Source organism: Eumetopias jubatus, unplaced genomic scaffold, assembly GCF_037043125.1.
Source record: "Eumetopias jubatus isolate StellerSeaLion01/CBP00866 unplaced genomic scaffold, mEumJub1_p1.0 scaffold_5, whole genome shotgun sequence".
NCBI classification, from domain to species: Eukaryota; Metazoa; Chordata; class Mammalia; order Carnivora; family Otariidae; genus Eumetopias; species Eumetopias jubatus.
Genome location: NW_028274811.1, coordinates 83,573,935 through 84,727,367, shown reverse-complemented (window position 1 = coordinate 84,727,367; position 1,153,433 = coordinate 83,573,935). Strand labels below are relative to the sequence as shown.

Genomic DNA, 1,153,433 nt, shown 5'->3' with positions numbered 1-1,153,433 from the left:
CCCCATGTGAATAGTAGTTTTGGTTCCTAAATGTAGGCCATATGTGTGATTGCCCTTTTGCCATTGGTGTTTACATACCTTAGGTAAATCTTGCATCTGGAAGACAGGATAAGTCTTCTAGAAAACTCTCCCGACTATGGCTGTAGAAACCATAAAGTTCAAAGGGGAGTGAAGAGTTGAGGCTGGGGGAATAGCAAAGATTGAAGAAGAGAAATTATTTCAGTTTGCAGAAGGAATGAGACAAATAAACGACCTGACTTACTGGTAGCTTTATTTTTGAAATAAAATTTTTGAAATAAAAAAAGAGTCATCAAGATTTCTTGAGAAGTTAGGCAGAAAGACCTCAGGCTGAGAATAGGGGTGAGATAGAGGTTAAGCAGACACCTCCAGACTAAGAGAAATGAGTAAAAACCATTTCTAAAGCTGGAGAACTCAAGACTAAGCCATCCATTTAGTAGCATTTATTGAGAACCTATTGCATGTAAGTCACCAATTATATTATTATGCACACTCACTCACCTCGCTACTGTACAGATTGTTCCCCTCTCCCCTTCCCTTGGGAATTGCTCCTCACTCATTTCATCCATGTGACTCTCTTGAGGGATGCAGATCATCATCCTCTACCAGGAGAAGTGGGCACCTGCCCAGGTCAGCCAAACCTTGTATCCCTTCCCCCTGGCCACAGTTTGACTGCACTAGAGTGTGTGATATATGTCAAGTCAATGAGAGCCCTTCCTCAGGATTTTCCCAGCTGGAGCTGGCCGGGAAAATGCTTTCATATCTAGTCAAGAACTTATCAGGATATAAGCCTATATCTTGCCATCATTAGAGACTTGTGAGGACAGCTAACCTCAAAGACCAAAGCTGACATATAGAAAGAAGCAGAGAAGAAATTCAGAGACACACAGAGAGAGATTGTCCTGTTGATCTTTGAGTCTTCTATCCAATCATCCATGGGGTCAGAGCCCAGATTTTCCATGGTGTGTAGTGTGAACCAAATAATTCCTTCTTCAGGTAGTTGGAACTGTGTTTCTGCACTTTACCACTGAGGTCTTGAGTATCCATGGAAACTTCTACTTTAGTTAAGAAAATGGAAAAAGACTGCCCAATAGTTGTTATGACCATCCTAGAAGGGGTTTTAAAAAAAAGGGTTGGAGAGAAAATGTGTATATTGAGAAGTTGAAGACAGAAAACATATGAAGAACTACATTCCCAGTGTTTGGCCCGCTGGGTGAGAATTCACCAAACCCCTTTCTTGGTGAGAAATCACCAAGCCCTCAGTAAAAACCAGGGAAGGCAAGAACCAAATCACAAGCCAGCACCATGAAGAGATTGCCGATTCACAATGCAGATACCAGATCTGTCCAGAGCCAGCCTCAATGATGACCATCTTATCATGCAGTAATTGCTAAAGTACAAACTCAGGTTTCTTTTCAGAATTCTAATTTGTGATTATGTGGTTTAAGAATTTACCCTACTCAAGCAATGTAGCATTTAGCTCATCCATTTTTTCAGATCAGGCAGAAAAACCAGGCACTCAAAAGAATATTCAAACCTTGAGTCTCCTGGAAGAGGCAAGAACAATAGAATAGAATAAAGATTTAAAAATAATGACAAGGGAGGAGGCAAGGTGGCAGAGAAGTAGGGGACCCCGTTACAACTGGTCCCCTGAATTTAGCTGGATATCTATCAAACCATTTTGAACACCCAAGAAATCAGCCTGAAATGTAAGAATATATATCTGGATCTTATACAAGCAGAAAAACGACTGCTTTTTGCAAGGTAGGATGTGCAGAGTCATGAATCTGTGGGGAGACAGCAGAAGATAAACAGAAGGGGGAGGGAGCCTCCATAAGCTGGCTCCTGGAAAGTGATATAACACTGGAGCACAAAATCAGAACCCTTAGAAACCTGCTCTAGTGAGAGACATCTCTCTCTGAACGGGGCTCTGGAAATGAAAAGGCAGAATTCTAGGTAGGGCACTGTGGTCTCAGGATATGAGAAACCACAGAGCAAAAGGGAGTTCCTGAACCGACAGAGTGCCTGAGCAGTGAAGTCAGGAAGCAGGTTATGGTCAGTGACCCCAGGAGGGAACTCTCAGTTCTGATGTTATGTGTAACCCGTGAGCCGGGCTGGTTGATAATTGCTCTTTTCTTGAGCGGCCTGAAAAAATCTGGAAACTGTGCCCGCGACTGGGCAAAAACTCAGAGTGGTAGTGGCCAGGAAAGGTCTTTAGAGTGGCGTCCAGACAGGATCCAGGAACTTCAGGTATGCGCGTGAGCCCACAGCTGTTTGCGGTTTTAGAAGCACAAAGGGCAGTGGCACTCCTGAACTCCTGGGTCTACCTCTGGGAGAGTTGCTGTGGGCGAGCACTGCAGGAGGCTGCGGTGGTGTTCGGGGAGCATACAGAAGCGAAGACTGTCCTGGAGGGTTTATTACAGAGGACAGACTGCGATTTTTCTGCTCTGGGCCAGGGGTTTGGGTGCGGTGGTTTTTGCTCTGATCCTCGGAAGAGGCACGGAAAGCCTCCAGAGAACAAAAGTTACACAGAGGACCAGTTTCCACTGAGCCCATCCCCCTGACAGGGGGCAGGGCAATTCCGCACAGGCAGGGTTACCTGAGAAACAGCAAGGCAGGCCCCTCCCCCAGAAGACAGGTTGGAAGAACAGGTGGACGACAATCCTATGGATCCCGGAAGACTGTAAAATCCCAACGCTAGGGGAATATTGTATATTGAGCTCCAGGTGTGGCCTCAAGACTTGTTTATTTTTCAGATAAAATTCTTCTTTTCTTTTTTTTTCTTATGCTTTTTCTCTGTTTTTTTTCTTTTTACCTTCTCATTTCAACTAGATGTTTATTATATCAAATTTATATTTGATAGTCACTTTTTAACTTGTATTTTTTCACATCTATATTTTTATAGATATATGTTTTATTTTAGTCCTTTTTTCACTCTATTCAATTTTGCCTTTATATATATACAAGTTTTACTTTCCTTGTAATTTTGGGATGTAGTGTCCTCTAACACACAGACCAAAATATACCCAGGAACAACTGAAACACCCTGCTTTGTCCACACTGAGAGATTATAGTCCTCCCTCCCCACTCCCCCTTAATTAATTAAAAAAATTTATTTTTTAATTTTATTCTTGTGTTTCATTTTTGCTTTGTTTTTCAGTGGTGGCTTCTGGCCACTCTGGATTTTGCTAGGGTGCATCTTGCTTGCGTCATGGTTGATATTTTGGACTCTTCTCAATCACTCAACCATCCCTCGACAAAATGACGAGGAGGAGGAACTCTCAACAAAGAAAAGAACCAGAGACAATGTCCCTTGCCACAGAACTAATGGATATGTATATAAGCAAGATGTCAGAGACAGAATTCAGGATAGCAATCATAAAGTCAATAGCTAGGCTTAAAAAAAGCATTAGTGACAATACAGAATCTCTAAGAGCAGAAATGAGGTCTAATGAGGCCGAACTAAATAATGCTATGAATGAGATGCAGTCTAAACTGGATACTCTTAACAGCCAGGGTAAATGAGGCAGAAGAATTAGTGATATAGAAGATAAGCTGATGGAAAGGAAGGAAGTTGAGGAAAACAGATACAGGCTGCTAGTAGCACATGAAAAAAGGATTGGAGAGAATAATGATGCCATGAAACATTCCAGTGTCAGAATTATTGGGATTCCCCAAGGGGGTGGAGAGAGAGAGAGCTAGAAGGTATATTTGAGCAAATCACAGCTGAGAACTTCCCTAATCTGGGGATGGAAACAAGCATTCGAGTCCAAGAGGCAGAGAGGACCCTTCCCAAAATCAATAAAAATAGATCAACACCCCGACATATAATAGTGAAGCTTGCAAATTTTACAGCCACAGAAACTATCCTAAGAATAGCCAGGGAGAGAAGGTTTCTTACATATGGAGGGAGGAACATCAAAATAACATCAGACCTATCCACAGAAACCTGGCAAGCCAGAAAGGCCTGGCAAGACATATTCAGGGTACTAAATGAAAAGACCATGCAGCCAAGAATACTTTATAAAGCAAGGCTGTCATTCAGAATGGATGGAGAGATAAAAAGCTTTCAGGACAGGCAGAAACTGAAAGAATATGTGACCACCAAGCCAGCTCTGCAAGAAATATTAAGGGGGATTCTGTAAGCGAAGAGAGACCCCAAAAGTCACATAGACTAGAAAGAAACAAAATCTACAGAAACAGACTTTATAGGCAATACAATGGCACTAAATTCATATCTTTCAATAGTTACTTTGAATGTAAATGGGCTGAATGATCCCATGAAAAGAAACAGGGTTTCAGATTGGATAAAAAAACAGGACCCATCCATATGCTGTCTACAAGAGATTCATTTTGAACCTAAAGACACCTCCAGATTGAAGGTGAGGGCATGGAGAACAATTTACCATGCTAATGGACCTCAAAAGTAACCTGGGGGTTAGATTATATCAGACAAATTAGATTTTAATTTTTTTCAGACAAATTAGATTTTAAACCAAAGACCATAGTAAGAGATGTAGAAGGACACTGTATCATACTTCAAGGGTCTATCCAACAAGATCTAATAATTGTAAATCTCTATGCCCCCAACATGGGAGCAGCCAACTATATAAAACAATTAATAACCAAAATAAAGAAACATATTATAATAATACATTAATAGTAGGAGACCTCAACTCTCCACTCACAGCAATGGACAGATCATCTAATCAAAAGATCAACAAAGAAATAAGAGCTCCGAATGACACATTGGACCAGATGGATTTCGTAGATATATACAGAACCTTCCATACTTAAACAACAGAATACTCATTCTTCTCGAGGGCACATGATATTTTCTCCAGAAGAGACCACATACTGGGTCACAAATCAGGTCTCAACCAATACCAAAAGATTAAGATTATTCCCTGCATATTTTCAGACCACAATGCTTTGAAACTGGAACTCAACCACAAGAAGAAATTTGGAAGGAACTCAAAACACTTGGAAGTTAAAGAGCATCCTTCTAAAGAATAACTGGGTCAACCAGGAAGTTAAAGAAGAACTTTCAATTTATTGAAACTAATGAGAATGAAAACACATCGGTTCAAAACCTATGGGATACTGCAAAGGCAGTCCTAAAAGGGAAATACATAGCCACCTAAGCCTCTCTCAAAAATTTAGAAAAATCCCAAATGCACAAGCTAACCTTACACCTAAAGGACCTGGAGAAAGAACAGCAAATAAAGCCTAAACCAAGCAAGAGAAGAGAAATAATAAAGATTAGAGCAGAAATCAATGAACTAGAAACCAGAAAAACAGTAGAACAGATCAATGAAACTAGACGCTGGTTCTTTGAAAGAATTAATAAGATCAATAAACCTCTGGCCAGACTTAGCCAAAAGAAAAGGGAAAGGACCCAATTCAATAAAATAATGAATGAAAGGGGAGCAATCACAACTAATAACAAGGAAATAGAAAAAAATATTAGAAATTATTACCAGCAACTACATGCCAACAAATTAGCAATCTAGAAGAAACGGATGCATTCCTGGAAACTTATAAACTACCAAGACTGAAACAGGAAAAAATAGACAATCTAAACAGACCAATAACCAGTAAGGAAATTGAAGCAATAATTAAAAACCTCCGAAAAAACAAGAGCCCAAGGCCAGATGACTTCCCAGGGGAATTCTACCAAACATTTAAAGAAGAAATCATACTTATTCTACTGAAGCTGTTTCAAAAAGTAGGAATAGAAGGAAAACTTACAAATTCGTTCTATGAGGCCAGCATTACCCTGATCCCAAAACCAGACAAAGACCCCCTCAAAAAGGAGAATTACAGACCGATATTCCTGATGAACATGGATGCCAAAATACTAACAAGATCCTAGCCAACAGGATCCAACAGTACATTAAAAGGATTATTCACCACAACCAGGTGGGATTTATTCCTGGAATGCACAGGTGGTTCAACAATTGCAAATCAATCAACGTGATAGATCACATTAACAAAAGAAGAGACAAGAACCATATGATCCTCTCAATTGATGCAGAAAAAGCATTTGACAAAATACAGCATCTTTTCCTGATTAAAACTCTTCAAAGTATAGGGATAGAGGGAACATACCTCAATATCATAAGACCCATCTATGAAAACCCCACAGCGAATATTATTCTTAATGGGGAAAAACTGAGAGCTTTTTCCTTTAGGTCAGGAACACAACAGGGATGTCCACTCTCACCATTATTATTCAGCATAGTACTAGAAGTCCTAGCCTCAGGAATCAGACAACAAAAAGAAATAAAAGGCATTCAAATTGGCAAAGAAGAAGTCAAACTCTCTCTCTTTGCAGATGACATGATACTTTATGTGGAAAACCCAAAAAACTCCACACAAGTTACTAGAACTCATACAGCAATTCAGCAATGTGGAAGGATACAAAATCAATGCACAGAAATCAGTTGCATTTGGGCCGCTTGGGTGGCTCAGTCGTTAAGTGTCTGCCTTCAGCTCAGGTCATGATTCCAGGGTCCTGGGATCGAGCCCTGCATTGGGTTCCCTGCTCCGTGGGAAGCCTGCTTCTCCCTCTCCTACTCCCCCTGCTTGTGCTCCCTCTCTCACTGTGTCTCTCTCTGTCAAATTAATAAATAAAATCTTTAAAAAAAAGGAAATCAGTTGTATTTCTATACACTAACAATGTAACTGGAGAAAGAGAAATTAAGGAATTGATTCCATTTATAGTAGTACCCAAACCCATAAGATACCTAGGAATAAACCAAACCAAAGAGATAAAGGATCTATACTCTAGAAACTACAACACACTTATGAAAGAAATGGAGGAAGACAAAAAGAGATGGAAAAACATTCCAAGCTCATGCACTGGAAGAATAAACATTGTTAAAATGTCTATGCTGCCCAGAACAATCTTCACTTTCAAAGCAATCCCTATTAAAATACCATTGACATTTTTCACAGAATTGGAACAAACAATCCTAAAATTTGTATGGAACCAGAAAAGACCCGGAATTGCCAGGGGAATGTTGAAAAAGAAAACCAAAGCTGGGGGCATCACAATGCCTGACTTCAAGCTATACTACAAAGCTGTGATCATCAAGACAGCATGGTATTGGCACAAAAACAGACACATAGACCAATGGAACAGAATAGAGAGCCCAGATATGGACCCGCAACTTTATGGTCAAGTAATTTTCAACAAAGCAGAAAAGAACATCCAATGGAAAAAAGACAGTCTTTTCAATAAATGGTGCTGGAAAAACTGGACAGCCATATGCAGAAGAATGAAACTGGACCAATCTCTTACACCATACACAAAGATAAACTCAAAATGGATGAAACACCTCAATGTGAGACAAGAATCCATCAAAACCCTCAATGTGAGACAAGAATCCATCAAAACCCTCAATGTGAGACAAGAATCCATCAAAACCCAGGAGAACATAGGCAGTAACCTCTTCAACATTGGTCACAGCAACTTCTTTTAAGACATGTCTCTAAAGGCATAGGAAACAAAAGCAAAAATGAACTTTTGGGACTTCATCAAGATAAAAAGCTTCTGCACAGCAAAGGAAACAGTCAACAAAACAAAGAGGCACCCCACGGAATGGGAGAAGATTTTTGCAAATGTCATTACAGATAATGGAGTAACTGGGGGATGGGTATTAAGGAGGGCACATGTTGTGATGAGCACTGCGTGTTATATGCAACCAATGAATGGTTGGACACTACATCAAAAACTAATGATGTACTATATGTTGGCTAACTGAACATAGTAAGAAAGAAACAGACTCTTAACTATAGAGAACAAACTGCTGGTTACCAGAGGTGAGGTGGGTGGGGGATATGAAAAACCAAAGTAAAAACAATGACAACAACAACATATTTTAGGCCTTGTATTGGTTTAAATAAAGTAACTAAAGGTAAGTAAAAATTCATTGGAAAATAAGTAACTATAAATAACTGAAAATGCAACTCAATCTGGCTTAAGCATGGAAGGGGGATTTATAGCTTATATCACTTATATTTGGGGATTCAGGTGTTTGATCAAGGTTTCATCCTTTTCTCTGTAATTCTCCGGGCTTTTTAAACACTGCCAGACTCCAGATTATCAGGCTTCCAGAGAGGCCCTCTCTTAGAAAGTATATACTTTCTGCTTTGTTTTTGTACAAACCCTCTTATGCCTAAGTTTGCCTTTTTATTTTAGAATCATATTGAAGACCACGTGGCATTCTATCCTATTGAATTTTTCTTACCAGGTTTTCTAATAGCCTCAGGAGGCACATGATAAGAATTCCTGTGTTTAACTAATTGTTTTGCTATCACATGACAATGACTGCCAACCTCCCAGCCTAGAATAAAAGTATGTTAACTGCCTTCCTAGATCTAATTTTCACTCAGCAACTTGCACTTTTTATAGTTATTTTCTTTTTTTTTTTTAAAAAGATTTTATTTATTTAACAAAGAGAGATAGCAAGAGCAGGAACTACAAGCAGGGGGAGTGGGAGAGGGAGAAGCAGGCTTCCCGCGGAGCAGGGAGCCCGATGTGGGGCTCGATCCCAGGACCCTGGGATCATGACCGGAGCCGAAGGCAGACGCTTAACGACTGAGCCACCCAGGTGCCCCTGCAGTCTGTTATTTTCAACACCTTATTTCTGGGAACAAATTCTGGAACCATTAAGATGTATTTGGTTGGAAGTAACACAACATGCATAATGGCTTAAACATCAAAAGTGATTTATTGGCTCATGTAATAAACAGTTTGGAGATCATGTAGGCTTCAAGCATGGTTTGATCAGGGCTCTGGCTCCTTTTCTCCCTGGTCCTTGGCTCTGCCCTCCTCCTTGTGTTAGTTTGGTCTCCAGGCTGTCTTCTCTCATGGTAGTGAAATGGCTGCCAATGGCTACCAAGGTTACATGTTTCTTGTTTACAAATAATAAATTTCTCTCTAAATTTCACATCATTTCTGTCACACAGTAGAGAGACAGGAGCTCTGGTTCACAACTGGGTTGTAGTTTATGGTTTCCACATCCTTATGTACTAACTCAACAGGTACCTCCTGACAAAATGTAATTCCTCACCAAATAAGGAGATAGGAAATCTCAGTCCACTTACCTATTTTCACAAGCATTTTATTTCAGGATACTTCATACTAAGCAGGCTTTTCTCTTACTAGACTCTAAGACCCATTTCAATTTTCCTTTTGCCCTCAAATAGAACAATTTTTCTTACTTCTAAATTGATGTCTGAGAGCAAAAGGACACACAGTTATTGCTAAAAATGGAAAAGGTTTGGGAAAGAGGTTGTCCCAGGACGGAATATTTTTTTATGCTACTTCTTCCTTTATGACTCTCCTCCTGCTCTTAGAGGTGTCAGTAGACAGAAAAGTCATCCTTCAAAGGAGAAACAGCTGTTGGGATGATGTTACCACGTTACCCATACACTCTGGAATTTAGATATCTGGTTGTGATGAGGAAGTCTGATCCTTTACCTCTATGTCAGCTCTACAGAGGGCCCCCGGGCACCACTTTGTACCCAGCACAACTATATTTTAGAATCAGTTCTTGTTACTCTATTCCTTTTCACTAAGGCATAAGCAAACACATTATGGTTTTCAAATAGAATTCAAACCGCTTCCTTAAGAACAGACTCAAGTATTAGAAGTTAATGTATAATATGGGTTCACTTAGAATGTCCCACCACATGTTCAACTAAGAAGGAAATAAAACAGGTTATGAGAAAGATGTAGTTAGAGTGGAACCTAGAAATCTCCCAAGGCAGAGGTCTAATCCTCTGACTCTGTATCTGTGAAATGTATTGAAGTGTACAGAAGAAGACCTGGGGGGAAGTCAGGGGAAAATGCCTTTTCCTTCTTAAAAGAACTTCTGAGAAATTCTAAAAGAGACCAAGTAGAAAGGAATTTGGAAATTTGGAAAACACAACACAAATAGCTCAGAAGTTGCAGCAAACATTATTAGATTTGGTGGTTCAAGTTCATAATTCTCTCCCAAAATGCCATTATTGGGGACCATACATGGAATTATGTTTTACAACACAGATTTTCCCCCATCACAATGCTCTTTTTGATTTAGATACCACAAGTGAGCTGAATACAGTCGGACACCACCTCAGTAGTGACAACAAATTAGACTATGCCATCCACTGCTGGAGTTCAGTTAGTGGACAACAGGTCTAAATGGCTCAGTGCTCAGGTGGCCAGGGTACCCATGATGTCTCAGAACAGCTCTCACCTCTCTCCTAGGCAGCTCTCCTGTTTCCCAAGCTGCTCAAATGCCCAGGAATTCAACCATGTGATAAATACAAATTAAACTTTTGGCTATCTCCAACTTTCCTTATTATGATCACTCGGGTGGAGCCAGTTTAAGGGACTAAGCATTCAAGGAAAGAAAGAGTTATTTTGTTATCATTGTGTACAAAAACAGGTGGATGCAAATTCCTTACTTTATTGCTTTGTTTGGTTTGCTTCATTTCCTCCTATCAAGACCTTCTCCCTCTTTCTATAACCTGTTTTATATTCTGCTGGTAGATCTGGTTCCTCCTCAATATAGAAAGAAAGCTAAATTGTTTTTAGATAAAAATGTCATCTGCCTCCCTCAAAATGGGAAATTCAATCATACAAATGACTGTACAAATGACTATGGAGGCTGGTTCTCCATTTTCAATGTGGTGTCACTTAGAATGAGATGTTCTTCAGCAGCTGTTGTACATTATTATGGAGGCTGAAAGCCCATTCCTCCAATCACGGCAAAGGACACTCAAAGCTGCTGTTCCCTCCCTCAAACAAATCACTCCAGGCTGTAAAATTTTAATTGTCAACAGTAACCAAGAGAGGAGACTGCATTGGGAAAATCCAGCACACCCAGCTTGGAGTATAGGCCAGAAACACAAAATAGGAGCAAAGACTTGCTGTGTGATCTGGGGACAAATAAGTACCTCTCCCAGACGTGACATCCTCTGTGAGGTTAGGGTATAGAGGGTCTGACAGCCCTAAGAGGGAAAGGAACCACAAAGCTGGCTTCAACCAAATTTCCACTCCTGCATTCCAGCTGAATATTTCCTTGGGATTATTGCTCTTCTCTGTTTCATACTTTTCTTTAGGTAAATTCAAAACATGTTTTAAAGACCCTCCCTTTTAGTAGATGCAGATTAAAGACAACTTTAGTTTATGAAATACCCATATTATACAGCCTCATGATTGGAGGGGAAAAGGCTAATTATTAAAGACACCTGCCAAGGAACAAGTCCGTGGGAATGTATAACCAATTCATTCTAATATGTTCAGATATCTGTTATCCCCTTCAAGAAGGGGGGCAATAAAGTAAAGTGTACTAGTTTCCTCATTTGGCATCCACAAAGATGGTGAAAGTTGCCTATTTGGGTGCTAATTTGAGGCCAGGCATAAGAGTCAGGGATTTTCATATACATTATCTCCTACAGTCCTAGAAAACCCTGTTAGATAAAAATTATAAGTTCCATTTTTACAGGTAAGAATAGTGAAGCTGACAGTATTTAAAATGACCAAGTTTCTAGGCAGAGAGGAGTGAACTAGAATTTGACTGTCTAGCTCTATGCTCTTTTCATTACATATTTCAATTTCGGGTATGTGACTTCAAGAAAGTAGATTTAAGTAAACCTTTCCCACTGTGGGCCTGACCAATTTTAAGAGTAAGTACTATATGGGAATATTGTGCCTGGGGGGATCAAATTACTAAACCTCAAGTAATAAAAATTTCTCTCCTGTTTTTCCACCTCTACAACCTTCTCTTCCTTTTCCCTATTTCCATAAGCATGGGAATTTGCAATAGAATAAAACAGTAATTCTAGGAATTCTACATTCCTCTAAAAAAGTGGCGACCCAGGAGAACCCATATAATTACTTCCTTCATCAAATTCACCCTTCTTGGGGCACCTGGGTGACACAGTTGGTTAAGCATCTGACTCTTGGTTCCTACTCAGGTCATGATCTCAGGGTCGTGAGATCAAACCCTGTGTCACGCTGAGTGTGGCGTCAGCTTGGAATTCTCTCTCCCTCTCCCTCTGCCCTTTCCACTTGTGTTCTCTCTCTCTAAAAATAAATAAATAAATCTTAAAAAATAAAAGTCACCATTCCAAAAAACAAATACAAAACAAACAACCAAACAACAACAACAAAAAACCAGACAGGAATGAAAACACACACACACACACACACACACACACACACACACACACACCCCTCAGAAAAATTCTGCATGTGTCTCCTAGTCTAGCTGGTGAACTTACAGAAAGAAATCATTGGTCTTACCTGGCAGGCCAGAAAGGACTGTCATGATATATTCAGAGCACTAAATGAGAAAAATATGCAGCCAATAATACTATATCCAGCTAGGCTGTCATTGAAAATAAAAGGAGAGATAAAAAGCTTCCAGGACAAACAAAAACTAAAGGAATTTGCAAACATGAAACCAGCCCTACACGAAATATTGAAAGGGGTCCTCTAAGCAAAGAGAGAGCCCTAAAAATAACATAGACCAGAAAGGAACACAGACAATAGACAGTAACAGTAACCTTACAGGCAATACAATGGCACTAAATTCATATCTTTCAATAGTTACCCTGAAGGTAAATGGGCTAAATGTCCCAATCAAAAGACACAGGGTATCAGACTGGATAAAAAAACAAGACCGATCGATATGCTGTCTGTAAGAAACTCATTTTAGACCCAAAGACACCCCCACATTGAAAGTGAGGGGGTGGAAAACCATTTACCGTACTAAACGACACCAAAAGAAAGCTGGGGTGACAATCCTTATATCAGACAAATTAGATTTTAAACCAAAGACTATAATAAGAAATGAGGAAGGATACTATATCATACTTAAAAGGTCTGTCCAACAAGAAGAACTAACAATTGTAAATATCTATAGCACTAACATGGGAGCAGCCAATTATATAAGCCAATTAATAACAAAAGAAAAGAAACACATCGACAGCAATACAATAATAGTGGGGGACTTTAACACCCCCTCACTGAAATGGACAGATCATCTAAGCAAAAGATCAACAAGGAAATAAACACTTTAAATGACACACTGGACCAAATGGACTTCACAGACATATTCAGAACATTCCATCCCAAAGCAACAGAATACACATTCTTCTCTAGTGACCATGGAACATTCTCCAGAATAGATCACATCCTAGGTCACAAATCAGGTTTCAATCGGTACCAAAAGATTGGGATCATTCCCTGCATATTTTCACACCACAATGCTTTAACTAGAACTCAATCACAAGAGGAAAGTCAGAAAGAACTCAAATACATGGAGGCTAAAGAGCATCCTACTAAAGAATGAATGGGTCAACTAGGAAATTAAAGAATAATTTAAAAAATTCATGGAAACAAATGAAAATGAAAACACAACTGTTCAAAATCTTTGGGATGCAGCAAAGTCGGTCCTAAGAGGAAAGTATATAGCGGGCGCCTGGGTGGCTCAGATGGTTAAGTGTCTGCCTTTGGCTCAGGTCATGATCCCAGGGTCCTGGGATCGAGTCCCGCATCAGGCTCCCTGCTCTGTGTGAGCCTGCTTCTCCCTCTGCCTCTCTCTCTCTCTGCCTCTCATGAATAAATAAATAAAACATTTAAGAAAAATTCCTTTAAAAAAAAAAAAGAGGAAAGTATATAGCAATACAAGCCTTTCTCAAGAAACAAGAAAGGTCTCAAATACACAACCTAACCCTACACCTAAAGGTGCTGGAGAAAGAACAGCAAAGAAAGCCTAAACCCAGCAGGAGAAGAGAAATAATAAAGATCAGAGCAGAAATCAATGAAATAGAAACCAAAAGAACAGTAGAACTCATCAACGAAACCAGGAGCTGGTTCATTGAAAGAATTAACAAGATTGATAAACCCCTGCCCAGACTTATCAAAAAGAAAAGAGAAATGATGCAAATAAATAAAATCATGAATGAAAGAGGAGAAATCACAACCAACACCAAAGAAATACAGACAATTATAAGAACATATTATGAGCAACTATATGCCAGCAAATTAGATAACCTGGAAGAAATGGATGCATTCCTAGAGATGTATAAACTACCAAAATTGAACCAGGAAAAAATAGAAAACCTGAACAGACCTATAACCAATAAGGAAATTGAAGCAGTCATCAAAAATCTCCCAACAAACAAAAGCCCAGGGCCAGATGGCTTCCCAGGGGAATTCTACCAAACATTTAAGGAAGAATTAATACCTAATAAGTCAATCAGAGAAAGACATGTATCATATGACCTCACTGATATGAGGAATTCTTAATCTCAGGAAACAAACTGAGGGTTGCTGGAGTGGTGGGGGGTGGGAGGGATTGGGTGGCTGGGTGATAGAGATTGGGGAGGGTATGTGCTATGGTGAGCATTGTGAATTGTACAAGACTGATGAATCACGGATCTGTACTTCTGAAACAAATAATGCAATATATGTAAAGAAAAAAAAAGAAGAAGATAGCAGAAGGGGAAGAATGAAGGGGAGTAAGTCAGAGGGGGAGACGAACCATGAGAGACGATGGACTCTGAGAAACACACTGAGGGTTCTAGAGGGAAGGGTGTGGGGGGATGGGTTAGCCTGGTGATGGGTATTAAAGAGGGCACATTCTGCGTGGAGCACTGGGTGTTATGCACAAACAATGAATCATGGAACACTACATCAAAAACTAATGATGTAATGTATGGTGATTAACATAACAATAAAAATTATTTTAAAAAAAAGAATTAATACCTATTCTCCTGAAACTGTTCCAAAAAATAGAAATGGAAGGAAAACTTCCAAACTGGTTTTATGAGGCTACCCTTACCTTGATCCTAAAACCAAGGACCCCATTGTAAAGGAGAATTGCAGACCAATATCCTTGATGAACATGGATGCAAAAATTCTTACCAAAATACTAGTCAATAGGATCCAACAGTACATTAAAAGGATTATTCACCACGACCAAGTGGGATTTATCCCTGGGCTGTAAGGTTGGTTCAACATCCGCAAATCAATCAATGTGATACAATACATTAATAAATATTAATAAATTTATTTAATTAATAAAATTATTGATTAATAATAAAATTAATTTATTATTAATAAATTAATAATAAAATTATGAGGACCATATGATCCTCTCAACAGATGCAGAAAAAGCATTTGACAAAGTACAGCATCCTTTCTTGATCAAAACTCTTCAGAGTACAGGGATAGAGGGTACATACCTTAATATCATAAAAGCCATCTATGAAAAACCCACAGCGAATATCATTCTCAATGGGGAAAAACTGAGAGTGTTCCCCCTAAAGTCAGACACGCGGCAGGGATGTCCACTATCACCACTGCTAATCAACATAGTATTAGAAGTCCTAGCCACAGCAATCAGACAACAAAAAGAAATAAAAGGCATACGAATCGGTAGAGAAGAAATGAAACTCTCACTCTTTGCAGATGATATGATACTTTATGTGGAAAACCCAAAAGACTCCGCCCCAAAACTGCTAGAACTCATACAGGAATTCAGTAAAGTGGCAGGATATAAAATCAATGCACAGAAATCAGTGGCATTCCTATATACCAACAACAAGACAGAAGAAAGAGAAATTAAGGAGTCGATTCCATTTACAATTGCACCCAAAACCATAAGATAGCTAGGAATAAATCTAACCAAAGAGGCAAAGAATCTGTACTCAGAAAACTATAAAATACTCATGAAAGAAATTGAGGAAGACACAAAGAAATGGAAAAATATTCTATGCTCATGGATTGGAAGAACAAATATTGTGAAAAGGTCTATGCTACCTAGAGCAATCTACACATTTAATGCAATCCCTATCAAAGTACCATCCACTTTTTTCAAAGAAATGGAACAAATAATCCTAAAATTTGTATGGAACCAGAAAAGACCCCGAATAGCCAGAGAAATGTTGAAAAAGAAAAGCAAAGCTGGTGGCATCACAATTCCAGACTTTAAGCTCTATTACAAAGCTGTAATCATCAAGACAGTATGGTACTGACACAAAACAGACACATAGATCAATGGAACAGAATAGAGAGCCCAGAAATGGACCCTCTACTCTGGTCAACTAATTTTCAACAAAGCAAGAAAGAATGTCCAATGGAAAAAAGACAGTCTCTTCAACAAATGGTGTTAGGAAAATTGGACAGCCACATGCAGAAGAATGAAACTGGACCATTTCCTTACACCACACACAAAAATAGACTCCAAATGGTTGAAAGACCTAAATGTGAGACAGGAATCCATCAAAATCCTTGAGGAGAACACAGGCAGCAACCTCTTCGACCTCAGCCACAGCAACTTCTTCCTAGAAACATCGCCAAAGGCAAGGGAAGCAAGGGCAAAAATGAACTATTGGGACTTCATCAGGATAAAAAGCTTTTGCACGGCAAAAGACACAGTCAACAAAACCAAAAGACAACCGACAGAATGGGAGAAGATATTTGCAAATGACAGATCAGATAAAGGGCTAGTATCAAAAATCTATAAAGAACTTCTCAAACCAAAGAACCATGATCCCAAAGAACAAATGATCCAATCAAGAAATGGGCAGAAGACATGAACAGACATTTTTCCAAAGAAGACATCCAAATGGCCAACAGACACATGAGAAAGTGCTCAACATCGCTCAGCATCAGGGAAATCCAAATCAAAACCTCGATGAGATACCACCTCACACCAGTTGGAATGGCTAAAATTAACAAGTCAGGAAATGACAGATGTTGGTGGGCATGTTGAGAAAGGGGAACCCTCTTACAGTGTAGGTGGGAATAGAAGCTGGCGCAGCCACTCTGGAAAACAGTATGGAGGTTCCTCAAACAGTTGAAAATAGAGCTACCCTACGACCCAGCAATTGCACTACTGGGTATTTACCCCAAAGATACAAATGTAGGGATCCGAAGGGGTACGTGCACCCTGATGTTTATAGCAGCAGTGTCCACAATAGCCAAACTATGGAAAGAGCCAACGTGTCCATTGACAGATGAATGGATAAAGAAGAAGTGGTATATATATACAATGGAATATTATGCAGCCATCAAAAGGAATGAAATCTTGCCATTTGCAATGACGTGGATGGAACTGGAGGGTATCATGCTGAGCGAAATAAGTCAATCAGAGAAAGACATGTATCATATGATCTCACTGATGTGAAAAATTCTTAATCTCAGGAAACAAACAGAGGCTTGCTAGAGTGGTGGCGAGTGGGAGGGATGGGGTGGCTGGGTGATAGACATTGGTAAGGTGCTATGGTGAGCGCTGTGAATTGTGTAAGACTGTTTAATCGCAGACCTGTACCTCCGTAACAAATAATACATTATATGTTAAAAAAAAAAAAGAGGATAGTAGGAAGGGAAAAATGAAGGGGGGGTCATCGGAGAGGGAGACGAACCATGAGAGACTATGGACTCTAAGAAACAAACTGAGGGTTCTAGAGGGGAGGGGGTGGGGGCATGGGTTAGCCTGGTGGTGGGTATTAAAGAGGGCACGTACTGAATGGAGCCCTGGGTGTTATGCACAAACAATGAATCATGGAACACCACATCAAAAACTAATGACATAATATATGGTGATTAACATAACATAATAAAAAAAAAGAAATCATTGGTTTTAGACTTCATCAAGAACTGAGGAACTTGTATGGGAAGTGAATGGTGGTTTGGCTGGCTTGGCCACTGCTCAAATTGCTGGGGTGGATCTGAGGATTTGTCCTGAGCTTGGTTGCTCAGGGTTTAGACAGCCAAGGGATAAAGGAAGCCAGCCAACACTCTGCAGGAGATGCAGGACAGGGTCAGAGGTAGGACTGAAGCTGAAAATGCAGAGCCAAGAGGTTAGCATCTGGTGGAAGCAGAAATCTAGGTAAGGGGACCACCAAACAAGAGTGAGGACAATCACCATAACAGCTTTGAATATGTAAATCTTTCCACTTTGGGATGGCCCAATTTTTAAAATATACCACATGTAAGGTGGGTGGTATCTGGTAGAATTCACAAGTACCTAGGATGGAGACTCACAGAAATGATCCATAAAATACATGTGGGCTTTATCATTGTCATTGTTATATGACCTTAGGTCAGCACTTCCCAATCCCAACCACTAACAGCTCCATTCTTTCCCCTAGAGAATGAATTTGTTTTTTCTTTCTGTGAAGATAATCTTCCTGATGCACACATGTCATTTCACTTCAATCTTACATATTTTCTTACCTCCCTTTTCTTGACATGTTTTCTATTATCTACATTATTCCAAATGTAACTTGCATGCGTTCACATTTCCTACTTAGTTCTATAGTCATTCATCTGCCTCCTTTTCACAAAATTTCCTGAAAAAAGATTTACAGTCTGTGGAAACAGTACATTATTACCTGTAAAGTAAAATGGAGACACTCAGAACATCAGCATCCAGATAATTCTTTAGCCATGAAACCCATGGAAACCTGTTCTCTTATAAAAACATTCCCCTTTAGTGTTACACATAGAATAATCTGGTACATAAAGAGTTCTCCTAGAAATTAAATAAGCACTATTATAAACATTCTTTGCAACACCTATATAAGGGACATTGTGACTCAACCTTGAATAATAAAACATTAAAGTACAAAACATTTTTGAGCCTGCTACTGTGCTCTAAATAAAAGTGACACAATTCTTAAGCTAGAATTCAGAAAGTAGATTGTTACCATCTAAAAGTGGGCTTGGGTTGGAATGAGAACCCTCTCAAAGTGTTTGCCTGACTCTGTACTCCTCCTTAGGGAAGAGTCGCACTTGGAGCTATCTTTCCCTCTGTGCACACTTCAGAGAATCAGAGAGGTGTCAAGACCCTAGGGTCTGCAACCAGGTTGATTTCAGCAAATCTCTGAACCAACTCTAAGTCCCACGTGGGGCAGAAATTCAGAAGCTGATATTTTCCGTCCTCTATAGAAGGCAGAGCTATAGCTCTGGAGCATACTTGTCTCAAATCAATACAATCCAAGTCACACTCTAAAGTTCTTTAGGACTAAAATGTACCTGAGAACAGGTTGCCAGCATACTGAACCAGAATTCAAAAATTTCTGCTTTTGAATCCAGAAAATCTCCTGAGTTCGCTTCACTACATCACCACACAATCCCCTAGTGGGCTCATGGTGGTTGGGTTGGTTAAGGGCAAATCTGAACGCTACCTCCCCTAAAATATCTGCTCGGGGCTGAGAGACTCTAACTTAGTATTTGTTGTGTTTGCAGATCTTTTTTTGGTCTCTTATGGTTTGGAAATGGGAATGCACAGCTGCAGTGTGGCAATCAAAGTGGGGGAGGTGATCATTTCTATTCTAACACACAGAGACTTCCTAGACAAGGTTACTTATAAATCAAATAGATGTCATTTCAGAAACACCCCCAAACAACTGTACTCCATTACTGAAATAGGAAGCAGTGCTGTTAATGGGTATCTAAGGGCTGAAATCAATTTAACTTACAGGCACTCAGCTGCTACAACAGTTGTGAGCATGTCTGAATGTTAATAAACACTGATTAGTATTAATATACAAGACTTTAAATGTGGCTGGCATGAAATTCTCAATCTAATGAACAGATAAGCCTGTTGACAAGGATTTATCCCCTATTCCAATGTCTAAAGAAATTTTCCATAGGTTTGACAGTATTAGCATCAGTTTCACAAAGATATTATGGCATTTTTTTGTTTTAGATACTGTAACACTCTCATGAAAAGAAAGTTGAAGACTCACCTGTCACTCAGAGACAACACCAAAATGACACAGAGCAAACCCAGAAGCAGCAAGTGGAATGTGAAAATTAGAAGGAAAGACAGTGAAGATATGCAGACCGTGATGACATACACAGCTGGGGAATGAGGGGCTGCTCCTTAGAGAAATTGACAGCAGCCGTGACCTGCGTAATGAGCTATAATGCTGGGACATGGCTCCACTTTTGTTTCCTTTCAGCTCGAGTGTAAAGGAGCAAAATGAAGGGAAGTGAAACATATCAATTGGAATTGCAAAGAAGTCTGATTTTAGCAAGTTTCATGTGACCCCTGAACTCCTTCTATTTTCTCACTCAACATTATTTGCCTTGACTACCCCGTGATGTGAAACAATTGGATTCAGAGTGGACAGTTAATGTTAGGATTAATATGAATCAATGGGTTTTACTTGAATAATACCTGTTATCTAGCATAGCTATACATATATATATATATATATATTTAAGAGATATATTGAAGTATAATGGACAAAAATTATATATATTTAAGGTGTATTACTTGATGTTTTGACATATGTATACACTGTAAAATGACCACCACAATCAAGCTAAGTAACACATCCATCACCTCACACAGTTACCATGCTTTTCTTTTACTTTTTTTTTAATGGTGAGAACACTTAAGCAAATTTCAAGTATACAATACACTACTGTTAACTAACGTCACCATGTTCTACGGTAGGTCTCCAGAACTGATTTATCACAAAGATGACACTGCAGTGCAATGGAGGAAAGGATTATCTTTTTAATAACTGGTGCTGGGTAAATCGGATATCCATATGGAGGGGAAAAAAAGAATCTATAACCCTTCCCCAACCATATACAAACAGAAAATTCTAAGAGGGTTGCAGATGCTAATGTGAAAGGTAAAAGTTTCTTGAAGAAAACAGAATATCTTCATGACTGTGACTCGGGCAACAATTCCTAAACAAAACACACCAAGCACTTAACTGTATAAAGAAGACAATTGACAAATTGGACTATAAGATTAAAAAACTGTGTTTCAAAGGACACCATTTAGGAGTAAAAACTACAGCCCATGGTGTGAGGAAAGATATTTGTAATACAGAAAACCAACCAAAAACCTGGAAACAGGTTTGTAAAGAATCTGCAATGTAAAGAATGTAAAGAATCATGCAAATCAATAAGAAAAGGACAGACAATACAGAAATAAGCTTTTACTTGGACAGAGAATATCCAAATAGCTAATAAACACATGAGAATGTATTCAACTTCATTGGTCACACACACACACACACACACAAAACGCCAAAGTGAATTAAACAAAGCAAACTTGTCAAAAGTATGTTTCTTGTCACCTTTGGAGACATTTAATAATTTTATGTTCTTTCCCCCATGCCCTTCTGTTAGTACAATATGGCCCACGGAAACAGGTAGGTCTTGTGTTAGTATGCATACTGGCAAGGAAAGCTGCACTTCTCTTCTTGGCTCATGTGTAGAACCATTCCCCCGCATTTGGTACATTGACTCAAAACCTATTCTACTTCAACACCATCTCCATTCCTTATTGTATTTCCACTTCCACGGGGAGAATTCTGGTTCTAAACATTAACACATTTAATCATTGGCTGCATTCTATAATAAAAACAAAATTATTTCAGAATCAGTATACTTATACTACTACCAGTAACAAGCCAGGTAAAATCCCACATCTCCTTGCTTTTCTGCATGCATATACTGTGTGCATACAGTGTAGTGTGTTTAGGCCTTACTTGAATTGATTCATTTTTGTGCTTATATTATAAATTTGATATTCACAAATTTAGGTTCTTTTTTTGCTTATATTCAATTTTAGGCTTTTTCTTCCTTATTGATATAATTTTATTGTTTTAAAGGAGTAAAATAATGACTTGGTTCAAAAGTAAAATGGACATTAACAGATATACTCAGAAGGGGTCACTGTGTTCCCTATTCCTTCCATTCTGTTCTCATCCATCACTTGCAGGTTATCAGTTTTATTAGTTTCTGATTTACACACACACACACACACACACACACACACAAACATATTTATTTTCCCTCATTTACTTGAACGAAAGACAAGCGAAATATTCAGGTGAGATTTTCTAGCAGTTTTCTTGGCTTGTGAGTGCAAATTTATTTGTAAGAGAGGAAAAAGAAAAGTTCTGATTTTTCTGATAAGCATGACAACTGACTTAAAAGCTTATGAAAATAAAATCTATATGCAGAGAACTGTATTCTTCTGCACCAAAATTCCAAATATAAAAACATAATAGGGAATATGACTATTGGAACTGTGATAAAACTCAATTTTTTCCACTCTTTTCCCTATTTTTCCCTTTTCTTCCTCCTCCCCTTCTCCTTCCTTTCTTTCAGACCTTTATTTTTTTATTCATATATGTATATGCACACATAAAAACATATAGTATTATTTTCTTTACTTTTATATAACAATACTGAAGTTATATAACAGTAGATTGTACTTCAATTTGCTTTTTTCACTTAATGATATATCTTGGTAAACTCTCCCTGACAATGATCCACCTCATCTTTTTTAAACTTGCTCCATACAATATTTCATAGTAATGCACACACCGTGTATTCCATCCATCTGATGGATATTTGATGGTTTTTAGTTTTTCACTACTACATATAATACCTCAAACATTATTGCTCTTTTCTCTTTGTGCACATTTGCGAGCTTTTTTCTAGAATAGATAACTGGAAGTGGATTTTCTAAGTCATAGGTAAAATCAAAAGATTTTACTAGATAATACAAAAGTGTCCTCTAATAAAAGCTTGGTCACTGTATAACAAGAATGCAAGAGAATTTATTTCCCTCACATTCTTGCTCTCAGCTGATATTGCTCTCATTTTCTAGATAGAAAATACATTTTATCTATTTATTTTAGTATGTATTGCTCTCACATCTAAAGGACTGGACTGGATCCTGGATGGCTCCATCAGTTAAGCATATGACTCTTGGTTTCGGCTCAGGTCATAATCTCATGGGTGGTGGGATCCAGCCTGGTGTCAGGCTCTGTGCTCAGCAGGGAGTCTGAAGATTCTCTCCCTCTGCCCCATCCCTGCTCTCTCTCTCTCAAATACATAAATCTTTAAAAAAATAAAGGAGTGGACTGTTTTAAATTATGTTTATTAGCTATTCATGTATTTTTTCTTTGTAATGCTTGTTCTCTTTATGTTTTAAAGTTTGAATGTTTGCCTTTTTCTTAATGATTTGTAAGAATTCATTATATCATTTTGATATTGATTGTCTGGAGTTATTTGTTACTCATCTTTTAACTTTAAGATGTCATTTCATCTTTCAAAATTTCTCAATTGTAACTCAAGTCCTAATTTCTTTCTTTATGGCTTCTGTATTTGTTTAAGAAAGTCTTCACTCCAATGTTATAAAAATATTCTCTATATTTGATTCTAATACTTTTGTAGGTTCTTATTTTATATAGACATTCCTTTTCCATAAGTATTTCTATCGGCACATGGAGTTAAAGTAGTAATCTAACCTTTTCGTGTTTCTAAATGGATAACTAGTTGATCCAATTGTTACTAAATAACCTGTCTTTTACTCACTCATTTAGAACATCTTCCTTATCTTATTCTAAATACCCATAGACACTTGGATTTGTTTCAGGACTCTCAATTCTGTTCCACTGATATATTTTTTTGGGGGGGATATCTTTCCATTTATTTGTGTCTTCAATTTCTTTCATTGGTGTCTTATAGTTTTCATTGTACACATCTTTCATCTCCTTGGCTAAATTTATTCCTAAGTATTATTTTTTTTAATATTCTTCCAAATGGGATTGGTTTCTTTTTTTTCTTTCTTTAAATTTTTTATTGTTATGTTAATCACCATACATTACATCACTTGTCTTTGATGTAGTGTCCCATGATTCATCGTTTGTGCATAACACCCAGTGCTCCATGCAGAACGTGCCCTCTTTAATATCCATCACCAGGCTAACCCATCCCCCACCCCCTCCCCTCTAGAACCCTGTTTTTCAGAGTCATCATCTCTCATGGTTCGTCTCCCCCTCCGATTTACTCCCCTTCATTCTTCCCCTCCTGCTATCTTCTTCTTTTTTTTTCTTAACATATATTGCATTATTTGTTTCAGAGGTACAGATCTGTGATTCAACAGTCTTGCAAAATTCACAGCGCTCACCATAGCACATACCCTCCTCAATGTCTATCACCCAGCCACCCCATCCCTCCCACCCCCCCACCACTCCAGCAGCCCCAGTTTGTTTCCTGAAATTAAGAATTCCGGTCTTTTTGTGACCCCGAGGATCCTGAGACCACACTGTCCTGCGAGGGTTCCACCCCCAGCTTAGCCACTGGAGCGACGTCCCTGCGGAGCCGACTTCTAAAAGTTCTGATTTTGTGCTAGGCGGCTCTATCACTTGCCAGAAGCGGCCCACTGATATATTTTTAAATGGCTCCTCAAATACTGAACTATTTTAATTGCTATCTTATGTTATATTATTTTGGGGTATGTCCTCCACTGTTCTCATTTTGTGAGTTTCAAAATTCCTTGTAGGCAATTTTATTAAACTTGCTAATTTTGTTATTTAAATACTATATACTGTTACTTATATTTCTGAGAGAAGTAAGTTGACATCTCCTATTAAAATTGTTGTGCTGTTGATTTTTCTTTGTAAACTTCCAAGTTTACATATCAGTAACTCTCAACATACTTCAAATTTATCTTTTCAGATACATACAGTTTCCTAACTGTTATGACTTCTTGGTGGATAACTTTTTGCTAAATTGAAGTATCACTCTCTGCTTCTTTTACTTTCAAAACTATTATGTTTGTTTTCCTTTGTATAGCATTTGTCTGAAATATCTGTTTTTCACTTTTTTAAAATTTCTGTCATTTTGTTTTAAGTTTCTCTCTTGTAAATAGCATATAGTTGGATTTTTTTTCTATAAAACTGGAGTAGTATCTTATTTGGAATTTAACTCATTCATATTTCTGGCATTATATTTAAGCTTTTTCCTTTTACCTTGTATTTTTTTATTGACCATTTTTATCATTTCTTTTTTCATATTCCTACCATTTATTGGCTGGACTGAATTTTTATTTTCTCCTCTAATATTTCAGCTAATAATCTGGAAGTCAGTCATACTGATTCTAGTCTTCCAGAAATTGTTTTTATGTATTTAATGGACAACATTATTATTATTATTACTTTGGGATAACTTTCCATGTATCTTCAGTTTTAAGCCTTCCCTTACTTTTTCTCTTCTTTTTCTTTGCATTCTAGGATATTTTCTAAACTTGATCTTCTGGATCACTAATTTGTTTCAGTCTCATTCATTTTATTATTAAGCTCTCTTACTGATTTTTTCAAATTATAACAATCATATTTTTAACTTAAGTTTTTTGAATTATTTTAAAAATCATTCTTTTCTTATAGATACAAAATCTATAATCATACATCTTTCTGAGAATACTGGTAAGATTTTTTTTTAATTCAATTAGCCAACATACAGTACATCATTAGTTTCAAAGTTTAGTAAGTCATCAGCTGCATATAACACCCAGTGCTCATCATATCACGTGCCCTCCTTAATGCCCATCACCCTGTTACCTCATCCCCCACCACCCCCCTCCAGTCACCCTCAATTTCTTTCCCATAGTTAAGAATCTCCCATGGTTTGTCTCCCTCTCTGATTTCTTCCCATTCAGTTCCCCCTCTCTTCCCCATGATCCCCTGTGCTGTTTCTTATATTCCACATATGAGTGAAACAATATGATAGTTGTCTTTCTTTGATTGACTTATTTCGTTCAGCATAATACCCTCCAGTTCCATCCACATCAATGTAAATGGTTAAGATTTCATCCTTTCTGATGGCTGAGTAATATTCCATTGAATATATGAACCACATATTCTTTAACCATTCATCTGTTGATGGATATCTCAGCTCTTGCCATAGTTTGGCTATTGTGGATATTGCTGGTATAAACATTGGGGATCAGGTGCCCCTTTGGATCATTACATTTATATCTTTGGGACAAATACCCAGTAGTGCAATTTCTGGGTCATAGGGTAGCTCTATTTTTAGCTTCTTGAGGAACCTCCATACTGTTTTCCAGAGTGGCTGGACCAGCTTGCATTCCCGCTAACAATGTAAGAGGGTTCCCCTTTCTCCGAAACAAATGTTGCTACGATTTTTTTTTTTTTTTACAGTTCTTTTCTGTCCTCTGAATTAGCTTTGCTTTCTCAGAAGCTGTTCTCTTCATTCCTCTTGGTCCTTCTTATTCATGCATTTGGTATCCTTGGTTATCAGGGCACTTCAATGACTGAAAAAACTAGGTCATATAAAAGGTAGTACATTCATTTTCTATTGCTACATAAAAAATTTCCACAGATTTAGCAGCTGACAACAATAAAAATGTGTTATCTCATAGTTTCCACGGGTCAGGAATCAGCATGGTTCAGCTGGGTCTTCTATTCAGGGTTCCACCAGGCTGAAATGAAGATCCAGACCCAGAGTCTCATCTGACACTCAGGGTCTTCTTCCCTGCTCACTGGTTGCTGGCAGAATTCTGTTCCTTGAGGTTGTAGAACTGAAGTCCTTGTTTCCTTGGTTGCTTTCTGCATGGCCACTGTCACCTCCTAGACATTTGTAATAAGCAGTTGACCACATGATTTTTTTCTTCTTCAATGACAGTAGGAAAATACCTCTGCTGCTATAAACTTCCCTGGCATCTTTAGCAGGTTCACCTGATAATTCTAGGCCTATCCAGTGCAATGGTCCTTTTTTTATTAAATCAAAGTCAAATTATTAAGTAACCTAACCAAGGGAGCAAAATCCCATTATATTCATAGGTCCTACCCACATGCAAGGGAAAGAGATTAGGAGGTGTACACCAGAGGGCAGATCTTGGGTGCCATTTTAGAATTCTGCCTATCACAAGTGGCATGAGTTTCTTTTTGTAAGTCTAGATCTTTTTCCCCTATAGGCTCTCATTTCTCTTATAGGATGGTGAACTGAAAACTCTAGCAAAGTGGATCAGGAGTGAAGGCATGCTGGCTGGCTGGTTTTACAAATTATTTAAAATAAGGAAGCTTTACATTAGGAATGAAGGTCCTTAGGACATTTTATTCCAGGATAAAGGAGCTTTTTCTGTTGGATATCCAGTAACCATAAAGTCTGTTCTCCTTCCCTTAACTCCCTACCCTCAATGGAGAACTTCTCCAGTAGGCAGTTCACTTCCTTTAACACGTGGGTCTTGGGTTTTAACCTAAGATCAAGTGTTGCTACATCTTACTGCTGAGGCTGAGTTGGGAATCACACTGGCCCTGGCGTTCTTCATCCATCTCTTTATTTAATATTTCTAATAGCTGCCCCAAGACCTCCTCCTGAACTTGCTATCCACTCAGTCAGAGCTTGAAGTTTCCCTTGGATGTGCCATTACCTTTAAAATTGTTGTTGTTGGTGGTGGTGGTGATGGTGGTGGTGGTGGTGGTGGTGGTGGTAGTGTGTGTGTGTGTGTGTGTGTGTTTGTGTGTGTGTGTGTGGCTATTTTTTCCTCCATTTTTGTCCTATCTGCTTTCTATATTCCAGGAATTTCCCACAATTTTTTATCTGTTGATAGCACAATTTTTAGATTTGCTTTCTTGTGCTGCTAAAGATTTATTCATTGTAAAATATATTTTCTATTGCTAAAAGGGATTTGAGGTAGCAAGAGAAGTAAATACACATGCTCATTCCATTATTTTGCTCTTGTTTCTATTTTGATTCTTTTAACTTTATGTCAAGATTTTTTGCAGTTAGAGTCAACTGTCTAAAAGGAGATGATTTAATCAACTCTCAAGTTGATATCCCCACCTAATTTTTATTCTTCCCTCCTTAGTTCCCTAAATAAAGAGAACAGAGAGAAGGCAGTTATGAATACCAAATACCACTTCTCCTTCTGTGTTCATCCACTGTGGGAAAAGCTGATTTTGGTTGAAATTTCTGGCTAAAATGAAGGCCCTGCAGTATTAGTAGATTTCCTCCCCATCTGAATACCCAATGCATGGATAACAGAAGCACTGTCATAACCTTCAAGTGACTAGAATATTTCGATGAAATAGACTTATTCAATAAGCCATCAAAAGCAAAAAGAAAGTGGAATCAAGTCGGTAACCTCTCTTAGGGAACCAAGATGAAAGTACTGACAGAGTACAACACCACAGAGAATAATGAAGTTTCCTAATTGGATTATAAAGTGCAGAATGTCTTATCAACAGATAACATGGCATAGTTTAGCCCATGATTTAAGGGAAAGATGTTAAAGAATCGGGTTTTGAAAGGGACATGAAAGTATTTAGATCAAACAACATATACGACTTATAAATATATACAAATATATACACAATTTGCTTGTCCAACTCACAGAACAAGATGGTTAGATTTGAACTAAATTTATAGCAGACTTATATGCTAAACGCATATGAGAGATCAGAGCATAAATTCAAGCCCTGAGAGAGTAATAGTAACCGACATTTAGGACAGAGGACAGCTGTTTTACATGTTCTTTCAGCAGAAAGTACAGTAAAGGGAATCAGAGGATAAATGTTTCAGAGAAATCCAAGTCTTACAAAATGGACCAGGTGAAAAGAATATTAATTCTAATATACAAGGCAAGCATTCAAGGGTGAAGGACTAGAGATTATAATCCATTCTTTTCTATGCCAGATTGAGTGCCACCCATACCATGCCAGGAACTCAGTGGAAAATTGAGTAGCATCTATAAATTCTATTCCCTCCCTTTTCCAGATCATTAAAGGCATTAAACTAGACCAGACCCAACACAGACCCTTGCAACACCCGACTACACATTGCCCTAGAGTTAATTATGCTATCATTAATCATTTGCCCATTGTTTATCATCACCCAAGCATTTTTAATATAACTAGATTCTTACTCAAGTCTGTTTTAAATTAATTTTGCAAATAAAATTTGGAGGGCTCACACACAATGATAGATTGGCACCTACATCCATCAATTAGGCAGCATTCTCCCTCTTTCCTCCCTGGGAGTTTTTTTTGGTAGGATGTACCCTCCCCACAGATCTAGCTTTATGTTAGACATAGCTCCTCTGTCTAATTGTTTACAATTTTTCTCTTTCAGTAGCTGCACCATAACTTTTTAATCTGTTGACATAAGAACAACCAGATGATAGTGACCTGAATCACACTTGTTTCTTAAAACCTGATTACACATCTGTTTTGTTCTATATTCACTTTTCTACCTACCACGCTCCTGTCTTTGTTTTCAGCAATATGCCCTAGTTCTCCATGGAAGTGACTAGTTGATATATTTCTTTAACACCATTTAGGTCCTTTTATGCTTGGATGTGTGTCATACATTGCCATTTTGGATTTATTAAATAAATGTCTTATAACTTTCTCAGGCTACATTTTGAAAAGAACTATTTTTCGTATTATTTTTCTACAGACTTCAAAAACATTCCATATCTTCCTTTTTAAATAAGGTATGCACCTCTGCATTTATTACTGATTTCATTTTTCTGGACACTATTCTTCTGTAGCTCTTTGTGTCTTTCCCTATTTTTAACTAATAAAAACTAAGTTTTATAAGCATATACTTTAGAATTAAATAGTTCTACAAGGTTTGTAATGACAGAGAATACTCTTCCATCCCCACCCCAGAATTTACCTCTCCAGGAAACAACCAATTTAAACTCTGTTAAATATTTTGGTATTTACCACCATGACTCGAAATAATGTACTTGAATTTTTACCATTGATTTATATTTTAGACATTAGCTAATGTCTTCCCACTATGGAAGATGAAGGTTTTGCTCCTTTTCCTTCTATATTCCTACCATACATGTGTTCCCTTTCCTTTATCTCATCCTTCCAATATGATCATATCATAATTTTAATTAGGTTAATACCAGAGTTTATTTTGATTATGTAAAAGTTAGCTCTAGTAGAAATAAATGGTAAACTAATGGCTTATTCTTTCTTGTGTAACTTTTTGTTTTCTCTGGAATTAATGACTGTTTTAATTTTTTTGTTTTCTTGATTTTTTAATTTACTTTTCACCAATTCATCCCCAGACTTCTCATCAAAAGACTGTGAGATTCATTAGCATTACCTCCATTTTATCTTCCTAATGAAGGGCCTTACAGAGCCTCTGACTTCTTCCAATCTGGAATGGTAGCACTCCAGGTCTGAAGGACCGCTCTCATCCTGGGATCTTCTTTCACCATAGTCCTGGCATTCTTTTACTCTCCTCTTCGGTGGGCTCTCCTGGTCTTTGTCCTGTGTTTTTCTCTTTCTTGACTTAATCTCCCAGAGTCCTGAAAATACAGAAATGGGAGGTGATTTTCTGTGGAAGCTGCATGTTCTGAAGATGCTTTATGCTGCTCTAAACATTATTGGCTGGGAACAGAAATCTAAATTGGGACAAAATTCTTTCAGATTGTTTGAGGCATTACTTCTATCAACCTCTAGAGCTTCCAATGTTACTGTTGAAAAGTCTGAAGTATTCTGAGTCTAGCTTCTTTAGTCTTAGACAAGTTCTTCTCCCCTCTCTCTCTGTTTCTTGTTGTGCCCTATGTTCTGAAATGTCACAGTAATAAACCTCAGTATAGTTCTCTTTTCACCCACTGGTGCTATATACTTGGTGCACTCCTTCAGTCTAGAAAAATAAGTTGTGCAATTCTAGGAATTTCTTCCCTAATTACTTTGTTGATGATTTCTTCCTTTCTATTTTTCTTTCTTTCCTCTTTCTGGAATTCCAATTATTTGAATATTAAACTTAATTATATATACATATATATTTATATACATATTTCTGACAATATGGATGGAAATAGAGGGTATTATGCTAAGTGAAATAAGTCAGATAAAGACAAATACTGATTCCACTTACATGTGGAATCTAAAAAACAAAACAAATGAGTAAACAAATAAAAACAAACAGACTCTTAAATACAGAGAAAAAATTGGTGGTTGCTAGAGGGGAGGTAGGTGGGAGGATGGGTGAAATAGGTAACAGGGATTGAGAGGTACAAACTTCGGTTATAAAATAATTAAGTCACGGAGATAGAAAGTACAGCAGAGGGAATATAGTCAATAATAATTATAATACTGTCGTATGGTGATACATGGTGACCACTTGTGATGAGCACTGAGTAATGTATAGAATTGTTGAACCAACATATTGTACACCTGAAGCTAATAAAACATTGTATGTTAATTACACTTCAAAAAAGTTACTTTACTAAGATTTTCTTCAAGTTACATTGTATAATAAGAGATTGATTTCTCTTGATGGTTTTACTTTTTTTCTTAAAGATTTTATTTATTTATTTGTCCGACAGAGAGAGCATGAGAGGGCGCACACAAGCAAGGGGAGCGGCAGGCAGAGGGAGAAGCAGACTCCCCACTGAGCAAGGAGCCTGATATGGGACTCGATTCCAGGACCCTGGGATCATGACCTGAGCCAAAGGCAGACACTTAGCTGACTGAGCCATCCAGGCGTCCCCTCTTGATGGTTTTAAAATGAACAATGTGTTTGATTATTTTCTTATTGCAGTAATATTTAATATTAAAAGTGATTCCTGGCAACTTATTTTCTAAACTCCCACACACAACATCAGATATATTTTTACATATGTTAAGAACTATCTCTCTAAATTTATTTCCTCTTTCCAAAATGCAGTATTAGTGGAAGTGTTTATTAATGTGGCCTCTCTCTTCCCTCTAAAGGTCAAACCTCACTAGATCTGGTGGGCATCTGTCCCAAATGCTGGTGATCCAACCACAGACATGTGACCTCCTTAAAAAAAAAAACCAACCAAAAAAAACTGGGTCAATAGGATTCCTCTTCTGTGAATTTGGAATTGGGAAATCAAGAAACTGAATCAGTTAGCAGTGACACTGAAAGAAAAGTAGGAACAGAGGGGCCTTGATGATCCATGTTAAGAAAGCCAAAGTTAGGGGCACCTGGGTGGCTCAGTCAGTTAAGCATCTGCCTTTGGCTCAGGGTGTGATCCTGGAGTCCTGGGATCGAGCCCCGCGTCGGGCTCCCTGCTCAGCGGGAAGCCTGCTTCTCCCTCTCCCACTCCCCCTGCTTGTGTTCCCTCTCTTGCTGTGTCTCTCTCTGTCAAATAAATAAAACCTTAAAAAAATTTTCTTAACAGGCAAAAATTTGAATCCAATTTGTCCAATGAAGACATACAAATGGCAGATAAGCCCATGAAAAGATGTTCAATACTGTAAGTCATTAGGGAAATGCAAAACAATGAGATATACTTAGCATCTACTAGGATAGCCATAAAAAAAAAAACCAGAACAAAAAAGGAAAATATCTGTGGGTGAGGATATGGATAAATAAGAACCTGCATACCTTGCTGGTAGGAATGTAAAATGGTGTAGCCACTTTGCAAAATAGGTTAGCAGTTCCTCAAAATATTAAACACAGAGTTTCCATTTGACCCAGCAATTCCACTCCTATGTATATACCCAAGATATTTGAAAACATATATCCATACAAAAGTTTGTACATTAATGTTCATAGTAGCTAAAAAGTGTAAACAACCTAGATGTCCATCATTTGGTGAATGAATAAACAAAAGTGGTATATCCACACAAAAAATATATTTATCCATAAAAAGGAATGAGATATTCATGCTATAGCATGAATGAACCTTGAAAAAATTACGCTAAGTGAAAGAAACTGGATACAAAAGACCATGTATTGTATGATTCCAATGATGCCATTTATATAAAATTCCCAAAATAGATAAATCCACAGAGACAAGAAGTAGACTGGTGGTTGCCAGGGGCTGGAGTAGATGGGGAATAGAGAGTGATAGTTAATGGGTAGAGGTTATCTTTGTGGGGTAATGCAAGTGTTCTGGAATTAGACAGTGGTGATGGGTGCACACCAATGTGAATATACTAGAAAAATCACTAATTATATACCATAAAAGAGTGAATGTGGGTATATGAATTATATCTCAATAAAAGAAAAGAAAAAAACCCAAGTACAAACTATAAGCACATTAAAAATATTCTAGTATAAGGGCATCATTATTAGTTTTCTCAATTTGAGCTATAGTTTTCAATTTTTATCAAATGTTTTAATTACCTTTGGAAGACAACTAGTGATAATTTTCTATAAAACAAAGTTAAGGTAAAAAACTTAGAACAAAATAATTTATGGGGCACCTGGGGGGCTCAGTCATTAAGCGTCTGCCTTCGGCTCAGGTCTTGATCCCAGGGTCCTGGGATCAGGCCCCGCATCGGGCTCCCTGCTCCGCAGGAAGCCTGCTTCTCCCTCTCCTAATCCCTCTGCTTGTGTTCCTGCTCTCGCTCTCTCTCTCTCTCTCTGTCAAATAAATAAATAAAATCTTTAAAAAAAAAGAACAAAATAATTTAGGTCATTTTGTACTTGGTCATTTTGTACTTCCCATGTGGACCCTGTATATATGAAGAAATCTGCTCCATAACCTGTTGCCTTCCCAGATTTCATACTTGTTCTCATGATGTCCTGCTATAGTGTGGTTCCTATCTCTTGATTTCCATAAGAATGCCTCTATAGCTAAAATAATCCTCATTTAAATGGACTGACATGGTTGAGTTACTGAAATTTGTAGTCATACAAACATGATAAGAACAACCATTTATGGAATACAACTCAGCCATCAAAAGAAAATGAAATCTTGCCATTTGCAAGCATATGGATGGAACTAGAGGGTGTTACGCTAGAAATAAGTCAATCAGAGAAAGACAATTATCACATGATCTCACTGATATGTGGAATTTAAGAAACAAAACAGAGGATCATAGGGGAAGAGAGGAAAAAATAAAACAAGACGAAATCAGAGAGGGAGACAAACCATAAGAGGTTCTTAATCATAGGAAACAAACTGAGGGTTGCTAGAGGGGAGAAGGTTGGGGGAATGGGGTAACTGGATGATGGACATTAGGAGGGCATGTGATGTAATGAGCACTGGGTATTATATAAGACTGATGAATCATTGACCACTTCTGAAACCAATAACACATTATATGCTAATTAAATTTAAATAAAAATAAACTGAAAAAAAAGAACAAGCATTTACTCTACCTTCTGTTTTGTAACTTTTTTTAAAGGTTTTTTTTTTTCAAGATTTTATTTATTTATTTGACAGAGAGAGAGAGAGTATAAGCAGGGGGAGTGGCAGGGAGAGGGAGAAGCGGCCTCCTGTTCAGTAGAGAGCCCGATGTGGGGTTCAATCCCAGGACCCTGGGATCATGACCTGAGCCGAAGGCAGACGCTTAACTGACTGAACACCCAGGCACCCCGTGTTTTGCAACTTTTTTCACTTAATCATATAGTGTGAAAAATCTATTCAATTTCAATAAACATATATATGGATCATTTAAATGACGACATAGGGCTCCATTGTGTGACTAAAACAAAATCTGACCAGTCTTCTATGTTTACACTTTTAAAGTCAGGGCACGTGGGTGGTTCAGTTGGTTAAATGTCCAACTCTTGATTTTGGCTCAGGTCATGATCTCAGGGTGGTGAGACTGAGCCCAGTGTTAGGCTCCTCTCTAGCACGGAGCCTGCTTAGGATTCTCTCTCTCCTTCTGCCTCCCCACCCTCCAATCTCTCTAAAACAAAACAAAAACAAAAAATACTTGCCCACTTTCTCCAATTTATTTTTTTTATTGGATCCCAAACAGGTTTTTGATTAGACGAACCCTGAAAATTTTCTTTGGAGAAAACAAAAACCTAAAAAGATGAAAGAAAGACCCATAATGAAATGATTAAAATTAACATTTTGACATTTTACTTTTCCATGGGGACTATAATAGGGTTGAACATGGACCAGAATTCTACCAACGAGAACTAAAGGCACAGAGTTAATGTCATACAGCCTGTGTTCTGACTGGTATTAAAAAAAATAAATAAGTAATATGGAGCCAAACAGCAGCTCTCTAATCTCCTAGGTTTGGCAGAAGAGTGCACTTTTAGAAGCTAGATTTTAAAACTTGGATACTAATTATCCATAATGAGGATCCTTCTTTTGCAAGTGTAAGTTTGAGAAGTGCTTTCCTAAAATGTCTTATTCCCTAAAATTAACTTTGTCTTTAACTTTCTTTTCAGTTAACCCTAATCCAGCTATGGGAAATTGGACTCAGGTAAGTATGGATGGTATTGGAATTATTTTTCTTTCTTAGCTTGCTCACCTCATTATTAAGCTTTTAAGTATAATAGATTCTAATGGCTCAGTATTTGTCTGGCCAAATTGCTTACTTCAGATAAACTGGATTTTCAGGGTTATATACATTTAGGAAGAAAAATGACAGAGGAAAGTGTGTGACCAATAAGGACAGAACGATGAACCTAATGAAAGGGTTGGCTAGATGTTCTCTAGTACCTCCTTAAACTGAGATTTCTTACCCAGTTATTCAAGAGAAAATTCGAAACCTTCTTTCACCCAAATTCTCACTTACAAAATGGATTTGGATATTCCATCTGTAGGATTAATATTTTGAAAAAAAATCATTCCCTTACTCATTCCCAGTGAATTGTTTTTAACATGGCTTAGAGCAGGGAATTAATTCTGAGTTTTATAGTAAATGTATTTTGGAATGTCTAGGTGTGTGGAAGTAAAGCTCTGCTCAAGGGCATGCCAGTTTTCTAGTAGCTGCTACACATTACTTAAAACATTAAGAAAGAGTGATTCTGATTTTTCTTCTAATGTTCTTCCAACCTGATTTTGTATCTTGGTTTTTTTTCTTTTCTTTTTTAAGATTTTATTTATTTGACAGAGAGAGAGAGAGAGAGAGAGAGCACAAGCAGGGGGAGTGGCAGAGGGAGAAGCAGCCTCCCCGCTGAGCAAGGAGCCAGATTTGGGTCTCAGGATCATGACCTGAGCCGAAGGCAGACACTTAACCTACTGAGTCACCCAAGCATCTCTCTTGGTCTTTTTCATTCACAATCAACTCTTTAACCCACCATTGAGCCAAGTTAGGACTTTAGACTTTTCTGGGAAGATTTATTCGTTTTTTGTTGTTGTTTTGGGTTTTGTTTTTTTTTTAAGTACATAAAGATTTGTCGTTGAAAGTTCTTTCTTCTTCCATGTTGAGGAAGCATGTTGAGCCTGCTAAGTGACTGGGGAAGGAAAGTACATTCGTATTCATTGTGTGCCTGTACTTCTCTGCCTAGATGAATCGAGTCTATTGGTATCATGACAAAGTTTATTGTTGGCATCTTTGCCATCTGCATGCTTTTCACAGTCGTGCGGATCGCTTTTCTTGGCTTCAGATTTCAGCCTTCATTTCACATTGGCAATGCAAAGATGTGAGTCACTGTGGCTTAACAGTGTGAATAATGGCCCCTCAAATAGGATCTTTGTGTACTCTCTGCTTGAGCAAGGACTCTCCTTGCCACAATGGACATGCAGCCTATGCCCTGTGTGAAGTTAAGAAAACAGTTTGAAAAACAGAGAGGTTAGATTTAGTATCTTGGTTGTCCTCTTTTAATTGGGGTTGTGACTTCATAAGAAGAATGTTCTTGGCCTGGTGGTCTGTGAGTCAGGGCAGCTTTGCTGTCATTTCGAAAAATTCCATTGAGTTTAATACTAAGTGTTTAATTCAACACACTGACTGAGCCCTCAATCTGTCCTAGGCAAAATGTGGGCATAGACATGGGTCTCTGCCTTGTGTTTATTCAGCTGACCAGGTGAACTCTTGCCTGAGTTAGAGACTTCTCTAGCTGTTCCTTCTTCTCATTCATGGTTGCCTTGGGGACAGTGAGGTGGTCTATAGGAGCTGTTTGGAGGTCTGGGGGACAAATAAGAAGGATGTATAAGTCAGACTATAAAGAGTTAACTTGGCTCTCTTTTCAAAATGTTTTCCACTATTTCTGGAGCGGGTGAGCAATTATCCGAGTTCTTTCATCTGAAAGCTCTAGTACATTTATGGTATGCATAGGAGTCCAGACTGTTCCCGAAGTTATACTACACCAGCGTCACTTGCAGTTAAATTATTTTACACAGAACTAGTCCTTTATTCCTCAGATCCTGTCATTTTTCATGCAGGTAATTTCTGTGGGAAACATGTGCAATATTCAAAATCATCTTTTGGCCTTCATAAATCCTGTAGGTACATTTCTGATGGGCAAGTGTCACTTCTCCAGAATTTGCAAGTATCACAAAGGCATAATATTTTCTTCTAAAATGCACCTTTTGAATATACTTTGGCTTATATTCTGAAAAGAGATTTGACATATGCTCTTTACTTAACTGACTTTGGTGGGAAGGTTTCCAACAAATACATTATTATTTCTTTTTTGTGCAATGTACAAGTCAGAGCCTTGCTGGAACTCTTTTCTTTCAATTTTGATTGATCCATCTAATTTTCGCTTTGGTTTAGTGATTACTTAATTAGCCTAGCAACCATAGCCCTGCACCATGTACTCTTTTCATAATAGCCAGTGTCAAAAATCACCCATTTTTGTGTGCACACAATAGGCCTCATGGATTTTTATCTATTCAACTTTTTTTTTAAATCATAAGTTACAATTATTCTTCTTTTGCTAAAATTGTCTCAAATTTCACCAGTGGGAGTCCCTCTTTTTTAAAAACGATTTATTAATTTTAGAGAGAGAGCATGAGAGCAAGCGGGGGTAAGGGGCAGAGGGAGAGACTATCTGAGCCGACTCCCACTGAGTGCAGAGCCAGACATGGGGTTTGATCATAAGACCCATGAGATCAGTACCTGAGCTAAAACCAAGAGTTGGACATTTAATCGACTGAGCCACCCAGGCACCCCTAGAGGGAGCCCCTTTAAGATGGTTCCTGTATTCTTTTAATACACCATCATTAATCTTTGACTACATATTTGCTTTCTGGCAAAACAGCTTATACTTTACCTCTCCTAAACCTAGAAATAGCAATTTCTCTAAGGAGCCCTGATTCCTGTTAGTGGGAAATAGGGAAATCAGGATCTGAGTACCAGATATACTCACTGATAACACTATGTCATTGCCTCTCAGCAAATGGAACTAAAAAATACACATAATTTTAAACCACAGATTCATTTAAAATCTTCCAACTCAAATATAACATTATAGAACTTTTCCTTAATTTCTTTGATTTTGTATTTGTCTTTATTTTCCCTTACACTAAAAATCACAGTTCATAATTATATGTATTTATATATTATATAACATCTCATTATATATATTTATACTATATATGTTTACATTTTATGTCTATTACAATTATATATTTTCTTTTTATATATAGTTTCAGAGTTACAATATCATATTATTCCTAACAATAAAACTACTGAGTGAAGCTTAAAATTTCTTTGCAGTTCTTTTTTGTGATCATCTGAGGATATATAGTAAGAATTTTATGTACAAAAGTCACTTGAAATAATTCTTCTGTGTAGTTACCAATTTAATATACAGTTAGGTTCATTTATTTCACTCTATTTTTGCTTTGGGGGTTTTCTTTTTTATTTAATTTTTGAATATGTTAAACATTTATTTAGCTCAAAAGTCAAAAAGATGTCAGATATATTAGAGAAATTTCATATTTATTTCTATCTTATCCAACCCCATTCCCTCCATTAAAAATCATTTATTAGTTTCTGATTTATGCTAGCTTTTTAATATTTAGCAAGTATGTATATATTCTTACAATTTTTTTTATACAAAGTGTAGCATAGTTCATATACCCGTTTTACAACTTTCTGTTTTCACTTGCCTGGAGATCACTTTATATGAGTTACTACTGACCTTTTTAATTCTTTTATGATAGATGGATAAATAGTCCTTCTTTATAGTGATGCATTATGATTTATTTAACCAGTTATTACCAATCTTTTGAGACTAAAAGTAGTGCTGCAATTAATAACCTTGCACATATGTTTGTTCTACATTTGTGTAGATGTAGCTTCAGGGCAGATTTCTTAAAGTGGATTGACAAATTCTTCTCCATAATGGCTGTAACATTTGCACTCCTGCTAGTAATGTATAAGAATGTCTGTTTCTCCAGGTTGCCTGGGTGGCTTAGTTGGTTAAGCATCTGACTCTTGATTTCAGCTCAGATCATGATTTCAGGGTCATGAGATCAAGCCCTGTATTGGCCTCTGCCCTGAGCATGGAGCCTGCTTGGGCTTCTCTCTCTACCTCTCCCTGTGCACCTCCCTACCACCCACCACACGCTCTCTTTCTCTCTCAAAGCAAAACAAAACAAAAAGGAATGTCTGTTTCTCCAAAGCTTCGTCAATAGCATATGTTGTCAACTTCTGAATTTTTGTTTATCTAATGGATGAAAATGATATCTCAGTTTCGAATATGTACTCAAAATAGAGCATCTCTTCCTATTTAAGAGCACTTGCCTTTCTATACAGGTCATTTGCTAATATTTCCTTTAAATTTTTGTTCAATTTCTGCTGTTTCCAAGACCTCTTTATATATGAGGAATATTAGTTCTTTATCTGATGAGTTGCAAAAGTTTTCTTCCAGCTTGTCATCTGTTTTTGACATTGGATTTTTTTAATTGCTTTGATTTTTGGTAGATTTATTGAAATATTATTCATACACTGTATAATTCATTGGCTTTTAGTTTATGCACAGAGTTGTATATTCTTTACCACAATCAATTTTAAAACATTTTCATTGCCCTAAAAAGGTATCCCACACCTCATCCTCCCAGCCCTAAGGCAACCCCTAGGTTGCTTAATTTCTATAACTATTGGTTGAGGTTTTTTTCTCCCAGTTTTTATGTAGTCAAATTTACCTCCCTTTTTTATTGCTTCTAGATTTTGAGAGTTTAAAAATATTTCCTTATTCTCAATTTATAAAGGAATCTAGTCTTGACTTCTTGTAATACTTGTACCATTTCAATTTTTACAGATAGAGCTCTAATTTATTTGGTGTTTATCTGGTAAATGACACAAGGTATGGATCTAATTATTTTTTCTAAATACCATATAGTTCTAACACCTTCATTGAGAAAAGCCTCTCATACTAGTTTCCTATTGCTGCTGTAACAGTAAAGTTGCTCTCCTTTTATTAGATATTTCTATTCTCATTGCATTTCCTATAATTTCTGTCTTATCTAGCTGCTGTGTTATTTGTACATAGGTAATTATAACTGTTACACTTTCACTGTGAATTATGGCCTCTAGGATAATAAAATGCTCTTCCTTATCATTTACTGCTCTTTTTGTTTTTAAGATTTTATTTATTTAAGAGAGAGAAAGAGCAAGAGAGAGGGCAGAGGGAGAAGTAGGCTCCCTGCTGAGCAGGGAGCCCACCACAGGGCTTGATCCCATGATCCAGAGATCATGACCTGAGCCAAAGGCAAATGCTTAACCAACTGAGCCACCCACATGCCCCTCATTTACTGCTTTTTTAGTTATTCTACCATGTCACATATCAAAAACACAAACTTTTTTTTAAAGATTTTATTTATTTATATGTCAGAGAGAGAGAGAGCACAAGCAGGGGGAGCAGCAGGCAGAGGGAGAAGCAGGCTCCCCACTGAGCAGGGCGCCTGATGCGGGACTCCATCCCAGGACCCTGGGATCACGACCTGAGCCGAAGGGAGACACTTAACTGACTAAGCCACCCAGGTGCCCCACATTTCTATTTTTTTTTTAGCCTAATATAACTTTACCTATTTTTAGTCTTTTGGAATTACTTTGTTTTAGGTATATGTCTTTGCTTTGTTTTATAAGACATTGAAATCCTTTACTTTAATAGCTGAGTTAAGCCCACTTATATTTATGAATAAAGATGCATTTGATCTCAGGACAGTAATGTGTCTTATGTGAATGTATCTTTCAATATGTAATCTGTTCTCTTTGCTCTTTTAAAACTTAAAGAAAAACATTTAATATTTATAAAAGTTTGTTTTTGTTTCATGGTGGCCTTTATATTAATACCTTAGATAATGTCTATCCCCCTTTTTCTTATAAACTTTTTCTATTCATGAAAACTTTGCAGTCTATGCTTTGACTGCCATCGGTTCCTTCTACAGCAATCAATGAGATTTTTCTACTTCCTTTCTTTCCCCTTTTTCCTCATATTTTAGTTTTATTATTTTTATTGTCAAAACATATAACATTTTTATACTATTCTTCCACTCTTCTCATCTTGTTTTAATCTTAGATCTTCAATTAAATATTTTCAAAGTGCACCACCAGTCCTTTTGCTGAAGTTTCTCTTAGTTAAATTAAACTCATTTCCTACAGATTCTTTAAGAAGAGTTTTAGAGTTCTGTATTTTTCTGGTTAACTATTTTTGCACATTAAACTTCCCCCAAACCTAGTGACTTAAAAAAAAATCATGTTAGGGGTGCCTGGTGGCTCAGTCGGTTAAGTGTCTGCCTTTGGCTCAGGTCATGATCCCAGGGTCCTGAGATGGAGCCCCACATCGGGCTCCCTGCTTGGCGGGCAATCTGCTTCTCCCTCTGCCCCTCTCCCCTCTCCCGGCTCATGCTTTTGCTTTCTCCCTCTGAAATAAGTAAATTAATTAATTCTTAAAAAAAAAAAAAAGGAAGAGGGCGATAGGTTTAAATCGATCAATCAATCAATCACATTATTATATTTCATGATTTTGTGAACCAAGGCTTCAGATGGAGCTTGGCTGGGTGATTCTGCTGCCCCATGTACTACTGACTGACATCACTACATGGTATTCAGCTGGCATCTGTTCTAGTCTTGATGGCTCGAGATGGCTTCACTCATATGGCTAATGCCTTGGCAGGGATGGCTGGGAGGCTGGGCTCAGCCTGTCTCTCCGTGTAGTCTCAAGGCCTCTTCAGCTCTTCATATGGTCTCCCCAGTAGGGTACTGGACTGCTTAAGTTGTAGCCTTAGGGCTACTAGGAATAGTTTTTCCAGATATAGGAAGTGGAACCTCTCAATAACTTAAGGCCTGAACCTAAAAACTGACACAGCATGACTTCCACAATATTCTATTGGTCAGAGTAGTCATGGAGCCCAGATTCAAGGGGAGGGAACTTAGAACTTAGAACTCAGTGGGGTATTATGCTGAGCAAAATAAGTCAATCAGAGAAAGACATGTATCATATGACCTCACTGATATGAGGAATTCTTAATCTCAGGAAACAAACTGAGGGTTGCTGGAGTGGTGGTGGGGGGTGGGAGCGATGGGGTGGCTGGGTGATAGACACTGGGGAGGGTATGTGCTATGGTGAGCGCTGTGAATTGTGTAAGACTGTTGAATCACAGATCTGTACCTCTGAAACAAATAATAAAATATATGTTAAAAAAAAGAAGAAGAAGATAGAAGGAAGGGAAAAATGAAAGGGGGGGAATCAGAGGGGGAGACGAACCATGAGAGACTATGGACTCTGAGAAACAAACTGAAGGTTCTAGAGGGGAGTGGGGTGGGGGTATGGGTTAGTCTGGTGATGCGTATTAAAGAGGGCATGTACTGACTGGAGCACTGGGTGTTATATGCAAACAATGAATCATGGAACACTACATCAAAAACTAATGATGTAATGTATGGTGACTAACATAACATAATAAAATTAAAAAAAGAGAGAGAGGAAAAAAAACCACAAAACTTAGAACTGAATGGAAGGAGTGTCAAAACAATTTGTGACCATCTTAAATCCACCATAAATATTTTCTGAACTATTGCATTTAAAAATAATGAGAGACTATGGACTCTGAGAAACAAAATAAGGGTTCTAGAGGGGAGGGGGGTGGGGGGATGGGTTTGGTGATGGGTATTAAAGAGGGCACATACTGAATGGAGCACTGGGTGTTATACGCAAACAGTGAATCATGAAACACTACATCAAAAACTAATGATGTAATGTATGGTGATTAACACAACATAATAAAATAAAATTTAAAAACAAGTGAATCCTCAAAAAAAAATGTTTTATAGCCGTGAAAACAGCTGGATTTAAAATCTTTGGCTCATATTCTCCTTAAGTGTCTTGAAACTGTTTCTCCACTACTGTCTTGCTCTGTTTATTGCTATTGAGAAATCTGATGCCAATTTTATTTTCTTTTGTAAGTGACCAGAGAACCCAAAGAGTATTTTTTAAGGTCAAGGAATTTTACTAATCCATACTTTGAAGTTGACTAACTTGGGACAATTTCCCCCAGTATAGAGTGGATTCTTTTATATGTAGATTCAGGACTTTTTTTCTTTCAAAAAACTTCTTGAATTATACTTTTAAATATAGTTCTATTCTATTGTGTTTTATTTCCTCTCCTGGAACTTCAACTATATGTACTTTGGATCTTCTTTTCCTGAATTACTTTTCTTCACTCCTTTTTTGTCTCTGCCTTAATTTTTTTTAAAGATTTTATTTATTTGACAGAGAGAGACACAGTGAGAGAGAGAAACAAGCAGGGGGAGTGGGAGAGGGAGAAGCAGACAGGCGCCCCTGTCTCTGCCTTAATTTTAAAAAATTTCTTGGTTCTTTTAATTTCTATTCTCTAAGATCCTTACTGTACTTGGTCCTATATGTTTTTTCTGGGCACCTTATATCTAGTCTTCACCATCAAAATGATTTTGTCTTTTAAAAAACTTTTTCCCTTGGGGTGCCTGGGTGGCGCAGTCATTAAGCGTCTGCCTTTGGCTCAGGTCATGATCCCAGGGTCCTGGGATGGAGCCCCGCATAGGGCTCCCTGCTCAGCGGGGAGCCTGCTTCTCCCTCTCCCACTCCCTCTGCTTGTGTTCCCTCTCTCGCTGTCTCTCTCTGTCAAATAAATAAAATCTTTAAAAAATAATTTTTTCCTGAGTTTATTTAGATACTATATCATATTTTCCTACTACTTGTTCATTTCTATTCTGAATTTTTAATTTCTGATTTGTGGTGTTCATTCACATCTGCAATTGTTTTTGTGATTATATTTAGTTCATCATAGGATTTTTGTTTCATTTTTTATTTTCCTTCGTTTTGTTTTTTAGTGTTTTCATCTGCAGTAAAGTTTTGAGTGTCACCTTTTTTTCCCACATAACTTGCATGTATCCAAAGTAATTTTTCATGATTATTTGTATTGTGTGTTCTAGGTCCAGAAATAATAAGCAATCCAAAGCAAGTAAGAAGGAATTTGGTGGCTTACTTTGTTTCTTAGTCCAAGATTACCTTCTTTTGTTGCTAAAATACAGTTCCCTTAATAAACTTTGGTTTAAAAAAATGTTACTTCTAATTTTTATCTTACTTTAAAGGTCCTTTTATTGAGCCACTTCCTTCTTTGCCTTTACCACTGAGGTAATAAGAGACACCATCTCCTTCTTTTTTTTTTCTTTTTTTATTGTTATGTTAATCACCATATATTACATCATTAGTTTTTGATGTAGTGTTCCATGATTCATTGTTTGTGCATAACACTCAGTGCTCCATGCAGAACGTGCCCCCTTGAATACCCATCACCAGGCTAACCCATCCCCCTACCCTCCTCCCCTCTAGAACCCTCAGTTTGTTTTTCAGAGTCCATCGTCTCTCATGGTTCGTCTCCCCCTCTGACTTACTCCCCCCTCATTCTTCCCCTCCTGCTATTTTCTTTTTCTTTTTTCTTAACATATGTTGCATTATTTGTTGCAGAAGTACAGATCTACAACTCAACAGTCTTGCACAACTCACAGTGCTCACCATAGCACATACCCTCCCCAATGTCTATCACCCAGCCACCCCATCGCTCCCACCCCCCACCACTCCAGCAACACTCAGTTTGTTTCCTGAGATTAAGAATTCCTCATATCAGTGAGGTCATATGATACATGTCTTTCTCTGATTGATTTATTTCACTCAGCATAACACCCTCCAGTTCCAACCACGTCATTGCAAATGGCAAGATCTCATTCCTTTTGATGACTGCATAATATTCCATTGTGTATATATACCACCTCTTCTTTAGCCATTCATCTGTCGATGGACATCTTGGCTCTTCCCACAGTTTGGCTATTGTGGACATTGCTGCTATAAACATTGGGGTGCATGTACTCCTTCGGATCCCTACATTTTTATCTTTGGGGTAAATACCCAGTAGTGCAATTGCTGGGTCGTAGGGTAGCTCTATTTTCAACTGTTTGAGGAACCTCCATACTGTTTTCCAGAGTGGTTGCACCAGCTTGCATTCCCACCAACAGTGTAGGAGGGTTCCCCTTTCTCCACATTCCCGCCAACATCTGTCGTTTTCCTGACTTGTTAATTTTAGCCATTCTGACTGAAGAGACACCATCTCCTTCTAAACCAGAAATAGTGCTTTCCCAAGACTGACACCTCTGGCTTAATACACTTTCCAACCTCTTCTCTCTTCCTTCTTTCTTTTTTTTTTTTCCCCAACCTCTTTCTTCTCCCTAATGTTCAGGTCACAGATTTTCTGTTAGGATCTTCCCATGCAAGTAGAACTCTCCCCTTTTTTAGGTGAACTCCATCCTCCACATGATCCCTTCCCACATGCTCCCCTCCATATGATTTTTTTAGGTGAACTTCTCCTCCACATGATCCCTTCCTAACCACTAAATCTTCTGTGTGATTTGGAATTGATGGTGCTTGTCTTGGATATTTGTTTCTTATGTAAATTGAAGTTTATTCTGTCTCCTATTATGATATAGATATTAGGGGCTACAGGTAATTTTTACTGTTCTGCCCAATGATTTTATTATAAGTAAAATATAATAACTACCAAAGTGAATTACTACCATTTTCCCTTCTCTCTCTCTCTCTCTTTCTCTCTCTCACACACACAAATACTCTTTTCTGAAAGTTCTTCTCCTTGAAGAGTCTGTTGCATCCAAAAAGCTTTCTTTTGTTTTCTTGTTTTAGTCTGTCATGTTGGAAGTTCTCACCCAATGACTGGTTGTCCTCTGAAGCTTTTAGCTTTCTGTATGGAAAAACAATCACTTAATTGCCTCATTCTCAGTGTCCCCTATTCTAGATACCTTCTCTTTTATTCTCTTCAAAGAAGCCTTTTGCTGCCACAGGGCAGCATCAGTACCTGGCTAAGCAGAGCTGGGGAGAAAATATGGGGATCTAATTGCTTCTTAAACAGACTGTCACCCAGACTTCCTTATTTTCAGAATTCCCCTTACTCTCACTTCTAGGGGTACCTAGTGCTACCTTTTTCTGAGGCTTTTGGGGATTCTGTGGTATAAATCAGATTGTTTCTCTGCTTTCCTCACAGCTGGCTTAATGTATAGTTTTTTCATATCTGCCCTGATATTTAACACTTACTCATCTGCTTTCTGGCTTCCAAAATGGTTTTGCTGTTTTGCTCCTAAACTGTTCTCTAATGCCCTTATAGGTATGTGTCTTTTTAAATCCCATCACTGTGATTTAGTGGGTATGCAAGAAAAAAATATCTGTTTTTTGTAATGTGCCACCTTTACTACGTGTCCTCAGTCTGGAATTTTCCCTCAAGGTATATTTTCAAATTGTATTTAGTCTTTATCCTACTAATCAGCATTACCTCATTCTAATGTAATACCACTCTTACCATATCCTAACTCTCCATTTTCATCTTTATCCAGTGCTTTTTCTGAAAAAGCATTTTCTTATTTAGCTGCTCCCTCTCTTTTTATCCTACATTCAATACTAGGAGCCTCAGTGCTCCAAATTGTTCTTCAGGGAACTGTATTAGAGACTCCTTGTTTGTCACATTCCATTTTTCAGAAGAATCACATATAGATGGGCTTCTGGGAAGATGATAGAGTAGGAGGATCCTAGGCTCAGCCCATTTCATGGACACACCTAGATGACAACCACATCAGTGTGTCCAATTCAGAAAATGAGCCAAAGACTGGCAGAACAGACTCTCCACAGCTAATCGTAGAGAAGAAGCCATATAGAAAAAAGGGCAGGAGGGGCAGAGACGCAGTTGGGAGCCAAACTCCCAGTGAGACTAACCACAAATGGGAGGGACTCCACAAGAATGAAGAAGGAAAAAAAGAAGACCCCACACCAGGCACCCTGGACATGGGGGACATGCACTGGGAAGATGAGTCCCCATAACATTTAACTTTGAAATGCAGCTGGGCTTAACTTTGTAAGTATTTATAGTCAGCAGGGCTTAACTCCCAATACTTTAAAAATCAGCAGTCTTAGCTCTGGCAGAGCTGGAAGGCTATAGGAAACTGAGTTCCCACTCTTAAAGAGCCAGTATAACAAACAACCCTGCTGAGATACAGCATAGAAGTAGAAGTTTGAAAAGCACCTGGAATTTATGTGAAGATTTATTTATTGATTTAAGAATGAGCATTGGAGGGGCAGGGATCTTTATGAGACTTCTCCAAGAACAGAAGAGCTAGTGGAAGCCATTTCTCTCTCTCTCCACCCCACCCTGAGCCTAGACAGTCAGACATTTGTGGGAACCAGCATGAATACCCTCCAACTACCTTGTTCACTGCACTCCTGCATTCTTCTGGAGACCCACCCCATCCAACCTGCCCTACCTGGCAGGAGTCCTTCCAAAGTGGCTCCTACCATGTCCAGCAAGCAGCCCCAGCAGGGACTGACACTACTCCAAAGTGACTCCTGCCCTGGGGAGAAGAGAAGATAACCACACACACCAGACTATCTGGTCTGACTGCTGCTCAACTGACCAACAAAAACCTCTCAAGGGGGACCACAGGGAGAGAATCCTGCGGTTTGGTGCAACCACAGCCTTGGCAGACAGACTAGGGGCAGGCATTGGGTCCAACTGCTGTCACCTCCCAACTACAAGCCCACGACAGCCTCAGACTTGCCCCTCACCAGCACAAGGATCAAGCCCTGCCCAAAACAGTCTAAAAGAGCCATTGCAGCCAATTGGACTGAAGGCAAACACAGCTCAGCCACAATAGGACACACACAATACACATAGAGATGCTTTTAAAGCACCTGGTTCTGATGAATAGGGTACTCTGAGCTATAGGGCACCACAGAACCTCTTCTTCATAAGGCCATTACTTTTAAGATCAGGAGATGTAACTGACTTTCTTAATACACAGAAACAAATAGAGAGTTAGACAAAATAAGGAGACAAAGGAATATGTCACAAATGAAAGAAAAACCACAGCAAAAGAGCTAAATGAAATGGAGATAAGCAATATGCCTGATAGAGAATTCAAAAGTAATGCTCATAAAGATACTTACTTGACCTGAGAGAAGAGTGGAGGATCTCAGTAAGACCTTCAACAAAGAGATAAAAAATATAAAAGAGAACCAATCAGAAATGAAGCACTCAATAACTGAAACTAAAAATACACTAGAGGGAATCAACAGAAGTTTAAAGGAGGCAGAAGAAAGGATCAGCAATCAGGAAGACAGAGTAGAGAAAAGCAACCAAACTGAACAGCAAAAAGAAAAAAGAATAATAAAAAATTAGAATAGGTTAAGGGAACTCAGTGACATCATCAAGAATAATAACATTTGCATTGTAGGAATCCCAGAAGAAGAGAGAGAAAAGGGGGCAGAAAATTTATTTGAAGAAATAATAGCTGAAAACTTCCTTAATTTGGGGAAGGAAACAGAAGTCTAGATCCAGGAGGTACAAAGAACCCTCCTCGAAAAACCCCAAGAAAATCCACACCAAACACATAATTATGAAAATGGCAAAAAGTAGTGATAGAAAGAGAATTTTAAAGCAGCAAGAAAAAAGAAAGCAATTATATACAAGGGAAACCTCACAAGGCTATCAGCTGATTTTTCAACAGAAACTTTGCAGGCCAGGAGAAAGTGGCATGATATAGTCAAAGTGCTAAAAGGAAAAAACCCTACAACCAAGAATACTCTATCCAGTAAGACTATCAGAACAGAAGGAGAGATAAAGAGCTTCCCAGACGAAGAAAAGTTAAAGGAATATATCACCATTAAGCCAGCCTTACGAGAAATGTTAAAGGGGACTCTTTGAGTGGAAAGAAAAGGCCATAATCAGGAGTAAGAAAATTAGGAATTTTCAGATAGTGCAGAGGTTAAAGCACAAAAGCAGTAAAATCAATTCTATCTATAAAAATCAGTCAGGGAAGTCACAAAACAAAAGGATGTAACCATCAACAAAACAAAAAGACAATCTACTGAATGGGAGAAGATATTTGCAAATGATATATCCAAAAGGGCTTAATATCAAAAATATAAAAAGAGCTTATACAACTCAATACCAAAAACACCAACAATCCAATTAAAAAATGGGCAGAGGACCTAAATAGACATTTTTCCAAAGAAGATACACAGATGGCCAACAGATACATGAAAAAATTCTCAACACCACTCATCATCAGGGAAATGTAAATTAAAACCACAATGAGATACCACCTTACACCAGTTAGAATGGCCTGTATCAAAATGACAATAACAAGTGCTGTCAAGGATGTGGAGAAAAGAACCCTTGTGCACTCTTGGTTGGAATGTAAATTGTTGCAACCACTGTGGAAAACAGTATGGAGGTTCCTAAAAAAAATTAAAAATAGAAATACATGATCCAATAATTCCATTACTGAGTATTTATCCAAAGTAAATGAAAACACTAATTAGAAAAGATATGTACACCCCTATGTTTATTACAACATTATTTACACTGGCCAAGATATGAAAACAACCTAAGTATCCATCAGTAGATGAATGGATAAGGGAAATGTGGTATGTGTACACACACACACACACACACACACACACACACACAATTAACTATGGAATATTATGCAGCCATTTAAAAAGTTGAGATCATGCCATTTGAGACAACATGGATGGATCTAGAAGGTATAATGCTAAGTGAAATAAGTCAGTCACAGAAAGACAAATATGTGATTTCATTCATATGTGGTTTAAGAAACAAAACCTATGAACAAACAAAGGAAAAAAGAGACACCCCAAAAAAGAGACTCTTAAATACAAGAACGAACTGGTGGTTGCCAGAGGGGAGGTAGGTGGGGGGATGAGATTAAGAGCTCTCTTGATGAGCAAAGAGAAATGTATAGAACTGAATCATTATATTGTACACCTAAAACCAATATAACACTGTATGTTAATTATACTTGAATAAAGAAAAAGAAGAATCACATACAACTCTGTTCTTATTATGATACCATTTAAAAGAGCATATTAAAATGTTCTTTTTAAAAATTTTGGGGGCATATGTTCTACAACTTACAGATTTCATTGATTTCTAAATTCCATAGAAAATTCTATTCTCTGACTTAAAGACACTGAGTCCATTCTTTTTAACATGACTTATTTGATCAAGAAATACGCCCCATGTTTACACCTAGCCAAAGGGGAGTCACTTCTCTAAGTGACTATCCCACTCATGACTATGAGCAAAGCAACTTTCTTAGCACTATTTTAAAATTATCAACTTCTTAAATGAATATTCATGGTTCAAGCAAAGTTAATGGAAATTAAAGTGTGAGAAATGTTCTTACACTAAATCTTGACAGTTTCTATTCATATGCATTGATAAATTTTTCATAGTTATCAAAGTGTAAACACAATTTTATGCTCTGTTTTTCATTTAATGTCTCATAATAGTTTTCCTTCTTGTTGAATAGTCTTCAAAATTTTAAATCATGACTACACAGTATCACCAACAGGTCACTTTGAAAAAATGCACAGTAAAGCTAATAGAGAAGTCCACACAGTTTCTCTCAAGCATGCCTAAATATATATGAGAAATCTGAATGGAATTATTTATTTAAAAAAATGCTTTTTTCCCTCATGAACAGTTTCCCTAGTCACAGTTTCCCCTAGTGTCAGGGAAACTCTCCTCCCTTCTCATCCACGGTTGTTTCAAAATAGATCTACAAAATCTCTGACTCCTCCTTTCAGAAATTGGAATTGAACTCCCCCCTTCTTGATTGTAGACAGAACTCCTAACAAATTGTGGTGGAAATAATGCTCTGTGACTTCTCTCTGGCTTCTCTTTTAGGATGCTAGCCACTGAAAAACAGTCACCGTGTTGTTAAGTCCAAACCATATAGGCCCACATGTGGGCCTACAACCGCAGCTAGGTCCTCAGCCAATAGCCAGGATCATCCACTAGACATGAGAATAAATAGACCTTCAGAAGATTCTAGCCCATGGGTTTCAAACCTTGCACCTGAAACTCTAAACACTGTGGAGCAGGGACAAGTCATCCGCACTCACAGAAACTATGAGAGATAATAAATGATTATTATCGTTCTAAAGGCAAGCCTCTTCAGCGAGCCTGAAATAGAAAAACACTTAACTTCCCCTGGGAGATGTACTGAGACTTCCAGAAACTTTGGGTTGACCTCTCTTTCAGGAGTCAGGACAAGAAAAAAAAGTGCAGTAGTTGGTTTTTTATTTCCTAGCAAATCATCATGTTGTTCAGTTGATCATTCATGACTCTTTTGGTTACAAGTTTCAGAAAATTCAACCCCAAAGTAGTTTATACAAACAAAGGAATTGTTTCTTGTATCTGAAAGGCCCAGTGTGGATCTAGCTTCAGAGACAGCTATATTAAGAAAATAAAACAGGGGATTAAGAGTACACTTACCATGATGAGCACTAAGTAAGGTATAGAATTGTTGAATCACTGTCTTGTACACATGAAACTAATATAACACTGTATGTTAGCTCTACTGGAATTAAAAAAAAATGAAACAATCTCATCACAACCTAGTGTGTCTCCAACTTTTTGTGGCTCTGCTCCTCTCCGTTTCTTCGTTCTTAGTTTCCCAGTGGTGACAAGACAGCACCAATAATTACAGGCCAACAATCTTCCAGGTTTATTTAAATCTAACAGAAACAAAAATGTACCTCCCTGTCAGCAGATCTTGCAAAAAGTCTGATTATTGGCTCTGATTGTGCGTGTCCATCTCTGAACCAATTACTACAAATTAGGAAATTTAGTGCTAGCTGAGTCACCTGAATTTCCTTGAGGCAAATGAAATGAAAATTGAGATTATTCTGAGAAGAAATCAGGACTTAGTAACCAAAGAAGTATAGATAGGTGGGTAAAAATAATTGTACAGTAAAGGTAAATGAAATGACCGTAACATACAAAGCAATGGATAGACTGAAATTTTCTAAGACACACTAGCAAAACACCTTCTGCAATTTCTTTCCTCCTACCTCCTTCAATCCAATGAACAAGTGCAGAGAGTATACTGTTCATAGAGGTGGTTTAGAATTCCATTTCTAAAGGCTACATTTTCCATAAATTTTTTAAAGCTATTTACAAAAAGTATTATTCAACTTCTACTTTTAAATACATCAAGCACTTCTAAATATCTAGAATGATTAGATATTTCACATAAAAGCTTACTTGCCCACCATGTAGACAGCACTAAAATTGCATGCGTGTAACAATGGTTATAATCTGAGATATCTTTTAAGTATAACTATTTTGGTCTTATAACATTCCCTCTTCAGTTCCCTTTCTTTTCCACTACACCAGTAGATAAGCATGGGCATGTGTAATGCTTAGAGGTGATTCAACAAATTCATATCCAAAGGCCACTTAGAAAAAACAAGCTTTCCTATGAATTTCAAGACAAAGGGTACAAAATGTGCTAATTTTACTACTTTGTCGTAGATTGGCAACCTCTTTAACATCTAGAGACTAGATGTTGCAACACTAGGATTCATTTGTTCATTAAACTATATACACAGCAAAAAAAAATGCTTGTAACATATAGAAAAATAGTTTTGTTGGAAATGTCAAAGAATGAACATATTAGCATATTAACTTTTGCAATTCTTTCCTTCCAACTTTCTTCAAACCATTGAACAAGTACAGATAATAGTATACTGCTCACACAGGTGATTTAACAATTCCCTTCCCAAGAGACAATATTTCCTATGAATTTTAGCAAAAAGATATTTACAAAGTGCTATTTTACTACCTCTTCTACTTTAACATATATCTGATATTTCCACTAGATATTTCAAATAAGGACTTAATCGGTTCACTATGTACATAGCAATCACTGAATTAAACTTTACACATGTAACAACAGTTATAATCTGAAAGCATCTTCAAACTATGAACATTCTGGCCTAAAATCTTCCTTTCTCTCCTTCTTCCACTAACCCGGTGGACTACAATATTCAAATTTTCAGAAGATAATCTTTCCTAGGAATTTTAGCACAAAATGTAGAAAATGTATTAACTTACTAACTCTACTTTTGTTGTATACTGGCAACCTCTTTAATATCTAGAAAAACTAGATGTTGTAAATGATGACTCAACTGTGTATTTATACACTATATATCCTGCAGAGTTAAAAGAAATGCATGAACATAAGGAACAATGGTTAATTTTGCCTCACTATAAACACACTGGCATAGAATTCTCTGCATTTCCTTCTCCTCCCTCCTCAAAACAGTGCACGAATACAATGTGTACTGCACTGCTTGAAGAGACATTTCCTCCATCTCCTCCCCCCAAAACAATATTTCATATGAATTTTAACAAAAATATATTTACAAAATGTGAGATTTTATTATCCTACTTTCAACATCTGTCAGGCACTTCAGAACATCTAGAAAGATAAGATATTCAATAGCACTGTCAACCATATACACAGTAGTGAGGAAAATGCACACACAAAACAATGGTTATAATATGAAGATATCTTCCAAATATGATCAGTCTGGCATAGAATCTTTTTCTTTTCTTCTTATACAACATGAACATCTAACATCTGCCTGTCATTCCACTCCTTGATATTTCTAGTCCTATCATGCAACCTGCTTGTGGCTGACATCAATTATTAGTGATGCTGGGACCACTGTCTGATTTTGTGCTTAGTTTTCCTTCCCAATTCTTCGCCTGTATTTGATGTTATAGCATTAACCTTCCACAAGGCTTCACTCTTTCGGCCCTAGGCTAAATCCCAACTTTGGAAATAACATCTCAATGGAAATCTTTACAGGCTTTAAATTTCCCTAAGTCTCAGCCAACATGCTTGTATAGTTTGCTTTTTTACAAGTTGAGGCTGAATTCTAGCACAAATATAGCATTTGGTTAGTCCTTCCTTGAAAGCCACCCTAATTGGATCTGATTTGAAGATTCATATTATAAAACTCACTCAACCAGACCTTTCAGTCTCTGAAATTCTTAACCACAGGAGGATGACAGGAAGTCAGAAGTGTAAATTCAATGACATTTTTTAACAGCAAGAAAATTGAAAAGCAATCTAAGAATCGGAAACTTCTTCATCACATGTAAACTTTTAACAATCTGCTGTACATGGCTAAGTTTTTATTTGCAACATTATATAATTCAATTCACCAGTGTTTATTTAAAAGAAAAAAGTGGCCTAATCTTAATTTTTAATCATTTATAATGAAAAAATTTCCATATTATGACTTTGTGAGTCAAAACAAGCAATTTTTTTTCTTTAAAGGCTTTTTTCTATGTTCTGCAATCATGTTAAACAAAAAATTTTCTATTCTTCCCCCCATTTTGAGATTTGTTTACTAAATAAATCATAGGATGTTTTATCATATATTCAAAGAATATCTAGCCAAGGAACTTATGTGTATAAACATAAGTGACACAATATTTTACAAATAATGACCTACCTCTGAACTGCAAATATGTTTTGCTCAGTACAGTGATACAACTATGACAATGGATCTAATAGCAGAAAGAGGCTTAAATTTACATACATTATTCTTTAGGAATTACATAAGATGCAATCACAGAAATGTGTTTAGAGTATTTCTCTTTGTAGTTACATTTTTAAAATACATACTTTCCAAAAAAGTTTTCTGCACAAATTTGACCATTTTAATTATTAAATTTCTTCTATCAGAAGACTGGTCCTTTATCTACTATGTGCAGGAACCAAAAGAACCCTGAGTTAGATAAACTGAGGCTTTGGAGCTAACAAAAAGAAAGGTGTATTTACACACTGATCAATTACCTGATGCTATCTATGCCTCATGAAAATAGAGAAAGTGATGAGCTCTGGAAACGGTGATCTCTTTCACTTACCAGTTAGCAAAACCAAAGAAGGATTCTAAATTGCATGTAATTCTATGTAGCTGACAAATACATACACATTTAGGATCTAGATGCATTCTGGTTTAGGTTTTTTGGGTTAATGCCTATTGGTTGTCCCTTTTCTCCACATGATGGTACTCCATAAAGTGGGACATGTAGTATTGGTTCCCATACACGGGGCTCACAAGGCTTATAGCTGGGCGGATGACTGCCACATTGTGCCAGAAATTTAACTCTTGTAAGTGGGAAGGAATGTTCAGGTCTGAGTAGGCCTCTTGCTTCTATACTCTCTAAAACTATTTTATTTGGTAGATCCACTGACTTCATAAATCTATATTAGGTTAGACTGAAATCAGAAATATGTGTTTGACCATTAAACATTTCTGGATGTAAGTGTCAGAGACAAACTGCATAAAAAAGATGAAAGGCCTCTCCTGGTGGGCCTGCTTCTTTTCTTGCTCTGTTTTGGTTAATATTAAGGGTATTTGGCAAATACTGCTAATTATCCCTCATTCATTCTCCTTAATTCCCTTTAATAAAAAAGATGCCCTAAGTTTTAGCTTGGCACATCAACTGAGCAGCTAGATATTACCTTTCTCAGCCTACCTTACAGCTATGTGAGGCCAAATGGGATTCAGGTCATTGGGATGGGAATATAACTGATGTGGGAACTTCTGATTATGTCCATAAAGAAAAGCCTCTTCCTCTGGGCTCCCTTTTTCCTCCTTCCCAACATCAGGGGAAATGGCAACAAAGAGAGGATCTGTCTTGGACCTAGAGATGGAGCTGAGCGGAATCATCCCTTCACTCACACAGATGTTTCCGTCTGGACTATTACATGAAAAGGAAAGAAACTTCTATCTAAATTAAGCCACTGTATTTTGAGATCTCTTTGTTACCACAGCTTATCCTATGTTCTAACTAATGAAACAACTCAGAAAACCTCAACTACTAGCATCATCATCATCATTTTCATTGTCATGATGATATAATATTTGTTATCAACTGATGTATCCACTAATAAAGCGCTCATGTCAAGATTACTTTCTTAAAAATCCACAATAACAGCATACAGGGTAATATATGCAATAGAACACATGATGCAGGTTATAATGACAATGAAAATGTGCATCCTGAGCAGCATGTTTGTGCTGAGTACTGTGCATGTGCAGACTTTACATCTCTTCACTAAAGACTGGATTATCAGAGAGGAGGTGACATGCCTATGGATCCTTTAAGAAAGGCCAGAATGTAAATGGGAAATGAAAATGGAGAGATGTGACTAAAGTGTGGAACCACAAGTTCTCTCTCTCTTAGACACACATTTGCTGCTAAGGAGCTGGTACTAAAATAAATCATTAAACTAACATTGACAATTTCAGTAAAACTTGAGGGCAAATATACTACCCACAGAGGGCAAAAGGCACAGGAATAACATGCATCATCCAATTTGTGCCTTTAGGTAAAATCCATCACCTGTTCAGACTGCTATGGATCAGACCTGTGTTCTGCCACTCCTCAGACTCAGAGCAGCTGCAGGCTGACAGGAATTCCTGGCAGTGAAGTTGTCTTTAAATTTCTCTGTGTTAACAGAATTCCATTTCCAAGGATTTTTAATGCAGCAATGGAATATATTAGAATACTTGTATTATGCACTAGTCCTGCTTAGCTACACACAAAAGAGTTTATTCTGGATTCAGGGCAATGTCTCTGGGTCTTAGAAGTTTCACAGATGTGTGTATTCCTTTGTACAATCTGGAAAAGAGGCCAATGTGAGAAATTCTCCTTGGAAGAGGAAACAGCCTCAAGCATCTGAGAGCTTCCTGCCACAATTGTGCCCTCCCCTGAGAAGCTCTAAATCTCCTCTCCAAATGTATGAATATGTATAGAGGATCTTGCCTTTCATGCCTGAATACATGGGGCATGTACTGCTGAAAATCCCTGAAAAAACAGACTTAATTAATACAGGAATGTGTCTGAAAGCACTCACATAGGGACAAATCAAATGACTCTAACTTTATAAAGCCCAGCAAACTGAATGCCTCCCGCCCACAGATGTTGAAAATACAAGTTATTCATTTTAAATGTTTACATTTACAATTCACATTAGTGAAATTATCATATTCTAGCAAGGTCACTCAAATTAGCACTTTTCTGACTTCTCTATTGTGTCTCATCAATCATTCAATATATTAAGTCACTCTTGAGGGCCAGGCACAGTGACAGGTCCAGGTCACCCATGACAGGAATGCCTTGCCATTTATACCCTAATACCAGCTTTTACTGTGTGTTAGGAGTTGGCTGGATCCAGGGGCGCCTGGGTGGCTCAGTTGGTTAAGCATCTGCCTTTGGCTCAAGTCATGATCCCAGGACACAGGATCCCAGGACACAGGATCAAATCCTGTGTCGGGCTCCTTGCTCCTCAGGGAGCCTGCTTCTCCCTCTGCCTGCCACTCCCCTTGCTTGTGTGTGCTCTCTCTCTCTGACAAATAAATAAATAAAATCTTTTTTTTAAAAAAAGGAGTTGGTTAGATCTAAAGAATAATGACAATTTGTCTCTGCTTTTATGAAACTTAGAAGATAGCTAAAGAGCAAGACACAAATATGACAAGTTTAGCACTTTTTCAGAGACTTCAAAGGCCAGACTAATTAACTGCTAAATAGAATAAGTGGTATAAAAAACTAGTCAAATTCCTAATAAGGCGCCCCTGCTGGGGGCCAAGGACTTTCCAGTTATTGTCTCACCTAATCTCCACAACCTCTGAAGTATTATCCCCGTTTGGGGAAAATGAAGTTAGAGAGAAAGTAATTTTGATTAAATTCATGCAATGAGTAATGAGGGGTCTGGGACTGGAATCCAGACCTGAATCCTCCAATGACTTGAATTCAGTGGACCAGTTAGACTCTTCAGGAAAAGGGACCTGACCTAAGTAGAGTCTTAGAGGAAGGCCCATTTGAACAAAAGAAGAACAAGGGCCTTCAGAGTTAGTGTCTGAGGTAAGAAAGGACTGGCAGGTGGGAGCCTGAGCCTTGCCTGCCTATGCAGGAAATGCCTCAAATCCCAGGAATGGTTACTTCCCTTTTGTTACAGCACACAGTGAGCTAAGCACTGTACTCACTCTCCATGTTTACATTTGCTTTCTGTTGCACTGGTGGTCTAATCATGTGGATTCATTTTGGGGACAGAAAAAACTGCATTCTATAATTCAAATTAAAAGCTCTCAGTTTCTTTCTATAGAAGAGCATCTGGATATTAGCATTTCCAATTGTGCCTAGGAGTCAAGAAGTAGATAAACACATTGAAAAGTTGACTTTTCATTATGTCCTTGAGCAGATCATTGCCATGAAAACTTTAGTCCAATTACAGTTTATGCTACAGACCTAAGGTTCCAATAAAGCTACTAAATTTGTAAAGAATATTCTGTTTTAAACCTGCTGGAAATTTCAAGCTGGTATCTCCTAGGGTTTCCAAGATACAGTTGTCTCCAAATTGGCCCTTTGTGTTGTGCCCTAGGGCAGCACAGCAGTGCTGCAACTGTGTCTAATTAACCTCCTGCTAAACGCAAAATGTCAGAAAGGCAAATCACCAAACTAGAGCAAGATGCTGGGTTGTTGTTACTTTCAACAAGGGTAGAACTAGCTGTTTTAGGTTTTGAGGCAACTACTCAGAAATTTGGCAGGATATTAGCACATTAGTATTAGGGTATTTGCATGTTAAAGATGAAATATGAATAGGTCTTAACTTTGATGAGGTTACATTTTAAAACCAGTAGCTGAGAAAGACAAAGATTATTATAGATGAATATTAATTTAAAGGAGAAGACTTTTTAACCAAGTTTGGTTCCATGCAAAAATTCTGTTCTTTGTGTAACCCAAGGTGACTAACATATATCACAGCTGGATTTTTTCTTTATTTAATAATGTAGGTAACCAAGGGGGAGAAGCAAAAGACAGGCACTATAATGCAGCTGGTAGAGGCCAAACTATTCTGCAGGAACAACTCCTAAATCACAGTGGTTTTAAATACCAAAGTTTTCTTTTCTTTCTTTTTTTTTTAAAGATTTTATTTTTTTAAAGTAATCTCTACACCCAACATAGGGCTCAAACTCACAATACTGAGATCAAGAGTTGCATGCTCCACTGAATGGGCCAGCCAGGCACCCCCCAAAGTTTTATTTTTCAATAGCACTACATTTTCACTGGATCAGCTGGGACCCAGTTTGTAGGAGGTTACATCTCTGTACTGCCACAATTCCCAACTAGTTTTCTATTGTTGGATATCAAATTTAGCAGCTTAAAACAATACACACTATCATCTTACAGGTTCTTTGGGTCAAAAATCCAGGCCTAGGTTAACTGGGTTTGTGGCTACCTGGTCTCTCACAGCGCTGCAATTAGGACGTCAGCCAAGGCTGGGAGTCTCATCTGAAAACTTGAATGGGGATGGATCCACTTCCCAGCTGATGTGGTTGTTGGCAGGATTCAGTACCTTGCAGGTGGCTGGAATGGGGGCCTTAGTTGGTTGCCATGTGAGCCTCACCACAGAGCAACTCAAAACATGGCAGCTTGCTTCACGAAAGCCAGCAAGGGAGAGAATGTGCTAGCAAGACAGAATTTACAATCTATTCATGAATATAATAATGGAAATGATATCCCATCAGCTTCCCTATTTTCTATTGGTTTGTATCAAGTTACCAGAATAGCCCATACTCAAGAGGAGGGATTGCACAAGGACATGAACCACAGTAGGGATCACTGGGGGTCATCATAGATTCTGTCCACCACCAGCAAGACAAAAAAAAAAAAAAAATAGTGAATATGAGAGGCCATGGACTGGCTCTTAAAGATATAACACCTCCACTTATATTTCATAGGCTACATCAAGTCAAATAGCCGTATCTGTCTTGGGAAAGGGGGCATGCAATCCTATGATATGCTTAGAAAGAGGAAAAACAGGGGGTATTTGGGTGGCTCAGTTGGTTGAATGTCTGACTCTTGATCTCAGACCAGGTCTTGATCTCAGGCTGTGAGTTCAAGCCCCACGTTGGGCTACATGCTGGGTGTGGAGCCTACTTGAAAAAGAGAAAAAGAAAAAGAAAGGAGAAACAGAACATTTGCCAATAGTCCCAATTACAACCACATTTTGTCTATGAAATAAAATCACTTTGGTCTCTGTAGAGAATTCACTAGTTACAAACAGTGCATAAAATAACAGGTTAAAAATTAACCAATGGGAAGCCAGGCCTGATGAAAATGTCTCCAGATTTTATTTCTTTAGAAATATTCCCGGAGGGGGCCCTGGGTGGCTCAGTCAGTTAAGCATCTGCTTTCGGCTCAGGTTATGATCTCAAGAGTCCTGGGATTGAGCCCCACATCAGTCTCCCCGCTCAGCAGGGAATCTGCTTCTCCCACTGCCCCTCCCCTACTCAAATAAATAAATCTTTAAAAAAAATTAACTGGGCGCCTGGGTGGCTCAGTTGGTTAAGTGTCTACCTTCAGCTCAGGTCATGATCCCAGGGTCCTGGGCTCAAGCCCCAGGTGGGGCTCCCAGCTCAGCAGTGAGTCTGCTTCTCCCCCTGCTCCTCTCCCCTGCTCGTGCTCGCTCTCTCTCTCTCAAATAAATCATTTTTTAAAAATTAACCAAGAAAATTATACCATTACACACCATTGTCTTAATTTGGGTTCCCCTAAAAGCAGACTCTGAGACGAGAAATTGAGTGTAAGTATTTATTTTAGAAGTGATTACAGGGAGTGAGGATGTGAGAGAGGAAGGGAAGAAAGCTAAAAAGGGTGTGTGTGTGTGAGAGAGAGATAACAGTTGCTATTGTGGGCAACTGGGGCTCCAACCTTCTGGGAATATTTCTTGCACAAGCAGGGGGGAGCGGCAGAGGGAGAGGGAGAAGCAGTCTCCCCACTGAGCAGGGAGCCCAATGTGGGGTTCAGTTTTAGGACTGTGGGATCATGACCTGAGCAGAAGGCAGACACTTAACTGGCTGAGCCACCCAGGGGCCCCTCTGGGAATATTTCTAAAGAAATAAAATATGGAGACATTTTCAGCAGGCCTGGCTTCCAGCTCCAACATATTATTCAAAGAAGCTAAGACCTCTTGAATCTTATTTTCCTTATCTATAAAATTGAGGACATTTGCTCCAAAATTTTCTTAGGTCTCATAAAAATAATTTATTTCTGATACACATACATCATTAAGTTATTTAATATGAGATCTACTTTACTCTGGTGCCTTTGAGTCTTCCTGTGACATTAGAGAGAAACTGAAGTTCCACCATGACAATGTACTATGCTAGACACCTTTAGGCAGACATATGAGTAAGAATCAAGACACCTCTCCTCAGAAAAGCTTTTAGTCATATAGGAGAGACAGACATGTACACCTTTATCCCACCCCCTTCCCCCTCCTCCCCTCTCTTAATACCACCCGTGTCTGTACTTGGTATTCAGAAGAAATATGTGCAGCAAAAGATACAATAAAGTGCGATATTATTTCTCTATTTATCTTTATTATCTCCAGAGAGAAAAAAAACATGCCAACATGAAAATCAGTGACAGGTTAACTGTCCCTTTCTCCTCACAAAGGAAATGTTTCAAATGGTTTCTTAGAAAAATTCAGTCTTGGACCCCTTTGTGTCTTCCTTTAAAAGAAAATTAGCATAGCGAACTGAATTACAAACAAATGCAGTGCCATAGGCAAGTTTGGACTAATCCCAGAAAACAGTGTCCTGTGTTAGAGAACTTCTGCATGTTGCGGGCAGTGGATGAAACAAAGGGAAAGCAGTTCTGCCTCACACCCTATGCTGCCTCTTCTCATGAGATTCTCACTGCTCCCTGGGGTCATGATTCCAGATGTTGAGGTCCTGAGAGTAGCTTGCTGAGCAGAACTTCTCAAGAGACTGGTACCTCCATCTAGGGTATGGTTGCCAGATTTAGCAAGGAAAAATACAGGATGCCTAGTTAATATGAATTTTAGAGAAACATAATTGTTCTTACTGAGAGTATGTTCCAAATATTGCCTGAGACATATTTATACTCAAAAATGTTTTGTTGTATCTCTGAAATTCAAATATAATAAGGCATCTGTGATTTAATCTGGCAACCCTACCCTACGGAGCCTTTCCAAAATTTGTGAAGGGAAACTTTTTCATCACAACGATGGAGGGAGCAGGGATGCTGGATATTATTCATGTGTTGAACAATCTTACATAATAGAGAACTGTCTCATAGCCACATGACTTTTGAATATCCCATTGGACACTCATTAATAAGCTGGGATGGTTTTAACGTACAATGAGGTTTGTTTTTGTTTTTTTTTTAACATACAATGGAATCTTAAAAATAAGAATGCAACAACTAGGTAAAATAAGGGATAATTTTACTTTTTGCTCAGTATGTTACCAATAGCTGTTCATCATTCCAGAAAACCGTGTATCACCTGTGGCAACAGTGTCTGTGGTATTTGAGTCACCAATATACCACCCTGAATCACTTGTAGCTGTCACCATCACAATGCTTGTATCTGTGTGTGCAAGCACCTGATTCTTCATTATTCTTGCAGTATTATTGAGCTCAAGTTCTTACATGTTAAAATATTGTATTATGAATTATTTCCTTTTATTTCTCTTTTACATAAAATTAGGGCATTATATATTTTGTTCATATTGCAGAGACAGATTATGTTACCTATGAATTTCATCTCAGGACAGTAAAGCGGCTTGATTCTGATCAAGTCAATACCCACTGCTAGCGGTGCCCAGGAATTTAGATTTGTCTACTATGCCACATGGGTAGGCTCCAGGGCAAAAAATAACTTTGAAGGAAGAAAGGTTCTAAAATTTTAATAGAAAAATCAAGATGACATGACTATGCAAACACACCGCAACCTCTTCACCTCTTCCTTTCTCATCTCTATAAATCCCTCTAAGAAGCATAGATGCTCAATCTTGATTCTGCTTTAAAATTTTTTAAGTGTTATTTTTTTCCTAAGCTTTTGGATAAAAATTACATCATTGTATGTTGATGTATTTCTTTGCATTAATCAAAATTGTGTTTTATGAATCCTAGCAGATCTAAATGGAAAAGAAATCAAACCCTGAGGCTGTCCAAGGTTTATTAATACCAACACTTCCATCTGCATAAGTAATGATAGTGTTGATGAGGGCTTTTAAAAAATCTACTTCTGAGTGAACACAATGTCTTACCAAGTAGAAGACAGATCTAGATCCTAAAGATATCCAAACATAATTATTACAATTCATATCCTATGCTATTAAGCAATTTGTCTGGCAATTAGCTTTCTATATGGTTCCTTGAAACACTGTTATCATAAAAAATAGCATCTGGATATAATCAATGTTGGGGATGCTATGAGACTGTCCTCAGGAGAAGGGGAAAAAATAGATGCTGGTGACAAAGAGAAAAGACAGCAATGAGCCTGGGTGTTCTGGTTATAAACTGCAGTGTAATAAAGTCCTCTGAAAATTAGTGACTAAAACAACAGTCAATTTAATTATATCTCATAATTGGGGGGGGTCAGGAATTCAGGTAAGTCTCAGCTGGGCAATTTTGCTCCACGAGACATCCACTTGAGTCACTTGGGTATTCAACTGGAATTGGTCTGGAAGGTTCAGGCTAACTTCCTTCACATGCTCAATGCCTTGACAAGGAAAGTTAGAAGCATAAACATAGCTGGACTCCTTGTCCTCTGCATGTGATCTTTTCTGCAGGGGCACTGGGCTTCTTCCATGGTGGTTCCAAGCTGCAGAAGTGTTTCCTATGAAGTGGAAGTAGCTGGTCTTTTAGGGCCTTGACCCAAATACTAGTGCAGTGTCATTTCTGCTGTATTCTATGTTGCTATCACAGATGGTGCACGGATTCAGAGGGAAGGAAAATAGTCCTCACTTCTCAATGGGAAGAGGATCAAATAATTTGTGGCCACTTAACCCATCAGATTTGAAGGAGAAAAGAAGATAAGCAGGTGATGGACACACATTACACCACCCCAAGATGCCAAGTACCATGTCCATGCAAGAAAGACACCATAAAAAGAGACAGAGAGAAATGGTGCAATGCAGAATGAACAATAAGATCAGCAGAGGTACTTCTTACTGTGGTTCTGAAGAAGTCTGACAATATGTTAAATTTACAATGTCATGAAAGATAACAGCATTATGTAACATGATAATGTCATACTAGCTAACACAGAAAAGTACAACAGGCTCATATTTTGAAATATTGTACCATGCATATTTTATTCCTGTGAGATTACTTCTCCAAAGGCCCTCTTCAGAATAAGGAAAGAGCACAGCAAAGACAAGATTAAATGTCCCCATTCAGACTTCCAAATTAAGTTCATGAAGTTCACTTCATACAAGAGTGTAAGGGTCAGGTTGTTTAGAGCAAGAAGAAATTACAGTATTAAATGAGCCTGAACTTAGTGAAATCAAAAGTAGAGGCTATAAAGTTGACCACAGAGTAGTAAGGATACAGATGTGACTGTTTTGTCAAGAACTTGGGATATGTTATGCCACTCGCACAGTGACCTACAGTGACCTACTCTTTATATGTGTATACCGCAGACATGAGGCTTCTGGGCAGAGAAAAGAGTTCTCTATTGATACAACCAGATCAACAATCAGAATAACATTACACCGATTTCCCAGACTTCTCAATGAGAGCCTTGGAATCTTTTAACTTAGGTGGTAGGGGGCAGAGACTAACGGATTTTCTCCATGTATACACAGGAGAGAAGCAGCTGCCTCAATGCCTATCCCCAAATAAGAAAGGAAAAAAACCAAAAAACTTCTGATTTTTTGAGGATGGAAATGATGCTGGGTTCTGTCTGGGTTCCAAACAGCTAACTGTTTGGATTGTAAATAAAATCTTCCTAGGTGTCAGAAAGCCTGGAGTGTTCCAACTTAGAGAGGTCCTGGTTTCATCTCTTTTTATATATCAATTCCTAGGAGCTAATCTACGTGGCCATCTCAGGACGTTTGGCTTTTGGGGAGATAAGAGAAGTTTTATTATCCTTTCAGATCAGAGCTGTTAGCTACATCATTAGAAAAATAAATGGCTACAGAACGTGAAAATGCATCCAGGGGAAGTGAAAGCCAATATTCTCGATCTTTGTATCTTTTACATTTCTGTGTCTCAGGAGACCACAGCTTTTTGCAGGAGCACTGAACAATCCAGGGAAGTTTTATTCACCCACAATAACATAACAGTGGTTTCCTGACACACAGAATGTCAATAAAAACACTTGCTAGTCTGGGGGTAAAAGTGGAAGTTGGGAAGCCATACATATTTAAAAATGGCAAGACTAGGATATATATGGTGCCCAAGTTAATCAATTTTTATTGCTTTTAGATACATGTCCAAGTGACATGATCACAATGACTTAAGTAAATAGGGGTTATTTTTTCCCTCTAACAAGAATTTTGAACATAAGTAGTTCATCAGCAAGTCCAGACTCCTCCCGGCATCCTATTGCAGTGTTAGCTTATGGCTTGCCAGTTACAAGATGGCTACTCTACCTACTATCATCATATATGCATTTCAATAAGCAAGAAGGAGAAAAGTCAAAGGCAAAGGTTCATGTCAGCTTTTAATTTTTAATTTTTTTTAAGTCCTGGAAACAAAATCTTCTGAGAAGCCTATCCAATTATTTCCATTTATATCTTTTTTTTTTCCCATTTATATCTTATCGCCCATCCCTAGTGAAAGGAAATCTGAAAAGGTGAATATTGATACTAATCACACTGGTACCCTGAACAAACTGTGTTTCTTTCAGCAGGAAAGACCAGAGGAAGAGCTATCAGAACAGCAATCAGCAATGTCCCCCATCCTCTAGGTCTCAGTCTAAGGAAGGAATGTAAGACTACAAACATCCCAGGTGGCTTGGAAGTAGGCTGGACATGGAGAAGGTTTCTGCCCCACTTGCTGTCTGAATCTGTGAAAGGAGATTTCCTCTCAGTGTGCTAGCATTGTCACAGGGTGGATGGAGTGGGGTAGGAAGGCGGGAATGGCATGTTTAAGCAGGGAGAAGACCTAAGCACAATATGGTGGTCATCCAAAAGTTCATGCCTCCCTTACATGGTACTGAGAAGGGCCATAAGGGCCAGAGGAATGAAAGAGGCCCCCGTTGGGGTGAGGAGATATAGAAGACATGGACCCAGTCACCAGAGGCTCTGGCAGGGACAACAAACATCAGCATCATATTTCTGTCCAAGTTCCCCAAGTTCCCCATATTTCTGCCCAAGCAGGTGTGACCACATATATCAGCAGCAGATATAGTGCTTCAGAGCCTGATCCCTAAAGAGCCAAAGGAAGCTTCTGAAGAGCCGAGGCTGGTCTGTAGATCAGACATGCTACCCTGACATAATAGTACATATTGAGGAATGGAAAGAAAGGCTACACACTTTGAACTGTGTAACTCTAAATCCTGAACTGAATATAATTAGCTGAGAGACTAAATTTTAAACTGAATGTGACTAAATTACCTTTAATCTGCAAAATCAAGCTCATCTTTCCCAACATCTGAAGAAATGGTGAGTAGAGATAGGGTCCTGAGTTAGTTGAATTAAATTAGGGAGATATAAAAAAATTACATTTTTGCACACTTCAGTAGTATATAAATTTAGAATCTATGGTCACAGGTAGAGTTATGATTATGGTGTAAAAGTTATTAAAAGTTAGAAATAAGTGACCATTTCTGACATCTAAGCAAAGTGTAATGATTAAGCTAATTCCTTTATACAGGGCACAAACAATGACTGGGCTTCCCATGAAGAGATGCAGTGCTTCATGCTGGTGGCCTGATTTGAACTACTACAGTGGAGCTACAGACTATCTCTGGGGCTTTCTGAGCATGAGAGAGGGGGCTCCACGCAGGTGAGTGAAGCAAGACAGCTTCTGCATGTTCAGGTTCTGAGAAGGGAGACTCTTGTGGGGTATGGATTAGGCTGAGGAATTCTCAGCAGTTTGAGGTAAGTTTGGGGGCTAGACCACCTGAAAAGAAGAAACAGAATGTTCCTCAGAACTTGTCTGTCACTGGAGAATTTGTAAGAAATTCTCAGGAGGAAATGATTAAGAGAGGGAGATGGTAAGTTAATAACAGTAGTAATAATAATTATGAATACTTACAACAGCTATTATTGGCTATGAATTTCTACTCCGTGGGAAACATGAAAAATAGTTTATATCTTCAATTCTCACAACAATTCTTGCAGGGTAGGTATTTTTATCCCCAATTTTGCATAGAAGGAAACAGACTCAGGGGGATTGAGGCATTTTCCTAGGGCTTACACAGTCAGTAACAGGCAGGGTTTAAATCCAGGTCAGTGAGTCTGATACCCATGCAGGGCTCTTTTCACTGTGCTGTGCCTACTGCACATAACCAGGGAAACAGTGTTTGGCCATTTACCTAAACCCTCTCACTCTGGAAATGGGAAGAGATTCTTAGACACAAGCGGTGGGGTTTTACCCCGTGTCCCTAGATATCCCATTTCCCATTCCTGCCAAAAAGGCTGTGGCTGAAGGTCCCCCATACTTACGTGAGTTCCTAATCAACAAAATCTGGGTATATAAGTAGGAAGAACAGGATCTTCTTTAACAGACAGTTTTGTGGTAACAACAAAAGACTCTTGATTCCTAAAAGATGTTCGGTCTTCCTAGTGTAAACACAGTGAACTTTCTGGGATTCATAACCAATTACATATGCATTTGGGATTTTTCCATTACATTCTTGGAGCTACTCCCTCTTAACCTCATAACAAGTGATGTCAACCCTGGAGCGCCACCAGGGAGCACAAGGATTTCATGTGTCTTAAATCTGTATCTAGATTACAATGGTGTAACTTAGTCACATTACAGTATTGGCAAATATTCAACTCATTGTTTTCTTTGGATCATTGGAGTGCAGCACTAAAATAATCCAAATTTCAATTTTTGGTTTATTTCCCAGAATAGAATTCATTATGTCCAGAGCTTTATGGGTCCCTTTAGGAAGACAAGGGCAGATCTCATTCTACTCACCACAAAGGAAAACAACAATTAAAGACAACCTATGGCTTGCATCTCCTCTATCTAACTTCCTCCTTTGGTCCAAATTTCTAAGGGTCCCCTGGGGTGAAAAGATAGGGGAGCTTGGACAGAAAGGAGAGAATGACAGTGCAGTTTATGTCACTAGCCTAACCAATGCAAATCTTGAGAAGACTTTGTGCTTTTCAAATATAAAAAAAAAAAGAAAGAAAAAAATGCGGTATTTATTGACATGTTTCATCAATTAAATTTAAAACTTTGCTGCCAGAGGCTCTTAACTGAAGTTATTTATAACTTAGCCCACACTGAGATGTCCAATGATATGGATTTAAAATGGAATAATGTCATCTCTTGTGTTGCCCACCAGATCCTCAAAAGTGATCCTGCAATGGGGCGCCTGGGTGGCTCAGTTGTTAAGCGTCTGCCTTCGGCTCAGGTCATGGTCCCAGGGTCCTGGGATCGAGCCCCACATCGGGCTCCCTGCTCGGCGGGAAGCCTGCTTCTCCCTCTCCCACTTCCCCTGCTTGTGTTCCCTCTTTCTCTGTCTCTCTGTCAAATAAATAAATAAAATCTTAAAAAAAAAAAAAAGTGATCCTGCAAGAAGAAGGGAATAAGCCCAAAATGGCAGGATCAAGGCTGGGCATGATTTCACAGTAGGACAAATCACAATGTTTTAGGGGGCAAGCACACCTGGCCTTGGTCTTAATTGGATCTGACAGATGAGGTTTGCCAGAAAGAATTTCTGGAGTAGATTAAGGCAAATTATGCTTGCTGGGCCAAGACTCTAGCCCAGTGTTGGAGCAGAGCACAGGGTGGCTATAGGAAACAGATTCTAGTCCCCTAGAGAAGGGAATGAAAAGAGCTAGGTGGGGCTTCGGCTAGGGTTCTAGTACAGCAGGACAGAATACATTCAGAAACTAAAGCAAAAGCCAAGTTATAAATTATAGAAGCACCATCAGGGTGAAGTCTGTAGCTGGGTAAGCCCAAGAACGCCTGGAGTCTTACCTTAGGCACCACAGGTCATGCCACATGCAGGAAGGGGGCATTTAATAGGTTCACGAGTTGATTCATGGATGGTGAGCAACAAGGCTGCCTCATTCCACAACTTCCATGGGACATGTGAAGGACAATTCTTGGCTATCCAGTGGCTGGGACTCAAAGACAATAACAATATGAATGGTGTCTACTGGAGTTGTTCCATGCAGTGGCCCTGAGTGCCAGATAGTCTGAACACTGGAGGTCTTTAGCATGGTGCAGATAGAACAGAGGACACTGAGTGCAAATTTCTATTTATTTGTGCACATTTTAGACTGATTTAGAAATAATTCTAAAACATCTTGCTCTAAGTTGAGCAGAGCATATTGCTGAATGTGAAGAGCCAGAGACACAGTTCAGTTGATGCAAAATTTACTGGTTAAAGGTAAGGACCACAGATTTTTGAATACTAAAGTGCTTTGACTCTGATCCTTAGATTTATTTGTACAAGTTGCTCACATGAATCTAGACATTTTTACACAAGGGAGATGAACAAGCAGCTAAGCAGTGAAGCTAAGTAGGCTGAAAATTTGAACCCACAGCATTTCCTGGCTAGTGGAGCACATTTATTTCCCTTCATTGCTAAGTCTTCAGGGTATGTCTGTCCATAACTCCTCTCTACTTTTTTATCCTGGAGTCCAAACTCACCCCCACTCAGAAAAAATGATAAACTACACTGAAGAATTATAAAGATATGCCCAGAAAATAATTCTCACTCAGATTTTTTTCTGGCATCTTGTTTGGCCCAGTGTCTGAAACTATGATTGATGAAAGCTGATTGTGATGGCACAAAGCTGGAGTTGTGATCACTCAATGTTCCTTCATCTGAGAAAATAAATCAAGAGGAACAGCATCATGTAGTAGGGAACTGAGGTATCCTAGAGCTATTTCTGTGGCAGGCCGGGGAACAAGTCACAGTCTCCCACAGAGCCTTAGCCTCTCAACTTCATTTTCATAATCAGGTTAGCTACTTTTCAAAGATGCTCTATGACACTCATATGGGGGAAAGCGCGTGTTGCTTGGCTCAGCCTAATACGCTGACAGTGAAAGGCTTAGGAAGGCACTTCCCCTCTTTTTTTCCCTTAGTGAATTGAAAGGCACTTTGAAAATATATTTAGTGTCTCTGAACATTTCTGGGCTGACTGCTGGTAGCATTTATAGAAGCCACATGGTGATATAGAAGCCTCACTCTTAAAAGCAAGCTTGAGATAAGTGAAAATAATGATCTAAATATTCTGCCCTAACTTGGGTGAGAAGGCGAGCTGAGATGACAGTGGATCCTAGTTACCAGAAACCCAACACTCCCTTTGAGGCTTTCCTCTCCGTCTGTACCCTTTCAATCTATCACCTAGCCCTACTGAGGTTTCCTCCTAAATCTCTCTTGAATCCCTCTACTGTTTCCATCTCCATCACTAATACCCGGCCTTCAGTTCTCATCAGGACGCACACACACACACACACATTGCACTAAGCCATGGTCTCCTTCCTCCTCTTCTGTGCTCTCACAGTCCAGTCCCCACACAGTAGCCATAGGTGTTTTTACAATATCAATCAATTCCTCTACTGGCCTCCATTCATACTACAAATACAACCCCAACTTCTGACCATGGCTTTCCAGGCCTTCAATTATCTGACTTCTGTATCTTTCTCTGTTTTCACTTCCTACAACCCTCCCATTGTTCATAGTGCTCCAAACACCTTGACCTTCATCCTGTTTGTCCTACCTTGCACTTACTTCTTTCTTTTTCCAGAATGTGCTTCTTTCTGATATTGGCTCTTCTGTACCACTCTGATAATCAGATTAAGTGCCCACTATATACAGAGTTATTCCTGACCATCAATAGACTTTCAATCCCTGCCAATCTGTCATATTTCGTAGGTTACTTAATCATTTACCCATTTACTGTTAACCTCCAACAGACTATAGGATCCATGAGAACAAGTGTCTCACCCTTATGTCTAGTACTAACTGGGGGGTAGTAGGCACTCAGTAAGTAAGTGGAATGAAGTGAATAAATGAAAGGAATGACATTCTGGCTCTAATACCTAATTCCTAGTTGCTGAGTCATTGTTCCAGCTAACTGGCTAACCTGCTGTCCAGTACCATATTATCTTGCTTTCCTCTGGTTAAAGGCACCCCAAGAGAGAGCTGAATATATCAGTCTCATTTTGACCTATTCTGCTTTGACTGAGTTTTGCTCATCTCAGTGACTTCTTTGGCTGAGAGAACATGTTGGGAGTAAGGCTGTGCCAGTATGGGGTCCAGGCCTTAGAAGACTAGTAGCTCCCACCTCCTGCCTCTAGGAACACACTCTCTTAGAGCCTTGAACCTCCATGTAAGAAGTTCAGTTACTCTGTGGAGAAACCATAAAGAAGCCCTGAAATTATAAACACGGGAGAGGGGCCCAGCTGAGCTCAGATATCAGTCAATACAAATAAGGCACCAGACTATGAATGAATCCTTTTTGGACTCTCCAAAGCTAAACAGCCATTAGGTGAATACAACTGAGTGATCCCAATCAGGGCTCCCTGGGGCAGAAGAGTTGCCTATCTGAGCACTGCCCAAATGAATCCAAAAAAATCTTCCAGCACTCTCTACCAGCCATCTACCAAACCCATTAACAACAAGTAAGAGAGTCTATTTAGCAATTTTTCTTGCAGAGTCAAGATTCCCTTGAGATTGTCTGAATCTGATATGCACTGGATTATAGTTTCTGTCTGTTTTAATCATTGATGTATCTCCAGCAACTAAAACAGGGATGGGGACAGAGTAGGAGCTCAATAAATACTACTAATAAAATAAATCATTGCATTAGAAAAAAAAAATCAAAGAGGCAATTCTGAGCTGAGGCAGTCACTCTCAAGAGGTATCAGGTCACCAGCATTTCTTCAGGGCCTCAAGCATGCCCAAGTGCTGTTCAGAAGATTATGACACCAAAATATTTCATTATAAAAGCTTTACAGTATATTTTATAATATTTAAGAAATAAAAAAAGAGAATGAAGAATAATGTAACTAAAACTCATGCACCATCACTCAGCTTAAGAGACAATATATTGCCGGGGCACCTGGGTGGCTCAGTCGTTAAGCGTCTGCCTTTGGCTCCGGTCATGATCCCAGGGTCCTGGGATCGAGCCCCGCATCAGGATCCCTGCTCTGCGGGAAACCTGCTTCTCCCTCTCTCACTCCCCCTGCTTGTGTTCCCTCTCTCGCTGTGTCTCTCTGTGTCAGATAAATAAGTAAAATCTTAAAAAAAAAAAAAGACAATATATCGCCAAAGTTGTTCAATTCACCTAGTGTTGCCCTTTTTAGGTGTCTTCCCCACCCTCCCCTGCAATATAACCACTATACTTAATTTGATGTTTATCAATCTCCACATATATATATATTTCATATATATACATATACACATACATATATTTCATATATATATACATATACACATATATATATAACGTATATATAACCTCATATATATGATTGTTTTATAATAATGGTATTATGTGGATATGTATCTTTAAGTACTGATAGTACTGTTTCATGTTTTAAATTGTGTTACTTTACAATATGAATTCTTCTGCAATTTGTCTTAGTCTATATTCAAGAGTACATCCTTCTAGAAATATATACAGTATATATATATATATAGAGAGAGAGAGAGAGAGAGTATATACATGACACACACTGATACAGACATACCATATATGCTACTTTGTAACATTGTTTTTTTCTTCATGGTCTTTCATTCTGAAATACTTCACAAATACAAAAATATAACAAACTCAGGTGGACATACTCCAAGAGGTAAAACACTGCAAATATACTAGAAGCCCTATGTGTATCCTTTCCCATTGCATTCACTTCCTTCACTCTCCCTCCTGGCCTCCTCCCATAGGCAGAATTTGGTATTTATATTTTATATCTCCCCCAGATATCTAACATAATTTTTTATTTTTATAAAATATATCATTCTCTTCTACAAAGAAAAAGAAAATACTGACTTTTTGAGGGTCTGGACTTTATGCAGGTGTGTAAGTTCTTTCTTCCCATGTGGAGAAGGCTCTATACCAAGTCTCAGGTCCCTTCACAGCCATTAAACCTCTCCTCTCTAGATTCCTTAAGACTTGAGATGCCCTAAGGCAGCCTGTGGACATCACTACCACTCAGGTTTTCTCTCTCTCCATTTTTGACACTTGTAGATTTCCACTGTTTTCTTGTGAGTTTATCTATACATTTTAAAAGATGTATATTTGACCTTATGCAGCACTCCTAAGTGCTTATAGCAGGAGAGTTTTCAGAATATCTACATCTGCCAAATTTCTAGAAGTAAAAGCCATGCAAATATTTTAAATATATTGTAGTCAGCACAAGCATACAGTCATTTCCCATAAGAATGTCACAATTTAAATAGCTGACATTTACAAAACACTTGCTAGCGTTTTTAAAGACGTGTATCAATTTCATCTAAATAATTTACTTCATTTCAATGTTAATATCTTTATATGATCATTTTGCTTACATAAATATATTTTTAATTTTTTAAAATAAAGAATAACAACACATGCCTAATATGTTAAAAAAGAAAACTAACAGACTTTTCCTTCATTAGGATAAAAACAGAGGGAAGTACTTCAGAGGCAATAAGTAGTTGAAGAAGAAAGGAGAAGGAGAAGAAAAAGGGGACAATCTCCAAAGTGGTTAGGCCAGGCTTAGAGAGAGAGAGAACATCTGTGACTTGGACTGACTAACACAGATATGAGGAAGGGCCCAACGTCTGGAAAAAGAGGGGTTTTAGTGATGATGGTATAAGCAAGTATAACTCTTAGTTATGGCCAATGGAAAGAGGAACTCTGTGATACCTGGAAGTCTTGTTCTAGAACTGCACATAGCATATCAAGCAGACTATTATTCCATCTGAAGTTCAAGTATTATGGTTATAATTGTTTTTTATTGGGTGTATGAAGTGGTTTTTATTTTGCTTTGATACTCTTTCTATATTTGAAAATTCTTCCTGATTTGCTAAGTATCCTAACTATCTTCCACTTGTCCCTTCCCCATTATCTAGCCTTTGCCCTGTTCTGGAGGGCCCCTGGAGGCTGATGCACTGTCACAGTGGTCTCTTTTGGACCCAACTTTCAGCTGAGTTCAACCAATGAGAGGCACCAGGATGGGACTGGACTGTACAAAGAGAGTAAGTCGAGTTACTTATTTCCCCAGCACATTCCCTGACAAATAGTCATAGATTATCTGCCTTCTTCTACTCAAAGCCACAGCTCCTATCAGGCAATATTTCTATACAGTTACTATCTCCTGGTTAGGGTAATTCTTCTCTCAGGCATCAGGTGGTCCCAGCATCATTACTACTAGCCCCAGGGGTCATTAACACTGCCTATAACTTTATTAGCCTCTCCTCAAATTATCCAATTTGATTATATCATCTAATTTGTGAAGGAACCCTGCATGATATAGAAGAATAATTTTGGTATAAGATGAGACGGAAGAGATAGCTAAAGAAACAATCATACTAAGATGATCACATTTTTTTTAAAGATTCCTCTGGGAGGAGGCTGGAAAGATGCTAGAGTAGGAGGACCCTAGGCTTACCTCATATCACAGATACAGCTAGATAACACTCTCATCAGTATAAATAACCAGAAAATGACCCAAAGACTGGCAGAACAAACTCCACAACTAAAAGCAGAGAGGAGAGCACACTGAAGAAGATATGAAGGGTAGAGACATGGTTTGGGAGCTTAACAGACTATCTGCAGTCAGGAGGGAGCCAATGGTATGGAGAAGGGTGAGAAACAAACTATCACACTGGCAAGTCCACAAGGAGAAGATGGATCCCCATAACATTTGGTTTTGAAAGCAAGAGAGGCCGAATTTCATGAGTTCTTACAACCAGCAGGACTTAAACCCTGGAATTTTAAAAATCAGCAGCTTAGCTCTGGGAGAGCCTAGAGCGTGTTAGGAAGCAGAGTCCCTACATCTAAAGAAACAGCAGACAAACAGCCCATGCAAATACAGCATAGAAGCGGCAGTTTGGAAAATATCTGGGGCATATGAGAAGGAGAGTTATTACTCATCGCAGAGCATGGGATGGCAGGGAGAGCCCTCCAGGAATAAAGGATCTGGCAGATGCCATTTCCCTCTCCTGCCCTCTAGCATAAACACACAGCTACCTGTAGGAACCAGTGCAGCACTGATTCTTGTTATTTAACTTGCTTACACCAAGCCCCGTGTCACCCCATTTCCTCTGATCCACCCTTCCCAGTCTGCTTGCTTCAGTCGCTGTGCTGCAGGGCCCCTCCCCCAGGAGACAGGTGCAAATCCTGCCACACACCATGACTGACTCTTGCGTTTTGTGGGGGCACTGGTTCCAGGGACAGGGGCAGGTCTCATTTCGCAAGCAGACCAGCGTGCACACTGTTAAGATGTGCCGCACCCCGGCTGGAACCAAACATTGCCCACAACAGGCAAAGAGAAACTCAGCAGATGACTGGACTGAAGAAAAAGCAGCCAGGACACACAGGGCATAGGCAACACACACATACTCCCTGAAGCACCGGTCCTGGGGAACAGAGGACACTGTACTGTAGAGCATTACAGAACTTCTTCATAAGACCATTACTTGCAAGAGCAGGAAGAGTAGATGACTATCCTAACACAGAAACAGATACATATAGTCAGACAAAATGAGGAGACAGAGGAATATGTCCCAAATGAAAGAACAGGACAAAACCACAGCAAGAGACCTAAGCAAAATGGATATAAGTAATATGCCTTATAGGGACTTTAAAGTAATGATCATAAAGATACTGAACTTGAGAAAAGAGTGGAGGACCTAAATGAGACCCTTAACAAAGAGATAAAAAAGAACCAAGCAGAAATGCCAAACACAATAAATGAAATTAAAATACACTTGACAGAATAAATAGCAGGCTAGAGGAGCAGAGGGATGAATTAATGACCCTGAAAACAGACTCATGAAAAGGACTCAAGCTGAGCAAGTAAGAGAGAAAATTATGCAAACTGAGAATAAACTTAGGGAATGCAGCAACTTCATCAAGCATAATAACATTTATTTGCATTATAGGGATCCCAGAAGAAGAAAAAAAAGGAAAGGGGGCAGAAAATTTATTTGAAGAAATAATATCTGAAAACGTCCCTAATCTGGGGAGGGAAACATATCCAGATCCAAGAGATACAGAGATACCTCAACAAAATCGACCCAAGGAGGTCCATATCAAGACACATAGTAATTAAAATGGTAAAAAGTAGTGATAAAGAAAAAAATTTTAAAACAGCAAGAGAAAAGAAGACAGGTACATACAAGAGAAATACTATAAAGCTATCAGGGAACTTTTCAGCAGAAACTTTGTAGGTCAGAAGACTGCGGCATGATATATTCAAAGTGCTAAAAAGAAAAATTCTGCAGCCAAGAATACTCTATCCAGTAAGGTTACTACTCAGTATAGAAGGAGAGATAGCTTCTCAAACAAACAAAAACTAAAGGAGTTCATGACCACTAAACCAGCCCTACAAGAAATATTAAAGGGGACTCTTTAAGAAGAAAGGAAAGACCATAAGTGAGAATGTGAAATGTAGGAATCACAAAAGCAGTAAAAAAAAAAAAAAAAAAAAAAAAAAAAGTACGTCTATAAAAATCAGTCAAGGGAGGGGTGCCTGGGTGGCTCAGTCGGTTAAGCATCTGCCTTCAGCTCAGGTCATGATCCCAGGGTCCTGGGATTGAGCCCCGCATCGGGCTCCCTGCCCAGGGGAGAGCCTGCTTCTCCCTCTCCCTCTGCCTGCTGCTCTGCCTACTTGTGCTCTTTCTCTATCTGTCAAATAAATAAATAAATTCTTTAAAAAAAATCAGTCAAGGGATTCACAAAATAGAAGAATATATAATATGACACCATATACCTAAAATGTGGGGGGAGAGAGTAAAGAATAGTTCAAATTTAAGAATCATCATCTTAATATAGAGTGTTATATGCAGGGGCGCCTGGGCGGCTCAGGTCACGATCTCGGAGTCCTGGGATGGAGCCCCACATCAGGCTCCCTGCTCGGCTAGAAGTCTGCTTCTCCCTCTGCTCCTCACCCTGCTCTCAGGCTGTCTCTCACTTTCTTTCTCTCTCTCTCAAATAAATAAATAAAATCTTTAAAAAAAGACTGCTATATGTAGAAGATGTTATATACAAACCTAATGGTAAGCACAAATCAAAAACCAGGAATATATATGCAAAAAATAAAGAGAAAGAAATCCAAGTATATCACTAAAGAAAGCCAGCAAACCATAAAAGAGAGCAAGAGAAGAATCAAAGAAAAAGTACAAAAACAACCAAAAAACAAGTAAAAAAAGGCAATAAATACATATTTACCAATAATGACCTTGAATATAAATGTACTAAATGCTCCATCAGAAGATATACAGTTACATTAGAATGGGTAAAAAGACAAGACCCATCTATATGTTGCCTACAAGAGACTCATTTCAGACTTAAATAAAGACACCTGCAGATTAAAAGTGAGGGGAAAGGGACGCCTGGGTGGCTCAGTTGGCTAAGTGTCTGCCTTCGGCTCGGGTCATGATCTTGGGGTTCTGGGATAAGTCTCACATTGGGTTCCTTGCTCAGCAGGGAGCCTGCTTCTCCCTCTCCCTCTGCCTGCCACTGCTCCTGCTCGTGCTCACTTGTGCTCTCTCACTCTCTCTGACAAACAAATAACTAAATAAATCTTTAAAAAAAAGTGAGGGGATGGAGAAACATTTATCATGAAAATGGATGTCAAAAGAAAACCAGCAATACTTTTATCAGACAAAATAGACTTTAAGACAAAGACTATATAACAAAAAACAAAAAAGGACACTAATAATAAAGGGGACCATCCAACAAGGAGATACAACAATTGCTTTCTTCCCCCTAAGATTTTATTTTTAAATAATCTCTACACACAATATGGGGCTTGAACCCACAACTCTGAGATCAAGAGTTGCACACTCCATTGACTGAGCCAACCAGGCAGCCCTTCATTGTTTTTTGAAGATTTTATTTATTTATTTGAGAGAGAGAGAGAGAGTGAGATGCAAGCGGGGGGTGGGGAGAGGGAGAAGCAGGCTCCCCGCTGAGCAGGGAGCCTGATGTGGGGCTCGATCCCAGGACCCTAGGATCATAACCTGAGCTGAAGGCAGACACTTAACCAACTGAGCTACCCAGGCACCCCGATTTTTTTTTATTAAGTAATCTCTATGCCCAACTTGGGGCTCAAACTCATGACCCTGAGATCAAGAGTTGCATTAAGATATAACAACTGTAAATATTTATGCATCCAACATAGAAGTACCCAAATATATACAACAGTTAACAGCAAACATAAAGGAACTAATCAATAGTAATACGAAATAGTAGGGGATTTTAACACTCCACTTACATCATTGGACAGATCATCCAAACAGAAAATCAGTAAGAAAACAGTGGCTTTGAATGACACACTGGACCAGAAGTATTTAACAGATCAATTCAGAACATTCCATCCTATAAGAGCGGAATACACATTCTTTTCAAGTGCACATGGAATATTTTTTCAAAAGAGATCACATATTAAGCCACAAAACAAGTCTCATCAAATTCAGTCATACCACGCATTTTTTTTTACCATAACACTATGAAACTAAAAATTAATCACAAGAAAAAATCTAGAAAGACCACAAATACATGGAGGTTAAATAATATGTTACTAAACAATGAATGGATCAACCAAGAAATCAAAGAAGAAATAAAAAAGTAACATGGAAACAAATGAAAATGAAAATACAATGGTCCAAAACCTCTGGCATGCAGCAAAAGCGATTCTAAGAGGGAAGTTTATAGCAATACAGGCCTACCTCAAGAAGCAAGAAAAATCTCAAATAAACAACCTAACCTTACACCTATGGGAGCTACAAAAAGAACAACAAACAAAGACTAAAACCAGGTGAAGGAAGGAAATAATAAAGCTTAGAGCAAAAATAAATGCTATAGAAACTAAAAAAACAATAGAAGGGATCAATGAAACCAGGAGCTGGTTCTTTAAAAATATCAACAGAATTAATAAACCTCTAGCCATATTCGTCTAAAGAGAGAGAGAGAGAGAGAATTCAAATAAACAAAATCATAAATGAAGGAGAAATAACCAACACAACAGCGATACAAATAACTGTAGAGAATATTATAAAAAATTATATGCCAACAAATTGGACAACATAGAAGAAATGGGTAAATTTCTAGAAACATATAACCTACCAAAACTGAAACAAGAAGAAATAGAAAACTTGAACAGACTGATTACCAGCAATGAAACTGAATCGGTAATCAAAAAATTCCCAACAAACAAAAGTCCAGGACTAGACAGCTTCAAAGGTGAATTCTACCAAACATTTAAAGAAGAGTTCATACCTATTTTTCTCAAACTATTCCAAAAAATAGAAGAGGGAGGAAAACTTCCAAATTCACTTGATGAGGCCAGCATTACCCTAATACCAAAACCAGATAAAGACACCACAAAACAAGAGAACTACAGGCCAATATCTCTGATAAACATAGATGCAAAATCCTCAACAAAGTAATAGCAAACTGAATCCAACAATACATTAAAAAAATCTTTCACCACGATCAAGTAGGTTTTATTCCTGGGATGTAAGGGTGGTTCAACGTTCACAGATCAATCAGTGTGACAAATCACATCAATAAGACAAAGGTTAAAAAACATATGATCATTTCAGCAGATGCAGAAAAAGCATCTGACAAAGTACAATACCCATCCATTAAAAAAAAAACAAAAAACCTCAACAAAGTAAGGTTAGAGGAAACATACCTCAACATAATAAAGGCCTTATATGAAAAACTCACAGCAAACATCATACTCAATGATGAAAAACCATTTTCCCTAAGGTCAGGAATAAAATAAGGATATCCACTCTCATCACTTTTATTAAACATAGTACTAGAAATCCTAGCCACAGCAATTAGACAACAAAAAGAAATAAAAGGCATCCAAATTGGTAAGAAAGAAGTATAACATTCACTATTTGCAGATGACATGATACTCTATATAGAAAACCCTAAAGACTCCACCAAAAACTACTAGAATTGATATATAAGTTCAGTCAAGTTGCAGGATGCAAAATCAATGTACAGAAATCTGTTGCATTTCTATACACCAATAACGAAGCAGCAGGAAGAGAAACTAAGAAAATAATCCCATTTACAATTGCATCAAAAAATAATAAAATACCTAGGAATAAACTTAACCCAAAGAAGTAAAAGACCTGTACTCTGAAAACTATAAAACACTGATGAAAGAAACTGAAGATGACACAAAGAAATGGAAAAGCATTCTGTGCTCATGGATTGGAAGAACAAATATTGTTAAAATATCTATACTACCCAAAGCAATCTACAGATTTAATGCAATCCCTATCAAAATACCACAAGTATTTTTTTACAGATCTAGAAAAAGCAATCCTAAAATTTGCACAGAACCATAAAAGATCCTTGAAAAAGAAAAGCAAGGCTGGAAGAATCACAATTCTAGGCTTCAAGTTATATTACAAAGGTGTAGTGATCAAAACAGTATGTTACTGACACAAAATAGATACCTAGATCAATGGAATAGAACAGAAGACCCAGCTATAAACCCACGGTTATATGGTCAATTAATCTTTGACAAAGGAGGAAAGAATATGCAATGGGGAAGGGACAGTCTCTTCAACAGTGTTGGGAAAACTGGATAGCTACATGCAAAAGAATGAAACTGGACCACTTTCTTATACCACACACAAAAATAAACTCAAAATGGATCAAAAACCTAAAAGTGAGACCTGAAACCATAAAATTCCTAAGAGAGAGCACAGGCAGTAATGTCTCTGACATTGGCTGTAACAACATTTTTCTAGATATGTCTCTTAAGGCAAGGGAAACAAAAGCAAAAATAAACTACTGGGACTACATCAAATGAAAAGCTTCTGCACAGCCAAGAACAATCAAGAAAACTAAAAGGCAGTAAGAGAAGATGTTTGGAAATGACATAACCAATTAAGGGTTAGTATCCAAAATATAAAAGAACTGATACAACTAAACACCAAAAAACAAATAATTCAATTTAAAAATGGGAAGAGGACCTGAATAGACATCTACCCAAAGAAGACATCCAGATGGCCTACAGACACATGAAAAGATGATAACATCACTCACCATCGGGGAAATACAAATCAAAAGTAAAATGAGGTATCACCTCACACCTGTTAGAATGGCTAAAGTCTACAACACATATAACAAGTGCTGGTGAGGATGTGGAGAAAAGAAACCCTCTTGCACTGCTGGTGGGAATGCAAACTAGTACAGCCACTCTGGAAAGCACTATGGAGGTTCCTCAAAAAGTTAAAAATAGAACTACCCTATAATCTAGTAATTGCACTCCTGGATATTACTGCAAAAATACAAAAGCACTAATCAAAAAGATACATGCAACCCTATGTTTATTGCAGCATTATTCACAATAGCCAAATTATGGAAGCAGCCCAAGTATCCATCAACAGATGGATGGATAAAGATGATGTGATACACACACACACACACACACACACACACACACACAGAGAGAGAGAGAGAGAGAGAGAGAGAGAGAGAGAGTGGAATATTATTCAGCCATAAAAAAGAATGAAGTCTTGCCATTTGCAACAACATGGATGGAGGTAGAGAGTATAATGCCAAGCAAAAGAGGTTAGAGAAAGACAAATACCATATGATCTCACTCATTTGTGTAATTTAAGAAACAAAACGAATAAGCAAAGGAAAAAAAGAGAGAGAGAGAGAGAGAGACAAACTAAGAAATAGACTCTTAGCTCTAGAGAACAAACTGATGGTTACCAGAGGGGAGGTGGGTGAGGAGATGGGTGAAATAGATGATGCGGATTAAGGAAGGCACTTGTGATGAGCACTGAGTGTTGTATGTAAGTGTTGAACCACTATATTGTAACACTATATGTTAACAATACTGGAATTAAAATGAAAAACTTAATTAAAAATTTTTTTTAAGATTGGCTGTAATTAAAAAAAAAGAGTAAGGAAAGCAAAATGACTGTGGATAGATGGATTAGCAAACTTTATCAATTGTCCAAGAAACACTAGTAGTACTTGTCATAGACTAGATGAGGAGATAATGAAGATTAATCCTAGGTTTCCAGCTTGCATAACCAGATAATACAGTGGCTGTAACATGGAGGATGCTGGAAAGAACCATGTATGTCTTCCAAGTCCATTCAAGTAAGCACAATGAGAAGTTCCTTTCGTCTGACTTAGAATGTTTAGTATGAGAAGGATTTGGGACATCTATGATGAAGGCAGGTAGCCAGCCGGACGTAGGGTCTGGAGCTTGGAAGAGAGGGTTTGAAGATATGAGCATGGATCAGATAACTAAAGGACAGAGTAAAGAGTAAAAAGAGAGGAGAGGTAGGGATGAGATTTGAGGAATCCTATCATTTAATGACTGGTTGAAGGCAAAATGTGCAAACAAAACTGAGAAGAAACAGCCAAAGAGAAAAGAGGAAATCCAGCTATTGAAATAGGTCTGTGTATATACCAATATCCGACAGTCAGAGTGATAAAGAGTTTTCCCAATTCAGACCCAACTCACCTGGTGATGACAGCCCAAACTTACAAAGTTAGGTTTGCATTAGGTTTCTCTCCAACCCTAGAAGGCTACAGAGACAGTGTAGGTAGGGCAGGGCTTAGGAATAGTGGTACGGAGTCAGATAACCCAGAATTGCATCCTAGCTTCCCTCTCCATTATGACCTCAAGCAAATTGCTTAATCAGTCTCATCAGTAAAATGGGGATAAATTATTATTTCTATCTCAAAGTTTTGTGAAAATTAGACAATGTAATGTATTCAAAATCTATGGCACAGTGTCTGACACACAGTAAATGTTGGATATCATTCTTATTTTTCATGAAAAGATCATAGAGAATTACACTAGGAAAGCAAAACAACAACAAAAAATAGAAGATGGCTAAAACCCAATAATGGAAATGGAAAGCCTGGATGCACATCCGTCAGTAGGTTTGAGATACTGGGGACTGAGGAAAAGCAGGGTCAGAACACCAGTAGCAGCCCTAACCCACAGAACCAACAGTTTTCCCCCTAGCTTCAGTGCCCTCTCTGGTGCTCTTGCAAAACAAAACAAAACAAAACAAAACACCAGTGAAGTAGCCAAAAAGGAAAAGTGGGAAAGTGAAGGAGGAAGCTGGGCCTTCCAGCTTAATTAGATTTCACATGACTGAGAACACGGTATATTTTTTTCTCCCACATCATTTTCCTTCACCATATGGAAACAAACTCACAAATGCACTTCTGCAATTCAGTGATAATAATTATATGTGCCTTACATTGAAGTTTCTGATTCTAGAAATTTTAGAGACCTACAGAATCATTCTATTTTGGGAAGTGGCTGCCCTGTCATGGTTTGTCTAGGACTTTCCTGGTTTTAGAACTGAAAGTCCCAGGTGCCGGGAAATCCCTCACTCTTGGAAAAATTAGAATGGTTGGTCACCTAGTGATATTTCCTTCTAACACTAGAAAAGAAGACTCATCCTAATCAGTCTGACAGCTCGGGATATAACCAGCTTGCTGTTTGTGTAGAGAGGAGTTGATCCCTACAGGGCATAATTTGAAGGGATATCAAAATCCTTTTGCCTCTAACCCAAACTGCTCTTGACCCTCAGCCCTCTTTCTGCTCCCATTCCATTGACTGAGACTACCTCAAATTCTGAACTGGCAAACTCTTGGGTTGGGGCTACCTGAAGCTTCCTTGCAATGTTAATGTGGTTTGGGAAGTAAGAAAGTTCTTATCAGGGACTAACATTTTAACTGAATATAATGTATCAGATTAGTCAAACCCCTGGCAGATTATGGTGGAAATGAATGGAAATCATGTAAATTTTGATGGCGTATGGAGCAGGTCAAGAAAGATTTGGATGATGGAAGAGATTCCACATGCATTGGTTTAGATAGGGTAAAACTGTAGAAACCTCTAGACAAGAATTTCTAAAGTGTTTTCCTTGGAGTACTTGTCCCAATTTTCTCTGTATAAAAGTGTTCCACAGCAAATTAATTTTGGAAAACCCCACATGCTATCTCTCCTTTCTTTACAGATTAAACAGGAGAGCAGAACATTAAGAGCTCTAAGAAGTCCAGCATCAAAGAATTCTGTTAAATTTTAACTCAGCATTTCCCCATTTTATCATTCAACCCTCTGTGGTAGCATCATTCAGATATAATATAGCATCATTCAGAACATTTTTGGGAAAGATGCTATTATTTTTGAAGAGGAAAGAAATTTTTCCTGAGCCTATCTGAGGTAAATAGGTATTAAAGGAGTAAAATGATAAATCAACCAGATGGGTGGTTCTTTAAAAAAAATCTTTTCAGGCGTGTGTGGGTGGCTCAGTCGGTTAAGCATCCAACTCTTGATCTCAGCTCAGGTCTTGATCTCAGGGTCGTGAGTTCAAGCCCCACTTTGGGCTCCACGCTGGGCATAAAGCCTACTTAAAAAAATTTTTTTCATGTACTTTACAATATGATAAGGCGTATATTCATTCATTCATTCATTGCACAAATACTTATGATTACTCGATATTTAGGATTGTTCACTATGTGGCAGGCAGAGTTCTAGACGCTGGAGATATAAGCAAGAGCACAGAAAACCCTGCTCTCATGGAGGTACCATTCTAGTGTGAGAATATAACATTGAACCTAAGCTTTTAGCACATCTTGAAACATGTTTGTAAAATAAACCTCAAGACCATTATGTGAGTTAAGAACTCCTACCAGTATTTGCTAACTCTTGACCTCATGGGCTTGGTTCCGAATCCCCAGCTCTATAGCCCTTCCTTCAACTCTTTTCCCATGTATTTGCATCTCAGCTTTCCTCCACAGAATCATCACTCTGGATGTCAGCATACTGAGGTAGCTTCAGCAAAGTAATCAGCTCTAGCTCTTGACTGACAGTTCCTACCTCTGAAATCTCAAATGTATGAGCCCTAGATCTTCAGAGGGCAGGGGGGTGGGGGGGGGTGGTAGTGCTGAAGGAGGTATTCAGAAAAAATGGGTCCCACAGAGCAGCAACAGTGAATAGCACATAGTGAGGATTTAATAAATATTAATATTATTAGTGTTAGTTGCCACTTCCAATGAAATAAAAACATCAAATTGTTAGTTTAGGGGTTGGATCAGCTGCAAAGGATGCGGGGACCTTGGCACACTAGGGTCAGCAGAGAGGAGTGACTGGGGACCGGCAGAAGCTGTACTTGCTTACCCAACAACCAAGAATGGTCTCCCAGCCCCACAACTTACTGACTTTACCTCTCTAAGAACAAAATTCCTCATAGGTAAAACAGACATGATAATAGCACCTAACTCATAGCACTGTTGTGAAGATTAGCATAAATACATATAAAGCACTTAGACAGTAAGAACTTAATAAATATTAGCTATAATTTTTTTTGTTTTTTTTTTAAGATTTTATTTATTTATTTGACACAGAGAGAGACAGCGAGAGAGAGAGAGGGAGAGAGCACAAGCAGGGGGAGCGGCAGGCAGAGGCAGAAGCAGGCCTCCCACATGAGCAGGGAGCCCGATGTGGAGCTCGATCCCAGGACCCTGGGATCATGACCCGAGCTGAAGGCAGCGGTTTTTAACCAACTGAGCCACCCAGGTGCCCCAGCTATAATTATTTTTTAAGTCATAGGCTATGTTGAAAAGGGAGTGTGCTACAGTTGTAACTTGGCTAAAAGTACAAGCAGCACCAAGTGGTGGCAGGTGACTCTAAATATTGTTACTGCCTCCCACTGGTAGGACTCCAAATGGTGTGGAATTGCATATAAGGACAATTGTTTGAATTAAATCAGGAAAGAAGAAAAACAAGGAAATGAGTTACTGCCTGAAAAAAATAATTTCATACCTTTTCCAATAATTAATCCTAAAATTGTTATGATGCCATAGTTTAGTATTTCTCTGGCTAATTCTCCATGTTGTATTAATAATTGTCTTCTAACGTGTCTCAAATTGTCTCTGGGAGCTGTATTGCCTCTAGAAACTGTACTGTGCATTACCCCATCTGCAGTAATTATAAAACACACTGATGCCTAGGAACTTTCAGTTATTCTCACGTAGGATCTGAACATCTGCATTTTTTTGAAATGGCTCAGATCATTTCAATGTGCAGGTAGGCCTGAGAACTTCTATCCTAGAAGACAGTTCCAGAATCAAACCAGTGGTTATCAAAAACCTTTTTCTCACTGCTAGCTCTGAGTACTTTTTAGCATAATGAATAATTACTGGGACTGTTCCTTTTTCTAACATTCTATTGAAATCAGATTTTAATTTATATTTCTTCCACTAAACAAAGGGAGAGAGGAGAAAGAAACACTTCTTTAACCCAAGTTTTTACCTTCCTTCAACAAATATTTATTGAGCATTTGCTATAGGACAAGCATTTGCTGGGTTCTAAGGATCCAGTGATGAATAAAGTGGATTTCACAGCCTGGTAAAGGAATTTGTGGTCTAGTACTTTGCTTACCTAATAGCTTCACATTCTACATATATGAAGTTCAAAGTGTAACCCTTACCTGGTTAAAATTAACCTGTGAATTCTTTATGTGAATCTTTTTTCTTTAAGTTTTTTATTGTGGTAAAACACACATGTCATAAAATGGTACCATCTTAACCATTTTTAAGGGTATGATTCAGTAGTATTAAGTACTATAATATTAATATTTTCATATTGCTGTGCAACCATCACCACCATCCATCTCCAAATCTTTTAATCTTGCAAAAATGAAACTCAATTTGCATTAAACAGTAACTTCCCATCCTCCATCCCTCCAGGCCCAGACAACTACCATTCTACTTTCTGTCTCTATGACTATTACCACTCTAGGTACCTCATATAAGTGGATTTATATGGTATTTGTCTTGCTGTGACATGTCTTCAAAGTTCATTCATATTATAGGCTATGTCAGAATTTCCTTCCTTTTTAAGGCTGAATAATATTCCATTGCATGTATATTCTACATTTTGCTTATCTATTCATCTGTCAATGGACACTTGGGTTTCTTCCATGTTTTAGCTATTGTGAATAATGGTTCTAGGAACATGGTATACAAATGTCTCTTTGAGATCCCACTCACAATTATTTTTGGTATATACCCAGATGTGAAATTGCTGGATGGTATGGCAATTCTACTTTTAATTTTTTGAGGAACCGCCATACTGCTTTCCACAGTGCAGATGCATCATCTTACATTCCCACCAACAGCGTGCAAGGGTTCCAATTTCTCCACATTCTCACCAACACTGTTATTTTCTGGTTTTGTTTTGCTTTTTATAGTAGCCATCCAGTAATGGATGCAAAGTGGTATCTCACTGTAGTCTTGATTTGCATTTACCTGATGATTAGTGATGTTGAGCATCTTTTCATGTGCTTGTTGACTACTCATATGTCTTTTTTGGAGAAATGCCTACTCAAGTCCTTTGCCCATTTTTAATCTGGCTGTTTTTTTCTTGTTGCTGTTGTTGAGCTTTATGAGTTCTCTATATTTTCTAGATATTAATCCCTTATCAGATACATGATTTGCGAATATTTTGTTCCAATCTGTGGTTGCTTTCCACTCAGCTGACTGTGTTCAATGATACACAAAAGTTTTTAATTTTCCTGCAGTCCAATCTATTTTTTTCTTTTGTTGCCTGTACCTTGGTGTCATATCCAAGATATCACTGCTAAATCCAGTGTCATACATCTTTTTCCCCACATCTTTTTCTATGAGTTTTATAGTTTTAGCTTTTATGTTTAGGTTTCTGGTCCATTTAAAATTAATTTTTGTATATGCTGTAAGGCAAGGGTCCAACATCACTGTTTCGAAGTTTTTTTTTTTGAGAGAGAGCGAGCACGAGTTGGGGGTGGGAGGGCAGGGGAAGGGCAGAGGGAGAAGGAGAAGCAGACTCCCCACTGAGCAGGGAGCCCGATCCCAGCACCCCAAGATCATGACCTGAGCCAAAGGTAGACACTTAACCTACTGAGCCACCCAGGCACCCCTAACATCATTGTTTTGCATGTGGATATCCAGTTTTCCCAGCACCATTTGTTGAAAAGACTATCCTTTCACCCACTGAATAGTCTTGCCACCCCAGTCAAAAATAAATTGATTATATTTGCAAGGGTTTATATCTGGGCTCTATAGTCTATTCCATTGGTCTATATGTCTGTCTTTATTCCAGCTCTTCAGGTGAAATTTTGATGAGAGAAAAATAACTATAGTATCAGTAAAGGATCAAAAGAAATATCAGAACTATAGAAATATGGGCCAATATTTTATTTTTAGCCTGGCAACATTTAAGCCATATATACGTATTATAACCCAGCTTCTAGCCACCTCCAGTTTGTGTTGGGTCTCTTTAGAAGGAACAGAAGCAAAAGAAATAGTACCATATAACCTCTGATGTTCTCTTATCATCCCTCTTCTTGCATGCCTATGTGGTCTCTGCTTGCTTTCTCTGCCCTTCTCCTAATTCCAACAAACAGGCTGAGATGGGAGGGCAGACTTTTATTTTTAGGTTTTGAACTTATTCTGTGCGGAATAAATTTAAAAACCTAGTTGTCAGTCATTTATACTTTAGTGTAAAATACAGAATGCTGAGACTTTGGGATACATAGAGACCACTGAGATGTAGAAACATCTTACCTGACATCTACTTCATTGTAGAGTCAAAACTATAAAAACCTAGATATCCATTCAGTGTTTTCTTCACCCTATTGCCTCTTCATGATGGAGACAAGAGTATGTTTTACTAGAAGGGGGGTAAAGAATCCTCAATGATTTGGGCTAAGTTGTGAATGCTAACAATGTGGGAAAGGGTACAAAAAAGAGATGAAAAGCACTTCCTGGCTTTTGTATTTTGCTGAGATCTAGCTCTTGATCAAATTTGATTAAGAGAGACAGTTGGGTATTTTGGAATATTGAACTAGCCTCAAAAAAGCTGATGTGTGCCTCTTCCTAGTGAAGTTTTGCAAGATGCTCTAAGGCTCTTCAAAGCACACATACAGAGCATGTATTTGAATATCAACAGTGAGGATAATGCTATTCTTGTCCAAAGGTTGAAGAGAGGATTTCTGGCTCATGATTTCACATTCTGTTACAGAAAGAGAGAGGTGAAATTCTCTCCACAGCTGCCAAAGCTCTTTCCTCATCTGTAAAATTTCTTATATGCCTTATGGCTTTTAGCTATTCTCTTAATCTCTGTTCCCTTGATTTTCTGATTTCATCATATTTATAGGGAAGTCTTATACAAAGGACATCACCCATGATGACAGTTTAAAATAATGCTATGCAAGAAAGAAGTCTTTGGTGGGTTTGATATGTAAAGCAGGCAAAAAAATAAAACTAAATAAATTTACAAAATTCATACATTTTCTTCATGACACCCCAGGGATTCAGCCAAAGTCAAAAATTAAAACTGATCAAATTTAGGTGGGAACACACTGTACTGCTACAGCTTACTTGGACTTCCTGCCTTTGGAGCTTTTTTTTCCTCATTTGTTATTTTCATGGGCTACCACACTGATATAAATTTGGGTATTTCTAAAATCCAGATTGGGTGTGAAGATTTCTTATTAAAAATGAAGTTAAAACAGGAAGACAAAAAGTAACTCCACCAACTTGAGATTATGATTGGATTGTATTTATTCAAAGAAGAGTTCTTCTGCTATCATTCTTAATAGCCATTAGTAGTGGTAAAAGGTCAAACTTTATGCATGCCTTTTAAAATCAAGATATTTTAAAGAGACCTTTTTGACGCTGTGTGTTCAGCCTTGAAATTATCTGCTTGGATGTTGCTGCCACAGGCTCTCAGTGATGTACTTGGAGAGAAGTTTCAATGAATAATCATCTAGAACATTTAGAATACTCAGAGGAAATGAGCATTTGAATGAATCATTGACCCAAACCAGAAAAGCTTCCATGTTATTTAAAATGCATCAGAAACTCTAAAATAATTAGTAGCAAATTTGAGTACAGTGGAACATCCCTAGATCTTTGCTCCAAGAGCAAAGTGATGAATCACTCTTCTGGGGCTCATCTAAAATTAATATTCTTCAAAGCTCTCTTTATAGCACTTACTGTAGGGTATGTTTTAGTTCACCAGAAAAGAATACAAGTAAGCTAGTATTAAAATATGCAATCTCAGGGGCACCTGGGTGGCTCAGTTGATTAAGCGTCTGCCTTCGGCTCAAGTCATGATCCCAAGGATTGAACCCCGCATCAGGCTCCCTGCTCAGTGGGGAGCCTGCTTCTCCCTCTCACTCTGCTCTCCTGCTCCTGCTTCTCTCTCTCTATCTCAAATAAATAAAATCTTTAAAAAAAAATAAAATATGCAATCGAGCCAGAAAAAAAATCATTATTCCTTACAATGTTCTGCTCTTTTACAAAATACAACTTTTTGATATCACTATCCAAACAATTCCACTAAATAAATAATGAAAATTAAAATGCTAATTGTCTGTAGTATCTAATCTGTCCAAAATGGTTTATGTTTGAAAGATTTATTTCTGCATTTCTTTTTGGAATTAACAATATTTCCACAAATGCTGAAAACATTATATTTCTTGATCTGGATGGTAGTTACATGAGTGTCCTCGCTTTAAAAAAAAATCACTAATTTAAGTATGTTTTGTGTGTATGCTATACCTCAATAAATTTTTTTAAAAAAACAGCTACTATAAAAGCCTCTACGATAACACATTTGGAAAAAGTATTCTCGGATTATATCAAAGACCAAGGGTTAATTTTTCTAATTATATATAAACCTTCTAAAATAAAAAAGATCCACAACCCAAGGAAAAAAATGTGCAAATGATATGAACTTAGAGTTCACAGAAAAAAGAAATACAAGTGGGTCTTAAACATATAAGATAATGTTAAATCTCATTTAGAGCAAGAGAAATGCAAATAAGACTTTACTGATATAGCACTTTTTGTTTACTAGCTTGTCAAAAGTCAAAAAAGTTTGATAACACTATGTGGTAGGATCAAGGAGATCAACAGACACACTTCCACACTGTAGAGAAATGCAAACTGGTAACATTTTCACAGAGGACAATGTGATGGTATCTATCGTCTTTACAAATGCATTTTTTTGACACAGGACCTCCACTTCCAAATATTTAACTTATAGGTATGTTTAAGCATGTGCAGGGTGACACATATACAAGTATATTTATGGCAGCATTGCTTGCAAGAGCAGAAGATGGAAAACAACCTAAATGTCTATCAGTAGACTGGTTAAACAATGGTACATTCACACAATGAAATATTCTTTTTTTTTTAAAGGTTCTATTTATTTTTTTTTAAGATTTTATTTATTTATTTGGCAGAGACAGACACAGCGAGAATGAGAGTGAAAGAGAGAGAGCACAAGCAGGGGGAGGAGCAGAGGGAAAGGGAGAAGCAGACTCCCTGCCGAGCAAGGAGTCCAATGCGGGACTCGATTCCAGGATGCTGAGATCATGACATGAGCCGAAGGCAGACGTTTAACCAACTGAGCCACCCAGGTGTCCCCACAATAAAATATTCTTAACCCTAGAAAAGAATGGAAATGTTCTTTATGAGCAGACATAGAAGGATCTCCAAAATCTACTGTGGGTAAAAAATAAAAATAAGGTGCAGGACAGTGTGTATAGATAATACGCTATCATTCACCCAAGAGAGAGACAGTACATATTAATATTTTCATGTATATTCACAAAATATGCCTGGAAAGATATACCAGAAACTCTTATCATTGATTGCCCAGAGAGGGGAGTTGGGTGGCTTGGGAACAAAGGTTCAAGGAGGTCTTTTGCTATTGATCTTTTGCACCTTCTGAATACTGAAATAAGTGAATGTATTGTTTCCAAAATAAAAGGATACATTTTTTAAATATGCCCATAAATTTCTTCCATTCAAGTAATCCTAAAATGCCTTACATATTGGAATAGACAAGAAGCACTATAGGTGCATAAACTGATCTCATCCTGCTTTAAAGGTTCAGAAGGAGAGGCACCGGGGTGGTTCAGTGGGTTAAGTGACTCTTGATTTTGGCTCAGGTCATGATCTCAGGGTCATGAGATTGAGCCCTGCACCGGGCTCTGCGCTGGGAGCAGAGCCTGCTTAAAATTCTCTCAGATTCTCTCTGTCCCTTTCCCTCTGCTCCTCCCCACCCCCACAAGCTCACTCTTTCTCTCTCTGTCTAAAAAAATAATAATTAAAAAATAAAAAATAAAAGCGTCAGCGGGAGCACACGACCAATGTATGCGGTATAGTTATGTGAAAATTCCAGAGATTCTGTTTTGTTTTGTGGTGTATGCTGATTTTTAGACATTGTTCACATTCCTAATGAGGTGTTTCTAGCAAATCAAATACTAAAAGACTACAAAAATTGTGGTAGAGAATTATGTTTTCTCTTTCAATAATAGTTCCACTACTCTAAGAAATCCCAGAAATCAGCTGAAGAATGTGGGTGTTCATAATCTATGTATTGAAATACTGCTCATCTTTCTGAGGAATGCCCTTTTACAGAATACCCTCAATAGAAACTATAGGACCTAAGAAAAGACAGTCCTGGCATTAAGACAACTAGCTTGCTGGGTTGGTGTCATATCTTATTTTGTGTTCAGCAGGCTTCTAACACTCTGAAAATAATCAATATTGGTTTTGGAAGTTGATTATTAAATGGTGGGACTATACAGCCAATCTGAGTTTATTTACATCATTTATTAAAGTAGTTAGAAAAAAAATCAGACCACATGTAGCAATGGCCTTAATTACTCTATGGTGGTAAGATAAATGCTTAGGAAAATTATTTAAATTTTTCATACCATTAGGGCAGAGAGATCATTTTGTAGTGACCACATTTGGTTTCCTACGTGCAACAAAACCAAGCAGATAATTATCAGTTAGTGGTCCTGCTGCAGAAGACAAGATATATATTGAAGGCCTACTCTGCACCAAGCATATAATTTGGGCTGAGTAGCTTTATAACCTACATGAGGTAAGTTTAGTTATCTACATTTTCAGAGGAAACAAAGACACAAAAATCATACATTTAGGAGTTGTGGAGCTAGCATTAAAACCAATCTCTGGCCATAGGGACAGACCAATCCTCTTATGCCACAATACTTTTATGTAAGCTACTGACTGCCCATATTTCGAATTTGCCAGGTGACCTATATAGCACTTTTTCCTTCTCCAGTACAGGACTGAGTCTAGAGTTGAGTAACTGCATGTAATTGCTATGCCTCATTAGCCTCTTTTAATCTGAAACATCTCCACAGCCTTTCTCTCTTTCACAACATTGACATTTTTAAAGAATACTGTTCCTCTGCACACTTTTTAAATAGAAAGTTTCTCCTTTTGTGTTTGTCTGATCTTGTCTCTTGATTAGATTCAGGTTTTGTATTCTTGGGTGGAGTACTACATAGGACAGTGATGTTGTGTTCTTAGAATATATCATTTGGAACCACGCAATGTACATCTGTCCCTCACTGATGATTTTCATCACCTGGTCAAGGTGTTACCCAATTTCTCCACGCTATAATTCCTGGGATCTTTTCCTCAGTTGCAACCAATATGTCTGTGGGGGAGATATTTTAAGACTATGCAAACATCTTCCTCCTCACTAAAATTTCATCCTAAGTTTAGCATGCATTGGTGATTCTTGTATGATCCAGTCTTTACTATTATAGTTGCAAATGATGATTTCCTAAATCCAGCACTCCATCTACATTTACCAGTAAGGCCCAGTCATTCTACTTTATGCAAGAGAAGTCATCTATCTATCTACCTACCTACCAATCATCAATAAAAATGCATGAGTTCATTTTTTTTTGACCATCGGTAACTTATTTTACTAAATTATTTAGATGTTCAAAATTGTCAAGATTTGGTGGTGGATCCTTTCAGCCAGCTTCTACATCCTTGTGACATTTCCCTATCATATGTTTGGGTATTTCTTTACTTTCTGGAATAGCAAAGGTTGTTCCTGTATCATCTTGTACCTACCTGCTCCAACCCTAGAATCAACCATCTATCTGAGAGGCCCTAGTAGCTCTAATACCATTGCTGAGAATGGTATTAGAGACCAAAATCTGGATGCTAGGTATGCTGATTGCTACTGCCATGTCTTTGCTTCTTGGCTCTTTTGGTAGACAGAGCCAGGAAATACATGTATGTGTAGCCATATATACATGTACATCCATACAAATAAACATATGGACATACACATATATACACGTACACATACACATGCATTATGACAGCCAGACTCCAAGTTGGTGCCCAACAATCCCTGCCTCTTGGCATTCACACACTGGTGCGAGGTTTTGTCAGAGGTTTGGTCTGAGTGACCAATAGGACAGAGCAGAATTGATGATATGTCACTTCTGAGGCCAGGTTATTAAAGACACTGTAGGGCTTCCATTTGGTTTCCCCCTCTTCCTCTCTCCCTCCCTTTACTCTGGGAAGTCGGCTACCATGGTTTAAACAGCCTGTGGAGAAGCCCACATAATGCACAAGTGAAGCTCTCACCCAACAACCATGTTAGTGAGACTGGAAGTGGGTCACCCAGCCTCAATCAACCTTGACGATGACTGAAGCCCTAGTCAACAGCTTGACTGCAACCTCATGAGAGACAGAGTCCGAACCAACCAGCTAAGCTATTCCTGGATTCCTAACCCACAGAAACTATTAGATAAATGTTTGTTGTCTTAAGCTGTTAGCTATAGATTAATATATGCATCTACACATTCACATATACATAATAGAAAACATGAGTATACACTGACATCTCCAATTCCAATCCCTGCTCATATTCCATATTTGTATGTCCCTTCTTCCTCACTGAGAACTCTTGCTTCTAACATCAACATATTTACTCATTTGCTTAATCCTACTATACATCCAAAGTCATCTCCAAATTTCTTGCCATACCACCACATAAATAAACCTACTTAAAAGTGATCACAGGGGTACCTGCCTGGCTCAGTCAGAACATGCAACTCTTGATCTTGGCATTGTGAGTTTAAGCCCCCCATGTTGGGTGTAGACACAAAATAAAAATCTTAAAAAAAAAAGTGATCACAGCCTCTTCCCTATTCCAAACTGAGGGTATACAGGTAAAGTTCATGTGCATAAGTTATTTGTATTACTTCTTTATTGATTTCTTTGTTTTCTCTCCCTGGGTATGGTTCTGGTATTTATTTGATATAAAATCAGTATAATTTCTTTCAATTTTCAGACTTTTTTCCCTGTTCTCATACTGATTTAATTTTACTTTTGAATATGTAGGATATTAACATGCTTTGAAAAGCCAAAACTATACAAAAAGTTACACTCAGAGAAGTGTTACTCTCACATGTGTCCTTTCCACTTTATTCCTTCCCACATGTTAAAGATTAAAAAAAAAACTGGTTTCTTATTTATCATTTCAGCTTTTTTACTTTGCAACAAGATGCGAGTATGATGTTCTATTTTCCTTTCTTTTACACAAAATGACGCATACACTATATACTCTTTTGCTATTTACTATTATTTCCTGGAAATCTTTCTATATGATTTCATAGAGATTGTTCTCATTCTTTTTTACAGTTGCATAGTGCCCCATTATATGTACCACAGTTTATGCTGGAATATTTATGCAATTCCCAATGTTTTGTAATTATAAATAATGCTAAAGTAAACAAGCTATACATATTTTTATATTGTTGGAGGTGTATCTTCAGGAGAAATTCCTACAAGTGAGATTTCTGGTCAAAGGATAAATGCATGCATAATTTTGTTTGACATTGCCAAACTCACTTTCATTTTGCATTCCCACCAGCAATGTATGAGAGTGTCTATTTCCCCACAGCCTTATCAACAGAAAATGCTATCCAGCTTTTTAATTTTAGTCATTCTCTTGAGTGAGAAATGCTGTCTCAGTGTAGCCTTATTTTGTATTTCTCTGATTATGAGTGATGTTGAACATCTTTTTATGTTAAAGAGCCAGTTTTATATCTATCTTTATGAATTGTCTGTTTATGTCCTTTCCTCAATTTTTTCTATCAAGATTTTATCTTTGGGCACCTGGGTGTATGTCAGTTAAGTGTCTGCCTTTGGCTCAGGTCATGATCCTAGGGTCCGGGATCAAGCCCCATGTCGGGCTCCCTGCAGGGAGCCCGCTTCTCCCACTCTCCCCTGCTCGTGCTCTCTCTCAAATAAAATATTTTATATTAAAGGGCAAATTTACTTTTTGTCTCTCAGGAGTGTTTTATAGTTTTTTTTTTTTCCATATAAGTTGTAGTAGGCATAAAATGGCCTCCCACAGATACCGATCTACTTCCTAACCCCCTCAGAACTTGTGAAAGTTTTACATTAAATGGCAAAAGGGGAATTAAAATAGCAGATGAAATTAAGGTTACTAATTAGCTTATCTTAAAGAGGGAGATTATTCTGGATTATCTGGATGGGCTCAGCATAAACAACAGAGGAAAGAAAGGAAAGAAAGGAAAGAAAGGAAAGAAAGGAAAGAAATGAAGAAAGAAAGAAAGAAAGAAAGAAAGAAAGAAAGAAAGAAAGAAAGAAAGAAAGAAAGAAAGAAAGAAAGAAAGAAAGAAAGAAAAAGAAAGAAAGAAAGAAAGAAAGAAAGAAAGAAAGAAAGAAAGAAAGAAAGAAAGAAAGAAGAAAGAAAGAAAGAAAGAAAGAAAGAAAGAAAGAAAGAAAGAAAGAAAGAGAGAAGAAGAGGGAGAGATTCAGAAGTGCAGAAATGCAGAAGAGGCAGGCAGAAGGGTCAATGTCAGAGTGACATGGTATGAGAAAGACTCAACCAACAATTGCTGGCTTTGAAGGTGGATGAAGGTCATGAGCCAACAAATGCAAGCAGCTAATACAACTTAAAAAAGACAAAAACCAAATTCTCCCACCACCTCTCCAGAAATCAATGCAGCCCTGCAGACACCTTGATTATAGGCCATTTCTCACCATTTTGGATGTTGAACTTCCAGAACTGTGAAATAATAAATTTGTAGTGCTTAAGCCACTTAATTCATAGCAATTTGCTATAGCAGCAACAGGAAATTAATAATAAGTTTTGAACATTTCTTGTTAGGTTTACTCCTAAGTATTTTCCGTTTATTGCTATTATTGTGGATAGGGTTTTTCCTATTTGTTTTACCTTGTAATTTGCTATTACTCCTGCATATAAATGTTATTTGTTTTTGCATGATAACTGTATATGCCACTACCCTTCTGTATTCTTTGTTTATGTTGGTTTTATCATGAATCTCAAGAATTTTTCAGGTACACTATCATGTAACCTGCAGAGATAGTTTTCTTTTTCTTTTTGTACTTACACCTCTAATTGTTTTCTCTAATTATATTGGCTAATGCCTCCAGAATAATGTTAAATAGTGAAGTTTTATAGACTCAATGTTTGTGTCTCTTTAAAATTCATATGTTGAAACCCTAACCCCTAAATATGATGAATTAGGAGATGGGGCTTTAAGGAGGTAAGTAGAATTAGATGAGATCATGAGAACAGACCCCTCATGAATGGCATTAGTGCCCTTATGTGAGTCATGAGACTCATTGACTTTGAACCTTTGAGAAATAACATGATAGTCAAGACAAACTCTTGTTTAAAAACTCAGGATAAGGGCGCCTGGCTGGCTCCGTTAGAAAAGTATCTGACTTTTGATCTTGGGGTCGTGAGTTTGAGCCCCACATTGGGTGCAGAGATTACTTAAATAAATAAAACTTCAAAAAAGAGGGGAAGGGTAAAGATGGCAGAGGAGTAGGAGACCCTATTCCAACCGGTCCCCTGAATTGAGCTGGATATCTACCAGACCACTCTGGACACCCATGAAATCAGCCTGCAATATAAAAAGATATATCTGGATCTCTAAAAACAATATCATTGGCATTGGTTTAAAGGTATGAAGCGGGAGCTGTGATTCCGTGGGCACATATCAGGAAATAAACGGAAGGGGTGGGAGCCTCCAGGATCCTGCACCACCGGAGTGTGAAAGCTTCTCGCACTGGGGGACAGGGCACAGATTCGCAGACCGGCAGCAGTGCGGAAAGGACATTAGGGCAGCCCCCCCGACTGAAACCTGGAGCGGCGGGGCCGCGTATGCAAACTGGGGGTGGCTGGCAGTTTTTGAAGCACAAAGGGCAGAGACATGCCTGGACCTGGAAGCGAGAGCTGGGAGTGCTGCTATGGGGCGCACAACCCAGGACGCTGTGTTTTTGGCAGCACAGACAGAAACAGAGACAGTGCGGCCTGGAGAACTCACTGAAGAACAGACTGTGATCTCTCAGTTCTGAAGCAGAGAGTTGGAAATGGTCTCTTCTGCTCTAACTCTCAGAAGACGCACAGAAAGCCGCCAGGGAAAACTGCCAGAGAAAAAAAGCCCCCCAAAAATGGTTTTCACTGCCCAGACAGGGTTGCCTGAGTAACAGCGCGGCAGGCCCCTCCCCTAGAAGACAGGCTGGGAGAACAAGAGGCCGACAACCCTAAGGTCCCTATAAAACAGGTGCATCTTGCTTGGGTTATGGTCAATAATTTGGACACTGTACATTCCCTCAACCACCCCTCAACAGAATGACTAAGAGGGGGAACCCCCTAAATAGGAAAGACTCAGAGACTGTGACTTCTGCACAGATTTACAAATGGATACAGATATAAGCAACATGTCGGAAATAGACTTCAGGGTAACAGAAGACGATAGATAGAATGGAGAAAATGATTAATTGCAACACAGACTCTCTAAGGGCAGAAATGAGAGCTGAACTGGCAGAACTTAAAAATGCTATCACTGAGATCCAATCTAATCTAGATACTCTAACAGCTAGGGTAAACGAGGCAGAAGAGTAAATTAGTGATCTAGAAGAAAAACTGATAGAAAAGAGTGAACATGAGGAGGCCTGGAAGAAACAGCTTAAAATCCATGAAAACAGAATGAGAGAAATAAGTGATGCCATGAAGCATTCCAATGTGAGAATTATTGGGATCCCTGAGGGGGCAGAGAGAGAGGACTAGAAGATATATTTGAGCAAATCATAGCTGAGAACTTCCCTAATCTGGGGAATGAAACAAACATTCACGTCCTAGAGGCAGAGAGGACTCCTCCCAAGATCAAGGAGAACAGACCAACGCCCCGGCATGTATTAGTAAACCTCACAAATCTTAGAACCAAGGAAACCATCTTAAGGGCAGTTTGGGGGAAGAGATCCCTTACACACAGAGGAGGAACATCAGAATAACGTCAGACCTATCCACAGAGATCTGGCAAGCCAGAAAGGCCTGGCAAGACATATTCAGGAATGAGAAGAACATGCAGCCAAGAATACTTTATCTGGCAAGGCTGTCATTTAGAATGGATGGAGAGATGCAGAGCTTCCAGGACCGGCAGAAACTGAAAGAATATGTGACCACTAAGCCAGCTCTGCAAGAAATATTAAAGGTGGTTCTATAAAAGGAGAAAGACCCCCAAGAGTGATATAGAACAGAAATTTACAGAGACAATCTATACAAAAAAGGACTTCACAGGCAACGTGATTACAATAAATTCATATCTTTCAATAATTACTCTCAACGTGTACGGCCTAAATGCTCCCATAAAATGGCACAGGGGTGCAGATTGGATAAAAAGACAGGACCCATCCATATGCTGTCTTCAAGAGACTCATTTTGAACCTAAAGATACATCCAGACTGAAAGTGAAGGGACGGAGATCCATCTTCCATGCCAACAGACCTCAAAAGAAAGCTGGGGTAGCAATTCTCATATCAGACAAATTAGATTTTAAGCTAAAGAGTGTAGTTAGAGACACAGAAGGACACTGTATCATTCGTAAAGGGTCTATCCAACAAGAAGATCTAACAATTTTAAATATCTATGCCCCCAACATGGGAGGAGCCAACTACATTAGCCAACTGTTAACCAAAATAAAGAGTCCTATTGATAATAATACGTTAATTGTAGGAGACCTCAATATTCCACTCTCAGCAATAGACAGATCATCTCAGCAGAAAATCAGCAAAGAAACAAGAGCTTTGAATGACACACTGGACCAGATGGACCTCACAGATATATAGAACATTCCACCCTAAAACAACAGAATACTCATTCTTCTCGAGGACACACAAAACTTTCTCCAGAATAGACCACATACTGGGTCACAAATCAAGTCTCAGCCAATACCAAAAGATTGAGATTATTCCCTGCATATTCTCAGACCATAATGCTTTAAAACTGGAATTCAATCACAAGAAAAATTTTGGAAGAAATTCAAACACTAAGAAGCTAAAGACCACTCTGCTCAAGAATGTTTGGGTCAACCAGGAAATCAAAGAAGAACTTAAACAATTCATGGAAATCAATGAGAATGAAAACACATTGATCCAAAACCTATGGGATACTGCAAAGGTGGCCCTAAGAGGGAAATACATAGCCATACAAGCCTCACTAAAAAAAAAAAAAAAAAATAGAAAAAAATCCCCAATTCATCAACTAACTTTACACCTTAAAGAACTGGAGAAAAAGCAACAAATGATGCATAAGCCACACATTAGAAGAGAAATAATTAAGACTAGAGCAGAGATCAATGAATTTGAAACCAGAAACACAGGAGAGCAGAAAAACGAAACAAGAAGCTGGTTCTTTAAAGAATTAAAAAGACTAATAAACCACTGGCCAGACTTATCCAAAAGAAAAGAGAAATGACCCAAATTAATAAAATTATGAATGAAAGGGGAGAGATCATGACTTACACCAAGGAAATAGAAACAATTATTAGAAATTATTATCAACAACTAAATGCCAATAAATTAAGCAACCTGGAAGAAATGGATGCCTTCCTGGAAACCTATAAACTACCAAGACTGAAACAGGAAGAAACAGAACAACCTGAATAGACCAATAACCAGTAACCAGATTGAAGCCGTAATCAAAAACTTCCCAAAAACCAAGAGCCCAGGGCCTGATGGATTGCCTGGGGAATTCTACCAAACATTCAAAGAAGAAATAATACCTATTCTCCTGAAGCTGTTTCAAAAAATAAAAACAGAAGGAAAGCTTCCAGACTCATTCTATGAGGGCAGCATTACCTTGATCCCCAAACCAGGCAAAGATCCCATCAAAAAGGGAAATTTCAGACCGATATCCCTGATGAATTAGGCTGAATTCTCAACAAATTTCTCAACAAAATCCTAGCTAATAGGATCCAAGAGTACATTAAAAGGATCATCCACCACGACCAAGTGGGATTTATCCCTGGGATACAAGGGTGGTTCAACATTCGCACATCAATCAATGTGATAGAACACATTAATAAGAGGAGAGAGAAGAACCATATGGTCCTCTCAATTGATGCAGAAAAAGCATTTGACAAAATTGGCAAAGAAGAAGTCAAACTCTCTCTCTTCACAGATGACATGGTACTTTATGTGGAAAACCCAAAAGACTCCACCCCAAATTACTAGAACTGGTACAGCAATTCAGTAATGTAGCAGGATACAAAATCAATGCACAGAAATCAGTCGCTTTCTTAAACACTTACCATGTAACTGTAGAAAGAGAAATTAGAGAATCAATTCCATTTACAATAGCACCAAAAACCATAAGATACCTTGGAATAAACCTAACCAAAGAGGTGAAAGATCTATACTCTATGAACTACAGAACACTCATGAAAGAAATTGAGGAAGACACAAAAACATGGAAAAACATTCCATGCTCATGCATCAGAAGAATAAACATTGTTAAAAAGTCTATGCTGCCCAGAGAAATCTATACCTTCAATGCCATTCCGATCAAAATTCCAATGACATATTTCAAAGTGCTGGAACAAACAATCCTAAAATTTGTATGGAACCAGAAAAGACCCCGAATCGCCAAGGAAATGTTGAAAAAGAAAAACAAAGCTGGGGGCATCACGTTGCCTAATTTCAAGCTATATTACAAAGCCGTGATCACCAGGACAGCATGGTACTGGCACAAAAACAGACATATAGACCAATGGAACAGAATAGAGAGCCCAGATATGGACCCTCAACCCTATGGTCAAATAATCTCCGACAAAGCAGGAAAAAATATGCAATGAAAAAAAGACAGTCTCTTCAATAAATGGTGCTGGGAAAACTGGACAGCTATATACAGAACAATGAAACTTGACCATTCTCTTACACCATACACAAAGATAAACTCAAAATGGATGAAAGACCTCAATGTGAGACAGGAATACTTCAAAATCCTAGAGGAGGACATAGACAGTAACCTTTTTGACATCAGCCACAGCAACCTCTTTCAAGACAGGTACCCAAAGGCAAGGGAAACAAAAGCATAAATGAACTACTGGTACTTAATCAAGATAAAAAGCTTCTGCACAGCAAAGGAAACAGTCAACAAAACAAAGAGGCAACCCACAGAATGGGAGAAGGTATTTGCAAATGACACTACAGACAAAGGGCTGGTATCCAAGATCTATAAAGAATTTCTCAAACTCCACACCCCCCAAAAAAATAATCAAGTCAAAAAATGGGTAGAAGACATGAACAGACACCTCTCCAAAGAAGACATACAAATGGCTAACAGACACATGAAAAAAATGTTCATCATCATTACCCATCAGGGAAATCCAAATCAAAACCACATTGAGATACCACCTTACACCAGTTAGAATGGTAAAAATTGAGAAGGCAAGAAACAACAAATGTTGGAGAGGTTGTGGAGAAAGGAGAACCCTCTTACATTGTTGGTGGGAATGTAAGTTGGTACAGCCACTTTGGAAAACAGTGTGGAGGTTTCTCAAAAAATTAAAAATAGACCTACCCTATGACCCAGCAATTGCACTCCTGGGTATTTACCCCAAAGACACAGATGTGGTGAATAGAAGGGCCATATGCACCCCAATGTTCATAGCAGCAATGTCCTCAATAGCCAAACTGTGGAAAGAGCCAAGGTGCCCTTCAACAGACGAATGGATAAAGAAGATCTGGTCCATATATACAACGGGCTATTACTCAGCCATCAGAAAGGATGAATACCACATAAAGTATCATATCATCTGCAAAAAGTGAGAGTTTCACTTCTTTGCCAACTCAGATGCCGTTTATTTCTTTTTGTTGTCTGATTGCTGAGGCTAGGTCTTCTAGTACTGTGTTGAATAGCAGTGGTGATAGTGGACATCCCTGCTGCGTTCCTGACCTTAGGGGAAAAGCTCTCAGTTTTTCCCCATTGAGAATGATACTCGCTGTGGATTTTTCATAGATGGCTTTTATGATATTGAGGTATGTACCCTCTATCCCTACACTGTGAAGACTTTTAATCAAGAAAGATGCTGTACTTTGTCAAATGCTTTTTCTGCATCTATTGAGAGGATCATATGGTTCTTGTTCTTTCTTTTATTAATGTATCACATTGATTGATTTGCGGATGTTGAACCAACCGTGATGTGATACTTTATGTGGAAAACCCAAAAGAGTCCACCCAAAAACTTCTACAACTTATAAAGGAACTCAGTAAAGTGGCAGGATATAAAATCAATGCACAGAAATCAGCTGCATTTCTATACACTGGCCACAAGACAGAAGAAAGAGAAATTAAGGAGTCGATCCCATTTACAATTGCACCCAAAACCATAAGATAGCTAGGAATAAATCTCACCAAAGAGGCAAAGGATCTGTACTCAGAAAACTATAAAATACTCATGAAAGAAATTGAGGAAGACACAAAGAAATGGAAAAACATTCCATGCTCATGGATTGGTAGAACAAATATTGTGAAAAGGTCTATGCTACCTAGAGCAATCTACACATTTAATGCAATCCCTATCAAAATACCATCAATTTTTTCAAAGAAATGGAAAAAATAATCCTAAAATTTGTATGGAACCAGAAAAGACCCCAAATAGCCAGAGGAATGTTGAAAAAGAAAAGCAAAGCTGATGGCATCACAATTCTGGACTTCAAGCTCTATTACAAAGCTGTCATCATCAAGACAGTATGGTACTGGCACAAAACAGGCACACAGATCAATGGAACAGAATAGAGAGCCCAGAAATGGACCCTCAACTCTATGGTCAACTAATCTGACAAAGCAGGAAAGAATGTCCAATGGAAAAAAGACAGTGTCTTCAACAAATGGTGTTGGGAAAATTGGACAGCTACATGCAGAAGAATGAAACTGGACCATTTCCTTACACCACACACAAAAACAGACTCCAAATGGTTGAAAGACCTAAATGTGAGACAGGAATCCATCAAAATCCTTGAGGAGAACACAGGCAGCAACCTCTTCGACCTCAGCCGCAGCAACTCCTTCCTAGAAACATCGACAAGGGCAAGGGAAGCAAGGGCAAAAATGAACTATTAGGAATTCATCAAGATAAAAAGCTTTTGCACAGCAAAGGAAACAGTCAACAAAACCAAAAGACAACTGACAGAATGGGAAAAGATATTTGCAAATGACGTATCAGATAAAGGGCTAGTATCCAAAATCTATAAAGTACTTATCAAACTCAACACCCAAAGAACAAATAATCCAATCAAGAAATGGGCAGAAGACAGATCTTTCTGCAAAGAAGACACCCAAATGGCCAGCAGACACATGAAAAAGTGCTGAACATCGCTTGGCATCAGGGAAATCCAAATCAAAACCTCAATGAGATACCACCTCACACCAGTCAGAATGGCTAAAATGAACAAGTCGGGAAACGACAGATGTTGGTGAGGATGCGGAGAAAGGGGAGCCCTCCTACCATGCTGGTGGGAATGCAAGCTGGTGTAGCCACTCTGGAAAACAGTTCCTCAAAAAGTTGAAAATAGAGCTATCCTATGACCCAGCAATTGCACTACTGGGTATTTACCCAAAGATACAAATGTAGTGACCTGAAGGGGCTCATGCACCCCAATGTTTATAGCAGCAATGTCCACAACAGCCAAACTATGGAAAGAGCCTAGATGTCCATCAACAGATGAATAAAGAAGATGTGGTGTGTGTGTACACACACACACACACACACACACACACACACACACACACACAAATGGAATATTATGCAGCCATCAAAAAATGAAATCTTGCCATTTGCAATGACGTGGATGGAACTAGAGGGTATTATCCTAGCGAAATAAGTCAATCAGAGAAAGACAAATATCATATGATCTCACTGATAGGAGGAATTTGAGAAACAAGACAGAGGATCATAGGGGAAGGGAGGGAAAAAATGAAACAAGATGAAACCAGAGAGGGAGACAAAGCATAAGAGACTTTTAATCTCAGGAAACAAACTGAGGGTTGCTGGAGTGGAGAAGGGTGGGAGGGAGGGGGTGGCTGGGTGATGGACATTGGGGAGGATATGGTGAGCGCTGTGATTCGTGTGAGACTGATGAATCACAGTCCTGTACCCCTGAAACACATAATACATTATATGTTAATTTTAAAAAATTAAAAAAAAAGGATGAATAGCCAACTTTTGCATCAACATGGTTGGGACTGGAGGGGATTACACTAAGTGAAATAAGTCAAGCAGAGAAAGTCAATTATCATATGGTTTCACTTATTTGTGGAACATAAGGAATAGCGTGGAGGACATTAGGAGAAGGAAGGGAAAATGAAGGGGTGGAAATCGGAGGGAGAGATGAACCATGAGAGACTATGGACTCTGGGAAACAAATTGAGGGTTTTAGAGGGGAGGATGGTGGGGGATGGGTTAGTCCAGTGATGGGCACGTATTGCATGGAACCCTGGGTGTTATATGCAAACAATGAATCATGGAACACTACATCAAAAACTAATGATGTACTGCATGGTAACTAACATAACATAATAAAATAAAATAAACTTTAAAAAAATAAAAATAAAAACTCAGGATATTTAACATTTCCAATCCTCATCTTAAGTCATTACATTCTCTTTTTATTTTTTCAAATCTTTTTTTGTCTTTTTATCTTACAGTAAAATTGAACTTCTTCTCATTTGGTATATAGTTCTATGGCTTTTCAACTTAAGGATACACAGCAGTTTCATCACCCACAATGCTCTCTCATGCTAACTCTTTATAGTTATTACTTTCTTTTTCTTTTTTTCTTTTAAGTAATCTCTACCTCCAACATGGGGCTCGAACTCACGACCTTGAGATCAAGAGTCACATGCTCTACCAACTGAGCCAGCCAGGCGCCCCATTACTTTCTTTTTAAATGACATAAATATCATACATTAAAAAAATTCAGTTTCTTGGCATATCCCTTAATTTCCAAATATGTATCCCTTTCTTTATTCCATCATAGATACTATATTAGTTTTCTACTGCTGCATCACAAAATACCACAAAATTAATGACTTAAAACTATATCCCTTTATTATCTCAGTTTCTCTGGATCAGGACTTTGGGTATAAATTACCCAGATCCTCTGCTTAAGGTCTCACAAGAATGAAATTAGATAATTAAAATGTCAGCAAGGTATAGGGTCTCTGATATTCTGGGTCCTCTTCCCAAGCTCATTCAGGTTGATGGCAGAATTCAGTTCTTTCCAGTGGTGGGATCAAGAACCTCAGCTTCTAGAGACCACCCTTCTCTGTACGTAGTTCACAACATGACTGTTTTCTTCTTCCTCGAGATCAAGAGGAAAGTATCTGCTGTTGCTTCTTGTCGCTTTCAGGGCCCACCTGATTAGGTCTGGCCCAATCAGGATCATCTCCCTTTCAATTAAGTCACAGTGAACAGTTAGGGAACTTAACTGCATCTATAATATCTCTTGCCATATAACGTAATCACAACAGTGACATCCATCATTTTCACAGGTTCAGACCACACTCAAGAGAGAGGATTATAAAGAGGTTGCTCACCAGGGGGTAGGAATCTGAAAGCCATCTTAGAATTCTGCTATAGATACCACAGATATATTTTTTTTAACTTAAAGTATTCTATTTTGTTGTTGTTGTAGTATACTGAAGTGACTACAGAAGCTGGGCAGGTGACATAAATGAGTAACCTGAACCAGATTGGTAAATAATACAGCAATGTTCTGCTTAGCTAGGGGTGGGAAGAAAGAAAGCTACTTAATACCAAGTAAATGTCAGTCAAGGACATGGTAATTATTGCCAGGTCACCTGACTTTTTCAAGAGATGTTACAAATTTGAATTTGTATATGTAACGTACCATTTTAAAAATGTAGGAAACTTGGTTAAATTAAAAAAAAAATACGTGTGGGCTAAACAATTTGTAATTAGGGCTGGATTCAGACTCTCAGTTTATAGAACTGACTTACAGTGACCTCATGATTGTATAAGTATAATAACTGAAGTTAGGAGACCTGCCCAAACACCACTGAGGTCCTCAATGTCAGGGTTTAAAATAGAACTCCATTCCTGTGGTCCCTAGCACTCCCTTTATCTTAAATAATCATTGAACTTGCTCCACTGTTATGTATTCAAATAACCCACTTGAAATTCACAGTGCTTTAAAGAGGTTGATCATTTCTCAAGATATTCACCTTTCAAACTAAAAATTTTGAATAATTTTCCTTTCCTTTTATCTTGAAATCAAATACCAAAAGGCAGATTTTTATTCATGGTTCCTCTATTAAGACAAGGTATAATTTATCAAGTATTTGTAACACTTTGAGTATTGCTTTTGAAAAAAACATCTGCCAAGAGATAAATGATATGATATCTGGATAAACAGTTGCCTGCAAGTTGAGAAGCAAAGGTTCTTCTCAATTAACTTGTATCACATTAGACATTTATGTCAAGGGGTGCTTCATGGAATTTGACATCAGGACAAATATTATTAATAATAAATCTATCTTTCAGGTGTATTATAATTAGTTACTATCTGAAGAGTACTTTGTACGTAGAAATGACTTTATAAATCCCAAGTACAATTTCTCATTAATAACCCTGAATGCATTTGACATTAATCAAATGTGAATTAATTTGACATGAAAATTGCCCATGACCCAGGAGTGGTATAAATGATGTAATTATACAATACAGTATTATTAACTATAGTTGCCATGCTGTAAAGGTGCTAAGAGAGTAAATCTTAAAAGTTCTTATCACAGGAAAAAAAAGAGAAGTTGTAACCACATATGGTGATGAATGTTAACTACACTTACTCTGGTGACCATTTCACAACATATATAAATATTGAATCATTACATTGTATCTCTAAAACCAATATAATGTTGTATATCAATTATAACTCAAAAAATAAACAAATGATATATTATGAAACTCAATGATTCTAGCCAAATAGGAAGGAATAAATAGTGGAAATATAAGTATTTGGAAAATAGTTAAACACTAAACCAAAACAATTTGGAAAACCCAAGGAAAACTGTTGCACAGAAAAGTAAAATTATAGGGAGAAACAATAAGATTTAGGTATTTGACTACTGCATTGGGTTAAAATAAGTCTCTTCTTTTTTAGAATTAATCATTTGACTTCATGTGAAAATCCCAAAGGAATCAAATCAATAAACTAAATAACCCCCATAAATCCTTGAAGCACTGGAAGACTCATAAAAACATCCCAGGGGTTACAGACAGGCATATTTTATTATTGGGCTGAAGAAGAACTCCTTTTCAAACCACTGCCCAGCAGCTTTGAATTAAAACTACTGCTGTGAGGGGCGCCTGGGTGGCTTGTCGTTAAGCATCTGCCTTCAGGTCCAGGTCATGATCTCAGGGTCCTGGGATCAAGCCCCACATCAGGCTCCCTGCTCTGCAGGAAGCCTGCTTCTCCCTCTCCCACTCCCCCTGCTTGTGTTCCCTCTCTCGCTATGTCTCTCTCTGTCAAATAAAGAAATAAAAATCTATAGAAAAATAAAAATTAAAAAAATAAATAAAACTGCTGTGGGGCACCGGGGTGGCTCAGTCGGTTAAGTGCCTGCCTTCGGCTCAGGTCACGATCCCAGGGTCCTGGGATTGAGCCCCGCATAGGGCTCCCTGCTCAGCAGGGAGCCTGCTTCTTCCTCTCCCACTCCCCCTGCTTGTGTTCCCTCGTGCTGTCAAATCAATTTATCTTTAAAAAAAAATTACTGCTGTTAGAACTTATATGACTCAATAATAAAAAGACAAGCCAATTTAAAAATGGGCAAATGATCTACACAGACATTTCTTCAAAGACACACAAGCGGCCAATAAGCACATGAAAAGATGATCAATATCATCAGTCATTAAGGAATTGTAAATTTATTTTTTTTAATTTTTATTTTTTAAGTAATCTCTACACCCAATGTGGGGCTTGAACCCACAACCCTGAGATTAAGAGTCGCACACTCCCACTTACGGGACCATCCAAGTTCCCCAAGGAAATGCAAATTTAAATCACAATGAGATTTTACTTCAGATCCACTAGGACAGCTAGAATCAAATCATCAGGTAACAAGTGTTGGCAAGGACATAGAGAAATTAAAACCATATACTGCTGGTGGGAATATAAAATGGCATAACCACTTTGGAAAATAGTTTGCCAGTTTCCCCAAAAGTTAGAAATAAAACACCACTTCATACCTACTAGGATGGCTATAATTTTTTTTAATGATAATAACAGGTGTTGGCGAGAATGTAAAGAAACTGGAACACTCATATATTACAGATGGGAACAGAAAATGAGCAGCCACTATGGAAAACAATTTGATGGTTCTTCAGAAAGGTAGACATAAAATTACCATATGATCCAGTAATTCCACTCCTAGATGTTTACTGAAAAGCACTGAAAGCAGGAACTCAAACAAATACTCATACATCAATGTTTATTGAGGCACTGTTCACAATAGTCAAAAGGTGGGAATGACCCAAGTATCCATCAACAAATGAACTGATAAGCAAAATGTGATATGTATATATACACACACAATGAAATATTATTCAGCTATAAAAACAAAGTTCCAATATATGCTTCAACATTAATAAACTCTGAACACATTATCTAAGTGAAATAATCCAGACATAAAAAGACAAATACTATATGATTTCAAATATATGAGGTACTTAGAATAGGCAAATTCAGAGACAGAATTTAGAATAGAGTCTACCAGGGGGTGGGGGAGGGGAATTGGGAATTACTGCTTAACAAATATAGAGTTTCAGTTTAGGGTGATGTAAAGTTTTTGTGGTGATGGTTGCATAACACTGTATTAATGTATGAATGCAATTAGTGTCACTGAATTGTACAGTTAAAAATCATTAACATGGCAAATTTTATGGTTATATACATATAAAACCACAATTAATAATTAATAATGTAACATACCAAAAACTGTTGGTTTGTACACTTTAAATGGGTAATTTGTGTATTATATTTCAATAAATCTTTTTTTTAAGATTTATTTGAGATAGAGAAGAGAGCATGAGCAGGGGGCGCAGCAGAGGGAGAGGGAGAAGCAGGCTCCCCCCTGAGCAGGGAGCCTGACACGGGGCTCGATCCCAGGACCCTGAGATCATGACCTGAGCCGAAGGCAGACGCTTTACCATCTGAGCCACTCAGGCACCCCTCAATAAATCTTTAAAAAAAAAAAAACTATTGCTGGGGTGCCTGGGTGGCTCAGTCTGTCAAGCGTCTGACTTCAGGAGGGGTCATGATCTTGGGGTCGTAGGATTGAGCCCCACGTGGGAATCTCCTAGAAATTCTTTCTCTCTCCCTCTGCCACTCCCCAAACTCATGCTCTCTCTCTTTCTCTCGCTCTCAAATGATAGAGTGCGAGGGGGGAGGGGTAGAGGAAGAGAGAATCCTAAAGCAGACTCCACACCGAGTGTGGAGTCCAATGCAAGGCTTGATCCCAGGACACTGAGATCATGACCTGAGCAGAACTCAAGAGTCAGCCACTTAACAGAGCCACCCAGGCGCCCCAATAAATATATCTGAAAAAAAAAACTATTGCTGCTGAAGCCCCCGATACTTCTCAAATATCATTTACACACATGTACCCAAACAAATATATTTGCATGTTGCATCTGTGATCCCACGAAGCTTTCCTGAACACCTCTTATCCCATCAGAGTTAATTCCATGCTTTTCCTTTACAGCACTTATCACATTTGAAAATTTTTCCCCTACTAGACTCTTAACTCCATGAGAGCAGGGATCAAGTTTGTTTTTAATTCACTATTGCTTCACAGTGGCTAACACAGTGTCTGGCACATAATTGGTGTTGAACAAATGAATGACTGGGTACACAGTTTGTGTGTGGGCTTATCAGTTGATAAGTAACACTTGCATCTATGAGTTGACAGTGCAGAAAGTTCATATAAGGCAGTGAATAGCACAGGATTTTCAAAATTGCCTTAGGAGCCCGCCCCAAAAGACAGATCTTTAAACATACTAATTATAATATGTGTGTCTATTAAAGAAAGGTTCACCCAATTGTGATTTGAAAGGTGATGCAAGGGTTTTCACTACCAAATGGTTAGGGTGCTATTTTATATTTGGATAAAAGATGCATTTAGATATTATGTAAAAATTGAATTTGACAGATAAAATATTGAGAGAAACCTTAAATTCTAGAAACATACGAAAATAGCTGCTGATATGAGATGAAAGTTAACGAAAAGAGGTCAAGAGATCTGATTTATTTAGATCAAAGAAATGACATTTCGGGTAGAAAAACACTTTAAAAATGTGCCTGACTTGAGAGGAAAACAGACTTCGGACTGAAGAGGTCTGAAGAACAGTAAAGCAAGAGCAAAGGGGAAACTCAAACTGAAACTGGGAAAATATTCCTGGAGCTAATTACAGTCAGAAAGTGGAACCATTTCCCTAAAGAGGTAATTATAGCAAACTCAATAGTGATGTTCAAATGAAATTAAATGTTTACGGAAAATGTGGTGGTCATGTTTCTGATATAAGAAGTTCTACTAGCTGACTCATGAATTCATTACCCTCTCCTACTTACTCCTTTTATCCCTTTGCTTCCTATGAAGTTTTTCATTTTATCTGAGCCTGGGTCTGATGAGTGTTTTACAGTTGTGTGCTTAGTCAGCATTTTATGTTTTACAGGAGGCATTTGTTTGAATGCCATATTTAAAACTTCATCAAAAGACTAGGCCAGTGAAGGTTATACAACATGATTTTCTCAGCTTAAGTTCAGTGCAAGAAGCTCTACCTTAGGCCAAGATTTCCCAATCTAAGTGACACTGTCACTTAGTAAAATAGTTATTTCTCTTATTTAACATTCTATGGAAATACAACAAACGTCTTATATATTTCAAGATACAAATTGGGATTTCTGGTTCAAGTAGCAAATTCAGAACAAGTGCTTATCTCCTCTCTCTCCCTAGACCCCAATCATATAGTAAAGGGATAAACCTAGTGACAAATGGTAACTATACTTACTGCGGTGAGCATTACACATTGTACAGAACTGTCAAATCACCATGTTGCACACCTGAACCTAATATTACATTGTACATCAACTATACTTCAATCTAGAAAAAAGGAATAAATGTATAAAACATCAATGTAGGAGAGATTTTGAGAAATTTCTGGAAGATAAATGATGCTATAGGAAGGTAGGAACCTAAAAAGAGAGGTGTTGATGGACCACCTGAACAGCTCCACCCAGCAGCCTCCTCCCTCAGCTCTCCACCCCTCTGTCCAGGCCACTCAGAAGTTATTCCCAGGCAAAAGCAGTAAAATTAATATGTTAATAATAAAATTTAGTGAACATCCTGAGGAGAATTAGAGTTATTAGGATAGCCTAATAACTGTAACCATTACCATTTTGACATTTTTTTCCAATGAGGATCAGATTTTTTTTCAGTACATATACTTCATTTTTTTAATAGTTACACAATCCACTTTTTTAGGTTTTTATTTAAATTCTAGTTAGTTAACATTACATAGTATAATATTGATTTTAGGAGTAGAATTTAGTGATTCATCACTTACATGTAACACCCAGTGCTCATCACAAGTGCTCTCCTTAATACCCATCACCCATTTAGCCCATCCCCCAGTCACCTCCATCAACCCTCACTTTCCCCTCTATGGTTAAGAGTCTCTTACCTTTTGCCTCCCTCCCTTTTTCCCTTCCCTTATGTTCATTTGTTTTCTTAAATTCCACATAGGAGTAAAATCATATGGTATTTGTCTTTCTCTGATTAACTTAATTTGCTTAGCATAATATACTCTATCTCTATCCACGTTGTTGCAAATGGCAAGATTTTACTCTTTTTGATGGCTGAGTAATATTCCATTGTATATCTATACCACAACTTTATCCATTCATCAGTCGATGGACGTTTGGGCTCTTTCCATGGTTTGGCTATTGTTGATAATGCTGCTATAAACTTCAGGGTGCATGTGCCCCTTCAAATCTGTGTTTTTGTATCCTTTGGGTAAATACCTAGCAGTGCAATTGCCTGGTCATAGGGTAGTTCTATTTTTAACTTGCACTCCATTCACATGGTTTTCTTTCCTTCAGTCTGGGAACACAATTCTTCCTCCTGCCTCAGGTCTCTGGCATCTGCTGACTACCTACTGTGGCACCCCTTTCAGCAAACTGTATTTTATTAAACCTTTGGATTTCATTTCAAATGTCACTTCTCAAGGAGAACTTTTCTGATTGGGTCAGGCACTGATTCCATCAATTCTTGCACTTTTCCTTCCTCATCAATCTCTTAAATTCTGTGATAGAAGGAACAGTATCTATTTTGCTTAGAGCCCCAGCACTTACAACAGTGCCTGGCATATAATAAGTCTTCAGTAAAGTTGGCCTTTCCCTCCCAAGTCCCCAGCTCTACATCAGTTCACCACCACTGAGGCAAAACTTCCAGGTCCAAAGACAAAGCTCCCACACCTGTAGAATGGGGGTAACAAGTACAAGAGGCCATTCAGAAGTCTTTTAAACAATGCAACAATACTTAATTTTTAAAAAGATTTTATTTATTTATTTGACAGAGAGAGAACACAGCAGGGGGAGCAGGAGAGAGAGCAGCAGGCTTACCACTGAGCAGGGAGCCCAATGCGGGGCTCGATCCCAGGACCCTGGGATGATGACCTGAGCTGAAGGTGGACCCTTAACCAACTGAACCACCCAGGCACCCAACAATACTCAATATTTATTGGGCATTTAGCATGAGACAGGCACTGAGATAAGTATTTATTTTATCTCTTTTTAAAGATTTTATGTATTTATGTGTGAGAGAGAGACAGCACAAGCAGGAAGGGCACGGGGAGAGAGAATCTCAAGCAGATTCCATTTTGAGCACAGAGTTTGATGCGGGGCTTGATCCCAGGACCCTGAGATCATGACCTGAATTGAAATCAAGAGTCAGACACTTAACTGACTGCATCACCCAGGCACCCCAAGATAAGCATTTTAAACATATTAGCTTATGTAATTCTATCAATAATCTGTGAACTAGGAACTATTATTTTAATCATTTTACAAGTGGGAAACTGACTGAGAGAAGTTCAGTTTTTTGCCTTAATCTCACAGATAAATAACTGACAGAATCAACTCTCCTATAAAAATCACTGTGCTATACTGTATTGTTACAACATGGATCTTCTAATGGTAAAAGTGGTGTAAATTACTACAATTTGTGAAAGCTTGGCCGTTAACTAGGCAGTAAAGAGGTACTGTTGGGCAATTTTTTTTAGCAAGCATAGACTCATGCCACCTTTTTTTTAAGTCACAAAGTCAGAATCTTTGCCTTAGATATATTTGTGGTTGTGTTTAAACCAACATTACACATATGAACATAATATACACGATTTTAGATGTGCCAGGCACTTCTATAGGAATTATTATTCCAAGGCACAGAGGCTGTAAATGTGTTAGAGAGGACATGGACTCTAATATGTTCCAGTATTGAAGAGTTTCTGTCTTACAGTCCCTACAGCTGGATCAATACTGGACCATTCTGATTGGCTTGGTATCAAGCACTCTATCTGTGTACTACAATGGCTAAAACTCCCAATTGTGGGTATATGCAAAGTGGTGGAAATTGATGAGTGCCTTGTATCTACTCACCCTCCAACTATGAGTGAGAGAGATGGCCCTGCAACTAGTCCCCCACCGCTCCCAAATTTCACTAGTTTTCTGTCAATGTGGTCCTGGCCAGCACAGAGAAGTGGAAGAGCCCACTGCTGTCCATACAGAGGATTCCACGGAAAAGATTTTAACCTTTGCCTTCTCTATTTTTTTCTAGTTTTGTGTTCTATATAGCTCTACCTTAAGTAACAAAGGAGGTCTTGCCACATGCCTTTAAGTCTATATAGATGGTGCCCTCTCCTGGCTGCTAAAAGTATGACATATATAGCTAAATCACTTAACTCTACCCCAAAAATGCCCAAAGGATTTAGAGGACTAGTTGACAAATTAATAGAATTACAGTCGGCCCTTGAACAACACAAGGCTTGGGGCGCTGACACCACCCCCTCCCTGTGCAGACAAAAATCCATGCATAACTTTTAACTCCCCCAAAACTTACCTACTAATAGCCTACTGTTGACACAAAGCCTTACCAACAACATAGCTGATTAACATATTTTGTACATTATATGTAATATATACTGTATTCTTATAATAAAGTAAGCTAGAGAAAAGAAAATGTTATTAAGAAAACCATAAGGAAAATAATTTACAGTGCTGTACTGTATTTATCCAAAATATCCATAAATAGGGGCGCCTGGGTGGCTCAGTTGGTTAAGCAACTGCCTTCAGCTCAGGTCATGATCCCAGGGTCCTGGGATCGAGCCCCGCATCGGGCTCCCTGCTCGGCGGGAAGCCTGCTTCTCCCTCTCACACTCCCCCTGCTTGTGTTCCCTCTCTCTCTCTGTCTCTCTCTGTCTCTCTGTCAATTAAATAAATAAAATCTTTAAAAATATATATCCATAAATAAGTGGACCCACATGGTTCAAAAAGGGTCAACTGTATTTACCGGTTGTAAGGAATTACTCTAGTGTTGGCACACCATGCAATGCAATACAAATACTTTTAAAAACTCTGAAAGCTGGGGTGCCTGGGTGGCCCAGTTGCTTAAGTATCTGACTCTTGATTTTGGCTCAGGTCATGATCTCAGGGTCATGGTATCAAGCCCCGTCAAGTCCCGTGTCAGGCTCCACACTTGGCATGGAGTCTGTTTAAGATTCTCTGCCCCTAGGGAAGCAAGGGCAAAAATGAACTCTTGGGATTTCATCAAGATAAAAAGCTTTTGCACAGCAAAAGAAACAGTCCACAAAACCAAAAGACAACCGACAGAATGGGAGAAAATATTTGCAAATGACATATCAGATAAAGGGCTAGTATCCAAAATCTATAAAGAACTTATCCAACTCAACAGCCAAAGAACAAATATCCAATCAAGAAATGGGCAGAAGACATGAACAGACATTTTTCCAAAGAAGACATCCAAATGGCCAACAGACACATGAAAAAGTGCTGAACATCACTCGGCATCAGGGAAATCCAAATCAAAACCTCAATGAGATACCACCTCACACCAGTCAGAATGGCTAAAATTAACAAGTCAGGAAATGACAGATGTTGGCGGGGATGTGGAGAAAGGGGAACCCTCCTACACTGTTGGTGGGAATGCAAGCTGGTGCAACCACTCTGGAAAACAGTATGGAGGTTCCTCAAACAGTTGAAAATAGAGCTACCATACGATCCAGCAATTGCACTACTGGGTATTTACCCCAAAGATACAAATGTAGGGATCCGAAGGGGTACATGCACCCCAATGTTTATAGCAGCAATGTCCACAATAGCCAAACTGTGGAAAGCGCCAAGATGTCCATCGACAGATGAATGGCTAAAGAAGAGGTGGTATATATACACAATGGAATATTATGCAGCCATCAAAAGGAATGAGATCTTGCCATTTGCAACGACGTGGATGGAACTGGAGGGCGTTATGCTGAGTGAAATAAATCAATCAGAGAAGGACATGTATCATATGACCTCACTGATATGAGGAATTCTTAATCTCAGGAAACAAACTGAGGGTTGCTGGAGTGGTGGGGGGTGGGAGGGATGGGGTGGCTAGGTGATAGACATTGGGGAGGGTATGTGCTATGGTGAGCGCTGTGAATTGTACAAGACTGTTGAATCACAGATCTGTACTTCTGAAACAAATAATGCAACATATGTTAAGAAAAAAGAAAAAGAAGAAGATAGCAGGAGGGGAAGAATGAAGGGGAGTAAGTCAGAGGGGGAGATGAACCATGAGAGACGATGGACTCTGAAAAACAAACAGGGTTCTAGAGGGGAGGAGGGTAGGGGGATGGGTTAGCCTGGTGATGGGTATTAAAGAGGGCACATTCTGCGTGGAGCACTGGGTGTTATGCACAAACAATGAATCATGGAACACTACATCAAAAACTAATGATGTAATATATGATGATTAACATAACAATAAAAAATTTTTTCAAAAAGATTCTCTGCCCCTCCGGGGGCACCTGGGTGACTCAGTTGGCTCAGGTCATGATCCTTGAGTCCTGGGATCAAGTCCTACGTTGGGCTCCCTGCTCAGTGGAGAATCTGCTTCTCCCTCTGACCCTCCCCCTTCTCATGCTCTCTCTCTCATTCTCTCTTTCAAATAAATATCTTAAAAAAAAAGATTCTCTGCCTCTCTACCTGCACACCATTGTTTATAGCAGCAATGTCCACGATAGCCAGACTATGGAAAGAGCTCAGATGTCCATCAACAGATGAATGGATAAAGATGTGAGATATATAGATCTATATATATATAGAGAGAGAGAGATATATATACATATATGTGTGTGTATATATATATAATGGAATATTATACAGCCAACAAAAAATGAGATCTTGCCATTTGCAACAACGTGGATGGAACTAGAGAGTATTATGCTAAGCGAAATAAGTCAGTCAGAGAAAGACAATTATCATACGATCTCACTGATACGTGGAATTTAAGAAACAAAACAGAGGGTCATAGGGGAAGAGAAGAAAAAATAAAACAAGATGAAACCAGAGAGGGAGACAAACCGTAAGAAACTCTTAATCACAGGAAACAAACTGAGGTTGCTGGGGGTGGGGGGTGAAGGGATGGGATAACTGGATGATGGACATTAAGTAGGGCATGTGATGTAATGAGCACTGGGTATTACATAAGACTGATGAATCCCTGACCTGTACCTCTGAAACCAATAATACCTTATATGTTAATTAAATTAAAATTAAAAATTAAAAGCATATGGTCACAAAACTTGTAAACAAATGTTCAAAGCAGGATTATTTATAGCAGCGAAAAGGTAGAAATAATCTAAAGGTCTATTAACTGATGAATGAATAAAAAATGTAGTATATCCATAAAATAAAATATTTTATATATATAAAAAAAAAAGATTCTCTGCCCTTTTCCACTGCTTATGGGCTCCTGCTCTCTTAAAAAAAAAAAAAAGAATTCTAAAAGCTTCCTACCACATGGTTTCTCAGTGTAAACTATTATTATGAAAACAGTTCACCTTTGCCTTATAAATGAGAGGGTGAAAAGTTCAAACTACTCATATCAAGCAAGATCTGACAATTAAAGCTTTGTCAAACCGAAACAGTAAAAACGTATCTCATAGGCTCTGGAGCTAGCCAGCAGTTGGGGTCTGAACCTGGTTCTACCATTTACCATCTGAGTAGCTTTCGGCAAGTTACTTTACCTGAGTTTCAAATACCATAAAATGGGATCTTATACACTACCTACTTCATAGAGTTTATTGTGCAGGTTAGATTTAATACATTGTGACATAAAGCACTTAACACTGTCCCTGGCACATATTAAATACTCAATAAATGGCAATAATTGTTATGATAATGAAAATGATGTCAAACTATGATCTCCAAAGGTCTTTGATTATTCACTTCTATCAGAAAAAATTTTTTTGAATAATGTATCCCCAATATATATATTTCTTTATAAATTATATTCACATACACCAATGTGTTATATATAACATTTAAAAAATAGGACAGTTTGAAGGGTGTGACACAGTGTTTATATTTATAAACACAAATATAAATAAAAGTTCTATTTTCTTTCCACATCCCAATGAATTGTCTTGTGCAACTCCTGGTATGTGCGCACCCTACTGGAGACTACTGATCCAAAGGCTCAAAATAAGAGGCATTTCCCAGATGATCTACGTCCAAGTTCAAGTTCATGTTTCTCCTCTAAAACCCCTCACCAGCCTTCTCTCTAAACATATCTTTCACAAAACCTGAAGTCCTATAGACTAGTGTGGGGAGCTTGCTTTCTGCCTCTCCCGTAAGTCACGGTACTTGATGACTTAGCTCACATCCAACCTAAACCCAAATAGTAGGACCCACCTTGGCAGTCCTGTCCTGTCTACTGTTGGCCCTACATGAATACGTGCTATCTTGGTCTCTACTTGGCTTATATTTCTACACACTTTATCTCTCCAGCAAGGCTATAAGACCTGAAGACAAGAACCATGTCTTAGGCTTCTGGTGATCTCTGGTACCCAGATAGCCCTGATGCTGGTAAATATGAGATATTCAAAAACTATTTGTTGAAACATTTACATGCAAGTTTTCTTTTTTTAAAAAGTATTACAATGGCTTCCTTTTCTAAAAGTTTGTTCTATCACATAAACAAACCATAAAAATTGAAGTTTCTTGCTACATGTTATTCAAATCTACTTTTTTTTTTTTTTTAAGGGAGAGAGAGTGCAAGTGGGGAGGGGTAGAGGGAGAGAATTTTAAGCAGGCTCCACGTCCAGTGCAGAGCCTGACACAGGGCTCCATCTCACGACTCTAAGATCATGACCTGAGTCAAAATCAAGAGTCAGACACTTAACCGACTGAGCCACCTATGTGCCCCTAGAATCTACTTCTTAGAATTAAGCAATCTTAGAGGTTAAAAGAACTGCCTTATTTCTCAAATGTGAAAACCAAGATTTGGAGATTAAGTGATTTCATTTTTTTAAAATCACTTGCCAAAGGAAATTTTCAGAGTTCAAGATAATTCTTAGTTCATCAGAATAAAAATGTTTGGAGTGGCTGGGGAGAGAATTTAGACATTCATTTTATAGCTTGGTTCAAATGAGATCCTTGAAGACAGGAAAGCCTCTTTCTGTCTTCCTTGTCTCTGCACCTCATTTGTCTATGGCTTTGGGTATTTTTTTATGTTGTACAAAAGCACAAGGCTTTTAAAATCTGTCAAAAAAATAAATAAATAAGCCGTCCTTGTTATATAAGGTACCCTGAGAATTGAACATAAGCAGTACTAGGCAGTTAGATGACCTAAGTATAAGATGATGACTATCGAATAGAGAAAATCAATTGCCTTTTTTTCCCTCCTCAGGAAGTGTCCTGTAGGGGATAGATAAGTGCAGGCTGTAAATAGTTTATTACTTGGTAGTTCTTCCTAATGGCAGGCAGCACCGAAGCTGACAAGGTAACAACTAGTCACTCAGCCAAAGGTCACTTTCTGTGGCCCAGCAGCCTTTCCACTTGGAAATACAATCTGGGTCTAATGTTGATTTGGAAGGAGGTCATTATACCACCCAGCTCCAGGCATCAACTTTCTAAAGGTTTTTAAATTGTGCTTCTTTTAAAAATGAACTCAAACCTGTGATATTGTGCTTTATTGCTAGTGAAAAGACCTGATTACTGTGGTCAGCTTAACTGCTTTTATTGAGAAGTGGAAGCCAAGTCCGTGTAGGAAGTCTGAAATAAAATTCATCACTCCAGTTAGCTTTCAGAAATAAAAGGGATAAGGATGGGGCTCTCGTTTCTTCTGACTTACGACTGCCTGTGCAAGTATAGGGACACTGTGTGGGGTCTGAAGGCTGCTGTCCTAAAGAGGGTCACTGGAGACTACTGAGCAGAAGGGAGAGACCTCTGGACAGCACTGCCTCTTGCACAGCAGCAAAAGAGGAGTTCTGAGTCATGCTGCACTGAGCAGAAAGACTAGACCATCAGAGACTATTAGATTTACATTTGAAGCTCCTCACCACCCTCCTCCCAAATAAACCTACCCTTGAGGGTAAAACCTAAGCAATTCTACCAGGAAGGGGACGTGGAATCTACACTTAAAAGATATAATTTGATACTAATAACAAGTGATGCTGGCCACAGTCAGTTCAGTCATTTGGCAATGACTCAGGTTTGGCTGTTTGGGGCCAATTAGCTCCAAGCTGAATAATGCTGATTATTACATATGATCTGTTTTTCCTAATTATGTCCCCTGTTCAATCTCTTACACCATCTATATTCACAAATTGTGTAACATTGGCTTGAATATATCTCCCATACCTGTGGGTCTTCACAGCAACTCTGAAAACAGAGGTGGACTAACTGCTTATTTCATAAATAAGCCCATATTGCCTGAAGAAGGAAAATGACTCAAGCTGTGCACTTCCACGGTTTACACTCTGAAACCTAACTACAGGCAGATTTTTCAGCACGTTCAATAATTCTTTTGGGAATTTTTCTTGATTACGTGAATATACTTCAGAAGTAAGTTATTCAAGCTAGCTTGGGTTTGTGTGCTGAGCATGTAATAACTCTACAATATATTGGCCATCAGGACTTCAGGTGGACAGCCCCTACTTGTCCCTTGCTGCAGCAATGCAGTCTTATCTTGGGGACATCACTGTCATCTCCACTCCTCAGAAGCACAGCATTACAGGCCATTTTGAAGCTCACCAGGCTGAAATCAGAGCTGCAGCTTCTGTATCTCCATGAAGAAAATGTATTCCTCAGTTTTAAGCTGACTAAAATAAACGAAGAGTTGGCTTTGCTTCAAAGAGAGTGAATGCATTCACAGCAACTTACAGTTTAAGAAAACCAGAGGTTGGGAGAAAAACTGCCACAAAAATGATGACGGGTTTATATCAGTATTATGAAAGGAGTGATACACATCAATAAGAAAAACAGAAAGACTCTAACAAATGGAGTACAAAATGAACAAAAAGACAACCCTCAAAAGAATAAATATAGCCAGTATGCAAACTTGGGAAAAATGTTCAGTACTACCAGTAATCCAATAAATGCAAATTTTAAAAAGATATTGTTTTCATCATTTAAATCAGCAAAAAATTAAACAAAATTAAAATACCCAATGCTGCTGAAGTGGCAGTCTGTCAGTCTGATGCAAGCTACCACATTTTATTTGGCTCATCCCTTTAGAGAACACTTTGACAATAAGCATTGAGAATGTTAAAAACATATTTTCGATTCAACAGTTCCTAAGAAAATAACCTAAAATGAAGAATCTCATGCATAAAGACATTCATTTCAAAATTATTTACATTAGCAAAAATTTGAAATAACCTCAGTTGTCAAAAATAGGAAAATGTTAAACAAATGGCTTATTAGATAGCCATAAGCTAATTCTATCATGAATATTTATTCATACCTAAAAAAATGTTTACAGACTTCTGCTCAGTATGACCGTTTGAGCAGTGTGAAATATTTCTCCTTTGACTCAATACATTAAAATTTCGCTTAAAATATAACTTAAAAAATTTTAATCTATAAATAAGCTCAATTAAAAATTTTTTTAAAGTCTCAATGCACAAGTTGAACAATAAACTAAATACGTCCTAAAAGGAAGTAATGAATTGGGAGACAGATCTAGAAATCTTACTGAGAATTCAAAAGCAACATAAAGAGATAGAAAATACGAATGAGATAATAAGGGACATGGGGGATTAGAAATACCAGGACCAAAATGTAATTGATATTTTAGGAATAAAGAATAGAGACATTGGGAGAAGCAATATTTAAATAAAAAATGGTTTAGATTCTCCAACTGTAGAGACATGAGGTCACAAATAAAAGGGATACACCATGTCCTGAGGAGAGTAAAACCAATGCACATCTAACCATCATAGCGAAGCTGAGAATGTTAAAATCAAAGAGAAAATTCTAAAAGCTACCAGAGAGAAAAGTCAGATTACCTACAATAGAATAATAATGGGCTTGGGTAACTCATCTTTGAAGTGTATCCACATAATAAAGAAAAAATCCCAAAGATACTACTGGAAATGCTGAAGCCCTTCACCAGCAGTTGGGTTTTTCAACACTGCTTATCTGTACCTATGCAGGGATACTTATTTCTATATGATTGTGTATCCTGCTGCTTTACTGAATTCTTTTGATGTTTACATAGTTTTTCATTTGCTTCTTTGGTATTTTCCATTATATCACCTAGAAATAACAATACTTCTACCTCCCTTTTATTAATATTTACTCATTTGGTTCCTTGGTTTTATCTAAGTGTGTTAAACAGAACTTCTGGAACAATATTAAATAGGGACATCCTTGTCTTACTTGTCACTTTATGGACGATTTCCAGTATACAATCTTTTTTTTTTTAAGATTTTATTTATGTATTTGAGAGACAGAGAGAGCATGAGCAGGGGAGGGGCAGAGGGAGACGGAGAAGCCGGCTCCCTCCCTCCCTTCAAGCCCTGCTGAACCCGGCCCACGGAGCCAGGCGCAGGGCTTGATCCCAGGACCCTGAGATCATGACCTGAGCCCAAGGCAGACACTTAACCAACTGAGCCAGCCAGGCACCCCTCCAGTATACAATCTTAAATGAACATGATGTATTTGAAGGTGGAGATGAATTCTTCCTTAACCTGATAAAACACATCTACTGATTCCTATTTTATTATTTAATAATGAATAGATGTTGAGTACTATTAAATACATTTTCAGCATCTATGAAGATAATCATGTAATTTTTCCATTTTGATTATTACAATAAATTTTATTAATAGTTTTCTGATGTTGAATTATTCCTATACTTCTAGATAAAATGCTACTGTTCATGATTTATTATCCTTTTAACGTGCTGCTGAGTTTTGCTTATTAATGTTTTATTTAACTTATTACATAGATAGTCACAAGAAAGAATGACCTGTCATTTTCTTTTCTTTTTTTGTTGTCTTATTTGGGTTTGGGTATCAATGTTTTCTTGTTTTATAAAAAGGATTTGGAAGCTTTAGTTCTATATTCTGTAACAATTTAGATAGTACTGGAACTATCTGACTTGTAGGAGCTAAATAAAATTCACCTGTGAGAACATCTGGACCTGATGATGTTTGGGGGGTTGCTTTTTGACAACTTTCCACACTTCTTCTCTGGTAATTTCTGTTTGAATTTTCAAATCTCTTCTAAGATCAGTTTTGCTAATTTAATTTTTTCCTATGAAATTAACCAATTCATCAATATATATTACATTATATATCATATATATATATACACATATGTATACACATAAAATCTCAAACTTACAGAACAGTTGCAAATACAAAGTTGTTTTTCTTTTCTCCAAACCCTCTGAGTGTGAGTTGACATGATGCATCATCATCCCAAGTACTAGTGTAATTTTCCTACAGACAAGGAAAGTCTCCTCTCTAACCAAAATACAGCATCAAATTCAGGAAACTAACCCTGATATAATACCACCATCTAATCATCAAACTTCATTTAGGTTCCACCCATTGCACCAAAAATGTCCTTGACAGCTGAAAGATCTAGTACAGAATCATGTGTTTCATTTAGTTATCACATCCCTTCAGTGCGGAAAGAGACTCATTCTGTCAGTGAGTTTCATGATCTTGCCACTTTAAAACATTATCGACCAGTTATTTTGTAGAACACCCCTCAATTTAGTTTTGTCTATGATTCCTTATGATTAAATTCAGATTAAGTGTCTTTGGTAGGAATATCACAGACGTGATGAGAAAAAATATTGATTTTTGTGATTAAATTCATCCCTCTTTTTTGTCTCTAGATTTTTATTCATAATTAGACTTTCCACACTAAGATTAAAGATGTATTTACCCATTATTTCTTTGTACTTAAATTGTTAGAACTTTACACTTTGATCTCTGATGAACTTAACATTTATCCTTGTGTATATTGTAATATCTCATTTTATCTTTTCCCAGATGGCCGTCCAAGTCCATCTATGACTCGGCAATTTGAGATGCTAACTTTATCACATACTGGATTTCTGTATGAACATGGATCTGTGTCTGGACTCTCTATTCTATACTACTTCTCTATTTGTGCACCAGTACCATACTGCTTTAATTATAGGAACTTTGTATTATGTTTTAATGCCTGGTAAGAGTAGTCCTCCTTCATTTTTTGTTTGTTTAGTGTTTTTTTTTTTCCTGGCAATTCTTACATATTTGTTTTTCCATAGGAACTTTAGGATCAACTCTTCTAACTCCATATTAAAGCCTGGTGGTGTTTTATTGGAGTTGTATCATATTAATTAATTCACTTAAGGAGAATGTCATATTTTCCTATTCAAGAATAGAGGATATACTTTGCATTTGTTCAAGTCCATGTTTGTGTCTTTCAGAAGTGTCTTAAGGTTTACCTTGCATAGGTTTTAGATATTTCTTAACTTTATTCTTAAATATCTGTTGCTATTACAAAAGAGAATTTTCTCTATTATGTAGAGGACTTTATTTTGAAGCAAGACAAAACTGCTTCACCTTACAGTTCCCTCTCTTTCTTCTTCTATCTAATATAAGTTGTTTACTCCATAAGTCAGTCCTCCTAGGCACAGGGCCACCACATCTGGTCTATGTAGGTAGTGCATTGCCTGTCTCCAGAGCATACCATGCACCTGTAATCTATGGTTGTATGTGAAGGCCTTGCCAGGAAGCCTACAACATTACCTATGATATCCATACAGAAAGGATATAGTAAGATCTGTAGAGTATGACTTGTCAGAGAATTACATTTGGCAATGTTTAGCAAACATTAGTCATTTTGTTCTCTGAGCAGCTCATCTAAGTAGTTATAACTAATTATTTGATCATATGTCCATCCTCCTTCAATCTGAATCCCTCTTTCAGAGGTATGATGCCTTAGTTACTTATGAATTAACAGTACTTGGTACGTATAATACTAGTTGCTCAATAAATGTTTATAGATCGAATAAGTGAATGAGTAAATTATGTCCATCATAAACAGGCTCTACTCTATATAAGACATAGATGTTGCCTCTTGCCATGGTTTTATTTTCTGTCCCATGCAAATTTAAAATTGAGAAATATCTTACTCAGAGTAAGAAGAGAATATAGAATTTTATAGTACTACATTATAAAATGTGATATTTCTCCCTAAAGTGTCCTCAGAGTGTAGCTAATCCTCCACATATTGTTAGATCCTCCCAGTGCTTCTCCTTAGTAGTCATCTCGAAGTATCAAAGCCACTGAATTCCTTATGAACACTTCACATGTTTTCAGATCTCACAGTTTGTAGATTTGTTGTCACTATCAAAATTCCTCAAGCTAGGGGCACCTGGGTGGCTCAGCTGGTTGAGCATCTGACTCTTGATTTTGGCTCATGTCATGATTTTAGGGTCATGGAGATCGAGCCCCGCGTCAGGCTCCCCACTCAGCACGGAGTCTGCATGTGTCTCTCTCCCTCTGCTCCTTCCCCCACCCCCCAGCTTTCAGGTGCACACATTCTCTCTCTAAAATAAATAAATAAAATCTTTAAAAAATAAAAACAAAAACAAAAAAAACTCCTCAAGCTAGGCAAGAAGGATTTCTCTCCGATATAAAAACCAAGGATATTAAACAAGAGTACCTTTTAGTTGAAACCCACTGAACTGGGCACAACCACATTCTCTCACTCTAGTTCTCACCTCCTCTAAAACCTGAAATTGAATTCATAGAGAGTTTTTAAAGCTTCAGGAGAATACAGTGCTTTCTCACATTTTCCTGGTTTTCTTTTCCAGGCAAAGTTGTTCAATCTCATTCTGAGAGGCATTCAATTTGGCAAATCTCTTCACAAATCCAAAAATAAAAAAATAAATAAAAATGTTTCATGGCTTTTCCAAGCACATAGCAGTTTTCTTCCAAGAATCTTCAAGTAGTAAGCAAACAAAAGCCATATTCTTAGGAATGATTATGAGAGGAAGTAGATGTTACCATTGAATTTCTTCTCCTGTTGAGAAAGTTATGACATGAGAAGGTAAAGCAAAAAATGTCAAAGACAAAGGAAAGAACTTCGGAATCTGATCAAATCAAAATCTCTCAAGTATGTGCCATCAGTCTTTCAGAATCAATATCCTAATGGTCATCAGTCGCCTGATGGGCTTTGGTTTTCAGAGTGTGGGAGTGGGAAATGTGAGGGAGAGGGGACTGTATGATGACTAAGGTCAGCTCATTTCGGTTGAGCTAATTAGGTGGTGGATCTTCAGCTCTTCTGACTGGATGGGGAAAGCCAGTGCTTCTCATGAAGCATGAGGAAGGGCTATTACATACCACAGTAAAAAAAGGAGGGGAGAGCATTCCACTTTGTGCTATGAGAAAATGCACTTGAAATGGCCAGACAGGAAACACCTACAAAAAAACAGTAGAAGACATGCCACTGTGGCTAAAGCCAGACTGAGGGCAACTAAAAAGTGGCCTTTCATTCTTGCCCCTAAAAATATAGACTGTTGTCTTCTGTATTCTATCAAAAAGGGTTTTTAAGAAATGTCACTTGACAGTTTGTGGCGATGAACCTTCATCCTTATAATTTGGGAGAGAATATTACATTTCAGACTTCCTAAATCCATTTTATCTCTGTTTATATTAAAAATACAATTTAGTCATGAAAATTATCTCCAAATATTAGGGTCTGGGTTTCCTGTCATTTCAGAAAAAAAAAAAAAAAAGGTAGACAAGATAACAGGTGAGCCCAGCATAGACAGCATGTGTTTGGGTATACAATTATTTCTACAATTACTATCTGATCTAAATATACGTTTTTAATTCAAAATGCATAATGTCAAGGTGAAAAAAGATCATTTTCTTCCATCTATTTTAAATCTTTCAGTGTTTCAAAATGTAGAAGTTAAAACTTTTCTTCAGATCCAGGCCATTACAAGAATTTTTGAAAAACACTTGAGACTCATTTTATTGGAACTCATTTTACTCTAAGGGAGGTTTGCACAGTCTATGATCACTAGAGGCTTAACGGCATTTAGAGCTGCTATTTTCTAATTGCCTGAGAATCTAAATTAAGTCTTGATCATAAGATTAAAGGTTATCATCACCTTAATAGTAAAATCAGGATTTTTAATGTTATAGTTCTATTGATACAGCTTGGTTAACTGGAAAATAATTCACCCAGTTGTCTTTTATATTATTGCAGCCATTCTTTTGATTTTCCCTATAGCAATAGAACATATCACAAGAGGAATGACCATTTTCTTTGCTTTGGTCAACTTTCTTTTTAGGAATCAAAACAATAAGTAAATGAATCTACTTTAATATACATAAAAGTACCAAAAGTTTTCAAGTAAGCTTTATAAGGGATCCGTAACTACTTCTCCCTATAATTGAAAACAAGCAGAATATGCAAGAAAACCAAAAAAAAATTATGGATTTAAAACCCCTGTGGCAATTGTTAATCAGCAAAAATCAGGTTATCTATGGCTAAATTCAAGTGATTATTATGGTCAGCAATTCTGATATTAAATTGTTGCTATCTACCACTACATAGCTTATGTTCTTAGTTGTGGAGAAACAGCTAAACCACCTTTGCCAACTTTAGAGACTCAACTTGTGACTTAAGTTCAGTTGCAGTGTATAGTATAGCCAGCACCTCTCTGACCAACAGTGGAAACTAAGAATGTTCTCTTGTAATAAATATTAGCAAAGGATGTGTACATTTCTGCTCTTCAGATGACTGTTTCATTTTAATCTAATTTTAGTTCAAAGAGTCATTCATCTCTGGTTCTGCATCAGAGACAAAAATTATTTTATTTGATTAACTGTGAGGACTGGGAAGAAGTCTTCCATATATCTTAATATTCAATTCTAATGCATTCATTAGGAAGAAACAATTCCATAACCTCAAGTAAATCGTCTCAAATTGGAATGGTCAAAACAAAAATGTTAATATCCAAATAGAATTTAGTGTGTTACATAAGCATGTGCAATCATCTAAATTAAAACTAATCACTCTGTATCAGAAGCAGTAATAAAAGCCAAGTTCTGCCTCATTGTTCTCTAGTGAAGCATGAATAATTCATGACTCAGGTAAGCTTCCCATCTCCCCTGCGTCTTCTACAAGATTTTACCAATTTTATTATTCAAACTGTGCCTCTTTAGAGCACTTTAACCAGGCTAGAACTGAAATACTAGACGTCACAGCTTCTGATGTTACTCTTTGTGGATCTGTTCTTAGGCCCTGATGCAAAGCAGTTTGACCAGGTCTTACTGGACAAAACAAGATCCCAGAGCTGAGCCTTGCCACAGGGCTTCCCACTCTCCCTGATTCTGCCCCGATTCCTCTCTATATTCTCCAACACTTTCCCTGGATTCAAATCTTTTCTCATTCAGAAGTATCTCGTCCCACCTAGTCTTTCCAGAAAGCTGCTCTATAGTGGAAAATTTAAATTATCCTGTTTTATAAGCTGAAAATTCTTCTTTTAATAGCACTTTCTACTTTACATTAAATGCGCCCATCAATAGTATCACCAGTTTCATCCATCACATTTATACATTCAGCAAACCTTTATTGAGCTCCTACTGTGGGTGATGTGCTAACGTCAGAAAAGACTCAAACTCTGCCTCCAAAGGGATAACAAATGTAGTGAGCCAAATGTTAAAATACCAGTGGTAAGAGGTACTATCGAGAACAGGAGATGTGAAGAAGGATTCCCAGAGAAAGACACTTTTACTCATTCTTTAAGGATGAGTAGGAGTATCCAAGTGATTGCAGAGGAGAGAGAATAAGGAAAAGAACTCTGGGAGGAGGGGATGAACATCTACAAAGGTGGAGAGTTATGGACAAAAAACAGATTTTAGGGTAGAGGTTCCAAAGTCAGTATAGATGAGCAAAGCCAGCTCAGTGCAGAGCAGTAAGAACTGGGGGGCACTGAGCTGACTGAAGAATGCCGGCCATTTCAAAGACACGAGCCTATAGCAGCCATGTGGGGTGCAGGCCCACAGAGGTCTCAAAAGAAGCCAAAAATCTGGATTTTCATGTAATAACTTAAATTTTTCCATGGTTAGCAAGTTTTCTTTTTTTTTAAATTACCACTCTATAGGCGAAATCAAACGTATTATGTATTTTGTGGGAGGCTGAATAATGGCCCCTAAGATAACTAGGTCTAATCCCTGGAACCTGTACATATGTTACCTTACATGGCAAAAGGGACTTTGAGATGTGGAGATTATCGTGGATTCTTTGCGTGGACCCTAAACGTAATCCCAAGTGTCCTTAGAACGGGGGGGATGGGGAGATTTGACTATAGGTGGGAAATGGGAGAGAAGATAATGGAAGCAAGAGGCTAGAGAGATCTGAGGAAGGGGTCAGGAGCCAAGGAACGCAGGCAGTCTCAGAAGTTAGAAAAGGCAAGAAAATGGATTTTCCCCTAAAGCCTCCAGCAGGAACCAACCCTATAACACCTTGATTTTAGCCCAGTGAAACTTCAAATTTGACTCTAGACCTAGAATAGACTTAATCTGTTTTTTGTGGTTTTTTAAAATTTTTTTAAGATTTTTTTTTTGTTATCCTCACAAAACACTTTTATTACCGATTGAGAAAATGGGAAAATATATAATACCCAAAAGATGCCATGAATTTAGTTATACTTTTAAATACTTTTTTATCATTCATAGCAGTTTACACATGCATATGGAAGATGATTTTTAAGTAATCTCTACACTGAACGTGGGGCTCAAATTTACCACCCTGGGATCAAGAGTCACTTGTTCCTCCAACTGAGCCAGCCAAGTGCCCCAATCTGTGTTGTTTTAAGCCACCAAATTTATGGTAATTTGTTATAGCAGCCACAGGAAAATAATACATCCTCTGACCTGATTCAGCTCTTTGTCAATTGCATGTATGTTTATGTGCCCAGCTTGACATTAGATTACAGAGGTGAGCCTGGACCAGGCTCTTGGTATTCTATCTGCTATCCCATTTGGAAACATTTATTTATATGTCATTCTACCCTATTCCTTAGAGGCAGGGACTGCATCTCACTCTCTCTGTCTCTCCATTGCCCAGCAGAGCACTTTGCACATATTCTTCGCTTATTAAATAAATAAAAGGCAAGGTAGAAAGGGAGGCTACAGCCAAATCACCAAGGGCTTAATATTGCCATGCCAAGAAATTTGAATTTTATATTGAAGATGGGGAACAAATAAAATATTTTAAGCATAAGAGGGACATGATGGTTTTGCTTCTTAAAAGCTGACAATACCCGGGGCGCCTGGGTGGCCCAGTCTTCTCCCTCTCCCTCTGCCTGCCGCTCCCCCTGCTTGTGCACATGCCTGCCCGCCCCCCTCTGTCAAATAAATAAATAAAATCTTAAAAAAAAAAAAAGAAAGAAACTGACAATACCTTAAGGGCAATTTAGAAATGCACAACTGAAAACAGGAATTTGGTTGGAAAGCTGTTACAATAATATAGTAATCCTACAAACCAAGACTAAGTCAGTGCCAGTGGGGATATAAAGAAAATTGATCATACATTGGGGTTTAAATTGATGGGACTTGACTGGTTCAGGGACACGTGGCTGGCTCAGTTAGTAGAGCATGTGACCTCTGATGTAGGGGTCATGAGTTCAAGCCCCACACTGGCCATACAGCTTACTTAAAAAAAATTTTTTTAAATAAAAAAAAATAAATAAAGACTGGTTCAATAGTAAGAGAGGGAAAAGGAGAAGTCTTAGCTGACTCAGGTTTTTCGTGGTGAAAGTAAGGTGGAAAAGGAGAAGTATGGGAAAGATGAGATCAGTTTTGACAGGCTGAGATTATAGTGCTCATGCGAGATCATGACCTGAGCTGAAATCAAGAGTTGGACACTGAACCGACTACACCACTTAGATGTCCCTCACCAGTTCCTTTTTAAAATAAAAAGTCTCAATTCTTATATCACAGAGAAATAAATGTTCTGAAAGCCATTTGTTTTACTTGCCTGACATCCCCTACCCAACAGTATTTCCTACTGCTTACCTATCATGCACCTCTGCAATGTGTCACCTGCTTCCCTGTCTTTCTGATTCATAAATGCTCATATTCATCCCCACGTATTCTCCATGTGTCTCCCCCATCTGTAATATTTCTCCCAAATTTTCCATCTAAATTAGTTCATTCTTCATGGCCTAGCTGAAGTTCCATTGATCCTATGATGTCTTTCCTTAACTATCTCTGAATTAGTTTTCTATATATTATAGCTTTTAGAACCATGCTATCTCATAAAATTCTCTGACAGTTCACATGTGCTAGACCTTTTTAAATAAGGTTCCTGAGGACAGAAATGTTGCTTTATAACCCTAGACTCCCATAGTGGTTTGTAAAGTATTGAACACACAGTAGGTGTTTCAGAGGCAAATTAATATGGTAGAAAGTATGAGTCAGACCTCATTTTCTAATTCAAGCTTTGCTCCTCAGACTGAATTCTTTTTATTTGTGAACTGAGGAACCTGTATCCTGATTGCTCAGATCCCTTTCACCCGCTACAATCTGATTCTAACAAATACTAATTATTTTATTTGACCAGAAGCTGTGATAGTGTACATCAAGCACATCGTATTACTTTGATTCTAAGACTCTATCACATAGCATGCACCATATTTAAAAGGATAATAGGTGAATCTTCAATGTACACTTTAATTGTAAGAGTCAAGTTCATTGTAGGGTCTAAGACACACATTTAATAAATATTTAATAAATTCATTCATTCATGCAGCAAATATTTATTGAGTACCTATTACATGTCAGGCATAATTCTAGGCTCTGTAGGACACAGTGGTAAATAAGCTAGACAAGGTCTTTGCTCTCTTGGAGCTTATATTCTAGTGGAAACAAACAGTAAATAATCATATAATATAATGTCAGATGTGCTATATCACTTATGTCAATAACTGCCCTGAAGAAAAAGCATAGAAAAGGAATATAGAAACATGGGATCGGTTATAGATGAGGCAGTCACCTTAATTTTAACTTTTCTTTTTTTTAAAGATGTTATTTATGTATTTGAGAGAGAGAGAGAGCACAAGCAGGAGGAAGGGCAGAGGGAGAAAGAGAAGCAGACTCCCCACTGAGCAGGGAGCCTGACACGGGGCTGGATCCCAGGACTCCAGGATCACGACCTGAGCGAAAGGCAGACACTTAACAGACTGAGCCACCCAAATGCCCCAATTTTAATTTCATACAGGAAAGATATGGGCATTCTTGTAGACATGAACACAGATATGGATACAGATATAAATATAGATAGATACACAGGTAAATATAGCTGTAAATGTTGTAGACATAGCACTATGTGCCATGTAATGAGCTAAAATGTGTCATGCTCACAAGTTATTTACTCTTTCCAACAATCAATCCTTTGAGATATTCTAACCCATTTTACAAATGAAAAATCTCATATTCAGAGAGTAATATGCCCAAAGCCACTTAGCTAGAAAGGTCAGTACTGGAAACCACATGGCATTTGCGTAAGTATGCATATTATGTTAATGTTCTTGAGCAAAAATACTTTAAATTAGAATAGGAAGATAAACTGATTACCAGGAAAAGAAATGTATTTTCGTTTTAAATATGTCTTAAAAGATTAGAGGTCCTTTGTGCATTTAAGAATTGTGATGGAATATTATATCCACCATAAAAGCCAATAGAATTGCTGCATATGAAGAGATCCCCAAGATATGTTGTTATACGAAAAAGCAAGGTGGATTTCTTTGTGTATATATGCATAGGATATCTCCAGAAGGTAAAAGAAATGTTGGTAGCAGTGGTTGCCCTAGAGATGAGTAAGGAGGCTCACTTTTTACTGCATATATGTTTTTTATAACTCTTAAAATTTTTTCTTTGTGAATGTATTGCTTACTTAAAAATAAATTTTTAATTTTTAAATGGGATAACTGATTCAATAGGACGCCCAAAATTGTTGATAGAATAATCTTGTACAAATAGATCCTTTTATTAACAAACCATAAAAATTTTCCATGAGAGAGCTTTCATTAATGTGTGGCCACACTGAAAATTGATAAGGATGGTCTACCGTATGATTGTTGAACCACAATCCTCTATAAGCAAAGAATAAATGGACAACTGGACAATACCCAGAAAGCAGAAAGTGACAACAAAAACCAAGTACTACACAGTTATAAACAGTTATTTTCCACCAGACATATAAAAAAATAAGAGCTCAAAAGTTGCTTTAAGTATAACGGAATAAAAATTTGGATTACTTTTCAAACCTTTCCTCTTATATGATATTTTCCCTTCAAATTTTCAAATCTCCACCAAGAACCTATGAAGGAACATGTTATTCACAAAAAACGGGGTGGGAAATAAATGAGAAAATATCAGAATTCTCTTTGTTTAAAATTATAAGAACACCAAATGCCAGTATTATCCTGTTATTTAATGTATTTTAAATATAAAATACAGTTTATACTAATCCTTTGCCCTTTTAAATCAAGAAATATAAGTGTTTAGCTATAACAGGTATAGTAAGAAGTTTTACCTAATTCAAATTCATGCCTCTACACTGAAATAGGAGGGAGTACAGGATATAACCTCAGTATAATCTACTGGGAATTTAGACCTGTAATTATCCATCCTTGGGTATCATCACTTGCTATTCAATCTGACTGCAACTGAGAAAGCATTTACCTGTCAATAAAAAGCTTTTTATGTGTTATATGTGTCTGTTTTGTGTAGTTAGATCTGTAATTAACTCTCCTTTATAATAAGCTTTGGGGAAGAATGTAGGAGTACAGGTGGTGAAATCATGGCAGGTTGATGCCCTGTGTTATTTTGTGGGCCAGTTATGGCGCCAGAAAAAGAATGGGGCTGGGTCAACACAAATTAGAACACAGCATTGCAGAAATCTTTAATTTCTGAGATTATTTAGAAATAAATATCCACGGTTTGACATACACTGATCCTGCATCTATAGAAATGTGGGCTCTTTGTTTTGGAACTTCACACAGTTATGAGGTTGCCACTCAGTTCCTTCCTGACAGGGCAGGTGGATCATTGAGATAGCTGCCTACACTGAAAAAAACAGTGTACATATTCAGAGCAGAAATTTCGGCAGCATAAAACCAATTGGGCTGAAATGAGGCTCTTTTGACCTTACCATCACTAGCATCCTGTTGTAATCAAACAACTGAGATACCTTTGAATCCTTTACTGGGTTCCATGAATTATTAAGTGGAGACTCTGATGCCCAATCAATGATATACATTTTATTTCCAGGAAGGATTTTATTCATCTCTAGTAAGTGTTTACAATATTGTGAGATTAAAAAAAAAAAACACTTGGAATTTGGGTCAAGAGATTTATGTGACTCATTAACATGTACTTAGAGTAAGAGGAAAATAAGTTTCATCTGGAAGGTAAAAAAAATCAGTAGACCAAATTTTCCATTAGAGTGGTTTCAAAGTGGAGAAGAAACATAATGGAAAAGATTCCCTTTGACGAAACATAAAGATGAAGACAGGAATAACAATTATAAAAAGATGTCCTTCTAATAAATGATGCTCTTCCATAATTGGACATATTAATGGTCCATGATTAGAGAACGAATCAATCATATATCTGAACCATATGCTTAAGACAAGAAATCCTCGATCTGAAAAAAATGCCTGAAACCATCCTATATCTACAAGCGGACCTGATATCTCACTTCTGTGTAAGCAACTGGATCCTTTGAACCCAAGTTTCCTTTAAAGCCATATACACAGTGATCAAGGAATTGCTTTTTTCCACCCACTCCAATGAAGCACGACAACATCCAGATTCCTTTATACAAAGAAGGCTTGTGCCAGGAGAAATAAAGATACATACAAAGAAGGGCAAACGATTTTGCTCAAATCACTAGCCTTCCTGTGCCGCTCTGTCATCCCTCACTGAATAGATGTCATTTCCTTTCTACTAGACATAAGACAAGATAATGGGAAGAATATAAAAGAGATATTAATAATATTCTTTTCTTCTCTGTACTGAAGAAGGAACATACATTTGCTCAGAGTAGACAGCAGCATACTTAGAGATAATAAGCATGTATACACCCAAACAGAAATTGATAAGTAATAGTATATGATCAGCTCCCCAATGGGAAAAACTATGTAGTAATAGGCAATTAGAATGGGAAGTGATTCATGTGGTCCAGAGTTAAGAGTCATGAAAACATCTGTCTGTGAGATGATTTAAGGAACATGAGAAGAGGGGAACCTGGCTGGCTCAGTTGGTAGAGCATGTGACTTTTAATCTTAGGGTAATGAATTCAAGCCCCACGTTGGTATAAAGACTACTTTAAAAGGAAGGAAGGAAGGAAGGAAGGAAGGAAGGAAGGGAGGGAGGGAGGGAGGGAGGGAGGGAGGGAGGGAGGGAGGGAGGGAGGAGGGAGGGATGGAGGAAGGGAGGAGGAAAGGAAAGGGAAAAAGAAGGAAGGAAGGGAGAGAGGGAGGGAGGAAGGAGGAAGGAAGGAAGGAAAGAAGAAAAGAAGAGAAAAGGAAAAGAAAAGAAAGGAAAGAAAGATAAGGTTGCAAGGATAGGAAAACATGCCTTAACTCAAAGCAACAGTTTAAATATTACATATAAGCAAGGCATACCCAGGAAACAATGATGAGGTCATGATTGTCTTGGATTGGTAGAGAAGGGAAAGGGATAAATTTGGAAGAACAACTGATACAAAATATAGAATCTAGATACGTTCCTCTTGACATTAAATACTCCCATTGGAAGGACATACTCCCATTGCAAGTGAAAATAAATTATGTATAAGTATAGAGCTTAGCTATAGAAAAAGTCCCTGAAATTTTTAATTTGTTATAAAAGCATATTATTTAACCAAAGGCTACATCCTCATCTGGATATGAAGAGAAAATTGGAAGTAAGTAACAGAAGCCTTTAAATATACAGGGGGAGGGGCGCCTAGGTGGCTCAGTTGGTTAAGCATCTGCCTTGGGCTCAGGTCAGGATCTCAGGGTTCTGGGATCAAACCCCATGTGGGGCTCCCTGTTCACTGGGGAGTCTGCTTCTCCCCCATCCCTCCGTCCCTTGCCCCCACCCATTGTTGTGCACTCTCTCTCTCAAAAAAATAATAATAAATAAATACAATTTTTAAAAAAATATCCAGGGGGAGAAAATCATAACCCAACACTCTAACGTCACTCAATTCACCATTACAAAATTGACTCTCACTCAGAGTCTGTTCACTTTTATTTTAGAAAGAATCTCGGGGGTGCCTGGGTGGCTCAGTTGGTTAAGCCACTGCCTTCGGCTCAGGTCATGATCCTGGAGTCCCGGGATTGAGTCCCGCATCGGGTTCCCTGCTCAGCAGGGAGTCTGCTTCTCCCTCTGACCCTCTTCCCTCTCATGCTCTCTATCTCTCATTCTCTCTCTCTCAAATAAATAAAATCTTTAAAAAAGAAAGAAAGAAAGAAAGAAAGAATCTGGGGCACATGGGTAGCTCAGTCCATTAAGCATCTGACTCTGGATCTCAGCTCAGGTCTTGATCTCAGGGCTGTGAGTTCAAGCCCTATACTGGGTTCCACACTGGGCATGGGGAGAGGGAGGGAGGGGGAGAAAGAGAAAGAGAGAGAGAGAGAGAGAGAGAGAGAGAGAAAGAAAGAAATCAATCAATCAATCAATCAATCAATCTAATTTCCCTCTCTACTGCAGATTAGAAGAACTTGATAGCTTCTAGATTCAGGCATGCTGACAGTTGTAATATTTGATAATTGGCAGTCTGACAATGAAGGAGGCAGAAAAGTATTAAAATCAGTCATAAATGAGAGATATGGGTAATTATTTACTTACTTAAGGTAATTTTTACCTTAGTAAAAAAATCATTAAATTATTTTAATGCTTTATTTTCATTCTCTAATAATTTTATTCCTGTAACAGAAGTTCACACTAAGCAATTCAAGCCAACAAATAATGGCCTAAAAATGAACTAAAAAGGCAACCTTTCCATGATTTTCCCAGTTTTAGATGTTACATCCTTTTACTTATTTCCCATTATAACATGTGGTTGTACTTCTACAATATTTGCTTGAAGAGAGCTGAATGAAGGCTCTTGTGCAACTACAATGTCTTCCTTGTAATGCTATAATCACATTTTTGCAAGGAAATAAAAATTTTTAAATAACAATGTTTAAAGGCATACATAGTCTAAGAAAACACTTTTTCTAAAATTTACTAGGCAGAGTTTTTGCCAACACAGTTCTCTTCTCATTGATTTCATATCTTATAAACTCGTGTAAGTGAACATATAAAAATGGAAATTGCTTCAAGGCTGAGTACAATCCTGATAACAGCAGTCATACTTTGTTGCATTTCTATATTAACCATTAACCCACAAGAAACTGAAAACATGCTAAAGTCTAGCCTAGGGTCTGTCTTTGTACCTTGAGCTGCCAGACTCATGTCCAAACTTGTCTAGAGAAACAGATGAGGATGGTATGTATCATCATGTACAAATCTGGAGTTCCTTTCTGGGATCACATGTTGTAATGCCTAAAAACACAGGGGAATGATAATCATAACCAATGTATTTTGAGTACTTACTATGCCCAGGCACTGTTCTAAACTTGTTCCTTAAATTAACCCATTTATTTTTTGTAAAAAGCCCTATTAGGCAGGACTATTATATCCAGTCTAAATATGAGGCAAATGTGGCTAAGAGATTAAGTAACTTGACCATGACCACAAGCTGGAAAACAGAGCCTAAATTCAAAAGCATGTCCATCACAGGGAAATTCTTTGGTACCTCAATTGAAATTTCCCCTTCTACTGATTAATTACTATATCTTTCAACCAAACACTAAGATTTGTTTTATGATTACAGAGTTGACAAGATGATATATCACCAGCATTTCCCTAATTATTGTTCTCTGCCACTCTAGTTTTACAAATAGGATAAGGGACAGCAAAGCAGAATTCTAAAACACAGCACCAGCAACCTGAAGCACACTTTCTGCTCTTCAGGAAAATGTCAACTGTTTACATCCTTGAGAAAGCAAATATAGCCACATCACTGTTCTTGAGATGTGGTTTCTAGTCATCTTCATTGTGTTATTCAGGATTCTTTTGGTTGCAAAAGGCAGAAACCAACTCAACTAACAAGCTAATGTAACTTAAGCTAATGTAATATTAAGGTTTTACTACCGGCTTCCAGTGAAGCTAGTAGGTACTCAAGCAATGTAGTTTGTATATTCTCCATCTCCCAGCTTGGCTTACCCCATGTTGCTTTCATTCTTAAGCTAAGCTCAAGTGGTGGCAAAATGACCATCAGAAGGTGTAGGCTTAGCAATCCCAGCAAACAAAAGAGTTTCTCTTTCCCACTGGTTCCAGCAGAAAGTCCTAAATTGATGTTTACATCTGTGACTGGACTGCCAAGATCACAGTCTCTATGAACTACCTCTGAACTAGTCTCTATGAACTACCTCTGAACTAGTCTCTATGAACTACCTCTGAACTAGTCTCTATGGCCAGGGCATATTATTGCTCTCAACTTTCATGTACCAACCACTGACTCCAGAGGAAGGTTCAACTCCAGCTGAACCATAGTCAGTGAAAGAGAGTGGTTCCTTAAAGGAGGATATTTTTACCTCAATATAGGGAAATCAATGCTGAGTATGGATAAATCACAGATGTCCATTATATCTACCCTGGCATGCCAGAAGAAAACTGCCATCTTGTCATACCACTTTAAAGAGATTTTAAGTTCTCCATCAAAATGACCTCCCTATAATGAATTAATCTGTAGTGAGTCAAAGCAAGAGTGAGCTGAAAAACATTAACAAGGTTCATAGAATCATATCAATGCTGATGTGTAGACACAGCAGCAGCAAAATTAGCCAACTATGGCAATCATAGATGATGAGGCTATTTGGGCAAAGGCAAACTTTAGCAGAGAGGGTAGGGAGGTACTGCTTCTCAAGTACTTTGCCACACCACAGTCAAGAGATCAAATTCACATGGATGAGGTTTATTGTGAAAGTAACTGCAAGTAATGCATGCATCAGACTTTGTAGTTTTGCAAACAGGCAGAGAACAAAGTTGTCAGCATTAATATCTTTAAATGTCAAGAACAGTATTTGGAAATAAAATATGAAAGAGCTTCAATATTCTCCTACACACAAAAGTTATTCTAATTTAATCCAATTTGTCATGCTGCATAGGTTTCCATTCATTGCAGTCACCTAATTTAGGTAGTTCTCTTCTTATAAATATATTGTGTTAAGAAGTTTCATTTGTGAAGAAGAAGGAGAAGGAGGAGGAGGAGAAGAAAGAGGAAGAGGAGGAGGGGGAAGAGGAGAAGGAGGAGGGAGAGCGGGTGGGGCAGGAGGAGGGCAGGGGGGAGGAAAAGAAGTTGTTTCATGTGTAAGTCAGTGTTTTTAAAGTGTGAGTCCATTTTCCCATTGAAAATGTATCACAGATAGTGACTGGGTTCTGAGGCTAGCCCATTAGTGTCATTCAAGTAATCTGAATGTGCTTGATTAATGTGCCCAGCACATTGTAAATACTTTATAAATTATAGATATTACTGGAGCTCCTTGGTGGCTCAGTTTTTAAGCGTCTGCCTTCGGCTCAGGTCATGGTCCCAGGGTCCTGGGATCGGGCCCCGCATCGGGCTCCTTGCTGGGTGGGAAGCCTGCTTCTCCCTCTCCCACTCCCCCTGCTGGTGTTCCCTCTCTCGCTGTCTCTCTCTCTCTGCCAAATAAATCAATAAAATCTTTTAAAAAATTATAGATATTACGATTAGTTAAAAGGTATTACTATTAGTTATAATATGGTAAGGATGAACAAAATAATCAAAATTATTTTTTAAAATAGTAAGAGCTAAACTAATGAGCATTTACAGAAATGATAGACAGGAACACTCAGTGAGTTATAATGAAAAAAACAAGCTATTTGTTTTAATTCCTAATTCCACTTCATATAAGAAGGTATTTAACAGTTTTCAGCTTAACGATTGTTCATTATTGCTAAAAAAAGAAAGAATGTAGAGAATTATCTTATTTCAGAACAGAATACTATTTAAATTATATTATAATTAAATTTTGGGATTCTATGTAGTTGCAAAACTGAATCAAATATTTTGAGTACACTAGATCCATACAGCTGGGAATATTTAATGAATTGCTTTTTATTTACCAAGAACTTTTCATAATTTCTCCTTCCACATGCTTACATCCAATTGAATTCCATTTATAAATTGAGGACACGGTATATTGCTATTACCAAAAAAAGAACTGTAACGGGGACACGGCCATAATTGAATTTACATCTTAATTATTTACACTCTTCTCTTTGCAGCCTGAATATTCTATGCCTCAGAGCTGTTTTGCAGACAAAATAACATCCAGGATTAGTAATGCAGATACTCTTTTGACATAAGTGACAAGTTCTTTTTGGTAACTTGCATAACTTGTCAGTAAAATTTACTTCATCTAAGAATTAATTCCACAGATCTATTATAGAATAATCTGATGCTAATTTTGATGTTTTTGAAATTACTTAAATGCTAAAGATACCTAATTGCTATCATTTATCTGACCATTTTTGCTTTAGTGACAATTCGGGAAAGAAATCAAATGTCTTTAATAAACAAATAAACGGAGATAATCATGGGTGTCTAAAAAAATTCAGTGAATTAGTGTCAGTAAGCCTGCCTCATTAGGGTTTAGACTGCTACTTTCCAAGTACCTGGCATACTGCCACACACAAAAAGAGATGAAATAGAGACATCAGGGGCACCTGGGTGGCTCAGTCAGTTAAGCGTCTGCCCTCATCTCGGGTCATGATCCCAGGGTCCTGGAATCGAGCCCCGTGTCAGGCTCCCTGCTCAGTGGGGAGTCTGCTTCTCCCTCTTCCTCTGTCACTCCTCCCACCCCAGCTCATGCTCTCTCTCTCACTCCATCTCAAATAAATAAATAAAACCTTCAAAAAAAAAAAAAAAGAAATAGAGACATCAGATTGACTGAACTTTGATTCACTTTTTCATTCATTCAACAACTAGTTATTGAGCACCTATTACATGTCAGGTATATTTCCAGGTTCTAAGGGGAGACAGGAGTAAACAAGACAAAGTCCCAATCCTCCATGGAACTTAATTCTGCTCGAGAAAGGCAAACGATAAATTATTAGGTAGTATTATTCTTCCAATGAAGAAAAAAAAGCAGGGCAAGGTTAAGGTTGGGGGAGAAGGACAGTGATCAGGAAGTCGTCTGAAGAAGTGACACTTGAGACTTAAATAAGAAAGTAAACCATGGAAAAATTAGAGACAATCAGGAATCGCAAAGGCCCTGAGGTGGAACAGTCTCACACTGTGTTAAACAGCAGCAAGACAACGGTGGCCAGAACAAAGTGAACAGTCAAGAAGGAGAATGATAAAAGATGAGGTCACAGAAGCAGGGAGGCCCAGACCCTCCAGAGTGTGCAGGTCACGGTAAGGAGTTTGGTTTATTTTAATTGCAATGGAAAGCCATACGATGGTTGGGAATAAGAGAATGACATGAGAGGAAGTTTGGAAAAGAGCCTCTAAGGAGGCAACGAGACCATTTCAGTCTGGGCAGAGTCTGATACTATTACACTATTATAAAATTGACTCTCTACTGACTAATTTCTAAGGTGAAAAATAAAATTTGTTTCTGTGCAGTGGCATGTTGGGAACAGAAAAATCACCTATTTAGCTGGAGTGGAACAGATGTAGCTAGAATAAAATACCTGAAATTGCTTACCTGAAGGCTTACCTCAAGTACCAATCTACAGAGGTTCTTTGTGGATGGTAAATTAGAGAAGAATGTAAAAGGTCAGAATATTTTGAAATACATATACCACCTTGTCTCCCTTCCCCTCTCCCTATCGAAAGCCTGGCTCCTGGGTGCTGTTATAAATAGAAAAGCATGATGGGTACTACAGACAATAAACACTTTCTTCTAAAGTAAAATGCTGCCATCTTGAGGTTTCCAGAGAACAAAAATAATGCAAAAAACAAAACAAAAAAAATCCTGTTTCTGTTTGTCATTTCTATATACAGGGTATTTGATTTGGGGAAAAAATTATAAAGGCCATTAATTTAAAAGAATCAAGAAGTAATCTAACCAGTCACACTCTCTTGCTTTGCTAGATCCAACCTGTGTGCTATTAAATAAAAACTGTTTACAGTTGATTTTGAAAACTTTTTTAGTGGGCCTTAAGTTCATTATAGGAATGTTTGTTTTGGATTTTTTTCCTCCTTCATAGCAATGAACACTAGGCCTAGTACCGTTTCGAATGATAAATCTTCTGCATCCCTTTCATGATGCTGGACCTATTCAGGTTTTTTTATTTATTCAATTTTGGTAACTTAGATTCTTCTAGGAAAACAGCAATATCTCAGATTTTTAAATTGTCACAGTTATACATAATATTCTTCCATAAAAGTTTTAGTCTCAAAAAAATGTTTTTAAAGTTTTAGTCTCCATCTACCTATTGATATATATTTATTCTTTTTCTTTTCTTACTTTCTCCTTTTGTTGTAGGATTTTGAGCAGAAGAATGATAAACCTGGACTCTGTCCCAGAAAGACAACAATCATGATAATGTACAGAATGGACTGAAAGGGAGAAGACATGGGAACACCATTTAGGAGACAACTATGCCATCTCAAATTACTGATGACCAGAGTCTGAGCCAGGGAAAAACAGACTTAACAGATCCTGCAAAATAAATCAGTAGGAACTGATGACTACTGATATGTGTGTTTATAAGAGAGAGGAAAAGGTTAACATGATCTGCAGTTTTTAGCCTAGGATGATGGGAATGTCCTTAACCAAAGTGGGGAGAATAATGATTTCCTCTGAGGACATCTGAGTTTCAGGAGACAGAAGGATAGCCTTGTGAAAATGTCCAATCAGTTTGGAGCTATAAAGACAAATCAAAGCTAGGGATTATAGCTGAAGCTGTGAGAATACACAAGATCAGCTGGAAAAAATACACAGAGTGAAAAAAGTGAGTGTATTAAAATGTCAATAATTGAGAATTTTTTCTAACGACCTTATACTTTAAGGCACCTGAAGAAAATCACAGAGCACACAGAGAAGCCAAAAAAGTACAAAATTTTAAGGAAGAGGTTTAGAAACAGCATAGCACAAAACATGTAACATACTAAAATGATGATTTGACTACACAAAAAGAGAAACTTTGATGAGGAACAAAGTACCATGAATAAACCAACATAAAAATTGGAAAACTATTTCCAATACCCCTGACTGTCATAGGACTATTTCCCTAATACATGAGCACTTAAAAATCAATAAGGAGGCCATAAAAGAAAAACTGATAAGCTAAAGTTTATCAAAACTTAAAACATTTGCTCTGTGAAAGGCTCTATTAAGAAGGTGAAAAGACAAGCTGCATCCTGGAGAAAAATAATTGCAAACCACCAGGGAATTTCATCTTGAGTATGTAAAGAATTCTCAAATCTCAATAGCAAAAACGAACAAACAAATAACCTAGTAAGAAAATGGGTGAAAGGGACCCTTGAGTGGCTCAGTCGGTTAAGTGTCTGCCTTCAGCTCAGGTCATGATCCCAGGGTACTAGGATTGCGTCCTGCATGGGACTCCTTGCTCAGCATGGAGCCTGCTTCTCCCTCTGTCTGCTGCTCTCCCTGCTTGTGCTCTCTCTCTCTGACAAATAAATAAAATCTTTAAAAAAAAAAAGAAAGAAAGAAAGAAAAAGAAAATGGTGAAAGGCATGGGTAAAGAGACATTTTACCAAGGATGAGTTATGAATAGTAACTAAGCCCACATAAAGATGTTCAGCATTATTAACCGTTAGGGAAATGCAAATTAAAACCACAATGAGGTATCATTACACACCTATCAGAATGTCTAAAATAAAAAATAGTGATAATACCAAATACTGGCAAATATGCAGAGAAACTATGTCATTCATACATTACTGGGGGGATGTAAGATGGTACAGCCACTCTGGAAAATAATTCGAAAGTTTCTTATAAAACTAAACATTCATCTGCCATACTACTGCCCACTAGTCACACACTTAGACAATTATCCCAGAGAAATGAACACTTACATTCATACAAAAACCTGTGCATGAATGGTCGTATCAGCTTTATTCACAACTGTCAAAATTGGAAGCAACCCAAATGTCCTTCAATGGGTGAATGGTTAAACAAACACTGGTATATCCATAGAGTGGAATACTACTCAGGAGTAAAAAGGAATAAACTATGATGCAAACAACTTGAATGGATCTCAGGGTCATTAGTAGAAAATTCCAATCTCAAATGGTTACATACTATATGCTTACATTTGTATACCATTCTTAAAATGACAAAGCTAAAGAGATAGAGAACAGATCAGTGGTTGCTAGGGGACAAGGACAGGTGTGAGTGCAACTATAAATGCATAAGACAAAGAAGTTCCTTTTTGGGGATAAGAATTCTGTATCTTGATTATGGCAGTGGTTACACAAATCTGTATACAAGATAAAACTGCATAAACTTTAAATACACAGAGGAATAAAAATTGAATAAAGTCTGTAATCAAGTTAACAATTTTGTGCCAATATCAATTTCCTGGTTTTGATATTGTACTATAGCTATATAAAATGTCATGATTGGGAAAAACTGGGTAAGGGGTTCACAGAGCTCTGCATGCTATTTTAGCAATTTCCAGTGGAGTCTATAATTGTTTTAAAACAAAAAGTTTTTTTTTTAAGTTATGAGGAAATATGTTATTGCCTAGACTGAGGGGATTGATAAATATGGAAAAATTGCTTTTAACTTTATTTAGGTAGTATATGCGACTGTTTTGCAACATTTAATTTCATTATTTAATGTGTAAAAATAAAAGAAAATGGAAAAATCACTATGAAAATGACACATCAATAGGAAAATAAGCAAAGAACTGTAACAGGCCTTTCAGCGAGAGACATACAAAATGGTCAATAAACATGTGAAAATGATCACGCTCATTCCTTAATAAAGAAATATTAGTTAAGGGATGCCTGGGTGGCTCAGTCGGTTAAGCCTCTGCCTTCAGTTCAGGTCATAATCCCAGGGTCCTGGGATCAAACCCTGCATTGGGCACCCTGCTCAGCGGGGAGTCTGCTTCTCCCTCTGCCTGCTGTTCTGCCTACTTGTGCTCTCTCTCTGTCAAATAAATAAATAAAATCTTAAAAAAAAGAAATACTAGTTAAAATCAGATATCATTTTTGCCTAGCACATTAGCAAAAATTTAAAAGGTTTCTAATATTTAGAATTTGTGTGACTATGGGGAAATAGGGACTTATACGTCCTTGGTATATTTTTGGAAGGCAATCTAGAAATATTTATTAAATTTGTGAGTGGTCATTTTATGTAATGCTACTATCCTTCTCAAGAATCTATCTAACAAAAACACCTAGTGTTCAAAGATCTATGTACACAGATGATCACTGCAACACTGTTTATCACAGATAATTATTACAAATATTATAAATTTCTAACAATAAGGGACTATTTAAAAGTTAAGATATGACCATACAATGAAATACAACAGGGCATTCAACTAATGCTACTTACTAATTACCTATTATTTGTTCTAATTGTTTTATAGATATTAACTCAGATAACTATCACAGCATCCCTATACAGTAGATACCATCATTATCTCCATTTTTCAGGTGAAAAAAAACGAGCCATAGACAGCTGAAATAACTCACTCAAGATGCAGGTAGTCCTTCCTTTACATAGTAATGTGGACCATAAAATGACCATGCATGCTAAATATGGTAAAGTGAGCTTGATAATCAATGAGAAAATAATGATTTAAAGTTTTTTATCAAAAGATTACAAATAGTCATATTGTCTATTATAAATGCACAGAGAAATGAAAAGAAAATAATACAAATGATAGGGCGCCTGGGTGGGTCAGTTGGTTAAGCGACTGCCTTCGGCTCAAGTCATGATCCTGGAGTCCCAGGATCGAGCCCCACATTGGGCTCCCGGCTCAGCAGGACCCTCTCCCCTCTCATACTCTCTCTCTCTCTCTCTCAAATAAATAAATAAAATCTTTTCAAAAAATAATAATACAAATGATAGTACACTCCAATTTAAATATTAGAAACATTGAGAATTAAAAGTGTTTTCTTTCTCTGTAAAAATACTCATCAGGAATAGTTTGAACATTCGTTCAAATTGTATCTCATATAACTTATGTTAGGGAGCATTTTTCTATGCCTTGGCAAATTATAATGTCATTTTCCTAATTTCTTTTTTTTTCGGAGGGTGTAGGGCAAAAGGAGAGGGAGAGAGAGCATCTTAAGTAGGCTCCAAGCCCAACACCGAGCTCAATCTCACGACTCTGAGATCTCGACCTGAGCTGAAATCAGGGGTGAAACGCTTAACCAACTGAGCTACCCAGGCACCCAAATTGTAATGTCATGTTTAAGTTTGGATTGCTTTCTAATATTTTATCCTTTATGCTTTCAATGTTGTGAAATATCTCCCATGGTGTCTATGATGTGAAGTTTTTGCAGGTGTCACTTAGATATCTTCCTCCTTTCCACCACAAGCACTTTCCTCATTTAGGTCAATGCACCCTCATTAAGTCCCTTGGCTGCATATATTGGTTCTCTCACATGGCAGCAATGTCAACATCCCCCGGTCAGTCATTTCTTCTAGAAATTCTACTTGAATTTCACTTTCAGCACTATCACTTTTTGTTTCTTTGCTGCTCTTTCCTCTTTCTTAGCCAATTCTCTCTTTTTTATTATCCACTTTTCTAAAATGTCACACGGGTTTATTAATGGGAAACATGGAAGCAACATAATTATGTGCTTTATTGTGTGTGGGTGAACTGAATAACAGATGTACAATGACCAATCGCCAACAGATTTTGAACGAAGTGATGTGATTGGTTACTGGTCTGAAAAGCTAGCAGCAACATCTCTTCTTTGAGCAATTACAGGGTAACTGAAATCTGAATTGTGCTTGGGTTTTTGTTTTTGGTTTTTATTTAAGATTTTATTTATTTATTTGAGAGACAGAGTGAGCGAGAGAGACAGCACACAAGCCGGGGCAGAAGGAGTAGAGAAGGGAGAAGCAGGCTCCCCCGCTGAGCAGGGAACATGACATGGGGCTCCGTCCCAGGACCTGGGATCATGACCTGAGCCAAAGGCAGATGCTTAACCGACTGACCCACCCAGGCGCCCCCTGAACTGTGTTGTTGAGAGTCTGGTATTGTTTAACTAAACCACAGCAACTGAAATTCACGCAAAACAAAACTACACAAAGAAAGGACTGACTGTTGTAGCTTAGCCAGAATTTGAACCCAGGCAGTCTGACACCAGAACACTGTCTCCTAATCACATGGCAATGATACCTCTTAGAAAAGAAAGGGCAGATCTATTAAATATGTCATTAACAATAGAAAAATTAATGGCTAACATATAAAATGATCTGATATTTGAAAATATAAGTTATTGCAAAAACATTTATGTGTGTATTAATGTATTAAAAATCTGTAGGAATATTCACAAACTGTTGGCAGCATAATTATCACAGGGCTCGGGTGCAGATTCTGAGAACTTTATCTCATATTATATGTTCTCTCTCCATACAGCCAGCATGAAATATTAAGTCAATGAAAGGGAGGACAAGGAGATAAAGGGCAAAGGAGGAGGAAGTGATGGAGGACGAGACTCTTGTCAATGTGGGGAGCTGTACAATGCAAATAAGACAAGGCTTGTGACACTGAGAAATTGCCCTCATAAATCCTCTCGTCTCCTCTCCTCTTTCAGTCCCTTTCCTTTCTAATATGCTCAGATACCCCTCATCTTGGTTACAAATTTAAAAGTTCCTTCACCCTGTGGATTCCTCCACTTCCCATTCTTGGGATATTTTTTTCTTTTCTTAACGGCCAAAATCTCAAATGAACACTTTTTCTTCTCTATTTCCTCTCTACCCAATCTTTCCCGTCATATAACCCCATTCCCAGAACAAGATCTATTCTGATACTGTTCTCTCAAAGGCCAGCATGGGTAGCAAAACACCCTCCCTCCCACTGCCGCCCCTTCAAACCTGCTGCAGACATGGCGTCAACCTTCAGGATCACGGAGCGAAGTCCGCTGTGTTCTGCGAGTCGTTGTGGTAAGACGGCCACCACGACTAAAGGCCGCCAATCACTCAGGAACAAGCAGGTCCCCATCCCCAGCCTGGAAACCGGAACTCAGAAGGGGACATAGAGGCGGCAGGCGGTGTGCAAGCAGAAGAATCCTGACTGCGCTGAGGCCCTCAGCGTTGCTGCAGGTCCCGGATGTTGGAAATGGCTGGCGCGTGGCCAGAACGAGATGAGGGGCTGCGAGTTAAAAAAAGGTGGGGGGAGGGGAATCTTCCCCGCTCAGGTGTCCTCCAGCATGATCATTGCAGGACAGGATGTGATTTTATAAAGAAAACAACAGTTTTTCCTCATCAGATGAGGCCTTTATTACCAAATTCGGAGTACTGTTCTTAGCCTCTTTTCCGATACGTACGTATACCACGAGTTAATCAAAATTGGCGGGGGGGGGGGGGAGGGAATGTCCCCAGATCTTACACATGTGACCATAATTCATCTTCCCCTCTGATGGAAGGAATAAAGGAAAAGCCTAGTATACGGAAAACCCTTTCTTCTGGCTTCACGTATTTTTCTCCCTCATCCAGAGCAGCCCAGAATGGCGGCCTGAAGAAGTTCCAGTCCATGGGGCTGTGACCAGCAGAAAAGGGGAGAGGAAGCCCTAGTAGCTGCAGCCACTGGGTCTCCCCTCTTCCACCCCGGCCTTTTGTGCTTTGAAAAAGGGTGGGAATGAGACCCTGCTGGCTGTGCAGCAGGGAAAAGGATGGATCCAGAGGAGGGGTTTAGGTTGCATCAAAGGCCATCTACCACAGCGCCAGGGACTTCAGGCAGTGATCCTGGGGAGGCCAAGTCCCCGAAGACTACCCCCAAGCTCCTGTCGTGCCTGGCCCCAAAGTAGTAAAGCCCACACTGCTCCATAGGACCCCCTTCCTTCTCAGTGGACATAGTCCAAATTCCAGAACCAAGAATGGTGCCACAACCGGATATATTTGGGCCCTGTGGGGATGGGGGGGCAGCTCTGGAAGAGAAAGAAGTATCCCTAAGAACCCTGGGATTGTGGTGACAGAAAAAAGAACTTCATGGGAAAGGAATTTTCCCTCTATCTCTTCACATACCTGGCTCCTTCTTTTCAGCCTCAGCTCATAGGTCACCTCCTCACTGAGGCCCTCCAAGATCGCCCAGACAAGGCCCACTCCCTTCCAACTCCCCAATAATCCTGGTTATTACCTTCTTTGCGTCCTGACAATAATCAGAATAAATTATTTTGTATATTTATTTCTTTGACTTGTTTATTGCCTCTCTCCCAAGTGATAAGTTCCATAAGAAGAAGACCTTATCTGCCTTATTTCCTGCTGTCTTAGTTTGGTTTACGCCCCCCTCCAAAAAAAACTGAAAAAGATTTAATGACGGGGAAGTAAGCCCAGACAACACTGCAAGGGAGGGAACAGGGAAGAGAGACAGGAAAGGGAGGAAAGCCAATGAAGAGAACGTCAATGAGCAGGTCACCACTGGGAGCGAATTGGGCCTCAATCCTCTAAGGGTAAGGAGACTGGGGCATTTATCAAACATTTCCTGGGTCTCACTGGTTGAGGAACCCATCAGAGGTGTTAACACATTTCTGAGCATATGCCCAGGCCTGGCAAAGACCCTCAGCAGAAAAACTTAGCCATCAGCCTGTGTAGGAACTGTGTACAGGCAGCTTCCAGAGAAGGCTGGGTAGGCATGGACTGGGCAAGAATGGTGTAGACTAAGCCTGTTACAGCCTCAGTTCCCAGATCAGGCTCTGGCACCTGGTGTGTACTCCATAAACTATAGCTGAATAAACAGAAGATTGATACATGAATGAATAAAAGCGAAGATGAATGGGATTCTAGTAACGATAATGTCAGAGAGGACTGGGTTTTCTTTCTTGGTGTTGGCCTTAATTTTTTTTTAAGATTTTATTTATTTGAGAGAGAGAGAGAGAGAGCTCAAGCAAGGGGGGAGGAGAAGAGGGATAGGGAGAAGGAGAAGCAGACTCCCTGCTGAGCAGGGAGCCCAACGTGCAGCTCGATCCCAGGACTCTGAGATCATGACCTGAGCCGAAGGCAGATGCCTAACCGACTGAGCCACCCAGGCACCCCTTTGGCCTTAATTTTGACCCCAACTCTTTACATTGCCTTTCTGCCAGACTGAGAAAGATCTATCAGATTTTTCCTGCCATGTGCATTTTCCTTCTTTTCCTCCTCACCTTCACTGCTTTATATACCTTCCAGAGAGAGGTGTTTCCCTATGCTCATTCCATCCTCAAAAAAAGCACTTTGTGATTTACTTCATCCCTGCTCACTTCTCAATGAGAAAAATATTGCTAGGTTTCTTGGAAATAAATATAACATTACTTATTGATCCAGTTTTCCTGGTATGTAAGCTATTGCCTATAAATTAGTTGGCCTACTTTTAGAAGTTGCATTAATTCTTTTGGGCCAACTGAGTACCCTTTAGTGCACAAACAGCAAGAAAAGTTAAATTTACAACATTGCACACTGCAACCATTAATCTAGATCAACACATACTAAGGATCACTTCCACCCTTCCTCCTTTTTATATAGTTTTCATCTGGACTATGAGTAGGACATCTTGTCCTGGGCAAAGAAGTATTGTATCTTCAGGGTTTTCAAATTCTTGTTCAATAATAGTAAAAATCTTTTAATTAAGTGAAATTGCTGATGCACACATTCTTTTTGCTTTTCTCCCACAACTCTTGGTTTACATAAGCTTTGCTTAATTCTATTACATAGCAAATGCTCTGTGAGAGTGAACTTTCTTTGTGTAAGCAGTAATGATGAATTTGAGGTTATCAAACACATCTGATTATATTTTCTAATTGTTTTCTATAGGACCTCTCTGTCATTTGTCATAATCAATAGCTTTTTCTGGCTTCATGGTGACCTGCTATAATACTGAATAATAAATGCAATTTTCATGGCAAAGGTCATCTAAATAGTATTACTTGAACTTAAAATTATTAAATAAACTCACTTCTCTTTACACTTCCTCTGATGGTTAAGTTTATGTGTTAAATTGGCTAGGCCATGGTACCCTAGTTTTTGATCAAGCACCAATCTAGATGTTGTTATGAAAGTATTCTTCAGGTTTGATTAGTATTTAAATCAATAGACTTTGAGTAAAGCAAATTGTCCTCTGTAATAAGTCCCATCCAATGAGCTGAAGGCCTTAAAAGAAAAGAAGGAAGAAGGAATTCTGCAAGTAGATTGCCTTGAGATGTGAGACTGCAGCATCAACTCAATTCCTGGGTCTCCAGCATGCCAGTCTGTCCTGCAGATTTCAGATTTGCCAGCACCCACAATTTCATAAGCCAGTTCCTTAAAATAAATCTCTCCATATATATATGCAGTTCCTAAATTGCAGAGAAAGCAAATCTTCAGAGGAAAGTCCTATATCAATTTTTGTACGTTTGGAAGAATTGCTTCCTTGCTTCTCCTCTATCCTTCCAGCTATCATATTGAGTACTAAGGACACAAAAATGAAAAGTCGTGGGCACTGTTCTGAAGCTCCAATATGATAAGATGATGGCAGAGATAAATATAAGAGATGCAGAGACATACTCAGGGAGGTAGGCACTACCCAATGTCAGGAGAAGCTGGGGAAACAAGTCACAGTTAAGCTGGTTCTTGAGAGATTTAGTAGGAGTTGACTAACTGGTATAGGAACAAGATCTTCTAGACAGGTATAATATTTGATTGAAAAATATGACAACTACCTGTTATATTCATTAATTCACTCAACAAATATTTATTGACTGTATGTTTTGTGCCAGAGATGGTTTTGTCCTTAATTTTGACTCATATTTTTACATCCCTCTTCCCAGGCTATGGAAAGTCCATCACATTTATTCTACTAGATGGCTGTCTTTCACAGTTCAACTCCCATCACATCCCATAGCAGATGTTGGGGATAAAATAGTGAGCAAAAACAAGCAAATAAAAAAGAATTACTTAGGATTCACTTTAGCAACCAGTGACTGGGCTGGGCAAGAATGGTGTAGACTAGGTGACAGAAGCCTCAAAATAACAATGGCTTGAGCACAATAGAATTTTATTTTTCTCTCCTCGAAATGTCCTGATCTGTGATCTAGATTTGGAATGATAGAATTCAGCTTCATTTACCTTGCTGCTCTGTCAACTTCATCCTGCAGCTATCACTTTGATTCAAAATGGCTGCCCCAACTCCGATTCTCTTGTCTATCCACATTAAGCCAATAGGAAAGAGAAAAGGAGGAGGAGACAAACATTCATCTTCTCTTTACAGACACTTCTGGAAGTCACATATATTACTTTCACCAACATCCCATTTTCCAGAACTTAGTTATACAACTACAACTAGTCTTCATTAGTGGCAGCCATATGCCCAGCTAAAAATTGAAGAAGGAAAGACAAATATTAAAGACAATGGACTGTGTTGCAGCAGGGAGAGAATCAGAACGAATATTACTCTGAATACTACACCCTTAGGCTGAAAAATAGAGTTGATAAACAGAAGTTAATTGTTGTTTTAATGTCTTTTTTAAAATCTTCACTATATAATTACATTGCTTTATTTTATTTTAAAGATTTTATTTATTATTTGAGAGATAGACAGAGAATGAGCAGGGGGAGGGGCAGAGGGAGAAGGAGAAGCAGGCTCCCTGCTGAGCAGGGAGCCTGACATGGGGCTCCATCCCAGGACCCTGGAATCATGACCCGAGCCTGAGGCAGATGATTAACTGACTGAGCCAGATGACCCTACATTGTTTTAATGATAGTCATTTAGAGTTTAGTTATTTAGAAGAAAAGTGTACTTGAATTCCTCCAAAAATCAGGAAACAAATTTGTATTTTCTGTGCAAGTCAATTGATCAATGATTAAGACAATTGGTTTTTTAAAGGTGAATCCCTACCCAATAGGTATATCTTCATTCTTTCTTATTTTGAATCCTTTAAATGATACATGTGAGAGGAAATCACAGGCATTGAAAACTCAAAATAGAAGTCAATAACAAGGTTTCTCACTAATAGCAAAAGTCTGAAACATTTTTAATTATTGTATTAAACCATATCTATGTGGTGGCCATGGAGGAGCACTGCTCATTCTTCCCTCTCAGAGAAACTGCCACGAGGAGCACTATTGACTGATATGCCTCTGGATCCTTGCAAGGTTCACACCAAGGCCAGAGAGCTTCTGTCTGTTCCTAGCCATTGGCTGAACACAGTGAGAGTACGAGAGAAGTAATCTATGAACTTCCAAGCCTGCCTCAAGGAACCTTTCAACTTCTGCTCTCAGTTTTCACATGCCAACACCACATGAAGAAGCCCAGGCATCATTCTTGAATACCAGAGACTATATGGAGAGAGTGGCTCAGTCAATAGCTGGCAGTAACTGCCAGACCTAAAAGAGTCTTGAACCAGCTAGTGCCAGTCAAATTGCCAGGTGACTTGTAATCACATGAATAATTCTAGGCAAGACCCGCAGAAAAACTGTTTGTCTGAGTCCAGCACACATTGCTGACCCACAGAAACGCGAAGAAATCCAGTGATTGCTCTAATAAGCTACTAAATTTTGGAGCTGCATGTTAAGGAGCAAGAGATAACTGACACACCAAAAAAATAAGGTACATCGTGCCTGAAGATTGACTATATATATACACACACATGTATATATACATATATATGGCAAATACTAACAAGATGAAAGTTCAACTTTCTATATTAATATCAAACAAAATAGATTTTAAGACAAAAGCCATTGTTAGAGTTAAAGAGAGTCAACATAATTTTAAACTGTATGCACCTAATAAAATGTTCTCAAAATATATAAAACAGGAAAAAAGGAAAAAAGATGGAACTACAAGAAGAAACAGATAAATCCATACTTCACACAACGGAATTAGTGATTAAAATACATCAAGCAGACAAAAAAAAGCATAAAAGAGATTTGAATGCACAGTTAAAAAGCTAGATTTAATCAACATATAAAGATCCTTACACTCTGTAGTAGGAAGAATCTGGGGTGGTCCCAAAGATTCCCACCCTGTTATGTGCATGCCTTATATAATCCCCTCCCCTTTAGCTTGTGCAGGGCCCATGGATATCATGAGATAGTTACTTATTTGATTACATTATGTTACATAGGACTCCCTCTTTTCAGACTGGACAGAGATTTTCCTCCTGGCTTTAAAAAAAGTAACCTGCATGTGTGAAAGGACCACATGGCTAGGACCAGAGGGGCTCTAGGAGCTGAGAGCAATCCCTGGCCAACAGCCAGCCAAAATATGAGGACCTCAGTTCTATAATGATCTGAATGAGTTTGGAAGACCCTGAGCTGCAGATGAGAACACTGCTAATAGATACTTCAATCTCAGCCTTATGACACCCTGAACAGAGAAGCCATGCCCAGACTTCCAACTTACAGAAATGTGAGATAATAAAAATGGATGTCATTTTAAGCCCCTAAGATTGTGTTAATTTGTTACACAGGAATAAAACACTAATATACACTCAACCATTAGAAAAGCATATTCTCGGGATGCCTGCATGGCTCAGTCCTTTAAGCGCCTGCCTTCAGCTCAGGTTACGATCCCAGGGTCTTGGGATCCAGTGCCACATCAGGCTCCTTGCTCTGCAGGGAGTTTGCTTCTCCCTCTGCCTGCCGCTCCCCCTGGTTGTGCTCTCTCTCTCTGACAAATAAATAAAATAAAATCTAAAAAAGAAAGAGAGAAAGAAAGAAAGAAAGAAAGAAAGAAAGAAAGAAAGAAAGAAAGGAAGAAAGAAAGAAAGAAAGAAGAAAGAAAGAAAGAAAGAAAGAAAGAAAGAAAGAAAGAAAGAAAGAACGAAAGAAAGAAAGAAAAGAAAGAAAGAAAGAAAAAGAAAGAAAAGCATATTCTGGGGCGCCTGTGTGGCTCAGTCAGTTAAGTGTCTGACTTCGTCTCAGGTCATGATCTCAGGGTCCTGGGATAGAGCCTGCTTGTCCTTCTCCCTCTGCCCCTCCCCCCACTTGTGTTCTTTCTTTCTCTCAAACAAATAAATAAAATCTTTAAAAGAAAAAAAAGCATTTTCTTTTCCACCCCACATGCAATATTTAATAAAATTGATCACAAACAACATCTTAGACCTGGTGCCAGCGAATTTCAGATGATTGATGTCACATAAACTATATTCTTTGATCCCAGTACAATTAAAACAACAATCTGTTCATGAATTTCAGCGGATCCAGAAGTTTTCAGTGTCCAAATGTAGCCTAAAAGTGCTAAGACGGCTGACTATACGTGAGCAAAAGCCTGAGGTCAGGAGAAAGTGGCCACCATGAATGGAAATGTTGGACCCAAGGACAAATGATTATGATCAAGGACTCAGCAGTGGTACCTGTGCCCAAATAGCTCACAACAGGCCAGGGACTAGCTGCCCTTCCACAGTCATTGGCCTGGGGCAGCCAAGCAGCCACTTGGCAGCAAGACCAGCAATGAGTCTGAGGATGTTTTTCTCCCTATCATCTCAGAGTCAAGAAAGCCCCCCCAAAACACCTAACATTATCTGAAGAGAAGCAGGTAAGAAGGAAGAGAAATAAAGGACTGAGCACTGAGCCCAAAGAAAATGAACATCCTCAAAAGACAATTAAAATGGAAACAGATACTATTTGATACAATTGATTGACAAGTTTAAATTTTGTTTATTTTCCCTGCTATGCAGCACAGGTGGCTAGTGAGGTATTTTTTTCCATACCTGAGAGGAATGTAATTAAGAATTTTGTAGCACACTACAAAAAATTTTCTTTAAAACTCATTTAAAAGAACAGTACTTAAATCAATTATAATATAGCATCTCGCAGCAAGTGTCTGTTTGTCAATCCTGTCTCTACACCAGGATCTCAAACTCAAGAGCTTAACAAGGACCGGCATATAACATAAATGAAAGAAGCAGACTAAGTTTAAAAGGATAGGATATCGTGGAGTTTTTGGTAACCTGAGGAGGATATGCCCCAAATAAAAGGATCTCAGATTCTGTGGACTGGTTCCAATGGGCCACTATTTTGCCTCTTCCATAATATGTAATATGCATGCATATTCATTATCTCTAATACAGCTTAATCAAATTCGTTCATAGTTACATATTTTTATATCTGTTTCCCTTGCAGTGATATATTCCAAATGCTGGAACGGTTTCTTATTCATCTTTATATCCCCAAGACATATCCCTTAGCAATACAGTGAACCTATAGTAAATACTAGTGGTGGAAAGCATGAATGAGGGACCCATAGCAGCAGATCATCCAGATCAATGCATTCAATGAATGATGGCAAGTGTAATCCAATCACAGACATGAGCAGGAGGCACCTCACAAAGTTCTGCTTCTCTGTGGTGTGACATGCAAACAGCTGACAGCTCTCTACTTAATGACAGTCTGTAACCTGAGATTTTAGAAGCTCAGTGTTTGGAAGGGCACTGATTTCTTTCATTTTTAATTAGGTGACCAGTGATTAGATTATTATTGCTAGAGACAAGCTGATTAAGAAGTCACTGACAAGTTGTTTGTCCTCCTCCAAGGGCTGTCACAAAGATACATTTACATAATGATGGCTTCTCAGCTGGGAATTCTACTCTCTGCTAGTGTCACTTCTGGCATTAAATGCTGGTCCCTCACTATTTGGGACTTCAGTAAATTTTCCAAGCAGGTGATCTTCTAGAGGAAATTCTTATTGAAAAATCTTAGAAATGGAAATGCACCCAAAAAGAATTTGCTAAGGCCTCTCTCTCTCTCTCTCTCTCTTTTTTCTAGAAAGTAAGTTTCTTAAGGATGGTGATGATAGGGTGGTGGAGGAAGGGGAGGGTCCATCAGTTCCATCTTAGAAAGAATGCTTTGGGGAACTTATTAAAAGAGCATTACCTTAAAGGGGGTGGGAAGTATAGGGGAGTGAGTGAGTGTGTGTGTGTGTGTGTGTGTGTGTGTGTGTGTGTGTGTGTGGCTGGGGTAGGAGTTGGAGAGTGGGGGGCGAATAGGAGGTTCTCTCCTAAATATTGTTATATTTGAAAACCAGGAAAACATCTTTTCACTTAATTTTTTTAAAGTAGTCTCCACGCTAGAGCCCAATGTGGGTCTTGAACGCACAACCCTGAGATAAAGACCTGAGCTGAAATCAAGAGCCAGACGCTTAACTGACTGAACCACCCAAGTGCCCCTCATCACTTGATAAATTTTTCAAACTAGAGCAGCCCCAAGCCTCTAGGTTGCCTTGTTACTTTTATTTTTGCTTATTTTTCATTTTCAAAAGCCTTTCAAGGCTCATTGTGTTTCTCCCTTTTTACACAAACAGTTGATTGCATTCATTAAATGAAATGTTCAGTGGGATAAGACAGAGAGAGAGAGGGAGAAAGAGCAAGAGAGAGAGTCCCACCTCGGATCATTTCAGATTAGTGAAGCCTCAGTTGTTTTCTAAATGGAGTGCCAGTAGGAGAGGAAGAATGAAGGGGAGTAAGTCAGAGGGGGAGATGAACCAGGAGAGATGATGGACTCTGAAAAACAAACTGAGGTTTCTGGAGGGGAGGGGGGGGGGATGGGTTAGCCTGGTGATGGGTATTGAGGAGGGCACATTCTGCATGGAGCACTGGGTGTTATGAACAAACAATGAATCATGGAACAGTACACCAAAACAAATTATGTAATATATGGTGATTAACATAACAATAAAAAATAAAAAAAAATAAATGGAGTGCCACTAATCAAGTCCCTAAGTAGAAGCACAAAAAAGACAAATGGAAAAACTGAACTTCAAACACAACCTTCAAAATAGCTGAAAAATATAGGAGAAACTAGCTCGTTTGGGGTAAGTGTTCCAAATTAAAGAAAATTCTAATTATGTAAAATAAAAAAGCAAACTGTATTTTTCAGTGTTGCCAGCCAGGAATTGCTCTGGACTACTTAATGATGTTCTACCCATATGTCTGAGATTTTCTGAAACAGGTGAAACACCTTTCATGCATTTTGTATGTTATTAACTTGTTTGGTAAATTCGTTTTTTTCCATAAGTGATGATGATGCTCAGTACAGTGTCCAAATGGTGGGAGTACATCAAGATAGAAAAGGGTACGTTCCAAGAACATAGGAGTTTAATATCAGAAAATCTACTTATGAAGTTCACCACATTAGCAGATTAAAAGGAAAAAAATGTAACACCAACCATTTATTTGCTCATTAACTTGTGATTTGGGCAGGACTTGGTAGATATACTCCACTTCTGCTTCCTCCAGCTATTTTGGAGTGGCTTGGCTGAGGCTGGCAATTCAACTTCCAGGTTAGCTCACTTAGATGGCCAATAAGTTGGTACTTACCGCTGTCTAGAAGGCTAGCTACAATTTTCAGGGGAGCCTCAGTTCCTTTCCACAGGGCTGCTTGAACTTCTCTCCAGCATGCAGCTGGATTCCACAAGCAAGTGTTCCAAAAGACCTGGGTGGAAGTGGCAAGGCTTCTTAGGATTAAGCCTTGGACATCAAATGCCCACGGCATTTTATTAGTCAAGTCTTTTAGGCCAGCCTAGACTCAAGGGGAAGGGACTACATAGCCTGGTTTGGGTGTGTCAGCTTTTATAGGAGTTGTGTGAGAATACTAGCTGCTTGTACTTGGGAATGATGGGGTCTGCAGAAAGGCATAGCACCCCTTTTCCAGGGAACAGAAGTTACTGATCCCATGGGAAGCAGCTTCTCCAGTTGGCAGAGAAAATAAGCTGGATGCCAGTTAGCTTGTTGACCAGATGATTCAGTGAACACCACAGTGAGAATTTTAGCCAGTCTCACTGCCCTTCAGATCTATTTGCCTATTTTCATCCATTGTCCTTTGTGCTACTTGGGCCCCTTCAATCAGGAAACTCACATCCTTCGATTTTTTGAATGATTCCGTTCTCTCTGTTTTCTCTTCTTGAAATTCCTATTATTTGGACACTGGATTTCCTGGACTATTCCTCTAATTTTCCTATCTTTTCATTCCTATTTTCCATCTCTTTATATATTTGCTCTGCTTACAAGGACATTGTCTCAATTTCATATTCTAACATTCTCTTGAGTTTTTTCCCGCTGCTATAATATGTTTAATTTCCAAATCTTCTTTTTTTGTTGTTGTTCTTTATAAATTTTTTAGCTTCCTCTTCTTGTTTCATAGCTACAACATTTTATCTCTCCAAGAATATTAAAGATAGTTTTGATTTGGGTTTTGGTTTAGTTTTGTTTTGTTTTTTAAGTTTTCTTCAACCTGGATAGCTTCTCTTTCCTCCAAGCTGCTGTTTTCTGTTTGTTTTTGTCCTTATTTTCTTTGTTAGCTTTCCTCATAAACCTGGAAACCCTGGGCTGTTTGCCCTTGATTAAGATATAGGGAACTAAAAAGCTCATTAAGAAGCCCTGGACATGTGAATGAGACCTATCAACTATGGGCTTCTCTTAAAGTTTATCTGGACGAGTCATTTGTTAGGAAAGCCCTAGTGTTGTTATATTTAGGTATTGTCATATTAGTCATATTAGGCAATATGACTATTGCCTAGTCATATTTCCAAGAACCTTCTGACCCTGCCTGGAGAATGACAGTGTGGCTGACTATTCTGGAGGCCAAGTAAGGGTTCTGCATTCAACACTAAGTATATGGTAACTCATTCCCTATGTTTTTGGCATTGTAGCCATGTTCCCTCAACTGTGCTTAAAATGCCCTTCCCCATCACCCCCTGTGTAGAGATCCTGTTTTACACTCTCTAGAAATAAACCTCTAGTCTTTGACCCAGATGGACAATGAGCAGTTGCACACAGCTAAGGAAAGGAGGAAATTTTAAGATCTAACTAACAGCATTCATCCATCCTTTTTATTATAGCATGACTCCAACACACACACACACACACACACACACACACACACACACACACACACAAACGGGCACACTTCACATCCAGTTCCAAATGTACCTGGAACTAAGAGTTCTAGAGCTTTTTCAAGACTCTGGAGTTTATCGGGAATTGTATTTGTTCTCAGCCTTCTAGGCTGTTAGCTTGAGATCTGGTCTTCCAGTTAGTTTGCTCTCAACCATCTGATTTCCACCCTATGAAATTTTGTTGCTGTTTTCTCCTATCAGGTTGTCACCACATTGAGTGGGGTGCCTGAGTGGCTCAGTTGGTGAAGCATCTGCCTTCAGCTCAGGTCGTGATCTCAGGATCTTGGAACTGAGCCCTGCTTTGGGCTCCCTGCTCAGCAGGGAGTCTGCTTCTCCCTCTCCCTCTGCCCCTCCCCCGCTTGTGCACACCCCACATACGCATACACTCTGTCTCTCACTCTCTCTCTCAAATGAATAAATTAAATCTTTAAATAAAAAAAAAGAAAGAAATGATGAGTATGGACCTCATAGGTTTATTGAGAGAATTAAATGAGTTAAAACATAAAAAGTGCTTTGAATAGTGCTTGGTATCTAGTGAGTACAAAATAAACTCGGGAATTAGAATTAAGATGCAATTTCAAATATTGACATTAAATTTTTTTGAAATGTGTAAATCTTTAAGATAACTTTTGTATAGTATTTATGAAATTAAATCATCTTACATACCATTGAAAAGAGTGATCTTCAAAAAGTTAACACTCGCTATTTCCTAAATAGGAAAATTCAACACATTTAGAATAATTTCTAGTTTGTACTTAATCAGTTCTGCCCAAACTGAGGAGAAAATGATACTTTAAATTTCCGCCATAATTGTACCGGAATAAATTAAAACTATGAAGCAACCATTGTATATGTCAATTTAATAAAGCCAGTATATAATTAACAGCAAGCTAAGCTCCATGCAATAATTTCTTCATTCCTTAGGTGACAGGTGTTTCAAAGAATTACCTCTTTCTTGTGATAATTAGTCAATAGAGAGGATTTTTCTTTTCTACTATCAAAATGAACTCCCTTTTATGTCTTATTGTCTAATTAGAGGATATAAGTTTTCCCTGCTGATAAAAATATTTCACCACTTGAAAACCAGCCTTTCAGTTAGCTTTTCTATGTACTGGTTGGAATATGGTATGGAGCAAGAGTGACATCTGGTGATCATATAAGTTATCACATATAATTATGTCCTTGGAATTACATTTGTGTTTTAAGGCCCCTTTTTATTTAAAAAAAAACTATTATAGAAACAAAAAATTTTAATTGAGTACTTTTATATTTTATGAACTTCAAAAGTTGTTTTTAGGTAAAACATGTAGAAGATTATGAAGGTAATAAGGATTTGCTACAATGAAAATCAACTAGGGGATATTTTAAACTCCAAAAGCACAAAAAATGGCAATTAGATATATCTTATTTCATTGGTAGGAAAGGTGAAACCTGCTTTTTATGCTACAAAAAGTGTATTCATTCTTCTGAAACTATTTGGGGACTTTGTAGAAGATTCCTCCTATAAATGAATTTAAAAGAATTCAAAACATGAAGGGGGGGAAATCGGAGGGGGAGATGAACGATGAGAGACTATGGACTCTGAAAAACAAACTGAGGGTTCTAGAGGGGAGGGGGGTGGGGGGATGGGTTAGCCTGGTGATGGGTATTAAAGAGGGCACATTCTGCGTGGAGCACTGGGTGTTACACGCAAACAATGAATCAGGGAACACTACATCAAAAACTGATGATGTAATGTATGGTGATTAACATAACATAATAATTAAAAAAAAGAATTCAAAACAAAAAAATCCAACAACAAATAAAAGCAAAGTATAAAGACAATATTATCAATACTGAACAAAGGGAACATAACTGATTTTTGTCTACAAACTTCATGAGGTATCAATGAAGAATAATTCAATTTAGAGCACAGTAAATGTAAATACCAAAAGTCAAAGAGCATTTCCTTTCTGGAAAGGTCAAAATGGTAGAGTAAGATATTGTAAAAAACTTCTTTGGTGCTATCCAATTCAGAAATACCAGAATTGATGACAGTAGCATACTAGGAGAAAGATACGGAATATATTCTTTGAAGTCCTCTAGCCAACACTCCAAGACAGAAGCTAGAAGAGAAACCAAGCAAGAGAGGCTTTCCCCTAGGATGCACCACAAAGTGGAAAAGAGATGGGAATAATTCCCAGGGACCTCTATCTTGATCTTGAGGGATAGTGGCAAGTAAAGGCAGATAAGTGTGGGGATATAGGCACAGACACACAGACACACACACACACACACACACACACACACACACACACACGACAAAAAATATTGTAACTGTTCACCAAAGTGGTTCATCCATCCTGAAGAGAAGAGCAAAACACTGAAGGTAATATGTCCTCACAATTGGTTAGGAGATATCACTATCCCAACTCAGCTAGCTGTGGGTGCAGGGTTTCAACAGAATTATGAGGAAAGAGAGAGCAGAGATAAATTTCCCTGAATACAGTTGCCTGTAGACATAGCTTCCTCCCCACCCATCTCATACAGCTGCATGATTGAACAGGGAATACAAACCAACATATCTAGTCTTCTAGCTCTAAGTGAACACTCAAATACTGCCCAGGGAAATAGGAAAAGAGGTCAACAAGAAACTACATATGATATTGGGGGGCAAATCATAATCCTGGATAAACTGTTCTGATTCAAAGTTGAGAATAAAAGAGATAATCTTTAATGATGTAAAGTGCTACACTAAACAAAGTAAAACAAAAGGAAAAAAGGAAGGGAACACCAGCATTCAAAGAGCATACTCTGGAATTTATTCCAACAAATAGAAAACAATTTAGAAAACCATGTTTAATAATGTCAGAGAAAATTTGATGTAGAAGAATAAAATAAAAATACAGTAGAGTGAAGTATTTGAGGAGGAAAATGATAGTATTGTAGGACCCCAAATTCATTAGGAGCAAATATTACCCTACAGAAAAGTGAACCGACAACATTGAAACACATTTAAGATATCCACATATTTCCAACTTATTGTTTTTCTAACTTAATTATTCAGTTCCCCAACTGATTTATTATCAGGAAGTCTATTATCTCCCTCTTGAATCTCTATCCTCCTACACAACTATTCAAGAATTCTCATGGCAGTTATAATCCCCCAAAGGTCAGAAGGAGGTCCATCCGCTTCTATATCCATGCAGAATAGAACTGCACCATGATCAGCCCACTTCTGCCAGTAGTCTCCACTGCAGCCCCACAGGTATGGAAAATCAGTCCCTATAATTGGGGGAAATAACAAATCACTATTAGGCAAACAGCACAGTAATAATGCAGCAGGCAAGAACCATCAATGGATGTTAAAATTAGTGGGTAAAGTATAGTGAGAAATAGGATAGTATCAAAGAATTTCTCTCCAAGACATTTTTTTTAAAGATTTTATTTATTTATTTATTTGTTTATTTGAGAGAGAGAGAGAGTACATGATTGCGGGGAGGGATAGAGGGAGAGGGAAAGAGAGAATCTCAAGCAGACTCCATGCTGAGCACAGAGCCCCACACAGGGCTCGATCTCACAACCCTGAAATCATGACTGGAGCTGAAATCAAGAGTAGGTGCTTAATGGACTGAGTCACCCAGGCACCCATCCAAGATATTGATTAATTGAAAAGGGAAAAATAGAAACATTGTGTTGGAAAAACACAGCAGACACCACTTTAACCAAGTGATCAAGGTTAATGTCATCACCGGTATTATGACATTGATATCACACAACTCCTGATAAGATGCACTGAAAAGAGCGTCTTCACTTCTATGGTTTTTTGCCCAAAATTTGTAACTTCCATCTAACCATGCATGATAAAATACCAGACAAACGTGAATTGAAGGACATTTTTAAAAATAACTAACCAGTAAGTACTGGCTGAAAGTGTCAAGATCATGAAAGACAAAGGAAAACTAAAGAAATGCCACAGACTGGAGGAGATGAAGGAAGCATGACAACTAAATGCAACGTGGGTTCCTGAATGGAGTAGAAAAAGGACATTAGTGAGCAAACTGACAATTTAAATAAGAGCTAAAAAATTGGGGGGGGCGCCTGGATGTCTTAGTAGTTAAGCATCTGCCTTTGGCTCAGGTCATGATCCCAGGGTCCTGGGATGGAGCCCCACATTGGGCTCCCTGCTCAGCAGGAAGTCTGCTTCTCCCTCTGCCCTTCCCCGTGTTTGTGTTCCCTCTCTCTCTCTAATAAATAAGTAAAATCTTAAAAAAATTTTAAGTAAGACCTGCAGTTTAGTCAATATTATTGTTTCAATGTTAATTTATTGGCTTTAATAATTATGATTATGCAGTATGCTGCTAACATTAGGGGAAGCTGAGTGAAGGGCATATGGGACTTCCTATACTATTTTGCAACTTTTCTGGAAGTCCAGAATTGTTTCAAAATAAGAAGTGTTTTTGTTGAATCACAGATCTGTACCTATGAAACAAATAATGCAATATATGTTAAGAAAAAAAAAGAAGAAGATAGCAGGAGGGAAAGAATCAAGGGGAGTAAATCGGAGGGGGAGACGAACCATGAGAGACGATGGACTCTGAAAAACAAACTGAGGGTTCTAGAGGGGAGGAGGAGGGGGGATGGGTTAGCCTGGTGATGGGTATTAAAGAGGGCACGTTCTGCGTGGAGCACTGGGTGTTATGCACAAACAACGAATCATGGAACACCACATCAAAAACTAATGATGTGTGGTGATTAACATAACAATAAAAATTTAAAGTAAAAAAAATAAGAAGTGTTTTTAAATCCATATAATTCATTTAATCCTGACATAAATCTCTGTAGAGGCACATTGTCCTTTGAAGGGGATGGTCCCTCCCCTCAAGTGTCTTCCCAGCCAAGTTTGTTCCCCGCTTGGGCTCCTTGGGAAAGGAATTTTTTGTGTTCAGCTCCTTCCATTTTTCATACACAGACACCTCTCAGGGTTTCTCTTAGGCCAGAAGTATTAGAGCAGAACTGGGTTCTGGTTTTGGTCTCTTCGTAATGTCAAAACCATGTCCGCCTCTTGCCACACAGAATAATCCCCAGGGCAAGCAGCATTTTTGTTTTTAATTCTTAAAACATGAAGGGTCTGGGGGCACCTGGGTGGCTATTGGTCGATTAAGTGTCCTGGGATTGAGCCCCGCGTTGGGCTCCCCAGTCAGCGAGGAGCTTGCTTCTCCCTCTCCCTCTGCTGCTCCCCCTGCTTGTGCTCTCTCTCTCTTTCTCTCTCTCAAAAACATAAGTAAAATCTTTAAAAACAAAACAAAATGAAAAACCCCACAAAGGGTCTGATTATTGTTCTTTTCCTAAGCTATCCTCCCACTACTTTAGTCCCTCTGTAGTCAGCAAGCATGCTTGGTTCCCATTCCCCGTCCCCTGAACGCCGCGAGTTTCCTTGCATCTGCTGTGGACAGTTTCCAGCACGGCGGGGCGCCCGCCTCCGGTGCCTCTTCTCACTTCTTTGCCTGAGGCTCTTTACGGCACCCAAGGAGCTTACTCCTGGCCAGCAGGAGTAACTGGCAGTATAGGGGAGTTACAGCCCCCGAGGGGCAAAGCAGGGAGGAAGGAAGTGGAAGAATAAATGCTCCATCCTTCCTCCCTCCAGGACCAAACTCAGAGATATTTTCTAAGCGCTTCCTCAGGAGGCTCTGGGGGCCTCGAGCCGTAGCTGCTCCCACTTTTATCCTTCTCACTGTCACCCTGTCTCACTTTTACCACTTTCTCCACGTGTCCTTCCTGAGATCACCCCCCCAAAGAAGCCACTTGCACCCAAATTGGGACAGTTATATTTAATGATATAAAAATGTTTTCAAGTTATTCTGAACTGAAAACAAAGCATATTAGAAAGCAATATCGCCAGTTCCTAACCAGCATGGCCTGTGGCTTCCTCCCCTCCAACCAACCACATATGTGGTGCTAAAGCTAGAGGGCGGTTAGTGTGTCCCAGTGCTAACCCCAACTGTGGGAAGCACAAGGGTCCTGGAGAATGTGCCTGCGGGGGATAGCTTCATGGAAGGGCGGGGGATGCGTAGGTTAGAGTAGATGGAAGCCAGATGCAAGGGACAAGCATGGGCCAGAGAGGGCTTCATTAGTTCTTCTCGTGGATCTCCCCACATTTCCTAGACAAGCCCATTGTCTAATGCAATGCCTTGGGTAGCAGCTCCATCCAAGTGTCAGGCAGGGGTGTTGGGTACATTGGCTCGTGTAAGAAGTCAGCTACAGTCTGGAGCCGCTAAGGGCCAACATTCTCCCATTTCGTCAGCTTTCTATGTCATCAGGGATCCACCCACGCTTCCCACCCTCCACAACCATGGACTAAGCAGTTATAATAAAGGGAGGCAACCTCTCTTCCCTGAGCAGTAGTCCTAGGAGATATATGAGTGGTCTAGCCCCGATTGCTTTATTCCTCAACACAGCACCACTTCTAACTAATCTAGGATGGCACAGACTAGGCCCTAGGTTTATATGTCTCCCCCAGCTAAACATTTTCAGTCAAGGCAATCAGGCCCCAGGGAATATAAAATGCTAAAAGGGGACCTCGGAAAAGCGCAAGCCCTGTAAGTGAGATTACTTTTGTAATTTTTAAAAAGTTAGAAAAAGAAATTATAAGACCCGCTTCGCATGATTATTATGACGATGAAGTGTAATGCATGGACAGGACTGCCCAGTATAAAGTTCTGTGTCCACGTAACAGGGATACAGAGTAGGGTGGTGGTTGAGTTTGAATATTTGGAAGTGGGAAGAGAGCCTCCCTGATTGCTTCTATTTTCTTTGTGAAGTAAGGGATGAGGTCATGACTTAGAGCAAAGGGGAAGGTTTTGAGGTGCTTGAGGGGATACAGAGGGGAGCCAGGAAGATTGGAAGTTTAAGGAAATAGCCTCGTAGAGCAAGACCGTGAACTGCCCAGATAAATTCAGCAGGACTGAAGTCACTCACGAGTTTGTAGTAGGGACAATCTTCTCTGTTGTGTGACTTCTGTCATCATGGTTCAGCTGTGCTTTTGCAGACATGAATGGAGCACGTAGTTGGGTTTATCCAGGATAAAGATTTTGCCAGACATGGACGAAAAGATAAAAGGGCATAGGAGTTTAGAGAATTGCAGAAGGTGTTATTAAAACAATAAACCATTTAAGTTAAGCTGGATAAAGTGAAATGCAGAAAAATGCCTGGCCAACAGGGAGAACATGGAGAGGCCAATGACTAAATTTATCCTTATGCATTTCCGTCTTCACAGATTTCCTGCAGCTTGCTGAATGAATCAGTCATTCTTCTTTCAAGAGGCTGAGGCTTTTATTTTATTCTTTATACTTTACATGTTATATATCCTTGTTGGTGTTTAATTTTAATTACCAAATATTTTATAAAAAGAGAATGCAGAGGTGAAATTATAAGATTTATTTCTCTAATAAATCTCTTTGCATGGCAGATTATATCGACAAGTCTTTTGTTTTACAACTGATGACACCCATGCTTTGTTTCTCAAATAGAGGATTTCCTTTTCTTTTGAAGAGAATAATCATCCTTAGTTGATAATAGACTAGAAACTCTGTATCTTCAGATGCCAGTTGGAGCAAGAAGCTTCCAGTTGGGGCAAGAATTTAGTTGCAGGTAAAACCAACAAAATGAATGCTGTATCCCTCTCGGAAGCCTTGCTGACCAGATGGTCACCATTTTCCAGGGGCACCATCTGAATCATGCTAACAAACTCTTCTGCTGCTGTGGCCTGTCCAGCAAGGCCGGTGGACTTACATGACAGTCCAGGTGACGTCAAAATGTCAGTGACAAGTTGGCAAAACCCTGGGGCCGCAGGGGAAAACTTCATAGAGATTTGCCAAACCCTCTGTGGACGCCTTCCGAATACAGCCAACTCAGCATCCAAACCAAATCTGCGGCCGCCTGTGATTTTGCGGATTAACATCCCATTGGAGTCTAATCAGTATCCTGCTGTCATCTAGTGACCATTGATGGAAATGCAGACCCAAAAAACTCATGGAAAGACTGCAGAACAATAGTATGGCTCTGGGTTAGAGGGGACCATAAGAGAAATAGGGAAGAGATTCGGAAAGTTAGAAGTGAAGCGGCAGCCATTGCTCTCTCAAGATCACTGGGGTTAGAGACCACGTGAGAAACGGACACAGAGGTGCTGAGGGATCCAGTTTGTACTTACTCTTTCTGGCCCCATTCCCAGTCCTGCCCCACAGCTGGCAGTTCTGACCAACAGCAAAGCAATCGCAGGCCCACCATCAAATTCTTTGCTGTGAACCCAGAGATGACAGCCAAGGTGAGGGAACAGCTTTCCATAGACTTCAGCACCAGCCTTTCAGGGTCCCATTCCAGCAGCTGGATGTGCCTGGCTTCCCACAAGGTCTGACTTGTTCACCTGTCCCAGTACTACAGAACCACTGGCCTTTTCCTTGATCTTCCAGTGTTGGAGGGGATCTTTACTGCCCCAGCCCTTCTTCCAATTGTGAACTGTCCAATTCCTATAATAAATCCTTATTTCGTGTACTCATAGTGGTTCCTCTTCCCTGAATGAACTTCACTGACACACTCCCTCTACAATAATCTATGACAGCAGAACGGGATGCCCTGTACGCTACTTGTATCCCTGCAAAACTCAGGTCCAAATGCAAATCCCAGAAGGTTGCATCTGATTGGTGGAATCTAGTTCATGTTTGCATTCAAGCAAATAAGGAAATTGGGAAATGTATAGGTTTTGTCTTTTTTTAAAGTATTAAAATGTGGAGATTGTGCTTGTCAGGATCCTGTTTGGAACAGACATCAACCTTAAATGGGGTAATTTGGCAAGAATTTAAGATGTGGGTAGGATTTAAGGAAAGTGGGTAATGGTTGGCGACCCCTTTACTTGAGAGGTAAGTAAAGGGAGCAGATAATACAAGCAGAAGGAAGGGCATGGAGGGGGCATCTGACAGCACTGGGGCCTTCCAGAGAGGCACAAAGCTAACCCACTTCCACATGGCAAGGATAAACATCCTGACCACTTTCTCTTGCTGCCCTCTGCACCCCCTCTGGGGTCTGTATGACTACAGGGCCTTTGCTCATGCTATTGTCTACACTTCTCTGTATAGTTAATTTCTCAAGACCCTTCTGATATTACATCAACTATTACTTCCATCAGGAAGAAAAAATAATTTGCTCCTTCTGCTAGAAAAAGTCTTTCCTGTATTTTCAGCAAAATCTTTAAAATCCATGTTGAAGGTATTTAAGTTCTTTTAATAATGATTCTCAGTTTTAAAATTTCACTTGATTATAGAACAATATGTTAGTAAATTACAAATCAATTAATTAGAAAAAGAAATAAAAATAAAAGCAAATAAAATACAAGTCAAATATTTTACCATCGGGATGCCCAGGTGGCTCAGTCAATTAAGGGTCTGCCTTCAGCTCAGGTAATGGTCCCAGGGTCCCGGGATCGAGCAACACTTCGGGCTCCCTGCTGAGCGGGGAGCCTGCTTCTCCCTCTCCCTCTGCTGCTCCCCTTGCTTGTGCTCAATCTCTCTCTCTCTCTGACAAATAAATAAAATAAAATAAAATAAAACATATTTTACCATAAAATTCAACAGCATAAAACTATTCTGTCAAATTGGCCTTAATAGTGTTTTGTCCTTTAAATTTTATTTAAATTCAATTTAGTTAAGATATAGTGTATTATTAGTTTCAGAGGTAGAATTTAGTGATTCATCAGTTGCATATAACACCCAGTGCTCATTACATCACATGCCCTCCTTAATGTCCATCACCCAGTTACCCCATCCCCTACCCCCCTCCCCTCCAGCAACCCTCAGTTTGTTTCCTATGATTAAGAGTCTCTTATGGTTTACCTCCCTCTCTGTTTTCATCTTATTTTATTTTTCCTTCCCTTCCCCTATGTTCATTTGTTTTGTTTCTAAAATTCCACATATGAGTGAAATCATATGGTATTTGTCTTTCCCTGGCCTTAACAGTTTCTTAATACATATCCTCAATTCTTTGCAACCATTGATTTATTACCTCTGCTACATTCACGAGGATAACTTGAAAGAATCACCTGGGAGGATTTTTTTTTTAATAGTGCTAATTCTTTATACCAGACCAACTAAATCAAAATATCTGGAAATGAGCCCTGGCATATGCATATATTTTTAAAATTCCCCTATATGATTCTAATATTAGACTGTGGTTGACCATCAATTACCCAAACTGATAAGTTAGCTAAAAAGAGACACTGAATCTTCTTTGTATTTGCTTTGTCATAAAGTCTAGGATGGGTTTGTTTTTCAATACCAAAGGGAGGCTTGAATGAGAACTATATGTGTAGCCTTTTGCCGATACAATTCTGCCCCCTCTTTGTCTTCCTGGGAACCTGATCCAGATTTCTACCGGAATTTCTATCTCCCAGATTGCAATTGTAATTGCCCAAATGTATGCCTATTTGCTTAAATTGTCAGTGAATTCTTTCTTGGTCAACAGAGCTCTAAAGATTTTAGAGTCTTTGTGAAGGTTTTAGCGGTTCTGGAAAATTATTTAGGAGAATTTGAAAAAGACGTTATTCTTTCTTTGCCAAATTTATAGTCTTAAAGACCTTAGTAGATTTTTCTAAATGAGAGGCTTCAAAGCAATTTGATCTCTTTTTCTCCCTATTTTCTTTCTTGACAGAAATTGAAAATGCCATAGGAGACCCTGGGGAATACTTTAGGAGGCTGTCTCCAAATCTACGTCCTTCTCTTCTACTTAATAGAAGTTTTTTCCTTCCTCTGGGTTAGAAAGAGTTTTTTAATGAAAAGTTTTCCCCTCCCAGTAGCCTAGTTTTAGAAGTGAGGGTGAATTTCTTAAACATGAAAATTTTCTGGGGCTCACTGCTTCTTTTTCACCTTTAACAGTCACAGGCTTCTTGTGAGAAGTCTGCTTTAGTAAATCTCAAAGGCACTGGGGAATTAATTATTGAAGAAGTTTTGCATGAAGCCATAGCCTTCCTTTCCACTTCAAATATCCTGCTCTTTCTGCAAGCCCTAAGACATGAGATGGTGTTCTCCGATGAAGAACGACATCATGTAATGAAAAGCACTGACGCAACCCAGTGAGGCCTCGTGGTTGTGAAATTAAGGGAGAGATGAAAGAACATGGATTTTAGAGTCAGAATACAGAGTTCAAGTTTTCTGTCCCTACCCCCTATTAACTGTGTATTTGTAATTGATTTGCTTGGTCTCTCTCAACCTTATTTCCTTTATCTGCTTGGAGAGGGGATTATATCTACTCCCTCAGAGTTCTTGGGAGAATTAATTTGATAATATACATAAAAGTGCCAAACACTTGACTTGGCACCTAAGAAGGCATCCAGAGGAGAAGTTACCAGGTCCTGATATGCAAGAGACCCGACCAGGTGGCTGGGCTATTGACTGGTGGGAAGAGAGAACATCAAACAAGTCAGTCTCTTCAACTATGCCTCTGAGAGTCTTGTTACATGCCTTCCCTAACATGGTAGTTTTCAATTCTGGCTACACAAGTAAAGACTTAAGGATCTTGAAAAAAACAATTGGTGGGGGGAGGGGTCCATTGACAAATGAAATCACAATCTTTGGAGGGGAAGGGCAAAGATATTCATTGTGCAAATGGTTCCAATGTGTAAGTCAGGATTAAGAATAATGAATTAAGCAATTTTATACTAAGGAAAGATACAGTGACTTTAAGAACAATCGTCCAGGGGCACCTGGGTGGCTCAGTAGGTTAAGTGTCCCACTCATGATTTTGGCTCAGGTCATGATCTCATGGGTCATGGGGTCGAGCACCGATTTGGGCTCTGTGCTCAGTGGGGAGTCTGCTTGAGATTCTCTCTCTCTCTCTCTCTCTCTCTCTCTCCCTCTGCCCCTCCCCAACTCTCTCAAATAAATCTTTAAAAAAAAAAAGAAAAATTGTCTAATCATTAACAAAAAGACATGTCACAGGTGGGAGAATATATTTGTAAGACATAAATCTGATGAAGCTCTATTATCCAGAATTTACGAAGAACTCTGACCGCTCAGTAGTAAGAAGACAAACAATTCAATTAAGAAGTGAGCAAATAATATGAACAAATAATTTCAGTAATCATTTTTTAAAATTTTTCTCTACTTTGTGATATTTTGACATCTTACAAAGCTTGCTAGCCTGGAAGAAACTGTCCCTCCCAGGGCTAGCCAATTCTTAGAGATAGCAAAGCCTGGGCTGGGAGCACTTCATATGCAAACCGAACAATCCGAAATCTGTAGCTCCAACCAGCTCCTTGTCTGACTCTTACCCCCCAAGTCAATATTTTTCCTGCTTAAATCATCCCAGGGCCAGGTACAGACAACCAGAGATCACTTCTATACATTTGGAGCTGGAATTATTCAAACTAGCCAATCCTAAACTGTTACTCTGCCCAAGGGAACCTCAATAAAGCTGATTTCCACTTCCCTTTCTTTTTGCCCAATCTCAAATGGAGGGGTGGGAAGAGGGTAGATTTAGATTTAGCAGATGGCATCAGAGCTGCTCGTTTTGGAAAATTGCAAAGTAAATGTGTGTGTTTGGATTCTTCGGCAACCTCTTTGTGCTCTCCCCCAAGTTTCCCAAGGTCTCCCCTTCTCCCTGTCTTCTTGTTCTCCCCGTAGGAACCAAAGGCCCCTCCCAGTTCTCTAGAGCAATTGTTTTCAAACATTTTTGTTCATTTATCCCTTAAAATAAATATGAAAATCTGTGTACCCTCCTGCTCGTTTTTAAGTTAACAGCTAAATTGTTATCATATATTTTTAAATAAGTTTGTTTCTTGTTAATAGAACATACAGACTATTAAATATTTTATAAGATGAAATAGGATAATTGATTATAATTGGAATCAATGACGGAAAGTAAGATTTGATGAAATGGGTCTAAACTACTTTTTGAATAAGCATATTCCACCTAAAGAAGCAATATTACATTTTTATCTGTGGGTTTTATCCAATATATCTCAAAATTTTGGTAGCTTCACAAAGCATTCTATTTCTGTTTAAAAGAGTAAGAATCATCATTTACCCTTACTTTCTGTTGTGAATTCAATGCGTCAACACGGGTCAAACACCCTATTTCTCAGAACTTCACCTTTTTTCTTTTAAGATTTTATTTTTAAGTAATCTCTACACCCAACATGGGGCTCAAATTCACAACCCCGAGATCAAGAGTCACGTGTTCTGTGGAGCCAGCCAGACACCTTTCAGAACTTCACCTTTAACAGAAATGTGTATACGATACAGATGCCTTAATCACTGCCAGGGATTTCCTTGAACAAAAAACTTGAATATTTCTTTGTTTGATTCATCATAGGTGTTTACATTCCTGAGCCAAGCACTGTAGTGAGATTTGGGGTGGAGAAGGAGATGGGTATGCCATTCTTTTATACGAATGGCGAGTTAGACGTTTCGGACAGATCAATTTTAGGAAATGGAGGTACATAAGGATATTGACATCCCTTAAAACTATGCGTGTAAATGCACATACTGGAAAGTTTTCAGATATCACATGGTGTGCATACCTATTGTTACCTGTTAAAACTTAACTCTGTTTTAAACTTTATATTTATGGAATAAAGGGATTCATCCTGTTTAAAAAAACTTCAGGTATCATGAAGCTGGTGGTGAAAAGTATTTGGGAAGGTGCTGTTGCTGGGTGAACTAGGGAGTCCCTGGGCCCTGGGGCCTTGACCCAGCCAGAACTGAAGGAGTCCCCAAAGGTTCTTGATCTTGTCGCATGAATGAATTCAAGGACAGACACAACACCGTGGATGAGTAACACAAGTGGGAAAGTTTATTAAAGCAAAAGGTACGCTCTTGAGATATGAGTGCTGGTGAGCTCCAAGGATAGAATTGTGTGCCCTAGGGGAGGGGCTGTCTATCTTTTATTGACAGCTGTTAACTAGGGGGCAGAATATTTATTACCTGGGGCAGGAAACGGAGTTTCTTGCTTTTTCTTCCTAATTTGGTCAGGGATTTCCTGTCATGGCAACCATCATTGAGCCTGTCTGGTTAGATCTGGCCTCTTATGGGGTGCTTCTGGGACAGGCCTCTGACCTTCCTAATAGCAGGCCATGACTTCCTCATTGCTGACCTCCAGGTATCCTGTTAGAATCTAATTGTCTTCTCTAACAGTGCTAGAACTTGTCCATTGCCCTGGAAAGATGATGGCTGTCCTCTATTGCCTATGAGTAAAGTCCACTCCTGCTTTAGATTCCTGAGAAAAATCCACATTTAAAGCTTAATTTCTGAATATACCTTGTGTTTTACTCCTGAGCTATTAAAACATAGATGTCGTTTTCAGGTTACTTTCAAAAGCTATTTTTTTTCCTATTTTATATATAATCTGGTCATAAAGACTTAATCTTATATTCAGTTAAGAAGATTTCAATACAGGGTGCCTGGGTGGCTTAGTTGTTAAGCGTCTGCCTTCGGCTCGGGTCATGATCCCAGGGTCCTGGGACCGAGCCCTGTGTCGGGCTCCCTGCTCCGCGGGAAGCCTGCTTCTCCCTCTCCCACCCCACTGCTTGTGTTCCTTCTCTCGCTGTGTCTCTCTTTGTCAGATAAATAAATACAATCTTAAAAAAAAAAAAAGAGGAAGATTTCAATACAGGGGCGTCTGGGTGGCTCAGTCGTTAAACCTCTGCTTCGGCTTGGGTCATGATCCCAGAGTCCTGGGATTGAGCCCTGCATCTGCATCGGGCTCCCTGCTCCGCGGGAAGCCTGCTTCTCCCTCTCCCACTCCCCCTGCTTGTGTTCCCTCTCTCGCTGTGTCTCTCTGTTAAATAAATAAATAAAATCTTTTTTTTATTTTTTAAAGATTTTATTTATTTATTCATGAGAGACAGAGAGAGAGAGAGAGAGAGAAGCAGAGAGAGAGAAAGGCAGAGGGAGAAGCAGGCTCCCAAGGGGCAGGGAGCCCGATGTGGGACTCGATCCCAGGACTTCAGGATCATGACCTGAGCTGAAGGCAGACGCTTAACCATCTGAGCCACCCAGGTGCCCATAAATAAAATCTTAAAAAAAAAAAAAAGATTTCAATACATTTTCGTGTATATGTTTGTCTTAAATATATAAATACATTGCTTGAGAGATTTCAAATGGGATTCTTTTCTCTCTTTCTGCCATAATTTCTCATTTCTTCTTTCAGTAGCCTAGAGATAAAAACCTAATTATCTTAACAAGTTATGGCTGAGTTAGAGTTTGGCAAACTATGCCCTGTGGGCCAAATCTGGCCCAATGCGTATTTTTGTATGGCCTGTGAACTACGAATGGTTTCTACATTTTTAAATGGTTGGAACAAAAATCAGAAGAAAAACAGTATTTTATGGTACAAAAATGAAATTCAAACCTCAGTGTCCATAAAGTTTTCTTGGTGTTCCATATTCTTTTGTCCACAGCTGCTTATGCGCTCTAATAGCAAGTTGAGTTGTTGCAACAGAAACTACACAGAACAAAATGTCTGAAATATTTACTATCTGGTCCTTTACAGAAAATGTTTGCCGACCTCTACATCAGATTATTATCATACAATTAAGAGTATGCTCCATGGGAGAAATAAAATGGTGTATATACTGGGACACCTGGCTGGCTTAGTTGGTAGAGTGTGCACTCCTTGATCTCAAGGTTGTGAGTTCAAGTCCCATGTTGGGCATGGAGCCTACTTTAAAAAATAAAAAAAAAAGAGGGGCACCTGAGTGGCTCAGTCATTTGAGCATCTGACTCTTGATTTTGGCTCAGTTCATAATCTCAGGGTCCTGAGATCACACCCCCATGTTGAGCTCCCTGCTCAGTGGGGAGTCTGAGGATTCTCTCCCTTTGCCTCTCACATACTCCCTCTCTCTCTAAAATAAATAAATCTTAAAAAAAAAAGAGAAAGTATTCATCCTTTTAAAAAAGTGGTGTACAGACTGAGTTGATTTTCAGCATTGGTCCTTTTTTAAGGCAGAAAAATGCAGATTGAAATGGAATTCTGCCTAGTGGTTTTCCACATCATTCAGAATGAAGTTCAAAGTCATTATTATGGTAAAGAGAGTCATTCTTGATATCGCGCTTACCTACTCTCTAAGTCCTACTATACTCTCCTTCATCACTCTGATTTAGTTACACTGGTTCCTTGCTGTTCTCTGATTCCCACCTCAGGGCCTTTGCATTTACTGCCCCCCCCATTCCCTCGCCCTCTAGAGATATCAGCATAGCCTACTTACATATTGCATTCCTTGCTCTGTTCAAATATTAGTTAATTTAGAGGCTATCCTTAACCACCTTAACTAAAATATCTCCCTGCCCCCAACCTGCATACTCTTTATTCTACAATCTAAGTTTCCTGGGAGCAGGTACTTTAAGACAGTTTTATTCAGCACTGTATCTTAGAAGTGTTTGGTTCAGAGTAGATGCTCAAAACTATTCACCGATCAAATGCATAAATGATCCCCCAACTGTATATATGTGAGTTACTACATCAAAGAGAGATTCATATCTAAAATGCTGCAAGTTCCACTGAAAAAAATATATGCATGCACATGTGTACTACCTTGCTTGGTTAATGAAAAGATTTAAGGCAGAAAAAAAATATGAGTAAAACATCTGGGAACTGTGAAGACATTTGAGGATAAAACTGAATAACTATTGGCCAAACTACATAAACCCATGATAGCTTTGGAGCCTCAGAAGCCAGTCACAAAGGATCCATAGTGTGCGGAAAAGGCGCCTTCGAACTGGGCTGGAGCAGAACTGAATTGATTATGAACCTATAGGCTGTGAGTTAGGTAGGGCCTCTGAGAATTGCTCATTAACCATTTCAGAGGTCTGTGGTGCAGAGCTTTTTGCAGATAAGAAAATTGACTCCCAGAGAAGGAATTTGCCTTAACTTTCTCTTTCTTATGCACCTAAGCTAGCAATTTATAAATGGTAGGATTACCAAGCGAATTTATAAATGGTAGGATTACCAAGCGAAAAAACAATACATTGGTGGTGTTTTGCAAAATGAAATTTTGCTTTGCTGGAATTCTTCCAAGCAGGAAATGCAGATAAAGGGGACCAAGGGCTGACATTTTCATTTTTCCTAACGATTTGCAATGGAAGTAAGACAGGGAAATGGGTGGGATTTGTTGAAAACTGAAAGTCAGCCTGGAGAGAGGAAGTGAATGGAGAAGATAAATGAGAATGTGAAGGCTTCATTTCTTAAGAATTAGTGGTATTATCCATCTTACTTAGCATCTTTATAAATGATCTGGTGGAGGCTCTCTCAGAGAATTAATGGATTTAAATAGACTTTTCCTTTGCATAGCAGGAAAGGGTTAGATAAGAGAGTCATCATTGGGATGTTAATGAATCCTATCTCCACCTGAGGGATTTGAATAGCTGACATTGAACAATTAAATGCACTATTACCATCCAAAAGAGGGTGTGTGTGTGTGTGTGTGTGTGTGTGTGTGTGTGTGTGTGTGTGTGTGTGTGTGTTGTGGGTATTCTGGGAAGTATCCACTGACTGAAGTACTGACTCACTGACTGAAGGTAGAACCAAATGGAAAATTTTGGAAGGCATGGGGACAGAATGAGTTTTAGGTTACAAAGACTATTAATACTTTCTAAGAGGTAACCGAAACCTCTCCTAGGAAATTCTGACACCACTACCACAAATCACAAAAACAAAACCTCTTTTCCTACTCTTATGTAAAAGTGTGGGGTTGATATAGTTGGAATATTGTGTATTCTTTACGACTGTTCATTGTGACAGATGGGATTTTTGAAGGGCCACTAAACTCACTAGGAAGCTGTGGGTAGGAGGTAGTTGTGTTATGGTATCTGAGAGAGCTTAAAATACTCAGCTAAGAAGAATAGACAAATAATCATATAGGGTGAGGAGAACAGTGACTTTTGTCTGGCAGATTTTGCCAGTCAAGATCTGCTAAGGTTTGCATATCTATTGCTGAGTCCCTAGGTGTAATTCCAGACTTAACATAACTTGGATTTAAATTACCTTTCCCAAATTATCTTTCATTCCAGCCTCAGACCACCACTAGGCAGCATCGAAGAGCATCTAACTAACACATGTTCATTGTTGTCATTGTCAGTATCATCCTTTAAAAACCAATTCAACTGCCCTATTCTAAAGAAGCCTTTTCAAAAGATCTCTCCGCCCCCCCCCCATCGGGATTGGTCCTTTTTTTCCCCCGCCCTTCCAAAAGATTTGTTTTACTCTTCATTCTCAGCATTTCTTTTATTCTGTCTCTTTCCTAGCTACTTGTTTATTCCTGTCCCCTCCCCATTATTAGTTTTTCAGGGGAGGGCATCTTGACATATTCAACTTCAGTTTGTTTGTTTGTTTATTAAAGTAATCTCTACACCCAATGTGGGCTTGAACTCACAACCCTGAAATCAGGAGTCACATGCTCTTCTGACTGAGCCAGCCAGGCGCCCCTCATGTTACAGCTGCAAAATTTGCTATGTATCTCCTTAAGATTTCTACCAGATGTATAAAAAGAGGGAACACTTTAGTGTTTTTCTAAGATGCAATTGATTTCTCACAAGATTTGAGGAACATTTAAAAGACTTGGGTGATGGTGTATATTGTTTATGACTTTTTGACACAGCCAGGGTAAGTCATTAATTCCTGTCAGAGGCAAATGATGACAAATGAGAAAAATTTGTTATGCTATGGCTTTGACATATACCTTTGATATTTCCTCAAAATAGTTTTAGAAATTCAGTTTGGAGAAAAGAAAGAGAGCTAGAAATGAATTCTAGCTGTCTGAAGATAGTAGATCGTAAAATAGAGACTGAAGAGATGATAAGATGAATAATAATCTTTATTGATTGCTTTCTCACAAAAAGGGGAATAATGAGAATCTTTCCCAAGATACCACCTGTCAACACTTCTTTCTTTTCTTGTGTTTCCTTAATTAATGAAAATCAAATACATAATTTTCCCTACAGAGTTTTTCTCTAAACCATTGCTAAAGAAAATCAAAATCAATGACACTTGTTAGAGATGGTAAGGTAGATTTTATTCAGGACCATCAAGTTAGGTGTAGGGGTCACTGCAATGGGATTTTACAGGTGGTTTGGGGAGACGGCTTGGGTTCCACTCTATAAAGCACAGGCCGGTGGTCACTTATAGTCAGGAAATAGGATGGGGGTCAGTGAATGGAAAATTACCAAGGAAACATCAGGAGTGAGGGCGATTCTGGCTAAACCAACCTAACAGGATTCTTGTTGAAGACAGGACAGGGTGATCAAACATCATGAGACTGGGAGGGGGGTGATGAGGAACCTGATCAGATATCAGGGGTGATCAGATATGCAGGGTTGTGGGTTCTAGTTAAACTAACTTAACAGAGTTCTTGGTAAAACTAGATTTTACGAGGAAGTGCATGGATGGGCCTAGGAGAAGTTTCAGGAGCCTGACTAAAAGTTTAGTGAAGCAAAGAATATGTGTCACCATAATCAGTGAGAGAAAATATGTCAAAAGCTTAAAAATAGACATATGTAGGGGTGCCTCAGTCAGTTAAACTTCCAACTCTTGGAGCACCTGGGTGGCTCAGTTGGTTAAGCAACCCCCTTTGGCTCAGGTCATGATCCTGGAGTCACAGGATTGCGTCCCTCATTGGGCTCCCTGCTCAGCAGGGAGTCTGCTTCTTCCTCTGACCTTCCCCCCTCTCATGCTCTCTCTCTCTCTCTTTCTCTTATTCTCTCTCTCTCAAAGAAATAAATAAAACCTTTTAAAAAATAAATAAACGTCCAACTCTTGATTTTGGCTCAAGTCATGATCTCAGGGTTGTGAGATCAAGTCCTGCGTCAGGCTCTGCGCTAGGCATGGAGCCTGCTTAAGATTCTTTCTCTCCCCCCTGCCTCTGCCCCTCTCCCCCTCAAAAAAAAAAAGATATATGTAGTAAGTTTCAATAAATTCCAAAATGTTAAAAATACCAGGAGATGGAAAAAATGTGAAAATAAAAATAATATTAAAGAATATAACATTGAGGGTGCCTGGGTGGCTCAGTTGGTTAAGCAACTGCCTTCAGCTCAGGTCATGATCCTGGAGTCCTGGGATCGAGTCCCACATCAGGCTCCCTGCTCTGCGGGGAGTGTGCTTCTCCCTCTGACCCTCTTCCCTCTCGTGCTCTCTATCTCTCATTCTCTCTCTCTCAAATAAATAATAAAATAAAATCTTTAAAAAAAAAAGAATATAACATTGAAAATTTAATTATGTTAACTCTTTTTAATAAAAATAGGAGACATTACCAAATTAAAGTACTCTAAATCACCACATTGAAGTATCTACTTTTGTTTTTTAAGTAAATAAAAAAGTTCATAACAATTCTACTTTCTACAAAATAGGAAACATATTACTCATAGCATTTCGTCACCACAGACTTGCATAAACAAAAGATTTTCAATGACCAGAACTTAGTCATTTATTTAGTGATTATTGTCCCCTTCAAAGAACAGACAATTACAGATTTCTAAACATGCCACTTATAAAAAACCCACCAATATACCCCGGGGTAGCACTGACCTCCCCTTTACTCCCCTGACCACTGAAACTCATATGACCTTTGCTGTGAATTTGTCTCTGAAATTCTGAAGTCAAGAACAGCCAGGGTTGGACTGCCTAAGGGTGTGCCCCACATCAAAAACTTGTTCCCTGTAAACTGTCTGAAGAATTTTTACTTCACTTTGCTAACCATTAAAAAATACTTTGAACTAGAGATTTCACTTAGGACAAAAAGCAAGCATCATTACTATTGTTACAGTTAGCACATCCACACCTTTGGGCAGATAAGGTATATAGGGTTGATAGATTCTTATAAATCCTTTCTTTTTTTTTTTAAGATTTATTTATTTGTTTGTCAGAGAGAGAGAGCACGCACAAGCAGGAGGAGCGGCAGGCAGAAGGAGAAGCAGACTCCCAGCTGAGCAGGGAGCCCAATGCGGGGCTCCATCCCAAGACCCTGGGATCATGACCTGAGCCGAAGGCAGATGCCCAACTGACTGAGCCACCCAGGTGCTCCAAATTATTTCATTCCTAGTGCTTCTTCTGAAAGTTAATGGAGATAAATTAGATAGAGCTAAAGGTGAACAGGACTGATGTTGAGGGAGGAAAAGGATGGAGAAGGGGAAGGGTCAGCCTCCCTGAGCTGCCTCTGAGAATACCTGGGAAGAGGCATGCTGAACGGTGGAGAAAATGTCAGAGAAGATTGTGGAAAACTGAAAAGAGGAGTAAGAGATTCCTAGGGGTTCTGTGGAATCCTGTGATGTCTAGCCTAGTCTTCCTGGTTACCTACAATTTTTGTTGTCTCAGAGTTTTCTTACTGCTCTGTTAGTTGTAGTAAGTAGATAGTGATATGATGGGGTTAAGAACACACTAGCCCCACACACAGCAACTCAGCAGACTGAATACTTTAAGCTGTGTTTGAGGAACCAGCAGAAGAAGAAAGGTATCTCTGACCTTCCCATCCACTGCCTCTCTTACTGAAGCAGGTTGTAAGACTCATGTAAGAACTGCCCTCCTATTCCCAGAAGAAAGGAATTATCCTTATCTCCAAGACAGAGAGACATCGAGAAGAATCCAGGGGCACCTGGGTGGCACAGTCAGTTAAGCGTCCAGGTGGACTCTTGATTTTGGCTCAGGTCATGATCCCAGGGTTGTGAGATCAAGCCTGGAGTAGGGCTCCACACTTAACGGGGAGTCTGCTTCGGATTCTCTCTCTCTCTCTTCCCCCCGCCCCTCCCCCACTCAGGATTGCTCTATTTAAAAATAAATAAATAAATCTTTTAAAAAAAAGAAGAATCCAAACCAGCAGGCCTTGCTTGATTTCTCATTTATTACACTAACCTCATACTCTCTGTCCTATCATATTTTTCCATGACTGTCCATCCACTCTTCATCGCACCTAGCATGTAAACATTCAGGTTTAACCACTTCTTTAGGTCTTCATTACCTTATAAAGTCTCCCATGTCATATAAAACTAATATTAGGGGTGCTTGGGTGGCTCAGTCTGTTAAGTGGCTGCCTTCGGCTCAAACCGTGATCCTGGGGTCCTGGCATCAAGGCCCACATGGGGCTCCCTGTTCAGCGGGGAGCATGCTTTTCCCTCTCCTTCCTGCTTGTGCTCTCTCTCACTATCTCTCTCTCTCAAATAAATAAATAAAATCTTTAAAAAAAACCCTAATATTAAATGAACTCACGCTTTTCTCCTGCTAATCTGTTTTTGTCAGTTTAATTTTCAGACCCAGTCAGGCACCTAAGCTTGTAGAAGAAAACTTCTTTCCTCTCCAAAAAAACAAATAATTCTTGTTCATAGAAACAGAAGTGAAGTTTTGCTACTGGGGATGTGATTCATTATTGTCCTGTGAATGTTACCCAATTTTGCTTCTCTTACCAAACTCATTTCCACGTATCTGTCTTTATCTTTGTCTGCTCTTTGACTTCTCCTTTGACTCGGTTTTTAACACTGTCCTGATCCTCTCATTGATTGATGGGTTTTTAAAAATCTTTGGCATGTGTTCATGTTACATTTGATTGACAACAGTGATTTTCCTTGTATAAAATTTTAAATTTCAAAAGTTTAAGAGATCATCCTCCAAGATGCGCAATGGCTTCACCTGGCAGAGCCAAGGAACGTGCACCATGGAGACATATATCTCAAAAGCAGCCCCCTAGCTCATCTGCTGTGGCTCCCACAGGTGAATACCAAGCAACAACAAAACTAATTTTGCCGACTTTTCCCTCCATTGGCATATATATACAGACCAGGGCACTTAAAGGAAAATGAATGGCTTTTTAGAAAGAAAAATAGGCAACAGATGGGAGATACATTTGTGACAATGTCTGTTAAAGGTGGTATAGAAACTCTCATCTTTGATGATAAGAGTCACCAAAGATGACAGTTATATGGTTGCTCCCAGGGATGGGATTTATGACAGTTGGGTTCCTTTGAGTTTCAGGGGGGACAGGGGTTTCTGCTTTTAGGCAGATAAGGAAATTAAGGAACTCAAATACCTTCTGCTCAAAGTAACTTTTATGCCACAGCGGGTGGCATATTTTGGACTCCTTCATGTACACTTTATTTTACTCGGATTTGTTTTTTCCTAAGCTTCAGGTTTATTACTCAAATAAGCTGACATCACTCCTACATGATGTCTAGAATTTTTTTAATGTAAATATTGTTCAACTAAATTGAATCATTATTCTGACAAGCTTAATTACAACAGTAATATTGTTTTCTAGTATGTCAGTTTCAAGATAATTTCCAAGATCTTTAGGAAACTTAAAACATTGGGCTGTTACTAAACTGAGTTAGTTAATAGATAATCACCGAATACCAGGACAATTTCTAGATAAATCAGAATACTGGACCATTGATTATGAAGCAAAGTTTGAAATTTATCTACTTTTCATTCTAGTTCATATGCTACAAAGAGGCTATAACTTCCAGTCATGTTAATGAAGCATTCCTTTTTGCCATCTTAACAAGGTGTAAAAGAGATATATGTTGTTATAGAAGTTATGTGGCATGTGTTCACATGCTAGTTTGCTCAGGTGATTGTGTATAACAAACAGTTCAACAATCCATCCCTGTTGGGAGAGAAACTTTTCCTATAGCCCTTTATATTCTTTTCACAGGGACCTGCAAATTAACTAACAATAGACAGGAGAAAAGACAAGGCTTATTTAGATATGCTCACAGAAGGCACCAGTAATGAATGACTCACTGAATAGACAGAAGTATAGGTTTATATACCAACTTAATAAAGAAATAGGTTTAGGGCTTCAACTGGAAAGTATGGAATAAAGAAATAGGTTTAGGGTTTCAACTGGAAAGTATGGAAGATTTCATTGCTCTTTATTATTTTTTTTCTATTGGTCCTTATGATGCTAATGGACAGCTGACTTTGTACTTCCTGGTGGTAAGGGCCAATCTTCTTCCCAATGAGAAAATCTCTCAGAGAGAGGTCAATGGCAGCTGTATTTTGGGGAGTATTTGCTTCAGTTTAGATGTTTCTTTTTTTTTTTTTTTAAGATTTTATTTATTTATTTGACAGAGAGAGACATAGCGAGAGCAGGAACACAAGCAGGGGGAGTGGGAGAGGGAGAAGCAGGCTTCCCGCAGAGCAGGGAGCCCGACGTGGGACTCGATCCCAGGACCCTGGGATCATGACCTGAGCCAAAGGCAGACGCTTAAAGACTGAGCCACCCAGGCAGCCCAGTTTAGACATCTCTTTCTGTGGCTGCTGATTGGTCAGATGTTCTAAGTTTAAAGTAATTTTAATCACTTCCCCCCACACCATCATTTTCTCTGTGAAATAAAAGCCGATTTCTTTCTTTAAAGTTAGAATTACTAGGAGTGGTTGAGGCCATAATAGGAGCAAGAGTGACAGAGAAGTAAAATTATGCATGTGCTTTTGTTTTTCAAAGAAAGAGTAGGGTTTTTTCCCCTAAAAATGTAATTTTTAGGGGCGTCTGGGTGGCTCAGTTGGTCGAGCGTCGGACTCTTGATTTCCTCTCAGGTCATGATCTCATCAGGCTCATGCTGGGTGTGGAACCACCTAAGATTCTCTCTGTCCCTCTCCCCTGCCCCTCCCCCACCCTTCTCCCTCTCTAAAAAAAAAAGTAATTTAAAAAAAGCTCCATATTTGTTTACACTTAAAAAATTATTGAGGACTCCAAAGAGATTTTGTTTATGTGAAAAATGTAAAAAATATTTATTTTGTGAATCTCTGGAAAACAGCAATATCATATGAACCTATTGCATGTTAAATAACATTTTAATGAAAAATATCTGTATTTTTTAAAGCCAAAAAATTTGAGACGAACAGCATTGTTTTACGCTATTGGGAATCTCTTAAATGTCTGGCTTATTAGAAAATAGATGGATTCTCATATCTGCTACTGCATTTAATCTGTTGTGACATCACACTCTGTATTATACACTTGCAAGAGAATGAGAATGAAAAGGGCAAATAGCATCTTAATATTATTATGAAAATAGTCTTTACTTTGTGCATCTTCTGAAAGAGTTTTGGGGCCCGTACACGTCCTGAGACCACACTCTGTCCTCTCTGTAGATTGAATGTTTGTATCCCTCCAAAATTCATATATTGAAATCTAATCCCCAATGTGATGGTATTAGGAGGTGAGGCTTTTTGGAAGTGATTAGGTCATAAAGGTGGAGCTTTCATGAATAGGTTTAGTGCTTTTATAAAATAGACCCCGCAGATTTAGTGTCTAGTGAGAGCCCTCCTCTTGGTTCATAGACAGCTAAATTTTGTGTCATCCCGTGGCTGGAAGGGAGTAAGGGAGACCCTTATAAGCATTTTTGCTTCCAGGGGAAGTCAGAATACAACTCATGAAATAGTTATGCAGTGCACCTCAATAGAGAATTTTATTTTCTTCCATTCTAATATTATTGGCTGCAGTAATAAATGAACGATAGCCATTGAGTCTTTGTCATCTACAGATAGGTTTGTTTTGTTTTATTTTGTTTACTCTGAAACCTGCCTAAGGACTGTTAAAAATTACAGCCAGAGTTTGTCTTCAACAAATAAGGACAGTGTTAGAGACTAGTGGAAAAGGACTATAATAGGTACTTTCAATTATCGGCAATTCGAAAAAGAGACTCTTGCTCAGGCTTCTGAATTGATAGCACTTAGATAACTTTCAGATCTTACAAAAGAACTGAGTCAGAATTTTCCAACTCTTTTTCATTCAGAGGCTGGTGTCTTCATGAGCACAGACTACTAACCAAGATCCAGCAAAGCAAAAGTTAATTACAGGGGAATGAGTGGAGTGATGAGGGAAATGTTATTGTGGTTATTTGTTTGGAATACTGTTTTTTTTGTGTTATTATTGTTTTGTTTGTTTTTTAGGTATATGAAGATGTTCTTTTTCTTTCTTCTTAAGCAATCTGTAACCCAGAACAATTTATCTATTTATTGTTTTTATTGTATTTTCTTTTTTTTTTTAATTGACTCCATGCCCAGCATGGGGCTTGAACTCACAACCCTGAAATCAAGTCTCATGCTCTACCGACTGATCCAGCTAGGAGCCCCTATAACCCACAACAATTTAGTGTACTGCTTTTGTAAGCTGAAATAAAACATTTTCACATATTTAATTCTCACTGACACAACCAAATTCAAAAACTTTACTAAGTCTCATTGCTTTTCATAACCATATAGTTGCATATGCTCAATAAGAATCTATCTACTTTTAAACCAGGATATAATTAGAGAAATTGCCTGGAGTGTATGATTTGAGAGTGGTGCTTTTTAAAATTAGCGATGACAGGTCATTGGTTGACAAATGGTAAGAGGAAGTTCACTTACTGGCAAGCCAGAAAACTTGGCCCATTTTGAGGACCTCAAAAATGAGGCAACCACTGAATTTATAGGTACTGCAGAAGAAGTCTGGTTTTGGGAGAGAGGTTTTGGGACTTGATTTCTTAGCCTTAGGATAGCCAATAATAGAAGCTTTTAAGATTCCAGTCCAAGACTCCTTATTAAATCTCCCAATCAGAAGTTTATTTTGTGGTCTTGAAGCTTAGTGCTTAAGTTGAAATAGCAACCTCAAGTCAGCTTATATGATTGGTTAATACTGTTATTCATAAATTTTTCTCCAAAAGCCAGTAGTAAATAATTTAAGCTTTCAGTAGAGCCAGGAACAGGGTGAGGTGAGGTGAGTGAGATGTAGCACTGTTTTGCCAAGCTATACTGGAGCCTGAGGCAAATGGAAAAATCAGTAATACTCAATCTGTCTTTGTTTAAAACTTTGACATTTTGTTTTTGTTTTTTTGTTTTTGTTTTGTTTTGTTTTTGCATTCCTTTTGATTTTTAAAAATATTGCATCAAAGTAAAATTCATTCATTATTCGTTCCTCAGGTTTTTTTTAAAGTTTATTTATTTATTTTTTTAGTAATCTCCACACCCAATGTGTGGCTCAAACTCACAACCCCAAGATCAAGAGTTGCATGCTTTTCCTACTAAGCCAGCCAGGCACCTCTATTCATTACTTAGTTCTTGGTGCCCCCTCAAACCTTGTGCCCAAGGCAAGTACCTCAATTGCCTCACCCTAGTTCTGGCCTTGTTTCGTGAGCTTGTGACAACTTCTCAGCTCTGACATTATCGTTGGAAAGCAGCCACAAACAATATGTAAATGAATAAGCATAGCTGTATTCCTATAAGCCTTTAATTATGGAAACCAAAATTTGATTTTCACAGAATTTTCATGTGTCACAAAAATTATTTATCTTTTGATTTAAAAATGTAAAAAGTGCTTTTAGCTCCAGGAAGTACAAAACCAGGGTTTGGGCTGGAATCAGCCCACAGGTTGCAGCTTGCTGTGTTTAAAAAAAAAAAAATTCAACTGAGATCAAATTGGCTTTATTCGACAATTCACGAATCAGGCAGCATCCCATCTAGCAAATAAAAAGAAGCTCTGAAAAACTGAACAAAACAGGAGACTTTTATACGCAGAAAGAGGCAGGGACAAGGAAATAGCGGATTGCTTCATCTTTCCTTGGGGGACACAGAAGGGGTCTATCTGGTGGATTACCTCATTGAAGCGGACCAGGAAATTCCAAATATGTTGGTTTAAGATAACATTCCTGGGAGAGGTTGAAACTGCAGTTAGGTTAGGTATAAGTCTCAGATTGGTGACGTTGGTTTAGCGCTCCATTTGGGGGCTGTCATCTCTTTTGTAACAGCTAACTCCTCCCGCCCTTGCTTCAACTATGTAAACAATGAAGCCAAACCTAATAAAACCAGTCTTTTTGTGTGATTAAGAATAATCTTTGAAATTATTATTCTCACAAGAAGAAACTGTCCAGAAAAATTGTGAAAGACTTTGAAATGACAAAAAAAAATATCACTGAGTGTCCTATGAAAGACCCAGTGTTGCCTAGCCCACTCTTCCTCATTATTTGTATCTTTCATTGCGTCTGAGTCTTTATCACTCTGTTAGTTGTAGTAAACTACTGGTAATGCAAATGACTTTTTTAAGACTTTATTTTTTAAGTAATCTCTACACCCAACATGGGGTTCAAACCCACAACCCCAAGATAAGAGTCGCAGTTTCTACTGACTGAGCCAGCCAGGCACCCCAACACAAATGATTTTTGCTGGTGAAGATGTAATTAATTATTTTTTCCATTTATTAACAAATTCATTTTAGCACTCCTCATTGCCTATATTTGTGTCTTGTCTTCCCAATCTCCTTGAACTGGCTTTTACGCTTCTGGTTCCCTCAGTAATTGAGTTGAAACATTCTTTAACACATGTTTATTTTATTTTTGTACAAGGTTCATGATTCTATCTTTATTTTTATTTATTTTATTTTATTTTATTTTTGGAAGATTTCATTTATTCATTTGAGAGAGAGAGAGATAGAGAGAGCACCAGCAGGGGGAGAGGCAGAGGCAGAGGGAGAAGCAGACTCCCCGCTGAGCTGGGAGCCTGATGTGGGGCTCCATCCCAGGACCTGGAGATCATGACCTGAGCCGAAGGCAGATGCTTAACCATCTGAGCCACCCAGGCGCCCCTCATGATTCTATCTTAAAAAAAAAAAAGGCTCCTTTAGCAAAAGGTTAAGACAAACATAACTTACTGTTAAAGTCCAGTTCCATACCCAGGTAAAGTGAGGATGGCTTTTGGATTATTCTATTCATTCAACACTTATAGATGACCAACTACATGGCAGAATGTTGGGGATACAAACATGAGTAAGGAAGACCAGTTCCTTTCTCCCAGAGTTCACATTTTAGTGAACCTCCTGGTCCTTTCTATTGACTTATCCATTCACTCACTCTCGCATACTACAGATATCTACTGAAGCTTACTGTTAATACTACAGCCCCGTCATATTTGAGTTAAATAAACTTTTCCAATCTGGCTTTCATGTCTTACCAACATGTTTAACAATGTTGTGTGGGGGAAATGGTGTTACGGATTCTAAGCAGCTTTTGTTGATTATATAAAAACATTAGTAACATTTCTACAGCTTTCTCAAACAAAAGAGGAAAAGGTCCTGCTTTCATAATTTTGTATCATTACAAGACTAGTAATAATTTACAAATGAATTTTCAACTACTCTGTTGTATTGGAAACTGCCTATATTATTCATGGATTGCATATCTTTTTCCAAATGATGCTGTTATTGCTGAAAGTGTTTCTTGAAATTCTTCTATAAGATTGTTTTGAAATGTAGAAGTGTTCTATTACAAATACCTCAGATTAGATATTCATTTGCTTAAGGAGGATTTGGTTTTAGAAAGAGTCAAAAGTCTTTTGGAAAGAATTTTAATCTCATTGTATGCAATTAAGGATTAAAAATAAGGTTTTAGATGACCTCCTTTTCCACTTTCTTTCCACCTTGAGTCTTCTCCCACAAGAAAGGTAGAAATCATCCAAAAGTCTTTCAGCATTTTAAAGTGTATTAAGTATTTAAAGTATTAAGTATAAAGTACTAAATAAAATTTCTATTTGGGTGTTCCAATTTCTGCTCCTTCACCTCATTTACCAGTAGGTACTACTACTTCATTATCATGTGTATCAATACCAAATTATTTGGTAACTTAAAAAGATTGATCTATACATACTAATCACATATATATTTTTAAAACCTAGAATCATGCAATATATATTTTCCTAGAATTTTCCTTTTAATCATAACCCCTAGGGCATTAGGTATATAATAATGGTAATATCTTGGTCAGACTGTTATCACTACACTTAAAAGACATTTTCCTGATGAGTGCAACTCATGTCAACAGACTCCTCACCTCATTTTAAAAATGATCAGCATTTGGGGGCACCTGGGTGGCTCAGTCTGTTAAGCATCCGACTCTTGATTTTGGCCCAGGTCATGATCACAGGGTTGTGAGATAGTTCTGCACTAAGCACGGAGCCTGCTTAAGCTTCTCTCTCTTCCTCTGCCCCTCCCTGATCTGCCCCCTCTAAAATAAATAAATAAATAAATAAATAAATAAATAAAATCAACTTTTTTGTAGTACCATTTGAAAGTAAATTGTAAATATCATATTTCACCTTAAATATTTCTTTTCTTAAAGATTTTATTTATTTATTTGACAGAGAGAGACACAGCGAGAGAGGGAACACAAGCAGGGGCAGTGGGAGAGGGAGAAGCAGGCTCCCCGCGGAGCAGGGAGCCCGATGCGGGGCTCGATCCCAGGACCCTGGGACCATGACCTGAGCTGAAGGCAGACGCTTAACCGACTGAGCCACCCAGCGCCCCTCACCTTAAATATTTCAGTATGAAACTCCTAACAAAAAAAGACATTCTTCTATATAATCATATTCTTTTGATGCTTAAGAAAATTAACAATAATTATATAATATCTAATACCCAGTCCATATTCAAATCCCCATTGTACAAAGATAATTTTCTTAGTGGTTTTGTTAGATTATTTTAAACCAGAATCCATTCTAGGTTCATAAATTTCATCTGGTATTTTTGTTTCTTCAGTTTACTTAAATCTAGTTCCGATATCCTACTTCTTGTTTCCATTACCTTGAATTTTGGAAGCGTCTAGGTTAGATGTCTATAAATTCATGTCCTATATTCCTTCTTTTAAAGTCAGGCTTATGGAGATATAATTTATGCAGTGTAAATTTCATCTTTTTCAGTGTATAGTTCTATGATTTCTGACAAAAGCATTTAGTCTTGTAACCACCACCACAATCAAGTTATAGAATACTTCTAACTTTCCCAAAAGTTCCATTCTAGCAACCATGGCTCTATTTTCTGTCCCTACAGTTTTGCCTTTTGGGGAAGACCATATAAGTATAATCATACAGAATGTAGCTGAATCTGACTTTTTTCACTTGGTGTAATGTGGCTGAGATTTATCCATTGTGGTAGATATAACACTGTTTATCCATTCAGCAGTGGAAAATTGAGTTGTGTGCATCTCATATTCATAGTATAAATAAAGCTGCTATAATCATTTACATATAGGCTTTTGTGTAAATATACTTTTTTATTTCTCTTTGGTAAACACCTAGGACGGAGATTGCTGGATCATATGGTAACTATGGGTTTAATTTTATAAGAAATTGGCAGCATGTTTTCCAAACTGGCTACCATTTTGCATTTCCATCATCAGTATATGAGTTTTAGTTGTTCGCTATCTTTGCCAACACTTGCTATATCAATCTTTTAAATTTTAGCCATTCTAGTAAGTGTGTGAGGATATCTCATTATGAGTTTAATTTAAATTAGTTTAAGGATTTTGAGGTCTATGATCCAGGGACAGGAAGGGATAGTTTCCGGACTACGTACCATTAGAAAGACCCTACCCCACCAAAACATTAAAGTCATTCCTCTATTGTCTTTTTTGTTTCCTCCTTTCAAGCTTTCTCTTTTTTGGCTGAGATTATAAACCCGGCCCCAATGCCTGTCTCAGTCTTGTCAGAAGGGTGCTAGAATTTTTCCAATCCTGAAAACTTTTACTTGCTTGTATGTATTAGAGTTTCTTTACTAAAGGAAGAGACTGAATTAAAGGTAGGAATTGTTTGGTATTTCTTGAAAATTATTATTGATGGTAGCATAATACACAAGGAGAAGCTTTCTCTCTCTCTCTCTCTCTCTCTTTCCTACATACACATTCCCATATACCTCACGTAGTCTAAAAACTGATGGCTTCCCAGAAAATGTGTTGCAGTTAATATTTTATTTGATTTTTAAAAACAATTTTTAAAGTTTTTATTTATTTATTTTAGTAATCTCTACACCCAACATAGGGCTTGAACTCATGACCCTGAGATCAAGAGTTGTGTGCTCCCCTGACTGAGCCAGACAGGCATCCCCATATTTTATTTTAGAAACTATTATTCCCCCATTAACCCATTCTTCAAAATTTCTATTCAGAGTAATCATTATCTAACTTGATCTTAGCAAATATTTCCTATAATGTGCCTGAAAAGAATTGTTAATTTTCTTCATAGACTATTCTCTAAAACCGCATCTCTAAGAAGAGACTATAAAGCAAATTTCAATATTGTTGAGGTGTTGTCTAGAATAGAAAGGCATAGTTAGAAATGAGACATTTCTGGAGTGAAGGGAGGCTGGTTGTTAATGAAAGTAGATGAAACAGCATGAAATAGGCAATACTATTTAAACTAGGTCTTAGGGTTAATCTCCCTTAGAATTAGAGTTTTTTTTTTAAATAACAAATTTATTGTAATTCTCTGGTCACTTTCCACCGGCTAGGTGCTCCACATATCTTTTTGGTGAGGATCCTAATACACTTTGTGGCCCTAAGACTTCTAAAGTAAATTTTGTTCTTCTTCTTCTTCTTCTTCCTTTTATTTATAAGAATATGTAGAGTGTTGGTGATTGGGGGAACTAGTTATCCTTTCAAAATTGACATGGAAAATGACTATATTAATTTTAGAAATAGAGTTCCTCTAGATCCACAGCACTTGAAAATGGCATCTATCACTATCTGCATTTGTTATGTCAGCAAGCCAGGAGTGAACACCTCTGATTTGTAGTCCAATAAAGATTCAAATTACTTGGGGTGCCTGGGTGGCTCAGTTGGTTGTGTGTCTGCCTTTGGCTCAGGTCATGATCCCGGATTCCCGGGATCAAGCCCCACATAGGGCTCCTTGCTCTGCAGAGAGTCTGCTTCTCCCTCTACCCCTCCCCCTGCTCATGCTCTCTCTTTCTCTCAAATAAATAAATAAAATCTTTAAAAAAAAGATTCAAATTACTCAACCTAGACCTAATTCATTACTGTTTCAGGATGTTACTCTTTACAAACATGGAAGAACATTGAGGAAATTGATTTGTAAGGGAAAAACATTGGCAAAACAATAGGAACTGGAAAGAATCCCTGACTCTCCAACACACAGAAACATACACAGACACACATACACACACACACTTTTCCAAAATAAGATTGAAATTAATATATAAGGCAGTGGGGAAAGGAAAAGAAGTCACAAAGGACAGTATGCTTCTTATAACAGTGGTTCTCAAGCTCTGGGGATCAGTTCCCTTGGAGGGGACAAAAGACCCTGACATGCATATTTTACTCATTCCCATTTTTCAGATGGGGGTAGGAGAAGGGATTCAATAACAAGTGTTACTGACCAACCAAATTAAAGAAGATGTTTATGTTTGCTTTAACAATTAGGTTAAATACAATATAATTTTTAATCCCTGTACTTGGATCTTAACATGTACTTAGTAGAAAATAATGGACCCCAAACTGGGCTGATGCATTTGTATCATTATATAATGTAAGCATAACTGGACAAAAATACACAACAAACTAAATTTAAAATGATTAAACAAATGTGTAATTAAAAAGCAAGTGGAACAGAATTGAAACCCAAAGCTTCTGGAGATAACAAATGTGATATATTGATAAAGTGTTCTTCTAGAAAGTTGAGGGAATTTATATAATTTATGAGGTTAAAGAGAACTGATTCCCAAATCATTTCTTCCATTGTTTTCACACTTGGGTATGACTCTAACTTTCTATTTTTAGAGAGGAAAATAACTTAAAGTACTTTTGCCCCTTTCTTTACCCAAGGAGTATTATCATCTCTCTGAGGAGTAACAAAGAACAATGTCTCATCACTTGGCTAAGGAGGCAACATAAGGTAAAAAGTCCCCTGATCCAGGAATTAAAGCCAGCGTATCAAAGGATCAGAGGAGAGGTGGGTTTTACCCCTGCATCTCCACTCCTGCCACCCTTCCTCTGTCCCCTACCTGTGCCAGGAGGCATTACACATGTAACTTGAAAGGTCTTTTTATTTTTTTTAAAGATTTTATTTATTCACTTGAGAGAGAGAGAATGAGTGGGGGGAAGGACAGAGGGAGAAGCAGACTCCCCACTGAGCAGGGAGCCTGAAGATGCAGTGCTCCATCCCAGGACTCTGAGATCATGGCCTGAGGCACAGGCAGATGCTTAACCGACTGAGCCGCCCATACACCCCTTGAAAAGGTTTTTCAATCCCTTCAGTTTGTGGATCCTGGTTATGAATGGGAGATAAACCCATTTTATATAGGGAACTGGTTAGGAAGGGGCAACCTGTGACAAGTAATCAGACCTGGGAGTGAAGCAAACAAAACCAGAGCACTGACATTCAGTTGATTATTGTACTGATGCCACAAACTGTCAACACGTAGAATTGGGGCTTGCCATTTGTGAGTCCCTAGAAGTAATTTTTTTAGGGGGGTGAGGGGCCGCGGGAGAGGGAGAGAGAAAGAGAATCCTAAGCACGCTCCACACCCAGCACAGAGCCAGATGTGGGGCTCAATCTCACAAAGGAGATCATGACCTGCGCCAAAATCAAGAGTTGGACTCTTTACCAACTGAGACACCCTTAAAAGGAATTTTAATTATCTGGCCTTTCTTTGTTTATTGTGAGCAAGTATGTATTTTAAAATTATCTAATAAGAAACGCAAATGCTTTAAACTTAGGAGGAAAAACACAAAATTTGATAGGGAGACGCATGTAACTCAATTATTTTATCTAAAGTCCCTGTTCTAGCAGTTGAAAATGAGAAAAACATCAATTACAATGGAGGATATAGCTGGACATAGAACTGAGGGATCATAAATAGAAGAACATCTTTGTATTGTATTAATTTCGTTTAAGTAGAAGAAAAATATGTGAATCTTAAGTGAAAGACAGAAAACTAAATGCCCAGCTTTGCCTCAATTATCCCATTAAATTTACAAAAAAGTGGGAGAACAATGAAGTCTATTAAGTCCTGATTGTCTCCTTTCTTGACCTTGAATTAATCTTTGCAGTGGTATGGATAATTGTTTTGTTTTCTCCTGATAAACTACATTAAGTCTTGGTTTCCACAGGGCTGTGTTTGCTGGCTGAGTATATTTCCTATCCCCACCACAACAAATTATTACAAATGTATTTAAAACAGCACTTATTTACTATTTCATAGTTACATATATCAGAAGTTCTGGCAAAGGGTCAATTGGATTCTCTGCTCAGGGTCTCACGAGGCTGAAATCAAGGTGTCTGTGGGCCAGTACTCCCTTCTGCAGCTCGCGATCTTCTTCAGATCTTATGCATTTGTTGGCAGAATTTAGAACTCTATAGGACTGAGGATTGGCTTCTTGCTGCCCATCCACCAGGGCTACTTGGTCACCAGCCACATAATTCTCTCCACAACATAGGAGTTTGGTTCTTCAAGGCCAACAGTGAAGCACCTGCTGTTGCTCTGAATCTCTCGGACTTCTTCTTGACTCTGACTTCTAGACCTTCTTTTAAAGAGCTCACCTGATAACATCATGTCTACCCAAGATAATCTCTCTTTAAAAATGCAACTGATTAGCGAGTATAGGTGCTAGTGTTTCGGGAGTAAGCTTCATTTGGGAGTAGGGCTTAATTCTGATGTGGGCAACAGTCAACCAATACAGAAACCCTGCGACTGCGGACTGTGGGAGCTGCTGAGACGGAAGGGAACGGTGCTCTGTGACAGAGCAACTAGGGAAGAGCTCTTGTGACAGGTGATATCTGGGCTGAGACCCAGAAGAGGAGCATCAATCAGTCATGAGATGAGCTGAGGGAAGAACAGTGCAGGCAGCAGCTGAACTTTGTTTTTTTTTTAATAAGCTCTATGCCCATTGCGGGACTTCGATTCATGACCCTGAGATCAAGAGTTGCATGCTCTAGCCATTAAGCCAGCCACGCGCCCCAGCACCAGCTGAACTTTTATACTGTGTCTGAAACAAACTGTGCAAGAGTACAGATTGTCCTCCTGAAGGGAGTTCTCTAAAAGCTTGATTTCTTTGGCTTTGAGTATTTCAAAAGCTGATTTGTGTATTATTTGGTTTTGAGTATTTCAAAACCACAATCCAATAAGGAATTGAATTTATTGAACACTTGGGGTGCTGCATGCTTTTTCCACACATAAGACAATGTCTTCTGCTCCTAGAGTGTTCTACTAAGCCATCTGTTGCACCTACTGCAATCAGTGGGATCAATGGCATGTTATTTGTGTTCTACTTCTATCACTGGTGCTATAGAATGTTTTAGCTGTTTTAACAACTATCATTACCCAACTGCAAGCATACTTAAGTGTCCTCTTATAGACAAATGGGAATTTCAAAGTGAGTATATTCTATGGCAGCAAAGAAGAAAGAAGAGGCTTTCCTTTAAACTGTCTTTTAACATTTTTAAATTTATATACTGGCTTTCAGTGTGAATCTATGTCATAACACAAGTCAACCCCAGGTTTGAATTTTATTCAAATATGAAAATATTTTATGTTATAGAACCCCTATTTTACCACAATTAGCTATACATTGAAAAAATCATTTGAGCAAACAAGTCATTATTTTGGTGTTCTTCACTTCCTCCCTATCCATCACCCCCTCTTCTCTACCTCATTCATAAATTATGAAATCCTGAAAACTCCACATAAGAAATAATTGTGACTCCTACCCCTACTTCATTCTCCCTACAATGATTGCCTTATCGTGCTATTTAGTTCTCTCCATTGACCCTTTGAACAATCTCAAATAGTCTTCCTGCTAAGAGCCTCTTCCTTCTCTAGTTCATCTTTTATACGGTTACCAGATTACGTTTCTAAAAACTGCACTGTTCTCCTGAAGTTTACAAAAGTCAAAATAAACTGTTCTCCTGAAGTTTACAAAAGTCAAAATAAACGTGATAATGAGGTATAAAGAAAATAAAAACAGGATAAGAGGAAAGAATAAAGGAGGGAGTAATTCAAATTTTAATGATAAAAATGATATATAACACTATATAACGTTCAGGGTATATGCAGCAGGAAGGAGTAATTTCAGGTAGGGTTGTGACCTTTGATCATAACAAATGTTAATCACCTTCAGCCAAAGGCCAGCAGGAACACACCCATAGTCAAACCATGTTGGGTTTATTGACTTGTCACAAGGACACAGCACACCAAGAGGAACTGTGGAGAGTCTCAGTAAAAAATGTGTTGTCAAAGACTTATTAAAGGATTGGGCTTGTGTTAGGTGTCTAGGAAAGTTCGAAGCTTTGCTCTGGATTGGATGCTGTCAGGAAGCAGGTAATTCTATGATTGAATATTTTAATAATTGTTTTCTAGAAGGTAGGAACAGAGCAAGGCTAGGTTATAAATGGTTAAGAAACAGAAGTCATTTATATTAGCCAGAATGTTTGGTCATTTTTGTGGCTTGGGGAATCTTCTTATATTTGCTTTGTTCAGACATGATTATAGAAGGTCTTATTTTTGGTTGGTCTATTATGGTTACAGAGTAGCCATGACTGATGTTGATGTTTTGTGAGATTATTGATGTTCAACAGAACACTCAGACCCAGCTGAGAATGCCGGTAACACCAAGGCCTAGCTAATAGTTCCAGGCCAGCTCCTGGCTGTTTAGGACCTTCTTTTCTTTTTATAACTAACAAAACCATCAAGTGCTTTAACTGTCTCTAAATTGCTATTTATAACTCTTACTCATAACTCTTGTTTCCTGAATATTTAGAATGTTTATCAGGGTTATTATTTAGGGATATTAAGTTCTAAAACTCATCATAGCTCTGGTGACCACAGCGGTAGCTTAATCATTCCTAAAATACACAAGATCCTCTGCTATATTCTGTGGTCAAGAGAAAAACAGCCACCTCTTTATGGCTGAACAGCTCTGGAATTGGAAGAACTAGTGCTGTAAATTTCAGAAACCACTTCAAAAGTCTGCCACTTGACTCATGTTCTGAAAGCAAGAAGTTAGAGTTAGATTATAGGTGTAATTCTGATAGGTCTTCATGGTGCCAAGCTGTGTAGTAATCACATGGGGAGCTTGTTAAAATCAGGTAGAGATTCTAGGGCCCCAACTCCAGAGTCTGATTCAGGCTTAGTTTTTGACATTTATCCATGTTTTAAAATTTTCTTTCTTTTTAATTGCTGAGTAGTATTCCATCGAAGGAGCTTATTTATCCATTCTCTACTGATGGACATTTGGGGTGTTTACAGGTTTTGGTGATGGTGAATAAAGCTGCTATGAATATTTTTGTGCAAGTCTTTTTGTAGATATATTCTTTTCTATTTCTTAGGTAGATATCTGTAAGTGGAATTCCTAAGTATTAGTATATGTTTAACTAATATGAAAATATGGGTCCACAATTTTGACATGAAGCAATAAGACTTAGAACACCCTCTACATTTGCTCAAGGTGCAGCTTGGTAGAGATGGCAAAAGACCTGTTATAAGGCCTCAGGCAACCCCTGTCACTACTAACCTCTTCGCCACGGCATCGAGCTCTGGAGGCCTAGAAGATTCCTGTACAGTCCCAGAGGGATGAAAGCTATGTGTATAATATCTGTAGAAATATAGTTTGGGCAATGCATTTGATAGTAATAAATATGTAAAACCATTTGACAAATCTTTGCCTCTAGGTTTCTTGGAATTCCACCTCACTGTGATCAAGCTCAGAAATAGAGATCCCTGAATGCTGGCAGGCCTAAAATAAAAGTCATTCTTGACAAAGAGGCCATTATTAGCAAAGGTTTGATGGTATGTTTGGGCAAAGGCAGGGTGAGGCTGGCCACAGGAGTGGGAAAGTGACACAGACTCAAACAATGGTCTCTAAGCTGAAGGGCCTTGAATCTTGAAATACTGCTTCCTCAGTTCTCTCAAGTTATTCTTAGCAGGTTTTTAAAATACTGCCACTTTCCTTCCACTCTTTAGCAGGTAACCAGGCTCCACTTCAAGTAAAATAGAGACCCGGTGAAAGGAACTTTTTCACTTTCATATCTTTCAATCTGTGTCCATTCTTAATCTGTCTTTCCCTTATCCCTCCTACTCAATGAAGACGGTATCTCTCCTAAGGTACTCTGCCATTCCACCATCTCAGGGGCCTTGTTGTATTATCTTTTTTCATCTCCTCACCTCCTCCTTTATACTGACGCATTCCCATCATTTAAGCCTCTTTCAGTTTGTCTCTCAAGACAGGTACCGCTCTAATCATTGCCCTATTTCTTTGGTCTCATGAGAGTCAAACCTTCTAAATGGTTGTCTGCAAAGCCTATTTCCTCTTTCTCATCTGGGTCACCAAGGTCCGCCTAGAACCGTTTATCATATAGTAGGCACTGCACAATCATTTTTAAGGTGTACAATGGATGGAGAGATGGAACTCCGGGAGTGCAGAGGCTCATCTATAGCTTGCAGCCTGGAATGCTGGATGACTCAATCGGTCTTTTTGGCGTGCATAGGTAACTTGAGACATGCTTTCACTTTTGAAATAAAGTTATGAAGTCAGCAGTCGGCCACAAGCAACAAGTATAAAAACAAGTGGAATACACAGCGGTGCGGCACCACTCATTGGCCCCTCACGTGAGAACACAGGGCCACACATCTGGTACTGCACCGGAGAAAGCAGCAGGGGACCCAAGTCGGCCTTCCGCCGGAACCCTGTTTACGGCTCCTCGGTGGCCTCGGTCTCCGAGTCTGGGGTGGGGGTGAGGGGAAGAGCGCAGCGGCTCGCGGCCAATGGCAGTTCTTGAACTTACACCTACAGACGTCAGCGCGGCTGTGCAAACGGATGTCACACAGCTGGCTCGGAAGCGTCTCCTCCCGTCCCAGAAAAGAGGCGTGGGCCCAGCGTACTCCGCGAAACCTTGGGCGAGGGAGGGAGGGGCGCGCGCCGCTCCCCACTCGCCGGCCCGCGTCTTCCCAGCAGTCCCTGCCTAGCGGCCGTCCCCGGTGAGCAGCCGGGCGGCCGCGCCCCCGCCCCAAGCGCGCCGCCGCAGCCAGCTCCGCCCCCTCCCCGAGAGGGCCGCGCGCTCCTGCGGCTCCGAGCTGTGTCGCGGGCGCGCGCGCCGCCGGCGGAGCCGCAGTTAAAATGGTCCGAGCGGGACCTCGGGTTCCCCCCGCCGCCGCACTGACCGACTGAGCCGGCGTGCCAGGCTTGGACTGGTCGCCTAGCCGGCAGGCTCGCTCCCTCCGTCGCGTCCCCAAAGCTCGCGCCCATCGTTCTCCCGGCTTCCCGGGGCAAAGCATGTAGCCCCCGTCGGGCGCCCGGGCAGCCCGCAGCTGACGCCCACCCCCCACCGTCGCGTGTGTGCCCGTGTGTGCGTGTGTGTGCGCAGGGCGGGCGACCCCGCCGCGGGCCCGAGGCCGAGCCAGCGAGCGGCCTGCCCCGCTGCCGGAGCTCGCTTCTCCGTGCCTCCCTACTTCCCCGTCCCGGTCCCCCTCCTCGGGGCCTTCTATATGGGCCACCTTCTCTCGAAGGAGCCGCGTAACCGCCCGAGCCAGAAGAGGCCTCGCTGTTGCAGTTGGTGCCGCCGCCGCCGCCCTCTCCTCAGGCTGCCCCGCCGGACCCCGGCCAAGGCGCCCCCCCAGCCGGCGGCGCCCCGGAGCCGGGACTGCTTCTTCCGCGGGCCCTGCATGCTCTGCTTCATCGTGCACAGCCCCGGCGCGCCCGCCCCCGCCGGCCCAGAGGAGGAGCCGCCGCTCTCGCCGCCGCCGCGGGACGGGGCCTACGCCGCGGCCGCCTCCTCGCAGCACCTGGCGCGGCGCTACGCGGCCCTGGCTGCCGAGGACTGTGCTGCCGCCGCCCGCCGCTTCCTGCTATCCTCGGCCGCCGCCGCAGCAGCTGCCGCTGCCTCGGCCTCGTCGCCCGCCTCCTGCTGCAAAGAGCTGGGGCTGGCTGCGGCCGCCGCCTGGGAGCAGCAGGGCCGGAGCCTCTTCTTGGCCAGCGTGGGGCCCGTGCGCTTCCTGGGGCCGCCCGCCGCCGTGCAACTCTTCCGGGGGCCGCTGCCGCCGGCCGAGCCCCCTACACCCCCAGAAATGGTGTGTAAGCGGAAGGGGGCCGGGGTCCCCGCCTGCACCCCCTGTAAGCAGCCCCGCTGCGGCGGTGGGGGATGCGGCGGCGGCGGCGGCGGCGGAGGGCCTGCAGGGGGAGGTGCCTCGCCGCCGCGGCCCCCCGACGCCGGCTGCTGCCAGGGCTCCGAGCAGCCACCGGAGCCACTCTGCCCCCCGCCCTCCTCTCCCACTTCCGAAGGTGCCCCCACAGAGGCCGGCGGGGACGCGGTCCGAGCGGGGGGCACCGCCCCCTCGCCCGCCCAGCAGCAGCATGAATGCGGCGACACGGACTGTCAGGAGCCCCCCGAAAATCCCTGCGACTGTCACAGGGATCCACCCCCTGAAACCCCAGACATCAACCAGCTGCCGCCATCCATCCTGCTCAAGGTGGGTCTGGGCGAGTGGCGCAGGGATGCGTGCTTTCCCCCAACCCCGGCCCCCACCTCGGAGGTTTTCTCTCTCCTCCCCCTAAGCGCGGAGGAGGGGGTTCCCTGATAGCCAGAGAAGTCCGAAGGGGAGAAGCCAATGGGGAAGATGCTTATGACCTGTTTTTTGAAGTAGAAAAACTTGGGAGTTTGGTCAATGTCTTTTAATAGCTTGGGTTTGTTACCACAATTCAGGATTCATCTGTTACTAGATTCCCAGTGGTTTAGAAACTATTCGTAGATTTTCTGGGAAATATTTTTATCAATTGAGCAATTTACATTTACTGCTGAAGATTTTGTATATTAGTATTTGAGAGTCCTCAAACAGTACTTACCGGTTTGATAGCTGCTAGTTGATGTCAGTAACTGTGACCTTTAATTGAACATTTATTATGATCCGGCACTGTGCTTGAGCTTTATATACATAATATCTCAATCACCTAGTTAACGCTGTGAGATAGGTATTAACAACCCCACTTTATACAGGAAGACACTGATATTTCAATGCTGTGTGCCTACAGTGGTAACTCAGGCAGAAGTGGTCTTTGTGGAGTTTAGAATCTAGTGAGGCTTGAAGCGGTTGAAAGACTTGTCCAAGGTCACACACACAAAGGGCTGATTTGGGGAATTTAGGCCTGCTGGAGTTGAAAAGCCTTTGGTTTATGTTATGCTTTGTTGCCCTTCTACATTTTAATCCTTACATACAGTTTGTCAGAAGGTAGAGACAAATGTATTTTTTGGGGGGAATATGGGTGAGTGGAGGAGACGTGGGTGTCCTATGGGAACTTTGTCTCACTTTCAACTAAGTAAAATTTGCAATTTTGTTAATGCTAGTGAGAAATTTAAATAAGTGACAAAGTTAGTGTTGTTATTACTAGCAAGTTATTTTTTCCTCATGCCCCCCCCTTCCTGGAAGTTAATAAATATAAACCTTCTTTTTCAGTGTAGGAGATATTTAATACCAGTCAAAAATAACCTAGATAAGAATTTGGCTACTTTTATTGTTACTGATGGAACTGTCATCAGTTAAAATTGTTACTTTCACAAATACAGTTTTTTGATTAGAACTTTTGCACATTTATAATCCTGTGTGTTTAGATCTGTTTTACTTTGATATCAATGTTCTTGTAAATAATATAGCAAAAGAATGGGAAAGCCCAACTTTTCCTTGAGTCAAATGTAATGATTTAACTCTTATGGAGGTGTACTTTCTGGAGGAGTAATTTCCTCCTCTGTGTTCAGGGTGTGCTTTTTAGGGCAGAGGGAACTTTCTTGAGTCCTCTATATCAGCAAATGACAAATATCAACAAATATTTGGTATAGAAGTTTGATTGCTGTCTTGTTTTTGGCAAGTAAGACTTTAAAAACCAAAACAAAACCCAGATACTTTCTGCTTTCCACCCAAATCATCATATCAGGAGGCAGAGAACATTTTAGTGCCAAAAAAAAAAAAATCTTCTAATAAAATTTCTATAGAATAAATTTTGCTAGTATAGATTATCTGCTAAAAGTGTTTTTTCAAATTTTGCTGTGGACTGTTGAAAACTTGGTCTGAAGGACATTTGAGGCTTTTACTTACCGGATTTGCTCTGTTGTGTTGGAGTATTTATTTATTTATTTAAAAGGGAGTTTTTTTTTTTTTAAGATTTTACTTATTTATTTGACAAGAGAGCGAGAGAGGGAACACAAGCAGGGGAAGTGGGAGAGTGAGAAGCAGGCTTCCCATGGAGCAGGGAGCCCAATGCGGGGCTCATTCCTGGGACCCTGGGATCATGACCTGAGCCAAAGGCAGACGCTTAATGACGGAGCCACTCAGGCACCCCGTGCTGGAGCATTTAGACACGTTAGGTAGATTTTCTTGTATTAGAAACTTGAATAAAGATTGTCTGTGTGTGTCTTATAGTCATGGTGGTATTCAGCATGAAGTGAGTTAGACTATTGGAATGAATTGAAATTGAGGTTTTTCAGTGTTTACCAATCCGTTCCAACTTTTAGGAATAGGGCTTTTGATGGTAGAGGCTCTGTCAACATAGATTTTGTTCATTGTTTTATCCCCTCCCCTAAGTGCAGTGGCTGGTATTTAGTAGCTCTGAGTAAATATTTATGAACAAATGAATGGCTAGGTGTTTAGGAATTCTGGGCTGATACTCTGGGTGAATATGCCATGCCAGTAAGAGAGGCCAAGAAATGTTTATATCCTCACCTGAGTTGTTTTTTGAGCCACAGTAAAAGCCACATGATGGTGAACGGATTCTGACTCAATTTTTGGTGAGAATCGGAAGTGTTTGGCTTGTAGAAGAGAAGACTTTGGGAGCTTTGATGATTTTATTTTTAAATTTTATTTATTTTTAAAGGACTTTATTAGAGAGAGAGAGGGGATGAGCAGGGGGAGGGGCAGAGGAAGTGGGAGTAGCAGTCTTCCCACTGAGCAGGGAGCCCAAAGCGGGACTCCATCCCAGGACCCTGAGATCATGACCTAAGCCAAAGGCAGATGTTTAACTGACTGAGCCACCCAGGCACCCTATGACGATGTTTTTATAGTACAAGAAGAATTGTTGCATAGAGAGGTACAAATCCATCACCTCTGTTGGAAAAATTCTTAGAAAGCATGCCCTTTGTCCCTAATAATGGATCAGTAGCTTTTATGACTGTATTGCTGTATCTTTTGTACCAGAAGTTACTGTAGTTGTAAAAAAAAGGGGGGATGTGTGGAGGACGGAGAGTGTGGATGAGAAATGTAAGGAAATGTGATTTAAAGGTTGTTTTTAAGGAAAACTACCAACTTTTTCCAGGTAAATTTTTTTCCAGGTAAAAAGCAAAAGCAAACAAAACAAAAAAACAAAACCCCAAAACAAACAAAAAACAAAAAAAATCCTACCTAAATTCTTTTTATGGCGGTTCATAGGGCAGATTTTTGGTTCAATATCAAAATTTTTATGTAACTTGCCTCAGAACATTAAAATAATGCAGGTAGGGCAAAAATTTGCCCAGATTCACCCTTACCTTCTCGTCTAGTTTCCTCTGCAGAGGTAACTAACCACTGTTACAAGTTTAGATTGTTCTTCTAGAACTGCTCTGTGGAGTACAGTAGCTTAAAGTAGTTAAAATTAAATCAAACTTAAAATTCCGTTTCTCAGTCACAATAGCCACATTCCAGAGATTAGTAGTCATGTGTGACTGGCTGCTACCATACTGGACTGTGCAGGTCCAGAAAATTTCTCTCATTGCAGAAAGACCTGTGTAAACCTTCATACCTTTTTTCATAAATGGCACCAAAATGTACATGTTGTGAATTTTTTTTTGTTTTGTTAGTAGTATGGTTTGGAAGTCTTTTCTTATTAGTAAGTAGTGTATATGGTTTCCTTCAATCATTTTTTTTCCTTTTTTTTGGTAAAAGTTTATTTAATCTCTACACCCAGCCTGGAGCTTGAACTCACAACCCTGCGATCAAGAGCTGCATGCTCTACTGACTTAGCCAGCCAGGTGCCCCTTCCTTCATTCTTTTTAACTGCTGCATAGTATTCCATAGTTTTATTCCATACTGTATTTTTCTATTATTGAATGGTTCCAACTTACTGCTACGACCAACAATGCTAATAGATGTTTTCTGTGCATATGTAGTCATTTTTTTAGTGTAGATTTCAAGAAAGTGGAATTTTAGGGTTGAAGAATGTGTACATTTGGAAATTTAGAAAATCCTTTCTAACAGTAAGAACTGTGTAAAAACAATGAATTCTTTCTTGAAATAGTGAGCTTCACTGGAGATCATAATTTAACTTCAGAACAAGAAGAGACCTTTGAGATCTGGGTACTCCCCACTTCTTTTACATGAAAAAACAGTCCTGGAGAAATGCAATGGCTTACCCCAACACATTTTAGATAGTGAAAGGCAGACCCTGGTCTGGAACCCCTCTCAGTGTTTGCAGGCCTAGAGATCTTTTCAATATATTATGAAAGAGGGTCTCAGTAATCTTCTCTCAGAGATTTTTATGAAAGAGATTTTCCTGAATTGGGGGTGGCAGGGAGGAGCTTACACCAGACAACTTCTAAACTATTATGGGTCAGAGGCTAATTTTATAATTGGGTCTGTAGAGTTGAATTGTGGTCTTTATAAGAAATCTGAGAAGTAGGGAATGGATCTTCAAAGGTCATCTGTGGGAATAGCATTTTCTTAAGGACTCAAGCCTGTTATAGTTGATCTTTGACTGTTTGATGGACTGCTTTGGATCAACTAAGGTAGCTTCAGTCTTTGGTGCCTGTTGCCTTTATAACTTAAAGCAAACCTGCCTTGTGATATCACAATTAGATTTTTATATTGTGGAGCCACTATGCAACAATTTTACCAAATGATAGCAGTGGACTACTTTTCTTTGTTATTTGAGTAACTGGTATTTGAGATCTGTATTTAATATTTAGAGACTTTGTGTGCTTTATGCTTAGATATCTTGCTCTCTGTCAGCAGACCTGTTTCTTTCCAGAGGAAACGAGATGAGAGGTCCAGAATCTATCACCACAATTAGAAAACTGCTGCACCATGCGTGCACCCCTGATAATGTGTTAGTAGGTATTAAATCTTGATTTTTACAGCTTTATTGCCAACAGCTTCCTTTAGTTATCAAGAAAGAATTTTGTAAGAGAAATGTACTTTGGGGGAAGGCTTATTTTCTTGATCTGTTTTTTTAAAATATGAAAATAAGGTTGAAAGCAATGGAAATGGGAGTCAAAGAAAAAAGTAATACTGCTTTTTAAAGCTTTGAATGTAGATTACTAGTGGGTAAGAGGAACTAAGTTATATGTAGCATTTCATGAATGCTTGACTTAAGGACTCCAGTACCAAATAACCTTTACAAGGTATATCTCTGTAGTTCTAGGGATGAGTTTAGTCAACTCTGAAATGGAATGTTGTTAGGAAGTCAGGTTCAAGATTTTTCTTTGTTAAAGAATGCCAAGTAATCTTGATTAACATATGCCACAAAAGGTGAGATTTGTTTTTTTCTTGAGAGGTCTAAAACTTCTGGTGCCTTGTAATGAGTAGCTGTCAAGGGGATAACCCTAAGCTTTTTTTTTTTTTTTGGCCAGCTTTGGGATACCAACTTGTATAAATGATAGCAAATACGAAAAGATAAGTGAAGGCATATATGAAAGTATTTAATGTTGGCATAATAGTTTCCTAAAAAGTTGCTTAATTTTGACTGAATATCATTTTATGTTTGTCAAGAGTCTTGCCCAAGTTTGGAGCCAAGTGGTGTGCTAAGAGCATCTATGTGGAGGAATAAGCTAGAGTAGTGATGGGTGATTGGTTACATACATACATATATATATTCCTTAGCTCTGTCCACTTGAGAGGGTCTTAGAGAAGCAATGCCCAATAACAATGTGAGCACTTAGCATCCAGATCTTAGCTTCTAAAAACCATTCTCTGCTAAAATGAATCAGTGTTGTTGGAGAAATGGCTGATTACAGAGCTGGTACCAGGAAAGTACAAGATGAGCCTAGAATATTTTGTCCTAGAGCATAAGGAAGTGCTTAAAGAATAATGGATATATGTCAGAAGGACACATCGTTTCATAGTATCTCCTCCCAAAATACTTAAAAAAAAAAAAGTTTTGTGTTTTGTTGAATTTTGTGACTGGCTTTAGAGTAAAACTTATTCTTGTGTAAATTTCAAAATACCTGACTCTACAGTAGAGTAGCACTCTGTATAATAGTTTGGATTTTATGTTTGCCGTGCCTTAAATTTTAGTAATTAAATTGCAGGAAATTATTTTAAATTATAGATTAGGAAATAGTTTTAGAGTCTGTGACTTCCCTGTGGCTGTGTGGTTAGAAGAGTACCAGAAATATGTTTTGTGCCTCTTTTTCTAAATGGTGCTTTATTCAAGAGACTATTTAGTAAATGTTATTTTCAAGCTTTTGGCAAGTAATATACATAGAACATTTAAGAGGCAAAGTATGATATACATGGGAAAAAATTGAAAAGGGCAGAAAAGTTGAACTTGGTTGAAATAGTTAATTCTGAGAAGATTGCAAAGAGGAAATTTATATGAATCTTAAGGATATTATCTGCTTAATTATTTATTATAGCGTGTGATGTTTGTGTATGTGCGTGTATGTTTTCTCAAATAGGAATTCAAAGATTCTGGGAAGGAAAATGATAGAATGATAGAAATACAGAGCTTATGGATATTTTTAAAAAACAGCTATCTTGATATTTAATTTACTCATTTTAAGCATACAGTTTGAGTTTTTTTTTTTTTAAGATTTTATTTGAGAGAGAGAGAGAGAGCACATGAGCAGGGGGAGGGTCAGAGGGAGAAGCAGACTCCGTACTGAGCGGGGAGCCCAACATGGGGTTTAGTCCCAAGATGCTGGGTTCATGACTTGAGCCAAAGGCAGATGCTTAACCAACTGAGCGACCTAGGCACCCCTACAGTTTGAGTTCTAATAAGTGTTTAGTGTTGTACGACCATCATTATAATACAGTTTTAGAACACCTCAAATAGTTTCCTTGTGCCTCTTTGCAGTCAATTTCTGCTCACACCCCTAGCCCCAGGCAACCACTGATTTGGTTTCTGCCTCTATAGTTTTGCCTTTTCTAGAAATTTCATATAAATGGCATCATACAATATGTAGTCAAGAATACTCTGGGTTTTTTTTTTCTTTTAAGATTTTATTTATTTATTTGACACAGCACAAGCAGGGGGAGCAGAGGGAGAGGAAGAAGCAGGCTCCCTGCTGAGCAGGGAGCCTGACATGGGGCTTGATCCCAGAACCCTGGGATCATGACCTGAGCTGAAGGCAGACGCTTAACCAACTGAGCCACCCAGGTGCCCCAAGAATATTGTGTTTTATCTTGAATACCTCTGTATCTCTCATGACACCTAGCATAGTCCCTGATACAACAGGACTCAATATAAAATAACTACACAAATGTACTTCTTCTCAAGTATTATTTCTATAACTTGCATGCCATATGCTTACTCATAAACTTTTACAATAATATTTGATAGCAGATAAGATCTCCTTAACAAAAATTAGATGGCCAAATGTAGGTATTGGCCTTGTTGATTTTCAAGTACTCCAAGGTTCTGTGGAATAGGTATGATCAAGTGTTAAACAACAATGCATTTTCTGGAAGTTTTTTCAGTCTGAATTACCTTCTGAAATTTTACACTAATGCCTTGCTCAAAAATAGAATCTTTCAAGGCTCAGGAATATTTGGATGTTGCTGGTAGTGATTATTTCAGATTATATCTGTAATATGATATGTACCTTTTCTGGTAATTCATATTTTAGTTGTGTTTTCTGGGTCTGCCACTAAAGATAAAGAATATCACGTTTGTTTTCAACCCAGGTCCTGACTAGAAGTCACTGCTGTTTCCCGGTATCCATTCCCCTCATGTTCTTTTTAGTAATGGAATTTACCATGTTCTAGTTTGGCACATGATCACCTAATTAGAGGCTGTTTTTCAGCCTTTCTTGTAGATAGGTGTAGCTCTGTGACTAAATATTAGGTAACAGAATATGAGTGGAAGTAATGTGTACAACTTTTTAGGCATTCCATAAAAGCAGCTGCTTGCCCTTTGCTTCATCTTTCCTTTTTCAGGGCTAGACCACCTGGATTATGAGGGTAAGCCATCCTCTACTCTGTAGCTGAAGGCAGTGATGGCAGAGCTGCGAGGTACAAAATGATAGATCCTTGGATATTCCACATCCTTAGAATACCTACACCTACTTAGTTTGAATTTCTGTCATGTTCAAGCTATTGCTAACAGGCCTGTGTTAAAGTAAGCAATTTCCTGGCTTGATGCAAGTGACATCCTAGTTTTTTTCAGTGTCCTTCTTCCCCTTTATAGTTTTCTTTATTCAACAAAAATGTTACAGGTCAGTCCTTGACAGACCAACATTCTCTTTCTTCAATCTTTGAAATACTCTTTCTCTTGAATCTCTCAAATTATCCAAAGTTAATTCGGAAATGCCTTTGACTATATAATCTTAAAGCCAGTGAACACATCTCAAGTTGTAGTGTCTCTCACAGAAACCCAGGTACATGTGCTCAAATGTTGGTTAAATGAGTTAAGAAGATAGTTTGGAGGAGAAGTAGTTACTTTCTCAGGAGTTAAGATTTGAGAGAGAGGGCATTTTAATGACAGAAAGAAAAGCAGGGATATTTAAATATTGTGTTTGGTATCTTTATGTAACAAATTATGCCAATACTTAGTTTAAAACCACAAATTTTATTATTTCATATTTTCTGTGGGGTAATAATCCCTTTGAGACTTGGTCCCATTTGATCCAGGGTCTCTTATGAGGCTGTATTCAAGGTGTTGCCTGGAGCTACTCAACTGGGGCTCAAGAATTCCTGTCGAGACTTCCTTGTGAAATTGTTGGCGGGCCTCAGGTCCTCACTGGCTGTTGGCTATGTGCTTAAGTTCCTTGCCATGCCCTATGGCTTCTCCATAGGGTTAATAGCAGCATGGCAGCTCATCCTCCCAGAGCAACAGATCCAAGAACACCCAAAACTGGAAGCCATTTTTTTTTTTTTAAACCTAATCCCAGAAGTAACATCCTCTCAGTTTTGCCATACTGTGTTCATTAGAAGTGAGTCAGTCATTAAATCCAGCTCACACTCAAGGAGAGGATTATACAAGTGTAAATAAATATCAGGAGGTGAGTTCATTTGGGGCCATTGTGCAGATTGCCTACCACAAACAATATGCAAATATATATGCATTGGAATATAAGCTTAATATTTTGCCTTTTTATTTTTATCTATCTTTTCTGGTACCAGTTTTATCTACCCTTCACCCACTTACTAGATTTCCTTTCAGGGGATAACTAAAACTCATGGAGATCCACCTAGATTTAGTCAGTTATCTGTGGATTATAACAATCATCTCACTTTAACCAAATAGAAAACTAATGTTCAAAGAAAGTACAATCCAAAGTCAGATATATTTTAAACAAGATGCTTCTTGGTTCCAGTGACCATGTTCTACATATCTTCTATTTGTTAAGGGACAGATTACCCCTTTAAAACCACGGAGTTCTTTAACCTTAAACAAATGATCTACACTCCCTGAATCTTTACTTTTTCATCTTATGAAATGAGGAGGATGAGCATAAAAAATAACCACAAAAGAGGGACTTCCAGCTATAGTTGCAAGAAGAATTTGGTGAATCCTCTCCACAAAAATAAAGTAAAACTAGGCAAAATTGCCTACAACTATTTGGGCTTCGGGAATTGACCAAAGGCAGAAAAAAATTGAGAATCATTTATTCTTAGGAAAATTGCTAATGCTTTTAAGAACAGTTGATGTCTACAGCATTCTTACTTTCCCCAATTCCTTTGGCAAGAACCAGAGTTTGGGAAACCAGCAGCCTTGCTGCCAGAGGCTAAGTCAGTTTGTGGCAACAAGTAAAAACCTGTATTTGTCAACTTAAAGTGATGAACTTGACAGGAAACAAATAGTGAAAACCCACATATTTGCAAGTCTTAGGTTTTGATGCCAATTGGGATGGGTTAGGGGATTTAACAGGCAGACCTTGGAAATGAGAAAACCATAAAGGGATAAGCTCTCCACATGTCCCTTGTTTACTGTGAAACCATGCACATGTACAGGGGAGACCTGAGATGTCTAGCAGAAGGCAAGGGCCAAGGCAGACTTGAGAAATGGCTAAGCCTTGAATGTGCTCTTCCCATCCCATGCACAGATTGAAGAGCAGGTTTGAGATGTGTGAGTATACCTTTGCCCAGATAACTAGCTGAAAACTAAGCTATGCAGACATAGGGTAACCTCTTTAGAAAGCCAGAGTAAAAAAATATGTAAGTATTAAAACCTGAGCAGAGACATCAGTACTTTGGGGGACATAGATCCTACAGTTTAAGGCCAGGGAAATTAAAATGTCAAAAAAATTCCAGGGATGGCTGGCTGGCTCAGGTGGTAGAGCATATGACTTGATCTCAGGGTTGGGAGCCTACCTTGGGGCTTGAGTTCATGAGCCTGATATCAAGACCTGACTGAAATCAAGAGTCAGATGCTTAACTGATTGAGCCACCCGGGAGCCCCTAAAATGTCTAGTTTTTTTTTTTAAGATTTTATTTATTTATTTGAGAGAGAACATGAGCGAGAGGGAGAAGCAGATTCCCCATTGAGCAGGGAGCCTGATGTGGGGATCGATCCTAGGATTCCAAGATCATGACCTGGGCCGAAGGCAGACACTTAACTGACTGAGCCACCCAGGTATTTCTAAAATGTCTAGTTTTTAAGAAAAAGCTATGAGACATGTCAAGAGACAGAAAAATGTGACCTATACTGAGAGAAAACAAAGTAGTTAATAGAAAATAACTCAAGTGGGCTCAGATATTAGACTTAAAAGAAAACTATAAACATGTTAAAAAATAGAAGGAAACATTTAAATTATAGAAAAAATATGATGACACTGACTCAACAAATGGTGAATCTCAATACAAAGAAATGGAATCTATAAAAAGGGTATTTCATTTTTTGGGTGTTATAAATGGAAATGCTTTCTTAATTTTATTTTGAATTATTCATTGTTAATGTGTGGAAATAGTTGCTTATTAGCTCTAAAATTTTTTTTTTGTGTTCTTTAGGACTTTTTATATATAAGATCATGATATCTGTTAATAGAGAACATTTTAATTCTTCCTTTCCTGGATGCCTTCATTTCTTTTTCTTGAATAGTTGCCCAGGTTGGAATCTCTAGTACAATGGAGAGAGCAGACATCCTTGTCTTGTTCCTCATCTCAGGGGAAAAATGTTCCGTCTTCACCATCAAGTATAATGTTAGCTTTGTGTTTTTAATAGATGTGCCGTCTCTCAAGTTAAGGAAGATTCTTTTTATTTCTAGTTTTCTGAGTATTTTTATCAAGAAGCGGTATTGGATTTTGTTGAGTGGTTTTTCTGCATCTATTGAGATGGTCATTAAAAGAAAAACGTTTTATAACATCTAAAAGCAGTGAGAGGAAGATAGCGCTGTATATAAATGGAACAATATTTCAAAGGATTCATAGCTTCAAAAATAATGGATTTTAGAGACTATTGAACGAACATTTTTACAATGATGAGTGGGGGAAAAAACACAAAAAACTAAAACTGTCAACCCAGAATTCTGTATACAATCAACAGTTGTATTAAGAAAAAAAGAAACAAAGAAACAAAGATAATATGCAATGAACAAAACCTAAGAAAATGTTCATCCACTCGTTTGAGGGACAGGAAGTGCTAAAAAATGTATGTTAGGTTGAAAAGCAATGAAGCAGATGGAAACTTGTATATTCCAGAAGGAATGAAAACCATCAAAAATGCAATTGCATCTGTCTTCTTGATCTACTGGAGAGGGAGTGGAATTCATAGGTAATAAAATAAAAATTTGATATAAAAAATTCTCCTTCATTTTATTAATATGGTGTGTTAAATGGATTTATTTCTACATTTGGGCCACTTTTGCATTCCTGGGGTAAATCCTACCTGGCCATGGTATGTAATCCTTTTAATATGTACTGGATTCAGTTTGCTAATATTTTGTTGAAGATTTTTGCATCTGTATTCGTAAGGGACATTGGTCTAGTTTTCTTGTGATGCCTTTGTTTGGCTTTGGTATCAGGGTAAACCTGACCTCATAGAATGAGTTAGGAGGTGTTACCTCATCCTCCAGTTTGGAAGAATTTAAGGATTAGTCTTAGTTCTTCAAATGTATCACTAATTATTTCCTCTGTTCCTTGGCTTTTCTTTGTTGGAAGTTTTTTGATTACTGATTTAATCTTTTTACTTACAGTTCTATTCAGATTTTCTATTTCTTCTTGAGTCAGGTCTTTTGTACTTTGCATGCTTCTAGGAATTTGTCTTTTTCATCTAGGTTATTTAGTTGGCATAGTATTCTATAATTCTTTCTATTTCTGTAAGGTTGGCAGTGGTATCTCTATTTTCATTCATGGTTTTAGTAACTTGAGTGTTCTCTCTTTTTAGTCTGGTAAAGGTTTGTCAGTTTTGTTGAACTTTCCAAGGATTTTCCAGCTTCTGTTTTCATTGTTTCTATTATTTTTCTAGTCTGTATTTTTTATTTGCTCTGATTTTTAATTTCTTCCTTCTGCTTGGCCTGTATTTAGTTTCCTCTTTTTTTTTCTGTAAGGTGGTAGGTTAGGTTATTGGTTTGAAATCTTTATTCTTTTTAATACAGTTACTTACAGCTATATTCCATAAATTTTGGGATATTGTGTTTTTGTTTTCATTTATCTTAAAATATTTTTTATTTTTCCCTCTGAGTTTTCCTTACTAATTGATTGTTTTCAAGTGTGTTGTTTAATTTCCACACATTTCCAGATTTCGTTTTGTTACTGATTTCTAATTTCATTCCATTGTGGTCAGAGAAGATATTTTGTATGATTTCAATCTTCTAACATTTATGAGACTTGATTTGTGGCTAACATACAGTTTATCCATGTTCACTTGAGAAGAATGTATATTCTGTTGTTGTTTGTTGGAGTGTTGTATAAAATATGTTAGGCCTAGTTGGTTTAAGTGTTCAGATTTTCAATTTCCTCATTTATCTTCTGTCTGGTTGTTTTATCCATTATTGAAATGGAGTGTTGAAGTCTCTAAGTATTGTAGAACTGTTTATTTTTCCCTTCAGTTCTGTCAGTTTTTGATTCATCTATTTTGGACCTCTGTTTCTGTATGTACATATATAATTATATCTCTTTTAGGGGGTTTACCCCTTTATCATTCTGTAATTTTTTGGTCTCTTGTAACAGTGTTTGTTTTAAAGTCTATTTTGTCTGACATTAGTGTGGACACTACAGTTCTTTTTTGGTTACTATTTGAATAGAATACACTTTTCCATCCTTTTAACCCATGTGTCCTTGGATCTAAAGTGAGTCTCTTATAGACACTATGTAATTTGATCATGTTTTTGTTCCATTCCTTCACTCTCTGTTTCTGAATTGGAGAGTTTAATGTTTTTATATTTGATGTAATTACTGATAAGGAAAGACTTCTGCCATTTTCTTAATTGATTTCTGTCTTATACTTTTTGTTCATCAATTCCTCCATTGCTGCTCTTTGTATTAGATATTTGTAGTGTACTATTTTGATTCCCTTCTCTTTTCTTCGTGTGTATATATTTAGTTACTTTGTTAATATTTGCTGTGGGGTTATAATTAACATCATAATTTAACAGTCTAGTTTGAGTTAATACTGTTCTGTTGATCTTGAGCCTACTGATGGTAGTACCCCCTCTCAGAAATGCCTGTAGTGTTTTCCTAGGCACACATTACTTATGGCAAGCTCCACAGATATTTCTGCTACCAGGGCCCCTATTTATAGCTGGGCCAGGTCTTCTGCTTCTTATTATGACATATGTAGCACACCAAGCACCATCTAGCCAGGTTGAGGGTAGAGAGAAAGAGTCTTGGAGCTCTGCCTTTATTAGAGTCCAAGGGTGGAGTGTCTAGGGTTTTGCAGGTTTACTCTCTATTGACTAATCTAAAGCAGAAAAGCGGGAATTAGGGCATAAGAAGGGAGAAACAGGGTCACTCAAGCAGTCAGTTATCTAGGTAACCTGGGGTTTTCTGGGAGACCTTAATTGGTGGTGGTTGTTTTTTTAGTAGCTGTGTCATACAGCTGGCAATATGTTTATTCAAGATAAATGTCTTTTTTTGAAATGGATGTCATGGCAATTAAAAGTTTAATATTAGACATACTACAATCAAAAAAGCTTATTGTCAAACATTTAAACTACAAGTACCTATATAGTTTCAGTGGTATATAAAACCTTTGTTGCTATATTTATGTTGTTATTGTCACAACTCAGACTTTTATGTGCTTGGTGCCCTTTCATAAAGATTTATAACTATTATTTTATGTAGTTGCCTTTTCAGTAATGTAGAAAATAAAAGGGGTACAAGCCCAAAATACATTAATTCTGAATTTTATATTTACCTACATAAATACCTATCTTTATTGGTGTTTTTTTTTTTTTTCTTCCTGTGGTTTCAAGTTATTGGCTCATGTTCTTTCAGTTCAGCCTGAAGAGCTCCCTCTAGAATTTCTTTCAGTTAGGTCTGCTAGTGTCATACTCCCTTAGTTTTTGTTTATCTGGAAATATTTTAATTTCTCCATCATTTTTGAAGAATAGTTTTGCCAGATATCGTGCTTTCTTTCAGCACTTTAAATACATTATCTCATTGCCTTTTGGCTTACATAGTTTCTGATGTGAAATCAGTTGCTAACCTGATTTGTAATTGGGAATCCTTTGTACGTGATGAATTGCTCTTTTTGTTGCTTCCAGGGTTCTCTCTTTGTCTTCTGACAATTTAATTATAATGTGTCTGGGTGTAGAGTCTTTGAGTTAATCTTACTGGTGTTCATTGAGTTTATGAATGTCTAGGTTTATGTCTTTCATCAGGTTTGTCAGGGAACAACATTGTTTTATTGATTTTTAAACATTTTTTAAAGATTTTATTTATTAGAGAGAGAGAGCATGCACAAATGGTGGTGGAGGGGGAGCAGAGGAAGAGGGAGAAGCAGACTCCCCCACTGAGCAGGGAGCCCGACATGGGGCTCGATCACAGGACCTTGAGAATATGACCTGAGCTGAAGGCAGTTGCTTAACTGACTGAGCCACTGAGGTGCCCCAGCATTGTTATATTTAGACTGAAACTTCTATCTTACCTTCCTTGGCCTGTGATTATAGTTTTGGCTCAGTTTTAAAAGACTTTGCTATACTACTGGGTTTCTTCTGTACAACTTTGGGTTTCTTCTGTACACATGCAGCTTTGTGGTTAACTTGGGATTTTTGTCACTTTATACACAGAGTTAGGGGTCTTCTTTTCTGATCCTTCCTTTACTCTTTGACTTAGAGTCCCCTTTTCTTGGTTCTCTGGCTGGAAAGATAGAGTTTCTCTCAGAGTTAGAGCCACCTCTGCTGCTATCACTTTTGTATAACTGGGGCTACTTTTACTTTATTTTATTTTTAAGATTTATTTATTTTACAGGGGGAGGGGCAAAGGGAGAGGGAGAGATAGAATCCTAAGGAGACTCCCCGCCGAGTGTGTAGCCTGATGCGGCCTTGATCCCATGACTCTGAGATCATGACCTGAGCCTAAACCAAGAGTCAGATGCTTAACCAGCTGAGCCACCCAGGTGGCCCTGGGGCTACTTCTATGGTAAAATGTTAAGAAAAAGGTAGCAAGGATTCCTTTCACACTCTGGTCACAGAGTTCTCTTTGCTAGTTCTACTGGCTGGAAAATGGTTTCACTTTCAGGGTTTTAGGTGCTACTTTGCAGCTCTCTGACTGAGGCTGTATTTGGGACTTGGCCAGCAGAGAGGAAAGAGAAAAGGCAAAGAAAAGAAAACCCCAAATGAGGATTCTTCTCATATTCTGTTTCACACTCTGTCCAGAAAGATGGCTTTCTCTCTGTATTTTAGTTGTGCCTTATGTATACTTCTGCACATGGGCAGAAGTTCCATGATGGGAGATAAAAGGAAAAAAAAACCTCAGGAAACTCATTACTTTTATTAGTCATTCTTTTTTTTAAAGATTTTTTTTTTATTATTTGAGGGAGAGAGAGTGAGAGAGCATGAGAGGGGGGAGAGTCAGAGGGAGAAGCAGACTCCCTGCTGAGCAGAGAGCCTGATGCGGGACTCGATCCCGGGACTCCAGGATCATGACCTGAGCCCAAGGCAGTCGCTTAACCACCTGAGCCACCCAGGTGTCCCTATTAGTCATTCTTTAAGTTTTGGCTCACCTCCCTAGTCCATCTGTTATTAACCTTTTAGAGTCCTGAGTTAGTTGCTTTTTGTATGTTGTCCCAAGGTTTTAGTTGTCATGAATGGGAGTGAGAAGTTTTAGTGGGCTTAACTCCATCTTTGCTGGTGATTCTTAAACATATATTTTATTTCTCACTAGACCCTTGGAAGAGGAATGATAGTTGTGCAGAGGAGGCAGTTATTTTCCCCAGGTTCAAGATTTAAGCACAGTAGAGTTTTTAGCTTAGATGTCTACAACTTTTGGCTGCATGGAGGTTTATCATTTTAGGTCATAGTTGTGATAGGAATCATTTATATACCTTCTCTGTTTCAGATCTTGTTCCCAAAACTTTACCTATACTTGTTTGGTCCTCACAGTAACTCTGTCAGGTCAATACTATATTATCCCGATTTTAAAGATAAGGAAATTGGGGGGTCTGGGTGGCTGAGTTGGTTCAGCATCTGACTTTGGCTCAGGTCATGATCTCAGGGTCCTGGGATCGAGCCTGTGTCAGAGCTCTGCTCAGCAGGGAGTCTGCTTCTCCCTCTCCCTCTCCCCTTCCCCTGCTCGTTCTAACTCTCTCTCTGTCCCTCTCTCAAATCTTAAAAAAACTAAAGATAAGGAAATTGAGGTACAGAGAGGTTAGGTAATTTGCACAAGGTTACATAGATAATAAATAGTGGAGCTATGATTTAAACTTAGCATGAGACAGTTTAGTTTTAGAGAACATGTGCTTGTTAAAATTTTCACTTAGTATTATGGAAATTTTCATATACAGACCAAAGTAGAAAATATTATAATGAACCTGCCCCCTGCCATGTATCATTCAACCAGTTTTAATCGTTTTCAATATTCTGCCTTTCTTGTTTCTTTCACCAACTTTGTTTTTGATAAAGTATCTGAAAGCAAATTCTAGATATCATTTTAGTTATAAACACTAAAGTATATCTAAAATGCACAGTAGCTTTTAAAACATAACTACAGTATGAATATAACCACTATATAATCAAAACCCAAAAAGTGAAGACTAATTTTCTTTAAATCATCTAGTATCTGTTTTGTGTTCAGTTTTATCTGATTGTCTCAGAAGGATCTTCTCATAGTTCAGTTCAGGATTTCAGTATGGTCCACACATTGTTATTTGTTGATACATATTTTAATTGTAAAAATTCTGTATTGGTCCTAATCCTTTACCCTAGCCATCTTTTTGTGATTTTAACTTTTTTTTTTTAAGGATTTTATTCATTTATTTGACAGAGCGAGAGGGGGAACACAAGCAGGGGGAGTGGGAGAAGCAGGCTTCCTGCTGAGCAGGCGGCCCGATGTGGGGCTCGATCCCAGCCGTGACCCAGATGAAGGCAGATGCTTAATGACTGAACCATCCAGGCACCCACAATTTTAACTTTTTAAAACTCTTTTAAAAATAAGCCTTTTATTTTAGAATAATCTTAGAAAAGTTGCAAAGATAGTAGAGTTCCCACATATTCCTCAACTATTTTCAATTTTCCCTAATTTGATTATCTTACATTACCATGGTACATTTACCAAAACTGTGAAATCAGCATCAGTATAGTTTTTCTGTTGATGTTTTTCCAATTCAGGATTGCATTAGTTGTCATTTCTCCTTATTCTCCTCTGATCTGTGATAGTTTCTCAGTCTTTCCTTGTTTTTCTGACCTTGAATTTTTTGAGGAGTTCTTATCAGGTATTTTCTAGGATGTCCCATAGTTAGCATATATGATATTTTTTCTCAGGGTTTGATTGGGGTCATGAATTTCTGGAAAAAATACCATAGAGGTAAAATGTCTCTTATGATTTATTTTCATTATTCTTTTAAAAAATTATATAAAAGTTCACCAGGCTCCAAGGTCAAACCATAAAACTATATACCTCTAAAGTAGTTTCACTTTCATCATTTTCCCCTTCCTACTCTTTTCTCCCTTCCCCTAAAGTAAGCATTTTTATTAATTTTTGGTTTCTCCTTCCCATCATTTTTTAAAAAATATTTGTAAACTCTGTTCCCTCTACTTCCCCACTCCCTCTTTTTACATGAAAGGTGATATTAGCACATGTTCTTAGCTTTCATACTGTACTTCCTCTTTAGGGTACTCCTTAACAGTGACTTTTCTAATAATGGCCCTTGTATTCAAGATGGTTTTCTGTTTTAAAAGTTAATTTTTTCGGGGGCGCCTGGGTGGCTCAGTCATTGAGCGACTGCCTTCAGCTCCGGTCATGATCCCGGGGTCCTGGAATCAAGCCCTGCGTCGGGCTCCCTACTCTGCGGGGAGCCTGCTTCTCCCTCTCCCACTCCCCCTGCTTGTGTTCCCTCTCTCGCTGTGTCTCTCTCTGTCAAATAAATAAAATCTTAAAAAAAAAGTTAATTTTTTCTAACTAACAAGAACCTTTTCCTGTGCCTTTAAAGTGTTTAGCACATATTATATGGTTCCTTTTTTATTTACAGATATTTTCCAATTTATCCCTGGATGAGCGTTGCCTTTCTGCCTCATTGGTTTGCAAGTACTGGCGTGACCTTTGTTTAGATTTCCAGTTTTGGAAGCAGCTGGATCTTAGTAGTCGTCAGCAGGTATGGAATCTAATTCTAAGAAACACTCACTTTGACCTACTCAAAAAATATCTTTATTCCTCTTCAGAAATCACTTCTTTCATGTTATAGTTTTTAAGATAGTTCAAGTGGACTCTAATTTATAATTCCACACTTTAGTAATTTTTTGTGTGTGAATTATGTTAAGCTAGGTTCTTGTGGTAAAGAAGATATTTTTGAATGTGGATTGGTAATTTTGGGTTGCTTCTTAATCTTCTTTGTCTAAGTCTTCTTCATCTCCCTTTTTTCATTACCTTCAAAGAAAGTTATTAAACTTTTTGCCTTTTTTGGGGGGGTTGTATCATGAATATTAGTTTAATAGAAAACGATGGCAAATGTTTATATAGTACTGCTGATATGCTATATACTGTTCTGTGGGCTTTACGCATACTAAAGCATTTGATTCTTCTAACAATGTCATGAGTCGATACAATTATTATTACTTTTAATATATTATTGCATTATTAATAATAGTATTCCTGTAGCATTCCTATGTATTGTTATAGGTGAATAGTATAAATATTCTTATATAGTTGTTATATTTGAAGAAATAGAAGCAAAATGGGTTAAGATATCTTGTTTTAATTTTCCAGTCCTCCCTATTGCCTGGCTTCCTAGTGTGTTTATATGGTGGCATAGATTAGGAAAAAAGATAGAGTTAGTAGTATTTATTGCAAACAATTTGTTGGAATTGTTGGATTCTTCTCTTAGACCTGGTTGTTAGTAGTTGGCATTGGAAATACATAAAATTATCCAATAAGAATAGGATTTTATTGGAGTACTGAACCTGCTCTAAATTCTTCCATGATATTTTTAGGTAGTGATGTACTGGTACATGCTGAACAACTAGCTGTGTATTATAGTATTTGCTAGTTTTTGTGATGCAGATTCTCCCACCATGGCCAATTTCAGGCTACCAATGTGATACCACTGAACGCAGGGATGTCACTGATTTGGAAAGAGGTATACATTACAGGCTCTTGTAAATTCATATAAGCCAACTTCAGCACACCACTGGTAGTTTGTGTGTGTGTGTGTGTGTGTGTGTGTGTGTGTGTAACTCATACACTTTAAACAAAATAAACAAATTCCTGAGCATTTGTATGTAAGTTTCCTTTTTGTTTTTCTGCCTCATTGGTTAGAAGTTGAAATAGTTACAGAGTTAGTAATTTCCCTGCCTGGGTCCATGAAATTTGTGTCTAGGAAAATGGTGAGTATTTAGTTTGTTGTGGCTGGTGGAGTGGAAAGAAGTAATATGAAATAATACATTGGCTCTTTACTTCATTAGTCTTGGATATCTGAGCTATTTGTTATAAACTCAGACTAAGAATAGCTTTTCACCCCTATTGGTAGTTAGGTCTGGAGATGGAAAAAAAAAAAAGGAAAGGTATGTCATAGTTTTAGCTTTAAAGGTAACTGCATTTTTTTGCTTTTTCCAACAAGCATAAAGGTAGTTGCAACCTTGGCTCTTACCCTTAGTGCTCCTGAACACTCCGGTTCTTTCCTTCTTCTGTTCTAAATTTTATCATGTGCATTTTCTTTCACCATTATTTGTACTCAAGGGGCTTGAATAATATTAACTTTGTTTTCTTTTTTCTTTTTATTTTTTTGTTGACATTTACTTGACGCACAATGTTATGTTACTTTCAGGTGTACAACATAGTGCTTTGACAATTCTGTATGTTCTGCTGCGCTCATCACCATATGGTGCTATTGCCACACCATTGACTATATTCCCAGTACTGTACCTTTCATCCTTGTGATTTATTCATTCCATGATTGGGTAGGGAATATGTAGAGGCTGATTTTTTAAAAATTATGTTTAAAATTCAGATGGCCATGTGAGTTTTTAACCACATGAATTTTAAGGTTACTTATATTTAAATATGCTTTGAGTTTTCTGATAAGAGCTATTTGATGTGGACATTTGTATGTAATCTTTCGTGTGCTGATAAACAAAATGATATTTTCTAAGCTATGAATTCGTTATATGAGGTAGTATTCTGAAATAAGTAGTAAAACAATTAAAATTTATATTTTGTGGTAGGTATCATCTAATGTGATTAGGTATAATAAGTTATGATTCATATAGCATGATGACTGATATATACACTATTTGCTGGGCTAAAAATAGAGAACAGAACATTTAAAATCTCAGTACAGTTTTGTTTATGTGGAGTTTTTGGTGAGTTTGAAGTTAAAGTAACTTACCTAATAAGGATAGATCTTTAGGCCTCTAAAGAAAACTAACACATGTTAGTTATGTTCTTGCTTGGTGTTTTTCAACAGCACTTCTGACACCAAATGTGTGGAGTTTTTTTCATTTTAACAAATTCTCTGATAACACCTGGGTGTCCAACAATTCAGTTCAATTCTGAAACTAACTCCTGGTGTTAGTGCAGAGCCTCTCAGGTGATTGGCTTAGTCCCGTAAGACTGTCTCCACTTCATAGGCCAGTCCCAAGTCCCAGGAGTCACCTGTACTTCTTACTGACCAGCTCTTCATTTAGGAGTTCCCTTGACCCTTTCCTCAGGTTTGATAATTTCCCAGAATGACTTACCGAACTCAGGAAAATACTTAGGTTTGCTTGTTATTGTAAAGGATACAACTCAAGACTGGCCAGTTGGAAAAGAGGCCTAGGACAAGATAAGGGGGGGTGTGCTCCTGTTCAGTCTGGGCATGGCGGCCTCCAGCACCTGACGGTGCTCACCAGCCCAGACGCTCGCCAAATCTCAATGTTCAGGAGTCTTTATGACCCCGTCTTTACCTCCCCTACCCTCCTCGGAAGTCAGGGTTTGGGCTTGAAAGTTGCCATCCTCTAATCACACGCTGTTTGGTCTTTCTGGTGACCAGACCCCATCCTGGAGCTAGCGGGGAGCCTCAACTTAATCTATTTCATTAGTATAAACCCCTGTGTGGTCAAAAGGGGCTTGTTAGGAATAGGAAAAGATACTCCTCTTAATCAGGAAATTCCAAGAGTTTTAGGAACTCTGTTCCAGGAACTGGAATAAAGACCAAGTATGTATTTTATATTATACCATAGTTCTTGTTATGTTTAATATTAAAAAGAAGGTTTTCTTTTGATTGTGCTATTATATTATTTTATGAGGGAAAATTAAAGAGTGGAAAGTAAGTTTCTTACTTGTAACAAAAGTTTAAATTTATTGCTTTTTTTCTCTCATAGGTCACTGATGAATTATTGGAAAAAATTGCATCAAGAAGTCAGAATATAATTGAAATCAACATTTCTGATTGTCGCAGTATGTCTGATACTGGCGTATGTGTTCTAGCATTTAAGTGTCCTGGACTTCTTAGGTATACAGCCTACAGGTGTAAACAGCTTTCTGACACTTCTATTATTGCGGTTGCCTCTCATTGTCCTTTACTTCAGAAAGTTCATGTAGGCAACCAGGACAAACTTACTGATGAAGGACTCAAACAGGTAAATTTTAGCATCTGTAAAATGATTTTACTCTGATTAACTCAAAATGTTTGCTTGAAGCTATACTTGAAAAGATTATTATGTTAAAAATAATGCACAGAGACTAAAATAAGCCATCTTTTTTTTTTTTTTTTTTTGGTACCCATGGATGTTCGTTTTAGTGAACTAGAAATGTCATGGTTATAATTGATAAGTTAACTTTGTTGTGTTTTGTAGTGAGTGCCTGAACTTCTGTGACAAGCCATTTATTAATTCTTTTGTTACTTAAATTTTATACCAAATTTTGCTTGGGTACCAGTAGTGTACAGTTTGGGTCAGCATGAGATTTTAAAAATTAACTTTTAATTCCCCTTTTATGTTACTAGAAGATACACTTATGTGCTTTAAAATGTATGTTTTAAGGCATAAACAGAAGTCCAAATTAAAGAGTATAAAATGAAGTAAAAGATGGCAATTACCTATATTTAAAAAAAATAATTGTTTCTTTGACGCACTTCCTTTGGAAATGGCGTTTAAGATTTCTTGACTCAGAGTGGTTTATTCATTCAGTGAATATTGAATGGATTCTATGTGCCAGGCCCTGAATTTGTGAATATTTAGTTATGTTCCCACTGTTGTACTAGGCGCTTACTGTATTTTAACATTTAACCCTTGAAATAACTTTGTGAAATAGTTGGTATTAAACGCATTTTATAAAGGAAGAAATTAAGGCGTGGAGAGATGAATTAACTTGCCTAATGTCTAGCAAATGATGGAGTTGGGATTTAAAGCCTGTATTCTTCAAAATCTCTTCCATCTTTAAACTCTTCCACTCCAGTAGACTAAAAGACCTACCCTAAAAGACCTTGAATAAAGGGGCCTGCTCTGTGAGGGCAGGGGCCATGCACATTTGCCATTCTACCTACCGTTCCTTTGGCAAAAATTTTTGGAAGAAAGAATAATTTCATTCAAGAACTTTGTCAGGATTAATGTTTAAATTCAGAATTGGGGTGCAGTTCTGACATTTCCCAATAAAAGCAGAATATCAGTAAAGGCCTAGATTTAAATCTGATCTGTGATGAACTTAGAAATAAATTGAAGAGCGCTAAATTTAAACACTATGTATGAATTAATTGAAAGCTCAGTATTAGATGAAATTTGAGAATATTCTGTCCTAAATAGTACTGGGTGTGTCAGTCCAATTTATATATTAAGAATGCTAAAATGTATATGGGAGCCTGTTCTGTCTGTAAAGGGAAATCGTGCAGTAACAGTGTTACCTGTTTTAATATTTGTCTTGATCCATTTCTTTTGTATATAGGATTACTCACTAGCAGCATGAAGTTCTTTTTTTTTTTTTTAAAGATTTTATTTATTTATTTGAGAGAGAGAGAGCACACCATGAGCAGGGGGAGGAGCAGAGGGAGAAGGAGAAGCAGATTCCCCGCTGAGCAGGGAGCCCTATGCCGGGGCTTAATCCCAGGACCCTGAGAACATGACCTGAGCTGAAGGCAGACACTTAACCGACTGAGCCACCCAGGTGCCCTGTAATATGAAGTTCTTAAATGTATTAGAACAAAATAATCTTTAATGGGGAAATTATAAATTTTATTGACATGGTATGATTTTTTTATGGTAGAAATGTCCCAGCAAATTATACTTCACAGTGAAACATTTTTAAAGGTCTGTGTATTTATTAAGAAAAGGACTAAATCTGTTGTATATTTAAATATGATATAATATGAATAGGTAACAGTTGAGCAAAATGTTAAGGATGTTCCTATAAGAATAAGATCCATAGTTATGGTTGAAATAGAGGGAAAATAAAAAGTCCTTTAAGGAGCTAGACTTAAATATGCCAGTCAAGTATCATGAATTTATCTATCTTTACAACTTTGAGATTAATTATGTTAAATCTTCCCTAGAATATAAGGTATTTTGAAACCCATTAATTTATGATAAATTAGATGTTTGCTTCAGATTTTCATGGCTTCTGAATTATAAATTAGTTATATATGAGGTAATCTGATAAAAGTAGTAAAACAGTCTAAATCTTTTTCATCCATAAGTAACTTTCTCAAGTAATTAAATTATGTTAAATAATTACATAGGAACCTCACTGCAGTATATTTTCCTATACATAATACTTTCCTATGCTCAGTGTATTATGTACTATAGAAGGTGTGTCCTAATTTAGCTTCTTTTTTCTGATAGAAAAGTGTGGTATAGTAGAAAGAGAATGGCTTTCATATATACATAAAATAGAACAAAAGTTTTGTGAAGCAATACATAGCATTATATACAGTACACGTTAACATTTTCTGTTCTATACTATTATGTTATAGAAATTTTGGCCTTGACCCACTCAGTAAATTTATTTCATATCCCATTGATGTTTGATGAGGTGTGCTGTGGAATATGCTATAGTTTTAGTGAACTAACAATTTAGAAATATTATATAATGTTTAACAAGACCTAGAATGGAACTCTTCGTGTTTGATGGATTTTCCTGGGATTATTTTTTCTTTTTTCACTCAAACATAGCATTTGATTGAATGGTTGATCCTGCAGCTAAAGTTGCAGGGTTTTGGGTTTTTTTTTTTTCCCTCTTCTGTTAGTAAAAACTGACAAATGTTTTAGAATGGTATACATGTATTTATGATAACATCTTTATATTTCCATCATAATAACTATAATTTTAATTGACTTTAGCAAGTACATGAAATGTATTTTTGAGTTCTATATGTTTATAAAAGTATTTACATAAAGTATTTCAATTTGGATTTCTAATGGATCTACATTTTAATATTTTAAGTATTGCATTCTACTTAACAATGTTTCTCAAACTTAGGTGAAACACCTAAATATCAGACTGTTCTTAGCTGAACAATATGTTCTTTGTGAAATACCACCTTGAAATCTTGATATTTTTATTTTCATAAAAATATTTATTTGAGAGAGAGAGTGAGAGAGCATGAGAAGTGGGAGGGTCAGAGGGAGAAGCAGACTCCCTGCTGAGTGGAGACCTGACACGGGGCTCGATCCTTGTACTCCAGTATCATGATCTGATCCGAAGGAAGACACCTAACAGACTGAGCCAACCAGGTGCCCCAAGAGTCTCATTTTAGATACAGACAGAATGAGGTTGAAGGTAAAAGGATGGAAAAAGATATTCCATTCAAATGCTAAAAACCAAAGAGAGCTGGAGTAGCCATATTATCAGAAAAAAATCAATTTTTTTAAAAGATTTTATTTATTTATTTGAGAGACAGAGAATGAGAAATAGCACAAGAGGGAAGAGGGTCAGAGGGAGAAGCAGACTCCCCGCCGAGCAGGGAGCCCGATGCGGGACTCGATCCCGGGACTCGATCCCAGGTCTCCAGGATCGTGACCTGAGCCGAAGGCAGTCGCTTAACCAACTGAGCCACCCAGGCGCCCCAGAAAAAAATCAATTTTAAGTCAAAAAAGTTTGTTATATATTGATGCAGGCTTCAATTCCTCAGGAAGATAGAACAATTATAAGCGTATATGTATTTAACAACAGAGAGTAATATATGAAGCAGAAATGGAAAGATTTGAAGGGAGTGATAGATAGTTCTCCATTAATAATTGGAGACTTTAATACTGCATTTCAGTGATGAATAGAACAACCAGACTGAAGATCAACAAAGAAATAGAGAACTTGAACAATGCTCTAAACCAATTATACCTAAAACAGACATGTTAATACACTGTACAACAGAATATATATCCTTTTCAAGGGCACATGGAACATTTTTTTTTTTAAAGATCTTATTTATTTATTTGACAGAGAGATACACAGCAAGAGAGGGAACACAAGCAGGAGGAGTGGGAGAAGGAGAAGCAGGCTCCCTGCAGGCTCCCCGCAGAGCAGGGAGCCTGATGCGGGGCTCCATCCCAGGACTGTGGGATCATGACCTGAGCCAAAGGCAGATGCTTAACAACTGAGCCACCCGTGTGCCCCAAGGGCACATGGAACATTTTCAAGATTAGACCATATTTGGACCACAAAACAAGTGTTAATAAGTTCAAAAAGATTAAAATCATGCAGGTGTCTTCTGTGATCACAAGGAAATCTAGAAATCAGTAACAAAAGGAAAACTAAAAAATATGTAAATATGTGGAAATTAAACAACATACTCTTACACAATCAGTGGATCATAGAGGAAATCATAAGAGAAATTGGAAAATACCTTGAAGTGAATGAAAATTAGGGCACAATATACCAAAAGTTATGAGATGCAACAAAAGCAGTGCTCAGAGGGAAATTCATGGCTGTGAAAGCTTACATTACAAAGGAAGAAAAATCTAAGATAACCAAAAAAAAAACAAAGGAAGAAAAATCTGAAATTAGTAACCTAAATGCATACCTGAAGGAACTTGAAAAAGAAGAGCAAACTAAACCCAAATTTAGCAGAAGGAAGGTAATAATGATCAGAGCAGAGATAAATGAAGTAGGAAAAGGAACAGCTATAGAGAAAATGGATGAGACCACAACTAGTTTTTCTGAAAATAATAACAAAAATGACAAAATTTTAAGTAGTCTAAGAAAAAAAGAGGGAAGACTCAACTTACTAAATCAGAAATTTAAGCATGAACATTACCACCAACTTTATAGAAATAAAAAGCATTCTAGAAAATGTTGAGCAATTACCAGCAAACTGGAGAGCCTAGATGAAATGGGCAAATTCCTAGAAATACACAAATTACAAAAACCAACCCAAGAAGAAGTAGAAAATCTGAATAGACTTCTAACAAGTAAAGGAGATTGAACCAGTAATACAAATCCTTCCAACAAAGAAAAGACAGAGACCAGATGGCTTCTCTGGTGGATTTGCTGAAACATGTAAAGAGTTAATACCATTCCTCCTTAAACTTCCAAAATGTTTGAGGCAGCAGTACTTCCTAACTCCTATGAGGACATTATTAGCCTGATTCTGAAGCCAGACAAGGAACTACCAGAAAAGACAATTACAGACTAATATCCTTAATGAGTATAAATGCAAAAATTCTCAACAAAATAGCAAAGAGAAGCCAGCAGCATATTGAAAGTGATTCATTCCTTGATTGCAAGTGTGACTTAGCATATAAAAATTGATCAATCTAATATACCACAGTACTAGAATGGAGGAAGAAAAATATAATCCTCTTAATTGGTATAGAAAATGCATTTGGTGATTCCAGTACCTTTCCATGATAAAATCACTCAATAAACTACGAATAGAAGGATACTTCCTCAACATAATAAAGCCCATTTATGAAAAAATTATGATTAATACCATACTCAGTGGTGAATGATTGAAAACTTCCCCTAAGTTCAGGAACAAAACCAGGATGCCCATTTTGCTATTTCTCTTTAACATTGTACTAGAAATTCCAGCCAGAGTAATTGGGCAAGAAAAAAGAAATGAAAGGCATTAAAATTGGAAAAGAAGTAAGACTATCTCAGTCCATAGATGACATGGTTTTATACAGCATACCTCAGAGATATTGCAGGTTCGGTTCTAGACCACTGCAGTAAAATCAATATTGCAATAAAGCAAGTCAAATGAATTTGATTTCCCAGTGCATCTAAAAGTTAAGCTTACATTAAATTGTAGTCTACTAAGTGTGCAGTAGCATTATGTCTAAAACAATAATGCACATACCTTAATTTAAAGCTACTTTATTATTACTATTATTATTATTTATTTTTATTTATTTGAGAGAGAGAGAATGAGAGCCAGAGAGCACGAGAGGGAAGAGGGTCAGAGGGAGAAGCAGACTCCCTGCCAAGCAGGGAACCCGATGTGGGACTCGATCCCAGGACTCCAGGATCATGACCTGAGCCGAAGGCAGTTGCTTAACCAACTGAGCCACCCACGTGCCCAAAGCTACTTTATTATTGAAAAGTGCTAACCATCATCTGAGATTTCAGGGAGTCATAATCTTTTTGCTGGTGGTTTTGCCTCGATGTTGCTGGCACTGATCAGTGTGGTGGTTGCTTAAGTTTGGGGTGGCTGTGGCAGTTCCTTAAAATAAGACAGTAGTGAAGTTTGCTTCATCAGTTGCTTTTTCCTTCATGAATGATTTCTCTGTAGCATGCAATGCTGTTTGATAGCATTTTACCCATGGTAGAAATTCTTTCAGAATTGGAGTCAGTCCTCTAAAACCCCGCTGCTACTTTATTAGCTAAATTTATATAATATTCTAAAACCTTTGCTGTCATTTCAGCAACCTTCACAGCATCTTCACCAGGAGTAGATTCCATCTTAAGACTTTCTTTGCTTATCCATAAGAAGCAACTCTTCATCTGTTAATGTTTTATCATGAGATTGCAGCAATTCTGTCACATCTTCAGGCTCCACTCATTCTAAAGAAAGTATAAGTGTATATCTTTATGACCTTGAATTTGGTCATGATTTCTTAAATATGACACCAAAGGACAGGCAACAATGTAAAAAACATAAACTGGACTTGATTAAAATTAAAAACTTGTGTTTCGATGAATATTCTCAGAGAGTGAACAGACAACCCACAAAATGAAAATATTTGTAAATCGTATATCTGAAAAGGGCGTAATATCTAGAATATCTAAAGGACTGTTACAGCTCAAGATCAACAAAATCTCTCCCAAGAACTCAATTGTAAAGTGGGCAAAATACTTGAATTGAATATACTTTTATCCAAAGAAGAGATATAGATGGCTAAGAAGCACATGAGGAGATACTCAGCATCATTAGTCATTAGAGAATTGCAAATCAAAACCACAATGAGTTGACACTTTACACTTACTCTGATATAAATAAGCCCAAACTAACCAAAAAAAAAAAAAAACAACCCCAGAAAATAACAAAGTCTTGCTTTGGGTGTGGAGGAATTGGAACTTTGTACATTGCTAGTGGGAATGTAAAATGGGGCACCTGTGTGGAAAACATTTTGGTGGTTCCTCAAAAGATTACAGAATTACCATATGACTGGGCAGTTCTACCCTAATTGAAAACAGTGACTGAAACAGGTACTTATTTATATTAATTTTCATAGCAACATTATTCATAATAATCAAGGTGTGGAAGCAACCCAAGTGACCATTAAGAGATGAGTGAGTAAACAAAATATATATATATGCGTGTGTAATGGAATATTATTTAGCCATATAATGGAATGAAATGCTGATACAGGTTACCACATGAATGAACCTTGAAAACATACGCAAAGTTAAATAGGCTAGACATAAAGAACAAACATAGTATGATTCTACTTATATAAAATATCTAAAATAGACAAATTTCATAGAGATGTAACAACAATAGAGGTTTTCAGGGGCTGGGGGAATTAGGGAATGGGGAGTTGTTGCCTAAGGGGTAGAGAGTTTGGGGTGATGATAAAGTTTTGGAAATAGATACGGTGATGGTTGCATAACACTGTCAGTGTAATTAATGTCACTGAATTAAATACCGAAATATGAGTAAAATGGCAATTTTTATGTTCTATATATTTTACCACAAAGGAGAAAAAGAAATATCTGCTCTTAGGTTCTAGAATTGTATAAGATAAAGGAAAATGTCAGTCTCATCTAATTTATCTTTACATATCCCAGTGATGTTCAGTCAATTAGGGAATGTATTGAGCATCTACTTTGTGTCAGGCACTATTCATATATTCTACCTATATTTTCCTATGTTTAATTCCTTTTTTGATTCACATCCACTCTATGAGATAGGTATTAATCCTTTTTTATAGATGAGGAAGCAGTTACAGAGAGATTATATAAGTAACTTATCTGAGGTGAAGTAGTAAGTGATAGGACTGACACTCTATCCAGGGGTGTCTAGAGTTCATACTAAATCTACTTAGTTCTTCCCTCCACTTTTCAGATGACATGGCACATGTTTTATCCCTATAATGATAATTGATGTTTATTAGACTGAAAAACTAGAGATCTTGAGAAGTCTTTTTTATCAAAATGTGTTTAGTTAAAGGATATTTTAAGTATTCTTTCTAAATTAGCATCACAAGTAAATATATGTTGGTTGCTTTTTGTATATGCTACACAATTGAGTCTTCACAACAGCACTGAGGTGGTATTTCAAGGTGAAAAATGGAATCTCTTTTAAGTTAAGGAACTTGTCCCAAGTTCATATAGCTGGGAAGGTACAGAGCCAATATTCTCTTTCAATTCTGCTCGATCTCTGAATCATATCATGTGGTATCATGTCTAGGATTTTATACTGGGATGTCCAATTCTAGAGAGTCCAATGACTAGAGAGTATTTTTCACTTATGACTAGAAATGTAGAGCCTTTATTATAACGCCAAGAGGCTTTTTTGTCCTGGAAATTCATCTTTGTAGCATTTCTGAAACATTCCCTTTACATGGATCCTAATGAATAGTTTTCTAATAGCTTCCTTCTTTGTCCATTAATAATAATTAATAATGATACATAACATTTATTAAGCACTTTTATATGTCTTACAGTATGCCAATTAGCATTTCTATGTACACTGTCATTTTTTAATCTTCTCAACAACTCTGTGAGTATAGGTAGGCGTAGGCATTGTTATAATTCAGTATAAGCCTGATGGGCCTGAGAATAGAAATTGGTCAGTTAACTGAAAATCAGTTAAATAATGGAGTCACAAAAATCAATGTGTGTCATAAACATTTTCATTAAGAAACTATATAAATGTAATTCATTAGTGAGTCTTTTGATATATGGTTAAGGCCTTTTTCTAGAGTTAGAGATGGATAGAGTTTGGACTTTTTTTGCTTAAACTATAACAATGATGTGGCCTCCGTGATTTTTAGTTGTTTTTTCATTGAAATGGTACAGGAACTTAAAACTACTAATGAAGGAATATGAGTGCAGCTTTGTTCAGAATGTGATTTTTCCAGTATAGATGATCATCAGCTTACCATGGGATTACATTCAATGAATCCATCATAAATTGAAAATCCCTGAAGTCAAAAATGCATTTAGATTTTTTTAGAGGAGAGGGAAGGGCAAAGGGAGAAGAGAGAGAGAGAATATTTTTATTTTTTAAAAGACTTTTTAAAAAATTATTAGAGAGAGAGAGCAAAGTGAGTGAGAGAACACGAGTTGGGAAGGGGCAGAGGGAGAGGGAGAAGCAGACTCCCTGCTGAGCAGGCAGCCTGATGTGGGGGCCCCGGACCCTGAGATCATGACCTGAGCCAAAGGCAGATGTTGAACCCACTGAGCCACCTAGGTGCCCAGGGAGAGAGAGAATTGTAAGCAGACTCCATGCCCAGTATGGAACCAGGTGCTGGGACTGGATCTCTCAACCCTGAGATCATACCCGAACTGAAATAAGAGTCGGATGCCTAACCAACTGAGCCACCCATGCACCTCCAAAAATGTATTTAATACACCCACCCTACCTAACATCATATACTAGCTGACCTTAAACTTGCCCAGAGAACCCCTACATTAGCTTACAGCTGGGCAAAAATCGTGTAACACAAAGTTTATCTTGTAATAAAGTGTTGAATATCTCATGTTTTATTGAATATTTTATGAAAGTGAAAAACAGAATGGCTCTATGGGTTAGAATGATTTTAAGTGCACTGGTTGTTTACTGTTGTAATTACATGGCTGACTGGGAACTGCGGTTCCCTGCTGCTGCCCAGCGTCAAGAGAGACTATCATACTGCATATTGCCAGGCTGGAAAAAGATCAAAGTTCAAAATTCGAAGTAAGGTTTCTGCTGAATGTGTATTGCTTTCGCATCATCTTAAAGTAAAGAAATCATAAGTCAAACCATCCTAAGTTGGGGACCATTTGGTTGTCTTACCCGAAACTCATTCAACAGCAGCTTTTTATGGCTTGCTTTCATTGAATGCAAAACATTCAACCTAGTTTTTATAGCAACAGCTTTCTTTTTCCTTCTTTTTAAGTCAGTTTATTTATTTCTTAATGTAATTCTGTTATAAAAATTACAATCAGAAAAAAACAGGTTTGGGAACAAACATCCCTGCTTCTTGGTAGTTTCTTTCCTCACTTTTATTGACACTTGCTGTTTCAGTGTGTTGATAACATTTACCATTTTAACCATTTTTAAGCATACAATTCAGTGGCATTAAGTACATTTACAATGTTGTGTAACTATCACCAATATCTATTTCTAAAACTTTTTCATTATTCCAAAGAGTAATTCTGTACCAATTAAACAGTTACTTTGTATCCTCCTTGTCTTTCTCCCTCATCTCCTAGGAAGCTGTTTTGAGTTCTCTTTTTATGAATGCCTGTTCAAGCTCTCCCATATAAGTGGAATCATACAATATTGATTATTTTGTGTCTGTCTTATTTCACTTGACATGTTTTCAAGGTTCATGTATGTTGTAGCATATAACAGTTTCATTCCTTTCCATGGCTGACTAAGATTCCATTGTATGTATAAACTACATTTTTTTCTGTTCATCTGTTGATAGACAATAGCTTTCTGTGTTTTTAAAGTTAAATTGGAAAAGTTTTGTTCACAATATTTTCTTAGTTGAAACATTAATGACAGAGGCTTTTGGGGAATTAGTGCTAACAGCATTTTTGTTGGTTTTCTAAAAAATAAAATGTCTTTTCAGAGTAATAGAGTAATCAAGTGATTAGTCCATATGTGTTAAAATACATTATTTCATATATGAATTTTCATTTACTCTGAATTTTAATTATATACCATGCCAATACAATTAAAAAAACTAGTATTGGTACCTATTTTGGGAAGTACGTGGCATATTTTCATTGTATTGAATGGAATTTTTTTTTAAAATAAAGCAAAGTTGAATGATACAAATGTAGGGAAAAGATTCAAATTTGAGTCCTTAAAGTGGGTCAGATGAGTGGCATTTTGAAATATTTGCATTGCTTTCTTCCATATCTCATTGTCTGTGTTACTGTACTACAAATGATGAAACTAATGAATCAAATTATAAAGTTGACATTTTTATGATTTTTATAAATATGAACAGTTAGCCTAGATGGTGAAGTTGCTAGAAGATGTGGATTGAATTTTATTCATTGTTCTCATTTGCATGTGTATAATAATTACAGTGGTGACAGTTGGGAGTGGAAAGTAGAAGGAATAACTTTACTAAAGTGCAGGCAGCATATTTTAAAAATATTTTCTTAACAATGGTTTTGAGCAACTTTCATGTTGACATTGGAAAACCTAATCTTGTTTTTATCCCATAACGTTGTTGTTTCAGTTGTCTAGATCCATTGTCCATTGAAGTATACTCTTCCTAAGATTTTGTTTTATTATAAAAATAACCTGGTGATAACAGATAGCTTCTTTTTTTTTTAAGATTTATTTATTTTCGAGAGAGTGAGAGATAGCGAGCAAGTTGGGGGGGAGGGGCCCGACAGAGAGTGGGAGAGGGAATCTCAAGCAGTCTCCCCACTGAGCATGGAGCTCTGTGTGGGGCTTGATCTCACAACCCTGAGATCATGACCTGAGCCGAAACCAAGAGTTGGCTGCTTAACTGACTGAGCCACCCAGGCACCCCACAGATGGCTTCTTAAAACAGATTCTCTTTTATAAATTCTCAAGGGTAGTGTGCAATATTTTAATTAAAATTTGAAATGGCTGGGAAAATCATCTCCCAACATTTTATAGAAAAATTTGAAAAAAAGCTTTGGATGTGTTTGAGCAAATTTGTGAATAATCTTGAATGATTATTATAAAGAAGAAGAGAATGAATCAAGAACAATCCATTTTCTATTTATTTACTTCAGTTCATTTGTAGTTCTGATTGCTGTCACATGTGAAAATGAACTATGGCTTAATGGGTGGATGGAGTGGATTCTTTTAAGTGATGGAGTGACCACCGGCACCCTTTTCATTAAACACTTTCCTTCAGGGTTGACTGTGGGTGCCTTTGACACATTATATTTCTTCCTGAGTTACAGAGGGGTCTTCTATCACTATTCATCTGACTTTTACCTTTTCTAGGTACCCAGATACTGAACTGATGTTGGTAAAAATTCAGAACTTCTTAAATGATATACTTGGGTTCTGTGTCTTAGGCCCATAAGACCATTTACTTGGATGAAGAGTGAGAGTTAGGACTGTACCTGGTATGAATGCCAGATACAAGTAGCAATGAAAGGCAGGCTGGGTGAGAATGGAGAGGTGTGGTTGGAGCTAAAATTCCACAAGGTTGATAATCTCCATTACCTGGAAGGGCCCACAAGCAGCAGTTTCCCAGTACCCAACCAAGGTAAGTGGTGATATTCATCTAGTCAATATCAACCAGATAAGATATTTTTATCTGATGATGAGTAGTTAACATTTCAGAGTGTTCTTTGGTAAGGTAGAAAGTAATATGGAGATAATTTTGAGGTGTTTGTAGATCCTTTAGGTACTGATTTTTGCTGGGATAAGAATTAATGAGGGTGAACTATTTACTTGATACAGAAGGAGATGGATTATAATTTAGGGTTTTCTATCTTGGCACTGGTTCCTGCGGGGTTTCTTCTAGTGGGTTTCTGCTCTGGTAAGTTGTTTTTTTGTGTCCACCTTTTTGTCCCTCTAATTTCGGGGACAGAGATTTTCTTTGTAACCTCACTTCTCTAAGAATAGTTGTTGATTTTTCAGTTTGTTAAGCTTTTTACTTGTTGTTAGTATGGATTGGTGACTTCTAAGTTCCTCACATGCTAGACTGGAAACTGCAGGTTGTTTTTTTTTTTTTTAAAGGCATTACTATTATTGTATGATGATCTTGATCTTGTTTATACTCAGTTTTATGCTTTCATATGGTATATTTGTGTAAAGTCCAAGGTCTTTAACTTGAATAATCTTGAATAGGTCTTATACTGGAGCTTGGTTCTTACTCCATAGTACCACTTTTTTGGTACCTCATCTGGTAGCCAGGACTCTCCATCTTGGTAGGGCCAGAGCTTCAATGTCTCTAGCACAGTCTTTCTGAATAGAGAATTCCATACCTAGAAGAGTTATATACCCCTTCTATGATTTTTAGGTAGAAGACTGATTGGGCATGCTGACAGGAATATGCATATAAGCCTTGGTTGATGCCCTCTGAATGTTTCCCTATGGACAATGGACAAGACAGTTGCAGCATTGAGAGATCTGAACAACATTAGCAAAACTGGGGAATATACTGGATAAAATGATTGATTCTCCAATGTTGTTCCAATAGTTGGAACCCTAGGACATTTATAGTTGGGGTAATGTGATTAGTTCAGATAGGCACTCATGGAAATGCAGTCTTGTCTCTCATGCCCAGTGATGATGTCTAGAATAGAACATCAGTTTCTGCAGTGAGAGTAAATGACAGTAATTATTCCCTGAGACACTCTTTTCTGATAAGTTTCTGGGGCTCTCCTACTGCTAATGTCTGTTGAAGCCATCCACATTGTTCTTATTTGTGTATGGCTACCCTTATATGGAAAGTCACTTGTTTGTGTATAAGTCCATCAAAGACACTTAAGATCAAAATGCCAGGTAATGAGCTTAAAACGTTCTTGTAGGCTGCAGCAGTGACTTACATGTGTTAACATGAGACTCTGACAACCTGTCTACACAAGCTAATGTCTAAGATCCTACAAGATACCTTATTCACTCCTTTTTTTTTTTTTGAGGTTTTATTTATTTAAGAGAGAGCTTGAGCACATGAGTGGGGGGGGAGGGGCAAAGGGAGAAGCAGACTCCCCGCTGAGCAGGGAGCCCGATGTGGGGCTTGATCCCAGGACCCTGAGAGTATGACCTGAGCCGAAGGCAGTCGCTTAACTGACTGAGCCACCCAGGCACCCCTCATTCACTCCTTCTGTGTAGTTTCTGTTGTATATTTCAGTGATCCTGGTTGGGGCTCTTAGTGTTGAGGCCTCTTAACTTCCTAGGATCTGAACAAATTAAAAGGAGAAAGGAATAGAGATAGAAGAAAAATATCAAATCAACTTTATTACTCAGAAAGGCTAGATTGGAGAATACTGCTTAGAAATAGAGTTAAATGGGCTTGTTAACTCCAGAGTTTGGCCAGCAGACCCACTCATCATCACCTAGGCCAGACCAGCAGAGTGGCCCGCAAATGTAGTAGAGATGCTCATTTGCCATGGGCAGTTTGTTTCCAGGGGAAGAAGGATAGAGATGAGCTGAACATGTCCAGTTCATTAAACACAAACTAATCAGTGGAGAGACAAGAAATTAGACAAATTGGACTTTCTTCAGAAGGAAGCAATTCCCTTCCAAGCCCATCTGTATTTTCTTGATTTATGTATTTTAGACTATCTCGGCTGATTCCTTACTATGGAAGATGAGAATTTAGCTTATTTACCCTTCCTTGTCTAGGATCCTATTTTCTTATCTTCCCAAATAATTATTTTATAATTTTGATTAAATAAGTATTTGGTATTTGTACTTTATAATTATGTACCTACCTTTTTTTCTCTATGGAATTTTGTTATTATTGCAATTAATAAATGTCTTTTTGTCCCCTTTAGTTTACTTATTTTTAATGGTCTTAACACAAATGGAGCTAAAAGTTTTTCCACAGTTGCATTAGTATATCGATATGTAGATACTTAGTCAAATATATCTTCTTATAGCAGATTTTCTGGGGATAGTCTGAAGGCACCATTTTGGACTTTTTGCATACAAGTGTCTTGCATTAATGATCATCTGAGTATCTTAACCTTTACCATTTTCTTTAAGGTTTTCCTGATCTTGTAGTTGTATTAGATATCCTATTAGATGTCATATGTTCTTTCTCTTGGTGTACTCTTTTGTTTTGTAGAGCACAGATTCTAGTAGCTTCCTGATAAAGAATATATGGGAGGTAAATCCTTTGAGAACTTGCATGTCTGAAAACGTTTCTGTTCTGTCCTCACACTTAGTTCATAGTCTGAATCCTGAGTATAGGATCCTAGGTTTGAAGTGCTTTTCCTTCAGAATTTGATGTCATTGCTCTGTTACCTTCTCTCAGTGCTGTCTTTAAGAAGTTTGAAGCCTAAAATCCAAATCCTTTGTATGCAATCTGTTTGTTTCTGGAAGTCTGTAGAATCTTTTTTTGTACTCTTTAATTCTGACATTTTGTGTTGATTTGCCGTGCCATGGGTCTGTTTTTGTCATTTGTGCTGGACATGTAAGTGAGCCCTTTCAGTCCATACCATTTCATCCTGGAACATTTTATAGAATTATTTATTTGAATTTCTTCATTTTCACCTTATAAACTTTCACATCATCCCCACGTTTTTAGCAGTATGCTTTTGCTGTCAGCTATGCATGGTGTACCCCAGTCCAAAAACCCTGTGTTTTACTGACCGCAGTGAACTCGTCTTTTTGCTTTGTGGGAGAGTGGACTTTGCAGTGATGGGGAGGTGATCTGATGGTTAACTACTCTTTAAATAGACTTTAAAGAATCCTGGCGTTTTTAATGCCAACTGCATCCTCAGTGACAGAGGTGTGTGAGCCCATGAGGAATTTTGTTATGATTATCAAGTTGCTTTTACATTTTCCCCACTGTTGGCTTTGGAGTCAGCCTTTTTAGGTGTAAGTAATGTGCCATTGTACATTTGTTCTTGAAATATATGTGCTTTTATGCATTATAAGATCTGGTAGTGGATCTAATGAATATAATGAACACTGATGAACAAAAATGGTATTCCATGATATCTGCAACAGCAGTAATATTACAGTACACAAAGTCATATGTACTGCTAAAATACTGTGATTTTTTTGTTTACATTAATAAGTGAAGCAAAGGCTAGAGTTCATGTAGAGGATAGTATGAAAATTAAAATGTACTCCTTTTTCTCAGTCTGCTTTCCTGGAATCCGTGAAGTCTATCTGTGGACCCAATTTAGAATTCCTGAATTAACTGGAACATGGTGGTATATGAGACCATAATCATGGTTTCCCACATTCGTCCATTTTTCTCAAAGAGGCCTCTTTACGTCACATAACCAGGATTAGCCTTTTCATTCATTCAATAAATATTTACTGAGTATCAGCTAAGTTAAGCATGAGACACTGGGCTGCAGGGATAGTTAGTTATTAGGCAAACTTCTGTCTTCATGGAGTTTACATTTCTAGTGGAATATGTAGTTGGTTATAGTGTGACCTAGATGAAAATAACATAGTGTAACTATATCAGTGCTCCTGGAAAAATAACTGAATTCACATATCTTTGCTTTACTTGAAACCAGAACTTGAAAGTTTTCTTTAATCATTAAAGTAACATTAATTTTTAAAAAGACGTGAGAAGATTGATAGGCAGAAAAAAAAACATGCATTATTGCACTAATCAGAAAACACTGTTATCACCTTGGTGTAATTTCAGTCTCCTTTCTATACACATATGCACATATATATATTTATGCTTAATTTGTTAACAAAAATTGGATTATATTATAAAAAGTTGTGTAAAATTTTCATTTTTGTCAAGTGTGTACTTCATTTTTAATGGCTGTATAATCAGTTTTCTGAAAACACTGTAATTTGTATCTTTAGGTTGTTTTCTATACTTTACTATTAAAAAAATCCCTTTTGCTAATTTCTTATAACTAAATCTTAGCCAAATACTTTTATTTAATTCCAACAGTTTATTATTAAAAAATTTATATGTATGGAAAATTTGAAAGAATTTTACAGTGAACACCTATATATCCACTACCTAGATTGTATAATTAACATCTTTTTTGTATTTCTTTTAAGTTTTTATTTTAATTGCAGTTAACATACAGCATTATGTTAGTTTTAGGTGTACAATATAGTAATTCAGCAGTTCCATACATCTCCCTGTGCTCATCATGACAAGTGCACTCCTTAAACCCCCTCACCATTTAACCCATCCTCCTACCCTATAATTAACATTTTAGTATGCTTCCTTTATCACATAATCTATCCATTTATCTATCCCTCTGTAGTTAATTTTTTGGTAAAGCTGAGTCATATTTTTTTATTTATGCTGAGTAGCCCTCCAGGAAGTTTTTAGTATTAATTTACACTCTTACCAGTGGTATATTGCACACTTTGAATCCTTGCTGACACTGAGTTTTATTATTTAATGTAATTTTTTAGATAATATTTGATAGTAGGCTTTTTCTAAATAAATTTTTTATTTGCTTTTTAAGATTTTATTTATTTATTTGACAGAGACATAGAGAGGGAACACAAGCAGGGGGAGTGGGAGAGGGAGAAGCAGGCCTCCTGCCAAGCAGGAGCCCAATGTGGGGCTCAATCCCAGGACCCTGGGACTATGCCTGAGCTGAAGGCAGATGCTTAACGACTGAGCCACCCAGGCGCCCCATAAGTTTATTTTCTCTCTAAAATGACTCTATTCATATGTAATACTCATAAAACAGCATTCATTTATAGTTTGCTTTGATCATCTAATCTCTCCTGTAGCTTTTGAAAAGAAATGTATGTAATTTGTTCTTTATGATACTTAATGGTTTTAATGGGAACATTTTACCTGTTCAGTAACTATTTAAGGTACATTTGGGATTTCAATCAGGAAATCATTAGTCCTTTTGTTTTCAGTTTATGCACTGCCTTTGTAAGCACTCTAAAATATCTATAGCATATTCAGACTTTTTTCTCTTTCACAGTAGGTGAGCTGATGGAGAGAAATTATTGGGGTAATCAGAAGTAGAAGTAGAGTCTAATGAATTAAATATTCTTTCACTCATTAGACTTTGTCTCGCTTGGACCTTTGTTTTATTCCTTGGAACTGAGCCCCACTAGTGTAACAATATAACTGATTCAAGAGAAATAAAAATGTTAATTTGAGGTAAATGTTAAGGAATCTAGGCACCTTGGGTAGGTATATAGTATGAGGTAGTTTCATGAAGCAAGGAAGTAATTAGAAGATGATAAGGCTTACAGAATACTGTTTTATAGATTGCCTACATTCTGTTTTATTTTAAAAGGAGTTTATATTTAACTTTGGTATGGCTATTTTAAAAAATTATATGGAAATCCCACTAGGAATATGTTATCTTTGTTATTTTCTGAGCATTCAGTCAAATCTCTTTGTTTACAGCTGGGCTCAAAGTGCAGAGAACTCAAAGATATACATTTCGGCCAGTGTTACAAGATCTCAGATGAAGGCATGATCGTCATAGCTAAGGGGTGTCTGAAATTACAAAGAATATACATGCAGGAAAACAAATTAGTAAGTACTTGTTATCATCCTTGTGTTTTTTATTTTGTTTCTAACCTTTGATTTCCTTATAACTTAGCTTACAAATTTTTATCTTCTTATTTTGGTGGTTCAGAGGCAAATACTACTTAAAGGAAGAATCCTCTCAAAACAATGATTTTATAAATTGATCCTGTAACTCTGTAGGTGCTTTTATGTGGTATTGCGTGTTAAAAATTCCTCATTAGCATATGCTAATATGTTTTTGTCTTAAGTTCTGATACTGAACTAACTCAGGTAAATTGGAAAAAAGTATATTTAGTTGCTAAATATAAGTATGTGGTTGTTGTTCCTTCTGATTCCCTAGGGATTATAATACTTCTAGGTAGAATTTTTTACTTTTTTTTTTTTTTAGAATTTTTTACTTTTAAGGAAGATGTACACATGTGAAATAGAGCCTTTCACTTAGTATGGTGAAAAATGGGATTTAGTAAACTGAGGCAGATAATCTTGGTAGTTATATAGATTTTATATTCTAAGCACATACATATATAGCTCATTCATACTTAATGTATGATATATATTTAAAACCATTTAATTTTCTTTTATTGAGATATAATACACATACCATAAAATTCTCCCTTTTAAAGTGTTACAACTCATTGGTTTTTAGTATATTCACAAAGTTGTGCAATCATCATCACTAATTCTAGAACAGGTTCATTATCCCCAAAGGAACTCTGTGCTCATTAGTTGTCACTCTCCATTCCCCGGCTTCCTCCAGCTCCTGGCACCTGGTAATCTACTTTCTGTCTCTATGGATTTGCCTGTTCTAGGCATTTCATACAAATGGAATTACATAGTATTTGGTATTTTGTGTCTGGCTTCTTTCACTTAGCAATGTTTTTTTTTTTTTTTAGATTTTATTTATTTATTAGAGAGAGAGAATGAGAGCCAGAGAGCACGAGAGGGAAGAGGGTCAGAGGGAGAAGCAGACTCCCCGCTGAGCAGGGAGCCTGATGTGGGACTCGATCCCGGGACTCCAGGATCATGACCTGAGCCAAAGGCAGTCGCTTAACCAACTGAGCCACCCAGGCGCCCACTTAGCAATGTTTTCAATGTTCATTCATGTAGGAGCATGTATCAGAGCTTCAATCTTTGTAATGGTTGAGTAACACTCCAAATCTTTTAAATTTTGATGATAGGTACATAGTATAAGTTAACAGAAAAAGTTGTCATTAGGGAGGCACTAGTAGATTTTTTAATGTTGAGAAAAAGTATACTTTAAAATGTAGGCAAGGTGGTGGTGCATATTTACGAAGGAGACCTGCTATTTAATTGTATTTCCCAAATAAAGCGATCTTTTTGTTGCCCCTTGGAATTAGTTTACAAAATTTGATAAACATCTCATAAATTAATGTAAGTTTTGAAAGGTCTCTAGAAGTGTCAGCACTTCAAATGAGATAATGCTACTATTTATTTATTTATTTATTTATTTATTTATTGGGGCAGAGGGGCAGAAGGAGAGGGAGGGAGAGAATCTTAAGCAGGCTCCATACTCAGCATGGAACTGGCCACGGAGCTCGATCTCTCAACCCTGAGATCATGACCGGAGCCAAAAATCAAGGGTCTGACACTTAACTGACTGAGTCACCCAGGCGCCCTGAGATAATACTACTTTATTATTTTTTAAAATTTTTATTTATTTATTTATTTTTGAGAGAGAGCACAAGCGGGGGAAGGGGAAGAGGAAGAAGCAGGCTTCCCGCTGAGCAGGGAGCCCGATGTGGGGCTCGATCCCAGGACCCTGGGATCATGATCTGAGCCGAAGGCAGATGCTTAACAACTGAGCCACCCAGGTGTCCCAATAATGCTACTTTAGAAGAAGATTCCAGTTAGAAAAATCAAAGCACTATGAATTAAAAGCAAATGCTTTTGTTACGCTATAGAATTATATTTGCCAGTAGAATTATATTTTCTTCTGAAATTATATAGTAAAAATTCTTTACATTTAATACAAATTTAACAATTTCTTCTAAAACAGCATGATCTTGCAGAATGAATAATTTACTCTTCTGGGTCAGAGAGAGTGAATTTTTTAAACCTGGTATTCACTCACTTGTATTGTGATTTTGGGGAAGTTACTTAAGCTCTGTGAACCTCCTCTGCAGGCAGGATTATTAATACTTGTGTTTTTGAAGGGTGTAGCTCTGAGAATTAAATGACAGTGTCCTTAAATTGTATAATATAAACTCTAGCCCGTAGGCACTAAAAAACTAGTAATTTTTGTGACATTCTGTCTGTATTTGTCATCTTTGGTTTCCACTTTATACTCAAGATAAATTGAAGGACGGTAAACCCAACTTAAAATTTTTATATTCTTCACATAATGGGAATATTTGTTGAGTAGTTAGTATTTGTTTCCTTTTTGAGTAAACACAGAGAAACATTTTTCTTAACAAATGAAAATTTTTAGTCGTTTCCCAAAGGAATTAACTGTATATGTTCTGAAGGTTCTACTTATGTTCACATTTGTTTTTCCCTAATATTGTGGTCCATTAAAAAGATGTTATATACTTAAATGCTAAGGGAATCAGTTTCGTGTGTAGTTTTACTCAGTAAACATTTGATTTCATTGGAAATTTGAAGTAGTTTTAAATCTTAAAGTTCAGTTCAATAAAGTTCCTTCAATTTAAGGTTCTAGAAAGGGGAACTCAGAATCATTTGAGCTCTTTGCACTGAGCAATTGAATTATTAACTACCCTCCCATATGAGCTTTGCTCTGTAATTTTAGAATTTATGAAATAATGAGAAATATTTGAATTCTTACAAAGCTGTAATTTTAAGTAGTTCAGTTATTTTCATTCTGAGAACTATTATTAGTCCTTTAATAAATGTTTTATATGGGGTAAATAGAAATAATAGTCTGGTTAAAGGCAAATAATATTTATATACTTTTATATATTTATAAAATTATACTGCATATGTAATAATAGGCAGGAAATATCACTAAACATCACTAAACAGGAAAGATTTTTTAAGTTAACAACCAACAGAGATAATTTAGGAGAATGCTGTGTCTGGAAGGATGCCAACAGAATTTGACCTGTACAGATATCGATCATTAATGAAATTATTTTGCTAATTCTCTTATTATATTGTATCTTCTCAACAGTTTTAGAGCTTGGTTGTATAGTCTAAAAATAATAATAGCATAGTGTTTCTTTAAAAGTGTATCAAATTGACTGTTTTTAAATATTGGCAGTATTTGAGTATATGTATTTTTCCTATTCTGTCTTGGCCTTTAGATGGCAGCATTGTCTTTGTATATTTCAGTGACATAGCTTTTGTGTCCTTGATCTAACTATAAAGATATAATGCTTGTACATAGTTTCTGCAGGTATTATGGTTTATTTTTAATTTTTGTCCTTTAGATGGTTTTAATAGGAAAATTTCTTTAAAAATTTTGAAATATTAGTTGCATCTAGAATGTTACAAGATAAACTTGCTATTTTACACAAAATAGAAAGCTATTTGAACATTCTTACTTGTGGCACTGATTTAAGTAAGATAAACTTTAGGGGAAGGATTCCTGTGTTTGTTAGAGGGAGAAGTTTTATTCAGGTGGAAAGTGAGGACAGTGACTTCACATTTTAAGACTCAGTGAGTTATGGTGAGGTAAAGAATTGAGAGCTTACATGTAAAATCTTCCTCAACAGAAAATGGATTTCTGTTTCAGTGATTTTCGAGTGAGACAAGTTCCATGCTCCTATATGATGTATTTTGTATTTGCTATAAATCTGTTGTATAGACTTTAGATTTAAAGAATGCAACTATGATGAGCTTCTAGCATCTTGTATACAACTAACTCCCTTCTTCTGGTGATAGCTTTTATATCACTTTGTGTAGTATTGGCTACAAAGTTATTTTTAAGTCATATTTTTGTGTGTACAGTTATTGATGATCTGGATATCTCTTTAAGTATATTCTCTTTGCTTCTTTTCTTGCTCCAGATTCTGCTTTTTTACTAAAATTTGGACAGAGAAGCTCTTTGGGCATCTTCTTATTCAGTTGTGATGGGATCAGATGGATTATCTGTCAATTATTATACAACCTGACATTTTAAAGTACTAGGATTTTATAATTTATTTAAAAAATAGCTTCTGTATGGGTCAGTATATTTTACTTAGATCTGTATTAAGTCTTTTTTTTTTTAACACCTTCTACTCTATAGAGTTGGGTTGTGAACTAGTATAAGTTTCTGAATTACCAAGAAAGTAGTAATGTATTATGTGTATGCTAGTACACATAATGTATTTTTAATAGGTTTTAGAAAGTTTTAGGGAAGTGATAAATGTTTCTTGGTTAAAACTTGATGTCCTAAAAGTTAATTGTGATCTTTTCTTTTTTTTTTTGTAAATATTTTATTTATTTGACAGAGAGAGAGGGAGAGAGAAAGAGCACAAGCAGGGGGAGCCGGCAGGCAGAGGGAGAAGCAGGTTCTGTGCCTAGCAAGGAGCCTGATGCAGGACTCGATCCCAGGTTCCTGGGATCATGACCTGAGCCGAAGGCAGACGCTTAACCTACTGAGCCACTCAGGCGTCCCTCTTTTTTCAATCTCCTGATGAATTTTTACTTTATTAGTTTTATAATTACATGACATCTCATAGAGTTCTTTGGCTGTTGCCATGACATTTTTTATGATGTTTTTTATTCTTTCTCATTTTATTATGTTTTTGGAGGTTTGCATGTATGAATTCACCTCTTTAGGCCTCCCTATAGGCTGTAATAAGCATTTTGAGGGGTGATTGAGGCAAACGTCCTGTTTGAGTTGAACTAAATCCAGTTCATACCTTGATCCTAATGTTTCTTACTCAGGTGACTTGGGTTAGTTATCTTAATTTTTGTGCTTTCATTTCCTTGTTTGCAGAAAGGATATAATGCTACCTCAAACATGTTCTTATGAGCACCAGACTAAATGAGATTTAGGGTAAAGTACCAAATGTGTTCTATGGTCCCCAAAATAGGAAGTCGTCAATAAAGGTTACTTTACTTCCTCTTCCTTCCAGAGTTTACTTTCTGGAGTCTACCAATTTGAATTGGGCTGTCACTGCCTAATATTACCTACCGTATTCTGATTTCACCCTTTAGCTATTCAGTTTCATTCCTCTTTGCTGCTTGGTGTGATTTGAGGTTGTTGCAACAGCTAAGTAAATACACTGGTAGCCATGTTATTGTCATCAACTGGTATGTAAGGTAAACATTTACATCAGAATTTAAATAGCAGTAGCTAATTCAACATTATATTAAGGCTTGTGTTTCCTGACTCTTTTGCTTTTCAACTTAGAATTAATATATTAAGGGATTTAGTCCCCCTCTTCCCATCAATTCCCCCACTGCATTTCTTATATCTTATTTCTCAAACACTCCTTGTGTAGTGAATTTACTTATAATCCCAGACTTAAATTTTAATTTTCATTTGTGAGGGATTCCCTTTTCTAAATACTCATTTCAACTTCCGAATCTCCTAGGATAGATATTTGCCTTCATTATCCCTTACCCTCTTTTTTTTTTTCTTTTTTAAAGAGGGAGAGAAGTGGGGGTGGGGAAGGGCAAGGGGAAGAGAGAGAATCTTAAGCAGGCTCTATGCTCCCAGTGTGGAGCCTGATGTGGGGCTCGATCTCACACCCCCGAGATCATGACCTGAGCTGAAATCAAGAGTTGGATGCTTAACCAGCTGAGCCACCCAGACACCGCCCTTTCCTCTCTTAATGGATTAGGCATTTACTTAAGTCCAGAGTGGTAGTTTCCAGTAAACACTGGTGCATGAATGTGGCACTCTAAAGAAGGTGACCTAAAGATACCGAACTTTAATTATTGAATGCTACATTTCAGGATTTTGCTGTCATTTGTTGATATTTAAAAATATTTAATAATTACTTTTTGAGTATAATGTGTCAGGCAGTATGCAGTTTTACATAATTATTCCTCAGAACCATCATATGAGGCAGTCTGTTTTTATTCTATTTTACAGATGAGGAAATTGAGACCTAGAGAGGTTAAGTAACAACAAGTAAGTGTCAAAGTCAAGATTGTAACCCAGATCTGTTAGATACCCAAATTTCTGTCCTCAAGCCCTTTCATGGAAATCACAGATGGAGCTAATCTATTTGCCTTTTAACCATGCAGTAATTTCCAAAAGACATTATCCCCCTTTAAAACACTTACTGACAGGTGCTCTGAGACATCAAAGGAAGAAGTTAATTATTAGCATGAGTAGAAAAGAAGCAGATCTTTTTGCTAGGATGATAACTGATTTCAGGGGACGTACCAATGGAGACATATTGAAATCTTTTCCAGGAAAATTAGTAAAATTATCAAAGGAAAACTGTTTTAAAGATGGCGTTTAATATTCATCTTAATCCTATATGAATATGAACATAATTAACTTTAATAGTAGAATTGCATTTTACTTTGTAAAAGCATAGTATTTTATATTTTTTTGTGAAATTTGTATTCAGAAGCTAAATACCATTTCATTTTTGTCCAGATTTAAAAGAAATTTGAATGAATCAATGAACTGATAACTTTTCTACTCTGTTCCTTAATGTTGTTTCAGATGTTCATTCAGTTCATTTAGTATCTGAATACCTGACATGTGCCAGGCTCTGTGAGAAGTGTTGAGAAATTAAGTTATACTGCTAAAGGGAGGAGATCCCTGTCTAGTTAGAAAGTGCTATGGAAATACCAATTACAAAAGTAGTTACTTATATAAGAGATAAGAGAAGAATCTGGAAATCTTGTAAATAGTAGGTGACATTTGAAATGGGTTTTGAACGATATATAGTGTTGTGATGATTATGGTGCAGGTGAACATTTTTTCGGGTGATTGCAATTGTGGGAAACTACTAACAAGGCACTGGGGGAAAATATGTGAAATGTTTAATATGTTGTAGGTGTTAAAGTAAGATTAGTTTTATAGGCAGGGCAGGGGGAAGTGTTCATATTTGGGTCTGTAAAGGAAGGTTGGGATCAGGATAAGACTTTTGAGTGTCATGCTAAGGAATTTGTATGTTTCTAGGTAATGGGGATTATAGCATGGGATTTCAGCAAATGTGCAATGTGACCAAATTTTGGGGTCTTGTATTTTTTTTTAATTTTGAGAAATTAAGAAAAATACAGAATACCAAAAAGAGTGATAACATGTATATGCCCATTATCTATACATTGACAATTGTTTAACATTTTGTTAAATTTGCTTCTTCTTGAATTAATAAAGCAAATAAATTTTAAGTCACTATTGTCTTGCCCCCCCATGTCATTCCCACTGTCTCCTAGAAACAACTACTATGCTGACCTAAAATGCTTTAAAAATTAAAAAGAAAACTGTAACATACATAATAGATACCATGAACAATATAGTATTGTTTAGTTTGTAGTTATATATAGTTTATATCTGATATCATATTGTTAAATATGTTTTTACAAAGTATTTATCAGCATACAATTTGCATTTTTCCTTTTTTTAAAAAAAGATTTTATTTATTTGACAGAGAGAGAGCACAAGCAGGGGGAGTGGCAGGCAGAGGGAGAGCGAGAAGCAGGCTCCATGTGGAGCAGGGAGCCCCATGCAGGGCTCAATCCCAGGACCTCAGGATCATGACCTGAGCTGAAGGAGGACGCTTAACTGATTGAAGCACCCAGGCACCCCTGCATTTTTACATTTAAGTTGTTTTTTTTTCTCTAAAGATTTTTTTTATTACTTTGACAGAGAAAGAGAGAGGGAGAGCACAAGCAGGAGGAATGGCAGGCAGAGGGAGAGAGAGAAGCAGGCAGAGGGAGAAGGGGAAGCAGGCTTCCTGCGGAGCAGGGAGCCTGATGCAGGGCTCCATCCCAGGACCCTGGGATCATGACCTGTGCTGAGGGAGGATGCTTAATGACTGAGCCACTCAGGCGCCCTTAAGTTGTTTTTGACATCTAGCCATAATGAATATGTAATTCATTCTTTGTGACTGTTAGTATTCTCTGTAGGTATATATCTCCCGTTTATCCATTCCTTACTGGAGGACACTTGTATTGCTTCCAGTGTTTTACTGTTATAGGTAGTGTTGCTATAAAATCCTTGTGTAAGTCTCCTGCGCTTATCTGTAAGAATTCTCTAGGATCTATACCTAGAAATGTAATTAAGATATGTATATTTTCAAATTTTTACTACATCATGCCAAATTGCTCTTCATGAGTAATTGAATCATGGTTTGCAGGTTTATCTTGATAGATTGTCAACTCTTTTGAGGGCAGGGAGTATGTAGTATTTTTTTATCCATTCCCCCTCATCATGCACATAATAGACATTCAATAAATGTTGGTTTAGTGACAGAGGATTACAACTGAATTGAACATACTTTTAATGTATTTTTTCAAGTATTTTGGGAATATGCTTTAAAAAGAAGATGGATTTAAGTATATAAATAAAAGCTTGAAAAATAGCTTAAAGATTTCAGAGTCAATAGTTTTCTGACTTCTCACAAAAGTAAATTTCTTTGATCTAGATACTATATTAGTGATACCATTCTTTATGTATCAAATGTATCCAGCCAAAGTTATTAATATACTCAAGGAGTATTTTCTAGGATAGTTTCTTTTAACAACATGCAGTTCTGAGCCACTAGAATATAATTTGTATTCTTGTCAGAATTACATGGACTTGTACATTCTTACTGTTAATAAAATTAGTTTTATTTTGTTGAATGGTATTTGAAAGACCCACTTTAACTAAAAGCAAAAGTTATTTGGCAGACAAATAATTTGAAAAACAAAGTTAAAATGTTATTTGGTAGGTATTTCAATCTGTATGTTTTTACTCATTATATATTCTTTGCTAAAGCTTACCCTATTTCTTTTTAATCTATTATCTTTTTCCTGTGGGTATCCTTTCTTTTACTTTTTTTAAATTACTTTCTCTTTTAAAAAAATCATAAAAATTTTGAGTTTTTTATTTTAATTCCACTATAGTTGATATGCAATGTTATATTAGTTTGAGAAGTACAATGTAGTGATTCAACAATTCTATACATAGTGTCATCAAAAGTATACTCCTCTGGGTATCTTTATCAGGTATTTTGGTAAGAACATAATGAATTGTATTCCATCATTTGAAAGGCATAGAAAACCATAAAGAATGTGATCCCAGGGTCCTGGGATCAAGCCCCGCATCAAGCTCCCTGCTCCGCAGGAAGCCTGCTTCTCCCTCTCCCACTCCCCCTGCTTGAGTTCCCTCTCTCGCTGTGTCTCTCTCTGTCAAATAAATAAATAAAATCTTAAAAAAAAAAAAGTGTGTTTTGTATGTGGTGTGTGTACTTTTTCCTTCCCTGTGTACCAGTGTGGCATGGAGGGCAGGCAGTGAGTTGGATAATATCCAAAGAATTTTTATTCAAAATGCAGTAATTTTTTACCCAGCGTATTTACTTGCCTAATTGTATTAGTTTAGTAAAATTAAAATTAGTTCACAAACTTGGGACTTACCAGTGATGATAGGAGTTGCTCAAATGCAAATAGCATCTCAGGAGGAAGCTAACCTATTATTAAAAGTTCCAGTACAGATATTCCAATGTTGACAATGCAGAATTTATTATGGTTAAAAATGGGAGACTCCAAATCATATTTACGTAGTCTTTAAAAAATTTTTTTTCTGGATGAAATTCTAGATTACTAAAAATATCCAACTTGTTTTGGGTTTAAAATTATAGGTGGTAGGTTATTTCTAGTGTTGCAATTCTTTTGCTTGTGTTATTTTCCACTTACATATTCTTTACTTTAGATATTATTATTTTTTAAAAAGATGTAATTTTTGTTTACTTTCTTTTAGCACCTCATGTTTAAAAAATCAAAGATTTGGAGCAAACCAAATTATATCTCAGATAAGTGTGAAAGTGCCATCTAGGGTTTGTGCTCAAGTGTTGGTAACAGGAGATAGTGGATTGAGATAAAGAGCCTAGTCATTAGACTTAACAAATAGAAATTTTATAGCATTGGATGGCATTGGGATCCTGGGAGTGCATTAAGCCTGTCATTTATGAGCACATGTTCTTCATCTACCTTTCTAGACTGTCAGTCAACAAGTAAGATGTATTGTTTGGATCTAGGGAGAAGTTTTGGCTTGCATTTTTATTTTTCCACAGTAATGAAGTGCTAAGGTCTTAGGATATCCAAGACTTAATCCCATTTATTATTTTAGTGGTTAAGCTTAAGGGGAAAAGAATTAAGTGGGTTCAGTTTTATTTTTTGTTTGTATTTTTATTTTTATTTTTTATTTTTTTTAAGATTTTATTTATTTATTTGACAGAGAGAGATAGCGAGAGCAGGAACACAAGCGGGGGGGAGTGAGAGAGAGAGAAGCAGGCCTCTCTCACTCGAGCAGGGAGCCCGATGTGGGGCTCGATCCCAGGACCCTGGGACCATGACCTGAGCTGAAGGCAGATGCTTAACAACTGAGCCACCCAGGCGCCCCTGTTTGTATTTTTAGATTTGCCTTTCTGAATATCATTTACAAACTGTAGTTGAATTTGGCTACCAGGTGATAGGATGCTTTTCTAGCATTTTTTTTTACAGTTATTATCAAAAAGATAAGTTGTCATAAAAGTGCATGCCACTTGGGCTTTCAGCAGTGATCCTCTCTTCAGGCAAAAGGTCTGCAGATTGTGCTCCTGTCTAGGTAATTTGTGTGGTAAGTACTGTTCGTATTCCTGCTACCAGACTTTGCCCATTCATATTACCGAGGTTGTCTTCCTTTGCTGTCTTTCTTGAAGTTCTTGTTAAAAGTCTAAACATGAAGTTGCCTGCTGTGCAGTAGAAGGATGAATCGTCATGAGAGTGTTGGGGTAAATTCTTTTCCTTGGACTGTACCTTCTGGTTTTTAGTAGTTGAGAACTTGAAAAGTCAGATGAAGTTTGTCCAGTTTGGTATGTACTTACTTTTTAAACTCTCTTATTGCATCTTATTTGTGTAGCCACATCAAATTTAGATCACAGAAAATATCTATATAGTATTTTTCTTTAGTAGCTACTGTACTTCACTATTTTGGGTTTCTAAAATATGAAAGAAGTGGATTACTTCAGGAGAGTTCTTGGTGGTAGAAAATTTACAGTGTCTATTACCAGGTTTTCATGGACTGTTTTTGATTTAAGCATAAAATCTAGATCTTTATCATTCACTTTAATATATATAAATGGGTATATTGAGAATGTGTAATTCAAAGAAAAATAGTTATAAATCAGAGTCTTTTTAGTTGAACTACATTTGGGTGATTATTATCTTTTACTTTTCTCTTACTGAGTATATCTTTGAGAAAATAAAGAGGAAGTAATTTATTTATGTTCATTATTGCTTAAATGCCTATCTGAATGCATACAGATTGTAAAATTATTTGCATGATGTTATTTTAGCTTTTCATTTTGACTCATCTGAGAACATGGTAGAATTAGGTTAAGTTTTGATTTGTAGATTCTCTGAATGGGGAGTCAAAATGTATTTCCAGTCTTCTTACTAGGTTAATGTTAACTTTAAATATTTGAATATTACCTTGAGTAGTTTGATATTTCATATGTTTTAAGGTGTTGCAGGACATAGTTTTGTGCACATGTACATGCCCCTCTACTGTTGATATATTAATAAGTATTTTTCTCATATATAATTATAGGCAGTTCTGTTATGTGATCAAGTATATATTCCATAAATTACAGTTTTTTTTGTTTTTGAAATTACAGTTGTTTTAAGCTTACGAGTAAAGAACTTAATGCAAAACAGTGTGAAAGGTAAAGATATATATTCTACTGAATTCAGTCATGACCTAAGACATTTCCAAAGATTGACCTTTTATTTTTCACATCCACAATCCAGGAATGCTCTTGATAAAATACTATTTTTATCATTTCAGAAATCTGAAATGGCTAACTTCAAAGAATTTTCCAGTTACTAATCTCTCTTCTCATTACATTCTTAACTTACCTATTTACTCTTCATTTTTTATCGTCTTGCTTTCTTCTAATAAATGTTTGATACGTTCAGGCTCAGCTAAATATTATTTTTGGCAAACTTTCTTTAAGAATTCCACCGCATTTATTACTTTCCCCTTTACTATCAGCTTTTCCTGTATTTTATAATTTCTTATTAATCCATTGATACTTTGTTGTAGGTTCAAGGCCCTTTGTTTAATCGTGTAATCTCCTTGTAAATGGGAATGACAGTGTCTTTTTTCAACATGTAGTTAGTATCTGACCATATTTGTCAGCGTTTTATCCAGATAGTTTTTAGGAGTTCTTAAAAATTAAAGGTCTTCTACATAAAAATCATAAAGTTTTTGAAAAGGACTATTCATGAAAATGAACCATTCTATACTCAAGTCCTTTTGATTTAGTTCTGGAAAAATTACTTTTGTGACAAGGAAGAAAGCTGTTAAAATTAACATTTTTAATGAGACACATGTCAGTAACTTTTTAAAAAAAGCTTTTATTTATTTGACAGTGTGAGAGAGTGCAAGCGCACAAGCAGTGGGAGAGGCAGAGGGAGAGGGAGAAGCAGGCTTCCCGCTGAGCAGGGAGCCCGATATGGGGTTCGATCCTAGGACCCTGGGATCATGACCTGAGCTGAAGGCAACTGCTTAACCAACTGAGCCACCTAGGCGTCCCCACATGTCAGAAACTTTAAAGATGATTGTTTATACTTTGGTATGTATATATAGTGTAGCTTTTAGTACATACAATTCAGTTTTTATTAGCAACTGAATTGGTGAAATGCGCTTTATTCTGTAGCAGTGTCAAATGATTCTTCATTAGTGTTCATACCAGAAGAATGTCAGTGATAGCTTGAGAAAGCAAAATCCCAAAGAAGTCTAAACTCTTCAAGAATTAAGTAGTTTTCAGGAAATGATTTCTTAAAAGTGAACATTTAAACCTGTGTCTTTAAAATTTTTTTATTGCTAATTTCATTTCTTAGTTTACATCCCATTGAGGGTATTTGACTTTAGTGCTTCCACCATGCATTTTTTCCCTGCTTTCTGACAGCTCTTAACAGAAATCTCTCCAAGACTGCTAGGAATTGTGTGTGTGTGTGTGTGTGTGTGTGTGTGTGTGTGTGTGTGTTTCTTTTTTAAAACTTTAATCACTTGTTCTTGAGAAGATGAAAGTTATCAAGTTGCTTCTGTGGATGAGTTTGTTTAGAAGAGCTTGATTTTATTGTTGCAATTAAAAAGAGATAGATGAAATATAATATTTGATAAATATCTTGGTTGCTTGGTACCAACAAAATGCACCAAGCAAATCTGGTATTAAACTTAGTTAGAATACTGATGTTGCATGGTTAGAGATTAATATACTATGCATAAATGACACTGGCAAGTATTCTTTCAAAAATACTTTGTGTAAAAGTCTTAGTTCTTAATTTCATAAACTGATTCCATTTATATTATTATCTTTTTATTCTTTAAAATGTCCTGATGGTTTTATAGAGTCAAAAACTGGGGAAAGAATAACCAAAAAGAAGCATAAATAGGCATCTTACTAGGATAATGCAGTTTGTATCTTCCTTTTCTTGGAAATTGAAGTGGCATTTGGAAAACTTAAGGAAAAAAAAATTAGGCAAGTATTTGGTCAGCCAACTGTATTTTAACCTTGGATTAAGTTGTGATTTTTCAATCTAGAAGTGATATCTTTTTCTAGTATGCCTAGATGGCTTTTGGCTGTAAAGTTCATCCAAGCATATAGAAGTCATCCTGTTTCATATATTAAAGTGTATTTAAACCAGTCATATTTTCTAATTTTCTTTACATTATGATATTTTTTGATTATAGAGTCAGAGTCAAAAAGTTTTTTTTTAAGAAGATTATAATTGTGCAGACTGCTGATCAGTATAAGAATAGGAGATATTTCATGTATAATCTTTTCCATAGTGGTAAATCATTTTCACTCCAGTGTATGCATTTGTCTAGTGTCACAGTTAATTTTTTAAATGTTTGTGCCTTTCTCTTTCTATTAAAGCATACCTTTCTCGAGCTGTTGTAGAAACTAACTTCTTTCAGTTATTATAATCAACTTATGGTCACCTTAATGCTCACGTCCCATCTTCGAGATTCTGTATTTACACATGTCTAAGATTATTTATTTATTTATTTTTATGCCTTATAATATTAAAGGTGCATTAGATTTGCTTGCATATGTTATTGATCATGCACTTCCTTCTTCTGACCTTACTTTTAAAAAGTTGAGAAAAGTCCTGTTTCTTAAAAAAAATGATGGTGACTTAACCTTGAAAGTGATCTTAAAGGCTTCCAAACTTGCTTCCTATAAATCCCTTATTGCATGCCTAATAATGAGCTATCCATCCTTGTGCATGTGTGTGGAGAAGGTTATTTATTGATGAATACTCAAGAACTCATGCAATATTTTGATGACAGTTGAAAAATTACTAATAGAATGGTGCCAAAATGATACTTGACCAGATGTTCCTTATTTCTAGCATTTAGATTATTAATGTCCTTTTTTAAAAAAAAGATTACATAAACTTAGCACGCTATTTAGACATGACTAGGGAACCTTATTCTAACGCCAGATTAATATGAGAATCTAATTTAACAATGGAAATGATTGCTTCTTGTGAATATGTCCATTGTTTTAGGAGATCTTTACATTTTTAGGTGGGTGTATGACAATATCCACTAAATCGTGGTCCCCGTAAAACTTTTGTGGTTTCATTTACTATTAACATGCTCATTGACCGCTGGCCTTTACTAATCTCACACTATGGGTTTGAAACGTTTTCCTTAAAGCTTTATAGTTGAATCACAATACATTGTGTCCTTTGTTTTCTCCTGGAAAAGGATTTAAACAAACTTTCTATTGCACTTGTTGAATATGTATTTCATAGTAACCACCATGAAGTTTGCAGCATTTAAGAAGATGAAGAGGCAAAGATAAAAGATACACATTCAAGAATGCTTGGTTTCACAGTTGCTGCATAATCCTTTCTGCTGTCATTGGTACCCTAACCCTGTACCTACCAGAACAAAAGAAACTGAATTGGAAATTGTGGGAGCTGGGGAACATTCAGTTGGCAGCCCATCGCATGGCCCATAGGCGTTGTCAGGTCTCAGTTTGATGCCCTTTATTCTTTCTGACAGATGTGAGGTAGGGTCTATGAGGGGGAAGTCATTACTAGAGAGAGGGCAGTGTCAGATCAAAAGTAACCAGTGATCAAACAAGGTAAAGGGCTGTGGAAAATAGGCTCTCTTTCTGGCCTCAACACCTGCATGATCACTGAAGGGAATAGTCCTTATGTGTCAGGGAAAGTTGATTTTCTTTGATGTACAGTGAATTAGGAGTCAGAATGGAAGCTTAACTGGAGTACAGAAGATTTTTACTTCCTAGTTCTTGGGCAATTTGGGTTTTTAAATTTATTACTTTAATTATCTAGAAGTTATAGAAGTCATTCTCTGTTGAATAAAATATTAGAGTTTTCCCATATTAACTTTGTTAATACTATATATTTAGAAGGTAGTACTAATAAACTAGTTTAGTACAGTATCGAACAGGCTTTAGAAGTCACCAAACTTTTCTTTCAAGCATCAAGCTTTAATCAGAGCATTTATATAATTATAATAGTGAATACAAAGTGGAGAGTGCTAAGCTTGGCACATAGTAGGTCACTGCATGATAAAATTTAGGAAGTTACCTCGCTAAGTAATTTCAATAAGTTTGAATTAACTCTTTCTCTGTAAGTGCTTATTGTTATATTTTCTCTTAAGGTAACCCTTTCTAATTAAGTCAGTTGAAAGAAAATTTAAAGAGAATCTCATTGAGGTTTTGTATGTATGGTTCTTTTTCCATGCCCTTTCATCTTTAGACAGCATATGACTAATCTAGAAGAAGGATGCGATTTTTTTTATCTTTCATTAGCTTGCTGTGTTGATAAATTGACAATTGAGACATATTTCCAAAAATTTCAATTATGATGTTTTCCTCTACATTAATAGCAAAGATTTAATCTCTACTAGCTTTCATTGTCTCAACTTTCAGTTTTTTAAATACTACTGAATTTCATTCATTTTATAAGTAGTTAACAGTCATTTTGTCCTCAAATTCTAGAAATAAGATTTTTTTTAGAATTAGTGATTATTGAGTAGGAAGAATAAAGAGTCTTAGTGCCTCAGCCTTTTAAAAGTGATTTTTAATCTGATAATTTGTCTGACTCTACATCTTCTCATGAACTCTTATATTTGTTTTTGATACTCTTAGGTAACCTAAATCTTCCTCCTTTATACATTTAGAATTATAAAAGAATATGAAACATAATATATATTATGTTGTATAACCTTCATATTAAATTAATATTTGGCTTCTAGACTACTCTTAGCTATAAATATATTTTATGCTTGAGAAATTTCAGAATAATATATTTGAGCATACTCCTAACTACTGATATTTCTGATTTGGCTTTTAAACAAACTTTGCTTATAAATTATCATAAATATGTTTAAGTTTTTTTAAAGGAATTTGACTTAGGAGTTCTTTTTATTTTTTTAAATAAGATGTATTATAATTTTTTATTTTATTTATTTGGAATAAAATGTCTTAATTAAGATTCTGTATCTAGTCCTGAAGCTTTTTGAAATTTAACAAGTTTTAGTACAGATGCATCACATTTAAATACAGTTAGATTCATTTTTTTACTTTTTTTTAATTATGTAAGTTTTAGGTGTACAGCAGTATAACATTTTTAACATGTTTGCCCTGAACAGCCTCCGAAGGACTGCAAATTGAAACCATTATGATAATGTTACTCTGATTTAGGGAGGAGAATAATTTTGGTTGGAGACTTGGTTCTTGAGAACATTTCTACAGTCTCCCCTTCATTCTGAATATTTGCAAAAAGGATTTGAGTGTGCTGATATTTTAATAACTATTAAGAAGAAACATTTGTGAAAGGTAAATTTCTTTAAATGTCAGTTTTTTCAAAATGGACCTCAGCAACATAAAATTTTACTAATCATAATCTTTGGTTTATGGCATACTATCATAATTGGTCAATGAGTGATCTTATTTTCTTATAAAAGTTAATTTATCTAAAAATTATTTAACATTTACTCAAGAACCTCCTGTCTTAAAGTAAGAACTAGTGTATTGCCAATAACTTTCATTTACCCATGTATTCCTCCCTTTTCTCATCTCTGACTCCCCTTTACAGGTAACTAGAAGTAACCACTATCCTGAATTTTATGTTTATCATTTTTCCCATTTTGTTACATATGTATATATGCCTGAACAATAAATAGTTCAGTTTTTACTTGTTTTTAATCAAGTAAATTTCTGAATAGGTCATTGATGAACTGGTAAAAACAGTGCTTTCTCAAATATTTTAATGTATTATTTAAGAGTAATCTAGTCAGTTAATATAAGGAAATACCTTTCTGAACTTAAACTTGATATTATTTACATTCAATTTGTGATATAGTCTCTGCTGTATTTTCATGTTATTTTAGATCTTTTGATTAAATGTATAATATCTATATGTTGGTCCCTTACAGTTTGCATCTTTCATTTAAAAATTATAAAGAAGGAAGCCTTTTCTTAGTTTTGACTTACAGCAATTGTAGCAATTTCTGTGACCTGATGTACAGGTTTGAAAAGTTCCTCTTTAGGAATAACTAAATAATTACCAGTTTGGTATGGAAGTAAGTGAATTTTAAGCTTACCAAATGACTTTATGTTTTATCAGTTTATCAGTGTCATTAGTAATATAATAAATCCAATCATTGCCATTTTTCATAGGGATAAAGTGATTGAGCTAAATTTCTCTGATTGCTAGATATACTGTTGATTTAAAAACAGCTTTTGGGGGCAAGAAAAATTGTATTAAATATTTATATGATTTTTAAGACTTCCTGTGATTTCAGAGCTACTAATTTGCAGAAAAGCGTCTTTTTTCCACCCCCAGTGTAGTTTATTAGGTTAGTTAGTAAGTAAGTATTGGTCTGATATACAAGTTTTGGTGAAACAAATCAAACAGCAGATTTGCTTGACTACAGGTGGATTTTTCTCAAGTTTCTATTTTTTAATATGTAGTCCTTGTAAAATAAAAATATTCATATTACCTTCATGTTTTTGGTAATCCTTTGGAAATATGGTTGATTATACCTAAGAATACTCAGTATTCAGAATGGCTAATGATTTGCAAATATATTGAGTGAGCTAATTAATATCATTGGAGAGCAAATTAGCACATTTCAACTTTGATTACAACAGATTTTTTTCCCTCTTGAGCAAGTTATGATCAATCCCATTTACAAGAATATAGGATATACGTTTAATTTTTGTACCAGTCTTCATTTTTTTTTTTAAGATTTTATTTATTTATTTCACAGAGAGACAGCGAGAGAGGGAACACAAGCAGGGGGAGTGGGAAAGGGAGAAGCAGGCTTCCCGCCGAGCAGGGAGCCCAGCCCGATGCAGGGCTCGATCCCAGGACCCTGAGATCATGACCTGAGCCGAAGGCGGTTGCTTAACCAACTGAGCCACCCAGGCGCCCTGTACCAGTCTTCATTTTTAGGAGATTTTTCAATCCAACTGGAAAGCTCCATATGCATATTTGTGTGTGTGTGTGTATGCATACATACATATATTTGTATAAGTATATATTTATAAGATAAGGTTGGTGAAGTGACTTCAGATTACTGTAATTGGAATTTAAAAGGGAGATCATTTTTTCCCCTTCTTTATACTGATGAACTATGCTTTTCTTGCCTATAAAGGAGTCCAAGAGGTTCATTTAGTGAGTGTTGTTTCATCTTTTCTCTCCACAATATATCTTGGTGAGATTGCTTATAAATGATAAATGCATTGGCAAAAAGCATTTAGGGTTGTAGTTTGAGAAGCTACACATATTTCATTCCATTGAGGTTTATTCAGTGTTTTGTAATGTGAGGTACACCTGAAGAAGCAAAACAGTATGCCCTTGCATACTTTTTAAAAGAAGTATCAAATAGTTTGCTAAACATATAATGGTATTGTTCCTTGTTTTTTTCTCAATGTAGACCAGTCACTTGGATGATTTAATGGAAAAAAGTTATCACATGGTTTATAGCAGTCATTAAATACATTGATTTATGATACTTGGGAGAATAGAAGTTAATCTTACAGGTAGAGATTGAGGGTGGAGTGACATTTTATGTCCTAGAAAATGATATGAAAGCTTGGAAATAAATGATGCTGTAGTTTCAGTTGGTATAATTCTGTAAAATATATTCTCTTTGGTTTCTTTGTGGTTAGTAACTAGCTACATGGATCAATTAAATTTTTTTATAAGCCCTTGGGGCACCTGGGTGGCTCAATCAGTTAAGTGTCTGCCTTCAACTTGGGTCATGATCTTGGGGTCCTGGGATCAAGCCCTGCATCGCGTTCCCTGCTCAGTGAGGAGTCTGCTTCTCCCTCTCCCTCTGCTCCTCCCCCTGCTTGTGCTCTCTCTCTTACTCACTCACTCTCTCTCTCAAATAAATAAAAAAAACTTTAAAAAAATAATTTTTTAAGCCTAGTATCTTACCATTCACTCATTCATTTTTAAGCATTTCTTGAGTACTAATTACAATACACAGCACTGTGCTTCTAGACCCATTTTTGGGGGGTCATACCAGCCCACTTTATAGTAACTTTTAAGTAGTATGAGAAATTTCTTTGTATCTTGTATTTACCTTGAAAGAACCTGCTGCAGAGGAAAGTAATACCCGCTGTCAAAGCCATTGCTTCAGGGCCTGTACTCTTAACCTTTCATATATTGAATATTACATTTTAAGAGTAAGAATTTGAAAATTATGGCATCTAGATAATATTTTATTTGCTAATAATCATAACCCGTTATTTTATCTTACCTAATTAAGATGAAATATTTTGAAGGTTAAAATTAAAGGAGCTATTACTACATAGTATAAAACATGTATTCATTACAATGGCTTGTTCTGCTAGTTTTTTTTTTTTTTAAGATTTTATTTCTTTATTCGACAGAGAGCACAAGCAGGGGGAGCTGCAGGCAGAGGGAGAGGGAGAAGCAGACTCCTCGCTGAGCAGGGAGCCTGATGTAGGGCTCGATCCCAGAACCCCGGGATCACAACCTGAGCCGAAGGCAGGTGATTGACTGAGCTACCCAGGTGCCCCTCTGTTAGTTTTTTTAATTTAAAAATTTATTTTTTATTTTATTCATTTTTAAAGATTTTATTTCTTTCAGACAGAGAGAGCAATAGAGAGAGAGCATGGAGGGGAGGGGCAGAGGGAGAAGCAGACTCCCCGCTGAGTAGGGATTCCCGCTGTGGGACTCTATCCCAGGATCCCGCGATCATGACCTGAGCTGAAGGCAGACGCTTAACTGACTGAGCCACCCAGGAGCCCCTTTAAAATTTTTTTGAATTGAAGTTTTCTGTTAGTTGTTTATAAAGATATTTTGCTTTAAAAAGATTTTATTTATTTGAGAGACATAGAATGTGAGAGAGATCATGAGCAAGGGAGAAGCAGACTCCCTGCTGAGCAGGGATTCTTACTGTAGGACTCTGTCCCAGGATTTTCTTTAATTTTCTTTTGATTTTCTTTGTCATGAATCCTCATTCTTAGAAGTTAAATTATCTTACTATTTAGTGGGAAATACTGAATTCATTAAGTTATGAGATACATCATACCATCTATAATTCATTTGATTGCAAGTAACAGAAAACCTCACTCAGCTTGCTCAAATAAGTTTATTGACTCATGACTGAACTGTATAGAAGTAGTTCAGGCTTTTGGGTTGATTTCATTCAGTGTCTTTTACAGTTTATTTATGCAACTGGTTCTTTTGACTCTTAGCTTTCTGCTTTGCTGTGTTCAGTCTCAATTTGGATCCACTTACACACTTATAGTTCAGAGATTATTGACAACAATTCCTAAGTACATTTTGTGTGTGTGTGATCATTAATTCCTTTTTATTGCTGAGAATGTTATACTCAATTTGATGTTTGGTACAAAATGTAAACATACAACAATTTATCCTCTCACCTGTTAATGGATATTTTGGTTGTTTCCAATTTTTTAACTGTTGTACATAAAGCTGTTATGAACATTCATGAACAAGTCTTTGAATGGACAAAGGCTTTCATTTGTCTTTAGTAAATGCCTAGGATTGATATAACTGGATTATATAGTAAGGGTTTGTTTAAATTTTACCTTGTGATAAACTGCCAGAGTTCACCTAAGTGGTGTTCTGCTGTTTTATGCTCCTTCCAACAACGTTTGATAGCTCCTCACCAACAGGTGGTAATGTCAGACTTTTTAATTTTAGGTATTCTGATGGGTATGTAGTGGTACCTTACTGTAATTTTCATTTGCTTTTCCCTGATGTCTGATGATGTTGAACACCTTTTTATGTACATTTCAGCCATTCCTGTCTCTTCTTTTGTGAAGTAGCTATACAAATATTTTGCCCATTTTTTTTTGTTTACAAATTTGGTTTTATTGAGTTTTAAGAGTTCTTTATATGTTTTGGATGCAAGTTACTGTATCACATATATGCACTGTGATTACTTTTTGTCTGTCTTTCCTTTTCATTTCCTTTCATTTTCTTTTGAGGAAGCAGATTTTAATTTTGATGAAGTCAAATTTATCTTTTTCCCCTCAATAGTAAGTGCTTGGTGTCTTGTGTAAACTCTTTGCCTAGCGTCAGCTGTTTTTTTCTCTCTTGTTGTGTACTGTGCTGCCCCACTAGGGTGTGAACTCAGTAGGAGTAGGGAACTTTTCTGCCTTATTCCCTGATGTATCCTCTGCCTAGAAGATTGCCAGGCACATGATAGCTGCTCTAAAGTAATTTTTGAATGAGTGAATTTTTTTGGTCTCATAAATTAAAAAATTTTAGCCATTATGTCTTACTCTATTCTGTCTTCTGTATTTCACTCATGGTTAGACTGTCTTGTTTCCTTTAACTGATATCTTGCTTTTCTAGTCCAACTGCTAACTCTTTAGTCCTAGCCCCTTTGTGTTTGTGTGAATTGTGGTATCTCATTATGCTTGTCAGATGTCACCCTTTCCCCCTTGGGTTTACCTATAAATAAATTCCAAACAAATCAATAAGGTATTTACTCTGTTTCTCAATGACAGTACTTTCTTGCTGAAGAACCAATTAAAGCTGTATTATAGATGGAAAGTTGTAGAAGTTGCTACCTTAGTAATTGTCTTTCCCTTTGTTCTTATTTTTCATAGTTTTTCAAAACCTTTGTTTATTCTTCTATTTCCTGGAATACTATCCCTTTCCCTCCTATCAAAATAAATCCCAGGTATTCTTAGGTCTTTTCACTTCCTTTTAAGATCTGGTTTTTGCCTATCATCTTGCTGAGTATTGCTCAGTATTATTTTTTTGCCTGTCTGTATTGTTTCTTTCTTGAGGTAACAGTTGATGCATTCTGCTTCTTTTGTAAGGTTTGATTACAAGGTGTTACTTTTTGGTTGATCACTCCTTTTCCTCCGTGACTGAATTTGATGGTGGCACTGAATGGGAAGGTAGAACCTTTATATCAGTTTTTCACCTCTTTAAAAAATTATTTTTAGTTGTGGTAAAATACATATAAAATTTGCCATCTTAACCACTTTTAAGTATGCAGATCACTAGTGTTAAATTCGTTCACATTGTTATGCAACCAATCTCTAGAATTCTTTTCATCTTGCAAAACCGAGACTTTATACCAATTAAACAAGGTTTATTCCTTCTTGAGGCAATGTCCTCAAAGTTCATCCATGTTGTAGCATGTATAAGAATTTCTTTCCTTTATAAGGCTAATAATGGTTTATATACCTCATTATGTTTATCCATTCATTTATCAGTGGACACTTGGGTTGCTTCCATGTTTTAGTCATTGTGAGTAGTGCTTCTATGAATACGGATGTACAGATATCTTTTCAAGAGCCCTACTCTCAATTCTTTTGGGTATATAACCAGAAGTGGAATTGCTGGATCATATGGTAAATTCTATTTTTAATTTTTTGAGGAACTGCCATACTCTTTTCTACAGTGGCTGCACCATTTTCATTTCCACCAACAGTACAGAAGAGTACCAGTTTCCCTACATTCTTGCCAACATTGTTATTTTTGATAGTAGCCATCCTAATGGGTGTGAAATGTCATCTTATTGTGATTTTGATTTGTATTTCCCTCATGATTAGTGATGTTAAGCGTCTTTTCATGTGCTTGTTGGCTACTTGTATATCTTTGGAGAAATGTCTATTCCAGTCCTTTGTCCACTTTTAAATTGGGTTATTTTGTTGCTGTTGTTGAGTTCTATGAGTTCCTTTATATATTCTGGATATTGACCCCTTATTGGATATATACATGGTTCACAGATACTTTCTCCAATTCTGTAGGTTGACTTTTCACTTTGTGGATCACATCTTTCAATGCGCAGATATTTTTAAATTTTGATACAGTTCGGTTTATCTCTTTTTACTTTCATTGCCTGTGCTTTTGGTGTCACATCCAAGAAATTATTGCAAAATCCATTGTCATGAGGTTTTTCCCCTATGTTTTTTTTTTCAAAGAGTTAAAACTCTTTTTTATAGTTTTATCTCTATGTTTTAGGTCTTTGATCCATTTTGAGTTCATTTTTATATATGGTGTAAGGTAAGGGTCCAGCTTCATTTTTTTCACATGAATATCCAGTTTTCCCAGCACCATTGGTTAAATAGATTTCTCCATTGAATGGTCTTACCACTCTTGTTTTGAAAATCATTTAACTTATATATATGAGGATTTATTTCTGGGCTCTGTATTCTGTTCGTCTATATGTCTTTATGCCAGTATCACACTTTTGATCACTGTAGCTTTATAATAAGTTTTGGAATCAGGAAGTGTGAGACCTTCAACTTTGTTCTTTTTCAAGGTTGTTTTGACTATTCAGGGTTCCTTGAGATTTCATATGTATTTTAAGATAGATTTTTTTTTTTTTATTTCTGCAGAAAGTGCCATTGGGATTTTGATGGGGATTATTTAAATCTCTAGCTCAGTTTGGGTGGTAGTGACATTTTAACAGTATTGAATCTTTCAATCCATGAACATGGACTGTCTTTCCATTTATTTATATATTTAATTTTTTTAACAATATTTTGTAGTTTTTAGTATACAGGTCTTTGACCTCCTTGGTTAAGTTTATTTCTAAATAACTTATTCTTTTAGATGCTATTGTATATGGATTGTTTTCTTATTTTGTTTATTATTAGTGTAGAGAAATACAACTGATTTTTGTATGTTGGTTTTGTGTCCTGTAACTTTGCTGAATTCCTTTATTCGAACAGTTTTTTTTTGGTGTAATCTTTAGGATATTTTATATATAAGATCATATAATCTATGAACAGGGATAATTTTACTTCTACCTTTCCTATTTGGATGCTCCCCCCACCCCAGTTGCTCTGGTTGTGCCTTCCACTATATTGAATAGAAGTGGCAGAAAATGGCATCCTTGCTTTGTTCTTTATTTTAGAAGAAAAGCTTTTACTCTTTCAACATTGAATGTGATGTTAGCTGTGGGCCCTTTCTATCAGCTTTTATTGAAAAGTACTAATCACATTCATTGTAGAGTATACTTTTTTCTAGCTATAAACGAATCATGCTATATTGGCATTAAGTAAAGTTTTGAGGGTTTGTCTTTTTTATTTTTGCAGGAGGCTTGCATACAGTAAGTTGCCAAGTAATATTTTTAATGACTATATAGGCATTGATATGGCCCTTGCTATTTCATTACTCTCTTTGGAAACATCTATTAAATAATTGATGGCAGTATTACAAATGATTTAAGACAGCTAAAGTAGTGGTTTTTCCTACTCACATCTAGGAAAGTCAGCACTTTTTGGAAAGGTTACTGGTTTGAAAGGTATTTACACAAAGTATTTACACATAGGCTAGCATGCTAGTTACACAAAAGTTAAATTACTATGTGTATTGCACTTTTATTTTCTTTACTTCACAGATCTCTCATAACAGATGCATAATATCTCTCTCATTTTTTACTCTTCTATAACTGATATAGTAGTTTATTATTTGGAGGTGGCATAATTCATTCAGCACGTGATTGTTGGATACTTAGGTTATATCCACTCTTGCTATTACAAGAATTGTCAGATCATTTACACATATATTATTTTGTACAAAATATAAGTGTATTTGTTGAGAGATTCTGAGAGTGGGATTGTTAGGTCAGGGGGTACAGACACCTGTGATTTTGGTAGATATTGTCAGATTTTCCTCCTTAGGGGTTGTGGTTGTTTTGTGTTCCTATGAGTAGTGGAAATGGATTTAGAGTGCTTGTTTCCCACAGCGTTGCCTGTAGTGTGTTGTCAGTATATTAGATTTTTGCCATTTTGATTGGCAAGAAATGGTATCTGACTTAGTTTTAATTTTTATTTCCTCCTTTATAAATGTGATTGGGCATCTTTTCATATGTTTAAAAACCATTGGGATTTCCTTTTCTGTGATTATTCATCCATGGCTCATTTTGCTACCAAGTTGCTGATCTTTCTCTTATGTGTTCCTGAGCACTTTTTATTTATTCAAGATTCTAGTTTCTTGTATGTGATTGGAGTTCTAAATAGTTTTTCCCAGTTTGTCATTTGGCTGTAGCCCACTTTTGCCACATAGAAGTTTTTTTTTTTTTTTTTTTTTAATTTATCACCTTTTCCTTTTTTGGCCTCTGAAGTTTGTTATATAGTTAGAAAGGCAGAAGCAGCACTTTATGAATGGACTGGAATAGCCTCAGGTAATAAGAACATTAGCAACATGAATTGTACAACTTGTGTGGCAGAGACATTGGAACATTTTTAGGACAATAGAATGCAGATGCACTTTTATATAATAGCATTCAACACCAGTCTACGTTTCTATAAATCAGAGGCCATTTTTTTATGTGAAATAAGTGTGGAAGGGATGTGTACCCATTCTTTCAAATCTATACCAATAAAAGACATACTTAATTTGGTCAGCATTTGGGAAGAAGCCTCTTTCTCCACTCTTCTGTCCTCAAAGAAGAAACAATGAATATTTTAAAACTTGTGAATATATCTCTGGTTGGAGTCACTTTGATAGCAATTTCTTACAATTCAGTGCCATACCAATTCAATAATTAAAGATTTTAACTGTGAGTATTGCTATAGAATTAAACATATAACACAATAAATGCATATATGCCATATGATAGGTAAGTAGTAGTAATAATAATATTTTTATAAGGAACAATTGTAGGCAACATCAAAATTATTCTCATTAGATATGTTATTGAATATATACCCTTAGGACATCCCTGCTAGGTAAACTAGTTGGTCATCATTTATTTAATTTTAGATATTTGTCATAAAGCTTTGTTTGCAGATAGGCATTAAACTGTGCTTTTCCTTTAAATAAATTTGTATGATTGTTCTGAAATTAAAATCAGCATTCTCTGTAAATTAAGAGTTAATCTGTTTTTAAAAACACTGTTTGAAAGTAGCCAACTCAAATATGGTATGTCAAAAATAAAGTTTTTAAAGGCTTTGGGAATTACTTTAGTTATTTGTTTTTTTTAGTTGCAAAATCTGGGGTTTTCATTTTTGAATAATCAAGCAATTACATATTTAGTAATTGATACTCTTATTAGTTGGAGCAAAAATGTGTGGGAAGCAGAAAACAGTTTAGCCTTCCCTCAGATGTTTAAATAAAAGTGATTAAATAAAATTAAAAATTGTCATAACATTTAGAGTCCTAGCTTATAAAGATTTTATTTGAAACATTTTTGTGTTCAATAAACTTGTGAAAAGAGATTGAATTGTTATAGCCCAATCATGTTTTTAGTTCTCTTTTCTAGACAAGAGAGAGGACACCAAAAAAATTTTTGGATGATTTCCAAGAGCTCTATGTGTGTGCACGAGAAGTTATAATCACTTGATTCGAGTCTGAGTTTTATTGGACAGGCTTGTCTGGTGGGTTAAACCCCTCATCCTCTCCCTGATGATAACTGGCTTGTTTTTCTTCCCTTAAAAACAGTAAGAATTTGTTTCTTATAGCTGTCACAGGCTTAGTGTGACATAGGTCACTTTGACTTCATATGCTGCTGGCTTAAAGAAAGAATGAAATATGAAAAGACAAAAAGAAGGATGTAAAAGAGAAGGTAAGGAAAGGAATAATGTTCAAGGTAAAGGAATAGGAGAACACTGAGGGTTAAAAATGATGAAATAAGTTGAAAGTAGTAAGAGATAAGTATACAGTGCTAAATGAAGAAAGATCTCATTATCATCTTATAAAACACTTTTTCAGCTAAGAGAATGGATTTTTTTAAAAGAATATAATATCAAAATTGAGTGTTTTTTATGATGTATAAATAATATTCAAGGCCAATAGATCACTTTTGGATCTTAGGAAACAATTTTTAGGTCATGTTTGATAAACTTATTTTTTGCTGCACACATTTCAGACATACTTGTTTGAGGAAAAATATTGCTGTTCACTTTTTGGTGGTGTCTAGCCTAGATTCTAGAGGTAATTATTCTACTTTGTGTGGTAATAGTTACGCATTTACAAATAACTAATTTAAAAAGTGAAAGTTATCAAAAACTTTAAATTATATTATCTGAGATAATTTTATCCAACTAAAATTAATTTTTGATTGTTGATTTTTGTCTATTTAAAATATATTCTTAGGGGTGTTTATAGGTATTTTCAAAATTATTTTGCATATAAGAAATACTAATTTAATGCTGCTGTGAAAACACTGAAATGTTACTTCAAATGTCTTATAAGTAAATTCTGTTGAAAAATATTAAGTAATTCAAGTTGTCTCATTGTTAATACTTTTTGCATTTCAGTACACAGTTAAAATTCATTAGGTACAACCTTCCCATAATGGCGGTTGTTTGTTCTAATCAAATTGGGAATGCTTTAATCCAAGAAATATGATGCTTAGTTTTGTTTTACTGTAGGAGTAATGCAACATTGATAATTTTCCTATCTAGGAAAATTTCATAGAAAGTACATATTAATGTATTTAAAAATGTCTTAATGGGAATGCTGATTTTTTTCCCCTCTTACTAACACTGCCCATTCTGCACTTAGAATGATCAGTTTCAAGAATAGGATTGGTTATGTAATTTAACACTATTATGTAGAAGAAAAATTTAAGTAGAATGGCTTATTTAAAATACTTGCTTTGTTGTCTGTATGTGTAGAATAAAACCATTGGAAGGCAGCACTGTTTGTTGCCACCTTGTGTCTTTTAGGGGGAGTAGACAAAGCAGAATGTTCCAGCTGTGTCAAATCAAGCATAGTCAATCATGGTTGGGTTTGGCCTTGTTTTGGGGATGTGCTATAACTTATTTTTTAAATGAATATTTAATTTCTGTTGTGATTTTTAAAACAGTAAAGTTAAAAAACTTTTAATAATTAATTGCAGTTCAATCATAAGTATAATGGACGTTAGGCAGTTTTCATAACCATTACTTGTTTGGCTTATGATTTTAATGCTGTGGATCGGAATGTTCAATATTTCACTCTGAGAGGAGTTGTATTATATCTTTACCTTGTGTGCTGTTGACATGTACTCCAATTTTAAGTCTCACAAGCTGTAATATTGGGCTACTGTTTTCTGTTTATGATTGCATACAGTATCTAGAAGAGCTGAATTAAATACAGTTTTGATGAGGAAGACCTAAAATAAAACCTATTTGAAAATATCATATACAAATAGTAAAAGATACTAAATGCTATCAGTCTTTAAAACCAGTTTTCACTTCTTGCCTCAGAAATTTCAGGGCCTCTTTGCATGTTGGTTATTGAAGAACACTTTTTTCTATATACTTTTTTTTTAAGCAATATTGGATTATTTGGGATTTATTTAAAAATAAAAATAAAAATGATTGCAAAAATATTAACACATAACACCATGTAAGGTGTATAATAGGAGATCAGTAAATACTTTTGCTTGATACTTGTGCAACTTACTGTTTCATTAAAGACATAGGAAGGGTGAAAACCTGCTAAGACATTAAGTTACTGAATGTGGTATTGTTCTCTTTTTGATTGTGATTTATGGGTATATAAGTCATTACTATTATTTTAAAATAAATTAGTTGGAAATGATTAAGAATACAAGACATCTTTTTTGTTGTGTGTGTGAGTCTTCTATCTTAGAGAACCTAGCGTTCATCTGTTAGAAAGGAAAAACGTTCACACTCTTTATGGTTGTCTCTTAGTATGTTAGTTTATTGTAGTACAGGCATTGAAATGTTTTGTGAAATGTTTCATAAAAGTCATTTTAGGCTAGAACCATGTATTTAATTTTATTATTTAATGATATATTAAGGATTTTATTTTGACAAATATAGTTCCAATAAAAACAGTTAAGTTTTATGTGGTTGTTTATTTGCTGATACGTAGACTGATAGATAGGTTGCATACATAAAATTCTTTTGCATTTAAATCACTGGATTTGTAGGTGCACATACTTTGACGTTATATTATACTGTTCCATTTGATCGCAGGGATAGGTCTTGGGATAGAAATTTAATCATATTGCTTTTAAGATAATATTTTTTTAAAAGATTCATGTATTTATTTGAGAGAGTGAGAATGAGAGAGACAGAGAAGAGAGTACATGAGAGGAGGGAGGGTCAGAGGGAGAAGCAGGCTCCCCGCTGAGCAGGGAGCCCAATGCGGGACTCGATCCTGGGACTCCAGGATCATGACCTGAGCCTAAGGCACTTGCTTAACCAACTGATCCACCAGGCACCCCTAAGATAATATTTTTAATATGACTAAGTGTTATGTGCATACTGGTATAATTTTTTTATGAATTTGGGCATATTAAGATGTATGGAAATGTTTTCTTATGTACTTAATTAAGGTGGTTAATCTTCAGTATAATAAATCTTAATTTTTATACCAAAAATACTTGAGTATTTGCTTCAGCAAATTGTAGAAAAATCTTTGTTATCATTGAAAGTGCTCTTTGTATCTGATTTTTAAAAAAGTTATGACCAAAGTTTTGGTAGTATGACTGTAACAAATAAATGAATACACAGAGGATTAATTTTTGGAGAACTAATATGTCACCTTTACATGTTTTTAAAAACTTTTTAATGGAAAATACAATACAGAAAATTAACATTTAGCAAGACACCCATTCCACTTAATACCTGATAGGATTTGATAGAAACGTAACTCAGAACTAGAAATTGAAATCATTTTGTATGATTTGTAATTATTATCATAAAGAATTTTAAATATGTTGGATAAATACACAAGTAATTTTTAAAAACCTAAATTGGAGCAAATTATATTGGCTCAATGTTAAAATTGGTATTTTGTGTAATTAGTTGGATTTACAGTAAGTTACAAGATTGCTAATAGTTTGATAATTTGGTGTAATGTAGGGATTACTGATTTCTAAAATGTCAATAGTATAATTTCCAATATGTATTATTTATTTTATGGTCTTTTCTGATGTGCTGTTATTTAATTCATCATTTGTTTATTTGTATTTAGAACATGATAGTGCTGTTTAAAAATGAATACCTGATTGGCAAGGCTAAACTATATGGAATCTAGTTTGCTTAATAATAAGTAGGCATCATCAAACACAAGAAATCAGTATTGTGAGTTTGAAGATGTTTCTCACTTTTTTGTTTTGGTATTTTAATGTTAAAAACAGTTCATATTTAAAGACAGCTATTATTTATGTATCAGTTTTTGAATGCCTGCCATACAAATGCCATCTACACAATGATGACTAGTGCTTGTGTTGTGAAAGATAGGATTTTACTCATCATCTATTAAGTGTCTTTTAGGTTTAATTTGTAATCTATGACAGAAGTAATTTGTTATTGTAAGGAGTTCTTTCATGAGAAATTAGAACTTAAAATTGATATTGCCATATGAATATGGGTTATATTTCCAATACAATTCTTTGGTTGTTGGTAATCTTTTAAAAATGTATTTGTCTTGTAAGTATTTTAATAATAGTGGATCACCTTTTTACCTCCTTTAAAGTTTTTAGAGGGTCAGGTAAGCAGGATGAAAGTCTTAAATCTTTCTTATGGGTAGTTTCATTGGCTTGATATTATGTCATTTTTCATGAATCATAATACATCCCATTTGGGATAGATATGTGTGGAACTTGATTCAAAGAGGTTTCATTACTGATGACCCTTGTTAAATAGATGTCATGAGATGGCATCATCAACAAAGTGTGTGTGTTTGCAGGGCAGCATTAACATCAGACTTCAGTTATATTTTGTGCTCATTTTGGGACATTTAAAAATGAAGGCTATTTACTTATTGGATTTACTTTATGTATCAAAGACAAATGTTTCCTATTTATCAATTCTAAAGTATTCTGTAGATTTAGAACATGTTAATTTGTTTTTAAACAGTCTAAATATTTTTAAATACTTGGAAGACATTAGATTTATATTCTACTTGAATTATCAAATATTATAGATTAGCAAGCATAATTTCAATTGTATTTGAAGATTCTTTGAGTTTTTATGAGACTATGATGCTGAATTAACGTATTTCCTGTATTATTTGGAAATTTGATTACTCTTGTCTTAATCCTGGTCCCACATGCCTTGGGCACATTTACCTCAGCAAACTTATTCTTTATCCGATTATCCTATTCCAATTTTCATAATCAACATCATATTCCTGGCATTATTTCCCCTCTCCAGTATCTTACCTAACTCTCCTCTTCTTGGTATCTAAATATTTTCCCAAATATTGCTTCGAGCAGTAGTCTCTGAAAGCTTTTGGGTTGCTCATATTCTTTTTGATTTATGTTACTTGTTGAGCATTTATATTCATGCTTCTGTTTTATTTAGTTGTGGTTGTTTATTAGTTTGTCAGCGTCAAACATTGTCTTAAATCCTGGGCTCATAGGTACTACATACAAAATTCAATAATTTATTTTGAAAACTAAACACACTGTTATGTTCATGCACAATTCTGATGTTTTCTCTTTTTTTTTTGCTCTCTCGTTTCTTCTTCTTTTTTAATAATTTTTTATTGTTATGTTAATCACCATATATTACATCATTAGTTTTTGATGTAGTGTTCCATGATTCATTGTTTGTGCATAACACCCAGTGCTCCACGCAGAATGTGCCCTCTTTAATACCCATCACCAGACTAACCCATCCCCCCACCCCCCTCCCCTCTAGAACCCTCAGTTTGCTTTTCAGAGTCCATCGTCTCTCATGGTTCGTCTCCCCCTCCGACTTACTCCCCTTCATTCTTCCCCTCCTGTTATCTTCTTTTTTTTTTTCTTAACATATATTGCATTATTTGTTTCAGAAGTACAGATCCATGATTCATCAGTCTTGTACAATTCACAGTGCTCACCATAGCACATTCCCTCCCCAATGTCTATCACCCAGCCACCCAATCCCTCCCACCCCCCACCACTCCAGCAACCCTCAGTTTGTTTCCTGAGATTAAGAATTCCTCCTATCAGTGAGGTCATATGATACATGTCTTTCTCTGATTGACTTATTTCACTCAGCATAACACCCTCCAGTTCCATCCACGTCGTTGCAAATGGCAAGATCTCATTCCTTTTGATGGCTGCATAATATTCCATTGTGTATATATACCACCTCTTCTTTAGCCATTCATCTGTCGATGGACATCTTGGCTCTTTCCACAGTTTGGCTACTGTGGACATTGCTGCTATAAACATTGGGGTGCACGTACCCCTTCGGATCCCTACATTTGTATCTTTGGGGTAAATACCCAGTAGTGCAATTGCTGGATCGTATGGTAGCTCTATTTTCAACTGTTTGAGGAACCTCCATACTGTTTTCCAGAGTGGTTGCACCAGCTTGCATTCCCACCAACAGTGTAGGAGGGTTCCCCTTTCTCTGCATCCCCGCCAACTATGATGCTGAATTAAATAAGCATTTGCTTGATGCTTGGTTGCTTAAAGGGTATTTTCTTTTTTTTTGACAATGTTCATGTTTTTGGAAGAAAATGAAAAGTCTCTTAGGTTGTAACTGGAAGAAAAATACTGAAGGAAAACTATTACCAGATTTGATTAAAATTATGCAAGTTTGGGGTACTTTTTAGTGTGTTATTTCAGTTTTTTGATATAAGAAAATATTTTCAAATACAGTATATCTAACACAGTTTATTGATTGCAACACTACCAAAATTATACATAAGTATTTTCACCTCACCATTCAGAAGCACAAAATATTAAATTATAAATGAGAGAATCTTCATGATCTTACTAAGGTATTTCTGTTTTTAACAACAAATTCAAAACAAGTAAAACTGAAAATAGGTTGTTCAAGAAAATTTTCTTGTCTAGATCTCATAAGTTCTAGATAGATTCTAAGGAAGAGACACTAGAATTTTTTGCAATGTGTTTATCTTTTTTGCTTCAATAATAATCTGACCTAACATACGCTGTTTTCTAAGTTTGGATAATTTTCACTTTCTAATGAGCTGCATTTTTGCAACCTTGCTAATTGATCAGTTTCAAAAAAAATTCATTTATCATTCTTGATTTTTAGAGATCTCATAGTGAACATAATGATGTATGGCATTTGTCTTTTTGTTCATAAAAATAAAAATGGAAAAAGTTTTTTAAATAGGAAAATAAGACAATAGATGGTCTTAAATTTAGTATTAAAATGGGTTACAAAATTTACCTATTAAATTGGTATTGTGATACCTGTCTTACCTAGCATGCAAGATTATAGACTAAAACAAGATTATAGATTTTAGAGGATTTTATAAGGTATAAGTGTTATATAAATATGATGCTATTATTTCTTAGGACTCCAGAGACTTTCTTGCCTTATTTTAAAATAATGAAATGAAGTAAACATATTTCATCACTCTTAAAAGTAGTAATTTCAGAAACTGAATGTAACGTTTTAACTTTTTTTTTGGCCTAATTTCTAGGTAGTATAGACCATTTAATTTTCTAACAGTATATTAATCTGAATTAAATTTATAATGGGGAAGAAGAAATATTCAGCTAAAAACTTAGGATTAAAGTAAATAATACCAATTTGTTATTTGGAATACACCATGTGCCAGTCATTGTAATAGAATGGTAAATTATAAATTATTTTTCCCTTTTTCTGCTAATTTTCTGAATTCCCTTATGGGAAAATCTGAGGAATTTGCTGTTTCATACTGAATTATTTTTCTTTTATAAGTCTACTCTTACTAAACATAATTTTTAAAACTTGTTGATTATACCACTTCAAGACTGACAATGCAAAGTCCTTGATTATTTTTAGGAGTGTTTTTGAAGTCATAGATTTTTTTTTTCTTTTACCACAGTTCAGGAGACTATATTCAGAAGAATGTGGAAAAGTGGTAGCATTGAAGGCTGCTCAATTACTTATTAAATATTGGTAGTATTAAATAAAATGTTTTAAATATGGTCTTATTTGCTTTCATTTTAGGTGTTTAAATTGTTTTATTTTGAAATAACTTTAAAATAGAAGTGTCACAAGAATAGTACAAAGAACTCGTATACACTTTACCCAGACTTACTAATTTTTAACACTTTGTCACCAAATATGATATTTCCCATCATCCTCTATTTTGATTGTGAAAGTGTGTGTTTTTCTTTATGGTTAGTATTCATAGTACTAGGAATTTTCTTTTTTATTTTTAGATCTTTTTTTCATCATGTTCTTCACCTAATCTTTGTAAACTTTTTATTATAAAGTAAAATAAAAATACTGTAACTACTGGGTGCTCAAAGAAAATTTTTAGATATGTTTTGGGACTGAGGCATTAAATAACTACAATGTATAGAGCTGTAAGTGGTGATATTTACCTAAATATTTCACAGAATATGTTGTGTTCATTATCACTGAGGCTGATGAGTGAAATGATAGCCCACCCATATCTTAGTGTAATAGGTAGAGAAATGGAAATATAGTAAAATATAAACATAAATAATTGAAGATAATCACCAAACTCAATATTAGCCTTTGTTTCATCCTTCTTTTGCTACTCTCCAACTCTTTCTGAAATGTAAATGAGCAGAATAGTTTAGTATAGCTACTAAGGGCATATTTTGCGGTTGTTAGCTTGCTGTAAATGAGTGACAGAACTAGGTCTGTCTGTTTTAATTTCTCCCTCACTAACACGGGGATAGACTTCCATGTGGCAGAAGTTAGAGTTAGAATTAAATGGCCTTCAGCTTCTACTTTTTGAAGATACATGCCCCATTGTTTCCAAACTGAAATACGTGCTCTCAAAGCATGTTTATCCAGTCCAGGTACCCAAGTTTGGAAGTAAATGTAGGTGGTTGGTAGGACTTACTCCAGAGGAGTTGGGATCTTAGGTACTTATCTGAATAGGACAGTTTATACATCAGTGTTGTTAGGATTATTCATCAGGTAGAAAGTTGGAAGAGGTGATTTCTTCTTTCTAACAACTTGTAATTGTCTAATTTATGCAACATTTAAAAAATTTCTCCTGTCTATTCAGTGAAGTAAGAAGTGAAGAAGAACTGAAAGTGGAAGTTGGAAAGACAAATAAAAGCAGTGTAAGCATTGGATAGTTGGATCTTCAGTAACTGACCTTTGGCTTTATGTGAATGTTCACTTTCATTTAAAAATATGACAGATATGATTAGTTGGAGTTTGTTAATTGATTACATTTAAATTCAAATTGTATTTCATATGAGTAACTTTGGTCTGACCTAAAAACAAAAGTCAAGGACTGCCATTAGCTTATTATGGTGCAGTGAAGGAAGAATATGTTAACCACTACAGTGACTTATGTACTAACTTAGAAATTGTCAGATTGGAGCATTTTAATAAGAGGGGCCTGAAAAAAAGGACATATCTTTGTGAATATGTTATATAGAATAACATGTATGTGTGTTTCCTCAGAGTAGTGAAAAATTTACATAATTATATTTTTAAGGATAGAAACAATTTTACCATATTATCTGTACTTTTGAAGTAACAAATTCAGGATTAGAATTGCAGGCTTTAGTTTTATAGGGCTCTTCAGCTGAAACTTAAATTTATAAAAGTTAGGTTTTTTGCTCACGCTTTGGCATTTGGGCAGTGTCATAACATGTGTGACTGCTTAAATAGAAGATACGTGTGAAATTACTCTCATCCCACTGTTGGGTTGCCTTCCAGGAATGGCTTGGACTGCTACAATCAGGCAATCTGCTACTCAAGATATTTAAGTTTAGAAACCGGAGATTCTTTTTTTTTTTTTAATAGGAATAAAGGAAACTGCTTTTCTACATGGAAAGGTTGCCATACTAGCTATGGTTGTATCAGAAGTATCAGAAGTATCAGAAGCTTTTCTACATGGAAAGGTTGCCATACTAGCTATGGTTGTATCAGAAGTTCATGACCCACAAATGAGCAATGTTTTAAGAGTTGAATTTTTAAAGATGTGTATTTTTAAGGCATTGAGTGGAACTAGGAACACTTTTTCTTTCTAGGAGTATTTTATGTAATGTGTTTCTAAGCTCGTCTACAATAAATACCCTTTCATATGAGCTATAATAATGCTGGTATCATGAGGTCTAGCTACATTTAATAAGAATGTTTCTGTAGAAAAATATCTTCACAGCATTAGAATAGGAGATCCAGAGGACACATTTCTGTCTTCTCATGATGACTCCAAAGACCTGGACAGAAACTTTAGTAATGAGGTAGCTAGAGGCACAGGAGAGGAAGCTAAAGAGTCTGACTAGAGCTCTTCCATTGAAAATACCTAGAGCACACTCAGTATTTCCTGGCAGTGGGCCTTCATCTGTCTTCTCTTCCGTAGGTTTACTAGCCTCTTATCACCCATTCTTTTTGTAACTAAGGTTTCTTTTCTTCAACTAAGACACAAAATAGTGTTAGCATGTCCTTCTCTTTTCTTGTCATCAGAGCAAATTATTTTTTTGGGGGGGTTTCTAACAGTATTATACAAATAACAGATTTGGAGAAGGAATAAAAAGATTCTTATGGATTAAGGTAGCAGTGGTGGGTATTTGGAGATCCAGAAACCAAGTCATTTTCTGTGTATTTGGAAGAACAATCAGGCAGACTTCCTTGGAGCATTTCCGAGAGCATGTAAAGAATTAGTGATAAAAACGTATGTGAGCGAAGGGTAGGTAAGTTTTCTGCAGTGAGGAACTGAAAGTAGATTGTGATGATTTCAGTGGTACTTACCTTTCCCTTATTTCCTTTTCCCCTTTAGTCCCAAATTTAATTTGTGTTGACCTGGTCCTGAATTTTTCCCTATTTCAAGCTAGAATGGTGATGGCTAGTTACCTGAAGAAGTTTGCCACCAATTTGGTTAGGAGAGGAAAGGAGGTTAAGTCTATATTAGCAGCCACCGATAGTGAAGGAAAGTTATCTGTTCAAGTTCAGTCTTGGGCTGTGTAGGACATGTGTAAGTAGGGGATGTTTGCAAGTCACATACTGCTTTTTGTTTAAAACAAAAGAAACTTAAATTCCACACTTTGATTTTAAATAATGATGTAATGGTTGTTTAATACAGCAGTGGCAGAAGGCCCTGCAATAAAATTAAACAATTATTCTAATATACATAATTTATTAATTCTTCAGTAGATACATCTCTAAAGTGATTTTTTGGAAACAGTTTTAAAAATATCTCAAAATTCTGATGGAATTTTTTTTTATATAAGCAATTTACTAGAATTTCAAATTATATACATTGTAACCACAGTTAGGTTGTTTATTGAAGCTACACAGTTTAAATGGGCAGTTTCTGACATAATTAAACATTTTGGGATACAGATAGCCTAACAGGATTATTAAATGAAAACAGGGTAAGTAAATTTGGGGCAGAGGCTGTTTTAAAAAATTATTTCTTAGAGTAAAACAGTTTTTAAATTTTGTAATAGGGAGCTACTTTGGGTAAAAAAGGAATGTTTAGTTCATATTTTACTGGTCAGGGTAAACGGATAGTATGGAAAGTGCTTTTTCTTAACCTTCCGGTCCTTTTGCAGCTATTGAAAAAGGTAGTCCACTCAGAAATTTTACCTGTTCTGTGAGACCTCACAATTTTGAAACTGTGATCTTCTGTAGGAAATCCTATTCCAGAAAATCCTGGTGATGCTCAGGAAGATCTAGAATTATTCTCAAACAGAATTATTTAAAAGTAACCCCTGATACACAGAAATTCACCTGCCTTAAAAAAACTTTGAATATTTAATTTATAAAATGATACATTGCATTTGATAGAAATTTTCAATTTAAGAAAAACTTTTTAGTGATTTTTAGGTGTCAGACTTACGCTAAATAGAATAGTTTTCACTTGAACTATAGGATATAGAGTATTTGTTATTTTAAACGTAAGCAGTTGAGAAGAGGTAGAGAATCCTTTTTTTTATTTTGCTTTTTTAAATTATAAAATTGATACATCGTCACTAAAGAAAGCTTGGAAAACACAAAGCAAAAATGGTAGAAATCACAAATTTCCCATAACCCATCACCCCAAGACAAATCAATCACTGTTTATACGTGAATGAATATTGTCCATATTTTTCTATGTAAATATAATTTGTATTTTTCAAAAAATGTTATATTCTATATATGACTTCACTAGTATATTTTAAACATTATCCTATAACAAGAAATAATTTGGTAGAACATCTACAGAAGGGTTTACACCCTAGACTGGATAACTAGAGGTTACTCATTTAAATTTAAACCTTTTCAATCTTTCTAAAATATTTTGTTAAAGAGAATATATTAAGATAGACTTTTCTGGTTCAGGGTCATCACTATAAATATCAGTAACATTTCTGTGCTATTCACAGTGATATACTCAGGGACAGCTGAGAGGTATAGGATGACTTGACTCAGAGTTGATGGCCCTAGACTATTATTTTTCAGGTTTCATGATGGATACCTAAAAACAATGTGTATCACACAAAAGAGAGAGATAGTATAAGAACCAGTAAATGACAGTGATTGAGGAAGTCATAATGATGACAGTGAATTAATACATTTAATGGCATGGGGCAATTACTAGTGTCAATGTTTTGGATTTTTTATATACTAACTAGTGATAATTAGGGAAGAGAGAGAGTATGAAGGTTCAAGTTCTCTTTTATTTATGTAAGACCTTCAAGTTGCACACAGCTGAAAATACTATGACTCAGCACTCTGTGGACATCACGTTGGAAAAATGGCAGCCTTATTCTCCATACTGAGAATGATAAAATACTTGACAAAACCGCAGTGAAAGGCCCCTTTACTTAAAAGAAGTACAGGTCTGGCTGGATAACTTATTCCAAGGTAAATAATAATAATATTTAACATTTGAATCCAACACTCTGATGCACTTTACGTATTTTAACTAGTTTAATTCTTAGATCATTCCTATGAGGTGTAGGTATTATTATATTCATTTCTCAGATGAGGAAACTTGAAGCTTGGAGAGATGAAAGATAGTAAATTTCAGGGCCAAGCTTAGAATCTGGGCAATTTTGTCATTCTTAACCACTACTCTGTGCTGCCTGTGTTATAGGAAATTAGGTCCATTGTTTTAGGCATAAAAGTAGTAAAAATTCCTCTTGGAGACTTATATCCTTTAGTAATTTATATAAAATGTATAACGACCAGTGTTTCTTTCTTATTTCAAAGCATTTAAAATTAAGTCTTCAGGCCTACTTGAGGCATTGGGAAATATATTTTCCCTATATCTAAATGCTCATAGAATAATAACAATAAATGTACTTATATATTTTTCAAGAAAATGTATAAAAACTTACCTTTAAAGTAAAAAGATCCTTTAAAAATATAGAAATTCATATATTTCTCCATTTATGTAGGCAATTATGGATAAGATTTAAAAATTCAAATGGAATGGCCCTTAGATGATATAGTCTGCTCTGAGTACAACAGTACCTTAGATCAGTATTACTCTGCTGGTAAAGGTGCAGGTAGTAGGTTTTGCTATTAGACCCAAACTGGCAAGTTAGTTTTTATTTTTGTTTTTGTTTTTAAATAGGAATAGAAGTGATCAGATATATTAAACAGTAAAGGTCAATATTGTTTTAACAGACTTTAATTTTTGGAACTAAATAGATAAATGTATATATGTTTTTTTCTGTGGAGATTGGTCAAAACTGTTGGAAAAGGGCCACTTAGCAACTCCTTGAGTTTTGACTTCAGCTACTTCCTGTAAACTGAGAATGCTGACTATGTCTTAGTCTTATTGTCTTTATGTTTGAACCTTTATTTTCAGTTCAAACTGAGCAATGCTCACAGCTCGACTGGACTGAATTAATAATCTTATCTACCTCTTTCTCTCAATTTATTTTTCTTCGGTGTTCTCATTCTTGAGTAAAACCCTTCAATCTTTTTTTTTTTTCCTCTCATATAAGGTAGAGACTCCACATTCCTTAGAATGGTTGGCAGTATTCCTCTTGGCCTGACTTCTGCTTAGCAAATCTTTGTCCTACTGTGCCCCTACAAACCCACTCTGCCTTAGCTGAATCCATGTGTGGTTTTCTGAACATGCTGTTTGCACTTAATTCTTCCTGCTCAAAATTCTCTTTCCCCTCTTTTCCATCAGGCTCATCTTTTAAGACTTGTTGGTTTATGACAGCTTTATCTGGTTGGTATTATTATCTGTCCATCTTTCACATGAGGAAATTAAAGCTTAGAAAGTTTACCTTTCTCAGGAACCGATCAAATTCCTCTCGGGAATTAGAAATTGGGAAAATGAATCAGTTCCTCATAGAAAAGTCTTACTGTAGACATACAGTAGAGAATCAGTTCCCAATGGAAAAGTTTTATTTTTATTTTATCACAGAGAAAGATCAGGAAGAGGTCTCCCTACACACAGGGGTAGGAATTTTTTTTTTTTTATAGAGTATGTATGAGACAGAAAGTAACAGGAAAGAAAGAATTGAGTGTGAGAGATCGAAACACCAAGTGAGGGAGAGAGGGTAAGAGCTCTCCTGGTTCCTAGGTCTTCTCGTTCTTGTATTAATAATTGTAAGAGATTTTCTCTCTTTGGATTTCATTTGAGTTGATTTTTTTTTAAGATTTTATTTATTTATTTGACAGAGAGACACATAGCGAGAGAGGGAACACAAGCAGGGGGAGTGGGAGAGGGAGAAGCAGGCTTCCCACTGAGCAGGGAGCCGGATGAAGGACTTGATCCCAGGACCCTGAGATCATGACCTGAGCCGAAGGCAGACACTTAATGACTGAGCCACCCAGGTGCCCCATTGAGTTGATTTTTTTATCCTTTGCAACCTAAAGGGCCAAATTAAAGCGGATGTATATATTTGTGTATATTTGCTAATTTAGTTTCAATTAAGTAGAGGAAATCTTCACTGAAAAGTGATTATATTCCACAGATGTAATTATGAATTCGATTGGAATCTTCATGAGAAAATGGTTTCTCATGAAGACAATTGTAAGTGATAATTATTTTGTTTGGTTAGCTCATATAGGTTTTATCAACTAAATATTATAATGTAATAAAAATAGATAAACTATTGAAATGTGATTATTAAAGTAAAGTCAGTGATTCAAATGAAGACAGAAATAGTTTTTCTCAAATGCTAGTACCTGAAGAAAAGCAGATTTAAAGAAGCATAGGGTAGTAGATATAAATTTATATGGCAATTTTGGCTGCTTCATATTTATTTAAAACAACTGTATTGAAAGTGTTTAGTGTCCATGATAGATTATGTTTGTTTTGTGTTTAAAACTGTATAAAATTGAAACGGATGGAGATACATGTCTTTGGGCTATGAAAGATAAAGAGGAAGGAACATGATACATGATATTCCCCTCCATTAAAGGCAGTATTTGCGGGGACCAAATTTCTTCTGTTCAGTAGTTCTCAAACTCTTTGGTCTGTGGACCACTTTATACTCTTAAAAATTACTCAGAACTCCAAAGAGCTTTTGTTTATGTTTTCATATCTTGATATTTTTTGTATTTAAAATTAAAAAAATAAATTTTGAATATAGAAGCATTCATTCCATTAGTCATCAGAGTGATTATGTTATCACAGGGTCATATAGTTTCTGAAAAACTCCACTGTATACTCAGAAAGTGAGTGGAAAAGGCATTTAACCTATTATTAAAATAGTTTTGATTTTATAGATACCCTGAACAGGTCCTGGGTGAGAAACTCTAGACCAAACTTTGAAAACTGCTCCTGTAGTTATAATACTTTTGTTTTGAAATTCTTTATTTTAAATGGGAGAAGACTTTAGTTGAAGCAAGAAATAAACCATCTTCAGAATACATATATTTTATGTTGAACAAACTCATCTCTTTTAAATTCATTTATTTTCCACAGTAAAAGAAAGCACTTTGACTTGGCTTTGTACTTACTTTTAGATTGGAAGACCAAAATATGAAAAAAAAAAAAAGAGATACACACCCCACAATTGATTGTGGGTTGTGTGTATGTGTGTGTGTCTGTGTTTTGAGAGAAGTGATCTAGGCAAATGGAATTGAGCCTGGTACTAGAAATGTAGTCTGGGTGGCTCATCTAATAGTAGATATTTGCTTTCTGCTTTTAGCCATACATTATGGTTCACTATATGGCTGTTATCTGAGCCCTAAAGCAGATAATTTAGAGACCACAGTTAGTAAAGGGAGTATATTTTGAAGCATTCTTATATATGAGAGAATCTCATGATCTTTCTGAGCCTTAGGAAGAATCTTTATATTACGACCTGAGCATTTTGTGTTGTTACTAATCCTAGTTGGATTAGAACTAGGGACTTGAATATAATGGTGAAGCTGTACAATTTCGTGTACAGTTGTGTTTTTACAGGTAGAAACCTGAAACAGTTGGTAGTATTTGCAATTTTATATGTTAAGTACTCTAGAAAGTGAATGCAAGTCACCTTCTCTTTTTCTTTTACATTGAATTACATGTTAATTGTAACATTTTTGACTGAAAGAAATTCTGTGGCCTTTCTTTTCTTTTCGCTTTTTAAAAAGATTTTATTTATTTATTTGACAGAAAGAGACACAGCGAGAAAGGGAACACAAGCAGGGGGAGCGGGATGGGGAGAAGCAGGCTTCCCACTGAGCAGGGAGCCCAATGCGGGGCTCGATCCCAGGACCCTGGGATCATGACCTGAGCCGAAGGCAGACACTTAACAACTGAGCCACCCAGGCGCCCCTTTTCTTTTTTCTATTTAAGTAATGCTATGCCCAACCTGGGCCTGGAACTAACAATCCCAATTTCAAGAGTTGCATGTTCTATTGACTGAGCCAGCCAGGTACCCCAATTCTTTGTTTTGTTTTTTTATAAAATAAAAAAAAAATGATTTTGAACTGTGAATTATCACTGATTTTTTTTAGCATAGGTTTTTCTAAAAAAAAATGAATTATATCTATATATGAATTCCAAAGGGTGCATTATAGAAAAAACTATTACTGTGTGTGTGTATATATATATATATATATATGGGCTAAATGCCAATGTCTGAAAAACATGCTTCTCCCTCTCCCACTTCCTCTCTCACTGTGTTCCCTCTCTCTCTGTCAAATAAAGAAATAAAATCTTTAAAAAAAAACATTTTGTATTAAAATATCCCACAAAATACAAACATCCTATTCCTTTAAATATTATTTAAATGTAGTAAATATCACATAAATTAAAATACTGCATATATTTCCTAAATGGTTCAATTGGATTTAGGGGTTTGATGAGGAAAATTATTATATTAATCATAGTTGTTTTGTTAGAAGAAAACTTTCAGGTTTTGTATGTAGAATTACATTTTGTAAGTATCTTGATTTTTCACAGCTTCTCTTAAGCCTAGGCAGTGATAAGCTAATTCACTTTTTTAAAAGGGCTAATTTGGAAGGATTATTTCTTTAGGTTCAAGATTTATTTGGAGAGTCTTTTTTTTAAAAAATATTTTATTTATTTATTTGAGAGAGAGAATGAGATAGAGTACATGAGAGGGGGGAGGGTCAGAAGGAGAAGCAGACTCCCCACTCAGTAGTGAGCCCGATGCGGGACTCGATCCCAGGACTCCAGGATCATGACCTGAGCTGAAGGCAGTTGCCCGACCGACTGAGCCACCCAGGCACCCTATTTGGAGAGTCTTTTTAAAGACTTACCTGAGTAGAATCAGGAAGCAATCTATATTTCTAACTTTCTTTTTGGGACTTTGAAGTAGTTATTTCAAAAATCATAGATGAACCTTCCACTCACTTCTTTTGAGGAAATTGCTCTTCAATTACAATGTATTGATATAATTCACGGAAGTATTTTTGACTAGTGATGACTTTATATTCATATAGGTATAATCATTACACTATCTTTGCCTCTACTGTAGTGTAAACTTTTGTTTTTCCTTGGATGTATCAATTTAGTTACATTGATGACATCTGTATTTTCAGCTAAATTAGCCTTGACCAACTGCTTTATTGATTGGTCCAAATTTGTGGCATGTTTTTCAGAAAGACTTATGATGGGTTGGCGCACAGAAATGTCATATTCCAATCACGACATGAGAAATGGTTGGATTGCCTGTCCTACTAGGAGGTATTCTTAAAATTAGTTATCCTGTTATATTATATCAATACTTACATCTCCCATTAAGAATGAGAAATATTTAGATTATTAGCAGAGTTTATTTATAAATTCATAGAAATTATCATTTTAGGAATTAAATTGCCAAACTTCTTTGCATTCCAAATTTTTGATTGTTCCTCTAAATAGAAAAATATGTTTCTTAGTAAATAATTATTAACCTACTCCATTTATGCTGATAACTTATAATTGATATAATTGACTCAAACTGATAACTCCATTTACTGATAACTATAATTTTCCAGGAATAATGAAGTTTTGCCACTTAGAATCGATGCAAGGATAAGTGTTATTTCTCCAGAAAAAATAATTTTTTTCTTAAGACTAGATCTACGGTACTGCAACTAAAAACAAAAATACAAAACTTACCTCAGTTAATTTCCATTACATATTTAGAGAGTAGTTAACATAGTATTTAAATTTTTGCCCATGAGAAATGTGATTTCAAATGCTATGTAAGAAAGATTTAAGAATCTTGCAGCATAGGTAGGCTGTCGTAACTGTGTGCTAAAAGAAATTTAGTAAAATTATTGGCTTAAAATTGTTTTGCAATTCAAATGATGCCAACAGTTCTTCATGAAAAGATGACTTGTTTTTAAAATTCTCTTTATTAATATGCATTTTTAAAGCTTTTAAACTCATTTTAGGTTTTTATCAATTTATATAAATATGTGCCTCCTCCGTTTTAAGACTAGTTAATAGGAAACTGAGCAAGAAAATAAAGCCAAAGGTTACAGAATTATCAAGTGGTGGAAATAACAGAATTCAGAGATCCCTGAGTTTTATTTGTTACTGTTTCTTAAATTCAATAGACAAAAATGCAGTGAAAAGCTACAATTAAAATGCTACAGTGGTTACTCCATGAATCAATTTCATTTCATAGAAAATACCTTTGGTAGGTCTGTTGCTTTTTATTATGTTCATGTATATGTATATTTTAATATATTTTACTTTCTATAATCTAATTATAGACCATATTTTAAGCTATTATTTTAAACTATAAACATATTTAAACATATATATATTCTTTAATATTCATTTTATTTTCCTAACTGTGATCTTATAATTATAAATCATTTTGAGTCAACAATATTTTGGAACTAGCAGAACTCTACCCTTATGTATATAAAACAATCCATATAGACTTTCATTATATAAATTCTAGGTAATAAAAATATTGCCAGATATATACATCTTTATTTTTTTCCTTTTTCTTTGTTGCCTTTTTTTGTGTAAAAGAAGCAAAGTGAATTATTTCATACTAATGAATAATTTTTAGGGCTAGGAGCTGCCCTCCAGGTTTTCTCAAATTGCTGCCATAGCAAAATAAAACTAAGCAAAACTCCATAGAATGACTACATCTCTTCTGTATATAGAACATTGTTAAACATACTTAGTTTACAGTAAAAATCTCCATATGGAGATAATTAAGTAATATAAAAGAAACAGATCTTTTATAGTCATTAATTTTTAACAACTGCCCTATAATACAGCAGGTAATTTGGTCTGCACGTTTAATTAAAACCATTATCTTTCTTTTTGGAAGTATTTATTGTACAATTCCAAAAACTGTTCATGAAAAAAATCATGGATCTATTTGTCTCTAAATTGGGCCAGTTTGAACAAGTAGGAGAAGGAGGAGGTGTGTCTCTTGTATAAAGAGTTCTTCATTTTAGATATTTGACATAGCTGAATCTTAAAGTATATGAAATTATTTTAGTTATGTCCCTAACTTTTTTGAGTCAGAGATATAAAAATGAAACCATTTAATCAATCATTAGCAGAACCAACAATTAGTTTAAAACATTTTTTAAAAATTTCAAGCGAGACACTGATAAGTAACCATCTATTTCTGGCTTTAGACAAAACTGTAATCAGAATTCCCTATGATAATGGATACATTCCCTTTGAGCTCTAAGAAGTTCATTTTCTGAAACCTTTAAGTTTAGGGTCTAAACTTGAACATTTAGGTTCATTTACCCATCATTTCAGATGTTCTGGGAAGAAATATCTAATGATTTTTCCATGACATCTACCCTTTTTTTCAGATTCTCGACTGACATTTTATCGTGTGTTATTGTGTTCCACGCTATTTAGTTCCTCCTGGAGCCTTCCGAATTTCACATGCACTACTTCCATCGGACAGCTCCTGCAGAGTGGATAACTTACCTAGGGACCCAGGTCTTACTGGACAAGCAGACAATTGTGAACAGGGGCAGACTGGCTTTGTTTGGTTTTGTTTTTCTTTTTTTTTTTTAATTTAAATTTTTATATTTTTTTGCATTTTAAAGTGTAGATACTCATTTTAGCAGTTTATTGGAAAGTAAAAGCCAGGGAGTTTTCTTTAGGAAATATATGTCTTTATCTAAAATGGAAGGATTGTGTAGAAATGAACCTACCTGCATGCTGGCTTTTCTTTCCATATTCAATAACTTTTACATTGTAACAAACATTTTTCTCTCTCTAAAAACTAAGTATATCTTTGTTTTCTAGTACATATTTCTGTAATGTAAACATGCTTGTGTGGATATGAAAAAAACAGAAATTGTTCTATATGCACAAAATATAACTTACTGGTCTTGTTGGGAGGTAAGAACCTCAAGTTTACTAAGGAAGTAGAAGAGGGATTTATTTAAGGAGCTTTAAACTAGTTGCAAACTGGGAATTTATCTTGTATATCAGAAAGATAGAACTCTGCCATCGGTTTAAAAGAAAAACAAGATTTTGCTAGAATCTTGACTAAGTGACTTTAACAATATTAAAGGATTCTAAAAACTGTTGTATTTCAGACTGCTTTAGAATAGCAACAAAAATTGGGGCTACTTTTTCAGATGTGTACCCATTAAAATGAGGTGTCTCTATTGGCAGTTAGGTAACAGGAAAATTGCTATGTTGTGTTTTAATGAAATACTGGCACTTTATAAAACTGAAAGTTAATTTTAAATATTATTATTTAGATCAGTGAGCCAGAATTTCAGTGTGGATATGGAAGAGAAGACTCACTTTATTAACTTCAAGAATAAATATATATATATTTTAAATGCTGAAATACTAAGTTTAAATTTTTTGTTGCATTTTGAAAACATGTAAGAACTAAATTAGGTTTTTGATTAGTGGCTAATTAGTGACAGGGAATAAATCAGCATGAATCTAAAAATTAGAATGAATTAGGAATTGTTAGACATCTGATGCTTTAAAATTCTGTTTGAGGGACACCTGGGGGGCTCAGTCATTAAGCGTCTGCCTTTAGCTCAGGTCATGATCCCAGGGTCCTGGGATTGAGCCCCGCATCGGGCTCCTGCTTGGTGGGAAGTCAGCTTCTCCCTCTTCCACTCCCCCTGCTTGTGTTCCCTCTCGCTGTGTCTCTCTCTGAAATAAATAAAATCTTGAAAAAAAATAATAAAATTCTGTATGAGAAAATAGTATATTATCAAGGGATGAATTGTGTTTTGTGTTGATTGAGAACTTTGCTATTTTTAGAAAATTCATTTATATATTTTCTACCATTACAACATTGTTTCCCATCTCTCAGACTGAATTTGAGCTGATTTCTTCTTAGCACCATTAAGTGACCTAGTAATCAGTGGCACTGAATTTTTGTAAAGCAAAACTTAGGGCTTTAAATGCTTCCAGTTAAACTAAAGCCCATTGAAATTGTTTTGTTTGGATTTTAGTGTAAATCTCTGTCTATCCTGCTTTATATCTCCACCTTTGACTAATAAATTGGTAGTATCTTTTTCTATGTACAGGTTTTATGCAAAAAAGTAATTTTTCTTAATGTCCTCTATCCTTTTTTTTTTTTTTTTTTGACATTCAGAAGTCAAATACTCTGTGCCTTCTTATCTTTCACATTAGGTAGCAAGAAGACTGTAACTTGAATAGACTAGAAATTACTGTGTTGGGGTATTTTCTATCATATAATGCTATGTTTTTTAGAATTTCTGTAGTACTTAGAAGAAAGAATTAGTTGTATAATAGATAAATTAAAATTGTATAATAGAAGCCCTAATTGGATATTTGTGGTAGTGCAAGAGTGAAACTGTTTTAGCATCCTTCCGGTAAGAAGTAACAACATTTCTTTTGGTGAGAGTGGCACTTAGATTTAGAATTCAGCCAGACAATTGAGTCTTAAACTGTTTTTACAAATAAAAAATAAAATGCCATATAGAAACCTGAATTTTCAAAAACATACTGATTTCTGGCTTAGCTGAACTTCTTAGCTTTTGTTTTTCAAGCATCTTTCTAGCAAAGGATAGAATGTTAAATAGTAAGAATTTTGAAGCATGAATTGGTATAAAATGACCTAAAATTATTTCTTAATTTACAATGAACACTGGGGTAATTTTTTAAAGTGTATTTCTGAGTTGCTTAACATTTTTTGTAGTATTCAATATTAAGTTTTAAAAGAAATGTTTCCACAACATTTAAACTGTTTTAGCAGTCTTCTATAAATGAATGGGGCAGTGTCAGTCTTAAAATTCTTTTGTAGGGTAACCAAGGTACTTTTCTTCTGCACAGTAGAAACAGTTAAAATAATGTTTATGCATTGGGTTTTTTCCTGATGTTTGAGTTTTTAAAATTGCCACATAGTCTGAAAATGATTTCATTGTGCTGGAAATGCTTTTGGGAATGTTTATTATCTTTATAAGTGGAGATTGAGCACCACCTGTTGGTCAAAAAATATTTTAATTTGTGATTTCAGCAAAAATATTTTGTGAAATAATTACATTGCTTAACAACTGAGGTCTTACATAATTCTGTCACAGTATAGATTTATGTCTAAAAACTGTACTTCATAAAATCCACCAGAATGCCTTTATCATTATAAATAATAAAATGATCCACCTTTAACATCTTTACTATATAAGTTTTCCTAACTTTATTGCTGTATTCTCCTGAATTATATAAGTTATCCTTTTAAGGAAGTGGATGGTCTTAACCCTGTGTTTACTTATTATTAAGAGGGATGAGTATTTTATTTGCCTTATGTGGAAATTATCAAATTGAGGAAGAACAGTTTGGTGATTCCTGTGTTATTTATGCATTATCTGAATGATGCTAGATTTAATATTTAAGAAAAAGAAATCCTTTTTTGTTTTTCTTAATAGCAGTTTGAAGTAGAAAAGTAAGAATTTTTGTACTAAAAACAGCAATTACTATTTTTTATTAGTTACTTTTTTATAATTTTACACTTTATCATATTGAATGTTTTATTTTGTTTGAAATAGATACCATTTGAGTAGGCATTAATAGAGCAAATTATTAATTTCAAAATATGTTAATTTTAATAATTGATATGAATACAAATATTAAAACAAACTACTCAGAACAAAGCAAAAAATATCTGAAGTGACATTTGATACTCTTAAAGATGTGAAAACTATATTTTCATTAAGACTAGATACAGAAGGCAGCTGTGGTATTTCTTTTACTACTGACATCAAAGTAAGTGCTACAGCTGTTATCAAAGTCTTAACCCTTCATCCATTAATAATGTACAGTAAATAAATCAGTCCTTTTGGGTTTTAGGGAGGTTGATCTTTTTAGTTTAGGTTATACTTTCTAAGAAGAAATTCCATGATTAGTATTAGATATATTCTTACTGGGAAAACAGTATAAATAAAGCCAAAAAAGATAAGTTTAAGAAATTTACATTGATGTTTTATGTATCATACCAGAAAGTAACTGATTTTTTATATAAAAATTAAGACTGGTAGTGTCAGCTGTATTAGATTGTTTCAAATAAAAAATCATACTCCAGTTTCCTTCAACTCCTGTTGCTTTTTCCTATATCCATTTAATGTCATCACTTCTTGCTTGTTTTTTAAGCTAGAAACTTCAGAGTCAGTCCTGTCTCTCATCTTCACCATGCAATTCAGTTTCTAAACACTGGAAGTGGCTCCTCATTCTTCTCTCCATACTCTTGCCCTGCTTCAATCTTCCTCATCCCTCTGACTATTCCAGTAGCTTACCAAGTAATTTTATTGTTTCCAGTCTCTTTCTTATTTCACCCTATCTTCAATAGCACTTAGACGTTTTTTGGGTTTTGTTTCACTTTTTTACTAAAACACTTGGCTGGTCATATTAAAAATTTTTTGGATCTTAATTGCCTACCACACAAATCTAAATTTCTTCAGGGTGGCATTCACTGGGACCTTAGGGTCAGGTTCCAATCTACCCTTTATAGCCTTACTTTGCCCCCTTCCCTTTCCCACCCTTTGAAACCAAATGTCTCCTTTGTGAAGAGTTGCTTTTTAAGAATTAATCATATTGATTTGAGCTCTACTAGCAATTGGGTCATATTACTAGAAGGTCTCATCACTAGAACAATTCTTTATGCAGGCACAAATAGTTAGGAAGTCTCTGAAAGCAGTGACTGTGGTTTGTTTGAATTTTGAATTTGAAGTCCCAAGCGTAGTCTGTGGCACACAAGAAGTTGTAAACTTATGGTAAAGAGTTTGTCTACTTTGTCTCCTGGAGCAATTTACTTACTCAGACCCTAAATGTGTTTATATATGTAATATGTTTAGAACAGTGCCTGGTATATAGTAAAGCCTCAATAAATGTTAACAGTTATTATTTTAAAAAGAATACGCCATTTAAATATGTTTCAATATTGGAGAAAGTGCAAATTTGAAGCAAAGTTCTTAGACTTTTTTTTGCAGTGTAATATCACATTTTATAGCTAATTTAAAATCTTGAGTATATGAGAACCATTTTGTTTAAAAGCTTTGTAACTGAAAATTGAATTATGTAAAGTTTTATTGAGTTTGTCTTTTAGAGTTAAAAAAATATGTACACATATATAAGTAACTGCTTAATCTTGTCTTAAAGTTGTTGCCATATTATGTTAAAGTAATTTCACTCTAAACTATTTACCAAAATGGTTTTTGGCGATAAAGAGAAATAATGTTAAGAAAATAAATGAAAAATTGACATCTTATTTTTTTAGGTAGACATTTAAATTACAAAATGAAGACCTAGCATAGGGTTGTTTTTCTTTCTTTCCAGATAGGCTGGATTATACTAATGTTAGTAGAGGGTTTTAAAGGACAACTGTGGGATGTTTGAAATAAGTCATTCTATCACAAGGCTTATGGCAGAAATAGATTTGATTGTGACTTGACAGTCTTAGATTTACTGGGTTTTTTTGGTTGTTTGTTTTTTACTTTCTTCCATCCTTCTTTGCGTGATGAATTTTCTCATTGGTTCCAGTTGAGTTCAAAGTGAAGATTTCTTTGACTTTCTTTCAGTGGTTTTGAAGGGAGGGTAGGTGGGCACATGAGGAGATGTCAACAGAATATTTTTTATAATATACGTTATAGTTAAATCTGATTTCTTTAGTTAGAAATCTTTATTTACGATGTGGCATTGGAAGATGGAGGTTAAAAGCATCCATTGGGATATAGGCCTCTGAATCTAGACAGTTCTCAAAAATTCATAAAAACATTCATAATGAATGAAAATCACTAAGGTTAATATTAGCTTAGGTTGTAAAGCTAAGTATTTTTAAGGAGTTTACAACTTTTTGGAAATATAGAAGGTATTTTTTTAGACAATAGAGTAAAGAGAAATTTGATTCTTTGTTGGGTTGGATTTTATATTTTGCAATCTAGTATCATTAACAGTATACATATTGCATAACTTTAAAAATATCTTTGATATGTATCATTTTCTTTCTATGATTGAATGCTTATGTTGGAAATAAATATAGCGTTGAAAGTCTGTTGAACATTATGTGTGTCTGCTTTGAATTTTTTTTTGATTGACATACATTACTCCTGAGTGAGACGCTTACTGTTGATAGTATTCTTAAATAATTTGTGCAGTCTACAATTAATAATTTAACTGCAGATGGCTTTCTGTTGACTCTGTTATTTCATCTTATGATTATAAAATATGCCATAATTTAGCAGTTATTTGGGGGATTTAATTAAACATTCAAGGATGAATATAGTTGGAAGTCTTACAATCTTGAATTTTATTTTATTGTTTAGTAAATTGTATGTTATTTCCTAAAAGTTGTATGCTCAGAATAATGTAGAGATGTTAAAATATAGAGGAAACAAATATTTCAAAACTATTTTCTAGCAATAAAATTCTACATGTCTCCTTATTTGAAAATATCTTTTAATTATTGGGTTTACAGTTTTCACAGTTTGGTTTAGATCAGAAAGTTTTCAATATTTCTTAAATGAATAAACCAACTAAAATTAGTGTAAAATATTTCAATTTTATATTTTTATATCCAATATATAACCCATATTCATTTGTAGTATTTTGCTTTATATTAGAAATATCTCATTGTAAGATGTAATCATTCCTACCAAGAAATATTTTAAAGTATCAGTGATAATCATATTTTCAGATTAGTAAGAAGCTAATAGAAATATACAGTGCTTATTCAACAAATATTTTGGTATCTGAAAAATACTGAGACTGATTTAAGTTGGGATATTTCCTAATTATGTATTATTTAGGAAGAGAAAAACATTAATAAAGAAGTAAAATGCAATGTTATATGTGCTATAATACGTAATGCAAAAGAAACTTAGAGCAGTGCTTAAGTCTTCTTGAGGGTTCACAGAAACTTTTTGTGAGATTATGATGCATCAGCTCATTTAGAAGGAATTGAAGCATATTTCCAGATGGTAAGAGAAAATAAAGAAGGGGTTTGTTGTTCAGGGTGTACTATGTGCAGAGGTGTGGAGGCATTTAGAGAGCAGGGCTCTGGAAGAGGGGACTATGGACCACGAGGCTGACTGGAGATGTAGGTGTTAGGCCAATAATTTTTTTTTTTTATTTATTCATGAGAGTCAGAGAGAGAGAGGCAGAGGCAGAGGGAGAAGCAGGCTCCCCACCTAGCAGGGAGCCCGATGCGGGACTCGATCCCAGGACCCTGGGATCATGACATGAGCTGAAGGCAGATGCTTAACCATCTGAGCCACCCAGGCGCCCTAGGCCAATAATTTTAGATATTATCCTGTAAGCATTGGTGAGGGATTAAAGAATTTTGAGCAGGAGAAGAACATGTACCCATTTACATTTTTGGAAGATTATTGTGGGGTCATACTGTGGAGGATGAGGGTAGAAAGGCCAATTAGGGAAATTACTACAGTACAGTAAAGAGTACCTGAGCCAAGTGGCAGTGAGAGTAGAAAGGGAGGTATTAAGAAGACAGAGTCAGCTCACAGGTCTTGATGATTCATTGGTTGTTGAGGTTCACAGTGGTTTTTTTGGAGTGCTCAAGGCGGGTATCTAGTTTGAGTTACTACTCACTGACATAGGGACTGATGGAAAGAAGGCATAGTTTTGGGATAGGGGTGGACTTTAGTAACAAACATGTCCTTTTTTGTAATTTAAATTCAGTTAATTAACATATACTGTATTATTAGTTTCACAGGTAGAGTTCAGTGATTCATCAGTCTTATATAACACCCAATGCTCATTACATCACATGCCCTCCTTAATGTCCATCACCCAGTTACCCCTCCCCTCCAGCAACCTTCAGTTTGTTTCCTATGATTAAGAGTCTCTTATGGTTTGTTTACATCTCCGATTTCATCTTATTTTATTTTTTCCTCTCTTCCCCCATGATCCTCTATTTTGTTTCTTAAATTCCACATATGAGTGAGATCATATGACAATTGTCTTTCTCTGATTGACTTATTTTGCTTAGCATAATACCCTTTAGTTCTGTCCATGTGGTTGCAAATGGCAAAATTTCACTTTTTTTGATGGATGAGTAATATTCCTTTGTATACCACAACTTCTTTATCCATTCATCTGTCGATGGACATCTGGGCTCTTTTCATATTTGGCTATTGTGGAATTACTCCTATAAACATTAGGGTGCAGGTGCCCCTGTGAATCACCACATTGGCATCTTTGGGGTAAATATCCAGTAGTGCATTTGCTGGGTCATAGGGTAGCTCTATTTTCAGCTTTTTGAGGAACCTCCATACTGTTTTCCAGAGTGGCTGCACCAGCTTTCATTCCCACCAACAGTGTAGGAGGGTTCCCCTTTCTCCGCATCCTCATCAACATCTGTTGTTTCCTGGCTTGTTAATTTTAGCCATTCTGACTGGTGTCAGGTGGTATCTCATTGAGGTTTTGATTTGTATGTCCCTGATGCTGCATGATGTTGAGCATCTTTTCATGTGCTTTTTGGCCATTTGTAGGTCTTTGGAGAAATGTCTATTCATGTCTTCTGCCCATTTCTTGGTTGGGTTATTTGTTCTTTGGGTGTTGAGTTTGATAAGTTCTTTATAGATTTTGGATACTAGCCCTCTATCTGATATGTCATTTGCAAATACCTTCTCCCATTCTGTCGGTTGTCTTTTTGTTTTGTTGACTGTTTCCTTTGCTGTGCAAAAGCTTTTTATCTTGATAAAGACCCAATAGTTCATTTTTGCCTTTATTTCCCTTGCCTTTGAAGATGTCTAGCAAGAAGTTGCTGCGGCTGATGTCGAAGAGGTTGCTGCCTGTGTTCTCCTCAAGGATTTTGATGGATTCCTTTGTCACATTTAGGTCTTTCATCCATTTTGAGTATGGTGTAAGAAAATGGTCCAGTTTCATTCTTCTGCATGTGGCTGTCCAATTTTCCCAACACCATTTGTTGAAGAGACTGTCTTTTTTCCATTGGACACTCTTTCCTGCTTTGCCCAAGATTAGTAGAGTTGAGGGTCCATTTCTGGGTTCTGTATTCTGCTTCATTGACCTTTGTGTCTGTTTTTGTGCCAGTACCATACTGTCTTTTTTTTTTTCTTTTTAAGATTTTATTTATTTGTTTGACAGAGACCGAGACAGCGAGAGCAGGAACACAAGCAGGGGGAGTGGGAGAGGAAGAAGCAGGCTTACCGTTGAGCAGGGAGCCCGATGTGGGACTTGATCCCAGGACTCTGGGATCATGACCTGAGCCGAAGACAGCCACTTAACGACTGAGCCACCCAGGTGCCCAGTACCATACTGTCTTGATGATTACAGCTTTGTAATAGAGTTTAAAGTCTGGAATTGTGATGCCACCAGCTTTGGTTTTCTTTTTCAATATTCCTTTGTCTGTTCAGGGTCTTTTCTGATTCCATACAAATTTTAGGATTATTTGTTCCAGCTCTGTGAAAAAAGTTGATGGTATTTTGATAAGGATTGCGGTGAATGTGTAGATTGCTCTAGGTAGCATAGACATTTTAACAATATTTATTCTTCCAGTCCATGATCATCGAATGTTTTTCCATTTCACTGTGTCTTCCTCAATTTCTTTCTTGAGTGTTCTGTAGTTTTCTGAGTACAGATCCTTTGCCTCTTTGGTTAAGTTTATTCATAGGTATCTTACAGTTTTTTGGTGCAACTGTAAATGGGATAAACTCCTTAATTTCTCTTCTGTCTCATTGGTAGTGTATAGAAATGCACTGATTTCTGTGCATTGTTTTTATATTCTGCCACTTTTTTGAATTCGTCTATGAGTTCTGGTGATTTTGGGGTGGAGTCTTTTGGGTTTTCCACATAGAGTATCATATCATCTGCAGAGAGTGAGAGTTTGACTTCTTCTTTGCTGATTTGGATGTCTTTATTTCTTGTTATCTGATTGCTGAGGCTAGGACTTCTAGTACTATTTTGAACAGCAGTGGTGATAGTGGACATCCCAGCTGTGTTCCTGACTTAGGGGAAAAGCTCTCAGTTTTTCCCCATTAAGAATGATATTTGCTGTGGGCTTTTTGTAAATGGCTTTTATGATATTGAGGTATGTTCCCTCTATCCCTACACTGTGAAGAGTTTTAATCAAGAAAGGATGCTGTACTTTGTCAAATGCTTTTTCTGTATCAATTTAGAGGACCATATGGTTCTTGTCCTTACTTTTATTAATGTAATGTATTGCATTGATTGATTTGTGGATGTTGAGCCACCTTTGCATCCTAGGAATAAATCCCACTTGGTCATGGTGAATAATCCTTTTAATGTACTGTTGGATCCTGTTACCTTGGTGAGAATTTTTACATCCATGTTCATCAGGGATATCAGTCTGTAATTCTCCTTTTTGGTGGGGTCTTTGCCTGGTTTTGGAATCAAGGTAATGCCTCTCTCGGTGTCTCTAGGAACGCATCCATTTCTTCCAGATTGGCATATAGTTGCTCATAAAATGTTCTTGTGATTGTATTTCTTCAGTGTTGGTTGTGATCTCTCCTTCATTCATGATTTTATTTATTTGGTTCCTTTCTCTTTTCTTTTTGCTAAGTCTGGCCAGGGGTTTATCGATCTTATTAATTCTTTCAAAGAACCAGCTCCTAGTTTCATTGATCTCTTCTACTGTTCCTTTGGTTTCTATTTCATTGATTTCTGCTCTAGTCTTTATTAATTCTCTTCTCCTGCCTTATTTTAGGTTTTAGGCTTTATTTGCTGTTCTTTCTCCAGCTCCTTTAGGTGTAAGGTTAGGTTGTATATTTGAAACCTTTCTTGTTTCTTGGGAAGGGCTTGTATTGCTATATACTTTCCTCTTAGAACTGCCTTTGCTGCATCCCAAAGGTTTTGAACAGTTGTGATTTTATTTTCATTTGTTTCCATGAATTTTTTAAATTCTTCTTTAATTTCCTGGTTGATCCATTCATTCTTTAGTAGGATGCTCTTTAGCCTCCGTGTGTTTGAGTTCTTTCCAAATTTCCTCTTGTGATTGAATTCCAGTTTCAAAGCATTGTGGTCTCAAAATATGCAGGGAATCATCCCCGTCTTTTGGTACCAGTTGAGAACTGATTTGTGACCTAGGATGTGATCTATTCTGGAGAATGTTCCATGTGCACTTGAGAAGAATGTGAATTCTATTGCTTTAGGATGGAATGTTCTGAATATATTTGTGAAGTCCATCTGGTCCAGTGTGTCATTCAAAGCCCTTGTTTTCTTATCTTCTGCTTAGATGATCTGTCCATTGCAGTCAGTGGGCTGTTACAGTCCCCTACTATTAATATCAATGTGTTTCTTTAATTTTGTTATTAATTGGTTTATATAATTGGCTGCTCCCATGTTAGGGGCATAAATATTTACAGTTGTTAGATCTTCTTGTTGGATAGACCCTTTAATTATGATATAGTCTCCTTCCTCATCTCTTATTACAGTCTTTGGATTAAAATCTAATTTGTCTGATATAAGGATTGCTACACCAGCTTTATTTTGATATCCATTAGCATGATGTCCATTAGCATCATCCCCTCACTTTCAATCTGGAGGTGTCTTTGGGTCTAAAATGAGTCTCTTGCAGACAGCATATCCATGGGTCTTGTTTTTTTATCCTATCTGATACCCTTTGTCTTTTGATTGTGTATTTAGCCCATTTACATTCAGAGTAACTATTGAAAGATCTGAATTTAGTGCCATTGTCTTACCTGTACAGAGACTGTTCTGTATATTGTCTCTGTTCCTTTCTGGTCTATGTTACTTGTGGGCTCCCTCTGCTTAAATGATCCCTTTTAATACTTCTTGTAGGGCTGGTTTAATGATCACAAATTCTTTTAGTTTATGTTTGTTGTGGAAACTTTTTATCTCTCCTTTTATTTTGACTGACATCCTAGCTGGAATAGGTATTCTTGGCTGTGTATTTTTCTCACCAGCACTCTGAAAATATCATGGCAGTCCTTTCTGGTCTGCCAGGTTTCTGTGGGTAGGTCTGCTGCTGGTCTAATGTTTCTACCCTTGTAGGTTATGGACCTGTTGTCCCAAGCTGCTTTCAGGATTTTCTCTTTGTCTAAGAAATTTGCAAGTTTCACCATTATATTGGGGTGTTGACCTATTTTTATTGATTTTGAGCAGGGTTCTTCTGTGCCTCCTGGACTTGAATGCCTGTTTCTTTTCCCAGATTAGGGAAGTTCTCAGCTATAATTTGCTCCAATATACCTTCTGCCCCCCTCTCTCTTTCCTCTTCTCCTGGCATCCCAATTACTTTAACATTGTTTTGCTTTATGGTATCAGTTATCTCTCAAATTCTCCCCTTATGATCCAGTAGTTGTTTCACTTTTTCTCAGCTTCTTTATTCTCCATCATTTTGTCTTCTGTATCACTAATTCTCTCTTCTGCCTCATTTATCCTAGCAGTTAGAGCCTCCATTTTTGATTGCATCTCATTAATAGCCTTTTTGATTTTGACTTGATTAGATTTTAGTTCTTTTATTTCTCCAGAAGGGGATTCTCTAGTGTCTTCTGTGCTGTTTTCAGCTCAGCCAGTATCTTTATAATCGTCATTCTGATCTCTAGTTCTGACATCTTACGTATATCCATACTGATTACATCCCTGGCAGTTGGTACTGCCTCTTGTTCTCTTTTTGGAGGTGAGTTTTTCCATCTTGTCATTCTGTCTAGAGAAGAATAAATGAACGAGAGAACACAATACTAAAATGGCAACAGGGATCTCAGAGAAATATATACTAAACCAATCAGAAGAGGCCTTAAGGCAAATAAATAAATAAATAAAAATTAAAAAGGAGAATATAAACAGGTAAACAGAATAGATCAGTACACTGGATCCTGTGAATATTTTTGTCTGTTTGTTAGAAAACTAGATCCCAAAATTATAAAGAAAGAAAAATTTATATATGTACAGAGATAAATTTAAATACAATGAAAAGATAGAATGTAACTGTAAAAATGAAAATTAAAAGAGAAAAAAAGTAATATAAACAGACAGGTGAACAGAACAGAGCAATATGCTATATCCAGGGTGTGTTTTGTTTGGTTTGTTAGAAGAAACCACATCTCAAAATTGTAAAGAAAGAAAAACATATATATACCAAAAAAAAAAAAAAAATTGAAAAGATAGAATGTAACTATAAAGATGAAAATTAAAAAAGACTAACAAAAAAAAATGATGGAAAAAAGAGAGAATATGATCAGACAGGTGAAGAAAACAGAGCCATACCCTAGATTCTGGGTGTATTTTGGTCTGTTAGAAGAAATTGCATCCCAAAATTGTAAAGAAGGAAAAAACCTATATATATTCAAAAATAAAATTAAATACCATGAAAGGATAGAATGTAACTGTAAAAATGAAAATTAAAAAAGAGTTGATAAAATAAGAAATTTGTTGAGAAAGGAAAGAAAAAAATTAAACTTGAAAGACAAAAGAATCATGGGAAAAAACCATGAATTCTATATACTATTTTCCCCTAGTCAGGAGTTTTGCAGTTTTGTATGATCCGTAAACTTGGTCTTAGCTGGTTGTTCTTGCTGATATTCTGGGGGAGGGGCCTGTTGTGTTGATTCTCAAGTGTCTTTGCCCCAGTTAGAACTGGACTACCCTTGCCAGAGAGCCAGGCTTAAGTAATCTGCTCTGGATTGTTCTATGTGGCTTTTGTTCCCTGAAGACTTTCCACACCGCTTTAGAGGATGAGAATGAATATGGCGGCATCCCACTCTCCAGCCCCAGAGCTGAAAGCTTGAGGCCTCACTCCTCTGTGCACCCTCAGGGAAAAGCAGTCAATCATTCCTGTCTCCCTGGTCTCCCTTTGCACTCTGTGCTCACCCAACCTGTGACCCAGCATTTCCATCCCAGGCTCGTGACCCCACTTGGAGTCTCCAAACCCTGCAGACTCCTGCATCGTGCATCCGTCCTTCTCCTCCTGGGGGAGGAAGGAGGGGTTTCACTGGTTCTGCCCCTTGCTGGGCCCCTGCTCCATAAGTGGTCGCCCAAGGGTGCTTGAGTTCCTGGTTTATGGCAACCCTGAACTGAGAGCCCACTCCTGGGCTTGCTGATCACAGCCAGCTTCCCTGCTCCATTGCCTGGGAACTCAGCCACACTGAGGCACCTCCTGTCTTCCTGTGACCCTGAGGATCCTGAGACCAAACTGCTAGGATTCCGTCTTGCTTCGCCACCTTTCAGGCAGGATGTCCCTCACTGGAGTCGACTTCTAAAAGTTCTGATTTTGTACACCACTGCTATATCACTTTCTGGTAGCCGGCTTAGGGAGGCTCCCCCCACCCCACCCCCACCCCAGGTTTATCTTCCCATATATCGCCTTGGATTCACTTCTCTGCACCTCCTACCTTGCTGAAAATGGTCATTTTTCTATTTGTAGGGTTGCAGCTATTTTCGTAGCTCTTCAGTTGAGTTTTCAGGTGTTTAGAATGATTTGATAGCTATCCAGCTGAATTCCTGGGACTACATGAAACTAAGGTCTCTTACTCCTCTTGGACCTGTCCATCATTTTTGAGATGTCATAGAACAGTAGCTTAAGGAATGTCCAACAAGGCGGTTGGATGTCTATAGATCTGGAGCCAGGAGATAGAAATTTGGAAGTTAGCATGCTATTCCCAAACTCATTTCATCAGTTTTATTTTTTAGTTTGTTAATGGCTGTCTAAGAAAAGGGTAAAAATAATGAGAGTAAGAAGAATTTAGAAATTGGGTTAGAGAAATTTTGGAAAAATAAATGTGTATAGTCTGTTTTGGATTTTAAGGAAACTGGGATTCATTTCTACTGCCAGTAAATTTGAATTCTCTGCCACCAGCTGTCTCATGTGATCAGTGAATTTGTCTTAAGGGAAAGGAGAGCAGGGGATGCCTAACTTTTTAATGTATTTTCAACTCACCTGGGTGCATTATCTGTGGGTTTTTTTGTTGTATGTGCCAGTATTTCAGTTGGTGTGGGACATTGAGAGTTGACAATAAAATAATCACTACAGTGAGCAAGAATAATTGTTTTGATGCTCTTACCACTCATTTATTTCAAGACTGCAGAAATAAACTTGGTCCAATATTTAATAATCAACATTTTTAATGTATCATGTATTATACATGTATATGAGTTTTGGATACTGTGTTATTTCCAGGACAATTTAAATCTGTGCTTTAATTATTTTAAATAAAGTTGCATATGAGTTAAGAATTTTATATTTGGACTTTTGAAGTTTCAGTATTCTGTGTGTCATGGAAATATTTTTGTTTTTAAATTGTGATATGTATGAATATACAGAAAAGCAAGCTTAAACATACTGTATTGCCATACATATTTGAGATTGCTGAATATTCCATCAGCTTACAGAACATAATTTAAACGCCATTTATAATAACCCCAAAAATGAATACCAGGGACTAAATTCAACAAAAGATGTGCAAGACTTCTATGGGAAAAATTGAATAAATTTATTGAAAGATGTAAGAGCTAAATAAATGGAGAAAGATACTATGCTTTTGGCTGGGAAAACATAAGAATAGAAATTCTCCCAAAATGAAACCATTAAGTTCAATACTGATCAAAATCTCGACTAGTATTTTTTTTACAACATTAGACAGTCTGATTTTAAAATTGACGTAGAAGAGTAAGGGTCAAGAAGAACGAAACAGTTTTGAAGTACAATATCATAGACTCCTCCTACTACATATCAAATTTATACCTTGCCATATAAAACAATAGTAAATTAACGAGTGTGCTAATGACACAGGTGAACAAACTAATGGAAAGTCTACCCTTTCTGTCTTTGCCTAACTCCTCATTGTATACGACTGCGTGCTAGCCAGCTCAAATGGTATATGCCAACATCGTGCTGGGAATTGCAGTACTATGCCTTTGGTATTGCTACTCTCTGCAGAATTCTCTTCATCCCCATAGACTACTTTACTGAATCTAAGATGCATTATTAATTTATGTACTGCTAAGAAAAAGTTGCCAATTAAACTGACATATCATCATTGCTGGTATATTCTGTTTCAGAGATTTTAAAACATGAAAATATGTGTCTTATGATCTTTGGAACATGGTATTTAAAATGCCAGGGTCTCCAGAAAGAATATTCCCTGGTTTTTCTTATCTGAAAGTAAGTTCTCTCACTAAGAATTTGCAAAGCATTTATTTTATCTTTTTGTGAAAATTTTACAACCAACATATACAAAACCTTTTCCTCTCAGTTTTTCTCTTTCTGAATGTATGCCTCTTTGACAATAATCCTAATAAGACCAAGAGTTAACAAATACTGAGCACCTACTGTGGGGCGCTTGGGTGACTCTGTCGGTTAAGCATCTCACTCTTGATTTTGGCTGAGGTCATGACCTTGGGGTTGTGAGATCTAGCTCCATGAGACCGCTGAGCTAGGCATGGAGCCTTCTTGGGATTCTCCTTCTCACTGTGCTGCACCACCCCCCTCCCGCCTATGCTCTCTCTTTCTCTTAAAAAAATACAAAAAAAGTTGAGCACCTACTGTATATCCTGTGGTAGTTGCTTTAAGGATATTATCTTGATCTTTAGGCAACTCTGCAAGGCTATTACTGTTATCAAATTTTTATGTAGGAAACTGGATCTTGGAGTTTAAGATTACAGAACCAGGATTGGAACCCCAGACTGCTTGACTTCAAAGCCATGACATATCACATCACACTGCATTTCTGCCTCTCTACTTCCCTACCCTGGTTATAGTAAGTTAGTTGAGTGTAGAAACCATGTATTTTGCATCTTTGTATTCTCCATACCTTCTTATTCATTTCTTGAACATACTGAGTGGTTATATCTATAGGTAAAATTAGAGGAGGAGATTAGGGCACCCCTTCAAGAATTCTTTAAATATTTGTTCAGTGTTCATTTCTGTGTGGGATCAGCACAGGGCAGGGAAAATTGAGGCTGAACTATTCTTTTGATATCAGCTAATAGATTAAATATAAATATCACTTCCAAATTCAATGAACTTTTGAATATTTTGAAAAAATAATTTCAAATAAGAACTTATATGTTCATGATAGAAAAATTAAAAAGTGAAGAAAAAAGATTAACACATATATCAAGAATACACTATCAAGTACTTGCATTATCTCATTTAGTTCACAGAATAACATAATCATCACTAATACTATAGTTATCCTTTTTTCATACATAAGAAAACCCAGGCAAAGAGCTGGTAAGTCATTGTCCACCATGTCACTGTTGGTAAGTAGAGGAGTTCCAGTTTGTCTAACAAAGGCTACAGTCTTCCCTCTCTGTTTTGGTTTTTTTGTTTTTAAACTTGGTACAAATGGTATTAATAGTGAATTTAACAGTCTGAAATTTCCCTTTTTTTCGCCCAGTATTATTTTTGAGATTCTTGTCAGTGTTGATTCATATAGCTCCACTTCATTCGGTTGATTTAAACATTTTCAGAAACTGTAAATGTACATAGTTTAAAAGTAAAGTGTGTCAGGCTTAGAATGAAAAATGGATACCTCCCTCTCCATTCCTTAGTCCTTCTCACAGAGACAACTGCTTTCAACTTTCTGTTGTTTTCCCCTTTTTATTTACTTCTGTATCTGCTCTTCCCATCCATACTACCATTTCCGGACATTTCAGTTTTAATTATGTAATGTCTTTCTACTGTGAAAGAATGATTTTAGCATCTCCTTTTCCCCTATCATTTTGTTTTCTGTCTTCCCATTTTCCAATGTATTTATGTCACATTATTATGACTATATAAACACTTACAACAGAGCTATATGTAAAGCAGGATGTTCACTTTTTTTCTCTTGTGTGAATTTTTTTCTGTTAATAAATTTCCCCCGTTTGCTCAGTTTTCATTGTACCAATTTCTAATTCTTACCTTAAACTCTGACCAAACTATAAACTCTTTTCAAAATGACAAACCAATAATATAGTGTTGTTGTTATTGTTGTTATTTTTTTCTTAAGAGACATTCCTTCTGGATCCCTAAGCTCTCTTCAATTTAGATTTCTTTTGTCTCTTTTCTTTGTTAGATCCCTGTTTTTCCTGCTTTCTGTATTTCCTCTTGTTTTAATTCCTCAATTTTAATTCCTCTAAAAGTTTTTTGAGAAAGAATGCATGAAGGTTACATTCTGCCCTCCTGGAGAATTTAAAGTGATATATTGATGTGGAGTTAATTCTTCTCTAACTGCAATAAAATCTGATATTTTTTTCAAACTGCCCAATAGTAAAAGTGAATTGTTTCTTATTCTATAGTTAAATACTTTAGGAGGAAAAATATGGTGAACTTTTAGCTTGTTGAAACTTTTCCCCTCCAGTTTACTACTGTCAAAGATTTCAGGTCGAATTTAACAAATGATGAAACACATGGAGATTTAGAGAAAGCATGGTTAATATCACTCCTTATATAAAAGAGGTGATGTCGGTTATAAAGAGTGTCATGGTTCTGTTTTCATTGATATAATGGTATTTACTTTAAATAATTCTTGGTTTAAATGAAAACATCTAAATTGTAGTGTTTAAAGGCAATTATAATCTAATTTCCATATAAAGATGTCCAAGGTACAATCTAAATATAGGTTAAATGGAAAAAAATGTCTTTTATAATTGCCTATGGAAAAAAATTAACCAGAGTATGCGTGTTGCCTTATCTTTTGTGGTTTTTAGTGGAAGCTTTCTGTTTCTGACATTGCAGAGAAGCCTTTTCACATAAATAACCTCCCATAAATCATTTCAAAATGTCTAAGTAAGGGCCTGAATAATTTTTTTCTTGAGTAGTCTGCAAATGACATCTCAGTCATTAACTACTTTAGGATAAAAGCATTTTGCTAACATTGAGCTTCACTCAAAATTCTTAACTTGTCTAGATTGACATATGCTGTTTATAGTATTGTATTTGACCTGTTTGCTAGATATTTTTTTTTTCCTTAGTAAGAAATTTTACTGTTAGTTAGCTTGTCAGACATCATTATAAATAGGGGGATAAAAATCTTGGTGTTAGATTGCAGTGTTTTATACTGAGCATTATTGATCCATAAAGACTTATAGTATATTATTCTAAGGTTGTCATTGCTAGAAAGGACTAAGGAAGGATTAAGGAACTACATTGACAGAAGTCATCATTTTAATGACAGGCAATTTAGTTTGAGGTAACTGAAGCAGGGAAAAATGCAATCAATCATCACAGCAAGGATTTTCACAAATGTTTACCAGTCTATAATGAATGCTGTGTAGATCATCAAGGTCATTTGATAGCTTCTCTGAAAGTAATGTTTTCATATTCTAACAAAGCAATTCTAGTATTTTAAATAAACTATGTCCAATTCCTAAAGTTCTGTGGTACATTGAATTAGTGAAATATGAAGTTTTAACAGGTTAGGAAACATGAAAAAAATTTCAGCTAATTCATTAAGCATTTCATTTCATTCTTGGAATTAGAAATGGTATTTTCTCCCCAGTGATACTTTTCTAAAGTGTCTAAGGAATACACATAAAGGGTAATTTAGTACTGGGTCATATTTATTTTATTGTTATTTGTTTTCAAGTTTTAATACAGTGTTAAAAATTTTATGTGTAACAGCTCTTCAAATTGTTTTCTTTTGATTATCTTGAAGGGTATATATATAAATTCCCTTCCTTTCTATGTGGGATTCCCCATCCAATTAGTTCTGGAAGCATACATGTTAGGAGACTAGAACCAGTTAAGAAAGTGAGGGTATATGTTGCTCACTGGTTGAGAAAGCTTTAGAGGTAGTTTTGGGTTCAAATTTAGGCTCTTTTACTGGATGGGTGGTCTAATCAAGAGGAATAAATCTTTTCTGCAGATTGGGAATAATCATACCTTGCCCATGTGGTGGTTGTGAGGATTAATCTCATAGTTTTTATAGGGGTCTTATAGTTCTTGACACAAAATAGCACTTCAAAGATGTTTAATTTCATTCTTCTCTACCTCTCTTGTATGAGAGCAAAGATAAAATGATCTCTTCAATGGCAATAGTGGTAGGTAGAAGGGAGGCATGGTTATTATTTTACTTTCCAATGAAAATATACTCAGGGTAAGTCACAATAGGCTTACCATAGGCCAAGACTATTAGAAGGTAAAAATTGTGACTTAAAAAATTGTTTTAATGATTCATGTAACTGTTTTGATTTAAGTTACTACATCCCCTCCCCATCTTTCCAAACAAAACAAAAGCCTGGCTTAATTTATTTGACCAAATGGTTTTTTGGAGTCTTGTGTCATAAGTACTACCTCAGTCAACCAGAACTATCATTGTAAATTTTATGGTGAAGGAAGTGTCCTTGTCATCTGCTTTATAAGTTACACATTTGCATTTCACTCAGCATTCATGTAAGTAATCTTAAAGGAAATTAAATTCTTTCTGTCTTTTCCCCTATCTATCTATCTAGAATTCTGAGTGAATTGATAGTTATTTGTGGAGGGAGTGTTCATAGAGTTGAGGAGCTCTGTTTTTGGGTTTGCACAGACCTGAACTTTAATTGTGAGTCAGTCACTTCCCTTGTGTCTACTTACGTAGTTATTTAACCTCTCTGCTCCTCAGTTTCCTTATATCCTTAACTAGGATACTAATAGTACATGGGGCACTTGGGTGGCTTAGTCAGTTAAACATCTGACTCTTGATATCAGCTCAGGTCTTGATCTCAGGGTTGTGAGTTCAAGCCCCATGTTGGGCTCCGCTCTGAGTGTGGAGCCTACTTAAAAAAAAAAAAAAATCCTAATAGTACCTATATTTGTGGTTCTGTTTTTACTTAAATAAGATAATATATGCGTTTTGAAAAAAGAGAACAAAGCTGGAGGATCACACTTCCTGATTTCAAACTATGTTAAAAACCATAATAATCAAAGGGCGCCTGGGTGGCTCAGTCATTAAGCATCTGCCTTTGGCTCAGGTCATGATCCCAGGGTCCTGGGATTGAGCCCCGCATCGGGCTCCCTGCTCAGCAGGGGGCCTGCTTCTCCCTCTCCCACTCCCCCTACTTGTCTTCCTGCTCTTGCTCTCTCTCTCTGGCAAATAAATAAACTCTTAAAAAAAAACATAATAATCAAAACAGTATGGTATGGGCATAAAAAAGACAGGTTAATAGAACAGAATAGAGAGCCTAGAAATAAACCCCACGTAGATGGTCAATTAGTTTATGACAAAGGAGCCAAGAGTGTACAACGGGGAAAGGATAGTTTCTTAAGTAGTGATATTGGAAAAATTGGACAGCCACGTGCAAAAGAATGAAACTAGACCCCATCTTACACCACACACAAAAATTAAAATGGATTAAAGACTTGAAAGTATGACCTGAAACCATAAAACTCTTAGAAGTACAGATAGGTGGTAAGCTCCTTAACATCAGTCTTGGCAATGATTTTTTTGAATTTGATACTAAAAGCCAAAGGCAACCAAAGCAAAAATAAACAAGTGGGACTACATCAAACTAAGAAACTTTTGTACAGTGAAGGAAACCATCAACAAAATGAAAAGACAACGTACTGGTGGAAGAACATATTTTCAAATCCTCTATCTGATTAAGGAGTTCATATCCAAAATATAGAAAGAACTCAAACAACTCTATGGCAAAATAACAATCAGATTAAAAAATGGGCAGAGGATCTGAATAGACAATTTTCTAAAGAAGGCATACAGATGGCCAAAAGTTTCATGAAAAGGTGATTAACATCATTAGTCACCAGGGAATTGCAAATCAAAACCACAATGAGATACTGTGTCACACCTGTTAGAATGGCTGTTATCAAAAAGAAGAGATAATAGGTATTGGTGAGGATGTTGGTGGGAAATTAAATTGGTGCAGCCAGTGTGGAGGTTCTCAAAAAATTAAAAATGGAACTGCCATATGATCTAGCAGTTTCGCTTCTGGATATTTATCTGAAGGAAATGAACATGCTAACTTTAAAGATACATGCAACCTTCATGTTCTATGCAGCATTATTTACAATAACTAAGACATGAAAGCAACCTAAGTGTCCATCAGTGGCTGAATGGACAAAGAAAATGTGGTTATATATATACAGTTGACCCTTGAAAATCGCAGGGGCTAGGGGTGCCAACCCTCTGTGCAGTTGAAAATCCATGTATAACTTTTGACTTCCCCCCATATTTAAGAAAATGTGTATGTATTATGTACTGCATTCTTAAACTGGAGGAAAAAATGTTATTAAGAAGATCATAAGGAAGAGAAAATACATTTGTGGTACTATATTGTATTTATTGAAAACTCACATTTAAGTGGATCTGTGCAGTTCAAAGCCATGTTGTTCAAGGGTCAGCTGTGTGTGTGTGTACATATACACACAGTGGAATATTATTCAGCAATAAAAAAGGAAACCTTGCCATTTGTGACAACATGGATGGACTTTGAGGGTATGATGTTAAGTGAAATAAGGTGGAGAAAAACAAATACCTTATGATCTCACTTACATGTAGAATCTTAAAAAAAACCCAAACCCAGCCAACTCATAGATAGAGAATAGATTGGTGGTTATGAGAGGTGGGTGAAAGTGGTTAAAATGTGCAAACTTCCAGTTATAAAATAAATAAGTCATGGGATACAACGTATAGCATGGGGATTATTGTTAATTATACTATGTTATATATTTGAAAATTGCTAAGAGAGTAGATCTTAAAAGTTCTCATCACAAGAAAAATTTATAAATATATGTGGTGATGGCCGTTAACTAGACTTGTGATCATTTCACAATATATACAAATATGGAAAATAGGGAATCATTATATTCCATACCTGGAACTAATGTAACGTTATATCTCAATTATATCTCCATTTAAGAAAGATAATATATGTAGAAGTCCTAATATACCAAAGTACCTATTGTTAACTGTTTCATACCATACTCCAGGTTAATTTATTTTTATATACATGTAAACATATATGTATAAAAATAACTATTCATAATGTAACTTTTAACAGATCACTAATACGTAATACGTTTCTGTCAAGGAGAATATTGGTTGTATTTTAAGTGAAGTTAAGAGACCCTTTTACTTGGAAAGTGTGGGGTAATTTTTATACAAGTCATAGCTAACATTTGTTGGTTGCTTTGTATGTGCCCCACATTATGCCATTATATTAGTTCATTTAATTCTCACTATGACCCTATGAAGTCCATATTGTTGCTAGCCACATTTTATAGATGAGGAAACTGGGACACAGATTAATTTGCTCAAGGTCACATAGGTAGTAAGTGGGGGAGCCAGAAATTCTTGTTCTGGAGATCTTTGAAGAGTTCTTACCTATGTTTCCTCTCTAGTTCTCTTACTAAGTACTTGGAAGGTTTTTTTCCAACAGGGTGGAAAGGAATTTCATGAAATATTAATATGTCACAAATAGATACATGGCAAAACCTCCCATTTATACCTGAGTCTCCATGAGCAGGTTATTTTATAGTTGTTATAGTTTGTAATCTGTTTCAAATCCAGCTCAAACCATGTACCAATCCATAAATGTGTTCTCATGAAGTTGCCTGTAATGATAGTTTCCTTCATGGGAGAGGCCCGTCTCCACAGTGTGTGTTTTCTCCACAGTGTGATTGTAATGAATAAAGAGAACTTCTATGGCTTTCCCAGGTTCAGGGGCTCAGCAGCAATCTTAACCTGCTTTGTTCTTTGTGTACATGGCGTGTGTGTGTGTGTTTCTACCACTAACCAAATTACTGAGTGGGTAGAGGAAGACCAGAAAAAGCCTAAGAGAGTCCAGAATTATTTCGTGGAGTAAGTCTTGGGTTTGGAGCAACCTCTCTCCTTTTCAGTGTTTCTTTTCCTCAGCAGTGATCCTTTCCTAGCTGAGCTTGGGCCTGGAATTTAGAAGGCCCTTAATAAAAGTGTGATGAATAAATATAAATGAATGGGTGAACTGAATGTTCTCTTGAGCCTGTAGCTTTCTTTTCTCATCACAATCAGACAGATACTGGGTAGAGAGTGGGATGAGAAGCAGCTGCCACACATGGATGTGACTTGGATATTTGTAGGATTATTAGAGAAGATAGGCCTTTAACAGACAGAAAGGGAAGCGAGCTCCAATTTTAGTGATTTATTTCAGTGGTTCACTAGAGATAGTGAACCGATCAGGTGTCATGATTTCTGTCATGATTTGCTTAGTTATTAGGTATTGATTTTCATTAACTATATCCCTTCCTGTTGCTATTCTTATTTTTCTTTTTTACATCATCCTTATTCACTGAATCATTTGTCTTCATCATTTCTACTCTTCACTTGGATGTAATTATCGGGAAAGAGTGGACATGTATGTGCACACCAGGAGAGAGGCAGAGGAGACAGAGAAAGATATTTACCAAGAATTAGACTTTTGGGGGTGAATTTCAGCAATCTATTATTCTTTATCATTAAGTGATTTCTTCCTTCTGGTAATAAAAAGGGGATATGGGAGAAATATTTTAAGAAAATATTGTTAACATAGAACTTTATATAAACTTTGTACTGAGAAAAGAAATTTTAAATGGCATTTATTGTCAAGGTTTATGGCTAACGAATGCTCTGTTTCTTTGGTTTTAATAGATAAATTTCCTGAGGAATGTGGTTTTTCACACAATGAATCTAAAGCTGTTAAATGCACGACTTAACTGCATTTGGAAATGTGTTAGGGAGGTACCCTCTTTTCAGCCAGTCACTGCAGTGGAATGTAGAGAAATGCATCTCTTCTTCATGGGTGTCTGCAGACATTGAGAGTTTCTCAATCTTTAAGGGTCCCTTTTCATTCTTAAGTGCTTCTACTGTTTTTAAGAATCTAACTCTTTGTGTGATAACATGCCTGGCATCCCTTCTTTTTACCTCCCATGGATGTCTTATAAATGACTGGGGACTATTTACTTCTCTAGTATCTTTCAATCTACGTGTTTGAAAACTTCATTTCAAAGTTGTTGAGGAGACCTATTAGCTTTGGATACTTGCTACTGCCACTTTTTTTGGTTTTGTCGGGATCCGCCTAAGGGGGAATGTAGCCATGATACTTCACACTGATACTTGTAGTAATAGTAGGGGGAAATGCTTTTCAGGGTAGTATCAGCGTTTTATTTGGTATTTCAAGTAATAAGTGAACTTGGTAGGAAAAACCTCATCTAAAAGATTTCAGCTGACATTCTTTATTCTTTGAATGTTTTGTGGCATTACTATCTTACTTTTTTTAAAGATTTTATTTATTTATTTGAGAGAGAGAGAGAATGAGAGATAGAGAGCACGAGAGGGAAGAGGGTCAGAGGGAGAAGCAGACTCCCTGCTGAGCAGAGAGCCCGATGTGGGACTTGATCCCGGGACTCCAGGATCATGACCTGAGCCGAAGGCAGTCGCTTAACCAAGTGAGCCACCGTTGGAGATTCAAAGATTAACAATGCATAGTCCTCTTTTTGGGAAGATCTTTGGGTGGTAGTGGAGGAGTAGATAGGATGAGGAGGAGATCCAATAATATTTTCATGTTTTTGCTTCACCTCAGATTGCTCAAGTGTGGAGAATTGAGATTCTTATGTGCACCAGCTTTATGATCATATGGGGCCAGTGCTGATAGTAAAAATAAAAATGGGGGCACCTGGCTGGCTCTGCTGGTAGAACATGCAACTTGATTTCAAGGTCATGAGTTTGAGCCGCATGTTGAGTGTGGAGATTACTAAAAAAAAAAAAAGTAAACCTGCATTAAAAAAAAATAAAAAGGAGTTTGGTGGGAGGAGGCACAAATAGGTAGAGCACAGAGGATTTTTGACAGTGAAAATATACTGTATGTCACATAATTATGGATATATGACATTCTACAGTGTCTAAACGCATAGAATGTACAACACTAAGAGTGAACCATATTGTAAAATATTATGGACTTCAGTCATTGTAGGTTCATCAGTTGTTAACAAATGCACCACTCTAGTGGGGGAAGTTGTTAATGGAGGAGGTCATACATATGTGGGGGCAGGGGATATCTGGGAAATACCTGTACCTTCCCCTCAATTTGTTATGAACCTAAAACTGCTTTTAAAAGGAAATTTTTAAAAAAGATTTTATTTTTAATCTCTACACCCATCGTGGGGCTCAAATTCACAACCCCAGGATCAAGAGTTGCATGCACAACCCACTGAGACAGCCAGGCACCTCCCAAAAAGAAATTCTTCATTAAAAAAAATGAAGGAGTTTACACATTTATTCATCTGTGTGCAATAACTAAGCTTGATTGAATTAGGCATATCGTGTACGTCCTTCTTATTAAATTCTTCTGATTGTTCCTGTCTTGGATTATCTTGGGGTAATGATCTTAGTACTTTTGCTCTGATCATGGATCTCATCTAAGCTATAGATTGAAAACTCTCATAACAGTATAAAGAAATAATACATTCCAAGATAATTTATATAGTTTATTTTAAAATCCTTGAATTAAAAACCTATAAAAAAGAGTTATAACATGTAATCATTGATACCAACCTCTTTTGAGTCGTGTTTATATATCTTTAAAGAAAGGAATCTCTCCCAGTTGTCATTTTTTTTCAGGGGTTGAAATTCTAGCTTTTTAGTTTGATACTTAAAAATAAATTCAACATAGTTCTGACTGAACAGTTTATCAGGGAAGGAGTGAAGAATCAGGCTTTCTGAAATGACTGAAGCATTGTGCCAAGTGGCTGATGCATCTCGGAAGAAAAACATGAGAATTTATATAATCTAAAGTTCTGGTCCTTTTCTGATAAGGTTGAACCAGAGCGTTTCATAGTTACAGATTTGCCTTTAAACCTTATCCTTTGAGATAAAATGCTTTGAAAGTAAAAAGAGGAAAGTGCTAGGTGAAGTTAGGTATAAAAGCCATGGCACATATATGCATGTGTGCATACATACACCCCACTCCATCAAAACTGCTGCCTTTTTGGAATAAAATGAAAATAGAAATGTCATTTACTCATGATTTATTCATGAGCTGCTTATCCAGTTTATGAATCATCCAGACCCTTTATTTCTCTTTATTCTTCTCTTCTCCCATCAGCTGCCTACTCATTAACCTCTAGTTCTTTTTCTCATTACCAGCTCTGCTAGAGGGTGGAACATGCCTGGGACACACAATAGTTTAGCCAACTTTGTACCTTGTTAACAGTGATCAAAGAACCAAAATTAGTTGGGAATTATCTTTGGCACATAGTTGCTTATGCCATCCCTATTTATTATTATAAGGAATAAATGAAAGTTGATTTTTTTAAATAATAAAATTTAGAAAATGTATTTGAAACAAAGAACGTGATATTAGTTTTTCATAACATCCTAAAGGTAGGTCTCCACTCAAATATTACTTCCTTAGGTAGGTCTTCCCCGACATAACATGGTCTAATAAAGCAGCCCTACTCATTTTTATCCTCTTACCCAACCTTATCTGTCTTCATTGGATACATTCATCTACTTGTCCATCCACCTGTATATTGTGTTCGTCTTTTGGTTTAGATTGCAAATGCTGTGGTGGATAGTTGATCTTACTCACTCGAGTACAGTGCCTGCCTCAGAATAGGCACAACATTTTTGTTGAATAAACCATAGACAAAGGAAGCAATTTTTGCCATGCTATAGACATGAAAATTAATAATTAAAAATAATAACTTTGCCAAGGTTACATTACTACTAGTAGGGGTAGGACTAAGTAACACCCTGAATCTTACAGTGCATGTCTGAAGTGTTGACAATTTACATAAACAAGAATTTCCAACTACTTAAATTTGTTAATCTGTATCTAAACTAGAAGTTGAATAATTTGTGGTTATGTGTCATTTCATAGTGGAGTTTTTTGATTTTCAGTCCAGTAGTAAAAATTTGGTCTGTTTTTCAGTGTGTTCTAAAGCATATCTTGGAAATATTGCTTTTGCTATGTTTGGAGAATTTTGTGCATAGAGGTTTCAGAAATGCTGGATTTTCTGTTACATGTTAACTGAGAAGTCTGTTGAAAAAAGTAATTTCAAAGATTTAGATTTGTGTGTGTAAATTTAGAAACTTTGGACTAACAGTAAGGATAAACATTTTAGAATATACACTTTCAAAGTTAAAGGTATTATCAAAGTGGCATTTGCAAGTGATGTTTAACAAATTTACAGTCCATGCCAATCCAGAAAATTAAGATTAGATGTACACATTATGCAGAATTTTCTACAAATACTTTGAGTATTTAGATATAAACATGTTTTGTTGTTTGATAGATTATGTAACATAATGCCAAATATACAAAGTATTGATAATAGAATTAGTTTTTCTTATTAGGTTGTTATTTTTATTTAGGGAGATTGGTTCTCTAATGCCAACTAGATTTTTAATGATTCCCTACATAATTTTTAATAATATTTGTTATGGGAAAATCCTGAAAATATTATGCTAGTTAAAAATTTTTCCTAATGTAATGTTAAATACCTTTAATAGTAAAAACCGTTTTAAAATAAATTTTTTGTGGGAGCTGTAAGTAGTTGCAATTTATTATGCTATAGAATAAATCTAAATTTCCCAATCATTAGAGTTGTTAAAAATTATTTCCCAGTATTCAAACATTAAAATTAGTAATGCAGTTACTGTTAATAGTTGCACCTTACTTCAAGTTACAGTGTGAAATTTCAAGCAAATTTTGCTTCCTATTTTTAAGTCTTGAAAAGATTCTTATATTTATCTATGCCTCAACTCTACCACACTCATTCATCTATCATATTCTAAAATTTAAAACTTGAATGAATTTGATTTAGTTCACCTGTGTCAGAGAAAGCCAAAGGACATTTAAGCATCTATATAAAAAGAAGTATGTTGCATTTCTGTAGAAGTTAAATTTAATTGCGGTCTTGAACCTTGCTATTCAACGTATGATTTGAGAACCAGCAGTACTTTAAAGTTTGCTAGAAATATAGGATCTCAGGTCCCCACATCAGACTCAAGTATATCAGAATCTGCATTTTAACAAGATGTGATGTGTATACACGTTAAAGTTTGAGGCGCTCTGGTTTAGAATAAGCTGGTCAAGTAAAAATGAAAACAGGACTGGACTTTAGGATAGTGAATGTTGTTTTTCAGAGATTATTAAGATATGTAATAATAGCACAAGTTCCATAAGTCTTGTTGGAAGTAAGCATGTTACTGTATATGTGAGCCCTGAGAACAGTGGTTGCTTAAGTTATCTCTTGTAAATGATACAGAGATTGACAAAATGTAATTGAGCTTTGGGAAATCACAAGTAGGATCTTTTCAGTGTGTGCTGATTTTTTTTCCATTAAATCTTTATAAAGTGGTATGAGGTTGAACATACTCTAGATATAGTAAATGGGAATAGTTGAGAAGAGTAAGTAGTTTTGGCTATAATGGCTTTTGTCTTCTGTCATTTAAAAATGTATAGGTTAATTGGGTCATTTGTCTAGATTTAAGAATTGTATTAGGATCTCTAAATGTCAAAGTGAAAGTTCTTTCCTGAAGATGACTATGAGTTTTGTTTTGTTCTTTTCCCTGATTAGGTAGAAAGATAAATCAGTATTTCAAGAAATTAGGGAGCTACCACCTTAGGTTAGTCATATCATCAAAGCCACTAAAAGGGCAATGAAATAATAAGTGTCCAAACATGAAAACAGAAAAAATCTTTTTAATGTGGACAAATCATTGATTAAAACAAAATTCTAAATTATTCTTTTGCTTTTTCTAAAAAGAGTTTTGTGTTCTTGACAGTATTAATTCATCGAATAGTTTTTGAATATAGAACTAATCTGTGGATCATGGATAAAAGAAATACAGCTTTGACCCTATCCCAGTGTCAGTGAAAGTTGAAAATATATTTCTCATCTGTTGTTATAATTCTCTACAATTTTTTTTTGTTTACTAATATTACATAGCATTAGGAAATGTAAACTAGGGAAGTAGAAAATAATCAACTGTTGGTAGAGCATGTGACTCTTGATCCTGAGATTGAGAGCCAAGATGGGTGTAGAGATTACTTAAAAAAGTAAAATGTTTTTTTTTTTTAAAGGAAAGAATTGACTTTATTCTTCTTTCATTGAAATTTGAGGAGTTATAGTTGGTACTTTGATACTTGTAGATTTGTTCTACTGAAGTTATCGTCGTGAATTGGTGAAGCTAGCAAAGCTGAAAGAGCTGATCTTGTCTTTTCTCTCAACCTTGAGCATTTTTTTTTTAAACAAATGAAGATCTATTTAGAAAGGCTTGCAGAAAATCTTGAGTACTTCCTAATTCACTTGAGTGTCAAAAATTTTAACTTATTTTGGATTAGAATCGCTTCATTTTCACTTTAAGCCTCTATATTCCTATAAATTTATAAACTTTGAAACAAAGAACTAGCATAGAGACAGGGACCAACTTGTTACCTTACTTTGTGTAATAATTCGTAAATTTGAATATACTTTGTCTTTTAAATAATTTTAGTTCTAACATTGGTTCTCCCTTATCTTTGGATCATTTGGGACAGAGCACCTGACCCATTGAAGGTGCTCTTAAATTATAGAGACCAAACTGGGACAAGAGTACCCACTGTCTTTCTGACTCAATTGGGACCAAATGATTTAATTGAAAAGAATGTGTTAATTGAAACAGGGTGTAAAGATTCTTTAAAAAAACACTTTAATTACATACTGAACATTTCTTTCCATATTGGGTAGTGTGTTCAAATCAAGATAATTTTCTCTGTCCCCTTAATTATGGGTTTTGAAGAATTGATTAAATGTCATGAACATGTCATGGCAATCTGGTGGAGACTGTGGAAACTTTCTCAGGATAATGTTAAAATACAAAGATGTATAAAAATACATAGATGTGCATTTCTTTTTAATGTATTACATAATAATATTGGCCAATAACTCTGATAATTTTGAAATAGTAATGAAAATTAATGCTATTTCAAGATATCTGCAACAACTGTAATGTGATATTGAAACAACTATAATTTCTGTTGGTGATAACCACTGTATTTTGTTGCCTATATTCATAATAGAAGTAAGTGCTAAATAGAGGAAAGTGAAAAAAATGTAGTAGAAGTTAGAGATAGTAAATAAAGGTTGTTGAATATAAAAGTGTAATTTATTTTTCCATCCAAATGTATGGGTCTTTTAGAGCTTACAGACTCAGTGATAACCCTTTAATTTATCTGACAACTCTCCTGAACTCTTCTGTTTGAAACTTTAAAAATGTTTTTGTTCTTTTTTCCTAGGTGGATATTTATATCATCTAAAAATCATGTTTTTTTCCCCTTTCTTCCCAAGCTTGACAAATTTTCTTTTCTTTTTTATTTTGACCATAACCTCTAGAACTGCATTTACGAGTGGTGGTGCTAGTAGTTTCCCTTATTTTGTTCCTGATCTTAAAAAGAATAAAGATTCTTCATTAAATAGAATGTTCCATGTAGGTTTTTGCTATACGGGTATTCTTTGCTCTCCAAGATTACTTGGAGGCTGAATTCAGATGGTTGGTGGTAGAGCAAGGTGATCTCAATTAATTGGGTATATATGGTTTATGAATTTTGGACAGTGAGTGGTGACAGAAGATAGCGAGGAAAATTGAAAACTGAATATTTATTTGAACTGATTTTGTTACTGACTTTCAGCAGTAGATGTTCAGCTAAGTTCAGGTGGGACAGTATCCCTGTATAGTTTATACCAACTTAAGGAAGTTCTCTTCCATTTTTTTTAAATTGTGACTAGCAAATTTACTTTATTAAGTTCTTTTCCTGTATTAATTGATATAATCATATGATATTGAACCACCTTTGCATTATAGAATACCTCATGATGTCATTATATATTTTCATTTTTAAATGTAATTGTGGATTCAGTTAGCTAATATTTTATTTAGAGGTTGTTTTTGTTTTTTCCTCTCTATTTAACTCATAAGTAAAATGGACCCATATATTTTTTCTTCTTTATAAAGTCTGATTTTAGAATCAGGATTCCATTAATCAGCTTCTGAAAATGAACTGGGGATTTTCACACTTCCTATTTGCTGGTACAACTTATAAAGTCATTAATGTTTCTTAAAAGCTGATTGCAACCCGCCCCCCTTTTGGGCCTTGGGCTTTTTGAGAGGGGAGTTTTGACTATTTCACATTATTTCATGATACTTGGTTTATTTAGGGTCTCCATTTCTTTTGCCAATTATGGTGTGTTATATTTTTCTAGGAATTTATCTATTTTATCTTGATTTTCAATCATTAGCCCCTACTTGTTATACCACTTAAAAAAAAAATCTAACATTTAACACTCCACCTTTTCATTCTGTATTTTACTTCATTGTTCTATAACCCAGCCTCATACCTGTCTTTGATGAAAGGGTTGTCAGTATTAGTTAATATTCTTAATCTTCAGAAAAGCAACCTTTGTTGTTTATATTGCTTTTCTGATTGGTATTTTGTTGATTTATACTCTTTATTATTTCCTAGCTTCTTGTTCTTGTTAATGTTATATCCTTGCTTCTTGTTCTTGCTTAGAGTTTTGGTTCTCAGTTATTGTGGGTATTCTTTGTCTTTTTCTTCTCTTTGTGTTTAGTTTATAAGACAATAACAGTAAGATACTTGATAACGGTTATAATCCTGTATACTTGCATTATCTTCCTGACTTAGTTTTGTTTGCTTGGTTTTTTGAAAGTTTATTTTATTTTTTAGTAATCTCTACACCCAATATGGGGCTCGAACTCACAATCCTGAGATCAAGAGTTGCCTGCTTTTCCGACTGAGCCAGGCAGGTACCTCTGTTTGTTTGTTTTTAATTTAAGTACCTTCTCTAAGAATGTTCTCAGTTTCAGGTTTTGTCAGCATCTGTGCTGCGTAATTTTTATTCTGCTCCACCTTTGAGAAATAATTTGACTTGATATAAAACTCTACAGGCAAAATTATTTACTATTAACACTTTAAAATGTTACTATGTTGTATTGTGTCCAGTGTTGTTCCAAAGTTTATCTCCTTTCTCTCTGGAGGCTTTAGGAATTTTATCTTTTTCTTTTTGCTCTGAAATTTAACCATACTGTGTCATGGAATAGAGTCTTCTTTATTTGTCCTATTAGAGACCCCTTTCATTCAGAGATATTTCATCTTTCTTTAGTTGTGGAACATTTATTTCAATAATTCCTTTGAAGATTTTCTTTGTCTCTCTACTTCCCTACACCATTTTTCCTGGGACTCCTGTTATCTGGCTGTTCACATCTGCTTCCATCTATTGGCTTCCCTTTCATGTTGTTAGATCTTAACCTTTTGTATTGCCTTTTAGAAACAATGTCCTGTCTGATTTTCTAAATCATAGTTCATCCTTTAGCTGTATCCATACTGCTATTTCTTTCCTCTATAGTATTTTTTATTACAGCTGCTTTATTTTTATACCACTATTTTAAATTATTTTTAATGATTTCTTATTTATGACTCACACTGCTGATACCTTTATTGCCTTAGTCTGTTGTATTTTTTTTAAATTATTGGTACAATTCCAATAATTCTGCTCTAGTAGATACATAAAACTCCTCAAAAGATCATAAAGAGAGTTTAGATTTTTAACTGTGTAGGTGCCAAAATATGTAATGTTGATATTGATGAAATGATCGGGGGAAGCCTGTGCAGTTTGCCAGCCAGAATTTCTGGGCCTTGGTCTGAGAGCCCAAGAGGTCCTAAGTCCTTGCTGTGCTTTGGTGCCCTCTAGCGGCCATTTCCTCTTCTGGCTTAAATTTCCATGAGCACAATTTAGTGTTCTTTTGTGAGCTCCAGGACAGCAGCAGCAATTATAATTTTAAGTTAATTATCTTTCATTTTGTGTGTCTGATTGGAATGATTAGTCTTGGAAAAATAGGGGAATGTAGGAACCCACTTTCCCTCCCTGCTTCTAGGAATGGTGTTACTTGACATGGCTTTGCCTTCCCCTTCATTTCCTATCTCCTCCTCTTTCCTTACTCCTACCAGAAAGGAAATCCAATGTTATATGTTTATATTTGTGTATTTATTTAATTATGGATGTTCTTCATAGTTGTCCAAGTATCTAGATACTTGTTCCCAGGACATAGTTACTATGTCTTTTTTTTAAGTTAATCACCATACATTACATCATTAGTTTTTGATGTAGTGTTCCATGATTCATTGTTGGCATATAACACCCAGTGCTCCACGCAGAATGTGCCCTCTTTAATACCCATCACCAGGCTAACCCAACCCCCACTCCCCTCCCCTCTAGAACCCTCAGTTTGTTTTTCAGAGTCCATAGTCTCTCATGGTTCGTCTCCCCCTCCGATTTCCCCCCCTTCATTCTTCCCCTCCTGCTATCTTCTTCTTTTTTTTTTCTTAACATATACTGTATTATTTGTTACAGAGGTACAGGTCTGTGATTCAACAGTCTTACACAATTCACAGTGCTCACGATAGCACATACCCTCTGCAATGTCTATCACCCAGCCACCCCATCCCGCACACCCCCCACCACTCCAGCAACCCTCAGTTTGTTTCCTGAGATTAAGAATTCCTCATATCAGTGAGGTCATATGATACATGTCTTTCTCTGATTGACTTGTTTTGCTCAGGATAAGACCCTTCAGTTCCATCCATGTCGTTGCAAATGGCAAGATTTCATTCCTTTTGATGGCTGCATAATATTCCATTGTATATATATACCACATCTTCTTTATCCATTCATCTGTCGATGGACATCTTGGCTCTTTCCATAGTTTGGCTATTGTGGACATTGCTGCTATAAACATCAGGGTGCATGTACCCCTTCGGATCCCTACATTTGTATCTTTGGGGTAAATACCCAGTAGTGCAATAGCTGGGTCATAGGGTAGCTCTATTTTCAACTTTTTGAGGAACCTCCATACTGTTTTCCAGAGTGGTTGCACCAGCTTGCATTCCCACCAACAGTGTAGGAGGGTTCCCCTTTCTCCGCATCGCCGCCAGCATCTGTCCTTTCCTGACTTATTAATTTTAGCCATTCCGATTGGTGTGAGGTGGTATCTCATTGAGGTTTTGATTTGGATTTCCCTGATGCCGAGCGATGTTCAGCACTTCTTCATGTGTCTGTTGGCCATTTGGATGTCTTCTTTGGGAAAATATCTGTTCATGTCTTCTGCCCATTTCTTGATTGGATCATTTGTTCTTTGGGTGTTGAATTTGATAAGTTCTTTATAGATTTTGGATACTAGCCCTTTATCTGATAAGTCATTTGCAAGTACCTTCTCCCATTCTGTCGGTTGTCTTTTGGTTTTGTTGACTATTTCTTATGCTGTGCAAGAGGTTTTTATCCTGATGAAGTTCCAATAGTTCATTTTTGTGCTTGCTTCCCTTGCCTTTGGCGATGTTTCTAGGAAGAAGTTGCTGCAGCTGAGGTCAAAGAGGTTGCTGCCTGTGTTCTCCTCAAGGATTTTGATGGATTCCTGTCTCACACTTAGATTCAAAATGGTTGAAAGACCTATTTTTGTGTGTGGTATAAGGAAGTGGTCCAGTTTCATTCTTCTGCATGTGGCTGTCCAATTTTCCCAACACCATTTGTTGAAGAGACTGTCTTTTTTCCATTGGACATTCTTTCTTGCTTTGTCAAAGATGAGTTGACCATAGAGTTGAGGGTCCATTTCTGGGCTCTCTATTCTGTTCCATTGATCTATGTGTCTGTTTTTGTACCAGTACCATACTGTCTTAATGATTACAGCTTTGTAATAGAGCTTGAAGTCCGGAATTGTGATGCCACCAGCTTTGCTTTTCTTTTTCAACATTCCTCTGGCTATTCAGGGTCTTTTCTGGTTCCATACAAATTTTAGGATTGTTTGTTCCATTTCTTTGAAAAAAGTGGATGGTATTTTGATAGGGATTGCTTTGAATGTGTAGATTGCTCTAGGTGGCATTGACATCTTCAGAATATTTGTTCTTCCAATCCATGAGCATGGAACGTTTTTCCATTTCTTTGTGTCTTCCTCAATTTCTTTCATGAGTATTTTATAGTTTTCTGAGTACAGATTCTTTGCCCTCTGGTTAGATTTAATCCAACAATCTTATGGTTTTGGGTGCAATTGTAAATGGGATCGACTCCTTAATTTCTCTTTCTTCTGTTGTTGGTGTATAGGAATTGACTCCTTAATTTCTCTTTCTTCTGTTGTTGGTATATAGGAATACCACTGATTTCTGTGCACTGATTTTATATCCTGCCACTTTACTGAATTCCTGTATGAGTTCTAGCAGTTTTGGGGTGGAGTCTTTTGGGTTTTTCACATACATAAAGTATCATATCATCTGCAAAGAGTGAGAGTTTGACTACTTCTTTGCCGATTCGGATGCCTTTTATTTCTTTTTTTTGTCTGATTGCTGTGGCTAGGGCTTGTAATACTATGTTGAATAGCAGTGGTGATAGTGGACATCCGTGCGGTGTTCCTGACCTTAGGGGGGAAGCTCTCAGTTTCTCCCCATTGAGAATGATATTCGCTGTGCATTTTTCATAGATGGCCTTTATGATATTGAGGTATGTACCCTCTATCCCTATATTCTGAAGAATTTTGATCAAGAAAGGGTACTGTACTTTGTCAAATGCTTTTTCTGCATCTATTGAGAGGATCATACTGTTCTTGTTCTTTCTTTTATTAATGTATTGTATCACATTGATTTGCGGATATTGAAACAACCTTGTAGCCCAGGGTTAAATCCCACTTGGTCATGGTGAATAATCCTTCTACTGTACTGTTGGATCCTATTGGCTAGTATTTTGGTGAGAATTTTTGCATCCATGTTCATCAAGGATATTCGTCTGCAATTCTCCTTTTTGATGGGGTCTTTGTCTGGTTTTGGGATCAGGGTAATGGTGGCCTCATAAAACGAGTTTGGAAGTTTTCCTTCCATGTCTATTTTTTGGAACAGTTTCAGAAGAATAGGTATTAATTATTCTTGAAATGTTTGGTAGAATCCCCCTGGGAAGCCATCTGGCCCTGGGCTTTTGTTTGTTGGGAGATTTCTGATGACTGCTTCAATTTCCTTAGTGGTTATAGGTCTGTTCAGACTATTTCTTCCTAGTTCAGTTTTGGTAGTTGATACATCTCTAGGAATACATCCATTTCTTCCAGATTATCTAATTTGCTGGCATAGAGTTGCTCATAATATGTTCTTACAATTGTCTGTATTTCTTTGGTGTTGGTTGTGATCTCTCCTCTTTCAGTCATGATTTTATTTATTTGGGTCCTTTCTCTTTTCTTTTTGCTAAGTCTGGCCAGGGGTTTATCAATCTTGTTAATTCTTTCAAAGAACCAGCTCTCCTAGTTTCGTTGATCTGTTCTACTGTTCTTTTGGTTTCTATTTCATTGACTTCTGCTCTGATCTTTATTATTTCTCTTCTCCTGCTGGGTTTAGGCTTTATTTGCTGTTCTTTCTCCAGCTCCTTTAGGTGTAGGGTTAGGTTGTGTATTTGAGACCTTTCTTGTTTCTTAAGAAAGGCTTGTATTGCTATATACTTTCCTCTCAGGACTGCCTTTGCTGCATCCCAATGATTTTGAACAGCTGTGTTTTCATTTTCATTGGTTTCCATGAATTTTTTTAATTCTTCTTTAATTTCCTGGTTGACCCATTCATTCTTTAGTAGGATGCTCTTTAGCTTCCATGGATTTGAGTTCTTTCCGACTTTCCTCTTGTGATTGAGTTGTAGATTCAAAGCACTGTGGTCTGAAAATATGCAGGGAATGATCCCAGTCTTTTGGTACCAGTTGAGACCTGATTTGTGACCTACGATGTGATCTATTCTGGAGAATATTCCATGGTCACTAGAGAAGAATGTGTGTTCTGTTGCTTTGGGATGGCATGTTCTGAAGAGATCTGTGAAGTCCATTTGGTCCAGTGTGTCATTTAAAGCGTTTATTTCCTTGTTGATCTTTTGCTTAGATGAGCTGTCCATTTCAGTGAGGGGGGTGTTAAAGTCCCCCCCTATTATTGTATTGTTGTCGATGTGTTTCTTTGCTTTTGTTATTAATTGGCTTATATAGTTGGCTGCTCCCATGTTAGGGGCATAGATATTTACAATTGTTAGATCTTCTTGTTGGATAGACCCTTTAAGTAGGATATAGTGTCCTTCCTCATCTCTTATTACAGTCTTTGTTTTAAAATCTAATTTGTCTGATATAAGGATTGCCACCCCAGCTTTCTTTTGGTGTCCATTAGCACGGTAAATAGTTTTCCACCCCCTCACTTTCAATCTGGGGGTGTCTTTGGGTCTAAAATGAATCTCTTGCAGACAGTGTATCAATGGGTCTTGTTTTTTTATCCATTCTGATAGCCTGTGTCTTTTGATTGGGGCATTTAGCCCATTTACATTCAGGGTAACTACTGAAAGATATCAATTTAGTGCCACTGTATTGCCTGTAAGGTCACTGTTACTGTATATTGTCTGTGTTTCTTTCTGGTCTATGTTACTTTTAGGCTCTCTCTTTGCTTAGAGGACCCCTTTCAGTATTTCTTGTAGGGCTGGTATCGTGTTTGCAAATTCCTTTAGTTTTTGTTTGTCCTGGAAGCTTTTTATCTCTCCTTCTATTTTCAATGACAGCCTAGCTGGATATAGTATTCTTGGCTGCATATTTTTCTCATTTAGTGCTCTGAATATATCATGCCAGTCCTTTCTGGCCTGCCAGGTCTCTGTGGATAGGGCTGTTGCCCTTCTAATGTTTCTACCATTGTAGGTTACAGATCTCTTGTCTCGAGCTGCTTTCAGGATTTTCTTTTTGTCTCTGAGACTCGTAAGTTTTACTATTAGATGTCGGGGTGTTGACCAGTTTTTTTGATTTTGAGGGGGGTTCTCTGTGCCTCCTGGATTTTGATGCCTGTTTCCTTCCCCAAATTAGAGAAGTTCTCTGCTATAATTTGCTCCCATATACCTTCTGCCCCCCTCTCTCTTTCTTCTTCTGGGGTGTCCCAATTATTCTAATATTGTTTCATCTTATGGTATCACTTATCTCTCGAATTCTGCCCTCGTGATCCAGTAGTTGTTTATCTCTGTTTTTCTCAGCTTATTTGTTTTCCATCATTTGGTCTTCTATACACTAATTCTCTCTTCTGCCTCATTTATCCTAGCAGTTAGAGCCTCCATTTTTGATTGCACCTCATTAATAGCCTTTTTGATTTCAACTTGGTTACATTTTAGTTCTTTTATTTCTCCAGAAAGGGTTTCTCTAATATCTTCCATGTGTTTTGCAACCCCAGCTAGTATCTTTAAAGTTGTCATTCTGAACTCTAGTTCCATCTTCTTACTAATGTCTGTATTGATTAGGCCCCTGGCAGTCGGTACTGCCTCTTGTTCTTTTTTTTGAGGTGATTTTTTCCGTCTTTCATTTTGTTCAGAGAATAGATGAATGAGAGAAGAAAATGCTAACAGGGTAATAACGACCCCAGAAAAATATACATTAATGAAACCAGAAGAGACCTGAAACCGGGGGAAAAGAAAGGGAAAGAAAGAAAAAAGAAAAAAGAAAAAAAAAATATATAAAAAAAAAAAACAGAATATGATCAAATATGATCAGGCTGGTGCATAGATCAGTGCCACACACTAGATTTTGGGTGTGTTTTGGTCTGTTAGAAGAAAGTGCCTCCCAAAATTTTAAATAAAGAAAAACTTATATTAATATAAAAATAAGGGTAAATACGATGAAGGGTTGGAATATGAATGTAATGATGAAATTATAAAAGATTTTATAAAAGGAATTGATAAGAAGTTGGTTGAAAAAAGAAAGAGGATTAAAAAAAAGAGAGAGAATATGATCAGGCAGGAGACTAGAACAAAGCCATACACTAGAGATTTAGGGTATATTTTGGTCTGTTAGAAGAAACTGTATCCCAAAATGTTAAAGATAGAACAATTTATATATATATATATATACCATAAATAAGGTTAACTACTATGAAGGGATAGAATATGACTCTAAAAATGAAAAATAAAGAAGATATTTTTAAAAAAGGGATTGATAAGATGTTGGTTGAAAAAGGGAAAAAGAAAAATTCAAAAAAAGAAAGAAAAAAATTAAAAAATTAACTTTGAAAGACTAAAGAATCATGGGAAGAAAGCCATGAATTCTATGTGCTGTATTCCCCTAGTGCTGGCGTTCTGCCATTCTCATTGATTGGTAAACTTGGTCTTGGCTGGCTGTTCTTAGATCTTCTGGGAGAGGGCCCTATTGCGGTGGTTCTCATATGTCTTTGCTGGAGGCAGAATTGCCTCACCCTTGCCAGGTCCAGGCTAAGTAATCTGCTCGGGTTTGCTCTCGGGAGCTTTTGTTCCCTGCAAACGTTCCGTACAGATTTGGAGGACGAGAGTGAAATGGCGGCCTCCCAATCTCCGCCTTGGAGGACCCGAGAACTCGGGGCCCCACTCTGCGTTGCTCCCCCAGAGAAAAGCAGTCAGTTACTCCCGTCTCCCCGGTCTCCTGCCGCACTCCATGCTCACCTGACCGAGCGTTTCTATCTCTGACACACGACCCCTTGTGGAGTCTCCAAACCCAGCAGATCCCTCTGGTGCGCTCCCATGCCTCTCCTCCCGGGGGAGGAGTGGGAGTCTCTCCGGATCTGCTACTTGTTGGGTCTCTGCTGGAAGAGCAGTGGCCCAAGTGTGCCGTGGATCACAGTTTATGGCAACCCAGAGCTGAGAGCCCACTCCTCGGTTCTGTCTCTGCAGCCAGGTTCCCCTCTCAGATACGTGGGAGCTCTGCCGCACTCAGGCACCCCCAGTCTTTCCGTGACCCCGAGCATCCTGAGACCACACTGTCCCAGTGAGGGTTCCACCCCCCTGCTTAGCCACTGAAGTGATGTCCCTCAGTGGAGCCGACTTCTAAAAGTTCCGATTTTGTGCTTCGCCGCTCTATCACTTGCCGGTAGCGCTGATAGAGTACCCCTCCCCCCCAATCTATCTTCCTGAATATCACCTCAGATTCACTTCTTGGCACGTTCTACCTTCCAGAAAGTGGTCACTTTTCTGTTCAGAGAGTTGCTACTATTCTTTTCTTCAATCTCCTGTTGAGTTTGTAGGTGTTCAGAATGGTTTGATCCCTATCTAGCTAAATTCCTGGGACCAGATGAAATTTAGGTCTCCTACTCCTCTGCCATATTGCTCCTCCCCCCCCATTATTGTGTCTTTTATTTTATTTTTTTTAAGATTTTTTATTTATTTGACAGAGAGACACACAGCGAGAGAGGGAACACAAGCAGGCGGAGTAGGAGAGGGAGAAGCAGGCTTCCCGCCGAGCAGAGAGCCCAATGCGGGGCTCGATCCCAGGACCCTGGGACCATGACCTGAGACGAAGGCAGACGCTTAATGACTGAGCCCCCCAGGCGCCCCTCATTACTCTGTCTTTTAATGTGAATTGGGAAATGCTAAAGGCCAGCCTCTGGTTGTTAATCTGGCCTTGAACTACAGGCATCATTGGCTTCCTGTTGATCGATGGGGTTTCATCCCCACCTCCCAAAAACCTTTAAACTGCCCCATATTACCCTGCTGACATTACCAACCAGCTGTCTACTGCCCAATTTCTATGGTGTGGTGGAGGTGCATACTTTATCTCAGAGGAGAGGTGGGAGTAGCTCTGAAAGGTTTTTCAACAGCCTCTTTCCTTCCAACTTAGTCTCCAGCACCCTGACTCCAACGTACATAGTTTTCTTTTGGTTGGTCAGCTTTTCTTTTCTTGTTTTTTTTTTAGGTTCCTTATAACTACTTCCTTTACCAAGCTGTAGTTTCTCCAGGATTGATTTTTGTGGAGGAAGCCAGTAGTGGAGGGAGTTTACCATCTTGATAGAAACAAGAAAATATATTACCTTATAGGTAACCACAAAGCAAGTTTTATCTTAGCCTAGGTTAAAAAATGATTAGTCTGAAGTTGGTAAATTTAAAAATAGTATTTTGTTGTATTGCCTCTGGGATTTAAGTTTTGATTTCACTCGCTATTGAAAAATTTTCCTTTTGGGGTACTCTAGTCTCATATGATTCTTCCACTTTGGGAATTCCTTTTGCCTTTTTTTTTTTGTTTTGCTTTGTATTTTTTTATCTTCTACTGTCACATCTTTGACACTGAGAAATTGAATATGCCTTGAACTTCTTAGAAGCTCCTCACACTTTTTAGCAACAACATTTTTACAAAGCCCTTTCACATATATTATTTGTATTCATGTATAACTGACATTGTGTGGAGGTGACTCTAAAGCTCAGAGAGGTCAAGTTTGTTGGATACAGTGACACAGCAAGTAAATGTCAGGCCAAGGATGTAAACATAGGACCAGCTTCAGTTCCAGAGCTCTGTCTGCTACACTATATCTACACTGGGAGTAATTTTTCACACTTGAATCCTCTGATCTCTTTGAAAATTTTTGTTTATTTTTTATAGTGAAATGAATCTCACAGTTTTTTACTGCTTAGAAACTTCTAAGCCAAAGATTTTCACAAACTCACATATTCTATATTGATAAGAATTTTTGATGGATTGTACTGTATTTTTTCTTAAATACATACTTGCTTTGTACCTGACTTTTCTCCTAGATCAGATCTCCTCAATTCCTGATTTTCACAGCTGGAAGACCAGTGTTGTTTGTCTTTCTTTCTCCAATTCAAATTATGCTGAGAAAATAGTGGATAGCAGCCAAGGACTTACTGTTGTTGGGGGGCATCTGCCACTTTTGAATCACAGAAACTGGTTATTTAAATGGAAATTGTGTAATTGCTTTCATTATGATCTATAGACTGCCTTGGAAATATGTAGTCTGGGTATAGCCTCTCGCAGTTCTGTTTTTTTTTTTTTTTTAATATATGTTTAGTTTTTCTCTTGATTACTGGGATCTGATTTGTGTTATTGGAATTTTAAATTTTTTGTTACCACTTTAGGAATATATCTTGAGCAGACTCTTCCATTGATTATAGGATCCTACAGTGTTTTAGCAGAAAAGAAGTTAAAGGTCTCTAGCCTGACTTCCTTGATTATATCTGAGCAAATGGAAGATTAAATGACTTGGCCAAAGCCATTTTGCAAATAAGGGCCCAAGCCTCCCCAGGGCCCAGGTTTTTTGACTCCAACTCTTGTTCTTTACACTGTACCACTTAATCTCCTTAATGAATGGTACACAGAAATTTTGTATTTTTTATTTGAATCTGTTTCTCTTGTGGGAATCTCACATTTTTCTTTTCAACAACTGACTACTTCTTTGCTACTTATTTTTTCCTCCAACATATGGAGTGTAGAAAGAAGAAAAGAGCTAACATTAAGTCCCTTCTACACTGATGCTCTGTTAGTCAGCTTGAGCTGCCATACAAAATATCAAAGACTGGGGGGCTTACACAATATAAATTTATTTTCTCACAGTTCTGGAGTCTGGAAAGTCCAAGATGTAAATCTAACAGAGTTCATTCTCTTCCTGGCTTTCAGACTGCTAGTCCTGCTGTGTCCTCACCTGGCTGGGAGAGGGAGTGGGGAAAGAGAGAGAGAGAGATTTCTCTTCTTATAAGGCCACAGTCTGGTCCCATAAGGGCCCCAACCTTATGACCCTATTTAACCTGAATTAATTCCTGAAGACCCTGTCTCCAGATACAGTCACATGGGGGTTAGGGCTTCAACATAGGCATTTTGGGGGAGCACAATTCAGTCCATAGCTTGCTGTGTTGTGTGATAACCCTGTGAAGTAGCTAGTATTCCTTACAGCTGCTGATATGCCTGCCTCATCATCCTTAATGGGTCAGAGGTCTGAGGAGTTGGCAGATTGATGCAAGCACAGTTTCTTCTGCAACCTTTGGCAAAGCACACACAACTTCATAGGATTTTTCCCAATTCCCTAATTCAGGCACAAACAGGGTTTTCCTTTAAAAAAAATTATAGTATGTGTGAGTTTAAGATCATTTTACCTATTTAAATCGCTGTTTAAAACTTAGTGGAAGGCATTGTGTGTACATGTGCACGTTCTTTGGCATCAGAATTCCTAGATTTGAATCTTGGGTCTGTCACTTAGCATCTGTGAACTTGGATAGGGTATTTGTCACTCTGCTTCAACTCATCTGTAAAGTGGACAAAATTACCTCTCAGCTGCTGACTCTGAGGAATAAAGGAGTCAGTACCTGCTAAATAGTAAGTATTCAGTTAATAATGATTATTATCTTTATTTGCTACTCTTCCTGACTGTTGGGGCCCAAATGACTCTAGTTTATTTACTCTCTGTAGTAGCCCTAAAAATGCCTCCCTTTGTCATTTTGGGCCTTGGTAAATTTCAGTTAATTCTGTATTGTGTCTTGGAAAGGTAAATGATTATGGGCAATTTTATCTCAGTTTTTTTATTCTTAAATTATTCCAGTGGGTAGAGAAATCAGAAATCACCGTATAATATGCCAACAATCCCTATGTTCTAGATGAGGAAACTAAGGCTCAAAGAAGGGAATGACCCCTTGTTCACTTATGATGAGCCAGAGTGCCCTGTCAGCTCTGTCTGCCTCCATCTCTGGTGCTGTTTCCGTTATAGTCCATTGAAGAAAATTCAGTACTTAAAAAAAAATTATTTATTTATTTTAGAGAGAGCGCACGCATTTGGGGGTTGGGGGAAGGGGCAGAGGGAGAGGGAGAATCTCAAGCAGACTCTACTTTGAGCATGGACCTTGATGCAGGGGTCAATCTCATGAGCTAAAACCAAGAGTCCGACGCTTAACAGACTGTACCACGCAGGCACCCCCAAAACAGTTCAACCCTTTTACATGATATCTGATTAGTGTAAAGTTTGTAACAATCTGTAACCCATATAAAGTCCAGGTAATTTGTTATACAGGCCTAACGGAATCCTATTCAGTGAAACAAGAAGTTGGTAACTAAAACACTGTTAAAAACAATTTAAATATTTGTGGTGCTCCTAAAATTGCCAAAGGGTCACAACAGTCATAATGAACACCAAAATAATGAACATAATGAACATCAAAATAATCATTTGAAAGAACTGAAAATGCTTATTACTTCTTGGAAGGGAAATGGGGGTGAGGGGAAAGGAGTCAGCTATTTTTTTAAAAAACCTTCTGAAGTTATTTGCTAATTCAAGCCAGATACATATATAATTTTAATAAAGGGAAAGCTAAAAATAAAGAAAAAAACAAACTTTTGCCCAATCATAAATATTTTGACTTTAACTTAGCTGATGTTTTGTTTGAATGTCAAGATAAGCATTGATTTTCTTTAGAAGGCATCATAATTAATTTGCCTAATATTAACTGAATGTCTGCAATGTGCTAGGCATAGCAGGGGATATAAATGTAAATTAGACAATAATCCTTGCTTCCAAGGAAGTTGTGATCTAGTCAGAGATGAGATATATGCAAATAACCTAAATGGAAGATAGTACAAAATACCTGACAGGAGAGCAAGCTTCCTGCGCCTTCTGACTCTGTGGTTTGCCTCGGGCCTTGGGTTAAAATAATACAGCTCATATTTCTAGTGATACTGGCTTTGTTTATGATTTGCAGTCTTGGCCTCATTCTAGATCTTAATCTCTTTCTAGTCTTGGTGATCTTGACCCTTTTTTCTCAATGGCTTCTCAGTGTTTTGGTTTGTTTGTTTTTTTGAGTGGACTTTACCTAGGAAGATACTTACTCAGTTGGAGACATCCAATAGGCAGGATGTCTTTGTCTGTTGCTCCATTTTCATTTCACATTTTACTCTTATATGAGGACAAATGTTTCCTCATTTGTGAACCTGTTTTTCGAGTACCTATTATAGGACAGAGATAAAGGTGCTGAAAGCTTGTTTACAATATTTATATAAGATAAGAACAAGATGCCCTCTCAGATTTCCTTCCAGACCAGTCCTTTGAGTCAGTAATTCTTCTAACCAAAATGGTTAGAACCCAGGAATATGGATTGAGATTACAGATGAGAAAACAGGCCTAGAGAAGTTTAATAGCTTATTTAAAGGAAGGGAACCGGTTACTTTTGGAGTCAACAGCAAAGCCAGTATTTGAAGTTTTTGTAAATGCTTATCATGTGCCTGTTTTTTTGCTAAGTACTTTTATATAGATTCCCACTTTATCACAAGATCTCTGTGTTTTATTTCTGCCTTCCCCAATGACCAGGTTAAAAAACAAAACAAAACATGGAATCTGTTTTTAGCAACACCTTAAAATTTGAGTTTTCCTAAGTGATTTGTCTAAGGTTGGTTTGCTAGAAAGATGGTTTAGGAAAAAAAGATGTATTGTTTATAAAAATCCTTGGAAAAATTTGCATTATTTTGGGCTTTAAGACCCTTGATATTTGGTTTACAGCCAATTTAAAGCAATATAATGTATAAAAACAAACTTAATGTGTGGAAATAAATTAACATGCTGAGCAAGTTACAAATGACATCCTGGGAGGTGGATCTAGATCATCTAGTGGGCCTGGTCAGTCTTTCTATGAATAGGAAGCCAGAGGACTGCTTGGGGTTGGGCCTAAATATGAACCCAACATAGTTTTGTTATATTCCCATAAACCTATTGTGGGAAAATAGTAAGTTGGAAAATCTTTTGCTACTGAATTAAAAGTCAGTTATTGGATTGTGTAACAAAACAAAACAAAACAAAGCACCCTAACCCCCTGAAACCAATTCTTCCTCTTTTATGAATTTGACTTTGAATCTGCTTAAATACGGGATTAACGAGCAAGCATTAAAAATCATATCATTTTCTAAGTTTCTGATTTTATAAAATATTACAAAGAAAAGATTATAGGAACAACCAAATGAAAAAGTTAAAATCCATTCTGTAGGGCCACTTGGGTGGCTCAGTTGGTTAAGCATCTGACTCTTGGTTTTGGCTCAGGTTATGATCACAAGGTTGTGAGATCAAACCCTGAGTCTGCTTGAGATTTTCTTCCTCTGTCCCTCCCACCCCCTGCTCATGCTTGTTCATGTTCTTTCTCTGTCTCAAATAAATCTTTTTTAAAAATCCATTTTACAGTGTATATATTAAAATCCTCTGCATGTTGAGCCTTCAGGACGCTGGAACACACTTCTTTTTATTTATAAAATAATTATCTTCTGCCACAATTATGTTCTGCCTTAATGTTTTTCAAGATTTTGAAAAAAGTATTTCAAGTTGCCAGAGAATAAACAATAAATGTATATTGAGATATATGTATGTGAACTCTTCTTCAAGATTGATTACATAATTTCTTGGTGGAGATAATGCTCAACACTCTTTTTCCATTAAGTTATACAAGTTCTTTATGCACTCAAAAAGCCACATTAATTATCTCACATAGCATAGATATGTGTGTAAAGCAACATATTTCGTATGCAGATTGCACAGTGCCCTATTGCAATAAATCTAGTAGCTGAATAGCATATGTGTAGTCAATTTGAGGAGGAGGACATTAGGATTAACTTAAACACTGAGACTGAATGGTTTTCTGAAGAGTATAATGCAGTACCTCTGATAGCTCTAACTGAGGAAAAAGCAGAGGGGTAGGGCTGTCCTTTGTTCTCTGTTCTCACCATTATAATTTAGCTCACCTTTGTGGGATAAAACTATGTTTTTGTGAAAATATAGCTTATCTTAAATTATTAAGTATTATTTCTACAAATTATTATATCTTTCCTTGAATATAATTAAATAGGAATCTGTCACTCTTCAACATTATAGAATTGATGCTTGAGAAATTAGAGGCATTTATGATTTCCATTTTCTCTCAGTGTTTGATTCATCCTTTGGGAATAAGTGATGTCTTTAGGATGTCTTGATGATTATTTCATATCCTTGCTAGATCATCAAATTTAGTCACATCAGTCTTTTAAACAGTGGAGTAATGGAAAGCATGGGGGACACAGTTTTCTCTAGGTGGATATTGAATTAGGGAAGAAGCTATGTATAGGCAGAGAATTTTAGACATTAATAATTGGTGTCTTGTCTCTGAAACACGAGAGAATATGTAATTTAGCCAATTGAGGCTCAAATGGGGAAATTGACTTGAATATGTTGCAATTTTTTTTAAACCTTATTCCTCTTTCTTTTTTAGAAGCACAGTTTACTAGTTAAGAGCTTTTTTACCAGTAAGTTTTTTTTTAATATAATGCAATTTGAAACTCCTTCAATTTGAAGTTTTAGATTTTATGAAAAGTATTCATGTCTTAATTGTTTCCATGAGTGCAAAACACAAATTTGCCTAAGGATACCTATATTGTGGAAGGTGGTTTCACATTTATTATTGCTTTTATGTGGATACTTCTTTGCAAGTTTTAAATTATTTGCCCAATTACTTCTTGAATTATTCCTACTTCTAATTATCTATTATGGTTAGTGCTAGGTGTTAGAGCCAAGGAGGATGGGCCAAGGAAGGGGGTCAGCTGGTGGCAAGATCTGGTATACTTTATTCATTTTCTCTTGTAAAGAAAACAAAGAAATAGACTTTTATGACTGATATTGGTAAGCAACATAACATTGAAGCAACCATTAAGTGATAACGTAGTATTTTGCACTTTATGTTATACTTTAACAAATATAAAAATACTAGTGAGGATTTAATACATTTAAGAGTATGAAGCATTTGAAGAGAGTCTTCAATGAGCCAATTCTACATGCTTAAACACAAGAATTACCATTATAGAAAATCTGCTGAGGCACGGAAGAAGAAAAAAATAACCCTAAAAAAAACAAATACCTTTTTCTCCTAGAATAAGGTGTCCTTTAAAAAAAAAAAATCGTATGACCTGTCTTTAAAGGGAATTTTCATATCCAGGTTGGGAAAGCTCTGCTTTTCTACATTAGCTTCAACATTTGCTTTGATCATGCAGTAACAATTTTGAATGTTTGTTCTGGGAATATTTTATTGATATTGTGATATGCTTTTACTTGATGAGCTGGTTTAATGATTGTAGTTCTTTGTAATCTTTTAGATCATTGATAAAGAATCTAAGTAAGTCTTGTAGAAGATCCAAAGACTTGACTCAGGGACTTCAGATCATCTTCACATTACCTTACACCTTATCTAAGACTGCAGGTGTAATATATTTATCTGGATGGCGGTTCAGATTTGCTATGCATAATGAGAATTTGAGAATTTTCTAATTAGAGCATAAAGAACAGTAACAGTACCTTTTACCCAGCTTTGTGAATAAAATAGTGTTTACCTACCTCCTTTTGGGGAAATTTGGTATCTGTAAAGTTTTCTTGGGTACCTAGAATTATTTCTTTGACTTTTTACCCTCATATCAAAGCAAGGCATAGTCTGATAAATTTTCATGCATCTTTCTGTATGTAGTAGAATATACTTAAGTGCTGTTGAATTGTCAGGTATATGTGCATTGCCAACTTTCAGGTAACAAATGACTGCTGGAATCCATACCAAATATATTACTATGTTTTTACCTCATTTTAATTATTTCATTTGTTCTAGAAATTTTAGGAGCAGTTTGAAAGCGATGTTCTTTTAGAATTCTGATTTATCAGAATTTGTTATCAACATGGTATTCTGTCTTAACAAAAAGCTTGCTGATTTGATTTTGTGCTTAAGATGCTTTTTCACCCTGTCAAGCACTGTTCTTCAGTCATGTATTAGTATGTTTCCCATTGTTGCTTAATTGCTCTGAATCCTCAGTACAGTTCTATATCTGACAACAACAATAACAAATCTCCCGGTGAGGAAATTGTGAATGGGAAGAATCTTAGGAATAAGCTAATTCATAGTTACAGATTAAGAAACTTTATCAATACATGGCCAAATTGTCCTCCAGAGTGCCTAAGCCATCTTACGCTCTCACCAACAATGAAAGGGAGTTCTCTTTCTGCCCTCTTCCACACTTGTGCGAGAACTTTTTTAAGATTCAGCAGTTCCACTGCTAGGTACGAACTTGTGTACACATAAATGTCTTACGGAGGCTGTTGTACATGTGTTCAGAGAGACGTGCAAGAATTTTTGTTGCCACATTATAATTTAAACATCAATAAGATAATTGACAAATAAATCACTGTATATTAAAGAATTGGAAATGGTTAAATTAGTGGAGTAGATCTACATGTATCACCATGTCTGCATCTCAGCAACATAATGTTGAATGAAAAGATGAAAGCAAATTGTAGAAGGATATATACAATATCCTATTTATATAAATAGTAAAACCTGTAAAACACCACTGATAAAGGATGGTGGAATATTATTTGGCTTTATACAAAGGGCTTATACAATGTGGAGAAACGTGTGTTTTGTGTAACAGGGTAGAAGATTGTGATTATAGCTACAGGAAAGTGGCTGTATAATGTGTTTACTGTTTTGTGTCCTTCTGTTTGTAACTTGCTTGTTCTGTAGTTTTGCCAGCTTCTTTTGGCTCAGTGTCAAAGAATCTTGTGAATTTAGAAAACCAGATATTAGATTGTATCAGAATAATAAAGTCTGGCTATGGGAAGATTTCTATTAAACTGTTGTTCAATTCATCTGATAAGAGATCAGGCATTTATTGAGTAGCTGCTATACATCAAGGAATCACACTTGATTTTCTTGTTCTCATTAAACACGAAAATAATAATTGAAAACAACCATTTTTGAATAAACATGAGATTTACATCCTTATTATAGTGAAGAAGCTCTAAATGAGAACAACGTTGAGATCTTACTTTGCAGGGTGGTCAGAGTAAGAAGTGAGATAATTCCCACTGGTGGATGTGCAGGAAGGGGCATTCTCTTCAGTGGCTCCTATCGGTCAATTCAGTCTTTCTGAAAGACAGTGTAGCAAAATCTCTCAAAATTAAAAACACATGTATTCTTGGACCCAGGAGTTGCATTCTAAGGAATCATTGCAAATAACTACAAAGTGTACCTATCAGGATATCCATTGAAGTATTGTTTACAATAACCAAACAAAATAAACAACAAAAGGGGGGACAACTTAGATAACTGTCAGTATAGGATTGGTTAAATAAATTTGCATTTTCACATGCTGGAACACCATGCAGCTCTTTCTGTGCAGTAACCGAGATAGACCCATGCATGTTGAGATGGAATGGTCTCCAGGAGGTTGTAAGTGAAAAAAGAAAGCTGCAGAGCAATGTATCAAGTATGAAACAGCTGTATAAAATTAAAAGGAAAAACAAGTACCTATGTTATACAAAACAAATACAGTAAACAATTTTTTTATAAGCAATTATAAGGAACCTAAGGATGATTACCTTTGGGAAATGAAAATGAAGAAGAGATGGCTTTTACTTTTCATTTTGTACTTTTCAGTACACTTTATACTTTCTGTAGTAAGACATGTTTATCTAATATTTTTTGAAATGGCAGTAGAGATTACCTCAGATTTTTGTCTCCTCACCCTCTACCCTTATTCCTCTTAATGATAATACCAGCTACAACAAGGAAACAAGCAAAAATGAGCAAGTGACTGAGGGGTTATGTAAAACACAAAACAATTATGTTTTCAGTGAGCATAGATGGTCACTGAAAAACACCCTTCAAAATAGGTCATTATTAATAGTTATTTATTGTCTTGATAGTTTAAAACATGATGTAAAGGTCAGGACAGTAATGGCTAAAGCCAATTGGTCATTAACTGTGGTAATCATTGACCTTAAAAAGGAGAATTGGTCTTCTAAATGATTTTCTGAAGTTGTTAATAACTGTATTTGAAGATTAGCAGTTATATTGTGATGGTGACAAGCGTGCCAAAAGACATTGGCCCCATTCATATGAAAAATTATGTTTTTAGTATGTAATTTGCAATAGTATTCAATCAAAATTATTCATTCTTTCTAAAAAGGAAAAAATTGATTGGTAGCAGTCACAGTGCCAAGGTTAGCATTAATGGTGCTGAAACATCTAAATTTCCTGGCTTTTAAACTTTTTAAAAACCTTTGAAGAGATTTATATGGCTGCTTAGATATGTAACAGTTCTTAAAAAATAATAAGGTCACTTTTTTCTTGCATGCCAAAAGCGTGTTTTGCTAGATGTAGAGCAAAGTTGTCAGCTTTTCCTAACTATTTTTACAATTTCTTCATTCATTGGGGTTTACTTTTGGGTAAAGGAAAGAAGACTTACTTAGTGGTGGCTCTGGTGGGATTTTCCCTGCACTCATATTTTTGTTAGTATGGGAATATGTCTAATTGTGGGCAGGTGACCTCTAATAGCATGTTCTAGAAAATATGGGTCATAATATGTTTTGTTCTTAGCTCTGCAGTGCTCCTCAGGGCATCTTGCTTGGAGTGGTACATTATGAACTGAGGCCAGAGTAGATAGCATTTCTGAATGCAGGGGTGTAGTGCTCCCTTTTCTTTCTGTTTCTGTGTAAGTTGCATTCTTATGCAAGTTCATGGCCTTACAAAGGTAGCAGATCAACCAGCTTCATTCTTTGAATAAGTTAAATGTAGAATTCTCCTAATTAATAAAATATGCATGGTGCTGTTTATAATACTGATTAGATATGTTTTCATAAATTAACATCTTGGTACAGAATAAAGCAGTATATTTTGTAGTGTTTGGCCAGATCATAAGTAGAATCAGCCTTCACTATTAATCATTTGTTCCTGCCATGATTAAAAATCATCTTCAGGATTTTCTATCAGGTGCCTTCCTGGCTTGTTGCATCCCTTTTGTAGAGGGAGAGAGACTGAAATCTCCTTTTCTTAAAGCAGTAACAGGGACAAAGCATGCCTACTCATTATAGTGCAGGATCAGGAAGGAGTTAGGTCTCTAGGCCAGGGGATCAAGATCATGTGTTCTTTTACTGGTTGAGAGAGAAAAGGATGGGAAAGGGAATTATGATGGGTTGAATCTGTCTTTGAATTTTTCTCGGTCTGTTCTTGCTTTAGTGTTTCGATGTCAAATATAATCCAGAAAACTCAAAAGGAGAAGGAAATCTAATTTATTAATCCATATTTTAACTTTTTCTGTTGCTCCTCTGTACTTTCTAATGTTCCAAGATTATTTTTTTTATTGTGTCCTTTCCATTTCAAGAACTTTCTCTTGTTCTTTAGATCTGCTGGCAGCAAATTTTTTAAGTTTTTATCTGTGAATGTCTTGGTTTCCAATTCATTCCTGAAGGATATTTTTGCTGGTTACAGGATCCTGGCTTGAAAGTTCTTTTATTTCAGCACATGAAAAATAGTTGTTCCATTTGTCTCTGGTGTCCATGTTTTCTGATGAGAAACCTGTTGTAATATTTAATTGTTTTTCAAATTCTAAGTGTGGAGAGATTTTGCTGCTTTCCAGATATTTTTTTTGTCTTTGATGTTTAGGAGTTTATGAAATGTCTTGGCATGTATTTTTGGGGGTTTATCCTGTTTGGGGCTCATTCATCTTGAATTTGTAGGCTTATTTCTTTAAATTTGGGGAAATTTCTTCTATTATTTCTTTGAGTACTCTTTAGTTCCATATTCTTTCTCCTCTTATTCTGGAATTCTGATGATATGAATGTTCAGTCTTTTGATTTAGTTACACAGGTACCTAAGGCTTTTGTCATTTTTTTTTTTTTTTTTGGTCTATTTTCATTTTGTTTTCCAGATTGGGTACTTTCTTTTGTTCTGTCTTTGGTTTTACAGATTCTTTCCTCTCTTGTCTTTATTCTGCTCTTGAGAGTATCTAATAATTTTTTTGGTTATTTTACTTTTCAGTTCCATTTGGTTCTTCTTTATATCTTCAGTTTCTTTAGTGATATCTCTATTTTTTTTTTGTTTCAAGAATATATGTAATTGTTCACTGAAGCATTTTTATGATGGCCAATTTAACATTCTTCGTCAGATAATTCCAACATCTGCAACATCTTGGTATTGGCATCTCTTGATTGTCTTTTCCTAGGAACCTGAATACAACACAGTGGTGAACTCTCTGGATTGTCTTTTTCCCTTATATATTCTTGACTGGGTGCTGGAGAAGCCAGCAATCTGGAAACATCACTGATCATAGACAACAAACAAACAAACACCCTTCAAAAAATGGCCTCAGGAAAACTGCTGTGCTGGTGTTTCTAGTCAAAGGATCAGAGTCTGAATATGTTTGTTTTATATATGATGCCCAGGGTTTTTGCTGTACTTAGTGGGAAGAGTAGAATAGTTCGTCCTCTTCTGGAACCACAGTGCTAGCTTGAATGTTAATTCCTGACACCTGACAGATAGGAATCATGTCCCACTTCCTAACTTTGTGTAGATGAGTGATACAAGCTGTCAGAAGCCATGAATACTCTGAAGATGTTTAGAAGGCAGTAAAAGCTAAATGGCATGAGTAAAACTAAAATATGCCCAAAACTTTGTAAAAATCAACTTTGAATATCAAAAGTTTATATGTTGATTTTATAAAGGCACATTATGTTAAAAATTTCAAATCTGAGGTTAGAAGGAATCTGATATTAATAGTAAAATAAATTTAATTGTAGTATCATATATTTTTATGAGAATTAACTTATTTATGAGAAAGTCTTAATCTGATAGTCTTATCTCCATTTTACAGAATACGAAACTGGGATATAGAAGATTCAGTATTATATCCAAGCTGGCCATAGTCCTGCCTAGGGCAGAGCCAGAATTTGATACCTGGAATTTTTTCTTAGCATATATTTTGTACATTCACATCTCTGGACCCTTTCACCTCTTATTCTGTCACGGTCCTACCTTACCGCCATGCCTGTGATGCTCTTTTAAAGGTCTCTCCTTTTGCAACTTTTAAGATACCATTTGGTTCCTCTACAAATTTATAAAACAAATTGCTTTGTCTTCTGTGATCCCAAAGCAATTTTGCAAAACTATCTTAGCATTTATCTCATGTTATTATGGGTTTTGTGTAAATTACCTTCCACTACCATGCACACACATACATACTAGACAGGGCCTTTACATAGCTGATGATAAACATTTATGAACTGAATTCAGATTAAAATCTGACTTCCAGTTAGGCAATTTACTATGTTCCTTTGCATCCTCTGAATATAATGAACTATATAATGTTAGGTGAGTACAGATTGCCCAAGATTTTAAGAGACCAAGCCTCCTCAACTAAACCAAAAACCTCATTGAACAAACATGTTTTTTTTGATGCTTTAGTGGTTTTTTTCTTTATGAAACTGAAAATTTAGTTTTCACCCCAGCCTAACATATAATCTTTTGTATCTTTTGCCAAATTAACAGATTCATTTGAAAGCAATTGTACTGAGCTTGTATTACATGGGTCCTTTATATGCATTATCTCTTGTAATTCTCACAACAACTTGATGGGGGCAAATAATATATAGTAGCTCTATTTAAGATGACAGTATTGGGATTTGGAGAGATTAAGTATGTGGCTAGTGTATAGTGAAATGAGTGATTCAGATCCAGTTTTTGTGACTCCAGGTTATAGAGATGCCTGTTTCACCCATTTCTTTTATATACATGCTTGTACACATAGTGTTTGCCAGTTTCTGATGTGTACATTTTTTTAAAGATTTTATTTATTTATCTGACAGAGAGAGCAAGAGAGCACAAGCAAGGGGAGTGCCAGGGTGGGGGGAGCGGCAGAGGGAGAGGGAGAAGCAGGCTCCTTGCTGAGCAAGGAGAGCAACGTGGGGCTCAATCCCAGGACTCTAGGATCATGACCTGAGCCGAAGGCAGATGCCCAACTGACTGAGCCACCCAGGCGCCCCTGATGTGTACATTTTGAAAACATGCAGAAGTGGGGGAGATTTGTGGTAGAAAGACTAAGGAAAGTTAAAAGTTGTATGTCATCTCTTCCTCATTCAACCCCTTGTACTTGGTTTTAATTCCAGTGGTTAGAGGGAGAGGGCCACAAACTGTATATGAGAGACAGACAGACATTGTGAGATGGTGGGCCCCAACAGAAAGGCTTTGGGGACTTAGGTGGGGAGGGTTGGCCAAAGTCAAGGAGGACGGATTCCCCTGGTTCTGTTGGTTCTACTTCTGCTGTGCGGGGGCACTCCAAGGGCTAAAATCTCAGGAGCGGTAGGAGATCACACTGTGACACTGGGGTGGGGGTGAGAGGCAGGACAAACCTTCAGCTCTGTTGAGTGGCTCTGCTGTAACAGACACGGAGCTACAGGAACCAGAGCAGGAGGAGCAGAACAAGTCAACACCTTGTGGGAATAGCAACTAACAGATGGGCATTGGGCAGGAGTGAGGCATTGCTTTGGGTATCTCAGAAGTGACTATGGAGAAAAGAGATGCTATTTCCATCAGTCAGACTAGTGGGGAATTTTAGCTCCCTAATTAGGTCATTAGAAGCAAATTTGACCCTATTTTATAGTCTCATATGAGTGAGGTCTGGGATACATTTGGTTTATATTGTTTTCAGACAAAATACAGGTGAGAAGCTATGTGATACAAGCATCTTATCACCATGTTGCTGAAGCAGTTGGCTTTGTGAACTTCTGGAATGCATCCCTCCACTACATGTCTCATATTTGTGTACATTGGAAGTACCTTTTAATACTGAGCTCTAACTGTATATCTTGTTTTGTAATCTAGCTGCATGTTGGAAAAATTTCTGATTTGTATTTTGGTTCTAAACTAGTGAATTGACTCTATACAGTATCCTTCCTGTTCCTTAATAATTTTAAAAATTTCACATTTTTTTAAAGATTTTTTATTTATTTATTTGAAAGAGAGATAGTGAGAGCAGGAACACAAGCAGGGGGAGTTGGAGAGGGAGAAGCAGGCTTCCCACCAAGCAAGGAGCCCCATGCGGGGCTCAATCCCAGGACCCTGGGATCATGACCTGAGCCGAAGGCAGACGCTTAATGACTGAGTCACCCAGGCGTCCCTGAAAAAATTTTACATTTTTTTAATGTAAAGGAAAAAATATAAGCAGATTCTTAAAAACTTGGTTTTGGTCTACCCAAGCAAAGTGTGCTTAGATGTACTGTATATTGCTTTATAGTACATTTTCTTCTTATTGCATAGTTTATAGAACGATTTTAGAAGAAGAAAGGCCACTGGGGTACCTGGTTGGCTCAGTCGGTAGAGCAAGCAATTCTTGATCTTGTGGTTGTGAGTTTGAGCCCCCCACTGGGTGTAGAGATTACTTAAAAAAAAAACTTAAAAAAAGAATAAAGTCCAGGTAGACATATAGTACTAATTTATATTTAATATCTTATTTGTTAAAATAATTTATATTCTATTTTTTTCTGATTTCAAAGTAAATGTATATTTTTTTCTTAAATTTTTCTCAAAATGTATGAAAATTTTAGGTTAAAATAAAAGAATAAAGTTTAAAAAGCCCTCTCCCATGTTTTTTTCCCTGCATTAGTACTTTTCTTCTGTGACTAGAAGGATAAAAATATTGATGTAGAATTTTGGAACATAAGAAAAGCATAAAGAAAACTAAAATCACATTTATATAATCCCAGTACAAAGATGTAGTTAACATTTTATCTCTCAGTTTTTTCTCTCTGCATATATGCTTAATAGAATCATATATCTACTCCTAATAATTGTATATTCTGCTTTTTCAGTTATGTTGTGTTTTCCCCCTTCATTAAATGTTTTAAAAAATATGATCTTTCCTGGCCACATAGTACTCTATCAAAAATATACAGCATCATTCAACCATTGTAATATATTTGGGAGGTTTCAGTTTTTCATTACTATAGAGAGTGCTTCAGTGAGTATTCTGGTCCACAAATCTGTCTGCTTCTCTGCTTAGCCTGTTGCCTAGGGGTACCCAGAAGTGTTCTTCCTGTGTTTAAAACATGTAAACATCCTTAAGACTTTTACACTGTAGTTTAAATAAATATAAATGAAATCATCTAGCATAGTACCTGGCGAACAGGCACTCAAATCTAACTTTTTTTAAACAATAGAAATTCAGCATTTTATTTGTTGTTTCATCCTCAGTGATAATGGTTTTTCCAGTACCTGCCTTTCCTGAAATTTTTTTAAAGTAAACTCTACACCCGAAGTGGGGCTCAAACTCATGACCCCAAAATCAAAAGTTGCATGCTCTACCTACTAAGCTAGCCAGGTGCCCCTCTTGGATTTCTTTTATTCATTTACTCCATTCATTCATTCATTCATTCATGTACTCAGTAAGTGTTTATTGAGCACCTACTATCTATCAGGCCCTGTGCTACTGGTACATGTTAACTTGGACTTGGGGAAAGCATTATGAAAATACTTGAAAACTTCCTTGATTCCTGTACCTGGAGAAATAAGTCTCTTCTTGACCTTGTACAGCACGAGCTCTCCCCTTTCTGAGCTTCTAATTTAAAAAATGAAGTGAAACACATTTATACAATATGCTTTCTTTTCTCTGCCAGAATGGACAAAGAAAATGCCTTCTTCGCATTAATGTTACTTAGCAGGGCTGCTTTTGTGAAGGTTAAATGTGCGTACCAAGTGGACTAGGTCAAGGATGGGTGACGGACTCACCATCTTACTTCCAATTATTGTGGAAACCTTATTAAATGAGGTGGGATTTTATAAGCTGTTTGAAATGTAAGAAAGAACATTTAGTGAGCTATGAATGTATTTATCTGACATGATGAAAAATGTATAACCTAATTTTAGGTTTTGTTTTTTGAAGATAGGTTTTCTTGTTTAAAGAATGTTAACGTGAATATGTAAGAAATGTTCTATATTCATACATTAGATGTTTGTACTCTTTTTTTTAAACAAGTGATTATTGTCTTTCATTTATGATTAAAACACAGATTGTTAGGGCTTTATACCTTGGCTAGATCTTATTCATCCTGGGAAGCATTTTCTCCTGTTAAAATATTAAAGCCTAATCTGAAATATTTTCACAAACACAAGTGACTTTTTGAAGGTTGTGCTCTTGCTTCTGTGCATTTTCTTTTTGCATATTACACATTAGCCTCCTGGGGGGGGTGTTCTTTGTTGCTATAGAATATTATACATTTAAATGAAATCCACTTATATATTCATGAGTTAAAACACCTTTGTAGAAACCCTCCTTATAATTACAGATAAAAAACTTCGCTATTCTACTTATTAGCCAACACCATGTATATTTAAAAGCATTACAAAGCCTAATTTTGGGTGTATATACTTTGTTATGCCTTACAAAGCCTTTAACAATAGGAATGTGCTGTCATATCTAAGTGCTTAGAGTAAAATAATTTGTCAGGTTCAAACATTAATAATAGAATCAATGTACCCTAACAAAATAAAATTATTTGGGTTATTTCCTTTTATTACCTGTTACTTAAAATATATTGCAAAATACAGGTAAACCTGTTATGTACTTGTTAAACTTGTTACTGATATTTTACCAACCAGAAGTCTCTTTTAACTTGTGTTCTCCCTGCCCCCCCCAATACCTAACTTCAGCCTGGTGAACATGTATAGAGTAGAAGGGTTTATGAATTGTTATTTCCATTTACAATGACTTGGTGGTGGCTGGTGGGACATATTACAACAGAGATTTTCATTAAGTGCTAATCTATATTCTATCAAGTATAATAAGAATAAACATTAACTTAGTACAGTAATGTTCCAGCTTCATGGAACTGGGGAAAGGAAATGTATACACTGAATAGTGGCTATCGTTTTTGAGCACTTTGCATGGTAGGTGCTTAGCACACTTGGAATTCTCTTGGAATGCTCACAAGAATTCCATTAGGTTCATATCTTATTTTCACACTTTTTAGATAATAAATAACTTCCTTAAAGTGACACAGCTAGGAAGAGGTGGAGGTGGATTTCAACCCAGGCAGTCTGAGTTCAGTGATTTCTTAGACAGCCATATAATCTGATGTTTCTATTTGAGATAAATAAAAAGTTTAATATCACTGATTTGAAATTAATACAGTAACTGTGTTTAAGGGATGCCTGGTTGGCTCAGTCAGTTAAGCATCTGCCTTCAGCTCAGGTCATGTTCCCAGGGTCCTGGGATCAAGTCCCGCATAGGGCTCCCTGCTCAGCAGAGAGCCTGCTTCTCCCTCTGCTTGCTACTCCCCCTGCTTGTGCGTGCTCTCTCTCTCTCTGACAAAATCTTTTAAAAAATTGTGATTAAGGGCACCTGGGTGGCTCAGTCGTTAAGCATCTGCCTGCAGCTCAGGTCATGGTCCCAGGGTCCTGGGATCGAGCCCCACATCAGGCTCCTTGCTCCGCGGGAAGCCTGCTTCTTCCTCTCCCACTCTCCCCTGCTTGTGTTCCCTCTCTCGCTGTGTCTCTCTCTGTCAAATAAATAAATCTTTTTTAAAAAAATTGTGTTTAAAATGCTTTCATTCCATATTATGACCAGCCACTTAAGAGAAGGTACGACAGTGGGCATAAAAGATTCAGGAGAAACATGAAGACAAGGAAAGGCAAGACCCAGAGAAAGGAGGTGAGTTGAGGTAAAGTGACAGATGGAAAGGGGAGAGGAAAACAAATGGTTTGCAGAGAAAGAGGGATTCTGGCAGAGGTTGGGGAAGGAAGCAGAGGATGCCTAGTTACACAGATAAAGAAAGAACCAGAGAAAGTTTGGAAATCTAAGTAAAATTACTTTTATTATGGCTGGCTTTTCCCTTGCTTTGTGAATTTTAGCACGCTTTTTGAAATACTAACTAGCTTTTCTGCTCTTCAGAAATCTTCCACTCTTCTTTGTGTGTTAGCCCTCTGGGACTTAATTTCATTTCACCCTTTATGATGAAACTTCATTCAAGGTTAGATGATTCAGAATTCAAGTTGTATGTATTACTTCTATTTTTTCCTATTTTCTTACATAACACGATACACATACGCATGATGAAATTTTCCTAAGTGATCTGTCTGATGGATTTAATTTAGTCTTCAGTCATACTCTTGTGAATTTCTCTTTTATGCTCTTTGAAATGAATCCTCAAACTAACCATATCTGTTAATTTAAAGGTTTTATTTAGAAATGAAATAAAGTTTGACAGAATAGAAAGGCTTTACTTCCAGAGAACAGAAACTTTTTTTTTGGTGATAGGACCAAAGAATTAATTGTATGTGTATGAAACAACTACTTTGTTTCCAGTTATATGTACTTATTACTTAACTGATCCCAGATTTAGTGCTTAAATAGATTCTTTGGTTTTGAGTATATTATTGATTATGTTGTAATGAAAAGAGCATGGGGCTCATATGTAACCTTGGGCAAGTTACTTTAACTTATCTACTTCTTCATTTGTAAAATAGAAACCATACCTGCCCATTTATCTCACTGAGTGAGTGTACAAATGTGTATGTGTACTAGAAAATACTTTATAAATATTGCTAAAATACATCTATGATTGTTACATTAGTAGATTGCTTTTAGATTCACCCTTCTGTTACTTAAAGGATGAGCAGATGCAGAATAGACTAATTCTTCCATTTCATTTAGATTATCCAAATATTGAATTTCAATAAACTATAGCATTATTAGTCAAAGAAACTTGGTCAGCAAATTACAAGGAAGTGGTTAAGTTATACCCAGCCTATCATAGATCTTTTTAACAGGGACAAATATCTATGCCATTAGTTCTGGACCCGTGTCTTTCCCTTTCACAATACTTTTAATGCATAAGTTATAAATCTCTTTTTATCAGCCAATCTGACTTTTCCAAACCCAGACTAACATTAAGAAAAATAGAATGAGCAAAAATCAGGGAAGGTCAAATAAGCAATCAAATGATCAGATTCTCATTGGACGCTAATGGAATTCTAGACTTTTAGAAAATGATTAGTTATGAATTTCAATGCCCTTGTTGACAAAGGGTCAGTTTTTATAAAATTATGGTAAAATCTTAATGAGATTTTTAAAGCACTGTGTTGGATTATTATCTCCATAAAAACTATACATAGTTCATATTAAGTCTTACATGAACATTTTTGCTGAAATGATAATGGCATTATGGCTATAATTTTTAAAAGAGCCTTAATCTTTTAGAGATATACTAAAATATTTGCTGATAAATGGGATATTTTATAAGTGGGTGGGGTTATTGATGAAACAAGGTTGGCCATGAATTAGCAATTATTGAAGCTAAATGATTGGCAAATGGAGGTTTATTTTACTGTTTTGTCTTCTATTGTTTATTTTTGAAATATTTTATAATAAAAAGCTAAAAGAGGAGAGGTGGGTAGGGGGATGGGCAAAATAGATGAAGGGGATTAAGGGAATTAAGAGGTACAAATTTCCAGTTATTATAGTAATAATATTGTTATAATGTGGTAGGTGACAGGACTACATTTATCATGGTGAGCATTGGATATATAGAATTGTTGAATCACTATGTTGTACACTTGAAACTGATATAACATTGTATGTCAGCTATACTTTAATAATAAAAAAGCTAAAAATTAAATTTCAGTGCTTTGTGCTTCTGATTTACTTAATGAAATAATTATATCATGCTAATTTAAAGTCAGAGTTGTATTAGCAAAAGAGGTCTTGAATAATCCTTTTTCTCATGATATATAAAATCAATATTTATTATATCTCTCTACTGAAAAGATATCAGGCATCTAAATTAAGACTTAGCTTCAGATGTTTGGGGGAAATCTTGTTTGTAATAATTAAGTGTAATTTTTAGTCATGTTTTTGGTTCCTTCAAATGTGAACTACATAAGAATGGCATATAAAGAATGTAATAATTCAGTGACTGTATTATATTAATATAGTGATCACATTTGCATCAAATGTTAAACATTTCTCCTCTTCACTAAACTGTAAACTCCATGAAGGCAGTCTGTGTGTCTTAATTGTTGTGTAGTACACAGTATGTGGCATATAGCATGGGCTCAGTAAATATTGTTGTCTGATCATGGTTTAAAAGAAAATGATGTTTAAATAATCTGCCTTTAGATTTCTTTTAAAAATCTATTAAAGGTACGAAATTTTTATTAAATGAAGAGCACCATGGTGAAGGTCTTAAATGAAATGACTTATAAAGCAAATCTATACTAAGTGTTTTGTCTCCATAATTATTTCCTGTAATGTGACAATTGCCATTTTTTTGGTGTTTTTTTGCAATGTTGTTTCACAGAAGGCTTTCTAGTCCACTAATTGTGAAAGATACACAGAAAAGCAAAGGAAGATGGAAATGAAAATGAAAGATTTTTTTGTAGATTTTCAAGATTTGATGAACAAATGGAGAAATTTTTATTGTGTTCCATTTTTAAAGATCCTATAAGTATAATGTGTATTTACTGGATATTTAAATAAAATTTATTCCATTTGGGATTTTTGTCATCACAGTACTTGAGATGCTCTTTGTCAGTTGTCAGGTGTGGGTGCTCACTGATCCTGGTGTGTGGCTATGCCTGACCAAGGTAACATGGACTCTGCTGTGGCCACAGCCTTCCTGCCAGCTTCTTTGAGGCCAAACTATCCACTTGGCTGGTCCTATGTATACCTGCTGGACTTTGCTGTACCACTTTCCCTTCATCACCCTTCTCTTAGAGCCTTTAATGAATGGCTTCATTAGTCATGGGCCTGCAGTATGTTTTAGCTCTACATTTCTTATATTACCAATAAAATAGATTCCTTCATTAATCAAGTCAAAACCATTCTGCCTGGCTTTCAGCCCTTCATAATCTGGTTACGTCTTCAACCTTGGTTTCAGATCTAGTCAGAAGGCCTTGGGAAACTGAACTAAATTGGGGTGCAGTGTACAGACTGAAATATTCCCGGGAATCTCTATGGTAGTTGTGGGCGCCAGACCTGTTCCTATTCAGCCTTTAGCTTCTGCTCTTAGACGCAGGGACTGTGCCTTATCTTCATACTGTGTTAGTACTTAACATGAGGTGACCCGCCCTCCTCTCATGCTCTCTCTCTCTCTCTAATAAATAAATAAATAAAATCTTTTTTAAAAAAAGGGGATTTAAGAAACTGAGCAACCCTGAATGAAATAAGCCCTTCATTAAATACTCTATAAACATGACTTTTTTATTTTTAAAGAAAGTGCTGATTTAGTAGACTGGGGTAGTCATTTACTACTGGGGTTACTTCTCTTCTGCTTTCTTAAACCCATAATCCATTCAAATGGTTACTCCCAAATGGTTCCTCAGACAACCAAACTCTATTCCACCTGGCTCCTGCCTGGCATCCATATGGCTTTTCTTGTCTGGTGAATCTTACTAAACTGGAACACATGGAAATGTTTTGCCCTTCGGTTATAATGCTCAGTTAGAACCCAACCCAAGCAGATTGCTTTATGCTGGCTTTATTTTGCCTTCAGAAGATGAGGGCACCCCACAGGCTCACTGACCACTTTGGCTGTAAGAGATGAAAAAAATAATCAAAGGTTAGCATTCCTCCTGAAAAATTCCCTAGGAGGTAGACTTGTGATGCCCTTGATCCCTGTTGCTCTTTTTCCCTGAGTTTAGAGAGAAGGCCTTGAATGGGTTCTGAGGTCTTGAGTGGGATTTGCCAGGGACGCCGCTGATTTCCCCACTGTAGTTTTCCTGTCCACTCCAGATTTTCTTTGAAAATCCCATCCTTAGCTTCATGAAGCCATTTGTCTCATTCTTTGATGCTTGGAACAAATAAGATAAAGAATTCACATTTTCTTGGCATTAGAAGGATTTGTTGTTTTTCAGTACTGAACCAACAAGCCGTTAACAGGCGTCAAAACAGTACTTCAGGTATTCATTCGTTTTTATTTTGGGGGCTTCTGTGGTATGCCAGGTCCTGTGCCCAGCACTGGGAGTAGAGTAGTAAATGGGATAGATGGGGAGACCAAATAGGAATTTAAGAAACAAAACAAATGATCGTAGTGGAAAAAAAAGAGAGAGGCAAACCAAGAAACAGATTCTTAACTACAGAGAACAAACCGATGGTTACCAAAGGGCAGGTGGGTGGGAGGATGTGTTAAGTAGGGGGTGGGGAATGAGAACGGCACTTGTGATGAGCACCAGGTGATGTATGGAAGTGTTGAGTCACTAAACTGTACCCCTGAGGCTCTTACTACACTGTATGTTAACTAACTGGATTTTAATAAAAACTTAAGACCCCCAAAATAGGACTGTTTCTGGATTGATTCTGTAAGAATCATTAAGAAAACTTATTACAACTATGTATCTCTAGGTCCTGGATTACTAGGTTTGGGGTGAAACATTTTTTTTAAGTTTTTTGAGCAAGGTTAAGAAAGTTTTATCTTAGTACACTCAGGTACATTCTCTAACGCCAGCCAAAGGGTGCTCTCCCTTTTTAGAATTAGTACTACAAATTCCTTTCATTCCCAGGTATCTGATAAAGGTAGATCTCTCCTCCCACATTCCAAGGAAACATTTAAGTGTTAAAGTAAGAGTAAAATTGCATCTCTTCATTTAGAATCCTGAAATTTATGTAAAAACTTCTCCCATCCTTACTTTTTTCTATTTTTTTTTATTCTAATCCTTTCTAGATAAGGGCATTTTCTTGGATTACCAGTTTCTACTTCTGTGGCTTTGTAATTCACTACTATTAATCCTGCTTCTTCAACAGTTCTGAATTAGATTACTCCAACCCTCACCTCTGCGTCCCTCTTTTGGGAGGGTTCTCAGGATATACAAGACTATCACAGTGGTGGCACCACACCTCTCCTACCTGCAGAGATGAGAAAAGTAATCAAGGGTAGCCCTTCTCTTCACCCTAGCACTTCACCCATTGTGGCTTATCCCTGCCACTCTACTTCTTTGGGGCTGAAGGGAAGGCCTTGAATTTGCGCTTGCATGTGAGTGAGATTAGCACCATGAAATGAATCACAGCCTAGTTTGTATAAGGTAAAGACCATGGGTTTTAAAACCTAAAAGACTGAAGTTTGAGCCCCACCTTCTTTTGCCACCTTGTAGTTGTGTAATTTCGGGGAAGTCAGTCTCTAATAGGCTTATGTTAGTCACCTATGAAATGGAAGTAACGATACCTCTTACAGCTGTAATGAAGATTCCAGATGATGCAGAGAGGATTTAGCTTGGCATAGGGTAAGGCCTTGACAAAGTAGCCATTTTTATTTTCTAGCTGTTTATCACCTACTCCTCTTCAACTCTGGCTGCAAGGACTGCAAATCTTTACTGAGTATGAGCTGTGTGCAGAGACTGAATACACAGTCCAAAATCACATTTATAAACAGCTACTTTCCAAGCAAAATTAGTGACCCTGTACTGCTCATCTTCTGCTCTTTCTCTTCCAGCCAAGAGTTTTTTAGTCATATATGGCCATCTCCACCACAGTGACTATTACACTTCTCCCCTGTATTAGAATTTTTTAGGCCTATTATGTCTACCTCCTGGAGATGTTTCTCTCTTGTCCCCATGTTAGATCTCACAAGAAAGCAAGCTAATGAGTGCAGCTCCCAAGAGTTTATGAGAAACAGCGTCCTCTCCCTTTTTCCCTTTGCTCCCTGAATTACTGGTTTTCGTTTGCTTCTAGGTTAGTCACTGGAGAAGACCTCCTTAAAATTCACAAACTGAAGCCCTACTAGAATCTTTGTGCATGTTGTATTATTTAGGCTTTTCATGGTTCTCTCAACTCTGAAGACACAACCGACATTCCTTACCACCAATGCTTTTCTCATCGTAACACTAAATGCACCTGCATCCTCTTTATGCAGGAGTAAAAGTGTAGCTTTTAGAATACCAATTTAGGGATATGGTCCTTCTCTACCTCTGCCATGTGAGGAGATAACACTATTGAATCTGAGGTTCATTTTCCTCTTTCTCTCCATCACAACTTTGACTAAAAGATCAAAATTTGCTTTGCAAGCTGATCTCATTCTTCCCTTCTTTTATGATGTTTCTTTCCAAAACCTGAGCTACATTTCTGTTAGCCTACCAGTTCCTGTCTGCTGCCTGGTTTTCCCAGTCTCTGAGTAAATACGATCCTTCAAGGCCAACCATTCCAGGTTGGAGTTTAGTTTTGTTTTGGGTTTTTTTTCCCCCTCTTAAGCAGGCTTCATGCCCCGTGTGGAGCACAACGTGGGGCTCGAATTCATGACCGTGAGACTCAACAGACTGAGCCACCCAGGCATCCCCCAAGTTGGAGCTTTTTAGCATTCCTCCGTAGTATATGGTTTTTTAAACAAATGGTGAATAGGACAATTGGATATTTGTATGCAAAAAAATGAACAATCACTTTGCACTATTCACACAAATTAACTTCTGGAGCACCATAGACCTAAATGTTAGAGCTAAAACCACCATTAAGAAATGAAAAGACAAGGCACAGAATGGAAAAAAATATTTATGAAACAAACATCTGATAAAGGACTTTGTATCCAGAGTATATAAAGAGCTCTTACAACTTAATAAGACAAACCAGTTTTTAAAATGTGTAAAAAAAATGAAACTTACATGACTCAGAAATTCTTCTAGCTATTTATCCAAGAGAAATGAAAATGTATGTCCATACAAAGTATTGTATGTGGATGATCACAGCAGCATTCTTTATCAAAGCCCAAACTGGAGACAATCCAAATATTTATCGTCTGGTGAACAGATAAAAGGTATTGTCGCTATATAATGGAATTGTGCTCAGCAACAAAATGAGCCAACAACTGATACATGTAGCAGCAAGGATGAACCTCCAAAACATTATGCTCGTAAAAGAAGCTAGAAACAAAAGACTGCTTATGGTATAATTATTTTTATATGGAATTTCTAGAAAAAGCAAAAGTACAGTGATGGAAAGCAGGTCACTGTTTCCCTGGGGTGGGAGCTGTGATTGACTGCATATGGGCAAAAAGGATAAAGGGAATTTTGGGAGTGGTGCAGTGGAAGCACTTTAAAACTGGTTTGTGCTGATGGTTGCACAACTGTATAAGTTACTAAAACTCAGTGAATTATGCCTTCAAATGGGTGAATTTTATAGTATTTAAATTATAACTCAGTCAAGCTGTTTAAAAAATTGTCCATAGCACTTGGGTTATGAGATAGATGCCTACCCAGTTTTTGCTTCTTCTGTCCCCAAGAAGATGACATAATCCCTTGTCCCTTCAGCAGTGTTTCTCAAGCTTCTGGTGCATAAGAATCACCTGAGGGGGTGCCTGGCTGGCTCAGTCCATAAAGCATGAGACTCTTGATCTTAGGGTTGTGCGTTTGAGCCCCACATTGGGTGTAGAGATTACTTATAAATAAATAGATTGGGGGAAAAAAAAGAATCATCTGGGGATCTTATTAAAATGCAGATTAGGATTCAGTAGGTCTGTGGTGGGGTCTGAGATTTTGCATTTTTAACAAGTTCCAAGTGATGCCAATGCTGTTGGTTTGAGGACCGCACTTTGAATGAAAGGCCTTGGAACTTGTTCATAACCCCGGCGGCATGCACATTAGACTGTCTTGGGGAGTTTTTAGAATAAAATTGATGCAGCTCTCTGCCAGAAATTAAATTGGGAAGCTCTTCAGGTGATTCTGATGTGCAGTCAGGCTGAGAACCGTAACAAAATGGGATTCTTTTTACCATAGTGGATCAATAATAAGCTTCTACCTATGTTTCCCTCACTCTCATCCCACAGTTTAGCCCATAACCTAGAGCCCCCAAATTGTGATCAGAATCTCTTGGAATAAGTAGGTGAGTAAGCTAGGACACTTTGACTACACTTTTTTTTTGAATTATTTTCTTACACATGGTCCTGGCTAAGAATTAGAATACAGAAGAAAGGAGAACATGCGATGGTTATGATGATAATAGCTAAAATGCATTGAGCAATTACAATGTACCTTGCACTGTTCACAACATTTTACATGCATTATCCACCCTCATATTTTACCCTGTGAGCTAGGTACTATTATCTTCTGTGTTGTATAGAAGGAACGCAGTATAGAGAGATGAAATGACTTGCTTAAAATCACACAGCTAATAAGTGGCCCACCTGGGATTTGAAAAGAGGCAGTCAAGCTGCAGGGTCTCAGAGAAGCTGACACTCACCAGTACCTGCCTCTTGTTTTTGCCAGACATTTAGCCTCCAATTTCTAACTGATCTTCTATCCTTGGGAATGGAAGCAGACCCCACCCAAATCTTCAAGGCCCTTTTATTAGTTTTCTAAAACACACCCAAGCCTACTAGTGTTTCTGTACCCCAAGGACTTATTCGGTCTTGCTTGACTTATGTTGATGCTGGAGGCTCCTCTGAGCTCTCTTATTTTGATTGCTTGAGCTGAATGAGGAAGATCCGCAAACCAAATTTTTAATACCCTTTTTTCTTCTCTGTGAAAGATTTAACACCTTGTACCTGAGCTTTCTTGTGTCCTTAATCCTTATCAGAGTTCCTCTTCCTTCCTTGATGACCGATGCAGGAAAGGCTAGATGTTAGAGTGAGATTGGGCAGGGTATTTAACAAACTGACCACATGTATTTAACCTCTGTTAGCCCCTACCCCCTTTTTAAAAACATAGAAATTGGTTTCCATTGAGGTTTCAGGCGATTTTAGTGCCTGAAATATTCTTTGTTAACATAATGTTTTTAGAAAGCTGAGTGTCGGGAAAGCCCATTTTTAATTTATCAATGGCACCCTTAGTCTTAATATGCTAAAGCATACTTTACTTTTGAGGGCAGAATTAATCTTTTATCAGATGTACCATGGATGCTGTTGGTTTCATTATTTTAGGAAAATGTTCTTGTGATTGTTTTAGAATTAATGCTACCCACATACCTTTATTTTCCAATATCTATTCAGAATAGATAAGGAAGATACAAAGAGTCACCCATAATAAAGCTAATGCAAAGGAGATTTGTCTCTCCTGTTTGAAAAACTAACAAAGGTGTTTAACTTGTTGATTTCATTTTGGCTGCCAGGAAAGTGAATCTGAAATTAAGCCTATGGTAGAGAATATTTGGACCTTCTTTTATAAATTACCACTTTGTGGAACAGTGAAGAAAATTTTAGCACAATTACAGGAGGATAATTTTATACATTGAAATTTTCCAGAGGTTGGGGGGAGACAAAAAAGCAATTTCACTCTGCCCTTTGTTTAAAGCAGGGTCAGGTAGAAGTGTCAAAAGCTGTCAAGGTAACTTCTTTGCAACACTTTTCACACGCCTACGAGTCACTCAAGAGCTTTTTTAAAAATACAGATTCTTTGGCCTCACCCTTTTTGGTTCTGAAGTTTTAATAAACTCCTCAGGGGATTCTAATGTGTATTACATTAGTCAGGGTTCTCTCAAAAAACAGAATCTATATGAGGGTGTGTGTGTTTCTATAAAGAGATTATTGTAAGGAATTGGCTCACACATTTATGGAAGCCAAGAAGTTCCAAAATCTGAGGTCGCAAATCTGGAGACACAGGAAAGCTGATGATATAGTTCTAATCGGAGTCTAAAGGCATAAGAACCAGTAGAGCCAACAGTGTAAGTTCCAGCCCAAGTCTGAATAAATAGATCCATATTTATTACATTGGGGTGAGCAAATTCTCCCTCACTCAACTTTTTTGTTCCATTCAGACCTCAAATGGATTGGATGAGGCCCATTCACATTGGGGAGAACAGTCTGCTTTACTCAGTTTACTATTTCAAATGGTAATCTCATCAGAAATATCCTCATAGACACACCCAAGAATACTGTTTAATCAAATGTTTGGGCACCCCATGGTATAGTCAAGTTGACACAGAATTAATCACCACACTATCCAAATTAAAAGAATCCGAAGCAGTGAGGGGCAAAATTGGATTTCCTTGGAAGAAACACTTGAAAGGAGAAACCTTATAAAGAGATCTTTGTTGCATTTTAGGAACCAATTATATAATTTGCATTATAAAAAAATGTTCAGACTTGGCAAATCCTTAGGGACAGAAAGTTGCCAGGGGTTGAAGGCAAGGGGTGGAATAGGTGAGTGACTGCTAATGGACATGGGGTTTCTTTGGGAGTGATGAGCATGTTCTGGAATTAGATATTGGTGATGGTTGCACAACCTTGTGGATATGCTAAAAACCACCAAACTGTACCCTTTGAAAGGGTGAATTTTATAGTATGAGAATTATATGTCAGTAGAAAATTTGTATGTTGAGAGAGATTGGATAGGAAGAAGTGATGGTAGAGATGTTGACATCTTTGAAATACTGAATGGAGCACTGGGTGTTATATGCAAACAATGAATCATGGAACACTACATCAGAAACTAATGATGTAATGATGTAAATAATAATGTATGTGATTAACATAACATAATAATAATAAAAAATGTTTTCTATGAAGAAGTAAAAAAAATGGGGTGATAGAGAAAAGGGGATGTGAGACAAAGGGAGAATATTTTTTAACCGCAGGAGAGGGACCCCCCCCCGGCTGGCTCAGTCACAAGAGCATGAGACTTGTGATCTTGGGGTTGTGAGTTTGAGCCCCACGTTGGGTGTAGAGATCAAATAAATAAACTTAAAAAGACTCAGAGGAGATATTGCTGCATGTTTGTAGACAGATTCAAATGCTGCAATGGAAAGGGAAATATTAATGATGTAAGATAGGGCAGAGGGAATTTGCAGGAGCCAAATCCTTAAACTGACTGGAATAGCACCTTGAATAACGTTCTTCGCATCTCTTCCGTAGGTGACAGACCAGTCGGTGAAAGCATTTGCTGAGCACTGTCCTGAACTTCAGTACGTTGGCTTCATGGGTTGTTCAGTTACTTCTAAAGGAGTCATTCACCTCACCAAGGTAGGTGCTGTGGCTCCATCTCCTTGACGTTTTTCTTTTTCTCTTTCTTTCTTTTTCTTTCTTTCTTTTTTTCTTTCTTTCTTTCTTTCTTTCTTTCTTTCTTTCTTTCTTTCTTTCTTTCTTTCTTTCTTTCTTTCTTTCTTTCTTTCTTTCTTTCTTTCTTTCTTTCTTTCTTTCTTTCTTTCTCTTTCTTTCTTTCTTTCTTTCTTTCTTTCTTTCTTTCTTTTCTTTTCTTTTCTTTCTTTTCTTTCTCTCTTTCTTTCTTTCTTTCTCTCTCTCTCTCTTTTTCTTCCTTTTTTTTTTTTTAAGAGATTTTAATTTATTTATTTGGGAGAGAGGAGCACGAGCACGAGTCGTGGGTGGGCAGAGGGTAAGGGAGAGGGAGAATCAGACTCCCTGCTAAGCAGGGAGCCCAACGATGCGGGGCTCCATCCTGGAGCCCTGAGATCTTGACCTGAGCTGAAGGCAGACGCTTAACTGACTGAGCCATACAGGTGCCCTCTCCTTAGCGTTTCAGTCATTCATATCAGTGCCCTGGCATGGTTAAATGTCCTTGAGTGAGGAATAGTCAGACCATTACAGAAGTGTACTAGGGTTTGATAGTTAAAATCAGTTTAAAGCAACAATACCAAACTTAGCCTTTCTTAAATGGGACATTCATTTAAACAAGAAGCTTACTTTTTTGCTTTTACATTGCTAATGACTATGAAATATATGCATTAAAAAATGATCTGTATGACAAAAATTATTTAAATGCTAATTTATTGCATTTAGAATATATTTTGGTTGAGGTTTTAACTGCTTACATATAATTAGGTCCTTTGAGCATTTGGCTTTTAAGAAGTGAATATGGTCAGTGCATATGATTAAGCTGAATATGTAAGGTGAAAAGAGAGGTAAATGTGTGTCAAAAATTAACCTTCTAGTTCAGAGAGTTCACTTATGTACCAGATATATGAAATCTGGTATTTTAGCGATGATGACAATGCCAGTTCCTTTGTAACCTCTCGCTTATGTGTCATCTTCACTCCAGAACTTTAAAATAATTAGGAACAAATTCTTACATGTGTGTAATGGAAAACTGGCTACTATAAAATTTACCTGTGTATTATCTGACATTTGTCACTGAATAGATTTTAACTGTACCATATAGTACTTAGGAGAATGGGTATGAGTTTTGCCCCTCGCACTTAATAGCTGAGTAACCTTTTCATTCACCCTTTCTTCATTTCACCACTGTTAGGAAACTGCTGTGTTAGTAGCACAATGTTGAAATAAAACAGGTGAGATTCCAGGTCCCTGTGAGCTTAGTCTCTTCGGGTCTCTTTAAGCTTATAGTTTAGTGGGAAATAATCTTTTTCTTTCCTTCCTGGGAAAAAAGCAAATGATTGTGAGTTACTTAGGACTCCGGGGGAAAAAAAAAGAAAAAAAGGACTCTGGCAATAAGACTCAGTGGATAGGAGCCTGGGCTCTGTTGTTAGCTTGAGTTTGAATCCTGGCTCTGGCGCTTATTAGCTAAGTGGAGAAATTGCTTTTCAGGGTATTAATTGAAGGCACTTGCCTCAGTATGGAGATTGCAGTAAATGCTAAGCAAATGTTAGCTACTAATATTAAAATGGATTTTGTGATATCTAAGTTGCTGAAAAGCCAGTGCAAACTTTGAGAAAAAAATACCAAATCACTGTTTTGGTCCAGTGTTTCTGAAACAGATCCTGTCATTGTCCTGCATCTCTAATGTCTGATAACTGATCAGCTTTAATTGTATTTTGAGGGTCAGAGCCTAAAGTTAGTGGAGAAGAAAAGCATGTTATTCTCAATAATTGTTCTATCAGAATGTCTTAGTGTAACCAAAACCATACATGACCATAATTTTTATTCATTTCCTATAACCTTGGCCTCAATATCTTGGTGGATGAATGGTTTTCTAATCACATCTAATGTTGTTTGTAGTGTAGAGTAGAAATGCCTTTGGATGAACAGATTGTGCACAACAAGTGTTATAATGACCATATGTGGGATTTTTATGATCACTCGAAATTGTACTCATTAAAGACAAAACAAGACTTATTAGATCAGTAAGTGCTTCCCTGAGCATTTTGAGATGGCCAAAAATTATGGTACACTGGTTCTTAACAGATCAGAATGACTCTGTGACAAAATAGCAGCTATAGCAAATAGCAAATGTCTGTGTTGGAAGGCTCAAATTGCTGAGAATGTTCTTCTGAAGATGATAGGCTAAAATGGGTGGTTTGGACTGTCAGTAGTCCGAATCTGCTGGATTAATATCAAAGTTGGTCCAGAAACTTTTGAGGATCATCTTTGTTGCTCAACAAAGTCTTTTGCTTTGATAAGACTGATTTGTGGTATAATATTGCTTAGCTTCCTGGTTTCAAGTGAAGGCAAGGTAGTATTTTAAGCATGCATAGCTTCTGCAAAGCTGTTTTAATTGTTTTATCTACTGAAAATTAAAATCTGAGATTTTAATAAAATAAAAGCTTTTTTATGAAAATATTTGCATTCTGGCAGTTTTCATACTGTGACATTACACAAAATAATTTACATTCACAAAATGTTTATTAATATATAAATGCTTCTAGGAAGTTATGTTATCCTTATTATCATCATGGTGTGTTATTTTTAAGTAAATGATTAGAGAGATGTGCGATACAGAGTGTTGAGAGCTATTGGTCTAAATATGTTTAATTTTATATGGTTTAGAAATTCTCTCCAACATACTACTTTTCTAAGTCTCGGGCTCTCGGTTTGCTAAAGGCAAATGGCATCTCCATGCCTTAGTTTCCTGTCTATGAAGAGATGTGCCTGAATTAGATGATCTGTCTCTAGAGTTTCTTGTAAGCAGAAGAATCTACGCATTTAAGAATCATTGACCTGGAAGGGACTATGCGGGGCTCTCCCTGAAACTAAGAAATGTCAAGTCTTTAGTAATTTAGAAAGGAAAATTGGGGATTTGTGACCGCTCAGATTATTATACCAAGGGCAAGGAGACAGAAGATTGGGAACAGGTAGAAGGATATTGATATCCTATAACTATGGTTCCTTGGGCCTAATTTTACTTTGATGTGCTCAGCATCGGCTAGACTCTTATTCACTGTGCAATATTTACTGATGACACACCTTTAGTCTTAAGAGAACTTCTGCTAATATCAAACAATATTGGAGTAGGAGGTCTTCCTTCTAGGCTCCTATAACTGTAAGTTAGAGTCCAGAAATAGCTAAGACTGGATAAGCCCAAGTTGAGAGGATAAAGTCAGCTTCACTAGACTGTGTTTGGAAACTTTAGATCCATATTTAGGAAGCAATACCAAGATCTTCATTTAACAGTTGAGAACGTTAGTGACTTGTTGTATGTGACAATTGAGTCTTCTCCAACACAGGTGTGTTTGTTCTTTTCACTGCAGTGTATCTATTTATAAATATAAAATATTTTTATCTTGGTCTCCCTCCTATTTTTTAAAAAGAGATTCAGCAAATGCAAATATGTAAACAACCCCTGATATCTAAACTGTAGTGCCTAAATATCATTTGCCACTAAAAGAACTAGTAGAAACATGTCAAAAGGACCCAAAACGAACATGAAGTTGTTCCCACTGGCCTAAGTTGGCATACTTTGAGCATCGAGAAGGAAAATGACTGCAATGGATTAAAACAAACCAAATATATAAAAATCTTGAATTCATAATGATATATAAAAAAAACCTGTCTTTCTTTTTCCAGCTAAGATGGAGTAATAGGGTCCAGATTTACTCTTTTCCTTGAAACATCCCCCAAAACTAGACAAAATATATGAAACAGTAGTCTTTAAGACACTGGATATCAGACAGCTAAGGACAGTGATCCCTGAGATAATGAGAAGCACGAACAGTTCTATGACCACCTCCATCTAATGCACTGAAAGAATTTCCAGTTTGCAGCACGGGAAGGGGTAACCCAGGCAAAACTCAGCAGACACTCTGAGTTGAGACAAAACAGAAAGTCCAGGGAGACCAAGGCAGCCAGAGTTTAGGGGACAGAATACTGGAGTGGAGAGAACTCCATAGAAAACTATGCAGGGAATCCCAGAGGTCTGTAGATGATCTCCTTTGAGCACCCAATCCTAAATAACCCATGAGTAGTGAAGAAATCAAAAGAGAGATTAGCAAGTATTTTGAACTGAATGAGAATTAAAACACAACACTGATGATTTAATGTGATGCTGCTAAAATATACTTTAGGTAAAATTAATAGCACTAAGGACCTATATAAGAAAAAAGGAGAGACCTCAAATTAGTGACTTTCTACCTCATGAACTTCTGCCTTACGAAACTTAAAGAAAAAGAGCAGATTAAACTCAAAGTAAGCAGAGGCAAGGAAGTAATAAAGATTGAAGGGAAGTCAATGGAATGGAAAACAAGAATAAAAGAAAAAATTATTGAAACCAAAAGGTTTATCTATGATAAAGTAGATAAAATTGATAAATCTCTACTTAGACTGATTAAGAAAAGGAGAGCAAGAGAGACAAAGAAGACACAACTTGCCAATATCATGACAGAACTACGGATTCTACAGATATAAAAAACTATGGATTCTACATCTACATTTGTAAAAAATATGTTATCTACAGTTAACAAGGGAATGTTATACATGTTTATGCCTATAAATTCAACAAACCAGATGAAATGAAAAATTTATTTGAAAGACACAGACTACCAAAGCTCGCTCAAGAAGAAGTACATAACCCGAAAACTCCTATATCTCTTAAAGAAATTGCATTTGTAGTTAAAAACCTTCCCTCCAGTGATATTCCAGGCCCAAATTGCTTCCCTGGTGAATTCTACCAAATATTTGTTATATTTAAAAACTTTGGGGTACCTGGCTGGCTTAGTCGGTAGAGCATGTGACTCTTGATTTCGGGGTCGTGAGTTTGAGCCCCATATTGGGTATACAGGTTACTTAAATAAATAAACAAAACCCAACTTTATCTGTAAGAGATACACAAGAGTATTTACTAGTGAAATGGCACAGTGTTTAGGCATTTGGTTTAAAATACTACAAAGAAGATAAAAAGAAGAAAAAGAGAAAAGTGGATAAGCCAATAAAGGAGACAAAAATGGCAAAATACAGATAATTGAGCTGGGTTTTAGGACATGGGGATTTATTACCTTATTCTCATTACTATTATTATAGTTGAAAATTTCCATAATAATAAAAAAGGCTTTTTAGGGGTCAAAAAATAAAAAGTGTTGATATTAATGTCACATGATAAAAATCACACTATTCAATATCATACTTTTTAAAGAATGCATAATAACATAGGAGATTTTCAAGATAATAACTAATAATGTATATTAACATATAAACAAGCAGAGGCAGGGGCAGAGGAAGAGGGAGAAGCAGGACCCTGCGATTGTGACCTGAGCTGAAAGCAGGAGTGTAACAGACTGAGCCACCCAGGTGCCCCCAAATGATTTTAATCTTTTATTAGATCTGATTTTAAATGACTATTAAGAAAGATGGAGAAGTTTTGATAAAAAGTTCATTTTTATTACGTGACGTATAAAAATTCATATTTGCCCTAACTTAGTGGTCGATGTATTTTTTTTAGATTGTTGATATCTTTTAAAGTTGTGAGTGTTAATAATATATTAAAATATGAATAATATGACTACTAAATAGTATAAGGTATTAGTTAATATTATTAATTCTGATGCTACATTAGATCTTATTGTTGCTTTATTCAATTTATAAGCATGATCTGAATTTTTAGGATATGTCAGGTATGGGTTTGGTTGAAGTTTTTAATGTTTGTTTCTGTTTTTAAACAGAATTTTTTGGGAAAGGTAACAGACAACTAAACAAAATGCCCAAACTTCTGATATTTTCTTGGACCATAATCATATTTAAAGAACTTAAAAAAAAAAACCCACATATTTTAAAAGTGCTTATGGTTGAAAGTATGAAATGTTTTCTAAAGGAAAGCAAAATTGATTTTTTCAGTCAATTTAACATAAGTAACTGAAAGAATGTTCATTCATGCAACTAACTCAATTTTTGTTTTCCTTTTCTTGTGTATCCAGAGACTAGAAATGAAAGATGAACTTTCCTGCCTTTTAAATTTCCAAACAACTGATCAGTTTAGAATTCTAAAGGAAGAACATACTATTTTGCTACGTTAGGGGTGATACTGCTGTTTAGTCATAGATTTTCATTTCATTTCTAAGTAATTATAGTACTTGAGTGTTATTTTGAGATAGGGAAAAATATATATTCTTAAATTCATTCAGCTCTAAAATATCTTGTAGTGAGTATGAGCCAGTGAGTACTATGAAGGGGTGTTTGTTGGATGACCATGCTTTTGGTTCCTTTTAGCCTTTCAGAGCTTAAGAGTTGAGCACAAAACCTGAATGTTGAGAATATAAGCAATGATTATCTAGTTTTGGCATAATCCATTAATCGATTTTTTTTTTTTAGAAGTTTGCAAGGGACAGTAAACCACTTATTTCTGTCATCAAAGCTAATGGCATGACTACTGATTGTATGACCAGGGACAAATCACCAAATTTCTTTGCCTCAATTTTCTCATCTATAAAATAACAATAATAATAGCATCTACCTACCTCTAGGGTTGTAGAGGAACAGTGCTTGGCACGTAACTGAAGATGTAGTTGAAAAATAACTAAAGTAATAAGAAAAATATTCATCTTGGTGTACAAAAGTTCCCTATAACTCTTTAGTCCTAATCTTCTCCTATTTTTTCATCAAAATAAAAATGTACAGTAATTTTCATGAAAATAAATCTTATTTAAAATATTTGTGACCTTTTTTTCTACCTGAGTGCCAGTGCTAAACCTTAAGATTAATGACTGTGTGTCTGCTCTTCATTGTTTTGTTTTGTTTTGTTTTCCTTTCCCTGCTGAACCCCTTAAGGGTTATTTAATGATTTAAGTTCATGCACTGAACAACTAAAGTGTAGTATTTTTAATAAAATCATTTTAAATAATTCCTACTCTAGCAATATACTGAATTGGGTGAATATACTGTTGTGTACCCTATTATTACTGCGTGAATTAGTGACTTTGATTTTTACTTTTCTAAATTAGTATAGGCAAGGTCTACATAAGCTGTAGCAATTTATCACATTTAATTTTTCATTCTGTTAAATCAGTAATCCCTGTTCAATGAGGCTACTCTTTTTATATTTTATAACTCTGTTACTCATACTCCAGTTATAATATATATTTGCTTATGCTGCATTTTCATTTCAGCATCTACAATGGCAGGATATATGACACTGGTAAAAATGAATGAATTCATCTTTCAAATGACTCAATTTGTGAAAGTCCTAACAAGTATAATGAACAAATGAGTTTCTTTGTTGTATCTAGCCTTTGATAAAATGGTTGCTTCAGGCTTTAATATAAATATATAACACAAAATGAGGAAAGTTGGCAATCTTTTTTGAAAGGGCCTTTCTTGGATCTTGGCTTTTGTATTTTGAATATTACTTTGCTTATATTATCCTCATTTCAGTCCTTGAATTTTTATCACACACTTATTATTCATAAATGGTGGTTTTGTTGCAAATATTCTTATGAAAAAGGTTTTCAGCTTTATTTATCTGGTCTCTAACACATGAGGTCAGTCTTTATCTAAGAAAGATTAGGAGATGTTGCTTTCATGCTTTCTTAGACTTTCAAATTCGTTCACACTGTTTCGTGAGAGAAATTTTATTTAGGGATCAGTGTGAGTCTACTTCACTTAGTCTTGTGATTTATACATAAATAGTGATATTAGACACAGATGGGGCCCCAACAGAACAGACTGCCCGAATTAGAGAAACCATATTTGGGGTCTAATGAGAATAAGTTATAATGAAAGTTAATGAGGAATTATATTACTGAGAAAAAATAAAGTAAGCAGATCTCATTTATTAATTTAAAATAAACATTTATTGAGAATTAGAGTTAAATAGAATCCAAATTGATTTAAGGGACATATTCAATTATATAAAACCATTGACAGATATAGTCAGTTAATAGTTTTGAATGATTATACAATATTTAACAGTTCTTTTTTTAATTAATTTAACTACCTACTTAAGTACTATTTTCACTGCACCTGGGCAGGTCTTGTCAGCCACAGAGAAGTGCCTGTGTATGAACACATTATGTATTCATTCACACACATACTTAAGCACAGTACATGCCCACACCATGTCAATCATTAATCATTACTCAGAACACAAATAATCAGATTTTTCTTTACAATTTTGGGTAACATTGTGCGATGTTTGTAATGAAAATCTAAAGGGGCTCCTGGCTACTGAAAGGAAGATAAATTATGTTGTGTCTTTATTGTGGTTGCATTCTTGGACAATAAGGAATTCATTTCCATAGTAACTCTCTGTTAGTCAAAAGCTAATTTATTTAAGCGACAGTAGGGGTGTGTGTTCTGAAATTGTAGCTTGAATCCTCAATATTTAATCAGAATTTGGGTCTATATGGTATTACTCATTATTTTCCACAATAATTTGTGGAATGAAGTTTGGTTCTGAGCTCCCTGTTCTCCAGACACACTGGCCCAATAATAGAGGCCAATAGAGACCATTGACTGAAGGCAGTTGAGCTCCTCACATGTTTGCTCTCCAGCCCAGAGGTATCACAGGCATTTACACAAAAGCTGTTGATCACATTGTATTTACAAAACCTTTAGGAACATAGCTGCTTCCCTACTGTAGACTTCCCTTCAATTGATTATATCCTAGTGGGATGATTGGCCATCAACATTTTTTTTTTCTCCTAAAGAAAGCTTCCCACTGGAACTTTCTCTATTATATTCACTAGAAGATATGCTTGGTTATTATGTTTGATCAGAAATACTTTTTCAACATGTAATTGGCTCTCAATCTTGGATCTTTAAAAATTAAATAATACTCCTGTGCCTGAGAAAGCTGTGCAAGTGATGACTTTTACAGCTTTCATCTGGCTTGAAAAAGAAAACAAAGCTGGTTAGCACCCTGTGTTTCTCAGGCAAGTTGCAGGAATACTCTGGCATAATTATGCTTCTGGGTTGTTACAAAGAGCTCCCATTAGATTGACTGCTTTTTTTCATTTTTGGAAGCTGGAGCCCTTTCCCCCTTCTTTCCTTTTGCTTTGTTCTGATCCTAGGTCTGTTAGCCCTCACATCCTTTTTTCTCTCTAAGCATGCATTTCTACATTACTGGGGGCTTCATTCTCCAGGCTGCATTTAGTGGGAGGCAGCCAGGCTGAAGGGAGGGGGAAATTGGGTATTTTTTTCTTTCCCTTTTTGTCTCAGAAAATGTTACTGGCAACAGCTTTATTTCCTCTATGGTTCTAGCCCTGGACAGATCCCCTGCAGCTCCAGCTTGTATTGAATGGCCACAGCCTGTGGGTTCCAGTAACACTGACTCTTCTTTTGTCCCTCCAGCTTTGGGGTGCATATTCTTCCTGCTGTTGTGAAATCTCTGGCTTACACTAGCCTCTCCAGTTTTTCTTCTCAGCCTCTGCCTCACTGGAATGATCAATTTCCTTAATGAAATTTCCTTCATGTAATTTAATGGACACTTATAGTGGTTTCTGTTTTCCTGTTTAGACCCTAATACATCTTTCTGCATCATTCCAGGTTTCTTACATGAGAACCCACTTAAGACAATAGAGCCAATATTTATTTCCTTTCAGAGAATCTTCTAACAATGGTGATCAAAGCACAAAGCAGAGAATTGCACATAATGTAAGATTTAAGTTAGTCCTGAGCCTTCCTCAAACTATCACTAGCCATACTTCTGTTCTGGATCTAGACAAGCTATAGCTAGAGAGATAAGAGCAGCTAGCTATGTGACAGTTGAGAATAAGGAAGCTACAATGGTGACTCCCAAAAATAGGATAGTGGGCTAGCTGTTTAAGTATAGAAAGAGTTTTTATACATGCTTCGAGCAAAACAAAATTTAAATATTTTCTCAGTGCTATAATCCGTAATGTCAATTCACGAAGGCAAATGTAAAGAAAAATATTTGACTAAGCAAGAAGCTAAGTTGTGAACTGGTTATTTGACTTACTGGTTATCCGGTACTAGTTAATTTAAGTTCTATCTTAGATGGTTTTGACTGATAGTTTAAAAATAACATGCTATCATGTCTACTTCTGTTTATTTTTTAATTTTCAAAAATCTCGGTCATGCTTTTTTTCACCGGTATGAGAAGATATAAGTGACTCAGAGTACATAGTATTAGAGTTCAATCATAATTTGATATTTAAAGTTATACCTTAGGTGTACACTAGCTATTGTTATTCTAAATTCATTTCAACTGTTTGAAGCTTTTTACTATTAGATGGACAAAATAGATTGAGAGAGTAGAATTACAGATGGATGGTTGTTTGTATCAGAAAGTAGAACTTTAATATATAAATCAAAGTTACAAAATTTTTGCAGTTTATTTTGGAAAAATGTGTATTATCTGTTTTAATGATAATGTGATTTCATGATCTACATTACTTAATATCAGAGAAAATTTCCTAAAGACCTTCTTTCTGATTACCATTTTTTTGTATTTTTTTATTATGTTATGTTAATCACCATACATTACATCATTAGTTTTTGTAGTTGTGTTCCGTGATTCATTGTTTGCATATAACACCCAGTGCTCCATGCAGAACGTGCCCTATTTAATACCCATCACCAGGCTAACCCCCCCACCCCTGTCCCCTCTAGAACCCTCAATTTGTTTCTCAGAGCCCATAGTCTCTCATGGTTCATCTCCCCCTCTGATTTCACCCCCTTCATTTTTCCCTTGCTGCTATCTTCTTCTTCTTCTTTTTTTTTTAACATATAATGTATTATTTGTTTCAGAGGTACAGGTCTGTGATTCAGCAGTCTTACACATCACGGTGCTCACCATAGCACATACCCTCCCCAATGTCTGTCACCCAGCCACCCCATCCCTCCCACCCTCCACCACTCCAGCAACCCTCAGTTTGTTTCCTGAGATTAAGAATTCCTCATATCAGTGAGGTAATATGATACATTTGTTTCTCTGATTGACTTATTTCGCTCAGCATAATACCCTCCAGTTGCATCCACATCACTGCAAATGGCAAGATTTCATTCCTTTAATGGCTGCATAATATTCCATTGTATGTATATTCCACATCTTCTTTATCCATTCATCTATCGATGGACATCTTGGCTCTTTCCATAGTTTGGCTATTGTGGACATTGCTGCTATAAACATCAGGGTGCACGTACGCCTTCGGATCCCTAAACTTGTATCTTTGGGGTAAATACCCAGTAGTGCAATAGCTGGGTCATAGGGTAGCTCTATTTTCAACTTTTTGAGGAACCTCCATACTGTTTTCCAGAGTGGCTGCAACAGCTTGCATTTCCACCAACAGTGTAGGAGGGTTCCCCTTTCTCCGCATCCCCGCCAACATCGGTCATTTCCCGACTTGTTCATTTTAGCCATTCTGACTGGTGTGAGGTGGTATCTCATTGAGGTTTTGATTTGGATTTCCCTGATGCCAAGCGATGTTGAGCACTTTTTCATGTGTCTGTTGGCCATTTGGATGTCTTCTTTGGAAAAATGTCTGTTCATGTCTTCTCCCCATTTCTTGATTGGATCATTTGTTCTTTGGCTGTTGAGTTGGATAAGTTCTTTATAGATTCTGGATACTAGCCCTTTATCTGATATGTCATTTGCAAATATTCTCCCATTCTGTCGGTTGTCTTTTGGTTTTGTGGACTGTTTCTTTTGCTGTGCAAAAGCTTTTTATCTTGATCAAGTTCCAATAGTTCAATTTTGTCCTTGCTTCCCTTGCATTTGACGATGTTTCTAGGAAGAAGTTGCTGCGGCTGAGGTCGAAGAGGTTGCTGCCTGTGATCTCCTTTAGGATTTTGATGGACTCCTGTCTCACATTTAGGTCTTTCAACCATTTTGAGTCTATTTTTGTGTGTGGTGTAAGGAAATGGTCCAGTTTCATTCTTCTGCATGTGGCTGTCCAATTTTCCCAACACCATTTGTTGAAGAGACTATCTTTTTTCCATTGGACATTCTTTCCTGCATTGTCGAAGATGAGTTGACCATAGAGTTGAGGGTCCATTTCTGGGCTCTCTATTCTGTTCCATAGATCTATGTGTCTGTTTTTGTGCCAGTACCATTGTGTCTTGATGATTACAGCTTTGTAATAGAGCTTGAAGTTCGGAATTGTGATGCTGCCAGCTTTGCTTTTCTTTTACAACATTCCTCTGGTTATTCGAGGTCTTTTCTGGTTCCATACAAATTTTAGGATTGTTTGTTCCATTTGTTTGAAAAAAGTGGATGGTATTTTGATAGGGATTGCTTTGAATATGTAGATTGCTCTGGGTAGCATTGACATCTTCACAATATTTGTTCTTCCAATCCATGAGCATGGAACGTTTTTCCATTTCTTTGTGTCTTCCTCAGTTTCTTTCATGAGTATTTTATAGTTTTCTGAGTACAGATTCTTTGCCTTTTTGGATAGATTTATTCCTAGGTATCTTATGGTTTTGGGTGCAATTGTAAATGGGATCAACTCCTTAATTTCTCTTTCTTTTGTCTTGTTGTTGGTGTATAGGAATACCACTGATTTCTGTGCACTGATTTTATATCCTGCCACTTTACTGAATTCCTGTATGAGTTCTAGCAGTTTTGGGGTGGAGTCTTTTGGGTTTTCCATATAAAGTATCGTATCATCTGCAAAGAGTGAGAGTTTGACTTCTTTGCCAATTCGGATGCCTTTTATTTCTTTTTGTTGTCTGATTGCTGTGCCTAGGGCTTGTAATACTATGTTGAATAGCAGTGGTGATAGTGGACATCCGTGCCGCGTTCCTGACCTTAGGGGGGAAGCTCTCAGTTTCTCCCCATTGAGAATGATATTCGCTGTGCATTTTTCATAGATGGCTTTTATGATATTGAGGTATGTACCCTCTATCCCTATACTCTGAAGAGTTTTGATCAAGAAAGGGTACTGTACTTTGTCAAATCTTTTTCTGCATCTATTGAGAGGATCATATGGTTCTTGTTCTTTCTTTTATTAATGTATTGTATCACATTGATTGATTTGCAGTTGTTGAACCAACCTTGCAGCCCAGGGATAAATCCCACTTGATCATGGTGAATAATCCTTCTACTGTACTGTTGGATCCTATTGGCTAGTATTTTGGTGAGAATTTTTGCATCCATGTTCATCAAGGATATTGGTCTGCACTTCTCCTTTTTGATGGGGTCTTTGTCTGGTTTTGGGATCAAGGTAATGGTGGCCTCATAAACCGAGTTTGGAAGTTTTCCTTCCATTTCTATTTTTTGGAACAGTTTCAGGAGAATAGGTATTAATTCTTCTTGAAATGTTTGGTAGAATTCCCCTGGGAAGCCATCCGGCCCTGGGCTTTTGTTTGTTGGGAGATTTCTGATGACTGCTTCAATTTCCTTAGTGGTTATAGGTCTGTTCAGGTTTTCTATATTTTCCTGGTTCAGTTTTGGTAGTTGATACATCTCTAGGAATGCATCCATTTCTTCCAGATTATCTAATTTGCTGGCATAGAGTTGCTCATAATATGTTCTTACAATTGTCTGTATTTCTTTGGTGTTGGTTGTGATCTCTCCTCTTTCAGTCATGATTTTATTTATTTGGGTCCTTTCTCTTTTCTTTTTGGTAAGTCTGGCCAGGGGTTTATCAATCTTGTTAATTCTTTCAAAGAACCAGCTCTCCTAGTTTCGTTGATCTGTTCTACTGTTCTTTTGGTTTCTATTTCATTGATTTCTGCTCTGATCTTTATTATTTCTCATCTCCTGCTGGGTTTAGGCTTTATTTGCTGTTCTTTCTCCAGCTCCTTTAGGTGTAGGGTTAGGTTGTGTATTTGAGACCTTTCTTGTTTCTTGAGAAAGGCTTGTATTGCTATATACTTTCCTCTTAGGACTGCCTTTGCTGCATCCCAAAGATTTTGAACAGTTGTGTTTTCATTTTCATTGGTTTCCATGAATTTTTTAAAATTCTTCTTTAATTTCCTGGTTGACCCATTCATTCTTTAGTAGGATGCTCTTTAGCCTCCATGGATTTGAGTTCTTTCCAAATTTCCTCTTGTGATTGAGTTCTAGTTTCAAAGCTCTGTGGTCTGAAAATATGCAGGGAATGATCCCAGTCTTTTGGTACCGGTTGAGACCTGACTTGTGACCTACGATGTGATCTATTCTGGATAATGTTCCATGGTCACTAGAGAAGAATGTGTATTCTGTTGCTTTGGGATGGCATGTTCTGAAGAGATCTGTGAAGTCCATTTGGTCTAGTGTGTCATTTAAAGCGTTTATTTCCTTGTTGATCTTTTGCTTAGATGAGCTGTCCTTTTCAGTGAGGGGGTTGTTAAAATCCGCCACTATTATTGTGTTGTTGTTGATGTGTTTCTTTGCTTTTGTCATTAATTGGCTTATATAATTGGCTGCTCCCATGTTAAGGGCACAGATATTTACAGTTGTTAGATCTTCTTGTTGGACAGACCCTTTAAGTAGGATATAGTGCCTTCCTCATCTGTTATTATAGTCTTTGTTTTAAAATCTAATTTGTCTGATAAAAGGATTGCCACGCCAGCTTTCTTTTGGTGTCCATTAGCACAGTAAATGGTTTTCTATCCCCTCACTTTCAATCTGGGGGTGTCTTTGGGTCTAAAATGAGTCTCTTGCAGACAGCATATCGATGGGTCTTGTTTTTTTATCAGTCTGATAGCCTATGTCTTTTGATTTGGGGATTTAGCCCATTTACATTCAGGGTAATTATTGAAAGATATGAATTTAATGCCATTGTATTGCCTGTAAGGTGACTTTTACTGTATGTTGTCTGTGTTCTTTCTGGTCTATGTTACTTTTAGGCTCTCTCTTTGCTTAGAGGACCCCTTTCAGTATTTCTTGTAGGGCTCGTTTCGTGTTTGCAAATTCCTTCAGTTTTGTTTGTCCTGGAAGCTTTTTATCTCTCCTTCTATTTTCAATGACAGCCTAGCTGGATATAGTATTCTTAGCTGCATATTTTTCTCATTTAGTGCTCTGAATATATCATGCCAGTCCTTTCTGGCCTGCCAGGTGTCTGTGGATAGGTCTGTTGCCAATCTAATGTTTCTACCATTGTAGGTTACAGATCTCTTGTCTCGAGCTGCTTTCAAGATTTTCATTTCGTCTCTTAGACTCGTAAGTTTTACTATTAGATGTCAGGGCGTTGACCAATTTTTTTGATTTTGAGCGGGGTTCTCCTTGCCTCCTGGATTTTGATGCCTGTTTCCTTCCCCAAATTAGGGAAGTTCTCTGCTATAATTTGCTTCCATATATCTTCTGCCCCTCTCTCTCTTTCTTCTTCTTCTGGGGTATCCCAATTATTCTTCTATTGTTTCATCTTATGGTATCACTTATCTCTCGAATTCTGCCCTCGTGATCCAGTAGTTGTTTATCTCTGTTTTTCTCAGCTTCTTTATTTTCCATCATTTGGTCTTCTATACACTAATTCTCTCTTCTGCCTCATTTATCCTAGCAGTTAGAGCCTCCATTTTTGATTGCACCTCATTAATAGCCTTTTTGATTTCGACTTGGTTACATTTATGTTCTTTTATTTCTCCAGAAAGGGTTTCTCTAATATCTTCCATTCTTTTTTCAAGCCCAGCTAGTATCTTTAAAATCGTCATTCTGAAATCTAGCTCCAACTTCTTGCTAATGTCGGTATTGATTAGGTCCCTGGCAGTCAGTACTGTCTCTTCTTTTTTTTGAGGTGATTTTTTTCCGTCTTGTCATTTTGTCCAGAGGAGAATAGATGAATGAGAGAACAAAATGCTAAGAGGGTAACAGTGACCCCCGAAAAATATACACTAAAGAAATCAGATGAGACCTGAAACTGGCAGAAAAGAAAGGGAAAGAAAGAAAAAAGAAAAAAAAAAGATAAAGATAAAACAAACAAACAAACAAAACAGAATATCATCAGATATGATCAGGTGGTGCATAGATCAGTGCCACACACTAGATTTTGGGCATATTTTGGTCTGTTAGAAGAAAGTGCCTCCCATAATTTTAAAGAAAGAAAAACTTACATATGTCCAAAAATAAGGGTAAATATGATGAAGGATGGAATATGACTATAAAGATGAAAATTATAAAAGATTTTATAAAAGGAATTGATAAGTTGGTTGAAGAAAGAAAGAGGATTTAAAAAAAAAAGAGAGAATATGATCAGGCAGGAGACTAGAACAAAGCCATACACTAGAGATTTAGGGTATATTTTGGTCTGTTAGAAGAAACTGTGTCCCAAAATTTTAAAGAGAGAACACCATATATATATATATATATATATATATATACACATATATATATACACACACCAAAAATGAGGTTAACTACTATGAAGGGTAGAATATGACTCTAAAAATGAAAAATAAAAAAGATTTTTTAAAAAAGGAATTGATAAGATATTGGTTGAAAAAGGGAAAAGGAAAAATTCAAAAAAAAAGTTGAAAAAAATTAACTTTGAAAGACTAAAGAATCAGGGGGGAGAAAGCCATGAATTCTATGTGCTGTATTCCGCTAGCTCTGGCGTTCTGTCATTCTCATTGATCAGTAAACTTGGTGTTGGCTGGCTGTTCTTGCTGATCTTCTGGGGGAGGGACCTGTTGCCGTGGTTCCCAAATGTCTTTGCTGGAGGCAGAATTGCCCCGCCCTTGCAGGTCCGGGCTAAGTAATCTGCTTGGGTTTGCTCTCGGGAGCTTTTGTTCCCTGCAAGCTTTCCGTACATCTTTGGAGGAGAGAGTGAAAAGGGTGGCCTCCCAATCTCCGCCCCAGAGGAGCTGAGAACTTGGGGCGCCACTCCTCAGTGCGCCCCCAGAGAAAAGCAGTCAATCGCTCCCGTCTGCCCAGTCTCCGGCCCCAGTCCGTGCTCACCCAGCCTGTGACCGAGGGTTTCTGTCTCTGGCACACGACCCTGTGTGGAGTCTCCAAACCCAGCAGATCCCTGCGGTGTGCTCCCATGCCGCTCCTCCCCGGGTAGGAAGGGCAGTCTCCCCGGATCTGCCACTTGTTGGGTCCCTGGTGGAAAAGCAGTGGCCCTACTGTGCCGCGGATCACAGTTTATGGCAACCTCGAGCTGAGAGCCTGCTCCTCTGCTCTGTCCCTGCAGAAGGCTTCCCCGTGCCGATACCTGGGAGCTCTGTCGCACTCAGGCACCCCTGGTCTTCCTGTGACCCCAAGGGTCCTGAGACCACACTGTCCCAGCGAGGGTTCCACCCTCCGCTTAGCCACTGAAGCGATGTCCCCCAGTGGAGCCGACTTCTAAAAGTTCCGATTTTGTGCTCCGCCGCTCTATCACTTGCCAGAAGCGGCCAGTGGAGGCCCCCTCCCTCCCCCACCGTCTATCCTCCCGAATATCGCCTCGGATTCACTTCTCCGCATGTCCTGTCTCCCAGAAAGTGGTGACTTTTCTGTTCAGAGAGTCGCTGCTATTCTTTTCTTCGATCTCCTGTTGAATTTGTAGGTGTTCAGAATGGTTTGATAACTATCTAGCTGAATTCTTGGGACCAGATGAAATTTAGGTCTCCTACTCCCCTGCCATCTTGCTCCTCCCCCGATTACCATTTCTTATTGATAACATACACTGCCTATAGCATAGATAATAACATAGAATTTAGATTGTTCACTTTTAGCTCTCGAGTGTGATTAGCAGAGTCAGGAACTAAAACTTACCAAATCCAAATTTAAATATATTTTAAACCAAATGCTGTTGCTTCTTGGAATAGTGATTACAGAACAAAGGTAAAACAATTTAAATCTGATTTAGTGTTTGGAGAGTTCCTGACTTGGATTTTGAGTACTTATCCTACATACCCTTTAAAAAGTTTGAGTCTTCTAAGATTTTTCTTACCTGGGAAGTGTTGATTCTTTCATTATCATCGGTGATTGGCATACTTGGATAATACCATGAACAGTTAAATCAAGTACAATGCCAGAAAGGAAGAAATAGTATTTTTTCCAATCTTGTATCTTGATTTAGGACAGATTCTGTGACTCCTTTCTCACTAGTAGTGATGACCCGATTGATTAATTTTTAGATTGTTAGTATCAGATGTGTGTTCCAACTAGAAGGAATATTTGGGGTTTTATTTGGGGACTAGAAGGGGGACGGTAGGAAAAAGAGTTACATATATGTTTTGGAATATTTCTTCTCATAAAAATGGCTTAGAGCTTGAGAGGAGAGAAAGCTGCTGATGGATGCCTGCGTTAGCCTTTTCTTCCTTGGTGACTCAGGGTGCTCCAGACCTATAGGGCAAACCGCAGAGAGAAGCTGTAGGTACCTATTGACGGAGGCCTCACCGTGTTCCTCCATGTGTCAGGATATCTTTTTCTGGTGGTATGGAAGTCCCAAAGATGGGAAGTGGCTCAGCTGGTGGTTATTCTGTGCACCAGGGTTTTTTGGTTCCCACTCCTTGAAACAGTACCTGGTCACAGAACAGGAAGAATCATTTCTGAAATTAAGGTTTAGGCACTTTTTACTCCGAGCTGTGGCTTTTGGTTGAGGCCCAGAAATGAGAGTGTACGGCCGACTAAGAGATTTTCAATGTGAAGGTGAGTCCCAGTTGCATATTCTAAACCAGGAAGAAAGAAAAAAAATAGACATTTTATTTTAGAGAGTAGGTACAACATTTCTGTAATATTTCTGGAATGCCAGAAAATAAAAATATATGTCAGACTGTTTTTTAATTAAAAAGCGTTAATGTCATTCCTTTGTTTTCCAGCTGCACACATTTAAAAATAAAGAATGGAATAATATGGTGGTTTTGCCTTAATAGTATATGATCAAGAGGTCAATGTACAGGTCACTTGGCTCGGATATGCTAAGCTTTTGCCGTGTGCTAATGTTCAGGTTGTCCTGGGTTAAGTTTCATTTATTTTACTACTTTAAAAAATTAGATTGTAAAACTTTTATTTGGAATGCACTTCCAAAACTTTTGACACACTGAAGCACACTATACGGTGCTGGTGACTGAAATGGGTTCAGAATTTCATGAACTCTTTTTTTATAACAGATCTCTGACCTTGGTCTGAGGAAATGAAAGAGAAGTACACAACCAGTCCAGTGAGATGAAATAATCTCTCCTGGCTTGCATTCACATTTGACTTAATTTGCCCTTAATTTATTTAAGCTTTGATTTTTTTTCTTATTTAAATGAAACAGTGTGAACATTTTATTTTTTTAATTGAAGAGAAGTTCTGTATCTTAGCTCCTGCTGGATAAAAAAGTGACAGAGCTGCTTCGTGCAGCTAACTTTAAGTGCTGTTTGTAGTTCGTTCGGTGCTCCCAAAACCTTCTGTGGAGAACAGGAAGGGATTTGGTGGAAAGGAAAGTCCTAGGAAAAAGTCAATTAGAGACTGCTGCCTGCCAGAGTGAGAGAGGAGGTGCAGAGCACTGGTACACTAAGATGCAGAAATCCAATTAACAAATTCACATTTCTGCAGCAGAATACAGTGATTAAAATTTTGGTGAACTAGTCAGAATTCCTGCCACAGACATCAAAACGCTGACAATTTACAGACTCTTTAAAAAAAAAACAAAACTGTTCTTCATTTTAAAAATGAATACATAAATAGTGAACTGATTATACTTCTTGTTCTAAAATGACCTTTAATTGTGTGGAATGAGGTTGTTGCTTTTCATTATTTAAACCTCACATATTGTGAAATTTATGTTCAAATATATCACCTTCAAAAACATGGAGCTTCAGAGCTATAGATCCTGCATTTGATATAGTTAGAGGGACAGATAACCTGATCTCTGGAAACTTAAATCAATGAAATTATCTTTAAAGTTTGGTCCTGATGTCAGATTTACTCATTCAGCCATAAGCAGTTAATAAATGGATTTGATGCACCTAGTACTGTGTTAGGCACCATGGACACAAAGGTGAATAGCCGTGTCCCTGACCTGTAGTAGCTTGCCTGGGACTCTAGTGGGAGGAACAGTCTCTCGTTGACTTTTTTCTAGGCTGTGGTGGGAGAACGAGCAACATCAGTGGGTGTACAGAGGGCAGTCTCCTACTCTGACTGTGGGCATCTCAGGCAGTTGTACAGAGGATGTGCACGGGAGCCATGAAGCCTGAATTTTGCGTTGATAGAGAATGAAGCCAGCCTGTAACTGCCCTGGGTGGCTCAGGGTGCTATTGCTGTTAATGCATTTTTAAATATTTTTTAGATCAGACTAGCTCACTATATATTATATTTTATGACTGTGGGTTTGTATGCCTGCATATTAATTTAATCAATTATTTTATTTTCTTTACTCACTACAAATTAGAAGGCTACTATCATTGTACCCAAAGAATTTAACATTTAGATATAATTTATATTTTAAAATGTATAATTAAATATATCTATACATTTATATTTTATATTTTTTAAAAATATGTAATTGAATATAAATATATAATTTATATATAAAAAGGATTTAGCATATTTATATATAATTAATACTTTTATATATTAAATTTAGAAGTATAAATGCCATTGTGTGTTGATGACTTCCAAGTTTACTTGACATCTTTTCTAGGTTATCTAGTGGGCGTCGCAGACATAACATATTCAAGACCGAACTTTTTTCCTACCTGCTACCAAAACATCTTAGTTATTGCAACAATACCTTCCAGGAGCTCAAACTAAAACCCTTAGCATCATCCTTGATTCTTCTTTTTCTCTCATGTTCCTTGATATATTTGTCAAAAAATTCTGTTGATTCTACTTTCAAATATATCCAAAATCTGATCTTCATACCACATCCAGCTGCTGTCACTGTGGTCCAAGCCACTGATATTGACTGGATTAATTCAATGTAGCCTCTCTCTGCTTCCACCTTTGCTCCCATTCTAGACTCATACATAGCTAGAGGATCATTTAAAAATGTCTGTTAGATTATGTCATACTCCTACACAGACCCCTCCCGTGGCTTCCCAAATTCCTCAGAGCGATCCGTACTTTGTCCTACAGGATTTCATATAGTCTGTCCTTCACTCACCTCTTTGGCTATGTCTCCTGCTAGTTTTCTTTCTGTTCGCTTTGCTACAGTACCTCTGACTCCTCACTGATCCTCCAAAATACTCTGCCTGTTCCCATCCCAGGGCCTTTGCAATAAGTCTTGCCCCAGATATCCCCATGTTTTGTGTGCTCCCTCACCTCCTTCGGATCTGTGCTCTGTGATCATCTTTTCAATGAGATCATCCTTGACTGCCTATTTATTTATTTGTTAGAAAGATTTTACTTATGTATTTGAGGGAGAGAGTGCACAAGTGAGAGAGACAGAGAGAGAGAGAGAGCATGCGCACAAGCGGGGGGGTGGGCAGAGGGAGAAGGAGAAGCAGGCTCCCCGTTGAGCAAGGGTCCCAACTCCAGGCTCCATCCCAGGACCCTGAGATCATGACCTGAGCCGGAGGCAGGCACTTGACCGACTGAGCCAACCAGGTGCCCCTTGACTGCATATTTAAATTGCATCCCATCTCCCTTCCCTCCACTGTTTTCCATCTGCCTTGCCTTGCTTTATTTTTTCTCTATAGTCCTTAGCACTTTTAACATACTGTATAATTTGTTTACTTATTCTATTTATTGTTCCCTTCATCTGTTTCCAACTGTGAGTATAAGCACCCCATGGATAGAGGTTTTTGTCTGTCTTGTTCACTGCTGTGTTTTTAGCAGCTAGAATAGCCTCTGGTACATAATAGGTGCCCAGTAAGTACTTATTGATCATATGAATAATATCTTCTGCATTCTTTTATGAGTGATGGAAGAGGCTGAGCTTTACAAATTATTTTTACACATTTAGGGTTTAAATATCAGTAGCTGTGCATTAGAGAAGTGGTTCCCAATTCAGGCTAGGATCAGCTGGGTATCCTTTTTGGAAATACTAACAACTGGCCTTACCTCAAGCCAATGAATCAGAATGTTTAAGGATGGGGCCTGGTTATCAGTATTTTTTAAAAAGTTCCCCATGTGATCCTAATATGCGGCCAAGTTAGAGTCAGGTGCTTAGGAGACGTTTAAGAAAGTGAATGAATGGGTGAAAATTCACAACTATCCAGATTTGGACCAGCTCAAGCATTAAGATTGGATGTCAAGTATTTGGGATGAGAGCTTGTTCCTGAACAGCACAGACTAGGAAGGGCTGGTCGGGGAGGAGGAGGGGACAGGGAGGGGAAGGGGAAGGAGTTGACAAAGAGGGGACTTCCACGGACTTGTAGCAAGAAGGGAAGGTTGTTCCCCTGGTCCCTTGGCAGCCGCTGCCAATTGATTATTCCTATCTAAAGGGCATAGTTATGTTGGGGACTGTCTAGTTAATAATTTGTGTTAGGCAAGTATACTGTATTTCGAAGCCTCACTGATTTTTCCTCTCTCTAAAGTAATTGAGAAGGCTTTGTGGAGAAGATGAGGGAGGAGCCAGGCAGTTGAATAAATGGCAGGGAGAGAAGAAGACACACTTCCAAGTTATCTGAGTAAAAAGAGTGAATTGAGAGCAGTTTTAAAGTAATGAGCACAGCTCTTTGAGTACACTGAGAACAACCTCTCACAATTTGGGGAAAGAGATTTCAGCTAGCTGAAAGATTTCAGGAAATGGTGGGGGTAGACAGTGAAGGGCTTTGATAGGTAAGTTCTGGGATTCTTTTTTTGCAGTTGAAATATTTTTGTTTCCTGAAAGTTTCAGAGAAGGTGAGAGATATGGTCGAAGTTATTTAAGGAAGATTAATCTGGCTGGTAATGTGCCAAAAAGGAGTTAGAAGGGACAGCTCTGAGAAGCAGTGCAGTAAAGTGTGCTAGAAAGTAAAACAGGTTGTGAATAAAATGGCAAAAGATGTCAGATCTAGTAGGAGAATGGCAGAGTGAAACAGACCTTGGATTTGGAAATAATGCAAAGAGACAGCAGCCCAGTGTGATTAAGAAGGCAGTGGTTGGAAGGAATACATAGAGGAAGGTGTCAGAAAATTAACATGGTAGCTACTGTGGATATGACAGCATCCAAGACCCTGGGAGTCCTTTTGTCATGGTTAGAATTAGAAATTTTTATTGTCTGTACTGAGATCTCAGGCTTTTTGAAAGATTTCAGTTCTACCCTGAGGTTTCTGGTTCTATGAGGTGCTGCCCGATATCCTAAATGTGGCTTATCTAGCTCTTATTACGGTTTCTATACTCGAGCGCAAGCCTTAATAAAGCTGAGGTTCAGACCAAGGTGATGAGTAGAAGGGGTGCCCTTCATTCTCTGCCTTGTCCAACCAAGTTCTCTAAATGTAGATATCAGATCATGTCAAGGTGGAGAAGCCGTCCTGTGCCCATGGACAGAAATCCCCCAAATTGTGAGAGGTTGTTCTCAGTGTACCCAAAGAGCTGTGCTCATTACTTTAAAACTGCTCTCAATTCCGTCTCCCTTTCTTTTCTGTTCCCAGCAGTCTTAGTTTCTTCCCTTTTTTCCCCATACGAGACCTGTGCTACACCTCCCTTCCTTTATTACTTGTGTCCCCCTCCTTGTCCTTAAAAGGAGACTCTCCCCCAGGGAAACTGCCTTTCTCAGACCCTTCTGTCTCCCATGTGCCTCTGCTCTCTCCCATGATCTCCATCTTGGCAGGTGACAGGTATTTGGCAGATGAGTGTGTGGTGCTGATCTACATCCCCAGTAACCCTGTCATCAGCAAGGCAGCCTGTTTTAACCCTTGACTTTGCTCCCTACAGATGACACCTGATTGCTTCGAAACCCAGTCCCAATAAAACCAACATCTGCAGGACTGGCAAGAAGTAATTTAGGACTGGTTGGCATATGAACATATTTAACTATGCAGAAGTTTTTATTCTTCTTAAAAATTATCACCTCCAAACTAGCTTCACCTAAGTAAGTTGTCCTTGTTAGCCTGAAATGGTGGAACATCCTTGCTGCCTTTGCCAAGGTCCTGTGAGGCCTCTTATGTTGGTTCATCCACCATAGTCAATCTGCACAATTGAAGATTTTGTTTAATTTTTTACTTTTCCAGGGTCTTAAGAGAACTTGGAAGCCATTTGAGGTCTTTTTATAATCCTTCAAGACTCTGTTTCCTAGGTAACATTTTAGTGTCTCATTTTATACTTAAGTACATACATGGCTGTACCAATCATTGACTAATTTTAGTCTTTAACCTGAATTAGTTATAAATAATATTTTGTCTCGATAAAAGAAGAATTAACCTGAAAGTTGATTACCTGCAGTCTACATTCTGACTTGGGTTTCTTTTAAAATACCTTACTAAAGGTTTAAAAATTAGAGTGAAGCATTTAGGAAATCTTGATTGTAAGTCTTTGTTTATTCAGATCCTATGTGATTTGTATAACCCAAGACTACCAGTGAATTGATAAGGAAAGTAAGCTTAATTAAAATGTCAGTTTCCTAAATGTAATTGTTTGTTTCACACTATGAAGGATTAGTTTAGGGAGCTTTATAGGAAACCCTGGAGGGCGCTATTATGACATGCCTGTAGCAACGGAAGGAATGTGATGGATTTGACAGAGCTGTTTGTAGAGTTTTCAATAAAAATGCTGCGTCCCATAGAGGAGCTCAGTACATGTCTTGTAATAATGCTGGTTTCCAGGAATTTGCCTCCTGGAACTGCCTTTGGATACTGTCAGATTTCATGCTGAACTGGCCAAAGTAGTCATAGGGAAAGCCACATGAGCATAGTCAGTGACTGTCACCTGATCATAAAGTGAGCTTTAATTGAATCCAAGAGTAAAACACTCTTCAAGATGTCAGATTGCTACCTGTGAGAGCCAAAGTAAATCTGTTTCCTCATGTATGAGTTTGCGCTCCATTGGAAGAGTGAGAAATGTTCCATTTATGGATAGTAAACAGGGCAGTATCAGCCAAAAGTGGGCCAGTGTCATTTTCTGACCCACCTTGCATTGAAGAATGGGGCTGGATGCAGAATTTCTAAAAGTTAAAGAGTCAGTCAACTAGAATTAGAGTTTTTATTATATATAGATAGTTTTGGGAATTGTTACTTTTTGCTTTTCCATGAGTTGTAGCGGATGTCTTTGGATTTCCCCACAGCTGTAAGATAATTTAGATTTACTAACATCTCTCTCCCCATCATCTGAACTCTGATAAGTTATTCAAAACCATTTGGTCCTCAGTTATCTTTCCTAATGTGAGGGGACCGAAATGGCATAAACAATTTTAAATTTTCCTCCCTACAGAAATTTATTACAGCCTCCTTCTATGTCCTGGTTGATGAAGTGATTTTTTTTTTTATCGTGGTCAAATGTACATAACCTAGAGTTTACACTTTAAACATTTTTAAGTGTACTGTTCAGTGATATTAAGTACATTCACAGTGTTGTGATAAAGATAATTTACAGTGAAGGAAGCTAAGAGCTATGTAAGAATTCACATAGAAACTTTGTGTCAGAAGCTGTGCTAGCCCCCAAAATATACATGTGTAGGAAATATTTATGTGGCTGGGTAAAATTTTTATGATTTTGTGTCCTCCTAGTGACTATAATAAAGAATAATTGGAAAATAAAGTGATACTATGTATGTATTATACATGGCTATATTTGATAGTTCACATATGCATATGGGTACACATAGCAAAATTCATCCTTAACATTCATAGGCTTAATAGTCATGTTTCAGAGTATTTTCCAGCATCTCTAAGGTCCATTTTACATATTTCTGATTTTGTATAGTACAGATATGAGTAGGGCTGTACGGATATGAGTAGGTCTATGAGGACATAAGCCCAGCAAGCCATCCAGCACCTGCCACTCAAAGAGGCTATTTGGTTCTTTATGTGTTTCCAGATGAGTATATCTCTGACAGTAATAAAGACTTTTGGATGTTGACACCTAAAAAAGCTAGAAAAAGAACAAAGTCCAAAGCTAGTAGAAAGAGGGAACTAATAAAGATTAGAGCAAGGATAAATGAAATAGAGACCAAAAAAAAAAAAAAAAGAAGAAAATATCAATGAAACCAACATCTGGCTCATTGAAAAGATAAACAAAATCGACAAACCTTTAGTCAGACTCATCAAGAAAAAAAGAGAGGACTCAAAATCAGAAGCGAAGTAGGAAAAATCACAACTGACACTACAGAAAAACAAAAGATTCTAAGAGAATATTATGAAAAATTATATGCCAACAGATTAAACAACCTAGAAGACATGGATACATTTCTAGAAACATACAGTCCAAAACTGAATCAGGAAGAACTAGAAAAGTTGAACAGACTGATTACTAGTAATGAGATTGAATCAGTAATCAAAAAACTTGAATTCAGCCCTTAGTGTATAGATGCTTGCTGTCTCGGTTAGAAAGACTTTACGTGCTATTGTGGCCAGTTTCATATTTCATTTCTTAGCTATGTCTTTTTCTCTCCTCAGTTCTGCAGCATATACTGGGGAGCAGTGGGTAGTGACTCTGTAGGAGCGCTCTCTGTGTTGCTTCTTCCTATGTGAGCCGAGCTGGAAAAGAGGATTTGAGTGCTGCCCAGCAGACTCACTTCTCCAGAGCTGCTCTGTCCAGCGCTGTAGCCACTAGCCACACACAGATAGAAAAAGTAAATGTAAACTAAACAAAATGAAATAAGATAAAAATTCAGGTCCTCCCTCACACTGATCTCATCTGAAGTGCTCAGTAGCTGCATGTGACTAGTGGTTACCATATTGGACAGCAGAGGTATGGAACATTAGCATCATCAGAAAGTTCTCTGGGACAGTGCTGTTTTAGAGCATTTCTTTCCCTCTGGCCCAGTGGCAGGGGAGATTCCAGTGTCTTGTCTTATCTTGGGGTTGAAGCGCAACTAACTCTCGGGTGGAACTTGGCTGTCTCACTTCTCTGAGGCCTTTGGGTTGGATTACAACTGCAGGTCAGCTTCCTGCAGGACTAACCTGCTCCCTCTACAGAAGGATTTGAGGGTGGTGTAGAAAAGACTGGCCAGCCCTGGGTAAACTCCCTCACAGTGCTAGAAATGCCCTGTACTTGTTTTCTATTGCTGACATAAATTACTAGCTTAGAACAGCACAAATTTATTATCCCACAGTTCCATAAGTCAGAAGTGCAACACAGGGCTCATCAGGCTAAAATCAAGGTGTTAGCTTGGTTGTGTTCCCTTCTGGAAGCTCGAGGGGATAGTCTGTTTTCTTGCTTCTTCAGGTTTTTGATGGAATTCAGTTCTTTAAGGTTGTACATCTGAAGTCCCTATTTTTTTTAAGATTATTTATTTATTTATTTGGCAGAGAGAGAGAGGGAGCACAAGCAGGGGGAGCAGCAGGCAGAGGGAGAGGGAGAAGGAGGCTCTTTGCTGATCAGGGAGCCCGACGTGGGACTCGATTCCAGAACCCTTAATGAAGGCAGACGCTTAATGACTGAGCCATCCAGGCACCCTGAAGTCCCTATTTTTTTTACTAGCTTTCAGCTCAGGGCTGTTACAGTTTCTAGAGGATGCCCACATTCCTTAGCTCCTTGCTCTTTGTCTCCATACTCAAAGCCAATCAAGGCAGGTTGAATCCTTTTCACAATTCACATGTCTCTTGCATCTTCTTCCATTACATCCCTCTGACTTAGCTGGGAAAGGTTGTCTGCCCATAAAGCCCAATAATTAGATTAGGACTACCCTGTTAATCCAGGATAATCTCTCAATCTCAGAATCCATAACTTTATTTTATTTTTTTCTAATATTTTATTTATTTATTTGTCAGAGAGAGAGAGAAAGAGAGGCAGGCAGAGGGAGATGCAGACTCCCTACTGAGCAAGGAGCCCAATTCAGGACCCAATCCTAGGACCCTGGGATCGTTACCTGAGCCAAAGGCAGGCGCTTAACTGACTGAGCCACCCAGGCGTCCTGGGAATCCATAACTTTTTACATCTGCGAAGTCTGGTTTGCATATAAGTAACCTGTTAGGGCATAGTCATATTTGGAAGGGGTGTTACTTGGTTTGCCACTTGCCTCCAGATTAATTCTTTGCATGTTACTAAGCAAAAATAGCTTATTTGAAGAAGATAATTGCCATCTTTGTGTAAATAGTATTAGTAATTTTCTTTGGAGACTAAACATCAGGGGAAGAGAGGAAGCTTCAGGAAAGAAGAGAAAATAGAGAAATGGAGGAGGTGATACCTGGAGAAAATCTTTTCTTTTTTTTTCAAATTTTTATTTAAACTCTGGTTAGTTAACATATAGTGTAATATTGGTTTCAGGAGTAGAATTTAGTGATTCATCACTTATATATAACACCCAGTGCTCATAACAAGTGCCCTCCTGAATTCCCATCACCCATTTAGCCTGTCCCCCTCCCACCTCCCCTCTAGAAACCCTCAGTTTGTTCTCTGTAGTTACAAGTCTCTTATGGTTTGCCTCCCTCTCCTTTTTTCCCCCTTCCCTTATGTTCATCTGTTTTGTTTCTTAAATTCCATGTATGAGTGAAGTCATATGGTATTTGTCTTTCTCTGACTGATTTATCTCACTTAGCATAATCTACTCTAGCTCCATCCATGTCATTGCAAGATTTCATTCTTTTTGTTGGATGAGTAATACTCCATTGTGTATATATGACACCTCTTCTTTATTCATTCATCAGTTGATGGACATTTGGGCTCTTTCCATAATTTGGCTATTGTTGATAATGCTGCTGTCAACATTGGGGTGCATGTACCCCTTTGAATCAGTATTTTTGTATCCTTTGGGTAAATACTTAGTAGTGCAATTACTGGGTCATAGGGCAGTTCTATTTGAGGAATGTTTTCCAGAGTGGCTGCACCAGTTTGCATTCCCACCAACAGTGTAAGAGGGTTCCCCTTTCTCCACATCTTCGCTAACACCTGTTGTTTCTTGTGTTTTTGATTTTAGCCATTCTGACAGGTGTGCAGTGGTATCATGGTTTTGATTTGTATTTCCCTGATGATGGGTAATGTTGAGCATCTTTTCATGTGTCTGTTAGCCATCTGAGTGTCTTGGAAAAATGTCTATTCATGTCTTCTGCCCATTTCTTAACTGGATTATTTGTTTTTTGGATGTCGAGTTTGATAAGTTCCTTGTAGATTTTGGATACTAACCCTTTATCAGCCATGTCATTTGCAAATACCTTCTCCCTTTCCATAGATTGCCTTTTAGTTTTGTTGATTGTTTGCAGAAGCTTTTTATCATGATGAAGTCCCAATAGTTCATTTTTGCTTTTGTTTCGCTCGCTTCCAGCAGCATGTCTAGTAAGAAGTTGCTACAGCTGAGGTCAAAGAGGTTCTTCTGTAGGATATTGATGGTTTCCTGTCTCACATTTAGGTCTTTCATTCTTTTTGAGTTTATTTTTGTGTATGGTGTAAGAAAGTGGTCCAGTTCCATTCTTCTGCATGTATCTGTCCAGTTTTCCCACTACCATTTGTTGAAGAGACTTTTTTTTTTTTTCCATTGGCTATTCATTCCTGCTTTGTCGAAGATTAGTTGACCATATAGTTGTGGGTGAAAATCTTTACTGCTTAAACAACATTTTATATTGCTTTCCACATGGTGAAACACACCACCTGTAATAGTTCAATTTGGAGTACATTGATAAAATATCATCAGGGTATCTCTGAATTAACCACTTACTTGTATCTCATCTTTTAAAAAGTGAGAAAACCTATACGAAAGTGGCATTATAATCATGAAGATAAATATCCGAAATTGAACAATGTTAGAATAATCTTATCAAACTGTAGGTACTTAATGTAATATATTTAACAGCCCCCCCCCCACCTATTAGGTCGCTAACTTTTGGATTTTCATGAAACATTAATAAAATCTGTTTGATTTTAATGTTTATTGCCATTCATATATTTACCATAGATGTCTGCATTCATTTCTAATTTAGTATGTAAAATATTATATGAATGAGTTTAATTAGATATTATCTATTTTGAATATTGCATGGTGATAGTCTACTTTGTAATAAACTATATAATTTTTGAGAATGAATATAACATTTACCTTTCTCATCTTTCATTTTATTTATCTCATTAGCTACGAAATCTTTCCAGCTTGGACCTACGTCATATCACTGAACTGGATAATGAAACCGTGATGGAAATTGTCAAGAGGTGCAAAAATCTTAGCTCTCTCAATCTCTGTCTGAACTGGATCATAAATGACAGGTAACCATTGTAACATCTTAAAAACACTTTTCCAGAAGGAAACCTGTGTTCCATTGACCAAATACTAATTATCATTATGACAAGGCATGTTAATTTTAGAAAATTTAATGTAGCCATGCCTTTTAAAATAGATATGTTTAAGATTTGAAAACCATCTAGCTGTATACTTTTCATCCATCCATTGCTCATATTTCTGACAAGGTTTTATGCACTTTGATTCAAATGTTTGCCTAAACAGCGATAACAACAGTAGTCTATTGAATTTTTCTTTGTCACCCAACCAGGTATATTGCTTATTTGTCACTTTACTATTTTTGCAACTTTGTGGTTGATTTGCTGTTCACTTGTCAAGAAAAATGATTCTAAGAAACCATTTCAAACATGAGATGCATCAAGATCCTTTCTAAAGGATGATATTTTGTTCTTTGTATCAATATAGTTTGTTTTGGAAATGGAAGTCATATGATAGACAGTTTAACATATAGCGTAAAAATGTGTAAAATGGATAGTTTTCTTCTTATAAACAGTGATGAACCCATTTTTCTTTGAAATATTGCATGTAAGAAAAAAGATGAAAGAACCCTTGAGAGTAGACTTCTTTATAATGAAAACAAGCACAGAGTAGCACTATTTCGGTACTGTCGATTAACTGAGGTGGGTTCTGAAATATAGGCATGAGACAAGATGCTTGCACGGGGACTTTTAGGGGTAAGTGTTTTCTTTTTGAAGATAAGCCCCCCAAAATATTTTGCTTTCAAAATAGAAAGTACTATTTCAGCTAAAATTAGAACCTATTTAGATTTAAAGATTTTTCATAAATAGGAGCAATGATTTATTAAGTTTGTGTCAGATAATGCTTTAAATTTAAAATAGTTTCCCCCTCCTCTTTTAGTTTCCTTTTGGACTTAAGATGAAAGCTATATGGACTCCATTTTCTCCAATTATGTTTAAGTTCTAGTGACATTTTCTTAACTTACCCCACGTGACTCTTATGATTATATGATAGCCTTTGACTTGACTCTTTCTTAGTAAAATTTTTCTTGAAAAACTTTCTAATCTAGTCATATGGTCATCATTTATAAAAGGTGTTTATTGGCTTTGAGTAATAGTCATATAAAGTACATTGACAAAATCTACAGAGAATTGATAAAAGTTAAAAAAATAAAATTTTTCTCTATAGTCAACATTCTTCTACAGTTGATTAGATGACAACTTAAAATAATCTTTTAAGTGTTTTGTAACATCTAATAAGATAAAGTGCATAAGGAAACATTATCCTATGGTGTTTTGCATTACTTTAATATTGAGATGAACCGCTTAGTAATGTATCAAATTAAAAGGAAAAAACTGTTTCTCCAACAAAATGAGTAAGAAAATGATTGCCTTTTATTCCACAATAGTTTTCTGTGTACTTGACATATGTAGAAGAATCAGTAATTAGAGAATACAGGGGTAAATAAGAAGCGGTCCATATATGATTAGAAGGGTTTTCTTCTAAGAAGTAAACATTTTGCTTAGGTTTATATCATTTAAATAGAGATATTTAGGGATTTCTAATCTTCTAGCTCTTCAAATGCTTGTTTAGTCATAAGTATTTATAAATGAGAAAGTGGGCAGCCCTCACTTTGTCTTTCCTTCCCTTTGTTAGGCGTCGTGTATTCAAAGCTCTTGCTATTTTGATAATTTTTTCCTACTTAACTCTGATGGTTATTTGGTATTTGATCCTAAATATATATACTGTAGAGATTTATTTGCAAGGAATCAAAGTGTATTTTTATGTTTTTAATGGAAAAGTTTGGATTAATTGAGAAAACATGCATTTTAATGAGGCTGAGCAGTAGAGTTTTAAAAATCAGACTCTTTTAGGTTTTAATTACACTCCTTGCACTTATCCTATGTACTGTTAATAGAAGTTTCAAACATTAAAACCCACTTTGCAGTATCATCTAAATTACTCATCTCATTGTTCTTGCCATACTCTATCACTAAGCTAAGTAATATTTGTAATTATATTGGTATAAATCTAGGACTTCCCGTCAGACTTAATTATAATTTCAGCACTTAGCTGAGATGGGTTAGTCACCTTTCATATAGAGGGCACTGGAATGCACTAATGCATTTAGCCTATCAATTAGCGGGTTTTACATTTGTTCGTTATTCTTATCCTCTAGTAAATCAGGAAGCATTTATTAACCCCCTACCAAATACTTGGTACTGTGTCTCAGACTCTAGGACACTGAGTCCCTCCTGTTCTCAAAGGTGCTTTCTTGAGGTGACATAAGACTTAATGAGTGAGAGAATAGTGAGCCTTGGAAGGATAGAGGGGAGGAAAGTAACCTTTATTGCCCAGGTAATTGATAGGCACTTTACATGTGTTCTCTTTTAATCCTTTCAACATCTTTTGTTTAGTGGAAGGTCATACTATTCCTATTAAATGCAGACCATTTGTATGACTTTTCTTTGGCTTTGCCAACCGATGTGTTTTTCCATCATTGCTGCCTTAAAAACTGGGGGAGGACAAACGAGAAAAAGCAAATGGTGGTTGATGGGTCACTTTTTGATTTCATAGTTGGGATTCACACATAACTAACATTTCTATGTAAAATTCTTAGTTTTTAAAAGTAATATCATTATTCTTTCTTTCATAGTAAAAGTATAAGAGAAACCTTAGATGTTATTTTATACATTGCACATATGAAAGGGATCAATGTTTAATGCTGCTGGCTTTGAGAAAGAATTCCTTGCACGAAGATACACTTTGATAGTCAGATCTTTAGATATAAGACTTATCTTGGACTTTAAAAGTTCTTATCTGTAAACTTTCTTTTGAAGTTCAAAATTTTAAAATATGTAGTAATTGAAGGTCTTTAGTATTACGCTCTTGGTATCTTTTAGCATTTTGTGGTTCTTGAAGTGATGTGTCTAAGACATGCTGTTCTTTATCTTTGTTTTTCTAAAAGCATGTTTTGTGTTTAGAGTTAAACAGCGTGATATTTTCTTGTATTCAGAAGGATGGTCTAGTAGTCATTTGACATTTACCATTGCTTTTGAATACAAATAAAATCCAAGGGGTTTATGAACAGAGGACACTGACTATTTCTATCAGTGACTTAAATTAAACATCTGGTTGTTACATCTCCTCTACTGTCTCTGACTCTAAGTTTATTGAAATGTTTATTTGTCTTTGATATAAATCTTTTGTTATTTCACATCCAATTTGGTCTTCATCATTTTTGTATGTTTGGCACAGAGTTAGCCTGCTTTGGATGTAACAAGCTGATAATGTGAAAAACTGAATGGTTCTGAACATCTTTAGTGATAGACGTATAACGGCTCTTTTGTTCTTTTTTGCCAAGAAGAATTAAATGAAATCTAATAGATCTTTACAAAAGCTATTTAAAAATTTTTAATTGGCGATCAAAGAAGGAATTAATTTTTCAGTTTTTAACATTAGTCCTGAGAAAAGTTGGATCACATGATCTACATACCCATTATCAAGTATATGATCCATTCATTAACTGTTGATGCTTGCTAATGAATCAGGATAACAATATAAGAGAAATGAAAATTTCTCTAGCATTCATCAGCTAATGTTACAAAACATAACAAATACCAGGCTGGTTGTTAAAATAGGTTATGTTGCCAACTAGTCGAACTTCCCTAGCTAGCGATTTATTCTTTGAATTTGCAGTAAAAAAAAAAAAATCGAATATTAAACTTGTTGAACATCAATAACTAAGGACAATTTCTTTAAAGAGTTAATTTTGTTGTGTGAATCCTATATGTATGTCAAGAGAGCTATTACATCAGTGGACATTCTAAAATTTGGAAAATTATAAATCTTAAACTGTTATGACCAGTTTCTTCCAAATATAAAATAGCATTTATAATATGTTGCCATTTCACTTTATATGTACTGGTGTTTGGAATAATAACTATGGGTATTTTCTCTTAAAATAAAGCTTTTTGATAAGACCAGTTGAAGTTGCAAACGTGTGGGCTACGGCTGAGTCCTGTCCGTGAAGCTGTTTTGGTTGGCCTATAGAATATTTAAAAGTTGAGATAGTTGCGAACACTTTAAAAATTGGAATAGTTTGCATAAAATTCTGAAGTTGGGCTTCCTCTTGGAGAAGTTGCAGATCTAGCAACACTGGACTCCCGTTCTTTCCAGGATGAGGAATAGGCTGTTCTCTCTGGCCATTCTCCAGTCCTTCATCATTCCTACTGGGCATGATACATTCTTTTGTATTATCTGTCTATTCCCAGTTGACAGACTGAATTCTCCTTTACCAAAATCAAGAATGTAGAGTTTTGTTTTGGAGTCTGATAAAATATATTGGAGTTCTCTTTAAATGGAGTCTGATAAAATATATTAACAGATGGAGTCTTTAAATGGAGTCTGATAAAATATATTAACAGATAATAGTTAATTGGTCTACCTACGTTAGTTCTTCATTATTTTAGATATCAGAACTTTGGCCAATGGGTGGAAGTTACAACAAGAGACAGAATTCAGCTTAAAATGAATTAAAAACTTTATTTTCATCCACTGCCATCCAAAATGGACACCTCCACTTAGTTTTCAAACAAGAGTGTTATCCAAAAGTCTTCTGAATTACAAAGAGAGCTGCTGGTTTATAAACTTCCCTCCAACTTCAAGGCTGTGATTTAAAATTATTTATTTATTTATTTATTTATTTAAAGATTTTTATTTATTTATTTGACAGAGAGAGAGACACACAGCGAGAGAGGGAACACAAGCAGGGGGAGTGGGGAAGGGAGAAGCAGGCTTTCCGCAGAGCAGGAAGCCGGGTGCGGGGCTCAATTCCAGGACCCTGGGATCATGACCTGAGCAGAAGGCAGACGCTTAACGAGCCACCCAGATGCCCCTAAAATTATTTATTTTAAAATGAATTTATTTCCAGTGTGCAGTATTTGACTCATGATTTCTTTGTTGATAGCATTAAGAAAAATCTTAACACTATTCTTTCTCTTTTCTTCTTCTGTGTATAACCCTTCCTAGTCTTTTAGGTGTACTTGGGTTGAAGTGGTAGAATGACAGATTACTCCACCACCCCTTTCAGGGAGACTGACAGTGCCCTGGCTCATGGAAAACTCAATGAGGCTTTCTATAAAGATTTTTCTAACTCCCTTGATCTTCTCTGGATGTTTATTCTGTTTCTTCTTTCAAATTTCCGTTGATTCAATAAAAAACGGTGACATTTAGAAATAAAGTTCAGAGAGGATTTGAGCAGGTGTTGGTGATATAAACTATTTGCTGAGTGCCCATTGTGTTTTATTTCCAAGAATTGTTTTGTGAACATATGCTATATATTGTATTTATAAGTGTTCGAGGACTGGGCAGATAATCTACCGTCTTCCTGTGAATGTCATGTCACAGTGGACTTAGAATTTTATTTCATTTCAATCCCCTAATATTACTTAATTCTCCTAGAGACTGAGGTTTAAAGATTGCCCAAGGGGGACAAACCTATCCATTAAATCCAGCAGGCATAGTTGAATTTGAGTTTGAGAATATTTTGTTTTCTATTAAAGTTAAGTGGTCTGGAGGAGAGGAATACTTTTCACCTTGGAGTATTGAGTGTGGAGTTTGAACAATTTTCTCTAATAAAAGTCTGAAAACTTGGACATCAAGAGGCGGCAAAAATAACACTGGCTTTGGAAGCAGCTCCGTGGTGGTGTTTATAGCAGCACTGTCCTGCCTGTGTAGAACGGGGAGAAGTCTGTCTGCATGCTTTTGGTACCTAATAATGTGGCTGGGCTGGTCAGCTGGAGCTTTTGTAAAACTGAGTTCTAGCTTATTCTTGTAATCTACTGCATAATTTTATACTTTATGTGATATTTATTTATATCTTTGCAAAAAGAGTAAGAAAGATTTTATTGAGTTCTGAGGGAATTATAGAGACAGGGTGGAGTCTTTCTGTGCTAGTGACACTTGTTTAAGCTTGGCATATTTTTTGACACTCTTTTTTTTATTTACAATTACTTGTAAGACCATCCCTGGAAGAATAATATGGTATTAGAGTAACTACTATTCAGGTTCTCAAACCATCTGTAAAAATATGTCTTCTGCATCTTTCTACAGAAGGACCCTCTCTTTAAAACTATGATTGGTTCTAGGGGCGTCTGGCTGGCTCAGTTGTTCGAGCATGCGACCCTCAATCTTGAGGTTGTAAGTTCAAGCACCCTGTTGGGCATAGAGCCCACTAAACCAACCAACCAACCAACCAATCCCTAATTGGTTCTTATAATAGTAGAGAGGTCAGAGAGTATAATATTTTCTCTCTTTTGTTTTTTGGACTAAGGATCATAACAATAGCTAATAATAGCTATATCATTTATTATAATCTGTGCCATACATTGTGCTAAGTGTCTACACACATTATTTCATTTAGTCTTTACAACAACCTTGAGGAAAAAATTAACCCCATTTTCAAATGAAAGAATTAAGGTCCAGGGAGGTTAGGTAGCTCACAAGTATTTACTGGTGGAATCAAGACTGGAACCTATTTTAATATGTCTTCAAAGTCTGAGCTCTAACCACGAAGGGCTCATCTTCTCTCAGTACCTTATTCTACCTCAGACCTGGAATGACCTAATATCTTGATTTGCTCATGTCATTTCTGGTCTATTCTTGTTATTTTGAAATTCTGTCAGGTTTGGTATTTGTGCTGGGCTGTTCTCTTCTGTGCTCCAAAGTGTCCTGGTCTGGGCGATAAATTACATGGTCATCCTGCCTCAGGCATCAGACTATGCTTGATCATCCTAAACATCATTAGAATGTTACCTTCTCTTTTCCCAGTGGGATACCTGATAGGTGACAAGTTTTGGATATCTTACATAGAGTTGTAGATTTTCAAAATAGCTAATTTTGTAATGAAAAGCAATTTTTCCCCAACCACCCCAATTGTAAATACTCTTCATTTCTTACTAAGTTCCTTGAGGAAAAGTAGAAAGTCTTGCCCAGTTTTGTGTCTTGTACCATGCCTGGTTCATAGTTGGTATCCAAAAGAATTTCACAAATGATCTTTGAATAGGCATTTATTTAAGCATATGATGACACACATTTATTTTTTAATTATTATTTTAAATTTAAATTCAAGTTAGTTAATATATAGTGTATTATTAGTTTCCGGGGTAGAATTTAGTGTTTCATCAGTTGCATATAACACCCAGTGCTCATTACAAGTACCCTCCTTAATGCCCATCACCCAATTACTCCATCCCCCCACCCATCTCCCCTCCAGCAACCCCCAGTTTGTTTCCTATAGTTAAGACTATTTTATGGTTTGCCTCTCTCTGTTTTCCTCTTATTTTATTCTTCCTCCCCTTCCCCTCTGTGCATCATTTTTGTTCCTTAAATTCCACATATGAGTGAAATTATATGATATTTGTCTTTCTGACACAGATTTATTTTTGTAGATATTTTATTATCTATAAATGCTCCCTGTCAGTTGTAGCAAATACTTAATCATTGCAGAGTAAAGGAGAGTACTGGGTATATACTTTGAGCAAGTTGTCACTGAGCTAAAAAGAAGGAAGTTAACTATACTGAAGGTTTCAGTACCTTTGGTAAGATATGATTGCTATAACTAAATTGTACAGTTTCCCCTAGTATATGTGGTTTTTCAAATAGCTGATGATATTTTTGTATAAAATGTAAAGCTTCTCTGATAAAATGATTTATGCATCTATCCTCAGATGAAATTTTTAGTGCATTCAAATTCAAGGAACTTTCTCATTGTTTGTTTGGTACACAGTAATATTGAATATTGGTTCTTTCAATACTTCTAGTAACTAAGTGTCATTTTTAAGGAAATATTAATTGATATATAATCCGGAGTATTTAATCTAATAAAATCCCTTGAAAGGGAAAATATATATGAGATGTATATGTCTCAGCTTGCTTTGATTTTTAACTCCAATTGTGTGGGATTTGGAAGCTGGATTTGGTGTGGATGAATTTGTCTTTTTGGTTCTCCATGTTCACATTATTTTGTCTTAAAGAGTAATGTGAATTTTTGTGGTAGTTCCAACATATAATGGTAATTTTAAATTTCTGCTTTGTCTTTCGTTCCTGTTGAGCAATAATACATAAGTAAACATTTCTACAAATAATAATTAACAGAGCTCCTATAGAATTATATTGTTACCTCTTCTGGATGTGGTACTCTAAATGCTGCTACTGCTTAGTGTTTTTCAGGCAATATAAATGTGAGTAAACATATATTAATCATTTTGTTTGGGAGATTAAAAAAACATGTGTCTTACATAGTATGAAATCAGAATTCATGATCAGATTATGGGAAGAATGGGACATGTTTTATGTGATGATGAATGCAGTACTGTATCCTCATGGATTTGGAGGCTTCCTAACCTCAAACCTGTTTTAAAATTGCCAACAGTGAAGAAAAATCTTCATCTATTGATGAAAATGATAATAACTTATTGATTGCTTGGACGAATTTAGGACCATTCCTGCCTTCTCCAGTTCCCCCGGGAGTTGTCTTATTCTTAATCCACAACCAGAAATGGTAATTAAAATAACTCGCCATTGTCAAAATTTTTGAACGTATGATAAATGAAGCCCAGTAAATAGTGAAAATATGAGAAAGGTGATTAAATCTGACAATTTTCCTGTAAAAGGCTTGAGATGATAAATATGTCCTGTGATTAGTTATTAATTTAGTGCAAGGGATTTGCTTCAGCCTAAAATATTTTATGAACTGTGGCATAAAGAAATATTTTAGAAGATAGGTACACACATGTTTAACCAGAGGATAAACTGCTGGAATTTGATTGGTAATAATTAAAAATGGCAGAGCTGACACATATGTGCCTGGGCTATTTTCTGTGTGACAGTCCTTTCAGAAATTAAGAAAGAAGACATCATGACGTGAAGACAAGAAGAATGACAGAGTACTTTCTGCTTGAGCCCTTTGCCTCATGAAAATGGAAGGGCTTTACGTCTGTTATTTCCCAGCTGATAAAATATTTCATTGAAGGTAGTATAAGATAACTCCTCACTTACTGAAGTCAGAAGAGCAAACTTGTTTCATTAACAGTTATAGTTGCACTACTGACAGTTTCCCTTAAACTGAATGGGAGTTTATCTTTAAAGAAAAGATGAAATAATAATGGTGGTTGTAATGAGGTCTGTGTCATGTTACTGTCTGGCTAAATCTGCGGCAGTCACTCTGTAGGTGGCATCTATCATTTTGTGGCTGCATAATGTTTTGTGTAGGAGTTTCTCTCCTGGTAAGGAGGGCCTGTGTCTTCGTCTTGGGCCCCTGCCCCCATCTCAGCCCCTGGCACCTCGCATAGGGCCCAGCTCAGAGAAGTAATTTAATACCTACATAGTGAGAGAATTATAAATGCTGCTTTTGTAGGACGTATAAATCTGCTTTTAAATTTGGCTTAAACTCTGGCTGAAATCCAGGCAATTGGTTCAAGTGCCCTCTTTCTTCCAGATTTATTTATTTCTGAATAAAGTTGATATGTAATAAGGTGAGGATTTAATGTCATTGTCTGGCTTCAGGTAGAGCTTGCTTTATGTATTGCATGCTATTTATCTGAAAGCCATAGCCTCCCTTTTTGAACAATAAATAGGATTTTAATTTTGAATCACTGGGTTTGCCCTTTTAATAGGGTTTTTGGAATACTTCTAAATGAAGAACCAGCAACTTCCCTTGCCTTTCTTATGTAATGACACCTTGTGTTAATTGAAAAGAGGCAGAGGAGTCTGTTACAGCTTTTTTCTGCTTCTTGGTGAGAAAAGTATGGCTGTCTGAGAAAAAAATTGCAAGTTTTTCCTTAACTCTTCTTGTAGCACTTTTAAGTGCTGCTCTTTAAAGTATGTTTAATATTTGGTTAATTGCTACTGTGAACCTAAACATACTGATTAAGGCCAGGTTCACATTACAACAATTATCTGGTTAATTGCTCTGGTGCAAAAATAGGCTAAAAAATCATCAGAACATCAAGTTGTGAAAGCACTGGCAGGAGTTTCAAAACCACCAAGCATACCTACTGCAAATCACATCAGCAAAGCAATTAATTTAGGCTAATTGCTTTTCTGTTTGTTCAAGATGCACTTTGGAACTGTCTTTTGAAATCGTGGCAATTAAGATTAGTAAGCAGTATAATTAAAGAATGTTAGAATAGTCACTATTTTTCAAAAGTGAAAACTATTCCATATGAACCTGTATAGTATATCTATCACTTGTGTAGGACTTTGAAATAATTAAAGCGAAATAAGAGTGTTTTAGATATTTACAGGATTTCCTGTAAAAATAAATTGAGAAGTAGATTATCTGTACAGGATGGGGTTATCTTTAATCTGAAATTATCAATTAGAATGATCTAATTTCAATATGTACGCTAAATTGCCTTGTTCATGCCAGAGGAGAAATAACTTCACCCCCAAAGATGGCACTGGCTAGCGATATTTTCTCTAGCTGAATGTGTATTTGGCTCCTTGTGTGGCTTCTCATAAAATAATCAGGACTTTTAAATGTCTTAAAAACCGGATTAGGCACACTTCATGTTATTGAAGTTTTCCGTTATTGAGTATTATAATTTTGGCAGCATCAGTTTGTCTAAAATTGAAAACTCCTTGAGTTTCCAACTGTTTCTCTATGAAGCAATGTTATAACAGATTCTCAGCTGAAAAAAACCAGCAAGTTTAGGAATTGGTTCTTCATTGGAAAATGTAGAAATGTCAGTGGGGGAATTAGCCATTCCTCAAACTGCTTCTCTGCTCGCCATATTGTCAAACAGCAAGAAGCTCTTTCTTTCACCTCTCTCCTTCCATAAGGAGCAATTCTTATCATGCGGTGTGTTTAGTGGCATATCCTGCCCTGTGAAATTCTCCAAAACAAACAGATTTTATTGTATTAAGGACTGTGACTCTCAAGATAAATCTTTTGGAGACACACATCTTAAAGGAAGACTTGGTAGCAATTATCATTTTGTGACTTCCTGTGGCTGTGATAAAGTGAGAAAGATATTTGTTAAAATGAGATTTGACACAATAAAGTAAAGATACATTTCAGGTTTTGTTTTGGCATTCTACTTTTTGTTTCTTAGAAGATACAAAAATTATTTTCTTTAATTTATTTCTTCTTTCTTTGTCTCTCCTTAATTCAGTATGAATAGATCTCTGGGCCTAGCTGATTAACGGCATCACAAAACTAAATTTTCCTTCATGATTGTTTTCATGGAGAAGAACAAAAGTATATATACTTTTTACAATGATATATTTTTCTTCATTTTCTTATACATACTACGTAGTTTCTAGAAGTACTTCATACTTGATTGTGATTTCTATTTGTTGTGGAATCTTCAATTAGAAAACTGCTTGTTGAAGGTAAAACTGTTAAATCAGATAAAAATAAATTTATTGAATTAAGCCAATAGAAAAGGTTAGTCCAGAAAAGCAACCAAAGAAACCTACATGATGGTATCAGTCATTGGGACTGGGTTCTTTGTCTTTTGAAATCTCTCACTAAAGCAACAGAACAGATGTTACTCTAGTTTGGAGTAAACTCAAACTAGCACTTCTTTTTGGCCTTCAGAACTTGAATTCTGCAATTATTTAATGTTGAAAGATAGCATAGGTGCTATAAAAATTTGTCACTCCTTTGCAGACTTTAGAACATTGCAAATTACAGCCACAAGTTTTCCCCATCCCTGTATGCATGCCTTTGTGTGCTGACATTGCCTAGCCTTGCAACAACAGGTGGCACCAATTTCCCTATCCTCCTGCATCTAGGCTGGCTTTGTGACTCTCTCTGACCAGCAGTATGTAGTGGAAGTTATGTTGTGGGACTCCTAAGCTTTGGCTTCAGGATCCCTTGCAACTTCTGTTTTTGCCTTTCTGGAATGCTGCCACCACCCAAAGAAGCCCAGACCATTCTCTCTGAAGATGAGAGACCACATGGGAGATAGAGGGTTGGTCAACAGCCAGGATCAGCTGTCATATATGTGAGTGAAGTCATCTTAGACTACCTAACTTTAGTTAAGCCTTTGGACTCCTGCAATCCTGTGAATGAAACCAGCAGAACTACTCAGCTAAGCCTAGTCCTAATTGCTGGCCCACGGATTAGGGAGCAAATAAGAGCTGTTTTGTGTGTGTGTGTGTGTGTGTGTGTGTGTGTGTGTGTGTGTGTGTGTGTGTGTGTGTGTGTGTGTGTTTTAAAGCTATTAAGTTTTGATTGGTTTGTTATATGGCAATCAATTACAGAGACTTTGTAGCTACTCTTTGTTGAGAATTTTATATTGTTAGGCAAGGTGCCAAGAGTGTTCTATTTATTATCGTATTTAATTATCACGTTAACTCTATGACCTAAGGTATTATTATAACCTGTTTTATAGATGAACTAAAATGATACTCACAGAGGTAAAGTATCTTGCTGACGATCACAGCTAGTAAGCACAGAGTCAGGACTGAGTGTAGATCTGTTTGACCTCAATCCCATCTATCAAACTGCCTCCCAACAGCTTATTCTGAGTTTAAAAATATAGTTGGTTGCCATAAGCGGTTAAATCTACCAACGGAGTCTGTTGAATATAAGTGCTAGCCAAATAGCATTATAATAAAATAAATATCATTGAATAAAATAAATATTATAATAAAATAACCTCCATTTGCAGTTTCTAGTGTTACTATTTAATCTTGAGTATTTGTCTAAAAAAATGCATGGGAAAAAAGACAGCTCTTCTGGTCTCAAGAGCTTTGAGTCTGAAGGGAATAGTTGAATGCAGATTTAAAAATACCTGAATATAAGGCCTCAATTCTATGTATACAGTTGAGCCTTGAACAGTGCGGGGTTAGGAGTGCTAACCCCCTGCACATTTGAAAATTGGTGTGTAACTTTTGACTTCTCCAAATCTAACCACTAATAGCCTGCCATTGTGGTAATATGAACGGGCAGTTAACACAAATTTTGTATGTTGTATGTATTATGTGCTGTCTTCTTACCATAAAGTAAGTTAGAGAAAAGAAAATGTTATTTAAAAAATCATAAGGAAGAGAAAATACATTTATAGTACTGTATTGTATTTATAAAAAATATCTGTATTAGTGGACCTGTGCGGTTCAAATCTGTGTTGTTCAACTGCTGTATTAAAACAGTTTTAGGGGTTTTATAGTTTCAATAATATATTCTTTTTTACTCAGTCATATTAGGGAGAAATGGAAAGGAAGAAACCCTTCCTTGGAAGTGTTTTGTGGCTGACGCTTAATCACCATTATATTTTTACCTTCAGCATTTATGTCTTCTAATAATAAGTCTTGTAAGGACATAGCTTCTACGTCATATGTAAGTAGTGGTACTTAATACCTACTACAAAAAATTCCACAAATAGCAGTGGGGGTCTTTTCATTTTTGAAATGCTTTTGCTTTTAATTTTAGGTATCACCTTAATAACTATACATCAGTAAACCGGTTAATAGTAGTAGTTGATTCTGACATATCTATCATTGCTCATCTTATCATTTACCATAGCGGCACACTAATTGGACGTGCCTCAGGGTTTTATTGTCTGTTAAATAAAGCCAGGAAGCATTTCCTCCATGATTTATTATAATATTTTGAGAACTAGTTTCATTTGGGAAGTACAATCTCCATTTCTTTTCCTTTTAACTTGAATTTAAGCTGAATTCTTATTTTTGGTTTTGATTAATCTCTTCTTTTCCATCAGTAAATCACTAGTGTATTTTAGTATTTTGATTGATGTTTTATTGTATTACACATATACAGACAAATATTTTGCTTTGTGTGAATATATATCTAGAAACTCTCACTTGATGTCTGGGGAGAGGAGAGAGAAGAAGTTGCATTTTTGTCTGTTAGTTTTAATTTACACTCAGATGGCTTATAAATTTCTTAGAATGTTACAGTGATAGCAGTATAGGTATTAAAACTATATCTGGGAATTGTGACTTTTCCACAGTCCTGGACTCCTAACCAGAAGCTCAGTAAATGTATGTTGATTGATTACATGGCAGTCAAACCATAAACCTGTGTTCAAGGTAACAGAAAAAAAAAATGAATTGCTCAAGTCGGTCAAGAAATAGAGCAAGTCAAAATAAGTCATTCAAAATAATCAAGTTCATTTAATGGGTATAGATATAACCTTTAAAGACGCTTTATAAATGTAATTGAAGAGTTAAAGAGGCACTAACTGAATTCTCTAATAGCGGTAGTTTGTGTGCGAGGTACATGGATACAATTTTAGTCTAACTGACAGCATGTTAACCTCACTGGATTAAGAAAACTGAATGAAGAAGGGGGGGAGGAAGAACCCTGGAGAAACATGGTATCCTTGCGGCAGCACTTTATTCGGAAAGGGGATGACAAAATGTGTCAAGACAATATCCTGGCTTCATTAAATTGAGTAATGAATTTGAAAAAAAAAAAGACTAGAGTTGTGTTCTGTAATATTTCTTTCTGCAGATTTACAGACTTTTGTGGGATAACTGTCTTTGAAAATATATATATTACTAACCATAGAGTTAAGATTTTGGTTATTGTAGTCTTATTGAAATTAGAAATGTTTAGTAATTTATATCTTTAAAGAGATGTCCATCTTCTTTTTGGTTCCAAGAATTTTCTTTCACAAGTTTATTTCCAGTACGGAGACATCATTATGTTATAGAGGAGCTTTTTTGGGGGTGATGGCTCTTGGCAGCCGTCCATCTCCAAGTAGAATATAACAGTGAAGCTTGTTAGAAGAGGAGAAGCATAAAGTATCACCAGGCAGGCCCTGACAGACATTTAGGCATCCACACAGACATTGTTGCCACTTGAGGGTCCTCTCCCATTTTGAAAATGTAGCTATTTAGAAAAGGAACAAGGTTCCAGTAACTTTACTGTGTTACACTCCTGTTGCTTACCCTATGCACATTTATTTTACTTGTGATTTTTTTCCCCATTGACAGTATTTTTCTAATGTTCACTTTGAATGGTTGCATTTATCCTTACTAACTTGTCACTGTTAGTTGTACACTATATTTCAATCTACTAGGTAAGTTCTGTATGTGCATATTGCATTTGATAAAGTTTTTAGAATTTGTGGTGAACCACATTGATGAGCTTGGGGGTATATATGGGAGAGAACATAGGATAGTAATTCAGGGCAGCAAGAGATCCCAACATGCACTTCTCTCAGCTTTATTAACACTGCTATTAGCATTGGTTTTGCTTCATTGTTAGGAGGATGGGTGTCCTGTAAGCATTTAGTTAGAACACACTGCCTAAGATTAAATCTGGACTATGGTTAATCTTGAAAACAGTTTATCCTCAGGGGTAGATAATCAAAAGTGTGTAAAAATGTTATTTTGAAGTTTCTATTAACACTTTATTTAAAAGTACCAATCATACACAGATGAAAATTCCAGAATATAAAAAAAAACATATCCTAATCATCAGTAATGAACTGCAGTCATTGATTTCAGTAATCACATTTGAAGCTAGGCCCATTTAGAAAAAAATCCCATGTCTTAGTGTAAAAAGAATTTTCTTAGTGAAATCACATACATATGTATAATATATACGATGTATATATATCATGTATTTATATAAATTTCAAAAAGGTAGACATATCCAACTGGATTGTTTAAGTATTTGTACAAGTGAAATTTAACTTCCAAACACTTCTGAATGGGGAAATCAACAACTTTTGACTTTATATTTTAAGGGCAACAAGGAGGAAATTTTTGTTCAATTTCTATTTAATTTGCTGTGACTCTTTATGACATTTACAAATTATGCCATTCATTTTGACATGCAAATGAGAAAATGAGTGACTTTGGGATTCACATCTGAAGAGCTCTCACAGGTGCTTAGACATGTTGCCTCCATCTCCCTATTCCTCTTTACAATAGGGTGATCTCTAAACGAGACCTAGTTTTTCCACAGGCCTCCATAAAAGGAGTCTTTCTTCTCCTTTCTGATCCATTAGAGAGCATTGGATTCTCAGGTTAATTTTTTTCCCCTTTGATTTGTGTCTTCTTTTATTTAAAGCTGTGGTCTATTTTACTTTTTTGTTGCTGTAGTCACTGATGACATTTTCTCAGGTAATTTTTTTCCCCTTTAACTTGGATCTTCTTCCATTCCTTAAATCTGTAGAATATTTTCTTTTATTGTTGTCAGTGTCACTGATGACATTTTCATCTGATTCTTGACATATTCATTTTATAATACATGGCATTGTAAGGAGTTTTTTGGTCAGTGACATTTTGGCAAACACTTGCCAGTGGCCACCAGAGAAGGTCAGTTAGAAATAAATTACTCTGAAAGACTTCTCTGCAATACTAATGAATAGGGTTTGCAGTGGGAGTTAGGAGTCTGGGGTCCTTTGTGTTGTTTATTTTGCTCTTATTCCAAACTTTCCTCATTGAGTCATTCACCATGTTACCTTGGTAAACTTATTTAAGTTCTCTTTTTTATGAGATTGGGGTAATGAGAACCTACCTTAATGGAATGTTTGGAGGCTTAATCATGTTTCAAAAGCACCTTGAGTATGAATCATTAGTTCATTATTAGAATGGTGGCTTGGGTGGTACCATTTATTATTGATGCTTTATCACCATTGTAGCCTCATTGTTTCCTGTAAATTGAGAGCGGATGTCTTAAATCAAACTTTTTAAAGACATGAGCAGATTCTTGAAGGTTATTTAATTGCTTATTGTGTAGTGACACTGAAGTGTTCACAATTTTACAATTATCTGAAGAAAATAAGACAACTAGAGTATACTAATTATTATATATTTTCATAAGTGTCTGTTTTCAGGTTAAATGCACAAAGTACATTTAGATTTAGAAATAGAGATTTAAACAAGAACAACAGTGTTCCCTACTTATATTGCTATAAAATAAGATTCCTTAATATAGAGCTACATTACCTTTGTGAAATGTTTTTCACTCGCAGTTTTTATCCAAACATATTTTAATGAGTTACAATATTCAAAAATACTTTCACATTATCCACACATCTACACATACATGCACGATAGGGGTAATGAGAGCTTAAATAAAATTCAAAATATTCTAGGAAGCAGGGCTTTTAATTTCTAATTTCTAGTTCAGTTGAGAGAATATAATGATTACAATTTAAGAAAAATTGACTATTTACTTTGAATGTTTACGTGTAATTCTGAGTTTGATATATTCCAAGAGTCACAGGATTTGACTGGGAAGTAGTTTCAGCCTTCTGTATCAAAGCTCCTAGTTCTTCGTCTTTTGCATATATTCTCTCTGTTTTTCCATCCTCTTACCACTTTTTCCTTCATCTATCATCTGGGTCCATTAAGTTAACATATAAAATCACAGTCTGACTACATGACAGTCAAAATGCTTCTTATAACTACAAAATCAGCAGTTTCTTAGAGTATTTTAAAAATCAGGTTATTTATTCTTCATTAAAAAAAACTGTAATGCATTCTTTTAACTTTAGAGCTTGGGCAGGTCTATAAGAGGTTTTAAAATACAGAGACATCTCTCTGGAGTGCGTGTTTTGCAGGACTGGAGCAGGGAGGACATAGTGGACTGCCAAAGGTCAAACCGCTGGAGGGAAGACATTGCACATGCTGATTTCCTTTTGCTCTGTCTTGCCTGGTTTTTCCAGCCCTGTGGCTTGCAGGTTTATTAAAATGCTAATGATGTTTATTCTGTTTTTTTTTGGCAGCTCTCCAGATTTGATTATTGATATATCTGAATAGCAGTGGAATGCAACATCAAAGTCTCACTTGACTATTCCTTAGGTTTTTGTCAGTAGACATATAAATACCACAGTGTCAGATGGATCATATGTACTTTCTTTTTTTTAATCTGTATAGAAGTGAAATGTTATAAATGAACTGTCAACTGTTTGGAAATGAACTTTTATTGGGATGATGAGATCTCTTCCTTAGGAGAGTGTACTGTCCCCACTGTCTGAGGAACAGTCATATTTCCAATAACAAGTTGCCTGAGTGTGTTTGTGGGTTTCCACTGTTGTACTCATTTTCTGAACTTTGATATTTCACGTCCTGTACAAACAGACTAAAGTGTAGACTAATAATTAATCCACTGTGACTAGCAAGGGATAGAGGAGTTGTCCTGTTCCTTCCTACCTGTTCTGTCTGAAAACTTTAACCGGAAGCCCTTAGAAATGAAAAGAACTTCTCAGAACACCCCCATGTGTCTCCTTCATTTTGCAGTCTTGAAACAGGTTCAGAGATCATCTTTAACTTGTCCGGGTTTACTCACCTTGCTCGCAGGGAAGGTAGAGCCTGAATGCTTCTTCCTCCTGCCTCAGAGTTTGCTTCGGCTCTTTGCTCACCTTTCTTAACTAGCTCGCCACCTACTTGCCACCAACATTTGTTTTCCTTCATGTCCTAGGATGGACAGAGTGTCTCTGGATGGTAGGCTCTTGTATTTCTTTTATGCCCCTTTGAATGACAAAATAACACACACAGAAGTAGATTTTCACAAATATTTTTAAAACAATGAGACTACCTAAATTCCCGCTATCCAGACATTTCTGTTTACCTTTTGATGAACATCTTTTCAGATAGGCACATATGTATGTGTACTCCCCCTGCCTCCTTTTGGAATTTCATTATGCATACTGTTTTGTAGCCTAAAAGTCAGCAATATATTATGGATTTATTTTTGTTTTAATAACTATAGATCTATGTTACCATTTCTTATGGATTCACATTAGTGTGTTAGTACATTGTATTTAACCAGTCTCTTACTGGTAGACGTCGAATTATTTCCGATTTTTATTCCTATAAATAACTGTACAATGAACATTCTTATGCTTGTTTCTTTGTATACTTTTATTTTTGTCTCCTTAAGGTCAAATACTTGAAATGGAAATTCTGCATTGAAATGTATACATATCTAAATTTCTTATACATCTTGCTTAATTCCCTGCAGAAGATTATATCAATACATAAGTCTAGATTCCTGCAGAAGAGTGCCCATTTCTGCAGACCTGTGCCACTTCTGGATGTTATTGCAGTGGAGAATTTAAAAATGGCTTTTAAGGTTTAATAGCTGAAAAAAACATGTAATAAATTATTTAGGCACGAGTGTATTTTCCACCAAGAGGCAGGATAGTTTAGTGGTGATAAGCCCAGGCTCTGGAGCCGGACTGTCTGGATTGATACCTGGCTCTGCTACTTCCTACCTGCTTGTCACTGGGCAAGCTACTTAACTTCTTGCTCTTATTTTCTTTTCTGTAAAATTGGGATACCAGTAGTACTTACTTATGAAGTTTTTGTATGATTTAAATGTGCTTATACATGTAAAGTACTCAGAACAGTTTCTGGCACATAGGTAATAACTCAATACATGCCAGCCATAATAATATTATTATTATTTTTTAAGATTTTATTTATTTATGTGACAGAGAGAGACACAGTGAGAGAGGAAAAACAAGCAGGGGGAGTAGAAGAGGAGAAGCAGGCTTCCTGCAGAGCAGGGAGCCCGATGCAGGACTTGATCCCAGGATCCTGGGACCATGACCTGAGCTGAAGGCAGACAGTAAACGACTGAGCCATCCAAGTGCCTCAGCAATGATTATTATTGCTATCAGCCAGTGAGCATTTGATTTCTGTCTACAGTTTATAATACACAATGCTTGAATGTGGAGTTTGAAAAGAAACATGAGACATTGTCACAGTGATCAAAAACATTCACCATATACCAGAAGAAATAAGGCATAAAGTAGATGAAAAGTTGCATACTTAAGTTACATATAACAACACAAAACTACAGCATAAGAGCAGACTTGGGCTAAAACATTAGGAGTTACCAAATGTATGATATCTTCATGAAACAGGATCCTTTTATAGTACTTGGAAGGGCAATACTGAAGTTTACTCTCCTATTTCGTGTTCTTATTTTCCAGTAGCACCAAAACTTCTTGTAATGTGGGGTGACCATTTGTCTCAATTGGTATAACACAGTCCTGATTTATGTCTGGCTTAATGTCATGGTTGGATGATCAATTAGACGGTTACCCTGTTTCCAACTGGTATCTTCTTTCTGTTGATGTCATCGTGATAATGTGATGTCAAATTCTTGTGTGGCCTAGTAGCTATTTTGACTATTATTTTGCACAGAAGTGTGCTTATAATGCTAACTGCATTTGGAGCAATGTGTAGTTTTCCATATCTTAAGTACAGATTTTGAAAAGTGTTTTAATGTCCTGCATTGTTGACATCTTAGCTCATTTCCCAATGTTTGATTGTCAGTTGAACCTTCTTATCTGCTATCCTTGTCATTGATGTCACAGTAGTACATTTAAAGGATTGAGAATTTAGTTTTTGCATGATGAATAAATGGTAAGGAAGAGTATAAAGGAATAGAGGTTGACTGTATGATGGGCCCTGGCAAAAATGAAATATTTTAAGCTCTTTCATTATAACTGTCTCGTAGTTAGATATTATCAAATGTTAGAGGGAAATGCTTGTCACATTTGGATTTATTATGTAGGAAATTCATGCTCTGAATCATAATGGGCCTAGATAACTTTTTTTCTGATGAGAACATTGTAATATTAGGGTTTGAGTCAATACAATTTGTATTCCTTTTTTTCTTTTGGACCACTTATTATGTGCCAGGCATTGTGCTTAGTTATAGTTAAATAAGAAATGGTCTCTGCCCGGGGGCCAGGAGAGGGACTAATAAGACCAGTGAATAGCCATAGGGTTTTAAAGACCTCCCTGAATATTATTACAGAATAATGGCAGAAACCACTAACACTTATATAGTATCGGCTCTGCTAGTCACTGTTCTAACTACATTCCATATACTGAACTCCCAAAGATGTTGTGAGGTACCTCCTGTTCCTATTGCCATTTTTCGAGGGAGCAAACCAAGGCAGAAGAGATTAAGTAAGTTGTCCAGAGTCACATAGGTAGAATACAGTTTTCTATCCCAAGTGAAGTCTTTAGAGAAGCATTGTTCACATCTCTCTGTTTTGTGTCTGATAAACATTATGAGAAGTAGCTACTTGTGTGATCCAAGACTATGTGAGGGAAAATTACTGAGTCTGATTTCATTTATTCTTTAATTCATTCATTTATCAGGTATTTAGTAAGCATTACCAGGACTAGGCATTTGGGATAGGGCAGTGAGCAGAAGATTTGTGTTCCCTGCCTTTACGGAGTTTATAGTTTAGTAATACTTACCTCTGACATAGTCAAGGGATTTCTGGATAGTTGTATAATACTTTTGTCACTTTTCATTTTCATTGTTTCTACTCACCCCTTTTAACTCTACTGAGCACACTCTGAACCTTATTTGCTATTCCTATAATTTGGAAAATGAATGGTCTACAATTTGCATGTGTGGATAATTTTTAATTACTGTACGTTGCACTTCTCTGTAACCTGGATTTTCACATATTGTACAGTGACTTCATTAAATTCCCTTTCATATACCAAATTTCATTGTTCTAGTAGACAAAAGATGGTCCCCGGCTCTCATTGAGATTTTCTAACTGATTTTCAGTGACAAATAGAGATATATTGTTTAACTAAAATTCCTATTACAACTGTATTTCTTTTTACATATAGGGAAAATGAGTAAGCTTTTACTGTCCTCATGAGAAAATAATCCTCAGTCTTGAGTTGATTGATCACTGCCCAGCGGTGTGGCTACCTGTCAGCTGCCGCAGCTGGAACACAAGAGTCTAATTTATGTGAAGGCCTTAAGATGCCACTTGCAACAAGAACTGACTCACTGGTTGAGCTTGCGTTGGTTTTTCTTTAAGCATGCCATGATTTTCTACCCAGGGTCTCTCAGACAGGTGATCGCTTATGCACAGTCTTGGCTGTGAAGAAAGAAATCTCGAGCCTTTCCTCCAGGGACCTAGTGTTTCCTGCTGAGGAGGCTTAAAGGGTTGAAATCTGGCTCACCTTCCCCAGAGGCCCAGAAACAGGGTGAGAAAAGGGTGTTTGCTCTCAGGTAAGAGAAGCAGCTCCCTTCATAGCTTGAGTCATGAGTCCTCTGGGATAACTGGCAGCTTACTTTTCCCCAAGGCCTCAGTCAAGATTCTTACCTCCCTGTGTAATTATGTGAGCCCAAGGAAGGCATGTCTGCATGGACCACTATTAGGGGTTCTATCATTATTATTTTTAGATCTCTGGGAGCAAACCTTCACTCCTGCCCTTCTTCTGACTGTCTCAAATAATATCCTTAATTCAGGTTTTTGACTTTTTTTCTTGCCTTTTTTAAAAGATTTATTTTTATTTTTAGAGAGACGGAGAGAGAGCATGGGGAGGGGCAGAGGGACAGGGAGAGGGAAACTTTAGCAGACTCCTTGCTGAGTTCAGAGTCCAACACGGGGCTCTCTACCATGACCCTGAGATCATGACCTGAGCCGAAACCAAGAGCTGGACACTCAGCCAACTGAGCCACCCATTGCCCCCCCTTTTTAAAGTAATGTCCCCCCAGTGTGAGGCTTGAACTCATGACTCCGAGATCAACAGTCACATGCTCCACCAGTTGAGCCAGCCAAGCACCCCATGACTTTCAAACTTGTTTCCAGAATTGGTTTTTGTCCTCAAGTAGGGGGATTGCCTAAGTATACAAAAAGGGCTTTCCTCTGGGACTTTTGTCCTTAGTTCAGATATGAAGCTAAACATAGAACATAATTTATGAAAAACAATTTTTCTTATTGATAGCTCATTTTTCCCCAATAGAATGCCAATCCAGTTTTACTCTGCATTCTCAGAGCTAGTGACTGAAAGCTTTCTTCCTCTACTCTTTATTTCAGAAGTAGCGTTTTGTCTAATTACTGTACTGTAGTTACAATTATAGAGAAAAGGTCAGTCTAGTCATTGCCAATTAAAGTAGGAAAAAAGCTACATTTGTAACCACTAAGAGCCATCATGTCAATTTAATGCTGTTCATCAGCATGTAACCCATTTTCTAGGATATATAAATCTAATCTTGGTATTAAAGTACACGCACCCTTTTAAAGGCCTTTGGTACTGCGGAGAAGAGATTACTGCAAGCAAGTTGTATTAATTGTGCATCCTTTCACTGTGTCTCGTCATAGATTTTAGGACCCTTTTATTTTTAGGTATTGGACAAAGTAAAATAACTTGTTGAGATTTAAGTTTTCTAACTTTTTTCAGTGACTTTTTCATGGATATACAATTTAACTAAAATTCTCATTGCAGTCGTGTTTTCTTTTATATATTGGGAGAATGTATGAACTTTTACTCTCCTAATGAGAAAATAATTCTGGGATCTAAGTTGATTTATCATTGTTCTTTTCACTTTTATAACTTCATGTAGTATATGTGGATTTTTAACAAGACATCATGGATTTAGTACAAGTTAAGAAAATATCATAGAAAATGAAATATTTGTGTTAATTTCACCCCTTATGAAAAGTCTGAACACTTCTTAATATATCTTTATATGTTGTGTAGGATGTGTCACATATCACCAGGTTTATACAAATCTGAAAGGTTGTCTTCCTAAGTAATCCTTTTGCTTTAGTAGTTTTTGAGTTGAATTACATGGTGTTTTGTTGAGCAAAGAACAGCAGGATGAGAAAGTTGAGTTTGTCTGCTTAGACCTGTGGAGGATATGAGAACATACCTACAACTCGATATTCTAGAGTACATATCTCTATTCAGAGTATTTATTTATGATATTAGGCCAAACACATTCTGATCTTTATTCTCTGAGCCCTTTATGAATCTAAAAGATGGATTGCTGATTAAAATACCGCCATTTACTTGCTAGGAGCCTTCTTATTAACTTGGTTCCCTTTTCCTTGTTCCAGTAGGGTTCAAGGTATACTTTTGGGCCTTTGAAGCTTCCCATAGCTGTATTTGCCTCTTCTGGTGTCTTCTATCCCCAAGAGAAAAATGTAAGACTGAATAGATTTGCCAAGGCTTTCTTTTCTAGTTTTAGCTCTCAGATGCTATTGTCTTCAACTCCCTAATCTGAATATGTCATGGTTGATTACATTCAAAGTTTTTAAGAAAAATCAAAGTTGAAGTCACTGGTTATTGAGTCTTCACAGACTGTTCCTAAAACTCCATAGAACACAACAAACACGATCTTTTTAAAATAAAAAAGTGTTGTATTGATTTTGATGCATTTTCTCTTAAAAAAAAAAAAAAGGAACCTTCCTGTAAGAGATACCATGGGCTATTTCCATGACTAGATCTGTATATAAAACATACTTTCCTAGTGATTTAGACTTGTAGAATATTTGTTGACAGAATGTATTTTAATAACTGTGTTGCACAACAAAATGAATTATTTGGAATGGAAAAAAATTGGGGGAAAAAAACCCTGCCCCCTTCATTTATTTATTTAAAAAAGTTCCCCAGTTATTTCACATTTGTATGCTGTCTGTAGCTTACTCTTTTTTTCCAGTTTGTTCAGTGCCATTCATAGGAGTGCATGAAGTGAAAAATCGAATACTACATGATGCATATTATCAGATGGTGGATATTTGCATATCTAACAGCTAAATCTAACTCGTGCTTTGATTCATTATATAAAGTAGGTTATTGAAACTCTTGTTTTTTAATTTGAATAAATAGATCATTTCAAGAATGATTAAAAATAAAATTATATAATTTAAGAGGTTTTCAATTTAGCCCTTTGTGTAACTAATACTGATCCTCACTATTTTAATTTTCTTATTTTTTTGTTATCTGTTTGCCATGCAACAGAGCTAACATGTGCATTAGAATCAAATTGTTATTTTTGGAACTTCAGAGTAGAGCAGAAGTATAACTGATACTATTATTTTTTATTTTTGTTTCTTATTTGATATGTAAGGCTAGAAGTATATTTTAAGAAAAACTTCATTTAGACAGAATCATACAATGATTCCTAAATTTGTTTGTATGAAAATAGATGAAAACTTGTTGGTATCAAGTGCTTTTATAACAACACATTTATAATTTAAGTAAGGAAAAATAAACAATAGAAGTTGATTTAGAGCAAGATGGTAAAATATCAGCAAGCTTTGATACTCCAGCAATTTTTAAATCCTTAAGTTGTAAAAAAAAAAGACAACTATTCTTTTTTATACTTCAATATAGTATGTCTAGGATATACAAGTAGGATTTTGTAGCTAGAACCGATTTAATGTACATTTCTCCAGAAATTATTTATTGATAGCAAGTACATAGATTTTGCTCCTAGGTTGAATATATTTATATTTTATATTCCTTGGAGGATTTTGCCCTCTCAATTAATTTCATGAACTCAAATTTATATAAATTGAGCACCTATTAGACGCCTGTTCTAACACTGTGCTAGGTGCTGGGCACAAAAAGGTAAATAAATAATGTGATTTCTTGTCTTAAGTTGCTCATGGGTGTCAATAAGGGGAAAGGCAGATTTATGAATAAGTAACTCTAGCATAATATGATGCTTATTATACTAGAAGTCATAAGAAGCAAAATATTGAAAACAAAAAACCTAACAGGTTATAGCAAATATGCACCCTATGTTTTAATAGTTCGTGATGGATAAGGCTGTATACAACTAATCAGAACTACAAGTAAGTTGCTTCTATAAAATTAAAATAGGTTTTAATCAGTGCCCCATTTTTGATAAAAGGTAGTCTCTTTATTTATAATCTCTAGTAGTAGTTTCTTGACTCCGATCTTTGGTTTCTTGCCTTCAGAGCAGTCTGGGAAGATTATTGTCCTGCCTGATTTCTTTAGGCAGGTCTGTTCAGGGGTAATGGCTGGGTAAATCTCCACGTTTCCTCCTTTGACCCCTTTTATTTGTGTTCTTTTTCATCATCCTTTGGTCTCTTTTTTTCATATCTCCTTCCCCTGTCCCCCCACCCCCGCCCAGCTCTCTCATTTCATCTTTTTTTTAAAGATTTTATTTATTTATTTGAGAGAGAGAGAGTGAGAGAGAGAGGGGGAGGGGCGTAGGGAGAAGCAGACTCCCCGCTGAGCAGAGAGCCCGATGTGGGTTTCGATCCTGGGACTCCAGGATCATGACCTGAGCCGAAGGCAGTCGCTTAACCAACTGAGCCACCCAGGCGCCCCTCTCATTTCATCTTTGAGATTATCTGTAATCCTTTTCACACCATTTTCTTCTTTCCTGTCTTGAATTTACCCATCTCTAGTTGTGTATTTTACCTTTCTCTTGTCTGTCCTCCATCCTTCCATTTTGAAGTTAATCTCGTCTTCCAAATCAAGTGTTCACATCTCAGGTATCCGGTAGTGGGTGGAACACAGTCAAGTCAGTCTCTTGATACAAACATCACACTGACATTCACTTGATGGCCCAGTTAGCAGATTGGACGAGTGGGCCTTTGGGGTATGTGGGAGTCCCTAACACAGCCCCAGAAGAAAGCACTGCCTGCAAGGGGCAACTTTTACAAGTTGACTGAGCCCTGGACACCAGTGTAGTACACACAGACATCAATGTCGAAGGTATTTGAGCATTTTGGACTTTTAAAAAAGTTTTAAACACATTTTTACACAATAATTAACCATCTATCGATAGTCCTGACGACAGTGAAAGTGAGTGTTCTTGTGAATTTTACCCTTTAATCAGAGGATAAACTTTGTTTTTAAGAAGGCAGTCTGGTCCTTGATATTTTTTCAGTGAGGTTTCCTCTTAGTCACAGATGCCATGGTCCCTGGACCAAGTGCTATTCTGTGGAACGGTGGGGTTACCACCTATTAGATCAGCAGTATAGATGTTGGCTTCCACAATAAAACACTGCTCTATCTTGAATTCTTATTTCACTAATGCTTACACCCCATAAAGCATTTTCAGGAATATTAGGTTTCCTGAGCCTGCCCACTCTGCAAGGTATGTAGGGTAAATAATATTAAAATATTGAGTGGCAGTACTCACAGAAGTAACTCACCAGTGTTAACCACCTGGTTGGTGTCAGAACTGTATTTGAATTCAGTTCAGTGCCTTGTGTCATAATGCTCTCTATTTATTGAATAGTAGTTTCAAAATAGTAAATTAGGAAATTCTTATTTAGATCCGTATTTCATAATTCAAGTAATATACTATCTACCACTTTAGGATTGCCAAATAAAGTACAGGATGCCCAGTTCAATTTGAATTTCAGATAAAAAAACAAATACTTTTTAGAAAAAATATATCTCATGCAGTGATGGCTGGGTGGCCCAGTCGGTTAAACATCTACCTTTGGCTCAGGTCATGATCCCAGGGTGCTGGGATCGAGTCCCGCATTGGTGGGGGGAGGTCCTCGCTCAGCAGGGAACCTGCTTCTCCCTCTCCCTCTGCCTACCACTCCCCCTGCTTGTGCTCTCTTTCTCTCTCTCTGACAAATAAACAAATGAAATCTTTTAAAAAAATATATCATGCAATGTTTATATTTCTATTTGATAATAACTCTGGGTTCTACCCTACTTCCAGGGGTCTGTTCCTAATTCTCGTCCCACCCCACCCCTGCCTCCAAACAGGAAGCTCTGATGTCCCTGAATTCTAGGATTTTTTGTTTTCTCTCCGTGGTACTTTGTATTTCATTTTACTTTTTTGTAAAACTGACTCTTCATTTCTATGAGACTAAAATCTCCCAGAATAGAGGAATTTAGTTTTAAACATTTTGGTGCTTCACCTGTTGAAAGAGTGAATCCTTAAATCCAGTGCCCTACTGAGCCATATTAGAGCCTCAAGCAAAATTACTAAAAAAAACGTGTGCCCTTATATGTACTTATCAGAATATCCTCCCATATTTTGTATCAAGTGGAAAAAGTCAATAAAAGCTCTCTAACACACAAGCATGACTATATACAAAAGGCAATTTGCCCAATGTGTTGGACACAATTCGCAACTCTTACAAACTTTCCTGGCAGGAAATAGCCTCCTGGACTGGGAATTGCTAGCTATTACACAGTAACACAGGGTCATCAAACAAACAATAACCTGTCTTTGTTTAAAATTTTGGTATTTTCTTTATCATGATTTGTGCATTATTTTTATTTTTAAAAAATATTGTACTATTAAATATTTTGATTACCTAGTATTTTTGGTGCCTCTTTAAACCTTGTGCTCTGGTTAAATCTTTTGGGGGAATGCAAGGGGTTATTTTATTTGAGTATCAACTTATGTTTCCACATCTTAGTCACCAGTACATTTAGGTTCACAGATGACTCTGAACATAACATCTTTAGAACTCATCAAGTCTAATCTTCTTTTTCATAGATGAAGAAACCGATCACAGTAGCAAAGTTGAGACTAGAGGTCTTTGCTCACTGTGGTTTCTGCTGGCCATTTAAGCTTCCTGTGGGAGAATGCATAATTTAAGTCACACGGTTTTCGGGTTTTTTTTTTTACCTTTGGTATTAAAGTTTCTGAGAATAAAGAATATCATTGGAGCATATTGTGTTCCTTATTGGAGGTGTTAACACACATTGTTCATCCCTAGATTACTTACTTAAAATGTCTGCAGGTGTTTCACAGAAGTGGAAAAATCGGTGTCCTTATTTAAATTGCCTTTCCATTTTGCATAAGAGAAAGAACAGTTTTGATTTTTATGGGTAACATTTGAGCCTAGGTCACAGTTACTTTCTCAAAAAGTTCCACTGTTGTAATTATCTGTCTTAGCAAAGTTTCTTCTAGGTGTCTACAGATGGCTATGCTCTTCCTAGGATTGCTCTCTTGACTTCTGATTTGGGAATTAAGATTTTGATAGAAACCTTATTTCACCTTCCTATGTAGCTTGCTTCATTAGAGCTGATAAAGTAGGATCCACAGCAAATATAGAACGCTGGGGATATGACAGACAACCTGGTACAAGTCTTTTAGGAGACACGCTAAGAGTTTGATTGACAGATTGTCCTGTAATTTTGTGAAGCAAAGAGAATTTTCTTTATTAACCAGTGAGACAGATGGGCTCAAGTTTGAAGGGTTTAGTTTAGTTCTGCTTGTGTATGGATAACTTTTTTTTTCTTTTTATATAAAGTAGGCAAGCAAACAGAATAGTTTGCCCAATATGAGCAAAGAGGCAACTACTATTTAAATACTGTGTTTGGAGACACAGTATTTAAATAATATTTCTTATTAACACAGTATTTCTTTTTTTTTTTTAAAGATTTTATCCATTTATTTGAGACAGAGAGAATGAGAGACAGCACGAGAGGGAAGAGGGTCAGTGGGAGAAGCAGACTCCCCGCTGAGCAGGGAGCCCAATGCGGACCTCGATCCCAGGACTCCAGGATCATGACCTGAGCCAAAGGCAGTCACTTAACGAAATGAGCCACCCAGGCGCCCAACACAGTATTTCTTATTAAAAGAAAGTTCATACGACTGAGAAAGGGGAAAAAAGGAAGACTCTTTATACTGAGGACTTCAGCAGACCATTACACTAAAACTGTAGGCCTCACAAAAGAACCTTATGGTATGTTCTTAGGCAGGTATTCTGAGAAGGACAGATTGATTAGTATAGCCACCATAAGGAATAAGGGGACCACATAAATATTAAGGTTGTCATATTCATCAGTAATGCTAAAAGCATTGTATGGAAAGTGGTAGGGAAAAAGATAGTTTTATGATTATTAATCATGAAGGGCAAATTATTAATTGTGAAGGGCAAAAGGTACCTTTGCAGTGGTGAAATCCAGCAGATTCTACCTTAATCAAGTGGTAAATCATTACTACTAATAATGGGGAAAATGGACATTATTTGCCTTCAGGTATGATCCTTTGAGAAGTACAAATCTCCTATTCATGCCAACAATGCTTAATCCAAATTTAACCACAAAGTCATAAACAGACAAATTGAGATTATGGGACATCCCATAAAACAATTGATATGGATTCTTAAAAAAATGCAATATAATGAAAGGCAGGAGTAAAAGTTAAAGGAACATGACAATTAAATGTAATGCATGATCATTTGATCCTGGATTTAAAAAACATCTGTTAGGAACATGATTGGGACAAATGGAGATAGCTGTATTAGAAGAAAAATTATTGTATCAAAGTTAAATTTCTTGAGTGTGATAGGATATTGTTATTTAATAGGAGAATGTCCTAGTTCTTAGGAGATATATGTTGAAGTATTTATAGATAAAATGTTTTGATGTTTCAAACTTACTTTTAAATGATTCTGCAGAGGAAAAAAATGTATTTTGAGAGTGCAATAGAGCAAATGTGGTGAAACGTTAACAAATCTAGGTGAAAGGTTCATAGGTATACATTCTATTCTTTCTTCTTTTCAACATGTTTGAAAATTTTCAAAAGTAAAAGCCAATATCAAACAAATAAGCTTCACATCCCTAATTAAAATTAAGGGGCATGGGATCAGGGGAAATCTCCCAAGAGCCCCTGCATTGGACTTTTATGCATTGGACTTAGGAGCAGAAAAATAAAGCATTGAGGATTATTTTTTTAAAAGATTTTATTTATTTATTTGACAGAGAAAGACACAGAGAGGGAACACAAGCAGGGGGAATGGGAGAGGGAGAAGCAGGTTTCCTGCTGAGAAGGGAGCCCAACGCGGGGCTCGATCCCAGGACCCTGGGACCATGACCTGAGCTGAAGATGCTTAACGACTGAGTCACCGAGGCGTCCCGAGGATTATTTTTAAGACATAAGTCATATGGCACATGAAAAAACACTTAGAGAATACAGGATATGTTAAAGCTAGGGCTTTTTTTCTCATAATAAATTAATGGATAATTAACTTGGACTTAGTATGACAAGAAATGACTATGACTTCCTGAAAGTACAGAATATGGACTGTGATTAGCATCTATTAGTAACCCTGGTGGGCTGGTATTTGGAATGCAAAGCTGCAGCCACTATCATGGATTATCCAGTGTCAAGGGTAAGAAATGAAGCTAGAACCAGAGCCCAGCTCGTTTATGCTTAACACATGCTTGACACACTTCAAAGTGGAGAAAATTTGTAGCTAAGATGTACTCCAAATGCCAGTTTCTCTTAATGTTTACATGTAATGATAATTCATGTTTAATTGCTTATTTAGTTGTTCTATTTTGACTATTTAATGAAAGTCTGCTCCTCCTCCATCAAACCCTATAGAATGTACATCATTAAATGACTTGCTCCAAGGCAAAGATAAATTCAGCATGGTACTGGACCCTCTAACTCAGCAGTTCTTCATTTCAGTATGCCTTCTATGGACCTCCTTCAGAGAATTTGTTCGAATGTTTAAATGAGATCATGTCTGTGAAAAGGCTAGAGAAATTAAAATGTTTATTCCATACATAATTCGGGTATTTTAAATTGAATGTTTACTTTGAAGGCTATAAGGACAATGAATCAGATACACATCCTACCCTCGGAATTTATAGGTTTTTGAATGAGATATAGTATGTTTACGAATCATGGTTATCCTACAAGCTGCACTGTGGTACATGCCACAAAACAATGCTGCTAAGAGACCTGGCTTTGAAGTCACATAAGTTGAACCTGTCATTTGCTGTGTGACCTTGACAAAGTGACCCGAGTCTTGGTTTTATCATGAGCAAAGTGAGAAACTCCCGCTTTGCTTATGAGTCATGAGGAGTGATAATGTCTTAACATAGCACAGTGACTGACTCATAGTTAGCACTTCATAGGTAATCATCATCATCATCATCATCATCATCATCGGCCCTTGTTCAGCATTCTTTATTTTCTCTAGAACCTATGGCACCAAAGTGCCACTTGATGGCAGGTCTCAGAATTACATGTGTTAATGTGGAGGATGAAATCACTTGACCTGTTATGCCCTTTGAAACCTCCCTGAGAAATTAATCTCTAGTCTTTGTGGGTACTTATTTATCCATTTTATTTTGTATATTTGGATGGTTTCCAGTTTTGGGCAGTGTTGCTCATGTGAATGTTCTCGTGCACGTCTCCCAAGCTCATGTACAAAAGTTTCTTGAGGGTATATACTAGGAGCAGAACAGGTGAATTGTAAGACTGTGCATGTTTCACTTCCCAATGGGATGCCAAACTGTTTTCCAAAGTGGCTGAATAAATTTACACTCAAAGCAGCAGTGGATGAGCGTCCCTTGGCCTCATATTCTCACACATGCTTGTGAGACCAGCTTCTTAATTATTGCTCGAACTAGTAAGGATTAAAAGGAAATCTCATTGTAGTTTAATTCTCATTTTCTGGGTTATATAGCATGGTTTTCAATTTACTTAGGTCTTTTTTTTATGTCTTACAATGAGATTTGATAATTTTCCTCATCAAGAGCTAGCACATATTTTGTTAATTATTCCTAGATATGGCATTGCTGTTGTAAATGGCATTTTTTAAAGCTTTATTTTTTTTAAAGATTTTATTTATCTATTTGAGAGAGAGAGAGAGAGAGCACAAGATGGGGGAGGGTCAGAGGGAGAAGCAGACTCCCTGCTAAGCAGGGAGCCCGATGTGGGACTCGATTCCGGGACTCCAGGATCATGACCTGAGCCGAAGGCAGTTGCTTAACCAACTGAGCCACCCAGGCGCCCTGTAAATGGCATTTTTAAAAAAAAGTTTTCTCTTGCTGGTATACAGAAATAACAGTGGACTTTTTAATGTTGATCTTCATATCTGATAACTTTCCTATCATTTTTTATTAATTTATCTCTAAATTCTTTGGTGTTTTCTACATAGACAATTGCAACATTTGTAAATTATGGCAGTTTTGTTTCTTATCTATTGCTATGTAACTCTTTTTGCTTTAGGCTTTGTTATTAGGATCTTACAAGTTTAGAATTTCTGTATTTTTCTGTTGAGAATGTTTTATTATTCTATCATGACCCTCTTTTTATCTCTTAATTCTTTTGACTTCAGGTAATCTTTTGTCTGATATTAATATTCTATCATGACCCTCTTTTTATCTCTTAATTCTTTTGACTTCAGGTAATCTTTTGTCAGGTAATCTCATTGGCTTTCTTTTAAAGAGTTTAATTTTAGCTGCTGAGTTTCATCCATTTGCATTTATTTGACTTCTAATATAGATCTTTTTTAACTTACAGTGGAGTTATTTCCCGATAAACCCATCTTAAGATTAATTTATACTATGTTGAAAATGCACCTGGGGAACCCTGGGTGGCTCAGTTGGTTAAACCTCTGACTCTTGGTTTTTGGCTCAGGTCATGATCTCAGGGTCTCATGGAGTTGGGCTCCTTGCTCAGCACAGAGTCTGCTTGAGATTCTCTCTTTCCCCCTCCCCGACCTTCCCTTGGCTTGCACATGCTCTCTCTCTCTCAAATAAATAAATCTTTTAAAAAAAAGACTGCTTAAAAAATGTATTTAATAAACCTAACCTACTAAATATCATAGCCAAGCCTACCTTAAATGTGCTCATAACATTCACATTAGCCTTCAGCTGGGCAAAATCCTCTAACAAAAGGATTATTTTATAATAAAGTGTTGAACGCTTCATGTAATTCACTGAATAGTGTACTGAAAGTGAAAAAAAGAATGGCTGTATGGTAGAGAGTGGTTGTAATTGTATGGTTGTTTACCCTCGTGATCACGTGACTGCCTGGGCTGTGGTTGCTACTGCCCAGCATCAGGATAGAGTGTTATAGCCTACCTCACTAGCCTGAGAAAAGATCAAAATTCTAAATTTGAAGTGTGGTTTCTACTAGATGGGCATTGCTTTCACACCATTGTAAAGTTGAAAAATCATAAACTATTTTAGTCAAGGACTGTCCATATATTGGATTTTTTTGACCAAGTTATTATATTTTTTATTTATTTCACTCTCCCAACCTTCCTGCCCATTCCACTTACCTTCTTTTGGATTCACTGACATTTATTTTTTCTGTGTTTGTTCTTTAATGGTTACCATGCCTATTTTATTTTATTTTATTTTATAATTTGTTTTATTTTATAAATTTCTTTTAGAGAGAGAGAGAAAGAAAGAGCGCACACAGTGGGAAGGGGCAGAGGGAGAGAACCTTCTGGCAGGCTCCCCACTGAGTGCAGAGCCCACCATGGAGCTCAGTCCCAGGACCATGAGATCATGACCCGAGTTGAAACCAAGAGTCAGACACTGAACCAGTTGAGCCAGCCAAATGCCCCTATCATGCCTATTTTAATATGTATACTTAACAAGGTATAAAGGTAGTCATTATGTGCAAACTTACCTTTCCCTTCTTGTGTCAGAAATTATTGTTTTATACAATTGATGTTTATTTAATCTTACCCATATATTTGCTAGTATTTTCGATTACCCTTTCTTCTTGCATTTCTGTCCTTCTCTCTGGGATCATTTTCCTGCCTCCTCCAAGGTGTTCTTGAGAACCTCCTTCGAGGAGAGGCTCTTTTAGTTTTTGTCCTTTTGAATATATCTTTACTTTTTCATTTTTCTTCTGGAAAATAGTTTGGCTGAATGTTGAATTCTAGTTTACAAATTATTTTCTTTCATCTCAATAAAGATTATTTTAGTGCCTTCTGGCATCCTTTATTGCTATTAAGAAGTCATTTTAGGTCTAATTCATATTCCTTTATAGATGATCAGTCTTTACATTCTGGCGGGTTTGAACATCTCTTTGTCTTCCATGTAGTATGGTTTAATGATGTACTGAGGTATGGATTTCTCTTTATTATACTTGCAATTCATTGGGCTCTTTAAGTCTCATCAGTTCTCAAACACCTTTGCCATTATCTCTTTGAAAATTTTCACTTTCCCATATGCTGTGTGATCTTCTAGAATTTTGATTATATATGTGTTGCTTCCTCCTATTTAACTCCTACTCTATTCTCTTTACCTATTCTCGTTTTCATCTCTTTATTTGTCTGTGCTCCATTCTGGGTCATTTCCTCAGACCTATTTTGAAATACTTTGGTCTCAATTTTGATTGTCACTAAATGATAAAAAACTATAGTGAAGGCAATTGAGATTTCGTATTATATTCAATAAAAATTTTAGGCATGAAAGGGAATTAACTTGCTCTTCTCACCATAACTTACTCCAGTAAATAATCACATGGTCCTATAGAAAAATGAAAAAAATTACATTTCTGGGGTGCCTGAGTAGCTCAGTTGGTTAGGCGTCTCCCTTCAGCTCAGGTCATTATTCCAGGGTCCTGGGATCAAGCCCCAGGTTGGACTCTCTGCTCAGCGGGGAGTCTGCTTCTCTCTCTCCTTCTGCCTTTCCCCCCTGCTCATTCTCTCTCTCTCTAATAAATAAACTCTTTTTAAAATTATATTTCTTACATAAATAATTACATGGATTGAAATTTATATTTATTGTATCTAAAAATATTTTCTGCTTTCACAGAAATGTCCTATGTCACTTTTTTTTTTTTTTTTTATTTAAGAGAAGGAGAGAGAGTGGGGTTGGTGGAAGCGGTAGAGGGAGAAGGAGAGAGAGAATCCCAAGTAAGCTCCATGCGGGGCTTAATCTCACGACCCTGAGATGATGATCTGAGCTGAAATCAAGAGTCATATGCTTAACCAACTGAGCCACCCAGGTGCCTCAAATGTCATTTTTTAATTTGAAAAGAAAGTCAAGTGCTTTTATTTTCTGAGATATATTTTAACGAATTTAGTTAGAACCAGGGCTAACTTCAAGGGATATTTTTTTCTTTTTTGCATCTTTTACCTTTTGTCTGTCATCTGTATCAAATTCTTCTAAAAGTGGGTTTAAAAGAAATCTCTTATTTTTTAAAGTCCTACTCCAGCTGGAGGTAGGTGCATTTTATATTTTTCTCCATCTTTTTTCTTCTCATCATCAATCAGAAGTTTCTTTTTTTTAATCAGAAGTTTCAATGACTATTTTATAGGAAAGTGGTTCTGTGTCGAATAATTTCTTAGTATTAGTCATTTAATCAATTAGTCATTTAAATTAGTCATTTATTAAATTAGTCATTTAATAAGTATTTATTAAATAAATATATTACAATTAATTGATTTGATTCACTATCATTACACCAATAAACCTTAACCATCTTATTAAAACTGAAAAAACTTACGTTTAGTTGAATTTGAGTTGCTGAATAATTTGATATTCCCTTTAAAAATTCAGTTAAATTTCAAGAAGGTACATAATGAACAAAACAGAAAGGTCCTTTAAAGGAAATAAGAACCGTGGCCATAGATTTTATTTTAAGGAAAGTTCTTTGAAAAGGAGAAAAAACTTTAAAATAACAGCACTATAATTACACATTGTTAAAAGTTATATAAAAGTATATACATACTATTTAGAAGACAGAAATAAGCCTTCAAAAATGTAAATAGTTAATAATGCCAAAAAGGAATATCTGTAAAAAAAATAAGCTCCATAAAACACAAATGAAAAATATGATTTCATAAATTATGAATGTTTGTATCTCATTTTGGAAAGATAAAAATGTAATTGTTTTTTGTTCTGTGATGAAAGGTCATCAAAATTATGTTCCTGCCAGTTTTCTCTAAGCACAATATTTTCAACTGATGGTTTGGTGGAGGAGAACAGGGGGAGGATGAGGGAGGAGCTTGTTGCGTTAGCAAATTCTTATTCTGCTACCAGTTCATGCTTCATGTGGAAACCCGAGTTCTTAATTGTTCTTCTGGTCTTTGCTAGACAGGATCTCTTCTTTTCTGTTTGAACCTGTGTAGTGGTCTCTAGGCTACATGACCAGTGCACTCACCCCAGGACCCAGCTTTTCTGAATTTATATCTCATCCTCTTATGGGGAAATTTTACATAGATCTTTGATTGATGGCATAAACCACGTAGCTCAAGTCTTTAAGGCTTTTGAAGCTTAAAAACCAGGTCATTGCAACTCAAAAGCCTGGGTTTATGAAACTCAGAGAAGGGATGTCTGGGTGGCTCAGTTGGTTCAGCGCCTGACTTCAGCTCAGGTCATGATCCCAGGGTCCTGGGATCCAGTCCTGTGTCAGGCTCCTTGCTCAGCGGGAAGCCTGCTTCTCCCTCTGCCTGCGGCTCCCCCTGCTTGTGCTCGCTCGCTCTCTCTCTCTGATCTCTCTGATGAATAAAATCTTTAATTAAAAAAAAAAGAAACTCAAGGAAGGGTTTGATTCTTGTTTTCCTAAGATTCCTTCTCCAAGACCCTGAGGTATATTATCCTAGCCATTTGGACTAGGGGAAGAGACATGGCATACCAGGACCTGAGCTGGAAGGGAGAAACTTGTTATGTCCTACTATAGTAATAATGAAACAGAAAGTAACTCCGGAGTTAATTTAGAGGCATGAATTAAAATAATCCTCATTTAAATATTTTTTATGCTAAAGAGTGACAATTTAATTCAGATTCTAAGGTTCTGCTTTGGTGATGAGAGGCTTAATAGCTTATGCTTACTAATAGTATCTTTGTGCATTTCTCTATCAGTCTTGATAGTGATTGTCTCTAAATTGTAAAGTTTTGTTTTTTAGGCAACAGGGATAATAGTGCTATATTCTATAAGGGTTCTTTCTCTGTCCTTCAGAAAGGTCCTTTGGCAACTAACTGAGGCACCTGAAGTTCTAATTTCAAATAAGTTTAAAACTGACCTTTCTGTTGTTTAGAATAATTCTCTTTAATAATTCGCTTTCTTTATTTGCAAAACTCAGGCTAAAAACATAACCTCTTTCATATCCTTGACTTCTGCACAGTAATAAACATTGTAAGACGCTTTTTAACATTTGTGTTAGTAAATGAAAGTGATTGAAGAATGAAGGAAATTGGTGAGTTAGTGTGAGTTTAATGTAGTATGTGCTTAATGAGGGAAATTTTTAAGTAGGCTGGTCTGGTGAGGTGATAAAATGGAATTTGTCTTGACCTGTCTGACATTGGATTATACGAACTTCAAAGTTCTGTCTCGCGCTAACAGTTCTGAGAGTGCGGATCTGAGATGCTGGTGTCCTTGAAGTATAGAGTTCTGCTTGTTGCCACGTGATCCCTACTCATTTACTTCTATGAAGTTGATTGTTTTGTTCTTGATGTATTTATTCTACAAGTACTTCTTAATGTACGGTGACAGAAGTAGAAAATGATCTGTCAAGTAAACTTCATGCATACTTTTTAAGTCACAAATTATGTTTCTCAGTTCATCACTGGCAAGTGCCATAACTAGAATACATCAACATATATGGAAAATTGGGTCCTGTTTTACCATTTAAAAAAAAAAAGCTTTGTGAAACTCTGATAATGAAGCAACTGTTTTCTCTGTTTCATGCCATTAATATCTTGGTTCTGTGGGTTTGGACTGAAAGTACGTAATTCTAAAACAATGTGTTTAAAATGTTGTTGTGCTTCTCTATTGCATTTGCATTTTTAAATATAGAAAAGTTTGCAAAATTATCAGTCTGTGAGTCTAACCAAAGTACTTGAATATTAAACATGTTTATTTTCAATATATATGGAGATTCAGTCATGAGCCCTATTTTACTAGTTTCTCCAGGTGAAATAGGCCAACTAAAAGATTTTGTCAGTTTCATTCCTATTATGATTTAATTTAGTTTGAGAATTTCTGTAGATTATATGTGTTAAAGAAGTTTCTGATAAGAAAAAGTATGCAAAATCTATTAGACATACTGTATGAGCAATGTTTATGAAATAGTTTAAAATATGTTGGCAGTACAGAATTACTAGGTACAGTTTTTTGCCTATAGCAGTTGACTATCAAATGATTAGAAATGTTGGAATGCTTGGTATATCTTTGAAAGAGAAATCTGCAAAAGTCCGTATCTACCCTTGGCAAGTTGCCAAATCCATGTATTATGCCATTTTAATATAATTTTGTTCTCATATCAGATTTTTAAATATTTTTAGCTGTGGGAAATTGCTTTCTCCAGTTGACAAATGATTAAATGAGGGCTTTTTCATGTTAGAAATAATTACAGTATATTTATATTGGTCCATGAGAGTACATAAATTTAAGCCAAATAATTTAATGTTTATCATATCATTTTAGGTTCATATAGGATTAGCTCATTAAATACCTTTTAAGAATCACCTTCCCTCATAGCACATGCATTAACTCTTTGAGGGCATTGGGGTATAATCAAATGTACTAGGTTACATTAATGATGTAGTCAGTTTCCTTTTTTGAGAAATGGTTCAAGTAAAATAACTTTTATTTAACTTTTGATTCTTTTCAATTTGGTCTAAGTGTATAGGCTCAGATGGTTAAGCATCTGCCTTTGGTTCAGGTCATGATCCCAGGGTCCTGGGATCGAGCCCCACATTGGGCTCCTGGCTTGGCGGGGAGCCTGCTTCTCCCTCTCCCTCTGCCTCCCTCCCTGCTCATGCTTTCTCTTCTCTCTCTCTGTATCTCTGTGTCTCAAATGAATAAATAAAATCCTTTAAAATTTTTTTTAAAAAAGGAAATGCCAAAGAATTATAAAACCAAAGAGAGGGTTCCAAAGGTATCACACATCCTTGGTTCCACTATCATTTTAGAAACATGAGTTGCCAGATGATTTTTTTAAAGATTTTATTTATTTATTTTAGAGATAGAGAGCAAGAGCACAAGTGGGGTGAGGAGTAGAGGGAGAGGGAGAAGCAGAAACCCCACTGAGCAGGGAGCCCGACATGGGGCTTGATCCCAGGACCCTGAGATCTTGACCTGAGCCGAAATCAAGTCAGACACTTACCCGACTGAGCCACCCATGTGCCCATCTCGTCCGTTCTTTTAAAGCTGAAAGTGAAAAGCTGTTACAACATTTCTCTATAATTTTTCAGTGATAAGTTCTTTCCATTACCTCAGGTTTTTAAAAAATCAAGATTTCTTTACCAGCTTCCTGGGACACAAGTTAAAAAATTAAAGAATATAAATTTTATTTTTCCTGCCCAAATGGAGTCTTGTCACAATTTTGCACGGAGACAAATTGCTGAAGTGCACCCATAAGCAGGATGGGTATCCATCTAAGAAGACAGCTGTACATATTTTGTTTTCATGAGAAATGTAAGGTCACAGGTGTAAAGAGCAGTAGAAACCCCTTCACTTTAGTTAAGGGGTTCAATGAAGGTTTATTGGATGTGATTTTGTTAGGGCTGTTGGGCTTCAAAATATATTTAAATATTCACATATATGAATGAGGATGGAAGGATTTTTTGATGCAGACGTTAGTAGAAGCAGAGGCAGGAAAGAGCAGGGTACAGTCGGAAGACCAAGTATTCCATAATGACTGAATGTCGTGGGAAGTCTGGGCATGAAGGGATTCCTGCTGTGGAACTTGAGATTCTTTATAAAATACTGTAGCAATGAATAAATACATTAATAGCATATTCTTCTTATGAATATGTGAATACCCTTTTTCTGATAAAACACATTAGTAGTCTATATTCATTTATTAAAGAATATATTTAATACCTCAATAATTCTACGTGGTGCTACCTGTAATGTCAGAAATTTCTTCTTTTAGCTTTGAAATTCATCATGTAAGGACTTTTTACAGTTAAAAGAAATCTTGCCACAATTCCTTATCAACATATTTTTTTTTCTGTGGTTTTCCTTGTTTCCAATTAGCTTTTAAATGCAGTGATTAGTATTACTTCTGTAGGCTCCGGCGGGGGGGGGGGGGGGAATCCGTTAACAAATTGATATTTATTTATAAACAGCATTTTTTTTGTTTTTTTTGTTTTTTTTTTTAAGATTTTATTTATTTATTTGACAGAGAGAGACACAGTGAGAGAGGGAACACAAGCAGGGGGAGTGGGAGGAGAAGCAGGCTTCCCACAGAGCAGGTAGCCTGATGCGGGGCTCGATCCCAGGACCCTGGGATCATGACCTGAGCCGAAGGCAGACGCTTAACGACTGAGCCACCCAGGCGCCCCAAACAGCATTTTTTGGACAGAGGTGCTCTCATGAATGCTGGTGAACTGCTGCTTTGAGTTGACTTAAGGAAATAATAAGGAGCATCTGGAAATCCAAGCCCAACTGATTTACCATTTACTGTATCATTTTGGGTCTGTACAGATTTAACTCATTAAACACCTTTTAAGAACTTCCTTTTGCTGGAAGTAGAGTGGGAAAAAATTCCCTAAACAGTCTTTGAAAAATTACTGTTTGCAAAAAAGATTACCAGGGAAGCAAAACATTGAATTCAAAATAATTATAATTAGAGTGTAGCCTCTTAAATTTTCTAAAGTGCAGGTGCTAAAAATGATACGAATAGAGGGGGAGAATATTTTAAGTGTAGACAAATTAATGCCAAGTAAAGTGAGTTAGAATGTGTTTGTGTTTTTGTGTTTGTGTCTGCTTATCTTACTCTTCCTGCTAGCACTTGAAGCATAGGCTTTTATGTGCCAGACATTTAAAGATAAATATAACAGTCTCCACTCTGGAGGAGTTGACATTCTAGTAGGAGAAACAAACTTTTAAACAAATAAGTTAAAGTGCGTGAATTAAACAGAAAATGTAGTTATGTGAAAGGTATACCAGAGAGCAGGTGAATCAACTCAGCCAGGGATGGGAGTGGTGAGGTCAGAAATGCTTCATAGAAGTGTGATTCCCAGGCACTAAATGCTTCACAGAGGTGTCATGTCTTGAAGGATGAGAGGGATTTTCTTATTTCCCCGGAGGAGTGCAGTATCCATGTGGGCAGGCCTGGAGACATAAAACAACGTATAGTCTGATACTGCTAGAAGGTCTGGTTTGAGAGTGAAGGAGTAGAAAGTGATTGTGGAGAAGCAAACAAGGATCAAGTAGGTCGCGTAGTGACTTGGATGCCAAACTGAGGTATTTGGAGATTCCTTCCTCATTGCCTTTAGATTAATTAGGGGAGTAACCTGATCAGATCTGCTTTTGGAAATAGAACTCATATATGTATGGAAGGAGAAAAGTGATTGGAAAGAGAAAAGATCAGTGCCCTTTTATCAGTGAAAAAAATATTGATTGGTTCCTACAGTGGCCTGAGCATGGTACGAAACTCTGGGGTGACAGAGCAAAGAAAACCTGGCCTGACCGTGCTCACAGAAGAGCTGGCAAACAGGCATTTCAGCAAACTAGAATATAGTGAGGAGAGGTCTCTAGTCAGAGCAGTTGTTTTGACGAAAGGAAAAGGAATGCGAGAAACTTCCAGGTCTTTGTGTGTGGTGGGGGTAGTGGGTCAGGGGAGGGAATCCAAAGATGGTTTACACTGGACCTCAGACCCGGATGCTGAGTGTAATTTTGTGAATCTCCTTCACAAAATGCTTCTGCCAGGTAAATAAGCCATTCTGAGCAGACAGAGTTAGACCATAGAAGGGAACGTCATGTATGGAGGAATAGAGAGAGTTCACTGGTACTAGAGCATAAAGGGTAGGAGATGAAACAAGAGAAATATTCAGGGGCCACCCTGAAGAAAACTCTAAGTTGGAGGAGTGACATTATCACATAAATAGCATGAGGATTCAGGGTCATTGATGTGGGGAGACAATTTGGGTGGTCCGGGCAAGAGATGATGATGACTAGACTTAAGGCAGGGATAGGGAAGGATTAGGGGAATACATTCAAAAATTAGGTTATGGAATTAATGAATTTTGGCATCTGGTTTGACGTGGGGAGGGAGAAAACAGATGACTCAAGTTTCTTACGTATGTAACTGAGTAGTGCCACTTATTCACTGAATAAGGTAGGGTATCCTTGAGTTTATAGCTACTTGGCTATTGAATTTAGGGAGTAGAACTTGGGAAAGAAATCTGAGTCAGGTATTAGGAGCTGTCAATATTTGGTGGCTGTTAAAGCCTTGGGTGTGGATGTGCTCTCTCAAGATTACTATAGTGTAAGTTTCCAGATATAACCTCAACGAATACCATTGGTTAAGGAGTTGGCAGAGGAATCGGAAGCCCAAGAGAAAATGAAAAGGGGAATCAGAAAAATAGGCAAGTTGTTACTTGAAACCAAAGGAAGAGAAAATTTCAAGAAGGAGGTGAGCGTGCCTCAGTGGTAGTTATGAAGTTGAGGACTGAGGGAAGACCTTTGGATTTAGCATTTAGGAGGATCTTGCTGATTCTAGTGAAAGCTGTTTTAGCAAAGAAGTTGGGGGGGAGACAAAACCCAGATTATAGTGGATCAAGGAGTTTTATTTACTTTTTTAAGGTGGGTGACACTTGAATATGTTTATTAGCAGCTGAGGCGAAACAGATAAGAGGATGAGAGAGATACAGGTGAAGGGGGGGATTCATGGAGCAAGGTCTAAGAGGAATTCAAGGGGCCTGGTTAGGAATAAGGGAATATCAAGATGAATTAATTTTGAGGAGAGAGAGAGAGAGATACTGTCTACCTCTGAGAATAGAGGGTGGGTGCTGATTAAACATTTCTAGGTTTTATGGAGTATAACAAATTGAAAGAGTGCAACTTGATGGCCCCTAATGGTTCTTTGAAGCCAGACAAGTTCTGAGATGAAAGCCTGAGGCAAGGAAGGAGTTGGGTAGGCCCCTGGGGACAGGAGCTAACATTTGGAAGAACTGCTGTGGCAGAGGGAGTTGACCAGCAGAATGTAGAATTGCTAAGTGGTTGTGAGAGCTTGCAGACCATAAATTTGTAGTGGCACCAGGCCACATGATTGTTGTATTTCCTCCGGCAGAACTCAGCAGCCCAGTTATGAAAACTCAAAAAATGTTGATTGACACTGAATCTGGAGATGCTGTGAACCAAGGATGGTATAAGACAGCTATCAAATTCCATGAATTCAGATTTGTAGATTTCAGAGTAGACTGAATAATTCTGTGAATTTTAAAATTAACAAATGCTGTATGTTGGGTCTTAAGTGGATGTAATTTGTTTCCTATTTAGTGTTTCTTATTCAGGAATATCCTCAGTTCCTTAAACACTGTTCTTAATCACCACACATGTCATCCCCTGCCTCCCACAGTGATGTGATCTTAATTCTAAGTCTGCTGCCTATTTTATGCCTGGAAGTTTCCTTATTTCAGTCAGATCATTTCATCTGAGTATTAAAGATTTCTACATTGGTCATGTAAGAATACAAGTTTCCTCTTTGATGAATGAGGTGCCCCGAAGGAAGATAATTGCTTATTCCCAAATGAATTAGTAAATCTGAGGTACTTCTTACCTCAGAGTCTAGCTCTTATGTGGCCCTCTCCATAAAACCTGTCCCAGGTTTATCCCCTCTTTGGATAGACAACCTGATCTCTGCCTGCCTGTTCTTATAGCCTCTTTTCCTTACTTTGTCCATAGAGCAGTTATCACAGAATTTCATGCTTTTTCTGTATATTTTTGAATTCCACGAATGCAAGGACTGTCTTACTCATCTCTGTATTTAATTCCAGTGTCTCCTTGTTGCCTGGCACAAATTAGACACTGAATCAGCAGTCAGTAAATAATAAAGGTATAAATAAAAAATAACAATAAATGCATGAATGGCTCATTACTTCTTCAGTGTAAAAGCCACGAGTGGGAGAGAGGAAGAATAAAACTTTATTTGTGACTCTAACTTCTTTTTGCCTCTCCTCCCCACTGCTATATCATCTGGTTTACCTTTGACCAATTCAAGAAGAGATGTTTACTTGTCTGTTTGATATCAGGCCCAATTATTCTAGGTATTGGAATAGGAGAAAAGCATAAAATCTGTATAAAATCCAAAAGCCCACACAATCTTTTACCAAAATTACTGATGGGCAAAAATTGAGAGTTTAAAATTTTCTCTTTTGTTCTCTATGCTTAAGTTCTATTGGTAATGCATAGTTCAAGCAAAGTCAGTGAAAAATTAGTCAGACATACTACAGAGAAAAAAAATGGGAAGAAGTAAAGATTTTCTAAAAATGTCAGTCATTTGAGGTTTACAGTATGAAACATATTCTCTTTGCTTGACCTTGCTTTACTTTTGCTTATAAGACTATGCCAATGAGCTAGAGTCTGTTTTTATAACTTTGGACAAATTACCGAACAGTACATTATCTTGCCAATAGTCTTATTGTCCTTTTGATTTAGAATCTTTAAATTATCTTTGGGGATGCCTGGGTGGCTCAGTCGGTTAAGCGTCTGCCTTTGGCTCAGGTCATGATCCCAGGATCCTGGGATCGAGCCCCACATCGGGCTCCCTGCTCAGCAGAGAGTTTGCTTCTCCCTCTCCCTCTGCAGCTCCCCCTGCTTGCACTCTCTTTCATTCTCTCTGTCAAATAAATAAATAAAATCTTTAAAAAAATTTTTTTAATTTAAAAAAATTTAAAAGATAAATTATCTTTGTATCATGAAACATCCTAGTCTTGAAAACTTTCATGGGAAGTTACAAAAAATAGGCACAAAGATTCTAGAAAAATAAGGCAACTTAAAAGTCAAGTAGGAAGCAGTTATAAATAGTTTTAATAGCTGTGGGGCTTTTATCTCAGAAGTTGTACTCAGTAGAGCATGTGATTCTTGATCTCGGAGTCGTGAGTTTGAACCCCACATTGGGTATAGAGATTATTTAAAAATAAAGTCTTAAAAAAAGAAGTGTTGTACTCAGATTATCCATAAGCCCAGTATAGATAGTGTATTTCTTAATAACTCATCTAATTTTCACTGGACCTAGAGTTAAATGTGATGCTCTTCTTTTTCCCATATTTGAAGTTTTACCTTGTTCAAGAGATATTGTATGAAATAAATGTATGGTTGGTCATGTTAGACTATTTATTATGAGGAAGAGGGGCACTGCTAAGACACCTGTCCAGAAATTTTGGTTGTCAAACTGATTTCATGACTTTCACTAGAAATAGATAATTCACAAGTATAGTGCATTTTATGAAGCAGATAATTGTCAGGCAGTGATAAGCTCTGGAATAATTAAATGCTCTCATCAGTGTGCAGTTATCGTCTATGGCAGCTTTTTCAAAAGTGGCATGCCACTTTAGTCTCATGCATGATTACTAGCAGGTGATCATGCCAATTTTTAAAAACACAGAGGTTATTAGTGATGTTCCTGATTTTGTGAATGTGGGTGGTGGGGAGATAAGGAGCAACATGTCACAGTGTGGAGGCAAAGAGCAGGGAGAGGGCTTTTCCAGGTAATGCAAAAGGGAGAGCGGTGTCTGATCCTCCTACCACCCCCCCCACAGCCTTAGGTTGCCAATACGTGCTATATATCACACGCAGATAACCAATTTCCACAGAGTTAGAATGAAGTAAAATATACTTATAAGAGATTACACTGAATATACACTGAATTACATTTTAGGATGTTTCCATATTTCATGATTAACATGATTTTCATCATAGAGGAAATGTATTTACTTCGTAGAGAATTTTAATTAATGGCAACTTTTACAACACTGTGGGTTAATATCTAATTTCTGATGACTCTATTTTTAAATTTTTATTATCCTTTGTTTAAAAAACTGGATGATATTATCTGATTATTAAAATGAGTTTCTTGGAACTTAAAGTAAATGTTACTATATATATATGTATATGTATATAAAATTTTAAATTATAGTTTTAAAGTAATCAAAAAACTAAAACTGGATTTCAATCTCAACAGTCCTGGATTCATTACCTTTTCTCTTTTTTTGCTGTGTTAAGAAAAAGTAGAATGATCAAAACAAATTTTCAGATTAACTTAGAAATATGAGGGTCCCTCTGAGTTTAGACCACATACCTAATAATCGTCACTCCTAGAAAATTCTGTAATTGCCCTCTAAATTTTCACTAGGTTGGGCTCTCTTCACAGTACAGATTTATTGTAATTTTAATTTTTTTCCCTGAGGGATCAGTTTATGTATTTAGTATATATATATTTTTGGTATGAACGAAGTACTACTAAACACTACATTGTGCTTACATGAATTGGCTACAGTAGTTCTTATAGCCACTACTTTGACCATAGTCTTTCATTCCATATTTCTTAACTTATGTCCATAGTCCATTTTGAGTCAAGAAATACCATTGTTTAAACTTGATTGCAGCATACCAAGAAACATGTTACTGAAACTTGCTATCACTATAACTTAGTGGTTTTGAATTTGATATTTGAATACTTAATTTTTTCACATTTAGCAAGCTTAACATGCATTAACCCATTTTCCTTTTTGTGAGAATGAATGAAACTTATTCAGAGGAAATGAGCGATTTAAGAAACATTAATCAGTAGGAGTTTGAATTAGTTCTAGAGTTAAGTTTATAAATAGATAAAAGAGGGTCTTTCCATTTCTAAATTTATGAGGTTTAACTTATCTGCAATTTTTTTCTTTTACATACACACAACACAACTGGATGGTGTCAGAGGATGAGGTGACTATTTTAGAACTTTCACTCCCTCTTTCCTGCTGCCTCCTAAAATATTCATCTAAAAAATTCCTTTTTGGGGGAGATCAGAGAGGTTCAACTTTTTATATAGATTGATTAGAGAGGAAATAACTATTTATCCTTCTACCCTTAGGCCTCTGTAAGCCCCAAATCCAAATTTGAAAAGAAAAGGGAATGCCAAATACAGATATCACATTTTTTTTTCTTTATTACTTATTTGTTTTTTAAGATTTTCTTTTTAAGCAATCTCTACACCCAACATGGGGCTCGAATTCACAGCCCTGAGATCAGGAGCCACACGCTACTCTGAGCCAGCCAGGCACCCCCAAGATGTCACATTTTAAAATAAAGATCCTTTTAGCCCCCTTTCTCTCTTTGATTTTTCAGAATTTCATGTGTAGCCTAATTTCCTTACTCTTTACCTGGAAATAAATTTTTAGGAATATAAAGAATTGTGAAGGAGAATAGACAGTGGAGAATCTGATCTGTTCACTTCACTACTGATGAGTATTTAAGACAGTAGTGGAGGACTGAATCTCTTACAAGCATGGTTTGAATCTCAAGGATGTGTAAAGTTAGCCAAGGCCATTTTCTCACCAAGGTCCAGATGCTTGCATAATCCTTACCCTTTGGAATATCAGGGTAATATTACCAGGAACAAAAACAGCACATTGTGAGTAAGCTTCCCTCAACTCCTACCTTCAGTCCTATTCATTGAAACCATCCCCTTTCAACATGAAGGAGCTGTATCAAGGAGTGATTTCTGGGAGCCTTAGCTCTTCTCAGAAGCACCACCAGCTTTATGCTCTTCAACTCTAGAACTATCCCAAATGAACAGATAAAAGCTGTTAGGGCAGTTATGTTAAACACACCGGTAAGATCTGTGGGTGCACCTCCTCCCATCTGATTGACATCCCCAGTCCCCTTCTTCAATGAAATTCTGAAGCTGCCACTAAATATATGGAACATAATAGATAGGTGGTTGCTAACCTTATAAAGTCTGTAAGTCTGTGATCACAAAACATTATTTTGGGCCATAAGAAATAGCAGTAATACTTTCTACCTAAACATATAATGAGAAAAAATTTATTTAGATGATGTGATTGGTAAAATACAAATTAAACACTTCACTAAATTCATAGCAGCTTTTTTTTTTTTTTTGATCAATAAGGAAGAGAAAGAAAAGGAAATGCAGGGTAGGCTTAACGTGGAACAGAAATGGAGGGTAAGGAATCAGGATCTGAGGATTTCTACAGAAGAACCTGCCAACTTATGGGTCACTTTGGGAGCCAGGAGGCTGTTGGAATTAGGATAGGAAATCAACGGATACATGCATATAGTGCACATCTTACACATATGTATGAGTTTAAGATCGACTCCTTCATGGAGAGCTTCCAGTGTTTACTGTTGTTACAGTGTTAGTCCCCTGTGGTGCCTCTGCAGATACAGTGGTGCTTTTCTTTCTTTCTTTGTTTCTGCATGTGTACTTTTCTTTTTATCACTATACTTTGCCAGGCACTCCTTGGAAAAAGAACTCTGTTATTATCCCAGAAAGAGTGGCTACAGTTCAGTTATGTGGTTTGAGGAAAAAAGGAGTTACATGTTTTATTTGTCATTTTCTGAAATTACATCTGTTATTTTAAAACCTATGAGTAGATGTACAAGTATGCCCCAGTTTAAGAAAACCTGATATCTTTAATTATAAACCTAAAAATGAGACAAATTTATGATGAGATTATTTTCATTATAAAATGATTTTTTTTAAGATTTTATTTATTTATTTGAGAGAGAGGATGAGATAGAGAGAGAGCATGAGGGGGGGAGGGTCTGAGGGAGAAGCAGACTCCCTGCTGAGCAGGGAGTCCGATGCGGGACTCGATCCCGGGACTCCAGGATCATGACCTGAGCCAAAGGCAGTCGCTTAACCAACTGAGCCACTCAGGCGCCCTAAAATGATTTCTTAAAGAAGAGGATTCCCTCTTTGGATCCCCTGATACATTTTCTGTTTTTGTTAATATATATACATATATATATATATATTCATATATTCACATTCAGTGCTAATTTTGAGGGTTTTTTTCCCTCTCCCATATAATTTCCCTCAGTGGACTATTATGGTCATATAATAAGTACTAAAGTTGTTTGCCATTGGACTTAAGAATTGCTTTTCATTGTTTTTTGCCATTTTTGGAAAAAATGAAGCTAGATCTTTGGGCTTTTCTAAATAATGGTTATAAACCTTCAAAACAGCTAATAAGGACAGCCAATGTTCAGGCTCACTTTACTGGCAGTGCTTAAATTTGTAATATTAGAACATTAGAAGTGATTTAAAAACACAAATTCTTCCCAGTATATTGAGGTATTAGTCGGGTAGCCAGTTACTGAGCACCCACTGTGGATTGGACCTCTGCTAAACCTTTTACAGATACCAACTCATTTGACTCTCATTTTAACTGCTAGGGAAAAGGGAACACAAAATTTTAAATACATTCAATATTTTCAACTTGTAAGAATTAGTTACAGAGTCCACGCTGAGATGCTTGACTCCAAAGCCGAAGCATTTTTAACTCTTTTCTTCTACCTTTTCTTTCCCTTCTTTTTATTTGCTACCTACAGACCACCCTCCTTTCCTTCCTTCCCTCTCACCTCTCCATTATCTTCTTCCTCTGTTCCAACAAATCTCTTTATACTGTCTGGATTCCTGACATTGTGGTTGGCACTGGGTGTTCAGTGTTGCTTACCCTCAGGGAGTTTAAAATTCAGTCTCCAGAATGGGCTGCTCATTTGTACTTGAGTGAATGAGTGAAAAAATGAATGAATGGAGAAAACAACATAGAAATTTTAGATTTCTCTCATAACTCCAAACACCTTATTATTGCTATTAGTAAATAAGACTAAATTGGCAGATAGAATTCAAATGCATAAACTCTTAGGAAATATTTAATATAGTGTACTAAAATCTCAGTGGTGACCACTTCCCTCAGGCATAGTACCATTTGGTGACCCCTCAAAGAAAGAGCCAAACTTAGGGACAGTCTGAAAGAAGAGAGTTCAGAGAGGAAATAGTTTATGGGAGAAGTTTAAATTTCACTTTAAAAATTTCAGAATTTTTAATGTTTTTTTTTCTTCTAACCCTTTATTAGTAGTGCTTTTTAAATTGTAATCCAACACTTGCATGGTTTCAGTAATGTTTGCCTCCATGTTCCTCCAGAATCTTTAGAGCAATCAAATTAATGACTAGATTGCTGCCAGATGTGCCTCTAAGTGGGTATTTACCACAGTTTACTTAACCATTTCCATTTTCCTCTTTGAAGGGAAAATTTGTTAACCGTTACTTCTAATTTTTCCCACTGCTAATAATACTGCGTAACCTCTTTATGCATAGAACATTCCTTTCTTTTGGTTCCATGTTTCTGTGCTGGGTTTGAGGCAAACTAATGCAGGATATCCAAATGGAGATGTTCTATTCATATTTGGGATTATGGAGTGTTGGTGAGATCTGGTTAAGTAAATTTAAATGGTTTGTGGTGTGTTTACCCAAACTTTCCGGGGAAATCAGATTACTTTTTGTTTTGTAAGACCATTGTTATTAAACATTTAAATGCTGTGTTTGTTAAAAGGAGGTAGTGATGAAAGTAAAGGTATTTTGTAGACCACTGTTTACTTGAGTGAAAGGCTACTGAAATGTAAACTTTTTAAACTTGCCAATCAAATCAGAAAGTCCCTCTTAAAGAGAAAACATTATTTATATAAGTTTTGAATATTTGTAATTAACACATGTTATATAAAGCAAAAAAGTTTATTCATTTATATAAAACACACCCAAAGAGGTGGGCCTGGCTGGCTCAGTCAGTAGAACATGCAACTCTTGATCTCAGGGTCGTGAGTTTGAGGACCATGTAGGGTGTAGAGTTTACTTAAAACACACCCACCCCCCCAAATAATATTCCTAGGTAAAGTTTTCACTTTGACTAATAACCGTTAATAGGGTGTAAATATTAGTGTAGTAACTAATTAGAGTTTTCTATTATTTTGTATTTAATAATAGCACAGGGATTTCAGTCTAATGTGGTCATTGTTATCTGTATGTAAGAGATAATTTTAAGTTTTCAGAGCTGTGTGTGAATTGTTCACGTTTTTGCATTTCTTAAAAGGGACTACCTTCAGTCAAAGTTGATCTAAAATAATTTTTGAGGGAAAACATATGATTATGCTTCTAATAGAATACTGGCTTGAGTATGATTGTACATGTAAATTTGTGTGCCAATTTGTGTGCCAAGTAATTGTGCCAATTACTCTAAGTAACTAAAATGATTTTATGAAAAAATCCCTAAAATTCAACCTTGATACTTCTTGAGATAATTTTAGAAATTATCAGAGAAAACTAGAAGTTATAATGGAACCATAATTACTATAGTATGTAATAATTAACATTCATAATTATAACAAATACTATAATAATTCTTTCTTTCTTACTAACCAGTCTGTGTTCTAAGTTCCCTCTGTAGTAAGAATTTATATTTTGATGAAAATGTAGTCTCTTGCTGCTTTGAGAATGTAAGAGAATTCACAGTGGTGATTAACTTGTAAGGAGTATATCCTCTCCCCACCACTTTTTTTCCTAATGGAATGTTTTATTAAGATTTTCCTTCAAAGGTGTGGGTTCTCATTATTAAAACCAATAACGCCCATGTAAGTTGTCTTTCGATAGAAGCATCTGCCTCACTACAATTTTAAATCATTTATACTCATCCTATTAATGAGGACTCTGGGGGTCTCTTCATTTGTGATTTTGGTACCTGTATCTTGGGCTGCTTGCAAATCCTTCACGAATCACACTTACAGCAAAATAATATTACCAAACAGTCATGGATTTATTTATAATAGAATTCAGAACTTCCAGTGGTGAATAGTCAAGGAAACACATGTATTATTTAAGATTCATTAGATGCTCAAGGAACCTTTTAATGTAACCAGGAAGTAATAATTTACTGGTGTCAGAAATAACTTGGACCAAGAAGTTTGTGTCAGAATAGACATAAAACAGGAGTAGAGCTAACCCTGCAAAATTGTTGCTATTCCTATTTGAAATATGTTATTTATTTCAGTAGCAGAGTCAAGAATGGCATAGAGATTTATGTGGATAGTCTGTCTCTTGAGTTTTGCTGTTTTTCTAAAATTTGAAGGTTTAGAAAGACTTGAAAAATCTGGAATAATAAAAAGTATTAGTTTGTCTTCATTTTTCAGAAACAAAATCTAAATGAGAAATATATGAAAATCGAGAACTGGAACCTAAAGTCAGTCTTTCAGGTTAGGGCACAACAATATTGGGCTATTAATTGAATTTATAAGAACTGTCCTAATCTTAGCACACCTGGCGAGTGTGGTTGTGGCCATCTTTGAGTGAGTAAATCTTACTGTGAAGTTAGAACACAATTGACAGTCTATGTAAAGTTAAAAAAAAAATACTACAGTGGGATATTAAAGCAGATTTTTTAAAACACTTTAAACCCTAGAAGTTGATAAATATTTCTGTAAGGTACAATAGAAAAGAATGGGTTTGGGAGATTTTTAGCATACAGGAAAGCAGTCTTTACAGATGAACTTGTTCTAGGTTTTTACATTTAACCACCTGAAGCAAAATCTTGAACAGATAGCCTTTTTTCCCTTTATCTATGTAAATTGAATCCATATATATATATCAGTCCTGACATCCCATCCATAGGCCTAATAATTACATTGATATATAATTATTTCATTGTAATTTTAAGGGCCTTTCCCAAAATTGTATGACTACTTCCAGATATTTATGAATATTATTTTTCTTTTTCACTCCCATCCACAGCTTCTTAATTACTAAGTAAGATATGTGATTTTTTTTTGCCAGTTTTCAGGTTTGCCATTCTTAGGTTAGAATGGCAAGTTCATGTGTGTGTCTGAGAGAAAGAGAAATTTTACTTTCTCTCATTTCTTTCCTATTCTAGGTCTCAGTTTTGACTTCACAAAAACTTTTTAGTGTTTGTTTTCTCACCTCTAATAAAAATTACATATCAAAAGTCAGTTATATTTATTATTATATTTATTATTATATAAAAATATATGGCAAAGTCTGGATGGGAACATGAAAAATACAAATAGTTCATGTACAATTATCCTCCCTTTAAAATAATTTATCTCCTGTTAAAATATTATTTTAATAAATAAAATCATGAAAAATAGAATTGTTTATATAGACTTATCAGAACTTGTATAAGTTCTTACATTGCCTGGTCATTTTTATTTTATTAGGTTATTAAGTATGTGGGATCAAAAGACAGTTTATTTAGATAAAAGACTATAAAACAGTCTCTAAAAATTCTCTCTGGAAAAAATGATAATTTAACATTATTTTAAATTTAAAAGATCTTAGTATACCAGTCAATAATTATTTTCACTTATTTTGAAAAAATCCTTGTTCTAGTCAGATTTTAGAATAGATTTTAGCCATCTTCCATGGTAATGAATTACTGCTTTAAGGAATGCTATCTGATATATTCTCAGGAGTTATGTAACTACCATGACATATTTTTACTCGGTAATTTTCATCTCAGTAGAGACATATTTAAATAAGTAATGTTATTCAAAACTGTTCGTGAAGTCTTTTGACTCCTTTTCACTGTTTAGAAAATATTAAGGTTAAAACTGCAAAGTGATTGAAGCTAAATGGGAGCCTACTTTGATTATAAAGGAAAATGATATTCAATTAGACAATTTCATACCTGTGAGACTTTTCAACAGATAGTGGTAGGTTGTCTATTTTAAGAGCATAAATCAGACTGCAAATGGGTTCCTTGGAAATATGTATGCAACCCTGCTTGAAGATGCATCCCCTTAATTTACAATACTGCCATCCTGTGACTGACAACTAGTGAATACATTGCATTGATTTCGTAATACCTGACACCCTATACAACTGCAAAACAAATTGGTAAAATCCTACTTTGTGAAAGATGGTGCTAAAAGAGCCTTTCTTTTGGTTTTCTTTTTCTTAACACATGTGCTCTGTCAGGATGTAATATAGGTAGATTGATTGCTTACAGTTGAAAAAAAATACTTAAATTCAGATTTTTTGCTAACAATAATCAAGACTTGAGAGCATTTTTAAGTCAATCTATTTGATGCAATTCTCTGGGAATGCAATTCTCAGTAGCAATTGGTATCATATCTACTTAAAAATCACATCAACCAGAAAATTCCATTTAAATAGCTAGATGGGGAAATGAATTTCTGCATACTGTGAACATAAATGTAATAATTGAACTTGGTTTAGCTTGTTTTTATATTTCAGATACTTAAATATCCAGATGTTCCTGCTGAAATTCTATATAATATTGAAAAGTTTATTTTCCTTACAGTTGGCATCATCTGCACAAATTATACATTGGTAGCTATACTTCCTGGCGTATCCCAGTTGCTTTCTTTAGCTAGTGTGTGATCTATATCTCATTAATATTTTAAAAATGCTTGAAAAAAGTTGTGCTATGGATCTTCACATAATTTTTAACTGTGCTTTGTAGACTCTTGTTGGTTTTGGGATTTTAATCAGCTGTCGTGACAAGGCATCAGAAATGCTGGGTTAAAGGAAGTTTTCTTGGTGGTGGTCTTTATCGTGGAGTTTCTGTGTGCCATGGGGCTAGTCATAGTAAGGTGATAAATTATTGTCGATATATTAACCCTTTCACTTTTCGTCTATTTCATAACCTTATTTCTTATTGAATAGCAGTTTTAGTATTAAAGCTGAGACAAGCTAGTTGACTTAAGGAATCCCCAGTAGCACTACTGACTCTTAATATTAGAGGAAACAATACCAGAAATGAAGAACATAAAAAATTGACCTTCATCACAGGTGAAATCCAGTGAAAGCAAAGAATTATGATTGGATGATGATTAGGTTTTCTGGTTAATGGAGGCTTAAGGAGAAATTCTTAATAATTGAAGAAAAAGCAGGAAAAAATATTGTTTTATAAAAACTCACAACTCTAATTTTAAAACCTCATGTGGGCTTATTATTCAAACATTTTTCAGTGTTTGAGTGCATTTACACATAGCATGTTTAAAAATCAGCTTTTAATTGATGCTTACTTGTTTTATAGTAGATTGATTTCATTAAAAGAAATTGGCATTAGGGAAGATTTTTTTTAAAAATGCTAACAACTGATCTCTAGTTCCAATCGTATTACATGTAGTTTTTTAAAGCAGAATTTTAAAAATCTGTTAAAGAAAGATTTTTTTTATTGGAAAAATGGCCTACTACAGAATTTCCCCTTCCTAGCTTCTTCTATTTCTAAGCACCTCTTTTCTCATCATATTTCTAACACTAAAGCACCTCCCTTTCTCCCCAGGGAACAAAATGTGTGTCAATAACCTTTGAAACTCAGAGCCCTGTTAGATATGCTGACTCTGCGGCTCACTTAACAAGAGTGGAGGGCACACCGATGGCAGTTTTGAAAAGGGAATCAAGATGCATAACCCCCTTGTGCTGCACAGCTGTTCTACACTGTTCTCCTTACTGTCGTGTTTTGGACAGGACAATGACAGCAGTTTGGTATTTGTCATCACGGTAGTTGAGAATCAGAATTTGTCACTGGGGCCTCACCAAAGCCTCAATTTGTACTGTAGGGAGCATGAGGGGCAATTTGAAAGCAACTTCTACAAAGCCATTCATGTCTGAATCTTCCAAATTTGGAATCACTTTCTTAGACAAAAATGGCTTTTCAAATTTCCTATTGATATCTTCCTTCTTATTCCTGTTGGCATAAGCCAAACCACCACCACCACCACAAAGCATGATACAGAGAAGCAAAGAAAAGACTGAAATTGCATTGACCTGAGGATTTTAGATACCTAAAGGCTTCTGGTGACTTTAAATAGAATCTGTGTGGTGATGTTTGTAATACTCTCTTCACTGACCACAGAGATGTTTTCTTCGCAGTTTTTGACTCTCAGTGACCCTTTCTCCCCACAAATGTGTCTTTCAGTGAACTAAATAGACTAAACCTGGTTAGCTAAAATGTGTCTTGGTAGCTTTAAAGTCAGTAAGTATTTTCATCTGACCCGTCTTTTAGAAAACAGGCCTTTAGCTGACTCATGCTATATGTTTGCTCTAAGAGTTAATGATACACACACACACACACACACACACACATTTTATATATATATGCTAAAAATATAAACTGCCAGTTTCTCATAGGGTCTTAGCTGTCTAGAATGTTAATAGAATCATTTTTAATCTGAAGTCAAAAGAGTCTGATTCGAATTAGATGAAAATTTCCAGTTTAGTACTTTAGCAGACCAATTTTAAAAAAAAATGCTTCATGGTTTAACAAAAGAAGCTGCATCTTAAATGAAAAGAGAGAGAAGTGAATAAATCTTATCTAGTTTCACCTACAAAACCTCCAAAATACTCTTTGAGAAAATATGCCCTTGGGCTGATATCTCAAATGGCAGGTTCTAGCCTAAGGCCCCCTTTTTTTTTCTTACCTGATTTTTAAACTGATCCAATTAGAGACTAAATTATGCTCTCTATTTTAGTTAAGCCATGTGCTATTAGCGGGGAGCCCTAGGAGTATCTCCAGTCTACAGCTGACCAGAAGGTACTTGCCTCTGCACCTCTCATAACTGCACATGATTGCTCTAGAGAAAATTCTCAAAAGCCCCATTCCATCAGAGCAATCTAAAATTAAGGAGTTGAGAAATAGGATTTTCACACTTGCGGGCTTTCAGAATTTTTGTTGACTCTTTGGGCCCTTTGGACTGTGAGAAAATACAGGTGTTATGTTTCACTTGGTTACATTTCTCAGGAAAGTAGAAGAATGTGTACAGCTAAGGAAGGGTTTTCTAGTTGCTTCTGGGGTTTGGATGTTATTTAGATGATAATAACATAAACTATCTAGCTTAAAAGGGATCCCCTCCCTCCCCTACACAAAGCATAACATAGTTCTGGTAATACCATAAAATTATATGCAAATATCTGCCAAAATATCCATTAACATAGCCTACCAAATCAATCACTGTTGATCAAAACTACCTGCCAGTTTTAAAAGGATTCATAGAATTCCATTAGCTGCCCCCTCCCAGAGACTCCTGTAGTTACTTGTAGATATAAATCTTGAATATCTCATTCAGGAAGCTCTTATTTCTGTCTCAATTATATTCTAATTGATGTTTAGGTCTTACTCATTTTGTTCAGTTTTGACCCTGATCTAATTCTACTGACTTTTCTGGAACTTTCAAGTTTGTCTAGTTTATTTTTAATGTACATTTATCTTGTCTTTCTGAATAGTTCATGCAGAAAAGGCTCCAACGGTTATGATCTCTTATTTATATTGCATTAAATGTTTTTATGTTACATAGATCTCTATGTCTATGCTTTTATTTTTTTAAGATTTCATTTATTTGAGAGAGAGAGAGAGAGAGAGAGAGCACATGGCAGGGGGAAGGGCAGAGGGAGAGAATCTCAATCAGACTCCGTACCGAGCACAGAGCCTGATATGGGACTCAATCCCAGGACCCTGAAATCATGACCTGATCTGAAACCAAGAGTCAGCCATTGAACCGACTGAGCCGCCCATATCTTGATGCCCCTATTTCTTGATTTTAAGTGCATTTCTTTTTAAAAAATAAAATGTAGGATTTTATGACTTCTAGTACCTTGATAACAAGGAAAAATATTATTAGCTAGGTTTCCACCCTGCAGCCCTTTTTGTTGGGCAGTTAGCTAGATAATTTCAGGTATGGTTTAGTTAGACATGGAGTATTATACTTAGGATATTACCCTAGTCGTTTTACTTTCTTGAAAAGAGGATATTTGATTGCAGTTAAATTGTGAGGTTCTAAAGCTATGTTAGCTAAATTTTTTACTATGTCAGCAAGCAGAATATTGTTTGCACTTCTTTGCTTTTTAAATGCTGCTCAGGGAGCTGCGTAAGTTATAATTGATGCACAGAAGAGATTTCGAATTTTATATGCCTATAAATTGGCACTGCTACATAGACTAGAAAGATGAGATTGGAGAAGTTATTTTCCCGTGAGAATGATACAAATTACTGTCAAACTGTTTATGCTTGCTGTAAAAATATTTTCGCTGTACAGGTATTTGCTTACTAGCTGGGTAGCACTCTTATTAAAGTAGAATAACATTTTAAGCCAAAGTGAAATGTTTTTAGTAGTATTGCATATTGTTGTAATAGGCCAAGTTAGTCATTTCAGGGCTTAAATACCTGTAATTATGTTTGTTATTTAAAACTCTGATAAATTTGTTTAAGTTTGGAGTTTAAGAATTTTAAGGAACTATAGAGTTTATCTGGTCCAGCCTTCTTGTCTTCTGTATGAAGAAACTGAGGCCCAAGGAGCTAAGGAATATATGCCAAGGTCAGAGTCCTAGAAATTTGCATGAATGAAACTAAAATTAAGTTTTCTTTCATTACTTTGGTTATTTTCTGATGTATTTCCTATCTTACGAATTGCCGTACTTCATATGTGTTTATTTCAGGAATATAAATGCCTTTTCTTCTTATCAGCTTAACATAACCTCCAGATGACCTGAAATTTGCAGTGTTTTAGATGAATTTGTAGAACTTATTTGAAGTTGGTTAAAACTTTAAAACCATAGGCCAAAGTAAGCATAAGCAAATCCAGTGTTTATCTTACTTCATCAAGGCAGTTTAGTAATGTCAACAGAGAGAATGTGAAGTGATTTTTTTTCTACCCCAAATAAATTGACAGTCACTGACTCAAACTTAGTGCATCCTTTAATATAGTTTCAAAAAGAATACAAGTTGGTAGGTGCTCTGTCATTGGGACTCAGGAGAGGGACTTACAGCCTGAGGTTACACAGGAACTTCAATTCATTTTGTGAGTGGCTTCTAGTAATAATGTGATGTATTTTGTACATGAAGATATTGATTTTGACTGACCATTTCAGAGTGTAGTCTCTTGGTTTGCTTCCCCTTTACCGAAGAGCAGAAACTAGGAAATCTCAGTCTTTGAAGTGTTTTGTTTTGTTTTTTTTTCTTTCTCTATTGGTATGTAGAAGAGACACAGAAATTGGGAGCATCAGCTAATAAAAGGTGACATTGGGGAGGGTATGTGCTATGGTGAGCGCTGTGAATTGTATAAGACGGTTGAATCACAGACCTGTACCTCTGAAACAAATAATACATTATGTGTTAAAAAAAAAAAAAGATAGTAAGAAGGGAAAAATGAAGGGGGGGAATCAGAGGGGGAGACGAACCATGAGAGACTATGGATTCTGAGAAACAAACTGAGGGCTCTAGAGGGGAGGGGGGTGGGGGGATGGGTTAGCCTGGTGATGGGTATTAAAGAGGGCACGTTCTGCGTGGAGCACTGGGTGTTACACACAATGAATCATGGAACACTACATCGAAAACTAATGATGTAATGTATGGTGATTAACATAACATAATAAAATAAAATTTAAAAAAAAAGGTGACAATGAGACGACAGGTGGAAGTGTGCTGAAATAGCCTGAAACTGGGGTTTGCCTTCATTCAGACTCCTGTTTTTTTTCTTTCAATCTGGAAAGTAAGCTCTAAGGAAAAGATTCAGTGATGTGTCTCTACGAAAAATTCAATAATACAAAAACACCAGGATGTAATTTGTTTGCGTTAAAGTTATCAAATGGAAATGTAAACATAGTAGCTGAATGTTTCGATGCCTACAGTGATATTGAAGATTTGTCTTTAGGAATTGGCATGCCTACTTAATTGCTGATCTTTAGGTAGCGTCCTTTGATTACTTTAAGAGTGGCTTGATGTTGCCGGATGTTACTTTTCAGAGCTTTGCCTGTGCTGAGAGGAAAAAAGAGGTGAGTTTGAGGGAAATTAACAGGCTAATGCACTTCTCCCTGGAGATAGCTGTATTAAAAATAGAGATATTTGAGTAATTCTTACAAAATCCTGACTTTCCTGTGGAAGATTTTGCCAAAACCGTGTGGTGGCAATTAAAAGAGAAAAGCAAAAAGCTCAACCAAGCACATACATACGCAAAGCAGCACCACTACAAAAACACCCTTTTCCTAAAAGATCCAGCTTGGTGAAGTAGGAAATCTATGCAGCTAAGGAATAAGGAGTAAAATTCAGGCTAGAGATGAGAAATAATAATGCTTGTATCCCTCAGCCCAGGTTAAGGTCATGTGTTGGCAGGATGAGAAGCAGATGCTCTAGTGAACTAAATGTTGGGCTAATGAATTTGATAGCCCCACCAATAATCAGGAGGTAACTGTGGGAGCATGCTGTTTCCTTGCATACGCTTTTCCAAAATGCTGTAGGACTAAAGCACTTCCTGGGCAGAAGCCAGGGCAGCACTGTCTGAGCAGCTCCTTGTGGGCGTTTTCTGTTAAGCCTTTTGCTGACAAACAATGCAGTAGACTCTATTGAGAGTCATTTGCATTTGCCTCACGGACTTTGAGTATATGTTACGCAAAGGTCTTGTTTTCGTATGAAGACAAAATTGGCATATAGTTTTAAATTCCTATAATGTTGATTTTCTGGTTTTAGATATTTCTCCTTAGGGGTCATTTCTGTTCCTTTCCTCCTGTAGGTATGTACTTCCTCTTTGTGGTAATACAAGTTAGGTCCACATTTGAAGGGCAGTTCATAAGTGGATTTATTAGAAGGCATTACAAATATTTAACCTGATATTTTCTAACAATGTACTTAATTTATGATACTTTCACAAAAAATTAAAATCATTTCTTTATAAAACATAGCATAGGGATTTAGAATATGAACTTAGGAGCCAGACTGTCTGAATTTAAATATTGGTTCTGTTACTTATTAGCTTTGTGACTTATTAAGTTATTTAACCTCTATGTGCCTCTGTTTCCTCATGTTAAAAATGGAGGAAATTATGCTATTTACTTCATAGGATTTTTATGAGGACCAAATATATATATATATATATATATATATATATATATTTATGTGTGTACATGTATATGAGTATGTACATGTATATATATATATGTATTATATATAACTTGGTATTTTATTTTATGTTATACAAATTATATAAAAACTATATATATTATAAATGGTACATAATAAGCTCTTCATAAGAGTTTGCTATTGCTTTGTTGGTATTTTCATTCTGAAGGCCCAATATATTGTCAAAATTTGGCTTATAATTTATTTATTTTTTTAAAAGATTTTATTTATTTATTTGACAGAGAGAGACACAGCGAGAGAGGGAACACAAGCAGGGGCAGAGGGAGAGGGAGAAGCAGGCTTCCCGCCGAGCAGGGAGCCCGATGCGGGGCTCGATCCTAGGACCCTGGGATCACGACCTGAGCCGAAGGCAGACGCTTAATGACTGAGCCACCCAGGCTCCCCTGGCTTATAATTTAGAAAATAGTGTTTTGATGCCTTTCACAGATGTTTTTAGTATTCATTAATTTGATTCCACTCTCTTCCATTAGATGGAATTAGAATATTACTTATCCAAATAAATATAAAATGTTTAGGCTGGAATATAAAAATGCCAAATATAGTAATAAAGTATTACTTTTCAATGTCTTTAAAAATAAGATGAAGAAAACATTTAAATTGTAAACACATTTTTGTATGCTTTAGATTTATGTAGCCTTTTCCTTGTATAATGAACAGTTATATATTAAAATATGCATAGGCTCATTCATATAACTTAGAAATATTTCTTTTCCTCCTTTCTGTTTTTGTCAAGCTTTTGTGTATGTAGGGGTATACACGTGTGTCTATCTATCATCACTCTATATATTCCATTGCCAAAAAACATTAAAATTTTCTTAATTGTTGTAGCCTATTTACTTGGAAATTATTTAATAGTGACAGACTAAATCTGAAACCCCTTTATTGTCTTAAGCTTTTGACTAATATAAAGAACATAATAAACATGGTGGTAAGGATAGACTCATTCAGTCAATCAATAAATCGATATTTGAACTATTCTAGGCTCTAAGGATACATCAATGAAACCTTTGAGTTAGAAACAAATTAATAATTTTTTTTCATGGTCATAATTGTTAATACCATCCAGATACATATTCAAGACACTGAGCTCTTCTTTACCTGTATTATGTGGTTCAAATGACTTTTTATTCTCTTCCATAAAATACCTTAGTTATTGTATGCAGTGGTTAAATCTGAAACACTGTCTCTTACAAAGGAGAGATTAACCACAATGGGATTGTTCATAGAACTTCCATCTTGATATGAGCCACCTTTTTCATCAAATTTGGATAATAAATGGTGCTTGCTACCTGATTTAAACTCATTTTATTTAGCCCGTGGACCATCCTCTTTGTTCCAAAAGGCCAAGGAGCTGGGGCTGGGGAATTTTCTCCCCTTCCCCATCCCTACAGGGAGTTTGTTTTCCTCCTGATAAGGATAAGGTACTTCTCTCAAGTAAATTTCCCTTTCCCAGCACCTTGCTTTTGGAATGGGATGAAGGGTAGATGAATGTTAATTGTAAAGGCAACGGGAACGGCACACGCGCAGCATATGCTGACACTACGGCAGTTTAATGGTGAGCGCACGGCAGGAAGCAAGGCTAATGCCAGCGCCTGATTGAGCAGTGCAGCCAGTGGGCGACTCAGCAGAGCCCACTACCCTGGCCACCTTCTGTATTTCGTGACATTCTCTACCATGGAAATCTAGTCACAGGTTAATTTTTACTGAATCTTCTTCCCTGGAATGATTTGAAAATGTAGAGAAATGATCAGGAATTGCTGTTATTGTTATAATGTAAGGGGACTAAGTAAATATCAAACTAAGTAGACCATGCTGGCCTGTACGCTCATTACATAGAAACTTCTGCAAAATGTCTAATACTTGTAACAAGTGACTATACAGCCAACTCCTCATTAGAGTATTAGATGTACTTATTTAATTTTCTGACAAAAATATGAATGCTACAATTTTATTAATCCTTAAGGTCTACATTCCAGAACTTTCTTCATTGAGTTTTGGAGAGATGGAAAATACATTCTTTCTAAAGTTGAGGCTCCTGATTTTTCTCAATGTTAACAATGGGCCCTATTATGCTGCTTCCAACTGAGCAAGGCTAGGAAGAACTTCACAGCTGGCTGGGCACCTGACATGCCCAAGGCAGGTACTCTGACCTGCTCCTATAGCCCTGATTCCTCCTGGGGAGAATAGCAGTTTCCATTCCCTGAAGTGCCTAATTTATTCCAGGCTATGAATAGAATGAGCTTGTTGATTTGGGACTCGTGGCATTCCCCTTGCACAACCTCAGGACATGATTATCCATGCCAGGGTCAGCTGGGAGCTTCCCATCTGACCCTGTGCAGTCCTCACCCTGAGCACTTAACAAGAGTGATAAGATGCTATTGGAATGTCGCATTCTTTCACATTTATTTGTATTTTTAATAAGGTACTGACATCCTTGTTTGCTTTTATCTGAGCCTGACTGTATAGTAACTTGATTACAAAAGGGATGTTAACCCAGTGAGTTGTTAGATGAAAGATATTAATACATGAAAAATCATAATCCTGGAATATTACCTTTTAGAACATATGTGTTTTTTGAGTTTATAATGTATAGCACTGCGCTAGGTTCTATCTGTGACAACAAAAATAAAACAGGAAACAATGGTTCTGTTCCTGAGACAAGAAAACCTAGAGAAATGGAGAAGTTGAGAAACAAGTGGAAAGGAACATATTAATGAATAAAATCTTACATACTGTGGTCTAACCGAATACCCATTATATTTAAACACAAAGGACAAATTGCAGAGAGAAAGTGACTGGGAAAGGTTTCTTGTAGATAGTAAATTGTACTGGAAGTCCTAGAATATTTCAGTAGGATCCAAAAGAAAAAGGCTAGCTGTCATGAGTGGTTTTTGGCAGGTACGGAAAAAAGTATCTTCTGAGCTGGGGCTGCATCTCTCCTCTAAGAGTGACTTCTACTTAGTGGTTGCTCAGTAAATATTTGTTTAATTGAATCAACTTTCTCCTTAAGGGAAGTGAGACGGAGGTCTCTGACACTTTCAGCAGATTTCGCCCAAGCCCACCGGTTTGTCATATCCTGCAGGCATGTGGATTTGTGATCAAGAGAGACCTATATTAAAATTAAGATATTTGAAACTTTAGTATATTTTGTCCTTTAGTTGTAGAAGACTTAGGGGACATTTATGACTTACTGTTGACCAAGAAAAGAAAAGAGGAAAGGGTAAAAAGGAAAAGAAAAGAGAAAACAAAAGAAAAGAGGAGTGCCTGGGTAGCTCAGTTGCTTAAGTATTCGACTGTTGTTTTTGGCTCAGGTCATGATATCAGGGTCATGGGATCGAGTCTGTGTGGGGCTCTGCGCTCAGTGAGGAGTCTGCATAAGATTCTTTCTCTTCCTCTGCCCCTCCGACCACTCGTGCACACATTTTCTCTCTCTCAAATAAATAAATAAATAAATAAATCTTTAAAAAAAGAAAAGAAAAGAAGTTGGTTGAGAAGTAGATGGAGGATGTAAGATAGACATTTCTGCTGGAGTTTCTAAGAGGGTTATTAGAACAAGACAAAGAAGGAAATGATCAAATTATAAACTTAAGATTTTAAAAACTTATTTTAGGAGATATTGACTTAATGTAGGTAACTGTACTAGGTATTTTTTTAAAAAATTAAATACCTAGAAAATAATCCATGCCACCCGAGTCTTAGTGGGCAAGGAAGCTCTGTAAAGCAAATAATGGCAGCAATTTGAAATGAGTGCCTTTTGCATATTTGAATAAAGTGCAGTGAATTAGCATAAACTGGGAAGTATTCAAAGGGTAGATGAAGCTCCCTGAGGAGAAGACATTTCACATGAGTCTTAATGGATGACATAGGAGTTTTTTGGAAGAAGAAGTAAGGTCCCATTGTGTAATGGTTAGCACTCTGGACTTTGAAGAAGAAATAATAGTAAAGGCACTCCAAAAAGAGAAAACCACATGTGAAAAGATTCAGAGATTTGAAGGGTTATGGCATATGCTAGGAAGTACATGAAGCTGGAAGTGTCTAGAACATAGGGTTCAGTATGGAGGCCATAATGAGAGGGGGTATAAATAGGTAAATAGGAGACAGAGCATGTGGGCCAATGGGTATCATATTAAGAATTTAAGAAATGATCATGTATGGATTATGGGAAGGCATTGAATGTTTTGTACCAACAAACAAAATAACCATATGCAGTGAATTAGAGGTCAGTCAAAACCAGGGAGACGTGATAGAAGACTATTGCAGTGCTCTGGGGGAAAATTATGACATCGTGAACATCAGTAGTGAAAAGCAGAATGGAAAGGAAAGGATAAATTTGAGAGTCATTAAGGGTGTATGGGTCTTAGTGATGTGAAGGCCGAGAGAACTTATTATAGATTTTGGCTTGGGCATCTGGGTAGGTGGGATGCCATTACTAAATTGTGGAAAACTGGAGTACAACCAGATTTGGGGTGGGAAAGAATGAACCCAATTTGGGATATGTTGAATTTGAAGTTAACATGGGTCACCCAAGCAGAGATATCCCTTAGCAATACCTAGAAAGTTTTGTCTGAATCCAAAGATGGAAGTCAGTACTGGAGATAAAGATTTTGAAGTCATCAGGATATAGAACATTGTGCAAATCATGCCTATAGATGGGGTTTAAAGAAAAGAAGAGGCTCAGGTGTGATAGGCAGGAAAGCACAAACCATGATTGTGGACCCTGGCAATATATGAACAATTCCTGGGGCAGAACGGTCCCATTTCATTAAGGCAGGCAGCCTGCCTACCATCAGTTGTGTGATATTACCAAATCATGGAAACTCTGATCCCCAATAAATGCTCTTTGATTCTTCATGGTGCCAGCATTCTGACAAGAAGAGTCCTTGAAGGAGTTTCTCACAACTATCTAATGTAGGGTTTCCCAAACCGTGTTTCATAGAATCTTCTGCAATTCTGCAAGATGTTAAAAGGCATTCAAGGAATTTTCATGTTCAAAAAGACAAAAGTGAAACATTACTTTATTCCAGGATTTCTCAAAACCTTTAATAATGTACACTAGAAATTTCTGGGGGAAGTGATGTTGTTAGTAGTTCCTTCCTGAGGTTTTCTGTCTTTTTTTTTTATACATTTTTTAAAATTTTATTATGTTATGTTAATCACCATACATTACATCATTAGTTTTTGATGTAGTGTTCCATGATTCATTATTTGCATATAACACCCAGTGCTCCATGCAGAACGTGCCCTCTTTAATACCCATCACCAGGCTAACCCTTCCCCCACACCCCTCCCCTCTAGAACCCTCAGTTTGTTTCTCAGAGTCCATAGTTTCTCATGGTTCATCTCCCCCTCTGGTTCCCCCCCCCTTCATTTTTCCCTTCCTACTATCTTCTTCTTTTTTTTTTTTTTTAACACATAATGTATTATTTGTTTCAGAGGTACAGGTCTGTGATTCAACAATCTTACACAATTCACAGCGCTCACCATAGCACATACCCTCCCCAATGTCTATCACCCAGCCACCCCATCCCTCCCACCCCCCACCACTCTAGCAACCCTCAGTTTGTTTCCTGAGATTAAGAATTCCTCATATCAGTGAGATCATATGATACATGTCTTTCTCTGATTGACTTATTTCACTCAGCATAATACCCTCCAGTCATTCATGTCATTGCAAATGGCAAGATTTCATTCCTTTTGATGGCTGCATAATATTCCATTGTATATATATACCACCTCTTCTTTATCGATTCATCTGTCGATGGACATCTTGGTTCTTTCCATAGTTTAGCTATTGTGGACATTGCTGCTATAAACGTCAGGGTGCACGGACCCTTGGATCCTTCCATTTGTATCTTTGGGGTAAATACCCAGCAGTACAATTGCTGGGTCATAGGGTAGCTCTGTTTTCCAGAGTGGTTGCACCAGCTTGCATTCCCACCAACAGTGTAGGAGGGTTCCCCTTTCTTCACATCCCCGCCAACATCTGTTGTTTCCCGACTTGTTCATTTTAGCCATTCTGACTGGTGTGAGGTGGTAACTCATTGAGGTTTTGATTTGGATTTCCCTGATGCCAAGCGATGTTGAGCACTTTTTCATGTGTCTTTTGGCCATTTGGATGTCTTCTTTGGAAAAATGTCTGTTCATGTCTTCTCACCATTTCTTGATTGGATCATTTGTTCTTTGGCTGTTGAGTTGGATAAGTTCTTTATAGATTTTGGATACTAGCCCTTTATCTGATATGTCATTTGCAAATATTCTCCCATTCTGTCAGTTGTCTTTTGGTTTTGTGGACTGTTTCTTTTGCTGTGCAAAAGCTTTTTATCTTGATGAAGTCCCAATAGTTCATTTTTGCCCTTGCTTCCTTTGCTTTTGGCAATGTTTCTAGGAAGAAGTTGCTGCAGCTGAGGTCGAAGAGGTTGCTGCCTGTGTTCTCCTTTAGGATTTTGATGGACTCCTGTCTCACATTTAGGTCTTTCAACCATTTTGAGTCTATTTTTGTGTGTGGTGTAAGGAAATGGTCCAGTTTCATTCTTCTGCATGTGGCTGTCCAATTTTCCCAACACCATTTGTTGAAGAAACTGTCTTTTTTCCACTGGACATTCTTTCCTGCTTTGTCGAAGATGAATTGACCATAGAGTTGAGGGTCCATTTCCGGGCTCTCTATTCTGTTCCATTGATCTATGTGTCTGTTTTTGTGCCAGTACCATTGTATCTTGATGATTATAGCTTTGTGATAGAGCTTGAAGTCCGGAATTGTGATGCCACCAGCTTTGCTTTTCTTTTTCAACATTCCTCTGGCTATTCAGGGTATTTTCTAATTCCATAGAAATTTTAGGTTTATTTGTTCCGTTTCTTTGAAAAAAGTGGATAGTATTTTGATTGGGATTGCATTAAATGTGTAGATTGCTCTAGGTAGTATTGTCATCTTCACAATATTTGTTCTTCCAATCCATGAGCGTGGAACGTTTTTCCATTTCTTTGTGTCTTCCTCAGTTTCTTTCATGAGTATTTTATAGTTTTCTGAGTACAGATTCTTTGCCCCTTTGGTTAGATTTATTCCTGTATCTTATGATTTTGGGTGCAATTGAAAATGGGATTGATAATCTCAGGAAAGAAACTGAGTGTTACTGGAGTGGTTGGGGGTGGGAGGGATGGGGTGGCTGGGTGATAGATATTGGGGAGGGTATGTGCTACGGTGAGCGCTGTGAATTGTGCAAGACTGTTGAATCACAGATCTGTACTTCTGAAACAAATAATGCAACATATTTTGAGAAAAAAGAAAAAGAAGAAGATAACAGGAGAGGAAGAAAAGGGGAGTATGTCAGAGGGGGAGACGAACCATGAGAGATGATGGACTCTGAAAAACAAACTGAGGGTTCTAGAGGGGAGGGGGGTAGGGGGATGGGTTAGCCTGGTGATGGGCATTGAGGAGGGCACGTTCTGCATGGAGCACTGGGTGTTATGAACAAACAATGAATCATGGAACACTGCACCAAAAACTAATGATGTAATATATGGTGATTAACATAACAATAAAAAATTTAAAAAAAAAGAAAATGGGATTGACTCCTTAATTTCTCTTTCTTCTGTCTTGTTGTTGGTGTATAGAAATGCCACTGATTTCTGTGCACTGATTTTATATCCTGCCACTTTACTAAATTCCTGTATGAGTTCTAGCAGTTTTGGGGTAGAGTCTTTTGGGTTTTCCACATAAGGTATCATATCATCTGCAAAGGGTGAGAGTTTGACTTCTTCTTTGCTGATTCGGATGCCTTTTATTTCTTTTTGTTGTCTGATTGCTGTGGCTAGGACTTCTAGTACTATGTTGAATAGCAGTGGTGATAGTGGACATCCCTGCCGTGTTCCTGACCTTAGGGGGGAAGCTCTCAGTTTCTCCCCATTGAGAATGATATTTGCTGTGCATTTTTCATAGATGGCTTTTATGATATTGAGGTATGTACCCTCTATCCCTATACTCTGAAGAGTTTTGATCAAAAAGGATGCTGTACTTTGTCAAATTCTTTTTCTGCATCTAGGAAGAAGATCACATGATTCTTGTTCTTTTTTTATTAATGTATTATATCACATCGATTGATTTGTGGATGTTGAATGAACCTTGCAGCCCAGGGATAAATCCCACTTGTTCGTGGTGAATAATCCTTTTAATGTGCTGTTGGATCCTATTGGCTAGTATTTTGGTGAGAATTTTTGCATCTGTGTTCATCAAGGATATTGGTCTGTAATTCCCTTTTTTGAAGGGGTCTTTGTCTGGTTTTGGGATGAAGGTAATGGTGGCCTCATAAAACGAGTTTGGAAGTTTTCCTTCCATTTCTATTTTTTGGAACAGTTTCAGAAGAGTAGGTATTAATTCTTTTTTAAATGTTTGGTAGAATTCCCCTGGGAAGCCATCTGGCCCCGTGCTTTTGTCTGTTGGGAGATTTTTGATGACTGCTTCAATTTCCTTAGTGGTTATAGGTCTGTTCAGACTTTCTATTTCTTCCTGGTTCAGTTTTGGTAGTTGATACATCTCTAGGAATGCATCCATTTCTAATTTGCTGGCGTTTAGTTTCTCATAATATGTTCATATAATTGTATATCTTTGGTGTTGGTTGTGATCTCTCCTCTTTTCTTCATGATTTTATTTGGGTCATTTCTCTTTTCTTTTTGCTAAGTCTGGCCAGGGGTTTATCAATCTTATTAATTCTTTCAAAGAACCAGCTCCTAGTTTCGTTGATCTGTTCTACTGTTCTTTTGGTTTCTATTTCATTGATTTCTGCTCTGATCTTTATTATTTCTCTTCTCCTGCTGGGGTTAGGCTTTATTTGCTGTTCTTTCTCCAGCTCCTTTAGGTGTAGGGTTAGGTTGTGTATTTGACACCTTTCTTGTTTCTTGAGAAAGGCTTGTATTGCTATATACTTTCCTCTTAGGACTGCCTTTGCTGCATCCCAAAGATTTTGAACAGTTGTGTTTTCATTTTCATTTGTTTCCATGAATTTTTTAAATTCTTCTTTAATTTCCTGGTTGACCCATTCATTCTTTAGTAGGATGCTCTTTAGCCTCCATGTATTTGAGTTCTTTCCGACTTTCCTCTTGTGACTGAGTTCTAGTTCTCGTTTCAAAGCACTGTGGTCTGAAAACATGCAGGGAATGATCCCAATCTTTTGGTACTCATTGAGACCTGATTTGTGACCTAGGATGTGATCTATTCTGGAGAATGTTCCATGGGCACTAGAGAAGAATGTGTGTTCTGTTGCTTTGGGATGGCATGTTCTGAATAGTTCTATGAAGTCCATTGGGGTCCAGTGTGTCATTTAAAGCCTTTATTTCCTTGTTGATCTTTTGCTTAGATGAGCTGTCCATTTCAGTGAGGGGGTGTTAAAGTCCCCCACTATTATTGTATTGTTGTCGATGTGTTTCTTTGCTCTTGTTATTAATTGGCTTATATAATTGGCTGCTCCCATGTTAGGGGCATAGATATTTACAATTGTTCTTCTTGTTGGATAGACCCTTTAAGTAGGATATAGTGTCCTTCCTCATCTCTTATTATAGTCTTTGGTTTAAAATCTAATTTGTCTGATATAAGGATTGCCACCCCAGCTTTCTTTTGGTGTCCATTAGCATGGTAAATGGTTTTCCACCCCCTCACTTTCAATGTGGGGTTGTCTTTGGGTCTAAAATGAGTCTCTTGCAGACAGCATTCGATGGGTCTTGTTTTTTTATCCAATCTGATAGCCTGTGTCTTTTGATTGGGACATTTAGCCCATTTACATTCAGGATAAGTATTGAAAGTTATGCATTTAGTGCCATTGTATTGCCTGTAAGGTGACTGTTACTGTATATTGTCTGTGTTCTTTCTGGTCTATGTTACTTTTAGGCTCTCTCTTTGCTTAGAGGACCCTTTTCAGTATTTCTTGTAGGGCTGGTTTCGTGTTTGCAAATTCCTTTAGTTTTTGTTTGTCCTGGAAGCTTTTTATCTCTCCTTCTATTTTCAATGACAGCCTAGCTGGATATAGTATTCTTGGCTGCATATTTTTCTCATTTAGTGCTCTGGATATATCATGCCAGTCCTTTCTGGCCTGCCAGGTCTCTGTGGATAGCTCTGTTGCCAGTCTAATGTTTCTACCATTGTAGGTTACAGATCTCTTCTCCTGAGCTGCTTTCAGGATTTTCTCTTTGTCTCTGAGACTCGTAAGTTTTACTATTAGATGTCAGGTGTTGATCTATTTTTATTGATTTTGAGGGGGGTTTTCTGTATCTCCTGGATTTTGATGCCTGTTTCCTTCCCCAAATTAGGAAGTTCTCTGCTATAATTTGCTCCAGTAAACCTTCTGCCCTTCTCTCTCTTCCTCTTCTGGGATCCCAATTATTCTAATATTGTTTCATCTTATGGTATCACTTATCTCTCGAATTCTGCCCTTGTGTTCCAGTAGTTATCTCTCTTTTTTCTCAGCTTCTTTATTTTCCATCATTTGGTCTTCTATATCACTAATTCTCTCTTCTGCCTCATTTATCCTAGCAGTTAGAGCCTCCATTTTTGATTGGACCTCATTAATAGCCTTTTTGATTTTGACTTGGTTAGATTTTAGTTTTTATTTCTCCAGAAAAGGTTTCTCTAATATCTTCCATGCTTTTTTCAGGCCCAGGTAATATCTTTAAAATCATGATTCTGAACTCTAGGTCCGACATCGTACTAATGTCAGTACTGAGTAGGTCCCTGGCAGGCGGTACTGCCTCTTGTTCTTAGGTGATTTTTTCCGTCTTGTCATTTTGTCCAGAGGAGAATAGATGAATGAGAGAACAAAATGCTAACAGGGTAACAATGACCCCAGAAAAATATACACTAAACAAATCAGAAGAGACCTGAAACCAGGGGAAAAGAAGAGGAAAGAAAGAAAAAAGGAAAAAAAAATAAAAAAAAAAAGAATATGATCAAATATGATCAGTGCCACACACCAGATTTTGGGCGTATTTTGCTCTGTTAGAAGAAAGTACCTCCCAGAATTTTAAAGGAAGAAACACTCATATATGTACAAAAAAAAGGGTAAATATGATGAAGGGATGGAATATGACTGTATATATGAAAATTATAAAAGATTTTATAAAAGGAATTGATAAGAAATTGGTTGAAAAAAGAAAGAGGAATTAAAAAAAAAAAGGGAGAGAATGTGATCAGGTAGGAGACTAGAACAAAGACATACACTAGAGATTTAGGGTATATTTTGGTTTGTTAGAAGAAACTGTATCCCAAAATTTTAAAGAGATATTATCATATATATATAATATAAATAAGGTTAACTACTATGAAGAGATAGAATATGACTCTAAAAATGAAAAATAAAAAAGAATTTTTAAAAAAGGGGTTGATAAGATGTTGGCTGAAAAAGGGAACAGGAAAAATTCCAAAAAAAAAAAAAAAGAAAGAAAAAATTAAAAAAATTAACTTTGAAAGTCTAAAGAATCATGGGGAAAAAGCCATGTATTCTATGGTGCAGTATTCCCCAGGGCTGGAGTTCTGCTGTTCTCATTGATTGGTAAACTTGGTCTTGGCTGGCTGTTCGTGCTGATCTTCTGGGGGAGGGGCCTGTTGTCGTGGTTCCCAAATGTCTTTGCTGGAGGCAGAATTGCCACACCCTTGCCGGGTCCTGGCTAAGTAATCTGCTCGGGTTTACTCTCGGGAGCTTTTGTTCCCTGCAAGCTTTCCATACAGCTTTGGAGGACGAGAGTGAAAATGGTGGCCTCCCAATCTCCGCCCGGAGGAGACGAGAACTTGGGGCCCCGCTCCTCAGTGCGCCCCCAGAGAAAAGCAGTCAGTCACTCCCGTGTCCCCGGTCTCCGGCTGCACTGTCTGCTCACCCGGCCTGTGACCGAGCGTTTCTATCTCTGGCACCTGGCCCCCTATGGAGTCTCCAAACCCAGCGGATCCCTGGGGTGCGCTCCCGCGCCGCTCATCCCGGGGAAGAAAGGGGAGTCTCCCCAGATCTGCCGCTTGTTGGGTCCCTGCCGAAAGAGCAGTGGCCCGACTGTGCTGTGAATCACAGTTTACGGCAACCCTGAGCTGAGAGCCCGCTCCTCGGCTCCGTCTCTGCAGCTGGCTTCCCTGCTCCGATATCTAGGAGCTCTGCCGCACTCAGGCACCCCCGGTCTTTCTGTGACCCCGAGGGTCCTGAGACCACCTGTCCCAGCGAGGGTTCCATCCCCCCACCCCACCCCCCACTTGGCCACTGCAGCAGTGTCCCTCAGCGGAGCCGACTTCGATAAGTTCCGATTTTGTGCTTCGCAGCTCTGTCACTTGCCGGTAGTGGCTGATGGAGGCCCCCTCCCCCACCATCTGTCCTCCCGCATATCACCTGGGATTCACTTCTCTGCACGTCCTACCTTCCAGAAAGTGGTCTCTTTTCTGTTCAGAGTTGCTGCTATTCTTTTCTTTCATCTCCTGTTGAGTCCGTAGGTGTTCAGAATGGTTTGATCCCTATCTAGCTAAATTCCTGGGACCAGACGAAATTTAGGTCTCCTACTCCTCCACCATCTTGCTCCTCCCCCAAGGTTTTCTTTTTTTTAAACTACAGACCCTTTCCCTTCATGGAATACCTGTTGATATATCAAGGTATTGAAAAAGATGCTTATCCCCTGATTGGAGAAATTAATGTTGTCTTCATACAGTATTTGGGCTTTTAATCTTTGAGAGTCTTTTATGTTTTAAAGGAAAACTCATATTCCTTGCATTTTTAATGATTATTCATTTTTTTTAAAGTTTTAGATCTTTAACCTGAGTTTTTCGAAGCCTTTAAGCTGAATTTACAAATCTCATCTCCTGTTTTTGTTTTGTTTCCTCACTAGTAACAACTTTGTGATTTTACGATGGGTACTTGGAAAGGACAAATATTCTTCTCTGCATAAGTGGAATACCTACTGTTCTATCTGATTATTGCACCTGCACATATATTTCCTAATGATTTTTCCTCCGTTTTTTCTAATATGTCTTGAGTTTGACCAATTGTCGAGGGATTGATGCATTCTTTTAGAAAATTACTTGGGGATTGTGATCCTGTATACACTTTAAAGAGTTCATACCCTATTGAAATGTCTACGTTTTTCAGACTGCATTTTTGTATAGGATTAGAGGCACTCTAATAATATTCCAGATAAGAAAAGAAATCTGCAACATGTTTGTCATTTACCTTGGTTCTTTGGACTTAGGACATGAAATTCTATCCAGCGGCTTGAGAGCAATATTAAAAAATGATGTAGCATCACAAGTCAATGATAAATATGTTCACCTTAAGAATTTAAATGTGTTGAGTAGATGCAGCAGTGTGATTAGCATTCAGTGGCCTCTCTCTAATTCCCTTTTCAGGCATTTAAAAGTCAACCAAGCTTGAAACATTTTGCAATGTGCCAAGCATTTGTGTGTTCCATTCAATATCAGGGTAAATTTTGCCCATTTGAATGTCTTTCTGATATACATAGTTTGAAAAACAAATGTCCACAGATAAGAATATGAAAGTCACTTGATATCCTACACCATCACAAACAAAGAATGTGGGGCTACTGAACATAAAACAACTTTATTTTTCATTATTGGCTATAAAATTATTTTCTTGCATAATTTGTTTCAATCAGACATTTAGTGATGTGTACCTAATTGTCTTTCAATAACAATAACAATTAATATAAATGATGATTTATGCTTGATGTCATGCTGAATTTATAGTAATTTGGAAGCCAGAGACAACAACTTATAGGGAACTGAATGAAATAAATTCATGAAGATACTAACAAATCAAAGTATTTTAAGAATAAACGCATTGTTATCATGCACAATAAATCCGTAAACAGTTGTGAAGTTCTAGGAATTGGGAGTATATAAAATCTATACATGTTTTAATCACAAAATGGTATATAAACTCCTTTGGGGAGGTTTTTTTTCTAGTTTACTTATAACAGATAATGATGACCAAGATTAATTTTATGATCTTCTCATATAGCACTACTCTGTAATCCAAATAGTTACCACCGCAAGTCTGTTTTTCTCTAAGTGAAAAAGACACGTAAAGGATTATTGTTTAAATGACTTACAAAAGTATTATAAATTTCTTCTGTATGCATAAGTTCTAAAAAAATAGAAGAGATTAAAATGTGTATTTCATAATTATTTGTGCCTTAATCTGTTGTACTTTTTCTTTTGAAAAACCAATTTTCTGAAGAATAGCTTACACAGCTACATTCCTGGGATGGTTTTTCAGGTATAGTGTTCAGGAGTTATTTCAAGGCAGAAGGACATACTGTGTAGAGAGATTCTGGGGACAGACTTTCCAGTTTCACAATGTTAAATAATAAAAATTAAACTGAGTAAATTTTAAAGATTTAATTGGCTTTACTCATTGATTCATGAATGGCATAGTGTACCATTTAGCAAGTAGAGGGGAGCCCTAAAGGGTTACAGAAAAGGAAAGGCTTTTAAAGGTAGAGAGGGAGTGGGGAAAAAGGAAATTATTAGCAAAGAATCCTTTGTTTTAGGCAAGGTTGCCCTTGTAAGGGGAACAGGAGGGGTCTATCAGTAAATTTCCTAGTGCTGACCGGGAAATTCCCATGTTGATTGGTTAAAGGTTACATTTCTTGGGGGTTGAAACTACAGTTAGTTAGGTATTAGGTCTTGGTTTACTGACTTGGGGCCTTAACATAAGTGATGTCATTTTGAGCATGTGGTTTTCTGTTTAACAAAAAAGAAAGGATTTTAAAATAGGCATCCCTGGAATTGGATTATTTTAATGTAAGGAGCGTTTGCATGTAAGGGGGTTTTTCTCAGAGACTCATCCAGTTTTGATGGTGTCTTGATGTCTGTTATGAGAGTCCCTCAGTAGTTTTCCTGCCTCCAAGAAAGACATCTCAGAAGTACTTTTTTCTTTCCACTTGCCCATATTTCTCATTTACTGGATTGACTCATATATATTCCCCCATTCATATTTCCTCCCATCCTTGACATATTCAAAGCAAAATTTAAGGAGATAGAATTTTCCCATCACATGATTTTATATTATCTGCAATGGTTAGTGACTCTGTTCTGTATTCACAGATACCAACTTTAGTCATTTAAAAACTACTATTATTAACAAATACTCATTGCTAAACTTCTGACTATATTAGCAGTAACCTGGCCTATATGTGGGACCTGGATTGGGACAACACAGTAATATTTTTCTGATTATCAGAGTGATACAGCATACTAATTTGATACTAATAAACACTAAATCATACCAACTCTAATAAAAGATGGTATGTTGTTCCTTTCCACCCTTCCCATCTTTCCTCATTCATCTCCAACCTTCTAGAGGGCTAACATGCTGTCATATCCACCATTATGTCCCCAGTGCCTCGCCCAGGAGCTGACATATAGCAGATACTCAATAAATACTTGTAAATGAATGAGTGAATGCGTCTGACATTGGAGGTGACTGGTTGAGATAATCCATAGTTTTAAAACTAGAAACCCAGCACCCAGAAGGGTTGGAATATGTGCGAGGGGGTTTGTTTCATCTCTTCTGTGCTTCTCCTCCAATACACACACATACACCCATTCCAAAGTACCACAGCCTGTGTCTGTCTGGCTTACTTGGCTTAAAGGGCTCAATGGCTGGAAAGTATTTAAAAATTGCTGATTGAGATAATATTAAGATCTTAATCTAAAAATTAAAGTTTATCTTCTCTTTAATCTAGAAGATAAAGAGACTGGGACCCAGCCACATTAGCCATATGCCCTTGAGGTCCTCAGACAGAGGAAGAGACCAGCTGGGAGTTTGTGTCTCCTGATATCCTGCCCACAGCTTCTTTACAACACCAGCACGTCTGGAGGATAGAGGTCTAGATAAGAGTGAAAGTATGAGAAAGATAGGATGAGATATTAACAAAATCTAGATCGCATTCAACTGGATCACTATATGCTACATAATTTTAGAGGAGTAACTTTTTATTTGTAAATGGGGATGGAATGATGAGAAATATTAGAATGATGAAGACTATGAATATCAGATTAAGACAAAGTTTGGAACCAATGAGTGTGACATAATTACCCCCATTTTACCCTTATTTTAGTGTTTAAATATCAGGAAATCAGAGGAATAAGTTAAATATTTTATGAAAATATGATATTTGTTAAATGTAGAATATTTTGACCTTGAAGCATATCAGCATATTATTTCATCTCTCAAAGTTTGATTTGGGTCTTTTTCCATCTTGCAGTTCTCTCCTGATCATGCTGATGCTTTTCTTTTCCTTTTTGAGCAGTAATATATTTATAATACTGATTAAATGTCTTTGTTTACTAATTCTAACATTGATGCCATTTCTGCGTCTATTTCTAATGATTTATTTTTCTCCTGGTTCTGGGATATATTTTGTTGCTTCTTTTCACAACTAGTAATTTTGTTTCGATGCCAGACGTTGGGAATTTGAGTTTGTTGAGTACTGATTTTTTTTTTTTTTTTGTATTCCTTTAAATATTTCTGGACTTTGCTCTGGGATGCAGTTGAGTTACTTGGACAGTTTGGTCATTTGTGGCTTGCTTTAAAGCTTTGTTCAGCGGGTCCAGAACAACTGTTAGCCAAGGGGTAATTTGGCCACTCTAGCGAGGCCTTGACTTTCTGAGGCCTGTAGATTAGGAGGTCTTTCTGTCCTGGCTCCTAGAAATTTCAAGTATCACTGGGCCTTGTTGAGCTCCAGATATTGTCCCAGTTGCTTCTTAATGATGATGCTCTAGCCTTGGTAGCTTTCTTTTATGCACGATGAGCCCAGTATTTAGGCAAAAACTCGACCAGACTCCTGTGCCTATTTCCAGAGCTTGCTCTTTTGCTCTTTCTGTGTAGCTCCCTTCTTTCTGTTGCTCTGTCCAGCAGACTCTGGCCACCTTGGTGTTTTAGGACTCTGAACTTTTTGTCCTCAGCTGAGTACTACCATTGGGCTCCGTGTGAGCTCTCCTTCCCCAGGGAACAAACTGGAGAGTCTTGAGGCAGTGAGTGTTTTACATGTAGGGCTCACTTGTTTTGTTCTCCCTTCTCGCAGAGATCACTGCCCTGCATTGCCTGTTCAGTGTCTGAATACCAGTTCTGTTTTTTTATATATGTTGTCAGGCTTAGTGGTTTTCTGCAATAGGAGGGTAAATCTGGTTTCTTTTTTCATCATGGCTCGAAGCAGAAGTTCCAGAATCCAGTGAAACTTTATTGTTACAACATTTAAAAGTCTTTAACCTGAATTTAATTTATTTAAGATTTTTGATCATCTAATCAGTAGCCTGAAGTCAGAATTTTCCATTAGTTCAGGGGACACGTGGGTGGCTCAGTCAGTTAAGTGTCTGCCTTTGGCTCAGGTCATGATCCCAGTGTCCTGGGATTGAGTCCCACATGGGGCTCCCTGCTAGGCAGGGAGCTTGCTTCTCCCTCGACCTGCCGCTCCCCCTGTTTGTGCTCGCTCTCTCTCTCTCTGACAAATAAATAAATGAAATCTTAAAAAAAAAGAATTTTTCCAGTTCAAGATAGGATATAGGACCCTATGAATTTGTGACACAGAATTCTAACATGAGCCATGTAGTGGGTTCTCCATGAATACTGCCTGACTGACCTTCTTTAAGCTCCTCAAGAGCTGGAACTAACTAATCAATCCATATGGCAAATATTCATTGAGAGTTCATTATGTGCTAGGATTTTGTCAGTCATGGAGAATGCAAAAATGAATAAAGCATGATCCCATAGCCTAGTGGAGAAAGCTGGCATGTGCAGTTTTATACATTGAAAGATTATGAGAATGGGGAAGACTCTTCCTGAGAGATCAGAAAGTCTTAGACCACTTTGTGTTTGCTGGATGTAACATATAATTAGATCTTGCACACAATAGCACTCAGTAATTACTCGTGGATGAAGGATGCTGCAGCTAATTTGTAGGCATATTCTGCTCAGAAATATTAACTTGTTTATTTCTTAGTCCTCTAGAATAAAGACAGTTTAAATAAATACACAATAAGAATATCATGCATGTTTTAAGAAAAATTTGGTTTAGCTTGCATTATCATGAATATTATTTATTGAAAATTTCAAGGACTTTAAATATAACATTGACATCTAAATTATGTAGACCTACTTTGTTTCTAATTGTCATATCAAACAGTCAAAAAGTACCAATTCAGTCAAACCTTCGTTTTTAAGTACTGCTCACCCCTTTTTTGGCTATTCCTGTTCATATTTTGAAAAGCAGTGTCTGCAGATAGTTATTTATATGTATGAATTCACTGGTTCATTCTAGTGCGAAATAGGTCATTCTGGAACAGTGAGAAATGTGATTGCTGAATTTCAAGCAGTTTTTGCTGCTCAGCTGGATCGTAGAAAAAGAAAGGGGGTCAGGCCAGCACTTGTTGAAGATTTCTTGTTGCCATTGTCCTCGTGAAAGAGGCTTGATGCTGGGAATATGGACTCTTCAGTGTATTGGCAAGAGGGGTAAGGAGGCTTAGATCCCAGGTTTAGTAACTATTAGGATATTTTATTTGAACCACTAATTAGAATCAGGGAAACACATAAAATGCCAACCTAATTAAAATGTGTGGGGCTTTTTTGTTTTAAAGAATTAAGGTACAGCAAATGGCTGTTTGATATTTTTCAGGCAAAATCTGTTTTTTTTTCCTTCTTCAGAGCCTGCCAATGTACTAAAAAGAAAGAGAGCCGCAGTAGGATTGGCAAGTGACGAGTCTCATCAAAAATAACAAATTCTTAAATAGTAAAATAAAGAATACTTTGAAAAAATTCTACATTACTCAGCATTTGAAAATTGAAATCATTCAAAGCCTTCTTTTCCTCTGTGTGGAAAGTAGGGCTCTAAACAGGAAACTGTTTTTCAGCACTAAACTTTATTTATAAACTTGATAAAGGGCCCATTAATTAAAATCCAGTTCCTACAGTCAGGTAGCGTTTTTTGCATATGATACATGTATGAATTCATTTGTTTCTTTTTCTCTTTTAAATGGCATAGCTGTAATGCACTATGGTTATTTTTATTATTATCCAGTCAAGAAATACCAGAAATCTTGTATTTGGAAATATATATCTTTTAATCCATTTTGCTTGTTAATATAAATAAATAGCTTCCATCACTCAAGACTTTATTTCAAATTACTCAAAGAGAGGGTCTTGTAAGAGATTAATTCAAAATTATGCTTTAGGTTCTGCTGGGGTGTTGAATCCGCTGTTTTTTTTTCACATCCGTTTTAAAGTGAGTGAGAAGGAGAGCTCACGGATCAGTGAGATCCTTTCTAGGCAGGTCCAGGAGCCAGAGTGAGCTGGAAGCACACCCATCCCGTCCAGGTGTGTGTGAGGAACAGCAACCATACTTTAGTGTCTGTAAATTAACATGTTAATTGCCTTGTTGGCCTGTAAGCTAGAAGAAAGTAAAAGCATTGACTTTGTCATATGACAGACTTAAAAATTTTTTTTTTTTTAATTTGAGTATAGTTGATACACGTTACATTAGTTTTAGGTATACAGCATAGTGATTCAACCTCTCTATACCTTATGCTGTGCATATGATGCACGTTTAAAAGAAAATCTTTATTATACAGAAAAGGAATTATTTTTCTGACTTTAACCGAATGGATGTATCTCTTGCTCCTCCTCCCCCAACTTCATGTGTGTGTATGTGTGTGTGTGTGTATAGGTGGGGTGGTGGAATGTATTAATGTATTTGATGTGTGAAAACTGATTAGATAAAATGTAGTATTCCTATCAAAAAATATCATTAAATGTCTTAATCATATATTGTCTTTGTATTGATATATACTGCTTATATTAAGCATATGCAATAAAATATACAGATCATAAAACTGCATGTTTGGGAATCCTGGGACTGGAGCTCTGGCCAGTATTCCATTCTCTCCATCACCCTTTATCCTTCCTTTTGCAAACCCCAGGTGTTTCCCTGCCCGTTCTCCCTTTTTACTTTCTTGATAGGTCTTTGTCTGAGGTGTGACTCTTTTGGCCCACTGGGGAACCAGATCTGATGGGTGTGCTTTCCCTCAATTTGTCTTGTTTTAAGTAAGGACACAGATCCAGGTTTATGTAAAGTGTGTTCTACTCAGTGCTGAAAAAAAAATGGAGAAGATGAACAATTTTTTTTTTTTTTTACAAAAGGAAAGCCAAAGGAAATTTTAAAAAATCTTTAGTTATAGCTACTCGTGTCTTTATTCAAACATATAGCTCTATCCTATAACCTGATTATCCTTAAACATAATAACTTCATTCATTCATGAATCCATCTGTCCATCCTTGAGACTTATTAGATGCTCAGCCCTAAGGGCACAAGGATGATTGCTGTATCTGAAGAGCTGATAATATTTCATAGTTTTCTAAGCACTTTCACTGAGATTCATCTGATTGTTTATTCATTTATTCAACAAATACTTGCTGAGCTCCCTATTCTTGGCACTGGAGTTACAGCAGTGAACAGAACAGATAGACCCTGCCTTCGTGGAGTTACATTCCTGTAGGAGGGATGGATAATGAACAAATCAAAATGTTTTTTACATCAGATAGTGGTAAGAAAAGTATAACAGTTTAAGTGGATATAGGGAGTAGCCTAGGGGTATTTTTTGCAGTTTTCAATAGGGTGGTGAGGGTATGACTCATCAAGGAGCTGGTATTGGAGCAGAGACTTGAAGCAGGACGACATTTGTGTGTTTGAGAAACAAGAGAGGGCAGCAGCGTAGCCAGAGCAAAGTCAATGAAGGAAGGAGGGGTAGGAAATAAGGTTGGAGTGCCAGCCAGCAGGCAGATTATATTGGGCCTCATAGGTCATGTGAAGGGGATTTTTATTTTATTTTTATTTTTTACTATTATTTTTAAAGATTTATTTATTTATTTTAGAGCTGGAGAAAGCATGTGAATGCATGAGTAGGGGGAGAGGGAGAGAATCTCAGGTAGACTCCCTGCTGAGCTTGGAGCCCAATGCTGGGTTCGGTCTCACGACCCTGAGATCATGACCTGAGCCAAAACCAAGAGTTGGAGGCTCAACCGTTCAGCCACCCAGGAGCCCCAGAAGGGGTCTGGATTTTTAGATGTGATGGAAAGTTGTTGGAAGATTTGAATGAGAGGATGGCATGATCTTGTTTATCATTTAAAAGAATCATGCTGGCTGATGAGTAGAGAAAACACAGTAGCAGGGAAAGGATGGAAGCAGAGAAACTAGTTAGGTGGTATAGTGGTGTGGACCTGGGTGATAGGAATGGAGATTATGGGAAATAGTTAGATTTAGTATGTACGTTAAGGCTAGAGCCCACAGCATTTGCTGCTGGATTGTATGTGGGGATTAAAGAGAAGAGTGGAGAATGACTTCTCTTGACCTCTTTTGGTACATACACCAACCTTAAGTTGCTGCTCCACATTGCAGCTAAGGAATGGAGTTTCCAAGGTGCTAAGTATAGTTAACCCTTGAATAACTCTGGGTTAGGGGTTAGGAGCACCGATTCCCCTGCACAGTCAAAAATCTGCCTTTAACTTTTGACTTCCCTAAAACTTAACTACTAATAACCTACTGTTGACCAGAAATCTTACTGATAGCATAAACAGTCGATTAACACATATGTTGTATGTTAGATGTGTTGTATACTGTTTTCTTACAATAAGCTTTCTAGAGAAAAGGAAATGTTATTAAGAAAGCCATAAAGGAGAGAAAATACATTTATAGTACTGTAAAAAAAAATCTGTGTATAAGTGGACCCGCAGAGTTCAAGCCTATGTTGTTCAAGGGTCAACTTGTACTTTCCCAAACCTTGTTCTGTTCCAGAACTGGAAAACTGGACTACAGCTGAAAAAAAGTGTTAAACTCTTTTTTTAATCCATTGCTTTTTCCATTTCCTCCTACACAGAAAACTAAGAGCATTCTGCATTTAGGTGAGGAGGCAATATTCTGGATAACATTACAAATATAGTGAACAGTTATATTACTATTTTTTCACTATAAGGATTACAGAAATTTTCATTTTTTTAAACACACACTCAAGATTCTAGATTAATTTCTTTTTTTTTTTTTAAAGATTTTATTTAATCATAGAGAGAGAAAGCTCACAAGCATGGGGGAAAGCAGAGAGAGAGGGAGAAGCAGACTCCCCACTGAGCAGGGAGCCCGATGGGGGCTCAATCCCAGGACCCTGGGATCATGACCCTAGCCAAAGGCAGACGCTTAACCAACTGAGCTACCCAGGCACCCCTGGATCAGTTTCTTTAAGATTGTTTCCTCCCTTCTGTTACATGTAACCCATTCCTAAGTAGTGGTATAGCAATGAGTGATTGACAGCCGTGTGTGTAATTTTAGAGGAATACTTTGAGAGGACTCTTCCAGAGTAGGAACAGAATAGAAAATGGAGGCAATAAATGGATAGTGAAAAGGAACATTGGGTATTAAATTGAGTTTATGTGCAGACTTTTTTTGTTACGTATTATTATCTGTGGAGTGATGGACCCAACATCCCTTCTCTCTGATATGGGCCCACAGGGCAAAGGATGATTCGGTGGTTTCAGTGGAGTGGGTGAAATAGGGAACAGAGGTAATAAATAGTCCAGCTGCTCGCTCTGTGCTCTGTCAGCCTGGATGCTCACCTGGGTTAAGGCTGACCCTGGCGCAAGCTGCAAATAAATCAAAGGACTGCCGATTGTTCCTGTTTTCATTATTAAGGAATTAGCTAATTCTTAGGCTTTGCTTATGTTGTATTATGTACATGGTACTGATCAAAGTGCTTTACATTTTTAACTCATTTAATCCTCACACAAGTTTGCAAGGAAGTTTCTACTGTTTTCCCATTTTATGATGAGGAACCTGACCCCAGAGAGGCCAAGTGACTTACCTTGGGTTTACAGAATTACAGCTAATGAGTAGCAGAGCTAGGGTTATAACCCAGGGAGTCCGACCCCACAGTGCTGCTCTTACCCTCTACACCACACATCTCAATAAGCATGTGTGTTGAAGTGAATGGAAAGGGAGAATGTTATTTACATTTCATAGTATAATTCATTTCAGATTTTCAAGTTAGAGAAAAACAAAAAGGAATATAGGCTTAGAAGAAAATGTTGCCTAGGATATAATTAATTCAATTTCAATAAAAACAGAATCAAAATAAGAGTGTTTGTTTGGCAGACATCCATTAGAAGAATACATGACATCAATGCATGAGCTGAACGAAGAGGTGGGAAGGATTTACATGAGTCAACGCTGAGGAAATGGGTGCCCTTCCTGACCTGTCCAAGTCCTTATGGCTCCCAAGAGGTGTATTTACTTTATGTATGCATCATATGTCCCTTTAAAATATGTTTCAGGGGCGCCTGGGTGGCTCAGTCGTTTAGCATCTGCCTTCGGCTCAGGTCATGGTCCCAGGGTCCTGGGATCGAGCCCCTCGTCGGGCTCCCTGCTCCGTGGGAAGCCTGCTTCTCCCTCTCTGTCTGTCTCTCTCTCAGTCAAATAAAATCTTAAAAAAAAAAAAAAAAAAGTTTCACTTTATCTCTCTCTCCATGTTCCATTCAAATGAAGTTTTTTTTTGTTTTTGTTTTTGTTTTTTTTTAATCGAGAGGCAGGTTGGGGCAGAGGGAGAGGGAGAGAGAGAATCTTAAGCTTGCTTCACGCCATCTCTGGGCTCGGTCTCACGACCCTGAGATCATGACCTGAGCCGAAATCAAGAGTCAGATGCTTAACCAACTGAGCCACCCAGGCGCCCCCAAATGAAATATTTTATAAAGACAATTTGATTCTGTAATTCACCTTCCTCATGTCTTTAAGACTGGTGAAATGAAAAGAGTAAGGTTTCCTTTACAGGAAGGAAATGATGTTGAAATGATGTCTTTAAGCTGCAAAGGAAACTGAATTATAAAATAATACCTAATCATAGTTGAAAAACTTTCACTTCATTATGTCATTTAATTAACCAAAAAAACCCCCATAGTTGTGTTTAAAACTCAAAGGTTCTTAAGAGAGAAACTCTCTATATTTTTTATAATATTTTCTTTTTAAAAATATTTTCTATTTTATTTCTTCACCTCTTTTTAAAATAGCTTTATATAGATATATTTCACATACCATAAAATTCACCATTTTAAAGTGTGCAATTCAGGGGTGTTTACTATATTCACAGGTTGTGAAGCCATCAGCAATATCTAATTTTAGGATATTTTCATCAGCCCAAAAAGAAGCCCCTGTAACCAGTTGCAGTCACTCCCCATTACCCCCTTTTTCCAGCCGTTGGCAACCAGTCTACTTTCTGTCTCTACATAGATTGGCTTTTTCTGGATATTTCATATCAGTGGAATAGTTTAATATATACCATTTTGAGTCTGGTATCTTTCACTTAACACATTTTTTTTCAATGATCTACCCTCTTGTAGCATTTATCTTCATTCCTATTTATTGGAAATAATATTCCATTGTATGGATATACCACATTTTGTCTATCCATTCGTTAGTTGATGGATACTGGAGTTCTTTCTATTTTTCAGCTATTATGAGTAATGCTGTTGTGAACATTTGTGTACAAGCTTTTATGGGAACATATGTTTTCATTTCCCTTGGAGATTTTTTTATACAAATATGTAAATATCTGTCTATCTAGGAGTGGAATGGTTGGGTCATATGGTAACTTTATGTATAATATTTTTAAGGAACTCCAGACTCATTTCCAAAGTGGCTACACCATTTTACCAGCAGTATATAAGGGTTCCAATTTTCCCATGTTTTTGCCAACATTTGTTACTGTCTGTCTTTTGAATTTTATTTCCTTTAATTTTCATATTTACAAGAACCAGAATCCTGTCCTGCTTGGTTATTTTATGCTCTTAGTTTACCTGCTATATTACTGTGTTGGAGTCGTTGGCTGTGGTGTATAAGGAGCGTTACACTTAGAAGAAAAATTGGCTTCCAGATCCAGCTTATTACTACTATCCAGCTTGAGTTCTTGAGTCAGTCCATCACTTTACTCCTGAACCTCAGTTTTCCACACTTCAAATAGGGTCAATCCTCCACTTTCTGACAATGGTCCAATAAAATAATATGGTGAATTAATTTGCAAAGTATAGAGCATCAGACTCTTCTTGCTGTTCCTTCTCTGTCACGATCTCTTTTACTCTCTGCTTGATACTTGTTTCTTAAGTAAATACAGGGAAATATTAAGTATTTTTGCTTTAATGGCCTTTTTCTAATAGAATATAAACTCTGAAAAGGCTTTAAGTTTTTTTCTGTCATTTTTATTGTCGGTTAACTTTAGAAGTAGTTATACCAGCAATAATGTTGAAAGCAAAGCTTGTCTTTTGTCCTTTTCCTTTTGGGAAGTTTATAATTTGTCTAGGATAAGAAATGAAGCACATAATCTATATACACAGAAAATTAAGAGTTGAAGAAGTAGCTCTCTTTGTAGCATTTTAAGTTTTTTCCTGCATTTCCTCTATTTATGTTTATGACTTGGATATGTTATCCAAGGAAAGCTATGTTTTCTCCTTTACCCTCTTTGTAGTTAAAAGCAACTTTGAGAAACATATGCAAGATCTAATGGCTTAATAAAAACATCATGTCAAAGCCAGCAGCTTACAACAGCCTGAGTTTTCTACTACAGTTTTACCTGAATCATCTTCTGAAACCAGACTGACATAATTATAATCTTTTGCAAGTGCCAAAACTTTGCTTCCACACAGTGCTTTGCGCTTTCTCTGCTGCCAGCCTGGCCCATCACCCCCTGCCTGTTCTTCAAGGTCCACTCCAGTTCTGCCCTCTCTTCTCTTTACCCATAGGAGTAATTTTATTTATTGTTCGTTCTTTGTTAATACAAACAGCAATTCATACTTTAAAAAATCGGACATAGCCAAAGTATGTAAAGACAAAGGTAAAGTCCTTTCTGCTTCCCAGCATTCTCTGGATGTATCCTCCTGGTCATTTGTACTATAGAGCCAAATACATTTTTAACAGGAATGGAAACATCCTCTACATGTTGTTTTGTCACACTTGCTTCGTCACAAAACTTTGAATCATTTATGACCTTCATCGAATGAATCCTTTACTCTTTACATCTGTTTTTATTTAATTTTTGCATGTGTCTTACCCTTCCAACTAAAATCAAAAGCTTCTTGGAGGGCAGAGGCTACCTCTTCAGCTTTTGCTCTTCCCCATCTGGGATGCACAGAGGTCTGTCTTGGAGGAGAGACTCACTAAGGATTGTTGGTTGAGTTGGACATTTTGAGCCTGTATCTCAGTGTGATCTTCGGTAAATTCAAGAGAATTCTTAGGGGATTGATTAATCTCTTTATTTTCATTGTAAGTAGTCTTCCTAATGAAAATAACATTTAGAAATGCAGTAAAATTACCTTACACCAGTTAGAATGGCAAAGATTAACAAAACAGGAAACAACAAATGTTGGCGAGGATGTGGAGAAAGGGGAACCCTCTTACACTGTTGGTGGGAATGCAAGCTGGTGCAGCCACTCTGGAAAACAGTATGGAGGTGCCTCAAAAAGTTAAAAATAAAACTACCCTAATATCCAGCAGTTGCGCTACTAGGTATTTACCCAAAGGATACAAAAATACTGATTCAAAGGGGCACATGCACCCTGATGTTTATAGCAGCAATGTCCATAATAGTCAAACTGTGGAAGGAGCTGAGATGCCCTTCAACAGATGAATGAATAAAGAAGATTTGGTACATATGCACAGTAGAATATTATTCAGCCGTCAGAAACGATGAATAGCCACCATTTGCATCGACATGGATGGAACTGGAGGGGATTATGTTAAGTGAAGTAATCAAACAGAGAAAAATAATTATCATATGGTTTCACTCATATGTGGAACATAAGCAATAGCACGGAGGACCACAGGGGAAGGGAGGGAAATCCAAAGGGGGAGAAATCAGAGAGGGAGATGAACCATGAGAGACTGTGGACCCCGAGAAACAATCTGGGGGTTTCAGAGGGGAGGAGGGTGAGGGGAGGGGGTAACAAGGTGATGGGTATTGAGGAGGGCACGTGCTGTGATGAGCACTGGGTGTTAGGCTTAACTGGTGAATCGTTGAACACTGCGTCAAGGACCAATCATGTACTACACAGTGGCTAACTGAACATAATAATAATTAAAAAAAAGAAATGCGGTAAAATTAGTATTTGGGTGAGGGGAGAGAATAAAATTGATGACAGACATTTGAGAAGGTCCAGCACAAGGCCTGGTGTCTGGCACAGTTTACTTTGTGGAAGAAGGAAAAGGATAGCAGCCAGAGGGGAATAGAAAGGGAAAAATCAACAAAAAGCCTAAGAGCAACTTGTAGACCGAGAAGAAAGGTGAAGAAAGAGAATCTTTTTGAGAAGTAAAGTAGATAGTCAATACAAAAACTGCAGAAGAGACCTGTTTTCCTTTTAACTATAAAGAGCCCTACTGCCTCCCCAAATACCTCTTCCATCAAAGTAAAAAGATACAAGTTTGGTGGTAAATGAAAGAGAAAATATCTCACTGGGCCTGAAACAGTTGAAAAATAAAAAGCTGTACTGCAAAAGTGTATGAGATTGCTTGATAAAATACATGACCTGACATAAAAGACCAAAATTAATCTTCTCACGAATTTTTCTTTTGATGCTCACAATCATCTGTTGACCATTGTTATATTTTATTTTTTCTTAGATTAGTAGTATTTTATATTAAAGGTTCACATTGAAGGTACCAGTGATGGGATCCCCAACCAAGTGATCATTTAAACAACAACAAAAACAACTAACATCCTGGTTTTGAAGCAGAGGCAATAGCCCAGCCTTGTGCTTTTTTCTAAGGAACTCTGAATTTGAAAGTTCTTCATGAAAGCCAAAGAGCTACAGCTGAAAATCCTGTGCTGTAGCAAGTCTTCTGAAGTTTTAGAAGTTGAATTACTGAGTACAGGTTACCTTCTGCATAATTGTATAAAGCTGATGTAATGGGTCTCTTTGGCTCTGATTGCTTTCCAAATTCTATCCAAGTGAATTCACAGCCGATGGCTTTTTTTTTTTTTTTTTGGCAGAGTAAGAACAGATTAATGGGCTCACATAAAATAAAACCTTTACAGACAGAAAAAATTAAATAGTTCCAGAGCTTCACAAGATGTTATACATATTTGCAAAGCACCCAGTAATTTTGATGGCAAACGTCTTTTTCTCTTCCTCTGATTGGCTTCATTGTGGTGCTTATAACATATTTACCTTTTCCTATTAGTCAATATCACCTCTTTTATGCAGTCTCTTAACTCTGACTTTACAGTGTTCAGAATAGTAAATATTATTGGCAGGAAAAAATGTCATGAGAAAATTGCTTTGTCATAAGATTCTCAGTCTTGTAAAAGGCACGATTTAAATATTTCTTCTGCCGGGAGTTGTTTAGACAATTAAGCATTAGTGACACACAGGGAAAACTCTACTTGTGTTTGGAGAAATGTTTTCTCAGGAAGGTTTTTTTTTCTTATGTTTTTTGTTGTTGCGCCTTATGTGTACACTAGTGAACTTAAATCAGAGCAAAACCAGTGAAAGGGCCAACGGTAGGACAGTTGCTTTTGGACTGGAGCATTTCTGATCAAGGGTAGACTAAGCTCAAATGGAAATAATCTCCCCACTACACACTCCAAATTCGAAGCAACAATGTAGGCATTATTTCCATTTTACAAATAAGGAACGTGTGGTGAAGAAAGATTAAATAATTTGCCCAAGGTCCCAGTTTGTGTTGAAAATCAGGAGTAGAACTCAGGTATGTCTTATTCAAAATTCCATCTCTTTAGTCACCACACTTACTATTTTGTTTCCTCAATTCTAAAAATTTAGTAGAAATAAAGCCACTTTTCAGGTCATGATCTCATGGTCCTGGGATGGAGCCCCGTGCTGTGAGCTCTCTCCTCAGCAGGGAGCCTGTTTCTCCTTCTCCCTCTGTCCTAACCACCTCCCCCCACCCCCGCTTGTGCACGCTCTCTCTCTCTCTCTCTCAAATAAATAAATAAAATCTTAAACAAAAAAGAAATAAAGCCACTTTTAGTCAAAGGGAATTGAAACTTGTAATAAATTATTTTCCTAATCTAAGACTGAAAACTGTTTTGGGACTAAAACTTTTACTATTTTAAAATAGTACATGTCACAAGTTTGTTTCATTTGGGGATTAGCATCTCTGATACCACCTGTATTCTCCATATTCCATAAATCTCACTCTTTGCAGACGGAAACCCTTTAGTTTGTAATAGCCACCTCTTCTGGGGGCGGGGGGGTGGGGTTGGTAAACTGTATTTAATCCTCATTCCTTGAGGATGAGCTGCCCAAAGTGATTCAACTCCTCTCATTTGAGCCCCAGCTGCTTGGGAGCTCAGCTACCCTGGGAGCTGGTGAACCCCTTCCCACAGGTCTCAGGCAAATACGCCATTTTCTCAAGAGCTTTTTGCTTCTGTGATGTCTATTTTGAAATTTTTGCAAGTATATCTTTAGCATTTCTCCCAACTGAAGTGGCATCTTTTGTACATTCCACTCTATATTTTTAGTGTTTTTGAAACTTTTTTGTTAGTTAAAATAAAAGCAACAGATTAGTGTAGGTGATGACTAGAAGTTGGTACTTGTTGTCCAGTTTCCCTGCTCAAGTGATTCTGAAAGAGTGGGGGAAGATGGCTTGGAAAATCACTATTACAAAATATATTTTCAAATGACTAATTATAAACATTTTCTCCTTTTTGTGCCAGTTAATGTTAAAATACAGCAGAAGTAACTCAATTTAGTTCAAAAGCCATTTTCTAAATGAGAATTAGCTGGGAACAGTGTTGCATTAATAGACACTGCCAGTGCCTGGATTCTGCATACAAAACACTCGTTCATGTTTTCCTTGAACTCTTTTGATTGGGCCCAGTGCTAAGTTTATACTGAATGGCCTCAGTCTAGTCCTTGGCAAGCATCAGGGAGTAATGAATAGTGGAACATCGAAAGGCTTAAATGTCCTGGCACAAGCCCTGTGTCGGTGTGATGAGCTAACCACAGCATTGTTCGATGAGAAGGCCTTGTGTCCTTTGGAAATAAAATCTTGGCCTGTGGACAGAGGTCTATGTACACACATTGAATTTCTGTCTTCCTGCTATGCTCTTCCATTCATAATTAAACTTTGAAAGCGAAGTTCTGAAGAGGTTCTTGAATGCCTCTCTTCCTAGCATGCCCAGAAACAAGTGGCTGATGTAAAAATGACATAGCCCAACCCTTTTATTGGATAGCTCTCCGAAATTCACATCAAAGACTCGCAGAACAAACTCTTTAAACTAGAGAGCAGTGTAGACATTCACTGTTTTCTCCCCCATAAAATGTCTTCCCTCTGAAAGCTGTGGTAATTTACCACAGATTTTTGCTATGGAATTTCTGATGTTCTGATCTTTTATGTTTACAGTTCCATCTGTATTTGTAGTGAAATGTCTAAGTTTGTCTCAGTACATCCAAATTCTAAGAATGAATTGATCTTCTGAGTATTTTCTCCTTGAACACAAAGAAAGGAAGAAAAATTAAGCCCTGGTGATTGATTAAAACTACGACATTATAGCTTGCTTTTCCATTCTAACTTTTATTCTTAAAAACAGAACAAAAATTCTGTAATCAGAGCCTGCCAGAAAGTACCTGAAGAAGCCAGGAGTAGAAGCTATTTTAGCTGTTTTAAAACTGGTTCTGATTTTGTAAATTATCGAGAAGAGCCTCCTAAGAAGTCCTTTTCAAGCATATTTTAGTTCTGTGTTATAAAACCAGGCTGCTAGTAGGGTATAGGCAGCTAAATAAAAGCATCAAAAAGCTGTATTATATAAGTATTAAAGATCTGAGGATCTATTAGAAATATATTTTGAAATACCTATAAATATAAGAACAGTTTCTCAGATTTGCTTAAAAACCAATCTGAAGCGGAGAAGGCAGTTGGGATTAAGTAGGTCAGTGTCTAAATGACACAAGATTGGCTGTGAGTTATTCATGGTCGACCTGGGCGCTGATGACCTGGGTGGTCATTCGTACATGAATGTTCCCGCCACTATTTCCTCTACTTTTCTGCATGTTTGAGATTTTTCATAATAAAAAGTTAAAAAATAATTTCTCGTGGTTCAGAATGGTTTCATAGACTGAAAGGTCTTCTTGCTAAAGAAATCCAAAAATCTAAGATACTTTTAAAAATTTTAAAAAGTTTTATGATATGTAAATAGTCCTATGATATATAGTTAATTTTTCCTTTGTGATTGTATTTAGAATGCTAGTGGTAGAAAAAAAATCACGTTATAAATAGTGTCTTAACTGAAATGCAAAGGTCCTTGACATAATTAGGATAGTTCAATTAGTCTCTAATTCAGGTTAGGCACAGATGAATAATCTAAAACACTACTATATTGCAATACAAGCAGTAAACCCATACCAGACATAATCTGCTCTCCATAAAGTCATTAAGAAAATGGTGCATTTTTATGGTTATGACTTATAATGTTGTAGACATGGAAAAGTTTTGGTTAACAGAGTCTCAGTTAAGAGAATGAAAGATGGTCTAGGTACCAAAAGTAACTGGTAAGTATGTTGATGTCTATTTAATCACATAATAAATTATTTTATACTTCATTTTTGTTTGGCTTAGTTTGACCACTAATCAACTACATTAGAGTTCAGTTGTTTTTTTTTTTTCTTAAGATTTTATTTACTTGACAGAGAGAGCACAAGCAGGGGCAGAGCGAGAGGGAGAAGCAGACTCCCCTCTGAGCAGGGAGACAGATACAGGGCTCGATTCCAGGACCCTGGGATCATGACCTGAGCCGAAGGCAGATGGGTAGCTGACTGAGCCACTCATGTGCCCCCTAGAGTTCAGTTTTTTGAAACTATGTTTGTAGTGTCGTCTAGTTGGAGAATAAGCATATTTTGGTGAATTCCCAGTGTGAAAGCTTTACTCCAGGGGGGCTGTCAATTTGGTGTCAGAGGCAAAGGAAACATCAGGGAGATGCCAGTGACTCTCAGGTAAGCACGATAAGGCTTTGATGACTCCGACCTGGTACTGTTCTTCTGATTGCTTGAGTAAAGTATTTTGAGTCTAGTTAACCGGTCCTCTATTCTCTGAATAATGCTACCTTCTTCATGTATTCATGTTTACAGTTCTTTACTCCCCCTATATAAAAAAAAGTTACTCTTTTCCGTTTGGAATGTTTGGTAACATTCCATTTGGGAGAGATTTAAAAAAAATAGTGGTTTTGTGGCAAGTTAACTCCAAATTAAAATGGACAGCAGGCAAATGCTCAGAGATTGAAGCCTTAATTTAAAAAATAAATGCATCTGTGATATCACTTTGGACTTTATGGTATTTGAAAATGTCTGTAGTACTTGGCAGTCTGGATTAAACTTCTGGTCCTTGAAGAGTACAGTCAATCATCAAGTATTTATTGAGTCTCTACTGAAGTAACTGTGTGTTTATTCATCTAACCATACACTTGTCCATTTGTTCATTCAACTATATTTATTTAGTTCCTACTAAAAGTTTACTAAGTGTGTAGGAGAACCAGGGGTGAATAAGATAGGCAAATTTCCTGCTTTCATGAAGCTTTTGTTTTAGGGGTTGTGGGTATATAAATAAGTAAGAAACCTATCAAAGAGTATAAAATGTTATTCGGGGAATTAGAGTAGCATGATGTCATGGAGAGAAACGGTGGGTGGTGAGGGAGGGGCACCTATGCAGATTTAATCTTTAAATCGAGATCTGAATGTCACAAAGAGGCCGTCATGCAAATGTGACTTGCTTAGTTCTTTGTGTTAAAAAAACTAAAATCTTAAGGCTCTCCCTCACTTTCGTAGTGGTAGGGTTCTATCCAAATAATATGTGTACTTTGATTTTACTTGGCCAATCAGTGGACTGATTAAAATGTTCCACAGAAGTGCATTGAATCCACACCAGTCCCTCATTCAATAACATTGTAGGCTGGCTTTCTTTCTCTTAATACTGCACGGCTCTGTAACTTCCAGTGCAAAACTCAAAGCAGGATACTTATGTTTGGTTTGCTTCTCTTTGCCTTCCAGCCATGGCTGTGGGGCCTGCCCTCTCACCCAAAACTTCATACTGCCTTCTCGTGGCTCAGACAGTTCCTTATTTCCTATTCTCTTTCATACTGACTGACCATCCAGGTACATTGTGGGTGCTGCCTAAACCCCCATGCCCAAAATAAGGGAAACCTATCTTGTTGTATTCTGTCTGCTTGATGCCAAACTCTTGTTCTTCCAGAGTTTACTTGTGGATAATCTAAGGTCCAAATCTGGGCCATATGTGATCGTAAGAAAGCTTAACTACTGTCTCCTCCTCTGTCTTCCACTCCACTCCCCTGTGCTCTCTGTCATGTTCTCTCCCTTCAGGGGATCATCAGCACATTTTCTGGTGGTCTTTTGGGACAGTGCCCACAACTTTGGTGTTAATTTTGGGCTGCCACAGCAGACATTCTGGAAATAATGGGTCTTGTAATTCTAAGGCTGTTCTATATGGGTAACTGTCTAAATTAAGTGCTGTTCCTGCTCATGTCTGAAAAACACTGTATTTTCCATTTGCACAGGAGCAGTGTTATTGATAATGAATTAATGGCTTCTTCCTGGACTGAAAAATCACTTTGCTAGTGTTTCATGTGTGGGGTCTCCATTCCTAAATGTTGCTTCAGCACCTATCTACAAAAGGATGACTGACATTTAAAAGCAAAATCAGATAGGATATTTTGCATTGAGGTAATCGATCACATTCTTTTGACTCCTTAACTTCATGATATTGCTAGCAAGCCTAACAGTTTTAGAACACTGAGTCTATATTGAGGAAGATAACTAGATTGATATGGTAATTATGCTGTTTAAACAGACCCAGAACATTTTCAGCTCTTTAGGATTTTAAACTTTAAAAAAACAATTTTGTCTATATTTTTTAAGGTTATGTTTTGGCATAGACAACCTGTCCATGTTCAGCATTGATTTTGCCTGTCTAGGATATTGATTTATCAGTTTTTCTTATTTCTAAGAAGACAGTTCTCTTCATAGAATTCCCTAGTTCTTTTCAAACAATTGAATTTGTGTCATTTTGTTCTGACATCTGACTTAAAGGTGAAAACTCTATGAATGATGCCATTTATCATCACATCAACCCTTATTGTGAATAAAATGTAACTACATTTGCCATTTATTACCTCTGGCTTAATGTTAGCAGTGATAAGTGATACATAAAAATTCCCAACATATAATATGTTCCTAACACAACAAATATTATTAAGATTTGTTGAAGTAACAGGAAAAGGATCTCATTTGTCAGGAAATTACCAAGTCAGTTGGATGCTAGATAACATTTTGTAAATGTGAGTAGCTACTCAGTTGATTTTTTCTATAGAGTATATGGGGTTAAGGCTGGAAGAGATTTCTGTTCTCTAATTTCTTTGTTAATAGCTGATTAAAATAACATATTTAAATTTTACATAGCTTGAGTTTTCCCACATAATGGGCATAAATATCCTCTCTTCTTTCTAACAGTATGGTAAAGGTTAAACAAATACCACATATTAAGTGAGAAAGCATCTGAGGTTTTCACTGATTTCTGCTCCCCGTTCTTTCTTCATTTTCGTACTATAGGTAAACAACTTTGCCTTCTGATGGTATTTATAAAAGTTGCTTAGAGATAAAAAGTAGGATTCTGAGCACATGTAAAACACTATTAATAGGAAGAAAAATACATGTCCTCCTGTCCCCCAAGTGTAAAGATACTACATGTTATGATTTTTAAATGAATATCATAAATAACACACTTGCTTTCTATAAGGACTCACTTATACATAAAATAGAAAAGCTAAATATAATCACTTAACAGATTTGGCCAGAGAAGCAAGTTTTTTTTTTCCTCCCTGTGATGATTGGTAGCATTGCTTCCCTATCAACTTTGAAATGCTCCGATAAAACGCATAAGAAATAGGCCGAGATGAACCTTCGGTTGACTTTTTGTAAGAGGTCACTCACTGATGTACTTAGTTGTACCCTTGTTTCTATCGATTTGGATGTGAACCTTTCCAAATGTAAGCTTTTAAAGTCATTTTCATTTTTGCTTCAGTTTCCATAGGTTCCTAACCATAGCAAATCGTATAATAATTAGTCCCCTGAAATGGTTTACAACAGTAACATCTTCACATCTTCAGAGCAGAAGATGAGCGCCCGTCCAGATTTTGAAAATAATATATTTCCTGTTACAGGAGGAGCACATTCACAGCTTTTGTTTGTGTTATTTCACCTCAAGACCCATTTCTATATGTGAATGAGAAACTTCTAAATATTTATCGTTCACAGGAACGTGCAAAACGGAGTTTAGAAATAGTCTTGGTGTTCTTTAAAGATCAAGGCGAGAAGGAGAATGAGTGAGCAGGGAGAGGTTTCCTGGATTCTTCTCCGGATTGCACATACTGTTTACACAGTGTTATATGCTTGTCCTGCTGGCATTTGTACTGCGGAAGCGCGAGCATATAATAGTTGCTTCTCTCAGAACCACTGAGTTTACCAGGATTTGGACAAGTTTCTGGATATAAGATACACAGAGATACGTAATTAATTTTGACCATTTTATCAGAGAGATGATTTCATAACCTGTTTGTGCAGAAGAGCTTTTCCCTCGTGTTTTGCCCTTGCTTCTTGATGAACTAACTGGTCACAGGGAGCTTAATTTGCACAAAATAATGACTGAAAAAGCACACGCTGCTAAGTGCCACAGATTGTGTTTTATACCTGCACTCTAGTAATCGTTTTAAGTGTACGAGCCCAAGGCTCTTGACCGTGCAGCTGCCAGAGAGTGTACTATGTGCAAGGACAGATTTTGATGTTTAAACCACGACCCTGTACTGCTGCTTTGGCACACTGAGTGATCGGGGGACTACCGAGGGGAATATGGACGTCTAAAATTAACGATTATAGTACATGCAGATGTGGTCTGGCTCCAGCATCCTGAATCTGTGGCTTTCTAAGTACCTGATGGCTTTGATTTTTTAAAAATCGTGCTCCTTTCTTTCCACATTATCATACATTTACATTACATCTTGAAATAAAGTTAGGCATTAGAATAAAACATAGACACCTTGCTGAGTTAAAGATTTTAAATCTTATTCTATTGTCCTTACCCTTAGACAGATCCACACACTTAACTTTCAGGTCTGCATATAATCACTGCAAATATAAATGCACTAAAATTACCAAATCAGAAGATGTTAAAAACTGTCAGTGTGGGATTGTGAACTTGAATGGAGAGTAAAGGAAATTATTCTAAGACGCTAAACATGGTATGATATAATATTTTTTCATTGGTGACCCCTAGGGAATATCTGCCAGCGTAAATTGCCTTTTCGGCTTTGGATACATTTCAAGATGAGTTCCTTATTAGAAATTCAAAGGAAATCGTCTTTAGTAATCATTTTAATGCTCCACATCAGTAGATTCAACTGTGCTTCCTCATAAAGTTTTGCTTTTCCCTAGTAAATTCCTGACAAAACGCTGTGGGGCGTGTGCAGGCCTGAGTTTTCCTATAAAACTCAAGGGGGCAGTAGTCCCAGGGGAAGGAAGAGAACTGTCTGTGCTGAGCTACTGTCTTTTATGTTTTAAAGTAGATTAAGATTTTTAGTGCGATTATTATCATAAAAGTTGATTATGGCATGTAAAATACAGAAAAATGGATCTTTTCCAACGGGGGAAATATTTACCACTTTTAACAAATTATAAAAACTGAATTTTAAGTGACTCTCCTTAGAAGGGTACTTGGATGTGTGCATGATGCACGGTACTGGGGAGGAGGGTGTGCGTGAAGAGGCCTGTGTGTGTCAGGTTAAAAATTATTAAATGCTTTATCATTTGTCTAAGTAAATGGTTTAGAAATGTTTTATTCCCCTCTCCACTGCTGATTCTCTGCATAATTATCTCACAGATTGATGATATACTTATTTATTTTGGGAATTGAAGAGAGCATACTCTAATTAGTTCCTCAATTCGTAGTCTTTTCTTTCTTTAAAACAAAAGAAAAATAATCAAATTTTCTAAAATACGTAATACATCTTAACAGTATGTACAAATCCAGTACTTACTGCTTGTTTTCATTTTCTTCCTTTTGGGAAGTATTCATCTCTCAGGTATGTAATTGAAAAGACCTGTTTGTGTACTCATTTAGGGGAAAGCTTTTAATGAGACCTTTAAATGTTTCTTGGCAATGAAAAGAAAACAACTCCAAATTCTGTAAATTTCGTATTTATGTAAATACAAACCCACTCAGCTCCAGCCTCACGCTCTAGTTTTTCAAGGCCAACCGTTGGTCTCATTTAGCTACTGTCATTGTGAATACCTTGCTCCAGCATGTGAGAGTCATTAGGAAAAGTCCAGATATGGACTGGTCCAAGTGTGCAAGATGGGGCTTTGCGGAGGCGTTCTCTGATCTTTCATTGCAAAAAAAAGACACGGATTCATTGTTGTTGGCACAGTCCATTAAGTTTTGTGTGTAAAGGAATATATGGAACTAATTGTGTCCAAAGTCACAATTTTTCTCAGCCTAGCAGATTGCAGGATGGTGCCAAAGCTAATGACATAATATAAACATAGGAGGGATATTGTGTTTTCTGGACAGACGAGTTTGACACATAAATTAACTAAAGAAAACAAGTTGCTATAGTTTTTTTCTGCTGTTACTAAAACTAAATATTTTATTTTGCTACCCACATATTTTCTGATCTATAACATAATGTAAAGATTAGAGTTTATTAAAAATTTACAAGAATTCCTATATGTACCTCAGTGTAACTGAAGTGCATTTAAGCAAAATGTACATTTAAGGAATTCACAAATTAATTAAAAATTCGCATCTATAATCAGTAGTCCATTTCTTGGGGGCCTGCTGTGTGCTAAGCCCTGCTTTAGGGGAGTATGTGGGATACATGTTTTGTGGGTAAGGAGTGGAGCTGTAGCAAACAGAGTGGGAGAAAAAGTATAAGGCCTGATTTCTGTCCTCAAAGGCAACTGATACTAGAAGAAGCAAGGTTTGTATAAAACAAACAGCAGAGCAGCAAATAATAGGAACGTGCAATAAAGTGTCAGAGTGGGTGGCATATTAAAGGAAAAATATAGGCAGACAGACTTCCTTTCTAAATAGAATTGTATGCAAAACGCCAACATAGAAAACAGATAAATGTGGGTTTTGGGTACTATTAATTTTGTCATACAAGTTCAGACTTACATATTTACTCAAGAAGTTATTAAAAAAGCAAGGGCATTTAAATGAACGAAAAAATTTAAATAAGTAACAAAGGGGTTGGCCTATAGTAAGGACTCAAGAAATGTTAATTACTCTTGTTATTGCTGTTAGTTTTAAATTCTGTACTTTGGGTAGCAGTTACAATACAATATTAGCCTCGGCTTTCAATTTATTTTTGTATTTTGTTCAGGTTGCACATTTCAGAGAAAAGTCTTGACTCACAGAGTTATGTAGCTTTTGTTTGGTTTTCATATCTTGCTTTGCTAGTATCGCATTATGACAGTCTTCAGTTAAATCTAGATGGCAAGAGAAGAGATTCTTTTAAGCAGAGCCCTCCCTCCAACAGGAGTAAAAAACAGAACTTGGTGGCACAAGCTTATTCACTGATTTCTTTATTATACAAAGAAAAGTGTGTGTGTGTGTGTGTGTGTGTGTGTGTGTGTGGTGTTAATGTGTAGCAACCTACAAAATACAACCAGACATTTGAAAACCCCTTCAGAAACCCTCATGTAAATCAAACTTAGCAAGGTATGCAGTTTTGAGAAGCCCCTAGTGTGTCTTGTAAGACCCAGGTCAACAGACTACAGCCCATAGGTCAAATCTAACTCACCACTTGTGAGCTAAAACTGGTCCAAAAACTAAAAGTTGCTTTTACATTTTCAGTCATTGGAAAAATAAATAATAAGAAGAATTGATCATCGTGTGAAAATTTTGGAGGCTGAACGAACAGGAGTTGATGATGGGTTTGGATGTAGGGAGACAGTGAACTAGAGGGAGATATCACTAAGGCTATTTGGTTTGGGTTTTTCATTCAGGATGAAGAGTAGTACCATTCTCTGAGATAGGCAACCTGGGAGAAGGGCTGTCAGGAGTTCAGTCTTTGGCACGTGAAATTGGAGGTGCTTCTAGGTGTTTATCTGAAATGTTCTGTGAGTGGTCTGCATTTGAGTGAATTATGTGCATGTGTGTGATAGTCACCTGTGGATAGATGTTGCTTTAGAATCCTGGTGTGGTGTGGACACCAGAAATCGCTTACAGAGTGAGAAGAAGGGCAAAGGGACTCAGACCAAGCTTGAAGGGATGTCTTTTAATGACTGCATGGAAGAGAAAGAGCCTGGAAAGGATAGAGGGCAAGGAGAAAAGGGAGAGTGAAACCAAGGGTTGTTGTGTGGTAGAAGTCAGAGAGGATTGTCAGGGGAATGATAATGCTTCAGAGAAGTCTACAGAAAGGGAGTGAGGAGTGTCCGCGGAGTTGTGATGTGACTGTCTTTGGCGTCTAGAGCAAAAAAATGTTTCGATGAGGCACTGAGAATAGATTCCCTAAATTGTTGTTTTATTGAAGTTATTTATATCTTTATATTAGTTTTAAAAGAAAACCTTCACTCCCAGGTGTGATCTTTTTATCGTTCAGTTGATCTTCAGCTTTACAATGGCAGTTAATTAAAAAATAGGATTCACTTAAATTTGCTTCACAGCAAATTTTGATTGAAAACATCTATTTCCCATCACTTACTTAAATCTTACCCATATTGTACATCAAATCCCCTTTAATAAAAAACAATAATAATGAGAAAAAGGTTATTGTTGCAACATTCAAAGTGACTAAAAAACACAACTGGTGACTCATGGGAAATATCACATTGCTCATAGGCCTCGTCAATTCCTAGCTAACTTAATTGTATTAATTCGAATTTTTAAAAAACGCCTTCCTCCCTTACCAAGATTTCTTCTGGAGGTCGCTGAAGGAACCTGTATTATCAAAGGAAGTTTGGAAAATGGGAAGTCTGGGACCGGACAGAAGAAAATCTGTGTTACGCATTTTGTTTATAGGCCTTTGGTGAGGATTTGCCTTATGTGGTTTCACATCTATATGTGTTTTTCTTCTGTGTTCTTCTTTTGTTATAATGTGTTCTAATGTGCACTTGGACGGAGACTCTGTCACCGTGGGGTTCTTTGGCAGCAGACACTGAGATGGAGGTCAGGGTCGAAGGGGTTTGTTAGGGATCAGCCCCTGTGAAAGGAGGTATGCAGGAAGAAGGATTGGGCAGAGGCAAAGTTCAAACTGTGATGCAGGCCCAGCAAGGTCCTGGCCAGGCCTGCAGGGAGTTCCGTCGCCGGCCTTGCCTGTCCAAGTGTCCTGCTTAGGGCTGGATGGGTGGTTCTTTCTGTCCCCTCCTTGCTCAGCCACAGTTGCAGGCCGAGGCTTGGGCAAGGTGGCTCTCTGTGGGGCGTTCGACCCTATGGCAGAGGCCAGCAGCTGAGGCTGGTGCTGCCCATACCCCACACCTGGCAGCAAGGCCTCGCTAGAAGGAGGATCTGAGCAGCACATCTTATCTCTAACATTACTGTCATGTAATTTCCCACGTATTGAAATCGAATGCTCTGTTTCCATTTACAGTGGTTTGAATCCTTTATGTTCTAAGCAACTAACAGTCACTCACACTTGTTCAACCGGTCTGGGACTTCACTGGCTCATGTAAACAGAGGCCTAGATGTCAGGTGGACTTCCCAGTTCCCTTAATGCAGCCACTCCAGCTCCATTTTCTGGGATTCTCTGTTAGCTTCAGCGTACCCCAGGCTTTTCCCCTCTGGCTGACCTCTGCTGGTAGCAGAGTAGCAAAAGAGGCCGGGGACCTCCACCTGCAAACCACCCTGTCCTGAGCAGGAAGGAGCATCTGCTATGTGCTATGAGAGCTCAGCCCTGTGCCTGACTGCAGGAGCTTGGTCCAGCGGGATTGGGAGAGAAGACTGCCCGACTTAGTCGTGGCCTCTTCCTGGGGCCAAAGAGTAAGAAAAATGAATAAAACTGGCATATAGGAATTGTAAGTGTTAAAATATTTATCCACTTAACAAGTTCTTGGTCCCATCTGGGACACCTATTGTATAGATAGGAAGTAGACTCTATAAAAATTTCATTTTCTTGGCGATTTTACTGGAGTTTTTATAAAACATCAGCATTTGATTTCTCTGCCTTTACTAAGTGGTTGAGATTGCAGACTGACACTTATTAATTATACCAGATTTCTGGTTTTAATTAGAGAATGTCTTCTGAGACTAAACCTTTTTACCATTAGGCTGTTTGAAACCTATGAGATAAAAAGGGAGAGTTCTTTCAGAAAATTATTTACATGATTTTAATTAATGATTATAATCTCCATGGTCATTTTTGCAAAAGAGCATTTAATCCCTTAACCAGTTTTCATGATTTGCATTTTGCAAAAACATGTCGGCCTTGCAGGCTTATTATCTGAGTTGTTTTTTTTTACAAGATGAAACTTATTTTGGGTGAGTTTTATTTTGCTACTGCTCCGAGCCCCGTTTCATACCTTAACACCTGTTTCTCATGCAGAGCAAACCGATTGGTAGAAAAGTAAAGTTTGCTTCCTTTTGCCAAGACAGAACATAGCCCTTGGCAAGGTTACCTTTGAAAACAGTTTTTCATGCAGAGACCGTATACAAGTAGCATTGCTGTTGCCAAGATCCTCTGACTAATGAAGGGTCGGAGAGATGGTGTATTCTCTCATTGCTTGTGGCACGTATATGTAGCATTTCTTCTGAGAAAAGGCACTCCAGCGTTTCAGACAGAAGCTAGAAGTTTAACCTTCCAAGAGGAAGGTCAGTGTTAGTTTTTATTGATAACAGAAGAAAGCCACTTTATATGAATATGAAAGATAAATTCTTTGCTAAGTAGAAATGATTAAACACAGTGAGTTTTCCACCTTTCTTATGAAAATCAGTCTGAAACTATTTTCCATTTCCAAAGTTGCTTTTTCCCCCCCTTTCCTAGCCAAGGTGTCAGTCAGATCCTTTATATTGATGATACTAAGCACTGGTCTCCAAACTATGGAAGCTTGGTTAGGATTCAAGAGGTCCAGGTCTCTGTGTATGGCTGCCTGCTCTGTTTTGTTTGGTGCAATTATGCCATCTATATTTTTGTTTATATGTACTCTTATTTTATGAGAACATTTACATTTCCAGTATGCTTTAAGCTCTCTATAGTTTAATGGTTTCATAAATGATGAGACTGATGCTTTGTTTCACAAGTGGGAAAATCCTAGAGTAATGTTTTGTGAGTACTTACAGAACTCGGGAGGGAATGGAAAATGTTTATTCCTGTGTGCATGATCAAAATAGCTGTTACCTTAGTGTGTGTGTATGTGTGTGTGTGTGTGCGCGTGTGTGTTTTCTGAGGTGAAGGTGAGGGAGAAGCTCCGGAGAGGGGTCTAGTGTTTCTTGCTTTATTTTCCTCTTCCAAAAACAGTCATTAGGTGGATGCTTTCAGCCATTTACAGATTTTTCATATTTTATACCTTCTTAAACATTATTATGGGATTATATTTTCCATTGTTTTCCCTTGTATCGCCCCCCTACCTTCAGTCGTGGGCAAAGACAAGTTAATGATTATTTCCATAAAATTTCAGCAGTACTGATGTGCAATGTTGCCTTCCTAAACAAATGAAAATAGCTGATTGACAAGTGCAATATTTCTTTAAATAACAAATTTTATTATCCAGATACTGCTGAAAGCCTCTACTTCCTACTAGGCATTGCAAGAATTCAGCTATTTTCACTTTTGTTCCACAACATTTTCTTACTACTTTTGGCCAAAGATAAAACTGATTTGTTTATCAAAGGTTGGGAAATAAATTTTAAGGAAGAGACTGGAGACAAAACAATGATGCTATCATTATAATCTTTTTGTTTTCATTATTGTTATTATTCTGATGTTTTACAAACAGGAATTTATAGATTGCTGTGGGTTGTCATTGCAGTTCATGTTCTTAGAGCACAATGCAGATTATGAAGGAATATTTCTGAAACTGGAAGTAAGAGGGACACCTGGGTGGCTCAGTCGGTTAAGCGTCCAACTCTTGGTTTTGGCTCAGGTCATGATCTCAGAGCTGTGAGAACGAGCTCCATGTCAGGCTCCATGCTCAGCGGGGAGTCTGCTTCTCCCTCTCTCTCTGCCCCTGCTTGTGCTCTCTCTCTCTCTAAAATAAATAAAATCTTTTTTAAAAAATTAAAAAAAAGAAACTGGAATTAAGAAAACTTGAAATAAGTAGAAGAAATTGCTACTATGTGGAATTTTGTCTACTGTGAAACAGGCAGCATAGTCATGTGGCTCCTGTGCACTTGTCTTTGGTTGGAAATGTTTAGAGTAACAATGAGAACAACTAACATATATTGAGCACTTAATATGTGTCAGGCATTATTCTAGGCACTTACTGATAATGCTAAGTAATTTAATTTTCATAACAATGCTATGAACTGTATCACCATTTTAGAAATGAGAAACCAGTCATCTATTGTCAGGAAGGGCCCAAGGTGAGATTTGAACCAGGCAATGTGAGCCTACAGAATGTAATGGAACCACTGCTCTTTTTATGTGTCAGCAGTAGAAATAGTGTTTTGGTACCAGAGGGAACTTTGAGAAATCCTCTATAGCCCTTCACATTTTACACGTGTCCTCATATGTAAGTATGTAACATTATCCTTTCCAAGGTCAGATGTTAGGGATAGAGGTAGAATAGAGTTGAGCCTGTGTGCTTCCTAGTGTCAGGTTTTCTCACCCTCTGGGGCTTTCACCTGGTAACAACATTGGAGATCTCTTCTACCAGGAAGGCTCTTTCCTCAAGGTGTCTCTAGAATTGAGAATTGGCCTTGTAGCTGTAACAGCCCAGAGAGAGCTGGAGTTTAAGCAGGTAGAGTGGAAAGTTACTTGGAGGGGGGAGAAAGGGAAGGGAAGTTGGATGGGTACAGATGGAGCAGGGCCTGGGCAATGACTTGGACATTATTTGCCAGGCAGAGCTTGCATGCTATCTGAACGTAGGAAACCCTATGACTGTCACATGGTTTTTATCTTAGAGGAAGCAGTCTTAGCCGGCAGGGCCCTAACTTCTCAAAATGCAAGGGTTGTGTGACATGGCATTTGGTGTGTGACTTCTGATTCCAGATTTTGCCTCTACTAACAAAACGAATGATTTCTTCTTAGCAGAATGGGAAGCTCAAGTCCCTGTTGAAATTTAAAAATTGTTCCTGATGCCACTTTGTTTGGAGACATCTAATGGCAGAAGAAAATTCTACTGTCACTATAGACAGGAATAATTCTTAGGCCAGATCATTTCTTTTTTATTTCTATGAGAAAATTAAGTTTTACTGTAGTTAGGCTTTTATTTTTATTTTATTTTCCAAATTATTATGTAAATTCCAGTTAGTTAACATACAGCATCATATAGAACTTAGTGATTCATCACTTACACCCAGTGCTCATCACAAGTGCCCTCCTTAATCTCCATCACCCATTTAGCCCATTCCCCTTCCTCCTCCCCTGCAACAGTCCTCAGTTTGAGTCTTTTATGGTTGCCTCCCTCTCCTTTTCCCCCCTTCCCTTAGGTTCATCTGTTTTGTTTCTTAAATTCCACATATGAATGAAATCATATGGTATTTGTCTTTCTCCGACTAACTTATTTTGCTTAGCATAATCCACTCTAGCTCCATCCATGTCATTGTAAATGTCAGGATTTCATTCTTTTTTGACGGATGAGTAATATTCCATTGTGTGTGTGTGTGTGTGTGTGTGTGTGTGTGTGTGTGTGTGTGTGTGTATATATGCCACATCTCCTTTATCCATCAGTTGATGGACATCTGGCTCTTTCCATAGTTTGGCTATTGTTGATAATGCTGCTGTCAACATTGGGGTGTATGTGCCCCTTCTTTTCACTACTTCTGTATCTTTGGGGTAAATACCTAGTAGTGCAATTGCTGGATCATAGGGTCATTCTATTTTTAACTTTTTGAGAAACCTGCACACTGTTCTCCATAGTGTCTATACCAATTTGCATTCCCACTGTTAACAGGGTTCCCCTTTCTCCACATCTTCACCAACACCTGTTGTTTCCTGTGTTACTAATTTTAGCCATTCTAACAGGTGTGAGGTGATATCCCGTTGTATTTTTGATTTGTATTTCCCTGTGATGAATGATATTGAGCATCTTTTTATGTGTGTGTTAGCCATCTGGATGTCTTCTTTGGAAAAATGTCTATTCATGTGTCCTGCTCATTTCTTAACTGGATTATTTGTTTTTTGGGTGTTGAATTTTATAAGTTCCTTATAGATTATGGATACTAAGCCCTTTCCAGATATGTCATTTGCAAATATCTCCTCCCATTCTATAGCTTGCCTTTTAGTTTTATTTCCTTTGCTGTGCAGAAGCTATTTATTTTGATGAAGTCCCAATTATTTATTTTTGCTTTTGTTTCCCTTTAGGCTTTCATTTTTAAAAGTATCTCTTAATAAGTTAAATTTATCTGGTTTCAATTTTTCTCTAAGATATTTACTTTAAATCCTATTTCCATGAGCCATACGCCCAGTGTCACAAGATGCACTGAATAAATCAAGTGCCTGCAGACAGTAGATGGTGGTGTTCAATCCTATACAAAAGTGCTGGGTAATATAGAAATACTACACTTAATATCTGCTTCCCTGCCTTGTTTCTTAATTGGATCTGTGCTCTAGGGGGCATTAGGTTGAAGTGAACAACAATGTAGAAACAACATTGCATTCCTGAAGCCAAGTCAATTAATCACACAATACATTTCAAAGGAGTTACTTCTAAGTAATTGTTGTGTAAATTAGGCCCATTGCTATTGCTGGGTAGTAAACAAGAGACAAGCCTGCTTTATGCAACCTAAAATACATCACAAGTTTGCCATTTCTAACCCCTCTGTGAGATAATCCTTAAGACCTCATTGCTCGCACCCACAAAATAACCATACAGTTTTTTATTAACCACGTTGGTTATGTTTTCCCAGTGAGCCTATAATTACACATTTAACTTTTTCAAACAGAGGTTAATAATGATGGGATTTTTGAGTCTGAGGTTATTTTATTTTTCTCTAATGACCTTCTCTGGTCCTTGTGTAATACGACTAAAATACAGGTAAAGAATGTCTTGTCTTTAACAGCACTGAAATTCCACCCTATGGCTTTCATCACATCAAACAATATGAAATACACTATTTATACTTTATTTTTAATCGGGAGTCAGCAATTATATCTTGAGACTTCCTGTTTCAGTAATATATCCAGAATTCTTAAAGGACCCTCAGAGTTTCAGGATCAATTTGCTCTGTTACCATACAAATTATTTTTCAGCTAAATAACCATACTCAGTAAAAGTTTCTTTGGGAAGCACCCAGCTTTCTAAAAGTAAACATGTCCGGGAAGTACAATTCCTCCTGAGCCAGGACTAACCATGTGAACTTTGCTGTTCACATTCTGCCATCTTCCCAGAAATCAGATGTATTTGGCTTTGGACCTCTAAGGTAGTGTTCCTGAGAGTGATTATTCTGGATCAACTGTAAATATGGCTCAAGCTTACCACTCCAGTGCAAAGGATGGGAGGGTGTGGGCCCAGAGCTTCCTCAGCCGTGGTTCTGAGTTGTGGACAAAATGATTATGAGAGAATGAAGCCAGTTTAGAGAGAGAGAAGTGGAAAGAGAATCAGAGAAAGGGACTTCAGTAACCCTACTTCCAGTCATTACTGAATATACCTTACGTTTGTGTAGAACCCAATTTATTGGCATTTCATCCAACCTACTTTTTTTTGACTGGGTGCAGTATACTTTACTGATGATACATGACAAGGTAGGGCTCCCCAGACCCCTCCACTTCTTCAGGGGTCTGGAATGGAAACTGTGGAGGTCGAGATTCTCAGTGTGTTGGGGGATGAGTTGGGGCAAGGACTCCCTGGCAGCTGAGGGGTCTCTCTTTCTCTTGCTCTTGCTGGGGCTGGTAGTTCAGGGGGCTCTTACTCCTTGGAGGCCTTGTGGACCGTAGGTCCAGCACCCTGTTGCTGTAGCCAAATTCATATCAGGAAATGAGCTTGACCAAGTCATCACTGAAAGCAATGCCAGTCCCAGCATTGAAGGTGGAAGAGTGGGTGTCACTGTTAAAGTTGCAGGAGACAACCTGGTCCTCAGTGTAGCCCAGGATGCCCTTGAGGGGGCCCTCTGATGCCAGCTACAACACCTCCTTGATGTCATAGTATTTGGTGCCTTCTCTAGGCAGCAGGTCAGATCCATGACTGACACGTTGGGGGTGGGGACATGGAAGGCCATGCCAGTGAGCTTCCCATTCAGCTTAGGGATGATCTTGCCTACAGCCTTGGCAGTGCCAGTAGAAGCAGGGATGATGTTCTGGGCAGTCTCTTGGCCATCACGCCACAACTTCCCAGAGGGGCCGTCCATGGTTTTCTGGGTGGCAGGGATGGCATGGACTGTGGTCCATGATGCCAAAGTTGTGAATTATGACCTTGGTTAGAGGACCAAGGAGTTGGTGGTGCAGGAGACATTGCTGACAATTTTGAGAGAGTTGTCATACTTACCATGGTTTATGCCCATCACAAACATGGGGGCATCAGCAGAAGGGGCAAGAGATGATAACCTTCTTGGCCCCACTATTCATGGGAGCCCCAGCCATCTCCATGGTGGTGAAGACCCCATTGGACATCACAACATACTCAGCACCAGCATCACCCCATTTGATGTTGGCAGGATCTTGCTCCTGGAAGGTGGAGGTAGGCTTTCCATTGATGACAAGTTGCCCATTCTCAGCATTTACTGTGCTGTGGAATTTGCCATGGTTACATGTAGACCATGTAGTTGAGGTCAATGAAGGGGTCATTGATGGTGACAATATCCACTTTGCCAGAGTTAAAAGCAGCCCTGGTGTCCTGGCACCCAATATTGCGAAATCTGTTTATTCCGACCTTCACCATTATGTCTCAGGGAGGTGGCTGGCCCTACACCAGTAGATGCAGCTGTCTTTTGAACAGGGAGGAGCAGAGAGCCTCATCCAGCCTACTTCTAATTGAGTTTCCTTCACATTAAACAAGAGAGACCTGCTGGGATAGGTACATCTCCCCAAGGCTCCCACAGCACCCTCACAAAAAACCTTTGTGATGACACTCACCATATGGCATGGCATTTGTTTGTTTCTGTGAGGAGAGGTACTGTCTTCATTATTACTTAGCACCAAGTCTGGCAGTTAATGGGTAATAGGTAAAAATTGGATGAAGAGTGAATGAATGAGCAGCCATAGAGCTTTCAGTGTCCTACTCTTTTTCTAGCAAGAAAAGGATTTAAATCTACTTGATTTTGTATGATCTGGTCATATAATGACTTATTATAAAACATGTATAGAAACTCTGCAAAAATTTTCATATTAACCAATTTTTTCCAATAGTATTTCCATTACCATAAAATTGTAATAATGCACCCTCCGTTTTTCTTACTTCTTTCCTAGCTAAATATAGTTAACTTCTGGAGCCTAGTTTCATGAGATTGACCTAATCCTCAGTTATTCCAAGTATAGAAAATGCATTATAAATATAGCACTGAATGCTTTCTATAATAAGGACTTTAACATGTTGGATTTAGGGGGAAACTTGCTTATGCTATAAAGCCTTGTTACTGTTTTGTCATTGTCATCTGCTGAGCCCTCCAGGTAGAACAGGTTAATTACTTATTTATTTTTCAGTTTTGGTTCTTTCATTTCCTCATGTAGAATATTTTTCATGTTAGGTTTTGACTTCAGTTTAGGCCCCTACAGATAATACCTTATAATTGGTAGTAATTAAATTCATGAGTAACGTTTCTTTCATTTTACTTGTGTCTCGAGTCTTCGTAGATGTTACAGAAAGTAAGCAAGGTGTTAATAACTATTTAAAATACTGTTCTCTTCACCCCTTGTCTCCACTTTAGGTCTGAATTTCAGAACCAGTACAGTTCAATCTTTATCCATTAAGTGTAGTTTCTCCTAGATTTGGTGTCATACACACAGAGTTTTTCATTTTTCATTTTGTCCTCTTTACTGTGCCATTTAACCAGCTATTACTGTGAAATATCATTAAAATATAGCCTTGCTGGCATTCTAACTTTTGTAACTTGACATAGGACTAAAAGTGTTCTTCCTGAAGCAAAAATATGTGTATGTGAAAAAAGGCTATCATAAAATAAGTGTACGTATTTCAGTAATTTTATGGACATGATCCTATATACCTTTATCTTTTTCATTTGAGATGGGATCCTTTTATTTGTTTCGCTCCATATCATCTTTCCGCTAAAAGCAACATATTTCATGTCGAGAGAGTTGAGTGCACCTTAGCTTGTCTTTAGACATTTGAAGTGTTCCTAATGCAAAAGAGTTAATGAGGAATGAGTTAAAAAGTGTTATAGTGGTTGAGATCAAGATATGGCTGAGGACTTCCTTGTCATACTTTTCTAGGAGAGTTTCTGCAGATGGTGACAGTGTATCTGTTCCTGACTCGCTGTTGCTCATACTTGAATTTGTAGTAATAGCTCTCTCATGTACACAATGTATTGTGAGGATTTGGGGGTGTAAGATTTTTTTTTTCATGTTCTTAACTCATTTCATTTTGTCAAATGAGCTCTCTAAAACTTTAGCTAGGTTAAAGTATGAGGAGAAAAAGACGACTGGTTTTAGAAAAGTTGAATCGCAGTTTAAGTCTGTGTACACAAGTGTTGCAGGCATAAGGATTAATAACAAAGATCAGGGCCTAGGATGCATTTGGGAGTCATTCAGGCAGAGTGATATACCCATCACTTGGAATAGGTGAGGTCACTCCGTTCAAGGGAACTGAGGAAACACCTCCAACATTGTGTTGGGAAACTTAAAACAATCAGATTGATTGGAGAAGAACTGATCTGATGCTGTCCAAGAGAAGATGGTTTCCTGAATGAGGTATTTGGATTTTATGGAAGTTGTGTTAAGATGAAATTCTGATCTAGACTTTTGATTTAGGGAATCCTATGATAGGCAGTTTTACTGGAGCTGGACTCTAAAATGTAGGGGATAGAAAGTGAATTATAATGTACCAAGGAATAAATGAAAGATGAGACAAGAAGGGACAGCAAGTTTAAATGATTTGGCCTGTAATCATGAAGGGAAGGGGAAAATGTGTGATAATGATTTCACAGTCAGGTAGAATAAGGGATGTTCCTTTCAGAATTTGAGAAACACAGAGACAGGCTGACTGAGGTTGGGAGAGAGGAATAAGAAGGAAAAAAAATGGTTGGGTCTGGAATGAGCAGCTAAGGGTTCCGATCATCAATTTCAACGTTTGGGAATTTCGCCCATACCAAGCAAGTCTCTGACACCAGCTGGGTATCCTGCAGTTCAACTCAATTCTGACACTACGCAGAGGTAGCATCAAATCCCATAAATTAGGGACTGAGTCCCACGAGGCTTCAGATGCCAGTTGCAAGCTCAGCTGTTACCTGTGCTTCTGACCAACTGGCTGTAACTTGGAGATTCCAACAACCCCCTCCTTGGGTTTGATTAATTTGCTAGAGTGGCTCACAGAACTCAGAGAAACATTTTATTTACTAGATTATTGGTTTATTATCAAAAGATATAACTCTGGATATATAAAAGGATATATAACAGCAGATGGAAGAGATGCAGAGGGTAAGTTCTGGGGAAAGGGCAAGGAGCTTCCATGCTGTCTCTGAATGGGCCACTTTCCCCAAATCTCCATATGTTCACCAACCTGGAAGCTCTCCAAACCCCATACTTTGGGGGTTTTATGGGGCTTTATTATATAGGCATGAGTGATTAAACCATTGGCCACTGGGAATAGATTAAATTTCCAGCCTCTTTCCCCTCCCAGGGGTGGGTTGGGGCAATGACAGAAAGTTAGTTACAACCCTCTAAGCACAGGGTTGGTTCTCCTGGCACCCTGACCCCATCCTTGGGTGCAGGACCAAAACCCACCTCATTAACATAACAAAAGGCACCTTGATCTCCCCCACCACTTAGGATATTTCAAGGGCTTTAGGGGCCCTGTGCTAGAAACAGAGAGGAAGACCAAATATGTATGTATTATAAATCACAGTATCACCAGGGGACCAAAAAGATTAGGCTTGGAAAGAAGTAGAGCTACTTCCTCTGTGACATCAAAGCAAGTTTCGAAGAGGACAGAATTAACTCTCACCACGCACCTACTCACAGGAGTTGTGGATGGGTAAGGAGGTGACTTGGAATCAGATTGGTGTCAGTTTGGATCTAGATTGAAACTGGACTGAGAGGAATCTATGCACTTTGCTGAAGTCATCCTCACAACTGGGGATGCCAGTAGTGAAGTTTTTGGTCTAATTTCAAGTCTACACGTGCGATATGTGATACAAATGGAGTTTTTGTTTTTCAAATGTTCTGAGTCCTAAAGCAGGTAATGCCTGTTACAGATTTTGCTCTATTGTCTTTTACCTGAAAACATACAGATATACTTCATTTGAGTATAGTAGGATCATGAAAACCTTAGTGCCTGCATTTCTACTTTCAAAACAGGGTGTTAAAATGCGTGTTTTGGCAACTCAGCCAAGTTATGCTTTGGGAATTTCAGCGAGTCCACTGAATTTGTCCCAGCAGTGCCACCTATGGATGGTAGTGCTGTTTGTAGCTGAGTAACATATATAATACTTTCACAAATTGATGTTTTATTTTGTGAAATTTTATCTCAAGATGCTTTGGATTCTAATTAGCTCAGATAGCTCTTTCTCCATCAAGAAACTGCATTTGGTTGGTTTTAAAAAGAAAAGTGTTATGGCAGTGCCTTATCTGCTTCATCTACAAAATTACTAAATTTCTTCCTTTTTTTTTTTTTAAGGATTCACTTTTATTTATACCAAAGTGTTTCCTTAAGATCCTGCTGCAAATTAAAATTGCATTTCCCAGTGGTAGTTACATGGTAGTGGGTATTACGGGTTTTGGGCCTATTTTAGAAGGCCTTTATGCTCTGCTGCACTCTGGAACTATTTAGCCCTAAATTATCTTAATCTCACTAGTCTAGATAATAAGGATCAGGGTTAGTAAAAACTGTCCAAAGCAAACTATATATTTTTAATTAAGTGACATTAATTTGGATATCTTTATATCTATGTTTTAAAAAATGCTGAGATCCTTGCGATTGAGGTTTGGTTTACCTAATGAGTTTACACTAATGAGTACTGTTTTGATTTATGTAGTAGAAACGACAACAGGAAAGCAGATGCATCTTGTGAGATGGGTTCGAAGCATTTGTAGTAATGAAGTATACCCCTGTGAAATAAGCCCTGTCAGTGACTTAAAAACAGTATAATTTTTCAGTTTTCATTTTCTAGCAATCTCTTTCTTCATGCTATCATGAAAAGCTCTTTGCATTTGCTAGCATGAAAGATAAGATTTTTAGTAATAGGGAAGAACTGTTAGGAGTATCTTTAAAAGTTACTGTCTCAGAACCAAACAGTGGTTTTCAAAGACAGCCACACTTCATGAAGATGAATGTAGTCCTGACGAAAACTGTTGTTAACCTGATCAGAGCCTTAAGATTAGATGTGTTACTGAATCTTTTGCCGAATTTGGCTTTGCAGGACCGTACTGAGTGTCATGGAATGACATGGGGAACATATCAACATATGTTGAGATTTCCAATATTGGTAGATTCGTTTACAAATCTGTTATTTGGAGAAGTAATTCTACTTAATATGCTGTTCTAATGCATAATATTTTAACTTGAAATATATGCCATATGTCTAAAAAATATCTTAGGACAGCAGTAGAGGAAGAATCAAGCAACTAACATATATGGGTAATTCTCTTTGTAAGAATATGCTACAGATTAGTTTTGTTGTTTGGCCCCTGGAGTACTGTGGTCAAAATAGCTTGAATGTAATTATAGCTAGTGGTCTAGAATATGAAATGAAAAAAAATCAGTTATTATATAAGTATACACACACACACACGTGTGTGTGTGTGTGTGTGTGTGTGTGTATACTTTCTAGGAGAGTTTCTGCAGGTCGTGACAGTGTATCTGTTCCTGACTTGGTTTTAGGCTTCTGCATGAGGAAGGTTTTGAAATTAGAAAGATACATGTAAGGAGTCATCAGCTCTCATTTCTTCCTCTGGCTGTGTGGGACATGACACCCTCTCAAACGAAGAAAAATAAGACACTTTTCCTTATGGATGCTAACCAGTCTGGGGTGGGGGCTGAGGGTGCAGGAAAAATTATCTTCCTTTCCTCCATGGATCAACAGGAAGTTTACCTCTGTGATATCCTGATTTACAGGCTATAGAATCTAGCTTTTTAACGAGAATAATTTTCGTGACTTTCTCCTGTGAATTCTTATTTTCTATGTATACATACTGTTGGCATGGTGCATATACAAAAGCATATTAACAGAGATTACACAAAATTATCCTTTAAAATTGATTTTCCCTTATTCTTTCTTTATATACAGACATTACTCATATTCCTTATCTTCTTTGACTTAAAAAAGGTATGTCCTTAAGGTTTCTATTTTCAGAATAAAACAAGCATTCCCAAATAGCCAAGCTGTTAAATTAAGCTCTTAAATCCTTAATATCCCCCTTTTAAAATACAGAATCACTTATTTAATATTGATATAGCATGACAGAAGAAGGAAAAGCAAATGATGTTATAGCTGCAGTAAACATGATTCAGTTGTAAATTTTAGGGCATGTTCTCCGTGTGAAGTTTTTTTATTTCTCTTAGCTTCTGCTCCCCAAATAACAAAAGGTCCTATGAAAAGGATCAAAATATTTCTTGCTGTAGACCATGGTGTGTGTGTGTGTGTGTGTGTGTGTGTGTGTGTGTGTGTGTGTGTGTGTAAAATATTACACACCTTCAGGCATTTGTTTTAACGAGAAATCTAATGATCTTATTTTCAGTGGAATCAGATGTTCTTTAAATATTTTCTTACATTATTCCAAGGCCAAGAGTATTCCAGTTGTCCCATTAGCTAGCACGAATGTTCAAGTTTGTGTTTTGTGTTTTGTTTTGTTTTGGTTTTGGTTAAAACTGTGTCAGTGTTTCCATTGTAAATGTTATTTTCCAGGCATTCATTGCTCAGCATAGGCTGTAAATATTCATTTTGGGCTAACACTTGTCAGAAAAAGTCTGTTAGCAATTAGGAGTATTTATATTTTATTGGTGTAAAGAGAACTTTTTTTGTATGCTAGCTTTAACAAAAACATCATTGACTCAAAGTATTTCATGATGCTTTCATGATAGTTGACTTCAGATATTTTGGTAGAATAAGTGTGTCAAAATATTTAACTGAGAATTGAATGTTATATGTGTATTTTAATTACTGTATACTTTTAAATGAGACATGTTAGATCACAGAGGCAGAAATCAACAACTTTATGATATTTTCACATGTTGAATGAAACATAAAGAATTTAAGAAGTAATTTCAAAGTGTTTTCTTCAAGTACTCTAAGCTATCTGAAAATATGAGGAAATGTGAAATGTCAACACACGAAATAAAATAAGTGAAGTACTAGAGCAGCTGTTAACTGTCAATAAGTGTCCAAGCATAATTACCAGAAAAGAAAACTGCAGTTTGAGACAACATGCTGATACATGACTGAAATCTCACGTGATTGGTTAGATGATAAAGTATATTTCAGAATACAGTGCTCTCCTATAACTTAGAATTGGCCCTATTTTGATTTTTCAGCAAACAGTGACAGATCTTTATGAATGTAAACTAAATCTTTGTTACCTGCCCAAATGTTGGTTTAGTTTCAGTTCTTGTGTTAAGTTGTCCTCAGGTGTTAGGAAAAGATGGAGATGCAGATCCGAGTTTGTGGAGCCTGTCACTTTTATAACTTTCCCTCCATCCCTTAAGAAATCAAATATAAAATTACAAAGAAAAAACTAGACTCTAAATGTATAGTACTCTTAGTTAGAATTTTATACAAAAAAAATTATGAAAACATATTAAGAAGCTCATACAATGCGAGACTGCTCCCAGGCTTGTGTGATCTAGAGATCCTCAAGCTCAGGAACTAATTTTCTAGTAAATATAATTATTCCTTTAAGTTTTTGTTTTCTAGTCATGTATAATAGTATTTTTTCTCATTTTACCACTTACTTTAGGAGTGCTTGTGCATGTTTTAGCTGAAAATTAAATGTTATAGTCAGTTCATTTATTCAGTATTCATTGTGTGAATTCATTTATTGAACTTCTACCATTCATAAGTTTTGGTGCCTACTAATAGGAATACAATAATATATATGTTCTTGGACAGAAGATTTTAAAAAGTACATATATAACAATAAAATCATGAGGTAGATACTGTCTATTTCACATGACTCAGATATACCATATAGTTAGTGCATAAAAACCCCACATGGTTATAATAAGTTGTTCTGTTACGTAAATTATTAATGATATCCACCCCATTTCTTTTAGAATATCTATTCAGTAAGATACAGGGTAGTTACGTCTTTTAGGACATCTGTTTAAAACATAATGTAGATTCAGAGTTGTAGGATACCGTGACCTTGCATTATTGTAGATATAAGAAAATTAATAATTCATTTTTCAGAAGACTAAATAATTCCATTTGTAAAATATATTTTTGCTTTAAATTGTTATTTAGCTTTTACACTTAAATACTCAGAGCTTATTTTCAAGATCCAATGCTTTATTTAATTTAAGATATAATTATCTCATTTACTTTCATATACTAATCAGAAAATCATACTCTGAAAGCATATATGTTGTGTTTTGAAAATTGAGAATAAAAGTGAGAAATTCTTAAATCCTACTTTAGGTAAACACTATAATTATAAAACAGGTGATAGCTTTGTGAAAGTATGCAAGTTTGTAAAGCAGATAATAAAATGGGGGAAAATTGTAATTGTTCATCTTCCAAAATGATACACAATGAAAAGGACACTTTAATATTTTGACGCCATCCTCAAGTTTTAGATACAAATTATACAGTTGAAACCTATTTTATATTCTTCTTTATTCAGGAAAATTCATATATAAAGATTATAGTTCCCAAGATTTATACAAGTTGTTTGAAGTCACTTTAGAATGGAAATTATAATTATTATGATCGATGCTTTTACTTTTTAAGTATGTGATAAGGCAGTGGGGTCATATCCATGTATTAGACCATGCCACGTACATATCCCAAACTTCTTAAGTAAAAGATTTAAAAGATAATCTATATATTTTGTTTACATATATATTACATAAATTAATGGTTATTGTATCTTGGAGATTTAACATGTTACTTTCATAGGCCAACATAGTGACTTAGTTAATAACAAACAGTAGTAGTTCGCAGACTCTGAGTGATCTCCAAGATTTTATAACCTTCCTTATAATCAATGTCATGATATCTCCCTTGTCTTCAGGAGAGGCATTTTGAGTTTCAGAGCGAAGGTCTGCCCAGTTTTGCTTCCTCCCCTCCCCTTCTTAGTGTTTGGAAGATATTCTCATCAGGAAGGGTGTAAGTGAAAATCCTTGTGAGAAAGCTGACCTGCAGTTGTCCTCTGACTCCTTATGAAGCCATTCCTTCCCCAGGTACGGTCCGCATTTCCTTTGGTCACCATCCCTTCTTTGTATGAGACCTTTCGGTAACTGTAGGATTTCTAGTTCAAAGAGTCTTGGTGGTTTCATTTCACTTTTCTCATTTTTTTCTTTTTTCTCTTCACCTCTTGCTTGAGAGGAATTTTGCCCTGCAACTTGAAGGTTACTGGAAAAAGCGACTCTTTTAAAACGCAGATTTAAAATCTTTTCTTTCAGACTCAATCCCAAGTAATTTTCTTGTTTTCCTGTCTATCAGGCAGTATATTCCATGTGACTGATGGCTTGTTTTCTAGGGATCTGTAATCAAATATATACCTTGAATTATTAGTTTTGAGAGCAAGAGGTTAAGTAGAAAGTAAAATTTATTAATTTTGAATTGTCTTTCTCCTCTAAAAATTCATAATAAATCATTCTATAGTCACAACATGGAAAGGGTTAATTGCCATATTGTGTATTTGAATTTCAAGTTTTTACCATTATAAAACATGAAAAATTTGGCAGTACTTTCCAAATAAAAAATATGCACACCTTTTGACCTGGAATTCCACTTTGAGCTATTTATCTAACAGATAAACAACCATGTGTATAAAATAATATTTAAGGATATTTATTGTATGTGTTATTTGTGTGTACAATGTACATGTTAAAACTAAAAAGTTCTGTGTATGGAAAGTTTGAAAGTAAAATGCATCTTTCTTTTAGACATTAAGTATTTTATTAAGATTAAAAGAATGACTTCATGTCCACTATCACTACTGCTATTCAACATAGTACTGTAAGTCCTAGCCATAGCAGTCAGACAACAAAAAGAAATCAAAGGCATCCGAATCGGCAAAGAAGAAGTCAAACTCTCACCCTTTGCAGATGATATGATACTGTATGTGGAAAACCCAAAAGACTCCACCCCAAAACTGCTAGAACTCATACAGAAATTCAGTAAAGTGGCAGGTTATAAAATCAATACACAGAAATCAGTGGCATTCCTATACACCAACAACAAGACAGAAGAGAGAGAAATTAAGGAGTCGATCCCATTTACAGTTGCACCCAAGACCATAAGATACCTAGGAATAAATCTAACCAAAGAAGCAAAGATCTGTACTCAGAAAACTATAAAATACTCGTGAAAGAAATTGAGGAAGACACAAATGGAAAAACGTTCCATGCTCATGGATTAGAAGAACAAATATTGTGAAGATGTCAATACTACCTAGAGCAATCTACACATTTAATGCAATCCCTATCAAAATACCATCCACTTTTTTCGAAGAAATGGAACAAACAATCCTAAAATTTGTATGGAACCAGAAAAGACCCCGAATAACCAGAGGAATGTTGAAAAAGAAAGCAAAGCTGGTGGCATCACAATTCTGGACTTCAAGCTCTATCACAAAGCTATAATCATCAAGACAGTATGGTACTGGCACAAAAACAGACACATAGATCAATGGAACAGAATAGAGAGCCCAGAAATGGACCCTCAACTCTATGGTCAATTCATCTTCGACAAAGCAGGAAAGAATGTCCAATGGAAAAAAGACAGTCTCTTCAACAAATGGTGTTGGGAAAATTGGACAGCCACATGCAGAAGAATGAAACTGGACCATTTCCTTACACCACACACAAAAATAGACGCAAAATGGTTGAAAGACCTAAATGTGAGACAGGAATCCATCAAAATCCTAAAGGAAACACAAGCAGCAACCTCTTCGACCTCAGCTGCAGCAACTTCTTCCTAGAAACATCGCCAAAGGCAAAGGAAGCAAGGGCAAAAATGAACTATTGGGACTTCATCAAGATAAAAAGCTTTTGCACAGCAAAGGAAACAGTCCACAAAACCAAAAGACAGTTGACAGAATGGGAGAAGATATTTGCAAATGACATATCAGATAAAGGGCTAGTATCCAAAATCTATAAAGAACTTATCAAACTCAACACCCAAAGAACAAATAATCCAGTCAAGAAATGGGCAGAAGACATGAACAGACATTTTTCCAAAGAAGACATCCAAATGGCCAAAAGACACATGAAGAAGTGCTCCACATTACTCGGCATCAGGGAAATCCAAATCAAAACCTCAATGAAATACCACCTCACACCAGTCAGAATGGCTAAAATTAACAAGTCAGGAAAAGACAGATGTTGGCGGGGATGAGGAGAAAGGGGAACCCTCCTACACTGTTGGTGGGAATGCAAGCTGGTGCAACCACTCTGGAAAACAGTATGGAGGTTTCTCAAACAGTTGAAAATAGAGCTACCGTATGACCCAGCAATTGCACTACTGGGTATTTACCCCAAAGATACAGATGTAGGGATCCGAAGGGGTATGTGCACCCCAACGTTTATAGCAGCAATGTCCACAATAGTCAAACTATGGAAAGAGCCAAGATGTCCATCAACAGATGAATGGATAAAGAAGATGTGGTGTATATATATACAATGGAATATTATGCAGCCATCAAAAACCCCGAAATCTTGCCATTTGCAACCACATGGATGGAACTAGAGGGTGTTATGCTAAGCGAAGTAAGTCAATCAGAGAAAGACATGTATCATATGACCTCACTGATATGAGCAATTCTTAATCTCAGGAAACAAACTGAGGGTTGCTGGAGTGGTGGGGGGTGGGAGGGATGGGGTGGTTGGTGATAGACATTGGGGCGGGTATGTGCTATGGTGAGCACTGTGAATTGTGTAAGACTGCTGAATCCCAGACCTGTACCTCTGAAACAAATAATACATTATATGTTAAAAAAAAAAAAAGAAGTTAGTAGGAAGGGAAAAATGAAGGGGGAGAAATTGGAGGGGGAGATGAACCATGAGAGACTAATGGACTCTGAGAAACAAACTGAGGGTTCTAGAGGGGAGGGTGTTGGGGGGATGGGTTAGCCTGGTGATGGGTGTTAAAGAGGGCACGTATTGAATGGAGCACTGGGTGTTATACGCAAACAGTGAATCATGGAACACTACATCAACTAATGATGTAACATATGGTGATTAACATAACATAATAAAATAAAATTAAAAAAAATGATCTCAGGTATTTAGCTACAGTCTAGGCCTCTTAGAAGCTGAAATTATTCTCTAGTCAAAGATACCTAGAAAGGTTTATAGACCAAATATGTAAGTAATTTATGAGCATGTCTTTTTCTTCAGGTTAAAGAAAGAAAATAGAAGATCATGGGAAATTGCCATCAGACTTTCTGGTCCCACTGATACTGGAGGTTGAATTAGGTGTTTCTCCTACCGACTTGTCTTGATAAGTAGATACCTCTCAGGGGTTAAAGTCCAAGAATTTAACTGTCAAAGATGGAAGAAGAATAAAGAAAATCCCAAGAAAAATTTTCACGTGAAAACCAGTAGAAAGAGAACTGAATTTACCTAAGATGTAGGTAGGGGGCAAAAGCACAGTCAGGGGAGCCAGTAAAAAAAAAATCCAACAGAAGGAAGTTGGTAAAATGTCCAAAGAAAAGTTCTCCCAATGATCCTGTGACTCAACTCTTAAAAAAAGAAAAAAAAAGGTAAAATGCAGAAAAAGCATGTATGTGCTATTTATAGGGAGACAAATTACATATGAATATGTATATATATATAACGTACACATGTATACACACACACAGCATATATTTGTAAATGCATAGTTTATCTTTGGAAGGCTATCCATGAAATTGATAATAGGGTAGATAGCTAGCCTCCAGGGAGAGAAACGGGGCATTTAGGGATAGAAGAGGAGGGGAGGCAGACTTCATTTTCACTGTCTTACAGCTGTATCATTTAAATGTAATCTATCTAAAAATAAATAGAATGTTTAAAAGTAAAACTAAAAAGAAACAGGCCAGGTGAGAACCTTTGACAGAAGAAAGGTATAGGGAGGAAGACTGCCCCAACCCGGTTAAACCCAGGCACCCTGAGAAAAGACCACAAAGCCCTTTAGGGCTAAGTGTCTGTCTCACAAACTCTGTGCTGTGAGTCCCTCTGTGGAGTAGAATGCCCTAATCTGACAAGGCCAGAGGTCCAGCTTGCATCATAGGCAGGTGTCATTCTAAATTAATGAGGTAGCATTATAGGAGTTCAGTTTTCATGAGTTTATCCCAGATAGGCTTCTCAATTTCCCTATAAGCACAAAACCATTCCTGGAGTCCCGACTTTGGTGACCCAGATGAAGCGTTGCCCCCTAGAGGCCTGCCCAACCTCCTCTCGGCATCCAGAGATGCCATGTCTGCTCTGTGACTTAACAGGGCCGGATACTCATGGTGTTTGCCACCCATTACGGTCTCCCTTGCCTTGGAGTTTAGTTTCATTTCTTTAGTTGTTATTTCATAGACTAAAATGAGCTCAAATCCCAAGAGAAGTGAGAAAAAGAGTGCTCATTATCTACATTAGAAATTGTGATATTATTTCTCAGAAAGTGAAACTTGATGGACTCATAAAAGAATATTATCTCTGTGCAGAATACTTCAGAATAGAATAAAAAGCACAGTAAGTGATTGATTGACAAATATAGGTGTGCCTGCAATATGTATTAATAAACAGAGCCATTATATTAGGGACCAGAAGCAATCTATTTCATATTTAAATTATCAAGTAAAAATTATCTCCACAATTATGAATATTTAAACAGTACTGTTGCTTCTCGATACATAACACATGCAAATGTACCACATCATTTTTATTGCCAAAAAGGAAAAAATAATTAAAACTATAAAAAGCTGTTCTTAGTGTCATTTTAATGTCTTTGTTATTGCCATTTATCTCTGAGAGATAATATGAAAAAGAAAGTGAGAAATAATGCATCAGTAGATGATAAATTTTATTCATAGCAAACTGTTTTAAAAAAAATCACTGTTGTTTTTCATCCAAGAGAATGACAGAGAAAACAAGAAGGACATATCTGTTATAAATGCCTGTTTCATATTTACATCATTTTAAAAGCAAAGGTTTGCTTCTTCAACTTTTCAATTTAGTTTCCCTCTTTGTTTCATTTTCATCTTACCTAATTTCTTAAATTTAGGGAAGAATTTTATTCATTTTAATGAATGTACATATGAAGGAATTTCTTTCCAATACATGCTTATGTTATATGTACCCATATAGACCGTTCACTCCTGAGTCTGACAGATTAGGGATAGTAGTTCAAAGGTTGGGCTTCTTACTTCTCTACAGGTTAACAGTAGGATGAGAGGCCCTGAGGGTGGGAGATTGACAGTTTAGGTCTTTAAAAGCCAAGTTAAGCTAAGATTACTGAATGGCCTATGCCTCGTACTGAACCTCACCTGGACTTTCTTGTAAATGAGATAGGCGGCTAAATTCTCAGCTAGGAGTAGGAGTGGGAGAAAGGATGGTGCCTCACTGAGTTTAGATACCAGTTCGCTGTGGCCTCTCCTTTCCTCCCAGTGTTCCAAATAAGACCACCACCATCATTTCTCAAGCCATTGGGAAACAGTCTGTAGGACAAATTGACAAAGTTCTGGGGAATGTCAACTTTCCATTGTGAATGATAAAGCAATTTTTTTAAAAGGAAAAAATGAACTTTAAATAAAGAAGAAACACACATGCTTGGGGTATAAAATGTTTCTTGACTGAAGAGAGTGTGTGAGGTACAAGAAAGAGAAACACACACATACGCAAACACAAAAAGCTGCATATTGGAAAACAGTAAGAGGAAATATGTAAAAGGTGACTGCATTAGACTCATAGGATTATTTTCTTTTTTCTCTTTTTACTTTCCTAAACCCCAAATTTTCTTTTATGAGCCTGTATTGCTTACATAATAATGAGGTGAAAAGAAAGCCTTGTCCTTTGGAAATTTAATATTTTTATGTTGTCTGTGTTTTTGCAATTACTTCTTTGTGCACTCTTAAAATTATCTAAATTTGGGTATTAAAATGTCAAAAAGAAAAAGCGAGAAAGGAAAATAAGCCGTAGAAAGGAATAAATACAAGAAAAATATTTAACAAATGGTTTATTCCCCAAAAAAATGTTGGCATGAAAATTGCCTTAGTATTTTAAATCCTAGACTGAGAACAGTAGGTTCATTAGGCTAGGGAGTTTATCTATTTAATAGGTTTTCTATAACATGGAATCCAGCTTACTCCCAGCCACTAATAGTTTGTGATTATTATTTGTGGCTCTCTTTGGAGATTCTCTCCTCATTCCTTTCTTTTCCATTCTTGGTACAATAGCCAACTTTGTTGTTAGAAAAGTTTGCATTCTTTTTAATTGATATCTATACTGTTAAAAATATGAATTTTATATAACTGAATTTCTAGCTTTATGTTAGAAAGCCCTTGTATCCATGGCCACATAAGCATGATGTCTGTATGCTAATATGCTTATTTAATCTTTAATACATTATATTTTAATAATATAGGAATGCCAAGCTACGGAAGAGCAAATGAAAAGGTCATTTTTTATTCATGTACTACTGAATGTACCTTCTGCTTGTAGATCATTATACATGCAGTTGAGCCCAATTTTTTAAAAGTGGAAGGCATACCAAATTAAACCACAAGTTTCACAACTGATGTTCCTTTTATAAAAGGAGTGCTCTCCATCTTTTCAATTTTATTTATTCTGACTGCTTGTTACTCATTTGTGCTTCTCTCTTCTGTGTTATAGTCAGAATTTCTAATCCCATTTCAAGCAGAAGGCTGCCACTTTTCATCAGAGAAAAGGCAATAAACACACATCACACTTATATATGCGGGCTTTCATCTGGGGAACTCAAAGTGTTTTATGCATAAGTAGCATTTCCCCTGGCTTTTTTTTTTTAAGTGGGAAAAATGAAGTCTAGAGAGCTTAAATGACCAAAGGAAGCCCACACCTGCAACAATGGAAGTTGTGATTTTAATTAAATACACATGTGTGAAAGTATTCCGGATTTCTTGACCTGGATATCAATTTATATGCTGTGCTCAAAGAGTAACAAAATTGTGGGGAGTAAAAATTGGTACTGACACATTCTTGTCATAGCCCCGTTAGGGGAAATGGTGACATAATGAAAATGAGCTCTAATATAGAGTAACTTCATGAACTTGACTATTCATTTAATGCCTTTAAATATTGAAATTATAAAAAGAATTCAACAGGAAAGGGAAAGTCTTTACAGGGTCAGACTTTTCAAAGTTTTCCAAACTCTATATATCCATGTAGATATATACTTAGCCCCTCAAATAGAGAGGGCCAGAGAAAGGGCAGTCTATGGATGAGGTCTAGTCAGGGCAGTAGGAAAGGTCTGGTCTCAGGAATTAGCTCATCCCTCATTTAATCAATCTCAGTCTCTCTCTCTCTCTCTCCCTCTCCCTCCTATCATTCTTCCCCATCTCCCCATACCTTTTTTTTTTTTTTTTGCCAAACACATAAATAACCTCAGTGGTACTTCAAATGTGGAATATTTTTATAAAAGCTTGAGTAAGAGATTTAAAAAAATAGGGAATTAAAAAATAATAATAGTAAACAACCATCTTGTTTTGAATATGTCTGGATTTAGTTCTGTGATTCTCAAGCTGCCTTGCCCTAGATCTGTAGGGCAGGGCTTTGGGAATGTAGACAATCAAAGGAATGAGGACTCAGAAGGCCTTTTTGTCACCTCCACTTTTGGTGGTGGTGTGCAGACTGATTTAATACATGTGTGAGAGTGGGGGTGAAAGTGGGGGAAGTTTGACTCGCATTAAGAAGGGACATAGGGTGTGAAGGCCTGGATGGAATAAGAAAAGTTAAAACCGAAAAAGGCTGTGTCCGGGACAGAGTGATGGGTGAATTTAGAGATTTAAATGTCGAGGTCAGAGGTCATTGCTTTCAGCGTTGAATGGGGCTTTGGGAAGGTAGTTTTCTGAAAAGGATTTTCAGAAGTATAACTAGATAGTGGGAGTCTAGTGGCTAACGTACTAATACGTAAGAGATTACTGAACTTGCTGGCATGTGACACATTCTGCCTGGTGAAAAAAATAGGTAAAAAAGTGCTGTGTGAAGCAAAATAAGCCAGTCAGAGAAAGACAAATACCATATGATTTCACTCATATGTGGAATTTAAGAAACAAAACAGATGAACATAGGGGAAGGAAAGGAAAAATAAAATAAGATGAAAATAGAGAGGCAAACCATAAGAGATACCGAACTCTGGGAAACAAACTGAGGTTTGCTTTGGGGGAGGTGGGTAGGAGGTAAGGGTAATTCGTTGATGGGCATTAAGGAGGGCACTTGATGGAGTGAACACTGGGGGTTATATACAACTGATGAATCACTAAATTCTATCCTGGTAACTAATAATACAGTATATGTTAACTAAATTGAATTTAAATAAAAAATATTAAGAAAAAGTGCTGTGTGTCCCATAGACTCTTATTAGAGCTGAGAGGTCAGTATATCAAATAATGGATTGGTTGAATAGCAGAGGAATGTCCATGTGATCTCACTGTACCTCTTTACCCTTTATAATGCAAACCAGATTAATTTCTTAAATAATATAATTACTGAATTAACTCTAAGAAAAACTTTAATTTCCATTTAACTGAAAATGGCATGAAACAGAATTCACTAATACTGATCAATGTATTGTTTAGCTGTGCTGTGTCTCTATATAAACATATTTGGATATAGAGATATTTAGATAAAATGTAGATATATACTTAGCAAATATTACTGCATATATAGAAACTTAAAATTTCTACCCAAGTTCCAGGGTATATATATATTTATTTCCCCTAGAAAACCACTTTAAAACTACACCCTATGCAGATATGATGAAAAGCATTTGACTTTTCCCCCAAATTATCCTTATAAAATTTAGAAATACTCTTGGGTGTCATAAACGCCTGTCAATAGAGTAGTTGGGGGAAAATTGTGGCAATATTAGCCTAGAAACAAATATCTAAGATATCAGACACCTGCGTGATATTCCCACTGCAAACATTTCATGCTCAAAATTGCAGCCTGACCATGATGTTTGAGATGGTTCCTCTGGAGAACAAAGCAGCATAGCACAAAAGTGGAACAACAGCATCCTGAGGCAATATTTTACGATGTCCATGGCTACTCTTTCTTATCCTGGTGGCTCTGGACCAGACCAGCAGAGAATGCCAGGCAAGTGCTGGATGAGAAGCCCCTGACACGTCATCCTACTAAGGCACCATGGCCAAGTCTGGTGAGGAAAGACCATCACTCATTAGCAGTGCAGCCACTTTCCAAGGCCAGTGACCTTGGAGCAGGTTCTCAATCCCTCTAGGCTCTTGCTTCTTCATACATAAATGAAGGGATGATAAAACCCTTAAGGCCCTGCCGGATTTAATATGCAGAGATTATGCTATTTAGTCTCATCTGCCCTGGGGCTATTCCTTGTCTATACCTTTAGAAAATGTACTACAGGTCTGTACCTAGTGGATGATGTACTACTGAAGATTCCTCTCTGTAGTAATTATTGTAAGAGAAAGACACAGTGTAGATTATTATAACAATCAAGTTTGAAATATCAGAAGTTGTTCCGTAGAACAACTTACACTTGGGTGTAAGGTCTTTACGCTTGGGAACACTTGTTCAAGCCAAGTGAAATGGGCCTTTGTTCTGCAATACTGCTCAGAGCTTTTTCTGTGCTTATATGCACTGTGACCCACGGATCTGTTTTTTCAACTGATTTGAATGAAGTCTGTCTTTTTTGTGTGTAAAATTCTACATCCTGGCAAACTGTTTTTGGCTGTTCTCAGTATTCAGCTAAATAATCATCAAATACAGTGTTTTTCTTCCCAAAGTCTGTCCTTCTCCTAGCTTGCTTTAGTCTCCAGGGGCAAGTTTTGTAAAAGCGTCTCAAGGCTAGGAATTCAAATTTAGGAAGAAGTATAGGAGTATCAGAATAGTAGAAGCTACAGACCTGACCCACATTTACCTGGTGTTTTGAGTTCCTCCCCCCACCCCCACCCCACCCCCCACCCCCGCGCCAGTCCTTTGTCGTATAAGTAAGTGTCCATGTAGATAACGAGTCAGGGCGGAGGGCATATCACTGCTCCGGAATTATTTCTAGCTTTAAGGTCTTTTCGCTTAGAGAAAAAGCATAAACTTTGTAATCGTAATCATGCCAACCTCAGTTCAAATCTGCCACTTGCTAGATATAACAATACAGCTGAGCTCCTATTTCTGCAATTGTAAAATGGAGATGTAAAATGGTAGGTGGAGTGGAGTAGTATTTCACAGAATTAAATAGGTAAATATTTAGCAAATTACCAGTTATTGAATGCTCACTAATGTTAATTACTTTCATTGTTTCATTGTCTAGCAGAGAGGTCCTAGATAGAGGAGCCAGTGAACTGGTCTCATGCCATTACTAACTCATTACTAATGATATTATTGTCCCCAGGGCTTACTATCACAACTAATAATATTATTGTCCCCAGGGCTTACTGTCTCTACAACTTAGTCCCCTGAATTATCAAATGAAAATAAAACCATCATACATGGTGTTGTCAAGTATAAACTGAGATAATAGATGTGTAATTAATTTCAAAAGATTTTTTTTAAGTAATCTTTACACCCAACATGGGGTTCAAACCTACAACCCCAAGATCAAGTCTCATGCTCGACCAACTGAGCCAGCCAAGCACCCCAATTTCAAAAGATTTTTAAGGTACCAATTAATAATACTATTTTTTTAGCAGTAGTAAAATTATTATTGACTACTACTCTGACAGTGGAACCTTTTTGTTTCCAGTGAAATATCTATTGTAATGGGATTGCTGAAAGAGCATGCTATTTTAACAAAATCCCTTTGGACAGATTTAAGAAAAAGTACTGAGCCTCTTGTTTTGCATCTTACATAGAAAGGTTTATATACTTTTAAACATTTGTATACAAGTTCTTTCATCTTCAACAGCACAACTGTAAAAGATTTAGAGTTTTTGAAGATTGTGCATTTAATTTTTAGCTGAATTGTATATAGATCAAATCCATGCATCAGAAAGGCTCCAAGAAGAGAATTTATAGAGACTGGGGAGATGGAGTTAAAATTTTATACGTCTCTGGGAACTTTAAATGGGAAAGATGTTAAAAAATGTGTTTTTGAGGCACTTAAAACTACATTTTAGATATGGGAAACTAACTCTTGGTAAATTCTTAACATGAAAATTATGATGTTAATTTCTTCTGTTACATTAAGACATGTCATTGTTAAAATCATTAATTTCAGAATGCAAAGATACTATTGACATTGAAATTTTGTACAAGTTATCTTAAAGCATTTTGTTTTGAAATTAATTTCTGATGTGAAATTTTAATAGTTTAGTAGAGTAAGCTTAAGCCTTTTTTAAAAAGCAAATTTTAAAATTTATTTTGACACATGTTTATCTTACTTTATGTCAAACACTTTTTTGCCTAAGTTTTTCATTTGTGTATCTAACCTCTTTGAACAGGACTGAGGATTTTGAAGGCATTCACAAAATGCTTTTGGGTGGTAGATAGCTTACCTGTCTTTTTTGATAAATCTCCATTTCCTTACTGGATATTTAAGAGAGAGAGATCTCGATTACTCTGGGATATGTCTCTAAAGCCCTAGCTGCTTGTTCTGTCTGTTGCAGCCATCTATTCAGAATTCACTTTCCAGGTGCCAATAGTTAGATGGGCATTTTGTAATTTCCTGTAGGAGTTAAGTGTGCAGACAGAAAAAGTCCTAAAATTGTATTATTGAGAAAAGATTTCAAAACATGTAAATCATTGATAATACTGTGTTCCACCTAAGATATGCGTAAATGGGTAGAGATCATAGGCCTGCTATCTATTTTCATGCCATCAATGATGACAAAGAGTGCTTCACAGATGTTTTTACAGGAGTTTATTGTAAAGCATGTCCATAAATTTCTGTATGCTGAAATTTCTGGGCACAGCACTGTATCAAAACCATGGCATGAGAAATCTTTTCTACTTAACACCCAATCAGGAAATTTGATTAAACATGAGCCTCCTTTGTTGGAAAGAGGAACATTCTCATGTTGATAATTTTAATACTTTAAATTTAATAATAAAATACTAAAGAAAAAAACCCCTAAAATATTTTCTAATTTAAAAATATTAATAATAGCTACCGATTGAAATAATTGAGCACCTATGAATATGCATCACTACACATGTATTATACCATTTTATCTTTCCAATAACACTTTGAAGTCATTATCTCCATTTTGTTATTCAGGCAAGAGACCAGAGAGGTTAAATAACCTGGTCCATAGTCATACATCACAAGACAAAATCAGATGTAAACCTAGATCTCTGATTCCAAGTCCTGTGCTATAATGCTTCATATTTATTAATACATTATTACAATTTTAATAGCTGCTTTAGTGCCCAAAATATCTGAACCAGATCACTCCTAAATGACCAAATCTGCACTCTGCCTTTGTATTCTTACATATTTAATGTCTGGTGGTCAGCTTTCATGGTAAAAATCTCATGCCCACAAAACCTCAGAAGTTATCTGCTTATTCCTATAAATCATTTGGCAAATAACAATGTTTTGAAAGAAAGATATTGAATCCAAACCAACTTAAGAATATGTAAGAAGTATTAAAAAGCTGTCGTATAGAAAGGATCATGTTATTCATGCTGCATTGTGACTTTATTTCAACACTATTTCTTGAAATTTTGACAAGTCAAGGAAAAGATATATCATCCTATTACATGCCTGCATCTGAATACCATAATTTATTTAATCTATTCTATTTGTGTTTGTGGTAATAGAATCTCTGGGTCATAGGACATAGTCACTGAAAGTTCCCTGAGTTTTGTTCATCGTGTATCACTAGGATCCAGTATATCCCTAGGCCGTGTTTGTTGGTCCATAAGTACATAAATGAAGGAATGAGTAATACCAGACTACATTCCAGAATGGTTTTGATAATTTATGCTCCTGCTACATGTGTGTCTGTTTCCCCATATCCTTTCCACAGCCAGATATGAAAGTTGACAACTAAGTCCATGTTGTCTTTTTATAAATAAACTGCTTTTAGAGTGAGGGTAGAAGCTCCAAATGATCAGAAACTCTTAGCGGCAGCTGTGTTTGAGGTAGCTCCTAGACAGCAGTCATAATACCCACTGCAGTTTTAAAAGGCAGTGAGATTCTTAATCTCAGGAAACAAACTGAGGGTTGCTGGAGTGGTAGGAGGTGGGAGGGATGGGGTGGCTGGTGATAGACATTGGGGAAGGGGAGAGTATGTGCTATGGTGAGCACTGTGAGTTGTGTAAGACTGTTGAATCACAGACATGTACCTCTGAAACAAATAATACATTATATGTTAAAAAAAAAAAAAGAAGATAGCAGGAAGGGAAAAATGAAGGGGGAGAAATTGGAGGGGGAGACAAACCATGAGAGACTATGGACTCTGAGAAACAAATAGAGTTCTAGAGGGGAGGGGGGTTGGGGGGATGGATTACCCTGGGGGTGGGGGGATGGTTTAGCCTGGTGATGGGTATTAAAGAGGGCACGTATTGAATGGAGCACTGGGTGTTATATGCACTGGGTGTTATATGCAAACATTGAATCATGGAACACTACATCAAAAACTAATGATGTAATGTATGGTGATTAACATAACATAATAAAATTTAAAAAAATTGTTGGGAAAAAAATAAAAGGCAGTGTCGGGTTTCTAAATGCTTATTCGTAATTCAAGATTTTATGATACCTAAATGTGTAACTTATAATTTTGAAAGTTCGGTTTAGAGAAACTACAAAGTTTTCTATTTTGTTTCCCAAGATATAAAGTAATGTGTTTCAACATTTTTACTATTTTTAAATAAACCACCAAACAATGTCATTTTGAAATTTATGATGATGAGTTATTCTGGCATGGGACTTTAGGCACTAATTATGTATTCATTTTATGCTGATCTGCTGCATTGTCATGTTTTCCAACAGCTCTGAGATAGGGGCTATAATTAAATCAAATCTGTAACAAAATATATTTTACTGAGATCAATTTTTTTTTTCTATTTCAGTTTATTAGAACATACAGACTAGGATTTTGGGTAGCTTTCTGTGATTATATTATTGTCCCCAAAGTGTACGAGTAAAACTCAGAATTATGCTAGTGCTGATATTCAACTGTACAAATGAAGACTGATAAATTTTAACAGGAAAAGATATTTAAATTCTGGTACTTTATTATAGTGACTTCGAATATTTTATATAACTTGGCTTTGGAAAGAAAGCTTATTTTAAGCATTTTTTTCCTTTTAGAGCAGAGTTCAAAGTTGTCATCTCATTGCCTTATGACTAGCTAAAATGAACATTTACTTTCATTTTAAGCTATTGCCAATTCTTTTGTCAAGTAGGCAGAATGTAAATAAATAACTTGTCATTTTCTGAGTTTAGTTGATATCAATACATTTTACTGTGTATTTTGTCTTTGGTCAAATGCAAAACACAGCTTTTTGCAATTTAGAAAGGCCTCCAGCTTCTGGATTTATTGAGGCTCTAGTTGTAATATGATCATTCTAAAACTGTAAAACATCGTATCATTTTCTCAATTTATTCCACTTTAATCTTATATTATGATTCAATCAATTAATTTAAATAGTTGAAATAATGTTTTGAATAGGATTTAAAACAGAAGTAATCTTTGGATTTCATTAACTTAAAAAGGGGTCTAAAACGTTTATTAAAGAACAACAGAACAAACTTGTAACTCAGTAGAAACCTTCTTTTCTGCCTTGATGGGGATTAGTATTTTTTTATTTAAAGAGTTAAGGGAGGATGATGGGAATTGTAAAATAAAATATTTAAATAATTTGCATCATTTAAAATTCTGTAAATGCCCACTCATTGACCAGTCTTCTGCTGAAGAACCAAGACCTCTTATTTGTATAAGGGCACGCCTGCCCATGGGAGTTCCATATCAATTCTCCATAAACCCGAATTGCATCACCAGTGATTTCCAGCTTTCAGCACATTAAAGTGGAATGAGCACTAAGACACTTTGAAGCAATATAAGTAAAATCCTTCTAAATTTTACAGACTTTCCCCTAAACTTTTAAGATCATCTCACACCTAATTCAAAAGCATCTTTTAGTGAGTTTCCTTTATCAAATATATGCAAAGCATTCAACATACTTTTATAAAAATAATTATCTCTTTTTCACTTTCACATTTAATTTATTATAACATTTAGTTAAAATGCACAATTAGAATAACAAATATGCTTGGCATAAAGAGATTTGAGGGCAAAGGCATGTAAAATCCATCATACAATAAATGTTCTAAAATTTAGAGTTCATCAATGGAAAGTTTCAAACACACATAAATATAGAATCAAAGAATGAACTTTTGTGTGCCCATCACCCAAACTAAACAATGACCAACATTTTGCCATTCTTATCGGTTGATTTCCCTCCAACTTTTTTTTTCCTTTGGAGTATTTGAAATTAAATCCTGGACAGATCCCTATTTCTAAATTCTTCAATTATCTCTAACAGATGAAGATGTTTTTAATGTACACACACAGTACTATTATTACAGCTAGCAAACATAAGCGTAATCTCTTAAAATCTTTTTTTCAGCTTATTTATTTGAGTTAGGATCCAAACTAGGTCACATATTGCATTGGGTTGATGCATCTCTTAAGTTTCTTTTGGTGAATAATACTTCCCCTACCCTTCCACCTTTGCATGTCATTTATTTGTTGAAAATCATGAATCGTTTGTCCAGCAAAATTTCTTACATTCTGGATTTAGCTGATTGTCTTCTTATGGTGCCATAAAATGTGTTGCTACTTGCCCACCCCCTCCATATTGCCTACGGATTGATAGGTAAGTTAGAAGCTTAATTAAATTGGGTTCCTGGTTTTTAGCAATATACTGGATAGGTGGTGCTAGTTATGTCTTCATTAAATCAGGAGGCACATAATGTCTAGAGATAATGGAAATTTTAAATAAAGTAACAATAGCTAAGACATGTATCATTTAATATGTGCAAGGCACTATTCTAAACACTTTATATATTTCTTTTAATCTTTACAAAACGTCTTTGAAGTAAATGTTATTATTACCCCTGCACAGTTAAGGAAAGTAAGGGTAGGGAGGCTTAGTAACTTGCTCAGGTTCCCAAGTCTGGATTTGGTCTGGTCCCTGGCACTCAGACTGCTGAATTTGTGCTCCATAGCAGCCTGTCATTCTGTTTCTTGAAAGCACTGACATTTCTAAATTACACTAAAAATAAGTGTGTTCCAGACCCTTCTAGTAAACATACTGTCTTAATTCTGTAAGCAAATAAATGTTAAAGGGTATGTATTTTAAATAAAAAAGCACTTTTAAACTATGTTGTTTACCTCATCTACCTTCTTTGAAAATAATACCTTGTAAAACCCACATTTATTTTCTCACTCTGATATTTACTCTCACATTGACAAATTGTGATATTTTCTTTGTCCTGAAGTGGAACTTTTCATGGAAAATGAATTTACTTCCCTTAGGTAAATATTTTCCAATATCAAGAAGTATCAGGTGAGCTCCTTGAAATTAATAACAATTTATAATTTTCAATAGCCATATCATTTTTAAAAAATTTATTACAATTTTTGTTGCTTCTTTTGCTTACTTAAGAATGAATATTATAGCATCTTCTCAATCGTTTTGGCTTATCTAGTATAGAAGATATGTCTACTAAAAGAAATTTAGCCAAACCCACTTTATGTTTCCATTACACGTTCTTATCTTTTTATTATCCTTTAACTTTATGGATCTTCATGTACAGTTTTTCTCCTTTTAAATCCCTTTATATTTTGTTATAATGTGCTCTTCATCCTTTTTATTAGCCAGATTTTACATAGATATTTCTCTTTGTAACTACAAATAATATAGTCCTTATGCCTAAAAATAATGCCCTACTTTGTTGACATATTCTTAATAAAAATGATGCATTTGTTCTTTTTATTCAAAATTCTAAGTATATACAAGGGCATGACTTGTCTTATCAGCATCTTACCAGCACCAGTCCTTCACTCATTCATTCAACAAGCCTGCCTTGAGCATCACATCAAAGATGAGTCAAATATGGGCCCTGCATGAGGTTGGAACCAGAAGTCAGGTCAGGATGATGACATATACTTGATACAGTGGTCACAACAGAGGGGCAGGAGAAATAGGGGTCAGGAGCAACAGTCAGTCTGAGAAGAGACCAGCACTGATTTAAGGGTTTTAAACCCAAGTGGATGAATGTACATGGTATTTTCAGGGGTTGCAAACCTAAATATAAAAAACCAGACAACAAATATAAATGAGTAAAGTGGATCAAATGTATTCATTAGGAAATGGTGGGGACTGTTACAACTGAGAGCACATGTCTGATCTAAAGGCATTCGTATTCAAATGTTTGTTTAAAACATAGACTCAGCCATACAAAATGTGGCTGGGCTGTCTCTTTGTGGCTCTGGTAAGTCTAAGGCCATGAAAGGCATAGTGTTTAGAGAAACCATCTAGGCAATAATGTGTTCAGTGGGCCAAGTCAGACAGTTATGTAGAACATATGGGCCAAAAGTGAGTATCTGGGGTTTCAATCTACATTGAAAGAAATAGGTGGGGGATAAAACTTGAACAAAAAAAAGGTGACAAAATCATTTTGATCCATAAAATGGGGGGTATAGTGTTCCCAGTGAAGTAGCAGTCAGTTGCTACAAGATCAGGGATTCTACTGGATCACTGTTAAGCAGACCAAGTGCATGCTTAGTGTATTAGCACCCGAAGGACAACATAGACAATCCGAAAAAAACAAACAAATAAAAAAAACAAACCCAAACAACTTTGGTCCTCCTTTCATGAATTGTACAGTTTAGTGGATTTTTAAATTGTTATGCAATTACAGATGGAAGAGGAACCATTTTTTTTCCCCAGGACTTCCTGGCCTCTATACACCTTAATCTGGCCTGAATGAGGCAATAAAATTTAAGATTCCAAGAATAGAGGAGTTAGGTGTTTGGCTGAAGACCAGACTCAGGGTGACTGGGCATGGGTGTTGGAAGCTAGGTTCAATAACAAATATAGCCATATTCTGTTTATATGAATATATAGCCCACTGGCCATTAAGACTTCTTCCTCCCCCAAATAATTCTGAATGCCTCTTTATAATTAATGTTTGATATTGGTTGTACTAGCTATTAAGAGAGAGTCCCAAACTTACAGATTTGTGCTCTGTACTAATTTTTGCAACTGACATGCATTCATTCTCCCTTGCAGGGATTTGTAGACATTGATTCTAATCAGTGCTTAAAGTTTACTTTAAAAAGAATTAGGTTGAATGTTTTGAAAGTTATATGAGATAATTGAATAATGTAGATGTGTAAAATGACTTTTAAAAGCTTTCATACAGTTAATAACTTTGCAATTATTTCTCTGGGGTTTCCATTTTTAAATATTGATATTATGAAAAATAATACAGTAACTCATAGAATTCTTACTGTATTTTTCCAGAGTAGTGAAATAAAGGTATCTTTTTCTCTCACTGAATACCAGACTTTGATCATGTAGGGTTTATAGTAATATGCATAAAGTTATTAATACCTTCAAGTTATCTTTATATTATATATGAGAAAGGTCTTTCACATGTAGAAGAAATCCTCAAATATGTGCTTGGCACATCGTAGCATGGCTTACCATGAACTTTTGTATATCTTGAACCTTGACTTAAAAAGATGTGTGACTATTTCTTTCTTTGTTCCTATTTGGAAGCCATGTTTACAAAGAGTTCTTTAAATACCTGGTGTTTGGTTGCTTTATACAAATCAGCTAGGTTATAGGTGAATCATTGTATGTGAGACATATATAAAATTTACAATGGAGTGAAAAAAGATAAACTGTCAGGTTAAATTCTCTTTGATCTTTTTTTATTCTGTGTTCACTTATGATTAGAGAATCTCTAATTTGTCTCTTCAGCAGTACTAACCATCTTTATGTTCATTTGAAAAAGTTCATGGTTTCCAGCCTGTTTCAGTGAAGATTTTTATTTTATATGTGTTTTATGTAGCTATGAAAATCAGTAGATTGCAAGTTTCTTAAAATTGGGGAATTCACTTAAATAATTAGAAACAGTAAAAAAAAATTCCATTATTTTTATCCTCCGTGATTGAAGAAAATTCTCCTGAGAGATCCATGGTATCCAATGGTATCCGACTTTTACTATTTGCTGACTAATGCCAGAGTCCTAATCCAGTATCCAGTTTTTGGCTATATATATATTTTTTACAGTGTTCTTGATGATAGAATAAGCAGTCGACCTTGTAAGTCACAACATTATGTAATGTCTTCCACCAAATATTCTTTTGGGTTAGAAGCCTTAAATGAAAATCTTGATGCTTATAGAGGAGGTCATAGTTTGGAGCTGATTTTAAATTGGTTTCCAGCTTCTAGTTCAACTTATGAGAGTTAATGTGGAAGGCAACATATAAGATAATGTTGAGGGCTATATGAAATGACTACAGCTTCTTTTCTAAAGTTACCTGGTTACTGTTGGATAGTTAGGTTGTCTGTGATAAAGATGATTAAAGAAATATAATTAGTCATGAAGATATCCCAAAGACCTAGCAGATGGAATGTTGCATCTGGAGCAAATAGCTATTGCAAAGAGTTTATACCAAACTTTGTATAATGAGGAAATTATATCATATATATACTTTTAATGTTGTATGCATTTAAAAAACTATAGAAGTATAAGATAAACTTAAAAATATTGATTAGTTTCCAATTATCTTTTGTCACTGTGTAAATATTTTCTTAAAAGATAAAAGAGTGGGGCGCCTGGTTGTCCAGAAGAGCATCCTTCTTTTGATCTCAGAGTTGTGAGTTCGAGCCTCATGTTGGGTGTAGAGATGCTAAAAAAAAAAAAAAAAAACCTTAAAAAAAAGATGTAAAAAGTAGAATTATTATCGTGGTAGAATCTTTGGATTTTTTTAATGTTGAACTAGTCTTCATTATGTACTCACCAGAATGACTGTATGTCTGATAACATCAACATTGGTGAGGATGGGGAAGCACTACAACCTTCCAAAGTGTGGGAATATAAAACTTTGGAAGGAGATTTGACAGTTTCTTCTAAAACTAACCATCTACTAAATACATACTGCTAATCTCTAAGACCAAGCAATTCCAATCCTAGGTTTTTACCTATGAGAAATGAAAGCATATGTCCACAAAAAGATTGTACAGGAATGTTCCTGGCAGGATCATTCATAGTTGCCTCCAAATTGCAAATAATTTACATGCCCTTCCAGAGAAGAATGGATAAAGAAACTATGGTATATTCATTTAATGGGATACCTCTTGTCAACTGAAAGTTACAATCAGGAAAAACTACTGAAATATGAAATAACATAGATGAATCTCAAACCTTTATGCTGTGTAAAAAAAAAAAAGCCCTATAGAAGAGTACATATTGTTTGATTCGATTTTTATGAGTGTTTAGAACAGTCAAAACTAAGCTATGGTAAAGTAAAAAATAACAAAACATCTACAACTCTCGTTGCCTTTTGTAAGTGGGTATGAGCATTGACTGGAAGGGGGCATGAGGGAAATTGGTGTTGTGCTAGCAATAATCTTGATCTTGATAGCAGTTCAAAGTAGACAGATATGTGCATTTGTCAAAACTGATTGTATTTAAGATTTATGTGTTTCACAGTAGGTAAATCTTTCTTAAAAAAAAATGACAAACATTGAACTCTAATCAATGATGTATATGCTAAAGTGGTTAGGAATGAAATGTACAGTGTCTGCAGTTACTTTGAGATGCACCAAAGAATAATATAAATTGATGGGTAGATACCTGGTTGGATAGAGAAATGGATGGATACATCTGAGATAAAGCAGATGTAAAAGATGCTAATTATAGAATTTAGGTGGTGGATAATGGGTTTTCACTGAACAATCCTTTCAACTTTTTGGTATGTTTGAAAATTTCCATAGTAAAATGGTTGGGAGGAAAATGATTGTTTATTCTAAAAAAGACATACCTTTTTGGAATTTATTCTAATTCAGGCTGAAGATATTGTAGGTTACATTGCTTAAGTTTTTCCTTTTTTGTCCTTTTCACAAATTAAAATTTTGTCTTATCCAGTAACCTCATCTTAATTGCATTTAGCTCGTTAACCTTTACAAATCATATTCCTTGGTTGCCACAGGTATAATTCAGTGATTAGTTTAATAACATTTACTGGGTACTGTATTTATTTCCTGTTGGTAGTAAAACAAATTACCACAAATTTGGTAGCTTAAAAACAGCAATAGTCCGGCTTTCCCTCTCACCCACAGAAAGGCCTGGGCTGAGTCATCTCCTGGCCTCAGCTGAAAGTACGAACAAAGATAGGTGTTGACATCCCAGGGCTCTCTACTTCCCCTTCACCGCATCCTTCCAGCTAAAAATGTGCCCCTTATGCAGAATGGCTTCAACAAGAAAAACCAACCATCCCACATGAAATATTTTTGGTGATTTCAGTGATATTTCCTTAGAAAATGCAAAAATGGAAGAAATCAGAAACTTGAAATTCAGTAGAAGACTTACCAAAATAGCACCCAGTCATAGCAGATTTCTAAAAAGAAACCAAACTATGGGTGTAAAACCCTCGGGAAAGAGAAGGCTGATGTGGGGAATGGGCTCAGGCTCTTCTCCCGTAGATGCCCGACCACCCCCTTGGAAGCTCAGGGCCAATGCAGCACCCACGAAAGTGGCTTCCTCCCACTCGGAATCTGACACAAGGACCTGTGAGGACAGTCTTCCAGGGACAGCCGAGATGAAACGTCCCAGAGACAAGCCCTGGAAACCCCTGTCGTGGAGAACAGGAGGGGCAGTAGGTTTCTAAAGAACAGAGCCATCCTTGGAAAGTATATGCCCTGAGGCACATTTTGGGAAAGAGGAATTTTCAAACACCCAAAGAGAAAGAACCTACTAGAAAATTGGATTCTCCAGTCATGAGGAGGAAATGAAGGAGTTGCTGGGAAGCTTGATGGAATCGTGTAAAGAAAAAGAAACAGGCGAATCAGGGTTTCCTGAGCACCAGTCAGTGAGAGAGAACAGAGAAAACTGTGCTTATAGGATCAGATCCCAACCTAACGGAGAGCCACCCCCCCCCGCCCCGCCCCTGCCAAAGCCATTCGGCACAGGGCATCGGCCCGCCTCGCAGTTGGCAGGTGGCCCTGGGGCAGCTGTCACCAAGAGCTCGCTCCGCACACACTCGCGCTTTGGGGGGTACAGCCTCCCTCAGGTGTCGCTTCCTCACCTTGCCCAAAGTGGGGACCCTGGACACTGGGGCTTGGCAAGCCCTCGCCCACCTGCGGAGGAGAGAATGAGACGGGGTCTCCAGGTGAGGCACTCTCAGAAGCCGCCTGTGACAGGCTGAACACCCACCGCAGCCGAGCACCAGGCTGTCACTGGGCAGGGAGGGCAACACCAGCTTTAGGGTCACGGGGTATTGCCACGCAGACTATAGGGCAGCCTACGCTGCTCCCTCAGCTTTCTGACCTGTTCTGGTTGAGGGGCCAAGTCAGATTTTTGCTCTGTCTTTATTTATTTATTTATTTATTTATTTATTTAAAGATTTTATTTATTTATTTGACAGAGAGAGACAGCGAGAGAGAGAACACAAGCAGGGGGAGTGGGAGAGGGAGAAGCAGGCTTCTGGCCGAGCGGGAAGCCCGATGCGGGGCTCCATCCCAGGACCCTGGGATCATGACCTGAGCTGAAGGCAGATGCTTAACGACTGAGCCACCCAGGCGCCCCTTTTGCTCTCTCTTTAAAGTCTTCATTGGGTAACCCTGAGCAATTACAGAGTGGTAACACCAAAACTAAATTCTTCTGGAGCCACCTACAACAGAAAGGCAACTCCTTCTACTTTTTATAAAAGAGAAATTTGTCTCCTTTCCTTTTTAAATTCACAAAAGGAAACATCTCAAACCAGGCACAAAAACAATGACAACAAAAAACCCTCAAATATTTATTCTCTCACAGTTGTGGAGGCCAAACATCCAAAACCAGTTTCACTAGGTCAAAATCAGGATTTCGGCCCCCCCGCCTCTGAGGGCTCTAGAGAAGAATCTCTAGATTCTTCTTTTCAGCTTCTGGTGGCTACCGGCATTCCTTGGCTTGTGGCCAAATCACTCCTATCTCTGCCTCCAGTAATTTTGCCTTCTCTCCTGTGTCAAATCTCCACCTGCCTCTCTCTCATAAGTACACTAGGTATTGTTTTAAGAGCCTACTCAGATAAACCAGGATAATCTCCCCATCCCCAAACCCTTAATTTAATCACATCTGCAAAGAACCTTTTTCCATATAAGGTAACATTTATAGGTTCCATGGATTAGGAGTTATTATCTTTGGGGGCCATTCTTCAGCCTACTACAGGCATTTTTTTTTTTTTATGTGCCAAGTTCTGTGCTAAGGCCTAAATAATATTAATCAACATTTAATTGCTTACTGTGTCCCTGGTGCTGTCCTATGTGCTTCACTTTCCTTTTACTAAGGAAAAAAATGATTTAACATGAACTTACTGAACCATACATTTCTTTCTTGTATATGCCAACTATTAAAGCCCCAAAGTGCTAGTTTTCTGAGAAATATACGTTAGGAAATTATATTCTGTTCTAAATAACCCTGTCTTATTTGTGTGGAGGATGTTAAAGTTGACAAGATTGTGAATTCCCCTTGGGAAGAGACTTGGCTTATCCATCTTTGTATCCACATAGTTAGGGGCATAGTAAGGGTTAGTAAATGTTTGTTGAATAACTAAAAGAGCCTTTGCAAACATTATGAAATGTAACCTGTATAAAATCCTTGGAGGTAGATACTGTAATTTCCATTTTACAGAAAAGATTTAGAAAAGTTGAATTACATTCCCAACACCAGGACTGTGTATACACACATATACACACGCTCACACAACTTTGACAGTCTGAGCATCTGAAACATATTTCCATTATCTGTAACTGATTGATTTTGTGCATGAAACATTAAAATTTAGCAAAATTCTGATGTAGCCAAATCTGTTTTATTATTATACTATGTTATTAATCATCTGCAATATAGTTTTAATTTTTAAATTTTTTGAATGGCCAGTTTCTCATGGATTAAGTCCATTGTGTTAAGAAATGAAAGGAAATTTTCTAAACGATGCAGAATATTTTGATAACTTTTCTTGAAAATTTAGCCTTTCCCCAGAACTGTCTCAAGCATTTCTAGTCTTTTTTTTATTTAAATTCAATTAATTAACATATAGTATATTAGTTTCAGAGGTAGAGTTCAGCATATCTAGTCTTTTTGTAGCTTCTTTTGAACATCTGATTTTTTTTAAGTCATTGATATTACAAATCTAAGAAATAATTGTACTTGCCTCTTTACTTTGGTTCCTTGAAAGCTTTTCCAAAATCTTAACCCACTTGTAGAGGCTTTTCAGGACTGAATCATATGAATCCCTTTAGGATGAGTATACCCCTGAGTCACTTACTATCCATATTTCTTACCTTTCTTGCCTTAAATATTTCTTTTATAATTTTGTATGCATTTCTAGTGGAATAAGGCCAGATATAAGTAAACAGATAAAATAAATTCAGGTCCCTTACTAATGATGAAATATATGTGAATATGTTGTTATATATTATTACACATATGCTATATGTAACAAGAATTATTGTATATATGTGCTATATATAACAAGAATTATTGCATATATGTTATATGTTTGTATTGTTATGCATTGTGTATATTGTTTTCTTCTTTTTCCTCTTCACGATATTCTTTCCGCAACCTTAAGTCAAGCCACTAATTCAACTAGTTCATCCCTGAGTTTATATCACATTTGCTGACTTGCTTACACTATTGCCCTTTGTATTTTCTTTCACCTTTTTAAAAGTATGGTGTGGCCTTAAGTTGCCATTATTTTTCCCCAAACCCCCAAGTTTGCCAAATGGCCTAAGTGTGTTGTGTGTCTGATGACTATGTATTGACCTTTCAGTAAATGATCACAAAAAGGAATTTGTGCTCTAATTTTATTTTATTTTTTTAATAAAATTCTGTCATTACTAGGGCAGAACTCATTATACTCTCAGGACCCATGGAAGCACAAAACTGAGCATTTGATTCCAGGCATATTTACCTGACATCCTTTTTCAAACGCTGGCATTGCTCTTGCCTCTTTATTCCACTAATGAGTTTTAAAAACAATAAACTCTCTTGTCAATTCTCAATCTTGCTTTTTTCTCAGAAAAAGCAGAATGTATTCCTTTATTGGGTACTTGAGAGAAGTGTGTGTGTGTGTGTGTGTGTATGTGTAGAGCAGGAATCTTATATTGTTACTCCATTTTGCTACATGGTTTGCTGCTTATGCAGACAGAACTGTAACTATAATCAACAGTAGAGCATTGAGAAATATGCCAGAGATGTGCTGTTCATTTTGATTTATCATTTAAAATAACCTAAAGCTGAGTACTGGGTTTGGGCGTGTTGCTTGTTCTTGCTGGCTGTCAGACATGATGTTGCCTGCAAAGGTACCCACTGTCTGAAACAAATGGTAAAATGACCTTCTTCCTTCTCCGTGCTTCTGCAGCTTTCTGCAAGGGGAAATTGGGTAATGCTTCCCTCCATGGTTTCTATCAGTCTTACACACTGGTTTCATTAGCTTTCCACCACTCTCCCCAGGAACAGAGATATGGTTTTTCCCTTCATAGAGAATAGACTGATGATTTGTCCAAGCAAAGCAACCCGGATTTTAGTGATTATGATATTTCAGGGGCTAGGCTGCTAAAATTCTTTTACTAAGTGCGTTTATAACAATTATATTTTCGTTGATTTAATGACAGTATTGGTAATGGAAAACGTATTTGTTAAGAATTATATTCATAAATGTGCACACATACATGCACACATACACACCACATACTCTTTTGAAATATAAATTAAATGGCTGATGAACAAGTCTTTTCACTGATGGATAGAGTTAAGAGAGAATCCTCTAGATGGATATTTTATAGGGAAATGGACTTTATATTAGGAATTACTGAATTGGCCTGATAGCCAGAAAAACTAAGGTTCAGTAGCCTTTCCCTGGAATTTCTAAATTTCATTCTGTTGTATTTACTTAAATGTTATTTAAGAAGAAAATTTGGAGGACTTTGTTTCTATATTCTTCAGATAGATAAAAATTAACTGAAACCAGCCATCATCCTTCTGTTGGGATTTACAAAATGTAAACTGCATATTTTTCACAAGAGAATTCTTGGTTGATGCCCCTTATTGTCATTTGTAGAAATATGTGGACTGTTTTTTTCTTTTTTTGAAAACGAAGTGAATTCTTTTTTTTTAAGTAAAAAAGTTATCTCTCTGTGTAAATTCAGTGTACCAACACAACTAAACGTGACCTGCTTCCTCTCTTTCCTGTAAAAGCAAAGATTATTTTACCTCTGACATGAACATTAATTATGTAATGATATGGGAAAAAATAAGAATAAAGCAGTGGCAGTTTCAGAGCTTTGGAAGTAGGTTTTATGAATTCGGCATTGATGATACTTAGGCCTCAGAGGGTTCAGAGTTCAATCTAGCTAAGTATTAGTGAAGTCAAATTTATGTAATGTCCCTGCCTTCATCAAGCCCATGTGATCTTTCTTTTTTCTTCTTTGTGAATAAATTGTGTGGGTTACTTTGTTACCGCTGCCTGCCCTTTTCCAGCTCCCCAATCCAGAACTCCTTCCTCATCCCTTCTTTTTTAGAAACTAACAAGAAGCCTTCACTGTGCTTTTCTCCCAATTGCAGAAATCGTTTTATGTAATCACTACTGAAAATCACCTGTAAAAATTCCTCTTCTGGCTTGTGATCAGGCCAGAAATTTTCTAAGCTTAAAAATTAATGACAAAGTACAGGCTTCCTGAGTATGAATGCTTGAAGCGTATAGAAAACATTTGGAATGGAGAATGTTGACCTCCTTTCTTTGTGTCTTATTATTGCTATCTAATTATAAGCTTTCAAAGATATCAAATTAGGTGCTCTCTTCATTGCATTTTAAAATAAGTAATCTATTTCTTATCATTAAAACCATTTCTCAAACAAAATTTTGAATGATACATTTGGATATTTGGAATCATTGTTAGCCAAAGTGAAACCATTCTTCTGACTTTTATAAATTGTCTTTACCTTCTGTGTTTTATAGTCTTCTGAGGATTTGGCTTATCCAAAAAGAGATTGTGTGCCTTCCCAAGTAAGAAGGAAACCTTTTGTCGGCATCTTGTCTGAGTTAACTCCTTGGCTACGCAGGTCATGGGAGGTCTATGTTGAACATCAGTCTTTGGCTCTATCACAAAACTGGTATTGAAACATAGACCAGCTCCCAGAGTACAGAGGTTAAAGAGGCAATTAGTCACTACAAAGCCGACTTGTGGCGTCTTCTGGTAAGGAAGTGCTTAACTCTTTCCTGAATGATGCCTGAAATCTCATCTTATGGGTGCTTTTATATTCCACTAAAATAATTTAGTTTTAAGTCTTAGCCATTTTAAATCAAAGGTGAGTGTAAAGTATATGATGTCTCTTGAATTGAGACTTTCTTATCAATACTTAGAGCAATTAGGGTAAATGGGATAGAGATGGGCAGGGAGAATATTATCAGTTATATGTTTAATAGTCCACCTAAATTTCATTTTAGTTGTTTGGAAGCCTAACAATCTCTTTGAAATATTTCTAGCTTTACCGTTAAAGTTGTTATTTATTATTGGTGGTCGTGGTAGGGCTTGGTTTAGAGCTTGCCAGAATATTGCCTCACTTTTTTTCAGAAAAGGAGTGGCCTCTGATGAATTGTAATTCACTAAACTGGACCATAGTTTTGTATGTTTCTATATTCCTGAGTTTTTTTAAGGGCCTGGGCTTTTGCTTCCACACAATAAATTTTTGTAACATGTAGTAATAAAACCTTCTCTTCTGTCCTCTATCTTAAAATATGCCAGAAAACCGTAAAGATAGCACCAGTCTTAACTCTATCAACATTGTGCAGTGCCTGGATTCCCCCAGAGTTATTGGTCATAAATTGATGGAACCCCAAAAAGCTGAAAGGAAAGAGGAGGATTCTTAACTTTTCCTATATCAAAGTAACTGCATTTTTCCCCATTGAAGAACGAATAAACTGCTGAAATAGGAAGTCTTGCCTTTACATTTTCCTCCCCTTTTCTCTTCTCGCATTTCCTTTAGTCCTGAAAATATAACTATTTTCAGTCATACGATTTTTCTGCTCCTAGGTAGGAATATTATTATCAACAATAACAAAATAAATAGTACCTGATCTATCAAGGTTATAAGTATTAAATCCATCACTTTATAGTAATGTGGCTTTCTGATTATATCTTTTAATATTTCTAACACATAGTTTGCACTCAATAAAACATGGTTGAATTAAATAAATAAATAAAACCTTAGAATCTTTTTTCTGTCTCTTGCATATTTTGAGGAATACTTAGAAGAAGTGAGCTCAAGTTGTTATATAATGATTTAGTGTAGTTGTGGAAAAGGATGGCACAATGGCTAAAATTAAAGGTAAGACTTTTGGATAAATGTATCTGAAATATTAAAGCCAAAGCCAAGTTTATCACAAATTTGTTAGTTTAATCTCCCTCCCCCACCCACTTTGGAAGAGCCTTTAACCATCTTGTTTCTTAGTAGCTTAAAGAAGATGTGCGTTTTTAAAATAGTGCAGGCTTCATTCTATGTGAAAAACATTTTTAAAGTACTATAAGAAATAAATTAAACCTTGTTTTACTATATAAATGAAGAAACAAAATATTTCCGTAAGAGCTAAGTTGTAATGGTCTTTCCTAAATATATTAGAAAATATTATTGTTGTTGTATAACTCCTTTTTTCAGTGCTGACTCCTACTTACTCACCAGCTGGGAAACCTACCTGATGTTAGAGACACATAGGGAAAGAGTGGTCCAGAATGAATCAGCAATGACAACATCTGCTCGCCTTCCTCAAAGGTGTAACACCTCTGTGGGCAAAGGTGCAAACCCGTAGAACTTAAGTTTCATTTCCATTTATTTCCATTTATAAGCTACTTATGGTTTATTTGTAGGCCTTTCCAGTGGACAGAGCTGGAAAATGGCTTATTTGTATTCATATAGAGTGATACATTCACATGCATTCACAAACACTGCCAATTCCAGAGTCTTAGACTGTCATGATGTTCCTCTCTGGGTCTTCTCTATTTTTTTTCTCTATCCATTAAAGAGTATAGGGCAAGAGGCAGAGTATAAAACTAAGTGAATCATTGTTGAATCATGGAACAGTACACCAAAACAAATTATGTAATATATGGTGATTAACATAACAATAAAAAAATTAAAAAAAAACTAAGTGAATAAAATACTAAGTTTTCAAAAACAAAAGAAAAAAAAAACTATTCTCATTTTGTAACCTTTCGCTATCTCTGTGTGACAAAATGGGCATCAGTTCTCCACTGTTTTAAGTAGCAAATGCCTAAATTAATCTTAGATTCACTAATCAGATATTGGCTTTCCGGAGAATAACATTTGGTAAGTGAGAACTTAATGAGTGTCCCGAGATAACTGTTGTTAACTGGTAGAGCTGGTGACATTTTGCATGTCACTGCTACTCTTTGCCCCTGTGGTATATTAAGAACGTGCTTTGAGCAAATGCTTTAGCATTTTCATCGCAACTCAACCTTTAAAAAAAAAAATCTCTCTTGCAGTGAACATCTATGATGATATTTTTGGAAGTTTATGTGAAAAATTGCCTTGTGTATATATTTGGTACTGTGTTGTTAATGGGATAGAATAGAAGAACATTTACAAGAAAGTGTATCATAAAATACAAAGGGCACTCCATGTATCATTTTGATTCCTTGTGTCTTTCATTTGTCATTATGTGCAGTTGTTTAAGTTAAAGACAACAATAACTACTGCATATTATTTCTGAAGTTAAGGTGTCATATTACTAGAAAAAGTAACTATAAATAGAATGCTTATAGATGCAATTATAGTCCTATGTAATAAGGGGGAATGTACTATTATTAATAGATTATTGAATTGATTCATCTTGTACATGTTTACCTGTAAATATGTCTTTTTTGTGTAAGTAAAAATCTTTTATATAGGGCATTTTCTGAAAGCAGGATATACCTGTAAATCATGCCAATTCATTTGCTACACTGGGATCGGATTATTCTTCAGTAAAACTCAATTTGAGGATTTAGAAAAATAATCAAATATCATTATTCTTTCTATATGATGCCAAATTGTGTTTTGGTGACCTCTGCTATCATTTAAATGACCTGAAGTCACGATGAGCTTTCGCAGCACAGAACTGGACTAAGTTTGCTCCCTTGTTGCTCTCTTTAGATCTTGTAAATCCTTTTTATTCCTTTTTCATTTGTATGTGTCTGTGAGTTGCAGCTTCTTATGCTTTTACCCATTTATAGGCTATATGACATAGGGTGGCTTATTGGCTTGTTTAGTTTCAAGAAATGATGAAAATGAAGTTCTATTCCTTAAATCCCCCAATATATCACTTTTACAATGTGTTTGCATTTCAGGAGTTTTAAGGTTTGATCTACATGTTTATTCAATCTTAAAGATATCTAGCTCCCCGTTGTACTTACTCGCCAATTACTTTACAGCCCTTTTCATACTTTTTGTTTTAAATCTGTGGGGTTGTTTTTGTCTTGTTGCATTTTTTCCTCTGCTTGAAGACATATTTATTATACAAATATAAAAGTGACTTAGGAAAGAACATCCTAAAGTTTATTTAGAAATTCACCAAGCCCATACTAATGCATCTCTAATGGGGACATTTCTTTCCACACCTCTTAGGTGATTGAGCCTGTCCTTTAAAGTAAGATTTGCAAACCAGTGTCTGGCAGCTCCAATTAGCTTCTTTTGGGTTTGAAGCACATCACAAACAGTAACAAGGTCTCCTAGGACACTCCTCTCGCAAGCAATGTAGTCATATTTCCTCATTAGTTCTTTTCAATTGTCACTAATGCCATGTTCCAGCTTTTGAGTAGGAGACAAAAAACATAAAAATTTGGTATGTATGTAGAATGGGCCATTGTTTTCCATAATTCAAGGCTCTTTTGAATTCCTTTGGTAGTTTTTGAAGCTTACACAGCTTAATTCATTAACCTTTACCCTTCACATAAATCAGGTGATTAGGAGTCTATTGCTAAGGAGACAGATTTTCCCTCCACTAAAACTACGTAAATGCCTTCTCAAAAAAAATTCCTATATAGCTAACAAAAGTAACCTTTTTGTTGCTTTTCAAATTTCATCAGATATTTCAGGTGCATTTTAGAACATTATCAAAAGCAAGTGAGCATAACATTGCATTATTATAAATAATAATTCTGGATGCTTTGGATACTTTGGAGCAGGTTTTCTTATGCTTTTTGGAGCTCTAGAAGAGTTTATATGTATATATGTATGTATACACACACACACACACACACACACACACACACTCAACAACTGTTATTCAAGAATTTACAATGGTTGCAATTAAAAAAAAATTTCTTCAGGGGCACCTGAGTGGTTTAGTTGGTTAAGCATCTGACTCTTGATTTCGGCTCAGGCCATGATCTCAGGCTTGTGAGAGGGAGCCTGCCTCAGGCTCTGCGCTGAGCATGGAGCCTGCTTAAGATTCTCTCTCCCCCTCTCCCTGTTTCCTTCCCCACTCCCTCTTGAAAATAAATAAATAAATAAAAATTCTCTCCCTCTGTAGCACCCTCCCCTCACCCCATGTTCTCTTTCTCTCAGCAACAAAAAAAAAATTTTTCTTCTGAACCCTGTCAAAGAATAAAGGAAGAAAATAATTTGAGGGGAGGCAATTCAGAATAAACTAAAATATATCGAACCTAGGACATTTGATTTGGAGAAACTCTTCATATAAGGCTTCATGTTATAGAGAATGAGAATATGAGGTTTCAAAGGGGGCAGGTGGTTCTATGTTTCATGGAGGTGAGAATAGAATGGATTTCTCCAGATTTTTTTATTCTTTCTTGTGAAGATACATCTCACTTTGTTTCTCAGAATTTGGGAAGATAGTTTAGTAAGCTTGTGTTTGACATTCATGGGCTAGTCTAAGAATATTTGATTTTCTGCAGTTTTCCACTAAGCCATTTTCTCATTATTAATTTCTCCTTAATAATCTTATAGATTGTTACTTTCCCTAAGGATATAGTTCTTTTCCCAAGTTTTAGAATTCTTTATGTTGGCATGCTTAAAATGAGAAATCTTTGAATGTACTGACCCATGGAGGATGTCAGTTATATAATATTCTGAAGTTTGTCCTTAGGGATAGCGGGAACAGGGGGTGGGGTGAAGAATGGGAAAAGTTTGAATTCTAGATTCTGAGTTTAGGGGACCCCTGGCTTATCCCTAGGGACAAAACTATCATTTATCATTGAGATTAATGGATACTCTCCTATGCATTATCTGTGAATAGGAGAGGGGATGGAGAAACAAAGGTTTTAAATGTGGCCTTTGATTCTTTCACTCTCCTTCTTTTCTTTCTTTCTTTCTTCTTCTTTTTTTTTTAAGTAGGCTCCATACCCAGCGTGGACCCCGATGTGAGCCTCAAACTCACTCCTGTGAGATCAAGACCTGAGCCAAGATCAAGAGTCAGACACTTAACTGACTGAGTCACCCAGGCACCCCTTTTACTCTCCTTCTTAAAGATTATATCACTTTACAAACATTTCTGTATTTTATTGGTACCATTTAAAAAATACCCTTTACAAAACTTACATAAGTACCTATAGTCAAAAAGTTTCAATAATTACTAAGCTTTACCACCTTGTTTTGTTGCCTGCATACCTACTATACAGTGAACGGGGAAGTGCTCTGATGTTAATAACACTAATGGTCATGACTAGAGCCAAGACTCTTTTAAAACAGAGAATTATTTAGAGTAAATGCAGTCCACAGACCCTAGAGTTATGTTCATGTACTTCCTGTATACATACTATAATGGACTATGAAAGTTTCAGGAGGAAAGGATAGTCACCATGCAGGCCTCTTTTCAAGATGTGCTGTCACTGCAGGCTGCCCGGGAGAGTAGACCTGGACTAATCACCAGGTTTCAGGCACTAGCCAATTGATGTGGGGTTCCATTTCCATCAATTTGCAGTAACAGGACAATATAAACCATTTTCACTTTCAACTCTCAAAACAATAGCTATTTTAGCTATTTATTTGAACCACTCAATTTTGTGTAATATTACTGTGTTGAGAATTTCAGTCCAGGTTCACAGAACTTGGGGTTTCTCTCCTCAAATATCACATCTGGGAATGATGTGATATTTATATTAAAGAAATTACGTTTTGCCACTAATCTTCCAAGGAATGTTTTTTTCTCCACAAATTTTTATTCAAGGAGTACTTCTGTGTTATGCATAACTTCTAGTACACTGGCTGTGATTACAGGGTAATTAAAACTATTTGGAAAACCTTATGCAACTGAACTTTTAAAAACAGAGCAAAAATCCTGGTGATCCTTTGTAAAAGCATAGTGCTTTTCTCTTAAATTTCCTTTCTCTTTTTCTGTCTAAAAGATATTTACTGCTTATTTCTTAATCATGTGTTATCTCTTGGCTATTGCCTCTTAAATAAGCTAAATTTACTTATGATATCTATTCATAAAAACTTCCCTCTGACACACAGGGGGGAAACCTGATGCTTATGGCCTTTCATCAGTTTTTAGAGAGTTTTCATCCAGTGATTGATTATCTTATTTTATATGAATACTGGTTCTTGTTACCTACGAAATAACATTTGATCTGGCTTATACAGTGAAATCAGTTTGTGTTATTTGCTCTTTGTAGTGGGCTCTGTGTGTCTTTAATATTCCTATGTGCTTGTAGTGTATCTTACCTAGAATCAAGCGGCAGGAATGCAGGTAAACATTTGTGTAGAGTTTTTTCACAATCAAATGTAAAATCAGGCTTTTTGGACTATTTGGAAAGAGCATGAGAACAAAATAAATGACATAAACATTTTTTCTGTACTAATTTATTTCATTTTGTAGTGGTCGTACAGAATACTGCATCTGTTAACTTTTGGTAGGTTGGTAGAGGAGGACTGAAATATGTATCTTTGATATGACAGAAAGTAGTCAGACTTTTTTTTTAATTTAGGATTTTGTAATCATCTAGGGTCTTTGTTTTTATCCTTAGCATGTGAAAATTCATTTTTAAAGTTGTAAATAAAACGTAGTTGTTTTCTGTAATGTCTTATCTGCTTTTGTCCTTCCTTTTTTATGAGTTTATTCAAATATTACATTATAGCCAAATGACATGGAATTAGGTTTAAAATTTTCCCTTCATAATAAGCTGTGTCAATGGTAATTGCATTGTATTGCTGTTTTAAGTTTTCTGTTGTAGCCATGGAAGAACTTCTCCGTTTTCATCATAAATCCTTTAAAAAAAAAAAAAGCCAAAAAAGAATGTTTATTCAGTTATTCCAAAGAACTTTGAAATGTTTATCATTCCATTAAAACAATATTCTATAAAAATATTTTAAAGGAAAGAATGTCTTCTTTATAACTAATTTAACCTTCAGTAATGAATTATGTGAAGTAAAATTGTATAAAATTTTCTGACATTTTATGAAGATTCCTACAAATAAGCCAGACAGCGAATAAAACATCTGCAAGACAGAGATGGATACTCTGTAATTTTTTGATGGATTATACACACAGGTATCAAATTACTTGATCCTTACTTCCTAGAAAAGGTTAATGACTCTTTTTGCTTTTACCCTTTTACTTAACTGTTATTTATAAAGATTAAAACAGCAACTACATTGAAGGGTGCATATTCCTATGTGTCAGTATGACTGCACAGGTTTTTCTGATATTATAGAAGACTGAGCCACAAAATGGATGGCATTGTTAATCATTATTTTTCAAGTTCATTCAATTCTGTAGTACATGTTCTGCTATGGGTATTAAATCTGAGTGCACCATTCAAAAACCTTTTAACTTAAATGAAACCAGAAAAGACTTTAAATCTTACATATCTATGTCTATATTACATATCTATGCAATTCATGTAAAATATTAAGAATTAAAAATTTTAAAGTAAAAGATCTTAAAGTTCTTACATGTGCATATTTTTTCTTTCATCTATAATCAGTTAGATTTTTAAATATTTCTGGTTTATATTGAATAAAATACACAAAAATATGTATTTTAGTGTTACCAAACTCCATCATTAATAACTGAACCATGAATAATATTACTGTCCACCTATAATGACCATCCATCTGTATTCATTTCATTATAATTTTTATATTATTATATAAATGACATGTTCATTATATAGCCTGTGTTTACTAGTTTATGACTAAAAGTGATATTACTCTTATAGAAATACCTCTTTTTCATCATTTTGGTTTTAAAATATACACTAGTCATAAATATGCTTAATTAAAGTCATTTAGGTATTAGGGCTCTTGAGTTTAAAGCAGGGAACGTAACACTTTTTCCTGAAACACCTTGAAAGAAGTTTGTTGAAAGAAGAGAGCTGTGGCATTCATCAAATGCTGACCTCTTCCTGTTACAGTCACGGCCAAACTCTTGCTAATTTAACTTGAAATGCATTAATGTAACTCACCACTATTTCGTGTGTGTTTTAGGTGTGTGGAGGTCATTGCAAAGGAAGGACAAAACCTGAAAGAGCTGTATTTGGTGTCCTGTAAAATCACAGATTATGGTATGTAAAGAGTCATTGTCCTAATTCTTTTCTAGAATTAAAAAGTTACAAAATCTTTGAAAACTTTTTAAAAGAAATCACGAGCTACTATCTCATAGAGACTATTTATCTTTATTTGTGCTAACTCTGGTCACACCCAAAGAAATTAAGAAATCATGAGACTAGGACCCAGAATAAAATGAACACGTGTATCAATTTGTCACCACATGCAGTCACACACGCATGTGCATCTGTGCACACACAAACACACACACTCACATAGGGTTAACATGTATGGTTAAAAAAGCTATACAATGAAATAAACAGCAAGACAACTAAATATTTGATATAATAAATATAAAGAAGTTATTACTTGAGTTAATTTGCTTAATTTAATGTCATGTCAAATACATTCCCTGCTGACATTCCAAATGGCACACTATTTAATGCTTTACATTTTTTAAAGTGTTGGAAACTTCCACGTTTATATATGTAGGAAGTGATGGGTATATATTTGTATGCAAGATTTTAAATTATCTTAATTTTCAATATCTCTTTAAAAGTGGAGAAAAGCAAGTTGTTTTATAAAAAAAAAAAGAAAAGTATGTAATCATCCTGTTGGAGTAATAAAAGAAAAATAACCTAGCCTTCCCTTTTTTATTCAGCTTTATGTACTTTTTTTCTTATTTGTGTATTTAATCTAGAGTTTTAACCGGGTATTTGGCTTTATGGGAGACTGAATTTCTCTTTTCTGATTTCTTAATTTGTTTGTTTAAATTTGGGACTATGCTTTCTACCTTGAGGGAAACTAATAATTCATTAAGGTTTTTTATTGTTAACTCTGACATACGCTAATAAATGACTCCAGTCTTACGATGTCATGCTGACCATCTGTCCTGGGTGGGAGAATTGTATTTTATCAGCTACTAAATTCAGCCTTTAGAAAAATTCTACTACAGCTATGATAAAAAATAACATAAAAAATATTTGACTTAAAATAATGCTAATTTCTTTTCAGAGTTTATTTTTTAGAATGGTAAATGAGTCTTGTGTGGGTTTATTCATACTGTTTCTGGGTTGTTGGGTTTTTTTTCCTGCTTATACCATGCAAAAGGAGTATTTTGATGTTTTTCTTTTCTTGTAGTTTGTTTTCTGGTTTGGCATGTTAGATTGCCACTTAGATACAGTAATTCTAAAACCTATAACTATCTCCCTGTTGTCTAGCCCTTAGAGAATTCTCTCTGTCCAACCCAGGGCATATACTCAATACAGGTAGATTTGTTAATTAATACATTCATTCATTCCACACTCTTTCCTTGGCATTCAAGCTTCTTTACCATTAGTCTACTACCTGCCCCTCCAATCTTATTTTATGTATTTCTCCCCTTTACCTATGCAGTGGCAATGTCAGATTGCTAATTGCCAGGAGAGCTACAAATTACGTTCCTTAGAATGAACTCTTCAAGGTCCTACAGTGGAAAATGATGCTAAAATTACACTCTGTCTCAGCACATGTTAAGTTCACAAGTGCAAAGAAATATTCCAGGAGATGTGGAGAAGAGAAAAAAGCTTTGGACTTGAGATACACCTGGGACCAATTTCAGTCTTTGTCTTTATCTCTTCTTTGGCCTTAGGGAAGTTCCTTCACATCTCTGAGGCTCAGTTTCCTCATTTGTAAAATGGGGAATTCATGTCTGATGTCATATTTGTGTACCCGGCACCATGTCTAATGATTAGAATTGGTAAATGTTGCCTTCCTACAGGAGGGGGACAGAGAAAAGATTTTATGCAAAATTCTTCTACCCTCTTTCCTTTCCTAGGTTTTGGAAGAGGTTTTTGTTGTTGTTGTTGCCATTGTGTATTGTTATTGTTTGTTGCTATTGTTTCTTGATGTTACCATGTTTTGGTGTTTAGAAATTTTAGGATTTTTTTCTCCAGGTGAGGCGAAAATGATGTTAAAACCTTGTCAATAGTTAAAACCTTGTCAATATGGTTTACATTTATTCACTTGGGTTGGTGGATCTCTGCACAGTAGGGTCACCTGGGGAGTTTCTAAAGCATACTGATGCTTGAGTCTTATTCAAGGCTAATTAAGTAAGAATTTCTATGAGGTGGGACCCAGGCAAAGGTTTTGTAAAACCTGCTTAAATGATGTTACATCAACCAAAGTTGAGAACGGTTGATCCAGTCCATTTGAAAGGGCCAGATATTGGACATTTAGGGGACTTCCCTGCCATAGTGATGAGAAATCTATCATAATTTTTCTGGTACCTTAGTCACTTCAGCTTTAAGCTCTCTGCCTCACCTCATCTGTCTTCCATCTTTCCTTTGGTTTTAGATATTCAAAGGGTTCATGGAAAGCCAGTTTTCATCTATTGATTCTGGTCTTCAAAACGTTGGGGCACAATTGAGGAGGGAGGGGTAAAGGTCAATAGTTTATGAGATTGTAGTATAATTGCTATTTGATTATAGAATTTAAAAAAATCACTGAAAGTTCAGCTCAGCTCAGCTCTTTTTCCCTGGTAACATGCCAATAACAGATGAATAATTTTTGTCAAAAAAGACAGCAAAAAGGATTATTCATTGTAACCAGAGAAACAGCGTGTTATTGGAGGTAACTGCTCTGCTGGGGGAGGCTGGCTGTGATCCCTTGCCCTGCATTAATTATAAATTTTAAGATGGAAAAACAGATGCCTGTTTTCTTCTTTAGCTGGATAAGTGGAGATAGATTCTGTAGAACTTTTAGATTATTGAAGCTACTTAAAAATTGTAAGATTTGATGTACCCCCGATACTGGGGGAGTTTCATCTCCATAATTTCTACTCCCTAATTCTGCTTCCTGTTGCTTTACTCATATTCGAGCTAGTCTCATCCTCACCTCCTCCCTCTGTGGTGCTGCGTTTGTACTTGCTTTCATTATAGTATATGGAGATTTTTGAAGTTTTTTGCAGAATGCATAGATTCAGAAAGAGCAGTTCGCCTGGCATATCATTTGTAATTTTTGTGAAGATTCTCACAGATGTTGCATGTGGTATCATAGTACTTAGCAACACCTGGCCAGGCTGTTATGAAGTTATGTTCATTTTAATTGATATATGTTATAGTTGTCATGAAGAAAACTATCATTCTAATAGGCTTCTTATTCCCCAAATTGAACATAGATCTTTATGGTAAAAGATGGCAATTATAAACAAATCAATAATTCAGGCACAGCTAAATGGAAAATACATTCTTGGGAAATTGCTCCCTGAAGAGAAATCTAATATTGTCACTCTTCTATCACTGAACAAATATATGTTATATAGGCAGTATTGTGGGAAAAACCTCAAATTTAGGAGTCAGAGAGTTAGGTTAGAATCCAGCTTTGCCTCTTCTTTTCTTTATGACCTTGAGCAAGTTACTTAACCTCCTAGTTTTGTCATCTGTTAAGCACATATTAAAATGTACCATAAAAGGTAGTGAATATGAATTTAAAACATCTGCGTCATGCCTCGTGGCATAGTGGGTACTCATTAATTGGCAGTTCTTAAAATAATAGAATCCTCTCTTTCTCTTAAAAAGAATCAGCTCTCCTCCCCCTCTTCCTCCCCTCCTCCTTTGCCCTCCCCCCTCCCCGCCCCAAGTGTGGCTTTCCTGTCTGTGGGAATCATGATCTAGAAGTTTGGCCTGTATTAGTCTGTACTTGTCTCGTTGACTTCTATACCTAAGCTATCTAAGCCAGATTCTTATTAGTAGGAAATAAAGGGAAAGATGCAGCAGAAAGTTTAAAATCTTTCATTTGCCTGCCTTTCTTAGGTTTCTTCCTCATCTCTTCTTCATTTTTGTTTGGAAAATTTTCTCTTGGCTCCCCTTATGCTTTCTTTTGTTCCTAGAATTGTCAGCTAATCGTTTTCAACCTACCTTTCTATTTGCCTTCAAATACTTTTCTGTTGAAAGTTCTCTTCTGGAAAATTGTACCCTTAGGATTGAAAGGACGACAAGGAGTAGAAAGTGACATGTATCCTTCAAGCCTGTGAGGGTCAGGGCCAGTCTGTCTTGGGCTGCATGGCACAGAACAGGAGGTGTAATGAACAGGATGGATGAATGAAGCGCTTGCCTCCCCTGCTGTCTCCAGAGTGAGTTTTACCAGTGTGACCCTGTGTCAGGGAGCAGTTGTAAAAAGGACCCAGGTTTCCATCTCATCTCCTTTGACTTCAGCACTCCCGGGACCCCTAGAAATATACTCTAGAGGATATCTTTTGATTTCTCTCTCAAGTTGTCAAATAAACTTTAATTAAAGAGGACTGTAAACATTTAACTACTGACATCGATATTTGGGGCCTCCAAGGTCACTGACAACCCACATACTCACTCTGTGCCACTCAGTGGGCTCTCTGTCATTCCCACAGGCTCTGGGGCTGCTATTCCAGGGCAATGTTTGGTTGCCCCTTACTCAGCTGGCAATTGGTCTGCTGTCTGATTTGGGACTTTTGAACCTAACCTCAAGGCTTGCCGCAAACCTTTTGGATTGCCCTGAGCAAAAGGTCTCCCAAGTCAAGGAGGTCACTGTTCCCACGGTTATCATTTGGGGTGTCATTTCAATTGGTCTGCCACACAACAGACATGATACATATTCATTCTGCCAGCAGATTGATTCAGCACCTACTCTGTGCTGGGGTCTGTTCTAGATGCAAGACATAAATAGTTTCTATATTCCTGGAGCTTTCATTCTGATGGGATTGAGAAGATGGGCTAACCTGCTCATTAAAAAAAAAAAAAAAAGTGGTAATTCATCTCCTTCTTCCAGACAAGAAGAATGGCAGGGAGTGGCCTGCTGACATTAATCTTTGCTTTGGTGTAACCCACACCTCACCTCAGCCTTGTTGACCTTCTAACATTATTGAAAGATTTATACATTGTACATTCCCTATCTCTTCTTGGGCTACCAGATCTCTTCAGCTGTTAGTTAACCCAAATTGGGATCCTGGATGCATTATCAAAATAAGTAAGCACGCTGAAGAAACAAAAAGAAATCCTAACAAGCATTCTGGATTATGCTCCTATCAAGAGTGCTTCATCTTTTCTTAATCAAACCAACACTGATAAATTATTCAAGAAAAGGGCTCATACCAAACATAATTTTGCTTTTTTTATATTACTTTATTTTTCATATTATTAGGTATGCATTACATACAATGATGTTCCATTTAAAATCAAATTCCTGGTTTTTCCTTTTATATTTTGTTTCATTTTAAAATTGTATTTCAAACTGTTACAAGATTGCTGGGTAAAATTCAGCTCCTTTTGTCAGCTGGAATAACTCTAATAGTTGTAAAGTGACAGAGAAGAACTTTAGAAAATACATTTGCAAGTCAAAAAGAATGTCTTATTGTTTACTGTTGATTATTCATACTTTCTTTCCATTCTATCATTTAAATACAGATAGCTTTTATTGTTTCTAACAAAATAGTACTAAATTGCTAAATCTTCTATTGTTGCAAATTTCCCTTGTTTATATGTCCATCTTAAAAGTTATTTCTTTTCACTTCTAATTCTCTATTTTTATTCCTGGAGTTCCTTACTACTAGATTGATATGCCTACTGTTGTACTTAGCAAATATTATATTCTTTTTTTTCTTCTCAGTAATGGTTGTAATTTCTCACCAAAAATTTGGTATTTAATTGTAACTTTTTCTAAATGCTTTTCTTTGCTTAACAGCAAAGAAATTGTTGACTTTCTTCCTCAGTTCCTAGTCATCCTAAGACTGCAGCTACATAACCTTGAAATAAAAGGCTGAACAATAATAATGCTTATCACTGCGGCTTGCCATAATAGACCACAAAATCTCAAATCTTTTGAGAAGGACTTAAAGACGTTTCTTCAAGAAAGTACTCCCATAACCAATTCAAAGACCAACTCTTGCTTCATATATAATGGAGGATTGTTGTTTTGTTTTTAATTAAGAAACCTTTAACCTACTTTTAAAAGACAAATGGACCGATTTGTATTTGATTGCTCCTAACCTTTCTTATACCTCCAAATGCATATCTGTTGTTGCTCTAAATTAATTTATTAATTTTTTTGTAAATAAATACTAAATTTCTATATTTAACTGAATTAAGTGAAACATTAACTTTCCAACTTTACTCAATTACTTTTAGCATTTCTAAAATGTAGTATTTAATTTTACTTTTAATTAGCTGTTTTTAACATTAATCTTGTAAAAGAAATTTGTCCCAAATCACATAGTCATTTCTCAGAGTTTTCATCTTTAACCCTCATTGCCTTGTGTCCTTGAGTATGCAGACTAAGCATTTGTTTTCCTTGCACTATGCTGTATTATAAAAAGAATTATTATTGATTATTATTAGTGATGAATCGATCTAAAGGGGACTGCAATGAACACCAAGATAATTGTAATAATCCTAGATCCTACGTGAGAAACAATTTCCTAATGTTAAAACTTCTTGAAAATAGACGTCTTGAGTAGTAGTGAGTTCTCTATTACAAGAATTATTCAAGCTGAGGGGCACCTGCTGGCTCAGTCGGTGGAGGATGGTACTTTTGATCTCAGGGTTGTGAGTTCGAGCCCCACATTGTGTGTAGAGATTACTTTTTAAAAATTTTAAAAAAGAATTATTCAAGCTGAGATAATCTCTTTAGGAGAATGTGGAAAGATGGAAGCATTGATTAAGGAATTGACCTATATGATGTTTAAATTCCTTTCTAATCCTGTGATTTATTCTGGACTGGTTTTGTGTTTCATTTCATTCAACAGATATTTACTGTGTAAGTGCTGGCTGGGTGGTGTGGAGAATACGGAGATGGATAGAAAGTATACACTCTTATGTTGGGAAAGAAGATAGAAGCATTGAAAAGTTTTCTAACATATTAAGCAATATGATGAGGTCAAATAAAAAAATAGGCCCTATAAGATATAGGGGCTCAGGAGGGCAGATCATCAGAGATTGAAATCGTTGGGGAAGTATCGGTGGTGGAAGAGGCATGGGAGGACAGAGATGAGAAGAAAGGGCATTTGAGGTAGTATAGCCCTAGGAAAGGCTCAGAGCAAGAACAGGTGTCTGAATGGATGAGTTTGTATGCGTTGGTTAATCTAAAGAAAGAACAGAAATCATCCAAAGTGATTACGTGCACACACGGGCAAATTTTGAAGAAACCTTATGAAAATATTCTAGTTGAAAATTCAGGGTAAGTTCCAACTTTCATCTCAACTTTTCCTGTCTTATTCACCATTCCCATGGTAACAACTTCACTTAACATATATAAAAGGAAACACTACTTTGAGTTCTAACTAATCAAGTATCCAGTTCAATTGAAAGAAATCAAATGTAACTTTTCATGACAATAATCATAATAATAGAATAGTTAACATTTTTGGGGGTTTTCTGTGGGCATTATTTATTTGATACCCTTAACACCCCACTTTAGATAGTACTGTTAGTATTTAGGCCTACAGATGTAAAAACTGAGGCCTGGAAAGGCTCAGGTTCACATAGTTTGTGAGTAGTGATGTGGTATGGGTTCAATGTCAAGTCAGTCTCTTGCATAATCACTCATAGGTCAGTGATGTGCTTACAAGTATTTATTACTAAAAAGCTTTGTTAGATTTTCCCAGTTCTCAGAGCTTAAGAAATATAACTGAATCCTGTGCTACCATGTTTGTCCATCTGTGTATAAAAAACGGTGTCAAAAAGCAGCTACCCGTTAGGATCTAATTATATAGTTATAGAACTTAATAGGTTTAATGTGCTTATTCACTATAACTTTGTTATGCCGACACCAAATACCAGTTGCATGCTGTGATTAAACATTCCCTAGCCGGAAGGTAGAGGCGCTCATTGATGTTCAGTGTGTATTCATGTATCCAGCAAATATTTTCTTAATTTCAAATCTGTATATAATTCTTCATGAGTAAAAAAATTTTCCTACTTCTCCTTTCTAAATTTTTCCCAAAAATTTATGAAGGAAGCAGAAATATTATTGCTCTTTTTTTAATAGAGGAGAAAGTTGAGCCCAGACGGTTTTAATTAGCAAAGCTGGAACTAAAATCTCCTGCTCTAAATCGTTTACTGGATTATGTGCAGATAACTCCTCAAATGTCTCTGCTTTTCATATAGAAATAATTTCTTCATTGAAACGGTTCTTTAAAAGCAATTTTAGCCAACACTAAATGACGTAATTTCATAGCAGTTTTTTAAAATACAGATATTTCTAGAGGCATGCGGTTGTACCATTCTCAAAAACATAAGCAACTGTTCTCTTCTTTAGTTTTATCTCCCTTGAACCTGAGCTCAGAAGTTCCTCAGTGTCATCATCTGTCTCAGGTGCCCGTTACTTTTCCTCCCTTAAGGAGAGCCTCTCCAGTAATGTTCTCTGAAAAGTCAGAATGGAACCTCTCTCTGGTGTGGCTTTGCTCTCTACCTCCTCTATGCTCTTTAATTTTAGAGCACCTCATTTTTTGAGATACCGTGAAAAGTAGGAGCAGGAAGGGAGGAAAATCCAGGAGCTGCAGCTCCTCCTTCTAAAGCATCAAACCACATCTCCTCCACTCGCAAGTGTTTTCTTAGGGTTTTACTTCTCTTTGAAATGATTTTGCCCTCCCCAGTTCATGTTTGATTAAATCTTTTTTATTATTTACTGGTCAATTAGCATACTTAAGGTACTTGGCATCTAATTTATTTTGAAACAAAACAAAACAAATATTTATTAAGTTTCCCCTTAGAAAGTGACATTAACACTCATAATAAAATATAAATTGAACATTAAAATAATTGATTTTACTGTATGTCTGTCACTAGTTAGGCTCACATTATTATGTCCACTAACACTGATAGGATTGAGCTTTATAGAGGGTCTTTCTCTTTTCACTTATTAGTAGGACTACCTTATATTAAGAGCAACTTTCTGTTAATGACTTTTTGGTTTACCTGAGTTAAATTAATATAGGAAAGAAAAGAATAATACATGATTTTTTTCTCTTTATTTACCAGTTTTCAAAATATTAATTAGGCTTCCATCGTCTTCTAAACGTGACCAGTGAAGAGTTATTGTTGTTGAATTATCATTATAAACTCAGCAATCCATTGCAGTCATTTTCTTACTGATCCTCAGTTTGTCCTGTCTTTGACAGTGGAAGCTTCTTCAAGTTGGTTCCTGTGTGCTTTTGATATAGGATGATTATGTCAAGATACAATAGGCTCACTTTGTGCATTTCATAATGGAGACATGGCATCAGCTGCTTTTCTAAAGAACTCTGGTTCTTTGATGAATTAGGCTTTTTTTTTTTAATTTAAAGAATTTCCTCCTTTAAAGTCTGTTGCACTCTGAATCTTATATCACTGTATTTTCTGTCTTTTATTCCTCCAGCTTAAAACTTAACTCTGTTATTTCATCACAAGTCCAATCCTCCTATTACAACTCAGCGATATCAGCCCCTGAGTTTTAAAGCATCCTCCTTTAGGGATTTCCTACGCACTAGACACTTCTAGTTTCTTATATCCAACACTCTCTTAATCTTACCTGAATGTTCTGCTTTTGGAGAAGTTAGATTTAGGACTTAGGAAGGAGAAGTAGTTTTACATTTTAGCTACTCCCATCAGCTTTTTGGAGATTTCCTTCTGATTTTGTTTGTCTCTGATTTTCTGCATTTGTTTTAAGTAAGGGCTAAAATTAGACCCCTTGGGTCCATTTGGAAATAAGTAGTAAATTGTTTAAACTGTATGGTCCTATATAATCTCATTCAGGGGCTTTCAAACTTTGTCCTACAGTGAAAAATACATTTTGCATGTGTAGTGCTTGTTGTACTCTCACTAAATTGATTTCATCTCTTACTAGAATGACCAGCAGTTGACACTGCTGTGGTTCAACTTCTTCAATGTATAGATAAAAACTACATCTGTCAGTCAGTGACCTGCTCAAGAGTAGAAAACTGATGGATTTCCTTGGTACAAAATGGTCACTATTCTTGAGGTAGAAGGTGCCAGCCTTCCCATGCTCATCAAATCCCGCATGTTGCTTTTATTATCTGTGAAATAAGGGATTAGTAGTGCTTCCCTCTTATATCTTTGGGAGTAAGAGAATCAAAGAGATTCTCTTGATGATTGATTTCACCTTAGATAGATACTAAATGGAACTTTCTTCTGAGGCAAAAAAAAGGTAGTTTTGTTAATTTCCTAATTTGGTAAATCAGATGTACTTTCAACTTATATATTAAACTATTAATTTTAACCCTTATCCTAATACGTTTCCTTGGGTTTATAAGATTCAGTCACCTAAAATTTATCTGTCAAATGTGTTCCTTTTCTTGGGTTTATCTTCATGACATTAAATAAATAGTTTGAACTTTTCAACTTTTCAAACAATTGTGTTGAACTGACGTGGCTGATCCAGCCTATGTGTGTCTGTGTGCAGTGTGTGCCGAACATCTGAAAGCAACTTGTCTTTCAGTTAGAATGACTGAGTGTGGGCAGAGAAAAGGAGATTTTACAAATTAGAAATAAGAAGTAAACAAAAGAAAATTCTGTTTGTCTTCAGGGAATTACGGTACTTTTCTAGTTGATATATATGTATATATATATAGCCTTTTAAAATGAACTACATTTATACTGATACAATGTAAAATTTGCTTCCCGTGAAATTTTTATATGGTAAATAATTCTTAGAAGCAGAAAAAAAATTACATAGAAAACTAGCTAAGTATCATTTGATGATTGAATGATGATTTTTAGTCATGTCTCTTTCTTAGATGAAATCCCCCCCCCCTTTTTTCTTCCTACTATCTCTTTCCTCACCTATATGTAATTCTAGGAGCCTCTCCAAGAAAGCAGTTTGCTTTGAAGATACTTTATTTCCTCTCATAAAGGATTCTTCTGTTCTTTTAGATTTAAAATCACAATAATACCCTAGTAGGCTCCAGCCCCTTCCCTGCCCTCTGTCTGTCTGAGAATCTCTCTGAAGTCAGCTTTGGAAAGTCAGTTTTGGAGATTTGAAGTCCAGAGATGCTTCTCTGGTGTACTGAGGGCAAGACAGTTGTGCATGAAGCAGCTCATGACCAAGCTGAAATCATCCAGAATGATACTTTTTGAATGTGCTTGAGGAGAATATATTTGAAATTTTAAATCGTGTATATCCTATAGTAACAAAAACTTCTTTTAAATGAATGAGAATAATATATATATTATAATTACACATATATAATAGCATACGATTCAAGCCAATTTTGAACAGCAATAAGGAACTTAACATTTCAGCTCTACAAAATAAACGAAGACTTTGAAATTCAATCAGTCTTATTTTATGTTGAGGCAAATGTACTTGGCTTTTTCTGAGAATCGTACCTTCTGCTCTAGTTTACATAAGCAATTGCATGAAATCCTTTAAAGCATTCATTTTCAACTTTGCCAATACAACACACCTTGCATTCAAGGCTTGGAAATAATTTACTTTCTAAAGAATTATAAATGAGAACAAATTCAATAATTTCTTCTTTTCACTCACTTGGATTCTGGTAAAATTTTCTTGAGCAGCAGAAGGAGGGGTGAGTTTAGCAAGCATGTTGAAATTTGCACATAATTTGTGGGTTCTTTGTTGTCACAGCTTTTGGTGTGTGGTATTTACCAGCATACTATTATTCATTATTTACATGCTTGGGAAATGTGTTATGAAAGCCAGTCACCTCTTCTCCATATGCGTATTCCCCCCAAATTTCTGTCCTGTTCTTTTACTTCAGCACTATTTTGGGGCTAGAGCAAATTTAGGGAATGCACCTGAGTATGTGCTGTACATGTCAGTGTTATCCATCATATTCATCATTTTGTGGAGGAAAACATGGATGCTAGGGCTGGGGGCCCTTGAGGACAATAGGACACCAAGCAGCATAAACCTGAAGAAAGACCCTCTCAACTACACACACAAAGGCACAAGAGGCTGTGCCTTTCTACAATAGGTTGCTTTTCTCATGCAGCACATACTTCATCCTTTTGCTAGATTGTTGATGTGAAACTTACTCTACTCTTTCAGATTTGTGAAAAAATACAATTTTTAAATTTCTCTTTCAAAGAAGTAGTCTTTATTTTTAATAGCCTATATAGCATATACTTTTACATTTGTTATTTTAAGATACAACATTTAAATTAGACACCTACTATAATTTCTTATGGTTTCATGGATATAGCAAGGCTCTTGAAGACAGTTTTTACATGCAGTGGGCTCTACAAATATTTACCTCTGTTTTTCAACTTTAGGAAACCAGTTGAAAATTGTAGAATTAGACTTTGAGGCTGTGTAGGGTATTTTCTGACTATTACAAATCTATCTAAATCTACAACCTGCTAGGAAAGATCGAATCCCTTCCAGCTTGTGATTGTAATATATGATTTGTGTGGACTTGAGTCTGTCTCACAAATGCATTTAATATTTCTGAACTGAGCTTCTGTTCTGTGCCAGGCAGGTTTCTAACTGTGCGTGTTCAGTCCACTGATTGACTGACTGAGAGCCAAATTATTCTTGCTAACACATACTCAATTCCCAACTACTACAGGAAAGATGGACTCCCGGGCCAAAATTGGACCCTCACTAACAAAGCTTGCTTTCTGCCACTAGTAATACTTACACAATGAATGAAAATTCAGTGACCTATATTCTTCCATTTAAATCCTTAAAAATTTAAATTAAAACTTTGTCAACAGTAATTCTAACCATACTGAGGCAAAAGAGTGTTCCCTGCAATCTGGCAGCACTAAATGTAATTCATAACTATCAAAAATCCGTTTTCTGTGCATAACTTTAAAGAACGCTCCTGATGTCTTGAAAATTCCATGCAATTTTCTTTAAAAGTTGGTTTGGAATGCCACTGTGCATCTTGAAGCCCACATACAGTGAGTTAAATTACAGCAATAGCATATTTCTCAAGCACCATATAGTTGCAAATCCTTTATCCTGAAGTACATAGTGAAGGATTTTCTCCTTGAACAGTGAAGGAAGTTGAACTTTGGGGTTGTTTCAATTTAACACATGATGTGCTGCACACTTAAAGCTGTGTTTTGCCTTTCCTACCTCTTCTTCTTTATTCATCCCCACTTCCTGTAAAAGGAATTAAGTATATAATGCCGATTATAAAACTGGATCCATGCTATCACTTTTCTCAAAGCATCATTTCCCCATGCTGCCGAGTGTAAGTACTTCCTTTTCAGTGGGTTAATCTAAATGCAGAGTAGAAGGCTGTTTATTCTTCACCCCCATTTCTGTCACTTCTTTATGACCACTACTGGTCTTCTCTGAGTCAGTAAATGGCATCGCTATTCACCTTGTTATTCCAGCCAAAACTTAGTTGTCCCTGATGCCTCACTTTTTTCTTCATACCTCTCATCCATCCATTAATAAGCCAGGTCAGCTCTACCCTTGAAATATATCTCAAATAGAGCCAACTCCACTGATAACTGCACTGGCCACTTAATTGTATTTCCTATTTGTCTTCTTACTTTATAGTCTGTTTATCATAGAGCAGCTACAATGAACCTTCTAAAAAATTCCTGAATGAAGGAACAAATTAAAATGTTATCTAAATTAATTGGTTCATGACTTTAGCCATATGCTATTTGTCCTGGGTTATAGACCTAAAACCATGAGAAACACTAAAAATTAAGCATGTAGACGCTTTGCCTACCGTGAGATCTTACTATGTGCAACTTTAAACATTTAGACATTAAGCCTTCATAGGCCCCCATTGGCACAGTCTGTTCAGAATGATGAGGATGGGAAGCTGAGCTTGCCAGAGGGCAGTGTCAGGTAGTCCTTTTCTGTAGGAGACCTTGCAGCAGTCCATGTCACAGCTCACCCAGCAGTCAGTGAAGTATTTTCTTTTACCAACAGAGGAAGGCTCAAGTGCAAGGAGATGAGATCCACATAGTGTGGTTATGGGCACTGCCCTGGCTTAGAAACATCAAACTTCCAAGAACTAATATCTCATGGAATGATCAGTAGGCATAGGATCTAGCATCCCTGCAAGTTACATGACTAGATACAAGAATTACTGCACTGAAGGAATCCAAAGCAGTAGTGTCCCCATCAGGTATTTATTTATACTTCTCTTAAACTACACAGATACTATCTACCAATTAGCTGTCATTGTAACTTTAAAGCAATGTTGCCAAGTAACGTGGTTAATGTACCATTTTAGGGGAACACATCTGGGAAGTTAACCAAAGGTCAACTTCTATTCAGAAAAGGAGACCTTTGTTAGCTCTTTACCTACTGTAGGATCTTTAAATCAGCTTTAGATTTGACATTAATTTTAACATTATTTTGTATTTATTAGAGGGCAGATATCTAACTACCATATTTCTTGCTTTTTCTGCCCAGTGTTGTTTTTTTGTTTTTCTTTTTAAAGAAACAGACATTTTACTCCTAAAATTTAGATGAAAGGAGTAAGCCATTCGGCAGGATGGCACTGCTATCTCTGTACACCTCTGTTCCTGCTTCTAGACTACTCTGGTCCAGCTGGGCCTGGCCTCACTGGGCACTCTGAAACCTTACACACAGTCCAGACTTAGTGGCAGGTACAAGCACTTTTAGATTTCCATTTCGTTTTTGCATGAGGGAGAAGGCCTAGCTAACACCAGGCAGCAAAATCACTACGACTATTGCTTGTGCCTCATATATCAGTCTGGTCCCAAAACGGACACAACTAAACTAAAAAAAAAGTCATTGAAAATTTGCCACTGTAGCAATTTGCTTTGCTATTGTTCGAAAGACCTGTAAACTGGCACCTAGTATCCCCTAACCAGCACAGTGTTCTTGGAAAAAAAGCTGTCAGTTTTGTAAACATCTTTTAAAGCAGGTGTTTCTATTATTAAATCTCCTGGGGCAGGGGGATGAGGAGTCAAAATTGAAAACTTCTGGCTAATACAATTATTAGTGGGAAACTATTGCAAGAATGTGTTATATAATGTGCTACAAATTCCATCTAGAAGTATTTCCAGCTAGCTTTATTACAGGTTCTGAGATTATGGAAGACAGAAATTTCATCCTATAGGATTGGGCTAAAAGATTATCAGGCTTGAGAGCTATAGGAGCCATCAGAAAATACTGATTTCTTTGAAGCCCCTGCTTTTTAAAGAGTAGGAAACTGAAGTTCAGTTTACCCCAACTCCAGAACCAGAACAAAGCTGTCCTCTTTCCCCAGCTGGAGGCCTTGTTCTCCCACGAAAATCACCTGCTTCCCCCATCTTCTAACCTCAGGCTTCTTTGTGAGACCAATCAGGCTTCCCTCAGAATTGGGAAGGGGGTAGAAAATACGTTTATTATTCAAGTAAATCATGTTACAACAGAATAGTATTTCTTTGGTATATTCATATTAGAAATGTTCTTTATTAACTTCTTATATAAATTTTTTTAAAAGATTTTATTTATTTATTTGACAGAGAGAGACACAGCGAGAGAGGGAACACAAGCAGGGGCATAGGGAGAGGGAACCCGATGTGGGGCTCGATCCCAGGACCCTGGGATCATGACCTGAGCCGAAGGCAGACGCTTAATGACTGAGCCACCCAGGCATCCCAACTTCTTATATAAATTTAAAAAATAATATATAATTTCTTACCTAGTAGTTTAGATTAGGTAGGATAACGTTATTTGTCAGTTTATTCAAGAATGGGGAAAGTTGTGTTTGTGAAGCAAAATGTGTAGGGCATTTATGCAGAAGTATTTTAAAAATATAAGATCACAACTTTAGTTTACCCAGTTCTTGAATGATATTTAGCTGTGTATACAATATTAAAATTACAGTTATTTTCTCTCAGTACTTTGAAGATATTGTTCCACTGTCTTCTGGCTTCCATTGTATTGAGGAAACTGACAATCATCATTCCTTTGTTAGTGATTCCTTTTTTCTCTGCTGGTAATACTTTTTTTTTTTCCTTTTAGTGGTTCTGCAGTTTTTCTATGACAGCTCTACTTATGTATTTCTTTTTTATTTATCATGCTTAGAATTTGCAGAACATCTTAAATCTGAGACTCAGTTCTTTATTTTATTTTTTTAATTTAATTTTTAAAAATTTTTATTTAAATTCCAGTTAGTTAACATACAGTGTAATATTAGTTTCAGGCGTCCAATTTGGTGATTCGACACTTCCATCCATCACCCTGGTGCTCATCACAGCAGGTGCCCTCCTTCATCCCCATCACCCATCTCATCAACCCCCACCCATCTCCCCATCAAGATGATTTTTTGCTGGTTTTGGAAGGCAGCAGAAAGGGCCAAGTGGAAAACCCTGTACCCTACCTTACATCTGCCCTGCTGGGTTCATTTTCTATTACTGTGTAACAAATTACCACATATTTAGCAGCTTGACATGGTTAAATTTGTTATTTCACAGGTTCCATGGGTCAGGAGCCCAGCATGTTTCAAATGGGTCCTCACAAGGCTGAAAACAAAATTTTGGCCAACTACATCCTCATCTTGAGGTTCAACTAGAGAAATACCCGCTTCCAAGCTCTTTTAGGTGGTTAGAAGAATGTATTTTTTTGATGCTATATGACTGAAGTCTCCATGTTCTTTCTAGCTATTGGCTGAGGGCCACTCTCAGCACCTAGAGGATGTTCTTGGAGTCCTGCCATGTGGCACTCAGTATAGATAATCTACAACATGGCTGTTTATTTCTTCAGGGCCAACAGGAGTATTTTGGTTTCTTCCTTCACAAAGGGCCCACCCAGCTTTTTTTTTTTTTTTTTTTGAGACTCAGTTCTTTAATCAGTCTGGGGCAAGTTTCAGTTATTATGTTCTCAAACATTGCCTTTCTTCCATTATCTCTGTGCTTTGCTTCTTGATACTTAGTTAACTTAATTTAGTTAATCACATATTAGACTTTCTTGTCTATTAATCTCTTTTATATTATCCATCCCTGTGTTATAAAGAATGCTATCTTCAGATCTGCCTTCCAATTAATTAATTTTTTTCTTCAGCTCTATCTTATTTACTCTTTAAGTTGTCTGTTGCATTTTGAATTTTGGTGATCATAGTTTTAATTTTTAGAAATTCTGATTCATTTTTATATAGTCTTTTTATTTATTCATGCTTTCAGTTTCCTTTTTATTTCTCAAACAGTTTAAATATATATTTATTACATTTATGATCTTGTAATCTAAAATCTGAAGTCCTCTTGGGCTTATTCTTGTTTTTGTTTTGCTTTGTGTTTTAACTGTGAGCTCCTCTGAGCTTTATTTGTGGCACTGCAATCGGACTTGGGCTAATGGATGTGCCTCCAAAGATCTGTGTTTGCTTCCACCAGGAACTCTGGGGCACTACCAATTTGGACAAATGAGTTTGAGTTTATTTCTTGTGTAGGGGTTTCCAAGAGCAGTAATAAAGGGTAATTCACAGTCCAAATTTATGTGAGGGATGGTCTAGGGCTTCAATTCTCAGCCCTACCTGGCCATTAAACTCAGACTACCAAGATTAGCAAGTGTCCCCCAGGTAATTGTGGCATTCTTCCTTAATTTGGGGGTCCTTAATTTTTTTCACTTTCTTTTTTTAAAAGAACTTTATTTATATATCATAAAATATATAAGTGCACAACTCGATTATTTTAGTAAATTAACAGAATTATACAACTATCATCAAAATCCAGTTTTAGAATATTTCTACCACCCCAGTGAAATCCTCTTATCTGTTAACAGTTAATCCCTATTCCTATATCCAACCCCAGGCAACTGCTATTCTACTTTCTGTCTATATAGATTTGCCTTGTGTGGACATCTCATATAAGCAGAATCATACAAGATGTGGTATTCTGCATGTGCCTCTTTAACTTAGCATTATCTTTTTGAGATTCATTTATGTTATGGCATGTCTCAATATTGCATCCCTTTTTACTGCTCTATAGTATTCTCATTGTATGCACATACCATATTTCCTTTATTTATCAGCTAATAGACATTTGGGTTGTTTCTACATTTTTACTATTATGAAACACTATTATGAACACTCTCATGCAAATCTTCATATGGGCACTTTTTCATTTATCTTGAGTGGATACTTAGAAGAATTGCCAAGTTGTATGGTAAATTTTTATTTGCTTTCTTACAAAGTCAGCTGTGTAGTTTGAAGAATGCTTATTATATTTCATCCAGCATTTCTAGCTATTTTGTAGTAAAAAGATTTTTTGGTATATCTGGAGCACAACAGTGTTTGAAAAGAAGTTTTTTTGTTTGTTTTTTTTATAAATCATAAACTATATTTTAGAAATTGTAATATCAGTTACTTTAACTTTCTCAAAAACTCAGTTCAATTTCCAATTTAGAGTTATAAATTGTTTCTTGTTAGTTCATATTTTATCTAAAATACTTCCTTATAGAACTTATTTTTGTTCCAAATCTCTCCCGTCAGCTTCCTATAAAAGTTTCTAATTATGTGTGTTTGTTACTCTTTCACTAATACCTTATTTTTAAATCATGTCAGTGTGAGTTGAAAATCTTATTTTTTTTAATCCTGTGGACTCTAATTTTATTCTTTTTTTATGTTTATTGTTATGTTAATCACCATACATTACATCATTAGTTTTTGATGTAGTGTTCCATGATTCATTGTTTGTGCATAACACCCAGTGCTCCATGCAGAACGTGCCCTCTTTAATACCCATCACCAGGCTAACCCATCCCCCCACCCCCTCCCCTCTAGAACCCTCAGTTTGTTTTTTAGAGTCCATTGTCTCTCATGGTTCATCTCCCCCTCCGATTTCCCCCCCTTCATCTACAATTTAATAAGGGAAATTTGTGAGTTGAAATTTTTGTTATTTGAAAATATTCACTTGCAAGATAGTGATCTTATCTGTGTGTTTACCTTTCTCTCCACTCCCTCCCTCAGTGTGTGTGTGTGTGTGTGTGTGTGTTTGTGTGTGTGTGTGTCTTTCTCCCTTTTTTGTAGTTATTATAGTCATCAAAGTCCCTTACCAGCACAGGAGGAAAACACCGATAGAATGTCAAATGTGTTAGCCACAAGATACTTTTGTTTGTCATTTGTTTTAGTTTTTATTGTAGGACACAGGGAACTGCCCCAAAGAAGTGAGTTTCTCTTCTTCCCTGTCAGCCAAAGAATTAAGTTGAAAGAAATACATTTTTAATTTATTCAAATATCCAAATTTAGACTACTGGAATTCTACTTTTGTTATTAGAATGAGCATTGACTTAAGAAATTTGTAATGCTAAAGTCATTTAATTGGAAATTAATTCCATTTCAGAGACTTGGTTTGGACTTGCTGTGCTTTCATTAAAATCATAAAAACATCCACATTTAAACCATCCTTATTTTTCTTTTTGGGATCTTCTTTTCCCTAAAGTGAATCACAACAAGTAAGTAATTACAGTTGTTATATATAAAAAATATTGCTCAACTAGCAAAGTCTACTACCATATGTGAAGAGAATTTTTCTTCCCTCCACCCTTAGGTTATTTAGGACTATGAGGACAACAGTCTGTTATTGTTATTCTCTTTGAGGTTTTGTATTTGTAGATGAGCGTAATGATTCTGTGCATCAGCTACTCCATAATTTCATGTGTCTGTGGTAGATGGAAGTGGGCACCAGTATTTTGATTACCTGTCACCTATAAGCACTTTGTGATTCAGGGGCTTGTGTTATATTCCACCTAGTAGATGACATTACTTTACTAGCTAAATGATTTAAAATAATTTATTGTGTTATGTTTCTCTTTTTCTTTACAACAAAATCATTTTTGTAAGATCTTTCTAAATGGATATTGTTTTTGTTCATGGAAAATTTCAAGATCATAAGGTTGATTTAAATGCTTTTAACCAATCACTTATCATTAATGCACTGAATCATCATGGAGATGCTGAGAGCAATTTAAGGTTCTGGTATATGATACTCTCTGGTGAGACTTTATTGTCTTGAGATTCTGGCATATCTATCTTAATATAAAGTTGAAGATAGAGTTTTTAGTCAGTGTATGGATTACATTAGTATAGGATGTTATGAAATATACTCTTCCATCAAGTATATGTATTAAATTTAGCAGTAATCAGATATCCGTTGTCATTTCTAAAATATTGTTATTGTGTTTTTGAGTGTGCCATTTAAAAAAGAGACTTTATTTTTCTTGGTAGAGTCTCTGAAACAAACAAGTAACAAAAAAGATGATTAACATATAGATGTAAGTAGAACTCTGCCTTTAGAAGGAAGGAATCTGTCCTCATGTCTTCCTATGTATCTCCCATTACTGACTATAACCACTTCCTTTGGTTTCTACCCTAGCCTGAGGAAGCCTCAGCAGTAAATGTACAAGAAGCTTCTGGTTAGACCAGAAGTCAGCCTCACCTTCAAGGTTGCAAGGGTGATGTTGTTGTTATTGTTATTATTATTTGCATTTGCATGTAAAATAATAATAAAGCAGCTTTCATTTATAGAGCATACTAGAAGCTCATTTATAGCAAATCTTGACGGGATTATTATTCCCATTTACAGATAAGTAAATGGAGAGGCCTGGAAAGTTCTGTAATTTGCCCAAGGTTATTTAGCTAGAACACAAATCTAAATGTATCCGATTTTAAAACTCATTCACATAACCTCTATTCCCAGGCTACTCTGACTTTTTTGGTTTGGAAGATTCCTGGTTTCTGCCCTCCTTGTCTTGCCTTTCATTATCTCCTTCCTGCTTGTTCTTAATTGATACCCCTTTTAACTTATTTCTTTGCCTTGACTGTGGTATATGAATGCATCTCCACTCTAAAGACTGCTGAGTAGTTTATGCTTAAGCACCAAAGAGCATGAATATTCACTTATCCATTCCTTTAATCAATTAACAAGTGTTTTTTGAGTATCTATTATGTGTAAAGTACTCTACAAGATATTTTAGGAAGCATGAAGAATCGGATAAACCTGCCTTCTTTTGCCTATATGCTGTTTGAGAGCAAGGTCTAAGAAATATAAGAATGAAGGGAAGAATAAAAAGAAACACCTAAAGGAGTTGGAAGTGGTTGACTTCCGGAAGTAGGGCTTGGAAATGAGGACATGTACAACATGAGACTGCTGGTTGTGATATATTTTTTTAACATTTTAAAAAATTAATTTATTTTAGAAAGAGAGAGAGCATGGGGGAGGGGCAGAAGGAGAGGGAAAGAGGGAATCTCAAGCAGACTCCACATCAAGTACAAAGCCCAATGGGGGATTCGAGCTCATGATCTTGAGATCATGACCCAAGCTGAAACCAAGAGTCGAATGCTTAACTGACTGCACCACCCAGGTGCCCCTAACTTTTTTTTTTTCAAACAATATGCATGTATTATTCTGATAAAAGTAAAAACAAAAAGAAACAAATTTCAAAAAGAAAAACATTCCATTGGGGCATCTGGGTGATTTAGTCAGTTAAGTGTCTGCCTTCGGCTCAGGTCATGATCTCAGGGTCCTGGGATTGAGCCCTGCGTCAGACTCTCTGCTTAGTGGCAAGTCTGTTTCTCCCTCTCCTTCTGTGATCTCTCTTGCTTTAGCTCTCTCTCAAATAAATAAAATCTTAGAAAAGAAAAACATTCTAAACTGTGGTAGAAGAGTAGGGATGTAGGTCACTGTTGTAAGAAAGCTCTAGATGTTTCAAAACTATGAGAATCTTATGTGGCTGATACCTAAGATGAAGGGGAAATATGAATATTTATTGAAGACCTAGTTCATGCCTGTCACTATACTAGATCTAGGAACACAAAGGCATAATATTAAGGTACTTATCTTCATCTCCTCCCTCTCACCTGATCTTGGCTGGAGTGATAGCCCTGAACAATATAATGTGATGAATGGGATATATGATGATATCAATATATCAGATATCTGAAGAGTGTAGAAAAGTTATCTGGGGGTATCACTGAAGGCAAGGACAGATCACCAGCAGACAAGGAGGGAGATGGGGGCACAGCAGAGCTCTGAGCAAGCTTGGCATAATTGAGAAGAACAAGGCAGTTGCCTGTGGTGAATTCTCAGAGATGAGAGTAGAAAGAAGTTTGGAGTGAGATGTTGGCAAGCTTTAACTCTGAAGAATTTAGACTTTATGCTATAAATGTTGGGACTTATTGGAGGTGTTGGAGGAGGAAAGTGACAAAATCCAGTTTATCTTCCAAACCAGAACTCTAGCAGTGGTGTGGAGGATGGGTTGCAATGAGGAGAGATTGTGAAGAAGAGGCCAAGAAAGAGGGAAGATATTGGAGTAGTTTAGGAAAGAGATGACAAATCTCAGGTTTCTCAGAGCTTTTGCTTTTGCTTTTGCTTTTGACTTTCTGACCTCAAAGTAAACAAACACACACATATACATATATATACATTTATATACACACACACACTGAAATCTGGTATTCTAGTGACATCTATGTCACTAAATATATTTAGAATTAATATTTAAAATATATATTTAGAATTAAGTTCTTCAAATCTTATGTCCATAGATCACTATACTGAAGAGCAAAACGTTTCAGGTAGCAATGTAACATGCTAAATACCTACTGAATCCTATTACAGGAACATCTGTGACTCAGGAAGCAGTTGGCAAATGTAAATCTTAATGAAGTTCAACTCCTCTTGTTTGAGTTGAAGAGAGTATTTCTCATGTACTATCACTTCCTTGAATGGGAAATATCTTTGATTCTCATTCTAGGCCAACACTGTCTAATAGTAATGTAATGCAAGCCACAAATGTAAGCTACATATGTAATTTCAGATTTTCTGGAAGTGCATTGAAAAAAGTGAAAAGAAATTGGTGAAATTCATTTTAATAATGTATTTTAATTAATAAAATATATCTAAAACATCATTTCAGCATGTAATCAAGTGAAAATATTACTACTGAGATATTTTACATTCTCTTTTATATACTACATCTTTAAAATCTGTTGTGTATTTTACATTTACAGCATATCTCAATTCTGACTATCCATGTTTCAAGTGCTCAATAGCCATGTGTCGCTAGAGGCTACTGTATTGGAGTGCAGCTCTAGATTATCAATCTTTAGTGTAAAACTCCATTTTAGGATTCATTCTAAATTTAGTGACATATGAGAAAAATGGATGTCAGTGTAACTTGTTTTTTTTTTCCCCTTGTGGCAAAGATGTAACCCAGTCACTGAACATGGATTTCATTTATTTTATTACCTTGTTGAATCAGGTTGTTAATTCATCCATCTAGTTAATAGACCTTAAGTTTACTTCCTTCTTCATCTTTCTGAGGCTTTTTTCCCTCTTTTTATAATCTTATCCTTCTGTTCTCAGCTGTAGGATAATTTATAAATAAAGTGACTGTTCATCTGACATCCTGGAAGATAGGAACAAATCAGACAGAAATAGAAAGGAACCCATCTCTTTCACAACTCCTTGCCCTCTTGTAATGAAACCTGTATTGTTTGATATGATAATGAATTCTTGAAATTATTTTCAAGAGACCATCTCCTGAATACTCTTGAGTATTGAATAGCAAGAAGCACTCTTCTGCATGGGGACATGTGGAGGGGTCATGGAGGCTCCGTGGAGTAGATACCCTGTAGAAGACATGTACCTGATTTCTGGACCATGTGTTATGATGAACCCCTGCAGATGATGACGTGTCAGTAGAATACCAGAGTTCAGCATTTCACTACTACATGTAAGTTGGGAGAGGGCAAGAAGACTAGCTCTGAGTATTTTATTAGTAATTTAACATTTAGTGGATCCCTTAGTCTTCTCATTATAGATCTTCAATATCTTTATTATTGTTGTTGTACTGATAAGGAAATATCTGAGTATATGCAAATGTTGCCTAAGGATACAAAGTAATGCTAGAGATAGGATTTAAACCCAGATATCTCTGCCCTAAATCTGGTATCCTTTCCATCACAATATGCTGTGTGCTTAGATAAAATCTTTCATCCTTGAACACTCGATGCTGTGAGTGTTCAGTGGAACAAGGTGAAGAGGAGCTAGGAGACAGTTTCTAGTCTCTGCCCTACCATTAACAAAGTATATGAACATACGCAAATTCCTTATCTTCTAATATTTTACATCTAAATCTGTCTCAGGCAATGTGCAAGGAGTAGTGAAGTTAGTAATGCAACCCATTTTCTACAAGAGGTACCATGGTAAAGTACAGTTGTCTCTGTCCTTCAAGGTCACCATCGGCTTGAAGGCAGTTGGAGGCTTTAATATTTGGGAGTCAAGCAGGCCCATGTTCAGAACCCAGTCTTGCTTCTTAATATCTGTATGAAGATGGGCAAATTATTTAGTCTTTCTTTAGACAATTTCTTTGTCTATGAATCAGACTGTTAGAAAGAGTCAATGAGAAAATGTAGTAGATGGAATTTGTCCTTTACTTTTCCTATCAGAAAAAAAATGAGTTTCATTCATAAAACACATCTCATATACGGGTTAAGTTCTTAGTGTCAGAGGATTCAGAGAAGGGAAAAGATCATTGGGAACTGAGGTGTGATCAGAGAAGATTTCAGAAGGGATGAAGATGTCAGGCTGGTGGAGGGAGGAAGGAAGGAAAGAGGAAGGAAGGGAGGGAGGAAAGGAAGGAAAGGAAGGAAGGGAGGGTGGGAGGGTGGATGGATGGATTTGGACAGGAAAACTGGGCAATAACAGTGAGAGCAGTATCACAGGAACAAAGGTGACAACAGATATGGCATATATGAGAACATTTGGAATTTGTAATGATTCTGAGCATTTTGACATGGTTCAAGTTAATGAGCTTTTGGTCATAAGCTAACCATAAAATTAAGTAGCTTCTTCTGCCTGAGTGTTTAATTGTATCTAAACAGATAAATCTGTTGTAGTGGGTCTCTTCCAGACTCAGCTACCCTGTGTACTTCACCAGCTGCCAATTTCAGGTTTTTGTCTGAATGTCTCCTTTGATGTCTGCATTTTTCCATTTCAGTGTTCCAAGTCCAGAACTTTCACCTTCTTTTAGGATAACAGCTTTATGTCTTTTATTAGGTTTCATAGAATTAATTTAAATGTTCATTGACCTAATACTATGTATTTAATTTATTTAATATTATTTATTTTTATTTGATATTATTAAATTAAACTTTGAGACCAGACTACTTGAATATCTTACTGTACATCTCATATCATTTTTCAAAAATAACTATTTTAAAGGTCTTGAATAATTTATAAAAGCCCTCAGAAATTTGAGTTCATTAGGCTTTGGTTACATTAATGCACGCATATCCAAACTTTTATAGAACATGTGACTTTTTTTTCCCTTAAAAGTGAGGGGAATGTTGTAGTCTCTAAAACAAGGCCTGTTAGAATTGATGAAGAATATAGCCTTGTTTTTTGGGTCTTTTGGTTTACCTGATAGTTTAAATATACTATACTAAAAGAGTTCATTTAGCCATCTTTACTCCTAATGGAGGCTAAGTCACATCCAGAATTATTCCTAATTCCTCAAAGAAATATGTATTTTATTTTATTTTTTTTTAAGATTTATTTATTTATTTGAGAGAGCGAGAATGAGAGAGAGTACATGAGAGGGGGTCGGGTCAGAGGGAGAAGCAGGCTCCTTGCTGAGCAGGGAGCCTGATGTGGGACTCGATCCCGGAGCTCCGGGATCATGACCTGAGCCGAAGGCAGTCGCTCAACCAACTGAGCCACCCAGGCGCCCCAAGAAATATGTATTTTAAATAAATCAGGTTAGGTAGGAAATAATTTGTCTTGTATAGCATTGACTTTAAAAGAACCACTTCTATATTTTATATATATAAGATATATAATATATATATTTTGAAGTGGTTCTTTTAAACCACTTCTATATTTTATATATATGTGTATTTATATATATATATTTTAAAGTGTGTGTGTGTATATATATATATACACATACACTTTAAAAGAACCACTTCAAAATATATATAAAATATAGAAGTGGTTCTTTTAAAGTCAGTGCTATACAAGACAAATTATTTCCTACCTAACCTGATTTATTTATATATATATAAATAAAATGAATGTGAAAATATCTACTAATATATACAAATATAGAAAATTTAAAAATGGTCTAATATTTTAATTCATTTTCTACTTAAAAAACTTTTTAAGGATAATATAAAGAGAAGTGCACATATATTGTAAGTTCAGAGAATCTTGACAAACTGAATACACCCTGTAACCAGCATCCAAATCAAGAAACATTTTCACTACCCCACAGTCCTCACCTGTCCTGACTCTTTCCAGTCATTACCCTACCCCAAGGAGAATCGATATCATTATTTCTAATAGCACAGATTAATTTTGCCTCCTCTTCTGCTTAAAAAACCTTTTTCTTTAAATATATGTGGCATTATAGAAGTATCTAAAGTTTTATTGTTTATTGTCTTTTATGTTTTATTTTAAATACGTAATTTTAGTGCTGTCTTCAGCCTGACGATAAACTATTTATAAATTACTTACCTGTGGCTTGAAAGGGAGGAAGGAAGGCTAATAATCTGTGCATATGTGAGCGCGCGCACACACACACACACACACACACACACACACAAAATAAGATTTGCCCTATCACCAATTCATCTGACTTAAAGCAGTGCAATAGTAAAACACTATTCACTGATTTTTTTTTTTTAACACTTGGAATTATTTGGCATCAAAATGGAGGATTTTCTTTTTAAAAACAATTTTTATGATACCATGTCACTATAGCCTTTATTGAAAGTAATTTTGAAACCTTCTTAGAACAGTCAGAGAAAACAATCCAGCTCTAATAATCAGTGTTTATTCTATTTATGAATCAGTGTTATCCTGCCTCTTTCAGGCCTTCTGTAATAAAAGACACAATTTTTACCTTTAAAATTTGTTTTTAAATATGTAGAATTAACCATAAGGATAATTTCAGTATGATTTTAATGTAATATTGAGAATCGCTACTAGCTCTTCGAATTCTGCACCACAGTCACTTATTCTTGAGCTAAAGGATGTTAATTTGAAGTGAGCTTGACCTGGTAGGAGGGGGTCTATTCAAAAATTGATAGGCTGTGGAATTCTCAGATATAAATTTTGATTTACCACCACATTTTGTTTTAGCACTGCTATGACTTAACTATGTGGGATGATAACATCATGATACAAAGGAGTATGATTTGAAGGAAGATTTCTGAAGAGTGATAACCCATACCCTCTTTCTCAACATACATGTTATATTAAAAGAAGACATTACATGTAAAAATGGAACACCCTAGAAAAAATATATATTAGATTAAACAATTAAAGGAAAAATAAGATTTTCCCATTTATGCGGACCTTGGCTTTTAGACACATGAAAATCATCTGCATAGACTATTTACTGCTTAGTCAAATGACGATAAAGTGGAGGCTGCACTGACACTGAACTCTCCTGATGTATCAAAAATGTCAGGAGAACTGAATGTATTAATAGCTTTGTTTAGGATGTATTTGCAGATGGGGGTTTAATAAATCAATTTTGCCAATGGGTTAATTGTTGAAGTTAGGTGATTGTACTAATTTTTCTACTTTTGTGTATGTTGGAAATTTTTCATGATAAAAAGTTTTAAAAATTTGTCCCCCAAAGCACATTTAGAACTTATATGAATAATTCTTCCTGTTTCCATGTGGCATTAGTTACCGTTTACATCATGTAGAAGGACAAAGAGGAAAATCTGCCTAATAACAGAAAGGTTTTTTAACATTAAAAAAATGATGATAGAAATTGGAAGAGTCATAGCCTTGTTTATACATCTTTTTTGAGGCCAACAGTTTTGGAAGTCTAGTTCCAGTCTCAGGGAGACAAAGTGTTCTTGTTTGATGTGCAATAGTAGAAAATTTCATTTTTCTCTGTATTTAATTGTACTTTTTATGTTAGTGAAGGATATTTCTGATATGTTGTATTCCCATAGTGGAAAGTTAGTTCCTTCCCAGTCTGCCTAAATCTATTGATCATTAAACTGTATAAGGAGCTGATCTGTACCTTGTTCTTCCTAGTTCTTGTTTGTTATAAGGGAAATCTCAGCATCACATAGTATTATATTGCCTAGATGTTCATATACCTGCCCCAACCTTATATCTTTTTTTAAAGATTTTATTTATTTATTTGAGAAAGAGAAAGTGAGAGAGGGAGAGAGAGCATGAGCATGGGAGTGAGAGACAGAGGGAGAAGCAGACTCCCCACTGAGCCTGGGGAGCCCAGTGCGGGGCTCAACCCTAGGACTCCCAGATCATGACCTGAGGTGAAGGCAGATGCTTAACTGACTGAGTCACCCAGGGGCCCCCAACTTTATATCTTTAAACGTGTGTGTATGTGTAATTTTTTTTAATTTAATTTTATTATGTTAATCACCATACATTCCATCATTGGCTTTTGATGTAGTGTTCCATGATTCATTGTTTGTGCATAACACGCAGTGCTCCACGCAGAACGTGCCCTCTTTAATACCCATCACCAGGCTAACTCATCTTCCCCACCTCCCTCGCCCCTAGAACCCTCAGTGTGTTTCTCAGAGTCCATCGTCTCTCATGGTTCGTCTCCCCCTCCGATTGTAATTTTTATCTCCATATTTTTAGATGCAAACAGGTGAAGTCCTATTTCATCACTCCTCTCACTTCATCTGAAAGAAATTCTGATTTAGGTAATTAGTTCTTATTTCACTAAATACTGTGATTAAATCTCCCTGCCCTAAGCACTGGAATGATATGCTTCAATATGTTAAAGCGTGTTTTATGTAGGGTACCCCTGAAAATAAATTATGTTGACTCTTCATTTTTCTAAGCTGATGAAAGGATATTGTAAAAAAAAAAAAAAAAAGCAGATAAACCATGCAGTATTGTTTTTCTCCCAGCATAAGCAATATCTAAATACCAAAAAAAGAAAGAGATAAAGTAGTAAGAGAAACTTAGATCTGAAAGAGCAGTCTTCAGGTTATTTCTGGGGAAGTGGATGAATATTAAATAGTACATTTGTCACCCTGGAATTTAATTTTTTAATCTTATCTATAATTTGGCTTCGTCAGTAGTTAGGATGTATACCCCAAGTTATGTTTGTGTCTTCATTCAGTACCATAGCTTATGCAGAGTAAGAGCTCATGAAACTTCTACTGGTAACAACAATGGCATATCTTAGATTTGAAGCACAGAAATCACATCCAGTTTTGTAGTAAACTCAGAAGTAAAGTGTTGAACTAGGCCCATAGTCCATAGGTCTGACTGCACCTTAGAATCACATGGGCATGCCCCCTTAAAATACCAGTGTCGGGTCCCACCCTAGACTGGTAAAACCAGAGTCTTTATAGAAGTTGGGGGCTGGGTGATAATTCTGAAGATCAGATTGAGATGAGTGCATCCAACCGTGGTAATATCTTCAAATATTCTGGGTAGCTCTGGGAATGGGAAAACTACAAATGACCATCTTTCTATCAGACCTACTAAATCTGACTCTTGTCGGGAATGGGGTGAGGGTTAGGGGTGGTGAGCAGAGCACTATGGTTTTTTTGTTAATGTTATTTGGTGTTTCTCTGGTGAGTTTTACAATTGGTTATATTTAGGTATCACTGCTTCAAAGAACACTGTGCTCTTTTAAATCAAAACAAGGTGAATTAAAAAAAAATACATCTTCTTTGTGCATGACATTTGCTTTTGATGATACTTCCCAGGCCTCCAGGACTACAACCCATGATACCTCTCAGCCTTGCTCCTTGAACTCAGCCTTTTATATTCCTGTCTCTGCTTTCAGAAGGACCATTTACCTGCTCCATCTGCTCACACACATAGCCCTGTTAGCTGTGCAGTCATGTTAGACAAACCAGAGGCTTTTAGAAAACAAGACCCTATGATGGAAGACAGGCATAAGTAGCTAAGAAGAACAGCTGGCATCCTTTGTGTTTTGGGCCTCCATTTATTTGTAGGTACATATGTTTTAATTCGTTCTCATGAAGTCTGACTTTCAGGTACCTATTTAATATTATCACTTTTAAAAATTATTTGTTAGTAAATCAAGCTTGAAGTATAAAATTGGGCCTCTTTAAATGTATAGAAGATTTTAGCGAGTGAGCCTCAGATTTGGCCCTGATCTTATTCTGAAAGTTGATGTCTGTTGTAAAGATAAAATTTTAGATTGTTATTAAGATGGTACTTTACCTCAGGAATCATGACTCAGACAAATCGTAGCAGTCCTAAGAAGGTGAACTCTTAGTACTGTAAGATAGGTTCTCTGGGGGCAGAGACTTTGTCTTTCATGTGCATATTTGTGTCCTCCCTTGCTTAGCTGCTTGCCAAGCAAGACTAGCATTATTAATATTTATTGTATTAAATAATTATCAAAAATAATAGCTAATGTTTATTGAGCACTTGTAATATGTTAGATCTGTTTTAAGAGTTTCCACATTTATTAACTTAATCAATTCTTACAACTACCCTACTAGGGAGTTATTATTATTATTATTCCCAAATTATAGGTGAGAAAACTAAGAAATTAATGCTCAAAGTTATGCAGTTTTTCAGTGATGGAGCTAAAATTCAAATGACAGAGACTAACTCTAGAGTTTGCACCCTGAATTATTACTGACCTGATAATTAACTACTGAATGAATAAATGATAATGAACATCTTTGGCCCCAAACCAAACATAGAACTCTTAAAAAAAAAAAAATACATAGAGTGCTCCTTTTGTCCAAGGAGAAACCAAGTGGGTTTCTGCCCCCAAACACCAATCCTTAAAATTAGTAACCACATTGAAACAAAAAGGCACATCCATCTGCACCCTCTCACGCCTGGGGCAGTAGCTCCAGTTCTGGGCCCATGCTGAAGGAAAAGGGCTGGTGGGGAGGGTATTGAGTAGAACCTCAGAGAAGGATGCCAGAAGCAAGCAACCACCACACTGGGTAAAGAAAAGTTCTTACCTCTTGTGAAAGTTTCATCCCTAGAACTTGTTACTCATTTACCATGCTAGAATCCAACTTGAGGTCCATGCACTTCCTCCATGGAGAGAAACTTGGGGAGGTTAGGGGAAGAGCAGAAAGGAACTTCAAAACTCCCTCTTGGAGCCTAGCAGTGGTGGCCTTTTTGAGTAGAGATCTACAAACAGTTCCAACAGGGAGAACCTAGTGGAGAAATTAACTTAATTCAGGGAGTCACAGTATGTCCTTGTATTTATCTAGAAATATTACAAACTCCAAATACATCAAATAGACTCTTATTTAGATGTTCAGATGAGAACATTTTGTGGGCATATAGACGTGATATGAGGTTAAATAGCCATTTGGGATTATCCCGTTCCTTATTAAGTGTAGTCAAAAGTTGGCTTCTTTGCACAAAATTCTTTCTCTGCCAAATTTCATTGCTAAGAGAAAATTTAGCTTGGGGTTAAATTCCAGGTGGGTGGTTACCTACATTAGGCTAAACAAAAGATCAGATTATCATGCTGTTTTAGTTAATGAATCATTTTAAAACTAATATATCAAAATATTTAAATGTGCTGCCATATCTAGTTGAGTAATTTTATTCTTTTAATCAATTTAAGCAAAATTTTGATATTTAAAAACTAAACATCCAAATTTGGTCTATTTTCAATAGTACTGGTTATCTGTGTTTGAGGTTTCATTCATACGTAGTAAATGATCTTTAAATGTATTGCTCTACTTTTTATGAAATCATTTGTTTGGTTCTGCAAGAGTACTACTTCTAAAACAGAACTACTTAGAAAAGGGACTATTTGTAGCAGCCTATATGTTCAACTCATTTCAGTGCTCTAAAAGTGTTGATTGTGCTTATGAAAGCGTTAGCACCCTGTATGACATCTTCAAGAAAAAATGAGTGAAAAAAATTTTAATTGCAGAAGTGGAGGAAAAGTGTTTGGCCAGTAAGTTCTCAGATTAATCTGTTTCTGCAGCAGAAAGAAGGGTAATGAGTTGAAAGGTGATATCTTGCTAGACTCCTGGGTATAGAATTACTTGGTTTCAGACTAATCGTAGAATTCAGGATGTCGTAGCTATATTACATACAGCATATATTATGAGGAGGATTCTGAATTTTTTGTCATTTGATCCTTATTTTTTTTAAGTTTATTTTTCTTTAAAAATATATATATATATATATATATAAAAATTGTCCTGGTGCACTAAAGAAAACCTGGTGATACCACTTGTTTGTATTAGTGATTTTAAATTCTCATTAGATTTTTGTTTTCAAGTATATGTATATATATATATATATATATTTGTGTGTGTATGTGTGTGTGTGTATATGTATATATGTACACAAAAAAAATTCCAGTGGTATTCTTTGGTAACCAATATTTCTACAAAAGAATCTAATGAATTTAGAAAATAATTCAGCCATCAGCATCAATTCCATTTCACCTAATGCATCCATGATGAATTAAACACTATCAAAGTATTGTCTTTTATTATTAAGATAGGTATAGATTTAATCATTGCTTGGCCTGACCGGAGCTTCTTATTCATTCCTAAGGACACTCAAAACCCATTTCTCAATTTTCTCATACTCAGCCATGGTTCAGAGCATCTATTCAACATATGCTAAATTTCTTGGCTTTGAGTATTTTTTTTTAAAGATTTTATTTATTTATTTGAGAGAGAGAGAGAGCACGAGAGGGAAGAGGGTCAGAAGGAGAAGCAGACTCCCTGCCGAGCAGGGAGCCCGATGTGGGACTCGATCCCGGGATTCCAGGATCATGACCTGAGCTGAAGACAGTCGCTTAACCAACTGGGCCACTCAGGCGCCCCAGCTTTGAATATTTTTATTGTAGACCTTGTTTAAAAACAATAAACAAGATGCCCACTGAAGACAGGTTTTATTTTTTGGACACACAATATGCAAAGAGCATGAGCAGACATTGAGCCAATGCACTATTACTAACTTACTAGATGTGTGTCTTGAGCTGCTGAATTTACATGAGCCTTTTTCCTAACCTGAAAATAATACAAGTGTTTAGGAAGAAGGACATGAGAGAACTTATACAAAGCACCTAGTATAAAGTTTCATTCTGTAATTGCTGTTATTCTTTTAAAATAAAAATCTTTTTTTTTTCAGGATAGGTTTTAGCACTTAGGAGAAATGACCATGATGCATCTAAAGGTTTTTTGTTTTGTTTTGTTTTGTTTTTTGTTTTTGTTTTTTTAAGAAAGGAAGAGTGTTAGCTAAAACATTAAGAATAACAGATACGAGTAGCTGAAAATCTACACTGCTTATGTGGTTTGGGGCTTTTCTATATCACTTAAAAATATCTTTTCTCTTAATGCCACCTTTTCTTTTTTTTAATAATTAAAAACTATACAGACAAAATATCTAAAGTGTATAAACTGGAATATACTTTTAAATTCCCACTCCTGCGTTTCCCTATTTCTTCTCCAAGAAGCAAATCATTCCCAGTCATCCTTTTATAAATGCAGTCTCTCAAAAATGTGTTAAAGTTTCAATAATGTGACTTTTTTGCCTGAGTTTATTAGTAATTTTTTTTAAAGATTGTATTTATTTATTTGATAGGGAGATAGAGAGCACGAGTAGGCAGAGCGGCAGGCAGAGGGAGAGGGAGAAGCAGGCTCCCTGCGGAGCAGGGAGCCCGACGCAGGGCTCGATCCCAGGACCCTGGGATCATGACCTGAGCCGAAGGCAGACACTCAATGACTGAGCCACCCAGGCGCCCCTATTAGTAATTTTCAACTTAAGATGTCAATAAATTTGTATAGACTTTTAAGAAAATTTGGTAGTATTGGGGCACCTGGGTGGCTCAGTCGTTAAGCGTCTGCCTTCGGCTCAGGTCATGATCCCAGGGTCCTGGGATCAAGTCCCGCATCGGGCTCCCTGCTCCGCGGGAAGCCTGCTTCTCCCTCTCCCACTCCCACTCCCCCTGCTTGTGTTCCCTTTCTCGCTGTCTATCTCACTGTCAAATAAATAAAATCTTTTAAAAAAAGAAAGAAAATTTGATAGTATTAAAATTTTAAAAATGTGCTCAGCCATATCAATAGTTTTCCCACAATTGATCTTACAGATAATAAAATTATATTATTTGTTAGATATTTACTGATTTTTGGAATTTTTTTAAATTTTTGAATGATAGTTTTTTAAATTGTCATAAATAGGGCTGCACATTTGTAAGTGTGTCACTCTATTAACTATTAACTAGAACACTTAGTGTGTTAATATGTTTTTTAAATGAGAATAATTATCAAGTTGTCAAATAATTCTAATATAATATGATTTAAAAGACTATTCTACTTAAACTTACATTTTAAGTGATGTGATTAGGTCTGTCTCAAAGAGTTTACTTGATTTCAGTGTGTATCCTTGTTACATTCAGGGACTATGATTAATGAACACTACATCAAAAACACCCAGTGACGTACTTTATGTTGGCTAATTGAATTTAAATTAAAAAAAAATAAAGATCCCAAAAAGCTTTAGTTTAGGGGGGGAAAAAAGACTACCAAGATATTATATGGAGATCTGAGTTCTTTTAGTGTAAATGGAGATACTTCTTTCAACCTTATTCATATTGCAAATAAAAGGATAAATATGGCTAAGTTAGTGTCAAGTTTGTGTAGGTTGTTCTAACATTTGAGTAGACTGCTTTTTTGTCTATGTTTAATTTTATAATTTTCCTTAGCCTTAAAAAAGGGTTAATTTGAAAGCATTTACATCTTTTGTCATTTGAAATTAAACTTGCCACAAAAGAAGTCTCTATTAAAATAATTGTTTCTTTCAGGTTTCCTTATATTACGTTAGTTATGGTTGGTTTGACAAGGCAAGAAGTAGATTTATCGGTATAAAAAGCATATATCTATATTAGACATTGAAATATTTACTCTAGCTACAGATATATTTTATCTCATGTATTTATTATGGTTACTGTGTAAAGTAGATTCGATACTGATGATTCAGTAGATTATATTTCTAGTCTGAAAAGTGAATTTATTTCAACCACATTAGATAATATAACCTTCCAAAGTTGCTAGTTTTCATGTTTTAAAATGTTTTTATTGTGGAAAATTCCAAATGTTAACAAAAGTCTCTACAGAAAACTATAATGAAAGCCTGTGTGCATAGTACCCAACCTCAGCAGTTACAATAGACAGCTAAACTGGTTCTCTCTCACCTTCCCTACTCTCTTCCCACATACTGAATTATTTTGAAACAAATTCAAGAGACATTATGATATGTTTATAATTAGTAATTTGTAGGATATTTCATTATTTAACAGCATTTTTGGTTATGTTTAATATTTGGCTCTGTTTTGGCTAGCTGCAAATTTTATAGATGCTTGACCATTGACCTCTATGTAATAAACATCATGTTATTGTTTTCAGCCAAATGGAAAACATTAAGAGTTCTCTTTGGGATTAGTTGCCATAGTTTAATACCGGATCACTCTGACATGTATAAATCATAATAAAGGTGGAAAAAGATATGTGGATATAGATGGCCTGATAAAATGCCTGAAGTTACCTTATGTTTTTCAGCAGTATGGCAAAAGTGAAAAAAACAAGAGACCAATTTAAGAAGGTCCATTTATGGCAGTCTGAAAACACGTATCACAGGCACAAAGAGAATAGATATCAAACTCTGACAAGCTTTCAACAGAAAAGCCAGAATGTTCTCTGAGGTAATCCTGGAATAGCTACACCGTCTGCACCACCTCCACTGAACTTTTAGCTTTCTCTTGAGACACTTGGCAACATGCCATATCAGTCTGATGCCAGCAGTAGAAGGACTAATCATCCTTAGCCGTGGCATGCTCTGAAGGTGCATATAATTCTTTCAAAAACTGAAATAGGATCACAAGACTGAGGCATCTATTTCCAATTAATTTGGTCACAGGAGTTTATCTGTCATCTTTGTTCTGTCACAGCAGTTTGTGGTAAACCTGCTTCACATGGATTATCAAATATTAAGAACAGTGGATTGCAGAATTTTCCCCCCAGTCAATTCCTATTTTGTCACTTTTGGTTTAAAGTAGATGAAACTAGCCATGAGTTTAAAAATGAACTTGACATTTTCAAACTTCCATGAAAAGGAATTGGTCAAACTCCTGGCACGATGACATAGTAGGTTATTGTATATACCATATTAATTCATTCTGATTTTCTACAAAAGGTTAGTATAAAGTTTTTACTCTAGAAAAGTATATACAACTTTAGCAACAAAAATACTTTCTTCCTTTTGCCCAGAAATGCATATGTGAGGATTCTATGCATAATATTCTTACTGTGTGCTAAATAAAATGGATACTAGTTTTCTGAATAGTATCTCTCAATATTTAAATATCTCATCTACCGTAAAAGTGTAACAAATTATTTTCCCTTATGGTCATGTAATACCAGTGCAAAATAGGTAGGAATTTAGATGGCATGATAACCATTTTTTAATTTTTATCTGACTTTGATTCAGCTGGTTTAGGCTATTTGGGTTGCAAGAGCAAAACCTTGCTCAGGTTTGACCGAAAGGAAAGGTCATTAGAAGGATGGAGTTAATGTTGTAGAAAGTAGGTAACACGAACTCATGGGCATCTTGGGAACTGAAGTTGTGTGTCTGGTTTCTTACACTGTGGAACTAGAGCCAGAATATCTCTGCGGACCTCACAGTATGAGGGACTAGACCTCTGTTAATATTGTCATTCCAACAATATTTACTCGCTAGTTAATAGTAATAAACTATGTCTGAGTTTTGTAAAAATAAGACTTAAGTATAACTTAGATTACAAATTTATAAAATTAAATAACTTGAAGGAGATAGAAGTGGGACCATGACTCCTTGAAAGCATTTTAACTATCTAAGCTTGCCCTCATAATAGCTCTGGGAAGTTAATATTGTTGTTCCCAGGTAGCTTTTCCAATCTGATGCAGTCAGCTCATGGGGGGAAGCTGAGAATCAGAAACCTCGCCTGTACAAACCCTGAAGGCTGTGCTTGCTCGCCAGACCACAAAGTCGGCCTGTGATGGAAAGAACAAGATTTTTCAAAATTGCTAATCCGTGAGGGGCATGAATGGCAACTCCGTTTTTTCTCTTTTCCCTTTTTGAACCTCAGTCCTTTTTTACTTCAAAGCAGGTTAAATGAAGCCAGAACACCGCTCCCACTTTTTTTCTCATCGTGTCTTCCTCTTTTTTCCGGCTCTCCCTCTGCTTCTGTTATTCTCCACGCTACCCAAACTCTTCCATTTCCATTTCTGATGAGTCTTAACACACGTGGGGTGTGGTGCATCCACCCAAAAGAACTTGAGGGAACGTGACACGGCATCAGCTTCCTGTCCTGCCTGGACTCTGCCCTCCTCCCCTGGCTTAGCTGTTCTGACATTCCTATGGTTAGAAGTGCCACTTTAAAATGGCTCCGAGACACTATTGTGCTATCCTCTGAATTTTCTGGTAAATTCATCTGTGTTTTGTGGAGAGAGGTTTCCCATCAGTCATATTTACCTCTCCCTTTGCCATCTTCATATTGGTTTTGTTTATGAACTTCACTCATTGTTATTCAAAGGCAAAGAATGCTGCCACTGTGCATGTCAGATACGGGGCGGCCAGGCTTCTTCCAGAGGAAACAGCAGGGCAACGAAGTCTGGGAAAGGAAATGGCATCAAAGAGGAGCCATCAAGCCTGCTCCTGATGAAGGGAAATTCGATTTTATGAGTGCAAAAGGGGAGAGCAGACGCTCATGGAAGGAGCAAGTGAGCCAGGAAAAGAAAGGGAACGCTTCGATCAAAACCGAGCTTGCTCATAACCAAACAGCGGTGTTTTTTTGAGTCTAGCCTCATAGGTGTATTCCCCATGGCCCAAAGTGGCTGTGGGCAAGAGGGGAGCACTGTGGTCAGGGCCAGGAAACACGAAAACCACTCCTTTTGTTCCCTACCATGAGTCTTGATTATAATGGAAATCCTGCCAGACCCTTAATTATGAAAGTACAACAGGGCATTAATATAATTCATCACCTGTTAAAAGGAGTACTTGTGGGCTATTTACTAGAAATCTATTAAATATGACATGAAGACAGATTGCACTCCATTTCTTAACATGACATTATAATCAGGATGTATGCTCAGTAAAATGGTTTATAGAACCCTTGTCTGTGAGTCCTATCAATTAACCTAAAATCTGCATGAATGAAGTGTAGCCAGGCAGCGCCCTGAGCAAATGGATGCATTCTTCCTCTGGTTCTCAGCAGAGGAAAGTTTCATTTTGAAATATCACTTGCTGTTTTCATAGAAAGTTCATTGCCATGTATTATATTCAGCAATGCACAGAGTGAAAGGATTATAAAACAGAGTACTCACTTCATAGTTACGTTACTGAATGTTGACAGATTTGTTTTTGTATGAACCTGGTGCATTTCCTTGACATCCTAATATAAAAATCTTTTGCATAGATAAGGTCGATACTGATGGCCTAGTACTATAATCCTGTAAAGTATGCCCTGATGTACCTTCAAGTACAAATATCCTTTTAAGCTTTTCTGCTTTACAAATGAAAGAAAATTCATTTATGTATTATCTGCATAGCAGTTAAAGATGAGAATCTCTTTGACTTTAAGTGGAGAGTAACTATTCTCAAATGTATTTTATTTACGTCTGTGCTCAGGATTCATCCTTGCCTTTTTTTTTCCACCTAAAAAATATGATGTGAAACTCTCCTCATTGTCCTTATAGTTAATACCCCACTCTGTAACACTCTGTATTACTCTAAAATTGTATTAGAAATGTTACACAGTAAACAAGCAGCCATGTTTAACATTTTCTTAGTCAGGCTTAGTTCAGATCTCTTTGTTCATATTTCTCTGGTAAAGTTACATGTAAACATAGCTCCATAGGGAGGCATTGTGTTTTCTGCTGCAATGAAGGGAAGGTAGTGGAAGAGATCAACCAACATGGAATAAAAAAGTCATCTGGGCGTGGCTCTAGAATAAATATTTGGTTTTACTTACTATGTTTATTCACTGGTTTCTCTCCTCTTCACATGCCAGCAAGAATGTCAAAGAGAATGTTTTTCTTGTATAATGTCCCCTGCCCTGGTGCCATATTGTGTTATGCTTTAAAATAGAAGCTGCCACTGCCAACCCAGATTTCTTTAGAGAGAACATACTGTCTTCAGGCCAGAATAGAGCAAGCGTTCATTAGACCAGTGGGACACTCGTAGCTGAATGGAGGGGATGGGGGATGACCTTGTTAGTCCTTCCTCCACCATTCCTTGCCCTGACCAAGCAGTTTTCCGCCCTTGCTCTTTATGTTCTGCTCCTAGCAAAGGTTACTTTCCTAGTCAAATCTTGGTGCCTGCTGAGACAGAGAAGAGCCTGACCTATGACTGTGGTCATTCCTTGTAAACATCTTCCTAGGTATATCCATGAGTGGCACAACGGTACAGAAACAGTAAAGCACAAAAAACTGTTACGATGACATTAGGATTCTGGCTAGCAAAACCTATGGCTATGAACGGGATAATCAGGTCCATAGAATTCATTTTCACCCCTTCTTTTTATTTCACAGTCTTCTTTTATTTCACAGTATCTCCTATTTCTCTATAACATGAATTCCTACTCAGCCAGGCTGGGCTTCTTCTCACTATATTGTAAATGTTTCATCCTCAGTCCAGTCTCTGTGACCTTGGCCATGCCCCAGATGCCCTCCCTTTTCCCCTCATGATTGTATCTCATCTCCTCCATGAATTATCAGTTCCCTAATAATAGTCAAGCGCTTATTCACTTTTGTATCTCTCCCAGGATTTACTAAGGAGACATAGTAAATATCTGTTGAGTTAAAAATTAAGTAAAATTTCTGTGTAGTTTTAGATCCATAATATTTTTAAAATTAAGGTTAAGGATTTGTGAGAGCATGAAGATGCATTTACATTTAAAACTGTTCTTACCTATTTTTAAATCTCTTTGTACATCTTCAATATAAGTAAACAGGATATATTTCTTGAAATCTGAAGGCATGGAAATAATCTTTTTGTTGTGTTCTTGTGTATAACATGCATCTAAAATTAATGTTCTCTGAAAGATAGTTCAGGGTTCATGAGGAATACTTGTTAAAATGAACAATGTAAGTCCTAGTTAGCTGTTAGCCCCAAAATAGAAATGGTCATTATCAATAATCAAGCTCCTATAATAGATTCTTACTCTTTTGGAGGAGACCATGATGTTTGCTGCCTCATTTCCAGAGGGGCTTGTGAGAGAATCAGTGCCTGAAGTCACAGCTGTCACACTTTGGAGTCTCGGCAAGGCATGCTGGGTTGGAAAACTAGCTTTCCAAAGGGTCAAGGAAGCAGAAACTGATTTCTCACACACCATTACACAGTTTAACTAACATAACAAATGCCAAATAATTGCTGGCACTAATGGGTAGGTGGATGTTTACTTTGTGTGGTTACCATGGATTCTCTTAGCATTGACAGGCCTGCTGTGATTGAGATGCTGCAAATTTAAGGAAATAGCAATGATATGATCAGCTTGACTCAATAATTTGAAAAGGGCTTATTTATCTGAAAGACAATTAAAACTGTCTTAACTATATTATACTCAGCTTGCTTTGATTTAATGTATTATCCTATCCTATGGGAGTTGTTTTGGTATTTTATAACTCTAATCCAAATGTGTGTGTGTGTGTGTGTGTGTGTGTGTGTGTGTGTACATACACATATATAAAACCTATTAGATGTGTGTATATATATATATATATGTTTATTGAGCTATTGAATTTATTGACTTATTTGTGTCATACACTGGAATAAACACTTCACATGTGTTATCCCATTTAATTTTATTAGATATAATCATGCCCACTTTACAGATTAGAAAACTGAGGTAGGGATAGGTTAAGTAGCTTGTCAATGATCCCACCCTCGTAAGTAGTAGACTAAGGATTTAAACCCTATTGAGTTCCAGAGTCTGTGTCTCAACCCAGTGTGTTGTTCCCTATCCAGCAGCAGCAGCATTACCTGGAAACTTGTTAGAGATGCAGATTCTCAGGCCCCACCACAGCCTGACTGAATCAGGAACTCTGGGGATGGAGCTCAGCAACCTGTGTTTTAATAAAACCTCAGGGTGATTCTGATGATGCTGAAATTTGAGAATCATGGCCTTCCGTTATTCTCTCAAGCTTAAGTTTCCAGCCAGCTTTCCCAGCCTGCATCTGTCCCAGCGGCAGGTGCCTTCTGGCTTCCCCGCCATGCCCTCCCCTAACCCCACACATCCCCAGGCCCTCCTTTAATCACTTTGCTGTCTTTAATGAATCCAGCCATACAAGGAATACTGCTTAAGTTAAATTGGAAGAACAAACTATATACTAGGTTTCTCTCATGAACAAGCACTTTAATCATCTGATCAAAGTTAGGAACCTCTTGCCCAGACAAATATGTCTGTCCAGACACATATGGATGCCCATGTAGAATTTGTTAATCATGTTTCCCTGGAGCCAATCCATGAGATGTCCCTGGGATTTAGGTGAAGACCCTCAGGTAGTAGCTATAAAGATTGGTCAAGGTAATAAAATCCAAGGCCTATAAATGCCCCTCACAGCAACAATAAGCAGTTCATCTCTGTTCTTTAGTATTTTTTCTTTAAAAAAATCTGACCTGTGACATTTAATTATCTATGTATGAACTTAAGCAGGGCTAACCTTCTCTGAGCCTCAGGGTTTTTTTCTCTGTAAACCTAGGGGTAATAATACCATAATGTAGAATCAATGAAAATTTAGCAGTAATAAATTTAAAGCTCCTATCATTATAGTAAGGCACTCATTAAATTGTGTGTGTGTGTGTGTATATTTCTTATCATTTGGAAAATACAGAAAATTACAAAGAAAATAAATGATAACCCAGAAATAAAATAAATGATAACTCAGAGATAACCCACTTGCCTCTCATTTTTTAAAACCGCATTTGGGATATGCACAGTTTAGTAAACCCTGCTTTTACTAAACAGTTTATTATGATTTTTTGTCAACCTGCCTAGAAAGAATTATGTCCAATGAATAATTTAGTATAATACACAAATAAGACTTAATCCCTGTCTGCCTACGCCTAGCTATATATTCTTTGTCCTGTAATAGTGGCAGGGGATACATGATACACATTCTTTAATTTTAACTTGTACTTAAATAGCAGACACCCTTGAAATTTCTAACCCCCTTTTCTAGTCAATTCCCAAAGATAATGACCTTGGAAAGAGGGAAGAGAGTGAAGGTGAATGTGGACTTAAAACGTCTCTTATTCTTCTATGCGAATACACTAAAAGTACATTCTAGTGCTTAAAATATCCCCTCCTCCCACCCACCCCCACCCCCCGCTCGGCCACGAGACTAGAATCAGTTGTTTTAACTCTAGCTGTTATAGCTTGAGACCTCAGTTTAAACACTATTTATTTATACTGAAATCTGTTCCCTGATCTCTTTTATTGTCTTATCCTTCCCCCGCCCCACAATTGCTTGCTGTAACATAAAATGTCTCGAAAAGAGGGGAAAAAAATGTCATTAAAACAGCATTTTTAAAAAATGAAATGTGTTCCATTTTCTACTTATATCTTATCTTCTGTGGTTGTTTCTTCACTGTTGTCTGGAATGAGGCATCTCTAAACACGGTGAAAGCCCACACTACAGGATCATGAGAAATCACGACGGGCAGACCCCTCCTGCCCTCAGATGCCTGCCACCGCTGTCACCACCAGCTAGACTTTGAATTCATACATCATGAGACCCTGAGAGGGAAAGGGTAGGGTCTTTTTTTTTTTTCTTCATTTTTATCCACCATCCTAGTGCTGAGTAAAATTAACCTAATAACTCTTTGTTGACTAAAGACTATGAATTTGCTTCAGATCGCATGAACAATTCAATTATCTTTTTTTCCCTGTATTTTAGACATTCTTACATCAACTTCAGTATTTGGTTTGAGGGAAATCTAGCAATGAGAAGAAAAATTGCAGATAGAGAATCTTAGATTTTTCTGCTTCCTTAATGCTTAAAATGTTCTTTATACTTGTAACCAGTGGAGATAAGATAGACTTTTAAAATAAAGTCATGATTCTTCCAAGTGATTGTATATCAGCCTTGAGAGAAGTCAGCATGCATCATATATAACATCTGGAGATTTATGATCCCTTGGAGAATGCTAGCAGAAATCTTCCAATCTTCTCAGAATTGTATTTGGTTTTTAAACTTTTTTATTTTAACACCTTTTTATCTGTCTGTAAAAATGATATCTATTCATAGTCAAACATTTGAAAGATACAGAAATTGTAGGGGAAAAAAATCATCACCAGCAATTCAAACGTACAAACATAACCATTCTAACTTTTGTTGAATTTCCTGCTATCATATCCACATTTGTTAGATGTATTATAAAACAAAGGGCTGGCACAAACTATTATTTATATTCATTTTGATACTACACAACAATTTTATAACATGCCTAGTATTGGCATAATATCTTCATGTTGGAATATTAAACATTTCCCCTGTAAAATTTTGCTACCTATATTAGGTCAACCATCTTTAAGTTTCTTTTCTGAAATATCTGATTTAACTAAAGTAGGAATATCAGAACAATCTAGTAAGAGCAAGACTCCTCACTGAATCATACAAATGGAATCTTTGATATTATTTATAAGCCTGCTATCTGAAAAACTCTAATTATCATTTGTAATAAAAATGAACTGTCAAATTTACATCTAGATTGATTCAGATTCCATGCATCTTTTATCTTTTGATTTCTAGAATTCTTTGTGTGTTACTGAAGAAAACAGTAAGTTCATCCTGCACATTTCAATTCATGTTAAATTCTACTAATCCTCATGCCATTACCATAAAAAACCGCACTATAATAAAATAATATCCAAATCTCAGACAATGACAAATTTTGTCAAGTACTCTTCAATGTAATAGATTGTACCCAAGCAAATAAAAAACATGTATTAATTTTTAAAGGTTTTACCTACATTTTTAATCTTGAATACCATATGTAATTAAAAGAAAAACAAATACCAACTAGTATTTAGTAAGAATACATTATAAGCTGATGGTATATTAGAATTAAAATTATATTTTATGATATTATTTCTTTATATGACCTGTTTACTTGACCTTGGACTTAATCCTGTTAATTAAACATATTTCAAGAACTGTAATGAAAAACAAGATTATTGAAGAGAAGTGAATTTCCACAAATTTTTGGCAAGGCTTCTAAATTGATAGATTTGCGTCACCCAGCCCATCTTGTCCTGGATGTGCTAATGAGCAGTCAAAGCCAATACATGAAGAAAAGGAAGGAAGGGGGGAGAAGTATTTGAGCATGTTTATAGGCAATCCATAGCTCATTGACTAGACACTGAATATCTGGGAATTGATTTTATAGAAGAGCATATTTTAAGAATGAGAATTTTCTTAAGCTCCTTTACTACCAGAACAAAGTAATCTTACTATATTTTTAGGACGCTTGTCTAGGGAAGGCTTTGGATATAAATGATGCATTAACATTATATGCAGACAGAGTGTATATGCCAGCAGAAAACTAAATGGGGGAGAATTGTATGTTTATACAATACAATTCCAAGGTCAGTTCACTCTTTGCTGAACGCACAGCTCAGATTTTTTTCTTCTTTTTGATATATGTTCGTTTTTCTGTTAACAGAAGATATCCCTTTATCAAACATTCCATAAATCTGAGTCTGGTGAGATAATTTTTTGTAATTCTCCCTTGGCCCATTTCTGTGCAGTTTTGAAAACATCTAACAAACAGCTGCATAAAACAACCTAGTAGCCTAAAATAACAAAATAGCTGAACGTGGAGCTTAAAGAAATTAGGAAATAATCAAGTAGAGGTTCTTTATAGCAGTTGAATTTTCAGTCAATAAATATTTTTGATTGACTGAACGCTGTTCTTTAAGGACATTGTTAATTATCTCTAGGTGTATTGTTTATATCTTTTGGAAATTGTTGCAATAGTGATAAAAATGTTGTCTGGTGGAAATTGCTCTAGTATCAAATATTTTTCAGTGGAAATTAAATTTACTTATTTAAAATTACCATTGAAGAAAGCCTTTACAACCATTAAGACATAATTGCTTTACTCTTTTTTGTTTAATTGTATAAATAGGGTATTTAAATACATTTGAAGTTTAGAAAGTAATGGAATCTTTTTAGTGAATGCATTTAATTTTAAAGTTACTTTTCACTAGTTTTTGCCTTTCTGTGAAGTTACACAGTAAGTATTTTGTTGAATCATTCAGCAACTTGATCTCAAGACAATACGATTATCACAGTCATCTAGATTGATCAGGTCCCTATATTTAGCTTCTTGTATTGACTTAAAAATCTTTTTACATTTTACATTTTAAATAGTTAATTAATTAGGTATTGATTTATTTTTAAGCTCCACGGTGACAATAACCAATAAAGATCACCATTATAAAACCTCATTATAGGAGCATCTGGCTCTTGATCTTGGGGTTCTGAGTTCGAGCCCCACATTGGTCATGGAGACTACTTAAAAAAAATAAATGAATAAATAATAAAACCTTGGCTATAATTTTATCTTTCTGTTTTTTGAGTAGGAAATCCATCCGAAGTGGTATGATTTCCTTCTATGATGAAATATTAACCTACACAGGCTAAAAGGAAAGCAGTAGATGGAGTAATTATCTATTTGTGATCGCCCTTAATTCCACCCTGTAAACTGCTACCCTTTTACCCTTTATCAGTAAGTAAGAAGATTATGTCTAAGTAGATCCCATCACAATTAGGTAAACATGCTTTTTTTTTCTTTTTTTTAAGATTACCCTCTAAAGTCCTTATCATAAGCCATAGGGGTCTGTTAATTAGAGATCTTCAGGATTCAGTCCTGGTGCCTGTGTTAGATTCCATTCTGCATTTCATTATTTCCTGGGTGACAGAATGAAAAGCGTACTGATTAAGTTTGGAGATTACACTAAGCTAACAGGGGTTACAAACATTTGCAAAGCTAGAACTAGAATTCAAAATGATCTTAATAAATTATATAAATCACATTTCAAAAAATGGAACACATTCAAGGTTATATCCTGAGAGAAGAAAGTAAACAGTACTCTCAGCAGAGGGAGGAAGATTATTCAAGCCCCGAAATGACAAGAAAAGGGCTGTGAGCTCAAGGTGAGTCAGCAGAGTAGTGCCCAGCCTAAAACAAGATTACAAAGGCCAGCTTTGCTCTGCCAAAGACACACTTAGCTCCTTCGTGGCCTGAACTATAGAAGATCAGGATGAGACTCACTTGGAACATGCTCCACGCTCCAAAGCCCTAGTTTAGCAAGCTGGTGAGAGCAGATGTAAGGGTATCGCATGTGCTCGGGGGCACCACTGAACGCTGTTCCTAGAGAGAGTGTGGGTGCCAGGCCCTCTTCAGACACCACACATTCAGAGAGTACATGAGGACTGACAGGCACGGAGAGGTGGTAAGAGCTTGTTGGCTTTTAGCAAGGCATGCTATAAAACTCATACGATACTGGGTTTTAGGGGGTTAGGAAATAATCCTTTGTTATGTTTGGCGTCGTATAAGCTTTTATTAAACTGTTTTGTCGACTTTGAGTTTCCACATTTTAAAAAGAACTGTGAAAATTGGGAAAAGTCTGTAGAAGAACAACGGAAATGCTTAATGGGATGTAAAATAGGTCATGTGGGGAAAGATTAAAGGGGTTTCATTGCTTAGCCAGGAAAATAGAAAGCTAAGAGATGCCTTAATAACTGTCTTATAGTATACAGAGGTTTATAATAAGAATGCTGACCAGTTCTGCATCCCTACAGAAGAAAGAATAAAAGAAAATTAGTTTAAAATAGCAAGGGAGAGCTTGCTTTTACGTTGATGGGATTTCTTGATTATAAACTATCATTAAGCATTGTCTAAGGCTACCGAGAGACCTAATATCATCTCTGAAGGTGTTTAAAATGGAATCAGCCTTCCTGGTTGGAAAGCTTAAGAGTTGACCTGCTTGATGGTAGAACTAAGGCAGTCCACCTCTTGAGGAATGTAAGTGTTATCTCACAGTTATAAAATGTCATCGCCCTCTTCCTTTGTTATGCATCTATAAAGTTAAGTATACATTATGTATATTACGGCTTTATTTGACACGCTCAAGAAATGACTTTGCTTGCCGTTTTCCTGTCTAAAGAAGCACACGTCTTGTTTTCTGTTTTCTGTCGTTTATTCAACAATGTCTGTTGAGTGCCTGCTCTGTGCAAAGCGCTATGCTCGAGGCTGTGAGTTATACAAATAACTGGACCTTCCTTTATTCTTCCTTCACAAACATTTTCTGGGCACCTCCCCTGTGCTAGACACTATGCCACATGCTCAGAATCCAAATATATGTGCAAAGACGTCTCTCAAGAGCTCACAGTGTAGTGAATGAGAATAATAAGTAAACAGAATTGCACTGTGATGTGATGAGGCCTGGGCCAAAAGAATGAGCAGACAGCTTTGAAATACATGAGACATAGTGGATGCATCTAATATAGATCAGGGTGGTTCTGGAGGCTGGGAAGGGTTTGCTGGAGGAGATGACATCTGAGCTGAATCGAGGTGTTATGGGAAGGGAGCCCAGTGTGCTCTAAAATACCAAGAGGACTATCCTATGTGAACTGATTATTTCTATCTAGCAAGACACATAAAAACATTTGTTTCATTTCATCAACTAAAATGTTATTGATTCTGTCCTCTGCCCTTTCTTTGATCTTTAATAAAACAATGAAATCTGATTTACAGTCAGTTTTGTTACAAGGTGACATACATGTTTCTAAATTCATCATGTGCTGCACAGAAAATTATAGCTTAGGGGAAAATGGGGTTAGAGACAAACATTCAAAAACTTCATCAGGGACCTACAAAATTTTAAAAAGATAGGACCCTAATAAAAAGTAGCAGCATTAAAATTAACAAGTCAGGAAACAACAGATGTTGGCGAGGATGCAGAGAAAGGGGAACCCTCCTACACTGTTGGTGGGAATGCAAGCTGGTGCAGACACTCTGGAAAACAGTATGGAGATTCCTCAAAAAGTTGAAAATAGAGCTACCGTACGACCCAGCAATTGCTCTACTGGGTATTTACCCCAAAGATACAAATGTAGTGATCTGAAGGGGTATGTGCACCCCAATGTTTATAGCAGCAATGTCCACAATAGCCAAACTATGGAAAGAGCCAAGATGTCCATCGACAGGTGAATGGATAAAGAAGATGTGGTATGTATGTATATATATATATATATATATATATATATACACACACACATATATATGTATGTATGTGTGTATATATATACATATATGTATATATATATATATATATATATATATATATATAATGGACTATTATGCAGCCATCAGAAAAAGAAATCTTGCCCTTTGCAATGACGTGGATGGAACTGGAGGGTATTATGCTAAGCAAAATAAGGCAATCAGAGAAAGACATGTATCATATGACCTCACTGATATGAGGAATTCTTAATCTCAGGAAACAAACTGAGGGTTGCTGGAGTGGTGGGGGGTGGGAGGTATGGGGTGGCTGGGTGATAGACATTGGGGAGGGTATGTGCTATGGTGAGCGCTGTGAATTGTGCAAGACTGTTGAATCACAGACCTGTACCTCTGAAACAAATAATACATTAAATGTTAAAAAAAAAAAAAGAAGAAGAAGAAGATAGTAGGAAAGGAAAAAATGAAGGGGGGGAAATCGGAGGGGGAGACGAACCATGAGAGACTCTGGACTCTGAGAAACAAACTGAGGGTTCTAGAGGGGAGGGGGTGGGGGGATGGGTTCGCCTGGTGGGTGGGTATTAAAGGGCACGTATTGAATGAAGCACTGAGTGTTATGCACAAACAATGAATCATGGAACACTACATCAAAAATTAATGATGTAATGTATGGTGATTCACATAATAAAATGAAACTAAGAAAAAAAAGTAGCAGCCTGGTTTTGACGCTTGTTAAATAGTTAGGGAATGCATACTAGTACTACAATATTACATTGGTACTACGATAAATACGGCAGTGTACCATGAAAAAGACCTGCTTGTGGAAGTTGGAGTCAGAGGGTGAAGTAGTGGAAAGAAGTGATCTGAAATCTGATGGAAAGTCGTGACAGCAGATGGGCAGGAATGTGGGCTCATAACTGAGTCATAACACAAAAAGTGGAATGAGAAGTTCAAGATGTGTGCTTGTGTGCATTTTGTAAATTTCTCCGCAATTCCATTCAGCTGGGTACAGTTTTCTGTGCTCACCTAGCATTTCTTACCAAGAACTCCATTTAAGCAAATGCAAAATTTGCATTATGCTCAAATTATTCCCTAATATATCAGTCCTATTGGAACAAATTTTCAATTTTAAAAGGAGCGTTATTGCAGAACTGACTATATATTGTTGCAAATTAAGTTCATAATTTTTTTATTATATCTCCTGATATTTCAAATATAATGTGTTTAGATTCTACTGGGCCTATCAGGATTCCTCATAAATTTTGTTTTCTACTTAACTAATGCTAATAAAGGGGCTTCCATTTCTTCCAGAGCAACATTTTCCTGTAGGGTCTCTAACAGGGGCATCCACTGGGAACTAGGCAAAACAGGTGAAAGCCATGTGAGTGCAAATAGTGTCTTGCAGTCTGAGCCTCCATGTTTGCAGCAACCCTCGGGGAGACTCAGTAACAAGGACAGCAGGTCTGTTTGTTTGTTTGTTTCATGCTGGCAAGGTAGATGGCCACAACTACAAAGGAATGATCCAGGAGACTGGGGCTTTGGTCATGGATCAGTCTCCACTAACAGGCATGCAGAGAGTGATGCCTATCGGGATCAAAGTGTTGCCTTTTAGGGAGCCAGTAGGTCCAAAGAACTGGTCTTTACTTTCTGCTCTCTCCCTTTTGGTAGTGGGCATAGATTCAGGCCTACAGGAAGAGGGAAATCTCGGTGGAGGACATTATACTTAGGGGCAGAGGAGGCAGCAGCTGTGTAGGTGGGTCAGGCAGTGTCCCATATTAGGCCCCTGTGTCCTTTTGAAATATTTTCCCCCATAAAAAATATAAGAAAGATAATCTTCATCTATGCAATGTGGTGGCGATTTTTTTTTTCACCTAATTCAAGTGTTCCTGTAAGAAAAACAGCTCTTAGTTACACTAAGATAGAGGAAAAGAGACAGTTTGGGACTTGGAAGCAGAAAGAGTCGTCGCGAGCTCTTCATGGTGTTCTTGAAGTGGCCGGAGGCCTCTTGTTCATGCTAAACCCCCCATTCGCAGGCCCAGAGAGAGGGGAAGGTTCCATCTGCCCACACCTCTCTCCCAGGTTAGACAGCCCCTGCATAAAAATTGGGAACTGAAGGGTTAAATTACACCAGATGATAAAATCCTTACATAGCCTCAAGCAAACATTCAGCTGACAAAAATGTTATTGTATGTTCTCTCATGAAAGCTTTAAGATATGCTTGGGTTAATTAGATTTCCAAATATGCAAATATGCCCTAGTGAGGTTTTTCTGAAATGCACCATTTTAAAATTATGTAGCATGGCATTAGTGTTCAAAATACTGACTTGTAAGACTTAGCCTGAATAGCTTACTAACATATCATGTAAATTCATAATTGATCAAACCCATTTATTCCCCACTGTCCACATTATACTGTTCAAATTGGGTTAGAAAGTTTTATGGAAATTAGGTTCTCTAGCATGCTTTGGGGAAGATTAAGGAGTAGTTTAAATTACAGCAGTAGTTCTTCAAAAAATGCCAATTCACTTGTCTGATATCAGTGTTTCCACTGTGCTCAGTTTAGGGAACATGAGGCTTCTATAGCCCGGAGACGGTGGATCACCTGAAGGAAATTAGAACACAAACTTTGATCTTAAGGGGAAAGAATATTGTAGCAAGGGCATCTGAAATGATTTCATTTTGTTGACCTGCTTGTGCCAGTAAATAACTTTAAGATTTTAACTCCTGAATAGCTTTTTTTTTCTTAATATTAGATTTTCCTTTAGAAACATAATTCGTTCGGGTGTTCTATAGAAGCAGTTTTCTGGTTAACTGAAATGTTTGTTCTGTGTCAGTTAAAAACAATAATTTTTCCCAGAAACCTTTATGAAATCGATTGTAGCCTTCAATGCATATTAATTAGTACATACTGAAGTATACTAAACATAAGCCAATAATTTCTGGATAACTCAGATGTACTATGACCAGAGGCCCCAGTGAGGTATGGGAAGCTATTTATCCAGGCTTTTAATTGAGCTAGACCACAGAGTCAACAAACTTTCTGTAAAGGGCCAGATACTAATATTCTAAGTTTTGCAGGCAGTGTCGTCTCTGTTGCTGCCCCTCAGCTCTGCCAGTTGCCCTGTAAAAGCAGCTATAGATGATACATAGTGAATGAGCATAGCTGATTTCCATTAAGACTTTGACACTGAACAAGCAGGAGTTGAATTTGGCCTGCAGGCTGTGGTTTGACAACCTCTGACCTCAGCTACCATCTTTCTTGAGTAATTTTTTAGAAGTTCATTACGGTCATTTATTTATGTTTTGATGTTCTTGTGTTCTTTATTTTAGCAGTATCTCATCCCTTTCTGATTATTGCTTTTGATGTGCTTTGGTTTATAAGGAAAAAAAAACTTGTTAGAATTGTCCCTAAAATAAGTCACTGGACTCCCCAGGGAGGGGCCATGGGCTTTCTAGTAGAGAAAGCACACAGTGCATTTACTGTGGTTTTTCTTCTCCATGCTTGCTCAGAGGCCATTTTTATTTATTTCCAGATTCTTGACCAAATTGTTAATGTGTAAAATAAGTTTTGTGTGAAGATAATTTTGTTGTGGTTTTTATAACTCTACATCAAATTCACTTAAAAGTAAGAACAGATTTTTCAACTACATTCTCATAGTTTAGTGTGTCTCGTCCGGTGCTTTCCATATTTATGACTAGTTATCAAGAGTAACAGATGTGTGTTCTCACAAAGAAGAGACTAAATTGCCTTTCAAACAAGAAGAAATTGCCCTGCCCTCACCATGATCAGTGTACTGTAGTATTTTGTGCTTACTCTCGATTTACTTTATTCACATAACCAAACTTTGTTTTTGAGTTCCTGGGAACTTTTTAAGCCTACCCACAGAACTGAGTCGTTGAGAGCACTGGATCTGGGTTCAGATCATAGCTGTGTGATGTTAGGCAAGTTACATGACTTTTCTGAACTGTAGCTCTTTCATCTATAAAATAGAGGTGACAAAGGTGCCTACCTGAGAGCACTGTTGTTCTGTTTCTTCGATGTTTTTGCCCTCATTCTTCTCTTTTTCCTCCCTTTTTCCTCCAGCGGCACTCAAATTAACAATAGGTTTAAAACTTAACATGCCATTAAGTTACACTGTTGAGGCTCTTTTTCTTTCCAGTTCATCATTGAAGGAGATAATACCTAGGATTAAAATAATTTCTCTCACTTAAAAAGAGGTGGCCACAATAATACATGGAATGTAGGGAGTAGGGCTTTGTAACATAAGCCACATCCTAGCACAGAAAATGTAATTTTATCATTTTTGCTATTACATTATTAGATGTTTTAAGTATTATCTATATCAGGTTTAGGATGCATGCTCAGCAAAATATAAAACATTTTGTATTACACAGGTTCTAAAATAAAGTCTGCCAACTCTAGGAGAAGGTGATAAGTTTAGCTGTCAACATTGGTCAGCAAGTTCTTCCATGACTGCACTTCCAAGAAGTTCCAGAGATTTAATTCTATTATTCAGTTTCCTAGTTGATGTCACCACAGGAATTTAGGAAGATCTAACTTCCTGAGCATCAACTGTCCAACAGTTATTGTTCTCATAATTGCTATAGAAACACCATCTTTGATCTCTGTGGTATACATAATTTAAAATTGTGTATGAAAGAAAGAAAGAAAGAAAAAGAAAGAAAGAAAAGAAAGTAGAGATCTAAACCCACAGGGACTCCAGTAATGATATGAATAGTATAGTTGATGGAAGTGCCCTGGCAAATCATCAGTAGCAAGTTGCTTAATCTTTTCAGGCAGCAGTTGTCCCATCTTTAAAATAGATGGAGCACTGGGTGTTGTATGCGGACGGTGGATTATGGAACACTACATCAAGGACTGATGATGTAATGTATGGTGATTAACATAACATAATAAAATAAAAAAAGCGTAAAAGGAAAAAAAATTTAAAAAATAAAATAGATGGGACTTTAGGTTTTACAATGACAGAATAAAAACATTTCTGTACCCTTCTCTTGAAAACCACCCCAAAACTAGGGGAAAAAAAGCACAAACATGAGTTTCAATTGTGATGAAAGTAGGAGCTCACTCTAGCCTGAGAACACAGTTGTGAAGCTAAAAGTAGATGGAAAATGGAAAATGATTGGGATAATGTAAAAGCTTTGGAAATAGATATTGGTGGTGGTTGCACAATAATGTAAGTATAATTGTTGCCACTGAATTGTGCATAATTAAAAATAGTTAAAATGGTAGGTTTTTAATATGTATTTTACCGCAATAAATATAAAAAAAAATGAGAAAGTGATTTGCTAAGGAGAAGGGAGGTCAAACAAAAACACTTGCAGGTTGAAAGTACCAAAGAACAGCTAGCCAATCTGCTTCTCAGAGAGGGCTCGAAAATTGGAGGCCAGATAGTAATAGAAGATGAGACCAGTGAAAACAGGGGTTGCTTGAAATTGTGTCCAAGTTGCAACTAGACCTCCTGATCTTCCCTTCCTCCTCATCTCCACTGTGCCTGGTCAGATGACCTGACCGTTTCCATCCATACAGGAGCTTACACTCTCAGGAAGACTGAATCAGAGCCTCTCAGGACTCGGAGCCTACATGGCCTAAAAAGGGAGAGCGAGGGTGAGCGACCATGTAGAAAACACAAGTGGGAGTCTAGTACTAAATGTGAGGTCTTTTTCCATGATGAGCCCCAGAATGCAGGTAGTCAGGGCTTATCCCTGTGAGCTATCTTACTAGAGGAGTCATAGCTGATTTAAAAACAGGGAGGTGCAGAGCCAGAGCAATGACTGAAAGAGCTGACAGTCATTTGCTTCAGAGAGGAGCAAAGGAGGGGTTGGGACAAATAACCCTAAGGGTTTTTTTCTTTTTTTCCTGGCGTGTAATTAACACGGTGTTATATTGGTTTCAGGTGTACAGTGTAATGATTCAGCAGTTCCGTGCATGGCTCAGTGCTCATCGTGACGAACGTGCGCTTTATCCCCTTCACCCCTCCCCCCACCCGCCTCCCCTCTGTGTCAACCGCAGTTTGTTTCCTGTGCTCAAGAGTCTGGTTCTGTGTTTCTCTTTAGTCACCCCTAAGTTTTTAACTGGCCTTTTATTATTATTTGATTTCTAAACTTATACGCATGTAATACTTCAGTTTTGCAAATGATTAAAATAAATTTAAAAGACATAAGACAAGGGATGATTTCGAAGAGCCCATCTTTGCCTTTTATTTGTTTCAGTCATATTCAGTCATATTGTCCTCTATAGAAAATACTGCTTCTAGATTCTTGACTTTTTTCTGGACGGGGAAAGAAATTCACCAAAAGAGCTATTTCTCAGGAGTCCTAATTGGTGTCATCATATTTTATGTGTAGTGTATGTTTCTACTTAGATACGTATTTTTTCCCTCTGGTAATTTTGTGTCTGTACACCAGACTATGTCTACTTCAAGATCCCTAATTTGGTCCTAATTCAGAATGTCTAATAGTATAACCAGAGTGGGCCTAGTTTCATTTATGATTTTTTCTGAGGAAGCCATTTACTAAGTAATGGAATAGGATATGTTTAAAAACATGTTTGAGGGAGAAATGTCCTATCTAATATCCAGCCGCTTTGCATTTGCATAGAAAATGTGTGCTCATTTCAAAGGGTCTTATCTATACCTTAGAGGAGGTCTGGGATTTTATATTTTGCAGTATCTTATTTCCATATAGAGATATCTCATTGGCCTACTCATTAATAGGCTTATATTTTAATTCATTTTTATGAATCTAAACAAATGAGTTGATTTTAACAGACATTGTTATAATCGTTATTTTTCAGTCGACTACTACAGCTGATTTATGCAGTTCTTTATGTTTGTTCCCATGAAAAGACCATTTTCATCTTTTGTTTTTATTTTCCAAACATACAAGGGTCACTAAACCTCTTTAGAAATTGCTTTTGAATAGTCGTTCTTTGTTTGGAAAAACTACTGTATATTCCTTAAGTGAAATTCAATCAACTACTTTTATGGTAACTGGGCTTAAAAGACATCAGTGAAAATACCCACACAAGCTCTTAAGATCAAGGCATTTGTTTCAGCTGACTTTAGTATGTACTTATCCATTGTGCATCAAATAATGAGCAAAATAGCCAGACTTCTAATAAGCAAGTACAATATAGACAAAAGAGAACACTGATTTAAGGTCCTAGTGTCAAATGCGGTAAAACACTCTGTTTATAGCAGGTCAGGCTTGGGTTTACAATTAGCACTAATTACTGAGAAAAAAATCAAAACCCCAGCTTTAAGGAAGGACACTTTTCACTGCAAGATCAAAGGCAGTCTCTGCAGAATAGGGAAGCCTCTACCACTTAATTGCACTGAAGTGCTAATTGGATTGTAAGGAACTTTCATGAGTTCCTCCAATTAGCCAGCCATCCCTGACGAAATCCGAAAAGAAGAGATTATGAGTTCTTAGAGCTTTTGTCTATATGGTTGCCATTTGTATACCTGAGTGAATGTAGCCTTGCCTTCTTTTTATGCAAATTGAGGTCTTTGGGGTCTCAGTTATTAGCTTCCTATAAATAGCTTTGAAGGTAAAGTTATGCATTCTATACAAAGTCGTAACTGTGTGCTAATGATAATGGGACAACATTTAATGGAACTATCATTTTTATTAAGATACTTCATTTAAAATATGTGAGTTGGGGGCAGCTTCTTGGCTCAGGATTGTCATCTCCTGCAGTTAGGATCCGGTTAGGATATTTGTAGTTCATTTGATATTTGTATTACGTTTAAGTACTCTTCACTTTGGGTAATCTTATGAAAGGAATAGATAATCAGTAATTTCATGGTGTTTATTCTCCAAGTAATAATTTTTATCCCTGAGAATTATTCATGGCTCTAATTGTGCTTTGTCCATGCACTGCATTCCCTGTGATTTTTATTGTTGTTGTTTGAGCATATAAGGCGGCAACAAATCTGCCAGCTCACCACATGAAAGCTCATATGACAAAGTGATCTCTTTGGGCAAAAATTATCCATTTGGATAAAGAAAATGCTTGATGCCAGGTTGTCCCTACACAAAGCGAAAGAAAAAATTGGCAGCTGTGCAGTGAATTCACCTATGTTGGATTGGGACTATAATAAATCTTAAAAAACTCTTACTGACATAAAAAGTATTCTACTTTATTCATATTCCTCAAACTTTGTTCATTTGGACATTTGCCTCAGTGATAAATGTGCTAGTTCTCTTTTGTACCAGCAAAGGAAAACAAATTTAAGCATTTGTTCAGAATTTTTAGTTGTTCTAAATTATCTGATGATTAACCTCATTAACTAGAAAATAATCTACTTACCACAATTTACGTTCTGTTACGTAAACCCTAGGGCGAGTATCCAAATAATAAAATTGTGGCTTTGCATCTCCAAAATTTGATACAGATCTTCCTTAACTTACAGTAGGGTTGTCTCAATAAACCCATCCTAAGTTGAAAATACCCTAAGTCAAAAATACATTAATAACACTTATTAGCTTCAGTTGGATAAAATCATCTGACACAGTCTATTTGCTAAGAAAGTGTTGAATAACTTGCATAATTTATTGAATACTCTACTGAAAGTGAAAAGCAGAATGTCTGTAGGGATACAGAGTGGTTGTAAGTGTATGGGTTGTTTACCCTCGTGATCACCTGGCTGGCTGGGAGCTGTGGCTCACTGCCCAGCATCAAGAGAGAGTATTTACTGCATATCACTAGCCCAGGAAAAGACCAAAATTCAAAATTCAAAGTGCAGTTTCTACTGAATACGTATTGCTTTGAACCATTGTAAAGTCGAAAAATCGTTAAGTTGAACCACTGTGAGTTGGGGGCTGTCTGTATGCTAACAATGACAGAACGACCGACTGTCATAGAGAAGTAACATGATTTGCCATGCTCCCAGAGTTAAGTGTGTTTCATGCTCAGTTTTTGTACTTTATAATAAATGGAGATATTATGATAATAATGACACCTACTACGTATTTCATTGATTTTATTAGGCATTTTTTATACTTTATATCTCTTAGAATAACACTCAAAGAAAGGCACTATCCTCATTTTATAGGTAAGAAAACTAAAGTTTAGAAAGGTTCAGTAGCACAGCTGTTAAGTAACACAGCTACTAACTGGAGAAGCCAGGATTAGAATCCAGTTTTGGGAGCACCTGGGTGGCTCATTTGGTTAAGCATCCGCCTTCAGCTTAGATCATGATCTCAGGGTCCTGGGATTGAACCCCACATCGGGCTCCCTGCTCAGCGGGGAGTCTGCCTCTCCCTCTGCCCCTCCCCTGCTTGTCCACGTGCTCTCTCTTTCTCTTGTGTCAAATAAATAAAATCTTTTAAAATAAAAAATAAATAAAAAATAAAAGTAAATCTTGTTCATTAGTGCCTAAAAGATTGACCCACAGTAGGCCTTCAAGGAATACGTGAGTGGGTGTGCCAGTACCAGAGCCATAGACTTCTACCTTTGAAGCTAATTCTTTAAGTATTCTGGTAAAGTCCTGGTATTTATAAAATATGTGTAGTTCAATAAAAGATCAAGATTCTAGAATCCTACAAATAATAAGAAAATACTTTATTCTTTACTAGTGTGTGATTACCTCTTCCAAATATTTTACATGTTTTTTTTCTCCATCAGGAATAGATAACTTCTTGTTATGAATAAAAAAACTTCCCAAAAGGAAGATGGGTTTTGTACTATGAAATTATTCAGATAGCTTTTTAAAACTAGACTATTGGGTGGCATGCATTGTTTAAAATGACTGTCTTCTCTACAAAATGTTATCCTTTTGCCAAATTCGGACATATCTATGAGGACTCCCCTTTGGACCTGGAAATTACCGAAGTCATTAAAAGAAATTCATCAGCTATGTAAATTTATTGATAACCACTTCTGTGTTCTAATTTATGAAGAAAATAATTAGCTTATGGTTAGACAAATTTTTGAAAAAATAAAATGGAAGGTTGTTCATTTAAAAAACCTGACACTTGCTTTGTTATTAGTTTCAAAGAAACTGGCTCCTAGATAATTTCTAAAGTGTATTTAGGAGTATGGGAAACAAGGACAAAATCCCACTTGGCATGCGAGGTAATAGCAATAACTTCTACTTGATGGTCTTCTAATTTTGCTTGTAAATGATATTTGTCACCCTAATAGTATGCATCCCTCATCTGTAAAATGGGATTAATACCAATATCAAAAAGCATGATTGTATGTTGTGTGGGAGGCCTGCCAGAGTAGATAGTCAATAATGGGTATCTATTTATAGAGTGGACTGTTCGGTCACAGTGAAGGCATGGTTTATTAACTAATGTTGTCAACGGTGTTTTACCCTACATAAAAAGTTTTGTACTGTAAATCCTAATTTACATAAGGTGTATGTTGTATATTACAGATAACATATAATATATATGATATTTCCCCCTCATCTGCAGTTTTACTTCCCACGGTTTCAATTACCTGTGGTCAGCCATGGTCCAGAAACAGTTGATTCTCCTCTGATGTGTCATCAGCAGGTCAATAATAATATTCTGTCACAATGCCTACATCATTCACCTCAGTTCATCTCATCATGTAGGCATTTTACCATGTCATATCCATCACAAGAAGCAGAAGGGTGAGTACAGGAAAATAGGATATTTTGAGAGGGAGGGGAGACCACATTCACATAACTTTAATTATTACAGTATGTTGTTATAATTGTTCTATTTTATTATTAGTTATTGTTGTTAATGTCTTACCATGCCTAATTTATAAGTTAAACTCTATCATAGGTATGTATATATAGGAAAAACACAGTATATTTTAGATTAGGTACTATCCATGGCTGGTTTCAAGCATCCACTGGTGGTCTTGGAATGTATCCTCCCTAGATAAAGGGGGACTACCATACATAACTTGGTATATTTTAACGTTCTGGTAAAATGTGCATAACAAAAAATTTGCTATTTTAATCATTCTTAAGTGTACAATTCAGTGGCAGTAAGTACCTTCACAATGTTGTGCAGCTACCATCACTATCCATTTATAGAACTTTCCAAACAAACAGTGTACGTATTTTATTTTCAAAGACTTCAACAACAAAAATGTATTTAACAGATCTCTGGTGAACATTTATTGAGTTCCCCTTTTTTCCCCGAAGGCATTTCACTCTCTTATAAGTCACATTTACTGTACGGGATTAATGACTAAAAGTTCTCATTTTAAAGATCTTGATCTTTTCTTCCCCAAGCTCCAAGAACCCATCTTCTGTCCTTTGCCCCCTCCCACCCAATCCCACATACATACACCCCAACCCATGGTCACTTGAAATTAAGTTCAGCTGAGAAAGCCGCACCGAGAGAGTCTTCCTCACATCTCAGTGAGAGCATTCTCAGACCAGGTGTCTTTTAAGAAATAAGGATTTATCAGGACAAACATTTTATATTAGTTCCATTTTATCCCCATTGTGCCGGTTTGGATTTTGTCTGAACCACGAGTTTGAAACCCCTGTGACTGTTTCCCCTGTCCTGTCCCACCTTTGGGTGCCCATTCCCCACCGCATGACCTTGGTTAATCTGAAGTTGACTGCACTTGAGTTTCCCATGTCTGTGCCTCTTTCATGTATTGCTTATTTCACCTAATGTGTCCCTCCCTGGCTTGGACTCGCATTTCTTTGCAGACCGGCTGGTTCTTACTATCACTTTGTGCCAAGCTCAGACTTCACCTTCTCAAGGAAACCTTCTCTGGCACTCAGCCTACCTGCCTCCCCTCTACACACCCGTAACTTCCTATTTATGCACTCTGGTAACCTGCATTACACCCCTCTGAGAACTAATACTGACTGTCCTGCTTCCCCTCTAGATTGGGAACTCCCTAAGGTTTGGTATTGAGACTTACAATTGTTTCCATTCCTATGTCCTGGCACAGTACATGCACAGAGGAGGCAGTCGGTAAATAGTTACCAAAAAAGTTTTATAGCATTAGAATTTTTCCAGTTGTAGCCAACCTGTCAGACCCAAGAGCAATGGATTGCTATATTTGTATGTTCAGTCTATCAGGAACCTTTGGGGGTTATTCTTAAGAAGAAACTAGATGAATGAGCAACTATGCATGTCAGGAGACTTAGGACAAGTTGAATCCCAGAACCCTGGGTAAATGAGTGAGCCCTGGCCCGCGTGAAAAGCAAGGTATTTAGAGGAACAAAAATAAAAAGGAGTTGAAAACCAACAGGAGCCACAAAATTCTCCAAATTTGCCTTCTGCCCATATCATTCCTGTTCTTGATTAATCGGAATATCAGTTTCCACAACAGAATAAGGCCCTGGGACTTGTGTGTCATGTGAGAAGGAAAGTACACAGATTAATTTTAGTCATTGAGAACAGATCTACTGAAACTTTCCCTGCAGTAAGGATGGATTTTATTACAAAGTGCTGAATAAACATCCCAGAGCTTTTCTTGCCTTTGTGAGACCATGTTAGTTCCAACGACAAAAAAACAAAGCATAAAAACAAAACAAAACAAAACCAGGGAACTCAGAGGCCATTTCTAGTCACAACTTTAGCAAACCACTTTAAGCTCTATTCTGCTTCAATCAAGACCACATGGGAAGGGATGTGAAACTGTTTTTAGTAAAAAACAGCAGACAAAATCCCCATGTTGTAAGAACCCATACTTTGTACATTGGGGATGTAAACATTTTTGCCTAATAAAAGCTACTGCTATTAAAATATAACATAAGGTGGAGTGATTAAAATTGAAGTGTGACCAAGCAAATAAGCTAGGGAATGTGATGAGTGAATGAAAGGAGATACAAGGTATTGATCAGAACCAGATGAAAGGCAGGTGAGACACATCACAAAATGCATATGGAAATAAAATCTTTCTCAGTAATGAAAGTTGCCTCTGTGTGTGTGTGGGGTGTGTGTGTGTGTGTGTGTGTGTGTGTGTGTGATTATATAGCAGCCCTGTATATTAAATAGTGATTATGGCTCAAAACACTTTAATTTTTTTGTGTAACTGAGCAAAAGTAAGTTGAAAATACATGAGGTTCTTCTAAATGATTCCTGGGCATTCCTCTATATACAAAGTGGGTTTTGTACTCTTGCTAGAGCCAGGGTTCTGTGATTGATAATTTCTCCCATAAGTATCCCAAACTTAGGTTAATGAGCAGCTCTGAATTCAGAGGGTTCCCACCTATGAGGAGAACAATCCTATGGCCCAAGCACTCGTCAGAAATATCGTGGGATATTGTGCATGTAAGAGAAGGCCCTTGGATGTAAGCACCGACGCTGTCACCATGGAGACCACATGATTCAAGTTACCTCCTGATGCTAAAGCACCTGATCTTCACGTCTTCACTAATTTCCACAGAACCTTGACCACACTTGACATTTTAAACTATAATGTGACAGAATTTATTTTAAGAAAATGTGTGATCACCCATCATTCATAAAACTGAAGATGCAAAATTTTGAAAGGTGCAATAATCCCTATAAAATTTAGAACTTGATACAATTTCTCCTTCATTTTCTTATGGCTTAGCTTTATGACAGGATCATTTTGCATGTAATTTTGAAAGTTCTCCTTTTAATTTAGATACCTCTGAGAAAGCAGAGGCCTAATGGAAGGAAAGCAATTCACAGGCTGTTAGCTGGCAGCCACATTAAGTGGGAAGACACAAGGACCAGAGCCTATTGTTTAGGGGTGTGCTGGGAGCATGCATAGGAGTGTTCATTTTAGAGCCCTTGCAACATTCCTTAAAGAAGTTAGGCCAAAGCCTGCATGATCCTCAGACCTCCATCACATTTGTGTAATACATAGGCTGCTGATGAACAGGTCACTGCTTGGGCATGAGCAGTGGTCATTGAAAGAGCAGCCATTGAAGGATGGGGGGACTCCAGTAACTTTTCACGTGGGGATGAGGAAGGAGCTCTTCATAAGGTATTTTTTGAGGTGTACAAAATGCAACCAGGCTATAGGTCACATCTTTAAATAAAATAAAGAACATGTGGTTTCTTGTAAATTCTAATTTGTCATGTTTTTACTGAACTCTAGTTATGTAACATCAATTTGAAATAAAAATTAAAGAGGAAATGGAGGATTTAAAAAAAAAAGGTGGGGCCATAGGACAGAGGAGCATGGAACGTGTATCTCTACGTTAAACAGCTGAGTCATTTGTGTTTCAGTGCTTTTTAAGGACAGGTTAATTTTGGCTGGAATTACTACAGAGGGATAAATAATTGAGGTTTTTCTTTCTTCGCAAGAGGAGGGAGGAAAAGCTATGTCAGATGTAGATTCTCAGATTTTGAGCTAGCTGGTGCTAAGTGCAGATCATTCTGAGATCAGTACAGTATATCTTTAGTTCTCAGGGTAAAGATTTTGTATTAGTCAATCGGAGTCTTAAAGCCAAATAAGGGGACACATTGATGGCTAATGAGAAGAAAGGAGATATTTAAACTTTACAGACAGATAAAGGAACAGTTCTTTTTCATAAAAAAAAAAAAGGAACAGTTCTATATCTCTGTGCTGAGAACAACTGATAAAAAAAAAGTCTGGGCTATCTTTTCTCCTATTTTTACTCATAACTCACTTTTTTTCAAGCCACTCCATCTCTATGTACCATAGTTGACTCAATCTTAAGGGAGATAATTACGCTTCCTACCTGTACTACATGGCCATTGTACTGTTACACCTCAGATCTTTTCTCTACCACATCAGCAGTTAAAAATTCATTACGTGGGCACAGGGCCTCACACCTTGCCCAGGATGCCTAGTTCAGAAACTGCTGTTTCAGGACACATTTTACATGTTGATGTACATCACCCCATGGAATCAAGTAGGTCATCTTAAACCTGCTCTGTGAAAACAGGAAATGGGGGTTCATTTTTAAACCCCTTTTGTTTTTTCTCAATCCAGTTGAATCACTAGGAAGTTTCTACCACAATTGTGTTTTAAATATTCACCACCTATATGCTGTATAGTCAAAATACAACCAAAACTGTTTCCTTTTTTTACATGTGTACGTAAGTGTGTGCTTTATATGCTGTGTTTGGACATATGGAGCTGCTTAGGTTGTACCTGAGTCGATGTGGGCAGAGAGCTACATGACTATGTTAGATGGAGAGAAAGAACGTATCCCAGTTTGAGGAATCAAATATCACGAATGCATTAAAGTCTTTATGAAGTTCCAACAGATGACATGTAACATTTTCTTCACTAAAATATCACTTCTAGCCCTTTTTAAGTAATGTATTTCTAAATGTATATTCTAAATAGGAATTAAGGAATCTCCTTCCTGAGTGATTTTTTTTTTTTTTGTAATTTAGCCCGAAGCCATTTCTTTCTAACCAATGAAAATACCTTGTTTCCTTTCTCTCCTTTCCAGTGTTAGAACAGTGTTAGAACTGTTTATTAGCATGTTACTTCCTGATCACACTAATTGGCTGAGTAGAGTGGAACAGTTGGTGGAGCCAGATGCTGTTTATACCCGCTCTTCCTGGGTCTCTGTCTCCATTATCCTCACCTGGATTACTTAAAAAGACAATGCCCTTTGTTCTCTTGGCTGTGTATGTCTGGTGTAAGGACTCTTAATCAGTGGCACTAGAAGGCTGAGAAAGCACAAAGGAAAGAAAGGAATAATCAAGAAGTGACTATATTAAGCAAAGCAGTGAAACCATGTAAATTTAAAATTAAAGAAATCAATCTCACAGTCCTGAAGGTGACAAATTATGTCCTAAGTTTAAATGTGAAATCTATGCAAATTCACATGCTACCTTCCCAACATTATAGGTTCCTATATTTGGGCACAGAGAAAATGCAAAATTTATCTTTGTTTTAGAATCATTTCTTTTCGGTGCTTTTGTGGACTTTCCCCTAAACTGTCCAATAAACAGTGTTTCTTCTACCCACTCCCACAAAATTAACTTTGTGAAGCATTAGTAAAACTTCTCAGGGTTTCATCAACTCGCCATGTCATGGGGAAGAGGAACACACAACCCCCAAAAGAGCCTAGTTCTCTTCTTGGCTGCGGTTTTGAGGGACGTTCTGTGGACCAGCTGCACAAGGTAATTGTCGCTGTGGGGACTGAACAAATAATGCTATCTTTCAGAGCCTCCCATGTGCCAGACTCCGGACATAAATTCTCTTTAATCCCCATTGCACCTCTATGATGTATTAAAAGCTTTATTTTCAAGATGAGGAACCCAGATTTCGGAGAGTCAGAATAACTTGCCCAAAGTTAGACTGTAAAGGGAAGAACGAGAGTTGGAGCCTTCAGTCAGCCTGACCTCTGATCACTACACCTTATTCCTTCGGAAAGAAAGCCAGAGATTACCAGTACCATGCCGTACACAGGTGAAGTTGCTAACCAAGTCCTTCTACAGCAGGGGTTCTGAGACTTTATTGTTCAAAATAATCACATGGGGAGCACTGTAATAATCTTGCCATACTTGCAGATTCTAAGACTACAAATGTTTTTTTCTAAGACTTTATTTATTTATTTGAGAGAGGGAGTGTGGTGGGGAGGGGCAGGGGGAGAGGGAGAGAGAGAATCGTTAAGTATACTCTACACTGAGCACAGAGCTCGACATGGGGCTCCATCTCACAACTGTGAGATCATGACCTGAGCTGAAACCAAGAGTCGGACGCTTAACCAACTGAGCCACCCAGGTGCCCCTAGGAATCTGAATTTTTAACAAGTACCCCAGGTAATTCTGAAACAGATTTCCACATTGTGAATCACTTTTCTAAAGGCATTAATAAGTTATCTGTACCTGTCTATCTAATCATCTGTCCATCCTGTGTATATCTATCTGGAAGAGTTTCCATAATAATTTTTACTTAAAGGAAAAAGAAATTGACTTCTCTTGCCACATGATGGTTAAGATTTTGACAGTTTTAATGTCAGCCCCTTCACAATCTAAGCATTCCTTCTCTGCCCACTTTCTTCTTGCCAAGAAAGCTGAAGCTGTTGGTTTGCTCTCTTCAGATTAATTCAGGAGGACATTGATTTTGAGTTAAGTCATTTCAAGCAATGCTAAAAATGTTTTCATTTTGATGGGATCAGAATTTTATTTAAGATTGGTATCTATTAGTATTTTGGGGAATCTTTCTTCTGACACATTTAGCCACAGACATTGATTTTAATTGGTGGACACAACTTATTTTAACAGATTTTTGGGAGGTGAGCTCTTCTGAAACCAGATATAAGAGTGAGCAATCTTGAGAATCTGTGTCTCTGAAATAATAATGAACTGGGGAAAAACAGGTGTAGCAGCACTTTTTTTTGTTGTTGTTATAAGACAAATTTTTAATTTAAAAAATTAGTTTTCCATAAGCCAGTACATTTTTCATGGAGAAAGGCTGTTGGTGACACTCCCTAAAGTACTGCAACATTTTGCTAATTTAAAAAAGGTCTGCTTCAGATCGATTGCGACCTTATCAATAGGATGATCTCATTCATCTCCTTTGGAGACTCCTGTCACAGGGAGCAGCAATAGCGCTGAGCTCCTCTACTCTGATTGCAAAATCAACACTAAAGAGGGCTTCAGAATCAGTTTGTGGTAAAGTGAAGCATCTTTGTGATCTTTCTTAGTCATTAGTTGTTAAAAAGTGAAGCATCTTTGTAATCTTTCTTAGTTATTTGTTTTTAAAAAAATCACAAACTCATGCTACTGGTATGATTCATTCCAATTTTTTTTTCCTCTTACGCTGTTCAGGTGCAGGGGAGAATGATTTTGTGAAATGTATTGAATTTGTGGTTCTTTTGGACCATACTTCTGCCTCCTTAATGCATTCATTTTGTTTATGTAACTGACTGTATTGTTTATTGGAAATAATTTTCAAGTATCAGCAGATAAAATAAAAAATAAAATCCCTTATAGTTTGCTAGTTGTCAGGATTTACTTCTTGTGAGAAACTGTTTTGTAATTTAAAAAAATTATTTCCTTGAAGTTGGATAAAATTTAGAGAGTCAGTTTTCAAAATGCATTACATGTTCCATACTTAATATATCTAAGGTCTGTCAGTAAATTAAGGAGAGTAAATTTCCCGGGTGGCTTTTGGAGTAAATCTCTGGCTTTAAAGTCACATTTTGTATCAGAGCAGTAATTATACACCTAGAGTTAGTTCCTTGAGCCTAGTTTTATAGATAATAATAAAAATGAGAAAGTTTTCCTATAATTAACCTCTTTCCATTTCTTTTCTAGGTTTCACATTTATTAATTTTGTGCTAACCATTTCAGCTTTCTAATACTAGTTTATCTCAATTTTCTTTCATTTCTAGTCATCTGTGATCAAAACCATTTTCTCTCCATCTGCTATCTTTTCATTCATCTCTCCTTTTAAAATCTGTTTCCTCTCCTGTAGACTCATGAATATGCCATGGTATGTCAACTTTCTTTGACTAATTAGGAGGGGGAAAAGAATTCTTTACTTTTGAGATTGTCATTCTCCGTGTGTACCAGTGTGAACAATTAAAATCAGCTGTCTTTGCCTACTAATGATTCCCCAAGTTAGATGTGGGAAATTGAAATGGGATGTTTTCCTTTTGAGGACCCCTGCACTCTGTAACCGTGCCACCCCCCCCCCCATTGCCCTGCAGGCCCAGTGACTGCTATTCAGTGCATGAGTCAGCCTACTTTCTGAACTGATCTTTCCTAATGAGACAGCACTGACCTCTTAAAGCTGTTGCTATTTTAAATTATTTTTGTGTGTTTCAAAGATGTGTCAGGAAAAACATTTTGGTAATACTTGATAGAGTTATTTTATATCCATTTTACTTTGTGCAGAACCTGTATACCTTTCTTTTCACTTGGAAATATTATATTAAATAAGATGCTCTTCTGAAGAAATATTTATTCAAAACTCAATTTTTTGTTTTAATATTCAAAACTCTCAGAAAATATTTTTAAGCATCTTATTCAGATTTTAGGGATGTGTCAGCCAATAACAAGTTACAAAGAAATATGATTCAACAATGAGGATTTATTAAGTACCTACTATATGCCTAAACTTTTCTAGGTCTTATGAGAAATACAAAAAAAATTCATTAAAGTTTGGTAATTGGTGACACAGTAAGATAAATGATTAAGTATCAAAATAATGGGTAGACTCAAGCAATGCTCTATGATTTCAGAGGAAAGAGAAATTGGGGGAAGCCTGGGTGGCTCAGTGGGTTGAGCGTCTGCCTTTGGCTTACGTCCTAATCCAGGATCCTGGGATCGGGTCCCACATTGGGCTTGCTCAGTGGGGAGCCTGCTTCTCCCTTTGCCTGCCACTTCCCCTGCTTTGTGCTCTCTCTCTCTCTCTCTTTGACAAATAAATAAATAAAATCTTAAAAGAAAAAAAGGAGAAATGAGTATAAATTGATGACCTTGGAAAGCTTGGTTGAAGAGCTTGTAGTCACACTTGTTCTTGAAAGATGGGTATATTTCTCTATCATCTCTATATCAAAGACCTCCTATTAATTATATTTAGAAGATAAAAGGAAGGAATCAATGGTGATCTTAAGATTTCATGCTAGGATAACCCAGAGAGTGAGATATCATTAGTGAAAAAGATGTCATGGGAGCTGGCTTGAGACAGAAGGTCAAAAATCTGGTTTTGGACATTTCAAGTGTGATATCCAGTAAGAAGGTAGAAATACAAGAGACAAAATGAGACACCAAGGCTAGAAATGAATGCAGTATTGTATGGTAGAGAGCAGACAACGGGAGTCTGCGAACACCTACGCTCTACTGCTCTCCCTGATGCCAACTAACTGGGTGGGTAAGTTTAGTCAAGTGACTTCAGGGCTTCCAGCTTCCATTTCTCATGTATAAAATGAGAGAGTCCTGAGATGCCTTGCATTTTAACATTTCACAAAGAAACATTTCAGACTTGCCCACATATAAGTCGTAGTTGAATGCATAAAAGGACATTGACCTTTGAGAATAGAGGATATTTACTGAGACTGAAGGAGGAGGGCTGAGCCTGGAGGAACACAGCAGTTTTGAATTGGAAAAGAAAGTAGAAGGGAATGTGTTGTCAAGGGGCAGATAGAGTGTTGTGGAGAAGAGATAACTGGCATGTGAGATGACAGAGAGCTTAAGCCGAGTAAGTAAGGAGAATCACTAAAGGAACGACGGGGCCTGGCTCCTGACTATCTGTCCAGTCTTTGTGGCTGAGGAGATAGGCATCGTGCTGTGGCACTAGAAAAGTGTTCCCTAGAAGGTTATAATCACAAATCACAAGATGTATATACAGATTTTACCTTGTTATATGAATTGAATATTTATATCTTATGCATCAGGAAAGTCAAATTAACATATTGCCTGTTCTAAGAAAGGCTGAACTTCTTTAGGCTAAATTACATTCACATACCCAGTATAGTTTAGTCAGAATATGTGGATGTTTTATTTTTTTTTTAAGATTTTTATTTATTTGAGAGAGAGAGAGAGAATGAGAGAGAGAGAGAACATGAGAGAGGGGAGGGTCAGAGGGAGAAGCAGACTCCCCGCAGAGCAGGAAGCCCGATGTGGGACTCGATCCCGGAACTCCAGGATCATGACCTGAGCCAAAGGCAGTCGCTTAACCAACTGAGCCACCCAGGCGCGCCTATGTGGATGTTTTAATATCCTATGTATGCCATTTAAATAGTTCCTATAACTTCAGTTTAATCTCTGATGACTTATTCTAGATCCATATTTTGGAAACATGCCAACATTTTAAATGGAATGCCTGAAAACATCACTTGATTATCTAAGCTCTTTGATGATGTAGTAATGTAATACAAACACATTTTTGAACCCAAAATTTGATACACATCAGAAAACTGTGATTCATAGAGGTCCTCAAAGCCCTAACAGTCCTTTTTTCAAATTTAACCTTTCAGTAAGAAACAATTATATTAACATACTCATCATTTCTAATGAACTCTGACTCTCAGAGATGATACTAAGATAGGTGCAGTAATGTTGGAGGCAGATATGGGAGAATTGCCAACACCTAAAATATCCACTTTAGTTTTAAGACTATTAGCAATGCAAAAAAAAAATCCAATTTTTATCCTATCAAAAGAGATAAAACCACACAAATGTCATTACAGAAGAATGCAAAGAATAAATGTAAAAATGTTTGAGAGGAGCCATCAATTATTTTATGTTTCAACACTTAAATTGGCAGATACGTTGTTACATACACGAATGACTAAAGGTAAAAAAGGAGTTTGGTTGGTTTGTTTTTTTTTAATGTGTGTGTATTCCCATCCTTGCAGTTTTACAGGTGTTAAAGTAGTCAAAATTTTAAGAAGTTAGTTGAGCTAAAATCAGGAAAGAAAAATTAACTCTAATCAGTATTTATTCTCATGGGAATTTACTGTTTGGGGGGGAAAATTTTTAACCATTACAAGAAAAATGCTAAAAAGCCAATTAGATTTTTTTCTAAGTAGTTGGGACAAGTATAGGTTATTTGTATTCACCTCATAGAGCACCATGTGGGAAACTTTTGTTGCCACCTTTGATCTAGGAAAAATGACTATCTTGGATTTTTTCTGTCTTCCCCTACCTTATACTCCCTAGGCAGCTCTCATCATAAAAATGTATTTGATGCAATTTTTAGCACAACTATGTATGAAATGCTTTGTTCATTATTCAGTTTAATCCTCACAATTGTTTTTTTATTTTTGCAGGGAAAAATTGAGACTTAGCTGAAATGAGGTGCCCAGGGTCACAGAGGTTGAGCAGTGGCAGAGCCAGGATTCCAAACCTAATTGCTTAACTCTCTTATATAATATATCCTTTATTTCTTGGCTGTCTAGTCCAGGCCCCACCCTTGGTGCCAGGGATGTGGAGATGAAAAAGACTTTCTGATCTCATGGCAAAGAGTCATTGCCTTCTCTTGTGTGGTTCACCTGGCAGTACCAGGCCTGCCAGCCCATGCTAGTGTGAGTGCCCACCCCCCGCCCCACCAGGTATCAAGTGACATCAGCTAAAGCCCCTGTTCTCACAGAATCTGCAGGCAGTTTTCTATCTTAACTCCAAGGTGTCTGTGGCCTAAGTTCTTGCTGTAACACTACCAAGTCTTTTAGTATTCTCTCAATGGAAAAATAGGGAAGAAATGTTGCACGAGAATAAAGCAGGAGTATTACTTACATGCAATGAAAATGTGTTTCTGCAGTGCAAGTCAGAACTGACAGGCACATAGAGCCCTGAGCTGAGCCTGTAATGAGACTTACTTTTTTCCAGCACCCTGTGACCCACTGCCTGACTGGTCCATTATGACAACAGCAGCAACTGTGCTCAGCTCGCCACACGATGACAATCTTTCCAGTGTGTGCCTGCCATTTATTAGGACATTAATGGATGGCCATCCTCCAGATGCCCAGCCGTGACTATCACACAAAGAAAACATTAGCTTTCTTGGATGTTGCTATTATAATTCGAAAATTAGTTTTGCCTTCATGGCTGCATCACATTTGGAATCTCTCTTTGATGTTGTTATTAGTTTGGCTCATGGTGCTCATAACTGTCACACATTAATCACGTCCATCACGTGATTCTTAATTTGCTCTATTATGACAAATGGATTTAGACACAAACTTGCAATTACCTATTCTGAGGTTAATAGCAGATTTGGGGTTGTAATTGGTTCCCAAATATTCAATTTAGGGAAATTATTTCTCACCCAGCTCTAAAACATGTTCTAAATGAGCAAATTGTATTTTACTATCACTGCAAAATTGTGCCAGATGAGACCATATGAGACATTTGAGCATAGTAATACACCCAAAAGTTTTTATCAGAACAGAGTATCTCTGCATTCCATGGGGTGTTCTGCTCTTTGTCATGATCTCATTCATCCACCCCATTTTTATCTGGATCTCAAAATACTCCAAAAAGTTTTACTTTATAAACTCTCTCCTTATGGAGAATATTGTGTAGTAATTCTGTTTTCAGAATGTTAGCAGTCTTAGTAACTACCTGCCATTACCATTTTTTTAATCTAATGGCAAGAAGAAGATATTTGTACAGGTTGCCATATCTTTTGATTTTTCTCTTGGATCTCTTTGTTAAGTATTGCATATTTTAAATGATTGCATATCTAAAACCATCTCAGAAATTCTCCTTCTGAATAGGGACAGGGATCTCTTATAAGGTCCTTTTTGGTTACAGAGACTTATTTCCTTTGGAGGGTTTGTATAGATTAATGTCCTTCTGCTACAACTATCTCTCCAACCTATGAATTCCTGTAAATCTCCAAGAAATGGTACACAGTCATCTATTCCAGAAAACCTTCCTTTTCTAACGAATCTTAGTGACAGGAAATTATAGGCATATGGGATGCCAGTTAACAAGTGACTGCAGAAAGTTGTGAGAGATGGAGACGTGGGAATTATAGGTGGAGAACATTCAGAAATCAGCTAGGTTAGTAGAAGTTGTGTAGCAAGGAGGCTGAGTCCAAGCCTGTATTCGACTCCCGTTTCAGCTGTTTTCCTGTTGGACTATAGGCAAGTCACTTAAACCATATCAATTTTCTCATCGGCAAAATGATAGTATCTATCTCATAGAGTTGTTGTGAGGATTAAATGAGTAATTTTCTAAAGCTCTTAGCACATCATTAAGTGCTTAGTAAATATTAGCTATTATTATCCAGTCGCCGCTCTTATCCAAAAAGGAAATTCCTTCCACATGGTTCTTAGAAGATGATCATTCAGCCTGTATTTAAACTTTCCCTGTGAAGAGCCATTTGTTATTCTCCTAAGTATTTTCCTCCTATTTTTGAGTATTGCTAATGATGAGAATTGAAGTCTTCTTCCTTGTGACTTCTATACTTTGGGTCTAGCTCTGCTCTTTAGGATATATATAATGTGTTTTCTATAAAAAGACTTTTCAAATATTTGAAACATCTCATCCGTCCTCTCTTTCTGGTCCTTTCTTCCCAAGGCTAATTACCTCAGTTCTCTTGACTATCTCATATATAACATTGTTTGCATACCCCTTACCTTCCTACTTGTCCTAAATTCATCCTGAATTCACATGTGACTCCCGCTATTAAAATGTAGTGCCTAGAATAAAACCAAATGTTATCTGACCAGTGCAACATGTGACTTCTCTTGCTTTAGTTCTAAATAGTATCATGGCCTAGGATTTCTTTATTTTCCGTGTGTGCACTGGGGTAGGGAGGCAGTGTGGAAACCACCGTGCTCTTTTCTCTTAGCTGCTTGCAGTCACCTAAGATTCTGAAGGTCTTTTTACATTAGCTGTGAAATACCCTAAGGCATTTTTGGTACTGATATTTTAATCCAAGTGTAAGACTTTATATAGTTAAGTTAAATGTAGTAATCATCTTGTTGACATAGCAATGAGAAAAGGTTGTATGATGGGAGGAGTATTAGAAAGGGTTTACTAGTTTTTTGAAGTGCCTAGCTTGGTGTACTACACAGAGTGGATGTTCTGTGAGTCTGTTAACTATAAAATATTCAGATAGTTAACACTCATTGGGTGCTTGCTGTGTATCTGGAACTACCATAAGCACTTTACAGGCAGGTTCTACTCCTTAGCTGCATTTTATAGCATATGATTTATAATGTAAAGAAAGATTTCATTACTTGCTCAAGCTCACATAACTAGTTAATGATGGAAAGGTAGACGAGAACCAAACCCTGTATGCTTGAAGGCTAGGGAAGGAATGTAGGTTTGATTTAAAAGCCACTGATACGACACTGAAGAGTGATTCCTGGGGAGGGGCACAGCCAGGTCTGTGGTTTAAAAGATTGCTCTGGGGTTTGCTGGAGGGGAGGGGGAGGGGTGGCTGGATGATGGACATTGGGGAGAGTATGTGTTGTGGTCAGCACTGTGTGTTGTGTAAGACTGATGAATCACAGACCTGTACCCCTGAAACAAATAATACATTGTATGTTAATTTAAAAAAAATAAATAAAAGATTGCTCTGGCTGCTCTGTGGAGAGGAGATTGGAGGATGGCCAGAGGGCAAAGAGGCCTCCAGAAGGCTTTCAAAGAGTTTAGACAAGACATGGCTGGGTGGGCAGAAAAGCAGCAGAGAAGTAGGCGGTTCAAAGTCTCTTCTGGAGTTTGAGTCAGGGTTTAGTGGTTAGTTGGACACGTGGTCAAGGAAAAGGAGGACTCCAAGGTGACTCCCAGGTTTCCAGCTTCAGCCACAAGATGACAGTGGTGATTAAAAACACAAATTGGTTAAGGAGAACTTACTACTTAGATGATTGTGTGTTTAGAAACTATCTTGGTGCTACATGCATGGATGCTATATGTTAAAGTAAAAATAAGAGACTACTTTCAAAAGGTTTACTTCTCTGTTACCTCATCCTTAGAGAAATTATATAAGACAATGTCCTTATGAGAAAACGGAGGCTTTTTTATAGCCATAGTACCTCAAGAGACTTTTCTCTCCAGGAGAGAATGCCTTTTTTCCCATGAGGAAAGTTGGCAGGCAACAATTCCCACTTGTGACTTTATATTTCCAATCTTTTTAGTCTTCTTTGATATATTTCTATGAGATTAAATCCTGGGTACATGTGTCTAAGCACATCTGTTCTATTCAGAGCATGTTTGAAATGTTTAGGTGAAAGAAGGAACAGAACTGGAAGGGGGTAGAAGAGAATTTTTTAAAAAAGGAGAGTCATAGAATGTTAGCTCTATAAGGAACCTTATAGCTAATGTCTCCTAAACTGCTCATTTCAAGGTGAAGATGTAAGGACCAGGGAAGTTGTTCTTCCTGTCCAGCCAGGGAGCCTTAGATCCTCAGTCTAGGGATCTCAGGGGCTATGACTTTTCTTAAAGTCATCTTCTGAAACCCTGCTCTTTAGAAAGGAGCTGTAGAAGAAAAAACCAAATTCAAAGTTAAGGAAGAAGTAACTTCCACCTGAGTGGTGGTAGGAATCATAGCGGAAAAATGTATCAGCAAGAACTTCACATTTTAGGGATCAGTAGGTGAGACGGGTGAAAAGAGAGGGAAAGGAGCTTAGCATAGATACCCTAGTGAGAATCAGCAGCACAGGGTCAAGGTCAGGCAAATGAGACAGGGTAATGAGGGCCAATAAGCACTGGGAGCTAGGGCGTAAGGGGTGACAACCATGCCAAGTGGGCTGGCAGGTATATTCCAGACACCAAAAGAAACCTGGGCACCTCACAGCCCAGGCAAGCCCTGGCACCATTTTACCTGCCAGAGCTTGAAGAGCTTTCCTTAGTGGCAAAAGGCAATAGGCATTAAGCATCTCAACTCTGGAGCTAAAACCAAATCTTAGTACAAAAGAAGCTGAGCCCTTGACATTGGGGCCCATAGCAATGCCAAAGTCATGGCCATTGTATTCCACCGGTCAGGCCCTGACCATCAGCCATCATTTTCTGATCAGTCCATGAAAAAAGTCATGTAAGCATGATAAGAAGCTGGAACTAGAGTTTACTGAGTGAAGAAGGTGAGAAAAATAATGTATCTTTCATAATAGAGGAGCTGTAAAAAGGTATATAGTGAAAAGTCACCTTCCAAATCATGTCACCTCTGCCCTGTACCCATTCCTCCTAACAGCTAACCACTGTCCCAATTTATCCTCTGTGGGTATTTTTCCACATATGCGAGCCAAACAAATACATTATTCTTGTTTCCCTTCATTTTTTAAAAAAGTGGTGCTGTATTATACACACTGTTCTGCATCTTCCTGTTTTCATTTGACAAATAATTATAAGGACTCAGAGCACAGAGCCATCTCAAGTCCAGAATGTATATAGGGGCTTTCTGTCCTTAATGAAAGTTTCAAGATACATATTTGTGATTCAAGCTTAAGTAAGATTGACAAAAGTAATAATACTGGGAATGTTAGATATTGTGCTTGAGAATGCCCCTATTTAATTACACTCTGTGTCTCAGGTTGTAGCAGCTAGGGCACAGATCCAGCTGTTCCAACCCTATCACTAGCCAATCTGACAATACGGACTGCGTTATTCCTGCCATTTCCTTTCTTGTAAAGGGGGGAGGGTTAGACTGGCCAAACTTTAAGGTAAATTCTAATTCTAGGACTGAAAAACACTGAGCAGTTTAAAATCTCACCAGTTTGTTGTCAGGGACCGGAATATGTCTGGTTGTTAGGCTTATATTGTGGAGGTACATGTTATGGCAACTTCCTTCAAAAGGAATGGTCTTCAAAGGGATTGACTTTTTAAATTGTGAAAATTCCAGAGTCAGAAAAGCATAGAGAATAGTATAGAACCATCAATACACCTTCGCTTAATAAAGCAAATGATTGCAGATACAATCAAACTCCCTAATCACATGCCTGCCTTTCCCCTTCAAAAGCACCACTCTCCTGATTTTCGTATTTATTATTCTTGCACACATCTGTGTCTTTTGGCTTCATTTGCATGTATCCCTGAACAATATAATTGATCATTCCTTTGCAGGTTTTAAATTTTTACATGAGTGGTATTTTATTACATACATTTCCTGGCTTCTCACTTTTTTTTGGTTATTATTCATCATTATGCTTTTGAGATTATCCACGTTGGTGTATGTGTCCTAACACATTCATTTTTGCCATGCTGTAAAAAGATCCCAACTCAATTTCCCATTCTCTGATCGAAGGACATTTGTGTGATTTTTCTTTTTTCTATTACAAATGGTGCTACAATGAATATCCTTCTGGGTATGTGTGTGTATCTTTGTGTCTAAGAATAAATGTAGGAGTGCATCTTTAACTTTATTAGATACTGCCAATTTGCTCTCAAAGTTCTGCTAATTTACACTTCCAACCATCAGGTATAAGATTTCTCATTGCTCAATATCCCTGCCAACACTTGGTGTTGCCAGATTTTTTAATGTTTGCCAGACTGATTGGTGTGAAATGATATCTCATTATGACTTTAATTTGTATTTACTTGATTTGTGACGAGGTAGAGAATTTTTAGGAATGTTTATTGGACCTTCAAGTCCAATCTTACTTCGAATTGCTTGTTCATGTCTTCTTTTTTTTTCCTTCCTGTTTAGGAGATTGCTTTTATCTTACTGATTTGCAGTCATTCTTAGACAATCTGGATGTTAATCTTTTGTCAATTGTATGCTTTGCAAATGCCTTCTTTAAATTTATGGTTTGACTTTACTTTGTTTCTGGTATCTTCACGGACAAGTTTTTCATTTTAATGGAGATGAATTTATTGTCATTTGCTTTGTTTTGTTTCTTCTATTTCACCTTTTAGAAGCTTTCCCCATCCAATATTTATAAAGATCATTTTCTCCTAAACCGTGTTTAGTTTGTGTTTATACTTAGTCTGTTATCCACCTGAATCCAATTTTTTGAAAATGTGGCTAACCATTTATTGAGTATCCCATCCTTTGCACAGTGTCATTTCATTAAACAAAAAAATACATTCTGGACCACAAAGCATTCCCATCAAAGTTAATAGCCTAACAGAAGTATTTATTTCAAGATGGCTGCCATCACTGAAAATATTTTTAAAATTTCTCTTTTATAAATTACGTTCAAAGCCTGCTGTAAACTATTTAATACCTACCATCGTTGGTAAATTTTTTTTCCTTTAAGGTCAGATTTAGTTTAGAATAAGCTTGGTGATGAAGCTGGAGAGTGACTTTTTATTTAACTTAAAATGAGATATAACTGCAAATTGCTAAGATTGCTTTCCTTGCGTGCCGAAGGCAGACATCTAGGAGAAATTCTGAAACTATTTTGAAATAACAGTAGCCTCAATATAAATAGGAGCATAAAATCTTCATTATGTTCATTGGAAAGTTTAAGCCAGTTTCTTATAACTTAGCAAGGCAGCCAGATATGTAGATAGATGAATGACAGAAATACCAAGTAATAAATGCAAATAGAAAAATATATAAAGTGCTATGGAAATAAAAAAGGTGTGCATATGCAAGGCACCTTCAAGAGCAGGAGTTTATTTAGTGTGGTCAGAAATACTATATTTGGCAGGCGCCTGGGTGGCTCAGTTGGTTAAGCGACTGCCTTCGGCTCAGGTCATGATCCTGGAGTCCCGGGATCGAGTCCCGCATTGGGCTCCCTGCTCAGCGGGGAGTCTGCTTCTCCCTCTTACCCTCTTCCCTTTCATGCTCTCTATCTCTCATTCTCTCTCAAATAAATAAATAAAATCTTAAAAAAAAAAAGAAATACTATATTTGGCAACTAGAGTTTGGTCCCTCACTACCAAATGTAGCCACAGAAGTCTTTTAAGCGTAGAAGCAGTGTGATCAGATTTATACTTTTGATCAGAATCATCCTGGCAATAGTGCGGTTGGTGAACTTTCTCTGTGAAGGGCCAGATTGTAAATACTTTAGGTTTTGCGGGCCGTATGGTCTCTTTCTCCATTGTAGCATGAAAGCAGCCATAGAGAATATGTAAGTGAGTGGGTGTGGCTGTGTTCTAATTAAATTTCATATACAGAAACAGGCAGAAGGCAGGAGTTGGCCTTTGGTCATAGTTTACCGATCACTGGATAGAGGATATATTGAGGAGAAGATGTAGTAGAGACAGGAAGATCAACTACAAAATAATTGGACTGGATTGTGTTTTAAAAAAAAAGATGAAAGTTCCAAACCAGGATTATGAAAGTAGGGACAGAGGAAAAGGGATGGCTGAGCAAATGTTGCAGAAATATACTTGGCAGAACTCGTGGTGACGGTGTTCTGGAATGGAGGGGGCTGGTAGTGAGGAAACAAACAGCTGTGGGACCTGTTTCTGGGAAGCCTTAAATGTCGATGGAGACCCCCTCCACCTCTTCTCTGAACTCTCCAAGAGAACAGTCTTGTTTTTCTTTTTGGAGCCTCCCTTATATGATTTGAAGGGACCATGGTGTTGGGGAAAGGCCTAGTGAGTGAATGTTAGGCACTTTAAGGCCAGTTATGGGAGCTCAGTAGATTTGCTGGTGTTGCTCTATTAACCTTGTGCCAAGAGATAGAAGCTCTATGCAGGAACATCTGTGTACAGCAGACTTCCATGGGCAGCGACCATCATGGCTTCTTTGAGTTGAAGCAGACATTTTCACACGGAGCTGTAACCCTTTAGGGATGTGAGAGCCAACAGTCAGAACCACCAAAGGCCAGTAGTTCAATAACAGAACTTGCAGTCATGGCAGTCACTGAATGAGACCTAAACATTTCTCTTCCTCTCTTCTAACAATTAAAATAGTTTAGCTGTATTCTGCCACTTGAGCTCTTTTGGGGGAAGGGGTGTGTGTAAGATGCTAAATTAGGTGCTGCTTGAATTCTTTAGTCCTGTCGACACTGAAAGGTTCTTCTTATCTTTTGAAATGTGAGTGCTAAGTTGAAGACAGTGGAGAGTTTCTCTTTCTATATCTCTAACATGGGATCAGGATTATATCCATCCTCAGCCACCAAGTCTTGTGTTAATGGAACTAAAACTCTCTGGGGAAGCATCCCAAACCTATTTAATGTTCCCAAGCACTAACGTTTGCATTAGGACTTCTACATTAGCTGAGGTGTCTATAAAAATGCATGCTTGCAGCCAGGTCCCTCGTGGCTCCACATCCGAAGAAACTGTAGAGCATCTATCATTCTACCCAAGGGCTGGAATAACTTTCACTCCTGCACATACTTCCATTATGTAACTCAACTGAGCGTGTTCAGGGTTTAGCCATGATTCTGTAGAATCATGTAAAGATAAAGATCATTTTTAACTATTGTCACCCAAGATACATTGGTAGAGAATCGTGGCATTTTAGGAAAAGAAGGTTTTTCTAAAGATGAGCGGTTGATTTTCTTTTTACCCCTTTAAATGTCATGGCTTCTCCACGCTGTTTCATCATCTAGTGCTGTAACTTAAGGCCTTGGCATTCTGGCACACGTGTGGCCAGCAAACCCTTACCTTTTGCCTGTAATCACAGGCAAAAGTGGTCTTGTTTTCGAATTTCCACTTTATTTAGCAATAATTTTGTTTGAGATATTTAGAATTATATCTTAGGTGGAATCTTCTGGATTGATGGTTATGTTTTGCTTTTGTGTGTCAAATGCTTAGTAAAAATACATTTTTTTTTTTATAAATTAGATACTAGAAGCCAAGAAACTTTGGTTCTCAGCCTGGACTGCATATTTGAATCACCTAGGGAGCTTTTTAAAATACTGATACCCAGGTCCTCCCTCAGATTAATTGAATTTGATTCTCTGGAAGTGGAGTTGGGGCTCCAGTAGTTCTTTAAAAGATCCCCTGATGATTCTAATATGCAGCCAGGTTTGTGAACCCCTGCCTTTTAAAATGCAAATCTAACTGTATGCCTCTACACTTCATAACCTTTGTGAACAGAAAACAGCCTAACTCCTTAGGGTTTAAGATCCTTCCTAGAATGGCTTCACTACTTGTCCGGTAAGCTCATGCTAGTCTGCTCTGTGTACGTACCCGCTAACTCCTCCACTTTTGTCTGCTTCTGTTGAGACATAATTGGCACATGGCACTGTGTAAGTATAAGGTGTACCGCATAATGATTTGACTTGCATATATTGTGAAATGATTACCACAGGAATACTCCATTTTCTCAAACAGGCAGTCCTACCTCCATCTCCGTGTGTTATTTGGAGCAGAGACCCTACCCTGGCCCACTGAAGTCTTCCCATTTTTTAAGATGCCCCTCAGGCATCAGCACCCTTACTTAGCAAACCTTTCCTGGTTCTCGCAGGCGGCCTTCGTTTCTCTTTGCACCGTGTATCTTTATCACCCTCAGTTGTCTCACTTACTGCTGTTGATCTATATGGTCCCCTCCTCCAAAACACCACCTTACCTGAGGATTGGGTCCAGGCCTTGCTGTTCTTTGTGTTATTATACAGTGCCTAAAACATAATGAGGACTCAACATATGAAGGAATGAAATTTATTATAAAATTCATTTTATGGGCAATAGCATGGGTTCCAGAGTCATACGGGCTGGGTTCAAATGATAGTTCTGCCACATACCAGCTTTGTAACCTTGAGCAAGTTATTTAATGTTTCTGAGCCCCAATTTCATTATCCACTAAGTGGGAATAATACTATTTCCTACTTAGGGCTTGTGAGAATCAAATGGGATCGTACTCATAAAGTGGGTAGGATAGTACCTAGTACATAGCAAGCATTAAATGCTCACTGGTATTATTCTTACTGCCTCCTAATTGATTTCCATCTGGATGTAACTATAAGGATTATCTGTGATAGGGATAGAGCAGGAAACAGGTGAAACATGGTCAATAAAGCTTGCATTCATCTGGTGTAGGTTGGCTAAGCCCTCCTGCCCCCTCTTCCAAGGGCTTACTGGCTGGCTTGGAGAAAGGAGTAGACAGCTGCATGTAATCAATTGGTAGAATACCTTGAAAGACAAGCAAAGGATCCTGGATTTCTAGAGGATATGCTATAGCAAGAGAGTGAAACAAATGAGATTGTATATGAACAGAATTATTTTACACAATTTCATGTGATTGGAAATAGGAAATACTGGAAATAGGGTAATTCCTCCAAAATCTGACATGAGGTAATGAGAATCTACCAAGGGTTGAGACTGGCTATGAATTTCTGACTCCAAAGCAGAAATAAAAAATTGTATACACACTAATATTTTATGGCTACAGTCATCTGCCCAGAGGCATTTATTGAAATCAGATCATCACAGCCCTTCTTGATCCCTGGTCTGAGTCTGGAGATTCTGGTAGTTAGAAGGTTAGAAGAAGAAAGAAGGAGAAAAAAGACAGAGAGTAATCAAAGAATCAGATCATTTATTCACTCTTCCTAATGTTGCATGCCCCAGAAGCACCAGGATTGTCAGGGTCATATATATGCAAAATCACCATTGTGATGACTGAAAATTACAGTAATTCAGCCTTAAATGATGTAGCTATAAACATCATTACTACATTTTTTACTATATTTTACTTATAGGTAAAATAAAAATGACATATTATGTCCCATAGCCCAATACTTGGCATGTCATCTGTACTCAGTAACTGTAAAACTGTTGCTGATCTCATGAGGTTGATGCTGATGATTGATGATGATTGTCCATGACTCATTCGTCAGTAGGAGAAAATCCTCCACTTCCAGCACATGCTTAGGAACATTGATTGGGATGATACATTAAAATTCATGCTAAATTCTGTTTGACCCAAATTTAAACAATAGCACTACCTTGATACTCGAGCTTGAGAATTTTAGTATTATAGAAAGAAGTTTGTAGGTCCTAGAAATGCAGTTTTGTCAATAATAGGGATTACTTTCAACTGATTTTAAAATAATTCTTTTCATATTTAATTCCTGTAAATATTTCAAAATCCACAGAAGAGAAAACAACCAAAGGATAAAGAAGGGCCACTATTATTCAGGTATAAAAGTAAAGCATATGGCTGTTTTCCAGAAGACATGTTTATGGTAATATAACATATGGGTAACATATGGAGAAAATCAAGTTGGAAGCCCTCTGGAGATTAGACTAATATATCACCACTAAGCAGATGTAAATTGCAGTGCCTTAGTCACCTACCATCTCTCTTAGAATTAAAGGAGCTTTTCAATAGCTAAAAGTGAAGATATTTTTAAATGTAAAAATCATTTAGACATATATTTACATACAGTGTATTTGTTTTTGTCCTTAGTGTTTAAAGATCATGCCACCGGTTCTGACTACCGTTTGTGATGACTGATGTGGCTAAAAGACAGACAAATGACTAATAACCCTTTTCACCCTAGATTTATAGAAACTGGTGACTTTGATGCCTAGAATCATGTTTTCCCACAGTTTTTCTCAGTATGAACTGTCCCATTTCTTTATTACTGATAACCAGATTCATCTCATCTTCTCTGTTTTCCCCGGATTTTTTTTTTTTTTTTAATGTCATGGCTATATCATTTTGAATCGTACTTCACTGGGTTCTTTAAAGAATTTCTAACACTCATCCAGCTTCCTACGTTAATCCCATTTCGGGTCACCACCAAGCAGTTGTTTTCATGTCTAATCGGCAGGTTTGCATAATCCACAAGAAGCCTGTTGTCAAGTGCACTTCTTCAAGTTGGTAAATTTGCTGGGAATGTATTATTTGTGCTTTTCTCCCGTCGCTTACTAGCAGCTAATGTATTACTCACAGGTGATGCTGATGAAATTGTGCAGATAATCCGATGTGGTCAGTTCAGGTCTCTAGCCATGTACTAGAAGGTTGGACATTTGTCACTTTGATCTTGACCTTGTTGCTACAGTGAGTGCGCACCCTGTCTGCCTGACACAAAGGTCATGCTGGCCTTCTTGATTTGATTTTCTACTCTGTCAGTCAGCACACCATTAGGCAGAGTGCTGCCAGTGACCCCTGTAATCTCAATATTGGCAGTGAGCGGTGTGTGGGGTTTTGCTGATGGGGACAAGTACGTGATCTCATGCTGTAATTCAATTCAGCATCTATTTATTACACACCTGCCATTCACCTAGACGTATACAAGGTGCCACAGGATAGAAAGAAATACAGGCAGGGGCGCCTGGGTGGCTCAGTTGGTTAAGCGACTGCCTTCGGCTCAGGTCATGATCTTGGAGTCCCGGGATCGAGTCCCACATCAGGCTCCCTGCTCAGCAGGGAGTCTGCTTCTCCCTCTGACCCTCTTCCGTCTCGTGCTATCTCTCATTCTCTCTCTCTCTAATAAATAAATTTAAAAAAAAAAAGAAAGAAATACAGGCATGGTTTCTACCTTCAAGGAGCTTATAGTATTACTGTGTGATGATAAAAGTCTATCTCATGATTAGGAGGGACAGACAAAAAAGGGCTACTGGAGGTCAGAGTAAGCTTTTCAACGTTTTGGCCATTGGACTTTTTCTATGAAAAGATCTGTGACCATGAGCTGTCTTTCTGTGTGTGCATTTTGAAAGCTCCCACATCAGCCTACAGCAGTAGCCCTTGAATGACTATCTCAAAGGCTTTTAATGATATTCAGAACTGTTAAGTGGTGTTTCCCAGAAGACAAAAATCACAGTCTAACACAGGCTTCTGAGCCCTTCATTCTACTCTCAGAGAATCACTGCACACAATGGATTGAATAAGACGGAGCTGATTTGCATCCCTGCTTCACCGATTGGTGACTGAGCATCTCAGCCTATTTATGTTCAGAGGATTATTGGATGTTTCACATACATCATTTAATATGTTTTTATCACTAAGTTCATTCACATCCTTTTGTGTTTATAAATGAGAATGTAGAATTTTTGCTTAATAAGAAGACTTGTTACTCAAATTTTATCTTGACTTTTTTTTTTTTAATTTAGGAAATGTTTTCCTATGCTAACGTTAGCCATTGTGTTTTTTTCCCAGCCATTTTTCTTATCCATGGTTATTTTTGGTAATGAATTGTTTAATCTAGTTTTTGTTCCTCTTTGAGTTTCTTTATACTGCTAGTTAAACTCTTGCTAGCCTGCTTAATATAATACAAAAATAAGTGTTAAAGACAAGTTCATGGTGGGTAAAGCTGATCATCTTGTTCCTGTTGTAATTTATAACCTGGAGAGTTTACCATTATAAATATTTGGGAAAGTGGTTTTGCCCCCCAGCCTCATATTTACACATGGGATTTACTGGTCCAATGTTAGGTCAAAAGTCAGTATAAAACAGGAATGGAGGCCCTGATGTCTTGTCCCTTGGAAATGTTTTCTGAAAATTCCACAAGCAGATCACTGTACTGTAAAAATAATGGGCTGCTTAGCACATCTCCAGACTTCACCTACATTGGGGCCTTTGTGTAACACATCAGTCATCCTTCTAATGTAGAATTGTCAATAGTTTTCAATTCAAGAAAAGCAGGATAAAAGAATACTTGTTCGATCTGCCAAGGTAGAGGATGGCACAGGGGGAAGAGGAACAGTTAGCCAGAAGGCAAAAGAAAAGTAGCAAACTTAAGAGGATTCTCAGGCTGTGGGGATAATTTTAGACAAAATAAATAGTAAATTGAGTGACTTACGAGCTTCCTTGCCCCCACTCAACAGTAAGTTGAATAATCTCGGCACACAAAACAAATAAATCTTAGGAATAATGTATACTTTGACTTCTTAAGCTATTAAGAATTTGAACAGATTTAAGAGTATAAAAATAAACAGTTATGTAAACATTAAAGCTACAGGATGCCTTAGTGAGAGTTTGTGTTTGAAAAATCAAGGCCAGGGGCACCTGGCTGGCTCAGTTGGTTAAGTGTCGGACTCTTGATTTCCGCTCAGGTCATGATCTCAGGGTCATGATATCGAGCCCTGTGTTGGGCTCTGCACTGGGTGTGGGGTCTGCTTAAGATTCTCTCTCTCCCTCTCACCCACCCCCATCTCTCTCTTAAGAAAAAATCAAGTTCATTTTCAAACTCATCCGATAGTGCAGTTTAATGCAAACTAAAAGGAAATTATCAATGCAACCTTTTTTAATGGCTATCATACTTATAGTATGATATATAGTATGACTTACAGATTATGAAGACCTTCAGTATAGGGTCTTTCCTTTCTTTCCTTCCTTCTTTCTTTTTTTCTTTCCTTTGGTAGAAGGGGCTGAAGAGATAAGAATCACTTATCTAAGATTTGAATGGGCTGCCAAGTTAATTCTAACATAAGCTAAATTTCTGTTATAGTAATAATATAAAGAAATAAGATTTCTTTGGAACAGATGGCATACAGCAAAGTGACTGGTATGAAATACAGTAGTATTAATATATGGGTGTTAGCAATATGACAGAATGTTATAAGTTGAAAAGAGAATTCCCAATTAAGTTTCTCTGTGTTACTTGACTCTTAACTATAGCAATATCTACAGCCATACTCAGATTCTCCAGGATTTCTTGAGCTTGCAAACAGTTCTCCTAATTGATTAGCAGGTGGCATGTGGTTCCCTGCCTTTTCCCACCCTCTCAGGTTGCTATGGTGATACAATCTTAGCTTCCCCTCCTTTGCTTCTTCCCCTGCTCAGACTGATCTGTAGAATGAGATCTTGTGAACCTGTTGGACAAACTGGTGCTGACATTTCTATTCAGATGTGTTACCGAGCATTCCTTTTTGGCTTAGTAAATGGAAAGTGGTCCTATATGCCAGCTAACATGTTTACATTTTACAAAAGTGTCTAAGAAACGAAAGATGTAATTCTATTTTATAAAGCTTTTATTTCATCATTGCTTCTAAAGCAGTTCAGTATAAAATATTTTTTAAGGTAAACCTTGAAAGCACATTTACATTCTTTCTTAAGAGATTCCCAACAATCACTGTGGAAAGTGTTCTGTTGTCACTGACAACACTTTTGAGAGGAGTCTCTGCTTGTGTGTGTGTGTGTGTGTGTGTGTGTGTGTGTGTGTGTGTGTGTGTATGCGTGCCTTTTATTTTAAAGTTGTTTTGAGAATCAAAAGCATTGTTTTGTTTGCTTTAGTTTGGTTTTCACGGAAAAGCTAAGGCAAGTCAGTAATATTTGTATACCTTTTCTGTAGTCTCCTGCTAAAGCAAAAAGGGCAGCAATTACTTTCAAATCAGTTCCTAAAAGTCCTTGATTTTTGAAGGCAGTTATTCACACGTAACAACCAAAGAGATTAATCTAGGCATGCTTTGCATCTTCTGTAAGGAAACAGACATTTAAGTAATATATAAAAATACTACTTTTTATTTAAACAGCACCTTGTTTGTAAAAAGTACAATGAAACAAAAGACGTCATCTTATTGATCTACTGACCATTCTTTACTGTAGACAGATGACAATAACCTCCTTAGTACAATTCATTTCACAGGCCGCCTGACTTGAAGTCCACATTTTCAGATTTTCTTTCCAATCATGAGAGTGCTATGTTTTAGGGTGACATTTGGCACCTACCTTTTTAACATGACTTTATGTACTTTACAAAGCACATTAAAATATGTAATAAAATGTGTATAAGTAGGGCAGTAGTTCAGGATGCATTCCTGTACTTTTATAGGAAATACAATACACAGTAAGAGATTCCAGCTTTTGAGACTCCTGCCATCAGGGCCCAGTCTGAAATGTACTCACAGCGATGGCTGGAAATCCCCCTCTCCAACTCTCCCCAATAGGGACCACATTAACCAGAGTCACTGTGCAGATAGAGTGCGTAGTGAAAGAATGAAAAGAGAATGAAATTAAGAAAATAAAATAGGAAAGAGAATAAGAAAACAATCTTTAACATTGAGAGTTATGTACCTAGTTTCAAAAATGCCTTTGGTGAAGTTATCCTGCTTCAAAAAAGGTTTAAGACTTAATGGAATTTTCAATAACTTTGTTATTAAAAAAAAAAGTTTTTTAAAATATCACAATATCACATCTGCTTATTCTGTCATATTGACTATTTTGAAATTAAGAAAAAGATTCATTTAACAGATATAAAATTCTCACTGAATGTATTGGATGACAATCAGAAAATGATTACCTAGAATTCTGAGTTCCATACCACTTTCCACCTCAAGTAAGAAAACTGAAATTTCTTTTAAAGTGACCTGGACAAGGTCATGTTTCTGGACCTCAAACTTGTATATTTTAATTCAAAGTCCTGTCCTTTCTCTACTTCTGCCTCCTCCTGTCTTATCCCTCTTCAAACCATTTCTATCTCTATTTTTGCTCTCATAAGAACCATAACCTTGTACCCAACTCCTAGAATTCCTGTGTATATCCACAGTCAACACGGAACTAGACTCTTTGCATATTCTTTCACAGGCTCCTTACTTTTGGTGGTGATAGATTTTTCAGGCTTAGAGTAATTTGGATTCTAGACACTGTTTTAGAGATAGTTTATGGGGTTCCTCCCCCCCCACCGCTGTTCTTTCCAGTTTCTCTTTAAACTTATTTTAACAGATATCTCTTATTTTGAAATAAATCATGTTCAATTCGAATATTTTAAGATTGTCTTTGATTCTTAAAAATCTTTTCACCATATGCTAAAGAAGAAAAAAGACTATCTTATTTTGAAATAAATCTTGTTCAATTTGAATATTTTAGGATTGTCTTTGATTCTTAAAAATCTTTTCACCATATGCTAAAGTAGAAAAAAGACTGCCTTAGTTCGGTGATTTGAGATACGATAATGCTTTTAAAACAAATCAAATTTGTTTTATTAAATATATTTGGGGTTGAGAGTTCAGTAGACAACAGTCAGCACTTTATTTCAAGCCGCTTAATGGAATTGCATAAAATAGATCAAGTAGTAAAGAGTGCTTTCCTATTCTTCACAGTATTTCCACCTGCTGCTAGCCACATGGAGGTCATTAAAATATCCAATTTCATTGTATTCATAGAAAGTTTTAAACATAAATGTATTCTTTAAATGTAGTTCTTTAAAAAAAACTAGTATTAGCTAATATTACTATTCAAAAGATATATTATACCAATGAGAATATTCCATTAGATGTTTCATAGTCATATAATAAACTTTCTATTCTCATGAAAAGTTCATTCAGTGAAAATTTATTGATACCTATGAGATGCCAGGTAATGTGCAAAGTGTTAAAGGAGACATTAAAAAGTGCTAGATAAAAATCCTAGGAAGAAAGATTAGACCAGTGGCTTTCACTGTGTGTGCCTCTTTCCATTAGCATCCACGTTAAAAATGCAGATTCCTGGAGCCCACCCCAGATCTACTGATTCATAATCTGCAAGTAGGGCCCAGGAAGATGCACTTTTAAATAAGTTATTCAGTGATTCTCCTTAATTTGAGAGGCACCTGTCTATCAAGAAGATAGACACAAAAAGAAATTAGTGTAACACTAAGTGATAATTATTCTAGTAGAAATGGCATTGATAAATACTTGACTTATTTATTTTTTAAGGATTTTATTTATTTATTTGACACAGAGAGAGCGCACAAGCAGGGGGAGTGGCAGGCAGAGGGAGAAGGAGAAGCAGGCCCCCCCTGCTGAGCAGGGAGCCCGATGCCCAGACTCCTAGGAGTCTAGAATTGAGACCCAAGCCAAAAGCAGACACTTAACCAACTGAGCCACCCAGGCGCCCCAGTAAATACTTGAATTTAAATTTATGTTTCTAATGAATGTAAAATGTGAACATGTGACCTATCCTATGGCGTGACAACACAGATAAACATTTATCTAGAATTCCATGCCTTAGATGCCTTTATATTTTAACAGAAATTAATTAAACATATTGTTCTAGAGATTCTGTCTGTTTTGAACTAGAAATGTCATAATGAAATCATGTTTGCAAGAAGTAAGAATAAATCTGCCGTGCAATAATTTGAAAGGTACCAGTTTAAATTACTCAATTAAAAACATTCTTTTTAGCATGAATAGCTCAAAAATGCTAAAGAGGTCTTGGCTTCTTACACAATTCATGGCAAAAGCAGTATCAAGTGGCTTGACTTGAGGCTAACCCCACTGCCTGATCCGTTTAGATGTGCAACTGGGAGCCTCAGAAGTATCCATCATTTGGTTTTATGTTCTGCTCAGGTCATCCAGCTGCTCTGCTTAACCACAAGTGCTGGCTCACAAAGACTAGCCACACAGGCTGCATATATAGCCCCAAGGAAAAATGTCCTTATTTACTTTTTCCCCAGCACTAAAAAGTGATAAATAGAGCTAAATTCCAAAAGATGCTTAAAAATCAATAGGAAATGTCAAGTTAGAAAATATTGACAAACTAGTATAAATAAAGCTTTTAAAAATATATATATAACTTTCCAGTATTTATTAGTAAGGTACTAATTTCTAAAATCAATCACCTTTTATAGATAAGCATGCAGTAACTGTTTGAACTGTAGGTCATAATTACATACGCACAGGTAGCCCAATGAAGTGAAATATAAAACACTTGGATGCTGCCAGATCTCCTATTCCCCTCGCTTTCTTCTTCTGTGTTTATTCATTTAACAAGTTCTTACTGAGTCGCAATGCCAGGTACTATCCTAGGCACTGGGCTGCAGCCTAGAATAAACATACATATAACCATGCCCAGCACTGGGGATTTGTATACTGGATGGCGAGTGGTCCATTAACAGTATGAACAAACCAAGGAACGAATAGTTCTTAAGAAAATTTAAGGGCTCTGTGACACAAAACAACAGGGTGGGGGGCCAGCTTGACACAGAATTATCAGAGAAGGCCACTTTTAGAAGGTAATACCAAAGCCCCAACCTGGAAGATGAGAAAGAGGCAGATAGAGGAAGAGTTGGATAAACAAACTGAGGGAACAACAGCAGGAGGCCCTGCACAGGGAGAGAGTTTGGCAAGTAAAGAACTGATGGAATTCCAACACAACCCAACTAACAGGGAGAATACACAGAAGAAGTCAGACAGGTAGGTGGAACCATCCTGTATAGGCAGTGGCAATGCACTGGGCTTTTATTTTAAAAGCAGTGAGAAGCCATTGAAGGGTATTATATGCAAAGGAATGTGATCAAAAATACTGCTCATAAAATTTTTTTGGCTACTGGGTACAGAATAGACGGGGGGGCAGGGGTTGGAAAGATGACCAGTTAGGGGACTGTTGCTGTGGTCCAAGGAGAGATAATACTAAGTATGAAGATGGACAAAAGTGAAGGGATTCAAAATACATTTTTGGAGGCAGAATTAAGTGGACTTTGCTGAAGGATTGGATTTTCTTCTGGAATTTACATAACGTTTTTAGGGTATTATTTTCAGGAAGAATATATATAAATCCAGACTTTATAGGTGTAGAAATGTAAGGAAAGCGGGACTAACATTTCACAGCTGCTGGCTCCCATCCCTTCTCCATCCTATGCTTCGTCCTCTTTGGGGAGGTCATCACAAAAGTATTTTGCCTTTGCATACACAGATGGGGGAGGAGACAGAGTGAGCCTTTCTCTCTTTGATTCCTCCCACAGATCTGTAAGCATTATGGGGTCCTGTAATTGTATCAGCAAATGTTTCTTGGAGCCATTGTGTTTCACAGGTATCTGATTCCAACTCCTATTTTTGCTTTTAATGCCATGTTCATATTTTTAATAAATCAACATTGTAGATTGAGAGTAACATCCAAGGAAATCTGCTGAAGTGTTTAGAAGCTCTAAAAATTGGGAAAAAAACATGTATTTAAAATATTTTCATTTTTACTAGCACACACTTATATACCCATCATAGTTAAATGTTGTTTTCCTAATAATTTAATATGTTTCTCCACTAAGTAGTAGTAAAAGTAATTTTACAGCATTTAGGTTAATTTATCAGAGTTAATAATGCCAAACAAATGTGGCTCATTTTAAGTAATGAGACTAGAGTAGGAAAAGAAGCATCGGGAAAAATCGGAAACCACAGAATAATTAGATTTAGGCTTTCAAAAGCACTTGACTCCATATCCTCCCCCCTACCCCAAAGGAAATAAAAGACAAGCCATTTAAAAATGAATTCTTTTCGGAAGACTTTCCCTATTGTGTCTGTTTAGTCTTCACCGTTTTCAGTATTGACAGTGAGGTTCTTTTCACTACCAATATGGCAAGTTCCTTTGAGGTGGAGAGAGATTTCACCTTTCATTGCCTTGTGTTATTTCCCCTCTACTGAACTATGTAAAGAAAGGTAAATGGTAAAATGGCAGTGCACGAGATGGAGAGCCTTAGATTATTCACTCCTGCACAAGGAGATTGTTTTCTTTTTTCTGGTGTCAGTGTGCATTTGGAAAAAAAAAAAAAATCTGCTTTAGCAAGAGATTCTTCTTCCAGAGAGGTAATTAGGAAATACATAACTTCTGTTTTAAGAGCACGTTTTCTACAAGCGGCTGCATGCACTTACAGTGATGATTGCATAATCATAGGCAGGCCTACAGCTAAATAGCAGATGAAAGAAGTTTACTCGAAGATTAGGGATACATGCCTTCTCGCTCTCGTAGTAATAATATGTTAGGTATTAATCCTGTTAAAACCACTACCTCTTTCTCTTCAGACACTGTCCTTCCCATAAAATAAAATTTTGAAGCTATTGATCAGTGAACGAAATGTGCAAACTACATGCCTTCCTGAAGTCTGAGCATATAAGATCATTTAGAAGTAGGAGTAATTGTTGAGTTTCTGTACATAAAATTAAAAATGTAATTTTATTTTTGAATGCCATGTAGCTTCTTCAAAAGGAATAGCTAGCGATATTTTGGTAGGTCATCTTTGCTGACTTTTTTTAAAAATCAAAGTAGCTTTTTGTCTCTTAGAACAGATCCTAGAGCCAAACTCTCTTAAGTAAATAAAGGTTTAAAAGAATAAATGTTTCACAACCAAGGATGTGATGGATTGCTACTGTATATGTATTTTCCTGCAAAGCTAGTCAAAGGCTTTTTTTCTCCCACTACCTCTTTAATCTTAGTGAAAAGCTTTCCTTAGAGCTTGAGCAGGCCCCATAGGAGCCCTATTTTCTCTTTATGTGTTTCTACACGCTGCTTTTCTTTACCAGACTTTAAGATATACCCACGTTCCCTACACCAGTGCTCGAAGAGCAGTCATATTTTCTCCTATTAATTATTATTTAGAATTTCCTTTGTCATGGTTGAGAGGAACTAGCCCAGAATTTCTTTTCCCAGGGTAGCCTTAATATTTTTAAAGGCTCTGTAGATGAATGGTGGGAAATTAGTTATTTTATATATCATTTGCTACCCTTAACATATTTGGATATTTGATATCTAAATGCCAAATGAGGTCAGTAATAAGAACAGACAAATTTAAAAGAGTAATTGCTAACATGATATGAAAAAGAGCAGTGTGCCACCTCCTTCATTCTTGCTCCTTAACTTTTTGGGAGACATGTAGAATGCCAATCAGCAAGCATCAAGAGAAAAGGTTGCTTATGTTGGGTGTCAATTTATCATAATTTTTTTAATTGAGGGTTTTTTCCCCCTAATAACGAATACTTATCTAGAATTGAAGAATCTTTTCTTCAGAAGAAAATTACTATGTTAGTGAAAAATACAACCTTGTGGTAGATAAAAAGCTCTTTTATATCCGGCTTTATTTACTAGAGAATGCTTATGTGTTTACAGTTACAGACTTATGAGAACATATTAACTGGAGAAATTCTTCTCTGTATGTTTTGGTTTTCACATTGGTTCATAATCTTTTATATAAAAGGAAGTGATTGTCCTTAGCTATTGGACAGATGGGATGCTCAAGAATCAGACTTTACAGCTTTCCAAAGAGTCTTAAGTACTCACTTGCTCCTCTACAAAATCTTGGGTAGCAGAAGTCTGTAGTACGAGTCACCATTGCATTTTTTTCCCCTCATGTAGCTAATTGCCTATAGCACGCAATGTGACTCTGAGCCATTATTTAAATATTGCTATTATGTAATGTAGTTACAGTTCTTATTATTAGAGGTCGTTTATTATTTACAGCATGTCAGTCTGTCATGGCTAGTTCACCCAAATAGATTAACCTTTAACATTTTAAATATTTGAAGAGAAATTGATTTAGCATTTATTTTTCTATGAAGTGTTTTTATTAAAAGTCATAGGAAAAAAGAAAGTCATAGGACTTTAGGGGCTGTATTTGAATAACCACTAAGACCTGTTCTATTATAGATCACTCTCAGTTTAGCTTATTTTTTTAATTGCTCATTCACCTGTGTAATTTATAATTGTTTTTAGATACATCATTCATTGCTTTGTTTTCTTTCCATGTTTAATTAGTAATTTTATTGTGCTTTGTTTTTAAACCAAATTCAATTCAGTAGTCCAGCAAAAATAAGTAAGTTTCCAGTTGATGGGCTAGCAACATCATTAACTTATTAAAGAAGTAAGGCATAGATAGCTCAAATATGTGCATTAGTAACTGAAAAAAATTTTTTTTCTTGACATACTAAATGTTCCTAATTTATTTTGAGGCAGAAAATAAATATTGCCACTACTACCCCTTCTACCTGCTTCTCTCCATATTAGTATTTTTTAATGAGAATAACGATGATGAGAATAATAATAAAAGAAAGTATTTACATATTACCTGGCACAGGCAGGCTAGTTACTCTGCCTTTCTAACTTTCAACCTGAGAAATGGCTCTCAGACAAGCAGGACATTTGCCAGAGATTGCGTGGACACGTGTTAATCACCAAATGAAATGGTGGAATACTCTTACCACATGTACACAAGGACGGACACACGAGTTTGCTTATTCAGAAGATGCTGGGAGAAAGAGTAGGAAAGGATGCAGGTAGCCAGAAGGATTATGACTACTATATCAGTAAATGAAGATGCAAGGGGTGCAGATTTAATGTGTGTGTGTGTTTTTTTTAAAGATTTTATTTATTTAGTTATTTGAGAGAGACAGAATGAGAGATAGAGAGCACGAGAGGGAGGAGGGTCAGAGGGAGAAGCAGACTCACTGCTGAGCAGGGAGCCCGATGTGGGACTCGATCCTGGGACTCCAGGTTCATGACCTGAGCCGAAGGCAGTCGCTTAACTGACTGAGCCACCCAGGTGCCCGATTTAATGTGTGTGTTACAACAGCTATGTTAGCCACCCCACAAATAACTTAATCTCTCTGCAAGTGCAGAGCACAAAAATATTTATTAAGTGGACTCCCTAGTCCTCTTCCTCATCTAGGCCATCCTCTAGGGGAGTGGGGCCATCCTCTAGGGGAGTGGGGGCTTAAGAGCTTCATCTCTGGCAACAGCTCTGCGGTTTATAGCTGCAGAACCGTCGGCAGGTTACCTAAACTTTCTACGTCACTGTTACGTCATCTGTAAAATTGGATTTATGCAACAGGTACTTAATGAATGCCTGATATATTTTGGGTACTATTCTAGGAGCTGAGGCTCAACAGTGAACCAGATAAAGGCTATGCCTTCAATAGTATCCACCTCACAGGGCTGTTGAGAAAGTCAGTCGGATATAAAGTTTGGCACAGCGCATGACATAGATGTGTTCAGTCGATGTTAGATGCTTTCTTCATCATTATCTGTGCCACATTTTATGTACAAAGGCACTGCATTAAGTGTTTTAAGAAATGCAAAAAAAGAAGGTCTTGTTTTGGACCTACTCTTTAACATTAATAGTTTCTTTGCATATTTAAGAGGTAGATAGCTTTAGGTTGTAATTCCCAAGAGACTCTGAGATAAGGATTTGAATGCAAGTAGTTTATTTAGGAGGTTATCTCAAGAAGCTCTGTTAAGGAGTAGAGATGGAAAACAGGGCAGGAAAGGAAAGCCGTCAGAAGTTACATCAATGGGGACGCCTGGGTGGCTCAGTTGGTTAACATCTGCCTTCAGCTCAGGTCATGGTCCTGGGGTCCTGGGATCGAGTTCCGCGTCGGGCTCCTTGCTCAGGGGGGAGCCTGCTGCTCACTCTCTCCGTCTCTTGCTCACTCTCTCTGACAAATAAATAAATAAAAAATCTTAAAAAAAAAAAAAAAAAGAAGTTACATCAATGAACCCTTCACAGCAGCAGGCAACTGGGACTCTGTCCCACTTGGGGTTCTCTAGAAGAGGACATCGAGTATGCCTCTGAGTTGTATCCCCAAGGGAAAAATAAGGTGGGGAATTTTTCAACCAGTTGCCTTTCTATCATTGACCAAAGGCTGCTTCTGGGGAGTTAATTCCGTAGCATTTCCATCCAGCACCATGTGCAGTCCAGGCATGCTCTGGGGCCAGAGATGCTCTCAGCAATCACAGGTGCTTGCTACAGGAAGCCCTTGGCCTTTTCAGAAACAATGATTTTTGAAGGGAGCTGGGAGGGCACCAATAGCATTTGCTACATAGATCTTTGCCCAAAAACTACAATACAAGGCTGTAATGTGGCACACTCAAAATACATAGAATCATAAGAGGAGTGTACAAACACTGGATTTCTAATTCCTTTTCAGAATGAGGGTGGAACCATTAGTAAGGAACCACAACCCCTGACTTACATAAAGGAAATATACTTGAGTGTTTTTCTTCCTAAAAGCATTGCCAGTAATTGTTTGGCACCAAGGAACATTTCAGGATGGTCACCACATTTTGATCAGCTCTTTTATCAAATTAGAACTTAATTACATAACATCTATATGAAAAAAAATCAATCTTTTTTTTTTCTTAGTTGCTGAAGCACTTGGACACTCCAAGGTAAATTGAATCTTTACATCAATTTTCCAGAAAAAGAAACGATAAAATCTTTGTCCTTGAGGTTCCACTTGACAGGGTCAAAAGCAATTCTTTCATTGTATTATACCATAACACAAATCAGAAAATGCAAAGATTTCAGAATCGCTCTATTTCACATATTATCTTCTTAACTTTCCTTTGCAGCTGAGCAAGGGTGTTATTAGGCACAAGAAATTTTGTTGAATTCTTAAATTGGTCTCAAGAATTTTGTGATGGATGGTTTACTCAATTTAAAGCAGATCATCTGGTGAAATTGCTTTTAGGTTAAAAGGAGGGTTCCTCAGACTCTTTTAGGGCAGATCCTTCCAATTACTTGGTTAAGTCCAGAATTGCTAAACTGTAAAGTTTGAAGACTCTGGGTACATTGGTGGTGAATATGATAAAAAAAGAATTCTAGAAGGAGATTTGAGTAACCTCAAGGCCATACTTTGTCTACTTCAAAGTTTCACAGGGGGTTAGGACTGGCCTGACCACTTGTTTATCTTTGTTCAATCCAGCTTATTCTGAATAATCTAAACCTTAATTAATGATTATTAATTTGACATGAAGCTCTGTGCAAATGCTCAGATACCATCTGGAGTATTTTACCCAGTTTCATGTAATAAATATTTCTCTAATAAGACTCCTTGTACCCGATTAGAAATACATGTGGCTCTCTGCCATGAAGCTCAGCTTTTAGTGGAACCTAAACCACATAAATGCAGACAAATAAAAAGATATTTTATGTACTTCCTTCATATTTTTGGTATTTCCTGGTGAAGCCTACAAAGTGAGATCTCAAAGGAACATACTCTCAAAAGTTGAGTCTCACTGAGCCCAAATGTTACCTCCTCAGGTAGAACCTCTCTGGTTATTTTGTTTAAAATAGCCCCTCATCCCGGCCCCTCATCCCCATCACCTCACTGTTTTATTTTCTTCAGCACACTCATCACTGTCTTGTGTTCTTTATTTATTCTTTTTCCTTTGTTTGTATGTTTTTCTGCCTTCTCCCACTGGAATGTTACTACCATGGAGGAAGAGAATTTATCTGCCTTATTCATTGTTGTCCCCCAACGTCAAGGACAATGCTTCCCACAGAGTAGGCGCTCAAGAAATTTTTGTTGAATGAATCAATGAAAGAATGGATATTAAGAACCCTGTGTCCTTGAAAATAAATGTAGCATATCAAGTACCCTAGTGTGTTTTAGGGAAGAACCTTAACTCTTTCTAGCTAAAAAAAATGCATTTTATTTCACTGCAGCAATAATGTAAAAATCTGAAAACGAGACAGCCTCTCAACAGAGTGTTGAGCTGCTGGGCACAGGTTTTCTGACAAGGAAACAGTAGGTAAAGGGGTTAGATGGCCGGAAGCAGACCCTCGTGGTCAGTGTGCCAGGCAGCTGTGGAACTGTATTTGGGAAAGTAGCTTGGACTGAAGACAACATGAATCAGCAAAGAAACAGGAAGAATCAAAGGCTCAATAAATCCCCACCTTTTCAGGGCTCAGGCACCTCAGGCAGGCCCTGGTTATAAGGGCCTTCTTACCGAGACCAGGTGTAGATGAAAATGCCTAATAGGCCACCAGAGGAAAGGACAGGCTGAGTCTATTTGAGGTAAACACTGTAGAACTCTAGAGGAATCCAGTCTGTCCTTTCCTGAAATGATAGGCCATTTATTCTTTCTTTTTTTTTTTTTTAAAGATTTTATTTATGTATTTGACAGAGAGAGACACAGCAAGAGAGGGAACACAAGCAGGGGGAGTGGGAGAGGGAGAAGCAGGCCTCCCGCGGAGCAGAGAGCCCGATGCGGGGCTCCATCCCAGGACCCTGGGATCATGACCTGAGCCGAAGGCAGACACTTAACCACTGAGGCACCCAGGCACCCTGGCCATTTATTCTTTTAACAAGTATTTCTCAAGCAGCTCCTGTGCACTAGCACTATTTAAACTCCAGCCTCCCATTGTCTCTTCCTTCGCCTGCCCCAACACGCTTGCATACCCATTGTTACAGAGACACTCTACTTTTGATTTTACTATTTGTTGACCTTTTGTGTAAAATTTAGTTTGGAGAAAGGGCTTTGCCACTATAATAAGGCCAAAAAGTCTTCTCTTCATACCCTATTAACACTAGTAGGGAGTGCTTTAGGTACTAGGTAAAATATATCTTTTCCAAAACACAGAACGAATGCTGTGTGACCCACTAGAATATTCTTTGCTGCCCCCAACAAGTTGGAAAGTCTCCAAGCTTATTCTTGGGATCTCATCATTTATGTGCAGGCCTGTTTTTTCCAAAGGTGGCAGGTGGCCCTGTGCCTTTTGGGTAGTTGAGATTGAAAGTTGGGTTTCTGCTGTTGTATTAAACTGACTCTGGTTTCTTATTTGACTGAATGTGAAGAAGCTAGGATTTTAGGATTGCTTCTGTTATATTTCCCAAGATGTGAGTGTGACAGGAAATTTTTATTTTAAAGCAATACGGTGATCCATGTACTTACAGAAGACGTGGGTTTAAAAAAGAAAAAAAAAAAAGACAATGTCAATCTAAAAGAAATTGGGTGCAGCTAGACTGTTAAACAGACAAGTCAGTTGCTGAAGATATCTCATCCTCATTCCCTGAACTTTCAGGGAGAGTTTTATTAACCTGCTGTGTTTTTAGGGTCTATACAGTCTTCTGCCCAGTGGGCCATTAACCAGTAGGATTGAACTGGGTGAGATCCTTGCATAGACTCAACATCTTCTTAACAAAAACGAAAACAATATCATATTGCCTTTTGAATCTGTTTGAGGGGAGAAATATTTTTAGGGGAAAAAAGATAATTGAAAAGCTCTGTATTCATCTTTCTGTGCCCTAGGACATTGATTTTTCTGACGTTGTAATGTATTACATGGTGAAATAGTCCCACGGACTTTCATACATATTAGTGACTCCAGTGCCCACAGCACACATTGCAAACCTTTCACATTCAGAGATTCAGCATGCCTTGTGGTATTTCTGTCTGACCTCAATCCATTTTGGAGATAAAATGTTCCATACACTAAGGGGAAGAAGGTCTTAATGGCCTCTCTCTGGCTTTCCTGTCATCCCTGGATACCTGTGTAGGGAAGCCAACAGCAGGCATACTTGCTCACAATCTGCCTGGTGATACCCAGGTCTCTGCCAAGGGCTTTAGGATACGTGTTTCACTCTGCTGGCTACCAGCAGTACTGTCTCTCCGTGTGGTCACAGGCAATGTGAGCTTTGTATTCAGCAGGTGCTCCGTAGATATTAAAAATGAGTTGAGGGCGCCTGGGTGGCTCAGTCGTTAAGCATCTGCCTTCGGCTCAGGTCATGATCCCAGGGTCCTGGGATCGAGTCCCACATCAGGCTCCCTGCTCTGTGGGAAGCCTGCTTCTCCCTCTCCCACTCCCCCTGCTTGTGTTCCTGCTCTCGCTATCTCTCTTTCTGTGTCAAATAAATAAAATCTTTAAAAAAAAAAAATGAGTTGAATCAGGACTTAGTAAATCTGAGCCAAATCAGGTTTGAGGTATGTGAACTGTATCTTCCCTGGAAAGCAAGAAGTGGAGGGAGGAGTAGCAGAGATAGCAGAAAAGAAGAGAGAAAATCAAGTACTTTTTGATTTCAGGTACAGTAGACCCATGCACAATAAAAGAGAAGAGATTTCCTTTATGTATAGATTGAGGGGGGAGTGTCTCCCTCCCCCATCCTAGAATGTGACTCTCCCTGGCCAAATCTCTGACCCACGCTTGATTTTTATTATCAGATGCTTCTCTTCTCTTCTCTCAGTCACCCAGCTTTCTGGCCAAGAGCATGGATGTGATGCAGTGTTGGTCCTGGGTCCCTTTTTGGGATCGCAGGAGACTACCCCGTCACCTTAACCCCTCACCAGGGACGCCTAAGTGTTGGCCTGTTCACCCTGGCTGCTCCCACTACCCCTTCCTAGTTTTCATTATCCATAACGACAGCCAGCTTAGATTTAACTCCTCAACTTCTATGCAGAGTTGTGTTTTGTATAATAAGTATGAGAATTTTGGCTTGCTGCCTCCATTTTCTCCATTCTCTTCTATGATTGGCCCTTTCCTTTGTGCCATGCCACCTGCTATGCCTTGCTCTTTGCCACACTGCTTTCTGCTTCTCAATTGCATTGCTTTCAGCTATGAAAAATTCATTAGAAGAGCTGATCAATACCAAGTTTTGTGTTGTTGATATCTTAATACTATATATGAAAATATGTGGAATAATATGGGGATGTATGTGAACATGGGAATATATGTGCCCAGCCACTGCCCTCTGCATCATGTATGGTACTTAAATTGGAGATGAGGGAGGTGAGAAGCAAATTTCATTTCTAAAGCAAGCACTTCTAGGCCAAAATCTGCAATGTTAATCAAAAGCTGGGGGGATATATTCAGAATTTTCAAAAACTAGCACCAAATCTCCTCCTACCAAACCCTACCAAAGGATGTTCTGAAATGAAATCTGAGAAAGTTCCAGTTTATCATTAATGATAAAAAGCTCCTCATACCCTTACCAGTCCTCTTGTGAAGGACTATTTATTAATAAATAGTATTGTAGTAAATGGATGTCTCCCTGAAAATGGACCCTGACATCAAATATATATGTGTGTGCATCTTGCACAATTTTTAAAATTGGTTTGTTTTTAAAGCAGAATGAAAATAATTCTTTGCCAACTGTGTCTTTATTTATTCTTTTTATGTATTTGGCATGTAAATACAAAAAAGTTCTCCTTATATTTCTGCAACACTGATCTTGAACACTATTGCTCTTGGTAAATTTAGCACACATTTTCTTTTACAGCTAGTATGATGAAAAGGATTCAGGGATGTTCAGCCTTACAGAATTCCTGAATAAGCCTCACAGACTATAATATAGTCACTGTGCTAAAAGAGCATGTGAATAATTAATTTTTGACTAGGTTGGAAATAAAAATTCAATGACCACCTCCCCCATTCCCATTTAAATTTGAAGCCTTCTATTCAAATTGTTGTGCCATGTCAAATAAACAATATAATGCTGTTTTTACTCAGTTTATTATAGTCAAGCAGTGCTAGTTTTTAAATATTTTATCCTCTGAATTTTCATGTGACTATATCCTGTGGCTCTGTAGTACATATAATAGCATATGTTTTTTCAACAAGGACTAAACAAAGAAGTGCTATGAAAATAGAAATGAATTGTAAACCATGGTCCTGACATGAGCAACTTAGTTCCTAGTGGGATTGTGGAGCAATTTTCATGGCTTTTAAAGGAAAGGAGAAACTTGTAGTGGTGATAAATTATACCATGGAGACCCCTTAAACACTTAGCCTTGGTGAACATTAAACCTGTCTCTTCAACAGGTTTATTGCAGGATTAGGCACTTCCTGGAGAAAGATTCACTCTGCCTTTGGCATTGATGTAAATTTGGTTTCTGCTAGATTTATAAAAGGTGTTATACAGAAGTCATTCAATTTTCTCAAAGGTTCACTTCAGAATTTGGGGTGTGGATTTATTCATATCCCAGACATCACACCATTGTCCTTAAAGTTGACCATCTAAAAAATCTTTGCAGATTGCTATTGAGCTAGGCGTTCCCAGTCCTTTGTAGTCATTCGTATCTGCCTAAACATTTTATTAACTCTTTCTGGCCACCAAAGTTGTGCTGATTAAGTGACAAAGTCAGTGCTGCCAAGACTTGTGGGCCGTGTATTAAGATTCACATCCACAGTTTAGATAATGAATGTGGCAGGCTCAGTCACTTTGGCTCTCAATTTGCAAATTTGTCAAAAAGGACTAATATGTCATTAAAAAATATCTGATGGCTGAAGAGTCAGGACATTAAATAACTTTGCTCTTTTGGTTTACCTTTTGAACATGCATTTTGCAACTTGTAGCATAAAACTAGATCTTAAAATGTTACTTGGCTGCACTGTTTAGCTGCCATTCATTTATTCTTTAAGTGTTTACTGAGCGCTATCCCCCAGGTTTGTCCTAGTAAAGCAGTGAAGAAAACAGACAAAAGTCCTTGTGGGGAGGGAAGGGGTTACATTCTAATTTAAGTAAACATATAGAATCAGCCCATAAGACAAGGCAGATGGGGGGATTGGGGAGGGTGGGAAGAACTGTCATTTTAACAGTGGGAGTGAGGAAAGGCCTTAAGGAGAGGGAAACTATGAAAGAGAGGTCTGAAAGAGGTGAGAGTGTGAGCTATGAGGGTCTGGGGGAGGGAGGATTGAACAGATCCAGGTAAAGGGAACAACAGGTGCAAAGGCCACGAGATGGGAGGTTGGTTCATTTGCTGATAGAACAGTGATGAGGGTGCTGTGGCCCAAGTGGAGTGAGCAAGAGCAGGAGCAGGAAGAGATAAGCACCAGGAGGGGAAGGAGCCCAGAGCCAGAGTGTGTAAAGCCTTTTTGGCATTACTCTGAGTGAGGTGAGAGCCCTTATAGATGGCTGATGTGCAGAGGGACTTAAGCTGATTCACTTTAAAAGAATCTCTTTGGCCATTCATGAGAACAGATTCTAGAGAGACAAAGGCAGATAAGGAAGGACCAGTCACGAGTCTGCTGCAATCATTGGTAATTGAGGCAGGAAAGGAAATTGGCTTGGACCTGGGGTGGGGTGGGGGGAGAATGCATAGCAGAGGGGGCAGGGAGAAGCAGCCGGATTCTGGATCAGTGGAAGGCAAAGTGGGTAGGACTTGCTAATGGAGCAGATATGGCTGTGAGAGCAAGAGAGGAGTCAAGACTGCCAGCCTCATAGTCCCAATGACTTGTTATGTATGTAGTAGCCAAAACAGGGAATTGAATCCAATCTCCCCTTTTTCAGGCCCCTATGTATTTTTCTCTTACTGACTCAGTGAAAATCTGTTTCTTTGTCTATAAAAAGAACAACATGATACAAGAAGTATTTGTTGCAAGGTAAACAAAGTTTTACTACTATAACATAAAATAGAGATGCTGCTTGAAAATTAAGTTACCAAATACAACCCCTCTGACACAACCTCTCCCCCAAAGTGCAGTCCATGAGTAATGCAAGCGGAGAGAGGGTCAAGTTTGAAATATAAGTGGAACAAAAACATGAGCTCATGCATGACTTCCCTGGATCAGGAGACAAAATCCAGAGGCAGGCTGAGCAAAGATTGGTTGGTATAGTTACTCACTCTGCAAGGCTAAGCGCTAGGAATCAACAAAGGGATATGACATATTCCTTGTCTTTCAGGAGCTAAAAGTCTAGTGAAAGCACTTTGCCTCCCATGACTCAGTGTAGCACTAGGATTTTATTTATATCATTTGCAGAGATATATGTTAGTAATGGAATTTACACATAAAGATATAGACATATTAAATATAGATTCATATAGAAATTTCAATGTATGTTTTTTATGTGTATGTAGGCCAGCAGTATAGTTATATGAATACAAACCTACTCATAGTCTTGTTCCAAATTTTAGTATGCAGAACTTGTTTGGTTACAATGATCAGTAAAAGCAGTAGTAAACTAAGAGTACATGTACGCTACTCAAAAGGCTTTTTGTCCACAAAAAAGTTCAGTTTGGAAACTTAATAACCCAATTTAATGAGAGTATACTGAGCAAAAATTTTTGAAAAAAAATCTCTGTGCATGAATAATGGGTAATGTAATCTCAGCAACTCTCCCAAATGTCCCAGGAATCCCCAGCCAGCTCTGAAAGGTGCCCATGGCTGTGTTGCCGCTATCCAAGGAAGCTGGAGAACAGTTGTGTACGTATTCTCTGAGTCACTTCTGGCTTTGCCACCTAAAGGGCTCCCCTCGGCCCACCAAGGGAGATCTGCCTCTCCTCCTACAGAGCAGGCCCCCATTGCTCTGACTCTCCTCCCATGGGGGAACCAAGGAACAGCTTACTTTCCTAAGCATCAGTAGATGTGCCTTTCCCCTCACTGAAAGGCTTGTACAGCAAGCAATGAAGGGACACTAAGTTGGCAAACCAAGGTGAGGAATGTGGAAGAAGACCTTAGCTGAAGGTCATCATTCATGTTTCTTTGCTCCTGGGCTAAATAGAAATAAATATTCAAACCATGATTCTTCAGTCTGCCCAGCAGAAGGTAAATTCAGTAACCTATCTGTTTTTTAATTTTTCTTGTGAAATTTTGTTGCTTTGTAACTCATATAAGTTCTTGAGTTATTCCTCCCTCCCCAGTTCTAAGCTTCCTTTAACTTATTTTGGAATAAGCCGAAATGAAACAAAATCATACATTCTAAATCAAGCTCTTAAGACGGAACTGAGTTCATTGATTAAATATGAAAGGGAGCATCTTTAGCGAAATGAAAGCCAAGCTTTTAAGTCTTCCTTGAACATTGGTTAATCTTAAACCGTCTTGGCACTAGTTTCTTCATACAATTTTGCATATCAGGTGTTTACAGACTAAATAGTAGATGAGCTCCAAGTACACTATGTCATTTAATGTCAGTGAGCTAACCTTGTTTATTCAGCTCTGCGCTTAGTAATTGAAATAATCTGCATAAAAGTGCACAGTATGCTACAATTAAGAAGCATGCTTGTGGAAGGCACACTCTTGGTTCATTTTTTAAAAAGACCATCTGTTTCTTGGTGTGCTACTTGTACAGGTTTTCCTTTCATCTTTCACCTTCTTAAAAAAAAAAAATCCACAGCTTTCTAAAGCTTTTGATATTATTGCATTCTTGGGCTTTATAGAATGCTCATTCTCTGGATTTTCAGCTGTGGTTTTACCAGCACAAGATCACTTTAAACCCTCAGGAATCTTAAAAATTAGAACAGGAAAATAGGAAGCCTCCCCCACCCTGTATCTGTTCGCTTCTAGTGAGTTGACAGTTGATGTCAACAACCAGTAATAATACTGGTAATAGTAATGATGGTGGTGGTGATGGTGGTGGTTGTAATCTATTGATATTTGCAAGTTAACAAGGTAAAATATATTTAAGGTTTATATATTCAGGAAAATTTTACTTGTTTTTTTTGAAGTACCCTTCGGAAAGGGTAGAAATGCCCTGACAGACTGTGAAATAGGAAATCCTAAATAAGATTCTTAGACCAAAAGTTGCTATGTCTTAGTAACACACCTTTGATCATGCTCAAAGACTAAATTTTTAGCATGTTGAGAAAATAGTTTCTCACTCTGAGTATTTTTAATTCAGAAAACAAACTTCTTTACCACATATGTTTAAGGCATTTCCTTATTTGATCTATCTGAAGGTGAAGTGTGTACATTATTTTGTGGGAAATGAACAAGATAAAGGGAAGAGTTAAAATATTCTTCAGTTAAACAGCACATTTTATGCCCAGCTGCTTTGGGAAATAGGTTAGCTTGTTTAAGAAGTTTATTTCCTTATATAAGAAAGAAGAAAGATGTTTGTATAGCCTGTGCTTTGGAATAAAAATAGCAAATTTTAGACTTGACTTCATTTAAAATGATTAAACATAATGCCTATTTACTGCTGAATTTCTTGGAGGAAAAAACAATCTTGTCAGAATTGTATATTCCCAAACCTCTTTATTTTGTGTCATTTTTATCTCATGAAACTACATTTAAAAAGGCAAGTAGTGGGGCACCTGGGTGGCTCAGTCATTGGACGTCTGCCTTAGGCTCAGGTCATGATCCCAGGGTCCTGGGATCCAGCCCCGCATCGGGCTCCCTGCTAGGCAGGAAGCCTGCTTCTCCCTCTCCCACTCCCTCTGCTTGTGTTCCCTCTCCCGCTGTGTCTCTCTCTGTCAAATAAATAAATAAATTCTAAAAATTAAAAAATTAAAAGGCAAGTAGGAAGTGATGCAGCTTCAAGGAAAATCACAGCGTCAGAAAAGAGATTAGGGTAAGTGGGGTAACCCTACCCACCCTTGTTCTCCCCTGGGATGTGGATAAGGTGGGGTCCTTACAGTGACGTCAGCCACAACTAAGAGCCTTCCCAACCTCTGTTGTACGTTTTGTTTTAGACTTTAAAAGCATGACCTTACATGTATTTAGGTGGTCTTGCATTTTATAAAACCTTGTGAAAACGGGGGATTGATTATTATAGTCCCTAGCCAGGTAGTCTTTATTGAATAAATATGGACATAATACCTGCAATTTGGACTTCATGTTTACTGCACCATCTACACTACCCAGTCGGGCTTAGTTGAGGTCTGCACTACACAGAAGATATTTAAGAAACCAGCTTAGGTTCTTATCAGACTGCCCATCACCAGAAGAAAAATCTATTGTTTGAAGCAAAGAAAAGTATTAAATGAGCCTTTATATAGTGAGAGAAAATACCTGCAAAACCATGAGGTGAGAAGTCCAAAGGTGCCTTTGGGTGAGCATGGAGATCTGACACCAAACGTCCTTTGTCTGCTGGCAGATGTGTAAAGGTCTTTGAACCAATAGATGTCAGCCTGATTGAACACAGACGGGAGACAGCAGGAACTAGCAATAACGGTGAAATGTTTGGGAAGTCAAGTTTGGATTAAGGCATTTGGTTCTAGCAGTTGAACAAGGCAGCAGACAAGGCTAGAGTAAACACAGCCCTCCTGTTTAGCTATTGATTTATTATAAGTACCAACCAAAATTACTTTTATTTTTACATGCAAAAGGTACATTCAGGTTCTAAAATTATACGTCCCAAGACTAGATGACGCAAGAAACAATGTGGCTTGCTGTAAATTTCTTAGAAGCTAAGGGGGAAAAATCTCATTACTTTCATAAGTTCTTGTAGAAAAGACTGTTGTATATTTTTTCCAGACTATTGGTGGAAATTTTTCTTAACATATAAAGAATAAACCATTCCCCCACCCCAGCCCCTACACAATCTGGGAAAGCGCTCTTATGAAATAGCAGTTCTCTAAAATAAAAACACCAAAGACATATTAACTAGGGTTCTTTTTTCTTTTTATTGTTGGCATTGAATACAAATCAACATTAAATCTGAGACCATTTTTAGTGTCAGATTCCCAGATCTAAAATAGGGTATACAAGTAAAAAAAAATTGGCAAAAATGTTTTACTTATGTTTTATGCAGCTTGTAATGGTTGAGACTCTTCATTTAGAATTCAAACATCCCCCTCCGTATTCCATATGGAATAAATTTTAGGAAGTGCCAAAAATAATGAAGGGATGCTTGGGTCTAAGCAAATAATATATTTTAAATTTTCAATTATAGTAAGAAACTAGTTTTTCTCTACACAAAAGATAGTTTATTAGCCTCTCCATCAAAGACTAAAATGTTATTTCAGTGTTCTATCCATATTTTTAAAACCATTAATCAAATAAATGGAATACTGTCAGTTAGGAATCTTTTGGTTGCAATTAATAAAAATGCCAGCTTACCTGATCTAAACAAAAAAGGAGGGGTGAATTTGATTGGCTGACAGAACTGAAGAGGTAGTTGTTAGTTACATGTGAGGTTTGGACCAGCAGTTCCAGGTTCTCGGCCTCCAGCTCTGTATTTCTGCAATTCTTCTTACTTTGCCTCCTTCAATATATTAATGGGTCCTTAGGCCAACTCTCCTTGCGCTAGCAAAAAGGGCCATAGTAGTTCTGGACCTAAAACATCATAAATACCATCCTAAGGAAAGAAAAAAATCTGTCCCAGCACTCCCAGCAGAAGCTGGGGGGTTTACTCTGGTGGGATTGGCTAATGTCAAATGTCCACTAATCACTGTGGCCAAGTCTACGGGATTCACAGGTGTGCGTTAGCTCTTCAAAGCCTTCACCCCAGTGTTGAAGATGGGTTTAGTCCCATCTCGTACAGCTAAGAATTGGGGGACAGGTTGATTCTTAAAGGAAGCTCTGAGTGTTTTTAGGACAAGGGAAGGAGGATGGAGACCAAATAATTAGGAGGCAGCCAGTGAATATCCTCTGCAACCATGTACCTCAAAAAAGGATACTGTCTTACATCCCTAGGCTTAAATTGGTTGGGGGAAGTTTATCTTGCCCGTCATCCCCTTTACCTCTCAGCAGACAGTGCAATCCCATTATTTGGGTATTTCCAGTAGGGACGGTGCAAACTTATTTCAAAATCTTAACTTTTAACATCTGTTAGAAGCAAATCTACTTTTCAGGAAAAGGAGGAAAGTCATCCACAGACATAAGTAGAGTTTTCCCCATTGACTCTAGTACCTCAACAGCCCACCTCAATTGACTATACTCTGGTTTGAAACACTGTTCTGGTTTCAATAAACTGCTTGTAGGATTTAAAGAAAAGCTTGATTCAGCTGAACTTTCGTATGATGGACTTATGGTTGCATTTTATATTCATGTCATTGTGTGAAGTGTCTCTTGTGCAAAAAATAGAACAAAAACCCTCATAGAATGAAATCAAAAATTTTTCTCCTTTATTTTTTTCTGTTTTTCTGCATAAGCTCATCCAAATAGGTCCATTTCAGTCCTGTGTGGCACATGTTCTTATATGTTTTTAGCAGCCCTAAATTGCCCTAGTTGGTCCTAATTTGGATTTGTATTCCCACCCACCACCATCAGTATTTGCAGAATGAGCAGTGATAACTGTTACCCTCAGCAAATAGCGTCCTCCTGTGCTGACTTTATGAAGCCAAGCCCTGAATGCTCTCCTTAGACATAAAAAGGGGGGAGTCTAAGGATTAGAATGTGGACTTTCATCCCTACCAACCTATACCCCTATTCTCAGAATGGGGTGCAGTGAAGAAATCGTGGATCTGCTTCACCTAAGGTTCAAAAATTCTTAAGGCAGCTCTAAGCCTTTAATACCCACATAGGGTTCCCAGGGGATCAAGGGAACCTACAAGGTGACACCATCATCATCATCATCACCATCACGGTGACGTGATCATCATGATCATCACCATCATCACTATCACCACCATCTCGTCATGGTTCTTCTTTTCCTTTGGTCCTACCCCAGAAGAAAATGTTACTTCTCTTAATCCAATAATCTGCACATATGCTTTTCATGTCCCAAGTCCTCTGCCCAGCTCCAAGACTTGACACCATTTCTATACCTCCTCCTCTACCTATTCAGAATGCAATGAAGGAGCAAAACAAACCTCTTTTCAATCTGTCAGTCCCACAAAAAATGTCACCATCTCTTTCTCCTTCATAGGCTGCTGTCTCTGCAGTCAGTCATAGTCCATATGAGCTTCCTCTACTTCTACCCTCACAAACACACATCCTCCTCAAGTCTCTAATATTTAGTAAATATTTATTGTAAGCCTATTGTGTGAAAAGCTAATTACTCTTAAGATATAAAATAAATACAATATAGTCTCTGCTTTTAAACCACTTACAATCTTATGAGAGCTCTTTCCCAACTAGTCAAGCCACTGAAATTCTCTCAGAGGGGCCCAGGGCTCACCTAGACATCAGACTATAAAGTCTTCCTTAAGTACTTATAGCACACCTCTTTACAACATTTGATTCCTTGGCCTAATATGGAAATAAGTGGCAAAGGTAGAATTTGAACCCGGGCCTTTTGGGTACCAAATTATGAACTTTATTATTACATTTTAATTGCACTGATAATACACGAGTTACTTTGTCCTTTAAAAACGTGTATTATGGGGGCGCCTGGGTGACTTAGGTGGTTAAGCATCTGCCTTCAGCCCAGGTTATGATCTCAGGGCCTGGGATCAAGACCCATATCGGCCTCCCTGCTCAGGTGGGAGTCTGCTTCTCTCTCCCCACTCCTGCTCTCTCTCTCTCACTCACTCTCTCTCTCAAAGTCTTTAAAAAAAACATGTATTATGTTGCAGATGAAACTGAAATTCCTTTTAGCTACCACCCTACTTCCCAGTGTGACATGTGTAGTTCTTTTAGACTATTTTTATACACATTCATTTGTGTATGTACTCCTCGAAAATAGATAGTATTGTTTTTATTTTTTATGCAAATGAATTCTAGCATAAACATCTTTTAACAGTATCCTCCTTCATTCAACAATATTCTTTTGAGAATTGTAAAGCAATGTGTTTTGCTGGTTAAATCCCAGCTCTTGACCTCCTGGCTATGGGACCTTGGATGAGTTACCTAAACAATCTAAGCTTCATTCTCCTCATCATAGAGTTGTTTTAAGGATTAGATGAGTTTGGGTATGAAAGGTGCTGAGTTACAGGCGTGGTACCTAGTAAGTGCTCCATAAAGTGAGCCGTTGGTATCATAAATGTCGGATCCTAAACTGTACTCATTTTCAGTTTAATTGGTACTTCCAAATTGCTCTTTAAATAAAGTGGCCACATTGATTTATAATTCCCTGAGCAGTATAAAAGAGTGTTCATTTTCCTAACGCCTCCTAAGACATTGTATTATCAAACCATTTTATTTGCTATTCTGTCCAATAAGAAACATCCTCTAAGTAATGTTTTGATTTGAATTTTCCAGATTATTAATGAAGATGTATACTTTTTATGTGTTTATTAGCCCATTTTATTACTCCTTTAAATTATTTGTAGCCTAGGACGTTTTTCTATTTTTGTAGACTATTGCCAAATTTTTTCCATTAACTTTTTTTAAATTTTTTGTTATGTTAATCACCATACATTACATCATTAGTTTGTGATGTATTGCCAAATTTTTTAAAAATGTACTAATTTTGATACTGATTCTTTTTTACATGCTGCAAATGTTTTCCTCCAATCTGCCACTTATTTACCTTAGCTTAAAGTATCTTTTGTCTTTAAAAAGATGGAATTTTATAGGGCTGCATTCGCCAATCTTTTGTTTTCTGTGCTTTAGGCTTTGACAGTTGGGATTAGAGTCCTATCTATGCCACTTACTGACTCTGAGGTCTTAGGCAATTTACATAACCTCTCGTTGCTTTCATTTTCTCAGCTGTAAAATGAGGATAATAATAGTATCTACTTTATAGGTTGTCATGAGGTATAGGAATTCATACATGTAAAGTGCCTGCCACAGAGCAACATGGTGTGTTTTCTATTATTAAGTAAGTGCTATCCCAACCCAAAGTCAAGAAGATACTCTCCTATCATATTGTACTTATTTCAGTTTTCTTTTAACATTTAGGTCTTTAATCCTCCTGGAATTTATTTTATTTATGAGGTTGGGATCTACCTATTTTTATATAAGGATCATGAATTGTCTCTACACCATTTATTGATATCTTTTCCGGCTCCTCTCTCATAGACAACATTTTCATATATTCTGGGCCCGTTTCTGGGATCTCTTCAATTTGTCTATTCTGTCACCAGTACTATACTGTTTTAATTATCATAACTTTACATTCTGACTGGACATCTGGTAGCTTTATCCCCTCCTGAATTCTTTTTCAAAATGGTCTTCCTTTTTACACAGTATCTTTCCATATTAATTTTATAATCAATTTCTTAAATCTCATTTAAAAACTATGTTGATATTTTGGGGGGATTGCATTGAATGTATAGATTTTTCTGAAGTGAAAGGACATACTTATAGCATTGTATTTTCCTATCCATAATTAGGCATAGGTCTCTATTTCTCGTCTTCTTTTATGTCTTCTAATAAAGTTTTACAGTTTTCTCTACAAAGCTAGTTCATGTTTTGTAAGGTTTAGTTCTGTATAACATTTTTTTTTTGTTACTATTATGAGTGGGATCTTCTTTCTGTCTTAAATTCTAACTGGTTGTTGTTACTAAATCAGAAAGCAGTTGGTTCTGTGGATGTTGTGACTGCTAACTTACTAAACTTTCTTAGTATTTTTAATAATTTGTTAATTTAAGTCTCTTGGAATCATAGTTTTTTTGAAACTCCTGATTATTTTCTCTCCTTCCAATTTTTATGCCTCATATATCTTCTTGTTTTATTACTGTTTTCTAGGACCATGAATATGCTGGTTGCTAGGAATGTCAGAGACATCTCTGGCATGTTTCTGGCTGTAATGGATACTTACCGTATTGTATCATCCAGTCTGATGCTTGCTGTGGGTTTCAGAGGGACACTCTTTCTTGGGACCCTGTCGTTGCTCATTTTGTACTTTTGAAGACTGAAACAATAAGCCTGAGAAGTCTGTGTTAGTCTTCTTCATCTGTGTCCTACTGGAAGCCCTAGTAGTTTTACTTGTAATTTGTCAGTGATTAAGTTTTTCGGAGTATAAGATTTTAAAATTAATTTCCATTTGCTTCTTTCTTAGTTTTCAAAAGAGGTCCAATTCCATTATTTTTTTTCTTTCTGTAATGGTCTTTTTCTTGAATTCTTTGAGTAGTTTGTCCCCTAATCCCCCATGGCCAGGCGTTCACCCAGTCCGAATATCCTCTTTTCCTACAAGCAAGTGACATTGGAAATTCTGAACTGCATTTATCTGAGGGGCTTATGGTGAGGTCACTTTAGTTCAGTGTATGTAGCTCTCCAAGAATAATTTAGTGACTTTACTTTTCTAAAGAAGGTGTATTCTTAGAATGCAACCAATATATGTTCTATATATTAAGCCATTAAGCTTCAAAATAGTAAGGTAATTATGAACATATTTGTCTACCTTCTTCAAGATTGACTTGCATCCCTGAAATGGTTAAACCTTCTTGAAGTAGAGGCCAGTTCTGGTCTGGTCCCATTACCTGGAGCATGAGACTTACCAAATTCTGCCCAGGATTCTTTGGGAGAAGCTACATTAAAACAGGTCGACTTTACCATCCTTCCCATCTTTGTATGCAGCCTTCCTACTTACCTCTCTTATCTCCACATTCGAGCTTTATATTTTATTTAAAGTCTCAGAATTCATTGGGCAAGGAAGTGGAGGGGATGCTGCCATTTGTATTGTGTTTTCCTGAACAATCCCTGAGGCAAAAAGGGCTTAATTAGTGAGAAAAGTAAGATTTTGCTACTTAAGCTTATGATGCAGGATAGGCTGGCGAAATGTTTTAGTTCAGGAGGAAAATGTTTCAAAGGCCTGCAAAACTAAAAGCTATTCTTTGTATTTCCATCATTCACACAGTTGCTTAAGGATTTTGAAGATGATTTCATTCAGTCACCTTCCTAAAGTTCCATGTGCTCATTAGGCAAGGCAGCTAATTATGGTTTAAAGCTCTGTTAGTCTAAAGAATATTCAAGTTATGTGTAGCCACTGAGCAATAAACATTGTTCACATACAGTAGGTATCATTATTGAACCTAATTTGACAGTCTTGAAGGACTGTGCACAAATTGTGGTTCTTTCCATGGAAACTTGGCACAATTGTTCTGAAGTACTCAGGACCCACTTAAAGGAGTTAATAATGAGACTTCAAAATGGTCTGACTGGAAATACTCCTCTGTGTTTTTAGTCAGTCTTCATTTGTTTATAGTATAGAATTGTGTTTAATTTTGTTCATTTTTTTTTTCACCAGAATCTCAATACAGGCTGCTCTAAACATCTGTTTATGTTCATTTACGTGTACAAGTGGGATCGTCACAGGTTTGGTTAATCATAATTAACATGGGGCAGAGTTTCTCACTGTGGCCACTTGCTATGCTACAGCCAGCAAAAGTGTGTATCAGCACAGCAAAAAGAACCATTTCAGAGATCACTGTCCCAGGTTCATAAGTGTAAGACTGTTGGGAGCTTTCAGTACAGTTTATCTTCCCAAACTAGCACTTAAGACCTTCCTAGGAAGAACCCAACCTGCATTTATTACCTTGATGCCCACTATTTCTCCGCATGGATTCCTATGCTCACTGATATGTTTGTTGAACTATATTCCACCATGTGCATTCCCTCCCCAGAGCCTCTGCTTCCCCTCCCCCCTTTCTAGAATGCCGTCTCATCCCTTCTCAGCCCACGGCCTCATAACTGAGCCTATGGCCCACTTCTGCTGAAGTCTTCCTGACTACCCTAGCACACATGGTATTCTCGCTATCTTTGAACTCATGGCTCTTTATAAGGAATTAATTGTATACAGATTTTTGGTCATGTTTCTCAGTTTTTATATATATCATTTTTTCCTAATGGGCTCAAGGTTCCTTTAAATTTGAACATATGGACATTTTGGCTTAAAAAATAATATATTTTTAACAATATCCCACCCAATACATTCTTTCATATTCCAGTGCCTAAGAACTGTGCCTGGAACCTAGTAGATACTTATAATCATTTGTTGAGTAAATGAATGGATTTCTCTGCATGCAGAAGACAATATTTGAATATTGGTGAAATTAGCAAGTAAATCTACTTATGACTAAGTAACCAGCATAAGGAGAATTATAGTTATGAACATATTACTAAGTATAGGGGATACCAAATAGAATCCTGTGGGTTATTTGCTTGGTTGATTCCTTTTTTTTTTTTTTCTGTGTTTTGCTTTGAAGAGGGATTAGTTTGCATCCGCCCTGAGCTGGGATTACACAGGTGTTTAGTATTGAGCTTGTATGAACATAACAATAATTTGTGGCTACTGCATAATTTCATTCATAATGCACAAAGAACGTCTATAAAGTAATGTTCCTGATCTTTAACCAACATTCTAGAACTTCCTTATTTAGATCACTGTTATCTCCTTCAAATTAGTCATCTTTTGCGACTATTTCTTATTAATTACACTGTAGTCACACTTCATAGATCTTTATAAGGTAAATGTGTGAAGTGTGAATGGATAGTATGGCCGAGGAGAGGTAGAGCACAAGAGGGTAGGGAGGTGCAAATCAGCTGTTAATATTTTGCTCCATTTATCAATGAATCACTGTACATGTCATGGGAGTTTTATCTGTTTTACTGAGATATTAATTGTGACTCAAAAGTTGACTATATTTTTAAGTCTGACTAGGAGATTGCATTGCAACATCACATTACTTTCCATGCAGAATGGAAACTGCTTTAGAGATATACCTAATTGAAAGAAAATTAAGTTTAATGTAACAGTAGTATTATAAGCTACCAAATACTGCATAATGTTTATGACCATGGACTTTCTTTGTCTTGTTCAAACTGCTTAAATGAAAGGCTGTCCCATTCCTTAGTTGTTTTTGAATCTCTTTGGTTGCTTCAGTTTACTATTTATAACAATTCACATTTATTAGCTATCTTTATAGACATGTTCTCTCCACCCACTCTTTTGCCTTCTTTCTTTCCTGGGTTATATCTAATTACTTAGTGGTATGAGGTGAGATGGAGTCTGAGGCAGTTGATGGACCTGGGCCCCACTCCTGGCCCTACCTCTTATTAACTGTGGAACTTAAGTTGTTTAACCGCATTTGAAATGTAGCCTCCTCATTTATATAATACAAATAGCGTCTCTATCACAAGAATGGGATGAGGATTAATTGAGTAAATGTATATAAAAACACTTACCAAATATGTTTGTGAATGTATTTAAAAGCACTTACCAGATAGCACATGGTCATAAATATTGCTCCTTTAGTTATTATATTATTCATAGTCTCTTCAGCAGATACTATATTGCTTTATCTTTAATTTGCTTTTACCTTTATTCAAAATAGTTTTTACCCATTTTGCTTTGGTATATGAAGCTTAAAATAATAATTTCCAATATATTTTATTTACATGTAGCATGTACCTGCTAAATAGAACACATCTTGAATGCTTGTGGTGTTTAAAGAACATGCTTTCCAAAAATATGAATTAGTAAAAATGATTTTCACTCCTTGACTGGCTTGTCATCTAGTTTCCAAGAAAAGGTCAAAATATACATTTGGCTCTAAGGAATTTAACCAGATTTGCTAAACTTCCTGAGAAAAAAGTTCATGCTAAGCATGTAGTCTGCCTCTCTTCCTTTTCAGTTCACTTGGGCATAATATTAGATTGGTTCCCAACATGGCCATGCCCTTATATTCCTGCTGGGTTTGACTGCAGTCCCATACTTCATTCTCAAGAAATGTTGCCCAGAGGCACAAAGTTAGACCCACAAATTACCACAGGAGGCCACAGCTGCCTGAGGAAGATGAGGCCCAGAGAAAATGTGAAACATATAGAATTTATTAAAAGGTAAGACTTCACCCCCAAAATATGAAATTCCATTATGAAAATAATTCCAAATGGGCAAAGGCTTAAAAATTCCAAATGGGCAAAGGCTTAAAAATTCCAAATGGACAAAGGCTTAGTGTAGGTGAGTTATAACCTCATCTATGTATCCAAAGAGAAAAGTTGTATAGATATATACATACAAAAACATATATACATACACACACATTGTGACTATATGTTCAGGTTTCCATGTCACTGGCCACATTTAACTACAATGTCTGCCATTGTCCATATTTGATGTTTTTTAAGGTCTCATTTTCATAGTATATACTAAGAACTAGGTATACACTATTCCACAAATAGTAAACAAATGTTAACATAGAAGTCTGGGGAAGTATTCTGTAGTTGTTTTTGAATCTCTTTGGTTACTTCAGTTTACTGTTTATAACAATTCACGTTTATTAGCTGTGTTTATAGACATGTTCTCTCCACCCCTTCTTTTGCCTTCTTTTATGGGTACTCTTGTTCAATAATCAAAAGTAGATCATGTGAGAAATCAAAGCAAAGGGAATTTATCAGAATAATGTTGGATAAAGTCTTCAGTTTGGATAAACTCCTTTTAAAAATATATTGTAAACAGTAAATCTTTAAGAAGACGCAGAAAGAGTAGTTTTATATTTATGGAACGGGATAGGCTTTGTGTTAATGGTTATTTAGCAAAAAGCTGGTTTTTACATACACAGTTACTACACTTTAATTGAAATATTTTTCATCTACTCTAAATTTTTAGACTAGAGAGCATTAACTTTTAAATAACTATTTTAAGCATTATTACCTTTTTATAATTAAATCTTATGAAGAGTCATGATATATTTAGCAAAAAAAAACAAAAGCTGAGCTGCCCTGTTTGAGATGGAAGCAGGTACCAGGACTCTAACTTACTTGGAGTTCCCTTTTCTCTTCTCTCTTCTTCCCTGTGCTTCTCTCCTTCACCCTCCTCCTCCTTCACCCCTCCCCCCGAGAATTGGTGAAATATCTGGAGGTACTTCAGCAGGATTCAGCGTTCTTCAGCAATTTGCTGGAGTGTTGCTCCTAAAGTAAAAAGTCTAATAACAATTCAGCATAAATTATATTTATATAAGTTTATATAAGCATTGAAATTGTTGCTGTTGTTATTGTATTATACCTTTAATCCTTTAGTGACTTTATTTAGGGAAAATATATTTTAGTTTTTGCCATGATATTTGATAATTGGCATGAATTAACACTCCTTTAAGACCTAAGTGTATAGGCCCAATCTTGTTGTCCGTGGGTATCCCTCACCTGCCAAGAAATTGAGTTATGTAGTATTTATTATGTCCCTGCTTTGGGGTTCAAGCCCCAAATTAGCATATGTAAGTAAAGAAGGTTGTTTATCATCTTTTTTAAATTTATTTTATTATGTTATGTTAATCACCATACATTACATCATTAGTTTTTGTTGTAGTGTTCCATGATTCATTGTTTGCTTATAACACCCACTGCTCCATTCAATATAGCTTGATATGCCTGGAAACTAGAGAATGAACGTATCAGAAATCTTGCTTTCTGTGAAGGCTAGATTGAAGTGGGACAAGACTAGAGGCAGGGAAACCAGTTAGACTGGGTCATTGGTCAGCAAGAGATGATGAGGATCCAAATTAGAATAGAAGCTTTTGGGATGGAGAAATTGGGGGAGACTGAAGAGCTGTTTAAGAGCCAGAATCAGTAGTAAGTTACTGATTGGATATGAAGGCCAGGGAAGAGGAAGAGCAAGGGATGACACTCCTGACTCTGACCTGGGTGACTCATTGGTGCCATCACCTGATAGGGAATAGGAAGAGTAATAGGTTTGGAGTCAAGAATGGTGAGTTTATTTTTAGACACGTTGCATTTGAGTACCTCTGGAGAATTTAGGTGAAGCCCCAGATGCAAAAATGCAGTGTGTAGCTCTGGAGAGGTGTTTAGGCTTAGAGTCATTAATATTTATTTTATAGTTAAATATACTGATATCGAAGTCAAAATGTTACCCTTATAAATGTGTGATCATAAATGTATTAGAGAAATTTGCCCTTGTAGTCCTTGGTTCATAGGACCAAGGCTTCCCTCCTACGAGCACATGACATGATGCCCTGGTGCCTCGGGAGACTTCCTGGGGGAATGAATCGGGACAGAGAAAAATTGCTTCTGAATTTGCAATAGTAAATTCAAGTCACAGTGTGAAAGCAAATGTCCAATCATTTTGCACTTTGTGGTATGATGGTTTCTATTTTTCCTGGTTAATTTTGACATTATTATTTTCTTCTCAAGCAAACTATAAACCCCTTAGAGTTAAGGGACTATCTTCTACCTTTCCCCCTTAGTTCTGTCTTCACCTATCATTGGATGCTCCCACCACAGTTCCTTAATATAGGACTACAGACTTTGGGACCAGGTGGACCTGGGTGTGAACCCTAGCTTTGCTGTTAACTGGCTCCATGACCTTGGATAGGTCCATCTATCCACCTCTGTCTGCTCAGTTTTCTTTTATACTATAATATTACTAATTACTAACCTAATTACTAATTACCAACCTAATATTACTTATTAGGTTGAGTCATTTGCAATTGCAGCCTTATAGTGAGGATGAGATACTGTGTTTAAGCTACCTTAAAGGTGCTCAGTAAGTAATTTTTTCAATAATTATTCTGTGACTGACTACTACTACCACTGTAAATGTACCTCAATTAATTATATTCAGTGATAGTTTTTTAAATGTATAAATATCAAGGAAAGCTAAATTGCTTAAATTGGAAATCTAAAGTGTTGGGAATGTCTCACTATATGGTCTATGAAATATGAAATATTTTCCAGAAGTATGTTGCCTAAATCTTTTTGTTTAAGCTTAGATTATAAATCAAGTTACAGTTACAAAGACAAAATCAAAATGACTTAATGGTTTTCATTTTTATATATAGAGTTTGATGAAATACACAAGGAAAGTTCTTTGGTCTCATTAATTACTGAGATAAAACACAAATTTCTGTTCTCTTCACTTTTTATTTAGTCAATGCTATGAATGATGATTTTTATTATACAAACTACAGTAAAATTTCAATTGTCTGGAGATCAATTATCAACCAACTTCAACTAGAACACAAACCAAAAGCCTGCAAGTTATTTAAAAAAAAAAAATGCTTTGTGCAATTAAAATAGATACCACAAAGTACATGCATAAAATCTCTTACTTTTGTTTTTAGATTTCCATAATAAGAACTTTTAAAAAATAAATAAAGGCAGATGAGAAGAAAGTACGAAAAGATATTTTTAGATGGTTTTCAAGAGTGCATCATCTTCAGACAGCTTTTTACATTGTGGAAGGAAAAAAATAGACTCTGAGCTACCCATGCTTTTTGCTTAGGTACTGAACGATAATCCTAACTTAGCTGTTTGGAATCTTACAGTATTAACAATTTTGACTGCAACGCCTACCCTAAAGGGGGGATGCTGTGATAGGGTAATAATGCATGGCAACCACTCTTCTTGCCTGTCTCTCTGACATTCCTAATTGCATTAGTACTGCATCGATAGTAAATATTTCGTTAAAACCCATACTGTGATGTCATTTTGGAATCAGTAAGTTAAATTAAAAATAGATTATATTCAAAGAAACCTCTAGTCCTTCACGCCTATAGAACCCGTTCATTCCAGCTGTATATACAGTTGTGACAAGTGAGATTATCTGATTTCTCAAGCCATCCAGCAATCTTAGGAGACACTGAAAAATAGCCATGATGAGAAGGAAGAAAGAAATACATAGAAAGACTTAAAACCACCCCGCATAGTGTGAGACCAGTTAGAGCAGAGATTCCACATTAGTGTTTAATAGGCCATATTTGTGAGATGATCTACACAGTATTTCTTGTTTTCAGTTGTTAACACTTAAGTATCAGATTCACATTTTATAAAAAATTGATTTCAGGCCCCTCTTGAAGATTGAAGATCTAGCAGCCCTGAATTTACATTGGGAGTTCAGACTGACTGCAGTGTATGTGGTATTCAGTTTGCCAACCCTCCACTTTTAGGGAGGGTATTTCAATATTCACAGTCCCCACTCAACCCCATTGTCTCCCCAACACTGAGGCTTAGTGTTGGTTGCCATTTATCATTGTATATTTTTTGACATTCTGGTTTAAATTACATCTGAGTCTCCATCAAAAAGAAGGAATGGGGAAGCAGGCTTAGTGGGCTGAGTGGCATAGAAAGAGAGCAAGTACCTTTTTTATGAGGGAGAAGAATTTCTGTGTGAAATATGCAAACAGTGTATCAAAATAATATAATAAAGCGACGTTGCTCATTTACTTTACCTGTATGGCCCATTAGGCAGTTGGGCTTACTCAAAAGCCATTCTATAGTTCTGAGCTTCCTATTACAGTAGAATAAAATGATAATCAAGGAAGTTTGCCTGGGTACAATAAATGCTATTTAAAAAGATAAAGAAATAGGTAAAACTTTCCAGAATTATTTGTCTCCAGAATAGTTAAAATAAGAATCTTTCAGTATGTAAATGTTGAACCATGTGAAATTGCCATATTTAATAACTTTTGATCCACAAAAATGGCAACTTCACATCAGTTAATCTATTGTAAAATAGTGTCTGCTACTTGTTTATTTCACTCTCCCACAATTCCAAATTAATGAGACAGTGCTTTATCTGGTTTAATAAAATTTGTAATATACTGAAGAATAGTTACAGATACTATATGAATCTTATAAAAACATACAATACCTTGCTTGATTACAGTCTGAAATATAGCTTATGTTCATGGATGTGATAATATACTCTGAGTGTAATGACTGAAAATATTTTGTGTAGATAAAACCTTCATTATGAGAGGATAGTAGCTTTATAAATCTTATCACCCCCCCCCCGAGATGTAATGCTCTCTCTGGAGAAGCTTACACTATTTAACATTTAATAAATATGTTCTAGAAACTGACTACATTGCACTTTGTTGGTTCTCCTCTATGGGTGCAGCGTTCTGCTTGAATTCATTGGGTTCATCTTAAAAAGAGATCATTAGCTGAAATTCAGTAGATTTTATAAGAACCTTCAATAAATGCAAAGGCCTTAAAACAGAAGCTTTAGGGGATGCAATTTTATTTGAAATCTTTCATATCTTGGCATATGAACAGTTCTTAAATTAATGTATTTAGTGCACACAAATAATTTTTAACCACATAGTGGTTACTACATTCTGCATGCATATCAAAAAAAAAAAAAAGAAATGTAATGATTAGTAAATAGAGAACTATATTATCTGATATTCTTTAGTTAGAGCAATTTATTTTTATTGAAAGCATAAAATTCCAGAGAACTGAAATGTTTAAATCCTCTTTTTAACTTTCAAAGCTGTTATCACTGAGGATGACTTTCATTTCTTAAACTAATAATAGTTTGTTTATAACTGTATATATAAATATTTATGATATTGCTGATTTGAGGGAGATGTCAGTCATAGGCTATTTTCTTAAAGACATCTCTCTCTGAACCTGAAAAAAAGTTGGCTGAATTTCATGACTAATTACATACTTTGTGGATAGATGATGGAATGAAGTAAATGGAAGCACAATTCTATTTCATTAAGATTTGTTACAGTTAACCAAGTTGACACACATCAAGCCCTATTGATACACTTATTTCAGCAAAAATAGCCTCTTTACTGAGAATATCCTTTTGCATAAAATACCAGGTGTTTACTTGTTTGTTTTCAAATATCTTAAAATAAAAATATTTCATGTATTAAGGGGTTGATGAAATCAGAAAAAGTGTTTCAAATATATTATGAAGGAAACATCCAAGTTACAGAAACTATTCCTTGAGAATATATGGAGAATTTTCAAGCATCTGGGATTTAATTTCAAATGTTAGTTTTACTCAGTGGTAAATACAGTATTCCACTTGATAAAATAAAGTACATCCCAATAGATTTTTTTAAACAGTCTATGACCCACATGGATTAGCCTAAATTTAGAGAAGAGTAATACAAAATACAGAGCAGAATAATAGTTCAGGAGCCAGGAATAACTAAAACAATATTATTATTTAATTATTAAGTTTACTTACATTTTCCAGGATATACTACTAGTCACCCTTGATGTTGTCTTGCTTTTATTCTGCCTTTAATAGACTGGGTCTGTAACACATTCACATGTAAAGAGACTGACCTTTCCTTTAATGATACATTTCACTCAAACTCAAAGGAAGCAATTTTTAATGAACACCTAAAACTGGGAACACTTAGGAAAGAACATACTACATTTCCCATGCTCCTTCTCACCAATTAAAATTGTCAACAGTCCACATGCATTAATCTTTTCTCTGTCATAAAATCTTGCAAAAATGATGTTAAAGGGATTTTTTTTAAGACAAAGAAAATAGGAAAGGAGATAAGAAAGGATGAGTGATGCCAACACATTTTTGGAAATCAGACAGAAGTGAAATCAGAAGGAGTGCTGACTGTCTTAAAAGCAGAGGAACTCATAGACTACATGGTTTGAGAGAGGGATTCTGTAACAGGTGAGCTAATTGGCCTACAGAACCCTGGCAAAGCTTAGCCCTCAGAGGCATCAGATACTCTAAAATCCCCAAGTGATATGGTCAAAGATCCTTAGGTGACCAGCCTTTTGAGAAAAGCATCCAACATAAAAGAAGATATTAAAACAAACAAACTGAAAAATCAAGCTAAGAGGAAACAGAAGCAATGCAGATAGCAGAAGAAAACATTAAAAACCATAAGTACTATTCTCAGAAATAAGAAAAGCAATTCCATCCTTGAAAAAGAAAAGGCTGCTATGAAAGAAAGAAGGACATGAGTTTCCAGATTGAATGGGCCCACCAAATGCCCAGAACCATGTAGGAAAATAGATCTACATGAAGGCAAATAAAGATGATTTATCTTGAAATTTTAGATCATGAAGGATGAAAAGGAAATTTTAAAAGTTTCCTAACAAAGAAAATAAGATCCTTGCTACGGATAAAGGAGTGACTCCAAATCTCTTAAAAGCAACATGGATAGTAATCATTTTGCAATATATAAGTGTATCAAATCTACACATTGTATACATCAAACTTATGCAATGTTCTCTATCAATTAAATCTCAATAAAGCTGGGGGAAAAGTAATATGGGAAGCTAGAAAACAATGAAGCAATGCCTTCAAAACTAAGGAGAAATAGTTTTCAATCTAGAATTCTATACAATGCCCTACTATTAATTAATTGTGAAAGTAAAATAAAGATGTTTTAGACATATAAGGGCTCAAATTTTGTCTCCCATTAACCCTTTAGAAGTTGTGTTTCATCACAAAAATGAATAAAACCATGGTAAGGAGAAGACATGGGACCCATAGGAGAGCTGAAAGGGGAAACCTTAGAATGACGGTGTCCTTATCCCTAATAGCCTGCAACTCAGCCACAAGCAGGAGTTAAGAGAACTTCAGAAAAGAGGGCATGGAGACAGGATGGTGTGGTTGGGTAATGGAACTAATCAGTTGATTTATTTTTTGAGCTTTTGGAAAAATATGGATGGGATTTGAACTATCTGTAGGAACATTTAAAAAATAATAGACAAAAAGCAAACAAATAAAGTGTAAGGCAAATATAAACTCCAGATAAAAATTGAGAAATGAAGCTTGGTCATAGTACACCACTTGGCTCAGTAGTGAACAGTATTTACATAGTCATAATAACACAAATATCTTCTATTTAATGTATTCTCCCTAATCACACTGAAAGCAAGGACAAGGACTTTGTTTTACTCATCTTTTTATCCCTGTTGTTATTTTGCATGTGGCAATCATCCAATAAATATTAGTCAAATTAGCCTACAGTTCAAGAATTCTCTATATAATTTGCTATTTGTCAACATTATTGACTCTAACTTCATAATTCTTAAAAAAATCTTGGGTGGGGCACCTGGGTGACTCAGTTGGTTGAAAGGCCAACTCTTAATTTTGGTTCAGGTCGTGATTTCAGGGTCCTGGGATCGAGTCCCACTTTGGGCTCCATGCTTGGCACGGAGTCTTCTTGAGGATTCTCTCTCTCCCTCAGCCTCTCCCCCTGTTCACTCTCTCTCTCTCTCAAATAAGTAAATCTTAAAAAAAAATCAGGGGATACTTCTGATTAACATGAAATAGGTATCCCCATTCAGAAAGGCACAGCCAGCAATTCTTTCATTTGAGCCATGAATCTCCATGCCTGTGTAGAGTCCCAGTTTTACATTCCAAAATGTCAGAGAAGAGGTCACCAAAGGAGAAACCATGTTAATGAGCCATCTCCGTCATCTGCCGCCTTGCTTCAGAATTGAGGATACTGCCAGAAGTGAAGTGGGTGAAAGAGGGAGAGAAGCAGAAGGTGCCAAAATTCAACACAAAAATGGCTCAAACGGTTTTGTTATCAGTAACACATAACATCTTGAACATAGAAATCTGAGAGAACAGGTGTGTCAGGATAAAGGAAATAACAGACTTGTAATGAGGATACTGGACACAACAATTCTCAGTTACTTCCAGCTTATTACTCACATCCCCATATTCCTGACAGATAGCCATCCTCCATTAATTAAAGTAGGAGAATTTGAGAGGAACAAACATAGGACCATTTATAGCGTCTGTTCCTAGCATTTTATTTGAAGGCATCGTTTGCAAGGGGTGGGGCTGGGGGAAGTAAGGCCAACAGAACAAGAATGAAACACATGGATCTTATATCTAAAGAGTTCTAAATCTACAACAATCAAAAGCATCTGCCATGTTCCAGGAAAATAAATTGCTGCAGAATAACAAAGACTTGTCCTGATAAAGGTATTGATCCTAAGAGATAAAGGAAGAATCATATAGCTTCCAGGTATTAAAGCAAGACATGTATGAAGGGGAAGAAATCAGGTTGGACTTAGTTTCTCCACAGCAAAACTGAAGCACCTGTCTATAAAGCTCAGAAGGTTAAAAAAAAAAAAAAAAAGTATGACCCAAAATTTAATACTTAGCCAACGTTGTTCCTTAAACATAAGCATAACAGTCTTTCCCTAACATTCAAAATTTAGGGAATATATGATGAAATTTTCTAAAAAAAAGAAAACTACTTAAAGATGGTATCTAGCCACCCAAAAGATTAATTGAAAAAAGACCTCAGGAATGAAAAAAGACAAATCATGAAGGAAACCCATTGTATTTAGTCCATTTAATATAGAACCAGTTCAAAACAAACATGACAATTACGGTTACAAAAGCAGATGGGAACATTGAAACCTGACAATGTAAAAATAATAATATAGCTGATGAATATGAAAGGAAGAAGGAAGAGGGAGAAATGCTTGCCAGTTTTCTTTTTTTTTTTTTATTTTTCTAGAAGGGGGTCAGTTGATTCTGAGGGAAAGTATAGAATTTTTTAAATGACTCCAAATTCTTAAAGGTTTTAATGATTTTTTCTTTTTAAGATTTTGTTTATTTATTTTATAGAGAGAGAGTGAGAGAGCACGAGCTGGGGGAGGGACAGAGGGAGAAGCGGACTCCCCACTGAGTGTGGAGCACAATGCAGGGCTCCTTCCCTGGACCCTGTGATCATGACCTGAGCCAAAGTCAGACACTTAACCAAATGAGCCACCCAGGCACCCCCATAAATTTTTTTCTTAATTTATGTAGACTCTTTGAAAAATTACCTTATATGGTAAAGAAATACTTAACTGAAGTTTTGTGATTCTTTTTCAATTCAATTTCTTTATTTTGGTTAAATTCAAGTAAAAACAAGTTAAATACTTTTTAAAAACATGCATAATTATATACGAGATTTCCGATACTGTTTTTCTCTTTCTCTTGTGCTGTCTGTATGTGGAAGGTGCTGGAAGAGTGCTTACCAAATATTCGTGATGGTATTTCTCGATGATGGGATTTGGGATCATTTTGAAGTTTTATTGTACTTTCCTTTATTGATTTAATTTTTACAGTAAGCTGTGCCATTTTTATGCAATCAATAGAGTTATTATTTGAAAAATTTAAAAAGATATCATGGAACTGAATAAAATTATTTTAATTTGACTGCTAAAGAATGAGTACAGATATGTCAGGAACATCTACCAACAAAACAAATGTTTATTTACCGAGCCATATTTATATTTTCTGCTAGTGTGACTCTTTCAGCTGGGCATCACTGAGAATACATTTGGACTTTTTGTTATTGTGGAAAATAACTGAGTTATCATGTGCATAGTTTGTATTAGTTAAGATTCTTTGGTTGCAAGTTACAGAAACCAACCGAGGCTACTTTAAGTGAAAACAAAATCCAAACGAAACCAAAGAAATTACTGGAAGAAGATGAGGTAACTCTCAGAATCAAAATAAAAACTGGGCTGTGAGAAAGACAAGAACATGGGATCTCTAGGTGGCTGAGACTAATGAGAGTCTCTTTTGGGAACCTCCCCCAGATGGTTGTCTCCAGCTGCTTTTCTTCTAAAGTCATTCTGGGCAGAATTCAGATATTAGGGAGTGAGTATGCTTAGATGGGTTTGGGTCCCATGCCCACCTGCATCTTGGAGAAGGGAGGAAACCTTTGATTACAGCCTCTATACTGCACCTTCAGAAAGGAAAATTAAGGGTTTGTTACCAGAAAGTGGGAATGGAAGCCAGGCAGGTGAAAACCACCTATGCCCCCTATCTTTGCCTCCCTCTAAACTGGCAGTAAGGTAAGCTTCTCTCCCACTCAGTATGCCCCTAGAGGAATTAGCTGATTTAGTTTCTTTATCAGATCTGTTCCTTCATTCCTTTCAAAGTAATTACAGGCTGCTTCCTCCCTGTCTCATGACACTGATTATTAGCTAAAGCTAATTCATCAGCTAGATATAGGTGAAACACCTTTAGCTATCTTTCAGGAAAAGCTTAGTAAATTATTTGTCATTCTCCAACCCAAGAAATATTCTCCCTGTAAGTAAAAGTTTATTAGATACCGTGAGAGGTCTTTGGGTTCAGCCATTTTCTGTCCCAGCTATAATTAGAAAGCTAGACAAATTATATCAACTCCTAGGGAAAAAAATCCACACACATACTCTTTTTAATAAATCCAATTTACTCTATTTGCTTGGTATTAACAACTGTTAATGTTACGTCCAAATTCCCTTCCTTCCTCGTTGAAAAGAACTATATCGCTACAGCCAGTACATACAAATGGATAGTTAATTACTCGGCACAGAGGGTTATGTGATTCATCACTGCAGTGTGGAAGTGAATGTTGCCAATTGTCAGCTTTTTCCAAACTACATAGTGTTATATGGTTTATGTCCCAATCAATGGTGGCAGAGCTCCAGAAAGAAATACTACCTAGATGTCAGGGACTCATTAAACTGATCAGTCTGTAGTCCTTCATCAGTGATTTCCAAACCTGGCTGTGTATCAAAATCACTTGGTGACATGAAAAAAAGAAAGAAAGAAAAAGATACAGCCTCCTGGTATCCACCTCCAAAGCCACTGAATCAGAATATTCTCGGTTGGGTCAGGGATAAATTCAGGATTTTTCAGGGCCTGAGGTTTAAACAATTTGAGGTCTCTCTTTAAGAAAAGAATAGAAGAGCATCTTGTTTTTACAAATTTTACAAAAATACATTACCCTGTGATTACATTTCTGTGACCCAGGTCCTCATGAAGGTCCCTGTAAATGATGGACCCTGAAGCTTAACATTCGGTAGCTTCAAGGTACTGTGAATTGGGGCCTAAGAATAATGTATGTACATATGTAGGTCTGTGTCTGCGTCTCCCTGAATGTGTGAGCATGTGCACTAGTGTGCATGGTTCAAGTTTGCAGGTGAGTAGGTCCAGAACTGGGATTCTCTCTTCCCCTCGAAAACAAAAAGAATATAGAAAGTTTAATGTTCTCTGAATTTTAATCTAGTTCTCCACTAAGCTTTAAAAACTCAAATTGAAATGTTTTGAATTTCATGATTTTATTTCCTTTTACCTTCTTATGTCAGAAAGGTCCATAAGCAAAAATTGCTGCCAGTATCTAAGCTAATCCATGCTTGGGACAACAGCCTCTGAGTTATCGTTGTTCTGGTTATAGTTAGGGAGGAATAAGTGAGCTTACCTTTTTGTGTTTAGTTTTAGTTTGCAAATAGCTTTATGCTTTTTTCACAGGATTTCACATGATTTTAGGTATTGAATTTTGGCACCAGTGAATGTGTTTGTCTCGAGGAGCCAGGTTAGAGAGAAACCCCACTGTCAGAAATGTTAAGTTCTTCCCTTCACTCTGGTAAAATTCAGAAATAGATCCAGTACACCTTTTTAAAAACTGGTTTTTATTTCCTTTGTAAAGCAAAGCATGCCTAGTGTTGAAAATTTTTAAATGCAGAAATATATAGGGGAAAATGTTTATTACCTATCATCTCCCCCAAAGATACCTGCGGACATCATAGTGATTGATATACTGCAGCTATTCAGTAAATACTTTTCGAATAAAAGAATAAGTGTAAACTCTAGAGAATGCAAACAAGACCTCTTTCTGAGTTTTTTCCCTAATTGTGATATGTAAGATGCACATATTTAAATGAACGTATATTGAATACTAACAAGTGAAGGCGCTGTGCTAAACAATAATGATCTAAAGATGAGTAAAGGTGGTCTTTGCCCCTCTGGGAGTTTATATCCCGGAGAAGAACCCAATATATTCCTACTATTGCAAGGACACTGAGACACACGATGACACAAAGAGCAGCTATCTAAAATCCCATGCAGGAGATTTCTTTCAAATCTAAGTGTCAAAAAAAGATTTCCTTTAACATCCTTGACTCTTCTCTTTCTCTTACTGCACATACAATCCATCAGCAGTATTACTGGTCCTCTCTAAAATAGTCATAATTCAACTCCTCCTCCCTGTTTTTATTACATAGCCCTGGGCCAAGCCATTGTCACTTCTTGTCTAGATAATTGCAGTGGCCTCCTTCTTGGTCTCCTTGCTTCTGCTCTTGCCTCCTTACAGTCTGTCTTTAACCCAGAAGCCAGAGAAGTCTTTTGAAAGTTTAAGTTAGGTCATATCACTCCTCTGCCCCCATTTCTCCAGTGGATTCTAATTTAATTTAGAGGAAACCCAGTGTCATTAAAATGATCTATGAGATGATTTTGACCACCCCCTTTTCCATTACCTCTCCCCAATATCATCTCCACCACTCACCATCTTGCTCTTTTGCTCATTCTAAAACAAGCCAGCAACCTTCCTGTCTCATGGCCTTGACATTAAGTTTTCTCTGCACACAATGCTTTTCCCTCAGATATCTGTATGGCTTGTTCCCCCACCTCTTCAGATCTTTGTTCAAATGTCATTTTCTCCATGCAGCCTTCCCTGCTCACCCTAATTAAAATTGTAGCACTCCCACCCTGGTCCTTGCTTAATTTTTCTCCATAGCCTCATCACCACCTGACAAATTATGTATTCTCATTATTTATTTGTATTCAGAATAACAAGCCCCACAAGGGCAGGAATTTGATCTCTTTATTCCCAGCTCCTGAAACACTCCCTGGTGCATACATAGTAGGTACTCAATTAGTATTTGTTTAAAGAAGGAAGAGATCAGACATTCACTCTGCTGACATCCCCATGTGTTCTTCCCTCTTCCTTTGGTTTCCTTCCCTTCAGTATCAAGACACTTTTACAATGTGTGTTGAGCAGTCTGATAACACATTTGTTGTCACCAGCCTTGGTATCTCTCAAGTGGTAGTTGCTACAGTCACATTCTGCTCTGCCCTGCGCTGGGTCACATAAATATTTGTATCTGATGCCCACTTGAAACTGATGCTGTGTCTTTAGGGTGGTCTGGAAAATTCAGCTCAGAAAGATGGACAAGGCAGATATATGACAGAAACACTAATGTACTTTTCCATATCCATGAACCAATATATTTAAGCTGAGAATTCACTTCTCATAAAGTGGGGAAATATATAATGTCAGGATTTTGAAAAAGATGCGTAATTCTTTGATAAGTAGTATATGTATGTATGCAGGCTACAACAAAAAAGAATCATTAAACCAGGGACTTTAAGGTTCTCAGCTAATGTTAAGAGTAGTAATGCTTTTTTTCTTCTTCATCTTGGATTCTAAAATTGAATAAAGAGATTATCGGGGGGACCTAACATTCCACTCAGAGCACTGGTTACTACCAAACACAGCACCACTGAAAACCAGGGCAGTGGATCAGATTCCTGTTAAATGAAGTTTAGTTCTAAATATGCCTTTTGTTTATTACATTTTCAGAAGTCACGTACTCAAAAATAGTTTCTACCTACCCAATCAGATTTGTGACTTTCTGCTATTAAAATAAAAATAATGTGAAAAGCATAAAAGGTTAAAAAAAATATTTATCCTTGCTTCTGATGAATTTAAAGACCTTTAAAAAAATTCTTCACTTGAACTCTTACTTTTCCACCAACTTGTTTATCTCATAGGAAGGAAAGCAGGTGCAGCCTATAAATAATGTTGCTTTTCCATCTCAGGATGTACAGGGCAGAAGAGTCTTCTCCCCGAAAGGTCAAGGGCCACAGCCAGCTTGTTCCCTTTGTCAGATAAGACTTGCATGTTGCTACTCCGAACTCAGTAGAGTTCTGTAAAGTGAATGCCCCTACGTGCAGTGTCTTAAAAATTCTGCCATAATTCAAAGTTTTCACTCTAATGTTATCCACCATTGTTGGGCAATTTTTGTATTATATTTATTTTTCACTTGATTTTCAGAGATTTAGAGTTCCTAAATAAAGCATACTCCACAGTCTTTGAAATTCCACAAATAAATGAACATTTGGAAAGCTTTCTAACTGTAATTTTTTTTGAATTTACTTTCTTATTTTAAGAAACTTTAAGTTAATTTTTCATGTCTCCAGAGGGTAGACTAAGTTTATTTTACTGGTACTTTCCCTCAAATTATGTGGAAAATTATCTGTTGTCTAGAAAGCTATTGTTTGCTATGTAGTTTAATAATAGAAAACTTACGTGCCTTTCCTTATCAATTTTATTTAATAGATATTTACTGAGTACTTGTAAGGATAAGGGCACATAATTTTATGCTAGGATTTTAAAACAGTGTATGACAACATGACAAGATGCATAATATCAGTGGTCCTTAGGGAAATGAAAATTAAAACCCACAATAAGCTAGCACTTCATACCCACCAGAATGGCTATAATCAGAAAGACAGATATTACCAAGTATTGGCAAGGATGTAAAGACCCTGCAATCTTCATACATTACTGGTGGGAATGTAAATGGTAGAGCCACTTTGGAAAACATTTCAGCAATTTCTTATGAAATTAACATACACTTAACCATACAACCCAGAAATTCCACCTCGCTTCCCGGAGCAAGGAGGATGAAAGGAAAATATACATCCACACATGTATGTTCATGTTTATAGTAGCATTACACATCATAGTCAGTAGAATGGAATATTATAGAGCACTGAGAATGAACGGACTACCAGTATACATAACAATGTAGATGGATCTCATGAACATATAATGGACAGCTGAAAAACCAGAAACAAGAGTGCTGGGTGTTTAACTCTATTTATATGAAGTTCAAATGCAAGAATACTCATCTGTGTGTTTGGAAGTCAGGATAGTGGTTATCCTTATTGTCAGGATAGTAGTGACTGAAGTTGGGGATGAGTGAGCTTCAGCGGTGGTGGTCAGGCCCTGTCTCTCAATCTGGACACTGTTACACAGCTGGGTTAACTTTGTCAGAATCCATCAAATTGTACCCTTAGGATTTGTGCAAATTTCTGCATGCATGCTATACTTCCAAAAAGTTCATTGAAACTGTAAAAAATGAGTGACACTTGATTTTCAGAGATTTAGAGGTCCTAGAAAAGAATTCTCCACATTTGTTGCTTCAAAGACTTTACAATCTAGCAGGAAGACAGGTGTGTTGATAAATAATTCTAATATGAAACAAACTCTGGTAAGTGCTGCATTTGAAATATAAATAAGTGCAATGAAGTAAAGAAAATATTTACTAAAAAGGACAACCTGGAAAAATAGAATATGGTCACTGTCAGGTTACTACCTAATAATATGAGGAATGTAATAGTAATGTATAAAAATGGAAGGAAAAGATACAAATTAGAAGTAAGTAAATTAGAAGTATTGGTTTCTATACAAGAAGTCACTACTGTTTGAGAGATAAAGTTGTATTAAAATATCAGAACACATAGCTATGCATATGCTTAACAACAAGTTCTTTTTGGTTTTAGTCGACTGACTTTGCCCAAGTTGTAGGTTGTTGTGTTCCAGCAGTTCTCAGCCCTGGCTGCACATGAGGATCACAGGAGCTTTTATCGCTTCTCCTGAATCAGAATCTCCAGGGGTGGGACTTAGGCATCTGTATTTTTCTAGGCCCCTGTGATTCTCCGCAAGCGCCAGGGCTAGGAACCACTGCTGTAGTCCCTGCAGGGCGGAGGGAGCCTTCCCGGGGACCATCACACCACAACAAATGTCTCCGAAAGTGTCATTTCTTTGTTTTTGGAGCTTCTGTGGCTTCTACAAAGAAGAGCACTTTTCATATTTATCTCTTTGTACCCATGCCAAGAAATTTCCTTGCAAATGGCTTTTATCCAAGTATTACATGAAAGATGTTAATCCTACTGTTAAATTTTAACCCTAGCTCTTTCAAGCACTAGGGCATTTCTTCTGATTGTATTGCAGGTACATAGATCCATAGCAGAAGATAGAACTGGAAAGGACAAAATGGCATATGCAGGTCACTTGTTAATGCACTCATATGACTAATCTTCCTCCTATGAGGAAAGAAAATGTATTTTTAGTGGTAACATTTATATCAGATTGTTCACTATGAAAGTAATACCTGCTTTCACTTAGAAAATGTTAGTTCTCTCCTTAGTTCATTCACTCGTTATCTGTTATTAGCTTATCTATGTGTTTTAAATCTTTGCTTCGAAATACTTTTTTTTTAAAGAGTCTATTTTTAAGTAATCTCTACACCCAGCGTGGGGCTTGAACTCACAACTCAGAGTTCAAGAGTCGCATGCCCCACCAACTGAGCCAACCAGGCACCCTGAAATACTTTTAGAATTACAGAAGAGTTGCAAAAATAGTAGACAGTTCACATATACTGTTCCCCTAGCTACCTCTAATGTTGTCAACTCATATAAGCATAGTATAATTATCAAACCAGGAAATTAGCCTTGAAACTGTGAGATAGCTAAGTTCCAAATCTTATTTGAATTTCACCAGTTTCCCCCCCCCCCTTTTTTTTTGTCTATTCCAGGATCCAGTCCAGGATCTCACAGTGTATGTAGTTGGGGTGTCTCCTCAATCTCCTCCTATCTCTGACACTTCCCCATTCTTCTCTTACATTCCATTACCCCTACCCTTTAGATTTGTAGACTGTTTTTCAGTTTGGGTTTGTGTGGCGTTTCCTTATGCGCAGATGCAGATTATTTATTTTGGCAAGAATACTGCAGAGACGCTCAGGTGGTACATGATGTCTATATGTGTTATTACCGGTGATGTGAACCTTGGTCTTTTGGTTAAGGTGGTGGCTTCTGGGTCTCTTCTGATTTGAGCATCCATTGGTGGATTTGGCCTGCAACAGTTATTACTGTGGTCTTTGCCTGATGATGTTTTGTATTTCCCCCATTCCTTCTACACTTATTAATTGGAATTGTTCTGTAAGGAAGAGTTGTCCTTCCTTGACTGCATACCCATCTATCTGTCTATCTCTACAGTATAGACTTGTGGATGCTTATTCAGTTTTCTCAAGTATAGTCCAGTACTCTCATTATTTATTTTGATGCTCAAATTGTTCCAGCTGTGGCCATTGGCAGCTTCTTCTGATTGGATCCTGTGTCCTTTTGACATGCCTCCATTCTTTTTTAAGCACTTCTTTTTTCTGTTATCACAGGATGTTTCATACTCATCTTGTATTTTCTCTGCCCCAGTCTAGGAATCAACCATTTCTATAAGAAGCCCTAATTCTTTTTATTGGAGAATAATATTTATAAACAAAGTTCTAGGTGCTGGTAGATCACTGCTATTGGAGCATCATTGCTCCTAGTCTCTCTCAGCTGAAAAAGATAGGAAATATATGTATGTATACTAATCCATGCATGCACATACCTCATATTTATTAGTTATTTCTAGATCTGTGTATCTGTTATATATATATATGACACATATATATAGACCATGGGTTCATTCTAATATCTCTGATCCCAATTCAATACCACTGGGATCTTTATAAGCCTTTCCCCTTTTCTTGTTTATAACTTCTTTCTCTAACAGTAAAAAGACCAGCTCTCAATATTTACAATCCTAGATTACACATAAAGCAGTTACTGAATTACTAACTCATACCCCTGTGAGAAAGAGATTTAGTAACTAGAGTACAGTATTTACTGACAGTTCTTTTTGGGTTTCACCTTACAACATCCTGCCGAAATAATGTTTTCCAAAGTGACTTAATTGTTAATTCCCATCCCCTTCTGTGTGGTTATCTTATTTGTCTGGGTCATGCTCTTCATTTGTAATACAATTAGCTTCATTTGTTACTGTTTGTATTCTATTTCCCTTTCCTCCAGATCCTTGCTGGTTTTAATTTTTTTTATTTTGGGAGGTATGTAAAATGTTTCTATGATGCACAGTCAAAGCTAAATCTAAAGAGATACTCCCAGAAGTGTTCATCCCTCCTGAAACCCTCACCCCCTACATTCCATGCCCCCTTCTTCCCTCCCCTTTCCCACCAACCCCGTATAGTTAAACAGTCTCCATATTTTCTGGTTTATCTTTCCCATATTCCTTTTTCACAAAAGAGCAGATTCATATGTGTGTGTGCTTTTTAATTATATTCTCTTTTTACATGGCGATAGCACACCATATAAATCCTTGCACTTTACCTTTTTCACTGAATGATTTAGAAGTTCCTAGTGATCTTCCCCCCTTCATTTTTTTACAGCTGCCTAGTATTCAGTTGTGAGAGTATAGCATCATTTAACCATTCTCCTATGTATGGGTACTTAGGCCGTTTCCATTATTTTGCAATTATAATTAATGCTGCAATGAATAAACATATATATGTAATTTTGTATTATTAAAATATATTTTGGGGGTAGATTCCTAGAAATGGAACTTATTAGTCAAAATTAAGTACGTATGTGCTCATGGCTTTCAGATGCTCTGTATGCCTATGGACATGGCTCCTGGTGGGTTAATGTATATCCTTGACCATTATATGAGTTACTGAATTACAGTTGTTAACTTGTGTAACTTTTTAGAATTTAACTTTTTTGTTGTACTTAGCACATTAAAAAGTATATTAAATTTGCATTGAGTTTAGGAATTAGTCTTGCATAATTTATCCGTCTTCAAGGCTCAGTAAATATCATTGTAATGTGTCAACAGGTCCTAATGAAGGTAGTAATTACACGTTACACTTACAGCCCTATCGTCCTAGGTGCAGTCTATGAGTTCATGCTCACCAATGGAGAGTGGGCAGTTCAGGAACTGGCATTGACATAATGACTAAGTGCTTATATAATGCTCTCATTGGCCCAGAGCATTTTATTTTTCAAAACTCTTTTAAGTCTTTTCATTTTATATCAACTGTACCACTGTAGAATGCTTTGGGGAAATATCACGTAGATCATGACATTTATGTAGGACAAGGTCCCTTCTATGTATTACGTCATTTGAACCTCTGACCAACCCTGTGAAGTAAGCAGGACATAGAGTCAACTTCCCCATTGTCCAGGCGAGGAAGCGGAGATTCAGAAAAGTTAAATGTCCCGAGATCAGACATTGACTAAGTAGTGAGGTTGGAAATGAATTTGAGACTAGACCACAATACAGGTTTCACGGCTAGCTTGGGAACAACAATGAAAAAATATCCAAAGGTAGGCTGTAGTCACAAAGAGTTAAGCTGCTCTATAGATTGTGTAAGTTAAAGATTCTATTGGACCAGTGTTTTATGGTCACAGGGTAAGTCCTTGGCTTATAGGTATATAAGCTGTCATGTTTAAGTCCTGAATGGTGGTGAAAGGAAATACATTCCGAACACATGCAGGCTCCTCTACCACCCTGTGTGCTGCTGTGATGGAATGAGCACTGGCTTGGGAGCCAAACTGTTGTGGTTTGCACCGCGGTTTTGCCACTTATGAGGGGTGGGGCCTTGGAGAAGCGTTTAACCTCCGTTTTCTTACCTTCAGATGAGTATTGTTATTGCTGGGCTATTGGAGGGATTAAAAGTAACTTCATCAGGGGCACTTGGGTGGCTCAGTCGTTGGGCGTCTGCCTTCGGCTCAGGTCATGATCCCAGGGTCCTGGGATCGAGCCCTGCATTGGGCTCCCTGCTCCGCGGGAAGCCTGCTTCTCCCTCTCCCACTACCCCCTGCTTGTGTTCCCTCTCTCTCCGTGTCTCTCTCCATCAAATAAATAAATAAAATCTTTTTAAAAAAAAAGTAACTTCATCAGAAAGACTCTCCCTCGTGCCCCCCACTTAAATGTTATTCTTAAAGTGACCAGTCCATTTTCTTTGGAGCATTTGTCACAATTTAGAATTATATATCTTTTTGCGTTTGTTTCACATCTGTCTCTCCTACTAGAATCTAAGTTTCAGAACATCAAGGGCTCTGCTTGTTTTTGCTACTCTTTGTATCTCTTGTGCTTACCCCAGTGCCATTAATCATTGAATAAATATTTCTGAAGTGAATCCTGCCACATCCTTGTACTTGTTTTTAGGTCAGCCCCACAGAAGGGCCTGCAGCTACCCTATCCTTTCCCATCTCTCTGCCCTTCCGTATGCCATTTTCTTAGCCCCACATACTTGCCCTCTTTCATTTTTCTGGAGAATCCTTACTCATCCCTTACAACCTAGTACAGCTCTTCCATGAAGGCTCCCATGATTTCTGTTCCCCCTTGAAGAGTTAGAGGCTCCAGTGCCCCCCGGGCGTGCTTCTCTAATAGACCTAAACCACACTATAGCCATTGGTGTGTTCAGCTAACGTTTTTAAGAACCAAATCCTCCCCAGGCATAGGCTAGATGCTGGGCATACAACAGGAATAGGAGCTGTCATTCTAACGGAGAGATGGGCCACAGCAACGTAAACAAATTAATAATTACATTCCCAATAGAGGTAAATGATAGGATGATCCGTTTTGAGAAGCTGACCTTTGACTTGAGATATGAAAAGTGAGGAGTTAGGAATGGGAAGAGGTGAGGGATGAGCATTGTATTGTCACTGTTTACTCGGGTGATCCTCATTTCTACCCCACCCTGCCACCCTCCACCCCCAATCAGCTGGCCTCTGTGCTCTGTGCATCTTTCTATCCCCACCAGCTAGTACACCTGGTCCAGCACCTGCCACATCGCAGGTCCACACGCCAGTGATGCAGCATGTTAGAATTGCCCAGTGCCTGGCCCCAGGCTTTGGACTCAGTACATCTGATATGTGGCCAGGGCTGAGAGCCAATTCTCAGCTTATTATCCACTCTCCCACTTAGTATCTTGTGACTGGGAAAGTTATTCAGTCTTTCTGTGACTGATCCTTAAAATGGAAATAATAATGAAATTCCATAAGGTTTCTGAGAGGATTAAATGAGACAATATGCCTAAAATTCTTAGCCCAGTGCCTAACACATGGATGGTCAATAGATATTGGACAAAATGCTCTAGAGTGAGTACTCATAAGGAGTTTGCCGAATAACTGAAGGAGCTAAGGAATAATAAAGTTTAATTCTTACTTTAGTATATAGAATTGTGTCAAAACAAAAACTGAATACCCTGATTTATCCTCAGTTGTCTTATTTACTGCCTATTTTAATTTGGACAAGAAAGGAAAAAAAAAGGGGAATACTAAACACCAGAGTTTTTAGCAGTTAGAATCAATAGCTATTGACTCTTCATTTGCTTATAAAGCAGCCTCTGAAAAATCCTCAGATCATTTGTTTTTACCCTTTTCTGGCTAGTACAGGGCTTTCATGTTCTAGCCCCAAACCTAAATAAAAGTACACAATCCTTTGTCGTCTTTTGAAATCACAGTTTGAGCACTCTGTATTCAAAGAAATTTCTTTTATGTATCTTCTACTTCGTTTATCGTAGTGAAAATTATGCCAATACCAGAGATGACAGTTTCCTTAGGGAAGGACACCAGTGGGATTAACCTGGGGTATTGCTTCCACACGCAAAGTATCACTCGGGCCATTCAGCAAACTTTTGGCAGATTCCCCTCCATCCTGCCCCCACTTCTTTGGAAACTAAATGTCGAAGTAGCGTGCAAAAATGAGAGCATGAACAAATTCGTGGCATGAGGAACTTCTAGGAGAAGAAAAAAATTTGTCCTTTGTAGCATTTTCACTGGAAACCACTGGGATCATGGTTGTTTTTGTAAACCTTAAATGTCTGACTACTTAGAAGTGCTTTGATATTTGAATGCATGGGCATGAATTTTCTATTTAAGAAAAAATTACTGAGGTAATTAGGAAAGATTTTGCCAAGTTCTTTTCTGTGAGCTCTAGGAGTTAACATTTATTTACATGAGTAATTCACTCTGCTCTTATCAATCTAGTCAATTGCAAAATATCATCCGCCTTTAATGTCACAGAAATCAACGCATCCTATCTTAGAATGAGGAAATAATTAGCAAACAATTTCTTTCCTTTCTAATATGTGTGGCATTGTTTTCAGGGTTTTCATTTACAAACCAATGCACCATAAACTTGTTCTGGCTGGAGGTATTGAAGTCTGTTTTCCTGCTCCACAAACGTAGAGGTGTGCACGTCTCTCAAATCAGAAGTCCGTAGCGAAGAGCCACCTTCACCGATTGGTCACTCTGACAGGGTGAGGGGTAATGGAGCAGAGATTAAGTTGTGCACATCGTAGATTATGGGATAAGCATCTGCACTTTAGTTTAGCGGTACAACGTTCAACGGTCAAGACGACTAAAGATACCGATAGTCTGCAGATGACAGGCTTCATTTTATATGTTAATAGAAGGAAAACTTCTAATAATGGTGAGGAAATTCACCATAACAAATGCATTCCCTTTACTGCACTCCAACATGGCACCAATTAAGTTCAACTGTATGTATAATGCACTCTTAATTCCTAACAGTGCCAAGAAGGACTTAATGGGAAAAATATTATATAGTCTTACATTTTACAGATCATGAACAGATGGAAAAAATTATGCCAATCGGTAAAGAAACTCACTGCACTGTAACACACCTCAAAATGGTGCTTACATGGATTTTTCTTTTTAAAAATTATTCAAGTTATCTTGGGTAAAGTTTAGTTTCTACTTGGGGTTTTCTGTAACCTTATATATGTAATTCATTTTAATTTATTTCTTCTGCAGATATGAATGTTTGAAAGTACAGGTAACCTTGTAATGAGTAAAACTGATAAGAGGTTGTGTGCTAATGAAAGGGGAATTATGGAATGATTATTCACTTTGTGAAAGGACTTGTCATAGAGCAAGCTTTCCGAAAACATTTCAAATTGAATTTCATTTACAAAACACTCGTTTACACACAACCTTTCAGGAACAAATTTAGTGAGGAAATGAGGGGAATAGTCATAATAAGGTAGAGGCCCTTACGCTGCTAACATTTACGCTTGCTTTCTCTCTCTCTGTCCCTCTTTGCAGCGCTGATAGCCATCGGCCGGTATAGCATGACGATAGAGACTGTGGATGTCGGCTGGTGTAAAGAAATTACAGATCAAGGAGCCACCCTCATTGCACAGAGCAGCAAATCCCTGAGATACTTGGGGCTGATGAGATGCGATAAAGTAAGAGTTACCTCTCAAACTTGTTTTCTATATATCAGTGTAGGTAATAGATTTCTGTCATACTCTGTCTCCCTATATGTACAAGTGTGTACATGAACATACATGTACTGTGACAGCTACGCATCACATTGCCAGATGCCTGGTTTTCTAAATGAATCTGGGATTATTTTTGCATTTCTCTGTTTTTTAAAAATGAATTTTGTGCTTATGCAGAAAGGAAAAGCAGTCATACACACAATCAAATTAGATTTTGGCCTCCTCTCCCTAAGTCCATGAACCAAAATGAAAAATGTTTGCATGGCACACAGCAATGTGCAGGGTCTAACAGTAAAATTCTTTTCTGCGTTCCAAGTTTCCTTCAACAGTAAGGTGGAAAGAACAGTGCCAAATTGGTTTTTCGCAATTTGAAGTGTGTGATTTCAGTGTTCAACATCTATGTATTCTAGCCATCTGGGGGCAAGAAAGGGCCAGCGAGGGGATATTGTGTGGGAATTTGCACCTTTCCACACTTAAGATGCCACTTTTAGCACATGATGAGAAATGGTCCCAGAGGTCCCACTGAAGGTGTATGGAGCTGGCCAGGAGACGTGGGTGTGAGTTTGGGAAATTGTGCCACATTTAATATGGGGCCCTTTGAAGACTGAGAAGGAAAAATGATAAAAATCTGTACTGATCACCAGCCACGACAGAGGTGCTTTCCCCCTTGTTACTTCCATGTCTCCCCTATAAGTCTAACAAGTGGTTATCTGCACTGTGAAGGGGAGAAAACAGAGGCTCAGAAAGACCAGGCACTGGCCAGAGGCCACTTATCCAAGATCTGAACCCAGGTCTTTGGAGTCTGGGTCCAGTGCTTGTGGCACACACTGGGTGCAGTCTCCGGGCAAAGGGACTACTTTCTTGGGAAAGATCAACCTCAGATACTTGCTCAGAACTTGCTAGCCTCTTAAAATAATTTATACACGTGTGCTGCTTTTGCAAATGGTGCTTAGGGACAAATCTAGCAAAAGAGAGTGAAACTAAATATATATGTCTCTCCAAAGGCATGCATTTTCTAAACGTAGCATATTTGGGGGCAAATAGGAGAATGGCCCAAATCCTTTGTGTGCTATGTCATTTTTGTTAATTGACCTAGTTCCTGTCCCCAAATGCTTTAAAATCCCAACTTATACTAGGCCTTTGCCAGCTAGTTATGTTTAGAGAGAATTTACTGTATATTCTCAGCCCAGCCTCAAAAACTGACTGTTACTAAGCAACAGCACTGAGACCCAGGGGTTGCAAGTCTCCCTCAAATTTCACTACTAACTAACCTGATGCTGCTACTAACCCTGTCATTTTAAAATGACTTCTTTTGGGGCCTCCTGGCTGGCTCAGTCAGTGGAGCATGTGACTCTTGATCTTGGGGTCAGGAGTTCAAGCCCCATGTTGGGTGTAGAGATTACTTAAAAATAAAATCTTTTAAAAAAGAAGATTTCTTTTTATTTTTTTTTTAAGATTTTATTTATTTATTCATGAGAGAGAGAGAGAGGCAGAGGGAGAAGCAGGCTCCCAAGGAGCAGGGAGCCCGATGCGGGACTCGATCCCGGGACCCTGGGATCATGACCTGAGCCGAAGGCAGACGCTTAACTATCTGAGCCACTCAGGCGCCCCAGAAGATTTCTTTTTAAAACAAGTTAAAGAGTCTGCAGTAGACAGAGTATTCTAGAAACGTGAAGCAATGACAACAGCTTTGCTCAGTGTCTGCCAGAAGAAACTGCTACCTGAGTACTCCTAACCAAGGATACCAAAATGTATGCATTCAAAATGTATCTGTGTATCCACAAGCATTCTTGGAAATTACCATATTTCTAGTCCACATTCTTTAGATTTGTTGAGGTCAGCTCCACCTTCAGAGATGAATTGTAGAAGTTTATGTTCCAGTTAGTACAGGAGATTATTCCAGACATACTTGCTGACCAGCATTTTGCTAATTTTAAGTTAAGGAATGGATCCTTTTCTACCCAAATGCAAATTACTCCAAAATGAGATGGGGAGGCTGTTCTGATTAGCCGTATCCCTGAGAGAGTGTTAGTCCTTTGCTCAGGCGGCCTCTGAATCCTTTCTCCGAACAGTGAGCTGCTCTGAGAGCTGCTGGCTCTAGCACCACCCTGTCTACCCTTAGCCTGCTGCCATGCGGCCTGGCCTGGGGGATGCTGGGTCCAGCCTTGCTGCCTAGCGTCCTTAGGCTTACGGCAGCTCAGAGCCAGACACGAGAGGTTCTGAGAGGACAGAGGAAGCTTCCAAACCACCCACAAAGTGCAAGTAAAGCCTTGCACGTAATAGCCTGTTTTTTTATTTAGTTGGATGGAAAGCTAGATTAAGTAGCTACTCAGCTTTCAAAATTTGTGTTATGCAATCTATCTCCAGATTTTAAATTTTTATCAAGACTCAGAAAGACTTGAGTAGCAAAGAGGTTAAAATAGTTGATAGGTCACGGACTTAAGAGGCCAGAGTTCACATCTGGGCTCTGCTCTCCATAGTGTCATCTTGGGCAGTTGCTTACTCAGTGCCTCTGTTTCCTCATTTGTAAAATGGGAATAATAATAGTACCTATCTTATAGAGTTGTTGTGAGCATTTAAATAAGTGAACATATACCATGCTCTTAGAATAATCATGTTTGTTGTATATAAAATACTGAGTGCTACTGATTATTATCATCAATGTCACATTAACCTGTGTTTTGATATTTGAAATTTCCAAATGAGAAAAAAATTGTACTGCCTGCTATCCAATTTTGAAAAGAAATTAAAGAGAGAAAATATAAACTGAGATTGGAGAAGACATTGTCCTTTTACTTTTTCCTCTGTTAAATTTAAAATTCAGATTATTGGGGCGCCTGGGTGGCTCAGTTGGTTACGCGACTGCCTTCGGCTCAGGTCATGATCCTGGAGTCCCGGGATCGAGTCCCGCATCCGGCTCCCTGCTCAGCGGGGAGTCTGCTTCTCCCTCTGACCCTCTTCCCTCTCGTGCTCTCTCTCTCTCATTCTCTCCCTCTCAAATAAATAAATAAAATCTTTAAAAAAAAAGAATACTTTAAAAAATAAAATAAAATAAAATTCAGATTATTATTTTCTATACTAACATGTCAATAATTACATTTTCTACACACTCGACAAAGGAAAACTAATACCTCCATGGGACACTCTGTATTTCGAATCAACTTACAAACCTGGGCGTAGGGATGAAGAAAGATTTGCAGTGGAAGAAAAGGCTGAGTTGAAGATAAGACCATTCAAATAGGGAAACAAAAGGAAAGTAATAATAATGGAGAAAAATAAGAATAGAAATAGAAGATCCAGAGAAATCATGATCAGGATATGGAGACCAAGACCCCATTATCTATCCAATGTGATCATCTGTGCCAACCAATAATTGAAGAACAAAACTAGTTTGGATCTATCAGCCTTCTCTCTCTCTGTACCTTAACCAAATTTGCTAACCATTAATAACTCGCCAATTTGGTTTCCTTCCCTTTCTGCATACCAACTGGAGCCAAAGGAGAGGCCAGAGACCTTGATGGTCTACACAGTTAACCCCCTTGTTAGGAATGTTGTCGCTGGGATCCTGCTCTGGGGAGAGATGGGGTTTGTGACGTCTGTGTGTCCCAGGACTTGAGTTCTGTGATCCTGTGGTTCTGTGACATATTGAAGGCTAGTAATATTTTCTTTCACATGCAGCCAGTTTCATTTGGGGCCACTTACATTTAATTTGGAAGCTATATTTTACCAAGCTTGAGCTTTTTTTCCTCATGTGGGCTTTTGAGGAATTGCAAGAATAACAAAATGCATTTGTTGTAGGAAAAGGTGTTTTCCTCTGTCTCCCTCTTCTTTCTCTCTCTCTCATTTGGTAAACAAAGAACAGATGAGAAACATTAAATGTATTCTTTGCAATGAAAGCAACGTATGCTTAGATTGTCAGACAATGTCTAAACTGAACTGCAGTGAATGTGTTTGGCTGCAACATTGGTGACTCCTAGGGAGGAGTCCTCCAGCCATTCCTCAAACGCAACATTCCCTGAGCACTTGTAAAATTAGGAAGTGCATTAAGAAGCCCGTGTTTGAGTAGCTGTTCCGATTGCTGGATGGATAAGCATGTTAGAGGCATTACTTTGAGTTTTAAAACCGACACCACTTAATCTCCTAAACTTTAGTGCATTGTAAGAACCAAGGGAAGAAAACGCTGTGTGAGACAGCTTTCATGAACTGGGGTGAACTTATATTCTTAAAGGCTTACTTGACCTTGGGAATTAGAGTTGACCCGAAATCACCTATCAACTTAACACGCATTTATTTGGTGATTTAGTTAAAACCGCTTGTATAATCAATGGGACTCTAGTAAGAGCGATATGTTTACTCTGCTTTCCACGATTATAGACAGTCGATGGCTTTGGTCATAGAAATCATTTTCACAACTTCAGAATAGACTATTCTATAGAACTCTAGGTTCCATATAGATCTGTTTCTTCTAATAATATGATATTTTCCTCATTTCTTACAAGGCAGTTTGGATGGAGAACAAAACTGAAAAGGACCAAAAAAAAATCATGGGAAAGCTGTAGGGCAAATGGAAATACAGTGTTGAAGGTTAATGGAAAATGTTTGGGGTAACAGGGTTGATGAGAAGGGAGGGAGCCCAGTGGCATGGCCCTGGCTGAGAAACTAGACCTCGCCAGAGGCAGCCTGGCTGGTGTGGAAAACCTTGGTGATAAAATGTCGTGGTGGGAACCTCTGCAGTGTGTGTTAATACAGAAGTTTGGAGACAGAGGGCCTGAATTATGAGCAGCGAATAACATCATAAATGTAGCAATTCTCAAATGCCAAATTCTTGTGAAAAGCAGTTGGATGGAGAAATGCTGGAGCTTTTAAAAGCTCCCTTTCACTCTCTCTCTCTTTTTTTTAACTTCATGCAGAACTAATTTTATACACTGTTCATTTGATTTGAAAATGCCAGCGTCTGGGGTATCATTAAAGAGCGTTATTGAGGGAGCTACTCTTGGCAAAGCATTTTGCTTAAAATGCTTATTTGTTCTTATGTCCCTGCAGAGTTGTAGACAGGAAGGAGAAAGTATACCTCGATTTACCTCACGCCGCTCCTCTGCCTCAGCCTGGAGCAGGTAGTTTCTGTGGGGAGGCTCCTTCTCCTTGGCCTCTAGGGGCGCCAGGAGGGTCGTGGGGGCCACATTACTTAAGGAATAGACATAAATAGATTTTGAAAGGTCCACCCCAATGTCCTATGACCAAAGCCTCTTGGAATTTCTTTGATTTCTAGTTGACATAAATTAGAATTACACAGGCGTGAAGAGTCCGCCCAGAAAAGATCAGAGAGGCTGCCGGGGGGGAGGAGAAGCCTCTGTGTGATCCTATTGATCATCCAGCTGCCTTCAGGCCAGGGGCTTCTGTGAGGCTGACTGTTATTGATCCACACCATGGAAATAATCGAATTAATTCATTTCTCATCAAACTGCCATTGCCGAGACCTTTCTCCTCACCTGCTCCAATTCCTGAAGTACTTAGTTGAGGAGTGAAATAGATGATTTCTTTCAATAAGGAATGATTTCTCCAGGTCAGAAGAAATTCTTGTGTTCACACAGAGTTCCTCATTTAAATGGTGGAGAGATTTAATCAAATCAATGAGAAGCCAACACGGAAAGCAAGAAATAGAAACCAGTCATTTCTTTAAAGCCAGAAATCTACTTTACAACCTTAAAATATCAAGGGCCAACTTTTGTGTGCCCAATTTAATGTAAAAATATTCAGGGGAAAAATTGACCACTGCATTTTTCAGGAAGTAATTATGGTAAGAGAAAGCCTCAACCACCTACATATTTCTGTGGAGAAAATGGAGTTTTTATCAGCTTGTTTAGGAATCAGGAGCAGGAAAGCCCTATGGGGAAAATAATATAGGACTCTGTAACTAATATACAGAACTAACTGGAAAAATCAGTTTAAAGGAAAAATAATTTGTGGGGTGCTGTGTCCAGGACTGTTTTGGTAGCAGTTCAGCCATGAAACCAAGTGTGTACCTGCAGGGACTCCCCACTCCCCTGCAATGCATGCACAGCTGTTTCCAGATTGCCCGTAGCCAAAATTGAAAATTGAGAATTTATGCCTTATCAAAGAAAATAAAGTGAAAAACAAAACAAAACAAAACATTCTGTCCTAATAAGGCAGGAGTGGTGTTGACTGTATTCGATTGTGCTGTCCCAGGCCTGGGCGACGTAACCATCACCCGGACAGCGCACGGCCGTGTGCTCACAGGAAGAGGGAAGATGAAAAGTGGTGAGAGAGCGTGGCTGGGGCCCGAAAATCTGAACCTCAGTCCTTCACTTGAAGAATCAGCATCTTGTTCCTTTTGCTGATAAAACAGTTTCTCCAGGTGATTTTCGCATAGGAACGCTTTGAAACACATTTTTTACAACCCTCTCCTGATTATTCTTGGTAATTGAAACAGAAAGACACATCAGCTGAAATTCAGAGGTTACCTCACAACCTTACAACCTCACGGTAGCCAAGAGTTCCCATCTCCTCTTCTTCCAATCCTGTTCACCTGAAAGGCCTTCCCTGTATTTAAGTATGAAGCCAAGAAACACAGCATGTTGTTGTCAGACTGCAGGGTTTTCAAATTCTACCTCCTTCGCTTTACTGTCTGTGGGATTTTGGACAGCTTAATCCCTAAAAGCCTCAGTTTCACCATCTGAAAAATCGCGATACATTTACTCCATAGGGTTGTTCTGAGAATAAATGAGATAGTGCAACAGAGCGCTTAGCCCAACATCACGAACACTGTAAGCCCTCGGTAATGTCAACTACTATTCCTATTATTTATTCATATATACATATCTGTTCTGGAATCTTGTATGTGATATTTAACCATGACATGAACTACCTGGTTCATAAGATTGTAGCTGTGAATATAACTTCACATGCTAATATCTTGCAAAGAAAACTAGGCCCTGAGACTTAGCAGTTCTCAGGAACAAATAGAATCTATTTTTTTCATACTTAAAACCCATTAAATAACAATTACACTTATAAGGGAAGAAGAAATTCCCAAACCAGTAGGTCGCAGTCCTTTCCTCAGAACAGAGTAAAGACTTGCCAAGTTAGATGGCCATGCAATGTCCAGACTGGGACTTGTTTCGTTTGCTTCTTCAGGAAAATCGACATCTCCCCTAGAACACTTATTTAAGGGAATGTGCTGTAAGCAACTGCTTATGTTTTGTGTACTTCTGTTATGGGATTGATGTATAGTGAAATTTTTTTTTAGAAAGGAGAAAGGAGAGGGTCTGCTGTTCCCCAGATGCTGTAGGGTGAATAGAATGTTATGTTAGAGTTTGCCTGAAGGCACCTGGCAGTGTCATTGCTTTGCAGTAAATAATCTCCTTGGAACTTTGATTTGGCTTAAGTAATTATATGAAAGAATTAGGTTGCAGGATCATATTATTTTTCTAATTTGGAAATAGAAAAGGTAACAGCAATTTCTTAACAGGGCTCAGATTAGATCCCAGAACTCCTAAGCACCTGACTTCACAGTAGAAGCAAGGACGGCTTGCAGTGGCTTAGGAGGCTGAGGGACGACAGCCCCTTGGGAAGGAAGCGGCTCAGCCTGCACGCAAGGCCCGGCCATTCAGCAGCAGGTTTGCAGGGGAAATTTTGTTTCGCAAGTAGGTTTTCAAGAAGAAACCTAAACTCCCTCCCCTGTCCCAATTTTTATCATCTATTTTATCCATTTATTCAAGAGAGATCCGTTGAGTCGTTTACTTGTGTTCCAGTCACTGTGATAGGTGACAGGTCAGAAAAAACACTGAATGAGACCGTCTCTACCCCCACGGAGCCCGCGGCCTCCTGAGGGAGACAGACAAGCAAGCAGGCAATTACAGTGCATGCAGTAAGACTGCAAATTAGTTGTCAGAAATGGCACCCCAAAGTATATTTCTTCTGCATAAAGAACCTTGCTTTGATTCCCACATCTGTTTTCAGCCGTGGTCCTCTGTGGTTGTTTTCTGCCACGCTACTGATTCCACTCTTTCCAGCGTCACCGGTGACTTCCTCGTCACCACATCCTGTGGCCACTTCTCTGTCCACAGTTTGCTTCATCTCCTAGCAGCTGCATCGCCGTGGTAACCGTGCCCTCCTTCATGAGAATGCTTCTCTCTTGCCTTCAATGTCACTCATGCTCCTGCCTTTTCTATCTCCATCTCCCGGACTGCTTCCTTCATCTGTGAAGTGGAAATAAAAATAACACCTTTCCCATAAACTATAGAGAGGATTAAATGAGTTAATGTGTGGAAAGTTCCTTACATGAAGCAAGCAATAAACATTAGCTCTTATTTGCTGTGACGGTGAACGCTTACCTTCCTCGTCCCCATATCTCTCCCCCTCATTAGAATGTAAGATCCATGGATTTCTGCTTCTAGATTGTATCGCCAGACCCTGCCACAGTGGCTGGTACATTACAGTTACTAAACAAATATGTGTTGGAGGATGGATGGATGGACTGTGTTTCTCATCTGCATTTTGTATAGTTCCAGGGTTCTGAGGAGGTCCTGAGGAGTCTCTGGGAATGACAGAGTGGGTAGGGGGCCTGGTCCTCTCACCTAACTTCAGCCAGAGCAGCCCCACTTTCATCGCTTCATTTATTTAGTTTACTTATTTGGTTTGTTTATTTATTATTTTGGTTTGCAGAAGTATTGTATAGCTATAAGCAAGTTTGAAAAACGTTAGATCCCACTTCCTCCTAATAGTTTTATAGATAATAAGAAGTATCTGAAGGGGCGCCTGGGTGGCTCAGTCAGTTGGGTGTCTGCCTTTGGCTCAGGTCATGATCCCAGGGTCCTGGGATCGAGCCCCACATCAGGGTCCTTGCTCAGCAGAGAGCCTGCTTCTCCCTCTCCCTTTGCTGCTCCCCCCACTTGTGCTCTCTGGCTCTCTCTCTGTCTCATAAATAAATAAAATCGTTTTTAAAAAAAGTGTCTGGACAGAGGGAAATAAATGACTAAAAAAGATGATACCTTGGATTTAATACCAGTTTCCATAGCTGGGGGGTTGTGAGTGTAGCCAAAAGCCCCTGGGGTTCAGGATAGTCACGGACAGAGTCCAGGCATCTGCTGTATGATTGGACTCCAATTCCTTCAGAGCCTAACCCCAGAATGCTCTGACTTATATAGAGTCTCTCTTCTGAACACCAAAAATATCACTTGTTTTCAGGTTGTTGTTGTTTTTTTTTTTTTAAGATTTTATTTATTTATTTGATGGAGAGAGACACAGCGAGAGAGGGAACCCAAGCAGGGGGAGTGGGAGAGGGAGAAGCAGGCTTCCCGCTGAGCAGGGAGCCCCATGAGGGGCTCGACCTCAGGACCGTGGGACCATGACCCGAGCTGAAGGCAGATGCTTAATGACTGAGCCACCCAGGCGCCCCTCCGGCTTTCTCATCCACAGATTTACAGATCACTTTTATGCAGAATAAATTTTTGCTGGTAATAAATTTGTTTTAGGAAACAGGTCAAATCCATCAATTCTACCTGATGGAAACCGCCGTTTTAGAAGGATATTTTTTCATTAGGTGTCCGCTGGTGATTACCACTGCCCTAGGCTTTATGTAAGAAAATAAAAACTGAAATCAAGAAAGCCATTAAGCATGAAAGAAAAGATGTTTTTAGTTCTGAGAGTATTCTTTCTCGATTGTGTTTTTCAGCTTAACTTTGAGAGTTGAATTTAGAAACACCCAGATGTGTTCTATAAATACATTACACCTACTGCTTAGTTAGTGACTACATTAATTATCTATTAGGGCCCAGTGTTTCTCAAATAGTCAGTCTTTTGCTGAAACGTTTAGAGCATCACAGATGACTCCCCAAGTGGCTTTCTCCACCTTGATGTCCCACACAGGTCTGCTTTGGTTCTCATCTGCGCCGCACATGCAAATCTATACAAAAAATGTATAGATTTGTGCAATAGGTCAATTCCATGGCCAGTGGTCTATGGCTTTGGAATGGAACACGCAAGGCTATACATAGAGCTTACACTTGACTTGAAACATCCTTCTTGGTGGAAGATTGCTTGGTGGAAGATTCCTTGGTGGAACAGGGAATGAAAATGTCACTAATTTCTCTGACAGTCTGGTTGTTGGACTCCTGTGACACTAATCTCTAATTAGAGGCTTCAGGTTGGCGAGCCCCGATTCTCACTTAACACTGCAGGCGGTTCTGTGATCCTCACCCTCCCAGGTTCTTTGCTGCTTTCTCACTGTGCTAATTCAAGTGAATAGAAAGCAATGCTAGTGTTAACAGGCAGCCCACATTTCATGAAAAAGAGACAGCATGAAGCCAGGCCTGTTGTGATATTGACAGAGCACAGCACTTCCAATCATTGCAGATTCTGAAATGGAATGACTGCTTTTGACAAAGTTGACTGAATTTATGAGCCTACCTCTGTCAGGTTCATTGCATTCTCAGTATCTGTCTCTTTCTAAGCTTTGGGACTTTTAGATGAGTTTTTTGCCACCAAGAGTAATATTTCTTGCCTCTCTCTATAAAAAAAAATACATCTGTAAAGGCCTCAGGCCAGTAGTATGAGGTTCATACATGAAGTGAAGTGCATTGTGGGTGGCCTATAATCAAACAGCTGACTCCCATATTTAGCAGGTGGCATTTAGTCTCCAATAAGATAATCAGTTTTTCTTCTTAAAATTATATTAAATACTTAATCATGTGTGCTCCGTCCTTCCACCTCATGGGTGGTCCCTTGAGGAAGCACTACATACATCCATGTGACACCTGGGTTTAAGGGAATCTTCCCTTCCATTAGCTATTGGGAAGGTCAGGAGGTGGCCTCCTTTGGCTGTGCCCAACTAGAGTTCCAATACCTATGTTGAAGGAGAGGAAACCAGTCTGTTTTTACCACATTCAAAAAACATACCTTTTGTTTCATGTAGTGACGAGTATTTGTAAAAAGATGGGCTAATAAGCTGTAGGAGCACCAGTTTCTTTTCTCCAGAAGCCCTGACTCGGTTTAATGTAGAGGGCAATATGGGAGGCAAGTGCACACTTGTTACCTTTAAATAATCTTAGTTCAGACCTTGCCTTCAGATTCCCAAGAGCAGACATCACCTGTACCCTCTACAAGCTCTTCAGTTGAAAGCTGTAGTAGACCAGTAGGTCTCAACCTGAGCTGCACAGGAATCTCCTGGGGGGAGGGGGGGGGGCTTTAAAAAATACTGGTGCCTGGGTCCCAGTCCCCCAAGATTCAGATACAGTTAGTCTGGGATATGACCTGAGCATCGGGATTTTTAAAAGATCCCCAGGTGATTCTGGTGAGCAGTTAGGCTGAGATCCACTGTATTCTTTTTTGTGTTCTTGGTTGCAGACACAGTTTAACTCATCCCACTTCGATAAACACATATCAGACATTTGTTATGTGTGAGTTACTGTGGAGTTCGTGGAGAAGGACATTCATTGGTTTGACTGAGAGAGGGAGGGAAGGAAAAGAATGTGAAGTTGCCTGTACAGTAGAGACAAAGAGCAGGTGCTTTGGCTCACACCTAGAATCGTTTTCACAGCCCTCACCAGTCTGGGGAAGACCCTTTCTGTTCACCGTGGGCTCTGCCCACAGTCTGTTCATGCCTTACTGCTGTATCCTCCTCCAGACTTCTGGAAAGCTTAGCCTTGCTGCTAAAGAGAAAGGTGAGGTGAGAGAGTGTAAAAGTCGCTCCAAATTTTTGGTGTCCTGCACCTCCGTGTTCTAACGTAGGGCAGCATCAGCAGGACATGGCACATCACCCAAACAGGGACATGAGAAGCCCTGCTGCAAAGGGAAGGAAATAGAATCCCTGAAGAGAGCGTGGTGCATGGTGTTGCCTGTGCAGGGTCCCGGGAAAATCAATGTATCATCTGCTGTTTTATTCTTTTCTTAGTATCCTATTTAAAATATTTTAAACTGCACTTAGATGACTCATCTCATTTACATGCAAATTTGACGTATTACTCGAATTCACATTACCCTCATTTTATCCATTTTGCTATGTGCCCATCTTGGGGCCAGCGGGCACTTGCTTAAAGAGCATTTGGGCCTTATTTGAATATGCTTTGTCCACGATGACTTTTGCTACACCTTGTGAGTGCCGGGTTCCACAGATAACCAGTACAGTTTCCCAGAGAGCCAAGACACTCAGAGAGAAGCAGATTCCGGAGGCAGATTGCCCGACAGACAACACTCTGCCTCTGGGCCACCAGGAGTCAGCCTCTGGAGCTGTTAGCAGTGAGTGACATTGCCCAGGGAGTCTGTGAAGAATGACAGACCAGTGTGAGGGCAAGAGCCCTGAATTAGGAGAGAGGAGTTGAGTGTGCTATTTGCAGCACCTTCACAGGTGTACTATGGGTTCCTTACTCTCCCCCCTCCCCCTGCAGATAGAGGGGTCCATTTTCTTCACCCTCCTTTCCTCAAAACAGAGCTTTGTGAAATGAGAGCTACTTCAGTTATACCCTTGAGTTTGCTAGATGAGCTGGAGAAACATTGCCTTACAAAGCTTACAAAGTAAGAGACAGATTCGTGTTTTATTCTGGCTCATGAATGGGTTTCCTTTCTTACCTGAATGATTTGTGTGTATTTAACACATATGTACACAGGCTGATGCCTCCTTGTCCTTCAGAAGTTCAATTAAATATTACTTCTTTTGGAAAGCCTTTTCCCACCCTCCTGGAGAAGGCCGGGTGCCTCTGTCCACGGCAACCTGCACTTCCCCTGGAAAGCATTTCTCAAGCTTTGCTGTGGCTGGTGTAATTGTCCATTTTCCCTGCCCCCAGAGGACAGGGACCGTATCTGTCATGTTGGTCATTGTACCTCTGGGACACAGAAAAATGTTTTGATGGGCCAGAGACTGGAGAGAAAGCAATGCCTGTGTATGTCATGAGGCAGTGTGCCCTGCCGGGAGGTCCCTTATTAGTCCCGCAGTGTCCTCATGTCTCTGTCACGTTTCAAAGTCTCCTGCAACCACAGCTCCACAACAGAATATTCCCCAAGCCAAGTGAGATCCATTAGAATTTACATTCCCACAGAGCAGCCATTTTGGAGAAATTGTAAAGGACTTTGAAATGTATTTATATGTAAATTGAAATCATTTTTCGCCACGTAGATGGAAAGTGCATGTCAGTGAACATTTTACTGGGGCAGGTGATTGGTTAGGCCCCAGTCGGGCACTTCCTGCACCTTGCTGTTACCTGTGTGCTGGGCCAGCATGGCACAGGGCAGACAACATTTGTGTTTAGGAGTTCTGGATTCAAATCCTTGCTCCCATTTACCAGCTGCATAACCCTGTGTGAAATACCAGTTCTTTCTGAGCCACAGTTCATCTGTAGTAAGGAACATTAATGCTTATATGACTGGAAAAGAGCAGATGCTTACTGAATAATTTTCCCATTCCCTCCATACTGGAATAGGGACATACTTTTGGTTTGCTTCTATTGGTCATTAAGATGAAAAATTACAAAATTATTTCAAGTATTTTGTCAAAGTAAACCATGGTGAAGAGAAGAAATGTGTTTGACTTATCCCTTACCACATGAGTGCCTAAATCTGATGAGTACAGTGTTTCTCAGCGGGGAGCATAGGACAGTTTGTGTTGGAGAATTTTTCCTTGTCTGGGACTGTACCAGGAGTCACAGTATTACTGTCATGCTATCTGTAACAACAAATGCCAAACACCACTGTGATGACAAAACCAACAACAACAAAAAGCTCCTCAGATTGCCATTTGCCCCCAGGTAGCAGTGAAGGCAGGTAGAATTGCTGAAGCCCAAGAAATTATAGGAGGTAGTATTGTCCTGAGTCAGGAGATCTGCCCACAGTTCACCTTCTGCCACCAGATAACTGTGACATGAGAATGGACCTTAAATGTCACAAAATTTCAGAGTCTTCTGTGGACCCCTTCTGGGTCCACCATGCTGAGCAGGGTGCTGATGCTGTAAGCAGAAGCATTAAATCTTCTGAACCATGTGGGTTTTTGCGAAATTTTGGAAACTGGCTCATATCTAGTGACCATAAACATCTTTCTCAGTGTTATCCAGCCAGTGTAGTAACCCTGATCTCCAGTAAGGAAGGCTGCCATCATTTAACTGAAGCACATAGCTTGGGCATTTCCTGAGCACTACCTGACAGCAGCATGACCCAACAAAAATGGCTGAACCATCATCATGAGCTACTTTGGTCTCCTGTGCAAAGTTGTTGGAAACGCCAGGGAAGGTGTATCTGGAAAGACTTACCCAGTGATGTCAGATGGAGAGGAGAGTAGCACAAAGAATCACTTTGGGTGTGAGCTTCAAAGGACGAAAGGAGTTTGGAGCCGCCATAATATCAAGACTTTAGAGACTGCTACCACTGTAGCTGGAATGGTCTGGGAACAAGGTGAGCTTATCTGGCGCAGTACTAATCGGTGCTTCTGTGTTTACTCAATACCTATTCATTGAATGACTACTACAGTAATTGAGCCAGCAAATATTTATTGAGTCACTACTAGGTGCTAGACATTCTATAGGTGCTAGGGATTTGGCCGTGAACAAAACCAACAGAAACTCCTGTCTTTTGAGCTCATAATCTAATGGGGCAAGAATATACCAGGGAGTGTGCATAGGACTGAAAGCGAAGGGATGACTCAAATACTCTTTGCTGTCAAGAACTTACAGTCTAGCAACAATGCAGTACATGTTGTTGGTATTGGTATGTTCAATAGTGATCTCTTTCTGCAGGGAAACTTTCTCCATTTAGAAAAAAGTAATTTTTAAAAAAGTGATTTTAAGTGGTTTATTATATTCATAAGTGTGATTTTAATATACTCAGGTGTCAAATATTTCCTCCCTCATAAGAAACAAGTCCTATTTTAAAACATAAGGCAAAGAAGAAATAAGAGTCACATCATATAAATGGTTTCTTTGGCAAATTTTATCAGAAATAGTATTTTTTGAACCATTGTTATCATTGGGGAGATACTTCAGGCTTGGGCTTACACTTAGCTGGAACGTTCTGGGGAAAGTTTTGATGAGGTGAAACTGCAGTGTGATGGTCTAGATAAATTAGCTCAGCTGAATCTCAGAAGCTCGGAAGGTTCTCTCCTCACCCTTCCATAGTAGCAGCAGCAATAGAATGAAACTATGGTGTGATTTACCTTAATTAGCATAGCAATTTACCTCACATTTTCAAAAAGTGCTAATAGATGTTAACTCAAAATAGATTAAAATACCAGACAAATTGCTACTACCTTGAAAAGAGTTATAATAATTTTGAAAATGTAAATTATGGTTTTGCAGTCTTTGGAGAGAACCATAAAATCCAATTTTTCTTATATTTAAAAAAAAAACCTGTGATACACACTTTTTTCCCCTTAATCACAGTAATTTCTTCAAATGACACCACTGCATATTTCTTAAGATAGGCTGCATTTTTCAAATCTCCTGTGTAATATAGGAGTTGCCATTGATAGTTTTCAGCAAGAGGAAAAGAAATTGAATACAGAAAACCAGGGATCATGGGGAAATTAAAAAAAATTCATCTATGTTCCTTTCTTATATTACACACATTTTATGAGTTGGAACAGAGAATGGTTCTTTTCATTCTAGTGAGTGGAGTTGTGCATGACAAAATGTCTGCAGAAATGTGTATGTAGGCGTAACAATTTAAAATGATTTGGACCCTCCTGGTGTCTTACACCGAACTCTTTCTCTAAGGCACCAAAGTGCTTATAGATTCTATACAAAGAGGTGAGCATAATTTGTACTTCTGAGGAGTAAATGAAAATAACTTTAGTATAAAATTTGTCAGACCATATCGCCAGGAGACACTATAAGTAAAAGATAGAACTTTCCCTAGTGGGAACACATGTATTTCCCCTGAATAGCTTCTACCCAACAAAGCTCTAAAATGGAATATTTGCATTTTCCCCTCTGCTTTGTTTTCTAGAATTTACAGAGCATAGTTAGCAAAAAGATTACTTAGAAGACATATTATACCCTCAGAGGATTACTTGTTCTGTTTTTCATACAGCCATATGAAGCCAAGTTACTGTCTATTCTTGCTCAGAACCTGTGAAAGCCAGAGAGCTAATATACTCTATATTCTCAGCTACAGGTAGACCTTACTTAATGCAACAGAAATAGGTAAATTGAATTTTGGTAAATCAAAGGACATATAAAAGACGTTGGGAGAGCTGAGAAAATAAATTAACCTGACCATGGAAGACTTTACCAAATGAACAATTACCCCTCATTGATGTACTTCATAAATTTATCTCCAAATATCAAGTTTGCTTAAGGTGAATTGTATCTCTCTTCCTGCAAAAGTTATCACATAGAGATATTTTCTGTTTTTAAAAATTGGATCTCCAAAACAAATTGCCTGTCAGCCCTAGGTATAGGACTTTATACAGGCCCATGTGTATATTAGAAAAGATGCAGCACAGAAGACAGGCCCCATCTTTAGAGTGGGTTTAAATGTCTTCTCTTCTCCACTCTTTTGTCATCTCTTTTCAGGTAGTTGTTCCTTGGATACCAAGTGGTTTGGACCACACTTTCTTCTCTTGCAATGCAATGTAGATTTTCTGGGTGCCCTCTCTGACCAAGTGACTTCAGTTCTTTCTTAGTGAGACCTGCATCCTTATGGGTTTGTTGATGGCAGGAGGGAGGAAGGTAACCTAACAGCAGAATGGGAAACATCAGGTAAAGAAAAAGGAGGATTTTCCAAAAGTAGATATTTAAAACCTGGACTGTTTTATTAAGGAAAGTTCTAGACTCTCCCCTAGAGAACAATAAGATATAATAGACTCTACTTGTATATGAAGTATGTTTTAAAGGTTACTTCTTGCCCTATGATTATTTTACTTTGAACATTACAACTAATGTTATCAGAGCTCATTTCTGAAATATCTCAGAAATTGAACAATATTGAGCATTGCTATAGAGAATTTATTGAGGGCCTGCTATAATAATAAGAGCTACCATTTGGGGACCTTTTTAAGTCAGTCACAGTGTTAAGCATATCATTACACTTAATCCTTATAACAATCCTATGACTTAAGTACTTTTATTCTGTGCATACAGTTGAGGAAACTAAGTCTTGAAGAAATAAAGCGAAACCAGGGTTCTAACCTGTTTCTGGTTGACTCTGAAGCCCATGGTATGAACCACAGTTGCCATGTTTCTTCTCTTTGTTGTGAACAGCTTGATAGCCTTAAAGGTAAAAGGCAGTCCCCTGGTCTCCGGCTTCTGTTCAGGTGGAAGGCAAAGGCAGGTAAAGAGATGGTTGCAACATGAGAGCACTTAAGTGAAAGAAAAACCATGCAGGGTGCCCGCCACAGATGCACAGGGAAGGGGATACCTAACCCAACCTCTCTGGGAGACAGGATTGCTTAGGGAAGACTTCCTGAAGGAGGGAATTCCTGAGCCAAATAGGAATTCCTCAGTGAATCATTGGTCTTTGTGATTAGTATTTGAGTGTATGGCTTTGCCTTGCTTTGAGTTTCTATTTTTTTTTCATCATTTGGTATTTATTTTATCATTCATTCACTAATCACAAGGCCTGACTTAGGGATACAAAAATGACCTTGGCTTTTGTGGATTGTACGTTGGAGCAGGAGAAACAGACCTTAAGTGAAGCAATTATAAACTAACTTTAGAAGTGCTAGGAAGGCAAAGTGGGCAATGTTAAAAGAATAAATAATCTGGAAGCCTTACCTAGCTTGGGGAGGGGAGCAAGGATAGGGCAGGCAGTGATCAAAATTTCCTGGGGAATGACATTGAAGCTAAGAACTCAAGAATGACTAGGAAGTAGGCATAACAAAGGGGTTTTTAGGGGAAACTGGATTAAAAAGTATTCCAGGAAAGAGAATAGCATGTGCAAAGACCCTGAGGCCAGAAGAAACTTGGACAGTTTGATGATCTGAAATTAAGTCAGGTGACTGGAGTATCAAAAATACGCTAGAGAGATAGGCAGGGCTAGATGGTGTATGATCTTCTAAGTGTACTGTTATAAGCTGCCTCAACTCAAGCAAGACTTAGAGCATAAATTTAAATTAAAAAATTAAAAATATTGCTTAAAAATTCTCTTAGGGCCCTCAGTTCATATTCTCAACTCTAATTTATGTATCAGTTTTTCCTTTTTATTTAAGATTATTTTCTTCTTGTTTTTGAAAACAATGTTATACACTGTATCTATATCACAAAAAAGAATTAACTACATGGTTTGGTTGAATTTGGAATGAAAGTTGATTTAAATATAAGCAAGTCTTGAATAGAGACGTAGTCTGACAGATTATCATCAGTGCAATGTTGAAATATCAATTCTCGATTAAAAAAAAGATTATATATAACATAGTTTTCCACATCACTCAGAAAACATCATGTTATTTCAGAAAAGTGCAGATGACTGAATGTGATGGTCATCATACTTCTAAACAGGCTTTCAAACCAAACAGCAAGGGTTTGATGTTGCTTTAGGTTTTTCCTGGTGGTCCTGATATTTTTCGATAATGAACAGACATGGAGAGGGAGCACAAAATTGTGTATCATAAGCACCTTCTTTCAGACCAGCTTACTCAGTATAAATGAAATATTGATGTATTTGAAAATGCCCAAGTGTTCAATAAAGATTTTAAATAAAGCTACCTAAAAGTTGTGGTTCTTAGGTTAATCATTTATTTATCTAAAGGATGAAGGAAGCTGTCTACTTCTGTGATATGAACTGCAATCAGCTTTAAAATAATTGACAAATTAATCCCTTCACAGCACAGCAATTGTAAAGGTGTTAGTTTTAATTAGGCCTGTCTGATTGCCTTGTCTAATCAAGAATCAAGGTGGTATCTTTGATGGTTAAGGTCTGTCGGGGCCATCCCTGACCTGCCAGCCGTGTATGTTTTAATTATTGATTCCTCACATTTCAGCCCTTTTCACAAAGGGACATGAAGTTTGCAATACCTTAACATTTAAAGGAAAGAAAAATAAACATTTTCCCCAACACTTCTACCTAGAATCCTGTGGATCTTCTCTACCAATCTACAGTTTTGTCCTACAAAAGCTGTCAGGTCGATGATGAAGTCAAATGCACATAAGAATGCTATCCTACTGCTGCCTCTTCTCCCAAGCACTAGCTGTTCAACGGGCATTGTTAGGATCTCAGTAAGCCACTGTCATTTATGCCTCTAGAAAACACATTTGATTTCTTGATATCATACATCTTTTTGAAAAATCCCCAAGGGTGAACGCCAGTACTTAGGAAATCAGGAAGGTCAGACAAAAAGGAACACGTATTTTATAAAACGCTTTCTCACGGGGCTGAGAAAGAACGAGGCAAGGGTTCCTAGTGCCACCATAAGCACACCAGAGAACGTGGGCAGCTCGTGGTTTCAGTGGTCCCCGTGCGTGACGGCAGCTCTTCTGTGGTTGCAGGTCAACGAAGTCACGGTGGAGCAGCTGGTGCAGCAGTACCCCCACATCACCTTCAGCACCGTGCTGCAGGACTGCAAGAGGACCTTGGAGAGAGCCTATCAGATGGGCTGGACCCCCAACATGTCTGCCGCCTCCTCCTAACACTCCTGCTCATGCATACGGCCACTCGGGTCATTCAGCAGCGTGGAGAGGACCTGGAGATTTGGGGTGGGTGATCCCTTGGAAAGGTTTTAACTGTTCCATGTCTACGGGTGTACCCCAGTGTGTATATTTGTGTCTTGTTTGCATACTGCATAGCCTAAGCGCAACTGCTATTTGTTCCCAGGTGAGCTGGGGTTTGTTTGTTTTTCCCTTAAAAATTAAAGATTTCGAAAGCCACAGACCCTTTAGTTTTTAGGTTCAAAGGCCTGTTTCTCTAAAGAAAAAAAAATTTACTGTAAAACCAAAAAACTTTGGTCTCTTATCTTGAGCTTCTAATTATTGCCTCTTGAAGATGCCCTGACAGAAAGGCATGTGCCTTCTCTTTTGATGGGATGGAATTGTGCACTTCTCCTGATGATGACCAGACCAGAAGTGATATTGCACTAATTAGAAACCAGGAAACCAGTACTTTGCAGAATTTCAGGCACATACACACATCCAGGTTCTCACACCCCTCCTGTACGTGTACACGTGCATGTGTGCACAAACTCCAGGGCAGTTTCTTTCTAGATTGTTTTCTGACAGAGGGGCCTCCCTCCAGGTCACTGAGGGAACATGTCATCCACTGTGGCTCTGCCTCAGTCTATCCACAGAGGGCTGACTTGCTATCTGTAGGTGAGGTAGGGACTAAAGGAAATAAAGCCTTCTGTGAGGTTTTTATATGGAGGCAACAATCTGAACTCCCCTGGCCAGCTCACAGAGGTTAATTATTCATTATTCTGTAAACATGTTCTGTTGAGTCCTGAATATTTTCGTTAAGTTTTATGTTAACATTGTATTAGCTTTTATTTCATGGGCAGTAACTGGTCCAGGTATATTTTAATGATATTTGGAGCTAACCCTAGCATTATCCACATTAAAGGCACCAGTGTAATTAATAGTAAGCAGCTATTAAACAACAACAACAACAACAAACCCTACAGATCATTTAATTATTTTTGTTAATTTTGGCAATTATGAAAGTATATTCCTGAGATTTGGAGGTAGTCACATGAATAGAAGATTAATGAGTGAGATATAAGTAGACAATCTTTCTATTGATTTATCTTTTTTTTTTTTTGCTTTGCTTTTGGCTTTAGAACAGGTTTTTTGGATATATGCATGTTATTTTTGAATAGTTCTTGTGCTATTACAAAGATCTATTGCTGGTTAATGTATGAGTTAGGAGGAAAAATTAGAAAATCTTTTCATTAAGATTCTGTTTACACTTGTCAGAAATAAGCATTTCTTTGTTTAAAGATTGCCAGCTTTCAGTTAAGACATATCTATCAGTAAATGAATATATGTTTTGATTTCACACATCTTTACAATTAATTCATAGTAGGGGCTCAGGCTCAAGTAAAGTTTCCTGTGTCTAGATTTATAATCAAGACAGCAGGGAGCCTTTTTAAGCTAAAGAGTGATTATCTTTCACAGTAGAGCTACATACAAAACCCTGCCTTGTGAGTTTGCTATTTATTCTTCCCCAATGTGGACATAACTGTTTTTTTGGTCTTTAGCAGATATACTAAGGTTTGAGTTTCACTTTTGGTAAGTCCCAATATAGCTAAAATGATACTAGCTGTAAGAAACAAAATATAGCTTTACATTCAAATACCATTCACTTATTTATAATGACTCCTTTTTTGTAAACACTGTTTCCTTTGATTATGTCAACGTTTCTGATGTGGCATGTTTTTTGTTTTTAATCCCAATCAGTTAAGAAAATCTAGTTAGTAAGCACCTAGGGTATTTTTTCCATCACTAAATAGGTTACTAATTTAATTTGAAAGGAATAAAATTTGTGTAAGGAAAAAAAAGCTGTTTATTATTAATAAAAAAGTTCTTCTTGCACATCAAGTGGTATTGTTTTCCTATTCATTTCCCCACCACTGAAAAATATTTTAATTCACAATATTTTAACTGGTTTTTAATCCAAAACTAATTTATGACAGTGTGTATAGTAATAGTAACTTGAGTGAATAAACAGAAGTTTAATTTTTATATATGTCACACTATATTTTAAATAGTTAAAAAAGACAAAAGAAGGGAGAGCCATTGATGATATGGATGGTGCCATTTCGGTTCAAAGTTGTAATAATCTTTAGAGTGTTACAGTTTGGTTGTCAAGCGGTTTCAGAAGTGTATAATTGATTTTTTTTAAATGTTGCATTTTTTTAATCTAAAATACAGCACTATAACATGCTTTAGCTTGGGGGTGGGGTGGGATGGGGGACTTGCACTTATTCTTTAAGATGTTGACTAATCCAGAAAGCCTGATGCAACATAACCTGGAAAACTGCTTTGGTATATTTGTAGAAATCTGTAGAAATATCGTATCCAGCCTCAAAGCATTAATCTCAAAAAACAACCAGAAAAAAAAAAAAAGCATCACCTTGAATGATCCTGTGATGGTTGTTGAATGTGTTCTCATTAGATGCTTTGAACTGAGGCTTAAAATGATTTCTGGGCAATATAGAATTTCTTGTTTTGCTTAGAATGTCATAAATATATGTGAACACGTTTAATGCAGGGCTTTTTATCCTCTCCAAAATGTCAACAGTATTTTCAGAATAAAAACTATGAAATATATTGCTGTAGTGAAAAATTCTGGTCCTTTGTCTTTAATGTCTTTTTGAGTGGATAAAGGAAATTCACCCAGTTTGTAGTTTCTATATCTCCGTGAATCTTTTGACCTTGCAATGGGTTGCAATAAAAGAGAAACAAAACACTGTGTCTTTTGTTTTATTTTAGGGACAATAAATGGCCTCCCTGATGCTGGTTGGGTGTGATGCATGCATCTTCCGTGTCCTTGTGTGTTTCACTACTGACTTTATGTAGGTTTGACTAACCAGAATAATAAACAAGCCTGGGTTTAGGAGGTTCTAATTTGGCCAGTGGTTACTGAGATAGATTAAAACCTTAAACAAGGGGTTTGTTTAAAATCCCATTCCCTAAAGACTCATTCATCTGTTTAGCCATTTATTCATTTTTTCAAAAGCAAATAAATAAATGTATTGAGTAAAAAACATGTACCGGGCACTGGTCACTTAAAGATAAATAAAACTCATTCCTATCCTCAAGTTTCCTATAGCCTAGCAAAGAGACATTCTTGAAAATGAGCAATAGCAGTGGAGTACAATAGGTGTAATAATGGGCATAATTAGAACACATAGGACACAGTAGAAGCTTTGGGAAAGAAGAGCTTCACAGAAGAGGTACTTTTAATGAGGGTTGAAGGAGTAGCAGGAATTTGCCAAACTTACTGTGGGGAAGGAAGGGAGAGCAACCTGGAAGATGGAAAAATATATGCAAAGTCATGAGGGAATGAGACAGCAAGGCAAGTCCAGGGTATTTGAGGCAACCAAGTCAAGCAGAAGAGTATGTGTTCTGTAGGGGCAGGGGGTAGAAAAAGCCTCGACAGAAAAATAAGGGCTAACCCAGAAACTCTTCATCGACTACTAAAGAGACTAGACTTGTAGGAAAGATCATTTCCACTAGAAAAGTCTTGCCCGAAATTCTTTCAACAAGTAGAAATTTAAATTCAGAACTTCTGTTTCTGTCGTATGCTAGAATGAAGATCCTGAAAGATTTTCTGCTGTGTAACATCTAAAACTTTTCAGTAAAATATTTTTTGTTTGTTTGTTTTCCCAGTGTATTTTTTTTATTATTATGTTAATCACCATACATTACATCATTGTTGGTGGGAATGCAAGCTGGTGCAGCCACTCTGGAAAACAATATGGAGGTTCTTCAAAAAGTTGAAAATAGAGCTACCATACGATCCAGCAATTGCACTACTGGGTATTTACTCCACAGATACAAATGGAGGGATCCGAAGGGGTATGTGCACCCTGATGTTTATAGCAGCAATGTCCACAATAGCCAAACTGTGGAAAGAGCCAAGATGTCCATCAACAGATGAATGGATAAAGAAGATGTGGTATATATATATATGTATGTATATATATATATACATACATATATATACACACAGTGGAATATTATGCAGCCATCAAAAGGAATGAAATCTTGCCATTTGCAAGGACGTGGATAGAACTGGAGAGTGTTATGCTGAGCAAAATAAGTCAATCAGAGAAAGACATGTATCATATGACCTCACTGGTATGAGGAATTCTTAATCTCAGGAAACAAACTGAGGGTCGCTGGAGTGGTGGGCGGTGGGAGGGATGGGGTGGCTGGGTGATAGAAATTGGGGACGGTATGTGCTATGGTGAGCGCTGTGAATTGAGTAAAATATTTTTAAGCCCTTTTAAATGACTAGCTGTGACTATAAGAAAGCAAAAGAAACCTCTTGTGACTAGGCACAGAGTAAGAACATCAATCTAGAGCAGGGGTCAGCCAACTATGGCCCCAGGCCAAACATGGCCTGATGCATATTTTTGTAAATAAAGTTTTATTGGAATACAACTGCATGCCTTTGTTTATGTATTCTCTGTGGCTGCTTTTATGCTACAACAGCAGAATTGAGTGGCTGTGACAAAGGACATGCAATCTGTGTTTTAGAAAATCACCCATTCTGGGTGATTTTGATGCATGCTAAAACTTCTATCTCTAGAGACGCTTGGAAACTGACAAAATATGGGAGACTATATTGTTCACTGTAGCCTAGAGAATGTGCACAAAACTTTGGGCCAGTGAATAATAGGGAGGCAAATCAAGAGTTCATCTCACATAAAGCCAGAATCCCGAAAGGCAATACCCTCTTACAAACAGTGAACTAAAATAAAACAAAAATTGAAGACACAAACGGTAAGGAAAATTGTCATTTTCAGCCTTGGCTATTCATAGGCTTGGGGGTTTTTTTTGTTGTTTTCTTTTTTAAGATTTTCTTGAAAATTAATAGCCACTGGCAACCATTCACATGGTTTAGTACCTGAATCTACACTATTTGCATAGTTTGTGTTGCTTATTTGTATTTTTAAAAGGTTTCATTACAGGGGTGCTCATTGCCTGACAAAAGCAGACAAAAATCATCCCTTGAGAAAGGTACCCTTTAATCCAGGCATTAAAAGAAACCCGACAAATAGAGTGGCAGCAAATATAAACTCATAATCTAAAATCACAGAGAACAAGAGAAAATAAGCCAGCACTAGTGCGAGTCAATAGAAAAAAACTAACAATAGACCCCCATTCTCAAAGGCTTCAATATTAAATTTTCAAATACATAATACAAAATAAAGTTTTGATATATTCAAAGATATAAAAAAGTTATTTAAAACATATATAAGAAAAAACTATCAAAAAACAGATACATTTTTAAAAGAACTAAATAAAATTTTTAGAAATGAAAAATGTAAAGATGGAAATTAAAATAAGGCTTGCATGATATTGGTAATCAGCTAAGGGAAGAATTTTTGAACTGAAAGGTAGATCTGAGTAAAGTAAAAAGGAAGTTAAAAGAAACAATAGTCTTTTTTCTTTTGTATGGATAATTTCCAGTCGGAAGACTGAGAGGTTAAGACACATGGGGTATAGTATGAGACTTTTCCAACCTATCTATCTAATCTTGCAGAAGGAAAAATAGAATAGGAGACAGGCAATATTTAAAGAGATAATGGAGTTTCCATTTCTTTGGAGAAGAAAAAAATTTTGGAGGAGAATATCAAGGGCTCAGTTTTGGATGAGTTACTTGTGAGGTGCTTATTAGACATTCAAGTGAGTATGTTGAGTATGCAGTTGGATATAGGAGGTCAGTTCGGAAGAGAGGTTTATAGGTGGCATTTAAAACCATGAACCTATCTGTAATCATCATAACCCATTAGTTTAGCTAGAAAGAGATCTCAGGACGATGTCTTTGGGCAGTCCCAAGATTTGGAAGGCTGGAAGAGCAAGGGAATGAAGATGGAATAACCTGAAAGGTAGGAAAAAGGAGGAAGACCTAGAGTGTGTTCTAGAATCAAGTGAAAACAAGCAAAATTAAGTAAGCTATTATTAAGGGACAAACATGTGTTTATAAAAAGGGAAAAAGAAAAAGGTAACAATTGGAAAACTGCAGAGTGGTGGTTACCTTTGTGAGGAGCAGACAGTGGGTTGGGATTGCAGGACCACACAAAGGACTTCAACTGAATCCGTAAGTTCTCTTTTATAAGCTGAAGAGTGGCTTCACCAGTATTTGTTTTATTAATCTGCTTCATAATGTACGTTTATGTAAAAAATTATTTTGTATCAAATATTCTATTTAAAGTTTAAAGGAAAAAGGTTGTATACCTTGTTTAAACTGATTATCAAGAATTGCTAAACCTAGATGCAAGTTTCCCTACCAGTTCGGTCGCGGAGGTTAGCAGAGTTTACACAGTCCCATGTCTAAGCTGGTGGCAGAGGTGGGGCACACACTAGTCTTACACTTCTCTTCTCCTGTGCTGGGAGCATAGCATTGCACAACTTCTGGTTTCTCTCCAACAATCATTGGGATTCTAAGCGGAACAGCTGTCCATGTGGCGCTGAGACAGCTGTGAGAATTCTTGTGGCGTATCTGTCATGTCATTACCACAGGAATCAAAGGACCGCTACACTGTTTTGTAAAGCAGTGGGGGACCCTTTCATTATCACTTCATTTTTAATTACACAGATAAATCTGGTATCAAACCTCTTAGTAATACAGAGACTTGTCTGATAATGTGATAACCTATAGCTGAAATGAACAGTTAGGGTCAAGTCTATCTATTTCACTATATGAAAAAACCATAATTTATTTACCTATGCTACCATTTGTGGATTTTGGGTTGCTTTCTGTTTGGAGCATCATGCTTATAAAAATTAATTCCAGGGCGCCTGGGTGGCTCAGTTGGTTAAGCGACTGCCTTCGGCTCAGGTCATGATCCTGGGGTCCCAGAATCGAGTCCCACATCGGGCTCCCTGCTCAGCAGAGAATCTGCTTCTCCCTCTGACCCTCTTCCCTCTCGTGCTCTCTCTCTCATTCTCTCTCTCTCAAATAAATAAATAAAATCTTTAAAAAATTAATTCCAGTTTCTTGATATATTTTGTAGTTACAAATGCAGCAATATAGCTTCCTCAGTCCCCGAAACACAACCATCTCCAGGAAAGAAAAAAAAAAAAACTTCAGCAAACTAAAATCATCTCTCCAAGAACTCCAAATAGCATCCCCTCTTTCATGATTCTGCTTGGCTAATAAAGCTATGTATGGATGCCATTAGCCCAAGAAAAGAGAAACACCCAAAGGGCAAGTGTTTGGGCTCTTTTATTCACCTCATGATGCATGGATGTTTCTTGTACTTTTCCCACAGTTTGGCATCACTTGAGAGATCTGGAGATGAGAGGCATTAACATTGAGTGGCCTGGGAATGCACAGCTAGACAGGCTGATGGGCACTTACTGAGTTCCTTTCTCTAGCCTAAAATCTCCTAATGGTGTGGCTGTGGTCCTCTGTGTGTGTGTGTGTGTGTGTGTGTGTGTGTGTGTGTGTACACACGCTCATGTGCTCACACGTAACATCCAATCATAAATGATGCTTACTGAACTCAGTCTATTCAACCTTCTGTTCTTTCTTCTTTGGAGTTTTTAGTGATCAACATAATGGAAAATGAAAAATTAGTGCCTGAAGAAGGGCTTTTTAAAAAGAAATATTATTAAAAAAAAACAGAGAGATGCTGCCTTGATGATCTTGGGTGGTAATGACAAGAGTAATTTTTATAAATAATGCCAAAATAAATGGAAAAATCTCAGCAAGCTTGGTTTTGTTGATAGAAATGATTCTACTGTATTTTAAAGCAACATCTTGCAACTGAGTCACTTATGGGTTTAAGTGAAAAAAAAGACATCTTGATAATTGGATTTCAATAGAGCTTTCATTAATGTTTCTTTGATTCCAAATCAAAAGTTGGATTACTATACTGGATGTGGAGAGACAAATACTGGGAAGCACCCTTATAGATAACTTAAATAATTGGGCTCAATGTGAAAATTAAGTTAGCAGTACCCCTCTTTATTAAATAATTTCAATGACTGAGTTTGCTCAAATGTATACTAATGAATGATTAGCCCACTTCTCTCTTCTTTTCCCTACTATTGAATGTTACTCTTCCTGTTTTTTCCTATAGTTCTTTCTTATTATTAACCAAAGAATCTAAGAAAATTAGTGAGCATAATCTTCATGCCTCTAAGGATGAATGATGTATTTGAAACTGATCCCCAAACATGGAATTGGGAGCCTGGGGAGATGATGGTGGCAAGGAAAATTAAATGAATTATGTAAAACATTCAGTATTTTAAAACATTTTGCTGTGAGCACAACAGGGAATATAATACATACATGTAAAGTTGTAATAAGGTTGTGAAGGAAGTTCCTCTTAAGTCAAGAAATAGAGCATGACCGGCACCCTAAAAGCCCCCACCCCAAGGCCCCTCCCTGGCCCAAGCATCACCCTACCTCCAGATGTAACTACTCTCTTGGTCTCTATGGAAATAATTTTCTTGTTATTTTTGTTGTACTACCTATATGCATCCTTAAAAATGTAGTTTGGTTTTGCCTGGTTTTGAACTTTATATGAAAGAATCATACTCTGTGTATTGTTTTGTGACTTTCTTTTTTTACCGATAGTGTTTCTAGGATCCATCCATTTTGTTGTGTGAACTCTAGTTTATACAGTTTCATTGCTACTTAATATTCTGTTGTGTGGATATGCTACCATTTATCCATTCTGCTATTGAAAAAGCATCTGTCTTATTTCCAGTTTGGGACAATTACAAATCTTGCTGCCAAAAACATTCTTGTACAAGTGTAAGCACACGTCTCAGGATACAGACCTAGGAGAGGAAGTGCTAGTATTTGCATATCTCCAATTTGATTAGGTGATGCCATACCATTTTCCAAAGAATGGACCAATTCACATTTCCCCCAGCAGAGGATGGAAGTTCTTCATGATCACTCATTTGTTTCTGATGGCCCTGTAGTGGTATCTTATCATGGTTGTAGTTGGCATTCTCCAGAATATTAAAAAAGCTGGATACCATATCATACGTTTATTGGCCACTTAGGAAAGAGTGATTGTAAAGATCTTTAAACCAATGTTTACCTTTCCATTTCAGAGAAAAGAAAGAACATAGACAGGAAAGGGGTGAGGGGATTGCCACAGTATCACTGTGGATTTTAGCTGTTCGGGCAAAAGCTAGGCAAAGAGGGCAAAGAAGGTGAGGGACCCTTGAAGAGGTTTATAGATTAAAAAGACAAAGCTTTACCTTCCTTTATTACATGGACTTTATCGTGACTTGACTTTATTACATCTTGATGGATGTGGAGGAAGGCCATTATCTTGGACGTAAATGAGACGTTACAGGGATCTGAGCAGTGCTTTAATGCAAGACTGTATGGTTATTGTGATGGTGTAATTAAATCAAATATGATGTAAATGAATCAAATAAGAATGGAAAAAGAGAGTTGTCACTCCTCTGCTATGAAAACAAAGTCGAATGCTTTGGAAATTGAGATGGAAGGAGAAGCATAAAAAAATCTTTCAAGTCAGTGACAGGACTCACAAGATGTAGAATGTGGGAAAAATTATAAAAACCTAGAAGGAGTTTGCATTTAGACTGCTTCAACAGTGAATGTAATTTCTTACTCCTTTTTAAAGAAATTGACACTAGAAATCATAGTTGATATGTTATGGGGATGATTTATACAAGAATGACAAGATAGAACACAAATCAAAGAAAAATGGCCTTAGCTATACATCAAAAGATTAGCCAATGAAGGTGTATATGTATGTGTGTATGTTTTATATTAATATAAATGTGTATATATGAGATATATATGTTTTATATTAAAATAAAATATTGAAATAATATATGAACATATATACTTTTAAATGATATTTTAATAAACTTTTTCAATTAAGTGGCCACCTAGCTGTCCTGACTTTGCTGATAAGTGGGCTTTTCCTCTACCTGCTCAAACCAAAACAGATATCCAAATGATGAGAATTCATGTTTTTTCAATTGAGGTGCAATTCACCTACAATAAGATACACATATATTAAGGTAGAGTTCTCTGCATTTTGAGAAAGGTGTAGACTTTTGTAACAAGCATCACAAGCAAGCTATACAATTTATTAAAAACAATATATACAATGCATATGTGTGTTTGTGTATACATATACACACGTGTGTATATACCGCCCCAGAAATTTCCCCAATCCTCTCGCCCCACCACAGACAACCACTAATTCTGATTTCTATCACATATTGTGTTTGCCTTTTACTGAACATCTTATAAATGGAATCATGCAGTATGTATTCTTTGGGTCTAATGTCTTTCCCTCACATGACTGTTTTTGAGATTTATCCATGTTGTGTATCAATTGTTGCTGAGTAGTATTCCATTGTATGAACCTACCACAATTTATCTATCCATTCTGTTGTAAGTAAACATTTCATTTGGTACCAATTTTTGACTACTGTATATAATGCAGCTATAAATAACTTTGTACAACTCTTTTTATGGGATATATTCCTAGGAGTGAAATTACTTGGGAAATACCTAGGAGTGGAATTGCTGAGTGACAGGATATGTATAAAAACATAGACCTTGTAAAAAAAACTATCAAACTGTTTTCTAAATTGGTTATACCTTTTTCTACTACTACCAATACCAATGAGGGAGAGTTCCAATTACTCCACATCCTGACTGTCATTTGATGTTGTCAGTCTTTTAAATTTAGCCATTTTAAGGGTCCATTAGAACTTTAATTGGGGTTTTATTTCAAAGTCTGGATAAAATTGAGGATAATAGACTTACCAACAATAATGGGTCTACTAGTCCATTAACATATTTCTCCATTTATCAGAGTCTTCTTTAATTACTCTCAATATTTTGTAGTTTTCAGAAGTCTTGTACTGCTTTTATTAAAATCTTTCCTTTATAATTTATGTACTTTGATGTTACTGTAAATGGAGTTAAAAATTTTTTCTTTTTAAATTGTTTGCTACTAGTTTATAGAATTGCCATTTATTTTGTGTATTGTCTTGCATCCAGCAACCTTGTTAAACTCACTATTACATCTTAGTTACTTTGCAGATTCCTAGGATTTTTTAAACCAAAAAATTGCAATAATAAGCAGAATGCTTATTTCTTTCCAATCTTTATGCCTTTTATTTCCTGTACTTGATTTATTGCCCTGGCTTATGAGTTCCAGTACAATATTATTGAATAGACCTGGTGAGAGCTGACATCCTTGTTCCTGATCTTAGGGCGAAAGCATTTAGTCTTTCACAATTAAGTATGTTCTTAGCTGTAGGGTTTTGTAGATGACTTTCATAAGATTGTAAAGATTCACTTCTATTTTTGGTCTCCTGAGAGTTTTTATTGCAAATGGGTGTTGAATTTTGTCACGTTTTTCTTGAACTTTTAATATCTACCCTCATATTTATTATTTCTGGTAGTCTTCATTACTTTATATTTATATAAGTATTTATAAGCATATAAATACTACATATGTATATAAGTTTATATAAATTTCTTCTAATATCATTTTTCTTTATCCTATCTTTATTTATATAGGTTTATGTTTATATAAGTATTTATAAGTATATATACACTATATAGTTATATGTTTATATAAGTTTCTTCTAATATCATTTTTCTTTATCCTGAAGAAATTATTTTTAGTATTTCTTTAAATTGATTTGATCATGTAGATTCTCACATTTATTTTTTCTGTTATATTATGAACTCATAATATTTCTTTATTTTCTGAAATACTATGTAAAATTGGTATTATTTATTTCTTAAATGGTTGAAGGAATTCCCCAGTGAAATCACAGGGCCTGGAGTTTCTCTGTGGAAAAGTTTTCCATTTTTTATTTGTTTGTTTTCTCTTATATCAGAAAAACACAAGAGATTTTTTTCATTGCATCTAACTATACAAGTTATTGGCATAAGATTGTTCACAGTCCCTTCTTAGTTTTTTTTTTAATGTTTGTAGGATCTATAATGATAGCCCTTTTCCATCCTGCTGCTATAGGCGACTTGTGTTTTCTCTCTAACAAAGCCTTCATGAGTTCAAAGTCATCAACCAATAATCTCACTGCCTAATGGAAAAAAGTGAAAAGTCAGCAAAGGAAGGTAACAGAAGCCAAATCTCTGCAACATATGATCTATACAGTGTCCTGTGTACAATAAAAAACTAATAGATACGTGAAGGAAAAGGAAAAGCTTACTCATACTCAAGAAAAAAAATCAGTCAATTGAAATAGGCCTGATACGATCCAGATATTGGAATTAGCAGACAAGAACTTCAAAGGAACTATTATAAATATGCCCTAGTACTTTGAGAAAAAAAAAATGATCATAATGAGTGAACAGATGGGGAATCTTAGCAGAGAAATGGAAACTATATTTTAAAAAATGGAAATTCTAGAACTGAAAAGTACAATATCTGAAATAGAAAATTCATTGAATATGGGTTTAAGAGCAAATGTGAGTTGGCAGAAGAGTCACTGGATGTGAATATATAGCAATAGAAATGATGTAATCTGAAGAATGGAAAGCAAAAAAAAAAAACCAGGGTAGAAAAAGAACAAAGCCTCAGTGGCCTGTAGTACAAGTGGCCTAATATATGTTCAGTTGAAATCCCAGACAAAGAAAAGAAGAAAAGAATAGGAGAGAAAAATATTTTTAAAAACAATAGCCAAGTCCCTCTAACTTGGAGGGCTTTAAACACCCAACTCTTTCTTGCCTGTGTTGACAGAGCTGAAATACCTTTTTAACCTTTTCAGCTTTCCAATTGTTGCTTTTACTACCAGAACCATAACTCCTACTGTATTGGTTTGAAAGAGGCTAAATTTAGACACACCAGAGGAGTGCTTTTAGGGCTACATATAAACTGTACCATGGCAGAGACAGCTCATTGCCTCCCAACACCCATGTTCTCTTCCTTCCTCAGGAATAGAACCCCAATTTGATATGGAGTCACATTTCCTAGTCTCCCAGCAGTGTAAGTTCTGACTGGAGAGATATAAGCAGAAATTGTTGGAAGGAAATCTGTGGAAGTCTTCTTAAGAGAGAAAGAGACAGCAGAAGAAAGACCCTTTGCCCTTTATTTCTTCTCATCTTCTGGTATATAGTGTGGACATAATGGTCAGAATTTCAGCACCCATCTTGGGTCATGAATTGACAATAGAAAGATGGAGCAAAAAGTTAAAAAGAGAGTGGTTCTTAATTTCTGGGGAGTTACCCCCACCAGAACTGCCTGCCACCAATCTTCTTTCCAATAAGTGAAATATAAATTTTTTATCTTATTTCAGCCATTGTTGGTAGTAGTTGATGCTAATCCTAAATGATGTAAGTCCAGTGAGGCCCTCATATAAGTAATGCACCAATAAACACCAGTATACCCATTGTATAGGACTTTTGTCAGGGGAAAAAGGTAACTGCAGTGGAAAGACCGTAAAGCTGCAAACCGGGAGACGTGAATTCTAGTCCTGCCTCTTCGAACTGTAGCTATGTATTTTTGAGCGAGTCTCCCTCTCCAGGCCACAATTTCCTCATCTGTGAAAATCCCTCGTTACATTAAATGGTCCCTAACCTTTCTTCCCCCATCCCACTGAAACTCTCCACGATGTAAATCACATTTTTGCAATTTTAAGGAGTTTGGGATCTTTTATATATTTTTTCCCTTTAATTTGATCATGAATCTTCCAAACAAAACTCTCTTCATCCTTCAGGTTCCAAGGAACTTTGGTGACCCATATCAAAGAATCCATGTTCCCATTGATTTGCGTCTGCTCACCTTATGTTTGGAATGGAAAGGATAAATTTTTGCAGTGTACCTCTCTGCTCGCAAATATTTCTTTAATTTTTTTAAGAGGCTAAAACCAGGCAGTGGTACAAATAAAGCACATTTTCAACAGTGCTGAGGCTCAGAACTGTGGCTGAGATGATGAAATGGTTTTATTTTCTAGATGACTATTTTTCAAACTAGAAATATGTTTTGCATCACTGATGTGTTAAGGTCAAGTCAAGAAAAGAGACAATATGTCCCATGTCACGGAGACCAGGATAATGAGAGTGTTCTCTGGGAGCTGGCTCAGAGGCTGTTCATTTCACCGGCAAAAGGTTATACCAGACAGATTGTTTCTCATTTGATGTCTTAAATTAAACTGCTGACATGACCTGCCTCAAAGTAAGAAACATACGTGTTTGCCAAACAGACCCTAAAGAAAATCCCTGTTTTGAGAGAGTTGGTTCCTTTAGCTGCAGCCTTTGAGGCTTTTCTGTTTTTAAGGTATGCTTAGGAATTGAACCAGGTTTCCAACTGCAGTGCAGCTCCTAAAGCCTTCTTGAGGGAGGCTGGTGGATCTGAGGCTTGGTGGCTGGTCGAGGTGCTATGGGACTTAGAATTTAGAAATAGCATACATTCAAGATGCTCACGAGATCACAGAGAAATTACTGAGAACAGAAAATTACCTGTAAGAGATTCGTTTTAATTATTCCCCTCCATTCTATCCCTGCCTTGCCCTCCTCTACGGCCATCTCCACCCATCACCCAGTCAGGGCTAAAGGAACATCAAATTTCAGGGGAGGTGGTCCCCAGACCAGCCACATCAGCACCACAGGCCCTATCCCAGGCATCAGAATCTGCATTTGCACAAGATCCCCAGATGTTTCAGAGGTCCTGGTCCACACATTTTGAATAGGATTAGGCAAGGGTGATGTGCCAGGCACAGTTCTAAGTTGGGAGGGTACAGCAGTAAATAGAACAGACAAATCCTGCTTGCACTGGGTTTACACTGTGGTGGGGGAAGGAAGAAAGATCAATAAACAAGCAGACAAGTAAGGATTAGTATTTCTGAGGGCCAGAAGTATTGGGGCAGGGAAAGGGGGATGGGTGCTGATGTGGAGTGACGGTTCCTATTTATAAATGGCGATGGGGGCGCCTGGGCGGCACAGTCCGTGAAGTCTGACTCTCGGTTTCAGCTCAGGTCGTGATCTCAGGGTTGTCAGACGGAGCACCATGTCAGGCTCCATGCTCAGCGTGGAGTCTGCTTGAGATTCTCTCTCCCTCTCCCTCTGCTCCTCCCACTCATTCTCTCTCTCTCTCTCTCTCTCTCTCTCTCTCTCTCTGTAAAAATAAATAAATAAATCTTAAAAAAAAAAAAGGGTGATCAGAGAAACCTTCACCTAAAGAGTGAAATCTGAACAGAGATATAAATGAAGTGAGAGGGCAAACCAGTGGGTGAGTGGTCAGAGGAGCCGAATCCAGTGTGGCCTCCCTCTCTATGTGGAGTACAACATTTTACAAGCTGCAAGCTTTTCCAACTTCCTGGTCCTTGGTCTCCTCCTCTGTCAAGTAGAAGTGAAAACACTCATGACAAATTTGTGGATGATTTAAAGAATCAGATATGATGAATATATGCACAACTGCTATTAACCCTGTGGGCCAGGGTCCGGGCTCCTTGACCCTTGGCCTCTGACTCACAGGGGTCCAAACGAGTGTGGTTCACAGTCGCAGATGGAAGTATGAAAAGTTGGGCTTTGCACAGTCACCCTACTCTCCGTCTTCCCTGAGTGTCATACATAAGCTCGGGCCCCACTCAGAACAGAAGCACCCCCACATGCCCATCCTTCACTGACTTCCTACCCGACATCCTACCTACCCCTCCTCCTTGTCACAATCTCACCTCCATGCCCAGCCCTTTAATATCTGCTCTCCTCTGACATCTGTATGTCATCTTCTTCCCGGGCAATGGTCCTTTCCCAGGGTGAAGCCACTTCTACTTTCCTCTGGCAGGGAGTGTCCTCTCAACTCGGTAGTTCTTGCCACATCTACATATCCTCCTCATTTCCATTCCTTTGGGGCTCTACAATGTATAGCACCTGTCTGCTTTGTGAACCTGGGAGCTCCATGTAAGCCCTCCTCTAGGACGTAACCATACATTGCTCAGTCCTGACTGCTGGCTGGGTCAGCAGACAAAGGGACAGTAGCGCTGACCTCCCAGTGAGGTGCCCCACTAGTGTGATGTCTGATGGAAGAGAGCCCGAGGCAAGGGCCATGCTGCGATTCACCTGGTGGCATTTACTCCTCACAAACAATCAGTTCTTTCTGGCTAATTTGAGAGAATGTCTGTATTTGGTGTTTCTGTAATTTTATTGTGTGTTTCAGTTGAGTAAGTGTTGCTGAATATCTGTAGAATGTGTGATAATTTTTTTTGTAAAAATCTCAATAAAAGAAACATTAGCATAGGAAAATATTTTATGTTGTGTAAAACACTTGGCTGAGGAAATGTTTTAATGCATTATATCAAAATGCTACAGACGCTCCGCAGCTAGATTACAGGAGTGTTTGGCACTGAAGGAGACCCAACTCAGCATTGCCAGGTTGGGAGAAGGGCACTGGGGGAGGCCTGGATGAAAAAAAGAATTAGGTATTAGAGGTTTTCTCTTTGACTAAATCAACATTCATTCAGCACCTTAAGTGCAAAGCACTGTTCTAGGCTCCTTGCAAGACATTAATGAAAAATACAAACAACCTATCCTCCTGTGGCTTACAAGCTAGAGATGGTCTGGGTATAAGCATTGATTCATTTGGCCCGTCTTTAGAGGAGTTACTATGAGCAAAGCACTGTGCAGGATGCCGGGAAATAAGAGTAAGACAGATGTGGACTCTGCCCTTGGTTCTAACAGGGATGAGGAAACATGTTCACGAGTTGTCATTAAAAATGTCAAATGTGATGAGTGGTAGATTTTGACATTAATGGTTTTATATCATATTTTTAAACCCAGCAACTCCCAACATTTTGCAGCCCTGTTTATTGGACTTTGGTTCATAGAATTTGGGTGACTTACAGTGCGGCAGAGATCACACTTCCCTTCTGTTGTTCATGCTGCCGACTCTCACCAAAATGCCCTTCACACCCTTTTTTTATCTGACCTTGTGGGCAGTTCACATAGTAAATGCTCAATAAACACGTGTGCGCTGAATGAACTGGACCTGCTATGTGTTTGCCAAATATTATCCTAGTACCCCTCTCCATTTAGCACACATGTGGTCTCCTGACCTTAATTGTAATTTGAGCTGTCCCACATCCACAGTATGAAAAGAAGTTTAATAATACCATTCCCTCCACTTAGGAGGACATACAGCCCTATATTCGGACATCAGTTTCAAGTCTCAATGGTTCCTTTGCAGAGGCTGTAAACTTGCAGAATCCAGACCACAGACATCAGACCTGTTTTGTTTCTTTGAAAACATTTGGTTTTGAATGGTTGAGACATTTACCACCAACTCCACTTCTAGTATTTTCTGCCACCCCCTCCCTCTTTTTTTATTACCTGACTGCAAACTACACACACTTGAGCTATCAATTCCCAACTCAACCCATCTGCATACATCTTGGGTCTGCATTTTCAGGAACCTGTGGGCCATTATGGCTCTAAGTCCTACCATTCTTATACCTTGAAATCTAGCACTGCAATAACCTCTGCTCCCAGATCATTGGAGAAAAAAACTGAACATCTTAGCTCACTTCGAAAGGGTTGCTGATCCCCTGACCTACACAAACACCATAGTCCTTGAGAAAATGTTGGGAGAGATATCATAAGGGAGGCCTAGGATATTGGAACCTTAAGACGCTGCCATCGAGGCTTTAAAAAAAGAATTCTGTGACTTAAAATCACCAGGTTTTTTTTCATTTTGCATAAAAATAATCTAACATTGGAGTAAAAAAATAGGAAGTATATCAATTTTTAATAAATACAAGCCACAAAATAAATTTAATAAATTATAAATGATAAAATTATTGAAAAATTAAATATTAAACATTCCCACATAAAAATGTAGAGCATTTATTAATTAGGGAGCATTTTTAGAGTAATACTTGCACTTTAAATTGGTCTTAACTTTTTAAACATTCAATGTTGTAGACCTATAGAAAATGCCTCACTGTATTTGCATGGCTGGTCACGGCTTGGTCAGTTTCCTACAGGATGGTCAGTGTGTGGAGGACGCAAGATGGTTAGGGGTAGGGCCGACGGGATTCCTGGGGCCGACGTTTATGGAACACGGTAAGAGAGCTCTCTTTTCCCGTCTGGATTTCCAAATGCAGTAGCCCCCCCTCTTATCCACTTTCCAGTTTCAGTTGCCCGTGGTCAAGTGTGGGCCAGAAGCAGATGACCCTTTTTCTGGCAAATCATCCCAAGGTCAATAGTAGTCTGACTTTACGTCACTACACCTGCGTCATTCACTTGCCATCTCATCACAGAGGCATTTTATCATCTCACATCATCACAAGAGGAAGAAGGGTGAGTACAATACAGTAAGATATTTTGAGAGAGAGAGGCCACATTCACATTACTTTTACTACAGAATATTGTTATAATTGTTCTATTTTATTATTAGGTATTGTTGACCTCTTACTCCGCCTAATTCATAAGTTAAACTTTACCACAGGCATGTATGTATAAGATTTGGTGCTCCCCGCGGTGTCAGACATCCACTGCAGGTCTTGGAACATGTCCCCGCAAGTAACGGGGGACTGTCGTACGAGGGAGAGCAACCACCGTGTGAACATTCCTGGTAAAGATTTGGAAGAAAGGTCCACACAGATATGCCTGGTTCTCTTCCTGGAGGCTTTAGGGAAATTCCCAGCCCAGATGCTCTTTCTTATTCTGAGGTTTGGACTCAAAAGGGGACAAAAGACAATGAAAGAGAATATTCGGAGAGTGATGAGCTTTTGTTTTCTTCTGCTCAGATCATTATGGTACCTTTTTCTTTTTACCTTTTAACTTATACACAGTTATTCTTCAGGCCCCCTCTGCCATCTCCCCCCTCCTTCTACTGTGGGAAAATAAAGGGTCCGGTTTGTAGAACCCAAGCACCAGGAACCACAGTGTGGCTTAAGTCCTACCCCACCCTCACCCTGTGCAATGCCACAGCCCTGTTTCTTGAGGTCTCTGAGTTGTCTGAGGAGACCTGGGAGTTAGATATGGACACGTGCTGTACAGATTCCTGTTCATGGAGGGTCCTCCTGGCCGGCCTTAGGGAGTGAGTGCAGTTAAACAGCCAGCCTCCAGCTGTCAGCAACTTCGGCATCAGCCTCAGCTGCAGAAGCCACGTGGCCAGTCACACTCTTCCAGGGCAGCCTACGTGGGACTCCTTAGGCAACATTTATTCCAGAGCACTCTGCCAGGTTGGCCAAAGCTTTGTCGGGCCTGCACCTTGGGCCATTCCCCACTCTTCCCCCTTCCCTTTATGGGTATTAATCCTTAATAAATATCTTGCTCCCCAAACTGCCTCAGCCACTGCCTCCGGAGAATCAGCCTTTCAGTACTGAGAGAAGGCAGGAGGGTGAGAAGGTGGAGCTTTAATGCCAAATCACTCACCACCTGGCTGGCAATTAGGGCCCCATTTTCTGGCACCAAGTGGTGGTCCTATTGTTAAAACTTTCCTCAGTGGTGGATTAGTATGGCATATTGGTGGAAGAGAATGTACTAGTGACGACAATATGTAAGGCACCTGAAACTTAGGATGCTGTGGGCGTCAAGATAGGGGGATTAGACAACTACTCTAAGTGTCACTGATACTCCAAGGAAAGATCACGAACAGCTAAAGATGAGTAACGGGGAACTGAAGGCCAGAGATGAAAGCCTAGGGCCTCTTTGTTTGCCTGCAGTGAAGTTCTCCTCTTCTGTAGCTGGAGAGTGCAGCAAGGCAAGGACCAAGCCCAGGACTTCAAGTCAGAGTGGATGAGCCAACCAAGAAAGATCTGTTAGCCCAAGGTCAGGGTCCTGGCTGGGAAACCTGGCACCTTGACACATGAGAACATCTGAGGGGATGCCCTCAAAGAATCTATGGCAAGTCCCAGTGGGAGAACGACAGTGCAGGCTTCTGAGGTTCTAGAACAAAGCCATGGTATCTTCACTATGGAATTATGTAGCTTGTGAAATACAACTCTAACATACTAACAGGGCCCTACTAGATACGAATGTCTGACCACAGGTAGGATGACCAATGTGTCGTACCTTGCCCAAGACTTTCCTAATTTCTCAATTTTAGCAATGAAAATAAGTCCCTTGTTACAGGAGATCCCTCAGTCCTGTGCAAATATGGTCACCCTAAGCACAGGACACTAAGTGCACAGAGCCTGCACTGCCCATCAAGGTCTGGTTCCTGTCAGAGCCACCACATCAGAAGGCCCAGCAACAATCCATAATAAGAGGGACATGATCCATCTGGGGTCAAACATAAGCAGGCCCGAATACATAAGCAAACTACATGACCAGGTAGCCCAGACCCATGGTATATCCCCTTGTTGCACATGCCCCTGCCTCAGCTCTTGCTTATTCATGTGTGGGACATCTTGTACGACTGGATGGAAATGGAGGGAAGAGCCCAGAATCTGGCTCAGTATGTGGGTTTAAACCAAAGATGGAAGGTAGCTTCGATATAGCCTCATCAGCAATGGCCTTGAAGGACAGTGTCAAGAGAAAATCTTCCAAATGGGCAGTTTCATGTGGTATACCTGGTCATCAAATTGTAGGAAGAGAAATGACCCAAGATTAGAATATATATTGTGGACTATAGCAAATATGCTGGCTTGCTGGCCAGATGCCTAATAGGAAAAAGATTCAAAGGTTGAGGATAAGGCAGTGTGGGGCAGAGGCACATAGATGAATACACAGGAGTGCACGTAAAGTGTGAAGATCATTGTACAACACGATAATGCCTACCAGAGAACAAGCCCTACAGAAGCACTACAGAAGCAGGTAGATAAAACGACCAGGCCAGTTGAGCTTATCCAGGCTTTGTTATCAGCCACATGGGTTCTGGTCTGATGGGCAACTGAATGAAGGGGCTGCAGCAGCAGAGATGGGGTCTACGTGCTGGACATAGAGCAGGGACTCCCACTTACCAAGGCTGTCCAGCTCTGCCAGTCGTCCCACCTTCCAGCAACAATGACTGACCCTGAATGCCCAAAATGGCATCATTCCTCAAGGAAATCAACTAGTCCCTTAGTGGTAAGTTCACTACATTGAGGATTTTTCATCCTAGAAGGGCCAACAAGCAGTTTGTTGTCACAAAATAGATACATATTCTAGGCACGACTTTACTTTTCCTACCAACAGGGCCTCAGCAAATACTACTCTCCAAGGCCTCGTGTAGGAATACTTGATCCATTGGCATAGGAACCCATGTAACATTGCATCCCATCAGGGGACCCACTTTATAGCAAGGGAGTGAGGAATGGGCATGTGACCCTGTGACCCATGGTTTGATCATGTTACATTCCACACTGCCCAGGATATAAAACATGCCTTGAAACAAAGGCCTTTGTAGGGCACTGTGTCCCTGCAGCACTATGCTTCCAGTAGGAAGAATTCATGTGTCCAGGAACCAAGGAAGAGAAGTAAGGAGTGGACTCCACTCCCAGTGACCCACTGGGGAACTTTGTGCTTCATGCACTTCCTGCGACCCAAATTTGTCTCAGAGGGGACAGACTTCCTCTAGGGGACACAGCAAGGATCCCATTAAATCCTAACTATAGCCACTGCCTAGGCATATTAGGATCCTTATATCTGGGGAGAAATACAGTGGGTACTCTTTGTATGCCTTGCCTAATTGTCACTCTAAATAGACAGAATCCGCAACACCATTAAAGAAAGATATGGTAATCCGTAGAGAAGATGGTCTGGGTCTAGCCACCAAGGTTAGCAAAGGTGGTCCCTGAGGATGACTGGAAGGTAAGAAAATAAACCTCACTATGGGCCCTGGAAGCACTTGCCTTGCTCAGATGACCACACTGGGAGCTGTAATTATTCACTAGTTTCCCCTTTCTAAAAGAGGCCCACGGGATTCCTGAACACATACAGAGCAGTAAATCCAAGCAGCTCAAAGGGTAGCATGTGGTGGGCACTGAGACGTGCCCCCCAGATCCCTTTTAGGGAAGAACTTGCCGCCCAGCCGTGGGAGCACAGCGGACACGGTTCCAGCCACCAGCCTTGTCATGGTCTGCCTCAGCTGCAGAGGGTGCCTTGCTCGCAATCATGCTCTTTCCGGGGCACCTCTCGTTTGGAGACTGAGCAAGAGGACCAGTATAAAGTCCTGGCCATTTCAGCCCAACACCATCTCCTCTGAAGGGCAGTACTCACACTAGGTTGTCGGGGGTTTGTTGGTCCTGCCTCATAGTGTGACTTCTTCTGCCTAATCCAACCTTCTCTGCTTTCCATTCACAGCCATTACTCCCTAAAGAAAATCTTGTGCCCCCAAACTCTATATAAGCTTCTGCTTCTGGACAAGTCATTCCATTTCCAGCTCTGAGAGGATCTTTGGCCCCAGAGCCAGGAATCAAGAGACAGAGATGAAGACTGCTTTCTAATCAGGAAGCCACCTGCAGGTAAGAACTGTACTGGAACACTCATCGTCTAGACGTGGGCAAAGCAGGGCTGTAACGTGGCAGGTGGAGGGTTAAAGAAAAGCTCCAATCCACCTCCAGGCATCAGTCTAGACCTCACAGAGCTAAGCCACTTTCAGGGCTTGATGAATCGTTGGCTATGAGGGTTTGGAGCTTATAAGATAGGCGCAGCCTGCTGTGATGAGCAGCCAGCTTTGGACACAGATATTGTGGGCAAAGTGGAGTCCAGAAGAGAAGATGATGAGAAGCTGCAGGGGATCTGCAGATCACAGTGGCAAGCCCTGTATTGAAGTGGCCTGTTGATTTGTCCATCTCACCTCCCTGCCCAGCCCCCCGTCTCTTCTTCATGGCAGTGACTATGTGTCATTCCCTGCAGCCATTGTGGTGCCCAACATAGAGCCTATACCCAGGAGACGTATTTTTAGAAGGACTAAACAAATCCTGAAAGTAGCCAGCAAAGAGGCCCTATAGCTCAGACGACCCTCAGCTTTCCGGCACTACCTTAGAAGACTCAGTGTGGCCTCCTGGGGGAGGTGGTCAGTAATAAAAGCAGCACCAGTGATCACTGCCTGGGATGATTTGCAGGAAATTTGGAGTGCCAGAAAATCTGTGTATAGCTTTAGTTAAAACTACAGAGTTCTTTTGTTTGGTTTTGTTTCCTGGAACATAAAAATGAGATGTTGGTTATCTCACATAAGAGGAAGTCTTGTGACAGGCTCTTCTAGGTTTAATTTTGGGGTTCAATGATATTCTCAGGGGCCCCTTTCTTTGTTTTTATGTCTTGGCACTCACCTCTGACTTGAGTTGATCCAGTCTGTCCCCTTGTGGTTGCAAGATGGCAGCAGCAGCTCCACGTGTCATATCCTCACAAAATAGTCTCCAGGGCAGGAAAGGAAACTGTGCCTTCTTGCGTCTTATGTCTGTTTCTCAAGACCCAGAAAAGCTATATTGGTCATGATAAAATAGATTATATTGGGGGCGCCTGGGTAGTTAAGCGCCTGCTTTGGCTCAGGTCATGATCTCAAAGTTCTGGGATCGAGTTCTACATCAGGCTCCCTGCTCAGTGGGGAGCCTGCTTCTCTCTCTGCCTGCCCCTCCCCCTGCATGTGTGCTCTCTTTCTCTCAAATAAATAAATAAAATCTTTAAAAAATAGATTATATTGTAGTAACAAATAAACCTCTAAATCTTAATGGCTTAAGACAATAAAAGTACACTTCTTCTCACACTCCATGTCTTGCACAGATTTGCTAGCTCACTGTAACGGACTCACGCTGACTGAGGCTCGCTCTCATTTTAAAAAGAGCTTCAGATTTTGCGGTGGCAGGGAAGAGAAGGTTGGAAACTTTAGCTCCTGTTGTCAAATCCTTTGGTCTAAAGTGATACATGTGACTTCCTCTTCGATTTCATTGGCCAGAACTCTACCAAGTCCCTGCCTCACTTCAGGGAAATAGGGAAGCACAATTTGCCATGTATTTGGAAGTAGAGGAGAAGCCAAAATTAGTGAACATTAGCTATGTCTTCCAAAAACAGCCTTCCCCAGAAGTTCCAAATCTTTTATAGCTCTTTGTCTGGAATTGGGTCACATGGTCATGACTAAGTGAAAACCCTATTCAGGGAGAATGGAATCACTATCAACCCTCTGGGGCAATTCAGAAACATTTGTGCCAGCAAGTCATGGAGGGTGTTGATCTGGGTAGGCAAACAACAGTACCTGTTCCTTGCTATCAAAGGGCTTATTTGGCAAAATAAGTGAGTCATTTGAGAGTCAAAAAGGTCCTTCATAAGAGGATTTATTTGCTCCTAGATTTAGAAAATAATGCTTCCATGAGTTAGCACCTTGCTCATGGACAATTCCTTAATCGCCGTGGGAGGGTCAGACCCAAACAGATCCCGCAATAGGTAATGTTAAGGATTTTGCCTTCATCCTCCAACAGCTCTGAGAGATGAATGGTGAACTTCAGGCAATAAAAGAAATTCCAGTTTGTTAGTTTTTCCAGAAAAATGAATTCAAACAAACAACCAAACACAAAGTTTTTGAAAGAAGCCAATTAGGTGTTTTTTACTCTAAGTTAATGAGGGACAGTTGAATTCAGAAGGTTCTTTTAATTTCTTCCTTCTCCCTTTTCTCTCTACCCATCTAATTCACTCATAAAATAAAACTACATAAAATGCCATTGCCCTATTTTGCCATTCTTTGGAGCCCCAGATGTTTATGATTCTGTGGCAGCGTGAGGGCAGTTTAGTGAATGGTTGAAAGGGGAGGGGGAGAATTACAGCAGATGGTTGAAATTCCAGAAAAGTCAGCCGTAGCACCCCTGCTAAGATTAAAATTGCTCTATTTCTGGGTAGGCCCAAACCTGGAAGTTGTTTACCTATATAGCCTCCTTGAGAGAAAAAGCAGCAGGTTGGAAGAGGAGCCCAAAGCCTGTAGAACCAACTTGATCCCAACCCCAAAACAGGCATGAGGTGTGTGTGTGTGTGTGTGTGTGTGTGTGTGTGTGTGTGTGTGTGACATATGGCAACTTAAAACAGTTAAACATATGAAGAATGTTTTTCATTCACAGATGGTTAAAAAAAAGGCATTTATTTTTTTCATATAACACATTCTCGGGCTTTGGAGCCAACTGCCTCCCAGGAGGGTCACCAATCCACTCAATGCCCCTGACGACTCGGGTTTATGTTTGAAGATCTGCTTCAGCTGAAAGATGAGTAAAACTGTGGTTAAGTCAGACGTTCCCTGGTGGCTCTGGGGCCTAGGGCCACTGATTATTTCAACAAGGCTATATGAAAAAGTCCAGTTCAGAACATTTGCGTCAAATGGATTCACCTGTTCAAGGCAGTCGAAAGAACAAAATTCATCCACAGAGTTAAATCCTTCCCATGGCACTTACCTGGCCCCATTTACCTAGCCTCAGCTCTTCAGGAAGGGCTTCTGGGGCTGTGAAGAGAGGGAGAGAGGTGGCTTTCCCTTTTCCTTTTCTCCAGTGAATGAAGTATTGCTGCTTGCCAAGGTCTTCTCCTGCTGCTATGAGAGAAAATGGGGACCCTGAGTTTCCAATCAGGGCACCAAATCTCTGCACTGCTTGCAAAGACAATTATTCCATGGGGGCTTTTGACAGTGGGAAAAGAGAATTAATTAAATCTCATTGTAAAATTAAGTAGCATAACTATATATTTTAGAACTAGTGCAATTATGCCTTATCTTGGAGTATTGTAAATTTTTAACGGTGATGTATTATTAGAAATTATCTTAGAATTCTAGAACTCAAGGGTCTTTAGAGATACGTAGCCAAGCAACTTCCTTTTGTAAAGAAGAGAACAAACCCAGAGAGGTTATGTGACAGACTGGAGCCTATAACAAGTCTCGCAACTCGAAATCTAGTACTCTTATCATTTCGTTTGATTTGCATTTTGCACAGAGATAAAGTCTGCAGCAGGTGAAAATAGCAGGTGGTCAAAATGGCCTCCAAAAATCTCTTAGAAAGGCACTATGCAGGAAACAAGCACGTGTCTTCCACTGAGTCCAACACAGACACGTTTGCCTTCAGTCTAGATCTCTGTTTCTCAAGTTGTGCACCAAATGAAGCAGGGAGTTGGGGCTAAGAAGCTCTTTTGTGTGGAAAATGGGTCTTTAAAGTCAAGGATCACAATTTGTAAAGATGCTCCCAGCATGAGGGGCAGCTACAGTTGAGACCAACTCATGGATCAAGAGTGTTCTTAGGGAAAGACTCAAAGGGAACACTGATCTCTGAAGTGTTCTCTCCTTGAGCTCTTACCTCTCTGGTACTTTGTCCTGGGAAGTTGAACCTCCCTGAAATCTGAACTCTGTCTCCTCAACTTAACCAGGCTGCAGGTGATTTGGGACTCCCCTGTCCCTGGGCTGGAACCTGGAGAGTCTCTCCAGAATTGGCTCATGTAATTATGTAGTCTGACAAGTCCTGAGATTTGCAGTCAGCAAGCTGGAGACCCAGGAAAGCAGATGGTGTAATTCTAGTCCGAGATCTGGGAAGAGCCAGTGTTTCAGTTTGAGTTTGAAAATGGGGGAAAAATGATGTCCCAGCTCTAAGGCAGTCAGGAAGGAGTTCTTTCTCACTCACAGGATCCTCTTTGTTCTATTCAGGACTTCACCTGATTAAATGAGGCCCACCTACCCTAGGGAGGGCAATCTGCTTTATCCAGTCTACTGAATATGGCTCATACATTAATCTCAACCAGAAACACCCTCACAGACACATCCAGAGTAATATTTGATCAAATATCTGGGTACCCTGTGGCCCGGTCAAGTTGACACATAAAATTAACCATCACAGATGTTCTGTCTACTGTGGTCCAGTGGATAAACATTTTTGCTTCAAATATGTCCTCTATTTGTCATTGCTATTTAAGGTGAGAGAGTACATTCAGTCTCCTCCTGCCCTGCCTCTCCAATAGAATGTGTTGTCCAACTACTGGATTATTGTCTGTCTCATGGAAAAAAATGGCATCTCTGTACATTATTATTTTGCTTTTCTCTTGTAATGAGTGACACTTATCATCTTGATATATGTTTGGCATTTGTGTTTTTTTCTACAGACAGTTTTTTTTCATGCTATTTGTTCATTATTCTGTGTTGGATTCTATCTTCTTTTCTAAGGGTTCTTTTTATAGAGAAATTAGCGCTTTGTCTGTATATGAGTTGCAATTATTTTTTCTCTTTGACTTTCTTTATGCTACTTTTGCATGGAGAAGTTTGGTTTTTTTTTAAAATGTAGCTGAATTTATCAGTCTCTTTCTTTATGGATTTTGAATTTTTAGTCATAGTTACAAAGGGCTTTCCTACACCAGGATTCTCCCATTTTTCCTTCTAGTACTTTTATGTTCCATTTTTCACATGTATGTAATTAATCTTGGTGTATTGTATAAAGTATGGATCCAGTTTTATCCCTCAGCACGTGATACTCAGTGGTCCCAATGTCTAGTATAAAAAGTCAATCTTTATCATATACTAAATTCTATAATATATGTATTTTATTCTTCTATAATTTCTATTCTTTTCCAAAGGTCTGTCTTTTTATATGTCTTTTAAACAGCACACTGTTTAAAAACTGGGACTTCTGGGGCTTGATCTCAGGGTCTTGAGTTTAAGGGCCACATAGGGCTCCCTGTTGGGCATGGAGACTACTTTAAAAAAATAAAATAAATAAAAATGTTTAAAAATTGGGACTTGTTATTAATATCAACTAGAGCTGGTCTCTAAAAATCCCTGCTCTGTCCAGTTGTTTTTCAGAAGTTTCTGGGTTATTCTGATTATTTGTTTTTCCATATGAACTTTAAAATCAGCTGGCTTATTTAAGTACAGGAAAGAACTGTTCGTACTTTACTGAGGTCATGTTGAATTCATAACTTAGTTTAGGGAGAAGTGAGATATTTATGGTGAAGACTTTTTGATCAAGAAACTTTTGGGTCCTTCATTTGTAAAAGGTCCAAGGGGATCCTGATGGTTTTCTACCACTGCCCTCCAGGCTCAGCAGTGAGCTCTGCTGGACAGATATTAGGACTGTGTTTTACTTGAAGGCTATTAACTCAGAAAGCCAGAGCTGGAGAAGGCCAAGTGTGTTTAAGGTGTTTTGGGGGGGGGGGGTTTCCATCGACATCCACATCGTTGTTTATAATGTGGAACATATAAGATCTCTCAACTGATAGATTAGCCTAAATGACCTCCACATGGCTCATCAAAAGCCATTTCATTACTTTTGGATAAGACTGGCCCCGTGGAAAATTATGAAGTGGTCAACATTTAGCAGCCTCACCTTTCCCATTTTTCATCATTTTCCCCAACACAACATCCCCTCCCTCCCTGAGGCACAACTGCAGCTATTAGTCATAGTCCCATATTCCCTCCTATTTTCCCCCTATCAAAACCCATTCTAGGAAAAGAAGCTGATATCAGTCATTTACACCTTAATATGAAATATGCTTCTTTCTAGCACTGAAAAGAAAAATTGTATTTATTTAAAAGAGTTTTGAGTACCCGGGAGCAACTGGAGGAGGCAGGAGCCTTCCAGGTGTCCCGGAAATATTACCAGGTAGATCTGTACCTTCTAAGGCCCTGCTTTCGGGCATAAGAGAACTCTGCAGACCCCAGGAGATGCTCTTGTCATCTCCCTTCCCATACTCTGAGAGGAATACTGAGACAATGTGAATCATTTCATTCTGACCACAGAATACAGAGAGGTTGTCCAGAAGGAATACATTTCCCTTATCTGCCAGGCCTGCCAGCATGCATCCGGGATCAGAGAACTCCTCTGAAAGCCAGAAGTGGTACGATTAGAAGCAAAATACGAAGTGCATTACATGCAACTTCTCTCACAACACATGCAAAGTAATCAATCTTAACCTCCGGCAGCCACACCAGGGAGTCTGTCTTTCCCTTTTTATTTATTGACTTGCCCTTGGCCAGCCCTTAACATATTTGTTTTCGTCGTTCCAAGGTTTTTGCTTAACATTCATCCAGTCCTGTTTCCTTCCTGGGATATAGACGGTTCATCTGTCAGCTGCCTTCAGGATTAGTGACCGACACCCATACCATATTCCAAAATAAAGCCTGCCTTATTATGATTTCATGATAGGGAGTCTTTCCAGCTCAGCCGTTCAGTGTTTTAATGAGCAGAGAGTCTCCCCTTTGGACTCACCTGGGGCTCGTCGCGGCTCCAGTTGGAGGGTCTGAGTCCACAGCTCCTTCGGGGGTTGCCTTCTGGGGGCACCGATGTGGCCGGGGAGTGGGCAAGGAAGCCTTGATGTGTCTCGGGCTCCACTCTGCACTGCTACTGCTTTGGAAGCGAAACGTTGTGCCCGACTCTAAACACTGCATTTGAACAGTTGAAAAACCCAGAGCTTCACCCTCAGGAGTAAGGGGAGCCTTTGGAACAAATGTGAAAGGGATGTGAGCTCACTGAAGTTCCTGCATGCGAAGCGCTGAGAGTGGAGGACTGCACTTCGTTTTTTAAACACCTCCGCAGTTCCTCTGCTTCAAGAACTAACTGCAGCGCACAGTATTAAAGGCCCCAATTCCCTCTGACATGCCTTCTTTTCTCTCAGCTTCAAAACTTAGACAGAGCTGTAAATGAGACTCGGGAAAAGAGCGGGGAGATGCGCTTCTAACGGCGGGAGACGGTCTTGCCCCATCCGAGTTCCGGCTACTCCTTCTCCCACCTGCTATTCTCCCTCAGGCAGGCGATCTGGTTTCATCTTGGGACTTTTTATTAGGCTTCGATAGACGGCACATCACAAGTCAGGTGTGCGAGAATGTATTTTTCTTTCACTCTGGTTAATTTTATATTAAGCCTTTGCTCTGCTGAGGTGGAGGAAATTTACCCTCCACTAATCTAAAGGGGTGGCATCGGCGAGCCAGGGATTTACAGAGGGTACAGAGCGACAGGTGGAAAGCTGGTGGGAGGGAGCGCTTTTGGTCCTTGGAATGTCTGCCACCCGAGTCTCTACTTAGCACTCTATCTTTAGTCCTTTGTCCCTGTTCACCTGGGGCCCTAGGGTCAAATCTCTCCACTGCTCTATGCCATGCTTGATGTCAGAGCCATCATTCACCGAGCTACCATTCATCCCTCGGGGAAAGGGTGCAGGTGCCCTCCGGCCTCAGATTTGGGAAAGCACATTGGCGTCTCCTAGCTTCCATGGGGCTCAGCCCACGAGACAGGACCAAAAGAGCCTTGTGTCCAGGAGCCACCATCATCTATATTCTGTGGATTCCTCCCTGTCTCTCTTCCATTTCCCCTGTTTTTTCCTAGTCTGAGGAGTTACAGGTAGAGAGGAACACATTTCTACATTTTCTCACTCAAATCCATAGCTCTCAAACTTTTTGTCACTTCCTCTCCTCAGGACACTCAAGAGCCCAGGCTTTTGGATGACAAAAGCCAGGAATGTAATTTTGATTTCCACTTCGTGTAGCATCCTTCCCTTGAAACGATGAACAGAAAGTAGCCCAGCTGCTTGAATGGGTATAAAATACATTGATTAAAGTTTCACAAGTATTATTCTGCTACAAGGATAAAAGAGCTTAATAAACAAAAATCTCTCGGAGGGTCCCTCTGATGAAGATCCTAATGCCTGCTAGCTGAAGGGTGCTGCACAGCAGTGTATCAGGATGAAGGCCCTGGGCAAACTCAATGAATTTTGGCACTAGTTTTTTCAAATATGACTGCCTTTTGGCACACTAACGTCTGTTCCCGCTTTCTGAAAGAGTTGTGTTCTAATGTCCCAGCTTAAGCAAAGGACTGTAGACGTTTTCTAAGACCATATTACCAATATGGAACCCAAGGACTTTTTCTAGCATCATCTCTCTTGTTCCCTACCTGCCCTTGCTCTTCCTGGTCTATCTTGAGGGCAAAATTCATATGAAAATGGAGAATGTGACCCTCAGTAAGATTCTGCTCTCTTTTCTCTAACATGTCTTCTAAGTATTTTCCTTTAAAATTTTCCCATTTCAAATTCAATATTTTCTTTAATATGTGAGCAAATTTGCAACAGACACTTTTTTTTACATGCTTTATTTTTCATCGTATTGTCAGATAAGCTCCAAGTCAAAGGAATTCATTTAGACTGTCTTTTTAAATTACAAGTCCCTTTTACATACTTTGGCATCTGGGATCCCTTTTTTAGAAGAATATTTATTTTTATTGATTGTACCAACTGGAAACAAAAAAAAAACTATTAAAAAATTTATGTTAAGTAATGTAAAAAGGAAGTTATTTTGAAATCCCTAAAGGTAGTGCAGGAAAAATCGCTGTTGAGCTCAACATTCAGTGATATGCATATAAAGACGTAAATACCCCCATTGCAAGAACACCTAAAAATGTACAGATATACTCAAGAGTGGGATAATATAGAGATGAGAAGTGGGTTGATCATGGAGCAAAAGGAGAATAGTGCTTTGTAGAGAAGAAAAGCGTAAATTAGCACATAGTGTGTGCGTGCTGTGTGCCTGGTACTTCTCAAGTCTGTGGTATAGACATTATTGCTTCCACTTTGTGTCGAAGGAAACGAAGGCCAGTTAGGTAGCCTGCCCAAGGTTACATGTCTCCTTAGCAACAGACCTTGGCTTTGAACCTTGGTCTCAGGGACTCCACAATATCCTCTTTTCACAACAAAACCCAGCTGTGGTCAGTCTAGTGCCCACAGAGTGGCAACATAGCTGTTTGGGGATTATCTACCTTGGGTATTTTATACGCCTAGAAATCCACACCAAAGGATTAGCTAGACGGAATACAGTGAAAGGAGATAGCCAACTGTATGTTCTTATACTATATCCATTTCACACATTGAAACAAGGTTGGCTACAACAAATCTAGTCGGAAGATATTGATTTGATCAGTGCAATCTTTCAAGATACGATCCAGGTCTTTAGCACGAGCTACACTATTTTTGCAATCCATTGAGTGGTGACAGGAGTTCACTTCACACCATCACAAATTTCCCACGAGAGCTAACAAAAGCTTGCAGTTTGGGAACATATGGGAAAGTGCAATATTCTACTCACAAAGTAAAAGTAATATGTCACCCTTGCGTGGTACAGTAATAAACTATGTGTGCACTATAAGTGAAATGGACCTGGGCAGAGGGGGCAGGAGTTAGTCCTCATACAGAGGATGTATTGTGAACTTAGAAACAGCAGGAGATGGTGCATTTCTCACAAAAGATTCGCTTCTGACACTCAGTCTAGCAGTCTGTGGCCTAAAAGCCTTTGTTTCTTTACCTTCAGCACAGGACTGGAATTCCAACATTTTCATTGTAAAATCCATTTTAACAAGTGCCACTCATTTGATGATACCTTTGGTCCATCCAAAAGAAAGAAAATGTACTTAAGTTTGATTTTCTTGAAGATCTAATCTTTTGCATAAGATGCTTGATAAAATATACAACCCTTGTACAGCTAACGCCTTAATGACTGACTTGAGGTTTTTTTTACTCTTGCATTTAAAGAAACAAACAAAAAATTTAGATGCTCCATGTCCTAATCAAATAGGACCAGCTTCCTTTTATTTTTATTTCTTTTTATTTCAGCAGCAGCTCCTTGCTCTCTTTTAAAATTAATCACTATGTTGATTTCAAAACCTGAACACTATAAAAGAAAAAGTTTTTAAAGATTGTCATTATCTAGAAATGGAACCAAGAACTAGTAAACCTAGTAATATACGGTTAACCAGCTGCTCATCCCCTGCCAGTAAAAACTGCTTTGGGATAAATTTGTCCTTCTCCAAGGACATTTGCTCTGTGAAGGCACAAAGAAGAAATCAAATATACCAGGAACACTGGAAAGTTCTAGGTAATCATTTTATTTCTAATTTTAAATAAAATTCAGTGCTTTAACGCAGTAGCTTCTCTCACCCCAGAGATACCCTGAGACAGTCTCGTGTAGAAGGAAGAACATGGGCTCTTGCAGCAGGAGGTTACCAGTCCCACAACCACCACTTCCTAACCAGGTGCTCTCTACCAAGTCCCTTGGTCTCACTGAGCCTGGTTTCTTAATTCATAAAAACTGAGATCAGTAAGCCTCTGATCTCATGGGGTCAAACAAGGTAATATTTGGAAGTATTTTCTATACTCTGATAGTACCGACTTTTAAAAAAGGTGAAACTCATATGTCACATGATATATACATTTACAACAGTGCGGTTTCCTTTCATTGCCTGAAATGCTCTGCATCCCAGAGAATTTCAACCACGTTAGATGTTAAACGAGCTTTCGTTTGCCTCACATGCAACCACCATTTTGTCTCTGAAAAAAATGTGGATCAATTTCCAATCAAACAATTAGCCCTCCCCTCCCTTTTGTTTTTAAACAAAGCCTGCTTGTTAGTTGGGGATTCATCTATTTTTCTCTGCTCGGTACTACCTGGGCCCTTCCAGGAAGGAACTGTAAGGGACTCACTGTTTCTTGAATTGTTGACAGCAGGCACTATTTTTGCATATCTAGCACACAGCACAGAGCTTGGCACAGAGAAGATTCGGTGAGTGTTGGTTGAGCTCAGCTGTTGAACAGACTGGCATTGTGATTACAGATGCATATGTATTATTTGGCAACCCTCTCCAGCTTCTCCGGTGGAATCTGAAACTGGCCCCTGTATGCAAAGGGCAGGGGGAGACCGAAGAAAGTAGCCACCTCTCCGGGTTGGTAGGTGATAATTTTATGAAGCAAAGGAACTTACACACAAGGCTTGCCTTGGGTGGCAGCAAGATGAGCACCTGCCTGTCAAATCAGAAAATTTACAGAGACCCTAAGTAGGTTCAGTCATGTATACTACACAGGCGTTCTCAACACCACATCACGCTCTCAAGGCTACGGCCGTGGAGCAGCCTCTGGGAGTGGGAAAGGCAAGCAGAACCCACATTCCAAGGGCAGAGAAGGGGGTGAGGAGCCTTGGATTGCCTGCAACCAGTTCATGGGCCAGTCGACGGTCATGTCTTTCAGTGACCTTCCTCGACACTGACAGTATAGCAAAGTGAGGCGGCAGGCTTGCACTTGGCAAGCCCGGAGCAGAGACTTCTGGCCATGGAGACAGCAGTGGTCACCCATCAGAAGGTAACAAGGCCAGTGGTGGAGGTGAGTCTCTTATTTGTGTGTAAAGGCAGAGTACAATTCTCCCTCTGTGAGGTTGTGTATACTTTTTATCTTTGTATAAATGTGTATATAGATAGATGATGGAAATTTTGATGGCTAGCTACACATACAGGTCCATTTAAGTGACATTTTGGGTAAAATCTGTTAAAAACAATCAAGACCTCTTCCTTTCTCTAGTTGTGAAAGTTTATCTACTTTGTCTTTTTATTCCAATTTGGCTTTTCAATCAAAATCTAATTTTACTGATTTTATCATCTTATCACAGCTTATGTATATGTATATATTAAAAAAAGGAATAAGCTATAGATGAAGAAAAAAGCCAGTCTGTTTGTAAATACATTAGTGTGTTTCACTTCACTCAGATGCCTCCCTGGTCTGAATTAGGCTATAATGGGGCCAAACACTGAGCTTAGTGTTGGTTTCCTGGGGAAAGCCAAGTAGTCAATTTTAATTACTTGTTGCCATATCCTTAAACAATGCACCAAGCGTGGAAATGTTCAAAATATCTTTCCTTCTGTCTGATTTCACTTTAGTCAACCCAAATTTGGCATCACTGCTTTCTGAAATATTTTTGATTTTAGAGCAGTTGGTGATTTTAATAATTTAGTACAGAGGAGAGAATGAAGAGAAAGAGATTGGAATTTAAAGCACAATGGCAAAAAAGTTAATTTAAAGTGATGTTTGGTTAAAAAAAAAAAGGTTCCCTTTGCAATGCTGTTGTGTAATTGAACGGATTAAGGGAACTGACGGGAACTTCACGGGTGTCTCAGTGAAGGTCTCTGAGGTCAGCCCTCAGCTCTTGTGCCTCGCTTTAAACAAGTTTGTCAATTTTCCATCAGATTGATTTTTCTCACAGGTCTGAAGGCCTTGTCTTATTTCGCCTTATTTCCACAGGGGTTCTTAGCATTGCAAACTTCCATTTACTTTTGTTTCAAATTGTGAAGAGTGATTTTTATCTCTGAGAGATCATCAAAAACGATAACTCTGGAGTTGGAACACCCTGTTTAATATGTAGACCATATTGGTTGTCTACCATTTTCTTTCATTTTTTTTTTCTTTTGAAATGAATTGCCCTTTAAGGATAATTGTGTTTATCTAGATTACCTGGAGTTGTCTTTTGCATTTGATTTTTTCAAATATTTACTTACAACAGCGGTTTTGAAAAAGATCAGATGAGTTGCCCCTTTCAAGATAAGTTGTTAAGTGACTATGGGCAGATTCCAAATAGACCCCTGGGAAATGCAGAGACTTACTAATATTTAAGAGTTGATCTACCTGGTCCAATGACATCTGCAAGAACTCAAGCACTGAGCAAAGAAGCTATTTCTTGGCTCTTAATTTTTAGTTCCTTTGTGATAAATATTGGATCTCTCAGGGTTTCTTTTTTTTTTCTTTTTTTTAAGTCGTGTTCTGTTAGTTCCAAAAAAGAAAAATCACTTTTACTCCAATTAAAAAAAAAAAAGTTCCTTAAAATGACTTTTAGTCTTATGACTTCCTTTTGAGTTTTTTGGAAAGCATATAAGAAAAAAAAAACACATTTACATAAGCAGAATCAATTATGTCTTTCATTGCTGTCCTTACACGTGCTTGACTATTTCTTATTTAAATAGGAAACCACAAAAATATACACATTGTACATTTCTGTTTTCTTAAACTTTCAAACATTTTCTTCAATACATGATCTCATTTGCTCCTCCCAGCAGTGCCATGAATTAGGAAGAATGAGTATTACCAACTCCATTTACAGATGGCATGTGTATGTCCCAACATGTATTAGTAAGTGCAGAGTTGGATCTAGAACTCAGGTCTTCAGACTTCAGGCTATGCCCCTTCTACTGCATCCTACAGCTTGAAGGAGCTCGTCAAAGATGCTGGATCCCTCAAATTGATTCCCTGGCAATTTTTCTTTCAAAAAAATGGAAATGGTTTCTTCATCTTCAACACTACAATCACTTCATCATGTTAATGGGGAAAATCTTCTCATTTCCAGACTTTTGACAAATAGTGATCAGTGGATAAATGAACCCTGCTCTTGTCTCTTACCTGGTAATTTATTAGCTGTTTTCATATTAATAAGGCCAACCTTAGGAGGAAGCAAAACAGGTGTCCATAATGCCTGAAATTCCACTATTATAACATTGATTTCTTTGCCTGCTTTTGTCCCCATTGGAAATACAAATAATCCTCAGAGAATCATGAAATGTTAATTAAAATTTTACTATGTGTTAGTCTCTGTGGTTATAGATACAAGTAATAATAGCCAGCCACTGTGCTGAGCACCTTGCACATATCTCATTTAACTATAAAGCCACACAGTAGATAGGTTCTGTTATCCTCATTTTACAGATTTGGAAACTGAGACTCAGGTTTAAAAGCATGTCCAAGGCTCACAGCTAAGTAAAGAGGTAGGGTCAAGATTTTGAACACTGTCAGCTTGGCTCCCAATTCTTTGCTTTTAGTGATCATGCTCTAAGAAACAAGTTTCCTGCCCGAGAGAAACTCGTGGTCTGGTCAGAGACAGGATGGTGTGATGGGGGTAGAAAACTGTGGGACCACAGAGGAGGGAGTGCCTCACTTTGCCTGTAACAGAGAAGGCTTTCCAGAGAGGAAGATTGGGGCCTGGGGCCTGAAGGATGGGTAGCAGTTTTCCAGGAGGCTGAGGAGTGAGGTGGAGAGGGCATTCCAGGCAGAGGGAACAGCCAAGACCAAAGAAAGGAACATCACATGTGTGGTGTGCTTGGGAATGGCAAGTAATTTGGTGTCACTGGAGCAGAGACATTTAGTAGTAGTAGCACTAACAGAAAATAGGTTGAAAAGCTGCAGGTAAATGCCAAATTACCAAGGACCTGGGATGTTCTGTCCTGGATTTTTAGAATTTTTCTTTTGGATCCAAAAGCATCCATAAAATATTTTTAGGAAGTTGAGTATGATTGGATTTGTGGTAAGAAATAGAGTGTGGAGCAAGAATACCATTTATTAGACTGTTATAATAACCTAGAAAACATAGGACCGGCTGTGTTAGTTATCTATGCTGTATAACAAATTATCCCCCAACTTATAGTTTTAAACAATAAACATTTATTATTTTACAGTTTGTATGGGTCAGAATCCAGGCATGATGTCTGGATGTTTCTGACTCAGGGGTTCTCACAGGGTGCAATCAAGGGGTCAGCTGGGACTGTAGTCTCCCCAAGGCTGGACTGTGGGAGGATCCAGCCTAGGCTGACTCACATGACTGTTAGAGGGTCTCAAATGACACACTACCAAGTTCTCTTGTGTGGCTGTGGCAGGCCTCAGGTTCTCATGGGCTGTTGGCCAAGATATCGGTTTCTTGCCACATGGGCCTCTCCACAGAGCTACTCAGAACATAGCAGCTTGCTTCCCCCTAGAGCAAGGACTCTAAGAACAAGAGAGCATGAACAAAGGAGAGAGAGAGAGGACGAAGGAGCAAGAGTGGGCAAGCAACACATATGCCAGAGTCTTTTGAGAACCTAACCTCACCATTAATATCCTGTAATGTTTGTTACATTCTGTTTGTTAGAAGCAAGTCACCAAGTCCAGCCTGCTGCAAGGGAAGGGATTATACATGAGCATGAATACCAGGAGGCAGGATCGGGACCACTGGGAGCCATTTTAGGGGCTGCCTACCACGCCAGCTTTTTAGAATGTTGATTTTGAGCTGCTTATGGGGCCTTAAAATGCTGATGTCAATTGGGTAGTTGAAAATATAGGTTTGAAGTTGAAAAGGAAAGTTGGATCAAACTGTAATTGTGTGTGAAGCAGTTTTGTTTTGTTTTTTTTTTTTTTTAGAAAACTCTATGGCAGCTGTGTTTGAATGTGGGGCACACCATAGATACATTCTTATTAGTAAATATTGAAGAACCCTCTGTGTGTAAGATGCTATGCTAGGCCTTGAGGTAATAATTTGGTGTGTTGCTCTTCTGTTTCTTAACGGGGCTCAACCTCTTGTGGTCTCATAGAAATTAAAGGCTTTTTGATGGCATGAAAATATGAGGTTGTGAGCCCTCACACCCTCCTGTAAGTGGTCCATATTTTTGCCATAAGCATCTTCACTGTAGACATCTTTGCTGCAAACATTGTCACCGCACACATTTTCGCCACATAACTAAGTGGCCATAAGGCAAATTTGCTGTAAAAAGATAAGAAAATGACTGGTTGACGGTTTGGTTTGACAGTTTGGTTTCATTTCTCCATTGACACAGTGCTCCCATTTAGCCCTTGTGGTGGCCTATACAGTGGTGCAAAGTTTAGAACCCATGTTTCCCATAGAACTTTGGAACACCTACCAACAGACATGTGACAATATGCCAACAGCAAAGAGCAGTGGAGAAAGTTTTCACAATGCAATACAAAGCTCAGTTACAAATATACATTCTAATATTTGGAAACTGACACCTCTCTTTATGAAGGAAGAGATTTTAGCAAAAAAAGAAAAAGTACAATGCTGAGCAAGGAGATGAATCAACAAGTAAAAAATAATAGTAATAGGGGCGCCTGGGTGGTTCATTCGGTTAAGCATCTGCCTTCAACTCAGGTCATGATATCAGGGTTGTGGGACTGAGTCCCACATCAGGCTCCCAGCTCAGTGGGGAGTCTGCTTCTCCCTCACCCTCTGCCGCTCGCCCCCCCGCTCTGCCCCCTCCTTCTCTCTCTCAAGTAAACAAATAAAATCTTAAAAAAATAATAAGTAAAATACTATGAATGAAGGGCTTTCAAGACAGTGCTTAGGTAAAATTCACAGAACAAAATCAGTTATTTGCACAGCACTGCCCTGAATCTACACACATTTTAAATGTATTCAAATAATTGTATTTTGCAATAAAGTCCTTTTAATTTCATTATTTATTTTTCATGTTTCATTACGTCCTTTTAAATGAATGTCCGCCTTTTATTATTTGTGATTTTCTTTTACAGCAAAATTGCCTTACAGCCAATTAATTATGTGGCAAAAATGTTTCCAGCGAAAATGCTTGGGGCAAAGATGCTTCCAGCGAAACTACTTAGAACCCCTCTTGTAGTATTGCGTAAACGTGGCCAGAGGGAAGGCCAGGCACTGGGAGTGATGACCTTGGCACATGAAGCAGCTCCTATAACCAGCCCAGAGGAAGGGCCTCGCTAAGGAAAGGCAATGCTCAGATACAGCTGAACTCCACCAGGTGCAAGCTGATCTAAACTAGCAGCCTGGAGTGCAAAACTGACTAGGATGAGGAGCCCAAATGCACTGCTGCCTTCATTTCAGTGAACTCGGAATAAATTGTTTTGCAAGAACCATGATTAGACTATGGCAGAGTTTATGGACTACAAGCCAAAATACCAATGATAAGGGCGTTTTCTGCTTCTCTTTACTCCAAGTGGATTACATACTTTAAAAAAAATGAAGTGATCATGTAAGGTCATCTTTCTAGATAGTTTAAGCAGGTTAAATCTGATTAAACAGACACCATTACAACGATCATAGCCAGTATAACAGAGTCCTAATGCCCAAATGATGACATACTTCTTGAAAACAGTATTCAACATTCAAAGCAATTAGACAGGGTCTTATAAGTTTGTTGAAATTGGATTTTACTTATACCCAGATAATTAAGACAAGTCAGTAGTTTTCCTGAAATCTCCAGATAATTGCTTCACTTACCCCCTTGGGGTATATGTAAATAACTGAATCCCCATGCAACTTAAGGAACAGTCCCTGGTGTCTCAGAAAAGTTCTAAGTACCTCACACTTTGGTACAGGATCCAGTTCATTATTCAAGAAGGAAAGAAAGTACAGCTATCCTCAGATAATTAAATGCCTAGCCTGTCAACACTCAATGTGATACATTAACACGTGAGAAAATACGTGAATTACAACTTTCTGGAGAGATGTATGACTAAAGTACACAGCCAAGCTTTGGGGAAAAAATATTGCTAGAGCCAGGGAAGTAATATCACTGTTCTACCCAAATACGACTCAGGTCCTTCCATGTGGCTAATTTAATTTATATCCTGTTAAGTTATTCTTTGTTTCCCCATTCAAGAGCGCTGCATTGTGTGACATGAGATGGAGCTCTAGCTCCAGTTAGGAAGTAGAACCTTGTCTATGGAGTGCTCTTCTCCACCATGACTTCTTCGGCTTCATGGAACCATCTAGATGTCTGGCCTAGCTTCTAATCTTTACTCCTCTTTCTTCATGTACCTCTACAGGCAGCTTGACTGGCAACATGCTGATGGTTGAGGTTACTGTTAGGACCAATGTTCCGAATCATTTGTGTCTCACAAAAATCTAGCAAGTAGTTAATGCTGGCGTCCCACGGGGCTCCACATATTTACAATTTTCTGATATTTGGAATATCAGAACTGAGAACATGATCTGACTTGACATAGGAGTATCATAATCATACCTTATATTGTCGAAGAATTTTAAAACTTTTCCAAGCCTTCAAATTTATATATATATGTATATATGTATATATATATAATATGTATAATTTAAATATATATTAAAATCTTATTGTATTTAAAATTTTATATGTTATATAAATGTATGTATAATATATATTTAAATTTTCATTGATACACAAGACAAGTATTGTTTATATTTTAAATGAAGAGATGGCCACAGAAAGTTGAGTCATTTATCTAAGTTCAGACATTTTTGGTGACAGGACTGCGATGATATATTATTCCTTTCCAAGGAAACTGGTAAAAAGAAATTCACAATACCTCTCCTCCCAGTTTTCATCAGTCAGTGCTTCAAGCATAAGCCCCATACTGAATGGATTCTCAACAAAGTCAGATCTTCACATCCTGCTGAAGTGCTCTATCACCATTTTCTTCCTTGATCCTGCCCCGGCTCCCCCCTTCTCCTCCAGCACCAACAACACTTCTACCTTGCTGTCTAGAATTGCCATGTTCCCAAAAAACCCCACAGGTATATACTCTTTTCTCAGAGTGCTCTCTTTAACTCTCTCCCTTAGTTGACAATTGGCTCTTCCCCAAGGATTTTGCATCCCCTACCCCTTTCAAGACCTGGCTATTAATTCTCTCCCTTCTAGTGTGCCTCAAGGCTGTCAGGAAGGCTGAGTCAGTACTCTCTGCTTCTTGCTGCTACACCTTGACTGTAACTCCCCCGCCTTCTTTCCCTGCTTGCCAGTTCCATTGTGAATGATACCACACAGCACTGGCACCCTGTTCTTTTTCCAGCCACACTGACCTATGGGTGCCTCCACTTGGTCTTTCTTCAGTTTTTTTTTTTTTAAAGCCGGCTTAGACTCCTTGACTCCTTGATAAATCTTTTCAAAAAGAACATTCTTTCAAGTACCCTCAACTCTTTTATGCCTCTGTTTTCCTTCATGATGCCTTTTCTGACCATCTGAGCCCATAGACACTGTTCACTACTAGCTTCCCTATCAGTTCCCACCACTGCCATTACGACCACCCCCACTACTACTAACATTGCAGTGTCTACAACCTGTATTACTGCCACCAGCCACCATTGATCAAGGGGGATACTCTGTGCCAACCCTGTGCTAAGTGCTTCACAGGAATTATCTTTTCAAATCTTCACAACAACCCTGTGAGGAAGGTACTGTTATTATCCCCACATTGTAAATAGTCTGGGATTCAGGAAGGCTTACTGTCTGTAGCCCTTACCGTGCACTTCCATGAATTTTTAATACATTGGCCCACACTCAATAGCTCAATGAGTTGTCATCAGTGAAGGTGACTTCAATGAAATGCAGCTCATTTCAAGGAGGATCAATTATATACCAGGTTTACACCAAACACTGGAGATACAATGATAAACAAAACAAATAATTGCTTCTTCAAAATTTGTGGTAGCCTGGTAAAGACAGATAATTGGGCGTGTAATTGCAATCAGGCAGCTCATATTTTGGGGGCTGGGACAAGAGTACAAATAAAAGCCCACATACCATACGCCTAAATATTTAAAGCTAATAAGCTGTTAAAATATGTTCTATTTCCCTGACAAATATATTTTGTAGAGACAAAATTGAAAAATATAAGTAAAATTATAGGCTTTATGTGATTTAAAGTTGGCAAAATGTCAAAAATGACTGAATTAATTGTTATTGCATGTCTGGGTGTTCTGTTGATGAGCTAAAGATGTTTGAATGAATAATAAAATAAAGACGTACATAATTCATAAACTATCATACATTTATTCCATAAATTTTTTCCTTCATTCTAACAAAATCACTAAGATGTTATAGTTAACATTTTCATATAATTTGTGTTCTGCTACGAGTAATGTCTAAATGTCTAAATATCTTAAAATATTAAGATATAATTATATTAGCTTACATAAAAATTTGAATTTATTTTCACAAAAGTGCAAATGAAAGTAAAACTTAGAAATAAAAAAGTTAAAATTGTTTTATATTTTTAAAATAATTTTTCTTTTAGCAGAAGGTAATATGGTAGTTGGCAGGATTTAGAAAGAGGAGGAAAAAGGGAGTTATTGTTGAAAGGGTATAGAGATTGGGCTTTGCAAGATGAAAATTCTAGAGATCTGTTTTACAACAATATGCATATGGTAACACTACCATACATTTAAAAATGACTGATAGTAAATTTTTTAAAAGATTTTATTTATTTATTTGAGAGAGTAAGAGCACGAGTTGGGGGGAGGGGCAGAGGGAGAGGGAGAAGCAGACTCCCCACTGAGCAGGGAGCCCCAGTGCCAGGCAGGGTTCCATCCTAGGACCCCGGGATCATGACCTGAGCCAAAGGCAGATGCTTAACCGACAGAGCCACCCAGGTGTCCCTAAGATGATAAATTTTATGTGATTTTTTTACAATAAAAACATTGTTCTTTAAAAATATTCAAAATAACCTATTAAAATTAAAAGGCACAATACAAATTATAATAATTTATAATTTTAATAATTATAAACATTTAAAGGCTAGATTTTTATTTTAATTTTTAAACATAAATCTTATCATATATTTTTATTTTAAAAACCTATATGCGGGCACCAGGGTAGCTCAGATGGTTAAGCGTCTGCCTTCGGCTCAGGTCATGATCCCAGGGTCCTGGGATCAAGTCCCGCATCGGGCTCCCTGCTCCTTGGGAACCTGCTTCTCCCTCTGCTTCTCTCTCTCTCCCTCTGTCTCTCATGAATAAATAAATAAAAATCTTAAAAAAAAATAACAATGTTTATTAAAAAAAAAACTATCTGCAGCTCTACTATTAAATTCCTACCTAGCTGCCAATGTAAAGCATCAGCATCATGCTACATACAGACCCTTGCCTATATACAAATTTCAGAGTAATACGCATCAGCAGCCATGTGTAACTGTTGTGAATGCCATGTTAATGTGTGAGTACCTTTGGAATCCCCAGTTGGAGTAAGAAGAGAAGCAAGCAAATGGACACTTGGTACCACTGGGAAATGGCGCTTTGTTAGGTAAGAATGCATTGCATTCAAGCTTTGTGAGAGGACAAATTTGACAAGTTAATTTGTCATTTCTCTTACCTAAGTGCTTCTGCTGGTGAAATCTTCCTTGTATTCTGAGGCAGAATCCATCCCTTCCATCTCCCACGTGAATGTAGACCTTCAGGGCATTCAGATGTGGCACCATTTGTTTTGAGGACGTAACACAAGACATGTGACCAATGCTTCCCTGGGGCTTACAGGTATTATTCAGGAGACTAGGTATTTAAGAATGCAGATAGCCAACCATGTGCTAGCACTGAACTTTGGATCTCAAATGGCAGAGGGGCCCACAGAACTGCTAAGTAAATAAAATTTAGCATCTCCTGACTTTCCCCATGTCTGGAGCTCCTTTCCTGCTCGCAGCTCTGGGAGCTTCTTACTTTCCACTCAGTACTCACTGTGGCTCCCTCTCTTGTGAAGGCCATAGGTTTTCTCCCTTTCCTGTTACTTTCCCCTCGCTCTTCTCACAACAGAATTTCTGTACAAAACTGGCAGTTAACCTGTGATTTGTTCTTTCCTAAATGGTGCAATAGGTACCACTTATCCTAAGAGTAGACAACGTAAGCAGGTTCCTTCCCAGATTACATTCTTGACTTTGGTTGATATCTTCTGGATTCAATGCCTTTTCTCCAAAGATCAACTCTAATACTCAAATTTAAGTTACTGGAGGCTTGACTGGGGGACATAGTTTGGGAAAGATGGGTGGGCCTCAGCAATTCTAAAACATTTGTTATAAAGATGCCACAATTGTGAATTCTTTTTTCCCAGTTCAAATATTTTTAATTTACTTAAATAATTCTCTTCCACTTTTGCATTATGTTAGGTCCAATTTAGCCTAATTTTCAAAGGTCAGGTTGCTATTACTTTTAATATCCCTTAAGGAAGCTCCCTGTGATTGGTATTCCTTCGTACTTAAAGGTTGATCCTTCAGAGTTATGAAGGAAGTCAGGAAATTGGCTGGGTGCCTGATCCTCCTCTAACGTTCTGATTCATGCATTTAATAAATTACACTTTGGACAAGCCCAGACCCTCACATGTCACATGTTCTTTAAAGTCAGTCTTTATATGCTAGTGATCTTAAATAACAGCAATAGCACCATTAGTGACTATTGAAAATGCCATTTAAAGATGACAAGAAAACTAAAAATCTTTATGAAAGGTAATGAAAGTTAATTTCCACAGACACTTTTCAAAATTAAATACTTGAGACACCTTACATTTTTCTTATAATTCTAAAAATAATTAGATCACAATGTAGATTAATTTCTTGTCACATTTAATTTTTTAGACAAAAGCTGTTGTTCAGTTGAGCACCAAAAAAAAAAAGAATCCCCAAATGAAACCATTGAAAGAATATTGCCTCCTTTTTCTTCCCCTGGCATTTTTCTCCAAAGAGATAAAGTTTAGGTCTCCTAGCTTTTGGAGTGTAGACCAAGATGGGATTTTTAGTCTGGTTCCCTGTATCTTAAAAAAAAGTCATTAAAATAATAAAATTGTTGATTAAGAAAGAAATCTTCACATTAACTCCTTATAATATTATAGGTAATGGATCTGACTATTCAAAAAATCTTATTTTCAAGAGACCAAAATGGAAAAAAAATATACATGTAGGATCCTGGCAGCCATGATGAACTATAACCCAGAATGACCTGATTGCTAAGATCTTGAACTCTACATTTAGAAAGATCTGAGTTCTGATCTCAGCACCACCACTCACTCCCTGATGACCTTAAATAATACTGTCACCCTTCTGAGCCTTGGTTTCTTCATCTGTAAATTTGAAATACTAATACCTACTCATCGGGTTATTGTGAGCATGAAACGACAATAAATAGAGAGCACTTAGGTCAGGTAAGGGTTCAGTTCATTGTAAAAAACTATTCTGATGAAGCCAGCATGACTTTCAGGACATTACAAAATACTGTTCACTTGGTATCAAATTAAGTAAAGAAATGGCTTTGACATAGAGAAAGTACCAGACTTACAGGGGACCATCTAAATCCCAGGCCCTGAGAGGTCATGGGGCACTGCAGATTTAACCATGTGGTGACAATCTTTGTAAGTTTCGTCTTCTGTATTTCCCGGGAACTCTGTGACCCTTGAACTCCCAGCCACCTGGTTTCTCACCTGTTGTGGGGAAGCTCCCAAGAACAGGGTGAAGGTCAGGGGTGACAGCAGGGAAGGCTTTGTGGGGAGCTAGAGGGACCTGCTGCTGTGGGGACACCTGCGGAAACATTCAACAGCTTGAACTCAGCAATGTGAAGTTGGGGAGTCCAGGTGGTGGGCAGCATCTGTTAAGGACGACCAGCCTCATTCACTGGCTAAAATACTCTCTCAACAGCTGAGATGGAGGCAGGCTAGTGGTGAAGCCAGAAATCTAGGCCCCTTAAGCCTAAACGGAAGAGAGGATTTCCATTTATCTCCCACCCTCCCACCCCCAACCACTTTATCTACCACTTTCTCTGCCTCCCTCTCTCTGGGCCACTCTGCCTTCCTCTTCTGCCACCAGGCTCACCCTGTGGTCACTCCCAGCCCATGCAAGGTAGAAACACATGGACTCCAGAGTCAGAATAGCAGGGTTCGAATCCCAGCTCTACTACTCGTCAGCATTGGCAAGTTCTTCATCCTTTGATTCTCCATTTACTTACCTGTAAGATGGGGTCAATCAATATTATTTATTTCACAAGTGGTTGTTGAAGGTTCAATTGTATAATATAAACTTCACAATAAATATCAGCTCTTGTTATTTGTTAAGAAACAGTTATTTCCCGAATATCTGGTGTATGCAAGGCAGGTGCTAAAAGGAAGAAATTCAGTGGAGAAGAAAGCCATTCTGCTGACTGTCCTCTGGAAAGGAATACATATAACACATATCCATAAGCAATCATACAAGGAAAGTGGGGATGTGAAAAAAGGATGTATGGTGTGATGAAAATATATAGCAAAGGGCTGAAAAAGGCTTCCTTGAGAATGTGGCAATGTGGCTGGCCTCTGAAGAAAGTATCGGCAGCTTCTGCCCAGCCCTGTCTACCTGCCCCTCTGCCTGGGCCCCACCGGTGCTTCGGGATTTGTCTGCCCTCCCTCATCACAGTGATCTCCGTCCTACCTGCCCTTGGGCCTTCACCTTGCCCACGAAAGAACCAAACAGTCTTTAGGTGTGTGTTAACACAGGAGGAAGTCCTGTTCCAACACTTGTGTGCTAGAACTTTGTCCACTTTGTGAAGGGTCCCTCAGTGGCAGGCATGTGTATGCATTTACAGTGAAGTGTGTGGGTATTTTAGGAAATACCTTGATGGGGTCATGGTTCAAGGATGACTCCTTCATCAGAGATTTAAACTATGAGAGATTTAGGGTGCCTGGGTGGCTCAGTTGGTTAAGCGACTGCCTTCGGCTCAGGTCATGATCCTGGAGTCCTGGGATCGAGTCCCACATCGGGCTTTCTGCTCAGGAGGGAGTCCGCTTCTCCCTCTGACCCTCTTCCCTCTCGTGCTTTCTATCTCTCATTCTCTCTCTCTCTCAAATAAATAAATAAAATCTTTTTAAAAATAAACTATGAGAGATTTAAACATTCAGGTCAGCCTATGCGAGGTAAACAAGAAAATGTTAGGATTCTTCAGGTGGCAATCAAGATCTGTGATACCTCATACTTGGTTCACTGTTTCCTAGACCAGTCAGAACTGCACATTCTCTTCTACCTGACCTCCTGCTGTCTGTATAGCCTAAACTGCCTGGTCTCCTCTCTGGAGACCTCCATGACTCTCTTTCCCAGAAACAAAATTGGCCACACTCCACCTTCTACAACATCTCCTGGCCCTCACATGTCTGGCTGTCTCACTAGCCCAGGAGCTGATCAAGGCCAGGGGATATCTCTTCGCATTCCCTGCCTGGCACATAGTGGCACTCAACTGATTCCTATAAAATGACTTGATATTCTCTTTGGCCATCCCTGCGGCTCTGATACCATGTAAAGGAGAGCCTGAGTTTTTATAAAAGCCAACAATAGTTAGGAAGAAAACACTTCTGTTTTATCATCTCCTCATTACCTATTGGCTTCCAAATCTTTAATGGCTTTCACATATTTTCCTTATCCTAAATCCTACCTTCATTTGAACTCAGGACACATTCTTGGTGCTTTGTAAAATTTAATAACAATGCATTTTATTATATATTTATTTGCCCCAAACCTGCTCTCAAATATGTACATATACAGAGGCATAGCTGAGTCTCGTAGATATTTATGTTTGACTCATTCCAGAATGATTCCTGGGATTTTTGCTGGGTCAGCCATCTGGCCCCTGTACTATGGGCTGTCTGGTGTCCCACTGCGGTGTCTCCCAACCTTCTATCCCTTTGTTTAGTTGGGTGACAGCTTGCCTCCGTGGTCACATCCAGCCCCCACCTCCTTGAGCCCCTTCTCCCACACAAGTCAATCTCTGAGTAGTGATAGTGGACAGAGCTGAGGTGGTGGCCACATGTCACAGGTGGGGGGTGCAGAGAGGAGAAGAAGGAAAAGGGAGTGCTCCCAGCTGCATGACTGTCAGGGGCTTCTGGTGGGGGAATCTGATGGAGTCAGGAGGTGAGAGGAGGACCAGCTGCTTAGAAGCTATTTATAAGACTGTCAGATGGGGAAGTGTGTCGGGCCGGCAGAAGCAAAGGGGGGTGGCGGACTGAACTGGCTCCTTATTTAGCTTTATGACACACACGCAGCCCAACTGTGAGAACCCACTCTGTGTGGAGACACCTGGTCAAATCTGCCACTGCCAGACGGTGGGAAAGAACATTGACATTTCTCAATGGGATTGAAAAATGGTGGTGCAATTGAATTTTCAGCAAGAACAATAAACTTTTTCCTATTTTCTTTTCCTTCCTTGCTCAATCTCTTGGGTCTCCCATCAGATGGACTGGTGTTATCCCCCCCTCCCACCCTGAGGCGTCCAGGCCCCCAGCCTGATAATAATGCGGTGCCAGGCAGGAAAGAATGGGAGCGGAGTTCGACTCTTCTGTGAGCTGGGCAGGAGCAGTCAAAGTCGGGAGATTTTTACAAAACCAGCTAAGTAGCAGGAAACAGTGTCTGTCAGTTGGTCTCCTGGAGTGGAGGGAGGTTAATAATGTGCATTTGGGGTCCGTTTGGGGACCAATGTTATTTAATGTGTTTATTATTGATTTGGAGGAACAAGTGGATAGTATGCTAGTGAAGGCTGTGGAGGGCACTGAGTTATTTCACTTAGTAAACACCACAGAGAGTTGTAGAGAATTCAGGAAGGATTTTCCATAGAGTTAAAGAAATTAGAAATGAAAACGTCTTGTTAGATGATGTACTCCATCCCAGTGGGCCAGCCCAGAATTGTTGCCGACAATAGAAAATAGTTCCAAGAGTTTAATTCAACCTCAATTTTTAAATGCCTTGAGTGTGCTCACCTTCCCCTTGGAATATGGAAGTTCTGTCTCTTCCCTAATGCCTGTCTCAAATTTTTCTTTTTAAATTCCTTCTCTTACACCCCACAGTTATTCTATGGGGATGAGTGTTCTTTGCGGCTTCTCCGTATTTCTCTTTCTGTATGCCATAATAAAAGCAGACCATTAACATCCCTCCTGGCCAACTCTGCTCCAAAGTAATTGTTTTAACTTTTCTTAAACCATTTTGTCATTCTTCCCAGTTCCCAAATCCTGGTAACAGCCTCATCTCCTAAGTTCCTTTTCGGGTCCCGTTCCCTTCCAGAGGCAAGAAAATGATGTAAATGTTGTACAAACATGTATTTAGACAAATACCTATTTGGATGTCCAGTGACCTGTGGCTGAAGCTCAAAGGCCTAAAACCCAAGTGAATAGATTGAAAACTCTTCTCCACCTTGCCATCTAGGCTAACCATCCGCCTTCTCAAGTTCCAAGTACCCATCGAGCTCGACCATCTGTGTTTCAGCTTGCTTTCCCCCCAGAGAACTGCTCTGTAGTTTTCAGTTCCCAGAACAGGGAGTTCTAGGCTCCAGTGAAGCTGCATGAGGCATGTTTTGTTGTTTAAAATATTCTTGACCATTCTGAAAGATGGAGCAGCTTGACGAGAGATGGTTCTTTAAATAAATGTAAAATTGTTTTTAAAAATTGATGCTTCCCATCCTGATTGCTTAACTGCTTCCATAGCATGCGTAAACATGATTTGAGGATTAAGTGTAACATATGTCCAGCCAAGACAATGGAGGAGGCTTCACCTTTGTACCCAATTTCAATCACTTGTTTTCTTCCCATTGGTATTATCTTCCTATTTGCAGCCCTCGTCGTGTATAACTACTTATTGACCTCCCAACTCCAGTGTGGACGCAGAAGCAATGGCACTGGAGAAGCTTCATGGGAAAAAAAATCTCCTTGCAGCCTTGTTGTTACATTAGAGGAGTTTTACAATTCTTCCACGTTAGCAAGATAGGCTTCTGTGTGGAGGCCTTCTTACATTGCCTCCTCTCGTCTGGGAGGAAATATGGTTCTCCAGGGCCCAGATAAATACTTAAGGGCTCAGAAACTGTTCGAGCTGGAGAGATCTTAAAGGTCATTTTAATTAGCCCCAGCATTCCTAGATGCTGGAATGGAGAAGCACCATTGTGTAAGCTCTTTGTTTGAATGCATGAAACAACTCCAGCAACTCATCCTTGAGAAGGAAAAATTTTCAACAGATGTAAATGAAGGAACTCCCACTTTTGATGTGGTTGCCCTATGACTCCGAGCGGTAACTGTCAGCTGGTTTAATGTGTATGGCAGGAGAGCTCAGCCCAGTTTACATCTCTTACCAACTGTTAGTCGATTCATTAGTCTCTCCCTGGAAATGTACCTTCTTAGCCCAAGGGGACAGGTTGGGGAGCTTTTGCAGAAGGATACGAGAAACTCTGGGGGACCCAGGCAACTAGCTCAGCCTCATCAACAGTGGGGGATCACGGGGTGACATATGCCACAGCCAGATCATTCTCACGTTGAAAATGCATAAAATTCAAAAGCCGCTATCAAAAGCAAATATATTTATGAGTTAATAATAGAAAACAGGTAACTTCTTATCTTCTGCAGTAATTTCCAATCTCCATCGCCATATCTATTTCTGTAGGATACTGTAGGGGATGCTGTGGTGTGCCACCCAGATGCCCCTTCAGGACTGAGGAGTCTCATTCCTCCCAGTGGGAGTGCGGCTGGAGGTGGTAGCTGAGCACCAGCAGCTGACTCCGGGAACTGGCCCAGAGCCAGAGTGAGCTGCCTTGCCCCAAGTCGCGTCCTTGCCCGGGAGGAGATGAGGACTCGTCCATTTCACTCCCAACGATGGCTTCTCCTGAGAGCACTCCTCAAGAAATTTCCTACATGCTCCTTCTTGGAGTCTGTTGCCTCAGGGACCTGACCTAAGGTAGCTATATAGAACAAGTATTATTATTGCCATTATAAAAATATAGGACTGGAAGCTGAGAGCAAACACTTCTCCTTTCATAGCACTCATCATATTTTATTATTTAATTATATTCTCTCCCACTCCTATCAGAAACCTTCAAATTACTGAAACACTTTCTCAAAATGCATCAGCCCAGCTCCTATCCTGGAGATGCTACCAGCTCTATTAGGTCTGTGAGTGTGTTTTGCAACTCTGAGGGACATCCCTGTGTGAGAACACCTAGGTAGAAGGATCCAGTGTTTCTTACTCATTATTTCCCTCCAGCGCTTAAGACAATGCCTGGCATATGGCAGCATTCAATAAATGTTAAATTAACGAATGAATTCCCTAAAGTCATGGATTGGTTCATAACAAAGGCCTAGCACTCCTGGCCCATTGCTTTCACTGCTGGAGGTATTTAAAAAAAAAAAAAAGCCACAACTTTCTTAGCAATATCTTAATCGTCACTCCTTTGGCAATTGTTTAACTTCTTAAAATTCCTCTCAGCCATGGTAACAAAAATAAAACCACAAAAAAAGCTGCATGCTAATGGGCTCTCTTAATAATTTCACCACCAAATTATATTGTACACTCTCCACTGCCATCCCCCACTTCCGAGTCATCTGCGCTAGAAAGATGATAGATCCACATATTAGTCTCTGGTCGTAATGAACACATCCATTATAAAAGCAATAGTAACGGCAACAGGGATTATGTGCTTGGTGAAAACATCTCCAGTGTCTTGTAAACACCTCAGCCTTCAGGCAGCCCCCCTGTGGGCCTATTTACTGCCTCTACAATGCAAGGTAGCTACTGTCTAATTACACACAACTGGCTTGGTTAAATCCTGTATAATAATAATTAAAAACAATTCATATTTTTTTCTTTTACTCTCTTTATTAACTTTAAACTTTTAAAAGCCTCAGAAGTCCCTGTGGAATCAAAAGCTTATTAAAATATCAAGACATGAGAGCCTTTTCAAGTGCATATTATTACATTTGTTTTTGTTAACATGACAAGGCCCAAAAGAAACTCAGCAGACTTCTGTAGATCAAAAGAAAGGCGACATGAGAGAAACTGGAGCGTGTGTGCCATGTCACCCATAGTCATGCCAAAAACAGCAGGCCCCAAGGGGCCGCCCTCAGCGCAACCCCGATGGGCTGGACGACATCAAGGGAGAGAGAACACAGCTCGGGGAGCTGCCCCACCGTGGCTGCTTCCTCGGGGACGCCTGCCTTGGCTCTGGGGGCTCTCGGCTGCCTTGCTTACCTGGCCCGAGGGAGCGGGGCGGCGGGGGGGGGGGAACGGGGCCAGTGTCAGATCCGTCCTGTAGACAGGAGGGCTGAGAGAGGGCAGGGGAGGGGGGAGAAGGCGCCAGTCCCGGCTGCCGGCGGCCGGCATACTCATACTCCGAGTGGACAATAGAAGGAGGTGGCTGCTTGGCTTGTGGGGAAATAAAGGAGTCTCACCTAGGTACATAAGCCCATGTGCACTTTCTGGGAACGTATACACAATGGACACTCCCTAGCCTCTCCATGGGCCTTGGGTAAAACCCTGTCCTCCAGGCCACATACTTCCTTGATTCCTTTCCCTTTTTGGACACTCTCTTTGCTTTATTTCACCTCCTTCTCGGTTTGGGAGGTGAGGCATCAGGCTGAGCTGTGTACATGGTGGGATTGGGCGGCCGGCCTTCCCGGGGGTGATCTCAGGCCCCAAAGGCTCGTGGGTCAGCCCAGGTAAAGACTAGTTACTAATTCTCAAAGTGGACTCTTCTTGTTCCCTAAGCACACACAAAAATCAACATAACTGATGGAGTATCAGAGCTTTAGACTGAAATGGTTGGAGTGGTAGAGAAAGGAAAGATTCCCTTGCTTATCCATACCGACTAATTAGCACTAAGTAATTTTAATTGGTCTCAGGAAGCAGAGGAGAGTGTGGGTCCACAAAGGCCACACATAGGCAATTACTATTCTGAGCAGAGAGGTAACATTATCTACTAAGCACCTTCTGCGGTAAGGCATTGCGCCAGGTGTCTCATACAAATGTAACCTCCTATTTGAGGTAGGGAACTTCGTTACTCAAAGCAAGTACGGAGAACAGCAACTACACTTAATATCTATATATTACATGGATTAACACATAATCCTGACAACGAGGTCAAATTAATATTCCCATTTAGCAGATGTAGAAAGTGCAGCTCAGCAATTTGCCTGAGTCCTTGCTTCAAACACATTCCCCCGGCTGTCGGGTCTCCATATGCTCTCGGTTTCCCTCCTACCCATACTTCACCCATTCCTCCTCTTCCTCCTCATCTCTTAATTTTGGAGTAACTTCTTCTCTAAATTTACCCCCTTAGTGATCTCACTGAACCCCATGGCTTGAAATACTGGTAACTCCCTCACTTCTATTTCTTCCCCCATATCCTCCCCCCATATATATATATATCCCGAGACTTGTCTATCCAACTGCCATTCAGCATCTCTCATCTCTTGGGAGGTCTATTGGATATTTCCATCTTAACATGTTGAAAATTGCCCTCTTGATTCTCCCCCCACCCAAATCCACTTCAGGTAGGCCCTCTGCAGCTCGGTGACAGCAACTCCACACTTCCTGTTGCTCAGGCCAAAAACAATGGCACCATCCCTGGCTCCTGTCATTCTCTGGTACCCTATCCATCCTCTATGTTCAAAATATGTCTAATTTTGTACTTCTTGTCAGTCCACCAGTGTTCATACTCAGGTCTGAGCCTTCATTATTGCTTGCTTGATTTATTGCAGCAGTTAACTAGACTCCCTGCCCCCTGACACTGAAGCTAGATCATGCCACTCCTTTGCTCAAAATCCTAAAACACAGACTCAGAATAAAAAAAAAAAAAATTTCAAAATCCTTCAACAACCTACAGGACCCAACATGACCTCCTATCTCCCTTACTTGCAGGACCTCATCTTTTTAAGTTTTCCCCTTGCTCCTTGAACTCTAGCCATCTGGTCTCCCACCTTCGTTCTGGCTGTTTCTTCTCCCTAAAATTCCCTCCAGAAATTCACCAGGCTAATGCACCTTAAGTCTTTGTGCAGATCACACTTTCTCAGTGAGGCTACTAGGACAGTGTGGCTTAGTCAATGAGTTAAATACAGAAACCGAGAGTGTGTAGGAACCTTTATAGCCACTTGACATTGGCCTGACATCCATGCATATGGTCTCTTGAGCACGGTATAGGCCAGTCCAGGTATTGTTGTCCTGCAGGGTGAGTCACACGTGGTGTGAGCTTGCTCACAATTCAGGCGCAGTGGAACCATGCGTTGGTCTGCAATGGACTAGAATGTCCAGAGCTGCTTCCTTGTCATGGTAACTTTGAGAACTGGCTGTTCTGAAGAGCATGTGGGCACTGAGGAGATTGTTCATGTGAAACTGGGACTTGGAAGTTGGGGAAGAATTCTCTCTATTGTCTCCAGCAGACCTGACACTTTGAAGCTCCTGCCAGTTCATTTCTCCTTTCTTCTCTCATGTTATCCAGAACCTTTATTCCCTTTTCCCCCCTAGAAGGTTGAATGTGATCCACTGAGTTAACTCAGAGAGAGAAGGCGGAGAGGTAGAGTTAGAGACAAAGAACACAGCTGCTGCTTCTGTTACTGAAACTGGGAATTAACTGAATTGGAGAGACTGGATAGAATTAGCAAGCTGTGGGATGGATCTGCTGGGAATTGGCTTTCTTCAAGCTGGTAGAGATGGGGATTTGGGAGGCGGGCTGGAGAGGGAAGCTCCCTGCAGACCTCAGGCGGGAGCATTCACTGTTCTTCAGCTGGAGCTGTGGTCCGGTTGGCTCCCCCCTGAGCCGAGGGGGATCCGTTTCCCCAGCTTTGCCACCTTCTCAGAATCCTCACCTCCGCTCCCCACAGCAGACATTTTCCTCCTTTTCTTTCTATCACCTGTGGTAAAGTAGTTATCTTGATCAGGGAAGCATGAAGGGCTCTGACATTTTAATTATCATCTGTCTCCTTGAACAACAAGAGTAAGAGGGAAAACAAATCCCTTAAGAGTTACCTGCTGGAGGGTTTTGCCAGGTCTCCTTTTACCCTACCTCCTGCAGAGTTAAGCGGGGGGGGGGGGGGGGGGGGGGGGGGGGCGGATCTGGGCTGCGAGGTAGGGAAAGGGGGCCTATGAAAATGCAGAGCTGTGTGTTGCCCGCAGTGTGGAACTGAGGAGGACCCCAGGAGGCTGGGTGTGGAGTGGTGTGAAGAGGCTCATACTGAGTGCTGCTATGGATCATAAGCGAGTTACATAATTTCTCTTTGCTTCTGTTTCCTAATCTAAAAGTGGGGCTCATACCAATTTCACAAGATGGATGAAGGATTAAATGCATGCGCAAAATATACGTCGGCCCCTTAGCACAGAGACAGATGCCTTACAAGCGATGCTCAGACAAGGAGGCAGTGACAGCAGGTGCTCTCAGTGAGCTATGTTTGTGTGAATTTTACCAATTTCTGGACACCTTTTTCTCTCTGGCTCCCTCAGCGTGCCAGGCGGGATAAGCTTCACTTCCCCTCTCAAGTTGTCTACATCCTAATCCCTGAAACCTGTGAATTTGTTATGTTACTTGGCAAAGGCGAATTAAGGTTGCAGGTGGAATTAAGATTGTTAATCAGCTGATTTCATCGTGGATTATCCAGGTGGACCCAACGTAATCACAAGGGTCATTAAAAGCGGAAGCGGGCAGCCTACGAGGAGCGCAGAGCGATGCCGTGTGAGGATTCAACCCTCCCGTTGCTGGCTTTGGAGATGGAAGGAAGGTCATGAGGCAAGGAAGGCAGGGCAGCTCCAGAGGCTGCAAACAGCAAGCAAAGGGATCCTTCTAGGGCCTGCAGAAGGAAGGCAGTCCTACCAACGCCTTGGGCTTAGCCTCATGAAATCCATTTCAAGCTTGTTGTTTTGAAAAACCACTGTATTTGTGGCCACGTGTGACAGCGGCAGTAGGAAACTAAAAGCCATCTCACTCTGCCTGGTGTTTGTAGAACTGCGCAAAGGCCGGCTTCTCAGGCCCTAGTTGGCAACTATTCAGCACGTGCTCACGGAGCTCTGGCTACATACACAGCATCGTTGCCCGGGCTGGGCGAGAAGGGAAGGAATGCAAGACGTCAGTCTGCTAGGTCTGACCATGGAACTGGAGAACATGGGCAGGTATAGATAGGTGCAATTTATGATACAAAGTGGTCGAAGACCTACAGGAAACAAGGGGGCCTTTGCAGCAGAGATAATGAATTTGAAGCGCTGGCTAGTATCTGAATATTTCACAGGCTTGACATTCATCTGAAAGAATGTATGTTGCATGATGCCCATTTGGAGGAATGCAGCTGGTTTGACATCCTGCCTTTCTGATTGGCAGAGATAGACAATGGGTAGAAGAGAAGAGGTGTCAATGCCATTGCTTCTTAGCTGACAACCCTGGGATATGTCCCTTTATCCTCTTCATCTATAGAATGTGGAAGGTACCCAGAGGAATTTTATAAGTATTAACTAGACATGACCTGTGCAAGTACTTTGTAAACTATAAGGAACACATACAAATAAGCTTTTTGCCTCTAATCTCTTTTGTAAAAGCTGGTAGCCCATATCCAACTGGCATCCTCAATAGTTAGGCATAAAAGCTAATGCAATCAACCTCTGGCTTAATCCACAAACTGTCAGATAAAGACTTGGGGGTGCTTTTGGGAAATTGTTAATTACAAATAAATAGCTTCTCTCCTATAGCCAGGCATCTCCGTAAACACCGGAACAGGGCAGCTTCTAGAAGAGCACTCCTGAGAAATAGAAACCATTTGCTCAGGATCACAGGGTAAGCAATGCATAGCACAGGGTGGGAAAAGGCAGGGCTTTGAGGAGTCTGTCTAGTTATGAGATTGCCTTCGCGAATGCTGGGACTTAAGGAGAGCATTCACTGTACATTCTCTGGGGGTGTAAGGATGTATCTGGTATTGGAGCATCAGAGTTTATCTTGCAAGGGAGTACAGATAAATCCCCAGGGACTGGACTCCAAGGCAGTGTCTGGTCTGACACCTATTTTTATTTCTTCCCTGGTTTGAGATGGTACAGGTGTGCAGGCCATCAGTTACCCTCAGACCTTCCCAACAGTCCCAGGGTTCCCCACAAGGTCATCATGAGGAGCAAAGGAGCTGAGGCCTAGAGAAGAGTTCTGCCAGCTAGAGAGCAGTGTCTGTCAAAGTGTGGTTCCAGAGCAGTAGCGTCGCCTCTCAAGGGCGCCTGGGTGGCTCTGCTGGGTAAGTGTCTGCCTCTTGGTTTCGGCTCAGGTCACGATCTCAGGGTCTTGAGATCAAGCCCTGCATCGCCCTCTGCACTGGGCGTGGAACCTGCTTAAGATTTTCTCCCTCTGCCCTTCCACTGCCACCCCCCACCCCCACTCGTAGGCACATTCTCTCTCAAAAAAATATATGCAAATTCTCGGCTTCCACCCCACGCCACTGAGTCAGAAATTCTGAGGTGGTGTCCAGCACTCTGTCTCAACAAGCCTTTCAGGTATGCCGTGCCCGCTACTGCTTTAGAACCCCTGCTGTCCAGTTACACCATTACCTCTTTTCCAAAGGTTTGCTGGCACCTCTGCCTCCCCACCTTTGTGATGTAGGGCGCTTCTGGGATCCCTGTAAGAGAACCAACAGTCCCAATTACGCCACTGAAAGTTTCATGTTACCTCCAAACCCCTTTGTTGCAGGAAAATCAGGGGGGTTGGTCTTCCTAGAAGGGACTTCATTAATGCTGTGGCTCTCGCTCACCAGCTCCTCTCCTGCCGGCCCCTCCATCTCCTCTCAAGACCACAGCTCAGTTCAGACCCTTATTGAGCCTATCGCTGCCCATGGAAACCTCTTTGATCAGTGGGAGGTAAAGAACATTGGCTTAGCATGCCCAAACTGATTCAGCACTGGCTCCATCCAACTATCCATTCAGTTCTTCATTCATGTGTTCCTCTTTGTCTATACTCTGGCAACAAACACTTATTGTGCAAGATGTCAAGGACACAGAGATAGCTTAGCAATTTACTTGACCAACTGTCTGAGCTTTCCCCTCCATAATTAAAACAAGAATTCTAGCAACCTCTTCATAGAGCTATGAGGATAAAATGAAATCACAGCTAAAAAGCAAACACCACAGGTCTGGCATACTTAACAAATGCTTGTTTTTCACATTGTGTCTCTCCCCTCTGATTTCTGCTGCTACGCCACCATAGTCAGGCACTGATTATGTCACTCAGCCACTCAAAGACCTCCGAAGGGCTCTCATTATTTAGTTGCCTGAGTGCCCGCTTCTCAGCCCTGCACTGACAGTCTTCCCCTGTGCTTTAGACACACCCTATCAACTCATTGATCCCTAAATGCTCTCCATTTTCTGTCATTGCCATCTGGAACGTAGCCCGTGCCTCGTCTTTCCCACAAATACCTTCACAAAGTATTTTGGATATCAGTGGTTCGAAGTCCTTCCTGGTCTCCTTAATTGGATAGGAATATGACCCTTAACCTATTTCATCTTGTATCTCTTCCTGTCTTGGGGAGCATGCTTATTCTAGTATTTCTGCAGGGCCTACACACAAACCTTGGGGCAGGAAACACATGAAGCCATCATTATAAAGCACAATGACGGAGATAGGTACGGGAACCTATGGCCATTAAGACACTAGACCCGTCTTCAGAGGAATAGGGAAGGCTTCCAGGAGACGAGTACACCTAAGACCAGGTGGAATTTTGCAAGCTAAAGGATATTGGGTAACGTATTCTCAAAGGCCAGCACCAACTCAAATGCCTACAGGTGTGAGGAAGTTAACAGGTGCGTGAGATAGGCAAGGTATGAGACACAGCAGACAGACCATGCGTGGCAGGGTCTAAAGGGGGCAGGACTCTTCCAGTGCAGCCTCATATTTCCTGGTAGGAATGCACACTCTGGTTGCCAGGTTGTCCAATTCTGTAACAGGAGGCCGAACTTCTGAGAATTTTCCAGCACATGTCCTTCCCCACCCACGCTCCTGCCCCGGTGGCTCCAGTGCCCGCTCCATGGATGCTCATTCCAGGATTGGTAGGGTTCTTTCCAGAGCCTCTAGTGGGATTTACTCTGATACCACAAGTATCTGGGGAAGTACAATGGATTTCATAGCCAGGGGACTGTGAGTATCCCAATTTTCCTCACCATTTTAGGTAATGTTAGTTTATTTCTTGATTGTGGCAAATTATACAATGATTCTTGTGACCCGATAGATGTATAAGTAATGGGTATACTTCTAATTTTAATATATGAATATTAAGATCAAGACTGTTAGGAGAATTGTTTTCCAGGTAACACTGTGTATTAAAACGTGGCACTGTTACTAAACATAAAGGTAGAGCTATCGCTAAGATAAAATTTCTCAGATTTTCACCTTTAATCTTGCTTTGTTTTTAAAGTGACATTTTGAGAGAATGCAGACTTGTTCTAAAATGCATCCTGCATGCACACACCCTCACAAGTTTGCACTTGTGTATGAAAAGATCCTGGGGCCTGTTTACCTGAGATTATTTTTTACTCTCTGTTACTTTGATTGGCTTGTCTTGCAATCCAAGGAAACTCTCAGCAGCTTATGTATCTTGAGTGATTACAATGACTTCATAATAGAAATCGTACAATTTTCACATTGATGGCTGTGTTAATTAACTTCTGAAAAGTATGAAAATTTTTGTGAGAAAAATATTACAAAAGGTTGTTTATCCCCATGAAAATTTTAGACTATGTTTATTGAAATATCAGTCAGAAACCATGTGAGGCTTACGAAGATAAAAGAGTTCTTTAAATTCTGGTCTGTTTATTTTTTCTCAGCTAAATTGCTTCTCTACAGCGAATGCTACTGACAAAAAGGTGAAAATAGGCCAAGAAGCACCATGGAAATTAAAAAAAGCCCAGAGTGCTCTTCTTAATAGAAGGTATCCTCTATGTGTCCAGGATTTTCAAAAGTGAATGAATCCAGTGTTGTATAAAATGTACATCCAGTGTTGTATAAAATGGTCCCATGCAGTATTTAACTTCATGAGAATTTCTGCCTTGCAAATATTTTCTGGTTATTTTAGTGAAACTGTCACTCATGCAACAGCTTTGAACTAGTTAACTCCTGGATAGAAGAATACAGCTTATTTTGAAGGACAGGAAAAGAAAAACGCAAACCAGTTGTAAGCCACATTGACTTCTTTCTAGTTGTGAAAGATTTTTCAGCTTTTTAAGAGAAGAGAATTAGCATAAAGTATTTCCTGGGCATCTCTTAAGGTCGAAAACTGAAGAAAATTGAAATAATGGCCCCTGTGTTTGGCTTCCTTCCTCCATAACTGAAAACTCTTCCATATGTTTGCTTTCTTACCCCTCCTCACCGCCCCCCCCCCACCCCATCTCTTTTTGATTTCCGGGATGGCTGATCTTGTTTTCCTATCTCTGGCTGCTGTTGTTTGAGAACAGCAGGATGTCCACAGGAATCGCTCTGTGAGGACTCAGAATATCTCTGTTCTTTGGGATGTTTTGTCCTCATGTCAGTGATTAGAACACGAAGAATTTAGGGGGCTCAAACCATTTACAAGGGTACAAAGTGCATTTTGTCATTTGCATCCTGAGGTCCACATCCTTCTTCAGATTTCAAATGAGCCAAAAATTAAACAAAAAGAAAAAACCAGTTCTTTGAGCTGTGGTCAGTAATAAATGTGGCATGGAGCAAGAAGACGGCGCCAGACCCACCCAGGGCCACTAGTTAGCATTCTCAGTAATGCATTGACTGCTGCCTCTTTGGGCTCAAAAAACTGGACATGCCACTTGGGCCATAGCTCGGACTTAGGTATAAGGAATGGACCAGGCCTGAGCACCTGGCTCAAATTAGAGCTTGTTAAGGGGAAGCTGGGAAACACATTGAATGGACTTGCCTCATACCAGGCATGATTTAAGGCTGAAACCCACTTAAGCTCCTTATTTCACCCAAAATCAGGACAGTCATTCGAATTTTTTAAAATTTTAATTTTAATTTTTATTCCAGTATACTTAACACACAGTATTATATTAGTTTCAGGTGTACAATATAGTGATTCAATACTTCCATACATCACCTGCTGCCCATCACAACAAGTGCCCTCCTTAATCCCCATCACTTGTTTCACGCATCCCTCCACCCACCTGTGCTCTGGTAACCATCAGTTTGTTCTCTACAGTTAAGGACACGCATTAGAATTTAAAACCCTATCAAACTCACTACGTAAGTTCTTTTGTGAAGGCAAGGACCCTAAAACTCCACATCCCCAATGCACTCTATGCTCAAGTTTAATTCCTACATCTAAAAGTAAACTGTTTAAATGATAGACTCCAGCATTTTCTGTACCTATTGCCTACTAACTCCTAGTTAGTTGATTTTCTTATCTCCATTGTGTTCATATATGATCTTAGATTTGGTCGTCCTCTACTTAAAATTGTTCTTCAGGAGTGATGTGGAGTCAGTCATTTCTACCTTAGTGAGAATTTAAAACATGTATATAGCTTCTCCCGGATATTGCTATTGATCAGTAACAATAAGTATGCAGAGGCAAATTTCAATGGTAAGAAGGTCTAACATTCAAACAGGACTAAGAGTGAACTTAGATCAGTCATAAACATTTTAGTCCTCTGCCCCAACCATTCTCAGTTAGGGACCTGACATCCTCCTCTGTTGCTGGAATAGCCTTGAGTGGTCAGTCATTGGTTTGATGGCTCTCTTGCTGTTTCCACCCAACCATTTAGAAGTTCTATGCTATTTCCCACATCACTCCATAGAAATCCTCTCCCTTGCAATGTACAAATTAGGTAACTTACGGTCTTCAAAAAGATACAGTAAAACTTAAAGAGGCCTGAAGGTCAAGGAGCTAAGATTCACAACTCGCTTCTTCTGCCTTTATAACGTGGGTTGCCATGGTGATGGGAATGTGGAAATTAGGAAAAGTCAAGGAGATGCAAAAAAAAAAAAAAAAAAAACCCAAAAAACAAAAGAAAACCTTGGTGATGTTCCCTGAGACCCTAATAGGACCGGTGCTACCAGAGGGCTGGTGCTTCTGTGGTTTGCATGTTAAATCTCATTTTTAATTGTGAAATGAAAGACTGTTGGAATTTCAAGCTTCATCAAGTATGTGGATGATTTTGGTAAGGGTCATGCAGTAGTGTGCTTGACATTGTATTGTACAGTGGGTAAGGTAGACCTTGTTGCTCCATACTCAGGATCCATAGCAAGAGGGGAGGGAAAGAAGAATGAGTCTTTCCTTGTTGTTGTTGTTGTTGTTGTTGTTTTCCTAAAGGGTGGAGAAATAAAACCTTTGAAATATTTTTCATTGACTCCGTATTCTCAGTTGAGGGCCACAAATCTCTTATGTAGAGAGATGGCCAGAACCCCCGGTCACCATTTCATTGACCATTTGCTTATAGACACTCCAGGTTCACAAGGGAAATGCTAAGCAAATGCACATATTTCACGACTAGAGGAATTTGACTGCAGAGGTCTCCACGGAGACCTTGGCCCTGGGGAGCTGGAGGGCCCACAGTCTGTGGATCAAGCCTATCACTTAGAGCTTCATACTTGGGTTGGTCCTCCAGATCTTACTAGTCAGAAGGCAATAAAAGGCAGAAAATGGTAGATACAAGAGCAAGAGACAGCTGTGTTCTTCCTAAAGTCTAGAGTATGTGGCCTCTGCCACCTACTCCATGGGTTCTGATACCTGAAGCCCATCTTATACCCACTGGGTTCTTTACAAGGGAGAGAGGGAAGGCAGCAGTCTTAGTCACAAGCTGGAGGAAGTCTGCCTTGTCTCGTCATACCAACTCTGTGAGAGGGCATGGAGGGACTCAGGGATGGAGATAAAAGTTTTTGGAGAAAAATCCAAAGAGGATATGTGTGTGGACAAATGAGCTTTAAACTTCTTGGCCTGCTTGGGTGCCCCAGTCCCCAGAGTCTATCGGCCTAGGAGCATCTGGGGTCTCGTTCGACATCACTGACCCTCCTGGTCCTCAAAACTCCTTCTGGCCCAGAGCAGTTTCACAACGCCCAGTGCCTACATGGCCCAGGCATGCAATGTCAGCATGTGAAAAGGCCCATGGAGGGAGTTGGGGGAATTAGAGTGTGCAGTGGGAATAGCTATTCAGGTCTAGCTGATGATCATCATGAGAAAATGCAATGCCAGATACTCCAATTTTTAAAGTAAAGCTACGAATTCAGGTTTTTATGGAGATCTCTCATTCTTAGAATGCTAGCTCCATTTAAAACACAAAAACACTTTATACCAGATATAGGTGGATGGTCAGTAACCAATGTTTTCCCTGAAGCTTACCCATGAAAACACCACTATCCAACGTTGAAAAGTAAGTTTGGGAAACTCAAGACAGAGCATATTACTAGCATGTGGAGAAGACCATGCAGGAGCTTATGCCTCGGGACACTCCAGCATAACTAAAGCAGAGCACAGTCCCAAAAACCTATAGGTACAGTCCAATTGCTTCTTCCTATTTTGGTCCAGGCTGCCATCATCTCTTGCTTCGATCACTGTAATGATCTCCTAAGTCATCTCCTTGTGTCTGTAATTGTCCTTTAGCTCAACACTGCCATCAGAGAGAGCTTTTCAAAGCATGTTAAGTCCTGTCTCTCCTCTGCTGAAAACACTGCAGTGGTTCCCATTTCACCCAGACCCAAAGCCAAAGGCCTTATTATTGCCCACAATGTCCTTGGTGTTCGGGCCCCGTTCTTCTCTGACTTCATTTCCTACTCCGCTCTCGCACTCTTGCTCTCGCTCTTTCTCTTCATGCACTTCCCAACTTTGGGCTTTGCACTGACTCTTCCCACTGACTTAGATACTCTTCGCCCTAATATCCATACACTCCCTTTAATGTAGAAGCCTGCCCTGATCACTTGATTTGGAATTGTCATTCACTCCTCCCTGGCAGTCCCTATCCCCTTTACTCTGCTTTGCTTTTTCTTTTTATCCATAGGGTACATCCCTTCCATCATAATATATAACTTATTCTGTTATTTATTGATGATCATTTCCCACTGAAATATAAGCTCCATAAGGGCAAGAATATTTGTTTTGTTCACTTATAGATCTCCGGGACATAACCAAGTGCTTGCATAAAGTACAGTGGAAACACTCACTATGTCTTTGTTGCGAATTAACGAATGAAAGCAATTACGCTTGGAAACCTATTTCCGCAGGAGTCCCAGTGCCCTAACAGATCGTAATGCTGTGGAGAATAACAGGTGCACCCTGAGGCCTCTTGTGTGGCTGGATTGAATCTGGAGATTCAGTGGCTCTTGAACGTGTCAAGGACCATGGGCAATGAGTGGCGAGAGAAAACAACAGGCTTCTTGAGTTTTGCTCTCGCGGAGGTGCTACGGGAGCAGACAAGCCTGGAAGAGCTTGGTCTGAAACAGTGTACAAGGAGCAGAGCCCCACGCTCGCACTGCCTCTTTGAAATCTGGTTGAGGATGACATCTCCTTGGCAAAAGCTCAGTCCCCACAGTCCTGACTAATGTTCCGTTAAGGCCTTGAGGTAGCAAAACCATTTCTCCTAGGAGCTCGTTTGAGCCCCGGCAGAAAGACAGGCAATTTATCCCTGTGTGCTGGCAACTGGCCTCTCCTCAACATCTGTTCCTTTCATTTTTCCTGTTACCACACACATGCCAATTAATTTTTGACTCCATTAACACATACTTCCTGCCACATCACCCACCATCCCTGCTCTCTTCTCAGTGAGCTTCCTTCAGACCTACCCTTGGGAGAGGGAACATTCACAAGGCATGATCCCAAGTCAACTTTACTGAGAGAGCTGAGGTATCAGTGGAATCTTATTTCATCCTCAGCCCACTACACACTTTTTGAGTAAAAACTACACACAGCACAAGACATAGCTCACTGGCAGGACTTTTAACTTGAAAACATGAATGCGTACCATCGCAGGGAGGCCCTACCCCTGACTGAGACTGCCCTCCTAACACCTACCCAACCTCATCCCACCTAGAGAAAGCCTATGGTTGATGACTACTTGAGAAAGGGCCTGAAAGCCAGCCAGAGGCTATAAGGTTTGGCAAAGGAGGTAGCAGGGAGCTGACCTGTGAGAACAGAAGACAGGACTTCATTACCTTGAGGTCTGAGAGGACAGCTTTCAGCCTCTGGAGCTCCTGAGTGTTAGGAAGAGAACCAGATTGAATCACTTTAGTGGCCACAGTGGCAGAGGAAGTCAAAACTTCAAGGTTGGCATGCTTGGGTCTTTCATTTGGGCTGGTCTCACGTTCTCCCCAGTTATGGTCACATTAGTGACCCTCCCTCCAGGCCTTTCCTCACTTTATGCTTCTACCTCCCAACCCAATACCATTCATCTCAAAAGCTAGCCATATGCCTCCCTCTTTTGTGGACCCTTCCTGATTAATCTTATCCAATAAATCCAACATCTAGAGATCGCCGTGACTCCCTCATCTCCTTGCCATACAGCTTAGCATTCCATGTACTATTTCGTACATATCGATTGTTGCTCCTACCACCTTATCAAATCCTATCCCCCATAATATAATGCTGTTACAATAATGTTGAAGTGAGGACCTCAGAGAGATCCAAGCTCACCAGCAATGTGATATTAAGGAATTGGGGTATGGTTTCAGTGTGGAGAATAATGATACCCACATAGAAGGTGTGTACCCAAGTGATTCCAAAATGATCCACTCAATCAAGGAAAGATAGTATTAGAACTTCTACTTACATTTACTTTTCAATTTCATCGTTTTAAGATTTCTATTGTGTAACTTATACTTGCATTATATTAGCCAAGTAGTATAGGTGCACATAATTTATAAATAAGTTAATACACATAAATTAGAGGGGCTAGGTCAAAGTTATGTTAGAAGAGTGTGTGCTATCAAAAAATCTTTGAGATTACTGGCATAAAAGTCCAAACAGAAAAATAGACCTCTGGATCTGTCTACATATTCCTGAATAAAGTAAAAAGATTATCTGACTTCAGAAGGAACCAATCTGATGTATTTGATATATTTATCATACAGTGTAACTCCAAACCATTTGCATTTCTTGCTATGGTAAGTGTATTGGCTTTTGAGAAACCTTCCTTTTTAAAAGTGTGGGTTCTAAGATTCTAAATTATAGCAGTTTGTTGACATTTATGAATTGTGGGGCCAGAAATAGCAAATCTTAATCTCTGAATAAGGGTAATCAACAAGTTTAAACTAGATGGTTCCTCTCAAGTCCTGAATTACTAAATGCTGCTTTCTGGCTGTGAGGATGGGTGTGTAAAGGAAGAACCAAGTGACAGCCATGAGACAGGCCTAAGAAATTGACCCAAGAAATGTTACAAATTTCATGTAATCTCATTTTGTAGTAAAGGGTTAACCACCAGGCCTGGGTTGTTGACACTCTTCATATTCTAAAGAAAAAGAAACTCGTCCTTGACTGGTTCCCCTCCTGGGACCTAACTACTAAATCCTTAGGATATCCTGCTTGATAAGAGGCCCTTTGTGTACCTGGGGCCTTGGGCCACGCCAGATAGTTTATGCTAATGACGTGATCGATGGTGGGGGCCTTGGGCCATGTTGTATCAGTTTGACCTTGGGAGGGGTGGGGTACTCCAGGCCCACATTACCAATCCCCAATGGTAAACCCTGGACGCCAAGGCTCAGATAAGCTTCCCTGGTTGGCAATACTCTGTACATGTTGTCACATATTATTACTGGGAGAAATAATCATTGTCTGTAAACTCCACCGAGAGAGGAAACTTGTACCTGCCCTATACTCCTTTTCCTGATTTTAATGTGTATCTGTTCCCTATAATAAGATACAGCCGTATGTAAAACGGCTTTTCTGTGTTCTGCGTCCTTTGAATCATTGAATTTGGGGGAATTCTAGCACAGTGATGACAGTATCTATGATGGGGATCATCATCGATCATATGATCTTATTGCATGGAATAGAAACATGAAGCTCAGAAAGGGGAAGTGACCTGCCCTAGGTTGCACAGCTGGGAAATAATAGAGGGAAGGATCCCAATCCAAGAGTGTTGGATACTGAAATTTGTCCTCAGATTTCCTGCAATCAAATACCAGTTCTGCCACTTACTAGCTGTGTGACTTTGTCCAAATTCATGTTTCTGTGGCTTCAGTTGCTTCCTCTGTAAAGCAGGGATGATAAAAGCAGCCTCAAAGGGCTGTCGGAGTTGTGAGGATGAGACAGTGCATGCAAAGATATTTAGAAGAGTGCCTGGCATATGGTAAACACTTAGCAGTTATTAGTTTATGTAATTATGATGATGAAAGCAGTACTTGAGACTAGATTTATTCCAAACTGAAGAAACAGGCCACTAGCTATGTGAGTGTATATGCGCAAATATATACATTTCAGCTATTCCTAAATCTCATCCCTGCTGCTCCTCTACGCAGTCATTTATTTTTATGTGTTTTGGTCCCGGCTAATCCTATCAAACTAAAGAGAAAGACCTGGGTTCTCTGCTCTTTCTCCTGTGAGGTGTAGCTTCCATTGCCAAAGGCAGCAATCTTGGCCTCAGGCTGAAGTTGATACTGATGGCAGAATGGACAGAAAGAATCTCATTTCTCTTCCTCCTTCCTTTTTTTTTTTTTGTATAATTGATATATAATATTGCATTAGTTTTAGGATATTTATATATATATTGGATATTTATATATATTGCAAGAATGATCACCACAGTAAGTCTAGTTAACATCTCTTACCGCACAGTTACAAGAAGTTTTTTTTCTTGAGATAAGGACTTTTCAGATATACTCTCCTAGCAACTTTCAAATATGTAACAAATTATTATTAACTGTAGTCACCATGCTGTATAGTATATCCCCATATCTTAATTATTTTGTAACTGGAAATTTGTAGCTTTTGACCACCTTCACTCATTTTTCGCATCTCCCACACTCTACCTTCGGCAACCACCAATCCATTCTTTGTATCTATGAGCTTGGTTTGTTGTTGTTGTTTCTAAATTCTACATATAAGGGGCGCCTGGGTGGCTCAGTTGTTAAGCATCTGCCTTCGGCTCAGGTCATGATCCCAGAGTCCTGGGGATCGAGCCCCGCATCGGGCTCCCCGCTCCGCAGGGCGCCTGCTTCTCCCTCTCCCACTCCCCCTGCTTGTGTTTCCCTCTCTCGCTGTGTCTCTCTCTGTCTCAAATAAATAAATAAAAATCTTTAAAAATAAATAAATTCTACATATAAGTGAGGCTATCATATCAGTATTTTCTTTCTCTGTCTGACATATTTCACTTAGCATAATGCTGTCACGGTCTATCCATGTTGTCATAAATGGCAGAATTTCATTCCTTTTTATGACTGCTATATATATATAGCATATATATATATATCCATCTTATATATATCTCCATCTTTTTTAACCATTCATCTCTCAATGGATGTTTGGGTTGTTGCCATATCTTGGCTATTGAAAATATGCTGTAAAATATTCAAGGAGCACTTGGGTGGCTCAGATGGTTAAGCGTGTGCCTTCGGCTCAGGTCATGATCCCAGGCTCCTGGGATCGAGTCCCACATCGGGCTCCCTGCTCCACGGGAAGCCTGCTTCTCCCTCTGCCTCTCTCTCTCTCTCTCTCTCTCTCTCTGACTCTCATGAATAAATAAATAAAACATTTAAAAAAAATAAAAATAAAATATTCAAAACATGAGATGCATATATATTTCAAATTAGTGTTTAGTTTTCTTTGGATGAATACCCAGAAGTGAAATTCTGGATCACATGATAGTTCTACTTTAATTTTTTGAGGAATGTTCTACCAATTTCCATAGTGAATATACCAATTTACACTCTGACCAACACTTCATAAGAGTTCCCTTTTCTCCACATCCTCACCAGCACATGTTATTTCTTGTGTTTTGATAATAGGCATTCTAAGAGGTGCGTGGTAATATCTCATTGGGGTTTGATTTGCATTTCCCTGACCATTAGTGATATTGAGCATCTTTCCATGTACCTGTTGGCCATCTGTATGTCTTCACTGGAAATATGTCTATTCAGCTCTTCTGCCCATTTTTAAATTGAATTGTATGAGTTTTTGTCATTGAGTTGTAGGAGTTCTTTATATATTTTGGATGTTAACCACTTATCAGATAAATGATTTACAAATACTTTCTCCCATTTCAGTAGGTTATCTTTTCATTTCAGTGATGGTTTCCTTTTGGGTGCATAAGCTCGTTAGTTTGATGTAGTCCCATCTGTTTATTTTTCCTTTTGTTGCTTCTGCTTTTGGAGTTAGATTCAAAAACTCTTTGCCAAGAGCAATGTCAAGGAGCTTACTGCTTATATTTTCTTCTAGGAGTTTTATTGTTTTAGGTCTTAAATTTAAGTCTTTAATATGTTTTGAGTTAATTTTTGTGTATGTTGTAAGATAGTGGTGGAGTTACATTCTTTTGCATGTGGTTATCAAGTTTTCCCAACACCATTTATTGAAGAAACTTCTTCCCCTTGGCTCCTGTGTCATAAATTAATTGTCCATATATCTGTGGGTTCACTTCTGGGCTCTCCATTTTGTTCCATTCATCTCTTTTTTTTTTATACCAATACCACAGTGTTTTGATTACTGGTTTGAAATCAGGGACTATATCATGAAACTCCAGCTTTGTTCTTTCTCAGGATTACTTTGGCCATTAGGGATCTGTGTGATGCCATACAAATTTTAGGACTGTCTGTTTTATTTCTGTGAAAAATACCATTGGAATATTGATACGGATTGCACTGAATTTGCAGGTTGCTTTGGGAAGTATGGACATCTTAACAGTATTATTTCTTCCAGTTCAAGAGCATGGAATATCTTTCCACTTATTTGTGTCTTCTTCAATTTCTTTCATCAGTGTCTTAGTATTTTAAGTGTACAGGTCTTTTACATCCTTGGTTAAATTTATTCCTAAGTATTTTATTATTTTTGCATCCAGTTGTAAATGGAATTGTTTTCTTTCTTTTTGATAGTTTGTTATTAGTGCTTAGAAATGCAACTGATTTTAGTGTATTGGTTTTGTATCCACAACTTTACTAAATTTATTTATTTGTTTTAATATATTTTTTTTTTTTTTTGGTGGGGACTTTTGGGTTTTCTAAGTATGTCACCTTTAAATAATGAAAGTTTTACTTCTTCCTTTCCAATTTATTTCTTCTTCTTGCCTAATCGTCCTGGTTAGGACTTTCAATACTATGTTGAATAAAAAAGGTGAAAGTGGGCATCCTTGTCTGGTTCTTGACCTTTTTGCCATTGAGTATAATGTTAGCTAGGGGCCTGTCATATATGGTTTTTATTATGTTGAGGTACCTCTATACCCACTTTGCTGAGAGTTTTTATTGTAAACGGATGTTGAATTTTGTCAAATGCTTTTTCTTTATCTATTGAGATGATCATATGATTTTTATCCCTTACATTTTAATATGGTGTTATATTGATTAATATGCAGATGTTTATCAATCTTTGCATCCCTCAAATAAATCCCCACTTGATCTTGGTGTATGATTCTTTTAATGTACTGTTGAATTTGGTTTGCTAGTAACTTGTTGAGGATTTTTACATCTGTTTTTATCAAGCATATTGGCTTGTAAATTTCTTTCCTTGTGGTGTCCTTGTTTGGTTTTGGGTTCAGGGTAATGCCGGCCTTGTAAAATGAGTTTGGAAGTGTCCCTTCATCTTGCATTTTCTGGAGGGATTTCAGAAGGATTGGTATTAATTCTTCGATTTTTTTTTTTTTTTTTTTTTTTTTTGCATAATTGAGCAGTGAAGCAGTCTGGTCCTGAACTTTTTTTGTTACTGATTGAAACTTTTTACCAGAATTTGTCTATTCAGATTTTCTATTTCTTCATGATTCATTTTTGGAAGGTTGTATGTTTCTAGGAATTTGTCTATTTTTCTCTAGGTTGTCCAATTTGTTGGTATAAAAATGTTCATAGTAGTCTCTTATAATCCTTTGTATTTCTGTGGTATCAGTTGTAACTTCTCCTCTTTCATTTCTGATTGTATTTATTTGAGCCCTTTATTTTTTTTTCTGGTGACTCTAGCAAAAGGTTTGTCAATTTTGTTTGTCTTTTCAAAGAACCAGTTCTTCCTTTCGAAGACCACCATGTCTTCGTGGTCTCTATTTTACTTATTTCCACTCTGATCTTTGTTACTTCCTACCTCCTAACTTTGGGCTTCATTTATTTTTCTTTTTCGAGTTTTTGAGGTATAAAGTTAGGTTGTTTCAGATTTTTTTCTTAAGGTAGGCATTTATCACTATGTATCTCCCTCTTAGAACTGCTCTTGCTGCCTCCCATAAATTTTGGCATGTTGTATATCCATTTTCATTTATCTCAAGGTAATTTTTTAATTTCCCCTTTGATTTCCTTAGTAACCAATTGCTTGTTAAGAATCTAAGTTGTTGATGATGTTCTTGAGCCACTGAATTCTTGGATTCTACCCTACTTTTAGATTTCCTTTTATAAAAATAATACATTACATTGTTACTTCATCACTTTGACTTAGGGATTTTTGTTTATCTGTTCGTTTGTAACTTACAACTGAAAGCATCTTAACTAACACAACCCAACCCCCTCAGTTGACTTTCAACTTTGCTACTCTGTCTTGAAAATTCTAAAGACAAAATTTTCTTCCCTTCAGTCAACTAGGATTTTTTTAGTTGCGGGAAAGAGAAAATCAATTCAGGCTTACTTGACCCTCAGTCAGTTACATTGTTTCACATCACAGAAATTTCCTGAGGTAGAATGAACTCTAAGTGTGGTTTGATGGGGTCTCCGGCTCCATTTCTCTTTGTCCTCCCAGCTCTTTTTCTTGTGTTAGTTTCATCCTCGTCTGTCCTGGCAAGGTAACTAAGTGGGTGATTCTATCTGTCACCCTTCCAGAAGCCATTTCCCACCCCTTCATACCTCTATACTAGGTGGAAATCTACTTTTGTTTAGTGTGTAATAGAGATCCCCTTATCCTCAGGGATCACGGTTCTGGGTCTGGTTTACAGGTAAGTGTGTAACCCAGTCCTTCTTTTAGGGTTGTTTGAGAATGACCCTTTTTAGTCCTGATGGGAGGAAGGCATGTGTGAGGAGAAATGATGCTTTGTGCTTTGTGTCCCCTCTGGCCCCTGCTGCTGAATACAAATGCATGAGGATGGATCTGCTGCAATAATAAGGCCAAGTGAATCATGGAGACTTTGCCTAAAAACCATCTCACTTAAGCCAGCTAACTCTTATCTCTGACTACTTGTTTTTTTGTTTGTTTGTTTGTTTTTAGATTTTATTTATTTATTTGACAGAAAGAGGGAGAGCTAGAGAGGGAACACAAGCAGGGGGAGCAGGAGAGAGAGAAGCAGACTCCTTGCTGAGCAGGGAGCCTGATGCGGGGCTCGATCCCAGGACCCCGGGATCATGACCTAAGCCAAAGGCAGACGTTTAACAATGGAGCCACCCAGGCACCCCTGATGTACTTGTTTTGTTTTGTTTTGTTTTGTTTTTTTAACAATAACAAACTACTTTAATCAAGTATTTTGGTTGCTTTTCACTGAAAGCATTCTTGACTAGTACAGCCTCACCAGCAGCAACCGGGGTTGTGTGCTTCCTTGTTTACATCCAAGGAGACAGAACCTACTACTAACTGTACCCAATGATTAAAAGTCCTAAACCTCATTCTGATTGAACCATCAATGCACCAATCACTATGGCACTGGGGATGACATAGTCCTGATTACCTTAGTCCAAAATGGAGTCAATCTCTACCAAGCCAAAAGTGTGGGGAGTGGGGAAGAGGGGATGAAGGGAGAATATGTAATGATTTGTAGGAATAAATCATAATGTTCATCACACACCTCCAGTCACATAAGCAAATATTAATAAGCACTGTGGTGGCCATGGAGGTGTACTACTCAGATGTTTCTTCAAAAGAACTTTCTGTGGACATATATTCAGTTGATGGCCTCCAGCTTTGGCACCTGTGGGCCCACCATGGTGTTTGTGCTAAGACAGGAGTATTAGATTCCAGTCATTCCTGCTCACTGAGGGTCTCCTCTATTGTCAGTCTTGCTCCTGTTGGCCAGCCTGAGACTTTCACAGAACAGCACTGTATTCTGAGGCTGCTCCTAATCGAGCTTTTGTCCCTCTCTCCTGTCAAAAGTGTCAGACTTGCATAATCGTCTAGGACCTCTGCATGCACCTACTCCTGCTCCTTCTTTCCTTTACTCTGGACAGGCATTTCCTTAGGACAGGCATAAATCCTTACATATCTAAATCTTTCATCACATCTGTTCCTCACAGGCCCAAACTGATGCAAGCATGTACCAGATGGTTCAGTGCTACACATTTTTGAGCACATAATTGTCCTGAGAGTGAGTGCTTCTCTCTTGAGAGTGAGTGCCCTCTGATGGCCTCATTTGCCTCCCTAGTCCCAGCCCTGTGACATAGTAAATATTTTAGACTTTGAGGTTATATAGTCGTTATCACAAGTACTCAACTTTGTTATCACAGAGCAAAATCAACCATAGACAATATATAAACAAGTGGGCATGAACATGTTCCAATAAAACTTTATTTACAAAAACAGGCAACATCCCTTGGGGCGCCTGGGTGGCTCAGTTGGTTAAGTGTCCCACTCTTGATTTTGGCTCAGGTCATGATCTCAGGGTCCTGGGGTCGAGCCCTGTGTTGGCGGCTCCTTGCTCAGCAGGGAGTCTGCTGGAAATTCTCCCCCACGCTCCCTTGCTCACTTGCTCTCTCTCTCTAAAATAAATAAATAAAAATCTTTAAAAAGAAAATAGGCAGCATCCCAACAGGGCCTACTGGCCATAGTTTGTTAACTCCTGATATAAAGGATTGATTGGAGGTAAAAAGAAAGTAGAGTCGGGCGCCTGGGTGGCTCAGTTGGTTAAGCGACTGCCTTCGGCTCAGGTCATGATCCTGGAGTTCCGGGATCGAGTCCCACATCGGGCTCCCTGCTTGGCAGAGAGTCTGCTTCTCCTTCTCACCCTCCTCCCTCTCGTGCTCTCTATCTCTCATTCTTTCTCTCTCTCAAATAAATAAATAAAATCTTTAAAAAAAAAAAAGAAAGTAGAGTCAATTACAATAGTTTAGATGAAAAATAATGGTTAGCTGATGTTGGTAAAGAAAACAAAATAAGGGCGCCTGGGTGTCTCAGTTGGCTAAGTGTCTGCCTTCAGTTCAGGTCATGATCCCGGGGTCCTGGAATCGAGCCCCGCATTGGGCTCCCTGCTCAGTGAGGAGCCTGCTTCTCCCTCTCCCTCTGCCCCTCCCCTTGCTTATGCTCTCTCTCTCTCTCTCTTTCTTTCCCTTTCTCTCAAATAAATAAATAAAATCTTTTTTTAAAAAAAACAAAATGAAGGAGACAGTTGTCACTTTCTTCATACTATAAAATTCATACATGTTAATTTTTTAAAAATGAAATTTATAGGAAAATGCAAGGGAGAAAATAGTCATAAAATGAGCCATTTTTTATGTGATTTCTTTCAGTAATTTTCTAATTTTCAGTAACTTGCAGTAATATTGCCAAATTCTCTTTAGTAGTATATTATCTTTACTCAATACTCTTATATTATTAACATGTCCTCATACCATTAAAAGATCTTTAAAGAATTATTTCTGATGGTTGTACAATATTTGACCGTGCATTCTGTAATTTAGTTATTCCTCTATTCACATGTTTAAGATTGATTCTAGAATCTCAACAGAAAGGGAACTTGGAGATTAACCTTATAAAATCTGTTTTCATTTTTTTTAAATATATCTTTGAATGATTTTACAGTCTCCAATATTTGGGAAAAGTTTTAAAGGTCATGGCCTTTTAAGGAAGTCACAATAACATTGGCATATTCAAAACCTTGAGAATTCTGTAATAACAATGGAAACTCCTTACCTTATTTTAACCCAGAATGTCCCAAAGACACTTGCTTATCAAATCATGCCTCCCTTTATTCTGGCCGAAGACCTATTGTATCCTCCAGGACTCTAATACTTTAAGGAAAACACTTTGGAAAAAACTGCTACAAGGCTTTTCCATCGCAAAATGAAATTAGAAGGCAAGCAGTGTTAGCAGAATGCAGTTCTATTAAAGTTCAAATGATGTGGTAGCTTTAATAGATAAACCTGGAAGACAATCAATGGATGTGAATATAATGCGCTTATTTTGTATTATTCCTAAAGAACCTTTTTATTGAAATTAGGAGATTAAAAATATGTCAAATAGAGATTATAGATGGCCCCTGAACTGAGGCAAGAAACGAATTTATGAATCCTGCCACAACTGCAGTCTCAAAGTAAATGAAAGAGTTAGAACTTGTCGGTTTAAGAGTTATAGATTTCTATAGTTAGAAGCAAATGATAAATGATGAGCATTGATAGGATAATTTCAGCATGGAACATAACAGCTGAATATTATTTATATTTTATTATATATCAAGGGTATTGCAGTGTTAAAATATCATCTTGAAATATAAATCTAAAGACATATTAATCTGCATCTGCATTTCTGAAATAGTGAAATCCTCAAATGAAATTGGTACTTGGTGCATTTGTCAGTTCATTGATACTCTTGCCATTTTGTGGAAACAGAGAAAAGAGAAAGAACATTTTCTATTTTCCAAGGAGTTATGCTTCATATTTTTCATGAACTTACATTAGCAGGAACCAACTGAAGATTCTTTTGTTGGGTATAGTGATTTCAGCAGCTGTCTGTGAAAGAAAATGACTATTTTATAGCCAATGACAAAAATTAAGTCTGCATTCCTAAACACAGGGAGATCATACAAAATACCTACAGTGACTTCACAAGAGGGCCAACTCCAGGCTATATCCTATTTAAACAAATTTTCAGACTGTACTAATTAGAAGAAGGGGGAGTATAATAAAGAGTCTGAATTAAATATCATAAGACTTGCAAATGGAACCAAAAGCTCATATAACATTTCTAGTTTTAGAACTAGCCACCTTTACCATAAAAAGTTCAAAAGGAAAAAATAAATAAAAGTAGAGAACTACTTAGTCTTAACCCCCATAGAGAGTGTCCTTGACCTAGATTATTAGATAAGAAATGGTGAACTGGAAAACCATGTACATGTTTACACATAATCTTCATTCACATTTATATCCATGCATATAGATGCCAGTTGTATGTAAAAGATGTTTCCCAGCAACGCTGTTAGATTACAGTGTCACAGCAGTAAACTGACGTGATCTCAACGAAGTCTGGAATGCTCAGCAATAGTTAAATCTGCTTTAATAGACATTCCATTAGCCTTACTAACTCATTGCCTAAGCTCTTTCAAGACTGAAATTCTGAGCCCATTTACATTTTATTAGTGTTAAGTTGAGCTAGACTGCAGCATATATATATATATATTTATGACTTCAGTTTACCAATCTTATTCTAGATTGTGTTTTCCAAGTATTTCTTTTCTGTGTAGAGTGGATTCCGTTCACCTTCCTCTGATGGGACCAGATTGGCATTTCTAAAAGTCACCAGGCCTGTAGGAGGGAGTTTTGAGTTTATTATAGAGATAGGGATTATAGATTTTTCTAAATATTTTTAAGAAAAAAGGAAGTATCTACATGGAAAAATTGGTCGTGTACTCTTTAGTCCTATATCTTCCATTTCTCCTCCTCTACCCCAAGGCCGTCTGATGATATCTGAGCATGGGAGGTCTCTGTCTCCCCATTTCCCTTGTCAAAAGCACACACCATTAGTCTCCTCCTTCTCAGAAGGAGTGAAGTGTTTCTTTCAATATCATACGCCCATCCTACTTGGGGCTGGTACTATAATCTCCTGGAGTAAATTTTACTTTCAAAAGAGCTAAAAATTCATGCCTTTTAGTAATGGAACAGATCCCAAGTATACAAAATTAATGGAATATTGGGATTGGTTTTCTAAATTAAAATTACATTGCTATAGACCCCTGGTATGAACAGAGAGCATAGGTCAGCATTGTTTCCCTTTCATCCATAGGAAAGTAAAAGTAAACAAAAGAAAATTTCAGTGAATATCATTTTCAGTGAGAAGATAGGAGACAGATATAACCAAATTCTAGGATACATATGAGGGGCATAAAGCTTCTAGAGAAAACATAGCAAAGATCTTTATGACACCAGGACAAGGAAAGATTTCATAGACAGGACACAGAAAACAATGAGAAAAAAATAATGAATTAGACTTCTTCTGAGTCAAAACTTCTCATCAAATTACACTGTTAAATAAATAAACCACACACAGGGAGAAAATGTTTGCCCTAGTTATATCTGGCATAGTGCTTGTATTCAGAATATGTAAAGAACATCTATAATTCAATAACAAAATGCCAAATAATCCAATAAAAAAATGGGCATACCCAAAGTTAGCTAAACTGCAAGGTCTGAGGGCACAGTCTTCCACATCCACTCTCACTTCTGAAACCAATTTCAAGTTTGGTGGGGCATGGTTTCCAAAACCACCTTCATGTTCAGTAATTCTCTGGATATACTCACAGAACTTACTGAAAGCTATTATACTCTTGGTTATAATTCATTACAGAAAAAAAAAATACAGAAAATCAGCCAGAGAAAGAGACTGCTAAGGCAGAGTCTGGGTTAGTTCCAAATGTGAGGTTTCTGTTGTCCCCAAGATACATTACCCTCCCAGCATTGATATTTGACAATATACATAGAATAGTGTCAATTTTGAAAGCTCATCTAAAGTTTGGGATCCATAGTTTTTATTTCATTGCATAGGCATGACTGATTGATTGCCCACATGGTTGATCTGAGCTTATAGGTGAACTGACTCCACATGACCCAAAGCACCCACCCTCTATTCATAAGGTTGATCTTTTGGTGTCCGGCACTCCTGTCCTAAACAAAGACACTCCTATCAGGTATAATAGATTACTCTCCAGAAAACAAGCACAAAGGCCAGAATTTCTCTTTGGTGACTTTTTTTATGACAAAGGGCAAAGGACCCTCTCTGCAAAGGAAGATATGTGATTGATCAATTGGTACACCAAATATTGCTCAAATCAGTAGGTAATCAGGGAAATGCAAAGTAACACCACAGAAACACTACAGTCCACTAAAATGGATAAAATGAAAATAACTTGACACCATGAAGTATTGTTGTGAGTGTGGACCAGCTAGAATTCTCATAGATTTCCTGGGCAGGTATAAAATTGTACAAAACCTTGTGTTACAAAGTTAAAAATACATATGATCCAGCATTCCACTCCAAATTAATGAATACATTTTTCTATAAAATGTGTGTACAAGAGTTTTCATACCAGCTTTAGTCATAATAGTTAAAACTAGGTACAACCCAAATGTCCATTAACAAGAGAATGCATAAGCAGCTTGTGGTATAGTCTTATAATACAACCCTAATTCTCAATAGAAAAGAATAAACTACTGGTTTACCCAGGAACATGAATGGCTCTTAAACAATTTATGCTGAGTGAGAGAGGCCAAATACAAAAAGAATACATAGTGTGTGATTCCATTTATACAAAATCATAGGACTGGCAAAACTAATCTATGCTGATAAAAATCAGAATAGTGGTTGACGTACAAGAAAGTGGGGTGGGAGAGGGTTGTGACTGACCGGGGAGAAACTCCAAGAAACTTTCTGGTGTGATGGAAATGTCCCATAACTTGGTAGAGGTAAGGGTTGCAAGTATAAAGTATAAGCCGTTGTCAACTCATCAACTTGAATACTTAAGATTTGTGCATTTATTGTGTGTAAATTACACCTCAGTTTTAAATCCACTTTCTGAAAGTGAGACTCATCTAGAAAAAGACAAGCTATAAATTCTTTGTTTGGAGTGATGGATGGGAGCTGTGTATAGACTTCTGCTGGGCTGGTTTCAATTCAGAGAAAAAGAGGAAACTATACAAGTGGATAGTGGATCCAGAAAAATCCAACTCATTCAGTAATAAGAAATAGGAATAGGCCCAACATCAATATAAAAATTTTATTTTTTTAAAAAAGGCAGAAAATAGCAGCAACAACCATAACAGACTGAATTGTGTTCTCCCAAGTTCCTATGTTGAAGCCCCAATGTGACAGTATTTGGAGATAGGGTCTTTAAAGAAGTAATTAAAGTTAACAGATAATAAGGTGGGGTCCCTAATCCAATAGGACTGGTGTTCTGGTAAGAAGAGAAAGAGACACAGAGGAAAGGCCATGTGCAAGGAAGGGAGGGAAGCTTCAGGAGAAACCAAACCCATCAACCGCTTGATCTTGGACTTCCAGACTCTAGAATGGGAAGAGATAAATTTCTATTGTTTAAGCCACCTAGTCTGTGGTATTTTGTTATGATAGCAATGGTAAACTGATATACCACAGATGAAGAACATTCACAAATTCAAAATAATTTTCCATAGAGAATATGAATATGGTTATAAAATATTTTTTTATTTTTTTTATTTAAAGAAAAAATTGCCTCCAGGGAGAGCACAATAGAGAAATGCAAAAACTACAGAAAGACATGAGCCAACAAGAGAGATGAAACGACTTGGCAGAATTAACAGAGGCATTAGAAGAAAAAGCAAAACTGTCATAAAAATAAAAATAAAATGGGAAGGATTCCAAGGAAGAAAAGACAATAAGAGAATATAAATTAGTAATGAGGGTGAAAAAAACTAGAAATTTTGGAAGAGGTAAAAAGCATTTGGAAATAAAAATTATAGGTAGAGATAGATACAGGAGATAAGCAAGGGAGATCCACCAGCCAAATAATTGGAATTCAAAAATTATAAACTCAGTAATGGAAAAATAAATATTTGATGATCTAATTCAACGTTTTCACCATGATAAAAGCATGCATATAACTCTATCAATTGAATGGGCATCCAGTGTACCAGAGAAAATTGAGCCAAAATGGTCAAAAAAGAGACTTATCATTATAAAGAAATAGATGGAGACTGCTTCTGAGGTTGAGCTGAGGATGCCTTGCTGTAAGAAAAGACAAGTTCTTCTTCTCAGATAACATGAATGTTACACATTCCTGCATAAGAACGTATCATTTTGCAAGGTGCTGAACTGCAAAGTGGCAGGGCCAGCTCATACCTGCTCCCAAGAGCCAATTGATAAAAAGGCAGGAATTTTGCAAGCTAGTCTTTAAATCACTGATAGCCTGAAATTAGCCATTGTGCGAACATTTATACCGCGGAAATTGGTAAACACTACTAATCAGGGCACTTTCCCTCCCTCCCTCTGCTGGCTTAGCAGCACACCACTGGCTAGAAGTATCTAGTGTTGGGAGAGGGAGAAGGCTTCCCGCTGAGCGGAGAGCCTGACGTGGGGCTCGATCTCCGGACCCTGGGATCATGACCTGAGCTGTAGGCAGATGCTTAATGACTGAGCCACCCAGGCGCCCCTACTTAAAATTCTTATATTCATAATTATAATTTATATTTCGCCTTTTAATTTTAATATATAATTTTAACATTGTAGAAGAAAATTAATTTCTTTGAGAAATCTATGAAAACTAAATGTTTATGTTTGATTTAAAGTTTTTGATGAAAATGTATTCAAATTTCCTATTTGATTACTATTACCTTTTACATTTAACACTTTAGATCATTTTTGGCAATAGAACAAAAATTATGTGAAAATCTTTTCTATTTTTGTCCATGGTTGCTAGAGGCTGGGGGGAGTAGGAAATGGGGGGGATGTTCTTAGTGGGTGTGGGTTTTTTTGGGGTCATAAAAATGTATTGCAACTAGATGGGAGTGGTAGTTCCATAACATTATGAATGTACTAAGTGCCACTGAATTGTTCACTTTAAAATAGTTAATTTTATATTATGTGGATTTCACCTAAATGAAATTTTTAAGAAATAAATAAAACAAGATAATGTTGCTAAAGGGAAGGCAAGAACAGAATTTTAGGGGATAGATATATAATAATTCATGAATTATGTTTGCCTTATTATTTATCCAAACATCAGCAGTAAATCAGCAAAACATCCAGACATGTGCAAAAGGAACTGAATTCTGTCATTTTTTTTAGTACTTGGTGGACTTTTAGTCCTATAAAAACTATGTCTTTTTACATATTACTCAATTTGTTATTATGAACATACATTTATCAGGATAGAAGAGCAGACATATTTTATTAAGAGTGCTAGTTTTAGTGTAACTTTTTAGACATAATGTGTAACTTTTCAATATTTAGAAATATGTTGGCCTACATTTGTGCTCCTGCCTCAGACCCCACCCACCAATGGTAGGGATGGGCCCATCCTACATGCTTGATGTGAAGCTTCAAAAGCCAGTGCAAAGAACAAAGCTTTGGGCAGTTCTGGAAGCATGAGAGACTGTTAGATACCAGGAGATATTTACAAAGTACTGTTTTGGAATAAATGTGAAATTCTCAATTATGGATTAATTTTTCAATCTGATTTCCATATGTTTAATGTGCATGATTCATTTAGTGATATTTCAGAAGCCAATTTACACAGAGAAGGATATTTCAGAAGTTCATTACACCTGCAATATCATTGCAGAGGACTTTGCCAATCTCTTAGAAAAATATACTATGATACATGGGAATGTCTGAATATCAGTACTTAAAATAGGCAATTGTTTATCCATCAGTAAATAGAGATTTACCTAACCACTGTTTTTTTTTTAAGCCTATCCAATAAGATAGAGTTGGAGAAAAACAGGGTAGGTTTGTACCTTAAATTAAGAGGCATGGCAGAGCAAAGACCTCAGTATCATATGGCTGTCATAGAAAAGCTAAATGACGACTTGGTAAATGTTATCTGGAGTTGCTGCCACTACTTAGAACTGTACTTTAAATGGCATTCACCAAAATGACTCTCCCCTCCCCGTCATTGCACCCAGTTTTGCCATTATGAAATAACTTTAGGCACACGACAAAATCCTCTCGTAGCCCTAACTATAGAATAATTGTTAGTCTCAGTCCTTTACAAAAGTCAGAGACTGCAAACATTTTGAAGGTCAGGGAAGAGACCTCCGTTTTGGGGGTCTTTCTTTTCTCTTCTTTTCTTTCCTTTTTTTTTTTTTTTTTTTTTTTTTGTAGCTCACTTTCAGCCCTCATGACTCCAGCTGTACTGAGAGCTAATGTCACATTACAATTCTAGGAGGGTTTGATCGACAATACTGCATGATAGACCATCCAAAAAATTAATCTGTGTTGGAAACAGTGAGATGCCCTCCAGACACTCAGTCAGTTGGCCCTTTTTTCACTTTTTCCTAGAGATAGTAAGGATTATAGTGATTCTCCTCAGTCCTTGAGAAAAGATACCACGCGGACATCAGAGCAGCATCTTTTGTCTGTATTTTCAGCAGGTCAGCCATCTGATCTGGGAGCTTTAGTTTTCTTCACAATCATACTGAAATGTCAGTCTTGTCAAAAGAGAGCATCACATCTCTGCCGAATGTCTAGGTGGTGGGACTGCATTGGGTCATGGCGACGCGATCTGCGATGATGGACGAGCCTGAAAGGTGATCACAGAGGCATTGTTGCTGTGTCCACAGCATCCTCCTTTGTCAGCTCTTCAGAAACTCCTTCGTAACCATGGCGTTCGAAATAATCTTTCCTGTGAAACATTTCAAAATGTCACATTACAATTGTGATTCTTTCAGAGAGGGTTGAATTTTCATGGAGCAAAAAGAGCAAAGAGGAAAAGAGGTTTTGAATGTAAACCCTGAGAAGTCAGAGACCAATCCTTCTTCATGATCTGATAGCTATTTTAGTTCTCAAAGAGGCATAGAAGGATCCAAGCTTTGGCATGAAATAACCTTCCAGTTCCTGTACCCTAAACGACTAGAATGGCCTTGAAGGTGAAACCTGCCCTCAAACCTTCATGCCTCCTATTTAGTTTCTCCATCCCCTCCGACCTGCAGCTACACTCTACAGTCTCTGACTTCAGCCATGACCTCTGTAACCCAAGGATACACTGGGTCTAACATCAAACCAAAATCACAACTTCCGTTTCTCCTACCAACTCCCAGACACGGGAGAACAACAGCCCCGCCTTAGCTTGTCTCTTGCAAAACACAAAGGAAAATATCTGGGTGAGGAGAAAAATAGAGATAGGAATATAGCAACAGACTGTCAGAAAGAGCACCTGAGATAGGAGAGGGTTCGTTCATCTCAACCCTGAACTATCCAAGAAATGATCGAGAACAGATCTGGAATGCAATCCCTTTGGGCTGCAAGAGAGACCTTAAACTCTGCCACTGGAGTTGCACCCTGTCTGAAGAAAAAAAGATCACAGCTCTTTTACTTAGCAAGAGATAAAAATACCATGTGCAGAAAGAGCTCGGCCCAAGAGCTGTCGTTTCCCCTCTGACTTCTGCTAGCCCCAGTGCGCTGAAAGATGTTACGGCTGACCGCCCCTCAAAAATAAGACACTGTGATGGTGATATATTGTGGCCCTTGAAGAATTTAATTGTCAAATTGACATTTATCAAAAGCTTTAGTGCATTTGAAAGATAAATTGTGCGAGTTTGGTCAGATCAAAGAGCCCCTGTCCTTCTCCATTCATGGAGCAGGCGGCTTCCGCGGACGAGTCATGGGTGAAAAATGATCCCCTTCCCGGCCCACCCCTTTAAGCACTGCACTGGTGACAGATAATCACAAATTTAAATGTTAGCCTCCTCTTCAGAAAGTTCTTAAAATAATGGAGAACCCATTGAGACCATTTGTATTTGAAAGGAGTGCTAAATAATTTAGTGTTCGCAAGCAGGATGCGCTGCGCTGGGCAGATAAATGATGAAACCCCAGCGCAGACTCTCTTCAGCAGTTGCCACACTAATTACAGATCAATTACTTCCCAGTTGTTTGCAACCTTATCAAAGAATGGTAAATTTACTGAGAGCAAAGTGTGATAAGATGACTTTTCATTATTACAGTAGATTTGTTGAAACAGCTCTGACACTGAGATTAATAAGAGCCCTCCCAGAGGTAATAGGATCCATGAGCATATAGGGAGAATTTAAGAGCCGAAAACTGGATGCTAGACGCTATCATAAAAAACCTTCCTCTCATTAATTGTTATCATGAGTGTGTTCATAATGCAGAAATAAGGCAGGGAGATGATCCATTCACTGAAACTTGCCTAAAATAATGTAGTTCTTTACTCCCAAAGAGGCATGCTGAAAATCAAAGGACAGTGAAAGCATTTGGGTTGGGAAGCAAGAGAAGAGTGTGTGTGTGTGTGTGTGTGTGTGTTCTAGCTGAATTCCATTTTCATTAGGACAATCACAAAGAGATGGTCTGTCCAATGTCATTATAAAAGGAAGTGTCAGAGTTTCTGAGGTGGATGTTAGTGGAATCCCTAAAGAGCTGAGACCAGGAAAGATTTGGGGCGGCTGTTAGGGTCACACAGAGCAGGATCCCTCCCTGGGGGGGAGGCCTGGGAGGAAAAATGAAGGGTTCATAGAGGCCAGGGAATCTCTCAAGATTTGAATAAGCAATGCATAATGTTCTTAACACAGTGCACCGTAACTTTGGAACCCTATTTTTGTTTGTTTTTTAACTGAGAAATAACTCGTTGAGGAACATTTACACTGGGTTGATTTTGACACCAATGTGTCAATCTACCAAACTTTTAGAGGCCATTCCATGCCCCCTAATAACCCCAAGTCTAGTGGGCACTTTGAACTCTTGTGGAATTGTTTATTCAAATTTGCAAGCTATTGCTATCTGAAATACATGCTCTGGTCAGAGGAATCTGTGGGAAATGGTGAGAAACTTCCACTGTGTTTGGGTAACTAGAGTGAGCTTTCAAGTCCCGTTGGAAATGGATGAAGAGAGAAGCTGGGAAGCAAGAACCAGCTTTTAGGAATGGGCAGGCTTTCATAAGACATTTTAATGAAGTCTGCCATAATTTTTCCTGACTTTTAAAGGAAATTTGAAACCATAAAGATCACGTCTCTTTGTGAATTGAATACCAGTCAGGAAAGGGAAGGACCAGGGGCTATGAGGCAGCATTAGTGGTAGGATGTTCATCCTTGCCCGCGTTAAGTGTTGCTGATGGGAGGATGGGCTGAGTGTGGTTCTCCATAGATGATATGCAACTTAACTTCTTAGGAGTTCTAGTCTAATAAGCTCTATACAGTTATCCTTATTTTTGGAACAGACTCAAATAAGTAATCTAAAGCCCAAGGACAGAAAATAATTCCTCCCAGATTACATTCAGAATCAAATTTAAAGCCTTGTTATAGATGTTCAAGGCCAGTGATTCTGTTCCTTCAAGGATAAGCCATGGCAAGTTTGAAAACTTTTCAGATACAGCCAAGGAAATCGGGAAAGAGGCCAGGGACAGAGTATGTAGTATTTAATTTGGACAAACAGGAGGAAAGATGATAATGACTGGGGAAAGATAATAGGAACTTGGTCTGCTTCAAACTTAATTCTTAAACCTGCAAACTTAATTCATACATGTCCCTATGGAAGGGCCTTGGGAATAACTGTCAACCAACCAGTACATTTTTCTGAGCCACGGACACCAAGAAATCCAGATGAAAAAGTAAGTCAATGTGGTATCAAGAGTAATGGCTGTTTTGTGCATTCACTTTGTGTGTTTTTGCCACAACAAAGAATAAAGCAAAAACTATAGGGGAATGATAAAATGTCTTCTTTAAAAATGTTCTCCATGAACTCTAGAAAAAGAGATAGCAAAACACCCCAAAACAAATATCTGTATTCTCTTCTACTCAATGGGCTATTTGTAAGGTGATAATGGAAAAGAGAAAGCTCAGAAAAGCCTTTGGAAAACCCACACAATGGAATTTCCAGCCCAAATTTCTCTCCTTTTCCCCAGTCCTCTCCGCCTTTCCCATCTCTCCTCTTACTTTGCTGAATTTGATTTATTTCGCTCTTGGTGGTTATTTGGACATTGAAGCATACTTCTTTGCACATTCTTATTGCAAATTTGTTTTCCTTCATTTTAAAAATCAGGCTGGGAAAACTAGTGTGTGTATGTGTGAGCTGCTATTACATAAAGGGGAGAGACGAGGAAGGGAGCTGGCGTGGTATATGAACTACACATGTTGAGAATATTCAGCATGGACTGTCTTGAAGCAGATGTGTTCGATGTATTCAAACACGTGCATATTCAAAAATCACAAGAGGTGTTAGGAAAGCTGATCAGTTCTCTCCATACTTCCTGCCCAGAATGTCAGAACAAAGGATCACTTGATGAAATTGAAGGGCAGAGATTTATGAGGGAAGGAGGTACAAAGTGAAAGGAAATTCCACTTCACATTACATTCATTCAACCTTCTGAATCTGCTTCTATGGAAAGCCCTGACTTCATACTGTAGTTGGATTTTAATAAGTTTAATTTTCTGACTGACTGTACCACTTGTACAAGCTTTTGCTAAGATTATGATAAAAAATAAGAAAATCTCTTGCTTTGGGTTATAGACCATCCTTGGAATGATTAACTTGATTCTGTGCATAGTGTTGGCAGAGTTATTTGAGGAAGAGTTGGATTTATTTTCCCTCCTCAGAAGCAGTGCTTTTGGATCATCATTGACTGGATGAACATTGTGCTTTAGAAAATCCTGTTCACGACAACCTGAAATCCACTTTGTTGAAGAGGCTGTTTCATTTGGTGTTAGCTGTCATTTTCTACAGCATTAGGGCTAGTCCCATTTTAAACATTTACTTTTTTTTATTGTAAAAGTTATATATGCTCATTCGAGGAAATGCAGAAAATTAAGGAAAGAGGGAGAAAAAGTACTCTCGTTCAGATATAGCTACTCTTAGCTTTCCAATAAATTTAATTCTGTATTTCCTCTACAAAGGAATTTTTTCCACCTTTTTTTGGCGGGGGGAAGGGCTGGCTGGCCGGCTGGCTTCTATAGTATATAATCATGCTTATTTAGAATTTTGCATCTTGCCTTTCTAACTACATTTTAGCATAAGTATTTTCTACATTATTGCATAATGTTTATAATCATTGCAATGGTTGTGTAACATTACACTGAGATCACAAACTGTGGTTTACTTAACCATTCTACTATTATTGGATATTTAACTTGTTTTCTATTTTTGCTATTGCTTAGAATTGTTTCCTTGGAGTAGTGGTGTTACCAAGTCAGAGAACATGAATATTTTAGAAGATCTAACTAATTTGAAATACAAATTACTAGAAAAAAAATAGATTGATAGGTTTGTTTGATTCCATGTTTCAATACTCAAACAGTAAGGGACCCCTTTAAGTAGAACAAGAACAAGGGCATCAGTTGTAAACCATTTTGAGTAAATTGATGTCTGCTTGTGTTAAAAATAGGACCTGAGGTCTACACCGTGTTTCAACACCCTTTATGGCTACCATTTCCAGCCAAGTGGCCACCATGTTTATGGGCCATCAGCTTCCAGACTGGTTTGTTGACTCTTGGTAGCAATCTTTTGTCATTTTTTACAAAGCACATTCTCAAATTCCCTTTGTGGAAAACATCTACAATTGCTGCCCTGAAACTTCCTGGTGGTATTTTTCTTTCCCTACTTATGTAAAATTGAATTTGCTTTCTTTTGCCTCTCAGGTGACAGAATAAACTCACCCAGGCACACTCAAGGGCAAATCCGCTAACTTAAAGGGAGTTGGGTGCGTTTCAGAAAGAATATTTTAGAACGGGGGAAAAAAGATTTTAGACCATCTTAAGTGCATTTTTTAAGAAGGATAATGAGACCATTTTCAGATCTCTCACCCACAACTGCTTTGGCCTGAGTGCTCCTGTCAAAGGAACCAACATTCTACCAGGGAGGCACAGGGCAGGCACTGTGACAGAGGGTACTAATTGTAGCCCTATAGCTCTAGGGGTCCCCTTATATTATCACAGCAGCAGGATCAGGAGGTCAAAATGCCCCTTTCTCTCTATGGCAAAATTGGGACTCTCCTCATTCTGCCCCTGTCCTGCGCTCCTGCTCATCTTTTGCCCCGGGGTAGGCTTATACTTGTGTTGTGATGTTCCATCAGCACCAGCGTGCCTTGCAGGCTTCCCGTTGGGAGGGAGATGGGTAGGGGTTGTCAGCGCTTGTAGAGTTAAAGCAATGGGTGTCCTCTACTAGGAGGTTTTTATGAGAAAAAAATAAGGCCATCCTCTAAGGAAGCTTATAGGCAAGTTTCATTAGTCCAGTGTAGTTAAATCTGTTAACAAATTGCCAACATTTAAAAATTGGGCATATTTATATGAAAATTTAGGGTTTTTTTAAAAAACATCTCATTAAGAAATCAAAAGTTAGCACTAGGCTGCATTTCCATAAAGCAGTAGTCTGAGGAGCAGCTACTCCCCACAGCATGTGCCCTTCATTCCTATTCACCGTGGTTCCCACCGTTGCCTCTTCACTTCTGTCACCTTCCCTCTTCAGTGACTCAGACTCCTTTCCTGGCCACTAGGCACCTGAAATGGTGACCTTCAAGATGTGAGAGCATGCCTGGGAAGAAATGTGGGGTATGGCATCCTAAATCAAGAGTGACAAAAATCTTAGGTTTCTCGTGGATGTCGTGGTCTTTTGACTAGGGGCCAGGTGTACTGGCTGCTCTACCCCGTGCTCAACACTCTCCACAGCTGTGAGGTTTTCCCTCTATAGATTTTTGGTTGTTCACCTGCACAGTCACATAGAGCAATCCTACTGACATTAACAATGAACCTGTCTTTGCATCATCTTAAAAGCACAGTATTGGAACTTCCCCTTTTTCGTTAACTAAAATTCTGTGAGATGTTTTGCTCATTGCTTTAGCGTGATGATAATTTAGTAAGAAAGTGTGGTCCAGTGACTAAAAGCTGATGTCTACAAGAAACCGTTGACATGGTTACTTAGCTCTGGGGAGCAAAACTGAGGTCTATGAAGGGAAGAAGAGTTCCTTCCCATCGTGTCGCATTTTGCAGTGAATTGATGTTTTTTTCCCCCATCATGTAAAGGTATAATTTTCATTTAAAGAAGTGAATGTTAATTTTTAAGTAACATGATAATGTCATGGGAGAAGGGGTGTAATGTTGAATAAAAAATCAGAGTACAATATTGTGTATACGGCAGGAACCCAACTTTAGAAAAATGGCATTTAATGTGCAAAGAAAAAGCCTAAAAGGGAGTAGTTCACAGTGTTCATTGTGATTACCTTTAAGTGATAAGATACAAATAACTTTTCTTCCTTAAAGTATATTTTGATTATCATTTTGGGACCAAGGCTATTTTATGGGAGAATGTTGTTCTAGAAACTCTTATAATTATACAAATTGAAATAGCATTCTAAAATCTTTCTTGAAAAGATATCAGGTGTTAATATAATGAGACCATGCTCTATATTGGTGAAATTTGACGTTCATATCAAATACTTAAATATATCTACTTGTTTCTCCCCCTACAATAAGAGGAGTCATACTTGCTTTTGTATTTCCAAGTTGAATATGGGGCCAGCCTGTTTCACAGACAACAACAACTGAGGGAATACCAGAAAATGGGAAGGAGAAGGGGAGACAGTATATCTGATATATGTTCACCTGTAATATTTTTTAGCCACCTGGCAATTCTATCTCACTCTGCCTTCTGGGTTTCAGGGAAGAGGGATACATAAAAATGGCAAAAGGAGTTGAACATAATTCATTCATTAGTATGGAAGGTGAGCTCTGTCTTCTCTCTTTATTGCCTGTGCCACGTGATGAAGCATTTCTAACAATACAGTGAGAAACCGGGATGCGTTTTACGATGAGAATATTACCAACGTGTGGACAGTCTTATATAGAACACTCTTATGTTTTGTTTGATGAGGAAAAAAATAGGCATTGTGCTAATAAATTAGTCTTTCCCTTCAAACTCTTAGTAATAAATATTAAATTTCAACAGGACGACCAGACCTGAGATTTTTAAAAACCAACATCAAATTTAACAATATCCATTGATATTAATGAGTGGAGATGTCGAAGGGGAGAGTTCCAGAACTTTTCACTGATTTATTTATTCTACCAAGAAAAAACACTGCATTGGATCAAAGTTAAGCTAATTACCAGAATGTATTCAGACATCCCTAAACAGAGGCTGGGATCTTTATAAACATCTCTTGCGTTCTTGTTTGGAAATGAAACAGGGATATACCATTTAGGAGCCCATGTAAATTATTTCTACTAAATCACTGAGCAAGTTTGAAATGACCTTACAGCAAAGTTTCTCCCTCAGGTATCAATTGTGTCCTGGTGCCCACAGAGCTCTGTGCCCCTGATCGGCCCTCTCAGTTGTCTGCCTGGCTTCATCTCTCTCTCAGCCCCTACTTCAAAAGCAGATGATAAAGGCCATTCTCTCAGGCATATTTTTTAGCTGCAACTATTAGCCTTTTCTTCTCATTCTTTTTTTGCAATTAGAAAAAAACAACAACAACTAGAGCTCTTTTCCAAAATCATTGCATTCCTTCCGGCTGAAGATGGGGCCACCTGCAAGTCATTCTGTTCACTCTCCTTTTCGACAGAGAGGGGAAAAGGCAGCCATTGTGTTTTCTGCCCCTTGACTCCTCATCCTTGTGTCTATGGAAGGACACCCCAGAAACACGCTTGTCACATTTTAAGCAAGTGGGTGCAAAGTGAAATTTAGACATTTCCTACCTTTTTTTCTAATCAAGGGGCATTCTCTCTTGCCAGCTCCCCTCTGGTGGAAAAGGTGTTTGGGTCTGACAAGTGTCTCTCTCTTTGTGCCAGGGAGGCCCAGGGTGATGCAAAGACGACAGAGATGGACCAGAGCTGACTTGTTCCTTCGTTAATTCAATGACCATGAAAAGTAAACTTTCCTGACACGGTGTTGTGGTTCACTGCTTTTATTCCCCCTGTCCTCCCTGAGCACAGAACAACTTTTAACATTACCTCAGTAATTAGCTAGCCTCAGACAGCTGAAATTTAAATCCCTCTGAGAGGTGGTAAAAACATTTTAAAGAGCTACAGCTGGGGGTGCCTGGGTGGCTCAGTCGTTAAGCGTCTGCCTTCAGCTCAGGTCATGATCCCAGGGTCCTGGGATCGAGCCCCACATCGGGCTCCCTGCTCCACGGGAAGCCTGCTTCTCCCTCTCCCACTCCCCCTGCTTGTGTTCCTGCTCTCCCTATCTCTCTCTCTGTCAAATAAATAAATAAAATCTTTAAAAAAAAATAAAGAGTTACGACTGAAACTGTTAGCCTATACCACATTTTTAGAAGCCTCTGAAATCCCTTCTTTTTCTTTCAAAAATCTTCCACTCTGAATTTGAAGAAACCTTGGCAGAGCAATAAATACTTAATTCTCGATAGATGGTTCCTAAATTGCTCAGGCCAACTTGTAAATAATCCAGCCTACAAAGAAAAATGAACTACTTGATCTGTTTACTGTGCCTGTTAACAATCTAATTCCTCGAAACATCACACTTTCAAAACTTCACCCTAAAAATCTATTGCTCTCAGGCAAAATGCCAGTCACCCTATTAAAAATCCTGAAAAACGGATTGGTGATCAAGACAAAAACCACGCTCTATATTAGGGACTAGCCTCTGACTTTCCATTTATTCCACAGGCGAAGACTGGCTTCATATGCGATCCATCAACCATACTTTAAATGAACTGGGATAACACTGGCGGATGTCAAAATCACTAAGAAAGCCAACTTTGGAGAGAATTTACTGAGTAATGAACCCCCGTGGATTTCTCCGTGACTCCATTCTTCTTCCTCAAAAGCTCATCTCCTGGGTCTCTTTCCCTAAATCGGTTCCCAGCAGCCCAGGGCTTTCTTGTCAATCCTTCACCGGTTCTATTACCCTTGCTTCAAACCTCCTGCTTCTCCCTCCCTAATGCCACTAAACTCCCAGCCTCCCCCACCTCTCTTGAAACATACCCAAGATTCCTGCCACTCTCTTGATACAAACTACTAATCTAAGACACCAATCCTAATTCAAGTTCTAGGAGAGCATCTGAAGGAGTCGGCTAGCCTTCTCTGTCTTCAAGGGTCTCCTAGAGAGGATACCCTGTCTTTACCCAAATCCTAGAAATGAGTCTAATAGTAGAGATTCCTCCCCAGCCCAATCACAAGAAGAAGGTGGCTGCCAATTTCTCCCCTGTGGTGGGCTGGCCCCGGCCATAAGTATATGTGTGGGAAATTGAATTGAAGTTAGTAAACCTAGTATTTACCCTGACCTAAAATTATTTACTTGGAGGTCTTGTTGATGCTTCTTTTCTGTCATGCTTTATAAACACAATTCTCCAAACTATTTATGCTTTTTGTCTTTCAGCTACAGGAACTGTTCTCAGTGCACTCTCCACACAGGTGTGTTGTGCTCAGTTGTGAGATGTCACAAGAAATTTGTTACCCGTAATAGTTTTTCTGAAGCTTACAAAGTATTTGGTTTCTTTTTCTAAGAAGAGTTTTCCAGGCTATAGCAAACCATCTCCTAGTCTTGTTACAGCTAGAATAACCCTGACAGCACCCTGGAGAGTGTGTTGCCCGTGTAAAAGTCATCTACCGGGGACGAAAAGGAAGAAAAACCATTGACACCCTCCGTGCTACGGCACTGGATCCAGTAATTGAATATAAGGGAGATTACTGGATCATTTATTCCAATGGGCTCCTGTTCAATTAAACCATATGCCCAGAAGAGCAAGGCAGCTAATTCACAGGGAGGAATAGGGCACCGCGCTCACCTCATGATCTAGAGAACATACCAGGTCAAACAAAAAGGGCAGTAGGTCCTCTGCTCTGGCTGACCGCTGCCATGGGAGAAATAGAGCCCAATGTTGCGAGCACTCCCAGTTTTTCCAAAGAAACTAGAAATGCAAATTTTAGTGTGGAATCTCTCCATTCATAAATGTAAATATGTTACACATCCAATCTAACTCACAATTTGTTAAATTCTGTTTGGGTTGAATGATACACAACCAGCCAGACAGGTCTGCAGGCCAGTTTGCAATCTCTCAATTCAGTGAAACATGAACTAGCAAGACTCAGCATTCAAAGATGAGTGTGACCCAGTCCCTGTTGCAAGGAATGGATGAGGAAGAGAGGGAAAGCGTCAAACGTGGGTAGCTTAAGCAACACACGGTAAACTGCTTTACAGGAAGCACGAAGTACCTTTTAGCCAGGAAGTAGAGCAAACAGAGTTGGGAGAGCTCGTGTGGAATCCCAAAGTTTGCTTGCAACTTAGGCTTCTGAACCGGGCCGAGAAAAGTCTGGCACCTGAGCCCTCCCCCAGCAGAGAAACCTCCTCCAGTAGATCCTGACTCCACTGAGTGTTCTCTGAGGGTGCCAACATTAGCCTCTTGGGGGCTTTGTGGACACAGCCCCACGTGCACAAGGGTTACAACGTGGGGGACATATTGACACAGAGCAGGAAAAAGGCCTCCTCGTCTAAGCGGTTACAACCCCATGACAGGATGCTCGGCTTGGCCAACAGATGATGGGATGGATTTTGTTCCCCAGCCGTGCCTTTGGCTGGGGGCCTTTTCGCAGGACACAAAATGCGAGGCACATTCACTGAGCAGCCCAGCTTCTTATCAACCTAGGTGTGCGTCTCCAGATGTGCTTTTTCTGAGCCCGGTAAAATGTAGACTGTGTTGAAAATTATTTTCCTGCAGTCTTCCTACCTGCCGTGTAGATGGAAATCAGGAGCCCTTGGGATGTGGAGCTATTTAAAAATAAATGTGGCATATGTAACCATAGCAAGCGATTATATCAATTCTAAATGGACTTTGCCCTAAGAAAAATAAAAAGCCAAGCTTTGGGTTTTTATTTCATTTACCGAAACCCAAGTGAATTGAGCGTGATTGAAGTGCCTGTGTTTGGCTGGGCTCCTCTCTGTAATGCTGGCTTGTTGGACTGGTTTGAGTGGACCCAGCTGTAAAACTAAGAAGCCCCTCTGGACACAATCTCTTCCCAGATGCCAAAAATACCTCCTCTTTGAGAAGCTGGAGGAATAATTCGGCTCCAACAATAGGACATTCTTTCTTCTTGAAGGTTTTATTTTTTCAGGGAATAGGAATGGAGCAGGAGGTTATTCTCCACCACAAGGCAATGCCTAGAGCAGGGACAAAGTCCTAACCTAGTTAGGAGACTGGGAATTTGATCCAGCATCCCAAAGAGAAAGTCGTTCTATTTTTCTCTTTAGACACAGCACCCTTGTCCCTACGGTGCATTTACCGTGTGTGTGTGTGTGTGTGTGTGTGTGTGTGTGTGTGAGAGTGAGTGTTGCCAGATGGGGACGAGAATCACTCAAATTCTTGGAACCAGACTTTGTTTTTATTTCTGAGGGCATCTCACTCACACAGTTCTTTCCAAAACCCCAGTGCAGAAATATTTCACCAAGCTGCATTACCGCAACATGGATTGGGCTGCAGGAGGCATGTACATTCTCTTCCTACCCATTGCGGATTGTGGTATGGCTGCAGCCTCCTATGGAAGCCTACCCCTCCTTTCTGTTTCTTTCAGGGTGTACTCAGCAGTTCTCCCACACAACCTTGTAAAGCGGATGTCTCCCGGTTTTATTTTAGCTCCCCACTTAGTTTGGAACTCTTGCTTCTTGATTCAATTTGAACAACTGTGAGAGTTCAGATTGAAACAAAACAAAAAAGCATTACCTCTCTGTCTGATGTTGACTTTCAAATTGGCTCGAGGGCTCCTGGGATTAAACAGAAGATGTGTGGTATCTTCTTGTAAGGATCATTTTTTCTTTCTTCCTTTTTAATAGAAAATTTCTGACTGAGACGGAGGCCGAGAGAGTCTGTTGAAAAATCAGAATATCTCATGTGGCTATTCCAATGGAAAATAAAAAAGAAATGCAAATCCTGTACAGCACCTCGGTCCCTATGCAGGAACCATGAATTTAGGAAGTTGGGAGTGGCAACTCACCTCACTGGGGAGCTAAAGTAATTAAACGGGTGTTGCAAAACCAAACTCTGAATGGATTTAAGCGTCACTAGGGACGCGCAGCCCCTTCCTTGGGAAGAAGGTGAAAATACGCATCCTGACGGCAAACAAGAAAGCCTTCCATTTGACTCTGTACTTACTGAGAGCGTTTGCTACCTTCTGTCACATCTGAGCTTATCTTCCCTCTTCTAGCCATACGGAAGCAATGTTACAACTTGTTATGTCGAAGTTGTGAAGGAAGTACGTACCTAGCTGAAGAAAGCATGTTGTTATTTTTCTTAATTATTTCAGAAATGTCATTTCTGATACCATCCAGTCTTTTGTAACTGAGAAGAAAATTGAATAACCGCCCATTTCCCAAGAACCACTTTAAAAAGTTTGCAGTCAATTTTTTCAGATGGCCATGAAACAATTCAATGATATGGGTAAGCTTGCAGGATGATAGGAGAGCCATTACATGTAATCAGGAAAAAAATATGATGGTGTATACAGGCAAACTGTTTCACATAGTTCAGTTAGTTTAGGTTAAGAAATGTTTTCTCTCAGGAAATGCCTCTAAACCAGGGCTACATTTTATTTAATGATGTGGAAAAATTCCACAAAATATCCTTATGAGAAATGTATTTAATTTTCTCCTTTTAAGCCAGTCAGCAAGTAAAGTGAGCTGCATATTGCTCGCATTACTAACACTGCCTGGCAGAGCACACTGAAATATGCCTGGTCATGCACATTCAGAGGTAATGTTAGTTGGGAGCACTTGGTATGGTTGCTTAGCACTTTCCAGAAACTGATTGACTTCAGCTGCTGGAAATTTCTACCGGGATATTGACAGATGTTGAAACCCAGAGTAGACTCCCTTTGCTTTTTTCTGTCCCTAAGTACAGAGGAATAAACAGATGTGTATCTTAGCATCACTACACAAGAACCTCACCTTCTCCCCGCTTACTGACTGCACTGAAGAAAGAGCATTTATGCCCTGATCCTAAAGAGCACTTATCAACTTGGCATCATCAGGGTAGGTGGAGGGATAAAAAGACCCAGGCAATGGGACTGTGCTCTAAATGTGCATCTTTCTTCCCTCCCGCTCTGGCTGCTATCCTAACTCAATTGATCTTTTTTAGCAGGTTTAATTATGAATAGGTCACATTCTGTCCTTCACTGGATCATTTGGTTTCTCTCTCTGACCTTTGGTGGAGGTGGGCTTGGCTCCACTCTGCTCTATAAACACTGCAAAGCAGTAATGACATTCTCAAAATATGTGGGATTCGGTTATGAAAACCACTGAGTTGACAGCGATAAAACAGTGTGCTAAATTATCTTTTCCCCTCTATTTACAATTTGTAAACTCTAATTTTTACTTCAGGTAAAAAGTAAACGGTAAAAATAGGCTGATTTTTTTGATAGAGGTAAATGTGATGGAAAATTCTTGGTGCAAAATGAAATGTATCTGATTTGAGATTTCCTTTCTTATTTGACCTTCACTCTTGCTTCCAGCTCAAGGCTACTTGCTTGAGCACTACAAAGAGAATGTGTGTTTTTCAGAAGTCAGATATGCAAAGGAAGAATTGCATTGGCAGGGCTGTTTAGGCATTTTCATTCTATTAAAGCTGTCATAGGATAGTGTTTTTTATAGAATCGACTTCTACAAATTTTAAATATGTACACTGTCTCAAGTTCATACATGATCAGCAAATTAATAGAAAATTTATGTACTAACTAAGGATATGAGCACAATAAAACAGTAGTTCTTGACCCTGGCACAGACATTAATCACAATTGTTTATATTCCCCACCCCCCACCAAGGTTAATTGTTGCAAGTTTTCAATGTGCTAATAGCTCTTAAGGAGGCTGTCAGCTATCAGTTGAAAATGAAGTATTGTTGTTACATAGAAAGAGCTTCTGCCCTCCAGACTGTTGATTGACACTAGGCCATGGGTAAACGTTGGGATATAAGATAGGTGCAGGCAGTCACTTGAAGCCAAATGTCTATCTGATTTTATCTTAATCCAATGGGAACAAAAAGGAACCAGTGTCCTGCAACACTGTATATCATCTCTTTGACCTGGAGACAGATGTTATCTCATGCTTAATAGAGGTTATTTTACACAGAGCTTTCATTTCCCTGGAAAGTGTACTGGTCTTCCCAACCAAAGACTAGGAGCTTCTTTTAAAGAAAAATCTTGCAAGAAAAATAGGGATCGCCCATAAATGTTCAATATATGGTCCCCAGACGAGGTGTCCTCTTTCATTCTTAGCCAATATCTAATAATACCAAAATAAGTGGCCATTGGCCCCATAATACAATAACCAATGGGTATGTGTGATATTGCTCAGCAAGGGAAATAAATGGAATCTCTTTTGTAGATACTCAACTAATATCCCCTTGCTTTTGATAGCTTTGGATTATGTATAAGAGATTGATAGAATAATTTTTTATACTTGTGGAGAAAAATATAATTAATGATCATAAAATATATACCTCCATGATTTTTCTACTGTAATCTTTGGCACAATATTCTATATTTTAGTTCTATGCAAAGTGAAAAGTAGTTTACATTTTTACTAATTTTTTTTGGTTATTAATTTCATAGTGTCCCTTTTCCTCCTTAACACAGGTTAAAATGCAGAGTTGCTTCGATTTCATTTAGGGTTTAAATAGCTCAATAAAGGCTCTAATAATCTTTCTCTATTCTAGTATGAAATAAGGCTAGACTGTTCAATTTCATACCATGTATTGGACCATCCATCTTACAGTCTCTATTTGGAGTCTTAATCCAGAGAGGTTACCTTAACTCTTATTATGCTTGACTATCCTAAATCTTTTTGAGTAAAGCCACCATGATTAATTATACTCTTAAAGATAAATATTTTAAGAAATGCTTTAATATTGGCATATCATAGTTATTTGTCTCAACCATCTCTCCTGTTATTATAGAAATAATACATATTCATAATAGAAAATTTGGGGGAAAAAGAGCAAAATATAAATAACTTTTAGAAAATAATGTTGGATTAGTTATATTCTCCCCATTTTTTTGTACTTCCCCAGAAAGAATTTAAATTGAATATTGATTTCATTTTTTTGCTTCAGAATATATCAAGATTATAACTGCATATTGGTTCAATTAGTCTTTGAAGCAAGTGTTTTAGAATTCAAGAGGCTCAGAGTTCTTGCATCTCCTGAGGACAAAACACCTTTGTAATTTCCAGAAATAATCCCTCTGTGCTAATAGATGATGAGACCCAATTCTCAAACCTTTACTCAAGAAAAAACTCCCAGTGGAGTCCAATGTTTAGGTAAGAACGCGGCACTGAGGCTGTATTTTATGTCCTGACCAATGCTATGGCCATTCACATATGAGTCCTCCTGGGACTGCACAATGAATACCATCTGGCTTTGGAGAGTTGAAACACTTACATGTCTTAAGTGCTACGTAATGACTTCCTGGAAGACTTTATTCTCCATCAACATTTTACGAAAAATGATTGCAGGAGAAATTTTTGTTTTACCTTAAACTTCTTTTGTTGAAATTTCATCTCTTGAATTCTCAGCTTTGTATCACATTCTTTGTGAAATTTATCTTTAGCAACAGACTTTTTCATCCAGCTTCTAAACTACAATATATAGTTTTCAAAAAATTTCTCAACAGTCTATCTTTTGTACCATCTGCTTATCTACCCCATCCCATCTGAATTTAATATATGTGCTTAATGCTATGATGACTATAATTAGAGCCAGGTAGGTTTTTATTTTCTACATTATATTTTACTTTATAGAATTTCTGTGTTTTTTTTTTCTGAAGAAATCATCTCTCTACTTCATCACACAGGGATTGCTCGTTCTTGCCCTTACACTTTACTTTTCAAAAGTAGAGTGACCTTCAGTGCCTTTAACTCAACATGTTTATACAATCTCAAGGCTGATTCTAGGCTGCTGAGTGTTTTTTATGTGTGTGTTTTTGTTTTTGTTTCTTGTGTGTACTAAACTTGTCCACTGGGCTATTGCTGCTGTGGCTGACCATGCCAAAAATTATAGAATTATAGACTCTCTGTCACTATTGAAAGGCTTCTCTTAGGTTCATTTTGCACAGTAGTTCTTAATTTTGTGTATTTTTTGTTTTTAACCAATGGGAATAAATTATAAACTCCTTGAAGACAGAGACTGTAGCTTTTTAATATTAATCTCAACATTTGTAGTGCTTAGCACAGTGCCTGACATATGAAATACTCATAAGTATTGAATAAGAGACTGAATGAGTGTCCCTTGACCTTATCATGACTCAAAATGTTCACTTTTTCTCCAGTTGACTTTTATTAGTTTATGGTAATATATGTATTGTCTACAGATGGTTTTAAAGATATTAAAATGGCAAAAGTTTTTGGGAGTGAGCTTTAGTGCTTTTGCTAAAGCAAAACTAAAGATATTTCCATTTAGAGTATAGAAGTAGTCATGACACCGTTGCAAGTGGAAATAGAGATTACACAGAAGAAATTCTTTACGGGTCTTCTGAAATCCTGTGTCACCCTGCACTACTTCTCCAGCCCACAGGTGGTGTGCTGCTGAAATCCATCAGTCTGCCACCGTTGCCCTGAGACCACATACAATTCCTGAGTAACTCTGGAATATTTGCATTAGATGGTGCTGCTGATATGTTGCAGACCTGTGGAAAAGATACATTTGAAATTAACAAAAACTGTCACCATTTTCTAGGAGAGGCTTGTGATGTCAGTGGGGTCACCACTAGACCAGGAACTATTGTAGAGATTTTGACACATCATCTCTTCGTGCTTGTTTGGTTTTTGGCTTTAAAAAAAAAAAAAAAAAATCTACCAGTAGTAACAGTGCTTGCTGGCTTATCAGGAAGGTAAAATGATGAATTGATAATCAATGTACTTTAAAATGTACAAAACACCCAACAAATATTGTTATCAGGTAGGCTCAGTCGGCTAATCTCTTCCAGCCATGCTGGAGCAGCCAGGGATGGGGAGAAGTATGTGCCAATCATCTCCTCTTATATGTGTCACCAGGGCGTGTGGACACAGGAGGCCCTGGAACTCAGCATGAGTATGAGTCTATCTTGTTGAAGAGACCTAAGTCTCATAAATTTCCCAAATTCCTATAAGTTGAAGATTAGATAAGAAGGATCTTACCAAACAACAAACAAACAAACAAAAGCAAAAGCAAGCAAAGAAGCAAACAAAACCCTGAGAAGGATGTAAAGACTATGTGGGGGGAACTGTCCCTTTTCCTGGTATAACTAGTCCCTTCTGACAGGATAGACCTCCCCTAGAAGCTGACTCTGGACAACTGTGTGGCACCCCTTCTTTCCTGCAAACCTCAGCGGCTCTGAGTGTGGTCGTGAACCCAGCAGCATCGACATCATCTGAGATCTTACTAAAAATACAGATTTTTACTAAAAATACAGGCCAATACACACATACTGTATCAGACACCCAGGGAGTGGGATGCAGCAATCTGTTTTAGCAAGCACATCAGGGACTTCTGTTGTGTAGTAATTGAAAACTACTGGTTTAAATCAAGGAGAAGTACAAAGACTGATCCTCCCAAACCCCACAACTCTATTCCAACAGTCTCATACTTGGTGAAAATGCCACATTTCAGCCTCTAAATGAGAGTCCAAAAGACATGGCCTAAAATCCCCTGAATAGTCTTTGAAATTTCAGGCCTATCATGTTGTTCCTTTTGCCTTTCTTTTATCTCCCTTGTTTGCATGGAAAACTCCTATTCACCCTTTACCCTGTTCAAATGACATTTCTTATGTGAAAACTTTCCTGACCTGCCTCCTTCCTACCCCAAAAGCCATAACAGTGTTATTTGTACCCTCCTCTATATGAATTTTGTCATTTGTACTTTTGAGAACCACAGCTAATTCTCTACATCTTTCCTCATTGGCCTCATTTGCTTTTTCCTCTTCCCCAGCTAACCCCTAAAGTGTCGGTAACCTCAGGGCTCTCTCATTTATGTTCTCTCCCTGGACAGTCTCATTCATTGGCATGGCTTCAACTACCATCATTTAGTTGATGATTTTCATGTCCATATCTCCAACCTAGATATCTTCTTTGAACTCTAGAGCCATATTACTAAAGCCACGTGGACATCTTCACCTCAGAGAACCACAGTGAACCTCAAAGTCAACATGTCTAATATGGAATGGAACATCTTTTCTCATCCCCTGCACCCAACCCCTCATTTGCTTAGTCTCTGTTTTCTCTCAGAGGCTGTCACTGCCATTCACTCTGTGAACAATACCAGGAATCTGGGAGCCATCTTGAACTCCTTCCTTGCCTTCTCCCCCAATATTGAACTGTTACCAACTGTCATTTTATAGAATTTACCCTGTTAAATCTCTCACAAAGATACTGGAATAGTTTCCTAACTGGTCTCCTAGCCTGAAATTAGTTCCTACCCCTATGCCTATAATTCACCCTGTTCACTTCAGGCAGAAAGGTCTCTCCAAAATGTAAATCTGATTATAGCATAGCCTTGCTTAGAACCATCATGGCTCCATATTTTATATTCAACAGAAGAAGGACAAAACTCACTCATCTGGGTCTTGGCTACCCATTCAGCCTTAACTTTCCCCCCCAATATTTTATTAAGAAAATGTTCAAACTTATAGAAAAGTTAAAAGAATTTTACAGTGAACACTCTCATACCCTCTACTTAGATTACACCATTTACATTTTACTATAACTACTTTATCACATAACAGCCCATGTATCCATCCCTCAATGCATCTATCAGTCCATCTTATTTGTTGATGTGTTACAAAGCCAGTTCAAACTGACTCCCCAAACATTTCAGCATGCATATCATTAGCTGAGTTTCAGTATTTATTTACAGGGATTTTATTTGAGGCAAAATTTACATATAATGAAATGCACAAATCCTAAGTAAATGTTCCCTGACAAATGTATGTACTTGTTTAACCCAAACCCCTACCCCAATATAGAACATTACCAACAACGCAGAAAGTCACCAAATGCCCATTCCCAGCATATTGTTGCTTAGCTCAGGCACTCACTTTTCTGACATTTTCCACTGTATATTAGTTTTGCCTTTTCTAAAATTTCTGTGAGTAGAATCTTTGTGTAAGGATTCTTTCCTTCGGCATTGATTTTGAGATTCATTCAATATAGTCCCCCACCCTTTTTTTTTTTTGAGAGAGAGCGTGAGTGGTAGAGGGGCAGAGGGAGAGGGAGAGAGGATCCTAAGCAGGCTCCATGCCCAGTGCAGAACCCACTCATGGAACTCTGATCTCATGACCCTGAGCTCACGACCTGAGCTGAAATCAAGAGTCGGACGCTAAAACGACTGAGCCACCCAGGTGCCCCTTAGTTTTCTCCCTTTTTATTGCTAAGTAATATTCCATTGTAAGAATAGAGCAGAGTTCTTCTCTACATTCTTCTGTTGATGACCTACTTTCAGTGTTTAACTATTATGAATAAATCTATGAACATTATCATAGATGACTTTGTGGACACATGCTTTAATTTCTTTGAGTAAATACCTAGGAGTAGAATTTCTGTAACATAAAGTAGCTTATACCTACTCTAGATTGTACCATTTTTTTGCTCCTACCAATACCGTATGAGAGTTCTGATCACTCTATATCTTTGTCAACTTTTGGTGGTGTTTGTCTTTTTAATTTTAGCATTCGTTGTGGATATATAATGGCATTTCATTATAGTTTTAAGTTGCATTTCTCTGATGACTAATGATATTAAGCATCTTTTCATGTACTTTTGGCCATTCCTGTATCTTCTTTTGGAAAGTGTCTTCAAACCCCCTCCTTAATGAGTTGATTGACTTTATGTTACTGAGTTGTAAAAGTTCTTTATATCCTGGATACTGGTCTTTCACCAGCTATATGCTTTACAAATATTTTCTCCCAGTCTTCAGTTTGCCTCTTCATTTTCTTAGCAGTGTCTTCTGATAAGAGAAACTTTTCATTTAATGAAATCGACTTTATCAATTTTTTTTCTTTCATGGTTAGTGCTTTTTTTATCCTATCTTAAAAAAAAATTAACCTACCCCCAAATCATGAGGGTATTCTCCTATCTTTCAAAATTTATCTTCTAAAAGTTTATGGTGTTAGCTTTTATGTTTAGGCCTAGTATCCATCTTGAATTAATTTATGTGTATAATGTGAGGGAAGGGCCAATGTTCACCTTTTCTCCATGTGGATATCCAATTTATTGATATTTATTTCCTTTTATTTATTATATCATTTATTGATAAGAATGTCTTTTTCCTATTGGAAGACTTTGGCATCTTGTTGAAAACCAAATGACCACCTAAGTGGGAATCTATCCCTGTGCCCTCTATTCTGTTCCATTGCCCTGTCAATCTTTATGCCAGTATGACACTGTCTTGATTACTGTAGTTTCCCAGAATATTGAAATCAGGTGGTGTAAGTCCTCCAACTTTGTTCTTCTTTTTCAAGATTGCTCCGAATATTCAAAGTCTTTTGCATTTCCATATAAATTTTAGGATCAGCTTGTCAATTTCAAGCCTGTTCATTGAGCCTTAACTTTTGATCTGCCGCACTCCACTCTACTAGAGAGAGTGAAGAAACTGCTTTCTTTAATAAACTCTTAGCTATATAGGGTTTTAGCCAAAGGACAGAAGTTTTAAAATACTGCATTTAAGGTTTATTCTTAATTTTAGGTAAAAAAAAAAATTCCTCTTTTCATTCTGACAAAACGCATATGGCCCCATTTTACAGTGACTATTTTTCTACAAGGACAGGGAAAGGAATGCACCTAAATGCTGCACTATAATACATTTTACCGTTAGTAAAAGAGGATTTTCCCATTTTGTTTTTACCAGACAGTTGTTTCTCAGGAGTCTCTCTCTAAAAATTTATTTATTTATTTTAGAGAAAGAGAGAGCACACGCACAAGGGGTGGGGCAGATGGCGGGAATCTCAAGCAGACTCCCCCTGAGCTCAGATCATGACCCATGAGATCATAGCCTGAGCCAAAACCAAGAGTCAGATGCTTAACCAATGAGCCACCCTGGTGCCTGTCTCAGGAGTCTCTTTTAAAAGGATTATAGATTTGGGTCTCGCTGATTTTCTTCTTCATTCTCTTCCTCCTCCCCTTTTCCATCATTTTCACCTTCATCATTACAACATCACAGTTGCCATTTATTGAGACCTTACTCTGTGCTGCCAAACCTGTGCTCAGGGCTTTCTTCATATCTCACTGAACCGTCACATCAGCCCCAGGTAGTTGGGCTTATTATTGAGTTCGCTTTAAAGACCAGGAACCGAGAGCTCAGTGAGATGAAGGACTTTCCTGAGGTCCAGTCAAGGAAGTGGTGGTGCTAGGGCTTGACTCAAATGTTCCTTACTCCAAAGACTGACATTTTAGGCAAATTCTATAAAATAACGCTTTGCTAAATCTATGCAATAGTATTTCCCTTGTCCAACCTAGGGTAATGTAGGACATGTATCATTATGGCTGCTGTTTCGGTAGCAAAATATAATGCATACCCTGAAATCTCCAGATACTCCTCCACCTTTGGCAATCATGCAGTTCTAATGGCATCTGGAAAACAAAGTTGGTTCAATTGGTTTTTGCATTACATGGGGTTTTAGAGCCAAAGTAATTTAACCTTCCCTTCTTCTCTTCCCAGTGGTAAACTATTTTCACAGTGATGAAGGATTCCTTTATACATCATGTATGTCTCATTCCAGTCCTAAGCTATCTTTATGTATAACTCAAAGGAAAGCTTATCATGCCCCACTGATTTCTATCACCCAAACATGTTGCTGAAATTCCAATTACGATGCCTCTTTCTCACTCAGCCATATAAATTCAATCCTATGATTTGGATTTTTTAATTTCACTATTAGCATAGAGATAGTCATCAATATATTTTCATATTAAGCTATATATAACAGTTTGTAATGAACTCCTTGTTTTGCTAAGAATAGAACATATGCCTCATTATCCTTATTCCTGAGAATCCAAACTTTCCTTAAAAAAGGAAATATTTATGTACATACACACACACATACATACATATACACACAAACTCTAATACAACCACATAGGTAGCATTCTCTGCTTTTTAACTGACTCTCAAATGGGGAATTGAAATCTTACCAGGTGTCTATATTGATATACAATAGCTACTGCCAAGATCAGAATGATGATGTCTTCACCTAATATAAACAGAGAAGAGTTAAAGGATTCACGTACTGGGATCCTTGAGAAAATGGCTTTATCTGAAGGTAAATGGTAGAGGAAGACAGAAGCAATGACCGAGAGGAAAATATTCTTTGTTTATTAACTACTGTCTACAAATAGACCCTCTATCACAAGTTCATCAGGTGATGAGAAATACATTATAGCTCAAATTGAACATGAATACATTAGTTGGTATAAATACTGTTTCTGAAGCTGTGAAATTAAATACAGGAATTTTTTCCTATATCCATTCATTTTATTAAACAGACACCATATTTGTAAGCTTAATGGCTTCGGTTGAAAGCATAATGAAAAAAAGTTGGTACATTTTCAGCTTAATTTTATAAAGATCACATAATAATGGTGACAGGTGGAGCCACATGGGGGTGGAGGCAAATTGGTCTTCTGTCCCAGACGTCAAAGACGTGCTGCAGACATCAGGGAAATGTCTCATGGTTGGGAAAGGTACGGAAACTCAGCAGGCTGGTCTTTGATACCTAGGGCTTTCATTTTTAATTAAAGAACAGAACTCTGGTGAAAAGTCATCATATCATCCTATCTTATACAGGGCTTGGATGATAGCTCTGTAAAGGAGATGATTGGGAATATGCCTAATGTATCTAAAAGGTTCTACATATGTAATAAAATAATAAAAATTAACATTTATTGAACATCATCTCAGCAACTACTCATGTCTCTGTGAAGGAGGCACAACTGTTATCCCCATTTTGCAGATGAGATAATGGATTCTTAGAGCAGTTGAATAACTTTTCCAGAGTCACAAAACTAGGAAGTGGGTGATCTAGAAGTAACCAGAATATCATCTTGAAGACTGTGCACCTACCCACAATGTCATATTCTTAGAACTTTTCTCTCTTCCTTGAGGAGAGATTAGATTCCTAACTTATATTTTATGAAAGAGCTTTTTATATACTGTGAGGTAGAATTATTTCTTTCTCCATATGTATGACCTCATCAAAATACAACCCTAAATGAGCTTTATCTCCAGGATCTTTTCTTCCAGCCATGGAAAGATGTCTCTTCTTCCTTTCTTTGACAACATGCTATCATACCCCACAATTTTCCGAACTTTAGAGTCTTGGAGACTCTTCCTAATGTCTCTTTGTAATCTCTGTTGCAATAGCCCAAAGCATTTGTTCTCCTCTGAGTAGGAACATGAAACAGCTGCTCACTGTCACTCATATAATAGTTTTTTCAGACACTCAGAAACTAATTGCTAACATTTCCTGCCCCTACCTTTGCTTTTCTGAGTCCGATAATTTTCCCTCCTCCTTGTCTTTGTCCTCCTCCTCCTTCTTCATATATAAATTACTTCCACGTAGAGCCTATTTCCAAAATTGCTAATCATTTTTGTTCCGGTCCTCCAGACTCTTTCAGCATCTGGATGTTCAGTGGGTGTCATGAAGACATTGCCATACAGTACTGAAATTATGGCATCTGGGAAAAATTTTAAACATGTCCACGGGAATATTTTCTGTTGTTTTACAAATTACAGGCAAAACATTAAAGAAAATTATGGTTTTCCCAGTTCTCAGATGGTGTTTTGTCTAAACTAATGCGAGACAAGAAAGGTGGGGTGGTTTATATTGTTTTCACTGCGTAGAAAAAATGTAGTCATTTTGGAAAGATGTTATGTTCTTTAAATTTAGTAATTATTCACATTTGTGTATCTGAATGTATAACATGAGGGATGCCAGTCAACTATAGAAATTTAGAGGGAAAAGAAGTTATCATTTAAAGGAACCCGGCAAGGCTTCACAGAAGTGGCATTTGTGATGGATCTTAAAGAATAAGTAGTACTATGACATAAAGAACTTGGAAGGAAGAGAAGTTCAAAGTGAAAAAGCAGCCTAAGCAAAAACTTGAAGAATTGAAAACATTTTCTTTGGAAAAGAGGAAATGATTCCATTTTGTGCCATCCACTGTGATTGGTATGTCAAGGAACATTAGACAGTAAGGCTGGAAATGGATACTGGGGCTAAATTATTTAAGATATTTAAGCAAAGTTGAGTTTCTTTTAGGAAAATAACTCTGGCAATGGAACACATGAGTAGAGAGGTTATCAGTAGGGAGAACAGTTTTGAAGTTGACACTATTATGATAACAGGACTGATACATATTGAGGACTTATGTGTCCAGGAGACAGTTAGGAATATAAAGTGTAACATGAAAAGGCTAAGTTTCCAAGAAAATGAAAAATAAGAAAAGGCCTTTGGATTTGATGATTAGGATATCATTGACTAGCTTTGAGTGGAAAGTTATCAGGAGAATGGAGAAAAATGAGTAGATAGGGGTGAAGCAAAAGAAAGTGACATGATGGCTACTTGAGGGTCAAGGGATGTTTTCTTGTTAGTTGGTTTGTAGGATGTGAAACTTAAACTTTTTTGGCTAACATCATAGGGCTAGTAGAGAGTGACACATTAAAGACTCAAAAGAAATGTTAAGTCCCAAAGCCACTGAGAAAATGTGACAAAGATGAAGACATGGTCTTGGCAAGCATAAGAGGGACATCTTCTGAGGTAACAACAAAGAGAGAGTAGTAGAATCTAATTATGGAGAGATTTTGAGGTCAAGAAGAGGGAAGTTGAGAGAGCTCATACTAACATTAATACTTTTAGTTAAATGGATGGGGAGTCCCCTGTGGGGGTGGGTGATGGGAATAAGTGGTGGCTGGATTTTAAGGGGTAAAAATCTGGTATAAGCTCCATGGAAAAACAATAAAGAACAGGTAAGAAATCAATTGCCAAGCAGCAGTGAGTGCCCAGCCAGGAAGGATGAATAGCACATATGCATAATGAGCATCTGTAGGATATTTAATGCAATGACAGCAAAACATTTGATAAATTCTTCATTTGCTTTGATGATAAGTTCATCTGTCATATATAGAGCAATTGACCAAGGCATTAGTAATCTCTTCTTAATTCTGATCATCAGGAACAGTGATTATGTCACCTGAAAGTATGTAGATAGTTGGACAGATAGCCTGAATATTAAGCAAGGCAATGTCTGGAAAGTTCCATGAGCTTAGCAATATATGAATATAAGAAGATACATGGTAAATGTAGAAGAGAAGCATAAGTCTATTTTAAAACTGACACAAAGACCTAGCTAAGAATAAATTTGGGGAGACATGACTTAACAGGAGCATAAGTTAAATGATTTAAGGGAATTAACATATATCCCTTATATATCATTGACGTGATGTAGCCAATGTGAACTTGGACTGCATTACTAAAAGTAGCAGGCAGAATAAAGCACAACCATCCTATTGGATTGGGTTTTGGTTGCCATGTCCAAATGATATTAAATATAACTCTTCTCTTGTCTTGGATTTTAGTAACAGGCGTCAAAGACATGAATAATAGAAGAGGTATCAAGTTCTCCCATATCCCCATATCTCCCATATCCCAAAGGGATGTGCTAGATTACTTCTATGGAACATGCTGAGAAACCATAAGTCCAGTTTGGTCAACATGAGCCCCTCAGTAGAAGATAAGGGAGGAGATAATGTTGGGAGGGAACTCTACTGTCACTAGCTGTAGGGAAAGAGTAGTATCTTGGGCTACAGGAGATTTGTGAGTTCATCTCAGCAGGAAAACACAGAACTGGAGGTACAATGTGCCCAGAAACCTAGGGCATGACCAAGGTTGTAAGTGGTCAGCCAGAGGAGAGGAACCACCTTCTCAAACTTTAGCCTGCATTAGAATCATCCAGAGGGCTTATTAAAACAGATTCTCAGGCCATACTCCTAGAACTTCTAATTCCTTAGGATGGAGGGGCCCCAAAATGTTATTTCTAACAAGTTCCCAGGTGATAATAACTTCATCATTTGTGGACCACATATTTGAGAAGTTTAGATGTCACCAGCAGGGCATCTCAGAGGAACATGTGAAAATACCACATATGAGAAAGAATAAGCTTTGCATATCCATTATGCCTAGAAGTCATCAACAGACTTAACTGCACCAACCAGTTTCCCCTAGTCTTTTCTCCCCCAGGGCAATCCTGGAGTGATTAAAAGCAGCAGCTAGGATGAAGGAGGAAGAGCTATGATACAGAAAAGGAAATAATCATACTCTGTCCCCCAACTCCACGTTTCAAAGACTGAGTTAGATCTGAGCAGGAGCAGGGGATAATCTCTTCTGGACACGTATGTGGAATTTTAACTAAACTGGGGTAGATTGGACTGGAGTTAGAAAGTTCTTAGATCTGTGGTGCCCAAACAAAGGAACTAATATTATTTCCAAAGTAGAAAAGCTATGGTGTCTGTTTCAGATTTTGTACCCTGATGGAAAAGAACTGGTTTGAGAAGAATGGATACAAGAATAAACTTAATTGAGGCGAGATTGTTTAATCAGTCAATTACACACATCTTAAGAATGGCATTTCTCAAACTCTTAGCAAATCCAGTAAGTAAAGCTAGGACAACAGGACCCTGGAAACCTCACCAGAGAAGCATCCCTCCAAGGTGATAGGGAGCCTCAGCCTGGAGAAGATTGAGGAAGCATAATGCCACGCTTAAAGTATTAATGGGCCATCTTGTCAAGGAAGGAGTAGCCTTCTGTGTAGTGGCAGAGGCCGCAATTAGCTTAAGTTAGGTGAAAGTCAAGAGAGGAAGGAGTCTGCTTAGGTTCCATATAAGGAAGACATAACAAAGCCATATTAATGACACCAAGTGATGGACACTTGACTGGAATATCGAAGAGTTTTACACATGGTGGAGCGTAGTTTTGGATGGACTCTACGCATATCAGCTCTCCAGCAACATTTTGCGGCAGGTATGGTGAAGGGCGGGGTGGGGTCATCAGGACCCACCTGGCTCCCTGTCCCTGCTTCCCTTCATGGACTTCAGCTGAGACTGCCTCAGTCTTCAGGAGGCAGTCTTTTCATCCCTGTTAGTTGAAATTTGGTAAATGGGCCTTTGCAGTCAGGCCTTTCTAAGGCAAAGTGGCAGACTGGTCAGGGTGACTGGATCCTGCCTGGTATCCAAGGCTCTGCCCTGCTCTTGCCATTCCTCCCCCTGCCCTGTGCACTCAGGCATCTTGTTGAAATAACTGACTGGGGCCGGGGGGTGGGGGTGGGGCGGTCTAAGTATGATGAGAAACCAGGGAAGTCAGAGACAAGAGGAGTTGACATGAGTCCTGGACACGTGGAGAGTCAAAGCGCAGGAGGGAAACTGGAAAGACCGGGAGCATATACAGTGACAGAGGTGGAAGGAAGAGAGGGTGACATGCTATGGCCCCTGACTGCAAACTGCAGAAGTTTGTCTGTTAGGCCTGTTCGTATTATCACGGACAGGAATGGTGATGATAGTTATGCCAGTCAAAATTCTGAGCAGACAGAAAGGCATTGTGTCTCTCTTCCAAATGTTGACATAATCATATAATAATCCAGGATCAAGAAATTCCTAATCCTCCATCTAAAATAACTTCCAAATGTCCACAGGGGTGCAGGAAAATATTCATGGGGTCAGCTGACCACAGGTAAGTGATTGTGACAGCTGCAGGCCTTAACGTTTACTCAGTGAAACAATGACTTTTAGACAGTGTCTTTCCGATTTGTTTTCAACATTGCAGCCAGAGTGCTCTTTTCAAAACACAAAGCTGATCATGTCACCAACCTCCCTAAAATCCCTGCATGGCTTCCTACTGTTCTTGGAATAAAGACCAAATCCTTAACAAGTTGCTGCTTGGTCTAGGCCCCTGTGGGGGTTGAGTGTGGGGGTGGGGTCCTCCTCTGGGTATGCTTTTCCCCAGGTCTCAAGTGCTCCCCCACTTTCTCTGTTAGGTTTAACTCAACCTTGCTTGTTAGATCTCAGCTCAAAGAGCCCTTTCTGCACCCCCACCTGGGCTCCTTTGTTCTTTACTTTTTATAGGACTCCATTCTTTTCTTTTAAAGCACTTATCTCAGTTGTAATTATGCATTCATCAGTGCCATGATTGGTTGACTGCTCTCCCATCCCCACTAGCCTCTCAGTTCCTTGAGTGAGAAAGGTCTCTTTTTGTTCATCTTCTAGAGCCTAACATTGTGCCTGGCTCACGGGAGGCCCTCAATGCCTTTTTTGCTGAATGAGTAAAAGCACTGCCTAAATTGTGCTTTCCTTCTGAAATTCTGAATTCTATAAAGGGAGGAAAGTGTTAAGCAGGCATCAGAGTAAAATTCTTAGTAATATTTCCTCTGCTTCCATGCAGTGATTTATTTTAAAATGCAGAACCCTCTGAGCTCTAATCTTCCTTTATATTATATAGAAATCAGTTCATCAAAATAACCCTCTAACTCTACCTGGTATTCTCATTTATTCCCCATTTTCTCTGGAATGAATTTAAGTAGTCTTTCTTAGGGTTCATCTTCTTTTGGGAACTTGTGTAGAGAACATTTTATTTTAGGTTAATTCAGTTGAGATTTTATTTAAAGGCACCCTAAGTTACAGACATTGACAGGTAAATGTTTATGAAGAGGTAATATACATACACTCTGTATTTGTGTATGTCTATCAATCCATCTAAAACTATGTGTTTGCACGACTTGAAATAGAAAAGATTGGATTTAGGTAAGGAAATCATTACAGTGTCGAAGTTTCCACCCCCAGACTCTTCCCCTCTCCAGCTAAATTCTGCAGGATTTGGTGGAATAAGCAGGCAGTCGTGATTTCCTGATGACTGACTGAGGGACGTGTTACTTCCTCTCCTAATGAAATCCTTAAAGAGTGAGTCATAATGCCAGAGGCGCTGTTCTCCAAGATGCCATCCCTGCCTATTTTCTAATCCAAATTCTGAAAGGAGCACAAGCCTAGATCCAGCCCTTTAGATCTCTGTGTGGGACTGAAGTATACATTTCCTTTCCAACTTCTCATTTTCTTTCTGCAGCAGAACTGACAGCCATTGGGCAGGAGTGGTCAACGTTGATGACCATGATGGCAACATAGAATAAAGAATTCATTATTATTTGCTAACTGGGCCATGGTGGTGAATGTCTCTTTCAGAAAGTCACAAAAATGGACATTTACTGAGTCATGAAAGAGCCCAAGCCAAATAATCTAGACAAACAACCTCTCCTATGACTATCTACAAATGGCCACATGTTATAGAAATCTGGTTATTTCCTTTAAAGTATCAATCTGGTACATTTGCTCCTCGGAAAAGAAATTTTCTTAAGGTACATGGAAAGAGAAAACAATCCTTTGTTCGATTCTACAACACCCTCTAGTTATTGTCATATTTCTCGCCATGCTTTTAACTGCCAGGTTTCTTAAAGAGTGGGTTTACGAGCCCTGTCTCCTTTTCTTCACCACCTATTTTTTCCTCAACTCCTTGTTTGTCCTCCCCCTAAATGGTTCTTACAAAGATTCAAGAAATCCACCTAATCACTTTTTAATATTACTTCCTAACAATCTTCGGGAGTTGGCCATTCTCATTCTAGCCTCCCTAAAGCTTCTAGTTTCACCCACTCCAACTTGACCCTGAAGTTTCGGGGACAGTGCTCTGAGGAGATTCTCTTCTTCATCATGAGACAACTTTCTGGATTTTAGCTGTCTGTGCCCAAACACCATCCAACTTTAGTGCCCAGCTTTGTTTGGGTTTCCTTTTCCTTTCTTTCAGTTCTCATTCATCTTCACATTTTCGACTATCACCTTTTTCAAGTGAATCCCCAAATTTTCTTCCCTAGCACTTTTTCACAGCTTCAACCTCACAACTTGATCATCTAATTGAATATCCCTTTATAAATGGCTGTCTTGCTAACACTTCCCTATCATGTTCCCTGCATTCCCTTCCATCCCTCCAACGTAATGTTTTCACTCCCACTGAGACTTGAAACCTCATGTTTGCCTTTGACTCCTCCTTCCCACACAATGTCTATATCCCATCAGTTACTGAAGCCTTCTGTTTTAAATTTTTTATTTCTATTCAAGTATAACTAACATCAAGTGTTATATTAGTTTCAGGTGTACAATAGAGTGATACAGTGATTCTATACATTACTCACTGCTCATCATGGTAAGGGTGCTCCTTAATCCCCATCCCCTATTTCCCCCATCCCTCGACCCACCTCCCCTTTGGTAACCATCAATTTGTTCTCTAGAGTTAAGGATCTATTTTTTGTCTCTTTTTCTCTTCATTTGTTTTGTTTCTTAAATTCCACATATTAGTGAAATCATATGGTATTTGTCTTTCTCTAACTTATTTCACTTAGCGTTATACCCTGTAGGTCCATCCATGTCGTTGCAAATGGCAAGATTTCATTCTTTTTTATGGTTGAATAATATTCCATTGTGTATATATACCACTTCTTCTTTATGCCTTTATCTATTGATGGACACTAGGATTACTTCCATATCTTGCCTATTGTAAATAATGCTGCAGTAAACATAGGGTACATATATCTTTTTGAATCAGTGTTCCCATTTTCTTTGGGTAAATAAATGGTTTGTTGAAGAGACTGCTGTTGTCCCATTGTCTATCCTCTCCTTTGTCATATATGACTTGACTATATAGTCATGGGTTTATTCCTGGGCTCTCTAATCTGTTCCACTGACCTATGTGTCTCTTTTTGTGCCAGTACCATACTGTTTTCCTTACTACAGTTTGTACTACATCTTGAAGTCGGGGATTGTAATACCTCTAGTTTTAATCTTCTTTTTCAAGATTCCTTTGGCTATTTGGGGTCTTCTTTGGTTCCATACAAAATTTAGGATTATTTGTTCTAGTTCTGTGAAAAATGCTATTGGCATTTTGATAGGAATTGTATTAAGTCTGTAGATTGCTTTGGGTAGTATGGACATTTTAAAATATTGGTTCTCCCAATCCATGAGTGTGGGATATCTTTGCATTTGTGCCATCTTCAATTTCTTTCATCAATGTTTTATAGTTTCCAGAGTATAGGTCTTTCACCTCCTTGGTTACGTTTATCCCTAGGTACTTTATTATTTTGGTGCAATTATAAATGGGATTGTTTTCTTAATTTCTGTTTCTGCAACTTCATTATTAGTGTATAGAAATGCAACAGATTTCTGTGTACTAATTTTGTATCTCTCAACTTTACTGAGTTCACTTATCTGTTCTAATAGTTTTTTGGTGGAGTCTTTAGGGTTTCCTATATATAGTATCATGTCACCTGTAAATAGTAAAAGTTTTACTTTTCTTACCAGTTTGGATGTCTTTTATTTCTTTTTCTTGTCTGATTGCTGTGGTATTACTTCCAGTACTATGTTGAATAAAAATGGTGAGAGTGGACATCTTTGTCTTGTTCCTGATCTTAGAGAAAAAGTATGAGTATGATGTTAGCTGTGGGTTTTTCATATGTAGCATTTATTGTGTTGAATTACATTTCCTTTAAACCTACTTTCTTGAGAGCTTTTATCATGAATGGGTACTGTACTTTGTCAAATGCTTTTTCTGCATCTATTGAAGTGATCATATGATTTTTACCCTTTCTCTTTTTTTTTTTTTCTGAGAGAGGGAGAGCATGTGTGTGAGCATGAGTGGGGGTAGGGGCAGAGGGAGAGGGAGAAGGATCTTAAGCAAGCTCCACGCTCAGTGTGGAGCCTATGTGGGACTTGATCTCACCCTGAGATCATGACCTGAGCCAAAATCAAGAGTCAGATACATAAGCTACTGAGCCCCCAAGGTGCCCCTATCCTTTCTCTTTATAATGTGATGTATTACATCAATTGGTTTGTGAAAATTAAACCATCCTTGCATCCTTTGATTGTAGGCAATTTTTTTAAGGTATTGTTGAATTTGGTTTGCTAATATTTTGTTGAGGGTTTTTGCATCTCTGTTCCTCAGAGATACTGACCTGTAGTTGTTTGTTTGTTTGTTTGTTTGTTTGTTTGTAGTGTCTTTGTCTGGTTTTGGTATCAGGGTTATGCTGGCCTCATGGAATGAATTTGGTATTGACTCTTTAAATGTTGGGCAGAATTCACCTGTGAAGCTACCTTGTCCTGAGCTTTTGTCTTTTGGGAGTTTTTTGATTACTGATTCAATTTCATTGCTAGTGATCAGTCTGTCCAAATTCTCTATTGCTTCCTGATTTGGGAAGTTAAGATGTTTCTAGGAATTTATCCAGGTCCTCTAGGTTGTCCAATTTGTTGGCATATAATTTTTTATAATATTCTCTTATAATCTTTTGTATTTCTGTGGTGTTGATCATTATATCTCCTCTTTCACTTCTGTTTTTATTTGAGTCCCCTCCCTCTCTCTCTCTCTTTTAATGAGTCTAGTTAAATGTTTATCAATTTTGCTGATCTTTTCAAAAAACTAGCTCCTGTTTCACTTATCTGTTCTATTGGTTTTTTTTTAGTCTCCATTTCATTTATTTCTGCTTTAACCTTTACTATTTCCTTCCTTCTACTGGCTTTGGGCTTTGTTCTTCTTTTCTTTCCTCCTTTAAGGTCTAATTTTAGGGGTTTATTTGAGATTTTTCTTGCTTCATGAGGTAGGCCTGTATTACAATAATCTTCATTCTTAGAATAGCTTTTGCTGCATCTCAAAGATCTTGGACTGTTGTGTTTTTATTTTTATTTCTATTTTTTAATTTCCTCTTTCATTTCTTGGTTTACTCATTCATTATTTAGTAGCATGTTATTTAACCTCCATGAATTTGTGTTCTGTCCTTTTTTTTTTTTCTTGTGATTGATTTCTAGATTCATACCTGGTGGTTGAAAAAGCTGCATGATATGATTTTAATTTTTTGAATTTGTTGAGACTTGTTTTGTGGCCTAACATGTGATCTCTTCTGCAAAATATTCCATGTGCACTTGAAAAGAATATATATTCCACTGTTTTAGGATGGAATGTTCTGAATATTTGTGTTAGATACCTCTGGTCTAATGTTCATTCAAAGCCACTGTTTCCTTGTTGATTTTCTCTATGGATGATCTATCCATTACTATAGTGGGATTGAAAGTCCCCTATTATTACTATATTACTGTCAATTTCTTCCTTTATGTCTGTTAATAGTTGCTTTCTGTATTTGGGTGTTCCCATATTAGGTGCACAAATATTTACAATTGTTATATCTTTTTGTAGAATTGTTCCCTTTATGATTATGTAGTATCCTTCTTTGTCTCTTGTTACAGTCTTTGTTTTAAAGTTTTGTCTGATATAAGTATCGCTACCCCAACATTCTCTTTCCTTTCATTCACATGAAAAATATTCTCCATCCCTTCACTTTCAATCTGTATGTGTCTTTAGGTCTGAAATGAGTCTCTTGTATGCAGCATCGATGGGTCTTGCTTTTGTATCCATTAATCACCCTGTGTCTTTTGGTTGGAGTATTTAGTCCATTTACAGTCAAAGTAATTACAATGGGAATGTATTTATTGCCATTTTGTTACTAGTTTTATGGTTGTTTTTGTAGCTCTTCTCTGTTCCCTTTTTCTCTTGCTCTCTTCCCTTTCATTAGTGATATGCTTAGATTCCTTTCTCTCTCTCTTTCTCTCTTTTTTTTGTATATCTGTTTTAGGTTTTTGATTCGTGGTTACAATTAAGTTTATACATAAAATCCTATGCATATTAGAGTCTATATTAAGTTGATGGTCACTTAAGTTGAAACCAATCTAAGAGTACTAATTTTTACTCCTCCCTCCATGTTGTATGTGCTTGATATCATACTTTACATCCTTTTATTTTGTGAATCCCTTGACTGATGTTTATAAATATAATTAATTGTACTGCGTTTGTGCTTTAACTTCTGTACTGGTTTTTATAAATGATTAATCTACTACTTTTATTGTGTTTGCATTTACTTGTGAAATTTTTTCCTTTCCTAATTTTCTTACTATTGATTGTGGCCTTTTCTTTCTACTCAAAAAATCCCCTTAACTTTTTTTTTAAGATTTTATTTATTAGAGAGCAAAGTGAGAGGGAGTGCACGAATGGAGGAAATGGGGAGAGTGTCAGAGGGAGAGGGAGAAGCAGACTCCCCGCTGAGCAGGGAGCCTGATGTGGAGCTTGATCCCAGAACCCTGGGATCATGACCTGAGCTGAAGGCAGACGCTTAACCCACTGAGCTACCCTGGTGCCCCCCCTTTAACTTTTCTTATAAGGCTAGTTTAGTGATGATGAACTTCTTTAACTTTTGTTTGTCTGGGAAACTCTTTCTGTCTCCTTCTATTCTGAATGATAGCCTTGCTGGGTAGAGTATCCTTGGTTGCAGGTTTTGTCCCTTTCAGCCCTTTGAATATATCATGTCACTCCCTTCTGGCCTGCAACGTTTTTGCTGAAAAATCAGCTGATGGGGTGCCTGAGTGGTTCAGTTGTTAAGCATCTGCCTTCGGCTCAGGTCTTGATCCCAGGGTCCTGGGATCGAGCCCTGCATCAGGCTCCCTGCTCAGTGAGAGGCCTGCTTCTCCCTCTCACACTCTTCCTGCTTGTGTTCCTTCCCTCGCCATCTCTTTCTCTGTCAAATAAATAAATAAAATCTTTAAAAAAATCAGCTGATAGCCTTATCAGGTGTCCTTTGTATATATCTGTTTTCTTTTTTCTTGTTGCTTTTAAAATTCTCTCTTTAGAAACCAATATTACACTATATGTTAACTAACTAGAATTTAAATAAAAATTTGGAAAAAAATAAAATTATCTCTTTACCATTACCTTTGTGGACCTCCTTGAGCTGATTTTGGAGGGAGGGGGCTCTCTCTGTTTCCTTCCCCAGGTTAGAGTAGTTTTCATTTATTATTTCTTCAAATAAATTTTCTGCCCCCTTTTCTCTTTCTTCTCCTTCTGGAATCCCTATAATGCAAATGATTTTGCACTTGATAATGTTGCTGAGTTTCTTAACCTATTCTCATTTTTTTATTATTCTTTATCCTTTTTGCATTCAGCTTGGTTGCTTTCCATTACTCTGTCTTCCAGCTCACCGATCTCTGCTTCCTCTAATCTACTTTTTATTCCCTCTAGTGTATTTTTAATTTCAGTTATTGAGTTTGTCTCTGATAGGTTCTTTTTTTATGTTTTCTCTCTTTATTGAATGTCTCACTAAGATCCTCCACTCTTTTTTTCTTTTTTTTATCATGTTATGTTAGTCACCATACAGTACATCATTAGTTTTTGATATAGTGTTCCATGATTCATTGTTTACGCGTAACACTCAGTGCTCCATGCAATAAGTGCCCTCCTTAATACCCATCGCTGGGCTAACCCATCCCCCCATCACCCTCCCCTCTAAAACCCTCAGTTTGTTTCTCGGAGTCCATAGTCTCTCATGGTTCGTCTCCCCCTCCAATTCCCCCCCTTCATTTTTCCCTTCCTTCTCCTAATGTCCTCCATGCTATTCCATATGTTCCACAAATAAGTGAAACCATATGATAATTGACTTTCTCTGCTTGACTTATTTCACTTAGCATAATCTCCTCCAGTCCCATCCATGTTGACGCAAAAGTTGGGTATTCATCCTTTCTGATGGCTGAGTCATATTCCATTGTATATATGGACCACATCTTCTTTATCCACTTGTCTGTTGAAGGGCATCTTGGCTCTTTCCACAGTTTAGCTATTGTGGACATTGCTGCTATGAACATTGGGTGCATATGACTCTTCTTTTCAATGCATCTGTGTCTTTGGGGTAAATACCCAGTAGTGCAATTGCTGGGTCATAGGGTAGCTCTATTTTTAATTTTTTGAGGAACCTCCACACTGTTTTCCCAAGTGGCTATACCAACTTGCATTCCCACCAACAGTGTAAGAGGGTTCCCCTTTCTCCACAACCTCTCCAAATTTGTTGTTTCTTGCCTTGTCAATTTTTGCCATTCTAACTGGTGTAAGATGGTATCTCAGTGTGGTTTTGATTTGAATTTCCCTCATGATCCTCCACTCTTTTATCAAGTCCAGTGTTTTTATGACCACTACTTTGAATTCTCATATCAGGCATATTGCTTATCTCTGTTTCATTTAGCTCTTTTGTTGTGATTTTGTTTTCATTTGGGACACAGTTCTCTGTCTCCTCATTTTGTCTAACTCTTTGTGTTTGTTTCTATGTATTAGGAAAGTCAGCTACATTGCCTGATCTTGAAAGTAGTGGCCTTATGAAGAAGAGGTCCTGTAGTGCCCTGCACTGCAATGTTCCCTATTCACTCAAACGTGGAGCTTCAGGGATATCTCCTATGTGTGCTTCATGAATTCTACAATTGGGGTGGAGTCACTTTTGCCTTCAGTGCGGTCAGCTGCAATGACCCTCTTTGCCTGATGTGGGCAAGGTTTGGTTCCTGTGCTGTTAAGGGGTCAGTCTGGGGCCACCATGAGCTTGTAATTGGGTCAGACCTGGTGCCTGCCCTCAGCCTGTTTGCCAGGCCTGCAATTGCACTGAACTACAGGGCATTCTCCCTGTATTGTCCCCTGAGAGGCTTCTGTTAGTGGGCAGGGTGTGCAGTCAGGTCAGATGTCTGCCCCCCCCCCGACCCCGCCGCAGCCCACTGCTGGGACTGCAGTTGAACTGGAATGTGTGGTTATTTTCCCCTCTGCCTAGGGAAAGAGTCACTTTGGAGTGGGACTGGTCACTGTTGGAGCTGCTTGCAGAATGAGAGATGTCAGGCATCCATTCGGAGGGACTCTTGCCAAATGGGGTGGGTTCAGTGGAATAGATCTGCAGGAGAACACAGGGGCAGGGTGTGCAGTATTGGCAAGCTATGTTGAGAGAGTTGATATTGTTTCCCACAGGTGTCCAGGAGTCTAGGCTAGGGGGAAGGGAGGAAATGGCACCTGCCAGCCCTTCTCTTTTTAAAGATGTCTCCTAAGGATCCCTGCCCCTCCAAGGTACATCAGGATTAGTAAATAAATCTCCTTCCCATATACCCAAGGTGCTTTTCAAACTGCTGCTTCTATGTTGTATCTCAGAGGAGTTGTTTGTTATGCTGGCTCTTTCAGGGCAGGGACTCCGTTTCCTACCACTCTCCGGATCTCCCAGAGCTAAGCCCGCTGATTTGTAAAGTTCCCACTGGTAAGCCCCAGTGACTGTAAAATCTCACAAAGTTAAGCTCCTCCGGTTTTCAAAGCCAGATGTGATGGGGATTCATCTTCCCACGCAGGTACCCCATGTCTGGGGTGCCTGGTGTGGGGTCTGCTCCTGTCCCTCTTCTGTGCTTGTGTTGTCCTTCCCATTTGTGGTTAGTCTATCAGGTTAGTTTGGTTCCCACCTGGGACTCCGTCCTTCCTGCTGTTTTCAGTGTGGCCTCCTGCCTACCATTAACTGTGGAGTGTCTGTTTTGTCAGTTTGGGGTTTTATTTTCTGGGTTTGTTGCACTAATATAGCTGTTGTCTAGGTGTATCCATGGGACAAATTGAGGTTAGAATCCTCCTACTCTGCCATCTTCCCAGGTCCCCTAAAGTTTTCTTTACATGCTTCTAATGTCTGCTCTGCTCCCCATGTCCACTGCCACCACTAAGTCTCTCACATCATGTCTAGATTTTGACAATACACTTCTAACTGGCTTCCCAATAATGCCTTCTCCTCCCCAAAACATCCAAAGTCTATTATCGAAAGAATTATTTCACCTTATTGTCTATAAGGAAAATTTCAAATATCCAGGTGCAGCAGGAAAACACTTTGAGATGTTAATTAACAGGGGTTACCCCATCCATTTTCCTCCTCCCCATTCCGAAAAGGCAGTCCAGGCTTTGGCTCTCTTCTTCCTTAGTAAGAAAGTTTGTATTAATGGGTGCCTGTAAGGCACTTCCTTAAAACCTGAGTTCCCTGAAGACTTTGAAGGTAGCTAAAAGAGACAGAGGGTGATTGCTTCAGAGTTAGAAAAGGGCTTCAAGGTTACTGAGGTAGGGAATTGAGTGTGTCCTCCATGGCAACGGCCCCATAGGAGGTAAGACTTCAAAAACAACGGCTTGGGACACCTGGGTGGCTCAGTCATTAAGCATCTGTCTTTGGCTCAGGTCATGATTCCAGGGTCCTGGGATTGAGCCCAACATCAGCTCCCTGCTCAGCAGGGAGCCTGCTTCTCCCTCTCCCTCTTCCTGCCATTCCTCCTGCTTGTACTCTCTCTCCCTGTCAAATAAATAAATAAAATATTTTTTAAAAAAGCAGTGGCTTTAGGGTCTATCTAGGAGGTGAGACCATGTTCACAGTCTTAGTAAAGATTCCTGTAAGCCACTGTGTCCAAAACAGGAGGGAGTCACAGGACTTTGAAGGAGCTATTATGGGCTTAGTAAATAAGAATGGTAGAATCCCCTCATACACATTTTTAATAGCATCTGTTAATTGTGTTAAGTGCTCCTAAGGAAAGGTAGTTTTACATTCATTTGAGTGATTATTTAATTTGTCAACTCCAACAAACTGTAAGTTCTATGAAGGCAAAAGCCATGTCAGTTTTTGAGCAATAAATGTTTGGAAGAAATGAAGGTCAAACTCAGGTGGGTCCTCAAAAGTCAGGTCAGCATCTTAATCAATTGTCATTTAAAAGACTTAGAAAAGACTTAAAACAATGTGGAAGCTCACCTGGCATTCGTTGTTGGCCACTACTAGGGCAGTCAGGCAGGGAATGTTTGATGTTGACATTAAGAAATTGCAGCTGTGGCACAGTAATATTCATTTTGTAACCAAATTAGTTAACTTTAAAGATTTTTATTTATATATTTATATGGCAGAGAGAGAAGGAACACAAGCAGGGGGAGTGGGAGAGGGAGAAGCAGGCTCCGCACTGAGCAGGGAGCCCGATGCAGGGCTCGATCCCAGGACCCTGGGATCATGACCTGAGCTGAAGGCAGACACTTAACGACTGAGCCACCCAGGTGCCCAAGTTAATTAACTTTAATATGATTTTTTTTATTTTAATGGTAATAATAGCAAATACTTCCGAGAGCCTACTGTAGACCAGGCATTGTGCTTAGTGTTGCTTACATTATGATTGTCATGTTCATGTATGAGCATGGTCTATGATTACTTTCGTTTTACAGATAGGGACCCAGATGGACAGAGACTTTATATAAGTTGCCTAATGTAACACAAATGATAAATGATGGGGTTATGATGTAGAGATAGCAGCCTAACTCCAAAGTCATACTGTCAACCACCTGGTCTTCAGCTTGATGCTGGTAAGAGATTGAAGAGCCAACCAGAGGGAGGTTTAAATACTGAAAGAATGTGAAGTGATGAGTAACTAAGGAAATTCCACGGATGAATGCAACTAAAATATAGAGCTATAGTTTCTTTTCATCAGGCAGGGAAGGACACAGGAGAAAAGAAATGCTCAAAAGCAAAGGCATTCACAATACCAAAACCAGAGCCATAAAGCAAATCCAAGGCTCTTCATTCAGTTGTTTCACAGCATGGATTGAATGTCTCTTGTTCACACACACCCAGAAGGTCTGGCACTGATCAGTAGGAATGCTTGTTAATCTTAGCATATAATTGTTCCTAGCTACTTTTCTTAATTTATTTTAATTCCTTAAACTTTAATCCTGGAGTTGTGGTTCATTCAAAACACCCTTCAGAATTTCTGAAGGTACTCGCTTTCCTTCTTCTAAATACAGTATACAGTTTCACTTTATTGGGTTGTCTAATTTTCCAGTATGTTTCATTCTCCAAGTGATATTTTTCATTATTGCACTGCTGGTTCTGTTGGACAGTCTGGGCTGCCCTCCAGTTACTGATTATTTGGTTAGAGGTCTTCTGGAAGTTGTTTGGAATGTCTCAGTGGCCATCCTCTGAGCAGCGCTCTGATGGGATCGCTAGAAAAATACACACCCACTTCCAGAAAACACATATTTTTAACTTATCAAGAGCATTCCCCAGTGCTTTTCTTCATCCAAAGACAGCTCCTACCATGTAGCTAAATCGGGGCTCTTTCACTGATATTATGTGAGTGCATGTTAGCTGAGGCCAAAAGGTGACCCTGTCATTTTCTTGACAGTTCAATTCAAATTCCAAAAAATCTCCCTTAGTTAATTCTACCCACTTGGAATCTCTTCATCTAGCTTGATAAATATCACATAGTGAGTTTGACTATGTAGCTCTCATGTTTGCTTTGAATATTTCCTAGATGATATACCTCTTGAAGACTAGAATTGTGTCTTCTACACCTTTCTTGTCTCTAGCTTTCTCATTACACTTGTGTAATAAAGTGTTCAATGGAAACCTGTGGAGCTGAAGTGAATGGAGCTGATCTTTAAAATTGAAAGGGACAACCTTGCATCTGAATGGTTTTGTGTAGTTCTGCTATAGGTAGACATCTCAAGACCCTGTTAGTTTCAGAACTCTAAAGTCTCCATTTCTCCCATGCATCTAGAGCACAGAGAACATTAATAGCCTCAAAAGTTTCAGAAAGCAACTTTAGCAGTAGCCACGCAGCCACCCAGATACTTTCTTTTATTCCTAAGTAGGAGCTATTGATAGTTTGGCCTCACATTAAAAATAGAGATTTTAAGGAAGTTCCTTGCTAAGTTTTGTTCATCTTTATTTGTGCCAAATGAAAACTTTCCAAGAATGTTCATTTAAAATCCAGAAAGATTTATTAAGTATGTATGTTTTAGTGTCAGAAAAATTAAATTCCAAAGAAAATCATTCATTATGTAATATGGAAAAAGAACAACTCGAAAGACAAAAGTCAACTGTATTTGAATGAATTATCCATTCATGTTGGGCTCTGTCTCCCTACTCGTCATTAAGAATTTATCAATTTCTTAGACGGAAAACCTACTATACAGTGATGCTATATCAATATTTAATGTAATAGTGCCTGGAGCACTGGATTGACTTTCTTATTGTGAAAATGGGAAAGGAAATTAAGACTCAGCCCTATTTTCTAATGGCAAGACACTCAGATAAATTACAATTTTGTTGTTGTTCTTTACATCCTAGGAGTGATAATGATCAGATTCTTTGTGTTCACGGATATGTTCTTGCTAGTTTCATTTTGTCAGACTTAACTGCAACGTTTAATGTTATTGATCAGTCTGGAAAGTGCTAGGATGTCCTAACATTCCCATGATTATATGGCTTGGCTCTAGCTTGTCCAAAAAAAAGGAAAAAAGTGGCTTGTTAGTCTTCTCCACTGCGTTCCTGAAATAGCCACTATTTTCCCTACATTCTCTGAGGGTAGTCCCTCATGTCTTACTATGCATAGCATATTAGCAAAATTCCCAACAGATTTTTGCTTTTATTTTCACATCTAGTATATTCAGTGAAAGTGTAATATATTCCTGACAACTGGCAGTCCTCTTGATATTTCTCTGCTGCTTGCCTACCTACCTTTCAAAATAAGATATAATGATTCTGCTACTATCCAGGTATGGACTCTGGTATAACATCAAGTTCACACAAAATCAGGACATTCTATAAAGTAAGAACAGGAAAAAGACAGACACTACTCAGTATGTATAGAGGTATGCAGTTCAGGCCATGGCCATATTGTATTGTTTGGAGTAGTCAAGCAGGAGAAGTAGGGTCCTGATGGCATAGACATAAGAAAGCTGTTCTCATCAGGCAATCAGACCTGAAATGTCCTCATTTAACCATTGAGTCTGGTTACAAATGATTCTAGATCAACTCCATGATATAAAAATTTCCCAGATTTTCTCCCCCAAAAGTAGCCCTTAACATGTCTCCTAAGAGCATTTTCTCCAATGTTCACCATGGCATTTTCTCATTAGCAGGTTTGTACTAAGTGAGTGAGACTTCTCCATGGATTGAATGTTGTCAGAACATATAAAATTAAGTGTGTGGAAAAGTGCCTTGGTGAAAAACCAGTTAGACTATTACATGCACTCAGGGAATCCATCTAATAGTAGATCCATCTAATAATAGATTCTAATAGTTATATTAAAGCCAAAATACAGCTCTTATTCTTCTAGCTTTCAACCTGGCATTTTGTTTTGCTTTAAGACCACTATATTCTGGATCGTTTATTACCATTGTCATCCAAATGAATCAGGACCAAGAAATTATCTCTTCATAGCAGGACAGCTTGCCACAAAATGTGTACATGGTATCCCCATCCCTCATCTGTAGATGACTCTCTTGCCCAGATTTCTGTGGTGAGTGAGTTTGAGGTCAGTTGGCCAGCTGCAGAATGGAGAACACTTATTACTCATTCCTATAGAAATAAACTTCTGATGGTACATTGTTTATCCAAGCAGAGCATCACTTCCAATTGCATAATAATTATGTGTGTGTGTGTGTATGTGTGTGTCTGTGTGTATAGTTATAGATAAATAAAATAACTGGCTATATAAATGTAGATATAATGTGAATGATCCTTGAATTGTGGGTAACAGTATGTTCAGGAGATAACTTTCTGGAACAATATGATCAGGAGGTACCACTGAGAAGTAAAACATTTTTCTTAGGTATAGGAAATATCCATTTGTTCCTCCTTTGATAACATCATTATCTTTGAGGTTTTCTCAGTTCCTATAATTTGGGTGGAGCAGATTCAAGTGACCCAGGGCTGGCCACTCAGATCATCACATCCCTGGATTTGGTTTAGAGATGGGCTCATGACCCTGTCAGAGACAATGAGACTAGGTTCTCAAATGATAGAGGAGCTGTTGGGAGAAAAACCCTCTAGCTGCTGGTAGCCATCTTGATTTCAGGAATGGAGAGATGGCATAAGAATGAAGCCAACACAGAGGATGGTAGAGAGAACCAGTGCTCTGATGGCATAGAATATATAGTTAGGTGAACCTATAAATGATCTCTTTTGCCTAATCTAGTTTAAATTGAAATTCTGTCATTTGAAACTGAGGCAGAACTGAATAATACATGGATTTACTAATCAGGTAGGTCAAGGAAATGCTGCACACACCGTGTGTTAGTATTTCAGCAAGGAATCTGACAGTGTTTCTCAGGAAATCCTTGTGGATAACACATAGAAATGTGGAATGGATGCAAGGACAGTCAGGTGACTTCATCAATAATTAAAGAGTCATGTCCAAGAATGCTAATTCCATGTCAACCTGGAGGAAATTTTATAGTGGTGTGCCTCGGGGTTCTTCCCTGGCCCTGTCCTTTTTGACATATTTATCAAAGCTTTGGATGAGTACACTGATGGCCTTCCTATCAAATTCTACAGATGATAAGTTGATTGGAGCACTAGATAGAATGTTGGATAACAGAGACAAGTCTCTAAAACTCTTCATAAGCTAGAGCATCAGAATGGAAGTTTAAAAAGAACAAATATAGAATCTTTGAATTAGATCCAAAAACTAATTATACAAATAACTGGGTAACCCTAGAAGCTTAGTTAAGTGTAATTTCAAAATGGATTAGCAATGTGATACAGCTGTCTAAATAAATAAATAAGGAAATAAAGCTACATTAGATTGCATAAATAGGATACAACAGTGATGGAGGCAGATGGCATATTGAACAAATCATGGTTAGGCTGGTAGGGCAGAAGCATATAGAGCCAAAGGAACTAAAGTTTTACAAGTATTTCTACCTGCATATCTAATGATCTGCCCCAGGGTGCTGAATCAGGTAAGCAGAATTACCAATTACCAATTACCAAATACAAATTACCAATGGGAACGTTCATCGCCCTTTTTCTGTTCCCACTTGTTATTTGGATATTCTGTTTTCTGCTTCCCAAAAAGGAAGGGTTGGTTGTTTTTCTCTGAAAGGTAAGTTATGCTACCTAATCAAGTAGGAAAGAAGGATGGGGAGAGGAAGAGACAGGAGAGCCAATGGGAACATGCTGAGAAAGAGTTTGGGGGTGTTTAAAGATAGCACTTTTTTCCAGAGCACTTTTAAGATGTAGGAGAATAGAGAGAAAAGAAGGAAGGGGACTCAATTTGGATTATGGTAACCACTCAGGTACACATAAAACCAAAATGCATCTTTACCGTAATTACCCAACTTTTGGTATGAGTCCCTGACTTTGTAAGTATTATTAGGACTCTTCATGTATTTTTTTCTCACCCAGGTTCTGCCTCCTCCCCATTCCCTACCACAGGCATATGAAAGGCTTATGGGAAAAACTACCGCATTCTTAACCAAGAATATATGATAGTGGATTTTGTGCCACAATATGACTGGGTCTGGAAGTAGACAAGGCTAATTTTTTCGAATGCTACTAAACAACATAGTACTGGAGGTTTTGGCCAGTACAATTAGACAATAAATTAAAATAAGAGGGACAAAGTTTGGAAGGAAGAAGACAAAATTGCCATTGTTTGTAGATTATATAATAATTTACATTTAAATGCAAGAGAAGTTACAAACTATGAAAATGAAGGGAGTTCAAAGTCGGCAAGGTTGAGAAATAAAAATATCACTAAACAAAGATAAATAGCATTCCTTTATACCAGCAATAACAAATTAGAAAATGTAATAGAAAATAAAACATTATTTACAATAACTCAAATGCTAAGAACTATGAACTTGCCTAATGAAGGTCCTTATAGAGGAAATTTTAAATTTAATAGAAGAGAGCAGATTTGAATAAATGGAAAGTCACACATATAAATGATGTGATAGCTTTACAATTTAAAGATTTGGATTTCCACAAATTGATCTACAAATTCAATGCAATTACAATGAAATCTTCAGCAGAATGTTTTGGGAAAATTTGATAAAACTGCTTCTTTTTTTTTTAAAGATTTTATTTATTTATTTGACAGAGAGAGACACAGCGAGAGAGGGAACACAAGCAGGGGAAGCGGGAGAGGGAGAAGCAGGCCTCCCACAGAGCAGGGAGCCCGATGCGGGGCCCGATCCCAGGACCCCAGGATCATGACCCGAGCTGAAGGCAGATGCTTAACGACTGAGCCACCCAGGCGCCCCAATAAAACTGCTTCTTATATTAATATGGAACAATAAAGGCCCATAAACAACAAAGATAGTTTTGAAAAAGAAGAACAAATAAGGAGCTTGACCTAAGCAGATACTAAGAAATACTACATATATTAAGAAGAACTATAATAGTTAAAGCAATATACTACTGGTAAAAGAACAAATGACAAATAAATAACAGAGTTATGAAACAGACCCTGTATGAGAACACTTGAGACCTTAGGGTAGAAAAAGATGTTTTAAAATAGACCCTCAAAGTATAATCCCTAAAAAGAATTAAGGATGGAGTTTGGCTATATCAAAACAATGTGAAGTTCCTATTGAAAAGGGAATACTATATACAATATTTAAAATATTGTATATACATAAAATATTGTATTTAAAATATTGTATAATACATAAAATATTGTATATACAATATAATAAAATATACAATATTTAAAAGTGACTCATATACTGGAAGATCTTTACAACATCTATAACAGACCATTAGTTTCTAGGATATATAAGGAATTCTCAACAATCTGCCAGGAAAAGACAGAAAGCCAACAGAAAAATGGATGAAAGGTATGAATAGGCAATTCACTGAAAATCTAATCAGGAAAAAAAAAACATTTGAGATGTTTAATCTCACTTATAACTAAAAAGTATTAAGACTATAGGAGATATCACTTGATACTATCCATATGGGCAAAATTTAAGCATTGAATATATCACCTGCTAGCAAAAATATGGAACCCTCTTGCAAACCAGGTAGGATCATAGGCTGGAATGACCATTTTGGATTGCCGTTTGGCAGGATTTAGTGATCCTAAGTATGTGTAAACCTTGTGATTCAGAAACTTCACTCCTGGTACAGTGGTGTACAGGGGCCATGCAAAGAGGACACTGCATTATTATTTTTGGTGGTGGGAGTTGGGGGCAACATGTGTGTCCTTCACTAGGGGAAGAATGGGACAGAGTACTTGTCTAAGATGGAATAATATGCGGTGGTCAAAAGAAAATGAGTTAGATCTTCATATAGTAGCACGGCTGGATCTCACAATGGTATATATGTACAATGGAATACTATTCAGCCTTTAAAAAGAAGAAAATTCCACAATATGTGACAACCTGGATGAACCTTGAGGACATTATGCTAAGTGAAATAGGCCAGTCATAGACAGACAAATGCTGCATGATTCCACTTACATGAGATATCTAAAATAGATTCATAGAATCAAAGAGTAGAATGGTGGTTGCAGGACTGGGGGGAGAGGAAAATGGGGAGCTATTAATCAACAGGCACAAAGTTTTAATTAAGCAAGATGAGTAAGCTCTAGAGATCTAGGTACAACTCTGTACCTATAGTCAATAACGTATTGAACACTTAATTTGTTAGGAAGGTAGATCTCATATAAATGTTCTTACCACAGTAAAACAAATGAAATAAATGAGGTTCATAGCAAAATAACAATTGTGTAAATTTCTAAAAAACAATTTCACACATACCAAACAATATTTTTACAGCTACATTTATATACACGTAAACAAAGGTATACAAGTAGATTGGAAGTATTCACATTGCAAATAAAAGAATGGAGAATCTATGAAAGGATGGTAAATGGGACCAGGGATAAGGATGAAGGAAAAGAATAAATTAAAAGGCAAGAACTTGCATGGACCAATTAAGTGCTGAGAACTAGAGAGCATAATTAACTCAATTCTATATAGGCAAAGACCCCAGAAAAAAGGGAAAGTGGAGGGAAAAAAGACTACTTAAAGGATACCGACTTAGGATCTCCTTCTCTGTAAAACACTTAAATGAGGTTTCATTATCCAGATTTCAGGCAATAGCTACTTTTAAATATCTATGGAGGAAGTAGCCTTTTGTCCTGAGGTCCTAAGGTTCAAACTGTCTACACATCAAAAGCAATCAATTTAATTTATAAATTATGCATTCTCTCTTCCTTTCATATGTCTGTCCATCTAGTTATATCCTAAAGCATAATCATTTATAAGGTGCCATAATATATAAAGCATTTTCATGTGAACTATACCATTTTTTTGAACTATATGATTTGATCTTCACAAAAATATGTAAAAGTATTATTAAAGGTGAGTTAGGTATTATTATTGGTTTCTCCTTTTATAGATTGTAAGCACTCCCATTTTGCCCAAGGCACATTAGTGGAAAGGCAGAACCAAGGGTTGAATCCAGATTGCATGACATCAAAATCTCATGGTCTTTCCACTGACTCCGTTCTCCAGAGACGAATATGCCCGATACACTATTTTCCTCAATCATGGAGATCTCTGGGAGGAAGGAAATATTACAGAACTAGGAAACTGTAGCTCAGAAAGTTTTCTCCAAAGTCTGACATTAACAATTGCAGGACCGGAGACTCAAACTCTGTTTCTGTGCCTTAATCAGCAAAAGGCCAATGTTGAAACAATGTCAGACCAAAGATCTCTACAAAATGGGCTTCTCAAAAGTACAGAAGCCAGTGTTTAAAAATTTACTAGCAGCTCTGAGTCGTTTTGAGGGCCCACTGAGCCCTCCAGAGGCTCCTGCAATCTCTCAAACTCGACTTTGTCTTGCAAGGAAATGCAGTAGAGCAGTAGAGCCGGGCTCAGCACCAGGGTCACCTCCAAGTCTCTGTGCAGGGCCACCCAGCTCTCTGCTCCAAGAGCCAGAAATCAGGGATGATGTTTCCCTGGTATTGTTGAGCACATTTAATGGACAGGCAGGAGCTTAGACAGAATGTGTGTCTATATTTACAACATCTGACAGGGTCTTTGAAACTTCCTAAATAGGTATTAACTCCTTAAACAGGGTTGGAAGGTCTGTAACCAAACACAGGAACTGTGGTTCTCAACCCTAGCTAGGCAATAGAATCACCTGAGGAATTTACAAAAACGCTATGCCTTTACCCAGTAGACCAGTTAAATCAGAATCTCTTGAGAGTAGAACCCATTATCAGAACCTTGTTTAAAATCTCTCCAGATGGTGATGAATATGTTCTGTAATTAGATAGTGGTGATGATTGTGCAACTTTGTGAATAAGAACCACTGACTTGTACACTTTAGCAGGGTCATTTTCTTTTTTCTTGGTTTTGATCAATAAATGATTCTGCTTTCCACCTTCTGCAGCCATTTGAGAACGTTGTTGGAAAATCTTTGACATTTTAGAAAACGCATTGTTTAGAATTTTGTTTTCTAAGTTTGTGATGAAAAACCTAGATTTAGGGCGCCTGGGTGGCTCAGTCGTTAAGCATCTGCCTTTGGCTCAGGTCATGGTCCCAGGGTCCTGGTATCGAGCCCCACATCTGTCTCCCTGCTCCGCGGGAAGCCTGCTTCTCCCTCTCCCACTCCGCTTGTTTGTGTTCCCTCTCTCGTGGTTTCTCTCCGTCAAATAAATAAATAAAATCTTTTAAAAAAAACCTTACATTTAAATCTGTAGTGAAGATTTTAAGATAATTTTTTTCTACCTGCCAACCCACAGTTGTGAAATATGTTACTGCATCATTAATTATAGACTCTTAATGAAGCAGATTTCCTAGATTTTCAGCATTTGTGGCAACCTCTTAACAATATTGATCTAAAATCAGTCTTTGAAGAAATGGCTACATTATTTGTCCTATGTTAGGTCACTTTGATATAAGGAAGTTGTTAATAATTTATCCCGCTAACACTAATTACTCCCAAATTACATATAGAAGACTCAGAACCTATTGTTAAGCCTAGTTTATTTGAGAGCATTACAGTATCTCTCTCTCTCTCTCTCTCTCTCTCTCTCACACACACACACACACACACACACACACACATACACATACCCCTCCAGGCTCATTAACACAGGGATGACACAACAATATTTCTGGGGCCTGAATTCTGACCACCCTTTCATTTTAATAGAGAAGTTGCAAATCCAAGATTATGTCCTTGAAATAGTGCCTTAAATTTGGCTTCCAAGGCCCGTCAGCATCAGAACGTAGTTTTGTATACCTCTGTCTACCTCTTACTCTCCCAACTAAGAAGACTTCAACTCATGCTGCTAGACATATGCCTCAGCCCTTGAGCCCTATGACATTCCCAGTGGGACCTTACCCTGGTACGCCATCACCATGGTGACATTCAGACATCCCTCATGAGGCCTGAGCAGGTGAGTCAATGCGTGGAGCTCATTATCCCAGAGCCAGAAAAGAGAGTAATGCATAAAAGAGTAGTTGGAAACCATGGCAGATAAGTAAAAGATCGTTATTAGGACCATTTATAGTAATTCTTTAGATGATAGATAAGTAAAATCAGAAAAGAATGAGGTTGAAAATAATTGGAAATAAGGTCAGTGAATTGGGTATGAAGGAAATATTCTCTAGTGAAGAATGAATCTTGAAACACCGGATAATCATTTCTATAAATTTATTGGGAGTTACTTTCAAGAAATCCTGTGTGAAAAAATTCTCAGTGAGTTGGTAGGATCTTTCTGCCTTGGAGACCCTAGGAAGAACTTTTAAATGTGTTTCTCACTAGTTCTCAGGACTCCCTAAGTCTTGAAAATAGATTTCTAGTCATTCTCCGTGGAGTTCATTGTCCAAATATTATTGGTAACATTTTTATAAAGTTATAATCACACATAGTGACTGATCCATTATCTTTCACTCATAACTCATCAATAATCTCCCAAAGTAGATAATTATATCATTATATGCAACATGATCTCTGAATATAACAGGTGTGGTTAGAAGGAGGCAGAGATGAGATGACAGCAAAAGGTCTGCTCAGGGATGAACACTTTTTAAAAAATTGCCTAGTTTTTCATAAACATTACCATCTGAAGATAATAAAAAAATATAGCTGATAGCATATACTTTGTTTTTCTTCTGGTACTTGAATTACTCCTTCTGTGATAATTAAAAAAAAAACACATTGAAAAAAGATTTCATTATATAACCAATCTAAACACAGTGTATTATGTATTAGCATTAAAGTGAAATTACATATGGTTTTATACTCATGATAGCCTAAATAAAAGAGATTAATAAAATAATTGTTAACATATATTCTTTTTAGAGCCTTGGTAGAAATACCAAGAAGCTAGTTTTAAGACAGTTAATAAAATATTTTTCTCTCTAAAAATCATGGAGGATTATATAAAAATATGAAATGGAAATCCTTTAAATTATAATGGAAGAGGGTATATATTAACTCTCAAGTAGCATAAGAAGAGAATTTCTTTGTATTTCTGCTATGAAAAGAACTATTGCCTTAAGGCTCAAAAAATAAGAGACCTCGTGATGTTAATGATCCCAAAAGAAATTGAATAAAGCCATCTCTCTCTAGTTTTCACAGATAGTTCAATGTGTAGAGAAGATCTAAATATGAGTGTAAAAATTGGTATGTTTCCTGAAACTACTTTTTTAAATTAATAAACCTTATTTTTTTTAGAGCAGTTTTAGGTTCACAGCAAAACTGAGCAGAAAGTACAGAGTTCCAGGACACATTCTGCACCCTGCCCTATGCCACACAACCTCCCCTACTGTTGACTTCCTCTACCAGCATAGAACATTCATTACAGTTGATGGAATTACATTGATACATCCAACACATCCGTATCACCTAAAGCCCATAGTTTACATTAGGGTTCATTCTTGGTGATGTACATTCTATGGGTCTGAACAAGTGTATTATGACATGGGTCCATTGTAGTACCATACAGAGTAGTTTCACTGCCCTCAGAATCCTCTGTTCTTGGCCTATTCATGCCTCCCTCCTCCTTAACCCCTGGAACTACTGATCTTTTTATTGTCTCCATAGTTTTGTTGTCTTTTCCACAATGTCAGTCACATAGTTGGAAACACATAATAGATAGCCTTTTCAGATTGGCATCTTTCACTTAGTAATAGACTTTTAGGATCCACTCATGTCTTTTTGTGGCTTGATAGCTTATTTCTTTTTTATTGTGAATAATTAATATTCAGTTGTCTGGATGTACCACAGTTTACTTATTCTTTCACCTACTGACAGATATCATGAATGCTTCCAGGTTTTGATGATTCTGAAGAAAGCTGCTATCAACATCCACATGCAAGTTTTTGTGTTAATATAAGTTTTTGGTTCATTTGGGTAAATACCAAGGAGAGTAATTGCTGGATAATATGGTAAAATATGTTCAGTTTTGTAAGAAACTACCAAATTGTCTTCCAAACTGACTGTATCATTTTGCATTCCTGCCAGCAATGAGTGAGATTTCCTATCGCTCCATGTCTTTGTCAACATCTGGTGCTATCAATATTGCAGATTTTGGCCATTCTGGTAAGTGTGTAGTGGTATGTCATTATTTTATTTTGAATTAGTCCTGATCTTAGGGGGAAAGCTTTGAGTTTCTCACCATTAAATATGATGTTAGCTGTAGATTTTTTAGAAGATATTCCTTACCAAGTTGAGGAAGCTCCCCCTCTATTCCTAGTTTGCTGAGAGTTTTTATCATGTGTGAGTATTAGTTTTTGTCAAATGCTTTTTCTACATCTGTTAGTATGATCACATGATACTAGAAGAAAAGAAAAATCACAAGAAAAATCATGTGATTTTTCTTCTTTAACCTGTTGACATAATAGATTACATCAATTGATTTTTGAATGTTGAACCAAACTTGCATACCTGATATGCTAATCCCACTTGATCATGGTGTATAATTCTTTTTATACATTGTTGAATTTGATTTGCTTGTATTTTGTTGAAGATTTTTACGTTTATGTTCATGATATTGGTCTGTAGTTTTCTTGTAATAGTTTTGTCTCATTTTGGTATTAGGGTAATGCTGGCCTCATAGAATAAGTTAGGAAGTATTCTATCTGTTTTTATCTTTTGGAAGAAATTATAGAGAATTAGTATAATTTCTTCCTTAAGGGTGTGGTACAATTTACCAACAAATCCATCTGGTCCTGGTGCTTTCTGCTTTGAAAGGCTAATTATTGTTTCAATTTCTTTAATAGATAAAGGTCTTTTTAGATTGTCTATTTCTACTTGTGTGACTTTTGGCAGATTGTGTCTTTCAAGGAATAGGGTAGCCAAATTTGTGGCCATAGAATTGTTCACAGTATTTCTTTATTGTAGTGTCCATGGGATCTATAGTGATATCCCCTCTTTCATTTCTGGTATTAGTTATTTGTGTCTTCTCTCTTTTCTTCTTAGTTAGCATGGTTAGAGGCTTATAAATTTGATGATCTTTTCCAAGAACCAGCTTTTGGTTTTGTGGATTTTCTCTATTAATTTCCAGTTTTCAATTTCATTGATTTCAGTTCTAATTTTTTTTTTTTTTGGCTTCCTTTGGATTTAATTTGCTCTGTTTTCTAGTTTCCAGTTTCTTTTCTTTTTAAAGATTTTATTTATTTATTTGACAGAGAGAGCTAGAGAGGGAACACAAGCAGGGGGAGTGGGAGAGGGAGAAGCAGGCTCCCTGCTGAGCAGGGAGCCTGATGCGGGGCTCGATCCCAGGACCCTGGGATCGTGACCTGAGCTGAAGGCGGACACTTAACGACTGAACCACACAGGTACCCCTCTAGTTTCCAGTTTCTAAGATGGAAACTTAGATTGTAGGTTTCAAATATTTCTTCTTTTCTAATACATGTATTCAATGCTAAATTTCCCCCTTAGCATTGCTTTCATTGTATCCCGCAAATTTTGATAACGTATACTTCATTTCTGTTTAGTTAAAAATATTTTAAAATTTTCTCAAGATTTCTTCTTTGATGTCAATGTCATTTAGATATATGATGTTTAATCTCCAAATCCTCTGAATTTTCCAATTATCTTTCTGTGATTGATTTCTAGTTTAATTCCATTGTGGTCTGAGAGCAGACGTAAATGATTTCTCTTCTTTTAAAATTTTAAGGTGTAGTTTATGGCCCAGAATGTGGTTTATCTTAATGAGTATTCCATGCAAACTTGCAAAAAATATGAAATCATCTGTTGTTGAATAAAGTAGTCTATAGATGTCAATTATATCCAGATGATTCATGGTGCTGTTGACTTCAACCATATCCTTACTGATTTTCTGCCTGCTTGATCTGTCCATTTCTATCAGAGTGGTGTTAGTCTCCAACTAAAATAGTGGATTCATCTATTTCTCCTTGCAGTTCTTTCAGTTTTACCTCAGGTATTTTGATGTTCTGTTGTTAGGTGCATTCCCATTAAGAATTACTATGTCTTCTTGGAGGTATTAATGCCAGTGTCATTTATAGCACCCCTCTTTATCCCTAAAAGCTTCCCTTATTTACAGTCTGTCTTGTCTGACTTTAATATAGCTACTCCCCCTTCCTCCTGACTAGTGCATATCTTTCTCCATCCCTTTACTTTTAATCTATGTGTCTTTATATTTAAAGTGGGTTTTCTGTAAAAACCACACCGTATAGCTGGGTCGTGTTTTTTAATTCATTCTGGCAATCTTTGTCTTTTAGTTAGTGTATTTAGACCACTGATATTCAAAGTGATAATCAATCATGGTTGGATTAATATCTACCATGTTTGTTACTGTTTTCTATTTGTTGCCTTTGTTCTTTGTGCCTTTTTTGTTTTCCACACATTTCCTGCTTTCTATGGTTTTAACTGAGCATTTTACATGATTCCGTTTTCTTTCCTTTCTTAGCATATCAATTATACTTTTTTTAAAACTTTTTTAGGGCGCCTGGGTGGCTCAGTTGGTTAAGCGACTGCCTTCGGCTCAGGTCATGATCCTGGAGTCCCGGGATCGAGTCCCACATCAGGGTCCCTGCTCAGCAGGGAGTCTGCTTCTCCCTCTGACCCTCTTCCCTCTTGTGCTCTCTATCTCTCATTCTCTCTCTCTCAAATAAATAAATAAAATCATTTAAAAAAATAAATAAATAAAAAATCTTTAAAAAAAAACTTTTTTAGTGGTTACCCTAGAATTCACATATATATTTGCAACTAATCCAAATACACTTTTAAACAAAACTATACTGCTTCATGGGTTGTGTGAGTACCCTATAATGACAAAAATATTCCTAATATCTCCCTCTTCTCTCTTGTTTTACTGTTGTCATTCATTTCACTTATACATAAGCATACATAATCACATATGATACATACATAATTAAGTCTGATATATGTATATATATCCTTAAACATTGTTGCTATTATTATTTTGAATAAGCTGTTATCTATTAGATCAATTAAGAAAGAGAAAAATAGAAAGTTTTCATTTTACTTTCACTTATTCTTTCTCCAATGCTCTTCCTTTCTTTAGGTAGATCCAAGTTTCCAACCTACATCATTTTTCTTTTTTTTTTTTAAGATTTTCTTTATTTATTTGACAGAGAGACACAGCAAGAGAGGGAACACAAGCAGCGGGAGTGGGAGAGGGAGAAGCAGGCTCCCCGCGGAGCAGGGAGCCCGATGCGGGGCTCGATCCCAGGACCCTGGGATCGTGACCTGAGCTGAAGGCAGATGCTTAACGACTGAACCACCCAGGCGCCCCTCCAACCTACATCATTTTTCTTCTCTCTGAAAAACTTTGAACATTTCTTGCAAGACTGGTCTCCTGGCAAAAAAATTATTTAATTTTTGTTTGCCTAACAAAGTCTTTATTTCTCCTTCAGTTTTGAAGGACACTTTTGTAGGGTGTTAGGTGTTCTTTTTTCTCTCACACTTAATATTTTACTCCACTGTCGTCTTGTTTGCCTAGTGTTTGAGAAGTTGGATGCAATTCTTATCTTTGCTCTTCTATAGGAAAGGTGTTTTTTTCCCCTTTCTTTCAAGATTTTTTCTTTACCTTTGACTTTCTAGTTTGACTCTTGTATCCCTAGGTGTAGGGGGTTTTTGTATTTATCCTTCTCCATATCTCTGTGTTTCCTGGATCTGTGGTTTGGTGTCTGACATTAACTTGGGGAAATTCTTAATCATTTTTGCTCCTTTTCCTTTTACTCTTTCTTCTCCCTCTGATAGTTCCATTATGCATATCTTACACCTTTTTCAGTTGTCCTACAGTGCTTGGATATACTGGGGTTTTGGGGGGTTTTTTTCCAGTCTTTTCTGTCTTTGCTTCTCAGTTATGAAAAGTTTCTATTGTCATGTCCTCAAGCTCAGAGGTTCTTCCCTCAGCCATGCCCAGTCTACCAAAGAACCTATCAAAGGTATTCTCCATTTCTGATACATTGTTTTTGATCTCTAGCATTTAAAAAATTCTCTCTTAGAATTTCTATCTCTTTGCTTACGTTATCTATCTGTTTTTGCATGTTGTCTACTTTTTTCATTAAAGCCATTAGCATGTTATTTATAGTTTTTAAAAATTCCTTTCTGGTAATTTCAGCATTATTGCCATATCTTACTTGGGTTCTGATGCTTGTTCAGTCTCTTCAGACTTGTTTTTGTCTTTTAAATGACTTATAATTTTGTTGTTGTTGTTGAATGGTGGACATGATGTGCTGGGAAAGGAACCGCAGTAAATAGGCCTTTAATAATATGATGTAAGGTGTAGGGGAGGGGAAGCATTTTATAGTCCTATGATTAGGTCTTATCCTCTGGTGAGCCTATTTCTCTGGATTGTGTACTTCACCAGTGTTTCTCTCTCTCTCTCTCTCTCTCTCTCTCTCTCTCTCTCTCTATTCCCCTCCTTCAGTGGGGCAGGATAGCCAGATGGGTCTGGAGTTAGACATTTCCCTTCCCCCAGATAAGTTAGGCTCTGATAATACCCTAGCAGGTTAGGGTCTAATAAAATTGTTTCTCTTGAGGGCAGGCTGGATTAAGAACAACAGAATGCTTTGTTGTATTTCAAAATGATTACCTTTCCCCTCTCCCTGCCAGAAGCACAAGGGGACTTTTCTCTGATATTCACAATTAGGACCTGGTAAAACTCCTGGGGATACAAAAGTGTTGTACCACCTATGACTAGGTCTCTTGGAGTTTCTTAACTCTCAGACTTATCCACATTGAGCCTCCAGCAATTTGTGAATTACAATTTTGGTTTTCCTACCCTGGTACTGGTTCTGTCGAGGTTTCTGCTCATGAATTTCTGTTCCAGTATGTTGGGATTCTCTGTACCTTCCTGTCTGTCTCTCCAGTTTTGGGGCCAGTGGTTTACCTTATGATCTCACTTCTGTCACAAATAGGAAATAGGAAAGAGGAAAGAGGTGATGGGTCCCAAGCAAATCTCAAACCTAGCAAGGCAATTTCCATCAGTTAGATGTTCAGGGTCAAGAATAATCCCCTTTGGCTACATGTCCCACCTTCTAGGTCCACTAAAAGCCACAGCCTTGTCCCTGGACCTGTGGTAGGAGTGGCAGCCATGTGATCTCTGAATTGCCTTCTGGGTTATTCTTCCCTTACTTGAAAACTAGTGCACATTCATAGCCAAAAATCTCTACGGTCACATCATGGAGAATCCAAGAAATCTGACAGCCTGCCTTCATTCTGTTCTAGTTACTCTGTACCCTTTTGTTCAACCTGGCAGTGTCTCTGCTGGTATATTCCTATTTCTGGCCCTGGTTTCTGCTGCGATGTGCATGAGTTGCACCTACAGTCTCTTTTAGCAAATGTTTGTTCAGCCACACTCTCAGTGTTCTCGTCCAAGCCACCTTTCTCATTTTTTGCCGTATGGATAGGCTGAGAATTTTCCATATCATCCATCAAGTTCTGGTTGATCACGTCTTCCCTCTCTCATTCTACTACAAGCAGTCAGGAAAAACTGAGCCATGACTTCAAAACTTTGCTTAGAAATCTCCAAAGCTAAAGATCCAATTCCTGTACTTACAATTCCTACCTTCCACATAACACTAAAACACAATTCAGCCAAGTTATTTGCCATTCAATAACAAGAATCACCTTTCTTCCAGTTTCCAATAACCTGGTCCTCATTTCTGTCTGAGATCTCACCAGAATGAATGACCTTTAACATCCATATTTCTACTGACATTCTGTTTATAGAAATCTAGTCTTTTTCCTAGCATGCAATTCAAAACTTCTCCAGCCTCTATCTATTACCCAGTTTGAAAGCCGTGTCCACATTTTTAGGTATTTCTTATAGCAGCACCCCTTTTCTCAGTACCAAAATCTGTCTTAATCAGCTCAGGCTGCCATAACAAAACAGCATAGACTGAGTGATTTAAAGAACAGAAACTGGCTGCCTCAGTCGGCAGAGCATGCAACACTTGATCTCAGGGTTTTAAGTTCAAGCCCCATGTTGGGTATAGGGCTTACTTTTAAAAATAAAGAAAGAACAGATATTTATTTTCTCACAATTCTGGAGGCTGGGAAGTCCAATTTATTGTCTGGTGAGAACTCCCTTCCTGCCTTTTAGACAGCTGCCTTTTCATTGTGTTCTCACTTGGCAGGGAGAGGGATAAAGGGGAGGAAGGGAGTGGAAAGAGGTGGGAGGAGGGTGAAGAGAAAGGGAGAAGAGATGGAGGGGAAGGAAATGGGGAGAGGAAAGAGAGAGTGATTGAGAGAGAAAGAGAGAGAGAGATTAAGAGATCGCATTTGCAACGAGTGCTCACCCAAGCACTGTTGTTATTTCTGGTGTGTCTTTTTATAAGGACACTGATCCTATTGGATCAGGATCCCACTGTTATGACCTCATTTAACCTTAATTACCTTCTTGTAGGTCTTATCCTTAAATGCAGTCACACTGGAGGGTGACTTCAACATATGGCTTCAACAAATGAATGGGTTGGGGAAAGCACGCAATTCAGTCCCTAGCAACAGGGTTTTGACCTTGGCCCTTTTCTCTTTTGTATGTATATTAGCAGTTGACAACCTTCATTATTATTATAACCATCAGGGAAATTTTTTACAAATCCTGATTCCCAGACTACACCCCAGACCAATTAAATCAGATTCTCTGGGGAGGAAAACTAGACACTAATCATTTTTGGAGCTTTGCAGGGATTGTACTATGTAGCCAGGGTTGAGAGGCTCTGCCATACTGTGTCATTGGGTGATCTCATTCATCCTGATAGGTTTAATTACCATCTATATCAGTGGCTGCTTATTAGAAATCCCTGGGGACAGATGTGCATTCTTTTTAAATCACTGCTTATACCCCTCATTCCCAGAGCTTTACTTAGCCTCAGGTAGAGTATCCGCATGGGTCTTTTTCAAAGCTCTTCCATGTGATTCTAATGTGTAACCAGCGTTGACAACCACTGACCCACAGACTGTTGACTTCCCAATGATATATCCCCAGCCCAGATCTTTTTCCTGAACTTCAGCCTCTGTGTCCAATTTCTACTAAACTGTACCATTAAATGTAATATGAGTATGCCATTCATTTAGTAAATCCTCCTTGCTCCAAGATCCTCATGAAGCCATTCACCTTTGGTTCATCTTTGGCTACCTCCATTTCTGTGGATACAAGAAATGATTGCTCACCATGTCCTGTTAAATCATCCTCCTAATGAATTCAAAAGTTTATCTACTTTTCTTCATCACCATGCCATTATTCAATCATTTCAAAATTATTGCAACAGCTTCCTAACTAGTCATCTATCCTCTAGACTTGTACATGGAAGCTTGTGTAGTCTTGAAAAAGAGAAAAATTTGATCACTCACCCCACCCCCTTGCCTCAAACCCTTTAATAACACCCCTTTGTCTTTTTTAAAAAAATATTTTATTTATTTATTAGAGAGAGAGCACGAGCAGGGAGGAGCAGAGGCAAAGGGAGAAGCTACCTCCCCACTGAGCAGAGAGCCCGATGTGGAACTCGACCCCAGGACCCTGGGATCATGACCTGAGCCAAAGGCAGACGCTTAACTTACTGAACCACCCAGGTGCCCCAACACCCCCTTGTCTTAAAGACAAAATCCAAAGCTCCCACCTGTAAGTCTCTTTCTCTTCTGGTCCTTTCTATCTTCACCCCTCTTCACTTCCCATTTGTCATCTTTCCTCTATTCTAGGAAGTGGGAGGATGTCTTCCTAAGGGATACATAAGAATTTCTGGGATACGATAGTGTGTATTTTGAAAAGCCTGTAACTTTCTGATATATATTCCCTCATCCCTCTCTATGTGGAAATCACTGCTCTAAGCCTTAACTCCTTGGGGACAGAAATCGTGTAATTCATCAGAACATCATGCTTATCACATTACTTGGTACAACCAGCAAGATATTGTGAATGAATAAACATAATTAAATGAATAAATGAATGGCTGATTGAATGAATGTATCTGTTGTAGTTGTGGAAATCAGATGACCAAATATATTAGAAATGTGTTTGAAATAAGAACAAGTAGGCACTGAAAGAGAACCTGAGGAATTCTCTAATAGTAAAATTAATTACTATTAGTGCATGGATTTTCTGATATAATTTGCCTGCTAATAATCTAATTTGCTTCCTTTCTGACAATTGCCCATATAATGTTAAAATGTGGGTGAGTAGCAGTCATATTTAAAAAAAAGAAACTTTTTATTTTTAAATAGACTCACAAGGAATGGCAGAATTAATATACAGAGTCCCATGAACACTTTACCTAGTTTCTCCCAATGGAGACATCTTTTTTTTTTAAAGATTTTATTTATTTATTTGAGAGAGAGAGTATAGAAGCAGAGTGAGAGGGAGAAGCAGACTCCCTGCTGAGCAGAGAGCCCAACGACATGGGACTCGATCCCAGGACCCTGAGATCATGACCTGAGCCGAAGGCAGACGCTTAACTGACTGAGCCACCCAGGTGCTCCCCAATGGGGACATCTTATTTAGCTGTAGTACAATATCCAAACCAGAAGACTGACCTGAGTGCAGTACTATTCAAGACTGTAGATTTTGTTCAGTTTTCGCCAGTTTTTATGAGTAGTTATTTGTGTGTTTGTGTGTGTGTATTGGTCTATGCAGTTTTATCTCATGTAAAAATTTCTGTAACTACTACCACAGTCAAGACACAGAACTGTTCCAGCAACACAAAGAAACTCCCTTATGCTATCCCTGTATTAGTCACACCTCCACCCCTGATAACCACTAATCTTTCTCCATCTCTGTAGTTTGTCATGTCAAGGATGTTCTATTAATAGAATCATAAAATATATAACCTTTTGAGATTGGCTTTTTTTTTCACTCAGCATAATACCCTTGAGACAAATCCAAATAGTTGCATGTAATAGTGTTTTTTAAGTCAGAAATTGCAAGAGATGTAAATGGAGTTCTGAAATTTGCATAAAACTTCTTTTATCTGAAATATATTGACTTGACTCTCTTAAAAGGCATCTGGGTTTATTCATCCTAGTTAGTGATAAAAAGTATATTTTAAAATTCAGGTGAGATTAATATTTACATTGTTGGAGAAATATTGATGGTTTCAGATATCATTTGGAAAGAAATATAAACTCAGATTGTGCAGTTTTGAAATTATGCTCTGCAACTTGATACATACTTTCAATATGAAAATTCACAAGGTAAACTCAATTTGCTATTGCTACCTACTATAAAGGGCCAATGAGTATTTTATCGACTCTTAGGTTTGGTGGAAATACCAGTCTGGTAAGACTGATTTAGCAGCTTATTTAATCTGAAGAAAGTTTTCTTGATTTCCCTATTCCTGAGAATTTTTCTTGTCAGCCAGAACCTCTTATTATTGTCACCTCTCTACAAAATGCTATCATAGCTTTCATATTAAAATACATTTTCCATTTTATTCATATTTTTGAGCTACTGACAGCTATCAGTCTTGTGACAGGTAGCATTTATGATAATACACTCAGAAATTGTTTGAAAGAAAAGAAAAGTGAGTGATTTATGTCTTGAGTTTAAGAGGTTAAATTTTATTTTATTGTAATAAGGCACTTTGAGGCAGACTTAGCTCTGCTGCTGTGAGCCTACTAGAGTTATTATGCCATTGAGTAAAAGCTTTTATCCATGTTTAGCCAAAAGACTTATTCATTCTGCAAAAGAAAGATTTCTATCATGGTTCAAAGAATTAAATTCTGAGTAGATTTTTGAGAGAGACTTTATCTTGTTAATGCTCTGCTTACATGATACAAATATATGGGGAACTCCCCAAAATACATCTTCTCCAGGAGAACCATTTTCTTCCAGCCTTTTTCCCCCTCTTGATTTGCTGATGCCATCTTCAGCTATGTTTTTCAAATGTAGCCTCATTAAGGTAGTATAAGCTTTCTGTCAATTCCTTCGACCCTGTTCTTCCACTTAATCTTTCTGTTCACAAACGTTCCTTCATGCAGACATGCATAATTTGTCAAAGAAAAACAACACAAAAGAGAAAAAGCATTTAGACATCATTTATCTTAATAACCTTAATTTATTAAAGCTCTCACACATTAATAAGAAAAAGAAGGAAACCCCAAATGATGCTTGGGGTAAATATCATGAATGGGCAATTCAGAAAAGAAGAAAATAAAAATACTGATAATCACACAAAGAAATGTCCAACAATATGATGAACAGAGAAATTCAAATTTAAAAAGCCCTGTTACTTTTTTTCTTTTCGATTGTTGAGATTTTATAAAAATGAACATTTCCAGATTTGGCTTGGGCTCCATGAAAACGACACTTCACTCAGAGCCTAATGTGAATGTAAATTTAGATAACATTTCTAAAAGGCAATTTGGCAATAAGAATCAGATGCCTTAAAAATGTACAAATGTTTTATGTTATTATCATAATTTATAGCACTTATAACATTTTTAAACTGACGCAAACTAAATGTCCCACAATAAGATAATGGTAAATAAATCATGGACTATCCATATGATGAAATATGATGAATTAAAAATGATTATATATATATATAGAAAGATGACAACAATACATTATTAAGTGAAAAAAAGGCTCAAGCTTGTGTCTACAGTATGATCTCAATGTTGTCCCCCAAAATGTATTTATGGTGAGAGAGAAAGATTAGAGACTTTAAGAATTCCTAACTAGGGGCGCCTGGGTGGCTCAGTCGTTAGGTGTCTGCCTTCGGCTTGGGTCATGATCCCAGGGTCCTGGGGTCGGGCTCCCTGCTCAGCGGGAAGCCTGCTTCTCCCTCTCCCACTCCCTCTGCTTGTGTTCCCTCTCTCTGTGTGTCTCTCTCTGTCAAATAAATAAATAAAATCTTAAAAAAAAAAAAGAATTCCTAACTAAATATCAATAGTGATTATCTCTGTGCAAAATAATCATGGTTGATTTTTCTATTTGTGTCTTACAGTATTACCCAAATTTTCCACAATGTATATGATTTATCTAAGGAAATAGGAAAGCGGAAATGATTTTGCAGGGATCACATACAGTATTCTAAAATGGATAATACAGAGGCTTAAATGATAAAAAGTGCTATGATATATCAAAAGACCTGTCTCTTACTTACAAAAGACTGTCTCTCTTACTGTTTTGTTTTTGCATTTTAACCACTAGGGACCATATTTATTATTTTCTCCCTCTCTAATTTTTTTTTCTTCAAATTTTTGTGTCAATGCCAGTGGGTTAACATACAGTGCAAGATTGGTTTCAGGAGTAGAAGTCAGTGATTCCTCACTTACATGCAACACTCCCTCCCTCTCCTATAGACTTCATGTTTTGAAATGTTTCATCTACCAAATAAAATTAAGTCAAGGTTAATTAACGTGTCTTCTCAATTTTCTTCAAAAAAATTATAGTTGTCAATCACTTTTCATGGGGAAATAGTTGTTACCAAGATGAGTTGATATAATCTTGTAAAAAAACCCTAAAAAACCCCCCCCCAAAAAACAGTGTTGCAGTCACTGAGCAGCCTTGTTACCAAACACGACAGGTGCATCCCAGGCTCAGACTGAGCTTCTGGAAGGCAAAGACCTCTGTGGCCTGCAATGAGCACGTTTGCCTGGAGTGACTGAGTTGTTTAAACATCTTTTAACTTTTATTGACTATCTCCCATTTGTTTGTTCTGTTTTCTAGATAATTTCCTTAACTTTATTTTCTATGGAATTTTTACATTTTACCTATTTTTTTTTCTCAAAGACTATTTCTGGCTCTCTGTTCTTTGTTTTTTTGTTTTGTTTAGTTTTTAATTCCTGCTTTCTATTTCATAGATGTATATATCCTCCTGACTCACTGGAAAAAATGATAGTCTGTTTTGTTTCATCTTGTTCTGTCTTAGAGATTTTCTTCAAATATGTCAAGATCCTTGCTGACACTTATTAAAAAAAACTTTCACATTTTTTTCATTGAGAATAACGTATATTCAGTCACGTGCACTTATATTAAATGTACAACTTGATGACTTTCTACACATGCCTGAATTCCCATGACCAATACACAGTCATGGTATGGAGCACTTCCAGTACCACAGATAAGACTCCCCCCGACCCCTTATTCTCACTGTAGTATCGTAGATACTTTGGCTTGTATTTAAACTTCATATACACTGAATCATGTAATATATACATTTTTATATCTGCCTTTCACTAAAAATATTGCCTGTGAGATTTATCGATGTTATTGCATACAGTAGTAATTTATTCTTTTTTTTAACTTTTTAAATAACTGTTTACTACTCCACCATATAAGTATACTACTCTTTTTCAATCCATTTTCTCACAAATGGTATTTTGATTATTTCCAATTTAAGGCCATTGTGAATAAAGTTTCAATATTCTTTTTTTAATGAAGATTTCATTTATTAATTTGAGAGAGAGAGAGCACAAGCAGGGGGAGCTGCAGGCAGATGGAGGAGCAGGCTCCCCGCTAATGCGGGGCTCCATGCCGGAGTGCTGGGATCACGACCTGAGCTGGAGGCAGACGCTTAACCGACTGAGCCACCCAGGCGCCCCTCTATGAATATTCTTTTACATATATTTTGATAGACATATAAACCCACTTCTTTGGGGTATATAGCTAGGAGTAGAATTGGTGACTTGTAGAATAAGTGTGGATTTAGATTTAATAGGTACAGCAAAACGGTTTTCCCAAGTGGTTGCCTCAATTTATACTTTTGTCAGTTAGTGATGTATGAGTTCAAATTGCTCATAATTCTCACCAAAACTTGCTATGTTCTTTTTAATTTAAGCCCCTTTTGTGGCTTTACAGAGATTCCCACTGTCATTTTAAATTATATATCCCTGATGACTGGTGATGCCAAGTGTCTTTTCCTGTGCTTACAAGATATTTGGATATACTCTTTTGTGATGTTTGTTTTCAAGTTTTCACTTAATTTTTACTTTAGGTTGTCTTTTATTTATTTGAAGAAGTTTTTTGCGTGGTCTCATAAGTATTTTGTCTGATATCTGCATTTCAGATATATTCTTCCTGTTGTGTCTTTGTCTTTCACTCTCTTAATGGTGTTTCTTGATGAACCAAGTTCCTTAGTTTTAATAAAGTCCAATATATCTGTTCTTTTAGAATTAGGGCCTTTTGTGCCTTTTAAGAAATCTTTGCTACTATAAAGTCATGAATATATTTTCCTATCACTTCTAAAAGCTTAAATGTTTTATATTTAGTCTATGATACACCTTTAATTAACTTTGCGTGTGGTGTTAGGTAGGAGTCAAGGTTCATTTTTTTTTCCTATGGGTATTCAAACAAAATTGTCTTTAATCTCCGTTGGTCTTCTGCATATACTGTGCCACATTCAGTCAAAAATCACACACACACACGCGCACACACACACACACACACCCCAAAGGAAAAGCAATTTATTAACAAGAGATAAAGCAGTCAACAGAAACAAACATCAAGAGAGATGCAGTAAGATCTGACTCTAAGCTCTCATATGTGGGTGGGATTGTAGACAGGCACCACTGTGTGATATTGGGTGGCTATCTGGCTTTTTAATGGGAACCTACGATGTCAGTTATTTTATTTTTTCAAGGCCATTCAGTTTTTGCTGTTAAGAAGCCTCCAATCTTCTGACACGTTTGGGTGTTTAAAATCTCCTTTCACTTGGTGTGGTAAAGGGGAGCTAGTGGTCTAAATTTTTTCTCTCTAGTCTTTCAACCAGTGATTCAGTGCTACTTCTCACTCCTCTTAGATGGAGAGAATAATGCGACTTACCTCACAGTGTTGTTGGAGTTAACTCAATTAAATTATGTGAAGCTTTTATATAATGCTTAGCACATGATAAGTGCTCAAAAATCGTTAGCTATTATTAGCTTTCTCTATTCAACCCATTCAGTTACCATTCCATTTGCTTTCATCTTCCAAAAAATGAGTAGACATGTCTCCTTAGCTACTGTCTTCACTCACATTCTCTTTGTTCTTTTAAGTATCTTTGTTGTAATTTTTACAAGATTTATGGAGGAATGTGATGTAAAAACATGTTCAATCAACGTATTTAACTAAAATTCCTCCAACTAAAAATTTAAAAATTTAAATTGCAGCACAGGCTCCCTATAATTTCTTAGACTGTGACTGTGTAATCACTGAGATAGATGATTCTAGTTCAAAGATTTCTAGCTCTAAGATTCCTTCCAGCTCAAAAATTTTTATGAATTGGTGACATTACAAATCATGCCCATGAAAATGGTGAATTCTATCTTTCTAAAGAAACCTCAGATCATTTATTTACATTTTTTTCTCCTTTTTCCAGGGTATCCATCTTCCTACCTGATTGGATATTCGTTGGTTGATTGACAGGTGTGAAAAACACTTCAGGGAAGCTCTTTGGCAAGGACAGGCAAAGCCATATACATTCCTTGATCAAATTTAAATACCCTTAAGCAACCTCCATTAACCTTGAATACCCCAAGCTGTTCCCTCAGGCTCTACAACTTACTCAAAGCTCAAACCAAATTTAGAGTAAGAATGAGTCCATCCACAAAAAAAAATGAGTCACTATTGTTTCAATGAGTGCAAAAAAAGTTTGAAAAAAAATAATTTCTGTAAATATATTTATGGCATTAGTACCTAATTGTGTATCCATATTATTTACACTGAATAAGCTATAGTAAACACGTTAGGAAAAGATCACATTATTTTACTCATTCACAATAAGTATAATATTCATAAAGTGAAATAACATTTAGGTTTATTGTTTGTTGCTCCTTTATCAGTTAAAAGCAATTGATCATTGTTTCATTATAATAATTAGTGACCTAAAACTTAGGGATCTTTATTAATTTTTCTCATAAACATATTGCAGCTGTGTAATATTTTCTAATTGTGTATACGTGTGTACATATATAATGTGTATATGTTTGTGTGTGTGTGTGTATGTATATTTAAGTGGGGGATTTGAGAGGAAGGGGGGAGAGAGAGAGACATTAGACAAAAAGACCCAGACTCAGCTGGGTTTGATTATTTAAATGTAGATTGTACCCATTTAAAATTAAATTCAATTAGCTTTAAGGTAGATTGGGGAAATACAAAATAGAATAATGGAAATAAGGCAAAAATATACATGGGGGGCTCCCGTAGTAGTTAGCTACTTTAGACTGTGAAGTGATATCCCAGGAGAAGCCGAGAAGCCTCCATCACTTGAATCATTTAAAATTGGACTAGACTAAGCTTGGGAGACTATACCATTGGGAGTAATCATGCTTTGACAGAGAAAGACTGAGAGATCTTTTTCAATTCTAATTGCCATGATCCTGTGTAATTCAATTTGAAATGGCCTTGCTATTCTAATTCACAAAGATCCCATTTTTACTAACTCTTTTTCATAATCCTGCTTCTGGTATCACTACTCCTTTTTTAAAAGGAAAAAGAAAACCTCAAACTTGGTTCCCAAGTATTCATTGAATTACACTCCTTGTTTCCGTGGTGTGTGTGTGTGTGTGTGTGTGTGTGTGTGTGTGTGTGTGTGTGTGTGTGTGTGTGTGTGTCTCCCCCCTCCAGCCGGGCTGTTTTGCAGACTCAGGCACTGCGCTCACTCGGGGCTGGGCAGACAGTGATTATCATCACCCCCTGCTTTCATCCATTAGAGCTGGGTGTTAGCAGGTAAGGGTGAGGGCTGACAGAGAGGTTTTCAGAATGGGTCAGCATAAATGCTTCCAGGAGGCCAATTTAGGATAATCTATCGAAATATGGATCAGAAATATTGCCAGCTGAAGTTGAATACCTCTATCTGTGGCATTTAAGTCAAAGCAATAGAATGCTTTCATGGGGAAAAAATAACAAAAGCCACAATTACATGGGGAGAATCGTCTGTTCGCATCATTTGGGGGTTAATTTTGTGAAATGGTTGCCATTCTGTCTGGGTCCAGCATCTGTCTCAGCCACTTTATTTGTTTTGAGATGCTTCAGGGGTAAGGTCCCTGGAGACTTGAGTCCAGGAGGCCTTCTGGTTTCCAGGAGCCAATTTGTGACAAGATCAAAGGGGTCTCTAGTCCCAGGAGCCTGAGTTACACTTTGGAATTTATAGGTGCCCCTCATTTTACACAGCACTTGCATGTTTGAAATGTATTGGAAAGTACATTTTAGTGAATTGAATTTTATTAACCCCCTCGCACTTTCAGTTGGCAGTGGCCTCTGATCATTTAATTAATGGTCAAAATTAAGAGGAGCCATTCAATGAATTTTTATAAGCTAAGAACGCTTTTGTGATATAGCTATCAGTGCTTCATGGCATTTCACTTCCCAGGTAATTTTTATTCAACAATTTCTGAAATGGAGAACTAAAACCAAAACCAAAAAAAAAAAAAAGAAAGAAAGAAAGAAGAGAAAAACAAAACTCTGAAAATTTGAAGTAAAATTTCCACACATTGTCAAGACAGTACTTATAATTCGTTTAAATTCAGTTATACATAGGTAATATTTAAATTATAGAGTGATAACAATTTTCCTACTTTACCTTACTAACACCAATTCTTTATTTTGATATTTCAAACATACAGAAATATATAAATAGTAATATAATATTCATTACGCATCACTCAGATTTTCTTTATTGTTAAGAAAAATAAATGTAGGCACATACGGTTTAAGAATGTTTAAACCCTTTCCTGGTGTTATTTCTCTTCCTTTCTCTCTCCAGAATAATTCCTGTCCTGAAGTAGGAATATACCCTGCCCACCTATTGTCTACATTTTTACTACATGTATATGAATCCATAATTGGTATATGGATAGTATTTTTGTAAATTCTTAAAATGTTCATAAATGATGGTATCATACTTCAGTCTTGCTTTTTCATTCATTATTTTGTTTTTAAGTTCTATCCATATCAATGCAAGTAGATCAAGGTTTAAATAAATTTAACAGATATGAGAGTTCCATCATTATTTACTTTACCCATTCCTCTACTATGTCTTTATGTTGCTTCCAATCTTTCACTACTGTGGACCGTACAGCACATCTCCCTATGTACCAATGTTCAAGTTTCTTTAAAGTTTACAACAACAATTGGAGTTTCTGGGTCTAGAACACATGTATCTTCAGCTTTCCTAGATACTACGAGGTAGGCTTTCCAAATTTAAATCTCACCAACAATAACCTGAAATGCCAATCTTTTCCTTTATGATTTTTACTTTCTGAGCTTTGTTTAAGAACTCCTTTCCTCTATAATTGATAAAAAGGTATTTATTGTGTGTTCACATTTATGTCTTTAAGCCACTGGAATTCATTTAAATTTTTTTTTTTTGGAAGTATGAGAGGTAGGATTCTAATTATATTGTTTTCCATATGGATAGTGAAGCTACTTAAAATGCCTGCTGGTTTTTAAGGTCACCTCTGCATGCATCAAAGTCCAATGTAAGATTGGGTGTTTTCATTCATTGATAGGTCTGGCTTCTTTTCCATTCATTGATAGGTTTATCTTCCCCTAATACCACATTATTTTAGTTGATATAGTGGTACACTAATCGTGATAGCTAATGGAACAAATCTTTGCTTCTTTTTTTTCTTCAAATTTGTCTTGGCTATCTTTGGAACTTAGTGGTCTTATATGAGTTTCATAATCATTTTTTAGAAAAACCTTTAAAATGATAAAGTGGTAATTAAAATGTATAATATAATCTATTCTTATATCAAATCACTAAATCTAATTTATTGCTCATTAGTCAATATTAATGATATCCTGCCATGTCCTGACACTTAACTTCTTTGAAAAATAAGCTTATCATGTTCCTTTTCTTCTACAAAATGATTACCATCTCTCGATTTCAGTAATTTTCATGTCATTCTCATTCGCCCAACTCATGGGCCTCTTAAGATCCATTCCTGCACCAAGTTAACAGATTCAGTCCTTCCTGATGCCCTGTTGTGAGAATGGCTTCATAAATGTAACTCTTTGTCTATCTTAGTCCTTCTCTATTTCCCATTCCAACACATTCTGCAAAGAGCTTGAGGAGCAGCTCTTTTCCTGGTTTAATCATGCCACTTTTATGCCCAAGAACTTAAACTCTTATTTGCCACAGGTCTTGAGTGACCCTCAGAGACCACACATTCAATTTCACTGGTGAACAACTGAAGTCCCAGAGAGGATTTGCTCTGCCTGGAGTCAGAGTTATCAGGAGAGGAATTAAGACTTTAAGATAAAACTTAGTCTAGAACGCAGGTCTTCTGACTCCTGAACAATTCTCTTTCTACCTTTTGCTCTCCTCCACTGAACCTTCAGATACTATTTCCTAAACGATGTCAACAGTGCATTGATTTTATTTCATAAAATCCCCCAAAGGAACTTCCCTTTCTTAGTCTTACTTCAAAATGTGGCTCATTCTTTCCTACTGCTTTGGAAATACCAACTTTTACCTTGAAATCCTGTCTCCTTAATTTTCACAGAGCTATGTCTCGCCTTCTTGGAAACATGCACCTTTTTCAGGATACTTAACTATTGTTACCATTATCCCATCTCCTAATGATGTTGATAAAACCACGACTTATTACACACCTACCATGAATCTAGCTCTTGAAAGACATGACCTCACCTTGCTTTGCTCCACAGATGCAGGATTTGAAAACCAGAGAGGGGAGGTAACATGCCCAGGGTTCCACAATAGGGAGTAGAACCCCGGTCTTTAACAGTCCAGAGCCCCCAGAGCCCACGAGTTTATGACCTTGTTCTGTGCCTCCTAACACTAAGGATTTGGCACTTTTTGCACTAGCTTACTCTTGGTTCAGTTGCATTTACTCTTAGCTGATTGGGTGTATTCTTAATGTTTGTCATCAATGAAAGCTCTTGCCTTTCAACTGGACTATATATCTTCTGAATACAGGGTCATTTAAAACTTTCTTTAGATTGCCCTCTTCCCTCAGAGCATCTAATGTGAAGCCCTGCTCTGAGCCCTCCTATGACTAGTAAGGGTCCAGTTAGCATGGAGAGCCTCTCACAACCAACCAAGAAGCTTCTATGTTGAAAAATCTCCCGTTAAAACTGGGACCAGTAGTTTTTATGACAGGGTGAAGAGAATGCCACTGAGCAAACATATTTACTCTATATTTTAGCACAACGACTTGTTTGCTGTTACATAGATAAAGTTCAAGAAAAAGCTCTCTGATTCATCATTATTTATAGTTTCCCTAGCCAATATTATATGCTGTTAATTAAAAACAAATTTGGCCTATCATGTGAAATGCATTATAAACCATTCTGAGTGAATTTTACTTTAAAAGTGATTTTGTGAGAAGAAAACGTAAAAGCATATGAAATTGCTGAGATGAAGAAAATGCATAAATATAATGCAATTTGAGGCCCACTATTCACAAAGCTCAAAGAGTATTTTCAACGAGTTTGGATGAGAGTACTCTGTGGCCAGGCGTGGACAAGGAAGAAAGCCTGGTCCTCCCTCTACTTCATCTTCAACAGTCATCTTCTAGCAGTGAATAAGTAGGGCATGGATCAATTTCCAAAAGGCCTAGTAAAAAAAAAAAAAAAAGGACACTTAAAGAATTTTAACATTGTTGGGCTTTTTATTACAAAATTTACAAGACAGGGGTGCCTGAGTGGCTCAGTCATTAAGCGTCTGCCTTCAGCTCAGGTCATGATCTCAGGGTCCTGGGATCGAGCCCCACATCAGGCTCTCTGCTCAGCGGGGAGTCTGCTTCTCCCTCTCCCACTCCCCCTGCTTGTGTTCCCTCTCTCGCTGTGTCTCTCTCTGTCAAATATATAAAATCTTTAAAAAATAACAAATAAATAAAAATAAATAAAAATAAAATTTACAAGACAGACTTCTAACATTTCATAAACTTTATTTTTTAGAGCAGTTTAAGTTTTGTAGGAACAGTGAGCAGAAAGTTCCAATATACCCCCCTCCACCCACACACCTCTATGCACCCTCCCCAGATCCCCCTATTATTAACATCTTGCATTCATGTAATACATATTTTACAGTTGATGAGTCAATATTGATACATTATTGTTAGGTGAAGTCTATAGCTGACATTAGTGTTCATTCTTTGTATTGTACCTTCAACGGGTTTTGGCAAAAGGACATGTATCCACCATTACAGTATCATCGAAACAGATTTTATGCTAACAAAATATAAAAAGAAGGTAGAAGATACCATTTTGAAATATTTAACTGGTGAAACAAGTTAAATAAACTCAAACTCAACCAAAAACTTAGTGAACTTATTCTTTATAGTTCCTACTAGACAGAAAAGCAATATAATAAAAATTAAGTAGTCTTTTCTTTGAAAATTGTAGTTATTTTGATAAACAGTGCTGTCAAAACAGCAAACATGAACACCACAAACTCTAGCTCATTGTCTTTCATGTACTGTTCTCAAGATTTGGTGTGAATACTTCATAGTTAAAGTATGTCTTCCCTTGAGGATCACATAGCCATTTAATTTCTGTTCTGGCATTTGGCCTATTGTGTTTATGAGGTTCTATTGAGAAATAGAATTGATGATTTCTTCCATAACCACAAAGAAAAATTGAAAGTTACTGTTTTCAAACTGCTATTATAACCTTTCATGTTTTTCTGGAAAAATGTTTTCTTTCCAAAATGGAAAAGAAAAAAAAAAAGAATTCCCTATTAAATGTCTAACCGTTCAATATCAACTCATCTTTCAATATATTGAAATTCCACCTCAGACTTAGCCAGAGGAAGGCTGGAGTTTCCCATCTTTAGTTTGGAATCTACCAGATGTTGCTGCCTGGTCTGATAGATCTCTATTAGGTTCCTGCTTCTTGATGCATCATTGTCAAGGAAAAGAGTGTATTTCACATTTAGGGCCAACCCTGTCTGCCCCCCATGGCAACATTTCTTGTCAGTGTAGATTCACTGCTTTTGCCTCAAAGACTTCCCTCCCCAGCCCCCACAGTCCCTGAGGACTTAAATGAAGTCAGCAGTGATGCTTTTTCCAATATCTTTCTCCTCGTGTGAAGTGCCATTTTAAGACTTTTTGGAAGAATCAAAATCCAAGTTGTGCTATACAGAATTTCCTCTGAAGCAATGGTTCTCAGCTAGGGGCAAATTTGGCCCCCAGGAGGTATCTGACAATGTCTGGAGATACTTTTCTGTTGTTTCAAACAGGGGTTGGAGAGGGTACTGCTGGCCTCTAGTAGAGAGAGGCCAGGGATGCTGCTAAGCAGCCTGCAGTACACAGGACAGGCCTCCACTCAAAAGATTAACCGACACTAAAAGTCAATAGTACTGAGGTTGAGAAATCATGCTCTAAAGATTTAGTCATTCAGCCATTTTTGCCATTTTTGCATTTCAAAGTATTGCATTTGTTGAAATATTAAAGCATTGTGTCTTGATTAAAGCATTGTGTCTTGATAAAGTTAATGCCCAATAATAGTGGAAAGTAATGTGTTTTTTTATTACCTTGCTCAAGAATAAAGCTACCATGTTTGTAAAGTAGAAAACCTTAGTTGTCACTCAAAATGTAAACTGTCATAAGGGATAAGAGATTAACTGATTCCACTGCCAACTTTTATAATGTCATTATTTTCCCCTCTAACTACCTCCTTAATATCTTTGCTGACGAAGATGTTTTAAAATGGAAGACAATTAGAGCCTTTTTGTTTATGAAAAATGAAGTGTTCAGGCACAAAAGCGTGCACAGTGGACCTCTTAAAGAATGTTTAAAATCTCCTTTCATTAAAAGATGTTCTTAAGTGGCCATTTGTCACTTAATAGGAATTCCTGTTGTTTCTACTGTTGTTTTTATGTATAAACACCAGCATCGATAGATTTCCAGGATATCCTCTACAATTTCACACCCCTTGATTTCACGTTGGCTTGATTTTGGCTTGATGATTTTTCCGTCTTAAAATCACATTCTGCATAAGTTTACCTGAGAATGAATGCACTAAAAAAGCCATTGTAAACCAGCAGCCAGAGAACCACATCCTAGGCACAGATGCATTTTGTTTAACCAGGGGAGAACTTAAATTTTTAAAAATTATTTGCCAGTATTTTTTTTTTTAAGATTTTATTTATTTATTTGACAGAGAGAGACACAGCCAGAGAGGGAACACCAGCAGGGGGAGTGGGAGAGGGAGAAGCAGGCTTCCCCTGGGAGGAGCAGGGAGCCCGATGCGGGGCTCGATCCCAGGACCCTGAGATCATGACCCGAGCCGAAGGCAGATGCTTAATGACTGAGCCACCCAGTTGCCTCTATTTGCCAATATTTAAAAAATTAATAGCTTGCTCACAAGAATCTGGATATCTCTTTTTTTTTTTCTTGAGAAATGGAGAGATCTAGCCCTTGGGACCAGTATTCCCCCATGGCAGCAGTTCACTTCAAGAGAACAGCTGCTGGACACTTTTGCCAGGCGCAGGTGCACGCCATCCATCCTACCTATTCATGCCCAGCCTGCTTCACTCGGTCACCCTGCCAGGCTGCCCTCAGCGACCTTTGGATCTGCCACCCCGGCTCCCTTACAACTAAGTTCTGCAAGTGCGAATGTTTGGTAGTTAGTAGAACCCAATCTTTGGCTCTTAACCCAGTGTAGCAACTCATACGTGAAGAAAGATGGAGAGCTGAGATAGTTCAGGAGGTTGCTAGGAAAGGTGACGAGGAGAATGGGAAACTTGAACTGTGACAGAATGCACGGGGAGGGAGGAGTCATGAAAAGAACTGTACTTGAAAGTGAAAACAGATTTGCTTCCTCAGATCAGCCCTGCACGGAAATCTTCTGAACTTTGGTGAGGAGAAGACAGGTCAGGTAGTAAATATGAAGAAAAATCAAGGACATTTATGGCCAAGTCAGAAGCTCTCTGTGTATCATCTTGGCTCCAAATGGTAGCGTCTAGTCCTGGCCTGCGTTCTTGAGGAATCACCAGAATTGGAAATGGAATCCAGGAAGAGCTCCAGGAGTCAGTCCAAGGAGGGACGATGATAACGTGTTGGAATTATGATACAAGGCAAAGGTAGAGGGAAAGGCGAAGCTGGTACCAAAACACAGGGGGTGTCAGATACAGCCTCAGGACCCACAGTATAGAGAGCCAAGCTAGGAGAAAGGTCAGGACAGGGAAGACGTAGACAGCAGTTTCTGGCCTCTGCGTTCCTCTGCGCCAAGTCTGTCATTTGGATGAATCTAGAAGACCCTGAGGGCTCCACGTTCTTCTGTCTGTAGTAGTCTGAGGTCCATGCCTTAGTGAGTCTCCATTTCTTTACGAATGTGGTGTTTGATAGACCTTTTTTTAGTCATCCAAGTTCTGGAGAAAAGCAAGGGGTGGTCTGACCACACAGAACTTTAGGTTACTTCCCTCTCTCCCTGCCCCCGAAGAGGACAAACAAGATAAAATCTTGACCTGAAGCCTCCAGCTGTGGTCTACAAATGTGAAGGCAAAGGGAAACAATTCTTGGGGATATGGGGGTGGGGGGTGGGGTGGGAGACTGAGGAAATGGACTGTTTGGAGGGTGTTTAAGCCTTATTTGATGCAAGAGAAAGAAGAAGGGACTAGAAAGAAAGACATTTGAGGAAGGAAGAGAGTAAAAGAATATTAAAAGTGTTGCTGGAAGGAATCTCAGAAAATACTACCCTAGGCTAGGCTGGGCTTTCCCTGTTCGTTATGTGTAGAGGGACCATATAATTCACCATCCAAATCTGTACTCTTCCAAGAGTGAAAGAGGAAACAGTAATTTTTCCAAGACCCCAGCAGGACCTGGACTGGCTAGCAAATGTGCATCATGTCTCAATAGTTAAAGACAAAGTAAGGAACCTCCCTTGAGCTTCAGGGCCCCAGGCTACTGACTACATCCTAGGGGCCTGAAGGCCTCAGATTGAACCTGTTGTGTTATGATGTAGAAAGCAGAGACTCCATCTCAGGATGAAGAAAGAGTACTTCTCATTTCTCCCTAAGCCTCTCAATCACCCAGGAACTTTAAAAAATTACAGATGCCCAGAAATTCACTTTAATTATTCTGGATTGGGGCTAAACAAGGGTTTTTTTTGGTTTGTTTGTTTGTTTTGTAGTTTTTAAAGCTGCCTGGTGATTCTAATGTGCAACCTAACCAGAAGGCGACAGTTTCTCCCCAGCTTCTAGGGGACTGTAGCTTGCTCTTCCCTGTCCCCACTGTTAGCCTATGCTGACAAGGTGGTGAGCATGCCCTACAACTAGGGAGTTTCCTCCCTGCTTCCCCACCCCCACCCACCTGCCCAGTTCTGGGGCGGGAGGAGGTAGGGGCTGAAGTACTGTGAGCTCGTGTATTTAAGCTGAAAATGTGTATTTCTTGCCAAGAACAATTGAATATTAAAAAATGAAACAGAACAAAACCTGAACAAAACCCCTTAACCAGGCGGATGATGGCTCTTGGCATCACACAACTGAAGACTGAAGAAGTCGTGTTTGGGCTAGTGCTTTATCACTACCTAGAGCCACACAGACACAGTTATTAAATTGGTGGCAATACCTATGTAGTGTTTGGAGATGGCAACATCGAATCTACCCTCAGACCACAAAGATTTCTCATTTAACCCATATTTCTGGAGCAAATGTTGGGTTAGGGTGCTAGAGACTGCAGCTGCGCTCCAGAGGAACTCACAGAAGTCACTGTCAAGACAGTTACTGAAGTAACACATGGAACCCAGAGGGGGCCGGGCTGCTTTGAACTGTTAAAAGGTAAACTGAGGCACATTAAAAAAAATTTTTTTTTAAGAGTTTGAGCAGAAATCGATTGGAGAGAGGCAGGGCCAAGCCAGAAGTGGTTAGGAGCACTCTGTGGCAGGAGCTCGGGGAAAGACTTCTGTAAAGAAATTGCAGAAGCAAAGAAAGGAAATTCTTTGATTGGCTATAGCTTAAAGCCTGGCTGACTGTTCTTGATTGGTTGTCCTTAGTGTTTTTATTTCCCGAATGGGAGGCATTTACAGGCTTAGGTTTGGGTTGCTTCGGTAGGCCACTGGGGCTTTAGAACCAGATCCATCTAACGGCCTCCTTGTTGAATTAACTTACCAGAACTCCTCTCACCAACATGTCCGTGGTGACACAACCAGGAGAAACACCAGCTGGACAGGCAAGAATTAATGAAAAGCATTTTAAATCCTCATTTCAGCCTCTCAGAAAATCACCGAGGGATTATATAACCCTCAGCCAGGCTTCAGTCCGCCTTCCTCTCTCTTCGCTCTCAGAATCTCTGTACCGCATCCTTTATCAATAGCCCAGGATTTCAATTTCATCTCACATCTCAATACCTAGCACGGTTCACCAAGGTAACCGTTCTCTATTTCCTTTCTCTCTCTCCACTCCCCCAAACTCGGCTTCCCAACTCCCTCTTGGACGCCTTTTCTTCTCTCTCCTCTTTTCTGGGATCCGTTTCTGGGGCTGGGGCTCCTTTTCCTTTAAGATGTAAATCCTGCAGCTCAGCTCAGATTCTAATCAGCACGACAAAAGGCCAGGCCTGAAGCTGTCTGAGCAGCAAGACTCCTTCCTCTTAGAGCCTGGGGGTGGGAGAGCTGGGGAAATGCTGTGATGGCTCAAAAATGAACTTATTTGCTCTGGCTCTTGGTATGCAAACGTATTTGTATATATGCATATATACAAGCATAATTACAGGAGGGCCATAGATAGGTGTCATGAAATACTCTGGAAGGATTCAGGAATCATCTTGTGTGAGAATGATATGTATGATATAGAAATACATGCCAGTGGAATGCTTTGAAATTAATTTTTGTTACTGACACATTCACAGTATCTTAAAAATGAAATTTTCACTGAAGGAACTAAAAATGCCTTTCAATATCCCACTACTGTTAATTTTCACAATAACAAAACAGAAATGATTGTTTCTTAATCTAATAAGGGTCAGATGTGGGGAGGTATGCACACATTCTTTGAAACATAATGTCTTATAGTTCCATAAGAATAACATAAATACAAAATATAAAAGTTTGCAAAATTTTTCTTTGTTGTTAATTCATATTAGGCTGTGTACTCCTCATTACACTGGATTGTTTTGTTTGTCCTGTAACCCTAGCATCTGGTATGTGGCCTAAAATAAGAGAGGGAATCATTGAACTTATAAATAATACAAGCTAGCATTTACTGAGCATTTGCTAAGTGCCAGGCACTGTGCTATAAATATAGAATCCCAGGTTCTTAGATTTTCTGCCATTGGTGTTATACATAGAAAGAACTTTTCCACTATAATATCTTTTAAGGCTTATATCTTAAAAAAAAAAAAAAAGATTTATTTATTTGAGAGAGCAAGAACACAAGCGGATGCAGGGGTTTGGGGAGAGGGAGAGAGAATCTCTAGCAGACTCCCAGCTGAGTGCAGAGTCCTGTCATGGGGCTCCATCTCAGGACCCTGAGGTCAAGACCTGAACCGAAATCAACAGTCGGATGCTCAACCGACTGAGCCACCCAGGCGCCCCCTAAGACTTATATCTTCTAGTTCTTGAAGTTTCTTTTTTTTTCTTTCTTCCTTCCTCCCTCTGTCCCTCCCCCCCACCTCCCCTCCTTCCATTTCTCCCTTTCTTTCTTTCTTCCTCTCCTGTTGTAAATATTTAGACCAGTGCTGCCCAATATAAACATAATGCTTTCCACAAATGTGAGCAACAAAAATTTAATTTTCTTAGTAGCTACATTAAAAAAGTAAAGAGAAACAGATGAAATTCATTTTAATAATATATTTTATATAACCCATTATATACAAAATATCATTTCAATGAGTAATCGATGTGAAAAAATTTTAATGAGATATTTTACAGTCTTTTCTTTCTACTGAGTTTTCAAGATCTGGAGTATATTTCACATATTAATATATCTCAACTTAAAATAGCACATTTTAAGTGCTCAATAGCCACATGTGGCTAATGGTTATTGTATTGGACAACACAGTCTTAGATCATCAAAGCTAGAGATAAAAATTACTAACCAGTAACTCCCAGCCATTCTCTGAAAAACCCTCTTTTCCCTACTTACATCCAAAATAACTTTCATTTATATACTGATATCTTTTATGTAGGCAGAGCACTCAATACACATTGTAGAATGAGTGAATGATAGGATGACATTATGATTTATTTTAGAAGGATAAGATATTAAGGAACTTCATTGAGGGGGAGGACTTAGCATTAATAACACCTACAGAGCTGAACACATGTTGAGTCCCTGACATTAGATCAGTTACTTGATACACGTTATCTCGTGTACTGCTCACCGCATATTTTATTGAGATTGTAGTGATCAGACTCACTTTCACAAAGAAATTGAAGCTTAGCAATGTTTAGTAACTTGCTCAAGGTTACAATCATAGTGAATTGCAGAGCCAGATTTGTAACTATGTTTGTCTGAGTCCAGACTGAAGCCTTCACCATCCCATACTGCTTTTGTAAGATAAGACCATCAGGCTAAAAAAATAGCAGAGTCTGTGTTTATTCTATCAAGTTAGAAAAAAGACCATCACTTATGGTAGTTGTTGACATTTTCTCTCTGATTTCACTAGACAGAATAATTTAGTTGAAAGTAGCAAATATTCTTTCATTTTCGCAAGGTTTTCAATTTGTTTCCAGAACATTTATTGGAAAGGCATTTAGAAAATCATTTTGTATTCCTTTAAAGATTGTGGGAGAGAGAGAGTACATGATTTACATTTTGTGGTTTGAAACCTTGAGTAATTAAATAGTCACACAAAGATATTAGTAGTAGAACCAAGACGTTAACATCATTACATTCCTCTTCTGAACCTCCTCTAACCACCAAAAAAAGGCCTCTTTAGATTGAGGTTACAAATTAGGATGCTAAATTAGGTAAGAGTCTTCCTTACTTATTCTGTAAGGTAAGCTGCTTGTTGAAAGTCAGAAAATAATGCATTCCTGTGCATATGTAATTGTACAGATAATTGCCTCTATCATTTAAAAATATCATTTGCCAAAATGGTGTCTATGATTAATCATGTACATTTATCATTGAGTCGACTGGGGTACATTATAAAATCCTTTCCCTAAGCTCATGCATCTTTCCTCCCTTCTTGTTTTTTTCAGTGTAAGTAATTTAGTAGTTCAGAATTTTTTGTTACTCCTTGAGCCATAATTCACCTGTGCAGGAACCAGCAACGAACTTGCCCTTGGGCTGCAGAGGGCTTGTTTTTTGACTTGTGACGTCAAGGAATAAGGATGATGTTTAAAATCTCCCTTCTTTTCTCGTGGATGCTTCTAAAACTAAAATCCTGGGAGAAGGATCATTTATCAATATTAAGTATCTCCGTGACCATTTCCTCAGCCCAAAACTGTACCGTGTTGGACTTCAAAGTCAGATGGTACTAAGGAAAGAAAAAAATACTTAAGAAAGTAAATAGTAATCCTGAAATCCTGACATGTAGAACTTACCTAATGTAAATACAGTGTGCTTAATGATAATAGCAACTGTCCGAGAACATTTTTGACATAAGGCCTTCTGACGGTCTGTTTCTGGACGCTCTACCCTGGATTCTCAGAAAAACGTCCAGACTGATGCTGTTGTATTTTTATTTGTTGAAGTTTAGCAATCCTATTTTCCTGAGTAGGAAAGATGGTTGCTGTCAGCCCCGAACCTGTACCCACAGAATTCAAAATCCCCAAAGAAGTCCTCTCAATCCCAGCTCCATTTGTAAATCTAGCAAGAACCCCAATTGCTTGATTGACCCCATAATGGTGATGGTGGTGTCATGTTGGTGCAGCACGCTGTTTCATGGCAGTGGATAGCTTCACCAGGATCAGAAGAATGAAAAAGGAGAGGTTCTCCAAAGAAAGAAAACAAGAGGTATTTGTCTGCTCTAGGACCCAAACTTTTATTGCTTTCTTATCACTTGAAAAGACTGTATTTTAAGCTCTGTGAGGGGAGGGACCAGCTCTGTCTTGCTAACCACTGTATCCTCAAGGCATACTCATTATCAGATGCTTAATAAATTTATGAATGAATGAATGTCAAGCTACATAGGAGGAAAATTATTAAGTTTGTTTGGCAGCCTGAGAACAAAAGAGGGCACGATGTGGGTTAAATGGTGGTGTGCTGAGACAGCTGGGGGGAGCCATTTATAATTTGGATTTACCTGTCAACCCCTACCCCCACCACTCCTTGGGGAATAGAACTGAGAATGTGTCTCAGCTTATGTCACTTTCTTTGTACATCTTTGACTGGCTCCCTTTGAGGTTGGCACTCCCCTTCTTTAGAAGTGGAGAGACCTTGAGTTAGGCCTGGCTCTAGGTTGCAAATTCTTCTTTAAGGTTGGTTACATATACTTTCAATGGCGATTTGTTGGGTGCAGTTTCTCTGCTTAAAACTTCCCAGGGAAATCTTTCATTTCCAAATCTCTGAGAGGCACTTGATTTCCTCCCTCTTATACCCACTGCCTTTGTATGACTCTGAAATCTGGTTCCTCATAGAAACGACATGGGAAAACACAGTGTAAAGTACTAGTATGGTATTTTCATTCATTCATTCCATTCATATTAACAGAGAGTCTACTCTGTGCTGTGCACAATGCTAAGCTTTGGAGAGGTGATCCGGAGCAATTGCCCTAGAAGAGGAAGCAGACAAAATGCCACACAAATACTCAGTTTAAATCAGGAGACAGGTAGTATGAAGAAAAGGAGCTCAGGGCCATGTGGTTATTTAGAAGAATCCTCTATTCTACGTGATCCGAGGAGACTTCCCCAAAGAAGTGACATCTGAGCTGAGATTTGAAGGATGAATACAAGTTAAATAGGTGGGAGCCTAAATGTTTCAGGCAAAGGGGATAGCATAAGCAAAGACCCAGAGATAGGGAAACGTGTGGAAGAAGGTCAGAGTGGCTGGAGTTAGTGAGTGTGGGGAGGATTCTATGAGATGAGGTCTGAGAGGATGGTAGGGATAAGCTTATGCAGGGCTTTATAGCCATGTTGAGAATTTTATCTTTACTCTGCAAGGCATGTGAAGCCTTTAAGTGGTGAAGGATGATGTCTGTTTTCCCTCTGAATAGATCACTCCAGCAGCAGAATGAAGCAGATATTGGACAAGGGTAAAAATGGATGTCTGAGACCAGTTAGCAGCCAACTTGGTATAGAAATGAGAAATTAGGGGCGCCTGGGTGGCTCAATCGTTAGGCGTCTGCCTTCGGCTCAGGTCATGATCTCAGCGTCCCGGGATCGAGCCCCGCATCGGGCTCCCTGATCAGTGGGGACCCTGCTTCTCCCTCTCCCAATCTGCCAGCTTGTGTTCCCTCTCTCACTGTGTCTCTCTCTGTCAAATAAATAAATAAAATATTTTTTTAAAAATATTTTTTTTAAAGATTTTATTTATTTATTTGAGAGAGAGAGAGAATGAGAGATAGAGAGCACAAGAGGAAAGAGGGTCAGAGGGAGAAGCAGACTCCCTGCTGAGCAGGGAGCCCGATGCGGGACTCGATCCCAGGACTCCAGGACCATGACCTGAGCCGAAGGCAGTCGCCCAACCAACTGAGCCACCCAGGCGCCCATAAATAAAATATTTTTTAAATAAAAAAAGAGAAATTAGGAAACTGATTTTTGCATTTCTTAACATAATACTGAGTCCTTTGTTTTATCAAGTCTGTCAGCTAGAAGTTCTCATCTGAGAACAGATGAAGGACTTCATCCTGACCTTGTCATGCTAGAGAGCACACCAGGAAAGGGCTGTCCGGGTGTGTTGAATGATCAGATGCACTTTTGGGGCTTGCTGTTTTGGAGGTATCAGAGTATAGTCATGTAGAAAAATAAACGAGAAGGCTGGGAATATGGGTCTGATGATGGAAAAAAATAGATGCTAAAGCGGAAGGCTTGGGAGACTTCCACAAAGAGACTCTACTTGGAGCTGGGAGTATGAATGACTGTTCAAGATTATGTTAGGGAAGAAGGAAGAGATTGCTAAGGAAAACACCTATATTTAGGGATGGATATTCATTCCACAAATACTAAGTGTTCACTATATACCTGGCCCTGGGCTGTGACTCAGAATTGAGAGCCAGAAGAAGCTAGCTGGAGATGAAAAAAGAGGACTCTGAAAATGTGGAGTAACAAACAGCAAAGGATAAGAAAGTCTCAAGAAGGAAGGGTGGCCAATGGTTTAGTTCCTGTGGAGGATGGAAATACAATGAAGGCTGAAAAGACAACTCTGGGCTAGTGGAGTAGTCTCCACCCGAGATGGTACACATTATAAAGCTGGTCTAGTCACCAGACTTAGAGGGAGTGCACATTAGGGACCTTGACAAAACCCTCTTCCCATTTAGAACTTTAAATTACAGGAAGATGAGACTCGATATATAAAATTTCACTTTGTATCTCACTTCCTTGAATCACAACTGTTCTATGGAAAGAGAGCTGTGCTTCCCCTGTCCTGCCATGGCTGTCAGCCAAAAGCAGAGATGTCACAATTTGAGGTTGACAGCAGGATGACCCTTACAGGGTCACTACGGCTTCTGTCCTGTGGCAGATCCTCCTGCTGAAATATGGAGGTGCCATGATGTTAAATCAATAGTCGTGAGTGATGTGGAGACTTGAGATGAAGCTAAACATAGCTTCCTTTGATTTTACCTTTTCATTTTTCCTGCTGGGCACCACATTCTTAGAAGAATGATTTACTGGGTAAATCATCTGCTCAGATTTGCTATTCTAACCAAATGATACTATCCTAAGAGGATCACAAGGGCCTGGATGTTAACTGTGTTCATTTAGGGTCCCATGTTAAATTTCTGGTGACAAAAAAAAAAAAAAATAGATTCCCCATGAAATTTATAAAGTAGTGGACACAAACATTTCTGTTAGAAATATTCAGGAAATTCTGATTGCCAATCACATATTTAACAGTGAGTAACTCAGTAATGGAAATCAAAGTTGTAAAAGAATAACATGTATTTGGGCTGAATATTCAAAATTTTATACCCAATAATTTAAGAAGAAGATTGAGCTGTTATCTATTGCTGTATAACCACCCCACAATTTATTGGTTTAAAACAAGAACCGCTGATTCAGAACATGATGCTGTGAGTTGGCAGTTTCGGCTGGGCTCAGCAGTACAGTTCTTCTAGCCTAGGCTGGGAATGTCTCACGCAACTTCCAGCAGTTGCCAGGCAGCTAGATAGCTCTGTTTCTGGGGATTAGTAGGGACAATGGGGGTAGAGGAGCTCTAGGTATCTCATCAACCAGAAGGTTAGCTTTGGCTTGTCCACATGGAAACTAGGCCAGCTTCCTAGATAAAGAGTGGAAGATAAAGAGTGGAAGGCATGGCTCAAAATTGGCGCAACATTGTTCTGCCACAGTCTGTTAGCCAGAGCAAGTCACAGGTTCTGTTCATGTTCAAGGAGTAGAAAAACCAACTCCATCTATTGATGGGAGGGGCGAACTACAAAGTTATACTGTAACAGGGTAAGGACATTGGCCATTTTGCTATCTACCACAGATGATGCATCATTTTTATCTTATTTGTCTTACAGATAGGTAGGTAAAATGTATAGTATTTAAATGATACCTTTGGAAGGGAAAGTATTTTCATTTTTTGCTTTGAGGGCCATATCAAACTAGAATCTCTCTCAAAGCAACCAGTTAGGATAAGATTGTGTTAATTGAATATCTTTGGCATCATTTTTATTTAAGTGTAAAGAAAATCCTCATGTTTTTAGTGGCTGTTAGTGTAGGTCTGTGTGACACCACTAATCACAGACAAAGCAGAACTTCTTAATGGAAAGGAACACTACCTAGCTGTTGGTCTAGTAATCCTACATAAAGATTTCACAACTGCCATTGGGAAAAGGCATTTACTTGACAAATGGTGCTATTTCTGTTTTTGTCTGCCCAGTTTTAAATTTCTTCTTATTAAAATGGCAAATTCAGGTCCCAGAATAAATTGAACAAATGAAGTACATAAATGGAAGATACACACTTCACCACTTCACTTTGTAATATGTAGACATCTTATGGATGCAAGGACATTTCATGGAAAGAGAGTTTTAAAATTACTTTGTATGCGTATAGAGAAAATAAAACTTTTTGATGTCTTGGCTCAAACTGAATAGGATCTCACTTAATAGCCCATGTAGTACTTTAAGATGATTTATTATTATGCTAATATTGTAATGTAATATTTATTAAGCATTGGAAGTGTGCAGAATACTAGATAGTCCACATAAAAGATCCTGGTGGATTTCAAGGAAAAGGGCTAAGAAATGCACTCTCCTAATCCACAGGAAAAGAGAGCAATTCAGAACCTAGCTGAACCAATGAATCCTACTTAATTTAGTATACAGCGTATGTCCAAAAAAAAGGTAGACTAATAGAAATGGAGGGTGAGCATCTCTGATTAGAAGGCTGTCATCTTAAGAGCACACTTTCCTCCCCAGACCTAATTTTCAAAAGGGTTAATTCAGTAAAATATTTCTCATTTAACAGAAGTTTTGGCCAATAATCCTTTTCATAATCATCTGATGTTCTAAGATCATAAGTTACAGTGGTTTCTATAGAGACCAGCTTTATAACTATTATCCCAAACTACAAGATGAAATGCTTTTAAAAAATTATACCTTAACTGTAACCTTACAGCATCACAATAAAATTTACAATGTTGGCATAAGGTATGTGGAAGTCTCAGAATAGAGTTATAAATTTGCTGTAAGAGAACAATTTCCCCCCCAAATTAATAGCATATTTAAAAATATCATCTTTACTGTGGCCAAGATAAATGGGGGGGGAACCCGAGACAATGATTTAGGTGACTACAAAGAAAAATGCACATTCCCAAATAGTAGGACCCAAATCCCTCCACTTTTATCTGAAAAAATGCATGTAATTTGAGGAAAGATTTTCTTAGTTTGCCATAATTCTACACTTTGCTTAGCCAGTTTAGATCTGGGGGGAAACGTAATGCCAAAGCTCAAAAGGGGCTTAGGAACAGCATTTCCTATTTCATGAAATCATGTTCACTGACTAAGGGTTTTATCTTTTACTTGTCTTTAAATAGAATTCTCTCAGAAGTTGGTGAAAGTCTTGGGTGAAAATTGATTGGGGGTGCCTGGATGGCTCAGTCGGTTAAGCATCTGCCTTCAGTTCAGGTCGTGGTCCTGGGATCCCGGGATCAAGCCCCACATTGAGCTCCCTACTCAACAGGGAGCTTGCTTCTTCCTCTCCCTCTGCCTGCCGCTCCCCCTGCTTGTGCTCTCTCTCTCTCAGATAAATAAATAAAATCTTTTTAAAAAAGAAAATTGATTGAAAAACAAGTTCTCTCTGTCTCTATATGCTCATATCAATGCTATGCATGTATGTGTGTGTGTATATATATATATATAATATGGATAATTTTATATATATATATATAAAATGGCCTCAGTGAAGTAAAATATAGATATTCTAGCTTCTTTTGAGTCTCTAAGCAAGTAAAAGAATACAAAAATGCATACTTACATGCTTTTTGGTTGATGGTAGATAAAGCTAATGGGATAAAAGTATCCTAATTATTGGTCTGAATATAGAAAAAAAAGCACAAATTAACTTTATTTCTGAAAAGGTTCCTTATATTCTTTTTACTTAAATAAAGTTATACTGGTGTGCCTGGGTGGCTCAGCTGGTTAAGCGTCTGCCTTTGGCTCAGGTCATGATCTCAGGGTCCTGGGATCGAGCCCCGTGTTGGGCTCCCTTCTCGGTGGGGAGTCTGCTTCTCCCTCTCTCTCTCCCTCCACTGGTGCTCTCTCTCTCTCTCTCTCTCAAGTAAATAAAACCTTTACTAAAAATAAAATTATGCTGTAGATGCCTATGACTGCCATTGTAATAAAACATAAGTACAAGCTTCTTTTGGTAATATGCATTCATCTCCATGTATAGTCTTTTTTTTTTTTTTTTAAGATTTATTTGAGAGAGAGAGAGCGCGCGTGCGTTCACACACGAGCGTGGGAGTGAGGGGGAGGGGCAGACGGGGGGGGAGAGAGAGAGAGAGAGAATCCTTAAGCAGACTCCCCGCTGAGCTCAGAGCCTGACCCTGAGATCACAACCTGGGCTGAAATCAAGAGTTGGCTGCTTAACCAACTGAGCCACCCAGGCACCTCTACCACGTATGTTCTTTTAAGGAAAGAATGTAGTGTTATTTAATAATTCTCAAAGAACATTTTAGGACAGTATACTTTATGCTAGTTGATGGATTAGATTTGTAAAATGCAGATACATTTTATTTGGTGATTTTTATTTAAAAATTTGAAGAGGGGAAACAGAGCAGTGAAAAGTACATTCAGTTCAAGTAGTAAAGAAAACATGAAACTTTCCTAGGGGAATAAAATCACTTACCAATTTCAGCGTTATAGTTAAAAACTGGTCACATAAGTCTATGGTCTATAGAATGAAGTTTAGACAATGAAAAGTGATATGGAAATTGGTTGAATCGACTAGTTCTTGTTGGCTTTTTAAATTACCTGTAAGCACATAGTCATCTGTAGTACATAGGAATGCAAAACATATTTTCATATATGTCTAATTATAGGGTTAAGTTGTTTATCAAAATGACTGCCCAAGCTTCTGTATGTTTAAAAAGTTTGCTCTGTAGATCTTATTTAAACTATGTTTTCAAACAGGCAAAACAACAACAGACAGTTCATAAATGAAAAATTTTAAAAATGACTTTTTCAGAATATTGCAGCAACTTGTAAAACTCCTACTTATCCACAGACTTTCTGAGAAGGGATGCTGTGAACCAAACTCTAGGAAGCACCCAGAAAGTAAAGAAAGAATGAGCCAAGTAGAAAATTCATGATGGAAGTTGAAGGTCACAAGACAGAAGGTAGAGATGTGACACTCTATTTAGTAGATAGTTTTTTTTTTTTTTTGCTTTGTTTTGTTTTTTTTCCCACTTTTAGGTTGTACACAGAAGAAACAGCTAGATCAGAAATAGAAAAGGAACATTTCCTTAGGTCTCCAAGGAGAGAAATGCTAGCAAATAGTTATTTCTAAAAGATTCTGAGAAACCTATTGGACAAAGGGGTGAGGAGGGGCAAAGGCTTTATTAAATAGTTTGGTGATAGAACCTAGGTTTCTTGGGGCTTTTGAATGAATTCTAAATGTTTTAGGAAGATAAATAGCAGGATTAGATTAAATGCCATTTTGTTAGTCATCTATGAAAGTTTTGTGTCTAATTGTTATTTCTTTCATCTTTGTTCTTGAGTTTGTTTCCTTTATTATTTCTTCTGGATATCAGTTCTAGTTTAACTACTGCATTAAACTACAGTCTGTGGACTGTGGGGTTTGATTCACCAGCTTGTTTCATTTCTTTGTCTGGACACCTGACCCAGCAGAACTCTACTTCAACCTGGAGACGACTAATGCAAAAATGAAGTTTAAACTAGTCCAAAAAAGATTAACCCATATTTGAAAGCAAGCTTTACCCCTGCAACCCCATCTTGGAGATGGCATTCTCGTTAGTGCCATATGAAAACTACTTTTAAAGCATCACTCATTTTAATAAAGAGGATCATAAAGTTAAGTTCTCTAAAGTATCAACATTCTTGCCTTGACGGTTAATTGAAACATTTCAGACAAGTAAGTACAGAATTTACTTTTCTGCCTGAAATAGTGAAGTAATTAAGGTAAAAATAAATTACCTGATCAGTGATTCTTAGTTTTCTATGCCCCTTAGAATTCCCTGGGGAGCTTCTAAAAATTACAGATCCCAGGTCCCAGGTCCTTGACCCTAACAAACTAAAACAGGAAGTGGGGTCCTGGCATTGTTCTTTTTAAAACAGCTCCCTAGGTGGGGCACCTGAGTGACTCTGCCTTTGGCCCTGGGTCCTGCTCAGCAGGGAGTCTGCTTCTCCCTCTCCTTTTGCCCCTCCCCCTTATTATGCTCTCTCTCTCTCTCTCTCAAATAAATATTTAAAAAAATACATAAATTAGGGGCACCTGGGTGGCTCAGTTGGTTAAGCGACTGCCTTCGGCTCAGGTCATGATCCTGGAGTCCCAGGATCGAGTCCCGCATCGGGCTCCCTGCTCAGCGGGGAGTCTGCTTCTCCCTCTGACCCTCTTCCCTCTCGTGCTCTCTATCTCTCATTCTCTCTCTCTCAAATAAATAAATAAAATCTTTAAAAAAAAAAACAACAACATAAATTAAAAAATAAAAAAGCTCCCTAGGTGGCTAATTTGTAGCCAAGGTTAGAACATCAATCTAGATAGTTCAAAGCCAAAAAATAATGAACAAATAAGTAAACAAACAAGTAAATCCATTCCTATTTGTATGTTGAGGCATAATGATTATTACCTCTATTACTTGTCACTTGTTTTAAAACCACCAAAAAAAAAAAAAAAAAACCACCAGTGGGGGCACCTGGGTGGCTCAGTTGGTTAGGCATCTACCTTCAGTTCTGGTGGTGATCCCAGTGTCCTGGGATCGAGTCCCGCATCTGGCTCCTTGCTCAGCGGGGAAACTGCTTCTCCCTCTCCTTCTGCCTGCAGCTACCCCTGCTTGTGCTCTCTCTGTCAAATAAATAAATAAATAAAATCTTAAAAAAATAAAACCACCAGGGCATTTGGTTTCCTGTAGCTTTAAATTCAAACATTTGTAGATTGCAGTTAAGCCCTTCTACAGTCCATTCTTAACAGACTTTTCAGGTCTCAGCTCCCTACAACCCTGTTCAAGTCTTGTCAACTCAGAGCCTTCCAACACTCCCTACCCTTTTACTCTGTGTTTTTAGCTTGCTGTTTTCTTTCTCTCATACTTCAGCCTCATTCTATGCTTGGCAGAATGTTATTTCCCCTTCAAAGACCAGCTTAAGAGTCATTGCCTCTGTGACATTGGAGTAATCATAATATAGTTATTTTATATAATGCTGATTTGTATAAATTCAAATCCCCTAAATATTTTCCTGAAGAGACAAAGTCACATTGTATAGCAATAAGTGAATGGTTAATAATACCTCTTCAAAGTCCATCTATCTAAGTATGTATCTATCATATTGCTGCTTAGTTATTCCAATATCAATAATTACCTAGGTATATGATCCCAGGAGGCATTTGATTTAGGTTTATGAACTATTTCACATAGACATTTATGTTCTGAAACAGTTACAAATTCCAATGTCTTATTCCAACTCCCTGAATCATTTTAAGGAAGACCATCATGTATGATTTTTTTTTCCTGCTTAAAATTGGACTATCCAGACTTTAAGAAAATTAGAGATATTGACAAGATTAGGACATCTATATTCTTTGATATGTTGAATTCTCACATTTGGAGTATGAGTTTCAAATAGGAACTAAGTGGATATAATTTCTTTTTCTTTACTCCTTTGGCTTTGATGCCACAGGAAGCCAGCTTGCTAACTCCCTGACACCTGATATTTCCCTGACTGAAAGGACTTTCTGATGAAGATCAGCATTTTCCCCAAGACAGGAGTGTGAATTCTCTTCTTCCTAAAGATACACATGTCCCTTAAAAGAGCCCGGAATATTTCCTGCAAAACTGCCTCAGTCATTTGAGCACTTATTAGAGCTACCATCAGAAAGGCTGAGGGAAGAAATGCGTCATTCCTGCAAAGGGAAAAACAAGTGCACCCTAAAATAGGCCAAGAACTTGAACATCAGCAAGATTACAGGCCAGAGGGTAAATCAAGCTTTAAATAAAAAATTGGTTTCAAAAATAAATACTTATCCTTTAGTTCCCTGGCTTAAGTTTTCCAACTTTCTCACTGCAGGAATTTTGTGAAATATACAAATGGTAGACAAGTAGTTGTGTTAATATTCTGAATTTACATTTTTTTAAATTAGGAATGTGGTTGGTTTGTTGCGGTGGTCTGTTACGAGGTCTGTAATTATACAGATTACAATCTACACCTAGTCACAAATAGAGGAGTTACTCTCCTAGGACAATTTCAGGATCTCTTCAGGTAGGAAAATTTTCTGTAACTGAGGAACGACTCAACTTTTAGACAAGGGCTCATTATGTCCAGGTAATTCCATGCCGATGTGAGCTCCTCCTTTCCCCTCAAGTCTTTATTGATGTTGACCCCAGGTTCTCCGTCAAACTCAATCCTGACTGAGCTGCAGGCAACCCCGCTGGGTGTGGACTTCAAGCCCACCACTGGAGGGCGTCTGGACGCTTCCAAACAATTCCGAAGCTCCTGGAAAGTCTGATCTAGAAAACTAAAGCACAGGAGGGAGAACGTGATATTTGATTTTATTGGGCTAATAAGTAAAGGGGATAACAGGAAGGTTTGGGAGCAAAACTAAACCGCTTTCTTTCGTGGGATCAGCCCTTCCCACCGGGGCAGCCAACTCCCTAGAGGGCAGGAGAGACTAATATTATGAAGGCCTGAGCCCTCTGAGCTCCGCAAGGGCAAGTCTCCGAGGGGTTGCTGCCCCACAGCGCCGAGCTCCTGGCTAGATTCCCGGGCGCTGGAGGACGGGCGATGCGTCCCAAGGCGCTCGGACCGCCTTGCTGTCAGGCCATTGTGCTTCCGAGGCCGCCGGGGGCAAAGGCGCAGCAACCTGCTCTAGAAGTCCTAGAAGTCCGGGTACGCGCGAGTCATTTTCAAATAATAAAGGAACTCCCGCCCCGACCTGCGATTCTTGCCGCACCGGGTTCGTTGAAAGCATCTACCCTTTGGGGAGTGGGCAGTGAACGAACCTCGGGGTAGAAATGTAAAAGGTGTCATATATTTCTGATGGGCTCCCCTGCCGCATTCATTTCCTTCCTGCTGAAGGATCGCACTGAATTGCAATCACTTTACACTAATTTCCTCAATTTAAAAAAAAAAAATGTGTTTCAGAGCATCACTTTAAAGAAAAGTCTTGCTTCCTGCTCATGAACCTTTAAGTCACTGGTAGGAAGAGGCGAATTTAAAGGCACAGGAGAGATGCTCAGGTTTCCAAGATAACCCAGCTCCGGGCAATGCGCGTCGCGAACAGCGCAGATTTACAAGAACACGAATTCATTGAGGCTCCCTGACAGCCTGTTTGCTGGGACTTCAAGTCACCTGCAAGGCCTCGGAGACAGATTTCGGCTTGCCGGCTACAAGATGGGAACCGGTTCCTGTGTAATTGAAAAACCTCACTCTCAGGTAAAAAGATGTCAAATCACTCCTCAGCCCAGACGGAATTCAGCATCCAAAGGGTTACGCGCGGCTGCTGGGTTCGGGCGGAGGAGAGGGCGCCTCGGCACTCCCAGTAATTCAATTAGTCAGGTTTCTGGAAGGTGGGGCCGAGGAGGGGGGTAGGAGGCGTGGGGAAGGGAGGAGATTAAGAAAACGCCTCTTTCTCGTGGAACAAACCAATCCTGTTGGAGTGAAGAGAGAGGAAAAAACCCCGACCTGTAAGCAAACAGCAGGCTGTTCACTGACTGGCTGCTCCACCCCCCCCCGCTTTCCAAGTAAACTGCATGGGGAGAAAAAAAAAAAGAAAAAAAAAAGCAGCCCACATGACCCGGGCCGCGGCGGCAGCAGCGCTGGCTGGGCGCGGGCGGGCGGCGCCTCCCCCTGCTAGGTCCGGAGCTCACACCCGCGCTCGCGCAGCCCGCCTGCCCCGCGCCCTGCGCTACACGCCCGGGCACCGCCCCCCCCACGGCCGCACCGCCCACGTCCACGTTCACGCGCGTGGCCTTGCGCTCGGGGGCGGCGGCGGCGGCGGCTGCTGCTGGGTCGCCGTTGCTGTCGGCTTTACACGCAGGTCATTAACGAGGGGGCGTGCCCGAGGAGATTTTTCCCATAAAGCATTTTTTCTCTTTTTTTTTTTCTCTTTTGCAAAACTGACTTTTACCTCTTTCCACTTCTCGCCAGTCATTTCAATCCCTCCCGGGCTGTTCGTGCTGCTGCACTCAAGTTTATTTTCCCGCCTGGTAGAGGTTTTAGGATTCGGTTGGTGCTTTTCACCTCTTGTTGCTGCTGTGCCCAAGGAGGGAAAGAGGAGCAGCTGCAGGAGGATCGGGAAGGTTTTCTGATGTAGTCATCGGGGAGGTGCCACTCGCTCCTGCGCTCTCTCTCTCTCTCTTTTTTTCCCCCTCTTTTCCCGTTTCAAACTGATTGATGCATCTCTACAAGTTGCCGGGCTTCGGGCAAGACCCGTCGGAGTCGCAGGGACACTTCTGAGCGCTCACCCGAGGCTCTTGGCACCGCGTCTGGGGGCTCAGTCTTGCTCCCGGAAGGCGATCAGAGACTGACATCAGCCCATCCAAGAGTTGGAGGGATTCATTTAAAAAGTGATTGTTTTCTCTCTCGCTCTCCAGCCTAACAGTTGGGTTGGCGTCGTCCTGCAGGTTTGGGCATCCCAGCTCCGCCTCGCTGGCTGGTTCGTAACCTCTGCTCTTCATTCACTCTGGTGCACCCACACCCGGCCAAGAAAAGCACGCGCGAGAAATCCCCGAGGCTCTGCCAGCGCCAGGGGTGTCGTCTCCCGCCGCCGCAGTCCGACTCCGCCGGGGGGACCTGCCGGAAGACACGGAGAGCCAAACTTTTCTTTGAGGTTTGCAAGGCAAGACCGCTCCTCGCCGGCTTAGCTGCCGCTTAAGCAGTTCCAGGACGCCGGCAGGGCTGGGTTTGTGGCTCCGGATCCCCACCCTTTTCGGCGCACCGCCCCGAACCCGCAGCACCTACGACTCCTCCGAGATTTCCAAGGGTCTCCGGGTTAAGGCACAGAGAAGGCGGGGGAAGGGGGTCCTCACACTCCGGGACCACAGGCGCGAAGCCCTCCATCCGCACGGAGCCCTCCTCCTGCAGTTTCTCACCCGCCGCCAAAGTAACTTGGAGCGAAGCGGGGCGCACTGCGAGGGCCCTGGGCGGCGGCGGAGCCGTGCGCAGCCCGCGGCGCCGACGCTGAGCCGGGCCCGGCGGGCCAGTGTATGTCTCCCCGCGGCTGCGGCGCGCAACTCCCGGTGACTGTGCAGCGTGCGCCGCCGCCTGCCCCAACCCGCGGTGCCGCCGCCCGGCCCGGTGCGCACCTCCTTCTCCCGGGGTGACCGGCCTGCCGCCGCCGCTCGAGACACAGCTTGGCACCCCTTCCCCCGCCCTCGCCGCCGCCACCACACACACGCATGCTTCTCTCCATCTTGTGATTCCTTTTTTCCTCCTGAACCCTCCATTGGGGGTGCGAGTTTGTCTTTGCCCCCTCCCCGACCACCCCCCCGTCTCCTTTTCTCGTTCTCCTTCCCCTCCCCAGCTTGGTGTGCCCCTCTTTCTTTTCTTGCCACTCTTCATTCTTATTTATTCATATTTATTTGGCTCCTGCTCTCTTTCTCCCCTTCCCTCCCTCCCTCCGGATTCCTGTTCTTTCCCCGGAGTGGCTTGTCGGGGGCTCCGCCGCTGGCTAGGCGTGATGTTGCACGTGGAGATGTTGACGCTGGTGTTTCTGGTGCTCTGGATGTGTGTGTTCAGCCAGGACCCAGGCTCCAAGGCCGTCGCCGACCGCTACGCCGTCTACTGGAACAGCAGCAACCCCAGGTAAGGCAATAAGGGGAGCGGAGAGCGGGGATACTCGGGCCTCGGCGCCCTGCGGAAGAAGCGGCGGTGGCGGCGGGGACCAGCGCGCACCAGCCGCCGGCGGCGCGCACCCTCGGAGCCTGCGTCGCCAGGGGGCTGATGGCTTTCGAGGCGCCCGCGGGAAGCGCTCCCGTCGCGCCTCTCTTTGTTAAGCTGCCTCAAAGAGACCAGGAGTCCTTGGGAGTCCCGGGGGCAGCCCAGACCCGCTGCCTCTGCGGAGCGCGGGGAGACTCGGAAAAGGCGGGAGCTGGGGAGTCGAGACTTCTCCGCTTCTTCACCGGGGCAAGCCGGCCAGCATCTCGATCCGGGCGTAGCGCTTGGGCACCGGGAGTCCCGGGTGCGCGCCGTCAGGAGTTCCCGCCTGGAGCGTGGTTGCGCAGGGACTGCAGGGAGAACCCACCAAACATCCCCAAAGTTGTTGTTTTTTTTTTTTTTTTTAATTTTCTTCCCTTTTCTCGGTACGTTCAGGGAGCGCACGGGCTGGGGGAAGTGAGGCGGGGGCGGGGGCTGGGAAGCGGAAGCTTTAGGCTTTTATTTTCTTCTAACTGCGAGGCAATCATCCGGCCCCGAGCCCAGTCTCGGCCCGGCGCGCCTGGCAGTGGAGAGGATTCTCCCACCTCCTTGCCCCCCGTGGGCTCAAGGTGCCAGAAAGTTTGATCTAATGCCGGATTACGTCATGTATGCGGAGCGAGCTGCTGGAGTTGGCCGAGCCGGGAGGTGGGAGCCCTGTAGTTCACGGCCTGGCGGTGTGAAGCCGGAGGAACACGCGCAATTACCTGGAACCGTTTTGTGGGCGTCTCCAAAGCCCTCCGAGTACGCGGAAGGCTAGAGATGGGCGCCTGGGGCCGCCCTAGCGCGCCTGCTGGACTCTGGCCACCCGCAGACGTCCCTTGTTCAGGGATTCTGGAAGTGGGGAGGAGTGAGGGTTGTCCAGTGTGCCGGGCGAACCCCTCCGGATCCAGAGCAGCTCCGAGCCCTACTTTCTCCCCGGCCTGTGGGCAGCAGTCGGCCCCGCTGGGCCCATAATGTTCTGGCTCTCTGGGACTGAAGCCAGCTTCCAGGTGCGGGCTGGTTTCGGTGCCTGCCTAAGAGGGAAATAGCATCGATTATACCTGAAATCCCAGGTTTTTCTCTGGACTGGAGTGGAAGTTGGGAGGAGAGAGACTGGAGGCCGAGGGGATGATAGTTTGTGGTGGCTGCGCGCCCAACGTGTATGGGAGAGAGGGGGCTGGCGGGCGCCTCCAGTTCTTCCTATCCCTGGGTGGCCGTGTCCACTGGGTCCGTCCTTCCTCCTTAATTCAGGCTTGGGAGGGAGTCCCCGCTTGAAGTAATGTCAGCTCAGATGAAGATGGGCAGATTTCCCCACAAGCGGTCGACCGGTTGCCGAAAGGAGAGTAGCCCCCCCCCCCCCCACTCCAGGAGAGAGAGTCACACCCAGGTAGCCCAAATTCTAAATTGCACCGCCTGGCAGAAGTGGAGACATCCCTGAAAGTTTGGTTAAAAAAGAAAAAAATGTCTTCTGGAGGTGGGTGGTGGGATGGGAAGCTATTTCTTCTTTGACATGCCACTTACCACTATTAGGAAAAGAAAGGGAAGCCATCCCGCCAGAGGAGATGCCTTTTATTAAAGCTGACAAGACAAATAGAGCAAGCTTTCCAGTTGGTGATGGTGTTAAAAGCAAGTCTCATTATGTTGGTTGGTTTTATACCCGCCCTGGGCTTTATTAAAGAGCATATACGAAATACAGGAATTTATATTTCTAAACTTTAGTGCCCTATTAAATAAAATAACAGTGAACCTGGTTAGTTGAATGTGGGACATTTTGTGCTTAGTTGCTTTTCCTTCCCACTCCAAACTTCACAGTGTGATCTTTTCCTCACAGTTTTCATTTATTTGGATTCTTGGGTGTTCCAGTCATCCTAGGTTAAAACAGAAAGAATCAGCAACACCCCCACTTACCCTTCCTTCTTAACCTGTCAAGCTAGTCTGAGTTAGTTTGAGGACATTTTATCTTAGGTTATCTCTGTTTTATGCTTTTGATACTGTTGTTTGGTTTGAGATTAGCACATTGATTTTTGTCACAGGTCATGTTTTTTAATAGATTTGCCCTGCCTGTAGAAAACTCTGCTCAGGATGCCATGGTGGCTTTGAACCTGCCCAGACAAAGTTAATCTGTAGAATTTTAAAATACCAAGGGTATTCTCAAGTCTGTATTCTAATTCGAGGCTTGTGGAAATACCTTTTTATTTGATCGTTATCATTTTGATGATGTTCAAAAGAAAGGATAATGTACCCCTCTCCCAAGAGATTCAGCTCTAACTTTAGTATTCTTAGGGGTTTGTGGGTGCATTTATCTTCATATGTTGTCACAGTAAAACTTACTTTAAAAAAACTAACGTAACCGTGAAAGGCGGGCCTGGTAGGCAGATTTCTCTCTGAAATGTTGAATAAGATGGGGTTTTTTTTGATGTATTAAGAAAATTCAGCTTGGATGTGATTTAAAAACAGCCAATGCAAAATAACTAGTTTAGAAATAAGCACAGTTTTATCTCAAAAGATAGGGAAGAAACATTTTAGAAAATTTTCAAGGGTTTACTAAATTTTATAGATTCAATGTTTTACATTTTACTTTCAGTAATGTTATTTTGTAAAGTAAGCTAATCATGCCTTCTGATTTTATATAAATCCTATTTTTTAGGACTTGTTAAACTAATAAAATCAGAAGACTTAATCTTTTGGAAAAAAGTTGAAAACTTTGATTTCAACTTAAACAGATTAATTTTTTTTCTTAGGTAAGTTCAGTAGACAGGCTAATAAGGGATTCTGTGGCAAAATGAAGTAAATATATTTTTGCTTATACTAATGGAGGTGAATTTGAAATTATGTTTAAATACAATTAGAATTAAATATTACATCTTGATCACAGGATTTAAATATCTTATATTGTAACTTCTGTAGTCCTAGGAGTTCATTGTTTTCATTAATGACTCTTATTATACCATTAGTATCCATAGATCTGGATTAACAGAAAAAAATATTAAACTTATTTGCTATCAGATAGAATCTATTGTCGTAGGTATTTGCTTCTGGAAAGTGGATGTTCAATTTTCAAATGCTGATAACTTTTTAGTTGCTAGTACTTATTGGGTGGCAGGCCAAAAACCAATTTTATGTTTTGAATTGGCACAAATCTCTGAAATAGCAACTGAGAACTATCAATCTGAATAGAAGTATATGTGATAACATTTGCCTAAATGCATCTTCCATATTTTAAAAATTTGGAAAGTTGTCTGGATTTCACCTAAATATAGTAATAGAGTGATCCTTCTAATGTTAGGCTGAATTCTGAACCAGCATGTTACTAAGTAACTTTGAGTAATGAATATCTAAATCAAGGAGAATATAGCTATTTGTCTTTAATTTCTTTAAGAATGTAAAAAGCTTTTAAGTAACTTTTAAAGAGACTTTCAGTAATAAAACTTTATTTACATTATCCTGTAGCAGCTACGCTTGTAAAGATAGAGATGACTCAATATAAGAACATGCCTCTTAATCTGAAGCATGTTGTAAACAGTTTGATGCTTCCAATGAGAATATTCTTTTAAATATTGTGTGTATATTGAAAAGTTCTTGGTTTCTTTTGACCAGTTGCCAAAATGATAATAGGATAATTAAACGTTTCCTACTAATTGGCATTAACAGGTAGAAAAGTAAAATAATACAGTGGCAGATACTACCAGCATACTTGAAGAATATTGATTCTCCCCACTTAATGCTTTGCTTCTGCTGGGTTCTGAGTATCACCAATTTAAAGTGTTATGCTCTGATGGGAAAAAAAAATATCTCTATAATTCACCCCGAGTATACTAAATTTTAACCCAATCATATGTTTTCTTTGGACTTTTAAAATTCTTGTAGGGACTTGTAAATTAAACATTTCATGTTAGAGTAGCAGGTAATTGACACCATTTAGTTTTGTTAACATGTAATCTTGCAGTTGTGAAAGTGCTATGAATTCTAGGTCAGTACTCAAACCTTTCTGGTTTACAGATCATTTGTATGTGGCTAAATAGAGAGAGATAGTAACTCCCCCCCCATCATAATCCTTTGGTTTTTTTCCTTTCAAAATAAACTTGTTTTATTTTTTTAAATCAGAGTCATCAATGTTTTATTATGTATATACAATATTCTAGCACTGTGCCTTTTCCACTGACAAAGGAAATCGGTTTGATTTAAATCTAAGAATTTGGAAAGATGGAAAGTTGATCCTGGTTTTGAATGAATTTTATCACCAAACTTGTACAGGATTAACTTTATTTTTGAAATTTTTAAATGTTTTAAATAATAACTTATATGCTAGAAACTTAAAAGTTCTTCCAGTAAAAAGCATTATTTAGAATTTTTTAATTTTATTAACTGAGCCTCAATGTAATGTATTAGATATAATTGGGTAATTTTATTATTTTGATCTTTTTATCAGAATTTATGTAGACATCCGGATAAAAATAAAGCAGTATGACAGAGATTTATATCTCCCGTTTTTACCCTGATCCATTTGCAAAAAACCTGAAGTGAATCCTCCCCCCCCTTTTTTTTTACTTTACAAATTGGTATAATGGTTCTTGTTTTGGGGCACTTTTCTGTAAACATTTGAAAAGAAAAATTAGCTCCTGAGATGTTTGTTCCATCCATTTTATGCGTTATATGTTCATAATAAGCTCTCAGAAATAGTCAACTGTCTTTTTTTTTTTTAGGTGACTGGAACATCAGTGCTATTTGAGGCATACTTGGCTGTACAGTCTAATTTGGCATTTCCAGCATGAGACCAAGGTCAATAAACTCCCTGTGATTAAAAGAATCAGAGAGAGCCTTCAGTTGTTCATTACTCCCTGTTAGTTGATTTTAGTGGTATTAACTAAACCATTGGCTCACTGAAGGAATATCTTGTTGCCATGTGTGTTCTGGCTGATAATCAATAGCTGTAGAGGCTTCCACCTTTGAAGGCTGAAGATCAGGTTTGGAAGGAGCACTTAGTTATTTGGGGGCAAATTAACCTTGTGAATTTCTTGCCATTTAATCTTGCAAGATGCCTTCTGAACAGGCATTACATTGCATTCTGTCCACTGGCCTGATTTCCTGTTGTATAGGGACAGATAAAGATGAGCGCCTTCTCTTCTCCCCTGTTGCTATGAACCACGCAAGCTACCAGCTTCATGCTGGGCCAAGAAAATGAATGAATACAATTAGTCCTTCAGGAGTCCTGGCCTTCGCAAGCTTGGGAGAAGAATATGCTAAAAGAATGTATCTTTGAGGAAGAGAATACATTAAAATACAAAGTGGAACAAAACTAAGAAAATATTAAGAACAGAATTTTACATGTGGGCAGCATTTATTTATTGTTTAGTGGGTTTTTTCCCCAGTATAAATCATTTGCTTTAATAGTTTTTTAAAAAGATGCCATTCAACCCTTTTCATTTTTGTATTTGTTTTGAATAACTTCCAGTAACAATGATGATTTTAAGTTACATTTTATTTTTAGTAAGGAACCAGTCTATGTCGACTGATTCCTTATTACCAATTTTCTTTTTAGAAACAGTATATAAACTGTTAAAATAACAGCTCTGATTAGAATGTTCATGTTGGAAATGAAGCCTGTGTGTCCCTAAGTACAGCGAGGAAGGCCCTGGCCACTTACCCAGGATATTTAGACAGGATCAGTTTTCCGAACTGAGAAAAAATTGCCTTTTGATCATTTGTGACGGATAACACCTTCATATTCAGGTATAAAAACCTCAAAGGGAGTATAAGAAATGAGCTATTAATATTCACATTTAGTAATTTGTCTTTTGATGGTGATCTTAGACAACTAAACATCTACAGTGTGCTCTCTTTTAAGGGACTGATTTATATTATTAGATTTATATTTTCATTTGCTTCTGAACCTATATCCTGACCTGCTTTGTAGAAAAGTTTCTTGTGATTAATTTGAATTTCCAGTGTTTCTGAATGGGATGTTACTCACAACCAGGAGGTCTATTTCCTCCTAAATTTGTCTGCATTTAGGTCTTTAAAATTAAGTCAGTAGTAAACAAGGCAGCCCAAAGACAATAGAACTGCTCAGTTTAAAATTAAAAAGTAATATGGTGGTTTTTTTGTACTATAAGTATTATACATAGTTTGATTATAAATGAAAAAAGTTCCCTGTATCTTAGTATTTTTGATAATATCTATTCCTTGTTGCACTTTGAAGGATTTATTGTAAACTACTGAAATCTGTGCACTGTTCTGTAATGTGGAATGTGTGTGGATATAAACTCTTGGTTTTGAGGCTTTTGAGTATAGTTTTCAAACAGCCATAGATTTCAATAAAAACATTATTTTAAAATAGTGAAAACTCCTACTTAAGTTAGCTAGTTGCTGGGAGACAGGAGTGTACCACAGTCATGGTTACCTGAGCTTTCATTCAGGTAGAGTTCTATCATTTTCAATAAGGAAAAATAAACCTTTGTCATCTTTAGAAACATCCTTCATACAATTGACAGTTGACAGGTTGAAGAATATGTTACTGTCAGGCTTTATTTTCCAGTCAAGTGAGAAATAAAAATAGTTTTGAGTGATTTTTAAGAAAATCTATTTAAAAATTATTTCAAAATGTAGGGGAATGCTTTTAATATTTATTATGTATGTCATAGAATTAATCTGCCATTTGCTTCAGGGAAGGTCAGCAAAGTGCAATTCAAGGAGAGACTCTGACAGTTAAGTTCCTAGGCTGTTTACTTTAAAAAGTCCAATACAGTTGTTGTGTTTGTAATAAGATATCATTGGATGTTTTATGATGGCATTCTTTAAGAGATGTAAGTACATCAGTATTATTCCTGTAATTATTTATCAAGTGTCCCGTTTTCCATGACTGATGATCATGATTCTGCTATGACGTGGGAATTCTGGTCATGTGATATCTGTATGTTTATGCATTGGACAATTATGTTATTGGCACACAAAGATTAGACCTTTTTAAAAAATTGCTATTAATAATTTTAAATAACTGCACAGTGTAATGTATAGGTTTCCATGTGGAAATGTGTGAATACATGCTTGGAGATTAGGGGAAAAAGATGACTAAGTTTTTGCTCCCCAATTTAGAAAAGCTAGGTTTTTGGCTTTCTGTTAAATCAGAGGGTTTTTTTGTTTTGTTTTTTTTTTAGAAGCAGCCATCTTGTTTTAAGACCGATTTTATTTCTTTCATGAAAATGGTCTGGAAATGAATATGGATGATAGAAAAGGACTAAACCACTTTATAATAATTTTGGCAGGGCTCTACATTTAAAGCTCTCTCAAATTATTTGTCAGCTCATTAGAATGCTATCTTCTTGTATTTAGTTGAAAAAAGGAAGTTTTAATTTAGTAATAATATATTTTAAACCCAGGCATATTTTAATGTTAAATGTCGGGCTGTACCATGTTTACATATGTATTTTTCTTTTGTAGCTTACAATTTGTTGTTAATTTCAAAGTAGTATATTAATAGCTCCTATGGTAACCCCCCAAATCCTGATTTCCTTTTTTTGATTGTTCTAAGTAGGCCTTTTTATGTCAACCAACGTATTTTTTTCCGTAAATCGCTCAGCGGTACCAAGAATCTTTCTCTAGTAAGAGGTGCTGATAAAAGTATAGGTATCTTTAAAAATGAAACATTTGGGATGCTTTCAGAAGCATTATATGAGATCAGAGCCTTTTTGTCCCTGAAATATAGGCCTTCATTCTCTCACTAAACTGTTCTTATGGGTTCTTATAATTTCTTAGAAAATTATATTGGAAGTAGATTCATATTTGTTATTAAAAATTATGAGAATATGTCAGCCGAGTCTGTTATATTTTCCACCACGTTTTGTATTTTTCAATACATTTGGAAGAACACGTGGCCTAGTAAAGTTTACCAAAAATTTATACTAAACTTCTTGCTACTGCATCTGTTTGATGATGTCTGGGAACATTATTCCCATGAACTGCAGTAAAAACAGAACTTCCTTAAGATTAATTTCAAAGTAATCTGACTCAGTCAGTCTGATTAAACTGGGCACAGATTGAAAACTACTTATGTCACAGATTGCTTCAGTTGATTAGAAGTAGGATTTTTGGTGGTTGCAGATGCAATATAAAGGTGATAAATAAAATGCATGTTTTAAGAAATGGTATACATCTCCTAGACTCCTTATTTGAAGTCCAGGTATGAGCTGATAGTTTTTGTACTGCAAAGCTTTCCTCTGATATCCATCATCCATCCATTTTTTTTGTTTTGTTTTTTGACTGGCTCATGGATAAGACTAGAATATCTGAGTGTCCAAAGTGACCTTTTTGTTTTAAATGGACTAATAAATACTTTTGTTTTTTCTTTTTGCTTCTAAGCTGTCAGAGTGTCCATTCTAAGTCTTATTAGTGACTTATTTATGTATGTAGAAACTATAGTTAACAACTAGCTCTTGCTTCATGTTGTGAAAATACATATTAGGAAAGTATTTTGTCATATTAAAATGCAGTTTTATGGTTTGAATAAAATCAAGGCATGGCTTATTTTGGTTGGATAATTATAGTGCAAATTGTGATCTGGATTTTGATGGTGGTAGACATGATACTTGGTGTTTCATGTTCCATAGACACCCGTGGGACATACGGCTTTGTCACGTTTACCGAACTTTAATAATGTGTGTGTGTGTGGGGGGGCTTAACCTCTTGGTTAGGTTTTTTATAGTACTTAATTTTATGGAAACAAATGGGAATAGAAAGAAAAGGAAGACTAATTCTAAATATGGGGAAATGATCCTTTGTGTTTAACAATTAGGTTAAACAAAGTGGGAGCAAATGAGCCTCGTTCCCCTTCTATTGTTTCAGGGCAAGAAAATACAGACAGATGTCGGAATGTGGAAGCTGTGACCTCTGACCCACACAGCATGGCCGCTGCCATGGCACACAAGTGTCCTGAGCCACCATAGTAGCAGGATGCTTTTTTGAAGTGACTGACACTTTGAGATGGAGAACCTGAAACTGATTCTGTAGCTATTTGCAGGTCTCTGAAGTATCAGTCTTTTTAGCTTCACTTTTAAGTTCCTCACCTTACCTTTTATGAAAAATGTTTCTTTGTTTGGCTCAGACAGAGCTTTTGTGACTTCTGGATGGGTTCTGTATTCCTGTAGCCACTATCAATCTTTGCCTCCCAATAAATTCATTCGTCGGGTTGGGATAATGGAGGAGGCGCAGATGTATGGCTCTGCTGCACCAAAGCGTTTGTCTGCTTTATTTAACTAATATCTATATTTTAAAGACAGATGAAAGTGCTGGTTTTATTAAAGGCCTTTTCTTTTAGTTTCTGACCTGCAATCTTGCCAATAACCCTTGGGTTCAGACAGACCATTAATGTTTTAGATACTGTGGCATTCAGTGTTTTCTTCATATATTTGTTTACTGTTACTGCTTCGATAAACTTTTATGCCTATTTCGGTAGTTTTCTGGCGGGGGCTCCATTTATTAAAATTTAGTGACCCAGCACTAAGAAGGGTACAGTTCAAATCGTGGTGCTTCTGACAGGGTTTTGTGTCAAACTAGAGAAAATAATAGGGAAATGAAAGCTGCCAAAATGTGTCTCCCAATTACTAATTAATCAGGCGAGAAAGGACCTCAGTGACAGATCTGGTGTCCGCCATGACAGCAACTCGGGGGGATGCTTTATTTTAAATACTGTATAAAACAAATTAAAGTAAGCCTCAGGGAATGGAGCACCCAGATATTTGATTTCACAAGTGCTAATTTAATTCCATGGAAAGCAAAGCAAAAAGCAAAATTTGAAACTGCATCTTTGTACTCTTCACTGATAATATCAAAACAAAGCTATTCTAAAGAGTATTTCCCTTATTAATAAACAATGCCTTTATTCTTATTAATATTTTAGCACAGATACAGTAGTATTCTTGGTTTTAGTATCCATAGAGCATTTTATACCTACTTTATTGTCAATAGAGACTCAGGAAAAAATTCAAAATTTTTCCATCATATGCCTGTCATCAATATTTTGAGAATTGCTGTAATTGAAGAACTAACCTTTTTTCCTCCCCTGCAAATACACGTTTTTGCTGTTCCAGAGGTTCCCTTCTCTTCTGGCAATGTTCCCATTATGGTTGCTGGACCCATAATTAAATGCCTGTTATTAGTGTATTTTTTCCATAGCATTTACAACATAAAAAGAAAAGGGTCTTGTATGGAACTATAGCTGTCAGGGGAACAATGAAAACTAATTACACACTCAGCTATCACCATTGTCAACTATACTCTTGGGAAAACAAAAACATGACAAAGTGTGTGTGTTGGGTGGGGTGTGTATACATATATAGGGTATTCCATATGAATATATACGTATGGGGTCAGACATATCGGATGACCTAACTTGAAACTCTGTGTTCTCGGAAACAAAACAAAACATAAAAGACCATCTGATTCTGTTAATTAAAAAGAAACAAAGCAGTCCTTTATTAGGGAGAGAGTCCTTACTTTGGTATCCCTCCCTTATTATATGGACTGAGAGAACCAGCAGTAATTTTGACTCTGAATACCTCATTATTTTGAGTTTTACTTTGGAATGGTCTTGTTATTGATACATCTATAGATGCTGTTAATGTATCTGATTATTTCTTACAGTTACCTCTTTTATAAATTGTTACTTCCTATCTCTAGATTTTTGTCTTGATATCTGGTTATTTGAGAACTAATTACCTAGTTTGTTACTATGTAGATCTCTCTATCACAGTCTTTCCCTTTTGATGGCTTTGGCCATTTTACTATTTCTGGGCCTGTGCGATTGGTAGGTGGATTTGAGAAAGAAAATAAAACTAAAAAAATGACATTTCTGAAACTTAGAGCAGCTTTGGTGTGAGATTTGGTAAGAAAAGACTTTGAGGCTATTGAATAACATGAGGTTTTGGAATCAATTTTGGATTTCAATCATCCGTGCCATCCCTGTTCTCTGGTACTATGTGGAATTAGGATTTGGCCCTAGATAATGTTTTCCATTACTATCTTGATTCCTTGGGTGAATTCTCTGTAGTATACTTAAAATCAAAGCCAAATGGGTGAATTTAGGAATTATATATTGATTTTAGCTTATTTTTCCAAAGTTTTCACATTAAAGCAATATTATAGCTAATATCTAAGCATAATAATATATTCCTGTATTGAATATCTAAAAGTTACAATTGATGAAATATCTATTGAGTGATACGTACAAGCACTGGGAGGCACACAGCTGCCTCAGAGATGAAGACAGCAACTGTACCCTGAAGGAACTTGCAGTTTTGTGCAGTTACAACAATTTTATACACAGAGTAGATAGTACTATGAGAGATGTTCACACATGGATTTATTCAGCAAATATTTATTGAGTGTCCACTGTGGGTCAGGTATTGTTCTTGTACTGGAGATACCACAGTAAACAGTGTAAACAGCATCCCTGCATGAAGCATTCAGTTAGCAATTTCTAGATAACTGCTTCTCATCGTCTAATTGCATGCAGATCCTCTGGAGGTCTTGCTGAAATACAGATTTTAATTCAGCGGATCTGGGGCAGGGCCCTGCTAGTGTGCATTTCTTACAAGCTCCAGGTTATATGATGCAGTTGGCCTGTGCACCACAGTTTGGGCAGCAAGTTTCTAGATAAGTCAGTGGGGAGAGAGATTATTTCCGGCTCCTCATCAAGGACTCTTGGTTGTATTTGCCCTGAACTTCCTATATAGTTCTATAATTTCTAAAATGGCTTAGTATTTGCACAAGGGAAAGTGATTTGTCTTAAGACCTAGTAGTCTTCATTTTTAGCACTTTCCTCCAAATCTCAAATCAAATAGCTTTTCCTATTGAGGTGTATGCATCATTAAAAATCCACCATGAACAAAAGTACTAGGCCAGGGATTTTGTTGTAAGTTTTGCTTAGACAGATTCTTTTGGAGTGAAAATACTGCCTTGGTCCAAAAAGTTTTAGGAGGATCCTGTCATAAATGTCTCAGGATATTTATTTGCAAACCCTCCCCAGATGTATTTTATGTGGCAATGCCAGAATTACACCTCAGAAACAGATTTTTAACACTTTCCCATTTAAATTGGAATGCTTAAATGAACCCCAAATGTTCATTTTACATTCAGCAGAGAAGATGACTAATAGTGTGTCTGGCTTCCACTGGCTGGGTGTGTTGTGGGTGGCCCTGACGGGAGCCTACGCTTCCAATGGGGTTATAAGAGACTTGGGGGGAAATTCATTCCTGCTTTAAAATTCTCCGATTCTAGTGTCCTTTGTGGGAAATCTTTGTTCCTCCACAGTCCAGGTACTATAAAGTCTGTAAATACGCTTCCACATTTTTCAGTCTGTATATCATTTGATTTGCAGAACAAATATCATGGGATGCTTGTATTAACAAATAAAGGATGGGACTAGTTAAATTCAGATTACTCTGCCTCCTTACCCTTTTTGTTCTTCACTCTGTGTGTATAAATACAATATTACTAATCCCCTAAGTGAACTTTAAAGTCTTTGAAAGCATCAGTGAGTTGAGTTACTTAACCAAAATTACCTCTATGGAACAATTGTAAAAAGGAAGATGGAGCTGTTTGTACTGTAAATCAGCTATATTTTAATACAAACAAAAAAAGAGGGAAAGGATGGTGAGCCCTCTTAATTCAGGTATCCTTTTATTTTTATAACAGTTTTTACCGACATTTTTTATAATTCAAACAGAAACAAATCTTTTCATTTTTAAATCCTTGGTAAAATGGATTTAATTTAAAACACTGGGTAGCGTTTTATAAGAACTATGACTCTTATTAAGAATAGTAAATAAAGACGTTACCGTTTGGGTTTTTTTTTCGTAGGTTTATTCTTATGCTCACCATGGTGTAATACAAGTAAGCATTCAGAGATAATGACTTTGAAATGACATCTGCTTAGTTTCTAGTTTTATGATTCTCACTGATACAGGAATTTGAGAATCTTCTGTGACTATGTGTGAATTTATGTGGTTCCTAAAAGTGAAGTATACTATGTGCTTAGAGGATTATTACATTCAGAAATAGGATATCTTCATTGATTAAAATGAAGTCATTTGCATATCTCTAAAGAATGGTTTTGTTCAAAATGAGTGGATACACCTCAGATTTGTGGTCATCGCCATCCTCAGGGCAAGTAGAAGTTGTTGAATAGTTCTAATTATTGTGTGTTGACCTTCATTTTAGAAAAAGGAGGAAATAAGTATATTAAATAGTTTTTATTTAACTCAAAGTTATTAACAGTGATTTTTCATCAGATTAATAGATTGTAATCAAGTTCTTAGGAACACTGATATGTATACATTTATAGATTGTTTTGACTGCATGAAATAAAAGCGATGAATTCATGTACTTTTTTTGTTTTGAGTTTTATAATAGCAGCTGTTGTGAACATGGCCTTAAGTGGGTTTGGGTGGTTTTGTATAGGCAAGAGCTCAGAGAGTGAGATATTTAAAAACCTACCATCAGATTAGATTTTTAAGTTGTCTTTGTAAACATTTTGTTGGTTGTATTTCAGATCTGGCTAAATTTCAGCTCTAGTTGATTCCTAAGTATGCCATTCATAGTGATGAAGCTGAGCCTCAGTTTCTTCACCCTAATCAATAAATGGGCATAATAAAAATAATGTCTCCCTCAGATTTGTGAAAATTCAAAGGAAAGTACATCTGTGACAGGACTTTGGAAATGGAGTTATAAAAACAGAGATTGAAGAGGCCACCTCCCTTTGTACTGGTGCATCTTTATAATTCTGTACATTCTTGTATGTTGCATAGAAAGCACAAATCAAACTTCATTTCAGAGCATCATGGTAGAGTTGACTATTTTAAAGATAGGTTGAGTTGTATTTTATGTTTTAGGCTTTATCTTGTGATTTCTACAAGGGTAATAATGTGCAGATAATGACACGCGAGAGGCAAGTCTGCCAGGCCCTTCTTCCCGGGAAGGAATTTTGGATCTCCTTTGTAACGTTGGTCAAGTTTATTTTTAATGCCCTCTCGTCTCCTCTCTGTCTCTTCTATGTTGCTTCTTCTTGACTTTTAAAACCCTGATATTCTGCTCTGGACTTCACAGGTATAATGAGATATCTCCCATCTCAAAGGAGAAATTAATGAATACTGACACCCTCTTGGAGAATGCTTGTATTTCCAATGAGGGACTTGCTGAAGCAAATCAATTCCTGTCTGGGGCTGTTCCTTACAGGCAGCCTGGCTATCCCTGGGATCCTTGGATTCTTGTGAATCCTGCTGCCAGAAGAGCAGCGTTTAGCCTCTTGACGCCTCTGTGCTTAAACAACTCCTGATATCGACTGCTTTTAAACTTAGTACATATTAATCATACACACACTGATGTTAGGAACATAAATAGATCATAACAGCATCTAGCTGAGAAAGGAAACAGAATTTGTCAAGGAACACATATTTTAATGCATTGAAACCTGAGTAACCCATTACTGTCAAAGGGCCGCTTTTCTGTAGAATTGTCTGGTGGTTATTCAAAGCAGGTTTTACTTCATATGTTTATAGTTATTTAGGAGAATAGCAAATGTGCCTGTTACTTGTTTTAAAATTGCAATCATATACTTACACGATTATTTTGTAACGTTTTACTCCTGAAGGTATAAACCTCACTTAGACCAAAAAAAAAGCAAAAATAGTAATTTATAAGGAAAATTATCAATGATCCTATGTGCTGTACCCAGAGATTTAGTGACAACTGAGGGCAGCACTTGGCAAGTAGCAATAAAAGTAAAAATATTGAATAGCAAATTATTTGAAAGAGCACTGATAACTGTGCACAACTGGTTTTCCTTAAAAGTTCAGTGTTCTGATATTTAGAATTGCTGTGCTCACTAGAATGTTAGATTGATCTTTGTTACTCTTGCATCATTTTATAGAAAAACAGATTTCTTTTGTCCTCCCTAAATTGGAAGTTAAGATTTATCAAGGGAATGAGCTCGCTGTGTGTTTATTTCAAGTGTAAAACTTCATAATTTTGTGTTACTTGGATTCAGTGTCTGATGACTGATTAATGGTCACAATCCCTCTCTTGTTCCAGGCTTCCTTTCTTGGCAAAAGGGTACTCAAGAAGTTTAAATTTTCATGACTTACTTATTGACACTTTGTATTATTGAAAAAAAATTCCTTATGCTCTTATATACCAGTTCAAAAATATCAGCCAGAGACTTCATCTCGGCTAGGCTGACTCAGTATATTCTTTCCACGAGAGCATGCTGATTGATGAAATTGAGTGTATGGCAATCCAGTAATTCCTTAAGATGTTGAAATGATTGAATTGAGTTGCATTTTAATTATTTAGTTTTTATTAATACAGTAAATAATGTAGTAAAGATTAGAGCTGAACATATTCCTGTGCATTTGATGAATCTAGACAAACATAACTGAACAAGCCAATCCTAGTATGCCTAACCTTTTACCTCATATTTTTTGGAGGAGGGGTGATTTGAATTTTCTTTATTCTCTTTGTGAAATGCCAAATTATGTCAATGTATTTTACATGCTTAGAATATAGACGATGGTGATGACTTTTTTATTTGAATGCAATAATGAGCTTTATAATTGGTTACAGCAGACAACTATGAATTTCTTTCCTCAGGTATCTAACTGGAATTTTTAGTAATTTTATATGGCCTTAATCATTTTAGTAAAATTTCACCACTGTCACTCCAGGTTAGTTTTATTACACTTGACTTTTTTTTTTTAATTAAGTCAACTGGGCAAATGTAAAACTATTTACAGTTAAATAGTTCTATTTTTAATTATGTGAGTATCTCTACATTTATCTCAACAAAAGGCAGTGTGAATCGACCGGCAAACTCCTTTGACTGTGATGTAGTATTACAGCCGACTATCTATCCCTCCTACCCATCCCCCCCCCCCCCCCCCCCCCCCCCCCGCCATCCTGTAGTAAGCCACTTTCACTAGTTGGGGAGATTGACTTTTTTTTTTTTCCAGTTACTCTTTTCAAAGGCAAAGAGACCAGCCTTCCCAATATTGCCCAGATAGCAGACACATGTACTTATTCTGTGTAAATATCATATGGTATTTACATTAGCATACTCTTAGTTCACAGTGTTTGAGAATCACAACTTCATTTTAGGACACACTTGGATTGGTAGTATACATAAGATCTGGTTTGGAAGTCGGTCAAGGAATATGGACTAACCACGTGGAGTCCGTGCATTGCTGCTCCAGGCAGAGTAGGCAAATATTGGCAAGCTTTGGGTGCTTGATAGGATCAGACCCCTGCTCACAAGATATACAGGGGTCACATTAAGTGGATTTGCACTGCAGCCTGATACGGAGTTTTAAGACTGCGGTAATCAGTGTTGGAAGACGATTGGTTTTTCTTGTTATAAATTGCTAATTAGTATTGAAAGTTTAACCTGTTTCGTGGAAGAGCCTCCCTTATTTTCTCTGAGAAAGTGGTTTGGACAGTAATCTATTTACTCTGTCTCTACCAACTGCACTACCCCTTGCCCCTGTGTTAAAATCTAGAAGCCTCCGGGGACCCCCCCCCCCCACTGTTGAGTTCTGCTTGGAAGGAGCTTTAAAACGGTGGCTCCAAACTGAAGTAAATATTGACTGGGTCTGGGGCTGAGGCCTGCTCAAAGCCTCCCATTGTTCCTCCTTAGTCAGCACCCCAGAGCCAGGCTCAAGTGCGCATGTGTTAGGAGGAGAAGAAAGGCTGCGGAGGGAAATTAAGCGGGCCCACAGCTGAACTCGTAAATGCGCGCCCTATGGAGGAAAGGGAAGCCGACTACAAAGCCAGCAGGAGCTTATGCTGGGTTACAGAGAATTTGACAGACTGAAGTGCAGAAGCACTCTTTGCCCTATCTGTTTCGGAGAAGTTTACAGTACATGAAGCTCTTGGTCTTGGTGAGTCCATCCTCCCATCGCTGAGTGAAACCTTCCTGCCAGTGATGGGGTCTTCTCAAGGGCAAATGAAATGTCGCATTCTGGTGGACTTGAAAGAAAGATGAGGGGTAAACCTGGATTCCAGAAGAATCCTTCTGCCTCCCTGATACCTGTTCGGAGGCTTCTGTCAACCTTTCCTCCTTCAGCTGTCATGTCAGATTACACACTCTCTTGGGTCTCCTAAGTGCTTCGGCATCCTCCGGGGTATCAGATGGGTGCGGGGGAACCATATGCCATCTGAAATGAAAGTTCTGAAGTTCCGAAGAGGGGATGTTCTTATTATATGAAAATTTTTTACTTTTTTTTTGAGAAAAGAAAATTAAATCATTTAAATATGGAACAGATTCCCTTGTTTAAAGTGGAGTACTTTGAGTAAAAGCTGCCTGTATTTTTACCATTCAATTCAAGAACCCAAACAAACAGCTGGCTGACTTATGTTTTACTGAAAACCACCCCAGTACATTTACTAACTGGAAAAGTAAACATCCTTAAAAAGAAATCCTCATGTGTCCTGACTGCAAAGTGATTTTTAATAAATATACAGTAAAACCAACAGCATATTTGAATTGTTACTCATTTTGACTGATATTGTAAGCACCCCTTCATCTTAAATGCCTGGTCTTCTGTGATATTTGATGTGAACATGTCAGTGCTAAAGACCACATGCAGGTAAATGCCAAGACAATTAGAAAAATTCATTAATTGTCAAGGCAGTGATCAAAATGTTCTGCTTCACTCAGGATACTAATAATGAACAACAAAGCAAATAATGTCAAAATAAAGCTGGAATGCTGTGGACAGAGAGAAAGAACATCTGTTCAGGGGTAAAAGGAACTACTTCCTAAAAGAATAATTTAGTCTTTGGATGATGGTTATGATTTTAATAGAGTTGGGGGGAGAGGAATATTACAGAGATCCATAGCAACTGGACTAAAGACCTGCTGGCTAGAACTGTGTGCATGGATTTGGGGGATACCCTGAAAGTAGTTTATTCAGAGTGAAGGGGATCTGGGGAAAGTATCTGAGGCAGAAGGGTGGGTTAGCCATATTGTAAGGTGTCACTGTGGGGCTGGGTTTCTAATATCAAGGGGTAGGGTCATTCTGATGAATTGCTCTTTATGGTGGATGAATTAACAGGGTTCTCATATGTACTCTAATTGTACTGCATTGTTGTGTATCTTAGCCACGGTTTAATTGCTTTGTAAATAGTACTGATTACTGGAAATGCTTATGTTCTCCCAATTAGGCTTGTTTTCTAAGTGGTTAGATGGTAAGGTGGTAAAAATCAGGACAATTTTAATATTTCCAGACAGAACTTGGGGGTGCTCTATTGTATCTGAGTTGTTTCACTGATTTATGGACTGAGCAGTTGTTTCCAAGCTTCTTTTTTAACCAAAAAAAAAATGGTCATAAAAATCATTAGCAGAAACCTATTATGTAAAACAGAGAAAGAAAGAAAGAAAGAAAGAAAAAGAAAGAGAAAGAAAGGAAAAGGAAAAACCACCCAATAAAGTAGCAGGTTATATTTAGAAAAGCTTGGGATCTGGGGCTCTGCCCACCTCTCTTCCCAAGCTTCTGAGAGGCCTGTGAAGACCCCGAATGGCTCTTTGAATAAGATTTTCCAAACCCCTAAATAGCACCTTGGTGGCTATTCGGAGGTGAGTAGGAGGGATTCACTTTTGCTTTTATAGGCCACAGAAGCACTTGTGTGTGCCCCTCTAGAAATGGAAGCCTTCCTGAATAGCTTCTATTCATTGAGCACTTATTGTATATACCGTTACCGACTTCACATTCATTATCATTTATTTAATCCTGACAACAGCGTTTATGAGGGAGGTATTATAATGATCGTTGTTTTACAGATGAGAAAACTGAGTTTTAAATGCTTTGAACTTGGCCAGGAAGTGGCCTGTGACCCCTTAGGTGGGCTGTGTGGAGTGACACACTTTGTCTAACAGAACTCAGCAAAATGTTAAAAGGTGATGTTGGGGCCAAATTTCCAAGGAGGCACAGTGGAGGAGAATGATGGAGGACTGTATGTATACTGATCTGAAAAGAGGGTTAAACATGCACACTTACGTTCCTCCTTGTTGAGCGTTTTAATGAACTGAGAGGTAGCAGACCACAACTTTGCACTCACACCAGGTAATCTGTACAACCAGAGGTTAAATGTTTCGTGGACTGGGTTTTTGGAGCTAATGATGAGGCCTCATGTATATACCGTGTGTATTGTATGGGAAGAATAATCCGACTGCCAGGCCGTTCACACGTCAGCGGGTCTTCCTCCTCAGCATTCAGGTACGCTTGATTTCTGAGGGCTGGCCAAGGGATAGAGCTATTTTTAAAGAATTTCACAAGAAATTCGAATATTCCTTGAATAAAAGTTTCAGAGTTTAACAATCATGGTCAGGAAAATTTTGCCTATATTTAATCTAAATTTCTGCTCTTTCAGTCAGTTTTGGTTTACATAGTAACAATATGGATTTATTTAAAAATTTTAAATGCAGCTTTGCCTACTTTGCAGTAAACACATCTTCAGCAAGAAATAAGTGTTTTTTAAAGCTATAGGAAGCAGAATATGAATGCTTGAATTGACTCTGTGTTCTTTTGTGTTCCAAATCCACCCCCCCCCGCCCCCCATCTCATTTCCCTTCCTGTTGCTTCCTTCCATCACAGGAGGTTTTGCCCTATATAGCTTAACAGCCAGTAAATTATTCCTGATTAGTTTCAAAGACAAAAGTCTCTTGATAGGATGTGGGTGGATCAGGTTCCCACCTAATCTCCAGAAGAACAACATGCAGGGGAAAGAAAGAGTTTTGGCACCTTATCCATTACGGACATCTGCTTTGTTAGACTAACCCAGGTCTTTGAGTTGAAACGTGTGCCTGGACATGTTAGGTGATCCACCCTTTGTGCACAACCCCTTTGTGCCTCTGTGGTGCAAGTTGTCACCCCTTCTTCCACTTTAGTTGTTTGTATGAATGATGTTGGTATGTGGATAATAGTGTAGTTTGTGTACGCTGTCTGCAGTTTTGTATATGTTCTGTTGCCTTCGCTCGCTCATAGGATTCTTGAGGTCAGGGATTAGGTGTACCTGCAGGAACACTGTACACAAGAGCTGGCCCATGATGGTTAAGAGTCTGAGGCTGGTTCTGGGTATGGTTCTCAGCTTCTCCACTTACTAGATGCCGTCTGAGGTCCCGGAGAAGTTTCTTGACCTTTCCCTGCTTCATCTTCCTCCTCTGTAAATGAGACTAATAATGTATTTATCTGGTAGACTTATTGTGATGATTAAATGATGTGTTAAATTAGGATGGTGCCTGGCACAGAGTATGTGGTTAGTAAAATGTTAACTAGTAATGCTTTTGAATGAATTTCTGTATTTTTTTCATTATCTTTTTATGTACAAAAGAATTTTATAATGATATGGAAGTATAGCAAGGAGAGAGCATTGACTGACTGTGGAGTTGGGGTGACCTGGGTTCAAATGCCAACTCTCTTCTCTAACCCTCAGTTTGCACTTGTGTAAAATAGGGAGGATGTATAATTTGTGGGGATTCGGTGAGGAGGTAAACATACATAAAATGCCTGATTCATAATATTCCCGCAGTGAAATCTAGGTATGATTATCATTGTTATTGTTGTTCTGATTAATTAATTTGGAGACTTAATCATTTGAGTATTAACCAATAACACATATTGTCTGCCCATAGGTTTCCTTAATTCATTTCATTTTCTTGCCTGCCTATTGCCAAATGTTTTGGAAACCTAGCTGAACTCGTGCGTTAATTGTGTGAAAATTCTCCTTTCTGATTTTGTCAGTTTGACAGATGAAGTGGTATCTTAAACAAAAAGCAAAAAACAAAACCCACCAAGGCCTGGAGTCAGGTGGTGTGGATGTCACTTTTTCTTTTCTACCAACTAGATGTTTGACCTTAAGCAAATCACCGAATGCTCTGGGACTCTGTTTTTCATCTTTACAACAAGGTGATTGAATTAGTTGATCTCTTAGGCTAGAACATCTGATTCGAAGATCTGCGATGTGTCAAGGCTTTGACACTACTTAACTGTTTGACCTTGGGCAAGTTACTTAACCTTGGTCAAGTTGAGTTTCCTCATCTGTGAAATGAGAGGATTGTTGTCCTTTGGGAGGTCATTTTCAACTTTTCATGAATCTTTTTTGGTCTCCAAATTCCTTAGTTAAAACATATAATTTATTCCCTATCCTGTCTCCATTTGTTACCAGCACAGTGGAACTAATACATATGTACCTATAACATGAATAAACTTTTGAAGAGAACACACAGATTATTTTGCTTTTTTACCTTCAAACACTTTTTAAAAAGGCATTTTTTAAATGTTTTTTTTCCCTGTTATTTCTAAACATTATTTTAAGGATTCATCTGGAAAACCACACTGATGTTACATGTAAATCAGTAAGAGAAATAACATATGACATGTATCCAACTACCCAAACTAGCCAGCCACTGTCATCCAAGTTGATGAGTCCAATCCTAAAATTTAACACAGGGAAATCTTACTGAATTGTATCTGATTAAACTCCCAATTTAGTTTGGTTCTAAAAATTCAGAAGAGTTAAAAAAAAAAAGGCTGTTTCATAAGAAGAGAAAGAAGAACATAGTATAATTTTTTTTTTTTTTTTTAGTTCACAGCTATAAGATTTACCATAAGTTGATGTACTTAAACTGTTTGGTTTTCATTTGTTTTTCCTTTGTCTTTGGGAGGAGATAGGAAGTAGAATAGGGAAGTCTTTAGAAAACTGGATAAATGTATAAGTATTAGAACACAGCATACAATTATATAATATAAATCTTTATCATAAGTTATATAAATACTACTCCACTGTCACAATCCCTTGTTTTTTTGATAAAGCTAGTCTAATTTAGCATATTTATTTTTTTAAGATTTTATTTATTCATTTGAGAGAGAGCGAGCACAATCGGGGGAGGGGCAGAGAGAGAGGGAGAAGCCCCCGGTTGGGGGGGCTTGATCCCAGGATTCTGGGATCATGACCTGATCCAAAGGCAGACACTACACTTAATGTACTGAGCCACCCAGGTGCCCCTGCATATTTATTTTATATATGATTATTAAAAATAATATCATCATGGTAGACTCTGTAATATGAAGTGAACATTTCAAAAATTACTTTAATAATCATTGTAAACCTAAGTGGACAAGACACGCTGAATCTTTAAAATGAGTTTTAAGGTGCCAGTTGACTACACAAGCAAGAATGATTCAGTCAGAAAAATCAATTAAATTTTTAAGTAAGTTATTAAATGCATTTACATCAAGACGATGGTAAATGTAGGGATAGGTAAATAAATAGTAATAAGTAATTATCACCTAACTCACCTGTTCTGGGCTCTCCTTGCTTTGGACAGACCTGCTTACAGAGAAAAAAATTGTCTCATTTATTTGGAAACGCCTGACCCACTTCAGGGTCTATTTTCTCAGCAGTTTCTAGTCAAATTATTCTTAATCAGTTTCATGGGTAGATTGGACTGGATTTACCCCATTTCCTTTGGCACTGTGGGTTTCCAGTGGACTCATCACAGTCACAGAGCACGAAGATGTGTCCTCTTAGAGGTGAGGTCTTGTTCTCATCCAAGCAGATTGATCAGTGAGCAGCCGCTGTTACCGACAGTGGGATGTGGTTTTGCCGGTGTGTTTCTGCATCTAGTAATTTGTTGGACATGAGCTTAATGCTTTTCACTTCCTTGTTCACTAATAAAAGCAGTCTGGCTAAATTTAAGAATCTGAGTTTAACTTTTATAGAATCTATTTTTTTTATATCAGCTTATACTTTTGTAATTTCTGATTTTCAATTATCAAAATGAGTATTAAAGTAGATTTATATTGCTGATATTTCTAGTTAACAATATAGTCAGGTTTATTGAAGTACATTCTTAAAATAAGAGCTTATTGTAGTAACAATGCTCATTATTGGACTGTGATTTTAAATTATGTTCCTTTTTTATGAATTTTGAGTTACTGTTAAGCCCTTATTGACAGTTGTACCTATGACACAATTGTGAGATGCTGAAGAAAGTGTATTTGCAGTAGCTGTGTACTTACGCTGAAGAGTTTGTCTGGTTCCCAAGTGTCCAGAATTGCATAAGTTAGAAACGTGTCAGTATTAGTTAATATGCAAAACAGAGAATTGTATTTAAATACATACATAAACTGCATTTTATCTTTCCTGCTAATTATCTTACCTGCTATATCATTTGCTTGTATTAAACACTTTGTTACCAGAGTAACAACATCACAAAGATCCTATTTTGGAAAAAAAAAAAACCTAATTTCTATTATGGGCTATTATTATGCATATTATAACTATCATATATATATTTAACTTAAACATGCTTATTAGCTGCCTACAACGTGCTGGTAGTGATATTCAAAAATCCCCATTTCAGTGGAATTTATATAATAAAATTACTATGTTTGGAAGAACTTGGAGAACTGATTTCCAACGTGTATACTTTACATGCACCCAAAATCCTACATGATGAAGCTTTTTCGCTAAGATTTTTTTCACATTTCTTTGGAATCAAGGAAATTCCATCTTAAGAACCATGTTCAGTAACAGTACCCACTGGCAGTAAGTAACAGTATTCCCCACCCACCACCCCCCAAGTGAATACTTTATTTTTCAGAAGCTGTTGTTTTCCTGTTCTCTCAACAGCTACCTCTTTCAAAATGACATACACAGTGTGAGTGAATGTGCATGACCCTTCCTATCTTTTTTCAGGGACACCTAGGAACTCAAGTAGATTTTGTAAAAGGAAGACTTAGCACCACCATGTTTAGTGTCCTCTCCCCATTACCCTGTGGTATCCTTCAGTAATAACTGTCTCACCTCACTAATGACTTTGGTGTCAGGGTCACACCTTCTTAATCTGTGTTTACTATAGTTAGCGTGCTTGACACATAGTAGGCCCTTTGTAAAATTTTTTAAAATAGGAGAATGATGATGCCATTAAGCATATAATACCAGTTTAGATTCTGCTCACCTTTCATTTCACAAAAAGGAGCTCTGCTTTAGCTAATCCATTTTTTATTTGGTAATTGTAAGCCACAGCTAACCTATGATTATTCTTCACAGTAGAAGTGTAAATAGATCCTTATTCCTTGTTTTTCTCAGCTGATTATTTTGTCTTTAGTCTATTTGGTCTCCTAGATATTTGAAGAGATGGATTGGTGATGGCAAAGCAGCTGACAGGCTTTCGGCCACAGAGAATGTGTGGTCAGATGAGTTTGGTTTTTTTAATGTACTGAATCCTCCAGATTTATGTAGAGAAAACATTAATAGCTAAATAGCTGATTTGGTCAAAGCGTAGGATGAGCCTTTAATGGGGCTTATTGTGTTTGTTTTAGCAGTCTTCAAATCAACAATTACATCTTTAAAAGTGCCTAACACTTTGAAATATTTGGGGGTTATGCTGTAAAGACTTGATGACTAAGTAAGTATGTGCAATGTCCTCATCATACGAGTAAAATAGAGAAATTTCCCCCCAAATCCTTTTGAAGTGAGATTCAGGCAAAAATATTTATTTGGCCTGGTATTTTAGGGCAAATTTAATGATAGAACCAGGCTGACTATAAAACTTGGTCCAATATATTGTGGGCAAATTGGTTAAGATGGCGCTGAGTACACTGTCCGTCACACATATACAAAGACTTTAGAGACATTTGGTAGCGTGGTTAACATGTGAATAGTGAATGCCATTTAGGGGGATTTTTAAACAAAATTTCGTGAATGGTAGTATAAATTTAATTTAGTCAGCTGGGAAAAATGCTTTGGATAAAAGACAAACAGTTTAGTGTTAATGCAAGTTAAAGGTGGCGAAGAAAATGCTTCAAGTCCTGCAGAGCAGATTTACTCATCTTTCTATCCCCTTGTGTGGAGCTTGTCACGTAACAGACATTTCATAATTTTATAGGTTTTTTCTGGATGAATTTGCCTCATTCTTGCCTAGTTGAAAATATTTGCAGGTCTTGATGTTATATAGTTGGCAATTTTTTCATCTTTAAACAGTTTTTAAAAATTCATTTATGAACTCTTGAGCTTCTGCTGTGTGTTAGGTACTCATTAGGTAATTAACAAAAATATTTTTGGATGACAAAATAAACAGTTATTCATGAACAAATAACCAAGTTTATCTGCTTGCTTTGCTTTACAGCAAAAGGTACAAGTTTCTATTTGCATGTGAAATTTCTTTGGATGACATTGCTTTTTCCCTTTAATGAACCCATTTCTACAGGCTATGTTTTGTTCATTAATTTGTGTAAATAATCTTGGAAATGAAACAAAATATTCTCATTGTACTTTTTCCCTAAATGTTTCTTTTTCTCTCCTTTTATTTATAAGTAAGCACTAAACTTTTTCTGAAGTTTACTTGGATATAACAAGTAGCAATATTATGTTTTTCTGACGAACCTGAGCCAAGGTGACTATTTCTCTCTAATGGAGGATGACAACGACGGATTTAAGAAGTCATCCCCTTATTGTCTCCAGCACAAAAACCTTCCGCCCGCGTCTTCCAGCTTGTATCACCACTTCTAAAGGATCCATGGACAAACTGCTGAATTTTTATTAATCAGCTTAACTTAATGAGATGAAAAGACCTTTTCAAAAGAATGAAGAAGGGAGAGACAGATACTGAGAACTCCTCTAATGCTTTTCCGTGAAAAAACCATTTTCTTCCCAGGTTTTTAGGGAGGACGTATTCAGTCCTGTTTCCAGGTAATTCATCTAGCTCGTCTTTCTAATTTTCACACACTTGTGAACTTTGTCTAGCCATGTTCTGCTTTTACTATTATTATTTTTTAAAGCAAGCAGACAGCTATAAAAAAGAATTAATGAGAGTTGAGGGGGGGAAATACCTTTGGGAAAGGAGGCAGGAAAGCTTAAGCTGATAAAACATGACTCTTTTTTGATGGGGGCTCTGTTTGGATAACTTGCCCTTGTCTAAATTCGTCTCTCTTCCCGTCCTTCCTTTTCCTCCCTTTTTTCCTCCTGCCTCTCTTGTCAAGCCTACTTCATAAACGGTAGCAGCTGGAGATCTTTTAGTGGCATTCAGGGATTACTTCCCTTCGGGGTTTTTAATAAGCCCTGATGCTTGAAACACAGTAAAGACGCTTCTGGAGACAATCACCATTCAGGCTAAGGACTGTGGTCCCTTTCAGGACCCAGATGGTTGTGTCCAGGCTTTACCCCAGGACGCGAGGGGCACAGAAGATCACTGCAGTCGGGAGTCCATGGGCCCCTCGGGATAGACTGGGAAGAATGTGGAGGGGTGGATTTCTGTGTAGTCAGGAGAGGGTACTTCCCATGATTTCTCAACCCACTTGACTTGTGCTCCTTAAATGGCTTGATCTGAGTCTATGACCAGCCATCGATGCCACCATTCAAGTCATATGGTCTAAGGCTTATCAGAACCTGTGTGGTGACGGGTGTGGGGTGGGGACACTAAGATGGCAAGAGACCTCATTCATTAGATCTCCTGAGGCATGATTTAAGAGCTGAGCCTATGGGACATCAGGTGGTACAGAGTGCCTCCACATTAGAAGAGAAATGTGTTATTGTTCCTTAATTCTTTTGAAAGCTGCCTAGTAGTTTTCTTATATTACCTAGTCATTTATCCCAATATGTGTCTTTTTAGAGCCAATCAGCAAAACTGCATAAAGATGGTGTCATATTCCTCAAGATTGTCTAATTTAGTGTTTTGTTTTTAGGTGGAGGAGGTAGGAGGCAAAATGACATTTTAGATGTCACACAGAACATGAGTCTGTCTTCTGTGATTTCTCAGATTTTTCTCCCTCCTCTTCTCTCCTATGGAATTCTGGGTTTAAAGTTATCCCTGAAAGGATTTCTAGAAAAGCCCCATGTGCCAAGGACAACTGTGGCCGCTCCCCCCCAATCCTCGTTTACTTTTTGTATTTTGCACAGGTTAATTTTCCTTCTTTCTCCCTAACATTCAGGAAAGTAAAAGTACATTCATTTCAGAGAATGTTATGACTGCCTGATTATGTGACAGTCTTTAAAAGTCTCATGGGTTCTAGGGAGAGAACCCCTGTTTTAGAGGATTGGGAATTGGTCTACTATTCTCAACATTCCTTGGCCTTTTTACTGCAGGTGGGTAAATTGTCTCCTTAAGTAGAATTCTGGACACAGGAAGTAAGATGGAGTAGGATTTTACTAAAGTATTGAGTGCCGACAGTAGAAGGTGCCTCTCGAAATGCCGTCTGGCTAGGCCAGGTCCACTCTGTCTTACGTATACTTAGTCCAGTTTGTGGCTTTTAGATAGTGTCCTCTGTTAGTTTATCAGCTGGGGAAAGCAATGGTGTGGGCAGTTGTAGGCTAGTCACTGGGGGTTGAACATGAACTCAATGTGGAGCTGTAATATTAAAACAGCTGTTCTTTGTCTGGGTGGACAGTCATTGATTTTTAAATACTTGGGCCTCCTGATGGCATAAAAACCCATTTGTGCCTCTTCAGATTAAGGTTAATTTTTGTGGTAGTGAGTGCAGATACAGTGAACAGATGCTGCACACTTGCTTTGGCTTTTATACATACTCTCTACTTTAAAATAAAATTTAATTAAAAACTAAATGCATTGTTAGGTCATAAAAAGAAAAAAAAATCCCTGAATAGGATGTATTGCATCAAATAAAATCATGATCCCAGGAAACATTGAGAGTTGATATATTAATCAAGTTCCTAGGTAAAAGTGAACTGTCCATCCTTGATTAGCTTTTTGTTTTGTTTTGTTTTTCTATCCCCCTAGTTCGTAGCCTACCATGATCTTGTTCTATTGCCTGAAATGGTATTGACCACATTCAGGCAATTACAAGGATTAGAAGTTGTTGTTTATTCGTTTTCTCCAACACAATGAAAATCACAGTTTTCAAAGTATGTGTGAACTTTAGTTTACATACATAAATGTAAATCGGTATGTATAGCAGGCTGCTGAGATTCACACTCAGAAAGTGACTGTGGTATTGCTCACTCAGGTGTGCCCACCGGCTCCCGCAGATCATCTTCTCCTGGGGAAGAAGGGACAGCCAGGTTGTCTGGGAGGTTTGTGATTGATCTTGCATGTGGCAGCGTTCTCATTTGTCTTTCAAAGTACCTGCATAGTGGTTCTCTCTGTGGTTAGGAAATCATTTGTAACTTAGAGTTGTAATGCTGCGAGACAGTCCGCTCACCTGCAGATAATGTTTCATTAGCCTCTTTCAAATTGACAGGGCTGGCTGCTTCCACGTATTCCTCTGGTGAAGCTGAATGATCGCTCTGTTTGTTTTCTACTTTCTTGTTACAGGTCACTTTCAGTAAGGATTCTCCCCTCAGGCCTTATTACAGTAACAACCAGATAAACAAACAAACTACACTCCTAAATCGGGAAGAAGGAAGATGGGACTTGATACCGCTGATTCACATTGGTTTTATTTTCATTATGAACTCGTTTTCAGTAGAGAAGTAGCATCGCATTATAGAAATATTTACATGTAATTCTACAACTCGTGTTGGGATATTTCCATTTAAGCTGTTCTCATATGCTTGGCTATTAATTAACTGATTGAGTCTAGCCCTTTTCCCCTTAACCTTATATAATAAGTGTCTTCTCATTATTGCTGGAAGCAGCCAAGATAGTACTGAAGTCTATCCTTGTTAATGACTGTGTAAATTTTCATCAAGAAGATTAACCATCACTTACTTAACCAATATTTTTTTACCCCCTTCCGTGGCACTCTAGTTTAATGAGAAATAGTACATATTAACTATTACAATTAGTATGTTTGGGAAATTCTGGATTAAAGAAATGGCATTAAGTCTGAGTCAGTACCTTTAATATATGGATAATCATGGACAGGTCAATATGGAGAAATCTAGTTACATGTGGCATGTTCCAAACCTGCTTACTACCTAAAAATATTTGAATTATTATTTATTATTATCAGACATATACATTGTTTCTGGTTTTTTCATAGTATAAATGACACATAAACAGATTTTTCGGCTTAAAGCTTTCCTCATGTTTTGGTTTTTCTCTAGGGTAGAGAAGTAGGATTATTGGGTCAAACAACATAAACATTGCATAATCCTTGGTAATAATGTCAGATTGCTTTATAGTTTCATTATATTCTTACCAGAACCTAGGTATTTTATTTTTAAGGCTCTCACTTAATAAACAAGAAAGAGCCATTGTTTTCATATACATTTCTTTGATTATCAGTCAGTGAGGTGAGATGCTTGTTTATTTATGTGTTCACTGTTTATAAAGGCACTAATAACTGGGTAAAGCTTGCCCTTATTAACCTGTGCCACTAGAATAAAAGTATCGCTACTGGCCAGTACAGTGCCAGATTGGGCCCTTCGCTGAGCGCTGTGTTCAGTCTGCACGGCAGTCTTCGAATAAGAAAACATTTCCATAGCCCTTGCCCTGCATCAGTCTCTTTTCAAGCAGGGGGCATATGTTAAGTCATATAATTCGGATAATGAGGCCGGTTCTATTATTGCCGTCTTCGTTTTACAGAGGAGGAAACAAAGACCTAGATTAAATATGTTGATGGAGGGTACATGGTTAGCCAGCGGCAGAGCTGGGATGATAAACTCCGGCGGTCAGTTCCATAGACCAGTTTTTGCCTGGTGCCTGTGCAGCCACTGCTCCCGCTTTTATTTAAACAGCTATATGTCAGATTATTAAACTTACCAGGCAGATACTTCTGCCCATCCCCTGCATTTTCAAAGTAGTCATATTCCAGAAAGCGTAAATTACATCCCATACTTAAAATCCCAATTTATGCATGTTATGTAAATATGTTACTCTTCTGTTTGTGAGGATATGGGCTGGAGCAAAGTGGGAGAGTGTTGAATCCCCAAAGTAACACGTTGTGCTTTCAAAGAAACACTTTCCGACTGAAGGCTGGCTTCTTAACACCTGCAGTGTAGGGTCTGTGCTTCAACAGTGAATATCTTTGATAAGATTTGTTGTATAGAATGGACAGTTGGAGCTAATAAAGGCAGTTTTATGATTAAAAGTAGTTGAAATGCAGAAATGACCTAAAAAAGTAAGCTGTTAGCTTAGTCTTTTTCTCCTTCGGGACTTTAAAATTTTAAACTAGATACACACACGCAAGTGTATGTATCTCATTCTATATCACATACTCTATTTTGAGGATTATCCACTAAAAATAACTTGTCCATCTGTATTTTTTAATTCCATAACTCATATTGAAAAGCAAAAAAAAAAAAGTGCTTTGCAGCACTGTGAATATTTGGTCTTGAACCTTTCTAATAATATGCTTTCTCCCTCTGAAGCATTATTCATCCCTTGTTAGCATTCTCCCATGAATTGAGAGTTAGGTCTGTGATTTTCTTGACAGATGCTGGAAGCAGGATGGAGTCACAAGACTTCTCTTGTCATTCTAAATATTATAGATCGAAAAGACTTCTTTTAGCCAGAAATCTTTTTTGGGGCGTGGATTAAGGACTGGATACAATATGGCAATAATTTTATTTTTTTCCAGACTTTTAATTCCCCCTTATGAACCATAAAGGTTTTGTTTTTTTGGTTATGGTTTAACAAAAAGAAAGTGACCAATAATGAACTAATTTACTGTCGTTGGCTTTATAGAAGAAATTTAAGCCTCCCACATAAAATTTGGAGATAGAATCTTTGCTTCGTTCAGCATTTAGGTATTTGTCGTGGTCATTACTGGCCTGAATAAAATAAAATAAACAAAAGCAGGCGAATTTTAGAGAGATTTATAGTAGGATGTTCTTATAAAGCCAGAAAGTTTAAAATCTGGTTGATTTAAACCAGAAATGCTTGCTTTGCTCTCAAATATTTATAAAATGCTAAATACTTTTCATGCTCTTTTCTTATTGCCCTGTATCAGTATCATCATGCCCCTTCCTCTGCCAGAACCTTGTAACCTTCACTGCTGATTTTTATGGGACCATGGTTGCTCACGTTTCACTCTTTCCCTTCTAGCAGTCTTCATGGGGTTTGGCTTTTAAATTTTCTGATAGAAGTGGTGTGCATTGTAAGATACGTGGCTTATGCCATCCATATTAGAGAACATGACCTTACCCTCTGGAGCAAGAATTGGATAAGCTTCTAAGTTATTTTAGCCATAATATATAATGTAATTTGATATAGATAGAAACTTTTCTTGAAAAAAGAATCTTGAAGTAAACTTGATAAATCCTTTATTTCAGATTTTCCATTTCATTAACAACTTGAAGGTGCTGGATGGAACTTACACGTCATTTGGTTGAACCTTGTCTTTTTTTTTTTAAGATTTTATTTATTTATTTTATTTATTTATTTGACAGACAGCAAGAGAGGGAACACAAGGGAAGAGGGAGAAGCAGGCTTCCCGCTGAGCAGAGAGCCCGATGCAGGGCTCAATCCCAGGACCCTGGGATCATGACCTGAGCCGAAGGCAGACGCTTAATGACTGAGCCACCCAGGCACCCCTGGTTGAAACTTGTCTTGGCTTTCTGAAGTTACTTAGAGTTTTAGATTATTAATCTATAAAGGATGAGATAAAGCATATCTTTGTATGGAATTTGAACATGCTTTATACTTTGGGCACCATGAAAAATTAAATTCTGTTTGACATCTCTGCAAGCAAGCTGGGTAGGAAAACTTTTTTCCATGTGTGTGGGTGGGAAAGGGGTTGAGATTGTGACAGCTTGGTTCAAGGATTCGCCCCCCCCCCCCCCCCATTTAACAGTAATGTTTACCTGGAATGTATTTTCGAGAGAGTCTTCTAGGTCAGAAATACATATACAAAGTATATACACACATATGTATAATGTGTTTTCATAGTAGTTTTATTACTAATATTAGGTAAGAGCATGTGAATTGCTATTGTCTGAAACTATGTTCAGAATGCAGCAGCATGTAGCATGCAGATGATCTAATGTGGTAGCTTACACGACACATTTAAGCAAAAAAAGTTTAAAATCATAGGGAGGAAAAGGAAGAAAAGGGAATGATACTCAAATCATTGATGTTTTTAATAATATTTCCAACCAGTGTCCCTTACATTTAATTGTCCCCAAGAAGTTTCATTTGCTCACAGTCTGGGCAGACTAGCATGACCTTGTGGAGTGTTGGCTCACTCATGAGACCATCCATCGTAAGGATGAATGCTTTTACTAACATGGACTTCACCGTCAGTGTGTCTGCACAGGACTGAATTGATACATCTACATTTCTTAATGAGGAGTTTGGTCTTAAATGTAGTGAACCCTCTCACTGTGAGGCTGTCTGTTACCTAAGGCTCAAAATCTATCATAATTACCATTTCTCTTAAACACCCATCATTAAGGAGTGCACAAAATGCTTGCCTTAAAAGGATACTTTCATGGAGATTGCTTCTTGGGTATGTGTCAGCACAAATGAAATCCCTGGGGTTAAGAAAAAAGAAGGACTTACACACTGAACAGTGGTGAAAAATCTACAAATTCAAATACTGCCCACTGAAAGGCAGTTAATGGAATGCATGTTGGTGCAACCCCAGAGGCAGCTAGCTCTGTGCCCTGCTGAACTGTTGGGGACGATTTCTTTCACTGGTGGTCGGTACCACCGACATTGAAAAGCAGGAACCCATTATATGAGCAATATCTTGCTTTGCCTAGACAAGAATATACATCCAACTTTGGGCTAAAAATTATAAGGAGTTGGCTCAAAGCAAAAAAATAAAATAAAAGCACTCATACATTAAAATAAAAACTCTGCATCATGATTTATTGACTTTGGCCCTATCAATTTGCTAAATCATATGGATGTGATTTAAGAAGAATGTTATTTTAAGAAGCTTTGCTCCCCTTTAATTTGACATGACTAAACCTGAAGCCTTCTGGAAACCACAGTTCAAAATGGTTTTTCCCCCTAGAGTTTTCGTCAATTTGCATTTAGAAATGTAATATTAGCTCTCATGTAGACTAAGGATTAATTTTGGAATATTTCTAGATAATGGGAGCCTCATTCCAAAAATGAAGTTGAGTATCATTTGACATGAATTAAGTGCTGTTCTCCTGAATTTCATATGTTTTAAGATTAGCTTTTGATTTATCAACATCCTTACTGGAACCTAGTTTTATTCTTTCCCCTTGTACTCTTGCATGGACTACTGTGATTATCCTGACCCTTTTTAAGCATGAAAATGTTGCATTATATTTTGGTAGTTTTCTGATTTTTTTTTTTTTCAGATTGAAATTGTCTTTGTCTGTTTAGGTGTACACCGTTAAAGACCCAGTTTTTGTTTGCCTGTGGCGGATAAGGAACAGTGTCCTTCTGGCGTTCAGATCCTGGCAACGTTGCTGAGTTTTGAGCTTCCCAGAGCAGTGTGGGGAGGCAACTTGTTTTCTTTACAGTTTTTGAACATATAACAGTTTCTTCTCAGCTGTGAACTTTCAAATTACAATTTAAAAAATAGAATAAGGAAGGATAATAAGGGTACTTGAAGAGTTTCTGAATCACAGTCGAGAGATGGTGAGGGTAGTTTTAAAAAAAGATGTGAGACCAGGAATCTCTACATCTGTTAATCTCCTGCTAGCTCCCAATTGTACTTTATCATCAAACGTATAAATTCTGTGGTAAAGAGCACTCCAGTTCTGAATTCATTCAAGTTTGAATAACTTTACATGAAAACAGTGTGTCCTTTCTCTTAAAATCTTTGTATTTGCCATTGTTTACCTTTCTCTGGAAGATGAAAGATGCCACAGACATCTCCAATATTGTTTCCTGCACTTGCTGGGCTGTACCTAGTGCCAACAGTACATGGCATTTGTTAGGATCTGTGTCTTCTACGATTCTTAATCAGTTTTTGCATGTGTGAGTCCCTTTGTGAGCAGTGGTTTTATTTTGCCCCTTTCCTCCCAGTGGACAGTGAACAGGAAGGTTCACTGGTGAGTGGACTGTCTGCTCTCTCCACACTCGTCATTTGATGCATTTGAATCTTTGGCGTGCATCACATGCCCCTGGCCTCCTATCAGTGGTAAAAGGAACATGGCACGCAGGTGTTTAAATTATTTATCATCATAATCGGCCTTTATGTTACACTGCCTTGCCAGGCCTCTGTTATTCTAGTGCATAATTGATGGTGCTCAGAAGTGGAAAAGTTAGAAAAGCGGAAGTAATGTGCTGCAGCAGTGCAGAGAGGCTGGGCCGAGTGGGAGCAGGGCCCCTGCCCATCACCCAGGACACCTCCCAAGTTCAGGGCTCATTTGGCATCTGGTCAGGAAATTTTTGCTTTCTTGCTTTTTCCATGCAGAGAGGAACAGGAAAGGTGGAAAGAGCCCATCAGATTTCTGCAGCCTAATTGCATGTTGGTCCTGGCTCTTAAGTAGAACTGGCTGGTTTACATGTAATTCATCATGAAAAACACATTTATGATGTTTTTGGAAGAGGAGTTCACTTCAGAAAAGGACCCCGAGTCTTGGCCTGTTTGGTACTGAGATTAACAAATGCCTTACAAATAATGAAAGCAGGAAGAAGTTTTTTAAAAGGAGAGTGTGCATAAAAAATGAACTCCATTTAGACTGTTAAAGGTCTTTTCCTTCTTGTTATAACTCAGTATGCATTTATTAGAAAGCAAGAAATGGAAAATATTCTAAAAGTGTACTTGTACCAAGAATGAGTTCAGTGCGGATTTCAAGGCAAATAAAGAGACGTAAAATACTGAACTTTGAGGTGAATTCTAAAATGAAATCTTGGCCAAATTAATTTGTTAATTTTCAAATTTAATTTAAATAAAATATTTTTGGATACGTGATTAGACTTGGAAACTATTTTCAGTGGATGTCTTCAACACCCATATTGGAGATTACCTATGGTGGGCTAAAAAGTTTGATACGTACAGTGTTATTTCTGTCCTAGGGGGGCATTCATTTGAGACACATGTTCTGGATTTTCTGCTATAGGCTTGCTAAGGAGAGGGGAAAGGATGGGTGAAGAATGTGTTTCCTGGATAGAATTTGGTGAAATTTTGTATGTATTGGAAGAAGAAGGGTGTGGAACACTCAGTTAACTGTGAAATAATGTTCTCCAATGAGAGTAATAAAAATGATGAGAAGAACAAAGAGGAAAGAGGAGGGGGAAAGGACGCTAGAGGAAAGGCTAAACAGGAAGGTAGAGAATAGTGTGCTTATAATGAGGGAGCGGGGCCTGGTGGCTCAGTCAGTTAAGTGTCTGCCTTCGGCTCAGGTCGTGATCCCAGGGTCCTGGGATCGAGTCCCACGTCATGCTCCCTGCTCAGTGGGGAGCCTGCTTCTCCCTCTCCCTCTGCCGCTTCCCCAGCTTGTGTGTGCTCTCTCCCTTTCTGTCAAATAAATAAATAAAATCTTTTTAAAAAATGAGGGAAAAAGTAGATAATTGACAAGATGGGGCTTGCAAGTGTAATGAAAAGAGAGAGGAAAGATCCAGTATTCGCTAGTCTGGCTCATGTACTGTATCTATCTATACTTTTCCTCCTGGAATTTCCCCAAAGTATCAGTATTTTGTGTATTTTTGCGAGTATGCTGAAGTTTTTGTGGTCGGGCATGGTTTACAACTAAGGGAAATACATTAGAGGAGAGAAAAAAATACACCAAAGAAGGAAGTAGTGGAAATAGTTCTCACTAGTGAGAACAAGAGGAGAAGGGAAGATGGGAATAAAACAAGAAGAGCCACAGGAAGATGGGAAAAAAGACAAGGCCCTTGAGAGGAGAGAAAGAAAACAAGAGTGAGAAGAGACAGTCCAGAGTGAATGGGACAGGCAGTTGTTTGTACCGTGCTGTGCCTCATGGCACCCTGTCTGTCCTTCCTTCTCTGGGCCACGTGCTGGGCGCTGGTGGCCTGAAGACTGGGGGTGGTGAGGCCGCTGCCTCCCCAAGGCCTCCCGGGAGCTGGGGCAGGGCTCCCTTTCAAGAGGCTGGTTCCTTGCTTCCTTTAGGAAGGGGGCCCCAGCCCATTATAGACTAGGGGAGAAAATCAGAGTGATACCTAAGACATTTCAAATAAACACAAAACATCCAGATGCATGTATTACTTGGTGAAATCTGATCCCAGCTAAAGCTTTGAAAAGCTCTCCTGATAACTGTATTTTTCCTCTCCTTTTTTTCTCCAGGGGAAAATTAATACTTTGTGTCATTTCTTCTTAAATTGAAGAAGGTTAAAATATTTTGTGCTGTAGAGATAATTTAAGAGGATGTAAATAAATATTTGTCTTCATTTTTTTATTAGAAAATGTACATCTCTGCATCACCCAATTATACTTCACTTGTATAAAAAAAGTAGGTACCAAATAAACATTTGATAGGAATTACTTATTTCATATCCATCAGTGTTTTATAAGAATTGTTCTTGTGTTTTCATATAAAATAGTGATTTTTTGGTGTCCAGGAAAACTGTGTTTGTGAGGTGCATGTCTACAATTACACTCTCTTAAAAATTTTACCACAGGCAAAATTTATATATGTGTACTTATATACGTGTTTGTGTGTGATAAGTGTATATAAGTACACATAGAGATTTATAGCTATGTATATGCATTCATATATATGCCTAGATATACTCTATACATATGGAAAGTATAGCCCTTATGTATTTTTTTAAATATAGTTTTGTACTTTTCCCTCTGGCCTCTTGTTTTAGATGCGGAATATTTAGAATTATTTACTAATTATTAATTTTAAAAAATTAGATAGAATTTGCTAAATATCAATTTTTGATTGATTATAGATTGACAGTCAAATTTTTATTTTTATTAAAGCATTAGGTAATAATTGCACAGAGTAATTTTTAAACAGTACAAAAATAGTTCAGAGGTACAGAATGAAAATGTCTCCTTTCTACCCTTGTTCCTTTCAGTAGAGACAAATAAGTGAGACTTTAAGAAAATCATTTGGAAGACCTAAAACTCACATTTTCAGAAAATATTCTAGTCCTGCATTTTTTCTTTATATGCAGAAAATAATTATATGAGATGGCTTGTCTGTCTTTCCTTCCTCACGTCTTTCTTACATGATTCATTTTTCAGTATTGTATAATTAATCAGGAGTGTTGTCATTATCTTTTCCAGACCTCAAAAGTATTATTTTCCTTTGTCCTAAGTAAGGATTTCTCTCTTCACAAACCTCAGAAGGCTAAGGGACAGCTTGAATGGGACTCACATCCATTTTATTTTAGCATCATATTTCATCTTTGAGTTACATTGTAATTTTGTTTTCAGTTGCTATTACTCATTGTCAGTGTAGTATTTAGTATTTATCAGAGGTTCTCTGGGTACAATATGGTGTGGCATTTTCAATAATGTATAGATTAGCTGCTTTTCCAGACCATGAATAGCTTGCAGCCTAAGTAGGAAACAAAAAGAAATAGTTTCAATATTGTATATACAAGAGGCAAATTTTCAATATTGTATATACAAAGTGGCAAATAGTTTCACTATTGTGTATAAAAGTGGCAAATTTTCATCATGAGTGGATTTGGGAAAGTGGAGCAAGAGGTACTGAATTTATACAAAGTATTTATTCAAGTCACTTTGTGATTTGAGTTTCATTTTTTATGCTAGTACATTTTTGAGGCTATGCCTAACATGAACTTTCTAAAGTACTACAAGGTGCATAACTTAATAAACCTACTAGTTTATTTTAAAAATCAAAGTTTCCTTGGAGCTGGTAATACACAGCATTTGATTCATGTAAGACTTCTTAAGAGCCATCATGACATACTGGCTTATTTTAGAACTCAGAGTGTAAGCTCTAGAACTAATTATCTGCCACTTACTAGCGATATAGTCTTAGGCAAGTTCTTTAACTTCCTGGTGGATCATTTTTTCCTATCTGTAAAACAGGAATGATAATAGTGCTTACTTCACAGTGTTATTTTACAGATGACATTGAGTTAATGTATGTGAAGTGCTTAGTTTTGTGCGTGGCACATTGTAAGAAATTAATAAGCACTCATTTTTATTATTTGACTGGTGGATTACTGTAGATCTAGCCTACTTAATCTTGATGCTTTACTGTAATGTATTCTCATTGAGTAGTGACATATATTTTGAAACTATTGTATAGCTCTGATGGTGAAAATCAATGTATTTCATAAATTGACAGTGAGCAGTGCTAATGAATAGGACTTAAATTCTCCTCTAGTAAAAACAAATGTTTGCAGCTTGTGTAAACATCATTGTGGTAATGGAAGTTGAAATTCATCATAATATAAAATACATGATTTGATAAATGAAACATTACACTTAAATGTATAAATGTATTTATAGCTGAGAATTGGTGACTTATGACACGGAAACAATGGCTCTTTAACTGCTAATGTGTTCTCATCTTATGTGGCATCTTCAGTGATTTTTGGTGTGTGTTGTAAATGACCAGGCACTATTTAATGAAGCCTTGGCTTGTGTTCTGTTGAGGCAGAAGGTAGCTCTGATACAGGCATTTGCATGCTAAACATTCCCTTGGTGACAATTCCTCAAGTGATAAAGGGGCTAATAACATTTATTATTTTATCTATGTGGAGAAAATGGATGTTTCATCCCCATTAGTTGGAAGAAGAGAGATGAGAGCTCAAATCAGTTCATCCAGGTATTCTAACATCCCTCTTTGGTACTCTTTTAATATTAATTTCACCAAAGTTAAACAGAAAAAATAAAAGCTAGAAATAAGTCACCTAAATATTACTATGACAAAAAGGCTGAAAAGGGGGTACACATCTATTCTTTAATAGAAAAAAGCAACAGTTAATGCAATAACAGGAACCATTACAGCATATTTGATGATGCTGTATAAAATCTAATCCTAGCCATGAAGAGAGGCATCTCAGCACTGTTTACAAGTAAGGATGGCTTGAGAACTGATGCACAGCTTTGCTTGGGGAGGCAGGAGGAATGGTTTGGAGGTGAGGCAGGGGGTTACCAGATCCTCTCTGTTCTTAGTAAAGAACAGGCTTCAGGGCTCCATCAACTATGATTATCTAGGAAATGCTGTTAAGAAATATTTTTCTTTGAAGTTAAAAAATCAGAACCAAATCCAAATCCCAGTACATTGAAAGTAATGCCAAAACTGTCTGAGTTTAATAAATATGTTCTTTGAGGCTGTTGATTATGTGTGCAAACACCAGAGAAATGTTTTATCAGGACCAACCATCCAGTATGGCCTTTGGGGCCAACAAGGCTGCTGTCCATGGTATAGATTTCTCATTAGCAAATTTATGGAAAATATACTGTGTACTCTTCTGTTTTTTAGGATAACTTGTAAATTTTAACTGGGTGGTTCTGCTTTTACTAAAGTTATTAACCATCATTTGTACACAGTAACATATCTTAATTGGACTAGGGCTTCTATTTCATTCCAGGGCCTCTGTGTAGCCAGTGCTTAGTTACATAACACTGCTCATCAATTCATAAGATCTTACTTCAATAATGAGTGATCATCTGCCATGGTAGACCGAAAACAGGCTTGTGGTGCGTAAATTTATCAATTGTTTTAAGCTAGCCAAGAAATTGGCTTTCACTGTGTTTATAAACTGTAGTATTGAGATATTCATTGAGGCTATACCTAATCTCCTGTATTATAATTTAAGAAAACCAACTTAGCTATGTACGACTGAATTGTACACTTTATTAAAATTTAAAAATCATGGTAACAAGACAGGGATTTCTGAGTTATAATCAATAAGACTAATTTAATTTAGAGGTAGCTGAGGAGAAAGACGAAAATCAAGTACTGTAGTTTGAATTATGGAAAGTGTCACATTTAATTTCACAATTGGTTCTGGTGTGTTTGGGGATTTAGAATAATTTTATACCTTAACATTCAATCTTTATTTTACAGTGAATAAGCTAATTTTAGATGACTGCTCAACCTGTGTCTACTTGCTATTATGGAATATTAGCTTTGGAATAATCTGGTAATTCTTACTTAACACCAATTAATAAGGAATTAAAATTAGAATTTCAGATGTGAACAAAGTGCCTCAAATTATCACATTATGTAGTTTATATAAATTGGCATTAGTGACAGGAAAAGAAGAAGGCATGCTGCCTGAAGATGATTTTCTTCACTTGTCTTGGTTCTGCTTTGTACATATACGTTGGAAGAAATTGGCTAATTGTGAACTTCGATATCATGCTAACTTACTGGTGGTTGCTAGATACGGAAATGCACATGAGACAGTCTCAGAACACCTCACCTGTCAAGTTGGAGCGTATGTCAGCTAAGCTACCTACAGTCAGAACAACCAACCAGATTCACTCGATTGAGTTAACTGGTTATTCAGGAAGAAAAAAAAGAGCTCCTTTGTTTGTTAGCTCTGAGTAGAATTTTTTAAAATTGGTTGCTGCAGCAGAAGTTTGGAAGTTGTTTTGGTGAGAGTTTTTCTTCTCTCAGTTGATGAATCTGTCAGCTGTGTTTAGATGTTCACATTTTGGGTTGTGTGAGTGCCAGCCTTGTGCATGCTACATCTAAGCACAGAAAGTTTATGGAAACATTAAAATTAACCCAATATAAATCACTGTCATTACCTTTGAACTGTTTGGGACTATATTCAGTGGTTGGTAAGTGAATGTTTCTGTATAAAATATAATCTTTGTGAAAACTGTATTTTATTCCCTTAAATATTAGTGTTGTTTGGAAAGGAAGTTTGAAACAACTAACCACCTTGCATTTAGCAGCCACCAATTTTGCTGGGAGTATCACAAATGTCACATATGTATAGGAACACTATAAAGTGACTTAGGTGAGATATTTGTGACTTTGGTGGGGTCATTTTCAAAATGACTGCTCTTTTGAGTTGGAATTATCCCATGACTTAACTTTCATACAGGAGAACTATTTCTGCTGCAGAAATTCACCACTAAGATGTTGAAATTTATGGAGGGAATTTTTTTTGTCAGCAAAGTTAGTAAAATTGATATGCAGAATTTGGCAAAGAAATACAGACAGTTGTGCTGGGACTTGGGGACTACATGTCTAGAAAGTGAGGGGAAAGAAAACCTAGTCTTTTTAAACTAAGCTTAAACCAAATGAGGGATCTACTTTATAGTGGTAAAAATTATGCTATCAGCACAATTATTATGTTAAGCTTAATGCACTGATAGTTAAAACTTTTGAAATTTGTTAAATCCGTAGCCATAGAGTATTTAGTGAAAAAATGAAAATCATAAAAGTTCCATGATGTTCCTTGTTATCTGGTTGGGTTCTTTAAAGGAAAACACGTGAAGGGTTTTTCTTAATGCAAGTGGGAATGCTAAACTTTGACCCAGATTTTGTCATTATAACTTTGTCTCTGGTCACTGTCAGCTTCAAGTTAATATTCCCTTTTATAGCATTGGTTATTGTTCTGACTTTATTAAAGGTAAGATGAATGCCTTGACAAAATTACAGTAGCTATTTGTGGTATTGTAAAATCCAGTGACACTGGATAAAGGTCTGTTTCAGGCCTTATCTCTTTAGATGATTCTGGAGCAAAAGAAATTCCATTTTAAGGATGGGAGTTGGATAAAGTTAGGCGAGTCTCCCACTTGCATACTAGGAAAAAATTCTATGCTTTTGGTTTCATTTTATGGATGCCCTTTAAAATTGGAGAGGGGGGAGATGCATTGGAAACATTACAACCCTTATCAAAGAAATACATTTTTAAAATCCTATAAGACTTTACCAAAAACTTCTTCCTTTTCATTTTTGGGTGGCTGGAGAAAGAATTCGCACATCTGCAGGATCATAAAGGATTTCTCTGCCTTTGTAGTTTATAGCATTGACAAAATAGTGAAGTACTTTTTTTGTAAGTGACTGCCCTCCCTTTAGCAAATGTTTTTGCAGGTAATAAGGCAAAATTACAAACGATAAATTATTGTAGTCGTGGCGTTTCACCAGCCTGCCCACCCATTCATGCTGTACAGTACTTCATGGAAAGTTATGTTTAATGTCACTTAATGAGTCCTTAGAACTGGGGTGCTCGCAGACACTTTGATGGGCTGTTAAATTTACAAATGTTCTAGGACTATAAATCATCATTAAATGTTAGGAGAGAAAGAGTCGAGTTTTTCTATGCATTTCACATGATTTATTTATATTTCTAAACCAGGAAGCTGAAAATAGGTGAGGATTCGGTGCTTCTGTTCACATTTTGGAATTTAATCTGAACTTGGTACAGTTCTGGATCTAGATTAGAGAGAAGTTTACATGAAAGCAAATGTAAACCTTTACTTAAGTAGCTTTACGTAATGGTTAAAGGAAAGTGATTTTCAGTTAGGTTCATTTTTGAGCAAATCTTAGGACCCAAGACGTAAGGTTCACTACTGGTTCTTCAGAGGCGACTGACCTTAAGTATTACCAGTATCATCCTCCCCAACCCCCTCCCCCTCCCCCTTCTTCCTCCTCCTTCTCTTTCCACTGTCATCATTTTACTGCTCGTTCGCACCTTCCCTGGCACCCCTAGATGAAATGAAAGTGAGTAAAACACACATGGAGAGGCATTACAATGTGGTGGTTAGGAGAACTACCTTGGGTTTAGAAAGTTCTGGGCTTAAACACTAGCAGGACTGTGCAGTGGTTAGAACTGCCTTGATTTGGTCAGTTCTGGGCTTAACTACTAACCTGTGGGACTCTTAAGTCAATTACTCAAACTCAGTACACCTTGGTTGTCCAGGAAGTAAAAATAAAATAATACTGAGTGTTGTTACAGGGATTGAATTAGAGAATGAATGTGAAATGATTTGCTTACCACAGTGGCAAAACGGAGGTAGTAATTTGCAGTCATTATGGTTCACAGTGGCTGCCAAAGCTCCAGTCATCAGAGTCACCTGTGGGCGTCGGGATAGAAAAAAGAATGAAGAGGAGCATGTCCTCTGACTCTAAATAAAGTCCTGTATGCATACATCTGCTGTGTCACATTGGTCATTACTTAATCATTTATCAGCAAGGCGGGGCGGGGCTAGCCTATAAGATGAAGGGTTTTGTTTGTTTTCAGGCAGCCAAGCATTCAGTTAAAAATTGGGAGATACAGGGATTCAATGGAAATTCTGGAAACAATATCAAATCAAGGGGAAGTCAGGTATACGAGGAGGTTATTATCTCCTATCTAAATTCGTCTGTCTCCAGTACCAGACTCTCTTCATTCGCAAAAAAGCTCATCTAAAACCAAACTCATATTAACTTGTTTTTTCTTTTGATTTAAGATCAACTCAAATCTCCCAAAATAGTACCTGTGACATCCTCTTCTCCTTCCTCTTTCTTATCCCCAATTTAATAATGAAGATGATAGTTACAGTGTTTTTAGTTGAATCCTCGTTTAACTCTCATAACAAACCAGTGAATTAGGTATTATTCCTACTTGACAGATAAGAAAACAGAACGGGAAGAAACTCCCTCATGGTCAGGCAGGGACGCAGCCAGCCGAGGTATTTGGTCCAAACACATGTTCTCAACTTTTGTCTTACTTGGCTTTCTGCACATAATCAGTTTTTACATTTTGCGGACTTCCCCTTAGCCAGGACACACTGTTGTAGGTGGGTTCTTTTGGTTGAGAAGACTAAAGTAGTAAGTTTGGACACTAATGTTTCTTTTGACCTTGACTCAGGCACTCATCTCTAGAGTGATGAGTGACCTCCCCTGGACAGAGAGTAGCCCAACCCTGCTTCCCGGGACGAGGACTCTTGTCAGTGATTCGAGGAGTGGAAGCAGAAGCCAGCTGAACACGGAACCTTGCTTGGGGTAGATTCTTTTTTTTTTTTTTTAAAGATTTTATTTATTTATTTGAGAGAGAGAGAGAGAATGAGAATGAGAGATAGCACAAGAGAGAAGAGGGCCAGAGGGAGAAGCAGACTCCCCGCTGAGCAGGGAGCCCGATGCGGGACTCGATCCCAGGACTCCAGGATCATGACCTGAGCTGAAGGCAGTCGCTTAACCAACTGAGCCACCCAGGCGCCTTTGTCTTTACTCCTGCCCCCTAAGACATTTCTACTAGATTTTTTCTGCTAAAGTTATCTTTTGCGAGGCTATCTGGCTTTACTAGTCTGGTTATCTTTCAAAAACGTATCTGATCGCATCTTTCTTTCCTTTTTGTAGTTGTTATGTGTGTATGTGTGTGTTTTTAATTGAAGTAAAATTGACATGTAATATTACATTAGTTTCAGGTGTACAATGTAAGGATTCAATATTTGTATATATTACAAAATAATCACCACAGTAAGTCTGGTTAACATCCATCAGCATAAATAGTTTCAAATTTTTTTTCTTGTGATGATAACTTTTATTTATTTATTTTTTTAAAAGATTTTATTTATTTATTTGAGAGAGAGAGAGAATGAGAGATAGAAAGCACGAGAAGGAAGAGGGTCAGAGGGAGAAGCAGACTCCCTGCTGAGCAGGGAGCCTGATGCGGGACTCGATCCTGGGACTCCAGGATCATGACCTGAGCCGAAGGCAGTCGCTTAACCAACTGAGCCACCCAGGCGCCCGAGAACTTTTGTTTTTTTTAAAGATTATTTATTTGAGAGAGAGAATGAGAGAGAGCAAGAGAGAGAGCATGAGAGTGGGGAGGTCGCCCAACCAACTGAGCCACCCAGGCGCCCCTGATGAGAACTTTTAAAATCTACTCTCTTAGGGGCGCCTGGGTGGCTCAGTCGGCTAAGCGTCAGACTCTTAACTTCCGCTCAGGTCGTGATCTCATGGGTCATGAGATCCATCCCCACGTCAGGCTCTGCACTCTGGGGGCATCTGCTTGAAGATTTTCTCCCTTTGCCCTTGCTCCCGCCTGTGTGTGCGTGTTCTCTCTGTCTCCCTCTCTCTCAAATAAATAAAATTTAAAAAATCTACTGTCTTAACAACTTTCAAATAACCAGTACTGTATCATTAACTATAGTCAGCATGCTGCACGTTGCATTCCCAGGACTTATTTAATCTTATTACTAAAAATGTGTGCCTTTTGATTCCCTTTGCCCCTGTTGCCTACCCCCAGCCCTGCCTCTGGCAGCTGCCAGGTATCCATGAGCTCTTTTTTTTTAAGATGCCGCATATGAGTGAGATCATATGGTGTTTATCTTTTTCTGCCGCATTTCATTTAGCATAATGCCCTCTAGGTCCATCCGTGTTGTTCTAAATGACAAAATTTCCTTTTTTGTGGCTGAATAATATCCCGTTGTATGTGTAGACCATATTTTCTTTATCCATTCATCCATCAGTGGACACTTAGGCTGTTTCCCTATCTTGGGTACTGTTCATTGCTGCTGCAGTAAAGTTGGGGCATTGCATCTTTCTTTTGCTTCAAAACCTTTGATTGCTCCACATTTCCTGGAAAATGACTCTACCTTCTAGCCCCATCTTCTCATGTCGATGTTTACCATTCCCTCCTACTCACTATTTTCTAGACATTCCACATTACTTTCCTTTCTTTTAAAGTTTCCTACTTTCTTACCCCCTTTCAAACATGGTGATCCAAGTCTGGAACGTTCTTACCCCTCTTCTCCCCATTATTGGTTCCTGCTTATACTTCAGGTCTCAGGCTGTATTAGTTATTCCTGCGTCCATGCAACTAAAGTTTTACAGACAAAACTATTATTGTACTAATTATTTTATATTGTAATTATGTGCCTTTTTCTTTTCTTTTTGCCTGTAAGTTAAAAGTAGGGACTTTCCATGTCTGTTTTCCCCTACTCTGTTTCCTTAATCAAGCATGGTAGTGGCCACAGAGTTCATGCTCAATAAATGTTTACTGAAGAATATATATTTTGAAATAACTAAATCTTGGAATATGGTGGAATAAGAGACTTGCAGGGATGTGTTATGTAACATTATGTTACATTTGCCCGATACCGTGAAAAATACATTTGACTTTGCTCCTTTGAGAAGGAAGACGACTGCGAAGCCATGCTGAAAACACAAGACACATATTAAGTCAAAAAAGTGTATTTTTAAGATATCTTTTAACTGACTTGGTATCTCTCTCATTTGGGAGACTGTATAGACTTAGGCAATAAAGAAATGATTTTTAACTTTCAGTATGTAACATTCATAGATATGTAAATATACGATCAACTTAAAGAGGATTTGGTAATTTACAGTACCAGGATTGACAGATTGCTGTTGAATTGGTAGTGAAAGTAAATGAAACATGGCCAGCACAATCAGGAATTGCCCAAATGGGTTCTTGTTTTTGTTTTTTAGAAAACGAGAGATGCCAAGTGGTAAAGATTTTGTCAATAGTCTTTATTGTTGCAGATTTGTGCAACTTCATTTATAAATGATAATCAGATGTAGGTTGACAGCGCTGGAGTTGTTAGATTACTTGGAAGGGATGTGTGTGAATCAGGCACTCTGGGTCTCCTATTTTGAGATGCTCAGAGAGCTTTGTGATTGTCAGAGTACAGCGCTCCTACAGAGAGCTCCAGCCACGCAGTGCCCTCAGGCTGACTTCTTTGGGAGATCTATTTACAAATGGGAAATTGGTGGAGTCAGGGTTTTGTAGCCAGAGGTAGATACGTGGGTCTTGGCTCTGTGCAGTGCCTTTTGTAGAACTGATTAAGTTGTTTCTTCTTTTATCCACAATTAGTAGAATATGATTGTATAAGTATGCATCTTGGGGGGATGGTGGTGGTGATGAAAGACAGAGGAAAGTCCAGCTCATGTAGACGTCATAATGGAGCCTGATGTATATTAGAATTCACCTGTGTGTGTGTTCATTGGCTTCTTACAATTTATTTTTATTTGCCAAGGCAAATAAAATGGTAAGGCAAGGGGACATGCAAGGTCCAGTAGAGGCATGTCATGTAATATACTCAGCTCAGTCTTGGTTTCTTAACATTGTTGGTCAATGTTGTTGATTCCTTCGCACATTCAGCACACATTTATAAAAGCAGCCAATTGGCACAAGGCACGTTGGGAATCTGAAGAGAAATGAGGCTGGGCACATCTTGAAGAGCAGGTAGGATGGTTTTCATAAGCACCCATACTAAAAGATACCTTAATCCTTTTCATCTTAGTGGACATTTTCCAAGTGGTATGTTTCATTAATTAGGCAATCAGGCATTTTATCATATTGTTGTCAGAGACTCAAGGGGCGTGTCATACATTTCCTCTTGTTGCGTGTAGTAGTTTTCTCCAAAATAGCAGACAAAAGTGTTTTTTCCCTCCTCGTTCTAACTTGGACTCTGAAACTTTGGTGTGCTAAAACTGTCAGGAAGACGGTGCCTATCCTATCATCGCCAAACCTGACATTTCTGAAGATTATGCCAAATGTATTTTCTGACACATTTCAGTTGATTCAAGCTGAGAGGTACTTCTTATCTTTTGATTTGTCAGTCTACTGGCCTGAGGAATGTAGCTACAGCCCCCAGGAATCATATGACATGCGGAAGCAGAATCACTGTGTTCAAGTGCTGTCAATTAGTGTTTGGAAATGGAGGGAAAAAAAGCAGTGCATGAGAATGTCACAAGTTCATATAATGAATTTTGTTTAAAATGAATTTCACACTCACACATTTTCTTACCAATACGAAGTAACCAAAATACGTCAAGATTTTATTTGAATTAGCACCGAAAACTTTTAAGTTTTCCTTCTGTGGTTTTTACTCGTTTAAGAGACAGAGGAAAATTTCTGACAGTATTAAATATGAAATCTTTGGATTGCATGTGTATCGCACACATAAAGATATTGTACCTAAAATGGGCTTGGCACATAGTAGGAGGTCAGCAAATCTGTTTAATGTGTGAAGGAAGGATTGTGGGTAGGGTGCTGGGAGATATGTCTTTTTTTCTCGAAATGCATGATTTTTAATCTAAATATTTAATATGTTCACTTATTTTAAATGGATGTTTTTCTTTATGGCAGAAAATTAAACTGTATTTTGTTTTCACTTGTATTTGATTTCTCCAGGCCTCAGCTGAGCACTTCAGTGCTCATCCTGCATTATGTGTCTCAGAGCTACTGGAGATGGTAGAAAAGAAGAATGGCACTAATTTTAGTAATGGTTTTCAATTCTTCTTCCTTACTTATGAGCAGATGCAAACTCTTTGGGACAAACTTGCCTTTATTATGAGGTTTTTTTCTTTTCTATTTTATTTTCTTTGCCTCTTGTCATCGTAAGGTCCAAAGCTGCAGATCACAGCTGGGCAAGTGGTGGTGCTGGGAGGTGACTTGGAACCGGCTTCTCTGATTAGGAGGTAAACTTCCCTAAGAGCAGAAAACCCATTTTACTGATTTTAGCATTTCTCCCAGTTTCTGGTGCAGTGACCAGCATCTGGTTAGTACTGAACACATGTTGTTTCTTAAATGGAACCTTAACCTTGATGTTTGAAGGAATAGGGAACCCTGCTCCCGATCTATTTTCTGTGTGTGTGTGTGTGTGTGTGTGTGTGTGTGTGTGTGTGTGTGTGTGTGTGTGAGAGAGAGAGAGAGAGAGAAGGATGGTCACTTTCTTGTGGGTTGAAATGTAATGGTATAGTAGGATAGACAGTAGTGGTATCTGCTGAGTTAGGGTTAATTTTCCCTGTGTTAAAGCTGGAGAGATGCAGTGTGCAAAAGCCTTTAGATGTGGCTCTTGATGATTCTTCCATAAAAGTACGTTGGTGGTGGGTCAGAGTTTCCTCCACAGGACCATGGATGTGCCTTCTGCCCTTGGATGTAAAGATCAGGCAAAGGGGTAGAAATTGATCCCTTATTTGGCTGCTGGAGGAGAATGAAATTGTTAGGTCTGGCTGTTCTCAAATATAGTCAAAAGTACCCAAATTAACATTTTTTAATTTAAATTTCATTTATCGAATAAAAAGAATTGGCCCCTAAAAGTTTTCTTGGTGGTATTTTCTAGAACCACAACTTGGAATGAATATAGTGGATCTTTATGTAAAGAAGCCTTTATTGGTGCAACTAACCGATCAACATGTTCAGCTTTCTTAATTGGCAAGATAACTTTCCATTAGCAACTGAAATATGGCTCTTTTCTTTCTTCCCTGTTTAAAAAATATATATATAAGCCCTGGAGCTTTTTCACTTTTTTATTTTTATTTTTTTAAAGAGGAATGTTTGTGGACTTTATTTATCTATATCTCCTACACTGCATTAGCTCCCAGTTACCCACATGTGGTTTATTCAGCCTTGGGAATTATCTGCAGAAATTTGTCAAATCCCAGGCTGCTCTCTGCTTTCCTCATTTGTATGAATTATGTAAGTGTCATCAGCGTGTGCTGCAGTAGTAGAGCAGCCTAAACCAACCATAGCTGGGAAGGCAAATCAACCCATCCCCTCTATATTATATTCTAAGCCAAAATATTCATTATTTTTGTCAATCTTTTTCCCTTTGGGATCATCCTACCCGTTATTAACACTGTTGACTGTGAATTATATGCACTGTGATTAAAGATAAAACACCACATAATATGAAATCTTATAATTCACTTTAATTCTCCAAACTTTCTCAGTGAAATTAAATCCTTTGATTTGATCAAAGATGCTGTGTGGAAAGGTTGGATTGAACTTGGGTTACTGGTTTCAATATAATGCTTATTAAATCCAAACATAGTTTCTCTAATTACTTCTCTAACTCCTTGCTTAGGTAAAATACTTGATCTGGAAGTGGCGAATAATTTGAAGAATAATTTATAAATGGAAAATTATTTTTTGTTGTTTTGGATATTAACCATCTTTGAGGCTTTAGCCATATGCTCTATCTTTCTTATTCTGTGTTAATAAGATAAGGTATATCCAGTTTCTGACCCATTCGGTGTAAAACATAGCCTACGGCATCATTGGGGGACATAGAAAAGATAGACAGAGACACCCCCCCTTGTGCTGATTATATCTCCAACAGACTGAGGTTACTGATCCCAGGAGAGAAGAGTTTTTAGTCAGATTTTAAGTCAGCTTTTAGAGTACAAGACAATTTTGGGGGATGATTTTTTTTTCCAGCCTGCTCTCTAGAAACCAGAGAGGAAAGGATGCATAATGGGATGCTGTACTTGCGCATTTCGGCAAAGATCTAATCTTTTTGAATTCATTGCTTGTGAGTTATTATTTCTAATCACACGCTTGATTGACTCCAGCTAAATGACTGTCTGACTGCAAAGGCAGGGGTGTTAAATCCAAAACCGTAAGTGTGCATTTTAACTGAAAATAGGGATCATCATGGAATGCCTTCTCAATCAGTTGTGCCTGACACCCCCCCCCGAATGTATTTTTAAATAGAAGTTCTCTTGCATCCTCATGTAGGAATAGAGCATCGCAGTGCATGATTGAGCTCCAAGAGGGAAGATTGAAACCCTGGAGGGGATATCAAAATGGTAAAAACTAAGACTCCATTGGTGCCACGATGAGTGTAGTTAATATGCCACGTTAGTCTGACAAGCCAGTCAGGTGCCCCTTAAAATTTGAGATTACCTTGTCATTTTCAAGATTTAGAAAACAAAAGGAAGAAAAAGAGGTTAGTGGTAATATTTTTTAGAAGCAGGACTTGGCTATTTCTCTCAGTGTTTTTTTGCATGAAAATTGAGTAGATACCTGATTTTCTCTTGGCGGTTCACGTAGGTATTTTTCAACATTAAAATAGCGTGGCTCTTGAATAATTTGTTTTCATTCAAAATAGAACAAGATAAAGTAAAACCTCATGTGGAAAAAAAAACAACAATGAAAGTTGAGCTGTCTTCTCACATAGGGTTTCATTTTGTTTTTTGTATCACTTTTTAAAAAAAGTTGTTAGGGAGTTGTTAGAACATTTAAGTATATTGTTCATAATAGTATAACTTCCTAATGAGGTTTGTTGTTTATATTTCTGGGATTTGTGCCTATTTTGCTTTAGTATCACATAAATATTCAATAGTTGCTTCTGGATTTTTGAGAGAGAATATTTACAAAATTAGGAATCTCACAGGAAGCTGACGTGAATGTATCTGCATGGCATTCCTGAAAGCTAAAATAACCATTGTTCTTTACTAGAGAAAAGGTCCTTATCTAGAATCAGCTGTAGGTTCTCAAAAGATTGTGTGTGTGTGTGTGTGTGTGTGTGTGTGTGTGTGTGTGTGTGTGTGTGTGTGTGTGTGTGTGTGTGTGTGTGTGTGTGTGTGTGTGTTGCCTTCACCATGAGGCAGAATTATAAATGAACACACGATATATGGTCTCAACACCTTTCTGCCTGGGAGAAAGCCAGTGAAAGGTAAGGTTTTCCACATATGGCTAGCCTGTTTCTTTAATCAGTATATTTCAGTGGCAACTTAAAAACTAATTGCAAGGGGGCGCCTGGGTGGCTCAGATGGTTGGGCGTCTGCCTTCGGCTCAGGTCATGATCCCAGGGTCCTGGAGTCGAGTCCTGCATCGGGCTCCCTGCTCCTTGGGAGCCTGCTTCTCCCTCTGCTTCTCTCTCTCTCTCTCTATCCCTCTCTCATGAATGAATAAATAAAATCTTTAAAAAAAAAAAAAAACAACTAATTGCAGGCTTTACATTAGATAATTTCGATATGATTTGAGCTTCTTTAAAACTGATTTTGTGAAACTGCTTGAAATTTTAACACTCTCAACACCACGTTAATATGTTAAATATCTGGTCTTTTATAGTTTGACAATAAAATTTTTATTTCATCTGAACATCACAAAGCTTCCATCTGGAAGACCCATCTAGTTCTATCTCATGCCGAGGGAGGAGATTGAAGTTGCTGTGAATCAGTTGCAGCAAGAAGCATTATCTGCATAATTAGTGCAGTGACGGTGCTGTGGGGGATGTGGATTATGTGTGTAAACTATACAGGGTGTGATAGTTGGGTGTTAATCTTTTTATGAAGGTCATTGGATGGCTAGTAGGAACAGGTGCTACGACTACTATGAGTTCTCTAAGGATCAAAAGGTTAGATAAACTGCTTTTAGGATTTATGCAGGGTAGTGATTTTCATGTCAGTTTAATTACCCTTATGTTTTACAAGACTGTCATTCAGGATGCCTTCGAAATCTTAAGGAATTGGAGGCCCTGAAAATTTTGAGGTCTTTTCTGATTGGCTTTATTTGATAATCATTCTTTTCATGATGACCTTAGTTGAAAGGAAGAGTGGTTAGGACTACAAGGCCTGCTTTAGTGTCCGAAGAAGATTTAATCAGGACTCTATCATCCAGTGAGAAAAATGCCTTTCATTCTCTTTTCATTTATTTGAAATTGCTTCATGATTCAGGAATCTCTCTTATTGGGGTCATTACTTTGATTTTTAACTTAGCGATGTAACTCTTGAAATACTTTATGTAAATGATTTCATTCAAGGTGCGCTGTGTTTAAAAAGCTATCAATCAGGTGAAAATTGTTTTTAATTTATTTCACTGCAGAAGCAAGGAAGAAATGGAGAGAGAACAGAAGTTCATACAGCAAGGGTCATGCTGTGCCATCCAATCACGAATTTATAATGGATTTTCACTGTTTTATTCCTTTTTAGGAAACTTGAAACATCTTGAAGATTGTTTATTTTAGTTTGGTGGTAGTAATTATAGTGGCCACATTACAGTTAATAACTTGCATGCCATTTCTTCAACCCCGAAGGCATGAAAATAAAAGAAACTTACATGATATTAAAAAATACCCTCAGCAGTTTTTCCAGGCCCGTTATTTTTATAAAACACTTGAGATTTTATTTTTATTAGTGTGAGACACTTAGAAATGAGTAACTAGCAAATAAACTTAGGGATATAATTCAAGTTTACATCGCTCCGTTAACAAGATGAACAAAATCACAGCTTTTCCAAGGGTTTACCTTCATCTTTCTTTTCTTTTTTTTTTTAATAGTAAAAGAAAAGGGTTGAAGTTAAAGAGTTTCAAGTCTTGTAGGAAAATGATCTTTAGTTGTTTGTGTTACTTTATCACTGTTTGGAGAAAATGGAGCAAATTTCTGTGTCTTTTGCCAAAACAGTGAGTCTTTCTGAAATTTCATTTGTACAGTTTGTTTTACTCCCCTATTTTGCCCATGAGTTTCTATGTCTGGAAAGTTATTTCCTTTAACTTTTATTCATCTAAGAGGATTCTGGGATCTTATTGCCGATTTTACAGTCTGGTAAACAGAAAATGTATTCTCACAGTGGCTCTCTTCCGTTCCCAGCAGTTCATTAAGTAGGCTTCCCCTGTATTAATAAAGTGACTGACAGGAATATCACAACCGGGGCCTTTTCTGTTGGAGAGCTGTGTACAGTTTCGTTCCAGATCTTCTCTGTGTATTGCAGTGACCGCTTCTCTTTGCATCGATCTCCTGATGAAACAAAGAGAGCAGGCTCTCCTTGATAACTTTTTAATACTAATTCTGTGTATTAGAATTACAGCAGCTACCAAGTAGGTTTGAGGCCCTATCAAGGTAAATCTTTAGGATGAGCTTTTATTTTTTTTTTAACTTATGTTTCAAAGTCTATTTTGAAAAGAGAATTTTCATGTTCTCAGCCAACGTTTTTGCTTGCCAACGTTTGGGCTATTGATGAATGCAGGTTCTGATAACATACAGGTTTTCCTGGTTGTAAGAGACCAGAGTCTATATGTATATGTAGTAAGATGGCCTTATTAGGCATTCTCAGTGATTCATGTATTTTCCTGATTCTATACAATCTCATTAAGCTATTATAATACCATTCATTATACATGGCATGGAAGTTACAATTAAACGAGTTTTGTATTTACCAGTAGAAGTTACTTCCTAAGAAACATCAGAAATGATTAAGAGAAATACAGTTCTAGTCTAATAACCTGAGATAATTTTCATGCAGGTGCTTGTATGTAACATATACCATAACAAAGAATAGCTTGAAGTTCCCTACAGAATGGTGATATTAATGTAGATGTTGAAATTCTTTGTTAACCTCTGAGAAAAACATATATTTGAAGGATGCCTGTTAATCATCCCTAACTCCCCACTTCCTAACCTGTGTTAATGTTACATGACTATGTTGTCAGAATTGTTGCATAGCTTGTGCAGAAGCAGCTACCCATTCAGTTTCTTTAAATGAAATTTAACAGAGAAAATAATTTGAAATAACTACACCTTGAATGTTCATTTATTCCTTGGTTTCTGCTAAAGTGCTTTTTGTTACTAATCAGGTCAGGGATGTAGATTCAGGCTGCATTTGACTAGCTAGTTAAATTCCTTTCCAAGGTTAAAAATGCCTGTCCCAGCCCTGACCTGCTCACTCACCAGTATTTATCTTTGGACCCAGTTGAAAGATGATTGTGACTACAGCACCACAAACCCATATCCTCCTTGATAAAAACAAAGAAGTTGTAAGCTTGTGCACTGTGAACTGTTGTATTCACATTTCTGCAATTAGAACCTAGAATCCTTAAAACAAGCCAACCAACCAAACTCATAGGAATAACCTTGACATGTCTGTCAACGAAATAGAATAAAGAAAACCCAAGAAAGAAAGAAAGAAAGAAAGAAAAAGAAAGAAAGAAAGAAGGAAAACCTAATATATTCACGTACAAAATTTGAATGATCGTTGACGTGACCTCAACCTTCTTTTCCTACATGGCGGGCCAAGTGTAAGTCAAAGCTTGAGCAAGTTGTTTTATTTTGTCTTCTATGGAATTTTTACACGCTTAGGTTTTTGTAGGTGATGCACAATTTAATATAGCTAAAAACCCTATGCTGATACAGCATTTGGTTCATTGTGGGTTAAGATATCTCCTAACGTTTCATTTGTACTTACTGATTGAATATAAACCTATTTTAAACACTCTCTTTTTGTGATAAGATTTTTGTTACATCTTGAACTATGGCATTTCCAGCTTGGTTTTTATGTCATTATTTCTGCCGATGGACTCTGGCCTCATATGTGTGGTGGAGTGATAAAGCTGTGTTGCTAGGCAGAGTTCTGCCAGGCAGTTCATGCTGGGCTTCATATCTGTCATTGCCCCACTTTCATGTTTCTATGAGGATGGAAATGAGTTGAGACAGAATATCATTGGGAATAGGCGCATAGTTAAGTGCCCAGGTCTCCTGATTCTCCATTGAGTCATCATGAGTGTCTCTGAACAGCACCAGCGGTATTCTTGGCACGCGAGGCTCAGCAGGAATAACACTGAAATAGCAAAAGATCGAAACCTGCGTTGCTGGAATATCCTCTGCTTGCCGTATGACCTTTTTGGTCTTTCACCTTTGAATATGTGCCTATGTCTCAGTGCTGCTACGGAAGGATCAGGGCTCCCATAAAAAGTGCTGGGGAGAAGGCAGGAAAAATGTGAATAAAATGAGCAGTAGGTGACACAATTGTGTTCATTTTTTTCAGTGTTCATGGAATTTGTATCAGAAACATGGGACTTGGACACCATAAGCATTGAAAAAGAATCAAAAGATCATTCTAGTTCTTCAATAGCAAAATTTAAGAAAGGATTTTAAAAAGAGACATTTTTGTGTGTGTGACGATTCAATGATAGCAGGACAATTCTGTAAAAAGTAGGGTGGCCCCAAATAGTCTGCGCTCATAAAGACAAGTATGTTGTGTCTTAATGGTTGACAAAAATAACTCATTTGCTTTTTCACACAAAGGGTTTGGTTATATGTATGTATAAATTAACAAGATCTTGCTGTTGAAGTGCTATGTGTTTATTAGGCTCTTCAAAATGTCTGCCAGGCTGTGGAGCCTCATAAAGGGAGGTGGGAGCTGCATGAGGCTGGTCTGCTCAGCATTTCTCTGTAAATGCTCCTCTCATGATATGCCTGAAAACCTTCAATATTATAATAATGCTAATAAAAATGGAAAACTCTGAATTCTTTATAGATGCATAAAGAAGTGTAATTTCTCTGTGACCTGAATAACTCTTCAAATCGCCGCCCTGGCCCTTTGAAAGAAGGCAGCTCTACTATACTGCTTTGTGTTTCTTTGAACATCTTGCTATCTGACTATTTTAAGGACGGAAATAATAGAGGAGAATTTAACTCAGGGTTATACTTTGAAGGACAGGTGGGATTCCCTCCCACCCACCCCCCCCTGCAGTTTTCCCCCTTCCCATTCTATTGAACATCGCTATCTAGCCTAGCTTCTTAAATGAGACGTGATCTTGTTGATGAATAAAATTAAATGATAATACAATTTTTCACTTATTCAGACTCTACCACCTTTTGGTTTTGTCCCTTTGAGAATCGTAAATTGGATTTGTTATCGCAACCTTTCAAGAGGCACCGCTCAGTCATCCTGTTTTAATTGTTGGCCAGCAGGGGCCCAGTGGCTCGAGGAGTGCTAGGGTGGAAGAGCTGTCTATTTGGAGGCCTGTGGCTTTGGGAAGCAGGTAAATTTGGGGAGAAATCATCCTAACCGTGATCCGTTCATTCTGCCTAACGCTGTTGGTGGGATGGTGGACACTGGGTGAGGCGACTGTGGTAGTACAGCCTCTGAGCCCCCAATGGGCTCCAGGGTGACTTCGCTTCCCCCGCACTGTACGGATCAGCATCTGGGGCGCTGGCTGCGTTGTAAGCCGTCTCCTGCTTAGGAATTATTTTTCTTATTGTGACGTGAATTTGCTACTCCTGCCACTAATGTTAATAACCAGGGGAGAAAGATCAAAGGCGGCCAAGCCCCAGGAAAATGGGAGGAGGCCAGCCTGGGCCGGCATGGCAGACCGTTAGTTTTAATGACTAGTTTTATAGGTAATTTTAGTAATGACAGATTTCGGTTGTTGCTGAAACGAATGGAAATTATTGATAGTAAATTTTCATTGTTTTTGTTTCTTTGTGTGATACTGAATGCTGGCATAAAACCTGTACGCAGCCATAAACAGTGACAACCAAGTGCATTTTATTAGAAATTTAGAGAGGACACCCTTTTAATTACACTGTGTAATTTTAGTTGGTCGCCTTCCAATTTCCTTCTTACTTAATTTAACAGCCACTTGATTATTTGAGATTTCTTTCTTTTATAAATGAGTGTAGCTGCACATAGATGTGTATGGAATGGATAAAATCCATGTTTCACAAGAAGAAATACTACCCTCAGGATGCACTGTGTGAAGAAGACAACCAGGAAGTTTTATAGTGCCCATTTACTGGAGCATATCGCAATTAGAAAGCCCTGGTTAGGGTTAATTTAAAAAGCCTAGAGCCCTCCCAGTTCTAGTGAAGCGTTTTGTTGGCTGGGTATTTGGACATTCACAGATACTGAAGTCTTGGTTCAGCTTCTGGAATCAGCCGCGCCCAGAGCGGCCTACTCGTGGCCATGATTAGAGCCATGGTGGAGGAGGGAGGAAAGCTGTGACTGCGCAGGGCTCTGCTGCCATATTGTGCAGGGCAGGGCGAGCCACATGGAGGCATGACTGTGTCTCACTCAGCAGAGGGGGTAATGCCCAGCCAAGAGGTTGTAGCTGCCTCCCTTCCAAGTCCTCTGCTGAGAGCTGTGTTAGGCTTTGTGTGTGCCCAGAGGCTGTGCTAGGCCTCAGAGCCTCCATCTCATGCTCCGGGGAGCCCCTCGCTTGGGAACCGGGGACCCCTGCTGCTCATGGCCTCCTGGCACGGTGACATGCAGGGCACAAAGAGAACGTTTGGCAAAGAGCATATTCAGCTGAAATAGTCAGGCAGAAGCACCTGCGTGTATGGGACATAACATCGGAAAGTATGTCTGCATGGGTGAGAGGGAAGCCTAGGGTTTGAGCAGTGTATTTCTACCGTGAATGAGGCTTAACATTTTAAATTGTGTATAAGACTGAGGGGGCCCCAGCATGGGAATCTGGCTTTGTTTTGCTCTATCGATGGTTAGATCAAGCCTCCTAATAGGATTGCTCAGGAGGGGCGACAGTGTGAATCACGGAACTGGTGAGGCAGTGCCGAGCGCTTTGGGGACTGAACTGAGAAGCACATGTTCTGAGTGGCAAACAAGACACCTAGAGGCCAGCATCAGTCATTTAGTGTTTGTGAAGCCCTGGTTTCAGCGAAAGTTCCACGTTTCTATATTACAAGTCCTGCTTCAGAATTAACTGCGGCAGCAGTGAGGTGCATGTTGCCAGCCCTCTTCAGACTGGGTTTGTGTTCCTTTTGGCTTTGCTGATGCCATTTTCCTCTTCTGGTGCTGAATTTTAAAAACTCAGTGAAATTTGTGAGCAGATGGCTAGTAGATGGCTTGGACCACCAGGCTCTGACAGCTTCTCTGCATTTTATCGTGAAAGTGGTAGCTTGGGTGGGGGGCAAGACGGAGGCCTTCGTTATCACGACTGCAGTCTGCTAGTGCAAGACAAGTCCACGTTGAGGGTTGGAACAGGTCTGGTCCGGGTCCTTTTTTAGATGTGCTTACCATGCATGGTAAGTAAGGTGAGGCCCTTTTTGACACGGAAGATTTACTTGTGTTTCACTTTCTTCTCTCCTGTGTCCTCACCCTGACTCTTCTCCGCCCACCCCCAACTTTGTTGAGAGGTGAAGAAAAATAAGATCAACTTCGAATTTTCAGCTGAAAAGATGCAAGTTCAGCTACCCAATATCATAATCTCTGTCAAGATGAGTATTGATTTAAAATGTAACACCAGATTTTTTTCTTATTGTTTGTAATATAGGTTAGTAAAACCTGAAATCCATGGGGGAAGAAATCATCAGTTTTAAACATTTGTACATTAAATGGCCAGCAAGTGAAATAGACGGTATTGTCTTAAAACAGTTTTTTTAAGATATTGATTAACTGGGCTCAAACTCTACTGCAAATGTTTGGAGACAGAGAAAAAAATGCATGTAACACCATCCCTAGCAGATAGCAGGTTAGCCCACTCGCTGTTTTATTTAGGGTTGTGAGCAGCCTTCCTTCCGCAGGTGGGAGAATACTGTAGACCTCTCCCATACTTTATCCTCATGTGTCGAAATATGTTATTAGTCATAGTACTCTGGTTCAGAGCTGTTTTCATTTGAACTTGTGGACAGTCTCTTTTAGGACATAAACTTCATGTTGGCTTTCATGCAGTGGGAAGTTTTTAACATTTTAAACATAGCTTTAAAAGTCAGGGCTAATGACAGGAAGACTATATTCATGGTTTGGTCTCAAACTGGTATCTTATTAATATAGTTATATTAGATTTCTTTACATTTATGAAAGATTAGAGAAATAAAAATATCAACCCACTGAGAATACAGATTTATGAAAGAAGAGGTAAGAAGTACTTAAATAAGAAACTGACAATGGAAAGAAAAGCTTAGGACTTTTCCCAGCATCAGCAGACTCCAGAAGAAATCCTTTCTTATTCATCGATTTGTAAAATCTATATTTAAAGGACATTAAAGTGCACTGTGCCTGGGGGGAGGGGAGAAGTGGGAACAAAATCTTTATAGAGTGCCTACTATTGCTATGTAGTGATAGTATTTGGTATCATCTTGATTTTATGGAAGGAGAAAATTGAGGTTTTGAAGATAAACTAGGTAACTTGCCAAAGTCATATAGCCAGGATGTGGTTCTGGTAAAAAATTCTGCCACACCATCTTACTAGTTATCTGTGTGTGTGTGTGTGTTGTACGTGGATTTGTGTATCTGTGATCACCGTAGAGTAGCAGGGGCTGAAGCATCAAAGCAATGAAAAACAAAACCAAACAGGAAGATGGACAGATGGATGGATGAGAGGGAGGGAAGAAGGAATAAGTCTCCCTTTGTGAATCAAGTGGGTTCATTTACTCATTCACCCAGTGGGAAGAGAAAAGCTACTTTGAGAGTTAAGACCAATGCTGTGCTAGTCTGTTCTTTATTCTGCATTAAAGCTTTACGTGTATGTGAATCATAGGAGCCAGAGAAAAGTCCATTTTGATGGATGTTCATTATGTTACAGGTGGTAATACTAGAGTTTGGGAAACTAAAAAGGTGTTTTTTTTTTTTTTTTTAATTTCAGTATGATGTGGCTTAGTTGCATTAGACATTTGCAATAGCTATTTTCTGAGTACACGAAAGTGTTAGATTTGCTGTGTTTGAGTGGCTAGAGCATTGGGCAGAGGGCTTGCTTGTCATGCTGGGTTGATTTGCAGCATGTGGGCTGTGTTGTTTACTATTCCCAAGTGTAGTCTTCTGCTGTTGTCTGTTTTTGATCACCTTCTCACCTTGAAGTGACCTGAGTGATATTACGTAGGAAACAGGAGTTTTATTAAAATGGGAGTGATACTCCATCCCCTAGAAAACCATTTTATTCAGTGCCAAGAGAAATAGAAATACTTCCCTTCCCCCTGCTTCCTCTCGGTTGCCCATATTGGCTTTACAAGGAGGGAAGAAAGCCCGTTATTGAGGACAATATTGAAGGGAAGAGAGGTCAGGGCAGGCAGGGGAAAGGGAGGTTCTTGTAAGAACAATACGTTCTTTGTGTTATTTTAAATAGTATGTGACATTAATTCTCAGTTAAAGCCGAAAGTCAAAGCCTCTTGAAATATGTATGGATCAACAGAACCACTTTTGCACCCAAGAGAGGAGAAGGGTGCTGGCAATGAGCCATACTGAAATCTTGGGCTGAGAATTTGAAGGTGGAACTGGGGGGGCCAGTGCAAAGGTCACAACAGCAACCGGATGTAGTTTGCAGACTGATCGGTCAGCCCCAAATCTCTCCTTAGCTCAGGTTTATTGCTCCTGTAGGGTTTCTCTTCGTTATCACGACTGCAGTCTGCTAGTGCAATTTTCTGCTGTATTACTGTATTTAGATAAGAGAGGATTTTGCAAAATTATCAAAGGTTTACAGCAGTTTACCTCATTCTTCTGGCAGGTAACTTTTGTCTCTAACAGACTGAGTTATGGTCTCCGGCCTCACGGACAAGGTACAGTCAAGAGAGGTTATCCTCTCCATTGGGTCATACACTCGCTTTCCTTCCTAATACCCGTAAAGAGGCTTTAGGGTAGAAGGAGAAGAATATAAACACAGAAACCACATCCTAACAGCTGTCTCTAGTTAGCTCTGTTTTTCCCCCTAGCTTTTAAATCTTGCAGCAGCACCTAATTTGTCCCACATGGCTTTCCTCCCAGTGGAGCTGCTGTCCCTTTCCGGGCTGTCCTGTTGGAGCAAAAGCAGTTACGAAGAATCAGCTAGTCCTACCAGTTTAGGTTCACTGTCATTGGGTGGCTGGTTTGCAGGTGCCAATGAATGGGAAGGAGATCCCATCTGTAGATTGGGAGAGATTTGTAACAAAGTCTGAACCCACTTTGGTGCCAGTCGACCTACCAAAATATTCCCCAATTAAGCACTCCATGAAACTAGTTGACCGAATAAATTAGACTTATGAGCCACTGAGTGGACTACTGTGATTTGTGTCGATACGTGGTTTGACCTAGGATCACATATCAGAATTATCTAGAGTGTTTAAAAAATTCGCACACATGCCCAACTTGTTCCCTTATGTTCGTCTTCTATTTTAACAAGCCTGGGAGTGAGGAGTGTAGACTTAAACAGATTTGTGTTCCAACATGTCTTCATGGGAAGTGGGTTTCAACTTGTACTATTATATTCATTTTTTTAAGTTCTAGATTATTTTGTGTGTGTGTGATTTATTCATGTCTCCATTCTCTCTCCCATGCTTTTTTTTTTTTTTTTTAAATACAGTGAGGCCAAAAACAGATGCTTCTAGGGCAGGCAGAATACTGAATTAAGTTATTTCCTTCACTGAAACTAGTGTTCTGTTTCTCTCTTCCAGCTCCTATTTATTTCTTATGGCTGCTGAGAAGTAAGACATGAAATTCACACAGCCAATGGCTTTTTCTTGTGACTTTTAAAGAACAAAATTAGTCCAGTTTAAAAAATTTAAGTTGGGGTTAGTGACAGAGAACCGTCCTTCTCTTATATTTAGCTCTCGAATAATGACTTCCTCAAGATGTATTGATTATCTGAATTTCATTGCATATATGCTGAATGCTACTGGTTCGTGTCCTCTGAGATGAGAGAAATGTGTGTACCTCACCTTGAAAAAGGAGTACCTGAATTAGTCCAAACGGAATCACCCTTGTCCTCATGATTTTGCTAAAGAACTGATAGTCTTTTTTGTAAAGGAAGGAATAAACCTATCACAGCTTGCTTTAAAGGTCATTGTCTCTTGCAAAGTAGATTAGCTCACTTTGTTCTATGAGCAGGAACCATGCGGCAGCTCTGAGAAACTATACATAGGAAGTAAGTTTCTGCTATCATTTTGGTCGCTCTCATAAAAGAAATTTCATGCCTCCCGGTTTTCACTTGCCTAACATAAGTCATAACTCCTCATGGGTAGAGGGGGGCAGGACGACAAGAATGGGGTGGATAGTAGGCTTTCACTTGTAACGTTTCTCTGCATTTTACCAAGCCTTGGGAATGTGTCTAAAAACACTGATGACAAATTTGGTGATTTAATATTTTTGATGTTGAGGCCAGTAGTTAGTAGGTGAGTCATGGCAGTAATTGAAATGACTAACTTGCATTTTATGGAAGTAGATGGCTGAAACCGAACTTTTCCTTTGGTTTGTGCATGGTGCGAATCAGCGCTGTTCTCCCGAGGTATGGCCTATTAATCTCTGTTAAGTATAAGTCCTCATGTAACAGAGGCAGTGATTAATCCTGTTGCTTCGGAAACCCTGTAAATTTATGTGGAAGTAAGGGATAAAAATTGCCTTGATGTTTTCTTGAAGAATCGTAATTAAATCTGTGTATTCTTTTCCTTCTAAGCTAAAAATGGAATTGGTGGGGGTGGGGGTTCCACTAAAAAGAAGAGTGACTCTTAGATACACCTGAACTTCCTTATAGTAACTGATTAATCTAGAGTATTCAGGAAAGAGAAGTTCTGCGGAAATCTACTTAATCCCTTAAACAATGAAATAGTTATAACTGCTCTCATTGCAAATGTTTCTAAAATGTCACAGTCATTATCAGACATTGTCCGGTAGAGTATGGTGAGTTTTCTCAATGAACCAGGACCCTCATTAAGAACACCAGTTATTGAAGTCTTTGGTAATATTGGGATGCTCTTGGGAGCCTTTGAGATCTGTAGGTTTAGCCTGACTTTTTAATGATTTTTCCTAGATGGCTGGTTCTCTTGCCTCCTGCCAGTGTTTAGGGCTCTGTACCCCCAAAACCCACAGCCTCTGGTTGCTGTGCTCTTCTAATTAGCTATTTTTTCTTTCTTTCTTTTTGCTTCCTTTTGATAATTTCTATTCTCCTCTGCCACTTTTAACTATTGGGAGCCAGCTCTTACTTCCATGATCCCAGGCTGGTTTTTCTTTCCTTTCTCTGTTTATAATCCTGGGAGCAGTTTGAGCATTTTTGGTTGAATCCCGATAAGAATTACCATGTAATTAAGCCAGATTGTTAGTCCTGTCCCCAACCTGGGAGGTGTTTGGTGAGGAGGAGGAGCAGGGCTCACCACTTACCTGATAAATAGAGCCCATGGGCTTTGTAATGGCCGTGTTCATTCAGTTTAAACATTCCTTTGCTTTGTTTCTGATGTTTTGGGTTTCATGACTAAATTTTGACCCCCAAACAAGAAGCAATTCCACTTTCCCTTCTAAAACGCTCCAATTTCTGTCTTTGCCCAACAGTCTCTTGGCCTTTTCTCTTTCTTGGAATGGTGATTTGTTAGGACTTCGCATCCACATATATTAACAGGCCGGCATAGAAGTAAGGAAGCCTCCAATCTAGCCCACTAACCCCTCCACAATATTTGGAATTACTAACATTTAAGAAAAGGCCGGGTTTTCGATAGTTAAGTATCTGTCGATTTTCCGAATTTAACTCCTGTATTAAATACAGACTGTGAAAGGTCTCCTCATATTGAATATGCCTTTGCTTTGAATTCCGTTAATAATGTGCACATTTCCTGAGTGATCATAAATTCTCATTCCTTCTTTGCTTCTTTTGAGCTCACATCTCTTTCCTAAGATTAATTGGAGTGTTAAATTCAGAGTAATGCTCATTGTAAGTATTCAGTAAATTAAGGAAATTTAAATACATGCATTAAGGCTAGAAAGGGAAAAATAATTAGTTCCCAGAAAGCTGTGAGTGACTCTGTCCACACACATAGGTTTTTGAGAAAACATCGAATGTGTTTAATGAGTGTTTTGGCATGCAAGGTTTATTGTTTCAGTGAATTATCACCACGCGGTCACATTCTCAGGACTCCAGCTTACCCCCACACATTATCTTGCTATTTTTCCTCCTTGTTTCTGTCAAGGTATTAACCCAAAAGTAAAAGGAGAAAACATGAAAACATCACGTTAAAGAGCTTAGAGTACCTGGCACAGTGTCTAGCAACTAGTTAAGTGCACAGTTCAGGCACTGTCCCTTAGGAAAGGTTTTTCACGTCAGTTGTGGGCTGTCTTTTCTGTAGTTAAGGCTTATGGACTCTTCTTTAAAAAGATGCTCACTGCCTTATTCTCCTAATCAGCTGAGAAGTTTTTCTTGTTCTTTTGCAGTCATCTTGAGATTAAACCATAGGGGTTTCCTAACCTTGTGAACTTGTGTATACTTGATTCATTTGGGTTGATTTTTCAGAGTGGCATTTATTTCTGCAGTCCTGAGAAGATGGGGCAACTCAAGGCACTGGTGAGCAGACACTGGTAGGGAATTACCTTGTGCTCCTGTAATGCTGTGCTTTGTGGTTTAGGCGATTTCCCCTCTGTCCACCCTGCCAGGGGACCTAACCTCTGAGATAGAGGTGGATGGGATTGCATTGTGCGTTTTTTGCTTGCCATTGGGGCCAAAAGATTGTGGATAAAGATTCTCTCCCTTGGATTATACTACAAATGATCCTTCCTTCTAGTAATAATATATTACTAGAAGTTATATATGTTTCCCATAAAACCATCTAAAGCTTTTTAGAAGTTAATTTTAGATGCAGCCTGAACCTCCTCCAGGGGTAATGAGTTCTCTAACTTTTCCACGTAGTATATAAAGACTGTTTACTTTAATTACTCATATTTACCAGGTTTGAAGGTAGTAAGAACTTGATCACTGCTTTTCTCAGCTTGCATTCCTGTAGACAAAGGGATTATAATCTCTGTAGGTCTTGGCGGGCCTCTCCCTATCTTGATCGCCATAGGATCTCTCCTCCGAATTGTGTCCAGCTCTTTAGGTGGTAGGATCCAGATTTGAGATGGAATACCAGGTGTAAGCGTACTTTAGGTTTGTACTTTACGAGGGAAACACTCTAGTAATTGAGCTGACTCCCCCATGTTATTGTTGGCCTTTGCACTCCAGCAGTATTTGGGGTCCTAATCCTGAGTGAATAGTTATCAGTGGTCAGCAGTTCCTCTTTTTGGGTTGTAACTGACACCTTGTAGCCCACTGATCGTCCTCCAAGTGTAATTTATATTCATTTCCCTTAAATGCATGCCATTACAGTTGCCCACATCTCAGCTCCATGCCACTGTTCTGTCTCTTCACATAGCCCTCTGAAATCTTAACTGCAATTCATCTCTTGTCAAGTTGGCGTTCATTTCCCTTTTGTCACCTTCAAACCTTGGCGCAAATTCACTTCCTCTGGGAAGTAGCCTGTGATTAACCCTGACTGACACTGATCACTCATACTCATCATCCCGTTGGCCAGGGACTTCAGCATCCAAATTCTTCCATCATTCTGGGTCTTGTTGTAATTATTTCTTGAGTCTCTCTACTTTGTATTCCTTTTTACTGAGTTTGGAAGGGATTCAAGAGATTGGTGAGAGTCCTGAAGGAAAGCTGCTGCTTTGGACGGTAGCAGATCCTTTCAGGTTTCTTTCAGGTCTGCTCCCAGAGGTAGCTGTTGTTGAGTGGCCGCAAGGCGTACCCTGGGAGGTGCGTTTCTGCAAATGAGAGCTCTCACCGGAGTCTTTATAGCAAAGTCACTACAGTAAGATTTTTCCCATAAACATGCATTGGCAATTACCCTTCTGTCCTCACTGAATCTCCAGCGTCTTGTCACATGCTCTCTAGGTAGCTACTTTTCATTAAATATCTGATAAGTCCTTCTGGGCTGCAGTGCTATTTACATTTCCTACATATTGTCAAAAATTTCCTGTCAGTTTCTTAAAAATTTCTTTATTGAAGTAGTTTGACAATTTCTAATTATCTATAGAACTGCTATTTTATTTTACTTTTTGATGGTTGATACATTCAGGGGTTTCAGAAATCAACATGATATAAAAAAGATATATATTGAAAAGTCTTGCCTTCCACTGCTGTCTTCATTCCCTTGTTCCCCACTATCCCTCTAGAGAATCCCTTTTATTAGTTTTTCAAATGTTCTATTTTTGTGCAAATACTACAAGCACATCCAAATATCTATTTTGAAAATCCCCACATTCTTCCTCAAAGCATCTTATATTCAGAGCATATTATATGCTCTGTTCTGTACCTTGCTTTTTAAATTGGAGATCTTTCCATATCAGTACTAAGAAAGCTTCCTCATTATGCCTTATAACTTCATACCATTTTATTGTGTAGATGTGCTGCAGTTTATTTAGGTGGTCCCTGGTGATGGACCCTTGGGCTGTATGCAGTATTTTGCTATATAAATAGTGCTGTAGTGAATAACCTTGTACACACATCATTTCAAATATATACCTACTGATTTTTATCCTGTTTCCTTGCCCGTTTCCTCGTAGACCTTGTAAGCCACTGTTATATTGAGTAAGCATGATGTTTTTATCTGCTTTAATATATCCACAGTACTTCCTGACTAGGGATGCAATGTCTTGAACTGTAGGATGCCTCCAATCCAGACTTCTTGTGGTTTCCTTTGAGTCTTAATTCTGGCCTCTTTGGGCATCTTTAACTCAGTGAATTGAGCTAAAAGACAGTGAATATAATTCAGAAGTAATCCATATTCAAGTGAATTTAAAGAGTTCAACTTTGTGGTATTTTGCCATAAAGGGAATATTAAAACATTTTAATTAGATTGTTGGCTACTTTAAAGAAAAAAAAAACGAAAAATGTTCTATTGCAGTTTAAGAGTTGAGAATTTAACTGGATGAGCAACAAATTAGTGTCGTTAGTATAATGGTCAGACAGCGTTCATAATTCTGATTCTGAAATCTGACTGTAAACTTTTCAAGTGGATAATTCTGTTTTATTCTCCAGTTTTTCTTTTTTCCTGTATTTCCCATCACATCTGGTTTTATACAAAGAGTTTGTGGTCCATTATGAATCTTGATTTTTCTGTATTTAAAGCATAGCTAGTCTTTCCCCAGAATTTAATTTCCATCATTCCGAGGTGAATTCAGTTTCTTGCTTACCGTCCATCCTTTTGGAGTATTTACTATCCCATTACATTTGGTATCTGAACCAGTCATTGTGGATAAGATGTTAAAAATAATGCAGAACCCAGGGCAGGATTCCAGGTAAGGAAAATTACTTACGTACTCTGATTTCTCAACCTGTAAAATGTAAACTAACACTGCATCTCTCTTCCATGCTGTTGAGAGGTGGGTAGTGATGAGGGATGTAAAGTACTTAGCATGGTGTCCGACCGTGTGCTAGGTGCTCATTAAATAGTAGAAATGGTGGATGTTCTACATTATCTCCTACATATGTTATTTTATGAATTTCTGTTGTCTTTGAGGACTCTTAAAAGTTATTGTAAACGGTTGAATAAATTATTTGAATGATGTTTAATGATTTTCTCATTCAAAAATAGGAAAATGACTGTAGAAGTTGTTAGAGATCTAGGTTAGCATGATATAATCATTTGTTCTCTGCAGTTTGTTTAATACTTCTCCATTTTGCTGGCAGTTCATTAGGAATTCTGTTGGGGGATGCACTTCTATCAGCACATTATCAGCAGCTGAAGAATTTTCAGTTTTCTGCTCACTCAGTGGTTGTAAAAATTGAATATATATCGTTTCCCCTTTATCATGTTGAAAATCTCTGGTTCATGGTCTGTTGAAATTAATCTTGTTATATTCAAAATGCATCTCCTGGAAGCAGCAACAATGCATAAGGCTTGAGTACACTTAATTCTCAGTGTTTTTGTTTCAATTCCTTTTTTACACTTCTAACTTGGAGATATTTTGTTTTAATCGTCTCTTCCCCTCTTCTCTAGCCAAGTTTTTTGTTTGTGAAAAGTAATATTTTTCCAAGCTATATTCTGTGTGATACAATATGGCTGTGTTTCAAGATGTTCTTCAGCTCTTGCATCCAGCTACTGATTCAGTTCTCTGAAAAAACTAGATGATGTTTGTGGTGATGGGTCAGTGCCAGTGGAAGGAAATAATTTTGTGGAAGATGAATCCATTTCCAAGTAATGTTGGCTGAGTAGAAGCTTACATTGGAATTTGTTAGGTTGTTTGATAGAAACCAAATTTGACCAAGATGAGGCTATATATGTTATCTGCCTTTGCCTACTCATGTATACCTTATGCTGTGTGTGTGTGTGTGTGATATAATTTCATTTTGATAGTTAATTTTAGGTTTTAAAAAGATTAAAATAGTAGCTTTTACTTCTCTCAGTGAATTCTTTTTTGGTTGGTGTTTTAAAAAACATTTTAAATCAAATTAGATTTAAACCAATGAGCTGTTCTCTAAAATAATTTTTGTGTGCCTGGCTGTTTAACTTCTCTCATTTAATTATGAAAAGACGTATTATTAACCCCAATTTACAGGTGAGGAAATAAGCACAGAGAAGTTAAGTAACTTACTGAAGGCCACTCAGTTAAATAAGTAGCAGAGCTAGATGTTGGGTCTTGGAGTCCTAGGGTTCTGATCTATCTGATCCAATTTTTGATTGTTTTTGTTTTTTTTTTTTTTTTTGGTCTTTCTAGTGAATTGCCAGTGAGAGCTCACTTTAGGACTTACTTTTGTTGATTTTCCCAGAATATAAAGTCTCAGTGGTGACAAAAATAGAATCCCCAGTATTTTCCCCTTGTCTCCTTTGGACAGGAGAGGTTGGAGGAGTGTGGACAAAGCCTGCTCATTCCATATGACTCCTATTGCTTGGGAGAAAATGTCAATTTTACAAGCTGAATAATTTTTCAAACATTTTGAGGCCAAAGATAAAGTGGGCTCTCTTCCAAAGCACCAAAATTATTATTAACAATTAATAAAAAAGGGAAGACATTTGTTTTCACTTTTGACTAAGAAAATTGCATTTTCTTCTAACCCAATAGCTATAAGTAAAATTGTAGCTTTTCTCCTTTCCCTTGAATTTTATTTCTCAATCTTGTTTTGACAAGCAGGAAGTATTTTTTCCTAGACAACTTAAGAAAAATAAATATTTGGAGCCTTCTGATTATCACCTGGTAGGAACAGAAGTCTTTTTGCTGATCACCACCTAGCAATGTGAGTGCCGTTTTTGTTTTGTTTTTTTCACTTTTACTTTCTAAGGTTTACATATCATTTTCTGTCACTGGGTATCATTTATTAAATATGCATGTTCCAAACCCTTGGAAGTACTTATTTGACCCCCGTTTTAGAGATCAGAGAATAGAGGATTGGAAGGCTTGATTATCTTGCCTGGGGCACACAGTTACCAGTAGCAAAGTTGGGGATGAAATCTCAGTTTGTCCAATTCGGAATCTTGTACTTTTAATCCCTACGCTGTGGTGTTGATACTGAGTGGGGTGGGTGTTACTTGTGGCTTTGGAGGGAGGCCACCCCGATGTGAACCCTTCTCTAAAATAAAGTTTTATCATTTCTGAGAAATTATAAAGTTGAGCTCATAGTAAATTAAGTATATTTTTCCCTTTCTCAACTTCCCCAAAATGAGTTATTGCTTCTTTTTCTGTAAAGGATATTTATTGAATAATGGATTTAAAAGGGTACATGGCAATATATAGCAACTGGGCTTTGTGTTAATCGTATTTTTAAGCTTTATATGATAGGGCGAGGTGGTGTTAATGATCGGGTTTGGTACAGGCTTAGTCCTTTCATAACATAGTCCTTTCATAATGAGGCCCCAGTCATATAGTGAGTGCCTTTATTACATTGTACAGAGAAATTCCTTGGTAAAGTATGACTGACTTTACTTTCTCTTAGGAAGACAGATTAATAATTTTTCACTATTAAGTTCCATCTGCTCATCCTGCCTTCCACTCTAAAGGTTATACTTATTACCATATTCACAAACCAACCAACTGTGTAATCGAAGTTAAAAAAAAAATTTAAACCAAAGGTTCAATCTTGGTTTTTATAATGTACTTTCTTGGCTACCAAACAGGGGACCAATGACTCCACTTCCTTCTTCTTCCCTATTTTCTTTGATTCCATTTTGTTTCTTCTTGTCATCCAGCCATATGCCGCAAATTGCACAAAATGAAACTAACTGATATGAGACACAGTAATAAGTGACCCACCCGCTCACTGCCATTTTGGCCAGAAGGGTCCTTTAGTATCCAGGTCACGAAAATGAACAGTGGAAAGGGCCTAAATGTCATCTGTATTTGGGGATAATGATTCGTATTCCGTGATTTTCTGTTTTCCTAATTTCAAGCCACGCGCCTCAGCATCTACAGCCTAGCACGGGGACTGCCATTTGCCGAGGCCTACCACAGGCCTTGTCTGTGGAATGCTGTGTGAGGGGAAGGATGAGAAAATGGTTGGAAGAATGCTGGCCCTGGCTTTGTAGCTAAAAATATGAATAAATGAAGTTCCATACCACAAATTGAGTAAAATTTGATGATAGGGGATTACTGGAACATTTTATTAACTTGGGTTTTGCTTTAAAAAATTAACTTTTGAAAAAAGTTGAATCTCTGAGCTTATGTGTAAGGGTTTGGCTTGTGGATGGTGGTGATTACAGCAGCTGGCTCAGATATCCAAACCCCTTGCTGTCACACCCTGCTGGGACCCTGCTCATTTTTAACTCCCTCTCCTCCTGCCCTGCTTGCCTTCCTGTTTCCCTCTCTTGGCCCCGTGCCTCTCTCTACCACCACCAGATAGCCCCTCTTTTTACCCCCATTATAAGCTTGGGGTAGCTTTGATGACTCATCCAAGTACAACATTATTTAGAAAGTAATTACCAGTGTGTCAGCACACATAATCTTTAACAAAGCACCTCACCTTCTGAATTGGTCTCCGGTAAAAGAACCTCACAGTCTTCAAAACCCGTCACGGATGTTGTTGGCATATTCAGGATAGACGAAGCAGGTTGTATCAACGAGGCAAATAGACCCAAGCTTACAGTGCTATTTGAAAAAAAAAAAAAAGGATTTCTTTTTTCCAATTCAAGTTTCATCTGCCATTACTGGCAGAGAGCCAGTAAGGGAAAGCCGCGGGAAGATGAGCACATACCTTGTTTTACCTCTTTTACTAATCAAATAGCCATTTTATTAGAAGCAAGTATTTTCCACGAGGCAGGAGATAATTCTAGTTTAGCAGCTTTAAAAGAACCTAGATTATAAAGAACTGAAGGACTTTCAGGAGGAAAGAGGCTGATAGCTGGGTCAGGAGAGGAATTTGATCTGAGCTGGCCTGGGAGACCAAGGGTAGGTTTGTAACTATTTGGTGGGGAGGGGGGCCTTTTCTAGTAACATTCCATGTTTTCATCTGTCTTTTTCTTCTGAGTTAGCATTTCCTTTCCGGTTCTGTTGCCTTTTCTCAGTTTAACCATCCAAGATCTGTGGTTCTCAATACTAGCTGAACATTCAGAACCTCTTTGGGTGGAGGGGAGCCAATGCTAGGACCCCCACACTTACAGAGTCTGATTTAATTGGAGTCAGGTGAGGCCTGAATGGTGGCAGTTTTAAAAGCCCCCCCAGGGTGTTTCTAATGTGCGGCCAGAATTGAGAACCTCTGCTGTGGAGGTTTAAAAATCTCTGACAAAGCAGGGCATGCCTTAAGAACCATGGGGTAGGTTGGATTTTAAGTCAAAGGCAGTGCACTGTCCCCATCGTGGTCTCAGCATTATCGACACAATTAGAGTAATCACGCAGATTGGCTGGGAATCTCATCTCCTTCCAGAGAGAGCAGATTTGTTCTCCTGGTGCACAGTCACGGAAGGGCTGGAGGAGGGAGTCCAGCCCTGTGCTGGGAAGGTGCTGCCCCCGGGAAACAGCCTGGCCTTGTTTTCACCGTCCCGGATGGGTGACTGATGGCGCGGAGCGCATGTAATGGCCCCGTAAGCTGTCTGTGATGAGTATCTTCTCCCAATCATGGGTTCACGCAGCTGCTCTCGGAGCTGTTTCAAAACCGGTGCTAATGTACATCCTTGGACAGTAAGGAATTACACAAGGAATTAGCATGAGCAGAGATCACGTGCTACAACTTCTAGAGGTTAGTTTCTCGCATTCCTTTTAATATTTTTCGCTGCTGCTTTTGTGAAACATTACATTTGACAGATTTTACTTCCTTGATGTTTTCTCATGGCTACTCAGAAAAATGAGTCAAAAGAAGCTTGGTTTTTCCTGTTTCTACGATGGCTGGTGAGTTCGGACTTGTTCACAGAAAAACATGGCAGAGGGCCTTCTGGTTTGTCATTTTGGTGGGGAAATTAGGCAGTGTGTTGGTTCGGGTGCGGTCCCAGATTTCACTTTGCCTCCCTCGCCGTGTGCAGCTCCCCAGCAAGTACTGCTCTCGGATGCAGACTCATTCATGTTGAAGGGGTTCTATCCCATCTCAGGGGGCCTCTCCATCTAATGGGGTCCTGTTCTGGATGGGCCTGTCCCTGCAGCTCTTTGGTAGTAGTGTTCTGACTGGGGTCTGGTGCTCCCTTAACCTGTGTGGAGTAAGTTTAAAGCCATCTGAAAGAAATCATATTGTCGGTCTGCCTCATTTCCTCCTACATCAAGACCAGCAAACGGGTCTGAGTATGGTCAGCTTTACAGATGAAAAGAATGAGAGATTCCTAGAGTATTTAAAGCCTGTCTGTGTTACAAATAACTAGGCAGTGTTGGGTTTGGCTTTCCTCAAGAATGAGGGTTGTGTTTGCATCCATCAACAGACTTCTTGGTCAGATTTGGGTACTGAATGTGTGCTGTGATTTAGTGGAGTTTGAACATCGGTGGAACTGAAGTTTCTTCTATCCAAACTTTTTTAATTTTTGGAAACCACTTTGAAAATATACTTTAATACTTCTATCACATTGAAAGTGGAAAAGGTAACTGCTTTGATAAATAAACTGCAATATATTTTGGGCTGGTCTACTCTGCTGTTTTTAAAGTTTAATTCTTCATTGACTCATTCACTCAATAGATCTTTATTAAGCACTTGCCATGTGTTAAACTTCTTGATCTCGATCTGGTGTTCCAAACTTGAATGTCAATAAAGGCCAAGTGGGTGATACAAAGAAGTGATGAAGATAGGGTGCTGTGGAAGGAAATGGGGACTGTCATCATCTGGAGAGGACAGGCCCTACCTCAAGGGGCAGCTTCTGTTCAGCTCTGTGGCTGGGCATGAATATTAATCAGTATTGCCAGATGTTACCATATTTTTATGAGAAACTAGTAATCTAGATTTTTAGGTTAATTCACTACTGACTTTCAAGTCTTGACTCAAATTAAAAAAAAAAAAAAAATCTGTGCCAGCCAAGTGAAACATGTGCATAGTTTGAGGACTTCTTGTGACCTATGTAGCTCTGTCCCTACTCCCCATTATACCTCAAACACATGGAAACTATTCGAACAGGGTAGCTTACTTTTAAATAGAATCTCAACACTGAGAATTTCATGTTAAGTAATTAAAAATCATTGAAACAACAGATGGTAATAAAATATGTACAATGATAGATTCACTCCACACAGATACTCCCCTCTTGACCCACCCACACAACTGTTAAAATTTTTGCATTAAGAACCAAACTGGTTCCAAGCGTCTATGATTACTGGTGTGGAAAATGCTCATAAATATGGGCACATAAACTATCCAAATGACTATCTAAATGAGTTCTGGTCACATTATTTCTCAAAACAATTTCTGAAAGCAGTTGTGGTGGCCGTGATCTGGGTCCAGCCTTCTGGCCCTGGAACATGTGAGGTTCTTGTCTTAGGCCAGTGACTAGAGATCTCCAATCACTGACATTTGACACAAACCTATAAATTCTCCTCCCTTGGGATGAACTTCTTTGGAAGCATTTCAAGAATGTCATTCTCCTAAGGTTGTGGTTTGGAGGGTAGAGTTCAGAGTTCTAAGAAGAGGCTACCAGTCCAAAAAGAAGAAGAGTTAGGCCTGTTTAGGCCTGTTACTTTTAGCATTTTTATGAAGGTCTTTGTGGCCTTCCTTAGTCATTTACACTTACCCTCTTAACTGCTTTAGTAGAAGGCATTCTTGTACAGGTGAGGAAACCAAGATATGGAAGCCTGATATGTCTCTCTAAGATCTCTGTCTCCAAGGAGATCCCAAGGTAACATCCTTAAGGCATTTCTGGGCCACCTCACCTGGGGTTCCCTCCTGTTGGAGCTGACTGTCACGCCGATATGTGTAACCTGGGGTGTGCAGAGCTGTGAACTCCAAGGAGTCAGGCCAGGAAAAATGAATGGCTATATGCCCAGGTTTTATATAAATACTGGTCGGTCATATATTTGTGTAAGACAAGGAAATATAGCCATTCATCATCAAGAGAAGGCAGAAGCATTGAAGGAATTCCTTTTCTGGCAGGGTTTATAGAGGGAGAAATTTAGGCATCAGGGACTACAAGCAAAGCGAGAACAACCCAAGTCACTTAGGAAGGGGTAGAGTTCAAGCCAGCAGATGCCTTAGTACCTAAGACGATTCTTTCACAGAAGAAATCCCTCTCTTCTTTTGGAATCAACATTAATCACTTAGGTAAAAAGTAAGCAAAGAGTGTTAAAGGGTGATCTCTTCTGGACTTTTTTTTTTAAGATTATGATAAAATAACAAAGACACAAGCAGACAGCCTCCTTTTTTATTTCAAGTCCCATTTGGAATATGTTCCACTTACTAGCTTTGTACCTCTTTGCTGAAGAAGTTCCATGTAGTTCAACTTCATTTCACAATTTTAAAATACTTATTATGGGAAAGAGTATTCTCTTTACCGGCGTGTATCTATGTTGATCATTTTTCATTTTTTTTGGAGGCTGCCTAACTCACTTGGATATTCGCAGGGCCCTTGATTATATCTTTTCCCCTCCTACCCGTTTTAGGTCTTTCGGTTGCTTTGCTGTTTACAGTCTGAATAGTAGGCGACCTGGGAATTAAACTCAGACGAGAGCTTCTTGTTCCTGAAGCAGATGCGGGCTTAGTCTATGCGAAAGTGAAATCTATTGCTTATGTTTAGAGTTGGTGGCTATCTGTGGACTCAGTTTGATTGTCCTGCCCCTCCTTGTCACACACATCTCCTCGGGGTTCATGTGCCCAAACTCATGGCCATTTGCAGGTTCCTCTTTTGAGGGTGCCCTCTCTGCCCCACATTTGCAGCCTCTTGAAACGGCAAGTCTGGAGGCTGTCTGCAGGCCAGCTTTCACGCTCCCCGCGCCACAGACTTGGTAGGGGCTTTGCAAAAACTGTCAGCAATGTCTGTGCCAGGGACTGTTGGAAATTTTTTTCCAGAGCAAGTTGAGGACCCTTGGTCCCTTTCATAGAAGCCAGAGTGGTGTGTAGGCTTTCACGTTGCACTGCAGTCAGAGCACCTGCTCAGTGAGAGGAATCAGCTAAATTACGGGACGTAATTGATGTGTGTGCAAAACAGAGAACATTTGTTTTTCTCTCCTTGTGGTTAATGCTCAGCTTGATAATTGAAATGAGGCTTTCCCCCTCTCTCTTCCCAACTCTCTCTACGTTCTGTTACACATATTTTTTTCCCTTTAGCCTTTTTCTCATGGGCACTAACAGTTGTTAAAAGTTGTCTTTTGGAGGATAATATATTTAGGAACCAATTTCCATTCAAGATTGTAACGCTACCTGGCCTCTTTCTACAACCCAAGCAATGGAATGCATATAGGATACAGTTATCTTCCCCAAATTGAGTCTTTTTCAAGTGTATGCACGTAATATATAGTTTTTAATAATCTCTCTGCTATAGAGCATAAACTGGTCTGTGAACAAGGACAGCGTGATGTAACTCGCTCCCCTGTAAACATGGCTTGAGCGGAATCAGCCAATTTCAAGGCAGATTAGTGTCAGTGCAGAGAGACCAGGATAAATAGGTGACAAACATCACTTGATGGAAAGACAAATCATGAGATTCTTTTCCAGGACATGAGGATACAGTTGAGGTGACAAGAATGGGCCTCCCTGCTCCCTCTTGTAACTGTGGAGCAACATGCCAAAAGGCCTAGTTGGCTGCCTCACTGGTTTGTTTTTAATGAAAATAAAATCTGGTTGCTTTAAAGGCTCATTGTGACCACAGAAGCAGCAAGTAGAATTTGAACACTCTTCCCAGACAGGGTTTGTCTGACGAATTTCTTGCCAACCCATATTTTTTAATGAGTTCCGACACGAGCCAGGGAAGAAGGTCACTGGAGTGTTGAACTTCATTGTTGCACATGTTAGATAGCCCTTGTGGTTTGTCCAGTTCTGGTGACTTTGTCTTGTGCGAGTTGGGCTGCAGCCTGATGCCTGGCACTGTGGGGCCTGTGGTCATGAGTTTACTGTCTTCTCTCGGCATCTCCTGCTGCCTACATTGTCTTTCAGGTCATTAGAGCGTGGCCACCCCAGAAGAGAGGCACAGTCCTCCTATCTTGAAAGGGTAGGTGGCAAAGACCAGGAAAAAAATGGATAGCATTGTCGGAGTGGTATAGAGCATCAACACTGCTAATAGACGGTTTCAAGTGTAAATGCTTGATTTTTTTTATACCTCTAAAAACCTTACGGATTATTTCTGCTACCTTTCTCCCCTCCCCTTCCCCACCGACCCCTCCCTGCCCCCCCCCCCACCCCAGCATACAACTAGGTCAAGAAGTCTTCTGAGAGTCCTGAAATAACTTTCAGGTTTCTTTGGAGGCCAAGAGGCTTCTACTTTGACAACTTCCCTAATTTTCCATCAAAAGGAGGAGATGAAGGCAGAGAAGAGGAAGCAAGTGCATGATTTGGTTAAGCACGTTATCAAGCATTGGTCTGTTTCCAACGTGTGAATCATTTACGTGGCTATTGAATGCTGCTAGGATTTTACTTAGAAAATGAATCCATGTCTCCTAATTTTCCCCTGTCTTCCACATTTTGGTAAGACACAGGTGAAAATAAATGTGATCTCTAAGACATTTGGTATATCCATTTAATCTACATTGACATACAACTCTGAAAATGTTCTGCAAGAAATAATCTGGTTGATCCTTCATGTCCATGTACAATTACACCTAGGCCTCTCTGAAAGGCAGTTGTTAACTCTTAAAATTATTTTTCCAGAAATAGAGACTCTGCAGTGTTCTTTGGTAATGCACTGATATGCTTAAAAGCTAAAAACTTCTAAAGACAAAGTTGTCTCTAATTTTTAATATAAATTCTTCCCTTAAAATATCTAAGTTTGGAAGGAGTGCTCTTGGTTCCCTTTCTGAACCGAGAGGCTTCACTTTATGGAGTTGATGTGTTCCTTTAAGATTGGTGCAGTTCTATAAATACAAGGCTATTGGAGCTATTTTCCCATTCAGTTGGATCGTAAAATTGAAAACCACCTTTAAACCACTCCGTACATTTAAGATGTATACATTAATGGATAATAATTATTTTGGGGAGAGGGGTGGTAAAAATAGTCATCAATTAACAACACTCTAGGGATGCCTGGAATACAGGCGCACTAGGTACATTCTCGTGGGTCTAGATGCATAGGTAGAGCACTGTGTCCTACATTTTTACATTCTATTCATGGTTCTAAGCCCTTCCTCAATCTCAGGCTTTTAGCTGTTCTTTCTAAAGATGGATTTATGAGGTCTGTTATTTCATTTTACTCAATAGCCCTAATTAGGACTGGAGATGTATTTGTTTACCATCTTTTGTTTAGTTTTTTATAGGAAAGGCTAGCTTGCTTTTCCTGATTTCTAGGTATGAGGTGCCTTTAAAAGCCATTGCTGTGAGCAATTATTTCCATAATTGCAGATCTTTATGTAGTGAGTTTTATTTAGGCAGGCTCCACTCTTAATTAAGCATGATTGAATATAACAAAAATACCTGAATTTGAGCAATTCCATGAGTCAACCAAAAAAATTCAGAAACAAAAGGAAACACTGTAAACATACTATTTTTTTCAGTCCAGTGGCATGAAAAGTCACATTTAAAAAACTGTATTCATTCCAGCATCAGTTTGATGGGGATTTTCATGTCAGTCTGATTTTTCTCTTTGAGTGATCTGCTTTCCATGGCAGTCTTCATTTCAGCAGTTTTACTTATCATGCTACCCAAAGCGTTAAACATACCAGTGAACTAAACTGCCCCCAAAATGTAATTTCATTTTATGCCATATAATATCTTTCACTGATTTATCACCATCCAGTTGTTCTTATGGGACTTAACTTCTAGCCACAGATCTGAAATATTTAGGGCTAGTTTGTGCTATGGGCACAGTCTCAACTTATCTCATGGAGAAGAGAATTATCTTTTTCATATTTGAGGTATTGATTTTATTTTATTTATTTTTTTAAGATTTTATTTATTTATTTGACAGAGAGAGACAGCGAGAGAGGGGACACAAGCAGGGGGAGTGGGAGAGGGAGAAGCAGGCTTCCCGTGGAGCAGGGAGCCCGATATGGGGCTCGATCCCAGGACCCTGGGATCATGACCTGAGCCAAAGGCAGACGCTTAACGACTGAGCCATCCAGGCGCCCCGGAATTGATTTGATTTTAAAGAATTCACTAACTCAGTAAAATCTGCCACCCCCGCCCCGTAGTTCCTTTCACCTATCTTGGGTGGTGGATGTAGTATCAGGTTTGGTGTCATTGTTTGATTCATCCCAGGTTCATTATGAAACTGTTTTGTATTTGCAATTTTCAGGTACACAAAAGATGCTATTCACAGATTTTTTTCTATTTTTAAATATGGCCTGATGCTATTTAGAATTTATCCATACCCTAACTTGGTGACTAAACTACCATTCTTTATTTTGGAAGAATTGATATTTCCAGATCCCAAACTGCTTTCCTACTTACGTTGCTGCTATTAGAAACGGGAAGAGGAGCGTCTGGGTGGCTCAGTCGGTTAAGTATCTGCTTTTGGCTCAGGTCATGATCTCAGGGTCTTGGGATCAGGCCCTGCATCAGGCTCCCTGCTCAGTGGGGAGTCTACTCCTCCCTCTCCCTCTGCCCCTCCCCCTGCTCATGCTCTCTCTCTCTCAAATAAATAAAATCTTTAAAAAAAGGAAGAAATTAAGGATATGAGGAAAACCATTTTTGCCCTCTGTGTGGCACAGCAGGACTGAGCCAGCTGCTTGGGTTCCTGCGGGAGAGTCCTTCCTTGATTTTTGTATTTTATTGAAGTTAACTTAGAATTTCCATTCAGTGGTTCATATTATAGGTGAGAAGCAGGAAATTGTACCCACTACCTATTGCGATGGATATTGTGTGAAGCTGTTCTTCAAATCCTGTCCCGTTTTTGTCCACATTCATTGGAGGATGACTTCCTCCTAAACCAGGCAATATTCTTTATCTGATTAACTTTTTTCCCCCAACAGTAGAATAAGTAAAAGACTTGCTGTTACGATGACCACTCTGACCACCTTCTCACCATCACCACCACCTCTGCTCTACCTCACAGTCATCGAATGCCTCAATGTGTCAGACACCTCCTTACATTCTACATTTGGAGCCTTCTAGTATTCTAGCAGTAACTTGATTGATTGATTCATTCCGCAAATACCTACTAGATACTAGGAAATTCACACGAGGTCCTGTAGCTAGTAAGCAAGAGTAAATTCCTTTTCAGCAGTTAAGTATTAGCAAATACTCTCCATTGGGAAGGAAAAAAAATCAGGCATTAATTGTGCCCATTAAATGGTTGAATTTTATACTACAAGAGGAGAGACTGGCAATGTTCAGAAGGTGATGAAAGACTCCTTATATTTGGAATAAAAATGTTCAGTTACTGCATTTAAAGGTTACTAATTCTTAAATAATTTAGGGAATATATAAATCTTAGGGAAAATGGTACAGCCAGCCACCTGGACTGTGCCTGGGCTGGGCTCCTTTTCCTGAAAGGACTGAATTGTAGACAGCCAGCTCAGCTATAAGGACATCAGAAAGGGAGTGGTTCATTTTCAGTGAGCCCGACTCCCTGGTGTTTAGAGGCCATGGGTTTAGGAGAACATGGTGACTCCCGGATTCCGGTCACCTCGAAAGTTTGAGGTTGCTTCAGAAAACTCCAGCCGTGTTCTTGGCTTACTGCCCAGTTCATTGGTCTCCTAAGGACAGAGTTCTGTTTTGTAGACTTCCTAAGGGGATTCTGATTGGTTCTGTGGGGAAAATCCTAATATTCCCAGAGCAGCCTCAAACTCTGTAGTATTCCCATGGAACTAATTGGAACCTTTGGGAATGTTTGCATGTGGTCATTCCCTAGAGATGTGTGACTCCTCATGGACATTGAGGCTGCCTGGATCCATGGTGGACTGTCTTCTGGACCTGGGCCCTCACCTCTCCTCCGAGGTGTAGATTAAGTGTGCGGCTCAGTAGTTCTCAAATGATCGATCTGTATTTGACCTGCATCTGTCATACCTGGTTTGCTGTATCTTCCAGAGTTGGTGGTTAAAGGATTGAAAATACTCAATTTATCTGTGCCTCATTGAATCATCAAATGAAAGACATACTTCATTCTAATTAGAAAAGAGCTGTCTTCTCCCAAATAAGGTCCTTGCTGGTAATAAGCAGTTTCCGTGTCTATCAAATAAGGTACAAACTGATTTTCCATGGCAGTGCCGAGGTCTCACTATTCCTTTCCTCCCTTGTATCCATTCTGCCTTTGCTCTCCAGCCCTGGTATGACCCATGCTGGGCTTCAGGGAGCAGGTGCTCTTAAGGGACTGTCCTACAGAGTGCCCTCCCTGTTCTTAACAAGCAACAAGCATTTCCATCAAAGTGCTCATTCATTGGAAAGACATCTGAAGAAGCAAGTTCACATTGAAGAGTGAGGAAATTATATCCCTCATATTCCCATTGTTTCGTCAATGCCTGGTACATAGTTGTGTACAATTATTATTTTGATGTCCAAATTACTGTTTCATCAAAACCTGGTATTTTCATATTTCCTTGTTTAGGTACTTAAGATGAACCAGCATTTTTGGCCAAATTAATTATTTCTACTTCATTCTGTGTTGTTTTGAACTTAGCCAAATTTATTTGGACATTCTCTTAGGCTGCTACATTTTGGGGGTGAGGGTCACTCTTAGGACAAGGAGTGCTTAATTTGCCTTAAGCTAGCTTCTCACTTTTTCTCAGAAAATAGTTATGAGACCCTTGGATTTTTGCTTAGCTGAATTTTAAAGGATTAAAATTATTTATCCTGGTTCTTTATCATTAGTTCATATATATATATATATAAATCTTATATACATGACCTTCTTTTTAAATTTTAGATGTCCCGTTGTTTTCCTATAGGGGGGAATTAAAATTTTTGATCAGAGAAACTTAGGACTCCTGTTGTTTTAACCTTTGAGCCATAAGGAATCCTACTAACTAGATTATAGTTATTTACAGCTGTTTCCTTGAAAAGCTAATGTTCTATTCATCTGTTGTTTGAGGTAGAATGTGGAATTTATTGACATTGATCTGGGCGGAGAGTAGAAGAGGAGAGGAACAGAGAGGAAAAAGAGAATGAGGTCACTTACTTTCACTTGTATGTTTTTTGTGTAAGATCTTCCTAAATTTCTTAGAAATCATGCTTACTTTCATTATCATTTTATTCATTCTTGGGGGCTAGATGAAGATAAAAATAACGCTTAAAATTTAACTCAAAGAGCTATGTGAACAATAATGGGGGAGTCATTTGTATATTCCCAAATATTATACTCTAGGGCCCGTAGCAGAATTCAGTGGAAAATTACTAGGTTGAGCAACACCAAAACATTTTTGGCTTAACTTTCTCAACTGGTGAAAGATATGTAATATACAAGTCTTGAAGTCTTCAGAAGGCACATATTCAGCTCTCCAAACATTTATTAATTCACTTACTATCTGTTGTTACAGATAGTGAACAAAATAATCCCAGTCCCAGATGAACTTAAATTCCTATGCAGATATGTTGAAGGATTTATAAATACTACTAGTTTTAAAATACCTCTTCAACCCACCAATATCTGTTGAATACCTGCTCTATGCCAGGCTGGGTACTACGGTGGGTGCTTGAACATTTCAACGTCACATAACACTACACAAATTAAAAGTGAAAATGGTCTTGTAAGTGATACACTAGGACTCTGTGAGTGCTATGACCAGGCTATCTTTGCAGAAGCCTTCAGTTTGTCTTTTTCACCCTCATCTTCTACTTATAAATGACAAAATTTTTACTCCTGTACTTAAAATGAGACTTCTGTGCCCCCAGGGTTGTCCAGGTACAGGCAGAAAGTGATTCTTCTTCCTTTTTTTGAAGAGAGAGAATTTGGGGTGCTTTCTGTCTCCGATTCCCTTTCACTTGTTGGCATTGACCTTGACTGACAGAAGTGTTCTAAGGAGAACCCACCACACGCCACGGGCGTCCTTTTCTGAATATCGAGCAAAGACGTTTTGGCTGCTAAAATGATACAAAGACTTCTGGTCCTCATGAGGCCTGGGACAACAAGTTTGTCTCTTAAGATCTAAAAGGATCTGTTTTGCCTGCGCTGGGGACCTTGACTCGACTCTCTGTTCCTACTTACACGTGGAGGCAGGCAGCTGTACCAGTGGAACCTGAGTCTAAATCACAGGGTGTTACAACATATGAAACTTGAATGTGGCAACTGTTATTGTCTGCAGTAGTGAACTGTCTGGGGAAATTCAATCCCAGCCCTGGGCCCGGCGGTGGAGGCTGCTGCAGCACCGGGTCACCAATGTAGATGGCTTTAGAACTTATTTTAAACAGTTTTCGTTGGAACTGAAGTATAATTCTGTCCTGCAGCTTAATCAGATATTCAAGGTGCTCTTGACTAGTGGAATGTTTTACTGTTTTTGGCTGTTACCATCCCTAAAGGCACAGTGTGTCTCAGTTGCTCTGTGTTATTTCTTCATATGTCTCAGGGGTAAAGGACCAGGATAATGAATAATCTCTCAGGATCGTATCACAGGGAATGAAACTTTAGCAGGTGGGGAAGGAGGTAGACTAAATTATTCCTAAAGTCTCTTTTAGTACTGTCTATGAAACAGTTTACCCTGGGTTCATTTGTTCCAAGGTGAAAAATGCAATGTCCTGGAAGCGATTAATGGAATTTTGGCAGATGAGCGTGCTGGGGAGGAAGGGGCTGGGCCTGAGTTACATGGGCTGGCTGGCTCTCTTGTTCACAGCCTGAATTGCTCAATTTTAGTTGGATCTTGCTATAACTGTAATAAGATCTATTTTGTACACAAACACACATCTTAAAAATGTCTTGTTTGAAGTCATTTTCCACTTTTACCCCAGAGCACACATTTACAGTAAAAATTTTTCTCAATATACTAGCTCAGTGCTGAGATTAGGAAATTCCCTAGGCTTTCTTTTCTTTTTTTTTTTTTCCCTTTTTTCTTTTTTCCCAACATGCTGATTTTTAAGGTCAAAGATGCCTACTATTTGGAAGGCAACAAATTGACCTCAACAGCCATGCGTTTGAGGGTACACAGCTAGTGGAATGGTACAACATATGTGTGTGCTTGTCTGTCTGTCTGCCTCTCTATCTCTTGTTTTTCTGGGAATGGGTATGAATTCTGTCTGCCTTTATGCTTTGCAGTTGCTCACCCCAATTTATCATCATTTCTCAGATAATCACATTTTTGTGTGTTGGCCTGAAGATCCCTGCAAGGGAAATAAATAGCAAAAGAAAATGAGTTTAAGGTATAGACCCTCTCTCATGCAAATGCCCTTAATTTTTAAATTCAAATACAGAATTTGGTGTATTATCACACTTCTCTCTAAATGGAACACTCCTCATGGTGTTCGTGTGGTCTTGTCAGAGATTTAACTTGTAGAATTAAGTGTCTTCAATTGCAGTGGCAGTTGGTAACTAAAAGGAGCTCTTTAAATTGTAATTTCTGTGTAGCAATATAGACTTGTCAAGTACCTTCAGAAGTGTGATTATGCCGTCCTCTAATACACCTTTCTGAGGGACTGAGTTATTGTTTAAAGTCCTCATCAAAGGCCTATAAAATCAGCCTTGAAGGTCCAGGGAACGCTATGGACAACTACAAACTGTTAAGCAATTTATGGATAAAGACTTATATGATAAATATTCTGAGTTGTGGTTGATTAAACATTCTTCCTCTTCTATAGTTGAAATACTGTAAACAACTGGGAAGAGTTGGATTGACTAATAAGTGAAATCGCTGAATGACACAAAGGTCAAAAGCACAGCTCAGCGGTTAAGGCGGAGCATATAAAAAGTTCTGCTGTAAGTGAATCAAGGGCACAGCCTCTTCGGTGGGTTTTGAAAGCATTTTAACTGAACAATTAATTTATGCTGCATTTTTTTGAACTGAAATTACCAAGTCCTATTGCTGATTTCTGTTCAGGAGGGGAGTGGGAAGGCTGGCACTATTATCTGTGGCTTTTAAATTTTTTTTCTATTCTGCATAGAATGACTTTATTTAAGGATGGTATCTTGCTTTTTTTTTTTTTTTTAAGACCTGATCACATACAGTATAGCATTCTTGGGGCTTTCTTGTGCCTTGTGTGGGTCTAAAGAGGACACAGTGCCATAGAAACAAAGAATTCAGGGCATACCTGAGATGGAATGCTGGTTCAGCCACTAGCTATTTAACCTTGGGCAATAATAATGATTATGGTAATAGCCACTATTTATTACTTGTTCTGTGTCAGGCTCTTTGAATACATTTTATTTAATTCTCTTAGCTGGGGAAGGTTGTACCTTGTTCAGTATCTGTAGTTGCTTAATGGAGGAGCCAGAATTCCAATCCAGCTGTGTTGGTCTCTAAAATGCATGCTCTTTCTTCTGTGTCAAGATTTCTTATGCATTTTGCAGAGCAATATCCACATAGATAAAAGAGCGACGATGTTAATACTTCTGGAATTGTTGGGTAGAGAGGTTATGTAGAGTTCATGGCATCCAGGAGGCATGCAGAAAGTGGCAGTTGTGATCAGAGCCACAATAGGATTTACGTAGCCCCAAGCACTTCTGCCTTCATGGGTCCCATCATCAAAAAAAGTGTGTGTGTGTGTATGTGTGTGTATAAAATTCTGTCTTAGGACTGTGTTGGTGTAAAGATGAGTATAATCAAAGCTGGACTTTATTCATTTTTTTCTTTTATTTTAAAAGAAATTAAAACATTGTGTGGGCCCCAGGCACTGGGCCTACTGTGCCCAATTATAAGTCGGCCGATAGCATAGCAGGCTGGTTCTCAGCCTCAGAGCAATGGCTTTTTCTTTTGTGGATCATGTTGCTGTTCTGTCCTTTCACTGAAATGTGAATTCTGCTCCACAAGTGTGTTTGGGTGAAGTGTGTGTATTTGCTGGGAACCAAAATCTGTCATCGTTGGTATTAGCTGGACAGATGTTCTCAACAATGGATGCTCATAAGGATGGCTCTTGACTGATTAGTCTGGCTTATGCCATTTATCATTTATTTTTTCTGGTATTTGACATATCTTAGAACTTTCAGACCATTTGTATTCATACTGAAATTTATTTATAGACAGGTCTGGAGTAGTTTCTCACTTTTTTTTTCTCTCTACTGATGAGAACTGGCAGCTGGTTTTGGCCTCGTGTGGACCCCTCTGGGTCCTCTCTGGATTGGAAGCTGGTTTCCAGAGCAGCTTCTTCTTGCCTGGTACTGCTCAAATCCACAACCAAAAACTGATTCTAGTCAGCATTTCTCAACATTCAGAATGAAACTCACGGTTACTTCAGACTCTGTGGATTTGTGCCCAGTCTGCATGAACAACAAGTTTGACTCCTAACTAGCTTAATGACTTGGCATTTTGGCTGGTTTGGATCGCAAACTTCTCTGGGAGAGGCCTCCTTTTGCATCTTCTCAACACCTAAGGATTTAATAAATTCTTGTTGATTGAATGAAGGAATGAGGGGCTGGCAAAGAACGAGTCAGTTATGTCAAAGGTGCCAATTTGATTATGTTTAGTCTCAAACCATGAAAAAACCAACCATTTGGGTAAGGCCCCTACTCTCTCTCCAAAGTTCAGAATTTGAGGGAGACCTTTTATAAACTTATCAGGATCCAGGCTATGTTCTTTGATTAGTTAATGGAAAAAATACCAACTGTCAGGCATAACCCAAGATTTTGGGAAGCCTTCCACAGCCATGTTTGAACCCCAGTGCTTCAAAAAGGTTTTATCCCTCCTGTGGATGGCAGACAATATGCTTGCCGATGCAGCCTGTGATATAATTAAACTTTTGACCACATGCATGACTTTAAGCGAAAAAGTGGCTAAAGCTCTGTGTCTAACGTGATTGAAGGGTGGAATCCGATGCTGAAGCTCTCCCAACTAATCTCTCCTTTCAGAGTTCTCTAGAAACAGCCCTTCTGGGGGTCCAGAGTTTACAATAAGACCCTTTTATACTTAAAATGTCAGCAGAACACTACGACCGGCTCTTCCCGATACACGGGAAGGGGTAAGCCTGCCCATTCTTTCCTCTTGACATTCGGTCTAATTCTATCTCAGATAAGTGGGTGTTGGATGTAATCCAGCTGGAGTGGGGCATCCTAAAATTTCCCCGGTGCACTGTGCCATTTGGATCTAACCCTTATCGTTAAAACTTCACTGGGTTTTCCCTATCTGAAAGGGGAACATAGCTCTTCTTTTCTTGGCCTGCAGTAATAGCTGATATTTAGATTTCATAGGAACTACAAAATGTTGTTCATAGACAAAACAGCCCAGCCGAGAAACTGACTTCATCTGGGAATGGCAGATTTCCCATTTTCCCAGGCTCCTTTCTCAAGCAAGGTTTGAGTTTTACGTTCACAATCGACTTGCTTCAGAGTGACCAGGTGGCCAGAGTGCCTCTGAAAACCCCCTTAGGGCCTGAGGAAATCTGTATTGGCATTTATGTTAGTCATTTTGCAGGTGAAAGGTATTCTGATTTCCATTTCACAATGTGATCTGCTGCCAGCCAAGGGTGAAAAAACTGGTACAACTGGCCACTGGATCTTTTTGAACTAAGAGTGAAATATACATACTTGGTATTCTGGTAAAGTTCTCTGACTAATGCTTAGATAGGTGGGCAGGTTGAAACAGGGTTCTGTGTTTTGGACCGGAGATAACCCTGGAATGTGAACCTATGGAGCGAGGGAAGTTGATGTGCACTGTGATGTAACTATCACGTGGGGGATCAGAGGAAGGGTTTCATCCCACTTAATTGTACAATCTAAGCAGTTCTCCTGAAATTCTGAGGGAAAGAGGCTTAGCGTTCAGGGGAGGGGTGGGGGCGGTTAAATAACAGTAAGGCAAGTTTCTCTGGTCATATTCCCTCATCTTCGTGAACTAAAGAACTTGGAGATGAACAGCTTTATAAGAGCCTTTAGGAAAAAACATTGTTGTATTTTCCTATCGCTCAAGTCTACTCCAACCTGATAGGTAAACAGATTGTTCATTGATAAGAGTTATCTATACAGCCTTTATTTTCAGGGGTAAGCTTATGATCAGGACAATAGCTGAATTAGTCTTTTCTAGGACAACTGAAAGAAATGTCAGCGTAGTTCCTGATGATGTATTTTTAATGTAATTCTTTTGTATTTAGCATGATTCAAAATTGATTTTACGAATATGGCTGCAGATTAACCTTTCTGTAACAGGCTGGAAAAATGATCACTTGAAAACATAGTGCCCCCTAATAGCATTCTTTGTAGCAATCAGAGATAATCTGCTTGTGTGCAGTCAAGTTATTAGCTCATTTCCTTAAGCCGTTTCCTAAACTTGTTATATGATTGCCAGGATGGTCCCACATACTGGATTGAGCGATAGTTCCTCTACTGGATGTAACTTTTCTCAGTTAAAAAGAATATGATACTGACCATAGAATGGACATTCTCTTAGAATACTGTAGTAAGAATAGGACACTAGAAAACATTCTTTGAAAACTACCCATTTTGTACCATGCCAGTGCCTTTGGAGAACAACACGTCTGTTTGAGACGAGTTCAGGGCTGTCGTCATTTTGGGCAGGTATTCTTGGGTGAATGTCTAACAACGATCATTTAAGTTACTGCTTGCCTGGTATTTTCTTCCTTAAGGAAATGAGGCAGTTCACAGAAAAGAAATTAAATAAATTTCTTCTTTTTATTGCCTTGGAGATTTTCATGAAAACTTTTATTTCTGGGGACCGCTAATAAGTATATTTGCTATCGGCAAATGCTGATGTTCTCTTAACTAAATGATTTTGGAAACTGGTAGAAGTAGGTCATGCTAAATAGGCGGAATCCTAGACCTGTGTCTTTTTCCTTTTTGATCTCTCCTTCCCTGATACGTTGAATTTTTACTACAACTTTTAATTTCTTTGGTCCAGTTTTCCTGGTGGGCTGCAAAGTCCCTGAGGGTAGAGACCGTGTGCTGTATTATTTGTTTGCATTGTGCGTAGTAGGCCTAAAATAGAGTGTTTTATTGTTTTCAGGATCTCCGAGATCCATGACTCACTTGCATGGGGAAAAAAAATCCAGCAAAAATTTACTACATTTTCACCAACTTATGAAAATATTAATAGAAATAATAAACTCTACCTAACAAAGTATCTCTAACATTTTATGAACTAATGGGTAAAAAGAAGTCTACATATGTTCAAAAGTTTCCTAGGAAACAGTTTTTTTCCCTTCGAAAAATATAGTATGTGTCCCGGGGACCTCAGAACAAGCCAGACTTTCTGGGGAGGTATTTAGTTAGCTTTATGCATTTTAAATGCAGCTGAATGTTCTTAAAAATTTTACTGGGGTCAATCTGTTTATAAAATATGATATTTTTCCTGATTCTTCAAGATCACTTCCTGTTGGGGGAAGAATTTCTTACAGATTAAGGGCTGGTTTTTACCCCTCCAATCTTTTTGATTAACCACTTGTTACATTTATACCTCCAGCCTGGGACCAAAAGAAAATTGTGTTTATTCTTTGTTGCATTTGAAGAATTAATGGGAAAGAACATCATGCGTTGTAGGAAATGATTTTTCATGTTAGCATAGCAAAGCAGAGCAAGTGCCCTCTGCTGTGGCTTTTTACCATATTAGACAGGGATGTCCTTCAACGTCTTTGGTGATGATGGGCATAAATCAAATTGAGAACAGTGGTATGTAGTGAATTTAGCACAACTGCATTTTTTAATATGTAAGTAGGCTTAGGTTTTTATCTCCCTTATCTTAAGCCCCGTCAAGATCAAACTCAAGCAAGCATTCACATCCACAATTGAATCTCACCAGCCTTTTTCTTTAAGTTAACATTGGTTCAAACTCTCCCCACTGCTTCTGTCAATAGATCTTTTAAAGGCAGGCATTAGAGTTAAGTTTGCCTTAGTCTTTTTTACCCCCTTCCACAGCTTCAAGCCCAAGGGCTTCTTTTAATAGGCATTAGTTAAGGCCCAGAATTGAGTAGACATTTGTGAAGGAGACTTGAAGTTTGGAACAGAATTGGCCTTTATAGTTTTTCCATGGGGGAAAAAAATCTTCTTATGAGAATAAAGGCTGCCTACTAATCTGCTACCATCTGGAGAATGGAGAAGGCAGAGGTTGTTGGCACCAGGTCACATCCCTTATGTAAACTGTCAAATTCTTTTCATATTAATGGCATATTGAGCTTAATCTAAAGGGGTTTGGTATCAGTCAGAGCTTATTTATTGATTTTTTTTTTTTTTGCAAGGGAGGGGTCTTAGTATTGTGACATATGAGAAAAAGACAGTATCCAAAAAAAGGGGTTTAGATTCGTGAAGGACTTTCCCTCATACTTACACATCACTTAGCATTTAGTGATGTTTGATGCCATGATAAAAATCCTCAGAGTCTTTCCAGGCAACTTTTTTTCTACTAGACCTTATTAAGAAAAGTTTGACTACCTCTTAAATTCAGTAAGAGGGCCAGTTGATAGCTATCATGCTTGTCCCCACACCTGAAATAAAGTAGTGGTGAGCCTGAGATTCTGTTTCTCTTCTAGATTATTTTGTACACATGTGCATGTGCGTATAAATATAGATGTGTATTTTTGTGCTTTAGGGTATAAAAGAACAGCTAAAATCATACCGAGTCTAATGAGGCTTCTGCTATTGGAGTGGTAAAGAATAAAAATCCCTTACGTTTTGATTATGAAATCTTCAGCCTCCTTGGACACAGGGCCAAACAGATTGCAAATGCCTTGACAGCTCCATTCAAAGCAGAGGCTTATTCCCCAAACTGGTATGGATTGATTTTGTTCATTCTAAAACAGTTCTGCTCTCCTCTCTTAAAAATAAAAAATAGACCCACATGCTCACTTTCAGACCTTTTGATAGGTAAAGGTTGAACTCTCTAAACCACAGCATGGAAGCCCAAATAGTCATGTTATTCTTGGGGATAGACGTCTATAGTACAAGCTTTAAAAAAAAAAAAAAAAAAAAAGGTGGTGAATAAAAGCCACTGTTGTATTATATATTGTCCATATAGGATATTTTGGCACAAACACGTCTAACAGTCAATAAATGTGCACTGAACAAATAAAAGTAAAAGAATGACTGCCAACCCTCTTTTTACCTGGACAATCATTTGGTTGCCTCAGGAACGTGAAGAAATGAAACCTAAAAATCTCAGCAAAGATGATTAAATAAGCAGCAAGCACTGAGATTTCCAGCTTTTGGAAATTCTTTTTAAATTCTGAAATGAGAGCATTTGTCCTTGGGTCCTGTATTCCACGGGTACTTCTTACCCCCCTGGTTTCATATGTAAACCAGAAAATGAAAACCAGACCAAATGACCCAAAGGAGATGAAGCATGTTTGTTTTGCCCATTCTATTTCTCTGCTCACGCCTAGATGCCTCGCCTTCTCTGTCCCCTGTGTTTGAAGTTGAGGGCTTGGGAACAGACATGAGATTGAGGTCCCAGGGAGAAGCCAAGTTCAGCCTGAGCTGGTGAACTCGCAGAGACTAAGGGCAGATAATGTGAGCTAAAGATACTCAAGTCTGACACTTGTGCCGGTAGGGGAGAGACCCAGTGGGCCTTTACAAACAGGTTCCTCTTGGGTTGTCTCAGCCGATGGAGCCTAGCTGAACGTGTTGGCAGTTTTCCTTAAGGAAGCGTCTCCAATTGGTGACACTGGAAATGAGCTGACACAGAAACCTGTGTTACATAGGATTTTCTGCTGAAGACCTTGGATGCTATGATTTTTGAGGGGAATCATTGCAGGGGCAGTGAGCCGATAGGACACAACATCAGGGTGATTTTTGTCAGAGCCTAACAGCAAAAGAAATGGAAGAGAACCGGGTGAAAAGGAAGGGAAGTAAAAACTTGGGAGGAACGTGAAAATCACTGTGTGTCTGGTAGTATCCCGTAAAATAGAAACAAGGGGAATGCAAAACTGACTTTCGTCTTCTATTTTGTTGGCAGTAAGTTCTGCCTTTAATGTTTGAATGCATTTTAATCCAGTGCTGCGGTGTCATGGGCCAAGGATTTAAATAATTACCATTAAGAATGTCATGATAAACTCTTGCCTTTAAAAGAGTAGTCAAGATTTCCTCCAGTGAAAAAGCACTTGTATATGCAAGTGACTTAAGACTCTTTTGATGGTCCCTTTTGTGTTCCCCTCCTCCTCCCTAACTTTCTAAACTTCTCACATGCAAAACAGCAATCAGGTTTGTATTCATTCTTTTCAGCCAGCCTGGAATTTATCTGACTGCACAGAACCGTGACTGGACAAAGATTCTGGCTTTGGGCAGTGACTGTGCTATGACGGGACTTTTTGCTCCCTTTGTGAGCCTTACAAGAGACTCGCTTTGCCTGAGCTCTTTGCCCCTTCCTGGCCTCCTCAGAAGTGATCGGCAGGCTGTCTGGAGCCGGCCCAGGAGGCGGAGTTCAGTGCAGCGGCCAGCAGGGGGTGCCCTTGCCAGATAAGAACAGGTTTCTCTGTGCCAGAGCAACTCCAAATCAGGTTCTCTGCCAAGCTGGCCTTTTTAGTCAATTTGGCCCTGGAATCGACCCCAGAAACATTTTATTTTGCCCTCTCAGGTCCTGGCCCACACCTGTATGACTGTGCTGTCCACATTGCTGTTTTCAATTTCTTTTTGTTGTGAACAGTAGGCTGTGTGCTTTGCTATCGCTGCCGTCTGGTCGGTCACCTTTTACTTAGAAATTGGAGAGTGGTTTTCTTTCCCTCTCCGTGTATCTCAGGTCAAGTTGAAGGGCACAGTCACCTGCAGGGAACAGGACCGAGTGTGTTCATTGAGCATTTTGCTGTTTTACATGACCTAGCCATAAAGGAATGTCTATGGGAAAGGAAAAACCTGTTTCATAATGCAGTTGCAGAGCTTTGTTTTCTCTCATCAGGGTGACAACCCTTTGGTTCCTGCCAGTGGGTATGCGACGGGAAGGTGGGGAAACTGGATCATGAAAATTCCACGGGCTGGTGATTGCTCATTCTTTAGCCTTGTAGCCGGGAGGATACTGTCTGGTTCCCAGGGTGGCTCAGTACAGTATTTAATTCAGAGAGCCCAAACCTATGTGACTAGCATTTTATTCTTAAAAAAGAGGACGACCCTTGGCAATTTTTAAGCAGCTTCCGCGTAGTCTCGTGGTAGGGGGTGATTTGAGGAAGTGTTTTGTGTCTTGAATCCTGGATTCAGTGTCCTTGTTGACTGGACTGTGCTGGGTAATGCTTTCCCCAGACAGCGAGCCATCTGCACAGGGGAAGTTCACAGCACACACCCGGGGCTTGTAACCACAATGCGGTGCTTCATTACTGAGCCTTTTCTTGAATGCCTGAGCCACTAGGTTCCTGTGACCTCTGCCCCACTTTGGATTACAAGCTGCCCGGACGCTGGAGTGATTCCCACTCCGGCTGGGGCAGACACGAGAGCAGAAACTCTACAGCAGGTGCTGATGCTTTGCGCGTCCTTTTGTGCAGGCGTCTACGCTGTCTTCCCCACTCACTTGCTCCCTGCCCCCCAACCCCTGCTGCCCCGTGTTCCCAATTCTTGGATTAGTTCTCAGGCTGCTGCAAATACTGATGCACTGTCTTTTGAAATTGGTGGGGGGAAGGAGAAGCCCGTGCCACTGGTTCCCCCCCTCCCCCGCCCCCCTGGGAGGAATGTGAAATCACTGAGCTCAAGTTGCCTTTCAAAAGTCTGTGTGCAGTGAGTCTATTTTGGCTTATTTTTAGCTGAAGCTAGTTATTTAATGGCATCAAGTTTTCTTTGTTTTCAAGCCCCTTATAAGTAACTCTGTGGTGTTTCAGCTGTGTAAGGACATCGAATCCAAGCTCTTTACTATCTATTGGGTCCTACTTTTGTTCACATAAATTGACCTGTTTAAGCAAGTCGTATGTAAAATAGGGTTCTGACATTGATTTTTTTTTTTGAGAAACTGACATTTTTTGGTTCTCTCTTCCTCCTCTTAACAAAATCATTTCATTTCTGTACCCCCAACCCCTTTTCATTTTAAAAGTCATCTTTGGAAGCTGTCTTTCCCAGAGCCTCAATTGTTCATGAATTATATTGTGAATCCATTTGGACACCGACCAGGAACTTGCTATAATTGCTCACAAGCAAGTAAAAGCTTTCTCTGTGTATTAATTAGTTGATACAAGGGATTAAGATGATTACATGAAAGGCATTGCTGCTTCCCTCTGAATAGTTAGACCAAGGTAGGTGCCAAGGCATCATTTGATCCCATTTGCTCAGCATGTTCCCTTGATAAAGGCACAGAATTTGAACAGTGAGGTTTCCTGAGGCAGCAGAATATGGGGATCATTTGGATTCACTGTTTCTGTTGATGTGAAATGTGGGATATTAATCAAGGCTAATTACATGCACTGGGTTTGGAACAAACTGAAGGCCAGTTCGGGGCATGGTTCTCCGTGTAATTACTGACTTTAAGGTACCAGGGTAATTACTAGAAATTAGAGGTCCTTCCTTTATGGGTCTTGCCTCTCAGAAAGTGGAAACAGTTTCTTTAACCATTAGGAGGTAGCTTTCTGCCCAGAGTTTGTGTTAAACAGATACAACCAGCTTTTAAATAGGTCTCAATTATGTTGCATCAAGTTTCTGGAGGCAGGGCAAGAATCCAGGTAATTCTGGCCTATTTTTCTCCCTGTCAGAGATCTTTTAATGTTTGAATTCAAAGTGAAAATTAGTATATACTCGGTTCGGGAGGGGAATTTAATAGTTCATTGTCCTTCTCTAGCAGACCATTTCCTCTAGTATTGTATTCTTTTAAAAAGGTCGTTGGCAGTGCTCTCCGTTAATAAGTTTAATACCACCCTTTTTCCTTGAAAAACAGTAGTGGTGAGTTGCTTTATAATGTGTAAGCCTCTAAGAATGCAGCTGTCACCTTTTTGTTTTGGTTTGGTTTGGGAGGGGGCAGGGTTTGGAAGTGCCTAGCATCTCGAAGGCCCTTCTAGAGGTCTGGGACATCCGCCCCAGCAGACAACTCTGAGGAAATGAGGGTTCCCCTCTGGTACAGGAGGCTCCAAAAGCCCGATTCTTGTTCCCTGGGATCGCTAGCAGCCAGGGGCACAGGCAGATGGCCTACACTCACCAATTTGATGTCTCTGCCCGGGACTTGGCACCTAGAGAGAGGGATATAGAGAATCGTGGACACTTGAGAGCTCCCTCCCTTGGCAACTGGCCTTGAGTGTCTGCTAATTGGGGGCAGGCATGGCAGTGGGGTCTTGAGTCCAACAGCTCAGCAGGCAGCATCCAGGAGTGGCCAGAGCTATTAGCTTCCATGGCTGCTTTGTTAGATTTGGGCCCATTTTTGTCTAATCCCCTAGTAGAGTGTTTGAGAGAGTCCATTTTCTTACAGGCAACACCATTTCTGCTTAAGTTCACTAGAGCCGACTTCTGTTGTGACTAGTAGAAGCACCGTCCTAAGTATCTGTATGCCCATCGTGGGGTTAAGATGCGAAATATAGACTTAATCATATATGCTTATCTATATAACTAGATATATATATATGTAGAGATATCTCCCTATAGCTATAGAACACATGCATACCATGGATGTCTATATGCATATATGTATATATGCATGTGTTTATTATGAGGGAAAGGACTTGGTCTCTAGGTGGAAAACAATCAGGATAGGAGAAACTAGTGACGGAAGTCATACTTTTGGCTGTCCTGACCTTGTCCTTTGTAAGGACTCTTAGCACCGGTTGTCCTCACAGATCTGCTCCTGAATCTAGAAACCAAGATAGATTTGTAAAAACATGCAGGGCTTGCAATAGTTTTACGAAACTGAAGTTTTATTTTGTGGAAAAGATATGCTTTAGGTCAAGTTTTAAAAAAACATTTTTCAAGTAGTTGATTTCATCACAAGCCTCAAACTAGCAAGTTCTTGTCTTATTTATGTTGGCACTTGTGCCTCCGTCATGTGTTACAATTCACGTGTTCTCTGTCCAGAGCAGCCTCACTCAGAGGCATTTGGGCACATTCCTGACCTGAGTCTGAGGACGGGCGCGGGAAGGAGTGACTGCATCTCTCGGCTGAGGCAGTTGAGGCCTGCAGCTGTGGGGGGCCCTCTGGTTTCCTTCTTCCCTTTGTTTCTATCTGTGCGGCGATGCTCGTGGACATTCCTCCCCCTTTGCTGCGGGTCTCAGTGTGTCCCCTCGGTGGCACTTCACGGGCTCTGCCCCAGCCCAGCTGTCTCCCAGTCCCCTCCCCTGGCTCTCCCAGGGGCTGTCCTCTCCCGGTGAGCTTTGTCTTCCTTCTTCCGTCTCTCGCACTTCTCTTCCCCTCCCCTGTGGGAAGGTGGGTGTATAGATTATATCCGTGGATAGGTATGTATATATGCAAAGGGATATATGCAAACTTGAATATCAGTGTTGGAAATACACTCTTCATTCTAAGCCTCTTTCTTCCTTGCCTAAGAGCGCACCCTGCCAGTGCCCGGTGCCACCACGTGGAGCCTAGAAATTCCACATAGACGTCCACCTAGTTTTCCCTTGCATGCTCTTCATGGAGCCTGGTTATTGGCCTTTTAAGATGAGTGGTTCTGTTACCCTTCTGGGATCAGAGAGCATGCTGCTGGAGCTCTGTGTGGGAGGGTCTAGCCTTTGTCCTCCCTTTCTTGGGAGCCTTGGGTGTCTTGGTTTCAAGTATCCCAGCCTGGGACAGGAGTGGGGTGCTTTGTCTCAAACCCTCTTTAGCTGGCATGGTGTTCTCTCACCTTTCCAGGATTGGCAGATGACTTGTTCAGGTCCTAGGCCCTGAGTGTGTGGATGCACACGTGTACAACACATACATTCCACTTAGAGCAGCAGGGTAAGCCCAAGGTCATGGACGTAAATGGCAGAAATGGAAGTCAGGGTTGTTAAATTTGGTATTTCTTTTTTCATTATTCCCTGCAGATTCCCCCCATATATTCTTTAAAAAAAAAAAAAAACTGATTACACATTTTTTTCTCCCCTGAAATTTAAAGATTTATTTCATCTTTGGCAATAAAAGAAAAGAAGTGGAATTTGGTCTGTGGGGACTTTCTTGTACAGAGTATCAGTGACATCATGGAATGACCAGAGTCCTGCTTTTTATTAAAGGACACATGGCAGGTTGTGATACACATAGGACAACCCTTTTTCATCCTGCCTACTTCAAATAACACGTATCTTGTTTTAAGTTCTTTTAAACATTTTGTAAAAGTTCAAGTAGCCATTGAATAAAATTCTGTGGATTTTTAAAAAGGCAGTATTGACTGATCAAATTCAAATGAAAACTTACACAGGGAAACTGTAGTCAGAAGTTTATTGTGGCCCCTGAATTTCTTGCTATCATTATTCTTTAAGGATTAGCCAAGATTAATTAAGGGAATTACAAAGGATTGCGTTTAGGGATGTACTTGGAAGTATTTATTGTGTAGTAGGAATAAGGAATTTGATCAATATTCTTTTCCTTAATACTTTCACACTTTTGTAAACCTAACTGGAAGAGACCCAGAGCTTAAAAGTGAAACGATATTGCAGGCAGTGTTTATCGTCTTCTGCTTCCCCTATGGTTGATAAAAGTTGACTGATAGGATTTGAAAGGAAGCTGGGAGTGTTTTTTGGTACGTGTGTGAAATCTCTAAAGCTGCAGTAATTTTGGGCGCGCTCCCTCTTGTGAACGTTGTGTACGCGTGGCAAGGAATGCAGCATTGAGGTATTTGCATGGGAGATGATCGCTCTCTTTTGTTTTGTTTTTAAGCTAAACTATTTTATTGTGTTTTATTCCAAGCTGCTTTTAGCAAGCTGGAAACCATCTCCACTGACCTCGCCTTTTCCTTTACGTTTGAACTCTCCTGGCAGAAATGGCTTGTCGATAGAGTCCGAACTAGTTCATTCCCTTTGTGTGTGGAGAATTAGACACATGAATGCCACAAATTAATCAAATGTAAGTCTAGAATAGAAGGCTCTCACCCACTAACATGACTGTGAAAGCCGCTTTGAAAAAGAGGGAAAGGACCCATCAAATATACATGAAAAATAGTGAGGTTGTGAAGGCCCAGGGATTGTTGGGCTTGACTAGACCTGCGTGCCACCACTTAGGGGGGCAGGAGCAGAGGGTGGGAGCGGGAGGACCACCAACCCTGAGGTGGGGTTTTCTTTTTTAAATGGTCTTCTTCCATTGAGGGAAGCTTCTGGGAATAGCAGTGAACCCCTTGCGGAGGCAGGGCTGGAGGTCAAAGAGCAGGGCCAGCTGCCAGCCTTCGTGAGGGACAATAGCAAAGCCCTTCTGTACATATGACAAAAGGATATTTCCAAACGGTGTTTTTAGACACTGAATGAAACAGCAGTTAAAATATGCAGCATCATGTAAAATTAACCTTTTCACCTCCCTCCTCTTAGTTGGTTCTGCTCTTATTTTTCTGATGTCACTCAACTATTTTGTGATTTACAGAACTTTAATCATTTAGACACTTAAGTTATTAAAAAAAAATGGTGCCCCCTTTAACACTTACAAAAGAATGTGATAAAGGGAAAAGTTTCCTTGTGTACTTGTGTGTTCAATATACCTAGCTAATGCTTCTGTAAATTGGAAAAAATACCTGTTTCTAGATAGGCATAAATTATATATTAGATAGAACAAGTTTTCTTGTGCAAATGGTGAAAACATAATGTAGCAATATAGTAATTAAATATATACACACAGGTATTTCCTAGAGAAACACTAAAAATCAAAAAGCTGAGCTGTGAAAATATTGATAAGAATTAACCAAGTTATTTATGCTGAGATGCTCCAGATCTGGATTTGATACTAATGTAATTTATGTAAACATAAACAGAGTTGAAATGGGAGAAGTCCTAATATTAATGTAAAAACAAAATGAAAACTTGGCTTTTAAGTCGCATGGCATAGCTACATGTACTATTTTCCTGACTCTATCTTGATAGAATTGAGTTACCCATAAAAATACTACCCCGTGGTCTTGCAGTCCATATTTTTTGTTCCTGGTGTGGTTTAAATTTCATATTACGTTTATTTTTTTAAAAAATTCTCTTCGTCCTCACCCTGAAACCACAGAAGGTTTTCAGTGAGGGGGGGGGGGGGAGAGTATTATATCACACTTCCTGGTTGCTGCCAGTTAGTTCCAGTGTGGGCTTTCTTTGTGGCTTTCTGTTGGAATGATAATATATCATTGGTCTTCACGTTGGCCAGAATAGTTCAAGTTTTCCATCTTCTAGCACCAAGTCCCTGAAAAGGTCACATACAACCTACCTAGTGGCCAAGCGCACGTGCTGGGGTGGGGGTGGGGCTGTGGGTGTGGTTTCTTGGGAAGACGCGAGGAATGGCAAGTGAGGGCTTTTTATGTTCAGTCCTTAATAGTAAACATTTAGGGAACTCCTCCAGCCAAAGATCTGATTCTTAGATCAGATGGTGATAGGAAATGAGTGCTAGATGCTTACTATCATGTATCCTTAGCTCATTAATAACGCCAGACCTGAGAAAGGACCCTCGAGGAAACTAGCAGAGGATGACGGTCAGGACAAGAGGCCCTACGGGGACCTGCCTGAGTCATTACCAACGGTGCCGTCAGAAGACTTAGGTCGGGCTATCATCTGATAGAGAGCAGCAGATCAGAAAACTAATTATGGCAAATTAAATAAGAGTATCTCAGCTGTGGTTTTAACCATCTTCAATAGCGAGACATTTGACAAACATTCACTGGGTGCCTACAATATTCCTTTGGGAGTACAATGCAGTTTGTATCCTAATAATGGGAATAGGACAAGTAGACTATCGTTCATTAAAAGCAGGACTAATATAATTAATGCCATCGAATATGTATCACATGCTGCTGGGATTTAAAGAAAGAGAAAGTCTCACGTGATGGGGAGGTCAAGAAAGATTTCCTAGTAGAGATGGGTGTGGAATACTAGGAATTTGAAATTCAGAATGGAAGGAAGGTTAGGAGCCCAGACAGAGAGAGACAAGAAGGTCTGCCTTTAACCATAGTTTGTCAGGTCAGTTTGCCTGGAGCATCTTCCAGGAGGGGGATGGGATTAATGCAAGACACTTGGGTAAATAGACCCAGCTGCTCAAGGCTGGGAAGCAACAGGTCCTGCAAAATGTCCCTCTCCACCCCCCTCTCCAGAGATGTAATCCTCTGGGAACACAGTGGTTGAGATGCTCTGACTAGAACATGGTGGAGGTAAACAGTGGCCCATTGAGGAAGTGCTCAGACAATAGACTGAGAGTTGTTTGCACCAGGAATGGAGTGTGGAGCTCTGCTGACTTTTGGGCAGGACTCTGATGTTTTGAGAATTGCTCTTGAGAAAGAGTAATCTTGTAGGGAGAGACTGGACATGAAAAGCCAACTGAGGAGGCTGCTGCAGAAGTGCAAGACAGAGGCATGTGAGTTTGGATACCGGTCCCTAGAAAGGAGAGGAAAGTAGGGGTCCCAGGACTTGGAAGAGGAGGCATCTGCCCACAGATGGGGGCACAAAAGGAGCAGGTGCTGACGTCCACATTTTCAGGAAGAAGCTAGCTGGGGATGGGGGTGTTTGGAGAATGTCAGACTTCAGATAGAAAGCTAGGGACGAGGTGTTAGTGTGGAATTAATCAAAAATGGAAAATAAGAGCGATCTCTTTTAAAAGATTTCATCATAAAGAGAATGAACTGTTAATGAAGCCCTGTTTCTCCAAAGGACCATGAATCTGTTTTTTTTTCAGAGTTGGGTACATCTTTACGAGCCCATCTGCGTCCATCTCATGACCTCATCACGTGGTGGCAGAGCCAGAGGGAGATTATTTTCGTATCCCACCCACTTTCTTGTTGGTTTGTGAATCCACTGAAAATGAAGCCTTTCCCCTCACATTTTACAACTCAAACACTCAGCCCAGTAATTTAATGCTGGTTCTTCCAATATAAATATTACATTATGAGTATAATTTCCCATTATTACCACAAGAAATTATCTGGAGGCTAAGAATAATTCGGCTCTATAAGGTCACACACCAGTATATTCTTTCCAAACTCAAACATAAAAAAACACAAAGGGAAGCTCTTCTTTCAGTTTTATTTCTTGTATGAGATTAAAAATTTCTTGATGAAAGAGTCAGTCTTCTGCACAGTCTGTACTCAGCAGAGGTTGATGCTCACTGTGGTCTAGTGAGTTTGGGTTTGGAAAATGTTTCTTTTTTTTTTTTTTTGAATGTGGATGCTCATCTACTTGCTATAGAATCTGTTCATTACTTTAAGTCTAACTCCAGTTTTTTATTATTTATAGAACCAGAATAGAACACACCAATTATGCTATATTCTGACACACACACACATGCACAGTGACACATAGGTGCAGTGACACACACGTGCATCGATGTACACAGAGAGAAATCCACACACACTCAGCGACACACATACATGCGTGCACACACACACATACACACACAGACCCACATACACAGTGACACACACACACAGCAGGAGACAGAGACACATACATACACAGAGACACAGTGAGAGACAGAGAGACGTACAGAGACATGCGCACACACAGAGACGCACGCACACACAGAGACAGAGACAGAGTCATAGAGAGACAGACATCCATGGAGACTGATACAGAGACTCACACTGAGACAGACACACACGTGCAGAGACAGAGAGAGGGTGGGAAGAAAGAACTTGATAGAATGATAAATGAAAATCTAAAAAGGCAGGCTTCATTTCACTGGTATTAATTTGGTAAATTATCTATAATTTATTAGAGCTTGTAAACATTGTGGCAAAATTTTTTGCCTTGTCAGTAATGAATTGCTCCATCATTAATTTTGTCAAGGGATCAAGAAACAACACTGCTGAGCTGAAAGAAAATTCGCATGTAGTGTGGTCTCAAGTGCTGGTGTGGTTCATGTAATTCAGCAGTGAATCCACGGACTGCTTCCTGACTTGGGGAAGCCTTCCTCACTGGTGGCCAGGCCACAGCTGCTGTGGGTGGCAGATTACACCGGCCTGGGTGGGAAGTTGGTTCACACTGCCTTGGGTTCTTTGTCTTGCCACTGTTCTGAGCCTCATGACTCTAGTGTGCAGACTGGGGAGAGGACTGGCTGACATATTAGTATATATTTATATATCTTCACTTACTTCCAAGTATATTTTGAAGCAGTAGATGCATCTTTTTAAAGTGAGTTGAAATAAAGATTAGAAAAGAGGTTAGAAATATAGATGAGAATATTTTACGAAGAATCGAGTGGAGGAATCCAGAATATCTATTTAAGCATCAAATGTGACTCTTAGCTTTCTGGTAGCTATGGGAAGAGAGAAACCTGATCATTTATATAGTTGTCATTTTCTCATGACCAAAAGGTGTTTGTCACATGGGTCTTAGTATAAATGGGACCATATAGGCCAGCAGAGTTTACTTTAAGTTTTTTAATTGTATTTTATGCTGTTTCTTATTAATGACACTCTAAAGACCAAATTCGTGCCTTTGAATTGTAATTCGGAGAAGACATTGCAGGGGAACAGGTGGTTGGAGTTTTCCAGTGTGCTGAGAATGTCCAAGTGGTCTTAACTGGGTCATCTGGCCTGAAGAGGGATGGAATTTAGGGAACCTGGAAGAGTGAACAGGGATTCAGTCCCTTGGACTGCATCTGTTTATCTAACGCTTCACCAGTTTTTCATGGAAGGAGTTAATTGAAGTTGAGTCCTCATAGGGTCTAAAGCGGTTATCCTCCATTGCTTGAAAACAGAGCATAGTCCCTAGAAACCTGATAAAGAGATAGCACTCCCGTACATAACTGCAGACCTGGGGGCTAGGCCTCACAGTGATGGCTAACTCTGCTGCACATTTAAGATTCTCATCTCAGGGAGCCTCATTCCAGAAGCTGTCTAAGCAAGCAGCTGTTAACATGGGTGAGGGCTATCCCCACGTATTGTATGGGAGGGTGGTTGGGGACCAGGGCAAGGAGAGGAGCCCAGTTCTAATCCAACTCCTGTTTTGACAGATGATGAATCTGATATTCAAAGGCATCAAAGCCACACGTCCATGTCACCCATCTAGGGCATAGCAGATATGAAACCAGAATGCATAAAAGTAGACAGCTTGACTTACAAAGGTTGTAAGCCACCAGCCAAAGGTTGAGCCACCTTCAAAACAGCAGGTGGGAGATGGCTCATGTAGTTGAGTAGAAAGAAAGACAAGTGGGTAATATTAAAAGTGTGAGTATTTGATTAATCAAAACATAGGAACAGAGTGTTTTCACTTACGTTTTTATACAAAGAATGAAATTCACCTGCTCTTGATGGTGGAGACTACACAGTACCTAAACAGAAGAGGAAATTTCATCAGTTAACTGGTTACCTTGTTTAAGGAATCCAGTAACCATTTCTTCTCCCTGTCCCTCTCTATATTACTTGAAAAGCTTCTATTGACCTGTTATTTTTAACAACATAGCCAATGACTATATTTAAGTAAAAGTTGAAAATCTTTCATATACTGGCTGGTAAGCATTATGTAAAATTAGAAGTCAAAAGTAATTCATTCTTTGTTCAATGTAAAAGCGATCTTTTAAAAATAAACGTTCGGCATAAAACACTTGAATCTTCAGTGTTGTAGCATTTGAGAAAATAGAGTATCTAGTTTTATATAACTACTCTAATACTCGGAATACCAAAGTGTCTTACAGTAACAAGTTTGAGATAGGATCCAGTATGAATATATTATCCTCACAGCGAGCCTGTTCCTTTAGTCAATTTCAGAGCACATATTAAGCAAAGCAATATATATGCACAATCCTTGTTTCAGAGTATATTCATGTTCTCAGACTTGGGGGGGCGGGGAAGCATTCAGAAAGAAGTATTTTTTTTAAAGCAAATAAACTCCCTAAAGAATAATTGTTCTTCTAGAGGCATCAATGTATATTTCAATATTTATCTTTGCAGAGTGGTACATTTCTGTTTTCTTTCAGTAAGTTCACTGCTGACATCAGGATGGCTATAGGAAGACTCCTCCCAGAGATGTAATGAATGACCTTTAAACAGCTTGATTTAAGACCATATTTTCCTTCAGAGAAAATATAAATATTCTTTGGATTTGTGCAGATTACTAAAACTTAACTGTGTAGTGAAGTGAGCTTAAACAAATGTAATCTTGTCTTTGATCAAATTTAAAGTTACCCTTCTGTCAAGAATTGCACTGTGGGAGAGAAAAATCACGTGGGGGGCCTTTAGAGAGTGCTCTGTACAAACATCCTTATTGTCGAGAGGAATTCATTCATTCGGTCATGTTCTTCTGTCAGTAAATACTCAGTGCTCCTTGTAGGCCTACCATATACGTGAGAGTTATGACCATTTAAGAAGAGTCACAATAAGTGATCAGAAAATAAGTTCTCAGCAGAAGTCACCATGAAGAAGGGTTTTGGAGAACATGGGACAGAGCATGACTGTTGAAGTGGGGAGGTCAGGAGAAGTGGGTAGCCCCGTGGGGGCCAGAAGGAAGGCCTGCTGCTTGGGGAGTTAGGGCGTCTGGCCCAGCCTTGGCCATTCATGACCCCGGTGATTCACTGAATCTTTGTCTTGTCTACTCCTTCAATCGTAAGATTATCTCTAACATCTTTTCTTGCCATTCTGCCACGTAGGTACCCATGTGGCTGCAGAATTCTCTTCATGGCTACTTCCAGTATTTTGCTACAACATAAAAGTCTCAGAACATCTACAAGGGGAAAAACCTATCAACCCACTTTGTGTTGTTTTCTTCCTTTAGATACAACCCAGATTCTTCGCCATAAATATTTCCCATTTAGAAAGTAATTACATCAGGGGAAAACTATACATTTTAAACATATATGGCTTTCATTGTTGAAGAATAACTGAGTCTAAATTGGATGATTCTCATTAATGAAAGGACAAAAAGCAGGTTAGTCAAGACATAATTAGGTCACAGCATTTGACCATTGTGACTTAACCTTCCCTTTGTCCTTATCTGCTAAAGCTTTGGCCTTAATATGGACAGAGAGCAATTTAAATCTCTTTCCATTTCTATCCTTTTTCTTAGAGCGGCTTCAAATCTAAACCTCGAATAAAGAGAGGGATAATAAAACAGTGCAGAAAATATAATGGGAATTATATTGACTCTCACAGAAGTTTTGGAAGAGAAATACATTCTCTTCCCTCAGCTCTGTAAAAACATAATCATGGTAAGATTTCTACTTTGCTAGACTCAGGACTATTTGGAAATTTTAATGAATATAATCAGGGAATAAGCATTTAAAAATGACAATTTCCTGAAAGCCAGGAAATTATTTGCTCAGTGTAAAATGCAAAAGAAAAGGGAAAAAGAAAAAAGGCTGGTGATGTGTCTGTTTTAAAACAGCATAATCCATGTCTGATGGAGTCAGTGGGGTCGAGACCTAAGTATTAGCCTTATCTTAGATAGCATCTTGCAGTGTAAACTTGGGCAAATCACTTAATCTCTTTAGGGCTCATATTTTTTTAAATCACAAAATAATGATCATAGCAAGCGTTTATATTTACCATGTGCCAGGCCCCCTTCTAAACACCTTATATTTGGTCACTCAGTCCCCCTAGCAACACTGTGCATTAAGTACTATCCTATCATTGCAATTCAGTTCTTCCTTTACCTTGCCTAACATTCAGTGAATATTTGAACCCAAGCTTCTTTGATTGGAAGTCTGCATTAGGAACCACTATGCTTGATTGCCTTGTTACTACATCATTATTCAAAGAAGCCAAATGTTTCAGTTATTCAAAGGTGAACTCATTTCTAAGCACATACGGTAGTAACAAAACTTTGATATACAGACTATTTTGTTTTTAACGGAACTCTGAGTAAGGTCATTTATTATTAAGCAAAATCTTTGATATTAAGAGGTTCTTTTCCTAGTCCCTAGAGCATGGAGGAGATCTGCAGCATGCAGAGAGAAGTCCTGGCAGAACATAAGAGAATTTCACAGCTACCCAGGACAATTTACTTCTGTGTGTGTCAGCTGACAAATACCATCATTGAGATAGGAGGAAACAAAATAACTTTTACCATATTGCCCTAGGCGGCACAGCTTCTGAATTCCTGTCAGCCCTCAGCATTAGCCACTGGGCTGCATGATTCTTGAGATAGCACTTGGTCCAGATTCATGCCAGGATGCTTGCCACCTGACCTTCATCCTTCCCTCTCCCATCTCTTCTCGTTTGACAGACATTTACTGGGCGCCTACCATATACCAGTCGCTGTGCTAGGGACGAGGGCTAAAATGTGACCGGTAACAAACATGGCAGCTGCCCTTAATGTGGCTGCAAATTTAGTAGGGAGGTGGGCATTAAGGAAATCATTACACAACGGGATGTAAAATTCCAGGGATCCTGAGATTAATAAAGGAAGGAGAGGTAGGTGGCGACAGAGGGGGATTTGGGACAGTCTTTTAATTTCTTCCTGTGTCACCACCTTGATGAGACCCATCTCCCCCACAGTGGATAATTTAGGGCAGATGAGATGTGCTGAATGGATTTGAATAAGATCAAAATTTTGATCAAAATATGTCTTCCTGGGGCTTTTCATCAGTGGGATGTGGAGTGATGAATTGGCTTCAGGAGGGCATCGGTTCAGGTAACTGCCTCTTGCTGCAGACCACCAGGTTTGAGAAATGTATTTGACACTCTTGTGGGCAAGGGAAGAGAATTCCAGGTTGAACGATAGAAACTGTGAATTTTACTTTGCATTCTGTCACACCACAGAGCTTGTGTGATCTTTTGGTAAATATCTATAGGACTCTCATGATGATTAAGAAAGGAGGTCTCGTGATGATTAAGAAAGGAGGTGTGTATATATGGTTCCATATATATACATATATATATATGTATATATATGGTTCATGCAGTGCCTGGTGTATAGAAAATACTGGTGAAATTTTGTTCTCCGTTTTACTAGTTGGTGTAGGAGAAACCAGGGTGGATAAGACACCATGAACACCAGGTTTTGATAGACATAGGATGTTGATCCACAAAAAGGGCAGTTTGTGATCTATGGGGGCCAAAAAGGGGCTATTGGGTTGATTTACCAAATAGGCGGTAAGTGGGGTAGGGGTTCAGGAAGGGAATATTTGAGGGGAATAAAGGTGTGACGAAGAAAGAACAAAATAAGTATGTCCAGCAGCAAAGACTAAGTTGTTTGATTTCCTGGAATGCTTGATTGTTATAGGGAGTGTTGACAGGTAAGGGGGATGATGATACTTAACAGGGGCCAAAACATTCACCCTGTACCCCAAAAGAAGCTTTCCTTCCTTTCCCAGCCTCCTGAATGGAAGAGGAGGAAAGACGGGAAAGAAAGCTATTGTTAACTCTCTTTTTAAGAGGGAGCTTTGCACTCTTTTGGTATCTTATGAAGAAGTTCCTTTCCATTATTTTCGGCTTGAGATTTAATGAAGAGTTGTCCTAAGATCAGATGAGTTGTATATACTCCCATTCTAGAATGTGTGTATCTCACATCTAACCTGAAGCTCTTAGCCGTTCTTTGCATTCCTTTCTTCTGTCACAGGTTAATTAAACTCATGTGTGGTCAGCATTTACCTTATATGGCAGAGTGTTTTAACGTTCGGTTTAAGATGATTAGATGAGAAGAAGTAAACAGGTAGGAATTTAAATCGATAACTTTAAGACCCAGTTGCCGTGGAAAAAAATGACTTTACGTTGAAAAATATGAGAAACTCTCCACTCCCCTTCCATACACAAAACAACATCTAACTACAGACACAAGGGCACTAAGAAAACCTTGAACATGGATAACTGCACAAACAGGATTACAAAGCTGCACGTTGACCGACCAAACAGATTAATGGGTGATGTGTATCTGGCTATCTCAAGGTTCGGAAGGTGTACCAGAGCAAGATAATGAAATTGCCTGTCAGGTAATCTGATTTGAGAACTCCAGTCATCCTGAACTGGTGTGTGGGCTAATAAGCCAAGAGTTTGCCAAGACTAATTATTTTTTAAGCTGCTCTACTCTGTACATCTGTCTCTGCAGGATTTGTTAGACAGCGTGTCCTGCGTAGAACGAGAGTTGGGAGACCCAGGAGAGGGCCGAGGTGACAGAGAATGACTGAGGCCCAGCACCAGATTGAGTTCAGCATTTCTCAGTTGTTCAGAGCTCAGCTAGAGAAATGCACAGCTGCTCAGCAGACAGCGCACTGACCTCCGTTCCTCCCTGCTGACAGAAGCTGCTTATTGCAGAATCTCATGGCAAGTGTCCCTTCAGAGGTGTGCGGTGTAGGCATTTGAATCTTGGCTATGGAGAAGGGTAGCACTTGGACACCTTGGCCACAGTATGTCATTTTTCTGAGACTCAGTTTTCCTATCTGCAACATGTGGATAATAGTGCCTCATTCAGATTGTTGGCATTAAAACTCATCTCACGGTATTTGGCACATGATAATTGGGAGGTATAATCGAAGGATTAGGTAAATCAAGGACTGTGCACATCACTGATGTTTTTCTTTGCCTGTCAATTAGTTTCTTCCCACCACGTTTTTTCTGAAATGATTGCAATTGTTCCTCTTTCCTCCACTTACTGTTTCTATGAGGATACACAGAGAAACTGCACAATTACCTAATATTAGTATGTTTTTGTTTTATTAGGATCTTACATGTATTATGCAAACGTTCATTGTTCCCATATCAGTGACATAGAAAAATCGCCAGCAGTAATACTTCTTTTATTTTGGGTACAGGTTTCAACTAGAACATCAAAATGGGAGGATTCTGAAAAAGATGCTCAACGCTTTATTTTTCTTTCTAATACAGATGAGATGCATGCTTTTAATATACATCTGTTTATATTCCAGAGTAATTAATTTCCCCCTTTTGTAACTTGTTAACCTTGAAATAATTTCTAGGAAAAAAACTAAGATGCCTCAGTAAACGAGTGGTTATTGTCCATACCACTTTAAACAGTGCTAACAAATTATAGGGTGACCAGCTGGCTTTCCAGACCTCAATTGCAAATTGCCTTTTCTTTGAAATAACTCTTTATTTTGCATATGAAATTTATTATAAAATCATTCTGCCTTTTAAAGGAATTATCTCTGAACTCTTAGGGTTAATTTCTTTTTTTTACAAATTATTAGAGATATTTTCATATCCCAGATAAATAGCAATTTAAAAAACCCTGCAAAAATGGACAGAAAATATAATGTGTCGAAGAACCTTTTAGTTTAGGATAGTGTAGGATTGGTTATTTTTGTTTTATGTTTTTTACTAAAACATTTAAATGCTTTCTCACTGACTATAAAGAATTACTCCCACAGAATAATTGAAATGTGTATATATATAATTTAGAAAAAAAGTTAATATTTAGTATACTTCATTTAGTAGAAGGAAAACCATAAAAAAATCACCTTCTCCTTTTTGGTATGTATTGGGTAAATTCTGTAGAATTCCCTTGGATATTGAAGAAGATAAATTAATGTTAATAGCAATGGCCCAATGTATAGTACCCTGCCAGATAATTGCTCTACCACTAGGAGAAGGCAGTCTGTTAGGCCAACAAGAGCTTCTGTTCAAGGTCAAGGTCTCCTCTGAACGTTAAAACTACTATACCTTGGGGAGATGTGAAATGGAGATGGTTAGTCCCCTTTAGGAATATAAAATCTAATGGATGGGTTTACCTTCTCTGGAGTTACCGTAGCCTTGACCTTTCAGAGTCGATGAGAGACATCAAGCTTAGTAAGCAGGAGGCGGCAGGGCATTGGTGGAGTAGGGATGAGATCTTTCCTGACTTCCATCTTTCCCCTTCCTGTTTCATAGACTCTTCTTCCCTGAGGTTCCAACCTGGCCGCTGGGGATTGCAGAGCTGGCATTTAGTACTCACCCCATCCTAGTTGGGGCTCTGCCTGCCCACAGAGTAATAAGGTCCCTGGGGCAAACCAACTAGCTGTCTTAAGTTTTGGGGTATTTAGCTGAATTGGATCAGTGGCAATTCTTTTCTTTTCCCCATCACTCCTTCTTTCTTGGAGTATTTATATTGCCCCATGGATTTCCCTTCTAGAGGGAAATTTATATCTAAAACTTAATTCCTGAGAGGAGCACTATAATAGTAATATAACTGGTTATTCATCCTTTCACACTTTACAAAGTGCCCTCACACACGTCTGTTTTCAACCCCAGACTAACTCTCAGAGGGAAATTATTACCACCCTCATGTTACAGCTTATAGAAATTGTTGCTAAACATGGTAGAGCCAGAAACTGGGCACTGAACAACTTTACCAAGATGTGGGGATTAGTTTTCTTCACTGCACCCTGCCATAGATGGTTATCTGTAATATCGGGTGCCCATGGACAACATCAAAACATATTTCACCAAAAATAGAAATACCATATGACCCAGTAATTCCACTACTGGGTATTTACCCAAAGAGAACAATAGCCAAGATAGAGAAGGCAACCAAAGTGTTCCTCCATAAATGAATGGATAAAGAAGATGTGGTATATATGGGTATGTAATATTGCACAGCCATAAAAAAGAATGAGATCTTGTCATTTGTGACAACATGCATGGACCTAGAGGGTATTATGCCAAATGAAATTAGACAGAGAAAGACAAATACCATATGATTTCACATATAAGGGGAATATAAAAAACAACACAATGAACAAGCAAAGCCTATTCTTTTCTGGGTTTTTAAGACCTTCATTCCCTTGGCTTTGTAAAATGGAGAACTTCGTGAAAAGAGTTCCATGATAGGGTGAAGCCCATTTATGTGAATGGTTTTTGGACTGCATAACTTGAGTTGCCAGCATTTTAATAGGGCCTGGTTCTAAGTAAACCCTAGCTACTATTTCGTCAATGGAACAGTAAGAATGGGTGACCTCAGGTCTGGGAGCCAGCACCCTGAGTCAGGTCTCTTCCCAGCTTTTTTCTCTCTCATAAGTTACCCAGCCTTTCTCTGCCTCCATTTCTTCCTCTTAAATGGGGGTGGGACTAGTGCTTCCCTTCTGGGTTGCTTATGGATCAAATGATTTAACACATGCCTAGAATGATGCCTGCCTCATCACCAGCCGTCAGTTAATACTGACATTTATTCTAATCATTCTCAGTATCCTTATCATCACTATAGTTTTCTCCCCTCACATCTCTGCTTCTGCCATGCACCATGCACCTGGGAAGTGGAAATTTCTCATTGTTTCCTGGCAGAAGTTCCCAAAGACCATGAGAACACTGCTCAGTGTTTGGGCCACAGTGAGTGGCTGGGATTGCATATCTCTGTCAGAGCCAGAGTAAAAACAGTAATTTTTTTTTAAGGTAGATATATTTGGTAATATTAATAAATGTTTGGATTTCAATTAAAAAATCAATCATAATGGAATAATTTTGGTGACAGATGGTAACTATAATATATATATATACACATACATACATACTGTATAACGGTGGAGAGCATTTTGTAATGTATATAAATGTCTAATCACTAATCTAGTGATTAATCTAATCACTAATCACTAATCACTGACTAATATAATATTGTGTGTTAACTATACTTCAATTAAAAATTAAAAAAAAAATTAAAGAGAAAGATTGTCAGGAAAGTACCCTTTTAGCTGAATGTGTTTGTCATAAGGGGAGAGTAGTAAGGGATTCTTTCAGTTTTGTTAAATCAAGCAGGCTTTTTTTTTTTTTTTCCTTCCTTAGCTTACATATTTTGCTTAGAGCTCCTTTTCAGAGTTAAAAGAATTACGTCTTAGGAGATTTCTCAGTAGATGTTTTGTTCAAATTATGTAGGAAAATTTTAAAATAAGCATTCAGTGACCTCCGTCCTTCTGATGGGATAGAAGGATGGAATGAATCCATATACCGCAGAAGAGTAAAATGACCATCATCATTTCGATGACCATCATCGCCACTTTGATAATTTTGTTTCAGGAGTAGACCGTCTGGTGGAGAAGAGTATGGAGATTTGTAGGGAATTGGGGAGGTAGATCAGAAGGAGTCCTTGTATGGATGGGACCTTAAATCCAGAGTCCAGGCGTGTGGTCTCTGTGCCTGTTGGCTGCAGTAGCTGCTGCTCTGTGGGGGACCCACATCGGGCCTCGGTTGTCTTGCTGACCGAAGGGAAACAATAGAACATGTCAGCACTATTGAAGACTGTAGTGGGAATCAGATGGGTTACACATAAAACTACTTTGAAAATCATCAAGCAGTTGAGGGGCAGCAGAGTGTAGCGCTTTTGAGCAGCAGTTGGCAAACTACACTTTATGGATTATTTGTGGTAGATCGTATGTCTTCCACAGAGCCAGAAGTATTTACTCTATGGCCCTTCAAAAAACAAAACCAAAACCTGGCTGACTCCTGGTCTACAGCATGGACTCTAATACCAGTTGGCCTGGGTTTGAACCCTATCTGTGCCATCTCCTGAACCCTTGGACTGATGAATGAACCTTCTGTATCTCAGTCTCTTTGCGTGTAAAAAGAAGATGATGATAATACAGTGTCGTAGGATGGCCAAGACTGTGAAATGAGTTCATACACATAATTATACATGTATCAACGGCTATATAGGGTTTACATGATATTATTAAAGTACTTTGCTAATGTAGGGTACTGTTGGATTAAATGACAACTTATATAGGATTCTAATTCTATAACATCTGATATTTACATTCTAAAGCTTTTAAAATTGCTAAATGGACAGTTCCAGAAACTGACTATTTTCCATTGCACCCAGCAGGAATACTACTGTAGAAGGCTATAGTCTTCAATCTAGAATACTATACCTAGAATAGAATCCCTAGAACACCAGAATACTGGTATGGCTCAGAAGTATTCCTGAACTGTGGAAGTCACGTTGCAAATTATTAATGGCATTTGAGGTGGCTTCAGCTGACACTGGGCTCCCTTACGATGGCAGACAACTTGAAATAAAACTGAAAAGTTTGGTATTCTGTTTGCATCAATGTCTAATAAAATGCATACATTTTATTGCTAAATAGATAATGGAACAAAAATTCTAAGTGCCTTATAGTTAAGGTACATCACATACGTTTTGTCATTTAGCTCTCAGGCCAGTACTGCAAGGTATGTGGATTTTATTTCTTATTTGAGAAATGGAGGGAGAAATCGGAGCCCAGACAGAATAGCCAATTTGCCTCAAGCGTAAATGGTAAGCACATTAATCACTCCCCTCTACAGCACTATGAAAGAGGAATACCCTCCAATTTCCTGTGTTAAAATCCCTACACTGCCTTTTAATATGTGAAGAAACTCATAGATTATATAAATGATAAATTATTATTAGTACCATTGAATTCAATCATATTAAAATACACATTCTGAATGAAGTTTCTTAAGTATTTCTGTGTTAAATTGATATTTGACATCTCTGAGAGGTTTGCTGACAAGAGTTCTGTGTAAGGACCAGCAGTTTTGTGTACCCATTGGAAATCAGAGCACATCTAAAAACATCTCTGCATTTAGTGGAATCAGGTGAGAGCACTTGGCCTGCAATGAGAGTCATTTTAGAGTATTCTTTGGTAATATCTTTTCTGCTCTAAGAAGACCCTGTAACAAGCAGTCCCCTACTTGAGTGCAGCTTGCCGTCTGAAGAATGTGTGTAAGAGGCAGAAGTCGAAAAGCTGAAAGGTAGGCAGATACCTTACAAGGACTGACTTCCGTTTCCAGAGCGCCACTTAGAACTAAGCAATCCCTATGTACATTTGAGAAAGGCACTGTTTCTGCCTGGAGCGGGCAGCCCTGTGGGTGGTGAGGATCTTGACAGTCTAGGGGGCCTAGAAAGGTGACTGCATGTTCCTCATGACTAGAGAGAACAAGGCTCAGGGTGGCCACACCTTAGTCTGTGGCAAGGACTCTATAGGACCACCTGTTCCTCTTATCACCATGAGAAACCTGGCACCCAGCCTGTTTTAGATGATGTCTGAAAAGATCTCATTTTGCCTAAGATGCTAAAAGATGTGGATGCTCAATGTGGATGAGCACGAAATATGATAGTCCAGGCCCATCTGTTCACGAAAACCTCAGTTTGCTCTTAGGCACTAGATGCTTATCTCTTACTTTCCATCTGCTCAAGGAGACTGTAAAGCTTGCACTTATTAGCTCTGAGTTTGGCAGTTATGACCATCCATGTCCTCACCTGTAAAATACGGATAATTCTTGGCTGGCCTTGTCTTAAAGATTTGGTGAGGATGAAATGAAATAATGCCTGTTTTATCTTAGTAGAAGGATTATGGCATGACATTTTCTCCTGATTAATTACCGGGCACATGGAGATTGCTAAGGTACCTATATGCTCGAAAGCCTCAGTCCTTTTGACCACTGTTAATTGTTAATCAAAAAGAAAATAAGCCTTCCTGAAACTATCATGTGAACCAATTACCATTTGGGCTCACTTTTTTTTCTTTAAAAGATAATCAGTATTACTATTTTAAGAAACATGGTTTTTTGGCAAGCTTTGAATGAAGTTTTTACTCTCCTTGAGTTTATTGTAAAGAAAAATATCCAGCCTGCAAAAAAGTGTTAGGCACAAGTATGTATGTTTTCCCACTCAGTGTGTGAATTATGTCATTTTACTTAATTCAGCCACTGCAGGCTTGGAGATTTTTTTTTTTTTTTTTTTTATCTTATTTGAAGCACTTTCTCTCAAGGACTTTTTGGCTAGATCTCTGCCAGAATCCACTTTGCACTGTTGAACTTGGTGGAGTACTAGTTAAACCACCACAATCCATGAAAGCCAACACACTTTTGAAAGATCACTCACTTCTTACAGACGGGGAAATGGACATGTGGGCTCACATTTTACGTATCGGGTCCTAAAACAAAGGACTAATTCAACAGATAGTCAGCATCAGTGTCTTTACTTCTGCCAGAGACTACTCCTACTCACATCTCATGTCAGCTGTACATCTTAGCACTGGGTTATTTATGTGACAGTGTCTTGCAGTCCATGGTGTAATAGGAATCAAAGCAAGTATTACCGAAATTTCAAGTTTTACCTGTTTATCTTCTCAGAAATTTATTCTCTTTACAAAAAAAAAAAAAGTTCTGAAGGTGTAGCCACAACATTTCTTTATTTTTGGTTGTTGCCCTTTTGAAAATAATAATCATCTCCTGTTAAGTGTGAAGCAAAATTCTAGGAAAAAATATTTTGATCGCTAATGGTAGCATTTGTGTATGTGATATCCAATTTTCCCATACAGTCCAAGTGTGGGAAAAGAAGAGATTGTTTTAGAAGTCCATTGTTTCATAAAGTTTGTTGGTTCTAAACTTCAAAGAATTAAAAGGAAAGAAAACATGGCTAGCTTTTTGCCCCAACTAAAATAATGAGTTGCATTTTGAGGTTTGAGTTTGACTCTGATTTCAGCTACGCTAGCTATGTTTTCCTGGGTGGGTTAGTTTGCTTCTCTATTTCTCATTTTCCTGATTGTAAAATCAAAGTTTAGACCACTTGACTTTTGTGGCTCTTTTAACTTAGCCTACCATCACAGAATTTTATAGAGACTGTCTTAGGAACTTGCAGCCTACTACATAAATAATTAACCACTTTCTCTGAAATGGAATACTGTTTTAGGGTATGATTTTTGTTTGTTTGTTCAAAAAATAGTGATTCCATCTAAACCAAAGCACTTACTTTAATAGTGGATTCTTTTAAACTATTCTACCAAAATTATATTACCATGAAATTTCTGGAGGAAAAAACCACAATTACACAGTCATATTTCGTAATCATTCACAATTAGTATACATCATCATAAATGCTCTTTGTTTTTTTTTTTGTTTTAATGGCTAAAAATCACAGGAGACTTCATGTGAATATATAATCCATTTAATATCTTTTTTAATGTTCTGCAGCCAACTTTAACCAAAAAAGTCCTGCCAGGAATAAACACTAATTCTGTATTTATTTGCACAGCATGCATTGGTTTCATGAGGTAGGCTTCTATTTCTTTAACACCATCAATATCTTGCCCTAACATTTCAAACTATAAATGGAAAACCTCTGACCATGGGAGCTTTGTTGTTAGAGGGCTTGGAGGATGCTGTATGATACCATCATAGCTTTATCCTGGTTCCAGGGGTTTCTGTTTGGGGGAAGAGCCAGCGTTATTAAAGGACAACAACAAACCCATCTTGAGCCTCCTTTAGAAAGTCAGATCTCTCACGAAGATGCAGTATGAACTTTGAGTTCTGGCATCTCTGAGAAAATGCCTTGCCCAAACAACCTTCCTTTAGGGCCCTAAAGGAAGCTGTATCTTCTCTGCTTTTTTTTTTTTTTTTTTTTTTTTTTACTGCATTCCGATTTTAAGCCAGGCCAATGTACAGTATACCCATGATCTATGTGTACAGTAGGAGAATGAAGCCACAGTAAGTAAGACAAAAAGCCATTTCTTTTAAGGCTTGATTAAAACAATCTACTTGTAGTTGCTTGGTTGGCAGCTTGAGCTTGTCTCTGTGACTTCTCTACATCTTCCATCCATCGTGGCAGAGAGCATAGAAGGAGTATATATATAGTGTCCTGTGCTTGCTTAGGCCTTAGCAAATATCAATTCATCACCAACTTGACTTTGAAAGAGACCATTCATTGGCATGTTAGAACATGACAATTTACCCAGTGTTCTCTGGTGCCAAAGGAGTCACATGACCGGATCTGAAAACAAAAAGAATTCCACAATGTGTTCTTGGAGTTATTAATAAAAATAACTGCTGGTTGACAGGAAGGCATCTGGCACATTTAAGATGCATGACCACAGTATTTTGTTTAAAAAAAAAAAATCTTCCCTACATCAGGGATGAGTGCGTGTGTGTGTGTGTGTGCATATGTATGTTATGTGCCAGAAAAATCTCCCACCCTGACAAGCCATTGATGAGGTGTTTCAGTCTTCACTAGTTTCCTATTTCATTGCTCTGTCATGGAGCCCTTGTAATATTGCAATGAATAAATGTAATCAAAGCAATTGGCTGCCTGAGATCTTTTTTAATGCACTGCTTCGGACGTGGTACATATGCCGTGCAAATAAATACAAAATTAGTGTTCCTGTTGGAAGCGTTTGGTGAGAATGAGTGATTTGTCTTGCTTATGAAAGGTGCATACATTTCCACTCATAGTTGTTTATCAGCTGGCCTCTTTCTGCTTATGGATTCAGAGATGGAATTCATCATTTGTCAGCACACAAGCAGATGTGCTAGAGACGACCAGATTGATCTGTGAGGATGAGCAGAGCAGCAGCGCTGGTGCTAGAGGGCGGCCCCTACAAATTGTGTTATCTTTTGAGACTGTTGCCTCCTAGCTCTTTCCTATACTGTGGGACAAGAAGCAAGTCTGCCTTTCTCTACTTTTTGTTTTTGTTCAAAAACAGCCACTTTGGGATAGCTTAATGGAAATGGAAAACAACCTTAGTCTCTCTGTGTAGTTAAATCTACTGAAAATCCATTTTTCCAAAGGTCCACTCTCTCTCTTTCCTGATCATTAAATACGTTATTTGATGTTGAGTTCCAACGTCACTTAAAAACAAAACACCTAATGTCAGGATTACAGTAGTGTCATTTGATCTGTTTTCAAACTGCTATGGACAGAATTTTCTCTTAGTTCATGGAAGTCATTTCCGCAAGGACCACATTAGGAGAGGCAAAAGACAGGGTTTTACTTGGAGGAAACTAATGGCTTTCTGAAAGTTTGACTTGCTTTCAGTTCGTGCAAAAGGCCTGTTGAAGCTGAGTTGATTACAGAGCCATCAAAGGGCCTTCTTGCCAACAAAACTCCTTTGCACTTGTGTACTGTTGAAAATTACTGTCTGATGCCAACAGATTGAAGAGGCGAATACAAGCTGCTGAGGAGCTCCATGTGGCTTTCCAACTGCAGGTTCTTGACCCCGGCCTGAAGTAATTAACCATCTAGGAGCCGCATGGTCCTCCAAGGGCATCTGGGGAAGAAAATGAATCCTCCTCCTTAATGAATGGATGCAAGTGTAGAAGCCGAGCTAGCTTACCCATGAGACAGTGTTAGGACTGACATGCCCAAACCTAGGTGGAGCTGAAATGTTTTCCCTGTGCTTCTGTGGCCTCTGTTTTGCTCCCACAGTCCCTCCGTGAATATTTTCCTTCGGGTGATTTCTTTTTGATCATGGTAGAAAAACAATTTCATACTCAATATACCCAATGTATAAGACCATCAGAAATACTGCATGTGTTCTTGAAAATGTGGCCCGTAGCCCTGGATGCATCTGGCTTACAGCCGATATTACTGAATCAACACTAAGGCCTTCGGCCAAGCCCTTGATGCCGTGGCAGGCAAGTAATGTTTGTGAAAGATGGGGCTTTGATGAATTAAGGAAAGTAAAAGATTTGATGTGTGACTTTGACTTCCTCAGTCAGCTGAGACCTGGGCAGGGCTTCTTCAGCAGGGAGAGAAGAAAACATTTGTTTTTACTTGTCATTCACCATTTAGAAGTTGTCTGTTATGCTTGACATTGGTGATAGTTTTACAAGTCATGTGGCTTCAAAGACCCCATCAAGAGTGCAGAAGTGGACAGTAATATCTAAAATGATGTTGTAGATGTTTTGTGAGTTGAGGAACAATCAGATGATGGTAGTCTTTTAGGGTTTATCACATATCTGAGAAAGTTCTTTGAGTTTGTTTTTTTACCATCTATTTAGCAATTAAAATGTGCCATGTATTGTGCTGAACACTGGAGGTAAGGTGTGAAAATGACGCTCTCTGCTCTCAAGACATTCAGGGAGCAGGGCAAATAAATTAATACCTGTGGTACTTGGGGAGTGCTGTAACAGGAACATCCCAGAAGCACTGAGGAGGGAATGGTCAATTCTGTGGGACCAGCCCCTGAGCTGCTCTTATCGTTTCACCTTGTTTGTGTAGGCTCTGAAGATAATTTTTAGAGCTTACAAGGATTTTTTATTTGCTTTTTCCAAGTGCTGCTTCTATGTGACTTGGAGTTCAGTGTTTTGTCTTCATTCACAGCACACAACCTCTGAGAACCAACTTGCTCCTGGTCTATGTCGAGGCTGTGTGTTTGATACCCACCAGAGGTCACTCCTGGAAAAACCGTCCCTGTTCTGCCTGGTGCTCAGGTGCTCAGGAACACCGCGGACCTAAGGTGACAGCTCTCTGATGCTCTGTGCAGGACCCTCTAAGAGAGTTTTCAGAGCCCTCTGTGGAGCTGAGCCCCAGCATTTACCCGGGTGCTTCATTCAGCAAATGCTGCAACTCTGCCATCCCAGAGCTGTCATTGAAACTGTCTGATTGAACACCAGCAAGTGCTCTCTAGGAGGGAGCTCCTTATTGCCCATTTTCTCTGTTTCCTAAATGATCTTAATTGCTTGGGTACAGAGGCATCCATTCTAAATCTCCCTCCCACCAGGAGTGATTCACACAGTAACAAGGTTTAGATTACCTCAAATGTCAGGACCCCCACAGTTGTAATGGGCTTCCCTCCAGGGCCCACCTGACAAGCCTCTTTTCTCTCAAATACCTGTACTGCCCGGAACTCAGAGCCTCTTGGACTGTCCCCTGATTTCCTTCCCCCTTATGGGATGGGACCCAGAGTTGGTCTCTGTACCTTTTGATTTTTGTTTTAATTTTCAAAAGGAATGGGATGCTTCTGTGGTAAGCATTTTTAATCCCATTTTAACAACCTATTAAATATTAAAACACGTCAGTGATAGTCTAACCATTGGTAATATTTAGGATATGATAATTATAGTTGGAGTTTGCAATTTGGCTTAATGGCTTCTGAAAAGTTGGAAATTATAAGAAAAAAGCAATGATAACTTTGGAGTATTCACCACTTTGTTACTCTCTGCGCTCCATGTTCTTCATTTCTTTGAGTCTGTTGTATTCCCAGATGATATCCTCTGAAAATTTTGTATGGTCTCTCTATAAAAGTTTATTTAATCATAAGTAAATGTAAAAAAAGCTAAATTAAAAAGAACACTGAAAATAAAACATTTGAGTTACTTAACCCTGCCAAGATGTTCTTTGTATGAATTTCTAGGTAAGAAAAAAACTTCCCCCTCATTTCCATCAAGCCCTGAGAAAGACTTAGGGGTAGAATAGCATTGTCATATTTGAAAAAGGAAATGATTGACAGTGTCACTTAAATTCAAATGTCTCCTTAAAATAAGTGTAAAAGGGCCTTTGAAGAAGTTGCTTTGAAAATCTTTTTTTTTTTTTTTAACCTGGAGTCTTCAACTTCTTTTCCCTTCTACTTTGTTCTTTGAGACTGAGAAGTAAATTTGTCTTTTACCAGAGGAGAGGCTCCAGAAATGTGCATCACATGTGTCAGAAATCCTGGAACTCTGCTGGGCCGCCCCATCCAGGAAGGTCTTGGAGTGGATTCATGGATACTTCCTGCTGGCCTTTTCCATTTCCTGGGTGCACAGGCTTCTGGGGGCTACTAGGCTGTGTAGCAATAGTGTGAAATAGTGGGCCTGGTATTAGGTCACTGCCTCTGTTTTCACTTGTGACCATCGATCTGCCCTCTGAATGTTTGAACTTAGCAATTCCGGATAAAAACAATGAAGTTTCAAATGTGCTACCTGTTAGGTTGTGAGGCAAGCACGTTTACTTCCTCTTAGGTGATTAAAAATACTTACAAGAACTGAACTACTATTGATTGCAAATGATTAGAAGTGCATTCAGAGTCTAGATGTTGGGAAAGCTGATAGGCATCTCTCTAAACACCAACTAGAGTTTCTGGATACTTGGTGTTCTAACATGCCAAGAGGCATGAGTCAGGCCAGGTGATAATCAGGTGAGTGCCTTTTTCCTCCTTCCAGTACACACATTAGTCATATTTGCCAAGAGAAAAGGCATGGCCCTCTGTACCTCACACACCCCCACCCCTACCCCACCCATGCTTTTGCAATGACACAGATAGAAAAATAAAGCAAAGTGGGTAGTTTCTGAGCAGCCTGAATGCAAGCAGCAAACTCTGCTTATTATACTTGAAAATCAGAGTTCATCATTTTTATTTTCAAAGGACAGACCCTAAATAACTATGTTCTCTCATCACCATCTTTTACTAATTTGCCACCAGCTGTACTAGTCCCTTCCACGGGAAATTTCTTATCGTGCCCACAGTACTAGAGAGAATGCAGTTCTTACCAGAGTTGACTTTATATTCTTTTTGGTAATTTTCTTTCTGCAAGGTTTTCGGGAGTTGGGGGTTCTCATTTCTTGTTCAAGACTGGAACTTTTTATAAGCAATCTTATGATACTAAGAACTTTTAAGTTAAGCAAGACTTAAGACTTGGTGCGATAGTATATTTGTTTTCCTTAAAGTATGGCCACCATTGTGTGCTCAACTCCTTGAGTATATGGGAAATTGAAGGTTTGGGTGGAATCAGATTTTAACAGAATGTTAATATGTTTTTGGAAATTTAATTTTTCTTGAATTTTCATTGTTAAATTTTTTTTCTATCTCATCTGCTTGAGAACATGTAACTTTAAAGGATGCTCACTCTATCCAATAACAACAGCAATTAAAAGAAGAAAGTACAGTCTACTCACCAAACATTTATAATACAAAAATAATTTAGGTGTCTGCAGATATCAGTAGAACAGATAGAATAATTAAAATGTTGGCTGGCCTGTTTGTATAGGTCAGCCATGAAAATTCCTCATGTGTAATTCAGTCAGGGTCCCAAAGAATAACTCTTATATTTTCCTTATTCCCTTTTCAAGTACAAAATCTATAGAATTGGCTTCCGGCTACTTAGAAAATTATTACTTTTTTCCTCATCACAGTTTTGGGCTTGAGTTTGAGGTTTCCTGCCTTAATGTGTGTGTGTGTGTGTGTGTGTGTGTGTGTGTGTGTGTAAACAAATGGTAAGACATAATGCCCTAGGCCTCTCTCTGTAATCTATTATCAATACCATTTCACATCAGTGTCATATTAGAGAAAATTGACTGTATCTGCTCTAATCCAATGTTTTCTGCTATTCCTTCATAAATAGTTCATGGAGTAGCTTTGTGGTAATTTTTATTGCTATTTTTGTAGTTGTGGACTTTGATTACATTTTTTTCTGATTATAATATTTATCGTTTGTATCTATTTGTAAAATTCTAGTAAGGTACAAGTAAAATAAGAATCCATAGGTTATTGCTGTTTCAGTGCATTAACATTCAGATTTTTTTTCATACATATGATGAAAACTTTGATTTTTGTTCTTTCTATATAGTTGTAATCATAATGGGAATATAATTCTGTCTTAATTTTTCTCACTTAAAATTATAAATATTTTTGCACATCAGTAAAATCTCTATAAAAGTTTTTTTCTTGATTACAACTTTGAAACAAGTCTTTTCCTATATTTAGGTGATTTCCTTAGGATAGATTCCTGGAATTGGACTTTCTTGGTCAAAATCTATGAACATTTGAAGATTTTGAGTGTATCTTGCCTAATTGCGTTTACTAAAGCTCTTACACATTTATAGTCCTAAAGCATCTAAAAGTACTGAGTGATCTTTTCATTTGCTTTAATAATTTGTAGCAAAAGTGACTTTCCATATCTTTGATTACCTCACTAAGGAATATTTTCTTGTGTATTCTACATTTGCATTAGTTCTTCAGTGTTCATATTCTTTGCAACGATGTTTTCATAAACTTAGGGCAAAAAGGTTGTGGATAATCAACTTTTTTCGGTGACATTTCATTTTGATAAGTCTTTTTTTCCTTTTTTAATATGTGAAAGAATAAACAGGATTTTTTTTATAGTAGCAAACTGTTACATAAACAGGTTTTGTCATGCAGTCTCAATCGGGTTTTAGACTATGCATTAGAATGACTCCTTTTGCTTCTTTTGTCTTGACTATGTATTTTGGTTATAGGTATAATTATGTATGTTCATAAAACTTAAAAGAGTAGCATGCCCTTTGTGTTTTTCTTGTCTGCTTTTCGACTCTTGCCCCCTCCCTCAACTCTCTCCGGGATAGATCCTCTCCTCCCTTGAGTCCATCTGTCTGGTCATCTGTCTGAGGAGTTAGCATTCCCTCACCCTCCCAGAATCATCCTGAACAAATAGTCCATGGCTAAAGAAAAACTGATGAGCATTTCTGGGTGAAAGGCAGACTTAACCGCCTTAACAATCCCCGTGTTGTCTGCAGCAAGAAGCCATTGGCTAAGGTGTGATTTCAAAGGCCACATTCTAAAGCCTGTTCTGACCTCTAGCTCTGGTACTAGTGCTTCTTTCAGGGGGGATACCTCTCCCCCCGTCTCTTTTAACCAGAGTTTTCCTCCGATGGTATGTGGACTGGTTTGAATCCTTTTCAGAACTTTCAGAATCCCTTGATTTCCTTCTTCCCCCTTTAAATCTGACTTTTCTTCCAAACACTGTCTCCACACCTGTAGTGGTCAGATTAAGTACATTACCAGCAACCAGACCAAGGTTAGTGTTTTCCATTGCTCTACCTTCCCTTGGGTTAAAAGGAGCAGGGGAATCCCTTGTGGATGCAGAAGTAGCTCTTCACATTCCACTCCCCTTGAAAATGGCTCAGCTCTTCTTAACACTATAAATTAAATTAGCACATGTGGCCTTAAAACAGCCCAGGCATGGAAGGCATGGTTATCTTTCTGGGAAAATGATCAGGGCTACATTCAAAGAGCCCAGTGTCTCCCAGGCATCTCTCAAGGACATGTCAGTGTGTTGTGACATTTCTGGGCATGAATGGGATTTTAAAGATTGCCTTTCCATTAGTTTACTAGTATATATTCTGGGTACTATGCTGTGAAGGTTGTGACCGTGGCGCTCATTCAAATGTATACAGTTATTAATTGTATAAACCGGAAATGCAGAAACCATATCAAACAAAAGAGAAAAGTTGACTGTCTCAAAGGAACCACTACCCAGAAAGGTATACATTTTTCCCCCAACCCCTACACCCAGACTCAGACGTTCATAGGATGTCACTGCAGCTGAGTCAGGACTGAGGGAATTCAAAATTATGAATATAACATAGAGTAACAACTTAGTTTCTTGAACCTTCTGTTACTGCTCTACATTCCTGTAATTTTGTTATCTCCATTGCCTTCCACAGTTCCTACAGAAAGTAGACCCTGCTCAGTCTGTCAGGTGAGTTTACTGAATATATGTTATTCATCTCATCCTTGTCACCTTAGCCTGTGCAGTTAACTGGCCCCCATCCAGTGCATCTAAATCCCTTTGCTTTGTAAGGTTATTGTGCTTATTGCTCCAGCCATTCTTTTTTTTTTTTTGGTAAGATTTTATTTATTGATTTATTTGAGAGAGAGACAGAGATAGCAAGAGAAAGCACTAGTCGGGAGAAGAGGGAGAAGCAGGCCTCCCTCCAAGCAGGGAGCCGGATGCGGGGCTTGATCCCTGGACCCTGGGATCATGACCTGGGCTGAAGGCAGTGGCTTAACTGACTCAGCCACCCAGGAGCCCCTGCTCTAGCCATTCTTACATTCTTTAGTCATGTGGTAATTAATATGAGCATCTAAATTTTTGTGTCTGTGCTCAACAAGATGGTAAACTGTTAGAGAATAAAAACTGTGCTTTTTGTACTTCTCAGAGTGGCAAGCATATTACCTTGCACATAGTAGAGGCTCAGCAAATACCTCAATGATTAATTCATTTTTTTTTTTTAAATGGATTTGAATGGATAACTCTGAGAGAAGGATCCAGGTGTTCCCTTGTATTGAGTAAACTTGGCTCTGGTGGTGAAATTTTCTTGGCTTCAAATTATATACTAAATGAAAATGGGTGATGCATACTTCATGGGATTATTTTTAGCTTGAACTTTCAAAATTGACTATAATGAGACACATTATCCTATAGAGCTTCTGCCTCCCCTCTTCCTCCTTATTTAACTTGACCCATCCTTTTTAAGACTCAGCCCAGGGTTCACCTTTTTTTAAAAAAGGCTTCCCCATCTTTCTAATCTCAATCTGCTCCTTCTTTGCCATGCTAGAGAACAGCTGACTCTCCCCCATCATTTATTTAGTGTTTGCAAATACTGCAGTGTATTATATTCTCATCATTTGTGTGTGTCTGGCTCCCTTCCATAGCTAGATCACAGCCTCCTTCGAGGTCTCAGGACCATCGTTTAATCCTTTTGCATACAGCCCAGTAATTAGCATGATGTTTGTCCCTGGATTTAGGAGAAGCATTTAGAAACTTGGTTTACATGCTATGTTACCCAAGAACTGTGTGAACTGAACAAATCACTCTGCCTCTCTGAACCTAACTTTGTCAATGGTAAAGTCATTATAATCTCTCACAAAATTATCACAAATGTAAATAAGATTACGGATGGGCAAATGTTTTAAAATTGTAAACCAGCATACCAAAGGAAAAAACCATTACTGTTGTTAATTGTTAACTTAAAAAAAAAAATCTATTCCTTATCCCACTGAATGAATATAAGTTTCTTGAGGGAACACTCTGTGTTCTCTGTACCCCCAAACTGGGAATCATGCCTGGCATATAATGCCGAAAGATAGTTTTGTTTTGTTTTGCTTTGAATGATATATTAGTAGGCTGCTGGGAAGATTTTGGTGATTCAGTTTTACATATTTTTAACAAGAAATACTCTCTGACTTAAGAATTTGGGCATGTTGTCTTCATTTCAAGGTTGCTACGTTGACCATCCATTAGAAACAATAGATTATAGACAGTGTCCTAGGTGTGCTTGGAATAAATTTTTAAAATACAGAATAATTTTTATTAACAAGATACATGACCACAAGCAATATAAAGATGCAGTTGAGTGGCTTGTGGTAAGAAATGGAAGAAAGGATTTAAAAGAAGTTATAATTCTTTGTCAGTTATTTTCTACCCTAGTTATATATTAGAATCACCTGAGTTGCCCTAAAATTCAGATACTTGGGCTTTACCCCGATTAAATGAGGATTTCTTTTCCGTGTAGAGAGTCAGCCCCTTGTTGCTGTAGGTGAACAGTGTGAAATGAACAGACTCTTTGAAGATTTCCATGTACTGTCATTTAGTGTCTTACAAAAACTAGCTGCTTCTCTGGCAGTATGGATATAACAAAGGAATCGAAGAGGGGGTGTAGAACAACCGGATGGTGTCACCTAAGTCCTATTAGAAGCTCGGTGAATACCGCCTCCATGTGAGCTACAATGGGGCCTCTGTGCAGACTTGCTCAAGCAGCAGTCTCTGCTACTGATGATGTTGGGTGCGTAAGAAGAGGAATGCAGAAGGTGCTGTGGAGTCCGAGGAGAAGATGGGGTGCAGTGTGCCCTGAAAGAGCAAGGAAGGGCTCCTGAGGATGAATTAGGAACTTCCCAGAGAGACCAGAAGTGTAGACGAGGCATCGGGTGAGGAATTCTGGCTATTGGCAAAACAAGCAACGTTAGCATTTCCCCTACACTTTGCACACAGTGGCTGTTCCATAAATATTAAATGTGAGTAATGATAATGATGGTCTTTATGACTAAAATTAATTGCTAATGCTTCGGTCCAAAACAGAACTTCAAGAGATAATGGTCATTGAGTAAGAGAATGGACCAGACACTATGTTCTTTGCATATGACTTTTCCAAATCTGGGATTTTCTTCTTCCAGCTAGGAAAAATTATTTGTGCTGCAATGAGAGAACTCTGTGTTTCATCCTTAATTTAAGGATGTCTGGTTTCTCTTTTCTGTACAATGTTTATGTCATGAAGATCAGTATTTTTCTATTCAGATTTTCTAATGATTTTACTAATGTATGACTTCTATTTTCCAGTCTTTGAAAACTGGTTTATTCTTGACTCCAGTTATTCTATATTTTTCCTTTAGAATCATCATAGTTTTAGTAGGGGTCCAGAGGCAGGCTCATACGTTGTAAGATAATGACATTAAAGTTGTTCAGTAGTAGTGATCATTTGATACTACTGGTAAATTACTTTCTTTTTAAACTGTACATGGTGTTGTTTGTTTGTTAGGTGGCAGCCATTGGGCCTCCAGTCTCTTTTCTCCTGTATCTACAAGCAGTCATTATTCAACTGGTATATGAGACTTTATTTTTTGTTTCTCAGTCTGTAGTCCTCTGTCTACCTACCTGCTCACCACTGTTGAATGCCACTCTGCTGTTACCTCCTCTCTTGGACAATACACATTATTGTCCTCTATTTATACCCCAGGCATGAGAAGACAGCTAAATGAAAGAGGTTCTAACACCTTTCCCTTTTTCTCAGAAAAGCATACATATAGGAGGGCATTATATCTTTTTTGTTTTGTTTTTTTTTTTGCAAAAAGTATGGAAAGTCATTTTTACAAAGAAAATGGAATATTTTCCTTAGTGACAAACTTCCATTATACTTTTATTTATTTATTTTTCATGAAATTCACGCTTTATGTAATCAGGCTCCCTTTGAAGCTGTACCACTCCCCTTTCTGTCAGTTTTGTTTTCCTTCAGAACATCATTTGGTTGATAAGTTTCCTAGTGTCCTGTTTAGCTGTCAGATTTTGATAAGCTTTCTGGGGAGCTCACATACAGTGTTCACGTCACCCCAATTCAGCGCTATTTTCCTTATCTGCGGTCTACCAGAAGTAACTTGGGGTTAAGGTTTGGCACTTCCTCCTGGTGTTTTGGCTTTGGCGCTGCAAACCTATCACAAAGCAGACATAATATGTATACAAACAGCTAAAGACATTAGTAGAATCTTGTCAGCTAAAAAGCAGGAGAGCCTCAAATGTGAAAAGGAGAAAATGGTGCTGAGTGTATTTATGATCGCATGCTTGAGTCTGAGTGAAACCGTAACTGGTATTATGTATTAAAAAATGAACTAGATTTAGATTCTTTATCATCATTTACTTTCCAACACTGGCTGTAAAAGTAATTAATAGCTCATGCAATTTGCATGTATTGCGCTCTCTTAGCTCATGTGTTTACATGGAAACATCACCCACATACACGAAAGGAAATAGGCCTCAAGTAATGTTCCTTACATAAGGGAGATAGCATCAGACCTCTTAGAGTTTATGTATCCTCAACCTCTATTTATTGGGAAAGTCAAGATCTTGAAGTATTTGCTGCTCCCAGGTTTAATTGGTTTTATCTGCTGTTATCATAACAACCTTATCTCTGCAGACAGTTGCATGGATAATATTTGGAGATCAGAATTCAAGCCCAGACACACAGTGTCATCGAGCAATTAAATGTTATTTGATAGTTCTGTGTGTGGCTCAGGTGTGGGGAGCTCCTGCCTCTGGTTGACAGTCTTTATAGCATCATAAAATGGTTCTCAGGGGAAATCCGGATATGGAAAGCTTTCCGAATAGAAATGGCCAGAAAAGCCAGGGTGAAGTGTGGTTCAGGCTCTTGTGGCGGTTCCAGTCATTGACTGTTGCCTAATGACTGTGCAGTTCAGGTCTGAGAGATGTTTAATTATTTCTGTTATTGCATTTTGGTGAAAGGATAAAGAAGCTGTCTAGCTCCGTGACACAGTTGCTGATGTGTATTTTGGGGGAGTCCATTAGATAGATCAACTTTGCTCTCCACATGCCCAATTTAATCCCTCATATGAGAACTACATAAAACATACTCTATATAGGAGAATTCTTGATGGATGTTTAACTGCATAGATCTAATTAGATGCAGAGCAAGACTTTCCCCAAATGATTAACTGGCAAGATTAGGTAGACCTTCCTTTGTTTTGTTGGGATTTGGGCTTTCTTCCTGTAATATTCGTTTTTATCTCTTAAAATGAGTTTCTGAAAGCAGAAATGGAGGTAAAGCAAGCACTTGACACAGCTAAGATTTGAAGAGTATTATAGTTATTCTTTTGGGTTTTTCCAGGAGTGGATTACCTCTTTAACTTCCTATGGTCTGTATGGAGGAGATAGGGAGAAGCCCAATTCAGGCTTCTCTGTAGGTGAAGCACTAAAATGTTCTGCTCATTATATGTTTTAATTGCTCAGTTGTGCCTGGAATGTAGATTAACTCTCTCACACCTGAAAAAAGATTCCCCCTTCATAGGGAGAGCAGTGAAGATGAGAGACAATAGGATGACAAATGAGATTGCTAAGTGGAGCCCTGATCAATAGAGAGTGCTGTCCATTTGGGTAATGGACATCCCTGTCATCTCAGCTGTTAAAGAATTCAGCAGAGATGAGTCCCCAAAGGTCTGCAAAGTATAAGGCATCCAATACAGGAAACATTACCACCTCCTTTCCTCAACCCCAATAAATAAAAAGGTGCATCTCAGGAGCTCACTCTTTAGCTGCAGTAAGCTGTCGTGCATAGAATTTATTGTACTCTATTTTCAAAAATCTGTGCACAAAGCAGAAAGACAACCTGGAGACTGGGGGGTGGGGGTAGGGATGGTCTTTGTGTCCTCAGACCTTAACGGTGGTGTGAACACCTTAGGTAATCTTGTGTGTGGCAAGGAGAGAAGTCTTACGATTTAAAATTATAAGGTTGTTTAAATTGCTCTTTTAAAATGATTTAAACCCCACCCACCCACCCACCTGGCAATTTGAAGCCAGCATATTTGGCAACCAGGAAGCTTGACGAATTGCTTTTGTCAGACAGCCATATGGCAGATGGGGTGGAGGTCACTGTGGTGCCCAGCCTTCCTCACTCAGATCAGCGCCATTCGTCCACACGTCCAGTTCTGACAGAGGAGCGTTCATGGTTCTTCCTTTCTAAATAACTTCAATATGGTCAATCTCTACTTCTTAGAAACTCCAGTCTTCTTCTATCCCACATTACGTCGTGGAGGCCGGATGGAGGCTATTTCTTCATCTGTCTTGCCACTACTCATTTAACCCAGCTAGTTCCCAAAGGGATCCCTGTAACCATGGCGGCCAGACTTCCTGCTGGAATGTGCATGCGAGGATTTCCGGACGGTTGTGAAGAGGAGTGCCGTTTCACGGGGCAGTCAGGTGTGGGTCATTAATTTTCAGTGCTGTTGTTTAACTATTAATGAGGTCATGGCCCCAGGGCAAGACTGACTTTACCTATCAGATGTCTCCCCTCTCCCAGAAGGCTGTTCACCTTTAGTCAGAGCTCTCCTCTAATAATTGTCCCGGGCAGCGTTCACACGCCATTGCCTCATCTCTTAACCTCAGCTTCTTCTAGATAAGAAATAATTCCTCCTGCCCATCTCCCCAGTCATCCATCTTCAGTAGGGCCCATAAAACAAAGCCGTTCCCATTTTCCATTAACCTCTATGTCCTGAAACTTAGAGGCATATATGCTTTCTCTTCTTCCTCAGCAAGAGACATCTATTAGCCATCATTTTCAGGAGGCCTTAAATTATGCAGAAAAGGCAGGCATCACCCTCGTTGACCTAGCCACCTACTTTACCTTTTATTTCTCTCCTATTTACCATTAGAGTTGATAATTTGTAGAACTCAGTAAAGTAATTCACAACTGTCAGCATCTTTATTATATTGCAGCCAACAGCAGAAATAGTAACCTGAAGGGATATCTACTAAATCAAGATTTCTGTAGCATAAGCAGTGTAAATGAATTCCTGCACATTACATTATTATTTTTATAATGTCTTTATTAAAAAGGAAAGGAGAGGATGCCTATTTAGAACAAGTACATCACATCCAAAGGCTAATAGAAGCTTAGGGTTGGGAAAAAAGCACATTAAATGTTCTAAGCCCCAGCTCCTGCCCATTTGGAAGGGCTTCCACATCCTCAGCCGGTCAGCAGGTGGTCTCTACTTAGCCAGGATCTCACCAGCAGTCCAGGGGTAATTACTACCCCTTCTTCATCCTCCTCTTGTTCTCTAGAGCAGCAAAGAAAAAGATCTACTCTGTATGACAACCCTTCAGGGAGTGGAGAGTAGGTATCTTGTTTCCTGACATCATCTCTCTTCCAGCCTAAACCTCTCCAGTTTTGTCAGCTGTTCCTCACCTGTCATGCTTCCGGCAGACCCACCATCCTGTCTGCCCCTTGCATTTGTCAGTAGAGGTTTTCAAGGGGGGATCCCAAGCCCTGCAGTAGGAGTGATTCTGGCTATACAGAGTTTAAGGTGCAGGTCCTATCTCTTGATTCAGACTCTAGAGGTTAGGGCACAGCCCCGTCTCACTGGTTCATGGTGAGCTTGCAGTTAACCATAATCCCTCAGACTAATTCACAGGAACTTTACTTAAAGTAGAAACTTCCTCCCTTTTGGCTCTAACGTAGCTTAATTTTTTGAATCTTGAGTGCAGGATTTTTTTTTTTTTAAAGGTCTTTATCCAAGAGCATCTTGTCTGATTATAAATCTGTTCTCTTTCACAGTTTTAATTCGTTGGGCAAATTTAATTTTAAAATTCTCTGTGTTAAAGCATCTATACTGGTAAAATATACACATAAGGCAAAAGGAAATAATACACCTGGATGCCTCTTCACCAGCAAGGCCATGCCAGCTGCCTTTTATCAGTGCATCCTATATGCCAGTCCCAGCCTGGAACCGTCGCACACATTCTTTCTCATCCTTGAAACAAAAGTATGAGGTGGATATTGTTGTTGTCCCCTTGACAGGTGTGGGAGCCAGACTGAGAGACGTGAAGTGACTTACATGAGGCCATGACAGCTAGGAAGTGGCATAACCGGGATTCAAGCCCGCATCTCTCACTCGGTCTCTCTTGCTATTCTTTCTGCCTTGGTGTCTGTGTTAAATTGTTTATTAATTTGCTTTTAAGATAAGTTCCCATATTCCTCGCTATTTGACAAAGGCCATTCAAAACTGCAGCAGGCCAATGGAAAACAGACCAAGAACAAAACATTCCTGGACTAGAGATAATTCACACCATACGTTATCTGCGGTGGTTATTGAGACTTTTTACAAAGGCTTTGATTCTCTTACCTTCCAGACATATGGTTGAATTGCACCCCCTAATCCACTTGAAATTCGGTGTGACTGTTTGCCATTCAGTTCTGTTTTTAAAAAAGCTGCTACCCACTAATAGGTCATGATCCACACTTTGAAAAGCCTAAAACATATCTCGTGCCTCCGTCTATGTATAGCAATTTATTGTATATGGTAATGTCATCCCTTTAAACCTAAATCTCTGTATACGATATAACAAAAATCTTAAGTTTTGTTGGCAATATTTTTGACCATAGTAACATGATTGAGAGAAATGCTAAACACTTAATTTTCGGATGGCTTTTATTGTTGTATGTAGGAAGAATATTCCAGCTGTGAGAAGATGGAGAGAGAAAATTAATGAACTATTAATGCAGCCAAGGATAGAAGTGCATGGAGGTTAGCTAGAGGGTTCCTTGTTTTTGAGACCATCACTTCAGACTTGTATTACATATATAATATGCCATAGTTGGAGTGGTCAAGCAAGTTACATCCTTCCATTTTTATTAAATTCTGAGTTTTGCCTTTTCTTTTTTTAACATGGACTTTTAAGAGCACTTAGGAGATGCTCTGAGTAAATTAATTGATGTTGATTTTGATGGCAATAAAACAAACACAAACAAACCCCCAGAATTGGTTCCTAATCATGAATAAGCTGTGTGTCTCTAGCTTAGTAAAAGCCATTGTTACTTTCACTTCATAACTAATGTCCCACAGAATAAGGACCGAGGTCCTGTTTCGGGCTTAGTTTCAACATTGAGGTCTGCAAGTGAGGAAGGATGTTTTCCTGTGTCATCCCAGTCATTGCCACAGCAAGCCTGAGAGGTGAGCAGGGTGGGTACCCACTGTTCCCATCTCACAGATGGCGAAGCAGATGACGCCCTCTGGCCTTTCTGTAAATTAACAGCTCCGAGTCAATTTAGAGATAAGACTTTGTGTTAACAGGAGGGACAACACTGTTTCCTCTAGTCCTCTACTCACCAGGCTTTGTTTCCTGAAAGTCCTTTTATTTCCTGGTTTCTGAAAGAACATCTGTGAAGAATGCTCTGAACACCATTTACTTCTGGGGGTGAAAGTAATAGCATCTTTCATGTTCCATGGGGGCGGAGAAGCCATGGAATCATACTTGGCTGCCTGATGTGGCCATTGTCAGTCCTTACCTGACCTTCTGTATACCCTGCACATTTCTCCACCTTAGTTTTCACATCTGTTACATGAAGTTATTATGAAAACTCCCTGCTTGCCACATATGGTCGTTGTGCATCTGAAATAAGAGCACGGACTTGAGAATACCCTGAAAAGGTAAATTAATTTTATCAATATAACGGTATTGAAATTGTTATTATTTTTCCTCCTTCCATTCTCCCACTACACACACACACACACACACACACACACACACACACACACACACACACACACACAGAGGTAGGAGAATCTTAGTCTTTTTAGAAGAAAATAAAGTTTATCTGAATAACCACAAGAACATGGGATGTTTGGGTTTTCTAGTTCTTAGACAAAATGTAAGGCCATATGTTTAGGCCAGAAACTTACGGGGGGGGGGGGAAGGGGGTACAACTGATTTTTCCCAGCACAAAATCTTTTTCTCCTGTGGAAAGCTGGTATTTTCTAGTGAATATAGCTGGCTACTCTATAGCGACAGTGTAACTATATGTGGTACCTATATTCATTATATTAAAAGAACAGCATTGGTAGAGTCTCTTTTCTTTTCACTTTGAACTACTTGTCATAACTTGGAGACTTTTCTAATGGCTTGACAGTGTTTTCTTGGCACTCTAAGCTCTTATACTACTATAGCTGATGAAACTAGAATTTCACATTGTACTTCCACTTTACCCTCGTACTCCTCTTTTTACCATAACACCTTATTATTTAGGAATTTGCTTTCCTGATCTCCTTGGGATGACTTGCTACTCCACTGATTTAGTTGTTAGAATAAAATAATGTACTTTCACATTCAGAAGGAAATCCTGTTCTATTATTCTCTATGCACTTTTCACTTGGGAAACTATTTAATCAGAGAATCTATTTATAATCCATGACTGACTATAAAAGCACACATAAAGATGATTTCTAGAAAGTCAGAACTCATGTAGCTTTTGCCTTATGGGATATTGCAGAGTAACCCGTGCCAGAGGGTATCCATGTTCACATCGAGCCAAGTCTGGGCTATTTGCTTTGTCCTGTCAGAGTGAGCAAAAATCCCATGTAGAGCCCAACACTAGTTTCAGTTAGACTGTTTCCGTGTAAACCTTATGTTGGAATGAAGTGATGAAGAGAAAATATAAGTCTGGCCGTAGACTCAGGGAGCTACGACCGAGATCAGGCTTCTCTTCTGAGATTTGAGTCTTCTGGGTGCAATCTACTGTTATTGCAAAAAACCATGTCTTCCTTTCAAAATCAAGAATCTAGATTCTAGAATAATTCAGTAATGATACAAATTCTTTATCCTATTAACTTCCTGGATGAACTAAATAACTTTCTGTTGATTTCTGTGATCCTGTATTGATGGCTATAAGCAGTATAGTATCGTGTCTTTTGGTTGACTTTTTGGGGCAGTTTCTGGTCTTTTTGCATGCCCATTATAAACATTTTCTGCGGGGCAATATAAATTTGATTGCTAATGAAACAAAAGCATTGGGAAAAAATTTAGTAATAGGTTTTAGGAAAATCAGAGCACTTGGTATTGCTTCAAATTTGAGTGAAGTGATCATTACCTAAAAAAAAAACCCTTGAAATTGAAATATCCACATTAACATGTAAAAAGGGGAAGAGGAGATAAAGCAACGTATATTGAATATGCCACATACACCATGTTTGTATCCACTCTGTGTCTGCTGTCCTCATAGCCACTGTGTGCCAAGAACTGTGCTTTCTCCCATACATCTCCTCCTTAATCTTAAATCTCATAACCCTTGCAAATTGTAATATAACTATCTTCATTTTTATCTAAGGAACAGAGCTGAGAGAGGTTAACTTTTCTGTCTGAGGTCCCGTAGGCAGTGCTGGATAGGAGAGAAAATCTTTTCAGAGCGTCTCCAACTCCGAAGCTCATGTTCTTTTCCTTTACCCTGTGTTCTTACTCAAAGATTAATAAATATAATTCAAAAGTGCCATTTGTGTATGACACACACATACATGCCTCATCAACATTAACAGTGTGGATATAATTAAACACGGTGAGCTTATATGCTACTACTTCCTATGAATTTATTTACTACCATCGAACTTCCCCGCGGGACCTCCTGTGAGTATGGAGCACCTATCCAGAGAGTTATGAAAGATGTCACGAGGCGGCAGTACAGGCGAAGGTAGATACGGGTCCCACAGAAGTCTCTTCTGTGCGTGTGGATTTTCTGCCGGCTCACTGAGGATGCCAAGTGAAGTTACCTCTCCTCAGTTTGAATTATGAGGTCCAGCCATACCTAACGCACAGAATTCCAGTTGGGCTTTTCGTGAAGCAAATGATTTCCAAGTTCTTCTCTACCTTCAGTGTATCGTCAGTACCATGAGAGCTGCGTTCAGTTAAGTTTACATTAATGAGGTGAATAGTGGATGATGTGTAAGTTCTATAGAATAGTCTTTGGTTTTCACCTACCTTAAGCTTGTTGTTGCATTTTTAACATGCTCAGACGCTTGTCTGTTTTGAGGCACTTTGTGCTCGGCTGTGACTCACTCAACCTGTGTGTGCCCTGGGCCTTTTTCTGACCTGGCTAACAAGTGTTTTGCTATTATTAATATCCCTTCCCACCTACTGAGTAATTGTTCCTACTGGAACAGCTGATGCCAAGAATGGCCTTTCGGTTACATCCAGTGCATCTTGTGCTCGCAGATCTGGTTCATTGGGAACATGGGCGAGTAACTTCCAGTTAAAAGAGTCACTCACGGTAATTTTAAGTTAGAGACTGCACAGCTCAGTGACTACACCTATGGTAAGGTTTGGTGTGGGCAAAAAGAGGTTAAGTAGTAGTATTTTGGTTGATTAACTACGTGAATTACAAAACTGAAGAACCCAAACCAAATTGATTTTCAAGACTGAAACCACCGGCATTAAAAACAGCTTTTAATCACTGTTTGTGCCCCCTTTAAGATATTCAGAAACCAACCTCTTACCGTAAGTTGCTGCACAATTTAATTATTTCTTATTAGAAGAGTGAAAGGAATTGGAAGAAAGGAGATATATCTGCTCTTGTTAATTGCAAGTGGTAATCCACAGTCCGCTTCTGCTACCTGTCATTCTTCCCTACCAACCAAATGGGAAAGCACCCATGCATTGCTCATCTGCATAAGGAGAAGGAAACTCTTTGTTACTGCAAAGGGATTTATTTCAATAAAGAAATAGAGTGAAGGGATGACAGATAAGTGCACTTAAACCTTCCGAGCATTACAGCAAGCTTGTCGAATTTGGGTACTAAATATGATCTCTGTATTCTCTGTTAATGATGGAGTCTCTTGGTCAAACTGATGTTGTGCCTGGAACCATAATCCTTTCTTTATGCCACCTCATTGCTTCTTAGCAGGCGGGAGGCACAAACTCATTGCTAATTCTTTCGCTCTCCACCTGCTGGCCCCCTTGTGAATCGGAGCTTTGGAGTGATGTAGCCTTTTGGGCATTCACACAAAGAGCCAGGCACATTTGTGAGCCGTGTGCCTTCCGCAAAGCAGTGGGACAGCAAGAGTCTTACACACATTTTAGATTGTTTTGCACTTGAACGAATGGAAGACATACAAATCGAAAGTCTGAGACTATTTCTAAAAAGTAAAGGAAGGACACATTTTCAGTTTTCAGCTGATTGGTACCTTAGCCATTTCCTAACTCTAGGTGATAATAAGATAGCTGCCCTTCCAGGGGCCTGGGGTACGTGAACTGTTTCTAAAGCAAAGGAAGAACAAGCCAATCAATCAGTCAATAAATAAGTAAATGAAGGAAGGGGCAATATTTGAGGCTGTGTGAAGATTTCCCATTGTTGATTTAAAAAAGTAATAACATTGACGGAGCTTACTTGGTAAAGTAAGCTATTTTGTCCCTTTTCTTTGTCTTCTGGAATCTGTATCCCTTAGAAAATAAATGGTCTTAAATTCAGTGAGTCCTGTTTAGGTGTTGGGAATATCCTTCTTTCTGTTCTGTTAACAAGGCAGGGTCCCTCCCTCATGGAGTTTCATTTTGGGTGGTTAAGCGGGGGGAGGAAAACAATCTTCAAATGAATGAACAGACAAGAGAATTGGAGATAGTGGTGATATGACTACGAAATAAAGGAAATAAAACGCAAGGATGTGATAGAAAATAGGAGGTGGAGGAAAACTAGTAAAATGGCTTGGGTGGTCAGGGAAGATGATGCTGCTGAGCTGGTCATATTTGAATTGAGACCAAAAACATGAGAAAGAGCCAAAAGATACAGGTTTGAGTGGCTCTGCGGGGCAGAGAGCCCTCAGTGACTTGTAGGTGTTTCAGGAGGGTCTTCACATCCCCTTGTACCACAAAATGTGATGGTGGACCATGAAGTATGTGCATATGTGTCTTAGAGATAGACATATCATCATTTTGAAACAAATATGCATGCTGTTGGAATTAACAAAGTACGATCTCGTATCAAACTTACCGCATGGAGAGTAGTTTTTGTCATTCTGTATTTTTTAGTGTTGAGATCAAAGAAACACAACTGCTTTCATGTCGGAGTTGTCATTCTTGAAAAGATTGGGTACCAGTGCTGTACAGTAGTTATTGAAAGATGCGTTCTGCTGCACGAGGCTGACTGGCCCACCCTTCTATCAGAACAAGAGAGCATAGACCAATATTAGGTCTAATGATAAAATGCATGCATTCTTGTTCCCCTGGATTCAAATCCCATTACACTTATGTGATAATTAGTATTTATGGACTAAATTTAAGAGGGTGGGAAGCTTAGAAAATAGATAATAAGGGTGTTTTATTCGATATGATTCATTTAAATATTGTGTATGACTGTATGGCCAGGATATGAATTACTATTAACTACCCTGTGCTATCACTGTAAAGATAATTTTTTAAAAGAAATAGCAGAAACATTTTGATCTGTAGTCATTAGTATCAATTCACTGTGCTTTGGGCACACCTGAATGGTACTTAGTAGGCAGAAACATGATCTCACACATTCCTGAAAACCTGCTAATTATAGTTTGAAGGCCAGCTTTTCTTGTATGGTACCTGTTCAGAGCAAAGTCTTGCGATGACAGAATTATTCAGTTCAATCTGACAAACATTTATTGAGTCTTTTAAAAAACTCAGTAGGGGTTTTCATCTGCCTACCAGGTAAAAGAAGAGTTGATTTGGACTAACCTGAACACAGGTACCAATAAATGCTCAGTATTTTGTATCTGTCCTCTTGAGAATACTATCATCTCGAATGTACCGACTGTGTGCCCACAATTTTTTTTTAATATACTGTTTTAAAGTATTTTCATTTTATACCTGAGACAGTTGAGTATTTTGATTTTTTGAAGTAACTGGTTCCTTGGATTCTTTATTATTAAGAAGGCTTTATTGTATTATGAACAAAGGCCTTGCCCTTTTCTTGGGCGCGTTGATTTGTTGCCTGGATAAAGCTTTTAGTGACAAGCCAGATGTGGTATGCAAACAGACTCCACCAGTGAGTATGGCAGGAGAAAGCCTGGAGTACAGTACATGAGAACAGCTTTTGTTATACCAGAGTGACACGGTGATTTATGAAGTGTCAAACCCTCTTGCCTTTGAAGAATTCCGGCCTTCACATCTGTCTTTCGTGTTTGTTTCAGTTGTCCTGGTGACACACTGTCCCTGCAAGCCCCGGAATGGTTCTGTGGACCTTGTGGCGCATGAATGGAGGGTCGTTTCCCCCTTTTTGGGATGGGGAAACAAAGCAGTGAATGAGAAATCAGGAGAGAGTGGGAAAGTGAGTCACTGTGCTTTGTTACACCTCACACCCCAGAGCAGTGCTTAGAGCTCAAAGGGGAAAGGGAGCTTTCCTGCAAGGGGTTTCAGTTTTGGGGGGTCTCAGAATGAAAAATGCTTGAACAACCCTTTCTTTTCTTAAGATTATTTTTTTAAGTGAAAATATTCAAATAAATGCACGTAAGCCAAGTTGAATTCTTTTTTAACTCAGATCGTCTTTGGAATACTTGCTTTGTAGTGTATTTATGGCATTCAGTTGGATGTGTAATTTTATATTTTTCTGCAGTGCAGGTTTTTTAAGGGGAACATATCACTCCGTACCCCCAAAGAAAGAACACTAATTTTTTTTGGATTTGGAAACAAAAACACTTTTTTTTTAAAGCCCTCTGTGTATTTTTTTCCCCTTAGATCTTCGACACCCTACATGTCTGTTTATTGTTTTAGTATCATATAGAAATTCTGAACAGGGCTTTCTACAGGATGAAGTAGATTAAGTGAGAAGTTTTCCAAAAGGATTAAGTTAGGCAAAACCTGGGGTGACCTTGTCAAGACAAGATTATTTTGATCCTTTGCCTTAAGGAATGGCTTGAGTTTTCAGGTAAAAGAGTCACAAGAAGGAAAATTTCTGTTTTTGTGAAAATCTACATTTCAGCATATATACTCCCATAGTTTCAATTGATAGCCTATGAAGCAGAATCGGCAACTGGACCATGATTCTACTTACCAGGCTTTGACTGGTGAAATGAGGGTTTTTTGATGGTTAAAAATTCAAGTGGGCAGCAGCTGAAGGGTGGTCTCATTGCTAAGTGCAAATCTAGCACAGTGACCAGAAAACCCAAGTTTCTGATGGCAGCTGTGTTTGTGGACCTACAAGAGTGACCTCTTCCCTGGCTGAAGTCGCCTTCATTAAACTAATTTAATACCAGATCATGGAAATAGTTTTGTTTTCTGTAACCACATATCCCAAACATCGTTATATCAAACAAAACTGGCGGGGTGTTCTTGTTAAATTTGGGATCCTCAAGTGTAAGGACCTTGGGAATAACTCATGGTTCCTCTTAGTGACCGGAAATATAGAAAAGACTTCATTGGGTTTCTAGGAATTCAAGAATGACAAGGAGATAAAGTTGGCTTTGTGACTTAGGGCTGTGGTTTTTTGCCTTTCAGATGTGCCTAATGAAATTAACATTGCCACACGTCAGAGAAACCAGTGTTGCTTTTCCGAAATGTCTGGAGCTTCAGCAGCTCATAAGGATGCTTTTGGGAACTGGGGTTACTGAAGTGCACCTAATGGAAATGGCTACAGGGTGCCTTGCCTCTTCCAAAGGAAGATCCTTGCCCGGGGAATTTTTAGTTGTCTGCTTTTGGCCCGGTGTACCTCAGCTTCCCAATGGGTACTAATTGACTGGGAATGTCACTTGCAATCCTTGAACCTCCTTCCGCCCACCAGTCCCCCAGGCTTTGCCTGTTATATTGTTCTCCATAGTAGCTGCCCTTCTATTAAGTATGGTCAGGACTCTGGAGCTCTCCTCTTAAGAGATGTGTGTGCATTGTCAACCTTTCTACCAACACCAAAATCCTGTCAATCACACGGACCTCCAGGGGCCTCTAGCAAGCCTGGTAAACAAGGGACTGATGTCTGGAATGACTTTTTATTCACTTTTTTTTTTTTTTTTTTGGAGTGGGGCTTTCTAATTACTTGGTTGTGTATGCAAACACTGAAGGAGCATTAGGCGCATCAAGTGGGGCTCTCCTTTTATTAGGAAACTCTTTTATTTTCTAAATAGAATATGTCAAACATATTCTTTCCTTTTTAGACAGTTAACCTTTCATCTTTCCTGTAGCAGAAATTCCAGTCTCTGGGGCTTGCTAATTTTGTATTTGAAATATTCTAAAGCAGAAGGAAAATGCTGTTTACAGTGCCTTCATTAAAAAGCTTTTAATCGTGTTTTGTAGCTGCATATATAGTTTGGATCCCTGCTGGGTACACTTCATTACACGAGAAAAATACAGTATTTTTAAAAGACACACCAATAAACCCAACCCAATTGTACCTTGACCCTGACAGTTGAGTAGACAAAGTACTTCTATAGTGTTCACACTTACTAGACTATAATGAAAATGTGAGTTCACTAGATCCTTAGGAATGTGTTTCTCAGTGACTTCCAACCTTCTGGTTTTTGAGAAAATCTTTTTACGCAACCCCCTTAATTTCTTTCTCACACGTTATCACATACATTGAGTAATAGTACCGCTTACAATATGACTTAGCATAGAAGATGATTCAGGCATTATGCAGTTTGATCCATGTGCAGTGGTTCCCGACTTCTCTCCTATCTTTTCATGCATGGAAAACTCTAATATTTATAGTGTGCACTAGGCTAAAGGCAATAGTGACAATAGCAGACACCTGGGGAGTGTCTGGCACTTTAAATGTCTTCAATACTGAGTTGAGTGCTTACAACAACTATGAGGTAGGTGCTATTATTATTTCTGTTAACAGATGAGGAAACTAAGCACAGGGTGTGCCTTCAAGTGACTGGCCCTGAGGTCACAGAACCAAGCAGTACGTTTCTCCCCCGACTGGACTCAGACCGTGTGGCCCAGAGTTCTGCTTGCACCTGTGCTGTGCCCGACACCCCTCAAACCTTCTCCTGGCTCATCACAAATACACAGGAGTGAGGAGAAGAACAGAAGCCATAATTTGCATGATGGACACATCAGTTCTTCTCATCTGTCCCTCCACACTATAAATTACACACTTTTAAAGATACTGGACCATTCCCCCTTGGCACTCTTTTCTTAAATCGGCTTTATTGACATGGAATTTACATACCACAAAATTCAAGGGATTTAAATGTGTAATTCAGTAAATTTTAGTATATTTACAGAGTCATACAATCTAATTGCCGCAGTCTAATTTCATAATGTTTCCCTCATCCTAATAAGAAGCTTTGTTCCTATTTACGGTCCTTCCCCATTCCCACTCCAGCCCCAGGCAACCTCTGATCTACTTTCTGTCCCTACATACTTGCCTTTTTTGTACATTTCATATTAATGGAACCATACAACACGTTGTTTTGGGTCTGACTTCTCTCGCTGAGCATAATGTTTTTGAGGTTCTAGACGCTGAACTTTTATGTAGAATGTTTCATTATTTTCAGACATCTTTCAAATGTCTTCTAAAGCTGCGTCCGTGGGAGTGCAGGGGTTCTAGTTTTACTAAATGCTGTGGTTTATAGCCGTCACGCCAGGGTTAGGTGGTCCTGCTGGAGCTATGAAGCTTACCATTGAGGGGATCATCATCATCATCACCACCATCATCATCATCTTGAGCCTCCGAGATAATTAAGGGTTTGGATAAAGGCTTCATGCTATTTACGACATCCTTTCATTTTACAATTGTATATGTACCGGATCAGCTAGACAGTTGGAGAGGCGCAAAAGTTGTTAATACTGTGAAAGTAATAAATTGAAGGCATTATTTCTTATATTAAAAGTTAAAACACTAGTTAAATTAACAGATTAGCAGAACCACAGGTTTTGGGGGGCATTGTGTAGATACAAGCCGGACATTGGTCCTTACTTTTGAGAATTAGGCTCTTAATTCCTTTTATTCTAACTGCTTTAAAAAAAAACAGGACTCTACAATGCCTAGGACTGTAGGTCATTTGAATTGTAAGGATAAGTAACACAACATAAAGGATAATTTAACAAATGGATGATATAACAAGCTACATAATTAAATCAGCTTTGTTCATTTTAAAACTACTTTGCAATGATTTTTAGTTGTCCTGTCTTGGATTTTCCTGTATACAATGTATCTCGTAGATGGATAGATACCTTTGGGGCATGAGCACCAGTAGGACCAGGTTATGAGATTAGGAAGTACCCAGAGTTCTATATTATAATTCACTGATTTGATTTGTGGAGTCCAGGTCTTGAGTAGATAAAAGAGAGCACTTCGAGAGCCACTGCCCATATCTTGCTCTCATGTGGAAAGTGGAATCACATTTGGGGAGATGCCCTTTTCAAGAAATAGTAAGTTTTCATTCAAAAATAACTTCTTCTTGAACACCTCTTCTGAGGCACTGTCCTAAGTGTGGGGAATGTAGCAGAGAGCGAGTTTGTGTGCTGCACAGCTGCGAAGTGAGGGCCATGGGACAGCCGTCTTAGTTTCATGGTCAGGAAAGTTTTCTCCGGTGAGGTGAAGCCTGGGGAGTCTCAGAGTAGGCCAGGAGTAAGTCAGTCATGCAGATATCTGAGGACAGACACTTGGAGGCAGAGAGAATGGTGCAATTAAATGCCTTGGGGCCAGAGCATGTTCCTAGTGTGGCTGCAGTAAGGGGGGGGTGGTGGGTGGAGGTGGGAGGCCAGGTAGGAGATTGCCAGAGGTGAGGAATGGAGGGGACTGGAGAGTCAGGTCAGGCAGGTCCTCCCAGGCCCACTGTGGAGTTTTAGGCCTTCACTCTGTATGAGGCAGGATCCAGCGGAGGGTTCTGAGCATTTCTCTTCCCCGTGTGAAGAATAATGGGTTTGGGTTTGTTTTTGTTTTGTTTTGTTTTGTTTTATTGTGCTTGTCAATAAAAATGGTTGGCACATTCCTGTTTCTAGGGTTACCACTGGCCATTGCATGGATGGTTCCTTTCTTAGGGAAAACTAAATCTCCCCTTTTATGTCTCTCTTAGGTCATAGAGAAGTTTGGATTAAACACAAGCATTGTCCAAATGTTTCCCATTCTAGGTAGGCCGATGTGAACTCTGCCTACCACGAGAAAGGGGAATTCACTTCACATGAAACAGTAACTTTGCATTCTCTCCACATTCTTCTAGAAGCAGAAAAGCACACAGATTTGTTTCTGATTGTGTATTTGTAATTTACCTTCAGATGGATCTCTGTTGAATTCCCAAGTGAATATTCCAATCAGGAAACCTCCCCCTGCTGGGGGTGGCGGTGGGCTCTGGTCTCGGCGCTGTTTCTTTAACCCTGAGAGATCAGGGGTGTTGATGACTTGGTGCTAGGAGAGAATGGAAGGTGACTTGGGGTTTTATGAAGGAGTGAGAAACAGCTAAGCTTGGGGACAAGGATGTCATTTAGCATGACAGACACAGCACAGCCCAGGACTGTGTTCTCTTGTGTTGTGACTCCCCATCCCCCCCCACTGTCCTGACTGTTTTCGGGTTGAGCACAGATGTTCAGGAAACGAGTTCCAGCACCAGCACGGATGTGACGCTGACCCAGGCCTGCTTTGCAACATCCTCTACTCTTACTGTACCTCGAAGATCAGCTTACATGCGACACTCCATCTCCTCTCTGCTTATCCACCCAGCATTTCTGTCCCTCCATCGGAGCGTTTGGAATGAAAGGGAATCAATATGGAGCACTGTCTCTCGCTGGCAAGTCTGTTTTGAATGGGCAGGTACCACTTGCCTCTCTGTGTAGAAGCATCTTACGAATCCGCGAGTGGAGTTTTGCAGGCTTCAAGAAGCAGGTGCCCCACAGCACCCGCCATGTAAAATAAATAAATGAACAGTTGATTTCAGTGGGGCGTCAGTGTCCTATTTTTAGAACACCATATTTTCTTCCAGGGCTGTTCAGGTAGTTCTCATTTTAAAACTCTAACATCTGCCCGGCATACGGCTTCTGACATCTGGCTTCCGCTTGCTAGACAATAGGGACACTTGGACTAATTTCCCCATCTTTGCAATGGGACAGTACTTGTTTCTGGAATGCTCTAAAAAGGGGGAAGGGGGCACTTAGGTAGCAAAGGATATGAAAGCATACTGGAAACGAAACCCACAGAACCAACATGCTCATCACATTTTATTATTTGAGCTCCCGAGTAAGCATTTCCTTGTAAATCTCAACAGGCATTTTATTTTGATCCAGTTTAACACTCTCTCCTCTTGGCTCAGGAGGGTACTAAGCTGCCTCTCTGGAAAAAGGCTCCTCCCTTTTCCAGTCCAGAATTTCTGACTGCATTTGTGTTTAAGCACAGCAGCTGGACCTGGCATGTGGTTGAAGTACTTGAGCTGCAGAAGCAGGGTCTTTTTTTTTTTTTTAAAGACTTTATTTATTTATTCGACACAGAGAGAAAGGGAGAGAGAGAGAGAGAGCACAAGCAGGGGGAGCAGCAGGCAGAGGGAGAGGGAGAAGCAGGCTCCCCGCTGAGCAGGGAGCCCAATGCAGGGCTCGATCCCAGGACTCTGGGATCATGACCTGAACTGAAGGCAGACGCTTAACCGACTGAGCCACCCAGGTGCCCCAGAAGCAGGGTCTTAAGGCAAGCGGAGAGAGCACACATCACCGTGGGTGGGTGAGGGTCCCCAGCCTGGTCCCTGGCTCCAGTCCTTTCTTCGGGTCCTGGTTTGGCTCCCAGCTACTGTGTACATAAATGCCCACAAACGAGGGGGCAGAGCCACTCACAGCAGAAACAGCCCAAAGGAGAGACATAATCAAAACTAGCTCACTTGGTGACTTCTTCACCAAAGAACAGAGACTTAAATTCACAGTTGGTTCTCCCTACAGCAATTTTAGGTCTTCAGAAAGCTTCACAATTATTTTTATTACTTAGTAAGCAACCCATGTGGAGGTAGTTCAGAACGAACAACTTGAGTTGTACAAGAGGTTAAGTGATTTATTCAGAAAGAGTGGTTGGCAAGGTTACCTTTGTATTCAGAACAGCATTGTTGGTGGTTACTACAGTAAGGTGGAGCTGTCACCCTGGAGTTAAGGTCTTGTACATACTTGGGTGAAAACACCTCCATCCTTGTGTTGGTTTGACAAAACTCTACCTCACTGCTCGGTTTTAATGGAGTCATTAAGAATCTGCACGGTGTCCTCAACTTCTTAACCTGAGTGAGCGATTTCAGCTTTGTGCCTTCTTTGGCTTTCTGTATGATGGGCCTATAAGATCCTTAAGCTTCTAGAGAAGGTAGAAAACAGGGAAGAGCATTGAGTTCAAAGTATGTGAAGAAAAAAAAAAGGTTTTTTTCCCCCTCAGCTTGCAAATCAGTTGCTTCTACCTAGACTGTTGGAGCAATTTACACCCTACTGAGGAGGCTACGTGGGGTTCTTGAACTATAGAGCGTGGATTGATTGACAGCCGCTGTCTTCAACTACAACAGAGATGGAGTGAGCATTTACACAGACTCAGTGGGGTGGGACTTCCTGTTGAATGCTGCTTTAGGTCTTTTCAGCCAAATGCCATTTACATCTGCCCACCATTCGAAATCTCCTTTGACTTTCTGCTTCTTACAAAAGGAAGTAGAACAACTGTTGCAGGCAGCATAGATAGCATCATGGCATTTTCTTCATTTTCCCAAAATGCACCTTTTGGGTGTTTGTGCACAGGAACTTAAGGAAAAGTGGGTCTTTTAAATGAAAATTTTGTCTTATGCATTGGGAGTGGATGGGGCTATGATTGCTTCTTTGCCCTTTGAACAGACCACAGCCCTACACAACAGGAGCCACGTTATAGTCAGCTTGGTTGTTGTTTTTGAAGAAAGTAATAAATGTATGTGCTGAGAGATGGTAGCTCCATTTTTGTGAGTTTGTTTTTATATGGACAGTTTTGATGTTACGTAGGCAGTTGTGGTAAGGATGAATTTAGAGCTATGCCATCAGACAGTTAAGGCAATTCACAGATGTAAATTTAAATTAAAGGAATGTGGTGCTTTATTGTGAAATAAAGGGCTATAGTGTGTTATAAATGGACAAGCATAGGAAGTCAGTACAGCAAAATACATATCAAAAGCAAATGTATTTTGCAAGATGGATTAAACCATTTAGGAGTTCAAAACACCCTTGATATCAACATCTCTTTTCCAAACTGTGTGAGAGGGTTATATCCAGGCATGCAGTTATGTTGAAATAATTATATAATCGTTGTGATGACCATGTAACCCACATGGTTGAATTTACCAATTAGTTTATCAGTTTTGGTATCTGAGAATACTCTAAATCAAGAAGAGCTTTCTGATCCTGACAGATTCCTGACTGGATGGTTCATTGTCATTCTGGTCTTTACATATCATTTTGGAAAACCTGATCATAGCTTTTTTTGAACACCATGTTTTAAAGCTTGCGTCCAGGGAGGTTTATATGAAGTTTGGGCAATTCTGGTCTTCAGCACCTTTTTAAAATAACTATGCAGTTTTGAAATCATGATGTCTCAAGGACTCAGTTTTCCAAACCCTGACCCGGTCTTTACAGTTTATTTATTCATCCATTTATTCAAGAAAACATATTAAGCACTTACTTGTCATTAACATTTAATAATTTCTGATAGCTACCAGAGTGTTCACATTGTAGCATACAGTGAAATGATGATCACATAGCAGATTGTTAATAACTAATGGCCTCACCATTACCATGAATTATTCAGTCATTAACCATTTATATTTTGACTATTATGTGTCATTCAATACAGAAATATTTAGTGAGCACCTACTGTGTGTCAAGAAGTCATCTAGGGTCTAGTGATATAGTAAAAATGTAAGAGGCAAAAATTTCTGCCCTGGTGAAGACACATTCCAGTGTTTTCAAATACATTTTAAAATCATTTGATAACCATACTGATACATATGAGTGTTTTTTTAATGAATGTAGAAAAAGTTGGCACCATATGTATTCTTTCGTGTTGGTTCTTTTAGATGAAAAGAACTAGTAGTTATTAAAGAGTCTGAAAGGGGTATAAAAAGAGATCTAGTCTCAGATTTTAAAGGGATATAAAATAAGCAAAATTTCATTAAAGACTAACATGTCATGCTAGTCCACATTGTTATGTGACACAAATTCTGATTAGTTCCCCAAGAGAAAGCAAATAAATTTATAAGAATAGCACTTTGTTCAAATACAATTTTAAAAAAATTGAAGTTTGCTCCTAGATAATTGAAACTATAATACTCAAAATATCCATTTAATTGAGAGAAAGTATGAATATCAGAATAATTATGACATACAATAAATACTACAAAAAATAAACACATGAATGATTTAATGAAATGTTTTGAGAAGTGGAAAGCCTAATTCCTTAATGATACTGGAAATGAGAAAACAAATTAAATTAATTAAAAATAAATATTGAAACACCTTTAAGTAAAAGTGTAGAACTTTTTTCTCATTAATATAGAAAAACAGGATTTATTCATTGCACATACTTGTATTACTAGCTTTTCGTACACTATTTTCTGTTGGAAAACTGTTGGTTCTACCTTGCTTATTTTAACCCTTAATTTTAAGAATTTGCTAATTAAGGGGCACCTGGTGGCTCAGTCAGTTAAGCATCCGACTCCTGATTTCAGCTCAGGTCATGATCTCAGGGTCCTGAGATGAGTCCCAGGTCAGGCCCCGTGCTCAGCAGGTAGTCTGCTTCTCCCTCTGCCTGCCCCCCCCACCCCCCGCCATAAGCATGGGCTCTCTCTCTCTCTCAAATAAATAATAAAATATTTTTAAAAAATTGCTAATTAAGGCTATTGCTGTTTCTCATTGGCCAAGGATGATCAGCAAATGGCAAACTTGACCTTGATATTTCAGCTCTTGCCACTTTGAGAACCATGAAGCCATTCTGAACATTTGTCTGCAGTTCGTGTGTTTGAGGCTGTCATGATATAGATGAGGCCTGGGCTTATATTTAAAAAGCATACTAAGCAACTGAAGAAACTATGCAGCATAAAACATATATGGAAATAGTGCTTTGCACGTAACAACTCTGTGATATCTATAGTGCCTGTGTGTGTGCGTGCGTGCGCACGCGCACGCGCGTGGCGTGTCCTCACACTTAAGTACTGAAATATCCAGAGAGCTGCTTCTGTAATCTGGTGACCTTGTGCCTGAGAACGTAGGATGTTCACATAGTAACTGTGGTCACTGAAGGTGGATGCTTTTTGAACATAAGGACTGGCATTTTTTCAGTTATATTCTAAGAAGCCTTCCATCTGCACTTCACTTGGCTCACGGTTCCACAGAGAACAGAAAGATAAAGTGCACGCTTAGTTCAGTGGGAGGAGGGAGGAGATCTGATTTGGCCAAAGGCATTCTACTGTGAAGTTCCACAGATGATGGGAGAGATTCCTTTCTCATGGGTAACTCCTCAAATTTTTTCCTGTGAGATAACATAAGCCCTGAAGACAAATCTTTTTTTTTTTTTTTAAGATCCTTATCTCTACACTGGTTAGATTCCATCTCATCTCCTTTCCTGGACTTCCTAGGCATGCCAAAGCCCACAGCTGGTCAGTCTTGCTTATTCCAGAGTATCACCATCTGGTAGAAATATAATGTGAATGAACTACTATAGAATTCTAAGTTTTCTCATAGTTAAAAGTTTTTTAAAGATTTTTGTATTTATTTGAGAAAGACAGAGCACAAGTTGGGGGGGGAGTGGCAGGCAGAGGGAGGGGGAGAAGCAGGCCCCCCTTTGAGCAGGGAGCCCCATATGGGGGTAGATCCCAGGACCCTGGGATCATGACCTGAGCCAAAGGCAGACACTGAACCGACTGAGCCACCCAGGCACCCCTCTCATAGATTAAATTTTTTAAAGCCAAAAAAAGGTGAAATTATTTTTGTAATTAACCTGCATATCCAAAATATTATCATTTCACCACTCAATCAAAATAAATATGAGATGTTTTATATTTTTTATAAGTCTTCAAAATCTGGTGTGTATTTTACACTTAAAACATATAGTGGAAATGTGAACGTCCAGAGAGTAGGGCTTGCTTTGGCCTCTTGACTTAACTTATTTCTGAACCCTCCTTTACCACTGCATTGCCTGGCTAGGTTTGTAATGTAGGCTGCTGAATGAATGAATGAATGAATCAATGTTCCATTTTCATTGGCTCTACTGCTTTAAACTTTTAAAGCTCACATAGCTATTACTGAAGAGTTAAAATTTGTTTTCTGTCAAAATATACTAGAAGTTCTTTTTACAGTGTAGTCACGTTTATAGCTCCAAGAGATGGCAGAGGCAAAGCAGTTAGGAGACTAGGTTTATAATGCATATTATACTAGCAACCTTCTGTGTAACTTAAGGCATGATTGCATAACTTCTCTGGTCCTCTCAATCTAATCATCCGTAAAATGTTGTGGAATAAGGTTACTTCTCATGTCCTTTCCCATTGTGATTGTATAATTTGTTTTTGAACAAATGCATTTTTTCTTTTGACAGATGATATTATAGAAGAATAATAGCTCTCCTTTGCTGACCTTTGCACAAACAACCTGTGATGATTTTTATGAATGTCTTTTGTATTCCATATTCTGTTCATTTTCAAAACTTGAGATTCTATCTGGGGCACCTGGGTGGCTCAGTCAGTTAAGTGTTTGCCTTCTGGGTGGCTCATTCGGTCAAGCGTCTGCCTTCGGCTCGGGTCATGACCCCAGGGTCCTGGGATCGAGCCCCACGTCCGGCTCCCTGCTCAGTGGGGAGCCTGCTTCTCCCTCTGTCTGCTGTTCCCCCTGCTTGTGTGCTCTCTCTCTGACAAATAAATAAATAAAACATTTTAACAAAAATTGAGATTCTATCCCTGAAGATGATGGCATTGTTTTTTGTATCCTTAGCACAAAAGATCATAAAGTAGCAATGGATGTTAAATGAATTTTTACTTACATTAAAAACTGTTAGTTATAGTTTGCTTGGTGACGAAAGGTGGGATATTTCAGCAAGTAGTGAGTGTTTCAGCCGCCTTTTCTTCTTACTGAAGAAATTCTGAGTGGATTTCACCCTTAAACCAGATGGTGCATATTTTTCCTCATTCACCTTTAACTTTCCCTCAACTCAATGTTTTTTCTACCTTGCTCTTCTGGTCATGTCCTCCCCTTGCTTGAAACTCTTCAGTGCCCAAAAGAATACATTTAAGGCTCCTTAGCTTGGCATTAAGGGACTGGCTGCTCAGGCTGGCCCTTCGGCCTGCCTTCCTCGTTTTTCCTTGCACTGAGTCCCCCGTGAATCAGCCATTTCTGATTGCAGATTGGTCTGCCCATCCCATCTAGATATGCCTCAGGCAATCCTTTCTCTCTGCCTTTGCCCATCTTCTCCTACCCCCCAGACTGCCTCTCCTCTCCTCCTGTTACCAGGATCATTCCCATCCTTTAAGGCTATATAGAATCAGTTTCGAGCCCTATCTTCACCCCAATCCATAATTTAGCAGCCTGTGCTGAAATAAGCCTTATTCTTATTTGTCATGATCACATGCTGCCTTTAATAAACACAAACATTTATTCCAACAGATTTTTGGACTATTTCTCCCACTAAGTTGCAGTGTTCTAAGGACAGGTTAATCTTTTATTTACTGCCCTATTGGATGCTGGATTCGAGACCAGGCCCCAAACATAAAAAGGGCAAATAGGTAAGCAAGTAGTTAAAATATGGTTAGGATAAGTGCAAAATTTGGAATGTGTGCAGGGCACTTTGAGGGACCAGAGGAGGGAGTGGACAACTGTTCCTGAGGGAGATCTGGACAGGGTCCATGGGGCTGATGATTTCTAAGCTGGGAGTCATTTAAGGTGGTGGGAACTGCGCGCATAAAGCATGAATGCCGAAAAGCCTGGAGTGTTTCCTGTGCCTCCTTCATGGTCCTCCTTCCCAGCGATGTGGTGTAGTGATGGTGCGTGCGGACTGGAGTCGGATGGGCAGGGGTCCAGTCTTGGCCCTGCCACTTAGCTCCATCAGCCTGAGCATGTTGTTGAGTCACTGTGTGCTTCCATTCCGTTCTCAAATGGAATATGGGGCAGATGGTAATTTACTTTAGGGAAACCTAGAAGAAGAAAGAGTAGAAGGAAGGAGGAAGGCGTTTTAGATGAGTTAAATTCAGTAAAGAATTTAGAATACAAAGTTCTTAATTGTTACTTTTATATCTCTCACTATTGATTCTTACAGTGCCTTGCACATGGAAGGTATTCACTGAATATTTACTGAATGATTGCACGATGCCACCCATCAATTAGTTGCATTCATACCCTTTGTCTGTTATGGAAGCCTACGTTTTCTAGTGATACCTCTCAGTGATGTGACCTCTCAGTGCCGCACTGCTTGTTTGAGGGCATGGGAGGGATGTGTGTGTGTCAATGATATGTGCTGGATTCATTTTGGCTCATGAGGGGAAATTTTTCAATTCTGAGATCAATGACCTGAAACTTCTTGTCTGCTGTGCTTTCCAGCTGCCTAGATTTCTGATACAGCATGCCCTAAGCAGTGCTTGCAGATTTGTTGCATGGAGATCAGTACACGGTGTGCCTTATAGTGGCCCGTCTTTTGCATGGGACTTTCTTCTATAATGAAATGTGTAGGAAATTAATAACATGGGGATGCCATGAAGCTCTCCTAAGTCATTTTAACTTAAATCATTGGATACTATGTTAAAATTGTCATTCATATAATGAAGAGTGGGTTTTTTTCCCCCTCACGGATGTGCAATGCTGCTGCTTCACAAATTATGAACTATGAATATTTGCTTAGTATATAACAGGTCCCTCATCTTAACATTCATAGCATTTTTGCCTTAAACTGAGATTATTGCCAAGTCCTTGTTAGGCACTTTCTCTTTACAGGACTTGTCTTTTATTATTAATGTCACAGTAGTGTTTCAGAACAAACTGCATTAAAAATACAGAAAACAAAGAGCTACTTCTTAATACATAAAGTAGCTTATTGAAGCAATAATTGAATAATAAATATGATAATATTTATAGAGCCATAATTTTACTACTAATTATATGGTAGGTTTTCCTGTTACAGCTATATTTTTTAAACATTTTAAAATAAACGAGTAAGAATTATTCTTAAAGATTAAAATTCAGAGTCTACTAGAATAACAATGAAAACCATTATAATTGTCCTTCCACACATATGTGCCAGACCTTTTAGACTTGGTGTCTAAATAGGCTTCCTCCATTCTTTTTCCTGGGCTTTCACCAGACACGTTGGGGATAGGTAGGGAGCCTGTTCCCCTGATTTTACAGAAGGATGAATTGAATCACAGAGCAGTTAAATGATTTGCCCAGGGTTATGTAGTAATTAGATATCGTTATCTGTTTTGTTCATTAGATTATTCTGCTCAAAATGTTTACTCCTATAAGCATATATATATTACTAGTGCTTCTATAATCCATTTTCTGTCTCTCTACAAGATGGGAGGGTAGCAGATCAAGTTCCCCATAGAGAAGGTACATGTTTTGGTAAGGTAGGTCTTGCACTTCATTTTTTTTTTATAACATATCACTAGAAATGTGTCCTTCCTTGAGAGCAGAGACGCATTTTGTCAAATTCATTAATGGGCTACATTTAACAAAAAAGTTAGTTTCATTTTAAAACAGCCACCTTTTAAAACAATTATGTTAAAAGATACTTTAACTGTTATTAGTCTGTAATGCAAACCTGAAGAATGAAGCTCTTATTCAGATAATTTTTAAAATATTCCCTTCCCCAAATACTTTCATCCTGCCACAAGACAGACCTTTCTATTGGGATTCCTTTTCTGCATGGCACAGAGTTCCTTACAACAAAAATACTTAAAGAACCAAGAAAGCTCTTCAGACACTTCTCACATAACTGATGTTTGAAAATGTTAGTCTGACTGATGTATGAAAATGAAATTTTCCATAATGTGACATTTTAAATCATGAAGAATGAGGAGAATTGCCTGATTATTGGTTTAAAAATAGTTTCATGCACGCTGTCTTTGAAATCTTTAGTTTTTCTTTTAAAGGGTAAACAATTTTTTCTAGTGATAAATATCAGTGATCGTGAGGATAGCTTTAAAGTGATCGCTGATAGTTTGAGTTCAAAATGGCCTTACCTTTTAAGACCTTATTTCTTTAGAACTTAACTGTCTTTACATATTTTGCCTCGTTTACTTTTACCGCGTCCTTCTACAGGGGTATGTGTGGGTGGCACAGTTCTTACTATATAGGTAGTGAAACCCAGGCATAGATTAAATGATTTACTCTTAATTTTATGCTGTCCTTTTTTTCCGCCCCCAGGCAATTGCGAAGGCTTTATATTGCCATTATTCTGAGCAGTGCATAATTCAAAACAGTGCGCAATTCCGGGGTGGGGGCTAGATTTAAGAACACCAGTGCTTAGATTAAGATTGTCCTGAGCTCTTCACGACACTTACCTTCTGATGCAGGAATGGTAGAAACTGTTGCCATTTTACAATGATGCTAAAATGAAGGCTCTGTAACTAGGCAAAACATATTCAAAATACCGGGTAGAATTTTGTTCACTACACATCTGATAAAGGCAGACGACTTCATTAGCTGGTGATTGTGGTGCCGATTCTGAGCACTGTGATAGTAAGGGCAAACAATCCTGCGTGGTAGACAAGGTTTTCGGAAATAGAGGACCAGGTAGGAAATAGTGAAGTTTGCAGCAGAGACTTCTCCCCACGCTGGCCCTTTCCCAATGTGATGTGACACATTTTGAGCTCCTCCATTTTAGTTCCTATTATCCACCACCCCAGCTCTCAATTCAATTTCAGACTCGGGCAAAAGCCTGTAATTCTATTTGTTTTGGGTAAATTTAGCAAGCTGCTCCTGATTACACCTTAGCCAGAGACCATCTGTTGACTGGCGTGCCTCTCGGAGGAGTGGTTTCTGTAGGCGATGAATGGGAAGAGGATTGGAACCCGCTGCTATTAGTAAGCAGATGCACCATATCAGGGATAGTCCTTCCCGCCTTTCAATCTGCCAGCTCTCTATATTGATGGAGTGTCGTATGCCTGCAAGTCATTCCATCCTGAGGCAATGAGAAGTGCTCTCCTAGGGGCCATTTATCAAGTGCTTCTACTGGCATTTGATGGAAAGAAATTTAGAAGTCATAGTTTGATACACTTAAAGCACAGCCGCATTTTCCTTTGCACGCCCCGAGTATGCACGTATGTGTATATATATCAACCCCGTGTACATGTTTTTCAGCTGCTACAGTCATGTGCTGTCAAAAGCCCCGCAGACCAAACAACAGGATACAGCTGTGCTGTGCTCCGTAATGTGATGCGTAAACCTCCTCAGTGTCAAGCTCCCAATTCTTTAAAGCCCTGCTTCCTCCACTGAAATTATTGCCGGTTCATTTGCATCAGATGGGGAAGACGTGCTAGATAAATTTAGAATGTTGAGGAACAGTTTTGATGCTGACTGCGCTATGATGAGGGTTCTTTCTAAATGATGATGGTATCGTTCGTTAGCTCATGGCTAAGAGGAGACTGGTCTAAACACCACCGAGACAGCAGCTTCCTGTTGCAGCGAGGCATGAGGGGAAATGGATAAAACGAACATAAATTAGCTTCGTCTCGTTTCCCGAAAGGATCGGAGGAGGAAGGTGAGGGAAGGAGGCAGCGGACTGCCAGGGTGCTTGAAAACTGCAATTAGATCAGTGAAGGGAGAGGATCCATTTCTACCCTATGTTGGGGGCGGAGGGGGTGGGGTGGTGCCTGGGCGCTAACCACACAGTTGGCGTCATTAATGGGCTTCCGTAGGAGATGCCCAGGGTCATCTTAGAAACCCATCATATGAAGTATTTCTCATTGAGTTCAGCTTCTAATGTTGGGAGGAGGGGTTCAGAACTGTATGCCAGCTGCAGTACTTTAAGGCAAGAGAGAGGTTAAATTTCATAAAATCTCATAAGATATTAGATACACTACTTTTTTCACCTAGTTGTGCCCTATCATTTTGACATAATGTTTTTTTTTTAATGCCATGAATTAAAGTGGGGGAATTTCTCTCCACCCCTGTCTCTCACGTACAAAATCAGCATTCTTTAATTCACGTTATGAAAATCCTTGCAGGTCCAGCAAAGTGAGGGTTCAGATACCACAACAGAAATGTAGTCTATAGTATGTACCTTGAATTTAGTAAATAATGACTGTGTTAAAGTATTATGATAATTTAAAAATTTTTGAACAAATAGTGAATATACAAATACTGGAATAAAGTACTGAAATATTTTAAAGGGTTAAAATCACCAATCTTGAAAGAGAAAAAAATCATTTCTGGGAATTTCTTTGCTAATCAGGGCAATTTGATTCATTGCTACTGAACTGATGAATGTGAAGCTGATTTAATAAGCTATAATATTTGCATTTACATGTCATCTCTGATATAATAGGATATAATGTATTTAAAATGCAGATCATCACCAAACCACATAACAACTGTTACACAAATAGAGGAAGAGGCTTAATTTACAGATAAAGGCTACATTTTGCCCATACTATAGTTGATATTATGAAAGCAGTAAGAAATACCCTGCATGAGCAAAGGAATACTCTTAAAACATTTAGGAATCATATAGTTGATTCGCTTTCTGTGAATGAGGCTTAACCTATACAAATACATTGTTTTAACAAGGGTCTGTGGTCTTTAGGAAATGACACTTGATGGCTATGCTGAAGAAGGCTTGTAAGCATCTTCTCAAGCTAGTTTATATGGTGCATAAATACCTCCCTACCTAACCTGGCATGGGCTCGGAAACAGGAAGTGTAAAACTAAGGCGACATCAGATATGAATAAATAGTAGGAGTTGGAAACTGTACCTGACTCCAGTGTGAATTCTCCCACTGGTTCATAGGTTTCTTCCTGTAGGCTCCAGGATGAATGATCCTGGCCAAAACATTCCCAGCAAACTCTTTTTTTTTTTTTCCCCCGGAAACATTTTTCAGGCTCTTTTCATGTGAAGAAACAGAGTCAAGGTGATTTAAGGACAAGGCAAATATCCCTTAAAGACCTTTGTCATAATATAGCTCTTTTATCATATTTGAATATATGCTTGGTTGCCTGCAGTGTTTCATGTTCCAGTCAGGGCAGAACAGGCTAATTTTTACGGGACGTGATTCAGTGGCACAAATAGGGAAATAAATAAGACTAACAAGTACGTGTGCAGGTTAGACGTAGAAGAAGGTGAGGAGTAAAACAGCCACACCCTGGGACGACCGTGCCAGGTAGACACAAGACCGGGCTACCAGAGAGCCTTGTCTCTTCTTGTCTGGAGGAAGTTGAATTCAGTTCAGTCAGTTGTGAGGCACTGTGGGAGAGACACGTATGTCATAGGTCTCTGCTTTGTACTGTGCTTACAGAGGGACTGAGCTGATGCTGGGGAAATCATTGAAGAACAAGAAAGACTTTGCACTGTAGCGCTGTGCTGAGGAGAATATGCAAAGCCACGAATGCATTCTTTAGGGGATATACATATAAATAGTAGGGAAGATAGAAAATACCAGCCTTCCTGACTTCCAGATCAAGGTTACTAATAAATGTGCCTTAGTTTTGCCTCATTACAGATGATAAACAGAGCCCCACAATACAGATTATGACTAGGAATCAGTTTCTAGATAGAGATGATATTGCAGCGGTCTCCTTGGATGGGGGGATCTTGAGAGATGCTACCCAACGGTGGCATTTGGGAGAATTAAAAAGAATGAGAGAGAAAAGCTATCCCTGAAGCCTGAGTGAGAACATTGTCAATGTCAAGTCCCAACTGCTTTGTGCTGTGGATTCCTTCCTTTGGGCTGCAGATGAAACTTGCGCAACACACTGCAGAACTGGGCCCATGACCCGTGGGCTTTCTCCTGCTGGCCCCTCTCCCATACTCCAGTTGGTGTTGCCGGCTTTACAGTCTCCAGGGGCCTATTTACCTTGGTAATTTGCACCTGATGCATTTATATTGGTAATTTTTTTCTTCCTGGAACCCTGGGATCTCATTTATTCACTAGTGCAATAAAGTGGTGGAGTGAAAATCCTTCCCTAAAGCGAGGAGGGGAAGAATTGTTTAGGGAAAATAGCAACCATGCTAACTGTGACTCTAATTAAAACCCCAAAAGAAGCCTTGTTCTTACTTAGAGGTGGCTAATACCTGCATCTCTGTGTACGTATAGGCCCACGACAGTCCATGTGTGGGCATCACTACTAACTTTGGGTTGTTGCTTTTTTGTTTTTTTTTTAATTTTAATCTGCTGTCAATATGCTTTTGTTTCAAAACAAAACAATAACAGCCCTAGGATTGTAACATAAGAATTCTTTGGCCACAGCTTGCAAAAACCATGCTTGGTTGTGTGTGGAGGGAAAATTACTTTGAATAACAAAAGCACAAACAATTGATAGAATAATAAGCAATTAAGGTGGATTAACAACAGTTGCTGAATTCCAGCTGTTGGCTGCAGATGCAGCCTGGTTCCTTAATTCACACTGTTTGAAACCCATTGCTGATCTGAGACCAGAAGGGAGGGAGGTGTGCTCATGGCCATGCCTGTATCAGGACTGGCTTTCTTGTTGTCTTTCCTGGGGGACAGAAGTATCTGGGTTGTGTTTTACTTTCTTCTGATTTGTGAAGATATTTCTCCTCTTTCTTTGCCTACTGTTATTTCAGTATCTTCCTATATACTTCTTTGCATCCTTTTTGATGTCAGATGACTAACCAAAATCTATGTGCTTGCTCCTTGGTGATGGCATATTGAGACAAAGAGAAGAAAGCGAAGTATGTGCTTGTCTCTGTTACCAGTGGGAAAGAAGAGCTCACAGATTCCTTTGGCTGCTATAAATAATTATCTGGATTGTTTTCCTGGGCTAGCAGCTAGGCCACATTCTGAGCCTCCTTAAGGAAGACAGCTTTATATAATTATAGGCCTAAGCACGCAACCCTGGGAAACTGTATGAACAGGTAATTTACGGGTAATCACCATAGGCATTCAATCCCCTGCAGTCTTTTGTTGCCACCAACCCCAAGTCCTTGGAAGACTGTTATCAGTGATCAGGATAGACCCTCTGTGATAAACGGCCAGGGGGTCTAAGGTGCAGGGCCAGCATCATGGAAAGCAGTGTGTCACACAGGGCCCTGCGTTCAGAAAGGCCCCATACTTGGCTTAACTAAGGCTTTGCTGTTACCATCTCAGAATTCTTAGTTTTGTCTTTGAGTGTTCTGTAAGGGGAGCATGTGTGTGCGTGAAGGGGTATATGAAAAATTTGCCTCTTGGGGGCACAGTTTGCATATAGTGTTCACACTGCCCCATAAACACAGAATGTGATGTATGTGAGTTCTGGGAGACTCCAAGGCAAGCATGTCATCAAAGCAGCCCATTTCCATGGTGTGTTGGTAGAATATGTATGCATCAGCAAATGAAATTGTAAAAGCTGAGTTAGCTTCCTGAGGTGTTTGCACTGCTGTAGTGAGAACACAATAGGTATGCTTATGTGAACTACAGCATACATGTTGTGTCATTTGATTATTCCACGTGCAAGTTTAATGCTCGTACATTCACATTTCAAACTGTCATTATACCATATAAAGATGAATGGTAAAATTCATGCTAATAATTAAAGTTTAATTTTTCTTTATTTAAACATTTAATAGCAAATAAACAACATCATGAGAAATAGACCATGGAAAAAAGAAAAAGCTTTATATTTTAATGCCTTTAATGGCACTTTTTCCTGCTTTTTGAACACGGGGCCTTTTTGATTTGGACTCTGTCCTGCAAATTCTGTGATGGGACCCACTCAGGTGGTCTATAGTCTCACTATAGGATGCTGAGATCGCCTAATGCTCCCCAGGTACCCAGGGAGACACAGACACACCAAACAGACTACATCTGTGCCTTCTTTAGAGTCTCAGCTGATGCAAAGGATTGAACAGACAGATTCCCATTTAATTAGATCCTACCGTATTTCAGAGTTTCTACCTGTTCAAAGAAACTTTGGCAGACTTTATGCTCAGGCAGTATATCTTTTCATGACTCTTATTTTTGCCAGTGATGTGTGAGGGTCTTTTCACCTGCTAGATGTGGTTACCAAAAAGAGGAATTTTCTACCAGCCCAGTGGCATTATAAAATACCTCTCCCTGCTGGGGCCTCTGCCTCTCACCATCTCCTGACTTCTCCATTTCAGCAGAATGTGTACTTGTTCCTGCAAATGAGTTAGGAGATGTGGGTGTGTTGATATATTTGCCCTCATGAATGTCAGCAGTTCTCTGATAAACTCGTGCCTGCTACCACAGACAGAAACACTGCCCAGACTAATGCTGAACCATAATAGATGTCACGTAAGCCCATCTGCCCTCTCACCCAAGGCAACTTACTAACCTGCTTACTGAGTGTTAATAAATGAAAGCACCCTCAGGGAGCAGACATAAAACCACAGGGGCCCACTTTGGACCCGTGGGAGAGCTGGTCAGGAGGAGGGCAGACAGTGAGCCATTCCACAGGGGTCCAGGAGACATTGTCTCCCAAAGGTTAGCATAAATCCAACGCTCTAAAAGTGAAAGAACTCCCTCCTAGAAGCCAGCCACATGGAGTGTCTACTGGATTCTTTCCTAAAACCATTTTATCTGGCAGGAGAGATTATGGCCTGGGATGAGAAGGAGAAGCCAAAGGCCTACCCCAATCTGGTTTTTGTCATAGGTTTGCTGACCCAGATTTCTTTTCCGGCATGTTCCTCCCTAGGAATTGGTAGGAAGTTGCAGTTTTTCTTGAAGTGCATTCTATACCTTGGCAAGCCCAAAACTGTTGTCTGGAGCAGGGGTTGGCAACATTTCTCCAAGAAAGGCGTGTTTGTTTCTTCTGCTACAAATCTGTTTTGGTGAGAGCCGGAAGGAAGACCAGGGAGGGCCTACCTGTTGTGCAGGTAGGGTTGTGACAGGGATTTCACAACCCCTCCCTAGGGTAAATGATCATCCTCTGTTGAAATACAAACAGCCTAAAAGTGGAAAAACTCACCAAGACCTTGCCTCTCAGAAACTTGATATGAACCAGATCCTGTCATCTTACCTGTGGCAAAGAACTGTGGAGTTTTTTGGTTTGTTTTGTTTTTAAAATTAATTTTGGGGGGAATATGCTGAGCTTGTAGGAAGGAAAGAAAAGATGTGGACAACCAGTGGGGAGATGGACTTCCTGGTCTCACCTCAGGGCAGCACTCTCCCTCTGCCTTTGACATGTAGAGCCTACCTGCGGGGCTGTGCTAGAATTCACTCCTGCCTCAGCTCACCCAGCAACCAGTCAACACCAGGCTAGGAGCCATTTTATACCAAAGGCCATGTGTATTAGAAGAACCTGGCTCCCAAGAATGACTAGAAATGTGTTTTTTAATGTTTCTTTTTTTTTAATGCCTTTTTTGAAGGAGAGGAGGGGCCAAGGCGTTTCAAACTACTTGATGACACAAGTAGTTATTTGTTGTGCCTACTCATATTCTTCTCAAATATCTGACATGAGACTTTGCATGTTCTAGAGATTGAATAAATACTTATTAAAATGAATAATATTAACACATAAGGAATTTGTGGATGTTTGTTGCCTGAGTCCGACATCTCAAAAAAAGATTATTGAGGTAAAAATGAAAGAGGTTGTTTTATACTGTTTCTGGTCATTTTAAGAAAATTAAACTCTTTGCAAAATAGTGTTTACAATGCAGACTCTAGAGCCCGAAGGCCTATCTCTCAGTCTCAGCACTAACTAGCCACATGACCTTGGGTAAGTATCTGTGCCTCAGTTTCTTCATCTATGAAATGAGGATCATAATCATCGGAAGCCCATGGAGTGTTGTGAATATCAAATGAGGTGATACATGGAAAGCACTTAGAACTCAGCCTGTGTTCACTAAACATACGCTACTGATTATTATTCTGAAGGCAAAGTATACCAGCTACGGCGAAGGGAGTCAGAAACAAGGGCCAATAACTCTTTGTAGAGTTTGTGCATGTTGTTATGAAAGCTGATGGGTTTGCACACAGAGGTCCCTCAAAAGTGCAAGTTAACATATCCAGCCACTTAGGAGTTGGCAGATCGAAGTAAGTACAGTGTAAGTGTGACTTGGGTTTCCCAGAGTCTTGGTATTTACCTGGTTTTTCTTCCTGGAGAAGGAATTCAGGCCTTGGAACCATTCTCCTTGGGTGACTTCCTTTGATTGCCTTAATCAAAGGAAGCCAGACAACTGGCTGGTCAGAATGTGAGAAGTCGAGGTGGAGCCTGGTAGAACAGAAGCACGGTGTGGGGAGCACTCTGCAATTACCTCACACAGGCAGGAGTCCTTTAATTTTTCTTATCAGTAATTCACTTTAGATAACAACTCGAGATAAAATAGGCCTTAGGGGTTGGCTGAAGAGGAGGGAGAACAAAGGTTTTATTGGTCTTTTATCTCCTGTTTACTAAAAAGTGTTTGGGTGTAAAAGATAAAGACAAAACTATTGTGTCTGCTCCAGAAAATGAGCAAATAAAAGTAATTATTGCAGAGGGGCATTAGTAACAAAAAGGATATATTTACTTTTCCCTGGTTGGTGGCTTCAAATCTCGACTTCATTATTTTTTAGCACTTTTTGGCTCTCCAGTTGAAAATAGAACACAAGAATAGGCCTCAGGCTAATTTTCTTTCAGGCTGAAACTGAGGCACCTGACTTATCAGCCTAATTTTGTCTAGGAAGACCACCAAGAGGTGGCTTTTTCCTCTAATGGGATCCTAGTGTATGAGAATGAATGATGTGGTAAAGCACATTCATGAAGAAGTTCTTGGGTCATATTGAAGAGAATAGGATGATCACAACAGATAAAGGAAATAATACATATTTGCTTGAAACAAGAATACCTTGGGAAAAATAACATGCTTTGCTTTTAAAACACATTATCTCTTTTTTTAAACATCTAACTTTTATAATACTGAAGTAGGTAATGATCTTTCTAGCTGAGTAGTAATCATAATAAAAGGATGACATATGACTCTTTCTTAATAGTGTCCACCCAAGTGCAGCATTTTAGGTAAAAAGTCTTTGAAACATTTTTACAAAATCGGTTGTGAATATTGTATTGGTTTGTTTCTTAAGAATTTTTTTTTTTAAGTTTGTACAACTTTGTAAGATAGCGTGTTTTCCTTTAAACATAGTTTAGGAAATTTTTGTAGGTTTTTTTGTTTTGTTTTTATTTATTCCTTTAAAGTTAAATTGTTTTTATTTTTTGAGTGTGTAGTATATGACATGATACAAAATTAAAAAGCTATGAAAGGGTACACAGTGAAACATAAGTCTTTTTCCCACTCCTGTTCTCCAGCTATCCAGTTCCTCTGTCAAGTGGGAACTTTTGTTCATAGGTTTTATGGTTATATATATATATAAAGACATAAAAATTGCAGACTTCCCTTATTCTGGTCCCCAAGAAAAAAGAAAGACTAATGGAAGTCTTCTGCATCCCTACTGAGAAAATGCTAGAATTCAAGAGTCCTGTTGCTTGGAGCACAAGCCACCTCATGATTTTTAATATGCCCATAGGAAGAGCCTTGTCCCCCCACCACTACCCTGGAGGCAGTTTGGCTGAACCACATAAGACCCAGCATGTGTCCTATTCCCAATGGTGACAAAGCCAAGAGGCCCTAAATATTTGATAACTGAATTCTGGTAACACTTGTGCTCCCTAATTCATAAATCATGTCAAGATATGGTACGAATGAGAATAAATGTAAAACGTGTTTTTAAGCCTTAAGCAGGCATGCAGTCCATTTGGCTCTCCTGGAGCTGGGTTTTAAGATCATCGAGTAAAAGGGTCACTGAAATCTCATTCTGTTTTTGAGATGTGTAATGAATAGCATCCCCAAAAGGTCACGTGACACTGCCAGAGCATGGTTAAGATAATGTCATGTCAGAGTTTGGGTAACTGGAATTCATACTGTGTTTCTTGTCCTCAATGAATGGTAGCCCAGCAAGTGAAGATGAATCTGAGTGTCCACTGTAATGCATTGGCCATGTGTGTGCACATGTAGACTTACTTACCTGTATCAGCTTCCTTTACCAATGTCGTGACAGACCTGAGTCAGCAGTTTGTGGCCCCTCCCTCCCCCAGCCCCCAGAAACCCCCATGTCTGCTGGGCTCTGGGGTGTAGATGGTGGCTGGCCCCAGGCCCCAGGTGAGGTGAGTGTAGCACCCCCTCAGTGGCATCTGAGTGCCTCAGAGTAAGGGTGCAGGAGATGCTTGGCTTCCTTTGAAATTGTTGATTTGGTGATTCCTTCTTAGAGGGTGTAATGCAATTCATGGAGGAAGAATAACTTTAATTAAAGTGTGAGTGGATGCATTAAAAACAACTATCCTGGGACAGCGTGGGCCTCACCACGGGTGTGTCCTTTTCTCCTTTCATCACAAGTTGTTTGAAAAACTGATTCTGTTCGTTTGGAGGAATGAAAACATTGCTACTGGACCTTGTGGGGGAGTCAGATCAACCAAGAAATACTCAGAAACGTCAGGGTCCAATGAAAGAAGTTCTGGTTTATATTGGAATAATACTGCCTCAGCTGTTCTCTTAAGATCAACCCCAGGCACATTTAAATCTGTGAATTTTTGTTTAAGTTTTGTTTAGTTCACTATACGGGCTTACTGTAGATAAAATGACATATTGAATGTGTGAGTAACAATGGTAATGTTTAAGGTATTGACAATATATTATGTATACCCTGAATTCTATTCCCAATACATGATCTTTGGAAGATTGAAGACTGAGTCCCTCAGATTCAGCTGTTGGGCAGTCTCTTAAGAGAGATAGTCTGTTTTTTATTCTTTTTTTTTTTTAAGATTTTATTTATTTATTTGAGAGAGGGAGAGAGAGAGAGAAACAGCATGAGAGGGGAGAAGATCAGAGGGAGAAGCAGGCTTCCCGCTGAGCCGGGAGCCCGATGTGGGACTCGATCCCAGGACTCTGGGATCATGACCTGAGCCGAAGGCAGTTGCTTAACCAACTGAGCCACCCAGGCGCCCCTGTTTTTTACTCTTAATATGTTTTTTAAGGATATAATTCCACTAGATCATTGCATGTGCACGTGTATGCTTGTGAATAAAACCAGGTATAGCTTCTGAATGGTTTCCGTTTTTGACTTGAGATTCATAAAATAATGAGATGCCTGTAGGACTAGATATTGACAGCCATAGCTTTCAAAAAAGTGTTTGAGCAAGAAGCCCCTGCAAGCCCTGTCTGATAGTGAATAACTAGGGATAGTTGGGAAACCAAATGCCATAGAAGAAATAGGCACATCATTCTTTTACCTCACGCCTCATCTTTGTCCTTGCGGAGTAAGTAAAAAAGGTCAATGTGAAACAGACAGTAAATCCAAGTAGACTTTTGAATAAGCCTTGGAAGCAACATTGCCTTGCACAATGTAAGTAATTTGTAAATATTAAGTGAATGAACAAATGAATGAATCAATTAATGAATAAAACTTTAATCACATCCCAAGATGGGAGATAAAATTTGCATACAGCAATTAGTATTTCTAGCTGCTTATATAAGCTAATAGTACTTTTTGTTTGTTTGCCTCATTGCCACTTTAGAAGCTGCATCTTCACCGCTGAACTCATCTACTCTGTGGGAAAAACAAATCTTCCTCCCAACATTTGTGTTTTAAATATACCACAAATTTTTATAGGAACCCAGGCTCAAAACACTCATTTATATTAGAGATCCTGAAACTGGACAGTTGGAATTTTGACTCTCTTGGATTTCTATTTGCACATTTCCATGGGCACTACCCCCTTTAAATCCATTTCCTGATACTGTATTTAATACAATAGCCTGCTGGCTGGTTTCTCCAACCTCCCAGCATAGGGAGTAATTTCTCTAGCATTAAATTCAGCAAATATTTGTTGGCACCTGTTATACAAACACTGTGCTTGTTGCTACAGGGGATACAAATATGATTAAGGCACAACCCCTGTTTTCAGGGGGCTTTTAGAGTCAAAGGGGGATAAGAGCGGTACAAACCTAGCTGTCACTCAAGGCACAAGCTGCTATGAGGCTGGACAAAATTTTCATCATTTCTCTGTTCAAGAAGTTATAATGACTCCCTGTCACGTTTTGAATCAAATAAAAAATTCCCAGTCTTCATAATTTGACACTGTCCTAGCTGCCTAAATTTATGTTTTACTACTATCCAACAGGCCTCTCTGCGCCTGTCCTCTGCCTAATACTGCCATGAACACATCCATTCACACATTCCTTCCTTCCTTTACTCATTCATTACGTCTGCAAATACCAACTGCTTGTCAGATACTGGGCTTTGTACTCTGGGGGAGACAAAAATGAATCAGTCCCTGCCTTGAGCAATGCACCGTCTAGCGGGAGGAGACAGAGACCAGAAAAAGAGTTTTCAAGGAACGGTGTGTTGTGTTGTAGCAGAGTGCAGCACGTGGGGGGAGGACACAGAGGGGTGAAGGCCTGGCGGAGGAAGGGAACCTTGCCAGAAGTTGATTAGGCGCTCACCGAGGAGAAGAGGGAGGGGAGAGCATCATCGACAGAAACAGTGGGAAGCCGCTCCGCCGAGATGCCGGTGGCAGGAATAATAGAGCAGGGCAGCGAGTGGGCAAAAACAGCACTGGCAAGATCTGGGGAGCCAGATTATCGTGGGCCTTGCCTCCTGTGCCGGGGAGTCTGTTCTTTATTTTTTGTCAGGGAAATCGCCCTGCAGGACTTCAAACACAGGTATGAACGGATGCAGGTCTTAGGACGCCCTGGCCGCAGTGTGGAGGGTTTGGGTGAAAGAGAAGGGAGGCAAGAGTGCTGGAATAGTCCCAGCCAAAGAGGAAAAGGCAATGAGGAGATCCTAAAGTCCTTCTCAGTGGCACTTGCCCTGGATCGTCCCTGTCTTGGTACCCCTACGTCTTTCAGTCCAGGACAGCCTGTGCCGCTGTAACAGACAGCCTGGGATCTCAGAGGCGGCGCCAGGTTTATTTCTGACTGCAGGTAACTGTTCTCCGTGCAGAGATTCAGTGATCCTAAGCCTCGGGGAGGCTGCTTCAGTGCTGTGGCTTTGTCATCTCAACACATGCTTGCAGGCAGAAGAACATGAAGGTGTTGCTCCGGCCCCCAAGTGACTTGCTCCCTCTCGCTGACAGCTCTGCCAAACTAGAAGGTGCTAGGGTGCTCCAAAGGAGAAGAACGGGGATATGGGTGAACTCTACAAACCCCTACCACTCCATCATCTATTGTCTTTTGTCTTTTTTAATTTCCTTGCGATTTCTGCCTATTACCTGATACACTCTCTACCATGTAATAATGACTCTCCTTAGAATTATCATCTAGTGATTTCTTACAGGTGTGTCTAGTTTCTCTAGCTGCCTGAACCTGGTAAGTTCTCAAGGATACGGTTGGGTCTTCTCTATCTTTTCACTTTCACTGTTCCTCAGGGGTCCTGACACTGAAGGACAAGCCAGGAAGCTAAGTGGGTGCTTGTGAAAACACGTTGGGTTGAATTTGGCAGATTTGACTCTTTTTCTGTCTGGGCCTAGGTGCTCTTTTACACACACTCGGGAATCATCTGATTTGCTCTTTTTGTTTGGGATTTCATGTCCATCAGATGATTGGAATTTGATTTGAACTAAATGAATCAATAGAAGTTGGGAGTCTGTTTTACTGTAAAGGCCTTAATGTCATTTTACCTGTGGGACCTTCATTTCTCATCCCAGCCTAGCAAAAGGTATACAACCTTTACCCTGAATGTGACATTGCCTTGACACATTTTAAAGAGGAATCTGGAAGTTTAAGGGCATCTAAATATGCCATCTCTCTTCGGCATCCAGTTGGCGAGGTTCAGTAGAAAACAAATCAGTTGCCATCCCCTGTTAAAAATAAGCACACACAGATCCCGCTTCAAAAAAGGAATATTGCGAAATGAATTCATGTGCAGTAGGAGGTGAGGTCGAGACTCATAGAGCACTTTATCTGAAACAGTGTTTGCTTACCCATACTGCTCATATCATCCTTTCTTGGTCAATCTTTTTGACTTTTTCTTCCCTACTAAGTCTGACTTTTAAAATAAGTTAGAGTCAGTGAAGCAAACCTCACTTCCAATTAGTTCCCCATAGAATAAAGACAGAATAAGTGAGTGTCTGTAGCTTTTGAACATAATCCATAGGAAAGGGTATGGCAATAATTATTTCTGGCCCAACACAAAAAGCTAACGGATCAATTCTTTCATTCTCAGGGACCAGTTCCATCACAAACATTTTCTGCCCAGAAAAAAAGAGAGATTCATTCAGTAGTAACAAGACTAGCTGTTGATTTGTCATCCTGCAAATGTGAAACACTTACATTGGACCCCACACCTCAGGGGGGGGTGGTTACTTGCTGGCTCCACGTCTGCTTGAGAACTCGCTCCTCTGAAGTGTGTGTCGTCCTGCTTTCTTTTCTACATTGAATTTGCATTTGGCCATTTTTTATCCTTCAGGGCTGAGAGGGAAACTTCTTTTCTCTAGTCCTTTCTGCCTCGGGATGGCCGCAAGGCAAAGCTGGGCCAAAGCAGCCACAGAGTGCAGACAGAGTGGGGGTGCAGAAGAGGGATTTGCATAGAAGGTCAAGGGAAAAGAACAGGGTTAGGAGTGTAAACCCTCTTATTTCCCACCCTATTCCTTTTTTTTTCTTCTACCTGGTCATTCCGTTCCTCCTGAAGTTTTTCCTTTCTTTCCCATCTTCTCTTTTGCTACTTCTTCATTCTCCTTGGTGCCTTTATTGTTCAGATATCTGTCCTTTTCTGTCTACACCTCCACTGGGCCGTTCCTGCAGTTGCTTGCACACACTGATGTCTCAAATGCAAAATAGTCATAACTGTCATGGCAGTAGCAGCTCGTCACATTCCTTGTGTCCTGCCTAGCTGCCCTGGGCTTTATTTTATTTTCTGTTTTTTTTAAGATTGTATTTATTTATTTATTTGAGAGTGAGTGACATGACAGTGGGGGGAGGGACAGAGGGAGGAGAAGCAGACTCCCCACTGAGCAGGGAGCCCGATGTGGGGCTCAATCCCAGGACCCCCGGGATCATGACCTGAACTGAAGGCAGACGCTTAACTGACTGAGCCACCCAGGTGCCCCTGCCCTGCGCTTTAGGAGCCCCATCTTTAATCTTTAACCACCATCCTACTTAATTACAGTTGACCCTTGAACAACTCGTGGTTAGGGGTGCTGACCTCCCTTCCCCTGCGCAGCCGGAAATCCACCTGGAACTTCTGACTCCCCAGAAACTTTACTAAGAGCTACTTTGGTCTGGAAGCCTTGCCAATAACATAAACAGTTGATTAACACGTATTTTGTATGTTATGTGTCATATATACTATATTCTTACAATAAGGTAAGCTAGAGAAAAGAAAATGCTATTAAGAAAACCAAAAGGAAAAGAAGATAAATTTATAGTACTGTTCCGTGTCGGAAAAAAATCCATGTGTCCATGGACCCATGCTGTTCAGACCTGTCTTGTTTGAGGGTCAACTGCATATCTCCTGGGATCATACAGCAGGAAAGGGGCAGAACTGGGTTTCCTAGCGGTCTTATTCCCAGTGCCGAGGGTCTTAGATTAAAATCGTGGGACGGTTACATAGTGTGTGTCACTGACTCCTGTATCTTAAACTCAGAATTCTCCAGAGAACATCTGGTGCCACTTGAGCTTTTTGACAAGTCCCTCCCCTACCAGTGTGTCTACGTGCACAACGTCTGTTACAGTGGATTCATTTAAATCTTCCGTATCAGGAGTGCCTGGGTGGCTCAGTTGTTGGGCGTTTGCCTTCGGCTCAGGTCATGAGTTCAGGTCCTGGGATCAAGCCCTGCATCAGGCTCCCTGCTCCGCAGGAAGCCTGCTTCTCCCTCTCCCACTCCCCCTGCTTGTGTTCCCTCTCTCGCTGTCTCTCTCTCTGTCAAATAAATAAAATATTTAAAAAATAAAAATCTTCCATATCAGTTCTGAGTCAGATCTTCAACATGATTGGGAGGCCGGGCAGTGAGAAAGAAATTTCTCCTGTTTTACTGTTGGTGAAACCTGGCAACTTCTTATGCTGACTCGGTTAGTAGTGGAAGCAACGGTTTGGATAACCAGGTATCTCACTGTGGGCACCTACTCCATAATTCTCCGAAGACGTGAAACCATTAACCTTGGTGGGGGAGCACAGAGAGCTCCTGAGCTCAGCTTGATAGAGATGCTAAAGGTGTTCAGTGGTTGCAAAGTCGCAGCTGTGTTTCCCGTTTTGCACTAATTAGGAGTTACCATGAATCTGCCTGACAATTAAGGACAGAGTGAACTTTAAGGTAGATCGGTACCATGGGACAATAAAGAGTTCTCAGGTAAGCAAAATAAAAATTTGCACCGAGTACTGTGTTTTACCAAAAAACTAAAACATTTCTTGAATAACGTAGCTTCAAATGTCTAAGTAAAAATCTGGAGTGGGTTTTCTGCCACTTGTAAGGGGTCTTTCTCAGAGAATAGCACTGCTTCAGATGGTAGATAGTGCACATAGTTGGGCAGCACCCACCAGAAGAATGATTATTTCAACACTAGCCTTAACCAGAGCTTGAATTTCACTTGCCTGGTTTCTGACTCATATATCATAGCCACAGCAGCTTAGCAATTAAACAGCCTTCTAAACTAGGACAGCACAGAAGGGTTTAGATTCTCTCAAAAGTCATACTCGATGAGCCATATTTTAAGATAAAACTTTCCCAGGTTAATGTTTCTGTACTTCCTTGATTTTCCCCCAACTAATTTGTGCACACATGTATCCATTTCCATTCACTGGGTTTAGGTCATGAGGTCCTTAAATCATGCTCTTGCAGTGGGCTGTAAAAATACCTGAGAGGAGATTTAGTGGGACTCTGTTCTTTAAGGGACCCAGTGCTTTGTTTCAGGCAAGGCAAAGATTGCCTTGTCATCATCCAGGATCTGAGAAAGAGACAGCAGCCTAGATGTGACTTACAGCCAGGACTCAGGAAGATGTGCAGGGTTTAGGAAAAACCTGCATGCCATGAGGTGTGGTTGAAAACTGTAAATATAATTAAGCCAGGTAGACCCCATGACAACAAAGAGGATTAGGGCTTGGGTGGATCTGGTAGACCATTGAGACCTATGTGAATAGATGTCAATTTATTTATATCCCTTCTCCCCAGGAAAAAACAACAACATAGTTTGATGTCTAAATGAAGTAATCTCTAGAAAGAAAAGGGAGATTATATTTGTTAAACTGTATAAAAAAATCAGAAGATAATATGGCTTTGTTCACAGTATTACATAAAGAAGATTAAAGACGAGAAACAAGCTGCTTAAACACTGTAAACTAATTAGTTCTACGAATTGTTTTCCCGAGGTTCATGAGATATGAAACATTGGCACCAGTGCGTGAAATACACTCTGCCTCAGTGCTCTTTTCAATTTATTTTTCTGTTAGTGTCATATGTATATAAAAAAAGAGCAGCCAAAAAGAAAGAGGTTACAGAGGGAGACCAAAGCCTGTCAGATGATTGAGGCTGACATTTTGTCATCTTAAGCCTGGTGCGGGAGGGTCCTCCTCTAATACCCTGTATAAATACCAGCTTCATTTTCTGCCATCACAGGCTACATTGAGCAACTGATGTCAGGACAAGGCCCAGAGGAACTCCTGCCGCTGCTCTGAGCACTCTGGCTGCTCCCACCGTGGTGAGGCCCAGTTCAGTGGATGCATCCTTAATTTGTTTCCCAGGAGCTGGGTCTTTTTGGAGAGCAGGCCAGGAGGACCCAGAGTTGGGGCAGGGCCAGGCACCTGCCATGCTCAACTTCTGATGCCCTTGTTCAAACAAGAGATTTACTGCTTTCTTGTCCTAAAATCACATGTTTTCTGGGTCGAGGACCAGCCAAGACTAAGTTGTTATTGCCCAAATAATAGATGAGTGTATCTACTTAATGTAGACTAGAATAGTAAGCTTTTCTTTTTCTAAGGTGGCACATTTTATCTTTTTTTCAGAAATTTATCTTGACTTAGAAGTATGTTATTAAGAAAGTAGGTGAACTCTGCTGGAATTCTCGCCATCATCTCTTTTCTACCCAAGTAGACTGTGCCCAAACGAGGAGCATCCTCTCTTCCTCCCGTAAGCATTCGTGGGTTTCTTAGAATGAATCAGTACTTTCTCTGTATTCTCAGAGAAGCGGGTATAAAATGTTAAAATTCAACTGATTAGATTTAAAGATCAAATGGGCTTTATTCAATGATTCATGAATCAGGCAGCATCCCCTCTAGCAACTAGAAAGGAGGTCCAAGGAGCTGAACAAAATGGGAGACCTTTCTAGGCAGAAAGGGGCAGGGACAAGGAAGGAACAGATCACCTCATCTTTCTTTGGGGGATGGAAGGGGTCTCTCAGGTGGATTACTTCAGTGGTGCTGACCAGGAAATTCCAGATGGACTGGTTTAAGATCACATTCCTGGGAGAGGTTGAAACTGCAGTTAGTTTAGGTATAAGTCTTGGTTTGGTGATGTGGGCTTAGCACAAGTGACTCTATGTGGGGCCTGTTGTGTTTTCTTTTTTTTAACAAAAACTATGCATAAAGATACCATCCTCTTTCTTTTTATTTTATCATCAAACTTCTGCAAGGCTCACTTGCAACTACTATCTCTTCCTCTCTGGATTCTGGCCCAGCCCTGGGGAGAAGGCTGTCTCCGTCGTAACTGATAACATCTTTATTATCAGATCTATTGATCTCAGTTCTCCTTGATCCAAGTTGTCACCTGCACTCCACTCCATCATTCAGTGTGTAACATGCTTATCTTCTCCCTCTTTGAAACTCTTCTCAATCCAGGAAAGCCACAGGGCTTCCTTATTTACGGTTGGACACTTCTCAGTCCTTATTCCTGGCTTTTGCCTCTCAGCAGGAACTGCTAACTCCCTGTTGCCTTCTGCACCTCTCTTAGGTCTGTTTTGTTCACTCTTGTATCCCTAGATTCTAGAACAGTGCCTGCTGTGTAGTAGGAGCTCAGTAAATATATGCTGAATGAATGAAGTTCCTGACTCTCCAGGATGGCCCCCATCAGCTCCTCAGACTCAAGAAGTCTGTCACCACACCTACTTCTCTTGTCTGCCCACCTGACTTCTCATTTGCTGTCTTTTGGGGCCATCTTGCCTCTTTCCTTTGATTCAGATTTCAGTCATTTCCAAGTTCTCCTCTCTGCTCACTTCCCAGCGGTGACCCAGCCTGGGCGGTAGGCTTCCCCTCAACCCTCACCAGGCCTTCGTGTAAACCAGCAACTGGTCTTCCCTGGACTGCTTACTCCAGGAATCTTTCCCCCAACTCTGCTGTCAGAATTGCTTTCCCAGTCACAAACCTGAATATTTTGAAAAGCGTAAGATCACTTGCTGTTGTAAGAGAGTCAGGATGGTTCATGATTCATGGCAGCTAAAGCTCCTTTCAGTCTGGCCCTTGTTTCTCCGTCTCACTTCACTCTCTGCCCTCTGTCTCCTCCCACTCAGACCCAATCTTCCCAGAGTCCCAACAACTGGGTGCTGTTTTAATTGTGGCTGCTTCTGAGAAAGAAGGTCCCCAGGAAGCTCTCCTTGAAGGCTTTGTTGGGCTTTTCTGCTTTTCCCTTTTTTGTCAAAGGGAACCAGGTATTCATATAACAGGTTTATTGAACACCTGCTCTTTCCCACTCAGAAGCTTTGGAGGGCAGAATCTGCATCCTTAGTCTCAATATCCATCACACAGTACCTTGGACATTGCTTTATGTATAGCCTGGTGCATTACATTAAGAATTAAATTCCAGCCTTTATTATATTCTACCATATATTATAGTTGAAATGTGATAGTTGGCATTAAACTCAGTAGGAACACACAGCATCTCTGAGACATCTTTGTACCATTTCGGAAGGCAAGAAGTATGTTCACACAAATGTGGTTGAATTTCATTTTAAATACAAGGAGTGAATGTTGAGCGGATAAAAATGCAGACAGTTCTAGCAATAAGTTGATTTATGGAAAAGTAATTCGAGCATTAGTGTACATTTCATTAAATAAACCAAAATAGTAGTCATGTTGGCTCTTCTAATTTGGCTAGAGCCTTGTGTCTGTGAAGTGTATCTGTAGGTCACTTGGGACATGGAGATACTTATTACTCCATATTTTCTAGTAACTTTTTTTTAAAAAACTGATATAAGCAGACACTTGTAGGTTTTAGTCATCACACTATAGAATTAAATCAGTACTATTTCAGTTCTCTGGAAGCCGTATTTCCTTTATCTTGTGTTTCAAAATATATTGGCATGCATTTTTTTCCATTACTTTAAGATGGTATGCAACCTATGAATCAGGACTCTGGAATCAGATTATCTAAGACTTAGTTTTCTTATCTCTAAGATGGGGACAGGAATGATCTTACCGCATCAGGATGCTATGAAGATTTGAGACAGTACCTGTAAAGCTCTTGGCAGAGTGTCTAGCACACATTCACTCAGTATATGTTAGGTAATATTATTTTTCTGCTTTAATTGGGATTTCTGTAGGGAGAAAGTTGTGTATTTGGTGGGGAAACCCCTGAAGACAAGTCTCATGGACTTTCTGGTGCTTTCTAGTTCATGAACAACAGTGGCAGTGAGTGACCCCCTAGAAAACTTAAGTCTCCTGGAGCCTCTAAACCCTGTGGGGACAGTGAATCACTTTTTATCCTGAATAAGGATAGCTGTAATTTAGGATTTTTTAATGTTTTCATTTATTGAGGTCAGTGCATTTGTGTCGAACAATTGAAATCTGACAAGAAAAATCAAGGGTAGCCTGGGCACTGCTCAATTATTACTCTGATCGGATTTTAATTAGCACCAGATGTAGAAGGAAGTGCTGTTTTTATTATCCATTACCATGCATTTGCTTACATATTTACCCTGGGGTTAGAGGCGTTTTATTAATTAATTTTGTTGGCAACCAAGACAGTAGTTTTGACTTCTGAATTGAAAGTTGCCAACCTGTTTAAACACTAATAACCATCATAAAAAATGAGCAGTGCTATTTACTAAGGATAAACAAATCGCTACGAAGTAGAGTAATTCATTGTTGAGATGAGGTCATTAGCCTTAGCTTTTATTTACAATGTTATTTCAGATCCCGTCACTTACAAATTATTTTAATTGAAATTAAAATTACTTTCTTTAATTGAAGGCATTTTTCGGCTTTATTGAAGTGTAATTGGCAAAATTGTAAGATATTTAAAGTATACAGCGTGATGATTTGAGTCCTTTTCATCGATATGAATTGTCAACATGCATTTGCATCTCTTTTAATATAGTATACCTTCGTGATTGAAAGGTGAGCATTGCTTAATTATATTTTTGAAGCAGCGTTAGAGAAGTATAAAAACTTCATAAATAAAATGAAAGTTTTATTTTAGAAAGCAGACTAATGAAGTATGAACCAGTCTAATGGCAACAGTAAATGGGAGCTTGAAAGAAGTTCAGTCCTTTTACAAAAATAATTAAATACTAAGGGACTTCTGTTGGTTCCAGGAGTAAACTCAGGTGACCCTGTCTTATTCATTAAGACTGATGAGCTCTGGTTGTTATGTTTATTCCTTTGCCCCTGCCACTTTTCAGCATTTTTTACTTGCTGTCTAGAAGTTTGCAACTTTCATGCTGTATATTTTTTCCTGTCTGACTTTTATGACTTCCCCCATAAAATGTATTGGTTGTCTGAGTCCCACAAATCCTAAACTACTTAATGGCTGTGGCTGCATCCATTATGCTGGTCTGTGTGTTTGTGTGTTTTTTCCCAGACATCTGTGTAGATAGCTTCTGAAATTTACAAAACCTTTGTAACTAATCCCATAGGTTGACCTGAGCAGGGGCAGTGTTTGTTGCTGCTAATTACACAGTGCAAACCTTTGGGAAATAGGCCCTTTGTTAATGATGAATTTGAGCAAGCAACTAAACATTCCTGAATAATGCTGAGAATATTACTGGCCTAGGTCTTTATGCCTGCAGATCCCCTGCCTGCCTCTTCTTTCTCTGTGGATGTCTGGCCACTGTGCTTGATGTGCATATTAATTGGTAGATGAGGAAGAGAAGCAAGGAGTTTTCTTTAGCAACAGGGTGTAACAAACAGCTGTGTGATGAGGCACATGTGGATTATTAGGTATGACATAATGAGTAGTATTTCTATCATGGCATTATATATCTGTCAGGGTTTTGTTTTGTTTTTTTCGGTCAGGCTTTATCCTTCCTAGGGCTTGAAAACCTGTTCCTATATTGCAGTGGTTATCACTAAAAATGGCCAGAAATCCCACTGCTACCAATCAGTTATGCTACCTCTAAATATCAGCCGATGATTGATAGCTTGTTAAAGTGAATTTCAAAACCAAGGGTAACTCTCTTTAGAGTAGGTATATATTTGATTTAGGGCGTATTGATTTGCATAATTTAGCAAATAAAGTACTATAATTAAAGATCTAGAGACATTTACTCTTACCTAAATTTTTTTAAAAATGCCATTCATATATTGTGGCCTAGATTAGTCACATAAGTACCATCCTGTAAAAAGGAAACAGTTCAGGTAGAAATTAGTTAAGCCACACCGTGAGACACCTTTCATCTGATGGCTTGGTTATTACTATCAGGTCCACCCAAAAGAAAGTAGGATTATATAGAGAAATTAAAAAAAAAAAATTAACGTGTATCACCAGAGACACCTGAAAAACAAGGGAATGTAAGAAAGGCAATGCCAGAGATTCTTTTACTACTACAATAGAACATAGGCCATTTTCTAGAGCAGTAATACGTCTAGAAATGTATAAAGTATTACTTCTATTAATAAAGAAAGGCCTTTTCCTACATATGCCCTTTCTGCTGTTTCAGTCCCACATGCAATTTTAGGTATAGATTTGCAGCTGTAGACAGCCCAGAAAGACGAAGGTTTCTCCAGATGTTACTCTGTTGATTGCTTAGCTCAAAAGATTTCAGATTATCTCATCTATTTTAGAAGAAGAGAAAGCCTTTAGATACAAAAATATCTACATTTTAATATTATTATTATGTTTAGTAACATATGTGTATTGACCTATTCATTAACTTTCTCTTCTTACCAACATTCTTGCCAAGTAAAACTGTATTGATAAGCTAGTAACCTCCCTTCTGAAACTGTGTGATACATTGCGTTTCGTTTTTTGTTTCAGCCATTTGGAAGCTTAGCTAGGTTTTGTGTCCAGTGGCCACACAGCCTCTCCTGTTCACTACCATAGGCCTGCAGCACCTAGTACATAGTAATACTTGCTCAAGAAATAGACACTCAGCCAGCAAATGTGTGACTCAAAGTCATTTTTCATTAGAAATAATTTCCCATTCTCTTTGTACTTGGCTTTTTGTCTTTGAGTTGTCTAAGGTTTAATGGTTTCATTAGGTCTGATTCTTAGTTGTGAACCATATCAAATCATTTTGTGAAGGACTTAGGATATAATGATAAACATGGAAAGAATATGCCTCTGTTACATGGTAATAACATGGTTTAGATGTTTGTCAGTGTGTGTGTGTGAGAGAGAGAGAGAGTGAGAGAGGCAGAGAAAATAGTTTTTAAAGCAGCTAAATGGACTAAGAATAAAATATTTATTTAGGGAGTTAGAGTTAAAAAAAGAATCCTGACACTCAAGATTCTAAAAATTGGCCGAGATGAAAAAGTAATGAAGTATTTCCCTCCAAAAACTTCTACTCAGATATTCTCCTTGAACTGGTCATTTTTGTTTATTTTATAGTTAACTAAAGCAGAAGGGAGAAACAGCAGGAATAGAAGGGTCTGTTTTGAAACTCTGAACAAGCCAGTTGATGGCTTTGTTTATCAGTAAAACAGCCCTGGATCCCTTCATGAGGGAGCTAGGAAAATAGAGACTTGTGAAGGTTTACATATTTTCATTCTAAGTTATGTACTCTGTTTTGCTCTCAAGAGTGTAGTTCCTTAAAAACTCTCAAGCTACCCTGATATCTTCCATCTCATGTTTTATTGATTTTCAAACTATACCATTTCAGACAGGTGCCATGCTGTGAAAAACATGCACACAGTTTGAAATGCCCTCTTGTAAAATATTTCAACATTACACATTTTAAAGGATCTGCAAAGTGTTGATATTAATTAACAACATCACATTGCTTCAGAAACCATTCAGCCTGGGCATTTTGAGACTCTGAAGTACTGTAATCTCAAGTAGAAGAACCTGAAGAGCTTTCTTACTTTGGGGGGTTGTAAGTGGGATGTTCTCATGAGAAATACGTAATAAGGTTGTGGATACTCTAGACAAATCTATCTTCTGTTGAAAAAGTCTTCGGCAAGGTCATACTGTTGTTGACGCAGGCCTTGAGCAGCCCTAAAAATTATACTGGCTTTTCAGGCTCTGTTCTCCTTTTAGCAATGCAACAGATTAAAATAACCCCTGAAACCCTTTGAAAATACTGTGCTGCCGAAAGCCTTGAAATCTCTTGACATCTGTCTCCCAGGATCCTCACCACATCCTTTGACATGGGCAGGAGTGGCATTTTGTTTCTCCGGAGTTTCTTGGAAAGTTCACGTAAGCCACTCATCCTCCTCCAAAAACTTATCTTTTCCCGGGCCAAATTTTCATAGGGCGGCACTGAGCCCTGCAAACCATCTGCCGTCTCACACTTAGCTAGCTAAGGTCAGTGATCCTGAGCTGGGTAAGTGTGAAGTGTAGGAGATGATTAGCCACCTCGCAGGAGAGGGGTGAGGTTACACCAGTACCTGTTTGAAAAGATCGTGTGTGTTAATTCACAGAGACAAATTAATTATTAACGTTTAATACTGTATAACTTACAGGAAAAGAAAGGGATTATTTATTCACCATGCCACTGTGACACCTTTGTTCAACTGGGAACGTGTTACAAATGCCACACACAGGTGGTCACTTGAGGGTATGTCCTTCGACTAGTCATTTCCCGGTCAAGTAAACATCTTTGCCCAGTTCATTTAGTAAGGTGTAGGCATGGCGCAGAAGCAGGAAGTTGCCTCACTTGCAATCACTGTCTTAATATCGGGGCAGAATTCTTGTAATAGACCTTGCTTTTTATGGAAATTTAATAGCCCTGGAATGCTTGTAGCCTAGACAGTTACGAGTTGCCATAATTTGTCCTTTCACTTGCAGTGGCTTTAAATAGTCATACACGTACGTTGTCTTTGATCGGCATGGCTGGCTTCTCCTTGACCCCTCCCACTGCCAGGTCAGTCAGCGTCGTTCTGGAACAATTGCTGGCCTGCCCTCTGTCTTAAGACTGTGAGTGACTCTTGGCTGGAGCAGAGTGGCCTAATATCTGTAATTTACACTCCAAAACAGATTTAATAAGTTTGAAGGGCTGGTCCCTCTGTTAGCCAACATTTGATACCAACAGGCTTGGCACCTTATGACAAAGTCGGGGGCCTAGAGATATGCTCTCCGACATGTTAAAGCCGTCCCGGGATGCTATCATATCAGTGGAAGAATTGAGTATTCCTTGTTGCCAGGGCAAAAATGGATGGTTGCATGATAACACCTTCCTGTATTGTATTAGTCATGCTTGTAGGAAAACCCAACAAGGATTGCTGATCCTTTGGGGAATTTTTACATTCAAAATTGGAATTCAGACTGTCTGAGATCCTTGAAAACTCTATTCGGGCTATTCTATGCTGATGAATATTTCTTAAAGTAGAAGACAATCTGTAAAATATTACTGATTACATGGCAGATTCTGAGAAGTGACAGAGGTTTTTTTGCAGGGGGTGCAACCTTTCTGCAGAAGGTTGTCTACTGCAGCCAGGCACGAATCTACCATCAGGCCTGGTGTCTAAACTGTACCCTAAGGGCAACGTAGAGTAGGGACCCTTTTGAGAGGGATGGCTGCTCACCCATTCTGGCAGAATATTTCCGTGGCTGAAGAAAATGGAACCAATGATGTCAGATCTTTCTTCTAATTTTTCCCAAGAAGGCAGAAATGCGTACTTCTACATGAAATCTTTGGATTTCTAAATATTGGTTCTGATTACTCTGAAGAAACCCTGTGCTGGCCAGAACTTCCACGTACGGAGTGGAAATTGGTCCATAGGCCACCAGTTTATAATCTCGGACGGAGATTCATGTGTAAACCTTGATGGTGGTATATTGACTCTGTAGATGAAGATATCATTGTTAATAAATTAAAACACTGAATCAAAACATGTTCTGGAGCTGGAAGAGTGTGTCAGGATATGACATCCATCCCACACCAAATTATAGATGATTAAGCTAACTGTATTTTCAGATTTATGGAGCTTTGAGAATTGGGTCTATCATAACTACAGTTCTTGATGGTGGGCATAGTTCTTTCAGCCTCTCTCATATGCTGTGTATTGTTGACATTAACACAAGACAGCATCCTAGTATAACGGAGAGAGAACTGCCTGTTTGTCACAGGTGAAGACACCTAGCTCCTCTCAGTGTATGTATGCAAAGCAGAATCAAAGGAATCCAGTGGGATCTGTGAGAAGCTGGCTGCTACCATTTTGGTGAATTTAAGAATGATATCAACAGAGAAGACGACCAAAAGAAATACTTTAAAGACTCAAATTCTACTAACTTCAGTAGGGCCAGGCTGCTTAAAAAACAGGCCTGCAATGCAGCATTTGGGAATGATTGGGGCTTTCTGAAACCAGCATTTGAGATACATAGAGTGTCAGTTCTAGAGGCAAAGTTTCAAAGTGTCAGCAGTACAAAGGCTACAACTTCAAACACAGCATGTCCCTGAGCTATATCTCCCTCCATCAGTAACAACATCTTGGAAGAGGGCAGAATTGTTTGCAGAAAAACAGTGGTCAGGGTCCTTGGAATGAATGTGAGCAACCCTGAGAGGTAATGCATAGGTGAATAAAGAGTTCAAGCAGGTGCTGGGTGGAGGGGTGGAGGGGGCTCCATTTACAGTGTTGAGATTCCTGCAGGGGCTAAGAATATCAAAGGTTTATTCAAATATCCTTCAGCCCTTTCATCAGCTCGACATTTGCATCCCTTGGTCCTACCAGCTTTATTTCAGCAGTGAGTATGCTCAGATGACTGAGCCGGCTCCTGTTACTGATTGCTATCTGCTTGTCATTCTAGCCCTCTCACCTCCCACGTGAGTTGTACCTTTTTGGTGCAAATAAGCTGCCAGGGCTAGCCTGGCTTGATCTCTGTGCTGCAGATGTCTCTAATTAACTTGATTGAGACAGGTCTGTGGGATCCTGTTACACAGTCTGACAAATCCCCCTGTCCTGAGAGGCACTGTCCCTTCACCTGATGCATGCTTCTTGCTCATGTCCTTTGGGTAGGGTTTATGGCGGGCTAAGGTCTTTAAGTGCCCATGCTTTTAATGTGAAGGCTGTGGAGTGCTGATGGTTGCTAATGGAGAACCAGGAATGTAAAAATTGTCTCATGCTCTCCTTCAGGTTCTGAGAGGAAAAAAAAAATCTCAAGGGATCTTTAACTTCTAGTGTTTTAACACTCAAAAGATTACAATTTTTATAATTACTAATACTTCTAATGTTATTATTTATGGTAGCTGAGAGAAACATGGTCTTAACTCATTGCAAGCATAGACACTTCAGTGACTATTGCGGGATAGTGATAAAACACATACTAAAAACAAGTGTTTGGAAGTAACTGGGTTGACTAGTTCTGAGATCTGCAAGATGTCCAATTACTGTGGGTGAAACTAGCCCCAGGCACTGTAAAGTTGGGATTTGTGTTTATTTCTTTCAACATCTACATTTCTTTTTCTTTTTTTGGAGTCATAAATTATTAAATTACAGGGTGCCTGGGTGGCTCAGATGGTTAAGCGTCTGCCTTTGGCTCAGGTCATGATCCCAGGGTCCTGGGATCGAGTCCCGCATCAGGCTCCCTGCTCCTTGGGAGCCTGCTTCTCCCTCTGCCTCTCTCTCTCTCTCTCTCTCTCTCTCTGTCTCTCATGAATAAAGAAATAAAAAGTTTAAAAAAAAAAAGTAACACGGAAACCTTGCTTTTAAAAAAATTATTAAATTAATTTTATATTGTGCGTATGGTTTTGTGCGTGTGTGTTTGTGTTTTTTATGAATAGCTATTAGCTTTTTCTACAGTTTCTAGAACTTTTGTTTATGAGCCCAGAGTTAGGGCTATTTATTTTGACTTTCTGCTTAGGATATCTTATAGCGGTTATTTCTAAAATATCCTGACAAGGAAGTCATTTATTAAATGTTGAAAGAAACAGTAGAGCAATCTTCTGTATATAAAAACTATTTTACATGTAATATTAATGACTTCATTATTCCCTATAGATATAATGAGAAGCTGTGAAGGAAAATACTGAATTCTTTGGTTTTTAAATTCACTGGTTACCATTTACATCGAAACTGATCACCAAGTGCATCCCTTCAGCACCTTTTAATGGAAGGCATGCTGTCCTGAATCATGACAGTTCATGGTCTAGCACCACTTAAGAGACACAGCTTCGCCTTACCCATAATTTGCAAGTGGACTAATAGTAGAAGTGGTCCATTACCAGTTATCCAGGTTGAATTGTTCAGTTTAGAGGGCTGCAATTTCTATCCTCAGTGACCAGCATGAACTTGTAGACTATGTAGCCTAAAATGAAGTACAAAGAGAAGATGGAGACATGATCCTTATTGATGCCAAGGAATGTGAAGTGTAGTTGGGACCACGCCCCAGATTTAGAAAAGATAATCTCTATAAATACGTGTTTCCCGTGTAATAATGTTCTCAGTCCTGTTGGCTCTCAGAAGGGGAAGAGTTCTTTGTGGACTCTGAAGGTAGTGAAAGCTTTATAGAGGAGCTTAGCCACTGAAAAAAGCCCAGGGGAACAGTGAGAGAATTGGAGGCAAAGAATCAATAGAGGCCTGAAGGTGGGAGTTGGCAGGTCAGGCAAGAAGACCAGGTTGACAGAGCAGTCCTGGGTGTTGAGGTTGGAAAGGTGCTCACACATGGAGCCTGTGAAGGCCCAAGCAGGGGTTAGATTTGCTTTTCCAGAATAAGGAGTTGTTGGGGGTCTTCATCTGGGCAGTCCTAATGAACCGGGAGACGAGGACAGAGAAGGAAACGGGAGCCGTCTGGGAGGCAAGAACACTATCCACATGTGCGACAGCAAGGCATTACGTGAACCTGCCATGTTAGAATGGACTCTGATAGCTCTGAGCAAGACAGTGAAGAAAGAAATCTTCAGAATTTGTTAACAGATGAGCCTGTGTTGAAGGAAAGAGACCAATAAATGAATAAGACCTCTTTCCCCTGATTTCATTTTGTCATTCTTCTGGACGAGCCCATCAGAAAGTAGGGAATAGAGAAGTGAAATTTCAAAAAATACATTCTATCCGTTACTGGTAATGTTAATCTTTGATGAATGGAAGGGGAGAAGGATTTATGGATTGTTGAAGGAAGGACTGCTGCAATCGAAGTTTGTTACGGAATTGAGAGGTACATTTTAAACTTCCATCTATGCATTGTTAGGAGCGAACGTTAGCAATTGACTGATTCTATCAGCTTCTCTGTTTAGTTCTCCAATTTTAATCAAATAAGACTGAGACAGGCATTAATGGTTTATCTGCTATTATACTACTCTCTCTGGTCAAGTCTCCATGCTGACATGCATATGGTAATTGGAGATTAGTCATTTCCTGGGATACACTTTTCATCGTCCTTAGAAGCCATACAATGATGACTGGGTGTCATTTGCTTTGGGTCCAGCTGGGAGGCTTCAAACAGCATCTCTGACTATTCAGATAAGCTTTGTTCAGGACTATGGGGCAGCCCCAGGGGCAGTGAGTTAGTGGTCCCAGGACCCCCACCGCAGCCATTTTTTCAGGAACAAAAGCAGACGGCCAGAGAGAGAGAGAGAGAGAGCGAGCTTGCATTGGCACCGAGGGGTTATCCTTATCGGGAAAGAGAGGCTCCTCCAGCTGTAGGTGCGCTTCTGAGTTTCAGAGCCCCTCCTAATGAATTTTAGACGGAGAATCTCATTCTCCTAGAACTATCACTTGAGAATCTGAGTAATTATTTCCTATTGCCCTTTGTGGAATACAGTTATAATTGCATTACTGTTAACGGTGTTCGCATTAACACTTAATTGTTAATGTCCTCCTAATTTGGAGGAAATCATCACCTCTTCATATTTCATTCCCAGAAAGAGTTGTTAAACTCAGAGAGGATAATTTGAAGCTTCTAAATGGAGAAACAAGAAAAGATGCTAGAATTCAGAGGCAGAATTTGTAGAACGACTTCTCTTTCTGGGGTTTGCGTGTGCCTGGGTTTGTTTGCTTTTAAGGTATTATGCATCTGCCGCCTTTGGAGGTTAAGCCGCAATGCATAGTTGATCCCTGGAAAGTAACAGGGATCCCTGTGTGGCATGGAAACAGCTCTGGGGTTCATGGGAGGAAAAGGGCAGTTGCTTTCTCTCATAGCTGACATCCTGTTTGAGTGTTGAAAGACACATTAACAAGAAAAGAAAGACGCCACTGTGACAAGGTCATCCAGACAGTGGTGGGCTGCAGGCCTTGACTTTCAGATGATTGTTAACATCTTCCTTTACAATATACTGAACTGCCTGTTGTTCACAGCCACGCGATTCCCTGGCTTAGCTCCGCAGCAGGAAACGGAAATATTTTGAGAAGTCTTTATTCAGGGTTGAAGGGGGAAAAAAAATGAGAGAAAGAGGAAATACCAGAATTATGTCAATCTTTGAATCTGTTAAGGGAAATATCGTTTGGGGCGTTGGATGGTGTATTTTCATTCGAATGTAGGATGGGCACCTCTCTGACTCTGGTTTGGAAAAAGAACTTTTTTAGGGTCTGGAAGGAGGAATCACCGGCCGCCCGGATGTTGGACCTGCAGGGTCCCACACAGCCTGACACTTGAGGTCATGTTACGCTGCTGCCATCTTAAAATTCTCAATGATTTTTGGATAAGGGGCCATGTTTCATTTTGCACTGGGCCCCACAAATTGTGTAATGGGTCCTGCTGAGCAAAATGAGTGCGGTTTGAATTTCACCAAGCGTACTAGAAGCCTGGTTCTCCTCAACCACCCATAAGTAATTAAAATTTACACTCTTAATCAACACACAAACTGGTTTGACAACATTGCAGGCTTGTTCCTTTAAAAAAAAAAATGTCATTTCGTTAAGTAGCTGTATTTCCTAGTGCTTACATGATGCCAAATAACCTGTTTGACCTAATTTTTTTTTTGACTTTTCAACTTGGTATTACTGTATGCAATGTAGGCTATGAATTTATGTTGAAATGCGAAGGATTAATAAAGAGTTTAGTTTCAGAAGCTTTAATGTATATTTCAACCAAAAGAACTGTTGAAGCTGGTGGAATACCAAAACTGGTGAGGTGTCAGCACACACCTTGGGGCGCATTCCTTAATTTCTACAGGTGAGATTGTTTAGACCTGGAAGATTTCAAAAGCACATTCTAAGGGAGGTCACCTGGCAGGGGTACAGAGCAGAATGGACCTTTACCAGTTCCTCTTGGCAGGGCTTGATTTCTTATCAAGTTATGCACTGACAAGTGAGGAACGACTCCATTCATTTTGTTTTGCTCTGTGACTTATTAGCTTTATTTCTCATAAACACTCTTCCCTCCCAAGTACAATCTAAAAAGTTCTGTCATTAAAAGCAATTTTGTTTTTCCTGCCTAAGGGAGATTGTTTTCAACAAAATATGTGAATTTTGACAATGTGGGCCTTGCCCATTTAAAGCTGTAAGTGTAATTTCTTTTTTATTGGGTGATAAACTTTCTGACAAAACAAAGGACAGTCGAGATTTCTTCCCTTTTAGGGCGCCTGGGTGGCTCACGTCTGCCTTCGGCTCAGGTCATGATCCCAGGGTCCTGGGATCGAGCCCCGCATCGGGCTCCCCACTCAGTGGGAAGCCTGCTTCTCCCTCTCCCACTCCCCCTGCTTGGGTTCCCTCTCTCGCTGTGTCTCTTTCTGTCAAATAAATAAAATCTTAAAAAAAAAAAGATTTCTTCCCTTTTAAAAAATTGTGATTTCACATTTCTTTACACATGTTTTAAAGCACATTTTATATAACTCTGCTTTTAAAAAGGAAAGTTATATGGTTTTGTGTATTATCAGTTCTACAAAGATGTCAGTGGTGTTGAGCATTAAATGAAGCATAAATAAGAAAGGAACAAAATGCTGTTGCATTTCAAAATTTGGATTTAAATGTTTCATTCCTATGACTATAGCATGATTATGAATTTACTGTAAAAAAGAACCAAAAGCCCAAGGTTGACGTCAGTTTGTATGTATGCGCACACAGGTTAGTTACTTTTCTAATTATTTTTGGTCTGCCATGCAAAGAAAAGGACTTTGGACAGTGAGTCACAGCTCTTTCCTGCCTCTGCCTGGGAAAGCCAACGTGATGGCATTGCTGTGCCTGCCTCTGGGTCCAGCTGCCATTAAATGCTCAGTGCTGGCTTTTCCTTCTGGTTCTCACTCTTGGGTTTTACTTCTGGGTCAGTAAAGCCAAAAGATAAAGCCGCCTTATGAACAGGCCATGAGACAGGGTTTCCCCAACTACCGTCATCCATGCGCCACCTTCAAAATGTTTGCTATGTGCATGTATTGCCAGGATTTACTTAATATGTATTTTTAAATAGACCCTAATAGTTTTCTGTGGAAATAGTATATCCTCCTCAACATCCCTTTGCCATGAATAACATTACTTGCCATAAGTAAGCAGACAAAGCTCTACTCCTCAAGCCTACTTTCTCTTTGTTAAATAGAGATTAGCCAGTGTGAGAGAGTTGTTAAAGATGTTAGCACCATACTGAGATTTTCTCCTTGACTACTTTGAAAGAGGGTTCATATGGGAAAATTTTCTTATTATATGATTCATTGTTTGTTAATGCTATATCTACGTATCACCTGTAGTTCTCATAATACTGCTAGAGGTCTAGATCATTCACTTTGAAAATACTGCCTCAAATAATCAGATTTGATGGATGCTGAGAGGGCCCCTCACTTGTCCTGTTGTCTCAGATTCCACCATTATAATCATTCCTTTAGATTTATATTTCGATTTTGTTCAGTAATTACCTATTTAAATGTAAATTGCTCTGTAACCTCTTAGTAGTCTTCTAAAGATTGCTTTTCCTTATTAAGACTAAGGCCCCACCAAAGAAGGACACAGGCTAGAGATCCAGGCTGTGCAAGAATAAAAGGACTTGAGATAAACATATACTCGGTGCAATGAACGTGGGGCTGTAGTTTCTTCTTGGGTATCTCAGCCTGGGGAAGTCTCCCTTGTTTCCCCCAACTCCGGCTGTCATACTTTTACAAGACTGGACTCAAGTGCCCTTCCCTAATAGTCTACCCCCAAATGTCGATGGCTCTGTGTATCTTGCTTGCAGAACCCACCACAGTGGTCTGCACTATAGCCAGTTGTGAGCTTGCCTTATCCCCTCTAGTAGACACCCCGGAGTGGTAGATGAACAGGAGACCTTACTTCACTGACGGGACAGAAACTAGGAAGGGCAAGTGTCACAAAGCAAGTTTTTCTAAGTTGATTTCGCAAGAATATTCCTGATGCAACACAGCTGGGGAGGGTAGCATTCCATTCACCCAAATTAGGCCCGGTGACATCAGCTGTGTTCCTATGTGTGATTCATGAAAACAGGCAGACACTGAGGCTTGCTGAGGTGTGGGAGGCGGGAAGGGATTTCGGGACAGAGAAACAGTTTCCCTCGTTTCAGCTTTGATGCGCAGCTCTGCTTGAGTTATTTTTCTCCAAGCCTAGCTGACTGGCTAGAATATGTGGACAGAGAGGATAAAGTATTATCTCTGCAAAGCATAGCAGTGACTCAGCATTTAATACCTGCTCCTTTGGCACAGACTATGGCTTAACACAATTTATGAGCTGTTCATTGTCTCTGAATCCACAGTGGAATTTTGGTGTCCTAGCGAAACTTGGGTAGTGCAAGGATGAACTGTTTTAGCAAAGGGAGGCAGCTCAAAATACCTCAGCCACCATCTCTGGAATCGCGCTGCCATGAAAAGTGCTTTGGAGTCAGAAATACCAGGGTCGAATCCCTGTCCTGCACTTAGAAGCTGGTGACTCAGTGTGAGTTAGCCTCCTAGCGCTCCAGACCTTCTCAGGGAAACTGGAGGTGACAGCGAGGGAACAGTAGTTCCTTCCAGTTATTGCTGGGGGTAGTCGGGAAGAAGGCAGGGTTGTGGAGCACACAGCACAGTCTGACACCAGCAGTCATGAAACCTGGCTCGCTCCACTCTCATTTTTTCATGAGGATCTCAGGCTCTGTTTTGCTGAGATTCCGTGTATACCTTTGGGAGTGCCCCCTCCTTTACCCGATATACTAATGGACACCATGACAGTACATATAAAATGAGGAAACATTTCTGCAAACAGAGTGGAACAGCCAGAGACGGAAAGAAGAGGATCATTATCATCGTTCATTACATTTTTTATGCCACTATGATGGATTTGCTGGGGAATAAAACCTATGATAATTATTTAGCTACCTATTTATTTGATTTTCATTTGTGTTGGGCTTAAGTTCTCATAAGCTAACTACCATAATTTCCTGAACACCATCCTGGCTTCACTGTCATATTGGCTCACACTGTATGAGGGAAAGCCACATATTTATGTGGTATCTTTGGAATAAAACAGAACCTTGGTGTTCTGTCCTAGTGGGAGTCATCCATGACTCATTTTTAGTATTCACCTGGACATATTAATTCTTTTTTTTTTTTTTTTTTAGATAGAGAGGCAGGTTGGTGGGGAGGGGCAGAGAGAGAATCCCAAGCAGGTTCCATGCCCAGTGCAAAGCCTGATGCGGGGCTCGATCCCACAACCCTAAGATCGTGACCTGAGCCTAAATCAAGAGTTGGATGCTCACGACTCAGCCACCCAGGTGCCCCTGGCCATATTATTCTTCTAGTAGCCTACATATGTCATGACAGAGCAAGATCTAAGAAACAGAAGGAAATGACATTGAGTTGTGATTTTAGGTAACTGTCAACCATCATCTTTAGAGGCTTAACTGTTGATGTTCACCCCTTCCAGATCTGCAAGACGAGATGGCCTTTGGAGGGGCTTGGAAGGAAGTGAAGATGAAGTCTGGTGTATTTTAAGTCATAATTTAGGTCACATTTGGGGGGGAAAAGAAGTTTTGCTATCGCTGTTGGTAACCATTGGCCTAAGGAAAAGCAGTGGTTCAGAAACTTGCCTTGAATTGTTTTTAAAAAATCTCACACAGAATGGAAAGTTTGGGTCACAGGTGTAAACCCTTAGGCCCTGCTTCCTCAGTGAGCTCAGTGCTGGTCTCAAGGACAAAAAAGAGAGAAAAAAGAAGTTTTGCATTAAAAACAGATTTACCTCTCCAGGCAGAGGGAAGGCTATGAACACGGTCTGTGTCAGGACCCAGAGTCAGGAGGGAGAGTTGGAAACAGCAGCTATGGACTTGAGATGTTTATTTTCTCCTCTTTTCTTTCCTAGCATGATGAATTTTGCTCATGGATTTGGTTTTGCTTCAGAGTTCTTTCTGTGTGATAAGTGAAGGTTAGCTACTTGGGGACTGGTAGTTAATTTGAGCCTATGGGCAACTCTCCTCTTGCCTGGGATTCTATTTGTAACATTCTGCTCTGTGGGTTTAACTAAACTGTCAGGATGGCAGAGGGCTGAGTTATTCGAGTTCACTGTAGAAAGCTCAGGCAGGAAATGAAACTGTTTAGCACCCCAGAGAAAGGAGTTGCAGCAGGGAAGGAGAGCATCTGGACCCAGAATTCTCTGTGATGCTTTGTTTCTCTGGAAAATTATGTGCAGAATGTCTCCCCCTCGTCCCCTGAGGATGTGCAGACAATAGATTTTGAAGCAGCATCACCTACGTGTTTTACCCCCACCTTTGCTAGAGCACAGCATTGCTCTAGTCTTTTCTGTGGTGGGGGCAGCTCACACCCTGTTTCATCTTCAGCTGAAGGCATCCCGGGGCCCAAGTTGTGACAGAGATGATGAAGAGTGTAGGGACAGGCTGAGACACATCCCTGAAGGACAATAGAGTGGACCGACACTCCTGTTGGCCTTCAAGGGCGCTGATAAGCTGGCCCTGGGGCTGAACTGAAGCCTGCCAGAGTCTCCAAGGTGAGGAGGTCAGGGCAGGTGTGCCTGAGATATTCCCTGCCTCCTATTTCAACCTGATAGAGCTCTATCGTCCCCTTTCTGTAATCATGGCTTCTGGTTCAGAGATGGTTATTCCAACTTCCTCAAGGCTCTCCTGAGCTTTAAAATTACTTGCTTAATGCTTTCAACCCATTTCCCTTGTTCCCAAGTTAACCTTGATCAGGTATGAAGGGGTTGGTGGTACCTGCAACCTGCTCACAGTTCAGGGCTTTGGTACAGGTGGCCAGGGGTGGCCTTATGCCTTTGAAGTTAGCATCAGCAAATCCAGCTCATCCTCACAGGAAGCAAAGTGGTGTCGATTTATGGAAAGAGAAGATACGGAAGCATATGAAAAGATCTAGAAAAGCCCAATCTTAATGAATTATAAGTTGATTAGAAGAGAATTCTCAGAGCTGGAGCTTCCCCAAATTAATTCAAGCAGTGCTTTTAATTTTTTTTTTTTTTTGACCCTGAGTTTAACACTCTATTGATTATCCAAATTCTTCTAAGCCCTCTCACAAGTTTTAACTTTTGTTCTCTAAAATGTTTAGGTCACTTGTTTTTTTTCCTAAGTGTCACAGTTCCTCTCACTGAATCTCAATGCTTTTATTATGTACACACCCTCACACATATATGGTCTGTCTGTCACAGATCTGTGTTGGGAAAATCTTGGATGATACCCTGAAAATAGCTAGGTGTGGTGGCTTAGCTTTTTAATTCTAACATTATTTTTCTGATTTTCAGAGAAATTCATTGTCATTGAAGGAAATAAGAAATACACATTTTTAAAGTATGCTGATAAAAATGGACTTTATTCCCAATACTACCATCCAGGATGTTGATTTTCTTAGGGCTTAAGATATATATGTATGTGCATGCTAACATGACCAAAATTATTTTATTTTTGTTATCTGCTTTTTCATTTAGTGATATGACAGGCAGTTATTTATTTCCTAGAGCAATGAGCAAACTCCAAATCTTTTGAGAAAGATTATGGTTTTATTTTGGAGTAAAATAAAAGGTATGCCACCTTAGAATTAGAGAATGTAGGACTAGAGCCCCTCAACTCTCCCCTCCCCCATCTCATTTCAGCACCCTCTCTTCACAGATAAGGAAAGGGAGCCCTGGAGAGTGTAGGACATGGGAAAGGTCACACTGTAAGTCAGTGACAGAACAGGGACTGGAATTCAAGCCTCCTGCCTCGCAGCCAGCTGTGTTTTCTCTCCAGTACACACCTTTGCACGGGTTTTCACTTTCCACACACGAATGAACTTCAGGTTCATGAACCTTTCGAATCTTAGCGCAAAGAAGGAGTGAACCATGCAGAGAGCGGTTTTGGGAGCAGAGGAAAGAGGGACACAAACTTCGTTGCTTATTGGGCAGGTGGCTGAGCTTCTCAGTGATAGGAAGCTGCCATTCTGGGTAATTCTGTCCCTCCCAGCAGGACACAGCTTTATGCTTTGCCAGGTGTTGTCATCTCTGTTTTTTGACTGTTGCACAGTTGGGTAGAGTTGGGTGTTTCCATTGAATTAGTGACTTAAATTCACTAAGTCACTTAAATTAGTGGCTCAAGAACGTATTAGCTGTGTGTGAAGCTCTGGGTCTGGCTCATAGTGTGGCCTTGGGGCTATTGAGTATAGGGCTTCTTGCATTGTAAGTACATGTTGTGGGGCAGAGTTTCTATCTGAAATGGTGATAGCACGTCCTCAGGATAGCATTTGTCCCATTTGTTCACTTGGTTTCTCAACACAAAAGAAAGATCTCAATCCAGAAACTGTTGATATAGACAGAAGATGCCCTCTTTTTCTTTTTTCCTCACTTTCTGCTTTCCTTGTCTTTCTCCCTCTCTGGTTTTTTCTTTCTGCAAACCCCCTCCCACACTGTCCTCCTTGTGAATTCTGAATTCTCTCACTCTTCTCTCTGCTGTGAGGATGACAGCTGCATGGGTCTTAGGACCATGGAGCTTCCAAGAGTGTGTGTGTGTGTGTGTGTGTGTGTGTGTGTGTGTGTGTGTGTCCTGGCATTGTCAGAATCTCTACACAGATCCCAGGGCCTAACCACACACTCCACAGAAAGAACATTCTGAAGAGTTGCAGGAAATAATTGATCAAGAGGTTGCTCTGTGCGGGGCACACTGGAATTTAGTTAATGTGTAGCCTGAAGCAGAAAGTGCCTAACTGCATTCAAGGCCCTTTGAAAACGTGTACAAGTATTTGGTGAGAACTTCAGAACTCAGTTAAGCTGTCTTTGATTCCAAAGATATCCCTAGGGCCAAGTGAATAAATTACAGATGCTTTTTTTTTTTTTTTACTTAATGCCTATATTAAATAATTGATTTTTTTACGAACCAATGTGACTAAATATGTTAATCAAGTTATTGCTGAATTTGCTTAATTTCCCCCACGTTGTTTTAGAATGCCATGTTTAAAGAGGTAGTAACGGGATCCTTTGTTATCCTTGTACAAAATGAAACCCTAGACTGGGGAAGTCATGCTGCATCTGTAAGGTGTTGCGGGTCCGTTCGGTTGAGCGCAGTTCACCTTCTTCCCCCACATGTTCTTGCCTAGATTACAACTTGTAGAAAGGGTTTTTTTTTCTCTGTGTGTAGTATCTGGCATGTAGGGCCTCTCTTTAGGGGGGTATCGACTGGCTTCACAAAGATGCTATTTGGGGCTTGAACTCGGTGACTTACTAAGTGGTACCTTCGTACCCTTAAAGAATTCTATTGAATAGCTTTCTCTCTACTTGGAGGCAAGTTCAGTCTCTACATCTGTATACTTTGTCTTTGCTTCATCTGACAATTGCATAGAGCTGCGTGATGTAATTATGGGTATTTTAACCCATGCTTTTACGTTCAGTCTCTCTCTTTTCAGAAAACCTTAACCTTCCTTGTTCTATCTTTGTTTTATTTTTAAACTTCAAGGTCTCCTGGAACCTGGGAATTTGAAGAAACCTTAGGAGTCCGGTAGTCTGCTTCCTACCTCTTTCATTTAAATGGGCATGTGGTGGGAATTTGAAATTTCCCTCCTCTGAAAACACAGGGGATTACCAGGCAAGTTTTTGGAGATCCTGGACTTGTGCCTGAGGTGGTCACTGTTCCCTTGGGGTTGTGACACCTCTCCCCACCGTATTTGCATGACAAATGGGGAATGAATGCAGAGTGTCTTTTTGTTTTTCTCACTGACTATCCTAGGATATTTCTAAAGGAGGGGTTAATGGGAAGCTCATTTTCTTGTTTTAATGACTTAGCTATATTCTCCTAACAGTCCTGGACACCCATACAGAGCCAAAGATGCAGCCATCCTTAGGGAATTTGAAGTTGATTAGCATCTCTGATGAGCCTTCAAGCTTTATGGTAATGTTGGTATCATTTCTCTTCCTCCTCCTCCCCTTTCTCCTCTTCCTCCTCTTTGGGTTAAGAAAGAGGAACTAGGTTAGTTCTGTGCCAGTTCAGTTTTTTCTATATTTAACATTATAAAGGGTCTAAGTTGGCTCAAAAATTAAAAAAAAAAATTTTTTTTACCAAAAAAGTAAAGAAACAGTTGATACCTTCTCCCAAGAATGAGACTTTATCCAGTCAAGTTTCGATAAATCAGTTACACTGATATGCTTGCTATGTGACAGACTGCAACTGAACCTCATTATTCATACATGTCTGTGTGATGTTACTGAATCAATTTGTGCTGTATCCATTTTGCACTCATGGATAGTTCACGGTCCCTTATGAGCAGAAATAGTCAGCAGGCAATAATAGAAGACAAGGAGCACCAATGGATGAGGCCCATAATCCTTTGCTCCATGGTGCTGGGTCCATTTTTAACATTCATTTTGAGTGGGTTGGTTTGTTTGTTTTAATTCTGGTGTCATAATACGAGGATGGCATCAGCAAAATCAAAAAGCAGAATACTTTACAAAGCTTGACCAGCCATTCTGCTTTAATTCTAATAGAGATTGTTAAAGGAGGGGACAGAAAGGGTCTCTGTGTCTTCTGATTCACAGAGCAGACCTTCTTGCATGCAGTTCTTTATTGGCTCTAGTAGCCATCTGTGGGGCACAGTCGTCTGTCCTAAATCAAAAAGCAGGGTGAAACCAGAAAAGCTACAACTGTACTCGGAAATGTTACCTTTCCAGGAGCTAAACAATCCTAAGGACCAGCGTTCAAGTTCCTGAGACAGGAGAAGAAAGCATAGGGAATGCCTGGCAGCACCTGTAGCCCCGAGTGTGCCGCAGGCTCTGGGGTGTGTTGGAACTGCAGGCAGAGTTGGGGCCACTACAGAGGACCCCGGTGAAGCGACTGCAGGGCCCACCATCCGTCCAGTGTCTCCTCCCCTGAGATGCCAGTGGGGCACTCCCACCCAGGAAGTGGGGTCAATTCCCCAGTCACACTTGGAGCTTGGAACGTCCTCCACCCTGTGGCATCAGCTTGACAGCTCAATTCTGACCACTCCCCTCCTACACTTGTCTCTGATGATCTTCCTGTGGAAGAAGACATACACCTCACAGGGCCTTCAACGCCTTGGCGCTCCCAGAACTCCAGGAGGTCATTTCTGCGACTTTGTCCTGGACCTCACTCTACTCTGAGCTTGGTCACTAATAAATTTGGTGATCTTCCCCAGTGACTCCACCTCTGGGGGTGTCACTTGCTCAGTTGTAAACCCTGGCAATGGGATGAGTGACCCCCAAGGCCCTCTGCACTTTAACCTTCCTTTTGCCTGTAGTTCTAGACTTTTGTTGTTCCTGGAAACATTTCAGGTTTTTTGTGTCCTGTGCCTTAAAAAGCAACAAACAAACAAAACTCCATGTGTTTTAATGGGTCCTTGAAGTCCTAAAATGAAACACTGTTAATTTGAGAAGTAAATTTAAAGAAAAAGATGCAAGGGGTGCCTGGCTAGCTCAGTCGGTGGAGCTTGAGACTCTTAAAGAAAGAGATGCCTCTTAGGTCAGAGATTTGTCAGATGAGCATTTACCAAAAAGTGTATTTTCAGTTCAAGGTAAAAAGTAAGACTTATGCCTAGAGAGCCTTTATGAGAAGCAGACTTCTAAAAACAAACATCTGGAATGTATTCAAATATCAGTAATATCCTGAAATTTCCAAAGGAAAAAAATGAAAATTATTTTGTTTTCTCCCCTGAGGTAGAAGGAATGATAAGAGTTTCTGTTGCACATAACACAGAGGCAGCAAAACAAAGCAAAACTTCCTAAAAAGCTTAGTCTTCCACAGAGAGACTTGGTCACTTTAACAAGTGTTTTAAATGGGGTCTTGAAGCAGAAGGGAGTTCAGTGCTTAGTTTCTCTTATGATTTCCGCAAATAATTCATGATACTGACCTGCACTAAGGTTTTCCAGCACTCTGTTTTCTGCATCACAAAATTGCTGTAATAAAGTATTTATTTATAACCATGGTTTATTGTCTGCTTCCCAAAAGGCGTAAGGAGTCCATGTTCCGTGCATCCTTTTTCTCGCCTCTGTGCTCTCTGCTGGCCTCACGCTGTCCACCCTGCCCGGGTTGCCTCTGCTAACTCGAAATAACTTCTTGTTCAAACTTTGACTCTAGGAAGGCTTTTCTAATCTTCAAGGATCTATTTGGGATCCCATCTTTATATTTCAAAATATAATTGCAAGTCACCCTGACTAGTATGAATTCTGTGAACACAGGGAATTATTTTATTCATCTTATCACCTCATGTCCAACATAATGCCTAATATAGGTAAAATTCGGTGAAGCCTTCTGAATGACTAACTGAAAGCTTATCACATGAGACAATAATAATGATGGTGATAATAATTAAAGTGTAAAGTAGTGAGGGAAAACAAATATATCAAAGGTAATACCTTACTCTCTTGGAGCATCAAATTTAGCTCTAAGCTGCTTGGCAGCCAAGCCTAACAATAAATATAATGTGGCCAAAATACAGTAGAAAACAGTAGGGTTTGGAGGGAGCAGCATGAGATTTGGAGCGAGAGAGAAAGGGATTTGAATCCAAGCTCCACTATTTACTAGTGAGTGACCTTAGGCAAATTCTAGATTCTCTCTTCATCTCCTTCCCTGCACCTGCAAAATGGGAATAACGAACACCTACTTTATAAAGTTGTTCTAAGGCATAAACAGATTTATGTATGTGAAGTAGAATATAGTTGTTGCTCAAGAGTGACGTATTCCAGAAGATCACTATGGGGTTTTTTGTTTTTGTTTTTGTTTTTTTGGTTGCTGTTTTAAATTAATAGACTTTACTTTTTAGAGCAGTTAACTGTTGGGGTTTTAAGTTAAATTTGGAATTAATAGGGTCAGAAGCCAAGTAAAATGCCTTTATCTCTAAAGACTATTCGGCCATTTTCTGTCATCTCTATGGAGTACAGTATTAAGTGGCAAATGAACTTCCTTTGGGAGAAGATGACTTTAGACTATAACAAGTCAGCAATAAAAGTCAAAACGGGGAAAGTCATGAAAGATGTGTTTCTTTCAATTTGGAATTTAGAATTTCCACGTTTTGTCTTGTAGAACAAAAGGGGGGGTAGTTTTCGAGTGCATTTGAGTGCATCACCGGGGCTGTTCACTGGTAGGTTGACTGGAGGGCCTGTGAATTTGTGGGCCCCGTGGACCCAGGACGAAGGGGAAAGAGCGCGGGGTGTTGGACCTGCCGAGAGGGGACTCCCCCACCGGAAATCCACAGTGAGTGTGAAGGAAAATGACATCCGAGGGCCGAGCCACTGCCCATCCTGGGTCATGCAGATTCTTAGGAAACTCTCTGAACTCCAGGTAGCATTTGTTCTTAAAGCAAGTGGATTTTCAAACCGCAAAGTTCTTGCAGGGCCGTCATGGACCTGGGGAAAGCTCGAGCAGCCAGGGCGCTCTTGTGGATAGGAGGTGAGCCAGAAGGAAGCGGAAGCGAGGACAGTGAGGGATCAGCTCCGCTCCCCCCACCCCCGCCCCATCCTGCCCCGTGTCCAGAGCAGCGGGGAGACCGGACTGATTTGCTGGGACACGAGTGACGTGGTCACCTGCCACAGACGAGGAGCCCAGCTGCAGCAGTGCCTGGTGTCAGAACATCTCGGCTTAAAATGGAATATTTTGTGGCTCTCTGGAGGCTTTGCACGATCTGCAAAGATTTTGCTTCTGTGTGCTGGCTGCGGCACATGCCACTTTTTACGTCTTTACCTAGACGGAGAGCACTGGAGCCCACTGCTTTGTTCAAACAAGCCCACTTGGAGAGATGACAGTGTGGGAACAGGGGCTTCTTCAGGAGCTGATGTGCCCTGCCCCGATGTGACCTAAACAGTCTCCCCTTCCTTTCTTCCTTCCGTGTCAACGCTCAAGCAAGTTTCAGCATGTTGGAGAAGAAGTATGTAGGAAATGGCCTAGAGCACTGGGATAAAAATAGATGTCACACCCTAGTTAGGGGAGGTTAAATTAACTTTAGGTTGTAAATATGGACACCTTCTGTTAGGAGCCGAACCGCACACTCCCCACCCAATAGCTCTTACTCAGCCTTCCTCATGTGGACTAGAGACCTGTAGCTAGCTGGTCACCGGGTTCCTAATTCTTTTTCAATTAAGGGCCCCAAGGTAAAGTGACAGTTAATATCTGTCGTTTCTATTATGTCTACCAAAACTAAAATGGGGTTAGTCAAACAAAAGCCGAGTGGGGAGCATTTCCAGTCAGTGGATGGCATTTCTCTGCAGGAAGGATTCAAAATCAGAAGTTTGGTTGCACCCAGTCAGGATGGTTGTGCATTAAAGTTATTCTGAACAGATGCTCGTGCTAATTGGACCAAAGTGTTCGTTTTACAGATCATTATGATGCTTGTGAAAAAGAATAATTCACATTGAGTAAAGTGGAGAGCATTATCCGTCACCACGTTGCAACAGTGAGCTTTAACAATAAAGAAACAGAGGCATTTGGGGTGTCTTATATTACAAGCCTCTGTGTTGTTCTAGAGAGGTTAAAGACAGCGAGGAACTTTCCCTCCTAATCTGATGCAGTATTTTAAATAACATTTGTTAAAAGCAATGCCAGCTTCTCAGATATGTACATATATGGTATGATGGATCTCCTCTCGGTTAAAGATTTTCAAGGAAAATGCTGGTCCACTTTGAACGCCATCTATTCATGAGTTCCCAGTGTGGTTGGTTAGTAAATCCTTATCCCGCAAAGAATTTTAAAAATGTACCAGCTTAAGGAGGTCAGAGGCTAAAGCATGGAGGTGTTTAATGCGCATTTTTTTTCTATCTCACTAATAGACTGTTGACATGGGTCTTTTGTGAATTCCTTGGCTGACTAAATATGTTCATGATCTGAATGAGGGGAGGAGCAGAGACTGCTCAAGTTTCAGGATATAAGGTTTTGTTTAATTTCAGTCAATCATTTGTTGTTGGCAAGTACACCAGATGAAATGCATCCACCGAATGCGCTCCGAGATCTTTGGGTCTGTGCGTATAAATCATCTTGCCTGCCACAACACCACATCCTACAAACCCTCTTGACACTGACGGGGACCAGATGTGTAAGGCCATGGCAAAGACATTCGGTTTTGACATCAGCTGACTGACAGTTACATTTGGAGGCACGAGTTGAGGGTTTGAGATTTTGTCTAGTCCGTCAGGTAGATGAAAATCTGCATTTAATGTTATCACATGCCTTTAAGCACTTAACTGAAGATAAAACCATGGAGTTGAGCTTAAAATAATCTAGTTTTAGCTCTTTCTTGCTCGCTCACTCTTGTTTTCTCGCACTGTTTCATTTTTATAGCCGCAATGTGAAGAGAGTTTAAAAAGTACAAAGTACATTTACAAAACAGGTGTAAAATATTTTTTCCTGCAATGTTTTCTGCCCTATTCTATCCCTGCCCATCTCTAAAGATACTAAACATGATAAATTTGTGAGCAAATAAAGATATACATAATACATTTTACATTCTTACTCTAACAGAATGACCTTAGATTTATTATGGATACTGAAAACGTTAGTATTTGCCTATTACAAAATTTCCCTAAATTTTTACTTTTAGGAGTATAATAACTTCTGGAAGTTTTCCATTTCTAAATTTTGAGGTTTAAAATTTTCTAACATAAGAATAGTAGTTGAAGTAGATTTCCATTCCAAGTACAAAATTCTTTGCACAAAACTAATGAGAGGCTGAAGTCATTTTAATTTAAAATTGAAAGAAGCAGAAGATCACAAAGTAGGCTTCAAATGATGAGCTGATTTTAACGTAGCATTTTGGGTGATTAAGTGTCTATTCTTCATCCTATTTAAAAATATATAGCTCTATTTTTATCAATATTTAGATAAAATGAGTAGAAACAGCAAAGGAAAAAGTTTTATTTATCTTAAAACAATTCTTCATTGAGTTTAGCACAAACTGTCTTAAAGTAACTACTCAAAAGTGGGTTATGGAATCGTATGACTTCAATTTTCAACCTTCAGAATTTCAGTGGCAAAATCTGAACACATTTTTACATTTAGAAAGCCTGAATATTGGCATTAGCTTTAGTTGGTATTAAAAGCAATTGCAAAGTGACAGAAAGAAAATGTTTGCACTTATTATGAAGGGAATTATTAGTTTTGTTCATACTGGAACCCCTTTAATGTTTGAAGAGTGGGTTGATGGTGTTGTGCCTTCATTCAGCTGTGCATCCATCTCTCTCTCACACACACACACACACACACACACACACACACAAAACACACCCTTCAGTTGGCATTTTTGCCTACAGTCTGCTGAGAGCTGATTAAGTTCTAATCAAAACCATCACAATCAGGGGGAGACAATTAGCCAGGTTAGACCTCTGCTGATTTCGCGTGTGGCCCTTAGCATCAGATGGCCTTGAGGACCCTTGAATCATATCAACAAGTTTTCAGTAGTACCTGCTCTGCTCCACCTGCAGCTGTTAGGGTCTGCCTTTCATCTCTAGAATTGCTTGAGTTTGTGAGTTCTTGTTTATTTTAAATTGAGACCACAAGGTACTGAAATTTTCAAAAGTAGAAACTTGGCGGCCCTCATTGCTAGTGCCATTTTAAAATCCCCTAGTCAATAGCTCCAAAAATCATGAAGTCAATTACCTATAAATAGGTTTCCATTTGTTTCTGTACTTACATACTTGTGGTACTCAATTTATAGAGTTTGTATCCTATGTAAAATGCATGTCGATGTAGTATATAAGACAGAATCCCACATGTAATAGGCCTACTGTATTTTAAGCCTTACTTAAATAAGAATGACATAAAACCCATTTGGCAATAATACATTTTCATATATTTTTTAAAGATTTTATTTATTTGAGAGAGAGAGGGAGAGTGAGCATGAGCAGGAGGAGGGGAGGGGCAGAGGGAGAAGCAGACTCGTCGCAGAGCGGGGAGCCCAACATGGGGCTCGATCCCAGGACCCCAGAATCATGACCTGAGCCAAAGGCAGACACTTAACCGACTGAGCCACCCAGGCGCCCTGAAGATTTATTTATTCTATTAGTCTGGTCATTGTCTGAATTTACCAGATACTAGAAGTTTTTTAATCAAAAAGGCCATGTCTTTTTCTTTTTTTAAAGATTTAATTTTTCTTAAGTGATCTCTACACCCAACGTGGGGCTTGAAGTTATAACCCTGAGATTGAGTCGCACGCTCTACTGACTGAGCCCACCAAGCACTCCCCCCAAAAAACAATGTCTTTTAGCAACTCTTTTAATATCTACTATGTCCAAATAGCCTTCATATCTAATTGAGCATTCTTCCAGTTGGAGAACTCAGTCTAGAATATAACTATGCTCCAAGGTTTTATAGTCAAATATATACCATTTATTTCAATATCCACTTTAAATGCTGTATTATCATTTAGAAGTAAAGCATCTTCAGAATGAAGCCAGAAGATTAGAGATTTATTTTAAAACATTGTGAGACTTGGGGTGCCCGGGTGGCTCAGTCAGTTAAGCATCTGCCTTCTGCTTGGGTCATGATCTCAGGGTCCTGGGAATAAGCCCTGCATTGGGCTCCCTGCTCAGGGGGGGCCTGCTTCTCTCTCTCTCTCTCTCTGCCACTCCCCCGGCTTGTGCCCACTCTCTCTCTCTTCTCCTCTTGCTCTGCTCTCTCTCGAATAAACAAATTAAAAAATCTTTAAAAAACAAAAACATTATGAGACTTCTTATATAAGGATACAACATTCATATAAATTTTTATAGAAAGAACAAAGGGAAATCAAACAAGAATTCTTTTTTGGTTATTTGAAAGATTAAAGTGCTTTATTAAAATATTAATTTTATGTTTTTGAGTTAGGTCTTTGTGTGTGTACATATCTGGGTGTTCATGGGTTATCTCTTGTGTATGCCCTCTAATTCTTATATTTTGACTCTAACAGGGAGGATCAATTAGAAAATGATTCTTTAAGGGTTTAATACATAAGGAGATTATAATTTGTTTTATATAAAGAGATTTTTCTTTCATCATAGTTCTGATCATTAAATGAAAATGAGGATTCAAAAATTGAAGCAATTTTAACAGGCAAATGTCAGCTTCATGAGTGTGACATTTCTTAAACAGGTCCAGGCTTGGGTAATTTATATAATTTCTCTATGCATATATTTATTCACTCATTTAAGCTTTCATTTTAAATAAGTGAAATTTAAATAAGTAAATTCATTGATTCATTCACCATCATTCTTCCTATGAAAATAAATCTGCAAATATAAACATATTGAGTATATATATACAATATGATTCTCATATATTAATTCTCTGCCACCAAAACAGTAAAGTGGTTGATGTCTCCAAGTGTATTTTTAAGGTTTCTTTTTCTTTACATTTTGCAAGATTTAGATATACTTGTTGGATTTATTTGTGATTCATTTTTGCAGTTTATAGCTTGAACATCTTGCATGTTTTTTTGTTTTTTTGCTTTACACGTATGCAGAGACAGCTAATACAAACCAAAGTAGCTGATTTATCCAGTTGCTCTATGGGCAATTAAACCAGGAATATTATCTCAGCAGGAATAAGTGGGCAAATTACACATGTGAAGTAAAAGAGTCTTTGACTCTTGAGCACATAGGTATTACTGTACAAGAGGCTACGTTGAGATTTCTGTAGAGATCAATGAGGGTTTATTGATGAACACCAGAGAATAGAGAAGTGATGTCATAAATTTTTTAATAGTCTAAAACTATATTTAAGGTTTTCCATCTTGGTAAGATCTACGGCTTTTATGCAACAGAATAGTGTGATCCTCTGCACACTCTGAAGAGAGCTCTCTGGCTTCCCAAGGGATTAACCCTGAGGGATCAAATGTCAAGGCCACACCACTCTGGGTTTCCTGCAGTTGTCTAAAGAAAATGAAAAGCCTCCAGATTACCTTTGTTCTCTTAAGAAAAGTAACAAATGATAAAGCATTGTGGCTTTTTAAATATTACTTATGATTTGTGACATATAAGCAAAACTCTCTTATCCTCGTTGGTTTGAGTGGTCTCTGGTTGACCTCAGTAAAAGTATATAATTTTAGAATTCTAAACACCCCCAGTGTGTCTTAGAAAACAGAGTCCAGTTCATGTGAAATAATGAATACTTTGTTGGAGGATTTAGTAGATGAACCACATACATTTAGTGCCCTGGTTTTTACCCTTAGCCCTCTAATTGCTCAGTCTTTCATGCTTTTATCAATTAGAAGCAAAATTTAAGGAGCAAAAGTAGAAAAAAAATTTGAGTTATGGAGCAGTACTTTCAAGCAATGTGCTGTCGTGAGCGTTATGTATGAATTACAACTCTGAACATGCTTAAAGATGTGGGGGGCGGAACACTTAGTCAGCAGAACTAGTTTAGGAAGAAGACGAGCAGGAGAATGGCAGAAGGCAGTTCACAATTCAAGGCCTGTGACTTAATTTAAATCAAGTCACAATTAAGCTGATAGTACAGGTTTTCCAGGAAGTGAAGACATTGCTGTCATCTAGAAAAGCCAAGAACTTTGCCTTTGGAATCCTAAACCCAAACATACAGAGGTCCTAGGGTGCCTGAAGAATCATTTTGTTTCAGTGAATCAAAATGACCAAAAACCATTTCTGTTTGGCATATCCCATTTCCTCTCTTATAACCCCCCTCCTTCCACCTAATACTAAAGTTGAGGCATATAAAGTATTTCAAGGCTTTCTGTCATAGGTAATCCAAATTTATTGCCAAAAATAACAGATCATTTGAAAGGACATGATTTGCCTCACCTCTGGGACCTGCAGGTCTATCTACCATGCATAACAACAAAACATTTATGTCAGCATACCCTTCATCAGAGAGCCAAAAGGGAAAGTTAGAGAAATAAAAGAAATGACCTCCATCTGCTTAACATATTGTCAACAGTTTTGGAGGGAGACAAAATCTTAAATTACCTCCTCACTTAAGGCACCTAATTACCTTCCAAAAGACTTTGGAAGAGAACAAGTTTTATCTGTCCGGAGAGGGTAATACAGATGGTTTTTTTCTGTCGTTTTAGTAGGAGGGAACAGGTGTAAAACAATTTTGATTAAGTGCACGTTATATATTTATATCCCTGTAACAGGGATGTTGGAATCCAGAGAGTTCCTCAAGGACTTTAGAAGTTAGGAGACTCCACGAAACAGTTCAGAAGATACCTGGTGGAGAGGATTTCTAAATGGTGACTTCACCAATTTTTCTCATCATTATGCTTGCCATTTCCTGTTGTGCGGCTTAAGCCCTTGGTAGGTTTGAAAGCTGGTGTGTGTGTGTGGGGGGGAATGATCATGTGATAACCCATAACTGTAGCTTCCCTTGTAGCTTTTCATCAGTGGGGACGTTTCTGTCATTTGTTACCACCTAAATGATCTCGAGTTCTGCTACTTTCTGTGTGGGAAGAATGGAATCCTTTTCATGGCTTTGGTCATATTATTCCCCTTTGCAACTTTCCTTACCAGACACTAGATACACAATTATCATGACCTCCTTGGGTCCCCTGGGTGCAAGATGTTGTACCAGCTTTGAGTGTGTGGTTAGAGCTGCTCCTCACACCACTGAAATGGGTGTAATGAATGGAAATCTGGAGTGGAATTGGGTGTAATCTTAGCATTCTACCAAGTCTTGGCATTCAATTTCTGAACTATTTCAAATCCCAATTCTTCTGCATGATCCCTGTGCTGAACTGAGATAGCATTGTAGAACCTTGAGGACATCTTACATATTTTGAAAGTGAGGTACAAAGAGATTAAATAACTTGCCTGATTCACACCATATTTAAAGCAAAGACTGTATTTAAACCCAGATCTTTTAATTTCACGTTCCTTGTTCTTTGGGCCACTCTCCATTAACTTTTAACACATTTGGTCATATTTAAACATTGCAAAAGTAATGAACAAAAGTTAGCGATTGCTTTTAACCCTCTTTTGATGTTTCTGCCTCTCTGTTACTTATCTCTTGTTCATGACCTTTTTTTAATCCCACAAATGCTCTACTTCAAGCTCCTCATGCCTAGGTAGTCATAAGAAGCTGGAGTGAAGAGTTTGTATCTGACTTATTTTGTAGTTTCCACAACACAAAGTGCCTTGAGTGGAGTAGCATCTCTGCAAATAGTTGCTGAATGGGTGAGTGGGTGAAGAGTTTGTTGTTAGTGGCAGGGGAGTCAGGAAATCCTCAGCTGTAGCCCCACCTCTCTGTGTGTGTATTTGCCTGATCTGTTGCCGTAGAGTCCTTGGGATCTTCCTTCTCTAGGTTTTCTTCCCACCCAGTCTGTCTCCTCCAGGGCTAAGAAAATCATCACTTAAAAAATATAAATCCAGGGACACCTGGGTGGCTCAGTCGGTTGAGCATCCAACCCTTGGTTTCAGCTCAGGTCATGATCTCATGGGACGCGAGATCGAGCCCCGCATCGGGCTCTGAGCTCAGCGGAGAGTCTGCTTGAAGATTCTCTCACTCTGCCCTTCCCCCAACACATGTGCGCTCTCTCTCTCTCTCTCTCTCTCTCTCTCATAGATGAAGTGTTTTAAAAAAATAAGGTAAATAAAATTACAAATCCAATCATGTTCTACACCTTCTTAAAACTCTCTGGTTCTCAGTTGCCTGCCCAACTCCATTCTCCTCCTTTTCACCTCCTTTAGCAGCCTCATTTGCCCTCTCAGCAAACTCTTTGCTTTCAAGCCTTCTGGCTTTTCACCCGTCACCCTTGCCTGGAAAGCCCATTCCTTCCCCTTCTCTTGGGATAATTCTGTTCATCTTCCAAGACCTGGCTCCCCTATGAGGTGTTCCTGAACTCTTTCAAAGTCTGTTGCTGCTTCTTATTTTCCACATTTGGTACACATTTCTCTTGGAACACATTTTACTGCAGTGATTTATTTGCGTGCCTGTCTCCCCCACTAGACTGTCAGTTTTTGTAGCCTGGGACTATGTCTGGGTTCGTTTTTATTTCTCCACCTTCAAGTACAGTGCCTGAGTTACAGGAAGCAATCAATGCATTGGACAAATTAATTAAGAAAGGCCAGGCATAAATATGTGAAAAGTCAATCAAATTAAGAAAGGATGGAAGGTCAATCTAACATCATATTGCTCAAGTGAAGTGTAATTTTCAAGTTTAAGTTAAAATAGACCTTCTTATGGAGAAATGTCATTTTTTCTAATGCATTGTGATGACACTTCATCAGTAGAGTTGACCTCAGCAGAATTGGGAAGTCTCAAATATTTCTCTAGGATGTCTTGCACTTCACTCATTCCGTCTGGTATCCCTTTCCTGAAGCCTCTTCTCCTAACCCTGCAGTGGGTAGATTCCAATGAGAATTCTCATTGGAATTTACCCACCATGTGCCTTAGTCTCTCAGGGAGTTTTAACTCTGCAAGGTGACAGGTATTAATGAGTCAGGGAAATGAAAGTATGCTAATGCATTAGCTGGCAAGTATTATTCCCCTTCCAGGCAAAATAACACTTTACACAGATTTAAGAACTGAAATTCACTTTTGGGAAGGCATTTTTGTTTAAAGGTAGCTTTTGTGTCCAGAAATCATACTTTTACAAAGGCCACTGCCCGTCTATACTTAGAGTATTTATATCTCCAACACACACAAGGCACCTGTGTTGTGTTTGCATATTCAGAGGCAGCCTCTCCAAAGAGTCAGCATATTCTCTTCCCCCATTTCTATAAACCTTTCAGAAATCACTTTTCATTACTTCAACAAAAATTTGTTATAATGACATTCTACCTACTCGAGATGTTGCAATGATTATCAGAATTTTTATTTCTAAAGATCTTTGAGATTCTTAAGATACTGTTCAAAGTAGTAAAACTCTGTCTTTGGTCAAAAAATACTTTTTTTTAAGTTATGTAAGTAATGTAATCATCCCTGTTCCTCTTACTGTACTCTTTGTCAAGCCCCTGTCTAAGCACTTTCCTTTCAGTCCTTGTTTGCTCATATAATTTATCCATGCAATCCTAAATAGTGTCCTAAGAGTGAGGTGTTATTATTCCAATGTTACAGTTGAGGAAACTGAGGCATGGAAAGGTAAAGTTACTTGCCAAGGTCACAGAGCTAGTAGTAACGGAGCCCAGATGTGAAGCTAGACGGATGGCTCTCGATCGCCCAGATGTGAAGCTAGGCAGATGGCTCTCGATCGCCCAGATGTGAAGCTAGGCGGATGGCTCTCGATCGCCCAGATGTGAAGCTAGGCGGATGGCTCTCGATCCTTTTCTCTTGACTTCTTTCCTGTGCTGCCTGCCACGCCGGTAAGATACTTGTTTCTTCTCCATTATCAGATGGATGCCTGCAAAGTCCGGAAAATGAAGATAAAGTTGAAATATCTTTAATCAACTCTGATTTCCTTGATAACCACCAGACATTAGCAAACTTTACAAACCATATGTGCTGAAAAAGCCAGGTGACAGGGGAGGATTAGAAATGAAATTTTCTTTCCACTCTGATTTCCACTTTTTATTAGTGACACCTCCCGAGTGGTTCAGAGAATGCCTATTAGTGCTTCTGGACATCTTGTACGATTTGCAACCATCCTTAGAGAGGTCTAGGTGGCTGAACTCCACACCTGCTAGGTGTCCCTCGGCCCCTGTCGAATATCCCTGGCTGAGCAATTCTAGAATGCTCAATAAGCTGTTCAGAGGCTCAGCATCTTATGATTTCTCCATTGTCAAACCTGGGTGCCAGTCATCATCCCAGAGGAGGATGAGAGCGGACGCTCACTGGACTTCCACATTTCCCTTCTCTCTCTTCCTTTCTGGACTTGGGTAAATTAGCAAAGTGAAAACAAGAACAAATAGTTAGAAATCCTTCAGTAGGGCACATGAGTGCTTTGTACAAGATGGATTAAAATACTCTTTGGGTTTTAAAAAGCGTATCTTATAAGGGCAACTTTTGTACTCTCTGGTCTTATCAACAGATTTTGCATCACTTCATATTTAAATAAGTTACTTTATCATTAGTCCCAAGACTAAAATTAGACTTGAACCCATAAACAAAAAGCATTTAGACTAATAAATATTGAAAAATATGTGGTAATGTACAGTTATATATATTTTTTTCCTTCCAGAATGAAGCACTAAATAAAAGCATTATTTGAGACTCGGAACAAATAAATAGCAGACCATGTCTGAAAATCATTCCTCCTGGGATTTAGCCCTTTTGCTAGTTTTTGCAGTAAAGTCTATTTTACTTGGAGGTTTGACTATCTTCCACAAATGGATATGGAAAAGGAGAGCCATTCCTGCGCTGCATATGGCAGCTGTACTTACTGGTTTTATAATCTGTAATCTCAAATTGTGCTTCTATTTTAACTTGAGCGTGCCTACAGCACAGGATTCTTTTCAAATGTTCAGACATAACTACTTAAAAATGAAAAGAGAAGGTCTACCATTGAGTATTCTCATCATCTCTGAGACTCTCTTTCTGATGTGATGAAGTGAAATACTTTTTCATGTCACCCATAATTTCTACTTACACTGTTTGGCTTATGCAAACTTCTAAAACTAGATGTAAGAGCATATAAAAATCTGTACAAATTTTGTCTGGCTTTGCATTATTGTTTAGTCAGCAAGGAATCTAATGGAGTGCAGGGGATGAGACAATGAGAATCCAATCAATAGACACAAGAGGCAAATGAACTTGCATAAATTAGCACTCTAATAGGAAAAGATAAATGCAGGTTCTCTTCCATTTTTCAAGCAATACACATTATTGAAAGAGGTCTCGCAGATACCCTTGGTTTTTACCTTTTTGTCAGGGGTGCCGAAACTAGAAAATGCAAGTAAATTGAACATTGAGGTGTCTGTTCTAAACCACTGAAATCAGATCAGTGTATCAAATGCAGTATGTAGAACTCAGTGTCTTGTGTCCACATGGATGGCCTTGTCGTCACTGTTGCTCATCACACTACAAAATACAAAGATCTCTAGAAGAAGGTCTGTGGCCAGAGTTTGTCTTAAAGAGACTGACCTTAGGGCATTTCCAATGTGCTCCAGTGCATTTATACCGTATCCACTAAGGAAATGGCAGGAAGGGTTTGTCAGATGTGGAATGGCTGGCTGTCTAGGACCTGGGCAGTCACAGATCATCTGCCCCTACAGCACCTTACAGTAACTTCATTAACCGTCACCAGCTGGAGTCAAGGAATCCTTGGGGAGTGACAGCGGTGAGCTCTCTTTCCCATTATACCAATTACACTCTATCCGGGAGGTTGGGGGTGGGGTTGGGGGTTTGGTAGCTCTGGCACAAATACCAGAGAGGGGGAGCAAGTGTCTGACATGACAGCTTGTAGCCATAATATAATTCGTAACATCCGAGAATTTTCTCTACTCTTTTCTTTGTGTTGCCTCCAACTCTTGGTTTACTGCTTCTGTCTTTGGGAAAGGAACTGGGTATACAAGGGGCTGCCAAGTAACCTTCACTGCCTTTGCTAGAAGGCAGAAATCTCAGCCATGGATTTGCTATCTCACTCGGACAGCTTCAGCTCAGCACTGCACCCTGACCATTTGTGTTGCTGGTTGAATAAAAAAATACCCTTCTGGTTTCATAATGGCACTTCTCCAAAGAACTCACCTATAGAAGGGGAGAAATCTACACTCCAGGGAAAATTTGGATATCCTCTTTCGTGATATTAGGGGATACTCTGGTTTGAAGTAGGCATTTGTTAAGATAATATGTAAAATTCATGGTGTTACTTTTTTTTTTTTTTAGCACCTAGAGAACTTTCGCTCTTTGGGAAATCTTCTAGAAATTCTATTTTAGGGGAAATACCATCTGTATTGTTGGAAAAGAAAGAAGAATTAATTTGTCAGTGTTGTTTTGATCTCAATCCAGAAAGCCAGAAAGAGTTTAAAAAAAAAAAGATGTCTGTTGAGTATCAGCATTTCTTATCTTTTTCTGTGCATATTTTAAAAATAGGACTTTCCTTAGCTCTCTGCCATTATGGTTAACTGTAATCAGTACTTTATGGTTATATTCTATAGCTTTGTTTCATTAGGGCAATGAAAATGGTATTGAACAACAGCAATATAATGCAGGCAAACAGTTTGTAATTCAGTTGAAAATTGCTAATACAGTAGACAGTCAATAATACAATCAGCTTGACTTTCGTAGGAAAACTTGAGCTACTTTTCTTTTTAATCTTCTTACAGGGCAGGGGTGAGGAAAATGCTCTGATCGACACTGGAAGGCTGGATGCCCCTGAGTAGAGAATTTCCTTATGCATTGAATTTTGAATGACATCTACAGGTCCTGGGAAGAGCTACTATTTAAGACTCAAACTCTCCCTGGAGATTTTTTTAAAAGAGACTAGATAATTAACAGTCCTGAAAGGAAACAGCTGGAAGAGATGGTGCCTCAAAGTTCCTTCCACTGGTGTGTCTCTCTATCGTCTTGATGCAGAAGCAGTGTTCTTGTGAAATTATCTTCAAGTATTGTGTACCCAGGGAGAACTAGAGGCCATCTCTTTACAAGCCTACGTCATGCGTGCTCCGTGACTTAAGGACTTTATAATTACTGTAGGGTAAGACTAGTAAATATGAGTAGTGTCTAGGAGTACAAAGGCAGATAACCTGGTGTTTTTAGGGAGTGGTGAGTTAGGATTTTGCCTCTCTTGACTCTAGTTACCTGATCATGGTTGTTGTTGAGTCAAAACCAATTATAGAAAGTTTTATGTGAGAGGAGTTCATAGATTCAATAGCATACATTAAGTATTAGCTGCAAATACAATGCTGAGAATTCCACTTTTAATTCCATGAATGCTTGGGGATGCTGGCTTGCAGTATGCCATTTAGAAAAAAAGGAGTGATGGGTCTAAATTTGAGTTTCCCTATAAATTTTTCTAGTCATGAGAACCAACACAATTTCCTCTCATGTGATATAAATTTTTAAATATCGTAATCGTCTAACAGAGGACAGCAGTATTTTATGTGTCCATACACTTCCAAACATTTCTGACGTCCTTCGAGTTAGTCAATTATATCTTGAAGCCACCACCCTGATTCAAAAAAAAAAAATAGACAACACTAAATTTAATATGCTACCAGGAAGTGCCGCTGTGCCTATGTAAGTGTATTCCTTCAACTTTTATCCTAGAAACTTGTATTTAAATGAAAAAAAAATTTTGTTAGAAAGCATTTCCCATAATCCCTAATTTTCAGTTCATTTCCTGTAGTGGCCTAGAGTACTTGGTAGCTTCTTAAGATTCAAAACCCTGTGGAGGTGTGAGTAAGCCTCAGATTGATGTCCCTCAGTCGTGTGTGGTATACACACGCCATTGCAGAAGGTAAAACGCGTTTCTTTTTTCTTTTTTCTTTTTTCTTTCAGCCTGGGCACCATCCCCATCCCCCTTCCTCCAGCCTCCCCTATCAGTATGTGCTTCCGGGCGGGCTGAAGAGCTCCAACAGTGGGAGTGCTCTCCATTAGCCTTGTAGACGGTGCTTCTAAGCTGCCCCCCTCAGCGGGCACAGGTCCTGCGTTACTTTCCCTAGTCGTGCTCACAACACCATAGTAACCAGCACTTTCAGTGACCAAGACTTAGGCTTTTCATTTAATGACTGAATTCTTAAAACATCCTTGGGTGGGTCTTAGCTGTTGCGAATCTTTTCTCAGCTACAGCGTGTTCTGTGACAGAAAATCCGGAGTGTACCAACATAAATTCCCGGTTTGCCCACACCCGTGTTTCCCACAGGGAGGGTTGAAAAGTATACTGTGTGTTTGTGGGATGAGAAAAAAAATCTAAGTTCCTTTTAGAATACAAGATGGCTTCTGATTTTAATTAAATATCTGGCATGCACAGAGTAGGTGCCTGTATGTTGAATTAAAACATCAATAAATGAAATTGTCCTCTTTTGTAAATCGGTTGATCAGTGAGATATCACGCCATTTGTCCTCACACTAGATACAGATTCTGTGCTGAGTCCTGGGCTCATCTAACAGCCCCTATGTGTTTCTGCCTGCTTTGTTGTTTTTCTGACCCGGCTCCTCCTTGCTCTGAGTCTGTAACTTACCCGCCAACTCACATTCTCTCTCTCTTTTGGACTTGAACAGTTTGAAGGGCAATAAAATGTTAATGTGCGTGTCAAAGGGAACTTCGGGATCTGGGATTGTACTACCGAGTGCTGAAGAAAGCCAGTGGTGACCCTGTCCTCTCAAGGCTCACGATGCTGAGTTGTCACCCAGCATGAAGTGCCCGTTATCACCCTCTTAGTTCATCATCTTTGTGTCTTGGCATTAACCATCCCTCTGAAACTTCACAGTCCCCGCAAGCGGTTGATTCAGAGATTATAGCAGGACCAAACATTCTGAAAGTTCAAGAGGAAGGTCATGCGCATTTGCTTTGAACTGTAGTTCTCTTCCAAGGTAGACATTTTGAAAGAGAGCTTATTAAAATGAAAGGGGAAGGGGAGAGACAACAACTATATTCTCTGGCATGGAGATAGACAAGCATTTAACAAGTAGGTAGAGATATAAGGGCACTTGAGAATCCCCTAAAGTGCTGAGATTTATTTCTGAGAAATAAATGGTGAATTGTTTATTTCTCTCTCCCTCTTGTGTTTCCTTGGGATAGAACAATTAGTTTCTTATTTTTTATGATTACATTATTCTTGCATATATCTTTCTGTGGTCCAGGCTATAAAAGTAAATAGAGGATCCAGCTGTATGAATGAATATCCTTTTAATGAGTGTGGGAGGAAATAATACTACTTAGTGCAAAACCATTTTTATGTGATGAACTGAAGTACCTTTGTTCCCCAGCTCCCCAGTCTTAAGCCACAGGCCACCAGTAAATGTGCATATAAAATGACAGTTTTATGTATTCTGGTGTTAACAAAGGTACCTCGTGGTTTGTTTTGTCCCCAGAATGCACTTAATATGATTTTTGAAAGGCGGTGGCATATTCTGTTTTAATTTCCAGGGTCGAGGAAGGGTAAAATAGAGCCTGTGACTCCTCTGTAACACCCTTCATTCTATCTTTGGGTGAAAACCTTGCTGAAACAGTGAGATTACACTGCTGCTGGGTGATAATACAGTCGTTTTCATGGTGCCATGAGTTAATTTAAGAGGTGAAACTATCCTTACTTAGGAAAATAAGGTGCCTTCTCCCCTCAGACCAGCCATTTGCTCAGAATGGCAGATGGAGATTGAGTGTCTCCCACATGCAGGGTGTTGTGGGGAGTGTCGGCACTGGCTCCCTTCTGCTCTGTCCCCTCTCCTATCCCTTTCCTCCCCGGCCATGGTTACCTTCTTGTTCTTCATCAGTTGTTTTTTTTTGTTTTTTTTTTTGTTGTTTTTTTTTGTATTTCTGAAGTCTCTGGCCGTGATATAATTCAATGCCGCCCCACCCCAAACTCTTCCAGTAATTAAATGTTAAACTACCCATATTAGTTTGCTCAGGCTGCCATAACAGAATACCAGAGACTTGTTGGCTTCAACAGCAGAAATTTATTCTCACCGTTCTGGAGGCTGGAAGTCCCAGGTCAAGGTCTAGCAGGGTCAGTTTCTGCTAAGAGCTCTCCTCTTGGCTTGCAGAGGCACATAAAGGGGAGGGGGCAGGGGAGAGGGGCGAGGGGACACTCGTTTTAGAAGGACGACGATAATCCCTTTGGGTTAAGGCCCCACCTTTATGACCTCCTTTAACCTCAGTTACCTCCATAAAGGCCCTGTCTCCAACTACAGTCATTGGCATTGGAGGTTGCAGCTTCAACTTATGAATTTGGGTGGGGGGGGTGGGGGGAGGTGCAAGCATTCAGTCGATAAGAATGCCCAAGGAATCGGGGGGGAAAAAATCCCAAATCTCAAATACCGTTGCCTTTCCACCTTCCAACAGTGACCTGGAGTGTTTAGCAGAGGGATGGAAGGACAGATTTCTAACCCCCCGGGGAAGCCCCAGACAATGGATGGGTCCCAGTCTTCCCCACTAAGGATTCCGCCTGGGAACTTTGAGGTGACTCTGGTCAGTTCCTGAGAAAGCTGCTTTCCTCCCCTGATCCTGGCTTGAGGAGCAGAGACCAGATGTCCTGGTAGGAGGGGGCGCAGTCTCTACTCCCCATGACTTCTGCTGGCCGGAGCACACCCTGGGCCTATCCCAACCTGGGCTAGGCCTGGCCCGAGCAGAAGGGAGCCTCAGAACCAAAAGACCCTCTGGATTGCCAACTCGTGGTTGCTGGGACACAGCTCAGAGCAGAACAGTGGTTGGCGGAGGCTGAAAGGGAGCGGCGGATGTTGCTGCCAGTGTGATGGGCGGTTGCAGGATTTTGTGAAGCGGGCTGATGAACCCTCTCAAATAGAGGCACCTAATGCTGCTCAGCTGTGTAATTGGGATGGCAATGGGCCAATGAGAGGCGACAGTTTGTGCTTAACCTTTTGGGAGTCTTGTTCCAGGAGACTGTGTGTGGGGGAAAAAAAGAAGCATTACAAATAATAAGCTTCTCCGCCTGATTTGTAATGAATTAGTAATAAATGGCCTACCGCTCTACGAAAGTCTGACGATTACAGAGCAGCTTTAGCTAAGTGCACGGGACCACATCTTATTTTGATCAGCTGTAGCATAGCAAAGACATGTAATTATCATAATCTAACAATTAGCCTGGCATCACTTTCCAGTGTTTAATTACCCCGATAAATGGTAATTGAATAGAGGACTTAATGACAAGAGAGAAACTTTCATTCTGCCTTAGGTGCTTAAGTTGTCTACCCGGGTAGGCATAACTTTCTAGCATTGCTTGAACAACAGTCCTGATTATAATTTTCCTTTTTGCAGTCGGCCATTATTTTGTTTTCTGATCTTGACCTTTGTTTAGAATATTATTTAGCTCTTCTCAGAATTTGATACTGGGACCCAGGACACAGAAGGAGATTGTGGGGCACTTTACACGGTTGTTCAGTTTTTAAGCATTGCCTCTAATATTCTTCAGCTACAGTTTCCTTCTTTGCACACGTGTCAAGTCACTGCTACATGCAAACGCTGTGCTATATGCTGGGGGTATGGAGATGAGTAAACACCAGCACTGTCTTCAAGGAAGTCTCTCTATTAAAAAAGGTCTACATAAAAATACAAGAATGATCATTATTTTTGTTACAGTGATTTGCTCAGCACAGTCCCAGTTTTCCTTATAAATCTACACGTTTACCTTGAATGAATTCACTACCTTTGATGACTGCACCCACCACCTCGTTTCTAATGGCCCCAGATCTCTTTTCTCTCACCCTGAGTTCTTTTCAGCCTCCAGATTTGTATCCACCTGCTCACAGGGTTAAAACTCACCAAATAAAAGTACTCCTCACATGCCAATTTGCATAGGAACGGCAACAGTGTTTGCTCTGCATCCTAAAGCTTTGTATGAAACACTACTATCATTATTGTTTTGCCCTAGCATTACCACATCTATGCTTCTCCTTGTAGTGTGAAGATCAAACATAGAGGCTGTTATTTCTTTTCCTTCTTATCAGCTTGGTTTTATTTGTTCGTTTGTTTGTTTAACAATAAATTAATAGAGATTGGTTCCTTGCCACAGAGGTTTCAGATACCTGACCCCAACTTTTGAGAAGGCAGGGCCAAATTTCAGACTTAGATGGTAATGAGTCCAGTAAGTTATGATCAAGCCAAATATAAATGTCTATTTCAGGGTTTGCGTACCAGTACTTAAAAACCACTAAATCGTTATTTGAATTGGTTAAGAGAAACGACATTTATGATAGCTCTTTGGTTATCGTTATTACTCTTAAAACTGGGAATAGCCTGAAATTCTGCTGGGTAACTCCATCCCCATAGGATACAAAAGGGCTACGTGTGTGTAAGCAGTTTGGCAGGTGGCTTATTTGTTTCATTGACTCCTGCATCCCCTGAACAGAATCAGTTTGTTTAATCCTGTTCTCCTAGGACTGTGGCAGGATAACCTGTTTGGTGATTTCCCGCATCTGCTTTTGGACCTGTGTGTATGTGGCAGGTGCTCTGTTCCATGTGCTTGACATGATGTCGAACTCTGGATAACTTAGCGCGTGAAGGGCAGCTTTGTCAGGAAGCTCCTGACTAGCAGGAATCAAGAAAGAGCCTATTTTGCTTTGTGGAAGTGACCTCTGCTAGGACACACACTATATGACAGACAATAATTCTTTATTTTATTTTACTCCCTTTTGGAAAACTATTATAGTGATCTGCACTGTGTTGGGTGTGTAGCACTCCGCCTGGTTAATTCTTTGGCTGACTTAGCCTGTTGATGTTGACACATTCTTTCTTACTCCATGCCTGAGGCCGCTTTGGGGGCTTAGAAGCAATTAGACTGTCACCCAGAGCTCCCAGTCCCTTCCTGAAGGCAAGTCTTGTTTAGGCTCCGGCAATTTAATGCTTTGTTTCCTTCGGAGCTCCTCAGTCAAGCTAATAAAACAAACTCCAAATGAGTTAAAACACTGGAGGAGAGAAGATTTTGTGGGCCCTGTATTTGAAACAGGTGTTACTCTTGGGAGATAACAATTTTAAAAAGTCATTCAGACTGATGTGACTTGTACTAAGAAAGCAACAAATGAGAGCTAGCTGAGGTTTTTATCCATCTGTTTGATATGAGTAGTTGGTATTAACTGTGAAGTTTTTAGACTTTTTAAAACACTGCACGCCTGCACGCACACATACACATGTGGAAAGAAAAAAGGTGACAGGTTACTGTACTAAACCACTAATGAATTCTAAATATCTGGCCAAGTAAATTATGTCTTATTGTCATCACCAACAGTTACTGAATTCAAGGCAAAGCTCTTATGCTGCAGAATTTATGATTACCAAAACATGCATGCATAAGAACTAATCGGAATTGATATTAATGGATAGAACAGCAACCCTGGGTTCTAAATATTTTGTCACTATCTTGTGCTTCATTGGATAAAAGTGTATGTGTTTACAACATACAGCCTTTCAACTGCAAAAATAAGGTAAGAAACATCTCTGAAATTCATCCTGGAGTATTTTTTTTTTAACTTGTAAATCTTCACTTCTGTGGGAACTTTAGTTGCGATTGGTATGTTCTAGAGCCTGGAAGAGCTGGATTGGACTGCCTGAAATGATGTGTTGCGGTCATCAAACCTCATTCAGACTTTCCTCATTTAGCCTTAGCAACTGGCCTGGTAGTGGTGAAACTGTCCAGGACTCTATCTCAGAGCTGAAAATGAAGGTCAATTACCAATATATTTGGAAGACAGACACGTTTCAGCCCATGAGAGAAGGAAGACATTAAAAAACAGCAAAACAAATCTTCCTTCAGCCCCCAGTGATGCTATTATTTATCTACCCTGTTTGATTTGCTCTTTGTATTTCATGCTTTAACCTCTGCAGGAAGACAAAACAAAACAAAAAGAGCATCTTCAGATTTAGGATATGAAAGCCATAAGGCTTGCATTCTGTGCTGAGAGAATAACAGAAGGAGACGAAGAGAGACGTGTTCACAACAGAGTCTTCTGTCCTGCCCATCTCCTTGCAAAACATATTCATAAGCCGACCCCCAGGTCTGTTGTGGGCCCGTTAGGACTTCCAGGACAAATGAGACATTCTTCTGGTTAGAAAGAGACATCTTACTCTGAAATTAGCCTTTAAATCAATAATGGTAGAGGCAAAAGACAGGCCTGCCAAGATATATTCACTCTAGATTTCAAATTTGGGAGGAACCCTGAGCTGATAAATTTGCTTAATCTTTGACCATAAATCATATCCTTCTTTTACATTTCAATTTCAGAATGTAATATATTAAGTTGCCTTGTAATTAAAGAAGTGACATTGTAGTTCTGTTCAAATAGGAATATTAAAACAATCACCTCTTTGACAGATTAAAATACATTTAAACTGCAATAATCAACTATCCAGTTCATGAGAAATAACATTTTCATTATTGAATCCTTTAAAACACTAAATGAAAGAGGGGAATAAGAGTGTCTTGCAGCTTCCTAACCTCTAATAACTACTCTGTCTTCTTTCACTAATGCTGTTTCTATATTTATGGAGTGAAGAAACTTCGCTCTGGAGCTGCTTGATAAAATACCTCAGTACATATTTCCCTGGAAGCAGGCTCTCTGCTGTGCCAGCAACATATGCTAAAGGCCAATTTAGAACGTTTTAAATATGCACCATACCCTTCCTTTTCCAGCTCCTAAAATGAAACGCATTTTGGCTTTAGCAGATGAGGAAGGGAGGAGAGGAGCAACACCACAGGGGACAGTGGCTAAAGATGAACTCAGAGAAGGAAGGTTAGGATGCTACTCCTCTACAGCCCGGAATCCAGAGGCCCGGCCTGCACGTCCTTTTGGGGTTGGCCTTCCTGGCAGTCAGGATCCACAGCCCAAGAGCATATGGGGTAGAGGAGGTAGTGAGGGCAATGACAAGAAAAACCACCCACTGAGAAAGAAAGCTAGGCAACATCTACTTGCCACCGTGGAGGAACCGAGGGCAGGGCCATAGTAAATTGAGAACTTCCACTTGAAGCTGGTCAAGGACTAGAGTATTCGAGAACTACATGTCCGTTCTTTCTGTTTGAAAATAAATTACCGAGTTTAGAGGGAGCCAAGTCTTCCTGGTTCTTGCTAACCGTGGTCAGGAAGCCATGTGTGGTCCCTGTCTGGGTAGAAAGCTGGGGCCCTGTTGATCACTAAGTGAAAAGGCAAATTGTTGACTGGTTACCTCATCTGGGTTTTGATTTTGTTTGATTTCAAGTCATGAATCATTTTCTGCAGACAGGTCAAATAAGGAGAGAGATGTTAAGAATTGTTTTAAATCTATAATCAAAACTGTAGTTAGCTGAGGGATGTCCTCAGGTAAACACTGAAGACAAACTGAGACAAACACACATGTCTGCAAATAGACATAGACCTTCTAACTAAAATCCCAACTGCAGTTGTTACTTTTGCTATATCAGCAGCCTTCAAATGTGCTTTTTATCCACCCTCCCAGGCAGCTTCTGGGGTATTAAGAACTATCATAAAGTGCATGATTCGTGCTTGATAATTGCATTGGTAACAAAGAACTAGTTGCCATACTGAGTTTTCTTCCTCTTCATTAACTAACATGACCCTTTCGTAATATGTATGAATGACATTGATTCTCAACCAGTCTACTGTCAAATTTTGGTAAATGTATACAATGTATTCATGCCTTCACAGAGTTATATATACTATTATATGTTATATGGAGCGCGGTCCCTAGTAGCCACGCAGGTCAGTGGAGAGCAAGGGCCATCTTTCTAGGCATATAAGATGTTTCCTGGTATTTGAGACTTTTGTATAATGAGAACGCAGGGCAGTAATCATATTACTCAAACACAATCACTTTTCTAAGTGTGGTAACTGTGCATGCTTTTACACTGTAAACCACTGTGATAATTTAGTAGAGATTGTATTGTAATTATTGCTGGCTTGTTGGTGTGCAGCCAGAAATTCATAATACGCAATGATTTCAGAGAGGTAGAGCACCACAGATACAATGGATGGAATTAAAGATAAGGAGCAAGGGGGAGACCTTTACAAGAAAATTTCCAAGAAATTTGCAAATGTGCTTAAAGCAGCAGCCGTGCCACCCATGACATTTGTAAATACTGGCATATGGAATCATTCTTCCTAGATTTGAATTTGCTCTTTTAATAGGAATGAAAGCCATTTCCTGAAGGGGCGGGGTGGGGGAGATCCTTTATAGCTGCAGCTTCTGAGCCTAACAGCATTTCATTCTGTGAAAAACCAGACTGCTGTGCCTGAGTCAGGAGCTAACCCTGCTGTGTGAGACGCATTCTGGATGCCAACATACCCTTCAGTTTAGGCGTTTGGGACCAGTATTGTGGGGAGGGAGCATGGCCCAGACACCTTGCACCCGCCTTTCCTAGAAGGTCAGTATAAACATAAGGTAATCCAGTGGCACCGAAACCCGTAAAAGGGCTCCTTCAGGTGAGGAGAATTACAACAACTGGTAAAAACTTTGGAACCATGGCATTTAGGAGGAAAGAGAATTGGCTTCAGGACCAGGTAAGACTAGGTCGAAATCCTAACTCTGCTGCTCATTTCCTATGGGGTAAAAATGAACTTAGAGGATGACAACCTCTCTGAATGCCATTTCCTCATTGGGAAAATAAAACCAACTATAACCACCTAATGAGGATTTCATAGGACAACACAGGTAAAGCCATAACACGGCAGATCCTGGATGCAGCAGGTGTTTGCTGCATCAGTGAATGAAGCAGAGAACTGGAACCCCATCAAGAACTAGAATTGTCCCTCTGTGGGAATAAAGAATAGACTTACGAACTTTGGCGATTTTCTCTCTCAGGAGGTAGAATAGTGAAGAACTTTAGTTCTGAGGTCTGAATGCTTGGGCTTGACTTCTGCCGCCACATTTTACTACCTGTGTGACGTTGGGCACATTGCTTGATTTCTTAGTCTCAAAACCCTCATTTTTAAAAGGCTGTACTAATAGTGTCTGTTCCATAGGATCTGTGATGGAGATTAAATCGAGGTACTGAATGTAACATAATAAACACTCAATTATATTAGCCATACACGTGTGCCTCTTCACAGTAGGGCCAGAAAAGAATGGTTCAGTACTATTTCGTAGCTAAAGAGCATGATCCGGGGTAGTGTTTAGAATATCTGACCCTAAAAACTTCTTTGGATTGTACTTGAGTATGTCCCAGGAATGCCTTTTTATGAGTTCTAGTTTATCATTGTTTTTATGTTCACATTGTCCTATTGTCCATTCTTTGAAAATTGATTTAGTAAACTAACTTGTGCAAATGAAAGATCTGAAACGGGTTAAGTTGATTGTGTGGTGAATTGTCATCTTTGTCATATGGATAGAAGGGTAGAAATCACTGGGGTGATCACATGTTCACAGTAGGCTCCATGGTGACTCATTTAACACCCCACACAAAGCAAAATGTCGTCAGAAAGGGATAAGGTCAACCCAATGTAAAATGTGTCTTCAAGCTCATGGCTTGTTTTATTACAACTTAAGCAGTATTAACAGGGATAAAAGTTGGGAAAGGGAAGCTAAATTCGAAGCATCAAAAAACAGAATGGGTCTGGACAGTGGCAGTTTTGATTTTTTTTTTTCACTTTTAGGCAGTGTCAAGTGCTAATAGAAGCTAAAATGAGTGACACTTAGAGAAAGGAAAAACTTCCCCCTTGAATGTCTTTAAAATCTATAATAATAATATAATAATATAAAGTGCATCTGGGCATTGCCTTCTGCTGCAGTTCTCGTCTGGCTCCAATCCAGAACCGTCAAGCTACTCTGAGTGCTGATGATTCATATCCCAGCACCCTTTTATCTGAATGTTGCAGTGTCTTTTCTTTGTACTCTGGCAGTGATGTTACCTTGGTGTTCAGAAATCTTTTAAAAGCAACACAGGCTTTCCTTGCATCTTGACAAATCATCGTCTGCTGGTAATGAAGAAAAAGTAAACCTAGTTCCGTGATCATTGTAAATATAAAGAAATAAATACTTTCAAGGGTTTTTCTTTAAATGTTCATGCATTTTGGGGCACCTGGGTGGCTCAGTCGGTTAAGCATCTGCCTTCTGCTCAGGTCATGATCCCAGGGTCCTAGGATCGAGCCCCACGTTGGGCTCCCTGTTCCACGGGGAGCCTGCTTCCCCCTCTCCCACTCTCCCTGCTTGTGCTCTCTCTCTGTCTCTCTCTCTCTCTCTCCCCCTCTCAAATAAATAAAATCTTTTTAAAAATGTTCGTGCATTTTGAGATCCTCTGAAAAGTGATCTGGTCATCTTTCCTTGTTCTCCTTGTATAAATCAGCATGCTGCTTTTCAAAAGCATTGATCAAATGAAGTTTCTGTGGATCATTTGATAGTTGAAGACAGAATTTAGGATTTTTAAATGATTTCCCATCTTTAGGGATTTTTAAAAAGGGAAACAGGGATTATTTTTATTGTTGTTGTTTACATTTACTGCTGTTGTTGAAAAGTTAATTTGTTACCAATTTTAATATGCTTTAATGTATCCTCATAATAATAATGCTGTGAATTCACATGGTGCTTTTCTTTTTTTTTTTTTAAGGATTTTATTTATTTATTTGATGGGGGGGAGAGAGAGAACAAGCAGGGGGGAGTGGCAGGCAGAGGGAGAAGCAGACTCCCCACTGAGCAGGGAGCCCGACATGGGGCTCGATCCCAGGACCCTGGGATCATGACCTGAGCCCAAGGCAGATGCTTAACCTACTGAGCCACCCAGGCGCCCCTCACATGGTGCTTTTCATACATTTCATCATCTCTGACTTGAAGTAGTCATGTGAGGTTAGCAAGGCAGATTCTCATTGTCATTCCAACTTACATTTGAGGAAACTGAGGCTCAGATGGTTTATGACTCTCGCGCTCAACCAATAGCAATCTAGTCCTTAAATCGAGGTCTACTCACTAAAATGAGCAGTTTCCATTTGTTATCATGTCCTATTTCAGAAGGGAATCTCGGCTTCGTCAATGACTATTTAGCATCCAGAGTGAAGGTGGTAGTAGATCTCCTGGGCTGAGCACTGGTCACAACAACATGTCCGAAGAGGTGGTTTTTGGGTGCTGCATTTTAAGGAGAACACTGGGAAACTAGAGGACATGAGGAGAGTTAAGAATCTAGAATGTGAGGAGCCTGGGAGCAGAAATAACCAAACAAATCAGGATTTTCAAGTATGGAGAAAGGAGGACATAGAGATGTAGTTGACAACTCTAAGTGTTTTATGGACTGCCTGGTGGAAGAGGAGGTAGACTTGTTCTTTGTGGTGTCAGGCAGCCAGAGCGGGATCACTGGAGAGAAGCTGCACAGAAGCAGATTTGTGCTCAATATAAGAAGAAACCTGCTAAAATTTAGAGATGCCCCAAAATGGAATAGACCAGCTCACTACCCCTGGAAAGTGTTGGCACTGAGACCGTCGGACTCGAAGACTAGATGACTTGATGGGCGTTTGTGTTCTGGCAGTAACACCGTTTTATGATCAACCTTCTAAGGGCTCAGAGACTTTCCTCGTTAGCTGAAAACAGAGGGTTTTGTAGGCTTTTCTGTCCTGGTTTTAGAAAGTTGTATACATAACAATTCCTGTTTCACACATCATTAGTTCCTGAGAAGTCTGTTCAGCTGATGGGGAAAGGTGTTATTAGTTAACACAAATAAGCAAAACTTTTGTAAGGTTAGGAACTGAAGCAGATGGTGTGATGTATACAGTGGTTGTGTGTGTGTGTGTGTGTGTGTGTGTGTGTGTGTGTGTGTGTGTTGTGTATTTTAACTCTTTCAGGATGGAAGTGGGCCTGGGTTTTGCTGTGTTTGTCTGGCTTGTTACTTGCACTACTCTTTAGTACGGCCCTGGAACACAAAGAAATGGGGGGAGGAGCTCATTTGATTTAGCTGGTTTTAATTTTCTTAATATAGAAAATGATGGGGCCTCAAAAGAGATCAGCTGAAATGCGTTTGTGACATAAGCAGATTCACTAAGGGAAAAGGCTGACTAGGACCCAAAGTCACTGCTCCAGATCTAGCTCAGTCACTCACTGCTCTATCATTGTGCCATTGTGCCTTTCTCTAATGTGGAAGTGTTCTAGGAATTTTCTTTCCAACCTTTAAATTTTATGATCCTAATTCTCTCAATTTTATGACTCTGCTTCTCTATATTTGCATAGGAAATTGAGAATGGTCTCAATTATAGCGAAAACAATTCAGTCATTCATTTGTTCTTTAAATGACTTATTCATTTATTCAGAAACACTCATTAAATGAAACGCTGTTTCGAAATATCAAAACTTTGCTTCAATAGATGTGATTTTAGGAATGAAAGGAACACAGCAAGGCAGTCTCTTCCCGACTGAAAATGAATGTGAGGAGTTCCATATTTAGGGTGTTTTGAAAACAATGTAAATGAATTCTTCTGTAAAACTCTTGTTGCTGAGATTTGGAAGAGTCACATATCCCACATCCTAATGGGATGCAATAAAAATTTGTCATAATAAATGTTAGCACCAGCGTTATTAAAATTATTCCACCACTGATGACTCCGAGCAGGAAGTCTTTTCTGTATGAATAATCTCATCTTTTTCTTCTTCCCACAGATTCCAGAGAGGGGACTACCACATTGACGTCTGTATCAATGACTACCTGGATGTTTTCTGCCCTCACTATGAGGACTCGGTCCCAGAAGACAAGACTGAGCGTTATGTCCTATACATGGTGAACTTTGATGGGTACAGTGCCTGCGACCATACTTCCAAAGGGTTCAAGAGATGGGAATGTAACCGGCCCCACTCTCCAAACGGACCGCTCAAGTTCTCTGAGAAATTCCAGCTCTTCACACCCTTTTCTCTGGGATTTGAATTCAGGCCCGGCCGGGAATATTTCTACATCTGTGAGTATACAGAGATTTATTGTGTTGTGGGGCAGCTGCAAGCGCCCAGACTAATTTTTTACCCATGTTTCAGAGAATTGCAGAGAGCTGGACTCTGCATTACAGACGTCTCCTTGTAAATGCATACATCAAGATCCCTAGATACATTAGCTGGGAATTGAGAGCACAAATTAGATTAAAGACACAGCTCCTCTCCCCCTATGAAATTGCGTGTCAGCCTGTTCAGTGAACCACTGCTGACTTGTATTTCTTTTAAATGAAAATTGCTAGGACTTCTCCAAAGCTGAGGAAAAGAAAAAGAGATTCCTGAAAAAAAAAAATTAAAGGAAATAATTAAATTTACAATGCTTGGAGTCATTGGATTTCTTATTCAGGTGTCAGCAATATCCTTTCAATCATCCACACTTGCAGTGGAGAAAGCCAAAACTCCTGCAAATGTCAGCATGCTGACAATAGATACTCTCTTTGCATCAAGGAGAAGAGACAATTATTAAGAGCAGCTGTGTCTTTAAACAGGCAAGAGCATGAAGAAGTATCTAGAAAGGGTTCCAAAGGAACTGGTATAAGTGAGTTTCCCATCTGTGACTCTGTTCCGACAGAGCTCTAAAACTTTCTCAGCTGACCTGCGCATTAATCATATTGCTGTAGCCTTGTTTTCCGTCCGTGACGTACACCATCACTGCTTCGGGCATCCTACTAGTCATATAATCTAGGTAAATGCTTCTCAAACTTTACTTTTCATAAGTCACTTGGGGAGCTCGTTATAATGCAGATCTGATTCAGATGGTCTGCTGTGGGGCCTGAGGTTCCATGTTTATAAAGCGCCCATGTGACGGCTGATGCTGCTGGTCTATGGACCACTCTTTGAGTTAGGATGGTTACAGGTGACATTTAATCTAGGCCGCTTGCTGTATATCTGGACTTTTCCTTCGCTAGTATCAAATATTTAAACTATCTGGCCTTTTCCAGATATTTTCACTATCAGCTGAAGGAGCTAAACATTTTTTGCTCAGAAGTACATTTTTTGAACGACTTTTCATGGCTCAGAAATGTTGTGGGGTGCAAGATCAAAAGAGATTCCTGTCCTCAGGGAGTGACCATCTGGTGGGGAGGAGAGGCAAATAAATAGGTGGTTGCTGAAGGAAGGTAAATGCAGGGAGCACTGGGTTCAAGGGTACACGTACCTCAACTCCTTGAAAGAATCAGGAAGTGTGGCTGCACGCAGTGGGGAGAGATCCAAGCAATACCACCCAGTGTGCTTGGCATTGACTTTTAACCCCTCCTTGCCAGACAAGCAAGATAAAGAACATTCCTGTTTTTCTGATTCCGTTTCTTCACCCTGAATGTCCCCACAGACTCCTAACCCATTTTTTTTAAGTCTACAAGGATATCTAGCTCCTCTTCTCCAGAAAACAGAATTTTATATTAAGCCAGATTTCACTATCACACGGGCACTCCCACTTATATTGAGATTGAATTTAAAAAAGGAAATTGAACAGTACCAGTTTTATTATCTCAGTACATATTTTAGTCATTAGTCATGAGAAAACACGTAAGAGTCTTGATACTATCTCACATTCAATCCATAAAATAAGAAAAGGAATATTGAGTCCCACGGATGGAGGAAACACTGACCTACATTGACTTCACACGTTCTCAGGCACCAGGCTCCTGCCTTTTCCTGATTTTTTACTCTGTGAAAGAATCTCATTCAGCAAATGGGAAAAAGGAAAGAGGGAGACGTTAGTGGCGGGACGGCGATCATTAATTGCCTAATTCTAAAATATCCTACTGATGTAAGAGGAAATCATTGCCAATTTCACAATTTACATATTGATTTCTCAGATTAAAACACAACAAAAGCAAAAACCAAAACTGAATTGAGAGCACTGAGATAGGAAACATACCAGCTAAGTAGTTGATTGCATGATTATTAGAAATTATAGAATCCATTGAGGTTCATAAGCAAGATGTTATTATTCAAATATACCCATAGTGCTTATGACTGGTTTTTCCTCATTTGTGGTTAAATTCAATATTTCACTAAAAATCATTATGTGTCTTCTATAACATTCATTTAACAGAGTCATTTAACTGTCAAGGGCTCCTGTCAAAGTAATTGTTCCAAAATGCTTCAAAATATCAAGAGCTTTTTGCTGTTCAGCTGAGTTTAACCTGAATTACTTTTTTTAATGAAAGGTAAAATAGCACAAAATTAGCGGCAAAGAGATGTTCATTTATAAGAAGCACAGTGGCCTCATAGTCAGTTAAATTGAATTTTCAACCATGTTTTAGAACCACAAGAGCATCCTTCCCTGTCTTTAGTAGGGAAAGGGTTTTCTCTTTTCCTTTCACTGCTGAGAGCAAGAGTGGCAGAGCTAACATGGATGTCTTACAGACGTTTAATATACTGTGGTCATAATTAAACTAAAGGATTCTTAGGGGAGAATTGGCCCTCAGTTGAATTTTCCTCTCTCCTAATATGCATGGAATGAACAAGATGATTGGGAAATGGCTCTTTTCATACTTATTACCTTACAAGAAGCTCCGTTGCCTATCTCGGGAACAAGCCTGACTAGTCGCCCACCGGTCAATTTTATAAAATGTTCTTAGACCATTTCAGATCCTCGAGGGCTTGAAATCTCTAACAAGTCTTCCAAGAGAAAAAAGAAAGCTGTAGCCCTTTGGTGGACCTGCTTTACAGTGCTGGAGGAAGGGTTGAGTATAGTGGTGAGAACCCAAATTCAAATGCACACTTGGCCTTGGGGAAAGAGAGGAGGATTTCATAGCAGAAAATCCATTCATCACTTACTCAGGGAGGACACAATTTAGAACGTTCTGATCAAGTTCTGCTTTATCCTCAGTAACATTGATTTCCTTCTTAATATGTGTTTGAGTTATACAAAATTAAGAAAACAGAGTAGTTGGAAATATGTGAAATTTCCTGTTTACTTTAGAAATAAAATGTCCTTCACTGTTCTAGATCCTTTATTTGTCCCCAAGACTGACTCTGTGCTATGTCCTCCTTTCCTTGGGAACGGGCAATATATTAAATTGTTACAGTCGCTGGTACTGCTAAGGCAGACCGAGCCCATTCTTGAATATGACAAATAGTGTTTTTAACCTACAGAAGTTATTTTGGTAAGAGATTGGCATACTAAAGTAATTACAGAAAGTTGGTGGTATTTCTATCAGTGATAGATTTGTAGAACTGCCAGTCAATAGATTATGGCAATAGTCATTTATATAGACTTCCTAAGGCAAAGAGTTATTTTAGAAACTTCAGAAGTACTCATTTTAGAAATGATTCTCATAAATATTAACCTAATGAGAACAAGTTTGAAAGAAGTTTTGCTGCTGTTATTTTTAAATCAGAAGAGGCAAAGGGAAATAAATAGGGCACTTTCAGTTATTTTTATAAGTCAGTAAAACACTCATTTTGAAAATCCTCTTTTGTAAAAGAAGGAAAACTGCGACCTGGGCCCTTCTCTTGGCCTCACTAACTGTATGATCTTGGGCAAATCATTTCATCTCTCTGGATTTCTACTTCCACAGCTGTAAAATGACGTAGTTGCAGTAGATGGTTTTTAACGTTTCTTGGGAGCCTTAATATCCTAATCTTACTATATTTTATCTAAAGGTCTGCACACCAGGGTAAGAAATAACATCCATAAAGTGTCTCAGCCCAACACTTTACTTAGAAGGTGGTCAGTAAATGCCAGTTAAAGGGCTATGTTGAGGGCGAACGCAGAGTGGAGAGGCATCTTAACATTATTGAGCTCGGTCTACCCCTGCCAACCTATCTGAGTCCCCGTCATCCATGGTCTTGACTAGTGCAACAGGCTCCTGTTTCTCCCACTCATGTCACTGCCCTGGCAGAGCCCTCCAGTGACTTCCTGTCTGAGTAAGACAAAATCCTGAGTCTCTAACCTGGCCAACAAGGTCCTCTGTGGCGGGACCCTTGTGTTCCCCACCCTTGCCTCTTGGACTTCCTGTCCTCTCCCTCTGCCGTTTTGTCTCCACTCCAGCCCCACCCCCATCAGCCCTTCTTCCTGTTCCTCTTTCCTAGCTCCTGCCCACCCCCAAACTCCACAGAAGGGCCTTGGTGCCTTATCTTATCTCTGCCTGGGGTTCTCCTTGCTCCAGGCATCCACTTCCCTTGCTCTCACTTTCCTCCTGTCTGCTCTAAAGAAACGTCTTTATCGGAGAGGCATTCTGATCTCCCTTTTGTAAAGATAACGTCTCCGTAATTCTCTACATTCTTACCCTGCTTTAGTATCTCTCAAGCGCTCATCACCCTTGACACTGTGTATTTACCGGTGTTTGCTTATGCCCCGCCTGCTCTAGGTCCTGTACTACATTGTTTGGCACATAGTAGATGTTCAGTAAGTGAAGGTCCCCAGTGTTTACATAGCACTCGATTCCAAGCACTGCTCTAAACCCCTACAATTCTCAAAGCAGGAGGAGGAGGCGGTTCTGTCCTGACGTCCCACTGTATAAGGGAAGAAACAGAGGCACAGTTAGGTAACTAGAGAAAAGTTCGCACAGATTAAGAAGTGGCGGATCTGAGAGGAAATTAAGTGAGTAAACAACTAACAGGAATTGAAGAGATAAAGTCCTATGGCTTCTGTGCTTAAAAAGGAAAAACATACCTTATTTTGTATTTTTTTTTTTACCAGAAGGTTAAAAACAACGAGCACTACTGTTTAGAGAATATTACTTTATAAACTCTGCCAGAAACCCCAACTCAGATAGTATAGCAAGATAGATTTTAAACACATGTATGCAATTTCAGCTCTCCAAAGAATACTCCTCCATCTCCAAGGGATATTTCAACTGTCTCTTCCCAGATGGGCGACCCTTTTAATATGATAACCTTTCTGACCCAGAATTTGGGGCACAGAAATTCTTAAATCCAGTGAATATTCAGCCTCTAGACTGAATCATGATTGCACACTTGATTTAGGAATAAGAGACCTACAGTCAAGAAGACAAATGTCATTTTCTGAAAATGATGCCAAAAAGGCAGAGAAATCTTCTAAGTTAGAAACATCTAAGTTTCTTCAAAAGAAGGTAGTCAGAGTAAAAGTTTATAGTCCCAGCACCCAGAAGGAATCCAGGAGTTTCTGAGAGATGATTAGGGAACACATTCTTCCTAAGCTCACTGGTGAGTAAAGTTGTGTACACATGTTGTTTTAGTATTAATCCTTCATGTTGATATGGTAACAGAAGTATAGAGCTGAAAAAAAAGTCCATTTCTTTGAAGTTAGAATCCTGCAAACATCAATGAAAAGGTAATCAGGGAGCTGAAGACTTCTGCTCCAGTCTTTTTGAAATACATATTTTTCAAAATTAAAAAGAAAATCATGAGGACAGTCTATGTTACTATGGGCATCATTCTTCAATCCATAGTATATAACTACTCAAATGTATGTGGTTAACTGCTAATTCTCTGCTTTATGTGCTTTAAAGTTTACAGTCTTAAGCTATGAGGCATTTTTCAGATGTACTACACAATTTTTAAAACTGACAAAATAAGTAACCTAACTTCTAAAGAGATACCTTGCTGAAATGATTAAGATCCGCTTCAAAATCATTGATTGTACAATACAGTTATTGACTATCCTTTTAAGAAATATAAAAATATTCAGTAAAGCCAGAGAATACAAACATAAAGAAAGTCCCTCACTTGCCAACTGGTTATGTTCCAAAAGCTTATTTGCAGGTGAGTTGTTTGGAACTGAGAGTATAGTTTCTCACAGAAGTGTTTCTAAAATCAGGCAAGCTCTCCATAATAATGGGAATCTGCTTAACCATAATATTAATTTAGAACGCTATATTTTCATTGAAAAATAATAGAAAATAGCATCTAGAATAGGTGTTCAATAAATATTTGTTGAATAAATAAATGCCATAATAGTAAACCAAGGGCAAAAAAGCAATTAAATTTTTTTCCTTATATGCTGATGTTTAAGAAAAGCAGATAAATTGGAAGCCCTGGGTTTTACTGTACCCACCACTGCAATTCCCTGGTTTCTTATTAATGTTCTTTGATCTTATAATGAGGATACACTACATCAAAAGGGAGAGTGGAATATGGTTTTAAAAGAAAAAAGGCACAGACTCTGGTGAATGCAGCCTCGCCCTCGAATCTCCCTCTACTCTTAATAGCCATGTGACTGTGGGAAACTGAACCTTACTGAGCCTCACTTTCTTCATCCATAAAATGGGGGTATAATAATAGTTTATTATCACAATCTTTCTTATTCCCAAGGCTCAAATAAATATTTTTAAAGGACCAGTTGGACCACCAAAAAGATGACTTCAGCAATTCACGTCCAAAAACTTGGGTGTCCTTTGAGGGGTGCCTGGGTGGTTCAGTCAGTTAAGAGTCAATCTGCCTTTGGCTCAGGTCATGATCTCAGGGTTCTGGATCAAGCCCTGAGTCCCTCCCCCTCTGCCTGCTCGTTCTCTCTCTCTCTCTTTCTCTCTCTCGTGCTCTCTCTCAAGTAAATAAAATCTTAAAAACAATAACAACAACAAAAACTTTTGTGTGTCCTTTGACGTTACGGCATCTTGAATAGCCGTCGTCGATACTTTAGAAAAAATTTCATAAATGCCTAGTAAAGATTCATATTTTAAGTATGTGCCCTATATTCTGAAGGAATGTTATGCTAGGATTACATCTGCCTAAGGAAGTCTTCATTCCTCTTTGGATGTCCAGTTTTTCAGCAGCTTACCTTAGTAATGTACATTAAGAATTATTTTGGTCCTGTCAGTTCACACCAATCCGCCTTTTTTCTGAATTGTTCTTATTGAAATAGAAGAGTGTCAAAACAGCACATTTATCAAAGCAGGAGGTAATCTTTTCCATCTTAATCTTTTACTCTTGTAGGGGAGGTGACCTATGAGTACCATGTTCTTTTGTAAAATGAACAACTCAATATTTGCTCCAGTGTGTGTGTGTGCGTGTGTGCGTGTGTACACACACACACATGCACACATTTTGCTTTTATTATTGAAAAATGTTTTTGATTGCTGGTGTCTTAGTTTACATTAAATGCTCTAGCATATACTTCAGCTGAGATTCAACGGGTTTAGAACTGGAATTTCCAGAAGGACTGTGCTCGAATACTAGTTCATCTCCTACAATTTCTTAAATACGTAGACTCAGAACATAGTATTCATCAAGGCATATATATATTACTAGAGAAAGGAGTGGAAGGGCAGTGTGAAGAAATTGACACATTTTAATCTTTGCTAAAGTGCAGAAGAATGAATATGGCACAAACATCAAAGAGTAATTGCTCAGGTACAGAGTATATTGTAGTCACTCAAACCTATTTAGTTTTTTTTTTTTTTAAGTTTTGCTTTATTTTGAACATCCAGTGGAACAGTTTTCCTCCACTTGGACACTGGAAGTTTGTCTAGAGTACATCAGATTTCTGTCTGAAAAGTTGTTCTATTTCCTTTGTGTACCTCAGTAGTCTTTAGTGAACCCGCGAGAATGCACCTTTTCATTTAAAGAATGAGTTTAGAGAATTGTGTCTGTTTCACGTTGTCCCTAGCCATCTTTTAGGAAAGCATGAATGAATTTCAAGGGCTCTTAAATGAAGGTTAAATAAAGAACGTAAAAGAGGATATTTTGAGACTTCAGGATATTTTTCTATGTTAATTGTAAGTTTCTCTTATGAAAACGGTTGTTTATTGCCAGGAGCCCTGTTAACCTTCTGATGAAGAATGCTTGGCATCAGCTCAGGCATGCTTGGAGTGTGGATGCTTGACCCGTGTTTCAGATTGTCTGAGCAGAACCAAAGGTGGAGGAAGCAATTAATAGGAACATAGGATATTTTTAAACAATTTATTCTTTTTTAAAAGTTGGCAGTATTATTTGGTCAGGTGGGGAGAATTTTTAAAAAAGAAATGCATGCCCTGGTAAATGACTTGTCTAAAGGATGAGGTCCTGTTAAAAAGAATCAGAGAAATGAACGCCAGGTCTGTGAAAAAGGAAATTGGAACAAACATCCCTGCTTAATAGGTTTTGACTTTGCGAGCCGCCTTAAAGTTCGCAAAGGGAGCTTAAAAGCTGTTGAATAATTGGGGCTTGATGGAAATTCATGGTATAAGCCATAAGAAACTAAAGACTCATAAGTACTCTTTGCATTGTTTGAAGTTTTCAAAGCCTGTGACACTCAGATAAGAAGTTCAAAAACAATAATTTTTATTTGGGCTCCTTTTAAGAATTTAAAATGCTATTATAGACTGAGGGAACACGTAGAGCTCTGACCTCCTGAGGGGGAGGAAGGAATTATGCCACCTTTTGCTTCCTTTTACCACACTGAGACTAAATGCCGAAGTGGAACAAATGAAAGGACTGGGTTTTTTTTGGGGGGGGGGGTTTAATCCCTAAATGTCAAAAGTGGCCACATCTCCCAGAGAAATAACGCACACCTGATTAATTGTGTAATTTCACAGGGAAGCAGTAATTCTCAGCCTTATAAACATGTAATGTACTAATTTGGTTGCAGAGTTAACTGAAAACAGTTTAATGAGCTGCTGCATTGCGTGTATGTGCAGTGTTACATAGAGCAGATGCCAGGAGAAATGGAAATAACACGCCAGTGACACTTGGAATAACAGTGTTTATACTTCATTGACTTCGGGTTGTCAACATGCTATTCTCTGTGTTTCCCTTAGTAACTTATTAAGGCAACTGAACTCCAGTGTGATGCTGTCTAAGTGTCGTTTGTTGTAAATTACACAAGCATGCACACACCAAACGTGCTTAGTCAATCTTTGGGGAAAAAAAAATAATACTTTCTTGTATGGACGACCGAAATGTTATCCAGGGGACACACACACAGAGCGAAAGGTGAGTCTCATTGTGCATGCTGGAGGAGCCAGATTTGGGGCTTTCATCAGAAGACATACTATTTCTACAGATTTTCCCACTCATCTATTCTTGCTCTATTTTAACAGAATGGTCGTGTAACTCTTGGTTTGAAAGTTGTCATACAGCCTCACAGCAGGCTTATATTATCTACAGAGTTCTTTATGAGCAAATATAAATCACCACAAATGAGACTTTTCACAGCCAGAGATATGTAGAAATTTGTGTCAGTGCTTTGCTGGCTTGCTAAAAAATATCTCTAGGCTCCAAAGTGCTCTCACAGCTCATCCCCGCTCCCTACCCTTTTGGGAAGCAATTCTCAGAACCTGAGATTTATGGTTCAGAGAGCTGATAGTGGCTATAAAGTTTTCTATTTTCTCTTTTCTTTAATATTAATGCAGGGAACAAGGCATTATCATTCATTATTTTAGTTCATGAGTATCCTGTGGGCTTGAAATACGGTTTCTGGGGGATATGGCTTACCTCTGTTTAATAGGGGAAATGTGTGGACTTCGGCAACAGGCTTCCTTTACCATTGACTATTTTTAGGCAGTTTGTAGAAAATTCACATTAGGAACAGAACTTTAATGTATGTGCTATATCCAGGTTTGGCTTTAAAATTTAAAGCTTTACGAAATACTAATTCATTCTGAGCCCCAGAAGTGAAATATCACAAATTGGAGAATAGCCAGCCAGTCTGTTATTGTTAGAAATTGAAATGATAATGTCTTTTTGTTTTACTCTTTTCAGAGATGTACAGTATTTCCAGCTAGTTTGATCTACATTAATGTTAGGTGAGTTTTAGTTTATAGTTAGCACTCCCTTTTTTATACCCCAAATCTTTAAAACCAAATAATGTCTCTGAGTCATTAATAGAGAATATATATTGTTTTTAATTTAAACTTGACCAGTTTTTATTAGCTCTACTATCTGGTTTCTAATGTGAATTTGCTTTTTCTAATTTTTTTTTACAAAAATTTGTTCAGGTTAATTTTCTCCTTAACTACATTATCACAGGCTCTGGCTAAATCCAAATCCATGCAATTTCCCTGTATGTTTTGCTTTAACAGTTTCAGTGGGTCCTCAACCTGAAATGTCGAACTTCTTGCTTTATTTTAGACCTAATTCTTAAGGAACAAATTTAAACAAGAAGAGTAAAATAAAAACCAAAAATATGAATAGGCAGTTTTTTGTTTTTTGTTTTTTTTACTTTTAAGAGATTGCTTAAAGGTCTTGCGTATACATCAGGAAGTTCAGTCAGTTTTGAGACCATGTAATGAATACTTCAATGATTTAAGTGAAATTTCGTTCAGAGCAGTTATTATTGTAAAAGCAGCCTTTTGCTAAAGGCTTCCTCGTACCTTGACTGATAGGTATGAGTTCTGATAACCCTAATTACAGTGATTTAGCATTTATTGCAATTTTACTATGTGCCAGGCACTATACTTTTCACTGGTTGACTCCTCATCTGTAAGGTCGGTACTATTATCATCCCCATTGTATAGATGGGAAAACAGGCTGAGGGAGGTTCAGTAACTTGCCTGAGATTATGTCCTTAGTAATGGAGTCAGGATTCAGAGCCACATACTTTGACTCCAAGTCTAAGCTCTTTACTCACTTAATTCATAATAAATATTTTTATTTTATTTATTGTTTAAAGATTTATTTATTTATTTATTGGAGAGAGAAAGCATGAGCAAGGAGGAGAGGGAGAAGTAGACTGCCCGCTGAGGAGGGAGCCTGATGCGGGACTCGATCCCAGGACCCTGGGATCATGACCTGAGCCGAAGGCAGACACGCAACTGACTGAGCCACCCAGGTATCCCCATAATAAATATTTTAAAAGAAGTTAAAATGAGGGGAGCCTAGGTGGCTCAGTTGGTTGGGCTTCTGACTCAGGTCATGATCTCATGGGTCCTGAGACGAACAGAGCCCTGCGTCAGGCTCCATGCTCAGCAGGGAGCTTGCCTGAAGATTCTCCCTCTCTGCCCCTCCCCCTGCTCGCACGCACGCGTGCTCTCTCTGTGTCTCTCAAATGAATAAATCTTAAAAAGTAAATAAATGAAAGAAGTTAAAATAAGACCGATTTCAAGCACTCTTGGCAAGTCTTTATATAAGTCCTACCTATACCCTGGAACTTAAGGCAAACCCAGTTCTAAAAATGGCTCGTGTACCTATAGAGGGATGTTTCATGTCCTTTAACCCTGAGCTTCACACAGTAGAGCACTATTGAGTGGCTTGTGGGGTCAGAACATGAAAACAGAATAAAATGTGTCATTCACTCTCCCTATTTCAATTGTGATGAAAACATTTAATGATTAGCAGGACTATTGAAAGTGTATGTCTCTTTGGTACCCTGAGTCATTTTTCAGAGCTTTAAATCTGATTAACAGAATCAATAGCCTAGTGGAGGCATTGTTGAATATATTGCAAAGCCTTGTGACCAACTGTCTCCACATCTCAGCCCGTTAATATGAAATGTTCAGGATTGTTCTACCTTGTTTGTAAGCAGCACGGCAGCAAATTAGTGTTTCCATTACTATTCCTAGTTGTAGTGTTGCTATTATTTTTTAAAATCCACCATTTTCACAGACTTGGGGTTTTTAACACATTTTTGCAAATTCGAGGAGAAGGAGTAAAGATTCCACGAGGAGAAGGTTCCCTTGGAGAATTTATAGCATCTCTAGAAGGAAGGTGAGGAACTGCCGCACCACGTGCGGCCACGTGCGGCTGCGGGAGTTTACCCCGGGGGGGGGGGGTTGGCACTGTCTCAGGAGCATGAGCCCCCCAGAGAACCAGCTTCACAGCACTCCCGTGGCTTTCCTCGCTCTGCCGCCTCCCCTCTCCTGATAAGGAAATCAGAACAGCCAGACTCTGGGAATCAATGAAAAGACAGGTCTGACTGGAATGGAAAATTTTTGAAAAATAACAGTGGGTAGGTAGATTGGGCCAGATTAGGGAGGGCTGTTAATTCTGTTCTGAGGAATTTAGCACTTACCTAGAAGGCAATAGGGTGTAGTACGTTTTTGAGGGGAAACTCATTTGGGCCTTATCCTAGAAATATGTTGAAGTAATTTACCTCAGGGCTAGATGCTGGCTGGTTATAGAATCAGAGCTGGCCGGGGGCGAGCACTTACCCATTCCACACGTTTACGGGTACCGTGTCATCCATACGTTATCACAGCTCTGTGTTAGGCACTATTACTGTTCTCATTGTATCAGTGAGGAAACTGAGGCACAGACAGGTCAAATAGCTTGTCTGAAACCACGCTGCTCACGGGTGGTGGAGCCCAGAGTGGAGAAAAGGCGTTCTGACTCCAGTGTTCATGCTTCTAGCTCTTTTTCATGAATGACAAGTATGTTCGGAAGCTTACTGCATAAAAAGGACCAGTATTAAGGAGAAATTATTCTAATCTCAGAGAAATGAATACCCTTTACTTGAATTTCTATTGTTTCTATATTGCCTTCTGTGTCTATTCAGCCTCTTTGTCATAGGAGCAGTGTTAATTTTTTTTTTTTGCATAGGCTTTAGTGATGTTTTTATTAAGTAGAATTGCTACATCAATAACATTTGCTGGATTATTAATTTAATCAAGTAGAATTTCTGACCTTTTGATAGGATGTGTTTACCATTTTAGAAGATTTATTGCAGCTATTTCTTGAAATATTTATATTCAAAAATGCTATATAAAACCATTTATTAAACTCTACATGGGCTGTTGGTACTTGTACATCATTAATTTGTGACTACAGAAAAATCTACAGTGGCTATAGAAGGATATACTTCAGTATTATATATTGTTTTCTCATTAGTGAACCCATCAGTACTTACTGAGCTATGTTTAGCCGTCAGGGCAAAGCAGCAGACACCTTAAAGTGAGAATAGGAAGTACTCAATGTATTCTTGGTCCTCCAGGAGCTTGCAGTTGAATGTGAGCAAAATATATCCATGAAAATAACAGCAAAAAGAAATAAAGTAAATTATGAGATTGACACCATCCGTAAAAAAGAGAGAGGATTGCTTCAGGGGGAAGACATTAAAGACGTGACATGCTGACTTGAGGGGCAAGGTGAAATTCAGGTCTCAGGGTGTAAGACACCATGCTAATTTTAGTGACAGAGGGGGGTAAAAATGTTGCTTCTTGGAACCCACTTCCAGAAAGTCTGATTCATTAACTTTTATGAGGTTGCAGTAGGGGTCTTCATTTTTAACACGCTCTCCAGCAGTTTCTCTTGCTGGTGATATTCATACCACACTTTGCGAACATTGGCTTAAAGTGGGAGTAAAGGGGTCTAAATTGAAGACCACAAAGAAGTAGATACTGGAAGCTTTGAGCGAATGGAACAACAGCTGAGAAAAGGCAGTCTTGGTCATGTGAGGGTTTTTATGACCCAGGGAACTCTGGTTAGAAAGAGATCAAGCAGTCTAAGAATAAAGACTAAGAGGGAAATCCTGGGAGGCAGCTCATTCACAATGGTCATAATAACAAATCCTTCCTTCTGCCTCAGTACACAAACTGTCTCATTTGCTTCATTCATAAATAAGATTCAATTTTACCCCACTGATGAGAACAAGAACCAGTTGATCCTTTGGGGTTTTTGTGTTTCTTATACAATGTTTTAAATTTTTGTTATACAATTTTTGTTATAAAATGAATTCCTTTTGCAAAGTGGCAACCTGTGAAAGTGCAGATAAGAATCAGAAAGCCAAATAAAAATAGGAAACAGGCATGATATCAAGCAGTAAGAAATACTCCTTTTGGACCAACAGTTCAGAAGGAAAATGTGTACTTGGGGAAAAAGGAAAGAATAGCGAGAAGTTCCTGTAATATTCTAATTCCATGACACAGGGTTTTGGAAGGTACATTGAAGAAGTGGGTGCTGCCTATTGTCTGTGACCTTTCGTGCTTGACAATTTGTTTTCTTCCCAGTGTTTAGTTAGAGTCTGATGAAAAAAGGAGTATATCTAAATGGAGCCATGATTGGGTTATGATTAAAGGTCAACAGTGATGTGTATTTAATCACTATTTTGCTACTTACATATTGGGTTAGACAGCAGTCATGTTTTTAACCATATAATATATCCTGGTTCCTAGAAAATAAGACCATTGTTTAATAGGTTCCTTTTTAAATATTAGTAAGTATAAAAAAGAGGGGACAATGGGGTGCCTGGGTGGCTCAGATGGTTAAGCATCTGCCTTCGGCGCAGGTCATGATCCCAGGGTCCTGGGATCGGGTCCCACATCGGGCTCCCTGCTCAGCGGGGAGTCTGCTTCTCCCTCTCCCGCTCGCCCTGCTTGTTCTCTCTCTGTCTCTCTCGCAAATGAATGGATAAAATCTTTTTAAAAAAAGGGGGGGGGGACAAGAATGAGGAGAGCTGGATCTTGACTTTATTATTTACTAGGTGTATTAATTCGGGCAGGGGGCTTCCACCCATACCTCACGTTTCCCGTTTATAAATGAGTTAGAGTGCTAGTTTAATAAATGGTATTCTTAATATATTGATATTTGAAAGGCAATTAGTTACTCTCCTAGTTTCTGTCAAAATTAATGGTAGCTTCCATGACAAATTTTTATGGGTACTTTGAATTATACATTTGCATGTGTCAAAAATAGTTCCTATCATCAACTAGTTTGAAATACACTGGTGGGCAGAAATAGCTTACTGTCATTTACTCACAAGGGTATTTTTCTCTTTGCAGAATCAAATATGATCAAAATATATTGTCAGTTCACTGTGGTTTATTTAGGATGTTCTACAGTGGTGGAGATACAGAAATACCAGTCTGTCACTTAGAGAACCATTCTGTGGGTCATATCCAAGACTGCAATGGTCAGCCAAATTCCCACAGAATATTTTCCAGGGCTAACTGGAAAATCACATTGCCATTGGCAGGTTTTATGCACCTGTTTTCCTTCCCCATGGAGTCTCATACCTGAGAAACATGGAAAAATGTTCTTTTCCTAAATTTGAAAAATGCAGCTATAGTCTAAATGAAATGGGATAAATTATCTTTTTCACAATTATCCATTAAAGGGAGAATTAGAATTAATATTAATCACAGATGTTTCATCAAGTTTTATTATCAACCAGATTGACTGCCAAAGTGCTTTCTGGAAGACATTTTCTCTCCCTCCCCCACCTGCTACTGAGAACAAACTGTTATTATGGGTCCTTAGATAAAGATTAATGGTTTTGGCAATTCATTTGAGGAAATCTATATTTTACTGTACACTCCACTTCAGTTCAAGGCATCTCTAAAAAGTGAGGCTTGTCACTTCCTTGATAGAATTATACAATGAAGACACTAGATGGTATCATTCTTTCCACCTTCAGAAACAGATTAATCAATACACAGCCCTAGATTGGTATCATCAAACCTATATATATATATATATATATATATATTAATTTTGACACCTTGTTTATGGATAAAATAAGCAAAATGCCTATTTAATTCAGGTATTTTAGCAGCTATATTTTTACCTATCACACTTACAGTACTTTAATATAATTTTTATGTCCTCTCTCTTTCTGGGATAATTCATTACCAATGGTGTGACCCTTATAATAAGTATGACTATTTGGTAATGCCTCATCCATTTGCAAAGTGCACCATAGATGGGTACTACATTCATTAAGGTTCTCCACTTGCAAACAGTATTTATCAGTTCTCGCTAACTTAAACAAAAATAGAGGAACTTTCTCCCTACTAAAGAGATTGATGCATTTAACTGAAGACCACAGGATGAACAGTAACTGAGGCAGTGCTGGGGGTCCAGAACCTAGTAACAAGTGGATAATTAGAATTACCTTGTCAAGACCCAGCCATTCGACTTTCTCAGCTCTAACATTTCTCCCTTCCTTGTGTCCCTATACTCAGGATTCCAGTTCCTGGGAGAAGGAATTTGATTGGCATAGATAGCTATCCTTGGAAAAGAATAAAGAGCTCCTTGATTGACAACCCCACCAAGACTGCATGCAAATAAGGAAAGAGTAGTTCTCCCAAGTTTTTGTGGTGGTGGTTTGATTTTTAGCCTCCAGAAGCTAGGCATGGATGCTGAATAAGCAAAAACCACCACTGGCCAAAACAAGGGTATATTTCATTGTTGAACGGTAGTGAAGAATATGTGGGATTGTTCAAAACAAGTAGAAAATCTACGTGGCAAATCCTTTAAGTGCAACAGGGGCAGAGCATCAAGTTAACATCTATATTTCTGGTTTGTTTTATAGTAAAAATACATCTTTGTCTAGTACTTTTGCACGCTTTACCATGTTCCAACAGATTAAAGAATGTGACTCATCTTTTTCAGTTAGGATTTCCTTCACATTCAATTGCTTTTTTTCCTTTTAATGGAAAAAGCAAAAACTCCAGACAAATAATGGGAAATACCCTTATGTGCTGATTTACAGCTTTCTTTCACTGACATCAGCAGAATATAAGAAATGGGCAGTAGAATGAGTTAAGTCCCATTCCGGCCCTGTCCAACGCTAGTCAGATATGGGATCAGTCAGGTAACTGAGTTTGTCTTCAAATGTAAAATGAAGGAGTTGAGCTGGATTGGAGATCCCAAGGAACAAGAAATTAAAGATGTTACAATTTCTGACATCGAGTTTAAGTTTGTGAAATTCTGGATTAAAGTTATTTCTTTTCCTCTTCTTTGGAAGGGAAGGCAAGGCAAGACATCTTGGGGCCTTAAATGTAATGCCATGCATTGCAACTCTTCAAAGAGAGAGAGAGAGATGATCTTTTTTCTTCACCAAACTTACAGACTTAGGAAACTCTTTTTCATTGGAGCATCTGGAGGGACCTGGCTTCCGTGGAAGGTGGTTAGATTATTTATAAAATCCCATTCAGCTTTAAAATACACTAAGTATATGCTTCTCCAAATCATGAAAAATGTGAAATCTATTTTATTTTATTAAGATTTTATTTATTTATTTGACAGAGAGAGAGACAGTGAGAGAGGGAACACAAGCAGGGGGAGTGGGAGAGGGAGAAGCAGGCTTCTCGCTGAGCGGGGAGCCCGATGTGGGGCTCCATCCCAGGACCCTGGGATCATGACCTGAGCCAAAGGCAGACATTTAAACACTGAGCCACCCAGGCGCCCCTGTGAAATCTATTTTAGTACCATTCATCATCCAGCCCTTTCTCTGTAGTTAGCACATGAGGCTTTCTGTATAGTTGAACCCATAGCCTTGCATCCAATCCTCTTTTGAGGTGAGCAGCAAACACAGGCTAGTTGTCTCTTCCTTCCAGGATTCATATGTTTGTAGTGAATTGTGCCGCTTCAGTTCCTCTGGCTGTTCCTGTGAAAGTTGTTTTAAGTTTTTAAAATAACTTTTGTCACTTTCCTGAAGTCTTACTTTAAATGTAGATCCAAAACATGAAGATAGCACTTGATCAGATCTGATAAAGAAGTAGACCAGTATGATGCAAGTTCAGTTTTCAGCTTAGGTGGGTTTTATTTTTCCTAAGGTATACCTGTGCTATAGAGTCTGCTATTCTTCTCTTCTTCTTTGATTGTATTGAACTTGATCCCACTTTAGGCACCATTTCACTAGTTGTCTTCAAGAACTAGTTACCCCATTCAAATAATTCCACTTATAAACCTATTCTCAAATCTATCTCAAGTCCCTTGATGAAAAGTAAGTAAGTACCCTGAAAGTGACTAAGATGGGGCAAGAGGAAGGGAGGCACTCCCTAATATGCCTTCACCGTTGGTCCTAAACATTGTTAGTTCTGTTTTTGCAACCCATAATGAAGCAGCTTTGCACTCCCAGTACTATGTCATAATCTCTTCATCCGCCATGTTACTCTTATATAAAAGGCATCATGCCACCTACATGGCTGTTTCGCTACATCATCCCTAGTGCAACCTCCTGAGTCCTGCTCCCCCATAGGCCTGTGTGGAAAATGCCCCCCTCCCCCGTGCTTTGAATCATCAAGTTCTATCTGCTGGGCCCCAAAGGTCCCCAAAGCCTTGATATCTTTGGAAGCTACTCTAGGATGTAGCCATATAGGGGCTTCCTGCACTGATCATCTAAAAACAAGAAGTGAGACATAGTCCCTACCCTAATACATGGAGTTCCTAGGGTAAACGTGGCATAGGTATTCAATAAATGCTTTTTAACTGCTTTGTGTCTGGTACTCTAGGTCAGTAAGTGTATCCAAATGTCAAAAAGCCCTAAGTGAACTTGCCCCTTTGGAGGCTTTTAATGTCTTTATGCCCAAGTTTGATATAGAATTTAGCACATTGGACTAGGTCCTTTACTTCAAAATTGATACAGAGCCTCCAACTTCTGTCTGTCACACTTCCTGCTTCTTCCTTCAAAATGATGATGACAATTTCAAATTTTGGATCTTACTGTCTAAAATGTAAGATCACAAGACAGCTGGCTGGCTCAGGCAGTGGAGCATGCAGCTTGATCTCAGAGTTGTGAGTTCGAGCCCCACGTTGGGTGTAGAGATTACTTAAAATTAAAATCTTAAAAAAAATAAAATAAAATGTAAGGTCCTGCAGGCAGGGACTGTGTATCTCTTTTTTTCTTATCGTAAACAAAGTGGCACAAGGAAAAGAAGGGGGATAGATAAAGGATGGACCCATCTACCTCTGTGAGAATCCAGGGGATTCCAGTGGAGACCCCCAAAGTTTTCACAGTGAGGATTCCTGCTTTATGGAATTTTTGATCTACACATATTTAAAGAAAAGGACACGGCAGACAATGCTAAGTATTTTTACAATTCTCTCTATTCTAGAGGAAGTTTTCAACTGAAATGGGGTAGAAAGAAATAATTGGTGTTGATTTTATCCCCTTGAGGAAATCTGAACAGGTCTATGTCATTTTAAACAAGCATGACATACGAAAATTAGGATTTTACAAAAAATAAATTGCAGAGTGATCATTCCATTTACAGAAGTGGAATTCTTTTCAATAGCCCTAGAGCATTTTTTAAATGATTTGATTTCTAAAAATCTAGTTTATGTATACTTTTTAGAACCAAATTTGTTGCAAGGGGCAAAAGTAGTTGGAAATTTTGAAAAGATAGCTGTAGGTGAATGGGAAGAACATTTCCTGGGGAGTGCAATGAAATCTTCAGTGCTTGAGAATTGAGATAAGTTTATACATCTCTTCCTTACTAATTGGCAGCAGGGGGCGGGGGTGTGGGGGTAATTGTGTGTTGTATTGCTGAGGGCATGTTGTGGCAGTAGCTCCGGGCTTGACTGGAGTTGTACACAGTTTTATACTGTGCAGAGAATAGGGACTGGTAGCTACTTATGAGAAATAACAGTTCTATAACTTCATTAGTTTTTCAAATTAGTATCACAGACAGCTCCCACTTTTCACCACTGTGCTTTCTGGAAATAGAATCATAAAGCAGAGAGTTGTAAAGTGTGTCCCATTTTCCTCCAGGAGTAATATCTTAATTGAAACTGTACCTCTGACCATATATTTGAGAAAAAATAAATCATAACTATGACCGACCCGATGTCAGTGGCAAAGATGCAGTAGCCATAATCTTCCATGGTTATTTAAAATAGTAAAATTATACTCTTTTCTATAAAGGATATAAATGTATTATACACATTGATTTTACATGCTCTCTAAAGAATATGTTCAGCAAATAAAAAGTTCAACTAAACTATTTCATGAATTTTAGCAGAACTAGCTATACTATAAATTCATTAAATATTTAATTGTTAATAATTTGGTTCTCTGTATTTAAGAGGAGCTTTGGGGATGATTTCTTTGCCCTAGTTCTGTCCATGGTAGTTTGAGTGAACACTTTTCTTGTGATGAATGTCCCTGGGCCACATCAGCCTGTTCAGTATCCTTCCCGCCCCTCCCCACCCCCGTAAGATACACCTTGATGGGTTTTTTGGCGTCTCTGAAATGCTAAAGTTCAGGTTTCTAAACTTGTAAAACGAGGAGACTGAACTAGATTGTTCCCAGGGTTCACGCCCTTGAGTTTTGTGATTCCGTGACGTCAGCTTGCAGGTTGGTTGTAAGGGGGCAAAAGTGCTCAGTGTTTAGCGGGTGACAGATGATGGTGATGAGATTTGTCTCCAGGCTCAGAGTTACTCCCTTAGGCATTTTCAGGCTAATCGGGGCTGCTGCTGCTTAGCATTACTCCAAATAAAGGCCACCAGAAAAAACCTGCCTTCCTTCTTGGACTTAATGCTTTGCTGATATTTTGCTGTCATTTGCCTTTACCCTTCACAGGAATGCCTTGAAAACAACCACCAGGTTATTAGTAGAAGCTTTTTCAAAAGTACTTTAAAATCATTTTGCTTTATACAAATATGTTTTAGTGCATCTTAATTGAATGTGGGGGAAAAAAACCCCCACTCTATCTTGAAAAATAAGCCACTTATTCACATTTATAGCAGGCTTAAGGACCTACTTAACATTGCAGGAAACTCACATGCCTACTCAGTTATTGGCTTTTTTATTTTACTTTTCTCCCCTAAACTTGTGATTTTGTGGGCATTTATACTAGATCAGTAAGCAAACAAGCATTTTCTTGGGATGACCTTGTCTTTCATTCATTTATCCTTTCTTTTCCTTCATTCAACAGATATTATTGAGTGCAAGAGTGCTGGCCAGATGTATTTTGGATTCTGTGCGTACAGTTGAGAAAAAAAGAGCCAAAAGCCTTGCTTTAATAGAACCTACACTCTGCTGGGGAGCCAGGGGGTGAGGATCGGGATAAACTACTAAATAAATAAATTTGAAATATGTCAGGTAGTTGGTAAATGCTATGATGGAAAAATAAAATAGGAGCATAGGGACTATAAAGGTAGGGAAATTGCTATTTTATATATAAGACTATATAAATATATTAAAGGATTATCCATCTGTATAATTATAATATAGAATGATATAGAGAAGTAGGTAGGAGATATAAAGAGGTAGATCAGGAAGGTCTTTCTAATAGTTAACACTTGAGGAGGGATCTAAGAGAAGTGAGGACACGAGCCATGTGTCTCTTTGGCAAAAGGGCTGTCCAGGTAGAGGGAACGGAAAAACACCGAGGGCCTGAGCAGACTTGGGTGCCTGCATGGCTGGAGCAGGATGAACCCCAAGAGAGCTCTGTAACTGTGTGTAAGTGTGTGTGATGGATTGGGAGGTGGGGTCGTGGCTGATCCCAGATTTCAGTGTGATGGGAGCTGTTGGAGGGTTTTGAGCAGAGAAGGAACATGATCTAACTTAGGTTCTACCACGATCACTCTGAACTCTTGTCTACCTGTCCGGAGTGGAGCAGAATCCCTTGTTTCTCTGGCTGGATGGGATCCTTTGGATTTGGTCCACTAAAGGAAGAGTTTTTGAGAAATAGATGGTGCAGGAAATGTTACATATGCTGTTGAGTAGACATTGGTGGATCAGATACCTACATTGCAAGAGAAAAAGAAAAAGATAGATACAAAGTCACCCTTCATGTATCTTATTAATGAACTCCTATCCTTATTGAATTTAAGGTAAAAATTAGTGAATCTGTTGCATCTGTTTGTTTTTTCTTTTTTTTTCCTGAGGCATCAAAAAGGCCATTGACTCTGTCTATATGTAAATAGGCAGGTGGTTTTGAGTTCAGCAGGCCCCTCCCCCAGATAGAGCCCTCTCAGTTGGGTTTTGGAGAAGAGGAATTTCTGCTTTACATGTTAATTTGGGTTCTTGTGCCACAACGTTGTCACCTAATTTACTTCTCCTCCAGACCAAGACTAAGGCACCATGGTGGGGGGCCAGGGGTGGAGGAGGCAAGAGCCACCCAAACCCCACAAGATGCCAGGAGGTCAGACACAGCAGTGCCAGGCTGAGAAATCTCTCCTGTCACAGGGGAGTGTGTACTAAGAATGCTGCCAATTTTCCCAGTTTTCTTTTTGGAACATTTGGTTACTATGTTTTGTTTCGTGTTTCCTCCTACAGTGGTGCATATGGGTACTTAGGAGTAGTACATCAGTTACAGTAATATAATATTAAAAGGCTTTTTCTTGACAAGCACCTGATTAGGAAATGTGGGTAGGGCATGTCTCTGCAGGCAAAACCGCACTTGGTTTTCTTACTAAAATCTCTTGCAAATGCTTAAGATTACACAAAGTTCTACCAAGTTTTAACCTACTCCCAGACTTTTTTGGAAGGACTTTTAAGAGTTTCTAGGAAATTATGCAACAAGTATTTGAAGTAGGCTAGCCATGATTTAAGAAAAGTATGAGTTATAATATAAACTGAGGTTGTACAGTTCTGGCATCAGAAGGACGTGCATTTGCATATCCATTGTGCCATACACTAGCTATGTGTGTTTCATCGGCTCACTACTGATCCCTGTAAGCCTCAGTTTCCTCATCTCTTAAATGAGGATAATAACACCTGCCTTGCCAGAACTGTTCTGAGGATTAAATTTAATAAACTTGGCACAGTGCCTGCTGGGTAGAAATAGTAGATAAATGGTATATTATTATGCATCGTGAAATGAAGTTCCCTCCCACCAAGCTCCATATCAATTAAGAAATAATTTCATGTTTCTAATTTGTATTTGGTCAAGTTAAATAGAGAAAATGAAACACTATGGAGAAATAATATTCTAGAGTAATTGGTGCCAAAAGAATCCTAAAATAAAAATATAGGTCTTGTTATTAATCCCTTATAACAATCATTTGTAACCATTCTGCGACAGATTTATTGACTACAGCATTCATTTAGAAATGCTAAACTAATGAGAACTTGGCCATTAGTTGTGATAATGGTCTATCATTTTGAGCTTGAACCATGTGTACTTATTTGGCCTCTTTTCAAAACAATAAATTATTTCACACTCATTTCTTCTCTTGAAAATGTCCTTATGATTTAGGTCATGCTTTGGATTATGTGAGTAGTATTCCTATAATCCATCATCCAAAATAAACTATGTTTCCAGGCTATTTTAAGATTGAGAAACTTCAAACATTTTTTTTTTTCAGAAATTGCATAAAGGGGTAACAGAGGCTCCTCAAGCCTCTAATTTATCTTTTTCTGCCTGTGCTTGATTGTTATTCCATATTAAGGTTTTTTCCTTTTAAAATAGCTCTGCACGAAGAGAATATACTGCTAAATACTATTGCAAGGGAATGTTTACAGATGCAAATGACTTCTATTTAAGGAGCTCATGATTAAAACTTGAAAGAATGTGGCACTAGAAAGCATGTGAATAACCTTTGAAAAATCTCACAATAGAACTGAATATGGGATATTTATAATCTGGGATTACAGCTATAAGGATATGTGTGAATATGCACGTTCAATATGCTGCAGAGGACCTCCAACTGAAACATGTTAATTTTACTTTAATTTAGAGAAATTAACTGTTTCATTATTGGGAACCTGTAATGTAGAATGAACTAGAAGGCCAGTGCAGAATACTAGAAGGAACTAGAATTACATTTGCCTGCAACAAGTATACCAGACGGTTTCCACGATGCCATCTTCCTGATAAGACTAGATGTCTTTTTGATAAGTTCTTCACTGGGCCATTTCAATCTTCTGTAGTTGCTTTGAGGCTTCAAGTGTATTTCATTATTTCCCTTTTTTTTTTATTGCTCACAGAGCAGGCTGCTAATAAAATCGGGGGGGGGGCGGGGAAGCTGTGATCATGGGCAGACCCAGTTTTTCAATCTGTTCCTACCCAGAGAAGATCTGCTCTTTGGTTTCTTGTTGTCAAGACTAACTTTCTGGGGTCATCCAAGAAATCAGTCCAAGTTGCGTGTCTCATTTTGGTGGAAATCATGTCTTTTACCCTCAGGTATACTAGGCAGTCCCGGCTCCTGCCCTGCGTCTGGGTTCTGGAGGATGGTGTGGCACAGACCCTGGCTCTACAGAACTAATGAACATGTCATGCGCATCTTGAGTTTTCCAGTCTCTGGCACAGCTGTGGCACTTTCCCCCCCTGCTGCGAGGCACAGCACGCTGGCCATTTGTTGGCAAGTTCATATTTCACACTGCAGGGAATTGAAATGATTGAACAGACAGAAGAAGAGTTTTATTTGCAGTAGCCTACGTATCCCCAGACTCTGATTTGGCATAAAACATCTGCTTCATGATCTGCTTCAAGGCCAGTTCCTTTCCTCCAACAAAGGTTACGACTTCAGGCAAGCTGTGCTTCCACTGGCAGGAGGAAATTTGCCCGAAGACTTGATTGAGTCAGAATCAAAGCCTCCTGCCACAGAATTTCTTTTTTCAATTATCTTCGAAGAGGCAGCCAGACTTTAAATGTATCAGTATAATAAATGTAATGAAATAAGGCAGACACTCCTTTCCCCCTGTTGCTGTCAAGGGAAGGTGCATATCCAGTTGTGCATCCACACCCAGAAGCCTGTGAGCCTCCCCCACTTACCTGTCAACACACACATACCTTGGCAAAGGCCCATTGGAGGTACGGCCCTTGGATGTGTTTCAGCCCATCAGCACAATAAATAAGCACATGCACTGGATGTACCTTCAGTGTTTACATCTTTCAGATGAGAAAAGCAAATTGGCCCGATACTGAAGGTAATTATTACTATTTTTCATAGTGAGGAAGCCTCATATATAGCCTTTGTTTTGTAGTGTGGTCCTAATTACTAATTATATTTACCCGCATGATTTTGTTGTGCAGAGCCATATTTTTTGCTCAAGACAGTCCTCGCTAGCCTTACAGACATATATACAAAATTAAATCCTGGCATTTTATTATGCTAGAGCAATTAGATGCCATCCTCATAATGAGAAACATGACATCTTCATTGTTCTCCTTTATATTTTCATGTTGTTTTAAAGCAGATATTTACCAGAACTGAATACAGTCTCTCTCTCTCTCTCTCTCTCTCTCTCTCTCTCTCACACACACACACACACACACACACACACACACACACACACACACACACACACACACACACACACACACACACACCCCTAATTGAATATCTGCATATCTCCAAGGAGTCCTGTGGGTGAAACCATGTATTCATCTTCTTTAGTTCTTAGGCCACTTTGGTTTAAGAGTAAGAACTGTTGCTTTTATGAAGTGCCTTTTTCTATAAAGTCAAAACCTCACAGCAGTGCACAGAAAGCCAATGGTATAAAGGAGCTAAGTAGAGTCTTTAATAGAGAGAGCTGGGTTGTAAGTGTTTTTGTTCCTACGGAGCGGATAGATTTGGCTCCATCTGTTCCATATTCATAACAAAGGAGCGCACTTACAGGAGGGCCAACTTCCCCGGAGCCGCCTGGTAATGATCTTTTCACCGCAATGAAAGCATCTGAACCCAGTGTCTTGGCCCCACGAGAAGCAGCTAGCAGGATTGCCTGTCAGAACCCCGATTTCCTCATAACTCAGGTAGACATAAATTTTCCCAATATATGGAATGAAAAAAAATCAACTGATTTCTCACCTCACTGCAGCACTGTGTCGTTAGGGAGCTCAAAATACATGAATATAACCTCCCCCCTTCCACGACCACAAAAGATTTGTAATTAGAGCGGTTGAGGGGAAGTTTGCACTTGAAGTATCTGAAGATATCACAGGGGAGAGGCTATTCTTCAAACTTTTAAGTTGTTTCTATTCAGATTTTCTAATCTTTTTAAAACTGGGGTTAATGAATAGAAATATGAGTTATACCAAATAAGGAAAAACCCCTGTTGAGTTTTGTAATTAGCAAACTTCAAAGTCAATTTCGACTGAGACCTCTTAGATTAAAAAGATAAGTTGACCCAAGAGTACATACTTTTTCTTCCACTAAGCAGAAGAAAAATAGAATGAATTTTTTGCCCAAAATGCTAAGCTATACAAAAAATCTTCCTATTTATATGACATGTAGAGTCAGCATCAAAATGTAAATGATTCCTTAAAACTTAAATAGCACACTGGTATTAATATCATAGCTAGTGGTTAGAATGCTTGTATTTATATGCTAGCTTCACAGATTTCTTAAGAAACAGGAACATATTTTGAAGTATACTAATCCTTTTCTCCATTCTGTATACTCCTCAAATACGAGAAGCTCCTAAAAAATACATCACTGATTGATTTCATATACTTCAGGTTAAAGTTATACTTGTAATTTATCAAACCTTTTATTATACATCTTGGTACCATCTATGCATTATCTGCTTGCTAAACTAGGATTTCTGGCAAATCAGATAGTAGACAAATCTCTCAAAAAGTTGACCGCAGCAATAAAGTGGACAAGGTTTTCATCTAGCTTTGGAATTGCTCTGTATTTTAGCAAGAGGAAATATAAAAGTAATATTCACAGAGTGAAAAACATAGCCAATCAATCTGTGAAGATCTCAGGTTTCTACAACACCTTGGTTCTGTTGGTTATTTTTTGTCACGTGTGGACCTGAGTACTTCTGCTGTATTCGGTTTCTACTTGATTTACTTATTCATTCCTTTAAAAATGCTTTTTGTGTGCCTACTTTGTACCAAGCACTATATTAGGTTTTGGAAATACCGTGGTGTATTAAAAAATAGTTATTGCTTCTGGAGCTTACAGTTTAATTGGGAGATAGACGATAAGCCAGGAAACAAACAAATCTCTAATTGCCAGTTACAGGAGGACCTATAAAAGGAGCTAGATGCAGTGACAGAGAAAAATAGAGAAGACCGCTTTCAGTCGGGTGATCATGGAAGGCCTCCCTTGGGAGGCAGCATTTGACCCAGGACCCGAAAGGAAGTCTCAAGTGTGAGTTTTTGGTTGCACAGAAGATAGTTTATGTCCACAGGAAAGACTACTTAAAGGGTTAGTTTGGATTTCAAATTTGATATTTGACTTATTAAAATAACAAATTTTAAAAATTCATAAAATTTCAAATGTAGCCTATTCAAATTAGTTTATACATCTTATTATTTTTTATATGTCTAGAAAATTTAAATATTTAGCTCCATTTACAAACTTGGCTCATTAAACTCCTTTAACCACTAAAGATAAAACATATTCTCTTGGCTTTTTATTTATTTTTAATTGAAGTACAATTAACATACAGTGTAATTAGTTTCAGGTGTACAATAGAATGACTCAGCAATTCTATACATTAGGGCTCACCACAATAAGTCTTTCCTTTTTAAGTCCTTAAATTGTTTAACTATAAAACCTTCCCAAGTATTTAAGTAATTCTTATAATAATTTAAAATGAAACATGTTTTAATTCTGGTAAATGTTTTAAAACTGTATGTAAACCTAAGATGTCATTTAGTCAAAAAGTCTAAATCAGTTGCTCCGTCACATATTTTATACTGGAATTCCAGGGCGCCTGGGTGGCTCAGTCGGTTAAGCGACTGCCTTCGGCTCGGGTCACGACCCTGGAGTCCCGGGATCGAATCCCACATCGGGCTCCCTGCTCGGTGGGGAGCCTGCTTCTCCCTCTGACCCTCCCCCCTCTCATGCTCTCTCTCATTCTCTCTATCAAATAAATAAAATCTTTAAAATAAATAAATAAATAAATTGGAATTCCATGTCTGACCAGTTCCTCTGAATGGCCAAAGCTGTCATACACTTTGAAAGCATTAAGGTTCCACATTCTCAGGTGTTTTTTCCAGACAAAAAAAATACTAGGTGTATGGTTTTGATGCTCTTAAAAATGCCTATACTTAGTTTTTAAACTCAGCCATGTGCCTAAGGACAGCTATATCCCTTAATGCAATGTTGAGATTATGTGTCATTTAGTGTTTGAGGTACCTTAACTTGCCAAGCCTTCTTAATGACTAGAGGATTTCAGCGAGGAAGGCTTCAGTCTTCACCTCTGATTACGATGGCCCAGTGTCACTTTTCTGTCCTTAAAGGACCTTGAGGTCACCGGATTCTCGCATTGCTCTGCCTTTATTCTATTTCCTGGTGGGGCCTGCAACTCCTACCCACACTGGAGATTCTGCAGATCTTTGGCTCTAACGACGCCCACATTCCTTTCATTTGCATCTTATCTCTTGGCCCACACACTTGCAGATATAACAATAATACACACTTAACTTTTGTGTGTCCCCAGGTTTGGGCTCTTCGGTCACAGTTTCCAAGATGGTTCCATAAGAAGCAGCCAGCAGAGAGGAGGGAGGAGCCTTCCAGGAAAAAGGATTTTTTTTTTCCTTGACCCTACTTCCCCATTTTCTTTTTTATTCTAATCCTGAGTTTTCATTCACGTTTGGTCAAGGGCTTCACAGATTTTTGTTGCCTCTAGACTCATTCTCCAAAGCTTTATGGGACACATGTTCTGAACAAAGCAGTAGAGTCCGGGGCACTGAGAATCCAGCAGTGCTCCTGCCTGCAAGGGGCTTCTCAATTCCAGTAGCAGAGATGCAGTGTTAACAGCCAGTGTGTGTAAGACACGACACAACAGGATGGGGGGCGTGCTCTTTATTACCTGATTGATAGACACAGGTCCATGTCAGAACCCAAAAGAAGGGTTTTGTGTTGCAGGAACGGGGAAGGAGCTCACGTGGCCCGAGAAAGGGGGGGGTTTTGAGAGGCAAAGGAAAAAGGTCACATGAGAAAAAGGAGATAGGGAGGTTCTGGGAGGGAATGCTGTTGGGACTAGCTATTACTGTGGATTAAAGCAGGGAAGAGTGGGGAAGAGTTAAAGAAGGAAATCAAAGTTGGGGCAGATGGTAAAAGACTGGCAGCTGTGCTGGTCTGCCCGGTGCCGCCCTGCAATGCGCAGCCAGTAACTTTTTCCTGGAAAGGGTCCTGTTACCTAGAGACAACTAGAGCAGACCAGAACTTTGTCCCTTCCTATCCATTAGCTTTTGATTTTATTCACTGTCAACATTAAAACCTTCATCAAGGAAAGCATTTTTGGTGTGAAATGAAATGTGCAGTCCTGGTACCTAAAAGACTTCCTCTTTGATAGAATTTAGCTTTCTTTCTTTCTTTCTTTTAAGATTTTATTTATTAGAGCGCTCTCGAGAGAGCACTAGTGGGGGGGGGGGACAGAGAGAGGCGAAGAAGCAGGCTCCACCCCTGAGCAGGGAGCCCTACATTAGGGGCTTGATCCCAGGACCCCGGAATCATGACCTGAGCCAAGGCAGATGCTTAACTGACTGAGCCATCCAGGCGCCCCAAATTTAGCTTTCTAAAGAGGGAACATGAATTTCTTCAGGCCTCTAGGGTTCCATGGGGCCTGCTACCCAAATGAATACACCCTGCCCAGATGCTTAATCTTAGCTCCAGAAACAGCAGACATCGGGAGAACATGGCCTACTGGCTAAGAAAAACAAATCATTGACATGTGTAAATAGATATTTACCCAAATATGATGCAAAAGAATATTGAAGACAGGCCCAGGCACCCTTCGCAGCCACACACTACTCCTGGCCTGGTGCGGGCCTGGCCTCTCCTCGGGGCTGCTCTCAGTCAGCGCTAGGCTTCGCCCGCTTCTGTGCCCAGCCTGCTCGCTGTTCAGCAGGGCCTCATCTCCGGTCGGCGGCCCTCTACTGTAATAGCACCGTCACACTCCACGTGGATTGAAAAGAGAACTCACAGAATCTTAGCATGATTTTCTAAAGGAACAGGTCATCCAGTGCCCTTTCTAATTCTCTGAACTCTCACCCCCGCCAAAGTGCACATCCTCACACAAAACCCCTTCGCCCCCCAGCGTCTGCTGCAGAGCTATGGTAGAATGCAGTTTTCCTCATTTAGGCTACAAATAAAAGGTCACACTTGTCCCTCTGGGTGTCCTTATGATGAAGAACTTGATCACCACTATCCATAACCTGGTTCCTCCCCTTTCTGTAAATGTGTGCTCAGAACTGGGGTCGGCTTGCTAAGGGAAATCCTGGAGCAGAGGGAGCGGGGCGGCACTCATGCTGTCAGTGTGTAGACGAGTGAACTGATCTTCTAGATCTAAGGGGATCTGTCACCTGAGTTTCCAAGTGCAATATGACAGTCTACTGCCCCTCTAAAGTAGGTCAGACTTCATTTTTTTTTTCACAGGGAAAGAGAAGCCCAGGTAGGTTTAGCAGCTGGCTGAAAGGCACCACAGACAGCAGAGTAGGTGAACCAGGGAGAAAATTCAGATCATCATTATGCATGTACTCCAACCACTAAATCTTGTCCCTTCTCAGGCCCCTCACCAGGGAAGGTAAGGATGATAGTGGTTATGAAAGCTTCAGAGAAATAATAGCTTGTATCCAGGAGCTTCCTGTGAATTGTATTAACTTGATTTATTAGTAATTTACTGTCTTGCTACGTTTAGTGCTATAGGATAACAACACTGTTGCTGTTAATACTGTATAAATGAGTAATGGGATTTGTTGCTTTCATTGCTTACCAGTTAACAGAAACCCCAATAACAGACCACAGAGGTGGCACAAGGAGCTTGTGGAGAAGGAATAGTATAAATAGCTCCTCTCTGGGATTCTAAGAATTCTACCTTTTGTCTGAGTTTTGTTTTTTTTTTATTACCTTTATTATGTGGCTTCTAGCTAAAGAAGAGTTTTGTGAGTGAACCATTCTGCATATCTGCATTATACTTATTATACTGCATCATACTTACCTGGTACAGCAGGCAGAATTCACCAAAATCACCACAAACAAGAGAGAAAGAATGGCCTGACCTCAATGACCTGGGTCAGTCATTTCAATAGTGTGGCCTCAGGCAAGGCCAGCTCTCAGAAAATAGTTTTAACACTGTTTATAACAGGAAGCTTACTTGTCCTAACTGTTCGTTTTTTTTTTGAAATGTAAAATATCCAATAAGGAACTTAACCTTAAACACAAGGAAATATAGTTAACACTTAAAATGCTATCTAAATAGTATCTTGCTTTTCTGTGCCTATGGGGACTGGATTGTTGCAGTCACATCATGGCAGGAGATTAACTTAGGCTGACATAATTTTTTCTTAAAAAGAATTAGAAATGTTTCTCATATAGAGGATGCTTTTAAAAGCATTCTCTGAGGGGCGCCTGGGTGGCTCAGTTGGTTAAGCGACTGCCTTCGGCTCAGGTCATGATCCTGGAGTCCCGGGATCGAGTCCCACTTCGGGCTCCCCACAGCAGGAAGTCTGCTTCTCTCTCTGACCCTCCCCCCCTCTTGGGCTCTCTCACTCTCTCTCAAATAAATAAATAAAATCTTAAAAAAATAAATAAAAGCGTTCTCTGAAACTCAGGTTATTTTTTGGTCATGCCTTAATAGACCTTACGGTCTAAGGGACAAGTCATACCCTCTTGAATAAAGCAGTAGGAACAAGTTTGTTGTCCCTGAGCTTTAAAAGGCAAGTAAGAGTTTGCCCACACTTGAAATAAATGTGTACAAAAGCAGGATAATGTCCTATTTGTTTTCCTAGAAATCAGTGGAAAGAAACTTGTCCTCAGCCATTTATTTGAGGTTGCTAAGAAAACATAATTGATCTACCGAGGCTTAGCTCCTGGAATTTAAATAATACTTAAGTTAGCATTTGCAGTGAGAATTTTGCCTGAGGGGGTGGAGAGCAGGCAGAGGGGGAGCAATGGGTGTGAAGGGTGGTACCTCCTATTTTTCTCTTCTGTCTGAGGCTGCACAGCTGGAACTAATTTTACTTCCCTCTCCCTGAACTTTACTCTAATTATTTGTCCCTGTTACAGTTCCCTGGTGTTGAAACCCAAGTTTTAGCTCATGGAGTACACGAGCTTATTATATAGTGGGAAACACCCCTCTTCCTTTCCTAGGTTTGTTTTTTTTTTGTTTGTTTGTTTTTTAAGAAAATCCCCGGAGCCCAATCAAAGAATCTAATATTTACATGATATTTTAAGTTTCCTCAAGGCTCCTACCTTTACTGGGTAACCTCTTTTCCAAGTACTGCATCTGCAGCTTTGACCTTAACGTGCCAGTGATTTAAGTGTTGAGACACGGCTGGCTGGGAAAGATGAAGTGTGTGCGCATCTGTACCCAGCTCCTGTAGTTGCTCCTAGGACAGAAGAAACCTGGGCCCAAGAGCAGGTTATTCAGACACGTGAGTTTAAATCTCAGAAGGTAGGACAGCGAAATGTATTCCATCCTAACTAGTCCTTTTGTTCTTGATATGAAAATTAGGTGTTTTGCTGCTCTGCTTTTTAAGAAAGGGCAGATAGCCAGTTGCAAATTGTGGCTGGGATATTCTTTCCTCACAAGAGGCCTGACGTTTAAGACTTTTTTCTGTAGGTCTGGTAACCATTTTCCAAGAAGCCCATATGGCTTGAGTGAATCTCTATGCTATACCTACCACTTCTTCTGTTTCCCGCCCCCCACCCACATATACAAAATGGATTTTGATTATGTTCTAGAAGACATTTTCAGTAGTATTGTTTCTTGAAACGGGCTTTACTTCTTGAGCATTTATTGTGAAAGGAATATTAATGCTTAAATCTGCCGTCGCCTGTCTAATTTGCATATATCTGTGTTGTGTGTTAAACTACATGAAAACCTACAGAGAAAAGACTAGGCTCTGCTAACAACTAATAGCCTATCTTTTCTTTTGACTTGCACAAATTGAGAAATATTGCCTGTGGCAAACATAATGGAAAACTGCATTTTTAATGCTCCCACACACTCATTTCTTTAAAGAGAAGAAAGTGGCCGGCTACTCTTAAAACTTCTCGGGGTACCCAGACTAGACTGGCAGGGGACACTGTAAAGGAGAAGGATTTTGGATTTTGGAATGAAGATTTGGGGATGAATAAGGTTCACAGAGATGTTGAAGTTGACTAACGGGTATGGTATTGGGCTTAAAAATACGAAGGAAAAAAAAATACAAGGGCGTCAACCCCACCTGCTAATCTTCTAGTTCTTTGTGAAGAAGGACGTTTGCTGCCTTGCCTATTTTTGAGTTGCTTGAAATCTCAAAATATTTGTATTTCATGTAATAGCCTGTGTATAAGATAATTGATTCAAGCTTCTTGACATGGAGAGAAGCTTTAACTTATTACAGTCCTTTTATTTCACGTGTTTTAAAGCTCCCCTTTACATTCTGTTTCTCCTGTTTGAGGAAGGGCATTCTCTGTCTTAGGATCTAAGTTTACATTTTCTATCAAAGCTCATTTAAGTTCACCCAGCAATTTGGAGTTAAAGTGAGACATCGGGATAATTGCACAGAGCCACACAGGTTGGCTGCATTAGCAAAAACAAAGTGGCCTGGGAAGGAAAATGAAAACCCGTTTTTAAGTGCTGGAGTGAAAACAAATAGATACATCCTGTAGTATTTCTTCAACAGCAGTTTATAATTACTTCTCTTCAAGGCCTATTTTAACTGGACTTAGAACAGTAGCTTGAAAAGTAAGCTAGCAAGCTATCCAGTTCTGTAGACATGGGGGCGGAACAAGAAAGGAGTGGCCCGGTGGGAACCAGGGCCTGGCGGTCCTTCCGAGAGTATGCCCCAGTGCCTTAGTCTTTAGGTCTCCCTCAAGTCGGCCATGGGAAGCCTTTGATGGCACAGAGGTGTTTTTTATACAGCATTGTATCATTTAGCTGTTGAATTACAAATTACCCCCAAATGTGGGGCTAAGGCATTTAGCATTCACAGTTTCTGTGGGTCAGGGATCCAGGGGTAGTTCAGCTGAGTCCTCTGGGTCTGGGTCTCCCACGAGGTGACAGTCCTTTAAAGGCTAAGCATTCACTTTCTAGTTCACTCACACCAGATTGTTAGCCAGTTCAGGTCCTTGAGCATTCTTGGCTGGAAGTTTCCCTCAGTTCCTTGCCACCGGCCCTCTGGGTTGAGACTCTCACACTGCAGCACCTTGCTTCATGAGCGAGAGAGAGAGAGAGACAGCAGGAGAGCGAGCACTAGCAAGAAAGAAGTCCCAGTCTTTTGCAACAGAATTCCAGAAATGACATCTTGTCACACTGGCTGTATTCTACTTATTGGAATGCAAAATACTAGGTCCAGCCCACTTTCAAGTGAGGGTAACTGGAGCCAGGTCAGAAGCTACCTATCAAAAGCGTGGTGCCATCATATTCTTGCCACGTCCGACTAATAAGCCTGTAGTGAATGAACTGTGACGTGAATAGTGTGTATATTTACAATGCTGAATACAGCTTATGGAAGTACTGATTTGGGGAGGCATGGAATGTGGTCCCCTTTATGTAGCAAATTGGCTGAAAAGTGCTGAGCTGAGCTTCCCTGACCCCGGGAGACCAAGGAAAGGGGTTTTCAGGAATGGCTGGAGTCAGGGTGCCTGACTGAGGTCATGGAACGGAGTGAAGATAAGCAGCCTTCATGGCTTTATTAGCATGATACCCTAAACACAGAGACCAGAGGGCCCTCAGATTATATTTCATTATGTGTTGGGAGGTTTTGATTGGTACTTTGTGGATCATTAGGGGGAAGGGACCCTGTGGTTGGATTTATAAAGTTGCTATTAAGATCACGGAATGGGAGGTTGTACTTGTGTTAATGGTCCCGTGCCCCTACTCCCAGCTTCTGGACTCCAAATGTACATTTTCAGCAGTAAACTGTATAAAGGGTTATGGATTTGGATTATGAGACAAATGGTTAAGACAGGAGTTGCATTTCACATTTCAATTTGACAAATTCTGTTAGAAAATCCATGCAGGTTTATGGGAAGAGTTCAAGTCTAGGTTTTCTTCACCTGTTGCAGGTTAATACTTCTTTTTGGTTGCTGAAGCTCCAGTGTGGGAACTTAGGGAGGAAATGTTTGAATTCTTTTGTCCCAGTTCCTATTGATTGGCTTCTGCAGGCTCTGAAGGCTCGATAAAATTCCCTCTGATAGACATGTCTGGGACATCCTCCCCCTCCCGGACCAAGCTAAGTCCATGCAGACCTCAGTTACGGCAGCGATCCCTCATGTGGCTCACATTCATGCTCCCAGCTGGAGTAAGCACAGCCCAAGGACAGGAACCGTGTGTCTGACACACCTTTGTACCCCTGGTAACTAACAGAGAAGCTGAGCATAGTAGGAATTGTAAAGCTCTTGAACAGATGGGTGAAGCGATTAGTAATTATGATCAGTTTTCAAATCTTCCCTGTTAATTTTCTAAGGAAAGTAGCATAACAAGTAATAAAATTTGTTTTAACTAAGGTAGTGTGGGTCATTATAAACTGGTGTGGCTCTAGAATTATAGGGATATTACCTATACTCCTGAGACAAGCCAGGCAATTTTCAGTTTTCTACTCCCTTGTGTCCATCTGCAGCTCTTAATTGATCCTGGGAGGATTTTCTTTGTAACCTGTGGGACTGTTATTTTTTCAATTCCTCTGTTATTTGCTGCTCCTAATGCTCGGTCCACTGCTTTTTGTTTACGTGTGACTGGTAAAGCACTTTTAAGATTACCTTAGATCTTCAAATATTACTAATTAATAATCCTAAGTGTTTTGTTCATTGTATAAAGGCATCCTACATTTGTCATCCCGGGGGCCTGGGGTTAAGAAACCTGTAACATAACGTGGAATAAAGCCAGACTCTTAACTTTTTAAAATCTTGCATAAAAACTTTTTATGCTTTGTGGTTTGATTTTTGTTTCTCGGTATGGTAAATGAGGAGCCCAAGTTATACTGCCCTGGCCTGGCCTACCCTCTCAGGTTAGCTGTAGGGGTTAAGAATTGATTTCATGAGCTCAGCCCAGAGGTTGTGGAGTTAACTGATTTAATGTCACCTGCATTGTGTACTCACATTATGTGTTTTTATTCTTTGTTCATGAGTTTTTCTAAGGATTAGTTACAGCTTTTCTGGTGATAGGAGAGGAAGAAGTCATGGAGAAGTGAGATAGGCAAGAGAGGCTTTTATTTAGGTACATTATATTTTTATGTATGTTTATATTTTATGATCTTAATTTACAGAAGACTGTAACTCAGCCTGGAGCTAAGGCTAACTGTCCATCTCTCAGAGCTGGTGAGGGAATCTCTGAAGTTTTTCCTAAAGAGAGCTTATCATTTGTTGCTGTTCGGTTATTCCAGTGCACCCTACACTGATTTTTATGTCCTGGGCTTACAGGATTTCTGCTACATATAAATCTGAAAGACCCGTACAAATTCCCAAGAAGTACCCCGACTTGATGCGGCCATGAGCCTATTGTATCTTGTGGTGTCTTTGGTACAGTCCGTTCTTGCATGGGGCTAATCAAGTTCACGCTTGAGGCTCAGGCTCCTAGGGAGTTCATCTCAGCTCAAAAATCCACAGACTGGCATGTAAATATCCATGTGTCACTTTTTCACACCACCTCTTGTGAATAAGGAGACAAACTATCTCAAGAGCCGTGGTTTTCCTAATGAATTGGAGTCACCTATGTGTACTGTGTTTGTGACATGCACATTTGCAGTCGGGGTCCACAGGAAGGACACCATTTCCTGGATCCAACCACAGAGTGCAAATATTGTGCCCTAAATAACACACTAGTTACTGTAAATGTCAGTAGAGGGAGTTTTTCCGACTTTGATTTAATGAAAGCCTACAGCAAAGCCAGCTGTTAGCACTTCTTAACTGCTTGTCAGAGGGGCGAGAGGGAGGGGCAAAAACCTCTTTTCTGTGTACTTTAGTCTTAGAATTGAGGTTTCAACAGGTGTTGAATAGCGACACTAGGGGTCCTTTACAGCTTGATATCTTTTAGGTGGTGAATTTATAAATTTCCCAGCACAGGGATCCTGGAGTTACCGGAGGAGATTCGTGTAAAATTAGTTTGGAGTTTGCATCTCGAAGCCCCTCACCTAAGAAATAAGCATTTTCATTGTCTGGGCTCCCATGAGGAATAAGTAAAAGAAAACTAAAGGAGAGCGAAAGCGTACCAAACTCAGGTCCTATCTTTGTCACTGAAGGTGTCTCTCCAAACTCACTGTAAGCCATGTGAGTTTTTGTTGTCATCTGCATTTTCTGAAGAAACCACTTGAGGCAAACAGGGAGGAAAGTATGCAGCACTCCTTTTATCATTTTTGCCCTCTCTAGAATGCCTTTAGTAAACGGATGAGATCGTTAAGGGTCTTACCGCCCATGGAAATCCCTTTGACATTATGCTATGTGTACTGAGGGGAGATAATCTTTCCAGAGCAGAGAAAGTTTACAGTCTTATTATCTTGAAGAGGAGAAGAAAGTTTCTTCCTCGAATTATACCTTGAAACATGTTATGTTTTGGTAAGCCCACTTTATTACTTCCATCCTTCTCTGTGGCAATTGTTTTTAAAAATAAATGTACCATTGTACCGTAGTGCTTTCTCAATAGCATATTGTACTTGTAATATAGTATGATGGAAGTTGCTGGGCTCAGTCTAGTCCTATAGAATGCAGAGCCAAGTTCTGAGTAAAACCTCTAATTGAATTACCTGCAAAGCACTGACAGACAGGCTTTCAGGACAGACAAAGCTTTGCTTTCCCCAGCAAAAATAGGTCATGTTTAAGTTGGCCTTGTAACTATTTGTTACTGGTTTTTGCCAGCACTTTCACCTTGGGCCCCTTTTCCTGCAGGAGACGGGGAGTGGGTTTCTGACTGCCAGCCGGAGGGCTCAAGCATTATCTTCTTATTTTCGAGAAAATTGATAACAGATCAAGTTAAATGGAAGAGCCTTTGAAATAAAAATCCCAAGTATTTTTCTGTAGATTATACCAACATTCTTGCATGAATCTTTACTGAAAAGAAAAGCCAGGGACAGGAAAGTAGCCCTTTATAGCAGTCTTTATCAATCTGAAAAGTGTTTTTAACTTCTGGGAAAAATTAGAGTATGCTCCTGTTCTTCATGAGAGAATGTCTTGTAGAGCATTTGCATTTGAAAATGAAGAATAATCAGTTGTTGCTCTCTCCTTTCTTTCTCTTTTTGTCTCATCCACAGCCTCTGCAATCCCAGATAATGGCAGAAGGTCCTGTCTAAAGCTCAAAGTCTTTGTGAGACCAACAAGTAAGTTGACTAGAATGAGCTTCAGAGGGTGGCTTCACCGCGCATGCTTCATCGTGTGGTCTGGTTCACCGCGGTACAACTTTTTTTACTGTTAAATCTTGTGTGGTACCTGTTTTGTATATCAGCATCCATGTTTTAGTTTTCATCATATTTTTTCTCATCATTCTTCATGATGCTTTTATTTTGAAGTACACAGCAGTTGCTAACTTGTTGTTTCTTAGACTGTTGTACGTGCACAGCAAATGGGAACAATATTGGCATTTGGATACATGCCATTGATTGTAAAACAATCTACATAAATTAAAGGAGACAATAGAGAGAAAGAAAAAAAAGAAATGGGAGTTTAAGGGTGTCTTCACTAACATATTTGGCTGTTATCTCTATTTTTGTTATAGATAGCTGTATGAAAACTATAGGTGTTCATGATCGTGTTTTCGATGTTAACGACAAAGTAGAAAATTCATTAGAACCAGCAGGTTAGTATGCTTAGAGACTCCTCTTTTAACAAATGCATCTCTCTCTGGTGCTTCCGTACTTTTTTTCCTTTCTTCTCAGCATGTTTGCATGTTATAGTTGCTCTGCTTTTGCTCATTGCTAGCGATGCTAATATTACTTATATTCTACCTCATTCCTCCAGTATCTTTGTCTAATGCATGTTAGATAAAATATGACCTTTCTTTTTTGGACATGGGTTTGATATAATGCATTATCCTAATATAGAAGCCCCATCAGAATGCTAAAATCTCACTACTTTTTACCATATCCTCTGAGCATGCTGGTGAATCACTGTGAATATTAATGGCTCTGTTTTCATAGAAGACAGAAAAAAAATTCTATTGTATATGTTTTAAAATTTTTTGTATATTATATCCAAATCTATAGATAAAAGTAATTAAGACTATTGCACAAAATAGCAGCTAACTCAACGTATTTTTCTCTGGCAATTCACATGCATCATTGAACTGATCTAAAGACCTTTATTACATCTCAGATATTATTTGTGCTATTGATATCAATAGCAGTTGGTCTGGAGAAGTAGAATCATGTTACCTAACACCACAAATTCACACACTCGTTACTCGCACAAATGAATCAGTAGTCTGTCCAACCAAATGTTATCCTTGACTGCTGAGGCAAAATAAGTATTAAGGAGAATTTTTTTTTTTTCTACTGCTACGTTCCACACACCCAAACTTTCCTGTCACTGAAGAAACCTAAAACCCACACAAGCACTCATTGAAACATTTACACTGTAGTGTACTATGGGTGAAGTGGCCCTATACTATCCATTTGGTTAGAATTTCAACTAGACACTAGGATAGGAGCTCTCTATCTACTGTGCACTGAGGACCGTGCCTTGATGCCCCTGTATACCTACCTTCCTGTGGTTTCCTCTCTTTGCCCTACCTGCTTGAGATCTTGACTGGTTTCCTTACCCAACTCCCGCATCCATCTCAAAGTTTAGTGGAATTAAAATGATTTCTTCTTCACAGAAAGATGTGAGCCCCACCCCCCAACACCTTATGTGAACAGATTTTTTTTTTCATCTATTTGTAGCAGCACTTCTCTTTTTTATGGCCCTAGAAATTAAAGGGTTGTGAAGTCCACTTTAACTTTTGAGTATTGTTAACTAGGACACAACCAGGGAGCCTTAGGGAAACTTACCCCGAGTAAATGTGGTGCCTCAGGACATAACAATAGCTTTCACGTTGTAACTGACAGAAAGAGTTAGGTTTTTTTCCCCAAGCATTCTTGTTTTTCTAAGGCAGGCATCTTACCCCAGCACAAATGGGAGGTGTGTACAATAAAGCTCTGAGAGGCCTTCTTGACTCCCCAGGGATCAGTTAGCTGCTTTATAAAGTTGCAAGGAATGAGTGCTGAGATGGAGATATTTTGAGTCCTGGAAATCTGGAAGCATTACTGGGGCTTTTCAAAGTACCAGACTCCTTCCAAAGCTTGAAGACTTGGTCCATCTTAGGATCTTTGAGTTAGATGAGCTCTCTTCTAAGGACCACAGAGTCTACGCTTGCCCCTTGATAATTGAGACTTGCCCAGGCCTCATCCCTAGTAAGAGACTGATCCAGGTTTAATATTCAAATTTCTTGACTTCCATTCCAACATGAGTAGAAAAGGAGGATTCTCTTACCATTAGTAGACACGTAGATCTTCATAAAGAGAACTTTACTCTATTGGAAATGTTAATAATTCATGTGTAGAATGACGGACAGAGTTAGGCGTGTTGTAAACTATATCCTGAATACCCTGAATTACGATTTTTTGATGCAGGCTGTGGTAGAATGTAGGCGTATCTTTCCAATAATCTTTTTTCCAGGTAAATTCCATTGCCTATCAAGAAAGCAAGAGGCTGTTTAGAAGCAACAGATTGCATGTTTTTCTTGGTCATCAAGAGCTACACTGAGGACTATTCTGACCCTAGGAATAATTTTCCTTTGAATTCAACTAATGATAAAATGCAAGATATTAAGATGCATTCATACGTGAGCATATGTCACTGTCTTTGGGAAATAGGCTCTTTTTCCCTGAGCATTTAAAATCCTTGATGGCTCCCAAACCTATGCCCATAGAACTGATGGAAGTTTGCAGAAGTCTGCTAGAATGTGGTGTGTGGGGGGTGGGGGGGGAGTGGAAATGCAGGTGCACAGGCAGGAAAAGCTCCTCCAGTCAGTCAAGACTGGATTTAAGGGCTTTCTTGTGAGCATCTTCGCTAAAAAAGTAACACGAGGTTGAGCTACCATCCCTGGCTGTAGGAATGCAATAATAAATTCGAGTACTTTGTCCTATTCCTCACAAAATTCAGTCAGACGTGTGGCTTTACACCCACCGCTGTGGTGGACAGTGGAGTATAGACCTAGACTTTAAAAATCCGGAAAGCCTGAAAGGATTCCACTGCATGTTCTCGGCAATGTGTACTAACTCACCTGTCTTTGGAATGTATTTGTCTTGTTTGCTTGCACACTCTGCCTGCCATTTTCCTATCATCAGGGATACAGGATGATCTCAGGGCAGACATATGCCACAGAATATGCTCCAGATTATTGCTAGTGTTCTCTCAATTAACCATTGAAACCCTCAGACTGTGGAATCCTGGAGGCAGGAGGCAAGACTTGACTTGGTTTCTGAGGAGGAATATTTTCTTCCTTCAAGCCACATTTACCATCATGAGTCTTAGGAACTCTGATGGTTAGATATAATTTCCAGTGGGCGAGATTTTGCTTATGAATTCTTCCTTAGGATTCTGAAATTGCTCAGATTTACCCAAATGACAACTAGTTTCTCATTTTGCTTCTCAGGGGCTGTAGAATCTTCCAACACTGAGGCCCTGTTAGAATCGAAGGATGCTTTGTAGAATCCCGAGCTAGGACCAGCATGTTACAGAGAGCAAGAAGAACTGTGTGGCCCTAGCGGGACAGATTTCCCCCTTTGAGGGTAAAATGACACTTACTGGCTGGTTGCTTAGAAGAGGGTTACTCTCAAAAATCATCCATAATTAGAAGGCTGAAAAGTACACGTAACCTCATGCTTCACTTGTATGAAAAACAAAAGCTTTCCTCCTCTCTGTGTCCCGCAAGGTCATTCACCCTGTCTTGTGCTGCCTGGAGCAATGGTTAGCCCTTGCTGAGCATCCTGGAAGGACAGGGAGGGCATCTCTCCCTCCAGTTCACACTGAGTACCTACTTAGGACCGGAATAACTTTTATCAGTACACATCCAGACTTTACAAGGAAGAGTACTGGGTAATTTGGTAGTAAAAATAAGATGGAGAAGAACCCAAGAGCTGATGTAATTTCAGGTGTATAAATATAAATGATATTTCAAAATGAAATCTGGAAGTCTCAGGGTTTATGGTTTTTACAAATTAAACCCGAAGCACTCTATTATTCTGATTGACAACATATTGATGCTCTTAAGGTGATCTGGATTTTAATTTCAGGGCTATTCAGGACATTTATGTGTAATTCCTGTTACCTCCAGATCGAATACATTTGCCAGGCTGAAGAAGAACAGAGAGAAGCGACCACAAGTAGTTGGCACCATGGGGGGTGGGGGGCTTTATAGTTTTTCCTCTGCATCCCTTTAACTTTGCATTCTTGCTCCCTAACCTTCTCTCTAGTCTGTTAAGCCAGTCGCCACCCCACACAGGTTTGCTCAGGTCCAGGCGACGGGAGCAAATCAGACACAGGAATGCAGCAGCTTCTACAGGAGGACAGGCGAAGAGCATTCCAGGGCAGAAGCCTTAACACAGAGCAGATAGATTGCTCAGCTCATACTGGGGAGGGATGTGATGAACAGAGATAGTCTACCTGCGCATATTCAAAGCAGGGGCCAGCCTGTGTGCCGACAAAGTGGCCACTTTCGGACAAAGGATAGGGAGTGTGACAATACGTAGTGAAAAAGAAAGCATCCTTATTGTGACGTGTGGTGTGAAGATATAAATGAGTTTGAACTCAACAGTCCTTTAAGGGGTTCTAAGTGGGTCATGCAGGAATACTTAGGGATTATCCTTTGAGGTCTACAAAATTGAGAAACCTCACTAGAGTCTCACTTGTCTCCACCGTCTGATTGACCGGTGAGTGAATATAAGATGACAGTCTCCTGAGTTTTTACAGGAAGGTCCCCTGATGCTGAAATAAAAATCTACCACTGAACCCCACCCTGGGCCCCAAGAACATGTGGTTCAGAGAACATGTAGTCTGAAAGCACAAGTTAAGCCAGGAGGAAGGAAGAAGACAGGCAACACTGGAGCAAAGCATGGCTCATAGGCAAGCCTCCCATCTATCTTTGGGTACTAATTGCTGCAGAGTTCCTGTTTCAAAGTTAAGCCTGTTAATCATGCAGATCAGGAAGGCTATCCAAAGTCAGAGGCAGCCTGGTAGAACACTTTTTAGCTAAATAAAAGAAGCTTACCTCCCTTAATCCATTTTATTTAGAGGAAAATTTGCATCCACGCCGATAATTGATGTGCCAAGCTTCAGCCTGATAAAAATAAAAATAGTCAAGTTCAAGTAATTTAATCCTGGAGATACAGGGTTTGTAATGGAAATAGCACCATCATTGATTCCCAATTGTAGGCAAACTAGTGGGCACCACTTACTGAGGTCTAGTGGGCATTACATATAGTTAATTGAAAATGCCGTTCTGGCAAAAATAAATAAATAAATAAAATGCGGTTTTGGCCTTTAATTTTTCTTAGTTGAAAATTCATGTAGGTAACCAACCACCAAACATTCAGCACTAATCCCATGAAACAGGTGCAAAGAGGAAAAGGGGCAGCCCCATTCTGATCAACCACTAACATGCCAATGTAACTACACACACACAAACACACACCCCCACCCCCACCAACATGTCACTTGCTTCTCCATGGCATCTTGGGTTGAAAAGGGACCTTCGGACATCTCGGCTTTATGCAAGGTGTGTTTGCTAGCAAACCAAAGTCGTAAACACATACCAAAGGTTACATACAGTCTGTGTACAATTTTTCCCCTCAGTTTTTAAGGAATGTAATAATATTGCTGAAAAGGTCCAATTTTCTCTGCTTCTCCTTTGTTTGCTGTAAATAATGAGTGATTATGCAGACATGAAAGTCAATGGTGGCACAAGGTTCATTACCCTACTTTGCAGAGGGTGGCGAGGTCTGTTAACAGCAGGCTGCTGCGAGAGTTATTAAGGATGTGAAATCTCATTGGAATGTGTGCTTTCTATTTGAACAGATGACACCGTACATGAGTCAGCCGAGCCATCCCGCGGTGAGAACGCGGCACAAACACCAAGGATACCCAGCCGCCTTTTGGCAATCCTACTGTTCCTCCTGGCGATGCTTTTGACGTTATAGCACAGTCTCCTCCCGTCACCTGTCACAGAAAGCATCAGGGTCTTGGAACACCAGAGATCCACCTAACTGCTCATCCTAAGAAGGGACTTGTTACTGGTTTTTTGGCAGATGTCAGATTTTTTGTTTTCTTTCTTTCAGCCTGAATTCTAAGCAACAACTTGGGGCCAAGAGGGGCTAAAGTAGTTGCTGCTCCCCTGCCCTATTCCCCCGCCCCCAGCCCTTGCCCTTGCCTTCTCTCATCCCTTCCAAATTAAATGGACTCCAGATGAAAATGCCCAATTGTCATAGTGACACCAGTGGTCGTCAGCGCCTGTGCATTCTCCTCTAAGAGCCCACCTCCGTTAGCATACTGTGACAGCAGTCTATGGACAAGGAAGAACGGTGGCAGATGCAGCTAGTGATGGCAAGGCCCAGCGGGGTTTTCCTCTCCCATACAATATTTATGCCTTCTCATTCAGGACTGTAAGATGATCGTGTAGGGCATCATGTCACCATGTCAAGTCCAGAGGGGAGGTAGTAAGGATAGATATAATATTACACCCTTTCCTCTAGGAGTACATAAATCAACAGGCTTCCAAAAGGTTGAGACACTGGTTTTTTTTGTTTGTTTTTTGGGTTTTTTTTTTTTTTTTTTTGCTTTTGTTTTTTGGAGTTATTTTTTACGATGACTGTCTTAAAGCACTCTTGACAGCAAAACTTGTGCTCCATGAAAGAAGCCTTTTTTTCTAGAAAGCAGGTCGGGTGCAGGAATGCTAGCTAGCACAGAGCAAGGCTGAAAACAGAGAAAACTAGGTTTGGTGGGGGTGTGTACGTGTGAGTGCCTCTAATTTTTTTGGTGACTGGGCAATGCACACCAGATTTTTTTTTCCCCTTGGAATACAGATCACCATGGTGCTACAATAATTTTTTTTTAAAAGAAACTCAAAGAGGCATTTTTATGAATAAAGTGACCTTCCCCAAGGCTGACAAGCCAGGGTTGATGAGTGTATAATGGAATAGCTCTGGATGCTCCTCTGGGGGACAATATGTACCAAGGAAAGGAGGTCAGTGGCCAGAGGAGATGTGATTTGGCTTTGCTGGAGCGCCAGTGTGCTGTGGCCTTTCCCCGACTCCCACCCTAGTACCCACGTTTTGCTCCACACTCCACAACTACAGGGGCTCGGACACACACCCCTGTCACCAGGAGAGTCAGTCAGCACTACTTGGGAGGGCTAAAGGGAAATTTGGAATAAAAATTCCAAAGTTTGGAATAAAAAATTCAAGTGTTGATTTTATATTCTTTCCCTTTCTGACACAGCCTGAAGCGTAGGGGGAACATGTGTTTATCTGTGGGAGATAAACAAGATGGAGTCCCAAAGACTTTAACAAAATATTTTTTTAAAAATCCGCTAGAATAGAAAATACATTATTTAGATATACTTTATGCTGAGAGTGAGTATATATGCTTGTCCTATTTAAACTTGTGAGAAAAAAAGTGGTATCCCTTGATACATTTAGAAATATAGGGGGCTATCTTGTTTCATTGTGGGGGTGGGGCAGAAGGAGAATAAACGCAAGACGACCCTGTTTGAGGAACCTTAGCATGGCCAACAAGGGCCATTTCCAGTTGATTACCAGGAAATACAAGCCTTGGGGGTTACTACTGGGGAGGCTGTCACCCACTTTGAACTCCAAAAGCCTAGACAGGGAAAAGTATCAGACCAATGGAAAAGAAATCTAGCCTTTTTATATTGCACGACGTGTCAGTAGGAACCATGCCTTTCCAGAACAGAGCAAAAAATAAATGCAATGATCATGTAACATGTGGAAAATTGGAAGCATTCCAGCAAAATAAGGCTTTTTAAAAATAGGTATATTTGTTTTTTTAAAATGTCTATATGAAAAAAAGAGAGGGGTCATATTATGGACAGACTTCATGAATGGGAATTTGCTACGAATTGTGAGTAGTTCTGAATTAGAAAAATGTGTGAATGAAAGGCAGCTGTAAAGGCACTTGCACCCTGGAGAGTTGTACACATGTTGGCATGTAATCTGGGCTTACCTGATCCACTTGGAGTGGCCGTTACTGCTGGGTCTCTTTGCACTTGGAGCCCCGGGGGTGGGGTTGCCAGCCTCACAGACACAACCAGCGCTGCTTCCGCAGACGTCAGGAACTCCTCTGGAGTGACCGAGTCTTGTCACAGAAGGCAGCCACCATTTCACTGGAACAGAAGTTCACAGCATTGGGTTCTTTTTTCCTTTAACTCTTTATGTGCTCAGTACTCTCAGTAATATCCAGTAATACTTCTTTTTATTAATAGTTACAGGCTTGTTGGCCCAGTGGGATTTGAGTGGGGGTGGGGGGAGGACACCTGCTAAAATGGATCAATAGTCAGAACCAAAATAATACTGCATGTTCTATAACCACGAGGAAATCAAATGATCCTGTAAAGATTCCCGTTAGTCATAACTACATTAGCAGTGCTAATTTCATTTTAGAAATGGTGACTTCTGTGGTTTTGCTAGCATTCGTCTCTAACAAATGATAAAATAATTACTCATGGCCCTCTCTGCCACTGTCTTTCATTTTTCACAGTGAAATTAGACCCCTTTACTTCATTATGCCACTACAAATTAAGTTTGGGGGAAAAAAAAAAAAGGCAAGACTATCCACACCAGTAGACAGTGTGCTTCTCTACCGTTAAGTGATGGAATTGTAGGTAATGCTTGCCACGGAGTTTCCAAGACAATGATTGGTATCAGAGAGTTTTCATCTTGTCCAGAAAGTGCTGGTGGCCTTTTATGGTGGTGTTACAACCCTCCAGGGGCTTAGGAGGATGTCGATGCAATTTTGTAGCAGCTTTTAATTAAAAAAAGAAAACTCAAAGTCTGAAGGGCAGCCTTAGCTGCCTCTCAGCCCCAGTAAGTCAAACCCCAGCGACCTTTGCCCCTGGTTGCCAAGGGCTTTGCAACATGAAGCAGGGAAATAAGGATCTGTCTGTTTAGTGGATACCGTGTATCCTTTAATAGACCAGGTAACAGTTCGTGTTAGTTTAGACTATTGTTTTGTACTGTACTTTCTTGGGTGGCAGAGGAAAGAAAAGTAAAACGTTAAAAAGAAAAAAAAAATGCGTTCTTTAAATTCTGTATTATTAGCGACCTCTGTTGTATATAGTGTTTGATAATAAAGTATTAATTTGATTCTTATGTCTTTTGTAAGTGAGAACAATAGTCTTTCAGGATACAAAACATGCATTGAGGCTTTGAAACATCCACTGTATACGTAGCTGAGAAGAGTCACAAATGGCTAAGACACTGCTTCATACAGGACTCACGTGTGGTCATCGCCCTCCCAGTCTTAAGACTCCACCATCTTGGGACCTGGAACAACATGACTTTTTTGATCCATATTTTATCCTCAATGTTTTCAAGGTCTGATGTTGGAGCCCTGTGGTGTTTTTTCTCCCCCCGGGCATGTTGGTTTAAAAAGGTTTAGGGAATTTGATAACAGAGTTCTGTACTTCAGTTTGGTTTTTCTGTTTGTGGTGGTTTTCATAGACAGTTTCATTTTTTCCTCAGGAAGGGTTGCCAGTATCACACGCGGCCCAAGCATGGGAAAGGTTTCAAGCCAGTCCATTTAGGAAGGTTAAATGGGGGCTGTTTCCCTCTGCCATTGTGAAAGGAAGAGTCGTACAGTACCTGTGGATTTTCAGGGACTTTGTTTTTCTCTGGTGCCTTAGTAACGGCAGCAGCCATTTTTAGTAGTTTACCCAAAATTAATTAAACCATTTAAACTCCCCTCCATTCATTGCTCTCAGAGCTGTGGTCAGTCGTTTTTCTTTTGAAAACCACCTCCACCAACACCCCCGTTTGCCTACCACCACTCCCCTTTGATTTCTTACGTTTATTTTATTTTTTTGTCTTGCCTTCCTCCCACGTTTTATTTTCCTTCAGAACCGTGAATGGGCAGGTCTGTCTCTGGTTTGGCATCACTGAGTTCTTCCCATGCATTTGCCCAAGAGCTGCTCAGATGTGAGACAAATCTCCCTACGATGGGCTTGCTCCCATTGTCTGTACAGTTTAATAGATGCTGGCATGTTGGAGGTTACCCATAAGTCAAAATCCGCTTTCCATGCTTACTCTTGACACCCCATTGAAGCCACTCATTGTGTGTGCGTCTGGGTGTGAAGTCCAGCTCCCTGTGGTCCTGTGCTTGTACTGCCCTGCTTTGCAGTTCCTTTGCACTTACTCATCGAGTGCTGTTTTGAAATGCTGACTTATATAAACGTAAAAAAAAAAAATGTAAAAAAAAAGAACCCACACACAAACCAACCCATACAATCTGTATTTGTATATACACGTGTCCGTACAAGTATACCTAAATAAAAATTAAAGATTTTCATCATTTTAATTGGAGCCCTCCTTCTACTTCTTTGTTCCTTGAATGACGCCTTTATTTCAGGGGCTACTTATACTCTGCTGATTTTTCCAAATCTTTGTGGATAGAGAATACGTTACGTACAAGAGAAGGCCTGAGACAAACTCAAAGAATGCAGGGTTAGAAAATGGCCCAGTATCTAGGCACATTCCAGTTATTCTGATGAGAAAATGGTGAAATTCAAGGCTTGTCTTTGTATTTGAGCCTTAAAATAGGCACTATGGCAAGCCCTGCATCCTAAAACTGCTTAAATTCAAGAGTTACTTTCAAAATTATGTTCTTTCCCTCTGTAGTTTTTCACCCCATCAAGACAAAGACAAAATAAGCATTTTTCCAACAAACATCCCATACTTCAGAGAGAAATAATGACAGTAATAGTAATCACTTCAGTACAACACTGAAGGTTAGTGCTATCAAGGAAAACTTACCAGTGTGTAACCTTGGGCAAGTCACACAGTATCTTTGGGACTCCATTTCCCTATCACTAAATAGTAAGAGTTATGTAAGTGATTTGGTTGTCTGAATATTGCCCTTGCTGGACACCACAAAGCCCATTTGGCATCTCAGTCATGTGAGTTTTTGTCTTTGATGATGACATTACTATAAGCACAATTTGAAAATCTCATTTGTAGAGGGGAAAGCATCAGATATCTGATATAATAGACACCTAATGCATTTCAAGACGTGGCTTTAATTATACCATGTTAACATTAAACTCACTGAAAGCTTTTTATTATACTTAATTATTTGACAGGACACTAAACACTAATTATAACTTACTGTAACCTTTTTTTGCTAATGAAGAATGACAGCTTTACAGAATGAGGAACAACTTATATTAAAAAAAAGAAAGAAAGAAAAAGGTGTACTGGACTGCCTATGTGATATTTTCAAACCAGAACAGCATTACGTGGTCATTATCATCTTCACCTTCATCATCAAAAGCATTTAAGTGATCATGACATTGTGCTCAGTGCTGTGCAGAATGAAGTTAATGTTTACAATTTGTACTTTCAAAGTTTACAAAAGGCAGACATTATGTGTAAGCATAACATAGTAACTATTCATAGAGGAAATCTAAAGTTCAAACATTTATATTAAGCATAAGTAAGAGGGGATTGGGATTTGAAGATTAAGAAGCTTAGAGCGAAAGTAAATCATCTTTACAAATAGTCAAAATGGGGGTTAGGAGCTGCTTACAAAACAGGAAACTTGGTGAGTTAAAAACTGTGGGCTTTAAGAGAATGGTGACGCACACGGAGTAAGTTTTCATGGTAGCTAAAAGGTGAGTATGGGAATGAGAAGACACAAGACAACGTGCTGAGTGTCACTGAAGCAAATTATGAAGATACTAGTACAGGGAAATCACCCTAGTGCCCTAATGGAGGAGGGGAAGTGATGAAAAGATGACAATTTCAGATTCTGCCTTAAACAAAGCTCATGCTGCTCTCCTGAATCTGAGACAGTATCTACACCAGACTGTGAGAGGTCTAGGACCTCAGCATAAGGGTAGGCTACATAACACTCAGATTAGAGGAAAGGGATAAAGTGTAGAACATTCAACATCGGGGACTAATACAATTTCAAAGTGACGGTGAATCCCTGATGAAGAGGCCACTTCCCAACAGACAATGCTGAACACTCCAGTGGGAAAGCAGGCTGGACCGGAGGTGGGACTATGAGCAGTGCTGCATGAACCACACTTTGATTTGTGTGGCAACAAAGTATTTAGAACACTTGAGTCATCAAATGTGCTATATAAAAAATCATAGGGTGAATTTGAGTGAATAAAACATACCTGTATTTGGATCTATCTCAGTGATAATGATGAGAATCACCTCTCTTACTATGGGAATGTATGAAATCTAGGTGCCATAAAAATTTTCAAGGTGATTCTGATGGATTATTCACTGATTGTTCTAATAGTTTCTTAGGAATTGTTTGCAAAGTGTTTTCTTAGAGATCGTTTGCAAAGCTTACTTTCATATTCTGCTGATAACAGAAGCATTCTTCAGGTAAGCATTGGCAAAAGTGCTGTGAAAGAATTATGAGTTTTACACAGCCCCTCTGGAAAACAAGTGCTTTAGAAAATGATTATAAATAACTAATCAGGCCAATATCCTCTATCAGTTTTTAGTTTGACACATTCTGCTATATTAAGTCCAATCATTCAGTGGTTGAATATATATGTGTGCCTTTTTTATTTATTTATTTTTTTGAGTAAACTCTACACCCAATGTGGGTCTTGAACTCACAACCCTAAGATCAAGAGTCATATGTTCTACCAAATGAGCTAGCCAGGTGCCCCTCTGTGTGCTTATTAAAATGGAGTTGTAACTGCAGATAGACCCTATGAGAAAGAAAGAAAAAGAAAGAAAGAAGGAAAGAAAGAAAGAAAGAAAGAAAGAAAGAAAGAAAGAAAGAAAGAAAGAAAGAAAGAAAGAAGAAAGAAAGAAAGAAAGAAAAGAAGAAAGAAAGAAAGAAAGAAAGAAAGAAAGAAAGAGAAAGAAAGAAAGAAAGAAAGAAAGGAAAAAGAAAGAAAGAAGGAAAAAGAAAGAGAAAGAAAGAAAGAAAAAGAAAGAGAAAAAGAAAAAGGCAGGGAATCACATTGCCCAAGGAATTGGTTAAGGGCATCACCAAGGATTCCTTCGCTTTGAGGGAAGGGTGGTTAACCAAACTACGCTTTTAAAAAAGGAAAAAAAAAATACGTAGCATCTAAGTAAACAAAGGGGGCTTACAAATTCTACTTCTAAGCAAGTCCTCTAATCTGAGCGTTCGATTAGAGGACTTGCTTAGAGATTCCTCTCCTTCCCAAAAGGAACATAGCTTCTAGGCCTTTCTCATATAGAATTTCTGGAGCCACCCCTTAGAAGTAGGCAGAAGAGAAGGGTCTAAAGGCCTCACGTTCAGCCTATCCCAGTGCAACGACTCTTTTGACGATTTCCATCAAAAACTATCACTCTCCTCCCAAGAACCTCAGTACTCTCAGTACATGCTGAGAGTAAAACACAATTTCACTACTTTTTATTGAAAACCATCCCCAGCTCCATTCCAAGTGTTCCATGAGTTCTGCCATCCTCCACCCAGCAATGGTATTAGTTAGAGTCCCCCTTGAGGCAAAGTCAACAGGATAGTCCACCCACCTCCTTTCAGTTCCCCTTCTTGTGGTCTACTTTTTGACTCGGTTGAACTCCTAACTGTGGGGTTTTCTGCAACATCAATTAAAGAAACATTTTAAGCAACACAACCCATATCATAACACCCTGGGGATGAGGAAGCCAACACCAGAGATGGAGTAGGGACAAGGGAGGATTTGAGAGTTTGGGGTCCAAGTACTACCTCACTGATGCTATCAGAGTTAATTCGTAAGAATCCAATCTAGTGGGTGTCTGAGTCAATAACATGTTTTGAAATATCCTGGATTTTAGTCATGATTATTCAAGCAAGAACTTCATGTCACTGGGTAACACATGGATGCTTGTCAGTCTTGACAAGAACACAAAGAGAGGGACCAAAACAAACAAAAAAATCTTAAGAGTGATTACAATGGGAAAATAGAACAAAATATTTTTGCATGCTGTTTTGTTCAGAAGTACCAGGTGCTCCCACAAACTGCACAGAACATTTGAGATGGAGATAGCCCACGTCACTTTCTTTCCTTCACAGCCATGAAACAAGACACTAAAATGAGAAAGAACATGTTTCTTCCTACACCCATCTTAGAAAATGCATTTTATCAACACCCTAGTATCCTCTCCTTTTTGTGTTCAAAGCTTGTTCTTTTGGACCAAAAAATAAACAAAAAACCAATTTGTGTAGCACAGAATGTGGAACATGTAACTCTCCTGAAATGTGTGCTTTGCTTTACTAGATCTGGACACATTTTCTGCATTAGACAGAACAAGAAGATCTGTGTCTTTTTTTTTATTTTTTCCTCAAGACAGTGTGCCAGCCAGAAAGCTGACTCCATTTATTTCTCCTGCAGGGAGCCAGCGTGTTCCTTCTCCTGGAAGATGCAGGTACTTAAAATAGTAATAGGCTTTGTGGTTTATCGAGAGTATTTCATCCCAAGATCTCACAGGCATAAAGAAGAAAACATAAACTAATGGCTCTGTCCAGCAGGCTTGGGAAGAATTAAGTGGAAAGGAGGATTGTCTTCATTCTTCCCTGGAGAAACAGAGAAGAAAGAAAGCAACTTAACTCAGGTAACCCAGGGAAAGAACCGAAGGCAAGTCACTCCGAGATTTGGACAGAGGCCTCCAGTCTGTTCCTCTTCATTCCTAATAACTTGATTGAGAGCTCCAGCTTCAGGAAAACAAATGATGCATTATCCCGGTCTTAAGTTTCCAAATGCAATGTAGTTGGGAGAGGGGCACTGGGCAACTTCCCCAATTTTTGTCTGCGAGTCAGTGGTTTTATTGTAAAATGTAACTTTCATTCTGTAAC

General features: G+C 38.2%; 2 protein-coding genes across 6 annotated transcripts; both read left to right on the top strand.

The window, feature by feature from the left end:
* Positions 1-201,106: 201,106 nt before the first annotated feature.
* FBXL17 (F-box and leucine rich repeat protein 17) lies at positions 201,107-704,596 on the top strand. 4 transcript variants are annotated; one of them, XM_028102728.2, is made up of 9 exons: positions 201,107-202,159; positions 220,434-220,556; positions 223,759-224,016; positions 242,008-242,139; positions 359,680-359,787; positions 389,817-389,947; positions 543,363-543,439; positions 682,085-682,227; positions 701,688-704,596. In XM_028102728.2, exons 1-9 carry the CDS (start codon positions 201,179-201,181, stop codon positions 701,826-701,828), a joined length of 2,094 nt encoding a protein of 697 aa, XP_027958529.1. In that variant the 5' UTR covers positions 201,107-201,178; the 3' UTR covers positions 701,829-704,596. The 4 variants fall into 4 exon arrangements, with proteins under 4 accessions (XP_027958529.1, XP_027958531.1, XP_087879548.1 ...); XM_028102730.2 differs by lacking the exon at positions 220,434-220,556; XM_088023422.1 differs by lacking the exon at positions 242,008-242,139.
* Positions 704,597-878,059: 173,463 nt separating this feature from the next.
* Positions 878,060-1,144,570, top strand: EFNA5 (ephrin A5). Of its 2 annotated transcripts, XM_028102850.2 has the most exons (5): positions 878,060-878,184; positions 1,100,742-1,101,034; positions 1,138,652-1,138,717; positions 1,139,113-1,139,193; positions 1,144,449-1,144,570. In XM_028102850.2, exons 1-5 carry the CDS (start codon positions 878,060-878,062, stop codon positions 1,144,568-1,144,570), a joined length of 687 nt encoding a protein of 228 aa, XP_027958651.1. The 2 variants fall into 2 exon arrangements, with proteins under 2 accessions (XP_027958651.1, XP_087879788.1); XM_088023662.1 differs by lacking the exon at positions 1,139,113-1,139,193.
* The last annotated feature ends 8,863 nt before the right edge of the window (positions 1,144,571-1,153,433 follow it).

Excerpts from the sequence above, each read along its gene's own strand:
- FBXL17 (XM_028102728.2), top strand. The coding sequence starts at position 201,179 with ATGGGCCACCTTCTCTCGAAGGAGCCGCGTAACCGCCCGAGCCAGAAG. Across the intron at positions 359,788-389,816 it reads GAGTCATTCACCTCACCAAG|CTACGAAATCTTTCCAGCTT; the intron begins GTAGGTGCTGTG and ends TTATCTCATTAG. Across the intron at positions 389,948-543,362 it reads AACTGGATCATAAATGACAG|GTGTGTGGAGGTCATTGCAA; the intron begins GTAACCATTGTA and ends TGTGTGTTTTAG.
- EFNA5 (XM_028102850.2), top strand. The coding sequence starts at position 878,060 with ATGTTGCACGTGGAGATGTTGACGCTGGTGTTTCTGGTGCTCTGGATG. Across the intron at positions 1,138,718-1,139,112 it reads AGTCTTTGTGAGACCAACAA|ATAGCTGTATGAAAACTATA; the intron begins GTAAGTTGACTA and ends TTTTTGTTATAG. Across the intron at positions 1,139,194-1,144,448 it reads AAATTCATTAGAACCAGCAG|ATGACACCGTACATGAGTCA; the intron begins GTTAGTATGCTT and ends CTATTTGAACAG.